This window comes from Panthera leo, chromosome B2 (genome assembly GCF_018350215.1).
Source record: "Panthera leo isolate Ple1 chromosome B2, P.leo_Ple1_pat1.1, whole genome shotgun sequence".
In the NCBI taxonomy this organism is placed as follows: domain Eukaryota; kingdom Metazoa; phylum Chordata; class Mammalia; order Carnivora; family Felidae; genus Panthera; species Panthera leo.
The window spans coordinates 53,026,848-53,980,923 of NC_056683.1; the positions used below are offsets into that span (position 1 = coordinate 53,026,848).

A 954,076-nucleotide genomic window follows, 5' to 3' on the forward strand; every position below is an offset into this window, starting at 1 on the left:
ACTAAACGCTGATCAACAGTCACTCCAGGAAGCAGGTGCTGCACCCATTTGTGTGCGTAGTATACCAAATGAATTTCTAAGTTCTTATTTCAGATGATCGAGCTTTTCAAGAATAGGGTAAATAATTCAATAAAGTATAACCACTGAAAACAATGACCATGTGATACGGATACTACACTCAACAATCAGGTAAAATTATGTATTTTAAAAAAATAAAACACTGCAATCAGGCCTGTACAACACTTTATTGAACTTTGAATAACAAGCATGTAACAAAATTTAGAGCATGATTAGGATAAAATATCTCAAATATGTTCCTTACAAAGGCAGTAAGTACAGTACACAAAGACTGTTTGTAATATTTTAAAGTCTGCTAAAAATATCAAGACATACTAGAATCTGTGGAGTTAACTTTCCTCTCAACTAGAGCATTTATTCCCATTAGCTTTGCTACAATGAAAGTTAACATATAGGACCATACACATGTAATAAATCAAATGGAAAATGAAGGCATCCAACAAACATTCCAATTGCTAAGCAAGTATGAAGAATAAAGTCTTTTATTTCTGAACTATCATTTCCTTTGACAACACCAGGTACAAAGAAACTTTTTTCCAAAATGTATTTAATATTATATAATTTGGACCATTCCCATTGGAACCAATAGTCTTTCTTAGCATACTCATTAATCAAATTTGAGAATTTGCAAATGTACTTAAGAAACACGTTACTCTCATACAGAGGTGACATTCAAAACACTGAACAACCAGCAGCCCATTGTCCCTACCCACCAAGCACAGATGCTGGAGTAAATGACTGGCATGGCAATACAGTCTGTCCTAGCTGAATATCAGCCCTGATGTTATTTCCAATGACCAGACACATGTTTTGGCTAATGTACAAGCATGTGCTATGAGATATGAAACATGAAATTCACACAGACATGAAACTGAACTCAAATACTCTGCTGCATGGAGGCTGAATGTGAAATATTTCACAGTGACTGAAATTGACTGGCTAACAGGCAATGGTGTTGGTTTTTTTATATATATAATTCAACTTTGATTAAAATAAATGGACTTATAAGACACCCTTGAGATTTAGTTAATGCTACCAATCCAAAGGCTCTGAATTACTGAGGAGCCTTTAAAATCAGTATATGTGACCTTTCATATATTTTTCCTTAAGAAAAAGTAATAATAAAAACACCGAGGTACTTTAGTTTCTTTTCAAGGGATTATGTTATTATCTTCCTGAGATGCAAAAGACCATAAAAGAAAAGCACCACGCCTAGGTTGCTGAATGAGGCATCAGACACTAATAGTTTGGTCCTTTTCTAAATGGATCTCTTCCAACAATTACACTAAAACATAGCGATGGATCGCAGATTCCAGGGGGGCCTGGTTGTCCTTGGATTCCAGGTTTTCCATGATCTCCATCTTTGCCTGGGAGACCTGGGTCTCCTGGAGGACCTTCTTTGCTTATTCCAGGAGGACCCTCTGGACCTAAGAAGGGACATGATCAATATATGAACAGAGGAGTTTTGGTTTTTGATGATGATATAGGTGATTCTGTAAGAAATGGAAATGGGAAAAAAAACAAACCCTAAAAGTTTTACATATTTGCACTAATGTGAAAAGAGAAGTACTCTCTTGCTAATTCTATATACCTTCCATTTAGAAGACTATGGAGAAATGATCAGTAATTTTTATAAAACCAGGCTAAGCTATATCAATATAGCAATCACCCTGCTGATTAAGACACTGAGCTAACATTCTAATATTTTAATTGGTGGGTTGTCCAAACTTATTTCTTCCTTCCAGCATATCTTCTGCCAATTATTATAAATTAGCAAGTGAGAGATGAGTAAGGTAAAACTCTACAACTCTACCGAGGTCACTTTTGTGCCATTTTTGCAGTAAAATGATCTTTCATTACACACGTTTTTAGGTGTCCATATTTAAATACAGTGCTATTACCATGGCGTAATTGTGATCATTATACACACAAAGGTGTTACAGCACTAACTTGAGAACCACAGCCTAATTAGCTCAATTAGCATGCTCAAAGGAAGGAGAGTTAACAGGATATTATGTGAAAGGTGATGACTCAAAGTAACAAAAAACATTCAGGGTGTGAAATGGAGCAGCATAGGTTGAGGCACTGTCTACTACTAATAATTGCTGCTGCTACCACTAAGAGACATTTAGTCAGCATTTAACTACAACTGTAGATACTGTTCCAAGCATTTTACATGAAGACTTTTGAATCCTTTCATCCCCGCAAAAGCCTCACGATGTTCTAACATCTAAAATAACAGTAATAGCACCCATTTACTGAAAACATGATTGTTACACACTGTTCCAAAAGCACATGTATTAATTCATATCATTTTACAATAATGTCATGATGCAGGCAACATCTCATCACCATTTCACCAATGAGGAAACGGAGGCCTGACGAAGTTAAAATAACACAGCTAGCCAAGGCTGCCCTACGAGTCCACCACTGCAGGTGTTCTGCTTCCCTGAGAATCATAAAGAGCGAACACTGATATACACTAGATAAGCTTGGGTGACTAAAACCATTCCAGAACTATTCTAAGGACCAGTCTTCTAAGGCATCCAAATGATAAACAAGAGAAAATCCAGAATGATTGATCAATAAGCTGGAGGAAGAAAATTCTAGTAGTTAGAGCTCAATATGTTCAATGTGAATCATTCAAAAAAGGAAACAAATGTCTTGATTTCAAATTTTTTGACATAGATTTATGCAGATTTTCTTAAAGCCAAATGTGCAGCAACACTTAGGAGCATGTACCAGTTCTTACCTGGGGGACCAGGAGGACCTTGTTCTCCAGGGTACCCAAACCCTTGGTTCCCCTTTGCCCCGTTTCTTCCTGGTAGGCCTGCAGAGTGTCAAAGATGGGAATAAGCTTACTTTTCCTATAAAATCACATCCTGCTAGATTGCTTCTTTCAAAGCTGTTAATATACACATTGGAAGAAAAATAAATTTTGCGGCGCCTGAGTAGCTCAGTTGAGCATCCGACTCCTGATTTCAGCACAGGTTAAGATCTCAATGTTTATGGGTTCAAGCCCCACATCTGGCTCTGCACTGATGCGTGGAGACTTCTTTGGATTCTCTCTCTCTCAAAATAAATACAAACTTAATTTTTTTTAACAAAAAAAATCTTTAAAAAAAGCTTGCCACTTATTTACTATTACTAATGGGAAACAGAATTTTTGAAGCAAAAATTTCTAAGATTATCAGTGATCTAGAAGGATCTAATATTGAAATATTGAAAAGGAAAATGGTTTGGGATTATTAACCCTTGTGTTATTCATAGTTGTTTATTACTTTGATTGAACATCTCAATTGTTCACATAATACTAAATAAAAAGGAAAGAATTATCAACTGACATTTCACATAAACATTCAAAGACAATGATAAGTAAGTTGTGGGCTATTAAGAAGTTTGGTGGCAAAATATAATTTTTCCTATAATAGAAAAATTCTTAAGGTAACAGAAGTTACTGGAGTCAAAATAAAGGAAAGTGTGATTTTCTATCAAAGACTCAGGCAAAATCTCTAAGTGCACTATCAATATTTTCTAATTTGTAACTTCACAAGCTTCAAACTTTAATTTTTGTCTACTTTAGAATATTGCTTTAAGAAAACAGAATTGCTTTTTAACTAGTTGAAAAATTATTATTTTTTTTTATTTTTTAGAGATAGAGAACAAGCAGGGGAGAGGGGCAGAGGGAGGGGAAGGGGGAGAAAAAGAGACGGAGAGAAAAAGAGACAGAGAGAGAGAGAAAAAGAGACAGAGAGAGAAAGAGGGGGGAGAGAATCTTAAGCAAGACCCATGCTCAGCATGGAGCCTGATGTGGGGCTCAATCCCACAACCCTGGGATCATGACCTGAGACAAAAATCAAGAGTCAGACACTCAACTGACTGAGCCACCCAGGCACCCTGACAAATTATTGAAAGACTCAGGGATACAAAAAGCTTTTTGGCATCATAAAACCAAAGATGAACCCTTGCCTATTAAATCAATTTAGAAAGTGAATACAAAATATGTAAACAAGTTCAGCACCTTTTAATCCTCTGGCACCTGGACGTCCAGGAGCACCCACTAATCCAGGAACACCATCTCTTCCTGGCAAACCAGGAAATCCTCGAGGACCTTCTGGGCCTATGGGACCCGGTGGCCCAGGAATACCAGGAGAACCATGTTGAGACTGGCAATGATCACAATTTTGAATTCTTCCACTCTGAAGTAAGACTGGTAGCTGAGCTTAAAAACAAAGAAGCCCCACCCCTTAAGTTTAAATAGGCATTGGTAAAATCACTAACCATTTTTTTCACAATTTATAGATACCCATCTCTTGACCAATAACTTCACTTCTAGGAATTTAACTGTGGAAATACTCTGTTCTATGCAATCATTTTATTATTACAATCACTTAAAATGGCGGGGGGGGGGGAGGGAAAGCACCCCAAAAAAATAAATTGTGTAAATTATAGACATCCATATTTATGAATTACATTATCAGAATTATGTCAGAAAATTTAATTCATGGTGAAATAATGATAAATTGTTTTATTAAAAAGATTAGAAAAGAGTACATATTATTTTCATTTTTAAAAAATTACTCATCTAGGGAAAAAAACAGGAGTTTATAAATTTCCTTTATTTTCTTCTAATCTTACTTATATATTTTATAATTTCTACCAATAATTAGTATTATTTTACCAATTTTAAAAAAGTTATTAAAATCTCTGTTTGAGACTTACCTCTTAATACATCAGTGCAAACTTGTCGAATAAACTGTTCTGAAAATTCTCTTCCCTGCATCAAATTATTAGTGGGTTATAACATGTAAATACCAAGTAAAAAGCAATGAAAACATGAGAAATTGGAAAGAAGCAGAATACATACAGGCTTTCCATCCAATCCTGGAGGTCCTTGAGGACCTGTTTCTCCCGGCTGCCCCTGGGGACCCATAGGCCCCATCAGGCCGTCCACCCCAGACTCTCCTTTTGGTCCAGTGGCACCTCTGATGCCAGGCTCTCCCTTTTCACCTCTCTAAAATCAGAAGAAATCTTCAGAAGTTCTGTTTCAATATTTCAGAAGGTATAACTGCATCATAAAAGTCCTTAAGGATATGAATATGAACATATACATACATATATATAAAGTACATTATGTAGAGAACAGCTGTGAAATGCTGTTATTGATCAGAGGGGAATTTTCATATCATATTAAACTGCCATTTATCCATCCATCCACCCATCCATCCAACCCCACAAATCTCAATTTATTCAACATATTGTGTAGGCGATACATATAGCACTAGAGAAAAAACAAACGTGCCACAGTCTTGTTTTCAAAGAGATTACATTCTAGAGAGACAAATACAGAAACACAATATTCTTTGTTAAATTTTTGCACAAAAAAACTTAGCTCCTAATACAGATGAAGAACCAATAATATTCACAAATATGCAACATTTCACACCTAATTCAACCAATCTACATATTCTGAAAATCACTATTAAAGAACTACTGAAGAATGTGAAAGGCATTTTCTGCCAAAGCTAGATTTATTCAGCACTGAAAACTGAAGCAGTATGGACTGAAGAGAGAGCATAATACATGAAGAAACATACCTCGCCTTTTGCACCATGATGACCTTGAATTCCCTTTGAAAATTAATAGGAGAAAAAAAACATAATAAATCTGCAAGGTACAGTACTATTAGCATGGTGTGCACCTGTTACCACACATTTAATCAAACTTTACTTTTCAATCTGAAAAGTACTGATACAATTAGTGAAAGAATTACACATGATACTCTCTCTGCCTTTTTAAAGGAGGCTAATGACTAGGTGATATGCTAACTGGATAATATAAAACTGTTAATTTATGTCACTGTTTCATTCTTAGATATGAATATTTTTATATGCTGCAGGTCAAATATGTAGGTTAGAATGGGATTCTATGTGAATTCTATTTCAGTTCTATTCTGGATTTTAAATATGTTGCTATTTTAATGTAAATTAAACTCAATCAGGTAATGTAAGGTATGTTTATTCTTTTATTTGGTGATTAAGATAAGTATTCCATTTTCCCAAGTTTATGTTCTTGAAATTAAATTTCAATTGAGTACTATTTATAAAAGATGGAATAAAGCAAAGATGCCATTAAAGGCGATTAACAGGGAAGACAATACCCATTTGTCCTATGCCTAAACCACTCACTGCTGGCAATTCAGAGATTAGAAAAGCAGTGTGATGTATAATATGGTACTCTTCCCAAGTGATATTATACACACTGGGGAGCTCACGCATGAAACTCATTCACCGTTAGAATCACTGAATACATCTGGATGGTTCTATTAAATGATTTCCCACTCATCTCTCACATATTCATTACAATGGCAAATTATAGATGATAAGAGCTTTCAGGAAAGGCATGAAAATTTCCCATTTCTGAAATTCATTGTACACTTGGGCTTCAAAATCACCTGATATCAGTTCTGGGAAAGGGTAGAGCTTGCACACACACAGGTAGGACTTCATTATTCAAGTTTCAAATTAAAAGTCAGAGTTCTGCAATTCACTATAAAATTTAGCGTATGACATTTCACACAATGAAACTTGAATTTGCATATTTATTTTGCTTTATTTCTAGGTCCCTTAAACATGGATACCCAGATTGGACAAAAGGGAAGACAAATGGGGTAAAATCAGAGTATGGCACAGAAAGAGGCATACTCTCAAATTAAAACAAGAGCATAAAAACACTAAGTTTCCATGTAAAAATATATTAGTGAGTAAAACACTTCAAGATTGTTCTTTAAATATTGAAGTTTCTGCAGAAATGCTGAGGTGTTCCCTCCCAGACATAACCCTACAACTGGAGCTTGTGTAAGAGGAAACACAGAATAGGAAGTTCTCAGGACTAGAACTGAGTTAGAGCTGCAACTGAAAACACTGGTTATCTGAGAATCCACTGGGATGGTTTCATGAGAGGAACCCAACATGAAGGCCAAGAAATTGCACACTTGCAGCCCTTTGTAGGATGACAGGTAACTAATAATGTTTACTTAAACAACTTGGGACAACTATTCAACTGCTGAGAAGCAACAGTTGCTTTGACCCCCAGGTACTCCATTAGGGCTCAGTTACCGGTGGTGAGAACACCAGCATCCAACAAATCTTGGGCAGAAGTTTTCTAGGAAGCCCAAACCCTGCCCTAGGGTGGCCGACCACTATTTCCCTTGAGAAGTGAGGGGAAAAAAACCAAACATGTTTAGGGAAGTGTGAAGAGAGTGTTATCTGTAAGCCAGTGAGCTAGCTAAGTTGAGAGCTCAGATTCCACAGGAAATAGCCTTCTTCTCAGAAAGTTCCTGTAAGAATTTTTGGTGAAGGGCCTGTGTTGTGGAGGTTGAATGGACGAGGAAGTTAAGGTTGTCCTATGAGAAGAGCGGTTTATAGATACTGTGTGATTGACTTAGAGAAACCTAGGCAGTCAGTCTGTGCTGCCAGGGAGGAGAATGGGGTCAATGCTGGTCATGTCATCAAGTGGATCTAAGTGGAGGAGCAAAAAAATTAAAAGACACACTTTACTGAGCATAGACGTAGACAAACTTCGTCTTTCTCCTCTTTTGCTCTTGCTGTTGGCTTCTAAATTCTCAACTCTTTTGAATATCTAGCACTCACCTTCCATCCTATCTTACAGACAACCCTGTGACCACATGCTTTTACACCTCTCTCCAATGGTCTCCGATATCTCCAGGCGAGGGACATAGAGACCCCTGTCCTTGAAGACATCACTCACAGTTTTATCCGCCCATCTCCAGAACCAGTGTAATTACTGAATCTGTCTTGAATGTCACATTCGAAAGAGGTCTATCCCATGAGGGGATCATATGTACAGTCGGTCCTTTCAGTGTGGACCAAGTTGGATCTGAGCTTAACTACTGGCAGTGCAGCAGCAAACAAGCTACCATTACATACAAATCACTTTTATGCCACTTTTGGTCCAATTTGGCTGTGACTGTACTTACATGCCACATGGCAATCTCACTGAAGATAACATTTGAAAAAGTCTCTAGTGTAGGAAATTGTATCTCTGAACACACAAGAGGGAAACAAGAATATTCTTCCACTACTTACAGGCTTCAACTACTCCCATTTCAAGAAAAAAATAAAGAGTGAATAGTAAATATGGAGATACTGTCATTGTATGGCTGCCTTTGGCCAATAACTATTGCAGGAAGTAAGTGAAATTGTCTACCTTTAGCCATTTACTTGAAGAGAAAAAAGCATGGAGAAGCAAGTTTCATAGTCACCAATCAGTACAGGAAAATGAAAACATAAAACATATGATTAAAGCAAACCATTATCACCACCACCATCTGGCATTTTCTTCCTCAGATGCTTAGAATGAGCACTACCATCTATCTACCCTTCTCCCCACTCGTTTCCATTTGCAAATAATCCTCTCCCAACACCATCCAGTTATGTGGTTCATTATTCCATTGTCCATCAAAGAAAACAAAAATACCTGTGACCCTGGAATCCCTTGTCTTCCATTTTCTCCCTTTTGACCCTTTAAAATTTAATAAACATCATTGATTAGCTTGCACACATACAATGCAATCTCATGTAAGACACAAACTATGTATAACACTGGTGTCAAGAAGAAAGGTCACAAAAAGCAGTGATGCAAATATGCAAAACGATGTAAGAGATAAAGAAGTTAGTCTCTTGGAGGAAGAAAAAAAGAGAGTCAACCCTAATATTAACAACGTGAAAGATAATTTAAAAACCCAATGGTTATGGATATGTTATTAATTTCAATGACATAATTATGTTTAGTGTTGATTATGTACATGCAAGGACAAGAAGACATCTTTAAAGGAGTTTTTAAAGATGAAAAATATATTACAAATGTGGAATACTACTCATACATCAAAAAATAAAAGGAATCTTGCCTTTTGTAACAACATGGATGGGACTTGAGGGCATTAAGCTAAGTGAAATGAGTCGGACAGAGAAAGATAAATACCGTATGATTTCACTTACATGCAGAGTGCGACAAAACAAAACAACCAAACAAGACAAAACAAAAAACTCGAGCTCACAGATACGCAGAATAGAATAATGTTTGCCAGGAGGGAGAGGAGGGTGAGATAGGTGAAAGGGGTCAAAAGATACAAACTTCCTGCTATAAAACAAAGAAGTCATGGGGATGCATATACAGCATGGTTACTGTAGTTGATAATACCATAATGTGTATGTGAAAGTTGCTAAGAGTAATTCTTAAAAATTCTCATCAAAAGAAGAAAAAATGTTGTCACTATGTATGGTGATAGATGGTAACTAGACACATGATGGTGATCATTTCACAGTGTATACAAATTTGAATTAATATGTTGTACACCTGCAATACAGCTGACCCTTGAATGATGGTAGGGTGACAGGCACCACCTCCCTCAAAGTCAAAAATCTGTGGATAACTTTTGACTCCCCCCAAATTTAACTACTAATAGCCCACTATCGACCAGAAACCTTACTAATCATATAAATTAACATATATTTTGTATATGTATTATATTCTATATTCTTACAAGTTAGAGAAAAGGGAATGTTAAAATCATAAGGAAGAGAAATAGATTTACAATACTGTATTTATTGAAAAAAATCTGCATGTAAGTGCAACTGAGGAGCTCAAACCTGCATTGTTCAAGGGTCAACTATATACTGTTATATGTCAATTATACTTCAATTTAAAAAATACTGCAAAAATATTTTGAATGAAGATCTTTAAATCAGGACAAATAAGAAGAGAGGAAAATTAACAAAGGTATAAACACATTTGTCCATTTAAAACATACTTGTGGATATCCATCATATATAATGCATGGTACTAACCCCTAAAGTACTACCTCATCCCCATGTGGGACGAGATAATTAGCAGTTTCTGGGAAAACATATACCCAGATAATAAAACAGTGACTTATCTAATTACCTAAATTTTAAATCACTCTAGCACTGTTGATTTATTCATTTATTTACTTAAGTGAATTCCCAATATTTATTGAATGATACCTATTTGCTGGTTCGTAAGGGCACTGAACCAAAAACTGGTATCATCAAGTTGCTTACTGTGTGGTGGTAAAGTTAAGTCATTAAATGAAGAATGATGAAAATGCATAATTAAGCCTCTGGGCTGGATACTATGGGGACAGAGGAGGGGGCATCTGAGAGAGGTGCATCCTACAGGGTGGGGAGAACTACTCAACCTTAAGTGTAGGCTGTAGGGATAAGTAAAAGAGAGCCAAAATAGTCAAGTCAGGAAGCACTTCATAGAACAGACTTTATCTTGAAATGTGTGGGGCACCACAGAAGGATTCCTAAGCAGATGTGTAGCTTAGTTATTGCACGCTGGTAGGAGCATGAGAGGAAGTGGGGAGGACACTGGTAATCTGAGACCCATGACAAGAAATGATTAGGACAGTGCGGACAGGGAGAAGGGGCCAAGTTCAAGAGAGATTTAGATGTGAAACTACCTGTGAAGAGAGAAGAGACTGAGTTTTAGGATGGCTTTCAAGCCTTTTTCCCTGAGATCATTTCATGGGTCTACCAATTACCATGACCAAGAATAGAGTAGGAGCTGGTTTATGGGGAAAGGTGATAAGCTCTGTTTTGGACCTTTGGGTGTGTGCACATGACACATTCAAACTCAGTACCAAGAGGGAAACCGGAATATGTGGGTCTAGAGTTCACAGACACTTGCTTAAAATCTACCTCACTCCTAATTTCAAAATTACAGAAATCATAATAATACTTGAGTATCTTTAGTAAAAGGTACTGAATCAACAGCTAAAAAACAATTGTTGACACCGAGACCTCAGCAGATGTTCACTCTAATATTACTTCAATTTGTAATCTCCTTTTATGCCTCCAGAAATCCTAGAACACTTTGCCCTTGTGGTAACACACCCAAATGAAATATCCTTTCTAAATCACCCTAGATTTCCTCAACCTGATTTAATTTTTTAGTATAATTCTGCTTCCAATTATTAGTTTGAACATGTTTTATATTTGGTGTTAAATATAAAATCTTATCACATTTATTTGTGCCATAAGCCATTCAAATCATTTCTGGAAACATACATAATATAGATATGTAATATTTCAAATAAACACACTAGAAGTATGTAATACAATCTACATATGTTTGGTTGAATCATTTGATTTCCAAGTTTCTACAACAGTGAAATAGAGAATAATCTTAAAAGGAGATCTGATGTTGTCCGAAAAGTTTAGAAGAAAAGAAGAAAGCTGAGACTTAACAATTAGATACTGATGGTGAAGCAGGAAGGAGCCAGAAAACCACGCTACAACTAAAAAGAACAAAGCCCTGATTTTATTGCCAAGCAAAACTTTTAAAAAAGCCAGCAACATACCTGAATGCCTTTTTCACCTTGACTTCCTTTGTCGCCCTGCAAAAAGGCAGTTTAATGTCTATCATAATCTAGGATATTCTGTATCCTTTCAAGTAAACATATTTTTCTGCAGGAAAAAAATATATATGGTCTCCTACAAATTCCACAAGTGCCTTATATGCAGAAGCAGACTCCAAAAGGAGAAAAATCATATTTTGTCAAAATGTTCTAAATGAATACTTCCTTGTGCTCTTACATTTCAAAGGAAAAATTATTATAATTTCTAGTTTACCAGAAATAAGAAAATTTGTCTATATTGATCACAATCTGAGGTTTAGCAAACAAACATGAGAAAACTCATTTCGGCAATTGTTTTACAAAATCAAACTGAAAAATCTTCCATTGAGCTAGTAGTAGCCACAAATTTATAGGAAACAATGAAGCAGAATATAATATTGAAATGGTATTTTTGAAAACATACACTTCAAAAATGAATTTTTGGGGTAAAATCCATATTCCATAATATAAATATTCCTGGGACTTTTCAGCTAGAGTAAACCTTCCAGACCAACTAAGTTCAATGTCCTTGTTCTTAGATAATGAATCTGCAAATTAGGAAAGATAAGCACTTGCCCTCAGATGAACTTGGACACTGTTTCCAAATTTCTTTCCTCCCTCACCAGGCTCTCTAAACATTAAGAGTTTTGTGTTACAGCCAACAAAATACAGGTGTTCTTTTAAAGGGCAAGTTTTGAACAAGAAATTTCTCAAAACCTCAACATATAGTCCTAGTAGGTTTATGTAATATTCACCAAGGTTCTGACACTTAATTGCTGCCCTGAGGGTCATCCCTGTCTCAGCAAGTGTTGCCTACTGCTCACTGGAACAAAACGGTCAATGATCATACTGGTTATAATAACCTAGGGGCCAAGTGCATGACACATGAGAAACAGAAAAATGAAATGGTAGCAAAACCAAAACAGCAAGGGATATAAAGATGAAGATGTAAGAGTTTGTATCTTTTCCAGAATCAAGGTCAACATATTTACTTTTAGACTGAAATGTATATATTTGCAGTGGCATGAACTTCTTTGGCAAACGGGCTGTCAGTTGTTGCTTAAAACCACCAAACAAATACTATTTATATAGATACAGCTTCACGGTTCCTTTTTGAGGAGAGAGAGAGAGTATGAATCTAAAATGTTGCTCTCTTACCTCACCAAAACATTTTATATCAGAATACATGATTTGTATTTTAAACTCCTTAATTTCAAATGAAATTCTATGCAATATAATCTTTCATAAATAGGAACTGCATGGTCAAGTGTTCTGGGTGTAGTTGTTACTATTTTAGACCTTTGTCCCAGTTTTGATAAGAGTAATATTCACATTTTAGTAAGAGTGCCAGACATTGAATACTTTTCCTAAAATAGTCTTGACTCACTTGGACCGACTGCAAAACAATCTGAATTTACAGGCTTTACTTAATAGAATGTTTATATTTTCTGAGCTGCATGCCTCATCCAAGGCCTTCATCTAGGAGACAATACCCATGCAGGAATGTGAAAGATGAGACACAGCTATGGGCATGCGATTGATCATATTACACATATACCAAATATAAAGGTCATTAAAAGTACAGTCAGTCCAAATTGTGCTACTTTCACAAAAGGAAGACTTACATGCTAATAGCTGATTAAAAGTTAATTTTATCCTGGGGCACCTAGGTGGCTCAGTCGGTTAAGCGACCCACTCTTTGTTTCCTCTCGGGTCATGATCTTGAAATTTCATGGGTTCAAGCCCCTTATCGGGCTCTATGCTGGCAACACGAAGCCTGCTTGGGATTCTCTCCCTCTCTCTCTCTTCCCCTACCCGACTCGTGCCGTCTCTGTCTTTCTATATAAATAAAAAAATAAATAAACTTTTAAAAAAAAGAAAAAAGTTAATTATATCACCTAAACAATGCATACCTTTTTTCCTTGAACTCCCGGCAAACCCAGGTATCCCGGTTCTCCTGGGGGACCTACTGCTCCTTGTTCTCCCTAAGTAACATAGAAATTACATAAAGATTGCATACCTATTGCTTATGAAAGACACCACTGTTTTTATCTCTACATAAATCCCAAATGTATAACTGATGGTTACAAAGTTTGTTGACCTTTAGTTATTACTGCAGAAATAGTAAAGAATGAAAAGTTTATGGGAGTCCCAACAAAACTTCTTGTACCTTTTCCTAACATTGTAAGTTAAAATAATTCTGATAGCATAGATTTTAAAATTTTATACATATTTTTCATCTTTATTTTATAGCTTCAACAATAAATAGTAAAGCAGTGATAATAAACATAGGTATCTCGTTTTGTTTGCTAACACTTTCTCTTCCTCCTTGAGACTGCTTATTCTCATACTGCTACTTTAAAGAACCTATTTTATTGTTAAAAAACTGGTGAGGAAACTACTAAAATTGCTGAAAATCTCATTATTCATTGTTTTTATTTTGTTATATATTTTCTCACAAACACACAATACACAATTTAGTTACTAAGGTTTTCTCACTACATTAGGCCTAATATATGTCTTTCAACAAGACATATGAATATTGTGATGTTCTTTATATGCCATTATGTTTTTAAAACATAATTTTAAATTACAGAATAGTACTTAACTGTAGTGATTTATCATCTTTAATAAAATGCCTATTGTTACAATTGGTTTTCACAATGTTTATTTTTATAAACAATATGGGGGTGAATGTCTTTGTAGTTAAATCATATGCACACTTATGTTGGTTCTTCATACACAGGGAAAAGTATTTTCTTAGAAGTAAATTCTTGAGTTGTTTTCAGTACAGGGAATATTCCATGACTTATCCCAATTTTTCTACTCTGCATCATCCCACAGGGATTATTTCCTTCATGGAATAAAGATTCCTTACAAGTCTTAAGTAAGAACATTTTCTGAAAGTATATAGTGACGAATTATCAATGACATTTAGGTAATGTCTGTAAGACAGGGGACGCAAACCTGAATTTGCCTCATGGTTTTTGGTTTGAGTTTTACCATTAGTCCCAAACTCTATCACATTAACTAAAGCCTACTGTCTTTTGTGGAAACGGTATTGCCTCTTTACTTACTAGGCCCACTCCTGAGCGAATGATTACTACTCTAGATTGCTAAAGGCTTGAAAAGAATTAAAAATCCTATTGAAATAAACATCAATTATTTGGTTTGGAGGAAACTGGTATAAGCAGCTCTGAGTCCCCACACTGAAGTCCCATCAAGCAGTAAACAAAGGAATAGCATCACTTGTGAGAGTCATACACACTTCCTTTCAGTTACAGAAGACAGGGATAGTCTCTGAACCAAAGAGTAGGTTCATATAAGCATAGGGCTTTTACCATTTCTAGGAAAATCAAGCCAAAATATATTTTGTCTTTTTTACCTAAACTGTGAGAAAGTGTCCCCAAAACAATTGAAACCCCCCATTGGCCATTTTCTTTCCTGAATGAGAACTCTGTGATAGAGGTAATCCTTAATTTCATGTAACTTTTCTTAACGGATACACATAGTAATCTCATCAAATAATAAAAGGGACTTATAATATTTTGAATGTATTTCCAAATGTATCAAATGATAATTACCTTTAGCCCAGAAGCCCCAGGCATCCCTTGAAGTCCAGGTTCACCTTTATTTCCCTGTCAATGCATCAAACCATTTGAGTTAAAAAAAAAAAAAAGTCATAATATATCTGATATACACACTTAAGGGAACATCTTTTAAATAATTTTTATATTTCCAACTTTCCACCTGTTTGAAACACAGACTCTGTAGGTTAAGCCTATTTATTAAGAAAAAACTCTTGTAAGCAAGGAATGGGTCTGCACATTTATAAAGCTTTCCAAAAGTGTGTTTTAAATCTAGAAGCTCCAAGTAAGGGAAGAAATTCAAATCCTCAGGCACCAGTGCTAATTAGCTGGGTCTCCATACCGCACAGGCCAGAGCCATGGATTTTGACAACATCCTATACATTGAGAATCTTCATATTTCCCTGTGTCACTTTCTCAGGATGACTCACCTTCGGTGTGCAGTTGAAGGAAAGAAAATTAGATTCAAATGTACAGTGGCTTAAAAATATATATATATGTATGTATGTATTACATATATATGTATAAATGTATAAATTGTGTGTGTGTATACACACACACACACATGCATATATGAAAAGAAAACTTTGTGTTCTTTTTCAGGATTTAAGTGAAGTCCTTTCCAACAAAAGTTTGAAGGACAAGACCAACTTGACAAAGAATACAAAATTATAAAAAGGGTGGGATATACAGAGAGAATATGTCTGCTGGCTAATAGGAGAGACTGTCAAAGGTAGTGTTGGTTTTCATACACATTCTGATACCTAAAATCCCAACCCGGTCCTGGCAAAAGCCAGAACCAAACTGGATACACTAATAATTAAGGTAACCAACTGCATTTTCAGCTTTTGAAAAGTTTTCTAGGTTGCTCATGTTGAGAAACATATGAACACAATATTTGGACTTCATTAAGCATTGAGCACATAACAACGTTATTAAGCCGTGGAGCATTGGTTCCTTAAAATATCTAATTTTACAAGTGATTCAGCAGAAATCCAGAGGTGACAACTTGCTTCAAGTCACATGACTTGATTATGTTAACCTATCCTAATGTCATTTAGATAATAATTTTAAAAACTGGAATATAGTATGTTTCAGTGGCTATTTTTTAAAAAGGTATTATAAACCAAATTAGAAGTTTTCTAAAGATCTACCACAAAGTTTCAGCCTCATCTTTGCCCTGTTTAATACAGCTTTGTTTTTTTGGTCCCACTCTAGAATTCATAGCAACTGATAAGGCATAGTTCACAAACATATTAGTTGACAAAATAGGCAGGGATAAAGTAACACACAGGTAAGTAACCTACAGCTGATGGGCTGACTCCAGCCTAATGCAGGCTTTTGTAAATAAAGTTTTGCCAGAAACAGGCACATCCCTGCTTGTCCACTGCTGCTTTTGTATTACAAGAGCAGAGCTGAGTAGTTGCAACAGCAACTATATGGCCCTCAAAGATTCAAATATTTACCATCTGGCCATTTGCAGAACACCTGAGCTAACATACTACATGAGGAGAATTTGAAGTGTTTCACTGAAGAGATTATATTTAAAAGGTAGGATTTTAACACTTCGAATCTATTTTTAACAAAATAATTGCACAAGTACAAGATGAGAGGAAACGAACTTCTTAGTAATTCATGTCAAAATAAAGTGATTCTGGAAACAGCCACTTGCCTTCCCAGCCATATCAGCAGAATCTACTCAAATGGCTGATAACACAAAGTATTGTTATAAAACCTTTTATGGAAGTTCCAGTAGATTTAATTGACCTCCTGCTCAGTGTGAGCCAACAATGTGAAGTGGCTGATGAAATCTTAGGTTGAATTCTTAAGAATTACAGCATCCAGAACACCCTGGGGGATCCATCGTATCCCAGTTACTTAAGAAATATACAACTACCCAGCATCTTCTTAGAAAATGACTTTGAGAAATTATGGAGAATCTCCACTTGGCAGGCCCAGTCACTCAAGGGTTTTACACCAACTCTGTGCACACTTACTACTACTAGGACTCCTCACTCCAAAGATTCACGAGGGTCTACCATTGGTGAAAGGGCAGATACTTTTCCCATGATGTTTTATCCAATTTCTTTCTCTAAGTAATTTAAAAATTAAAAGTAGAATAGATTAGGTTGTCTACTCATCTACTCATTCTGCATGCCAGGGTCTATTTCCGTGCAACATTGTCTAGTTAGAGGGTCAATGCTTCTAAAACAGCAATTCCATCATTTCCTTTGGAAGGTTGTCCTACATTCTCTAATCATTAAATAGTTGAGAATAGTCTGAGTCTAGCCAGAATGTACTTGATTTGACCCTTCTAGTAAACCAAGAAAAAAAAATAGTTCTCTTAGCACAGGATTCTATACATCTAGAAAATGGTCAAGGCATGGTATTTGGAGTTGCAATTCTATCTTGAAAATAACCTAACCTGACATCCTGAATACGTATGTCAGGTTTGGCTGACATTTTTTAAAAAATGAAAGTAAAGATAATACACTATTTTACCCACAGTCCTGAAGGAGAGAATGCCTAATAAAACCCACCAAAAGACATTTTACAATAAAAACTCCGTATACATCCTACTAAATAAAAATATCAAGAAGAGGACTCAGAAATTGGCAAAAGTCATCCTCAATCAAAACCACTAATCCTCTATATTGGTGAGGTTTGACATGAAACTCCATAGAACTCCACATAATCCTCAGTGCCTGTGAGATGACAATAAAGGAGAAGAGGGTCAAGTAGTGAGAGATTCTGGACTTTTTCCAGCTTAAACAAGACCTGCATTACATTAGCCTACTTTATACAATTCATTTTGTCTAAGGTTTCATTCTTACAAATGACTGTTCATAGAATTAAAACCACACTTAAAATCAGTATAATTGAAAGTTTTGCTGAGGCACACAAATGGTAATTTTGCACAAGTGTTCTGTCTTATTAATTTCATTTTATTTACCTTAGATCCTGGTGTTCCAGGCTGACCCGGTGAGCCATCACGTCCCATCATACCCTATATTTTTAAGTGGAAGTTTCAAGAGTTTTATTTCCTTCAATAAAGTATAATAAAAAATCTAACTATGCAAGATAGCCTGAAGGCCAGCAAAGACCTCTTAATGTGGTTAATCAAATAACCTACAAATAGCAAAAATTTCTGGAGAGCTAGTAAAAGACAAATGTAAAGGAAAGTTCATTTTTTTCTACATTCTTACTTTCTTCCTTATGTCATGATGACTAAGAATTAGGTTTCTTGGGGAGCCTGGGTGGCTCATTTGGTTAAGTATTCAACTTCGGCTCAGGTCATCATCTCAGGGTTCCTGGATTGGAGCCCCGCGTTGAGCTCTGTGCTGACAGCTCAGAACCTGGAGCCTGCTTCAGATTCTGTGTCCCTCTCTCTCTCTGCTCCTCCCCCACTCATGCTGTTTCTCTCTCAAAAATAAATAAATTTAAAAGTAATTAAGAATTAGGTTTCTTTATAGATGTTATCCTGGTCAACTTTACTTCCAATTTCTATTTTCTTAAATGATATTCTGAAAGAGTGACAATCTAATAAATTCTCTGAATATAACAATCTCTCTTCAAGTTACAAAATAGTCATATTTTTAACTAGCCATATGACTCAAAATAAAACAACAATAACTAGCAACAAGGAACTGATTTAATTTGGAGTCTACTTTATTTTTTAAGTGTTTATTTAGAGAGAGAGAAAACACAAGTAATGAAGGGGCAGAGGGAGAGAGAGAGAGAGAGAGAGAGAGAGAATATATGAGAATGAATCCCAAGCAGGCTCCATGCTTAGTGTGGAGCCTGACACAGGGCTCGATCTCACAACCATGAGACCATGACCTAAGCCAAAATCAAGAGTTGAGATGCTTAACCAGCTGAGCCACCCAGGCACCTCTGGATTCTACCTTAAATGCCAAAACAAACATTAAAAGACATTGCTTTCTCTTAAATATAGCCAAGGAAATGTGATGAGCAAAAAATATTCAATTAATATCATCAGGAAACATAATCTCAGTATGGTCATATTGAAAATACCATGTCATCACTATTATGCTTTGCTATCAATTTAGTATATTATTTCACCTATAAAATGTAAAATACACTAATTCATAGCATAGGGTGCAAAATATTAGAAATGGCACATAATAACTATATTTCATATATCCTGATAATAATGACATTAACCTACAGGAATCCCTGGAGCTCCTTTTTTTCCTAGTGGTCCTTGAGGCCCAATTTCTCCCTAAAAATCAAATACAGATCAAATTTAAAATTGAAAATTATCAGTTCATTTCAATGAATTTCCTACCAAAGCATTATAGAATAAAAATTCAATACCAATCAGCTCAACTGCTTCCCCTTTCTCTACTGTAAACAGAAGCAACAGAGTGTAAAAAACATGGTACATGGTATCTTAAAGATCTGAGCCAAGGGTCTATGGAATCACTAAGTCAAATATTTTTATTAGAAAATCAGGAGTGATACTGTCATTGTTTGAAAGGAAGATCTGGAAGTTCACACAGAGTTGGTGAGGAGAGACAAGAGGGACAAGAGGGAGAGACAAGAGATCAATCTATTTATCATAGATTAAGAAGTATAACAGTTAACATAAATTAATAAAAAAATAGGATAGAGAATAATAGCATTTTTACTTCAATTTCTCAGATTTCTATACCCTACAAGCTAACTAGGTACTCCAAGGGAGTCTGAATCTTGAACATAAAAAAACAACAAACAACAACAAAAAAACAACAACCAACTCTGGAAAGAACATCTTCTGTGAGGGAGTTCTGGTCTTTCAAGAAATGGGTGAAATCTTCAAAGATCCCTTATTTTAATTAAATACACTCTGAGTTGGGGCTATGATTAAAAGGATTCGGAACAATGCAGAAATCTTGCCAGAGGTCAAGATGCAGAAGCCAAGAAAAGGCCAGAGGCATCTAGAATGCATGTTCAGCTCTTGGGAAACTGAATGGTGGGCTAACAGTGGGAAGAGGGCAGGAATCTTTAATACCTATGATGACCCAGGACTCTAAAAGGGGGCTGACATGGTACCCATGGCAACCAACAGGAGGCAGCTCTCCATGCCCCAATTAGGCTGACAGAACCCATGCCAATTAACATGAAGCAATGAGCTCATATTTAACAAGAAAGAGGAAGCAGCAAGCCACAAGACTGAGAGTTAACAGAAATAACAAAGGGCATTTGGTGGAATTGTTAAAACAGAATTAAGAACAATACATGAGATCTTTACTAATTAAATAATGGAATCATGAAAGACTATTAGGACTGCAAATGAAACAAGAGGCTATCAAGAATAAAAAGATGTTATTAAAAATTTAAACTTTTAGAAAAGTATTTTTTTAATCAACTGCTTAAATAACAGATTAGACACAGTAAAGGAAGAATAATTGGGCAACATATCAAAAAAATTTAACCAGAATGTAAGAAGCAAAGATATAAAAATAAGATACTCTTTAGAAACATGGATGGCAATATGAGAAGGAATAAAATTTCTCTAACTGTAATTCCAGAAGGAAGGAATAAAATTGGAAGAATTGTAATTTGGAGATAATGGATGATGTTTTCCAGAGTTAATGGAAACAATACCACACAGCCAGGATCAAACTGAATTCTCCCCAGGACGACTAAAGAGGCTGTGTATCTAGATATACTGTAATGAGTTTTAGACCAAAAAAACAAAAAAAGCAAATAAAATACCTTAAAAGAATCCCAAATAAAGGGACAGATCACTTACAAAAGAACAATACTTAGAATGAGAGCAGATGTTTCATAGTTAATAATGGCAGTCAGGAGACAATGGAAGAAAATCCTCAACATGTTAAGTGAAAATAATCATCAACTCTGAGTTGTATACCCTACAAAATTATCTCTCAAAAGCAAGAGTAAAATAAACATATTTAGAATTAGATAAATCTGAAAGTTTGTTACCAAGATATCTGTACTCAAAGAAATGCTAAAAAATAGTTCAGAAAATAGGAAAATTATCCCAAAAGGCTGGTCTAAGAGCACAAGATAGAAAAGTAACCAAGTAAAACAGAAAGCATATGTATAAATCCAAATTAATATTATCCATATAGAACAAAACAAAAACTAATTATAAGGACAAATAATACTTTCTGAAATTATATCATATTTCAACAATTAACTATTGCCACTAATGTGGAAAAAGTGCATTCTATGTGAAGATATCAACACTTTGTACTTTTAATAAACAGATCTAGGCCTAAATCTTTCAACTTTCATTAATACTCACCTTTTGTCCCATTAATCCTTGATTTCCAGGAAATCCAGGTAGTCCCTAAAAAGTAATAAAGTAGAATCTTAATTAAAAAACAAAACTATATATATATATAGAGAGAGAGAGAGAAAGAGATTGATTGATTGAGAGAGAGACTGTATCATTAAAGAAGAATAAGTCCTAATCAGATTTTTAACTTGTAAATAATGCATAATTTCAAACCTGTATCATCCACTTACACTATAACACTGCTACTGATAATAATCCAATTTTGGAAAAGAGAGTATTTATGAAATTCATTATTATATGAACATCCACTGGTATTTAAAGTTTTAAATAAAGGCTTTCAGAAAGAAAAGCTTATGAGGGTATTAATTAACTTGATTTTTCTTTGAGACCAACATAAGTGATAAAATAAGAAGGATATTTCATTTGAACATATTCCTATATTATTTAAAATGAATAATGCAAGAAAAACTATCACATCATAGGAGTTCAGATTCAGTACAACAGTTCCAAAGGCGCCCACTGTCTCACAACCATAATTAAAAACTAACAAGACTAACCAATATCCTCCAAATTGAGCCTTGAAACACCCAGGAACCTAATTTCTTGTATGAAATACATCAATCTTTGTCCTAATGATTTCCTTACTGACACAATCATGAAGAATATGCAGATCACATTTGAGAAAGAAATACAAAGAGCTCTTTCACATGTACAATCCACATGTATAAGTTCTAGCAATTTTCAGAGAATATTAATGATCATTGTATACATTTGAAAATAACAGCACATTCGTTAACGGGAAAGCAATTCTACAGTCAATGAATTTACCAAAATAATCTTTCACCACCCAAAGCAAACAGTGATGGTACTAATCAATTTTCATTTTTATTCATTTCTCTTAGCTCCTTTCTTAATGACACTGCAGTTGAAATAAGTAACATTTGTATGTATATATCTATGTAGACAGACTCCGGCAGGAAAAGGAACTTGAAAGACCAGGAAATTGGGCCCCATCGGTATTTCTTTGAAAGCCCTCTGCATCATCAGGGCTTTTGAAGAACAGCAGTACTCCTCAGAAAAGCAAGGCAGGTGGTGGAGAGGCCACTGTCAATGAGATCAAGTTATCTTCTATTCCAGGGAGAATTGGCCATTTACTTGATTTTCACATCTTGATTTTATTAGCACAATACTGGTCAATGTGTTAGCCACAATTATAGTGCAAGACATATGCATACAGTTTTAGTTTTAAAATCTGAACTTGAATCATAAATTGGAATTCAATTTGATTCTATTTGGTTCCATTTATTTTGCCACAGCACCATACCCTTTGCAGAGAAAAGATGTATCTGAGCAATGACCATCAACCAAGGGCTTGTAGTCTAGTTGAAAACACAAACCTTTAAAAACATACTAACTAGAAAATAACATAAAACCACATACATTTTAAAGTGACGTTATAAAATATGAGCATGGTGTACCCTAAAACATAAAGTAAAATTAAAATATTTGACTTGTATGTATAAAGAACATAAAATGATATGAATTATATCCTTCCAAGGTGGGAAATACATATTCTTAATGTAATCAGTTAAGACTAATATTGTTTCAAATAAAGGCCTCCATTTCAATAGACCATAATTTGGCATGAAACCATCTGTAATCAGCTCCCATTCAAATACACATATACACAAACCCACTATAGGTTTAGACTAATTTCTGAATTTAAATAAAATCTGTAAACTCTTATCAGATACAAGATGGCCATACATTGTTCTATAATGAAAGAGGTGCAGCTGTGGCCATTCAGTGTCCTTTAGCCCCACGAATCCCTAAAGGGGTTGTGCAATTGCTCACGATACTGTCAGACCTGAGGAACTGAATATCTTGCTGCATGGTGCCCTTTATTGTTTAGTTTCATCACTATTCAAGTCTCTATGCCCTCACACAATCAATATCAGTATGAATCAGTTACAGATATCCTACCCCTACTCCTGTTTTCTGAAGCCAATTTCAGGGTCAGAAAGGCTACATCCTCACTGTGGAGGAAAATCGGAGTAACACCCAGGCACCCTGGCCTCCACCTCCCAGAAGCCTTGAGAGCCCCCACAATTCATTTTCTGGATCCGATTTGACATCTTATTATCTAAATAATTATAATACTAAACTTGGTCTATATTTGAATAGAGCCTCAAATGTTATTTCAGCATATCAGACATTGAGGGTATTCTGGGGGGATTCCAGATCTGAAAAAAATTCTTTTTCCTATTGTCTGCTTAACATGTTAGTAAAACATTAAAATATATTTCAGACATATGAAGTCATGTATTTTATGCCCAACTATGCCAAGAAGTCTTATTTTAAAAATATCAACCAAAAATATGTAAAACTACATAATATTAAAAAAGAAAATGTAAACCTGATTTATGAAAGCAATTCTTGGCAAAACTAACATAATACCATGAGCATGCCTAGAATACAAGACTGTTGACAGACTAACCAGAACTGAAACCAATCAGAGCTATATTAGTTAATAAAATTCTCCTATATTTTATTTTCCTGGGCTTCCACTTATTGAAATTCACTAAATTTTGCCAATTTTACACTAGCAGAAATATTATTCAAAACCACTTGAAATTTAGCAGTTTGCTGATCCAAAGTACTTAGTAACAATTACTTCATACAATAAATGTTTTCCAAGCAAACTATTTTATATTTCACTTTTGGCCTGGGTGGTTCTGGATTCAGGCAACTGTGATAATGTGTAAATAAAGACAGAAACAAGCATTTTATTTGGTAAGAGTAAAGGGGCATATTTCCCCCCTTCTGTGATTTCAGTTTGGGTTTGAGCAAGAGCAGAAAGTCAACTGGAAAATCCTGCATAATGTTGTGGTGAAAAAATGTAGACATTAAAAAAATGTTCTAAAAGCTTCTCTGTAACCGTTAAACCATTGATGTATAACAAAAAAGTCATTAAGAATTGAAATACATATTTTAGAATAAAAAGTCTGGCCCTTATTTCCTAAAGACTACTTTACAAAGAAGAAATGTGTCCATGATACATTACTTGGAAAAGATAAAACATCACTTGATACTTTCTCACGTCCCATGAATGCATTTACCTTACCCCTGAAATCAGCGCATCTTGGATCCAACCTGCCTGTAAGGAATGCAATATTTTCAGTGTAGTAAAAACAAATCTAACCTGTTAATGGTGTTTTTCAGAAGTTTTTATTTATTTAGAGAGTGTGCATGCATGCACACATGAGCAGGGGAGGGGCAGACAAAGAGGGAGACAGAGAATCCCAAGAAGGCTCGGAGCTGTCAGCACAGAGTCCAGTGCAGGGCTGGAACTCACAAACTGTGAGATCATGACCTGAGCTGAAATCAAGAGTCAGACGCCTGATCGACTGAGCCATCCAGGCACCCCCATTAATGGTAATTTTCAAAATTTGTAGAGTGGTAGAGATATTTAATATACAATTATCAATATATTAGAAGCATGTTATGTTTTCTATTATATCAAGAAGTGATGTGTTTGTTCCTAAAGATTCATGAAGAAAAAGCACCTATGTTTAAAGTATTGTTCTTATTAGCTACAAAAAATCACAATGATTATTATGATTATTAGTAAAAAGCATAGTGGAAGCAGTTACAAGTTTTGACAATGAAGTCAGCCAGCCCATTATCCGGTGGCTGATGGACTCCAGGCCTGTTATTTAAACTGTGGAATCTTAGTATCCCCATTTTTTATATGATGAAAGTAATGGGATCTGCATCACAGAGTTGGTACATTATATTAACTCTCACAAGTGCTCAGCTCAATGCTGCACATTAATGAATACATCTTCATGACTGTCTTTTCACAGCTCCTCCCTTGACCTTTGAAAGTTGTGAAATAGATGAAGTCAATTCTCTCCCATGTCTCAAACTTTGTCCTCCTTCTCCAATGCAGGATGTTGTTGAGTTTTTGTTTTGTTTTGTTTTGTTTTGTTTTGTTTTGTCTTTCCACCTTTCTCTACCTTTGTTTCCAAAATCTCCCAGTATACCCATGATTGATTCCAGCAATCTAAGGCTTCCCTTGGGGGTGCCAGATGGTATTGCCCCTCTTCCATTAACTGTGCCTTTTCCTGTTTGGCTAACTTTAGGACTTTTGCTTTTTAAACATTTATATGTAGTTCATCACAATTGTTTCAGAAAAAAATGTAACCAAAAGTTTCAAATATATTTTCAGCTGATCCTCATGGTTTTCAATCCTTTTATAAAATTCCACACTAACTGACAGACCACTATGAATGATGTACGAAAGATTATTCTGTGGTAAGAGAAGTCTAAAGACAAGTAACTCACAAACATAGCTGCCAAACCTAAAAGAAACCAATATATAAATACTTGCAATAAACCCATAATAAGGAAATCACCAGCTTTACTATGTCCCTGAATACTTTAACACAGTTTTACAACTGCCTTTAATCATCAAGGGGAAAAAAGTAATCTGAGTAACATTGGATGAATTTATTCTTCCCTAGCCTACAGATCAGGACCCACATGGGACTGAACCCAAAGTATCCAAAGATAAGTCATTTCAACAGAAAAATGCTTTGGTAAATATTTCTAGGATACTCATGTTTATATACAACATAAAGTGTCACCAGTTTGACATAAAAAGTTAACAGGGATATTATCAGAAGGAAAAAGTGATCTGGGAGCCCCGTACAAAGTTGCTTAATGTTACAGGCATTTTTCTTTGACATCTAAAAGCATTTCTATGTTTTTTTAAAACGTATATTTATTTTGAGACAGACAGAGAGAGAGAGAGAGAGAGAGAGCGAGCACACTCAAGCAAGCAGGGAATGAGAAGAGGAAGAGAGAAAGAATCCTAAGCAGATTCCATGCTGAGTACAGAGCCTAATTTAGGGCTCAATCCCATGACCGGGAGATCATGACCTGTGCTGATGGACGCTCAACTGACTGAGCCATCTGGGCACCCCTCTACATTTTTTAAAGGCCAAAAAGATATTCTAAACAACTTTGTTATTGTACAAGTATCATTTTGAGGGACAACACAAAAAAGAGACAAATGTTTAACAAATTAACATACCTAAAAACTCAGAAGAGAAGGGGGAAAGGTTTCAGAGACTCAGGGACGGTCTCTGCACTACCCACATCATGGGAAGGTTACATAACCACCCTGAACCCAGGAATCCAGAAAAATAACCTGTCCCTTTACATTATTAGCAAGTGATATCATGCACGTAAAATATATTAGTGAGTTAAAATGAATGTATGCATATAGACACATTCAATTCCATTTGAAAGTAGTTCCAAAACTTTTTTCTGCTTTAGAATTTATGATCCTCTGAGAACCTAAAAAATATAGACCATATTTTTTGGTACATGGAGCTTCACCGTATAACTCAAAGTGTGATGAATTTCTCAGTAAGGAAAAAAAAGAAAATGAATTTTTCAAAGACCTTTACAGTCAACTCAGTTGCTTAGAATTTATACACTTTTTAGAGAAACTGAATTACTCTTTAAAATTTTCCATATGATAGAAGTCACCAAAAAAAATTTTTAACATCAAAGGTGAAACTAGTTTGATGATGAAATCAAATGAATTTTTAACCTTAATAAAATAAAAACCAATTATATGAAAATTACGTCTAATTAGTTGTCATGTATCTTTTATTTATAACCTATTTTTTAAACATGCATATATTGTTACACCAAATCATATTTATTGTGCAACTCAGCCCACTGTGAATTTTGCTCTGCTTATAAAATGTATGTCCCTATTTTCCTATTGAAAAAGGAGATAGTACACTAAAAAGCATTCACTGAAAGGAAAAAACTTAAAGGAAATGATGTTTTCTATTGACTCATGACAAATTACACACATTTAGTGGCTTAAAAGAACATCAACATATTCTCTTAAGGTTCTGTAGGCCATAAGTAATGCATGGGTCTCACTGGGCTAAATTCAAGGATTTGTCAAGGCTGCACTCCTTTCTGGAATCTGTAGTAAAAAAAAAAAAAAATCATTTCCTGCTCATTCAGGTTACTGGCACAATTCAATTCCCTGTAGTTCAGGGGGATGGGGGAAACAAACAAAGTGTTCTGTTTTCTTGCTAACTATAAACTAAAGACCATTCCCAGCTTCTAGAAGTTACCACAATCCTTGGATCATGGTCCCCTTCCTCCATCTTCAACAGCAGCAACTGGCTGGTCAAGTCCTTCTGGAGTTGAATCTTTTTGACCCGTTTCTCAAGCATCTTCTTCCACTTCTAATTATTTGGGATTAGACTGAGCCCACTCAGATAATCCAGGATAATATCTCCATCTCAAGGTCAATGAACTTAAATCACAACTGCAAAGTCCCTTTACAATGTGAGGTAAATGTCCTGGATACTAGGACGCAGATATCTCTCAGGAGGAGGAAGAGAGTCATTATTTTGCCTACCACAGAAATATTACCTAAAATCCAAGGACCAGATAGTTTCTAATTTATTTAAATGTCTCCAGGGTCCTGAAGATGGAGATCATTGAAGTTCAAATTATGAGGCCACCATACCCTAATAACAAATCCAGTCAAGAATAATACCTAAAAAAGAAACCTCCAAGCTCATCTAATTTAATACAAACACAAATGGATTTACTATAATGTTAGTAAATCAAATATAGCAGTGCATTAGAAAAGCAGAGAATTAACAGGGCTTGTTTCAGGATGGAATGAATGTTCAACATTAAGAACTATACCCATATGATACATTCACATAAGTTATTAATAGTTTAAAGGAAGAACAATACAAAAATCATCTAAAAAGTACTGAAAGTGAATTTTATACAATTTATCACACATTACTAAAAATTCTTAAGAACCTAAGACTAGAACTTGGTAAACCTAAATCTGAATCCATTGGAAATCGATTGCAAACATCATACTTGGTGACACACTAGACATTTCTGCTTAAAATCAGTAATAAAGGCATAAGCTATATTTAGAAGTAGCGATTCCACTTACAGGAATGCATCCTTCCCCAAAATATTGCATAGTATATGGGAATATATATAACATCAATAGGAGAAGTTAGATGAAATACATCATCCATGCTATAAACGAGATAGACTTTATATTCTCTAATATCCAGATATGGCAAAACATTTATAATACTGTGAAGTAAAATAAAATTTCAAAAGACATGACTTTTTATCTTAAAAATGTGTATGTGTTCTGTTTATGTATTTGTATACACAAGTTTGGAAAGAATCTTAATAAATGAATAACGATTGTTATCTCTGGGCATGGGGATGGGATTTGGGTAAATGAAGGCAGATTTTGAAATTTACAACACAACTTCTATATTTTTTTGCCTATTTCAGAGAAGTTAAAGTATATAAAAATGAATAATACATAAATATAAATAAAATAAAATGTACAATAAATAGAGGCATCTAGGTGGCTCAGTCAGTTAAGCATCCAACTCTTGATTTCAGCTCAGGTCATGATCTCATGGTTAGTGAGATTGAGCCCCACAATGGGCTCTGCACAGACAGCTCAGAGCCTGCTTGGGATTCTCGCTCTCCTCTCTCTGCCCCTCCTCCTGCTGATACTCTCTAACATTTTTTGAAATGTACAATAAGTAATAAAAGTTTGCCCACAGTTTTACATTGCAAAACTTTCTCAGAAAAAAATATATTTCCCCTCACATTTAAGTCATTCAATAAACGACTGCTAAATATTTATTTTTCAAAATAAAAAAGTAAAGATTCTAATGGTTGTGGCTATTGGGCTAAAACACACACACACACACACACACACACACACACACACACACACACACACCCACAGGGGTGCCTGGGTGGTTGAGTCATTTGGGTATCTGACTCTTGATTTCAGCTTAGGACCCAGCCCCACATTGGGCTCTGTCTTGACAGCATGGAGCCTTCTTGAGGTTCTTTCTCCTCTCTCTCTCTACCCCTACCCCACGTACTCTCTCTCTCTACCTCTCAATATAAATAATTTAAAAAAAAACTAAAATAACAAGAAGTACAGTGCAACCTCAGAGATTGACTCACTGCTGTGACCTGAGAGGGTAACATGTTAGCTTAGTTTCACACCTTGGTAGGTTATTCTCACAGAATACTTTTCACACATTGCTAAAGACATACTGTTAGACAAAGGCCTCAGTCTTCCCATCTAGGGAAGAATAATAAATACTGTGTTTAAGAAGCAACTTCCTTGAAAAAAAATACAGGAATTTGGCATTTCTTCCTCACCATTTCTTCCATTTCTCTGTAACAGAAGTAACAGAACTTTTCTAAATAAAAATGGTAACACATCAGGTCTAAAAATTGTTTTTTTAAAGACTATAAACATCTTCAAAGCAAATATCTAGGATAACTAATAACCCAAAAGTTTCATTCAAGTTATAACAAAATAAATTTAAGTGACCAAATTCCTATCTTTGTGAGGATTTATCTATCTTCATATAAATAACTTTAGTCTTATTCAATTGCATGCAGATTTCTATTTTCCAAGACAAATTTGCTTCTGAAGTTTTGTCAAAAAGTTATAAATGATTTTAAATACACCAAGAATACTGAATCCATTTGGAAATATAATTTCATATTATTATTCATGGCAATATTGAAATTTATTTAGTCAGAGAAAGATATTAAAGCACATAGAACCTTAAAAAATAATGAGGTAAATAATAAGATAATAATTCCATTTTCATTTACTAATGTCACTAAAATTAATTTTTCTCCTGGAGTAGGTAACTTTGTCTTTCTACTACCTGCATATTTCTCTATTTTGATTAACCTGTATCATAGTCTTTAATATCACTAGTTTTCTTTTTTTTTTTTTTATCAGACACACATAAGATAGCCATTAAAAATGCAGTTTCCTTGGTTTCAGTTCCTAATTCTGATACATTAGGACTGGAATGGGCCAAGAAATGGAACTTTAATAACCATCTCTGGAGATTCTGATTAAGGTACTCTGGATCAGAGCTGGAGAAACACTGCTCTACGTGTACTGAAAAAAAAAAAAAAAAAGACTCTTGAACGTTATTTGCATTGGAGTGTTAAGCTAGAATAGTCATCAAAGAGTTTTTTTTATTTATGATTATCTACCAATTAAATTTTCTTATAATCCATGTTATGTCTCTCTGGTCAAAAACAACTATAGATCATTTCCCCACCAATTTTTAACCCTTTATCAAAATTCTTAATACTCAGCCTTTCATGATTAACTTCATTTGCCTTTAATGGCATTTAAGAGTCTTAACCTACCACAGGCTTTTCATATAAACTTTTGTACAATATGTTTATTGAGTAAATTTTCTATTTCTCCTAACTGGAGAACAATTGTTCCATCTAAAGCCACCGGATACAGTATTGTACATTCTGTGATTGCTAGCAAATATTAACACCTGACTCCACATCTCAATAAGAATCTGCAACAATTCAGGGCAACTAGGTGGCTCAGTTGGTTAAGTGTCTGACTCTGGCTCAGGTCATGATATCACGGTTCATGAGTTTGAGCCCCACCATCAGGTTCTGTGCTGACAGCTCAGAGCCTGAAGCCTGCTTAAGATTCTGTCTCTCTTATTCTCTTTCTCTGCCCCTCTCCCACTTGTGCTCTGTCTCTCTCTCTCTCAAAAATAAACACTAAAAATTAAAAAAAAAAAAAAAAAAAAGAATCTGCAACAATTCTAAAGTTCTCTAATGGTGGTTTCCCATTTTGTGTGATTAGTCATTTCATTCTTAAAATCCATTGTTCAGAAGTTCTCCATATTCCACCTAAATCCATCAGTTAAGTGCACTCTTTTTATGTAGCCAGCAGAAAGAAAATTCTATCACAACAAAGAAATTATTCATTGTTTTTAAAACTGATAGATCATAAAACTCTTTAGCCCTGATTTTAGTATTAGTTTATCAAATCAGTCTTTATACTTCACCCGCAAGAGATCTTCACTGAAAAATCCTAGTCCCTATGTTCTAATAAAACTATTAAAAGAAATTAATATTCCAATATTATTTGATAATTTCCATTGGATTGAACCATTAGGGTAGTACATGACTTCTAGAATATATTCATAAATACTAGTCTACTCATGATTCATACACTCTTTTGTTAAAACATACCTTGGGTTTTTCCCCTACAACCCCTGAATTATCTATCTATGCCAAAAGCATTTCAAAGCCACACATTTTTAAGGAACCAAAATTAAAACAGCAAAGCAGCTATGGCTTAACTAAGCATACATTTCAAACAATAGAACACCTCAGTATTCAAAATTATAGAAATCATTTTTATAAACCATCTAAGTACCTAGAACTATTGGCAATCAATTACTTATTAGGAGCTTACCTCATCATCAAAAATAAAAATGCACATTGGTATAAACAAGTATTTTTAAGTGCTCTTTCTCAGATATTCCCCATATGTATTTTACACACCCTAACATACTGAGAATATAAATGATTTTCTGATGTTCTCAGGGACATCAAACATTTGTCTAGTGCTCAATGTGGTAACCACACTCAAGCATTTTGAAAATATTTCTTAAAATATAAAAACAAGAGCTGTTTAGAATGAAATAATCTAGTTACCAAAGTGTGCACTCCACATCAACAATGTATTAGTTTCCACACTTGTGAAAATAGAACGAATGGAAAACATTCTCATTTCGTCTGCTAAAATAGCCACTAATATGGATCATGAATCCAGTATTAAAATATATATGCCTTGTCTTAAACAACATTGTTAATTCTGTAGTTTCATGCTTTGAAAATGGAGAATGTATTTGGACTAATTCAAAAGTATCGTATGATACCTTATAACAAGATTAAAAGTATACAAAACAACCCCAGCCCCTGTATGACTAAAGAACATAATTTTAAAGTCAAAGTCTTGAAAGCTTTGAAACCTAGACTAAATATCCTGTACATATGGTGATGTAAGCTTCCTGTCACCCATTCTCCAGAGGTGGATGTAATCAATCCCCATGTCAGTGAGAAGTGAGCCTATGTAAGCAACATGAAGATTCTATTTACCCATATTATATGTTAACCATTCTAAGAACTAATCACACGTCATTTCCTAGGTTCAATTACATTCAACGCTCTTGTCATTTCAGAAATCGATAAAGCCTTTTTGAATTATAAGGAAACAAATAAACAAGGGAAAGACTGAAATAAATCCATTTTAATGCTGATCAATAATTTTACAATGAACATATTTAAAAGATTTCTTCAGAACAGAAAAATGATCAGTACCATAAACACAGAGCCCCCAAATTTAAAATCCATAAAGTCACTTTATTAAAGTTGTTTGATGGTGGTCTGGTTTACTCTGCCAGTGGAATCATTTATAATGGAAAGAATTAAGTGAATCATTTGTTAAATCTAGTGGGATTTTATTAACTAATTTATACAGATAATGGGCCATTTGTTTTTTATGTTTAAAGAAACAGATACAATATTTTCATAGTCACTACAAAGCCAAAGGCCTTATTCTGGGAAACCAAAAAATTGCAGATATCACCGAACAAAGTTAATCACTCCTGCAGATAAATCAGACTTATACATTATTTAATTTAGATAAAACCAACTTCAAAATTCATTCTAAGGGTTTACTCTCAATCAGGTTTTAAAACATAACCCACCCTGGAATCAGCAGGGGATTATTACAATAATAAATACAATTCAATTTTTCGAATATTCTAAGTTGTTAAATGCGAGCTGCCTTGATACTAAGAAATGCCACGTGAAATTCTCAGGAAACATCGGGTTAAGCTTGTTTCACTCAACACATAACAAGGATGTGTCCTTCCTGGTGCCTGAAAGAAGAGTGGGAAAAAGATGTTACAAATCTCTACAGAATATTTTAAAAAGCTTGTTACTCAAATGCCAATCAAATAGGAACAAAAACAGAACTTGGGTTTTTCTCTTCCTAATAATTTCTTCCTTCTCAATATAAATTAAAAAATACAGTCAAGTAGGTAAATAAGGATACCTCCACATTGCTAATATAATAAAGTGAATTATTCCACATGGGAAACCACCATAGCCTTTTGACATTAACTTTCTCCCAAGAAGTTTATGGATGTCTTTGGCTTATAAGCAGAAAAATGACAAGTCAAATCACCACACCAGAGAAAAGGCAATTAAACAAAACACCTACTCGTCTCTTAAGTACATGATGACTTGGACCAGTTCAGCAGCTAACATTACACCATACACACAAACACAAATTGGGGGTTTAGAAATTTTCTAAAGACATGAGGAAAGGAAACAGAAACCTCTATGAGCCAATGTCCTTGAATATATAGTACAGGGAACACTACATCTTCATTCCTAGAAAAATGATACAGCGAACATTTCCAGAATAAAAAAGGCTTAACACATCCTTATTTTAGAAACGTGTGCTCACCTCCATAGCTCCAGAAAAAGTGCCATCCTTTCTCTCATCCTCATGGAGCTCCAGGAATCTTGGCTCAAAGAGTGGAGTCCAGGCCCTGCTTACACATCTTCGCCATGAGCCACAAGGGGCTGGCTGATCAGGAGAGAAGTAGCGAGCAAACGCCTCAGACCGTCTGAGGAAAAATGTTACCCTAAATACAGCATGTCATCAGGATGGAGCAGCAGGACAAGAACAGCTATGACAAAGAAGCAGTGGAAATGTTGACACCACAGATAATTTGGCCAGCAACAATGGGCCATGGGAAAGTAGCTGGTCAACATGATGATTTGCCCTAAAAGTTCATTTGGTCAAATATGGATGTTTCCAGTTTTTGTTTTTCAACTAATTGAATTTGGTGTGTCGGTGCCCTGTCATCCCATCCACTTAACTGCCCAAGATAAAATCGGAGTGATTTGTGAAAACACATGAGGATTCCTTGGAGCAATCTGATTGTTCTCTATTCCTCGGCACAAAAATGAAAATGTCATCTGACAAGCTTAACATATTTTAAAAACAGAACAGAAAGGAAACACTGTAAGCCACTCACAATCCAGACCTCAATTTTTTTTATAATGTATTACAAAAACAATGGCATGCTCAGGGGAGAAAATAAAATACAGATAAATAAATGGAACATAACAGACATCAAAAACCAACCTGGGGAAAAAATAAGCCAGGTAACCAAAACAGGATTAAACTGTATGTTTACCGTGCAGATTATTTTTTACACATACACATTCATATAGTATCAATTTTTCTAAACTATGTTTAAATCCATATACATTTTACACAGTTTATATATATAACACATTAAGTATCAGACATTTAAACTGTTCCAACCGTGCAAGACCTATAGGCCAAAAGTTACCAAATCGAATGACACAAAAATAGAAAAATGAGAAGTTGATGCATTAAGGTTTTAAAAACACTTGACAGTTTAGCAAAATTTCTAAATCAGAAGATATCTGTGGCTGGGGAGCCTTGCTTTTAACCAAACTGTCATTGAAACTTGTTTACCTATGTGCTTTAATCCCAAATGGTTTTAATCGATACATGTGCTACTACGAAGTGTGTGATAGGTATCAGTATGTGCTCACACGCCTTTTGACACGGGTCCACTCCACAAATGATTTGATAACAAGCCCCCGTGTACTACTGCCCTGTGGCTGCTGTAAAAAAAAGTCACCACAAACTTGGTCATTTGAAACAAAAGAATTTTATTCCCTCCCACTTCTGGAGGCCAGAAGTCTGAAGTCCAGAGCTTAACAGGGTTGTGTTCCCCCCAGAAGCTCTAGCGGAGAATCCATTCTTCATCTCTTCCAACTTCTGGTAACTGTCAGCATTCCTTGACTTGTAGCTGTATCACTCCCACTTCAGCCACCACGTTCTCACCTCTGCCTCTGACTTTAATTCTGCTCTCAGCACCTTTGAACTTGTATCAGCTACCCCTCAGACAATCCAGGATTGTTTCTCCATCACCATATCCTAGTTTAATCACATCTGCAAAGGCCCTTCATTCAAGTAAGATAACATTTACCGGTTTCAGGCATTAGAGGGTCTGATTATCTTGGGGGGGGGGGGCATTTTCAACCTAGTACACCCTAGTTATTCACAGAATCCGCCTATAATTTCCTTGAATCTGACCCACTATCTCTTATTGGAATTGTATTAGCCTCCATTTGTACATGTCTATTCTTTTCTCATTACCCAAAGCACAGGACACCATTTAAATGTCTTTGTTATTATCCAGCAAGTCCCATGTGAAAATATCGTACGATCATCTCCCTCAGTACAAACTTATTCTCCCTGCTCTCTTTTCTATTTATTGCTTGGTCTCCCTGTGCTATCATCCATGCAGAACTTTGAGAGTCATCCTTTTTCATCATTAAGTAACACATGCAATTGGTCCTTGAACCCTGCTGGTCCACCTTTCAGTTCATTTCAAACCAGTCCCACCCCACTCCCTCCTCCCACTCTCAATGTTCATGCCCTAGTTGTACTGGGGCACAGCCCAGCTAGACAGCTGCAAGGCTCTGTCCTCTACCTCAGCTCACCTTTATCTATTCTCTTTTCTGCTGTCAGAATCACCTCTCTAAAACTTTCTGAATTTGGGGCACCTGGCTGGCTCAGCTGGTTCAGCGTCTGACTTTGGCTCAGGTCGTGATCTCACAGTTCGCGAGTTCAAGCCCTGCAAAGAGCTTTGTGCTGACAGCTCAGAGCCTGGAGCCTGCCTCAGATTCTGTGTGTACCTCTGTCTCACTCACACTCTCTCTCTCTCAAAAATAAACATTAAAAAAATTTTAAACTTTCTAACTCTGATCAACTCACTTGCCTACTCAAAACCTTTGAAAAGGTCCCACTGCTGTCAGATTTAAGGGCAAACAGCACAGACATATGGGGCCCTTTGGGATTTGGCTGCTACCCACCCCCACAACCTCATCTTCTATTTCTATCCCATCCTTTTCATGTATCCTAAGCAGCCTGAACTAGTGTCAGCTTTTCGTAAAGTATCATGATTTCTTTTACTTTGACACTGTGGAATATGCTACAGGTTCCTGCCTTGCCAGGCCAAACAACTAGACAACTCCTATTTATCTTCCAGGATGTGGCCAAGAGACTACCTTGTTTAGGAAATGTATCTCTATGTGCTTTAAACGAGTGAATTGTACAGTACGTGAATTATATCTCAATAATGCTATTATTAAAAAGAAAAGAAGAATGAATTGGGCCAAGTGATGATCCCAAACTCATGTAGTGTTACACACATCTTCTTCAACTTTGCAAGACCCCATGTGCCTACCTCCTTAACATTTCTACTAAACTATCTACTGGCTCGTGTGACTGTTTGAGGGCAGGGCCCTCACAAATTAATCTTCACGTTCTCCTGGAATAGTATAATGTCTGGCACAATGAATGATCAGACTATAATCCTTAAACGGAGCATTCCGTGGTTGAAACCCATTATAATATGTCCAGCAAGTGTTAGAACTGAGTATCTGGTCACCTGGGTTGAAGTTAAGTATGTATGATTTGGCACTTAGAAAGTAAATCACCTTTGGGACTAAATCACCATTAGAATTGGCCTATACTAGACTTTAAAATTCAAAGTATGGGCATTTGAATGTAATTGTACTTTAGACAATATAATCTTTTCCCAGTGAAATATAGCCTTTGTCCTCAATTTGAATTCCAGGAATTAGGGTTCATATTTATCAATCTGCTTACAGGGATGAACCATGATCTGGCTGCTACAAGCTGTGTTTAATTAGCTTTAAAGCATTTTTCTAAGAGCTTCTGCCCTTCCAATTTAAGCTCCATTAATTTTTGGCTGCCACATTATAAAACAAAGTGAACATGTCCTTTTTAGCAGGGCTAAATCATTCATCATAAATACTTACAACCCACATCCACATGCAATGGAAGAATACTCATTTGTTTGCATTACCAAATATAAAAACTTTCATTTTCTCCTGTTTTCAAAGCTTTTCCACAAATGGTAAAGATCAATCTTCCCAGGATGTTACTTCTAACAACCAAGTTTTCATTAATGGCCAAAGGAAGGGAATAATTTGTAATTACATTCTTTATTGTAAAATAATACACATCACAAGAATTCTATCCAGATAACGTGGGCCAATTTTAGATGCTTAATCTATTAATTGCTTTCCTAAGAGAATATGTCTTCTGGCCTGGGAATCCTGGCTTCTTCTCCAGAGGTTTGCAGGAAAGAGAAAGAGAGGGAGAGGAGGGGTAGGGACTGTTCTTGCCTTCCCTGATCTGAAGGGACAGAACTGGAGAGAGTCCAAAGAGTTACACTTGGTAACTCCCAGTCTTCTATGTCGCTGGTTTAGAAGAGATTACATTCCAGATACTTCCACCGTCCCACTACCATGATTCCCTGCCCCAACACCTTGATTGCCTTGGAACTTTGTAATTAGCTTTTGTTTCTTTATCCCTTTACTGTCTACCTCCCCTGCGAGTCTGTATGGCTCCATGGGCAGTCCCGTTGTTTCTCTCACTAAAACCAATGCCGTATACATTCTGGGAACACAGTGAAAACAGGAAGGGAGCAAAGAAAGAAAAGATTTAAATCCGAAGGGCCATCCATGTTGCCTGGGATGGAATTTTATCCTAGTGCAAAAGTTCTAGATGAAGGTAAATCTTGAACAAAGTGGGAGCAGGCAGGGCACAAGAAAACACAGATGGGCATCTGCTTCTGGCTGCTGTAAGGAACAGGCATCCTTGGGAGAGGAAAAGAGCCCCTGAGGGCCCCTAATTTCCTATTTATCCTATCTGGCTTAATTAACAGGATCCCAACAGTATTATTTTTAAAGTGAATATATGCCGCTCACACTGCATAATTGCTCACATTTACACTTGGTCAGTCTACCCTTTCTAACATTGTTTCTGTGGGAAGAGTCACAATCCAAATAACTGACTCAAAGACTTAAAACACAATCAGCTCCAATTATAACCTGTTTTTCATTTCAGTTGTCTCTTATTTCCCTCTCCTATTCCATTTGAACTTTCTCTCTCTCACCTGTCTGTCTTCCCTTGTCCTGCCCGTGTTCATGTAAATGCATGCACATGTGCTCACACACGTGCATACATACACACACACACACTTTATATTGTTTGAAATAAGAACAAATAAACATACCCACTCTCATATCCAGTTACCAAGTCCTAGAATTCTTCCTTAATAATAAAAATTATGAGTTAGACATCCGGTGTTCACATTCCATTCCAATTCACACCCTGAGGCCTTATTTTGCCCATGCCCAGTCTGTCAAAATAGTTAGCAAATTGACGTCTTGATTCCAGTCTCTTCTCTTTTCAATCCATCCTGAATCTATCAGGAGCTCATAGTTGCCTCTAAAGCACTATTTTATATCACATTACTCTTGTTTTCTCATGTCACTTCCATGGCAAGTGAAAAAAGTTTACTTCCCGAATTACTTCTCTCCCAAATTGGAGTTGAGGATCTCCATATTATGATTCTATCCAACTTCCCAACTTCACTTCCTACCGCCCAGTAAGGACCTATCAGTGCAGCCTCAGGACCTCATTAAGATCAATTCATCATGGGGCACTGGGTGGCTCAGTCGGTTAAGCATCCACTCTTGGTTTCCACTATCAGGTCACTATCTCATGGTTCCTGAGATTGAGCCCTGCATCAGGCTCTGCGCTAACATTGTGGAGCCTGCTGGGGATTCTCTTTCTCTCTCTTCTTTTCTCTCAATAAACAGTAAAAAAAAAAAAAAAATCATTTCATCATTTCTTGGGCACACACTTAACCATCCCAGCCTGTGTGCCTTTACTAATATTCTTTCTCCCTCTTGTCTTCCTTTCTTTCCCAGTCACCCTTTCAAGATAAAATCTAGCCCCAAATCCTTCATAAATATTTCTCATGATACAAGATTCCCTTTCTCTACTGCTTCTGCACTTGAGATAACTCCATGCATTTGTGCAATGTTCTCACATTTTTTTTTTTCATGTTTCCTATGTAAGCCTCCCAACAACACAGCAAAGTAGGTATGGTTAAGTATGCACACTTCACAGATAAGGAGAAAAGTTTTCAAAGAGGCAAATTGATTTAGCCAAGCTTGCATAGCTGGAGTGTGGCAGAAACTATCTTTAAACCCTGGCCTTCAGATTCCATGTTAAATCCCTACTTGGCATTTACTAAAAATTGCCGCAGGTTGGCAAGGATTTGCATCCTTTTTTTTTTTTTTTTTTTTTTTTACTAGATTATAAGTTCCCTGAAGGCAGTAGCTGTGTAGAGAACTTGCGCTAATGCATTATAATACACAAGATGAGAAGTTAATCAATATCTGATTGCGGCATCCTAAGAGGAGTTCAGTCTGTCCATGTAAGAGGCTTTAATGATTCCTCTCTCCCTCTTCTGTCCAGTATTTAGACTCTGAGGGCTCGTGTGAACATGCTGTGATAAACTGCAATATATCTTGGCGATTTTTAAATTTCTTAAATCTAATTATCCCCAAAACAAACTGCAAATTCCCTAACAATAAGTAACTTTGACGAATAAAATGAGACCTGCTGATCTTTAAATGTTGGCCAATGTCGGCCAGGAGTTGTAGGAATAAAAGGCGGGGGAGACTGTAAGTGAAACTGAGTCCCCTGGCGCACTTGCTAACGACACATATATTGAGGATTCAGAATCGGTACTTTTTCCATCATATGTTTCTTACCCCAATTCTTATTGAACGCATGATCCCAGAAAGCAGACTACAAAACAGCGAACCAGTGACAAGGTGACACTGACTAAAGGGTCAGCAACAGACCCTGTTGTTCGTATTAGCCATTTGTCTGCACAGGCGCGAGTACTCATGATCATAATTCATACTGCACGGGAACTGTCTGCTGGCAACATTCTTCTTGTTTTGCAAAAAGGACTAAATAGTTCACTATTTTACAGTGTTCCATAAAGAGACGTTATGACATCTCAGACTGAAAGTTACTGAACAAGAACAGGGCATCTGACAGGAGCACTTAGAGGATTTCACGACAGGAAACGAACCTCATCTTTTGGAACACAATTAAGAAGATACTCACAGGCTCTCCCCGTGATCCATCCTGACCTGGAGCACCTGGAGGTCCCACTTCTCCCTTTTAAAGATAAAAAAAGAAAATAGAGAATTCTATTTTCAGGCATGCTTAGAAAACAAATATATATAAGTGAGTATTAAAGCACATTAGATACAAACATAAAAATTACTTCCAGATTATTAATAACGCTGTATGGTGACAGACAGCAACTGTACTTACAGTGAGTACAGCAGAATATACAGAATTGTTGAATCATTATGTTGTATACCTGAAACTGTCTATAACACTGTGTGTCAGCTGTACTTCAATTAAAAAATAAGTTAAATAAATCATAAAATAGCAAACAAAACTTTGACTAAGAAAAATTCTAACAAGAATACAAGATTTTTTATGTATAATTATAGATCTCTATTAACGAATTAGGTAAAAAGCCTAAATAAAAGGAGATACATATCCTCCTTATGGATAGAAAATCTTTTTCATAGTTTTGAAGCTATAAAGTCTTCATAGCATAAGGGTGTCAGATGTCTCCAAATTAATCAAAATTTAGTACAATTTCAATAGAAATTTCAAGGAGATTTTTGTTGTAATTTGGCGAAACAATGATAGGATTTCAATAGAAGAACAAATTACCAAAATATAGACAATCTAGAAAAAGACCAAGAGGGTGAAATGAATCCTTTCATATTTTTATCTTCCTTTTTACTTTAAAAATGATCATTCTGTTGTACTGGACCCAATGAATTGGAACATTCTTTTGGATCTATAAGAATTGATCATTCTAATTTGACCTTGCAAGCAACAGTTGCATTTTAAAAACAAATAAAACTTTCATTAAATGGATTTATAGGCTATTACTTGAAATTATTTGGCACTTTCATTTAGTATCTACCTATTTAAAAAAAAAACTTGTTTAATGTTTATTTATCTTTGAGAGACACAGAGCATGAGTGGCAGAGGGGCAGAGACAGAGGGAGACACAGAATCTGAAGCAGGCTCCAGGCTCTGAGCTGTCAGCACAGAGCCAGACGCGGGGCTCAAACTCACAAACTATGAGATCATGACCTGGGCTGAAGTCAGACACTTAACCAACTGAGCCACCCAGGCGCTCCATAGTATCTACCTATTTAAAATAAACATTTTATATGTTTAAAATGCTTATTTTTAGGTAGCTATAAAAACTATCCTAGTTTTCAGTTTTATGCCTTTAAATTACTATGTTCAAATTATTTAAGCATCTTATTTTACATCCACCTTTTAGCATTCTCAAACTTTTTCCCAAAATGCCAGTGTATACAAAAGTATGACACTCTGCTTATAAATATTAGCTGAATTTATTCATAAAATATGTAACATTTACAGATGAATACAGCTATTAAACTGCCGAGACACAAATAAGGGGTAGTGGGGGAGAAGCCTCCTAAAATACACACACAGACACAGACAGACACACCCCCAAACATTTAGGCTTTCTAACCTAACAGTCATTAGGAGCCATATTTTGTTTTCTGTTCAGCCAAATGTTGCATCATAACAAGCAAAGTTCTCTGCAATTATGCCACACTTTCCTTCATACCAGAAAAAACATTTCATTCTACATGAGAGCAAGAAAGCAAAACAAAAGCATTTTTCTTGTAAATGCTTCAAATGCCTGAGTGGAAACAGATCTAAGGGTAAAGAGTCTCAGAATACACGTACCGATGCATATGCCAACATTGTTTTCCAGAGTTTCAGATTCTAATGAATTTCCCAAAACTGTAAAAAACGAACCACAAAACGAAGAACCTGGCTAACATAATCAGCACTTAGGAAAAAAACTCAACCGTCTCACTTTATGGAACCAGTGTTCTCCCACTTTTATGAATTCTTGCATTTCATAGGCACAGTGAAATACCAGCGAAAGCCAAATATTTCATCTGTTCCAATTTTATTTACAAACACCAGCTGACAAGTGATGACAGAGGGAGCAAAGAATGATGTTTCCTGTAAATTAACCACATTGGGAGGGGGAGTGCTGCTGGCCTGATGGTTCTACAGAAAAGCTAATGAAAATCTCAGAGAAACAAGGATATATGTAGGATCCACTAAGTTTAAAAGCTATAGGTTACCAAGTCTGAAAAATTAAAGAAAAGGGATTTGTCAGGACTTAATAAAACAGAGAAATCCTACAACGACTACATCTAAACTCGACATTAAGATTAACAGGACCATTCATTCCCCCACATCAGCCAGCTCAGCCTCACTTCATGTGGGAACTTAAAAACACAACATTTCAGACCTAACAAATCAGCAGCTCTGGATGGTGGAGCCCAGCAGTCGGTTTTAACACACCCAGCTGACTCTGATGATGTGAGGGACATGGTGTATCTTTAAATCATTAGGCCACTTACCTTCCCATACCTCCAGGTACTGTCATATGTGACTTGCTAATCAAATCTGTAGTTTAGATCTTCTGTATATAAAGGGAGGAGGGCAGTTGTCAAATAGGAGAAACAAGTAATCTGGAATTACAGGACTACTTTAGCTGACAAAAAAACTGTCTCCTTCTACTACTCTGAAGACTTCATCTTATTTTTTTATTCTAATTAGCAGAGGGTTTTTTAAAAGCTTACTAATCATCATCAAGGATTATCAATAATTAAGTCCCCAAATTATTTGAGGATTTCTTTCTATTCCTACTTCTTAAACATAATGATACATCATCATATGAACAAAATATCACTATTTTATTATCTATCACTAGATAATAAATAGTAATAAAATATCACTATTTTAGTATCTACAGCGGTGATTTTCATACTAGCTGCAACAGAATCTCCTGGAGAATTTGTTAGACTGAAAACTGTGGACTTCACCCCAGAGTTTCTGATTCAATAGGTGTGGGGTAGATGTCAGGAATTGGCATTTCCAACAAGTTCCCAGAAAGTGCTGGACGGTGGCCACTGGGACCAATGCTCTAGCCCATATCTCAAGAGACTTATACATCCTTGGTTTCGCTTACCAACACCTCTCTGTGTGAACTATAATGACACTGTACAGTTTTACACTTGGCACTGAGTTTTATGATGGCTATGCTGTTCAACAGATATCTTGTTTATGGAAGTGTTGTTTTCCTGAGTTGTACATTCTTTGAAGGCAAGGAACATATCTACATGAGTGTTTTATCACCTACAATATTTAGAATTGTGCCAAATGAAATGCATGACTACATGTAAAGCTTTATGTCCCCTTCTTTACAAACAACTAAAGAGCATATGAAGGAAGGAGGACTTGGCTATTTATTCTTAAATACTTGATTCCAAGAGGATAAAGGAAATGGGGAGAAACATTTATGCACAGCACTATAGCACTCGCTGTTGTGAAATTACGGAGTTTGGTTATCATAAGACAATGACAAATAATCTTTACCTAGAAGTATGCTCTTGATTCTCTGAATAATGTTTCATTGGGAGATGAATGATGATTTCTTTGGAGCCATTCTCCATAAAATAATTAAATGCCGTACACAACTAACCTGTGAAGTGCAGTGTTGTGACGTAACCTGATCATCTGATTGCTTTCATGACCTGGAGAACCTGACACATGCTAATTTGTTTGGCTGGTGGAAAACAAATGCCCCTAGCTCTAATCTATCATTTTGCATTCTATTATTAACTTCTTATTTGATATAAAATAACTGAAAAGATGCTATGCTAAACATTATCCCTAAATCCAATTTCTACAGCTAATGTCAACGACGATTTATTCCACAAAAAGCAGCTATTTTTAAGAAGTAAATTTAACCAAAAACAGATACGTAAAACTCGCATTGTATATGTATTTCCTTTCATGTTGTGGTCACTGGTACTTACCCACAAAAAAAAATTAAAAGAATGGAGAATAATTTAGTTTGTGGTCATAGCAACCCTCAAAATCAGGTGTGTGACCACTAAAATATAATTTAATTTTGAGGAAGTTCCTTACTTTGTTATTAAATACTTTGACTTTGATCTTAATTCATGGTTTATTCTTAGTTTGTAAACAAATCTCTACCATACCAAAGGATATACTGAAGATATAAGACTAGGGAAGCTTCTCCCGGGTTACCAAATAAATAGACAAGAAGTTTGGGACCCATCATGCATAGAGGGGAATCACACAAACTAGGCTTAGAATTCTAGCCCTGCCATGTAAATGACCGCACTTCTGGATAAATTAATTAATCTGTATTAATCTGACCATAATGTCTAAGTGGCATTAATACTCCCAACTCCCAAGATTCTTTTATTAAGAAAACAAATTAAGAGGCTTTGTGAAAGTACCTTGCACATCTCAAGACACAGAAGGGAAGATTCATGAAAGTTTGCTATTTCATTGTCATCAAAAAGTTGGGGTTTCAACAATCCTTTACCTTATGATTTGTTTTAGGCTTCACTTTTTTCAAATAATATGGTATTTTCATATTTGTACTGCTATGGCTTAGCATTATCATTTAGAAAACATGAGTATTTTTAAAAAGATGGTCAATATTTTAATCTAGCTAAAATACCACAAAAATAGTAGAGGCCATAGTTCCATCATCATTTCCTATATTGAAGAAAGATTATTTGGCTATAACATGATTTTTCAACAATTTGGTGAAAGACACTTTCAGTGGTTATTAAATTATGGCTACATTATCTAGGACACATTATTAATCTCCTCATTCTTTAGTTGCCTCATCTCTAAGAGGATAATTTCTTTTTTCCACTTGTAGTTCAATGACTTTTGAGTTTAATGGGAGAATGCATATACAATGCTGGGAAAAGAGCCAGGCATGTAGGAAGTATCCATAAATTGTGTCTGTTATCATGTGTCCTGTCCTGTGTTCACTTCTCTCCAGATCCAGTTTCGACACCATTTTTCAGTATTTCAATTGCTAACTGAGATTCTTATCCCTTTGCCTCACTGTTCAAGCACAGCACTTGCTTATGCAAACCTCAATATTGAGTTAATCAAACGGAAAGCCTCCTCAGACCCACTCTTGGGTTTCTAAGTATAGCAGTGGGAGGGGAAATATAGTACCACTGTTGACCAGATGATAACTTCCAGCTTCAAATACACTTCAAAGCAGCTTCTATATTTTCTTAATCTCTTCTGTACCACATTCTCCACAGAGCTAAAAGTTCTTTAATCAACAGAAATTCCCTTTTCCCTGCCTCTCAACAGGTGATAATTTACACTTCCTTAGAGGAAAGAGAAGTTAGACATCTTGCCACCAAACCAACAAACTGTCCTGAATTTACATCCACCCATTCTTTTTTTCTTCTTCTTTTCTTCCTCCCCCTCCTTCTTCCATCCTTCATTTCTTCCTTCTTTCCTTCCTTTTTTTTTTTTTTTTTTACAGTGAAAGGGTCTCTTTCCCACAACCTAAGATAGTCCCTTCCAATTCCGTTCACTCTCCCATTCCTTCCCCTCTGCAAATGAGACAGTTATCAGTATTTAACTACTTGCTGGACATGTACTCTTAAATGTGCCACATTATAATCAAATGCACACATTATACTTCTACACATTTCTCCACCTCCCCAACCGAAGGCATACTTAACCTATCCCAATAATTGATTCCATTGATTAAATAAACATTGAGGGGTACCTAGGTGGCTCAGTCTCTTGAGCATCCAACTTCGGCTCAGGTCATGATGTCATGGTTTATGAGTTCGAGCCCCACATCAGGCTTGCTGCTGACAGTGCAAAGCCTGCTTCAGATCCTCTGTTCCCCTCTCTTTCTGCCCCTCACTCACGCTCTCTCTCAAAATAAACAACCATTAAAAAAGATTCTCTCTCTCCCTCTGCCCCTGTCCCCCACTCTGATAAATAATTAAGAATAATTAAATAAAAAGCTAACTTCACTATACATAAAAAGGAGATGCTCTAGAATTAAGAAGCCTAGTAAGCTGCTCAAACTTTTACACCCCTATTACTGTAGGTCCAAATACACATAAAACATTTCAAATTGAGAAAAATCTGCAGACAATATTCAAACAAAACTACTAAATGAAAAACATAAAATAAGAACCCAAACATTTCAATTTCTCTCATACAAAAATAAACATGAAGCAGAAAAAAAAAACTGCAACAAATGCTATAACCTGTAGAAAACATGTTAAGACATAAGAAATCAGAGAACACTGTATTCACAAGCATTTCCTAAGAAATACACTATAGAAGCAGCTTCTATAAACCACAATGATGACTATAACTGATAAATATACCTGGGGATGAACCCTGAATATATTTAATTGCAGATTTGAAACAAAGGTGGGCAAAGAGTGGAAAATAGCTTATAAATATTAGAGCAGGGGAGGGGCAGAGAGAGAGGAAGAGAATCCCAAGGAGGCTCCATGCTCAGCACAGAGCCTGACACGGGGTTTGATCTGATGACACTGAGATTATGACCTGAGTTGAAATCAAGACCTAAGTGACCGACCCACCCAGGTGCCCCTCTAAAAGTAGCATTAATGAGAAAACACTGCACATTAATATCAAGGGAATACAATTGAAGCAATAATCAAAAAGAATACATATAATTTAAATACTGGAAGCAAAAAATAGGAAAAGAATGAAAATAAATGAATTCAATTCCCAATTGTAAAACCTAGAAAAATATAAGAAAAAAGAAAGAAGTTAGGAAGTAGTATAAATGTAATAACAAAACAAAAAACGAAACAAAAAAACAAAAACAAAAAACACACCAAAAACCAGAAATGGAAAAATCAGTGAAGTTAATAATTAAATTACAATATTGGTTCTGTGAAAAAAAAAAAAAACACAAATAGAAAAACCACAATCTCATATAATCAAGCAAAAACAAAAAAAAAAACAAAAAAAAAATAGTAGAAAATGAAAGCACAAATATTCAAACAAGTAACAAAGAGAGACAAATTACTGAAACCAAGAACTTTTTAAAAACTATAGAGGAATGTGCACAATTTTATACAAGTCCTTTGAAAAATCTAGATGGAATGGCTCATTTCCTACAAGAATGAAGTTTACTATTATTGACCCTATGAGAGATATAGTGCTCAACTTAACCAGTTTCCATGTAAGAAATAAGAGAAAGTTATCACGAAACGATTCAACACAAAAAGCATCAGGCCAAGATGACAAAGGAGAAAATGAGGAAAAACCCTGTGGTGCATGAATTCAACTGTAACTGTGTTAAGTTATTACAAAATATCAGGAATGAGAGCACATTAAAAAATCCTACATTAAAAGGACAAGAATATGACACCAAAATAGGCACATAGATCAAGGGAACAGAAAACCCAAAAAGAAGCCCACATTTACACGGTCAATTGATTTTTGACAAAACAGCAAAGAATACACAATGGGAAAAAGTCTCTTCAGCAACTGATGTTGAGAGAATTGGACAGCAACATGTAAAAGAATGGAACTGGACTGCTGGCTTACACCAAAAACAAAGATGACATCAAAATGGTGGAGTGCCTGGATGACTCAGTTGGTTAAGGGTCTGACTTTGGCTCTGGTCATGATCTCACAGTTCATGGGTTCAAGCCCCACATATTGCTCTAAACTGATTGTGTGAAGACTGCTTCAGATTCTCTCTCTCTCCCTCTACCTCACTTCCCCTCCCTCACTTTCTCCCATACACATGCAGGCGCACTCACTCTCCCTCTCTCTCAAAAAAATAAACTTTAAAAAAATTCAAAATGGATTTAGTACTTAAAGTTAGATCTGAAATTATAAATATCCTTAAAGAGAACAGAGGCAGTAATTTCTCTGACATCAACCATAGCTACTTTTTTTCTAGATATGTCCTCTGAGGCAAGGGAAACAAAAGCAAAAATAAACTACTGGGAGTACATCAAAATAAAAAGCTTCTCAGGGCGCCTGGGTGGCTCAGTTGTTTAAGCATCCGACTTCAGCTCAGGCCATGATCTCACAGTTCACAGGTTCGATACCCACGTCAGACTGTGTGCTAACAGCTCGAAGCCTGTAGCCTGCTTCAGAATCTGTGACTCCCTCTCTCTCTGCCCCTCCCTCTCGAAAAATAAGTAAATGTTAAAAATAATTTTAAAAAAAAGGTTCTGTGCTGACCATCAACAAAACTAAAAGACAACCTACTGAATGGGAGAAGATATTTGCAAATGACAACTCTACAGAGATTTAGAATACAGAATATATAAAGAATTTATACAACTCAACAACCAAATAACAAATCATCTAATTTAAAAATAGACAGAAAACATGAATAGACATTTTCCCAAAGAAGACATACAGATACCAACAAACACATGAAAAGATGCTTATCATCACTTATCACCAGAGAACGCAAATCAAAACTACAATAAAATATTACCTCACACCTATCAGAAAGGCTAAAATAGAAAATAAAAGAAACGAGTGTTGGAGAGGATGTAGAGAAAAAGAAACGCTTGGGGTGCCAGGGTGGCTCAGTAGGTTGGGCATCTGACTTTGGATCAGGTCATGATCTCATGTATCGTGAGTTCAAGCCCCACACCAGGCTCTGTGCTGACAGCTCAGAGCCTGGAGCTTGCTTCAGATTCTATGTCTCCCCTCTTTCTGCCCCTCGCCGACTCATGCTCTTTCTTTCTCTAAAAAATAAACATTAAAAAAAATTTTTTTAAAGAAAAAGGAACCCTCGTGCAATTTTGGTAGGAGTGTCAACTGATACCACCACTATGGAAAACAGTGAGGAGGTTCCTCAAAAAGTTAAAAATGGACCTACCCTATGATACATAATTGCAATACGCAGGATATTTACCTAAAAAGTACAAAAACACTAATTCAAAGGTATACATGCACCCCTAGGTTTACTGCAGCATTATTTACAATAGCCAAATTATGAACATACCAAGTGTCCATCTATAGATGAATGGATAAAGAAGAGATGGCATATACATAAAACAGACTATTATTCAGCCACAAAAAAGAATGAAATCTGCCATTTGCAACAACACGGGTGAAGCCAGAGAGTATAACGCTAAACAAAATGTCAGAGAAAAACAAATACCATATCATTTCACTCATATGTGGAATTTAAGAAACAAATGAGCAAAGGAAAAAAAGAGAGAAACAAACCGAGAAACATCTTTTATTTTAAAGATTTGTGGGGTGCCTGGGGAGCATCCAACTCCTGATTTTGGCTCAGGTCATGATCCCACGGTTCCAGGGTTGTGGGATCAACCCCTCTGTTGGGCTCTGAGTTGAGCATGGAGCTTGGTTAAGATTCTCCCTACCAGCCCGCCCTGCCCCTCTCCCATTCTCTCTCTAAAAATAAAGTATTTATTTATTAAAAATTGCTTGCTTGTTTTTTATTTACTTATTTATTTATTTATTTACTTACTTACTTACTTATTTATTTATTTATTTATTTATTTTGGAGGGGGAGAGAGAAAGAAAGAGAGAGAGAGGAGAGCGAATCTTAAGCAAGCTCCATGCTCAGCACGGAGCCTGATAGAGGGGTTGATCCCACAACCCTGGGATCATGACCCAAGCCAAAATTAAGAGTCGGACATTCAAATGACATAGCCACTCAGGCACCCCAAGACTTGTAACTTTTGAGAACTGATGTATTACCCTAGGGGAGGTAGGTGTGGGACTGGGTGAAACAGGTAATGGGGATTAAAGAGTGTACTTTTCATGATGAGCACTGAGTAATGCATAGATGTGTTGAATCACTATCTTGTATACCTGAAACTAATGTAACACTGTATGTTAACTATACTGGAATTAAAATTTCAAACTTCATAAAATTAGTTAATTAAACAGACAAGAATAATGCAATATTATAAATAAAATATGCCAACAAATTGAAAATGAAATGAACAAATTCCTTCAAAGACACAAATTAGCAAAACTTACCCAAGAAGGAAGAAAAACACTAAGTATCCCAATATTTAGTAAAAGAATTTAATTAGTAATTAAAATCTTCCTCAAACTTAAAAAGCTCAAGTCCAGATCATTTCACTGGTAAATTCTACCAAATAAGGAAGAAATCATACCAATTCTACATAATCTCTTTTAGAAAAGAAAACCTAGTATTTATCTTGATACCAAAGCCATACAAAAAAAATCACAAGAAAACTAATGACCACTATCTTTCAATGAGCATAAACACAGAAGTCCTTAATAAAACATTTCCAAAATGAATCCAGCAATATATAAAAGGAATATAATATCACCACCAATATAATTATCCCAATAATGCAAGGTTAGTGTAACATACAAAAATCAATACCATACATCGTATTAAAGAAATAAGAGAGGAAAACAATATAAATCAACTCAATAAATGCAGAAAGTTTCTCACAAAATTCAATACCTAATCATAATTAAAGAGAAAAACTCTAAAGAGATTACAAATAAAAAGGAATTTCTTCAACCTGATGAAGGGTTTCTATATAAAACAACTAACATTTACTGGTGAAAGACTGCAGGCTTTCTAACTACGACCAGAAACAAGGCAAGAAATATACACTCTCACTACTTCTATTCAATGTTGCACCAGAGGGCCTGTATAATGCAATACTATTATTAAAATAAATTTAAGTCATATGAATTAGTATAGAAGAAAATTGTCTTTATTTCTAAACAATATGCTTATCTATGCAGAAAAAATCTAAGGAATTTACAAAGCAAGTTGCAGGAATCAATAAGTGAGTTTGGCAATACTGCAGGGTATATAATCAACATACCAACCATTGTATTTTTATATGTTAGCAAGAGAAAATAAATTTTTAAAAATCTATTCACAAGAGCATTTAACAAAATAAAATTTTTGCATATGAATTTAACAAAATCACATACAAGATCTGCATGCTGAAAACTACAAAACATTTCTGAGATATATTAAAGAAAGACCATCTAGGTGGAATGATATACCATGTTCATGGACTGGAAGAACTCAATATTGTTACAACCAGAACTCTCCTCTAATAAATGTAAAGATATGTACATACTCTCCGCTCTGTGAGTTGAAATTTTAATCTCAGCCCCTCTGTCCTATCATGAGTAGGAACTGGAAAAAAGCAGTAACTTCACAGTGAAGAAACCTGACAAACACTACCATAACCAAATGATCAAAGTTAATATAATCAATGATTAGTCAAGTGGATAGCATATATACTCTCTGATGAGTAGGTCACTTCACCTTTGTGTTATTCTTCCCTTCCCACCAAAACTATAAATAAAAAATAAAAAATACAGTTACAGCCTAATCATGAAGAAACTATCAGAAAAACCCACATTGAGTGATATTCTACAAAATACGTAATCAAAGCTCTTCAAAATTGCCCAAGTCATGAAAAACGAGAAAAGGCTGATAAATTATCATTGATTAGAAGAGACTAAGGAGACATAACAAAACAATGCAATGTGGAATATCCTCAATTAGATCATGGAATAGAAAAAAGACATATGAATAAAATCCAAATAAAGTATGGAGTTTAACTTATAGCAATGTGTCAATATTGATGTCTTACTTTTGACAAATGTACCATAGCAATATGTTAACATCAGGACAAAATGGACAGAGTGTGTAAGGGAACTCTGTATACTGTTACTTGCAACTTTTGTATAAATCTAGAATTATTCCAAACTAAAAAGTATACTGAAGCTTAGTAGTTTGGTAGTTTCTTAATAAGTTAAACCCAAATATTCATCAACCAATGAGTGAATAAATAGGAAATATCATCAATAAAAATGAATAAAGTACTGTATAGGCCAAAACACAGAAAGAACTTGAAAATGTTCTGTTAAGTGTAAGAAGTTAGCCACAAAAGGCCACATACTGCCAAATTCCCTATCAAATATTCATAACAGGAAAATCCATAGAGACAGAAAGTACATTAGAGGTTGCATAGGGCTGAAAGTAGAGGGGTAGTGGCTGGGAGGAAATTGAAAGAGACCACTAATGAGTATAGGGTTTCTTTTTGAGGTGATTAAAATGTTCTAAAATTAGGTTGAAGTGACAATTTAATAACTCTAAGTATACTGAAAACCATTGAATTGTGTGTACAATAAGTTAAATAGGTAAACTATATAATGTGTGGTTTATTTATAAATAAAGCTGTTAAAAACTGAACTATAGTTTACACTTGTGGGTATACGCATGCAATCATGCTACCCAGATTAATATCAAAAAGGGCAATAAACTCAAAAAAAAAAAAAAAAAAGAAGCTCAAAGTTAGCTGGAGGAAGGAAATGATTAACATTTGAACAAAAATAAATAAAATATAGAATACAAAAAATAGAAAAAATAGACAAAGCCAGAGTTGATTTTTTAAAAAGATATAAAATATGGACAAATCCTTAGTTATCTAGACAAAGAAAAAAGAGAGAAGACTCAAATAAAGTCAGAAACAAAAGAGGAGACATTACAATTGATGCCACAGAAATGAAAAAGATCATGAGGGACTATTATGAATAATTGTATGCAAAAAAAAAAATTGGACATACTAAAAGAAATGGATAAATTCCTAGAAACACAAAACCTGCCAAAAGTGATAGAAGAAGAAAGAGAAAGACTGAAAAGACCAAAAACAAATGAGGAGACTGAATGAGTAATCAAAAATCTTGCAATAAATAAAGTCCCAGGACCACAGACTTCACAGGTAAATTCTACTAAACATTTAAATATGAACCCTTCTTAAAATGTTCCAAGAAATAAAAGAGAGAACACTTCCAAATCATTTTATGAGGCCCGTATTAGCCTGCTACTAAAGCCAGACAAAACACCACAAGAAAGAAAACCACAATATCCTTGATGAAGGTGCATGCAAAAGTCCCCAACAAATAGTAGCAAACTGAATTCAACAGCACATTGAAAGGATCATACATCATCACTAAGTGAGATTTATCCCTGGGATACAAAGATGGCAGTATATGCAAATCAGTGTGATACACCACATTACCAGAATAAAGATAAAAATCACATGATCAAGAAATGCAGAAAAAACATTTGACAAAATTCAACATCATTTCATCATCAAAACTCTCAACAAACTAGGTACAGAAGGAACTTAAAAAAGATCGCATATATGAAAAACCCACAGTGAACATCGTATTTAATGATGAAAAACTGAAAGCTTCTCCTTTATGATGAGAAGCAAGACAAAGATGTACACTCTTACCACTTCTTTTCAACATAGTACTAGAAGTACTAGTTAGGGAAATTAGGCAAGAAAAAGAAAGAAAAAACATCAAAATTGGAAAAAGAAGTAAAACTGTCTCTGTTTATAGATGACATAATCTCATATATAGGAAATCCTAAAGACTCCACAAAAAAACTGTTCAAACTAATAAATTCAATAAGGTTGCAGGATACAAAATCAACATATAAAACTCAATTGCATTTTTATATGCTAATAACAAACTATACAAAAAGAAAATTAAGAAAACATCATATTTATAACAGCATAAAAATAATAAAATACTTTGATATAAACTAAACCAAAAAGGAGAAAGACTTATACACTAAAAACTATAAAACATTAATGAAAGAAATTAAGGAATAAACAAATAAATGAAAGTCATCTCTAGTTCATGGACTGGAATATTTTTTATTGTTAAAACATCCATTACCACAAATGGCCTACAGATTCAGTTCAATCCCTATCAAAATCCCAATGGAAATTTTTATATAAATAGAAAAAAGAATCCTAAAATGTGTATGTTCGATCCAGGAACCAAAAGCATAGGCAACAAAAGCAAAATTAGTCAAGTGGGATTACATCAAACCAAAAAGCTTCTGCACAAACAAGAAAATCATCAACAAAATGAAAAGGCAACCCAAAGAATGGGAGTAAACATTTGCAAACCATATATCTGATAAAGGATTAATGTCCAAAATACAGAAGGAACTCCTACAACTCAACAGCGGTAATAACACCCCTATTTAAACATGGGCAAAGGAACTGAAAGGTCATTTCTGTAAAACAACATACAAATGACCAAGTATATGTAAAAGTGCTCAACATCACTAATCAACAGGGAAATGCAAATCAAAACCACAATGAAATATCACTTCAAATCCGTTAGGGGCTATTACTAAAAACAAAAAAAAAAAAATTAAAGTAACAAGTCTTAGGAAGGATGTGGAGAAACTGGAAGCCTTGTATACTGTTGGTGGAAATGTAAATTGATGCAGCCACTATGTAAAAAAAGTATAGAAGTTCCTCAAAAAAATAAAACGATAACTATCATGTAATATGACAAGCTCACTTCTGGGTATATATCCAAAGGAATGGAAATAAGGGTATCGAAGACATATCTGTAATGCCATGTCCATTGCAGCATTATTCACAATAATCAAGACATTAAGTAACTTAAATGTGCACTAGTTGAATGAATAAACTGTGATATCTAGATAGATACAGATAAGATATACAGACAGACATAGAAATATGGTTCATCCTCAAAAAAAGAAGGAAATCTTGTCATTTGTTACAACATGGATGAACCCAGAAGACAATGCTAAGCAAAAGCCAGACACATAGTGACAAATACTATATGATCCCACTTATATGGAGAATCCCAAACAAACTCATAGAAGCAGAAAATAGAATGGTGGTTTCCCAGGGATGGAGAGAGGGAGAGAGAGAGAAGACTGGTCAAAGGGTACAAAGTTTCAATTATACAAAATGAGTAAGTCCTAGATATCTACTGTACAGCTTAATGCCCAGAGTTAACAATGCTGTATTGCAAACTTTGAAATTAGCTAACAAGGTAGACCTTATATTAAGTGTTGTCATCACAAAAATAATAATAATAAATAGGGAGGAAATTTTTGGAGGTGATATATGTTTATGGCATTGACTGTGGTGATGGTTTCATGAGTATATACTTATATACAAACTCACCAAGTGGTATATATGAAATATGTACAGTTTTTGCATCTCAATCATACCTCAATAAAGTTTTTTTTTTTTTAGGCTCCAAAAGGGATCTTCATGCAAAGCTCCAATCAAAAAATGTACGAAGAAACTAATTCCTTACTGAATACATTCTCTGACAGGTACTATGCTGGGTGCTCTATCTTTCTCAGTCCCTACACCATACCAATCTATGTAAGTAATATTTATCCCGTATTTTAAATGGAGAAAACTGAAGGTCAAAAAATTTGCCAAAAGACATAGATGATTAGAAAACCTCACTGAGGGGTAGAAATCCAATTCAGTTCTATTCTCCAGACTTAACTACCCCAAAAAACCATAATCTCATTTCTTGTGGCACATGGGCTTTTGATAACAGAAGACAAAGGAAAATTAAATTAGATGAATGCAAAATTTGAAGTTAAAGAGAAGAATCTGTGTTCTTTAACAGAGACTAGATTATACACTCCACAAAAATAAGGGCTAATATAGTTATGTTCCCTTCTGTACATATAGCACCTAATAAACATCAATAAGTATCTGTTGAATTAACAAATGGGAAATAAAATACAGAATCACTGAAATATAATTAACAACACATGACTGAGCTTTTAAAACTAAGCCCCAGGGGCATCTGGGTGGCTCAGATGATTAAGTGTCTGACTTCACCTCAGGTCATGATCTCATTATTTGTGAGTTTGAGACTCCTGTCGGGCTCTGTGCTGACAGTTCAGAGCTTGGAGCTGCTTCAGATTCTGTGTCTCCCTCTCTTTCTGTCCCTCCCATGCTCATGCTCGGTCTCTGTCTTTCAAAAATAAATAAATGTTAAAAAAAAAATTTAAAAAATGAGCCCCAATATTTTACATTCAGGAAGCACTATTTATAATCTTTAAGAATCATCGATATTTGGGTAACTTACATAATACTTAGGCAAATAAATGAACAGTTTGTCCAAAGGAAAAGAAAACAATGGTGTACAAAGAAAATATGGACTGGATTTCTGAGCAAGTTTGGCCTCATGATTAGGAAACCTGATGACATCTCTAAATCCAATGCTTGACCAAGCAGCCTCATTGGTTGATGGATTACACAAATCCTCTCCTTAAGTACTCAAGAAACTTATAGCAGAACAATGATGTGGGCTGTTAGCATATTCCAGATACATGGACTTAAATATATACACATGACTGATATCTTTTCATTTAACAAGCTATAGCACAGAAAGCCCATTCCTATTTGATAATTAACCAATCAACCATTTATGTAACAGTAAGACGGTGCTAACCCACCATCGTGTTTTTCAGAGCCATTGACTTTTTCAGGGTTGGTGAAGGACTGACTTCCCAGTACCTCTTGCTTTATTTCTCCCATACTGACACCATAGAATTGATAAAGAAGTTGTTAAGGTTAAGGATGAAGTCTTCCTACCTCCCACCCAAAACTTCAATCCTTTGGGAGCTAAGAGCTTTGTACCTCTGCCTCTAACCCACCAAACAAATTCAGTTTCAATGGCTTATCAAAGAAGTTCAACTCTCAAATATCCAAGGATTTTATTTCTAAGACATAAGAATTCACAACAGACTCCCAAGAAACTTACTTCATTTTTCAATTACAGTAAAACAACTTTTAGCTCATTACTTTATACCAATGTCATAATGTAAAAAGTTAAATGTCAGTACATTTTTCAAATGTTCACTCACAAGTTACAGAATTTTTTTTTAATGTAAATACCTTGTAACCAGGACTACCCATTAGTCCATCCTTTCCATGTCTTCCTGGTTCTCCCTAAAAAATAAATACATGTATTTTAATATATTTTTGCACTAATTTTTATTTCTAAAGAAAGAGAGTATAAGATAATTTTTAAGTAAAATACTCAAGAACTTTTTCTGTCAAACTCACAGCACGTCCAGGAAGGCCAGGAAAACCAGCATTTCCCTTTTCACCTTTTGCACCCTGTATTAAAAATAAATACTTAAAAAAAAAAAAAAACAATCCATGCAAAACTTTTATTTTTATTTTTTTTGTTCTTATTACTCAGAAAAGCTTCATTTTGTTTGTTTGTTTAGCTTTCTGACTCTGTGCTTGTGCCTTCAACACTTCCTCAAAGATATTCTGCTCCTCAATAAAGAAAGCAGGCTTGACTTTGGCATGGGCACATTTAGCACACATGGAACCACCATGGGCCCTTCTAACATGTTTTTTTTCATTTGAGGCAAATTCATAAGAACTTTAGGTCTCACAGCACAAACTCTGACGTTTGCCTGGGCACACACATGCAGATGTTGGTGCTTTCCCAACTTTGTTGGTAGTAAGGTAAACAATCCTATTACCAGGCATTCTGCACAGCCTAGTTTTGCTAGAGGCTGTATTGTAGAATAGCCTATGACGGCAGTTGGACCACTGTGAATGTCTCTAGACACCATCCTCAGAGGAGGTACAACAATGATTTTTAAATTGCAACTCAAACTTAAGTTAAAAAGTGAGTAAGTGAAACTCTTTATGTAATGACAGAATTCATGGAACTATAGCTTGTGTTGGCTCTATGACTTTTGGCAAAGCATTATTTTACCAGGCCAATGGACACAACATAAAGACATCAAAATTACTGATGAATGCAGGATTATTATAAGCATCTAAATACAGAAACCACATCTCGCAAAATTAAAAAGCAGTGTATTTTAAGCACAATATAAAGAGAATATAATCTTCCTTCAATGTGAAGAAGTCAGAAGGCCCTTAACATTGATTCTCCAGGGACATGCTGTTACTACTTCTCCCAAGGAATCGTTCTCCATAAATACTTTAAAAATTCAGAATAATCAATAACACAGGGTACACCTAAACCAGTTATTTTTAGGGTTTTTCATTATTCTAAATAAATCTCCTGAGAAAGATGAACAAAGCTAATTGCTGAAATGGTGGCTGGGAAAGAAATTCAAGTTTTGCATTTCCATGACATTCAAAGTTCCATATAGATACTTTGTTTTACAATCCATACTTCCCTTTTTGCCATAAAATCCAATTGATCCTTTATCTCCTTTGGGGCCCATTTCACCCTAAAAGGCAAAATATAAATATTGGGTTTTGTTTTTTATTAAATTTTTAATTTTAATTCCAGTATTTGTTATGTCCCTTTTTACGTGATTTAACCAAGTGATTCTTCTGTGGGTACTTGAAGAAAATGTATATTCTATTTTTCTTGGATGGAAAGTGGTTTTATATGTATCTTTCAAACCATGTAATTTGAAGTATGCTTCTAGTAAAAAATGTTCTTGTTGGAAGAAAAATAACTTTAACTGAGGGTACTCATTTAAAATAAAGCATATCAGAGGGGAAGTTGGCCAGAGGCGGGGGCGGATGAGCAAAACAAGTGAAGGGGATTAAGAGTACACTTATTATGATGAACACTGAGTAGTATATTGCATTGCTGAATCACTATATCATACACCTTAAACTAATATAACACGGTATGAAAACGTCCCTTATGAAAACGTATGAAAAAGTATGAAAACGTCCCTCACAGATTAAAGAAAAAAAAGCAACACCAATTATAAACAAGGTTTATTATGTCAACATAATATAAAATAATGTAAGGTTTACAAAAGCCCTATGTTTAAGGCTTTATGAAAAAAAAACAAGGAAAAATAAGGACAGATGGTACCAAAATAGGACCTACAGTTCAGGGCTTATAATTAAAAGAATTTCCATAGAGGGGTGCTGGGGTGGCTCAATCGGTTAAGCTTCCAGCTCTTGGTTTTGGCTCAAGTCATGATCTCACAGTTCGGTTCATGGGTTCGAGCCCCACATCCGGCTCTGCACAGACCCTGCTTGGGATTCTCTTGCTCTCTACCCCTCCACCCCTCCACCCGTCTCACACACACGCGCTCTCTCTCTCTCTCTCTCTCAAAAATAAACAAACTTAAAAAAAATTTCCATATGGTAAACTTTACTCATCGATGTTTAAATACCATAAAATTTGTATCTGGAAATTGTAAAGAAAATTTGTAAAAGCTTTCTGTACACTATGATAGTAACCCATTTATTTTAATATACTTTCATTTACACATGAGGATTTATTTATAACACATTTGTAGCATAAGTAACTTTAAATTCAAAATAAAATATGATGTGGTGAATATTAAGACTAGATTTTTTCAACCTTTAATCCTGGCATTCCATGAAGCCCAGGAAAACCAGGAAGTCCACGGTCACCCTGCAAATAAAAGTAAAATTAATGAAAGAAAATACATCAGCCTAAAAAATATCATCATACATTCTTTAACTTCACCCTGGTCAAAGAAAAATTTTACTGGAAGAAAAATCTTCCACACGCATACATACGTTAAAACCACATGTCTATGAAAGATCAACCCTCATTTATCAAAGTTTCCTTTATGATCAAATAAGGAAAGTATTTTGAGACTAGGTGAACTTTCTCCAGTTCTGTGGAAAATGCTGTTGGTATTTTGATAGGGATTGCACTGAATCTGTTGATTGTTTTGGGTAGTGTGGGAATCTGAACATTAATTCTTCTAATCCTTGAGTATAAAATATCTTTCCATTGGTGTCATTTTCAATTTCTTTCATCAAGTGTTTCACAGTTTTCAGAGTAAAGGTCTTTCACCTCCTTGGTTAAATCAAAAAGCATGGAGACAAATGAAAATGAAAACATGATGTTCCAAAATTTGGGGGAAAGAGCCAAAATCTATTAGAAGTAATACCTGAATTCACTAAAGTTGCAGGATACAAAATTAATACCCAGAAATCGGTAGCATTTCTACACACTAATAATGAAACAGCAGGAAGAGAAATTAAGAATCTCATTCTCAATTGCACCCAAAAAACTGAAATACCTAGGTATAAATGTAACCAAGGAAGTAAAAAACCTATACTCTGAAAACTGTAATTCAATTTAATCCCTATCAAAATACCATCAGAACTTTTTATAGAACTAGAAAAAAATAATGCTAAAATTTGCATGGAACCACAAAAGATCCCAAATAGTCAAAGAAATCTTGACAAAGAACAAAGCTGGAGGTATCATAATTTCAAATTTAAAGATCCCCTGCAAAGCTGCAGTAATCAAAACAGTATGGTACTGGCACAAAAACAAACACATAGATCAATACAACAGAATAGAGAGTCCAGAAATAAACCCACACTTACATGGTCAATTAATCTATAACAAAGGAAGTAAGACTATACAACAGGGAAAAGACAGTTTCTTCAATTGATGGTGAAAACTGGTCAGTTACATGCAAAAGGACGAAAGTGGAACACTTTCTAACACCATACACAAAAATCAACTCAAAGGGACTTAAGACCTAAATGTGAGACCCAAAACCATAAAAATCCTAGAAAACAACAGGGCAGTATTTTCTCTGGTATTGGCCATCACAACATTTTTCTGGATATGTCTGCTAAAGCAAAGGAAATGAAAGCAAAAATTAACTTTTGGGACTACATCAAAATAAAAAGCTTTTGCACAGCAAAGGAGATTATCAATAGACAACCTACTGAATGGGAGAATACATTTGTAAATGATATATCCAATAAGGGTTTAATATTTTTAAAATATAAAGAATTTGGGGCAGCTGGGTGGCTCAGTCAGTTAAGCATCCGACTTCGGCTCAGGTCATGATCTCACGGGTTCATGAGTTTGAGCCCTGAGTCAGGCTCTGAGCTGTCAGCACAGAGCCTGGAGCCTGTTTCGGATTCTGTGTCTCCCTCTCTCTCTGCTCCTCTCCTGCTTGCACTCCGTCTCTCTCTCTCTCTCTCTCTCTCAAAAATAAATAAACATTAAAAAAAAAAGATCACTCCATTGAATACACCCTCGACACGTTGTGTACGGTGTTAGAAAGTGTTCCAGTTTCATCCTTTTGCATGTAACTGACCAGTTTTCACCATCAACTGAACAAACTGTCTTTTCCCTGTTGTAGAGCCTTACTTCCTTTGTTATAGATTAATTGACCATGTAAGTGTGGGTTTATTTCTGGACTATTTTGTTGTATTGATCTATGTGTTTGTTTTTGTGCCAGTACCATACCTTCTTTGGATTCTGTCTCCCTTGCTCTCTGCCCCTCTCCCACTCATGCTTTGTCTGCCTCTCCCAAAAATAAATTAACATTTAAAAATATTTTAAAATAAAATAAAATATAAAGAACTTCTACAACCCAACACCAAAAAAAAAATCTGATTTTAAAATGGGCAGAGGACCTGAACAGACATTTTTCAAAAGAAGACATACAAAGGGCCAACAGACACATAAAAAGACACTCAATGTCAGTCATCATCCAAAAAATGCAAATCAAAACCACAATGAGGTATCCCCTCACACCTGTCAAAATGGCTAAAATCACAAAGAAGTAACAAGTATTGACAAAGATGTAGTGAAAAAGAAAACTGGTGCACCCACTGTGGAAAACGGTATGGAGTTTCCTCAAAAATTAAAAATAGAAATACTATATAATCCAAATGCCACTACTAGGTATTTTCACAAAAAATTCCAAAGCACTAATTCAAAGATATATGGCTTCCTACGTTTACTGCAGCATTATTTACGATAGCTAAGATATGGAAGCAGCCCAAGTGTCCACTGATAAATGAATAAAGAAATGTGATATGTATATATACTTGCATATATAATGGAATATTATGCAGATGTAAGAAAAATGCTATTTGGACCTTTCAATAATATGGATGGACCTAGAGGGTGTTATGCTAAGTGAAATAAGTCAAACTGAGAAAGACAAATACCATATGTGGAATCTAAATCCAAAACAAATGAATAAACAAACAAAAAGCAGAATGAGATCTATAAATACAGAGAACAAACTGATAGTTGCCAGAAGGAACAGCAGTGGAGGGAGGGTCAAAATGGGTGAAGGGGAGTAGGAGATACAGGTTTCCAGTTATATAATGAATAAGTCAAGCAAATAAAAAGCACTGTACGGGGGATAGAGTCGATGAGATTGTAATAACATTGTAGTATGGCAGATGGTACCACCTTTGTGGGGAGAGCAATATAACATAAAGAGACACTGAATCACTATACTGTACACCTGAAACTAATGCAATGTGGTGTGTCAGCTGCACTTAAATAAAAAAAAAACATTTTTGAAACTTAAATCTTAATTTTTAAGAAAATTATTTATTCACATATTTTAAAGAGTAACCTAGTTATTAGTGTTTTAAAACCCTCCCAAGGCCGCTCTTTTTTTATTCTAAGCTTCCGTATCTCTATGAGCTCAAATCACGTGGTCACACTGCTACCACAGTTTCAGTTTCCAGGCTTATCTACTGACCTTCCTCTGTGAAAAGAAGAGAATCAACCTCTCATACCATCCAACATCCTCTCCCCATCTCCACTTGTAAGAAGCAGAGATCCCCTTAACTTTCTATTAAAGCTTTGGTTAAATCAATAGTCAGTGTTTCTTATATTAAGATTCACAACTAAGCCATCAATATGTTGATTGCTTGCCTTTTCCTGACCAAATGTTTGTTTTACCTACAGTTAACAATAACCTGTTTTGGTAAGGGGGGAGGGGGTACACTAGTTTCCTATAAACTTTCTGTAATATTGAACTCCAATCTATCTCCAATTGTCAAGATCACTTCAAAACAGAATCACATACATTGCAAATTTGATATTCTTTGTCCTTCCTACAGCCTTCTCACTTATTTCAATATACATTTGCTGTTCTATCTGTATTTATTCCCTTGTTAGGGGGATACATCATCCAATAGCTTCCTCAAAAGGAATTTATGGGAGACAATCTTTTGAAACCTTAAATTTCTGAAAATAACTTTATCATATTCACTTAAGTAATTAATTAATTCACATATAAAAGTATGGTTTAGATTTTTCTTTCAGACATCTGTAGGCCCTGCTCCATTCTCTTTTTGACATCAGTGTCACCAGTGAGATGTTTGAAGCCTTTCTGATTCTGATCATTTGTATATGGCATATTTTTGGGGGGTGGTTGTAGTGTTTTCCCTCTTGGAATGCTTGTAGGATCTTCCTTTTGGTTAGGGTGTGTTACAGTGTAAAACTGTATAATATTAAGCATGGATGTGGCCTATAATCATCCATTATGCTAAGCACTATGGAAGACTTTTCATCCATAATGACCCCATGCTTACACATGTGGACTCAGACCACACACCCAACTCCATCCACATTTCACATAAACAACCTTCCCTCGGCTACCTCTAAGCATACTGTGTTAAAAGGCTCTCAGCAAGACAGAAACAAGAAAGAGGCCTGCAGACCGTGGGAATGGGCCTGGGGTGGTCTGTACAAGGAGTGCCAGGACCAAAGATCTGGAATGTGGTGTACAAGTGGATCACATGCTACAGAACTGTCTCTGCGTTGGCCCTGAAGACGCAGTGTGTCCTATCAAGGAGCTCAGCTGAAGCAGGATCTATCAGGAGTTCTGCATCTCTGAGGGCATTAATGACCATTTTTCCAAGTCTTCTTCACACATCTTTTGTCAGTTTCTTTAGACTTTTTGGTATCTTTAATTTTCCTAAGATATTTTCTGGTTCCTGGTGGTCAGTTCACCTGGAAGCTGATGATAAGCTCTCACTGAGTACTGTTCATTGAGATTCTCTATACATGGTGTGGTTGGGTCATTTCACTAAACAGCTCTGGATATCAGCGGATTCCCCATAGAAAGATCTTCTTTGCCTATAGTTTTGTACATCTCCACCTTTTCTTTCCAGTCTAGAAACCCTCAGTCTTATCCTCCCCAGATAATAAACTTTCAAGTCCTACCACGGTAGAAGGGAAATTCACTTAACTACACAGAGGTGAGGAAGGGATAGCAGGATCTCACTGTTCTTAAAGGAATATTCAACCATGTTTTCATTTTTAGCTCTACCTTCAATCCACCTCTATTTTCAAGAATACTTTGTATTACCATTTCCTAAGCTTTTGGGGTACCTGCGTGCATGTGTGCACATGTATGTGTGTGCACACACACAAACAGGATTCTCTCTTAAATGAATCGTATCTCTTTCTATTTTAAGATTGAGCTTCCTTGGGTCTTCGTGGGAGTTTAAGAAATAGAGAAAATGTGTATATTCTACCCTTCATCTTCATCAAGAAGCCCTAGTGACTTACTGATACTTCAATAGTAATATCCAGAGCACCTTGCCCTGTAGGAGATAGGTTCGCAACAGTCCACTGTTACAGGAGACAGCAGGACAGACACAAAAGAAGGAAGATACAAGTTGAAAAAGTACGTACATGGTATCATTTCCAATTATTCCCATGGACACTTTCCACCAGGAGGCTTTAAACCTCCTGGACAGGGTTGCTATGACCTCTTGTGTAGGGCCCCAATATTCATTCAGACTTATCCTGTTTTATTCTGAACCAATTTCATTCCTTATCCACTCTGGTTAATTGCAGGAAAATCTGGGAATGTACTTATCTGTCTAGACTAATACAATATTGGCCTTAATTAAAAAAAAGCAGCTTTAATTTTAACAACAGATCTATTTCCACAGAAATATTCCTTGATTTTCCATTAGTGAAAGAATGGGAGCCATTATAAAATAAATTTTTACAGAGAAGGAGCCAGGGCTGAAAGTCCAGGAATTCCCTTATCGTCTCCCATAATAATTGATGGAAAATAAAAAACAGAAGTTACATTATATTTCAGATCCATCTGTATTACATTTGGATCCTTTACTTTATAAGTGTATCTGATACAAAAAGTATACTAACTAATGGTTATATCCAAAAATCTATTCGCCTTATACTACCAAGAGAAGATTTTTATCTGGGCACATAGCTTCCTAACTAGTGACTATACTTCCCAGTCTTCTTTGCAGTGAATGGCCACATAACTAAGTTCTTGCTAGCAGAATGTGTGGGGGACTATGACATGCAACTTCACATAATTGATTAAAAATATTGTTATGACTTCTCTTTCTCCCTTCCCATCAGATTACAATGCAGGTAAGACAGTGACCAGTGATATAGCCTTGACTGTGTAGAAGAGAACGACATTCTCAAGGAGACTAGACCAATAAGAAGGAAAAACCTGAGTCCTTGAATAAGTACATAAACTGACTACATGAGAAAAATAAACTTCTTTCTCATTTACATCACTGCATTTCAGGGTCTGTTTCTGGTCTAAACAGGAATTTTTTTTTTTTTTTTTGGCTTGTAAAGAATGTTTTCTCATGGGTAATAGCTTTCCCTTGACTACTTAAATTTTCCAGTAAAGATTAAAAATGATCTGTGTGTGTGAGAGAGAGAGAGACAGAGTGAGAGAGAGAGAGAAGATCCACTAAAAGTCCACACATTCCAGAGCTTATTAGTCCTAAAATCCAACAATTTAACCAAGGAATAAAAGAAAAAAATAAATTTAGGGGGAAAACAAGAGAAACAACAAGAAAACTGGGTATTTGGGTATTTCTTTCCCCTACCATGTATATGTAGACTCCTAATTCAAGAACCAAAACTACCTTTTGGAAAAAAAAATTTTTTTCCTTTATGCTTGGGGCAGGTAGGAGTAGTAACCGTTTCTCTAGAGAGAAAAGATTAAAGACTACCTGAGCTAGCTCTTGACTGAGCTGAAACAACTCCTTGATGGTCAGGATAGACTAAGTTACACTCTTGATAAAATGGAATTTAGGGGGATAATAAATACTTGATAAAAATACAGAAGAAAGGGGGAAAATTAGGATTCCCTATTAAGACTGCACAAAGTCCCAACTAAGACTTCCATTCTCTGGCTACAGGTTATAGAAGACATAATCCTCAAACTTTAATTTACCAGAGATAACAAACCAATCTCAGATGAAATGAAAAGACCAGCAGCATTCACCGACATTCGGATGGAAAAATTGAAAATCTGGACAAAGCTACCCTCACATGTACAAGCAAGAGTTTTTAAGTAAAATAAAAAGGCAAAGCATACATATTAACACATAGCAGTTAAGAGGGGAGAGGAGAGAGAGGAGAGAAATTTAGTGAGGAAATGGTTGAGGAATATTGACACAATCTACAAAGTACTGAACACAAAGTGTTACCCAACCACACTGCAGTTAACCTCTGAACAATGCAGAGACTGGGGGACCAACTGCCATGTGGTTGAAAATCCACACATAAGTTCTGACTCTGAAAATTTAACTACTAATAGCCTACTGTTAACCAGGAGCCTTACAAATAACATAAACAATTAATGCATATTTTGTATGTGTATTATATACTGAATTCTTAAAATGAAGTAAACTAGAAAAAAGAAACCATGAAGAAAATAAGAGGAAATATGTTTATAATATTATACGATATTTACTGAAAAAGAAATCCATTTTTAAGTGCATATATGCAGTTCAAATCCATATTGTTCACCTAATTATGCCCATGGTTTAATATAAGTGGTTGCAAAGAAGTGGTAAAGTTAAGCCAAAATCTATCCACAATGGGCATGTAATGCAAAAGACAAATAAATGCAAATAAATGCAAATGACAAATAAATGCTCTTGTTTGGTCATCTGCTACTGTAATCTAAGCTAATTAATACAAAACTTGGTATAGTAGGAAAAGGACACTGCCAAAACAGTATTAAATAATATATATGGCATTGGCTTTGAGGAATGAAAAAAATTAGTTTATGTTTAGAAAATGGCAATTCATTTAATATAATGGTAAATATTTGATAAAAATTTTTACCTTGCAAAGGTAAATAATACATCAAATTAACTTAGAGCTAGAGGCAAAGAATTAAGAAAACAGAATGCTAGTATCATGAAGTGATTGGTATTGGCTATATTTGAAAGACCCTGTAAAAGAAAAGAAGCTCAGAAAAGAATCAGCCAATTTGCAAGTAGTAATGAAAAGCAATAGACCAAGTCCGAACACATGGAGATTGTAAGATACAACTTTGTTCTCATCACTAATAGGTAAAAATTGAAACTGGAGAGGACCTTTAAAAGAAGTTCAATTAAAATAGCCTCTGTGAAGAATCAAATCAAGGGGGTGGCCATAAACACTATTCTTAAATGCTCTGAATCAGTGAGTGTGGGTCCAATAAATTCCTTCAGGCTGGACAGAATGGCTCAAGAAAAAAAAAAAAAAAAAAGCCTAAGAGTGTAAGAGTGTAATGGATGTCTGATAAATTCAAGTCATCTATCATTAATTATCAATAGTTAATTAATTAATGCAGAGAGGGCCATGACTAAAGCAAGGACTGTGGATGCTGCCATCGGCTGGAATCAAAAGCCAAAGATAGAAAATTGGAAATATTCATCTGCTGTTGAGAGAGTTGTACACCAAAGAAGCCCTAAACCATAAAAGACTCCACAACTGTTTGAAACTTTAAGAAAAACAGTCACCCAACATCACCATTTTTAATGTTTTTCTATCCAGTTGTGACTAGCCACTGAATTTAGACGAAATACAGAACAAAGCGAGATTAAAAACTAGAAGGAAGAAAACAAATCATCGTTAGGTATGATTATACATCTAAGACACCAATATACCTAATACCCTAAATCACTAATTCAGTTAATTGCTGCTTTAAAAAGGTAATATATAAAAAGGTTTTTATATATAAATACTAACCAAAATGAAAATATATTAAAGAAAAGATTCCATTTATAATAGAAACAAAGGACATAACAATTCTAAGATATAAACCTGAATAATGTTTAGGACCACTATGGAAAAACTCTAATATTTTATTAAGTTTCAAGATTGAAAATAAAAAATTAAATAAGTCATAATCTTAAATAGGAAAACTCAATATTGAAATTATGTCAATGATTCTGTAATTAATCCATAAATTCAAAGGAATCCTAATTAAAACATGAATAGGAATTTCTAAAATACTGAAGGAAAGATATTGAGCTTTATCTGGAAAAAATAAGCATGCAAGTATAGCCAGGAAAATTTTGATGAAGAAGAATAATGAGGAAGTACTAGGACTGCCAATATTAAATCATATTATGAAGTGACAACAATTAAGAACAATTTGGTGTTGGAGAGGATGTAGACAGATAAATGGAACAGAATGGAAAGCCAAAAACACCAGACCCAAATGAAAATGGAAATTTAGTAATAATGATGAGTTTTCAAATAAATGGAGAAAAAAGTGATATTCCATAAATGTTGTGGCAATTGGATATCCATTTAGAAAAAGAGAGGGAAAAATATGACTGCTCATCTACCTTTACTCGAAACAACAAAATTTTAAAGATTAAAATATAAATTAACAAGGTCTAAATATATATTCAAAATGTTATAATGTGGAATCCTTCTATATAGACACAAACATAAGGAGAGGAAAAAAAATATCTCTACCTACATAAATATTTAAATTTTATGTGTGGCTGAGATTCCAAAAGCCAAGTCAAAATACATAATATAAACCAGGAAAAAATATTTTCATACAATTTATGAACTGTAAATAACAATCAGCTTTTAAAAAAATCAACAGCCCAGTAGAAAGCAAAAAAAAAAAAAAAAAAAAAAGATATGACTAAAAAGCATATTACAAAGAAGTAACAAAATGTCCATGACAAAGTACTCTACCTTAATTACTAATACAAAAATGCAAATCAGACCAATACTATTTATAACTTGTACTGATGACAATTAAAAACCTTAATGAAATTCAGTTTGAATTTGAAGAGTTTGAAGAAAGATGGGGCACCTGGGTGCTCAGTTCATTAAGTGTCTGACTCTTGATTTCATCTCAGGTCATGATCCCTCAGCCCCTATACATGTGAGATCCAGCCCCTATACATAAGGCTCTGCACTGACAGCACAGAGCCTGCATGGGATTCTCTCTCTCCCTCTCTCTTTCTGCCCCTCCCCCATGCATGTGTTTTCTCTAAATAAATTGTAAAAAAGACTGTGAGCAAACATTTTCACACACTTGCTGGGAGGTACAAACTTATTACAAGTTAAATAGGCAATTTGTATCAAAGTTTAATTATGCATTTAATCCTTTGATCCTATAATAAATTCCAGTTCCAGGATGTTTTCCTATGGATATTCTCAGAAAAAAAATACTGGGATATGAGAAATATATACAAAGATGTTCATTCCAGTAGTGTTAATACATACATACACACATACACACACGCACACAAACACACACAGCAACATATTAAGAACCAGAACATCCCTAATTCAGAGATTTCTTACAGTGGATAAGTACAGCCCGTAAAATATATAGCTGTGATTAACCTTCTGCCTATAGTTTCTTTCATGAATTGTTAACTCCCCTGTAACTTATAGAGATTTTGAGTATGAAACTTTTTTCTTCTTTTTGAGAGAGAAAGAACAAGCACCAGTGGGGGAAGGGCAGAGGAAAAGGGAGAGAGGGAATCCTAAGTAGGCTTCATGCTGCCAGATCAGAGCTCTACTACTGTATCCTAAGCTGATGCTGTGCTTCTAATTAATGATAATTTGCTGAATATGCAAAATATTTTCATTTTCTAAAATACGGTAAATACTTTTGATTCTTCCAAAAATATTCCAATAAAAGAATTATTTTGAGGAGTCACAGTCCTGATTGCACCCGAGCTTACAAGAGAGTAGATTCTAAGAGTATACCAAGATTTACAGTAAGATGGTTCCAATTCCACAGGTTGCTTCCAAAACTCTCATGACTCATGAACATGGCTTTGATGAGCTTGTCCATCCTATAATCTGATCTAGAATCATATCGTTTTCAAAGTCACGATTATTTATGTGCGTTGTTAAGAGAATATGAAAACTATTATTTTAAAAACCTCATTCTTCAAAAACTTCTCAGTGTATGCATGTGTTTTTAATGCATAAAATGCTTTGTTCAGTAGCATAGGCATATAGTTCATAGATGTACATGGAACTACATGCCCAAAAGTCTTTTACTGCAAAGAGCTCACAACTTAAAAGTCTGATAATCTATGATCTAGAGTGAACAATCTCCCTTCACTTGAGAGAGATGGAGAAACAGGAGTCGTCTCTCATGGCACAATCGGTACAATCTAATCTCTTTCATCCAGTTCCCCCGTCCACCTATCTGCATGGCTACTGACAGGCATTCAGGAATTCTCTTCACAGTGCAGGCAATAGGGTGAAAAATGAACAAGTCACATGGTTCAAAACTATTCTGGCCAATGCAGAAAACAAACAACAACAAAAAAAACCAGACTAAAATCAAGACATTTTATTTCAACCCCCTGATTCTTGAGTAACTTTAGACAAATGATTTAAGTTCTTCATTCTTCAGTCATCCCAGCTGTTAAGTAGGAATCACCTACTTCACAATTAATATAAAATCGGCATAGTACTGCTTACTCTAGTAACTTCATAGGGCTTTTTGGGAGGATTTCATGTGATAAGAAATGCATATGGATAATATCGATACAAAACATGTCTAAAAATAAAACAGAAAAAGTGTACACACAACAATGAACGCCTTCAAGCACTCAATACATCAGAAGCCTTACATATCTTGGATTGTTCCTTGTTCTCTCCCATAAAAACAAATGGGAAGCTCAGGCACTAATGATTTACTGGAAATTGTTTAAATCTGCTAAAATGTTTCCTCTCTTTAATACAGCAATGGGCAATCCCCTTGGGTTTGGAGATCATGACTGAACTGGTCAGGCCTAGAAAAAAGGTAGGTTCGTGAGCTCCTACTACAGAAGCACTGCCATAGCTTCTTAGTGACCACAGAGTACACCCAAAAGAGAAGATGAGAAATGGCATTTAGAACCAACAAAATATGAAGCACTCTGTAAAAATCAAATGTAAGTTTCAAGTTTCTCAAGGGATGCCAGTAAAGAAAAACAAAATGGGACAGAAAAAGGCATTGCAGCCAACAAGTGAGGCGGGACCTGGAATTAATGATTCTTTTAAATAAACTGAGATGCTGAATCCATTACAAAGGCTTAAAAGAAAAGAAGCTGCAAGACCAGAAAACAATCAAGACGTTGTAAAAGTATCCACAGAAGTAATAAACACCTGGGCACACACAGGTGAACACCCTATGTACACAAGAGGCACTTAACAAAACCTGACTTCAGAGAATATTTAAGGAAGGCACAATTAGTGCTGCTTTTTTGGAAGAAAAGCCTCTAAGAAAAGGATATAGAAGGAAAGTGTGGTACCACACCATCCATAAAAAATACAAGAAGTTTTTCCGAAAATCCCTGGTTTTAACAATTCCAGTTTCTTCATATTCAGATGAAGCAAAGTATTTTATTAGAAAACAGAATGTGTGGGGCACCTGGGTGGCTCAGTCAGTTGAGCATCCATCTTCAGTTCAGGTCATGATCTCACAGCTTGTGAGTTCAAGCCCTGTGTTGGGCTCTGTGCTGAAGCCTGGAGCCTATTTCGGATCCTGTGTCTCCCTCTCTCTCTTCCCCTCCCCAGCTCATGCTCTCTCTCAAAAATAAATAAACATTAAAAATTTTTTAAATAAAAAAAATAAAATGTCATGTGTATGTATGTATATCTAATATTTTTTGTTTATTAACTATAACACTGATCACATAAATATATTGCTATTGATATACTTATCACAAATACGTATATTTATATAGTTAACAAATAAATTTATATTCATTAAGGTTTATATTTAATAATATTACAATAAATGGACTCATTAAGGAAGGAGAGGAAGGGCATAGGACTGAACTCAGTTGGCAACACTCCAACATTTAGTGAATGAATATAGAAGACAAGTCAACAGTGAAAATGTAACCAACGAAGGCAAGAGAAAATCTAAGAAAATGTGCTATCTTAGAAGCCAAGAGAACAAATTGTTCCCAGAAGAAGGGAAAAGTCTGTTGTGTCAAATGCTGCTGGGACATACAGCAAGATAAGCAGAGATCATTGGAAAACACTGACCACTGGACTTCAAAGATGGTAGATACTAATCTAAATACACAGCAGAAGTGTGGGATGGAAATCCTACTAGAGTGAATTACAGGGAGAAAGGGAAGCAAGAAAGTGCAGAGAGAATAAAGGCAAATTTCTCTAGGGTATTTCTACTATAATGGAAAGGAGAAATAGGGTGGTAACTAAAGGAGACTATATGGTAGAGGAGGGGGTTCAGTTTGGTTGGTTGTAGATGGGTCAGCCTTTAGGCTATTGGTAAAAAAATTAACTAAGAAAGAAAAAACCATGACATAGCAGAGAAGGGCTAATTAATAACACAAAGTAATGGAGAAGGATAGGATCCAGAACATAAGAGGAGGACTGGACATTATGGACAGTTCATCCATATTAACAGGAAAGAGGGCAAAATTTAGACACATACACAAGTAAGAGGGTAGACAGTCATCAACATCATCTTTATCATCACTAATTTATAGGTGTTTAATTTTGGCCAAGTACATGCATAGCCTATTTAACCTTCACAACAAAACTATGAAGAAATACAATAGCACTCACTTTCCAGATTTTGAAATCCAGGTTTAAATAGATTAAGAAGCATGGCTAGGGAGTTAAGCAGTCTTAATTCAGAGCCCAGTCTATAAACCCATAACTGCTTTAAGCCTCCCACCCTCACCCCCCTCCAACCTAGCCATGAGCACACCACTATTTGGGCCTTGGGTGGTGGTGTTATCAGAAAGCTACACAGTTTGATTACCCTCCTTTTCTGAGAAAGAAGAAAAAAGTGGCAACTTCACTAAGCCAATTCTATTTCTCCCTCTCATGTCACTCTTGGCTTTGTTTTAATTTTTTAAACATTCTTTTTTTTTTTTTTTTTGTCTTCAGACATTGTAAGAAGTAAAACCACTAATATATACTAAGTTGGTCCTTTATTCTGTTCTCTCCACATGTATATAGGCACTCCCTAATTATAATTAACCATATAAATCACTGTAATACCACTTAATCTTTTGACTTTGGAAGTGCAGTCATGAAAGTAAGGGATTGATTTGAAGTAAGGAAATCTCATTCCTCACATTATACTCTTTTATGGACACTAAGGACAATGGGAAAGTAAAGTCTTGAAGGGACAATTTCAATGTTAAATGACCTAAAGAGGAAATTAAACAAAATGTGTAATTCACTCCATAATGAGACCTTAGATATAATTAACATATTTTATATCTTAAATCCAGAAAAACGAAGTGATGAGTTTGTACCAAGTTTAGATAGGTTAAAAAAATAAATTACTATCTCCCATGTGTTGAGAATTGAATTTTCCATAGAAAGTTTCATACTCAACTCAAAAACCCATAAATACCTATCATCCCATCAACACAACTTAATATAAGTTTTAACAAAATATATTTCTCCCTATGATTTAAATACATGGGTCTCCTTAAAGTTGAGGAAGTGTTTTGAAGTACGTTTTCTTAAATTCCAAAGAATAGCTTCAAAACATATTATAAAATGAGTTACCAATTGAAGACCATTTGGTGAATTGGTGCTCCTTTTTAACTTTATAAATCGGTGGGGGGGGGAGGGGGACCTGCAAAATCTATACACACTCTACTGTCTGATATGGGAGCAACAAATGCTAAAGCCAGCAAGAAAGTGCATGTAGTTTTAATTATCTTAAGTGGAAACTCCTACTATGGGAGTTCTCAGAAGAAATCCACAAAATGGAAATGATTCTGGGAAAATATCCTAATGGAGAACAGTGTTGTGTGGAACAATCTCTCAGAGGATGCTATGTGATGCCTGGAAAAAATGTCCTGTACCACCACAAGTCAAAGTCATCTCAGGGTCTATTTTTCAACCTTCCTATTTCTGAAAATTAAGGAAGTATATTCTAGAGGAAGAACCAAGGAAAAGTCTTTAACTTATTCATTTACTGCAACTCTAGATAAAGAACACTCTGAAGCCACAAGGAATGTGGAGGAAATTTAGATGGCACAGCGCACAGTGATCTCAGGCCCACAGGGACTGTGTCAGATCAGACTTTATACCCAAACAACAAATTTCAGAAAACAAGCAACTCTTGAGTGGAATTATTACTGGACTGAAAACAGAGACCTTCACATCATCTTCACTCATCTTATTTTATTCAAGAGAATGTATGACTTTGTAAAACTCATGCCCATCTATGTTGAAGACAGTACCATGACCCCATCCAACAGAGCAGTTAAAGATGTGACTAATCAAATTATTGCTATTCTTCTACCTTCAAACAGGCACTTTACTTCAATTCTTTTAAGATGAATAAAAAACACTCTCCTTTTTATATCTGGTTTCTAAAACCCAAGTAAAGGGAAAAATAGACAAATTTATGCATTCATCCATAGATATATTCATTCATATACTCACACTTTCATTACCTCCCTGCCATCCCCAAATCAGACTAATTGTGACAATGTTAAAAAACAGCAGTGATCCTGTAAACCAGAATATAAGTGAGGTGTCTGCCACACGGACTCCTCAGAACAGGTATCTTCATGATCTCAGTGGAATCCCCCATCACCTGGCAGAGGTCAGGCTATCCCTCTCAACATCGCCACAGCATGAAAGTATAAGACGTCTGCCATTCCTACAGCTCCAGCATGCTCCCTATCACCTCTTAATATATACCTCCATTGTTTAAGAAAGGCAGAGATTTCTCAGTGGCTAAAAAGATTCATAGAGGCCACATAGAAGACAGGAGGATTTTACGCTGCTTCTTCAGGAATTTTATTGACTGCTACTGTTGCACTCTGTCCTTTAACTCTCCCCAGCTTATAAAGCTGCCCTGACCTATTCCATCTTTTCTGGCCACTAAACCTCCTATTTGCCCTTGGGATTGTTTCAACCCATGTTATGCCCATGACATATGCCAACCTACCCCATGCTACATCCCAACTGCAACCATGCTACTTGGATGAACAAAACAGAACAGTACAAAAACAACTGTTTATTTAAGAAAGACCCTGTACCAGAGCACCTGGGTGGCTCAGTTGGGTAAGTGTCCGACTCTTGATTTCATCTCAGGTCATGAGGTCGGGTCGTGAGATCGAGCCCCACGTCAGGCTCCTTGGTGAGTGTGAAGCCTACTGAGGATTCTATCTCTCCCTCTCCCCCCCTTGTGTAGAGACAGAGAGAGAGAGAGAGAGAGAGAGAGAGAGAGAGAGAGAGAAAGGCAGGCAGGCCCTGCACCAGGAAACATAATAAATATTTTTCACACATTATATTGTCTCATTTGATCCTCAATAAACCTATGAAAGAAGCACCAGATAGGTATCTATTAAGGAGAGGGACATATTAGAATTGGGCTATCTGTGGCTAACAGGAACATATTCCATTCACATAGTTCTCTCCCTTCTAAGAAGGTAATCCCCCCCTCAGAGTTTAACCACAAGGAGAGAACATGGGAACACGGCATCAGGGCAATGCCAATACCTGTTTCATCTGACAGTGGTCATCTAGTTACAACGTATTTCATCTAGTGACAAAAACCTGCTGTGAGCTTTATTAGCCAATGACCACTGACAAATTTCTGAGCCCACATATCTTGCAATTCACCAAGGTGAACACTACTGAATGGGAGTCGTCATAGGTAACATCCTTTGTCTTCCTTGAATGACCAAAGTGACTGGACACATTTTTGTTTGTGTGCATTTACCTTTTCACCATCTCTCCCTGGTTCTCCTTTGTAACCTGGTAGTCCTTGAACTCCCTAAATCAAGCACAAAATAAAATCCGGTTAGTTATGTTTTGGGTTCACTAGAAACGATAATTCTACAATGTGTATCTATGAATCACATACTTGTATGCCAGGGGATCCTGGGACACCTGGTGATCCTGCAATTCCTTGATATCCCTAAAGAAAAGGAAACACAAAATAATTAATATTTCGTCATACTCACTAAGAGCAGGAATCCAGGATTCACTCTTGTCTGGAATGTCTTACACTTAAGACTTCACTTGGTGACTGTTTAAGAAACAAAAATAACAAAGTTTCAAATGCTGAATAAGGAATTAATATCCTCCAGTCTTTAGGGAAATGGTCTCAAATATCTCTGATTAATAAAAATAAACAAAAATGCTTCAATTAAAAGGAAGCTTTGGATTTGCAAAAACAGAGCCAATGTTCACAGCTCCCCCCCAAAAAAATGTTTTGCACACAGAAACATATTTAACATATTCGAGAGAAAAACACATAAGATTGGAGGATTATACAAATGGACTACATTTTTAAACCACCTGATTAATGGCCATTTGAGTTAATCCTTGGAATAAATTAAGACTTGATAAATGTTATTCCTCAGAGTAAGTTTTTAACAGCCTTTGGACTGCTCATTTTAGAAAGCTGCTGATGTTATCCATGAGCATGGCTGTGACATGTCTCCCCCACCTCCCAAGGCTGGGCTGTCTGTTGAGGCAAGGGTCACTTTGGTCTCCACTGCTTCTTACATATCCCTCCAGAAACCGGGCCTTTGGCAAAACAGCACAACTGTTTCAACAAGGCAAACTATTCATTCTTCACTCAGCACATGGCAATTAAACTCCAGAACAAACTTGCAGGCCCTCAACATTTGTCTAGGTTTCCCTAGGTCAATGTCACGTTGACTTAGACCACCTGGCACCTGCAAACACATTTCACGTTCTTATTCAGATCCCATCTCTCTCAGGTCTTACTGTTTGGATATAGCTTTCTGTTGTCAACAATATTAAAACAGATGTCATTAGTGTTTCCAATTACATCTTCATTGTTAAATCCAAAAGCTTCATTTCCATGTGGCTATTTACGGTTGCTTTTTGTATTCACCCACTCACTTGTCAGCACATTTTTAGCTATGATTTTAGAGATAGCAAAATTCCCTGCTTTACCACTCCCATTTTCAAATATTCCTTTTACTATTTGCTAGGTCTAACAATACTAATAACATTAATAGTTGTCTCAGCAACATCAGTCTTATTGGTTTTCTCCCTTTACATTCACTCACATTTTTTATTCTGTAAAACGCTCTCACTCTCCAAATGATAAACTATATAATTCCTACCACCAAGCATGATCCTTTCCTTCATACTCTTTCAGTTCTTCAGAGTTTATCAGAGTGTATCATCACGCTTCCTCCAGGATTTCTCAACAAATTCTTCTCTTGAATCCCTGTGCCCAATCCTTAAACATTTTGCTTCACCAGTGAATGAGTCTCATAACAAACCTTTCCACGCTCCATATTAAACAACCTGCAGCTTTCAAGCCCAACATATGCTCTCTGGGTGGCCACTGTCTCAAGTGTCATGGGATTATGTGCCCCCTTGATATGGGAAACCCAGTCCAATTCATTTCTTCATTTGCAGCATTGAACAGAGCATTTGGCATTTTGGTTTAATCAAACTTTAGAAGAATTTACCTTCATGTAATCCACACTGCATAAAATCCCTTTCCCGAAGGAACAAGGTTATGTTTGGGCCGCTACCGGTAGCAAATTCAAGTTTTAGTCATGCCTTCGTGTTCCCAAAAATGGTAGGAAGAAAGAACAAAGTCAATTCACACCGTTTGCTCAGCCTCTTATCTCTACCACTCTAGTTACCACTGAATCTCTTTCCTTCAACCACTTTGCAATCAGATAGGTCTGGAATTAAATTTCAACTATGTCACTGGTAGCATATGCCCAAGAGAGTTAGGTTACTTATAACTGCTGCCACTTAGGATGCCTCCATATCCTTCAAAAACCTGTATGCACTTCTCTGGACAGTCTGATAGGATTTACAACAGGCTGCCGTAATCAGGAGAAACAATAATAGCAATGATTTATACAGAATTCACCAAAGTCCAGATTAAGTACTTCACTTAATTCATGTAACCCTCACAATCACCCTTTAATTAATGTAGGTGCTGTATTATCCTTATTTTCAGATGAGGAATCTGAGGCACATAAGATTAAATAACTTGCCCAAAGTTATTCGTTAGTTGATAGAGTCAGTAGGAACACTCTCTTATCAGAAAATGCTTCATGGTAGATCTGATCTTATGATTCTAGGATAATTAATCAGATTCAAAAAAGCATATTTGCCAGGCTGCTTTTAAGTTGTTTAGAATTCTGAGTGCCCAAAGAATATGAATGTTCATAAAATTCCTCAAAAGAAAGTTACCATGGAGATTGGCTATTTATCAAAATGGCCGGTCATCTGCAAAGTTCACTGTAATGAATTATTTTTTTCACATTTTTTCAAAAGTTAAGCCAAATGTCGTATCTGCTTTATTACTTTTTTTACAAAATGAATCTTTTGTAGAAGATCAAAAGCTGTTCTCTTCTTCGAAGAAGTAAATTAATATGATCCATTTGTTAGAGAAGACACATCACATTTTAATGGATTAAAGCAATGTGGAGATGCCCCAGACTGTGTTCCCAGCTCACCTCTGACTCATAATGTGACCTCAGGCGGAGTGTTCATATCCCCAAATCCTGGGAGGCAACTCAATAAAGTGGAAAGACAATGAATCTTGAAATTGGAAGACCTTGGGCTGAATTTTTGCTCCTCCCTTTACTTTCTACAGGATTTTGACTAACTTTGCCTAGCTAAGTGTCAGTTTCTTAACCACAAACCAGGATAACAGTGCCCACTTCACTTCTGAAAAGAAACAAATGGAGTCACAGGTGAAAATGCCTGGCAGATGCTAAAAACTCAAATGTGAGTTTTTCTTTTTATGTTCTTCAGATTCAATGGCTATTGTACAAAACCATGAGAACACTTCTGCAAAATGTTATTCTGTAGCCTTAATGGGCACCACTACTAGCACATGAGGAATGGCAGATCCAGTCATCATCATGATTTAACCCTTTTGCAACATTCATATAGATCTAATGGTGAACATGTGAACAAGGCTTCAGTGTATTTTATAATGGCCCTGTTTGTTTTGTCTTTTGAAGAACTGCAATACAAAAAATAACAAATGCTTCCCACAATATGAGAACCAAGTTGATGTGGGATTTTTTTTAACTTACGGTGAGAGGCATTCTAGAAAACTTAGTTATATAAAGAAATTCAAAGATTATTTTAAAAGCTAGAGGAAGCATGATTAGTAACAAAATTAAGAAAAACCAAAACCACATCCACGCTGGGGGATCCCAGGATAAACCACCAGAAGAAATTGGATGAAATTCAGAAAAATGAAATTTGGACTAAAAATCAGGAAAATAAAGGTTAACAGGGAGGAATATTACAACACACAACAATTTCCAAGAGGAGCAAGAACTAAACACTGGTTGACTCATAGCAGGGTACACTTGAACAAGGAAAATGCCCTGAAACAGAAAAAAATGATAAGCTTTCCATATAGCTCACTGAGTTTTTATTGTTCTGAATACACAGGCTTCTGTGTTTTCAGGTGGGCCTGCAAATTTCACATGATCTTTGATCAATACTGTTCAACACTAATTTTGCCATTTTGCAATTATTAGCAGGTCCAAATATCCACCCTACAGCCATGTGCAAGATTTCTGACAGTAAAGTCTTTTCCACGTTCACAGAAAGTCTTTTTGTAAATGAGTCATTTTTTAGGAAAAAAATATTCTCACTGCCAAATTGTAGGGTTGAAGAATACAGAATCAATTTAATTTCCTTCCATGATTCATAGTTATAATGCTCCAGGAAAGATGTATAGCATTGAAATGGAAATTAAGGAAATAAAATCAGCAAATGTGCAAGGGTCACAATCTCTTCTGAGCCCAATTCTGATCAGGCCATAAAATATTCTGCCAATCTAAACATACAGATCTTCTCAAGTAGTGAGGAGGATAGAGTAATCAATTTTCTTTCAGTGCTCTAAACTCTAAAAATGAGAATAAAATACAGAGAAATAATTTTGGATGTCACTCTTCTTTCTGAAATGTAAGAATGTGATTCAAAGTTTATTCTATTACATTAATTTTCTTCAAAGTTTTCCAAAATTCCCACAGATACTCTTAAGTATACAGCCATGGTAACTAAGTAACCTAAATCAAGTGTATATTTTTAATATCCACTGTGGATTCTTCTTGCCACCAGCACACTTTATAGCTCAACATAACTAAATTCAAAAAATATTCATAAATCTGTCTTGTCATGTGTAACTAATGTAGAAACTCATTTGCCACCTAACTGAACTACCAGTCCAATAGTTTATATGCTTTAACTGACTGCTCAAATTACTTGACTAATACATCTCATTAATATATGTAAAATTAAACCCAAGCTAAGATCTAAGAAAGAACTGGAATGCTATGGGAGGTGAAGAGTAGATAGGGAAGCTTTCTGAAGAGACAAGCTCAAAGGAACACTAAAGGAAGCACAGTGGAGAAGAGGAAGCCCTTCAAAATGTGCCATGAAGCATGACAAGATGAGACATATCCATGGAGACAAAAGAGACAGCACATGGGGAAGCATGCTGCAAACAAGACTGGACAGTAGACTGCAGCTTTCATGCACAGCTTGTGGGTCTTATGAAGGATTTTTTTAAATATTTATTTTTGAGAGAGAGAGAGAGTGTGAGCAGGGGAGGGGCATAAAGAGAGGGAGACACAGAATCCAAAGCAGGCTCCAGCCTCTGAACTGTCAGCACACAGCCCAATGTGGGGCTTGAACCCATGAACCGTGAGATCATGACCTAATCCAAAGTTGGACACTTAACCAACTGAGCCACCCAGGTGCTCCATGAAGGTTTTTGGTCTTTAACCAATCCACTATACCAGAGGGTCACACAATCAGACTGCAGCTCTGAGAAGCTTGCTTGCTACACTATGGAGATAATTATAAGTGGCAGGGAGAAGCAGAAAGACCAAGTGGGAGGTTCCTGCAGGAGAGAGATAATGGTAGGTAGAACCTGAGTCCATTCAAGTTGTATTTAATTCAACCTGATGATGAGCTACAGGATGTCAGGAATCTGAAGTTATAGTATGATGCCCAGGTTTCTGATTTGTGCAGTGGATGGCAGATAATGTATCACTAACTGAGTGGGGGAATCTGGAGTAAAATACTATTATTTGGTTGCCAAATAATAGCACAATTTTTTTAATGTATTTTTGTGGACTAACATAAAAAATTTACATTTGACAATGGGAAGCTATAGACTTTTGTTGGGGGACAAAATTTCTGCTCAAAGCAGACTACATTTACTATAAATGAAATTTAATCTATATCTAATTCTCCCACCCTTAAGTAAGAGTGGATGAGTGATAAATATGGAACACATCACCTGCTTTCCTATGATATTTTGCCTTGAGCTTAAGCACATAAAAGAAAAACACTGCCTACCTTTGACAACCTCTATAGATGCAGCTTGGTTCTCAGATTCACAAAACTTAATTAAGCTTAGGTAAATTGCCTCATTCCCTGAGTATGACTGCACTTGAAGTTATTCTAAGCTTATTTCAAAAGGAAAATGTACAGTGTTGCTGGATGGCTCAGTTGGTTAAGGTCTGACTCTTAACTTTGGCTCAGGTCATGATTTCACAGTTCATGAGTTCAAGCCCTGAATTGAGCTTGGTGCTGACTGTGGAGTCTGCTTGGGATTCTGTCCCTCCCTCTCTCTCTGCCACTCCCCTGCTCACTCGCGCTCTTGCTCTCTCAAAATAAGTAAACATTTAAAAAAACAAAAGGAAAATATGCAACTTTTTAAGGTAACCAATAGCATCTTTAGTAGTTCTTACTTCCTAAATTTCTAATAGTAACATTTTCTATTCAAAGAGAAGTGACCAATAACTAGCCTCATTCTCTTTCTGTTCTGCTATATTTTTTCCATAGTAATTACCACAATCTGATATCACTTATTATTATTATTATTATTATTGTATAGTCATTATTGTTGTCCCTCCCTAGCGGAATGTGAGCTTCAAAATGGCGGGTTTTGTCTTTTTTGTTCATTGCATATCTCCTCAAACTATAACAGTGCCAAGAGCAAAGTAAATACCCAATCAATGTCAGGTATATGAATGGATGAATGAAAGAATGAATAAGAAAACAAACATATAAATGTTTATGGTACCCAACCAGTCACTACTACTGATGGCTCTAAAATAATGGCAGAAACAGCCCTGCATTCATACAGATTACAATCAAAACAATACAAAATATAAGCATAAATTTATCTTTAAAATCACACATGCTAGTTGTGTTATCAATCAATTCCTTCAAGAATTTAAACAGACAAGTAATGGGGCGCCTGGGTGGCTCAGTTGGTTAAGCGTCCGACTTCGGCTCAGGTCGTGATTTCGCTGTCCGTGAGTTCGAGCCCCACGTTGGGCTCTGTGCTGACAGCTCAGAGCCTGGAGCCTGTTTCAAATTCTGTGTCTCCCTCTCTCTGACCCTCCCCCGTTCATGCTCTGTCTCTCTCTGTCTCAAAAATAAATGAACATTAAAAAAAAAATTTAAAAAAACCAGACAAGTAACATTTCTATAAAATATCTACATACACATCATTATTGTATATACTATCCATAATATAAAAAAAAAATAAGTAATGTACTTAAGAGGCCCATGAGGAAAACATGGAGAGATCCATACAGGAGATTTACATAAGGGGTGTGTTCGAGAAAAATGAATTAGCTAGTGGACCAAGCTTTGTCTAGGAAAGCTTTACAGAAAAATTTTAAATCACATTTTATTTTACAAAAGGGAGATAAACTGCCCAAGTGGAAGATAGTTCATTTGAGGCAAGTGGTCCAAATTTTAGTTTACCAGTAAGACTCTCACGAGGGGTTTGATCATGCATGTGCATGTATTTTATAGTACAGGGAGACAGTGAGACAATAAACCTTTTTGCTAAAGGAATCCAAACTGAGGTGAAGTAAGAGCTCAGGTAGAAATAGTTTTCTCTAGATGTGTATTGTATACACATTTCAGTAAGCCTCTTCTTACAATTCTCTTTTCTAAGCTAAGTAACAGCCATTCCTTTGGCTTGTAACCTCACGTACCCCATTTTCCAGGCCTTAATCTTCATGGCACTCAGCCCCAAATTGCCCACAGCTCTTAAACTGTTGAGTCCACAACTGGCACCATGTTAAGAGTCTGAGGAAAACATAAAAACTTGTCTCATGGGTCTTATTGTTCTACTACTAATTATTCACCTCCTGTCACGCTTACTCCGCAAACCTAACTGCCAGATTTCTTCCCTTTCCTTCCATTCTCTACCAACACTCTTGACTAATTTTAAAACAGCACCTCTTGTTTGGATTACACCTGAGGTACAGTCAATTCTCCCTGACAGACATTCTTCTGAGTTTTCACTCTCTCCCCATCTCTCTCTTGTAAGTCAAATCCAAATTCTACAATTCCCCATAGTATCCAAACCAAATCTAACACTTCAAAAGCAGGACTGTCATCTTTCTTAATATAGACATTATATATTTACTAACAATGCCAAGTATTGCATCAGCCTTTCAGGCAACCCCATTACAAATCCCTTTTCACCAAGGTTAAATTTAAATAACACATCCCAGACAAGTAAGAGCCATACGTTTATTTGGGTTGAATTTCACTACATTAGAACAGCCATTCTCCAAGTTCGCTAAATCTTTTTGGATCTCCATGTCACCGCAAATGCCAAAATAAATTCCAAAAGTGAAGTCAAGAATTAAAATTCTCAAAAATCATAATACAGTAAATGAATACAGTAATGTTCAAAAAAAAAAAAAAACCACTGGAAGAAATAACAGAACATTTAATTGTGACAAAATTTTACATTACTAGAAATTAAAACAAAACTATAAACCAAATAAATAATTAAAAGAAACATTTACAACATAGATGTCAAAGAATTGATTCTCTTAGTGTATAGGAAGCTCTTACTAATCAACATGAAACATACTATCACTCCTATAGAAAAGGACAAGAGGAAAATCACTCTGTCAGACTTCTATATTCAACTACCACTTAAAATTTGTACTTGAATAGGGGCAGCTGGCTGGATCAATCAGTTAAGCATGCGACTCTTGACCTTAGGGTTGTGGATTCAAGCCCCATGCTGGATGTAGAGATTACTTTAAAAAAAATTTTTTTAATCTTTATTTTCCTTCAAGTAGGCTTCACAGCCAGCACAGAGCCCAACACAGTGCTTGAATTCATGACTCTGAGATCAAGACCTGAGATCAAGAGTTGGATGCTTAATGACTGAGCCAGCCAGGCACCCCAAAAATAATCTTTAAAAAATTCTACTTGACCATCTGATAAAATTTTAATATATCCTAAACCAAACTCTTAATTTCCCTTGCCCTAGTTTCCGTATCCATCCTTCCACATCTCACTGGAGTCTCCTTTGACTTCTCTCCCTCAAACTCAGGCAGGGTACATCATCAAATTCCATCAGCTCTAACTTCAAAATACCCCCAGAAAGTCGCAGTTCTCTTTGCCTCACTACTTACTATCCTGATGCTAGCTGCCATCATCTTACTCTTGGGTTATTTTAAGAGCCTAACTGATCCTGCTTGTGCCCTCATCTCCCTAAAATCTATTCTCAACTCAGAAGTTAGAGTACTTTTGTTTGTAAGTAAGTTACATCACATCAGTCCTTTACTTAAATCCTCCAGTGGTTCCTCAGTTCACTTCAACTGAAAGCCAAAGTCATCACAATGGCCTGAAGAACCCTATTTGATCTCCCCTCCTTTCTCCCTCCTATGTACACAAATTCATCTCCTACTAACTTGCCCCATCCCTCGTATTTGTAGTTTGATCAAGTCAGGTAACTTTGAAATTCCCCATGTGTGTTGACTACTTCTGTAAAGTTGAACCCTCCATAGACAGCTAGCCACTTTCTGGAATCTCTAGATGACACAGGGGTACAATGAAGGGGTGGGGGTGGGGACAAAGAGGGGTGCTGCATCATGGAGTGGGGCTCATTGACCAATCTATTCTTCTGTCTATTGGTAGCACTGTGCTATCAATATTCCTGAATCACTTAAGCCAATAATACAGAAAACCAACTCCAGATTTTGACAGTTTATTCTAGCTTACCTTTCTCTCTCCGTAAATGTGATGGCCTTCACGGAATCTTAGAAAATCAACATCGGACAGAACATGGGCCTCATCTGGCACCATCTTCTCATTTCCCAGATGAAGAAACTGAGGCCCATGAAACCGAAGCATTTTTTAAAAGCAAAACAGAGGGCAAAACAGGCTCAGATCTCTCCAACAGCCAGCAAGGGCTTTGGTTTCATAAAGTACTTTAGTTCATGAAGAGTACTTAATAATGACAGAAAACAGACAGAAACAAACACTACTACAAAATCATAAAACAGTCCTATATATTTTCATAGTAGGCCTTCTTTCAAAAAAAAATCAATGTCATAGCAGTATAATGTCTTTACTAATAGCACTACTCTGAACTACCTAGCAGGATATAGAAATATTTCCCCTGCTTCTCTCTATATAATGATAGAATAGCAAAATAGTAATATGCTCAGACACTGCTGATAGAAATCAAGAAAGGAGGGGAAGAATTTGAAAATCGCTCTTTCATTTTGTTTGAAGGCATTTTCCTTATGAAAATTAGTATTTCTCCAGAATGGAATAATTCCTATTTAAAGCTTTAGTTGACTTGGCCTGGTTATGTGAAAGAGATTCAAGCTGCTTATTGAAGGGGATTGCACAGAACCAAATCCAAACAAAGCAGAATTCCCTTCGAATTGTTCCATCCAACTTTCCTTGGTCCAGATGGCTTCAATCGCCAGCCAGAGACTCCACCCACACCTTCCCACTCCCGCTGTGCACTGGCCCTGGACACACACTAATGACCTTCAGCTGTTCTGGCTCCCAGACTCACTTTCTCTTCCTGCCCCGACTCCTATCTCCTACAGATTTCCTACAGGGAAAAGGAGAGATTTAGGAAAAGTTGCACCTTTGGGTAAACAGATTAACATTAGAGAAACCGTTTCTTATTGCTGCTGTAACGAATTACCCCAAACATAATGGCTTAAATGAACACACACTTGTAGTTCTGTAGGTCAGAAGTCCAACATGGCTTTAGGGAGCTAAACTCATCATGTCAGCAGGCCTGCATTCCCTCTAAAGGTTCTAGGGGGAAAAGTGCTCTTTCCCTTTACCAGCTTCTGGATGCTACCAACATTCCTTGGACATGGACACCTCACCCTGATCTGTGCTTCTGTCATGACATCTCCTCCCCTGACTCTGACACCCCTACCTCCCTCCAATACGGATCGTTGTGATTATACCGGCCACTCAGATAAATTTCCACAGGATAATCTTTGCATTTCAAGATCCTTGATTTAATCATGTGTGCAGAGTTCCTAATCAATACATTTACAGGTCTTAGAGATTAGGATGTGGACATTATTCTGTCTTTTCTCTAACATCAGATATTCTCTAATACCATCTAACCTCTAATATCAGGTACTATGTACCTATCCCTATAACTATACATAAAGTCATATACACATACAAACACATACACATGTACTCAATGAGATGACATAATAAATCCATTATAGCTTAGATAAAAGTCATAAAGCAATATCCATGATTATTAGATCAGGCTTATTGCAACTAGTTTCCAGTACTTCATTCATGACAAAATATTTAATAAGGAAAAAAAAAAAGCAAACTAGAGCTGATAGCCTGTGAAAAGCTTGCTCAGCACTCACCTCGATATATTGAATAACTTATACTAAATTATTATTATACAATTAATATTAATTCTATAACTAATTTAATACAATTATAATTTAATACAATTGTATATAGTTATAATTTATATATATTATCTATATTATTGAGTTTATATTGTTAACATATATTAATTATATAGTAATATATTAATTATTACAATAATATATTTACATTAATATGTATTCGTGTATATTAATATATTACATATAATATTACTAATATATTAATATAAGTACTTATATAACTAATATTTATAATTATATAACTAATTAATATTATTATAATTAATTGTTATACTAAATTATTATTACTAAATAATTTAGTAGTGCTCTCAGAGGAGGTCTGTGTCATTACGAGGTGCCAGCAGATGATATTTCAGCATGTCAAGTGTATCTGCTTCGAGGGGGAAAGCACCACAACTACCAGTACCCAGACAGAGTAGGGCCCAGGAAAGGGTCTCCAGGGCATCCCACCACCCAGTGTGATTAGGGAAGAGTTCACACAGGGCCTCAGGCAGCACCATCACCGGGCCGCGGGAGTCACAGTGAGGAATGCCACCAAGTGACATGACACTTTAAGTTATGAAGTGAGAACAGCTGGGATATAAGAAACTCCGAGGAAAATGTTGCCATGTTACAGGAGTTGAGGCTAAAGGCAAAGAGGAGATGTTAGATTAAGAACCTATTTGTTTCATTCAATTCAAATGTCTGATGATACATTTTTCACCTTCTTTCCCACAAATTGCTACCAAGCTACTTCTGTACTTACCAGCTTGGCCTACAACGGCACAGAAAGATTCAAATGCCCATGCTATATACCAATGTCCTCCCACCTACCTAAGGGTTTTCTTCCTGAAAACATCCATTATCGCCCAAATCACGGATATTTTCCTCCTCTGCCTCATTTTCATCATCATAAAAACATGTTACAACATGTCCCATCTCTTAGGTTTTTTTTATTTTGAGAGAGAGGCACAGAGACAGAGAACACTCAGGTGCATAAGTTGAGGGAGGGGCATAGAGAGAGGGAGGGAGGGAGAATCCCACAAACTGTGACATTATGACCTGAGGAGAAACCAAGAGTCGCAGGCCTAACTAAGCCACCCAGGCACCTCTCTCCCATCTTTTAAAAAAACCCTCCTTTTATCCCACATCCTAACCATGCAACTGCTCCATTCATCTGTTCCTCATTCTACCCCTCAGAAAAAGCATCTATATTCAGTCATCATTTTACTTCACACTTTCTCTTGAACCCATTTCAATCCAGCTTTTATACCCACCTTCCCTAAACCCCATTTATCAAGGGCCCCAATACCTCCATCTAGCAAATTCAATGGACTAGGCATAGAGCTCATTTTTCAAAACTTCTTAGCAACAATGACGCAACTGAGCACTCCCTTCTCAAAATGCTTTTTTCCCCTGGCTTCTGGGGATGCCACCCCCTGCTGGTTCTCCTCCTACTTCATTGGTCTTTCTTTCCCAATTTCCTTGGCTGCATCTTCCTCCCCTTTTTCCTCTAAAGACAGCCCAAGGCTCAGTCCACTGCCTTCTTCTCTTCTCTAATCTGTGATTACTCTCTAAAGGATCGCATCCACTCTGGTGGCTTGAGATAGATAAATCTACAAACGAAGGAGTCCCAACTGTGTATTTTCATTCCCTGAACTCACGTCCCTGAACTCAAGATTCCTCTAATATTCTAGCAAGCACCATAGGCATCCTAGGAGCAACAAGGCATTCTCTCCCAGGGCTGTCCAGCTCAGTAAGCTGTTCACACAAAGATCCTCGGAGTCTTCCTCGACTCTTTCTCTCATGCCTCACACCTAATTTGACAGCAATTCTGGTCAGCTTTACATTAAAAAAAAAATCCAGAATATGACCACTTATCTTCCCTTTCACCACGTCAACCTGTCCAAGCCAGTCTTACTTCTCCCTTAGAATCTTGAAATAACCTCCCACACATCTCCTGTTTCCACTCTTGCCCTATATAATCTACTCTCCACATAATATTCATATTTATCTTTCTAAAACATAAGCCAGGTCAAGTTACTTCCTATCTCAAAATACCCAAATGCATTGTCATCACACTTAGAATGCATCCCAGTGTGTCAGTTGAGCAGCACCACCCCAGCCACCCAGCAGCTCCTCAGCTCTCTACAGCTTTAGTGCATCACCATTTTGTGACCTGACTCCCTTCTCCAACAATCTCTCTCCAGAGAGGCTCACCTGTGTACCATTTTCCCACACAAAACTGGTGTATGAGACCCCAGCACATCACTACTTCTTCAAAAGTTGGCTATATTTTTGTATTGAATTTGTCAGCAAACCTCTCTCAGGAACTAACAAGCTCCTCTATCCTGATGGTTGGGATAGTGATAGTCTAACATTAGGCTGTGGTTCCTTCATTCCTTAAATATTACTGACTCACAATACACACCTTCCCATCCTTCACGCAAGAAGTTAATGTTTCATGATAAAGAGATATTTTGGATGACAATTATCTAACATTTAAAAGCAAATTCCTCATGTTTATTTGCTGTTATAAACATGCTGACAGCTGAGCTATCTGAAAATATTTGCCTAGAATGCTTTAAAGTAGATTTGCTTTATGTTTCCTTAATTCAAAAATCTCCCTACAGTTCTCTTGAAACTTACAAGATACTATTTTTTTAGTCAATATATTCCAGTGCACGTATGTTCTTAGGAAAATATCACTTTTAAAAAGATCTTCAACTTGAAAACTGCCATAGACATGAAGGAAAAAGACAAAAAGATTTCTGAACCTAGCTATGCATCGATACTCACTAGACAACTTTTTAAATGTAACAAAGATGCATGCAATTTGGGGATAATGCACCTAAAAAGTGACTGGAAAGCTGATCCTATTGACCCAACCAGGCTTAATGTTCCCCTCAGGTTAACTAAACTTCAGACAGCCTTCTTCCTGACCCTAGGCTCCTGATCTCCCTCTTCTTAGAGCATTTATACTCTAGAAAATTTGTCACTTTCTCTGACCCTCTGAGTGGCAAACCTTTTCAAAATTTCTTGTCAGTTTTGCAACTAGCAACGAATGTCTTTCTCAAGGACCTAGGAGCCATCCCTTTGAAATACACTCATCAAGAAAGGGAAGTACCCGGATCTTCCAGTCTCTGAGGGAGGGTAGGACCCTAACTTCGAGAAGTGCCAATTACCAAAGACAGTTGCCCTAATCACACAGGAAAACATCTGCCAAACTCAGGATAACTCAATTCCTGCCACCCCACTGATCACCCACCTAAAGTTCTCCAGTACTTTTTCACTAGCTCAGGCCAGCACGCAAGAACCCTTCCTTTGTTTCACTGAGTAGAGGTCAATCTCTCTCCCTATTACAACAGTCTTGAATAAAGTCTTCCCTGCCTGTTTAACTTTACCCAGTGCAGTTTTTACTTTGACATAATCCCAGTACTGGAGATGACTAAGCTTTCAGTACTCACAGGCTTACCATCTTGACCAGATTGTCCAGGGTAGCCGGGGTTCCCAGGCTGTCCAGGTTCACCCTAGAAAGGAAAAAAAATCTTCAGTACAAAATGACAAACCATAATGATGCAATCAGTCCCCTTCAAGGTTCAAACCAATTCCATTATTTGTACCTCTCTGTATGTTAAAAAACAAAACAAAAAAAAATAAGTCCCAAAATAGGGTTAGAAAAATGCCATATTTTAAACACCCACTTTACCAAATAAAGGCTTTTTATTATGCAAAATGTTCAAGGATTTACTTCTGTGAGTATATCAGGTATAACAAGTGAGATACTTTCGCTAATGTAAAATGTCAGTATTTATGGCAGGACATTTTTAGAATTCTAAACAAATTAAGTGTCCTAGCAAATATGGTTTCAATAATAGCCATCTTTCATTTGTAAGTCTACAGTCTTTATTCTAAATGTTACACTACAGATATCAATGACCTATAATGTCATAATTCAATTCACAATTTTTTTTTTAAGTCCACAGGCTCTATGATCTTACACATGGGACTCAAGTTTAAAGCTGTATGACACTCATTTCTTTTATTCCAGTCAATGTGTTTCTTTAATAATGTTAAAATTTTTAAATCTGAATATTTTCATGAGAGCATAGCCAAGCCAAATCAATCTGCCCAACCCCCACAGTCTTTAACACATTTAATACCTAGAAATGAAGACATGACCTTTGCCTTCACAATCCAAGGATGTCCAAAGAACCTATTCCCTACAATATGACAATTCACCCAGGCACATTTTATGGAACTCTAGTATGTTGCCCAATGGCATTCAGATGGTCACCACCCATAAAAAAGGGAACGTTTTTTGTGAGGTAAGGGAGTTGTATAATTTAATTCTAAGAAATACTTCAAAATTAATGTATTAATCTATTACTGAGTCCATGAGATCCACATGGGGCATCTTGCTTAAAAACATATACTATCAGTAAACTCCTGCCTAGAGGTAAGACAACTGATTTCAGTTCAATAATTAATTATTTAAGAAATCATTCACACAGGACCCCAATAATTGTAAGTTAACTAAACACCAATACTAAGGGTACTTTCACAGAACCAGATCTGCTAGTCTGAAATACTACTTCAGGCTACTGGTTAGGGAGATTTGTTCCTGAAAAATGGAACAGGAAAAATGGAAAGAACTATGTGAACTCTATTAAGTGGCCAACGAAGGAGGGATGGGCTTTTCACTTAGGAACTGCCCACGAGGCATAGCACAAGGAAAGGCTAAGAAAAATGGAAATGTCATTTTTAAAAGAGAGAAAGAATAGCTACAAATCCAGGGAGAAAAATAATGCTGAAACATGTAATGTCTTCCTGAAGAGACAGAATTTATAATTCTAACCCAAGGACTTCCATTAAGGAGTAACACTCTGGTTCTCTAGGTAGTTAGCGTTTTCTCTTTTTTATTTTATTTTTTTTAATTTTAGAGAGAGAGAAAGAGAGTGAGTAGGGGAGAGAGGGAGAGAGAGAAATAATCTTAAACAGTCTCCATGTTCAGCATGGAGCCCTACATGGGGATCAATCCCATGACCACGAGATCATGACCTGAGCAGAAAGCAAGAATGCGACTCTTAACTGACTGAGCCACTCAGGTGCCCTGAGTTTTACTGTTCTTATTATGAGAGGATCCACCTTCATCTCTGGCCTCCCTGCCATCCTTTATCCATGTTCAGATCGGACCTGAGGTCTTTCAACACATTCCATTTTTTTTTTCTCTTGGCAAGAAGTTTTCCTTCCTTATCCAGTTAAGAATCAATTATTCCTCCCCTGTTATCTCTCTCTCTCTCTCTCTCTCTCTCTCTCTCTCGAAAATAAACACTAAAAAAAAATTATTTTTAAGGGGCGCCTGGGTGGTTCAGTCGGTTAAGCGTCCAACTTTGGCTCAGGTCATGATCTCACAGTTCCCAAGTTCCAGTCCCGCATCAGGCTCTGTGCTGACAGCTCAGATCCTGGAGCCTGCTTCGGATTCTGTGTCTCCCTCTCTCTCCCTCTACCTGTCTCTTGCTCTCCTCTCTCTCTTGAAAACATTTTAAAAAAAAGAATCAATTATTCCTTTTTACTTGATGTCTTTTTCTTTTGAAATGCGATAGCAGCTTTTAACTGTTTCCTTATTCTTAAGTAGAATTCTTTCAGTTTTTCCTTGATTAGTCTGCATTTATCATTTGAACTGAGACTGTGCAAACTCTTCCTTTTTTGGCAGAAGAGGCAGGGGTTGAAAATGCTATCAAGTAGAGATTCAAGAACTATTTGCCAGTTGATTTATTTTAAACTTTTTTTAAGTTTATTTATTTTTGAGAGAGAGAGAGCACAAACAAGGGAGAGGCAGAAAGAGAAGGAGAGAGAGAGAATCCCAAGCAGGCTCCGCAATGTCAGCTCAGAGCAAGAGGAGGGGCTCAAAACCATGAACTATGAGATCATGACCTGAACCTAAATCAGACACTTAACCAACTGAGCCACCAACGTGACCCTACCAATTGACTTAAGTCAAATTTCCTGTTAATGACCCTCTTTATTTGCATATTAATCATCAGCAAAATCTAGGATACTAAAAGGATCTTAGAGAGTTTATTTTTTATGACAAAGCTGAAATACAGGTTTGGGATAAGAAGAAATGAGATTTGTGGTTTAATGCTGCATAAAAGTACAAAACATACTTAACATTTTAAATAAATAAAAACTAAGTTTCAAGACAAAAAAAAAAATCACTCACAAGATAAATCCAATGTGACTTTGTAAGGACCATAACACTGGTGAACGGGCCCCAAGAGGGAAAATAATCTCTTTTTCAGGTTCTATTATTTCTGGTAGGTTTTACTGGTTATTTTGACTATTGCCCTACTATTTATTTGCAAAAACTCAGGAAGGGTTGGTGTTGTTTCCATAAAATTGGGAGAATAAAGTAAAACACTAATTTTGGAGGGACGACCAATCAGAATAAAAATTCAATTGTATTACTGTAATAAAAGCTGATGCTCAACCTTTGTTAATTATATGCTACACACTGCTGTAAGAGATTTACATATGTTAAATTACTTAATCCTTTTAATAATCCCATGACACAAGTAATTTCATTATTCCCATTTTCTGTATAGGACAACTGAGGCCCGGAGGGTTAGGTCACTTGCTTAAGGTCACACAGCAGTAGTGAAGATGTCACTTGAACTCAGCTAATGTAGGCCCACAGTCCATGCTCCTAAACACCACTGTCCCTGCCCACATTAAAACGCATACACTGATTAGAACCAGACCTGCGGACTGCTAGGAAACTTAACATGGAAAACAATTTCCAAATACATTACACGAGACGTAGGGCCTATTGTACAACTGTGACTAAATTCCCAATCCAGTTTCTTCTAATTTAGTTGAAACATTTGCACATTTTGAATTTTAGAAACTATGTGTTCAGCTGAAAAGCAATACTTACTTATGTTGAACTGAACTCGTGCCACAGGATTTTTGAGTTGTTGACAGGAGTGGAAATGTCATGGACTAAGCTAAAACATCTCTGCATCTGGCCTCTCAAGTCGTGTAAGTATGAATAATTAAAGTAAGAAACAGTTGTGCTTGCAGAAGCAAGCTAATAGTTTAAGTTGCTCATCTGAAACAAAGGTCTTTGGAGCCCTTCACCTAGGCCCACATCCCAGGTATTCAAGCCCTTTTCTCAAAAATCCTTGTGCCTTCATGCTCCCCTGAAGACTTGCAGGAGTCCTGACCTACGACCTATTCCCTCCTCCCAAACCAACCTCTTCCCTCCCTCAAAACTCAAACACCCACTCACAGGCTAGAAGGAATCCACTTAGTCTGGGGAAATCTACATAAAAATGTGAATGCCCAGTGGCCCCTGAAATTTTCCAAAGGCTTTTGTATTTTAAACAGAGGATACTTTGATAGCTCAAAGAAATTCCTAATCAGTGGACTGATGAGGGTGAAACAAAGGAAGTCAATAGAGATAGATACAGCTGGAGAGGGGGAGGCAGTAATTTCAGAGGAAAGGATTAGTAAGAAATTGCTCCTTCCTAAAAAGAGGACAAAACGCCTTCTTTCCACTTCTGAACTAATAGCTCTAATATCAAGGTTAGATCAAATGTGGGAGTCTGCCCCCACAAACGTTCCTATGACTACTCAAGTGGAGAGAGAACCTGCCAATCACAAAGGTCTTTTGAAAGGGGGTGTTTGTAAATTGGGGATTGCCTGGATCTCCCATAGCACAACAAAGGCATTCCATCCCACACAAGTCAACTGGGAAGAGGGGTGAATCTTATTTGTTCAATGATTTCATAATTCATTAAATTAAAAAACTACCACCATTAAGCACTGTTAGACACTGGAATTTCAAAGGAGAATTTAGTTTTTATTAAATGTAAAGTGCTTGCGTAGAAAAATAATTCCAACAGGTTTATTGGATCCTCCCTATATTTGACATTAAGAATGCAAAATGAATTAGCTATTCTTTAAGGAACTCGCAATCCAATAACAGACATATATTTCTATGCTTTTTATAGAGTTATAATGCCATGGTAAGTCTAAGTACAGGCTACCACAGTTAATTTGACCTAGTTTTCCAATAGGGTTGTCCTATCTTTTGGAAACTCAGAGAATTCTAAACAGATGACTTTCTTTATCCTAGAATAAGCATTTACCCACCTACCCACACAAGAATTTCACCTCAGTTTCAGTCTCAGGCCTCAACTATCAGCTCCCAGAAATCTATTTCTGGTTAGCAGGAATACTAGATCTGTTTTTCACAGGTAACTCTATTTGATGGTTATCTACAAAACTTTCCAGAGAGCATCAAACAAAAATGCGCATTAAGTCTCAGTTCAATCTATAAGTAAAAACACTTGATCTGTTTTAGTTCCAGTTCTGCTGATCTAATTAAAACCCTATTAATTCCCCAAGCCAGAAATTCTCTAAAGGAAATACAACTCAGAGTGTTGCTAGGGATTCTGTTTTTCACATGCAGGTCCCTGATGTGGGCTAGGAACCACCTCCAGGGGAAAGAGCCCTAAAAGGATGGAAGAGTATGTGTGTGTTCCTGTTCTCCTGCCAGATTTTCTGAAGAAAATGGAAAGCAGATCGGGAAGGCACGCCAACTTGAAGATTGGTGGAAAACTGCAATTTCACTTAAAGTAGTAGGTGGCAATAGTGTGAGATTATGACTAAGAAAATGAACATGAGGAACACATGGAACTTGGAAACACTGGATATCAGAGGCTTTACCAGATAAGACAAAGGGTGCTCTGGAACTTTGCTGTAGAAACATATGTGAATAAAAACTGATATCACTTCAAGACACCTAACAGATCACTAATAAAGATTCAGAAAGCATCAGAGGCATCTGATGTCTCCCCAAAAGAAGACAAACCTTAAGATACCCTAGGGGTGGCCAGAACCTCCCTGGGAGTCAGGAAAGCACTCTGGGCTTTGAGAGGTCAGATATAATGGGACTCTCATTTCCATATTATATATCTTACAGATCACATAATTCTTATGTATAATATTTCAAGTTGAATTTATATATATATATATGTATATATATATATATGTATGTATGTATATACATACATACATACGTACATACATACACATAAGCCCTGCGTGGGGCTCTGCACCGACAGCACAAAGCCAGCTTGGGATTCTCTCTCTCTGCCCTTCCCCACTCACTCAACCCCCCCCAAAATAAATAAATAAACTTTAAAAGGAAGAACACTTAGATTAACTTACCTAAATGCCATTTAAAAATACTTTATAATAATAAATTGATTATAATATACTGAAGTCAAATTCCAAACCAAATAGATTTTCTTTAAATAAAATAATGAATGTGTACTTTTATTTCTTAAATTATATTTGTTTCTTGATTTTAATGCTAGGCCTGGAGTGTGTCATGAGCTATCACATAAAAATGGACAGGAGAAACATGCATAAAAGATAGGAAGAATTAAATCAGATGAGCAGTTTAAAATCTAAAATTTTCAGTGCACATCATGGCTCCAATCACATAAAAATGTATAATACGCAAATAAATATGTAAATGTTTATATACACATACACACAATTAACATATATACACACACAAATCAATATATGCAACTGGAAGATGTGCATATATGAGTATCACTAATAGACCTACTCCCCCAAAGTGATTATCACATAATTAAGTAAAATTAATAAATCTCTATATGCCTGTTTTTTAGAATTAGACATCAAACATAATGTTGAAGTCAATTTTAATATTTCTACTTCATTTTTCTATCTGAAAGTCATTTCTTTTTATTTTTTAAAAAAAAGGTAAAAAAAGTTTTCTAATGCTTATTTTTGAGAGAGACACAGAGAGAAACGTGTGAGTGGAGGAGGGGCAGAAAAGAGAGAGAGAGAGAGAGAGAGAGAGAGAGAGAGAGAGAGAGAGAGAGAGAGAGAGAATGAATCTGAAGCAAGCTCCAGGCTCTGAGCTGTCAGCACAGAGCCTGACGCGGGTCTTGAACTCACAAACTGTGAGATCTTGACCCGAGCTGAGGTTGGACATTTAACCAACTGAGCCACTCAGGCACCCCCTATCTGAAAATCATTTTGACAAGCTGAGAATTTGGAACACATCTCAACAAATGCCCTTTCTTCATTTTTTATTAGATTGTAAGGAGGTATGGTTCTTGGTATCTGGCAGCAGTCTTTAAGGGTGGTGGGAGGGAACCAGATAAACCAGCAAACAAACTAATAAAGTTCCCTCACTTTACTGTGGGCCAGGGGAATCAGTTCTAGGTTCAAAGGCACTTATAGATTAGAATATGCTTTTTTAAAAAAATCACTAAAAGTCAGGTTTTAAACTGTTCTAAGACACTAGGTAGAAATTTCAAAAAAGGGTCAGTGGTGCCTAGGAATTTTGCGCATTTGCTCAGCTCTTTTGTTTGTGGGTTTTAACAAGAAAAGCATGTTAGGCAGTACTCACTTTGGGGCCTTGCAGTCCTGGTTTTCCCGGAGGACAAACACAGGGAGCTGGAGTAGAGCCTACATCACTGGGACCGTTGAGGCACTACAAAGACAGAAATGGAAATAAACAACAAATGTGGGAAGACACATACATATGCATGTGTACACAGGTATGTGTATGCACCTGCATGTCTGTGCGAAATGGTAAAGGTATCTCACACTGACTTTCCAATTTTATTCAGACCAATCCAATACGAAATTCTGAATCACAAAAAGCTATGAAAACGAAATACACTCCAATGACATAAAAAATGAGTTCTATTTGTCTAATATACTCACAGTTGATGGAAGCAAGCTAAACAGTCCCACAGTACAAATACTACCTTAAGGAGAATAATAGTTTCCAGGCCTACCTCACCATTCTGAAAGAAAAGGAAGAACAAATGGGTTTTAAAAGATGCTTTTAATTTTTTCTAAATTTTCTTCCTAATTTACAGATATTTCATTGTCCAGGTTCCAGATACATGAAGTATTGGAACCGGCAAGAGTTAAAACATTTGCTTGCAACTATCCTTAAAAAAAAGTACCTATTTGTACATGTTATGGTAACATTTACAGTAGGATAAAGTAAGGAAATGAACAACAATGACGAGTGAAAGGAGTAAACGAAAATGCCAAAGCAGCTTGGTATAATGGCCACTCAGGAGCAAAAGTACCTCGGTGAGATTTATATGCCCCCTCGAACTTTCTGGAAGTCATTTAAGAACCAGAGGAAAAAGCCAAAACACATCTGAGAAAGTCACAAATTCCATGCATTAAATTTTATGCCTTTTACTTTAGAACTTCTCACTCAACAATCTGTTTCTCAGTGAATAACACATGATTTTAAATAGGTTAATAATCTTTCCAAACAATAATAAATTCAATCAGAAGATAAGAAAGTGGGAATAAGATGCAAAAGGCAAACAGGCCTCATGAACTCACACCTCAGAGGAAGGGAAGAGACATAAAAACACAAAACAGTGGCTGTGAAGACTGAGAATCCACCATTTAATCCTGGGTTTTCATGATGTGGAAGGGTAATGGTAATGGCCATCACATCGATGAAGAAATATCAACAAATAAGTATATAAGATGGACTCTCAAATGCAATCACTTATTAGTACTTTTAGGAGAGATTAGAGATTCATGTTCTAAGCTATAAATATCTAAAATAAAAGTTACGGTGTTTAAACAACTACCTATCTAAAAGACCAAGAATGAATTATTTCTAAAAGGTTCCATGTTGGATTTTATTATAGATCCTTCATAGGCACTGCTCCACATCCTCAAGTTTTCAGAACATGTGGATTTGCAGATTATTCAGTTTGATAGGAAAAAAGGAGATAATGACAGTATGACTTTACAAACTAAAAGAACTATATATAGCATGAGCTCAAATGTCACTGGAAACTTTTACAATATTCTGCCTTATTTGCATTACAAATATATATATGTGTGTATATATATATATATATGTATGTGTGTGTGTATATATGTGTGTGTGTGTGTGTGTGTGTATATATGTATATACACACACACACACACACACACACACACACACACACACACACACACACACACATATATATACACATAGGCCCAAGAAGAGAGGGATTGATTACACACACACACACTAGGAACAGACATATATAATCAGACTAATATTTTAGCTTATAATTATTTCCTCCTAACACATTAATGAATATAGCTACATAAATAGAAAGTGGCTTATAACCTAGAAACAAGAAAATCTTACTTAGGTAACAACAACAAAAAGAAACCTATATATTCCTTATGGTTTGAGAAAACGTGCTGATGAACAGGAAAATCAATCACTTCCTATTCTTCAGAATTATGCTGTGTGGGGTATTCTGTCCACACATTTAATGAAATATAGAAATGTATTTACACTCTAGATATTCAGACAAAGAATCCTATGTTTTTCTAGAGCAGGCCCAGCCCTGCTTCACTTGAGTACTGGAAATATCACATGCTGAAATGTGTAAAAAATACTTCCTTGTGCTCTTCCATTCCTATGTGTACAGAGATACATTATAATTTTATTTCAATTATGAAATATGTTTTAATCAATGTAACTTTATTTGCACTGACAATTAACAAACAAATTAACGCTGTATATTTAATTAAGGCTCACATATTATCTGTCATTTGTTTATTGCTCTGAAAGTACTGAAGCAACACTTGGGGGAAAATAATCCATCCTACTCACAAATCCAGGAATCTCGCATGCCGTCTCTCTGTTGTTCTGTTCTGGGTCACAGTAGATTCGCAACTTCTGGACATCAAACTAGGAACAAAACCACTCAAGTTAAAATTGAGGCACAAGCTAATGGCTTAATAAAAGCAACCCAAATACATTAGCTGTTATGTAAGGTTTAGCACTCAGCTAAAACATAAAAACACTAAATCTGAATACCTAAGATACAGTTTAAAGATGTGATGCAACATAATTCATAAAAAAAACTCTAGCACTAAAAACAAATCTCTGATGTCCTTCAGGAACCCAGTGGAGCTTTTATTATTATCTCTGTATTAAGAGCTAGTCTAGAGAGCATTTCCTAGGACACTTAAAAGCTTTCCCAGGCTTTCTGTGTTTATCCTAAATCTCTGCAACATTTCTGATTACAATAGAGTCGGCTTAAGAAGTCATCTTTCATTTCAGACACTTAGTTGATGGCATGGAGTGTTATGTGATGAGTAGGCCAAACACCTGTTTCTATTTAAACACTTACTACAATTTGACATGTAACATTAATACAGAGAGACCATGTGCGTAATTTGGATGTGACAGTCTTCCCTTAATAGAAACACAGTGGGAAAGACACACCTTTTCAAACAAAGCATTTTTCAAGAAATGGTTATCTTTTTATACACACACTTCTCAAACCACAGATAGATACTCCAGCTTCAAAAATATTCAAAAATATCAAAAATTAGTTTTAAGAAGAAAGAACACCAAGATGCATTCATCTTATTGTATCCTCACAGCTGCAAACAAATTTTATAGCCCCTACTCATAGCTCCAATCTTACATTTTCTTTTCCAAATCCGTTATCTCCTGGGAAATATGAAATTAATGTTTCCTAAGAATGTAGAATTCTACCCTTAACCCAGGGGAACATTTTTCTAAGAATTCCTATAAAATCTATTAAGTCTAACTTTGCATTTTAATACACACTCAAATACAAAATCCCACTAATAAACTGAATACATTTTAAGTGTCTTAAAGGAATTAATAATTAAATCAAATGCAGTTAAATGTCATAAATACTACCACAAAGGACAGCAAGAGCTCCACTTTATACAATGCAAAAAGCAAATCATCGTTCATCTACCTGAACGGTTTCTTCTTTCCCAGAATACTTTCCAATTTGAGTTTGCCCGCTGATGAAGATCCCTAAAACTGGATGTAAGGGCTTGTTTTCAATCTGTTGATCATCGATATACAGAGTTACATCTTGTTCTGTTACTAAGAGACGAATTTGATGCCAGCCTTCATCAAATAATGTCTATAGGAAGAAAGTATGGAACATTCATGAACAAAATGCTAACCATCTTTCATTTTCTTTGTTCCCATTCCTTCGCTGCCAACCATAAATCCATACCACATAGACGGTCTGTACTATATACTAATTCACCTTGACCCAAGCTGGACCTTAAAAGCTACTTATTAATTAATCCCCATTTTCCATTACATATTCATTACATATTAGTAGATGTATCAATTTCCTGAAGCAATTCCTTCAAGGTCACAAAAAAAGTTCCTTATGTCTGAATCCAAATGGCTTCTCCCATTCTTCATCCTATTTACTTCATTGCAACTTTGCACCCTTAACGAGTCCATCTTCCTTGATATCCTCATTCAACTTCCATGATTCAAACCATCTTGATCATCTTTGTTTCTTTTTCTCCATTTGCTTATTCTGTTTCTTCAAAGGCTCCTCTTCCTCACCTGCCCTTTGATGAGGTCATTCTCCACAGGTTTGTCATTGACCTTTTTCATTCTCCCCTTTGATTATCTTACCCACTTCTACAGGACAATTATTACTTCGATGGAATAACTCCCATATCTACATCAACAGCCTGGACCTCATTCCTACATATGGGACCTACAATTCTAATACTGGCTAGTATAATTTTACCAGGATATTTCACAATCAGCCTGAGAGAATGTGTAAGCAAAATGAACTTGAACTATCCCCAAAACTTTCTTCCTTTCAGTTTCCCTCAGATAATAACATCTTCAGTTTCTAAACTGCAACAAGTGTCTTTACCTCTTGCCCTCCCCTCAGTTCCAATAATAACCAGATGCAAAGTTCTACCAAATATGTCTTTTGACTCAAATTCACTTCTCCCCTTCCATTCTCATTACCATCGTTTAGGTTCATGGATATCTTGCTTTATCTAAATAATTTTCAAACACATCTCTAATCCTCCTTTCTCTAAGCCATTCTTCATACCTCTACTACTTCTCTCTCACTAGAATTTCATCAAGAGAAGATACCACATCTTATTAATTTCTGGATTCCCAGGACCTATGCCAATTCCAGGAAAAAAATGCAAGTATTCTTTGTGAAAGCAAAAGGAGGAGAGCGAGCTGCTTTGACTAGGGCACACCTATTAAAGACTTTTAGATGGAACCCTGTCATCCACTGAATGAAGTCTAAAACCCTGTGTATGGTTTCCAGGTCCCCATAAATTGAGTTCACACCTTGTTAGCTCTTTCTTTCGTGTATCTTATACTCCAAACACAGGGGTCACCACTTTCTACCCTTTAAATAAAAACCCTGCATTTTATTATACATGATTACTCAATACTGAACCACCGACTTACATATCCTTAGCTCTCTTCATCAAAATCCTATTCGTTCTTCAAAGTCCCATCCAAAAAGCAGCTCACTAATAAGTCTTGTCCACATTTTGTATTAGAATCTACCTTTCCCTCTACACTCCACTAATACTTAGTACTCCTATTAGATATCAGAGACCTTCAATCTTCCATTATATATAAGTTCCTTCGAGGTATGAAATATGCCTTATTCATTTGTGATTTCTTACAGAACCTAGCAATTTGCCTTTAATAAAAATAAAGTTTTTAAAAATTTAATCTGCTTACCATATGAAATTGCATAGATGCATAATTTCATATACAACCTTGTACACTTCCTAAATTATACAATATAGTGTTAGACTACCATAATTATAATAACGACCAAAGCATAACTGTTTTTATCGCGACATCTGTATTCCGAACATATTTGACTTGGAAAATAAACTTTTATTTTTAGTTTATCAATTTTATTAAATACAGCTTCCTTCTGGGGAAACAAAATGTCCTCCCAATAATTGTGAATTCTTTACCCATTATCTACCTGTATTTGATGTTCTAACAAATGTCTTTATCTCAGCATTTTGTAGGACATGGTAATGTAAGGACAACCAACCAGACTTTGAAACTGACAAGACTTAACTTCAATTCCTGATGTCACCACTTACTAGCTGTGTTATTTTGAGGTGGGATTTAATATCCCTGCATTTTTTTTTCTGTCTGTACAATGAGAGCAATACCTTCTTCCTTGGGTGGATATTATAATTACGCGCTCAGGGCATCTAGTAGTAGGCACTCAAAAAATGTGAATTAGCCCCACCCCTTAATCCCATTTAAGAAATAATTTTCCTTCAGGGCACCTGGGTGGCTCAGTAGGTTGAGAGTCCAACCTCGGCTCAAGTCATGATCTCATTCCTCATGAGTTCCAGTCCTGATGTCTCACAGCTCAGAGCCCTAGAGCCTGCTTCGGATTCTGTCTCCATCTCTCTGCCCCTTCCCTGCTCGCACTCTGTCTCTCTCTCTCTCTCTCAAATATAAATAAATATTGAAAAATTAAAAAAAAAGAAACAAATTTCCTTCATCTGTTGCTTTTATTCAGTAAAGCAACATTAAATTATGAAGTCAGTATCTTTTCAGCCGTGTTAAAATTATGGCTCCCGTCCTCCAAACACACACAAACCTGCTAATACCACCATACTCATACCCAGGCATATTTACCTTAACTTGGGAGTCAGCAAAGGTGACCACCTGTGAGCCATTAATTATGCTGGTTGTTGTAAACAGTAATGTTTTATCCACACCATTTAAGGTAACTGCTATTTGTGGCCTTCCGTCAATGGTTAAAATTCTCCATAAATCCCACATTTTCTTGACCTTAAATCTCTGAGTGGAGACAAATACATATGATGGAGGAAGACCTTCTGGGAAAACATTGCTAGAAAAAGAAGAATATGCATAAGCTTAAAGAATTCTCAACATATCTACAGACATACCAAAAAAAAAAAAAAAAAGTCAGATCAACACATAATGTCATAATGTTTACCTTGTGAATTCTGATAAGTCAACTGTAGCTGTTACTTCATATCCTTTTATCTTTGTTGGTGAAAGCGGGATTCTTTTCTTAACCTTTTTCTTTACTCCCAAGCCTAAAAGAATATCAAACCCTTTCTCATCGCGAGCTGCCACTGGAATTCGTGTTGGACAAACAGATTCTACAAATCCAAAGCAAAAGCAGTAAACGTTAATTAGTCACAGATTACTTCGACAAAGAAAAAATGCCAAAGGAGAAATATTAGAGAAAATAATAAAATCTGCATATGCACACAAAAGGATGTAAATGCATTGTCTGAAAAAATATGCAGGAGTGATTTTGGCATTCGAAGTCTCAAAAGTCTTTTTCCCCCTAAAAAGGGATAAAAGTAAAACAGAAATATAAAAGAAACACTTGCTAATGTACTGTTTTAAGAACAACACCATGTTGATGTTTTTACTTCACTATTTTGAACACGAAGCAACCTGATACCGGTGGGGTAGGAGAAGACTGGAATGGCATTCACGATTCTCATCCAGTATTTGGTGTTAATTTGTCACATGACCTTGCAGAATTCTAAATTTCTTGGATCTAGGAGATGAACTCTAAGATTCCATTCTTGCATTCACAGCATTTGAGGGGTAAAAAAAAGTAGGTGTCGTTCTTGATATTCTTTCCAGTTTAAGCAGTTAATAATTCCACAGTTCAAAGCACATTGTTTCTATTACTCTGGAAAAAACTGTGGGTCTTTTCTGTTCATGAAAGTACTCAAAATGAGGCTATTATCTCATCTATTATTAACTATATTATTACATTAATCATATTTATAAATAAAGACTATTTCCTTAAGAAAAATCATTAAGATTTCTATTATACAATCGTCTATATGTTATAAAAATATGGCATGCTTTTTGCTGAGAAACTAGCACCTAAAATTACGTGGAAAATTTTACATGGTTGAATGCAATTAAGCTGTTCTGTAGATATGTTGCAGTATTTTCAGATTCTTCCAAAGTCCTCATATAACATACATATTGAGCATGACTGCTTACATTTTATAGAGCAGCTAACAAAATAAAACAAGAACTCCACTAAACATACTTTAAAACAATCATTCTTACACAACATTAAGAAGAGGGAAAAGTATCATATTTACAATACAATAAAAAGTAATGAGATGGATTTTATGAGCCTAACACATACAGTCATAACTTACACCATAGAATATTGGAAATAAAATAAAGGTTTGATAGAAATAAAATAAAAAGTATTCCTGGAAAAGGAGGGACATTTTTCTCTTCGGGTCTTAAGTTTTGAAGTGACCCAATGAATTACAACCTTCTTTCTCTGGTAAGCTTGGAGCTAACTCATGGGGAGATACAGGAATGAGGCAAACACGTTGATCCAGTGAGCTTCATGAGACTGCACACCATGATTAACCCCCACACCATCCCAGCAACGCAGGGCTCACTTATTCCCTCTCCCACCTCAGAAGCAGGGTCTGCCCATTAAGCTCATACATGGTCTACAGAGGAAGCCAGAATACACTAGCTCCCCAGGCTCACTGACTCAAGGAGAAGAAAACCGAAGGCACGCTGCCAACCATGACCAGTGACGTTTAACAAACTCACTAATCTGAAAACTCATTTTCTCATTCACTGGTAAGGAGCTAGAAAGGGATGAGAGAGGTCAGTAGAGTCAGTCTAGTTGAAGTTACTCCCAATGAAAACATGAACAGCAGGGAATGTGTTCCTAATAACACTATATTCTAGAGTTTAAATCATAAATCAATCAAATTAAATAATTCCTGTCATGATGCAGGGGTTCATTTTGGCAGGCGGTGGGGGGAGGTATGCAGAACAATATATGAAGCCTCATTTCAGATGCATTTGATTTAAAACTACAAAAGAAAGAAGGTCAGCTGGAAAGAAAATGTGTGAAACATTACATCATAAGAATATTTAGATCTGAATTACTCCTTTGATTTGCTTTACAAATGAGAAATTCTAAGATGTTAGATAAAGATCTCAGACTTCAAACAAGAACCTTAGCTTTAGACTTAAGCCTCTCTCTTAACCTCTCCTGAACCTCTGGATTATCATCTGTGAAGTGGGAACAATGATCTCCTTCACAGGGATTGTCTGAGGATCGAATGTGATGTATGTGAAAGTGCTTTGTGACTCCAAAATGGCCCATAAGTGCAGGGGATAAAGCAATTACTGTGTTCATTCTTTTGCTATAACAAAGTCCTTTACACTGTATTGTAATCCCCACAATTTCATGGGGGAACAGTGTAGCATGGCTTGTGAAATCAAGAATGTACCATACAGCCATGTTTTCATTACTACCTAGCACATCTTATTAGGAAAAATGTATTTAACTAACTATATTTTCTTGAAGGTAATTTTTCTCCCCAATTTGTTCACCTGTAAGGAGAACAGTAAGATATCTTAATACATGGGAACTGAAAAAAAAAGGTAGTTGAGATGCTCCGATACCAGTATTATGTTTGTATATACCTAGTTATAGGAAACTGGTAAAAGAAGCTTCCATACATAAAATGTTATGTTTTACAGATGGAGCAATTATTTTATGTATGGAACAACCAACAGTTCTGCACAAACTTCAGCAGAAACCTAGGGAAATAATTTCCCCCATTGTGTAGAAAAAAGGAATATATGCATAAATATATAAACCACATCTAGAGAGAAGTATGGAAACTGGAAATAAGAACTGAAACGTGGAACTTATTCTAAATACGAGGCAAGTCAAATGCTAAGAGAGACTCGGTTGGGAGCCTGTTATAACACCCACAATAAGTAATTAGAACAATCTAGACATACCAAGTTATTTTAAAGGAATGCATTCAGGAACAAGGGTAAACAAAACAGAAGACCTAACTTCACAAATGATTTCCTATACCAACTACACAGTTTCAATTTCATTTTACACTTATATGTTCAGAGTATTCAGAATAGGAATGCTTTCTGGGATGAGCAAAGATTACTCTATTTCTTTTAAACACTAGGGTCCAGCAATGTCTGCTTTTCAGTTTGGATGGCTTATTTTTGCTTTTCTTTCTCTTGCCTTTGGGGATAATTATCTAGAAAAATGTTGCTAGAGCTGATATCAGAGATATCACTGACTATATTCTCTTCTGGCAATTTTGTGGCTTCAAGTTTCACATTTAGAACTTTAATCCACTTTAGAATGGAAGAAGATATTTGCAAATGATATATACAATAAAAGGGGTTAATATCCAAAATTTACACAGAACTTATAAAACTCAATACCAAAAAACAAACCAATTAAAAAATGGACAAAGGACATGAATGGACATTTTTTTCTAAAGAAGACATACAAAGACATGAAAAGATCACTGATCATCAGGGAAAGACAAATCAAAAGTACAATGAGATATCAACTTACACCTGTCAGAATAGCTAAAATCAAAAAGACAAGAAATAACAAGTGTTGGTAAGGAACAGTGTAGAGGACAAGGTAAATTGGTACAGCCACTATGTCAAACAGTACGGAGGTGACTCAAAAAATTAAAAATCAAAATGCCATATGATCCAATAATTCTGCTACTGGGTAGTTACCCCCCCAAAAAACAAAAATATGAATTCAAAAAGATTAGATGCATCCCTATGATTGTTGTAGCATTGTTTACAATAGCCAAGATATCAAAGCAACCTAAATGTCCGCTGATACATGAATGGATAAGGAAAATGTGACACACACACACACACACGAATATTACAGAGCCATAAGAAAGGATGAGATCATGCCATTTGCAACAACATAGATGGACCTAAAGAGTAGTATGCTAAGGGAATTAGGTCAAAGAAAGACAAATGCCATATGATTTCACTTACATGTGGAATCTAAAAAAATTAAGTAAAATAAAATGAAGAAATAGACAAAAGACAGAATCAGACCTGTAATTACAGAGGACAAATCGATGATTGCCAGAGTAGAGGGAGGTAGGGAGATGGTCAGTACAGGTAAAGGGGAGTGGGAGACATAGCTGATCATGTTTTAATAGTGTCATATAATGGCAGATGGTAGATACACTTGTGGTGAGCATAACATAATGTATAAACTTTTCCAACACTATGTTGTACACCTGGCCTTAAAATTATACTCAAATCAAAAAATTTTTAAATGATCCATAGAACACAGAAAAAAATACTTGCTTTTCTATTAAATCTCAGGGCTTAGTAATATAATACAGTCTTACCAAGGTCATAAAAACATGTTTTATTTAAAATTCTGCCACAGACAAGGACACAAAACCTATGTCTTGAGTCTAACTAGAACAAATTCCAGCTATACTTTTCCACCTATAAGTTAACATCATAGGAACACTAATGAATACACTATTCCAAAATATATCTGGCCTACTTTCTAAGTGCCTATTTAATCTAATTCCACATTGCCACATTATTTATATGTTGCCCCTCTCCAGAAGTCAAATATTTTATTCAGAACAAAGGAATTCTATCAAGATCTGTGGTCAGGAACCAAAAGTAATTTTACTGATCCACACCTGATAGTCCAATAAAATAGAGTTGCCTTTGGGGCCTCTGGTGCAGATCTGTGTGAGCCAACTTCTTAAGACTTCCCAGATTGAACTTGGTTTTAATGATAAGGCAAACATGAGTGTATGTCCAATTGATACACACCCCTCAATGGTATTCAGAGGCAATTTAATACATTTGCCTTTCTGAATGTCTATTATATCACGTACTTTAATATCATGCACAGGTTCATTAAAAGAAAGTACAGTCACCATTGTTTCAATTTAGTACCAAGGTACTAAATCACATCATATTAAAAATATAATAATATATTTAATATATTAATTATATTAATAATTAATAATTAATTAATGTAACATAGTAATATAATAGCAAATAATAATAAATACAACAAAATCACAAAATCAAAATAAATTATGGAAGCACAGAGCCTCTTACCAAAGATTAGTTAAATAAGAAAGAAGGTAGCCCCATCATCACACAATTTCTTTTCTCATTACAGATTGAATAATTTCATTCTCCTTCACCATCAAGTAACCCCACTGCCTTGAAATCTAGGTTAATTTAGAGTCAACAGTTCTCATCTAAGGAAGATGTCTGCCAGATGCATGGCTGACAGGCAATGGGACACAGTAAGTACAGATTTCAGCGGTAAATCAATGAGAACAAGAGACTCTTATTACTCTTTAGTATAATTTGTGCACCAACCAGACAAGTCAGAATCTTTTGCACCATTAAGCAGCCTCACTGATCATAGAATATATTATTTTTAACAATAAGAAAAATACAAAAAGTAAAAATCATTTTTGGCTTAATAAATAGTTAAGAAAGTACAATTTTAAAGTCTTACAAAATTATACAAATAACTCATCTGGTTTTGCCATTTTTCATTGTAAAAGCACTGATTATGTAATGTAATGAATTTTCTTGGTTATTCCTGCTTGAATACTATACATGGAGAAAGGGTAATGTGTTTTGCCTTTACACACCCAGACAATAGTATGTGTATAATTCCTTTACCTCATTCTTTACTCCTTGTTTCATTTTTAATTTGGCAGAGCTTTTGTAAGATATTGCAGTTATGTATCATTTTAACATACACACCATTGCTTTTTTTTCCTTAACCATCTTAACATGTCCCTAATGTTCCTCCTATACATGGATATTAATGTTCATAAAACATGACCTTTATCACCAAAGTTAGAGTCGTTACTTAACTCAAGATCACACTTCAAGAAAGTGATGTTGACAAAGTTAGGAATCAAACCTAGACCTGAGTTTGACTCCAGAGACTGGGCTGGAGCACCATATAATCATACAGCCTCAGGTCTATAGAAAAAAAATCAGCAGACAGTGCTTTACTTTAACAGACATTGTATGGAGTTTTTAAAAATGTTTTTATTAAGGTACAATCTACATTCAATAAATTCAACTGCACATCAACCGGCACATATTTACATGCTTATATAACTAGTACCCAGATAAGACAAAGAACACATCTAACACCATAGAAAGTTACCTCATGTTCCTTCACAGACAATAACCACCACGACCAGAGGCCACCACTGTTAGGATTTCTATCATTGATTAATTTTGTCCATTCTTGAACTTAATATAAATAAACCATAGAATATACTCTTTTACTTGGCTTTGCTTGATCAACAAACATCTGTGGGATTATCCATGTTGTTGCACCTAACGGTGACTTGTTCTTTTTTTGTATGCCACTGTATGAATTACAGTGTATTATGATGTATCGATCCACTTTTATGTGGGCAATCATTTGAGTTGTTTACAGTTTTTGACTATTTTTAATAAAGCTGTTATGGACATTCTTGCAGATGCTTTTTGGTAAATATATGAACTTATTTCTCGTCGTCATGTATCTGGGAGTAGAACTGTTGTTTCATAGGGGATCTATATGCTTTACTCTAGCAGACGATGCCACAAGCTTTTCCCAAGTTGTTGTACCAATTTTTTTATCTCTACCAGCATGTCTGCTTCTACTTTAAAAGGATGGAGGTGTTATGAAAATGAAATACATAATTAGGGGACAGAGATTATACATGATATTTCAAATAGAGAAAAGAGGGGGGGAATGGGCTATCCATACAAGCTTTAAACACTCCTAATGAAAATTATTCTGAATATTTTGCCTTTCATTCCTGTCCTAGTCATAATTAACTCATACAACTGCATCTAGATCTAATCATAAACACTAACAGCAAGATGTATGCCATAATTTGTCTATTTTCTAAATCATGCCATAATCATTCTACTTTTCCAATGAATAATCAAATATCACTTCTCACATAAACTATAAGCTTACTGTGTTTCTTTATTTGTAGCAAACATAGCTCTTGCCTCTCTAATTAAATGGAAAATTCTTATTTTGGGATATACCCTAAGTCCCTCACAATGTAAGTTCCCTTCAACTCAGATTAGATTCAAATCCTTTCAATCTACAGATAGAATACAAAGTGATTCCCCTGATGTTTGTTGAGATTTTATGGAATATTATATTCAATCCTTTCCTATCCATGAAACTTTATCCCACCTCCCATCCCCCATTTCTTCCTGCCCAACTTCAGTGGTCAGAAATTCATACTGTATGTATAACAATAGTAAAGAGGAAGAATGTAAGTCAGTCAGTTTTATAAGAGAGCAGAGAAGTTAATCACATACATGTTATAAAATCGTGAAAGCTAAAATACTGGCCACCTCCAAAAATATCTCAGTTGTCCTGGCCATGATTGTTGATATGTGTATCCTTACCCTTTGTGACTTCTAATGAAATACAGGTAGAATTATAGAAGTAGGATAAGGCAATGCACTAGGCCACTATTACAAAGCACTGTAAGGCTTGAATTAGATCCAACAATCTCTAAGCAAAGAGCAGTTATACAAAGTATGAGCAGCTTTTGATGGGAGGAAAAGAAATTCAGAAGTCCTAAACATCATTCCAAGTTAAACTGCATTATGGTAGAAAGCACTAGCAGGAGAAGAGCCTCTAAGTTTTATCACATGTAAGATACCAAAGTTCCACTCAAGCAGGCACTCGCCCTCTCTTTCTGTCTGTCTCTCTTTCTCACTGACTCACTCAAAGAAGATAAGGCTGAAGATGCATAGTTAATTATCTTCTGACATCTGGCCTTTGGCCCCATTTGAGCAAGTCAACATAATATACTCTCTTAAAAAATAAATTTCCTGCATCATCCAAAAGACAAGATGGCAGGAAACAGAACAGTAAGAATACACAAGTAGTTTTTGAGAGACTATTCTTTACCTGAACCTGTGCATAGTCAAGCTCAACATACCTAAATTAAAACATGGGTCCTAAAGCCAAGTAATTCAAGCCACAGGCTGCTGGGTGCTCTTAAAGACACCTAAGGAACCTGATTTACTCAAAAACAGAAGAGTGATGTCAGCAAGATGGAGGAATATGAAGTCCCAGCCCACATTCCCCCAATGACACACTGATTTAACAATAATATACAGACAAAAATACCTTTACAAAAACTCCGTATTTGGGTTGCGAAGTTGAAATATCCCAAGTGAACACAAAGCTAAGAACAGCCTCATTGAAACAAGTAATATGAGTAATTAACTGTACCCACAACATTCCCTCCCCCAAGCCTGTACAAGTAAGTGCCAGGAGAGAAAGCCCAGCTTATATTGTCCTTGGGTGGAAAAAAGAAGAGTGAAGCATGCTTCCAGAGGGCTTCCCAAGAGACAGGTTTTAGTCTCACCTCATTTAGAGCACTGACGGAACCAGAATCATTTAGATGCCTGGAAACTGCTGAAAACAAAGAAGCGTCAGTTGCAGGTTGGAGGAGGGAGCTTTTTGTGGCTAGCATGGCTCAGCATGATCAAGAGAAACATACAACTGGAATCTTCTCCCTCCGGAGAAAGAGAAAATAGTGGAGCATGTATCCAGCACTCTAGCTTTTCCAAGGGCTACCTGAGGAAATGATACTGCTCTTGCCTAAGCATGATGACAGGGAACCAAAATACTTTGGATGCCTAATGCCCACTGGGAACAAGGTGGGGAAGCTTATGGTTACAGAACTAGAGAACTTAAAGAGGTACAAACAAATACTAAAGGGAGTGAGAGATTATGAGCTCCTGGGGAAAAAAAATAACAAGCCTCTCAAATTAAGAAATTGCTCACTCAATCCCAAAGAAACGGCATCCCTCCATAAAAAGGCTTCAGAGATTCCCTCAAATCTCTAGACAAACTAACTGATGAGGGACTTCCCCTGTACAAAGAAAACTGGTAAAGATTGACAGGGATGACTATTTTTTTAAATGTGTGGATCCCAAAACAAAGCTGTAAGGTACACAAAGAAACAGGGAAACATGATCCTATCAAAGGAATAGAATAACTCTCCACAAGCAACCCTAAAGAAACGGAGGTGTATTATCTGACAAAGAACTCAAAACAATCATCATAAAGATGCCCTATGAGCTCAACAAAATGATGGCATAAACAAAATGGGAATACCAACATAGATATAAAATATAAAATATAAAGGAGAACCAAAATGAAATCTTAGAGCTGAAGAATGCAGTAATTGAACAGGGGGGAAAAAAAAAAAAAGAGAAAAAAAAGAACTGGAGAGACTCCAAATCAGACTTGACCAAGCAGACAAAAAGAATCAGAAAACTTAAGGATAGGTCATTTGAAACTATTGGGGCAGAGGAACAAAAATTTAAAAGATTGAGAAAGACTGAAGAAAGCCTAAATGACTTCTGGGACACCATTAAATATACCAAATACATGTTATGGGAGTTTCAGGAGAGAAAGAGATGGGATTTAGTTAAAGTAATAACCAAAAACTTCTCAAATATAGGAAATGAAATGTACATCCAAATTTAAGAACTCAAAGAAATCCACATCAAGACATAATCAAATTGTCAAAAGAGAGAGAGAGAATTTAGAAAGCAGCATGAGAAGCAACTTGTTATATACAAGGGTAGCCCCCCCACCCCATGACTATTGGCAGATTTGTCAGTAGAAAACTTTCCAGCCACAAAGGAATGGGATGATATACTCAAAGTGTTTGCTTAAAGAAAAATACTGCCAAATGAAAATACTATATCTGGCAAAAATGTTCTTCAAAAACACGAGAAAAATAAACAACTTCCCAGATTGAAAAAAGCCTGAGGGAGTTCATCACCACCAGATCGACGTTATAAGAAATATTAAGAAAGTCCTTTAAGTTGAAATTTAAAAACATTAAACAACACAAAAGCATTGCAAAATATAAAACTCACTGGTTAAAGTAAATATATAGACAAATTCAGAATACCATAATACTGTAACAGTGGTATGTAAGCCTCTTTTAACTCTGAAATAGAAGTTTAAGAAAAGTATAAACAATAACCATAACTGTAAAAATATGCTAATACAGTGTACACACACACACACACACACACACAAATATAAGATGTTGTAATTTATAACACCACTGACAAAGTGTGAGGGGGGCAGGGAGAAGCAAAAATATAGAGTATATGTGAATGAAATTAAGTTAATAAGTTATCAGCTTAAAATAGATTGCTATAACTACATGATATTTTACATAAGCCCCATGGTAACCACAAAGGAAATACCTATACAAGATACATTTAAAAAATAAGAAAAACATCAAAATATGTCACTACCAAAAAAAAAAAAAAGTCAACGAAAGACAAAGACAGAAAGAAAGAAAAGAAGGTACCAAAAAACATATGACTGAAAACAATTAACAAAATGGTGATATTAAATCCTTCCCTCTTGCTATTTCAGATGTAAATGGATTAAATTCCCAAATAAATTGCTGAATGGAAAAAAACAAGATCCAACTATGTACTGTCTATAAGACATATACTTTAGGACTGTGGAGACACACAAGCTAAAAGTATAGGGATGGAAAAAGATACTCTGTGCAAATAGTAATCAAAATACAGCAAAGGTGGCAATACTTAGACAAAACAGACTTTAAGTCAAAAATTCAAATGACACAAAGAAGGACATGATATAATGATAAAGGAGTCAATTCACCAACAAGACATAACAATTACAAATATATAGGCACCCAGTATCATGCCACCCAAGTATCTAAAGCAAACGCTGCCAGAACTGAAGAGAAAAATAATAGACACAGAAAACACAGTCATAGTAAGGATTTCAATAGGCCACTTCCAATAATAAACACAACATCCAGACAGAAGATCGAAAAGGGAACACAGGACTTGAACAATACTATAGACTAAAAGGAGCTAACAGACATATACAGAACATTCCACCACATATCAGCAGAATACACATTCTTCTCAACTGCAAATGAAACATTCTCCAAAACAGATCACATGTTAGGTCAAAAAATGTCTTAACAAATTTAAGAAGACCGAAATCATACCAAGTACATCCTCCAATCACAACAGAATAAAAACTAGAAATTAATGATAGGAGGAAAAATGGAAAATTCACAAATACGTGGAAATTAAACAACATGCTCGAGTCAAAAAACAAATCAAAAAAGAAGTTAGAAAATATCTTGAGACAAACAATAACTAAAATACAACATACCAAAACTTTTGAGATGTGGCAAAATCAGTACTAAGAAGGAAATTTATGGTGATAAAAATATACATTAGAAAGGAATAAAGATCTCAAATAAACAACTTAACTTTATTCATCAAAAAACTAGAAGAACTAAGCCCAAAATTAAGAGGAGGAAGGAAATAATCTACTTTAATAATCTTTAAGATAATTAAGATTAGAGCAGAAAAAGACTTGTAACTAGTCAGGATATTGAATCAGTAATCAAAAATCTCCCAACAAAGAAAAGCCCAGGACCAGGTGTCTTCACTGGTGAATTCTAACAAACACTTAAGGAATTAATGCCAATCCCTCTCAAACTCAAAAAAACTGAAGAGGAGGAAATACTTCTAAACTTTTTTTTTAATGAGGCCAGCATTGCCCTGATACAAAAGCCAGATAAAGACACTACAAGAAAACTAAAGGTCCATATTCCTCATGAATACAGATGCAAAAATCCTACACAAAATACTAATAAAATGAATTCAACAGCATCCTTGAAATGCAAAAATGATTTAACCTAAGAAATTAATGTGATACACCTCATTAATAAAGCATAAAAGTTACGTGATCATCTCAATATATGCAGAAAAAACATCTGACAAAATTCACCCTTCTTTCGTGACAAAAACGCTCATCAAATTAAGAAGGAATTTACCAGGGCGCCTGGGTGACTCAGTCAGTTATGCATCTGACTCTTAGTTTCTGGTCAGGTCATGATCTCACAGTTTGGTGAGATGGAGCCCTGCATCAGGTTCTGTGCTGACAGAGCAGAGTCTGCTTGGGATTCTCTCTCTCCCTCTCTCTCTGTCCCTCCCGTGCTCATGCTGTCTCTCTCTCTCTCAAAAATAAAATACAAAATAAAAAAGAAGGAATTTACCTCAACATAATAAAAGTCATATATGAAAAGCCCACCGTTAACATCATAATCAATGGTGAAAAACTAAAAGTTCTTCCTTTAAGATCAGGAACAAGACAAGGATGCCCACTCTTGCCACTTCTATTCAACTTAATATTCAAAGTACTAGCAGAGGAGCAAAAGTAATCAAATACTAATGAATAAACTTAACTAAGGAGGTGAAAGACTTGAATGCTGAAAATGACAAAACACTGCTACAAGAAATTGAAGAAATCACCAACAATAGAAACATCTCACGTACACAGATTGGAAAACTTAATATTGTAAAAATTTCCCTATCACCCAAAGTGATGCATCTCTATCAAAATCCCAAAAGCCAGACACAGAAGAACAAACACGGGATAATTCCACCTTTATGAAATACCTAAAGGAGTCAAACTCCTTACAACAGAAAGTATAATGGTGGGCTGCCAGAGTGGGAGGAAGAAGGAAATGGGGAGTGGCTGTTCAATGGGCACAAAGTTTCAGTCACGAAATATGAAAAAGTTCTAGACATCTACAGTATGACACTGTGCTTGTAGTTAACAATACTGTAGTATACACTTAAAATGTTTAAGAGATTAGATCTTATTGGTTTTTTACAACAATAAAAAAAGAATAGGAAAAAAAGAAAAAAATTAGACTCTCAGACAGATAAAGAAAGAAATCATTGCCCATTATAAAAAGATCATCCTGAAATAAGGAATGTATTGTAGAATGCACCTTCAGGGAAATGGTAGTCTATGAAGATGAAATAATCCATGTGAGAACAAAGAGGTGAATAATATTTTGCTCAATGTGGATCAAATCACAGCAAGAGTATAAAGGTGAACAATATTAGGAAATGGTAATCCTATATGATAAGCACCTCAAGGTAAAATTTAACCATTTGTCAAAAAAAAGGAAACTGTCAAATGATTCAAATACAAATTACATGATTAGAGCAATGCATTAATCATACTTTAATACAGTTATTAAAAAGTCAAGTTCAAAAAAGCTCATATACTGCTCTAAGTACAATTTCCAAAAACCACATTTTCAAAGATGGCTATTGTACAGCATGTTTGTGAACTGAATAGACACAGACATTACTTACATTCTTTCTTTGAGTGTGCATGAAGAGTTTTTTGGCAAGATTTCCAATTTAATTTTTTTTTTTACAGACTGGACATTTCTGCTAAAAGAATTTTTTACCCCTTTTAAGCACAGCTACTCTTTCATGTGTAATTAGAATTTTTTAAATAGAATACATTTACCAAAATACCTATCTACAAAAAATCTCTGAAGTAGTACAAAGACATATTTAATCAAATTTTATTTTAGGATACAAAATAGTAAATTATCACCATGAAAAATCTATTTTAATAATAATATATAGCTAGCTTCAAAACCATATAATTCTAATATGACAAAGCATTTAAACATTTATGTATGTCAAATTATTTCTCAATACAACTGGGAAACAAATCTACACCCCTCTGTTCTGTTCAAGATGACAAAAGTCAACACAGTCTAACTGTTAGAGACATTAAAAAAAAAAAAAACAAAAACTGTGATGACCTTTTCTACTTGATATAGTACCTTTTTATTTTTTTTTATTTTTATTTTTTTTTTTAACGTTTATTTATTTTTGAGACAGAGAGAGACAGAGCATGAACGGGGGAGGGGCAGAGAGAGAGGGAGACACAGAATCAGAAGCAGGCTCCAGGCTCTGAGCCATCAGCCCAGAGCCCGACGCGTGGCTCAAACCCATGGACCATGAGATCGTGACCTGAACTGAAGTCGGACGCTTAACTGACTGAGCCACCCAGGCACCCCGATATAGTACCTTTTTAAAAGTTTGATTAAATAAAATGCTTAATTTCTATACCTTCTTAAATAATATAAAAAAATGATTAAATGTTTTTTCTGTACTATACACCCAAAACAAATTTGAAGAAAAAAGAGAAATGAAACTTTTTCTAAGCCACAATCATTTAGAAATATTTCTATGAAATGTGAACCAACCTATTTTTGAAGATTTTGTAGGTAAACTGGGGGAAAAAAAAGCCTTTGCATGTTACACAAATATTATTTTTAGGTATATTGTATATTAAATGACTATAATATTAAAAATAAAAGATACAAATTACTTTCCCCCTAAGTAATATGAACATAAGCATGTGTATATCCTAATAGCATTAATGTTTACTAAAAATACAAACTTTTCCATTTCCATGGAGTTATCATAAACACAAAGTTAGATTTCATGGAATGATATAAAAATAACTGACTGATAAGTACTATATTTTCAAATGTTCTCTCACTAACCATAGAAAGTTAAGTCTCTCTCAAGTGCAATTTTTAACATTTTTCCAGAGCTTTAATAATATTAGTAATTTGGCCATTGTTTTTGGAAGAAATGGGAGATTCTCATTCAGAATTCTGTACAAGAATATTCACTGTTATTTATAGAAAAACTTAGAAATGAACTAAACACCATCAACTGATGACTGGATAAAGAAGATACATCTTCTTTATCCATACACACAGACATATACACATACATACATACAATGGAACCTTCCTCAGCCATCAGAAAAGAATGAAATCTTGCCATTTGCAACAACACGGATGGAGCTAGAGTGTATATGCTAAGTGAAATAAGTCAGAGAAAAACAAATACCATACGATTCCACTCATATGTGGAATTTAACGAAACAGATGAATACAGGAGAAACAGAGAGGCAAACCAAGAAATAGACTCTTAACTATAGAGAATAAACTGATGGTTACTGGAGGGAGGTGGGTGGGGAGATGAGCTAAATGGGTGATGGGTATTAAGGAGGGCACTTGTTGTGATAAGCACTAGGTATTGTACGTAAGTGGTGAATCACTAAATTTTACACCTGGAACTAATATTACACTGTACATTAGCTAACTAGAATTTAAATAAAAACTTAAAAAAAAAAACTAAACATGCAAAAATAGAAAAATTATTCAATAAATTATCTTAGGAGACTGAGATTGTCTGCTTTCACATTAATAGAGGATGAAAATTATACACACAGTAATAGAATATAAAATAATAAGAAAATAGAGTATGAAATAATATATACAATATTATTCTCATTTAGGCACATAAATAAATTCTCAGACACGCTGAAATAAAAGAGAAAGACTGCAATGAAAAAGACAAAAACTCATTAACAGGAGTAATAATGATCATGTGTGATTTATACATATTCTTGATCTTTTTTTTTTTTTTAGGTTCATTTATTTACTTTGAGAGAGAGAGCTGGGGACAAGCAGAGAGAGAAAGGGAGAGAATCCCAAGCAGGCTCTGCAGTGTCAGCACAGAGCCAGATGCAGGTTCCATCTCATGAACCATGAGATCATGACCTGAGCTAAAATCAAGAGTCGGACACTTAACCATCTGAGCCACCCAGGCACCCCACATGGATTCATATTTTTGTTAGTTTATTTATTTTGAGAGAGAGAGAGAGAGAGAGAGAGAGAGAGAGAGAGGACGTGAACTGGGGGAGGGGCAGAGAGAGAAGGAGAGAGCAGGAATCCCAGGAAGGCTCCACACTGTCAGTGCAGAGCCTCATGTGGGGCTTGCACCCACAAATCGTGCGATCATGACCTGAGCCAAAGTTGGATGTTTAACAACTGAGCTACCCAGGCACCCCTCTTCATATTGTTTATGTGTCTTTATTTCTACCATCTCTACAACACACATATTGTGATCAAAAAGAAAAAGCAACAAATATAACAAAGTATGACATTTTCCAACTGTAGATTTTTTTCAAGTAATTTTATCCAGAATAAATGAAACACAAAACTAAGTGTTCATTTCAGTTCTAACATCATAGATAATTTGACATTAAATATAACTACACTGGTATAATAAGCACAGGTTATACCAAAATGTTAGAAAATGCAATTATTAATTGTTTCCAAATTCTATTAAGGCTTACCTTCACAAAGTTTCTGCTTCATCACTTCCCTTATTTTGGATATTGCAATATAGTCTTCCACATAAAACACGTAAGTAGATGAAGGCTTATTGGCGATAGCTCTAAGTTCTGCATCCTCTGTTTCTGAGCCAACACCAATAGCAAATAAAGTGATTTTACTGTCTCTTGCTGCTTCTGCTGCGTCCTTAACTTCATCTTGAGATTTACCATCCGTAAGTACCACTGCTATCTTAGTCAGAAACCGTGAGGACTTGGCAAAAAGGTAATCAAGAGCAAACTGGATGGCCTTTCCGGTCCTTGTGTTTCCACCCAGGTAGTGTATGGATTCCATTGCGGCCATCAAGTTCTCTCCTGACTTGTGGCTTCCAAGGGGAATTTCCAATACAGGATAGTCACTATACTGGACCACTCCAACCTGAATAAACTTTGGTCCTATGTCAAAATTTTTTGTGATATTGACAAGCCATTTTTTCACTATTTCAAAGTTTTCTGGACCAACACTGTAAGAGCCATCTAAGATGAAAACTAAATCTGTTGGAGCCGTACGACAACCTAAGTGAAAAAGAAAACCATCAGAGCACATTTGCTGCATAAAAAGAAAAGCATAGGCAGTTTTTACTGCGTGATTTTTAAGTAACCAACTGGGGGAGGGAGATCCTTTCACAACATACATGTATATCAAATCACCATGAGGTACACTTCAAATATCTTACCATTTCCTATGTCCATTATCCCTAAATAAAGCTTAATTTTTTTTTTAAAGTAACCAGTTCACTGGAGCTATGTGAGATTAAATAAGATATACCGCCTAGCTCATGAAAATTCTTTCTGAGGGCTATTATTTTTGTTGACATTTTTAATTCTTTTATCTTAATTTAAGGATTAATGACTGAGCTTTAAAAGTAGGGAATAAAAAAGACATGCTGTATATGACATGATATCTAGATATCTCTTTGTAGGGGCAGGTATTACCATAAAGCACCATTTTATTCTATTTCCCCACCCAATAAATGAAAACACAAAAATATGCAAATAAATTATTTTCAGCTATACACTAGTAGCATTAAGTTATCAATGAAATATGGTTCGTTTACTGATAACCTAAAGTATTTACAATAATAAACCAACAAATAAGGGAAAGAAATTTAAAAAGAAACTTTCTGCCAACTTCAGGATTCAACTAGTCAATAAAGATCCATATTCTTTAATATAGTTAATAAAAGCTTAATGAACTGAGATCACCAATGCAGGTCCAATATCTCATTGTCAGCCAATAATATATTTCTGCTAAGCGAATCTATGTTCAAAAGTATAAAGCTATTTATTTCTCCAGAGCGATAAGGATTCTCGTTTCAAGATGCCAGGAAATACATGTGATCAGCACACCTTACATTTCTATTAAGGAAAATAAAAAACTACCGTTGGTATAAGTTACACTTAGACAAGTTCTAAGCAATTGTGGGGGGAAAAATCTTACTGGTCTTTTCCACACTGCACAACATGCCTCCAACCCTATTTCATTCTGTCAGTCTATATATATATTAAATACCTACTCCGTGCTTGATATCCTGCTAGGTACCAGCTTCAAAGATACATAAGATATCTCGAATAGATATCAAAGTCTAGTAAGACAGACAACTGGCTGCTTAGGGAAAGTGCAAAGTATCCTGAGAACATTTAGGAGGGGGTAGCAACCTAACTGTGGAAAACCAGGGTAGATTTTGTGGGAAAGCCAACTGGGAGTCTGAGGTCTGAAAGGAGAGCTGTAGCCAGGTGAAGAGGAGGACCTCCTAGTAAGAGGGGACAGCAAGTGCCAAGGTCCAGAGATAAGAGTCAAACACTGCCCAAAAGACAAACTGGTTCATTTGAGTAATTCCAATAGTTTGAAATGGAAACAGAGCATGCTGAACAGCCATACTTGCTTTCTCTTTCTCTCACTTCTGCAAAGCAACAAAAATACTACTGTTTATGGCCCACATGATAAAGGTCACATATCCTTGGAGATGTAAGTTGGAAAAGAATGAGATGAGTCAAGGTAATATGACAACAAATTTTGTTGCAAGTCTTGTGTTTTTACTCAAATTAATGGTCTCCCTTAAGTAGTGAACAGATGCCCAATTTAAAGTTATAATGGTTTATTTTCCATAGACACTGCAAATGAGATATCACAATTGCAAAGGACAGTCGTGAAGGAAAAAGCAATGTTTACTGACAATTAGTATTTGCATTTTCATATCTCCTTAGGAGTAAAGTCCATCAATCAATCAATCAATCAATCAATCAATCTCTCTCTGCTTTCCTTTCCATTCTTTTCCTCATCTTTGTCTACTTCCATATCTAGGATGATGACAGGGCTCACAGGAAGATGCCTCAATTTTAAAATTAACTCACCCAACACAGTAACCCCCAAAAAGAAACACTATTGTCAGGTGAACATGCAGTCAAGAAATTACTTCCCCCCTCCCAAAAACTTTTTTCAATGCCAAAACATAGATTTATCTCAAAAGTGTAACCATGATTATGATGCCACTCTTAAGGTGGTGGGGAAGTCCAAAAAAGCCTGAGGGACTCTATTCCAACATCCTCTGCCATGGTGACCACAGCCAGGGTTCAGGTTAGGGACAGCAGAAATGGAATTCTGCCCCAGAGGCGAATTTTCTAACTCAAGGGAATGCAATTCTTCTGGGGTTTTTTGGAAGCTGGACTGGGATTACAGACATCTGCTTTCATTCGAGACACAAAAGGACAGGCAAGTTATGTTTACAGAGTTCTTTAGAGTTGTCCTTCCTCAATGCTATGAGACTCATTGTCTAGACCTGCTAGTGTTTGTGTGCCACTTGATTCAGTGTTTATAAACTCTAACCAGGTTGTGCTTGGCCCTTCATACCCCTTTCCAGAGCCACAGAGCATATATTTCACAACTGCAAGGTGAGCCAAGAACATGGGTACGAAAGCAAGTATTGCCGTTTATAAAAGCTAGGCAAAATACCACTCCAAGAGACTTCTTCCTTAGAGAGATGAATTACCAGTGTCACCAGGGGGAAAAAAAATGGACTAAAGAGCAAAGGCATAGTTCTAATACTAGTTATGGCACTAATCAGCTGTGTGACATTAGGTAAGCCCCTTAAATTTTGCTGAATCTCTTTTCCCACCCAAAAAACCAAAGCATATCTACCTTCTATAGTGCTTGGGTTGATTAACCTATAAAAGTGTTATATAAACATTAAATTTATTATTGTTTTAATAAATTTTTAGCAAGTTGTCAAACCATATGATTTAAGTGTTAGAGAAACCATAATTAATTTACAGTAGGGTGTTTATGACTTTTCAAATATGATTATAAGCAAAGTTGTTTTTTTTTAAAAAAGCATGATATCTATAAATAATGGCCTGGGTAGCAGAACAGCGATTAATATAACCCTCCTTCTCTAATGCAAGCTCTCCTACAGGCAATCAGAATAATAATCACCATTTACTCAGATGTCACTGTGCTAAGCCATTAAAATGTATTATCCTGTTTACATGGATTATCTCATTATCTCTATAAGGTAACTTCATAGGATGGTCCTGATAATCATCCTATGAGGTAGATACTTCATCTTCACATCACTAACCTCATAAATGGCTGAGCATGAACTCAATATGAGACCATTTATTCCAAAGCCTGATGGGTAAAATAAACAATTACCACAGAATTTTCTCAAAATTACCTCTGATAGAAGTTTTTCCTCTCAGTTAATACATAACACAGCAATTCATTTTATTTTAGGGCATTACAACATTAAAGACAATAAGATAAGGTCCTTAAAAGAATTGCTTGAGCTCCACTAATTTGATTTCTACAATCGATTTGTTGATCACAAAAATGCTGATAGTTCTTACTTGATCTTATTTCCCCATCTTCAGCTAATACAGAATTCTGAAGAAGCAGGACCAAAACTATCCAAAGAAACATATTATGGTGAGCCATGTTTCTTCTTTCGTTCTAATATTTTGGTTTAGGATTCCTAAAAAGAGAGAGAGAGAAAAAAAAGGAAAGTTAACTATATTAGAAAAATAAAGACAAATAGCTAGTCATTATTGTAAGTCTAGATTTTTTCATTGTAATATCCAGCTGGAGTACAGTTTTTAGTAGCCTTAGAATAATTTACATGTCCAAAATAGCCATATTTTTTAATGTCTATTTATTTTTTAGAGAGAGAACGTGAGCAGGGAAGGGGCAGAGAGAGAGAGAGGGAGACACAGAATCCGAAGCAGGCTCCAGGTTCCAAGCTCTCAACACAGAATCTGACGTGGGGCTTGAACTCGTGAACTGCTAGATCATGACCTGAGCTGAAGTTTGACGCTTAACTCACTGAGCCACCCAGGCGCCCCGGAAATAACCATATTCTAAATATGTTATGCAAGAGGACAATGAATAGGAGCTGAGGAAAACTGTAAGTCTTTTAATTCATAACTATCTTGAAAAGGTATAAACTTTTCTAAAACTTTGGGCTTTGCTCAAAATATTTACTAGAATTCCTCCTTCCAGCATAGCCTGTAGAGCCTTATCACATTCTTTGTATTATCTCACTGGGAGCAAACATTTTTCTTTTAAAAATGGATTTGCATTTAAGAAACACTTAAAGGGCATCTGGAAAAATATTTACATAATAAAGCAAGCGGATTTTAATTTTTTTGAGCATTAAGAGCTATTTTATTTGATTCATAAACAGTTATATGACCTTAATACGTCTTCTAAGTTAGTCCAAGGACTTCACTTCTGGTTAGAATGTGGAAAGTTGCAAGACACTATCATTCCCACCAACTCCAGATAAACTACACAACTATAGTCTTTTATACCCACCGGTAAAGACAGGATTTAAAGAAACTTAAATGAGTAAAATTTCAAAAGTTAGCAATCCTTTATACGATAGAAGAGATTCTGGGCTGATTTCGTCCCTAGCAGAAAGAGAATCCTCTTCAGGAGGGTCCCAGACACAGAAATAGTATGCCCCTAGTCAGCAATACTTGCCCATGAGTCTTAACAGAGTACATGGAACAGACAAGTACTACAGAGAAAGTTGAGAACAACACAGAACAATAAGAGAGATCTACCTTCCTCTCCCTGTTCAGGTATCCAGGGAATTCCTCAAATGCAAATCTTTGGCATGCTGAAGGCTGGGGGAGAAGCAACAGAACTCAACAGAAATCCCTTGGAGGCATGCCGGTTCTTAACTACAGTGGAGAAAGAAAAGAACTCAAAAAGCAGAAAGCTGGGGCACCTGGGTGGCTCAGTCAGTTAAGTATCTGACTAAGGCTCAGGTCATGATCTCACAGTTCATGGGTTCCAGCCCCACATGGAGTTCTGTGCTGACAGTGCGGGGTCTGCTTGGGATTCTCTTGCTCTCCTGCTCTCTCTCTCTCTCTCTCTCTGTCTCAAAATAAATAAGCTTAAAAAAAAAAAAGCAGAAAGTCAAAGAAAGGACAAGAGAGAAAAACAGAACTTGTAAATACAAAAGGCTGGAAATCATACTGACAAGCTGAAAGAAATTTCCCAAGGGTCTCCCAAGATGTGAGAAGAAGCAAGAAAAATCTGATTTTTGATCAGGATTAAAATATTCAGTATAAGCACATCCAGAGATGATGTAAAATGGCTATCATAAATATGTTAAAGGATCTAATGAGTAAGACAAACAACAATGGGCAAAAATATGGGAAATTTCAGAAGAGAGATGGAATCATTAAAAAAAGATACAAACTGAAATGCTTGCCATGAAAAATATGTCAAAAAATAATTCAGGGGCGCCTGGGTGGCTCAGTCAGTTAAGCGGCCAACTTCGGCTCAGGTCATGATCTTGCAGTCCATGAATTCAAGCCCTGCGTCGGGCTCTGTGTTGACAGCTCAGAGACTGGAACCTGCTTCAGATTCTGTGTCTCCCTCTCTCTCTCTGCCCCTCCCCTGTTCACTCTCATTCTCTCTCTCAAAAAAAAATAAACATTAAAATTTTTTTTAATTCAAATAAAAATGTAACATTTTAATGCTCACATTTCAGTAATCATTGAATTAGACAAAAAAATTAATGATTGTACAGGTTTCAAAAATATCAACCAACTTCACCTCACTGACATTTACAGAACACCTAACAGCAGCATAATATACATTCTTCTCACTTCTATTCAAAATGTGAATACACTTCTATTCAAAACCGTACAGGAAGTCCTAGCCACTGTCATATTCAAAATGAAAATAAAAGATATAAAGCCTATAAAGAAATAAAACTGTATTTATAGATATGATTTTTCCATAGACAACTTTTTGAAATCTACCAAGACATTAGTTGAATATGTCAATTTGACAAGGCCACAAGAAACAAGGGTAGTAGGGTTTTTTTAAGTTTATATACTAGCAATAAAATTGGAGGGAAGGGGGAAATGTAATACTCTATTTAATAGTATCAGAAGCATCCTAAACCTAATGAAAAATGTGAAAGACCTCTACCCTAAAAAAATATAATACATTGTTGAGAGCAATTAAAAAAAACAAATAAAGAATCTATATTCATCAATTAAAAGACTCAGTCTTGGTTACATGTCCATCCTTCTTAAACTGACCTATAAATTCAACACAATCCCAATTAAAATTCCAGCATATTTTTAAAAGAAAGTGATGAACTTATTCTAAAATTATATAAAATTCAAATGATTTTGAATTAGAAAAACCATCTTAAATGAAGAACAATTTTCAACAAAGAACCATCTTGATTAAGAAGAACAAAATTAAGAGAATTTATACTACTTGATTCTGACTTACTATACAGCTCCAATAATCAAGAAAGTGTGCTCTTGGTGTAAGGATAACCATACAGAATGGAACCCAGTAGAGTTCAAAAACAGACCCACACGTCTCAGTTGGTTAAGTGTCTGACTTCAGCTCAGGTCATCTCTCAGTTCATGGGTTCAAGCCCCATGTCAGGCTTTGTGCTGACAGCTCAGAGCCTGGATCCTGCTTCTGATTCTGTGTATCCTTCTCTCTCTCTCTGCCCCTCTCCCGCTCATACTCTGTCTCTCTCAAAAATAAATAAACATTTAAAAAAATTACTTAAAAAAAAACAGATCCACACTTATGTGGTCAATTGATTTTCAATAAAAGTGTCAAGGTAAGTGAATACGAGTCTCTTCACTAAATGGTGCTGGATCAACTGGACAAACACAATAAAATGAACCATCTCATCCTGCATACAAAAATTAGATAAAGCATAGACCTAAATGTAAAAGCTAAAACTATAAAGCTTCTAAAAGAAAACTTAAGAGAATATTTTCATGACCTCAGGATTAGGCAAATTTTCTTAGGACACAAAAACCACTAGCAACTTTAAACATGGATACATTCGATTTCGCCAAAATAAACACTTCTGTTCCTTAAAAAACACCCTTAAGACAATATTCACAATACTCAAGAAAAGTGACACATATCCAGAATACATATATTTTTTAAACATCTACAGTATTACTCAGCCATAAAAAAAATAAAATAAAATCTTGCCATCTGTGATGACTTGGATGGACCTACAGGGTATTACGCTAGGTGAAATAAGTCAGTCAGAACAAGACAAACACCATATTATTTCCTTCATATGTGGAATATAAGAAACAAAACAAATAAACAAAGAAAACAGAAATAGACTGAGAGACATAGGAAGCAAACTGCTGACAGCCATACAGGGGTGGGGTTGAAGGGCTGGGGTAACAGGAGAAGAGGATTAAGAGGTACAAACTTCCAGTTACAAAATGAGTAAGTCATGAGGATATAACAATACAGGAAATATAGTCAGTAGTACAGTAATAACCATGTCTGGTGACAGATGGTAGCTACACTTATTGTGAGGATCATTTTGTAATGTATAATAATATTGAATCACTGTGATACACCTAAAACTAACAAGATATTTGTGTCAATCATAGTTCAACAAATAAAAATAAAAATATTTTTTAAAAATAAAATAATTTACTGGCAAAAAAAACCCCTAAAAATCAACAATAAAAGGGAAAATAATCTGGGGTGCCTGGGTGGCTCAGTCAGTTAAGCATCTGACTTCAGTTCAGGTCATGATCTCACAGTTCTGAGTTCAAGCCCCACATCGATCATCTGTCTCCCTCACTCCCTCACTTTCTGCCCCTCCCCTGCATATTCTCTGTCTCTCTCTCTCTCTTTCTCTCAAAAATAAACATTTTTTAAAAAAGGAAAACAATCCATTTTTTTTAATAATGGTAAAATTCTTGAACAGATACATTACATAGACAGATACAGAAATGGCCAATAAACCTATTAAATAGAACTCATCATTAGTCATCAGGGAAATAAGTGTTAAAACCACAATAAAGTAACATTTCACACCCACTAAAATAGCTAAAATTTAAAATTGACAGTATCAAATGTTTTTTTGAGACTATGTGGAAAAATTGGAACTCATACATTGTTGGTGAGAGTGGAAAATGAAATAACCACTTTAGAGAACTGTTAGGTTCAGTCTCTTAGAAAAGTTAAACTATGACCAACAATTCCTCTTCTAGGTATAAAACCTAAAGAAATGAAAACATGTGCCTACAAAAAGACTTTAAGGATGTTTGTAGTAGTTTTATTCATAACTGTCCCAAACTAAACTCAAGTGCTATCAACATGAGAACAAACAAACAAGTTGTGTGGTATATTCACATAAGGAAATAACACACAGCAATAACAATAAAGTCAACTATTGTTATAACCAACACATGAACAAATTTTAGATTTGTTCTGTGTAATGAAAAAAGTCAAACACAAAAGAATACATAAAGCATGATTCCAGTTATACGAAGTCCTAAATCACAAAACCTACCCATGGTTCTAGAAATCAGGAAACATTTGACTTAGATGAAAGAATTCAACTGGAGGGGCACCTGGTTGGCTCAGTAGGGTAAGTGTATGACTCTTGATTTTGGCTCAGGTCATGATCTCACGGTTCATGAGATCAAGACCCACACTGGGATCTGAGTGGTCTTGGAATTCTCTTTGTTCCTTCTCTCTTGAACTCTTTCTCTCTCACTCTCTCAAAAATAAATTCATAAAAACACTTAAAAAAAAGAATTCAATTGGAAAGTGGCATAAGTAAACTGACTGGGTCATAAAAACATCTACACTTGCAGTGACGTTATTCTGGTGTATAAATTTGTCTAAGCCCATTAAACTTATGGCTTGATAATTATATAATTTGTTGTATATAAATTATACCTCAGTGAGAAACAATCCAACATCATCGCTGTCATTTTTCAAATTAGGCTGGCCCCTCTGGACAAAGAGCTATAATGGTCGAAAAATGTCAATGAGAAGCATTTTTGGTGAGTCATCACCAGGATGTACTATTTTATGGTAATAAGTTATGCTAATAAATATTGACTGGCTTCCACCCCAAAAGCATCAAAGTTAAGTTATTCTGCTCCTCTACCAAAATCATCCTTACTATTTTTATGTAGTATCTAATTCCTTCAGAATTCCTGGGCCAAAGTTAATTGTCTAATTTTATTCAATTCTAGATAGACAGCTATTAAAGTAGATGACATAAAAAGGGCATTAAATACATGTTACAGTCATATTATTTAGCCTTTGAAACATAACAAACATAACTGGAATGTTTCATAAATATGTTTTATAACTATTTCATTGTACATATGCTTAAGTGCAATACATACAAACTGAGACATATCCCCTGTTAGCATTTAAGTCAATCACCTGGGGAGTTTGTTAAACATATGGATGCCCTAGCCCTACCTACTAGCTTCAGACTATAGAGCAAGGGAACAAACATTAAAAATAAAAAGTTTCCCATATCCATATGCCACTGTATACCAAAGTTCTAGAAATTCTGATGTAAGGTAATACAAAAAATGATAAATAAGGAAAAAAATTTTAAACTCCTACAGTTCCTATTCCCCTGGTAGAGAAATAAGCTAGCAACCCCAAATTGGAAAGCATTACTCAGAGAATCTCTTCAAGCAAAAATGTCTCAAAATTTGCTACTCAAAGAGTAGTCATATGCCACCCTTACACATGGAAAATCCTGGAAACAATGTCTTGGAATGTCTTGGAATGTCTTGGAAACATTTAACCTTTTAATGCTATAGGAATAATTCTTGATCCAGCAGAATGTAGGAATTAAACTGAGTTCACCTGTTAATGTGGATATGCATTAGGCTAAATGCACACCATGTAATCCAGGGTATAGATTTAACACTGCCACTAACTTTACCTTAATATCTTTCCCATAATGTTCAAAAAAAAAAAAAAAAGGAAATTGATGATCCATAATCTTCCTTTCAACTACAGAAATAATGATCCATATTCTCTGACCTCACATTCTTATGATAATGAAAATGTGTAGTTTACAATGGTTGAGGCTACAGCACTTCATTTAATCTTGGGAAGTGTTGAAGAAAATAAGGTTTGCTTAGGTACCATGGCTTGCCTGTCACATGAGCTCTAATCAACAACAGACCCAACACTTAAACTCAGGTTCTCTCACCTAGAATTCTTAACTATTTTCATTCAACAATAAACAGTTAATAAGTGCCTATTATGTGACAGATAGGTCTGGGAATTCAGCAGCAACCAAACTAGAGAAGGGATCTGTTTTCATGCAGTTCCTGTTCCAGAGGCTAAAGAAGTAACTTAGTGAGATAATTTCACATAATGGTAAATGCTATGAAGAAATACAAATAGTAACATGTAACTTGGGGCCAGGAGAGGAAGGGCTCTTGTAGATTTAGAAGTCCAAACAGGCCTCTAGAAAGATGCCATTTGAGCTGACAGCTGAGTAATGTTAAGGAGCCATCCTTGCCCGGAACTGAGGATAAACCTTCCCTTTTGCAGATGGAGAAGTTTGGTTTGTTCTATGAACAGAACAAAGGTCAGTGAAGCATGAGTGTAAGAGCAAGAGAAAAAATGGCAGGACTCAAATGACGTACAAAGGCCTACATGCAGTATGTTAAATTTAGGACTGTCTTCCCTAAATGCCAAGTGAATCCAATGGAGGGTTTTAAGGATAGGTGCATCATGATCAAGTTTTTGTCACATTTAGTATATCATCCCACTTCCCAAATCAAAGAGCTTTAAGGCTTATTTATTGAGAGAGCACATGCAGGTGTGTGCACACAAGTGGGAAGAGGGGCAGAGAGAGAGTCTCAAACACGATCCACACTGTCAGCACAGAGCCCAACACAGGGTTTGAACTCGCGAACCTTGAGAGCATGACCTGAGACAAAAATCAAGAGTTGGATGCTTAACCGACTGAGCCACCCAGGCACCCCAAGAGCTCTATAAATTTTAACACTTGATTCTCAGAGAAAGCAAGACAAAGATCAACTGATCAATTATTATCCTTTTTTACTTTTCACTTCTCTTCCATTTCTTTACCCTCTGTGTTGTATCACATTTCACTGTCACAGTCCCTAACATTTTATTAAAATCAAAGTAACTACTTGTGAGTAAATTTGTGAGAACAGTGGATACAAATGAAAGCAAATTCTGTGTCTCTTGTCTCCTTGCAGTTAATGTTTCTTGCAGTGGGTCAGTGGTAAAGGCATGGGAATCAGCAGGATGAGCCATCAGGAATGTACTACAAGCTTTCAAAATAAGGGACTGTCAGGAAAGATGCCATCTCAAAATCTGGTTGCTGTGCTCGGCTGTAAAACCTTCACATAAAACTGAAGACTAAAAATAGTCCCCTCCTGGGACACTAACACTCAGGCTTATTTATAGGCTCTGCCTTTAAACTACATTGTAAAACAGGAAAAGGTGGAGAAACAAATGGCAGTCCTCACACTTTCATGCACACATACACACACACATCTATTGTGTTCTAGATTTCTGACATTATTATAGAAAGAAGCATTAAGTGGGACAGATAGACTTCAAAAGGGCAAAATCCTGGCAAACCAGAAAACAAATTAAGAAATAATTCACCTATATACATATGGATGTATGTAGAGTTTGGTCTAGAGTCTGAGTTATCATTAAAACAACAGAACTATGGTTATAACATTTGCCATTTCACAGATCCAAGCAAGCCCCCCCAAAATAAATAACTAATCAATGCTACCTTGATTGTGTGTAACAATTTGCGGATATCTAAAAAATTACATTGGTTATATTTCTCTAAACAACAATCTAGTGTGGTAGGGCAGATGGGTAATTATAAACCCCCATTTCACAGATAGACTAACAAATTCAAAGATATTATGTTATACCTTGCAGAGTTTACCTTCCTGCTGCAGAGTGGGTGACTACTTTCTCAATTCATTTGTACATTACACAGCATCCATTAAACCCACACAAGACAAAGTGAAGTGCAGTAACTCGGTTGTCTGTAGTTTGGTGGAGTGGTTTAAAACTCCATCTGGCCATAGGAGCTTCTGAATACTCAAGCAACAAAATACACACATCTGTGCAGGCATTCAAATTGAGGCCAGTAAAAGACAGCCAAGGAACATGGAGCACAGTATATTTTATTTGCCTATGCCAGCAAATCCACTGAAATCAGGCCATAGGATTCTGTCGGTAATTTAAGCTATGCTTAAAATGTAGCCCTTTTTTCTATCCCTACATTCCTCTTATATTAACATATATTAGCCTAATTTTAATTCTTTTAATTCACCTCTAGTTTTTAAAACAAATTATTATAAAGGTAAAGACATCAATTTCCAAAGAGATAGCTAAGAAAATTTTTCAACACCTAACTCAGGTCAAATTATTCTCCAGCAACTTAATCTTCCAATTCATCCATGTTACACCAAAAAGAATGCTGGATAACAAGTCATGAGGTGTGAGTTCTAGTCATGCATGTCCCCTGTCTGCCTACTTAGAAAATAAAACATAACCATATGCAAAGTTAAATAGCAATATGGGATAATAAATACAAAATATATGGTATAAACAAAAGAGGAGCCAGGGTAAAGGAAATAGGTGGAAATGAACATTTTTATGTTCATCCCAATTATGGTTTCTAAATACCATTTTCCATTAAAAGGAACCAGGGCTCTTTGGGAAAACAGCAGATTCCAGAACTATAACGACAGAAATCTTGTCATTACAACAAGGAAGTCTCAAAAACTACTGGGATTAGATCAAAAGGACCAGAGAACTAAATTGAGGGGCTCCTACTGGGTAACAATGAAAGCATCTGATCGTTAAAAATAATAATACAATGGATTGAAGCCTAACAATTTGATAAACCTATGAGTTCACAATGATAAATACAAAAAACACCATGGGTCACCTTTGGAGGTTGCTAGTATACAAGTAAAGAAAGACAAGAATTTTCTTTTCCTACATCTGTGATACTTCAGGGTAATAAAAAAGTTGATGAAGCAACAGTTAATAAATGCCAGGAGAATAACAGAATTAGAAAATCACATTTTGCAAGGCACCTGGATGGCTCTGTCAGTTGAGCGACCGACTCTTAATTTTGGCTCAAGTTGTGATCCCAGGGGCATGGGATCAACCCCCACGTGAGGTTCTGCACTGAGCATGGAGCCTGCTTGAGATTCTCTTTCCCTTTCCCTCTCCCTCTCTGTCTCCCCCCCCCACCCCTCTCCCTAACTTGTGCATTCTCGTTCTCTCTCTCTCAAAATAAAAAATAAAAAAAAAGAAAATCACATTTTGCAACCTCTCATGAAATAATGGATCTAGGCAAGGATCACTAATGCTGCTAAAGGTCAGATGGGAAATTAGGACACATGTATTAGACCTGTCTAACAAGAGAAAACCTGGGTAAAAAGTAAAATTTAGAGTCATTGACAAAGAAACAAAATATCGCCAAGAAAAAGGTACCAAAAAACAGGCAAAGGATAGATACAAAGCATCATTATCATCTAATTTAATAATATACTTAAAGTTCTCAGTGATCTTTAAGAATATTTTGCACAAGGATGTGAAATGCATGGTTTCCACAGTAAGATGTTTCTGTAATAGCTTAGCGAAGCAGGAGAAAGTTGTATTCTCAAAAATTATTAGAACTATTTTTATCCATTAATAACGTGTATCTATCTGCTAAAAATCAAGGAGTGCAAGCATTATGTGGCTTAGAAAATATTAGACTGGGTTTCGCAAGATTGTATTAGGCCTGATTCTGCTATATCATATGAATTTAAGCAAGAGAGAAAGGAAGAAATCAGCTGGGACTGCTCCCTGGGACTTGGTTTTCTTTTCCATGAAAAGAAAAAGGTTGACCAGTCAGTCTGTGATAATCAGCAAAATCAATTTACATGAAGTCTTGATGTTTTGTTTTGTTTTTAACAAAAGTATAATTACACCATTGTGTAACCTGCTTTAAAAAAAAAAAATCATAGGGGCACCTGGTTGGCTTAGTTGGTCAAGCATCTGACTCTTGGTTTCAGCTCAGGTCATGATCTCACAGTTTCTGGGTTCAAGTCCCACGTGAGGCTCCATGCTGACAGCACTGGAACCTGTTTGGGATTCTCTCTCTCCCCTCTCCCATCACTCTCTCTGTCTCTCTCTCAAAATAAGTAAACTTAAGGGGCGCCTGGGTGGCTCAGTCGGTTGAGCGTCCGCCTTCAGCTCAGGTCATGATCTCGCGGTCCGTGAGTTCAAGCCCTGCATTGGGCTCTGTGCTGACAGCTCAGAGCCTGGAGCCTGTTTCAGATTCTGTGTCTCCCTCTCTCTCTCTGACCCTCTCCCGTTCATGCTCTGTCTCTCTCTGTCTCAAAAATAAATAAACGTTAAAAAAAATTATTAAAAAAATAATAATAAACTTAAGAAAAATGATTAAAAAAACCAAATCACAGACATTTAAGAAACAAGTTTAAGAGCCAAGACATTTTATTTCACTGGATAAGAAACAAATACATAGTGTTGGGGAGATTTACAGAAGTTCATCATGTAGTACAGAGCGCTTTCATTTATATTATTGATTGTTCTCATCCACATAACTCTTCCTTGTCTAAACTCCTCACAACCAATCACATCAACTACTTCACTAATGGATTTATGTGTAGAAGAATGGTCTCCCCAGCGAGTAAGTGTACTTGTCCATGCAAGACAAGGATTCAAACCATGGTCACTAATCACTGGGAAAGTTCTCAACTCTTGCTGAGCCATAGTTTTTTCATCTGAAAAATGAGTATGATACCACAGCCCTTCTAGGACTCTTATAAAGATTAAATGATATAGCAAAGGTCTGGCTTGTGTGAGGTTAAATAGCAGCAAGGACTTACATTTCATCCTTTACCCTCACTAGATGCCCAGTCACAAACAGGAAAGTATCTTATATATGTCTTTTGAATTCCACAGAGCCCTTAATAATTCTAAGCCCACAGAAGGCAATGAAATACGTGTGGCATCATGGACTCAATACATACTTATTGAGAACCAGTGTGTGTCAGGATTTGGGGTAGGCATGGAGAGAAAATAAAAATGAAGAAGAATGTCACAGCTCTTTCGCTGAAGATTTTTAAATCAGCTACACACTCAGTAACAAGAATATTAGAAGTATGAAGTAATTTTAACATAACTTGGAATAATTGTGACTGGAGGTTGGCCAGTATTTAAAAATTTATTTAAAAAGTATTTAAAAATACAAAACAAAAATAACAAAAACACATAGTCATTGTCATAACTAAATAGGAAAGATTGTAGTCTATGACCATTGTTTATCTCCCTAAATGAAAATGTCCCTTGGGGTTAAACTTTAATGGGCAAATGTGAATATTTGTCTAATTGGAAACCTGTTTTCTTTTTCTTGGAGCAGGAAATCACAGGAAAAACATTGTAGAGATTCAAGTTCCATGATAAAGAAGAAAAAACAAAATGGGTTTTCATAGATGGGATGAAATCATGTTTCCATGGAAACCCTGAATTGGTTTGTTGCAGCCCAACTTAAGTTGGCAATTTTGGCTAATTTCAACTATAAAAATAAATTTGGCAACTTGAAAAAATTATCCATACTATCATAAAGTAATTTTCAAATGATAGCTAAATACACGGAAAGGATCTCATTAGATTAAACACATATTTTTAATTTCTTTAATTGTTGCCAACTTCACCTGGCAAAGATATCATTTAAATTGGAAACAAATCCAATGAACTAAGTTGTGCCAGAATAAACAGAATCTAGAATATGGTTGTCTTTTGATTCTAATGTTGGAGCAAGAACAGGGACAAGAACTTCCTCTATTACAGACTAGCAGAGTCTGTGGGTTTAATAGCATTTACTGAATCATGATAACCAAAATAGACCCAACATCCGATTCCAAACAGGCAAGGCTACGTTTGTTTTTGGGGTTTTTTTTAGATTATTTTTTTCCAAACTAGAGATCCAGCTGATTATTGGCATATGGCTGTTAAGCCAAATAAGGCATCAAAGCATTTATGTTTTATAGTAATATCTTTAAAATATTTTTAAACATTTTACATTTAAACATTTAAATTATGTTTTACACTTACTAAAGGTTTTACCCTTCTTTAAGGACCTCACTGTTATACAAGGATTAGCTCTAGCCTCTGAATTTGTTTCATATGGATTTGTTTTGCGTGATCTCAAGCCCTTTAGACACAACAAGAGCCAAAAGGCAAGCAAACATACACCTGATCAACTCTGAATTCAAACTGTCCAGTCATACAACCTTGATCAAGTTTTCCCAACATCCAGTAACTATCCCACAATCACATTCAACTAAAGCTTAACCTCCTATGCTTCATTCATATGACAATTCCGCAACTGGGAAACTTACAACTAGTTCTTAACAGATTATGCTTCCCTTGATTATTTTACTTGCATGTTCCTTTCTCTCCTTCCCTTCATTGCCAAGCTTCATGAGAGAGAGAGGTCTTCATTTTTTTCCCTTCAATCCCTCACTTCCTGCTAAAGCGTGATCCCACTACAATCCAGTGTCTGACTCAAGCACTCCTGTTTAAGGCACCAGTGATTTCCTAAGGGCCAAATTAAGCCAACTCTTTCTAACCATCTCTCTTAACCTCTCCTGCATTTGGCTTATATAGATGGCTTTTTCTTTTTATTGAAATTTTTCCCCTAACTCTTCCTTGACACCACGTTCCCTAGGAGTGACTTATTCTCAGACTTCTCTTAGAGTCCCTCCTATATTAACCTTTATGTGATTAGGTTCCTGGGGTTTAGCCAGAGCCTCTGCTTTGCTAATTCTTCAAACTCTCACTGCAGAACTTCATCCTCCCCTACAGCTTTAGCTTCCACTTTGATATCACCACATCACAAATGTTTATCTCCAGGGCATACTTAACTCTTGCATTCAAGAGTCCATTTCTATTTTTTTAAATTTATTTATTTTTGAGAGCGTGGGGGCAGACAAAGAAGTAGACAGAGGATCCAAAGCAGGCTCTGTGCTGACAGCAGAGAGCCCGATGCGGGGCTAGAACCCACAAACCACGAGATCATAAGCTGAGCAGAAGTCAGATGCTTAATCGACTGAGCCACCCAGGTGCCCCAAAAGTCGACTTTTAAATAATTATATTCAAAACTCTGCAGAACATCAACTTTTAAACAACCAACATAAATCTCCATTTCAACAAATCTTAAAGTGAGCTCAAAATCTACTTGTAAAAAATGGCTATTCTCTATTCCCTATTCAAGAAATGACCCTACCATTTACCCAGCTATCCTAAATCAGCATCATGTGTGTCTTGCAAAAGCTGTTTTCTGTCCATCCCCTCTCACAACTAATAACAAAATCCCCAAGGTTCTATCTATTTGCTCTAAACCCACCACCATATTCAGAGGCTGGGACTTTATGATTCCATACCCATCCAAACTAGTGAAATAGATGCAGAAGAAATATTTGATAATTTCAACACACTCTTTACCTTGAAATACACAATACTATTTACTATATGAAAGTAAAAAGTTATTTAGTATGATAAAACCAAAAATCTTTGTAAACATAATAATTAATGGTGAAATGTTAGAAGAATTCTCCTTGAATAAAGCCAGAAATAATACAAGGATGCTGCAATCACCACTTTTATTTAGCTCTGTAATAAACACTATCTAAGAAGATGACAAAAATAAGGTATAAGATTGAGAAACGAATAAAATTACCAATATTCTTAGGGAAAATATCTAAATTTAAAAATCTACATTAAAATAATTAACAATAACATATTTTAAGAAAGATGCTGCATATAAAACTACACTTTTAAAAATCAAATACCATTCCATTTACTCTAGGAGCAAAAAATTTCAAAAATTACATTATGAGATCATTCACAATGGCAGTAAAAATAATGGCATGTCTAGGGAGACTAGAACAAAACTATAATTGAAGGACAAAAAGTTTTAAATATAGGGAAAATAAATGTGTTCATGACAGGACTTAATATCAAAAAGGTAACAGATTTTCCCTCAAATTAATCTAAACATTTAATGTAATTCTCATCAAAACCCTGGTGTTTTGTGTTTGATTGTGGGTGTACAAGTTGAAAAGTTGATAAAAAAAAAAATCAGATGAGGGGGAAACAGGCCAAAAGTAGCCAATTTGAGAAAGAAAAATACGGAGGAATAGATTTATACTACCAGATATCAAATTTTATTTTAAAACTACAATATTTATAAAGACTCAGTATTGACAAAAGTTTAGTCCAAAACAGTGGGTATCAATAAATTATGGCCCTAGAAACAAATCCACCTACATATAAGAAATTGTTACAAAAGAGAAGTAGCATTACAAATGAGTTCTGAAGAGATGGACTATTGAATAAATGTTCTATGATAACTAGCAATCATATGGGGGAGGGGAATTATAGATAAAATTGTACCCCTAGTGACACCATATACCAAAGCCAAGTACAGATGGATTAAAGACCTAAATGTATAAAGCAAAACTTCAAAACTCTTAGAAGAATACACAGGATACCCTCTTAACAACAGATGAGGAAATTTATATTTTCATAACAAATGACATCATAAAGTTAAAAGACAAACCTAACCTGCAATAAAATATATGCCAGGTGCACTTCCAACCAAATATTGATGCCTTGGATATTGATGCCTACATTCAGAAGAAAAAATAGAAATAATCCAATAAGACAATAGGTAAAGATTGTGAATGAGACACTCAAGAGGAATCCTAGATGTCTATAATGAAAATATGAGCAATCTTCATAATTGAAAAATACAAAATAGAACAAAATACTATTCACACCCATAAAAATATGTTAACAAAAGTTAAAGAGGATATAGGAAAATAGCAATTCATACTCCTAAAAATGAGAATACACTAGTACAGCTATTTTGAAGAGCAATTACAATGCTTAGTAAAGTTGAAAAAAGCACATGCTATAATCTCATGATTTTATTTCAAGGAGTACCCTGTGAAAAATATAACTATGTACAAAAGTAGACTTATCAAGGAGACATATATATCACTGCAGCATTATGTGTAACCAGAAAAAAATGGAAACGGCCTAATTGTCCATCAATAAGAGGGTGAACACTTATTTCAAGACAGTAAAAATGGATGTTCTAGGGCTATGTGTGCCAATATAAGTGAAAACAGTAAGTTCCCAGAGGAAATAAACAGTATGATGCCATCTACATAAATGTTAAACTTTACACAATAACAATATATGTTGTTTGGGGGTACATAAGTATAGAGTAAGTACAAATATATACCTGGGAATAACACAGCAACCTTCAAACAGCAATCATTTCTGGGCTTGAAGAAATGAAAGGCATGAAGATAGATCTCTAGATGTTTATCTGAAAATTTACTACTTAAAAAAATACAGGACTGGGGCACCTGGTCATGATCTCGCGGTTCATGGGTTCAAGCCATGTCAAGCTCTGTGCTGACAGCTTAGAACCTGGAGCCCGCTTCAGATTCTGTGTCTCCCTCTCTCTCTACCCCTTGCCCATTTGCACTCTGTCCTATCCCAAAAATAAACAAACAAACATGAGTGATGGGTTCATTGGTGTTTATATTATCTATGTTTAAAATATTCTCTAATTTTTTAATATTTAATTAAATGTTTAAATTTAACAATATTAAAATCCCTTAATGGCTTCCTATTGCCTTCAGGACTCAGCTCTAGCCCTCCTCAAATAAGCCCTTTCATGATTTAGTCCCCACCTAACATTCAAGAATTATCCACTCCTGCTAAACATCACAATCTGTGTGCTACCTTCCATAATGACATCTTTCCCACTCTCAGAGGGACGTAGGATTCTGCCTCACACCAGAACTTCAGAGAACCTTTGATGTAACAACTGCTTATATACATGTCCATCTTTCTCCACCAAAATGTGTTTCAGAGTGCGATCATATATTAGAAACTCATTAAATGGGGGATAGATACCTATACACAGACATCCATTGCTGAATGTCAGCCTTGTTTCCTACCAGCTTTCAGTTCACAGACATGTTCTTTGCCAGTAAAGAACTGGGCATAAACACTTGTATGACATTAAGTGATTCTAGGAGTTTGGGTGGCCACTATCCCTCCTCCTACATGTTCACTTAACCCAGATTTCTAGTTTTCAAAGAGTGGTGCTGCTACTTAAACTACACCTGTACTCTCTTGGGGCCCCCCATTCCTGTTCCACAACCTCAACGTGCAGAAGCGTCCACCATCCTGACCTGGCAGTGCAATTACCTATAGATCAAGATGGAAACATTTCTGAAGATCTGTCCATATCTAGGCATTTCTGTAATTTCCTGCACAGACTGCTAAAAGATCATAGGCTTTTACTTAAACAGATTTAAATCCTTCATCTACCACTTACTTACTTACTTACACTTACTGTGTGACTTAAAACAAGTTTCTTCATCTCTCAGAATCTTACTGTCCTCTTCTTTTAAAGTGAGAAGTCTACCCTATCTACCTTGAAGGGTTATTGTGAATGCTAAATGAAATGGCATAAAAGCACCTTATAAAGTCTCTCACGCATTACAAGAAGTCAAAACTCAGTAATTTTTTCACTCCTCCTTAAATTTATTTAAAAAAACTATATATAATACATATATATAAAATACATACATATATAATATGTATAATATATATATATATATATATATATATATAATATATATATAAAATACAATGCATACATGAGTGGAAAAACAACTGATTGCTCTAGTTGAAAAGAATTCCCCTTTCTGTCCTAAATACTATAGTAGATTACATGCAAATTTTAAGCAGGCATCCATCACTTTCCTGTAAGGTAATATACATTCATGTGCAAATGTGTATCTCTTAGTTGCCTGACTAGCGAGTTCCCAGACACAGAGTTTAAAACCACCAATTCCCCCAAGCCACACTATGCTTTACATATTATAGGCAATCAGTTAATTACATTGATGGCTCACCCACCACTGTAAGGTATTTTTTTTCACAACGATAGAGTGATGCTAATTCATCTGCATTTTCTGAGATGACTTCCTTTGGGGTCACACAACAGTGGAACGATTGGCTAGGACGAAGTGTACAGAATGCCATTGTGGAACACTAAAAGTCAACTGGCACACAGGACCTACTGCTACCCTAGTAGCTATGTTCCAACCAACCAACTAACCAAACCAGTCCAGAGACCATCCAACCCCACACAGAAGACCAACAATATTGTTTTTGGAGAAGAGCTTATTTTTAGAAAATTCATATTTTAGCTTTGAAATTGTGAACCGAGTAGAGCCAAAAGGTGATAGAACCAAAAGGAAAAACAACAAAAAGATATCCATCCCCTATTCGCACACACATAAATTTCCTTTTGGCCAAGGATGTCATTCAAAGCCCAATCCACACTAGGATGACTCAAAGAAATGCTGAGAATCCCGTCCTCTCCCCTGCTCTATTCTGTTATCCAAGTAATACCCATTGGAATCATCAACAGACCTCTTGATTACAGTCAGCCTCACACAGATGTGAGAGCCTCAATAGTTATATACAGCCAATACTATGTCAGCATTATTCAATGCCTCTGACCATGGCAAGATTCCAGTTTAATTCCTGTCCCTAACCACCTGTAGAGTCTTAGAGCTATACTTTCTTAACATGTGTCTTTTTACTCAGGGCAAAACTTAACACATGAGGACTAAGCTGCATTTTTCTACACATTTATATTTTTTAAAGAAACAATGAAAAAATTCGAGGACCTCTGACTCAACATTCTTCATATTTAAATAACAAGCTGAATTAGTCATTTCTTTCTGAAAATCAAGTACATGAGAAAATAAATTTGTATATTTATAAGGTAAGTCCTAATTACATTTTCCAAAGCAACTTTAGTGATACACATATTCTTCAAATGTGTGAATTCTTATAAAAAAATATGTTGCCAGTCCATATTTTTAAGAAACTTTTTAAGTGTAGAGTTTAGTGGTAATTATAAAATATATCAAGTTTCAAAATAAGAAGAAATATATCAAGTTTCAAGATACTCGCAAATGTGATAGAAGTATGATGTTAGCTTTTTAATTAAAATAAGATTTCTACGAAAGGACATGTTACGAGTTTTGCTGAATGGTATCCTCTGTCTGAATAATTTGGCCAGTAAACAGAAGACATAATTTGGTAGAGTCCCACTATTTGGTCATCTGAAGCCAAACTACCAATTAAGTCAAGCTTTTATCTCAGTTAACTCAATCACCAGATTAGAACAGAAATCCAGCCCAACTGTGGGCTCCATAGCAGTGACAACTAAGGATTGAATTTTCTCTGAGACTCAGTATAGCATGCATTAAATGCCATCAACAAATAAGATACTTCCTACTAAAAGAAAAATAAAGGGAATGGCCCTTAAGAAAAATGGACTTATTGACTGAAAGGTACCAGAAAGTCCTTCCAACCCTGTTTCATTGTCTGTTCTTACCAACAGATAAGAAGCTGGAGCTCAGTGGGGTACCTGGGTGGCTCAGTCGGTGTTAAGTGTCCAATTTCGGCTCGGGTCATGATCTCACGGCTCGTGATTTCAAGCCCTGCATTGGGCTCTGTGCTGACAGCTCAGAGCCTGGGGCTTGCTTCAGATTCTGTGTCTCCTTCTCTCTTTCTGCCCCTCCCACACTGATGCTCTGTCTCTCTCTCTCTCCCTCTTTCATAAATGAATGAACATTAAAAAATTTTTTTAAATTAAAAAAAAAGCTGGAGCTCAGTGAGCTTAAATATTCTAACCAATTTCAAATGCAATGACAGAGCCAATATCAGCACCAAGGTCCAGTGGTTCCCAAAACAATGTTCTCCCCAATCTAACATACTGCCTCCCTTACCTGGGAGAAGGTTTAATGTTATTGCTCTAGAAGCAACCTACAGTTGTCAGCCCATGGCTTAAGCACAAAGAAGGCTTCTATCCACAGATAGTATCCCAGGAACCTCAAAACAGCTCCGCCCACTCTTTAACACGTAGTAAGACACAATCCCACTCCAGCCCCAGCTCTGCAAAGCTGCAGATGCACAATTCTCCTCGTCACTGGGCCCCTCTGAGAGCTGCAGGCCACAACATGTGTACAGAGATCGGAAGCCCACTCTATTAAATATCAATGTCATGAGGACTACATGTGATCATGGAGGGTCAAGCATTTCACATACTGTGACACGTGAAACACGCTATTAAAAATTCTACATCCCCAACTGAGAAGATAACCCATTCCTTGATCTGTACGATAAAACTATCTGAACACAACTTACTACCTTTTTCTTCAAAGAGGAATGCATTAAAACACTTAACACTAGCTTGATATAAAATATCAGGAAGGTCCTCAAACTTTTCTAAAGTACTTTGCTTTCAAAGCAGAGAAAACATACTTGATGAATATGAACATTCAGGGGTCTTCTACTCCTAACTGGTCTCTAACATTACTCCAAGGCATAAAAGTAGTTCACTGTGTAAAAATAAAGTGTAAGAAAATCATCATGAGTAACTTCATGGAAGTTGTTAACCATATCATTATTTTGTTCTTAATACACTTCCCAACACTTCTTAAAGTCATGGGCTTTTCCTTAACTGCATAATGAGACCACTACGTGGGTTGTCACTGCAGTACATCTACAAGGAACAGCTCCCACTTAGATGGAAATAAAACACGTCCCTCATTCATTTCCATTGCAGAGAAAATACCCAATATACAGTAAGTACTCTTTAGTTCCCATCACATGAGCACCATTTTAAAATAGTACCTGTTTACCTTATGTGAAATGAGGGCCTATTGCATAAATTCTTGAAATGCCTTTTAATTCTTGGAGTAGGTTTTATGTCTCCTCTCTTTGTGTTGAATATATTATAATATATTGAACACATCTGTCTGGGATTTCTGAACTGGTATTTACTACTTCACACTTTTTAAATCTTGGATTCATTTTATATTCGGAAGTAAAACTAAAGGATGCTGTCTTTATCTCAGACACAATCTTAGTATTTCTCTCTGCCCACAGAAAGCAGGAAGGAAAAAAAGTTTCAACTGATTAGTATGTACATTAAGTACTCCGAATGACGAAATCGGTGATTAGGTTCACGGAGAAAAATTATTCTAGAGGAAGGAGGCTGTCCCCATTATAATTTTGCACTGAAAATTTGCAAAATTTTAACCAATTTATGTGGGGTGAGTAACGGTAAAACCAAAGTGGTGAAACCTCTTACAAATTCAGATGATTTAAAATTTAAAAACCTGATTTGGTTTACAGAAATGTAATTAGCAAAAATGACATCTACTGTATCTATTGCTTTAGTGAACCATATCTATCCTTTGTGGTATCATCAAGATAAATTCCATTTAGTTACACAGTTAAAATAGTATTTTGTCAAATAGCTGACTTCTGTTGCGATGAATATTTTGTTTCTCTATCCACTGAATGTGATCCACTGAAATAGTGATTTTTAAGCATTTACTGAGTACCTGATTTATTGAATGCCTGATAAGCACTGAGGTATTATGAAGATGTAGTCATCAAAGCACTTAACTATGTAGAAGGAGTTTATGATAAATGCATCTTGCTTCTTCAAAAAACTAAGAGCTTTTATGGGGTAGACACTTTTTTATTTTTAATAATAACAGTATTACTGCATAATACATAGTAGAAGCTCAAATAATATTGTTTTTATGGTTAATTATATGTTCATTCATTCACTGATTATTTATTACATGCCTTTCAAATGACATAATACATGCCTAGCACATTGCATGGCACCTGGCATACAGGAGGTGCTTAATAAATGTCATGTTAGAGGGGCGCCTGGGTGGCTCGGTCGGTTAAGTGTCCGACTTCGGCTCAGGTCATGATCTCACGGTCCGTGAGTTCGAGCCCCGCATCAGGCTCTGTGCTGACCGCTCAGAGCCTGGAGCCTGTTTCAGGTTCTGTGTCTCCCTCTCTCTCTGCCCCTCCCCTGTTCATGCTCTGTCTCTGTCTCAAAAATAAATAAATGTTAAAAAAAATTTAAAAAAAAAAAAAAATAAAATAAATGTCATGTTAGATGGAGAGATAAATAGCAAGCCAGCTACGGCTTCTATCAGGAAAAGGGCACACAATTATACGTACAAAGAATTTTGATGCTACAGAAATACAGAAAATAGCCTAAGTGAATCCAAGCAATTAACTAATACTGGTTAGCAGAGGGAACTAAGGGAACATTATGAAAGAAAAGTTAGAGTCAATGCCTCAGTATCAAAACACAAAGCAAATTTAATATCACTGAATGATATCAGTGCTACCTATGCCTACCTGATGTCAACCTTATCTATTTCTTACTTACTAAAGACTCAAGGAAGACCATCAGTCATTTTATGTTTTATTTAGGAATGGTTTTTATAACTAAGAAAGAGAATAACATTTGAACACTTATTATAGAGTCAGATGAAACCCAAAATGTTGTCCACACTCTGCTTGAATTCATCCAAAAACAGAAAATTTGCTATCTCTTAAATGCTACAAGGGTCTTCCTGATAGTATCCTGAATAACAGCTAACTTTTATTGAGATCCTATACGAACCAGGCAATAGATTCAACAATTACATAATTTCATTTAATCCTGTAAGCCCTTGAAGTAGCAACCATACCATTAGCTCTACTTGACAATAGGGCAGTGAGGCTTAGAGAGATTTAAAGGAAAGTAGTCACACAAAGGGAGAGCCGGAAGTCTTAAGGAAATCCCTCTGAGGTCATATGACCTCTGCTTTCTATTACAATTCAGTGCTAGTCTTGAGGCAAAAACCTCTCTTGTTAAGTGATATTCTGTAGGTCCAGTTCTTCTTTTTGCATTAAATGCACTACTGTGTACTTAGCCCAGGGCTTCTCAACTTAGGTTGACATTTGGGACCAGATGACTATCATGGAGTCTATCCTGTGCATTTTAGGATGTTTGCAGAATCCCAGAGCTCCACCCCACAAGATGACAGTAGTACCCTCTTCCAGTTGTAACAATCAAAAATGTTCCCAGACATGACCAGAGAATAAAATCAATGCCATTGAAAATCACAAATTTAGTCAAAAGAGGCTTGCCTCAATGATTGGCAGTTAGAAGACTTAAACTGCTTTTGAACTTGGTTAAGTCTTAGATTTCATAGTAGAAATCAACCACCTTATTTATAGCCCTTCACCCAAAGAATAAGGCATTAAGATAAAAAAAAAAAAAAAGCATCAGTTTACAATATTAAAAAGGTTTAAGCTTACTGGATAGCCCTTCAGTTTCAGATGTGACATAAAGTCTATTCTTTCACCATCAGTGTTTCCGGGATTTTGCTTCTAGTTCAGAATCAAATGTTCTTATAATAGAAGATATTTCTGCCCCCCCAAAAATGATCAGGCAAATAAAGAAATTCACCACACACAATTCATGGCTTGCTTATATTTGCTTTTAACTTTTTTAAGTAACCTCTGCCCTCAACATGGGGCTCAAACTTACAACCCCAAGATCGAGACTCTCATGCTCTATCAACTGAGCCAGGCACCCCTGCTTTTTACTCTTTGGTCATGAACAAAATTCTTCTAAAACTGGAAGCATTCTCCTACTATTTTATTCTGTGTTCACAGAAAACTAATTGTAAAAGACTATAATGTTCCACTCACTCACATGATAATGGTGGTTATATTTTTCATGTTTCTCAATCCATACCTCTACAAAGCTCTAAAATCTCATACCTATAATGAAATTGTTACATAATCTTGAGTCTTTAGTGCATCCAAAGATAAAGAAGTACCGCTTCTCTGGGGAGTAAAGTTTAAGGCATGTAATCCATCTCTATGATGAAATGCAGATTTCCTACTAGAAGACAAATCATTCATTTAAATCAGTTGAGTAGCACAGTACAAAAAGAAAATTCATCTGGTTACATTTAAGGCTCAGAAAAAATCATGTACAAAAAGATTCTTTGGCTTTCAGCCTAGAGGATTTTCATGTGATTGTCAATTGGATATATTTTCATTCAGTTTAAGCTCATATTCTTCAAAAACAGGGGCTCCCCAGGAGGTGTTAAGAGAATTTCAAAGTGGATCACACAGATCAGAACACCCAGATCCCAAAAAACTAAACCTCCTTGATGACTTTGGCAATGGTAGCCAAGTGGATTAATTCTGTGTCCTTTACATTTCTGCTCTCACACCAAAGAGATCACATGTGAATGGTTCATATACTTATGTTCTGTTAAATGCTGAGAAGGTACATATTGGGAAGAGGGAAGAGATATCCTTGGTCTATTCAGAATAAAAAAAATTTGCAATCCCTGGACAAACTACACGAGGCCACTCACTTCTGAGATATGCAGTAGTCCTACCAATATCACTTTCTGATTATCAGTCCATGCATTAGCTGTGTTCATCTGAAGAACGGCTGATAGTGACTGACAATAATATCAATAGAATGGAGGACAGTACCATATTTTTTCCTGTATTATTTGATTCTTTATTGTCTAGATCATATCTTTTCCTTTCCACTGAAGAGTAAAAGTGTCCTCCATGAAGACAATATGAAGGAAAAGGTCTGTACTCTTAGCTCACATTTCTATTCATGCTTTATTTGGATGCCTAAGCAATATTCTTCACTCTATACCATGCTTTGCAGAAATACTGATTTGTTTGCTTTTCCAGGTAAGTAAATCATTACATTTTAAAAATTAAAAATATACGAATTCTTCTAAAAATGTAGGTATTAGATTTACGTCATTTTCTATATATGGTGGCAAATAAAGTACCTTAAAATTTCTTGGAGGCCAGCAGTAAATGGTTTCTGGTGATAAGAAAAGTTATTACATTGGTCTTACACCAGTGAAGGAGTAATTCTAAGTTCAAAAATTATATAAAAATTTTAAACAGTGTAAAACTGTATTTGCACAATGCACTCATGGTAAACTACCCTTAAATCAAAGATGCTCAGGAATGTAATGCCGTTAGCTATTGCCAGAGTAACAAAATGCACCATACCTCCTCTTGATTAGCTGATATGTAAATAAATATAAAATTTTGCATTTTAATTAATTTTTCTATTGTAAAGTGTTACAAGACAATTCTACATGGTATTTCTGCACCCTCTTGAATCAGCTGTTGTTCTGGACTATTTCCAAAGATTGTGGGAGAAATCCCAAACAGCCTTGGGAGATGGATAGCGTCTCCCTCCTGAGATGAGGCCAGACTTGTTTCCTGACTCAGTAAAGATGATTTCTCCCTCCAGCACAAATGTTGGACAAGTCTACTAGCACCCTTTTAATAACGGGGATTTCTTAAGTTCAAAATTCCTCAGCTGTGACCTAAATCACTGCGTATTCCAGTATCCACCTGGGTCCCTCCACACTGCTCTCATGGGACTTTCATGGGCAAGAAGAACCCATGTAGACATGAAGCTCGTGCTGTCTGCAGTGTTGTGAGTAATAAAGTCCTTTATCTCTGACCCAAGAGTCTCCACTCTGCCTAAAACTGTGTCAGACTAACTTGTTAGATCTCCAGTAGGGTAAAATCTCAGAACCTTCACATTTCTTGATATAAACAAACACAGAAGAGGCACAGGAATTGTAAACGTTAAATGAAGAGGCCAAATCACCATGTATAACTGAACTCCATGATTTATCATGTAGATTTACAATTTTCCTTAGCAAAAGTATATGTTATAGTCTATACTTCATGTTAGACACAATTAAAACAAAAAATACTGATTATTTCAATATTTTCTATTCTGACACCTACCTTCTTCATTTCAATAGGTGACTACTGAATTCCCAATCTTGGGGTGTCTAGATGGCTCAGTTGGTTAAGTGTCCAAATTTTGATCTCAGCTCAGGTCATGATCTTAGTTTGTGAGGTGGAGCCCTGCATAGAGCTCTGCATTGACAACACAGAGCCTGCATGGGATATTCATTCTCTCTCTCAAAATAAGTAAATAAACTTAAAAAAAAGTAAAACAGTGACACTATGAGGCTTTCGTTTTCCTGACATTGATCTATTTGATGAAAATAATGGTATTAGATTTCACTTGGATAACCATGCTGAAATATTACAGTTGGATAGTATCCGATTCTGTGTAACTGCATTATTTAAATGCAGTTAACAAAAAGTACTGCTTTAACTATCACAACCAGTGAACCAAATCCCACCAACCACTTTTCCTAGCTTTTTCAATACTGATGATGATGGAGAACAGCGAGGCTCAAGTAAGATACCATGCAATATAAATTGTAACATTAAAAAAAAAAACACTTAAGACAATAAACAGGAAAAGAAAAACAAAATCCCCAAACCTCCAGGAAAAAAAAATCATGAAGAGATTTCCCTTTTCTCAAAATTCTAAAAATAAAGTCACTCTAACCACTAAATTAGTCTAAACACCACTGACTCCTTCGAAGCCACAATTTAAATTTTCTTCCCACAAAACCCTTAAAGTGTTCCATTTTCCTTTCATATTATGCAAGTTACAATAAGGCTTCCATTAAAGCAAACAATTTCCTCTGTATGAAATGGCCATTTCTTTAAGTCATTTTGAGACCCTGAGCTATCAAGAAACTAAGCACTAGACCAACTGATCATCCCTGATTCAGAACACCTGCTGCTGAGTGAGGCAATGACTCAACACTTCTGAGACTCTTTTGTTTCACTTTTAGTGGTTGCCACTGGTTCATAATAAGTTGAAAATTTTAAGCAGCTAAGTTCTCTGCTCAAGTACAGAGGGAACCTACATTAATTGGTGGAATGACAGCAACCAACACCTACTCTGACAGCAGTGACCTGGCATTTGACTGCATAAAGGTTGCCACTTGAGTAAATTTTCAGCTTCTTCCTGGACAAAGGAGGTGCTGTTTTTAGGGACTCAATGAAAATAACCTCCATCATAAAAGAATTTGGTCAGGATATTGGCACAAAAATATCATTTTAAAGAAAAGGACTTCAACTGGCAAGGATGTGTCACTGATATGACTCAGAGGCAAAATTTTGAAATTTTTAAATATATTATGGCCTTTACATTCTTTTTTTTTATTCTCAAGTTAGTTAATGTACAGTGTAGTCTTGGCTTTAGGAGTAGAATCCAGGGATTCATCTCTTACATATGACACCCAGTGCTCATCCCCCAAAAATGCCCTCCTTAATGCCCATCATCCATTTAACCCACCTCTCCATCCACCTACCCCTCCATCAACCCTCAGTTTGTTCTCCATATTTAAGAGTCTTGTATGGTTCTTCTTTCCCTTCCCCTATGTTCATCTGTTGAGTTTCTCAAATTCCACATATGAGTGAAATTATAGATCTGTCCTTCTCTTACTTATTTCACTTAGCATAATACCCTCCAGTTCCATCCATGTTGTTGGAAATGGCAAGATTTCATCTTTTTCATTAATGAGTAGTATTCCTTTGTATATATATAACCACATCTTCTTAATCCATTCATCACTTACTGGACTTTTGGACTCTTTCCATAATCTGGCTATTGTTAATAAACATTGGGATGCATGTGCCCCTTTGAATCATCAATTTTGTATCCTTTGGATAAATTCCTGGTAGTGCAATTGGTGGGTTGTAGGGAAGTTCTGTTTTTAATTTTTTGAGGAACCTCCACGCTGTTTTCCAAAGTGGCTGCACTCAGGTTGCATTCCCACCAACAGTGCAACAGGGTTCCCCTTTCTCCACAACCTCACCAACATCTGTTGTTTCCTGAGTTGTTCATTTTAGCCATTCTGACAGGTGTAAGGTGAGCTCTCATTGCGGTTTTGATTTGTATTTCCCTGATGATAATCGATGTTGAGCATCTTTCCATGTGTCTGTTTATGGCCTTTACTTTTTAAATGTATTAATCATTAAGAGAGCATCTTGCCTTTTTTAATCTTAAATCTCTAAAACGTATTTATAGAAGTTACAATGCGATTCTGTGATTTCTTCAGCTTATTTCAAATACTATTCCCAAGAATCAACCAAGTACAAATACTAAATAGAATTTGTTTATAGAGTACAAACACCAGACAAAATTGTTCAAAGAATCCATAGGGCTTGAATTTTACATTTTTAAACCCTACATTAGAAACGTTACCAGTGGTTAATGCATTCATGAAACTCGTAGCGATAGTGGATTCCCTAACCTGGTAGCTTTTACAATCAAGAATATATACCAAGGTAAGACACTTTAATTTCCTCACCTAGAATAACAGGAATGCAATTTATCTTTCTAGGAATTAGAGAAAGGTAATTTCTTACCAAATGCCCCCTACCATTTAATTTACACAGATCAATTAAATGATTCCACTTTTTGAGAGATAAGCATTTGCCCGTCTCGTTCATGATAGTGGAGGGAAATGAAACTACCATAGAATGTTTGTTAAATGCTTTCTGAATTAAAACTATACAAAATGAACTAGTTCTTCAATTATATTAATGTTACCTGGATTTTCAGGACAGAATTCACTGGGGATGTTGACCATATAAATGCACCAAAATGTCAGACTTCCAGTCTCACCAGCAAACCTGCTAACTAGCTGATCTGGTTTTAGTCACACTGTATTCAGGAAACCCCATTTTCCTAACTTAATTTAACTTGAATTGTTTTTGTGATGGTGTTCTTTGGTTTGCTTTGCTTTTATGGGACGATGTACTGCTTAGTAACTCCAGTATTGCAGTTTATATGAAAATCAGATGCTCCTCACTTCCACAAAGAACCAAACAAGGTGACAAAACTAAATTAGGCAAGATTTAGTTTGAGAATGAAACTTTTGATGAGACTTACCAGACATGAAAATGGGCCATTGAGAAAATACTGTGGAGATTTTTTTTTTTTTTTAAGTAGGGGGAGGCCACCAACAGTTGAATGGACTTGGAATCACCCAAGTGCTTTTTCAAGCCTATAATGGTGACATGGAGGCTCTTCAAAGAAATTAAGAGAACAACTCTTTCTCAATAACTAAATGCAGAATGCAGTTCCAGACCACCAAAACTCTGTGATGCTGGTTTGTGACCCTGACTCAGAGTCAGTGGGATGCGCTAGGAAACCACAATTCTTGGCAGATGCACGTCTTATGTGCAAAGGCTTACCAGATGTGAAGTTCATATGATCCATGCTGAGCAATAGAAACAAAAATGAATTTGCTGTGTAATCTGACATGCCAGTTCATTCTATGAGCCAGCAGGGAATAGGCCTGGTCTAAAGCAAAGCTATGAAGTTTGAACTTGAGCAGAGAAAACTTCTTCAACTCCGCTCCACCTCCAATTAAAATCAATCTCATATGCTTGTTAAACCCGAAATCGACCAAAATTTATTTCTTTAAATTAAGAATTCCTGGGGTGCCTCAGTGCCTCAGTTTGTTAAGCGTCCTACTCTTGATATCAGGTCAGGTCATGATCTCACAGTTGGTGAAATCGAGCCCAATGTTGGGCTTCTTACTGCCCATGTGGAAACTGCTTGGCATTCTCTCTTTCTCCCTCTCGCTCTGACCCTCCCCTGCTCATGTGCGCTTGCTCTCTCTCAATCTTTCTCTCTCTCTCTCTCAAAATAAATAAATAAACTTTAAAAAAAATTACAAATAAGAAAAAATAATTCCATCCCTGTTAAAATGGAAATTCTCTTGGGAGACATAAACTGTTATCAGTTATTTATACTTCAGTGTAAATGAATTTCGAATCCTGTCTTGACAGCTGGTTTTGATAAAAAGAATACATGAAGCTTGGTTGTTTAGATTGTAAGAGAGAGGAAAAAATCTTCAAGAGATACAAGTTAATAAATGAATAATTACCACCGTTATCTGTCTATTTACTCAACAATTTTTATGAGCACCTACTATTCTTCAGGCAATATGCTAAGCACTGAGGATACAAAGATGAAAAAGCATAGATAAAGGCCTCAAAAAGCATAGGGTTTGGTGGAAAGACATCAAACATGCAGTTACCACAGAGAAGCAAAGATGTTAATGAAGGTACGGGCAAGGTGCAAGAGGAGCTCAGAGAAATCAATACCTAAATCCACCTGGCAGAGAGGAGACAGGAAAGGTTTCCAAGATGAGGTAGAGTTTGACTTGTACCCTAAGCAGAATCAGGGATTTTATCTTCTTGGGAAGATAAGAAGACAGTACCTGGTTATGCCTGGAAACATCAAAGAGCGAGATGTGCTCAGCAAAACAATATTTCTTAAGTAAAGGTGCCCGGAGTGAAGTACCTGTGAGGTATGTATGGGAAGCAGTATCTTAGCTTGGGCTGCCATAACAAAATACCATAGCCCAGGTGGGTTACACAACAGGCATTCATTCTCTCACAGTTTTGGATATTGGAAATCTGGGATCAGAATGCCAGTATATTTGGATTCTGATGAGACCTCACTATAGGTGGGCGCCATCTTGCTGGCTATGTCTTCACTAGACCTTGTCTGTGGGGAGCAGGGGTGGAGGGGAGAGGGAGGAGGGTGAGTTCTCCGGTGTCTCTTCTTATAAGAACACTATTCCTATCATATCAGAGCCCCACCCTTAAGACACATTCAGTTCATAGCAGGTGGTGAGGGAAATGAATGACAAGGATGGGGTGGGTACTTAGGAAACAAATCATGAAGAGGCTTTCGTATCAAGTAAAGAAGGATCCATTTCGTCTGTAAAGCTCATTCTAGGATTCCAGAGGGATTTTGACGCAGGGAGTGACATATTCTGTCTCACATTTTAGAAAGCTCACTATGGCTTCAAAAGGGAGAATGATGCATGGGAAATCAGATGGGCCACAGAGAGGCAGTGAGGGCCTGATGCACAACAGAGGGAATAAGAATAGAGGTGAGAGATATTCAGGAGCAAAAACAGGCCAAGTTTGACTGAATAAATCAGCGTGGAGAGGAGAAATGAGAATGACCCCAGCTCTGGCTTATGCATCTAATAGATTGCAATGTTCTTTCCTGAAAGAAAGAACTCAGGAAGGAAAACCCAATTTGTTTGCTCGGGGATATAGGAGAGAAAATTAAAACCTTATCAGTTTTCAGAAAATTAAGTATAAGTTTCATATGTGGTATGTACATATGGAATTGTTTACTTGGCAGCGGAGTATACAAACTCACCATGTCCCAGGAGTAGAGTAATGGGAGATAAAACTGATGCTAAGCAGAGTGAATGGATATGGATCCTACTCTGGCTTACTATCTGCTTTTGAATGCCAAAGGCTGAGATTTTCATCCATTAAAATTCTTTGTATTGAACTAAACTTAAACATGTAACAGTACAAGGTTAACTAAATAAATGCTGGTTCATTTATATGATGGAGCATTACAGAGGCATGATATTCATGCATTCCAAGAATAGTTAAGGACATTAAAAAAAAGAGAGAAAAAGCAAAATACAAAACTATATAGTAAGCTAATTATAAAAATATTTTTCACATAGAACTGTCAAAAATTGTTACCTCCAGGTAGGGGCATTACAAATATGTAATTTTTGCATTGTTTTCTCATGTTTTCCAAATCTTTTATAAAGAACATATTGTTTTAAAACCAGAAATAAACTTGTTTTTAAACTGGCATATGTTTTTAGGCAAAGTTAGTATTTTTTAAAAAAGGCTCTCTCCCACCACTAGCAGAAACATAATTATTCCCTACCAATCAGGAGATGTTAGGCCATGCTAAATAGCAAAGATTTCCAAAACTTGTAGTGCCTTGTAACAACAAAAGTTTACTTTTTGCTCCTATGATATGTCCACCCTGGGCTGGCTAGGAGCTCTGTTCCACATTCCTCATTTTAAGACCCAATCTGAGGAATATGGTCACCTGCCATGGCAGAAGTAAAGAGCTCTAACATGTCTCAAACTGGCAATTATATGTGCCAGTCCAGAAACACTAGTCAATTTCCATCAAACTCACTGGCCAGAATGAACATAGGGCTAGGAGATGTAAACCTACCATGAACCTGAAATCTATTTATTAACAGAGCTAATAATGATCATATACAACTAGAAATTCATCAGCCCCCAAAAAAAACCTATGGATTTTTTTTTTGAGAAAGAAAGAGAGAGAGAGAGAGAGCATGAATGCATTGCCAGATATGTCACAATGTAAAATATATTCCTGTGGGTCACGTGAAAACATTTTCAAAGTCATCATTCTGTGGGTAGACAGAAACATAACGTAGATAGAAACATAGCCATGTAGACAGAAACATAACAATTTCCATACCAGGCTCTTCTAATCCTATATTCTTGGACTACCATGAATGATTGGGAAAACTTGTTCTTCCTCCATGGTATCCATCTCAAAGAACTCAGTCCAATTTTTACCTTTTCTTTGGTATAATGCTCTCTCAGTAATAAATTAAGAAACAGCATGAAGTAACTTACGTTGTTAGCACCTTCTGAGAGTATTAGTTTCATCACTTTTAATTTCTCCTAAAATAAAAAATTTCAAGTTTCAAAACATTTCCCTTAATTATACAGATCCTCACTTTATTGGTTTGTTAGGAATATACACAATCTTATATTAATTTAAATGGCATTCTTGATCAAGAGAATGGTAATAAAACCTTTTTACTTTGTATGGGTATTTACTTCTAAAACATCATGAATGATTATCAGGCTTACTTATGTTTTGATGTTTAAGGGAAGAATCCACTTTTCAAAATGGTAAAATACCTATTGTACGTAACTCTGGTCACAGACTTAATATTCCCAATTTTCAATATTCCACTTTTTATCTTCAACTAAGGAGATACAAATTTGAAATACGCATACTCCATATGTTTGTTTTTGGGGAAAGTACAATGTTTGTCAATTTAATTTCAAATTTCTCATTTCCAAAATGAATCCTTCTTATTACTCTTTCTTCCATCCATGGGAAATGTTTATAAATGCTTATGTAAATGCATGAGCTTCAACCAGTCATTATTTTCAACCCTTCCCCCCAAATACCCTGCCATACTTTTTCCTACCTCCCCTTCACAGCACTACCAGTTCCAAAGCCATCCTTTTGTTTCTACAGAGAAAATACTGGTTAAACCGCCAAGAATAACAAAATGCCTCATGTAGTACAAGCTTCTTTTACCTCCCAAATGGCTCCACTGCCACTTAATTAGATATGCCAGAGAGGCTTCCTGAGGGAAAAAAAGAGTCAACGGGAGCTAATACAATCTACCGTCCTGACATTCAAGAGAACCAAATAAAACATGACTCAGTGCATTTAAAAGAATGGAAAATGAAAAGACCATCCTCAAAAATAAACTAGTGTGCAATTTTTTACCATATAAAAGGAAGCTCTGGTATGGAAAAATGATGAACATCCTGCATTTGTTAATTGAGGAAGCATTATATTCAGTTTAGTAACAGTAACTTGTTTAAAAATGATGAATCATAATACTCTGTTCCTTCCTGGCCTTATGCAGCTAGGTGTGGGGAAAAGAGGATTGTACTGGCAGCTGGACCCTCCACATCCCAGCAAGGCCTCTAAGACACTACAAGAATCTGAGCAAGAAAGCAAGCTCAGCAGGATGTCAGTAGCTCCTCTTTAAGACCAGGAGGTGAGGACACAAGTGAGGATCTCTTCCACTTTAAATTTTCTGCAGTCCTACTCTCTTAAATAACTTACCTAATTATTTATTCCATTAAATACAAGGTTAATAATTAGCTTCTTTAAACCAAAAAAAAAAAAAAAAAAAAAAAAGGTCATCTCTTGCCATTATTCCAAACTGGATCTACTATTATGAATTTTCTATAAATTAACATCTTGTAATCAAAATTACCATACCCAGCGCCTGGGTGGCGCAGTCGGTTAAGCGTCCGACTTCAACCAGGTCACGATCTCGCGGTCCGTGAGTTCGAGCCCCGCGTCAGGCTCTGGGCTGATGGCTCGGAGCCTGGAGCCTGTTTCCGATTCTGTGTCTCCCTCTCTCTCTGCCCCTCCCCCGTTCATGCTCTGTCTCTCTCTGTCCCAAAAATAAAATAAAAAACGTTGAAAAAAAAAAAAAAAAAAATCAAAATTACCATACCCATAGCATTTCTTTTACATTCAGAGAGCTCCAAAGACAAGCACAGTATCATTCTGATCATTCTCTTTTTGTGATAGTTACTCTTTTTATGGTTATCAGACAAAAAGCAGCTCCTTGGAAATCCTCCTCCTTTTAAACAAATGAAAAGCACTATACAAATCCAACTAAATGCTCATAGTTTGGTTTTGAACCCTAAATGTATAATTTCTTAAACTATTTTACATTGTTCTCCCCCAACACACACACAACGACAGCAAATACATACTAGTCAAATTTGTATCAAATCTGGATTATCTGTCAACTGGGTGGCAAGAAACAAGTAGTACAGATCTTCTTAAATGGTCGAGAGTTTGGGAAAACATACAGTTGGGCATTAGAATGTGTTTTATTCTTCTATTTGAATAAAACAATTCCTGGCACTCTAGAAATTGGCAATAATGTATTTCAAACTGAGTAAATAATGAAACTATCCTAGGAAAAAACCAACCCAAGAGAACTAGAAAACAGTTTAGTTTGTAAATATTTTGGTTCACACCTTGGAAATGAGAAGAGTATGCTTTGTTTAAAACAGTATTTTTAAATCCCTGCTATATAAGACTAGTGTGTTAAAGAGAATGAATTATAGGAGGTGACACTGTCATTAAATATTTATAAAAATTCTTGCAGAAAGGAGCCCTAACAGGGATCACAACACACAAACTCAAGATCGTATTATTACTATATAATTTCCCCCTACAATGCAAGATACTCATGACTTGGGAAACTCTCATAACTTACTGCTCACTCTGAACTTGGTTGGTTCCATTCTCTTATAGAGATTTTCAAATTCAATGGTCTAAAGCAGAAACAGCTGCACTGGACTTTGTTCATGTTGGAAAAGTGACATTTCTCTAGCAAGTGCCAAGTGCAGTCTCAGAATTACAATATGTCAGACTTTATCCAAAAGGAGATGCTCTTATTTTCGTACATCATCCAAATGTTGTTCAGAAGAAATTGCAAACAAGATCCCTGAAGCCATATTAACCAGTGTCCCAAAGGAACAATTACGGCTGTCCACATATTGTTTGGTCCAAAATATTCATTTCATAGCAGAAGTAGTAAAGCAGGTACCAAAATGAGTTCTTCTCCTTTCAACAATTACAGGTGTTTTCGAATATTGTCGGATTAGCACTGAACATGATGTCTTCACAACTCCATGCCCTATACTGCTGCGAAGGTCAGAGGAAACATATTACTCAGAGCTAAAAGAAAAAGTATTCTCAGAGCAGGAGGAGGAAAAGTTCCCAGAAAGAGATAGAGTAGGAAGTGATTTGCACGAATGAGGAAGAACAAATGGCCTGTTGGACATTATTCAACTCTTTTCCATTTGTATCCACAGGAAGCCCTGAGTATGGTCTCTTAGACTGGATTGGCAAAGCAATTTCAGGTAAATTCCCCACTAGCAAAACCGGAGAGAAACAGGAAAAAGCCATGTCCAGAAGAGATTAGAATGCCCAACTCCACAATCATTAGGGGCAAGCTATGGGAAACGGGACAAAAAAATCCATATGGTAGTAAATACAAAATCACAAACACAAAGATATGAACAAATATTCAACAAAAACTATCATCATGGAGGAAGACACAAAAATAGAAAATATAGTAACTAACACCCATAGAAAGAGTTAATACAGTCAAAAGACAACTGGCTTAAATGTACTTAATATTCAAAAGTATATGTGAGAATATTTGACTATGGACATTAATATATTGAGAGCTACCTGAGATAACTGAAGAGGAAAGGAGTGAAACAGAAAATCAAGTGAAAGAATTCTACCAAGTTACAATGCAAAAAGGACACTAATTTTATAAAATATTAAAAAAGAATTTTCAGAAGGAAAAAAATTAAAAGACATATGAAGAAAAAATGGAAGAAAAGCTTTCAGAGCTAAATAAAGACCTGAATCTTCAGACTTAAAGTGTCTCACAAGTTACAAATTGCTTGAATGTGGGGGGAGAAAGACCTCTTTTAGACACATACTGGTGAAATATCATAATTCAAAGGATAAAGAAAAAAATCTTAAGTGTTTTTATGGGGTGGGGGAGAGAGGAAATAGAGAGGATACTTATTTGCTCTCTCCAAAAAAATTACTAGGGGATAAACAAAACTAAGAGCTAGTTGTAAGATGTAATTTTTTTTTCACTTAAAAGGATTTGCCCCCACACCTAACATTCCTCAAAGTTAAACTTCTGTCTAAAATTATTACTGAAAAAAAATTAATAATGTGCTAGAAATAAAGCTCTCAAACTCGTAGCTGGTGGGGAGTGGGAGATGGAGGGTGGTCAAGATGATAGAAATCATGTACATAAGATAAGTTATCTGAGGGAGGGGAACAGATACTAACTAGCTATTAGTAGGAAAATATGTTTTAATTTATATAAAGAAATAGAATGATAACTATTATTATACAAACAGGAATATAATTTCCATAGATAACTGGTAAGGGAAGAAAAGGAAACAAATTTAATTCCAAACAAAAACAGAAAAAATAACAGTAATAATTATAATCAAGAACAAGAAAGCATGATAAAAACAGAAAACAAAGGAAAATGCAAAGAAAGAGAGAGTCCAAACATTTTAGCAATCATAAAATGTTTAATGGGTTAAATTTAGTATTTAGAATTTAGAGATTTCAAATTGTAGGTGTTTTTTTTTTTAAGGTCCTCCTGCATGCTTACAAGAAACCCACCTACAACATGTGTTAAGTTCCAAGAATACTTCAAATCAAACTCACCTGTACTTCTTTGATGGGAGTACTAAGGTGACATCAGAAGAATACTGTGCTCAAGAGATTACAAAAATGAAAACAAATTAAATCTAAGCTTAATATAAAACAAAATGGCTCCCCAACGGAGAGTAACACCTAATGCCAACATGGTAGAAGGTTTCTAGTGATGGTGTTTAGAATTCTGCCACTTCCAGTTAATTGGTTACTGTAATTTGGGTAAGAGCATTGATGACCTGCAAATGAAAATTCCAAACAAAGCAGAGCTAAGACCTCTGGATGAATGAATAAAAGACTTTGGATTTAAAAAGATCACACCTGGATAAATAATGGAACTGCCACAAGACAAAATTCAAAAGAAACACAAAAAAATCCTGGGCTCCAAAATCTGGAGTGTAGAAGGCTCAGTAGGAATCTGTTGGCCTCACAGCTGGAGGTCCAAATAGACTAAAAGGTCTTAGCTCATGGTAAACTGAAGTCATCATTGTAAACTGGCTGCCAACAATTAGTTTGCTCTTGGGCTACACCCTTTCTATTCAGCAACCAATGGTCAGATAGAATCAAGCTTCAAATGTGTCTAGAGAAGGCTGAGGAGACTGGAGAAGTAACTGCAAACAACTACAAAAAAGAAGCAGTGTCAGAAATCTGATGTTTCACTTTGTTAGAAATAAGCCCATCAACCCAATCAAAGGAGGGACACAGAGACTTGGAGCACAGCCAAGCCAGCCTTTTATCACCATTGTTGCAAGAGTGGATGTCTGAGGGACAGGCACACTCTGGGCAGTTACAGCAGACAACTTATCTCCCAGCATGCAAGTCCCTCCCCTGATTCCTCATTGACTGAGTACTACAGAGGTTACAGCCTTACCCAGACATGGCCTGTGTCCATTTAAGGCAAAAAGTAGTCTGATTGGAACAAGTGTACATTCCCTGAGGTGACACAGACACTTCAGTTCTTTGGCACATGCTCATTGCAAAGCCCATGAAAATAAGCCCGCAAGAGGGAGAGGGGAAGAAGAACCAGAAGTGCAGTATCCAGGGGTTTGGGACGCCAAGGGGTGGGGGGCAATTCATACATATTTCCAATAGGTTGTAAATCTACTGTTAACTAGACGGCTCAGCTTTTATTTGTATTTCTGAAAATGAATCATCTCCCTTACTTCTCATAAGTTGTCTTCAAATACTGGCAAGGCTGCCACGTGGAAAAGAAATTAAGATTCTCCCTCTCACTCCCAGAGTACGGAATTAGGACCAGTGCCTGGAAACTCCAGGAAGGAAGTTTTCAGTTTAATTTTAAAAAGTTTTTAATAAATGGAGATGTCCCTCAAACTGAAAATTTCCCATCACTAGACGTGTCTGGAATTGGACAATACTCAGTAGGTACGCTACAGGGATAAGCATTACTGGTATCAACAGCATTTATACTGTAAACAATTATTTTTAAGATAATTTCCAAACCTATGATTTATGTTGACTGGAGTGTGTGTCTAAACTGAATCATTTATCCAAACTGCACCATGCTTCTAGAAGCAGGTTCTATGAAGCACATCATGACAAAAACAGACCATACCATCCACAGTGCCTACCACCAGTATTAGACCATTTAGAGCTCCATCACAGTTTTATTTTGCCCCCTAAAAATTATACTTGAAATAGTCCATCTCCAAATGGTATCATAAGCAACCTGGGGTCATGATCAATGTCAATCTATTAGGTGCCCTGGAAGCCACTGAAATTAAACTTGCTGACTCATCACTTCTCTTGTTTTGGGTTGTTGTTGGGTTTTTTTCCTCTTCATATAGCACATAGTCAATGTTTTTATAATCAGCAACATGTCCTTGTTGTGAAAATAATGAAATACACAGGAATGGTTTCCTTGGGAGTTTCTATATCTCCCCTCCCCCTTGATATATCAAAATTGCTGCATTTTTCCATTTAAAACTTCCCAACTCCCTAGTGAGAATCACAGATACAGAAACTGAAACCCATTCTTGTGGATTTTTCAGGTAATAAAATACACCTTGTTCCTTTCTCCTTTTACCTTAGAACATACCGATAGATGGCTCTGAGAAAACAAATCCCAGAAGATTTTTAAGAGAAAAAAATCAAAACATATAGTTCTTTAGAGTCTAGAGTAATAAAGATTAGCAAAGCCTTGCACTCAAGAGAAGCAAGGCTACATGTCCTCTTCACTAAGGTCTGGAAACAGTACAGTGTATAAGTGGATTCCTTAGGATACTGGCTAGACCAGCCTTTCTAAGAATTCGAAGTACAAAAACAATGAAATAAACAGTAAAAACTTTCTCCTACAGCTCACTTGATGATAAATGCTCATCTTTGAAGATAAACTGGAAGACAGGATGAAGTAGAAAGTGTACACACATTTATTTTTTAAGTCATTAGTACTTAAATTAAGTTTGAAAATGTAAAATTATCTTTCTCTAGTCTTACTTAGGCTGCTTTAGGCTCAAAGTTCAGAAACATGGCAGGTTACTAGAAGGGAAATTTCGGATTCAGCTTGGCAGCCATATCCAAAATGTTTAAATGCACAAACTCACTGCATTACTCAAACTTAGTATTTAATAATGTAATACGTCTGGCCAAAAATTGTCCAATGTGAAATTACACTACCCAGCTAAAAATTAAAAATATTTAGAGGTATAGTTAAGGAAACACAGATGCACAAAATGGCTTTATCTATTCTATATCGGTAACTGGCCATTCATTTAATTGATTTAAAATGAATTAAAGATCAAAAATATTCACATTTTCAAAAAAAAAGAGGTTAGAGTGGAAGAGAGCCAAAGCATAAGAGACTCTTAAAAACTGAGAACAAACTGAGGATTGATGGGGGGTGGGAGGGAGGGGAGGGTGGGTGATGGGTATTGAGGAGGGCACCTTTTGGGATGAGCACTGGGTGTTGTATGGAAACAAATTTGACAATAAACTTCATATATTGAAAAAAAAGATCAAAAATATTCACATTTTCTTCCAGGGTTCTTACATGTATAGCCTAAAAATAATTGATTCTGATCTCTCAGTGCCTCCCTAACTTTCCTCTGTCAGGCCTCAGTCGGTTGAATTCAATTAATCATGGGGTTTTTTTTGTTTTTGTTTTCTGGGCTTTTTTTTTTTTTTGGTTTGGTTTTTCATTTAATAGACTAGGTATTAAGTCCAAATACTTTGTAGAAACTTATGTATATCATATATGTAGAACTCACCACGGTTCTGAGAACATAGATCCAACTACAGATGCTAATAGTAAACATTCAGACTAACAGGTCTAGTGGGGGCAATTAATACACGAATGCAAATAAAACAACCTTCTTAAAGGACCCTACTGTAAGCAGCAATAAAACAGGGTGAGGGGCTTTGTGATGTGATGTCCAAAGCATCCATGGGGAAATTTGCTAAGAGAATATGAGTCTTTGAGGACAGTGATCGTGTCTCATTTATTGCTACATCAATAAGATCTAGTTTAAACTACAGAAAGAAGTAAAAAATATATTTTCCGTGTGGATGGATTAATGCATTCCTATACAAATGCACTGAAGTCCAGGCTGCAACAGTACAAAGGCACCTGGCTGACAAAGCAAATGGATACTCAAATCCAGGGCTACACCTGCCCATTGCAATGGCTGTCTTCTAATTTTCACAAAGCTGTGATAATGGGCTATCTATGGCCCTGACCAAAGAGATCTCTGCAATTGCTAAATCCAGGAGCTCGTCACAAACCACCTCTAGCTGAAAACAAGACTTGAGGATACCCTCAACCCCATGAAACCACCACAGTGACCTTCTGGGACTGTGCCATCTAGCAAAGAAGGACAGTCTTGCAGACTCTAGATCAATACTCACAGTCACAAGGTGTTACTCTCAAAGGCCTCTGTTACTGCTGCTAGTGCACTGCCAGCTTCAGGAGACTCCATCCCCTGCATCCACACTTTCCTCTCCCCCATCCCAACATGGACAATGGCAAAAATCTACATGTGCCTCTTCATGACCCAGGTTGTACAGAGGATATTTTCATCGAAATTAGTAACATGTTTTCCAAAAGATAGATATCCAAGTCCCAAGTGTGATAAAGCTGAGAAGCAGGGAGAATACTATACTTAGTATAACAAATTTGAGCTAACTTGAGTGCTTTTTATCTGCCAGGCACTATGCTGAGGTGTTTATTTGAATTATTCCATTTAACCCTCCTGACCACACTAGGAAGTAGGTCCTACGCTCCTGACTTGACAGAAGGGCAAATTAAGCTTTACAAAGTTAAATACCAAGCATAAGGTCACACAGGTGCTAGGTGTCAGGGACACGACTACACAACACCCATGATCTCAGCTATTATCTTACATGCCCTCAACATCTTAGAACACAGAATATTCTTTGGGCCTTCACAAGGAGTAATAAACTGATATTCTGCTGTTACAAAAACATTCTTTGTCATTTTAGCCATGCTTTACCATCTGTAATTCGTAGTAAAGCCATGCTTTACTGTCTGTGTCTTGTTTTTAAAAGCATATGTGGCACAATATGTACTTTATGAATTACAAGAACATAAATTAATCACACTGTAATATCATCTCTCATTTGTATGAGAATTCCAAATTACAATTTCAAGTGTTTCCATCTATAAGTCATTAGGCATTCATTTTTGCATTATAAAAGTAACACACGTATATTAAAAAATAGACAAAACACAGAAAAGCAGAAAGAAAATATCATTCTACCAACCAAACACAACTGTTAATGTTTTGAGAAACAGGCAATTCAGAGCTCAAAAATATAATTTCATTACTCATATAAACCTGATTTCCCCCACAAACCCATAATTCAGAATCAGAAAAAAAAAATGTTTTCAAGTGTTGACAAGACCAATTTCTTTAAATATAATCCCCACATGGAGGCCGAAGAAAATTTTGTTTAGCCATCATGAAAAGGCATTTACAATTTTCTTGAAATAAAAAGATCTGTCATCGCATTATTCCTCATCCACTGTTGTCCATCTTCAGTGAACACTGAAAAAGCATGTTCATAGAAATTTTAGAAATGCATTCTACATTTCCCAGTAGACTAATTTCCTAAAGGATTCTATCCCACGTTAACTTAAACTCTATATATAGATATCCTACGCTGAAATTCTTTACATGTCCCATGATGGCCTCAAATGGTGTTTTGGTATGTAAAAACATACAAAGAGCGAAATGAAAGACTTTACAATCACACCTGCCCAGCTGTCCCTTACTGTAGGCTCTTCCAAGATACTAGCTTTCAGGGAGTTGGTGGCAGGCTGGGATGAGAATCCAGGTTTCCCATTTCCTGGTCTAGGGCCTTCTTGGGAATAGTAAGAGCATTTATTGATTTAGTATTTGATGTGTAAGTATTACTATTACTGTTTAAATGGCAGTATAGAAATGACACAGAACTTAGACAGTAGGTACCTACTTGGTCCACTACATACTACTCACCTGCTTGCTTCCATTAAATAGATAGACTTTGAATTAGGTTCCAGGTGCCTCCAATTCCCTGCAAGAATATGAACCCTGCCTCTTTTCACCCCTTCTCCCTCCTCATTCCAAAGAAACCCAAGTAGGAACTCTACCTATACCATTCTAGTGAAGACAGTGACCGTGTCATCCCTGCTTCCCCCAGTTTTTATTTTACTCTTTCTCATTTCAAACCTTAGTCCAAGGGTGCTAGCTCACAAGTGTTTTGAACAGCAGAACTGTCAAAGGAGCTATAAAATGGAGAAAAGGCAGACTGCCCAAGGCAAAGGGAAATTTCTCCAGAAAGTGGTGAAGTGCATACATTCTCAGGACCCTAGGTGTTAATCTTCTCCATAGTGCCTCTCTCTAGAATCAACTCTCCCTTCTTGCCAAGATACCCTTCAAATCATATTCAACCCTTTCTAAAGATTGATACACGGTAGCATGTCAAGTGTCAGTCAAAAATGGCTGAAGAAACTAAGGGACACATCAGGCAGTGACTGATTATTCTAAATTTAAATCAGAACTATTTTTGTATTATGCATTTTTTCACTTACAGAAATTTACAAAATGTTATTTTTATATAATAAATTGAAAGGAGTTTCCCACTAAAGAAAGAAAGAAAGAAAGAAAGAAAGAAAGAAAGAAAGAAAGAAAGAAAACTGCCAATTGGCTATTTATAGACTTACTAAACTGAACTTAGCAACTTCTAAGAATCCCCCTAGGATAGCCAAGCACAGGGTGAGCGCTTGATCATTATTTGATGACTGGCTGAACACTTACAAAGAATGTTCCTGTCTTAATATTCTATTTAATTCTGGATACTACTGGAAAACACAGGCCTAGACATATCCCACAAAGTGGAATCAAATTCTCTCTTCCTAATAAAGTAGCAAAATACATATATAATAGGATTTTGTATTTTTGAAAGTATTTCAAAAGTTGTTTCAATCATTGAATCATCTATGGATTTGAAAGTTATAACAATATGACACCTATATTCTGGTGTTTATATTTGCCCCAACAGTGTAATAAAACATTTAAAAACTAAATTTCCAAAGAATATTTTTAGAACAACTTTCTAAAAGCTCAAACTTCACTAGAACTTCCTTTTACTTTGGACTTAAAAAAAAAATTGTTGGTCCTTTATCTTTTCTTCTTGCCACCGATAACTCTAAAAACAGTTAACAAATAGCATAACTTTGCAATCATGGCTGAATTGACCTAGATCAAAACAACACACACAAATCAAAACAAAAACTAAACACTGAATCAAACACAAGCAACTGGCAGGATTCCCAGAAGGTCACTAAACTTGGACTTGAGAAAATTGTCAACGTTTCCTGAAATTTTCAAAGGCATCTCTGAGTTTTTTCATTAGTAAAAACCAAAATGCCAAAGAAACAACAAAGAGAAAAAACTAAATTGAATCATTAGAAAAGACAAACCTAGAGAGAAAAAATCCTTTTCCCAACTGACAGCTATAAATTTATTAGCTTGGCATTGTGGACATATTGTTTTCTGTGGTTTTCATTAAGAAAATCTTTTGAATAAATAACTCTGAACGCAAACTGGTTAACTGGGATGGGTAGATCTGTAGCATTCCAAAAGCATTCTCAATCTTGGATTATGTGCCTTTGTCACATCATCTGACTTTTCAGAAGGCAAAGTAGTTGAATGAAAAATGTACTGAGTAGAACACAGGAAATCTGATTTGTTATCCAGCGCTATACATGAGCCTTTCACCAAGAATGATGCCTCCAAGCCTCCGTTTCCTCTTTATATTACAAAAATTATAATACCCTTTAGCATTCTAAAAATTCTATGAGTACCTGGGAATCCCACGGATATTAATGTGTGATGTTACAGAACATGTTAAGAACATGATTACTCCTTTTCACAGTACATTAACCCAACTGATTATTTTTTAAATCAGCTTGGGCACAAAAATTCTAAAAAACTCTCCTCAGGTGATACCAACGTGCAGTCAAGCCTGGGAACCAGTGGGTTAAAGCAGGGATTCTCAAAGTGTGGTCTTTGGCCAGCAGCAAAAGCATCTGGGAACTTTTAGAAATGGTATTCAAAATGTTGTATTATTTTCTGAGAAACTTGAAGTACTTCACTTATTATGAAACAAATTCTCCCACTATTTAATACAGAAAAGCCATCACATGAACATAACCTATACTATTTTTTTCTTAGGATCCAATTTTCAGAGGTAAAAACAGAAGAGAGAGCTGCCACTTAAACCATTCATTAATTCCAAGACAAAATAACAGTAAATTCTTATTAAGCATTTACTAAGAGTCAGGTTTATATATGCTAGCTCATTTACTCCATACAACCCTGCTGAGGGAGGTAGTGTTTCCCCAATTTTACTAATGAGGAAACAGATGCAAAAAATAAAGGTATATAACTTATCCAAGTTCAAACAACTAATAAGTGGCTAGGCAGCATGGCCGAACAGTGTCCTCAGCCATAAGATGGAGAAGAAAGTTAGGGAACTCGGCCTCCATGTCTGATTCTCTGAGTGAGACCGGATCACATGCCAGGAATAAACATTCCTCCTTTGTTTCTCACAAGAATGATAATGAATCTAGCTAAAGAATTACTACTGCATGCTAAGAAATATAATCCAAAGATAATAAATACAAAGTAAAACATGGATCCATTCCAGTGATGTGTTTTACTCACAAGACTTTCAAGATTGGCCTTCATAGTAAAACCAACCACTTTGGAACAAAATAGGCCCCTGAAACCAAGTAAATGAATGCCAGGTAACTCTCATCAAAACCCTTCTCTAAGTGAGCCAGGTTATGTAAATCAAATGCAATTAAGCTAGCCTCTCAAAAAGATCTCTGCTCCAGTCCTTATGCCTAAAAGTTGAGAATCCTAAAATCACCGTGGGGGCATTGCAGCATTGATCATTCCTAATTGGCCACTTACCACAAGCAGTGCTGCCACATCCTGTCACTGCAAATTGCGACATCACAGGCTCTCTTAGTTCTTCAGATAAATTATCCAGAACACATAATTTGATTACTGGAAGTTTGAATTTTCTTCCACATGCCCTTCATTTTCCCCATCAAGAGATGTGCTTCTGATCTCTCCTCCCACCCCCACAGCTACTTCTCATCTCATAATGAGTGAAACACTGTACTTCTATGAAATTGTAATGACATTTACCAACATTAAGTTCTAATTATATTCAATTTAATAACATTCAATTGTAATTTCAAAAGTATCTTAATAAAGACCTGATTTCGCAAATGAAGGAGTTACTAACATGCTTATGTGCTGGAACCTCCATTACAGTTTAGTCTTCCAGAAGAAACATAAGATTCGTAATAGGCAGGTATTGTTGGTTAGGTGTGAGAGTGGAGTAAAGCAGAGGCTGGCCACACCCTCAGAGCCACCCCAAGGGTTATCATCCACACCTTCAGAGCCACTTCTAAGGGCTAAAAGAACAGGAAAGGCCTAGCCACAGAGCTGACTCAAAAGTCACAAGGGGACTTCTAAGAGCTGAGAATGAGCACAAAAGGTGCAACTTGCCCATAAGTACCTTTAAGGTCACAAAGAAAGCTCATTAGACACAGTAATAGTATAACCTCTTGCATTCAAAGATGCAAGATAAAGGCACTTTAAGTTCAAAATCTAATATTCGCTTTATCCCTGAAATCAAAGGATAATCAAGATTAATTTCCAGGTACAGAATAATCTGGCATCCTTTTTGGAATTGATACCCTATTTTTTCATGAGAACTTTTTGGTCCAGATCAGTTCCAATCAAATACCAAGCAAAGAATTGCTTTTTGTGTATGTGGTTTGAAGCATTTTGAAGTTATTACAGTTCAGGAGGAAAAGGATTCTTAAATTACCTCACCTCCCCTTTTTGCCAGTTTAGGCCTGTCCTTGCTGTGTCCTCATTTTGCTTTCTCTGATATTGTCTTGAACAAACCTTGATGTAACTGGATAAGGTTTCATTCTATTCTCACTCACAAGTACTTAAACACCAGGGGCGCCTGGGTGGCTCAGTCAGTTGAGAGTCCAACTTCGGCTCAGGTCATGATCTCACAGTTCATTGAATTCAAGCCCCGTGTTGGGCTCTGTGTTGACAGCTCAGAGTCTGGAGTCTGCTTCAGATTCGGTCTTCCTTTCTTTCTGTCCCTCCCCCACTCACGCTCTATCTCAAAAATAAACATTAAAAAAAATTTTTTTAAATACTTAAACACCAGATGGTACTTCTCAACTGGTTCTCTTGAATGCCACAGCATGCCACTTTTAGATGCTCTTTTATTTTACCATCTGAATTTTCTTTTGTAAGGAATGATACTGTGGAGGGCCAGAGTTCAAGACTATTTAAATGTGAATGTTAATAGATTATAAAATCCACCAGATGTTGAAATACTTCACCACAGATAGTGAATAAAGACTAGTTGATTTGAAGCTAATCAAGTAAAAAAAAAAAAAAAAGAATTCTAGAAAGTTCCATTAAAAACATGCAATAATATTACAAAAATAATTTGAAAATATTCCTGTGTTCACATTCTGGTAAAAAGCAAATACTGTAAATTCTAAGGGTTAGGTTGACATGTGAATACAAAATCTAATTACGTTATCAACATATTTTTCATTTCAAAAAGTATTTGGGGATTAGGCTTTTTCTTAGTTTGAGTGTGGTGTGTGTATTTCAAGCTAACAAATATTTACTATTTTAAACACTTTAGTATTATTTCATTTAACTTTGACAACAATGTGAGAATTAAAAGTACGCATTATTGTACTACCACAGTCCCCATTTTACAGATGAGGAAAGTGAGGCTCAGAAAAGTTATGCAACCCTCCCAGAGCACAGGGAAGCAGAAGAGCCCATTTTGAACCTGAGACTTGAGCCTCAAAGCCTCCTGTTCGTAACCACTACCTGTATTTTCCCCAGTTCTCTAAACACAAGCTCGGTACCTGTCCCTTAACAAGCCTATATACTACAGTCACAAACTGGCACAGCAAATACCAGCTTGGAAAATAAACGTTCTCTGTACAGGATGTCTTGCTACAGTTAGCACTGTGTTCACCACACCACACATGTGCTGGGGCTGGAGTCATGCCTATTCTAGCTTTTTAATCCAATGTCAGATTTTCTAATCCATTTAAGCTTATTTGCAAAGTCATTCTATTTCTGTACTAATGACTTAAAAACAGCTGGAATCTTTTCAGCCAAAATTTTGAAATCTCAGATCTCTATTAAAAGAAAAAAGGAACCACTTCAGATAATCCAGAGACCTGCAATGCTGAATCCCCTTTCACTCTGGAGAACTGGCATAAATTCCTTAAACCTCCAACTGCTTTAAAAAAAAAAAAAAAAAAAAAAAAAAAAAAAAAAAAAAAAGTCCTGTAATGTACACTGATGACAGGGATGATCTGGAATCTTGTCGCTGGGAGCCAAAGATTCATGTTATTACAACTAGAAAACTCCTATGTACATTTCTTCTTTGGCTTCATTTCAACTCTAAGAACATAAAATTCCTATTCTCCCTTAAACTATGCAAATTCCACTATGTCAAAATTGCTCAAGATGATAGCTAAGTCTCTATACCCTTTATAGGATCCTCCAAAGTTCCCAGTATGATTTTTTTTTTTTCAATATGGGTAAAACCCTACCAATGCATACCTCGGATTTTCCGAAAAGTATGGCTTCCTTCTCCTTCTGTGGAGGGGAATCTGCAGGTGTTTGCCCTTAACTGAGATCCAACCCAACAGTTCTCAAAAGTAAGCAAATGCTAGCATCACCTGGAGGACTCAAATAACACCGAGAGCTAGGCCCTACTTTGAGAGTTTCAGTCTGTGCCCTAAAGTGTCCCTTCAAGTTCCCAGGTGAGGCTCCTGTTGCTGGCCAGAGATTTACACTTTGAGAACCACTGCTTTAACTCACTGGTTTCCAAACTATTCCACGTGGAAATCACCTGAAAAGAGTTGGGTTTTTTGTTTGTTTTGCTTTGGTTTTTTTTGTTTTTGTTTTTGTTTTTTTTTTTAATGTGGACGCCCCAAGCCCCACTCCTAGAGACTCTGATTTAATTGGCCTAGGGTCCTGCTCAAGCACCAAGTTTGTGAAGCTCCCCCACGCGCGCGTACAGCGCAGGAATCTTCAAGAACCTCTGGGCAGCGTCCTGCGCGTTCACCCACGCTCCCGACGCGCCACGTGTGGACGCCACCGCCTCTTCCAAGGGGGACGTTGGGCTTAGGGGGTACCTCACCGCACAGCATTCTTTCTCGGGGCCAAACACCTCGAGGCAGAAATCAGCACCCAGCGAACCTCAAGTGATCCGTTAGCACTCAGTAACTTTGCAAGACAAACCCTGACATCCCAGCCTCCAGCCTGGGTGCGGGACTTACCTCTCAGTTCACCAACCGTTTCAGCGCAGGGAGAAACTGTACCCTCAGGCCAACCAAAACGTCAGGCTGCAGCCCCCCTGGAGGGCCAGCAGGGAGAGAGGAGAAGGCAGTGTCACCTTACCTGGCGCAGCGTCCAGGGTCGGGGTGGCGTCGCAACCAGCTGCGTGTTGCACCAAGGGTTCGGGGGCGTCCCAGGGAGTGACCAGCCCCAACCCGGGCAGAATCTGGGCCGAAGCGGGCTTGCTGCCCTCCGCCCCGAGCCCCGTCTCCCCGCAGCGACCAGTGCCGAGCGCCGCGGCTGTGAAGCCTGCTCTCAGCCCCCTGGAGGCGGAGCCCGGGAGATAAGGTTCGCGCTCCCCACCCGCCCCCTTTCCGGTGGGCAAGGCCAGAGGGTGGGTTTTGGATCGCGATCTCCAAACTAGTGGAACCCTGGTAGAAACACGCTCAGTTAAAATCCTGCCAGGACCAGAAAGTAGACGACTGGAGGGGCGGACTGAGGGACTGCCCAGGAAGCGGGAAGGTTAAAGGCGACTTTCAGAGGGTGAGAGGGCAAAAGCACCAAGGGAGCGAGGACCTGGGGAGCGTCGGCGGCACTCATCAGAGGTGGCCTGCCTCTCTTGGCCCTTGAGAACGGCCCCCAGGGGTCGCCAGGGTTAGTCACCCTGCTCCGCCCTGCAGCTGACTGTTGTACCTGTCTTTGACCTAAGGTAACAGTTACCAGAACACTTGAGGGGAGTTCACTTTCACATAGGTAGGCGGTTGCCTTTGCGGACCTAAAAGTTACAGGAAGTCCTGGAACAAGGTGACTGCCTTTGTGACAATAAAGGAATACTCATTTGTTCTGTCCATTACTCACAGAGCGCAAGAAAGTTCTTTCACTGTCCTGTGTTTAGAATTCCATTGTGCCCTGGCTCCCTTTACCCCCCTCACCTGTCACTCTCCCCACTTCTCACACTGCTTCCCCACCCCCATGTGGCCTGCTTGCCACCAGTGTGTTTTTCAGTTCCTGCTTCTCTTCATTCAGGTATCACATGCCTCTTCCAGACAGTCCTTCCTGAACACTATAGCCAAATGAAATTCACACAACCATTCACATTCCCCAACCCCACTTTATTTTCAACAGATTACTCACCACTCTTTGAAATTGTATTATTTGTTCTTTGGTTTTGCATCCATCTCAAGGTAAGCTCTATGAGCGAGAATTGGTTTTGTGCCTCACTTTCTGCATCTACAACAATACTTGGAACATAGTAGGTGCTCAGTAAATATCAGCTGAATGAATGTGTGAACTAATTTATCTCCAGGGGAGAATGTTCACAAAGAAATGCCTTCCTTCAATAACTGAATCCTAAATTCAGGTCAGATACAAACATCTTGGGAGAATTGTCATTTTCTGCATTTCTTCACTCATTCATTTATACATTCATGTTATAGTCCATTGGTATGCAAATATGTTTCTTCCTAGGTCATATCAATGAAAACATAACAATTTCCCAATAAGGAGACATAGATAGCAGCTATATATATGTGTGTGTGTGTGTATACATATATATATATATATATATATATATATATATATATATATATATAGCTGTAATTATCTGGGGACATGTTCAATGACTTCTTAGATTCTCAAAGCATGACCCTCTGCTTTTCATGTATTAAATGGTTAAAAGCTTTCCATGTATTCCCATGTCTACATCTCCAACCCACGTCTCTTTCTCCAACTTTTAGCTAGACATCTTTATTTGTATGACAAGCACTTCAAATAAAATGTGGTCAAGCCTGAGTTTATTATCTTTGTTTTCCTCTTTAGAAACCTGCTCCTCCTCTCTGCCTTCTTGCCTTTCTCAAAGTCACCACCAGTCATCCAATTGCTCAAGCTAGGACTTTGCCTCAGTCTTCACTCTAAAGTAAATATGACCCTCTCCTGATTAAAACACTAACATGGTTTTCCTTTGCTCTTAAGCTCTGAATTCCTTAACGTGTCTCCACGACTTTTCTCCACACTTAGGACTTGCCGCTTCCTCTCCACCTTCTCACCCCCTTATCCTTGAAACACTAGCCATACTTAACTTCCACTGCCTCGAACCCTCCGTGCCCAGACTTCTGACTTTCAGAAACTCTGAAATAATGCATTTGTGTCATTTTAAGCTGCTAAGTTTTGGAGAATTTGTTATGTGACAATAGAAAACGAATATGGTGACCATAAGTCCAGATATTCTAGCAAAATCTGAATTCCCTGGGCTATTTTCTCGAATAATATTAATTTAATATTAAAAATAAATTATTGTATTCCTCAATAAATACCTTATTTATTGGGGCCCCTGGGTGGCTCAGTCAGTTAAGCATCCGACTTCAGCTCAGATCATGATCTTGCAGTTCGTGAGTTCGAGCCTGGCATGCTGACAGCACAGAGCCTGCTTCGGATCCTCAGACTCCCTCTCTTTCTGCCCCTCCCCAGCTCGTTCTCTCTCTCTCTCTCTCTCTCTCTCTCTCTCTCTCTCTGTCAATAAATAAGTAAACTTAAAAAAATATTTATTATTTAATTTTTATTTGTTTAATAAACTTATTTATTATCTATTAAACACTTTAAGACTTGTCCATAAACATGTAAATTTAAAATTTAGAAAACAGAACATGCTTGCCAAATAAAATTTCCCAATTTTTGTTTTAGGACATTATTGTATCAAATCTATAATATAGCCTCTTCCTCCTTGGTAACAGAGAGCTTAGTCATAGATCCCAAAACCAGAACAGAAGAGACCAAAAAAATCCTTCATTTCCTATACAGTCCCCTTTATTTCATCTTGGCCCCATCCAAACCCAGAATATGGATATAGAAGGAACTGTGTTACAAAAAGATTGCCTATAATTGATATATTGCTCTCTTAGAAATGCCTTCTGCCCTGACTATTCAGGGCTTAATCCTGCTCAAGCCAATAATTTTTCCTGTTCTCCAGAAGAATAAGCCTATATTATTGCATTTTAAAAAAAATCTCAAATTTGCAACAGCTAAAACATATTTAACCAATCTACCACAGCTGAGCCACACAGCGACAACTAAAAGTCAGTACCATTGAGAAGCAAGTGTCATATCTGTATTGCTCACCATTATATTCCCATGTGAACAATAAACAAATATTTATTGAATGAACAAATTGCCTAATGTGACAAGACCAAGGGAGAATAACATGAGTGTATATACACTGAATGCACTGATGTTGTTCCAAGCATCAGGCTAGTCTTTTGGGATAGAGCTGCGAACCAAACAAGCCCCTGTCTTCCTTCAGAAGTAGCTAAAATCACCCTCAGTTAATGCACCATTCACAAAGGCAGCAGTTTTCCAATACTCTCTCTCAGATTGCAGGCAGGATCATCCCAAGCCAGTCTTACCCTTTAAATCAAAGGCAGGCATGAAGGGAGTGAGAAGTACGATAGGCAGCTTGAAAAGGAAAAGGTGAATTACCTGACAGTCTTGGGGATGCACATCACAGAAAGCAACTCTGGATGAGTTCAACAGCAAAGGAATGTATTAGAAAGATAGTGGCCACAGAAATGATAGGAAACCTGGAGAATCAGGCTCAGACAAAGACAGACTGGTCGGGCCAAGATTTGTGCAGCGATTACTGCCCAACAGTCCGGTAAAGGCAACACAGCATGAGAAAACAAACTGTGTCTATTCTTCCTGCTCATGCAGCACTCTGCCTAAGACCCAAAGTCCAGAGAGAGAGTCCAGTTAGCCTGGCTTGGGTTCTAAGCTCACTCCCTCATCTGGGGATCTGACAGACCCGAAGCCAGTGGTGGAGAAACATCTGATCCTAATACCCCAGCTGACAACCAGAAACTAAGCATTGTCTGGTCAACCTGACCATAAAATCAGCTGTACCCAGTAGCACTCCTTCAAATGCAGTGTGGACTTAAGTAGTTTCCAAAGTCATGAGGAAATTGCTTGACCAGGTGGCCAACCTTGAGGCAGTTCCCATGTGAGGACTATCCAGGGTGCTAAATGAAGAGGCTTAGGAGCCAACCCAGGGCCCACAGACTGGAAGAGGGAGATGGTGTTTCTTCAGATAGAATCAGGGCTCTGTTAACTAAAAAAGAGGAAACAAACCTGAGAGAAGGGAATATTAAAAAGCAACAAATGTTCACCACATTTACACCTTTTGCTGTTCAGGCTCCAAATAAAGTTTTTTCCCAAGTGAAGAGAACCAAAACCTCATCAGACATGCAGCTTCAAATCCAAGATGTGCATTTTTCTTGGTCAGGTTTACATGGTCCAACAACCATGACTAAATGATAAAATTAACCAATATCAATATTAGAGAACAAGTAACTTCAATAAAGACCCCCGATTTGGTTAAAAAAAAAAGAGACAGAGAGAGAATAAAATATATACCACCACTACTGTCAATATATCCTGCTAAACAGGAACAGCCAAGACTGTTCCACAGAAGAGAAGTAGGTGTCCTGGTGAGCACACTAGTAGCTGCTAATTCTCTCCCAGGAGCATCTCCTTTGATCACTGATCAAAGGACATTGTTGCCAAGGTTGAGGTCTATCTGAGAAGACAACTTCCTTTAAACTCTAGGAGGCTTCTTTCAATTCCCGAGGCTAGAAACTAAAGGTCATTAACTTATCGAGTCATGTCCTCGAACCTAAACATCTACTGAGGATTCCAGTTTCCGGAAAGTAGTTTCAGTGTTCTGACCATCTCCCTAGCCTCCATTTAAGCAATTATCAACAGGAATGTGGGGTGGAGAGTCTTGTTCAGTCTGACCTTTGACTCCAAACAAGAGCCAACTACATTTTTGCAATAAATGTCATTATCCCCTCTGACAATCAGACACTTCATAACAAGAGGTACATGCAAGGGTCCTGGAGAGTAGGCTTCTTATTTCCTTCTGTGGTTCCTACTTTCCTACTGTTGATCCTACAAGCTTTATCATTGGCCAGAGAACTTGGCTTTTCCAACTATCCAAGTCCCCAGAGCACCAGGCTTTATGCCATTTCATTTTATAGGCTGCATTCAGTGACTATAAAAAGGCTTTCTTTCACCCAACTTTTCCTGTTTTTGAAATGAGTTTTAGCTCACGTGTCAATTTCTTCTAGTGTCCTACTAAAATATATCCCCAAAACATCAATACCTTCACATTTACCTTCTGTGTTTCTGGAAGACTCAGATGGTCTGAATCCCAGTTTACTACAGGCTACAGCTTAACAACCTTTCCTCCTATTGCATAATAATGGTGGCCAACTTCCTAGCCCTGGATAGCATCTTTTCCACCCTCCATCCTCCCTTGCCTAGATAATTTTACATTTTAAGCATTGTGACTTGTATCACCCTACTTCTGGCCCCAATTTCTGTATCAATTAGGGCTTTCTGGTTACAAGCACAGAAACTATTTCCAATCTACACAGAAAATGAATCCTTTTGAAATATATGAGTAGGCCACAGAAGGTCTGGAAAACTACATTAGGAAAAGAAGAACCAGATGAAATCACAGATAACAGAACTACTTAGCATGTTTAAAAGGATACCACTGGTGGTAGAAATGAGCTACTTTTCCCATTCATATATTAACCTACTCAATGTATAAAGATAGTGAATTTTATTGGCCTAGGTTGGGTCATCAGTCAACCCCTTAGATTAGGAAAGAACAAGGCATCTAATTGTACTGGCCTACTAAAACTGCCTACCATGGGGAAGAAGAAATCCACAAAGGAAATCAGGATGCCTGGTACCATAAAAAAAGGAATGAGTGCTGTGTGTGCAAGACAAAATAAAACAGCTACTATGGAGAAAGGAAAGCTATGCTATTTCCTTAGGACTTTTTCAGAACCAACTATAGAGACTACTTTCTATTCCTTTCAACACCTACATTCTTGTATCATACACACACTTTGATGATTAAATCCAAAGGGTTAATATACACTGATTGTATTCTAAGTAGGTATGGCATATAATAGCCCTACCGTGGAAATAACTGGAAAATACTTCACATCCCAAAGGTCCATGATTTTTCAGTAGTGATTCTAATGGTCCCTAGTTTTGGCCCCCATTATAACATTACTGGACCACTCAATCCATGGAAGAAATCATCCACACAGACTGGTTTGGGGATGGACAAATGACCCAAATTAGGCCAGGCAGAGATCTCTCTGGAATTGTGGAAGGGAGGGAAAGAGGAGTTTTTGTTGTTGTTTTTCTTGGATTTTGAACCTTAGGGACCATGTAAGTCTGAATCTTCCTAGAAGACTATAACTGAAAATGGAAACAACACAGACATCAACAGAAACACAGGAAGAAAGTACAATCAACAGATATCAGTTGAATATCTACATCCAGCCATTACTGAACCTAGTCCTACTTCTAGATTTTTTCCCTTAAGTCAATAAATCCCTCTTTTGTTTAAACCAATTTGAATTGGGTTTCTGTCACCCTCAGTGAGAAGAGTCCTAAACTGAACATTCAAAGCTGAAAGAGCCTTAAGAAAACAGAATGTCAATATAAAATCATTTAGTGTCTATTACTAGGTATTTATCCAAAGAATACAAAAATGCTGACTAGAAGAGGCACATGCACCCCACTGTTCATAGCAGTACTATCAACAATAGTGAAATTAAGCAAAGAACCCAAAAGTCCATTGACTGATGAATGGATAAAGTAGATGTGTGTGTGTGTGTGTGTGTGTATACACACATACACAATGGAATATTACTAGGCAATCTAAAAGAATGAAATCTTGCCATTGGCAACAATGTAGATGGAACTAGAGTGTATTATGCTAAGTGAAATAAGCTAGTCAGAGAAAGACAAACATATGATTTCGTTCACATGTGGAATTTAAGAAACAACAGATGAACATGCGGGAAGGGAAGGAAAAATAAGATAAAAATAGAGAGGGAAGCAAACCATAAGAGACCCTTAAATACAGAGAACAAAATGAGGGTTGCTGGAGGCAAGGTAGGTGAGGGGATAGACTAAATGGGTGATGAGCATAAAAGGGGTCGCTTGTTGGGATGAGCTCTGGATGTTGTATGTAAGTGGGGAATCACTATATTCTACTTCTGAAACCACTACTTACTATATGTTAGCTAAATTGAATTTAAATAAAAATATAAATTAGTTAATAAATACCATGTTTTGTTATACATGAAAAAAATCATTTTGTGTCTTAAATCCTTCTTAAATTTATAGCTTGAGATGCTAAATATCATTGCTTAATATTAGAGCTTGACATCAAAAATGAATATTTTTATTCCCTTTAAAATTCCAAGATCCCAGGGCACCTGGCTCAGCAGTTAAGTGTCCAACTCTTGATTTCTGTTCAGGTCAAGATCTAGGATTGGTGAGATTGCTACACTGGGCTCTGAGCTGACAGCATGGAGTCTACCTGGGATTGTCTGTCTCCCTCTCTCTCTGCCCCTCTCCCATTCTTTCTCTCTCTCAAAATAAATAAATAAACATGTTTTCAAAGTAACAAATGTACATAAAAGGCCAAAAGCTCAAGATAATTTGACTCATATTCTAATTTTGTTGGGTGACCTACAGTTATTATTTCCGAGGGGAGGTTCTCAGATCGAAATGTGAGACACCTAAATCAGCAGGAAAAGTTGCAAAAAAGTACAAATACACCAAAAGTGCAGTTAGAAAGAGTTAATTATTCCATTTCATAGCTTCTCTTTTTTTTCATTCAGAGTCCCAAGTTCTTCTAGCCCAGAGAACACTGAATGAATTCACATTCCCCAAGGTTTGGGTCACATTTCTTACATTTTTATTTTAGGGCCAACAGGCAAATCCAACTTCCCTAGATTTAAACCATAACAGAAATGAGTAACTACCCTATTTCCAGCCAGCTGTGGCAATGATTTCTTGTTAGACCCCTTTCCACAGAAACTCTTCAAAAGATGCTTCATTATGATTGTTACTGTCAAGATGGAAGAGGCGATTGGCTTTTGTGGTGAAGCCATTTATATACAGGCATCATCAAAAGTAAAAGGAAGCTAAATTCTTTGTTGGTTAATTTACTTATGATCGAAATTTTGTATCTAAAGTGAAAGTACATATCCAGTACTGGTGTTCCTTTGAGTTACAGTTAAAAGTTGGAAATAGAGGGGTGCCTGGGTGGCTCAGCCAATTAAGCATCTGACTTTGGCTCAGGTCATGATCTCATGGTTCATGAGTTGGAGCCCTGCACACGGAGTCTGCTTTGGATTCTCTGTCTCCCTCTCTCTCTGACCCTCTCCCACTGTGCTCTCTCTCTCTCTCTCTCTTTCTTTCTCTAAATAAATAATAAATAAATAAATAAATAAATAAACTTTTTTTTTATTTTATTTAAATAAATAAATAAACTTTTTTTTTTTAATTGGAAATAGAGGCCTGTCCACAAGGATTCCACAAGTCCCTGAATTCCTTATAGACATGGTTAGTAATGGGCTGGGATAGATTAAAAGAGAGAGAGAGAGAGAGAGCTCACTTCCCATTAACTTTGAAGTCGGCAGTGATATATATCAAATTAGTGTTTCAAGTTCCAATGGATGTGTGAGTGTGCATGTGTGTGTGTGGGGAGGGGGGGGTAGAATTAGAAATATTTGAAGATACTGAAGTTGTTTAATGTATTTTTCTAAAAATTTTGTATTTTCTAGAAATACTGGTTCTTTAACTTTTCTTAAAGGTCATATTTTATTCCCCTGAGGGTTTGCTTAGCATTACTCTGAGATTGCTTCAAGGGTTGCATAGGACCCTGAATAATAAATAGTTCATACAGGGAATTATCAGTGATAACCACTTGGAGAAGACATCCTACAGTGTGCTGCTTTCTCTAAAAAGAAAAGACAATCCAGGGCACCTGGGTGTCTCAGCCCAGTCAGTTAAGCATCTCTGACTCTTGATTGTAGCTCAGGTTATGATCTCACGATTCATGAGTTGAAGCCTCACGTCAGGCTCTGTGCTGACAGTGTGGGGCCCGCTTGGGATTCTCTCTCTCTCCCTCTCTTTCTGCCCACCCCCCCACTGGTGTTTTCTTCCTATTTTAAAATAAATAAATACATACATAAATAAAAAAGAGAGATAACCCTATACTGTTTAATTTCCCAATTCATGTTAATAATCCTAGATTTTTTTCTGTCATAATAAGTCATTTATTATCCAACTTACATTTTCCCTCAGGTAAATGGCTCACATTCATTCCCTTACATTTCAGTTCTGTTTAATTCCCAATACTTTGTTTTTATATAAGTCACTTTGACCAGATTTAAGAGAGATTTCATCATATGCCTTATGAAAATTTGGATGTTGATGAAATGATACCTATGGTCCCTTCCCAGATCTAAAGTGCTTGAACTTCTGTGGGACAGACAAACCATAGTCCTAATCAGACATTATAACCTGCATTTTGTTTTCCTACTTCTCATGTTCTCTAAATCAGAGCTAATTGAACAAACTGTATCCTAGATTCATTACTCTCTTTTTCAATTCTGGGTATAATATCTTTCTTTTCTAACCTTCTAGACTGATTGTTGTTCTTAAAAGGGAGAATGTATGTGTACTTAGTGTCTATATAGATTTTGCCCCAGTCTAACTGCACAGAGCCCTGTAAAACTAATCTTTTCTTAAAGAAATACATGACTCTTTTCGTTAGATGCAATCTCTAGAACTTGCCATCATAAATTAGGCCACCTGCCTGCCTGACATCTTGTTGTAAAGGAACAGGGAGAGAAATATCTCCCTCTTGCTCTGCCAAGGTTTTTCCCTGGCCAAAAGCATACTCAGGAAGCCTCAGTGAAGCAGCAAAGGGAGGGGATGAATGCCTTGGCTTGGCTGTCTGCCCACCTTGCATAAATGCCAAGTTATTCAAAAGAGCAGTCCCTCTTCTGTAGCAGATTCATCTGCTAGAATCTGTGTACAGGAGAGATGTGGCTTTCCCCTCAGGCATTTCAGGAACTCAACTTTGATAAAGCCTTTGAGCCTGAATTTGAAAAAGCCACAATGTACCTGATTTAAAAAAAAAAAAAAAAAAAAAGGAAAACAACAAAGGTTTAAAGAGAATCCCAGCCCATTTCTCACCATAGCTGGGCTCTGAGAGATGTGATACACAGGATAATCACAATCGCTATACACTTTCCGCAAACATGAACCGTGACAATTCTGAGAGGTCTGCTTGGCTCAGCTAAAAGATCCTCACCCAAGGTTCTCATCTAGTGATTGGTGAATTATAAGGGCATTAGGATTATAGAGTCTCCCTATAAGTTTTTCTGATTATTTTTCGTAAGGACAAGTTACAGGACTCTGGAGTATTTTTAGGAGGCACTTTAACCCATTAAATAGTTGCTGAATAAACATGAAGTTCTCTCAACGCCAAGCAGCCTAAGACCAGGCTAAAATTAAAGCTAATTCAATGGTCTCATATCACTTTTCCACCCTAGTTACACTCGCCCTGCTCTTCTTTAAGGATCTGGAAAGCTTAGTCTGAGGATGACTTCCAGGGCTTCTGATCTACCCCCTTTATCTCTGGTGGATATAGGAATGTGGACAGAGACGGAAAATATTCATTTCATAGGCATCCATTGTGTTTTCTCTTCAAATACTAGCAGAATGAATCTTACTTCCTGCACTTTCATGTATAGTGTCCCTAAAAGTTTCTTACTTAAAAGAAATATATTTTCCCTATGAATAGAAAAAAATGAAAATTTTTAGTGTCAAATTAGATCCTTGAAAACGTAACAAGTAAATAGTCAGAATCAGAATCAAGACATCACTTTTATGTAGTGCCAGAAGTAAAGCTTCAAAGAAAAAGAGATTCAAAACTATATCCTCCATGATATAAATTAGTTTCATACTAAGGATGAGTAAAATCTAGACTTAAGATTTTGAACCCTAAATATCTATTTTCTCACTCCACCAACCAAATAACATTAAAATGAGGGTTTTATGGCCCTTTTCAAGGGCAAAGCTATATGCTTTTTAGTCTCACATGAGAGTGAAACTAACAGTGCTTCCCCATCAGGAGGTAAATATATTGATCAATTGATGGAGAAATAAGTGTGGGCAGGTTCAGTTAGAATTTTAATGTTAAAAATGCTATAAATGAGGTTCATAATAAAATGGAGGTGGCCACAGCGTGGACTGAAGAGGCAGAGGAGAGAACAGGTGAATTAGAAGATAAAATTATGGAAAAAGAGGAAGCTGAGAAAAAGAGAGATAAAAAATCCAGGAGTATGAGGGGAGAATTAGAGAACTAAGTGATGCAATCAAACAGAACAATATCCGTATCATAGGAATTCCAGAAGAAGAAGAGAGAGAAAGGGCTGAAGGTATATTTGAACAAATCATAGCTGAGAACTTCCCTGATCTGGAGAAGGAAACAGGCATTGAAATCCAAGAGGCACAGAGAACTCCCTTCAGATGTAACTTGAATTGATATTCTGCATGACATATCATAGTGAAACTGGCAAAATACAAGGATACAGAGAAAATTCTGAAAGCAGCTAGGGATAAATGGGCCTTAAAATACAAAGGTAGACACAAAAGGTTAGTAGCAGACCTATCTACTGAAACTTGGCAGGCCAGAAATGAATGGCAGGAAATCTTCAATGTGATGAACAGAAAAATTATGCAGCCGAGAATCCTTTATCCAGCAAGTCTGTCATTCAGAATAAGAGAGATAAAGGTTTTACCAACCAAACAAAACCTGAACGAATTCATCACCACTAAACCAGCCCTATAAAAGATCCTAAGGAGGACTCTGTGAGTGAAATATTGCAAGGACCACAAAGTACCAGAGACACCACTACAAGCATGAAACCTACAGATATCACAATGCCTCTAAACCCATATCTTTCAATAATAACACTGAATGTAAATGGACTAAATGCTCCAACCAAAAGACACAGGGTATCAGAATGGATTAAAAAAACAAGACCCATCTATTTGTTGTCTACAAGAGACTCATTTTAGACTTGAGGACACCTTCAGATTGAAAGTGAGGGGATGGAGAACTATCTATCACGCTACTGGAAGTCAAAAGAAAGCTGGAGTAGCCATACTTATATCAGACAAACTAGACTTTAAATTAAAGGCCGTAACAAGAGATGAAGAAGGGCATTATATAATTACAGGGTCTATCCATCAGGAAGAGCTAACAATTATAAATGTCTATGCACCGAATTTGGAGGCCCCCAAACATATAAAACAATCACAAACATAAGCAACCTTATTGATAAGAATGTGGTAATTGCAGGAGACTTTAGTACTCCACTTATAGCAATGGATACAACATCTAGACAGAGAATCAATAAATAAACAAGGGCCCTGGATGATACATTGGATCAGATGGACTTGACAGATATATTTAGAACTCTGCAACGCAAAGCAACAGAATATACTTTCTTCTCGAGTGCACATGGAACATTCTCTAAGATAGATCACATACTGGGTCACAAAACAGCCCTTCATAAGTATAAAAGAATTGAGATCATACCATGCACACTTTCAGACCACAATGCTATGAAACTTGAAGTCAACCACAGGAAAAAGTCTGGAAAACCTCCAAAAACATGGAGGTTAAATAACATCTTACTAAAGAATGAATGGGTCAACCAGGCAATTAGAGAAGAAATTAAAAAATACATGGAAACGAATGAAAATGAAAACACAACAATCCAAACGCTTTGGGATGCAGTGAAGGCAGTCCTGAGAGGAAAATACATTGCAATCTAGGCCTATCTCAAGAAACAAGAAAAATCCCAAATACAAAATCCAACAACACACTCAAAGGAAATACAAGCAGAACAGCAAAGACACCCTAAACCCCACCGAAGAAGAGAAATAATAAAGATCAGAGAAGAAATAAACAATATACAATCAAAAAAAAAAAAAAAGTAGAGCAGATCAATGAAACCAAGAGTTGGTTTTTGAAAAAATACACAAATTTGATAAACCTTTAGCCAGGCTTCTCAAAAAGGAAAGGGAGAGGACCCAAATAGATAAAATAATGAATGAAAATGGAATTATTACAACCAATACCTCAGAAATACAAGCAATTGTCAGGGAATACTATGAAAAATTATATGCCAACAAAATGGACAACCTGGAAGAAAGGGACAAATTCCTAAGCACCCACACACTTCCAAAACTCAAATAGGAAGAAATAGAAAAGTTGAACACACCCATAACCAGAGAAGAAATTGAATCAGTTATCAAAAATCTCCCAACAAATAACAGTCCAGGACCAGATGGCTTCCCGGGGGAATTCTACCAGACATTTAAAGCAGAGATAATACCTATCCTTCTTAAGCTGTTCCAAAAAATAGAAAGGGAAGGAAAACTTCCAGACTCATTCTATGAAGCCAGCATTACTTTGACTCCCAAACCAGACAGAGACCCAGCAAAAAAAGAGAAATACAGGCCAATATCCCTGATGAATATGGATGCAAAAATTCTCAACAAGATATTAGCAAATCGAATTCCACAGCATATGAAAAGAATTATTCACCATGATCAAGTGGGATTCATTCCTGGGCTGCAGGGCTGGCTCAATATTCGCAAATCAATCAACGTGATACATCACATTAATAAAAGAAAAGATAAGAACCATACGATCCTGTCAATCAATGCAGAAAAAGCATTTGACAAAATTCAGCATTCTTTCTAAATAAAAACCCTCGAGAAAGTCGGGATAGAAGGAACATACTTAAACATCATAAAAGCCATTTATGAAAAGCCCACAGTTAATATCATCCTCAATGGGAGAAAACTGAGAGCTTTCCCCTTGAGATCAGGAACATGACAGGGATGTTCACTCTCACCACTGTTTAACATAGTGTTGGAAGTGCTCTCACCGCTGTTGTTTAACATAGTGTTGGAAGTGCTAGCATCAGCAATCAGACAACAAAAGGAAATCAAAGGCATCAAAATTGGCAAAGATGAGTCAAGCTTTCATTTTTTGTAGATGACATGATATTATACATGGAAAACCCGACAGACTCCACCAAAGTCTGCTAGAACTGATACATGAATTCAGCAAAGTCGCGACAGAAAATTAATGTACAGAAATCAGTTGCATTCTTATCCACTAATAATGAAGCAACAGAAAAACAAATAAAGAAACTGATCCCATTCACAATTGCACCAAGAATCATAAAATACCTAGGAATAAACCTAACCAAAGATAGAAAAGATCTCTATGCTGAAAACTATAGAAAGCTTATGAAGGAAATTGAAGAAGATACAGAGAAATGGAAAAACATTCCGTGCTCATGGACTGAAATAAATACTGTTAAAATGTGTCAATACTACCCAAAGCTATCTACACATTCAAGGCAATCCCAATCAAAATTGCACCAGCATTTTTCTCGAAGCTAGAACAAGCAATCCTAAAATTTGTATGGAACCACAAAAGACCCCGAATAGCCAAAGTAGTATTCAACAAGAAAACCAAAGCAGAAGGCATCACAATCCCAGACTTTAGCCTCTTACTGCAAAGCTGTAATCATCAAGACAGCATGGTATTGGCACAAAAACAGACACATAGACCAATGGAATAGAGTAGAGACCCCAGAATTGGACCCACAAAAGTATGGCCAACTAATCTTTGACAAAGCAGGAAAGAAGAGCCAATGGAAAAAAGACAGTCTCTTTAACAAATGGTGCTGGGAGAACTGGACACAACATGCAGAAGAATGAAACTAGACCACTTTCTTACACCATTCACAGAAATAAGCTCAAAATGGATGAAGGACCTGAATGAGAGACAGGAAATCGTCAAAACTCTAGAGGAGAAAGCAGGAAAAAAACCTCTCTGACCTCAGCCACAGCAATTTCTTACTTGACACATCCCCAAAGGCAAGGGAATTAAAAGCAAAAATGAACTATTGGGACCTCATAAAGATAAAAAGCTTCTGCACTGCAAAGGAAACCATCAACAAAACTAAAAGGCAACTGACAGAATGGGAAAAGATATTTGCAAATGACATACCGGACAGAGGGCTAGTATCCAAAATCTATAAAGAGCTCCCCAAACTCCACACCCAAAAAACAAATAATCCAGTGAAGAAATGGACAGAAAACATGAATAGACACTTCTCTAAAGAAGACATCCAGATGGCCAACAGGCACATGAAAAGATGCTCAACTTTGCTCCTCATCAGGGAAATACAAATCAAAAACCACACTCAGATACTACCTCACGCCAGTCAGAGTGGCTAAAATGAACAAATCAGGAAACTATAGATGCTGGGGAGGATGTGGAGAAACAGGAACCCTCTTGCACTGTTGGTGGGAATGCAAATTGGTGCAGCCGCTCTGGAAAACAGTGTGGAGGTTCCTCAAAAAATTAAAAATAGATCTACCCTATGACCCAGTAATAGCACTGCTAGGAATTTACCCAAGGGATACAGGAATGCTGATGCATAGGGGCACTTGTACCCCAATGTTTACAGCAGCACTTTCAAAAACAGCTAAATTATGGAAAGAGCCTAAATGTCCATCAACTGACGAATGGATACAGAAGATGTGGTTTATATACACAATGGAATACTACGTGGCAATGAGAAAGAATGAAATCTGGCCATTTGTAGCAACGTGGATGGAACTGGAGAGTGTTATGCCAAGTGAAATAAGTCAGGCAGAGAAAGACAGATACCATATGTTTTCACTCATATGTGGATCCTGAGAAACTCAACAGAAGACCTGGGGGGAGGAGAAGGGGGGGGAAAGTTATAGAGAGGGAAGGAGACAAACCATAAGAGACTCTTAAATACTGAGAATAAACTGAGGGTTCATGGGGAGGAGAGGAGGGAAAGTGGGTGATGGGCATTGAGGAGGGCACCTGTTGGGATGAGCACTGGGTGTTGTATGGAAACCAATCAGACAATAAATTTCATATAAAAAAAAAGGATTTGTAATGTTAAGTCTAAAATCAGTCATTCAAAATACAAGTAAATTCATGTAGATAGGCAAAGCAACCCTCATCTCCAATTTATACAGAATCAAGTACAAACTTGGATGAATCATATTTCTCATACTATAGGTAGGTATTTCTCCATTACATACTTCTATTTACAATGACTGAGGAGTAAGCAAGTGCAGTGAGGTCTCACAACAGGATGTATCAAGAGCAGAGGCTGCATGATTCAGGGCTGTATTGAAAGGAGAGACAAAAATATAGAGCATATGAAACTTATCCCCCCCCCCTCAGCAAATCCTCATAACTAGCAAGGTTGGACTTAACACTGTTTTGTTATTGAACTTAAAATAGCTTAAGGTGGGGTAGGATACAGATTGTATTGCCAAAAAGAAAATCTTTGTAGCTCTCTTATGCTTCTGGTGGGAAAAGAACTTAGTTTGAGCTTTCTGGAAAGAAATTTCGCATTATGCATCAGAGGCCTTAAAATATTCATACCCTTTGACACAGTAATTTTGTTTTTAGGAAAATACCCAAATAGAATAATCAGAAAAGTAGGCAAAGATTTGTGCCCAAAGATATCAGTTAAAACATTATTTATAATGGGGAAAAGATTAAAAAAAAACAAATATACCCCCAAATTGTGGATTGGTTAAATGAAAGGTCAGCAAACATTTTCTATAAAAGCCCACATAGGAAATATTTTAAGCTTTGCAGACCATGCTGTCTCTGTCACAATTACCACTCTGCATCGTTGATGTGAAAACAGCACAGACAATAGTAAGTAAGTGAGTGTGGCTGGGTTCTAATAAAACTTTACTAATGGACACTGAAATTTGAATTCATGTAATTTTCAAATAGCATTAAATATTATTGTTTTGATTATCTTAAATATTTAAAAATATAAAACCATCCTTAGCTCATGGGTTTTACAAAAACAGGTAACGGGCCAGATTTTCCAACTGATTGATTAAATTATAGTATCCTCATTAAAATTATATGTTCATGTTTACTATCAGCCAAAATTATACAATTTGGTAGGGAGGTGGAGAGGGTGGAAAAAGGAGACAAAGGAGAAACTGGAAGATAATATGCTAAAAGATTTATTGTAGCTATTTCTAGATTGAGAGATTATGGGTGATATGTATAATTTTTCTTTCATTCTTTATTTTGTATTTTTTTGGATTTCCCACAATAAGCATATGTAATTCCATGATTAAAATGATATTTTAAGAACAACTTTTTTGGCTAAAAGGATTCATTTCTTTCTCATTCTTTAAACATTACTCAGAAACTTTGGACTTTCTGAAATTCTTGACAAAGCTTGCACTCTTTTTCAGCAATAACATTTAAACAACACCGTTTGTGTAAATAGAAGCTCTCAATTCATTTATTTTTAAGGGCATATCATTTTTTCAATTATATTAAATTTTTAAATTATTTTAAATTATACTAGATCTTAGCCTCAAAGTCAGGGTGTCTCCCTTACTTTTTCATTCCCTTCCCAGCCCTGCACACCCTTCAGCTCTCCCCAGCTACTCAGCAAGTACATGCTGTCCCAGCTCCCCGTCCTGGCATTAAAAATCCTCCAACTACTTCCCTCTGTCTGCATCTCCAATATACTTTCTCTAACCTCCGAGGCTTGCCATTCAAAGTCCACCAGCACACACCCCATTCCCTCATCTCTTGCTCACCTGCTATTGGCTCCTGGTCAGTTAACAAGCAGCCTGTCACCTGCTGTGTCAGTGCTGTGGTGTACATACTAGATAAGGACTCATTCTGTAGGACCTCCAGAAATATCTTTATATTTATTTTAAAAGGGGGGTTGGAATCTTAATATCTTAACTCAATTAAATAATTAGCTGACGGACAAATTTCAGGCATCTGAGCCAGCATTTCCCAAATGTATTTCACAAACACTTGTCTTAGGAGATATTGCAGGGGGGGAAATAAGATCTGTGTTCAGATCATTTTGAGAGATGCTGCTTACAGTATTCCATGTTTGAGACTCATGATTCATAATATATATTCATAAATATAAAGGCTTTTAAAGGCTTTGCAAAGTCCAAAAGTAAAGGTAACCCATTTAACTTGTGCAATTCATTGTACCCCAAATTTATTTGTGACTTCCCTCTGTATTGCCCCCTCCCTGCCTCTGTACTTTGTTTTAATAGAAACACATAAATATCAAAAACATCCAGCAGAAGCAGTGTTCCCAAGGTACACTCTTGGAGATACCCTGACCTGGCTAATAGAAGAGCTGATTGGGAAAGAGGAGGTGGGGAAACTAATATGCTTAGCATCCCTCAAATCATTCTGCATTGGATGGTGATGGTCTCAGACTCTAAATCTGACCCATTCTGGCCCAGGTTCCACCATATTGTCCTGGCTGCTCTAGCACTGCTGCCATTTGCATTTCTACTTAGACTACTGAGTGCCTTCAACTCCCTCCTTCTCCACTTGCTGCTTCTCTTTCTATCAATCTCTCTGATTCCTCGCCACATGTGCTATCACTCTAGTGCATTCCCATCATTACTGAGTGCTCACTCACCAACTGTGTATTTAAATTTAAATTAAAAGCACCATAGCTTTCCTTGGCTTCTGCCAAAAATTAGCATATGTTTTCAGTATCCATGAGACATACACAGCTGACATTTTTAGAAAATTACATTCCATTTGCAAAAACATATGTATCCAACTGTGATGAGATTAGATGTTCCCACATTTATTTTTCTAAGAATTGAGCACATCCAATATACGGTCTTCTCTGAATGCATCTCATTGTTTCTCTTTTGGCAATATCTTTCAAATGTCCAATCACCAGGGAGTTCTGCATTAACCTTTAATTCAATTAATAGCTTCTTAGAAAAACATCTACTTTTTCCAAAAGCAAATTTCTACAGCCAGTCTACAAAGGATACAGAATAAAATATTGCTTCAGGTTACAACAGCCTTCATGAAACCTATTATTTTAGATTGTAAATACGTGCCCCATATAACTAGAGCTTAATATATGGCCAGTTCAGTATTTATTGCTTTCCAGGCTACATTATGGTATTCTGGATTTTTTCTGGAAATTTTCAGATAAGTCTCTTTATCAAGGGGGAAAAGCATGACATTCTTTCTCACGTTAACATTTGGATTCTAACCCAGCAGGAGTGACCCACTGCCACTCCACCATGCACATACACAGCATGTTTCAAATTCAACAACAGGGAAAAGGCAGAAAGTTTTAACCAAATAATGAGTCTGGTTTCACAGGAGAATATTATTCAGGAACCTAGGCTCAAGCTGAATTATTTTTTATCCTCCTTCAAAAAATGACTCAAAACCTGATGGAGTGATTCTTCTATAACCATGGATTTAACCCAAAAGAAAGTTGTGAGGTACTGTTAAACATTACAGGCAATGTTTAACTTGAGTGAAGATTCTTTAGAAAGTGGAAATGGAAGATAACTTTCTTCCCAAAGAAGACTGTTTTTGGAGTACAATTTTGCCTTAAATAATAAAAGCAAATTTTCACTGTCTAAATGAACTCCTTTGTCTTTTGGTTTTCTTGCCTTATTTTATAGCAAATAAGGAGTTAACCATAATTCCACTACAGGGAGCACCTCTCTTGAAAGATGGGATGCTGCCTGATTCATGAATCATTTCATAAAGCCAATTAGATCTTTAAAAAAAATATAATTCCACTAAAAATCCAAAGATCTTCCAATGGTCTTCAAAGTTATAACCTCTCAGACCTCTTCTCCCACACTTTCCCTCTCACTTAATTTGCTTTGGTCATAATGTCACCCACTTGCATAAACCTGAAAGGAAGTGCCTCCTTCAATTTTGTACCACAGGCATCTCTCTTGCTTCACCCTAGGCATGGCTCTAATCCAGAAGCTAACACTGCAGTCGGGAAGATTAATCATTGTATTAGTCAGGTTAAACTAAGTTATGCTGCAATAACAAACCAGTCCCAAATTCTGGTGGCATTATTCAACAAAGAATTATTTCTTATTCTCACCACAGGGAGGCCAGCAGGACCCTCTGCTTTACCTAGGGAATTACTCAAGAAACTAGTGATAGCAGCTTTATCATGTTGTATCCCATCTCTCTGGAACATGTGGTCTCTGGTCACTATCGTGGAGGAAGAATGTAGACTTTACCCTGCCTCAGCCCAGGAGTGACTCATGTCATTTCCTTCACATTTCATTATCCAGAACTGCAAAAGGATTGGGAAAGATAAGGATGAAAGTAGAATATTTGATAAACCTTACTGTCTCTGCTAGACACACATATATAAATAACTACAAATGAATACAACAGATATGAATTTTAGTTATTAATGTATCTGGTTACTCAAACCTAGGCTCTTTCTTAACCCCAGGCTTTGAAACATAAGGCTCCTTCTGCCTGGCATATTCACCACAAATGTACCCCACTGCCAAATCCTACATTTGGCTGCTCAACCTTCAGGTCTTGGCTTAAACAGCATTTCTTCCAAGAATCCTTAAATAACCTTCCTTCTTTCAACCTAGACCCTCTACTGTGTTCTCATTTGCTTTTGTCACAATAATAATAGCTAGCATTTATTTTCTACTCTCCACCAGGGACTGTTCTGAGCACTTTCCATTTAATCCTCCCAATAAGCCAATGAGGTGGTATTGCAGCCCAAGCTCCCTAGAAAACAGAGCCTAAGATGAAAATGTATATGCTAGTCTTCTATTCAGTGGGCAATTCCAGAAGCACTGGAGCCTAAGAAGAGGCCAAAGGGGCAGGAAGGACAGGGAAGACATATAAGGAACTGGCATACAGAGATGGCCATGGTTTTGTGACATGCTAGGTGCTCACAGGAAATCAAGAGATGCTGAGAGAGGCAGAAAAGTACTATTCTCTGAAAAGTTCATCCCAGTCTCCAATTAGACTGGAAGTAGTGTTTCCGTAGACACTAGACCTAGTAGCTGCAGCCTGGCTTCCTGCCCAAGAGAAGAAGACAAGCGGTTACAAGGACTGCTCCAGCTAGAAAACAAGGTGAAAATGTGGGTCTGGGGTAGTAGACAAACCCATGCCAAAAACATTTGGTTCAGGTAGTTGTGATTTATTTCAGCTTTCAGCTAAAGCAATTAATGCACAGAAACATAACAATTAAACAAGATTACACAGCTAGAAACTAACCAGGATACAAACCAGGAAATGTGGCCCCAGAACATGTGGTCTCAACCACTACACTGCTACAAGAATGCAAACTCCACGAAAGCAAGAAATGCTTTCTCCCCAGAACCCATCACAAATATAGTCTGACACATAGTAAACATAGTAAATATTTACTGAGTGAATGAATACGTTTAGGCTTAAATAAGTGGTATTTCAGGAAAAGTTAAAGAGATCAGTAGGAAAGAGAGACTATATTTTATTGGGGTGCTGTGGAAGGTTCCATGGCAGAAGTGACATCTGTGCTAGATTTTTTAAAGATCTAGAAAAAAGTTTGACCCAGTAGCACAAAAGCCATATTTGGCTTCCATACTGAAATGGAAGGTTGAAATAAGGGAGTGGTAGGAAATAAGGCTTAAAAAGTACATTGGTATTGAATTGTGGAAGCCTCACCATATTCAATCACAATATGCTTAAGTCAGAGAGAAATTCAAAACTGTACATTCCAAAAGTCATTTCCACTTGTAACAATGCCCACAGCCAAGGAAGTCAAAAGTGTGCCCCATAATATCTCCAAATCATGGTTCATTTAAGCCATGTCTTAGTCTGTACTCCAGGAACCCACCATTGTTCACTCTGTTCTAGGCAAAGTTTCCATTTTGTTGTTACCCACATCTCTATGGCTAAAGATGAAGCTGTGTTCTTGTTTTCTATCAGGAGAAATGGAAAACAGCTGTTTAACATTCTCTTTATAATACGCTTCATACAGTTTAGGCAGTTATTTAAACATTTTCCTGATATTTGAGCATTCACTCAGCATAGAGCATAAGAGATACTATAAGAAATATTAGAAGAAAGGGGTGCCTGGATGCAAAACCAAGAAAAGTGACCCCAGAACATGTGGTCTCAACTACTACACTGCTACAAGAAGGCAAACTCCATGAAAGCAAGAAATGCTTTATCCCCGACTCTCGATTTCAGTTAAGCATCCGACTCTTCGGCTCAGGTCATGATCTCACAGTTGGTGAGGTTGAGCGCCACATCAGGCTCTGAGCTGACAAGCACAGAGCCTGCTTGGGATTCTCTCTCCTTCTCTCTCTGCTCCTTCCCCACTTTTCTCTATCTCCCTCTCAAATAAATAAATAAATAAATATTTTTTAAAAAGGAAATCTTAGCAGAAAGAACAAATGATAACATTTGCTTTAGAAAGAGAAACGCGCACACACACACACACACACACACACACAAACTTCTTAAAAAATCTATAAAGAATGAAATTATATTCCCTTATGGGAAACTCTTTAGTTTATAATGTTTTCCTTGTGACACATAAAGCATTGTCTTTGTGATAAATGAAGTCTCTCTGGAACTGATTATAACACACATGGGAAGCAAATTGCTGAAATAAATTTTTATTTAGCAGCATGAACATTCCAAATAAATTCACAAGAGTTTCATAATGCTTCCATTTGCATTTGCATTTCCATTTGGTTAATGGCTTCATGCATCAGTAGGAGCAACATAAATAGAATAATCCACAAGTCACCCTTCTGCCACTGACTCCAAATCCCTCCACTTGCCTTCAACTTAAATATCTTGTGTACCTTGGAAGCCATCTCCTGATTTTCCTTCTACTTCTATGGCTGCTTTTTCTCAGTCTCCTTGGAATGCTTATTACTATCCCCCGACCATTAAGTGTCAGAATTCCTCAAGGACCAATCTTAGACACTTTCTTCTTTTTCATCCTATCCCGGTTCCCTAGAAGATTTTCTTCATAAGACTTGCAAAGTTATATCTGCCTCAAGACTTGGCTGCTAATGTACAGCTGAACCTTGAATGAGGTGGGGTTCAGGATGCCAACCCCCACACACTTAAAAATCTGTAACTTTTAGCTCCCCCAAAACTTCTTGTTGGCCAGAAGCTTACCAATAATACAAATAGCCAATTAGATTATAGTGTGTATATTATATGTATTATATACTATATTCTTATGGTAAAGTAAGCTAGAGGAAAGAAAATGTTAAGAACATCATAAGGAAGAGAAAATACATTTAGAGTACTTTACTGTATTTATTGAAAAATATAAGTAAAAAATATACTAGAAAAATATAAGTGGACTCACACAGTTCAAATCCATGTTGTTCAAAGGTCCCCTGTACATGTAACTAATTGCCCATGTGACATTGACATCTGAATGCCCACCTAGCACCTAGAACTCAACTTATCAAAAACTGAATTTGTAATACATGAACTCTCAACCTGATCCTACTCTAATGCTTTCCTTTCTCATCCCCTTCTCCTTTAATCCTATGTCTACTCAAATATAATCTAATCACCAAGTCCTACAAATATTATCTCTTCAATATTTCTAATCTATCCACTTTTATCCTTCACTGTCACCATTTGCCTAGCACAAGACACTGATGGAGGATGTTGAATGGGACTTTCTTGCTGCCCAGGAGCCATCAGTAGTTCTTGATGAGGTTTTTTTTCCCTTCTTTACACATAGAGAAGGAAAGGTACCTCTTGCAATCCAGTGAGGGACAAACTAGAAAAGAATCACTCAGAGAACTGAGATGCTTACACAAGGGGAGACTGGCATCTCAGTCCATGCCAGATATCTGCTTACACAGAGGTCTTGTGGATTTGCCCATTGTGCTTATTTGAGCAAGAGGAGAGGACAGTTGGAGTGAGATGCCAAGGCTGAGACAGGGCTGGCACTGAAGCAGTCCACAGGCAACTTGGAAAAATCAGCAATGTGTGGGTTTGCCATGGGTCAAGTGGATGTCCCACAACTCTTGATGGGGATCCCAGACAAAAGAGGCTCTGGAGGGGACTGCCAGGGCAGATGCTAAGTGGGGAGTTGGAAGAGGTAATAGAATGCATGCAAGTTCTTCATGAAGAGCCAGAATTTGAATGCTTTTTGCATATGCGTCACTAAAGGTTAGTCAGTGTTAGTCCAAAAGAGAAAAAGAAAAAAAAAAAAAACAAAACAGGAACTAACAGCTCAAGGACTGTAACAGAGCCAACCAAGAAAGAGACACTGTCCTTTTCCGTTCTCTCCTCCCTACTCCACCTACCAGAACAGCCTGATCCAAGAACAAACAATTGTACTCCCCACCCCCAGTGCAAAGTGGGTCTAAACTCTACTTCAAAAACACTTGTTACATAAACTAATGTGGGAGGTATCAGAATTCCAAATCCCTGTACTTAAAGAAGACTCTATATCTCATAGTTCCCATATGTGACAGATCGTGTCATCTTAATTCAGTGAACAGGGGGCCTGCTTCCATCTATGTCATTTAATTAGACCTCTTTATGTGCTTCTGCCGGGTGCACAGGGTTGCTTTTTATATTTTCACTCTACTTGCTGATGACATTTTAGGAAAAAACCCTCTCGTAGACAGTTTGAAAACATTAAATAAAATTCTGTATGCTAGTTGGAGTCTTATAAGTGTAAAGTTTTTGAGGTATAAAAATTAAATTCCATCTACCAATGAGAAGAAAAAGTAAGCAAATACACACCAACTAAACTTTCCTGAAAGACGAAAGCCTTATGAATTCTTTTTTAGCAGTTACTAAGGCCTGTCTCCAAGTGCTTTTAATAAAGCAATTTTACTCTGAATAACCAACCACTTTTATAGGCCTGTTATCTAACAAAAATTGCCAACACAATTATGATTTATAGCTTCATTAATGCCGATGACAAAGGACAGTGAATTTAGTCAATGCTATCTTAGGTCATGGTTATTCTTGCCATCAAAAATCAAACTGACAGTAATATTTCCAACTCTGTAGAGAGAAATTAGCTTCATAACTAACATAAACATAAACAACTAATATAAAATTAGAAAATGTACCCTTTTTAGAAAGTACTGAACATTCTAGACCAGGAGTCAGAAAAATGCAGTGCATGGACCAAATCCAGGCTACTGCCTGTGTTTGTGAATAAAATTTTATCAAGGACAACCCCAGTGATTTGTTTACATATTGTCAACAGGGGCTTTCACACAAAAACAGCACAGTTGAGTAGTTGTGACAGAGACTGTATGGCATACAAAGGCTAAAATATTTACTACCTGCCATCTTACAGAAAACTTGCTAACTCCTGTTCTCACTGCAATGCATTATCTCTAGTTATGCTAGAATGGCTGCTCTCCTTTGAAAGAAAAGTAACTGAGTACCTAAATCTTTTCTGGTAGGATTCATTTAGATATAGATAGATAGATAGATAGATAAAAGATAGAATGATAGAATGATAGATAGATAGATAGATAGATAATAGATATAATGATAGAATGATAGAATGATAGATAGATAGATAATAGATAGAATGATAGAATGATAGATAGATAGATAGATAGATAGATAATAAATGATAGATAGATGAATAAGGAAGTTTCTACTTATATATGATATTTTCATTAATAGCATCTAAAGGAAATGGGGGGGAAGGACATTTAAAGTGCTTTACTAATCTCATTTTAAGAATCATTTTTATTCTTTAGATAATGTGTTTGACAAAGATTATCTACCTCAAACTGTGTTCAAGAAAAGAAAACAATTTTACCATTCTTGTCCTTTGTTCAGTTAACTATTAACAGAATGTATCGACTCAGTTGCATCAATATATTTTCTACAGCATACGACTCAGGCTGAATGTACATAATTAACTTTAAAATCCGGTTAATTTAAGCTTGACTTTAATGTAAGGAACAGATAATAAACACCTTCTTCAATTTCCCTTCCAAATAAAGATCTAAATTACTAATCATGAGTCTCAATACAGCACACATTCACACACACACACACACACACACACACACACACACACAAATTATCTCTCATATCACCTAAAATAAAAAGGGGTTATAAGAGCTGTACATTGACATTCAATATAATAACATTAGTAGCTATGTCATTGAAAGCTAACAATGTGCCAGTGCCCCAGAGACTAACTCTTCAGCAAATCTGCTTCCTCCTCTTCTAGGGACACAGCTGGAGGTCCCACTAATGGATTGTTCCTGGTCCACAGAAGTCTCTGGTGCATGGTCCTCCATACTCTCTCTTCTCATTGATTCAAAGGAGATGATCCCAGGAACCTGAAAAACAACTGTTAAAGAGGGGAGAGCTCCAAGATGGAAGAAACCTCATTCTCCAACCACAGTTTGGAGGAGAGCCTGCTGTCAATCAAGATTCCCCGTTTTGTACATTCTGTGAGTGAGAAATTATCCTCTGTAATTCTTGCTCCATGATACCTTTGCTGACTTGTTTGTTACCACAGGTAGCATAGCTCCAATAGGTATTCTCATTTAATCAAAAGATATTTTTGTTATTACTTCTATGTATTTATAATGTCTACCATACACACTAGTAATTTTTATTAATATTACCACGCTAATGTGTAGCAGATTCTTAAAATGTCCTAAAACTCCTTGATCTTAGAAACCCACATACCATTTTCATCACATTTTGCATAAGTCATTTCAGATATTAAATATCTCTGTTAAAACCAGAAAATACTCAATAAACTACAGATAAGCATGTGAACTATAACAATGCCAATATTGGTTTGTGAATTCAGAAGAGATAGGAAGTGGCTAATAAGGCAAGACTTATATTTACACTCCTGACAAATAAATGATATTTGTGCTAATTATACAAAGGCAACAGAGATCTGACTCAAATTATCATTGGTTAATTTCCATAAGGTTTTTTTTTAATACTGGCCAAAATTAAAGAGCTCTGAGCATCTTTTATTTGTTGGAGCATGAAATAATATGTTCAAAGTGGCAAATTATGTCCTTTAAACCTGGATTTATTTCAAAACAATTCTGGACACTTTGTGCTATTTACATTGCAATTTTCTTTTTGTATATTTTCTATTTGGCAAGCACAGAATTAAACAAGCACCAGAACCTTTCATCTTCCTTTCCCCATAAGAATTCCTACCACCACTCTCCTCTCCCTTGAGCATTAGATCCGTCTTATTCAGCTTATGTGAGTAGGCTAAAATAACCGTGGGATGTTTGAAAAACTGTAAAATAACTGCCTGGGGGTTACACTTAATGATCTCAAAAAGCATTCCAGCTGACACAACCCTACGTAAAAGCCAAAAGGGAGCAGGAGGTATGACAGTAGGGGGTTGGAGATGGAAAGGAAAAGAAGCCTTTTTTTTTTATAAGAATGTCATTTTTGTCCTCTCGTGCTCTCATTATGTGTTGCCTACCCAGGAGTCTATAAACGCTGCACCGCCAACATTCCCTACAATGAGCCAAACTCCTAATAATAGCCTGAGAGGCTTCCCTCTCCCCATTCCCTTTTTCCCCTCCTCCAGATATGCAGGATATAAACTACACATTCGTGTATGTATACAGCATGGTGCATTTTACAAAGCCTGTTCAAATCTGTTTTCGCTAATCTCTAGGACAATAAGGTCCCATTCCTTGTGGCTGAAGAGGTGCATGGTCATAATCCAAATGAAAAAACTGAGGCTCAGGAATGGCAGCAGCTTCCCCACATCACACCAATGCCTCTTGAAGAATGGCCACTGTGCTAGGACCCTCCACAGACCTCCTTAAACACCTTCCTAAACACCTGAAGACTTCCACCTCCATGAACACCCTCTCTCCTGAAATAGTAATAAAAAACTCTAATCTCCTAGTCTTTACATAAACTATGCTCATGCACGAGAATGAAGTTGCGTAGCCCGAGCTAGGAATCAGTGGCCGCGGAAGGAGGCTGCCATGGACTGGGGACTTGTGTGTAGCAGAGCTGGCTGCCACGTCTTTGCTTGGGCCCCTGCAGTTCCTGGAATCTCTGATAGCAATAGCAGGGGCCGGGAGTGCCTGTCTCCTGGCAGCCAAGCAAGAGCCACTCCTCTCTGAGGCAGCCCTCCTGAGAACCATCCTGTTCCTATTGCCAGATTTGATAACTCCAGGGTCGTGCAGGAAAAATACTGGAAATACTTAAGGGTGATTCACAAACCTCAGGTGCAAAATAAAAGCTGTGTTCATTTAATTGCTTTACAATATCAAAGGAGGTTCTTTTATGAGTGTTAGGTTATGCCTGTGAACAATACTGTCCGTGAGCAAGAGATGAACCAGAAAAAGGTGTTAGTAAGAGCATGGAAGTGCCTTCTGTCCACCAAGGTCAGATAGTTTTATATTTTGGCTGTATGAATCAGATGAGAATTTCTCCTCTGCCTCTAAGACCACCAACCTCCTCCAGTAATTAAATTAGTGTTTAATAGCAATGAAAGGAAACTAAGCCTGATAAATCATTCAATCCCTCAGATGTTCATTTGAACACACCTTCTCCTCCCTCCACTTACCTCCTTTGTCCTACATGAATACAAACACACACAGATAATGTGGGTACCACCTTCCATTACATCCATTACCTTCCAAATAATCTATTTTACTTAACTACTATCCATGAGTTACCATCCATGCATGTCTTTCATTTGCTTAATTACTTTTTCATTGATTCAGTGAATACTTATCCAGTGTCTAGTATGGGCCAGGTCCTTGGCTAGGTCAGCTAATCTCAATTCCACATACCTTTCCTGTGGGGCTCATTTACAAATTTTCTTATTAATATCATTCACTCAACAGGTATTGACTAAGCCCCAAACCATCAAGAGGTAAGTTTGAATAGGTGGCACAGAACCAGGCTATTATTGCTTTATTCTACTTCCCTCCAAGTGTCTCAACTCTTCTCCAAATTCCTGCTATTATTGTGGATTCTTTTGCACAATTGGACACAGCTCGGTGTAGCTGTCCCTCATGGAGCCTCCAGTCTCCAAGGCACTGAACCAGTCACTGGAGTGAAAAAACGAACAAGACACTATCCCTGCTCTTCAAAGCCTCCCCAGTCCAGCAGGTGACTATACTATGCTGTGCGGAGGGCAGTCAGAGAAGCGCAATCAAAGGCTGCAGGCAGGAAAGAAAGCAGGCTAGAAACATGTGTAGCTTGTACATTCTGTGACCAGGCCAGGAACTTAATACACATGACCTTGCATATGAACGATTTTACGATCACCATTCTATGTGTGAGGAAACCGAGGCTCAGAAGGGTGAAATAACTTACCTAAGTCTGTCTGACCCACAGGGCAAGAATGTTCATTCCTTTACACCAGACTTTCCCACAGTCGTCATAGCTCAACAGCCCTGCCTTCCGTATTCCCTGCAGCTTCTATATCCCAGATGCTCCCAGATGGGGAGGCTTCAGACACAGGACCACAATCTGTCAGAAAGAAAGAAAATGGGAGCTTTTATATGTCTTTGAAGAGAGTGACCTTTTAAAGGATAGTCACAGTATCAAATAACAATGACAAAGTTACAGTTTACAAAGTCATTTATCATTTAATGCACACATGGTAAATGCTATGGGAGTATACTAAAAAAGATTTTTTTTAAAAAATAGTGTGATATGGAAAAAAGAAAGAAACTTCACCCCCAACCACCACTAACATTATCACCATCGACCTAAACAAGCACTTGCTATGTGAGCTCTAGACTTCAAGAATACTTTCAGAATTTTACAAAAGTAAAATGTCCAGCTCTGCTGATACTCTTCCTCATCATGGGCCAAGAGAATGCTTTACCAGTGCTCTGTTAACTTATCTGTCTCCTTCTTTATCCCTGTTAACTTCCTGCTGCTAATTTGGAGTGGCACTTCCAAGGCCTATGAGGTGAGTGTGCTTGCCTCCAGATCTCAAACAGAAAAATTAAGAAATAAAAGAAGTACCCACTCCTTGTATCAATTGATCATGAAATATGTGGGAGGCTGAGAACAGGTGTGAATCAGATGGCACCTAGACTTGGCAGATAAAGCCTATAATTAAATAACTCCAATACTCCAAGAAAAGGTCAAGTGTCATAAGTGGGTATGGGGAAAAAAATAATCTGGGAGTTCAAAAAGGAGAACTATTGAATTCTAGAAACTCTTAGAAAATCTTTAAAATGGAATAATTTCACTGTTGTTTTGGAAGATGACGTGAGTGGGTTTTTAGAATTGCTGTTTTCTAAGTGGTAAGTTTCCATTCTAAGTATTTTTGGAGGAATTCTAAAAGCCCTGGTGCCTTCAAATTATAGTTCCAGGAATGCCAAATAAGCAACTGTTGATTGGGGTCACACACAAAAAGTCTGTGTTCCCAGATTACAGAAGCGCTTCAGAAAGACTTAGTATTGGTTGCCATCAAAATTGTATTACAATTATAGGTAGCAATGAAGATTTTCATGGAACCCTGAAAGAAAGAAGAAAAAAAAATTGGAAAATTTTAAGCTGGAGAGAGAGACATTAGCTCCTATTGGGAGTTGGTGGTAAGTTTCATTTTAAAATAAGATTTTATTGTCTCTTAAACACATGGTCTTTCTATAATAAGAGAAAATAAGTTTAGAACAAATGTTCCCAGAGAAAAAAAAAGAAAATCACAAACAAAGGTACAAAGAATAGAGCCATTTTTCTATTGTTCTATTATTATGAAACATGAGAAGACCCCTGGATGCCAGATACCTGATATAAATGGTTCAAAGTGTGTCCAGCTTACGATGGGAAACGCTCCTCTGTAGACAGACCAGAATGCAGAGCCTTGAGCAGCATGTAGACTTCTTCCAGATGCATTGATTACATGCTCAATTATGTAAACCAGATCCAGACACTTGTTTAGCTCACACAAGTTTCAATATGGGAGGGTTTCCCCAGAAATGTGTACATTGATGTTTCCCCAGAAATGTGTACGTTGATGTTAACCATCTTGCAAAGAAGGCTATCATCTGTACACAAGTTACCCAGATGATGGATTATGTTCCTCCAACAAAAATGATCCTTCCTTATACAGTAAATAAGACTCCTTGCCATCCCAAACCATGTTGCAAACCTACTACAGGGCCACTGAGTTAATGAACTCCGGTTCTTAAAAATTATTTATGTCAATAATCCCCTTCATCACTATAAAAAAATAAGAATATGCTGTATCCACTTACCAGGCTACATAATAGCCTACTCATGTGAACTTTCTTCCCATGGCTTTCTCAGCAAAGATGTTGTTTTATGGATGAATCTCATTTAGAAAATTTTCCATGTAGGTCAGGAGAAACTTCTATTTCAATCCATTATAAACAATGTACTCTAACATTCACTGAATATGCTCAAATTTTTTGAAAAATAATTTAGCAATCTTTATAAAAGATCTTCAAAGATAAAAGCCTTAGCCTAATAAAATCCTCCTTTTAAGTATATGTCCCAGGGAAGTCAGAACGTGCCTAAAGATTTATGTGCAATGTTCTCAGTGTCATACTATTCACAAAACTGAAAAAAAAAAACAAAGTCCAATTTTTACCATAGTAAAGAATCATTATGAACCTATTGGTTGGAACAATATAAGTCATTAAAATGTTTTTTAACAAATATTTAATCATGTAGAGAAATTTTCATAATTCAAAGTTACAAGAAAAAAAATTAAAGAGGGAGAATAAAAACTCACTGGGAAGCCATCTCCAACTTCACAACTAAGTATAGGCATGAACCAAATGCATGCTTAGAATATACCAAGATGCTAAAAGTGTAAGAGCTCTATTATGAATAATTCTTATTTTCTTCTCTAACTTTCCTATATTTTAAAAGTATTTACAATGAACATGTACTAGTTTTTTACAGGAAGACATAGACCAACACCATTTCTGTCAGTGTTGCTCAGTGATAGAAAAACAGGTATGATTGTTGGTGTGTGAGGGGACCACAAATAAGGAAAGAAGGCCAGTCTCCAAAAGATGAATGAAAGCCGTAGAAAAACGTGAGCAGCCATTTGTAGCAGGAACCAATGTTTTAAATAAAGAAGCCTTGCTGAGGAGTATGCCTTAACTCAAAAATTCCAATAAAAGAGATGTAGTCTCAGGAAGGCAGAGCAGGGACACACACACACACGCACACACATGCACACATGCACACACGCACACAAAACCTCCTCAGCTAGAGAGAGAGAGAAACAGAGAGAAGGAGAGACAGAGACAAAGAGACCTCAAACAGTAAAAGCAACAAGAGTGGACATAATTCTTCAGCTCTCAGTGCCAAACCAGGTGTTTCAGGAATTGAACTCCATCAACCTGTTTATAGTCTGCCCAGAAGTTCCATCTTCTGGCTAAGATCTGTCTACCCTACAATTTACCTACTCCAAAACACTCATCCTTCTCCATAATATGCCTTGTTTTTCCAAGTTCCTGGGTCTCTGGTCACTTTTTTCCCTTCTCCCCTTCTCTTTGCCTTCAAACCAAGTCAGATTTAGAGAGGCATCTGGTCATTAGAAATTTTTAAAGTTCCCAGGTAATTTGAATGTGCAGCCAAATGTGGGGAATCACTTATCTGGTCTCTGGTCATTTCTATTTTTGTGTCTGTCCGCCTAGTACCACCCCTTACCATCTCCCACAAATTGAATCAATAAATAACAAGGACTTGTCCATTCATTAATTCCTTCATCCAATAGGTATTTACTATGTGCCTTTATGTGCGAGGCATTATTAATTTTCATATCTGACCTCCTTTGTCTCCTTCTTCCTGCCCATTCAACATCTAGCATATAGCTTGGCTTAGAATAAAAACTCAATAAAATTGTGTTTTAATTCACTGAAATCATCACTAGGGATTTTCAGCCCTTAATCACTGTCTTAAATCGCTCTTCTTTAAGAGTGTCAATTAGCTAAGGTGTCAGGCACTTAACTTCTTTTTAACATTATACTAGCTTTGTATATTTTAGATCTGGAAAGGATCTTAAAATCCAACTGTCTCTAGGATACAACTCTAAGGATAGTGTTTGTTCTGAACAGTCCATCTCACACAACACAAGGAGTTCATACATTTAAAATGTAAGTACAATGACTTCACAAAAGAATATATACATGGGAAGTAGAAACCTCATTTCTTTTTGGTTAGGATAAGGAGGAAACACATGACAAAAAGGTGACATCTATTAAATTAGTGTAAAGTCTTCTCGAGTACTCACATGATATGGTATTTAACTGAAAACTCCTGAGGCTCCCTGTTCTCTATTGAGTAAAATCCAAAGGCTGTTCCCACTCTTTAAACCCTTCCTTCAGGGCCGTGCTCCCTCCCCTTCCAACCCCTCTCTCCTCCTCAGCCCACCTTCTCCTAAAGGCACTATTTGTAATAAAGTTTGCTAATCTCCCAAACATGGTTTGCTTACTCTTTTCTTCCTGCCATACACATTCTTCCCTTCTGGGCTCTCACATGAAAAGGAAATGGCAATACTAATTTTTTTTTTTTTTGCCTTTCCCCTCAGGCTTTCATACCGGCAGTTAATTAAATGTGGATTTCCACTAGCTCAATCTGTTTCAGGAAACAGAAAAGTCAAAAAGAGCAAAGGACTTAAAGTCTCCCTTGATAAGTCCTAATTAACTGGCCAATCAGAAATCATCCTAGTGTTTAGGCTAATAACTATGCCCAGGTATGATTTCATGCAAAGTTTAAATAGGACATACTCAAAACAAGTTAGAGAAGAGGATATCCATAAAAGACGGGTTGAGGAGAGGTCAGTTTGATTCAAAAGTGCATGCATTTGAGCACTCTGCTGCCACTGAAGTTCAGTTACACATACACACGCACACGCACAAACATATGTACACACAAGTACAAGTGCACACATACATGCACATGTCCATACACACAGAGAGACACAAACACATACTTGCACGTGTCTGTATACACATACACGCAGATACATACTAACATACTTGAAAAAAACCACACATATACTACTCATACATAGCTGCACATATCCATATCCACACATATGCACATGTACACAAATGCACATGTATGCACACTCTTATTTTACCTCCCAAACAAAAGTCTAAGTTCCATGAGGCTGGTACCATGTCCTCTACTTGTAAATTTCTACAGCACTTGGCACTGAGCTGAGCCCACGTGAAGTACTCAACAAATACAAGTTAACTCAAAACGTTTACATAATTTTCTACATTGGTATGTCTAAATTTACTAATCATTTGACCTTCTTTATATAACTTCATATCTTGTTTTTCCCAACTGAAAACTGTGAAAAACCCCTGCTCTTCTCATAAAATTATAGGGATGCTCAAAGCTCATGATCCTGGAGCACATGCACTTTTGTAAAGGGGAATGCAAGTTTGATAAGGTTCATAATCTCATCAAGTTCTATATAAAATAAGACTGGAGATGAAAGGAATGTTCATAGAGAGAGATGGAATAATCTGAGGAGCAGGAAGTTTAGATTTTCTTTTCTGAAAAGAGCAGCCTTGTTTTGTTTGCTTTTTGGCTTTTATGTGTTTAAAGATAATGCTGATTTGACTTTAGTGTTCCATGTTACAGTATCATACTAATTGTTCTTAGGGAAATAATGAATAGAAAGCGGCAGAATTATTGAGGACATTTCAGGCCTGTGAATGGATTTGCATGTTAACAGAATCCAAACACGATCCTCGGATTGAGGCTCAAATACACATGAGACATGACATTAAACCTGATCCACAATTACATCTAAGCCCTTCAAGGCTACTTGATATACTTGAAGCAGAATGTTTTATCATAAAGCTGTATTTTTCAAACTCTTTTACATTGTGGCCAGGCAGTGGGAAGAATAATGCCCTCCTACAATGTCTACACTCTAATATTCAGACCTTGAATATATGAGGCTAAATTCAGGACCTAAAATAAGTGACAAAGCAAGCATCTTTACCCAGCAAGCACCTTATAGGACTATCTTTTCTCTCGTAAGGTTATCTGAAAATACGTGGCTCATAAATCTTTTAATAGTCTCTGACACCTAGATAAGCCCACAGTAGATGCTCAGTAAATATATCTGAATGAGCAAATAAATGAGCAAATAGATGAAGAGATGAATTTGGTTGACCTTGGCACATCTTTTAGATCAGGATTTTTCAACCTCGGTACTATTGATATCCTGAGCGAAACAATCCTTTGTTGTAGGGCACTGTTTGTGCATTATAGGATGCTTAGTAGCATCCCTGACCTCTCCCCACAAGATGCCATTAGCATCCCCCACCAATTGTGAGAATCAAAAATGTCCCAGTCGGGGGTGCAAAATTGCCCCTGGTTAAGAACCTCCACTTTAGAACAAAGGTCCTCAGCTATGGTTGCATGTTAGAATAACTTAGAAAGACTTTCAAGAACCCAAGGCTTAGACCACACTTCAAATTAATCAAGTCAGACTCATTCAGGGTGGCATCTAAGTAGTTTCCAAAAGCACTCAAGTGATTCCCATTTGCAGCCAAATGTTGAGAATCACTTCTCTAGCTGCTCACTATTAACACTGTGGTCTTTGGACCAGCAGCTGGGCATTACCTTGGGAGAAATGGAGAATCTCAGGCCCTACCTGAGACTCAGACTCAAGACAGAGTCCAGGCAGGAGACAGAAACCACACCAATTATTTAAACAGTGAGAATTTCATATAAAGAATTGTTAACTGGAAACAAGATGAGGATGGCAGAGTGGGAAGACGCCGAGCTCATCTCCTCCCGCAGACAAACCAGAACTACAACTACTTGCAGAACGAGTATCTCTGATAACTGGAGATTCACAGAAAAGACTTCACACACAACTAAGGACGTAAAGAAAACTCACACTGAGATGGGCAGGAGAGGCAGAGACACAGTCTAATCAGGATGCACATCGCCGAAGCAGCAACCTGCAAATGAGAGGGCTATCACAATCATAGAGACCCTCCCTGACAAATGAGGGGTCTGAGCCCAGCATTGGGTTCTCCAGCCCAGGGGTCCTTTACCAGGAAGAAGAGACCCCCTAAGGTCTGACTTAAATGAGCAGGTCTTTTGTCCAGGAGAGCTGGAGAGCAGCAGGAAACCAAGACTTTGCTCTCCAAGGGCACAAGTACAATCTTACTCACTCTAAGTCCCAGTGCAGAGGCAGCAGTTTGAAAAGTACTGTGGTTACACTTGAAGGTGAATCACTGACAAATTTTAGGGCATATGCCAGAGGGGCAGGAATCTGTTAGAATATTGTCTGATGGAAGGACTGGCAGCCATCTCTTTTTTTTACTCCCCTTCCACCTACCTGGCCTGGCACTGGTGGGAGCCGTTTCTGATACTGTCCATGCGCTGTGCCAGCACCACTGGCTCTGCCCTGGGGTTCCCCTGCACACTCACCCTGCCCAACCTGCCTACCCCAGCCAGGGCACTTCTCGAGCAGTTCCCTGCCCCATCACACCCAGAGGAAATAAAGTCTCAATAAATAAGTAAAAAGATCAAGGAAACTAAGAGGTAGTTCTTTGAAAAGATAAGCAAAATTGATAAATCTTCAGGAAGATTCATTAAGAAAAAAAGGGGGGCCTGGGTGACTCAGTCAGTTAAGTGTCTGACTCTTGATTATTTCAGCTCAGGTCATGATTTCACGCTTCTTGAGCTCGAGCCCTGCATCAGGTACTGTGCTGACAGTGCAGAGCCTACTTGGGATTCTCTCTCTCTCCGCCCCACCCCCGCCCCTCTCCCACTCATCCTTTTTTGTCTCTCTCTCAAAAATAAATAAATAAACTTAAAAAGAAAAAAGAAAAAGAGAGAGAGGGCCCAAATAAACAAAATCAGAAATCAAAGAGAGATTACAACCGATACCACAGAAATACAAAGGATCATAAAAGACTACTACAAATAATTATATACCAACAAATAAGACAACCCAAAAGAAATGTATAAATTCCCAGAAACATGCAATCTACTAAGACTGAATCAGGAATAGGAAATCTGAATGGATTTATCCCTATTAATAAAATTGAATCAGTATTCAAAAATTTCTGACAAACAAGTTCAGAACCAGATGGCTTCACAGGTGAATTCTACCAAACATTTAAAGAGTTAATACCTATCCTTCTCAAACTATTTCAAAAAATGGATAAAGAAAGGAAGGCTCCCAAACTCATTCTATGAGGCTAGCATTGCTCTGATACCAAAACCAGACAAAAATACCACAAAAAAAAAAAAAAAAAGAAAAGAAAATTGCAGGCCAATATCCCTGATGAACACAGATGCAAAAATCCTCAACAAAATATTAGCAAACTGAATTCAAAACCACATTAAGAAAGGATCATATACCACAGTCAAGTGAGGTTCATTCCAGGGATACAAGGATGGATGGTTCAGTATCTGCAAATCAATCAACGTGATCCACCACATTCACAAAAAGAATGGTGAATACCATAAATCATATGATCATCTCAATAGATGCAGAAAAAGCATTTGATAAAATTCAATATTTGTGATAAAAACTCAATAAATGTCAGATATGATAAACCCACAGTTAAATCATATTCAACAGTGAAAAGCTAAACGCTTTTCCTCTAAAATCATGAGTAAAACAAAGATTCCCACTCTCGCCATTTTTATTCAACATAGTGTTGGACGTCCAAGCCACCAGCAAGCAGGTAAGAAAAAGAAATATAGGCATCCAAATTGGAAAAGAAGTAAAACTGTCACTGTTTGCAGATGGCATGATACCATGTATAGAAAAACCCCCCACCAAAAAAACTACTTGAACTAATAAATGAATTCAGTAAAATCACACAACATAAAATTAATATATAGATTATATATAATAGATTTGTATTTCTATGTACTAATAATGAACTACCGGAAAGAGAAACTAAGAAAACAATCCCATTTACAACTTATCAAAGAATAAAATATCTAAGGATCAATTTAACCAAGGAAGTGAAAGACCTATGCTCTGAAAACTAGAAGATAATAATGAAAGAAATGGAAGATGACACAAATAACTGAAAAGATATGCCATGCTCATGGTTTGGAAGAATTAATATTGTTAAAATGTCCATATTACCCAAAGCAATCCACGGAATCAATACAATCCCTATCAAAAGATCAATGGCATTTTTCACAGAGGTAGAACAAGTAATCCAAAACTTTGTATGGAAACACAAAAAACCTGAATAGCAAAAGCGATCCTGAAAAGGGAGAATAAAAGCTGGAGGTATGATACTCCCTGATTTCAAGCTATACTACAAAACTACAGCGATCAAAACAGTATGGTACTGGCACAAAAACAGACACATGGATCAATAGAATGGAATAGAGAGAGCCCAGAGAGAAACCCATGCTTACATGGTCAACTAATTTTTGACAAAGGAGGCAAGAATATACAAGGGGGAAAAGGCAGTCTCTTTAGTGAATGATGCTGGGAAACCTGGACAACTACATGCAAAACAATGAAATTGAACCACTTTCTTACACCAAAATGATTTTTGAGTTTATTTTTTTATATGGTGTAAGAACAAAAAGAAAACACTAATTTGAAAAGATATTTGCACCCCTTTGTTCATCGCATTATTTACAATAGCCAACCTATCGAAGTACCTATCAATAGATGAGTGGATAGATAAAGGGTAGTATACACACACATACACACACACACACACACACACACACACACAATGGAATATCACTCAGCCATAAAAAAGAATAAAATCTTGCCATTTGCAACAGCATGGGTGGATCTAGGGGATATTATGCTAAGTGAAATAAATCAGACAGAAAAATACCATATGATTTCACTCAAATGCAGAATCTAAAAAACAAAACAAATGAACAAACAAAATAGAAACAGACCTATAGATACAGAGAACAATCTGGAGACTACCAGAGGGTAGGAGAGTGTGGGAACAGGCAAAATAAGGGAAGATGAAAAGGTAGAAACTTCCAGTTATAAAATAATTAAATCACAGGGATGTAATGTAAAGCATAGGAAATTTAGTTAATATTGTGGCAACTGTGTATGATTTAGCTAGATTTAGTGGTGATCACTTCATAATGTATATAAACATTGAAGCACTGTGTTGTATACCTGAAACTAATATAAAAGTGTATGGCGTCTACGCTTAAATCAAAAAAAAGTTTTTAATTGTTCATTAAATTATTAAAGTTGTTAAGTAGGTAATTGAAAGCGTAAAAATAAAGGTCAACTATATTAGGGAGATAACAACTGCAGAAAGCGGTGACCGCCTTTAAGCTTAGGAAAATACAGGAAAGTGGTTGAAACCTCTGACAGGGGAGTTGCATGGCCAGTGCTGGGGTCTCTGAAGGGCATAATGAAGTTCATCTTGAGAAGGCTGGAAAAACTGAAAATTGCCACAGGAAGGACGCGCTGCTCCCAGATGGGAGAAGCACTGCTGAGGTGATGTTCACAGGGGCAGCAAGTAGACAGATCCTTTCTCCCTCCTCCAGCTCTGCAGTCTCCCTCTAGTGCCCCAACTGAAAAAGTGTATCTAGCATGGAGCCAGCTGGCAAAGCATAAATGTGGTTTGCAGAGTCCAGCCCTTGCAACACCAAGGGGAGCTTGAAAGTGTGGGTTTGGAGTTGAGAGACAATAGTTTAACAAAGGCACATCCACTGATTCAGAATCTGCATTTTAGCAAGATCCCCAGGGGGTTCCCATGCACATCAAGGTGTAGGAAATCCTGCTGCAGAGTCTGTCACTTCTTTTATCAATCCTGACTTTTAAACAAGTTACCTTAAACAAGTTACAAGTTAGTCAGTAGCGTGGTGGCAACCCCCTACTTGCAAATAATCACAATGCCAATGGTGCAAACCACTGCTTTATTGTGGTTTTATACGTCTTATTGTCTCATATGTCAAGGGAGAAAGAAATGAATTCAGGCTCTGTGTTCTCTTAAAAACTCAGTATTTCCCTCTCTGTTCTTCCCTTTCTAGTTCAAAGTATTACAAGCAAAAGCAAGTCGGCATTCTTTTGTTTCTTAGTCCTTAAATGGCTAAGTAAAATCCAAAAACTTCAAGTGTTCAATTAATATCAACACAACAAGAGCCCTCAAGGAGATTCTGGGTCCTTTAACTCACCAGGGGACCAGTAAGTCTGAGAACTATTTCTTTACCACACAGCCGCCTCAGCTTCTCTCCGGGAAAGAGGCTGGAGCGTCTCACTCCACCAGGCATCTGGCAAATGTGCCTTGTTCACCACAAGAGATACCAGGTGGGAAAGCATGGCGGCTCAGTGCCCACACACGGACGCAGCTGAAGAACATAACTGGTCCGCAAACGTCCTCCTCCAGAGCATCAGCATGTTCTCCATAGCACCACCTTGACATAGCCAGCACGTTCCCAGGACAGGGGGTTTTATTTGTGAACGTTCCTGGTACGCTTCTGCCACCCAGTGGACATCCTTAACTCTTATGCTTGGACTTCAATTGTGAAGTCTAGCGTTTTGAATTTATTTAAAGCTGAAGTATAATCGTTCCTAAAAACTGCCAATCTTTTTAATAAATGCATTAGAAAGTTATTTTAAATGGAATATATTCACACATGTGGGCAAGTGTAAACAACATATGCACACATATTCAATTTTACATAAATGGAAATTTATAGTATGCTTTTATAGTGAGAACACAGTTCATATGAAAGTGCGAATGAAAACAAAATGACTTTTTTTTCAAATGTGGGAAGATTCTTCATAGTTCCAAAATACACTAAGAAGATCAGAGTTCCATATATAGGTACATGTTCAGTTTTTATGTTCAAACATTATAAATTCTCTTTCAACTTTCGCATGAAGTAAAAAAATCAAGTAACACAAAAAGTGTCAAGTATTTTGATTCAAAGGTTCACATTTGTTGCAGGCTTGCCAAAATATTTTATTTTGTGAGATTGTTTTGTTTGTGTATAGGGTTATTTTTCTCACATATTTTATCAACCATGGATTCTGAGATTTTTAAGTTCTTTAAGACAATCCATGCGAAATTTAGGGATTATTCTGAATGTGGATGAGTAAATTGATGAGTAAATATGCTGATAAAATATTATATGACATTCTTCAAAGAACAACAAAAAATTGTAATTCCTAATAATCATGTATTTACTATGTAGAAACTAGAAGGCCAGATGTCTTACATTAAAAGGGGGGGAAACCCCAGTTTTAAATCATCTTATGAATTTATTAATAATTTTTGATAATTAATGAAATAAAATATGAGATTATAGATAAAGACTCTTCTGAAAATTTCATATCCTTAGGCAACTCTGACTCAATTGCTAGCAAACATATTATAGAAATCCTGCTCTTGAGTAAAAAAAAAAAAAAAAATCACAGAAATTTAAGAAACATTAAGAAAAGTTTAAGGAGATAGAGAAAACACATGAAAGCTATTTGATTTTTAAATTTCATTAAAATAACTAAAAAGTTACATGACAATTTCCAAGCAGTTAGCTAATTATGCAAAAATGATTTCAGGCATTAGAAACTATCATGAAAAGGGAGAAAGGTTTTTATCGTGTTATGTTTCAACTGAACTTGAACTATAACAGCTGAGATGCACCAGCTCCTTTTGGAATTTATCCTGGTTCATTGCAAAGTGCATATGGCAAAAACTGCATGTGGTGAGTCAAACTCAATTAAAATAAGACCAGAAAATTGATTTGAAATGGCAATTTAGTTGAACCAGAACTGGACCCAAATTATTTTGTTACTCTACCAATCAAAATCATTCCAAACTCCTATCTTCACTTTACTAAACTAAATAAGGCTATCATTACAATTGCATTTTGATGTTGAATTGTACAAAAAGGCAAGATTAAATTAAGTAGCAATTTTCTGCTTCCTTTATGAGTTCACTGCAATGTGTGAGGGCTTAACATTTTTTGCCTTTTCAGTCAAAATGAAAAATCAATTAATAATCCACAGCACAAGAGTTTGTAAAGGGTTGAGAAACAATGCATATCAGATATATGATTTGTAAATATTTTTTCCCATTCCATAGGTTCCATTTGTTTTGTTTTGTTTTTGCTATAGAGTTGTAGGAGTTCCTTATATATTTTAGACATTAAAGAGGGGTTGTTAAATTATGTAAAGCTTCAGTTACACTAAATGAATATCCTTGTTCTGTCTCCACAGCTTTCCTTTTCCAGAATGTCATATGGTTGTAATTATGTAATAAACAACATTTTTATATTAGTTTCTTTTTCTTAGCAATATGCATTTCTATGTCTTTATTGCAGCTTGATAGCTCATTTCTTCCTATCACTAAATACTATTCTATTGTCTGGATATACCACAGCTTATATATACATTCATCTACTAAAGGACTTTTTAGTGCTTCTAAGTTTTGGTAACTATGACAAAAGCTGCTGTAAGTGTTCACGTGCAGGTTTATATGTAGACATAAATTTTCAACTTGTTTGTGTAAATACTGAGGAGCACAATCGCTGAATCATATAACAGCATGTTTAATTTTCTAAGGAAATGCCAAACTACCTATCAAGGAGGCTGTATCATTTTGCATTCACATCGCCTGTCACTTCCTATCCTCACCAGCATTTGGTGTTATGTGTTTTGGATTTTAGCCATTCCGATCGGTATATAGTGGTATCTCGTTGTTTTAATTGGCAATTTCCCAAATGACAAATGATATGGTCATCTCCCTGTTTATCTTCTTTGTTAAAGTGTCTGTTCAGATCTTCTTCTCATTTTTAAAATTGGATTATTTTTTTACTGAGTTTTAAGAGTTCTTTTTAAAGAAAACCAAAGTGGGAGGCATCATAATCCCAGACTTTACCTCTACTACAAAGCTGTAATCATCAAGACAGTATGGTATTGGCACAAAAACAGACACATAGACAAATGGAATAGAATAGAGAACACAGGATTGGACCTACAAATGTATGGCCATTATCTTTTGGACGTTTTATAGCTTTTCATTTTACCTCTAGGCCTATGATCCATTTTGAGTTAATTTTTATGAAACTCTGTGTCTAGAATCTTTTCTTTTTTCCATATGTGCACATACAATTGTTCCAGCACCATTTGTGAAAAATATCCTTTCTCCATGGAATTGTCTATGTCAAGGATCAATTGACTATATTTGTGTGAGTCGATTTCTGGGCTCTCTGTTTCACTTACGTGTTTTCTATTCTTCCATCAACACCACACTGTCTTGATTATTATAGCTTTATAGTACATCTTTTTTTAATTAATTAATTAATTAATTTGAGTACGGGCGCCTGGGTGGCTCAGTTGGTTAAGCGACCAACTTCGGCTCAGGTCATGATCTTATGGTTGGTGGGTTCAAGCTACACATCAGGCTCTGTGCTGACAGCTCGGAGCCTGGAGCCTGCTTCAGATTCTGTGTCTCCCTCTCTCTCTGCCCCTCCCCCACTCATGCTCTTCTCTCTCTCTCTCTCTGTCTCAAAAATAAATAAATGTTCAAAAAAATTATTTATTTATTTGAGTATACTTGACGCTTTATAGTAAATTTTGAAGTTCAGATGTGTTAATCCTCCAACTTTGTTTATTTCCTTCAATATTTGACTGGCTATCCTGGGCCTTTAGCCTTTTTATATAAACATTATCATCAGTTTATCAATATCTACAAAATAACTTGCTAGGATGTCCAGTGGCCTTGCACTGGATCTATAGATCAACTCAGGAAAAGCAGACAACAATATTGAGTTTCCCAATCCATGTGTATGGAATATCTATTTATTTAAATCTCTTTTTGTTTTTGTTCATCACAGTTTTACAGTTTTCTTCATATAGATGTTAGATATATCTTGTTATACCTATTTTTCTTTTCTTTTTTTTTTTTTGTACTAATGTAAATGGTACTGTGTTTTCAATTTCAAATTCCAATTGTTCATTGCTGTTATATAGGAAAGTAACTGCCTTTTGTGTATTAACTATGCATCTTATAAACTTGTTATAATTCCTTATTAGTTCTGGAAATTGTCTTGTTATTCTGTAGGATTTTCTACATAGACAATCCTATCACCTACGAATCAAAACATTTTTGTTTCTTCCTTCCTAAATGGTATTCTTTCTTTTTCTTTCTTTCTTTCTTTCTTTCTTTCTTTCTTTCTTTCTTTCTTTCTTTTTGTTCTTTCTTTCTTTCTTTCTTTCTTTCTTTCTTTCTTTCCTTTTTTTTTGGACCTACTGGATTAACAAGGACTTACAGCACAATGTTAAATAGGAGTGGTGAGACATCCTTGCCTTACTCCTGAGCTTAGTGAGAAAGTATCTAATTCCTCACCACTAAGTATGATTTTTAGCTGTAGATTTTTCATAGATTTTTTTAATCAAGTTAAAGATGTTCTATTCTCAGTTTGCTGAGATCTTGATTTACTTTAATTAATATTAGTATGTTTCGGTATTAAACTCAGAAATATCTGTCTTAAAGCATGGTGGGCAATATATCATCTTTCCTTTTCTAACCTAAAACTTCTAAAATAAGAGTATGTCCAACATACATCATATTTTTAAATGAAGAAAAAAAATGATAATCCAAATAACTTCCAGTGGGTGTAGATAAGTAGCAATGGCATTTTCCAGTCTTGAATGAAAACTATATTTAAGCAAAATAACCCTCCAATTTTCTTGGTCAAAATCACTTCTTTAAACCATTATGTATACTAATGATTTTAAATTTTTGCCTATGACACTTAGCTATGTCTCCAATTACCTCAACACATATAATAATATTTTTAAACTACTATTATGTTCCCTCTAATTTTCTCAATACAATCATAGGTGCCATGTGCAATAAACATCCAAAGCAATTTTATAATTTTTATCATTGGCTCTGGATTGTTTACAGATACACTGTACATTATGCCAAACTTCTCCTTGAGACAATATCTGGACTGTTTCTGTTATGGTAAACCAACACTTGGGAAAGAATATACCACCACATGGATGGCCAGATTGAAAACTTCATGTGAAATTCCCACAATACTAACCACCAAGAAGAGCTCTCTAGAACAATAAACTACTCTTACATTTTATCCTCACAAAAGTAATTCATAAGTGTCCATAGAACACTTAAGAAATGCTTTACCACAGGCATTAAATACAAGAAACAGATTACAGGAATGAAAGTATGACATGTTTTATCAAAGTGAGGATATATTTCCAAAATTACTGACGTATCTGTCAATCCAAAGAAGGCTCAACCTTAGCTATTACCATCCATGAAATATCTAAGACCCCTTTGAGCATGTACTCATTTCTTGAATTTTCACAGTCAACAGAACTCTTGTTGCAGCTTGATAATACAGCCTACTACTATATTAAATTGCTAATCTCCCATAGAGATCCAATATGGATCTCAGATATTTTCTAATTTTTAAAGAGGGAGGAATTAAAAACAAGTTGAAATGACAATATACATGGGTACAAAAATGACTGAGTACAGATCAAGTTTACAATGAACCTGAGTTATGCAGAATGAATATAATCTTGCACAAGTGAAAACTAGTTTCTATCATTTTCTACCCTTCAAAGTCATCTCAGTAAATTCCCCCCAAAACCTTCATATCTCAGAATTTCCTTCTAGTTATCCATTGTTTTGCTTATTCTCTTCAGCTTAAATAAGGTGAAACCTGAGATTACTTTTCACTGACCTTAAAACTTGGTTAGTAGCCATCTGGCCTTACAAAGATGGGCAGGTCCCTGTATGTGAGCCAACATACATATTTTTACTTTGCTTAATATCCTGTCATGTTGTCAAATAATTCTAATATTTGAAAAGAATGGTCAAGAATAGTTATTTACTATGTTCTTTCATTGACTGTAATTTCTTTTTATTTGACTTCATGGGCAACTGGTTGGTATAACTCCAAAGGATAACTTAGTTTTTTATTTATGGCAACCTGAAAACTAAAGTCCTCAAGAAACAAACATGATTTATAATGACGATAAAATGAGATATTGGGAAATAGGAACAAGTTATACACAATGAAGTTATGGTTCTCAAAAGGTCACAATGCTGTAGACTGATGGCCTCCAAATACCATTACTATGACTCAGAATGCGTCCTTTGAACAGCTGAACATTATGTTACAGTTAGGGTTTAAAAGTTGAGAGCCTTCTATTATTTTACCCTCGGTTAGGCCTCAATTCTGCAGTGTGCATTCTTCAGGGGTACACATATCTCCAGACCTACAAAAGGGGCAAATGGAAGTAAGTGAAATCCTAGTAAAGAGTAAGAATATCTGGCTCAAACACTCAAAAGTTGTGTTAGTGTGAGCCAATTTTTTGGTTTTCATGACATTCATTTTATATTATGGAAGCAATATGAATGCTAAAAGAAGAAAATAACTTGCACACAAGTTTGATAACTTGTTATCAAACACAGACAGATTAGAAGGGGCCAAGTCTAATGGCAAGGGAGGCTGTGGCCACAATTCATGAAAGAGATGATGGTGAGTAGAACAAATGCAAGTCCACAAGTTTGGAGAACAGCAACAGACTGGAGATGTATTTAACTGGTATTATCAACAGGAATTGACTTTTAATTGGGTGAGGTAGGGAAGGGCCAAGTATTGTTCCCAGGTGTCTGTCTTAGACAGTTATAAACTTAGGGTGTCTTTCTGTGGGAGAGTGAGCATAGGACATGGAATAGATTGGACAGTGGGATGGCAGAGGGATGAGAGTTAAAAGCAGTTGGTTTTATTATGCCTGTAGAAAACCCATATGTGCAATTGGAAGCTGGATATATGGTCTGAGGTAGAAGGAGAAATGGTGTGAAAATAGTAATGGGGAGCGAGGGATACCATTCCACCCTTAGCCCTGAGTCTAAGGGGTTGCTTGGTAGGTGATATAATTCAAGGTAGAACCAAGTTTTATTTTATTTTATTTTATTTATTTTTTATTTTTTTTCAATATATGAAGTTTATTGTTAAATTGGTTTCCATACAACACCCAGTCCTCATCCCAAAATGTGCCCTCCTCAATACCCATCACCCACCCTCCCCTCCCTCCCACCCCCCATCAACCCTCAGTTTGTTCTCAGTTTTTAAGAGTCTCTTATGCTTTGGCTCTCTTCCACTCTAACCTCTTTTTTTTTTTTTTCCTTCCCCTCCCCCATGGGTTTCTGTTAAGTTTCTCAGGATCCACATAAGAGTGAAACCATATCTGTCTTTCTGTGTATGGCTTATTTCACTTAGCATCACACTCTCCAGTTCCATCCATGTTGCTACAAAGGGCCATATTTCATTCTTTCTTATTGCTACGTAGTACTCCATTGTGTATATAAACCACAATTTCTTTATCCATTTTTCAGTTGATGGACATTTAGGCTCTTTCCATAATTTGGCTATTGTTGAGATTGCTGCTATAAACATTGGGGTACAAGTGCCCCTATGCATCAGTACTCCTGTATCCCTTGGGTAAATTCCTAGCAGTGCTATTGCTGGGTCATAGGGTAGGTCTATTTTTAATTTTTTGAGGAACCTCCACACTGTTTTTCAGAGTGGCTGCACCAATTTACATTCTCACCAACAGTGCAAGAGGGTTCCTGTTTCTCCACATCCTCGCCAGCATCTATAGTCTCCTGATTTGTTCATTTTGGCCACTCTGACTGGCATGAGGTGATATCTGAGCGTGAACCAAGTTTTAATTAAGGAAAGGAGGTAAAGGAAGTCTTTAGAGAAGAAGTTGGGGATGTGGGGAGGTTGCTGTTATTAGAACTCTTTTGCTACAGCACAGGTATCAACATACCATCACTTCACGGACATCAACCACAGAGACCAGAAGCAGACAACTAACCCTTTCGTCTTTGCATTTATATTTGCTCTTTCGGAAATATTTGGCACTATAGTTTTATAGCATTTATAGTTTTATAGCCTTAGTTTATGCAAAACCATAGTACTCAATTTTAAAAATGCAAACCAGAACCTCTTCTTAGAAATTCATCACCTTTGGGGCATTTGGGTGGCTCAGTTGGTTGAGTGCCCGACTCTTGATTTCGGTTCAGGTCATGATCCCAGGGAAGTGGGATCAAGCCCCATGTTATGCTCAATGCTCAGGGCTTACGATTCCCTCTCTCTACCTCTGCCCCTCTCCCCCACTTGTGTTCTCTCTCTCTCTCTCTCAAAAATAAAATAAATTTTAAATTTTTATTTATTTATTTATTTTTGAGAGAGAGAGAGAGAGAGAGATAGCACAAGCTGAGAAGGGGCAGAGAGAGAGAGGGAGACACAGAATCTGAAGCAGGCTCTAGTCTCCGAGCTGTCAGCACAAAGCCCAACACAGGGCTAGAACCCATGAACTGTGAGATCATGACCTGAGCTGAAGTCGGACACTTAACCGACTGAGTCACCCAGGTGCCCCCCAAAATAAAAATTTTTAAAAAGAAATTCATCATCGTAGAGCTTGAAGAAACCTTAAAATCACATAATTCCTTGAAACGACTTGCATTCAAGGCCATATTATTAAAGTACAGATTTCTATACCGTCATAAGTAAAAGAATAAAATAGTTTTATTCATGTGCCATTGGAGATAAAAATAACGTCATCTATGGGGCACCCGGGTGACTCGGTTAAGTGGCCAACTCTTGACTTTGGCTCAGGTCATGATCTCATAGACTGTGAGCCCCTCATCAGGTTCTGTGCTGACAGTGCAAAGCCGACTTGGGATTCTCTCTCTGTGCCCCTACCCAACTCACGTGTGCACACACTCTCTGTCTCTCTCTCAAAAATAAATAAACTTAAAAAAGAATTTTTAAATAAAACAAAAATAAAAAATTTAAAAACTTCATATTTTGTAATATCTGGGAGGGGGTCATCAATGTGGAAGGCAAGAAAGTTGCTTACATTTCTCTGACCTGACACTTTTTTTTTTTCTTGACGGAATGCTTCACAAATTTGTAGGTTATCCTCATGCAGGACCATGCTAATCTTCTCTTTGCAGTTCCAATTTTAGTATTTGTGCTGCTAAGTGAGCACTGAACTGGCACTTTTAGCTGTGTTACCTTTAGCAATTCATTTGATCCACAGACCTCCAGCTCCAAATATGGAGCTGAATTCGATCATTTCATAGATTCTGCTAAAAATCTTTGAGTCCACAAAAGGAACAGGCCCACAGAAACTTTCTTCTTTAGAACAGTGGCACAACAGGGAATTTCAGCTCGATAAATTTTAGAATGCTAAATTTGGATTTGAAAAATTAGAAATTGATTTTATTTATTCCTCCAAATATTTAACTTGTATATTCATAGATAAAATACTGTGACTCAGATACACTGAATGGTTCCTGGTAAAGACCAAAAAAAAAAGGGGGGGGGGGACAGAAAGAAATACAGAAAGATAGAAATGCATAAAGATATATCATACGTGTTAATGACATATAATTTTAAAATAATAAAATTATCATCCTCCTCCAGCCCAGCCAAATCTGATAATGCATACTTTTGTTAATATATTTAATACATTGAGGAATATCGCTTATAATCACTGTATATAGACAAATATGAGAAGATAGTATTTTAGTTCCCAAAGAAACATTTCATATTTTCATATTTTATGAAACCATATTTTATATGGCTTAATGTTTTCTGATTAGACTTTCATCTTCAACAACATCTTTTATCTCAGTTCTAGTGTAGGCTTCACTTAATTATGCCTATGAAAAATTTTCCCTCAGAATGTCCCCTAATCCTGAACTTTCTCTAAGCTCCTCTTAAACTGAGTAATATATGTCTTACCTTAACATTATTTAATACGTTCCTTAAATAAGAAGAGTAGAGTTTGGAGGCTTCCACTCATATTAACTCATATTTCCCCTGTGGTTAAGAGATCCCCTTTCTCTACTCCCAAAAAATCCAAATATTGTTTTAATTTTACTTGCATTCTCATATATATTTCCACATTGTAAGCTATTTTCTAAAATATGAATCAAAGTAATAGGAAAATTAAACAAATCTGGCCAGCTTAGCATTTTCCATGTTTAGTTGTTATATTTTGTCCTTCAGAACAAAACTCCACACAAGGTAAAGAAAAGATAGTAAATATCAGAAAGATTATGGAGCCGCCAAAGTGTGCAGGAAGCCAACATGAATATGAGGAAATTCATGAACAAATCTGCCCAAATGTGTTTATAAATGATTAAATTAATGAATAAAATGATATGGTTCTGGAATTTGCTTGAAAATGATCAGGGTTGGGGGTGAAGGTGGGGATAGGGAGTGGGGAATAGAGTACAGATTAAACAATACTATATGTCATGGGATGATAGTTGTTTAACATGGCTGATGGGTACATGGGGTCTGTTATATGATCCTTTCAACTTTTGTGTACGTTTAAATTTTTGTAGAAAAAATATTAGTCTGTTACACTAAATGCTTAATTTATAAATAATTAAACTAGGTATTTTTTATCCTGAAATATCTTTTTTAAAAAACCAAACTACAGTAAATTATTCACTCATTAAATATAAATGTTTAATAAAGTAATCATAGATTTTTATACACTAGCTTCCTTTACCAAATAATGTATTAATCTTAAAATGTGCTGGCGACGTTTTGGAGTATATTCATCAAACATAAGCTAATAATTATCATTCTACCTTTTTTTCTTTTTATTTCCTAGAGAATTACACAAACAGGTTTGGCTTCCCATTGCTTTCTTATTAGCTCAAAACACACTGAGCTAAAGTGAACAGACCAGGGTACAATTATTCAGTCTGTATTTGATTGGCAACTGATAAGCACTGCCCCCAAATCTGTTCCATGGGTTGATTGATTGGTGAATATTTAATCCACGCAGATGCTCAAAATTAATTTGCTGCAACAGGACTCCCCTTGATGCTTTATTCACTCAGTCAGCATCTATCAAATACTCTCTCTTCTTTTTTTAACCTTAACCAACTCATTCCAACAAATATATTTTGAGCACCTATAGTGTGCAGGCCATGGTTTTAACCTAGGAATTATATTAAGGCTCATTTGCTGCTCATAGAAAAGGACTCAGAAAAGCACATGGGAAACTATAAGACAAAGCAGAATAAGTACAATACTACAGTGGGCTGAATAATAGCTCCTTCAGAATGCTTACATCTTAATCCCCCAAACCTGTGAATATGTTACCTTACATAATAAAATATACTCTGAAGGTGACATTAAAGTAAGGATTTTGAGATGAGGAGATTATCTGGATTATCCAGATTAACACACTGTAATAAAAAAGGTCATTATAAGTGAGAGGAATACAGGAATGTCAGAGTCAGAGATTTGAAGATGCTATGCTGTTGGCTTTGAAGATGGAAGGACCCACAAGCCAAGGAATGCAGGTGACTTCTGGAAGCTGGCAAAGGTAAGGAAACAGATTGATTCATAGAGCACAATCCTTCTAATGCTTTGGTTTTAGCCTCATAATACCCATTTTAGAGTCCTGACCTCCAGAAACTTGAGACCTTCAGAACTTGATTTATGTTCCTTTAAGCCACTTTATGTTTTTAAGTCACTAAGTTTGGGGGTAATTTGTTACAGCAGAAATAGGAAACAGACAGATAGGAACAAAATTACTTCTGACTAGAGACATCAGGAATAGTTTTCTGGAGGAGATTAAATGGAAATATAACAGAGATCTCACTTCTGCATCCTTTAGATCTGTACTGTCTAGTACAGTAGTCACTAAATACATGTGGCTAAATTTAAACTAGAACTAAAAATAAAATTTTTAGAGGATTTAAGATGGCATAGAAATAGGGGGACCCTAAGCTTGCCTTGTCCCTCAAACACAAGAAATCAATCTGAGAACTGAGAGAACAAACAGCATGTCCACAGTAGAAAAATGACCACTTCATGGAAAGTAGGAGCTGCGGAGAGTGGATTTGGGGGAGAAAAGAGCTGCAGGTGCTGCAGAGGGGAGGGAGCCCTGGTCACAGAGAAAGGAGCAAGAGAGAGAATAAGAGTGAAAACATGCACAGGGAATTGTACAAGAAAAACTTCCCCAAAACCAGTGACTGGGAAAAGGAGAGGGGGTGACCATTGCAAGTTTTTATAAGCAACAGAACTCAAAGTCTGAAGTTGTAGAGTTCTGCACCATCACCAATGTCATACCTGGCAGGATTCATGATGCTCTGGTGGGGAAGAAAGGCAGAGACCCTGGAGCAGGCAGCATGGTCTGAGGATCCCCTGGGTCACAGGTGGACAAACAGTTCCTCTTCTTGGAATGCATTTGGGAGTGATGGCACAGCCTCTTCAGGGACAAAAGACCCAGTGGACACCATTGAGCTGCCTTGTTCGCTAGCATAGGAACAGGGATGCTGGCTCAAAGCAGTAAGCCTTGGTGCCAACTTTCTTTTGCACTTTGTCATAAAATCAAAGCTGCTGCTTGGTCTTATGACCATTTTCTGGGACAAACAAACACTGTTTGTGCAGCGAGACCCTCCTCCACAGGATCAGAGTGGGTCCATGCCACAGGGGTCTCCGAAGTTTGGAATTTTGAAACCCAGCTGCACCTGAGATAAAATACAGGGGTGCTGTGCCGTCTGGCAGGCAGACAGCTCAGAAGAAGGCAAGGTGAAGGCAGGGATCTGGCAGAAGCCAGCTACAAGGTGGGGGGGGGGGGGTGATTGTTGGCTCTTCTGTGAGGGCTTCCTGAGGAGTGGCAGGCACACAGTCCTCACTCCCAAGACAGATATGAGAGACAGCCAAGCCATCTCCCTCCACAACACTGACCAACTTCTGTAAGCAAAACAGCAATGCCAAGTGGAGGCTAGAGCTGCTTACACCTGCGCCCTGCAGGTGCATCTCTACTAGGTCAAATCCTTTGAGAATCAGCTCAGGAGGCCCCACTCCACCAAAGACAGCACAAACCTTTCATACGCCCCAAGTTGAAGTATCATAGGTGCTGAAAATCTTCAGCTCTATGGGTAATAGGATCTAGCTTCCTTTGTTTTTGTATTTTTTATGGGATACAGAAAAATCAACTTTTAAATTTTATTTTATTTTATTCTTTATTTTTTACAATTTTTTGGATCTATCCTCTTTTAACAAGCAGACCAAAACAGACCTAGGATTTAGCTTCCCTTTCCTTTTTTTTTTTTTTTTTTTTGGACCTCTTTTTTTTTTTTTTTTTTTTTTTTTTTTTAATTTTTTTATTTATTTTTGGGACAGAGAGAGACAGAGCATGAACGGGGGAGGGACAGAGAAAGAGGGAGACACAGAATCGGAAACAGGCTCCAGGCTCTGAGCCATCAGCCCAGAGCCCGACGCGGGGCTCGAACTCACGGACCGTGAGATCGTGACCTGGCTGAAGTCGGCCGCTCAACCGACTGCGCCACCCAGGCGCCCCTTTGGACCTCTTTTTAATATAGCTATCACTCTCAGGAGCAACCACAAACAAAACAAAATAAAACAAAAAGAGTGTCCTTGACAAAATGACAAGTGGAGGAATTCACCCCAAAAGAAAGAACAGGAAGAAGTAATGGCCAGGGATTTAATCAATACAGATATAAATAAGATGTCTGAACTAGAATTTAAAACAATTATAAAGACACTACCTGGGCTTGAAAAAAATAAAAGCATAGAAGACAATAGAGAATCCCTTACTGCAGAGATCAAAAAAAGAAAAAAAAAAAAACTAGTCAGGCCAAAATAAAAAACACTATAACCGAGATGCAAACCTAAATGAATGCCAGGACAACAAAGATGGATGAATCACAGGGATAAATCAATGATGTAGAAGATAAAATTATGAGAAAAAATGAAGCTGGAAGGAAGAGGGAAATAAAGATATTGGATCATGAATGTAGACTTAGAGAACTCAGCAACTCCTTAAAATGTAATAACATTCATATCATGAAAGTCCCAAAAGATGAAAAGCGAGAAAAAGGGGCAGAAGTTTTATTAGAGAAAATTTTGCTGAAGACTTCCCTAATCTGGGGGAGGAAACAGACATCAAAATCCAAGAAGCACAGAGAAGTTCCATTAAATTCAACAAAAGTCAGCCATCATGAAGACATAGTCAAATTCACAAAATACTTAGACAAGAAGAAACTCCTGAAAGCAGCAAGAAAAAAAAATCCTTAACCTACAAGGGAAGACAGATAAAGTTCACAGCAGACCTATTCACAGAAACTTGATAGGTCAGAAGGGAGTGGCATGATGAATTCAATGTGCTGAATGAGAAAAATATGCAGTCAAGAGTACTTTATCCAGCAAGACTGTCATTCAGAATAGAAGGAAAGATAAAGAGTTTCCCAGACAAACAAAAACTAAAGGAGTTCGTGACCACTACACCAGCCTTGCAAGAAATATTAAAGGGGACTCTTTAAGTGGGGGGAAAAAAGACCAAAAGCAATAGATTACAAAGAAACAGAGAACATCATCAGAAACAACTTACAGGCTGCACAAAGGCACTAAATTCATATCTTTCAATAATCACTCTGAATATAAATGGACAAAATTCTCCAATCATAAGACAAAGGTTATCAAAATGGATAAAATAAAAAATAAAAAGACCCATCTATCTGCTGCCTACAAGAGACTCATTTTAGACCCAAAGATGCTACCAAATTGAAATTGAAGGGATGAAAAGCCATCTATCATGCTAATGGACATCACAAGAAAGCTGGAGTAACCATACTTATATCAGACAAACTAGATTTAAACAAAAGACTGTAACAAGAGATGAAGAAGGGCATTACATCATAATTAAGGGGTCTATCCATCAAGATATTACATTATAAATATACATGTCCCCAACTTGGGCACCCAAATATATAAATCAATTAATAACAAGCATAAAGAAACTCATTGATAATAATACAGTAACAGTAGGGGACATATGATCTAAGCATAAAATCAATAAGGAAACAATGGCTTTGAATGACACACTGGACCAGATGGACTTAACAGATATAGTCAGAACATTTCATCCTAAAGAAGCAAAATACGAATTCTTTTCGAATGCACGTAGAACACATTTGAGGGTCACAAATCAGCCCTCAATAAGTACAAAAGGATTGAGATAATACCATGCATATTTTCAGACTACAGTGCTATGAAACATGAAGTCAGACACAAGAAAAAATTTGGAAAGACCACAAATACATGGAGATTAAAAAACATCCTACTAAAGAATGAATTAATTAACTAGGAAATTAAGGAATAAATTAAAAAGTATATGGAAGCAAATGAAAATGAAAACATGATAGTCCAAAACCTTTGGGATGTAGCAAAGACAGTCCTAAGAGGGAAGTATATTGCAATACAGGCTTAACTCAAAAAGCAAGAAAAGTCTCAAATACACAACCTAACCTTACATCTAAATGAACTAGAAGAGGAATAGCAAATGAAGCCTAAAGTCAACAGAAGAAGGGAAATAATAAAGGTGAGAGCAGAAATAAACGGTATAGAAACAATAACAACAACAACAAACCAGTAGAACAGATCAACAAAACTAAGAACTGGTTTGTTGAAAGAATTAACAAAATCGATAAATCCCTAGCCAGACTTATCAAAAAGAAAAAAGAAAGGACCCAAATAAATTAAGTCATAAATGAAAGATAAGCAATCACAACCAACACCACAGAAATACAATTATAAAAGAATATTATGAAAAGTTATATGCCAACAAACTGGGCAATCTGGAAGAAATGGACAAACTCCTAGAAACATACAAACTACCAAAACTGAAACAGGAAGAAATATAAAATTTGAACAGACCCATAATCAGCAAAGAAATTGAATCAGTAATCAAAAATCTCCCAACAAACAAAAGTCCAGGTCCAGATTCCTTCCCAGGGTAATTCTACCAGACATGTAAGGAAGAGTTAATACCTACTCTTCTCAAGTGTTTTTTTTAAAAAAGATATGGAAGGAAAACTTCCAAATTCATTCTATGAAGTCAGCATTACCTTGATTCCAAAACGACACAAAGAACCCACTAAAAAGGAGAAGCACAGGCCAATATCCCTGATGAACATGGATGCAAATATTCTCAACAAGACACTAGCAAATCGAATCCAACAATACATTAAAAGAATTATTCATCACGTTCAAGTGGGATTCATTCCTGGGCTACAGGGGTGGTTCAGTATTCACAAATCAATCAACATGATACACCACATTAATAAAGAAAGGATAAGAACCATACGATGCTGTCAATAGATGTAGAAAAAGCATTTGATAAAATACAGCATTCATTCTTGATAAAAATCCTCAACAAAGTAGAGATAGAGCGAATATACTTCAATATCATAACGGCCATATATGAAAGACCCACAGTTAATATTATCCTCAATGGGGGAAAACTGAGAGCTTTTCCTCTACAGTCAGGAACATGACAGGGATGTCCACTGTCACCATTACTATTGAACATAGTACTGGAAGTCTTAGTCTCAGCAATCAAACAACAATAAGAAATAAAAGGCATCCAAATTGGCAAGGAAGAAGTTAAAAATTCACTATCTGCAGATGACATGATATTCTATATAGGAATCCCAAAAGACTATACCAAAAAAGTGCTAGAACTATTACATGAATTCCGCAAAGTCACAAGATATAAAATCAACGTACAGAAATCTGTTGCATTTCTATACACCAATAATGAAGCAGCAGATTAAGAAATCAAGGAATCGATCCCATTTATAATTACACCAAAAAACACAAGATACGTAAGAATAAACCTAACCAAGAGGTAAAAGATCTGTACTCTGAAAACTATAGAACACGTATGATAGGAATTGAAGATGACACAAAGAAATGGAAAAACATTCCATGCTCATGGATTGGAAAAACAAACATTGTTAAAATGTCTATACTTCTCAAAGCAATCTGTATTTAATGCAATCCCTATCAAGATACTACCAGCATTTTTCACAGGGTTAGAACAAATAATCCTAAAATTTCTATGGAACCACAATAGACCCTGAATAGCCAAAGCAATCCTGAAAAACAAAAGCAAAGCTGGAGGCATCATGATTCTAGACTTCAAGCTCTATGACAAAGCTATATTCATCAAGACCATATGGTACTGGCACAAAAACACTCATAGATCAATAGAAGAAATAGAAAATCCAGAAATGGATCCACAACTATGTGGTCAACTAATCTTCAACAAAGCAGGAAAGAATATCCAATGGAAAAAAGACAGTCTCTTCAACAAATGGTGCTAGGAAAACTGGACAGCAACATGCAGAAGAATGAAACTGGACCACTTTCTTACACAATACACAAAAATAAATTCAAAATTGATGAAAGACTGAAATGTGAGACAGGAAATTATCAAAATCCTTGAGGAGAACACAGGCAGCAACATCTTTGACCTCAGCTGGAGCAACTTCTTACTAGACATGTTGCCAGAGGCAAGGGAAACGAGCAAAAATGAACTATTGGGACTTAAAGATAAAAGTCTTCTGCACAGTGAAGGAAACAATCAACAAAACTAAAAGGCAGCCTACAGAATAGGAGAAGATATTTGCAAATGACATATTATATACAGTGCTAGTATCCAAAGTCCATAAAATACTTATCAAACTCAACACCCACAAAGAGATAACCCAGTTAAGAAATAGGCAGAAGACATGAAGATATTTTTCCAAAGAAGACATCCCAATGGCCATTAGACATGAAAAAATGCTCAACATCACTCATCATCAAGGAAATACAAATCAATATCATGATGAGATACCACCTCACACCTATCAGAACAGCTAAAAGTAACATAAGAAACAACAGGATTTGGTAAGGATGCAGAGAAAGGAGAACCCTCTTGCACTCATGATGGGAATGCAAATAGTTGCAGCCACTCTGGAGAATAGTATGGAAGTCCTTCAAAAAGTTAAAAATAGAACTACCCTATGATTCAGCAATTGCTCTACTAGGTATTTACCAAAAGGATACAAAAATATATATTCAAAGGGGTACATGCACCCCAATGTTTATAGCAGCATTATCAACAATAGCCAAACTGTGGAAAGAGCCCAAATGTCCATTGACTGATGAACGGATTATGAAGATGTGGTGTATTATATATATAATATAAATGTTAATATATTAATATATTTATATATATATGTAAATACACACACACACACCACATCTTCATAATCCATTCATCAGTGGACATATATATATCATCATGTGATATATATATATATATATATATATATATATATATACACACACACTACTCAGTGATGAAAAAGAATGAAATCTTGCCATTTGTAACAACTGGAGGGTATCATGCTAAGCTAAATAAGTCAGTCAGAGAAAGACAAATATCACATGATTTCACTCATATGTAGAATTTGAGAAACTTAACAGATATGATCATAAGAGAAGGGAAGGAAAAATAAAATAAAAGCAGAGAGGCAAACCATAAGAGACTCGTAAGTACAGAGAACAAATTGAGGGTTGATGGGGTGGAAAAGGTGGAAATGAGTGATGGGCATTAAGGAGGGCACTTGTTGGGATGAGCCCTGGATGTTATATACGTAAGTGATGAATCACTGGATTCTACTCCCAAAGCCAAGACTACACTTTATGTTACCTAACTTGAGTATAAAAAAATTAAAATTTAACTAATTAATTAATTGATTAATAAAAAGATGTGGTATGTATACAGAACAGAATATTACTCAGATGTCAAAAAGAATGAAATCTTGCCATTTGTAATGACATGGATGGAGCTAGAGTGTATTATGCTAAATGAAATAAGTTAGTCAGAGAAAGGCAAAAACCATATGATTTCATTCATACGGAATTTAAGAAATAGATGAATTTGTGGGAAGGAAAAAAGAGGGGGGAACAAAAAATAAGAGACTTTTAACGATGGAGAACAAACTGAGGGTTGATGGAGGGAGGGAGGTGGGGGATGAGTTTTGGGGCACCTGGGTGGCTCAGTCAGTTAAGCGTCTGACTTGGGCTCAGGGCATGATCTCACAGTTTGTGTGTTCGAGCCCCACGTCGGGCTCTGTGCTGACAGCTCAGAGTCTGGAGCCTGCTTCGGATTCTGTGTCTCCTTCTGTGTTCCTCCCCTGCTCACGTTCTGTCTGTTTGTCTCTCTCTCAAAAATAAATAAAGGTTAAAAGAAAAAAAGTTTTTAAATAAATGGGTGATGAGTATTAAAGAGGGCATTTGTTGGGATGAGCACTGGGTGTTGTATCTAAGTTATGAATCCCTGAGCTCTACTGGAACCAATATTGCACTGTATGTTAACTAACTAGAATTTAAATAAAAACTTGGGGAAAAAAGAATTTAAAAAAATGTATATTCAGTTTCTCAGTTGCCTCAGCGACATGTCAAGTGCTCAATAGCTACACATGGCTGATGGGTACTCTGTTTGACAAGATAGATATAGAACATTTCCCTCATTATAGAGAATTCTTTTGGGCAGCCTGACTTAGGATTCTTAAAAATGACAACAATTTCTGTTATTCCCCTGGGATATGTTATGCTTTTGATATATTATCTTAGCCAGGGTGGTGGGCACAGGAACACGGCAAATGCAGAGGCTTCCATCTGACCTTCGATTGGTTATTAATTGTGCTCAGTCTTTTATTATCAATCCTGGCTGCACAATGGAATGCACTGGGGAGTTTTTAAAAATACTAATGCTCAAGCCCTTCCAAATAAACTGAACCAGAATCTCTAGGCGAGTTTGAGTATCAGTATTTTTAGTGTTCTCCAGATAACTCTTTAATAGGACTATCACTGAGCAATAATTTTATTTAAATATAAGTACTATTATTGGAAAGGGCTTTCTTTTTATTCTCATAAAAGTTACTTGGAGGCCATTTACAAATACATAATTGCTGCCGAAATAACGTGTCTAGCTAGTTAAGTCTTATAGCAAAAATAGGGGCACTTGTACCCCAATGTTTATAGCAGCACTCTCAACAATAGCCAAATTATGGAAACAACCTAAATGTCCATCAACTGATGAATGGATAAAGAAATTGTGGTTTATATACACAATGGAGTACTATGTGGCAATAAGAAAGAATGAAATATGGCCCTTTGTAGCAATGTGGATGGAACTGGAGAGTGCGATGTTAAGTGAAATAAGCCATACAGAGAAAGACAGATACCATGTTTTCACTCTTATGTGGATCCTGAGAAACTTAACAGAAACCCATGGGGGAGGGGAAGGAAAAAAAAAAGAGGTTAGAGTGGGAGAGAGCCAAAGCATAAGAGACTGTTAAAAACTGAGAACAAACTGAGGGTTGATCGGGGGTGGGAGGGAGAGGAGGGTGGGGGATGGGTATTGAGGAGGGCACCTGTTGGGATGAGCACTGGGTGTTGTATGGAAACCAATTTGACAATAAATTTCATATATTGAAAAAAATAAATAAATAAAAATAAATAAAATATGGTAGTAGTGACAAAAAAAAGTCTCATAGCAAAAGCCTTACCATCTAATGCCAAGGAGTATGTCCAGAACAAATGAAGAAATATATATTCATTAATACATTTATATATTTAATATAAATATATATTTGAATATATATGTTACATATAATTACATATTTACTAATATTTATAATGTTATAGAATATTTAAAACACAGTATATAAACATATTTCTATTAGTATATATGTTAATCTTTTTTCCTTTCACCAGAAATCTATTTGACTATTTGGTCCATGAGCACACTTTAGGAATAGACATTTAAAACATGGGTTTTAGGGGCACCTGGGTGGCTCAGTCAAACATCCAACTTCGGCTCAGGTCATGATCTCAAGGTTCGTGAGTTAGGCCCTGCTTCAGGATCTGTGCTGATAGCTCGGAGCCTGGAGCCTGCTTCAGAGTCTGTGTCTCCCTCTCTCTCTCTGCCCCTCGCCCACTCACACTCTGTGTGCGTGTCTCTCTCTTCCAAAAATAAGTAAACATTAAAATGTGAGTTATAATACCTGGCTCAGATGTTGCAACTGAACAAGGTAACAGGAATAATAAACAACTATCACTTATGGGTTTTTTTAAGGATAATGTCTTTTAATTAACGTTAGATTAATCAATCACACAATTGCTCCAGGCAAGAGGAGATGAAAAGAATAAAGTTCGAATTTAGTTGTGTGTACCTTTATAGGACTTGGTAGTTGGGAGAGATGGCTTAGCCAAGTGAGAGCTGACGTCCAGCTGCCAGTGTAAATGTCAAAATCTCACATTGTTAGACCATGTTGAGAACAAGCATGCTGGAGATGACGGGCAAAAGGACATTTTTCCAGGGACTGGCTGCATGGCTTGTGCCCCTGCTCAGCTGTCTTTTAAAAGATAGAGTATGGGTTTAGCAATGAAATGCCAATGCATTTTTTAAAATTTATTGAGGTATAAATGACATAGAATACTATATTAGGTTCAGGTGTACAACATAGTGATTCAACATTTGTATACATGGTGAAATTGTTACCACAGTAAGTCTTGTTACTATCTGTTATCTTACAAAATTAACACAACATAGGGATACCGGGGCGGCTTAGCTGGTTAAAGTTCCAACTTCAGCTCGGGTCATGATTTCACAGTTTGTGAGTTTTTGCCCCACCTTGTGCTCTCTGTTATCAGCACAGAGCCCAGTTCAGATCCTCTGTCTCCCTCTCTCTCTCTGCCCCTGCCCCACTCGCTCTCTCTCTCAAAAATAAATAAACATTTTTAAAAAAACAAAGTTAATACAATCATATTGATTCTATTTCCTACCAATGTATTTTAAAAGACACCATTTGGATAAGGAGAAAACTTTCAAAACTCTTTGTGCTAGCCCATCAAACACTAGCTCTAAAGAATACAACGACTCTTTTCCTGGCCAAGACAAATGTACAAAGATCGTGAGTAAAAAGAATAAACCAGAGAATACAATTCTTGGATTAGTGAGCAGAGACCAGTTCCAGGATATGAGTTGTTAGATTAGAGCATTTGTTAGAAAACATGTGTTCCTGGGATAATGATGGGAGCGGTCCAGATCATAGCCCCTTGGCAGTGAGTCACTTGGGCCCCTGCATTGCCACCCCATGCATTTTAATGCCTTCTCCAGTCCTTTCTCCGATAAACAATGAAAAGAAGAAAGAACATTGGGAAGGCTGCTAGAACCCTTCGTAGTTGGGGTAAAGAAAAATTACATTCTTTATTTTCATGAGAGGGTTAGATCTCAATAAGGTAAGTTTCCTTCAAGTGGATCCACAGTATGGCTCTACAAATTTATAAAAGAGTTTTACTCTACTTTGAAAGACAGCAGCTAACTAACATGGTTATAGCTGTGTAAATGTATACGTTATACATATATACAGACATATACATGTGCATATATGTATATAATTCATCATATTATATAACTAATCATTTTGATTTAAAATCACAAATGCATATCTGTATGTATAGATATAGATATAGATATAGATATAGATATAGATATAGATCTGTAAAAATAATTAGTGAACCACAAGATATTGAAACTGAAGGCTCTGACTGAAAAAAAAAAAAAAAACTTGCCCTTAGAAAACTTCAGCTTAACAAACACTTGTGAGGACTCATTAAATGCTCGGCTGATTCCTGACTCCACTTCCATTGAGGAGCAAATAAGACAGACATGTAACTACAGTGGCATCATCAACGGCAGAGGAATGTTCAGGACTCTGTGTGAGCATAGAGGAAAGACATGTAGCCTAATGTGATATCAGGAAGTCTTCTTGGTGGGGGTGACACCTTAACTATGTCCTGAAAAAAAAATGAGTCATGATATGCATCATTCTTGCTGAGTGAGGGTGAGCACTAAAGAGTTATGGACAGAATAAAGAACATAATGAACTGACAACAAAATTTTGTGAACAGGAAACTATAAAAAATTAAGCAAACCTGGAATATGCTGTAAAAGTGACTGCAGATGAGGCTGGAAGGAAAAGCAGAATCTAGATTACAAGGACCTTGTTTTAAAGACTGAACTTCTCTTTTGCAACCACTCATATTTGCGTTTTAGATTATTCAGTCTAGCTGTAGTATGAAAGATTTAAGTGGATAAATAATGGAAGCAGAAAGATGAGTTACAAGGTTAATGCGAACAAGCAATGAAACCTCGTCAACTAGAGTAATGGCAGTTGGGAAAGAGAGAAGGGATGGAGTCTGTGATTATTTTGATGATAAAACATAGATTTTGATGACTGATTGGAGAAGGAGTAGAAGAAAGAATTGAGACTGGCCCTCAGTTTTCTTGCTTGGGTGATTAAGAGGATGTTGGTATTTGTTAGGGAGTGATGAGTTTGAGTAAGAACATTCATTGAATGAAAACTTCTAAGTTCAGATTTATAATTTGCTTTGAAGTATCTGTCAGAGATTCAGATAGAAATACCCTTATTTTCTATCTGTACAAAAAGAAAGAAAGAGAAAACTACTGGGAAGGTCAAAGAATATGACTGGTAATAAAAAATACAATAATGCATAAGACATGAGGTTGCCAAAAATAACAATGACAAACACCATTTGGGACACATCAATGCCACTAAGGTACATAAAGGGACAAAAGCATGTCCTTGAGGGACAAGGAAGGGTTAGTTAGGAAGAAAGATAGCCAATACAAATTGGTATCAAAGAAAACAAGGGAAGAGAGGTTTATAAGGAAGGTATAGTCCAGACTGGCAAAAGCATCAGAGAAGTCAGTAAAGACGCTGGGTTCACAGCCTCCTACACTAGGAAGACTGGCCAAATGACACATGTCTTTAACGCAGCTGGTAGGAAACTAACGTGGCCAAAGTACAATGGGCTGGAATGATTTTGGGTTTCAGAATCACACAAAGCTTGATTTGATTTCTTGTTCCACCACTTACAAGGGTGGTGAGTTACTCTCTGATCCTTAGTTTCCAAAACTTTCAAAGTTAAAATGAAATAATGATAGCAAGGTGTCAGTATGGTCAGGTTCTAGTGAGAACACATCCAGGATTATAGATAGCGTCTTTTGGATATGTCCTTGCATAGTGGAGAGACAGATCTCTCTCTCTCTCTCTCTCTCTCTCTCTCTCTCTCTCTCTCTCTCTCCTCCTGTTCATATAAGAAGATAGTTCTATCAGATTAGGGACCCACCCTATGACCTCACTTAACCCTAATTACCTCCTTATAGGCTCTGTCTCCAAATATAGTCACATTGGGGGTTAGGGCTTCAACATGTGAATTTGGTGGGGAACACAATTCAGTCCATAGCATAGCCATTCAGATCACTGATAAGAAGGGAATGGATATTCCAGTCAAGTCACCCTCCCTCACAACATATTCTTTGAATAAGAATAAGCACCTGAGGACAGAAACATGGATAGAGGTATTCCTGTATACCCTCCCCCACTTGCCTCTGCCTTGCCCAGCCTATTTTCCCTTCTCTCCTGCTTTGCCCAGAAATAATGCTATGGAATTAATAAAGAGAATAAGGTTTTTAAAATTGTATTATTTTCCTAAAGGAGAAAGAGCATATATCCTTCCTTCCTTAAAATAACCCATGCATTAATTTTCCTTTTCAAGATATGACACATTTTTTTAAATAACATCAAGGACCTTAAGCCCTCCCCCCATTGAATAAATGTAACTGCAACATGTGAGTTGTGAAAGTGTGAAAGAAGATTCCCTGCCTGGGAGGCAGGAAACTTGGATTCTAGGCTCAGTTCTACTGTAAATCATCTGCAGCACCTTGGGTAATATATTTACATCTTGAAGCTGGTTTTCTCAAATGTAAAATGACTGGGTTGGATTTAATGGTCTTAAACTTTGTTCCATTCCTAATGTTATATAATTCTAACAATGTCAAAAAGTTTCTAAGTTTCAAAACTAAGGTTTCCATAGTCTCCAACTCAAATTGTCTATTAGAGTTTGATAAGCCTAGTTTGTGATTTTCCATGGTAAGAAATAGGCAGAGACTGTGATATTATGGCTCTTACGCAATGCATTCTCTAAGTAGAACAGAAGCGAAGAGTTTCCTTTATAACTTTTAATTAGTGCACAAGGTTGCTCTCCACATATGGCAGAACAGTGACCGTTAACCCAAGAGCATACCACTAGAGGGCAATACAGTAACATAGATTCTTTTGTACCTTGGCATTTTATCCTGTGGTGGATCACCTGTAAACATGATGTAATTGAATGCCTGAGCTCTGCCATTATTATGGGATGTCACTGCAAAGACAGAAACCAAACTAAAAGAATAAAAATTTTAAAATATCAATGCAACTGGGAATTATTTAATACCAGCATGATAAATTTAGACACTTCGACTGATTATAAACAAGGCAAATGCATGAATATCAATCCCAATAATGGATTCTTTCCTTTTTATCTAGGTGTCTGACCATACAGTACAGTACGGCTACATTCAGCTCCTTTTAAAGGATATTGCCTCATGAAGGCACCCTGACCTATTCCCTGAGCAGGGTGCCTGTGTCCTCCGCCTGTGACAGCCCTCCTGGGCCTGCAGGCCTAACTTCCTCCCCTTGATTGGATCCCACAAAAACAGATAACCCATAGCTTGACCAACCAGCTATGAGGTAGCTTCACACAAAAGTTCTTCACAAATGTGGCCAGGGATGACTGGTTGCAATCAACAAGTTTCTCTCACTGTGAAATTTAAATTTAGACCTATGGAGAGAATCAGTCAGTTGATTGCAGGAATATATACATGAGAAGAAAGTAAAGACTGGTGATCTTGGATGCCTGCTGCTGAGTGGCCACTAGAAACGCTTATCTTTAGATCCAGGTTGAATCTTGAATCTTTCTCATTTCCAAATTACATTTCCTGTTTTCTAGAAGCTGTTCCTCACTTCCTTTGAGATTTCTCTCCACTTCTTCCTCCCTTCCTCTCTCCCTCCCTCCTCTCTCTCTTCCTCTTTCCCTTCTCTTCCCTCTGTATTTGCCTTCCTCTATTTTTACACATAGATTTTTTCAATTACCTGAGTTAGGCTAATTGGGTCCTTTTTCCTTCCCCTGAAAAGGGAGCTTAAAAGCACACCTTACAGTAATTGTAATGTCATTGCTAATTGGTTTTCTTTTTGTACATGGTACTTAATTAAGTGTTACTATATTGCAATAACACAAACATGTCCTTGAACTACAAAGGAGTCATAAGTTTGTTACATGCTTGCTAAGAAAAACTACAATTAAAAATACACGTTTGGGGGGCACCTGGGTGGCTCAGTCAGTTGAGCAGTTGAGCGTCCAGCTCTTGATTTTAGCTCAGGTCATGATCTTAGGGCCCTGAGATCTAGCCCTGCTCTGGGCATAGAGCCTGTTTGAGGTTCTCTCTCTTTCTACCCCTCCCCTGCTCAAGTTCTCTCTCTCTCTCTCTCTCTCTCTCTCTGTCTCTCTCTCTCTCTCTCTTTCAAAAAAAACAAAAAAAAAACAAAAATATACATTTTCAAACAGATTATTCTTATTTTTATAAAAGAATTATAGTTTTATATGAATACTGAGATGTTTTTGAGCAGCAGAGTGTGTTGCAAATATCCAAATTGTAAGCCTGTTCTAGTCACTGAGGCACATTACTTCTCCAGAAGTGTCATGTAGGATTTGAGACCACAGACTCCTGGAGTTTCTCGCTATCATGCTGGTCCACATTCAACCTCTAGCAATTCATCAAAATTATCATTCAAATGTCCCTACCAGTTTATGGCTCTAGTGGCTTCTACTCCCGTTAAGCAAATCTCAGCTGTGACTGTCTGAATCCACCTGTCTCAATCCACCTGTGAATGTCTGAATTCACCTCTCTCCACATCTCAGGGTGGCAGTTTGCTCCACAAGCTCAGTTCTCTGATGGGTCATGAAAAGTCAATGATTTTTAGTTTGCTCAGCTTTTTCTTCTTGTAAGGATGAGAGTGATGACTTATGAGCTCTTTCCATGTCAGAACTAAAACTACAAGTTCAAAGATGACTTACTGACCTTTACCATGCACCTGGTGCCGTGCAACCCATTTGATAAGCGTCCATGTCTTTAATTCTCCCCATAACATTATGGCTTTGTGCTGCAACCTCCATACTACCACAATGCCTCCTTGTTGCAACCAGCTGCAGACCCCTGGGTGAGTCCTCCTCACTGTGTGAGGATTTTAATTCCTTGTACAGCAGTTTCTCCTGTTGTAACTTCTAGCAATTTCGAGATCCATGTAGGTGATTATTCCAATATTCCAGACCCTCAGTCCCTCGATCTCCCTTCTCTCCATAGTTGACTGTGTCCTTCATGCGATCTCAGTTACCTACCTGCATGGTCATATCACTGGCAGATTTGCCATGACAAATATGAATCTCTCCATGATCTCAATTTCAAATTTGAATTTTTCTACCACTACCTCTTATCTCCCCAGCTCAATCCCTCTAGTTCTTCTGCCCTCCAAAACACTTCAAAGACAGCAGATTCTCAATCTCTTAATAATACTTTTCACTGATCCCTGCTGTCTTCATCATCCGTGCTCTTCTACATCCATGGTCCATCATTATAATTAGACTCTTGTCTAGAGCCTCAAGTCACATGCCTTCTTCATTAGGTTCTCTTCGTTCAACTATCACTCTGGTTAAATCCAACTCTGCCTAATCCTAACCCTGTACCTATGAAGTCAAATCTAACCCTGTACCTGTGACTAAAAACGAATATTCAACCACCTTGATGGGTCGTAAGTCAAATATGTGTCCACTAGCACTTTGTAATACCTGGAAATCCAACAACTTGCTAGTACATTTTCTCTTCCATTCCCCTAGACTCTTCCTCATAAATGTTGGGTCTTCAAACCTTCAAATCTTCATCTGCCTCCTTACTCTCAACTGACAACCATACTTCCGATTACTATTTCAGGGGAAAAAAACTATCAAGAGAAAACTTCTATGCTCTCTTACAACCACCACCACCCACTTATCCTGCACCTGTGCCCATGTCCTCTGCCTTTATTCCTATTATAGTTAATCTTGTATCTAAATAAGACCAGTCTTCCCATGCACACACCAGATCCTTTCCCTCTTACCTTCTCCACCATACCTTTTCTGACATCATTGATTTTCCTTCTCTAATAGATTATTCTCATCAACATACAAACATGCTGTAAACACTCCTATCTTCAAAAAGTATATATTTAGTATTGATCCTACTAGCTACTATCCCACTTTTTGGGCCTATTTTTCTTTCTTTTTTGTTTAATTTATTAAAAAAAATTTTTAATGTTTATTTATTTTTGAAGGAGAGAAAGACAGAGTGTGAGCAGGGGAGGGGCAGAGAGAGAGGGAGACACAGAGTCCAAAGCAGGCTCCAGGCTCTGAGCTGTCAGCACAGAAGCCCAACATGGGGCTCAAACCCACAGGCTGTGAGATCATGGCCAGAGCCGAAGTCAGACACTCAACTGACTGAACCACCCAGGTGCCCCTCTTGGGCCTAGTTTTCAATAAAACCTCTTGGAGTTGTTTGTACTTGTCTGAAACTACACACACATACACACACACACACACACACACACACACACACACACATAACTCTCTAACACTATCTCCTGCTTCTTCCTCTCTCTTCCTCCACTCTAGCCACAGGCCTCTTTGCTATTTCTACAACTCACTAATCAGGACCTGTCTCAGGGTTTCACATTTTGTTTCCTTTACCTGGAAATCTCTTTCCTTTAATATCCACGTGGCTTATACCTTCACTTCTTTTAGACTTCTGCTCAATTGTCACCTTATCAGAAAAGCCTAACAAATTTTTCTAAAACAACGAGCTCTCTCCCATCACTCCACCCAGGATTCTCTTTCCCCCTTCTCTGCTTTGTTTTATTTTTTTTTTCCCAGAGCATTAGCATCTTCTGAATTTTTTTTTATTGTAGAGAGAGAGAGAGAGAGTAAGAGCATGAGCAGAGGACAGGGGCACAGGGAAGAGAGAGAGAAAGAGAGAGAGAGAGAGAGAGAGAGAGAGAGAGAGAGAGAGAGAATCTCAAGCGGGCTCCACACTCAGCACAGAACCCAACACAGTGTTCCATCCCATGACTCTGGCTGGAATCATGACTTGAGCTGAAACCAAGAGTCAGATGCTAAACTGACTGAGACACCAAGAACGCCCCTAGCATCTTCTAAATTTTTAAAATTATTGATACACACCAGTAAAATGTAAACTCCATAGGAGAGGGATTTTTGTCTGGTTTAATTATTGCTTTTATTCCACAGTGCCTAGACACAGGAGCATTTAATATGTATTAGCTGAACGAATACTAAATTTCTCAGACAAGGAAACCAAATTTACAGACACTACATGGAATGGCTCATCCACTGGGAGTACAGAACTGGTAAAAATTGTAAAACTTCAAATTAAGCGTGACTTCAGGGTACCTGGTGGGCTCAGTCAGTGGAGCATATGCAACTCTTTATCTCGGGGCTTTGGGTTCAAGCCCCACGTTTGGTATAGAGATTACTTTAAAAACAAAATCTTAAAAAAACAACACACATACACACACACAAACCCACGATCTTCATCAGAATATAGTTAGGAATCGATTCTTCATGGGTCTCTCACATTTCTGCACATTTTATGAGCAGAGGCAATAACTGGTTTTGCTCCAGGCTATATTTCCATGGGTATTTATATACTGATCAGTCCTAGAAATTAGAGATGGAATCTACCTCCAGAACAAAGGGAAGGCATGCTTTCTGGTCATTTTTTAAAAATTGGATTCCCTAAGTTCAGTGTTTCTCTCCTGTAATGAAACCTACCACATGTATAGGCACAAATCTAAACCCAACACATTGGCCCAGTGGAACGTTGGGCACACAGAACTCACACAAACATGTTGCTTGCTGTGCTGTGAGTAATAAACTCCTTTGTCTCTGAGTCAGAAGTTGTGCCTTCTGCCATCATCAAAACTGTGGCAGGCTAACTTGTGAGCTTGCAAGTAGGTAAGATCTCATACTTTTCACAGTTCTTCACAAACACTATACTACTGTCCCGAAGTGCCCCAAGTAAATTCTAGCAGTTTCTATCTCTGATTCTTAGAATCCCTAAATTTACCAAGAATATTGGTTATAGTTATCCCTTAATTCTCTTGTTGGCAATAGATGAAAGACTTGATTTTTGCCAATGTTTATATTTAACCCAAGGTGCCAGGTAAACCCTAAGCAATGTGTTGAGGCACAAATGAGGGCCATTCCTACTAGACAAGCCAGGGCAATATTCAGGCTGCTCACTGGACCTTAATGAAAAGAGTAATTGGGCACTGATTTGGTGTTTGTCTATGTTGTCCTCACTCTTCTCCATTCTAGGTGGTGTCCCCTGTATACTAGCCTGTTATCTCTTTTATCTAGTCTAGGGACAGGAAAAGCTTGCTTTGCTAGTTTGAAGCTGAGTCCCTCCAAGAAGTTACCATCTTTGTTTCCTGCTTTACACTTTCCTCAAAGCAGTAGGGACTGAACATTGACTGGGTTAAAGACAAACTCTCAGAGATCAAATAATCATGAACTTGTTTAGGGTGGTCTCTGTTAGCCCAAATAGCATCCAGTTCCTAGAGCTAACACATTGCTTAGTACTCCCCTAGGAGGACAATCTCTCCATTCACTGGCCCTGAACATGACATGGCCCTAGACACCTGGACAGGAAAATGGCAGCAGCATGGAAGACAGACCCACCCCTACACCTGATTAAGGGAAAATGAGACAGAACCAGATGTCCCACCACATCTGGACAGCCATGAAATTGCATCCACTTCTATCATAGTAATATAAAAATTGAGACCCTCTATGTGACTGTGTCATTATTCCAACAGATGTTTAATTAGCATTAGTTGTGATGACTGACTACGAATTTTAATACAAGGCAAGAGCAAACTGGGAGAAACACATGATTCTATTTTGATGTAATATTTGATTAGATATGTTATCTTCCATTATCAAAGCTCTTCATACATTTTAGTTAAGCATATATATACAAAATGAAAAGATAATTAAGCATTGAAATCTTTTGATCTCTCTGAAAGGAATCTAAGGCAGTTTTTTTAAATAATGGATTCTTCATTTAGATTAAATTTATTATATTAAAAATATACTTTATAATTCACATGTTAATTCAAACCTGAGAAATTAGAAAAACATACTGAGTTAGAAGCAACAAGATAATCATAATTCTCCCTCTCAAAAAGTAGCTGCAACATGGGTCCTAGCTTACCTGTTGTTTTCTCTTACATAAAACTACCCTCTCCCTCATTTCACTAGACTCTCAAACTTTGCCAGAGGAAAGATTCTAAAAACTAATCTAACTGCAATTCAGTGATATTGCGTCACAAATCAAAAAGACAGCCCTGTCTTTCTCCCTGGTTAACAATGTTACATGGTGATCAGTTGAAACGATTCTAACAATACTTCAAGACATTTATTGCTAGCAAAGTAACTATTTTAAGTTAGGAAATTCTGAAAGACCTTTAATAAAATATCTATTAATTCAACTCATCTGTTCAGTTAAAAACATAAATCTCTATCTTGACTCAATTGGGAACAACGGTAATCAATACAGGAGTGATTTAGTCTTAATTGAGACTAGACAGAAAAATCTAAAACTATCTCCAAAAGTTACTTGCGCCAGACACCTGGGCTTGATAGAGGGAAACCTTAACAGAAAATGGGAATTTCTCCCATTCTAGTTACATACCTGCGAAATGGTTTGTGGAAATGCATGCATCTTCAGCATGGATTTTTTTTTCCTTTTACATAAACCAATATGATCAAGTTAAACATTCTAATTTGCAGTAGATGATATAAAACTTAATTACTTTGATTTTATTTTTGTGAGGCTCCTAATATTACATATTTTCTTCAAATGTTCTGAAGCTCTGTAAATATTTTAAAACACAGACAGCTTGGTTTTAGGGGAACTCTGGATTTCAGAAATTTGGGAATACTTTGGGCAGAAATAAAAAATTATTATCTAATTTCATTAAAAGCAAGTAAAAATATGAGACTCATGCCACATGGTCTGCAGTGAATTTCAACAATAGAATAACACAGTTCCACTTAAGGAATGGAAGAAACTAAAGTAACAGGTTCAAAAATAAGGAAATGAGCATGTCTCCAGAAGCCTATCCATGGTAAAGAACAAATATCAGGTAATAGGTCAGTGGCTATAAGTCCCCCAGTAGAAGAGTCCAAGGGGAGACAGGGGTGGTCTGAAGTCAATGAGGCACTTGGATAATTTCAGAGAATTATGCCCACCTTGGAATATGGTTGAAGGTATGAACTCAACAAATCCAACAGGCCTGAACTCAAATCCTGACTTTACCAGTTAGTAACTAGATACTCTTGGGCCAGCTACTGTCCTCAGAGCTTCAGTTTCTTCAAAATGTAAATGGAGATGGGCGTCTGGGTGGCTCAGTGAGTTAAGCATCTGACTTTGGCTCAGGTCATGATCTTGTGGATCATGAATTCGAGCCCCTCGTCAGGCTCTCTGCTGTCAGTGCAGAGCCTGCTTCAGATCCTCTCTCTCTCTCTCTCTCTCTCTCTCTCTCTCTCTCTCTCTCTCTCTCTTTCTCTCTCTCTCTCTCTCTCTCTCTCTCTCTCTCTCTTTCTCTCTCTCTCTCTCTCTCTCTCTCTGCCCCTCCTTCCTCTCAGGAATAAACATTTAAAAACTGTAAATGGAGATGATCACAATGCTTCTCTCCTAGGATTGTTATGAGGAACAATGAACAATCATCCACATAATACACTTAGCACAAGGCCTGATCACAAAGCAGCACCTGCAGCTGAGGAGTCATGTTGAGAAGAGGGAAGCTGGTAATTAGGAACCAATTTGCAATCTTAAGGAATATAAAAAAGACACAGTAAAAACCCATAAACGGGGGGTCAGGCTGTCCACTGCACAATCGGGAGTTGGGTCATTTACTACCTGCTTTAAAATAAAAAAGCACATTTTCTCATTTTACACGCAAATATGACTTGGAAACAACCTAGTAGTTGTTACAATATATAAATTTGTCCAACCCACATTCTGGTTATATTCACATCATTAATTCAAAAATTCATTTTCTATGACTCATAATCACATGGTTTCTAGAATGCGAGTGAAGAATTAATATGAGTCATCTTTTCTAACAGCCCTAACTGTATAATGTCTTTAAATCTTGCTTTGTCTAAGTTAAGCAGACTTGCTTTCCAAAGGTCACAACCTCTTCCTCTGCCAAAGATCTGAACATTTTCTTATTAGATCTTTAATTCTCTGCAGACTGCCCAGTGTGACCATGAGGTTTAATAACTTCTCATCTAGAAAGACAGTGCATGTCTTTGTCCACACAGATTAAGCTCAGCTCAGTAACACAATTTGCAAAATGCCCCTCTTTATCTTCTACAAGTGAAAACTCACCTTTACTCCCTTATACTCCAACTTGCGACATCAAATATGGAAAATAATTAGTTGATTAATTAGCTGCAGACACTTGACATTCTGATGAAAACTGCAGCTCATATTTTGCCTTTAGGAACATTTTAAATGTTTCTGTTTTAAGAGGCTCACATTTTACTCCCTTTCTTCCAGATTCTTTAATTATGTCTCAGATCTTTAATTACATAAGTCAAAATAAATTGGTCATTATATAAACCAAGTACATAAACTTGTCTTTATAGTGACAGTTGCAAATAGTTTCAAGGTCAACTATTTTTAAAATACAAGTTCTTTTCATTAAAAAATTCTTACATATTTTAAAATCTATCCCAGTTCAAATTTGATATCATAGTATTCATACTGAATTCTAGGTATAAGACTCAATAGCTTTTGTACTCCTAAAGCCAGTGTATAATTGTCTCTTCATTTGCCATTAGTTTTAAGTCATGTTCCCAATCTCAAGAGCGGTAATTGAACTGGAAAAAAAAAATCAAGTAGAGACTCTGCTTGTTATGTTTTCCACCAAATCCCCAAAGCCAAGGAAATATTGTTGAATTAATAAGTCACTATTAAAGCATTAATGTGAGTCGCAGAAAGACCAAACCTCTTTCAGTTTGATGAAACCTATACATTTGGAACCATGTCAAAGGTAGAAACACTTTAGATCTTATCTACAAAAATCACCTGGAAGAACTGATAACTATCAATGTTTGGAATTATTTCCTTAAAGGATTCCCAAATTTTTTCGAGATATTCTCTGTAATTCTTTGTAAATATGGGACTCTACCGGTGTTCCCTGGTGGCTCAGTCGGTTGAGTGTCCAACTCTTGATCTCGACTCAGGTTATGATCTCACAGTTCGTGGCTTTGAGCCCCATGTCAGACTCTATGCTAGCATCAAAGTCTGCTTGGGATTCTGCCTCTACCTCTCTCTCTGCCCCTTCCCCTCTGCATGCTCTCTCTCTCTCTCTCTCTCTCTCAAAATAAATAAATAAACTTTAAATAATGGAACTCTACCAGTACTGTATGTTTTACATCTACTATTTTAAAATATATAACTGAAAAGCATACTATCAAGTGGTAAGTAGGGAGAAAAATTCTAATCAGCAAATTCTGCTAACTGAGCTCACAGTCTGCTGCTCCGTGATCACTTGGCCTGATGAATCCAAATCTTCCCCCAGCAGCAAGGCTCCTGCTTCATGGATACAGTTTTGAAAAGGAAAGGCCATATAGTTCAGAGCCTGGGTTTAGGACCAGAGGAAACTTGGATTCAAATCCCAGCTTGGCCACCTACTTACTATAGCTGAATGACCTAGAGCAAGTGATATAACCTCTCCAATCTCAGCTCTCTCATCTTTAAAATGGGAAAAGCAGTATCTATTCACAAATTGCTTACAATAGCATGAGGCAAATAGCACAGGCTCAAACATAATAGCTATTATCATTATGATTATTATATGACATGTATCTACTGCCATTTCAAGTTTAAGGATTCTTTAACTGTAAAAACTAACTTTTTAATATTTTGTGTGCATATAGTCATACACTCACACTCTCACACATCTGATAATTAGGAGCACCACCCTCCCCGGTTCCCTGGTTCTGTGAGCTCTACGAGAGTCACAGGGCTGTAGGGAAGGAGATGGGCATGGAGGAAGTCAGCGTGGAGGCAGTCAGGAAAAGTAGTTCACATTAGTAACTAGTCAAAAGCCAAATCTGTATAACCACATTGGACCATTTCCTCTCTTGATATTTAATATTACTGCCTGAATAATATAAACTGATTTTTTCCCCTCTACATTTACAACAGTTTAGTTCAGAGGTGAGAGGAAATGAAAAGGGTTGTTTGTCAGGAAATAAGTTCTCTGTATGCAGCTGAGAATATGCACTCAACAAAAGTTGTTTATGTAGCAATATACCTAAGTAATACCACAAACTTAAGTCACAGATGTAGTTAATGCAATGACAAACTCGGAACGCATAAAACTTTTGGATGAATCTCAACTAGTCTCCTTCTGTTTTATCATAGGTGTGGCATGTGGTCCCAGTTTCCTGAGCTAAGCTTAATAAAAGTTTCACATATAGGCCAGTGATTCATAGGATAATCTAGACGTCTGTAATTTCAGCATGGCAAAGATACCACAAAATTAATTTTCTTCAAGGAAAGAATCTTTAAAGAATCTTACCGATGAAGCTTCTCATTGATTGTCTCATTTGACAATCAAACACCACATGGCAAAATAATTTTATAAAAATAAAAATTATGATCTGCTTTTTCTTAAAGTATTCTGTTCAACATAACCTATTATATCTTAAAACCACTGAAAGTCTAGAACTATATTTGGTTTGCTATATTGTACAAAGAAACTCAATTCTCTGAATATAAGCATATATTGATCTCAAAATATACCATTCATGTTTAAGAAAATGTAATTCATGGATTTAAATTTAAAATGTAAACATTAGGGGCGCCTGGGTGGCTCAGTCGGTTGGGCGTCCGACTTCGGCTCAGGTCACGATCTCGCGGTCCGTGAGTTCGAGCCCCGCGTCGGGCTCTGGGCTGATGGCTGGGAGCCTGGAGCCTGCTTCCGATTCTGTGTCTCCCTCTCTCTCTGCCCCTCCCCCTTTCATGCTCTGTCTCTCTCTGTCTCAAAAATAAATAAAACGTTAAAAAAAATTAAAAAAAAATAAATAAATAAAATGTAAACATTAAAATTTAAAATTATTTGGAAATAATTTGGAGTTTATTTGAAATCATTCCAAGTAAATTTGGAAATTATTAAGCTGGACTTGTAGTAGAAACCAAATTAACTGCTGCATTGTAGAAATAAAACTACTTGCAAATGGACACAGAAGATACAGTGTTAATATTTCTGAAACACACAAAAAAAGAATAATAGTAAATATAGTCTTTATGTAACTATGTAAATCATAAAGAAAAGTAACATTTGGGTAGTAATTACCCCTTAAGTTTTAGAACACAAGCTCCAGGCTGGGAAGAGCTATCGTACATAATCAGTAAGATGGTGGGATATTCAAAACAGACTTTAGTTATCGAACTTAGCTGTGAATTGGGTAAAACATTTTTTCCTAAATTGGAGTTATTTTCTTAGGATGTATTACTAGTGTGGAATTTCTAACTCAAAATATGAGGGCTTGTAATACATGTCACCAACCTGTCCTCCAAATGGGCTGCATGCCTGTCCTTCCATTAGTGGGACAGTATGAGGTGGTGTTTTTTTTTTTCCTTTATCGCCATTGTCAACACTAAATTATATCAGTTTTTAAAAGTGAATTTACCATATGAGTTTACAAAGTAGAGAGTGACATCATCACCCTGCTCAATTTTAATTATGAGCACCACCCTCCCTGTTCTCTGGTTCTATGAGCACTACCCAAGTTACAGGGCTGTAGGTAAGGAGATGGGCATGGAGGAAGTCAGTTAAACAGCCTAAACATTTCTAGATGTTTCTTCACAATTTGTAGTCCTCCTTTTCCAAATTGCTTATTTATGTCCTTTGCTCATTAATCAATTGGCATGTTCTTAGTCATCTGATTTCTCTGTAAAAATTCTTTATACTTTAAAAATTGCAAGGACATGTTGGTCAATATTTTACCAATTTGTCATGTGCCCTTTAATTTTCATTCTATTGTGTTTTCCTTAATAAGTTTTAGATTTTCATGTAGTTTAATTCTTTAAACTTTTCTTCATTTTATGGTACTTTTTTTGCACTTATGTTTAAGGTCTTCCCACTCGGAGATAAGAAATTGCCATGTTTTCCTCCAACTTAAGGTTTCATTTTTTAATGTTTTGAAAGAGTGTTATGGAGGTATCACTGACATACAATCAACTGCACAAGTTTAAAGTGTGCAATTTGACAAATTTTGACAAACACATACACCTATGAAGCCATCACCCATTCAAGATAAGAAACATATCTATCACCCACCAGTGACATTGTGATCTGTATGGTCTTCATCCCTGTTTCCAGAGATTTGGTCTTCATCCCCAGCTGGCACAAAGCTCCTAAAATCTTTGTAATTTCCCAGGTGCATAGAAAGATATAGGTGTCTTTTGTTAAGTTAATGAGGTGGCTTTTGGCAATCACCTAAAGAGGGGGCTGGTTGCCAGGAAAACCAACCATGTGATTAGAGGGTTGGAACTTTCAATCCTACCCCTCTGAGTTTCAGGGAGTGCAAAGGGGCTGGAGATTGAATCAACCACCAATGGTCAATGATGTGATCAATCATGCCTCTGTAATGAGGCCTCCATAAAAACTCAAAAGGAGGGTGTTTGGAAAACTTTCCGGTTGATGAACACATGGAGGTTCTGGGAAGTAGTACGTTTAGAAACGGCAGGGAAGCTCTGCACCCTTTCCCCATACCTCACTCTATGCATCTCTTTTATCTGGTTGTTCCTGAGTTACATCCTCTTTTTTTTAATAAACAGTAATTGAGTAAGTAAAATGTTTCTCTGAGTTCCATGAGCTACTTCAGCAAATGAATAGAACCTCAGGAGGGAGTCATGGGAGCCTCTGATTTAGAGCCAGTCAAAAGTATGGGTAACAACCTGGGCTTGTGACTAGAATCTCAAGTGGGGCGGGGGAGGCAGATATGTAGGAGTGACCCCTTAACCTGTGGGATATGACATTATCTCGGAGTAGGTAGAGTCAGAATGAGTTAAATTGCAGAACACCCATCTAGGGCCCCTAGAATTGCCATTTGGTGTGGCGGAAGCCCACCTCACATACATGTTTGAAATGAGCAATTGAATCATTTACCACCTTACAGCATTGCTATGTAGATTAAGTGAAATGATGTATGTAAAGCACTTTTGTACACTTTAGCCTGACATACAAAACACAATAATTTTGAGTTATAAGTGTCATTACTTCTAGACCCTGGTGTGGTGGCTTAAAGCAGCTGTATGGAGCAAGACAGTCATAAGTTAAACATAAATGACAATGAAGTTGGGTTGTTGCCCATGAAAGAATGGCTGCATGGCCAACAAGAAGCTTGTCAAGTGGCATTAGCTTATGACTTAGTAAATTATAGAATCTATTCCTTTGTTTTGGTAAGTCTTGATTTGTTAGTGTGCCAAGAGTAAGTCATTTCCTTAGAGAGACTAACACTAGCTAGGATCACAAGTAACTGATGCAGAAGAGAGCCAATGTGTGAGCTGTAATAATAATTATAAGTGCCACATGGGTTGGATCCCTAGTCAATGTAGCCAGAACTTCTCCCTGTAGATTGTCCCTGCACTATGAGAGACTGAATATAAAAATAGACAATAGCCAGACCATATATAAACATTGAAATTTGACCCACAACCTGAAGTAATCTACAGGTTATCTGCATTAAACAGGAAATCAACTCCTTATCTGCATTAAACAACCCAGGAAGCCTGCCTGCTATTAGTCAAATGTGTGGGAAGTCAGATTGCCGTCTCTGGTGACAATCCAGGAAGCTGAACAATAACTCTCTAACAATCATCCCCAAATGATCAGGACTTGATTAATAACTGACAGCATCAAAATTAGGACCAACCAGAGAAAACAAAATATGCACCCTAACCAATCACACAGAATTCCCCAATTCTACATAGCCTGCCTTCCACTTTCCCCTGCAAACAGCCTCCAATCAGGGCATACCAGAAGTCTTACTTTTTTCCTACGATTTGGCTATTCTACTCTTCTGTTTGCCTTCGAGTCTGCCAAAACACAAGTGGTGGCTGACTACCTTGCTATAGTCAGGTAGTCATATAAACATATAAAGAGTCATATAAACAGCCTTTACTTTTCTCATCTGATTGTCTTGGTTTATTTCTACAGCTATACGGGTAAGCCAGGCTGAGCCGCCCACAGGGAGACCTGCCATGGATACCAGTTTAGTTTCTTCGTTGGTAATTGCTCAGGAATCTTGAAAAATGCCTCTACTTTGTGTAAATTTTATTATTTTAGCTGGGAGCACTTGGGGACTGCCTTGCTATTGACTCAATTCACTATCATTTATTTGATGACAATGGTAATGATGACAGCGATGGTGATGAGGACGAGGAGGACAAGACGAATAACAACAACTAATGTTTATTGAACTGTTGTAGTATTCTGAGTTCTCTGCACTTTGGTTACACAATTAACTCATAGAATACCCCCAAAATTCTCAAAGTACATCAAGTCTCATCTGAGGACTTGTTAGGACTGTAAATTCTCTGTCCCTTCCCCCCATCTACTGACTGGTCCTCCAGGTGATTCTGATGCCACTAAAGTTTGAGAGCCAATGGACTACCCCATGACATCATTTTAATTCATATCATTTTAAGATAAGAACAGTGAGGCACAAGGCAGCTGTCTAACTTGCCCATATTCACACATTTAGAAAGAGATAAAGGCTGGGTTCAAACCTGGACAGTCTGATTCTCTATACTGCCTCTCTAGCTACGAGAGAAAACATGAAAAGTTTCCAATTTTCTTTATCTACTTAGTCTATGTGGATACTATTCACTTTGTGAGTTGTAATTAAAGTGGCACAAGGACAAATGGATGAAAAGAAAATATTCTGATATTAAAGATATTTTCCCCTCAGAGCCCTGAAGAAGGACCAGCCTTAGAGATTATATAAATTTCCAAGATCAATTATTTTTCCCAGCAACCACTTTTGCCTTAAGGCTATGTAACAGGGAATTACCCAAAAACACAAACTGAGATCAGTCTCAAACAAATGAGATCACTTATGTGAAAATACTTTTTAAGGAATTATACAAATTCAAGTTACCGCCATTATTGTTAGCTAGACCCAGTATCTGCAAATGATCCCCCTTGGTCCCTCTCTCTGCCCTGTGATTTAAGTAGTGTCTACTCAATGCCAAAATGTTGGTCAATGTACTGGGAGAAAGAAATCTGTCAAAGCAGTTATTTGGTACTGTCTAGTCCAAAACAATGGGTAGATCATTTTCCATCCAGTTATTTTGGCAAAACCAGCTGCTTTGTTTTGACTAAGTAAATACTTTCTATGCCTTTTTCCACATTTCAGTCTCCATGAATCCTCCTTTGCCACCCTTGTTTCATGGAATTGTTCTTAGCTAGACCTCAGCTTACTCTTCCAAAATATTGTCACACTTCTTTCTCTCTTCCAAACATGCTCTACCAATGCATTTTTCCTAGATGTTTTTCTCTCTCAGCCAGCATAACAACCATGAGTGGACATGACAATATCGTATGACCTGAGTTTCAAAAATTTCCTGGGCAATGAACCTCTTTGTTATTATTTCCAACAGGTTTCACAAGGGCTCCACTACATAATAAAAATAACAATAGCAGTAACAACTACTACCTTCAGTAAAGCCCTGGGATGTTCCAAGATCTTCTAGTTCTCACTTCCACCCTCCCAGGCTGGACAGTGAAAGGATATATTCCCCTGAAAATAAATAATTTCTGTAAGGCGTCCTGCCCATAAACAGTCCTTGGCTGACATGAAAATGTTATAACATACTAAGAATCTTTACCTTTGTGACTCCTAATTCCTGCTCTCAACCACCAATCCGGGTTTCTGATTACTGTCTCAGCTCTGGAACCACACATTCCATTCCATGCCATGTAATCTTGGGCCTCTTAGGCCTCAGTTTTAATGTCTATGAAATGTAGTGAGGATAAATTGAGATAATGCACATGTAACCAGCTTACTGATATGTCTAAATACAGTGGAATACACACAGAAATGGTTTTCCTTCTCTCCATGTGCTGCCATCACAATGTGCTATAGCAAACCCTTTTAACTTCGTTTTGGAGATATTCCATTGATTTGGGGTCATTTGCAGGTATTAAAATTAAAAGTCCCATCTACAAAAATATTTGCAAATGACATATCCAATAAAGGGTTAGTATCCAAAATATATAAAGTACTTATACAACTCAAAACCATACAAATAAAAACCTAATAATTCAATTAAAATTGGGCAGAAGACATGAACAGACATTCTCCAAAGAAGACAAACAGATAGGCAACAGACCCATGGAATATGCTCAAAATCACTAATAATCAGGGGAATGCAAATCAAAACCACCATGAGATATCCCCTCACACCTGTCAGAATGACTAAAATCAAAAACACAAGACACAATGAGTGTTGATGAGGATGTGGAAGTAAAGGAACCCTCATACATTGTTGGGGGGGTGCAAACTGGTGCAGTCACTGTGGGAAAGAGTATGGAGTTTCCCCAAAAAAATTAGAAATAGAATTACCATATGATCCACTAATTCCACCACTGAATATTTACTCAAAGAATAAGAAAACACTAATTCAAAAAGATATATGCACCTATATGTTTTTTGCAGTATTATTTACAATAGCCAAATTATGAAAGCAATCTAAGTATCCATCAATAGATGAATGGATAAAAAAGATGTATTTATATACAATGCAATATTTTTCAACCATAAAAACAAATTAAATCTTGCCATTTGCAACAACATGGATGGATCTAGAGGGTATAATGATAAATGAAATAAGCCAGAGAAACACAAATACCATATGACTTCACTCATTTAAGAGACAAAACAAAGGGGGGTGCCTGGGTGGCTCAGTCAGTTAAGTGTCTGACTCTTGATCTCAGCTCAGGTCATGATCTCATTATTTGTGAGATCAAGACCTGCATCGAGCTCTATACTGACAGCACAGGGCCTGCTTGGGATTCTGTCTCTCTCCCCCTCTCTCTGCTTCTCCCCTGCTCATGCTCTTGCTTGCTCTCTCTCTCTCTCTCTCTCTCTCTCCCTCTCTCTCTCTCAAAATAAATAAATAAGCTTAAAAAAAAAAAGAAACAAAACAAGGAAAGAAAAAAGCAACAACATCAACAAAAAACAAAGTCTTAAGTATAGAGAACACACTGATGGTTACCAGAGGGAAGGTGAGGGAGAGAGGGGATGGGTGAAATAAGTGAAGGGGGTTGTGAGCACATTTGTGATGAGCACTGAGTAATGTAAAGAATTGGTGAATCACTATATTGTACACCTGAAACTAATATAACACTATATGTTAATTATACTGGATTTTTTTTTAATTCAATCTAGTCCAGACCAATGTAAAGTTAGTCTCACATCCACTTGAATGCTCATTTCTCCACCTGAAGTGTCATTAACAGTCACTGGCTTTTAAACTGGTCATTTTCCTTTCCCTATTCCAATTGCTACATGACTGAGTTCCAAACAGTGAGTGACTGGGTGTATTTAATGCTAAACAAAGTTATGCTGAACTCTGGTTTGGAAGTTCTGCATATACATTCTCATCTGTGGTTCTAGTTTTTGCATATGAAAATAAGAAAAGGAATAACATGTTTTTTTTCTTTACCTTGGGGAAGGAGACAAGTCAGGAGCAGGAAAACTTTAGGAAAAATTAATGTTTGATTCCAGACATGCATATACATGGTTTTTATTAGAAAAGAGCCGTAAATATCCTGGATTACTATTATGGCATAATTGAATTCCATCTAGACCACACAAGAGTTTGTTATTTTACTTCAATTCATTCTAATATATTATTTCATATTATTTCTTTCACAAATCCCATTGGCCTGAGGAGGAAACTCAGTCATCCACACTGCAGTTAACTCCGACTCCATGTAAGTGAGCAAAGGAATCCCCTAGGAAGAGGGCAGCTGACCTGCCTATGTGCTAAACACCTGGATTTTACACTGACAAGACAAAATCAATGTGTATACCTTGCTTTATGCTTTATAACATGCTTCCACATATATTAGAATTTTACCATCTGGCTTATATGTCATTTCTATTTCCATTTTAGAGATGGGAAAACACTCAAATGTGTTTTGCCTACAGGGGTTTGGCTAGAACATACTGGAACTGGAAAGCAGCAATTTAAAATTAAAATTATCTCCTTTTAATGGAAAGAGAAATGGAGACACAGAAAGAAACTGTAAAGCTAAAGTCACTGTGCAAATTAATAAGACTAGTGGAAGCAAAATCTGGACCTTCTTTCTTGCACACATATACTTTTGCCAACACACCAACTGAAAATTCTGGGCTAATGGGGTCTTCTGTTGTCAGTTCTCAGCATTTGGGGGCAGGAATCCTGCAGAACATGTCCAACCAGGAATTTCCTGGGACCCCAGTCAGTTCCTCAGCAGAAAGAGACTCCCCTAGAGCTAAGTGCTGTAGGACCCATTGCTAACAACTCATAGCTGATAAAATCAAATTAAATTTTAAGGTGGAAATTGCTAAGGGAGGGACTCCATTACCTGTATATGAACAGAACTTTGGGCTGTTTCTCAAGACAACCCCAGGAAAGTGATATTTCCACATTCCTACGGACCCACCTATAAAACATCTGTCTCCAAGGCTAACAGGAAGCATTTCCTTTCAAAGTAATCACCACTGGGGCCACCCAAAGAGACAAGGCAGGACTTTGATAAGCAACTGAGTGTCTGTATCTGATCTCTGAAAAGATCCACAATATATGTTGCTTTCTGTCCTAAGGAGCAGCTGTTCACCAGTACAAATTAGACTTGCCACTCTAGTCCCATTGCCCGAGAACCCCCTAACTTTCCAGTCTGTCATTGTAATAACCTCCAGAACGCCTAATAATAATTCATGACAAGCTTTTAAAAATTGCATTTTTCTTGCATATGGAAGCAAAAACTGTCAACTTCCATCACAACATAAATGCTGAAACTTAGCTCTATTTTTGACAACACATTATTCTTTCTGGTTAGGGGAGCATTGTTTATCTGCTTTTGCCCATGGCTCTTTATACATTTCCTGGAATGGACGTGAAGGTTACCTCAGCCTCTCTCAGATGCCTCCCTCCACTTTAGGAGCAAAGTCATTTTCACAATAACCGTTGATGATAAACCAGTGGGAAGTTGAGAGTGGTGGATAATGGTATTTGACTGTTGATTTCAGCCAGTTTTTATTATGAAGAGCAACCCCAATTTCAGAGTTCAAATTTACCTTCAGAGTTTTTCTACATTTTTTTTAAGTTTATTTATTTATTTTGAGAGAGTGTACACGCACATGTGCACATGACCAGGGAAGGGGTGGGTGGGGGGGATGCAGAAAGAGAGAATCCCCAACAGGCTCTACACTGTCAGCACAGACTCTGACGCAGGAACTCATGAACTGTGAGATCATGACTTGACTCAAAATCAAGAGCCAGTTGCTTAACCAACTTAGCCACCTAGGTGCCCCCTCCTACGTTCTATTTTTGTGGCTAATTATTCAAATAAAATACATTATTCAATATCATAGAGATAGAGCAACTAAATTCATTATCTTACATATTTCACCAAGGACATTTTCCTACAGTGTGCCTGCCATCATATAATAGTAACAGTCACTTACAACTTACTGTAATAATCAAAATACAAAAAACTCTATTTCCAGAATCAGTGTTTCCAAGAGCATTTCCAATTTCTTATTATTTCCCCATGACAATGATTTACAAATAAGAAAAAAGAAAAGAGATGTTTCACAAGAAAATGCCATATAAAATAATTTTATAAAACTAAGTTTCAGATATTTTAGGTAATATTTCAAGTAACACTCATCTAACTACAAAACAACCTTTTCTAAACATTAATGATTAACAATGTCTCATCATAAATCATATGTATATTTATATAACAGACTAAGGTTCCTACAGTTTTCTTATGACAAGTTGTACTAGACATCAGTTATTAAACAGGTTTCAAACTCATGCATTTATTTATCCACATATATTTTTTGAGCATTGATCATATGTCAGGTACTGTTCTGACTCTGGGGATAAAGCTGTGTACAAGTAGAAAAAATCCTCCCTCAGAAAGATTGCTCCATAGGAGGGTATTTTCTAACATTGTCCCTTGCTTTTTAAATTTCTAGTCCCCTTATTCCGGTCCAAAAGTCTCTCTAAAGCAGGCCTTCTAAGGGCCTTCCAGTGGGCTACTTTGTTATACAACTCAAGAGGGCACGCATACTCAAATGCCAAGAAAATCTCCACAGCTACACAACAAAACACTTCTTTCAGTGGAGACAAATGTAGTATAACTCACCATCCTGCAGGAAGCATATAGAATAGGTTCTACCTAGTCCCTAGTGCCAGAGTGTGGTACCTACTTCCAAAATGGTTCCAACAATATTCACCTCATGGTATTCATGCCCTTGCATCGTGCTTTCACATGCCCAGCACATGCCGTGCTTTCACACTGAGTCAGGGTAGGTTTGTGTGACCAATAGAATGTGGCAGAAGTCACATTGCATGACTTCCAATGCTACACAAAGGCACTGTAGCTCCTGCTTGGCTTCTTGAATTGCTAACTCTGGGATGTCAGTGGCCGTGCTGTGAGGACATTAAGCCACCCTGTAGAGAGGCCCACATGGAGAGGAACTGACGTCTCCCACAACATCTGGGACTAACATGATAACCATAAGCCCCCTGAGGTGGAACCTTGAGCTCCAGCCAAGCTTTCCAATGACTGTAGCACCATCTGACACCTACCTGTAATTCCACGAGGAACCTCAAGTCAGAACCACTCAGCCAAGCTGTTTGTAAACTCTCGAGTCTCATTGCCTGTGAGAGATAATAAATGATTTATTGTTGTGTTAAGCTGTTGAGTTTTGGAGAGATTTTTACGCAGCAATAGATAACTAGTACGACAGGCTTAGTATCAGCCAAACTCTTGAAAGTGCCCAGACACTACCATCTCACCCATAAGGTACTTGTTGTAATATCCTCTTCCTAACTTCAGGGAATGCTCTCTGGAAGTTCATAAGCAGTTGATACAATAAACTGATAGAGGTTACTGTGTAAACCATTGCAAATATGTTAATAGTATATATTTTCTCTACTAAAACCTTTGTATTTTTAACGAATCCTTCAGGTTAACAAACATTAGGTGTTTTCCCATATACCACTGAGCTCACCCTTCTGTGGGGCACACTGGTGAACAGAAAAGACTCTTCCTTTAAGAGCCTTATAAGGTAACAAAAGAGACAAAAGGCAGAATATGATTTGAGGCAGATAGCATTTGGGTTGAGATTGGAAAGAGGAAGAGAACTCTAAAAGGACAGAAGCATATGAACTGAGGTCCATGACTGATAAGGATGATATCTGGGTAGGTGACTGTTTGTAATTTTATACTAGCAATAATAATGAGTACTCATCTATAGGGAGCCTATCCTATGCCAAGCACCAATACATGATCTAATCTAATCTTCATACCCCAATCTGTGAAAGAGATATTATATCCTTTTTGCAGGTAAAGAAACAAAGGTACTGAAAGAACAAGCCACTTTCCGAAGATCACCCAGATAGGAAATAGTGAAGTTGGAAGCTGACCTCACATCTTTTTCATGTCAAAACCAACAGTCTTCCCACTACACCACAACAAAAACAAGCAACCTTCCTAAAGACTCAGAACATATGCATGCATGATTTCTGTGTCTTCCAGGGCCACTTACACCACCAATCTTCTCTCCAAAAAAATGCCATTAAGATGTGTTGACAGCTTAGTTTTGATTTTAAAGAAGCCAGTATGTCTTTAGACAAATCAATTCCAGAAGGAGAGTTTTGGAAAAATGCTGTGGTAACATAATGCATCTAAAAATTTCCAAGGGAGAGAAAGAAGCTGTCAGAGGAAGCCCAAGGGGCTTTTTGGTGAAAACACATTTTCCTCATTGTTCATGTCTAAATTTCTGTCTTCTCTCAACTATTCCAGGAGCCTGACTGAGTCAACCTCTGGCAAACTTAAGCACCACATATATTTTTATATGGCACCATTCACTTTTCAACACTTGGCTTTGTATTCTGACAATTTAACTTAATCTTTGGGTGAAAAATGAGTAGGACTGCTTTTCTTCATTTACCCCCTACCTTTTTTATAAAAGTACTTTTATTTGTAATTTATATACAATAAAATATGCAACTCTTATGTGGACAACTCAGTGGAATTTTACATATGTATACATCTATTTATCTACCACCCAGATCTAGATGTAGAACATACCCATCACCCCAAAAAGTTTCCTCATGCCCTTCCAGTCAATAACCACAATTATCACTATTCTGACTTCTATCATATCAATTACTTTTCCCATTCCCCAAGTTCATATTAACAAATTATATGCACTCTTTTGGGCCTGGCTTCTTTTGTTCATTGTTTTTGCATTTCATTCAGATTGTTGTATGTATTAGCATTTACTTTATCATTGATGAGTACTATCCCACTGTACTTTTATGAAATAGTAATGAGAAATTATTAGATCTACTTGGTCAATATTTGAGTTCATCTTTTGTATTATTTGTGTCACCTCAAAAATTTACATACAACAAACCAGACACACAAGACATATAACTTTATTATCTATAACCATCTCATCTTGCCCTGTTGTTCCTACTTTCACTGGCAGCAGAAACATACAAATAACAATTAAATATAACTTGAAACCTTCCAGCTTAAAACAATGTATGTTGGTCCAAATTGATTTGGAGAGAATATGAATTCAACTCAAAGGTCCAATCCCCAATGAGGGCTATTTCTGCCTTCCCAGTGTTGTGGCTGGATGGAGGGGAAGATGTTCCTGTCTTCAGGGCAGCAGGCAGTGGGGTTTCAGACAAGAACCACACCCAAGGTCTTTGCTGGCCTGTTGCCCACTGATAATCTAGTCCTTTGGGTATTAGGATGCCACGGCCACTCACTGTAGCACTCTCTGGTCCCTGCCAGAGCCTCTTGCAAGAGGTTTCCATCCCAACCTCAGCCCTATTTAGTCAACCAGTCCTGTCACCACATCTGGATCCCCCTTGGGTCCCAAAAATTCTCAGCTGCCTTTGCTGTACCAAACTGGAGAAATATGGGCTTTGAGGACTTATTTCTGGCCCATCAACTTAGATTCTTCAGATATTCTTAAAGTATCACCAGAGCAGCCCCATGCTCAGCATCATGTTGAACACAATACCTACATGGCTTGGGATTCTCCTATGAAGCATTTGAGAAGCTTTCAGTAAGTCCCACACCAGGCATTTCCCAACCTTTCTGGGTGTTCCCTGCTGCCCCCTACTCAGCCCCATGCCAAGGTTCATCCCTCAAGAGAAAGCCAAATCATTCCTGTCTGACTTCTTTGCCCTGTTCTCCTACTTCTCCCTCTCCTTTGTGATGGGGTTGTGCTATAGTCATTTCTCTGCCTTCAAACCCTATAGTTTACAAAAGTGTTCTCAAATAACATTTTCAAAATATCATCCCCATATTCCTTTCATTTTTCTCATTTATCCATTCATTCACCTACTGTGGCCCACATTATTCCATAAAAGAGTAGTCGGGACTAGTGTTATAGTGCTATATAGATGTCATGATTAGAGTAAAAGAGAGGATTCTCTTCATTTATTGAACAACTGTTTACTGAGTGCTTACTGGGGCTCATGTTCTTTAGCATATAAGAAGGGCAGTTGGAGAAACCTGCTCTCTTCTCATAAGAAGCTGAGCCCAGAAGAGAAGGCGGTCATATTGAAAAAGGAACTAAGGCATATAACTGTGAGGGGCAAGGTGAGGAGTTCTAAGGTGATATATGGGATGCAGCTCAGGGCACACCCCACCTTCCATCTCCCTCATTTCCATTTCACTTTCCCCAATACCCCCACTCCTGCCCCCACAAACACTTTTCACATAACCACTCTGGGAGCCCTTGCTTCGGTCATGGGAAATTCTTCCAGCCAAAGTAAGATAAGGAATAATGAAGATAAGGAGGGAGAGGTTGGTCTGTAATCCTAGCAGGTGAGTTGGTTGGAACTCAGGGCAGTAAAAGAGGCCAGCAGGGAGAGACAACTTGCTAGGAGACCAGAAAGAGTTGAGCACTGAAAATAGCCATGAATCTCAGTCAGAAACCTTAGGGAAGCAGAGAAGACAAATTTATTCTCCTTTATAATTCAGACTGGGCCAGCCTCCCTCCAGACACTTTAGGATTAGAGAAGAGGGAAATTTCCGTCCTTTGGGAAGACAGGGAGGTGGCCCTTTATAGCCCTATAAGTTTCTCCTTTTGTGAACTTTTCTTGTCAGAATTTACTATAAAAATTTTCACGTCATCTATGAAACTCAGAAAGACAAAAGGATTTGGTGTTTTCACTCAATTTCAAAAAATAGAACAAGGTGGGGGATAAAAATTCAATGTGGAAGTTTAGAATGGTTAAATCAGAAGATAAAAATGCTACACTTGTCCTTATCACTTACAGAGGAAAGGAAAATAGACTTTTCCTTTATAGAATGTTCCCTCAGGGGAAAAATGTCCCTAAAGCAGAGAAAAAAGCAGAGAATTGACTCTGATTAAGAGAAATTAAAAAGGCATTCTTTTAATCCTTGTCTAGGAATCAAACAAGCCTTGAAAATAACCCACTACACTGATAATTACCAGTTTAGTGAGACAAACGCTTTCTTCCCAGGCACCTTTAGACTAAATACCCCAGAGAGAGCAAAATGAATTGAGATAAGAAATGAAACTAGAGTTCCTTAAATTTCATGCTTTTTGTAGACAGAGTTTGGGAATCCATGAAGACCTTTTCCCACCCCCCAAAAGTTAACCACATAGACTGAGGGGTTGAGTCACCATAAATCAAAATAACCTTTAGAAAACAAACTCAGCATGCAAAGCCATAATTATCTCAAGTTGCATTCTTACCAGCAAGTGGTTTTTACCAAAGAAATTGGAGATGCTAAGGCTATCACCAAAGTGATCAACTTTTAAAAATCATCAATCAGACAGAAAATAATTCAAAATTTCAGAGCAGTGATTTTGAACTTTTCTGCTTAAAAATCTGGGGAGGAGGAGTATAGCAATAATTTAGAGAAATTATAAAATAACATTCCTGTCTTTTGAATTAACCAGCCAGAATTATTTGCCATTTCTTCTTTTCCATTATTATTATTTACCTTATATTTCATTCTTTTTTTATTTTAATCAAGATGCATTTTGTTGTTAAAAGAAAACAATCCAGAAGTCCACTCGAGTTGGTCCTAAAAGGGGTTTCATCCTAAGGAATTAGGGCATCTGCCGGAATCCAAGGGCAGAAACACCGATGGCCTGTACAGGGGCCTGGGACACCAATAGGAACCAAGCAGGATTCTGTCTCCGTCATTCTCAGGCACCGACATGGATCCTTTGTCAGATCCTTTCTACATTCCCCCTTTCTTTCCACAGTGTAGGTCAACACACTTCCTTACTAATTAGTCACATGTCCCCAGAGATCTGCTCGAAATGGCAGTTTCATATTAGAGTCCACATCAGCATGTAAGCCTAGCTAATTCAAATCTTGGTCCCAACTCAGAATTACAAGGAGAAGGAATCTAACTGGCCAGCAATGATCAAGTATGCACTTCGGGTCCACTCCAAACTTGGAGTGGGGAGTGTGTGCTGAGGGTCACGTGACCTGCCGCCAGCTCAGCAGGAATGAGACTGCCCCAGATGAAAGCCTGAAAAAGCCTAGGCAGGTGGAAAGAGCCACATGAAGGAGAGGTGAGTGAGGAAGTGTTGGCAACCTCTCAGAGCACTTGTGTTACAACCAGGGTTTAGATGTTTCATCCTCCAAGAGAATGTTACCTAATGGTAAAAGAAGAGCAGAGAAACGCCTTTTTAGCTTTTTTTTTTTTTTTTTTTTTTTTTTTTTGAGAGACAGAGGGAGAAGCAGAAACAGAGCAAGAGGAGAGGGAGAGAAAGAATCCCAAGCCTGTGCAGAGCCTGATGCAGGGCTCCAATTCACAAACCATGAGATCATGACATGAACTGAAACCAAGAGTGGGATGCTTAACCGACTGAGCCACCCAGGGCCCCTCTTTTTAGCTTTTTAAATAAGTGTTTCTTTTTATTCCTCAAAGGGTATTGCATGTTGTCTCTCACAACATTAAGGCATTAAGCGGTGAGTACTGAAAAAATAAAGAAAAGGCAAGCTAAAATACATTTCAGGGAAATATTCAAGAATATCAGTGATTTTTCAGTTTGCTTTTGTTTTCTGAACCTGTGTCAAAGGACTTAAAGTTCTAACATCTCTCCTCCAGATGACTTAATTTAATTAGTAATCTAGAAGAAGAGGATATAAATATTATTGGGTATGTACCAGAACTGTATTCAAAGACTCACAACCAGTTGGGACTGCTTTCTACCAGTTAGTAACCTGGGGCTTTGGACTAGAGAGGAGACACTGCAGAGCCAAGATGGCAGTGATGGCTAAACCCCCAAACCCAAGAAGACACCCCAGCCTCAGCTTAGCCCATTCCTTCAGCAACCCACAGAGGCTCCAGGTTTCTGTCTTTGACAGTAGAAACACTTGCCTGATGCAATGTTGGCTCATTATTTTAAAACTTTGGAAATACAATTTTCTGTAGTCAAACTTCAAATAGTTATGGTGAAATCTGTCAATGGAACATTTAATCAGTATTTATTTAACACCTACTCTGTGTCCAACCCTATGTTGTGTGTTAAAGCCCTGTGCCATGTGCCTGGCTCATGCCAGGCATGAGCTTATAACCTAGCAGGTACTACAGATTCTACATATTAGAATCTATAATTAGATGCCCAAACTGGTGCAAAGAGCTTATGTTCTATATGACTTTGGTAGCTCGGCCGAATTCTCTTTTGGGTTCTTTATTGTATTCCCCGGAGGCCACTGCAGAAGAAAGTGATAGGTATTTTTGCCGTAAAGTGACTAATGTTAAGAGAGATACAAGAAAAAAGGTCCTGACTATCAAAAGAGAAGGGGAGAAATTCACATTATTTTTCCCTTTTCTTACCTCTTACAGCTTCTCCAGAAGGCAGGCCCATTCACTGTAACTGCACAACACACAGGAGGCTGAAACTCAGAGGAAGCCTCATTTTTCTGGATAGAGGAATCAGTAACCAGGACCTAGAGCTGGGGAATATGGCTGAAATCTCAGAAAGGGGTTCCCTAATTCTGTATATGAATTGACACAAGTCCTGTGATCTCCCTCAGGAGAGGGCCTTGAGAACTGAGTTATGAGATAAACTATAACCCAGTTCCAGACTAACCCTGGGTGGCCAAGAGCAGAGACCCCACCCAAAGCATGGCAAAGCCTTTGAAGTCTGTGCTGACATTGGAACCACCACTGAAAGAAGGTGAGACAGAATTGGCAGTCTGAACTTCATGGGCTCACTGCCTCGTAAAACAAAATAAAGCAAAAAAAAAAAAAAAAAAAGACATTCTCCAGATGATTTTAACAGGACACAGAGTCTTGCCACATAATATTCTGAATGTCAGAGGTGGGACTAGGGTGAGGTAAATGAAATATTTGCTTTGGGTGCAAAATTTAAAGGAGAGCAGGACCAAAAGACTCAGTGATCAAGATAAATGATATTTTAACACAATATCTTAAAAAGTCAAAATGGATGCAAAAACTTCCATGATGGACAAAATATAAAAATTTTAACTAAAGACAGAATCAGTATTATTAATTTTTCCTTTTGTATGGATCTCTAATATGGCTCAGCAGAGCACCATTACTGATGCTGGAAGCAATTTGGAAAGGAGCCCCTTCATGTAGTCTATATGGTCAGTATCCCAAAGTCCGAGGCAGAACAGAGAGGGATGGAAAGTAAATTCAGACAGAAAAACAGAACATATCCAGGACACCAGTATTGCTGACTCAAGTACTGCAGCCACCATATATCACAAAAGTGGACAGGTGTGCCTCTGAAAATGAGGATATGTTGAAAGGGTTTACAAGGAGCAGTTGGACTCCCTTGCTCTACCCAGCAGGAAACCAGAGCTCCCAAGGAATTTAAATTAAGAAAATAGGACTAAGGAACAAAATGCAGTTGATGAAAGGGAGGATTAAATTAAAATCTGCATACTAAACCATGGACATTCCCACCAGAAAATTGCAATCTCCTTTCTCTCTGCACCCTGGTCTAAGAATACGAACAGAGAGGCTTATCAAACATTGACTTATCTCCCATCCTCAACAGTAGACTAGATATTTCATCTTAGGAAGAACCCAAGAGCCCTAAAGAAAAGACCTGAAGATATCAACTTCAGTGGTGGTAAAACATGTCTACAGATTATTTAGCATTTATCCCATCGAGAAGTGGAGTCCAATTTCCTTCTCTTTGACCATGGGCTTCCTTAGTGGCTCCCTCATAGTGACTACAATGTTATAGAAGTGACGCTGCAAGATTTCCCAGACTAGGTCAGAAGAGAACATTCCTACAGTTGGTAGGAATTGGAGTTGGTAATGAGATTTCTCTTTATAGATCACTCCAGTTAATCAATTATAAGGGATGATAGAACTAAAATGTCATCACTTTGAAATCCCCAATAAATTAATGGAACAATGGTTACTAAGATCACAAAAAGAAAGACAAGCAGTCATTACGTGCCTCATGATGGGAGTATTTGCCACCACCTACAGGAATGGTCTTGTTCAGGGGACTGAACCTGAATCTGATCAGCCCTCTAAATACAGCTGCCAATCTCCAGAACCACAGCAGACAGAGAAGCTCATTAAACAACAACACAGGGATTCAATCAGCAAAATCCAGACTATGGGCAACTCTACAGGACAAATAACCAGTTTTTCAATGAAAAAAATACAAGGAAAAAAAGAAAGATGAAAAGGGAAGCCTATAGATTAAATGAGACTTAAGAGTCCTGTCAACCAATTGTAATGCCTGGACCTTAGATGAGTCATAACTCCCCCCTCAAAAAATTTAAAAGATAAATAAATTAATAATACAAATAAATAAACAAATGCATGAATGAGACAATCAAAGAAATGTGAACCTTGTGGCCTATTTGATGTTATTTAAAAACTACTGCTCTTTTTTCAGGCATGATAATGGCATTGGGAGTTTCTTTTAAAGTGTCTTTATCTCTCAGAGACACACAGGAAATTTGGAAAAAAAATTGCTTTGGGATGATTGGTAAAGATGCGCAAAGAGGGTACCATTATGAATGATGCAGTATAAACCAAGAGTTGATGGTTGTTAAGCAAGGGGATGGGCCCCAAGGGGCCATTATACTAGAATGTTCTATTTAATATAAAGGCCTTTTCTCATCTCATGTATTACAATTATTTAAAAAAAAATAACACTGATGAAGTTCCTAAATGTACAAGCCCCCAACTTGAGGGCTTTGGCACCAAATTTGAACTTTCAAAGAGCGGAAGAGGAAAGGCACAGAAGCTGAGGAGGAGAAAGGAAACACAAGGTTCTGTGTAGTAATCTCCCTCCTCTCTTGGCTGATTAGCAGTAAGGCACCATTATCTCAAAAGAGTAGGTCAAAGCCAAAGCTCCTGGCAATTAATTGCAAGACTAAGTATTTACTAAATAAAATGTCTATAATTTTATTGTTATTATTCATATTTAGTAAGCAGTCTTTATATTTTATTTGAATAAGGACCTCAGATTTTTTAAGTTTCTTTCTCCAAAGTCATGTGAGTGAAAAGCAGTAGAGCAATACAGTGAACTGTGATAGCTGTATCTGTCTTTCTATCATGACTTCTAGCACCTTAAAGAAACTCTTCCTTGGGGTGCCTGGGTGGCTCAGTCGGTTAACTATCCACTTCAGCTCAGGTCATGATCTCACGGGCCATGAGTTTGAGCCCCACATCAGGCTCTGAGCTGATAGCTCAGAGCCTGGAGCCTGCTTCAGATTCTGTGTCTCCTTCTCTCTCTGCCCTTCCCCGATCATGCTCTGTCTCTCTCCCTCTCTCTCTCTCTCTCTCTCTCTCTCTGTCACTCAAAAATTAATAAACATTAAAAAAAATTTAAAGAAACTCCTCCTTGACTCCTTGATTCCATATGGCTACAAACTCAGTGTATATCACAAGAGTGGTCATGAGATGCAGATGCACCAGTTAGACATCCCTATGCACTTAACCACAGAAATTGATCAATATTGGACCCAAACCCCAAAAAGAGTCACTTGGAATCTTTTCAGATATTGGCATATGAGACCATTCTCTTTTTCATGGCTAAACTGGTAAGATGTGAGTCTAGGGCTTCCCATGTCCTTCTTTTCCAAAATATGGAGAAAGTCTGCGTACAGAATTAGGCTAAGCAAAGAGGGTGTAAGATTGTTTGAGATCCAGAATCTAATCATGACTGTAGCTTGATCTATCTCCAGACTTCAGAGTTACAGGAACCAAAAAGTTTCTGTTATGGGTAAGCTCATTTAAGTCAGGTTTTAGCCATCTGGGGCCAAAGAACACCAACTAATGGAAGCTTTCCCTCAATTTCAGGATTCCCAGACAACCATGCCACCTCTTAGAAATTTCATCTCCTATCAAAATTAGAGGTCCTTGGAGGTTATTCTAATATATTGGCACACATTATATTCCTCTGGGCTTTTCAATAGTCATTCACTGAATGGATAATCACTGAGTATCAACCAGGTGTCATAGACACCTATGTTTTGTCTGCCCAGTAGTCTTCTTTTTGTAGAAACTGCTCCTGCTCTTAGCTTGATCCACAATTGAATAGCTCAGGGTGGACAACTGATCCAAGGCAGCCAATGAGTGAAACCTACAAAATTCCTTAGACTTTTGAATTTGAGACCCAGAGAAAGATGGCCCTATTCCTCTTCAAGGGAGCCAGTCATAAGACTAAAAACTCAGTAACTATCCATGGCCACATTTTCCCATGTAGGAGACTAATGGTCACATAGAGAGAGGAACAGAGAAAGAGAAAGGGTGAGAGCTTTGTCAGCTTTTGCTATTCCTGAACTCTTCCTGAACTCCAGCTATATCCCTGGCCTTGCTAAATTTGGATATTTCAACTTTTCCTGGGATTCTTTATTTTGTGAAACCTAGCTCTAATTGATAGCTATCATTCATTTGTAATAATTTAATGTAATCAGGCGCAATGCCATGGTCACCCCACCCTCAAGATGCTTAAAGGATAATGTGAAGACAGGTACAAAAATGCAGTTGACTTCAGAACAGAGTGATATGCTCTGTGAAGGTAGTGAGCACAGGGCACTATGCAGCCCACGGAAGAGGCACCCAGAAAAGCTTTCCAGGGGAGAAGCCAAGATGGCAGAACAGCATGGAAGTTTTTTGTGTGTCTCGTGTCCATGAAATACAGCCAGCCCAACACTAAACCATCCTGCATACCTAGAAAACTGATTGGATGATTAACACACCAATCTGCACAACCTGAACCACAGAATTCAGCAGGTCCATGGCATGGAGAAGTGAACTTGGGGAGCTAGAAGCCACAGAGGGCAGGGAGCTGCTTTTTCGGGCAGAGGACAGAGATGGGGGTGGCGGGGTGGAATACGGGAAAAGCAGCCTCCCCAAAAGCAGCTGGAGAGAAAGAGGAAAATTGGAAACAGCCACAGGGTCTAAACTAAAAAGGGAGAAAGGAGAGGGTTTAAATTCCATTAAGACTGTAAACAAGGGGAGTGCATAGTCTGCAACTCAGCAGCTCAATACCTGGTGGTGCTCTGGTGGGAAGGGCGAATCCTCAGGAACAGACTGGGGTCCAGGAGGTTCTTGGGCCACACAGGGAAAAGCAGTTCCACTGCTGGAAGGACATTTGGTAGAGACTGTTGAAGCCACCTGGTCCAAGCAGACCCCAGAAAACAGCCACATTCGCTGGTGCTGGAACAAGGTCGTTAAGGGTGAAGCCTGGTGCCAGATGTGTGTTGTGATTTTCATAATCCCTGAAACGCTGCTGCTACACTATCTCACGAACTTTTTCTTGGGCAGATTGGCACCTGGCCACAGTCTCAGGGCACCGGCAGCAGCAGCAGGATCTAGCAGGCGTTCCTGGGTGCAGCCGACATTTGGCCATTGCTCAGTGAGACCCTCCTGCATAGGAGCTGAACGGGTCAAAGCCATAATCCTTCAGAAGTAAAGGGCCATGGAAAACAGTCGCATCTGAGACAAAACTCAGGAGAGAGGTACTGCCTGGGGCTTGGTCACGGACAGTGAAGAATTGAGGAGTGGACGAAAGCTGACGATAGAGGACAGGTACGCAATTGCTGATCGGGGAGAACAGAGTTCCAATACTAGAGACTGGGTAGCTGGGTAACGCCATTTTCACTGCTCCCGTGCATGCACATACACACCTAAAAGCACCACAACACTCCACCCTAGTAGGCTAGCAGCGCCATCTAGTGGAGAATGGAGCCATTACACTAATCCCTGCCCAACTGGGCCAACCTCACACTTCAAGAACACAAGTCTCACTGCCTGCTTAGTTTATGGACTATAAAGCACTTCATAGTCTAACTTCTAGGGGAAAACGAAGTAATTTCAGTCCTATTTCAATCTGATAGCAGGTCTATCTATTCAATTTTCTTTTTTTTTTCTCTTTTTCACTTCTTTTTCTTGAATACAGAAAGAAAAAAATCCTTTTTATTTTCAATTTTTATTAAAAATATTTTCTTTAATTTTTTTTACTATATTTTTACTTTTATGTAAATTTTTTCAAATTCTATTTTACTTCCATCATTTTATTTTACTCTACTATAGTGTATTCATTTTTCAAATTTTCAAACGATTTCCTTTTTTTCCTCTCTTTTTTCTCTTTTTTGTTTCTTTTCTTTTTTTGAATACAGAAAGAGAAAAAATTCATTTTTATTTTTAATTTTTATTAAAAATATTTTTCTTTAATTTTTTTCTACTATATTCCTTACTTTTGTGTAAATTTTTTCAAATTCTATTTTATTCCTATCGTCTCATTTTAGTCTACTTCAGTGTATTTGTTTTTTCAAGTTCTCAAGTGATTTCCTCCCCCACACTTTTTTCTCTCTAATCTGTCAAACCACTTTCAACACCCAGACCAAAACACACCTAGGATCTAGCATCATTTATTTGATTGTGTGTGTGTAAATTAATTTCTTAATTTGATATTTTTTAATTATAATTTTTTTAATTTTAATTTTTCTACCTCATTAATTACTTTTCTTTCTTCAAAATGACAAAACAAAAGAATTCACCCAAAAGAAAGAGCACGAAGAAACGACAGCCAGGGATAACCAACACAGATACAAGCAAGATGTCTGGACCAGAATTTAGAATCACAATAGTAAGAATACTAGCTGGAGTCTAAAATAGATTGGAATCCCTTTCTGCAGAGATAAAAGAAGGAAAAACTAGTCAGAATGAAATAAAAAATGCTATAACTGAGCTGCAGTCATGAATGGATGCAGTGGCGGCAAGGATGGATGAGGCAGAACAGAGAATCAGCGATATAGAGGACAAACTTATAGAGAATTAATGCAGCAGAAAAAAAGAGGGAGATTAAGGCAAAAGAGCACGCTTCAAGAATTAGAGAAATCAGTGACTCATTAAAAATGAACAACATCAGAATCATAGGGGTCCCAGAAGAGGAAGAGAGAGAAATAGGGGTAGAAGGGTTATGTGAGCAAATCATAGCAGAAAACTTTCCTAACCTGGGGAAAGACACAGACATCAAAATCCAGGAAGCACAGAGGACCCCCATTAGATTCAACAAAAACTGACCATCAACAAGGCATATCATAGTCAAATTCACAAAATACTCAGGCAGGGAGAGAATCATGAACACAGCAAGGGAAAAAAAGTCCCTAACCTACAAGGGAAGACAGATCAGGTTTGCAACAGGCCTATCCACAGAAACTTGGCAGGCTAGAAAGGAGTGGCAGGATATATTCAATGTGATGAATCAGAAAAATATGCAGCCAAGAATTCTTTATCCAGCAAGGCTGGCATTCAAAATAAAAGGAAAAATAAAAAGTTTCCCAAATAAACAAAAATTAAAGGAGTTTGTGACCACTAAACCAGCCCTGCAAGAAGTTTTAAGGGGGACCCTCTGAGGGGAGAAAAGATGAAAAAAAAAAAAAAAAAAAAAAAAAAAAAAAATATATATATATATATATATATATATATATATGAAAAAGAACAAAGATTAGAAAGGACCAGAGAACACCACCAGAAACTCCAACTCTACAAGAAACATAATGACAATAAATTCATATCTTTCAGTACTCACTCTAAATGTCAATGGACTCAATGCTCCAATCAATGCTCCAATCAATGCTCAAAAGACATAGGGTAACAGAATGGATAAGAAAACAAGATCCATCTATATGCTGTTTACAAGAGACCCACTTTAGACCTAAAGACACCTTCAGATTGAAAGTAAGGGGATGGAAAACCATCTATCATGCTAATGGTCAACAAAAGAAAGCTGGAGTAGCCATACTTATATCAGACAATCTAGACTTTAAAATAAAAACTGTATCAAGAGATGCAGGAGGGCATTATATCATAATCAAGGGGTCTATCCACCAAGAAAACCTAACAACTGTAAACATTTATGCACCAAATGTGAGAGCACCCAAATATATAAAGCAATTAATCACAAACATGAAGAAACTCATTGATACCAATACCATAATAGTAGGAGACTTCAACACCTCACTCACAGCAATGGACAGATTGTCTAATCAAAAAGTCAACAAGGAAACAATGGCTTTGAATGACACACTGGACCAGATAGATGTAACAGATATATTCAGAACATTTTACCCTAAAGCAGCAGAATATACATTCTTCTCCAGTGTACATGGAACGTTCTCCGGAACAGACCATATACTGGGACACAAATCAGCACTCAGCAAGTACAAAAAGATCAAGATCATACCATGCATATTTTCAGACCACAATGCTATGAAACTCGAAATCAGCCACAAGAAAAAATCGGAAAGGTAACAAATACCTGGAGACTGAAGAACATCCTACTAAAGAATGAATGGGATAACCAAGAAGTTAAAGAGGAAATTAAAAAGTATATGGAAGCCAATGAAAATGATAACACCACAACCCTCTGGATTGCAGCAAAGGCGGTCATAAGAGGAAAGTATATAGCAATCCAGGCCTTCCTAAAGAAGGAAAAAAGATCTCAGATACACAACCTAACCTTACACCTTAAGGAGCTGCAAAAAGAACAGCAAATAAAACCCCAAAACAGAAGAAGACAGGAAATAATAAAGATTAGAACAGAAATCAATGCTATCGAAACCAAAAAACCAAAAAACAAAAAAACAAAAAAAAACACTAGAACACAACAATGAAATCAGAAGCTGGTTCTTTGAAAGAATTAACAAAATTGATAAACCACTAGCCAGTTTGATCAAAAAGAAAAAGGAAAGGACCCAAATAAATAAATCAAGAATGAAAGAGGAGAGATCACAACCAACACAGCAGAAATAAAAACAATAATAAGAGAATATTATGAGCAATTATATGCCAATAAAATAGGCAATCTGGAAGAAATGGAAAAATTCCTAGAAACATATACACTACCAAAACTGAAACAGGAAGAAATAGAAAATTTGAACAGACCCATAACCAATAAGGAAATCGAGCTAGTAATCAAAAATCTCCCAAAAAACAAGAATCCAGGGCCAGATGGCTTTCCAGGAGATTTCCACCAAACACTGAAGGAAGAGTTAACACCTATTCTCTTGAAGGTGTTCCAAAAAAATAGAAATGGAAGAAGAACTTCCAAACAAATTCTAGGAAGCCAGAATTACCTTGATTCCAAAACCAGACAGAGACCCCACTAAAAAGGAGAACTATAGACCAATTTCCCTGATGAACATGGATGCAAAAATCCTCAACAAGATATTAGCCAACCGGATCCAACAATACATTAAAAAAATTATTCACCACGGCCAAGTGGGATTTATACCTGGGATGCAGGGCTGGTTCAATATCTGTAAAACAATTAACATGATTCATCACATCAATAAAAGAAAGGACAAGAACCACATGATCCTCTCAACAGATGCAGAGAAAGCATTTGACAAAATACAGCATCCTTTCTTGAAAAAAAACCCTCAAGAAAGTAGGGATAGAAGGAGCATACCTCGAGATCATAAAAGCCATATATGAATGACCCAACACTAATATCATCCTCAATGTTGAAAAACTGAGAGCTTTCCCCCTAAGGTCAGGAACAAAACAGGGATGTCCACTCTCACCACTGTTATTCAACATAGTATTAGAAGTCTTAGCCTCTGCAATCAGACAACACAAAGAAATAAAAGGCATCCAAATCGGCCAGGAGGAGGTCAAACTTTCACTCTTCACAGATGACATGATACTTTATATGGAAAACCCAAAAGATTCCACCAAAAAACTGCTAGAATTGATTCATGAATTCAGCAAAGTTGCAGGTTATAAAATCAATGCACAGAAATCGGTTGCATTCCTATACACCAACAATGAAGCGACAGAAAGAGAAATCAAGGAAATCGATCCCATTTACAGTTGCTCAAAAAAACCATAAAATACCTAGGAATAAATCTAACCAAAGAGGTGAAAAACTATACACTGAAAACTATAGAAAGCTTATGAAAGAAATTGAAGAAGACACAAAAAAATGGAAAAAGATTCCATGCTCCTGGATAGGAAGAACAAATATTGTTAAAATGTCAATACTACCCAAAGCAATCTACATATTCAATGTAATCCCTATCAAAGTAACACCAGCATTCTTCACAGAGCTAGAACAAATAATCCTAAAATTTGTATGGAACCAGAAAAGACCCTGAATAGCAAAAACAATCTCGAAAAAGAAAACCAAAGCAGGAGTCATCACAATCCCAGACTTCAAGCTATACTACAAAGCTGTAATCATCAAGACAGTATGGTACTAGCACAAAAACAGACACTCAGATCAATGGAACAGAATAGAGAACCCAGAAATGGACGCACACATGTATGGCCAACTAATCTTTGAAAAAGCAGGAAAGAATATCCAATGGAATAAAGACAGTCTCTTCAGCAAGTGGTGCTGGGAAAACTGGACAGCAACATGCAGAAGAATTAACCTGGACCACTTTCTTACACAATACACAAAAATAAACTCAAAATGGATGAAAGACCTCAATGTAAGACAGGAAGCCATCAAAATCCTCGAGGAAAAAGCAGGCAAAAACCTCTTTGATCTTGGCCACAGCAACTTCCTACTCAACACGTCTCCAGAGGCAAGGGAAACAAAAGCAAAAATGAACTATTCAGACCTCATCAAAATAAAAAACTTCTGCACAGCGAAGGAAACAATCAGCAAAACTAAAAGGCAGCCGACAGAATGGGAGAAGATATTTGCAAATGACATATCAGATAAAGGGTTAGTATCCAAAATCTATAAAGAACTTCTCAAACTCAACACCCAAACAACAAATAATTCAGTGAAGAAATGGGCAAAAGACATGAATAGACATTTCTCCAAAGAAGACATCCAGATGGCCAACCAACACATGAAAAAATGCTCAACATCACTCATCATCAGGGAAATACAAATCAAAACCACAATGAGATATCACCTCACACCTGTCAGAGTGGCTAACATTAACAACTCAGGCAACAACAGATGTTGGCAAGGATGCAGAGAAAGAGGATCTCTTTGCATTGTTGGTGGCAATGCAAGCTGGTGCAGCCACTCTGGAAAACAGTATGGAGGTTCCTCAAAAAATCAAAAATAGAACTACCCTATGACCCAGCAATTGCACTACTAGGCATTTATCCAAGGGATACAGGTGTGTTGTTTCGAAGGGACACATGCACCCCCATGTTTCTAGCAGCACTATCAACAATAGCCAAAGTATGGAAAGAGCCCAAATGTCCATCGATGGATGAATGGATAAAGAAGATGTGAGATATATATATATATATATATATATATATATATATATATATATACACACACAGACACACACACACACACACACACACACAGTGGAGTGTTACTCGGCAATTAAAAAGAATGAAATCTTGCCATTTGCAACTACGTGGATGGAACTGGAGGGTATTATGCTAAGTGAAATTAGTCAGTCAGAGAAAGACAAAAATCATATGACTTCACTTATATGAGGACTTTAAGAGACAAAACAGATGAACATAAGGGTAGGGAAACAAAAATAATATAAAAACAGGGAGGGGGACAAAACCTAAGAGACTCATAAATATGGAGAACAAACTGAGGGTTGCTGGAGGGGTTGTGGGAGGGAGGATGGGCTAAATGGGTAAGGGACACTAAGGAATCTACTCCTGAAATCATTGTTGCACTATATGCTAACTAATTTGGATATAAATTTTTTTTAAATAATAATAAAATTTAAAAAAAAAGCTTTCCAGAAGCCATGCTACTGTGGGGACTGAAGGACAATGGCGGGGCTAGACCAGGGAATCTCAACCTCACGCACTACTGACACTTGTGGGGCTGATAATTCTCAGTTGTAGGGGGACCTTCCTGTGACTCATAGGATATTTAGCAGCATTCTTGGCCTCTACCCACTAGATGCTGGTCGCACCACCACCAGCAGTGGCCATACAAATAAAAAATGTCCACAGACAGTGCCAAATGTCCCACAGGGGGCAAAAAATTATCGTTTCTACCCAATGTCTTCGTAATAACCATAGAGGGAGGGGTGTGCTGCATGAAATGCAGCCAACATAAAATAATGACTGCCTTATGGAATAACAATGTGATTTCCTCATAAAAGGTATCCTTTGTGGCCAAATGTTGACAGCCTGCTTGCAACTTAAATTCCTCAAGCAGTTCCTTGGAGCATGCCTTGGGAAATATGTTGACACATTCTTGTTTCTGTAGGATGAATCCCTTGGCCACCAAGTCCTGCTGTGAACCACTTCCCTCTGAAGAGGCTATTGTGCCTTTGCTGTAGATGATTAAAATTTCTCCATGGAGGAGTCCTGCTGCCCATTTACAAAAATAACGTCAACAGCCCATTTTCACAATCCTGAAACATCATCATGGCAGCATCAGTGATTCTGGTTTGGGGTATGGTGCAGAAATATTATGGAATGCCTCCATTTGTTTCTCAGAAATCGCAGCCAAAGGCCACTCGCACCAAATTCTGCAGTACCCTCTGAAATGCTTTCTGGGTTCTCTGAACATGCCATACATAATAAACTGGTTTCCTTATAAATAGGGTACCTGATGCCAGGTAACATGAACGGGTATGATTACTTTTCATTTCTTCCAGCTACTTATGAAAGGACTAGCCATAGTTCTTATGAAGTTGGCTTTCTGTAATCTTGCATCTTCCCTCCGTGCTGTAGTTTGCCTGAATGATCTGTCAATCAGAGAAGGCAATACCTACCTCAGGGGGTTATAATAAAGATTAAAGGGTCATACACAGTACTTCACTGATTTGGAAAAGTACAGTTCCTCTGCATCTGAGCATCTCAAGAATGGGAATGTATCTTAAAATCTCTAGCATCTAACTCCCCACCAGGAGGGAGCAGCCACAGTCTAGCTGTCATCGCCTGCCCCTGCACTAACGTATTGTTGACCCCGGTGACACGACTGGCAACTCTTCAGCTTTCAGCGAACAGACCATTCCAGAATCATCTGAGGAAGGAGTGTGGGTCCTGGTTGTTGTCTGAAAACCCTCTGCTGATACTTAAAGGAAGCACCACACCAAACCTTGCAGAAAATGTGTCAGTGGTGTGGAAAGAAATCCCAGAGGTCATAGGGAAGCATCTTCTAAGGAAAGCTGTGTCACCCACATTCTCACAGGTAACAAAGAAAATGTTGGGTAGAGAAACAAGAATCTCAACAACTCTGAAACAAAAAGGGATTCAATAGAGTCTGAATGCAAAAACAAAACAAAGCAAACAAACGAAACGACAACAACAATCTTTCAGGGATTCCTTAACCAAGTGAATTTGTACTTTGCTTCTTGTATATGCGCAAGGGTGATCAGTAATAAAAAAGAACAACATTTAGCTAAGTCCAAAATAGCTCTTGCAATATGTATACAACAAAAATTGTATGTTTAACTGCACACTTTTTCTTCCTTAGTGATGCATAAAATGATGGTGTACATCACATTTGTTTTAGATTTGAGGGAATACAACACAGAGAAGGCCAAAACCATGGTTCACACCTAGCTGGTTATCAACAAACTGTAGATGTTGTTGCTAGGATTTCATAGTTGTCAAATCTGGTCAAATCGAGAGGCAACATTTGAGAATACAAATTTATTCTGTAAAAAAAAAAAAATCTCCCAAATCAGGTGTGATACAGATGATGCTATATGATAGCTTAACCATCAAAGTCCTCTCTAAGCTATTGATTTCATGTTGAATTTGCATCCTCAAATAATAACTTAACTCCAAAGTGTAATTTTAATCCTATTCTCTCTTACACTCTTTCCCTAGTTATCTTGTCCATGTAGCAGACAGTCCAACAGCATCAGGAGGCAGGCAGAGCGAGAGAACTAGAAATTAAAGCCACACTCACCCACTGGCTTGCACACCCATAACAATCCTGTACATTGTTAAGCTTCTAGTACTTTTGGTTAAATCTCAATGGAATATAAAGGAATTCAGAAGAAAGGAACAGCTTCTGAGTATAGAATTCCCCCAAACATGGCCCCACGTCAGAAGAGATACTCAAAGAATATAAATTAAAGAAGAAAAGAAAAGATCTAAAATCTCCAAATGTTCTGGGAAAAGAAGTCACATTTGTTGTATTTTTAATTGTATGAAAATACCTGTTATGGCCAAATGGATAAAAAGACATAGAGGAATGTATGTGGAACTTTTGTTCTATACAAACAGTAAAATGTGAAGTGTTTTCCCTTCTCAAAGACATGACTTCCATTTAATAGGTGTTTACCTAAAGCAAAGCATATTTTGTATTCTTTCAGTGTTAAGCTTTCTACCTACAATACACTAAATAATGTTTCTTAAAACTTTCCCAAAATTTAACAAGAATTTTGATGATGAATTCAGTCCCCAAATGTAACTTTCTGTCAAAAGTTAGCATAGAATGGGGCCCCTGGGTGGCTCAGTTGGTTTAGTGTCCGACTTCGGCTCAGGTCATGATCTCGCGGTCCGTGATTTCGAGCCCCACGTCGGGCTCTGTGCTGACAGCTTAGAGCCTGGAGCCTGTTTCAGATTCTGTGTCTCCCTCTCTCTCTCTGATGCTCCCCCGTTCATGCTCTGTCTCTCTCTATCTCAAAAATAAATAAATGTTAAAAAAAAAAGCATAGAATATATCACTCCTTTGGCATCAAAATTATTCTGTAGTAGAATTTTTCTGATAATAAGTATTTTCTAAAAACTAGTTCAAATGTATAACACATCATATAATAATATACACTACAATATATGTATAAAAACATCCAGTAATCTTAATATGAATGCTTGCAGTTGAACCCCAACAGGATTTTGTTCCCTGTAGACTGGACCAGTCACAGGGCCCCACCTGCTCCGTTTCCTGTCCTATAAAGCTTGGAGATTGTCCTCTTCAAAATGAACCTCTGAGCCATGTCTGTGTTGTTGAGATGATTAACCATCAGAGGGCAGCAAAGCATCTCATAATACCTTTCCTTCAGTTTTTTTATTCACCAAGTTGGATCATGGAATGAGGCTGTTGGTTTTCTTGTGAGCCCTTTATTATATCAGTTAATGAATTACATTTTTTAAACTTGGAAATAAGAGGTATTCGGACATTTGCCATTGATTTTCCTAAAAGTTATGTCTGAGCACACCCCCAAAGTTCTCCATATGAGTAATATTCCCATTTTTTAGTAGTGCTTAAGATTGACACATTAGGGGCACCTGGGTGGTTCAGTGGGTTTAGCGTCTGACTCTTGGTTTTGGCTCAGGTCATGGTCTCCCAGTTCGTGAGTTCGAGCCCCGCAACAGGCTTTGCATTGACAGCACAGAGCTTGCTGGGGATTCTGTTTCTCCCTCGCTCTTTGCCCCTCCCCCACTCACTCTCTATTTCTCTCTCTCAAAAATAAATAAACTTAAAAGATTGACATATTAATGCAGGATGAAAGATAAAGACTTCCAGTCTTAACCAAGTAGCATATTAAATTAAACTGGGTGATTTTGGCAGAAGGATTCTTTGCAAGATTAATGTTCTATTATGTGAGTCTGAAAAGCAAGACAAAGGAGAATTGCTGGCGCCTCTGAAGTCTCATCCGAGTCTTACATCAAAGGAAATGAAATGTATTCCTTAATCTAATTTGAGATTCTCTTTAAGTATAAAGTCGTTGCAAACTGAGGGACAATAAACTAGCGAGATATGATGTGTCCGGAACACCGCTGCATAATCTTATTTGCGCTGCAAATAAATAACCACAAAACAAAGAATGCCTATTGATTATCCTAAAAAGAATGACAGACAGTGGTATTGTAGCACTGATTCTTTTTCATAGGATTTTAAATCATTCTCCTGGAATTAGAAGTCCTTCTAAACACAATGGTGATGAGAAAGCAGAGGGCAGAGACTAATAAAAGCGACCAGGGCAGGCCAGGAGGGTGTGTGCTCCATGCACAGAAAGGGAATAAAGCTGGATGCATTGTGCCACGGCATCTGTTTCGGCTTCACACTGGTGTGGCAACGTGGACCACTCTGCAGGTTACAATAGCGGAATTCAAAATTGCAACATCAGGGAGAACAGATGCTACAGACCAGGGATGAGCATGAGATTATTGCAAACCTGATGAAAGACATGAAAAGGCCCTTTTGTTAAAAAAGAAAAAAAAATCCCTGCCACCATAAGTGTTGTGAACCTGAGAACTAATGGAAGTGATGGGGCCACAAGAGTTCACAGAAATAGAAACTGTGAGAGGTAAGGGAGATGATTCATTTTCCGAAATACCAAATAAAAGCTGTGCTGTCTAGTTAACACTGGGTTTACAACCTATTGGAAATATATATGAACTTCCCATCCCACATAATGGAGTCCCAAACCCTTAGACACTTCACTTCCTGGTTCTTCTTCCCCTCTCCAATTAATGGGGGCTTATTTTCCTGGGCTTTCAATGAGCATGCGCCAAAGAACCAAGGAGGGACTGAAAGTCTCTGGGTCACCTCAGAAAATGGACATTTGTTCCAATCAGACTACTGTTTGCCTTACCTGGGCATAGGCAACCCCTGAAAAGCTGTAACCTCTGTACTACTCAGCCAATGAGGAATCAGGGGAGGGACTTTCCACTAGGAGATAAATTGTCTGCTGTAATTGCCCTGAGTGTGTCTGTTGTCAGACACCGGCTCTTGCAAGAATGTCGATTAAAGCCTCACTTCACAGTGCTCCAAGTCTTCCCATCCCTCCTTTGATTGGGTCTGTGAGCTTATTTGTCACAAAACTAAGACAGCAGGAGATGCAACATGCAAGAGCAACAGGTAAAAGAAAATGTCTTGGCAAAAAGTTGGCAGCACAATTTTAAAAGGCATTGACTGAAAAGCTTTAAAATAAAAATGGTATCAGTTGAAGAGAGCAAATACCCAGGGCACCATTCCTGGGAACTAAATGGGTACATTTGAATAACAAAACCTATTTCTATAAGCCTCAGGTAGAGAGAATGCTGGAATTATTAGCAGCAACCCCCACCTTTTTCTTTTCTTATTTAATTTTTAATTATAATAATATGAATTTAAATCTTAATCAGATAAAGGACACAAGACAGGAAGTCAGAAACCTGTAGTTTCTATTATTTGCTCATTATGTGATTGAGACAGGTAGTTTAGCTTTGCCGACTCATGATTCCCACAGTGTAAAATAAGAGGGATAGACTACACTACATCCTTCAAAACAGAGCCAGGGGAATGTCCATCTTCTGAGTTTCTCCCAGTTCATGCTCTGTCTCCTACATGAATAACCAGGGCATTGATTAGTCATGATTTTGATTGCAGGTTGCACAGTTATTTGCTTAACTTTATTTTTAATGTGATAAACATTTTTTAAAACAAGTCCAAAGTTAGAAATAGACTAAATGCTCAATGATAGGATATTATTTTTCATAATTGTGATATATCATTGGACTATCAGGTATCCATTTGAAATGACTTAGATCATACAGTGGCTTGGGGAAAATGCTCATACTAGTTTAATCACAGGGAGAAAAGGAAGCTGCAAAACAGAATGATCACACTTTTTTTTTTTTAGTGACACCGAAATGCTAACAGTGTTCATCTCTGGTTGCCAGGATTCATTTATATTAAGAACAGAAGGCTAAAGCATAAAAATTAAAAAGTTAACAGCAATTGCTGATTTGTAGGATTTTTTATGGGGTGTGTGTGTGTGTGTGTGTGTGTGTGTATGTGCTTTTCTACAATATAAACAACACAAAGACAACTGATATCTTTTTGAAAACTCCAAAAGTCCCACTTCTATAGCCCTTGCAAGAAAGCCAAGCTCAAAGTGCCCTTGGGTCATTTACAAGGATATTGGGCATTGTTTTCAAGCAGACAGAACCTTTTCCTTTGGCTCACTGGCCATTTGGCCTCCCAGCAAGAACAACCACCTTCCTGGTCACTGAGAGGATATGAATCAGGTCTCTAGGTTAATGGAACACAATGAGCGCTTGCCCCTGGAAACCCCGGTGAACCTGTTCCATGACCCATCCAATGCCTCACACACCAACCGAGGCCCCACCTGATTTTACCAGATGAGGGAACACTGACAAGTAGCGAATTCGGCCAAACTCAAAAGATAGTCTTGCAAGTGAAAAAAGAAAAAAGTATGTAAAGTGTGATCTCAGTGTTTTATTTTAAAAACTTATAACAGTAATAACATATGAAGGAAATTCACCAAAATGTTAGTCATGATTATCTCTGTGTGATGGAACTATGAGTGCCTTAAATTTTCTTATTTTGCTGATCTCTGTTTTCTAAATATTTTACAATAAATATGTATCATTTTATAATTTTAAATACAATGATTAAGAGTTATTTTGTCATTTTAATCAAGCCAATAATTTGGGATCCCCTGGTTATAAATACACCCATATCCATGCCCATATTTATAATTATTTATAAATAAGTATAAATTTATACCTATGAAATATAAGTAATAGCTCTCTAAAAGACTGAATGGTTACAGTATTGGGATTTTTACTAAATTTACTCAAATGGCCCTGTGTTTAATGGTGGCCAGGTTTGGCTTTCACTACTGGCATCCCATCTGGGGTCTGTCCTTGAAGGAATGTTCCTCCTCCCTCACCCACTACTGATGGGGTTTTGGAGTAGTGGGGGTCCAGAGCTGATGGCCAAGAAAGAATTCTTGAGATGTCTTTGGTGCAAAAAGGGGGTGTTATTAAAGCATGGCGACAGGGCTATGGGCAGAAAGATCTGCAATGGGGTTGTGAAGAGTGACTGGTTATATACTATGGAGTTGGGGGAAGTAAACGCAAAACAGATGCCTCCAGAAGGACTTTCATATGCTAAAGAGCACTCAGAAGATATCTGAGGCCTTGCTATTGTCAAGCTAAAGTTGTTTTTCCTCTAGCAAGCCATCAACATTAAAGACAGGAGGGGTTTCCTGAAGAAATGTTATACTCTGTATTTGCCTGAAGTATTTGTCAATGGGCTGCAGGTTCTAAAAAATGTTCATTTTACCTGCCATTTCCTTCTTTGCTCCCCACATCAGTATGGAGGGGAGGGTAAAGTTGGGACTCCAGAAAACTGAGTCTATATGTTTCTGGAAATTAGGCTATTGATAAGATTGCCTTTTTCTTGTAATTTACTAAGACATCTGTAAACTGTTGGAGACTCCTGCCCTGCATAACTGTGATCTCTATCAGTTAACCATTGGTTTTCCCTTTACCTTTGTTCCTGGGCAGCCAAGAGTGCCTGAGGAATGTCACACATCCTGGAGGGGGGTTGGGGGGGGACAGGTTGCAGGGTGTCAGCTTGCCTTCTGCTCCCTCATCACAATGAAGACACTTTTCTCTATATTAGGGCCTTGCATCTCCCATTCCTGCTGACTTTTATAAGCAAGGATCCACCCTCACCACTTCTACCTCCCAGCCCCCCCCCCCCCCCCAGCTTCCTAGCCCTTCCATGAAGGACCCATCAACCTTCCCTGGTTTCAGTGTAAGTCTTCCTATTGGGAAGCTTTGTGATTCTTCCACATGACAGAACAGGCTTGAACCTCACCCCGCCCTACATTGTCCCTTGAGTCCCAAGGGCTCACTACAGCTATACCTCTATCTCAACTTCTATGAAATGTTTCTACTCTGAATCTCTATCAGGGCCAGGTATGACCAAAGGCCACAGGAGACTAGCAGTGGCTCAGTAATTTCTCTGAGGCATTCTTTCATGAAGCAGGAATGGCTGACACCTACTATGTGTAGACCTGCATGGAGAAACAAATTAAACTAATAAATGAAAGCATGCTTTGGGAGAGTGAGGACTCACTTCCACGACCTTCTGGGGACAAGGCTTAAGCCTCTTTTTACTAAGTCACTGTCCCAGGTAGCAGAAGGACCAGGCCATATAGACACCATAGGTATCTTGGGATCACACACTTACCATCTATTTTAATGCTCATAGCTGTGTAAGATAGGCTTTTATAACTTCATTTTGCTGATATAGAAACTGAGGCTTGCAGAAGTTAAGAAGGTTAGCACAAGTCACACTGCTGGTAAATGTTAGAGAGAAACTTAAATACAAGTCATGTGGCTTTGTACCAGAGAGTCTCTGCTGTATCACAGTTCACTGTGGGAGTTATTTTAAATTTGGTCACCTGTGGCATTACCAGCTGGTTGTGTGTTTCAGAAGATTTGCTTCAGACGGAAATAAGTGAATCCTGGGAGAAACCTACCCGAGTGTGAGAGGTAGACATGAGGTAATATTTATCAATTTGTACTCACCTTACACATTTTGGGTGAGGCAGTCTTCCATGTTTCAGGGTGTTCAGCATTCCTGATACCTGCCCACTAAAATCTGATTGGGATAATCCAAAGTGCCTCCACACATTTTTAAGCACCCCTGGAGGGACTATGCTTTCTCCAGATGAGAACCTCTGATCTAAAAGCTGAGCCTGTATTGCTAATAGGTGACAACTGGAAACAATAATTGTACCAGTGGGAAAAAAATTACTAGACAGGGCAGATAATTTGAACTGAGCTGACCTGGACTAAGTCGGAGTTTGTATTGAACATCAGATTTGATGGCTGATGTAATCAACAAGCTCTCAATAGGTTGGCTGCCAGGATAAATGCATTATGAGCATAATGAGTGTTGTGTGATTTTATTAGAATGGAAAAAAAACAAATATCTACATCTTTGACAGAGTATGTGTCTCTCTCAGCTGTCCTTTGAATTGGCAAGGATGAGTTCTTTAGTGTCCCAGACCCTCATTAATGTTAAATTCTTTCTAATTGGCAAAGGGAGTCATCGAGACAGTACTAATGGGCCCTGGCAGAAGTAGTAGTGTCAGGTGCTGTAAATGAGAGAATCTAAGCAGCAACCTTTCAGAAAAGAGGCAGACAAGAATTAGAAGCCTCAATGATCCCCCACCTCCATGGAAACAAGTAGTTTCTTTTACTAGTACACAATGCTTTTACACAGATGCCATCTTCAAGGGCTATTTTCTCCTGGATGTTGTTAACAGATGAATGAGCTTTCCTGTTTGACTAGGAGAGGGGATTGTGTGCTAGACCCTTTGGGGAGACCCCTCCCATAAATCCAACTTATCTCCATCCATAGCTAACCATCTGAATCACACAAGCAGCTGGTGAAAAGAGCTTTGTGCTGTGCTGTTTTTCCCATCACAAGCCTTGCCTGGTTCTCAGACAGCCAAACTGGGTGCCTTTCATTTTCTCTTGGATGGCTTTAGGGCTACAATTTGCTTTGCCATGAGTAAAGATTACATGGCAAAAGCAGCTCTGATCTTATTCTACCCAGTTTGCTAGATGATATCTCACTCTTTAAAGAGCCCAGAAAAAAAGGATTCAGAAATTCAAGCAGCCTGCTCTCTCTCACAGAAGGCATAATCATTTACCATAGCTACGATTGGGGCACTTTTCAGGCTTATACAAGAGGGACTATACAGGTTTCAAGAAAGTATTTTGGTTCCATTTTTGTTTCTGAGTCGCTGGAGAATTGAATTCTCTAAAAGCCCTGGGGTGTTGTGTAAAATTCTTTCCCCAAGAGAGGATGCTGGGATGCTCATATTATCTAAAACATTGTTTCATAGGTAACAATTCCAGAAAACATAATTTTTGAGGTTCCTAAAATAGATTCAGATACATCCTTTAATCTCAGGAATATTAAACAGTCAGGAGTCAAATTTATCAGGAAAAAAACAATGACAGCTCACCACAAGCCTTCCCCCAACCTATTATTAGAGATTCTCAAATCTCTAATAATTTTAAATAGCTATCTGTACTTGACCAAAATGACTCATCAGTAATAATTTATCTTCTTTATTGTTCAGTGTTCCCCATATAAAAGCCTACATGATAGATTCCTTCCTGAGATGAAAGCTAGGATTCTTCTCTCTCTCCCTCTCTCTCTCTCTCCTACTGGATGGACAAGGAAGATAATGAGACCTGTGTACCCCTTAACTGTCTCTTGGTTCTAAGGTCAGTCCTAACCTGACCTTTATGCTCCAAAGAATAGTTTAATATTAAACTCATTTAAATAGCTTGATATTTAAAACCACTCTTACCCTTTAACTTCTTGGTTCTTGAGTCCTTTTTCCCCGCCCTCTTGTTTTAGTGGTTTTGCTAGTTTGCTGCTTGAGATGTGTTAATGTAAGCTGTCTCGCCCCTGCTTTGGCTATAGGTATGATACAAATATAGTGTTTAGGATTTTCTAAAATATTCCTAATCTCAGATTTATTCCCAATAGTTTATCTATTTCCTTAAGGCCAGAAGACCATCCAAGGTTATAAAACCATGAGTTCCAATGTGGCAGTAAAATGTTCTCACAATCCTCGTATGCTAAAGCCTCATAGATGGGGAGGGTGGTGAGCTGGTTTGCCATTGAATAGTTCATTCATTTCATGGATTTGACTCTGAACTTCTACATCCTCTGTAACAATTATTTCTTTCCAAGTCTCTTTTCATTTCACTACATTCTTCTCTTAAAGTAGGAACCCATCTCAGTGCATGGGATTTTAAAGTCCCCATGAAGAATTGTAATGCCTGAAGTTCCAAAACCTCCCACAAAAGACCACCAGAGTCGTAAGTCAAAGCCAAGCGGCAAGGGTCGTTTATTGCAGGTTCGAACCTGGTCCTCTGCGCACTCGTCGCCGGTAACACAAGAGGCCACGATTAGGGTTGGTATAGCGTTTTTATAGACAGAGACAAATAGCACAGGGGAGGTTTTTTTTTACTTGTGGCGGGAGGAAGAAAGGGGGAAGGGGGTAGGTGAGGAATGTGCTAAGCAAGCAGGTTTACAGAAGCGAGAAATGCCGGTTAGTTTGTATACAATCACTCATTCCATTACATATCAGACTACATTTAGGAAGTTTTACAGCCCATTCTACAGTGGGTTACAATCAGGAAAGGTCTCACAATGCTCGTAGCAAACAGCAAGCAAAACAAACTTCTCAGCAATTGTATTTTTTATCAAAGATCCATAATAAGCAGAAAAGAGAACCTAGCTTTAAACTAAGGCGGGGCTGTCATTTGGATTCAAAGCTGTTCCTTTCATTCCCCCCTTTTCCTTGTGCCTAAAGAGCCAATCTTGGATCTTTAGTTTTTTATTTGTAATGTCTCGAGCGGTTGGTACTGAGTTCGTAAGACCATTAATTGTACAGCATTGAACCTGTCTTGGATAAAATTAATAATTTTGTTTATGATGCAGAGGCCTAACGTGAGAGCGAGAAGTAGAATGGCCAGAGGCCCGAGTAAAGCGGAGAGCAGGATAGTATTATAGACTTTCTGGGTTTTTAAATTAGAAACCTCCCAAGTTAAAGTATAGGGTATGTGGGGGTTGCCTGCAATACTTATGAGTCCGTAGGAGGTTAACAGGAGCACGCTAATGAGTGTTCCTCCGATTATTGTGGGTCCAGAGCTGCTGCAACAGTCTTGGTATGGGACACCCAGGCCTTTGGTCTCAGCTGGTTTTCGGGGTCAGGTTTTCGACGCAGAGTCAATTTTAAAGGATGGGTCTTACTCTGGTCAACCGTCCAGGCGGTGTTGGCTTCCGGCACGAAGTCTTCTCGAACCACAAAGGGATCAGCTGGTCGGGCGTGGGTGTAATGGATCCAGGTAGCAATCCTATCGACTTTGAGAGCAGTGGGTGTGGTTAGGATCACAATATAGGGTCCCTTCCACCGTGGTTGGAGGGTCTCTTGCTTGTGTTCCCTGCACGTATACCCAATCTCCGGGTCGGTAGTGATGCGGCTCAGGAGGGGGCCCGTTTTCATAAATGGCTCTCAATCTGAGCCAAACTTCCTGGTGGGTGTGCTGGAGTTCCCTCAGGGAAATAAGAAGTTTATGATCATCAAATTCAGTTAACACATTAGACTGTAGGTTGGGAATTATGGGGGGGGGGGGCACTCCATACATGATTTTAAAGGGGGTTAATCCCAGTTTGTAAGGGGAGTTCCGCACCCTGAACAGAACATAGGGGAGTAAGACTACCCAATTAGCGCCAGTCTCTATGGTCAATTTAGTTAAGGTCTTTTTTAGAGTTTTATTTATTCTTTTTACCTGTCCTGAGCTTTGGGGTCTATATGCACAATGTAGTTTTCAATCAGCCCCAATAAACTGTGCTATCCCTTGTATTACCTTTGAAATGAATGCTGGTCCGTTGTCTGATCCTATTAGGGTAGGGAATCCGTACCTGGGCATGATGTCTTCTAACATTTTCTTTGCTACTACCTGCGCAGTCTCATGCTTGGTGGGGAAGGCCTCTGTCCATCCTGAAAAGGTATCTATAAACACTAACAAATATTTATATTTATATTTTTTAGGCTTTACCTCGGTGAAGTCTACTTCCCAATAGGCTTCCGGCCTGGTTTCGCAGGTTCTGGAGCCAGGGTTTTTCCCGTGGTTGGTGGCGTTAGTTAATTGACAAGCTTTACAGCTAGTAACTATCTGCTCAATTTTTGTCCTGGAATCTTTAATGGTGATCCTAGCATGTCTTATTAAGTCTTGCATTTTTCTTGTGCCCATATGAGTGGCTCGGTGCATCTTGGATAAGACTTTATTTCCCATTTCTTCTGGGTTTTCCAGTTATATAGGTCACTGGTAGAGAAGGGCCAGTATTGAAGTCGGGGGTTCCCCGTCTCATCGGGAGGCCCTTTTTCCCGTAAGGGTAAAGCTACGGTGGAGTCAGGAAGGCGGAGTCCTGGCTCATGTGGGGCCTGCCTACGGGTATGTCCGGCGGCCCTTGGACTTTGCCCCCACTAGGCTTGGGCGCGGGTTGAGCCTCCCTATTCTCTAGTTCTCCTATGGGCTGGGCTACGGGAGGCTCTGCCGGCGCAGCAGGGATAGGGGCAGCTTGCGGAATAAGAGGAGGAACCTGGTAAGGGGGAGGGTCAAGGGAAAGTAAATCTTGGTTGTCGGGGAGAACAGGGGGTGCAGATGGAGTTGGCGTCTTGGGAGCGTTGATAGGTTTAGCCGCTAGGATTTGGCATGACTCTGCTATTAAGGAAGTGGCCATCCAAGGAGGTGGGTTTTCTACTAAATCTTGCCACACCAGAATATAGGGAATCTGATCCGAGTGACCTTCTTTCCCTGGTAGGAAAATTTTTTATTTTACTTTAAGGACCACAGGGAGGCAAGAAGGTTCCCTCTGTAGGCCAATTGACCCCAAAGGTGGGCCATGCAGAGCGGCAATAGGTGATCAACTTCCTTTTGCGAATGTCTAGGCTTAAGTTGTGTCCTCTAGCTTTTACATCCCTGAAGTTGGCGAGAAGGAGGGAGAGAGGGGTGCTCTGCGTTTGGCCCATGTTATGATTCTGAGGAAGAGGAGAAGAGAAGGGGGCGGCACGGAGGGGGCCCTGAAGTGGCTGAAATCAGCGATGGAGTTCGCACAGGCGAGCTCCGAGGGTGAGACCCCTGGCGGCCTGGCTGGGCCCCGGGGGGAGGGGCGGGAGGGAAAGCCGCAGGCAGCTGAGGAAGGAGGAAAGAGGAACAAAGGATGGAATAATTAATTCTGATCAGCCGAAAAAACACTTAATTCCAATAAAACATCCGACGCACGAAAGAAAAACAAGAGCCAACAAGAATCTCTGACAGTGGTTTCAACTTTCTGGGGCCGTCTCGGCCAGCCCAACAGAAAGGGTTATGGCTAGGACGGCGGTTATTACAAGGGCCCAGGGGTGACAATACATTTAGACTGACATAGAAGCACTCGCATACTCGCCCGTCCGCGTCCCTCGCGGGAACTTAGGTGCCTCTTAGCATGGGCGGGCAGGTATAAACCCCCTGCTTGGATCAAAATAAATTTTGACCGCCTTAAGCCGTATGAGGATCACCGCGGAAATCGGGTTAGAGCCCACTCGAATCCCGTAGCTTATGCCGTGGGACTACACATAGGGTAAGTCAGGCGCGTGCCCCTGACTCCCAACAATCATTCCAGTCATTTTAACAGACAGACACACAGACACACATCACATCAAAATACGGGTAACAATTGGCATGCCTAGATGGTTTTTTTTTTTTTTTTCTTTTAGACGCCTAGAGATATTTCTTAGCACTCTGGAAGTTCATAGAGAAAATGAAAGTATTTAGTTCGCAGGCGCGTTGGGCATAAGCAGCCCACAGAAAAGAATCCTGATGGGCCAAAAAGGCCCCCCGATGGACCAGGAAGGTCCCCTGATGGACCAAGAAGGTCCCCAGATGGGCCAAGAAGGCCCCCAGATGGGCCAAGAAGGCCCCCAGATGGACCAAGAAGGTCCCCAGATGGACCAAGAAGGCCCCCAGATGGGCCAAGAAGGTCCCCAGATGGGCCAAGAAGGCCCCCAGATGGGCCAAGAAGGCCCCCAGATGGACCAAGGCCCCCAGATGGGCCAAGAAGGTCCCCAGATGGGCCAAGAAGGCCCCCAGATGGGCCAAGAAGGCCCCCAGATGTCAGTGGACGTCTCCAACTGACCCCGGCCAGGTGCCCTATAGCGCGTCCGCCAGGGTCACACCAGCTTCCAGACAGAACCGGTTCTCCAGAGAAGAAACACAGATCAGAGAGAAAAGGAAGAACGTTAGAGCCGGCTTACTTACCGATCGGAATCAAATACGACCCGTTGACCAGAAGTCTGGTGGGCTCGGGGGAGATCTCGGTGGAACCTCCAAATGTAATGCCTGAAGTTCCAAAACCTCCCACAAAAGACCACCAGAGTCGTAAGTCAAAGCCAAGCGGCAAGGGTCGTTTATTGCAGGTTCGAACCTGGTCCTCTGCGCACTCGTCGCCGGTAACACAAGAGGCCACGATTAGGGTTGGTATAGCGTTTTTATAGACAGAGACAAATAGCACAGGGGAGGTTTTTTTTTACTTGTGGCGGGAGGAAGAAAGGGGGAAGGGGGTAGGTGAGGAATGTGCTAAGCAAGCAGGTTTACAGAAGCGAGAAATGCCGGTTAGTTTGTATACAATCACTCATTCCATTACATATCAGACTACATTTAGGAAGTTTTACAGCCCATTCTACAGTGGGTTACAATCAGGAAAGGTCTCACAATGCTCGTAGCAAACAGCAAGCAAAACAAACTTCTCAGCAATTGTATTTTTTATCAAAGATCCATAATAAGCAGAAAAGAGAACCTAGCTTTAAACTAAGGCGGGGCTGTCATTTGGATTCAAAGCTGTTCCTTTCAGAATTTCAACAGTCCCTCCAAATGAAGGAAGGAAGGAAGGAAGGAAGGAAGGAAGGAAGACAGAAAGGAAGGAAGAAAAAGAAGAAAAGAAAAGAAAAGAAAAGAAAAGAAAAGAAAAGAAAGGAAAAGAAAAGAAAAAAGAAAAGAAAACTAGGAATCGAAGAGAACCTTTCTGGGGCGCCTGGTGGCTTGGTCGGTTAAGTGTCCGACTTCGGCTCAGGTCATGATCTCACGGTCCGTGAGTTCGAGCCCTGCGTCGGGCTCTGTGCTGACAGCTCAGAGCCTGGAGCCTGTTTCAGATTCTGTGTCTCCCTCTCTCTCTGCTCCTCCCCTGTTCATGCTCTGTCTCTCTCTGTCTTAAAAATAAAATAAACGTTAAAAAATTTTTTTAAAAAAAGAAGAGAACCTTTCTTACTAGCTTTTACTGAAGACTAAAATGTCACAATTAGAGGCGCCTAGGTAGCTCAGTTGGTTAAGCATCCTCTTCTCGATTTCAACTCAGATCATGATCTCATGGTTGTAAAATTGAGCCCTGCATCAGGCTCCATGCTGAGCATGGTGCCAGCTTAAGATTCTCTCTCTCTGCCCCTCCCCTGCTTGCATGCTTGCTTGCTGTCTCAAAAGAAAGAAAGAAAGAAAGAAAGAAAGAAAGAAAGAAGAAAGAAAGAAGAAAGAAAGAAGAAAAAAAGAAAATGTCAACATTAGAGATGGATCCTTTGATTTAGAGATTTGTCTCACTTGAAAATTCAAGGAAAGGATGAATGCAAATGTGTCTCTAACCTTATGGAATTTACCCTTGTATATTATTGAGTTTATTGGATTCCTTTTCTGAAATCACATTTTGATAGGAGGAAAGGGGTTTAAAAAAATTAGAAATGCTGCAGATACCAAAGCTGCAGCAGGAGGAGGTACCTGGGTGGCTCAGTCAGTTAAGCGTCCAACTTTGGCTCAGGTCATGATCTCACAGTTTGTGGGTTTGAGCCCTGTGTCAGGTTCTGTGCTGACAGCTCAGAGCCTGAAGCCTGCTTCAGATCCTGTGTTTCCCTCTCTACACCCCCCCCACCCCCATGCTGGTGCTCTGTCTCTCTCTCTCTCTCTCAAAAATAAATAAAACATTAATTTAAAAAATTAAAAAAAAAAGAAGCTGCAGCAGGAGGAAACATGGGAATGGAAACAAGACTAAAAGGTAAGAAGATCTGGCTCACCAGACAAAACCTTGATGATGGCACAGCCTTGACAAAGCTGAGCCTGTTCAGTGCTCACATTCATCCCATGATACCTTTCTGCAAACTGGGGAGACCAGTGGACCTGTACAGGAACAGGCTTTTAGCTTTGATGGCCAAGTCTTACAACAGGAAAATCTTACGAGTGTCTGGTTGAGATCATGTCAATTCTCAGAAGCTGAGTATCAGGAATGAGAATGGGCTGCTCCCATTTGAAAAGAAATATGTTGGTTTTGTTTTGTTTTGTTTTGTTTTGTTTTGTTTTGTTTTGTTTTGTTTTTGCATGCAGCAACATCCAAATGTATGCCCAGGCAGTGCCAAAAAAGCAACTAACCTGGAGGAGGATGTCATCTAAAGTCATATTTCTGTCTTTTTGTGCAAGCAATATATTTTGTGGAACTCTGCCCCTCTGTCAGGTTGTGAACAAAGGGAGAATTCTTCACTCCTGAGGCCATGTGGCAGGATCAATTAGGTTGATGGGATTTGGTTTGAACTCTAGGCCAACATCTCTCAAAAGGACAAATGCAGGTTTCTTCCAGATGAGTGTTCCCACAGTACCACGAGTGGAAAATTGTTTTATGGCAAGAAAAAGCAGAATGATTTTAGCAACTGATGAAGCAATAGCTTGTAAGAGATTTAATTCTCACTGGGCCAATTTGTGTTCAGAGAGAGAGATGGTCAACTATGGAAGACTAATGGCATTTCTAAGGTCTTGGGGTGTTCTTTTTACTATTAAGAACACACCTGTATACACCCCACCTTCATTTACTTAAAATATAATCTCCTCAAAGTTACATCTAGATCAGAAGTTTAAAATTTCAGGGCACCTGGATGGCTCAGTTGGTTAAGCGTCTGACTCTTGATTTCGGCTCAGGTCATGATCTCATGGTTCATGGGATTTGGTCCTGAGTAGCTGTCAGCACACAGCCTGCTTGGAATTCTCTCTCTCCCTCTCTCTCTGCCCCTCCCCCACCCACATTCTCTCCCTCCCTCCCTCCCTCTCTCTCTCTCAAAATAAATAGTTAAAAAATAAAAAAAAATTAAAAAGAAGTTTAAAATTTCAAGAATATATGAGGTCTCTAGGATCTTACAAAGTTTAATGGCACATCAGAAATACGTAAATTTAGTAGCTTTCCCTTTTAGTTGAATCGATATTAAAATATTTAGAACTGATTGAAAATGCCATTATTCATTGATTGTATGTATGATAGATGGGGAAATCAGTCTCTAATGTCTCCTTCTTCGTTGCTGCTGATAGAATCCTAATTTTGTTTGTTTGCTCATCCCTTCCCCATATGACTCAGAGTGTAAACCTGATTAGTCTAAACCCACAAAGGTCATTTTATTTCCCTTGCCAGTGATTAGTGTAGGAGTGGGCATGTGGCCCAGATCTGGCCAATGAAATGTGAGGGGAAGTCTTCTGGGGACTTCTGGAAAAAATTTCCTCCATCTAAAAAAACAAACATAAGTGAGAAAAAACAGTCACATTTTCTACAGGATAATTTTGTGTCTGAAATGATACTTTGAGACAAGGAGGGGAGATAATAGTCTCTTACGATACCCTGAAAATACATAGCAGAGAGAAAGTAACTAGATGAATGAATTAGCCTGCTCTAGAGCATCTACTTCTGGATGTCTTGTTACATGAAATAATAAATATACTCATTATTTAAGTCCATTTATCCAGTTTTCTATTCCTTGGAAGTGAAATAATTATTTTTTTTAACTTTTATTTATTTATTTTTATTTAGAGAGAGAAAGTGAGCAGAGGAGGAACAGAGAGAAGGAGAGAGAGAGAGAGAGAGAGAGAGAGAGAATCACAAGCAGGTTCCACACTGACAGTGTGGAGCTTGAACTCCCAAACCATGAGTTTTTGACCTGAGCCAAAACCAAGAGCCAGACCCTTAACCAACTGAGTCATCCAGGTGCCCCAGAAGTGAAATAATTCTTAAAGGTTCATCATACATACCCATAAGCATTTGAGTACAATTGCTTTAGTTAAAACACTACATAATGAAGTCAAGCATTTCAAATTTGTAGTCATCTCAACACTCCAGTCAGAAATTATTCAGCGGTCTGTCCTTTGACTCAGTAAGGTGGAACTGGGAATGGTATTTGCAGCATATTTATATTTCTGTATTGTATAAATGATTCTAAAAATTAAATTAAATAAATCATTCTAGAATAACCTCACCCTTTTAAATTATTCCCTCATTTATGGATCTATAATCTGTTATTCATGGACTAGACAAAAATAAAAATTTAAAGCTCTACAGCTACAGACTTTAAAGGTATGTTCTTTAGGTACATGGATTAATCAGGAAGAGATAAAATGGCATTTTCCATAACGATTTTAGATGAATAAAGAAATGCACAACCTGATTCATGGCAGTGGAGAAAACTAAATACTGAACAGCTTGGTTTTTCTGTAGCTGAAAGAAAAGCTTGGTTAAGAGTGCAGAAGTGACATGCCAGGCAGTAACTGCTTTGTAGCTTGATTAAAATTCCAGTTGGTCATAGTTGGAACCTGGTCCTCACTCCACACTCTCTTCTTCTCACTCCCATTAAAATTCATTTACACTTCCCTGGTTTCAGAATTATCTGCTTTCAGCTGCCAGGGAAAGTCCGTTTATATTTCTTGGGAGCAAAGCTTCAAGGTCACTTCCTACCATTAATTTCCTGTCAGCAAGTGTCACTCAGGGCATTTCCTGTTCCCACTCGCAATAGCACTGAGGAAGAGAAATTCTCAATGGTCTCTAATTTTCAGTCCTCCACAGCAGTTTGCAAATATGTGCTGGTGTGCCGTCCATTTCATTTAATCTTAACTATCTCGGTAGAAAAATGTCAATATAATTTCTCTACTATAAGAGAGAGTCTCAGTCCTTGCTAAGACTCTATCTGTAAAATGGGCAGCACAGTATTTTCTTCCATCTTTGGAAACAAACTAGGTTGAGTACAGACTGCTTAGAAGTCACTGCAAATAAATCCTAGGTATGAATCCAGAATATCTGCCTTTCACTGAATATCAAAATACAATTGCTTTAGTCATCTTTATTAGCCAACCCTCTTGTTCAATTGAAAACATCCCATTAAGTAAAAAAAAAAAAAAGTATTTGAATCATTGATGACATTGTAAAGAAGGAATTATCAGTTAATAGAATGACCGTTTTCACTTTCTGATTAGATATGCAAGACCACAAGGAGAAAGCTTATTGAAATTTTCCAGTAAATACATATGAAATTATAGAATGCTTTGAATATCTGATCTTATTGAACATATTTGATAAGGAGAAAAATATTTGGTATTACTGATTTTATATTATTCAGATATTAAAAATAAGTCTGTATTCTACAAGTGCTCAGAATATATCAGAACGGGAATTACCAGCTAGTGTGTTTTATTTTCATCCAAAGCTGATTTTTTTAAGCACTAAATTAAGCTATTCTTTTCACAGACTACCTGTGAGGAAAACTACAAAATATCAAGGAAGAATATAAAAGCCTATTTAAGTAAATGGAGAGAAACATTATGTTCCCGAATTGGAACATTTTCCAAAGACAATTTGACAAAATGATTCTAAAATTTATCACAAAAACTAAACTGGCACAAATAGCCAAGCAAATTCTGAAGCACTAGTGAAAAAGAAGGAAGTCTTACCCTCACATATGAAGTCATATAATGAAGTTACAATAGTTCAATCACTGTGGTAATGGTATGAGAAGAGACAAATGAATTCAAAATAGAAGACTCAGCAAATGCCTAGACCATCAAAAACCATCCTGCACATCACACAGCAAAAGAAATTCCAGATGTAAGAGGGAGTTAAATGTAAAATTGCATCCATGAAAGAAGTGGGAGGAAACACGGGTGAAAGTATTTGATCTTGGGGCCCAGAGGCTTTTCTGGGCATAAAAGCAGCAGAAGAAAACATAAAGGAAAGAAAAAAAAAACCTGGTGTATGTGACTGCACAAGAATATAAATCTTTCCATTAAAAAAAAAATCCTGAACAAAGTAAGAAGGTAAACAACTGTGAAATCTTTTTGCAAGGTTTGATCAAAGGAGTTATAGGTTTAACAGAGAGAGATCATTCAAATCATTTAGGATAAATTCCATGCCCCATGAACAAAGGTCACGAATTACATAAACGTCCATAAATCTGGAAAATAAAGCTCCACCTCAATGATACTCAAATAAACACAAATTAAAACAACCATAATGCAGATTTATGCAGGACCATCTAATATTCAGAGTGATTGTAGAGATGTTAGATGTAATCTTCGCCCGGCACAAACATGTGTGTCCTGTGAATTAAATGCAAGAAAAATGCTCATGAAAAAGTATATTACAAAACAGTTGTGCTGAAGGTTTGTAATTACAGCAGTCCCCCCACCATTACCAGAGGGGGATACCTTCCAAGACCCCCAGTGGATGCCTGAATCTGTGGGTAGTACTGACACGTTTGTATACTATACCTTTTCCTATATATACATAACTGTGACAACATTTAATTATAAATTAGTACGAGATTAACAACAACTAACAATAAAATAGAACAAGTATAACAATATAGTGTGACAAGAGTCATGTGAATGTGGTCTCTCTCTCACACTCAAAATACCCTATTGTACTGCGCTCACTCTTCCTGTGATGATGTGAGAGTATAACATGCCCACGTGATGAGATGACCGGACATCAATGACGTCAATGACGTGGGCGTTGTGACGTAGCAGGTAGCTGAAACTGCAGAATGTGAAACCACACATAATGGGGAGACTAATGTATTCAAAAATATATGCTTACGTGTAAATATATGCATAGAAAATGACTTGAAGTCTCACAGGATTTTATCTACAGGTTATGGGATTCTAGGCTATTTTAAATTTCTTTAAAAAAATAGATTTCTTTTTATCTTTTCTGTATTTGTCTTTTACTTTATTGATCCAAAGACAGAAACCACAAATGCCTCCTTTTCCCCCCTTGGAGTCTGATTTCACTCTCTCAGGAGCAGCCACTTGAGGATACTTCTGCTCAGAACTGCCTGATTCAGACCCAGATCTGAACAAAAAATCTCTGTTCCCAGCCTTCTTCCCAGGGTTCAACTTCCCCCAGCTTTAGGTCCCTCCTTGAGCACATACAGTGAGAACTAATCAGAATCTTTCTGTAAAATGTGAGGTTTGTCAACTATATGAAAATTAAGCAGTAAAATTTGACAGACACAGCAGCTAAATACAGGGAGTGCTAACATCCCATTTAAAATGACTTTGGTCCCTCGGATGAGGGCACCGCTACATGATTAACGCAGAACTTTACCCGATGGCTGATGTTATTCCTACATTTTTCAAATGCTTTTACTCAGACCTTTTCAAAATAAACCGTAGAATTGGGCTTTATGTGCTTATATGGCAAGGTTGCTCCTTGCGATACCGTCACAAGGCTAAAGCATAAAATCTAGTTAAGAGTTCTTGCCAAAACATGAATCAGTTGCAGCAGAATATTCTGAGCTCTGTTCTTCTTTTTTTCCATTCTCTAATATTTCTTCACATCGCAGCCCAAACAATCGCTCATAATTAAACTGAGTGAAGGAGCAGCCCTGGCAGGAAATATACTTGGCAAGGCTCCCACAGCTCTTCATTGTCTTCCACACAGAGCAATTACATCAGTTCCTTCCATTTCCAGAGGAAGAATGGATTTTGCAGAGCAACAGATGAAAATAAGAGGAAGGAGGTGGCTTATTTACATATTCCAAATCAGGTTAATGTAGATTTTTTTTATGGGAAAAGGAAATGCCTTAAAGAATTGAATAGTCATTGAACAAATCTGCTTTCACTTCCTTCGGGATCTACACCATATGCTGACCACAACCTCTGCTCACCAGTTACTCATGTCTGCTGAAAACCTCCAGGTTCAAAGGGAAATCTAGTCAACAAGTATGATATATTCCAGAGTCTAGAAACCTCAAGAGAAGTTAAATGCCAACCATGTTTGAAAATGTAAAAATGTATCATCGTGGAATTCTTCAGCCTCTGCTATTTACTCAGTAGATTCACTGCAAATCCCAGTGCAGAAGAGGATTTACAGTCTAATGGTATACACCAAGATAGTGTAAGATGAGCTATGTCTTAAGAGTTATTTGGCTTCAGCTCAGCTGGATGACAAAGCGTCATGTTCAACCTGCTGCATCCTGAGGATGAACATCTTATCAGCTCACAGGCATGTCCGGGGCCAGGTGCCCCATCCATTTAGGGTCTACTAGATAAAGAGAGATTAGCTCCAACCTCCACTTACCCAGCCACCCTGAACATCCTTTCCTCTTCTACTGGTTTGCCCCCACTTGGTAGCCTGGAATTTATCACGGTTCCCTAGGAGAGGACAATTAGGTTGAAGGGCCGGTTCTCACCAACCCAAAATGTGCTGGAGCCATGCAAAATCTACAGTCCAGCCTCCCACTGAGACCAGCTAAGAGAACCAAGGTCTCCATAGCAGTGTGTCAGCCATTCAGGAGCAATGAGTACCTCTTTGGATGCTAAGAAGACATTAGACTTCCCTTTTTTTCCATTTCAGAAATTCCTGACCTCTTACTCATTTCCCTTGGGCTAAGCCCCAAAGGCCTCAGCCCCCTGTGCCATCAAAGAAGGAAAGATATAAGACAAGCAGGAAGTAGTGTCCATCACCCATCGCCAAAACCCTGCTCTGTGAAACTGAGATAAGCCCCCTCATGTCCAGGGTGAGCCCATGAAAGACGGAGACCAGAGAGCCAAGGGGGTCAAGGCTATACATGTCCTGCCTGCCCTGAGGACTCAGAGGACAGCTCCAAGGTATTCATCCCTCCAAAAATAAATCCTTGGGATGTGTCTTACACCAGAAAACTAATTCCACAGGGTTCCAGGTATGCCAATTCCTGGAAAGGAAAGATTCACCCCTTGATCTTGTGCTTACAAATAGATCCCTGTACAAAACCAAAAAATTTTAGAAATAATCAAAATAGACACCTGGACCCTACAGTTGGACACTGGCTCTCAGAGTCTCTACAACTGGAAACAATATTTTTTCAAACACAGGAGAAAGAAGCAAAATTAGAGAAAATCTGGGGAATTTTATCTGAGGATAAGGCCCAATCTATAAGGTTGGCCAATGGGCGTGGTGGTTCTCTCCCTCCTCACCCTGGTTTGTCCATGTGCCAACACGCCAAGAGTATTCAGAAAGTATTGGCAGAGGAAACTCAGTAAAAATGCCCCAATAAAGAAACAAGAATATGATTTCAACAATAATGAAAGCAGCACCATAAAAGGCAGGAGTCTCTTGTTTACAAGTGACAGATGCTCAACTAAAAGGGAGTTTGTAACTTAAGCCAAAAGGGGAATTTATCAGCTTACACAAATAGGCCAGAGTTGTTTTTTTTTTTAAAGGCTCAGGCACATCTAGATTCAGAGGCTTCAATAATATCGTCTGGGTTTTGTCTGTTTCTTCACTTCTTGGCTTTTCTTCCTTCTCTATGTTGGCTTACTTCTGCAGACCTGTTCTCCAATGACTAGCAAAGGTAGTTATTGTAATGGTGTTGGTCATTCTTTTGTTCTGCAGCATCTGGAACTCCTCTCTCTGCTTAGGGAATTTCCAACCTCATAAGTCTTGGTGGGACACGTGCTCTCCCATTGCGGAAGCTGCAAATGTCGGATGCTTGTCTTCCCAAACTGCTTTGCAGCTGGGGTTCAGACATGTAACCCAGACAACACCAGTCAAACACAGCCATCCTAAATTTGGAACCAGACACAGATAAAGCAAAGAAAGAGCAAAGGGAAAAAAAAAGAGAAAAAACAATCTGAGGGCCTCCCTGACAAGCTCATGTTCCTGGGACACTGGTGGCCACACTGTGGTGGTTTCTAGGGTCCTATTCTCATAGTGTCAGCTCTAGAACCTGGAGGATTTTGTGCTCAGCTATGATGGCAATGCTGTCCTTGCTGGACCCATCCTGAGGCAATATGGGACCATATTTCTGGTTTTTGAACAAAGCATCTGATTCTCTGGCCATCCCAGGGATTCCTTCTGCTATCCACAAACATATTTCTACTTAAATCATCCAGAATGAGTTTCTATTGCTTGCACATAAGAACCTGACTGCAAACAGCTGCCCCAGATTCACACTGACTCAGTTTAACTCCACTTGAAAAGGAGGTTCTTTAAGGGTGTATATCAATCCAGGCAAGGATTCCTATCAATCTTTTGGGGATCACATACCCACCTCTACCCCAATCATGTTGCTAGAAGAATGGGACTCTAAGATTGGCTTAACCTGTGTGAAATGTCCATGTCTGTGGCCAAGGACAATGGACCTCATGAAAGACAACCTCACAAGGATCTTACAGAATGGAGGAGGTAAACTCTCCCCAAAGGAAATAGATGTCTGTGATAAATCCTTTCCTGTTATATAGAATTTTCCCTGTTCATTGACCAGTCTTTTAAAACTGACAAACACCAAACTACAAAGAATTGAAAGAACAAATCTTGTTTACCTCTTCAGAAGAATAAAATAGGATACCGTAAAGTAAAAAAGGCAAGGAATAGGAGAAGTAGGAGGGACCTTGTGTATGGATTTTCTCAAAATAAGATAAACTATGTTTTCTTCTCTCTAGGCCTTGGAAAGTTTGTAGAACATATTTTCAATAACATCTAGACATAATTAGGAAATCACTTCTAAACAAAATTCCCACCCTGCTCTCTTTTAATTATCTCCCCATTTCTGGTCACCTAGAATGTGGTGAGATTCTTTAGTCTATGGGAAGATGATTCTCCTGGTGGATGTTTGCCAGGAAACCAGTCTTCGCTGAGGGAAAAAAACCCAGCTCCAATCATTACATAGTGTCGCTGCACCCCAGAGAGCAGGAGCCCCACCACATGCTGAGTAGACTCTTACATGTTGCCAGAACTCTTGGGAAGTAGGACTCAGCCGAAGGCAGAAAGCCAGTTTAGAAGAAAAGTGAGAGAAAAGCAGGGCCAGAGGGAATAGGATAGAAAGAATGTTAGAGAATGAGAGGGGGGAACATGTACGAAATTGCATCAAGGTCAGCAAAACCCTAATATAAATAGTAACAGCTGTATGCCGAGTCCCTGCAGAAGGAGTCTGTGTGGGATATTTTCCATTTGGCTTTCCAGATCCACTCTCCATGCTTCCCCGCTTTGTTCACTGACCGAGAAGTCTGAGCCATGTGGACTGCATCTATCAGTTCTCTGCTGGCTTCCAGTTGGGTTCAGCCAGTGGGAGGCACCAGCAGAAGATAGAAAAGTAGGAAGAAAGTGAGTGAGGTCTGAAATTTTACTTTCCTGCTTCTCTCCCAGCAAGACCACAGCCCCCATCAGGAAGTCGTCTCTATGTGGCTACTTGTTCTGGGTTCTGCTCACTGCCCCTTCCCCAGGCCCTTTCATGACCAGGGTGGAAGGCACTGTCTTCTGTTCTAGCCCTAGTGCACTGCTCCATCCCTTATTGGTTTCCCTAAATCAACCCCCACAGAGTAAACAGGTCCCTTTACACAGTGGTGTTTATACCCCTTAGTTACATCAGTTGAGTATCGCCATCAGTTTCCTGCTGGGTCTGTGACTGACACAAAATGAAAACATTCTCTGAAAGACCCAATGACTGACCACAGGCAGCCTAGGGTAGGGGGTTGGGGGGTGGGGGAATGGATAGATTCAAAGGCAAGAGAACAAGCAGAATTGGGATGAGGGTAGTAGATGTGTTACATTCAGTCCAGACATGTTCTTACATTGCATCCAAGTAGAGATGTCAAATATGTGAACGAGGGTCAACGTTTCATTTTTGGAGATGGAAGTTTAGGAATTCCTCACAGGTAGGTAGACAATAAAACTAGGAAAGTAGATAAAGTGGTTCAGGAAATAACAGGTGAGAAGAGACTCTTGATTGTAATTTTTAAAAAACTAACAAAAGCCTCAAAGAGCTAAATTTCAAATGGGGAAGACAGACTGTGATCACCAACTTTTATAACCGAAGTCCTTGTAAATTTGAGATAATGTGTCTTTGAAGCAAGGAGGTGCCTTGTCAGAAAAGTTCTGCTCCACTTAAATGTCAGCATACATTTCTACAGAGATCTCATCATTGCTGTCATCCAGGTGACAAAATGGCCCAGAGATAAAAGTGACCTCTGGAGGAAAAGATTACATTCTTGATTAGAAGCAATTTCTTTTGAGAAAGAAATCATTAAGATTTCTTTAAAAAAACTTTAAAAAATCCTAAATAATTCCACTTAAATATACATGTCCTTTATAAACTTTCAATCATATATTGTTTTTCTTGTAGTGTATAGTGAAACTATATATCCACATAAATGACAAAAGATGAGTGAAATTTAGGTTGAAGGACATGAAACAAATTAGCAGGTGGCACTAAGAACAGGACTTGGTGAAACATATCAAACGGGGTTTTGAAAACATGAATGGATACATAAAATATGATATATCCATACAATGAAGTAGTTCTCTGCAACAAAAAGAAGCCAACCACTGATATACTCAAAAACACTATGAATCAAAACATTACGCTGCGTGAAAGTAGCCAGAAACAAAAGAGGCCACAGTGTATGATTCTATTTATATAAAGTTCTAGGAATGGCAAACTAATCTGTAGTGACAAAACAAAGATTTCATTGGTTGCTGGAGTCACGAATCAGACCAAGATAGAAAAGAAAACTTTGAGTATGATGGAATTATTCTGTGTCTGGATTGTAGTAGTGGACTCATGAGCGTATGCATTTGTCAAAAGTCATTGGATTGGATACTTTAAGAGGACATTACTTGTTGTACAAAACTTATACCTCCACAAAGGTGATTAAAGAAAAAAAATGTTGAGAAATTCTGTGGGCAGCTGATGCATTCCCCAGGACATGGGTGTTTAATGGATAAAAGGGAGCATGGCAACTGAAAAGGAGCAATCAAGAAGGAGGAATAAGCCAGTGGAGAGATGTCACTCAAGTGTCAGGAGTAGGGCTTTTAAGGGGAAAGAGCTGACTGGTTGTCAGTATGATTCTAAGAAAAGACCTGTAGGATAATGACTGAAGCTTATCTATTGGCTGCAACATTTGAGGAGACAGTTACCACCTTTGTCAGGGAAATTTCCAAACAGTGGGACTGTGGACACCAGCTGCCTGGGAATCCACAGTGAAAAGGAAGAAGAGGACATGGAGGCAGAATGTAGAGACTTGTGTTTAGGCACCCCGGATTAGAAAAGAAGGTAGACTAAGATTCGACAGTAACTAGAGAAGGAACAGGGGAAGGGGGGTATTTTTTTTTTTTTTTTTGTAATGGGAGAAACATGAGAATCACTCTATGCAGAGAGAAATATCCCAATAGAGAGGAAGAGTTTTACCCTACAACAGGCCAAGGAGAGGCAGGCTCCCGAAAGTTGAACTTGAATATGAGGGCCTTCATCCCTCATGTAGAAGAGGGGAAGAAAGTAAGGATGAGCGGTTGTGTAGATAAGTCTCAGAGATGGAGAACAAGTTCAGACATTTTACACCTTATGGCCTCAATTTTTTTTTCAATAAGTTAAGGGTCATGGAAATTTGATGTGGGGCACTGAAATAGGATAGGAGTCTTAGGAGATTGTGAATAGTCAGAGAAAAAATGGAGGGGTACATGGAAATACTCTGAAGATGGAGGGGGATGATGCATGGCCTAAATTTTTTTATAATTAAAGACCCATGGGGAGGAGTGTGTGGTGTCCACTAGCAGGAAGAAAATTAAATGTAGATAAGATATAGATGAAGTTAGATAATATATAGATAATTAGGCTAAGGCAAAATAATGTGTACTCATCAGTTTCCTCCCTTCTCCTCACCTACTCTCCTTCCCTGAAATTTATATTCATACAAAGAACCTGTTAAATTTAGAGGAGGAGGGGACGGCGAGGGTGGAGGGAATGCTCTAGTATCCTCCAGTACCAAGATGTGATCAAATAACAGTAGATATGACCTTGGCTAAAATAAAATAAAGTGGAAATTAGAAGAATGCTAAACTTTGAATGTCATTTGAGCAGTAAACACACACACACACACACACACACACACGCAAGCACACACACGCAAGCACACGCAGTGGTAACATACTACATACTTTTTCAATTCAGTATCTCAGTGAGCTGTCTCATTCTCTTATAAAGCTGCATGATATTTCATAGTCTTGATGTATCATTATTTCTTTAACCAGAGAGTTACTGATGGACGTGTAGCTTGTTATTAAGACTCATGCTTTTATAAATATTGCTGCAGTAAATAACATCATATGTACGTCATTTTGCAGAGAAATGAATACATCTATAGAATGAATTCCTGGGAGTGGGATTGCTAAGTGAAAGGGCATGTGACTTACTATTTAATATCATATCATTTTACACTCCCACAGGCAAAATATGAGTGCCGATTTCATCACAACCTCTCTGAAATGGCACTCTGACAAAACTTACTTTTCTTTAAATTTTATTTATTTTGAGAGAGAAACAGAGAATGCAAGTGGGGGAAGGGCAGAGAGGGAGGGAGAGGGAGAGAATCCCAAGAAGACTCCTCCTCACTGTCAGTACAGAGCCCAACCTGGGCTCAACTTCATGAACTGTGACATCATGACCTGAGCAGAAATCCGGATGCTTTTTGCTAACCAACTGAGCCACCCAGGCACCCCTAACAAAATTTTTATCTACACTAGTCTGATAGGTTTTAAAATGACATCTGGGGGCGCCTGGGTGGCTCAGTCGGTTAAGCGTCCGACTTTGGCTCAGGTCATGATCTCACGGTCCGTGAGTTAGAGCCCCATGTCGGGCTCTGTGCTGACAGCTCAGAGCCTGGAGCTTGTTTCAGATTCTGTGTCTCCCTCTCTCTGACCCTCCCCCGTTCATGCTCTGTCTCGCTCTGTCTCAAAAATAAATAAACATTAAAAAAAATTTTTTTAATAAATAAGTAAAATAAAATGACATCTGATAATTTTAAATTAATTGGCATTTCTCTTAATCTGAGGGAGATCAAGCATCTTTGTACATACTCAGGAGCCATTTGTGTTTCCTGTTCTGAGATCTGTCTATTCATTGCCTTTGCCCGTTCATTTTTCAACTAGGCAGTTGTTTTTTTTCTTACTGATTTTAATAAACTCTTTTTACCTATATACACTAGGTCCTCATTATTCATGAATTCCGTATTTGCAAATTCACCCACTTACGAAAATGCATTTGTAATCCCCAAGTCAATATTTGCAGTGCTTTTGTGGTCATTCTCAGATAAGCACAGAGAGGTGAAAAGTGTGAGTCACCCAACGTGCCTGCTCCCAGGCAAACAAGGTCAAACAAGGTCAAACAAGGCCATGCTCTGCCTTCTTGTTTCAGCTTCCATTCTGTAAACAAGTATCCTTTTCATGGTCTACTTCACACCGCATTTTTCACATTTTTGAGTTTTTGTTGGTAATTTGGCTGTTTTAAATGGCCCTCTAACCACAGTGCTGAAGCTCTGCCTAGTCTTTCTAGGAGCAAGAGGGTTACGATGGGTTTTATTGAGAAAATATGTATGTTTGATAAGCCCCGTGCAGGCACAAGTTATAGTGCTATTGGTTACATTACACAAGGTGTCTTTACACAGAAACATGCATAGAACGAGGTTATGTGTGGACTGGTTGACAAAAATGTTGTGACCAAAGCTAACAGGAAAGTACTCCTGAATTTCCCCTAAGAGAATGGTTCAGCATTTGCTAATTCAGTATTTACAGTGACTTTATAGAACAGAAGACTAATGTAAATAATGATAACCACTTGGGAAGTGAACCCTCTGTCTGTGATATAAGCTCAGCCTGTCATTTGTCATTTAGTTTGGTTTCTTTGGCAAGGATATATATTTTTTTTTCATGTAGTCATATTTATGAAGTTGTGTTTACTATACATCTCCAGCTATTGTGACTTGTTTGGAAGAAAAAGAAGAATGAGTGGAATAAACACCTGAATCCAGGTGTTACCTGCCATCTGGTCTGTGGAGCTCTGCCCAAGCAGAAACAAGATATCTCTCCATCCACTCAAATAAAACCTACCTGATACAGAGGAAAAGAAAGATTATATGTCTACTACTTCAAAGGGAAGCAATTAGATTCCCAGGAGTGCTGTTTCACTTTATCCTTGAAATATTTACTTGGGGATGGCATGAGCCCATGGCTTCAGTTACAAAGAAATGCATGAAAATGGTCACTTCCATTTCTACAAAATTTGCAGTAGGAATATTGTTATACTTTGGAGGTCACATTAACTTTCACCTAACATAAGCTACAAAAGTTACTTTGGGCAATTATAATAAAACTTTCCCTTTAATCAATTTTGACTGGGATCATTTCCAAAAGAATGAAGACCTACCTTCTAGCAAAATGAGGACTATTTGGTAAATTACCAGCTAAGAGAGTCCACAAGTCGTATTTAAATGAAGCTGAAAATGACAAACTGATTCCAAATTGTAAGTCACACTTCTAGCCCCTCCACTTGTCAAATCTCAGGCGATGGCTGATTTTCAGACTCTGATAGCAACACCCTTACACAATGACACCATGCGAAAGCTTCTCCTTGTCCATTGTCCTCTCTGCCAGTAATTTGGCTTCAGCAACAGATATGAATCTGTGACCTACATGCAAATAATTCTTGATGACATGCATACAGAACTGTAAAAGGAGACTAAACAAAATCACCTGATTTGATATGTGGTCAAGTTTATCACCACTAGGGCAGCAAGCAGACCATACCTGTCAGAGCTGGCGAGCTTTACTATGTATGACCTGTACAGTTGCACCACTGAATTTTTTTTATTTTGGTGATTAATCTGGCAAGTGTAATTTAAGTGCCCTGGAACTGCACTGGAAATGCCCAAGTCCTCCCTCCTAAGTAACCACTAGTCATTCCAGCATATACTTGTCTTTCATATGGAACAAAAGAATTGTATTGTCTCCATAGCCCCACAATTCTGTAGACAAATCAGGTGATCTTGTTGTTGTCTTTTTAAAGAAAACCACTTTATGAAGAAGCAGGCATCATCAGAGGTGAAGTTGGGAAATAGGTTCTCTGCTCCCCCCAGCCCCCTTCTCTCTCTTCCTGCACCAGAATGAACTGTGTCCCCATCTCCAGCCAACACAAAATTCATATATTGAAGCCCTAATCTCCAATGTGACTATATTTGGAGATGGGGCTTTTAGGAGGGAATTAAGGTTAAATGAGGTCATAAGGGTAAGGTCCTAATCCAAGAGGATTGGTGGCCTTATAAGAAGAGAAAGAGCTCTTTCACTGTGGCTCTCTCTCCACTCACATGCACTCAAAAAAGGCCATGTACCCCACATGGAGAAGGTGGCCATCTGCAAGCCATGAGGGGAGGTTTCACCAGAACCTGACCATAGTGGCACCCTGATTTTGGACTTCCATCCTCCAGAACTATAAGAATATAAATGTCTGTTGTTCAAGTCTGCGACATTTTGTTATGCCAGCCCAACTAAAACCCTGCCTGTCCTTGACTTGGGGCCTGGTGTTTTCATGCTGGTTCTGAACAGCATGTGTGCAGCCACACATTTCCCCACACTGTTCCCCATCCCTACCTCAATAGCACCCACGGTCCTAATCTTTCGAGCAACTTCCTCCTCCTCCCAGTTAATCAAAACCTTGCCTCTGACTTCTGTTCCCTTGGAGAAGATGACTGGATGATACAATCAACTACTTCCTGTTATAGTGTCAATGTCTGGCAATGATTTGATGTCACATTCATTTCTCCCTCAGATACATCAGAGGCAGAGCAAGTCTCCTGAAACACGTCCACATTCCCCTCACAGATTTTGATAAGGGCAGAACAAACCTGACAATCCTGAGCTTATTCTGGAGCTGAGCAGAGGAAGGGGGATGAAGAAGCACCACCCCCCAAAGGGTAACTTTGAAGGCAATCTACTTCCTTCATAATCTTGCCCAGTACTTTTGGGAAACTGCCCAGGTCTTTGGCTTCCTATTTAACAGTCCTTCCAGCCTACCCTGTTGCCTCCATCAGGAATTTTATTACAATAATAACTTTTAAAAAGTTGAAAAGTGATCATCTCAGACACTGAAGCCAGTTGCCAGAAGAGATTTTAGAGAGTAAGGGAATCTTTCAGACCACCTCCCCATAGTTCGACATTTTTACTTATCCATTTTTTAATGCTTATTTATTTTTGAGATAGAGAGCACCAGCAGAGGAGGGGCAGAGAGAGAGGGAGACAGAGGATTTGAAGCAGGCTCCACACTGACAGCAGCAAGCCGGATGTGGGGCTCAAACTCCCATAAGATCATGACTGAGCTGAAGTTGGACACTCAACTGACTGAGCCACCCAGGCGCCCCTATTCATCCATTTTTAAGTGAGTATGAATTTTAGTCTATAAAGTCAAAGATGTAAGAAATACCCATTTTAAAATATTTTTCCTTAGATTAAACTAAATGTAACTCCTAGCCCTTTTCCTGCTCATTTGTGTGGCATCCATCTCTCCCAAACTCCTTCTTGACCTACAGTCCCACCAGAATCCAAAAGGCTAGGTAGCATGGAAATTGGGGGAAAGACCGGTAATGGTCAGTGTCTCTCAGGTGCCCCTGATGTCCTCATCATCAAGCCCACACTGCTTCCCTGAACAGGCGTCTCTGCTCCTGCACCAGGAGTGTGGATGATGCCTCAGGTACAATGACCACTTGCACCCCACTTTGACCTTCTGAGTTGATCTAAGGGAAAAAAAACCTCTTCTCCTCTGATTGTCCTTCAAAGAGCTTAGCATAAACTTGTCAGAGCTGAGGCTTTAGGAAAACAAAAGCCAGGAAGAGAAGTGTGTCACAGACAACTTCTGCTTCCGGCCCAATAACAAAAACTTTCTCTAAGCCAAAGGAACATCAAAAGGATTGGTTACACTTGGGGAAATGGGAAAGGGAAAATACAGAGAGAAAAAGTAATATTTTCCTAAATGATCCTGGTTCCCAAACAACAGGTCCTGAGTAGAAATATCTGATACAATTGCAGACAAGTTCTTGCTGAATGTGATTAGGCAGCTCATAACAGCACCAGCCTGGGGAGAAGACTCACTCCCTACTTTGTTAATCATTTCCTATAAACCATTTCACCTCTCTGGAAATGATTTTTCCATTTATGCATTCAGCGAACTTTTATAGGCCTATTCACTGCAGGAATTTGGAGAGAGTGTGATATAGGTCTTGGGTCTTAAAGACATGCCTTGACCTCAAGTTGCACATAGTCAGCAAATGAGCCAAAGGGTGTCATTGCAAGGACAGAGATGTGCCTGAGATGCTAGGTGAGCACCAAGGAAGGGAACTTAACATGGCCTGGAGGGGAGCAGTTTGAGCTGAGTCTTGCAGGAGTAGGTGACATGCAGGTCAAGGGTGCTAAAAGGTTGGCACTAAGGAGGCAACACTAGCGATAGAAGTGATGTATGAGGACCCTGGAGAGGCTGGCAGGAATCAAGTCCCAGTGCAGCTTGTATTGGCTCCTAATACCCTAGAAAAGCTTTGGTGGAAGAAGTTGCATGCTTAGGTTTGCTTTTTTGTTTTTTAAATTAACTTAACACAAATTTATTATCTTATAGTTCTGCAGGTCAGAGACACAGGTCTCACTGGGCTAAATTCGAGGTGTGGGCAGACCTGAGTTCCCTTCTAGAAGCTCCAGAGGAGAATCCATTTCCTTGTCTTTTCCAGCTTCCAGCTTTTAGAAGCTGGCCACATTGTTTAGTTTATGACCTCCTTCCTCCATCTTTAAAGTTAGCAAAAGCAAGCCAGTCCTCACATTCTCGCAGACTTTTTTAGAGAGGTGAAATTCATGTGACATAAAATTAACCATTTTAAAGTATACAAATCAGTGGCATTTAGTACACTCACAATATGGTGCAACCACAATGTATACCAAGTTTAGAACATTTTAATCACCTCAAAAGGCAATTCCAAAAAAAAAAAAAAAAAAAGAGGTTAGAGTGGGAGAGAACCAAAGCATAAGAGACTGTTAAAAACTGAGAACAAACTGAGGGTTGATGGGGGGTGGGAGGGAGGGGAGGGTGGGTGATGGGTATTGAGGAGGGCACCTTTAGGGATGAGCACTGGGTGTTGTATGGAAACCAATTTGACAATAAAATTCATATATTAAAAAAAAAAAAAGGCAATTCCAGACCCACAAATCAATCACTTCCCCCAGCTCTAGCTTCTGGTAATGAGCAATCTGTTCTCTGCCTCTATAGATTTACTTGTTCTGGATATTTCATATACATGGAATCATATAATATGCGACCTTTTGTGTTTGTCTTCTTTCACTTAGCATGTTTTTGAGGTTCATGCATGCTGTAGCATCTATCAGTACTTCATTCCTTTTTTATGGCTGAATAATATTCCATTCTATGACTATGCCACATTGTCTATCCATTCACCCTTTGATGAACATTTAGGTTGTTTCCACTTTTAGCTAATATGAGTAGTGCTGCTGTAAACATTTGTGTACAAGTGTTTCTTTGAGTGCCTGTTTTCAGTTCTTTTGCATACATACTAGGGAGCAGAATTGCTGGGTCACATGGTAACTCTATGTTTAACATGTTAAGAAACTGCCAACCTGTTTTCCACAGTATCTTCACAATCTCACTTTCCCACCAACAACATATGAGGGTTCCAATCTCCCCACATCCTTGCCAACGCTTGTTAATTTCTATTTTTGTTGGTGTGTGTGTGTGTGTGTGTATGTGTGTGTGTACGTATTATAGCTAACCTAGCAGGTGTGAGGTGGTGTTATTGTGGTTTTGATTCGCATTTCCTTAAAGACTATTGATACTGAGTATCTTTTCTTTTTTTTTAAGTGTATTTATTTAGTTTTAAGACAGAGAAAGAGTGCAAGCATGAGCAGGAGAGGGGCAGAAAGAGAGAGAGAGAGAGAGAGAGAGGGAGACAGGAGACAGAGAAGCCCAAGCAGGATCTGCACTGTCAGCACAGAGCCCGACATGGGGCTCGATCCTACAACCCCAGGACCATGACCTGCACCAAAATCAAGAGTCAGACATTCAATCAACTGAGCCACCCAGGTCCTGTGGGTATCTTCTAAAAATTTGTTTTAAATAACTGAATTTGGAAGTTGTGTGAAAGATAGATTTAAAAGAACGTGAAAAGAAGTTTGGAAAATGAGTTTTCCAGATGAAATCTGGTGAGGCAAGGAATAAAAGATGAGAATAGGGAAAGAGAAGGAGAAATAAATTGGAGAAATATTTAGAAAGTAAAATTATCAGAATTTAGAGACCAGTTAAGCAGGGGTTGGAGGACAGGGAGAAGTCAAATTGCCCTTACTATCCTCCTCTGTAAAACAAAACGGTGGGCCATATGACACAGAGTGCTGCCCAGTGAACATTCTATCTCAGAATGACTTTACCTTGCAAATATCAAAGAGGTTTATGAGGTGAAATTTACTCAGGGCTTCTCAAAATTGATGTTGCACACATATATTAACTGCTTATAAAAATAGGCCCTTCTCCATTGCAGGAACAGATGAGACAGGATAAAATTTAAGTGGAAACAATTTAATTATTTAAAATTTAATTGTTAATTAATTTAAATAATTAATCTAAACCAAGGTATCCTCTAAATATCAGTCATTGTGTTATAGACAACATTCCACAATTCAAGAGCCAAGGATTTATCACTCTGATAAAGTCTATTACCCTATCAAAAGGGGAATATGAATTCTAATGGAGATTACCTTTTAAGATCTACCAAATGCAAATATGTCAATGCTCCAATTCCCAATTAAAGGCATAGAATTTTTATTCTAAAATAGCATAATTCCCTGATAATAAGGGCACAGTTACATAAGGACTAACAGATTTTATAATTTACAATTCTCTTAATTTGAGATCTGGCTTTCTCTATTCTTACAAAAACATACTCAAGTTGGCACATTTTAAAACTTAGACCTGATTTGATTAGATCCCAAACAGTTTTATTAAGAACAGTTCTTCAAAGCTATAAATGAATCAACAGAATGTTGTTTTTTATACAAGCCTTCTCTTAAAAATTTAGGAATGAATCAAATCCATAAATAAATTTAAGTGGCATAATCCCAACAAGCAAGAACTGTACCCATTTGTAAAAGGTAAAAGTGATAATATTATTATGTCTGCTAATGCCAAATCAAAACAATTTGTGCTGAATTGAACACATGAGATTATGTGCTAAAACCCACACAATCACTGTAACACTGTCTTTTTTCAAAGACTGATGAATCCTTTAGTTTTATTATCACTAGGTCATTAAGACAGCAAAAGAATGGAAGATTTTGCCCTTCAGAAGCTATATTAAAACATCTTTCATTTTCTCAAGTGCTTTTCTCCCATTTATTCACAATTATTCATCACTTCTTTCTCTGAGCTTAGTCACCTTGGAGGCACACATTCCATTCAACCATTAAATTGAATTACCATCTTACCGAGTAATTTATATTCTCTCAATCTTATTCCTAATAGGATATAAAATGTACATTTTTCTAGTATTCAACCTGATCATAAAACCGTTTCCACTGAGGGTTCATAGAGAGGCCATAAGAAAAGTTAAAGGTTAAACTGTGAGGTTTGTGAGGAAAGGAATTAGAGAAAACATCTTCCCCTGGTGTTGTTTCCCACAGCTCATATACCAGGAACATTTTCACCCCCATGGGCTCTGCTGGGTTTAAGGCCTGCCTCAGGTCCTGACCCAGTCCTATGGGGGCAAGCAAGCGTTATAACTTCTGATCCTCCTTTTCTTCCCATCCACCAATTCCTTTGTGCAGGATATTAGGGAACTAGAAAATGTTCCTCTTTGTCTCTAGTAATATTTTCCATCTTAAAGTCTATTTTTCTCATCTTAATATAGATACTTCAGTTCTCTTATGGTTGCTGCTTGCATGGAATATATTTTTCCATCTGTGGTGTAATAAAAAATACATATTTGGTCTTTATCCCAAGTCCCTGGCACAGAACTCCTAAAACCCTAGGAATTTACTGTCTTTTGTATGTTAATGAGATGATGATTCAGGTGGGGAGAGGGGCAGGGGCATAAATAGCTTAAGAATGCCAGAAAAACCAACCATTGATTAGAGTGTTGGAACTCCCAGCCCTAACCTCCAATCTCTGGGGAGAGAAGAAGAGTTGGAGATTGAAGCCAATTATCTGATGGCTGATGATTTAATCAGCCAGGACTACAGAATGAAATCCCCATTAAAAAAAAAAAATGCTAAGGGTTCCTGGGTGGCTCAATTGGTTAAGCATCCAACTTCAGCTCAAATCATGATCTCATAGTTTGTGGGTTCGAGCCCCGGGTCGGGATCTATGCTGACAGCTGAGAGCCTGGAGCCTGCTTCAGATTTTCTCTCTCTGCCCCTCCCTACTCACACCCTGTCTCTCAAAAATAAATAAATGATTTAAAAAAAACCAACTTAAATCATGGGGCTTGGAGAGCTTCTGAGTTGGTATGCACATCCATGTGCCAGGAGGGTGTGCACTCTGACTCCATGAAGGACAGAGGCTCCTGTGCTTGAAACCCTTCCGGACCCTACTGTATGTACCTCTTCATCTAGTGGTTCATTTGTATCCTTTATAATCAACTGTAACAGTAAATAGTACACTTTCTTGAACTCTGTAAGTTGTTCTAGTGAAGTACCAGACCTGAGGTAGTGGGGTGCTTGTCGTTGGAACCCCCAAATTTGTTGTCATCTGGGAAGAAGTGTGGGTTGCTTGGGAATCCCATTTAGAGTTGGTGTTTGAAGTGGAGACAGTCTTACGGGGCTAAGCCCTTTCAACTGTGGGGTCTGACACTAACACCAGGTAGATAGCATCAGAATAGGACTGAATTGTTAGACATCCAGTTGATGTGAGAGAATTGAATTGGAGTGGAAAATCAACACAGATCTGGTGTCCAAAAAAATTCACACCATCTTTTAATTTCCACCTAGTTGTATCTTTGAAACTAAAGCATGAATCTTGAAGATGACAGATAGTTGGATCTTGTTTTACATCAGTCTGACAGTCACCACCTTTTAATTGGATTGTTTTATTTCTTCACATTTAATATTATTATTGATATAGTTGGATTGATATCTTATTTTACTTTAAAGTTTCTATATGTCTTATGTCATTTGTGTTCTTCTGTTTTTTCCTATACTGTGTTTCTCTGTAGTAAATAGACATTTTCTTGTGTATGATTTTATCCTTTAATAATTTTTGGATTATTTTTGAGTGATTTTTTTTAGTGTTTGCTTTAGAATCAATAATAACTTGTTAGAATCTACTTCAGATTTACACTAACTCAATTCCTATAATATATAGAAACATTGCTCTAATATAACCCTATTCCCATCTCCTAATTTTTGTGTTATTATTGTTGGGAATATTAAAGCTATGTATGTTACAAACCCAAAGATTACAGTGTTATTGTTATTATTTTGTACAATCTTTTGTCTAAGAGATAAAAGAGGAAAAATCTACTTATAGAGGGTTATTTTTCTTTGTTTTAAATTTTTTTAATGTTTATTCATTTTTGACAGAGACAGAGAGAGACAGAGCATGAGTGGAGGAGGGACAGAGAGAGAGGGAGACACAGAATCCGAAGCAAGCTCCAGGCTCTAAGCTGTCGGCACAGAGCATAATGTGGGGCTCGAACTCACGAGCCATGAGATCATGACCTGAGCCGAAGTCGGACGCTGAACTGACTGAGCCACCCAGGTGCCCCTATAGAGGGTTTTTTTTTTTTTTAAGTTTATTTATTTATTTTGAGAGAGAGAGAGCACATGAATGGGGAAGGGGCAGAGAGTAAAGGAGAGAGAATCCCAAGCAGGTTCCCCACTGTCAGCCCAGAGCCTGACACAGGGCTTGAACTCGTAAACCTTGAGATCATGACCCAAGCCGAAAGCAAAAGTCAAGATGCTTAACTGACTAAGCCACCCGGGTGCCCCTATTTATAGAGTTTTTTAATATTAATTGTTTTATTTACCACTTCTGGTTCTCTTTATTTCTACATGGGGATTTGAGTAACCATCTGATTTCATTTTCTTAATCCAGTAGTTTACTTTCCTCTCCTGCTTCTTTGTGTTCTTGTCAAATATATTATACCTATATGTTATAGGTCCACCAAAGTAATTATACTTTCTTTTATAGCTACCTGCATAATTACCTTTACCAGCACACCTTGTTTTTTTATATGAATTCAAATTACTCTCTGTTTTAATTTATTTTCATCATTAAGAACTTCCTTCAGTATTTCTTATAAGCTAAGTCTGCTAGCAAGGAATTATCTCATTTTTTGTTTATCTGGAAATTCTTTGTTTTGCCTTCATTTTTGAAAGATAATTTTCCCAGGTATAGGACTCTTGGATGGAAAAGTTTTTCTTTCTGTCCATTAACATGTTATCCCACATTCTTCCAGATTCCACTGTTTCTGACAAAAAAAAAATAGCCATAACCTTATTGGGATTCACTTGTACACATAGAGTCATTTTTCTCTTGCTGATTTCAAGATTTTCTCTTTCTCTTTGACTATGATGTATCTGAGTGTTGATACCTTTGTGTTTAACTTTCCTGGAGTTCACTGAGCTTTTTGAAGAGTAAGCTAATATTTTTTTTGTTTTGTTTTGCTTTATCAAACTTGGAAAATTTCAGCCATTATTTCCTTCAGAGTTTTATCTGACTCTTCTCTCTTCTTTTCTTCTAGGATCCCTATTATATTAATCCCATAATTAAGCATTAATTATGCAACTAATGCTATCTCACATTTTCTGAGACTTCATTTTTCATCATTTTTTTCTGTTCCTCAGATTGTATAATCTCTATTAATCTAGATTCAGGTCTGTTGATTTTTTTTCTCCTACCAGCAAAGTAGTCTGTTGAATGCCTCTAGCAGATTTCTATAAGAATAGTTCATCTATAACTTCCTGTTAGCTTCTTTTCCTAAACCCAGCAATTTGGTTCTGCCTTTCTGAACTGACCCAAGCTTGACCCCCAATTACTCCTTCCTGAGAGATTTCAGGACCTTGTCTCTACCAAATTTCATGGAAGTTTGGTCAGCATCTTTGGAGTCATGCTGCAACTATCTACTATCTGTAAGGCAAATGCCATTATTCCTGTTTTAAATAAACAAGAAAATTTAAACTCAGAATTGAGCAGTAGTTTGTTTAGAAAATGAAGGACTAGAATGCAGATCTTCAGAATTTTAACCAAACCAGTTATTGGGTTTATATAAGAATCACCTAGAGATTTGTTAAAAATTCAGATTCCTGGCTCTAGTCATTCTGATTCAAAACAATTGAGGTAAAATTCAGGCATCTGAATTTCTGACAGCACTTCAGATGATTCTAGTATAGGGAATCTGAGAATAGTAATATAATGGACAACCAGTTACATGTTCAAAAGCAGTAGGAAGAGAACAATAGCCTAGCCAGGAAAATTAAAGGATGGGAAATAAAAAGAAGAGAAAGCATCCTCGTTTTCTAATTAGAGAGATTGTCACTAGTCTGAAGTCAACAGCAAGGACTTCAAGCTAGGACTTAGCAGCCCAATAGTTCTTACCCTTAATAGGAACTACATAAGAACATTATCTTAGTAAAAATATTATCCTGAATATGACTAACTTTCCCAACTCCAAATAATTTTAAAGAAAATTCTGACATTTAAAATATCTTAAGCCTTTAGCAGAACTGAGAGTTTCAGAGACGCCTGGGTGGCTCAGTTGGTTAAGCATCAGCTTCGGCTCAGGTCATGATCTCACAGTTTGTGATTTCAAGCCCCACATGGGGCTCTGTGCTGACAGCTCAGAGCCTTGAGCCTGCTTCAGATTCTGTGTCTTCCTTTCTCTCTGCTCCTCCCCCACTGACACTCTGTCTCTCTCAAAAATAAATAAACATTAAAAATTAAAATAAAAAGAAATGAGGGTTTCAAAGTAGTATCTACAGATCACATCTGGAGTTGGATGATTTCCCAGAATATTAGCTTTTTAAAGTTTTGTATTCCATCTTATTCCAATAAGGTTTGAGATTATTTCTGTAATATATTTTGGTACGTGTATTTACTAAGTGTCCATTACAACAGCCTTTTTTTAATGTAAGTAAATAGAACAAGACCCTCAATGACTCAAACAGAAAGATGAATACATTGATTCAAACATAGTCTGTGGAATCAGGCAGCCCTAGGTCTATGTTCCAGCAACTTTCCTTATTAAGGTGAAATCATGGGCTGATTATTTGACTTCTATCCTCAGGTTCTTTGTATAACAGAGAAAACAACATTGTCTACCTCACAGGATTTTGTGGGAGTTAAACAGTATATTTCTCAAAACATTAAAGACAGGACTATCTTGCAAACTTATAGTGAACATGAGACAAAGAGTTATTTAACTCATTAGTGAAGAAGCCAGCAGAATGACAAAGCTGATTCAAAGGGGTATGGGAGAGGCTCGTACACATAATAAAATGAAAGAAAGTGTTGGAATAAGATTGTTAAATGATTTAGAAAACTGGTTACTATCTTATAGAGTAACAAAACTGAAGTTATCTTTTCCATAGAAATTATTTGCATCTCTACCATTTAAAAATTATTTGAAATGTATCAGTCTGCTAGAAATTTTCATCTGATTCCATCTGGGCCTGCACCAAGAGTAAATAGAAAGTCAAACAAAGATGTATTCCTAGACAATTAGATAATCCTTGAATGGTCCTGTCAGACAATATTACAGCATGGTAAGACATGCAGTCATCATTTTGCCTTATTTCCAAGTTTTGGATAATTTTTCTTAATACACATTTAGCACAGAGCCTTTTACATAATTAGTGCTGAAAATATGATAGCATATTTATTATTTCTATCTTTACAATCCAGCTCTGCTGCATACTAGCCGGCTGATCTTGGGCGGTGTTCTCTCTTTGCTCTAGTTTTCTCAACTACAAAATGAGGATAATACCTCCCAGGGCCATTGTGAAAATTAATAAGGCTTTAATAAGTGCATAACACTTAGTGTCTGGCACACACTAATCACTAAATAAGTGAAAGTGAATTCTTTAATTCCCCAAGTCATTTGATGTCACACTACAGCCAACATTTTCACAATAGAAGGAAATAAAAGGGAGAAAAAATATTGCTGTGATGTCAAGAGGTTGGGCACAGCTGGTTGGAGGATGCCTGAAGACCTTTTGCAGCTTGAACTTGGACTAAAGAACAATCTATTTATAGCTGGGCTGGGAAACCAGCTTACCCTTACCTCAAACGTTATTAAAATGAACATATTCCAGGGTTCTGAAAGCAAGATAAATTTTATACGCTTGTTTGTCTAGTTTTTGCTCTCATCCTGACATTGTAATAATACACAACATACTTTCACAGGTTACCACATGAACTGCCTGATGTTTTCAGACCAAATCTAGGCCTATGTGTCCATGACGTCTTTCCCTGGAGATGAAAACGTTAATTATTTTTTACTAAGACCAGCTTCCCTAACATGTTTGACAGCCGTATTTACGTGGAAATAGAAAGCAAATGTCATCACCCACCAAACACTCTGTACAATCACAGCCCGTATAGCTATTTTCATATTTTCCCCTTTGTGCAAGGAGCATCTAAAATGTGTATAGGGAAGACTAATTATTATCTTCCCAGCAATCTTCTTCTGCCACTAGCACATTGACCAATGATCAATGATCAGCTTATGCTGGTGTAAATAAAACATGCATCTCAGCTTTTCCATGAGTCATTATATGAAGGATAAAGAGCATAATTATAAATACCCAGAACCCAGAGACTGTCCAGCCATTTATTTTTTTTAAATACATGAGTATTAATAGAAATAGAATTGATGGTAGCTCTGGTGGGTACAAATTACTGGGCGGCCACCAGGAGTTGTGTCTCTCTCCTCTCCGGTCACGTGTCCTAGGTTGTGAATGCAGCGTCTATGAAGCCTGAGAGTTCAGCGCACTGTGACTGTCACAGAAGATGCATTTTAATAAGCACATAACAAGAATGAGAGGGAATATGTGTCATCCTTTAGCCAATGATTAGTGTTAAAACAATTGTCACGGCCTTTCCAGAAGTCATTTGTTCTTCCCTACTTATTTGTCTGGCTATTCCTTTATTGATTTACCCTCTAATAACTATATTACTGATTTCAGATCATCTGTATGTTATAGAAAATAACAAAGGAGTAGCCAAAAGCTCTGCATAATTCCACCACCTAAATATTATCCTACCAACATATTTTTATTTGATGTACTTCTAGTGTCTTTTCATGATGGAGAGAGAGAGATAAACCATACCTTTGTATACTTTTGTACATACATTTGTAACCTGGCTGGCAGGTAAGGTTGGTTCCAGTTATCTAAGTCTGTACAGCAAACTTCCTCCAAACTTAGGGGCTTTAAAAACAGCAACCTTTATTTTTCTCACAAATCTAGAAGCTCACAGTTTGTGCAGGGCTTGATGGGGACAGCTTATCTTTCCTCTATCCTGTGTCAGCCAGGCAGCTTAGAGACTAGGACTGGCATCATCTGAAGACTCTCTCTTATGTAAACCTGGTGCCTAGCCTGGAAGAGCTGAGCTGGACAGCTGGTTGTCCTTGGGCATCTCTTGTTTTCTATGTGCTCTGTCCTCATGGTGTCCCCAGAATGGTAACTTTTTTTTTTTTAATGTTTATTTCTTTTTGAGAGAGGGAGAGAGAGCACGAGCAGGGGAGGGGCAGAGAGAGAAGGGGACAGAGGACCTCAAGTGGGCTCTGTGCTGACAGCAGAAAGCCCAACGTGGGGGCTCAAACTCATGACCAGTGAGATTATAACCTGAGCCAAAGTCGGATGCTTACCTGACTGAGCCACCCAGGTAGCCCTCCAGCATGGTAGCTTTGGGTAGGCAGGGTTTAGTACATGCCAACTTAGGGTTCCCAAGGCTTGTGTACAGCTGCGGGTGGATAATATCACCTTCTATGACTTAGCCTTAGAAAAATGTAGCATTGCCTCCACCACATTCTATTTCTTTAAAACAAGTCACTCAAGCCAAGCCATATTTATGGGGAGCACAAACTGCAATCCACCTTCTTGGAGGAAGTATCAAAGAGTGTCTGAACATGTTTTAACCCCACAGGGGAACTTAGCAACTAAATGGATGGTTGAATCAATAAATAGAGAAGGGTGAGCCACTTCTGAGAAAGGTTAAGAAAAATCTTTTGACACGAATCATCTATTTCTTCTGTGTGACATTATATAGCCCATCTCATTCTTGAAATATACCTGTTAAAGAAAATGCATACTTTCCATGACAATAAACATTTGTTGGCTAAATGAATTTAGCAAGTCATGAGTGTCTTCCTGTATCAATGAATATTTTCACAGTACAATTTTAAGGGTCGTACTGTGGGTATATCATAACTTATGTAATCAATTGCCAGTTAATCAATAGATACTAGACTATTGTTGTATCAATAACTCCATGATTAACACCTTAGAACAGAAGTCCATTTATTTTGAATAAATTCATGAACATAGAATTTCTGGGTGAAAGGAATACATATTTTTAAAGTTTTGAATAACTACTGAAAAAATGTCCTAGTTTTTTTTTAGTAGACTCTTTTTTAGAAGAGTTTTAGATTCAGAACAAAATTCAGCAGAAGACACAGATTTCCTATATACCCCCTGTCGCCACACATATATAGTTTTCCGACTATCAGCATCCCCTACAAAAGTGGCACCTTTGTTACAATCCATGTACCTATACTGACACATCATTTTCAGGGTCCATAGTTTACATTAGGGTTCACTCTTGGCGTTGCACAATCTATGGTTTTGGAAAATGTATAATAATGTATATCATTATAAAAACATACAGAGTATTTTCAAAGTACAATGACATATATCCATTATAGTATTAAACACATAGTTTTACTGCCCTAAAAATTATCTGTGCTCTGCCTATTCTCCTTCTCTCCCTGGTAGCCCCTGGCAAACACTGATCTTTTTACTGTCTCCATAGGTTCACCTCTTCCAGAATGTCATATAATTGGAATCAAACAGTATGTAGCCTTTTCAGATTGGCTTCTTTCACTTGGTAATAGGTATTAAAGATTCCTTCGTGTCTTTTTATGGCCTGATAGCTCATTTCTTTCTAGCACTAAAAACATTCCATTGCCCGGGTGGACCACAGTTTATTTATCTGTCACCTACTGAGGGACATATTGGTTGCTTCCAAGTTTTGGCAGATATGAATAAAGCTGCTGTAAATATCTGTGTACAGGTTTTTGTGCGAACATAAATTCTCATTTTACTTGGCTAGATACCAAGGAGTATGATTGCTGTATAATAGGCCTATGTTTAATTTTGTAAAACACCACCAAACTATTTTTTAAAGTGGTTAATTATTTTGCATTTCCACCAGTGATGAGTAAGAGTTCCTGTTGCTTCACACCCTCAGAAGCATTTGGTGTTGTCAGTGTCCTGGATTTAGGCCATTCTAATAGATCTGTTGTGGTATCTCTTTGTTATTTTAATTTGCATGTCCCTGGTGACATATGATGTGGGGCATCTTTTCATATGCTTATTTGTCATCTGTATATATCTTCTTTTGTCAAGGACATTGGCCCATTTTTCAGTTAGTTTCTTTGTTTTTTTACTGTTGAGTTTTAAGACTTCTTTGCATATTTTGGATAACAGTCCTTTTCAAATGTGTCTTTTGCAAATATTTTCTCCCAATCTGTGACTTCTCTTTTTATTCATTTGACAGTGTCTTTTCCGAATCAGAAATTTGTAATTTTGATGAAATCCAAATTATTGATTATTTTTTTCATAGATCATACCTTTGGTGTTGTATCTTAAAAGTCTTCTCTAAACCCGAGGTCATCCAGGTTTTCTGTTATCTTCTCAAAGTTTTGTAGTTTTGCATTTTACATTTAGGTCTGTGAGCCATTTTGAGTTAATGTTTATGAAGGGTGTATCTTCTGCGTCTAGATTAATGCAATGATAACCATTTAGTTGTTTCAGGTCCATTTTATGAGAAGCCTATTTTTTTCTCCATCATATTCCCATTGCTTCTTTGTCAAAGATCAGTTGGCTGTATTTTTGTGGGTCTATTTCTGAGCTTTCTATTTTATTCCATTGATCTGTCTATTCTTTCACCAATACTACACTGTCTACACTGTCTTGATCACTATAGCTTTCTACTAATTTTTGAAGTCAGTAATGTCAGTTCCCCAACTTTGTTCTTGTCTCTCAATATTGTGTTGGCTGTTCTGAGTCTTTTGTCTACTCATATGAACTTTAGAATAAGTTTATTGATCTCTACATAATAATGTGATGGAATTTTGATTGGGAATGCATTGAATCTATAGATCAAGTTGGAAAGAATGTACACCTTGACAATATTGAGATTTCCTATCCACAAACATGGGATATATCTGCATTTATTTAGTTCTTCTAATTTCTTTCATCAAAGTTTTGTAGTTTTCCTCATACAAATCTTACACATATTTTGTTAGATTTATACCTAAGTATGTTATATTTTGGAATGTTAATGTAAATGGTACTGTGTTTTTCATTCCAAATTTCACTTGTTCATTGCTGGTATAAAGGAAAGGAATTGACTTTACATAATGGTAAACATGCTATAATCAATTATTAATTCTGGATTTTTGTTGTCAATTCTTTCAGATTTTCTCTACAATCATATCATCTGCAAACAGTTTCATTTTTTCCTCCTAGTTTATATACCTTTTATTACTCTTCCTTGTCTTATTGTATTAGCTAGCATTTCCAGTGTACTATTGAAAAGCAGTGGTAAGAGCAGACACCCTTGTCTTATCCCTAATATTAGAGAGAAAGCTTTGAGTTTCTCACCTTTAAATGTAACAGTAGCTCTAGGATTTTTGTAGATATTCTTTATCAAGTTGACAAAATACCCCTTTATTCCAAGTTAACTGTTTTTATTATGAATGGGTATTGAATTTTGTCATATGCTTTTTCTAAATCTATTGATATGATCATATGATTTTTCTTATTCTGTTGATGCAATGGGTTACATTAATTGACTTTTCAGTGATGAACCAGCTTTGCATACATGGGATAAATCCCACCTGGATTTGGCAAATTATTTATATACATTGCTGGGTTTGATTCACTAATATTTTACTGAGGATGTTTGCATCTGTGTTCATGAGAGATATTTGTCTGTAGTCTTCTTTTTTTGTAACTCCTTTGTCTGGTTTTGATATTAGAGTAATGTTGGGCTCATAGAATGAGTTAAGAAATATGCCCTGTGCTTATATCTTTTGAAAGAAATTGTAGAGATTTGGCATAATTTCTTCCTTAAATGTTTGGTAGAATTCACCGGGTAACCCACCTGAGACTAGTGCTTTCTGCTTTAAAAAATTATTAATTATTGATTCAATTTCTTTAGTAGATATAGGACTGTAATTTGTGTTGTCTCTCTCCTTTTTTCTTAATTAGCTTGACTGGAGGTATATCAATTTTGCTTATCTTTTCAAAGAATCAGCTTGTGTTTCATTGTTATTATTTGAAAAAAACTGTTATCTGTTAGATCATTTAAGAATAAGAAAAATAAGTTTTTAGTTTACTTTTGCTTATTCCTTCTTTGAATCTCTTCCTTCAGAATTGCAAGTTCCTGATCTATGTCACTTTTCTTCTTTCTAAATAACTTTTAATATTTCTTGCAAGGCAAGTCTACTGGCAATAAATTCCCTCAGTTTTCTTTTGTCTAAGGAAGTCTTTATTTCTCTTACACTCTTAAAGGATAATTTCACAGAATTCTAGGTTGAGGGGTTTTTCTCTCAGCTATTTAAATATTTTAGTCCAGTTTCTTCTTATTTGTATCATTTCTGAGAAGTCAAATGTAATTTTTATCTTTCTTGTTATATAGATAAAGTATTTTTCCCTCTGGCTTCTTTCAGGATCTTTCCTTATTAATATTTGCTTTTCTGTAATTTGCAAATGATATGTCTAGTTATAGTTTTGGGGTGTTTTTAGTTTTTTGTTTATTTGTTTTGTATTTATCCTGCTTGATGTTCACTGAGTTTCCTGGATCTGTGGTTTTGTGTCTGACAATTTGGACAAATTCTCAGTCATAATTGTTTCAAATATTTCTTCTGTCTTTTTCTCTGTTCTCCTCTGACATTCCCATTATGCATATGCTACACCTTTCGTATTTGGCCCACAGTTCTTGGATATTCTGTTCTCTTTTTCTCAATATTTGTTCTCTTTGCTTTTTGGGTTTTAGGCATTCTATTGATACATCCTCAAGCTCTGAGATTCTTTCCTCAGCTATGCCCAATCTAGTAATAACCCTGTTAAAGGTATTCTCTGTTCCTGTTCTAGTGTTTGTTTGTTTGTTTTTTCTCACTACCATGCTTTTTGGTTCTTTCTTAGAATCTCCATGTCTCTGCTCACATTCTCCTGATCTTACATACTGTCTACTTTACCCATTAGCACTCTTTGCATATTAATCACAGGTTTGTTTGGTTTTTTAATTCCCACTGTGATCATTCCATCATCTTTGCCATATCTGAGTCTGGTTCTGATGCTTGTTCTGTCTCTTTAAACTGTATTTTGTCTTTTGGTAGGTCTTAAAATATTTTCTTGAGAGTCTAGCATGACTTACTGGATGAAAGGAACTGTTGTAAATAGGCATTTGGTAATGTATGGGTAATGTATGGGGGAAGATTTCTATAGTCCTATAATTAGGTCTCAGTGTAATGTTTGCTTGGATTATGATTCTAAGCTGATATGTAATGCAAAAACTGAAAAAAAATGTAATTTAAAAATAACTTAGGAACACAGATCCATGCCAAAGGGGCGTGTGGTATAATAGTATTTTATATCAATTGTGCTTCTCAGTCTAGCATTATTCCACTTCTTTTCCCATGAACTGCTTTGCTATGGACAATTTTTAAAATTCTGTATCATAATTTCTCTTACTTATATTTAAATAATTACCAAATATATAGGATTTTATCCTGTGTCTCTCATTATGCTTCCAACATTGGAATGGATTCCTTCCTATTGATCTATTTCTGATTTTGTTTAAAATTATGGCCCATTTTTCATATGTAGTGTAAATGGCTTTTGTTGGAACTGAAAAATTGTGCTTCCCAACCCCAGCTTTCCTCTAGCTCTGCTTTCAATTAAAGCTCAATTTCACTCCATTGTTGGCCATATTATGAGATGCATTATATAAAATCTAATTTGCATATACTGAAACATTAGAAGCACACCAGAGGCACTTTTTAGTTATTTAAATTCTAAAATTATTCCTTTATCCCACATCTGGTGGAATCATGTAATGTTCACTTTTTCTTAACCTCTGAAATTCCCCTGTGAGCTGTTAGCATTAGATGAAATCATCTTCAAAGACTTTGAGAAGAACTTTTTCAAAGAGTCATACCTCTAGCATCGTGCTTTTTTGTTTTATTCACACATAAAAAAGTCCATATTCACATGAACAACTTAGCTTTACTTATTTCTATGAACACCATGGCATTATATTTATATTTAAGAAAGTGAGAAGGATCCATGATTTCTTTGGACCTCTGTCTCTCTCTCTCTCTCTCTCTCTCTCTCTCTCTCTCTCTCTCACACACACACACACACACACACACCACATCCAAGATTGTAAATATTCTAATATGGTTATGACCTCTGTGGTTGTACAAAGCAGAAACCCAACACAAGCTACCTTAAACCTAGGGGCTCTAGCAATAAGTAACATCATTAGGCCTCAATCTCAATCTCTCTTCTCCTTTCCTTCATTCTTGCACAGGCATGTCTCTATGGGACAGGATGGCCAGTAGCACCTTTGGCTATAAAGTCTGCCAGCTCAATGACCACAGTGAGACTGTACCACACTGGACTGATTTGGATTAGGTGATCTCCCTGAACCAACCACTATAGCCAGAGAGTGTACTCATTGAACAAGCCAGGTTGTGTGTAGCTCCCAGATCCAGGCTCACAAAAATACTTGGACCAAGAGTTGGGGAGGGGTAGTTCCCAGTGGAAAAATCAAACTGACTGCCAGAAAATAGTGGTGTATTATGGGCAGATACACAAAATAAATATCCGTTACACTCCCTAGATAGTTTGGAGAATCAGGCATCCTCACAAACCGGATCTGACTCTTGAGTCTTCTTATTCATCTACTGTGTTCAAAATGATTCGGTCAGCAAATCAGGTCAGTGAGAAATATTTGAAAACTTGCACTGTGTTGAAATATGGACTCCAAACATTTCTCTTCCCAGACAGTATGCTGTCACTGTTATCATTGTATGCACCAATACAGTAGCTTGCTATAGTCATCACAATGATAAGAAGACCAGCACCAATGAAACAGAAGGGTTAATAATTTCAGTTAAAGTGGCATATTTATCTCATCTTCCAAAGTCTACCAAAATCACAGTAAAATTTTTCAAGCAAAAACTCACTAGTAGAAACAGAATCATAGAAGAGATGACAGCAAAAGGATTTTCGAAGCTGGAAAGCAGATGGACACGATTTTGGAAAGGTGAAAACTTGGTCAGCAGTGGACACAGGACCCAGAAGCAAGTCAAATCAAAGCAGAATGGATGAGAGGTTAGGAGCACCCAGTGGAGTTCAGGTGGGTCCAAAAGCAGAAGAATCTGATAAAAGTTAGGCAGTGGAGTAGAGAGATGTCCGGACCTGCCTTCCAAGCCAGAGTAGCATGGAGACTAACCTTACAGCACTCAGGTAGAAGACTGGAGGTGTAGTCACTGGAGAGGTGAGAGGAAGGAGAATGAATATTGGCACCCCAGGCATTGCTGAGTGTAGGAATAGAGTTCTGAAAACATGTGGGCCTTAGTAGAGATCTATACTAAGAAGTGAATTCCCAGCTCCCTTCTCCCAAAGATTTTTAAATCTGATTTTTTTAATACAGATATAGTTGACATATAACATTGTGTGACCTTAAGGTGTGAAAGATATTGATTTGATACATTTTTATATTAGGATTACCACCATAAATTTGGTCCTGGATTTCCAGGTTATTATGAATATACAGTTGTTGAGGTAGAAGAATTGAACATACTTTATTAACACTTTGTTAGCTTTACTTAAAGTTTTTATGTTTACACAGATATAGCATGTGGGTCTCCATTTATATTTCTGCTTCAGTTTCAAGAAACAAAATTCAAAACAAATAAACATGAATAAGGAATCTTGAGGAACACGGACAATATAGGGAACATATTAAAAACAACAAAAAGCTTCACTATAAATGATATTTGAGGATGTCCATCGACAGATGCATAGATGAAGATGTGGTGTATCTATACAATGGAGTATTACTTGGCAGTCAAAAAGAATGAAATCTTGCCATTTGCAACTACATGGATGGAACTAGAGGGTATTATGCTAACAGAAATTAGTCAGTCAGAGAAAGACAAATATCATATGACTTCACTCATATGTGGAATTTAAGATATAAAACAGATGAACATAAGGAAGGGAAGCAAAAATAATATAAAAACAAGGAGAGGACAAAATGTAAGAGACTCTTAAATACAGAGAACAAACTGAGGATTGTTGGAGGTGTTGTGGGTGGTGGGATGGGCTAAATGGAGAAGGAGCATTAAGAAAGACACTTGTTGGGATGAGCACTGGGTGTTATACATAGGGGATGAATCACTGGAATCTACTCCTGAAATCATTATTGCACTATATGTTAAATAACTTGGATGTAAATAAGTAAGTAATAACATTAAATAATAATAAAAATAAATAAAAGAGAAAAAATAAATGATATTTGAGGGAAAAGAGATAGGAGGAGACACTGCTAAGAGATAGAACAGAGCTCCATCCCTTCCCAGTGACTCTGCCTCTTTCCTGACCTACACAGCACCATTAACTTGAGTGAACAGGGCTCCCTCAGAGTTTCTCATGTTCCATCTAAGAACATCCCCTTTTCAAGAGGTTCTACATGTTCCCATTGACACCATCTTCCATACTGCTATAGGATGGTTCCACAAAGTTCTGTGTGCTCATGGCAGAAACTGTCCCCCTCCCACATTTCACTACCATTAGGCCTGAGTCTGGGGTCCTTCATAACTGAGAAAAGCAGCAATACTAGAATCTCAGCCCAATGGTTTTGTATTCCCTTAAACTGGCCCAATTGTACTCTTTCCAAGCCTTAAACATCTACTGTGACCTCTAGAACATAGGATCAAATACAAACTCAATCACAGCAATGACTCAATCCTCCATTCTCTACTTCTTTTCTGAAAATTCCCATCATTTTCTGGTTCTCAAAAAGAAAAGGCTTATCCTAAAGCCATAGCTTCCTATATGCCCAATGCAAGTGGTGGCTGCTTGTCTCCCACATCCCACACACCAAAGAGCCTGGAGGAAAGAAGGGTCACCCTTCTGCTTCTCATCACCATTTCCATTTCTATCTGTTCATCCTCCTAATCCTTCAGTTCCTCTGAAGCTCAGTTATACACACTCTATTATCTACCATTTTTATTAGATTTCTCTATATCTCTGGGTTGCTTCTCATTCCATGACAATTCTGGCATCCAACTTGTGGTCACTTTCTTCTACACTACTTCAGTTAGAACACCTGGCAATGTCAACATGTAGATGACCAATCCAATATCTTGTCTGCTCACTTCCTTGAATTGCCCTCTTCCAATGATCCTTTCTCCAGCCCACCTGCTCCCAGAGTCCTTCATTACTACTTTGTATAAGTGATCTTCTCTTCCATTTTGCCAAGCCCTCTTGGCCAAGTCCAGTTCCACCTACTCCACATAGGCACCTTTGCAGTTGAACATGGCTGGAAAAAAAATCAGGCAGCCATGCTAACTGACCTTACTTTAAATTTGTGATCAATAACCCCACATGGGCCTTCAGGACTGATCTGCAGCACCAAAATACTTTCTTCTTCCTTTTTCACTCCTACTTTCCTAGATTAGTATTTTATGCCTTCTCCTTTGTCCTCAATCCTCAACATCTCCATCACCATCCTTACCTTCAGTTGATGTCCTTGCTTCTTATTTCACCAAATAAATAGACATAGTTAGAGGTGCCTGGGTGACTCAGTCAGTTAAGCATCTGACTTCAGCTCAGGTCATGGTGTGTGAATTCGAGCCCCACCCCAGGCTCTCTGCTGTCAGCACAGAGCCCACTTCAGACCCTCTGTCTCCTTCTGTCTCTGCCCTTTCCCTGCCCTCACACACATTCTCTCTGTCTCTCTCTCTCAAAAATAAACATAAAAAAAAATAAAAATAGACATAGTCCGAAGAGAACTTCTACATGCTACTATCACCAAATCTCCTAGTCTATGCTGCATCTGTACTTTTACACTCTGCCTTTATTCCCATTAAAAATGAATGAGTGGTCCTAGCTCTAGTCCAAGACCAGCACCTTCACTGTTTACTGGGTTCCACCATTACCTCCACCTTCTCAAGAACAGATGGAATATAGTTGCCCTCTCCCTTATACTGCATCCATCAATTTTCCTTCTCAGGTAGATCATTCCTATTGGTACCGCAATTAAGAAGGAGGAGGAGAGGGACACTTGGGTGGCTCAGTTGCTGAAGTGGCTGACTTCAGCTCAGGTCATGATCTAGCAGTTCATGGGTTCAAACCCCACATCAGGTTCTGTGCTGGCAGCTCAGAGCCTAGATCCTGCTTCAGATTCTCTCTCTCTCTCTCTCTCAAAAATAAATAATTTTTAAAAAAGAAGGAAGAGGAGGAGGGCAAAAGATACTATACTTGAACTCATATCTATCTTTAGCTATCACTGCATTATTCTGCCACCCTTTCAGTGAAACCCACAAAAGAACATCTATAGTACCTGTACCCAGTTCCTCTGTTTTATTCCCCCTTGATTCCATTACAATCAGACCTTGGCCCTTATCACTCAGAATGAATTTTTCTGTGTCAATGCAAAGGTTAATCCTCAGTTTTCATTTTACTCAACTTTATAGCAGTATTTGATATAGTTAATTCCTTCTTCCCTCCAGAAACACTTTCTTCTCTTGGTTTCTAGGATAACACTCTCTCTTAGTTTTCCTCCTGCTAGGCCAACCAAGCATAACCAGCCTCCTGTGCTGGTTTTTCCTCACCTTCTCAAACTCTGAATGTTGGAGTAGACTGAAACTCAGTTCTTGGAGCTCTTTTCTTTCCTTTTCATTAAATATCATGAGACATCGCACTACTAATTTATATCTCTAGCCCAGACTTTTCTTTTGAAACCTCTTATATCCAACTGACTTCATAAATGAACTTGGCTTTCTAATTTTATCTCAAATTGAACATGATTAGAACTGAAATTTTAAATTTCCCTCCCAACCTGGCTCTCCTTATATCATCCTCATAATTGTAAATGGCAACAACACTCTTTCTGTACTTGGTCCTAACACCTTGGATTCATTCTTGAACCCTCAATAGTGAACTCTTGTTCAGAATCTGGCCACTTCTTACTCAATTAGTCAAGTCTGAGTCACCATTACCTCTCACCTGTATTATTGCAAAAGCCTCCCAACTATTCCTTCTTTCACTATGGCCCTCCTGTTGCCCATTCTCCATGGGGCAGCCAGAATGATATTTTAAAAGTACAAGTCAGATCATGACTTTCTTCTTCTCAGAATCCTCTGTAATCTCCACCCCTGTTCCCTTTCTGACTTCATCTCTGGTGTCTCTCTCCCTTAAGGGCTCTGGACACAGTAGTCTCCTTGGTTTTCCCTAAACTTTCCATATTCCTGCCTCCAGGCCTTTATACTTTTCATTTCCTCTGCCTGAAAAGCTCTTCCCCATACCACATCTTACTCTCTCACTTCTTTCTAGTCTGTTCGCAAATATCACCTCATCATTGAAGCCTTTCCTGACTCTCCTATGCAACCCTGCAGCCCCTCTTCCAGGGACTCTCATCTTCCCTTTCCTCTGCTTTGTTTTTTTCATGGACTTATAACTACCTAACTGACACGTTAAATATGTTTTTGGGTTTGAGCTCCCTGAGCACAGAGATTTTATCTGTTTATTCACTGCCTGTTATGCAGAGCCTAGAAAAATACCTGGGACATAATAATGGGTGCTCACTATTTGTTGAATACATGACAGAATGAAAATAAGTTGAAAAACAAGAACAGAACCCTATAAAAGAGAGGAGTTAGAAAACAAACTAAAGTGCTCTTGAATATTAAAATACAACAGCTGGAAATAGAATCTATTAGACAGGTTTGAAGATAAAGTAGAAAAATTTCTCCCAGAAAATACAAGGGAAACCCAAGAAGATGGAAAATAGAAGACAAAAGATAACAAAATTGAAGGATTGGAATAAAAGGGAAAATACCCCAATTCTGAGAATTCTAAAAAGTAAGATAAGAGCAAAGAAATAATCAAAGAAAGAATTCAATAAATTTCCCAGAACGAAAAGACATGTGTTTCAAGATTAATGTTTGCACCAAGGGAATCCTAAATTACACAACACTCATGTAAAGATATTGGGCTATATCATACAATATATATATGTATTTACCATTAGACCAAGCAATCCCACTCTAGGACTCTATCCAAAAGAGATACTTGCAAATATGCCAAATGACATATGCACAGGGATATTTGTTATAGAGTTATTTGTGTAATAACAAAATGCTGAAAACAATCCAGATGTCTATCAATAGGAGAATGATTGAATAAACTATGTTATCCAGTTGTAGGTAAAATGTTTGAGCAATAGAAGAAATGTGACCATAAATGGAAAACTACATAATATTAAGGCATTATTATTTATTTTTACAGAGGTAATAATGACACATCATAAGTATGTTTAAAAAATTTATCTCTTAGAGATGCATATTGAAGGATTTATGGGTGAAATAATAGATGCCTTGTATTATCTTTAAAATATTCCCAAAAAAATTTTAAAAAGGGATGGATGATGTAAGCCTGGAAAATGTTTATAATTATTTAATCTATATGAGTAAACAACATTGTATGCAAGTATTCATTACAGTATTCTCTTTACTTTTTATTATATTTGGAAATTACTATAATAAAATATTTATTTCAAACACAATGGGTTTTTTATTACTATCATTAATGTGTATTACCCAGAAATTAGTATGTACTGGAGACAAAATGAAAATCCTAAAAGCTGAGAGAAAGGGGGAGGGGAGAGAGAATAGGTGCTGTAAAAAAGACCAAAAATTATAAAGGCACTGGACTACTAAATACTAAACCTGATATCAGACAATGAAAAAGTGCCTTCAAAATTCTGTGGAAACAACTCAAAATATGGGAGAAAGTATCTGTAATCATATAACTAACAAGAGACTTGTATGTAAAATATTAAAAGAACTTTTACAATTCAACAATAAAAAGACAAATAACCAATTAAGTTATCAGCAAAAAATTTGAATAGGCATTTCTCCAAAAAAAAAAAATACACAAATTTCCAGTAGGCACATGAAAAGATACCCAACATCATTAATCACTGGGGGATGCAAATCAAAACACTGAGATACTACTTCACATCCACTAGGACAGCTATAAAAAAAAAAAAGACAAACAATAACAAGTATTCACAAGGCTGTGGAGAAGTTGGAACCCTCATACATCATTGGCAGGATTGTAAAATGGTGCAGCTCCTTTGGAAAACAGTTTGGTAGTTCCTCAAACTGTTAAACATAGAGTTACCATATGACCTGCAATTCTGCTCCTAGGTATATATGCAAAAGAATAGAAGACATTCATCCACATAAAAATGTATTATGCAAATGTCCATAGCAACATTATTTTTTTATTTAATGTTTATTTATTTATTTTGAGAGAGAATGAGAGTAGCACAAGCAGGGGAGGGGCAGAGAGAGAGGGAAAGAAAGAGAATCCCAAGCAGGCTCTGTGCTGTCAACGTAGAGTATGATACAGGTCTTGATCCCACAAACCATGAGATCATGACCTGAGCCAAAATCAAGAGTTGGACATTTAACCGACTGAGCCACCCAGACACCCCAACAGCATTATTCATAATAGCCAAAAAATGGAAACAATCCAAAGGTTCATTAACTGATAAATGAATAAGAAAAGCTGTTATATTCTTACAAAGGGATTTTATTTAGCCATAAAAAGGAAAGAAGTATTGATAATACTATATGAATGAGCCTTTAAAGCATTATGCTAAATGAAAGAAGACAGTCACAGAAAGAACTTATTATATAATACCATTTACGTGAAGTGCCCAGAATAGGCAAATGCACACAAACAGAAAGATGATTTGCGGTTGCTAGGGACTTGGGATGTGGGAGATGACTACAAATGATTCAAGGTTTCTCCTGAGGGTAGCAAAAATACTGAGGAATTAGATAGTGGTAGTGATTGCAAAACTCTGTGGATATAGTAAAAACCACTCGACTGTGTACTTTAAATAGATTAATTTTATGGTGTGTGAATTATACCTCAATAGAGTTGTTATTTAAAATATCGTGAAGATGTGACCATGAGTGATGATGCTGGGTGCAGTCTGCGGCTTAATCAGTTGGCATCTACTCTTTGTCTTATTTGTTGATTAGCCAAACATCATTAAAGGTGTTCAAGCAGCCTACTCAATTTACTAATCCAGAAATTCTTAACTATTTTGGATTTGCAATCTTCCCAACTGAATCTAGTGAAAATGCTTTCTGAATTCATAGTAATGATTAAAAATCCACATTCATAGACAGTCTATTCTTGACTCACCTATGTAAAATTATTTTGAGTTGGAGAACAAAGAAAGTTGAAAAACTTTCAAAGTGATGCTCAAGGGGTTAAGCTAAAGAGAGAGACAGAGTCAAACTGTGACTTAGAGCAGTGGTTACACCAAGACATGATGAGCAATCAACCACAGAGTCTGTTTTGGTATCTCTTACATTGATGAGCAGTTTGAATGATCTCTGCACGATAAAAATGGTTTGAATCAGTGGTCATATCACAGAGAACACAGTGCAATGTTGTTTTTACTCTACTTCACTTTTTGAGCACGAACTTGAATCCTCAGAAGCTAAGTTTATGAAGATAATACACACTCAGGTGAATTATTGTACCTGTCATTGCAAAAGCTAACAACCTTACTCAGATGAAACAGCAGTTGAAGACATAGATTATTGATGAAAGTTAAAAACATGACATCAATCTCGTCACTGTTTTTGAAAGTTTATCACTTACCTGAATAAGAATCAGATGAAGATGAAGAGTTTAAAGATCAGACTGTGTTCTCTCAAGTCTAGGATTCCAATTTTTGTGGTAGGATCCAGTTGATTATGGAAATGAATGATGAAGGGTTAGACTTCATCTCTCTCCATGGGGCTTTGTGGGCATGAAGACTCCAGAACATAATGACTGTGGCTGAGGATGACACTCATCATTCACTTGCAGATCTTGAGGGGTAATCCCAGCCTTCCCTATGGAAACATTCATTTGAAAAGGCTTAAGAGAATCAACAAAAAAGTGTAAAGTAAGGATGTAAATATAAGACTGCACCTTGCCGGAAATGCTTGTCTCATGCAAAAGATGAATGCACCTGAATCACATGCACGCAGGCCACACATGGCGATGGCAGTGCCTGGGAGCACCTGTGTAAGACAACACGCCAGAGCAGGAATTTGGTTGTATGTTTTTCTGAGATTCTTGGAAGAATACTCATCCTAAGTTCCTATGAAATTTTATTGTGGTTTTATCTTTGTTGTAACTTTTCCTAAAAAGTACTTTAACATTGTCATTGTTGTGGTTTTTATGCATGCTGTGAATGCCTATTTTCATTTTCCTTCCTTTTTAACCACGAATGTTGGAATCAGTTTTCAATGACTGTTTAGCAAGTACCATTAATAATAAATTTCTTTGAGATCAACAGGCCTAACTAGTCACTCATTGATTAAGACCATTGATGTGTATCAAGGAAAAATTCCTTTTTATCTAAGATACTTTTGAGTGGTAGGACTCCTATCTACTGATACAAAGATGAGCTGATGGGGCCAACATTGAGTACATTGCTCAGCATGCAGTCCAGCTTCAAGTCTCCCACTTTGTTCTTGCTGTATATGTGTGAGCATAACACCTAAAACCAGTTTGCTGCTACCATTTGAACCAGATAATTTAACTATACATTTATCTCCTTACCAAGCAAAACAGTGAAAAACAATATACTTAAAGAGCTTTTAGGGAAAAAAAAAAAGAGACTTCTGGAAGGTAATTTTTTAAAGTCTTCTAGATTCTGATGCCAAATAACTAACAGTAAAAGTAACTGCAGCAAACTCATTATAAGCCATTTTTATTTTTACTTGTAGTCTTCTCAAATATTTATCCCTAGAAAGTTAATCTTGGTTACATTGTGCTACAGAGTAAAATAGCCTGTAATTTCCAGCTGTTGGATTTTAAGTTAAGATTCTCACCTACAAAATAAGAGTCAGTAAGAGTTTTTTTTTCCTAACTAAATTCGAAAATAATGTTCTCTTTTTAAATATTTTTATTTTATTTTATTTTATTTTATTTTATTTTATTTTATTTTATTTATGTTTAATTTATTTATTTGGGGGGAGGAGAGGGGCTGAGAGAATCTTAAGCAGGTTCTGTGCTGTCAGCTCAGAGCCCAAGGCAGGACTCTATCCCAGGACCCTTGGGTCACAACCTGAGCTGAAACGAAGAGTTGGATGGTTTAACCAACTGAGTCACCCAGGTACCCCTAAAAATAATTTTAAAAGCCTTAATTAGACCTGTTCAAAAACCATTTTAAAGATCAGCCTCAGCAACAGACATCAAGTTTATCTGGGATGAGTCTTTGAGATTCCAGACCCAGAATTCTTTAGTGGCTTTGGCCAAATGGAGTCCTCATACCTTCCAGGCCTTCTGAACTTTAATTGTTTCCTTTGGGAATAGTTTTCTGATGGAATGTGATTAGTAATAATGGCTATGCTATATTTAGATCGTCTCATCCATTGTCACCCATTCCCATCCCTTTCATTTTGGGTAATACACATTTCTCCATATGATGTACAGGAATATATTTGAAATCAATGCTAACTCAAGCTGATGATAAATGGCTGCCAAGTGTCAAAGCTACTCATTTTTCACCGATTGTGTTCAAAGTGCGGCCTTAATGGTCATTTTTTCCTTTTTAATGTCTTACTATAGTACCTTAACATGGGAGTTATTCAAAGTGTTTGCTCTTTCTCAACATTTTTCCTGACTCAAATCAAAATGGATATATTAAAAAAAAAAAAAAAAAAAAAACTAATGGGAATAAAGACAGCAGGGGGCGTTGGTTTATTTGTATTTTCACTTTCATTAATTGGAGATACAGAGATTGAAAAGAAGTTTAAGGATTGAAAAGAAGTTTAATTTAAGTTTAATTAAGGATGAGGTAAGATTTTTGTTTTATATTTGGTCACAAGAAAAAAAATCAGTTAAAAATATGAGTATTGAAGAGATGTTACATCAAAAATAATCAAGTTTCTCCCTAACTCTGTATCTTTACCACTTATAACTATGAAAGGTCAAATGGAATATGGTTTGTTTTTAAGGAACAATTTTATCATTTACCTTTAGGAACACGATTAAAATGTTACATTTGTTTCACAAATGTTTCACACATTCTTACCAACAGAAAGTATCCTGTGATTTTGGTACACTGCATAGAAGATTGCTTATTTCATGGGTGCCTGGGTGACTCAGTCAGTTAAATGTCCAACTTTGGCTCAGGTTATGATCTCATGGTTCGTGAGTTTGAGCCCTGAGTCAGGCTCTGTGCTGATAGCTCAGAGCTTGGATCCTGATTCGGATTCTGTCTCCTTCTCCCACTCCCTCTGCCCTTCCCCTACTCATGCTCATGCTTTGTCTCTGTCTCTATCTCTGTCTCTCTCTCTCTCTCTCTCAAAAATAAATAAATATTTAAAAGAAAAGAAGAAGATCAGTTATCTCAGGACTCCTGGGTGGCTCAGTATGCTGAGCATCTGACTGTTGAATTGGGGTCAGGTCATGATATCAGGGTTGTAGGATAGAGCCCCATGTCGGGCTCTGTGCCGAGTGTGGAACCTGCTTGAGATTCTCTCTCTCTCTCTCTCTCTCTCTCTCTCTCTGTCCCTCTGTCCCTCCTCCTATTCATGTGTTCTCTCTCTCTCTCAAATAAAATTTTTTAAAAGATCAGTTATTTTAGTTATTTTGATATTTGTTAATTATACTAAAGAAAACTGTCTTAAAACAGTATTTATAAATTGCCACTTATAAACTAAACCCTGTGACATTTAATAAAATTGTTAATCAGCAGAAGTTAACATTTAATAATGTTTGTAGGGGTAGGGAAAATCTACACATTTTAAATCACTTTTTTTTTTTGCGGCCTAAAATTAGAAAAATGATTTCACTTATGATATCTTATATGTTATTTTACAAAGATATTACTAATTTCTACCCATAAAAATGTACTATATAAATACTTGTTTTACATAATAATTATATCCACCAAACTAATTATTTTCAATAAAATACTATGGCTTAGATATTTTCAAAAATTCTGAGAGAAAATAATTTCCAACCTAGAATTCTATAATAATCAATCAATTGTGAGGGTAGGATTAAGACATTTTGGAACATGCAAGCTCTCAAAACATTCATTATTCATGCAAACTTTCTTGGGAAGTTATCAAAGAATATGTTCTAAGAAAATGAGGGAGCAAACCAAGAAAAAGTGAAGTATAAATCCATTAAGCAGGTGATCCAACCAGAAGAGAGTTGAAAAGAGTCCAAGGCGATGCTGAAAGCAAACCCAAGGACAATAGGCCCAGAAGAGAGCCATAGGGACCCAAGGCTCCAGGAGCTATCCTCCAAGAACTGGTGACAGTGACGGACAACCTGATAGGTAACCACCTTTTAAGAGATCTATGTCTCTGGAGGACAGTCTGAGAATAAATAAGAAAAAAACACACCAAATGGGGGGCTTGGGGGGCTCAGTTGGTTGAGCTTTGAACTCTTGATTTTGGCTCAAGTCTTGATCTCATGATTCATGGGTTCGAGCCCTATGTCAGGCTTTGCTTGGGAGTCTCTCTCTCCCTCTCTCTCTGCCCCTCCCCCACTTGCATGCATGTGTGCACTCTCTCTCAAAATAAATAAATAAATAAATAAATAAATAAATAAATAATTTTTTTAAAGAAAAAACACAGCAAAAAAATACTTTGGGAGTATTTTTATTGAACACTACAAAAACGATTATGTGGACTCCGAAAACAAAACAAAAGAAACAACAAAAAATGACTCTTAAATACAGAGAACACACTGGTGGTTGCCAGAGGGAGGGGCAAAATAGATAAAATGATTGAGAGGTACAAACTTCCAGTTATAAAATAAATGAGTCACAGAGATGAAAAGGACAGCCTAGGGAATATAGTTGGTACTATTATAATAATGTATGGTGACAGATGGTGACTACACTTACCGTGGTGAGCACTGAGTAGTGTATAGGAATGTCAAATCACTATGCTTTATACCCGAACTAATATAATATAATGTTGTATTAATTAATCATACTTCAATTTAAAAAATTATTAGCTCCAAGAGAAAATAAAGTTATACAAAATAAGAAATGTAATAGTACATTAGGTGACTTAGCGGTTAGTAAGTTTTATATGAGAATAATCATATAAGCAATGTATACTGAACTATTATTATATAAATACATGGGGGGGCTGGGAGAGGGGAAGTTGTGTGAGTGTGTGAATACTTGCATTTGTAACATCTGCAATACCCTAGGCCTATTTGAGAGGGAGCTATGAGAACTCCATCCTCTTCTGCAAAGGAGACGTCACTAGAAAATAGCTAACACTGCATAAACTAAAACTCTCAATACAGTTATATTTTTCAAAAAAAAGTTTTAGGTTTATTTATTTATTCTGAGAGAGAGAGAGAGAGAGAGAGCAATCAGAGGAGGGGTAGAGAGGGGTGCCCCTAGTTACGTTGTTTAGAAAGATGGAGGCAAACTCCAAAAGAAATAGCTAAGAAAGTTGAAAATGTTTGCCTTTGTGAAGTAGAAATTAAGGTGAGGAGTGCTATATTTTTATAATAAACATTGTGGAACTGTTTGACTCTGAAAATATAACTTGGATTAAAATATAAAATTTGGGGGGCCAAAATTTTGGGTGGCCCAGATGGTTAAGCAACCAACTTTTGATTTCAGCTCAGGTCATGATTTTACGGTTCTTGGGATCGAGCCCTGCATGCAGCTCTGTGCTGACAGCATGGAGCCTGCTCGGGATTCTCTCTCTCTCTCTCTCTCTCTCTCTATCCCTCTCTCTTGCCCTCCCCCACTCACACACATGCTCTCCTCTTTCTCTCAAAATAAATAAACTTTAAAATATATATATATTTTTTTTTATGAGAAATATAAAAGTATACATACATAGTCAGAACTCACTTAATTCTAGCTACTATTCAGTATTCAAATCTACACAGGGAAAGAAAAATCTTAAAACACAGGCTCAAAATATCTTGAATATAAGTCTTTAAGAAGTGGTCATTAACTTTTGAGGACGATCAGTGACTCCTTTCAAAATCTGTTGTGAATCAAGATCTCTCTACCCAGAAAAGTGAACTCAAAATTCCAGAAAGTTCACAGACTTCCTGAAGCTCATTCATAAATCTTCTGGATATCCACATATCACAATTTAAGAACCCTTTTTTCAGAGAAAATAATAAATACGATCATATAATGTCAAAGCCTTGAAATGGGCCACATGAAAAGGGTTTTTTTACTCACCTGAGTGGCATTTACAAAAGTGGCTGTGATCACAAGCAAGAGGTGAGCCATTACATCTCCCATACAGGTCTACTGTTCCAAGTAGATCTCAAATAACACCAGACTTTAAGCCTCTGAAATTACTTCCTTCTCTCAGTGGTTTTAAGACTAGAGGGCGGTGTTTCTCTCGCATATTAAATAGATCTCTTTGTTTCAAAACAAAAGAAAGCATACTTTGGAGATTTGATTGCACAGGATCTCCACACATTTCCTGTCTATTTGCAATGCTTTGTTTAGTTGGAAAGTGTAGGTCCACAGTTTCATCTTCTGGACCCAATTTGGCCATAAAAGATTAAAGAAACCAAAAACAGATTCTTTTCACATTAAAAATGATGAAGGCCCCATGGAATTTGGTATATGAATGTTTGCACTTAGCATAGAAAGTTTTCAAAACAACTACTGAGGCAAACCAGAATTGGCTAAGAAAGCATATTTTCCAGATTTTGTGTCATTTGGGTCCATTTTAGGGTTTTTGAAACATGTTATAGAAGACATGCACAGAAAAAAAAGAAAAGAAAAACTAAGTGAAGAAGCCTGAGGTAAAGTACTAGTTTGCAGCGTCTTTGAACCAGTGAGTTTTCACAGTTGTACAATGACTATCTGTTGAGTAAGACTTAATGCCAATCACCCCCTTTAGTAATCTGTGATTCACATGCAGCCCGTTGCCAAATTAAAAGGATGCCAAATAACATTAGTTACAAAATGCAGAAGAAAATTTAAGTTGCTCTTTTTTTCATGTTGGCAGGCCTCCCTACCTGAAAGAAATTAGTAAGATTTTGCCAGATGCTCACACAAAAGAAAAGAAGCCTTGTTTATTTTTTAGCCTTTTTAGAACTGGTCAATTGCAAAGTTATCCTCTCCTCTCCATTTTTCTTTTTAAATCATAAAAAGCTACCTCAGAAAGTACTCATTTTCCATATTTGGGCCTTTGTTCAATTGAATCTCACCAAAGCCCTCTCTGTTTCTTTGCTCTTTCCAAAAAAGGGCCTCATGAACAGGAATATTTGATACAGTTATTTTTCACTATCAGTTATGAGGCTTGCCTTATATGTTTTCCATATTATATGAAAATAAACAAAGAATCTAAAAAAATTTTTTTAATGAGAATTAAGAGTAAAATTTGGAAAAAGGTATATGTTAATCACATGCAATGAATCATATGGACATGATAAAAGACATATCAAATAGTTCAGCACTTAACTAGTAGCAGTTTAGAGAAGAAGTCTTTTTTTTTTTTTTTTTTTTAAATTTTTTTTTTTCAACGTTTTTTATTTTAGTTTTGGGACAGAGAGAGACAGAGCATGAACGGGGGAGGGGCAGAGAGAGAGGGAGACACAGAATCGGAAACAGGCTCCAGGCTCCGAGCCATCAGCCCAGAGCCTGACGCGGGGCTCGAACTCACAGACCGCGAGATCGTGACCTGGCTGAAGTCGGACGCTTAACCGACTGCGCCACCCAGGCGCCCCTAGAGAAGAAGTCTTTAAGAGGCTCCACTACCTATAATCAGCATGACCATCAGAATCATGGGTCAGAACCCAAACATACCAGCTCACCAGTGTGCCTCACCAGCACACTCGGCCTTAATGAGAAGCAAACTAAAAGTGCATTTTTTATTCTATCAGATTTTTTTCACTGACCTATTTCACTACCCACAAGAGGACAGTTTGAAAGGGACTATTTAACAATGCTTTTTAAATAGTGAGGAACGGCAATTAGAAAAGTAGATGAAATGTTTCAATAAGTCAGTCAGAAGCTCTATTTACACTAAAGTCATTAACACTCACTAACCACCAAAGTTTTCCCCTACTTGTCTTATTTACTGGTTTGCTAACTAGAAGATGGATGGGTCTATCAAACTTTAGAGTTAGGGGGCGCCTGGGTGGCTCAGTCGGTTAAGTGTCCGACTTCAGCTCAGGTCACGATCTCGCTGTTGGTGAGTTCAAGCCTCGCGGCGTCGGGCTCTGGGCTGACAGCTTGGAGCCTGGAGCCTGCTTCCGATTCTGTGTCTCCCTCTCTCTCTGCCCCTCCCCCGTTCGTGCTCTGTCTCTCTCTGTCTCAAAAATAAATAAACGTTAAAAAATTTAAAAAAAAACAAAAAACTTTAGAGTTAGAACGTTCTCCTGGATGGCATGACCAAAGATATAAATCTACTTCAGCTCTGTAATCCCAATGCCTCAGAGTCTTGCCTAATTCTTCTTTACTTCAAATATTTAAGAAACTGCTTTGTGTTTCTTGGACCCATCCACATATACCTGGAACAAGTCAAGAACTCCATTTACATTTCTTGCCTTTCAAGACTCTTTCCTTGATTGCCCTACAAGGGTATAGCTGAAGCTCTTAGTTGCCTAGACTAAACCCTGTTTGCATCCGAGTTACTTGCTTCCTCCAAAAAGCCAAAGGCTTCACCAACTTTCCATGGCAATCTCATCCCCATTGCTGTTGATTGGCTTAGGACTAGTCCTGTGATGCAATTTTGGCCACTCACTCACCAAGAGAGGTCTTCTGTGGGCCACATGGGAAAGATATGGTCTTAAGAAGAAATGCAAAAAGAACAAAAAAGATCCGTGCTTTCTCTGGGAACATTGTCCTGTCTGGAAGGGATACTGAAGATTGTTGTCACCTCTCATTACCAGCTCAAAGATAAAGCTGATCCTCAGTGGCTGGTAGGGCCAAGGGGCTCACACAGAAGCAAAGACAGAGCCTAATAGGTTATGCCTGAAACCTGCCCTCCTTCAAGACATCCTGTAATTTGAATTAATGAATCCCTTATTTTTCCAGGGAACTGGGTGCGGTTTTTCTGATCCTTTCAGCAGACAGCAGGCTAACGTATTCAGAGGATAAAATCCTGAGGACCTTCACCCAGAAGATATTCCTTTTGGTCTCTGCTCTTTTCTTTGCTAATATTCTCATAATTCCCACTCTCCGGATACAATAAGTAGTTTAAAAAGATCAAAGGGAGAAACATCCAGACCAGAACACTCATAAAATTTCCCTCAATGCCACCTGAAATAGGCCGGGTTTCCTGAAAAGATCTTAAGGTATATCTTTGGGAAAAGTTTGGAAACTAAATTATAACGACAGAGTGATCTTGTGGGAAATAACCCATTCATGTTGGGGGTTTGAAGAAAAAAGGGACAATTCTTAAAACAAAGAACTATCTAGAAGTCATAGAAATAAGGATAAAATAGGGAAGGATAAAATGAAAAAACAATAGCAAATGTAACACAAGGATATAGTTCTCCTCAGCCAAGGGAACTTAATATAGTTTGTTGGAAATGTTTTCCTTCTAAATAAATCGTATTTTAAAATTACCAGTGGATAGGGGCAAAAAACAACTTCATCACCAGTTGTATATTATCAGCATTAAAATATACAACTCATACTTGTATGAATAGGCTCCTGAACACTGTAGAGGTGTCTACAGAGAGCGAGGTCTCCCCAACTTGCACAGACAACAAGGTTTTTTTTAAATGAACTGTAAACATGGAGTAGAGGCCCAAGAGTCAAAGGTAGTGTCACATTGCCGTGGGCTCCAGCCTGTTGCAAGGATAGCACTCAACACATCAAGTGAGGAATAGAGGACGCTGATCCCACAAGCTCCCTGCACCTCCCGGAACATCTGGGTGAGTGTCATTCTGGGTTTTTTTGGTTTTTTTTTTTTCAAACAGACAAAATTGACTCTTCAGATGGAATTGATAGAAAGTGAAAGACTGAGTCTAATGTGGTAAGAAGCTGTTAAAAGATTAGTATTGGCTTTTGGTGGAAAAACAATTATGCGGAATTACATACACATCTGCCACACACCCAGCAAACTATCAGAGAAGCCAGACTTTCTTCACATTTTACTTCTTGGACCCTTTTCAATTTTCAAATAGAATCCAGTGCTCTAGTTATTGCTTACATGCATTTTCTTTAAATAAACTCAGAACAAACTTAGAAAGCCCGATATTGTTTCCTATAGAAATTTTTTCCCCAACCACCTCCCCAGCAGGAAATCAAAGTATAGCATCTACTTCTGTAGTGCTTTATAGTTTTCAAAACTCTTTAAGGGGCATTCATTTGACATAGAGCATTCATTCATTCATTTGCATTATTTCATTTGGTAAAAAAATAACAAGCTTAAGCTTCTTATAGCTCTGCTTAGAGCAATTCTACAAAGATAAAAGGGCATGCATTCGTGTTTCCTGTCTCATTCATTCATTCATTCAATAAGTATTTATTGTCTACGAGGTGCCAGGAGCTATTCTAAACACTGGGAATACAGCAGTGGGAAAAAGAAATGGACAAAACCCCTGTCCTCGTGGTACTTACATCCTCAGAAACAGGATGTAACTGTTTTACATATATCCATTTAGTTATGGGCCCATCAATGGCAACTAGCTTAGTTTTTCTGTGTTTCATTATAGAAGGAGATTTAAATAATTAGTTGAAGGAGCAAGACCCCAAACCTAATACACTGAGATAGGGCACTGCTTAACATTATGAAGAAAGTTTATTAATTCATTAAAGAAAAAAAGCAGGCTCCTTTGATGTATTTCTCAAGTGAGAGAGTGGGTTTTCCATATGCCATAAATCCAGCAAAGAACAATGAACATCACAGTACTTCTCATATCCATTTATCACACACAGATTAACTATGTGTAGGACCTATTACATTTATTTTCACTTGAATATTTACATCAACTCTTGGATGTTGTTAAAATTATCAACATCTTACACACACACACACGCATGCACACACGCGCACTCACATGCATAATGAGCCTGAAGTTAAAATTGTTGTGAGGTCTCAGTAAGTCAACAGGTATATGATATGCTTAAAATAGTGTCTGAGAAATAGTGAGCATTAGATAAATACAATGTATAACTATTATTCACCAGATTTAAAGATGAGAGAACTAAGGTCCAGAGAAGTAACTGGTCTAAAGTGCAAGGCTGGTTGGTAATCACCTCCTTCCCCAGAGTGACTGACAAGGAACCTGGCTGGGCCTGATCTCCTCCATCCTGGGGTTTGTCATATCCAGTCCATCCTACATACCATAACATTAGACAGCCACCGATAGAGGACTGTTTCTACGTCATGTTTGAATACATTTGACTTGGGTAACAGAAATCAAGTAGGTAATATAACAGCCACTAGGCATAAGCCTAACCACCTGCTACTATAGAAATGGGAAAATGGGGTTCTGATAATACTGGACATAGGCTGCTCCTTTTATTGGGGGAAGGACAAGGTTGCAATGACAGTCCTAGGTAGAGGGGAAGTCCTTCCCCCCCCACCCCGGGGGAGCCAGGACAAGGCCAAGGGCACCTAGAGTTTCCCTCTCCCAGGCTCTCTTTAGTGACTAAGACATTTTCCCCGGTGCAATGGCATCATGGTTAGTTAGCATTATTACTTCTTTAGACTGACCCTGCTGGATAATATAAAGGAACTTTTGGGGGAAAGCATTTTAGTCTAAAGGCATCTCTTTCAAGGCTGGGCAATAGGCTTTTCCCAGGATGCTTCAAGAACAGATTATGTCTATGTTTACAGAAGCCTCTGTGCTGCAACCGTCCCTTCCATAAAGCCTCACAGGAGAACGCTCTTCCTTATCCGTAGCTGGCTCTGGCGGTTACAGGTGGACACGATGGGAAACTGAGCAGAGTCTTGCTGCCTCCTCAGGGACTGTCAGAACCTCTTCCCACCTGTGGGGAAGTTAGAGCTGTCATCTGGCCTCCTAGAGGTCACTACAGATTGTGGGTCAAAGTTCTATCTTTATAGGTGGTCAGACCCTTGTCCCTTTGCATGTTCAGTCTCTCATCTTCACACTGAAGATCCAGACCGTCTCCTACTTCAGCTGCCTGCAGGCTCTTTTCCATTGGCCCTGAAAGCTGCATGCTGCGTAAGCTCCAGCTTTAGTTACAAACCCCAAAGGGCCCTAGAAAGCCAAGTACGTGTGTCAAACAGCTCTGACCTGCGGTATTATTCATCAAGGACCTGGTTACAATGGCAATCCTTACAGTTTTAGAAAGGAATCTCACTAAGAAGCCAGAGACAATCATCTGGTGTCACGTGGGATAGACTTCTTGGTAAAAAGATGAACAACAAGAGAATTATGAAATCTTCTTAGTCTGTTATTTAAAAGATGCAGGGGTGCCTGGGTGGCTCCGTCGGTTAAGCGGCTCAGGTCATGATCTCACGGTTCGTGGGTTTGGGCCCCATATTGTGCTCTGTGCTGACAGCTCAGAGCCTGGACCCTGCTTCTGATTCTGTCTCCCTCTCTCTCTCTGTCTGGCCCCACCCCCTGCTCACACTCTGTCTCTCTCTTTCTCAAAAATAAATAAACACTAAAAAAAATTTTTTAAAGGGGCAAAAGTATCCAGCATCCTTCAATGCTAAAAGCATATAAAAAAGCTTAAAAGCCTTTGTTGCCCTCTGTCTCATAAGTGCACCCACGGGTCCAGGGAGGCTTTCGAACTCTGGAGAGGACCACGTGTGGCGAAATATCCTCCAGAGACCCGAGGTCACAGAGGCACTGAGACGTCCTCAAAACCATTTTCCTCCAGCAGCCAGGAATCCCAGAATAACAGAGCCTTGCGAGGTAACCTTGGCTGAGAGACGCAAGTCACACTGGTCGTAGAGTTCAAGAGGAGGTCAAGAGCCATTCAGTGCACACCACCCAATTACCGTCTATTTGTGGAAAACGTAATTGTGTATTTTTGTTAAAGGACGACCATATGCTGAAGAGAATTGAGTTGGCAGCCTTGGTGTTTAAAGGATCCATATCATAAACAAAGTACGTGCAGAAGGAAAATTTTACAAATAAGTATTCGACTCCAAGGGAGATGGGCTGAGATGACAGATGAAAATGAACTCTGTGTAGCATTTAGTCAGGTCAGAGTGCCCAAGGTGACAGAAAAGTCACACAGCTTTCTTCAATGGACAGGCCCTGAAAAACGAGTTCCTCCACAAGCAATTCATTTACTTTCCAGCCGACCACAAACTTACCCAGTAAGCCATGAAATTGTGTCTGGAGGCAAACTGTGGCGAGGCCCAGGAAGACAGTTTATCACGTTTTGGAAAGGCTTTTAAAAATTAAAAATAGGTAAGACGCTCCATGAAAAACTAGATACCTCGTTGTGGGGTGAATCTCATTAAACTAAGAAAATAGCACCACTGAACTCTCTATTTATAGGACAAAGGTTGAAATGAGGATTATTTAAAAGGATCTCCAGGGGCACCTGGGGTGGCTCCACCAGTTAAGCATCAGACTTCAGCTCAGGTCATGATCTCATGGTCCGCGAGTTCGAGCCCCAGGAGTTCGAGCCCCGTGTCAGGCTCTGTGCTGACAGCTCGGAGCTTGGAGCCTGCTTTGGATTCTGTGTCTCCTTCTCTCTCTGCCCCTCCCCCATTCATACTCTGTCTCACTTTCTCTTTCAAAAATAAATAAACATTAATTAAAAAAAAACAGGATCAAAAACTAATACTCAATGTATACTTGTAGGCTCTTTCCCTGTGTCTCTCTCTAAGGAGGATTCTAGGCATACTTCTGTTCTTATTTTACATTCCCAAGTAGCAAAGATGCTGACTGGCCTGATGAGCTCTGGGCTGCTGATTGCACAAAATGTAGAGAGTAGGAGAGCCAATAGCAATTGAAAGCTCATGGAAGGTGAAGTCAACCCACATGATAGTTGAGCCAGGGCAGATGGGGGAGGGAAAAGAGGGCTTCTACATCAATTAGGTTTAGAGTAGCCAATCTTGGAGATGAGTCTGAAGTGAGAGGAGACTTTGCAGTTGTTGTAGTAGGTAGAGAACTTGGATATGAATAATATAAGGGAAAAGAAGTTTCAAGTTTTCCTGTGCTTTATGAAAGCACACTCCTTTCTCTCCTGTTTGCTCTCTTAAAACAAAACAACTTAGTCTTTTGAGAGAGATGATAGGAAAGATTTCAGTTTCTTTTAATTATGTGCTGTTGTTGCTAGTCTGTGTTTTCAATGCCCACCCCCCCCCCCACACCCATAGTGACTGTGCCGTATGACAACAGGGCATTATACAATTTCATTTAACAGTTGGCCTAAGGGTGCCTAGTTTTTGCCCACATCCCAGCCCTTCTCCTAGCCCCACCCCCACTTCTTGTGTTTATATCCAGAAGGAGAGACAGGATGGCCTACAACATCAGACCGCCACCATTTCTTAATGGTCTGGTCTCCCCTACTGCAATGTGGTTTCCAGGAGGGCCGTGGTTGGACCCTACTTACTTTATCTCTGTATGCAGTGCTGCGTAGCATGGGGAAGTCCCTCATCAAGTAATTGTCATCCAGCCTCATGTTCTAGCCATTACCTCCTGGCTCTGTCATTGGCAAAGCCTGTAAGGGACCCAGTGTAAGTCAGCCAGCATTCTCTCTTCCAGCACACTTCTGGCACTTCCCTCTTTCTTTTCTTTTCCATTTCTCCCAGAATAATGAATGCTGATTACAGGCACTGTACTAAGCCCTTTATATTCATTGCTTGCACTAATTCCCACAACAATTACGTGAGGTAGGCATTATTTTTCCCATTTTGAGGTTACAGTCTGAGGCTCCGAGAAGTTTCACGACATGCCTAGGACATAGCTAATCAGTAATGAAAGTGGGACCTGAAACCCACTGGTTTCAGCCCTCTCACTGCTGTGCCATGAGGAGCAGACTGAATCTCATGTGCAGCCCTTCAGCCAGACCCTACCCTGGGTTACCAGAATCATTTTCCACCACCTCCCCACACGCCAATTCAAGAGCACCATCAGGATTCCCTTCACGTGTCTCCACAACTTTGCTCCCCTATTGCCTCCTACTGAAAGCCCCTCTTGCTTGACAGTCTATTCTACTCATCCATGTTTGAAGCCGCAGCTCAAATGTCTTCTCTGTCATGAGGCCATCTCTGTTTTCTCCACTCTCCACACAAAGATGGGTTTGAACTCTCTTATAATACAAAATACATTCTGCACCAAATTAGAGCAATTCTGAGGCACATATTTTACCTTTTTTACCTTTTTTTACCTTTCCAGTGAGGGCATAATGATAGCAAACACATATGGCACTTACTAAGTGTCTGGGAATAGTCTAAGCACTTAGCATGTATTAAGTTACTGAATCCTTATAATAACTCTATATGGTATGTGCTATAGCACAGAGATGTAAACTTGCCTGGGGTCACAAAACCAACAAGTAGCAGGGACAGGGCTTGACCCAGGCAATTCAGCACCAGTGCCCATGCCATGAACCATTGGACCAACCTGCCTACATATAGCGAGATCACAATAAGTGTTTGCTGAGTCAAAGAATGAATGAATATACAACTGCATGAATGCAAAGCAATCAATTTAGTGTAAAATTACACAGGCCATGGGGCACCTGGTTGGCTCAGTCAGTTAAATGTCCGACTTTGGGTGAGGTCATGATCTCACAGTTCGTGAGTTCGAGCCCTGCATCCGGCTCTGTGCTGACAGCTCAGAGCCTGGAGCCTGCTTCAGATTCTGTGTCTCCCTCTCTCTCTGCCCCTCCCCAGCTCACACTCTGTCTCTCTCCCTCTATCTCTCTCTCTCAAAAACAAACATTAAAAAAATTTTTTTTAATTACATAGGCCAGTCACAGCATTTGGTTTATTTGACATCCAGTTGCATCAAATTCATAGCATTAAAAGGAATTTTTATGGAGTCATCACTGACTTATTTTATTCATCCAACAAAAATCTTCTGCAGACTCTGTGTCAGGCCCAGAGCTAGAAGCTACATGAGTCTGTGCCCTTGAGAACTCACACAACCCAGTGGGAGATGCTTGTAAATGTCCACCATTTGCACTGGGGTTGGTTACATAGACACACAATGTCTGGAACTTTATAACTAACTGTACTTGGCTGCCTTGCAGTTGTGAACCAGTGACTAACGCGGTGTCCAATCTAGATTGACTCGCCTTTCCCCAGGTGACACTGTCTGGAGACATTTTTGGTGTCACGACTGGGGGTGTAGGTGATCCTGGCATCGGGTGAGTAGAACCCAGGGATGCCGCTAAACATCCTACCAAGCACAGGACAGGACGGCCCCAAAAACAAAGAGTTCTATTGCTCCAAATGTTGATAGTGCTGAGGTTAAGAAACCTTGAACCAAAAATGTAAAGAAAAAATCCTGTAACCAAAAATCAAAGAGTCAACTAGCAGATAAATAAGTCTTGGAAAACTAATACGCGGTACAGTGATTATAGACAATAGAACTGTATTATAAACATTTAACTTGCTAAGAGAATAATAGATCTTCATTTTTCCCAACACTAGAAAAAATGATAATTTTATGATGATAGGCATGTTAGGTCATGCTACAATGGTAATCATACTGCAACATAAATGTATCAAATCTATATGTCATACACCTCAAACTAACACAAGGTTGTATGGCAAATATAACTCAATTTTTAAGAATCAGAGATGAACAAAAAGCTCTCATTTGAGGTACCTCCCAGACTTCTCAAGGAAAAGAAAGGCCTGTGTAAAATTGAAAAAAATAAATTAAGCCACAGCACTGATAAGGAAGTAAACAAAGCATACGCAGTACGATAAAATCAAGTTTAAAATATCCTTTAATCGGCAGTGTTGGCAAATTAATCTAATTACCGGGAATTTTGCAAATGCTGTCAGTGGTGCTGGTGTGCCGGAAGGAGGAAGATTCAATTTCTAGCCTTCTCTTAGCCAATTCTGTAAGGAAAATCTGCTAGTTAGCCCTCCTTGCGTGCCACAGAGCTGAGGTTCTAGAATGAGAAACTGCTTCATGTAAGATAAAACATTCCTTCCAAACCTGAGGTGGACAGGATGCCTGGTTCAGGAATACCCATTCTATTTTAGAGATTAAATACAGATGCAGAGGCCACCTCCTGCAGACCAGGCCTCCACAGGAATGACATGACAACCCCTTTCCTGGCTGCCCAGCTCTGGGTGTAGGCTGCTCTTGGGCTTTTAAGGAATTCCAAAGAGGGGTCCTTTCCCCGAAATACACTCGCCCAACCCTAAGGGACAGGAAGCATTCGTTCTCCTATAGGACAAAGGGGGTAAAATACATGGAATAGCACCAGGATGTTTGCGTCCAAATCCAGCTCCACCATGTCTTAGCTGTGTGATCTAGATATACTTAACCTCTCAGTACCTTAGTTTTGTCATCTGTAAAATGAGGGATAACCCATTTCATGGGGTCCCTGGAGGAATGAAATAAATTCACTTGCAGGCAAAGCACTGAGAATAATTCCTTGCACACAAGAAGAACTATAGAAATCTCAGTTATTCTAAGTAGAGCGTGAATCCCTTGGAGAAAGAAGCTTCATCTCATTGTTACGGATTTCCCTGGGCCTAGCATAGTGACGGCATTACTCCCAGAATATGTGACAGTGATTAAACTCCCAAGTGGTTTTACTTTGGTTTGATGTCAATATTTGGTTTTTTTTTTGTTGTTTTTGTTTTTTTTTTTTTTAAGTAGGCTTCACATCCAGCATGGAGCCCAATGTGGGGCTTGAACTCACAACCCTGAGGTCAAGAGCTGAGCTAAGATCAAGGGTCTGATGTTTAACCTCCTGAGCCATCCAACTGCAACCCTGATGTTAATATTTGACTCACGGAGCTCCCGCATCAGTGTTAACACAAATTTGAGCTTTTGACAAGTCACTAGAGTATCTGAGAACTTTTTCCACGTTTATTTAGAGTTATAAGAGAAGTCTCAGAGAAACGTAGATTTAGTTCTTTAAATGCTTTTTGAAAGTGTTTTAGTCAATATGGAGAAAAGGAACTGACAAAGGTTCACCTGGGGCTGGGGCACAAGAGTGGGAGGTGGGAAGAGGAGAACAAATATCAAAATGTTTTCTCATTTCCATCGAGATTTCTTCTTTGATACATTTGTTAATTTTTATTTCTAATTTTTACTGAATAAAGTGCCCCAATCCAAGTGTATGGCACGACGCATTTTACAGATGCATAACTGTTCCAAACCACCAGATCCAGAGCTAGAAGGAACATTTCTAGCATCCCGGAGGGTCCACTTGCCCCTTCTTAATCCCAAAAGGGGATTAAGCCACTCTCCAACTTCCATCACTATCAAGCAGTTTTGTGAGTTCTTGAACTTCGTAAAAAGATACTTTTCTATGTTTTTCTTTCTGAGAGTTTTATTGTTTTCCTTTTCATGCTTAAGTCTATGATTCATTTCAAATACATTTTTGTGTGTATATAATGAACTATGGGGCAAGTTATTTTATAATCCAATTCATTCATTACTATTTATTGAAAACACTGTCATTTCCCCCCTGAGTTGTAGAGGTACCTTTATTATAAACCAGTTGACCTCTGCGTGAGGGTCTGTTTCTGGACTTTCTAATAGGCTTTCTGTGTTCCTTTGGTATATTTGATTATCCTTTGTTAGTACCATACTGAATTAATTATGGTAGTTTTATGGTTTTATAATTTCATAAGTTTTAAAATTTGGTGGTGTACAAGTCTTCCAATTCTGTTCTCCAAATTGTCTTAGGATTCTAAGCATTTCCATAAACATTTTATTTTATTTTTTTTAATGTTTATTTACTTTTGAGAGAGAGGGAGACAAAGAGAAAGAGAGAGAGCAGGGGAGGGGCAGAGAGAGAGGGAGACACAGAATCCAAAGCAGGCTCCAGGCTCTGAGCTGTCAGCACAAAGCCCAATATGGGGCTCAAACTATAAATGGTGAGATCATGACTTGAGCTGAAGTCAGACACTTAACAGACTGACACATCCAGGTGCCACAAATTTTAAATTCAACTTGTACATTTCTACCAAAAGAAAAATAAACAATACTTTGCTTGGATTTTTATTTTTATTTTTATTTTTATTTTAGAGACAGCACACACACATGCGAGGGGAGAGGGGCAGAGGGAGAGAGAGAATCTTACTTAACGCAGTGTGGAGCCTGATACTGGTCTCAATCCCATAACTCTGGGATCATGACCTAAGCTGAAATCAAGAGTTGGATGCTCAACCAACTGAGCCACAAAGGTGCCCCCAGAGAAACAACTTTTAATTTTGTTGATTTTCTCTGTTTATAATTGCTTTCTATTTTACTGATGCTACTTTTGTCTTTATGGTTTTGTTTCTTTTACTATCGTTGGGTTTAATTTGCTATTTTTAATCAAATACTTTTGATAAACAGAAGCTTAGATCGTTAATTTTCAACCTTTCTTTTTTTCTAATATTTTATTTAAAGCAATAGATCTAAGCACTGCTTTAGCTACATTTGGCATGTTTTGATATGCCATATTTTCAGTATCATTCACTTCAAAATATTTTTTTTAATTTTTTTAATGTTTATATTTGAGAGAGAGAGAGACAGAGCACAAGTGGGAGAGTGGCAGAGAGAGAGGAAGACACAGAATCTGAAGCAGGCTGCAGGCTCCGAGCTGAGCTGTTAACACACAGTCTAACGCGGGGCTCGAACTCATGAACCGGGAGATCATGACCTTAGTCAAAGTCAGATGGTTGACTGACTGAGCCACCCAGGAACCCCTTCAAAATATTTTCTTAATTTTTACTGTGATTTCTTCTTTGACTCATGAGCTAATTAGAAATATGTTGCCTAATTTCTAAACAATTGGAGATCTTTGTTCTGCTGAAACCTATCGTTCTGTTTTTGAAGACAGAATCTATATTTCTGTTTTTGCTTCTAGTTTAACTCCACTTTGATCAGAGAATATATTGTGTATTATTGTAATCCTTTCTAATTGGTTGAAATTTGGTTTTGGGGACACCTTGGTGGCTCAGTTGATTAAGCGTTGGACTTCGGCTCAGGTCATGATCTTACAGTTTGTGGGTTCGAGCCCTATATCGGGCTCTGTGCTGACAGCTCAGACCCTGGAGCCTGCTTCAAATTCTGTGTCTCCCTCTCTTTCTGCCCCTCCCCTGCTCATGCTATCTCTCTCTCAAAACAAACAAACAAACAAACATTAAAAATTTTTAAGAAGAAAAGAAACTTGGTTTTTGTTCCAGCATATGTTATGTTTTGGTTCTGACTTTAGTATCATGTATGCTACAGTTTGGGAATACTGATTTCTTTTGTCTTATTTTATCAGCTGCTGAGGGAGGTATTTTTAAATCTACACCTATGATTGTGTATTTATATAGTTCTTTTATTTTTGTTTCATATATTTTAAGTGTATATTGTTAGATACATACACATTTAGAATTATGATTTCCTACTGAACTGACCCTTGCATTATTATGAAATATCCCTCTTTCTATCCCTAGTTACCTTGCCTTAAATGTACTTGGAGAGTCATAGCTGTACCAGCTTTCCCTTGGTTAGTGTTAGTATATCTTTACCATCCTTTTACTTCCACCCTATCTAGGTCCTTATATTTAATGTGTAAATTACGAACACAAAATATTTGAGATAACTTTTTAAATCTGGTCTACCAATTTTGGTCTCTTAATCATAGTATTTAGTCCATTAATGTTTAATGTAATAACTAACAATTTTAATTACTAACTAATGTAATTACTATTATACCAATAGCATAAGTTTACTATACTGCTTTTTGTTTCTATTTAACCTTCTTGTTTTTAACTCCTTTTTTCCTGCTTTCTAAACTTCTGTTTAATCAAGTATTTTCAGTAATCTACCCTATCTCTTCTGTTGGCTTTTAATTAAGCATTATCATATTATTCTTTTAGTGGTTACTCTAAAGATTTTAATATGCATCTCACTCTTGACTACAATCTACCTTAAATCAGTACTTTCACCACTTTGTCAATAGTGCAAAACAGTTTAACCCCATGTACCTTTTTCCTGGTTTTGTGCTGTTGCTTTTGAATATTTTTCTCTCACAAATGTTATAAACCCCATAAGACATTACTAGTATTGCTGCTTTAAGTTGCAAATATTTTTTTTCCCACATTTACCCTCAGTTACCCTTCCCGGAGATCTTCTTTTCTTCCTAAAGATCCTTGGGATCATTTTCTTTTACTCTGAATAATTTCCTTTAAGATTTCTTGTATTCAAGTTCTGCTAGTTACAACTTTGCTCAACTTTTAATTGTCTGAAAATGTCTTTAATTTGTCATAATTTTTGAAGGATTTTTTTTTCAGAATATAGAACTTTAGGTTGGCAGGGTTTTTTTGCCCCCCTTCAGCACTTTAAAAATATGATCCCACTGACTCCTACTTCCATAAGTTTTGTTGAAATGTTAACTATTTGTCTTAGTATTGCTCTTTGAAGAAGATCTAGTCTGAAGCATATATGTTTCTTACTTATCCACATTTTCCATATCGCTTCCCAGGGAAGGAAGCAACCCAGGCTCAGTGAAAGAGCCTGAGAAGAGTGACAGAGCCAGGAGAGTAAGTGAGTGCTAACATTAGGAAAGGGCAGGATGCAAAGCTGGCGAGAATGAGATGCACAGGGGCTGGTGGATGATGATGGGGCAGAGATGGTGAGGAGAAGTGAAGAAGTCAGAGGATTCATAATGAGGCAAGAGACTCTCTAGAAACTAGGAACATGCAAATATCAGAACTTTCTCACTGTGAACACATTGCCCAGTGTAATGGATGCCAAGCGAGGCTGACAAGCACCCATAATGAGAACTATTCTTACAGAGGCTCTTAGGAAATTCCCATAGAACTACAGTTAGTGATAATGATTTCTTATTAGTGCCTGTTAAGACAATAATAGTTGCATGCTTGCTCTGTAACAGGCGTTAAACTGAGGGCTATGGAGGCTGCCTCACCTCATGCTCTACTAACCTAATGGAGTGGGCATATTTTACTCCATATCATAGAATGGCCACAAAGACTTGGAAAGGACAACTTGCTCAAGTTCACAGAACTAATAAATTGTGGAACCACAGTATTAACATGGGTCTGCTAGATGGCAGAATATTGTGTTTGGTAGGGGTCAGTGTATGTGGCTGAATATCCAGAATTATTTAACAAATGTTTATCCAGTACTCACTGTGGGCCAGAAAGTGCACAAAAATTAAAGAACAAAGGGGCCTTACATGCATCTAATCTTCTTATTTTGAGTGTGAAAAAACTGAGAGTTTCAGAAGTTGAGAGAATTTGTAATAAAGTGACATCCTATCTTTGTCAACTATGAATGTGAGACAAGAGCTGAAAAGAACAGAAAGAAATTATAGATCTATGGATTTTTAATGCTTATTTATTTTTGAAAGAGAGATAGAGGATGAACTGAGGACGGGCAGAGAGAGAGACATAGAATCCGAAGCAGGCTCCAGGCTCTGAGCTGTCGGCACAGAGCCCAATGCAGGGGTTGAACTCACCAACCGGGAGATCATGACCTGAGCTGAAGTCAGATGCTTAACCAACTGAACCACCCAAGTGTCCCTATGGATTTTTATTTTAAAACATTTAGGGGGTGCCTGGGTGGCTCAGTCGATTGAGCTTCCGACTTCAGCTCAGGTCATGATCTCATTGTGGGTTCGAGTACTACATTGGGCTGTGCACTGACAGTGCAGAGCCTGCTTGGGATTCTCTCTCTCTCTCTCTCTCTCTCTCTCTCTCTCTGTCCCTCTCCTGCTTGCTCTTTCTCTCAAAATAAATAAATAAATAAACTTGAGAAAAAGAAAACATTTAGATGGTGACACCATGACAGTGCAGTAGGAGACCTCAGCCTCTGCCTCCCACAAAGATCAACAATTACATAGCTATCCACAAACCAAAATAACTCTGGGGGAGCTCAGGAGTCCATTTTAGAAACCTCAGCAACACCGTAGAACAAAAAAATTGAGAATAACTGCATTTAAAGGGAAGGAAGAACAGCTCCATTCATCCTACATCATTTCACAACCTCCCACCCCACACCCCAAGGCCAGCACTGTTCTATTCTGGAGAGGAAATGCACTAGCTAGAGAAAGTTCTCTCGCTGGGAAAGGAAAAGCAGATGATCAACCAGCTTCTACAGTCTTTCCAGATACCAGCTTCTACCTCACTCCACCTAGACACCGGCAAAGCTAGATGTAGAGAGACAGTTGGGAATAAGGAAGAGCAAGGGCTACCAGTATCAGCCATGCAGCAGGAGGTTCCCAGTGACCTGCTTTGCCAAGGAGCCCAGCAGCTTTTGCCACTGAAAAACTCAATGACAAGCACAGTCGCTGTACATCACCTGCAGATTTTACAGGGTTTTCATCCCACAGGTATTTTCCAGCCACCTGATTCCTCTCCAATTCCTAGCCTGCCCACCCCCAGCAGAGCCTAGAATCCCCACTAGCAACCCCCAGCCTCTGGAGCTGTAGAAGTACAAAAGGCAAGGCTATAGTCCCTGTAGTGGGCCCTCACTCACAAGTGCATGCTTGAAGCTAGCCGCTCTGGCTGTGTACCTGCACACCCTTCCCCTGAATCCCATCACCAGTCTCCTCTGCTGTATACATGCCAGTGGGGAGATCCTGCACCTACAGGGGCACGACGGAGAGCCAAAGCCCTTGCAGCTGCTCCTGGGCCTGGATGTAGGCCTCTCATGTCACTGGCCTCCCCTCCTGGGCTTGCTTGCAACTAGCTGTGCACCTGCACCCTGCTGACCAAGTCTAATCACCGGCCTATAATGCAGTGTGTGCACCAGTGCCAAGACCCTGAGGCCATGGCTGCAGGCCTCCAGCTTTCAGTGTGCCCAAATCAGAATAAGAAAGGAAGACATAAAACCATCTTTGCTGATGACATAATCTGTGCAGAAAGAAAAACCCTACAAACCTCCACCAAAAAAACTGTTAGACTAAAGAAATTCAGTAAAGTTTCAGGATATAATATGAACATATAAAAGTCAGTTGCATTTCTATACACTAACAGTGAACTCTCTGAAAAAGAAATAATGAAAACAATCCCATTTACAATAGCACCAAAAGCAATACAGTACTTATGAATAAATTTAAGAGAGGAACTATAAGACAAAAAATATTAGACATTAATGAAAGAAATTGAAGAAGACACAAATAAATGGAAAGATATCACATGTTCATGGATCAGAAGAATTAACATTGTTAAAATGTCCATGCTACCAGGGCACCTGGGTGGCTCAGTCAGTTAAGCATCCGACTCTTGATCTCAGTTCAGGTCTTGATCTCAGGGTCATGGGTTCGGGCCCCATGTTGGGCTCTGCACTGGTGCAAAGACTACTTTTAAAAAATGCCCATACTGCATCTTTTGGGATGAGCACTGGGTGTTGTATGGAAACCAATTTGACAATAAATTTCATATATTAAAAAAAAATGCCCATACTAACAAAAGCGATCTACAAATTTAGTGTAATCCCTATGGAAATGCCAATGGTAGTTTTCACAGAAATAGAAATAGTGATCCTAAAATACATATGGGACCAAAGACCTCAAAAAGACAATGCAATCCTGAGAAAGAAGAACAAAGCTGGAGGCATCACATTTCCTGATTTCAAACTGTACTAAAAAGCTATAGTAATCAAAACAGTATGTATGGTACTGGCATAAACACAGATACATAGACTTAAAAACCATAATTGAGAGCCCAGAAATAAACACTTGCATAATACTTGACAAGGGAAGCAAGAATATCCAACAGAGAAAGGCTAGTTTCCTCAGTAAATGGTGCTGGAAAAACTGGGTGTTCACATGCAAAAGAATGAAATTGGACCCTTATCTTCAACAACCTTACAAAAATGAAAGCTAAGACCTTAAACTGTAATGCCTGGAAGAATATAGGAAAAAAGCTCCTGACATTGGTCTTAGCAATAATTGTTTTGATATGACACCAAATCATAAGCAACAAAAGCAAAAACGAGTGGAACTACATCAAGCTACGAAGTTTCTGGACAGCAAAAGAACTAATCAACAAAATGAAAAAGCAACCTACAGAGGGTCAGAGAAAGGGTGGAAAATATTTGTCAACCATATACCTAATAAGTGGTTCATTTCTAAAATATGTAAGGAACTCAAACAACTCCAAAGCAAAAACAAACTGACCAATTAAAAAATGGTCAAAGACCCAGTCACAGAGTCACTGCTCAACAAAGACTCAGAAGCCTCCTCCTTGAGCCTTTTGCTTCCCAAGGCTCCATCCCCACACCCACCTTCTCCCACCATTTTTCCACTGTTGCCACTGAGGAAAAGGAATCCTATAGAATATCCACTATCCAAAACCTTCACTCTTTTGATCCCTTTACTGATACAAGTAAGAGTGATGATCTGCTTCCTACTGGCACTGAGGATTATATCCTCAGAATTCAACAGAGAGGGGTGCCTGGGTAGCTCAGTCAGGTAAGACACCGCTTGATTTCAGCTCGGGTCATGATCTTAAGGTCCTGGGATAGAGCCACTTGTCAGCTCTGCACTGAGTGTGGAGCCTGCTTGGAATTCTCTCTCTGTGTGTCTCTTTCTCAATAAATAAATAAACATTTAAAAATCTATATTAAAAAGGAATTCAACAGAGCAACAACAGGAAGACCCCTAGTACTGTCTAAGGGATCACTAATGATTATGATAAAAAGAAACTAGTGGGGTGCCTGGGTGGCTCAGTCAGTTGAGCCACCAACTTTGGCTCAGGTCATGATCTTGCGGTCTGTGAGTTCAAGCCCTGCATCAGGCTCTGTGCTGACTGCTTGGAGCCTGGAGTCTGCTTCAGATTCTGTGTCTCCCTCTCCCTCCGTCCCTCCCCAACTCACGCTCTGTCTCTCTCTGTCTCTCAAAAATGAATAAACTTAAAAAAATAAAAAATAAATAAAAAGAAACTAATGAAAGCATTTAAGAAGAAACTTGCCTGCAATGGTACTATAAGTGAGCTTCCAGAATATGGAGAAGTAATTCAGCTACTGGGAGACCAATACAAGTATATATGCCAGTTCCTCCCTCACAGAGATTGGACTGGCTAAGGACGACCAGCTGAAGTTTCATGGGTTTTAAGTGCTTTTGGCTCACTGAAGCTTAAGTGAGGATTTCCTTGCAATGAGTAGAATTTCCCTTCTATCCCATGTCACAAGTTTGAAAACCTCACAGCTTGTATAATGTAACCATTTGGGGTCTGCTTTTAACTTGGACTAGTGTAACTCCTTCATCCGATAAACTGAAAAGAGCCATGCTGTCTAGTCTTGAAGTCCCTCATTTAAACAGAGGTCAAGCAGTAGGCGTCTGGCAGTATCTGGCCTGAAACCAAGCAGTAATGTGATGTTTCAGTCAAGCCCAAAGCCCCAAGATCACAGTAGGCTACATCTGGCCAGAAGCTCATCAGCTCTCCCTCTTCAGAGTTCCCTAACCTAAGAGAATGTCACCACCTGAACAGCCCGCGGCAGAGCTGGGAGGACAGGATGAGGTAAGACATCGGTGGCAGTCGTGCTGCTAGAGGGAGTCCTTGGTAGTCAAAGAAAGATCCCTGGTGTCTTCAACCTGCTGTGGACAGGGCTTAGAGTCACCATCTTCTTTCTAGTGAAGTGTGATAGGACATCTGGCTTGCCACCAAGGTTTTTTTGACCAGACATATCCGTAGCTAATTGACATCCAAATACCAGAATGTGAGGACAACCTCCTATCAGAGTTAAACTTCTGACCAGGGAACAAATTTCAAACTGATGTATCAGTCATGTAGCTGGCTGTAGACCTTGCAACTTACTAGCAAAAGCTACCCAATGTCATGTGAAGTAACACGCTGGTTTTTTATTTAACTTTTCTTCAGTTTTAATGTTATGTAATGTATTTAACCCCCTACTTAAACAAAACTTGCTTTCAGAAACAAAAAATTAAATTAAATTAAAAAATGGCCAGAGAAATGGAGTGTGGAGAAAAGGGAACACTGGTGCACTGTTGGTAGGAATGTAAATTGGTATAGACACTATGAAAAACAGTATCCAAAAATTAAAAATAGAACTACCATATGCTCCAGCAATCCCAGCTCTAGGTATATATATATACACAGGAAATGAAACCACTATCTCAAAGAGAAATCTGCACTCCCATGTTTATTGCAGCATTATTCACAATAGCCAAGATATGGAAATAATCGAAGTGTCTATCAACAGATGAATGGATAAAGATGTGAGATAGATACAGATGTATAGACATACACATAATTGCATATTATTCATCCATGAGAAAGAAGGAAATCCTGCCATTTGTGATAAGATGGATAAATCTTGAGGGTAATTATGCTAAGTGACATAAGTCAGACAGAGAAAGACAATACCGTATGATCTCACTCACATGTGGAATCTAAGAAACACTGAACTCATAAAAACAGAGAGTTGGATGGTAGTTGCCAAGGGCCAAGGGACTGGGGAAATGTAGAGATGTTGGTTAATGGGTATATACTTCTAGTTATAAGATGAATAAATTTCAGGGATCTAAGGTACAGCATGGTCACTGTAGCTAACAATACTGTATTGTATACTTGGAAGTTGCTCTGACAGTAGAATCTTAATGTTCTCGCCATAACAACCAAATATGAGGTGATAGATGTGTTAAAAAAACTTACCATGGAAAACATTTTGCGGTATTATACATGCTTCAAACCATCACACTGAATACCTTAAACTTCTACAATTTTATATGTCAATGAATAAATTCTGGAGATCTAATGTACAGCATGATGATTACAGTTAACAATACTGTATTTTTTACTGAAAGTTGCTAAGAGAGTGAATCTTAATTGTTCTCACCATACGCACATACATACAAAGACAATTGTGTGATGTGATGGAAATGTTAACTAATTCTACTGTGGTGATCATCTTGCAATATATAAGTGTATCAAATGAACACATTGTATACCTTAAACTCACACAATGCTATTATATAAATTATATCTCAATAAAGCTGGGGGGAAAAAACTCAAAAGATCAGACATGTAAATATTCCTTAGAAGTTACTCCCTCTTCTGTTCAGTTAGTCACTTAGGATGAATATGAATTAAAGGAAAATTTGAATCAAGGAAAAGTGAAGTGGGATTAACTTTTCCTCCCCACCAAAACCTGCTTCCAGGGTGAAGTCTGTGGCTTCTATGCCTTTTTGTCTTTGCATTTTCACGGTATGCTGTTAGGTACCTTTCCTGGAATTATCCTTCAATGTGTTTATAATGACTGTTCATAGACTGCTTGGAGACTGGTCTAATTAAATATGGCAACTGAAAGAAGCAGGACTTCCCCAACAAAGGACATGTGGCTTTTAACTGGAGTCTGGGAGACTGTAAGCATTCCGCACTTTGGCCCACCAAAAACTTGGAATGTGCCATTACAATGGCACCACATGAGATGTATTCACTGAATTAACATCTGGGTATGGTTATCAGTTTGTTTTCATCTGGAATATTCATTTTTAAAGTTTGGCCCAAGCTTCCCATTTATTTTTCAGAAGGTATATAAGGTTCCAAATACTTTAAGCAATCCGTGGCAGGCGTCAACCTGGCTCAATTTTTGGAAAGGACTCACAACAGAAAAACCCTGTGAGCAAAGTCACATTCACGTAATTCGGGCAGATTGCTGTGGGGAGGGGAATCAGGTTGATACTAATTACATAGCAAGGGTGTTCTTTCTAGAACCCACAAAAGTAAACTTGAATCCAGTTCCAGGAATCCTTGTCGATTTCTGTCATGTAGCCTGACTAACAAGCCATGAATCATGGGAGGGCTACAGCCATGATGATTCTTATTTTTAGCCAGTACGGAACCAATGCTGGTGATAATGAGCAGCCATTTTCAAAGTATATTCCGTAGAAAGTTGATAGGAAATTAATATGGAAAAATAACTTTAAAACATGTCTTGCAGGCAAGTAAGTTTGACAAATGCCAAGTGAAATTGAAGGTAAATGAGTTGTCTGTGACAATATTTTAGAATGTTCAATGGTCTATTGTGCCTCTCCAAACTTATTTGAATATACACTTTCCCCCACCTCCCCGACCCGCACGCCCAAGGATCCTGGCTTCATTTTTCCTTTGCAGTGTGTCTGTTCCCCTGAAGGGCCGATCACCATCCACTCTAACATTCAGCTTTCTCATTTCCAAAATAGAGTAACACTTATTTTTATGGGTTTAATATGGGGATTGAGTAAAAGTTTACATACATATGTATTGCCTTGTAAATGACAAAGTATACAAATGGCGGTTTTCAGGCCTGGGCATATCTGGTGATAAAGACTAATATGTACATATCTCTTCACACCTTTTGCTCTGTTTAAACATATCTGTAGCCCTTCCCAGCTTGAAAGCATGAGTATCATATCTTTCTTGGGCAACCTCATCTCTGATTATGCTACTTTGATCTCTGGTTCTTACAATTCTATCCATGGCCTCATTATTGCATCTGTTGCACCCAGTGCTAATATATACATATTCACAGCATTTTCCCAAATGTGAAACTTGGGGGAAACACAGGATTAAACAATGGTCAACAGATGTTACACATTTCATTTCAGCAGGATGTCTCAGAGCCTTCGTTATGTATGGCATTATGCCCCTCTAAGAAGGATCTATAACTTACAGCATATTTTCCAAATTTATTTTACAATGGAACTTCACTTTTCTTGCGGTGTATGTGGGTCCCAGTGGGCTACAGAACACACATTTGGAAATGCTACTGTATAGGCTTGATGGAAATGAAATGGCTCCACAGCTAAAGACAAGGAGAATCTCAGAGACCATATCCCCAGTAATCTCACACTGTCCTCTGACACTGATCAGAGGTTAGGAATGACATTTAAACTTAAGTGTGAAGTTATGGGAGCCAAATGTACCTACAGCACCCAGTTTACTTACATTAGCATAAAAATCATTTTGATAATATCACAGCTAAAAAATTTCACAGACAGCAAAATCTTGAGTAACTTAAATTTTCCTGAACATATTGAATTTTCTGGCTAAATTATTAGCCAGAACTAATTAGCTAGAACTAAATTCTAGTTAATTTAGGCTAAAAATATTTATAAAATCTATAGGTATACTTTTGGACTTTGTCAATTCAGTAAGTAAACACAATTGAAGCATGTTTTAATGTTTGAGGTTTTTTATTTGTGCAGAATGTGTATTATCCAGTGATTATAATACCATCCTACACAAGTAGAAGATTCTGGGGTTTTGTCTTCAATCTTTTCTTTTTTTTTTTTTTTTAATTTTTTTTTTCATTGTTTTTTATTTATTTTTGGGACAGAGAGAGACAGAGCATGAACGGGGGAGGGGCAGAGAGAGAGGGAGACACAGAATCGGAAACAGGCTCCAGGCTCCGAGCCATCAGCCCAGAGCCTGACGCGGGGCTCGAACTCACGGACCGTGAGATCGTGATCTGGCTGAAGTTGGACGCTTAACCGACTGCGCCACCCAGGCGCCCCTGTCTTCAATCTTTTCTGATCTACAACATATCCTAGAAGCTTTGTTGTTGTTGTTGTTGTTGTTTTACATTACCAAAAGTTTGTTTTCTGGACATATGCATTATATCTTAGGGTTTTAGGAAGGCCAATAATTATCTTAACACCCATATTCTATTACTAATAATTATAACTTAAAATTTTTTATATATTTATTTATTTTTGAGAGAGTATGAACATGGGAGGGGCAGAAAGAGGAGGGAAACAGAGGATCCGAAGCAGGCTCCATGCAGACAGCACAGAGCCCAATGTGGGGCTCGAACTCATAAACCGAGAGATCATGACCTGAGCCGAAGCCAGGCGCTCAACCGACTGAGCCACCAGGTGCTCCAATAATTATAACTTTTTAAGCTAACAACTTAACGGAAGCAATTACCATTCCAGAAACAATTCATATTCTATTATTAATAAAACTGCAACATTGATGGTCTTTGTATAGGGTAGCTCTCTACACCACAAGACCCTCCTCCTCTCTCACTACATCCCAAAACCATAGATGACAGGGGCAGGCTGAATATCAGTCCCAAGCTTGTTCAATCAGATTCCTTCTTGTTGGAATTTGGAAATGGAATATACAATTTTGAGTGCCTGCACTTCAAGGTAGTATTTATTTTGGGTCAAGGGAAGCCATAGTTCCATAAGCCAATGAGAGCAAATGATTTATCTATTATGACACAGGTTCAACCACCACAATAAAGACAAAAATAAAATGGCTTAAATAAGATAGAAGATCTTGTTTTTCTCTCCCAGGTAATAGTTGGAACGAAAATTGTCCACACTTGATATAGCAAAACCTCATTGCTGGGGACACAGGCTCCTTGGAGTTTGTGGCCTCCTCCTTAGGGTTGTGTGGTCCAAAATAGCTCTCTACTATATACATCCATCAGAAGAAGGATGGAGTAAGGAACATGCCCCCTTAGGGTCACAAAGTTGCATACAACACTTCCACATCAAACCAGAAGTTGGTCACATGGCCACACCCAGTTACAAGAGTGTCTAGAAAATATTATCTTTTGCTGGAAGGCCATGAGTTCGCCTCAATGCTAGGGTTCTGTTATTAAAAGGAAAAAAGAAAAATGGATGTTGGAGATTCTGTGATTTCCCAGTTCCTGGACACCCATCTGTCCTTACTGCAATAGAAACTAGGTTCTATGAAATTCTTCTGTAGCCTTTCAACAAGCCCTATTGTTTCTAGAGCTAGATTGACTTGGTTATTTTTCTTGCAACTGAAACAATGCAGATAACATTTATTGCATTTATTGAGAGCTCACAATGTGCCAAGGGCTTTATGTGGATTATCTTATTTAAACATCGTAGCAATCCTACTAGGTAATTACTGTTTTTTCTCAGTTTTACACCTGAGGAAAATAAAAGGCTTGGGAAGGTCTCACAGATAGCAGGTGGCAGAGAATCATTTGAACCTGAATCTTAAGCCTTGCCCCATGTTGCTGCTCTTCATCACCACCAAGGTCAGGAATGAACATGTGCACCTACAGGGTGAGGCCAGGGCAGGGCTGGGCCCTGGGCCTGAGCTGACTCACTAAAATGAGGCAGGTACCAAGGAATCACATGCAGCAATGTGACCTGGGAAGGAGCTCGGCAGGAGGCAGAAACTCAGTGTCTGGGATGAGCAGTTGAGTACGTTAATCTGAATTATTGGGGGTGTCCACTGGGCACAGGGATGATGGATCTTAGAGCAGGCAGGCAGACTGGCAGATGAACAGCAGTGGATAAACTCACCAATAGGATTCCTCAACACTAACATTAGAACCCTGAGAAGAGCTGTTACAGACCCCATGTTTGTGTCCTTCCCAAATTCATATTTTGAAACCCTAACCCCAGTGACGATATTCAGAGATGGGGCCTTTGGGAGGAAATTAAGTCATGAGAGTGTGGCTCTTATGATGGGATTAGTGCCCTCTCAGAAGAGGCACGAGAGAGCTTGCCTCTCTGCTCTCCACCAGGTGAAGATGCAAGGACGCTGCCGTCTGCAAACAAGGAACAGGCCATCACCAAGAACCCTTTGTGGCCTTCATAATTGTGAGAAACAAGAGTCTGCTGTTTAAGGCACCCAGTCTGTGGTAACTTGGTACAACAGCCCAAACAGCCTGAGACAAGGGCCTCTTAAAGGCCTGGCAGAGACTGCCAACTAGACAGTCCTTTACCCCTTCCAGGGAAAGGAAGGGCTCCACTTAGCATGTTAACTACATCCTGATTGATTGCAGTTTTGTGCTGAGCACACTCACCTCTGACTCCTAAGAGAGGTCTGACCTGATGACTCATTGCCTAGAGGCTTGTCTATCATGACACCTTCTGTCCTTGTGTGGCTCAAACAACATGGAACCAGTGCTGCTGTTGGAATTAAAGCAAGGACAGGATTACTGGAAAAGATGGCAGCATAGGAGGACGCTGAGCTCACCTCATCCTGCTGATCGCTTAGATTCCACCCACATCTTCCTAAATAACCCAGAAAACTGCCAGAAGACTAGTAGAACAGAGTCTCTGGAGCCAAGTGCAGATGAGAGGCCCATGGAAGAGGGTAGGAAGGGCGGAGGGTGGTGCGTGCCACACAAACTGGTGGGAGGGAGCCGGGGCAGTGGAGGAGCAGCCCCCCCGGCAAGGGAGAGCCACCCAGTCTGACTTGCAAAAGCAGAGGGGCTGGACGGAGTGTGTTCTGACAGCCAGCAGGACTTAACATCTGGAATGTTATAAGTCAACAGCTCTGCTCAGAGAGCGGGAGGGCAAGAGGACACCGTCAGGGAGAGGTGTTGAGCCCTGGAAGACAGAGCTCAGCTTGGCGGGAAACAAAGGCGCTGTGAAGCGCCATCTCCCTCTCCCATCCCCCAGCAAAAATTCCAAAGGGAACCAGTTCACCGAACTTGCTTGCACCACGCAAACACCCAACTCTGTGCTTCTGTGGATCCATCCCTCTGACGGGTCAGCCTCCCTCCCAATGCTGCAGGGCCCCTCCCACAGGGGACTACCGATGGCAAAGTGAGCTGAGCCTGCCCCTCCCACCCCTGTGCACCTTGCGGATCCACCCTGGCTAATACGCCAGATCCCATCGAAGTAGCACCACAAGCCTGGCAGTGTGCAAGTAGCCCAGACAGGGGCCACACCACTCCACAGTGAGTCCTGCCCCTGGGAGAGGGGAAGATAAGGTACACACCAGTCTGACTGTGGCCTCAGTGGTGGCCTGGGGACAGACATCAGGTCTGACTTCAGCCCCGCCCTCCAACACAAGTTACTCCAGACAGCACAGGGGAAGTTCCCTGCAGCTTGGAACCACTGCAGGAACTACCCAAAATGATGAAAGAGAATAATTTTCCTCAAAAGAAATTCCAGGAAGTAGAGACAGCTAACGAATTGATCAAAAATGATTTAAGCAATATAACGGAACAAGAATTTAGAATAATAGTCATAAAATTAATCGCTGGGCTTGAAAAAAGTATAGAGGACATGAGACAATCTATTGCTACAGAGATCAAGGGACTAAGAAATAGTCATGAGGAGCTAAAAAAATGCTATAAATGAGGTGCAAAATAAAATGGAGACAACCACAGCTCAGATTGAAGAGGCAGAGAAGAGAATAGGTGAATTAGAAGATAAAATTATGGAAAAAGAGGGAGCTGAGAAAAAGAGAGATAAAAAAATCCAGGAGTATGAGGGGAGAATTAGAGAACTAAGTGATGCAATCAAACGCAACAATATCCATATAATAGGAATTCCAGAAGAGGAAGAGAGAGAGAAAGGGGCTGAAGGTGTACTTGAACAAATCATAGCTGAGAACTTCCCTGATCTGAGGAGGGGAAAAGGCATTGAAACCCAAAAGGCACAAAGAACTCCCTTCAGATGTAACGTGAATCGATCTTCTGCATGGCATATCATAGTGAAACTGGCAAATACAAGGATAAAGAGAAAATTCTGAAAGCAGCTAGGGATAAACATGCTCTAACATATAAAGGGAGGCCAATAAGACTAGTGACAGACCTATCTACTGAAATTTGGCAGGCCAGAAATGAATGGCAGGAAATCCTCAATGTGATGAACAGAAAAAATATGCAGCCGAGAATCCTTTATCCAGCAAGTCTGCCATTCAGAATAGAAGCAGAGATAAAGGTTTTCCCAAACAAACAAAAACTGAAGGAATTCGTCACCACTAAACCAGCCCTACAAGAGACCCTAAGGGGGATTTTGTGAGTGAAATGTTACAAGGACCACAAAGTGCCAGAGACATCACCTGCATGAAACCTACAGACATCACAATGACTCTAAACCCATATCTTTCTATAATAACACTGAATGTAAATGGACTAAATGCTCCAACCCAAAGACATAGGGCATCAGAATGGATAAAAAAACAAGACTCATCTATTTGCTGTCTACAAGAGACTCAGTTTAGACCTGAGGACACCTTCAGAATGAAAGTGAGGGGATGGAGAACTATCTATCATGCTACTGGAAGTCAAAAGAAAGCTGGAATAGCCATACTCACATCAGACAAACTAGACTATAAATTAAAGGCCATAACAAGAGATGAAGAAGGGCATTATATAATAATTACAGGGTCTATCCATCAGGAGGAGCTAACAATTATAAATGTCTATGTGCCAAATACAGGAACCCCCAAATATATAAAGCAATTAATCACAAACGTAAGCAACCTTATTGATAAGAATGTGGTAATTGCAGAGGACTTTAATACGCCACTTACAGTAATGGATAGATCATCTAGACACAGGATCAATAAAGAAACAAGGGCCCTGAATGATACATTGGAACAGATGGACTTGACAGATATATTTAGAACTCTGCAATCCAAAGCAACAGAATATACTTTCTTCTCAAGTGCACATGGAACATTCTCTAAGATAGATCACATACTGGGTCACAAAACAGCCCTTCATAAGTATAAAAGAATTGAGATCATACCATGCACACTTTCAGACCACAATGCTATGAAAGTTGAAATCAACCACAGGAAAAAGTCTGGAAAGGCTCTAAAAGCATGGAGGTTAAAGAACACCCTACTAAAGAATGAATGGGTCAACCAGGCAATTAGAGAAGAAATTAAAAAATATATGGAAACGAATGAAAATGAAAATACACCAATCCAAACACTTTGGGATGCAGTGAAGGCAGTCCTGAGAGGAAAATACATTGCAGTCCAGGCCTATCTCAAGAAACAAGAAAAATCCCAAATACAAAATCTAACAGCACAGCTAAAGGAAATAGAAGCAGAGCAGCAAAGACACCCCAAACCCAGCAGAAGAAGAGAAATAATAAAGATCAGAGCAGAAATAAACAAAATAGAATCTAAAAAAACTGTAGAGCAGGTCAATGAAACCAAGAGTTGGTTTTTTGAAAAAATAAACCAAATTGATAAACCTCTAGCCAGGCTTCCAAAAAAGAAAAGGGAGATGACCCAAATAGATAAAATCATGAATGAAAATGGAATTACTACAACCAATCCCTCAGAAATACAAGCAATTATCAGGGAATACTATGAAAAATTATATGCCAACAAAATGGACAACCTGGAAGAAATGGACAAATTCCTAAGCACCCACACACTTCCAAAACTCAAACAGGAAGAAATAGAAAAGTTGAACAGACCCATAAGCAGTGAAGAAATTGAATCAGTTATCAAATATCTCCCAACAAATAAAAGTCCAGGACCAGATGGCTTCCCAGGGGAACTCTACCAGACATTTAAAGCAGAGATAATACCCATCCTTCTCAAGCTGTTCCAAAAAATAGAAAGGGAAGGAAAACTTCCAGACTCATTCTATGAAGCCAGCATTACTTTGATTCCTAAACCAAATAGAGACCCAGCAAAAAAAGAGAACTACGGGCCAATATCCCTGATGAATATGGATGCAAAAATTCTCAATAAGATACTAGCAAATTGAATTCAACAGCATATAAAAAGAATTATTTACCATGATCAAGTGGGATTCATTCCTGGGCTGCAGGGCTGGTTCAACATTCACAAATCAATCAATGTGATACATCACATTAATAAAAGAAAAGTAAAAACCATATGATCCTGTCAATCGATGCATAAAAAGCATTTGACAAAATTCAGCATCCTTTCTTAATAAAAACCCTCGAGAAAGTCGGGATAGAAGGAACATACTTAAACATCATAAAAGCCATTTATGAAAAGCCCACAGCTAATATCATCCTTAATGGGGGAAAACTGAGAGTTTCCCCCCGAGATCAGGAACACGACAGGGATGTCCACTCTCACTGCTGTTGTTTAACATAGTGTTGGAAGTGCTAGATCAGACAACAAAAGGAAATCAAAGGCATCAAAATTGGCAAAGATGAGTCAAGCTTTCATTTTTTTGCAGATGACATGATACTATACATGGAAAACCCGACAGACTTCACCAAAGTCTGCTAGAACTGATACATGAATTCAGCAAAGTCGCAGGATACAAAATGAATGTACAGAAATCAGTTGCATTCTTATATACTAATAATGAAGCAACAGAAAGACAAATAAAAACACTGATCCCATTCACAATTGCACCAAGAAGCATAAAATACCTAGGAATAAACCTAACCAAAGATATAAAAGATCTCTATGCTGAAAACTATAGAAAGCTTATGAAGGAAATTGAAGAAGATATAAAGAAATGGAAAAACATTCCGTGCCCATGGATTGGAAGAATAAGTATTGTTAAAATGTCAATACTACCCAAAGCAATCTACACATTCAATGCAATCCCAATCAAAATTGCACCAGCATTCTTCTTGATGCTAGAACAAGCAATCCTAAAATTTGTATGGAACCACAAAAGACCCTGAATAGCCAAAGTAATATTGAAGAAGAAAACCAAAGTGGGAGGCATCACAATCCCAGACTTTAGCCTCTACTACAAAGCTGTAATCATCAAGACAGCATGGTATTGGCACAAAAACAGACACATAGACCAATGGAATACAATAGAGACTCCAGAATTGGACCCACAAATGTATGGCCAATTAAACTTTGACAAAACAGGAAAGAATATCCAATGGAAAAAAGACAGTCTCTTTGACAAATGGTGCTGGGAGAACTGGACACAACATGCAGAAGAATGAAACTAGACCACTTTCTTACACCATTCACAGAAATAAACTCAAAATGTATGAAGGACCTGAATGAGAGACAGGAAACCATCAAAACCCTAGAGGAGAAAGCAGAAAAAAATCTCTCTGACCTCAGTCTCAGCAATTTCTTACTTGACACATCCCCAAAGGCAAGGGAATTAAAAGCAAAAATGAACTATTGGGACCTCATCAAGATAAAAAGCTTCTGCACTGCAAAGGAAACCATCAACAAAACTAAAAGGCAACCGACAGTATGGGAAAAGATATTTGCAAATGACATATCGGACAAGGGCTAGTGTCCAAAAGAACTCACCAAACTCCACACCCGAAAAACAAATAATCCAGTGAAGAAATGGGCAGAAGACATGAATAGACACTTCTCTAAAGAAGACATCCTGATGGCCAACAGGCACATGAAATGATGCTCAACATCACTCCTCATCAAGGAAATACAAATCAAAACCACACTCAGATACCACCTCACGCCAGAATGGCTAAAATGAACAAATCAGGAGACTACAGATGCTGGAAAGGATGTGGAGAAATGGGAACCCTCTTGCACTGTGGGTGGGAATGAAAATGGGTACAACCGCTCTGGAAAACAGTGTGGAGGTTCCTCAAAACATTAAAAATAGATCTACCCTATGACCCAGCAATAGCTCTGCTAGGAATTTACCTAAAGGATACAGGAGTGCTGATGCATATGGGCACTTGTACCCCAATGTTTATAGCAGCACTCTCAACAATAGCCAAATTATGGAAAGAGCCGAAATGTCCATCAACTGATGAATGGATAAAGAAATTGTGGTTTGTATACACAATGGAGTACTACGTGGCAATGAAAAAGAATGAAATATGGCCTTTTGTAGCAACATGGATGGAACTGGAGAGTGTTATGCTAAGTGAAATAAGTCATACAGAGAAAGACAGATACCATATGGTTTCACTCTTATGTGCATCCTGAGAAACTTAACAGAAGACATGGGGGAGGCAAAGGAAAAAAAAAGGTTAGAGAGGGAGGGAGCCAAAACATAGGAGACTCTTAAAAACTGAGAACAAACTGAGTGTTGATGGGGGGTGGGTTAGGACTATTGAGGAGGGCACCTGTTGGGATGAGCACTGGGTGTTGTATGGAAACCAATTTGACAATAAATTTCATATTTAAAAAAAAATAAAAAATAAAGCAAGGACAACTTCCACAAAGCAGCTCATATGACTCAACAGGAGAAGGTGCTTTGGATGAAAGGTCTTCCCCCTGGCTTTGACCAGTAAACAGACAACACACACCCTAATTAATATAGCGTCAAAATGAACGGTGCTTACCTTTTCATAGCAGAATAATTGGATGACTCTCGATGACATCTTGAGTTTAAGGAATGAAAGTTCCAGGAATCACAGATTCTAGAGGTGGTACACCTGAGAGGAATCACATGAATTGATCTAAAAGCAAAAATTCTGAAGTTTCCAAAGAGAGATGAGTCAACTTAGTTTCAAATCATTCAGATTGCCAATCTTCTTTCTGTATTATTTCTACCATTTTTCTGCTGGACTCAGAGGTTTCTTGCCTTCTCAGCTGCACATGTGTCTCTAACAGCAGATGCCAGCTCAATATATTCAGAAATAAGTAGCATTTTCTTCTTTTTAAATTTTTTAATGTTTATTCTTTTAGAGAGAGAAAGGGACAGAGCATGAACAGGGGAGGGGCAGAGAGAGAGGGACACACAGAATCTGAAGCAGGCTCCAGTCTCTGAGCAGCAGAGCCCAACATGGGGCTCAAACTCACGAACTGTGAGATCACGACCTGAGCCTAAGTCGGGTACTTAACCAGCTGAGCCAACCAGGTGCCCTATAAATAAGTGGCTTCTAGTAGCACTCTGGAATCATAGAAATCAGACTCCCAAGGGATTTCTAACAAGTCTTGGACCTAATATTTGCCACTGTGTCTTCCTGCCTGTAGAAGGGGTTCCAGGGTGGGGTAGAGAAGGTATTTTCTTCTACTGGCAGGCTAGAGAGATAGGAAAAGATGAAAGGGGCATACTCCTTTCACAAATGGAATTAAGATCCTTGAGTGATTAGATCATAGGAGAAGCCTGGGATGCAAGAAATAATTAACACAGGATAAAACCTCAGAGAGCTAACTATGATAACTTCCATAGGGACAGCCCAATCTAGGATACTACCAAGAGACAGAGAACTATTAAGATTTATTAATAACATTCATTAATAAGATTAATTAATTTTTTTTGTAAAATTTAGGTCAGTAGTTCTCAACCTTGACTCTGTACATTAGCATTCCAATGCCCAGGCTGCAATGGAGCCAATTAAGTAGAAGCCTCTGGGGGTGGAACCCAGCCCTCAGTTGTTTAAAAATCTCCCCAGCTGAGTCCAATGTGCAACCAAAACCGAGAACCACTGATTTGAGCAAGATTTGAGAAAGAAAGTTTGAGAAGATCAGCACATGTTATTTGGAGCATTAGGTGAGTTTCTTTTTTTTTTTTTTTAATTTTTTTTTTAACATTTATTTATTTTTGGGACAGAGAGAGACAGAGCATGAACGGGGGAAGGGCAGAGAGAGAGGGGGAGACACAGAATCGGAAGCAGGCTCCAGGCTCTGAGCCATCAGCCCAGAGCCTGACGCGGGGCTCGAACTCACGGACCGCGAGATCGTGACCTGAGCTGAAGTTGGACGCTTAACCGACTGAGCCACCCAGGTGCCCCATAGGTGAGTTTCATATTCAAGAGTTAGTTGCGGGGATAGGGTGTCTGGGTGGCTCCGTCAGTTAAGCGTCCGACTTCAGCTCAAGTCATGATCTCACAGTTGGTGAGTTGGAGCCCTGCATTGGGCTCTGTGCTGATAGCTCGGAGCCTGGAGCCTGTGGCTTCGGATTCTGTGTCTCCCTCTCTCTCTACCCTTCCCCTGCTCACACTCTGTCTCTCTCTCTCAAAATTAAATAAAACGTTAAAAAAAAATTAGTTGGGGAAGGTGGAAGTATTGATCGTCTCCAAGGAAACATACCAGGTACAAGTGAGACCTGGCAGATGGGAAGCAGCAGATAACAAGAGATCTAGGTCTCAGTAGTAAAAATCTAGGTCAGTGGGATTTGTTTAAACGATGGAGGTTCTCAGGGGACCCAGAACTGGCTGACTATCATCTCTTCCTCACTGTGGTGCCCGCTTACTGCAGAATCTCAAGGACTGTGTCAGACTGGATCACAGCTAGTGGAGACGGGCAAGAACCGGCCTCAGAAGCAGATGAAGATTTTACACAGGCAGCTGAAAGGAGTAGGGAAATGAAGCTTTATGGAATATCCCACTACTACAGAGAAAGATGTAGTTAGTAGAGGAGCCCAGTGATTCTGTTGCTATTAAATCTGGTAAGTTACTCAAGGTCTAGACTAGTTAAAAGATGAGACAAAATGGCCAACAAGCACATGAAAAGATGCTCGGGACCACTATCCATTGGGGAAGTGCAAATCAAAACTACAAGGAGATATCACCCTGCCCCCATTACGATGGCTACTATCAAAAACAAAACAAAAGTGTTGGCAAGCATGTGGAGAAATGGGAACTCTTGCGCACTGCAGGAGGGAATGCAAAAGGTGCAGCAGCTTCGGAGGACAGTATGGAGGTTTCTCAAAAAATTAAAACTAGTACTGCATGATCCAGCAATTTCACCTCTGGGTATATACTCAAAAAATAAAAATTGAAAGCAGGGTTTTGGAGAGATACATGTACATCCATAGCAGCGTTATTCACAATAACCCAAAGGTGGAAACAATCCAAATGCCCATTGATGGATGAACGGATAAACGAAATGTGGTCTGTACACACCGTAGAATATTGTTCCGCCATAAAAAGCGAAGGAAGTTCTGACACATGCTGCAATATGGATGAACGTTGAGGACATTATGCTAAGTGAAATAACCTAGTCTTAAAAAGACCAATTTGTATGATTACCTGGTTAAAATGGTAAATTTTGGATTACGTGTATTTTGCCACAGTGAATAATAAAAATTATATATAACCAGATATTTTTAGGTTAGAAAAAGCAAGGTGTAGTATTGTTTATATTATGATGCAAATACTTTTGGCCAAGGAAGAGGAATGAAAGTTCGTATAATCTCTTATTTCTTGCTGTATTTGTGTGTATACATATTTCTGTGTGTGTGTATATGTGTGTGTGCATGTGTATATGTGTATGTACTTGTATTCATACCAAGAACCAGTGGGAAAATAAACAAAATGAATAAAATGGAATGAAGGGAAGAGAGACTGAGACATCTTGTGACACCGTTGTAATAGTTTTGACTTTTGAGTCAAGTAAATGTATGGCCTATTAAAAATTAAATTGTTAAAATAATAAATCTAAGGACGGGCAAAGCCAAAGACAGAGAAGAGGCAGTGGAGCAAGGGTTGATCCTCTGTGGGCCTCTTGGGGCCTAATATTTAATAGACACATCAACAGTGGCTTTCTTCCAAGTGTCTGTGGTACCCATTTGTCTTTGGCTGAGACGAATGTGAGATTAAAGGGAAACTCTCCTAGGAGACAGCATGCAAAGGCGTGAGAATTGCAGAGCTGGAGGCAGGGGAGTGCCAGCCTGTCCCGGGCTGCATGAGGCCCAGCATCTTGCTGAGGATGGAGGAATCCATGGGATTAGGGCCTGGAAATGTTCCCACTGAGCTGCATATTACATCTGAAGGGAACCACAGTCCCAGGAGGGAGTGAAGGCCATGTCACCCTGGAGGAGCAGAGAACACAGGACTCAAAGGGGAAAGAGCAAAAAATAAGCTGTAAGCTAAATAAGCTAGATTCAAAGAGGAAGAATCCTGGAGTGTCTCAAATGCCACTCTTTGCGAAAGAAGTTAATGTACATCGAGTCCTCTCTCCCCATACTGAAATGTAGTGTCCCCAACTAACACCTTGATGCACCAGCTTTCTCTGTGGAGACTCAGTTTACAAACTGTACACTCACTCTGGACCCCAGCTCAGCTTGACCAGCATTCCGGCAGGCTTGAAACCATGGATATCTTCTCTATTTCCCTCTCCTTCTACACCCAGGCAATGCTAATTCATCACTTTGGTCTTTGGTTGGCAAAGCAAAGTGGGTCTGGTTAGGGGAATATTATTTTTCCTGGAAAACTGTCCCGCGTAGCACACATTCTTGTTGGATACATTTCCAGAACCAGTATTGTTAGGTCAAAGTATACGTGCATTTAAGATTCTGATGGATGTTGCCAAATTGTCTCCTAAAGAGGCCATTCAATTTTCACTCTCAGCAACAGTGCATTTTGAGGGTCTGTTCTATCATGTTCTTGCCAGCACTGTATACAATCAGACTCTTCTATATTTGCCAAACTACTAGGGGAGAATGTGATTTCATAACTCTTATATTTAAGTAGAGTTAGCCATTTATATTCGTATTTATGTATATATTTATTTATTTAGAGTGTGTTCATGTTAACAGGGACGGGGTAGAAAGAGAGGGAGAGAGAGAATCCCAAGGAGACTCTGTGCTGTCAGTGCAGAGCCTGAAGACCTGAGCCGAAGTCAAGAGTTGGACACTTAATGAACTGAGCCACCCAGATGCCCCAGCCATTTATATTCGAATGTGAATTGAATTTTCTGGTCCATTAAGAACATTTTAGCCTTTGCCATTATAATATTTTCCCCAATTTGTCTTTTGACTCTGTGGTAGTTTTTGTGATGAGCAGGTGTTTGTCTGTCTTTCCTTCATGATTCTTATATTTTGTATCTTGCTTAGAAAGGCTTTTCCCACTGTAAAATTATATTTTAAAAACTCATCTCTTGGATTGTCATGCTTTTTCAGTTTTGCTTTCGGTAAGGTGCCTTAACAGAATCGTATTTTTAGGTAAGGCAGGCTTCCACCAGTTGAAATAATGAGAACGTTTTATAAAACTGGGCATATTTCTTGTATAGCTGTTCCCCCCAAGAAGTTATGGCTCTGGTTTCACCTCTCTAGGGGAATTTTCAAGTATTTCTCATAATTATAACCTAAAAATACATCTATAGAAATATTGCTACCTCTGCGCATATGCACAACTGAGTTTTTATGCCTTGGGCAGCCTGCATTCTGTTCTGGCACCCAGACAGAGATTGTTTTTACAGTCTTAACAACTGTTTCCAGTAAACAGATTACATTGCGTGGGAGAACCAAATTTGAAAGGGGCCCCAGTTGAACTTCCATTATTTGTCAATTATTAGCATGAAGCTACTTAAAGGTTTCATGTGACAAGTCTTTAATACCATGGGCTAGAAGATGTCCATTAAGGAAGAATTGTCCTAAAGGGTTTCATTCAGAAACATTAAGAAATGTTTCCAAAGCAATGGTTTCATCAGCTTCAAAGTAAGGCCAACTTATAACTTATCTACTTATGTGATTTGGAGAGTCTGCCAGAACTATTCTAATCCCTACCTCTAAGAGGAATACTCCCAGTGTTTTATCCTTAGGGAACAAAACAGAAAATATACTTGATACTGCATCTTGGTGGTGAAAATTCCAGAATTCGTGGTAGGAACACAACCCTCCATATAAATATATTTCCAAGGATCTCCACCACCAATCAGTTCAAGAAATATCAATGAGGAGCAAAATGTTCTCTTTCATATCTCCACTGTCCCCTGTACCTACCAGGGGCTGGACAGCAGTGAGATGATCCTGCCAAAGGAACAAGAAACAGAGAAAATGGAAAGACCATAAAAAGCTATTGTTCCTCAAAGCCATAAACTGTAAAGTCATTCTGTTCCTCCCCAACCCCTAGCCCATGAAGATGATGAAATCTGGATTCCACTCTCCAAAACACCCCACCTCTGCTTCTTCTGCCCCTCAGAGCCTCAAAAACACGTCTGCATGTGATCATACATCTTTTTAATCACCAGCACCTGGAAACATAATGTTTCCCAAGCAGGGTAACCAGATTCAGCAAATAAGAATGGAAGGTGCTCAGTTAACTCTGAATTTCAGATAAACAATTAATAATATTTAATGTAAGAACATCCTATACCATGTTTGGGACTCAGACTAAAAATTTTCATCGTTATCTGCAATTCAAATTTAGCTGATGTCCTATATCTTATATAACAACTCTACTCCCAAGGCAGCCACCTTAGAACGGTTAAATGAATAAAAATTCTTTATCATAATGAAATAAAAATCTGTCTTCTACCCATTGGTGGTCCTTCAGATATTTAAAGAAACCTGAGGAAGCACTAAAGTCAGTCAGCTTAGGTTGAGTTTTGTTACTTTGTGACCTTGGGCAGTTTCTTTAACCTCTGTGTTTTCCATCTCCAAAATGAGATAATATTGCCTGCCTTACAGGGAAACCGTTATTATTGTAGCTCTTAAAAGCCCCAAATAATGTCGTTCAGCCTAGTCAAAGTGATGGTTGGAATCAGCCACAATTTTGAGTAATGTTAATGGAAATTTAGAGAAGACTGTTTTCACTAGGGTAAAACACGAAGATTACTGTTAACCTGTCCTGGAGGATGAAGGGGGATATCAGTTAGAGAATGTTTAGAACAGTTAGAGGATGCTTAACTGATGATTACTCTCTCTATATTCTGTATCTAGTCATCATGACACTGGCTCCTAGGTCTGTTGTCTCAAAAGTACAAAGAGCAGCTGCATAGTATTCACAGGTGTCAATAGTTATTTCTGAACTACAATAACTGTGATTTTGAGAGACTATATTCATCATAGAGAATAAATGTTAGTTGTTGGAAAACAATTGTTGTCAGTCCATGTAATAATTTAAGTGAATTTTTTCATCAAAGTTGTGCTAAGTAACCTATTAACTATGATTTCACTGATCTGTTATAATCAAAGTAATTAGCATACAAACTGTGCAGATTCTCCTGCAAAAAGAAATTTCTTTGGAATAATTAACTTGAAGGAATTTATATTAAGCACACAATATAAACTCTTATTCTTCCATATTATTACAGCCTTTTCCAGTAGGGTTCTATGCTGTATCCTGGTCCCTTACCTGAAGCTGCCCACGTTAAGATGTGCCACAGTGAAGCAGGACTTTCTCCTCTCTTGTGCTGGGCCTTATATTTCCAGTAATAAAGCTCAAGATCATTTGAAACATCACCAACTGACTTCCACAGAGCTTTCAGTTACTCAGTTACAACCACTTTTTGTTCTTCTATATGCTATGGATAAATTTCTTATATTTTGCATTTGGTTTCTTTGTTCCTAAATTTATAAAACTTGCTAAATTGTAGCTTTGATTTGTAGGTGGAAATCTAGCATATCCAGATTGTTTTTGTACTCTTCTAAATCTTTATCTACCATATATTTACTTTTTTGTTGTCATTGGTCACAAAGCGACATGCTTTTTTTTAATCTATGTATTTGTTTTTAAAAATATTTTGTGATTTAGAAACTCAAGCTTTGAGGCAGGATGACTGAGGAATTTTAGGTTTAAAGCTAAAAGAGATTCCTTCTGTGTTGCAGTATATCAGAGGGAAGGGGTTTTTCTTACCACCAGTTGCTTGGTAACTAACATTCAGGTCAATTAACAGACATGCGTGACCAGATGGCTAATCACTCTAGTGTATCTACCTAACAGGGAGGCCATACAAGGGAGGTAATAAAGATGATAACAGGTCTTTGCAATATTCTGAGCTTAGTAGAAAAGTAGATCAGCTTTATTTTGCATTTTCAAACATGTGTTCTAGAATCAGGTGATCATTTTTCCTTAATATTTGTCCGCAAATCTGTTAGTAGATACACGTCACATAGTTCAGTTCTGGCATTTAAAGTTCTATATATAGGCTTGGAACAGCTTTCTATCTGGCAGTGGGGAAGAAAAGGGACTTCTCTCCAAAGGCCATCCTTGATCTTAAGAGACCTAAGCCCGACATACCAAAGAGAAGAGGCAACTATAAGCCAAGATCACTGATCCTTGGCACAGAAGATGGACTCTTCCATCCAGTTGGAGCCATAATTCAGCTTAATCCTAAACAACGTTTATATATTATCCTCTAAAGCTAAGGATTTCCTTGCAAAGCTGAGCACAAATTGTGCATTTTGAATATACATCATAGTGTAAAAGGACCACATTCCTTGCTGCTTCCCAATTGTCGTTTTCTGCCTTTCTCTCTCTCTCTTTTTGCCTTTCTCTTTCTAATCTTTCCCCACATTTAGCTGTCAGGTAATTAATGTTTGTATGAACTAGGTGAATTCTGTTTTTTAAAATGTTTTACTTTTTTGTTGGCAGGAGAAGCAGGATGGGGAATAACATGTTTTTAGTTTAGTTTTTTTTTAAGTTGCTAAAGTACTCAAATTAAGAACAGATAAAGCAAGAAACTGATTAATAAGATGTGGGCCAGTACACGAACAATAACGCCAAGAAATAACCACTCACACAGTAGCTTGGTATAATAGATGGGCTTTGGGTTCAACCAGAACTGGCTAGTAAACATGGATTCTTCTACTTATTAACTAGGTGATTTTGAGCATGTAATTCTCAGAGCCTCAGCTCACTCCCCATTCCTTTCATACCACTGCTATCTGCCAACAGCCTTGTGAGGGTGGGAGGAGTCAAACTCCAACATGGCTCTAATATTCTTTTAGCTTTTCCCTAGAAGTAATAAAAACTAAAGAATAGCTCTGTCCCCTGAAAACCAATGTATGTGTTTGGTATGAAAAGTGCTATCTGGATTGTCTCTGGGTTAACAATAACTCAGAGGCAAGCTGGCGCATACCTACTGTGAAAAACTCTAGTGTTGCTTCATTCTACATGACATTTCTTGGATAAACATTGGTTTGAAGTTCACAAAACCGTGCCTGCTCTTGAGGTGTTTTGTGCACTTCGGTTTTCTAGACAATACTATGAAGCCATTCCTCTGAATATGAAAGTGATCCTACTGGCACCAAGCAAATGTCAAACCACACTGAGACATGTATACAAGGAGGGAGGGCCCATAAGAGCATGTTTTATCTTTTGCCAAACTTTCCCCTGCTTCACAAAAGAATATGTGTCTTTTAAAATGCATACGCTGCAAATGTAAGATCCCTTGGAAAAAAAATTTGAACAAGATACTAACTATGACCAACTAGTTAATTCCTTGGAGCTCTAGGCCAGCAGAGGAACATTTAGGTGCCAGTGACAAGCACATATTCCCAGCCATGAACATTGGGTGTTCTCCAGTAGAGCAAATCTAATGTATCCATAGAACAGCAACCTAGAGTCTCCAGAGTTACAAAGGAAGGGGAATTAAGAAGAAGGAAATTGAGGCAAGGCAACATTTAACCAAGGGGTGAGGTGGGTTCTAGTGAGTTGCCAGCCTAGAGTCTTCACTCCATCAATCCTCTCTCATTGTATTTGAAGAATGTTCATTAACTTCCCAGTGCCTCTCCATTGTCCCTACTAGGGAGCCACTCATGTCCATTTGTACTCTACCCTGTTTTTGTTGTTGAAAATGTCAGATACCACTCCTGTGGCCTGGGATAAACAATCTTTGCCTGGATGACTGTCTTACTTATTTCCCAATATGACACTTTTTAAGAAAGTGAAGCTTTGGAGAAACATTCCTCTTCCAAACTAGACTATGTTGAATTGGCAATTGAATTTTGATATGTCATACTCTTCACGTGTGATGAAAAGGACTTTGAGATTTTTTAGAGATTTTAAAACCTGTTTATTCATTACATAAGTGGGTCAAGAGATTAGAACACAGCTTTTATGATTTAGTATGATGGTAGGCAGCCTTCAAAGATGGCCTTCAGTGATCCCTGCCTCCTGGTAGTCATGCTCTTGAGTGTGGGCTGGACCTAGTGATTTGTTTCTAACAGCATATGGCAAAAGTAGATAGGATGTCATTTCTGTGCTTAGGTCATGGAGAGTGTGACTTCATCTTGTTGGACTTTATTGTCCCTTTAGCTTGCATACTTTGATGAAGCAAGCTGTTGTGTTGGAGGGGCACACATGGCAAGGAACTGAGGGTGGCCTCCAGCCTGGCAGCTAGCGAGGAACAGAGTCCCTTGGTCCAACAGTCTGTGAGTTAACTTGACAACAAACTAACCAACCAATGAGTGAACTTGAGAGTGGATCATGTCCCAAATCAACTGTGACACTGATGAATGAGGCCCCAGTGGGAACCTTGACTGTAGTCTCATAAGAGATCATGAAAGCAGAGGACCCAGTTAAGACTCATACAGATTCTTGGTCACAGAAACTCTGAGATATATTGTTTGAAATCACCCAGTTTTAGGGAAATCATTGTCCAGAAAAGGAAAGCAATATAGGTATCATTCTATTTCTACTTCTAAAGACTAAAATACAGATAACTCAAGCGTCTTTGACTTTTTTTAGTTTAAGTATGTAACTAAGGATACCAACCACAAAGTACAATATGACTTCAAAAATTTTAAACAAAATAACAACTACCTACAAAATTTATCAGTGACTTATTCTGAGTAGTGGGGTGATTAGCAATTTTATTTTCTTCTTTGTACCTTTATGCATTTACTAAACTTTCTATAGTTAACAAACATAGCTTTATAATAGAAGCTGATAATGAAACATATCACTGAATGTGTAAGAATCCCACTTCCAAAATGCAGTCAATATAAATCAAAGGATTTTACTAAACAAAATTATTCACTGAATTAACTACCTTTTATACACGGTTCGACAAAAGCAAAGGATTCTGACACTTTTATATAAACTGACATTTAAAAGATGCATTTTCAGAGTAGGGTGAGAGCCAGATGAGCAAAAGAACATATGTGTGAAAGTACCAACATAATCTGAAATATATTTAAGTGATAGATTCAGGATAAATGCCTAGGACCACCTTGTAAAGCCCTATTGTCAAACTAAGTAAAAAATGAAGCAGGAAAATCTGAATGTACATCATTCCTTACATATCTTAATTAGATATTTTTTGTTTAGGTCACATTATATATGTCTCCACACCTGAAGTTAATTTTTGAAAAACACTTGCCATGAAAATACTATACCATGACATGGTGAATGAAGAGTTACAATATTTATCCACATATATTTTCAATGAACTTAAACAAAAGGCAGAATATTCAAAAGTTTAATTCAGGTAAGGCATTTAGATTACTTATCTGGCAGCAAGAAGAATCAGGGCTCTGGTAACTAAGCGATGAATCAACTTTACAGGGAAACATTTTACGCATCTTGTAGTGGTTGGAGGGAAAAGGGATGTTAAATATTAGCTACCTCGAAAGAGACCGTCTTCCTCAGCAAGCCAATTTTAAAAGGTTGCTACTTTTTTTGGAACTAGATAATTTGATGAGACATGAAACAATGGAAAATTAGTCTAGTTATGGAACACAAGACATTTCCAACACTCCAATTATCTTAAGATGAAGTTTGCTGCTCTGGAAAACCCAGATGTGGTGTGGCTTCCTGAGAGAGGTCACGATCGTGTCTTCTTTATGAAGGTGCCATCTTTAGAAAAGAATGTGTAGGCCCTGACATAATGGTGACGTGTAGTGGAATGACTATTGGTCTCAGTATAAAAATATTTATCTACTCATGTTCTAGCTGTGTAAGCTCGGAAAAACAACCCCCCTTCTAGCTTCATTCAAATTATTTATTAAATGCAAATAATACTTATCTCCTATTTCAATGACTGGTTGAGAACCTCAGTAAGATATTTATTTATGTTAAGAGCTTTACAGACCAAAGTTGGCATACAAATGTTAAGACTAAAAGAATCAATATGGGCATAATCAAGTATCTGAAGAAGCAAAAGATTTCCCAGGAGAAACAACTCCAAATTAATCACTGATGAGATACTGTAAATTTTTTTAATGTTTATTTATATTTGAGAGAGAGAGAGAGAGAGAGAGCATGAGCAGGGGAGGAGCAGAGAGAGAGAGGGATGGAGACAGAATGTGAAGCAGGCTCCAGGCTGTGATCTGTCAGCACAGAGACCAATGTGGGGCTCGAACTCACGAGCCATGAGATTATGACCTGAGCCGAAGTCGGACGCTTAACAGACTGAGCCACTCAGGCACCCCCATGATGGGATACTATATAGTTTATATCTGAAGACATTGCTTCAAACCTATTCTAGTTCCCTGAATTGACTGGCCAATTCCCAAATAGGCGTATTGTGACTAAATTGTTGACCAGATCATATTTCCACAACTGCTTATTTTTGAAACAAATTTTCTACACTAGTAATTAAAAACACTACTATGTTATGTTCTGGTCAGTCCTCCTTCTGAAAGGCCATCTTGCTCCTTTCAGAAACCTAGTCTTTATGGCAGTTCATTTTTAATTCTTGCCTACAGCCAGATCTAACAAGTATGTATCAACATACTACACTCCTGAGGCCAGAGACTTTTGCCTTCTTAAAAAGCCACAGCTATGCACACACACACCAACACACACCAGCCTACTTGGGGCTTTGAAGCACGACCTAGCTCAGTTGAAAGGCAGTATCTTCCACCCATTCCTCAAATCTAGGAGGTGACTATTATTGTGTTCTACATGCAGACTCTGCTATAAGCACAATAAAAATCAAGATGTGGAAGAGCTGAGACTAATTTTTAACAAGATACTGAGGCCACCAAAATTCACATTCATGTAACCCTTAGACAATGCCCCAAATATAAATCACTCGTGGTCATACATGTGCTCCTGTGTGCTCATTCGTACTGCTCTAGCCTCCTACCGCCCTGATCCAAACTCCACTCATGGTGTGCCTTCCTCCCAAACTCTTTCCTGTGGGAATCCTACAACCTGATTCTGAGGTAAAAACCCAGCCTCTGCCCTCTGTTTCCTTCCATTGCTCAAAACCTTTGCTCTTCCTGTTGAACCTGACTGGAAGGAGCCCAGCTGTAGATTAACCTTCTGTCCCCTCTGTTCCTATACTACGTTGTACCCTGTAGATCAGGGTAACTATAAACCCATGGTCTCAGCTACTTTGAATCTTCTCTGCTCAACTCCAAAACCTTAACCTATAACCTTTTCCTTAACCCCAGGCAGGACACTGTATTTACTAATTTGCTGAGAGAAATAAGCCAGTGCAGGGTAACTCCCTTAACTTCTCTTATCCCATTTTAATCACTCTTTCTTCACCTCAAAAAGGCATGTCCTTCCCCATGAGGCCAATTTCTCCAACATGATGTCTGGAGAAGACATGGGAAGTAAGGCAATAAACAGGCACTGGTTGTAGTAAGACAGGTGAGAGGTAACAAGGGCCAGAAGGAAACTGTGGCTTTGGAAATATTGATGTGTTCCTCCCCCTCCCCAACCCTGAATTTTTGGAGACTAGCTAAGCAGGGCTACAACCACAGATAACCATTAGCAAAGGCATGTATCTTTGCTTAACTAGGAGCAGAGGAGAAAGGAACCGTACAACATACTTCTACCCTGTGGAAAAATGGGTGAGTAGTGGCAGAAGAAAATAGTGTAGAACAGTGATCTCTAAAGCAGGTTGTACACAAGGTGACCGCAGGGGATGTGGGAAAATAAGATATCTATTTCGAATTCCATTTTGTTTAAAAGAAAGAGGAGGAAACTAACCTTCACGAACATTTACGTTGTCTATTTCAAATATGTACATATACCTGTATTGATGTTGTTAAAGATAGATCATACTCTAAGATTATGTTGAGCCTTGCAAAATTAGCTAATGATAAAATACATGCAAAAAATACCTTGGAAGAAATTAACATGCATATATTGGAGGGTTTCCTCAAAAAACTTTTATTGATAGAAATATGCCATCAAAGAGGGCTGGAGACTATGGGCATGGAAGTTAGAGTATAAGGCCCTGGGAACTAAATAGCCTAGTCTTTGCCCTGGGGTAAAAGTAATTATATGTTAGTAATATTCCAAACGAATGGTTTGTTTTTAAGTGAGGATAACTTTTGAAAGCTTCTTAATCTCTATTTTATTCTCATATCCTATCCAGTCTTTTAATTTCAAATAATGGAGTATAATAGAAGTGTGGTAAAACAATACAAAATCCCTTTGAACACATTTTGCTTTGCATATAGTCTTAGCACGTTGGAAGCAGAAAGAATTCCGTTTTTGTCATCCTTCATCCTAACTAGATAGCCAACATTTCCATAGGCTCTGAAATTACATAAAATCAACCCAAGTTTTAGAATTCGGTAGGTTGTCAGATTTTTGTCATATGAACTATTTCTTGCACAAATGTGTTACCCATGACTCTATTCTCTTCCCAGTAGATTTTGATAAGCATGAAGTCAATCCCTAACATGACTGAAGGGAACTTATTAAAGTTCTTAAAGACAAAGTGTCCATCCTTGCCTTCTTTGTGGGACCCCCAAAGGTAAGTCACGGCCAAGTGGCAGTGTCATCAGACAGATACACACACAACAGCTTGGGCACTTGTACTGTTGGGTGGTTATCTGCTCACCCAATTGACAATAAAGCACATGCATTTCAAAGCATCTTGTCAAAAAAGGAGTAAATCATTGCACTACATTACAGTTTCCCTTGTAAATGCTGAAAGCGAGTTTTACAAGGATAAAAAAAAAGGGGGGGGGGAGCAACATCCTTTCCTAGTCTGTCCTCCTTTTCAGCTTTACAGGTCAATTCCTGACAGTCACAGGGCACCTCCCAAGCCCTTCCACCAGCATGTGCCATAAAAGGAACCAGATCTGATATTTGGCCAGGCCCATCTAGTTCTGCACTGAAATCAAAGAGGATGCTCCATTATTTCAAAACAAGGTAGCAGTACATCAGAACTAGTGGTTTTGATTTTTTAAGACAAAAAAAGCTACTCCATGGTTCCCTAGTGCTTAAGAACTGTTATTTAAACAAGGAGACCTTTAGGCCAGGGTAGTCTAATGTCTTAATGGCCTAACTTAGCAAACCAAAGTTTAAGCCTGTAAACGCCTCAACGTTAAAAATCAAAATAACTTGGGGTGCCCAGGTGGCTCAGTCAGTTAAGTCTGGCTTTGGCTCAGGTCATGATCTCACCGTTCATGGGTTCGGGCCCCACGTTGGGCTCTGTGGTGACAGCTCAGAGCCTGGACCCCACTTTGAGTTCTGTGTCTCCCTCTCTCTCTGCCCCTCCCCCCACTCATGCTGTTTCTCTCAAAAATAAATAAAACATTAAAAAAATTTAAAAAATCAAAATACCAAGGACAACCAATTACAAACAGCCAACTAGGGCTTAAGCTATAGTCAATCAATAATTTCCTTACTTTCCTTCCTTCCTTGCTTTTGTCTACTCTCTATCTCTCCCAAGCTCCTGTCAGTGGAGCACTCCCAACCACTTCCAGTTTGGTGCTGATTCCAATAGATTTTTGCTCAAATAAACCCCTACAATGTTTTTAAAATGTTTATTTCTGAGAGCGAGAGTGCCCAAGTGGGGGAGCAGAGAGAGAGAGAGGGAGAGAGAGAATCCCAAGCAGGCTCCACACTGTCAACGCAGAGGCCGACACAGGGCTTGAACTCACAGACCGTGAGATAGTAACCTGAGCAGAAATCAAGAGCCAGACACTTAACCAACTAAGCCACGCAGGCACCACAAAACTCCTAAAGGTTTTATAAAACTCCTAGAAGTTTTATAAAAATTCCTCAGTTTGTGGCACCTGAGTGGCCCAGTTAGCTAAGCGTCTGACTCTTGGTTTCAGCTCAGGTCAGGATCTCATGGCTCCTGAGATCAAACCCTATGTCGGGCTCTGCACTGACAGCTGGGAACCTACTGGGAATTCTTTCTCTCTCTCTGCCCCTCCCTCACTCATGCTCTCTCTCAAAATACATAAACATTAAAAAAAATTAATTTATCTTTTAACAGAACCAAACTTTTAAGATTTTTAGAGTTGATGGGGCACCTGGGTGGCTCAGTCCATTAAGTGTCCGACTTCGGCTCAGGTCATGATCTCGTGGTTCATGAGTTCAAGCCCCACAAAGACTCTGTGCTGACAGGTCAGAGCCTGGAGCCTGCTTCAGATTGTCTCCCTCTCTCTCTACCCCTCCCTCACTTGTGCTGTCTCTCTCAAAAATAAATACTAAAAAAAAAGATTTTTAGAGTTGAGATTCATTTCAATGTCATGTTTTTTTTTTTTTTTTTTTTTAAGTTTATTTGAGACAGAGAGAGACAGAGCATGAACGGGGGAGGGGCAGAGAGAGAGAGGGAGACACAGAATCCGAAGCAGGCTCCAGGCTCTGAGCCGTCAGCCCAAAGCCTGACGTGGGGCTCGAACTCACGGACCGCGAGATAGTGACCTGAGCTGAAGTCGGACGCTTAACCGACTGAGCCACCCAGGTGCCCCTCAATGTCATGTTTTTTAAAGAAAAAGAGAGAAAAATGAAAAAAGAGACAAGGAAAAGGAAGAAGGTGTGTGTGTAGGGAAAGAGGTGTGTCTGCTACATTCCCTGAAATTTATGGGAGGACTCTTCAGAAGTCAACCTGTGGGTAAAGAATTAGCTCAAGAGGAAACAAAGATCAGGCATCAAAGTTTGAAAAGCTCCCCATGAGGGCAACTGCTGATAACTAGGAGCAGTTCCTTAAGAATTCTCTGAAATATTTTAAACCACTTGTCTTTCTTCAAAAGCTTATTTAACTTATAAAAAAGAGAGAGAGAGAGAGCGCAAAATCCCCAGGTCTTTAACAGGGGTGGCATTCAAAGAGGCTGAGATAAAAAACATTCCCTTAAATTTGTCTTTGAAGTAGAAATGTGATCACACGCAAATCACCGAAGGAATAAGGACAATTCCCACTGCTTTCTCGGATGACACGTTTATAAATGCATGAATGACAACATGTGATCTGTTAGGTTAGGATTACCCTTTTCCATCAAGGACTCCCACCTGAGACCCATGCTTGGAGAGAAAAGGAATTACTATCACTTAAAAGCAGCACCTAATTTCTGTCAGTGGAGACTCCAGGCCCTTCTCTGTTGGCCTCTGTGAACAAGGCCAAGCAGGGAAAACATAATACTATCCCCTTGAGCTTCAACAACATTTGCTGAGATAAATTTACGGAGTTCTGGGGAGAGTCATAACCTGTCAAGCCCTAATCAGGATTGGCCATTCTTCTAACGGCCATTTTCTGTATTTAGGAAAATTTGATCACTCGATTTTTAAATGTACACAGGCCAGAAAAATATCACTATATTGCCTTAATAATAAAATCAGCACCCTGTCACACATCCCCTGGTTTTAATTCACGTTTTTTAGTGATTTGAGTGATTTGCTTGTTGATGAACTGTTTTCCCCTTGAATATAAGATAGCAAGGAACCTGCAGCCTCAGGGGAACACAGGAGCTTGCACATGGTTGGTACTAAAAATATTTGTAGAATACTGAATATACGTTAATGTCATTCTTAGTACATACCTTATTGTGTCCCTGTGTTTTGATGCCCCCCAAACTTACCCTGTCACACTATTAGTACAAATACATCAGACGTACAACCTTTATTCAAAACAAACAAACGATAGAAAGAGTTCTTTAAATAATCAGGTATTCCACATGTTCAAGTGAATAGGTTTTATTAAATGCATACTAATATCTTTCTATAGTATGTGAGTATACATAATAAATTAAAATGTATATATTTATTAAATATAGATATAATACCAGAACATGATTATTTCAGATGAGAAATCAAAATAAACCCATTTTTAAGTATCTTTTGGTCACTCCAAATTGATATTGCTCATAAAAAAATACACGGATTTTCCCTGGGGAAAAAAATTAATTCCATAGCAATGTAGTTAAGGGACATGTTTTATTTCATAGCTTTCTGCAAGCAAAATTGCTTTGATACAAAATGAGTTCAATGATACAGGTGCTACTGTCCACTCAAGCAAAAGAAAACCTCACATTTATATGAATGCACTTTATAATTATATTCTTACAGTATAATAGGTCTAATATCCGGGATGCCTCTGGCCTCATGTGAAGCGATGGCACAGAAATGCTGTAAGGTTCTCGAATGTCATAGCACTGGCAAGTGCCTAAAGTAACTTCCTGTGAGTTCTCTGTCAGACGCTGCTTAAAGAACTGTACGTGGTTGTGTTCGTCTGTCTGCCCTCCCCCGTTTAGTTTACATTTTAATGATCTCAAAATGTATCCCCGGTGTGTGTCTTTTGGCTTCTCAGAGTGTCTACAAAAGCAAGAAAATGTCATGAGGTATCCTTAACATTAGCTGTGGCTGTCGTGCTGTGGCTGTCGGAGAGGATGAGGACTTACCTGTAGGTACAGTCACCGATTCTAGTGTGTGCTCCACACCTTACGGTGCGGAAATGTTAGTGCATGTTAGACTCTTTCCTCCCCCTCACATATGACGTGACTTTAACCCCCAGAATATCTGACAAGAAATTATACAGATAAAATAAGAAGACAAATACACAAATAAGGCCGTCTGCAGAATTTTAAACTCAACTCCTTGCAATTATTTCACAATAATTTCTACAACATATTTTACATCTTTCAAACTTAAATAATAAACGCTCAAGGAAGGGCCGCGGTGGAACCAATTGCACTATCTCTTTGAGGACTTGTCCAATTTGCTGGCAGGTGATTTCCTCTGGGGAGTGGGGATTTTGGAAGGCTTGGCTGTGGATGGCCGAGAACCTGCTCGGGGCGTAGGCCTGTGTGTCTGGGGGACAGTCTCCACGTCTGAGCACACAGACTGGATTTCCGAAATGTCAAAGTCTGACGCATCACTGCCTCGGCGGCTGCTGGCCCTGCTGCCAGCTTTGCTTCCGGCTCGGCTTCCTGGTCGGCTGGGAGTCTTCTTGGGATCTGAGGAGAGAGGACGGAGTTGAACCACCCTCATTCCCGGGTCCATCGACAACACATTCTTGAAACCCAATGCCACCTTTAATCTCAACACATTTTCTTGTCACCTAGCAGGCACTCAGCAGACACTTGTGGATTTGTGGCCTTTCTACATTCCACTAGGGTCGGTAGCCTCATTCTAAGTCAATGTAATATACAAAAAGGTAGGCTTACAGACAAAAGGTAGGTTTGGGCTTAGACAGGATTCCATTTCCTACAAACAGATATAAGGAATATACCTAGAATTTAATATTATGCTTTCCAAAGTTTAACATGTGTACCTAGGGATGTGTGCAGGGCAGACATGGGGCAAATGCTTTACCTAAGGATAAGTAATTTGAAGCACAGAGGAATTTAAAAGAGAAGTCTTGAAATTTTAAAGAAACTTCATGCTTGCTGAGCCCACAACCCCAGGGACCAGGTTCACTATTCTGTGAAGAAGCAGGACTAGCACGGGTGTAAGGCCCAGTCCAGTTGGGTTTTTCCAACCACCCAAAATGGAGCCCAGGCAACTTGTAAGCAGACAGAAGAGCCAAGAGCTTCCAGCGTAAAGGGGTAGGATACTGCTCTAGTTTTTTTTATGCTCATCTTCCTTTGGTACTTTCCAAAAGGGATTTTCTTGTCATTTATCCCCTACCGTTGTTGGAGGACAAGGCTATGTGTCATTTTGAAAGAATACAGCACTGTCAATTTGTGATTTCATCCGCCATGAAGAACAGGGACTTTCACCTTCAGATCATACCGCAAAAAGCTATCACAGAAAGAGCCACATCACACTTACCAGCAAACTGTGTTCGGACTCTGGCGGCTGCGGTGGTTATCAAGCCACTGTCGTCCCCAGAGTGGAAGCCTTTCCCTGATAAATATCCTGGAAGTCGAAGCTTGCTTCCTTGTATTGGTGTTCCCTGTATTTAATCAGTGAAAGGACATTTCAAGAAATCGTTCCTGTTCCACGATATTCCACTGACACCACATTATAGATTGGTGGAAGCCCCTGCACTGGGCCTCCTCAGGAGGGGGAGTGGGAGAGGCTTTTCGATTAGACGTGGCATGGGGTTCTCTCCACTTGCTTCTTCCCACTCATTCCGTATTCCCTCCCTGAGTTAAAAAGGAATTCATATGGAAGAGAAAACACAGAAATAGAGCTCCCCAAAGGATAGCAAGGGAAAAAAAAGGCAAATTAAACCGTGAGCACATTAGTATCTTTCAGGTTGTCAGTGAACATTATGGAGTTAGAAGAGTCTTGCAAGAAAGGTTGGGAGTGCATGGTACAGAGAGAGAATGGGACTCTGAAAAAGCTGTGCTTGGATATTCTGGTGCCTCCAATGCTTTTAGAGAACCAGCCAGAAATAAACTGACAGAACAATAAGTAAATGATGCGTCAACAGTCTTCATTTAAACAAACTTAACTGCAAAAAAGAGGCAGTGACATTTTACAACTTGGTACCACATCACTTCATCTACTTTCATTTCCTTCTATGGTCTTTACGCAGGAGACACGTGGGCAACACTTAGGGAAAATTCTTTTAAAATTCTTATAGGAGTTCACAGAGAATGCCCAAAACAATCACAACCATGAGATTTTATTATAAGCCTAAAATCACTGCATTTTTTCCAGACCACTACAACATTCTGAAAATTTCCCCAAAGTCAAAAAAATAAGCAAATCTCCCATGAAGTAGAAGAGATTGTCATTTGCCTCAATGAACTCACAGGGAGCTGTTCAGAGGAAATGAACCTGTACAAATTATGTGGGCATTTTTTATTTTTATTTATTTTTATGTTTATTTTAATATGAAATTTATTGCCAAATTGGTTTCCATACAACACCCAGTGCTCATCCCAACAGGTGTATATGGGCATTTTTTAAATAAATTTTTTTTTCTAAAAACAGAGTGAGCAAACATGAGTGGGCAGGAGGGGCAAAGGGAGAGAGAATATTAAGCAGGCTCCATGCTTAGTGCAGAGTCCAATGCTGGGCTTGATCCCACGACCCTGGAATCATGACCTGAGCTGAAATCAAGAGTCGGACGCTCAACCAACTGAGCCACCCAGGCACCCCATGTGTCCATTTTTTTTTAAAAATTAGTTTTTCTCATATTAGTTGTAAATGTGTAATGAAGTGTATGTAAGACATTTTGATATATTAGAGTTGCGATTTAATATGAATGTAATATTCAAAATTCATTTACATATGTATTCTATACATACATTTAAGGACAGAATTAATATGTGATTTGTATACGTATATAACTTAACTCTTTGGGGTGCCTGTGTGGCTCAGTAGGTTGAGCATCAGACTCCTGATTTTGGCTCAGGTCATGATCTCACAGATTGTGAACTGAGCCCTGTGATGGGCTCCATGTTGACAGTGCAGAGCCTGCTTGGGATTCTCTATCTGCCCCTCCCCTACTCGCTCTCTCTCAAAATAAACATTAAAAAAAACCTTAACTTTTCAAAATACTTTCATCCACGTAAGGATAATTAATCCTTACATTCCCCTAATCACAACTTTTTTGGCAAATGTGGAAAATGAGGGCCTGAGGAGGGCAGTGATCTGCCCAAGATCTGACAACTTTCATCTAGTTAAATTCCTAAGTTTCAAAGAATCTTGACAACCCACAAAAGAGTGAGGACCCCCAAATTATGAAACATATCACCCAAGGTGGCAGAATTCATTGCCATGTAAAATCATTCTTCTCGGAAGGCCTTGACTGCTCTTATTTTAGGGTCACCAACCCTACCTAGGATTCTCACAGACCCCTCCATAGAGGTATATACCTTAGTTGTTTTCTCTCTTCGGTTGTTTTGTCTAATGAGGCTATTTGAAACGAAACATAGTTTTATAGTAGTTAAAATAACATAAACTCTAATCTGGGGGAATCTCTAGTTTTAAAAAAAATTGGAACATAGCAGCATAGCCCTAAATATTTAAAACATATATGTTGCTTGAGGCCTCTTGAACTGTTCTCAGTTTTTGTTACACTAGATTCACCATAAGTGACAGGGTGGAAATGAAGGGTCAGGGAATGAGGAAGAATTGAAGAATGGGTTGTTTCTGCCTCAATTCTACCATTACCAGTAATGACATTTTGAATCATGAGAGTAATGAAATTTTCTCTGCTTACCTCTTACTACTGATGTGAGGATTAAATAATAGATTAGAAAGTGTTTTGAAAAGCATACAGGACTTTTTACAGGTACTATACATCACTTTCATAAAAGGGTCCTGGACTTCATTTCAAGCAAAGTTATTTAGGGACATCACCCCAATTATTGTACCTCTAATCAAGTATGTGATCATTTGATACCTATGTGTGTGTCATTTTACAGAGAAGTTTCTTTCAAATATATTTGGTTGATTTTCACTTGAATGAAATGATCTGATATATGAGCTAATTGGGCACATTTTACATGACCTAAATATCTTATCTCCATAAATCCTGCCATATAAAAAGCTGAAGCACACTTAAATAATAATCCTTAAAGTCTAATAAAGACACATACCTATTGAAAATGCCAGGTAACTTTTTTCATACCTAAGCCACACACCCCCCCACTGATAACTAAAAGGTTTATGTCTTACCCACCCAGTGTTCTTGTGCAGAAATAAATGTAGCATACATTTGGAAGGACCTTGCTCACAGTGTACACTTAATAAATATTCTTTTAAGGAAATACTTGTAAATGACATTGCCTCTCACTCTCACCTGAAGGGGTATTGTTGCATTTCTTGCCCAAATAATGTCTAGAAGCACAAGCCTACCATGAGCTCTAAAAGAAACTTGACATAAGTCTAATATAATCTCCTGTATTTCACTCTCCCAAGAGAGAAAAGACACTCTCATGTCTTCTCAGAAATGCGGAGTTGTTTATTATTTTATAGAAGTCTGTAAAAAGACGTGGTATTATCAAAATTGCATGTGTTAAGGGAGAGGTAAAGCAATGTTAGTGGGTGACAGTTTCAGTTAAAGAAGACTGTTAGACTAGAATCTGGGCCTTACGATACCTCTGCAGACGGCACGGAAAAGTCTGAGCACTCTGCTGGTTTACAAGGAGTTGACATTTTGCTGTTTGTCAACCATGGTTTACCATAATTGCGTGTTAAAGGATGGAGAATCTGTATGGAACAATGGCAAATCAAATGTAAAGGACAGCAGATAAAAAACAAACCACAGAAAGAGATATTCATAGCAAAGAGTAATGTTTCACAGTAAGAATGATAATGATTAAAAATAAGTGGAAAGACTGGATGGCAAATTATATACAGCAAAAAAATAAAATAAAAAAATAAAGCTTTATTTAAAAAGAAAAACCAATCTGAAAGGTAACCAAAGCCCCTAAATAGACAGTCTCCATATGGGCCACAAGGCAAAAGCACATATGTAGATACATGTTTTTAAATCCTTCATGCGTCATATTGTGAGAAGGGATACAAATGGAGAAGGCAGGTCCTTCAAATGCTGGGGTCCCAAAACATTCAAAAGCATACTGGAAACAGTGACTGCATGGGAGAAAGACAACCTTTCCCAGCTGAGTCTTACCTTGGGTGTGCTGGTGGCAGGGACCTGTGGAGAGGCCGCCTGGCCAGCCTGACTGGACACAGACGTTGAGCGGTTGGGTGAAGCTCCTCGTGACGAAGGCCGCGATCTTCGGCCCCGGGGCCGGAAGGCTGCCATACCCTGACTGGCACCATCTGCTAAAATGAACTTCTCCCGAAGTTCCATGTTTGTCCTTCCTTTGGCTGGATTACGTGGCACACAACGAGGCACACAAGCAAAAGAGGAAGGGGGAAAAAAAAAGAGATGCTCAATCAATTTACGGGAAGAACAACCAGCTGGCACCACAGATTAAGTTGAGGATTTCAAGAACATCTTTTTGCCATGCCAACTCCATCTCAGCATAACAAAAAGTTAAATGCATTCCTTTACAATGCATTCCTTTTGGATACAAGTAAGTTTGGGAAAGAAAAAAAAAAATAGTGTGTTTATTCTAACACTAGACACCAGCAAGAATAACCACTATTAAAGAAAGAGTCAGCATGAAAATGGAAAGCTCATGCTAAAATATTGTTAATCCACCAGCTACTGATGCCCACATGGTTTCATCGCCCTTTCTGCACACTGAGAAGACAAGCCAGTAAGGCGGGGACTGTGTCTTTTGCATGTACTACTGAGGTAAGGAGAATGCCAGTTTTTTAACACTGGAATTAATTAAACAATAGAATTACACAGAATGAGAGATGGCTTGTTAATCATGATGACAACATATAAACTCTCAGGTTCTTCACTTAAATGAGGCAACTAGTATTTTTATTTTATGCCTCCAAAAAGTCTGTTTAACCAACATGCAAATAACAAACACCAGACCCAAGGATAGGAGATAATCAGTGATGCAACACTCATACAAACACATATGCACACGGAGAACACTCCACAAGAACCCAATGAGCAACGTGTTAGCATGTGTTTGATCACTTACAGAACACCTACATGTGCAACACACCGGAAGTGTGTCAACGGTTCAGAATTTAAATTTGGAAGCACCAGCTCAGTTGGATATGAGTTAAGCCATACGCGATGGATGAAGCGTGTTATCTTAAAACAAATGATTAAAGCGAGAATGTAAAAGTAGGAAAGAGAAAAGGTAAGAGGGGAGAGGCAAAGAGAGGGGTTGCCAACCTATAGTAGGCTGAGTAGTAGTAATTGAAGAGTTTGATTCCGAACGTAACATTTTACTCCCATGATGATGAACTAGAAAAAATGACACAGGATACCAATCACATTAAAGAATACTGTTAGCAAGAGAAGAAACAAAGTACAGTAGTTGAATATGCAAAGGGTGCTCAGATCCGGCTTTTAGCACACATTTTAGAAGAAAAGTTGCATCAGGAAAAGAAGCACTCTGAGATTTGACTCCATAAGAAAAACCTATTTGGAAGACTTGGCCGCAGCCACGACAGCCTCTCTAAGCAACTCAGCAGGATGCTACACATTCTCATTTCTTTGTTTCATAAATGAAGGTACATTACTTTAGGCTGCATTTACTAAGAAAGGGAGTTTTTGTTATTTTGCCCCTTTTTGGGGTGTATCTGTGACTTGCAGAGAGCAGAGCTACCTGTAGGGTTGTATGCTGATCGAAGGTGCCCTTGGCAGAGCAGGGCTCACTCTGATACACCTGTGCATCCAGGTGCCAGCACTAAATTAACAAACAGGCCCCACCGGAAGAACCCCGGCCTCCCACAGGGTAGCCTATCAGTATCAGCACAAACATTTGTGGTTGTTTGTTTAAGAGGAGTAAAATGAGCTCACAGGTTAAAGAATATCACAGAATTTTATTGTTTCCTTTTTTCAAAGAAAAATGGACCTACTAAGTAAAGGGGACCTAACTAGAGACTGCAATCAAATGACCATTTGTAAGGTAAATCAGTTAAGAATTCCAAAATCGACTATGGGATCTGAAAGATAAGGAAAATTAAAAGATAATCAAGGACTCTGTGGCTGGTAGATATGGAGTGAGCTATATAGTAGCATATGTTTATATTTTTAATGTGCTAACCTACAGCTTCCAAGTAAGCGTCAAGTTAGCAGTTGATAATTAATTTTTAAATGTTTAGGTATTACTTTCCTTACCTTCCCCCAATTTAAAGGAAAAAAAACCTTTCACTTTTAAACTTTTACCATCCAGCATGTTCAGTCTTCTTCACCTCAGTTTCCTTTCATTTTACTTTGCTATTTAATGACAGATGAACTCTTTTCCCTAGTTGATGTAATTACTGATTTTGAAAATTGCATATGGGAGCATTTCATTAAAAAAATGAATACATCTACTCTAGTATTTCCTGTCTATCACTCTCATAATTATCCAGAAGAAGTAAGAAAAAAAAATGAGAAGAACATGGTTTACATGATTGCCGAAAGTTCTTTGGGAACTTTAGGCTGACAGAGACCAATGTGAAATGTTCATTACCGTAATAAATAACCAAAATTAGACCCAGCATGTTTTTGATGCTAGTAAGTAATACAAAATTGGTATACTTTCATGGTATTATTATCATAACATAGCATCTCCTTACCCCTGCAAGGATCATTTTTCACCAAGAACTCATCAAGCGCCATCCATCCACCTCCAACACGAACCATTACGGTACTTCGTAGGATTCGAACGAGCCTCAGTTGCTGGGAGTCCCCAAACTGTGAAGATGAAAGATAGAACCTCTAATTGTCAACAGTAAGGCTAAACACCTAAGGATGATATGCAATCTGCAGTAGCTTAAGCAACCAACTTAAATTTCTTGCTTAGTTCACAGCGATTAGTAAAATCTCATAAAAAGGGGTTTGAAATGATCTGCGTTAGACTGCTGCATGCTGATTTAGCCCAAAGGAAACAGTTTGAAAAAAGCTACCAAGGTTATCAAGTGTAATATTGAAGCTTTGTTCCAGAAATGAATTTTCTTTATGATAGAAACATTAGTAAGGCAGTAATTGAAAGATGTTTCTAGAAATTAAACACAGACATCAAAATAAGCACTGGCCCACCTGCCAGGGCTTATACAAAATAAGATTCTAAAGAAAGTTTAGTAAACTCTGATTCTTCTTCATTAAAACTTTATCTTATACTAAAACTATTTTCCACTGAAATCTGCAGGAATAATCTCCATAAGCTCATTCGGTTTTCCCTAAGAGCAGTTTTGACTTTAGAAAGATAAAGCAGTAAATGAACATGACCAGCAAAAATTTCACAGTCAACTAAAATTTCTGGATCACTAATGATCTGGTAAACCAATCTGTCAAAGGCTGGATTAGTGTGCCATTTTGGATTCCTGTAATATTAGAACAGCCAGTGACACATTATTAGTGATACAGCTTTCGAATCTAAAAGGCTTTGTCTTAAAGCTGTTTGTACCATAATTACTGACACTAATACGCAATTGTGTTCTTACCCTTTCAATGGATTTCCAATCACTTGGATATGCTACAAATTCTGCAAGTCTGGAATAACCGTCTAGAGTACAGATAGTTTTTGATCCTAAGATTTGTTTTGAAAGCCCATGAGAAATAATTTTATACTTTGAAATCATTTCTAATAGGCTCATGTTCAGCTTGTAAAAATCACCATACTGATTTTCATGGTTGCCAACTCAACAGATACCATAGCAAAATGAACAGTCAAGTAAACATAGTTTCTTTTTAAAGGCAGGTAAGATGCAATTGTGACTTTGACTATTTGTCTGGACTCATGATGGGTAAACAGAAAACTTCACTTTAAGTAGAAACAATCTGCTGCTTTTCAATATGCTTTAACATTGAGTTTCAGGAATAGAACCTAAAACAAAGCCAACCCATGACCCTGAAACTCAAAAGGACCTGGAAAGCATGTAAAATGCACCAGCAGGAACTCATGCGTTTTACATCAACCCTTTTTATATTGCTATTTCTAAAGTAGTCCATTTTCAAGCCTTGAGATTTAAACTCTCTTATAATTGAACCGGTTCCTGAAATGTAAATTAAAATTTTGAAATTAAAATATGTATTTATTTTGTTAGAAAAAAATTTGGTGCTGCTAATAAGCAAAGGAAAAGGAAGGGATTTAAAGAAAATTACCCTTAAGAAACCAGATAATTATGTTCAAAACAAAAGGAGAATTACTATTTTATAGAGATATTTCAAGTCTAATAAATATAAATTTTTATTTTGAGAATGTATTTTCTAGACAATAACATTGCCTTCAGAATTTCTCTAATTTTCCTAACAGCCAAATCGTGATGTAAGAAAAAAATAGATTAATGTTGCTCTTTGTGTTTTCAGTAAATAAAACCATTTAAAGTGAGCATTTTTCTCATCCTTTCCACAAATAAAAAATACTACCCCAATTGTTAACTCAGAAAATAATAATAAGTGAATTGGACAGTAACTTTTTATATATTATACTTAATGCCAAGTTTTAAAGACATCAATTTGAAGGAACTGAAAATTTCTGTTTGAAAAAATTATGTGCTTGCAATAAATGGGAGTAAGAGGGAATTTGAAACTTAAGCTACAATATGGCTTAACAACTAAGAGGCAGAGGAATATCTAACATGATATGGTCAGGTATTACAAATAGTACGCTTCTTTCCAAAAGCATACAGGGAAGAACTCTTCTCCTTTGTTTAAATCAAAACACAATTTCTCTTATCTTTAGTTCTAAAACTTGTGATCATGACACAGTGCCACTGGACAGTTTATACTGACTTCAATGTGAAGTCAAAATGGGATAAAGCGTGGTTTAGGATTTCATATGGGAGATACATGTCCTCAAAATGAATGATACCAGTTAAAACCTCCAGAGTTAAAATTTCTACTTGGAAAATGCAAAGGCCTAAAATTGATGATTTAGGACAAATAGGACAATAGCTGCTTTGGAGAGAACACATTACTTGTGGCTGAGTGCCAGGGAGACTTCTCACTTCTCTGTCTTCCCACGTCATTGCCTGACGCTGGTCCTTCTCTAGCTACTGTAGACCATGTGACCTCAATGGTTAAATACAGTGTAGAGATGTGTGCAGAATCAAATTTGTGTTCCAATGAGTATTTGCATAAAATACATATAACATATTATTATAAACTGGAATTAAAAATTGCATTTGCAACACTGTGACCAGTCAAGCTACAATTTATTATCTGGTTTGCTTAAAAGTAATCTCCTCATTTAAGACACACTGCAAAAAGGAATCCTGGATCAAGGATCCTTACAGCATTTACAGAAACACCACGCCAACCAACAATGTAGTAGCTAGGGCAACAGCATGGGAAAGATTGGCCATGGCAAGCTTTAATGGCTATGAATTAAAGTTTAAAAAAAAAATCATTGGGAACTTGAGAATACATTCCACTGGTTTATACCTGATTTCCCAGGAAGAACTGATAAAAAAAAATGAAAAATGGAAGAAAGACACAATTAGTTCAATAGGAAACTTTCTATATGACTCTAGAACACACACACACATACACACACACACACAATCTTTCACACTCGGGGCTCCTGGATACAGTACCTAGTTTAGAAATGTGCAGGTACCCATGTGTTCAGACTTCAAACCAAATAGGCAGAAAATTTCCTATACAAGTTTTTTTGAAAAGCTTTGGGTTTCAAATTTAGGTTAGGAATTCAAATATGTAGATGAATATTTTCCAATGTGGAAATATACAAATTAAAATTAAAAAAAAAATTGTAAGTAACAAACTGTATTAGGGAAACTCAGCACATTTCCTGTCTAGCTACTACATATAAGAGATATCCCAAAACAGAGAAAAAAAAGAGAGAGGAGTGACAAAGTCACATTAGTCTTCAAATAATTGTTCTGAAGAAGGTGGACTGAGCTTTTGAGACTTCGAATGAAAGGAAAAATAACTGTACAAGTGGAAAACATTGCCTCTTTTTTCACTTTTCTAAAAATGAGTCAACATTTTTAACTTTATGGTTCTGGCTTGGAATAGCTTTGTTACTAGAAATATGAAAACTTACCTGTAGTCATAATAAAATATATTATAAGTCACACGAACCAACTTGAGTATGTGAGATGTGTTTTCCTCCTTAAAAGTAACATACATGTCAAAGATATGTCCTAATTTACAAAATGCAGGCTATGTTTATAGAATGTAAAATGACAAAAGTTGGAATTTTACAGACCACTATATTGTGATGTGAGGTAAAAGTAATTAGCATTCCTGGAAAGCAATGCAGATCAAATTGCATACAAATTTCAATTTTTCTCCTTCAAGAGAACTAAACCGTTATTTTGCAGACTTACCCTGTATTTGTTATCTCCGATTTGTTCAACTTGAAACCGTTTTGCACATTTACACTTAGCTACTTGTCTTGTCACCTGCCAAAAAAAACAACGAAATGTCCACTTTAATGTTATTACACACTGCGGAATCCTTAAAACCTTGACAGGACAACTCAAAATGAAATAAATAAAACGGCTGCATGGGTTGTGCAGGACATCCTGGCAGCACAAGATGTTGTTGCAGGTGGCGGAAAGATAATGATACCTCATCCTCGATTTTGTCGGCGTCAGTGACAGGTTTATATGCGTCTTTATTCGGATGAAGGGCCGCTACAAACTCATAGTAGTCAATGTATCCATCACCGTCTCGGTCAAAGATGTCTGCAACTGCGCTCATCTCCAGGCGGCTGGTTGGAAACTCTAAAATTTTCAGATAATAGTAAGTAGCATTACTGAGGTATAACTGACAAATAAAATTGTAAGAAAATGAAAAGTGTATATTGTGATGATTTGATACACGTACACACTGTGAAAGGATTCCTCCCATCAAGTTAGTTAACACATCCATCACCTCACATATTTATCTTTTTGTTTTGTTTTGTTTTCTGAAAACTTAAGTTCTACTCACTTAGAAAATTTCAATCACACAATACAATATTATCAACTATAGTCACCACATTATACTTTAGAACCTCAGACCTTACTCACCATATGGTGAAAGATTGTACTCTTGTACCAGACTCTCCCTATTTCCCCTCACCCCCACCCCCAGACCCTGGCAACCACTTTTCCACTCTGAGTTTAACTCTGTATTTAGATTCCACGTATGAATGATAATTAGGATACTCTCAGAATAAGCCATACTACATTCCCAATGAAAGTTTTTAAAAACCTAGCTATTTACAGTAACATTTGACAAAAAGATTTAAGCCTTAAAAAAAAAAAGGAAGAGGTATAACATGTTAATTCTGCCTCAAGACATTCTTGATTGTATTATTTTGATCTTAATGCTGCCAGTTAAATTATCAGGGTCATCAAATATATTAAAATCCTTTTAAGAAGCTGATTGACATTGAAACAAACGAAACCAGTGTATAAGACCTACATTTATCTTTAATGACTACACCAGGGTGAATCACTTGAAACTGTTATTTTTCTAGTTCAAAAACTGTTTCATATTAGTAAGTTTCATACGGTTCAACTACCACTTTACTTAAGGAATATATGGATTTTATACATATGAATATACACATTCATATGATTGTATTAAATTTCCTTTAAGAATTACTTCCAGTAACATCTTCCAGAGAAGGCATATCCATATGACTAAACTACCAATAAGGTGACAAATACTTTAAGAATTTTTAAAGAGTTCTAATTTCCTACTAATGACAATGATCAGAATGTCAATTAGAACAAAAAAAGGGAAGAGACTGACTTGCGTTTATTGATTTCCCATTATATGTCAGGCCAAACAATCTAAGAATCAAATATTATTAAGTTTATTATCCTAATGAGGACACAGCTGCAGTGGAACAAGGAATATACTAATTGTGGTTACACAATTACAAGTGTGCCTGAATCCAAACCCATGAATTTTACCAAGGGCACTTTTCACTGAGGGCTGTGACTTCACAGCCAAGTTTAAAGGCGATGCTTTATTGGTAACACAAGTTTAAACGGTGCTTATTTTCTTTAAAAATTACATCATTTACAGTCACCCCTGTTGGGACTTACTTGAGGAAAGAATTCCATCAATAAATTCTTGTCGGGTTATTTTCCCATCCTGATCTTTATCAATTCTCCTGAAGAAGTCCATCACTCGAGATTTCTTATGATTCATCCATCTCATGTATTTTTTGCGCCAGATATCAAAATCAAAGTTAGCAAATTCCCTCAGCTGGAAAGGACAAAATGTATTTTGGTTAATTCAGTGCTCAAATTATATCTTACACTTTATGAATAAAGTTATTTTTAATGATCTTCTAGATAAAGCACCTATCTTTCCCACTTCAAACAAAGGTATGATCTTGCACAGAGAACTCAGAAACATTTTTCCTGTAATTTCACTAGTGTCACTGGCTTTTCTTTACAAATAAAAGTTCGTCAAAAAGTCAAACTGAAAAAAAAATTTTTTTAAGTTTTTATTTATTTATTTTGAGAGAGAGAAAGAGACAGAGACAGAGAGAACACAAGCTGGGGAGGGGCAGAGAAAGGGGGAGAGAGAGAGAGAATCCCAAGCAGACTCTGTGCTGTCAGTGCAGAGCCCAATGTGGGGCTTGAACTCACGAATTGTGAGATCAAGACCTGGGCCAAGATCAAGAGCTGGATGCTCAACCAACTGAGCCCCCCAGGCACCCTCAAACTGAAAATTTCTGATCATGCCAATGTGATCATGCCCCAAAGTAATAACACCTCTAGAAAGTTCTCTGCCCACTGAGCACCAGGCCCAGCGTGGTAGCACTTACCTCTGTTCTCTCTCTGCTATTTGTCATTCTACCTCCTTTATGCTTCTAAAAATTTCCCAGTTTCAGAATCTGAAACTCTAAATCTCAGATCACAGAATATAAATAACGAAAATATCTGAACTATAAACGGTTACATTTTCCAGGTAATACCAAGCAAACATATGTCAAGCTGGATCTTTTCTTTTTAATTTTTTTAAAAATTTTATCTGAGAGAGAGAGAGAAAGAGAGAGTGTGCAAGCAGGGGAGGGGCAGAGGAAAGGGAGAGAGAGAATCCCAAGCAGGCTCCATGCCACCAGCACAGAGCCCAACATGGCGCTTGAACTCCTGAACCATGAGATTATGACCTGAGCCAAAATCAAGAGTCGAATGCTCAACTGACTGAGCCACCCAGGCGCCCCAAGCTGGATCTGATTCCTTTTCTTAAGGAGTCAGCTTCTGCTTATGTTTAAACATTATAGTTTGACCCTTGAACAACATGGGTTTGAATTGTGTGGATCCACTTACATGCAGGTTTTTTACAAAATAAAAAAAGACGTATTTTCTCTTCCTTGTGATTTTTTTCTTGTGATTTTCTCAATAACATTTCCCCTCTTCTAGCGTATTTGATTGTAAGAACACAGTATATAACAAATATACAAAATTTGTGTTAATTGATTGTTATCAGTAAGGATTCTGGTCAACTGTAGGCTATTAAGCAGTTAAGTTTTGGGGGAGTCAAACGTTATACATAGATTTTTGACTATGCGGTGTGTGGAAGGGTGTTGGTGCCTCTAACGTTCATGTTGTTCAAGGGTCAATTGTAATTTTTTATTGTACTGATTCCCTAAACCCATATCCCATATATCAGGGGTGCAGAATGTATGAGTTTTCTAACCTCTTCCAGTCTGTCCAAGGCATCATTAAGCTTCCTCCTTCTTTCCAGTGCGAGGAGCCAAACTTGCTGCCATTTGCTCACCAACAAGTTGACCCTGGGATTCTTGGTTTCGATTTGTGTCTGTGATCCAGAGGGATATAAGCTTGATGCTGGGAAGCGCTTTCCTGTTAAAATACAACTTTAGTTAGGAGGGCAGTTTCCAGGGTTCTGAAATATGTTAAGGCCGGGCCTTTATCGTTCCCAGCTAAGACTGAATCACCTTAATTATTTAGAAATATCCTATTTAGATGATGCATAATGTTCAAGTCCAAATCTGTTTTACTTACCAAGGATCTTATGTATAAATTAAAGAAACATATCTTGACAAGGGCATTTAAACACTGGAATGATCTCTTATAAAATTATGTTTAAAAGCATTTTCCAGCTTAAAATCCATGCCATTTCAATGACAATGAATTACCTTGTGATCTTCTCTCTTGTTAAGGGATGATAAAAGAGATCTCCCAGGACAGTGAGACTTATCTTAGAATAAGCTACACAAACTCAGCTGCCCTTCTTAGAAAAAAAGGCTGAAAGGAGGGCAGGTGAGGGCAGGAGACACTGGCCATTCATTAGAGTCAGAGCAAGATACTTTACAAATTCCAATCAAATATCTAAGTGTGTGTAAAATCCCAGCGTTCATCCAAATCCATTTCCGCTGAGACTGCATGTTTCCCGTGCATAGTCTCATACCCCAATTTCCTGCCTTACTAAAGTTTTCTCCCTCTTTTCTGGCTATTTTTCACAAGTTTTTATAATGTCACAGAACAATTGTCTCAATGCATTTTCCTCATCTACCTGATTAAATGTGGCCTAGAAAAACCACTGGCCTAAAGTCATACAGGAAGTGAATGTCCAAGCTGGGAAATGCCCAGAGTTCCTAACTCCTATTGGAGTTATCAATAGCTAATATTTATTGAGCATTTAACTACATGCCAAAAAGTATGCTAACCACCTCACACACATCAGCTCATTTAATTGTTACCAGAATCCAATGAAGTTATAATTATTCCCTTATACAGATGAGTAAATTGAGGCTCAGACAGAGTTTAAGTAACTTGTCTAAGGTTATATCTCCCTAGTTGGTAAGTAGTGAGAAGAGCCAAGGAGTCTGTCTCCAGAGTTCTTAATCGCCTTGTTACCTTGCCCCCTTGTGCAATACAGTAACTAAAAGATCTGAAACCATTTTTTTAATTAAAGCACTATTCAGAAATACATCAACTATACCACTATTCAGAGATAAATTTTGCTTATTTTAAATCTTCTCCAAACCAGCTATTATTGTTTTAAGTGTCACTTTTGACACTCTTTTGTGGAGTCAAGATAGTCTGAGAAGTAAATAGAACCTGAAGTCATATGAACATGGGCAAAATCTACTGGACTGCTGGTCACCAATGAATAGTTAGGTCATGAACTTTACCCAGGTCATGGCTATTTCTGTTATATTCCATCTTAGGGCTAGTTATATAATGAAAGCAAATGGAGATGATGATTTCTGTTCTTGTTGCAAAATTTTTCCAGTTTCTTCTAACTAATCTAAAAGATACCCTTCAAGCAAATAAATTTACACACAGGGACCTGGATATATCTTTTTCTTTATTTTTAAATAAGTTGCTACAATATTTGAGCCCATGTATTCTTTCAAGGAAACCTTTTATGATAGAGAGCTCACAGAATCACCAATTGTTCTAAAATTTCAAATGACAATTCAAAACTAACTTCCTTGCTTAACCATATTCATTTTAAAGAAATTAGGGGGCGCCTGTATGGCTCAGCAGGATGGGTGTCCAACTCTTGCTTTCAGCTCAGGTCATGATCCCAGGGTTGTGGGATCGAGCCTCATGTCAGGCTCTGTGTTGAGTGTGGATCCTGCTTAGGATACTTTCTCTCTCCCTCTGCCCCTCTCCCTTCTCACATTCTCTCTCTCTAAAAAGAAAAAATAATAAATAATAATAATTAAAGAAATTAGCCACTGCTTACTTCCTGCTCGTCCCTTATCCAGGACTGGAATATGGGACTGTAATGAGGCAGGATCAGCTGCCCTCCTCTTGTAGGTCTTGGTAACTTTATCCACATCAGGTTGTTTTCTGGTCATTTCCTCCATGAAGGTCTGAAATGTCAATGTCAATTAAATACAAGTATACCAGAGAAAACTATCTTTAGAAGTGAACTAAAAACAAAAGGATAAAAGGACCATGCTATTATTTCTGGAAAAAGGAATAAACATGTTGCATCTTTGGGGGAAAAAATGTAAGCCCACATAACAAAGCACTTACTCATATGTAAAGAATATAAAATGTGATACCTGTTAAGTAATTACAGCATTGTAACAGTAATTTGTTTTAGTTTGAAGACCACACATAATCTGCCTGGGTATCAGCCCAAGCTCTTTCTGAAGAATCTTAAAGTGAGCATTTATCTGCAAAGCAACTAGTTAACTGGGTTGGTGCTTAGAACTTCTTTGTAGCACATTTCACTTACATATTTGAAATATTTAAGATGGCTCTGATGTACAGTGATGTAAAGCATCCACATTAAATGTGGATATATTTTAAATAGTCCTGTTAACATATATGCTATGCCAAGGCAGATAAAAGTTATTCAGGTTAAAGTTTCCATTTAACAGGTTTGACTATCTTGCCATTTCTTATCTCATCTCCTTAGGCTTACTGACGTACATATCCCAATATCTGGAATATGTGGCAAAGGCACAGACTGCGGTGAAAAGGGGTGAAAAAAAGAGGAGGGGGATAAAAGTGAAAAGTGGAGTAACACATTTCTGGAGTGTCTGTCACACGGAAGAGCTCTCATCACAGAGAACATGGCGTGAGGCACTTCAGGGCCATTTTGGACATGGATGGCTCATACCTTCATTAAGATATAATAGCGATGTTAACTCTTAGCCAACTAAGCTGACCTTTAACAATGTATATTAAACAGACTAACAAGCAAACAAATAAGTCAGCGTTAATGTGACGCCCATCATTTCAAAGTTTAAAACAGATTAGGATAGAGCAGTAGCCTTTTTTTTTTTCTTAACAAGACGATGCATTCCCTTGTAGACAGGATATATTTGAAATACTGGCGTATTGGTGGACATCATGGGAGATGCTCAGCACCAGACAGTGGAATACACAAGCAGGGAGCAATAAAGAAGGGAGATCGCCGAAAGAGAGAACAGGATGGGACAGAGCTGAAAATAAAGGTAAGGAATTAGAAACCCAGGAGGAACGACTTGAGGACATGAAGGTAACAAGCACAAAGCAATCTTTTGAGCAGTATGGTGGTGAAATAAAGAACCAGGGGTTAGGATGATATTTATTTTACCTGGTGCTCTGCAATGAGGGCTTTCACCTCTTCGATTTCCTGGGGGATGACTTCCTTGTCCTTATCACTCAACGTGGTTTCAGCCCATTGCAGCCAAGCCAGCAAAGCTTCCAACAATTCCTGTTTAGCAATGAGCCCAGCCAGAGCACTTGCTAATCTCTGTTGATGCTGCTTCGCCCAGGCCAACACCTGTTGGGAAAAAAAAAATTTCCCTGAATTTCTTTCATATTAATTATTTAATTGATATAAAAACCACAAAATTTAAATGTAAATTGGGATCATCCTGGGCCGGACTCATAATACTTCCAGTCTTTCTATATCCCATCCGTGGTACCAAAAGCCAGCTTGCAGAGATGGATGTCATACACATCCCAGGTTTCCTCTTGTTTTCTAATTTAAGTTCAAATATGCACTTGCTGGGGGCACCTGGGTGGGTCAGTTGGTTAAGTGTCCAACTTGGGCTGAGGTCATGATCTTGTAGTTCATGAGTTCGAGTCCTGCATCAGGCTCACTGCTGTCAGCACAGAGACCACTATGGATCCTCAGGGCCCCCTCTCCATCTGCCCCTCCCCTGCTCATGCTCTCTCTCTCCCAAAAAGAAACATTGGGGCACCTGGGTGGCTCAGTCGGTTGAGTGTCTGACTTTAGCTCAGGTCATGGTCTTGCAGTTTGTGAGTTCGAGCCGCACATTGGGCTCTGTGCTAATAAACAACTGAGAGCCTGGAGCCTACTTCAGATTCTGTGTCTCCCCCTCTCTCTCTCTCTCCCCTTCCCCTGCTCATGCTCTGCCTCTCTCTGTCTCTCAAAAATAAATAAATGTTAAAATAAATAAATAAATAAACAAACGTTAAAAAATTCCAACATGCATTCTCTGAAGGATCAGGTATGCTTATTCCATGTAGCACTGAGAAGAAATAAAAATAGCTAAAATCTTAAGATACAGAATTCAGTTCATGCATGCACTTCATTCCACAAGCATACGCTTGTCTGAAATACAATTCAAGTGCTGGCTTATCCAACAGAGACAGAGTGTAAGTGGGACAGAAAGTAATACAGTGAACCAAATATTTGCCTTTCCATGTTGCAGGGGCATAGCTGCAAAACTATTTCAACTTTTAAAAATAAAAGTGGACTTCAGAGACAGGTAATACACACTGGAAGGTATTTTAAAGAGCATTTTTCTTTGCAGAGGCCTCATGTTCCCACGGTCATAAATGTATCGCAGTTGCCCAAGTTTCCACACCCTCATTCTCAAAGCTGTTGCTGCTCTAATGATGACCTCAGACACACTGACCTCCTCAAACCTGGCCCGGATGATGGTTATCCAGTGCTTAATGGTGGTGATGGAGTCAGGATGGCACATAGCCAAAACAGCATCTCCCATGCTGGTAGCTTTATTCAGTGCGGCTCTTTTTTCTTCCAGTTTCTTCATGAATTCCTACAGCAGAAAGAAAGACTTCGATTAGCTGTTGGCACTGGCTGAAAACAAAACTCCAGGGATGTGTATGTGACTGTCATAGTTAAATAAAGAAGAACTTCAATTGGTTTATTCACAGCTGGAAGAAATTCACTCATTGGGGCATTAAGAGAGAAGGGACAAAAATGGGAAATGAAGTACTTTCTAACAAGTATTTCAAAGTTCGAGGATAGGGTGACATCTCCTGCTTTACAAAGTATGTTACACAAAAAATACATTCTTCTAGATCTGGATATATTATATTAATGGAGAACAGGACCAAGAGAGACAGTAATAGCACAGACAGAAATAATACTGATTGCAAAAAAATATGTTCTAACAAAGAAGACAAGAAGGTTGTATATTTAAAATAGCATGAACTGTGCCAGGAATTATAGGGATATGTACCAAAAAAGTGCCATGGAAGAGAGAAGGCTCAACAAGAAATGATAACTATTTGGGGTGAGGGGGCCCAAATGTCTAGCAGGAAGGAGTCAGGGAGAGGCTAGAGGTGCTGGGGGCCTGATCACCAGACAGCCTGTGTGAGAAGAGTCCCTTTCAGAGGCTAGTAACAGCTATTCTCTGCCCTGGAGGGGTGAATAAACCTTAAAAGGCTTCGAGAAGCTTTCGAATTACCTTTTGGCAAATGTCTTACACATATACCTGTACTTTACACCATCTGAACTGTAATTCATAGATACATGGGTCACAGAACTCTGAAAGTGTGGTTACAAATGAGCACCTCTGCCTTAAAAAAGGTCACATGCTTCCAAAACCCCATAATGAATGTCAAGCATCTACTAGCACCCAATCCCTCAGTCAGGCTGACAAGGGGCTACAGACACAGTTGACGATCAATACTACTCATGCCATGTGATCAAGGTGATGATTTGAAAATGTGTTTCCTACAGTGTCTTGTTTTCCAGGTCTGTGAAGCTGTCACATAGCTCCTACTCTGGTATTTTGCTAAACCTGTTCATATAGATATCCACTGGATATTAAGGTCCACAAGATCAGAAGGCTGTGTCTTATTCAATTGTGAGTCTTTGTGACTGAATAAATGCTTTTTTTTTTCACTTTTATTTACACATTTTTCCTGCTGTGGCATCAAGGCTTGATTAACAATATACTCCATTAACATGACCTACTTTTTACATACCATGACCTACTTTTAAAAGTATTTTAATTTTCCCCAATATAGATCCACTTAACTGGAAGGAAAACAAAAACTTTACTGGGAAAAAGGTAACAGGTCAGTAACAGGTTGACCTACTGGAAGAGGTCAACAACAGCTGTGCTCTTCCAAGGACAGGTGACCTGACCACGTACTTTTACATCATTCCTAACCTAGCAGAGCCAGAGTCCTGCCCAGAATGCTGTCGACTGGACTAGCAACTCCCTGCTTGCATTCTGTGCTCTTCCAACCCTGAGTGCTAAGTGGTTAGTGCTCACCTGGGAAAGCTTGCCAGTTTTACAGAGTGGACTATACTGAGAAGCCTCTAGTCCTGGAGCTAAGAATTTAAATACTCTGTTTTACTTTTATTTGGTCGGAGTGTGAAGGAAGGAGATCAGAAAGAATGGATGATGCTACTGCAAATTATTATTACTAAGCACCACTTTTATAAAATTACATGTAATTTTACACTATTTAAAAATATTGGGGTGCCTGGGTGGCTCAACAGGTTAAGCATCCAACTCTGTTTCAGCTCAGGTCATGATCTCATGGTTCATGAGTTAGAGCTCCATGCTGGCAGTGGGGAGTCTGCTTAGGACCTGCCCCTGCCCTGCTTGCTCTCAGTCTCTCACTAAAACAAATAAATCAAATAAATAAATAAATAAATAAATAAATAAATAAATAAATAAATAAAATGTTTATAAAGATAATTTGTTGTAAAAAACAAACAAACAAACAAACAAAAAACCCCACAACACTACCTCTGCTCTCAATACCTGCCTCCTGGTGTTTCTGGGGGTTCCTTGCTGCCGTGAGGGTGGAGATACCACCACGAGGCTCCTTTCTGTAAGGTGTCAGACATGCAGCCTGGGCTCCAAGAGGCTATTCTAAGACCAAAGTATGTTAGTGGAACTCGATGCTGGCTGATGGTCAGCCAAGAGTAATATAAGAGATTTTCAAAACATTGAATTGAATCAAAAATTCACAATAAATTTGCTGTAATTTTCCTACTCTTATATTCTGCTTCAAATTTAAATGGTTTATGTAGCATTTCATTCTTCCAGATAATGTTAGACAAGCTCGCATCACTTTTGTTAATGACAAGGCAAGATTTCATTGCTATAGGTTAGGCAACCCATCAGTAATCACTGTAAGCAGTCTCCACAAATGATGGAATCCATGTGACACCAGAACTCATGACGTATTTCCAACTTGACCATGAAAGATAAGCTTATCCTGTGGTGTTAAACAGAACTTTTAAATGGAAATGTTGACATCAATACTGCATTGAGTGTTAGCGTTGCAAATTCCTAATTCTTTAAAGTCAAGGGTTAAGAAAACAAACAAACAAACAAAAAACATGTGTTCACATGTATCTGGACCACTCTCTTAAGGGTTTTGCTAGTTCTATGCACTGTTACAAAATACAGGATGACCTGAAAACTCCGTGGCCAGAATTTAAGTGGATCTCAATTAAAACCAGAATTGACAGAGATTTAAAAATAAAATTTGAACAAGTTATTAAGTTACTTGTCTTACTTACAAAGGTCAAAATTATTAACTTACAATTCTAATGCATTATAAATAAATTTATAAATGCCAAACGCTCATTACGGAAGTTTCGTCTTTGAAATGCACATACAAGTGCAATGAAATCGGCCAGTTTTGGTCAGAAGCCAAATAACTCCCTAGAAAATTCCCTGATTTTAGAATAACCACCCTCTTCATAAAGAAACCATGAAAAGATAGCTATACATATGTAGGGGCATGGGAACATACCTATGTAAGCCAGGAGGACACAGGTAAATTCTCAACTGTACCAATATCTTTAATTACTTCTCAGGGAGGGAAATATTCATGCATTTGATATTTATGATCCTGGGTCTACTTGATTTTCTCATTTAGTTTTACTTAGCATCTATATAACTCACTTTATGCTGATCAATGAGAGTCCGAAGAGCATCCTCATCATCTGGGAGAGCGCCATGGAAACGAAGGGTTTGCTCCGCCTCGGCCAGCCACTCCAGGAGGGCATGCACCACCGAGTGAAATTCCTCTGCCTAATAGTTCACACACACACACACACACACACACACACACACACACACCGCAAATAAGATCCCCAAATATGCTTGTTAGTATAGATTTCTCTTCTCAGTGAAAAAAAGTCTTAAACTGATTAATGATATGCATTATTCCCATTAAAAAGATAAAGATATATGGTGCTACTACATTTTACAAATGTAATACCTCTAATATATCACAGAGGCCTATATGAAGATTAATTCACCATTTGAACAATCTGATTTTAGATACAGGGTAGCCCATTGCACATTCAAGCTGAAAAATTAATAGAGCAGCACTTTTATGTAAAGATGAGGCAACTTCCTCTGTGAGTAATTTAAATTCTTGTCAGGAAGACCAAGGCAAGGATGTTCTAAGAATCTCCTTCTCATGACTGTCCCAGTTAAGAAAAGGGGGAACGGAACAGTTCCTCACAAGAGCAGTTCTCGTTGAGGCTTCGAAACCTTTCTCACTATGTCCAGATGCAATTTGCATGACATTTACCTGACGCAGAGCTGCTTCCAATCGGGTCTGCTTTGATATAGAAAGTGCACACACAGTCTCCCAGCGTGTGCTTAGTTCCTGCATCTGGACCTTGACCCAGGAGGAGTCGTCTCGGCTGCCCTCTATGAGCTCTCGTGCCGAGCGCTTCAGGGCCTGCACGCTGCTGGTCCTCTTCCCCAGTTCTTTCTGGAAAGCCTAAAAGACCATGTTTTTAGAAAAATTAATTTTTAATTATAAAATCAAGCCAGTAAAAGACACTGCTTGGAATATACATACACATGACATCATGTACCAATCTCTAAGACCTACAGCTTAATGACACACACTTTTCACAGAATCTTTAGAAGCTGAGTCGTGGCACACTGCTCCCACCAGAGCACTGTTAAGAACACGGTCTTGTATAAATCTGTTCAATCTTGTAACATTCTCCTGAGTGAACAAACCCGATTTTTTTTAATGACACATTGGATTTAAATAATGGCAGCTATTCTTTATTTCAGTTTACACAAAAGAATCAAATTCTTTTTTTTCTATGATTCTTTAGTATGGCATCCCAGCTCCTCTCAAATCATTACTCTAAATGCCTAGAATGTGCTGGCTACCTCATTACTCTTAGTTAATAAACATATCTAACAGACTAACAAATAACTAAGCAGTCCTGGGCTGTCACATGGGGGTTTTGGAGGTAATGGCAGGGAATCGTACAGGGACTTGCCATGCAGTCTTCTTCTCTGTAGCATGGCTTCAACTTTCACAGAATCCTGAGAGCTAACCTAGAATGTCAAACTTTAGAGGCTTAAATCTTTGTCATTTTGGAAGAAAAGCTTCCCCCCACCCCTTGCCTAATTTTGATGAACTCTGAGGTGCCAGGAGTTGAACTGGCTTCCTTTGACCACAGACGTAATCCAAGAAATGAGCCCAGGGTACTTCGTTTCTGGTCCAAAATTCTGTATATGCAGCTAGATCTTTCAAGTAACTAATGTTATGTATAGAATAAAATTAACTTATTTTTCTAAAAAATGGTCACAAATGAATATCACTAATCACATTTTATAATTTTGGCTATATCCATGAGTTTCTATTCTGACAATCAAATCATTCATAAAAAGGAGTCCATCTGAAACAAACCACACATAGTGTGATGAATTCTTTGCTTGATTTCACTCTGATAGTGTTCAATGAGATGTGCCTGCAGATAGATAGACAGACACACAGAGACACACATCCATACACAGGCATAGGAAATACAGTGTCTATACAATCTGTTTGTGATAGGACGAGTCCAATAGTTCTGAGAAGACTTTCCAATGTACTTTGTATACTTAAGCCTGAGCCTTCCAATTGCATTACTAATGCTGAATGATTAACTCATTCTTGATGACCTTTAATATATAAAAAAACCTGGCAAGTGCCGAAGGGAGTAAATGTTTAGACAGTGAGTTTATACAAATGGCATTTATGTAAAAAGTAACATTACACTATTCATTACTCATTGAAAGAATGCCAGGGCATAAAAAAGTTTATATTAATCATGCACAAAACATTTGTTTCAATACAGGCAAGTAACAAAACTTAAAATTTTTGATTTCTGTATGCCTGATCCCTGTCCTTCATTTACTCTTTGATTTTTTGATAATATTCAAATGTAACACTCTTTTATAGATATAATGAGATAACAGAACCAGAAGAGGGGAAATAAATATGCTGAAAGGACCAACCATTTAAAAAGGAATAGGTAAGATCAAAACACGATAGCCAGGGAAATATAAAGAAAACATTTTAAAAGGAAATGTATTTCCTGAACTCAAAAATAATGAAGAGAAAGAAACACAACACGGATTCACATACAGTGCTGTATGATACCTGTATATAAAGTCTACTCTGATACCACCACTCCACGTTAGTACTGTGCCCGCGAGGTTGTTTTCAAGGTTCTTTAGGTTGTAATACAACATTTTACCATAATTTAGGACCTTACACTCCGTATCAGCTGGATGTCTTGTACATTCCTTTTTACTGGCACAAAAATTTTGAATACCCTTCAGGAGGTTGCAAGAAACCGCTTTTCTGAAGTAATAATCAAGTCCCTCACAGCGTATACTGATATCTCATCAACTGCTGCAGTTAAAGGGGCAAGTTTAAAACAGTTTTTAAAAACAAAAAAGCAGCCTGTCTTGACCCCCAGAGATCATGTTACAAATCCATATGCTTATGCAATGACCAAGTTCCGGGTAAATGAATGAAGAATTTTAAATTATATTCCACAATTCTTTCCATGAATAATGAAAGACTGTAAAACATTCTTGGAACATGAAGCACCAGAGAATAAAATCATTTTCTAAGTTCTAAAAGGTTTTAGATTTGGAAGTTGAAAAAAGAAAAAAAAAAGTATCTCACTGATAAAGTACCTTTTCTGACTCACTTTTAAAGTTGGCTTCCTGATTCTGCTCATATGTACACATATATCATTATTAAAGACTGGTATGTAGTATGATATGCAGTCTCTAGTTTTTAAAAGGCTGAGTTAAGGGGTTACATTTTCTTCTATACTCATGACAATCAAATGAGATAAATAAAATGTCCCAGATAATGATACCTTGTGATTATCGATCAGATTCATCACTAAATCAATGTCTCCATGGACAGGCTGGTCTTCTGCCAGCTGGGGTTCAACTCTATACAGCCAATCAATGAGGGCCTGCAAGGCATCGGTGAATTGTCCAGAAAATAACAGGGCTTCCTCCAGTTTGTTTTGTCTGAGGAAGAAGGTGGAAAAATCAATGAGAGCAACAAAAAAGCCACCCTACATATCTGAAAATCTAAAATCCATTTATGAAGGTTGAGAGTACTCAAAGAAAAAATGATATATTGGTACTCACTGCTGTTTCTTTGCTTTCCTTAGAAAATAACAAAACTTTTCTCAAATTTTCTTTTTTATTCCTTAAATGCATAGCATGTGTTCTCAGAAAATTCCCTCATCATCACCTCTAGAAATCAATAGCCCTTTGGTTTCTTCGTAAAAAAATATGCCTTAAAATTTTTTAATATATTGTTTCAATGTTTATTTATTTATTTTGAGAGAGAACATGCATGAATGGAGAGGGCCAGAGAAAGAGGGAGAGAAAGAATCCCAAGCAGGCTCCATGCTGCCAGCACAGAGCCCAATGCAGGGCTTGAACACACAAACCATGAGATCATGACCTGAGCCAAAATCGAGAGTCAGATGTTGAACTGACTAAGCCTTCTAGGCACCCCTAAATTTTTTTTTTATATTTTAAATTATCATACAGTAAACTTAACTTTTCTGGGTATACAGTTCTATGAATTTTAACACATGTATAGACTCATGTAACTATCATCATGATCAAGAAACTGAACATTTTCATCATCCCTCAATCTGCCAAATGTTGTCTATAGTCCTAGCCTGCCCCATCTTCATCCCCTTGTATTCACGTATCTCTCTGCCATGAAGTCATTTATATGACTTAGTAAAAAAGCAGATAACCTTTTGATATTGAAGGTTTTAAATATTTTTTTTAATGTTTATTTATTTATTTTGAGAAAGAAGGAGAGCACGAGTAGGCAGGGGAGAAAGAGAATCCCAAACAGGCTCTACACTGTCAATGCAGAGCTGGACCAGAGGCTCGATCTAGTGAACCATGAGATCATGACCTGAGCTGAAATCAAGAGTCAGGCACTTAACCGACTGAGTCACCCAGGTGCCCCAGGTTTTAAAGCTTTTTAAAACCCAACCCCAAAATTTCTATATTCCTTCCATATATTCTTTAGAATATATTTTAATTTCCTTTTCTAATATAATTTTATTATTAGAATATAATATTCCATTCAATCTTGATACTGACAAAAGTAATTAGACTAAGGATCTATGAAATATTTGAAAACATTTCTAAGATATTTGAATTCTTCTACTACTACATATTTCAACTGGTTCAAGTGTAATGAGAAAGAAGACTGGGAAGGGGTAGATGGAAGTTGGAAGCAAACACTGGGGTCAGATTGGTAGGACCTTGCACGACACATTAAGGAGCCTGTGTTTTGGCTCACACTCAAGGTATAATAAGTTCCTAAAAGGTATGAGGAAGGGAAATGATAAGATCAAACTTATTTTTTAAAGAGACCACCCCAGTGGTTACATGGAAATTAGCTTATGGAAAACAACAGCAAGTCAGGTATCAGATAATATGCTTAGAGAATGATACCACTTTTGAGTGAACTGAGGAGTTAAAAAATAAGTAAAAATGAACAACAAAGCCTTCTCCGTGCAGATACTGTGTAAGTGGGGCATTAGAGAGAAGAAACAACTTCTTAAAGGAGGTATTTAGGTTCCTAGAAAGTTCCCACAAAGCATCACTACTGTATGTTTGAAAGAAGCCGACAAGGTAACCAAACTGCCTTAAAGAACATTTTACCTTTCCACAGATTTTCCACAGATGGTATCCCATTTGTCTCTGAGTTCACTCAGCATGTCATCCAGTTTCAGGTTGTCATCAGCCAGGGAGGTTTTCTCCTTCAGAGAACGTCCCGTTCTGTTGGTGGTGTCATAGACAGAATGCTTGGCTCCGAGTGATTTCTGAAACTCCTATATATTTAACAGGAAAACAATGTGCATTTCTACTTAGGACTATTAAATAGGTAACAGACATCACAAAAGGCATCCCTAATAAAAGGAATCTAAACAGAGGAAGACATCAGCCAACAGGTCAGATGGTGTAGTGCTGCTGGCTACACAGGAACACACCAGGGTGGAAAAGAATCCTTATATTTTCAAACTGAAGAACTTATTTTTCCCAGAAGTCTACTATTATGAAGAAAGTGATTTCAAAGCACAACAAATCTTGAATCTTTCATAGCTATAAACCACAAATAGTATACTAGTTATAATAAAATGGAATTGCTAATCTGCTATTGAGAAACCCAAGATTTTGGAGAGGAAAAAGTAGTTAACACTCAATGAGTAACTAAATAAAGGTCTATGTGGACACAGAGTGACTCATAATGTGTAAATTTACTACAGGTTTTGTTTTTTGTTTGTGGGTTTTTGGTTTTTTTGTTTTGTTTTGTTTTGGTCAACCAGATCTGCTGTCACACATTTTGGATGTTTACAATGATGATACGTATAATTTCATCTGTGAGCCAGGGTGAGGGGCAAATAAGAACCACATCTCAAGATTCCTATGTTCTGACCTACTGCCCCTTCAATTCACACCCCTTGGCAAGCTTATACCCCTCCTCCCCACCACTATGATGCCCTACGAACGTCTCTCAAGATCTACAGATTACTTTTCCAGTATTAAATAGCTATATTGCTAATGTGACATCTATACTTTCCTATCTTTTACATTATTAATCTGCATGTTTGTGTATGAAAATTTCTATGTGTGGGAAAGATGGATTATATAATCTGTCTACACAACTCAATTAAAAGCTTTTCTAAAGTAAGGACACTGTCTTTGCAGGCCTCTCTCATTATCATCTTACATTTTGTGTGTGTTTGTAAGTGTGTAATAGCAAGAATGAGACCACTGCTATTGCATATACAATCTCAGAGATGGGAAGGAAGGAAGGTCAACTTAATGGGCATCTTACAAGCTCATAATATATTATGGAAACACTAACACAGTGATTCTAACTCCTGGTAGCACATTAGAATCACCTTAGAGAGTAAAATGCTATGCAAATGTATAATTTTCTAAAATAATCTTGGTTATCATCACCTAATGCATTTTTATTGCCTTTAAAACCCAGACACTTTAGGTGTCTTAATATGACTAAGATATTTACTTGGTCTTATAATAGGAGGCCACTACATCTAGGATTTTTTTTAGCAATAAACACTATTACAATACCACACTATTTCTAAAGTTTGCTTTCTGTAATTATTATTTTTTCTTGTTATTCTAAATAGAATATTAGTTTTAGAATCATGGCATTGACAAATTTTCCTCAAAAGAAGATACATAAAAAAATGTTACAGCTGAATACAGGATAGATGAACACTCTTTAAAGACAGAAAAATAGCCAAAAGAGGAAAGAAAAGACTTATTTTAAAATTGGCTTCATGTGCCTTGTACCCTTATCTCAGACAGATGCTGACTTTGGTAACAAGTCACACCAGGAAAAAGAGAGGATCTAGAAGGGTTCCTCACGTATTCTTATTTCTAGGATTCTCCAACTTAAACACACAATATACTTTCCTAAGACTCCATGACATGATATCTATGTTCAAGTTCAAACAGGCAGTGTATTTTGAGAAGGAGGCTCTCGTTTCTCCATCAGGGGAAGGAAGGAAGGTGCTGCTCCCCCTCACTGTGCTCTCAGTACTGAACATGGTGGCAGCTCACAGGTAGAGGGTGCCAGCAGAATGAGCCACTCACACGCCCTCATCTAGTCAAAGAACAGCTTCTTTCTGTCATCCTAGGATCGTGACCTCCTGAGGTGACTTAACAACCAGCATGGAAGCTATCAATCGGTATATGATGGCTAGAATTTTCTGATGATGATAAACCTTACATCACCCCATTTTTTCCAGCTTTCAAAAAACTATCATGTGTCAAGATGATAGTTAGATAGATAGTTAGATGATAGTTAGAAAGATAGATAGATAGATAGATAGATAGATAGATGCTTAAAACTTTATAGTTTTTGCAGGAACCACTCTCCTTTTACCTACTGCACTCACCCTGAAGGCTGATGATCACTTTATAACCAGAATGACAGACCCAAATTCAAAAGAGTTGAGAAAGATGGGGTGGGGGGGGATGTTCTTTGAATGCAATGTAGTAGGAATATAAAAGGTAGAAAATATAAAATAATATGTTTCTGCATCTTCTAGTCTACATAAGGAGGCCACTGACTCTATGTCTTTGAGGGTAAGGATAGAATTTCATATACCACATACACATAACAAAACACCAGTTTGTGCAGAGGCAACCAATTTTCCCCACATAACTGTTTGAAAGAATCTATATGGCAAAATTTATATTACTTTTTGCTATAAAATTATCTTCTGCATAGCATTTGGTCTATGAACGAAATTACAAGACAAGACAGATAAGTGAAAAATTGAGATGCCAACACTTGACCCCCTCTCAATCTTTTAAGTTCTAGATTGTAGAACACCGCCAGCTTTAATTTTGTATATTTTTTGTTAACAGTAATCCTAGAATGATGGTGGGATGGTCAGCAGAGAGTAAAGATACTCTTGCTACTTGACCAATGTGATGGGCAGCTGGTTTTAAATTTAACAGAGGTCCACAGAGGACACCTTTTTTTTTTTTTTCTAGTGATGAATAAATACACAACCAAGTAAGGATTTAAAAGGTGATCTTGAGATACAGAATGACATATATGCTATTTCTAATTATAGACCCACCTTATGCTGTGCAAGCTGTGTTTTTATCTTGTCTGGATCATTGGCAATTTCCAGTTCAGAATCCAAAGACTTCTCTGACTCCTCTAGCCACTCCATAAGTTTACTCCAAGCTTCATGGAACTGTAAAAGAAATACACATCTCAATCCAGAGAATTTCCTGGTATGCTCCCTATATTTTTAAAATAGAAATTAATAGGGGCGCCTGCGTGGCTCAGTCAGTTGGGCGGCTACTACAGCTCAGGTCATGATCTCGTGGTCTGTCAGTTCGAGCCCCGCGTCAGGCTCTGTGCTGACAGCTCAGAGCCTGGAGTCTGCTTCAGATTCTGTGTCTCCCTCTCTCTGCTCCTTCCCTGCTTGCTCTCTCTCTGTGTCTCTCTCTCTCAAAAATAATAAACATTAAAGAAATAAAATAAATAAAATAGGAATTAGTATTAATGAAAATGTTTAAAATACTTAATTCAAATTTCCCCTAAAAAAGAAGAAAGTAGTAGCTTTATTGAATTCGCCATGTCTTACTAACTCTTGGCTTCTGTGGTCGGGCCCCCACGGTTACTTTGTTGTAACTCACTGAAACATATAAACTTTAACAAAAATAGAAATGAGCCTAGAAACAGGGAACACCAGGGAGAATTTCCCTCCCTTTCCTTCTGCTTAGCAATTAACGTAAACTCTCAAGAGAATTTGATTTGCCCACTGCTGTCGCCGACAGATCTAGGTTTACTTCTAAGGTATTTAATTCCCATGTTAAGGAACAGGAACAAAAAGGGAAAGACAAAGGATAAAGTTAATAAGCTCGCCTTAAAAAGTAAAAGAATAACAACAATAGAAGTCCATAACATTCCTATTTAATACAAAAGGCATTCAGTATCTTTACTGCTACTACCAAAATCCTCAACTTAACGCCTGGGCCTCACTTACTGGTTTTATATGTAAGAGCACCCACAGCACTTGAATTCTAACAAAATAGAATTCTCTTTGGCCTCCATGATTTTGCAATATTCTGGTGCTATGTATACTTGGCTTCAGCCACAGTCTCTTTTCTGTTTATCACAGAGAACTAGCGGGTACTATTTTTGGATCCCAAATTGTGAAATTGGTTATAAATTATTTCTCATAATAAACTTAAGTGAACGGATACATAACAAAAACAGAAGTAATCAAAATAAAATCTGCTTTATATCAAAGCACACTAATAAAGAAATAGCAAGAAGACATTTAACAATCAGCACAATAAGAGCACGGGATCACAAAGCTGGCAGCGCCCGCTGAGATCACCTCATCACAAACCTGCTCTCCTGACCCCTCCTTCCCACAACTCCAATCAATTTAAATACAAAAATAAAGAGGCCAGAAGAGGTATATAAACCGCCAAAGTCAGAGAACTATGATCAACATCTGAGCCCCAAACTAAGAAAGTAGGATAGTGAGAAATAAAGAAGTAGTCACAGTGTTTGGTGGTCTTACCACAATTAATATAGGCTATAACAGATGGTAAGTTTAATGATACAAACGCACAAGTTCTAAGACTGGTCCTGCTTTAAAAACTATTTTTAAGCCACATAAATACAAGAAATGCCATACTTTTGTACCTAAAAGCAGTAGAAAATTCTTACAGATTAAGCCAAATGAGAAAATAAAATTGGCAACATGGAGAAAGGAAAAAGACTTCTATAAATTAGATGTTCATAACTCAAGAAATGCCCATACTACCGAGGACACTGCTCGGTGCAGAGAAGAATGTCAGGCTTATCATTAATACTGTCTCATAAAAACAAGAAGAGACCGATTCTATTCCACAGTCTCACTGATAACATTGAACACATCATACATCCCACTCAAAAAAAGAAATAATATGGCATGTAATCCTACAACAATGCAATTTGTCATTTCTAAGCTTTTAACAAATTTATGCTGAGAGCATTAATCACAGAAACATTTGACTCCCAGACATCTTTTACATCACCCAACTGAGCCTGGATCCCCAGAAGAATGGAGTCCAATACCAATTACAGAAACATGGAACTGAATGGGGCAGAAAGACTCATTATAAAATTCAGCCTCAACGTTACACAGAGTTTCTAGTAAAATTCAAAGATAGTTGCCAAACAAGGTGGGCACATCTCTCTCCCAGAGTAGAGAGACACGTAATTCTACTTCTTTTTTGTGTTTAGCCTAAGAATGGCATATTAATAGTAGGTGAAGAGAGTTAGGGGAGTTCCTTGTGAGACCCGTGAGATTCTCTAGATGAAAAGAAAAAGGAAAAAAGAAGCCTTAAAAGGTTCAAACAATTCATTTAAAAGCAGGGTGGACAGCAATAGCACTGCTAGGAATTTGCCCCAGGGATACAGGAGTACTGATGCATAGGGGCACTTGTACCCCAATGTTTATAGCAGCACTCTCAACAATAGCCAAATTATGGAAAGAGCCTACATGTCCATCAACTGATGAATGGATAAAGAAATTGCAGTTTATATGCACAATGGAGTACTATGTGGCAATGAGAAAGAATGAAATATGGCCCTCTGTAGCAACGTGGATGGAACTGGAGAGTGTTATGCTAAGTGACATAAGCCATACAGAGAAAGACAGATACCATATGGTTTCACTCTTATGTGGATCCTGAGAAACGTAACAGAAACCCATGGGGGAGGGGAAGGAAAAAAAAAAGAGGTTAGAGTGGAAGAGAGCCAAAGCATAAGAGACTCTTAAAAACTGAGAACAAACTGAGGGTTGATGGGGGGTGGGAGGGAGGGGAGGGTGGGTGATGGGTATTGAGGAGGGCACCTTTTGGGATGAGCACTGGGTGTTGTATGGAAACCAATTTGACAATAAACTTCATATATTGAAAAAAATAAAAAATAAAAAAATAAAAAAATAAAAGCAGGGTGGAACTGTATCAAAATACCAGAGAAGAAATGAGAGCTTGTCAACAAGCGTAAAGATTCAGAAAGGTGAGGAGTACCGAGCAGCTTAGACACAGAATCAGCCCTTTCAGGAAGCTGTCCGGTGGGCCGGTGTCTGTCTCTCAGCCCTCAGAGTTTGTGGACAAAGTCTGGCTTAGGACTAAACACAAGGTAGCAATATACTAAAGTCTGATGACTTACTCCAGCTATGAGAGTGGAGATTGCAAGCACAAAGGAAAAAAACAAATAAACCCAGTAACAAAAAACTTGAGCCTCTTTTTGGATCTTAGTAACAGTGGGTCTATGAAGCCAAGCTATAATCAGTCTTTTCAAGATTAGTCCCCAGGACCAGAAGGTGCTAGGGCAAAACATGATGTTATCATTGAAACTTAGGCCCTTTTCGGATATAAACACCTTGGCCCTGTGCCATGATTGTTACAACCAATACAGCCTACGATAAAAGTACTTGAATGTCATCATATATATTTCAATACCTAGAACTGATTTATTGACTAGTTTAGAAAGGTTTACCTGCTTGGCTCTTTTCCTTGCATCATCCAAAGATCTCCCTCTTTCTACTAACCGCTGAACCACTTTTTCCCACCGACTTTGTACACTGATCAGTAGATTCTTAATTAGGACAACGTCTTGTTTCTGACTGAAATACTTCAGGTGGGTCCCAGTTTTGTCCAGCTCTATTATCTGCTCACGGTGAGAATTTACTTCATTGGCGAAGACCTTTCCCAAAAAGAAGGGTGGAATTAGAAACACATGAAAAACTGTTCTGTTTTATAAGTGCTTCTGGTGTCATAAGCTGAAACCATTTTAAAGGACAAAATAAAGTTTCTAAACTACCAAATTCATACTTCTGACATGAAAACAGTCTGTGGTCTAAAAAGGTCTAAAATAAGAATACTATCCATCTGAGTTACATCATACCTTGTGTTCATCGATTTGAAACAAGACTGTGTCCAAGATAAGACTTGGCCGAGAAGCTACATTTAGGGTCTGTTCAGCCTGGGTTAGCCAGTTGATGAAGTCTTGGAGGGAATTATGGAACTCCATTGCCAAGTTGAGGGCCTCTTCCAGTTTAGTCTGCAAAGGCAGATCATTTAGTATTTGATGATAGTTAAGTGTCTTCCCCCCAGTTTAACCACTCTCTGGCAGATTTCCTTCCCATCCATGCTTTCTTTATACCTAATCTGTATTTCTGTATTACCTAAACAGTTTATGAGTGTAATGGGCCTTCACTAAAATAATGGCAAACCAAACCCCTTTTAGTATAGTGAGAAGATCTCACTGCAGCTAAAAATAATCTGATATACACTAAAATTGTGATTTGAGGTCAATGAACCACAGAATGCAATTACTAAACAGATGTCTTTTATATCTTTATATAAAAAGAAAACTTGACATTCACATGATTAATCTGGAGGGTCAAAATGATGTGAAATATATATACATTATGGTCTGTCAGTGAGGGAATACAATCTAGTATTCCTCACCTATCATTATTCTTACAGCATTAAACAGTGATATTTTTAATCCCTTTTCATGGACTTTTGTCATGGAAGTGCTTATTATATACACAATCATCTCACTCTCTTGACCTCCCTCTTTCCCTTCCCACTATATACATAAGTAAGTGTGATTAGAATTATTTAACAATCCAGAATTCGAGTGGTTCACAAATTTAAAAATACACCTAGAAACACTTGATCTATGATCTGTGTTGGAACAGACTGCTTTAACTCTATCCTCCTGTGTGAAAGAGAATACTATTTTCAATTGACCCCATGAAACCTCCAAATGTATACAAAGAAAATTTAAACATGGGGTCATTAAAAGTTCCACTGCTAATTCTACTCAGAGATTAAGTAAATCTCATGAAATAAAACATTCATTCTATTACATTAATTAAAGCACATACTTTCCTTTCATTGAGTTTGGTTTCCACCGATTCCCATTTTTCTTTCAAGTTATTTATGTCTTGGTCAATTGTCTCTGCAGATTTGGGGCATCTTGCAAGCATCTGCTGGCCTTTCTGCATCAGACTTTTGTATGTTTCTTCTTTAACATCAAAGGCAGCACAGATTTCCTACATTGAGATATCCCCCCAAGTTAAATCATTTTTAAGAGAATAAAATCTAAGAGTTCCTTTCCCAGGTCATCAATCCCAAGCCCCTCATCATATAGTCACCTTTATCTAACATACAGAATAACTGTGACACATTCAAATATTTCACTATATTAAAACAACACCTAAGCCTGTAGACATATCCGTCTGCCAGAAATCTCAGAAATGGTGCTATCATTATCAATTCAGTCCAGCATGGTAAAGTTGGTAAGTAACTTTTATGTTATCAAGAAAGGTTTCACTGTGCAGTAACCAATCAGCTCGGTGACCCCGAGCAAGTGATTAACTTCTCTGAGCCTTGTTTTCCTTCTCTGTAACATGGGCTTTCTAAGTCTCACCTCAGACTATGACAGTGGCTATAATAATTTTTGGGATAGTTTATTTGTGTGGTCAGAAGGCACACAACGAATAGAAAGTGAAGGCTCAATACAGTAAGATATTTTAAGTTGATTGTTCGGACTTTGGAATCACAAAAGACAAATTCGGGATACTATGAATATTACTCTCATTTATAACATCTTTAAAGCTTTCAACTGGAATGCAATGTGTTTCTTCTACAGAGAATACAAAAAAATTATGAAAACAAATTCAGAATTTAATATCAAAACAAGAGTTACATTCATGTAAAAACTTAAGACCAGTTCTCCACAACACCTGTATGATGGTTACTTCCTATCCAAATCCCCAAATTCAAAATTATTTACAACCAAGTGTGGTTTCAATAAGCTCTCACAACAACATTGGACATCTGATAAAGAATACAGGTTTGGATGTATAATGGCCCATTTCTTTTGCCCAATCCCCAAGCATATCTACTCTTATTTCTCAAGATACTAATTGTCAGCATTTGAATATTAAAAAAAACTTTCTGATGCAAATTTGCAAGTTTAAAAGAGGATTAGTTTTCAAAATATGAAACAGACTGTTTTATCTTAAAACTTCTAAACCTGAATTATAATGTAAATGAATAGGAAATGCCAATAAATCAAAGTCTAAATTCAATTTGTCAGTCTCCATTTCTGTGAAAGAAAGCCAGAGTCTCAAGTTTCATTATATTTTCCTCTTTTAAGAGTGGACAGTGCCACAGAATCTGGGTGGGAACAGCCCATAGGCACAATGTTCCCACTGGACAATGAACTAAACAGAAGCCACCCCTTGTTCACAGCTCGTATAGGTGTGAAGTTGAAGATACAGCCCTATCACCATTAAAACAAACAAACAGGGGTGCCTGGGTGGTTCAGTCGGTTAAGCCTCTGACTCCTGTTTTCGGCTCAGGTCATGATCTCAAAGTCTCCAAGTTTGAGCCCCACCGTGAGGCTCTGCACTGAGGGTGCAAAGCCAGCTTGAGATTCTGTCTCCCTCTCTCTCTGCCCCTCCCCCATTCTATCTCTCTCTCTCTCTCTCTCTCTCTCCCTCTCTCTCTCTCTCACACACACACACACACACACTCTCTCTCTCTCTCTCTCTCAAAATAAATAAACTTAAGAAAGTAAAACAAATAAACAAGTCGCTCTTGAACAGAACAAGAATATATTTTCCAGCCTTCCATGAAACTAGACGGGAGTATCATGCTCATAGCAATAATTTTTAAGTCAATTCTGACGGCTTTCGGGATTTTTCTCTTCACTGAAGGTACAACAGTTTATAATTTACACAACGTTTTATTACTATCCATACAAGTTCATCATTTTATGGGGCAAATTAGCTTCTAAAAAATACCTAGACTTCTAGGTACTTCTGGCACACTCATCTCTGAAATAAAGAATAAGTTCTGACTTGAAAAATTTAATCAATAAATGGTGTTTCTAGCACTTACACATAAAGATTTCTGCTGTAAAACTGTATATCCTTTAAACTTTCTCCCACAATTTATTGGTCACCAGGACCCACACAAAATGGTCAGTGTCTTTCTTATTCTGAGGCTAGAGCTGTAGGAAATAATATACTTACCAGGTGGGCATTAAGCTGCTCCCTGGCTGTTTCCGGTAACCCCCCCAGAGGTTTGGAGGCTAACAGATGACGCTCCGTGTCCGTCAGCCACTGCTGCAAATCCTCAATCTCACCATGGAACCCTTTGGCCTGGAGTGATACAGAATTTTAAGTCTGGGCCATAAACACATTGTCACTTTTAAGGAGAAAACAATGTCTGAAGGAGCCCGGCCTGCTAAGCCTCTCTCTGCGTTCTTAACAACAGGCAGGTGCCAGTGGATTTGCCTTGCCTTTCTTCATGGTGAGAGCTCTGGCGGATAAGACTATTACACTAAGAGCCAGAGGGCTGCCTTCTCATCTGCTGTGTTCTTTATCCCACTTATTTTTACTCCTCTCCTACGGTACACAAATTAAACAGGGTCTGCAAACCAACGAAAGAATTCCATACTATTTTGGTCTGGAAGGCCATGAAAGGCTGAGAATCTACTCTCTTATTCACCTGGCGCAAGGCACCATCCAGCTGCTGCTTCCTTTGTTCTGTTTTTTCCAAAACATTTTGCCATCGTTGATTTAGAATCTCTAGCTTGTTCTGAAGGTTGCTTGCTTCTTCTCCTGCACTTGATGCAATTAGATCATTTCCTGCTTTGTTAACGGCTTCCACTGTGGACTGATGGGCTAGTACATCATTTTGAAGCACCTGAAAATATGAAGAGAACACTATGTTTGCTAGCTCATAACATGTTAACAGTGCTTTTAATGCAACTGTTTTATTTGCTGAAGATAGAACATTTGGAAACAAAACCATCGTCTACAGAAAGTTTTAATACTAAAAAAGTGTTCAAATGGTGGACTTCTTTTCCCTTAACTTTGCAGCTTTCCTGGATATACCTTTAGTCTACCTTGAAATGATTATCAAAGAACATTTTGCTAGTTCTTCCTATTAGAATAACCTTATATTGAGGACATTAAGTATCTAGAGATTATAATCAAAAGGTTATGAAAGTTTTCATTTGATTCAAAATCATTTTGACTGAACTTAATTTTCATGTCTTAAGTAAACAACTTGAAAAATATTTTGATTTCTATATATCCATTTTCAAATACAAAATTATTACATTCTTAGATAACGCCATGCTTTACAATTAACACTCTAAGAGGAAAAAAAAATTACCACAGACTATTCTTCAAGCTTCTCTCATTGGAAAGATGCTACAATTAACTGCTAAGTAGACAGGAATCTTAGGATGCCCTGACAGTAGAGGAAAAGAGATTTCACTGGACAGCAGGAATACTCAAGCCCAGCAATCAAAAGTGTAGCTGTTCCTTTATGAGAAAATGCACATTTGAAGTGTCCACTACAGATTCCAATAAATAACACCTTCCTTATGTACAGTGAAAATATCAGAATAGACCAATAATGCTTAAATGTGCTAACGTGGGACAAGAATGTTAAGTGCAAAAAGCAACCACAAGGCTAAAAAAACCCTGAAATTACACTGAAAAGAATTGCACTTTAAAGAACAAACAGAGCTGGGGCACCTATTTGGGGTGGCTCAGTCAGTTAAGCATCCGACTTCAGCTCAGGTCATGATGTCGCAGCTTACGGGTTCGAGCCCCTCTTCGGGTTTTGTGCTGGCAGCTCAGAGCCTAGAGCCTGCTTTGGATTCTGCGTCTCCCTCTCTCTGCCTTTTCCCCAGCTCACACTCTGTCTGTCTCTCTCTCTTTCTCAAAAATAAATAAACATTAGAAAAAACTTAAAAAAAAGAACAAATAGAGGTTAGGAATAGTTTCAAGAAAACCGCAGTTATGTTTTTGGAAACCAGAAGAAACCTTCCTCTCATGTTAGTAAGGGCCAATGGTAATCTTTCCCTAGATTCACTGGCTGAGGGTTAACAACAGGAGAGAAAAGAAACATCATGTATCATCCTACATAAGGCATCCCACATCTGGAGGGAAATCCAGAACAGGGGGATTTTTAGTGAAGAGCACTAATCATCTGTGATAACTGTTTTTCTGACGATATGCACTCATTCTCTGAGGCACCTGTTAAGGAAGTTAAAGGCTATAAAATCAACTGAGGAAACATTCCCTCCCTTCCTCCAGCAACTGTGCTAGTGATTTTAAGCCCTTTAACTTGTGACCTTTGAAAAATGGAAGAAGAAGGGAGGACATATCCCTAACTGCTCAAAGGTAGATAAACAGAAATAAAAGATCCCTACCTCATGCCCGGCCAAAATAACTGGATCGTGGTGTCTCACTGTCCCACCTCTACTGGACTCTACAAAAATTCCTGTCACTGATGTATGCTGCATTTAAGGACAACTGCTAAGTTGGAATAAACATATTTTTTTTTTATGCAGAGTCAGTCTGACCAGTCATTACTATTCTTAGAAAGGTATAAAATAGACATTAAATAATAAAAAATATTGATACAAAATAGGTCCTAACTGCTGGGCAGTTAGATATGGCTGGGCAATGATCATAAATAAGACAGAACCAGGTAAGAGAGGGAGAGAAATTTAAATTAGGGTACAGTTACTGTGGGGAAAAGTATGAAAGAAGGAAAACTACAGCAAGAATACTAAAAAACTCTTTGTCATGATAGTAAAGTGCCAAAAACTCACCTTTCATTTTAAAATGATAAAAATTATTAAACATTTTCTCTTTGATAATCAAGGAAAACTTATTTAAGGTCAGAATTTATGACATGACCTTAGGTAAGATGCCTTATTAATGTGAATGCTCAAGTACTATGAAAGACTGGACTGTCAGGATAAACTCAACCAAGCATCACCTTTTATTCATTAAGCCTACTGACTTAAGAGATAGGGAATTTTCTTTTCATCTGAAAAAAAAAAAATCATTTATCTCACTTCTCCTGGCCAAGTCAATGGCTTTGGTCATTTGCACAAAGATTCTAACAACTGGGTTTCAGGATTTATGTTTCTAGTCAAATGAACTTTATCGTAATAAACTAGAATTCTGCTCTCAACCCCCCACAAGTTCTGCTCTGATGACCTACCTAGGCTGGATATCATCTAAGCCTTGAAGATGCCTCCGGCTATCAGTTTGGGGCCCACTGTGTTAAGCTCCATGCTTTCCTCCTCCCTAAACCCTCCAGGTTGTACAGAGATAGGGTATTTTCTATTAAGAATTGTCAACCAAGGGCCACAAAGATGACAACAATGGGCACCTGGGTGGCTGAGTCGGTTGAGCATCTGACTCTTGATTTCAGCTCAGATCACGATCTCACTGTCTGTGGGTTGGAGCCCCGCATCGGCCTCTGCACTGACAGTGTGGAGCCTACTTAGGATTCTCTCTCTCCTTCTCTCTCTGCCCCTCCCCTGCTCTCTCTCTGGCTCTCTCTCAAAAATAGTCTAAAATAAAAAAAAAAAAAAAACTTAAAAAAAAAAAGAATTGTCAATCAAGTATCACAAAGATGACAACATAAAGTTGTTGGGTATGTACCTCAAGATATAATTAAAATTTTTAATTTAATTTAATTTTTAATTTAAAGCTCTCCATCATGTTCAGGACATATAAAAACCCTTTAAACATAATAAATATTGTTTAAAACTAATTCAGAAAGAAAAGGACTAAGACACGGAAAGCCAATGAGAAGTCAGGGAGACACGGAGACTGAAGAACAAACCTCCACAGAGTGAGAGATGCACAGGCAAGCAGAAAGATGTTAGACATGCCAAACACACAGCAGGTGACACTCACATGGCGCTAAGGGCGACCAGAGGAAAAACATACACACAGCCTGCAGCGGAACAACATTTTGAGCCTATGACTTTGTTAGGGTATCCCCAACCACTTTTAAAACTAGGCTATGTCAATCCAGTGACAGGGATAATCAGGGATTTAAACCAATATCTGCCACGCAGCCTGGAAATTTAGCCAGAAGTTTCCCATCCTTGCCGTTCTGGATAACTGCCCTGAACAATGAGGAAAAAAAATTGTTTATAATCTTTTAAAAAGTGTGTTTTAAGGAGTTTAGCCTTCAGTTACAAATGTCAAATATGAACCTGAGCTATCACCATCAACTTGAAAAATACATAAAGAGGAAACATACCAAAACAAAACTCTGATGACATTAGAAACACATAAAGAAACACGACATGCAATCACAGCTACATACATGGTGCTTGGCGAGTTCAATTTCAATGGCCTTAGGGTCTCCTCCCACAGGCTTCTGTTCACTCAGCAGGCCCTCAGTGTGTGTCAGCCAGGCAAGCAGCTCATCCAGGGCATGCTGGAACTGGCCCAGTGCTAACAGAGCACCTTCTAGCTTATGCTACAGAAACAGTGGAGAGGAAGAAAATCCATATGAATTCGATATCATGAATGACATACATTTATAAAAATAACAAGAGCAAAAAAGAAAAATCAATGGTTGCACACTGTGTAATTCTGTAAGCATATCCAATGAAGCCCAATTATATCCTACATTTTACGTTTGACATTCCTTGTGGTTAAAAATGGCATGTCGAGAAGCAGGAAGAGGTCTAATAAAATAAGAATTTACGTAGGGGCTTCAAAAGTTTATGTGCTTAATCACCTATTTTATTTTTTTAATAATGATTTTACCTGAACTTCTCTAACTTCCTAACAAAAGTCTTGATGTTTACCTGTCTGTTGATAATTCTTTCATCCAGACTATCCCATATCAATTTCAGCTCCATCAATGGGTCTTGAACAGTGTGTTTGTCGCTCTCTTCTGTTACTTTCTTCAGCAAAAGCTCTGCTTGATGATTTAGTCTCTCCATTTCTATCTGTTGTTGGTAGGCCTCTGATTTGAATTGCTATTTTTTAAAAAAAAGGAGATATACAAGGAAAATGTGTTCTAAATCAAAACTTTAAACAATAAAAATTCTATGGATTCAATATTTATTCTAATTCATATTTACTATGGCCAGGGAGATGAAGAGGAATAAAATCTAACACAAAAGAATTACAAATAAAAAAAAAGATGAGAGAAATATACTTTCTTTATTCAATGTTTTATAAATGCTGGAAAGATATTTCTATTTATAATTTTGACATCTCACTTTTGTTCTCTATAGTACAAATTTAAGATATTTCCAGGTTAACCTTATTCCAATGCCTATTATATTCAATAAATATACACTGACACTGACCTATATGAAACCCCCCCAAAAAAATCTCTAAGAAACCCAGATTAATATTTATTTCCTGCTCAAAAACAGTGCATCCACTGAACATTTTATGTTTTCTGTAGCTGTGCTGTGTTCGTTGATATTCAGTTATTCCTATGCCTAACTGTTGACTCAGAATAACATTATTTTTCTCCCAGTGCTCACTAACATGTATTTAATGATCTTGGCTTTGGCAACCAACACAGGTTAGCAAATGGTTGCTTGTAGTAGGAAACTGTCCTTCACAAAATATTTATTTTTTATTTGTAACAGTAAATCATTAAGTAGTACATTATTAATGACTAAATAGTCCCTTAATTTTTTTCAAACATGAAAATAATAATTAAAAAATAATAACTAAGGTATCATGAACACTTTCTTTGTTCTAACAAACTTATAAAGAAAATAATTTTATTCTCAATTCAAGCTAAGGACACAAAAGTGAGACCAGTTAGAGAACTGTCCCGAGGTCCTTTGGCTAAGTAAGTGAATGCACTGGGATGTAATCTCAAAACAACCTAATCTCAGAGACAGCACTCGTAAGCAGCCTGCTGCATGAAAACTACTGAGATACACGCAAATATAAAAAAAAAAAAAAATGTACACATGTAAATGTACAAAAAGTATATCATGTGCTTACTACATGACCACATAAAGGTAAAGAAAATAAAACAAAATCTAGTAATGGCAACGGTAATAATTTCTAAATGAAATATTCTATATCACACATAGAGATGAAAATGCTATAATTTTAAAGCCAGATAATAAATGTATATAAACATCTAGTAGAGTTCATTGAAAATGGCATGATGTCTCTTTGGATGGGGACTTGAAATTAGGAAGGAAACAGCTGATCCCACTTGGATAAATGATCATCAGCACAGAGGAATTCAAAGAGGAAACAGTCCAGCCACTTACACAGCTGGAGATCAAGAACCACGAAAGTAAAAATTACAGAGGAAAGCAGATAGAAAACAATAAACATTTTTACAAAACAAACATTTTGGGAAACACTATTATACCAAGGATGTTTCTTCAGCCTGTTAGACTGAATGGATTACTCTGACCCACTGAAAAAAACAAAAATGTTATATGTGTATCGAGGACAATGATACACCATTGAATAATGAAGTTATAAAAATCCTTACAGTATGAGCTACATGTGTATAAAGTATACACCCACACCCTCCCACCCCCTTCCCCTCTTCAGTGTGCTCCCAGCATAAGGATTTCTGAAAGGCTATAGATCAAATCTTAAAAGAAGTTGTATGTAACATTTTTGGGTAGCTTTTAAAAAGCCACCTTTCTGGTTATCATTTTCTGACTTTTCTATAATGAATAGGTATTGATTTAATAAGAAGAAAACTAGTATTTTGTATCATTTAATGAGAACTTATATGCTGCTTATTATGTAATTATGCTATATTAAACCAGTTTCACAATCAAAATGTTAATACTTTAGCTATGTAAAATAAATTTGTGTCAAGAGTCCCATGAATAAAGAACATAAAAATACAATCTCTGATAAATTAATGAACCACACGCATACCTTTAGCTCTTCAATCTGCTGCTTGACAGTTTCAAGATCTGTTCCAATTGGTGACATTGAAGCTAATTTACCACCTGCAATATCTACCCAGTCAAATATTGCCTGAAAAACACATTAGCCCATGAGTTATTAGCACATCTGAAATTGCTATAACATCCCAAGTGCTACAGAAAAGTACAATCATAAAGCTATACAGATATTATGGAATGAGCCTATTTTACAAATTAAGATGGTTCACCTAAATAAGTAAAAGAAACAATATGATGAAAAAGTTGTCCCAAATATGCAATAGATAGAACCTTCAATTCTGCATCCAACTTTGCAAAGGAAATTCTTTTCTGAATGGAATCTTAGAATATTAACAACTTTCAAAAAAGTGCATTTGAAAAAGTTTTATAAATTCAATCACATGAAATAGGCATAAGAAAGCATAGAGAATTCTAAGAGGAAGATTATGTAAATATATTGAAAGAAAAAGATTTCAAAGCCATCTGTTTTTTCTAATAAAGCAAGAAGTTTATTGTTTAGCACTTGAGTAAAATATTTGGCCCAGCTAAAGCCTTACACATTATTTAGATTAGCATAAAAATCCTGCACATACCACAATTAATATTATGACCATGATTCTGAATTACAACATAAGACTACAGAATCTATTTTCCTGTTCTTTTTATGTAATATAAACATTTTAGGAAGGCACAACTCACATTTCTTTCAGATACTGAATGCACAAAATTATTCTGGACTTTAATGAAGTTGCCAGACCATATAGTAGGAGGAAGAATCTTGGAAACTATCTGTTATTTTCATTTATCATTAATAAACCCAATAACTTAAGCAGTAACCTGTGAAATTATATTTAATGAGAACTTATAAGCTGCTTATTATGTAATTATGCTATATTAAACCAGTTTCACAATCAAAATGTTAATACTTCAGTTATGTAAAATAAATTTGTGTCAAGAGTCGCATGAATAAAGAACATAAAAATACAATCTCTGATAAATTAATGAACCCCACGCATACCTTTAGCTCTTCAATTAATAAAAACATATACATATATTTTTACTTTACAGTCAAACCCTGAAATGCCTAGAGCTTCTGGACCTTTCAACATCTCGTTCTAGCCAATCTTAGCTATTTCGTAAATCAAGTGGCCCTTCATTCTCGCAGATGATGCTCCTAATCTATAATGGGCCTTGTCTGTCCAGCAGGGGTAATGAGAGAGTAAAAGTTAAGGTGCCCCAGGGCACCTGGGTAGCTTGGCTGGTTAAGCCTCCCTCTTGATTTCATGCTCAGGTCATGATCTCATGGTTCGCGGATTTGTGCCCCACATCAGGCTCTGCAATGACAGCATGGAGCCTGCTTGGGATTCTCTGTGTCCCTTTCTCTCTCTGCCCTCCCCCCACTTGCATTCTCCCTCCCTCTCTCTCTGTCTCTCAAAAACAAATAAACAAACATTAAAATTTTAAAAAAAGGAAAGTCATAGCGCCTAGCCAGTGACCTCTGTGGCTAATGGCTCCTGAGGGCAAAAGGCTGCAAATGGTGGCAGTGCCATCTGCAGCCACAGAAGAGGGCACAACTCAGTCATTTATTAATAATACATACAAATCATGACCTGCTCCCACAAACTGAGGGCTGGAGCCTGATTAGTTAGTTCCTGGCCACTGAAACCTAACCAATCATTTAACTCTTCGGTTAAAAAGTGGGGGAAGGAGGAAAGTTATATAAGATATTATTTGTGGTGAATTTTTTCATATATTTCCAAAGTTCAAAACACTTTCAACTGGCATGAAGCCTGGCTTCTGATATTTACTTTTACAAATATAGAAATGGAATGGCATAATAAAAAGGAAAAGATGTTCTCATCTGAGCTTTAAAAATAATATTCACTTGGTGTTATGGAAATACTCAGAAGGGCTTTTTCCATACGGTAGGAGGGTTGACAGATTCAACACTGGCCAGCCTGTTAGGAAATGGAATAAAGCTGAAGAAGGTAAGGAGAGAAATGTCCCTGAGCTGGCCTCCACCAACAAGACAATTTTTCATATGAAAAGGGAAACTTTAAAACATGGTTAATAAACTGAATGAGAACCGTTAAGGGGTGTGAAAAACAACCGTGAAAAGGAATTACGTGGATGGAAAGGAAGAAAAACATTTTATACAACAGATTATGACCTAATGAAACAGAAATCTATTTTAGTTCAACGGGGAACACTGGCTTCAAATCAAATCTCTTTTACTCCTGACTTTAGTTAAACTCAGGGATATTTTTAGATAGTGTTTACTCCTTTCATCTTACTCCACTCAACTTTAGAAGAGAACTCCGATTCAGCTCTCATTTCAGCTTGGTGTGGAACCATTAACATTTTCCAAAAATCAAAATTTTTCTTTTCAAAGTAAATTGCACTGTGTGTATAAAAATGTAGTGAGATGTGTGCATAAATCTACACATCTATCCAGTGTCAGAAATACCTTCCAAAAGGCAAAACATACACTGAAGTAGGTGAGCCTACTGCACATGTATCTGCTGTGCTGGGGTGGTGTCAATGTGTAAATCTGCACGCGTCAGTGAGCCCGATTCTCCTCCCAGGAGACACGCCGGAACGCCCTTACCTGTAGTCCATCCTGGTACTGAACGGCAGCCTGCATTGCCTCCTCAAGTTTGTCCACCCGGTCTTTCCAAGCCTTATTCAGAGAATCCCAGGCTGAATTTAACTACAATATAAATATCAGAACTCTTTTAGTGTCATTTATTAAGTTTGCAACTATTTCTTCCAAATATGCTTTAAACAAAATCTTTTTTAAAAAAGCATTTTGATGAGAGTAGGAAATACACTAGCTGTACCTCATCTATACTCTTCTTGACAATGGGTTTATCAGGTTCCCCACATGCAGCAATGAGTTCAGAACCCAGGTTGACCACTATATCCAGCTCTTCCTGTAGTCCATCAATTTCTTCCTTAATGGCCTAGAATAAGAAATGACAGCCTCAGAGTTTTAAGCAAAAACACACGGGAACTAAAAAGATGGACACAGAGACATTAATTATAGTTATTTCTAGGAAGTGGGATTATGATCAATTTTATTTTCTTCTTCTTTTCTAACTTTCTGCGATCAATTTTTTTGAATAAGAAAGAAGAAATATTTTAAAGAAAAACAGCATCCTTTGTAATAAACATGTTTATTCTAAAAACAATATTTAAAGAATTAGTTCTACGTAACAAATACCAGAACAAGCTCCTTTAAATATCAATAACAATGAAAAGTGTAGAGATATATTTTGTTTTTGAAACAAAATAGTTTGGGCAATATACATTTATATTTTTCTTTATTTTTTTTGAAGTTTTTTAAAATCTATTTTGAGAGAAAAGAGAGAGCATCAGCAGGGGAGAGGCAGAGAGAGGGAGAGAGAGAGAGAATTCCAGGCAGGCTCTGTACTGTCAGTGCAGAGCCAGATGTGAGGCTCGAACTCACGAACCTGGGTTCATGAGTCGAACTGCATTCAGGAGTCAGACGCTCAAGTGAGCAAGCCACCCAGATGCCCTGGCAATATACATTTAAAATAGAGGTTGAGTAATCTACAACAACAACAACAACAACAACAAAAAATCTAAAGTACTCCTATCCCTATGCACACAACCAAACCAAGCTTGCAGATACAGAGAACAGATAGGTGGTTGCCAGAGGCAGGGGATGTGGGTGGGACAAATGGGTGAAGGGGGTCAAAAGGTATAAACTTCCATTGGTTAAAAAAGAAGTCATGGGAAGCAATGTATAGTTTGGTGACTGTAGTTAATAATACTGCATTGTATATTTTAAAGTTGTTAAGAATAGAACTTAAATAACCAAAAGTAAAGCACGAGTTCAAAAACTTCTAACAAATTAACAATGTTAGTAGATTTAAGATAATCTAGTTTATTATGTCATTTCCCTAAGACTTATAAACTACAAAAAAAAAAAAAATAGGAGAAAAATGCAGTGTACTACTTTTGCTTTAATCTTCTTGGTTAAATATATTTATTCACTCAAGAAACATTTAATAAGCATAAACCAAGCCCAAACTAGGCATTGGGGATATAAATAAAAATAGGGCTATTCCACTCAAGGGGATCGAAGTCCATTAGGAAAAAGAGAGATATAATCAATAAGTTATACTATGTGTAGAGTCTTTTGCATGAGGACAGCATTATGAGAACACAGACAAACTTTCCTAAGTATGCAAGAAAAGATTTTTCATGAAGGCTTACAACCCAAATGACCCTTGAAGTTTGAGTGGGATTTGCCAGAAGAGTGGTAGGAACATATGAGGGTGAGGTAACTAATCCGCAAAGATAACAGAGACTAGAAAGAGCACACCGCAGTGTCAGGGGAAGCCACTTTCTAATAAAGGAGCAGCACTCAACCAAATGGCTTTGAGAACACAGGCATGGGCTATGCTGGGATGTAAAAGGCCAGGACACTACTATCGGGTGTCTGGATTTCATTCTGTAGGCAGTGGATGCCTCCGAGTGGTTCTGAGTGGCGATACGGTAAGAGTAGATCTAGAGAGAGGACAAGGTTGGAAGTCGGGCAAGGAAAAAGACTCTGCAGGTAGGGATACCACTATGGATTACTTCAGAAGCCAAAAACGGAGGGAACAAGGGCCTGAAATAAGGCAGGAGGAGTTGAGATGAAGGGAAACTTTAAAAATACATACTCTCTCAGTGAAATATGTGGGTATAATCTAGTTCCTACTATATCACTATGCATTCTACTTTGGGAACCAAATATAAACTGTAATAGAGTAATTCCGAATATTTACCAAGGGAATCCAGGTTTCATTACAACTTACTTTTTTTTTTTTTTTTTTAACTTTAAAGGAGATTTTCTGCTTACCTCTGCTGCTTCTTGCTGCTGTTTTACTACTGAGGGATCAATTCCAGGATCCTCCAGATCCCGGATGAAATCTTGTGTATCTTTAGTGGTTACGACCAATGACATGTGATCACACCAGAACTTTTCTGCTAATTCCATTACATCCAGTAGTTTGGCTTCCCTTTCTTCCACAAGTGTGTGTATGTTCTCCCAAATGAAAACCATTTGGTCAAGCTTATCCTGAACAGCTACGGCACAAAATAGTATCAAAAAGGCAATATGTTAGCCTCATTTAAGCAATAAAGCAGAATGTTTTAGTTTACACAGAAACAGTGATTCAATTTGCTAAGTATCTAAAACTGGACCCAATTTTAGTTGACCACAGTCTAGTGAGTATCACTAGGCCCAATATAGCATATTCTAGACAAATGCAAGCTCTCAGGGTATCCTACTCCTCCTGAACCAAGGCTCTTTCTGACAAAAGTAGACACTCAAGGGTAAGTGAGCTCAGACTAGACCTAAGTTTACCAAGTTTGAAGTTCACCAAGGCTGACCTTCATTCCAAAGAAAATGAAATAACCACTTAAGCTCTCCAAATCAAAAATACTGATGTCTGTTCAGTCTCAGGAATATAACAATGTAGGATATGTATTTTGGGCTTGTTTCTAGAGTAACCGTATAAACTTCCACTAATCCATGTATGTACTCTTCCTTTTGACCCCCAGCTCTTATCTTTAAGATGGCTGGCTAAGGTCGTGGTTGCCATTTCTGTGGCTACAGGATACCCAGTCTGTTGTACGCATTATAAAAAGTAGTGTGTAATTAGTAATGAGAAAAAAAACAAAAACAAAACCTAGATTTGTCCCTTAGCATCATGCTTTAAACAACTGGTTTAGAAGTCCCAAAGAACACATGGCTTTTGCATAATGGCACACTTTGTAACACAGAAAAACATTAACAAGGGATTTATGTACATAGCTCTTCAACCCCAATGGTAGTACCTTTTCTAAAATCTGGCATTTTGTTATGCCATTGGACCGTCCGTAAACACCAGGACAATTCTAAATGTTTAGAATTATTTAGAATTATTTTAAAGGTAAAGTTCAGTTGTTTCCTTATTCTGAAATTATTACCTTTGGCAGATATGTCTTTGTCAGTGCCCTCAGATCTCGCAATCATTTCCTCTCCCCGCTTTTTAAGTGTTTCATACAATGGTTGTAGCTTCTCCATGTCTACTGACACATTCTTATTCTCACTGATCTGCTCCTTAATCTTCTCTACCTCAGCTGAGATCGAAGGCGGCTGCCTCAAACGCTCCACGATGCGTTCCAGGCTCTCAAGGATCTGGTCTATCTTGTCATGGAACTAGAAGTGAATCAAAGGGGTCATTTATGGGGAAAAGACCTGTGATATCAAATGTCATATTTAAATGAAAACAAAAAAAACCCCATATAGTTAATGTCACAATCAAGAATTAAATCTTAGCTACTTTGTTAACATATCTACCCAAATGAGTGTATTCGTTAAGAAACAGTATACGTTAAAAAAAGAAAGAAACAGCATACATTAATATATAATTGGACTAGCTGACATCAGCATTTTACCTGTTGCCTCATTTTATCATAATTCAAATTAATTTTAAAAATTAAGCCCAATAAGCTGTGTGTTTTTCTATCAAAACTGTTTTATTCATCTGTACTCATTATTTTGACATCCTAAAAACGTTATATTATTAAATGTAAGATTCAAGAACATTTTTTATTAGAATACATGAATTTCTTAAGTTCTAAATTTTCTGAACTGAAAAATGTTAAAAAATGAGACCAAACAAAAACCTCCCTGACAGAACAGAAGTTTGAGCTCCATTCATGGTCAAACACATAATCAGATTCATGAAAGAAGTTTAAAGTTTTGTTTGCAAAGGTACCATGGGCAATAAAGCAAAGTCATAAAACCTTGTTCAGTCATGGATTTTACACTCTCCTCAGTTTTAAAAGAATCATCATTCAGGATTACGAAAAATGGCCCACTCCACTGTCAGTGTATATAATAACAAAAGCCCAACTGTGCAGATGGAAAATCTGTAGGTAATTTCCAATTCAACTTCTTGAAAACAGGTATTTTCAAAAAAAGAAAAACATGAATTTCCAACTCTATATTGTTTCCTTCTAATTCAGTCTACACAGTCTTTCTTCTTATTGCCTTCATGGGAGTGTCTCATTAATAATGATAATAGCACTTTTCTTTTAGCTCTCCCAGTGGCAAATATTCCATTCTACTTTAGATGGACACTTAATTAAATATTTGAATAGTGATGTCAGTTGTATGTTTTTTAAGGCATTGAATATTATTTTGTATTGTATCTGCAAGCAGGCAGAGAGAAATATAAGGATTGGACCGAGCAAATACCCCTTTTGAGAGGCAAAAACTTCAATACTCAGATTTAATGTAGTGAAATATTTCTGGTTCAAATTTAATCAGGAGATCCAAGAAAATGTTTTTCCATGCTCTGCCATTTAAACGAACTCAGTCATATTTCTGGTATAAATGATTACCTGAGTAGATTGAGAAATAGCTTCATCCAATGCCACAGCTCGCTTTTTGACATCTTCTTTAATTTGACTGTAAAGGGTGTCAGCTGCCACGTACTTCTCTTGGATAGAAAAGCCTTCCCCTGGGCTCAATTCCAGTAACTGTGGCCCAGTTTTGTTCATCTTATCTATATGAGGCTTGTGTTCGGCTATCAACTCTCGCAGTTGCTATAACAAACCAAACAGCTTCTCAGTATCTCAGGGTCACACTTCCATATTACAGCTGTCTACATGCCCAATGCATCCAGCTGGCAAGAAACTCCAAACACCCTTCCCATCACAAGGCATTTAACACAGGACGGCTCATACTGCTCCTTGCCAGCAAGAGATGCCCCTGACACAAAGAATAAACAATAGTCTGGTCACGTCAAAGTCTCTTTAAGGGTACGTACAAAACTGCTCGTTGAGTGAAATAATGAATCCCAGTTCATTATGCATTTCCTATCAAGAGCAGTACACACTCTGACAAGGGTCATATTACATAAAGAATTATGAACTCACTATGTCCCCAACCTATAGAGATTAAGCCATAACTCTCGGTGTCCCTTTCTGTACACTCATGATATATGCAAAAATTCTTTAGAAGGGAGGAAGGAAGAAAGGGAAGGAAAGAAAAGGAAAGAAGTTCAGCAGAAGGCAGACATAATGCCAAGAGAAAAAGTTAAGAGGATATAAGGCCATAAGGCATTGTAGTTATGTATATATTTAAACCAATATAAAATGTGTATATATAGGTTACATTACATATACCCAAGTATGACTCCATTATATGTATATATGTGATACCTATAATATACACATATGAATAAATCCATCTGTATTTTAAAACGTTAAAGGCTACAGGGTAATCAATCTATCAGACATGTCTGTATACTGAGCATTATTGGTAAGGTGTGTTGAAAGAAAAATATATGACACATGAAATATTTTGCATAATGTCATCTAATCAAGAGATACAATGATATTTATGCCAATAAGTGGGTGTGTAATGGAGCCCCATTCCTTCTAGGAAGGCAAATAAATCTAGAATATCTATACTCCGTAGAACCCAGAGCCTCCACTGAGCAGTGGTTCATGGACCAGATCCAAAGCTACACCCATCTTTGCTTCAGGTCTCTCTTAGGGTAGCCTCCCTGCAGCATTGAGGAGCCTTCCATTTGTACCACAGTAGTGATTAGGATCCTTAATCAGAAGCTTCTTGTCCTCACCAGAAGGTTTATCTCCAAATTATTTGCTACCTAGCCCCTAACAAAAACTTCTCTGAGAGAAATTATATTCAGGAAAGACAGTCTAGAGAAAGCTACCAATCTTCTCCTGTAAACATTTTAATTTCTATCATTCATCAAGAAGAATCGCCAAGATAGCCACATATCTAGATACTTATTGAAAGTGCTCACTAAAATCAGTCATATAAATTATTTTGAAAATTTTTAAGGAAATTGGCATATCATTAACAATGGTGTATTTTTTTTCAAGGTTTAAATCCTTTATTTTATTTATTTATTTATTTTTAATTTTATTTTTTTATTTTTTAAAATTTACAATGATGTATTTTTGAATACAATGCTATTTTTGAAGTTTTTCTGAATATGGTCTCCAAACTCTTAAAAAACAGCTAAATAGACATAAATTCCGTTAAAAGAAAAAGAAGGGGTTGGTCCTAATCTAACATGCTGCTCATAAGGATGTCTGTGATCTAGCTCCTGAGTGGTCCAGGCTGAGATTTTCTTATTTTTGTTTCATATTATGAGATCATCTATTCATGCTGCCTTAAGGAATGGAGGTAATAATGGTAGTAACAGCTAATAAACAATCTCACAAAAAAGCAATGTGTTACACACGTTCTGGTTTCAGTACTCTACAAGGCATGTTGGTAAATCAAGTTTACACTCTGAGTTATCAAGAGACTCTCAGGTAAAATGAGAGATCTCTGCTGAGATGTCCCCAGTTGCCTAGCATGTAGGTAGATCTCATTTGTGTAGCACCACTGTGAAACTCCTTAGTTTGGGAAGTACTGAGATGACCCTTTTTCAGACCATTCCTTTTTTAAACATCTGGTACTACCAGATGCCTACTTGGGTGTGTGTGTGGAGAAAGGGCCCAATGGGTGATGTCTTCTGCCTCATATGTAACAAAATGATTCTTGGCAACATACTGCCATAAGGGTCGAGTCAAATGGAGATAATGAGTGTGACCTCAATGTATCTACCATATAATAACTGGTTCTTGGAGCCATTTTTCATTCCTGATCAGAACGAACTAGAAGATCTTCCCAAACAAATACAGCGGAGGATAAGGCCGTGGAGCTGCAAAAGAAAGGCTGTTCTACAAGGCTGTAAATATTATGAATAATTTAGTTGAATAATTTGAAGACTCAGCTACAAAGTTTTGTAGTTCCTTTATACGTAAAACTGTACATTTGAGAGCTGAAAGATTATGCTAAAAAGGGAAAATTAATTCCACTTTGAAATTCAGTAATAACTCAATAATAATCTCATTCCATTATTTGATGTTATGACAGAAACACAGCTGCTCAAATCTCACCTCAGAATTGAAGAAATCCACGTTAACATTTTATATTAAAACTTATTCAGTGGATAGGCATCAGGATTTCTGCCACGAAGAAACCTTTATACCAAAATTAAATTCAATTCTACATAATTTCTAGGTCTTTCTCCTGCTGCTTTAGATAGAACTTAAAATTTCCATTTTGCATTAAAGTGTTGACTAAAGCCCTTCTAAACAAATGCTTAGGGATATTCTTCAGTGCCAGTACATTAAAAAAGTAAACAAACAAAATAAGGGTGGCACATTCTTCAAACAATGATGTAATACACCACTGAGTTAAAGTCTTCCTGTGTGCGTGCACACACACATGCGCACACTTGCACACACGCATGATTAATCTCAGAGTACATCTTGTATAGATCTGGGAGACAGCAACTAGGTTCACACATCCATGACGGCAACAACTTCAGAGTTTTTCTGACAGTCTTGAACCCTCTCTCTCATTCAAACCCTTGCAAAATTTTAAGCCATGTTAATATTTAAGTAGCTGCTGAAATGAGGGCTTCATAATGCCATTTTATTTATGTTTAAAACATGATATATTTGTAGATGTAAATATACTCTCTAGCTTAATCGTATACGCTTATAGGAGCAAAAACAAACATCAAAAGAGTTCCATGCACATAAGGTTAAAAAAAAATGGGGAAACAACTTGTCTTTGCACCTTTAGCATTCTCCCTTCTCACTGACTTAGCTTTTACATTATTTGTGTTTTGACACGCTGTCATATTGTCAATTTCCTCCAAGCTCAATGGCCTTGTCTGTATGATGCCGCTTTGATGTATTTCTACTATTTGCTTATATTCTAGAGGTCTCCAACCAATACATATTAAGTATAAAACTTAGTCGACATATGTAAATTAAAAGCAATTCAACATGCATCAATTCAAAGTACTTCAAAAAGCTTATTTCGCTAACATTTAAAAATGAGCACTTTGCTTTTGTACCAGGAAGGCTTATACTTCATACTATTCTAGGAAAGCTGGGATGTAATTAATGACATACACAATGTGGCCTCCCCACATGAGTCTTTCTCATTGTAACCCTGGAAAACAGGTGAGCAATATGAGGTAAGCAACTGTGCAGACCAGAATACAATATTGCTAAAACCCCCCAAAATAATGTAAAACATCTAACTGCATTTAAAAAACACCATCCCAGTGCTCACTTTGGCAGCACATATACTAGAAAAACAGCATAACCATCGTGGTTCTCTTTCAATGGGGAATACAACATTCTCTTTAATACCCAGCTTACCCGGTGCTCTTCCTGCTGTTGTCTTAGAGTTTCATATTCGAGGGCTGGGGCAGGAAGCTGAGAGATGATTCTTTGTGTCTCTGTCAGCCATGGCCAAAGTTCTTCATATGTTTCCCAGAACTGGTTAACCAGGGACTGTGCTCGTTCTAGCTGTAGATACCTCTCTGAGTTTATCTGGCAGATGGCATCATAGTTCTTCAACACCTTGTCCAGTTTTTTCTAGAAAATAAGATAATGAAATGTGCTTAGCTGGCTAAACAGGCCAAACAGCACATATACTCCAGAATGTTTTTTCTAGCACTATATGCTTAGTGCAAAGCAGGCACTCACAGATGTATGTTAAACGAAAAAAATCATTAAAACCTATTTAGATTAGGGGCGCCTGGGTGGCTCAGTTGGTTAATCATCCAACTCTTGACTTCAGCTCAGGTCACAATCTCCCAGTTCGTGAGATGGAGCCCTGCATCAGGCTCTGTGCTAACAGTGTGGAGCCTGCTTGGGATTCTGTCTTTCCCTCTCTCTGCTCCTCCCCTGCTCACATGCTCATGCTCTTGCTCTCTCTCAATAATAAATTAATTAAAAATTTTAAAATGTATTTAGATTGTAACTATTTCTATGTATAAACATTCATTTTAAATTTAAAAAGACCCTTTGGGGGCTCCTCACTGGCTTGGTCAGTATAGCATCTGACTCCTCATCTCAGGGTTGTAAGTTGGAGCCTAACGTTGAGTGTAGAGATTACTTAAAAATAAAATCTTAAAAAGAAAAATAAAGATCCTTCAGGTTCATCCATATTTTTGCACAAGGCACGATTTCCTTCCTTTTTAAGGCTGAATAATAATCCCTTCTATGCTAATGTTGTATCTTACCACAACAAAAAAACCTTTCACATATATATGTAAAAAATAGCAAAAATGTGGAACCATAAAAGTACAACTGGAGATCAAGATATATCCACACAACAAATTTTTATATTGTCATCAAAAATCATGGGATTTAATGACAGAGAACAAGCACCCCCCTTCCCCCCCGTCAGAAATATTAGGTGACAAAACCCAAAATATAATAAATAAACAGATTCAGGTTTTTATGAAAAAGACAATGAGCTCTCCAAACATAATAAGCCAAATTCTTCAACTATCCTTCTAGGTCGTATAGGCCTTCTGGGCTAGAAAACAAGTCTCATATGAGTCTAGCGACATTAACATTACTTTCTGGCCAAAAGTAAAGACTCCCTCTCACAAGTGAAGTTATAGGAGGAATTGCTAGCAAAATTAATTGCATATATTACAATCAGAGTACAACATTATACTATACACTGTATTTTATGGGGTGATCATAGTGATCTAGATTACGGTATAAATTTACATCATAAACTAATAGCAGAAGATAAAGCACAACAGGAATCTAATAAACCACAGAATGACACAGAAAATATTTCATGATGATCTCTATTTTTCATGTCAGTCTTTATAAAAATAATAAAGGAAAGATTAAATTATAAATAAGTAAATTGCCAGAATAAATAAAAGTAGTATCAATATACAGTTACATTCTATTACTTTGTCCACGGTACACCTTGAAACCAATGCATACTATTTAAAGTGTAATCTTAGGCATAAACATTTGCATATTTTTTTTTTTGTTATGGGATAGTTTCCTATCAGAAGCATTAGTATACATTAATTTCTTTAGACTGCTGAGATGTCTGAATGTGAATTGAACTAAACATTTTTACTTGTGACTGGTTTTCCATCAATTTAAAGGATAATTAGAAGTCTAGAAACCAGATGCTTTCTTAATTATTCAGCTCATTTTTCTCCTGTACAGCTTACCAAAATTTTATACAGAATGGATTTCAGCATTAAACAAAACCATATATTCTGAAGCATACAGACAACAGGTGACATATAGAGTGATAATTTATACCGATAATAATGGCAATAATACAGCTAACATTAACTGAATGTTTAACGTGTGCCAGTTATTCAAGGATGCAAATTTTAATAGCTTTAGTGTCTATTAAAAAAAGTGTCCCCAGGGTGATTCCCTTAAGGAATATTCCTTTTACTTTTACTCTGTAAGCTTGAAAAAATGCCTTATTTAAATCTCATGATTCAGATGTCCAAATGGCAGCTGTGGATAAAGAAAATGTGCTGCTCTAGGACTGAGCACTCAATACATGCCATTTATTTGAGGGTCTCAGCAGCAGCCACACAGACAAGATTATACCTTCATTGATTGCTTTTCCTCTTCACTGCATGTGGTCATGATTTTATGTCCAGATTTGACAAGCTCATCAATAATATCCTTGTGTCTCAAAATCTCCATGGTGAATTTCTGTGATTTACCAGAATAAAGATAAAAAGAGAGAGAGAGAGAGAGGCTGTGTGACTAAAATGAAAACAATCAGGCAAAGTAGTTAAAAATACCAAGTTACACTAAAAGGGTCTTGTAAAGTAAATCATGCAATCCCACGTTCTAGATTGGAGCACGTTAACAAGCAATTTTGATATAACTGGAAATGTACTTCTTCACCTTTTGAAGCTGCAGCTGAGCAGAGGTCTGGTCTTGCTCAAGCCTGATGTCACCCAGAGACATCAATTTCTTTTCAGTTTCAGTAATCCAGGATAATTCAGCATCAGCTGCTTGGTCAAACTAAACAGAAGATGAATAATTAGGTCAGTAAGTTCCTGTAACTGGTGCCAGAAAAATACCTACCTAAGATTTTTTAAAATATCCTAATTACACAAGTGGAAAATTTGAGCTTATCTCTTCATGGCATCCTGAAATAATTCATGGTAATGACTCAAGTTATAAAGGAGAGGTTCCCACAGAATAATTAAACACACGCTCTTAAAACACATTGAATCTGTAACATGGCATTAATTATTCTGGGACAGCTAAGTCTGTTACCTTCTTTTTGGTTGTTATAAGAATTTCCTCCGTAAGAGTACTATCCAAATTAAACAGCTAAGAAAGTGGGTATCATCTTTCAATCACTGCATTCATCACTTTAATCCATATGGTATGCAGACAGCACTCCACTACTGACGTATAAGATTCCTAGCAAAACTCATGAAATATTCCCATTTATTTATCATACTATGTGTGTATAAATGTATGTGCAAAGTATGATTGTGTATGTAGAGTATACCTGCAAATGTCTCATGTAAAATTTTTTATATCTCATTTAATAATTCACTTCCAAGAGCGTTCTTAAATATTTTACGAGGTTTTATTTTCCTGATCTTAACAATAATTCATGGTAGAAATTCATAAAGTACAGAAAAATATACAGAAGAAAATTAAAACCTGGAGTTAATACTGTTGGTATTTTAGTGAATTTTATTCCAGAAGTTGAAAAAGATTTATAAAAGTCTGGGATAATACTGTATAAACAGTTTCATATCCTGCTCTTTCATTTATTATGAACATTTCCTATGTCATATTCTTTGAAATGGTGAATTTTAAATAACATCATTGTATTCTAGCATACGTGGATATTTTCATTTAGGCACACTGCATTTTTTGCTATTATATAAACAGACCTGTAATAAATATAAATCTCTGCTGGCATCTTCAATTAGTTCTTCAGGGTAGATTCCTAGAAGTTAACTACCAAGTCAAAGAGCATGAACTTCTTCATTACCTTGCATGAGACAGAACCCGATGCCTTCTAGAACCAAGCAGGTATCATAAATGAGCAAAGTGCTCCCACAAGCACCAATGGTAAATGGTAACTAACATTGGCCTTAGTTGGAAGATTTAATGGGAAACAGACATTGCAAGCACTCAGTTACAGTACTGCCAGAACTTTTAATTTTTCAAGAGAATCTGGAAATCTAGATGAGAGCAGGGGATATATAAGTGACGAGAGAGAAGAGTAGAGATAAGATAGTAGGTTAGAAAATAATTCATACTTCTAAAACACTCTGTGACACAATGCAGACTCACGGGAAGACGGAGATGTGCTTTCCCTGTTCCTCATAAGCACACCTACAAATACCCAGGCGTTACATACACGCCCACGTTACATACGAAACACGCATAAGATTGTGAAAGAAGACAGAAGACAGCACAACTGCTGTGGACCTTGGCGCCCGGGGAACAACACAGTGGTGAATTCTCTGGGTTTTCTTCTTGCCTCACACGTCCTAGACTGGACACTGGAGAAAATGGAACCCGGAAACACCAAGAGGCACAGACAAAACCCCAAGAGAAGTCTGCCCCCTCAGCCAGATGACCAGGAAAGGGGCATCCTAGCAAGACACAGAACTTTTAAACGATAACCACTCTGTCTAGACTCCACAGGAAAAAAGGCTGTGGTCTCACCCACACTCATGCCAAGGAAGGCCTACATTTTCGTGCTCATGAGCCTACATATCAAGGTGCTGGCACTGCTGCCAGGGTGATGTCAGAGAAGGCCAAATAGGGAGATGCAACTTTTGGTGCCACTGGCCAGTAAAAAAGCTCCTGCCCACAGTATCAGTGGAGATCATGTGGGGAGCCCCCACAAGCAGTCATGAATTGCCCCTCCCTATCTCCTCCGGGGTGGTTCAGAGAAGGCCTAGTGGAGAGTCAGGATTTTCACCACGGCTCTGTGGTTAATGTAGCCACCTTCACCGAGCTGCTGGAAAAGACTGCTCCAACAGCTGGAGGTCTAATCCCCACTCCCAGCCGGCAGAGATGAGGAGCACCCATGTCAGGTGTCACGAGAGGCTGAGTGGGGAACGTAGACTTCTGCTTGCACCCGGCAGTACCCCCAGCTTCTTCTGCCAGAGTGGTGCCTGAGGAGGCCAGTCCAAATGAAAGTTTAATTACGACCCAAAACTCCTAAGTTAGCAGCAAGAACCAAGGCCTCCGACTGAACTAAAGAAAGATCATCAATGGATGCCGATACCTAGATGACAGAAATGTTAGTACTGTCTGACAAAAATTTTCAAGGAACAATGATAAAAATGCTTTAATGAGCAATTTTAACCACCACGGAAATGAATGTGAAAAATCAGAAGGCCTTAGCAACAAAAATCCTCAGCAAAGAAAGAGGATATATAAAGAACCAAATGGAAATTTTAGAACTTAAATATATAATAACAAATAAGATCAGAGGATGAGATCAATGAAGGGCACAGAGGAAAGAATCAGTGAAGCAAAAGACACAACAACAGAAATTACCCAAGCTGAATAATAGAAAACAGACTGGAGGAAAAAAAAAAAAAATCAATAGAGCCTCAGGGACCTGTGGAACTATAATACAAGATCTAACATTCCTGTTGTTGGAGTCTCAGAAGGAGAAGAGAAAGAGATTGTAGAAAAAAAAAAACCCTCAAATATTTTAAACAATGATAAAATTACAGAAATGCAGAAATAACTTCTGGTTGCCAGGAGTTAAGGAGGGAGCAGAGGTGGGAGGCTATAAAAGGGAGACATGAGGTAGTCCTACGGTGATGAAATGTTCTGTATCTTCACTGCATCGACATCAACATCCTGCCTGTGATACTGTACTATACTTTTGCAAAACGTCACCACTGGGGAAAATGGGTAAAGGGTACAATGTGACTGTCTCTATCTAATTTCTTACAATCGCATGTGAATCTACAAGTATCTTAATAAAAGTTAATTAAAAACAACAACAACAAAAGGTCTGTGTGGATAACCTCTGTGTGAGCTCCAGTTCACATTTTCCTTTTAGATAATATACTGCCAAACTGTCCTTCAGGTAGGATATACTGATTTATACAGCCACAAGGCAAGTTTTTCTGTACCCTCATCACCATGGGGTACAATTTATTTTTAAATAATATTTTCCAAGTGTATCAGTGGACTTCCCTTAATTATAAGGAAATAATCTGCCAGCAGTAACCTGGCACAGACTTGAATAGCACTGATTAAGAGTAATGTTACACTTTCCATCTCACAAAGAAAGAATAACAAATTATAGAAGTGAAAAATACTTAATAATATTATAAATTATTACAGTTTTTTCCTATATATCATGAACCCACTTGTTTTCACCTTTGCCAAATAATGAATGAGTAAATAAATATTGATGCCATTTGCAGGTCAGTTTCTTTTAGTCAATGGTTCAGATAGAAGAAAAATTTAGTAATCATGTAACTAATGGGTCCCAGCCAGGAATACAATAGAGGTGTAAAAAAAAAAAAAAAACAACAAAAAAACAAAAAAACAACTCAATTGCATAAGGATATGAAGGAGGAGATAGGGCTTAACAGACCTTTCCTTAACAACCTCTAAACTGCTGCCTGAATAAAATCTGATAGAAACCAATACCTACCAAAACAAACAAACAAACACGATGCAAAATCAGGCTGCTTTAAGACTAACATAGTGTCTGGACAGCAGATTGGAACACATTTGCCACATTGGGCTGTCCTTCAAGTGTCACACATTTAAGAGGACCAATGATATGCTGAACTTGTTCCAGACAGAAATTCAGAGTTTTAGTCCACAGAGTGGGGTGAGCTCCTTTATAAGGGCAGTCCTTCTAAAATGACTGTGTGTACATTTATACATTCAAACAGAATTACTCATTTTTCCTGTATTTCCCATAACTTTATACATTATTTTTTTAGCGAAGCCACATTTTTCATAAAACTTATTGAAAAGGCTCCTGGTTTGCAGACAGTAATGTTAATAAATGTTTTTTTTTCATTGATTCGTTACTTTTTCTGCTACTGGGACAAACCAGAACAATGTGGCTTCCAGAAAAGAATCCATATGAAAGACCATATGAAAAATTGTATCTTAATCTGGTTCAGTAATTTTTATATTAGTTTCAAACGGAACTACTCATTAGCAATTATTCACCAATGTGAAAAAGAAAAGAAAAGAAAAGAAAAGAAAGAAAAGAAAAGAAAAGATAAGATTTCAAGGCACCTGGCTAGCTACCTCAGTCAGTGGACCATGTGCCTCTTGATCTCGGGGTTTCAAGTTTGAGCCCCATGTTGGGGGTAGAGATTACTTAAAAGTAAAATTTAAAAAAAAGAAAAGGAAAGGAAAAAATTTCAACTAATTCAGGAGCTTCAATGTAGAAAAAAGAAATCCTCATGAAAAACAAGTAGAAGAGCCTTCATGGTTAGATTATTCACTTTCAAGATATATACGATGAAACTTCAAGGTAAAACTTTATTATGTGATTCCCTTAACAAATGTGAAACTGGGCAGAACAGTCCAGGCCTTTGTACCTGAGTGCAAGTGCTGCAAGATATCTGAATAAAATTTAACAGTAATGACTTTTTTCCTCTACTGGTCCCTGAAAAAACAAAGTGACAAACCACCCCGCTTGTTTGTGATCAGGCAATTTTCAGCACTTATATGACAGTCCTAGTAAATAAAGTCAGCCTGTTAGTGTTAATATTAGTTTAAATCTATTTCTCTTTCTCTTAAAAAAAAAAAAAAAAGACTCCAGTGAAAAATAGTATGGGGATACCATCTAAGTTGCCAAAATGGAAAGCTGAAACTAAAACACTGTTTCTTCAACCAAAGCAAATATTTGCTCTGCTAAAAGAAAACAAGACTGCAAGCAGAAATTTCCCTCCTGTCTTTTGAGATTTTTTTAATTAAATTAGCAAATATTTATTGTTTAGCAACAAATGGAATAGCCCCAGGGTCTTCATTAAGCAATTTACAGGGAAGCAAGGCATTTTATTTACACCTATAAACTTTCGAATGACTATATGTGTACATTTCTAATAGACCATAAAGGCTGCTTATTTTACAATGTGAACAATATGGAGAACCAGTTTATTAGACCAAATTTTAATAAACTTGTTTACTGCTCACTCAAGTAGCAGAAATTGACTTCAAATAAATTGTAGATAATATTACCATCCGTAATTGCATTCTAGGAAATATTCTACTAGGTTTTATCAGTGGAATCTAACCACTGACCTACTATAACTCTTATTATAGTAGAACCAGTATTTCAGAAATTTCCAACAAGACTGTGAAAGACATTTAAGATTTTATTTATTTAAAAAAATTTTTTTAATGTTTATTTATTTTTGAGAAACAGAGAGAGACAGAGCACAAGCAGAGGAGGGGCAGAGAGAGAGGAGACACAGAATCCGAAGCAGGCTCCAGGCTCTGAGCTGTCAACACAGAGCTCCATGTGGGGCTTAAATCCACGAACCATGAGATCATGACCTAAGCCAAAGTCGGGTGCTTAACTGAGCCACCCAGGCACCCCTAAAGATTTTATTTTTTAAGTAATCTCTACACCCAACGTGGGGCTCAAACTCAGAACTCTGAGATTGAGTCGCACACTCCACCAACTGAGCCAGCCAGGCACCCTAATAGTGAAAGACATTTTAATTGGCTATCTCTATTCCTGAAAAACGCTCTAAAACAATAATGGCCAGCATTTTACTGAACACACTAAGTGCTTCACATGCAGTATCTTCTCTAATCTTGACAACAACTGCATCATCTGGGTATTACCATCTACTCCATTTACAGTTGAGAAAACTGAGGTAGAGAAAAGTTACCTGACTTACCAGGGCTTACCCAGCTAGTAACTGTTGGAGCTGAGACTCAAACCAAGGTGGTCTGACCCCAGAGACTGCATTGCTAGTTGCCCTATCACTGGTGCTCGTATACAGTTCAGGCTTCGTGAACTCAAAATATGCATGCAATTTCACCAAAAATGGCTCATATACCACAACCGTCAATAAATACTAGGTTTTAACTTCTTAAACATTTCTCCAGTCTCTGACAAACTACTTTTGTGTTTATCTAGAGGGTTTCTTTTAAGTGGAAATAGAGGCTTAAGAAAGGCAAAATGATAAGTGAACCTTAACTTCAAGGACATCCTTTTACTCCCTTCCCCTGGCTGAGGATCTTATCACTTTTCCTTGATTAGCATTTCCTTCCATTTTGCTTTGCATTATTCATAACACAGCCCATATTTTCCCACCCCCAACACCTGGAGGGTCTAAACTAATCTCACTTCCATGGGGGAAGTTTCCTACTAGTTCTTTAAAAGAAACAAACAGGTGTTATTTTTTTTCCAAGGCTGATTCCTAATGACCTGATGAGTTGCTTATTTTAATTGCACCCAAATCACCAACCTACGTGCCTTTAATATAAAAGGGTCATTATGGCCACTCAAGCCAAGCAATTAGAACTGTTGAAGAGTGTCTGGGATTCCCAGATCCCGTGAAATACACACATTTTAGCAACTTCTGACAATTGTGCATATTAATATGAGGCAAAGGACAATGAACTGCTCTGAGGTTAAAACAATCACAATGGTGTGAATTCAGGCTATAAGTCTGCACATCTTTTAAGCGAAAGTGCCTCCCCCTATTTCCACATTGCTCATTTGGTTCAATTTGCAATTAGAGAAAGAAAGCAACAAAAAGAAAGCAACAAAAAGATGCTACTTCGTGCAGGTTTAACAGGCAAAAATATGTACGCTTTCTAACTCAGATGATGGCATGTATTGTGAGAAGGAGAGACCTGTTTCGTTTTTGTTTATAAAGCTCACCATCACTGTTTACTAAAGCTGACTTGTTCTCCTCAGATATTTCCTAAAAGTAACGAATGGGCCTAATTCTTATAAAAAAGCATACTCTCTTCAGAATGTCAATGCTTGCCAATCTGTAGAGTCAGATGCATACAGTCCTCACTCATTTGTCCATAATAGAGGCAGTTTGATGATTTTCAAACAGCAATAAATACTACTCAAATTTATAAAGGGTTCTGTCATAGGCCTCCATGATTTCAAAATTCAGTGACACATATTCTCAAAACTGTTACTATCAATATAGGATAACCATAAAAAATCTAACCACATCAAATCAGAACTTTTCTAAAAACTATGTTTAAACAGGGTGGTTACAAAGTCATGCCAATTACTAGACATCTGCATGCTCCCTTCCCTGTCCTTTTCAAACTAATTCTTTTCTATGTTTTCTTGGATATCTTTTTTTTTTTTCTTTCTTTTTTTTTTTTTTTTAAGTGGGCTCCAACACGGGGCTTAAACTCACGACCCTGAGATCAAGACCCGAGCTGACATCAAAAGTCAGTTGCTTAATTGAATGAGCCACCCAGGCACTCCTAGACATCTTTCTCATCGATGTTTGGAAGCCAATATACTCTGCAACAGTGACCTGACTCACAAAGTCCCTATGCTTTTCTTGAATTCCAAAAAGCAGGTTATAACATTATATAGGAGGTAGATCTGTATACAAACAGCCTTAATGCCGGGCAAAAGGTGAAACATCTTAATAGAAATTTACTTGGAAACAAAACATTCAGTTATTTAAAATCTATTTAGCCAGGTTATTAAGAAACAAAGCATCAAATCTATAAATGTAAAAATTACCACTTCGTGTTCAAGACATACGTCCTACCCTGTCAACTTGTGGGTGTGGGTATGTTGAAGGTAGGGACCTGGAAAGGAGTAGCTGTTAATAAAACAAATTGTATGTGACTATAGGTATGTCTAAAAAGATGGGACGGAGGTCAGATCACGTCCATTGTTTTAGATGGAGAAGAGACACAGAATGGTGCTTGGTCTGTTTATGCACCTTAAAACAGCACAAAATGTGTGGCTAACATCCGAGTCTCCAGATATTTTTGCACCATCTCTTCTATACTGAAGAGACGAATTATTATTGTGAAAAGAGAAAACAAATATTTTAGTGCCAAACTGTACTCTGGTGCTAATTCCAAATATTTATAAGTGAGCAAAGTTATGAAATGACTTCAGTCATAAATTAGCTCCTTTATAAACTTGAAAATTATGAGTTTAGAAACATGTGAACAACCAGAAAATATCAATGGCATTAGCATTAGCTGTATGACTTATTGGTAGTAAGACACTAGGTCTTCCTCTCTCAGAAGGAAGACTGGAAGGATAGAGATCATATTATTTACACACTATTTCTTCCATGAGTTTTTCCTGTATTCTTTCAGAAAATCTTAAAATTTTCTATAATGACTGTGTCTCTCTCTTTCTGCCCCTCCTCCACTCACAGTCTCTCTCTCAAAAATAAATAAACATTAAAAAAAATACAAGCTCAACCTGTCATCTTGCCCTTTTTATGCTCTTATTTCACTGAACTAACCACCCACAGTCAACCTCTCAAGAAAAATCGTACTCCAAGAGTACAGAATAGTAGTCTTGCTATTTAGGGAAATCTTCAGTGCCAATTCTGAAATGTGGATATAAGTTTTGGGGAAAAGATCCAGTGTTTTCATACAGTTGAATAAACTTCACAGATAAATGCATTTATCCTCCTGTAATAATGAGGCATACAGATTGTGCCGAACTTTGAAAACTGAAGTCATGCAAATACATTCCTCAGGCATGAATGCTCTCCCTCACAAAAATTTCTAAGGCAGGCCTTCCGCTATCATTGTATTTCATCAGCTTTTGTGATTCTAGAGCATGGCCCTGAAATGAGGAGTGAGGCATTATGCCACATAAATTATAATATAGAACTATATAAATTACACTTTTACAGCAACCTTAGAAAATTAATTTTGGATGCTCCCACACAATCTGCTTGGTTTGTGGCTCTGGTGTTCAGCATGTATTAGTAAAGGCTTAGTTATGTGCCTTCCAGAGCTCTGCTCTGAAGTACCCTGCAATAGCACACTAATCCTGTCACAGAAGGTCTGCAGTAAGAGTCTGATGACTTAATGTAAATAGTCCGAGATAGTCAATAAAAGTTAATCAAAACACATATTATAAATTTCTATTTCCAGGACCCCACTCATAACCCAGAGTTTTCTGACGGAGCTGTGGTGAGGGCTGGGTGCCTACAAAACTCTCTGGAACTCTAAACTCTGCATGAGTCACAGACAGGTCAGAAACAACCCTTCCCACCGCCCCCCCCCCCCCTTCAGTCCAGAAAAAACACCACATCGCCAACACGACTGTTTCCTTTTTAGAAAGAACACAGCCTCTCTTTGCCATTGCTGTATGTAAATGAATAGTCAGTGTGGACTTATGTGATAACTCAAAATATTTACTCACATACAGATTAGACTTAGCCAAGGCATAAAATTAGCATTAGCAATTCACATATATGTAAGCGAAAAGCACTTTGTTTGGAAAGCAGGGCTGATCTTCCCAGTGACCGATTTGGTAAGGGTATAAATCTGGGCTACAATGAGGCAGATGGCTGTTAACAATGTACAGATTAGCCTTGCCCTGCCTCGCACTCAGATGTCGAAGTAACCCAAAATCTTTTCAAATCCCTCCTTTCATTTTTGAAGCATAACAAATGAATGGAAACACTATTAATAGAAATCTTTGTTCAGGTAAAGGCTCTGAGAACAACTGGGGGAAATTTATTGCCTAGACAACAAACCGCTTGTCCCTACCTGCTGTGATCTCAGAATGGCCGCATCGATCTCCTCCACCTTTTGAGTGATGGTGTCGCTCACTAATCGGTAGCGGTCATTGTCCTCGGCCACCATTTTTTCAAGTCCTTCCCTCGCCCTCCAGGGTACCAACTCCAGTAAAGCACTGCTCACTTCGTTAAGGGAGTCCAATAAGGCTTTGCTGTCCTTAGCTTCCTTTTTCAGTTCCTGAAAACAGAATTCAGAAAAGATACAAATCTGTGGGTAATACTAGCTTAAGAGTTAGAACAGGCTTTTCCTTTAACTGTCCTCGGGGCTAACATCCTTTGCAGGTCAATTATGCCAGGCATTGGTCCCTGAGTTTCAGTTAAGTTCTAGAAACCTTTGCTATTTAGAGCTATTTTGTAAAAAGGAAAAGTGTTTCCTGAGGAGTTCCAAAGAACAATTCATTTGTCAACACGGCAAAGATTTTATCTTTGAACTTTAATATAAATGTTTAAAATTCGGGAAACAAAACCAAGCAGGTTCACATGTATTATTCTTTGCTTTCTGGTAACCTCTAAGTAATCAGGTACTAGGAAAGTAAAATAAAGAGTAAAGTCCAAGCCAGAACTAAGTGACCCTCAAAATGAGTACGTAGTGGCTTTAAATCATCCCTGTTGAATCATTACAGGCTCAGTGAGCCTGACCTCCCCGGCTCCCTTCCACCCACATGTGATCATACTTCAGGGATGATAAAACAGAGGCTACCTCTGAAAAGAAAACCAGCATGACAGAATACCACTTCTGCAATATAAGTAGAAAAGCTACCTCATGCTACGCATCTATCTTACATAAATATTGTTGTTCTAAGCAAATTATGTGTATCTCTGAAACAATGACTTTTTTTTTTCTTTCTGTTTTCATCATTCTGTCTCTTGTGTAATAAACTATACTCCCAACCATAAGACTCTGGAAACAAATTATAAATGCAAGGCTTTCATCTCTGGGCTCTTCGAAGTGTTACACAATTGATCTCCTGCCAATTTCTATTGGGTCCCCATCAAGGCATCCTTCAGCATATTAGTAACGACACGAGACTATCACCCTAAACGGTAACAAATGGATCCAAAATGCGTAAATAAAAGCCTACTTTTTGTCTCGCTTGGGCTTGGCTTGCTGCTTCTCCCGTCAGAACCTGAGTTTCGTATGAAAGTAATTCCACCTCCACTTTGTCCAGCCAGGTGCAGAGCTCTTCATGTGTGGAGTGCAGGCGCCTGGCAAGCTGCAGTGCCTGCTCCAAGGTCTTGGCTACATCCGTGCTTAATTTAGTAATGTCTTTGTACCTTGCTTTAATGGCTTCCAATTTATCTTGAATGATTAAAACTTCATCACCTAAAATTTCAAAGGCACGTTATATCTCAAGAAAGCAAAGAAAAGCTAGAGGGAGGGTTTCTTCAGATATTATTGTACACTGATGAGATTTTCTCAGGGAGGGGAGGGAGGAGAGACATTTTTCCAAAGATGATCTGACCCAAGAGAAGCCTTTTTCTAGGTTTTAATCCTTCCCGAGATTTCTGGCAAATCTAAACAGCTCTGAAAATGCCAATATAAAACCGGAAAGGGCTACAGTGCCTGCAGTTATGGGAAAGCACCACCTTCACAACTAACTATATGGTGTTTTCAGACTTCAAGCACAGGAGCTAAAAACTGCTTGGGTTCCAACACTGACTTTGCCACTTGTTACCATGCACAAGATCCTTAACCTCTTTGTGTCCTTGGTTTACTCATTATTACACAGGGATGAAAGAATCTACCTCATAAAGTTGTGATAAAAATTCAACAAGTTTATAGTTGCAAAGCGTTTAGACCAGCGTCTGGCATGTGCATATGTATGTGTGCAAATGTGTGCGCACGTGTGTACGTGGTACATGTGTATGGGATGTGACTGTGTATATATTAAAAATAATAAACTTATCTGCACTATTCCAGTAGGTCCTCGCTCTCCTCTACCTCATTTTCAGACACCCACAGAAATTGCATCCTGGGCTTCAGACTCCTGGTTCAAGGTTCTAGATACTATAGGGAACCCCTCGCAACTCACAATGAATGTTACTGGCCCATACTTCAACACAGATGCTAATGGACACAGGTACAGTGAAACTTTCCTGTGGCCAAAGGAATTACTAAAGCGAATTAGTCTGTATCTGTTTTCTTAGTAAGTGTAAGCATGGAGAAATGAAGTGTGTGTATAGCCAGAGAATTTGTCACTGAACGCAAACTATCTTAAAATTTTAAAAACTGGTCTACAACCTGCGTACTCATGCAGAACAACTGCCTCCCGCAAGTGGAAAATGAATGTAACCCTGCTATGTGTTATGAGTAATACACACAACTTCCATTAGGAACTCAAGTGAGATCATGAGAAAAAAAGTGAGCTCATATCCCAAAACCCCCTTGGATCAGTCTTCAAAGAATTCTGCAGAATGAAGTCTTGGAGTGGCCTCAGAATTATAAAGGATTTTGTTTTTCTCTTATCCCTAAAATATTTAGAAAGCAATGCAACAATGCTAATTGCATGATGATCTGATTTGAAAGATTCTCACCTGTTGTTTGTTTCAGTAGTTCTAAACCATTTAGTAATGCCTGATCTACATTTTGTTTTCTGAGTAGGATGTCCTCTTGCAGAACCTAAGACACAGGTACGGTTTTTATGTTGGCGGGGGGGAAAAAAATCACAGTTAGCTTTGGTTAATCTTAGAGAACTCTGTGTTTCATAGAGATTTAAGTAGACACCTCCCATTTTCAACTATTAATCCCTGTTCCCTTATTTTCGCCTCCTCTTTAAACCACCATGGCCCATGTTCATCTACCCTAATTCACACGCTCTCTCCTTTTCAGAAAACAGACTATGTGAAGATATTGGACTACCAGTTAATTATGAGTCTTCATGTACAACAATAAAATAGCAAAGGAAAGGGGGGAATCTGGCTATTGGATAAATTCAATCTCTTTTTAAAGTGACTCCATTAGAAGTAATCTGTATATATAGGCAAAGTCTTTTTTTGAGTATAGCAATTCCCCTAAATCATAAGAACATAAAACAATCCAGAAATGAGAAAGACTTAGAAAATAATGACAAGTGAAATGAAAAAACAAAATAAAAAAAAAAAAAAATAAAATAAATAAAAATACCCGAAGTTCAGACTGCTGCTTCCATAACCCCTCAGGGCTGTAATCCTGGACTGAGAGCTTGCTCAGTTTGTCATGTACTTCATTCAGCCAATTCATCAGCTCAACTTCATCTTCCCCAAAAATCTTAGCATTACATAAGGCCTGCTGGAGGAGCTCAGACCTGCTGTGACTTTTCTCTTGAATCTCAATGTACCACACTTGAGAGGAGTCTAGTTTACTTTGCACCATATCTTTATCCTCCCTGGAGCTCAAAACCTTTAAGGATTGGCCAATGCTAACAGCCTGGTGTAAATGTTTATTGTGATTGATGATGTCATCTTCTAAGGCCTAAAATAAAGTTTAAGAAAAGAGAAACAAAAAGGATGGACAAATAAAAATGAAAACATAAATCAAATGAAAGAATGACATTTGAAATGGGCTTAGTTTACAATTATGCATAACACAACAGTACATAACTCAAATTTATGATATAAAACCACAAAGGAAATGGAAAACTGAATCTTACTAACGTGCAATGGTTATCTTACTTTGTGCTGTGCAATTTGTTCCTCAAGTTTAGACGCTTGGGTTCCTATGGGCTCACAGTTCGCCAGCTTCTTTTCTATGGTTGTAAGCCACTCATTCAATGGTTCTAGGGTTTCATGAAATTGCTGTGCTACCACTGAGATACCTTCCAACTGACGATTCCTATAAATGTGCCAAGATAAAGGTCATTTAGGGATGAAGAATGTGTGAAATAGTCAACAAACTTCTTTACTCAGGCTCCTGCATTCTAAACATTTTTTTGTGGAAAGCAACTAAGGTTAAAATTAAGATCTGTCACATTTAAAGGACATGCTAAAATAGCTATCCTATTAAATAAAATTAAAGGTGAAGCACAGGCCAATCCCAAGCAGCTAAATCTTATGAAACTCTTAAGAAATCTGGTTACAACACAATAATAGCTATGTAATAATAATAGTAATGTCATAATAACAATAGCAGCAATAATAATGACAATGATGACAATAAAAAAAAACTTATTGAACACATATGCTCTGCCAAGCCTCTGTTTTAAGTGTGTTATATATTAATTCACTTCAATCAGAGCACCAGTTACTGGGACTTACTTAATCAACTAGTCAAAATTGGATTCAAATTTTGAAGACCATCTGTAGCTCCCCCCATAGTGGAATGAATAGTGACTCCTACTAAAGTAGTGTGCCAGGTCTATTCCCTCCCAACCCCCGCCAAAAAAAAAAGTACAGTGTCAGGTATATTTCCCAAAAGCAACACTTAATATTTTATGGATTAAAATATCATGAAAAAGGATTTCTTTAGACTTTTACTTATTTGAATACACTTTTATATAGTTTGAAATGCTTTTAAAAAACACATTAGTTCTTCAGTTAAAATGGTACCACGTAACTGAAAACCTACCTTCCGCCACCCTCAGTTTTTACCTAGGGCAAGAGATTGTGCCCGTCTCTATACAGAGTACCTCAGTACCAGATCCTGGGACCAAGAGTGGTTGTCATAACTTTTTATCATGCATAATTCTTAGGGAATTGCATGATTTAATAAATTTGTTTCTATGGAGACCAAGGGAATTCTGGAAAATTGGCACATGCTACTGAATATAATTTCTGTGTATATCATAAACTACACATTTATATATCTCTTAAAACTTTCACATGAAACATATTTGATCTTTAAAAAAATGAATACAATTATTTTTGACTTCTAAATTATTACTAAAATTCTTTTTTTCCTTTTTTAAAAGTTTTATTTTAGAGACAGAGAACACACACATGTAAGCATGTAAGAGAGAGAGAGAGAGAGAGAGAGAGAGAGAGAGAGAGATCTCCAGCAGGCTCCATGCTCAGCACAGAGCCCAATGCAGGGCTCAATCCCATGACCCTGGGATCATGACCTGAGCCGAAATCAAGAATTGGACGCTCAACCAACTCAGCTACCCAGATCCTCCACATTCTTTTTTTCTAAATTCAAATATCCAATCATCTAGAATCAGTGAAAATAAACTATTTTGTGACCATATTTAGTTTACTGTGATTTAAATTGTGAGTGACTTTATTAATCAGCATATAAATCATAATATGACCACTATCCTTCTATTTAATACCACTGTGAGGAAGGTTTAGGAAAAGAAAGCCATTGTGGTAGTAAAGCAGGGATCTAGACATTAATTCATTTCATTAATTCATTTATTTTTAAAAAGTACTGAGAGTATCTCTCATGGCAGTCAGGGTACAATGTCCTGGTAATTCCGCAAATGGAATAATCTCCCAAAACGAGACGAAAGGACATGAAGCTTTTAGCCTCCTTAGGAGCATCTCATTCTACGGTCCTATAAACTATAATTAATTCTACTCCAGTATTCAAGATTAGACAAATCCTCTTCTCTTCACCATTGTAGTTCCAAAGAAGGTAGCAATTTATGGAGATAATCATTCTGTTCAGTGGTTCGTCTAGTTTTAACCCACCCAGTCTATGTGGCTGTGGTTACACTCCAGTGTAGCTACTACTCAACACAGGTCACTGTGATCCCAACATGGAGAATGAAAAAAAGATGTAATCAAGAAACATGTTGAGTGCAAAAGCCCATTACATGCTTCCATAGCACTCTATATTTTTGCTCTGAAATATCACATTTGTCATTACTTTTCAATGGCTATAAAACACTGACTGTACCCTGAGGACAGAAATGATCTGTCCAGCTCACCTCTAAAGCCCAAGGCCTAGCTCTATGCCTGATGCACAGTGGGCAGGCAGTAACTGCGTTATTAATAAATAAATGAATTACTCCTGTGGGAATTATTTTTCTAAAACCAAGTGTTGAGATGTATCTGGTGACTACAAGACCTTACCAAGGGAGGAGGGAGGAGAGCGGCACCACAGCCCTTGCTACCTGTTCACATACATGATAAACATAGGAAAATGACAGTTTGAAGAAAAGCAATATCAAAATGCAAAACATCAGTAATTAAAGACTTTGCTACTTCTTCAAAAGACCGCAAGTACGTAAGTTACCGTGTTTCAGCTTTATTAAGCAATGCCTCCCATCTACTGTCCAAGAGACTCAGCTGCTTCAGAATTTTTGCTTTGTCTGCAGGTTCTGCTGTTGCAGCAATTTTTTCTCCTTCACGTTTGATTACCTCCACAGTCGATTTGCGGTCATCCAGCAATCTTTGGAGAAGCTTGACATAGAACATTAAATACGAGAAGCAAAAGGAGAGGCGGGAGGGACAAAGAAATAATTGTGTTATCGAATGGAAAACACAGTCTAAGTACTTTTGATATGTGACAAAATACATATTCTGTATAGATTCACATAAAAAGAAGTAGGATTTTAAAAATAGCTCATTTTGTTTAGTGATTCATTACTATTGTGTCAGACGCTGTGACGGGGGATTTTCATAGCAGATAAAACTAATATTGATAAGGCTGCTAAGCCATTCACTATTAATTTTTAATATAAAATAATAGGGTAGAAGGTGCTGCTTCAGTATAAGTCCACTGCACAGAAAGCGCAAAATTCCCATTACTGTAAAGAAATGGGAATACCTTAAACATTCAACAATCATCTGTCCTTTCGAGACAAGCTTAAGATATTATAAATCATTACTGTTTTCAAAACCTCTCCCCATGTTAAATCATTATAGAGAGGGAAGTTGAGACTCAGACCAACTTCAACAAGCCAGTGATGCTAAATCTAGAGGCTCTGGCCTCCCTTTACTAGGTGGGACTAGCTCCTATAACCCTTCATTAGGATAGAAACTAAAAAAGAGACTTCAAGTATCATGTCCAAAATCAACGGGGAATGGAAAGTCAGAAATCCCCCAAAGCTGGCTAAATAAGACTAGTATTTCAAGATTTAGAGGCAGAAAAAAAAATGCAATTTAATTCTAAGAAGCATTTCAAAAAACTCAGAATGGAATGTTTGAAAGAAGTGGCCAGGACCCAGGATTACTTTGCTCTCACCTAATCAAAACAATTATTTCATGAGCAAGTGCTATGCATAGGCACTGGTCAAGAGCAGTGAGGAAGACACAGGTACGTAAAACGCTAAATACTTCACTGATTCCTTATTCTGACCCTGATGGATAATTAAGGATTAAAGAAATGTACAGTTACCTAGAGGTAACAAGCTAAGACAGCACCCTCTCCCTTTCACTTTGAGACCGCCAAATCAGGTGGTAAGAGGAACCAACATGTATAAAAAGAAGAGGAAGAAACGCAAACTCTCTTGACACAGGTTAGAGTCATTAGAAAATCAGCGAACCACAGGTGATTGAGGCAGTAGAGAGAACTCATTAAGTGGATTATTTCTGATAAACTTTAATAGCAAAGCCTCTAGCAATTAAGAAAGCAAAATCCACAAATAGGTCTTGTTGGTTAAACATAGTTCATTAACTTTGGGAGAATAACAAAGGTTTAAATTAAATAGCGAATGGTAGCAATTATATTGTCATATATAATATTATACATCCTTATTACTTTATTACATTCTTATTCTTTATTACTTTATTACATATTATGAATTATATTCTATTTAAAAATCATTTTTTATGTTTATGTTATGTTTCTTTAATCCTTATCTCCAAATTTATTTCTAATAGGTTAATTCCCAACATACTAGAGTCCTCAAAGAATTTTTAGAAATACTACTGAATGTCAAAATTAAATTAAGCCTCTTAATCCATTCCTTTCTTTTTAAGATTCCACACAGGAAAAACCTTACCAATGTGCTGTGTGCTAGGCCCCTCCCATGTGCCATTTCAAGTCATGGCTGACAAATTAGTACTGAAAATGTCACTAAATACGTCCTAACTGACCATCACCATCTGGAGCACAAAATGGTTTTTTTGGTATGTTATCATCCCTTCAGCAAGTGTGTCTTTCTTTCCAACTTGGTCCTGTATTAGTAGTGTCAAAAGACACAACACATTCTTTAGCATATATGAATCAAATGTTTGCTTCTTTTGTACAGGCTGAGCCACAAGAAACGGCCTGTATTTAATCTATAAAAAAAAAGGAGTGAGAAATACAGGGTGCTAGTTATGGAATGAGTAAGTCACAGGGATAAAAGGCCAGCATGGGGAATACAGTCAATAGAACTGTAAAAGCATTGTACGGTGATACACGGTACCTCCACTTTTGGGGAACATAGCATAACATATGAACTTGTTGAATCACACTGTATTCTACAGTTGAAACTAATGTTACATTGTGTGTCAACTATACTTTTTTAAAAAAAGGCAATTTCATACAGATCAATCTGCTATGTAAGGGAATGACGACATTTCCGCCCAAGTTACCTTTTCAGTGAGTGAAATCTTCCTTGACGACTCTACTGGAAACTGCATACATACCCACCCCCAGACTCCACTCCAGCACTTCCTGTCCATCCTTGCTCTGTCACTTCCTACTTCTTATCTCCCACCCCTGCTTTATTTATCACTTGCTAACTTACCACCATGTACTTACTTTGTTTACAGTCTCTCCCTCTTCCTCCCCGTCCACTAAACCTTAAACTCAGTGAGGAACTTGCATCTTTTCTGTTCAGGGATCACTGCCAGCAGCTGAAACAAAGCCTGAAACCTGGCAGATGTTCAGTATATATTTGTTGAATGACTAAAAAACAATACCTAGAGCATCAACAACCAGTCAACTAGAATATCCTATTACTACAGAGAGTCACAAGGTAAATCTTTACTCTCGTGGTTATGATGGGACATGAAACACAATACAGAAGTATCACGAACTTACTTTTTGCTCTTGTATCTGGGCCTTCACCACTTTGAACTCGGCTGATGGGGGCTTCTGGTTGGCCACAAGCTCCTCAGTGTCTGCCATCCAGCTGAGCAGGGACTCCAGGGCGTCCTGGAAGCGCCCACAGTGCAGCAGTGCCTCCTGCAGCTGGGCTGCCCGCTGAGCTACCTGCAGAGTTTCCGTTGCGACGGCTTATTTACTGGTTTCACAAAAAATGCAGTTTGCCCACCAGCCACCACTGTTCATGCTCTGCCCATCTGGTCACAAATTTTCTTTTCCAGGGCATCTGGATGCCTTGGTTGGTTAACCCTTTGACTCTTGGTCTCAACTCAGGTCATGATCTCACAGTTTGTGGGTTTGAGCCCCACAGTGGGCTCTGTGCTGAAAGCATGGAGCCTGCTTGGGGTTCTGTCTCCCTCTCCCACTGCCTCTCCCCGCTCCGTCTCTCAAAAGAGTACATAAACAAACATTAAAAAATGCTTTTTCTTTTCCTTTTCACTTAAAATCTGCCCAAAGCACTGACAGTGGCCAGGACTGTGGTGGAAAGGAGTCAAAGTTTAGCAAGTAAGCCAGGAAGAAAAGGTTACCATCCCAAACGGTAATGTAAAAGATGAAATCTTTGAGACTTTGGAAATACCCAGTACATTTATGATTAGCAATGAATAATTCAAATATTTTAAGATTACCAAAAGAAACAATGTCTTAGTCATTTTTATTATTATCCTTTGACTTCATATTTTATTTCCTACTGATGAATATTTTAAAAGACTACATTAAAAAAACTTACAGTAGAGAAACAGATTTTTATTTTGCTAGGAAAATTGCCTGTGAAGTATCCAATTAAATTCTGCTAGCCCCAAGTCCTACAGGCTTTTTGGACAAACCGGACCCTTTGTATTCTAGTAAATGGAGTCTCTGTGTCCTACACAGAGATATCCTATTGCCCTTCTCACAGATCTTTTCCTTCAGGACTGAAAAAGTAGTTGGCAAGATGTTTTAAGCACTATTGAATATATTTGCACCTGACACTACATTCCAATTGTGTTTGAAGAGCACTACAGTACAAATCAGACTTTAAAGAATGATAAACGTAGTTCTGAGATCTGGCCACAATTGCCTAAGATCTCAAAGCACAGAAACCTACAAGAACAAAAACCACCACCCCAGATAAGCACAGTCGTCCCCTAACAATGTCCTGATAATTTACGTCATGCAAAGGGCTGCCATTGTGTTTCAGCATGATCTCCTTAAGACACCAGAGCATTGTCTTCCAGTGTTTTCCTTCGTGGGCATTTAGAAAAAAGTGGGATCTACATCTCATAAATGAAATGCCATTTAGAGTTAATAGTCTATAGTGAGGGTGGTAAACCCTTAGTCCAGGACTGACAGAGAGAAACGGTGGCTTTCACTTGCACAGCGTGACCTATTATACAATGTAAAATTAGTTGCTGACATTTGAAAATTAGGCTTCACAGAAAAAGTGAGATTTTCAGGTTCCTTTGAAAATAAGCAGACTATTTGGCAACAGTGATCCTAGATCCCTACATGGAATGATTTGCTGGAGCTAAGTACCGGCTGTACCTTCGAAGGTGTATGTGCTCGCTCAACACAAGGTCATGAATCACGGGCCGCCTGCCATCACCCTGGCACTACTGGGCCTCTATGAAAGTCAAGTTAACGGCAGGGAGAGGTCCTATTTCATCCAGCTTGCTTGTTTCATTTATGCTGCCCACTGAAGCCCTGTGGGCATCCGAGTTTGGGCTGCCGAGTTGACAGCAATATAAAAAGGTAGCCATGTTTAGGGAAGTTTAGCTACTATAAATATGACGAGTCACAACAAATGCTAGAGAATAATAATCAACAGAAATGACAATGAAGGGAATGGAAAAATTACCTTCTTATTGAGAGTCTTCCACCGTGCGTTGACATCATCCAGGTCATGCTCCAAACCCTGGGTGCTGGTGCTTTTAGCAGCACTCTGAATAAGGCCCTGACCTAACCAGTTCACATCTTGCTGTTTAACCTGCAAAGGTTCAATCTCTTCTTTTTGGAATACCTGTAGTTGGGAGAGCAATCATTTATATAAATTACCTTATCTAACAACCACCAAATATAAACATTTGTTCAATGATCGAGTATCGGTTATCAGAGTTAAAAAGAATTTTTGTTGGCTATTCATATGTGACAGCTACCTTATGAATAACAGTAAGAAACTAAACTTAATATAAATTCATATTATCAAAACCACTCAGGAATTTTAAAGAATGATATTCTAAGTACCTTTAATCAGATTACCTATAAAACCAAGAAAAGAGTTTGTGTCCTCTCTCTACTGCTTCATTAGCATAAACCAGATATTTTCTATCATTCCAATATAACTCTAGTAAAAACAGTATGGAAAATGCAAAGGGGCAAAATGGTAAGATGGGCCCAAGATCAGTCTTCCTGGGCATGGACCCTTACAAGCTCCTCTAAGGATAACTGCTGCTAGCTGACAACTGAAGTTTGAGACTCAAACTGGGAAAGAAGATAACTGACAAGACGATGAGATGAGCCAAGAGGCCAATCTACAGCTTGCCAGAGGAGCCCAAATACAGAGTTAGGAAAAGAGAAAAGACTTAGGCAGGCATAGTAAATAGAATAGATCCTTACCCATCCAGCCCCCTCAATGCCTAGTGAGATGCCAAAGGACTTGCAAGAGCACAGAGACCTCACCCCACAGACGTGCTCACACACGTGGCCAGCACAGCAACTCCAGTGACTCTATGGTCACCCCCTGCACCGCCAACCATTTTCCCATGCCCTCCCTCTGACTCTCAGTCTCATCCAACTAACAGTCCTCCAGTGCCTGTAACTGGCAAACAAATCTCATGTATTAGAGTAAAATGCAAGTTCCATGAAAGCAGAAAGTTGTCTTCCTTATAGTCATTCTATGTCCTGGACTTACCACAGTACCTAGCATGTAATATGTACCTAATAATTATTTGCCGAATGCGTGTCAGTACAGAAAAATTGTATCTACATCTCGGAGTGGATGGCATTAACTCCACAAAAGAGAATACTGATAATACGTTAACTCTTTCATAGACATACAAATGTTTAAAATACAGGACTTAAAGGATTCCATAAAGAAAAAGAGATGAATTTAACCAAAGAAGGGAAGTTTCAGCTAGATACTAAGACACGACCGAGTTTGGGGTTTGAGTCATTACACCACAGGGCACCATATAATATACCAATAGTCCAAGTAAATGAACAGTTAACAGAATATATGGAAACATTAAAAAGGCAAGTAACAAAATAATACTTAAAAAATTACAGAGGTAGTATGGAAAATAATTTTACACAGTATGGAAAATAATGGAGAGGCTACAAGAAAAACTGTCTAGACTCTGGCCTAAGGCATGGCGCACAAGATAGTTCTGTGTTATTGCATGTATGAGTAAATTTAGGAATAGCAAACAAATAAATGATCATTTCCCTTAGAAGTCTCTCTGCTAAAAGCCCGAGTTTCTTCTTGTATATAAAATCCTTATAGACAATTTCCATACTGGCTAATTGTTTCTATACAGCAGTGCTGAATATAAAAAGTCAATTACACATAACCAAAGAAATAAGAACTCCTCAAATCACTGAGGAAAAAAAAAAAGTTTTCATAATTTTGTGGCAAGGTGGTAAAAATAGAATTTGAAACTGAGATGCTACTTCTTTTCTATACTACTTTCTAAGTTAACTACTTCTAGGAACTAAGAGCTCTGGAGAGGTTTTACTACTTACAAAAAAGAAGGAGGGACAGTAAGAAAACTGCTGCATTCTTAATTCCAGGAACTTGTCTGGTATAGAAGGATTCAGGGAAAAGTTCTACATTTCCTGTCAGATAATGCTCAGGACAAAAAAACCTAAGATAACATTCTAGTAAATTGCCTTAACCCCTGATCTTGGTTTTAAAGAAATCAATTTTAAGGCTGCATATCAGAGTAGGTCTGGGTGAGTCATAATTTTCTGAAGTGCTACAAAAAATATACTAAGGGTTAAAGAAGAAAACTACTAAGGAATCTGTATATTCCTAAGGGCTCAATTACTTCCTACAAATAGACTGCAAAATCCTTTACATTAAAAAAAAAGTACTTTTAAGCTTTTAAAATAGTATGTCATCTCACGCAAGCTGAAGGAAAGGGCAACGCTGCCTAGAGCAATGACTTCATAGGCTGGGAAGAGGAACGTTTCTGATACTGTCCAAATTCCTTATCTCTCAGTGGTAACAAATACCTATGAAGAGAGACTTTCCCCCTAATCTAACCCATAAGTACACAAACACAAAGCTTAAAATAAAATAAAATTACCTCTGAGGCAAAGTTTACCAGAAGAACTTTGTAAAAATACCAAAATAGCTGAACTTCAATCCGAGTGGGAAGAAAAAAATTACAGGCTTGACAAACAGCCTCTACTTATTACAAGGCTGCACCCTTTACTTTCTTACCTCCTTCACCACTCACAAAAAGTTAGCAGCTATAATGACTGCAAAATACAGCACAGCTTCTCTACTTCCATGTCCAGAGCTACTGACAGAATTCTGATTTTCAGCACATTTTAAATGTCCTTAATTTGAGTAGCCTACTTCGCAGACCACAACAATAGAATACTGTGTGTTTGTACCTTCATGACTAGGCCTGCTCAACCTTAATAAATACAACAGAACTACCCTTAAATGGCAGAGTCTTAAACCACAATTTGTGTAAAAGCCTCATGTTCACATAAACTCACAGTGGAAGCACTCTAAATGCAGGGGAACAGCCCAGCACCTGCACAAGCAACAGTAGGAATCTAAACAGCTGGGAATAATCATTCTTAAAAAAAGGTCCCTAATTAAGTTGTTACAATGATCACCTTATCAATACCTGGCATCTTGTGGGGTATTAGGCAAACTCCCAAAATAAAAGACTGGATTTGATCATTATTAGAAACACTAGTGACCACTTTAAAAAGGAACCACAAACGCCCGGCATTGCAGTCTCACATTCCCCATTAATTACCTGAGCTGACTGAAAGCCATTACAGACTGTGTCCAATATTCCTGCCTGGGCCCTTGCTTTTCTGGAAGCTGCTTGCTTTCTTACTGGTATGAATTTCGGGGAACACTTTATTTGGACCACCTCCATCTCCCGGGAATAAAGGGGCACCTCCACTGCCTCTTTAGATGCGACGTTGGATTCTTCCGAATCATCTGGTGTCAACACGGTCACATTTTTTACTAAACTCGTGCTACCACAATCTGCATCGTTTCCCTCCACATCTGTGAGAGAGAGATGTAAATCCTCAGAATTTTCCAGAAATTTCCCACTTTGTGCCGTGATTTGGGATTCTCCCGATCCATAGGTTTTCCATTCTTCTCCAGTGTTAGAAATACACTGGCTTTCCCCATCTCCTGACATAATCAATGGATCATACTTTACAGTGCTCTCTTCTAAATCATTCTGCAGAAAGCAATTTTCACCATGGATTTCCCTTTGACCATTTGCACCTTTTGTTTCATCTAGTGGAGGAACATCATGCAAAATCATTTTGAAATTTTCATCAGGGTGGGCACTTCTACATGAAAGCAATGGGATTTTCTGCTCACTAATGGAATAAACAGAAAAAAATGGCCTGTATTGCTCTGCCATATGAATATCTTCAGCTGAAGATAAGCTTCTAATTCGTGACTGGTCTCCAGTTAAAATGCCCTGTTTTTCTTCCCTCTCTGCTGGAGGGCTACATAAACCAGAGTCATCCTCCTCCGACGTTAGAGAATTAGTACCCCATCTGCACTTGCTGGCCTTGGGAACAGCATCTGACATATCAGTAGGTTCAACAAAAGAGCTTTCACTTTTGTTTGCATAATCCATAAAATTGGCTGGGACAAACATTCGCCATGACCGTCTATGTTCTTTCTTTTCTGCATGGGACTTGGCTTTGGGTAACCCGGTGGTTCGAATGATATCACTATTTAGTTTGAGCGCATCAAAGATCATCTTTTCATCTAGTTTGTTAGCTTCACGACCTCTCAGCTCAAATACACTGGAAGAAGCAAGGGCACCGTTAGAGCATAGAGAACTAACATCCAGTGTTCTGTGACTGTAGGGTAAAGTCCGATCTGTAAAATGCCTGGAAGAGAGGCTACCCTTTGAACCAGAGTCTATCTGTTCATTCAGCCTAACAGTATCATAGATTGACCGCTGTGGGACATAACAGTCTTCGATATTTAGGTCCTCCTCTTCTTCACCTTTACCTACACATGGGGGATTCTGACGTAAACAGTCTGGTCTGCTGAGTGGCTTCCCCATTTCGTAGACAATTAAAACAAATATTGCGGCTCTTGACACAGAAAATAAGAAGTAAGGTAAAGCATCTTTCAAAAAAGTATACTTCTGGACAGCACTATGAAGTGTCGTCAGCATAAAGACACGCTCAAACAATATAGGTTGTGATATAGGAGGTGTTTAAGGTCATCAGTGCATCAGTCTTAAATGCAACTATCCTTTTACCTGGTTGTTTTTAAAATGATTCTAAAAAAAATAAAGTGCATTGAGAACAAAGAACAGAAATCTCCTTCCTCCCCCCTTCCCTTATTCCCCCAGGTTCCCTTTCACATACTCCAAAACACAGAAAACAAACACACACACTTAACAGTGGCTCAAACACTCAAAACATTCCACTGTCAGTCCATTTCCCTTTTTAGTCTAATTTTGCATCTGAGATTTCCAGGTTAAAATTTCCAAAAGAGCAAGCATTTTAACAGGCTAGGCTGAATGTTAATATCGGCAGAACTCTGGTTAACTGTAATCCACTTAAAGAAGGCTTGCAAAACTCCATCTCCTTTATAAATAAACCACGCTTCAGAAACTTAAAAGACAAACACAGGGACCATGTATTGTTCAGGTCAAGGCACAAAAACAAATCCTCAGCGAAAAATAAGTTGTCGAATGCTGTTAAGAAAGTTAAATTTTTCTTTTACTTTTTTTGGGTGTAGCTATAAATAATCTTGATTCAAAAGGCAGTTTTTCTTCCCATATTAAGCTTCTTCGAGGCTACCCAAAGGAAAAAAATAGACTTTTGGACAGCCAAGCCAGGACAATCCAGCAACCGTTTAAAGTAAACAGTTAGAAAGCATGGTGTGCTATAAACTCCCCTTTAAAAAAAAAAAAAAAAAAAGAAAAAGAAAAAAGAAAGTCATTTCCAAAGAGTCTTATCTGATCTTCCTTAAGGCTTATTCCACCTGAGGAAACTGTAGCAAAGAAGAGCTCCGGGTTTCCTCTAAGGCACAAGCAGCGTAATTCACATTCAGCTCAAAACCAAGTCTACTCTAACCTTTGAAATTGACCAATTGTGGCCGCGGTTTGGCTTTCATTTTAGCTACAGCTGGAGAGAGGCAGAGGTGGCCGGTGGAGGAGGCAGAAAAGGAACTCCAGCAGGGACGTCCTGCGCGGTCCCCAGCTCCTTAGGGCAGTACGGTCCCCGGGAGGCATCCTCCCGAGCCAGGGCGCTTCCAGCAACGCCCTCTCTCTTCAAGCAACAGCTGCTACGTCCCTTCGCAGAGCAGCGCTCCGGGCATGCAGCTCCCTCTCTTCGCTGCTACGCCCTCCCGCGACTTAACTTCGCCGTCATCTTTTCTTTGACTCCTGGCCCCCTCTCGGGAGCCGGCGGGCTGTTTCAGGGGGAGGTACCTAGAGGCCGAGCGGCTGCAATGCAATAGCTCGGTGGTGACATCAGCGCACATCAGACCCAGTCATGGAGCTGGGGAGAGGGGCGGCTCGAGTTCAGAGATCCTCGAAATCCCACCAACTATGGAGTTCAACATGGGGAGAGATCCGAAGGGCTTGCAGAGGCAGAACCTGACACCAGGGGCTCCCCGAAGGTATCCTTTCGTCAACGCCGGTCACGGCGCTCATTTGAATATTAAATAGCGGGGGCGGGGGGGGGGGAGGTAGGAAGAAAGGGACTACACAGGTCCCCACCTTTCGGCTGAAACCACACCCTCATATGCTGCAGTTGCACACCGTTTAAGTAGCATTTGCGATGCGAAGTGCGGATCACTTTGGATCCAATGTTAAGTCATTCCTTTTAAAAGCCCAAGTTCAAGTCTAACTGTTCTCCAGAGCAAATTATTCCTGTGGGCACGGCCCTGAGCACCGCTGCCATGAATATCAGTAGTTACTAATAACCCCACACAGTCCCCTGGAGCTTAATGCAAGGCCCAGGCAAAGATCAAGGGCAGTCAGTAACTCTGGATATTTAATAAACAAAATCACTTCCACAGATTGTTATGTATTGAACGCTCTTTGAAAACACTGAAAATAAATTCAGCAAGAAAAACCTTAACCTCTGTAAGAAAAATTAATACTTTTAATTAAATATTATAAAATCTATCTATTCTTTAGTTTACAAAATAAGCAACATTACCAGAAGTAGCAGACAGAGTTACAAATAAAGGTAGATTGTTTTTTCTCACTCTCACAAAACAATCATCATTTGAACATAAATGATGTGGCAGGGAACTTTTGTACTTTTAATAATAACAAAATTATTATTCCAAATATGAAATATTGTTCCAAAATTATTTTTATAAACTTAAGTATTAAATCTTTTAAAAAATCTATCTGTAACCGGAACTCTATATGTAATAACACCCATTCAACAATTATTTGATGCAATTCAGTATGTGGCTATCATTAGGTTGGGGAAAAAACAAAATATATACATACACACACACACACACACATAGCCATCTATAAAGAAAAATATGTATAAAAACACCTATCAATATCACAGTATCAATGCCCATTTTTCATAGTCAAGAAGTGAAATATTTCAACAAGCACTAAATCCTATGGTACTTAAGCACAGAGGCTATTGTGAGATGCTAATAAGATTTTTAAAAAAGTGCACACAGTTTCCTTGTTTGAACAGTAGATTGGGAACTAGGCTGAGAATTAGAAGAAACCACGGGTTTTACTCCCAACTGTCACTGTACTGATATGTAAGACTGGAAAGCTGTGTATTCATGGTAATATTAATATTAAATTTTCCATGAAATGTGGATGAGTACCTTTCCCTAAACATTCTGAGATCCTCAAAGAACTTTTCCCAAAAATGGCCCTAAATCACCTTAAACTCTAACTCTGAATTATCAGCACAATATTATTTTGGCTTTACATAATGCTAAGAAAAGCAACATGTAACCTTCACAGTTGAGGTGGCTAGTGTATTTTTTTAAACTACATTTTTAAACTACATATATAATTTGTTCATAAATACAAGCATCATCAAAAAGTGCTCACTACCTATCAAACACCACAGTAAACACTGGCAAAACAATGGTGCACAGAGATGTAGCACCCCTGTCCTTATACAATTGACGGTACAGTGGAGAATACGGATGGGAAAATGGGTACAATATACAGTTTGGAAGTAAGGAGTGCTGTGGAAAAATGCTCTTTGGTGATTATGTTTAAGTACATGCCATTTATTTAATAACAGAATTCCTGTTTTATTAAACTAATTTCAACTAATCCTATAAATGATGAGCCTAATAATTCTGTTTCAAGTTAAAATTTGAACTATTAATGTTATACTGGTATTTATGACAATTATATACAAACCTACGTGTGTTTATAAAGATATGGATATATAGATATACCTTTGTTACTTAAAATCACATTCCAAAAATCTATCTGGATAACTAAAGAACTCTTACATTTAGAGCAAAACTAGACTGGTTTATCTCTTCCTCCCAAATCTGATTTATTTACAGCTACTTTATTTTTTTTTTACTTTTTAAAAAATGTTTTATTGTTTTTAAGCCAGAGAGAGACAGAGCATGAGTGGGTATGGGGCAGAGAGAGAGGGAGACACAGAATCTGAAGCAGGCTCCAGGCTCTGAGCTGTCAGCACAGAGCCTGATGCAGGGCTTCAACTAACAAGCTGTGGGATCATGACCTGAGCCAAAGTCAGACCCTCAACCGACTCAGCCACACGGGCGCCCCTGTTTACAGATACTTTAAATGTTAAAGTTTCTGATACTAACAAAATTAAGATATATTAAACTGTTAAATATTAATCATTATATCTAGATCTCTCACATTTTCATAAGACAGAAATACACAATGAATAAAATAAGCAAAGTTTTTCTGAAAAATAGTCAACATTGTTATTTCATATATACAAAAGTCATAATGTTAAATGTTCCCCAAATGTGACTTTACTTACTTTATGTTGCCTACTAAATGTGATCTAGCTAAAGTATCTTCTAAAGGCAGATGATTTTGGAAAAGCACACAAATTCCAACTGAAAAATGAGCAAAGTAGAACCACGTTCTCATTTTATTTTTCTAAAGTTAAATTAAGTCTTTGAAAAGAATAATTACTGAAAACTCTTAGAATTAAGTCCAACAATCCATTTCATAGAAAAGCTAAAGGCTAATTTTATCAACTGATACATGGAGTTTTTAGAGCTGAAAGACTGGCGGTATTAAGAAACTCAATGTGCAGTAAGTAGAAAATGTGTGAGTAAATGCAATATTATCCATGAAAACTGACAGAAGTATTTTCCCGGCCCAATGGCTTGCTACTGAAATCTGGATCAGAAGGCAAACAAGAAACATGTGATCTGTTGGGGTTTTTTTGTTTTTTGTTTTTTGCCGTGATACAAAAATAAGCCTTAGGAGCAACAAATTCTGTTCTTTCTCAAACAGATACACCATTAGATAATGAAAACTGAAAGAACCCATGTTTTTAGTTTTCAAACTAATAAACTTCTTCACATAAATGACTAAAGGATTTTTGAGGGTATTTATCAGATGGATATGCAATAGCTATTTATTTCAGTGGAAATAGTTTATATTTAAAATAAAGTAGGATATGCAGACCCCACCACAAAGGAAATAACTTTAGAAACACTTAACAGATTTACTGTTTGATCTTGACGGGAATTTATCTTGATGTGAATGTTAGCTAATAGCTTTAATAGGCACTTGCTATTTTTCCTGTGAGTTACAGAAATACTGTTTTTCTTCTATCTTCAATATGGTTTTCAGATGACAGTGGATAAAAAAATTCTACCTAATAAAATGATTCTATATGTAACATTATTAATTGAAATATATGCATATGTGCACTGTAACTTCTAAAAGGTAAAGTTCTTTTTTTTAAAGCCATCCAGTAAGCAAAACCAATGCACCTGTTAATGATCCCCTTCAACTTCCTTCAGAAAACCAAAAACCAGACAAAACCTGAAAACATTTCATACTAAAACACTACCAAAGAAATAAAGTAGTCTTAAAATTAAGGCGATTAAAGGCAAGTGAGGAACAGGATATGTGAGCACAGAGATTTTCTCAGGGTATTCTGGTTCCTGGACAGCTCCAAAAGCTCTTCCCTTAATTTACAATCACAGCATTTACCTCTGTGAGACATTGTTTTATGAACGACTGTAGACGGAGACAACCATTTATAAAACATTTACAGGTCAAACTTTTCTTAACAGGAAACCAATGTGTAATTTTATAGCCACAAAGCAAATTCTGTCTCACATGCACAAAGACACACACGCACCTTTAAGCAACTTTCCACATTAATAAATTATGTAGAACACCTTTTATCTAAAGGGACGCCTATGGTAATGACAGTAGAAGCTGCAGTTTTGTGCTCTTGGGGGATTGCTTAAAATCCCCCAAGGTTTACCCCGTTAACATCAAAACAACCAAAAAAAAGAAAAAAAAGAATCCCCATCCCCACCCCGCCTTATAAAATCTCTGGCTAAAACTGCCATCAGAACAACCTACTGTAATTCCCCAATCTTAAATGAAGCAAGAGAAGAGAGGACCACGCAGCATAAAGAGTGACAGCGTTAGTTAGCAAAAAGCAGGAAGAGAACACACAGTGCCAACTTCCCTTTAGTCACTCCTTTCAGTACAGTACATTCTTGTGTTTGATGTATGAAGGAGGGCACCCCTGTGTTATGCTATGTCATATTCTCACATGAGAATATGAGGGATTACTGATAGCACACAGATCAGCGCCAGCTCTTTGTGGCATGATTATGGTGGTCTCTGCTTGGGTAGGATTTCTCTCTTACCCAGCATGTATGATATTCCTTCTTCCTAAAATCTTAAATTCCATGTTGATGTATCTGATTAAATGATGTGATCTTCCCATAAGGTCTATGCATCAAGTTATGGTTTCTATAGTGAGAACATTTTCATTTTTAAAAATACTAGAGGAAAAGCATCGTGCAAGTGCCTTGCTAATATACTCTAATTAACAGAAGTCCAGTCAAGTAAGAATTTTTTTCCCTAAGAAAAACTTCTTATGCAACAGCCTTATTTAATATCCTCCTGTTCTCAACAAAAATGGGGAATGATTTGTCATGGACCTCTACATAACAACACGGGCACCCTCTTTAAAATCCACTGTGTTAAAGCATATCTTTGGATAATTTTATCTTTAAAAATATGGTGACATCACAGATGTTGTTTTAGGATCATTTCATAAATATCTTAGGAAGATATTTGGAAAGTGATTTATTTCAGCAATACTATTTACAAATAAGGCTCAAACTGCCTGGTTTCACCTTGTCTCATGATAACAGGCATTGTAACTCACCCACTATCCAAATGAAGACACCTGGGTTAAACAATGACTTTACCTGGACCAGAGAACATGTATCACAGCAAATTAGGCAGGTGTTCTATGGTTTCAGCTTGGCTTAAAAATTCTCTGCTCCCAGGACATCTGGATGGCTCAGGTTAAGTGTCAGACTCTTGATTTCAATTCAGGTCATTACTTCATGGTTTGTGAGTTCAAACCCCACATCGGGTTCTGTACTGACAGTGTGGAGCCTGCTGGGGATTCTCTCTCCCTCCCTCCTTCTCTCTCTCTCTCTCTGCCCCTCCCCATTTCTCTCTTTCTCTCAAAATAAATAAATTTTTTAAAAAATTTGGGGGGCACCTGGGTGGCTCGGTCGGTTAAGCATCCAACTTGGGCTCAGGTCATGATCTCACAGTTCATGGGTTTGAGCACCACATAGGGCCTGCTGCTGTCAGCATAGGATCCTCTTTGGAACCTCTGTCTCCCCCCGCCTTTCCCTCCCCGACTAGCGCATGTGCACAGTCTCTCTCTCTCTTTAAAATAAACATTAAAAAAATTCTTTGCTCTATGTAGTACTATTTCAATTTTGAAAATAAAAAGAAATTGGGTTAGAGAGCTTTGTACTGGTGATATGTTCATTTGTGGGGACAAACTGAATGACAATTTGGGGCAGCAACAGAGTGGCCAAAATAAACAGTAAATAGGTTCTGAGGTAAAACATTTTGCCATGGCCTAGATAGAGGTGTGAAGGGTGTATATGCTTATTGAAACATCAAGTTTCTTTGATCTTCACTGAAATTAAATCAATTCAATACAGTGATAGTGATTACTTCAGGATGATCAGAAGATCTGACTGGCTGTTGATGACATCACAGGAACTGCTGGGACATGTTCCTTGTATGCGAGTAGGTTACATGTGTCTTTGATAAATAAAAATGTGGAAATATTAATATTACTTAATAACGTCATTTAGACTTGAAGATAATCTTAGGCTAGTAATCTTTACCAGGAGGTAGGGATGGGGGAACACCAAAGGGAATTTTTCCCTTTCTGCCTAGGAATCGATGACAGTGTGCATAGAATTTAATGTAATATAGAGAAGTATAAGTAGAAAAATGATACTTTAGTTATCAACAGTAATAGAAAACCCCTCACACTGCATAATTTTAGTCCAATGACTAATATTTAGAAGTCAGAAAACATATGGTAAACAGAACTCACACAATCAAAATAGTTTAAAGACTTCAAGCTAACACAAAAGGTAATATTTTCAAGGACTTGGAATAGCTTTCACGGACAGTGAATTAGGACATTTGGTTGAGAATAGCATTTGTTTTTAATTATTATGTTTGGGTTGTTATCTTAAACATGAATTAATTTTGAACTTTCAAGGATATTAGCTGCTATTTCTTAGGATAATTTTTAGGAAAAAAAAAATGGAAGCAGAGAGGTCTGCCTTATCTAGTTTAAATAATCCATTACCCTCCCAGTGAATAGAAGACACCTCCTACTGAGTAACTGGGTGATAGCTACTAAGTTTCAGTCATATTCCAAACTTGCTATTATGGAAAATTGTTATAAGATTTTATCCATGATTGGGTTCAACTAAAGCTACCAGATAGAGTAATGTCAAACTAAATTACATTTCAAAGTCTATAATAAAAATAGACCCAGTACTTCAGTTCTCTTCTATTTTTAGAAATCATAAAAACTAATAGCTATTTTTAGCAAACTATTAGTTTTTCACTTGATACAGATTATTCTACTTGTTTTAATTTTCCTAAAATAGTATGTCAAAACTAATGTTCAACCAAAGCCTAACTGTCCAAGGAAAACTAAATTAGAATCTGAATTGTACACAGATTAATTGGCCAACTTAATCAAGAGAGACACCATCAGAAAGACAATGAACTGTTTGGTTCTGTTTCCACCGCAGTGGTGGTGGTCACCGTCATCACTGCATCACTGATGACGTCATTACAGCATCCACGCATCAGGTTCTAAGCCAGGTTCACACACATTTATTTCATGTTTCTCACCACAGCCGGTTTTATAAAACACTTTCATCAAGTAAGTATTCCTGGTGTTTTTGGTTCGAAATGGACAATGGTTACTTAGCTCACCCAAATTAGGCTACAGAAGAGATGACTCAAAATTTCCCAGAGAAAGTATCAGATGTGCATCATGATGAGTCAGACTGACACAGTGTTCTGCATTATTTCCACCAAAACATCCAAGCTGTGATACTTACTACCTGTGTGACCTTGGGCAGGTCACCTAACCCCTGGCTCTCAGCTTCCTTACACAAGATGGGGATCATAATTATAGCATCCATGTTTCAGGACTGTTAACAGAACTGAAGACAGGATTTAGAATAACGTTTAACACATACTAAGCCCTCCGTAAATGTTAACTGCTTGTAACTGCTTTTTAAAAAACATACATATACAAATAAACAGAATTAGTGACTGTATGCCACCATCTTTATTTACCACAACAACATTCTTGTTATTTTTTCCCCTCTGTTGCTGAAATATATTAAATGCAGGTGATTTGTCCACTTGGAAGCTTCTTTTTGAGTCCCTAGGTCTCAAGAGACTGAAGTTATGTCAAGATGTTCTTTATTACTAAATTTCATTAAAATCAATCAACTGCTTCCAAAGTAATCAGAAAAGAGACAACACAGCATGCTAAGTGGTCTATTTTAGAAGAAGTGACCACTTTATTTCTCTTCACAATCAAACAGAACAATCTCTGTAACATTAATGGTAATGATGCTTTAGTGCTTTTCAGTTTGCAAAACACTTTCCATGCAGTGGTGAGAGTGCTCATCCTACCTTGCTTTTTCTTACTTTCAAAAGAATTCTCTGCATGGAGAGCCCATTTTTTCACTGTATTCATGCTTGGGAACACAAAGAAGGAGGTATCGACAAGCAGCAGCACCAACATTATTACTTTTGCCCATTTTCTTACAAGTAGTTGAAGTTGTAAAGAGAAATGAAGGCCTTTTTTCTACACAAATTCACAGAAAAATCCAGAGAAATGGTAAGTTTCACAAAAGCACTGAACATGGTTCAATTTCATTAGGAAGAAGACTACTTGATTACTGTCATTTAAGCATTCAGATTTTGTCAGGGTTCTACAGAAAACTCCAGGGACTCACTTATCAAGCTCTCCCCCAGACCTTTGATGCAGCAATGGCCACAGAACATTTTATTTTTTATTATTTTTTTAAAGTTTATTTATTTATTTTGAGAGAGAGGGAGAGAGAGAGGGAGAGGGAGAGGGCGAGAAATGCAGCACAAGCAGGGGAAGGGCAGCAGGAGAAGGAGACAGAATCCCAAGCAGGCTCCACACTGTCAGTGCAGAGCCCAACATGGGGCTCAATCCCGTGAACGCTGAGATCATGACCTGAGCAGAAATCAAGAGTCAGGCGCTTAGCCGACTGAGCTGCCCAGATGCCCCAGAATGTTGTTTTTCCGAGAGTGAATTCTCTCATAGGAAATCTCTAGTTTGCAAAACAGAAATAGGAAAGTTTGACAGAGTAATTGGGGAAGTCAAATCAACTGTAAGGTAGCTTTTGTGAAAATTAATTAAGGGAAACCTCACTAAAATGGGAAGTTCAGCAGGGGGAGCTCTCATGCCCTACCACTCAGTCCTCAATTGCAAATCCCACAGGAAGAATCAGACCTCGCAGGTGGATACTACTCTACCGCAGGGCAGGCAGAAGGAAGGACTTACCCCTCCACCCCAATCCCCACAACGGTCCAGCCAAGGAGAGACAGAACAAGTCAGCCAGTGAGAAGCCGCTACACTTTCAAACCCCAGTTTACTCCAATAGACTTTTTGTTGACAACAGCCTTCTCTACTTCTAGCCTTCCGCCATAAAACAATGTTCCTCTCCTTTGTTCTCCAGACTTGCCTATGGTTTTGCCCCGGCATGCTTGTCCCCCATCGCAATTCTCTGCTATTCTCAAGTAAGTCTATCTTTTGATGGTAAAGTACCTGCCAGTTTTATTTTTTAAGGTTAACACTTCCTTCACCTTCAGAAATCAAGATCTATACAGAATCACAGATTTTTAAGCCCCGAAGGAACCAGGCCTTAAACACATTTTATAAATACCAAATGACCATAATAGTAATAAGTTATTTTTCAAAAGTCAGTCACCTAAATAGCGTTATTAAAGATGAGCAAAGGAAACACTATGCCAAGTATAACAACGTAGAATATGATAGTCCATCTGATTCATATTCATTTCTCATGGGAAATAATTTATAGTTTTGCAAGCTCTATTTTCATTTGGCCTTGTTTTATCCTTTATGTGCTAGTGGTGGGACTTACCATCATACTGGTCTTTACTGCAAAGCAAAACATACCTCATGAATAGAACAAGACCCACGCCAACCCCAAAGACTGATACAGGTCCCATGCAGTCCCAATACTTAGGACCTCCTCGGTGCAGCGTTGAACCTGTCTTTGTCCACTGTGGAGATGCAACTCTCACTCATACTGTCATAAATGAGGTCAAAACCAGTGACACTAAATGCTGCCCACCATTTTTATCTAATGTTCCATTTATTAAGCATCACTCAGTGCCATCAAGTGGCAGACGTTTCTTGGCACGGAGGAGCTTGCAGTCCAATCAAAAATAATTTTTTTCCTAATCCTCTGGAGTGTGAGCCCAAGATCTTTGTTTTATAAAACCAGGATTACAACATGGAACTCCACTCTGCTTTTACAAATATGAACTTCTGGAAGAAAAAGTTTACAAAAGAAATTAAATTAAGAAGGATAAGAAGACTATAAAAAGGGAAAGAGCAGGAACAGACTATAATTCACCATCTAAACAAAATGCTGGGAGACAAACATGAAGAGAACAAGCTTTTTGTGTTATACACTGGCCTCTGCAGCAGAGTTCAAAACATGGCTTTGCTCACTCCAGATGTCAGTTGTAAATGACATCAGACGCAGACTCTAAAATGTTAGTTTCAGGCTTGCCTAAAACTTTTCAAGTACCCTTTGACCCCTTGATATTATCTCAGGTTTTATTCCATGAGGGCCCAAATCCCTAGTAAGCTTGCAAGTCCCCACATGCCTGGATGTTACCCCCATAACATGCTCCTTCAGGCTCAAACGCTCGCTACGTGACAGCCATATTAGAAGGTTCTACAAAATAGGCAATCTCCTTCTGATACCAATTATAAATTTATTTTAATAACGAAAAATAAGAAAAATTTATTTTTCTAATAAAAATAAAAAATAAAGATATGAAATAAAAAATCTCTTTAAAAGTGAAAATTAAAGAATTTTTTAAACATAAAAATGAAGAATTCCCTACCTTGAACACATTAAGCTGTTGGTTAATGGTCTCTGTTTCCATACCAACAGGGCCTTGAGACTCTTCATGTTCTTCAGCCTTCTGAAGCAGAGTAGAGAATTCCTTCAGTTTGCTGTAGAATTCTTCAAGACGCTCAACCGTCCCTTCAACTTGCTCTTCTCGGGCTTGTGCTCGGTCCAGTAACTTGTTGCATTGTTTGCTTAAAGCTTCCAAGTCCCTTTTGATTCCAACAAGATCAGGAGAGGTTTCTTCCATGGCCAGCATCCTCTTGCAGGTTTTATTAGCATTGTCGTTGCTTGCTATGAGGGCTTCTAGTTTCTTCAGAAAGGCTTTGATATCCTCCTTTTGCTTTTGCAATGTTTCTACATCTCTCCCCACCGGGGCCATACTATCTAGTTCATCATCGAACTCTGCAAACTGAGAAAACATTTCTCGGATGGTATTCTGGAAATGCCCAATGCCCTGAAGCTTGGTTTCTAAGAATGAACACCTTTCATCAACCTGTTGACTCAATGCACTATGTTCTTGAGCTAAGGTTTCTGCTTGTAATAAAACATCAGAGGTTCCCTTTGAGTCTGAAGCTTCTACCACAAGGTCTTGTGCAAGCCCTTTGACCAAATCTACCTGATGTTTCAAGGTCTGAAGGGTCTTCTGCTGAGTCTGCAACACAGTCAGGTATTTGTTACTGTAGGCCTGGGGTCCTAAGGAATCATAGACATCTAGCTGCTCCTTTGCACACTGAAGCTGCCTCTTAGCTTCTTTGGAAACTTCTTGAAATTCTTTAAACTTCTGGGCCATGTTCTCCAGAGAGAACTTCTTACTGTGAAGTTGCTCGGTGACCATGTCTACTTTCTGGATCAGTGATTTATTCTCATCTGTAACAGCCTCTTTATCTACCTCACAGACACTGAGCAAGCTATTGGCTGCATTGTTTAGCAGTTCTACCATCCCGAAGTGTTGGTTCATTTCCTTCTGCAGAGACTGTAACTTGGCAACAGAATTCTCTGTTTCAGCAGGATCCAAGCAAAATTTTATTTCCTCCAGGTTATTTTGACATTTGTCTATCCATGGCCGGAGAGTCTCCACATGCTCTCTGTACTTGAGGGCTTTTTCCAGTGAATCTTTTACCCTGTCTTCCCGTTCTTTCACCTGCTTATTAAATCCATCCCAGTTGGTTTTAATTGAGTTAAGTTGTAACTGTAAGGCTGCCTTCTCAGACCCTTGTGTTTTTAACAAGAGATTTTCACCTTCTGCAATGGTTTTTTCATAAATACTAGACTGAGCAGACAAAGTTTTACTAAAGTCTTTCTGATCTTTAATTAAGGACTCCAAGACATCGAGTTTGGCTGATATGGGGGGACACTTGTTTTGCTCTTCTTTCTTTGTATCCAGCCAAGCCTGAAAATCTCGAGACATTTGCTGAAATTGGTGAGAGCTCGCACAGGCTGACTGAAGGTGCTGAACATGATTCTCTAAAAATGAAATCACAGACATGTTTATTTTTCATCAAAATGTAATTCTGTCTGCGAAAAGCCAAGAGAAAGACCACCAAATAAATGTACAGAACTGGCTAAAAGGAAAGCCTGTTAGCACTAACTGTAAGAACTACAAGTGAGCTCAAGTCCGACATGGAGGCTGAGGAGGAGCAGGAGGGGAGCACCACAGGAAGAACAGAGGCTGTCAAGGCTAGATCCTGGAGCCAACTCCATTCCAGTACGAGGAAGTGATAACTGTTCAGAGTTCACGTTATTCTGATAAATAATCCACCTCCTGTAAAATCTGACTTTTCCACTTCCGTGATTTGTACCTGTCATAGGGGCACTACGGAGCACCTGGGGACTACAGGGGTTAGGGTTCCAGCCTCTCAAAATGCTGGAAGACCCTGGACAGATGACTAAACCTCCGAGCCTCATTTCCCCAAACGTAAATTGGCAAAATCAATAGAAGCTATTGTGGTGATTAAATGACAGCACATGTAATTAGTTACTGCCTGTCACATAAAAGTGGTCGTAACAGGAATAATCACCAACACGCTAGCTAATATTCATTACCAATATCCTGTCAAAATAAAGGAGTAAATCTGAAACGGCTGCTATGATCAATAAATAAATCCAATCAATTAAAAAAGTATAAACTGAGTATTTACTAGGTGCAAGGCACTCAGTGTTACTTTCAAACAGAACAAATATAGCAGCCAAATGCAGGCCATTCTAACGTGCAGTAACTCACTACCACTGCCTCTGACACATCCTGGCTCATCTGTCACAGAATTATGGCCACAGTAGGTGAGAGAGAAACAGAGTGCCAAATGCTTCTCTTTCACACATTTCTTTAGAAAAGCTGTCTGCGGCAGAATGAAACAAAGTAACTGTAGATGAGAAAATGATACAAAGCCTTTTTAATAACTGTATCCATCTGTTTTTCTGATGCAGTGAAACTGTCACAAGACAAAAACATTTAGGTCTTTTACCTTATTTTATTTATTTTTTATTTTTTTTTAATGTTTATTCACTTTTTGAGAGACAGAGACAGAGTGTGAGCAGGGCAGGGGGCAGAGAGAGGGGGAAACGCAGAATCCGAAGCAGGCTCCAGGCTCTGAGCTATCAGCACAGAGCCCAACGCGGGGCTTGAACTCACGAACTGTGAGATCATGATCTGAGCTGAAGTCGGATGTTGAAGTGACTGAGCCACCCAGGTGCCCCAAACATTTATATCTTTTAAAAACCAGGTTGAAATATCTGAAATTTCAACGGGCCTTCGTTCAAGGGATTTTTGCCAATTATGCGTGCAGAATTTCCCTGATGCTGCATCTGCACGTGAACACAGAATGACTCTCTGTGCTCATGTGAGTGGCCCCTTCCCCATCTACAATTTCAGTGAGGGCAGACTCTCTTTAGGGTCCTAGCTTCCTGGCAACAGCTTGGAAACACAGAGCAGGCAATACTTGATCTCTATTTCCAGGAAATATATGTATTAAAAGAAGACAGACGAACCTGCTTTTTGTTCAATATCCTTAAATGACTTTATGATGCCTTCTAGTTGCCTACTCAGTTCTGCTTTCAAGTACTCTTCTTTAACCAGTGCTGACAAATCCTCACAGAGGGCCTGGGCCACGTTTATCTGTTTCATTTCCTGCTCCAGTTCCTGCTTCATTTTTTGGGCTGCTTCCAACTGCTGGTTCATGGCATCAGGGTGCGCGCTCACGGCCGCACTGGTGATGAGTTTATTATCCAAGTCACTCAGTTTATCAGAAAGACTTCTCAGCAGGCTTTGATACTGTGTGCTCTTAATAATGGCTTGGTCGATCCAGTCACATCTGTCACTCAATTGTCCTGTTAGGCTGTCCCACTTTTGGGTCACAGCTGCCAGTTGCTCTTTCACAATCCCATGGAAAGAGGGGTGTTCACCAGGTCTGCTCAAAATGCTCTGACCAGCTGCAGTTAGCTGCTCATATTGAGGCTTCCGAGTATCAAATTCTTGCAGCAGGATCTAAGGCAAAGAGGTAACAAGGGTAAATAAACATACAAGTTAGTGGATAATTATGGAAAACAGAGCTTTGAGTTTCTAAACAGATATAAATGGTCTAGTTTTTACTTATCTAGTTTTTACTTTTGTTTTTTAGTTCCTGTTTTCCTAGCTTTTATTTCAAGGGCAGTGTAATTATCTTAAATTAATCCAAAGAGCAGTGGTGCTTCACAGAGATAACATTTTGTCTAAAATAATATCCCTCAAAGGGGAAAAGAGAGTAAATATAGCAGTCTGGGCAAAATGAACAAAAACCCATGTACAAATTTTCATATACAAAGACAAGCACTGCTATTGGACAAGTTCATATCACACAAACACCAAATTTGTATTTTCCTACTTGTAGTTGTCTCTTGGTAGGATATTTTAAATGCTCTATAGCATTTTACACCAAAGGAAATGTTCAGTGATAACAATGTTAGAATACATTAAGTCATAGTGCATTGATTTATAAAACCTCTTTTAAATATAAGATTACTGACATTTATACTCTCTATATAAAAATTTTAGCCAATAAATCATGTTGCTCAGAATGTGCAGGCTCAACACTGACTCTCGTTCTAAAATGAATGATCTAAAAATTTCCTTTTTATATTAAGTTTTTAAATGTTTATTTATTTTGAGACAGTGTGCATGCATGTGTGTGAGCCAGTGGGGAGGGGTGGTTGGGCGGGGAGGGGTGGTTGGGCGGGGAGGGGCAGAGAGAGAGAGAGAGAGAAAATACCTAGCAGGCTCCGTGCTATCAGCACAGAGCCTGATGTGAGGTTTGATCCTACAAAATGTGATATCATGACCTGAGCCAAAAACAAGAGTCAGACACTTAAGCAACTGAGCCACCCAGGCACCCCCTAAATTGTAGTATAATATTTTATCTATCTTAGGGAGACTACCAAGTCTAGGGGCAATTATTTCTGCCAAGTATTTATTTACATCTTTTGTTTTCACTATCTTTAGGGTAAGAACATATATGAACTAGGACATGTTGACTCTAAACTACCAAGACTGATTTGTGTTTTCAAAAGTATAGGATTAGCCGCACTGCTCTAATACCACTACATATACAGGAGGAAATCTAACTGGAACCACAATGGAGCTTTTTCTCTCTGACTTAAATTTCATGTATTTTTTTTCTCCTTGTGGATTTATCCACTTTGTAATTAGACTGGTCTAACCCACTCTGTTTCAAGGTTCCTCTGTTTTGCTTACTCTTTTTCCTCTTCTTATTCTGTCTTTCCACCCCTCAGGGCTGTATTGCATGAGTTTTACAAGTTTCATTATCTTCTACCACAATCAAAATGAATAAAACCTCAAAGGAGCAATTTCTAAACAATAAAAAGCATATACCAGCTTCTCATAAAAATGTAATTACTTATACAATCACATTAATATTTCAAAGAAGGCCCTTTTTAACAGGGTCTGCACAAACCACAATATGACTCAAATGATCAAGGGACTTGACACACTCATGGGCTCAGGAGACTGATGCCTCCTGGCTTTGGTTCCCTGGGGGTTTCCCCACTAACCTCAGGATGTTATCTTATGGGCATCTGAAACATTACAAATACACTTCAAGGCAGTTTAAGCACATACTGTCCACAGCTAATGTATTTATAATGAAAACACTTGTCTTATTAAGTCAAGTCATGTAACACTCACCTGCACCTGCTGCCTTTGTGTGTTTAGCATATTTGGGTCAATTGACAAGGGCCCAAGAACACTGACCATCAGTTCTTTTTCCACAAGCCACTGTTTTAACTGAGCCTCTACAGTCTGGAATTGGGTTAGATTAGTAGAGGATTCTTCCAGTTTTTGTTGTCTATCAACTGTTAATTGATTGAGTTCTTGCCACTTAGAATCTAAAAGAAAAAGATAAAAAATAAAAGAGGTGTTTGGTTTTCATACATTAACATCACTACATGTATGAAGACTGCAGGACAGGACTCAGAATGATACATAGGTGGCTATCATTCCCTCTTTGAAACTCTTCTTACACAGTCGATTAAAGCCTACTCTGAGGGTCAATGGCATTTAATGATACAGATTTTATGATGCTGGTGCTGGGTATCAACCGAAGTACATGAAAAATAAATTTGAATCTGACCCTAGAAGATAATGTAGAATAATATGGAATATCCCTTAAAGCAAACAGGATCCGTAGATCCTCATTTCTTCTAGAGGTCCTATACAGTCTGTTTATTCAACAATAACTGCCCTACTAGAACAATCTAGAACAATGAACATTAATTCTTTCCTTTAATAGGAAATCTTCAATGATCAATTCTGGGCAAATGACTCCCACGTTTGTATATCCATGTCCATTCTATTTTATTTAAATCACCACTGACAACCAGCTGCCTGAAAGTTACACTAGGAAATCTCACCAACCCCTCACACTTAACATAAAAAAAAATCACTTTTTATTCCTATCGAAACTGGCAGATTTTTCCGATTTTAGATTACTTTGAAAGGTTATTCTCTCTTCCACGTCACTGAGAAACAATAATTCAGAATGTTCTTTCATGACTCTCCAAACTCCTATATCCTTGATCATAAAACCTGAAACCCATCCTTTACATTCCTAGTGTCCTAACTCCATTTTGGTCCTCATCATGGTGTGCCTAGACTCGTGTTTCTCAAACCCCAGCTGCATTAGAATGACCTGGAGGGATACAGGTTGCTCAGCCCCATCCCCAAAATTTACAATTCAGGAGGTCTGAAGTGGGGGCTGAAATTCTGCATTTCTGGAAAGTTCCCAGGTGACACTGATGCTGTTGCTCCCAGGGGCACACCTTTGAGAACTATAGTCCTAGACTACTAGTCTTACCACGGGTTTCCTTGTAATTAGGGTATCCCAGCTGCAACCAATTTGGTTCTAAAATAATTTCCCTTAAAAATCACTTAAATATGTCATTTCTGTGCTCATATCCTTCAATAACTAACTCCTCACCACCTATATGATAAAATCGGAGGACTTCTGCCTCACATTCGAGGCCTCCCACAAACTGACCCTAATCTACTAACAGTAGAGGGTATGCAGTCTGAGATGAAACCTCTAACCTAGCCCTGTTTATCCTACCATTATCATCCAAACAGGCTTCTGCTTACATAAGCCCCATACCTAACACAGCCCTATCTCCTCTCTGTATACCCCAGCTCTGTCCTTCATCACAATTCTACTAGATTTCTCTGCCAGGAAGGCTTTCAAGCTGTTCCCACCCTCATACAGTATGCTCTCTGAGGCCAAGAGTTATTGACCAGCATTTGAACACATTAGTCACTCAATAAACAGTTACTGATGGGCATGATTAGTTGACCTGACAGATTTTTTCATCTAACACAGTACAATAAATGGCTGTTTTTAATAGAACCCAGTCCCGAAAACCTCACCTAATAGCATCATTCTATATGGCATGTTCCAATCAAATATAATCTGACAACAAAATAATGCAATTCAAATAATGAATTGGGAGGGAGAAATATCAAAATCTTATCGGGAAGATTTTTTGAAATATGCATTTCTTACTCTCACCCCTATTCTCAAATATCTTGATAATACTGTCCTAAGTAACTCTGATACCCCAGGTGATAGCCACTGAATTAGGGACAAATTAATTATAATGCAATAGTCTATAGTTGGATTAAATATAGCTTTGAACGTTAAGATCCCTTAAAATAACTTTTGAAACTAAAACATATTTACAGGTTTCTAAATTTATCATAGCATATCTGACTCTAATGGAAGGACAATATTTAGCTAAACATAATGGAACAATTGAAAGTAAAAGAATTCTTATTATAATCATAGTAAACACACAGCAGTTATTATGTGCCAGGTACAGCTTGTCTAAGCCGTACACACATTAATTCATTGAATTCTCCAAACAATACTATGAAGTAGGGAAAATTAGTACCATTGTCTTACGCGCATTTTCCTTATCATTATAATAGTGAAATGGGGTGATAAGATAATAGAGCTTGTGAAGGAAGTTCCTTGTTTAGGAGAAACCGTTTCTATGGGGACAGGATAGAGATGGGAGGATAACTCTAGATAAAGAGTGAAAATCACTAGATTTCTGTAGGGAGCTACTTTTTAACCTTGATGGGGGAAGAGAAGAACACACAGTAGGGGCCAAATGAGTCCCAGAAGGAACTTCATGAAGGAGAAGGGAGTTTGTCTTTTCCAGACCAAAGGGAATATATATGTGTGTATGTATGTATGTGTGTGTGTATGTATATATATATATATATATATATATATATATATATATATGTGTGTGTGTGTGTGTACATAATACATACACACACACACGTGAGGAATATTTAAACTAAAATATAATAAAGTATAAAAAAATAGAAACACCAAAAATCAAGTAAAAACCAGTAATGAAAACATGTTACTCAGTGCACAGCATTTTATTTCCCAGTATCTACCCTCTTCATAAAAATAAACTTAGTTATGGCGTTTAGCAAGAAAAATACAAGATATGCCAAGTCTCAGTACAATGAAATTTGAAATGGTATATTTAAATATGCAACATTTTAAACACGAAACATTAAGGCAAATTCAAAAGTAAACCGAGGCTGTTGGATAATTTTTTTTCTGATAAAGACTGTGATTAAAAAATAATTGTGCTTCTTTCTATTGGTGGACTCTGGTTTAAGTAACATAACATACCAATTTCTGTCAACATCTGTTTCCATTTGGGGGCCTCAGGAGTATCTGGATTCTCCTCCAACAGCTCTGTCAATTTGTCTTTCAACTCCTGTACTTTGTTTACATTTTGCTTCAGTTCTGCCTCAAATGACTAACAAAAGGAAAAAAACTGTGTTAAAGTATGTCAATATCAAAAGACACAAACACAATTACAACAGACGAAAATATCTACTGTTAGGTGCTGAAATGAGTGAGGACCAGAATTCAGCAGGTAATTATTCTCCTTTCCTCTTCTTAACCAATCTTCAACTATCTGATAAAGGAATCCCAAAGAGGAACACTACTCCTGTGGAGAAAATTACTCCACTTTCTGTGGAGAAAATTACTCTACACCCTAGTACCTAGGAATAATTTCTTATTATCCTCAAACAAATCCCTTTGGAAAAAAGGAAGATGGCATCAATATTGTAACTGAGAAGAAAATCAGTCTGGATAAAAGCTGCCAGTTTTGAGAATCTACTAGTGAGTCAATGCTTTTCTGGATAACACATTATAGAATTCAGATATAGGTAATCACATTTGTAGACATTTTTGCCATAATTGCCACAAAAAGTCATTTCCCCCGCCTTGACAGTTGCAGAAAGAAATGCCATCTATTGAAGAAAGGGAAAGCATAAGCTACCCTATTTTATGCTGGACAGAACAAATCCCTGATACACCTACATAAATCTTTTCTAATAGTTGACTGGTTAAAATCCCAGACTTAACATGATTTAAAGGTGGCAAAGCTGGGGCATCTGGTGGGCTTAGTCAGTAGAGCATATGACTCATGATCATTGTAGGTTGTAGGTTTAAGCCCTATGTTAGGTGTAGAGATTACGTAACAATAAAATCTTTAACGTTTTATTTTTTGAAAGACAGAGAGACAGAGTGTGTGTGGGGGAGGGTCAGAGAAAGAAGGAGACACAGAATCTGAAGCAGGCTCCAGGCTCCATGAGCTGTCAGCACAGAGCCTAACATGGGGCTCGAACCCACTAACCATGAGATCATGACCTGGGCCAAAGTCAGACACTTAACTGACTGAGCCACCCAGGCACTCCTAAAAATAAAATCTTTAAAAAAAAAAACAAAGAAAGGTGGCAAAGTTACCCCAAACAGTTCACTCATCTTTGTAATGTCTGTGTGTAAAACAGATTCCTATTATCATCACTTTCTACAGAAAAACATATGAAACAAAACTGGCAAATTATTTGCTGAAGGTTATAGAGCTAGAAATCACAATAGGGGTCCCGAGGGTCCCATCGGAATGCTAGTCTGTTCTTTTTTAGGTCTTCAATAAATATATCCACAGAATATACCTTGTTCTGCTCAACTTGAGTCTTCACAGCTTCCGCATCTGTAGGTGTAGGTGCCTGATCCCATTTTGTTGCAGTTTTATTCATCTTCTGTAGCCACTGCATCATTGCACTTGATTCTTCCTGAGCCTTTTGCAATTTGGAGAGTTTGCTATTCAGTTCAGATATTTTGTCCTTAAGTAAGAGGCCAAGATCTTCATAACCATGGCTTATGTCAGTCATATCCTTTTTAATGGATGTTAACCCTAAAAGTAAAAAAATAAAATAAAATAAAATCAGATGGACACATTTTCAAGACAGTTTAGAGTTAGAACTCTAGAAATAAGTTTGCTTTACATGTTATTCCCTTGTATTTTCTCTATATTAAGCCTACCATGATAAAGTCATAGAATTTTTAGAACTAAAGGGTTAATATTTCTAAAAATTTTTTTAGAATTATAATGCTATTTAATAACAAACAATTTAGGTACATTACATAATACCAAAAACCATAAAATGCTATATATTAATTTCTTAGAAATCAAACTCAAGGAAATAGCTCAAAGAATGTTATTCCAAGTGACAAAATATCTTAAATTACTTAACCAGAAAAAAGGAACATAACCAAATACCAAACTGAACTACCAGGTTTCACTAACTTCAGATGAACAAAATTGCATGGAATGTTATATTAATATGATACTTATGGCAAATGACTATGATAATAAATAATTATTTTAAGTCAAGGTTGAAATTTCGATATAACTACTGTTCATCTCTAAAGATTTTTTCTCAAAAACAAAAACAAGGGGCGCCTGGGTGGCTCAGTTGGTTGAGCGTCCGACTTCAGCTCAGGTCATGATCTCGCGGTCTGTGAGTTCAAGCCCCGCGTCGGGCTCTGTGCTGACCGCCCAGAGCCTGGAGCCTGTTTCGGATTCTGTGTCTCCCTCTCTCTCTGACCCTCCCCCATTCATGCTCTGTCTCTCTCTGTCTCAAAAATAAATAAACATTAAAAAAAATAATAAAAAATAAAACAAAAACAAAAACAAAGTTACTGTAATCAATAAGCACTTAAAGTTATTGGGGCACCTGGGTGGCTCGGTCGGTTAAGCGTCTGACTTTGGCTCAGGTCATGATCTCACGGTCCGTGAGTTCGAGCCCCGCGTCGGGCTCTGTGCTGACAGCTCAGAGCCTGGAGCCTGTTTCGGATTCTGTGTCTCCCTCTCTCTGACCCTCCCCCGTCATGCTCTGTCTCTGTCTCAAAAATAAATAAACGTTAACAAAAAAAAATAAGCACTTAAAGTTACTATTCACCTTTATTTGCCAAAATTTCTTGAGTATCTGTGGCTGCTCCTTCACCATTTATTATTCCACCTGCAAAATTATTAACACTGAAGTAGTCATAGATTCCAATAGTATTTCTACACATTAACAGTAGACTGCATTAACTCAAACCCCATAAACAGTAGTCATTTACAAATGTTATTACTATTTGAAAATGTAAACCACTGATTCAATTTCTAAATCAAATAAAGGTCAAAAATTTTAAGAAACTTTCTTGTCTATAAAATTCATTCTTAAAGTGGTAAGGTAACATGATCACTTTAAATACTAGTGTCAATAACTTTAGATTAATACATTAATCAATTATTAACATTAACAATCAATTAAGTATTAATTATAAAACAATTTTGCGATAAAGTTGCTTTATTGCTAAATTTTAGTGATAATGTCCTTGAAGCTCAAAAGTTGCTCACTATGTAAGTGTGTTGCATGAAGCATAAGTGATTGACAGACAAATCCTTACTTAAAAATTTGAAAATTGTCTGGTACAGTTACATAGTGTTATTATGGGTTTAATGGAAACAGAATGAGGTACAAAGACATGAAAAGTTAAAAGCAAAACAAACACACAAACCCTATTACTAAAACCCACATTATGTCAACACAGAGAGAGAAGAGCACAGTGGTTAGAAATGCCTGGGCTTCAGCGTATGAGTCACCTGAATTTAAATCCCAGCCCCACTAATTACTAGCTGGGTGACTGGACAAATTAATCACCACCCCAACTGAACGGGTGGGGATAATAATACCTAATTTAAATGCAAGAACACTGTAGGTATTCAAGACAGTTGACTGACTGCCTAGCAAATAGGAACTACTCAGTAAGTAGTAATTATTACTCCTCTCTAATTATATAAACATCTAGCCTTGGTTCCTTTTTCATAAGCAGAGTGTTAAAATACTGAATTAGACTTTCTCATGTGAGTTTGCATAGGCTTCCTATCTAAAACAGTAGACACATGAGAACAAGATTAAAACAATAATATTTAAATATCTAAATCTTAATCTATGGTCTCTTTAAAAAAAATCACACATTGACATTTTGGTTGAAAGTGAACATATCCTGATGATGCTCAAAAATAATTCCTACCATGCTTGTTAGTTATCAAGAGTAGGAAAAAACTTTTTTTTTTTTTAACCTATTGCAAATACAAAGTGGACCTGAAGAACTAAAAACACAATAGAATTCCTTTTCTAAAAACAAAGCCAAACAAAACACTTGACATTTCAGGAAATGTGATTAGAAGAGAAAGGAGAGGTCATCACACCATATATAACATAAGTGGGCCCTTAAATGGGGTTAATAGAGCGGAATAAATGGTTGAGAGAGGCCCAGCGGGAACATCAGTCTCACAAGAGGGGCAGCTAGGGGGCTGGGAGGGACAGATAAACCACAAAGGATACTCAGAGATTCTCAGAATAAAGATACAAGATTTGCCTCCATCTGTTCTTGTATTTTTTAAAAAAAAACAAACACCAATTTTAACAACATAAATATGTTTTAAACTATTGGGGTGCCTGGGTGGCTCAGTCGGTTGAGCATCCGACTTCAGCTCAGGTCGTATCTCACAGTTGGTGAGTTTGAGCCCCGTGTCAGACTCTGTGCTGACAGCTCAGAGCCTGGAGCCTGCTTCAGATTCTGTGTCTCCCTCTCTCTGCCCCTTCCCCACTGATGCTCTGTCTCTGTCTCTCAAAAATGAATAAACATTACAAAAAAATTTAAACTTAAAAGCATATCCACAACTTAAATGGACTGTAGAATCATTACTTATACATGACTCTCCCCTTGTGTTAAGTGCCTCAGTCATGACTGCAATTTAGATATGCTATAGTTGTTTTCTGTACAAAATAAAGTAGATGTTAAAGGAGATGGGAATTTTTTATTTTTTTATTTTATTATTTATCTTGTTGAGAGAAGCCGAGACAGCACAAGCAGAGGAGGGGCAGAGAGAGAGAGGGAGAGCGAGAATCCCAAGCAGGCCCCGCCGTCAGTGCAGAGCAGACACGGGGCTTGAACCCACGAACCCTGAGATCATGACCTAAACCAAAACCAAGAGTTGGTCACTTAACCAAATGGGCCACCCAGAAGCCCCTAGATGGGACTTTAATTTTTTAAAAAAGGAGAGATTCACCCTACACAAAAGAACTGCTTCTTTCTTTCACCTCTCCTTTCCCAGGAGACCAGACTCATTTATCAAATATTTCAAAGAGGATTTGAGCATCTCCATTAATTACGGTAAAAAAAAAACAAATTAGAATCTGCTCTTTCCTCTTCCCCAATCTAAAGCTCCCTATTCTTACGTATCAGTCTGGCTACATTTCAACTGTAGCCTCTAACAAAATGAACAGAAGAGGGATCTGAAATTTGACTCATTACAGATACTGCTCCACATGGGGAGCATACTTTTAGTGCATGCATATACATGCCATCTTTCTTGTCACTTTTCTTTTGTGTTTACTTTATGCATCAATTTAAAAACTAAGGTAAGTGAAAGTAACAGGGTCAGACCCAATTCTTAGGGGTTTCTCCACGGATGTAAGTAAAGCACATACCTGATTTGACTGCTGCTATTGCCTTTGCAGGGGTAGTGACAGCACTGATTAGGTTACATAGTGAGATCCCACTGTTGTTTACTTTCTGAATCTCTGGTGTTTTTGAACTCCACTTCTCTTGTAATTTCTTGAGATATGAAAACACATTATTTTCCAGTCTTCATAATAGTTTCAAAGTTACACATTATAATTCAATTTCTTTAACATATCTTAAAGCAATGATGACTGTGGGTCCTGATTCATGGGGGCACGGATAGAAAAAAAGGCACCATCCCTACGTGACTGTTAACACTGTGCCCAGGTGAGTGTTAACACTGTTAGCAGTGAGAAGTGAGGTATGGTCCATCCTGCATTCTGCTCCTAGCCACAGTGGAAGTCAGGCTATTTCTAGCTGCCATGGATTCCAAAGTAACTGTCAACTGCCAGTCTGAAGACTATACTCAGTAGTGGCCAAATTACAAGAAGAAAGGTACTAGAAATGATTTTTTTTTAAAAATGGGAATTCAGAATTCTATTTAATAGTGAGTTTTAATCATCAAAATTTCAATGAATTTTTAAAAACATACATCTCCACAAAGTTGGGAGTTGGGATAACTGCTGTAACTGGTCGTAAGTTTTAGGATTTGAATCAGTTGGCAAGACTTGTACACTATTTGTACTAGGGATTCAAATACTGGTTACAGTGATGTATCTGAGCTAGAGTTAATTGCTGAGTTGAAGAGCAGGGTCTTTTACATAACGTTATGAGAAATGGTATAAAAATTCAAGCTAAGTAGAGATTTGATGGGGAAGTAAACTTGGGTACTAGAACAGGCAGCCACTAAAAAATATCTCTCAAAAATCAAATTAAGTCAAAGTTTGTGTTCTTCCTCAAAAGGATCAGAGCTATGTTATGACTTCCAAGTATCACCAAAATATACTGAACATAAATGAGGATCTAACTTAATATGATATTAGATAAAAGAAAACCACTAATAGTCTTTTAACCTCTCATGACTCACACAGGCAAGTAAGAATTAGTATTAGATAATGATTCACCTTAGTTTCTTCCAAAGATTTTCCTAAATCCTCCGCACCGAAAGAAGGCTGCACAATAGGAACTCTTTCTGTTGTTTCTTCTATCCATGACTTCAATGACTTAACAAGGACTTGGAAAGCATCCATCTGTTCTTGACAAGAAGATACAGCTTCTTTTCTAGATAACAAAAATTATTGAAGAATTTAAGTCTCCGACAGAAAATACTCCAAAGAAATAATTACTAATAAATAATTATTCTTGTATCAAACTTACTATTAAGAAAAAAATATTCCTCTATGCACTCTCTAACCCTTGATAAAAAGAGGAAAGGTGTCATAGATCCAAGTGAAATCAGCTAAATAACTACTTTATTCCTCAGGCACACTCCACAGAAAAAGATAGGAGCAGTTAAGAAATCTGTAACCCATATGGTAATGGCACTCTATAATGCTACATAAACTCTAAGGCTATATAAACAGTTTTAACATTATTTAGATTCAGCAAACTTTGATCTGTCCACTTTATATTGTGCTTAATGCCAGCAGGCACAGAATGGGCAGGGAAACATTTACACATCACTGACATGAGGAAAACATCCTGCCACCTAGTGGTTTCTATATGACACTAGAGTCCTTCTAGTGGATGGATAAACCAGGTGCCTCAGAGAGTACAGTTCTCTCCAAACTCTCCAAAGATGAGGTGAGACCTGGTTACAAGAATGTTAACGACCACCTCCCCCACAGATCCTCAGAACGCTCCCCAAAGAACTCTAGGATCTTTCTGTACACTAAGCACCTTGGAGGGAGGGCACATGCCCAGCAAGGAACAGCTGTGAGGACAGTCCCATTTGGTACATGGAGGATGACCTATGGATGGCATGTGCGCATGTGCATGTATGTGGAATAGCAACATAGAAGAGTCCACTGAAGCTGGACTAATTACTGATGACTACATGGTCTTAAAACTGGACCATTCTGAAGGAAGAAAAAACCTAGAGTTGACCTAGGAAAAAGAATATTACTTCCGTGCAATGTGAATTAAATATTATGTGACAAGATGGAAAATGTAGCTCTGGAAACAGTATAGATAATAGCACTCAAAAGTTTTAGGTAGAGGATCCTGAAGAAATTAAGTATAGGTAAAAGATAAGTGTTTTCCATCTTTGTGGGTTCTTTAGCAAAACCAAATGTATATTCCAAACTAACATGAGATCAGAAATATGTATAAGTCTAGCCACAAGGTTTTTTTCTAAAAAGCACAGCTTTTTAGCTCAACTTAGGTTCATTTTCTCGTTTCTTATTTATTCACGGAATCATTTCTTTCTACAACTCTTTAAAAGGTAAACTATTTTACGTTTTAAAAAAGGCCATCAAGAATTATTTTAAAATTGCGCATAGCTTCTGAATTGAGCCCAAAAAGCAATGAGCCATGAGCTATCTTTCAAGGTTATTTCTGCTTTTGCAAATAAAATGTGCTATTCGCCAAAAGCTTCAGAGACTATAGTGACTTTAGATTATTTTCAGTAAAACACCACCACCACTATTTTTCTTCGTAATACTCTCTACTTTTAGGAAAAAGTACCAAATTTCCTTCCTAAATCTTTTAACAAAAATGCACTTAATTTTAATCGCAAAAAAAAAATGTTATCAATATAAAAGCACTTACAAAGTAGTCCTATGCTTATTCTCAAGTTTTATTTCAGGTATTGACATAAGCAAAGAAAAATAATTCATTCTTTAAGTGTCAAGTAGACTAAAATCCAATTTCTTAAGGGGTGCTTACTTTTGTTTGATGGTATGCTCCATTTCCTTGAATTTCTTTGACAAATTATTTGTTTTTTCAAAAACCAGAGCCTTATCACCTGGCAAGCCATGGCTGGATATCTCCTTCAAAAGACTGTGTAAAACTTCAAGATCTTTCTTATGTTCTAAGAATTCAGAAGTTGATTCCTACAAAGGATTTAGATATTTAAACAATAGAAGATACTGCTAGATTTTCAGATGGCATTCTATCTACCAAGAGGTATGTATGGAGCCAGAATGGCTCTCCTCAGAATTTCACAGAATGATCCCGCCTGTAGTCAGTACTCTAAATATAAATAAACATGAAGTAGGCTGTTTGAAAGAGAACACAGTAAATTTATTTAATTTAAAAACGTATTCTTTATACTCTGTCTCTTTGTGGGTTCTGGCATATAAGGTACTTTTAAGATCTTTAATATGTGCAAACTGTGTATGTGAGACATGGTGTTCATTTCTAATCAATGAGCAAAACATGTCAAGGAGAAGATGGGGTTTGGGATTTTTAAAGGAGGGAAGCACAGATCCTTATCAATCTATCAGCAATTAATCTATCAGCAATCTATCAGCATTACGTTAATTATAATTCCGCTAATACATGTATGAGCTGGTCTTAAATGTTAATATACTTGATTAACCTCGTGATTATTAAGGAAGACACACCTGCATATATTGAGACAATTCACTAACGTCTTTTCCTGGCACATCTGTGTCAGTAAGAGCCTGAGTTTTTGTTTCTAAAAACGTTTGGAGCTTTTCTGAGAGGTTCTCAAAGAGTTCTACTTTGGTTTTGAGCTCCTCCATCTTGGCCAGTTTTTCTTTGTGTTTATGACTAGCTTCTGAAAACCGAGCAGACAAGTCTTTCATCTTGGCCTGCAGTGAGGATGCTGTGGATGGGTCTGAGGTCTCCATAAATTTCTTCACTTTTTCATTCATGGCATTTATACTGCTCTGACGACCTGCAATATCCTGTTCCAACATCTGAAATGAACCAAATAATGCGTATGTTTCACAATGATGTTTACAAATAGTATCACAGAGTGTTAAAAACATCACTATTCATAACAACATGAGCTTGAACCACCTGTGACTGAGGCAAGTTAACGTTGAAACTGACTGACAAGTCTGATCTGTCCCTGGAGGAACACAATCCCAAATCTCTTCAAGAGAGACTGGAGAACAGCTGGCAAGTTGCCTGAGCAAGGCAGGAGGCGGCTGCTACTCAGCAGCCCCTGGGATCTAATGGAGCCCCGGGATTATCCATGGTCCTCATTTTTAAAAGGCTAGACAACAACAAGATTGATCTGATTAACCTCATGTGCAGCTGGCTGAAGCTGTGATACACACGATAGGGCTCATGTATGTGTAAGCCCTCTGAAATGAATTACACTCATGAAAAAGTATACAAAGCTCTCTCTATACTTCTTCACAGAAAAACTGTTCTGACACATGTGTTTTGGTGCAAGCAATACTGTCCAGTTATATTCAGGAAACCCCTTTTTCTATATCCTTAAATTGATCTTAAATCTACCCCTTCTTGGGACTTTTTAAACATTTTTTTTTTCATCTAAAAGTGTTTTTTTTTTTTCTTTTTAAATGTCACTTACAATGTTTTTACTGATCACATCCTGAAGAGCAGCAGAGTTTAAGGGCACTTGACCTTGTTCTTTCAGAGAACTTTCCACACTTCCCATCCAGTCCAGCATTTCATCCAGGCCATCCTGCACACTCAGTGAGCGGGTCAAGGTTATCTGGAGTTTTTCATTTCGTTCATTAACAGACTTGGACAGATCATCATATCTCCCAACAATGTCATCTAGTCCAAAGAGATCAGGAAATGTTAACCATGAAGTTCTCTTTGACCTATTCCTTTTCAAAAATACACTAAGGTGAATCACAAAACTTCCATACCAAAATTGGAAAAAGGAAAAAGTTTAAATGATAAATTCAAAATACATAATCAGAGCACCATCTAAAAACTTAAAAAAAGAAGGAAAGCATCTCAGTGGAATATAAAAAAAAAGAATTATTTCTTAAAAAATAGTTCAAATATATGCCATCTGCATTTGAAAAGAGATTTTTGGATGCATAAATATTTGAATTGTTGCAGAGAATGTTAAGTGGTCTAAACTGCTGATGTTTGGAATAAATATTGGTTCTCAACCTGACATTTCAAATTAGCCATACTTGGTAACTATATGGGGGGAAAAGGGTGAGAGTCAGATACAGCTATTCTCAAGAAACAATACACAGCTATAAAAAGATTTATCAAGAATTAACCCTCACATATAAAAAGTTATCTCTCCCATGTACACATATGCATTCTCCGTCTCTCTCCCTCTCTCTCTCTCTCTCTCTCACACACACACATACACACACACACACACACACACACACATAACTAAGCTTTTGTCATCCTTCACATCCTAAGCAAAGTACTCAAATGCACAGAAATTGACAGATCCAAACATGAGAAAATAAATAAATATAATCAGAAAACAGATAATGAAAATTCACTTAAAATAAAGAGGGTTGAGGTTATGCTTCTAAAATATAAATAGAATGTATTTGAAAAGTTTGATAGCAGACAAAAGGGAAAAATAAATGTTAACAGCTTGACCTATCTCAGATGAGATTAACCTTCTTTTCAATTAAGATGCTAAAAAAGCAGCCCATTCTAGCCAATTTTTCACTCAAATATAAAGTTCTATATTTTAACATCCTACATTCTGTACTGCAGACCAAAAAAAGTTCAAAGAACAATGATTTTAAATGTATTAATCTCTCTCTGGAATAATCATCAATTTGTCACTCACTGTACAATAATTTGAAACATATTTTAATTACTTCTGAATGCTTTAGTTGGATACATTGTATGTGCAGTTAGCAGAAAACTTTGACCTGAAACCCCTCTCTAAAAGTGAAATATTTTACACGTTGTGTTTGGTCCATGGAACATGATCTATATAAGCAATATTTCCCTTTGATTGTTTTAAAATATAATGAGAAAACAGTTTGACAAATTTTCACTAAATTGAGAGGTTAAATTTAATTTAAAGAGACAATCATGCTTCTGCCACAGAACATAATGAAGCCCTGAGAATGTGGAGGCGGAGTGGGGTGGGGGGCATAGGGGAGTGCACTGAATATGCACCAAGATTCTATCAGCAGACAAAACAAGCAGCAAGTTCAAATACAAGCCCTGCTTTGAAAGTCACAAGAGAAGATACTCTGAATTGCAGGTAGTGATTGATTACCAGGTGAACTGCTTCTCAAATGGGCAATTCTGTGCATCAGCAGGGTAACGTAGGCAATCTGTTTAGCCTTGTTAAGGGACGTCCCACACAAAGTCAGCTATTTTAATAAAATTAACACATCTTGAATGTTACTATTTTCGTATTTCTTAGTGATCAAGTACTGTCACTGAAGTCAATTCTTGCTTTTACTAAGTGAATATTGTTTTATAAAAAGTGACAAAATGAAATCTACTGTAAGAATATTAATTTTTTAAGTGGTTGGTTTTCATAGAGTCACATAGAGTTTTCTTAGGTCACACAGATCTTAGAGAAATTCCTCTCTATCTTAAATATATTTTCACATATTCCTAGAAACTTATACCACATAGAAGTTTTAAGTCTCAAAATAATGTATAATATGTGGAGTTTTAAGCTAATAAAAATGAGACTATGTACAATTAACAGTGGGAAAAATGTCAAAATGCCTCTGCAAATAACAGCAACACATATAACAAAGTCTTTCTTTCTTCTCCAAATCTCTGTGCCCAAGTCTTTAAAGCAGTTGGTTGCAAATGTGGGATGTCAAAATGGTACACTGGCATATAGGAACAAAATGTTAGACCTTCCGTTCATATTTTTTACCTTATACTTTAAAATGTTATGTTTTTGTATTTTATAATTATAATACACATAATGTGATAAGACAGTAACGTGTACATAACTTATAAATACACATGCATATATGAGGGTGTATGCTGAAAATTATTTGATAGAGGTGCATGATCAAAGAAGTTTAGACATCTTTAAGAATGTAAAAAAAAGTTTTCCTTCTACAGAGCAGTTTTAGAAAAGCAAAGTTTCGTCCTTCTCTTCATCTAAAATTTCTGCTCAGATTTTAATTCACACTTTCTTTGATGTGAAAACACAGGTCCAATTATCTTACAAAACATTAAGTTTTCTATTTCACATGTAGAAATATATAATAACCTGAAACCACACATTAAATAATATGAAAAGCAGCAAAGTCAAAGCAAAACATACAGTAAGACAGCAAGCATTTACCGATACCCCCACTGTGCATTTACTATAAACTAAACATTATGAGTGGATACGAAGAATAACATGCAATAGCTCTTTTCTTAAGAAATGTGGACTCTTAGAGGGCACAAAAGCACCAACATAACTGGATACAAGTTTCTAGTATCACCAAAGAACTGGGGCAACTGGAACCCTGTGAGACCCCTCAAAGGCTTCTAGAAAATGGAGAGCTGGAAATGTTGGTTTAAAGCACATCTCTTAGCCCCACGCTCCTGCTTTCAACAAAGACCCCTCCAGGGAGTCTCTTTTGGCTACAGGATTAGAGGCTAGCTCTGCCCAATGCCATCAACCAGAAGAATCTGAAGTTCTACTTCCTGTGGTGAATACTACATAGAGTTTTTGTTACATTTTCTAAAAATAAAACTAAACTTTAAATATACTCCTCTCAAAGAATACAACCCCCACTCCCAATATACCTGCCGAGAAAAGCCATGCCTCTTCCCAGATTGAGAAGCACCATTTCACAGTGAAAGGCCATAAACAACACAATATACACTAGTGAACGTGTTCTCCATATCAGAATATCTTCATTTAGGATTTACCCGGGAGAAAGTGAACAAGGAAATCAATACTCACCCAGTGTTTTCTGGATATCATTCTTGGCTGGAAGTAAAGATCCTCTGGCATCTAAAAGGACTTCGGCCGTTTTTTTCAGTTTCTCTACAGCCACCTGCTGATTTGATATCTGCCCTTGCAGAGCCTGGAGGATTGAATGCCTCAGTTATACTCAGTAGGACTAAACGGTATATTTCCAGTATAAAAAAATTGCTTACAGTAAGATAAAGTTAAATTGGACAGAATAATCTCTTCATCATTACAAACTTACTCCAGAGTCCTTAGAGTAAGGCCAGTTATAAAGTGGTGTTAGCAAAGATATCAACCAGTCAGGATAATACAAATTCAGTCTTGAAATTAACCCTTGAGCATATGTTCATGATACTTGGCCTGATTCTCGATCTTACAACCCTCTACCTCTAGCCTGAGATCCCCTTGAGTCCCCACTTTGAGACTTCAGAGGATACCCTCACTAACCACCAGAAAACAACAACAAAAATCAACCTGACAAAAAACCTTTGGGACTCTGACTCCAAGTAAGGAAACAATTAGGGATTTCCATTTCAATACAAAGTCATGTTTATATCTGTTTATTCAACAAAAGTTACTTAACATCTAACAAATCCAAAATATCTTGCTATGTTTGTGAAGATCCAAAAAAAAAAAAAAAAAAAAAAAACCAACAAACCAGACACAAAGCTCACCCACAGGGATCTTACAGTCAGAAAGTGTTAAGTGCTACTGGAAACTGAGAAGAGGAATAACTGGGAAGGGAACTGACATCCACTCCCATGGTGGTGAGACTGAGGTAAGTCCTGAAAAAAACGTAGATTGAGGCATGCAGGAGTGGAGAGGGGTAACAGCTCCCTGCAGAGGGACAGATGGGGACAGAAACATCCTAGGAGAAGGGGAGGGTCCCAACCAGTTAGAGAATGTGTATGGGTGAATAAACAGTACCAGGACGGGGAAGGCTTCAAATGTCTGCTAAGGAGTTTACATTTTACCCTGCAGCAATGGAAAGTTATTCAGGGCTTTTGAATAGGGACTGACATGCTCAGAGCTGTCTTAAGAGAAGGCTAAATTTGTAGCACTGTGTGGGATAAACTAAATGGGTAAGAAATGAGGGAGAGACACCAGTTAGGGGCAACTTAAGCAGTTGAGAGGCCCCGTTCTGGACTGGGAAGGTAGAATTGGTGAGGGAGTAGGGGAGGGACCACAGCACTTGATAACTGGTTATCTAACACTGTGCCGTGTCATATGATAGCCACTAACTACATGGGGCTTTTTAAATTTAAAATTAATTGAAATCAAACAAAATTAAAAATTCAATTCCTCAGATGCACCAGCCACATTTCAAGCACTAAGTAGCCAAGGGTGAGGAGTGGTTACCACAATGGAGAGATTACAGAATATGTCCACCATCACAGAATGTTCTATCAGACATCACTGCTTGAGGGGACAGGAACAAGAGAAAAGACAAGAGAAATATCCAGAGTTTTTGAGCCTAGGTAATTAATGGAATTCGTAAGCGAAAGTGGGAGCAAAGGAGAGTCTGGGAATTTATGACTTCAAAGTACTCTTAGGACCCTCATATAGGAAAAAAACCCAAGGGTGTCGGGGTGGCTCAGTCGGTCAATCATCTGACTCTTGATTTCTCAGGTCATGATCTTGCAATTTGTGGGATCAAGCCCTCCATCAGGCTCTGCACTGATGATGCAGAGCCTGCTTGGGATTCTTCCTATCTCTCTGCCCCTTCCCCACTTGCACACTCTCTCAAAATAAATAAACATTAAAAAAAGAATTAAAAAAAAAAAAAAGAAAAAAAACAGTGAAGTTGGAAAGGGAGTTGACTCTGAACACAGGCTGGAACTAGACATAAAGCACTGGAAGCCAAGACCCATGGTGAGACTGCTAGAGAAGAAAGCAGGAAAACACCGGAGAAGAAGGCCATAAGGAATCACAGAGAGTTCTACGTAAGTGATTAGAAGGGAAAAAAACAAACACAAAAAAACCTATCATCAAGGAGATGGAAATCGGCCTGAAACAATTCTGTCCCCAAAGGTTACAGGAAGACAGAAAGTGGAAAATGTTATTAATGTCATCTGCTTTAGAAAGGATACTATAACCTTGAATCTGAAGAGAAGCCCCCATTTCTCTAAGCAGATGCAGCTCAACAGCTAGGACAAAGAGAGAAGTAGAGGCAAGAACCACAGATAAGTCTTCCAGAAGTTTGGCCCGGCATTCCTAACCCCTCTGACGTAGCTGTGTCCAAATGGGCCACTGTCCACATGGGCCCCATGCTTGGCTTTCATTTCACTGAAGCTACTCAAGGTCCTCTTCCAGTCTCACATTCGGATTTCAAATTCAAATTCCCCTATGTCCAACTGTAGATGAACTCATCCCTGGCCGTGGGCCCAGGTTTCCAACTGGCTCTTGATCGTTTCCATCTGGGTGTAAACAGTCACCACAGACTCAAAACACTAAATCTGAACTCATCATCTCATCCCCTACACCTGCACTTCTCCTGGTGTTGCATCAGGTGATCCAAGTAGTAACTCTGAGGCTCCTCCTAGACTCTCCCTCAACCCTCCTTTCCACATGCAAATCCACCACCAGGCCCTGACAATTTTACCTGCTTAGCGGTGTTTCTGTTTTTTCTTTAATCAGACCTCTGTTCTGTATTTCTGGATCACTGCAGGATAATCTCTCACTCAACTCAAAAAAGCATCCTAACTGTGCTCCCTGTCTCCAGTCTCTTCCCTGATATAGCCTCCCCAATGTGTTCTATCTAAAATATATACTGACTAGATCACTCCTCTCTTTAAAATCTTTCAGTAGCTTCCCAGTGCCTTCATAAAAAAGACAGACTTGAGTATACTCTAAAAGGTCCAATGAAATCTATTCCTTAATTCTATCTTCAATATCTTCCACCTCCTGTTCCAGAAATGTCCAACAACACAGCTATTTTGCTCAAGCTGGACCCAATGTTTAACATCTCTACATACTAACCTTCTCATGCAACCCTGTTATCCTGAGCCTGGCCTCTTATTCACCCTTTCATAGTCAGCTGGTAACCCTCCTAACTTTCTCTTCAGCCCTAGTTCTAAGTACTCCCTGCAGGTTCTCCCATAAATGCCCTGTGAATATTACTGGGTTTGTCTCTTCTTTTAAACTGTAACTTCCTTGAAAACTAGGAATTCATTCCATTCAGCTTCCTTTTATCACTGCCTACACAATGTCTGGCATATAACATTTCTAGAATAAGTAAATGAATGAAAATAAATAAAAATATCAAGTATAAGATCCAGAAAGATCCTCTTCTGTTTCAGCCTTCATTTCAGACTAAAGCAAATGCCTATAGCCAATCACAACTATTTCCTCCACTAATTTTTATATTCAAGAAAACTTAAATGACATATGGGCAGTACATATATGTCAAAAGGCCCACTAAGCTGTGGCCAACATGTGATTTGTGATCTGTATACCAGATCCTAACGTTGTCCCAAGAAGCCAAAGAACCTGTGTTAGAGTGGGTCTGTCTAAGGAAATTCTTCCAGATGTTTAGTTATAGAAGGTATAAAAAATTCCTCAAGACAGGAACTTTACCTAGAACCAGACTGAAATCTAAGACACAGCTTACTTGCATTGCATGCTTATTTAAGAGATGGAATAAGGTTATGGATACCTCCAAAAACAGATTTTTTTAGAATGTGCGTTCTCCAAGGGGAGAATCAGGGTTTCAACATCTGTGTCTTCACAAAATCTTACCGTGGGCCTAGCACATAAATGTCCACCAAAAAAATATATGCCAAAGTTCTACAAAAACATCCAATACCAAAGATGGCCCTACTAAACATTCTAAAACTTAGAAATGGATTACAAAAGAAGCATTTTTTTTCTTCCCCTCTCCTTTTCAAAACATCCCACGTCTTTTCTCTGCATAATTATGTTTAAGAGAGTCAACAGTTTTTAATTCCCAACATGTATTGGGTTATAATTTAGTGATAGCAGTGGTTTACAATACTACTTTAGGATAAAACTGCAAATTAAAATAGTCAAAAGGGTACCATATGTAGTTTATAAAGGATCTCAATGACATTAAAACATGAAAGAGCATCTATGACCGGAAATACTGAAAGATTATGACCTTGGGCCCCTTGCCTGGACCAGAGAAGCGTGAAATCTGTAAAGGGCACTTGTCCAACTCATAGAAGATTCCTGACTTGACACTATCCCTGAGATCAAGGCAAGGCTACAGGGTGGATACTGCCAGGCAGCATGACCTAGCTCCACACCTGCTCCCAAACCCAGGCCTCTCAGCTGGTCCCCAAATCCTGTCTTTCTGTGCCTCAGATGGGACAAAAATTTTGTTTGGTCCATGGATTTTCCTGGAAGCCGATCCTGAGGAGGTCATTATAGCTCAGTGGTATCAGAGTGCAGACAACTCAGCTAACAGTCATTTGAATAATAATGATAATGACAATGTGCTATTGGGAGAATTATTTCACATGAACCGACTTGGGTACCCCCAAATCACATTATCTGCTCAATAGAATATGTTAGCATTGCAAATGTAGACAAAACAAAATGTGGTAGTCTTATGTGTTTATATTACTGTTAAAGAAAAATAATTTTACATGTTAATAAAAATGAAAGAAATGGAGACTACCCAACCCTCATAAAAATTTATCCTTGCTACATGCTGAGATCATCTGTGAGGAAAACATGAACGTATGCCAAGAACAACTTCAATTGCACATTTAATTTTTTAAATTATGCTGTGGCTTAATTAGAATTTATCCTCCTTTGAGACATTGCTCTCCTCTTTACTATTTCTTTGGCTGCCTTGTGACTGAAAGAATCTTCTTCCACAGCACATACCAAGTAAGTTCTCCTGTTTTAGAATTAATCCATGTATCTGTTTAACTTAAAAGCCATAGCATTCTTTGGGGTTTTTCTTTCTCTTTTTGCTCCAGTTATAAAAAAATTACTTTCATATAGTATGTAATCAGTTTCCTGATAGAGACCTAACTTGAAATGTGTTGTATTTTATATACTTTCCTATACTAAAAGCACCTAACTTTTTTTTAATGTTTTATTTCATTTTGAGAGAGCATGAGCAGGGGAGGGGCAGAAAGAGGGAGACACAGAATCCGAAGCAGGCTCCAGGCTCTGAGCTATTAGCACAGAGCCCGATGTGGGACTTGACCTCATGAACTGTGAGATCATGACGTAAGTTGAAGTCAGATGCTCAACCCACTGAGCCATACTGTCCTTTGACACGTAATCAAGTGTGACCTGAAAACTTAAGGCAGATTTGTTCCAGTGCTTGTGGGAAAGAAAAAAAGAAAGGGTAAAAGCAAAGAGGTCCAGGACTGATAATGCACATCTAGAGGAAGGAAACAACCCCTGGGAGGCAGCACCACTGTAGGGATTCTGACCTGGAACTGGACCTCTCCCGGGTGCCTAATGTGACCCTGAGTAAAGACAGAAGCAGCGCCCTCCCCTCTCCTCTCCTCCGGGCACCTCACCTCCCTCCTTTCATCCCGTGCTTCCCATCCCCATCTCTCTGCCTTGGCCTTAACCTGCCACATTTCACTCTGGTATGACCTCCAGGCAGAAGCTGCCAGTCTCAGGCAGTAACTAACATTACAGTACCTGTTTTCCTTGTAATAGCACAATAATAATGATTTTTTGATTCTGTAACTAACAGAGGCAACTAAACTCTGAACTGTAGTTGTTTCACTGGCAATACTGTGTTTACTTTCTAGCTACAGCAGCAATAAGTGACTGCTACCCACCTGCTAAAAGAAAAGACAGAACAGATTTATGAAATGAAACTTTCAAATTCAAAATTATCAGTCACATGGAACAGGAGTAAAACACTTCAAAAGTTATCTCACTACATTAAGATTTTAAAATAGGCTTTCGGTTGCACAAGTGCTCAGTCGGTTGAGCCTCCAGCTCTTGATGTCAGCCCAGGTCGTGATCTCCCAGTTCGTGAGTTCAAGTTCCATTTTGGGCTCTGTGCTGACAGCAAGAAGCCTGTTTGGGATTCTCTCTCTCTCCCTCCCTTGTTTGTGCACTCTTTCTCTTTCTCAAAATAAATAAACTTAATTTTTTTTGAAAAATAAATAATATATGCATTAAATTGAAGATACTCTTCCATTGTGGGTATTCCGAGACTTCAATTATTCAGTCTGACACCAAGCCTGCATTTTTTGAAGAGCAGGTAGACTTTTTGAGAACTGTGCTAGGTAATAACTGAAGTTTATGTCTCTAAGAATTACAGGGATACTCAATAGGAACACCAATCCTGGCCCTCAGACCCCAGATGGGACAGTGACATCCATTCTTCCTTTTCACCTGTTCATTCTTGAACAAGTATTTACTGAGTACCCACTTTGGGCCATGTACTCTTCTAGGTGCTGGGGAGGTAGCAGTGAGCAAAATGGAGGAAAACACACCTACCTTCATAGAACTTACTTGCAATGAACAAAATAAAGAAGTGTAAAGATAAGTAAGTGGCCAGGGCAATAGTGGTTTTTCTTTAGGGAGGAGGGAGCAGTGGGATGTCAGCCATAACAGCAACATCCAACAGTTAAACAACAGTGGAAAAAACAATCTTATTAGAAAGAGAACTGAACTGGATGGTGAATTAGAGTTGCACCTCCCTTTAGAAAGACAAGTACTTTTCCCATACTTTATTCCCCTTTCCTACGTGAAACCATCACACAAGTGTGGGGAGACGGATGGCTTTCAGTAAGACGACAGAAGGGTTGATCTCTCACTTTTCTCTTTCTTTCTTGCTCTAGCTCTTACCTTGGTCTCTTCTAATTGCCTTTGCAGATTTTTAGGGTCCACAGCAATAGGTTCAGATAAGTGTTTGCTTGCTGTGACCTCACAGGCCTGGAGCCCAGAAAGAAGTCCACATGAGGCATCTTCATAGTGTTGATATTTATCCACCAAGTCTTTAAGATTATTCCCTAGGACATTGCACTAAAAAAAAAAAAAAAAAAAAAAAAAAAAATCAGAAGAAAAAAAGCGTGGGGGATTAAAATCCCACTATCTTCGCATGTATTAAAAACCTTAGGACCTATGAGTAATGCAACCTGGAAAACATCAGCCTTCAGCCAAAGTTAGTGAAACCTACAGGACTAAGATTTTCTCTTTTACATGCAGAAGCATCTTCAAAGAGTAACAATAAAAACAAAGAGGTAGTTCTAGATTTATACCAATTCAAAAACATATTTACAAGATCTGGGTCTTACCCCAGAACAAAGGATTTAGGAATCAATCACCAGAGGAGACTAATCTACCAGGGCACATTCCCAAGAAGTTTTATCCACCATGTGTACAGCCACGTATTTGATGGAAAGGTTTTCAAAGTGCTTATAATAAATCACTCATATGTTACACAAGACTGATGTTGCACAAGGAGGGCAAATAATCTAGATCAGAATGAAGCAAAGGCCAATAATCAATGATGCTCTTCAAACCATCTGTGCAACTTGGCCAGTGTGTTCAGCTTATACTGTAAACAGGGAAATGTTCTTCGTATTGTTTTGTTTTTAAACAGAACTCTTCTGCTTGTCCACAAGAAGAAGCTGAAACAGTCTGTTAGCCATTAAGTATTAAAATAGTGCACTGATCAAAGATATCTGCAAAACAAACAAGAGTCATATATGTGAAGGGAATTATCCGAGATGAAATGTCACCTCCCAAGCCTGAGAGGATGCAAATTAGCAAGCAAATTAGCAAGCCACGCTTTGGGCTCGGAACCAAAACATATACGCCACCTGGTGGTCAAATCGGATGCTGGCATTCTAGAGTTCAGGCTGCCTGGAAAATGCATCTCAAAACACTAACTAGGTATAACTTCAGGCTCCTAACCTTTAAACACGTTTGCAGAAGTAAAGCACATGCATAAGAAAGACGGAACGAGGATGAAACCACCTTATTTCCTCTGCTTCAGTTCTTAGATTTCTCGCCTCTAATTCCAAAACAAAAGTTAAGAGGGACAGGGTGAAAACTCTAGTCATAGTCTGATCTTCCCTTAAAAATGAAATTACCTTCGAGTAGAGAGACCTGAAGCGATCGGTAGCATGATCCAATTTGCTCTGGACTTCTCTGTGGGTTGCAGAAGTATCGATATTGTCCTGGTCAGCCTTGCTACTGCCGCTTCTCCTGCTGCAAGATTTGGCTGCTTCTAACACTCTGTTTCCAGAAATTGTGATGTACCTCAAGTCCCCTTTGTGAGAAATGACGTCTTCTGAGAAACTCTTCTGCCGTTTCAGTTTGGTCATTAAACCACTGAGGTCGTCAGCACCTGCTTCCAGGTTTTCCAATTCTTGTTCTGACTGCTGCAGCCAGTGTTCAAACTCGCTATAATCTGCATCGAACTTTTCTAATTCTTCCTGCAGAGAATGCGTTAATTTCATTTTCTTCTCCGACTCGGCCAGTGCGGTCTCATAATGTGTTTTCAGTTCTTTCATGTTCTTCTGCAGTTTCTCTTTTTCCTCAGGAGAGAGATAGTGACCCTGTTTCTCAAGCAAGGCTTGTGCAGACTGAGTGGCCATGAGGACTGCTTGGTGCTGAGAGACAATCTTCTCATGTTGGGCCTGCGTGAAAACAAATCAGCTGTAAGGTCAGAGCGGTGATGGGGTGACACTGAGGTGTCAGGAGCCCAGGACTGACAGACTTGCTTCTCATTAACCTTGTCAAGGTGCACAGTGTGTCCCATGTACTGGTGCATTTCAGAAGAGCATGCTCTGACCACCCTAACCTTACTTCTGAGGAGGTTTCCCAATCTTCTCTAGAAAGTACTTAGATGATCACATAGGACAAGTACTGTTTTTGAGAAGTTTGGAAAAAATGTTATGAATTTCTCTTCCACGTCTAAAACAAACATCTACAGTATGATCTCAATTTACTCACTGCTTCCTCACAATCACCTTAAAGGGACTGCTAATGTCTTCAGCTAATCACTGAGCAGATAAATACAATATTTTAATTAAGAAATGATCCTGAAAAGACACATACATAGGAAAAAGAGAATTTGTTCCTTTTAAAGCTATAAAAATCCCATGACAATAATTAAGCGAGAACAATACACATTCAGAGGAGCCCAATAGGATCAAAGAGAATTCTGGAGCTACTTTGCTTCTCTGGCCCTCAGCTTCCTGCATGGGGAGAATGGAGACAATTACCCCTGCACGTCATGGGTTTGCTGAAAGGAGTACATGAGGTCACACGTGTAGAATACCTGCTGACGAGCCTGGCACGTACCAGGGGTTAAAATACACTGGAGTCCCTTTCTCTCCAGCCATAGCAGCTTCTTCCATTCCCCGCAATATGCCATATAAATGTGGCAAATAGGAGAAGAATCCTTTTGGATCATTTTCCACACTTCTCATAATGGTTTACAGGGAGTCAAAGGGCCTGGTAACATTAACGCCGAGCTCCTTTACTGCTTGGCTGTCTCCCACCCTACTTGAGGCACGCCAGTCTCTCAAATACTACCTCTTCCCTCACCTTGTTAGGCACGTTAGGACCTTTTCCTCTGGCTGTTCTCACCAAATGGTTCTTCCCGCAGGTATCTGCCTCGCAACCCCCTTCCCCTCTGACATGTCCTCTCTATGTCTTCACACAGATCTCATCCTCTCATGCAGCCTACTCAGATGATCCTATTTAATGCTGAAGAGTGGCTCCCAACCCCATGCTCACCCACCTGTACCCAACTCAGCAAAACCTCACCACTTTCTAACATCCCATATCGCGTAACATTTAGGTATTTGTTGTCTGACCTATCATCCTCACTCTCCTAGTATGCAAACACCATGACAGGGAATTTCATTTGCTCACTGGGGAATCCCAAGCACCTAGAGCAGTGTTGGCAACAAGGGCTAACTAAGAATAACTATATGCTGTGAAGTAGACAGGACCAAGAAGCACCGCTGTAGGGCAACTGTTCACTTTCAAGTCTGATCCCCCACTAGTCAGCAGCGAACTATTTGTATTCTATCCGTAACAACGCCTGCCACACTGTGGGCACAAGATAAATATTTGTGTCTGAAGAACATTTCTCCCACAGACTGTGTCTTTGGCATTTGAAATGGAACCACATACTATTCTCCAGCGGGTCTTCTGAACACAGTAAGTTAGACATACAGAACACCTTAGATATTTCTGATCCATCCCCTTCCTCTTAAGGTGAGGCAACTCGGGTTGAAGGAAGAAATGCCATGGCTGAGGACATGTGGCACAACTAGAAAGAGCTAGAAACAGGCACTGGGGCTCTCTCTCCACTCTGCCAGGACATCAGGAATTCCTACAGCACTTTCAGAGTCCGTATTCTTAGAAGCAAAAAGATCAGAAGGCAAACCTCATGCAGTGAAACATCTTTATGTCTCAATCCACCCACCCATATTTTTCACTCCTTGTGTCAAGTTACTAACCTTTCCTGACTGTTATGTAATGGACTCATAAGGCATTCCTAAATGAATTCATTAAGTTTTTCATTTTAAGAAATAATTATAGGGGCGCCTGGGTGGCTCAGTCGGTTAAGCGGCCGACTTCAGCTCAGGTCATGATCTTGCGGTCTGTGAGTTCGAGCCCCGCGTCAGGCTCTGTGCTGACAGCTCAGAGCCTGGAGCCTGTTTCAGATTCTGTGTCTCCCTCTCTCTCTGACCCTCCCCCGTTCATGCTCTGTCTCTGTCTCAAAAATAAATAAATGTTAAAAAAAAAAAAAGAAATAATTATAGCAAGGTTCTGTAAGAGCCCCCAGAAACCATAAATATAATAAATACTTCCACTTTTCTTCTGGTTTAACTTAGATTTCCTGTAATATAAAAACCTCCCGGACAGCATTCTATTCCAAAGACTACAAAGACTAGGACATGGAGGAAAACACACAAAACTGCAAACGTGCCTCAAAGTTCAGTCATCTGACTACAAAACCCAAATGCAGAAATAAAATGATCAATTGTGTGACGCTGTGAAAAAGCTTTTTCCAAAGTTGCCTTTGGTTCTGTGGTAGCATTATTGTTCACTTCAATTTGCACTCACACCACAAATTTTTAAAAGGCTTTTCATTCCTCTTCTCAGCAATGCCCTTGACTATAGAGATGAGCCAAGGCTCAGGGAGAACGTGAGAGAGCTCAAGAGTGCACAGCGAGCTGGTCTGCAAATATGGAGTAGAACTTAGCACAGCAACTGAGCTCATGGCCTAGTTTTAAATCCAAACTCCAGCCCTCACTAGATATATAAACTTGGGCAAGTGACTTCTTCTGTAAAGTTACAGTCTCCCTACCTGTGAATCACGAGTAGGATGTAGCCTCAGAGGGAGCTGGGTGGACTAAATGTGTTGAGATGGAAAGAGCTAAGAAGAGTACTTGGCCCACCATAACTGCTGTATAAGTATCAGCTTATTATTACTTCTATCAATTCCTTAGAAGTCACTTCACTTAGAAGAATGCCATAGCTAATGATTTCTCATTGTTTTTGAGTTACTTAGAATTTTCACAGTAACTTACATTTGACATGATGAACCTAGAAAATGGGACTTTACTCTTAATGGTCATTAAGGTTTTTTTAATGTTTATTTATTTTGAGAGAGAGAATGAACATGAGAGCAGGGTAGTGGGAGGGGCAGAAAGAGAGGGAGAGAGAATCCTAAGCAGGCTCCACGCTGTCAGTGCAGAGCCCGATGTGGGGCTTGATCTCACTAACTGAGGTCATGCCCTGAGCTGAAATCAAGAGTCGGACGTTTGGGGCGCCTTGGCTCAGTGGGTTGAGCATCCAACTTCGGCTCAGGTCATGATGTCGTGCTTCGTGGATTCAAGCCCTGCGTCGGGCTCTGTGCTGACAGCTGGGAGCCTGGAGCCTGCTTCAGATTCTGTGTCTCCCTCTCTCTCAGCCCCTCCCCCACTCATGCTCTGTCTCTGTCAAAAATAAATAAACATTAAAACAAAACAAAACAAAAGTCAGACCCTTAACTGACTGAACCACCCAGATGCCCTGGTCATTAAGGCTTTGAAAGATAACTCAGGTGCTCCTCTCTTTAACCGACCTGAAAAACAGAATTTGACAATATCTCTATGTTTAAAATAACCAACCTTAACTTTCTGGTATTGCTGGTTCAGGTTCTCCTCAGTGGTTCCAACTTGTCCATCAACATCAGTTTCCAACAAGTTACCATTAACTTCATCCTCTTCTCCAATCGCTGACTTGCCATCACCTTCTTGAAAATGAGTCCCGTTCTGTTCAATTACCTGTCTCTGTCTCATCCCTGCCCTTTCTGAATCTTTGTCCACATTTGACAGCCAGTCTAAAAGGTTTTCTATTTTGGTTTTGCTCTCTTCCAGCTGCTTCACAGCTGCAACCTGGGCAGAGAAAGTTCACAGTAGGTATTCTGAATGCAGGCTGAGGCACTAGTTTTAAGATCATTTAACTTTAGAGTGGGGATACTAAAAGCTGACACACACTGAAAACTGAATGCAGTGAAATTAAACCTTAGAGCAACAGCAATTACTTGGAAGTTTCCACTGTCCTTAAAAATTTTAACTATAATTGATAAGTCCTCCTGTATTTCCCAAGTAGAAAGTCTTAGAAACCCACTTAAATTTTTTTTTAAAAGTTAAACAAAGCCAATTCTTTAAGCTTCTGTAGTATTTGGTCAATTACATAACTGGAAACCCAGAATTCTAGTCTCTGGTGCTCAGCATTGCTTACTGCTGCCTGGGAACACTTAAAAATTCAAGTGGCTGTTACACTAATCGTTTTCAACAAAGCAACAGTGTACCATATATTTGAATAAAGACCTTTTCAGTTTCTTCTTTGATTGCTGTTGTCACAACTTTATCCAGCTCCTTTTTTGACTGTTCTGCCTTTAGATTAAGCTGTTCACACTTTAACTTGGCTTCATTAAGTTTCTGCTCAATCAAAGCCTTATCTTCTTGTGACAGCTTTTCACCATTCTCTTTCAAGAAGTTCTCTGTATTTTTCACTATTTCTGCCAAAGCCTGTGCACTTCCTTGCATATCTTTCTGTAATTCCTTATAACACAAAACAAAAAAAAAATCTTATTAAATGATTACCTATTTAATTCTTCCAGAGTTGTAATTCCAAAAGAGGGTGTGAGCAAGGAGAATCTAGCATACAGAGTTTGACAAAATATAGTCGATTTGAACCGGTTACTTAAATCACAATATTTAACATAATTCGAAATCTCAAACAGCATTAAAGAAAGTTGTCAGATTTTCATATTTCACAAAGGGATATGGTTTATAAAACACTAAAAATAATGAATTTAATAATATAATCTATACAAATTTGCACACACCAGGTATTCTTACATCATGTGAGCACATTTATAAGAGCTTTTAAATACATGGTAATATTATTCAATTTCTAAACATTTTTTTTAAGTTTATTTATTTTTCAGTGAGTAAGAGAGGGAGTGCCCGCACACGTGCATGCCTGAGCCAGGGAGGAGCAGAGAGAGAGGCAGAGAGAGAATCCCAAGCAGGCTCCACACTGTCAGCACTGAGCCCAACGTGGGGCTCAAACTCACGAACCGTGAGAGCATGACCTGAGCCGAAATCAAGAGTCAGACGACTGAGCCACCCAGGCGCCCCTACATTTATTTTAATATATATCTCTACTCAGGATAAAAACAAAGTAGTTCTCCCAGTGAACTAACATTAAGTTCTAAACCCCAAAGCTCTCTAAAATGCAATGTTTGCTTCTTTGCCCCAGCTGTTACAGCTCCTCTCAGTCTAGATTTCTTTATGGAATTTTTATTCTTCTCTTCCTCCTTTACTTTGCATTTTCGTTCTTCATATTACACCGTTTGAACTTTCATAGTATTTTTTCATATTTTTAATTTCAGCCTCATCAAATTATTCTAAGAAGTATTTGATCACAATCTCATGGGTTGGGAGTTCAAGCCCTGTATCAGGCTCCACACTGACAGAATGGAGCCTGCTTGGGATTCTCTCTCCCTCTCTGTGCCCCTCCCCTGCTCATGCTCTCTCTCTCTTTCAAAATAAATAAATAAAACTTGCAAAAACAGAAGCATTTGAACTGAAAGAGATACTACTTATTAAGCCAATACTATGTGATATTAACTGTGCTAGTCACTTAATTAACACACAGTATTTACTTAACTCTTAAAATCAATGAAGTGTGACCGATGAAGAAACTGAGGCTCGAACAGATTTGGTTATAAAGCTAACAGTGTGGAAGAGTCTGGGATTTGAACCAAGAGCTAACTAGTTACAATGAGAGTGTTCTTTCTCCTGATACCAATATAAATTATATCTTTACCTGCCATCACTGTTTGTTCACTGAAAAGGAACAAATTGTAGAGAAAGAGAAAAGGAATAAGAAGGCATTAAGAAAGAGAACGAGCCCAAATAAATGGCTATTTCACCTGATGTGCAAGTGAATGAGCTGGGCTTAAATAGATCCAAGTTTTAACTCCTCACACAAGGTATTTCCATTAGCAACCTCCTTTTGTATCTCCTTCCCTGAGTATCTCACCAAAACCAGTCAAGAAAATTACCTGGCTTTCTTGAATGGAAATGTAACTCTTAGTATAAAGTTTAAAGCTCAAGCCTGCAGCCATCTAAGTATGTTTTGGCTCAGAAAAGCTAAAACGATTTGGTAATAATAGCAATCAAACTTAACAGCAACATAGACCTGCTGATGCAAAACCAAATTGTACCTCCTGCTTGGACTGGTACTCCTTCAACTCGACCGTTCCATCTCCAATCACAAAGGCTTCTTGGTGACCGATCAGGCGGTTTTCAGTTTGGGTGAGGAGATCACATATCCCTTGGAGTTTCTCTTTGTACTCCTGCTGACGCTCTGCCACGATCTAAAGCGGGGCAAAATCAAAGCATCTTAAATGTGTGCACATGAACTACTGTGATTACTCCTAATTAGAACACACTTTGCAAGTTCTAATAGAAAAATCAGAACATATCTTGCAAGATTTTCTGAGTATGCTGTAAACATGATAGCAGTGGGGTAACAAACTGAGCAAGGTGACACAGAAAGTGAAAGCATGTCCCATATACAAAGGAGGAGATGTGTGGATGAAACTGCTCAGCAGAATACTGGCCATGCATATGTATAAGAGATGGAACCTCTGACCGACAGGAAGAAACATTCCATTTTCTTAAGCTCTTGAAACCTGCGATACACACAATTAATTCTGCAAAAGGATATCAAAACAGAAGTTAGTTGTGATTTGTCTGTGAACATACTTAATATGTGTATATAGGTTATCATGCTAGAGACAAAACCTAGGCGCTTCAAGAAATAATAAAAGCATTTGCATGCAATATTTTTACTTAACCACTATGCCTAATTCCATTCCCACCCATTTGCTCATTATTGTTATTAGATGTAGTATTCTAATATAATTCACTAAACTAAGAGATGAATTTACTTGCATTTTTCACTTTCCTATTACTCATACACTAGTTATTCATCTGATAGCCACTGATCATGTTTCCTAGGAGCCTAACACATACCAGGCAAGCACTAAGTATTTTATATTCATTCTTTTATCGATGCTCACAATCCTACCCAGGTAAGCACAGTGATTATTTCCAGTTTATCACTGAGAAAATGGTGGTTGAGCGGGTTGCCCTAGATCACACCCGTCTGGGTGCAGCTGGGATGCACTAAGCAGTCTGGCTCCACAGCCCACACTTTGCACTGCTGTGCCACACTGCCTCCCAAAGGAAGAAGACACCGTAACCTTCTTTATCCATATGTTCATCAATTTATCGAAATTTCTGAGTACTTCCATATTTCCTACTACACGGAAAAAAAACATCAAGACTCCCACTTGAAAACAGTAGTTTCAAGGAGTCACAAAAAATCAAAATTAACTATAGCATTATTATGGAAAACAATATTGTTGTCTACTCCAGGATCTCTACATTAACCCTCTCCATTAACTGCCTTTCCAGAAAATCTTGCATGTTACACCATGATCCTTAGGTATCCTCATTACAGGTTTCGCATGGAAGAACTAAAAACAAAGAATGCCAACTCGACAAAGAAAGGCAAACCTTCTGATCATCAAGATCTTGTTCTAGCTGTAACTGAGTCTCTAAACGTTCCACCTGGGTAGTTACTGATTCCTGTACATCAAGAAAACACTTCTGAGTTGTATTTAACAGCCTCAGCAGTTGTTTGCTTTGGTTGGGAGACAGGTCTTGTGCATATTCCGAAATGAAGAACTGTACATCAAAAGCTGTGGTCTCCAGCTGCACTTTGGTAGGTCCAAGGTCTTTTAACACATTCTGTGAACAAAACAGTACAAGGTACAAAAGGGAGCTAAGCCATAATATAAAGTTTACATCAATAATATTTTTAAAATATGTTTCTTATATCATGGACTGAAGGTTTTATTGACATTTTTCATGATTTGTTTAGTCAAAAATCTATTCATCACCTAGTAACAGACAGCAATGATAAAATTATCTCAATACTATGGTAATTAATATTACATGGAAAGACAACACCTGTAAGAACATTTTAATCTTGCCTGCCACATTACATTTAAAATGTAACTCAACAAAAAACAAAGACCTAACTTACATATACATGGCACGTTAAAGGGGGAAATCAACATTAAAATATCACTTGCTAATATTTACAATATCCATGTATTTATCGTTGCTCATAAAAAAGCCAATGGGGAATTTGAAACATAAATTCAATGAGTTAGAATTTCAGTTTTCTGACTCACGGGCCAGGAGCCTAAGCATCATTCATGAGGGATGCCATTCAAATTAAGAACTTGGGGAGAAAAAAAAGCCATGACAAAAGTGACCAGTACATAAATACTACTTAACTATGATGTATTTATAAGAATAATTTAACTATTACGTATTTATGTGACTAATACATAAATACAAATTTCAAGATGTAAGTGGTGGGAAGAGAGTGATAAGGCAGTTGGAACAGCATCAGAAAGACATCCACAAAGTTGTGATTATTTTACAGTTGTGTCTATAACCATAAACGTGTGTGACACAAACATCTTCTAGAGACAAAGAAAGGAAATAATCATTTTAGATTTAGCAGTCATGTTTTGTTCTACACATTTGTTATTTTATTTATTTTTTTAAGTTTTTTAATGTTTATTTACTTATTTTGAGGGGTGGGGGGAGGAGGAGCAGAGAGAGGGAGAGAGAGAATCCCAAGCAGGCTCCACACTGTCAGTGCAGAGGCCAACACAGGGCTCGAACTCACAAACTGTAAGATCATGACCTGAGTCAAAATGCAGAGTTGGATGCTCAACTGACTGAGCCACCCAGGTGCCCCTACACATTTATTATCTTAAACCCAGAAGGTTTTAGAAAAAAAATTTTTTTTAAAAAGGGGGGTGTCTGGGTGGCTCAGTTGGTTGAACATCTGACCTCAGATCAGGTCATGATCTCACAGTTTGTGAGCTCATGTGGGGCTCTGTGCTGACAGCTCAGAGCCTGGAGCCTGCTTCAGATTCTGTGTCTCCCTCTCTCTCTGCCCCTCCCCCACTCACACTCTGTGTCTCTCTCTCTCTCTCAAAAATAAACATTAAAAGAAATTTTTTAATATGGAGGTTTTTCAATGCACTTCATCTCATTTATTTTGATACTTGCCTTGAGAAGTTGCAAACTTTTCTTCACATGTTCAGTATCTTGAACATTCACAATCTCAATATCCTTCACAGATTTGTTCTTCTCTGATATCCAATGTGAGAACAACTCAAGTTTTTGCAGAAACTCTTCATGGGAAACTGCTAGTTTAGACTAGAAAATAAAATAGCGTGTTCATTTCTGTCAATCCCCAAATTTTGAATTCCTACAAAAAATGGTTCTGTTTCAAGGGCTAATAGTATGAAAATAAAAGACTTCATCTTATGACTAAATTTTCAAACAATCAAAATTCTCTTCAAGACTCAAATTCTGACTCAGCGTGAACAGTTTCAATGCCTACCATTTCAGAGTCAATTGCGAGCATGACACGTTTCATCCTTTCTGAAGACACACTGCTGAGGGAAGAGAAAGCAGTCTGCAAACTTTGGTGGCCTAGACTCAATTCCTCAAGCTGTTCTCTGGGGAAGTGACTGGGAAGGGAGTTTAAAAACTCTTCTGCCAACTTCATGTCTTTTCTTAAAATAACAGCAATTGGAGCCAATCCCAATTCAAATGTCTGCAAAAAATATATATCCCAGAATTATTCAGTGAGAAACACAAATATAACTATTATTTTATATGTAATAGCATATGTAGCATATTACATTTTTAGAATATAATAAATAAAATAAACACAATCCTTATTTTTTCCAAATTAACACCAGCTGACTACCATTCATAATAGGCAGCAGACAGTTCTCACCTCTAACTGTTTAAGTTGGTTCCTCAACGTTTCCAGATTATTATCCAGAGACTCCTGGTTGTCTAACGGGGGCTTCATATCTTGAAGTAAAGCCAAATACTCATGCATTTTTGATGTGTGCTGTAAACACTGCTGTAACTCACTGGAAAACTAAACACAAATTTGGACATGTTAAATCAATAGCCTTTACATAGTTTTTCAAAGCAAATAAAATAAATGGGATTATTCCCAAATGCTTCATGCAGCTACTGCCATTTGAAATGTAGTATCAACTTACTTGTTCCATTGAGCTATCTCCTGAAGTCACTCGTTTTGACCCTGCAATACTTTCCAGATGTTCTGGGATATCACTGCATAGCTCCCCCAGCTTCTCATCGCTCGGCAATGCCGATGCACACGCAGTCGGGTTTTCAAGTCCGGTATCTTTTAGGTTTTGTAAATTATGGGAACAGTGGTTTCCTTCTTCACCTTTAAGATCATCAAGAATGTGTGACTTTTCATCCACAACCTCCGAAGCAGTGGATGATTTTTGATTCAGGTCTCTGACCTGCTCTACTTTCTCTGAATATGTGTCAGCGAGCAGCTTATAGAAAATATTTTCAAGTTGCAATGGAAGTACTTTGGATGTAATACCTCTTTTCTCGAGCTCATACTCCATCTGGGTTAATTCTTTCATCAATTCAAATGCTCCAGTAATTTTCTGGCTATACTGATTCTGCTTAAGTATATTAAGGAGAAACTCAGACTTAAGATTGGCAATACAGAATGGATCATCTCTACTCTCTGCTTTTAGTTCTGGTGAGTTATTCATGGGGGAAACTCTAGAACAGTCACCAATTTTAGAATCACTGGGCACACTAGATGCTTCTTTTGCCAACTGTAATGTGTTTACCCTTTCAATTAAGCTTTGAATTAAAATTTCAGTGTCTGAACAGACTGGAGATTCTCCAACCTCTTGAGGATTCATAGGACCTTCTTCCAATCTACTTTCTACATCCTCAACAAATACTTGAGACGACTCAGGAATGTGAACCTCCTTTTCTTGGAGTCCTAGAGACAAAGCTTGTTCTTTTCGCTGCTGTTGCTCAATTGTTTCCATCTTACCGTGAATTTCTGAAAATAAGTAGTCCGTGCTTAAAGGGTTACTGGAGTTATCATTTCTTATCACATTTGTGCAGATTTCTGGTGACACAAAATCAGTATTTTCCCCAAAGTCTTCCATGTTTTTAAGAGGAAAGATTGAAAGTGTGCTTTCATTCCTTTCTGGTGTGAAGTGACCAACTTCTGTTCCCCCTTCTGAGGCACTTTCGTTACTACAAAGATCATTCTGTTGGGCCGTCTCATTTAGAGGTGAGACTTCCTGGGTAAGAGCTGTCTTCTCTTTTGCATTATTTATTCCGAACTGTATGTCTTCTTTCACAGCAGGGGAAGCCATTAGAACACAGCTTGATATATCTCCATTTGGTTTCAATACATCTTTTGCTTTTACATCTTTGGCACAATGTTTTAAATACGTGAACAGGTCAGATTCTTTGTCAGGTCCATCAGTGAATGAATCTTTCTCAGTATCTGTATTCCCTTCAGACAATGGAATGTCTGAAAGAATGTCATCACTGATCACTTTGGAAATTGAGGATTCAAATATCTCTTCAAGATTCTCAAACTGAACAGGACTTTTGCTGACCACTGTTTGTAGATTCTGTGGTTCATCTGCAAGAGTTACAGTTGTTTTTTTCAGGCTTCCTTTCACATTATGTTCTTCACTATCGGTGACTGCCGGAAATGGAAATTGATCATTCACTAAATCAAGATTCTTCCTTGTACTTTCACCAGGCAGAGGTCTGAGAGACCTACTCTCTTCTTCTAGCCCTTCTCTAAGCACATCTCCTTTACCTGAGCACATTTTATGAACATATGTTTCATCTTCTGTTAGTATACCATTTTGGCCACTGTTCTTTTTAACTAGGCCTCTTTCAGGTACTTGATGATCTTTGGCACTTACACAGGCTACGGATGACAAATGGCTTTCCTCAGCAGGTTTTCCTGTTAAATCAGGCTCAGGGCAAATGATTTTATCAAAAGGAGAGGAGTCCTGAACTGTCACATTGTCAAAATACTGATCTCCACCTTTCACAGTGTCAGTAGACTCTGGCTCTTGAATCAACTGAAACTTTACATTCATGGGATCCTTATCTACTTCAGAAGTCGAACAGGTATTAGTATTATTTAAAACATCTACAGAGCCAGAGGTGTTTTCTGATTCAGTGTCTTTAGTGATAGTCAGCAATATATCCTTAAGAGCCATGTCATGATTCAACAGGTCTTCTTTGCTTTTTCCAACAGCCTCAGGTGTATATTCTGGAAGGTTGCTTCTTTCAGTAACTAAGCTATTTTTACTAGTTGATTCTAGTTGTAAAACATTTACACTTTGCTGTTTTTCTGAAAAACTGTAGTTGTGCGCTTTATCCGGGAGAATTACTTTAGTAACACTTTGATTTTCACGACCGTTTTCCTTTTCACTTACTATGGTGGCACGCAGCTGGCTATTCATACCCTCATCTTGGTATGGGGGCTTTCCATTTTCACCTTCTACTCCTTCTTCACTGTCACCATCATCATCATCGGAATCGTCATCATCATCCTGATCATTACTGTCACATACATAATACCCATAACTTTCTTCACTTTGCACAGAATCTAAATGCTCAGTATCAGATTTAAATTCTTGTTCAGCTATATGTTCTTCTTGTCTCCTTCTCCAACACCCAGTGTCATCAAATGTTAGAGAAGCACTGAAGCTCTCTTTTCCCTCTACAATTTCATAATCAGCCAATGAGTCACACTCATCACCTTCAAGGCTGTTTGCACTTTCACTTTCTGATACAGTTTCCAGCAACTGTCCATTGTCCTTGTCTGAGTCAGCTGAATTTGAGCGTACTCTTTCACCAGAATCGAATTCAGCTTTCTCAGTACCTGTGAGAAAACCCTGAGGAGACTGTGTGTCCTCCCTCACACTTAAGCTATCAACCAGTGCTCCCTGGGTCACCACAGAATTTTCAATCTCTTTTGAAACATCATAAAAAACATCACCAGGAGGAGCAGCCCCATCGTTTTCCTCTTGCAGTGTGGCATAGTCCTCAGGCTGTAGACAATCACAATCATCACCTTCAAGAAGCAGAGAATCATGGTCATCGTCTTCAAACAAGGGGGTATCATAAAAATCATCATCACTATCTGTGTCTGTTTCTGTCACACTGTGCTGATCATCCAGCAGTGACGTCTCATAGTCACTGGCGCAGACAGTTTCTTCAAGCAGTGATGTACCACAGATACGAGATGGGTTGGCATTATCAGTGTCACCCTGTGGAGTTGTGGCACAGGAGTACTCTTCCACTTGGGACTCATTTTTCCCGTCTTCAGGTTTCTGCTGAGAAGCAGCGTGCGGTTCTTCATCTTCACCATAAATATCTGAATTATATTTATCATTGTGAGACGGTACCTGAGGATCACTGTCACCTATATTTAAAGGATTTTGTTGACAGTGTTCTCCCTGTAAACTGATGTTGATAGCTGCAATTCCCAGAAACTGGTCTTGAAACTTTTCTCCCATTCTTTGACCCGATAACATGGTTTGGTCACTGAATGACAAAGTAGAGTCTTTACATTTGTTTCCATGGCTCTCTGTGGTATGTAAATCATTAAGACTTTCCTGATCATTCCTCAATTTATCATGACTTAGCAAGGCACTCAGCCTGGGAGAATAGTCAAAGGTTGTCAAATCCCTGCTTATATTATCTTCATTCTCTTTTTCGGTCAAATCACTGGTTCTACTAGTTTTTGATTTCATAATAGGATTTGTTATCGAGTCACTTGCAAAGTTTTGAGTATGTTTAGAATGACTACATTCATCTTCATCTTCATTTATTCCAACTTGACTTTGATTTTCACAGTTTTTAAGTATGTTTTCAGAGTCTTGTCTAAGCATGCTAACTGGTACAAGTCCAGGCTGTGTTAAACACGATACCGAATTGGGAACACGCACACTGGATGAATTCTTAACTTTATGATCAGTTGCTATTATATTTGCCAGGTTTTCTGACTGATGATATTCACCACTGGTAATGTTATTTCCCATTTCATTAAACTCTTCATCTACGGCATTCTTTCTCTCCTCAGGGATTTCTTTACACTTAGGTTCTCTGCAATAACATTTATCAAAACTAGTCAGTGAAGCTACACTGTCATCCCTTCCTCTACTTGGAGCATTATTCAGAAATACACCAGGGAGTCCTAAGACATCAAGACATTCTTTTACGGGTGTGTCCTCAAACTCGGCACTAGAGCCTTCCAGTAGCATACCAACAGCTTCATTCAAGTCTCCATCGTATAACAAAAGCCTCTGCCCTGTGTTTGCATCCATATAGCTATTTATCATCAAATAAGACAGGAATAATTTTTTAGTTTGTTCCGAGCTCTGAGTTGCCACTGGCTCTTCTCCATCAAAAACATCCTCTTCTTGCCTGTAATCATGGACTGTGGATGGTTGGAATTTACAAAAAGAGAGCCATCTTCTGGCATTTTTACAAGCTTCTAAATCTCCCAAATCTGGCATTTTATCAGGCAGTATTATACTTTTTAAAATCGATGCCGTGTTATTATCTATAATTCCCAGCTGCTTAGCAACATCCAAACCAATGACTTGAGAAGTTTCTGGAATATAAAGAGCAGCTATTTTCTGCCTGCCATTCAGGATTTTGTATGCCAATTCATTTGTAATCAATTCTTGCTGCAAGGAAGAAGATGTAGGAAATATTTCACCAGAGTGAGGCCAGATGAGTCCCACATAGCCTCGCTGAGCCTCTAGTACCAAAAGAGCACTGCTCGAAGTTATGAGATCACACTGGACTGCTTCATCCACGGTTAAACGTTTAGCAGGATTTGAGTGGATGATTCCACCTGTTTGAACCTGATATGTGAGAATACTGTTAGCCGTGTCTCTGTCAATCACCCCTTCCATCAAAGCTTCTTCAACAGTCATTCTCTGACCAGAATTGCAATTGATCAGACCTCCAGAAAGCAGCTGTGCGCCTAATAACCTAAACATGGTTTCCCGGTCTATGAGACCTTCATGAGCCGCCCTTAAAATGCTTATGTTTCTTCCACATTTTAATGTTATTCTACCTCCTTCTTGTGGTCTCACAGGTAGAAGCCGCATCCCAGTGTTTTCCTGTAAAATACTTCTCTGTATAATATCTACTAAAGACACCTTCTCAGCGGTGCAGGGGTCAATAAGATCCTTACACATATTTTGCCTCTCCAGGACTTTAGAAAATAACGCTGAAGAAACCAAGTTCTGTTGGAAAGCCTTCTGTAGGGTCAGCTGTTCTCCGGTGGCTGGAATAACTAGAAAGCCAGTGGAAAGTAGTATCTCAAGCACTCTGATGGCCACAGATTCTGATATCATGCCTTGAGCCAAAGCTTCCAGCACTGGAATTGTGGTAGATGACATGGTGGAAATGATCTCCTTTGCTTGATTTAGTTCTTTGAGTTGGCATAAAACTTGTTCATCAATAAGGCCATGACTTTCGGCATCTTGGAGGTCAAAACATTTTCTTAATTCTGGTGAAATCAGACCAGAAATCATTAGCTGTGTCTCAAGCAACCTGATTCCTGTGTCATAGTCAATAAGGCCTCTTAAAACTGCCTGAAAGACTGACAGGACTTCTCCAGTTGTCTCATCAATGGTGCCTGCAATCACTTTAGCCAGCTGAAAGGAAAATACAAAATTCTCAGGTCAGTGTGTGAGCCAAGGGTGGGCAGAATTTCATGAAACTTAGTTGGCATTTTTTTTAAATAAATAATACACTTCAACATGAAAATCCTCTACTTACCAAGGCGCAGCAATGCTGTGAATGTTAGGCAGCTCAAATGCACAAGTGATCTATGTCAGTGATCTATTCAACAGCACAGGATGTGATAAAAGCTTTGAAAACAACATGCATCTGTGAATTGAAAACTTAATATTGTGTACATTAACAAGGTTAGTGAGGACACAACAGAGTAAATGATGATAGTGAGAAAACAGAACACATACCTAAGAAGGCAAATCATGCTCTCTGCAACTGGGTGAGATTAGTCGACTGACATGAAAGAGAGTATCAAACCCCATGCTATTGATGTTTACAGCATACAGACCTTGTTCGCAGACAGTAAAAATGAACCAGAAAAATTGTTACATACCCCCAAAATGTGACAAGTAGTGTGTAAAGTATTCCAGGGAGTAAGGAAATTGAATATGAAGATAACTTTTTCAATACTGAATATTGTGTTGCAAATTGTGAATATGTATTGTCACGGTTCAAAAGTTTAAGAACAGGCCAAATTTTAAGCGATTTCTGTTACATTGTAAGAAGATGCTAGGGCATCCTCACTATGGCAAATGGCCCAGTTTCGCTCAAATAAATCTCATGGTTATCTCTAAAAATCAAAAAAGTTCCTAACACTCCAATGTCATCTTTAGAGATGACTCAAGGTTACTTTATACATAGTAAAATACCTAATATAGCAGACAAATGGCTTTTAAAGAGAAGAGTTAGAAAAATGAATGATTCTTTTCTTTTACCATGCAAGGCAGAGATTAAGATGTCACAGAAACTGATGACGGCAAGTGTAGGACTGAATTTAATACACAACACTGAGATCTCTAAATAGTTAGATAAATTCCATCCATGTTTTTTCCATGTACACAAATTCAAGGTCATTTCTTCCTCATTGACATATATTTCTACAACCATGCAGTAAAGCTAAGAATCTTGAAAGAGCATCGTGTTTTAAAAAAATTATATTACCTTCTCCTCTACCTTTGTATCTCCTAAGGTTTGTGATTCTTGTAGTTGTTTCAGAGATTCACTGAAGAATGAATTATAACTTTCTTGAAGAGATTTCACTTGTTTTTCCAATTCATTTCTTTCTTCATCTGTCATTCTAAAATAACCAGAAAGTATGAAAAAAGAAATGCAAGGCTTCAAGTGATGAAGACAACATATTAGGCTCAATGATTTTGCAAAATAGAATCCTTTTCTAAATAAGCACGTGGTCATAAAATAAACCCTCAGATACAGATTGCCTAAGTCTCAGAATGACTGTGTATGAAAATTAAGAATGGCCCTTACACATCCAGGAATCCTTCTCTTGCCTGAGAAACAGACTGGAGGAAAGGATATGAATTAATAGATCAGCACTTCTCCAGCATATACACATTTCTAAAATAACAATTGCTGTTATCCGACAAAGGGAAATATCTGTTAGTTCCAACACAGAAATGGGACAGAAAGATACCATTACTCAAGATGAAACTTGTTCAGACTGAAGCATGAATAAAGATAAAAAAATTTACAAGGAGATTAACCTGATTCTCTAAGGTACAAAACAAAGTCATTGTGGAATGATCCTGGGGACAGCCCCAAAAAGGATTTAAGAAAAGGGTAGATTTCTTCCCTGCCTGAGGCACTAGCTGAAATAAATGAAGTGCTCTTTTGGAAAAAGTGGGACCAAACTATGCAAAATCATGTTGCTGCAAGTCTCAGCAAAGAAAAGTGAACAATATATCCACACACATTTTCCAAAAAGTAAAGTCACAGAGAATACTACTTAGAATTACTCTTGCCTTAGAATCTTTACTACTCACTAGCTACTGATCTTTAATCTCCCTGAACTCATTTTCTTCTCACTAATATCTGGGAATAATAGGTACATTTCAGGGTTTTGGTAAACACTAGACGTGACTAAAAGTGACAATTAAATTGCTAAGTTTATAGTTGTATGTTATTATATTAAGTAAATTTCTAATTGGCTTCCATTTTTTAAACCTCAATTAAAATTTATCAGCTTTTGCTTTGTTGAACATTAACATCACTTCTCTAATTTGAATAAAAGAGCTAATAAAAACCAACATACTTGTCTCCATGTTTTGCCAAAAACAGCTGCATGGTTTGAAGTGCTTCAGATACTTGTTCCTTCTTGGTTGATATTTCTTCACTGGAAATCTGCAAGGTTAAGAAAACATGCTCAAACTCTCCCCCTCATCAAGACTAGAAAATAGGAATTTTTAAACATTAATCAAGTTTTAATTAAGATCCAAATGAAGGGACTACTTTCTGGGTGGCACAAGTGAAAAACCGATCAGTGATTACCACTGTACAGGCCTGAATAAGAAGACTACTTTATTTAGAATGCTAATTAGGGAAAGTCTCTCTAACCATAATGTCATCATTTTCATAGGCAATAATACTGCTACATCATATGGTTGTCGCATTTGTCACAGCCCAACAGTGAATAAAGGTTGCCTTCACATCCCAAGTGGCCAGAGATTTTCCACTGGCCCAACATCATCCTTACATCAAAAAGATACATGAACGTGGAACACTACTCCAAAAGAGTGTCCTCCTTCTCCCATGCTCTTGTATACCCTGCTCTTTTTGAAAAAATTATGGTGAAAGCATTAATCTGTAGATATGCAGACCAAGATTAAATATTTTCGATTTCTAAACTTTGCAAAATTCATCTATGACAGAGGAATAAAATTTATCTGTTTAGGGAAAAGCAAGAAGTTGTAACATTTTTTTCCCAATTACGCAGTGTATTACTTCTGAATACTTTCAGAAATGGACTGCCACTCTTTTAAATAAGCAGAAATGAGAGGAAATGATGGGCAAATGAAAAGTCTATTTTCTCCCAATGTACTCTATTCAGAACAAAGTCAACTTAAAGTCTGTTTTTTTCATGATTACAGGTAATCATGAGGCCATAATGATTTTTAATACACACATTTATTACTCACATCAAATTTCCTTAAATTTCACTTGACACAAAGGCAATCTTTATTAGAGATGTAGGATTTAGGGCATGATCTGCATTTAAAAAGTGTCTACTAGATCTAGTAAAACGAATTTAGTGAAGTTTTGGGCAATTTAAAAGTGCAGAATAAGAAAATACCAAGGTTTATCATCCACATTTCTCAAAAGAAACTTGTTCCCCCAAGAAATCCTTGCTAAGGTTTATGTTCATATTTTAGTTCTTTCTCTGATAGGGGGGAAAAGGAGAAAATAGTTTAAGCTAAATATTTGTATAAAGTTGCTTTGACGGTTTGGGGTTTCAGACACCAAATGTAATTGCTTGCCAACTTCTGATTTCTTCCACACTAATATGAAATACAGTATGTAAGACTATGAGCTAATATGGCTTTATTTCAGTTGAATACTAATCCAAGTATATACTTGGGTCTATATACTTCTCTAAGGGGAACCCCAGATAAGTTACATCTGCCCTCATATCACAGGCAAAATTAGACAAGACACTGAAGTTTTCTATTTAATTATGTCAATAATGTCTGTTTCAACTGATGACAACTGAACACTGATGCAAAGCTAGAAGAGGAAGCTAATGAGAGCCCCATCATTTCCTAGGGTCAGGCAGCAGCAGGAGGGCAAGTTGAGAAAAATGCTGCTTAACTTAGTGGAAACTTATTTTTTTTTTTTTTATTACAGCCTCAATTCCGGTGTCAAGGCCAGCATCGTCAACACTGGACCTTAGCTATCGATGCCCTGAGAGATTCAAGTAGCACCTTCCAATGGCCATCATGGAGCACTAACATCTCACAAGCTGCAGCTATCCAACTAGTGCTGAGCAGCTGGAGAATACAGACCACAGCACAAAAGAATTCATTTAGGTGCGGGAAATAATCTAGAATTTCCAGTGACTGACTAGAGAACACTTCTTTGTAAAATACAAAGCACAGCTAAATTAAATCCTCAATAATGTTGATATCCTAGTTTGTATTCGTTGTTCCTGAACCTTTTTGTTAACCTTTGTGAGAACGAGACCATATCTTTATGATAAGGAGTGCATGGATTTAATCTGGGCACAAAATAGGATGACTCTGCTCCTTAGCGACTCTCTTCACTATAATCAAGAAGCAGATCTAACCATTAGAAGAAGCACTAATAGTTAAGACTAATAGATGTAGTTCAGGCTTTGGAATCAGAGACACCTCTTCTGCTGCATACTGTAATTCCTTGGGCAGGTTTAACCTCTCTGGCCATCATTGTAATTGCCTATAAAATTGGGGAAAATTAAGGTAAAGAACTAAAGTGGTTTTTTTACTTTGACTGCTTCAACTCAGTAAATTCTACCATTATTATGATTAAACTAGAACCTCAGTGAATACCTTTTGCTTAGAGAAGGGAGATTTTCCAGCCTTCTCGTCATCTCTCAATGTCTTGGTGATATTTGATACCCATTTCTGTAATTCTTTGGCTTTTTCAACATGTTCTTTCTTTTCTTCTTCCAGTGACTTCTGACAAGTGTGAGTGGTAAAAAAAAAAATATATTCCAGTAAATGATTGAGCTATGAAACTGACCTCTCCACAGAAAACAAGAATGTAGAAATATTTTTTCATCACACCAGGTTACTGAGTATTTTATTCATTTCCTTAACCATGTTTATCACATCACATAGCAGATGTACTTCCAAAATGTTTATGGTGGCAAAGGAAGCTGTGACATTCTATAATCATCAGTCTAAACTCCCAGCTGGTCTACCAATATGACAAATAAACTCAATTTTATTCATGAAGCACTAGAAGATCTTTGAATTGCTGCTGCCTTTGCATTCGCATTACAATCACAATTGTCTTCACAGAAAAGTATCAAACAAGTGAAAGCTGAAAGAGGTGTGAATGTGTACATACGTATGAAAAATACACAGAATGAAGAAAAATCTTTCCCCCTTTTCCAACACACAATGTTACTTTTAATTACAGAGTCCACCTGGAAATGGGAGATTGTGGTAAACATTTAATATGTAAAGAAAGTTACAATGTACAAAAAATTAAAAACTTTTTCACTTTTCAAGGCCATCTGAAACACAATAGCTTCAGGGATGTGGGAACAAATTTACATCTTTCTCTTTGATTCTATGGTGCTTTTTGAGGTGCTCTTTCAATGAGTGTAATGGATCACTTAACAAATGGGAGCCCTAACCTCAGGCTGGATCTATTCAGTGACGAGGAATTCTGAAGAAAGGATGCTATGAACTTGCTGGAGTTCATCAAGTTTACCCCATATTCTAGATAAAATACCTTTTTTTTTGGGGGGGGGGGTAGACAAGACTAACCTAAAAGCCAAAGGAAACCATTTTGAAGAAGAGTAAATATTTTGTGACTCTCAATTTAAAAATTATTCTCTCTTCTGAACAGTCAGCCATTTCCAGCCCTCAAGAAATAAACAGCCCTTTTGAGTACATGACATAGTTGCTAGACTGTCTATTTAACTCATGTTGTCATGCTCTGGACAGATATGAAGTAGACAGCATCACCCCCATGCACAGTTACTTAAACACGTGCTATTACGAAGAATAGTAAAGGCTAGAAATTCCCGTCATTAAAGGTTCAGAAACTTCTAAGAGTTTAAGTCCTGTGTGGAAATCAAAATCAGCTTTTTCTAAAGCTTCTTTGTATGTCAACTTTCTTTTTGTTTGAGGGCATATTATATTTCTGACATGGGACTTTTGATCTTTGAGTTTCGTAGCAATGAAAACATCTATAATACCCACTTGCAGAGCCTCTTCTAGTGACAGCCGGGAATGAACCTGGGGCTCTATCAACCCCCCGGTCAAGTACTGGAATTCCAAACATCTCATTCCCATTTCCTTACTGATGATATTTGCATTCACAGCCTCCGCCACTGACATCACTTTGTTAGTGACGGGATGGCTGATCCCCGTGATTACTAAGTCACACTGTCGCAGCTGCTGGGCAAACCCCTCATCAACAAGGCCTCTGTGCAAAGCTTCTGCCACTCGGTACTTTTTGCCGGTGAGAGGATCTATTATGCCCCCTGTGCTGACTTGGGCTTCAAGGCATCTGAGGGCAGTAATCCGGTCGACCAAATTTCTGCGGGAGGCCTTTAGGACAGAGATCCTTTCCCCAGTAGTGGTCAGCCAGTACCCCGCAATAGGACTGTGCAAATCCTTCTTGGGAACCAGCCGGCTCAGCAGGGAGTCAGCAAGTTCTGTAAGTGTGATGAGCCCTTCCTGGTACTTTTTGACCAAGGCCTTGTCAATTGTTCCCTGCTCGATAGCCTCATTGATATTGAACTGTAATCCTGTTTTAGTATCGGTCAGCATATGAGAAGGATGCCCATAAGATTCAAAAAACGTGGCTTCCTTCCACTGATACTGTTGCCCTGAAAGCTCAAGATAGGTACTTTTGTCAATTAGGTTTCTCTGGAAAGCCTCATATGCAGTCAGTTCTGCTCCTGTTTTAATATCTACTACAGAAATCCTATGGGTCTTCCCTACATTGAGATTGGAAATGCTCCTCTCCCCGAAGGGAAACAGAAAGCACTGGCAATCTACATCAAACACACACATCCGCAGTAGTTCTGAGTAATAGAGAGCTTGCTTGTTATTGGGATTAGGAAAAACTCTCGTGTTGCTGGATGGCTCGTGTAAAAATTGAAGGATGGCATTATTTAACAAGCCTTGCTGCACAGCAACTTCGGGAGGAACGCGGATGCCTCTCACAGGGTCAATGACGCCCCCACTGGCAATCTGGGCCTCCAACATATGTTTACCTTTTTGTCTGTCAAGCATTCTATTTTCCATAGCTTGGAACACTGACAATGTCTTAGAAGAATATGAATACCCCAGGGCTGCCTTCTCTGCCTCAAGGAGTCTAATTTTGAATTCGGGGTCAATAACTCCTTCAAGGATGGCATCTTCAACAGAGTAGGTCTGACCTGAAATGGGATTGATGATAAAGCCTGTTGCGGCTTGAGCTTCTAAAAATGCTAAAGCCATCATTTTGTCTATTATGATGTTCTTGGCTGCCGAGGCAAATGAAATCTTTTCTTTTGTGGATTCTAGATAAAGCCCTGCAATTGAGGTGGCTCTCGTCAAAAACTTGCTAAGAGTTTTCTGAACTTCGCCAACGGTCTTGAGACCAAGTCGCAGCTGCTCTACTGTTTTCATGTCCAGAAGCTTAGCTTCAACCAACTGCCTGGCGGTCACAGTGTGCCGGAGACCTTGGAATTTAAATTCATCGTCCCTAACTGAACACACGTGATCGCCATCCAAATTCTGGAAGGTCTCTCGTTCTGAGCCTTTCTTAATAAACTCTCTCTGGAGTCCACCGGATGCTCTGCACCCTTCCAGCGTCCATTCTTCAGCACTGGGACCTGGGTTCTTTTCTTGTTTTAATGTGGTGACTTCTGTGTGCATATCATACTGCTTGCTCTTAGCTATCTGTAATAGGAATTCATGAGACGTTAAAGGCCATCTAAAGAACGTGACGTCACTTTACCCATCCTTAATCCAAATATACTTCCTACAATAACAAAAATAAGTAAAGAGAAGAAAATTTTCAAAACAAAGAGGGTTCAGGGACAAGTAATATTATTTTGAGAGTGTGAGGTTTACCTGGATGACAATAAAGGTGTTAAAATGGTATGTTTAGGGACACCTGGCTGGCTCAGTCAGTAGAGTGTGTGACTCTTGATCTTGGGGTTTTAAGTTCGAGCCCCACATTGGGTATAGAGATTACTTAAAAATAAAATCTTAAAAAAATGAAATGTTTAAAAAAGATGAAATGTGTCCCCAGAAACTGTTAGAAATTAAAGTGAACTTCTTGGTTTTCCTAGCTTTTAAAACAAACAAAAAAACATTCTTCAGGGGTGCCTGGGTGGCTCAGTCGTCCGACTCTTGGTTTCAGCTCAGGTCATGACCCCATGGTTCCAGAGGCTGAGCCCTGGGGCCGACTCTGTGCTGATAGCATGAAGCCTGATTGAAATTCTCTCTCTCCCCCTCTCTCTCTGCCCCTCCCCTGCTCATGCATGTGTGCACTTGCTCTCTTTCTCAAAATAAACATTCAAGAAAAAAATGTCCATCAGAATATAATACCATAGATGTCACAGTATAACTATTACATCTGTGTATTTGATCTCAAACATTTAAAAACTAAAGAATGATAATTTGTAGTAAAGATTCAAGTCAATCACTAGAAAATGATAGCATTAGTTTCTGCCAGAACTACAAAGGGCCAATCTTGCTCAATGTTATTAAAAAATTTAGTGTAGCAGAGAAAGAAAACACAAGAGGAAACTTGACATGAGGTAGTTGATAAGGTCTCAGAATCCAGAGTATACCTCTAAGGGGGCCAAAAGCTTCGCCAGGTCCATTGCACATTTGTCATCCTGATACCTAACCGGTGGCCTGGAATTGTACAGAGCTTCATCTCTTATCTTCTCGATTTCTGACAGTTTTGTAATAGGGTTTGCCTCATCGAAAGTTATCTGTAATTCAGTGCTTGTCTGCGAAAAATACTCAGAGTAACACTGCTGGCTTTTCTCTTTCTCAAGCGGTGCCCCTGATGGCCAGAATTGGACTTCCTTTGGTATCTGGTCAACAACCCGATGTTGCCATTTTTCCTCTGACTGCTGTGACTCTCGCGTCCTTCTCAGCAATGGAGATCTGGTCGCTGGGCGAAGCTGCCCCGTGTTCCTACAGGACAGTTCTCCGGTGTGCTGATGCTCCTTTACTGCCATCTCAAAATCCGGTTTGAAGGTACAGTCTTTGGCTGGGTTCTTTTTTTGGATTTCACACTGGAGCAAAACTAACTGATGCTCGTGTTCCTTTATCTGCTGATCCATCTTTTGCTTCAGGCGTTCAACTTCACGTTTCTGGGCTACCAGCTCATCTTCAAGTTTCCGGCACTTTTGGTAATGATTTGCTTCCACATTCTGCCCTCGTTGCATTTGCTCACGATACTGCTGAAGCTGTCTTTCAAGTTCTCTAATACTTGTCTCACACAGCTTGGCGTTCTCTTGAGCCCTGCAGTTTTCTTGCTGGAGAGACACAAAGTCAAGCTGGATGCCTGAGATATCCTTTTCAGTGATAACTTTGGAGTCCATTAACTTTTCCATCTTTTTCCGAAACTCCTCTGCTGAGCGTTTGAACTTGTCAGATTCCTCCTGAAACAGAAGCATCTTTCTGTGGGTCATCTGCTCCTCTATGGTCTTTAAGTGCAGCTCGTCTTGTACCTGTTTCAACCTGTTATTTAACTCCTGCACCTGAGCCTGCTGCAGCTGTACCTTCTGCTCCCCTCGTCGCTTCTCCTCTTTGGAAGCGGTCAGCTCTGCACTCAGGTTTCTAACCTCCTTCTCAGTATTCTGGATGATAATGTTCTGCTGGTCACACTTTTGCTTAAATTCACTGACTAAATTTTGACTTTTGGCCAGGTCTTCTTCAAGGCATTTAATTTTTCTATGGAAATCCTGTTCTGTTTTTGTCTGCTTATGCAAGTGTTCGTTTGTGTTGCGTAGCTGATCTCTAAAACCATCTGCCTGAATTTTCAGGGCCTCACATCTTTGCTGGATAGCCTGTTTCTCTAAAACCACGTTCGCCGATTCGGCCTGAATTCTCTGCATCATTAACTTGGTTTCATTATTCTGCCTCGTGAGCTCATCGACCTTTTGTTTTAGTGTTTCTGCACACTCATTACTTTTCTTCAATTCTTCATTAAGCTTCTGGATCTTATCATTATTTTCTTTTTCAGCTTTAATGTTTTGGAGCAACTGTGCATGGCTTTTCTCAAACTGTTCTTTTAGATGATCCGACTTTCTCTGGCAGAATCGTACTCTTTCATTAGAGGATTCCTTCTCAGCCTGAAGAGAATTCACTTGTGAATTTAAATGCTGAATATCTCTCTCCGCCACAGCACGGGTCCTAGTGATCCTGTCTACTTCTCTTTGCAGCTTCCCTTTTTCCTGTTGAAGACATTCTAATTCCAGTTCATAATTGTGCTTTATTTTCTTAAGATCATTAGCTTCCTGCAAAACTTCTTCAGCTTTGTCTGTGGTTTGGTTCAACTGCCTACTAAGTTCTCTGAGCTGTTGAGAATACCCTTCCTCCACCTGATCCTTCCTTTCCAACTCTAACTTCAGGCACTTCAGCGTATTATTTGTTTCATCCAGTTTTTCTTTTAGCAAACGAGCCTTTTCCTCAGATGAAGTTTTTTCAAGCTGAAGGGCACTGAGTTCGTACTTCAGCCCTCTCATGTCTTTTTCGGCCTTTCTATTGGCGACAGTTAGCTCATCTACCTGCTGTTTGAGTTCTTCTGTTTTCTGTTTGTCTGCTGTTCCCCTGTATGACGTAGCCTGGGCGACCACACAGGCAGGCGACGTGTTTTCTCTACACGAATACTGCATTTCAGTTATTCTTCTTCTTGCTTCCCGTTCAATTTTCTGCTTTTCTTTCAACTGTTCCTCTGCTATCCGTTTTTGAAATGTTAGGTCTTTTTCCATCTGCTTTATCAGCTTCAAGAGTTCCTCCTCGTTGTCTCTCTTTCTTCTCAATTCTTCCATCAATTTATTTTTTTGTTGTTCCAGGTCATTGAGACTCGAATCTTTTCTTTTAAGATGATCTTCCAGGGTCCTCCTGGTGAAGGTGTTCTCCTCTAACTGGTTCCGGAAGTTCAGGAGGTTTTCTTCCACTGCTGCCCTCTTGGCCTCGGCCTCCAGGGTGAGCCTTCGCACCCGCTCCAGCTCCCGTTCTGCAGCCTCCTTCTCCCTCACAATGGTCTCCAGCTCCCTGCGGTACTGCTTGGCCTCACTCTCGGCCCTGATTTTCTGCAGAGCAATGTCTTCCACGTTTCTCTGCTGCTTTCTCAATTCATTTTCTGCAGCCTCCTTGACCTTTGGAAGTTCTTCCTCTGCTCGAGACTTCTGCTTCTTTAGTTCAGCTACCATTCTCTCCAATTCACTTATCTTTCCCGTAAGTTTGCTATTCTCAATCATTGTTGCCTTTTGACGCTGAAGCAGATCTGAATATGCCCCATGTTCAGAAGTCTCCTTACACTTTTTAATCTACAAGAGATGTTTAAAAGTGTCAAAGTGTTCTATTCAAATTTATCCACAAAAACCTGAAGCGATGCTCATAAAAGTACTTATAAAAACAAGGGAAACAAATCGCAGAACAAGCACCACCACCACCACCACCACCTTCCAGAGAGGAAGCTTCAGAAAGCTGGCAATGGGAAAAGCGAAAAAAAAATCCTTCATGTCAGGTTTGCTAACCCAAAGAATCTTTTCTTGTCTCTCAAGAACAATTTCATTTTAAAAATTAGGTAGGCTCAAGATTTTACAGCAAGAAAGGAGGGACCTCACAAAACATACAGCATGACCCCAACCTTTTACAGATGAAGACACTGAGGTGCAGGGAGGTCAAATACTTTTGAAAACCCTCACAACAGGTGAGTGACAAAGTGGGAAGTAAGACTCACAACGGAGCCCTTTCAGCTTTCACTCACAACTTAGTCCTACAAGCTAAGAACATAAAGGAACGGAATGACAATTAAAAATTTAGTTTTCAATATGTCACCCAATGGAAATTTAAAATGATATTTACATCTCTCTGTTTTATGGTTAAAGAAACGAAATATGGAGTTTTGGTACTACTTTAAAGACTCAAAACAAGAAATAATACCTAACATGGGGAAGGAGGAAAATTATATAAAAACTTGTAATTTCTCAAGCCAAATTCCTTATTTGTTTATACTTGCCATATTATGACAATTATAATAATCAGAGTTGCTAATGCAAAGGCAGCTATAGTCCCTTTAGAAAAGATGTGCTTCATATACTCACAGATTTTGTTGCTGTTGTTAATGACATGTCTCATATGAATCCACCTTGACAAGTACCTTTAGATACTCCATAAATATAAAGATATTTATTAAATACAAATGCTTTTAAAAATATAATTAGGGAGTCAGCTCCAATGTATAGAATAAAAAAAAATTATTTTTCAAATGATAGAAGAATCAGTCTCAGCTAGGAGGAATACATTCTGCATTGACTACAGGACTACATGATCAGGGCTAGTATATAATTCCAATTTAATTTCTCTTTATTAATACCATAAGACTATTAGTTTCATATCACTAACTCAAAATTATCATAATTAGAAACAATTTAAACAGGAGTAGAAAAATTATTCTAGGTAGATTTTTTTTTCTTTGAGAGGCTTTGGTGAATTTTAAGAATTTAATTTACATCATAGACCACACATCCTAATCCACTTCTTCTAATTTTTGATCCCCAATAATTTTGACAAGAATATCAGTTGTTTCCTGCTAACCTAAATATGGTTTCTCCTAATAAGAATATGAATATAAAAACAAATCTCATCACAACATGCAAAAATTAGTGCTCTATTTTATTTTGTTATCAGGATCAACTGGTGACACTGAATCATGCTATCTGCTTAAATATCAAATTTTCAGTATTTTTTTTTTTGAGGTAATTTCTGTTTTTGTTTTTTTTTTTCATCTCAATTCCTTATCAAAATCTTTTAAAACTTAGCTGTTGCTAAGAGGTTTTGAGCTGTTTTTTTCTTCTGTCATGTTCTGAGGTTAGAAAAATGAAAAGTCAGAAAGGACATGCTGTCCTTTAATCCCATCAATTAATGCTTGATATGTTTTTCTCTCAACACAGATTAGAAAATCTCTTTATCCATCTAATACCCATTATACTCCACTAACATTTCTTTAGTTGGGTTTCATCTTTTGAAATTAACTTGTATCCCTCTTTGATTTTATGTTTATTATTTAAAAAATTCTGCTATCAGACCAAGACATCCAATGTAAGTCTTTGCAGACTGTTCCCTGGGTCTGAAAACCGAACTATGTATCTTTTATAAGATGCTCCATTAACATGATCCTTTACTGGTGAATTTTTAATCAGGAATGTGTTCTATCTATTTTGAGTTACAGTCCCTGCATGGTCCTCCATAAACTCTACTGTTTTGACTTTCAATCCAATATGAATCTTTTACATTTCAAAAGATGACAAGCCTAATTTGTATATTATCTCAGGCTTTCTGAAATATTTTTTGGTTCTATCAACTTCTAGTATTATACCTCATCAGATAAACTAAGCTAAGTGGCTCATGTATGTGCAAATCACATATACACTATTAAGAAAGGAAAAGGACTTACATTTAACTACTAAATATGCAATCTAAAAGATCTACATATCATTTTAAGTGGAATCATATCTCTCAAAAACTAAAAAGGTAAAAAAAAATTATAGATGTTCTTTCACTGATGAGAGATGTATACTGATTATTTGGTCACAAATATTCTGGTTCTCCTTTCTAAGTGCAAAGAAATCTAGTTATAAAGACTTGCAATTAGCTACGTTAGTGAATTAGTTGCAGAAAACTGTTAACTCTGAACAGACTAAAATAGTAGAAAATAGAGTAACATCTATTCGACATTCACTACCATTTACATTCTCTCATTATAAGAAGTGTTAACACTAAGTATAATCATCTTCAGAATTATAAACAGCCTAATTTAAAACAGCTAATGCCTCGCAATTTATTTACTTTAGCATTCTGTCTACTATTTTTGTCTGTTCTGAGGTTAGGCATAGAAAACATATTAAGATAATAAAGCATAGCATTATCCCTTCAAAATTAGATACAACAACCTTTTATGACAATGTATTTTCATCAACTGCTTGCTCTACTTCTGAATATATTTTGTGAATGTAGAATAAAAACACAGAAATCCTCCAAATTAGAATGGTACTTAAATAGTCTTTTTACCATTCACCATAGATCTTTAGGAAAAATAAAAATAAAAACCTCCACAATTCTTAAAAAGTAGTATCATTTTTTGCAAAAACCTGTTTCTTCTAAATTGATTGATTTTATGTTTTAAATCCTTAAGATGTAAATCACTTTAAAATGCTTAAGAGAAATGTGTTTAAGTAGTATTTCTGTAGACATTTTAACCATAGTAACTATACTTCAAAGAAGTATACTTCTCAAATGTGAGAAAAAATGAAAAAAATTCTGCCAAACTACCAACATTCCATAATTTAAATAGAGCCATGACTCTAATAATATTAGCATCTTAGAATGAAGATCAACAATGTCTTCCCTATTTGAGAGAATCTTAGAAACAAACCAAAAAATCCTAGGCCTCTACTCTTTCTCATTGTGATTTTCTAATTAAATAATTACTTCTCAACCATGTACAGTTTTTTTTTGTTTTCCCAAAAATATTATAGTTCCTTTTAGTTAGCTGTTCATAGTTAATGGTTACCTCCTCCTCTTCCAGCCTCTTTAATGAATCACCAGCAAATTTAATATATTGTGTCATGAGGGTGACCAGAGCAGTATATCGGGTCCTTAGGTCCATGAACTGCAAATAATGAAATAAATAATAAAAACACAATCTCCAGTGGCTCTAAGTGAGTTTACTGAATGTTGATTAATAATTATAACATTAACTAGGCTTTGTGACAGTAAAATACACAACTGCCCAATAGTGGTAAGTAGGCAGGAATGAGCTTCTTACTGCTGTGCAAACCATACTACATGACAATTCTCCTCTAAATGTAATGATGAAGTACATTTATAATTCTCTGTAATTAATACTTAATATTGGAATAAAGCTTTTCAAAGGATTTTCTAGAACCCTTAATAAAATGTATTGTTTTAGGTAGAGAGTTTCTTTTTTGGGACAAGGAAAAAAGTTCTGGAAACGGGCAGTGGTCATGTTTGCAAAACACTGTGAATATACTGAGTGCCACTGAACTGCACACTTAAAAATGGTTAAAATGGTACATTTCCTATTATATATATTCTACTACAATACAAATAGATAATTATAATTCTTTCAGTAGTGTTTCTCTCTTTTATGTCCCCTCCCTTCTTTCATGCTTTTACTACCTCTTGAATAATAAGATCTGCTGAGCTCTGCATTCTTCGGCGTTTCACTGGAGATTTTTGTTGTGAATCTACCATGGCCCGGTAGGTCATTGTTTGTAATTCATAGTCCTGTATAATGGAGTCAATAAGTCTAAATTATTTAAAGCAAAGCATTGACACTTCATTCTACAGTGACTCGGTGACTCGATACAGAGAAATGGAACCTAGTTTCACTGAGCAACATTATGAAATTACTGCAAAACTACACTTTTAGGAATCTATCTAATCCTGGAATGTTTCCAAGGTGGTAATAAAAATAAGAAATATTTAGGGTGATCAGAAAAGTTTCCTAGGTCTCTTTAGAAGTTCATGGGAACATTTAGTTACAATATGCTAGTTATATTCAGCCTCCCTTTCCTCTGGCTGGGCAATGGAAGAGTAGGTCTGATGGCTAAAGCCCAGGCATTGTCAACAGCTTCAAACACATGGGAACTGTCTCCTAAGAAAGTCAAGCTCTTTCAGGGAATATTCTAGCAATAGTAAAGAAGAGAGACAGACAGAGAGAGAGAAAGAGAGAGACAGAACATACACAAACATGCACAAAATGATAAAAAAAAAAAAAAAAAAAAAATTTCAGAGCTATGCATTTATTCTGGGGTGTCGTGTGTGATTGGGAGAAAATGAATGAACCCGAGGCTGACATGTGCCTCACGTGTCACAAAGAATTATTAGGTAAGTGTCACAGGGTTCAAATGAAGATTCTCTGTTTTTACTTTTTAACACAGTGAAATTATTTGCAGAGGCTTTTTTTTTTCTTCAGTATTTTGTTGAATCACATACCTGAACATTGAACTTGACACAAGTAACTGAATTTTCTTACCTTCACTGTAGTTGAGTACTGTTCTGCATATTTTTGACACTCATCCATTTTGCTCTGTTTCATTTCTATTTCGGACACCAGCATCTACAAACACATACAGTTTAGAAGAAAGAGAACAAGGAACTCGATGCTATTTAACTACTAAAATGCTCAGGAACTAAGAAATAACCACACCCTTTAATAATAAAGCTCCTTAGTCCTTTGTACTTAATATGTAGTGAGGCAAATTACAAACTTCTAGATTAAGCCACATAAATGACCCAGCCTCAGGGGGCTTCCAAAGCAAAAATTACTACACTCCCCAGGAATTATCCAAAAGTGGACTTGAAGGCCTTGCCCCCCCCATTCCTGATCAAAGTGGAACTGGACACTACTGTCCCCTCAAGATGGAACAGAAATCTCAAAGAATTCAATTCTCTGTCAAACGTGGCTGTTTAATTTTCTACAGACACTAGCCATTTTTATTTATTTAAGATACTGCAAAACTATTGTGGCCACCAAAGTGCCAAAGAGATTTCCATACTAATGATTAAATGACCATACTTATGAGTAAATGATTAAATTTGAACATTGTCCCAACATGCTATTTTCTAATGCCTTATATTTTCAAAAACGACTTCCAAGAAATCAAAGTACGTGATGGATGTAAGTTGGGACTATAGGATTTTAATGTTTATGATTTACTCCTTACCTTCCTCCAGATAGTTGCTGGCTTTTTCTTCTAACAAGGTAAAGGAAGATAAGGGTCATGACTCACCAAATGCAGGCACAACCTTAGTATAAGAAACTGTTTTTACATACCTTCTGTTGATTCAACTGTGTGGCTAGAGTTTTACTATTTTCAGGCTGATTTTCCTGAATTTTTCTCTGGGTAGTTTCAACTTGCTGGATCCAATCATCTAAAGGGTGATAAGTATCTCTATAGTACTTCAGTGATTTGCCAATGCCTTCTAAGTCCCGTAACCTAAGAGAATAAAAACAAGATACTCATAGTTTCCAACAGTATCCCTTAAGAGAGTGCAAGGTATAGTGAGACACACAACACACTAGGTACAATAGGGATAAGTGTAAAAAATTCAAGGCCTATCTCCAAGGGACTCACTCCATACTGGCTTAGGTTGAATATAAACATATTGTCCTGGGGTTGTACAACTTAGTAGTTCTGATTTTTCTAGGTGCAAGCCCAACAGACTAAAGCTAAAAATCAAGAAAATTGGAAACTTAACCATAATTATTATCAATTGGCATATCTTAAATACCCAAAGCTTGCATCCAATGGCAGTTCTCTTTTGAAATAATGACAAAGTATTTCAATGGATGGTTCAACACGGACTCAGAGAGTGCTTTCTAGGAAGTGTGAGAAAAAAACAAACAAACCTCAGTTTCTATGATTTTAAGACTACTACATTAAACATTTACTACATAACACATATTTTACAGAAATTAGATGACATATATTTGGACATAATTTTACTTCTCAAGATTGGCCCTGTACTATAAAAGCACTTTATTGGCATCAATATAAACATTACAATGAATGATAAAGGACAGGACTTGATTTCCTTTAAGATGAGCCCTAAAACCATCCCATTTGCTTTCACTTTTTTACTTCAGTCACTGGGTGAATGATTTCAACTTTCTTGTAACCTAAATTAAAATGAACATCAGGTCATTACAATCGCTTTACACTTCTTAGGTGTAGTACAGATTGATTCATACAGCCCTCTCAAACACATGATCCATGTTCTTACTAAGTCTTGGTTATTTGAATATTGTACGTTGGTAATAACTCATATAACTTATTTTTTGCCTTCAGAAAAGACAAGTAGATTTACTATACAAATGCCAGAATACATCAGCAGTTTTAACAAAATAGAGTTAAGGGGCTCCTGGGTGGCTCAGATGGTTAAGCATCCAATTCCTGATTTGGGCTCAGGTCATAATCTCAGGGTTCATGAGTTTGAGCCCCACATCGGTCTCTCTGCTGCCAGTATGGAGCTTGATTAGGATTCTCTCTCTCTCTTTCTCTCTCTCTCTCCCACTCTCTGCCACTCCCCCACTCTCCTTCTCTCACACTCTCTCTCTCAAAATAAACACTGAAAACATTTTTTAATTAAAAGAGTTGAAAAACATTTATTTTGAAGTTAACTGTCTTGCTAAAGTCCACCAAAACAAAAAGAAATATAATTAGATAGAGCCCTTGCAATTAATCAAATTAACTATATATGGAAAGTAACTCTGTGAAATTAACTATATATGAAGTTTTAAAAAACCTAGTAACTTTAGATTTTACTAGAACACAAGGATAAACATTACATCTGTGCTGAAACTGAACACAAGAGGATACTAACCTGTTGTCAATCTGAACGTGAATATTTTGCCACCTTTCAACTAATTGGTCTGCTTTTTCTTTGTGCCAGTCAAAATCAAGGTCCCGTTCTTTATAGGTTTTAAACATTTCATCACTGATGGCTTTAGCTTTCTGCAACTCATCCTCTAATGCATGGAATACCTCTCTCTTTTCATCTACTTCAGACCTCCATTGCTAAAATACATTAATGGGTGAAAGTTATAAAAATGTGTCAACCACTCACTAGGCAAACACTCTTTACCTAATTTTACAATTTATGTACAAATGACTGATATAAAATAAAATAAAGGAAAGACTATCTTTCATAAACAAAAATAATATATTAGTTTGAACCATATGAAATTATCAATATCTGACTGCACTTTGATCTTTAAAAAAGGCAATTTTATAAAGTTCAGCCTAAAATAATTTGCATATCAATAAAACAAAATTAAGCAAGACTATTTCTTAAGTATCTACTAATCTCATTGGTTAAAAGTGAATACTTGCATTAAAAATCAAAGAGACCATTTTTCACTCCTTCGCAATAATTTTATACTCATGCTTTATACATAGAAATATCAATACAGACGAGTACAATTACCTGTCTACTTCCCTTCTTGAATTAACTCCTCTACTTACATCCTTAATGTCTTAACTGCCTCTTTCAGCAAGAGAATCTACTAAAAATAACATAATTTTTAGCTTCAACTCCTTTTGCTCACATGAATTGATTATAAAAAGCTATTATCAAAAAGATGCAAATTTCAAATGAGAAAAACTATCCACAAACTAAAAATGACTCATTTATGCTAAGGTATGGCTATAGAGAGATATGAAATGAAATTCAAATTAAGTTATTTACTTAATGTTTGAAGATCCAGGTGCTGGAGAAATAAAGTATGACCTTATAAAAGAGCCAGAAGTGAGACACATACCTTTAAGGTACTTATTAGATTCTCAATGTTATTCTTGTCAGCTATAACTGCTTCCTCTTCACACAGTTTAGTTTCATAGAGTTTTACAAGGGCTTCTGCTGCTTGAGTGTTTTTCAACACCAAATTAACAGTTTTCAGTCTAAAAAAGAGAATGCAACAACAGCTTCCTATTAGTAAATGTTTATTTTCCAATAACACAGTCCTGATGCACCATAATGATGCACGATACAGCTGTTCTTCATCTTGCAGCACTGAGACATTTACTACGAGATCAACATTCAACTAACTCTCTTCTTAATGGAGGGCATGTGCTCTCATGCCCTGCCCTGCAAATGCTTTTTTGCAAGAGATTGCAACATAAGGTGGTCTTCTTTCAAACATTATTTAGACCAAGCTCTAGAGGAAAAAATACTATGGGCTCCAACAGATGTGGGATTAAAACTATGGGCAAAATGTGGGAACACCTGTCCACATATGCTCTAATCTGAGGCACATTTCCTTTCAATATGAAGCATAATAAATCCATGGAAATATTTAGTATATTTGTTATTAAAACAAAAAAGGGAGTATTTACTTTCATAAAGATGAATGTTTTAAATGAACAGCATGTGTATATAGGACAGTTGTATGAAGCAAATTTTTAAAAAAATTTTTTTAATGTTTATTTATTTCTGAGACAGAGAGAGACAGAGCATGAGTCGGGGAGAGGCAGAGAGAGAGGGAGACACAGAATCCGAAACAGGCTTCAGGCTCTGAGCTGTCAGCACAGAGCCCAACGTGTAGCTCGAACTCACAAACCATGAGATCATGACCTGAGCCGAAGTTGGTCACTCAAATGACTGAGCCACCCAGGCACCCCATGAAGCAAATTTATATTAAGACAGTGGTTACAGGGGTGCCTGGGTGGCTCAGTAGGTTGGGTATCCGACTCTTGGTTTCTTCTCAGGTCATGACCTCACGGTTTTGTGGATTTGAGCCCAACACTGGGCTCTGTGCTGGCAGCATGGAGCCTGCTTGGGATTCTCTCTCTCCCCCTCTCTCCCTGCCCCTCCCCCACTCACACTCTCTCTCTCTCTCAAAATAAACTATAAAAAAATAAAAATAAATAAAAAGACAGAGATTACATACTTATCTATGTAAGTGGAAGACATAGAATAGACTTGGTTCATGTTCTGAATGACCACACCGAGCTCAGACCGTAAGGTGGGCACTGATGCAGAGGTTGCTGCTTGACTGAAAAATTCTTCACATTTATTTGTGATTGTTCCCAAATCATCTTTAAGTCGCTCCAGCTCTTTCTTTAGTTTCTATAAAACAGAGAATAAACATAGGTATTGGGCTATCACTCCAGATGGGGCATCTTTCCTAAAACAGTTTAAAAACACACAATTTACATTATAATCACTGACTTAAAAAGCTACATATTCTTTACTTTTTCTTTATCATGGAAAGTGAGCCACAGCATTCAAGTCTCATAATCAGTAATTCCCTTACTGCCCATCTCCTTGGGCACAAATATCTAACTCCGTGCTTCTGCATTCAGCAGGTGGTCAATAAACATATGATGACTTTCACTATGACAAGTCCAGTAAGAGGGTACACATTTCTACATTTACTGGAGTCAAATATAGAACTGAATTACAGAATCCTGCTTCACAATAAGAAATAAACACATAATGAGATCTCACAACGTGACCAGTGGGCAAAGCTGAGCATATGAAGTCACCGGAGTTTGACAATGAAGGTCACCGAGACAGTAATTTACCTTAAGTTAATTCTGTCCCAACACATTTACGAATCTCACCTCCTGCTCAGTGATTCTGAACACACTTTCATGCAAATCATCTCTTTCCAGTGGAGTGCGGATCTGTCTAATCAACCGATCTTCGCAACTCTCTAACCGAAGTCTAATGTTTCGAACTTCAGAGATGTACAGGTTATACACAGATTCCTCTTGCTCCTCTGTGAACGTAAATGTAATGTTTAGAAAACACCTTGTTTTCCGTCTTCTGGATGCTGCTGTTCGTATCCTAATGTGGCAGTGTTACTACTACTGGCACAAGGCTGGTCGAACTACTGTTACCAGGCATTCACCAAAATCCCACCCTAAAGATATAAATCTTGAAATAGTGGACATCACAGTTTATGAACAGTTAATAATATTTCCCCCAAAAGTGCCAATTTCTGATTTATTTTTTAATGTTTTATTTACTTTTGAAAGAGAGAGTGAGAGTACACAAGTGGGGAAGGGACAGAGAGAGAGGGAGACACAGAATCTGAAGCAGGCTCCAGGCTCCGAGCTGTCAGCACGGAGCTGATGCAGGGCTCAAACCCAAGAACTGTGAGATCATGACCTGAGTCAAAGTCAGATGCTTAACTGAATGAGCCACCCAGGTGCCCCGCCAATTTCTGATATGATGTCCAAGGAAAGTAAATATATTATGCTGTTTTATGATCACAAAAATATGAATTATATTACCTGCAGATTAATGTTTTAAATTAAAAATCCTTAAAAATGAAAGGTAGGTAAAGAATTTGTTAATGTTTTAAAAAAATTTTTAATAGATTACTAATAAATTCTTTTGTCTCTAGGTAATATCAAAAGATTTCAGAATAAAATATATATTTAACAAAAGTTAACTAGCTCTAGAGGGTTAACTTCCTCTAAACCCTGTATAAAATCCAGTTTGGATTATGGGAACTCTCTGTACCTTCCTCTCAATTTTACTATGAATCTAAAACTGCTCCAAAAGATAAAGTTTAAAAAAAAAAAAAATCCAGACTCGGTACAGAGAAAAATGACTGAAACTAAAAGATCATTCGGAACATTGCATTACAAAATAGTGACAATACTGGAGGGTGCCTGGGTGGCTCAGTGTCTTAAGTGCCTGACGTTGGCTCAGGTCATGATCTCACGGCTTGTGGGTTCAACCGCCACGTTGGGCTCTGTGCTGACAGCTCGGAGTCTGGAGCCTGCTTTGGATTCTGTGTCTCCCTCTCTCTCTGCCCCTCCCCTGCTTGTGCTCTGTCTCTGTCTCTCTCAAAAATAAATAAAAATTTTAAAAATTAAAAAAAAAAAGAAAGGAAATGCCGAAAAGCAGATGTGTTAAGAATTCACCATTTGTCATATTATTTGGTGGGCATTTTTTAATTAGTTGATCATTTAGAAACAAATGAACGTCTCTTGTATCTTCCTACCACAAACATACTTTTAATTTCTATGTCTGATAGGTAGCACTGTGCCTAACTATCATAGGTTGGGTAATATAACACTCCTAAGATCAAGATTCCCACTGACAGCAGAAAATAGCCTGATCTAAACACCTATGGAGGGAAAAAAAGATAAAGATTCCCATGCTTTACCTCTTTCTGCTGATTTAAGAAGTTCTTGATAATACTGCTTACATACATTAACCTCCTTTTCCAGTTGCGTTATATCTGAGCCTGAAAATATTTGGGATTCCTGGCTATCTTCCAGAAAGTCTTCAAAACGAGACTGCAGGTTACTCAGAACTTGTTGATGTTCACCAGGTAACATTGTCTTTATCTAAGGAAGACCAATGATCCATGTAATCAAGTGATTATGGTACTAAGAGCTAAATTTAAACGGGACAGTTCTTAAGTTAGGGTCTCCTGGTATACATCAGTTCATATTGATAGCCATAAACAGAAGAACCATTTGAAATTAATGTTATTCTTAATTAACATTTTTGAGCTTTAAAAGATGAGGAAAAACAAGATTATAAAACATCAAAAAATGAAATCAACTTATCCCATAAGTTCAAACACTATACCCTGTCTCATCAAAATGTATTAAGCACTGAATGAAATGTGATCTCCAGATTTCCCCAATTCTTACAAAGTGCCTGTATACAGAAGGTATGTAACAAATAATCATTAAATGGATGAATATTAGCATGGATCTGCTGGGCTCCATCCTATCCTGTAACAAAAACAAAATTCCACCCCTCATGCTAATGTGCCCCACATTTTTGGACAGATCAGGCTGATGTGTAGATTTATACTTACTGAAGCCACATTGCTAGCTCGAATTCTATCAATTTCATTGATGAGATAATGCCAGGACACTACACTCTTCATGTTTATGTGAGACTCATGCCAAAGAGTCAGGACATTCTGATACTGTTGCTCAATTCTGAAAAATATGAAAAACAAACAAACACTTAATTCTCTTCACTCCCTCTGAAAACATGCTACAATTTTTCTGTTTGTGAACTATCCCGTGTTTACTAGTTCTAGATCCTTCTGATCCTATGGGCCTTGACAAAGTATTGATTGTTTCTTCAACCTTCAGAGAGCCTCCAAACCCAGTTCTATGTGTTTAGTGAACACATACACACCGGTTTGCAAAGTCAACTGCTTCTTTGTTTGGTGGAGGGACTGTGAAGCACACAGACGGGACCATAGCCTCATTCCCAGTGGGGCTGATGACCTTCCATTTCGCACGGTGAGAATTGTTGGCCAAAACACATTCATCATCTTTGTAAATGGTTATCTGGTTTTAAATGAAGAAAAGAACGCAATAAGGTCACTATCAACTAATCCTTTATCATACCCAATCTTGGGATTTTTTGTTTGTTTGTTTTTTGAGGTAGAAAACTCTACCACGAGAACAAGCAATCTGACCTCATTTTTAAAATATTAAGAATAGGGGAGCCTGGGTGGCTCAGATGGTTAAGCATCTGACTCCTGATTTAAGCTCAGGTCACAATCTCACGGTCCATGGGTTCAAGCCCCAAGTTGCACTCTGTACTGACAGCACGGAGCCTGCTTGGTATTCCCCTCTGCCCCTCCCCTGCTCACCCTCTCTCTCTCTCAAATAAATAAACTTTAAAATAAATTAAGAAATACAAGAATAATGCCAGAAATTGGTCTACTTCTACAATACCTCAATTTGTCTGTAGTCACAAATAGCTTTGATTGGAATAGAAGTTTTGAGTGGACAGTCAGGATTCCTCGGCTTCAGCTGAATTATTGTTTTTGCTCTCCCCATCAGGCTTGCTACTGTGCTTTTATACTGTAAAAGTTCTTCTTTCTCTTCCTAAATAATACATAAGACAGATATTGAAAAATAAAAGATTTGTACTCTCTCTTCTTTTAGGGCTTTACACAAACAAAATTTCATCACAAAAGTCCCTGACCACCTGGTTTAAACATTCAAGCCCTCCCCGCCCCCTCTGGCATCTCTCTTCCCTTGTCTTTATGAGATGTTTTTTTTTCCTCTTTAGCATTTACCACTATGCTTCCTATATTTTACTCATTTATCATGTTTACTGCCTGCTCCCCCTCTCGCACAGAAGCACCAGGAGCGTGGGGATTCTTGTCTCTTTTCTTCACTGCTCTATCTCCAGTACTTAAAATAGTGTCTACCATATACAAAGTGCTTACAGTTATTTGTGAAGTGCATGACTAAACACACACCCACACACCCACACACACCACTATCAAAACATGTATTTAAAATATGAAGGCAATCACATAAAAAACACTTTTGTTGTAATTGTTACCAAAACACAATAAAACTGAATGTTTAAATGCCTGATCAAATGAAATACCAACAGTACCAATAAAATATAAAGTTCTGCACACATAACAATATGATGAAATACTAATCTACTCCTGATTCACATGACTGATGAAATGCACAGGTTCTTGCACTGGTACCATTGACTCCTGAACCAGGTCTTCCAGTTTGTGAATGCTGCTTGATCTGTCACAGCTGTACTTCCGCTGAATGGCGTCCTTGAGATTCTTCAAGTAATCAGTAGCTTCTTTGGCATCATTGAAAAACTATAAAAAGATGAAAACCGGCAGCTCAAGTTTATTCAATGCCAGTCAAGCACAGAGTTGTCAAGTCCAAGTACCAGAGCCCCGTGGACCCCTCATGAGTGCGAAGAGAATAAAATCACAAGACAACTTAATAGTCACATTCCTCCTTTACCCAAACAACCACTGTTGAATTTGGATGATTGTCAGTAAATGCTAAGTGTCTAAAGCTTGTATCTGTATTGTGCTTTGGCCCTATATTTATTCTGGCTAAAGCTTTGTTTTACTTGAGGGTCCAAATAATTTATGAATAGGAGTGAAATTCCAATATTTTAAAACTCCTGAAGAATAAAAAAAAAAAAGAACTCTTTGTAATGACTCTTTATAATGAAATATTTCCTTGTAAAAGGCTTTTATAAAATAAAGATTTTCTGACATTTTAAAAGGCTTTTAAAGGATTTCCTCCTTAATACAATGCTTCAGTCTATCCTATAGGACATTTTTCCCGTATATCTTACAAAGAAAATGTTTCAGTTTCTTTCCCCTGCACATTACATACATGTCCTTAATAAATAGGGAGATGCTTTCTGTAAATCGGCCCAAATCACGCTGTGATCCCATTCACATACCTCGAAATACGCGGTGTTTTCCTTGACATGCTGCTCCACACACTGGCACAGCTGTAAGACCCAGCTCCACTGTGTCTGCATTGCCGCTCGATAGGCCTTGAAGATAAAAATCACAGCCATTGTAACTGGCTGAAGAGGAATGACATATACATACGACAAAGCTTTTAAAGGATTAGAAACTCTGCTATCGAAATAGGTGATGAGATCATTTTAACAGTGCAAGACCTGAAAATTAGGGTAGTGAAATGGCCCTCTAATACAAGAGCTCTCACTTGCACAAAGCCAGTCCTAAAAATCTAAATCTAAATTTAAATTAAATCTAAAATAAATATTTAAAAATGCACATAAAAATAGATGGTTCTGTAGTTTTCACTTGTTTTTGTTTCTAAAACTAGGCCAGCAGTTCTTGGGGTCAGGGGGGTGACTTACATATTTGTTTTTGCCAGAGAGGTTTGGGAAGGTGAAGAAGAGAGAGGGCAATCCTTTATTTCTGTAATTCTGGAACTATAATTATTATAGTACTAGTATTACAAATATTTTCACTTGAATTTTTAATATAAAGTGAATCTCTTGTGAGAGCAAAAAGGTAACAGAACACCTACTTCATAAAGAAAACATAAAACACCCTTTCATATTTAAGATGCCATTCACGGACTTCCAGAAGAGGGCGATCTAGATACTTTAATGACTCTTAAGTAAGCCTGTCACGCTTCCCCTTCTGGAAAAAGTTATTTCTGCTGAGCTATGCTCAGGCAGGCTTTCTGAATGGAATACACAGTGTAGGAATGGAAATCTGGCAACATATCACAGTCATATTACCTGCACCCTCAAATTAAGCTACTTTGAGCAAATTGGCTATAAAAGACATATCATTGTGAGTTGTTAGATTATTAGTTTATTTTTTCACATAACGTATGAAGAAGTGTTGATAATTAACTAAATATTACCCATGTGCCCACAAGACATTGGATAGGCCAAAAGAATCATAAAGATGACTCAAGCTTAATTTTATCCCTAAAGAAATTTTTAATTAGATTAGAATTTCTACATAAAAGTAATCAGGTTCACATTCACATTATCCAATCCCATTAAAATTCTTAGCCTGTAATCATATTTCCTAACAGTTTCATCTCTACCTTGAAGAATACTCTATTTTTAGTTTAGTATCATACAAAAGTATATCCAAATCCTTCGTTATTCTAAAGTGCTTTCCCTAGTGCCCCCCACTCCTCTTCTAGCTCTTTAACTGGCTCTTTAATTGGCATTTCATCTGCATGCAAGACTCTAATTTTTTTGTTTTTAATGTTTGTTTATTTATTTATTTTTGAGAGAAAGAGAGCACAAACGGGGAAAAAGGAGAGAGACAGAGGGAAGCACGGAATTTGAAGCAGGCTCTGAGCTGTCAGCATAGAGCCCAATGCGGAGCTCGAACCCACAAACTGTGAGATCATGACCTGAGCCAAAGTCAGACGCTTAACTGACTGAGCCACCCAGGTGCCCTAAGACTCCATTTTTCTATGAAGCAGGTCAAATGTAACATTCCCAAAACTTCCTATTGAGGCCTAAAATTTCACTAATCTTTTGTTTTGTGGCAATTTCAGTGAACAAAGACTATCAGATTCCTCTCCTCACCTGTGAGAGTTTGAAGCATGTCACATTTTAAGCACAGCTCCATCTTTTCCCTCTGGCAATATACCGCATTTGTCCATGTTTGATGCATGTCTCTCTTATATAACACCCCTTTACTTTTAGAAAGTCACTAACTCTAACTAGTACATATTAGGACTAAAAAGTAAACACACTACCACTATCGCACGGGAAACCTGATAAATCCCACACCACTTCTCCATTTCTGGATGTGAAATGTGTGCACTATGCCATGTGGCTTTGACAGACTGTTGTTCCAATATACCTCACAAAACTATACTGTGAATAAAATTATTAAGTTAAATAATAATTGTAAATACTTCCTGGGAACATATGTAACCAGAGCTGTACTAAGTAGTAAGAGTACGTTATTTGCCTCATCTTACTACAATGCTATGGGTTAGAGGCTCACCCCCATTTTGGATAGGAGGCTAAGTCTGGTTACATGGCTTGCACAATACCACAGTATCAGGGAGGAATAAAAAAAGAGCCTTCATATTTACTATAATACATCCCTTTAGCCATGGGAGTTGACAAAGGTACCTTTATTCTAAGAGACAGGTGAGTAACACAGAAAAAGCAAGAGAGCTAAAGGCAAGAAGCACTATGATTTGTCAGAAACATTATTTTTAAGTCACGTTGTATTAAAAGTTTGATAGTTTGTATTTCTGAATTTATCAGCAATAAAAGAATCTAAAGAGTGACTATCAAATGTCAATATTCGACCATGACCGTTACGCTTCCTGACTTACCTCAATTGTCAGTCTGGCTGGGTGATTTTCCGAAAGTAGCTGCTCTGCTATCTCCTGAACTGATTTAATATTTTCTTCCTTTTGATCAAGTTCTCTCATTAATTCCTAATTTAACAAAGAATGAAGAAGTGAGGTTAGAAAAAGATCTACACCTGATATACAACCTTGGCATTCAACGACAAAGGCCATACTCACAGCATGGTAATCTTTTTTCCGAGCTATGTTGTTATTTCTTTCACTCCAGTCATAGGCAACTTCCTCCTCTTCTTTTTCATTCAACCAAATAAGTTCATTAGTTGCACGAGTTACAAAATTATGGAGTGTATCAAGGTGCCGTTCCTGATTCCTGGATGTATTCTTCGCAAGAAAAATCATTGTTAAGAATCATGTCTTTGCCAAATAGAGATAAGGGAAACAGAAAGTAAAAACAAAACAAAACAAAACAAAACAACACAACTTACCAAGAGTTTTGCATACTGACTCTCTAATCGGTGTAACTTTTCTGCATAAGTTAGTTTAAGAGGTGCCGTCATTTGGATCTATAACATGGGATAAAAAGACATCAAGCTTAGGGATCCTAAGGAATTCTGACTCATACTCACTGTATCTATTATTTTGTTATAGGCTCTTTATAAAAAAAAAAAAAGAGCAAAACAATAGCTAACTAAAATGAAATATATACACATTTTAAATTCATATACCTCACTGATTTTAGCTTCTTTAAGGCTAGATTCAAATTCTTCAATAGCTCGGTGAACGTTTTTATGATTCTCTAAATGGCTTTCAACACTTGGCAAATCTGATCCCCATTCAGTGCGGTCCAGCTGCACCTTTAAACAGAAAGATACTAGATTTAAAAAAAGAAACTAATAGCAATAAAGACTAAAGACTAAAACTTTCAGGTAAACATTTTTTTACCTGCATCTCATCAACCCAATTCAAAAGATCTTGAACAAATTTCATGTTGATTTCCTCTTCTGTTAAATTCTGATCCAGCAAAGAAGACTTCAGAAGGGGCTTTCGGATCTGCATCAGTTTCAGAGTTTGTAATGAATTGGCCTCTACTCCTGAACTGAAACTTGGAACTAATCCTCCTGATGGGAAACCAGGTGTATAAGCTGGCGTGACAGATGGAGTCAGACGGGAAGTCAGACCTGATGACAGGCCTGATGTCACACTAGAAGGGGTCAGGGAAGGCGTTAAACCCTGGGTCAGCCCTGAGTTCAGACTGGGGTTTAAGGTCTGTGCAAATCCTGAGTTTAAACTTTGAGTAATTCCTGATATCATGAGTTTTGTCTGTTCCGTCGTCAGCATGCGCCCTTTGCTGTACACCGAGGAACATTCATTCCTTAAGGCCATAATTTCATCGCGGAGTTTTGCAACCCTGGAAAGAACATCAGAAGACATAAACTATAACGCAAAAGGCATTTTTCACAAAGTGTGAACTCTAATGCCAACTATGAACGTTAGTCAGTTAACATTATCAATTACTGGCTCATCAATTATAACAACAGAATCACACTAATTCAAGATATTACTAATTGGGAAAGGTGTGTATAAAGGGGCATAAGGAAACTCTGTATTTTCCAATCAATTTTTCTGTAAACCTGAACTGCTCCAAAAAATAGTCTATTTAAAAAAAAAATCATGGGGCACCTGGGTGGCTCAGTCGGTTAAAAGTCTGACTTGCTTTTGGCTCAGGTCATGATCTCACAGTCTTCAGATTGAACCCTGCGACAGGCTCCACGCTGGGTGTGGAACCTGCTTAAAAATCTCTCTCACTCTCTCCCTTTGCCCCTCTCCCCACTTGCACGTGCTCACTCTCTCTCTCAAAAAAAAAAAAAAAAGTCCTTATAATCATACTGACAAAATTTGGCATCACAATTTTTTTCACTGAATTTGTGCAATAAGCACTTTCCATATTATCACATAGTCTTTCTAGTGAACATAATTACTGCACTACAATGTCATCATTCTATTATTTGACATGTAGGATATTTCCAAATTTTGTTATTATAAAATATTTCTGACATGAACAAAAAACTTTTTTATTTATTTATATATTTTCTATATTTAAAATTATTACAAATTCCTAGAAGTGAAATTACTGGGTCAAAGCATCATTTATAATTTTTGCTTAATATGTATCTCATATATATATATATATATATATATATATATATATATATATTATATATTATATATTATATATAATATATACAGTCTACAACCTGAAAGGGTTCCATTCCCTACCCCTAAACCCACTTCTCAGAGACACAGAATTTTAGACATTTTTTTTCAACATTTTGCTATAAACATTTTCATGATAGCATAAATCGATAACTTAAAAAATCAGTTATAAAGGATGCTTTCTTATATTTTCCCTTTTTCAAATGTCACACAACTATTTTAACCGTAAGTATATTACTGCAGTATTCCATATTGTATGTGCTATAAAGTATTTTTCTATTACTTATCTTTGAAAAACAAATACCTATTTAACATCTCAAAATACATCTGAATTAAGGCAACACACATTTTCAACTGCAAAGAGCATAAGAAATGTATTTCATAAAACTGCCACATTCTGCATTCCCATCACAAGTGCCCATGAAGTGATTACACAAAAGGATAAGGTATGAGTACGTAGCAATCTTACCTCTGTACCAACTGATCTGCCTGGTAGTATTTTCCATCAATAAGAATCTGTACATCGATCACATGCTGGCGTAAAAGGTTCTCACATTCAAGTATATACCCGGCAATTTCTGCTTCATTCTGAAACTGCACTCCTGATTCTAATCTTTTAGAATCCTGTATTTTTAAAGAACTCAATATTAATTCTATGAAACAAGTTTCCAAACTAGCCTCAAATATGAAACTCAAAATACTGGAATGCAAAGCTACTTATTAGGTCTTCTCTGTTTTCCCTTTTGGTTCAAAAATATGCTTTCTCTTTGCTCACTCTTCCTCAAGAGAGCAAACAGTGATCACAATCTTTAACAAACTTTAAGTTTCAGTAGAAGACAATACCAAGAATCAACTAAATGTTACACAAAAATTTTGTTTCATCCAAAGGTACAGACCCCTCCACCATAATCCCAATGGCTCCTAAAATTAACTTACAGACTGGAGAGCGTTTCGGGCAAGTATCAGTTTGTCTTCACAGATGACACTGTCCCTTTGAACTCGGTTGGCAATCTGCTGCAACATTTCCAACCTACAAGAAGGGACAAAATAAATTAAAGCCTTTCCCTTTGAAGTACAGAGTTTACCGCCCCTGAAAAATAATTCCCCACCAAAAGCAAAACACAATCCTACAATGATGATTCCATACCTGTGTCCATCAAAGGATTCATTGCCGAAGCTAATGCAGGAGTTGATCAGAGTTGGACCACAATTAACCGAGAGAAAGTTTTCATTTGAATCAAGACTGGTTCGAGTGCTAGTAGTGTTACTAAACACAGAATCACTGCTACGGTAGCTGTAACTACTACTGTGCATTTTTGTTCCTGAAACGATGTTCTTTCTTTGACCATTAAAAGTAGACTAAAAAGTAGAAGGTCTGCTGAAAGCTCTACTTCTAACGGTGAAAACCACAGCTAAATGTTACAGCTTTAATAGCTCCTTAAATATGCTCCAACTTGCATATTCAACATACAGCAAATAATGTGCTGGTAACCATTCAAAAGAATCTCGCCTAAAGCCATGCGTTTGCTAGCTGAGGTTTGCCTTTTGTAGCCTGCATGAAAACTCTACAAGTATGGACAAGGCAGCCTCATCAGGGCGTCACTGAAAAATATTTGCCAAATATTTTCATCAAGAGTCATCCAGTTGCAGTCACCTAAAAAACAACTCAGGTGCCTCTCACTGAAGCCCAGGTACAATTGTAAAGGTTATTCAGGCAATACCAATCACCAGCTTAAAAATACAAATATTCAATCACAGCCTGACTTTTGTAAAGGGCCAGGTCTGTCTCTCCTGGCTAAAAGCTGGTACTTATAAGCACATGTAAACAAGTGAGTTTGACGAGAAACAAAGTACATTTCCATTTTAACCTCTATGTCATTTGTTTATTAGATTAAATTAACTGGAAAATTATCCATTTGCCTTTTTCCACATGATGTGCTCTCAAGAACATTACTTAATCTTACTACTGTTACTTTATATTTTTAAAAGCCAAAGCAGTATGGGAGCCTGGGTGGCTCAGTTATTAAACTTCAGACTTCGGCTCAGGTCACAATCTCACGGTTTGTGGGTTCGAGCCCCGTGTCATGCTGACAGTGTGGAGCCTGCTTGGGATTCTCTCCCTCTCTGTCTCTCTGTGCCTCCCTGCCTTATGCTTTCTCTCTCTCAAAATAAATGAATAAACTTTAAAAAAAAAGAAAAAGAAAAAGAAAGAAAGAAAGAATGCCAAAGCACTAAAGTAGAAGAATATCAATGCAATGCTTGCAAATTCAACTTGTCTGTGCTTGTTTTTCCTTTCTATAGGTTATCACATGGCAAAAGAACATTGGTTATTTCTCATTTACCTTTTACACACTCTCACTGTACATGGTTATTACTTGCAGTTAATAGTTAATGCCAAAAAACTTGCGTCAAGAAAAATGAAGGCGTTTATCCAACCAAGCTCCTAGAGTATTTTCATATACCCAACACTACAAAGCAAAACTGTTGCTTCTCCACTCTAAAGGTAGCTATTTTTCTTTTCAGATGGCAAGAAAGGGGAAATTTGAGAGTATCATATCAAATATAGTTAGTAAGCAGAAAAGCTTGAAATAATAACAGCAGCATTAGCATTTATTAAGCAATTATTATGTGCCAGAAAATTAACTGATCATTTCATATGCATGACCTCATCACATACTTATAAGCACCAAATGTGGTTGGTACTATTACATCCTGTTTACAAATAAGGAAACTGAGGCTTAGAGAGGTTAATGAACTTGTCTAAGATTACACAGCTTGCAAGTTAAGCTAAAAATCTAATCCAGGATTGACTAGCTCCTGGACCTTGAACTCAACCACTGCATTAAAATCCGGCTACTATTCTGACAACTAAAAATCTACTCCGTTATCCTTTCTGAGACATACTTTTCCATTACTTCTGATGATTAGTTTAGTGTATAATTTTAATCACCCACAATTATCTCCTCCATAAAAGGTTCATCCTGGGTATTTCAAGCTTATTTTGGATCTAGATCCAGTTATGCAGATAGAATATTACACTTTAACAGAAGTGTAATCAGTATTTTCATAAATGAATGACTCATTAGCCTTGCTCTCATATCTTCAAGGCATTATTCTTTCCTATTTCAACAACGCGGGAGTCATGTGTGGAACACAAAGAACTTGAGCACACTACGCGCTCCCTGTGTCCCAGGCAATGCATTAAGCACTGGCAACACAAAAGACAGCAAAACCAAGTCTGTCTCCACATTCCTGGGGCTCGTAACTGTGAACAGGCAGCACTGACTCAAACGACACAGAAATAAATATAAAATTACAACTGTGATATGAAAGAACAATACATGTAAATATGAGAGTTATAACCAAGACATCTGAACCAGCGTGGGAGACCACAGGAAGTTTCATGAGGAAGTAACACTGGAGCCGGGATCTGAGATTGATCAGGAGTGAAGAGAGACATGGAGGATGAAAGAGACTTCCCTGCCAAAGGAACAGATGGTGCAAAGATCCTGTGTATGGAGGAGGGCGGGACCTTGGCACATCAGGGCTCCTAAGAGGCAGCCAGTGTGGCTACAGGGTAGGGAGCAAGAAGGGTGTGGAGTGAGAAGGCCAGAGAGGTGCACCGGACCACACAGGGCTATACTGTGAGGGTCAGCCCCTACGGAGCTCCCTTCCCCAATGCCATACATAGGACAGGCTGTGAGGGAAGTACTATAATGGAGGCAAATCCACTCAACAAATATCTCCTAAGGACTAAGCAGTGCTTTCCCAGGCAACTGGGTGTAATGGGAGAGAGAGAATGATAAAGAGTCAGTGATGATTTCATGGAATAACTGCGTTTGTGGAAGTAGGAATTTGAACCAGCATATCCTGAGTGTTCTCTAGAGGCCACTTCGCTGCCCTTTAAATGGAGACAGACTCGAGTCTGGCTTCCATTGCCCCACGGAAGGATGGCCTTGGCAAAAATATAATAAAAAACGAAGTAAATTAACTGTTGACCTGCAAATGGATCCAGGCCCTGATGACTTAAATATATGGGAAATGCCCACAGGTAATTTAGATTATTAGAGAAGACTTCACACACCAACCCAGCCTAGCATGTCCTATCTGAACATTACTTCACTGATTTACTCTTCACATTTCTTGGATGAGTTTCTGGATAAGAAAATGGGAGAATCAGAAAGACTAAGTAAGTGACTTATCCAAGGTCATGCAGCAAAGGAAATGAAAAATATAAATGTTGGTCCTAGGCCTGCCTGGCTCCAAAACTTAAGTTCTTCCTATGAGAACAAAGAGACACCTCCCCATGCCCAACTTGATACCCATGGCAGAAAACATCCCCAGGCCTACCTTTCTACTTCTGGTCGAAGTGCCTTCTCTCTCTCGAGCATGGCAATAATGAGCTTCCCCCACTCTTTTTCTATGTCATTTGGATGATAACCTTGAAGTAGTTTGATGCGTCCAAATTCTATCCAAATCTTGAGAGAACAAAAAAATGTAGTATGAAGCAAGGATGAAAAAAAAAAAGATTTATGCTTGACATTACAAAGGAAATTCCTACTTACCTCTAATAATTTATATAGGCGTTTAATTTTTGATTTTTCTGTCTCCTTTGGTGGAATTTCTGTTTCTTTAAACTGTAAATACTGATTATAAAGTGCCTAGAATGAAAGGGAAAATAAATGAAGGCCCAAATTTCAAAGACCTATTTTCATTACCGCACAGTGTACCACTTCAAATGCCACTTACTATGCTCTATGCATTCAGTGGAATTGCTTTATAAAACTGACACTCAAGGACAATACGGATTCCCAGCTAGTTGGTGACTAGGTTGCAGAACGCAAGATTTGACAAGGGTGTAATTACTGATGTGCGTCGTGATTCAACATGTGCCATGCAGGGATCTGGATAATAATAAGCCATGGCAGAGTTTAATATGGTTCTAACTAAAAATCTCTCATCATACAAACAAGAAAACATATCTTTTAAAAGATTCACTTTCCAAATGCTGCCCTTTAGCTTTCAGTTTTTGGAAAAATAATCTGATGCAATTCCCAAAAGGAAAAAAATGTTCTCTTCTGTATTATGGATCTATCCTTGAAAACAGAATTCTTATCATATAGATAGGGCTAAATCTTGATTCCAGTGTCCCAGTAAAATGACCCCATGCTCCATTATAGTACTTTAACTTGTTGGCCAAGTTAAACAGATCTTTTAATAAACAAACATAGATGTTATGTTGCAGCTATTATTATAGAAGTTTCAACTACATAATTATCTACTTTGTAGATACTAATTTGAAAATATCTTAAATATTAAAAAGGACCTTCATAAAAATTATATAGATAAAACATATACACATTAATAAGTATATACAAATTATTTCATTTTCATTCATGTTGTTTTTCTAAAAAAATTCCGTATAAATCTTCAGGCAGGATTTCTGAAGGATTCCATTCAACGTTTTACTGGTTAATGAAATTACTGGCATTTCCCCATGATGTTTTCGTCTATGTATCATGTGCTGTCCTAGGCACCAGCAAATAATCTGTGTAGCCACTCAAATTTCTTCCAAGACCTTAAGAATTTGCATTAATCAGAAGCCAATACAAATTTACCCAAGTGTCTGGACAATAGGAACCCACTTGGAAATAAGCTGAACCTCAAATCTGAAAATGGCTTTGAACTCAAAATGCAATGTTTCAGGACACCCACTAGAAAATAAGCTCAGGATGCCATTATGTTATGTGCTAACCACCATTCCTGGTAGATGTGGTGAAAGAAGGGGGACATCTTTCTGGCCCTAGGAAGTTTTGCATCCACAAAGGAAGACATCACACAAACAACTTCAGGACACTTAAAAAGCATCATATCAACACATGCCAAGTAACTTCACGCCAAGGACAAACTCCCCATGGCAATGTGAATAAAAACTGTTCCACAGATGTTCTGTACGGATGCATGAACACGATGAATAATTTTAACAGGACCCACCCTGGGTTATTACAGTTTTTGCAATTCCAGTTTGATCAAAAAACAAAGCCTATAATTCAAGGAATTAAGACTTTATTGTTAATATTCACATTATCTGTTTCTTAAAATAAAGCAGATTACTTTGTTATTACAAATCCAAATATACAAAATGAGATGATAGTCATCAGTAGTTTTACATATCTATAATTCTTTTATATTTCTAGGATGTCTTTGCCTCAAAGAGTTGGACCTGTTTTTAGGTAGCAGCAAACGTCTTACGAAATGAAAGTCAGGTATGTGTTTCTCATTTCATGGTGAAATAGAGTATGTGCTTCTTGCTTTACAAAAAGAAACCTCTACAGGAGTTTTTAACAGGGTTTAACCACAGGCACAATCCCAACCATGGTTAAACTTGTACCAGCTTCCCAGAGCCCTTCCTGCCTGGGCCATATGGTGGGTTCCAAGCATTCCCCATGCACCAAAAGCAATTTGGCAATGTCAGTTCCAAGGTCTCTCAAATTACATCTTTTAACTCCCAACAATTCAAAGCTAAGAGACTATAAATTTCTTTAAGGTGTTATTGCTATTATGTTTTCATTATTAACGTTTACCTCCATTTTCTTTGAGCAATGGGAGATGAATAAATGTAAAAACTGCCTATTTATTAGTGGCTTGCCAAGGGAAATTTTTCTTGAACTTCTGAAATTATGGAACTATTATAACATTATTTAAAATTTAATAATCAAGCCCAATCCTTTGTAACTTCTACAGTGACACAGACCTTGAGTTCTACGGGATTATTAGGAAATGTTCTCTCAGACATTGTGGTCACATGGTGTCTAATCCACTGAATGAGGTAGTTCACCATATTCTGGTATTCAATCCATTTGACTTCAACATCCTGGAACAATAAAATGACAAGATCCATGTCTGCAAATAATAACATTCATATCTAACACAATTTAGTCAAAGGTCATTCTGTGAATTTATATGTCCTTAAGCTGGTCAGTCAGAAGCAGCTCATTGTCTTCTCACTTTTCACACAGCCCCACATAAAGAGATGTGAAAACATGCCACCAACATCTGACAACGAAGACTGACCTAATGAGTGTCACTTCTGATCCAGAGATGGTGGCTGCCTGGGGCACTATGTTAAGATGGCTTCTGAGGCTGCATCCAAATGCAGCAGGAAGAAACACTGTGATCATTTTGGGGTTTTCCAGGCACTCACAATGAGGGAGTAAGAGCGTGCACAAGCCAAGTTAGCTGCTATGTCCTCCAACCTTTCTAGATCTAAATCCACTGTATACCTGAATTCAATGGTCTATAGAGTATGCAGGAAAGCAGACAGGAATAAAAATTATAGAAAATGTATGTGGTAGGATTACTCATTAAGCAAACCTTTTATAAAAATGTAAAGAAACTGGAAGGCTGTCACCTGCTCTGTTGAATTAAAAGTATTTGATAAGTGCTTATTACATTCAAAGCATTATACTATGTGTTGTAATAAGAATTTAATACTTTAAAACATAATAGCTTTTATCAAAGAGTTACTGTCTAGATAGGGAGGCAGGAGAGTCATAATATAAACAGTTAAGCAAATTGAAAAGCAGTAGTTAGGGGCGCCTGGGTGGCTCAGTCGGTTAAGCGGCCGACTTCGGCTCAGGTCACGATCTTGCGGTCCGTGAGTTCGAGCCCCACGTCGGGCTCTGTGCTGACAGCTCAGAGCCTGGAGCCTGTTTCAGATTCTGTGTCTCCCTCTCTCTGACCCTCCCCCGTTCATGCTCTGTCTCTCTCTGTCTCAAAAATAAATAAACGTTAAAAAAATTAAAAAAAAAAAAAAAAAGAAAAGCAGTAGTTAATTAAGTGCTGAAATAACTGAAACAGGTAGTATATGATAAAGGCTGAGATAAGAATCAGGTCATTATATATGTGCCCCAAAACAATCACCAAGGTATTCTTGGGAGAGAAGTCCTTGAGCAGTTCTGCAACAACCAGTAAGTGTCGGGGGGCAAGGGGGAGGAAGAGATAAAAGATAGGGAGCCCCAAGTGAGTAGGACTCTGAACTAGAAATGCCCTGGCTACCAGCAAACAGCCTGTGTTGAAACACTGTAGCTAAAAAAGGAGGTATGCAGAATTTTCAATGTCAGAGTATCTAGGCTGGACTTCACCTAACAAGCTATATGTAATCATTGAATGTTTTCAAGCCAAAGACATCAGGTTTTAGGAAGATCAATCTGGTGACCATGTGCAGTGCTGATGGGAAGAGAAATAAAACAGAGGCAGAAAAGTGTAGAAAAGCTGTCATCCTAGTAAGGAGTACGAGGCAGGCATGGGGTGAAGGCAGGGAGAAGATAAGGCAAGGAACGGCCAAGAGAAACATTCTCAAGCAACGCTCAACACTCAACTGTTGGCAGACATCACAGTAAAGGATGAGGAGGAGAGCAAGTTACTCAGGGATCAGAAGACGATACACCTCTGAGAGAAAGAACAGGGAGAAGAGAATGGAAGTAAGTCCAGAAACAAAAGCACACAGAGGTGAAAAAGATGAGCTCCAAAATCTTCTAAGTAAATTAGGAATAAAGGTATCTGCAAGGGAAAGGGTTCGAGAAGTCCAGGGTGAAGGGGCTCATCCTCTAACGCACAACTGATGGTTTCCTGTTCTCTTCCAGAAATGCTTCCATATGTGTTCGTATGACCACTACAAAATGCACCATTGAACTGAATTACACAAATGTTTGGGAAACAGTGGACAAATGAGGAGCCCAAAGCTCTCTGTACCACACTTCACTCTGCTTATGAAGTAGCTTGTTAATTTGGCAAAATCAAATAACCTTACTCTAGATAATCACCTTTAAATCAGAAAAACAATTCCTAGCCAACTTATTTCATGAGATTATGAGAATTAGTAACATTGAAAGTGATCTCAGGGGTGAGATATTCTGCAGATACAGAAGGACATCAAACAGAGCAAATATAAAACAGCAGCAAGTTAGAAAGGTAAAACTCCAAAATTCGGTGCTTTAGAGCTTTTAATTATAAAATTATATGTAACTCTAAACAGCTTACTTTATGACACAGAACAAATTTTTTTGAGTTATACTTTAATCATAATGGTAGAATAGTGTCATGAAAATGCAAACAGTACTGGTTCATTAAATAGCATCTTAACTCAAATTCTTTAAAGAATATTTCACATTTAAATACTGCAAAAAGCTCTATCAAAGAATTCAGTTAACTGGTCATTAATTGGTCATTACTGAATCCGCAGCTTCTAGTAGGGAAAAATCAATACTCACATTTGCACCAATGCCTTCGCCACCTTCAGGGACTTTGGGAAATGCATCATAGAGAGATGACACATAAGTTATTACTGATTTTTCATCAGGTGAGGAGACATCAACATCTAAAAGCAGCCACATAAATTATTTCAAAATGTTGACAGATTACTTCTGACCAGACTTTCATGCCAGTCTACATCTAGTCAGAACAACTCACCTTCAGGATCCAGAAGTCTTATAACTCCAATTTTTTCTGCTACATAAAAAGCGTGCTCTAAATTTGCAAGGTTGCTTTGAACAGCAACAGTATTCATGTCTATCAGGTCCGGCCTAGGAAAAAATTCACTGCAATCAGTTAAGTTTTCTCACGTGCTAATTCAACATTACACAAACCTGTTTATCCATTTACATACCATCTCTGCAAATACTAATACTAAGCCTATGTTGAAATACAGAGATTTTCATCAAATATTTAACAATGCTTACTTTTCTCAGAAACTTTTGTGTGCTGGGGTGCCTGGATGGCTCAGTCAATTGAGGGTCCAACTCCTGGGCCATGATCTCACGGTTCTTGAGTTTAAGCCCCACATCAGGCTCTGAGTTGGCAGTACAGAGCCTGCTTGGGATTCTCTCTGTCTGCCCCTCCCCCGCTTGCTTGTGTACTCTCTCAAAATAAATAAATAAGCTTAAAAAAAAAAAAAGATTCTCTCTCTGCCCCTCCCCCCGCATGTGCTTTTTCTCTCTCTCTCTCCCAATTAAAAAAAAAAAAAAAAACTTTTGTGTGCCAAAAGCAAGTGTAGCAAGGAAATTATAAAAAGCTGATAACTTTCAACAAAATCTACAAATTCCTCATAATCATAAACTCTACTATTCCAACAGCATCCTTCCAATCCAACTAGCATCCTCTCAGTTACTCCCCAAACACAAAGGTTTATGATGAATTCAATGCTGCTTCCTTGGCACCCACCGCCCAGTGGACAGGATGCCATGTGCTGTGATTACTGTCGACTCATCTCTGTGAGCACTATCATCCTTTGTGAAGCCTTCACTCATCTTCCCAATCTTCATTTTTCTCTCTGTTGCCTGAACTCTTTACAGACTCCTGGGCCTGTGCTCGTCACTTTGGCCCTTAGAATAATCATACACTTCCCTGCCCTATTAATTCACTATTTAATGTGCTGCATGCACATCTTGCTTCTCACAACCGGCTAACTCTAAGTCAGCAAGAACCATGTATTAATAAACTTTTGTATTTTATCCTTCTGCTGAGGCAAAGAGTGACAAAGAATTAGCAGACAACAAATATCTAGCAGTAAGTTGGTAAGTAGGTTGGCTAATTAGTAATTTGAATCATAAATGAAAGACTAAAATAAGCACTAGTTTACATCTTCACAAGCATCTATGTGCATGCCCCTGTACATGCACACAGGTGCAAGCACACACACATACACACACACACACACACACACACACACACACACTCATACACCAGACTTCAACCCTTTCTATTTTGTGAGACTTGCATGTTACACTAAACCACAGGGATACTTCAAAGCTATCTCTGTCTGTATACAAGACAGGAAAAGGGAAAGACTTCCCAAATACTCCTTGCATAGACAGCGGCAAAATGTGGTAGTTGGAAACTTAACACAAGGCCAAAAGTCAGTCAGGAAATGTTCATCTCAAAAGCAAAGCATTAAAAGAATGCAAAAACAAATGTGGAAACAGTAAAGCTCAAAAAGAGTGGTACCCACCCTCAAAATCACTGAGTTAAGAACCCACTCTTATCAAGTTCTAAGGCTGGCTCTTAACAATGTCCCACAGACATTCGGGTTTGCTCAGAATAGTCATCTGGGAACTGCAGAATGAGTGGGAGAGGTCATGGAGAAGGACTGAAATGGAAATTATTTTGAATACTACTTGGAAAGCTGTTTACATGAAAAACTCTTAATCTTAGGAAGGTAAACAACAATTTGTAGTCTTCTTTTTATCTGATAAGAAAGCAGACCTCAAAGAAATCTACTTACAGTTTTAAAGAACTTTCAAAGTGTTCAGAACCTTGAAATGTAGCCGCCATGACCTACCTACCTATTTCCCGGGAAATTATTAGCAAATTCGTTAACGTTTTTCATATGCACCAACATGATTACTTAAAAGTGATCCTACATTTATTATAGGAACAATAAATCTACTGACAACAATAGAGGTAAGTGACATACTTCTAAAAATAATATTTTTCACTCCCAAAGAAGTATTTTGAAGAATCTGCCAACTTCAAGATTACTAAACAGGTGAATTTAGGTTTAGACAAAAACAAATATCTAAAGTTCAAAAAACTGTTTTGCTTCCATAAAGTTCACACATTTTGAAGAAATAAAAACCAGCCTTTCTGGGTTTGCCAAATCTCCCAACAAGAAAGGGCATGTTGTTCTACGAACCCTGCCATTAGCAAGAAAGTAAACAGTGAGTAATCCCAGAGGGAATGAATAAAGTCATTGAAGAACCAAGTTTTTGACTAAGAGAATAAAACATAAAACTTCCTTCAGAATGACATAGTCATTTCAGCACAAAGGCAGCTGTATAATACACTGAGTTGAGATAAGTCACCTCTTTTATCATGATATTTAACACTTTAATGGAACAAAAAACAAAGTGACATTCCTCTATTAAAAGACTGCAGTAGACAAAATTAATAAAAAAAAAGAAAAAAAGAAAAAAATTGTAAAACCACTATGAGAAACGAACAGCCTGAACGTTTTCAAAATCCTATCCCTCTCCAAACTCATCTCCTAACCATTCAGTCATTTTCAGTCTTCTACTCTGCCTTTCCTCTACGTGTCTGGAGCTTCCAGAAGAGGCTTGTGTTGTGACCTATCTTTCTTCTTTACAGGCTCACTGGGATCATATAACCTTTTAAAACGTTAGCTATTTTCCACCTACAGGTTTGTATTTTCATTCCAAAGGTTTCATTCCAGCTTAAGATCTCCTTTTTGTGGAACTTTAATAGGAAATTTCATTCCCATCTTAGGTTTGATTAACCCAAGTCTACACTACATTGTAAACAGGTACGAGGCAACAACCATGTTCCTATATTGCATTAATTTTTCTAGTTTCCCTATTTTCTTCAAACCTTTCAAAATCGTATAATGTAATACTCTGCCACTGAAAGTAATATATGTTAGTCTTTTATGGGAAAAGGGCCATCCTAACTCTTAACTTGTGTTATTATTCTGGAATAATATAATCTTTTCTGAATGACTCAATGTTCACAGATAGCACTTTTAAAAAACATATATTTTTATCCTACTTTTTTTTCCATAAATGATTAAAAACAGCTTACAAAGAAAAACACAAGAAGATACCACAAAGTAGGGGCACCTGGGTGGGTCAGTTGGTTAAACGTCCAACTCAGGTCACCATCTCATGGTTCATGAGTTCTGAGCCCAGCACTGGGCTCTCTGCTGTCAGCACTGAGCCTGCTTTGGATCCTCTGTCCCCCTCTCGTTGCCCCTCCCCCACTCGTGTGCTCTCTCAGAAATAAACAAACATAAAACAAATTTTAAAAAAAGAAGATACCACAAATTATATAGTGTGAGTATAAAATCAAGATAAGACCATAAGATGAAACTGAAAGCAAAGCCCAAGTGCAAAGCACTTGTATGCATGCTTAGTGCCCTTAATTTGTTTAAAAATATAGGACCAAAAGGTCTCAAAGTGGCTACTGCCATAATACAAAATAATTTTGGATAAAAGTAATGTTTATCTTTCATATAACACCCATGTTAAAAGAGCATTCTCTCTAAACAAAAAAATTATACAATAGGCTACACTCATACATACACACACACACACACACACACACACACATACATACATACAAAACTGCAGGCATATATACATGTATATGGGCATTTTTATTTGTTTATATTTATATACACATATACACACACATATACATACACACACACACACACACACAACACACATATATAGACAGACATATATTTTATATATGTTACCACCCACATTAATAGATAGCCAAACTAACAGAACATTAAAACTATGTAAGATATTTTTTGGTACAGACACCCCAAAGTAACTTTTCAGTCCTCAAATTCTTTATTATTATATTAGCTCACATGAGAATTAGGATTCTGAGAGAAAATTTGACTTATGCAGTATTACAAATGGCTAAAGATTAGCACAAGACACTACCTAAGACTTCCACATTACATCATGCCAAACACTGAAATGCTCAACTACAAGGAACATGAAACCAAGTCAGAATACTTAGACTTAGAAACGGCCATTGGAACATCCTTGAAGGGACACTGATAAAAGTTACCTAAGAGAAGAGAGCATTAGTGCAGACACAAGATTAACAAATTCCAAACCAAAAGTATGATAATGGCTGCAAGGATAGATCTAACATTAGTAGTCAGAATCCAAATCAGGATGTTTTTTCAAAGTATGCAAAATTTATTTAAATTCATAGGGTTTACTGGGTTGTGTTGGCTCTCAATTGGCATTCAATCATTATTTACTGTGTGGGTATAGACGTAAGTTTTGGCTATCCAGGATCTGAACCCTCTTGAGAAATTTTCCCTTTTAGGAATCATGACAGAAAGAGAAACGAGCAGAGTCCATTTCTCAAAGCAAAAACACATCGGGTTTTTGTCTCTTTCCTTTGCTCAACAAATGTCCACTGCATACCTCACCCCCATACATGACACAACCTGATCAACTCAGATTCTTCCTGTAAGTCTTGCTTTTCTACATTCCCAGATGCTGTCTACTATCCTCATGTGTGTATCTGCCACAATTCATTCTAACTCTGCACTTGCCTCTCACAATGGACAGCAGGCTGCCTGAAGGCAGACCTTGTTTTAGCCATGTTTGTATCTTCAATATCTAGCATGATGCTCAGCACACGAATATTTGAAAAATGAATAAATTATAAAGAAATGAATAGCTTTGAGGACTGGAAGGTACCATTTGGCACCTGGTTCAAATTCCTGATTCCTAGGTTTGTTCCTTTTCTTTTTGTTAATTTCTACAGATAAAGCTACCATCGATAGCTTCCAATCAGGATTTCACACCCTTATCAAAATCCACATGGGACAGAACACAATGCCATAACTTCTCCATGAACTAAACAAACACACATCTTAAGGTTTCCTAAAGGCTTTCTCTGCTAAAAACAATCTGGAAAACAGGCATGCAGTGAAAACAACAGGCAAGGGATAAATTACAAAGTTTCAAAAAGTATAATTATCACTCTGAATTTACAGATGAAACAATTTAAGCTTTAAGAGATTAAGTAATTTGAAGAATGCAAGCTGACAAGGGCAGTCAGGATTTGAACCCAGGTGTATCTCTCTACAAAGTCTGAGCAAGGTGCTGCGCTGTGCTGGCATTATAAACTGAAATCTAATTAAATCGTAACATCCGATATGAAGCTGAAAAATCAAGGTAAAGAAAACAGAGAAGAATTTATGCTTCTGCTGGTGGGGAAAGTGATAATGATGATGGTAATACAAGAAACACAAGAGAGTGTGTCTGTGCATGCTGGCATATTCAGAAAAATAAACTGTATGAAATAAATGTAATTCCAGACTGTCACCCAAACAGTACTCATCAATATATACTGTAACAATGTTTTCCACACTTGGAATGGTGCTAGGCCCTACTCCAGACTGACAGAATATAGAGAAAGGCCTGGTTATCTGTATTTTAACAAGGTTCTCCCCTTCCCCCAGGGTGATTCTTATCAGGCAAGTCTGGGAACTAAATCATTTTCAAATCCTTCTTGCCTCTAATACATTTCTCATTTTCTTTCAAAATCATCCATATTCTGCACTGGCAAAAAAAAAAAAAATCCATAACACTATCAGATAATTATGTAACAAGACAAACACAAAGCAGACACAAACATGCCTACTGCCTTAGACTCTCAGTAGGAGACAGCAAGCCTTTTCCCTCTTTTCCAGTGCTGATTTTTATTGCTTAAATCAAGAGGAAAAGAACACGTTTAGGATTAGAGGGGATGGGGCGGAGTCACATTTCATATTGGCCCAACTCTGGAATAGACTGTAAAACGAGGTAGCTGACGAAGACAGCATTTGGTGACAGATTGTTTCATTGAAATAAAAATCACTTAAATAAATTTCACGATAGGAGACACCTGATCATGTGAAAGGACACTGAGCAATAATTTTCTTTCTCACACAAAAAAACAGAAAGTAGAATGGTTATTACCAGCGTTTCGGGGGTGGGAGAACAGTTCTGGAGATGGATGGTGGTGATGGTTTAGCAACAGTGTATTAACATACCAAATGGTAAATGTTACGTATATTTTACCACAGTTTTTCAAACTTTAAAATAATTTAAAGGACCATTTTTACATATTTGAGCGAAAAGGCTCTACCGAGATAGAAACAAGTAACAGGGCTGTGACTCAGGTGTCCTGTGATTTAGTCCTAACTTGTTCTCGGACTGTGAACATGCATCCAGAAACCTGTGTCTCAGGTTTCTCATTTCTCCTACAAAAAAATGAAAATCAAGGATTACAGAAAATCAGGAACTATAAGAATCGTCTGGAATTCCAGGGAGTGTCTTGAGATTTGTGTGCAGTGGAAGAAAGCCATTTTAGATCTGAAGAAGCCAACTGATTTGTCCAAGGTCTCAAGAGAAGATTTATGTGAAAGTACCTGTGAAACTAAATATAAACCACTATACACACGGGTTATTAAAAAGCATCCACTGGCATGTAACCAATGTAATGAAAATGTCACAGAAGGCCTAACTTGGCACTTCGGTAACACTAATTCTAAATAATTCTTCCCAGTCAACAAACTAGCAAGTTCATTCATTCACTCAACATTTAATAAGCACCTACTATGTGCTGGGCAGAGAGGCACTAAGAATATAGGCACTGGGCATACGAAGAGCTCAGAGCTCTAAAGGGAGTTCAGGAGTAAACCAGGAGAAAACCTGGTTGGAAAGAACACCCTGAGCACCAAGGCAGAGGGGGAAAAGCCTGCACATGTTCAGGCCTGGAGGCCACGTGAGAACAAGGAGACCACTGCCTGGGATGGGAGCCAACATCAGGAGGACACATGGTAAGAGACGACTGGAAGGATGCAGGGGCAGAGATGATGCAGAATCTCATGAACTTTTTTTTTATGTTTATTTTTGAGACAGAACATGTGCACACATGTGTGCACAGGGAAGGGGCAGAGAGAGAGGGAAGAAGAGGATCCAAGGCAGGCTCTGAGGTGTCAGCACAGAGCCCAATGCCGGGCTTGAACTCATGAGCCATGAGACCATGACCTGAGCTGAAGTCAGACGCTTAACTGACTGAGCCACCCAGAGGCCCCAAATCTCATGAATTTCTTAAAGGATTTTGAATATTTTTCTAAGAACTAATGCACTGAAATGCATTAAGGAGGTTACAGGCCTAAATGATCAGATCTGAGGTTACATGCAGAAGAAATCTCAAGTATTGAAAGTATTCCCACAGAAGCCAGTAGGGAACCATAGTGACTGCAAAAGAATGTGGCAGCAGTGGAGAGAAGCAGACAGGGAAGGAGATATTTCGAAGGTCAAATCCACAGAACTTAGGGGTGTGGGCATGGATGGGAGTCAACACAGAGAGAAAAGAAAGTCAACAGGCAACCCCGCAAAAACTCCCAACATGTATTGGCCTAGATCTGAGCAGGAAGAGCCCAAGAAACAGGAGGAAAACCAGGGCAGTGTGGAGCCATAAAAACCAAAGAAAAAAGACTAGTATTTCAAGAAGAAAAGAATGGTCAGTAGGGTCAAATACAGAGGAGAAAAATGAGGCCTGAAAACGACCCATTGGATTTAGCCACATGGAAGTCAGTCTTGACCCTAGAAGAGTTTTGGTGGATTATGGGGCCAGAGGCCAGAAGAAGTGAGGTGAGGAATAAATATGGAGTAAAGAAATGTAAATGGAGGGTACAGACAATTCTTTTGACAAGTCTGGCCTTTAAGGAAAGGAATGATGTGAGGCAGTAGACGGGAAAAAAGCATGGAGTTAAGAGAGGAATTTTTTTTGTTGTTTTATTAGCCAAGAGGCTTCAGCGTGCTTAAAATTCAAGGAGAAAGATCTGTTGAGGGAGAAAGGTTTAGTGTAATGAGAAAGAAGGCTTCTGAGGCAATGGTAGAGATGGGATCCAGAGCACAGGAGGAGGGATACAGGCCTTGGAGAGGTGGAGGAGGAATTCATCTGTCAAACAGGAGCAAAGATGGGCTGGGATGGATGCAAACGAAGTCAGGTCTGTATCTTTGGTAGCAAAGAGAAAGACATTTCACTTGCTGGTGTCAGTATTCTCTGAGAGCAGGAGTGCAGATCATCAGCTGATAGTAAGGGGAGAAAAGGCAGTATGAGTGAGAGAAGGTGTGAATTAACACAGATAGGAAAAGACTGCTGATCAGAACCAGTTGAAGCTGGTAAGCATGAAGTCACAGTGAAACTGATCATCTGCATATGACTTTTCCTGGTGCGCTTCACTGCTTGAGTACATGCACAGACAAAGCAGGTAGCTGGGCGCGCACAGGCTCAGGCTTTGCTGGAAAACTAGTATGTACTCAGCAGCATGCAAGGAATTGAAAGGAAATTATGTGGGAAAAAAAAAAAAAAAAAAAAAAAAAAACCCTCCATTTACCTAGAAATCAGTCTTAAAACAACGTCTGTACTCCAGAACACGACGCACCTGCTCACACACAGATGCATGAAGCCACATACGTTACTCAACATTTGTTCTCTGATAGATCACACAATAACAATATGTATTCAGTATGCCTCACTTATCCTATGGCAGTTCAGCAGTTACCATAACAAATTCCCGTAGATGACTGTTTGGATTAAATCATGTTCAGGCTTAGCATGTTTTTACTGTTCTTATTGGTACAAAAAATATCTCCCCTCAGCGGAAAAAAAAAAAAAAAGGACAGCAAATAAAGATGAACATGCAAGAGACCCACCCATAATTTGTAAATGGGTGTATATATTCCTTTATGCTCCTATTTGGGCACGTATTGTAGAAGGAAACAAAGCCATGAAGGTAATTTTCCCTTTCTCAGAACTAGATGCCTCAATTTATTTCAAATTTTCTTCCTATTTTTTTCTATAAAGTAACTCTCTACCAACAAGACAGAAAGCAAAGTACGAAAAATGCTATGATTTACAGCGAGTTTAGTTAGTACTTCAAGATTGGAACCTACCAATGGAAATTAAAAGATACCTAAAGAGTTACAAGTCTCAATTCACAAAGAACAATTAACCCCATAACAGCTTCATACACTTTAACAAATACAGAGAATAGTATTGATTTTGATAGAGACATAATTCTTTCAATACCTATATTTTAGTGAACTTAAGTAAATCTTACTCTCTAGGGGATAAATATGCCTCCAAAAGAGGGATAAACTTACTTTTTAGTCTGATAGAAAATATTAAACCACTTCATATCACAAAATAACATATAACAGGAATCTGAAAATGAGTCGAAATAAAGACATATTGCAACAAAACAGATGGACCTATCAAAGAAAAATAGATGGATAGAAGATATGTCAGCTACTCTTGCAACATAAGAGAAATCTTAGTGTTAGAGAAAGGTAAGAAAATGCCGAAGGGAGCCAGGACGAAGGAAGCATATGTCAAGTTTCAAAGTAAGGGGAGTATTTCAGCAAAGCCCAGCTTCTCTTGTGCTTTACAGTCACGTGCCCTGTTATTAGTGGGTGGGCAGCAGGAAGGGAAGGAATCTGATGTTTATTACATACTTCCCAAACCTCTGGCATTGTGGCCCACATTCTCTTGTATGTTACCTCAAGACCACCCCCACTGCTGGCATTCTAACGTCTTAAATGATCACATCACTCTCAAATTTGCCAACTTACTTGGTCATTTTCCCCTAAACTCTCAACACATACATGTTTAGACTAATAGCTTGCACACCAGAGGGAAACATAAGCCTGCAATTTCAGCTCTGGCACATACCTTAAAAGCTGAAAAAAAATTATATGAATAAAAGGGTAAATTAAAAAAGAAGAGAGGGCACCTGGCTGGCTTAGTCAGTAGAGTGTCTGACTCTTGATTTCAGCTCAGGTCATGATCTCATTCATGGTTCATGAGTTCGAGTCTTGTGTCAGGCTCTGCACTGTTGGGATTCTCTCTCCCTCTCTCTCTGTCCCACACCCACCTGTGCACACTTGCATGCTCGCGTTCTCTCTCAAAATGAATAAACAAACTTAAAAGAAGAATAGAAAAAAATGAATGGGGTTTAATATCTGCTAGGATGTCATTAACAAATAATGGAATGTTTCTTTCTTAAAGGCACCATGGAGGGGAAACAGTACAGAAGGGTATTTCAGTGCAACTCTTCTAGCAGACAATCCAGATATAGGTCTTAAAACTTTAAATGTGTTACCCTTCGACCTAGAAATTCTACTTCTAGGAACTTGTCAAACCAACACACTCACACATCTGCACAAACACACATACAAAGTCCAATACAACACTTTTTAATAGCAAAAAAATGTAAAGTCCATCAATACAATACTATTAAATAATGTTACATCCATACATCAGAACACTCTGTAGCATTTTAAAAGAATAAGGTAAACCCATTTCTGCTGATATGGAAAGACATCCAAAATAAATTAAGGAGAAAGAAAAATGTGAAATAGCATATATGCCATTCTCTCAACTGTGTTTTAGAAAAGATTATTTATAATAATGTTCAAGATTCGGTGCTTATGTAAATTATACCTCAACAAGCTGACCCTCCCCCCACCCTGCCCCAAAACACGTGTTTGTATATGCACAGAACATTTCTGGAAGACTATGAAAGAAACTGAACAGTTGTCTCTAGGGAAGGGGACTGGGTATCTGGGGAAAGAGATCACATTTCAATGCATTCGCCTTTATTCTATTTGAGTATTTTACTATGTTAATGTATTACATTTTGTTAGTTGCTATTTTTTTTTATATAAAAGTCACAGATGCAAGTCAAAGTAGGGTTGTGGCAAGAAATACCACAGTATAGTAGGAGAACCTACTATAAAATTTACCAGGCTTTCACGGTGAGCTCTCAGAATTCAACTGTGTTGAGTTTATCTGGTAAGGCAAATAAGCAATTTGATTTTGCCTCAAAAACTGAAATACTTGTGACTTTTCCAAAAATTATAACCTTCGGGGCTCTGTGTCTTTGCCTAGCCCATGGCCACACACACACACCAGAGACCATACTTGTGTGTATGCGCACACACATACACACACCCTCAGACTTCTGGGTTCTGCAGCCTAAGGGCAGACCTGGTTCTGAAGGGAAAAAAATCCCCTCATCAACACTAATCCAACTTCCTATGGGAACATTTCAAACCCTAAAGGGCCTCCTCCCAGTATTAAACCAGTCCAATCCAGTTCAGCTTGTAAGGTGTGACTGAATCCAAGCATGCGGCTTAATCACAGGCCTCCAGGTCAGACTATTAAACATGATGATTCTGACCACAGCCTTACAGTCTAATCTTCCCAATTACAGCATCTTTAAACATTTAATGTAATGAAATATGATGGTCCCATTAAGTTCTAATTCAAAATGCAAACAATGAACAAAATAATTGCTATCCAACTACACACTCAGACAAGTGAAAAGCTTCTGGCTGCCTGATTAGAAAATATTTAAATGGCGTGCTCCTGAACACAATCCATCCTAAGAAAGTGGAGTCCTCCTTGGTTACATAATGTATGTAAAACATGCTTATGAAAAGAATGCCAAGGGCCTCAAAAGGAAATTCAAACCAGTGAATGGCATAAACTAAAAACAAGACTAGGACAAACAGAAACTATTAAGCAGAAATAATCTCTCTGCCAAACACACCACCCCTCTACCATGTGAGTCGTGACATATTCGTACCTTTCCATCCTACCACCTTAGGTTTTCACCTGGCTCTACCGCACATATTGCCCTGTTCTTTGTGGCCTGTGGGCGAACATTCATGTTCATGCCTGCTCAGGCAGACATGTTTTCACAGTGAGTGCTGCTGTTTGGGAACTTGGCTTTCATCAATGTTCTGGGGCAGTTATCTGCATGCAGTGACTGATAAAGTAGGACAAGTCAGGGGCGGAATATCAAGCTAGAAGCCAGAGCTTTATTTCTCTCAAAAAGAAAAACAAAATCAGTTTTACTGTGATAACTGAGCACACTCTTAAATGAGAGCACAGAAAAATCAGCTGAACGGTCTGACTGTAACACCTACTATGAAGAACATGTGCTACTAATGGGAATTTTAGTCCTCTGTATCCAAACTCTAGGAGAATGATTAATCTACTGCAGTTTAGAATCCCAGAGGCTGTTGATTCTCAGTTAACTCTACTTCTCTTGCTTTTAAGCTACTTACTCATCAGATGCTTTTGTGACATCCTTTTGATCTAAGTCCATCAAATCCAGTCTACCTTGTTATTCTTTTGAATGAAAACCAAGGTTAGGGGCAACAGTGAGGCTTATTCACCTAAGATCTCTTACCAGCTGTGGTTTTCAGTGAAAAGATTTTAATACTCTTTCAAGAAAATTTAAACTATACAAACAAAACAAGTACAAGCTAGTACAGATATATGGTAGTTTTATTATTTGAATTCTTTCCACTGAAAACTGAACACAACAAACAGACGTTCCTAGAAAGAATCAGGAACAAAATTTCCTAAAAATTTATTTATTTTATTTTTAATTGATGGATAGTTGACATACAATGTTGTATTAGTTTCAGGCATACAACATAGTGATCCCATAATTCTATATATTATACCATGCTCACAACAATAAGCAATAATCATGGTTACCATCTGAATCAATGACCTATTTAAGTAGAACCTATAAGAGCTATCCTTTGTAATCTCTTCCACTATATCATAGTACTTTATCATTCTTATTACCCATTGCATAATCCAGGCTCTTCACCTTCTTGGGGATAATATGACATACCCAAAACTACAGAACAGTTCATTTGTGGTTTTGCTCTCACTTATGCTGAGTGTTTTAATGTTCTCTTATTATCTACAATTTTCCTCACATTATGAGTTGCTGCTAATGCCATTTTCACTGACGGCTAATTCTAAGTTATGTGACTGATGTCCCTCACTAATTTCTTACGAGGGACAAAGATCTTAGTTGGCATTTATATATATACTATTCATGTAGACATTTCTTAAATTCATCGAGAATTCTCATGTATCTTTGCTGAATATCATTAGTTTTCAACACTGCCCTAGCACAGTTGCTCAGGTCAACAGTTCCATTTCTGGATATCTAGTTTACCTGCAGGGTATTATGGTAAGTAGTTACACAGAAGCATATGAGGACTTGAGACTCCTGAGCTGTCACCTCCATCATTTAAAAGGTATGTCGTCGAGTACATTAGTTTCCCTTTTGAGCCCCAGTTTCTTCAGTAATTTAATAATGTGATCATTTAATACGCAGATAAAAATGGAAATAGTGTCATCTATTTCACAGGACTGTGATCATTTTAAAAGCTACCATATATAAAAACAGCTAACACAGAAATTGATACATGGTCAACAGTCCACACATATTTCTTGGGTGCCTTCTATGCAACAGTTACTTTCTTTTTAACTTCAGGGATGGTTTTTATTGTGTAATGTCTATAAATTACTCTTACTATAAAAATTTCTTTTTTATTTCATGTTAGTCGAGTACTGCTTACTGGGGTTAACAAACATTCTCTCCACTTCATAAGTCATATTCTATGTGGGAACACTAATAAAATTATGCTAGGCAATCCAAATTAATGTACTTAAGTTTTGACAGTATTGACAGCAATACAAAATCTGAAGGGTGCTATTATTCTGTCCCCATTTCAGATCAGTATTTCTAAATCTTCAGGAGATGTGTGCACAAAAATCTGACCAGATCATTTACTACAATTAATACTCATTTATTTTTAAATGACAAATACGGGGCATAGGAAGCACCTGGGTGGCGCAGTAGGTTAAGCGTCCAACTCTTTGATTTCAGCTCAGGTCAAGATCTCATGGTTCAAGAGATTGAGGCCTGTATGTGTAGCCCGCTTGAGATTATCTCTCTCTCTGTGTCTCTCTGTCCTTCACCCACTCATGCTAGTGCTCGCTCTCTCTCTCAAAATAAATAAATAAAACCTTTAAAAAAAATAGTTGAAATGACAAAGAGTGTCCACTTTCCTTGCAATCCCCAGAGAAATCTTGCATATTCTCTCTGGGGCGTGCAAACTTGCTTCATGAGTGGCACCACAATCCTCCACCCATCCACTCCAGGAATCTCAAGGTTCTTTCCTGCTAAGCCCTCACTCCCTGTCAAGATCCTTCTCAACCGAGTACTCCATACAGTTAGGCTTGGTATTTAAGTAGAAACCAAACCCATGTACCACCTCAGATCATTTTTATTACATAAGTCAAATGAAACTCATATATAAAAAACAACTTTTTTTTTTTTATTTTTTTTTTTTATTTTTTTTTTAACATTTATTTATTTTTGAGACAGAGAGAGACAGAGCATGAACGGGGGAGGGTCAGAGAGAGGGGGAGACACAGAATCAGAAGCAGGCTCCAGGCTGTCAGCACAGAGCCCGACGCGGGGCTCGAACCCACAGACTGTGAGATCATGACCTGAGCCGAAGTCAGCCGCTTAACCGACTGAGCCACCCAGGTGCCCCAAAACAACTTTTAATCTAGAAATAGACCCCCAAACCCAATTAAATGGATATGTTTCCACAGCAAGTCCAAATACATCACAAAATTTAGGGGAATAATTACCAAGTAAAAACAACTATAAATTAGACACTACTCTCTAAATGTGATTATTGCTGTATATCCAAAAATCTTCTTACAGTGATTTTTCAATTGTTTATAACTTTCTATTTCCCCTTTAGAGTATTTTAAAACATTCAACAGTGAAAACTATGTGTAGTTCAACCCCATCCATTTCTTACACATGCTAGAAGAAAAGTACTTGATCATTTTTTAAGTAAAAAGAAAAGCTAAAAACAGTTCTACACATGAAAAGTTTCTTCCAGTGAAAAAGGCCACAGTAGTATTTTATGAGGCACATGATGATGAACGTAAGCAACAAAGAAATCTCGTGAGCACTTAAACCTGATACTCAGTATTTCTACCATGAATTCTAACAAGGGAAAACAAAGCCAACTAGGAAATCAAAGTTCAAAGTTAAAACTAAACAATTCTTTTTTTTTTTAAGTTTATTTATTTATTTTGAGAGAGAGAGACAGAGAGAGCACGCGCACGCACGTATACACATGTGAGAGCAGGGGAGGGGCAGAGAGAGAGAGGGAGAGAGAGAGAATCCCAAGCAGGCTCCAAACCGCCAGTGTGGAGCCCGACATGGGGCTCGATCCCAAGAACCATGAGATCATGACCTGAGCCAAAGTCAGAAGTCAGATGCTTCATCAAATGAGCCACCCAGATGCCCTCTTCTCTTTAAAAAAAAAAAAAAAGATTTTAAGTAATCTTTACACCCAACGTGGGGCTTGAACTCACAACCCCAAGATCAAGAGTCACATGCTCCAGTGAGTAAGCCAGCCAGGTGCTCCAGTAAAGCTAAACAATTTTCTAAAATGATCACTCTGTCAAATTAAAAGTTCAAAGCAAATAATATTCAAAAGATCCAAATTCTCTCCTAAAGCAATATGAGCTCTATAATATTAAACTTCCCCAGGAAATTTCAGCATTTCTGTCACATATGTAGGAGAAAAACACATAGCATGTATATACTAATTTGTACTTATACTCTTTCACGAGTATTGAAGAGACAATGTCCAGAGACCATTGTTTTTAAAAGTCAATTATTTTAGAATAATAGCCAGCTTCTAAATGCTTTGCTTCTACTTAAAACACTTCAAAGAGAAAAGAGCACACACTCAAAGGTACATCATGACATAAATCCTTCAGGTATAACAATCCAAATATTTTTATTTAAAGGCCAAGATCTTATCATCCCAGGTATAAAATATATCCAATTATGCAGCCTTCTGATGGCCTCATGTTTTAAGTCACATAGAAGTGCAGTATGATGACAGCAATGTCTGTACCGACTAAACCCTCTTGGCACTGTGTTACTTAAGGAGATCTGATACTTTATTTTCAGCAAGTGTAGGCGAGTTGATTCGGATTTTTCTTATTAATCAGGCAAACTATACCTACCTCTACTGAAATGTCGTTCCATAAAGAAGCAGACTATTACAGTGTTATAAAGGGGCTCTGGGTGCGGATGCGTGGGAGATTCATTATAGTTTGATGTTAAAATTTCCAAAATAAAAAAGAGGGAAAGAGAAAAAGATCTCTCCCCTTTGTAAAAAAAAGAGGGAAAGAGAGTAAGGTCCTCAGGGGAGTGAAAAGAAAAAAACAAAGAGAAAGGAGACAGATGGGGAGAATGCGATTTTAAATCAAGCAGACTGAGATTAAAATCTCAGCTCTATGATGTATTAGCAGCGAGACCTTGGCAAACCCAAGGTTCCTCCTCTGCAAAAGTGGGATAATAACAGTTCCTGTTTTGTGGGACTGTTAGATTTGAATGGGATAACATATGGAAAGCAATGAACAGAATGCCCCACATGTAGAAAGTTATCAAAATATTAACTATTCTATATAATTATTATTTTTATCAAATAAATTTGTTAGTCCAATGAGCTATAGCTTAAGCTTACTCTACTTAGGAAGACATTCTTCAACAACATGATATAATGTTTTCAAAACTAAGAAAAGTTACTGAGATCAACACACGTATTGTTTTCAATAAATATTTTCTGGGGCTCTAGCTCCTTAGAAGACATTAAAAGCATGGAGTCAAAAGCCAGAGGCCCCAGGTCTGAATCTCAAAGCTGCCACTTGCTCTGTGTGACTGCAAGCAAGTATTTACTCAGTGCCTCAGTTTTTGTATGGTAACTGGGAATGATGATATAGGGATGCTGTAAGAACTAAATAAATCAATAATGTAAAAACTGCTTAGGATGGTGTCTGGCACTTTATAGTAAGTGCTATGTCAGTGTTAACTGGGATTCAGTTGTTAATAATTCTCACCCAGAAAACTGTTTATGACCCCAAAGTTGTCCTCTTTTGAACCCAGCTACTCATCAGAGTAACCAGTGCAGGAGACTGTAATTTGGACATGTGTGAGCTCTAAGTCTGAACTAAACCCTTACCCTACAACTCATCAGTTCTCCATTTGTACAATCATGCTCATCCACTTGAAGACTCTATATATCAGAGCTTACTGTCTTCCAAGTTACTAGCAAAATTCAAAGATATGATATAGCTCTGTGGTCTGTGTGTATGCACCAAGCTTAGAGTGATGATCTCGCAGTGGTAAGAATCTGATGTTTCTACTTGTACTTGGTCTGTATTTTCTAACTTTCTGCCATGCACATGTATTGCTTCTATAATAATAAAAGGTTATTTTAAAATCTGGAAATGGAAGAAACACTTCTCATATTTGTCTAAGAAAATAGACCCCACAAATTCCATACCTGTATTTATGAATGATGGCATTAAATAGTTTTCCATCTCTCCAGCAGGTAGTGAAATTTTCACACCGTATTCCAGCATAACCCTCTGTTGCCTGCTGTGTCCACAGTAGCAATCTCTCCTTCGCAGACATATCCTCTGACTCTCCAGTAACATGGATATCAGATATCTAAACACAACAGAAAGTGTTAAAATATTAGGAAGAAAGCCAGCTCAGACTGAGAAACTACTATGTACCAAGCACTTCATTAGTGTTATTTTACTTAGTCCTCATAACTCTGACTGGAAAGCTAAATGTATTTTTCCCATTTTACATAGAGGGAAACTGAGTTTCAAAGACGTTCATAGATAGAAAAGGAGGATTTAACCTAAGCACCTAATTTTTTTTTTATTATGCCAAAATGTCACAGCACTGAGAATTCTACATTCCTCTTTACTAATCAGATCTGTAAAATAATCCAACCAAAGGTTTTGCCAAGTTCAAATGGATCCAAAGTAAAACCTACAAACTAATCTATATTACCACCTGCAGAGCAGGATTTGATCTGACTGACAGGTATTCTGTGTAAAGAACAAAGAAGGAAACTAGTACTTTCCCCAATTAACTACATTACATAACAATTTGACCTAAAGTCTCTTTAATTTTCTCATGAGTCCTTTCTCAGTTTACTCAACAGGATACCTTTATTAACTGATTTTTTTCCCTATACTTTGTTCATTTTCATTTAATTTTCTAAAAGTCTCTTTCACTAAATAAAACAGGTCACCAGTTCACATGATTGATTTTCTTAAGAACCTCTCTAACAAGGGTCCTACTTAATCTGCTGATAATGATATTAAGGCACAAAGTGACTTTACCAGGGGTCACACAGTGATTCCAAAGCTGGGATTAACACCAAGAAACAACTGTTCCCTCCATCAGTGCAGGATGAAAGCCAAGGGATCAAGAAAGACAGGCGGGAAGCCAGGATCAGGATGAGTAAATAAAGAATTGGAAGCAATATATAGGGAGGCACAAGTCATTTTGTAACAGGAAAAAAAATCACTCAAGTCATGAGGTTGGCTTCTAGTTCTGGCCACTACTCCCACAGCTTTGAATAATACATTTCATGTCTGTGAGTCAACTTCCTCATCTATAAAATGAGGAGGTAGGAGGGAGAAGCAGATCATGTTTAAGACTCTGGTCAATCTAAAGTCTTACCCAGAGACTGTAAATACAACACAGAAGTCAGAGGTCAGAAGAGCCAGAGTCAAAGAACTGAAAGTAGAAAATCTGACAATCCCAGACTGAAGAAAGCCTTTGACATGCAGCAGTGCTAGGCTCAGACAGGAAGCCCTTTATTCTTCCCAGCTGCCACAAGAGCCGGAGGCCAGGCCAACCAGGAACCTGGTGCAGGCTGCAGCAGCAAAAGCCCATGCCAGGCCTGGCAGCCTCTAACACCACCACCTGGACATCATGGCGGGAGCCACACACACCCTTTCTCCAATATCCTGCATAGATCTCCATGCCCTGCGGAGCTTGCTCTCAGCCACAGTATGAGACATGCTCCTTGACAAATGATTTGAAAGATGAGCTCAGGGTGTGCCTGGGTGGCTCAGCTGGTTAAGCGTTCAACTCAAGTTTGGCTCAGGTCATGATCTCACGATTCGTGAGCTTGAGCCCCTGTCCAGCTCTGTGCTGACAGTGTGGAGCCTTCTTGGGACTCTCTCTCTCTCCCCCCCTCTTCCTCTGCCCCTCCCTTGCTCGATCTAAATTAATTAATTATTTTTATAACAAAAAAAATAAATATGAGCTCACGGTCTCAATTTAATCATCTTTTCTAAGAACCTGTGCTAATCTCCACAGCATGAAAAGAACTATGTGCATGCATGAACACATTATATAGTATATACAGGACAAATTCCTTTTTTTTTTTTTAATGTGGGGGAAAAAAGAGCAGAAAAATCACCAATGTTATTCCACCCCCAACTTCCAACTGATACCCTGATCTGAAATTATGCTAGAGAGCCCTTCTAGTACATCCCAGGAGTTTAAATTCCATCTCCACCATTTATGTTCGAGTTACTCAACTGTTTCAAGACCATCCTCTGACTTGTAAAATAATGATGGTAATAGTTATTATGTTATGTCATGAGAATTCAACACGAACACAGTGTAATGTCAGCAACTTTACTGTTGTGGTTATTATTATTCTTTTTTACAAAGGGAGAAGCAAAAATTTGGCTTTATTATTCTCCCAATTCTCCTACTGTAAAGAGAAGTAAAAAGGTTTTTTTTTTAATGTTTATTCATTTTGAGAGAGAGAGAGAGCATGAGTGACAAGTGGGGAAGGGGCAGAGAGGGAGAGAGAGAATCCCAACCAGGCTACCCACTGTCAGCACAGAGCCCAATGCAGGCCTCAAACTCACAAACCATGAGATCATGACCTGAGCCGAAATCAGGAGTTGGACACTCAACCAATTGAGCCACCCAGGTGCCCTGAGAAGTAAAAAGTTTTTAAATTTGTTGCCTCAAGCAAATCAACATTTATAAAAACAAGGGTTCAGAGAAACAAATCTAGGAAACTATAAACAAGAAAGTTATGCCTCCCGGCAAAATCTCACAAGAGGCTTCTCTTAGTCTTTACAAATTATAAAATCAACTGCTTCTGGGAACCCTTACCACAAGGGAGCTCCGTGGGTGGTAATCACAACTAAATAAAGAAAAGGGAGAGAGTTGGAAAGGCGGGGGACTATTTTCTGCTGGTCAAGAACGTTCCATGCCAGTCCAGTCACTGAATTATCTATTCACAAGGGAAGTCAGTAAATTTCAACTACAAGGTAAGTTTAATAGGTTCAAGTGCTGCTCAGCATTTTATCCCAGGAAGGATATTAAAGGGGGAGTTCTGAGGTCGAAAAATGGTCTAAATATCAACCAAGAGAAAGCAGTACAGTCTAATTAAATAAATTTCCAATGGATGAATTTCAGATTGTTACTCCCACACACTACTTCAGGTTATTACACATGTATACACTATTTAAAAAGCTGTGATTTTCAAATGTATATTCAAATATTATGAACCAAACTTTAACATAATTAAAGACTACTAACACATTGACTCATTTTCAGCTTTTCCTGCCATTTCCAATTACCTCAGTATTATTCCTATAGAGAAACTCAAGGTATTTTTTCAAATGTCCTGTTACCATTAACTACTACCTCTCTTGAGTATCTCAAACTTTTCATGATACTGTGCAATCAAAACCAAAATGAAAAATAAATTAAACCCTAAAATTTATGTCTGCAGTTGTCATTGATGACCCCTGATTTAAAATCTATGCATTCAGCACAACAGTCTGAACCCTCCCTCAGTGAAAGATCAGGGGTGGTTCTAGGAAGTAATCAAGCTTCCTCCTTTCAGATCCTGAAGTCAGTACTGAGACCAGAGAAGGTTTCCATTCATGCTGCCTGGGTTCAAATTCCAGCTCCAAGAGTAAACGGGACCACAACCCAGAGCCATCCACATCATCTAAAATCTGTTTTCCTCATTTAAAAAACTTAAATTATGACAGAATCTCTACCTCTTTTGAGTGGTTCTAAAGATTCAGTAAAATAAATCCACATCAAATGCTTAGCACAGTGCCTGGCATACAAATGTTAGCTTCTCCCACCACAATTTTACTAGTAGTATTTGCCACTTAAAGTTTCTCACCAACAATCTGTCAGCTAACACCTAAAGCAAACAAAACCCTTTACACCAGAGCTCCTTTTGGAAACTTGAAGCCCTCATGCCTCACATCCAGGTCATTGCTGGCTACCACCCAAATTCGAGCTCTTCCTGTCACTGAGCCTCCTGAGCCTGTATTTCATCCCTGTCTCATCTCTCCTGACCCAGCTTGCCACCACTCTCAAGCTTTCCAGAAATATCTATTCCAGGGTAAACAAAGGCTCCTAAAACTTCAGTACCTTCACTGCTTCTACTATTTTACTGAACTTGGTCTGTCCCTCTCACCTCCGGTCAAGTCCCACATACCACCAGGCAGGGCAAGCATATTCTAATCCCCCAGTGATGCAAAAATGATAGTTTTCAAACCGTGACCCATAGGTACGAAGACCTCACTTTTACACTGTAGGCCACTCACTCTTATATCACCACCTTCTTCTCCTTAAAAATGATCCCTGTGGGTGGGAGATGGGCTAGATGGGTGATGGGCATTAAGGAGGGCACTTGTAAGGAGTACTGGGTGCTGTATGGAAGCGAATCACTGAATTCTGCTCCTGAAAACAGCACTGCACTGTACACTAAGTAAAATTTAAATTAAAAAAAAAAAAAAGATTCCTGCATCCCCCAAAGATCTGACACCTGGCTCAGTGTGTACCTGGCTCCATGCTGTGTCACATCCTCACGGTCCTTCTTCTCTCTACTTCATCCATTCACACATCTATTGCTACGTCCTGAATCTCATCATCTTACACCAGAACTAGTCCGCCTCTGATATTTAACTTCCGATAGTGACTTCCTGTTCTTCTACCACTTTCATTCCCCAACCCTAGGTAAAAACCACTTCTCTGGCTTCATTGACATCTCACATTGCTTGATATGCCTCATTATGATCCATTCTATGAGCCCTCTTCTATCTTCACCTCTTTCTCTAGCTGGCCTGCAACACGTGATCCATCACTTCAACCAACTTCCTCAACTCCCTCACACCCTTCTCCTTGCCCTGCAAGCCCCCAGCCAAACCCCAATCCTGGCCAAGTCAGCTGCACGTCTCCCCTACTCTTCCCTCTGCTATAAAGCTCTACTAGAAAACTGCAGTCCCATGTGGACTGCTGCCACCACAGGTTCCAGGTCTGCAATTCAGCTAAGCACGCTAAGAAACCTGGCACTTTTTCTTGGTGTCCTAATTGGCCCGTTTTTCTATCCCTCACAATCTCTCTTTCAATATTGTTTACCATTTGCATGAAATTCCCTACCGTACCACTTCCTTATTTACGTTTAGCATTCACTTTTTAATCTCCTTCTTTATCGAGAAAATAGCAACATGAGTAAGAACTCCCTCACTGCCCTGCCCTGCTACCAACAAACTTGGCTTTTGCATGACCTGCTTTTCTCATATGCTCAGAATCCTTCCACCTCCTGTCTCCTGGGGAATTCTCACTCTATCAATCATCCCCTCCACATCTGGGTCTTGGCTCTCAGTATTTAAAAATGCCCATCTCAGGGTGCCTGGGTGGCTCAGCCAGTTAAGCATCTGACTCTTGATGTCGGTTCAGGTCATTATCTCACAGTTCATGAGTTTGAGCCCCACATCAGGCTCCACACTGACAATGCCCATCTCTTCCATCCTAAAACAAAAATAAACAAGATTTATAAACTCAATTCCCTCTTTTCTTATCACTGTCTCTCTCTCTCTTCCAGTAAAGCAACTGAACAAAAAAAAACCCTCTGTAACTTTCATGTTTTTTAAATAGACTTTATTTTTGTATTTTTTAGCTCTATTATCTTTATTCTTTAACCTGCTGTGATGTGGCTTCCATCCCAATCACTCCACTAAAACTAAGTAGCGGTGACCAGACAAGAAAGTGAGGGAGCTTCCTGCTCATGACTTGATTTTCCCAGGAGAAAAAGGAAATCAGATGGTAAAATGTAACAGAGCAAGTTGTAAGCACGAAAGGAGGGAGGTCACGTGGTACCTGAAGAGCTGAAAGATATTGTGAGCAATCATCTACAACCTCCTCTTCCATAGTCTCACTTAATCAATAAGCACTCACAAATGTCTGCTAGTACCACTACGAGGAGTTGGTCATACAACCACCCTCATGGAGCCTGCAATTTTATGACAGAAAAACATCACAGAGAAGAGTTCAAGGGTTGCTTTCCAATCTGTCCATTCTCCACTCCTGATCTGTCTGAGGCATCTGTCACTGGCAGTCTTCTTCCCTGACTTTCCTGATGTCACTCCTTCCTGGTTTTCTTCCTGCATCCTTGGCCATTCGTTGTCAGTTTGCAGTAGAGGCTCCACTGCTACCCTTCCTTTAGTGCTATTCCCCAGGCTCAGTCCTCAGCACCCCCGCTTCTTCTCACGCCTCCTGTACAATCTCACCTTCTACAATGGTTTCAACTTCACCCCTCATACCAATGACTCTGGGATCCCCATGTTGCTCCCAAAACTTACCCCTGAACATAAGAGCCATAAATTCTAACTCCCTAATGAACACTTCTGTCAAAATAGTAAAACCAATCATATATTGAGCACTTCAGTGAGCCCGTGTGTTGAAGCACTTCCCAAGTATCATCTCATCATCATTAGATACAATCTCATTTTACAAATGATAATGAAGCACAAAGTGGTTATGTGACTTGCTCAAGTGCACACAAACTACTAACAGGTAGAAGTAACACCTGAACTTGCATCTACCTGGCTTCACTGTGCTTTATCTCACAACCTCTTCAAACCCACTATAGAGAAAGCTGAATTTCTCTTTCTCCATCTCACTCTTCCTTCTGTATCTGTAGCTCAGAGGATGGCCCCATCATTTACCCAGTTGCTCCGAAATCAAAAACACTGAAGTCATCCTCGATGCCTTTATCTCCATCTGTACCTATCTTCAATTGGTCACACAGTCCTATGCAGCCTCTTCTCTCCTCCCTCCCCTTCAACACACACCCCCCAAAATTCCTCATACTCCAGCCCCACTGAACCACTTCTTGTTCCTTCAAGAACAATACATTTCCACAGGACACTATGCATTTATATATGCTACTACCTACCTACAGAATGCCCTCACCAGCTGCCATCCCACTCAACCCCTTCACTCATCCATCTCTTTGAAGAAGCCCCAGCTGATTCAATCTCCAGGGTCTGTGAGAGATGTCCCACCATCCTCTCTGCTTCCACAGCGGCGCATACACGCACTACTGTAATAACACGTGTTGTGTATAATTATCATCTGTTGATATATCTTCTGTCCCTCTAATATGTGAGCAAACGTACACAAAATGACAATGTCTTATTCATTTTAGCATTACACTGTCTTAACTCTGTCACTGCTTGGCACATAATAGACAGTAAATGCCCATGAGCATATATCTTTGTGATTGAGTTAGGAACCTCTGGAATTTAAATTATTTCATTCAGGCAACCAGGATACCCTTGATCAGTTCTGCTTTAGCATATACTTCAAGGTCGCACACAGGAAGGAGAGGCTTTATTACCTACACTGTGCAAACTCCAAGCAAAAAAACTGATGCACCCATAAAAATGTCACTCAACCATTTTTTGTAGGTTTTTGCTTACTATCTACACAGTAAAAATGACATATTTGGCAACATTTTCCAAAAAACTTATTTTGGCACTGTGTAAAAATAACCTAAATCTAGTATTCTCCAAGTTCAAGGAAGAGTATGATGGGAGGAAGTTGACATGTTTGAATTAAAATGTCTTTATATCCCAAGTCCAAGTGAATGCCAATGTCAATCTTGCAGTATCTTTTAAGACAAAATTATGATAAGTCTAGAATGGTATGGGGTTCAGCAAAGCTTCCACCTTCTTCTAGAACTGAGTCTCACTACTGGAAATCTGAAGTTTGTATGAACTGTCAAGTTTTGGTCTGGCTTTCCACTTTAGCTATAATCAAAATAATTCTTTCTGCTTATTTTCCTTAATTTTTCAACTAAGCAACTTCACTGACTTTGTTTCTGGCTTATCTGCTTTAAATGTGAAATTTCAGTAAGTAGTTTTCACTTGAATTACAGAGGAAATGTTATTTCCTTCCCATAAAGTCAAGAATGTGGTTGTGCCGTGACACGGCCAGAGCAAGAAAGGGTAATTGGCCTTCTACAACCACTCTATTTATGTGTATTCCTCTTCCAAGAGGACAGTCCAAACTGAAATTTGGAAATCTACAAGATTTTTATGTGAAGAGCAAGTATTTTCCAGAGCCCTGACAAAAGCTGGTTTACAGAGAACAGTTCCAAGCTTTAAAAATACACAACATAAGGCATTCTCAAAAATGGCATGGTCATGTTATTAGACAGTGGGTTCTCCAAATGTGGATTCTAAAAGTATTGTTCCTACTGGTAAATCTCAGAAAAATCTAACCATTTGGATAGGAAGTCCCGAAACCCATTTGAATTAAAAATATGCCTGCTGGCTATATATTTTAGCAAAATTATTTTAAACCATTTAGGGCATTAAAAAAGAATCCAGATACCGAGTATATGAAGTCATTTTCATAGTTCAGGATCCTGAGCCTTGAGAATAAAGAAGTCACCATATCTGTTTTTTTTTCTTTTCACTCCATATAAGATCAAAAACTGCAATTAAAAAACCAAAAAGCTCAGCCTAAAAAAAATGCTACCAACAAAACAAAAACCCTCATACTTTTTCCCACATTCACATCCCTTATTCCCATATCACCTCTACCCTTACACTCAACACTAAGATTTTACTACATAATTTCCCTTCTTCCTCTTGGCAGAGCTGAGACAACATACAATGATTGAAACATTAATAAATGGAAGTAAAAGAAGGTCCAAGGGGCTTTAGGAGAAGTCTCTGGGCAGGGGAGGGGGAAAGGGTGCAGACATTATTCAAACACAAGAAAGAAAGCCTGACCCAAATTCACACAGTTCTAACTGCGGTAGAACCAGGCATGTGCCTGCTCAGGGATGAGCTTTGTTTCATAGTGCACATCTGACCAAATGCCTCATAGAGCACCATCAGGAAATGTGAACCACAGTCTCACCAAACAGCTCAGAGACACAATACACACCCAACAACAAATGGACTGTTTGCTTCTGCAAATGGAACCAAAGAATCCAGTGTTGGAATTCTCAAAACATAAAAGCATGAGTTGCTCCAATGCTCCCCATGGATGTTGACTCATTGTGCCATTCAAACTCATGCATCTGCTAGCTTCCCACATCCCTAAGGAAGACACGAGCATCAGTAACATGGATATATTAGCTGTCCCAAGACTGTTTCTAGGGGAGAGGAGGGTCTTATATTCCCTGTTTTCTCTCTTTTCCCACTACAAACTATCGAGTGGCAATAATTACTATCCTTGGTCTGGACCATCACCTCTAGTCTCCAATGTCAATACTAAGGACATCCTTTAAGACACAGTCATGAGACACCTGGAATAATATTGGGCTCAAGCAAGCTTCCACCTCCTTCTGGAACTAAGCCTCAGTGTCTGGATTAGTAATAGTCTCCTAACTAGTCTCATTGCACCAAGTCTTGGCTTACTTTCAAATGCCATTTCAGGTTGTTCCTGACTCCACAGTCACAGTATTCCAGTTCAGTTTTGGCTGCTCTAAAAAAATTTTTTTAACGTTTATTCACTTTTGAGAGATAGGGACGGAGTGCGAGTGGGGGAGGGGCAGAGAGAGAGGGAGACACAGAATCCGAAGCAGGCTCCAGGCTCTGAGCTGTCAGCACAGGGCCCGATGCGGGGCTCGAACCCACGAACTGTGAGATCACGACCTCAGCCAAAGTCGGACACCTAACGGACTGAGCCACCCAGGCGCCCCTGGCTGCTCTCTCTAGACTCAAGCCATCTCCTTCCTATTCTATGATCGAACCATCTGAACTTCGAACCATGTGAACCACATGCTCCCTCTCTCCTAGGGTCCTCTATTCAAGCTACTACTCCCCTTGGAACATTCTCCTCATACTCTGCCTAACATGACACAGATTAGGTGCTCAATATCTGCTGAATAAGTGGAGGGAGGGAATATATAATGCAAGATCAGAAACATGTTTCATTTGAGATGAGTGAGTTTTAACCTGTCATGTCATGTAAGACTTGTCATTTTAGAAAAGTAAAACGTTTCCAATTAAGCTCACTTTCCAATAATAATAGAATGCCCTGACTACTGCACAAAAGTACCCAGCAGCAAGCTCAAGCCCAGAGACTACTCAGTGAGAACCCAACATTAAGCAGTGAAACTGAGCTTCATCTAAATCATTTTTCTAAAACAATTCCATAAACTTGACACAACAGACTACCTCAAAATGCCTTTCCAATAAAAGAAAACAAGCCAACATAACCCATCTCATAGCACACTCTGATTTTATTCACAGCTTATTACTAGATGACCCACTTACTGCTAACTGAATTGCAACAGCCTCACTGTGCTGGTCAGCTGAGGCCATATATGTGAAAGTCCTCTGAGCAAAGTCAATGCCACCAGACAACTGGGAGATAGGAACACCCTATTTTTACAGATGTTGTCATGGTTCTGGCATGCACTAAGAACACAAGAACAGCCAAACTGCAAAGCTGAGTCGGATACTCCCTAAAAGATTCACTTTAAAAAAAAAATGCATGTATTTCATTCTTCTATACAAGGCAAATCATGCAACGTTTATTTTTTTATTTTTTTAATAACTACAATTTGTTGAAAAGATTAAAAAGCTTAATCAAATTTACTACTTAAATAAGTTATGTGTAACATGGGAAAGGCAACATCTCTGAAGTAAAAAGAACTAAGATATTTAGCTTAGAGAAAGCTATAACTATACTTAAGGATTAAGGAATCAGGGGAACTCAAGCTGAAAGTACCCAAAGGCACTTGGAGGATTCCCTTGTTTCACTTGTGAGCAAGCTGAGGCTACAAGAAGTGAAGTGACTTGACCAGCATCTCCCATGCTAGTAGAAGGCCTAGGGTGTGGACTTGGGTCTTCTAAATTCCAATTTAGAATCTGCAAGAAGTTTCTCATTCACATTTACAAAAGAAATCTATCCTTACAACTCTCTGGGTCAGTAGCCACAGTGGGTGCTTCCTTTCAGTGTGCCTTCTGCTGGGAAAATGGCTGTCCACACATAGGTCACGAAAGAGCACCCTCTACCTTTGCCTTAACCCCTGAAGTCAAGACCCTTTTCACTGGAGCTTCTCAGTCTCTATCCTGGCAAAGTAGCTGATACATAAAATTCTACACATTTTCAGAGGAAGCAATACCCTTGGATCTCTGACATAAACTGAAGGTCAGGGTTCACAGCAATTTTCCTCACTAAACACAACACCTTAAATGACAGCACTTCCCCCACAGAATGGTAGATTTCCCCCTGGCATCATGCTCTCTTCTACTCTCATACCAGAACTACTAACAATAATGTCTCTGAAATGTACATGTACTAAGGTGTCCATAACCAATATGAGCTCCAAGAATTGGCTCATCCCAGGGGTTATTTCTATTTCGACAGGTTGACAAAATTTTTAACTAATTATAGAGTTAGATGAATATACTGTCTGACAAATGATAGGTATTCAGTAAATATTTGCTTAAAATATAGTGAGAGGATGAGTAGAGTTGGGGAGACAGAAGGAGGCAGCCTACTCTGCTTATGCATAATGCCTCATGTCCATAGGAACGAAAGAAATGCCCTGTTACAAATTTGGAAAACATACAGCTTTTCTACTCAGCAGATGGTTACAAGATGTTTCCTCTTTTCCACAGCAGCAGAAGACACTAACAAGATAGAAGTTATCAAGTACTTAACCAGAAGTTAAGTAAATCCTTTTCACATATATTACCTCATTTAATGCTCAAAACACACCACCCTGTTTCACAGATGGGGAAAGTAAGACTGGGTTAAATTTTAGTCTTCTGATTCAAGATTTCATAAGTTCCCTTTCCTCTGCCACCCCAAATCTGTACTGACTCCTTAAAACATTCCAGAAAGAGCTGTGCCTACCAGTGAACCATCTCATTTTATAAAAGCAAAAACTGATTTAACAGACACAGTAAATATAGAAATGATAGCTAATCAAATGTTCTTCCTTGCACAACACAAAACAACTATTGGTTTCAGAGGGTTGGACACAAGAGTGGTATCAAAGGAAATTCAATTCCTTCATATATTTGTTAAAATAAAAGAGGTTATATTCTATTTGAGAGAGTTCTGGTATGAAGAAGAATGAAAGCTGCACGTTGGAAAAAATGGACCTCAAAATTCTTCTACCTCCAGAATTTCTTAACATAATTGTTTCACGAGTAAAATGTAACAATGAGAGGAAGACTGGCACAGAGCCGTGGAAGGTTGTGACCTGTGTTCAATTCCGGACCCCACCACATACTAGCCCTGTGGCCTTTCTGGGCCTCAGTTTCTTCCCATGTAAAGTATCTCCTCATGGAGATGTTGAGAGCCTAAAACAACACACACACAGGGTTCAGAACAGCACCTGCCCCCAGTGAGCAGAGGTAACTGTGCACCAGGTGAGGACTATTGCATAAACTCTTTGATTTACACTACTCGACAATGTAGTCAGACAAAAGCAAATCCCATATTGAGTTTGTCAACACAGGCAAATATTTGCAAGCCAAGATGTTTGCTTCCAAAGACAACCTCTTCAAAGATGTTTTAACTATTTTGGCAGAAACAAATGTAATCAACACATTTTTAGTCAGTGCTTCCAAGTTTCAAAAATGTGTGAAAATGCTCCACAAAATATTTTTAACAGCAAAGATGGCACAAATATTTTGAAAATTCTATCTGGCTATAACGGTCTCCCTAAAAGGAAGAGTTAAATAAAGGACAAAAGCAAAAAGTTGATAAAGTTCAAGTACTAATGCTTTAAATTTAGGAAATGCTCATTTATTTCTTAATCAAATAAGGGGGAAAATATAACTATTCTCCTTGTACAGCAAAGGCTTTAAATTTTTGCACGTCCTTCATTTAACTGAAAAGATCAAAGCATTGTAATACTGAAAAAGACCCAAATTCCATGCAACTATTTCATAACTAAATTTTCAGAAACTAGTTATGAAATCCAAAACAACTAACAATGGTAAACATTTTTAAAAATTAATAAATGCCTTCTCATTTTAAAAGATGAAATAGTTCAGAAAGGAATGAGTTAGTCAACTGTAAACCAAATTACCTTTGTTTTCAAAATTAGTAGACCAAAGCTATCATATAAAAGGAAAAGCATTTAGATTTTATCCTAGTGCTTGAATTCTAATAAAGAATTCTAGAGTCTAAGATTCATAAAAGACTTGGCCAAAGAAAATAATATCAAATAATTATATTTCAGCAAGTTTGAACATTAATATATTCTTCTAACATTTTGAGGTGGTTCTCAATTTTTTTAAGTTTTAAAATACGAAAGTTAATTAAAAATTAAACTCTTCATTATTTAGAGACTGATAATATAATTTGTACAATATCCACACTCCTTATTTCTCATCCTCTCTCCTCGGCTTCTTTCCTTGGTTACTGAACTATACGCTGGCAATTCACCAAAAGATGAAAAGGAACATAGGAAGAGTTTGGCTTTCATTAGTTAATATGTGGCTACGCAGTATGGTGGGAAGTTAAAGTTCTTCATGATTACCATCCCAGAGGCCTAACTTCCAGGTAACTAAGTTTACAGTCATGGTCCCTGTCATTTGTTCTACACAAACAATGGGATATACTCCACGCAGAAAAGAGCTATGTTTTATTACTCTCAAAGTGCCTCGTTTTGGTTCAACATATAATGGGGACATAATAAGTGCTTGACAGAGAAATAAAAGAAGAGAGAGATGGAGGAAAGGGTGAAAACAGTAAACAAACAAAAAGGTACGCAGTTACATACATGAATTCATAGATATTTAAAAGTGAAAGAGAGGTATACGGGAAAAGGTAGGTAACTTGTATCAGGTTAAGAGTTCAGCTTGGTAAAAATATGTAGGTCAAGCTCTTCCACTTACTGGTTGAGTGACCTAAGCAAGTTATTTACCTTCCCTAAGGCTCAGTTTCCTCCTCTGTAAAATGGAGCTAAAAATAGAACCATTCCATAGGCTTGCTCTGAAGATTAAATATCACAACAGTGGAGTGTCTGGCATATAGTAGGACTCAACAAATACCATTATTATTAATAACAGTTTCATGATTTAGTCCAATATTCTCCTCTTCTAGGAAATGAAACTGAGCTTAAAGAAATTTAAAAAGTCTAAGTTGTACAGCTCTCTGGGGCAAAGGCTGACTAGAACTCAGACCTCCTGCCTCCTGGGCCCAAAATCTGCACTGCTTATCAGAAAACCTACATTGAGGGGCACCTGGGTGGCTCAGTCAATTAATCATCCGACTTCAGCTCAAGTCATGATCTGGCAGTTCATGAGTTTGAGCCCCATATCGGACTCACTGCTGTCAGCCTGTCAGCACAGTGCCTGCTTCGGATCCTCTGTCCCCCTTTCTCTGGCCCTCCCCCACTAATACTCTCCCAAAAATAAGTAAATATTACAACAAAGGAAAAGAAAAGAAAAAAGCAAAACTACATTGAGAAGAGAACAAGATGCAAATGCTAAGCTAGGGTGATGCTGGTTCCCAAAATTTAGCATTTTTAAGAAACATGCTTTTTTTTAATATTTTTTAACATTTATTTACTTTTGAGAGATAGAAAAACAGAGCTTGAGCAGGAGAGGGGTAGAGCAAGAGAGGGAGACACAGAATCCGAAGCAGGATCCAGGCTCTGTGCCGTCAGCACAGGGTTCGACGCGGGGCTTGAACTCACAAGCCACGAGGTCATGACCTGAGCTGAAGTTGGACACTTAGCCGACTGAGCCACCCAGGCACCCGGAAACATGCTTTTAAGAAGCATGTGTCTAATGCTCCACTAAAAGATACTCTGATCAAGTTAACTCAGGGATAAGGTGCTTCCCATAAACATTCCAGATTATTCTACTGCAAGGACCCTGGAGTTACACTTGGAGAAGCACTGCTGTAGAAATAAGAAGCATAGGGACCTTCCTATCCATAGTCTTGGGCATTAGAATCATCTGTGGAGCTGTACCCTTATCTATTACATTAGAATCACAGGGGTGACATCCAGGCACCTGTTTGTTTTTTCAATTTTTTTTAACATTTTATTTATTTTTTTAAATTTTTTTTAACGTTTTTATTTATTTTTGAGACAGAGAGAGACAGAGCATGAATGGGGGAGGGGCAGAGAGAGAAGGAGACACAGAATCGGAAGCAGGCTCCAGGCTCTGAGCCATCAGCCCAGAGCCCGATGCGGGGCTCGAACTCACGGACTGTGAGATCGTGCCCTGAGCTGAAGTCGGATGCTTAACCGACTGAGCCACCCAGGTGCCCCAACATTTTATTTATTTTTGAGAGAGAGAGAGTGTGTGAGCAGGGGAGGGGCAGAGACAGAGGGAGACACAGAATCTGAAGCAGGCTCCAAACTGTCAGCACAGAGCCTGATGCAAGGCTTGAACCCACAAACCACAAGATCATGACCTGAGCTGAAGTTGGATGCTAAATGGACTAAGCCACCCAGGTGCCCCCAGGCCCTCAGGTGACACTTACATGTGGTCAGTTAGAGATTCAATGGCCTATAAACAGAGAAGACTGCCATCTTTGCTGAGATCAATGTAACAAGACTAGAAAGAGGTGGGATTTGTGAAACTAGAGAAATAAGAAAGCTTTGTGGGAAAAGCTCAAGGATAAAGGTAGGAGACCTTGTCACAAGGTACAGGAAGCATGTAAGTCTTAGACAAATAAATCCCTGAAGAAGGTGACTGCAATGAGCTCATTCCTCCCTGTTCCCAAACATGATCTGCCTTTTCCACCACTGTTTATAACACTCATCCTTCACAGATGAACATCAACTCCTATAAACATCAACCCCTGCTCTGACCTCACAGCAATATCCTTCAGCACTTTGACAATTAATCTAAGTAGGTTGCTGAGCAGCTCAACTCAGCTACTGCCATTTACTGTGCCGCCTTTAAGGACATTATTTAACCTTAATTTTGAATTCTTCATTCTATAAAAGAAGAACTGTCAATTTTGCCTATTCATACAGTTGTCAGGATAATCAAAAGCCACAATGTTTCTAAAATCCTTTTTCTAATTCCAAAGCAATACACAAATCTAAGATACTCCTTTTTTTTATTTTCAACTCCTGATCGGAGGCAAGATGTAACATGACTGAGATTTTATTTGGTAGGCACTCAAGCAGCGGCTGGCTGAGCCACCTCCACAGAACCCCTGCGCCTGGAGGAGCATTCTAGGTCAGCATAGGATGGCAAGGATTTAAAGGGGAGGTAGGCCGGTCACCTATACTAAGAATGAAAAATTTCATAGGACCAGGTAAGTTAAAGTCAGAGGCCTGCACTAAGTCAAAGTTTAATAAAAGTTCAGAGAACCGTACACTATTCTACTTGGAAGCTAACTTAAAAGTCATCAACCTCAATCCTGCAGACAAATGACCAAGAGAAAGAGTGGAATCAATAGGGAAGATATGAAAAAGATCCTGAAGGATTAAATAAAAGGAATGCTAGCTAACCAGTCATTTCTGAGCTGTAATGCTAATAAAGGGGTTGAGGGCTCTCATTTGCATTTGATTCTCCAACAAAAAAAGTAGAGTCTGGGCGCCTGGGTGGCTCAGTTGGTTGAGCGGCTGACTCCAGCTCAGGTCGTGATCTCACAGTTCGTGAGTTCAAGCCCCATGTCAGGCTCTGTGCTGACAGCTCAGAGCCTGGAGCATGCTTTGGATTCCGTGTCTCCCTCTCTCTCTGTTCCTTCCCTGCTCGCACTCTGTCTCTGTCTCTCTCAAAAATAAATAAAGATTAAAAAAGATTAAAAAAAAAAAAAAAAGTAGAGTCCAATGCAAGATAAATAGTTCTAACCAAGATAATTAAGCAAACAGAATCAAACACCTCAAAAGGTGACAGGAAGAATGTCCTAAGAGAAGTTACCTAAGCTGTCGGTTCTGACACTGTAAGCCTCAGAATGAAGAGTCTTTTTCTGGACTGCAGGAAAATAAGACAACAAACTCCTCAGACAATGACTATCCCATTCAGTTTTGACCCCAAAAGATGTAACGCTTTGGTAAGTACTTCCACATCACAATTATTTAACAAATCTAACTGGCAGGTTTGCACCTTCTTTTCACATATATTTACCATTGACGTTTCAAAAATCTTCAAAAATATTCCAATTAGAAAGGTAAAATCCTTGGCATGAGGATAATACAAGGGGGGAAAAAGAAGGTCTGTGTAGCACTTAGGAAACAGACTTTGATTTTAAGAATTTCCAATATTGAAAAAATGTTAAGGCTTACAAGAAGCCAAATTATACAAAAAAACACCTGGAAAACATGAAGCAAAGCAAGAGGTTGCATTAGTAAACACGGAACAGCTAAGTCGTTTCTTTTTGCGCTGACATGGACTATATGCTTTCTTTTCTAAATGTAACCACTGAAAACTGTAAATATTAAGGGATGACATAATATTGGCAAGGTGTGGTGATGTATATAAACAAAAACATCTTCAGCGAATTCAGCAGCTAAGGCCCAAAATGATCATGCACACTGACCCTCATAAAACTTGATTCTATCACTGTGCAAATGATCTCTGCTGACCTTGCCAAGACTGTTTATCATCACATACCCCATTTATGTCCGGAGTTTGTGTAAAAAGACAAAGTTAGAAGTAGCTTAAAGAAAAAGCCATCAAATTCCAACTAGTAACATGTAGAGGCTGTTTGGGTAACACATGTCTCAAGCAAGTAAATAAATTTTACTTACATTTAAATGTAAGTAAATATACATTTTGCGCTTATGTTTACGTTTTAAAGACAAGTGAAAACCCCAGAGAAATAACTCATCTGAAGCTAAGTATCAGTGTTAGGAATAAAGATCTCAACTTCCTGCCAGATGGTGTCATACTGAAATTCCTATGACATGCTGCCCAAATGATTTCTGATTTTAGATGGGGGCTGAGGAACAACTCATGTAACAAAGAGACAAAAGATTTGGGTGATTTCCTCCGTGCTACCCATCCCAACACACACACACACACACACACACACACACACACACACACACACAAACTTAAAGCAAGTATATGAGTGTTCCTATGCATGAAAACCAATAGAGAACTAGAACTGACTTTTCCAAACTTCTCAATTAGCAAGCCAGCACTGACCGGTAACTGTATTGTATTCTGTCTACATTTGTCATGAGGCTATTGTCTTCTCATGACTATTTTCTGATTCAATTGTGCCTACAAGTTTCCAAAAGCTATTCCACAGGAAAAGTCAAGAGATGTGAACTAGAGAACTTCAGAAGATGTGCATTCTCTTTCAATGAAGCTTTTTAAAGTCTTCCGACGACAACAAAAATGTATAGGGGTTTAAAGTGTGATCAAAGAATGTGGAAATCACAGAAAATAAAAATCACAATAACCAAACCTAAGATTACAGGCAATAAAATGCACCAAGAACTCTCCAACTTCCACACAAGCTAATACAAAAATAATTTAGAACAAATTACAGAACCTCCCTCGGATTATAAGCACCAGGAGTACTTATTTACACCTGCAACTCAGACTCTGCGTTTCACTTACCTCATTTCCATCTGTGCCCTTGGAAGCAGAGAACCCAATAGTACAGAGGGAATGACATCTCTTTTTTTCAAAGTGAAAATTGTTTATTTCACGAGGGCAGAATCTCTCAGTGTTATGCTTTTCTTGAACACTGCTATAATTTTTTGATGGGTCTTCAGAAAGCCCACTTTTTTCAGAAGATCTCTCTGTACCATAGTGAATGGAACTTAAGCTGGCTGCCTTTCGTAAAGAGAAAACATCAGTTTTCCTTTGGAATGTTATTTCTCTCCTGTTGACAGCATCTAAATGTTCCTTCCTCTTTGCACAATATGGAGTGCTGTTCTTTTCTGGAATCCTTTCGTCCAGATCACTAACTTTTACTTCTGTTTCACTGTCATCAGCAGGAGAGGTGTCCACATGGTAAGACCGAATGCTCACAGTACTCGGCACAAGTTTCTGTTTCTTAGCATCAACTACAACTTCTGTCCCCTCTTGCCGAATACCACTTTCCGGTGTGAGGTTTGGGGCGGCAGATCCCTCCCGCGCCAGTCCCCTGAGTGAAAAAGCAGGCTGTTCTCTTGAGAGCTGAACGCTGCTCTCCCTCTTGTCTTCATTGTCCTGGCTTGGCTCTACTGAGTCTGTGTCACCTACAGTTGTCTTGACCGGTTTTCTCCTGAAATATTTTCTTCTGGGAGAGTATTTTTCAGGGCTCAAAGGAGTTTTGGCAGGATCTAAATACTGTTCTTCTTTCTCAGCTCTTACACATCTGCAGACATTCCCCATTTGATTTGCAGGAAATCACAGTTCCACAGATTCACTCATTTCAAAATCCAGGGCTTACCTAGATCTTCCGCATTAAGTCTGAAAGTCCCACTCTGACCTCTAATTCCTCAGACTTTGTGACCATCCTCTTCAGCATGAAGCCATTTTGCTTATGAGAAAAACACACGCAAGAAATGCCATGGCATCTTGCCCAGCTGGGTCCCTGTGTCTCATTAGACACCGTGGCTTATTTCTGGCCACCAATCCTTTTAGACAAACATTAGTGTTCACGGTAAAATTACAACGCTGCTGAGCTTTCAAGGCAAACCTCAGCTTTATCACACGAGAAGACTCTGACCCTCACTCTAACTTTCGATTTTCAGAAATGCAGTTACGCTACCAAAGTTTGCATTAACCTTTGAAACTACTGGTGGTTCAACAAATCTGAGAGCAAGCAAAAAGCAAATACAGGAGTAATTTAACAAAATGTCTTTCAAATTTAGTTTCAGAGAGTCTCTACCATATAATTTTTTTCTTAAGAAAAAACAACTAATTTTGGTACTTGCCAAAAAAAAAAAAGGCTCAAAAATCTATGTAAATTATACTCAGACTTTTTAAAAACATCAGCCATTTAAAAAAACCCAACAGGATGATTCAATAGCTGAAGGAGAGATAATAAATGCTAAATTCCTAAAAATATCAATTAAAATCATTTCTAAAATCTTATAAAATAGTTTCTAATATTTTTCACATTTTCATATGACACCAATTTCCAAGCCATTTTCCTTATGTGATCATTAGTATTTTCACATAAGCAAATTGATAAATTTTATGATTTAAAGCATAAAATGCTTAGCCAAAAGAAACACATGAATGTGTTTCTTTTACATGAAGGAAGGCAGTTAAACTTCATATATAACTTTTGTAATTGTACCCTAGTTAAATATTATGCAATTTTACTAGGGTCTTGCTGTAAAAATAGTAAATCAGTATGGAGCCTGATTATCTAAGGTGTGCATATTTCTAAAACTGAGTCACAGATGTGGTAAAAAGAAAATTAGTATGGCATGACTGGACTTACACGTAAGCAGATTATCATTTGACTCATTAGAAAAAAAAAATAATTGCCATTCTCTAGGTAGACTGATCAGAAGATGGAACTCATTATACTTTTCTAAATAAGAATATCCAATTAAATAGTCAAGCTAGCAATGTTGCTGATACTTGTCAATAGGCCTGTGTGATGAGGCTTTCCTTAATGATTCAAAGAGATAATGAAACAATCTCCAATGGCAAAACTGAGTATCCTAGGAGAAAAACCGGCAAAAATAAAGGCTCAGATGTGGGTTTATTTTTAATTTGATTTTCAATGTCTTCATTGGCAATGGAACATTATTCACGAGAATTTAAAAGTATAATGGCTAGAGTCTGTACTGGCAAGATAAAGGCACAACTAACCAGTGATGTGCATCCCATCCGCCATTCCTTCTAGCCCTGCCAGTCTGAGCAACTGCCCCCTCTCCCAGAAATGGCCCAACTTTAGTCTCTGCCTGGAAGCTAGCATTCGTCCTGCAAAGTCTAGCTCTAATATCAGTAAAAATTTCCCTTACTCTCTAACACCTTGCTGATCCTACCACAACACTCCCTCCTCTGCATCCTCATTTTTATTTATATTGCATTGGACTCATCACCAATAGATTTATGAACATTGTCCCAACAGATAGAACAACATACTTCATTATCTTAGTATCTCTGAATCTAGCATATGGTAACTATTGATAGAGGATTACTGTGTTGATAATGCTTATCTTCAGACAGCCTGACTGGAAAAGAGATTCAACTTGTGATACTGGTAATAAATATATTTTTAATAACTAATTGATCTTTTAAAGTTACTTCCCTTATTTATGCAAAGTATAGAGACAAAACAAACAAACAAAAACAACCAAAACTCACTTGGAGTGAGGATGATCACCACTGCTGTAAATAGCCTTTTATCTTGGCATAATCAGAGAATCATTCTAATCTTAAATTATCAAAGTACTATGAAAAGTTCTTTCATTCAAATAAGAAGAAATATTTTTATTTTACCAAAACATTGTTGCATTCCACTTTAAACAGATCTGGGTCTAATTTTTAAATATTGGTGATAATTTAATTTAATATGCTGTAGTTCAGGTCCTAAAATACACTGGAACTCATAATACATGCCACAGGACCATTAGGATTATATTAGAAGTACTTCTGTGGCTGGTCTTCCTTTTTCTCCCAATGACAAAACGCAGAGTTTCTTAATACAGAATTCTTTTTTAAAAAGTTTATTTATTTTTGAGAGAGAGACAGAGAGTGAGCATGTGGGAGCACAAGCAAGGGAGGGGCAGAGAGACGGGGAGAGAGGGAATCCCAAGCAGGCTCTGTGCTGTCAGCGCAGAGTCCAATGCAGGGCTCGAACCCACAAACCATGAGATCATGACCTGAGCCGAAATCGAGTTGGACGCTTAACCAACTGAGCCACCCAGGCTCCCCAGTATATAATTCTTTTTTGAATGACATTTTGCTTTATATCTCTTCAAACTTAAGGTTCTATATAGACTGATTCTAATTCCCAAACATTTTCTCACATTTTGGTCTGACATTTTCTGGTTTCTGCTCCCAGTTGCTTGGGAATGTTTTCTCCAAGGTCTCCAAAGTCTTCCTTCTAGACAAAACTATGGCTTAGTCTTCATTTTCTTATTTCATACTGCTCATCATTCCTTTATAATTGAAACTCTCTTCCCCTGGCTTCAGCAATACTAGATTTTCTTGTTGCTTTCATCTATCTCTCCAAATGTTCCTTTTCTGTTTCCCCAGATGGAACTTCTTCCTCCTGCATCCCAAATCATGGGCCTTCCCTAAACTTCTGTCCTTAGCTCTTCACATATTCAAGAGGATTCTCTCAAATCCTCTGGAGATCCCTCTCTCCAACACTTTTATACTGATAACTCCAAGTGTGTCACCTGTAGCTGACTTCCCAAACTGCTCAGTGCACAGATGCACAGGACGCCCGCCACACCATCACACCCACCCTGGAGGTCATTCATTCTCCCCTGACCATCACTCTGTTTCTCTCAGTCATCTACTGGTTTCTTGTTTGTTTTATCTGTCAGGCGCAACGGTTCAGAGTCAGCCTTAATCCCTCTCCTTCGTTCTCTGTGCTCTGTTGCTAAGCCCATTCCTTTCTTCTTTCAAAATGCCATCCCTTGGATTCAATTTTCATCCCCATCTGAGTCCTGACCTTTATCACTCTACTCTGAGATCACCACCTCGGCTTCTTAGCTTTTGTCTCCCTAACTGCAGACTCTACTCATTTCAATTTATTTCATGTAGAATTGATAGATTTAGTTTCCTAAAACATTATTTTTCAGGTTCAGAAGGGTTAAGTGATGCACCCAATGTAATCAACTGCCATAAGTAAGAGTTAATGGTGACACTTAGCCTCCCACCACAGTCTGGGTGGCTTCCTACTGCCTCACAGCGCTCTTACTCTGACATTCAAACTCCAGCCACAGCCTGTTTCCCAACTGTGTCGGTAATGATGGGATTGGCTCCCTGCTCCAACAGGCATTTTGTCTTCCCATGTGGGGTTCCTGCAGTCTCTACCCTACTAAAAGTTGTGGGACCTGATCAACTGAGGACTAATTAAAGGATCCCCAGGGGCACCTGGGTGGCTCAGTCAGTTAAGTGTCCGACTTCAGCTCAGGTCAAGATCTCACGGTTTGTGAGTTCGAGCCCCGCGTTGGGCTCTGTGCTGACAGCTCAGAGCCTAGAGCCTGCTTCAGATTCTGTGTCTCCCTCTCTCTCTGCTCTTCCCTTGCTTGTACTCTCTCTCCCTCAAAAATAAACATTTAAAAGAATTTAAAAAATAATAATAATTAAAGGATCACTGAGAATGCTGAGGAACTACACATGAAATGTGCTTTTCAGCCAGTTCTACTTAGCCTTTACCCAATTCTAGAAACAAGGTCTTGGCTCTGTGCCCAAATCCTTGCTGTGGTTTAGTGCTCAGTCCCCTAATCCCCTAAGGCAGGAGTGCTCTAATAATTGGGACCCTCAGATCTTTAGGGTCTTGCCTCCAGTTCCTGCTACTGGATCACCCTGACAGCAATACCCCCACACTGTGGGAACATTCACCTGTATTAGCTACCCTGTAGTCGGGCTGGTGACACCCAGTCACCTGGGTCTTCTCCAATTTCCTACCGCTGTAATTTTGTTCACCTGCCTGTTCAGGTGCTGGGACTACCTAGACTCTAATTCCTATAGTTCTCCATACCTGTCACATTTATCCTGCTCCCAAATGAGCCCCAGGTACACTATTTCCCACCATTCCCTTACAAATATTAAATCCCAATAAAACTTGCACAAATTAAGAAATAAGTATTATTCCTCCTGTGATTTGGTTCCAAACCCCAGCTCCTTCCTGAAGCTGGCAAGCTACCTCTTCCTCCTTTAAGGTCCAACTGAACAGCAGTCATTCAGTATGACTTGCCACATGCCTACTATGGGTCAGGCTCTGGGCTGCACAGAGAATATGCATCAGCAGGAAAATGGTTCATAAACTAAAGCAAGTTCCAGAGTTAGGATTCACCTTAAATCAAATAAAGATGTTTTTTTTTTTTTTTAGGAAAAAAAAAACTAAAAAATCAAAATAAGCCCTCAACGAGCACAGATTTTTTATATAAATCATAGTTAACAAATCTGCATTGACTCTCCTCAAATCCAATTTGAGAAAGTACAGGTCTACACAAAATACAGATTCTTCTAATTCAGGAGATACCGTTATGAGAATTATACTGCCATCTAGTGTCTATCAACAGGAAAAAGGAGTTTGCATAGCTGAGAAACCATAATACCTAGTGTCTATCAACAGGAAAAAGGAGTTTGCATAGCTGAGAAACCATAATACCAATAAAAACCATTCTAAGGATTGAATCATAAAATTTTTATGTATCTAAATCAAGTAATACTATCCAATAAATAAATGAAATGAGTCTGCATTCCATAAAAAGAATGTGTGTCTTCCAACACTGAGACTGAAACCGCTTAAAAGCAGAAGTTAAAATCAAAATGGCTGCATTAATGCTTCAGGGAGGTTCAATTTTAAACTAAGTAACCTTTTTCCTCTCTTCCGTAAACCTCCCCTCCCTTCCTCCCTTCTTAGCCTTTTGCTTCAGGAACCCAGAGCCACCTAGAAATCACGATGAACTTGGCTAGTAGTAGGTACACAATTCCTGTGGAAACCAGCTGGATCCTGTATTTCCCTATAAAATCCTGGAGCCCCTTCCTGCAGGTGGGCTTGTATTTTGAGGGCCTGAGCCTGCTGCAGTCTTCTTTGCCCAGCAAAGTAACAAAGCTATTGTTCCTCTTAAAGCTATTGTTCCTCTTTATATCCAAACTCTTGTCTTCACCATACATATTTGGGCTCCAGAGCATAGAGGCCAGTTTTCCACAACAGGATTACAAGCATCTTAGAATATTTAAGCTCATCAATACCAGGAGACAGGGTGCAAGGTTCACAGGCAGTATGTTACTTGAAAGGAAAAATTCAAATGTACTTTTTAAGAAGCCTGAAATTTATTTTCTTCCATAGGATGTAAGTGCATAATTTATTCTTCATATGAACCATTTGAAAATCAGCAATGAGAGGCTAAAAGAAATGATAACTAAGAAAAATTAAGCTTACCTGAAAGTGCAAAATTATTGTCCATATTAATCCCAAAGTCAACTTGGGATTTCCATCTGTTATGTCATCATTTCTAATATTCACTAATTTCACCTGTGTTATATGGAAAGAAGAAATAAAGAAAACTTTTTCAAACCAGCACATAAGTTATATTTACCTACATAAAATCAATTCTAAATTACACAAAGAAAAAAATTGAGTGATCTAAATACCAGTAAATCCTCAAAATATTGTCTTACTCCCTTATCTCTACTCATTTTAGATTGCAAATTATAGAGTCACCACAAAGGAAAAAAAAGGGCATTACTCTGGTTTTTCTTCTAGAACAAGTATTATAAGTAATCACTTTCCAATTGAAAAATACTACTGAAGTTGGGAATTCTTAAATACTTGAGATTTTAAAATTAGACACAATTTTATCACTTGAAAATAAGCTTTATTTTGCTCTAACCATTAAGATACTGTTCTGAACCATAAAATAGTTTAACAACTTTCTCATACTTCTGTCACAAAGTGGGAAAAAAATTAAAAAAAAAACTAGCATCTTTTTTCCATTTATCTACCATAAATTGTTACCAAGATAAATAAATATATAAGTCACTGGATATTTGGAAGGCTGCTCAAATATGAAAAATAAAAATAAAAATAAAAACAAACAATAATAATACTTAGACTTAAAGCTTATTAACTATCAAATTATGCATTTTCAGGTAAACAAATATAGTAATGATACCTATCATTTATACCCTGGATAAAAATAATTAAATATCATGAATCAAACACAATAATAACTAACATCTCACTTCCTGGACAAAACACTGACAAAAACACTTCAGACAAGGAAACATAATCAACCATCAGTCCTTCTGAAAACTTCCACTAGAATCAAGAATAATAAGGTAAATAGGAGTGCCTGGGCAGCTCAGCTGGTTAAGCATCTGCCTCTTGATCTCAACTCAGGTCATGATCTCACAGTTTGAATTCAAGTCTCTCATCCTGCTCTGCGCTGATGGTGCGGAGCCCGCTTGGGATTCTGTCTCTCCTCTATGGCCCCCACCCCCACTTGTACTCTCTCGCTCTTTCCAAATAAATAAACTTCAAAAATATTTTTTAAAAAAGAATAATAAGGTAAATAAAAGTAACATTTAACATATTTAAGCACGCAGTGTTTACCTGAGTTTAAATAAATCACTATAATGTTAATAAACTAAATAAACGAATAAAAAAATGGTGTTTACCTCTCCCCATTTTCCTCCCTTTTTTCCTTATTCCATTAACAAGCTAAATTGCTGCCACCTCTGATTTCTCATTGTTCGCAGTAATTTTCCATTCCCCTGATTTTCTTTCTTTCCTTTTCTCTACTATTTGAAAAATTACCAATATTTTGGCTTATACCACTATAATACCACAATGCCACCAAATCAAGATCATATCCAATATGGTTTTCATTCTTCAACCATGACTTCTTCTAAATCCTCAAGTTAGTTGGAGGTTGTTGTTTTATTTTTAACTCCTTTTAATTACCCAATATTATCTATTTATAAAAACAAAATATTGTCTTACCACTAAGTATTAAAAATGCTTACACTAAGTTTTTTGAAAGTAGTCCAACTATTTTTTATAAAAATAATTTTATATACTAAGTATAAATAATAAAGTATTGCCCCACTACTAAGAACTTTTCATAGGCATTCTTAACATTCTCTTGCTACTAAAAGGTCATTAACTTCCTAGGCAAAGCATTCCAATTCTAACAGAAGGAAAATCAGTAGCTCTTATTCAGATGGAAATGCAGCCACTTATAATTCCTGTGGGCTTACACCTACTATTAACTTCCTTTTCTTTGGAGCAAATGTTTGAACATATTTTTAAATATTTGTCTCTCAAAAGCACAAATTTAAACATTATAATTGACAAATTTAACCGTTTCATCCCCTGACATGTTCCTATCTAGATGTACTCCATCACATATGTTTATATGATTATAGTCTTTGAAAAACATCATACCTGGCGTCTTTTCAAATAGTCAAGTGCAATTTGTACATTCTGTAGTCTGTGAAAACGCATCCGACCTTTTTCTCTTGGCTAAGAATAGAAAAATGCAGGGTATAAAAAATACTATAGTTTCTGATACCACTGACCATGCTAAATACACTTATGATGTATACTCTCTAAATATACTTTATGCTCATCTTAACATATCAAAACAGGATTTAATATTTGGGTAAACCCATTAGATTTTTTAAATTAAAATTAAATTAAATTACATTAAATACTTTTAATTGTTTTGTATTATTTGAAATTGAATTTAAACAAATAGGGATTTCTCCAAATGTTTTATTTAAACATATGCTTTATTCCATTTTGCCTTATTTAAACAAAAGGAAAAGAAAAAATACCACAGAACATACAGACTTTTTATAGTCATTATACTACAAATCTAGCCTACAGTTTATTAGCTGTGGATGCACAGAAAGAATTAAATACCATTCCCCACTTTGCCTTCTTAATAAAGTCTATTGTCAAGCGGGTTTTTATAATTATATATGTATGGCATGTTAATGAAAATGAGGTAAAGTAGCATGCAGTTAGTATAAAAATCACCAAGAAGGAGAAAGATGGAGTCTTACTTAGCCATGATAGAGGAAGAGAAAAAAGCAATTAAAGCCATATATTTCCTCTTTATTTTATTTTAGCTTTTTCACAAAATCAGTTGGACTCTAATAGTTTTACTGCTTAGGGATGGACATGACTGTTTATGATCTCAGGAAAACTGGCAATCCATAATTCTTTTCCTTGGTGCCGTTTTCCTTGAGAAATGTAACAAGTTAGCAGACGGAAAACATAAGGAGATAGAGCTGAGAAGATGCTTAACAAAAATACAAAGAATGGAGTTGAAATTTTTCACATAAAATCTTCCCAAAGGAAGAAAAGAAAAAAAAACACTGACAGCTTAGCTTCTCAAATATGAATATTGAGAGCCAAGGTACCATAATGAAAAGACAGCAGAGTACAGAACGGAAAAATAGGTTCTATATAAACAGGTAGAAATAATGTTGGTAAATTCACCCAATGGATCCAAAAAAAAAGCACAATTTCCAAATCAGGGGCACTTGGGATGTAGATGACAAAAGAAGCATTATCTGTCTTGCAAAGGTGGGCTGAAGTCAACTAAGTGTCATGAAGATGAAACAGTTCTATAGGTTCTACCAGGAATCCAGATTTTAAAACTTTCCCCCCTTCTAAATAAAAATAAGACATAGAAAATGCATAAATAATGTCCATCAAATACCTATTGCCAGTATGATTTAAAGCATAAACTTAAATAGGAAATAAATTTCCATAAGTCCCTTCAAATAAAGCAATAGTTGCCACATTTGAAATATAAATTCCAGAAGTGGAACAAATTTGCATAAAAATTAGCAGGCTAGTTGTCAAGATTTCCACATTTATATAAAATGCATGTGAAATTCTTTAGCTAAAATGGCATCATATAATTCAATCACATATGTTCAATTACCATGCACTGCACAGTAATGTCTAAATAAATTTAAAGAGAAAATATTTCCTTTGTCCAATTTTTTTGGTACACACACATCTACCTCACTATGGGTTTTGGTCCTTTCTATAATTTTCTAAAAAGGAGCCCGAACCCATGGGTTACTTCTCTTATCACGTTAGCGCTCACCGCACTGTAATGGCTAGGTTAGTCGAGTTATGGGGGCCGACACCTACCCCCTTATCCTCATCCTCCACATCCTCATGCTGTTCATATTCGCATGCTTCTGTTGCACTCACCAATCGTAAGGTCTTCAAAAAATCTCGCTCCCTTGGCTAATGAATATAACAGACAGAAGATAGGACAGCAAAGACACAAGACGGACCAGAAATGAAAAGAAGAGCATGAACAGAACATAATGAAGGAGAACAAGTAACCAAGAAGGGGAAGTAATGTTCACAAAAAAGGAAATGACACCTGTGGAATGGGTTAGACCATTTTCCAGAAAGCAATGTTTATTTCCTTGCTATTTGTGAGTCTTTTAATATGTGGTTATATTATGCATCCAACCTCTGCTAAGCAAAAAAACCCAAAGGTGAAAAAAGAAGCAAGAACAAAAATAGTAGTTTTATTATAGAACTGATTACATAAGCAAAGTAGTCAAAGGGCTTCAATCTCCCAAATTCACATCACTTGAAGTCTGAAAATGATTAGGAATCTAACCAGAACTCTTTTTTTCAGGCAGAATTCACAGCTCTAAAGGCGAATGTTGCAAAAATCTGAACAGTCTCTACCAACAACACACTGGTCCTTACGTAGACAGCATTACGTGTTCTTCAAACTAAATTAGGAAAGTTAAAACTTACCAAGGTATCTCCCGAAAGAACCTCTAAAAGAGAGATTAAATTGTGTCCATCCCTTAAGTCTTCATAGAGATCATTCACATGTTTTCGAACCTACACAAAGAAAAGCAATTTAACTTTTGGGTCTAGAATGTAGATCATCTTTAACACTAAAACAGGAACAAGGACAAGTAGGAAACATTCCTCATACAGTGTTCATTCTTGCAGCAATATTTTCACTTTGATTTTCTCATTACTTAAAAACTAAATTTGAATTTAAAAAAAACTAAAAAAAGTAAATTTCATATCAGTAATTCCTAAAGACAAACAAAATTGTTATCTTTTTAACAGTAACTAGAGTTACTATAAATAAGCTTGGACAACTACATAGGGTTACAATTTTTTAAATACAGGCAATGGCAATAACCTTATTCATGATTCCTGATATAACAGCCAGAGCCACCTTAGCAAGACAAGCAAGTTTTCACCCCTCCCCCTAACCTGAGCTGGTCTTTCTTCCTATTCTTTGTGCCACTAGATCCAGGAGGCCAGATATACACATTCCACACTTTAAAATTCCAGAAATATAACCTAGAAGGGCCCATGAGACTATATTCTTACTATTTTTGAAATTTCCTTAGTCTCTATATTTATTTCAAAAAAAAAATGTTAATTCACATATGTCAAGTTAGAAGACCTCTGCCCAAACCATCCTGTGCACAACATAAATCTTCTTGTGACAGGGGGTTTTTATAACCACATTAACACTAGCACAAAGTTAACACCTAATCTATAATAGCTTCTTCCTCCATTCCACAGGCCTGATTTAAGCTTGTGACTTTAGAGCACAAAACACCAAAGATTTCCAAAAGCTTTGTTCAGTCTGCCAAGTAGGGATATCTCCTGTAAATACTTGGCCTGCTCTAAGGTTTGTGCTAGAGAGACAAATGTCAAAGCAGGCTATTAAGATGGCTGTTCCACAGCGGGTTGGCATGTTTCCATTTTCTCACCTTTTAGTGATTCCAGGCTGCGTTACTTTGTGTTGATCTCATTAAAAGAGTCAAGGAAGGGGCCCAGAGGCAGAGACCAGAATCCCACCTACATCACACATAGGGCACAAGCCCTATATGCTTGCCAGTTGGTGTGGTAAACTCTCAAAGGTTTTGTACATATAAGTCAAACTTCTCTGCATTTCCAAAATGTCAAGTGAATATACAGCACAAAATAATAACAAGATCTAAACTATGATCAAAACTATCTGAATACATAACAAGCAAGGGCTAAAGTAAACTGGAAACAAACTTTTGATGGTTAAGTTTTTCATCCTAAAAAACTTCAAATACTATTACATTTTATTTTCTTAGTTGACTACATACATATTTTGTAGTTTATCTGTGTCAGAAAATACTTTTTATTAATGAAGAAAAATTCCCTTGTTTCATATTAAACTTACTAATTCCTATGGGTTTTTGCCTAAATCACAGAACTTTTCAATATTTGATTACCTATCTAGGTAGGGATCATTAGCCACAAATAATGTAAGTATTAAACTTAGGCTCAACAGCTCTAAATAACTGCTAATATCAATAGTACCTATGAAATGTCCAGTAACACTGAAAGTGAGTCAAATTACTTTAAAACAAGTGTCCCCATCTTCACAGACTGACATTTTATTTTGATTTCCTAATTCCTGAGAAATATCAGCTGAATCTTTGGTGTCACAAGATAACGATGCAACAGTAAAATATAGTTTAAAAAATGTTTTAGTTTCCTAAAAAAAAAGATCATAACATATTTTAGGCAGTTCTAATTTAGAAAATCTGTAAATATCCAAAAAAAGTTATAAAGTGATTATCCCTTCCATTTGGGATACCATTAAATGACAATCCCCTCAAGTTCTCAATTATATTTCAGAGATGAATCAATTTTCAAGAATATTTTCAGGAACACATCTACCACACGCATGACACATATGCATGCAAATAAGCAACCTAGAGAAATGAGTACTAATACTTTTCTTTTTTTTTTATTTTTTTAAGTTTATTTAATTCTTTTGAGAGAAAGAGAATCCCAAGCAGACTCCACACTGGCAGCAGTGCCTGACGCACGAAACATGACATCATGACCTGAGCCAAAACCAAGAGTCGAAAGCTCAACTGACAGTCACCCAGCACCCCTAATGCTTACTTTTCTACTCACTCATTGGAGCACTGTAAGAATTCCTTTAGTCCCATTCCAAACTATGAATTTAATTTACAAGACTAAGGACCTACTTAAAAACAAGGCAGAAGAGTTATGATTATCAATTTCTGCACATCAATGCATCTAGATCTAAGTACTTCCCTGTACATCTCCAGTGTAACGAGAAGGCAGCCTAACTCTAAAAGAGCCTGAACCTAAAAGAGATCACATTTATATAAATAATACTATGTAGTTCCTGATCCTGGCTTAATCTCTCAAAATAAATGACTTTATTGTACAGGTCTGACATTCTCAGCGCACGATCAGGATGTGGCCTGCCATGACAGGAACTAACACATAGTGCTGAGAATTCCATGCTCTCTGGTCCACTGGACCCTCCCACGCACTGCCAAAGCCACATTTCAATCCACATCCACTTCCTTTGTCATTCTCACTCTCAGACAGTTAAAGATGAAGTGTGATTCTGAACACTTATTTCATAGGAAGGCAATTTCACAACTTGCTTTTTGCCAAATCAAACTAAACCTTCCTTCTGACATCAGGGACAATTTCCAAAATCAGGTGCCATTTTTCATCATCATGTATATGCCAACAGTAAAGAAAAATTAAATTAGATATGTGTAGAGAAGGATAACAATAATATGATGCCATGCAAAACCAAGTTAGGAAAAAAGAAAACATGTAATAAGGGAAAAAAGAATGAGGAAACCTGCATTTTAGTCTTGCTTCTGCCACGGGTCTCATGAACTAGCACCAGCTGCCTATCCTCTCTAGGCCTCAATTTTCTCATCTTCAAAATAAAACTTTGCACACAGGCCTCTAGTCTAAACCAGAGAACAAAAATTCTATGATCTGAAAATGGTAAAATGGAAAGCTGACCTTAAGTCTTATGGCTTAATTTCTTAAGAATTTTAGGAGAGAATATAGAAATAGACTAATTTAATTTCTGTAATACTTGAAAAAATCCTGAGGCTATACTGCTTATTTTTCCTGCCTCAAGTGATTATTCTGAAGGTTCACATAAATACTACATATAAAAAATGCTACACAACTGCAGGAGATACCATTATCATCATCTTTATCATGCTATGTCAAGCAAATGTTACCATTATTAACAATAATAAATACAGGGACAGTTGGCTGGCTCATTCAGAAGAGCATAGGACTCGATCTCAGGGTTGTATGTTCAAGTCCTACCTTGGGTGTACGGATTACTTAAAAATAAAATCTTAAGAAAAAAAAGGGGTTATAATAATAATAGTAATAATAATAACAGTAATAATAATAAATACAAATACATACACAATGAACTATTCCTAGGCACCTGAGGTTGTCTGTGTTCAAGTGCTTGTATTTGCTCATTTTCCTGACCACCAAAGAATGGGATGAAAGAGAATGTTATTGTCATTTAATAGTTGAAAATGTCAACTATTAAAAGTCAGCAAATCTGCATTGTGGGGAATGAGTGGTTGTGGATGAAATGAGTGGAAATAATTGGGATTCTCTAGAAATAGCTGATCTAGTGACCAATTTATGAAGAAAAAAAGGAATTAAATAGTTAAACTGACACAGAAAAGCTTTTTATTTTGTCCTAAGCCTGAGTCATAGATATTTGGCCTGGTAACTTTCCTTCACAGATGACTATACTAACTGCCAGCAGTCTTAACCTTCTGCTTCAATTTTTAATAAAACGTTCTTTCTTCTCATTTTGGAAACTTTCCCCCGTGGGGCAAAAAAACTGTCTGAATAAATCGTGCTACGGGAAGTGATGAGCAAAGTGAAAGCAGTCTGAGATACTCTGGGATTAAATTATATAACTTGAATTACATAATAAGGATGAAGCATCATTTTCTGTATTTCATACAATTCTAGAATTTGCAGTGCTTTTTAAAAGGTGCGCACTGCATTGCATCTGCAGTTCACCCCTAGAGGGCACTAATCCTTTGCTTAAGAAGAGTATCCTAAGGAAGGAAAATAAAGTACAAAATGGTGGGGAGGGCACACAAGGAGAGAGATTAAAAACAAGGTGATAGTGATGATGACATAAGCAATACTGCAATTCATTTTTAAGATATATATGTATATATTCTGCCAGATTTACATCATCTAAATGGCTTAAATGACTAAAAACCCCACTCTGAAAATTTGCTAACTTTTGATTGTTTGGTTTGTTGTTGCCTAAGTCAAATACAACTTTGAAGATAAGATCATCTAGCTGTTCATTTAAATACGTTTCAGACTGCCTTTTTTAAAAGTCTGATTTTGTAGTGGTTGTTGTTAATCTAGGAAAATTCCACAATGTTACTTCCCACATTTAAACTTAAAGTTACCATGTAGCTGCAGTTCGGTTCAGGTCACTAAATCTTTACTGAGCGTCCATTACATGCCCAGGTGTCATTTAACTTGTAAGGGTACAAAGATGAATAATAAGAGAGTGCCATCTCTCGAAGCCTTCAGACTGAGGTGATAGAAATGGAGAAAACAGCTTAATGTTCCAAGAGGAGGGAAGAGCAAGAACAAAGACAACCAGGCAAACATCCAAGGAAGGAAAGCAGCCTGTGAAATGAGTGAAAGGAGAGGCAGAAGGTGAGGTGGGGAAAGGTGGGCTGGGAGACCCGGCGTGACAGCTTTGCATGCCACTTTGGGAAGAAGCTCAGACCTTTCCTGAGCAAAGAGAACCACAAAAGGCTCTTAAGCAGAACAAGGACTCAGTATCTCTGACCAATATAAAAGCTTCCTTGTAAAATATTATCTTGAGCAAAAAATAAAGTAAAATAAAGTATTATCTTAAACCCTAATCACAGATAAAGCTATTGAGGGTCAAATCTACACACAATAATGAGGAAAGGTCTCTCAGAAAAAAGCAGAGGGAGCATTCTATCAGTAAATCTTGGGTAAAATGCACACATCCCAGCACAGCAAGGGGCCCAACAGCAGCCACAAGAAGCATCCAAAGTCCTCTCTTAAATAAGTCCTACATCCAAAGGATACAGTATTCTGGAAAACAACTAGCTATCTTTAGGAAGGAACATAAATAATAAAAGAAGGCTTGTCCCAAATAAGATCGCCTCACAGCCTACTAATTGAGTGAAGAGAAGAGGGACAGTCAGCTTCAGTGAAAACTATGAATTAAAATGTTTTTCAATGCAATTTTTTTTTTACTTCAAACCAATACACTCATGAAAAATAAGCTACCACATTCTCTTGGGAGAGATCCTTAGAAATTCTAGTTCAAAAAATAAAAATAGGGAAGAGGAGCAAACATAAAATTAAATTAATCTATCAATATATTACCTTACTAACTAGTGATGAGTAACTAATGCTTTTAAAATACACAGATATGTTTAAAAACAATATATATTCTTGGGTAATTATGAGACAGGAAAACCAAAGGGACCCCATGAAAGAAAGAGATGGCTTTTTTTTTCCTTTGCTTCTTTTCATGCTTCTGTTCTTGCTAAGACCCTACACACCCCTCTTACACACGCTTTAATGTACATCCTCCTAATAAAGGACAAGGAGTTAATGATTTCTTTGGAGTCTTCCAACCAATAGATAACATCTAAGGAGTGACCAGGTAGGTTGCCATGAATGTTCTCCAAGACCACTGACTCCAAACACCTTGATGTCAAGACCCCTGGCTCCAGAGCATTAGTGACTTATGGAGGACACTTGAGCACTCATCCTAGTTGGACAAGTTCCTGGATGCCTGAGAGAACATGTACACCAGACCACTGACCTCAATTAAACACTCCAGACCCCCTCCCCCTGGGGTGTCTGGCCAGCTCAGGCATTGGAACATGCCACCCTTGATTTCTGGGTTGTAGGTTTGAGCCCTGCGTTGGGTATAGAGATTACTCAAAAATAAAATCTTTAAAAAACAAAAACTCCAGACCCTAGGCAAAGATGAGACTCATGCTCCTTTTCCTGAGTCTCCTACACACCATTGTCTGTAGCTGCTCTATGTCGTCAATAAACTCGGCTCTTCTTTCCTGTCAGCTCACGGCTCTTGTTTTTTTTTTTTTGTTTTTAACTTTTTTTAATGTTTATTTATTTAAAAAAAAAATGTTTTTAACGTTTATTTATTTTTGAGACAGAGAGAGACAGAGCACAAATGGGGGAGAGTCAGAGAGAGGGAGACACAGAATCTGAAACCAGCTCCAAGCTCTGAGCAGTCACCACAGAGCCCAACGCGGGGCTTGAACTCATGGACCGCAAAATCATGACCTGAGCCGAAGTCGGCCACTTAACCGACTGAGCCACCCAGGCGTCCCTAATGTTTATTTATTTGTATGAGAGAGAGAGAGACAGACAGACAGTGAGCGGGGGAGGGGCAGAGAGAGACGGAGACACAGAATCCGAAGCAGGCTCCAGGCTCTGAGCTGTCAGCACAGAGCCTGATGTGGGGCTCGTACTCACGAACCGTGAGATCATGACCTGAGTTGAAGTCAGACACTTAACCTACTGAGCCACCAGGTGCCCCAACATGGCTCTTGTTTGATTTCCATCCTGTGAGAAGCCAAAGATCCTCTTGGCTGGTCCCGCAGGGACCCCTCTGGGTCCTCAGACCGGCCTGCCTGCATCAGTTAGTTGCTTTATCTAAACAGTTTTCTTTACTCCAGTACTATTTCTTCAAGAATTGTGAAAGAATAAAAGCTACAGTTTACATTCTACTTAAATTACTATAAATTCTAAATTGGTGTGAGCAAGTATAATGGGGAAATATCCTTGTCTGCTATAATAAAAGGGGTGTCATGCTTTTTTTTTAGTAAATATGTTAGGTCAGCATTAAGGCCATACTTAATTCATATTCTTTACTGTTTTATAAAACTATAAAATAAAGATATTTATCATAAATCTTAAGGTATTAATGAATAAAATAAGGAAGCGTTTAAAACAAATCAATGTTGATCCTGGGCAGTACAAATGATCTGTCTTCTTTCTGTTGGAGCCAGTAAGTTCTTTGACAAAGAAGATTTCTCTTTTAAACTTTCAGGTTTATAATCTATAATCAATTTAAAAAACAAAAGCAAAAAGGTCTTCTCTAGTCTTTCACTAAAAGGTAGAACATTAGATGGTTAAATAAAATAAAAGCATTTATTTTACTAATAAACACTTTTAAGATTTGGGAACAGTTTAGTCTTCACCTACATATTTTTTATATTCTCTTTTGCACAGTTTCACTATTATCATAGGAATCTTTTCAAAAGGCTCCTTCAATTTTTAAAATTTTGCAAGCGTGCAACTATTTTTCATAAAAATCTGTTTTGGGTTTGGGATAGTTGGTTCTGGTTTGGTTTAGTTTGGGTTTGAATCCTCTACATTTCCTTGCAGTTCTTCCCTCTAAGGGAAGATGGGGGAAACTTTATTTTTGTGTGTATTTCCTCATCAGCCTGCAGATCTTTGATCACTTGCAGAGTTGTATAGTTCTTGTGCTGAGCAATTACAAATAATGTCACTGAAAGAGAAAAATGAATTCAAAAATCAATTACTCTACTAACTTTTTTGCATCTGTCCACTGTTTTTTTTGGAGTTAATTTTTATTAAAGATGTGGGCTAGACAACCTCTGTACTATAATGTCAGACCAATGAACACTGATTTATAAAGAAACCAGCATTATCCATTCCATGTAGTCTTTAAATGGAGTAGGAAAAGAAGGATGGGGTGCACTATTTTAGCTGAGATTTAAAGGATATTTCTGTCCAGTATTCTGTCACCAAGGGTAAAATCTAATGATGCTTGGCAGGAGGACATGGATATCACCTTTTAGAAGTTTCTCAAGTATCCTCCTAGCTCATTACTTACATATATCTTTCTTTAAACCATTTATGACTTGAAAAAAATCACGGTAAAAGCTATTCTATCAAGAGCAGCTCTCAATAATAACATAAGTTAAAGAGAAGGAACCAATCACTACCATTTTTGTTTTAAACTCTACACTCAACACAGGACTTGGACTCACAAATCCCAGATCAAGAGTTGCTTGCTCTACCAACTGAGCCAGCCAGACACCCCTCATCACTGGCATTTTTATACTCACCTCTTTCTGGTTCACATTCTCACAAATTTGGGCAAAAGAAAGAAAAGGCTGGCCAAAGTGGGGAGGGTCATAATCACAATACTTCTAGTGAATAATTAATAAGCCAGTCAATGAAACTAAAATTTTTTTCATTAGAAACTAAATTTTGATGTAAATATGTGACAACAATAATTTAATAAGACAAATCATGACAGCTGAGCAGAATACTATTATAATAGCTAGGTACTACATGAGTTCATATGTGCCAACTCCTAAAAAACATAACTAGACATAAATTAAGCCTATTTAACCTACATGGTCTGTAGCTACAGCATCAAAGTCCTACCCTTCACCACCAACATTTTGAAAGATTCCACTGTATTTTCAAATTCTAGTTTCAAATGAAAAAGTTTGAAACAGAATTGTGCATATTTTTCAGTAAAAATCATGTAAATTCTTTTAAATTGTTAATTCCTTTTATTTAAATTACAGTCATGACCAAAATTTACAACTAGTTCACAAAATGTACATTTCCTCAATAAATCCCCACTTAAGGACTCTGGGAAGGTTACACTGGTATCATAAGTCAGGATCAGATTAGTTACTAGAAAATGGTGATGCATTCAGGTAAATATATTCAGTTCCCATATGAAAATGAAGACAGCTCCTGGAATACAGAAACCTATCAGTCATTCGCCCCTTAAGGCCAAGTCACTTCATCTGACTGATTTTCTTCCTAACACCCATTATCAATTTCAGAGAAACCTTACATGGTTGATGATTACATGGCATAACTTTTTTGGGAGGAGGGGGGTGGGCGGAGACTCTGAAGGAAGCACTGCAGTGCAGGGCATGGTAGGATTCCAGAGTAAGAGCTTTTAACACTAAGAAGGCAGCAGGAGAACTCTGGGTAGCTGGTGAGTGGGGACAGAAGAGTCCAAGAAAGAGATATAGAAAAGTGACAAATAAAAATGTCAGCTACTTCACAATTCTGATTAAAGTGCTTGTTATGGCACCTGCTTACTGAATACTTTTGAGTTGAATTATCTCCTTTGGGGCATTTGTCAGATGCCCTATAGAGTGTCAATGGCTGACATGTTACACAGTAATTCAACAATTAAGTAGATACTTGTCCCCAAAAAAGAACTGTCCTCTCTCTTTGTGGCACCATTTAAAATACCTTTTACAACTGGACCACTTTCTTACACCATACACAAAAATAAACTCAAAATGGATTTAAGGACTTAAATGTGAGATACTGAAACCATAAAAATTCAAGAAGAAAGCACAGCCAGTAATTTTTCTGACACTGGCCATAGTAACATTTTTCTAGATCTGTCTCCTCAGGCAGGAGAAAGAAAAGTGAAAATAAACTATTGACACTACATCAAAATAAAAAGCTTCTGCACAGCAAATGAAAGCATCAACAAAACTCAAAGGCAAGCTATTAAATGGCTGAAGATATCTGCAAATGGTATATCTGATAAAGAGTTAGTATCCAAAATATATAAAGAAATTATATAACTCAATGCCCCCCAAAAGTAATCCAATTAATAATGGGCAGAAGACATGAACAGACATTTCCAAAGAAGACATATAGATGGCCAAGAGACACATGAAAAGATGCTGAAAAGACTCATCATCAGGGAATTGCAAATCAAAACCACAATGAGTTATCACTGCACACATGTCGGAATGGCTAAAATCAAAAACGCAAGAAACAACAAGTACTGAAGATGTAAAGAAAAAAGAACCCTCATGCACTCTTGGGGATGAAAACTGGTTCAGCCACTGTAGAAAACAATACAGAAGTTCCTCAAAAAATTAAAAATAGAATTACCATATAATCCAGTGAACTACTGGGTATTTACCCAAAGAATACAAAACACTGATTCAAAAAGACATATGCACCCCTATGTTTTCTGCAGCATTATTTATAATAGCCAAATAATGGATGAGCCCAAGTGTCCATTGATAGATAAATGGATAAAGAACGTGTGGTGTATGTATACACACACACACACACACAACACACACACACACACACACACAAAATGGAATATACTCATCCATAAAAAGAATGAAATCTTGCCATCTGCAACAACATGGATGGAAAAAGACAGTATAATGCTAAGTGAAATAAGTCAGCAGAGAAAGACAAATACCATATGATTTCACTCATATTTGGAATTTAAGAAACAAAGAAAATGGGACAAAGCAAAGAACAGACTCTCAACTATAGAGAACACAGAGATGGTTACCAGAGGGGAGAAGGGTGGGGCATGGGTGAAACAGGTGATGGGAATCAAAGAGTACATTCATCTTGATGAGCACTGGGTAATGTACAGAATTACTGAATCACTACACTGTATGCCTGAAATGAATATAACACTGTATGGTAACTATACTGGAATTTTAAAACTAATAAAAATTAAGAAAATACCTTTTACAGCACAGTTGCTTATAGAAAAAAATAGGTACTATCTCAGCATACACACAAAAAACGGAGAATCGGCTAAGCCTTCAAAAAGGAACTTCATCTTACTTCATGGATGATGTCCAGCATGCTTCTGCCAGTCCTCAAGCAAACAGTGAGCCACTTACTGGAAGGCTTGCAATAGGAGTCAGGCTCTAGGCTGGGGAGGAAGCAAGGCCCTCATAGAGAAGGGGGAGTGCTAGGCGAGTAATCAAATCCACCTGTGGAGAAGGGGCCAGGGAAGGTGGAGCCGGCAAGTGCAGATATCTCCTGGTCACAGCACCCCGGCTACTTCCCTTTCGGAGCACTGGGCAAGAGACTACCAAGGGAGGCCATCACACAAGTGGTAGCTTCATCTCTTTTTAAGTATCAAGGGCTGGAAAATCTATGGTTCTCTCAGTAGCTTCTTTCATAGTTTTTTTTTTTTTTTTAATGTCTATTTATTTGTTTTGAAAGAGAGAGCAAGCAAGCAGGGGAGAGACAGAGAGAGAGAGAAGGAGAGAGAATCCCAAGCAGGCTCCGTGCTGTTAGCACAGAGCCTGATGTGGGGCTTGAACCCACGAACCATGAGATCATGACCCCAACCACAACCAAAAGTCAGACACTTAACTGACTGAGCCACCCAGGCACCCCATATTTTATAGTTTTAAGGCCTTTACAATACTCTGACACTCTCTGATATTTTATACATAAATTAATTCACTCTTCTTTAAACATAAGCCCATTTCCTCGAGTCCTGACAAACCACTGAGAACAACTGGTTGTATCCTCTACATTAAACCTTTGAAATAACCCTGGATTATGACCAAGACAACTGTCACAGGGAGATGAACAATGAAACTATTTTTAAAGACACTTCTAGATGATGAGATTCCTCTATCTTTGCTACAATCCATGCTGATGCTTAACACCTCTTCCCTGTTAAAAAAAGCTTCCTTAAATCCAGATGAAATTCCAACTCCCCAGTACCATGATGTATATTTCCAAAATAAAAACACTGAAAAACATATTTAGGAAACTGGCAATTTTGAACAGAGTTACAAACACAGCTTTATTCTATTAGTCACCTAATAAAAATTTTTTGACAGAGGTTCTATTAACTGTTGTTAAAAGTAATCCCTGTAACAGAATTATACCTTCTGTAGGAAGATTAAAACTCTCAAAGATGTCTTTAATTTCTTCAAGTTGATTCACTTCTTAAATGACATTACAATTTTGCCAAATTTCCAGATTCCATTTACTCAACCAAGGCCTGTGCACCACAAATACTCAACGGCTAATCCTCCCAGCTGTTCATGACCAGAGGAGATGCTGTATTTATGCCTCATACTGGAGCCTCAAATCTAAGCGCGAGTGATTTTCTCTCCAGCCTCAGTTCTGAGCACTCTCTCTTTTGAACTGACAAGACTCACCAAGAGTAGGCTTGAGCTAAATAACACCTAGCAAATCAGAGACCACATGTGCAAAGGTGAACCACAGGACACAGCTGTGGGTATAGTACAAGACATATAGGCCAGTGCCTGAACAATAGAGAGCTCCTCCTAATCCCAAAGGCGAAGAGAATGTGAAAAGAAAACTGAATGCTTGGGGTACCTGAGTGACTCAGTCAGTTAGACGTCCAACTTCAGCTCAGGTTATGATCTCACAGTTCGTGAGTTTGAGCCCCATGGTGAGCTCTGTGCTGACAGCTCAGAGCCTGGAGCCTGCTTTGGATTCTGTGTCTCCTCTCTCTCTGCCCCTCCCCCACTTGTACTCGGTCTCTTTCAAAAATGAATAAATGTTAAAAAAATTTTTTTTTTTAAACTGAATGCTTGAGGTCACATTCTTGAAACTACCCCTGTCATCTCTCTCCACTTATACTCATGGTATTCCCTCCAACCTAAAATGCTGCTCTGCTCCCCCTCCTCTTCTGGCTATTGAAATCTTACTTTTCCCTTCCAGGTCAACCTGTAATGCCACCCAGACTAAGAAGGCTTCTCTTCTATGTTCATATATTCCATGGTTTATTCCAGGACACCAGTAATCATTTTCCTTATAGAATCGTTTTATGTACATGATGTACTCAAACATAAGCCCCTTAAAATGACAGGGCCCTGTCTTAGGTCCTCATTGTAAATGTGGCATGCTTTGCACGGTACTTTTCGTATAGTAAACATTCAAAGACGGTTTGTTCAATAAATAAAAGATTAGTCATTTGCACTTTGCTTGTGAATGTAGGCATGCCCTCAGCTGTGGGCCCTTGAATGCCTGCCCAGTTACAGGAAGAAAAGAGCAACTGAGAAAACAGATTCAAGAACTCCACTGGGCCATTCCCTAGCAAGGGATCTGTCTTTGCTCCCAGGGCCTATCATGGCATCTATGAGAGTTAGTACCTAGCTTCATGTCCTATCACACAGTTGGAGCTAAATAAATGCTGCTGAATGATTAACACACAGAGGAGAAATGTTCATTTTGGCATGCCAACCGTCTAAGTATTTTCCTGAACCCATCTAAATTAGTTTGGTGTTCTGATAAATCAGGTTATCAGAACTTAATAATTAATCTTATAACAAAATGTTTTCAATAAAAATAGACATAAAGGTCACTGAAACATAATAAAGTCCTGAAAGAGACCCACATATTTATGGCTTTTGACAAAAGAAAGAGCAGAAGAGCAATTCTGTGATGAATCTTTACAAAATGATACTGAGAAATTCAATATCCACATGCAAAAAGAACCTTTTCCTCAAAATGGATCAGAGACCAAAACGTGAGAGCTAAAAACTATACAATTGCTAGAAGAAAACAGAAGAGCAAATCTTTCTGACCCTGGGTTAGGCAAAAATTACCTATATATAGCACCAAGGGCATAAGTGGTAAAAGAAAACCCAATAATAAAAGGACACACAACCCAATTTAAAAATAGTCAAACATCTGAATAGACATTTTGCCAAAGAAGATACACAAATGAGCAATCAACGTGTGAAAAGAGGCTCAACATCATTAGAGAAATACAAATCACTATCACATGACAGAGCATTTTGTACCCACTGGGAGAGCTAAAATCAAAAAAAGTCAGTAAGTACTGGAAAAGATCTGGAGAAATTGGAAGCCCTACCCCTGCCCCCACATGGCTAGGGGAAATATAAAATGGTGCAACTCTAGACAACAGTTTGGCATTCCCTAAAATGTTAAACTAGATTTACCATATGATCCAGCAATTCCATTCCTAAATAAATATTCAAAAGAAGTGAAAAAACATAACCATACAAAGACTTGCATGTTTATGTTTACAGGAGCATTATTCATAATAGCCAAGTGGAAACAATCCAAATGCCACTCAACTTTTAGATGAATAAACAAAATGTAACACATCCTTAGAATGGAAATACTACTTGACAACAAAAAGGAATGAAGATACATGCTACAACATGGTGAACCTCAAACACATTGTGCTAAGTGCAAGAAGCCAGAGAAAGGACACATTCTATTTTTGTGAAATACCCAGGAAACGTGAATCTTATTGATAGAAAATAGATTAGAGGTTGCCTAGGGCCAGGGGGAGTGGGGTGCACGGGGCAGATAGTTACAGGTTTCTTTTTGGGGTGATGGAAATGTTGTAAAATTCTGCTTGTGGTGAGAGCTGCACAATTCTGTGTTTATTAAAAATTATTCAATTAAAAGGGCACCTGGGTGGCTCAGTCGGTTAAGCGTCCGACTTCAGCCTCAGGTCATGGTCTCAAGGTTGGTGAGTTTGAGCTCCAAGTCGGGTTCTGTAACTCAGAGCCTGGAGCCTGCTTCAGATTCTGTGTCTCCCTTTCTCTGCCCCTTCCCTACTCAACACTCTTTCTCTCTCAAAACTAAACATTAAAAAAAAAAGGTTTTTTAATCATTCAATTAAAAATAGTTCAATTATGCAATTAAAACCAATGAATACTGCGTGTAAATTATACCTCAAGGAAATATGTTCTTAAAAATATTTTAATCACACTTCCTTCAAGTTAATGAATAGCAGCAACGTTCACACATGAGAAATGTTTATACTCACAACAATTCAACAAGAATTAATAATAGTGCCCAGAACATAGGACAGGATGTTAGACTGTTCTAATGCATCAGTATACTCAGCTGAGATACATTTTAAAAAGAGCGTGACTTGTACTTACTGAAAAATTGTTATAAATATAATCAATTAATAATTAAATAAAAGGGCGGATCATAGTATTAATAAAGCTGGAAAAGCTGTCAAACCCAATCACTATAAAACCTTTATGCCAGAAAGGAGGTATATATTAAAAGAGCAAAAAGCAAATACAATAATCATAAAGGATTACCTACTAATCTAGTAGGAAACCTCTAATTTAAGTGATAGAAGAAACATTTCATCCACTCTATCAGCATTGCTCATTGAACTTGCTACTTGAAGTGGCATCTGCAATGCATATTATCCTCCGTGACTGTCTTGACTCAAAGAGGATAATCACAGAAATAAAATTTTGCTTTAATAAAGCATTAAACTGAGCTGGCCTTTTCAATGCCGTATTTTAAAATAAACCAAAGAGGGAAGCTCATTCAGAAAAGCAGCTATGGTATAAAATCACATTCATAGAACCATAGCTAGCCTTACATATAGGAAAGGAATGCTACCTTCATAAAGGGATTCAGGGGAAACACAAGGTGTCATATCTCATCACTAAAGTGAATATACACAAAACCTTTCCTAAAATATATGTAAAACCATTCCATCCATCAGAATCAAGAAACTTTTCCTACAAAAACCAAATAGTAAATATTTTTGGTTTTAAGGGTCATATGATGTGATAACACAAAAGTGAATGGTAGCAGCTGGAGTCAATACAACTTTATTTATAGGGGCACCTAGGTGGCTCAGTTGGACTGAGGTCATGAACTCAGTTTGTGAGCCCAAGTCCCATGTCGGGCTCTGTGCTGACAGCGTGGAGCCTGGAACCAGCTTGTTGTTCTGTATCTCCCTCTCTCTCTGCCCCTCCCCTGCTCACACTCTGTCTCTCTCTCTCTCTCTCTCTCAAAAAATAAACATTGAAAAATTTTTTTTAAAAATACAACTTTATTTATAAACACCAAATTTGAAATTTCATACAATATTCATGTGTCCCAAAATATTATTTTTCTTTTGTTTTCAATTCTTTAAAAATGTAAAAACAATTCTTAACCTCATTCACGGTACCAAAAAAATAGGCTGTGGCCAGATTTGGCCCTGAGGCAGTACAACTCTAAGCCTTCTCCCAGCAAGAGTTCCAGGTTGAAACACAAACACCTTTAGGACTAGCAAGCAGCCCCTTAATCATTATCAGTCCCTCACTCTAGGAAAGAAGATGAATCATTCAATTGCCTTCTCTTGCTGTAGCAAGTTCAGAGTTGAAGCAACGGTTTTTATAAAACTTGCTCTTTTCTAATAATAAAAGCAATACATGACTTTGCAGAAAAACTGGAAAACAGTTAAGACTAAAGGAGCTATTCCACAATGGAAAAGAAAGAAAGAAAGAAAGAAAGAAAGAAAGAAAGAAAGAAAGAAAGAAAGAAAGAAAGAAAAGAAAAGAAAAGTAAATAGGCAAACAGCTCAATATGTACTAAGGTGGAGAGGTGAAAGGGAGTTGGACAATAAAAACAGACTTGGGTTCTATGGATAACAGTAGCCCATGCTTTTCCTGTATAACTGATTACCTGGTAGACTTCCCTCAGCTCATTTTCTGCCTTCAATTCAAGAGTCTTAAGTATTTCAAATGGAGAAAACCAAAAAAGAATATGCTAGAAAAAGATATGTATGAAATAAAAACTGCATCACATAGAAATAAAATAAAGGAGGGGCGCCTGGATGGCTCAGTCGGTTAAGCGTCCGACTTCAGCTCAGGTCATGATCTCATGGTCCATGGGTTCGAGCCCCACGTCAGGCTCTGTGCTGACAGCTCAGAGCCTGGAGCCTGCTTCAGATTCTGTGTCTCCTTCTCTCTCTGCCCCTCCCCACCTCACACTCTGTCTTTCTCTGTCTCTCAAAAATGAATAAACGTTAAAAATATATTTTTTAATAAAGGAAATGATAGAATTTGACAAGAAAAGTTTTCTAAAAAGGGACAAAATAGTTTCTTCAGATATTTAAGAGCTGCCGTATATAGTTTCTATCATTCTGGAGGGCTGGCCCAAGATAAATGAGTGGAAGTCACAATAAGCAAATTTTAGACAATGAAAAAAACAGCTCAGTTACAACCCAAGTGAACCAAAAGTATAAGTTGTCCATTAATTAGAAAATCAGTGACCCATAAGAAAGGCTGTGAGAAAATATTCCTGCAATGACAACCAAATTAACTAGATCCTGTCCAAATCCGGGATTCTAATTAAATTAAAATTAATTACATTTGCTTAAAACAGTCACTTTAAAACTCCTTTAGGATCTCCCAAAGGGATGCTAGTAGATACTCTTTGATAAAAAGAATCCATGACCAAGTGAATTTGTGACACACTGAATTAAACAGGGTTCTTTACCACAGAAGTTCTCAGTCTTTAATATGCTAATCTATACCATAAATCTCTTCAACCAGGGAATGCTGCTTTCCAAATTCTTTTGGCAATGGAAACTTTTTTTTTTTTTTCCACCAGGACATCTCACACCATCACACTGGTGTTCCTGGGAACCTGATTTGAAAAACGCTGCTCCTCTGAAAAAAAAAAAAAATGTTTTTATCTGATCTTGTCAACTCTGGAAAATTAATTTTTAAATTCAGCAAGAAAAGTATCAACAAGAAATTAAGTTTTTACAAGAAAAAAGTGTGGAACTTAATGACCTGGATTAAACATTAAAATTACTCTACTATATACAATGCTCAGTGTTAAAAAGAAAGCCACAGACCAAAGATGGAGCCACTTAGGCCAGGCAAAGTCACAATACTGGGGCTTAATACCTGACCTAATTGCAATTTCACCCTCCCGCACAAATGAAATCTTAACTGGTCAGTCAGGAATTTTCTGGTCAGCACCAATGAGGTAATCTGTCACAAAAGCCCTTGGTATCCCCCAAAGGAAGATGAGGTAATCCACCTAATGAGAACCCACAGTCCTTCCCCCTAAGGGAAGGTGACCCTGCCTGGAATAATCTTTTCTTTTGCTAATAACTTCCTTGCCTCACTCTCCTTCCTATAAAAACTTTCTATTTAATATGACTCCTTAGAGGTCCCCTCTACTTGCTAGATGGGATGCTGCCAATCCATGAACTGCTTAATAAAGCCAATTAGATCTTCAAATTTAGTCAGCTGAATTTTTCTTCCTTAACTTAAGTAAAATCAAAGTGTCTGCAAACAGTTTCTTAAGTTGAAGTTGATATAAAATAAAAATTAAATGTTTAAAACATTTGGGACTGTGAAAATTAATAAAAGGAAACCTCACTAAAATGGAGTTGAGAGACCAAAAAGGAGACCTGTCACACCCTGATACTCGTGATCAACTGCAGACCCAACAGGAAGAGACAGACCTTGCAAGCCAATATTACTCTTACTACTGCTTTACTCTCCCAGCAGGAGAAAGAAAAGGTTTCCTCTTCCCCCAGCAACAAGCTACAAACAGCCCAGCCAATGAGAAACCATCACAACTCAACCAATGAAAAGCCACTGTACTTGCAACTCCCAGTTGACTCCAAGGGACTTTTTGTTTATAACAGCCCTCCCAACTCACCCCTTTCCACTATAAAATAGTGCTCCTCTCCTCTGTTCTCTGGACTTGCCTATGGTTTTGCCTATGTTTTTTTGTTGTTGTTGTTTTTAAGTAGCTTGCTTGTACCATATTACAATTCTCTATTCCTGAATAAACCCATTTTTGCTGATAAAATAACCTGCAGTTTTATTTTTTACGATTAAGAGGAACAGTAACAAATTGTGAAATAAAAGGATAGGACCAAAACTCATTAACTCAGACAACAGATCTACAGGAAACATTTCTACTTTTAGAACTTGTCAGAGGAACAATATTTATCTTTCTGGTATAACTGTACTTATATCTAAGAAATGGGATTTATACACTGTTCAAGAATTCAGCAGGTAGTACTCCTTTTTGGAGATTTTAACATACTGGGGGGGGGGGCTTTTTGTTTGTTTGTTTAAGAAATACTAGAAAGCTGCCAGTGCTCTTACAGAAAACATAAGCATCAGATTCTCTGCTCAAGCAAACACAAGCTGTGTTGTGTTTGTGGCTCTGTGAACTACTTTATCTAGGCAAACTCAATCAGTGATGTGATGGCTCATAAATAATACATTTAGCTGCCAAACACTCATAGCATCTCACCTCAAACTGTCATGCCCATGGGAGGGGGAAAAAGAAAAGGTGTTAAAGGGAGGCTTTGCCAGACCATGAAAAATACATTCTTTATTTAGAATTCGGCATTTAACTGGTATCCATTATTTTAATATTACTATAAAACCACCACAGCTGTACATTTTAGGCAGTGTCCTCTTTTCAATATATAGGCAACATTAGGACTTAATCCCATGAAAATGCAAACATCAGGACCATTTTAACCACTGCTATAGAAGACAGGACAAACCTGAAGTTTTATGATGATCTTAAAAATCTATAGATACAAAGGTACGCTATTCTCTCTGTTTTACAGATGAGCCAACAAAAGCATAGGAAAAGTCATGGTCACATCTCTAGTAAATAGTCAAGGGAAGATGTGAGTCTAAGCAGCTCAGCTGAAAGCCTGTGCTCTCAGCCACTACACTATATACCACCTTCCCTGGATTCTAAAGGACAGTGATGAAAGATGCTATAAAAAGTAGGTATAGGCTAGAAAAACTAAGCCAAGGCACACTCCAGTCATGACCAACTTACTTCCATCCTGGCTTCCTAACTACAACTAACTTTTTTTCTTGAATCTGTCTGAAACCCTACCAGGGATTTACCTTCCAGCAGGATGTCCAGAGGGCTCTACCATTCGTGGGCTGTGGTGAATTAGGCTCCCACCAGTCTTTCCCAGCAGGTTTCCCTCCTGACCCTAACTGAGACCAACTGCCCTGGGAGTCCAAGATGGAACATGAACACTGAAAAACAGTGCCTTAGGAGGATACATACATGCACTGGGGCCTGGGGTTAGGAAAAAAAAAAAAAAAAAAAAAAAAAAAAAGAGGGTGATTCTAAGGAATAAAGATTTAGAGTGAGGTTTAAGCTTAAACCTATTTGGGGGTGAGGGGAGGAGACCTCTCTCTCCTCTAGTGTATTAAGTCTCCTTGATGTCGGGACTTGAGCTCTTAACATCTGTAAAACAGGACATGAATCCAATAAGATCTAATGGGCTAGCCTGAGAACAAGCAGCATTACCACATATTTTAGCCATTTGGGAAATGCAGTTCTCTAAAAATGACTTATAAAAGTCCCCATTCATATGTTAAGTATTCTGTATGAATGTAGAGTCAAAAACTGACCTATTTTTTTTTTAATTTTTATTTATTTTTGAGAGTGTGAGTGGGGAAGGGGCAGAGAGAGAGGAAGACACAGAATCCATAGCAGGTTCCAGACTCTGAGCTGTCAGCACAGAGCCCGACACGGGGCTTGAACCAAGAACTGTGAGATCATGACCTGAACTGAAGTCAGATGCTTAACCAATTGAGGGGCACCCAGGCACCCCTCAAAAACTGACCTTTTAATGAATACCATGGTCCCCCTAAATTTTACTTGAAAATCAGTAGTGTATTTCCATGGAGTTTTACTGAATGACAAAGAAGAGTACCTGAACAATTCTGATAAATTCTTGACACAAACATCAGTGTAAGAACATATTAGCAGAGTAAATCAATAGTTCAGTGCCATCGGGCATATATGCAACAGAAGTATGCAATAGTTTTCCCGGCTCCAACAATTTCCCTCTGAAGTCATCCCTCTTTCCCTTTTTCAGAAAGCAGAAATTTCTTTTATATTACATTAAGATCAAATAGTTCTAGTGTATGGAACAGTCGAACTTGACCCACTGCTACCTTTGACACCCTGACCACTTTCATTATCAAATTATCTCAAATTCCGAACCCTCTCTGATTACTGACTTCTATCTCCTTTGCTACTTGTCTTGCTCTGTCAGCCCCTTTGATAACTAGTTTCTGAATTCTTCCTTGGATCTGCAGTTACAGCAAACACTGATTAGGGCCTGGAAACAGGGCTTTCTTGCATTCTATGCAAAGGAGTATCTCAGACCTACATAGAAATTTAACTACATCTGCATGATGAGGTCAGGGCACATGACCCCAAAATACAGCACTTTAGCATACTGAATGTTTTACAGTGAAGGGATTTGGAAAACACCAAGTCCTGGAAGGATTTTTCTGACTCCCCACATCTTCTTCCCTGAAGCAGGTCATAAGACCTTCATGTGAGAGGTTCCCTCCCTGTACCAGGAGGAAAAGAGCATCCTTATCTCTAAAGACAAAGGGACACTGAAATGTACTGAACAACTAAGCCTTGCTAAGTTTCCCATCAGTTTATTACCCTTAGCTCATACCCTTTTGTGCTATCACATTTTTCTATGACTTTCCACTCTTCATCAAATCTCATATAGAAACACTCAGGCTTAATCATTTTTTCTGGCCTTCATTTCCATATTAAAGCTTCTGTATCCCAAAACTTTTATTAAATACATTTGTATGCTTTTCTCTTGTTAAACTATTTTTTATTGTACAGTCTAACCAAAAATCTAGAAGGAGAGAAGGTAAAAAGGGTTTTTTTCTCCCTTACATGCGGTAAGTCTGCAGAGAATCTAATTTTATTAATATATTAAGAATTTCCAAGCCAACATTCTTCTAAATTCTGAATTAATGAAAATAGTGGATAAGTATAGCAAAACTAATTAGTACTTTTAGATAAATTAATCTCATCTATGAATATGGGTATTCATAGCCACAAATAGAAAAACTGAATTACACAGTGGAAATAACATGAAAAGCTGTCAGAACATGGAAAGTCTGGCCCTGCTAATCATGACCTGTTTGGAACCTCAGTTTTTACACCTACAATGAAACAGATCTTTTTAGCTTTAAAAGAAGAAAGTCATCATAAATTTATTTTTCCTCCAGCTAACTTTTATCTCATTCCTACCCAAAGCAATCTTTTCACTTTCCCCGTCATAGTAGTTACTATACTATACTATATTATACTATACTATACTATAAACTGGAAGAAAGTTTCATTTGGCTTTACATTCATTCATTAAGCAACCAAATTCCTCAGTATGGTCTGAGGAAAACAGCAGTGTGACAGACACTATACTAGATTCCAGGGACACACTATTTGCTAAGATAGACACAGCTCTGTCCTCATGCAGCTTACAGTCTAGTACCAAATAAAACAAATCTTCTGCTTTAATCTACCTACTACAGAATGCATACACTTCTTCTGATGTCAAGGCCCATACAATATGATTTAGAATGTTAGCATCACTGGGCACCAGGGTGGCTTAGTCAGTTAAGTGTCCAACTTTGGCTCAGGTCATAGTCTTGCAATGTGTGAGTTCGAGTCCCACATCAGGCTCTACACTCACAGTGTGGAGTCTGCTTGGGATTCTGTTTCTTCTCTCTCTCTCTTTCTCTCTGACCTTCCCCCACTCTCGCTCCCTCCTCTCAAAATAAACTCAAAAATTTAAAAAAAAAAAAAAAGAACGTTAGCTCCACTAATCAAAGTGTAATTTTTTTCTTCTTTAAAAATGCCTGAGTCAATACCCTTCCTCCAAGTAAAACAACTACTTTCAGGAATGCTGCTTGGCTTCTTTGTACAATTTTATCTATATCTCCAAATTCTTGTAAAGTATATTGATTAGGGAAGAACGCAAATAAAAATTTATGGTCATGTGAAGAGGCCAAGCCATAATAGCAAAGACTTAAAGTATATAGGGATATGGCTGAGAGAAATCAGAACCAAGTAAAGTGCAATGTATCCCAACATATTGCTTTTTTCCCTTACTTCTCTATCTTCAATTCTTCTTAATCATTCCTTAATTTTGTGTCATTCTGTTGTGGCATGATGTAGTGGTAGGACAAAGTTTTTCTGTAGAGACAGACTAAAAAGCTCAGTCCTGACACATCCTACCTACTTCATGCTGGGTGGATAACTTAGCCTCCCTGAGCCCCTGTTTCCTCACTGGTAAAAACAAGGATTAAATCAGATCATGTATGTTATGTATCCAGTCCAGGATCTGGCACATGGTGAGCATTCAATAAAAGGTAGCGATGGTGACAGAATAATGATAATAATGAATAAAGAAGTCAAAAAGAGGGAAAATTGCTATTGATCACAAGATAGAATTAAAATCATCTGATGAAATTACTGAGTAAAATTTGGTGTCCTTAATTTGAAAAGGTAGTCCACTATATTCTCGACAAACACTAAAATCACTTGTAAGTGTTTAAATGACTCTCACAGGAAAAAAGTTTGTCTTCTTGTCATAAAGCAACTTTAAGTTCAAAAGGCATTTTGCTATTAATTCATCTTCCATTCTATCCCAATAAACCACTGTTCTGTATTCTTCAAAAATGTTCATGTCATAGAAGTCTGTAAAATGGCTGTACAACTGTTCCCAGAACAGATTAAAGAGACATGCCAACTAAATGCAGTACCTAGGGTAGTTCAATTTTTAATTTTTTGAGGAACCTCCATACTGTTTTCCAGAGTGGCTGCACCAGTTTGCATTCCTACCAACAGTGCAAAAAGGTTACCCTTTCTCTGTATCCTTGCCAACATCTGATGATTTAACTACTACTAGGTATTTATCCAAAGGATACAAAAATGCTGATTCAAAGGGGCACATGCATCCCAGTGTTTACAGCAGCACTATTAACAATAGCCAAAATATGGAAAGATCCCAAATGTCCATCGACTGATGAATGGATAAAGAAGATGTGGTGTGTGTGTGTGTGTGTATGTGTGTATCTATATATCTATATACCTATATCTATATATATATATGGTATATGTGGTGTGTGTGTGTGTGTGTGTGTATATATATACACATATATGTATATATGTGTATATATATATATATACACATATATGTATATGTGTGTGTGTGTATGTATATATATACACATATATGTATATGTGTGTGTGTATGTATATATATACACATATATGTATATGTGTGTGTGTATGTATATATATATACACATATATGTATATGTGTGTGTGTATGTATATATATACACATATATGTATATGTGTGTGTGTGTATATATATATATATATATATATATATATATATATATATAATGGAATACTACTTGGCAATGAAAAAGAATGAAATCTTGCCATTTGCAACAATGTGGATGGAACTAGAGGATATCACACTGAGTGAAATTAGTCAGTCCAAGAAAGATACAGATCATACGATTTCACTCAGATGTGGAATTTAAGAAACAAGACAGATGAACATAAGGGAAGAGAAGGAAAAATAAGATAAAAACAGAGAGGGAAGCAAACCATAAGAGACTCTAAAATACAGAGAACAAACTAAGGGTTGCTGGAAGGGAGGTGGGTGGGGAAATGGGTGATGGGCATTAAGGAGGGCACTTGTTGGAATGAGCACTGGGTGTCATATGTAAGAGATGAATCACTGGATTCTACTCCTGAAGCCAAGACTACACTATATGTTAACTAACTTGAATTTAAATAAAAATAAATAAGTAATAAATATTTGCAGAGGGATGGATTAATTAATTAATTTGTTCATTCATTAATTCAATACCTAACCAAGTGGATCCTACCCAGGAAGGAAAATGGTGCAAAAAGATCAAGCAACAAAACTTGCATATAAACAATATATTAAAGTATCATACCAATGTAAATGTAAGAAGTTGATAACCATGAAAGAGAATACGCCTATTCTTGGGAAATGGATACTTAAGTATTTAGGGGCAAAGGGCCATGGTCTATATAAATTACCTTCAAACTGTTCAGATTTTAAAAGTATAGATATACACTTGCATACATACACACATATGCACAATGTCTGGGGAATGATACAGCAAAGAGGGTAAATGTTAGTAAGAGGTCAGTCTGGGTAAACAGCTTACAGTGATCATTGTCCTATTTTTATTTTTGTAACTTTTTAAAATGTAAAATTATTTCCAAATAGCTTAAAAATATAAAAATAAATCTCTGATATATCCCTATTAATTAGTACTTCACATAACCTGTCATCTAAGTCATTTGAATATATCTTCCTGGTCTTGAAAAGGATATTAGATACCACCTAGTTCAACCTCCAACCAAAATACTAATCACTTCTAATCCATCTCTGATAGACTCTAACTAAATCCCCATGAGATTCTGGTGGAAATTTATTACTGGCTAGGGAGTGAAACCATGGCTAATTGCACATCAGAGAGTTAGAGTTGTCCATACATGCATTAGGCTGAGTGGGGACCCCAAAGAAACCAGGTCCTAATCCCTGGAGACTGTGAATGTTGCCTTATCTGGAGATGAGTCTGTACAAATGTACTAAGAATTTTGTGATGGGGAGGTGATCCTGGATTATCCCAGTGGGTCCTAACTCTAAGTGTCCTTATGCAAAGAGAGGCAGAGAGGATAACACTGAACAGAAGGAGGCAATGTGACCACAGAGGCAGATGAGAATGTGACCACAAGACAGGGAATGCCAGCAACCAGTAGAAGCTGAAAGAAGCAAAGAACAGATTCTCCCCTAGAGCCTCTGAAGGGAGCACGGCTTTGTTAGCACCTCGATTTCAGCCCAGTTAAACTGATTTCAGGCTTCTAACCACCAGAACTGTGAGGGAATAGGTTATATTGTTATAAGTCACCAAGTTTGTGTAACTTGTTAGAGCAGCCATAGGAAACTATAAAAATATACCCTGAGATCAAAACACTTTCTTGACTATCTATTACTAGGCACTGAGGCCGTTTGCAGATACTTTTTTACACCCAGTTTAAAATCTTCAAACCTGAAATTATCCAGCTATCCTCTTTTTAGATTTAAAAAAACCGAAAACTGTACTCTTTCTTATAGGACTATTCTACCAATATCTGAAAACACCCATCACATTTCTCCTGATCCTGTCTTCTCAAAACTAACTTCCCCATTGTTTCTATCATTCCTCCTCCGAGAGATGGTTTCCATGCTGTCAACATCATGACTTCCTCCTTATAGACTTTCCCTTTTACTGTCTCTTAAAATGCACTGCCATGAACTAAACAAAAAATACCCTAGATATGGCCCAATCAGCAAACAGTACAAAAGAGCTATATACTCTCAGCTCTATTAAGACAGCTTAATTCTATTAAGACTGCATTCAGGTACACCACTGTTATAAATCTGAGGTCAACAACCCCCCTAGGTCTTGTCACATGAATTACTTCTATACCAGACCTTCTGTATCATACAGATGAACATGTCAATCTTTGAAACAGAACTTTACATCTTTCACTGTCAAATTTTGTCTTTTTGATAAGACTAGAGATCTAGCTTTCTTGATCTATTACACTGGGTATTCTTCTCCTCTACAGGTCTGAACAGCGGGCCTTCTTTGACTTCAACTATCCGCTACAAAGCAGATTTATTAAATTAAGAGTCCCCTGGGGTAAGCCAGTAGTCATCTCTCTGTATGCTCATTACAATATGGAGTTATTATGTGAACATACAGCCAATCATGTCATAAAATTCACAACAGCCACACTTACTTCCTTAAAGCCTGTGTATGAAATGCAAGATTCTCCCTAAAATGCCAATTACATTATGACACTCTTGTCCTCAAAAACTTCCAACATTGTTGGCTAACCATTCACATCTGTTTCTTACCTGGCTTCATTATTTTCTATCCAATCTGATCTCCTTCCAGCAAATCCTAGCAATCCACTTCCTCACAGGCACTGTGCTCCCCCGCCCCCGCCACCCTCTCCTCTGCACCCAGCTTAAGTCCATTTCCTCCTCCTGACACAGTCTCTGACTACTCAGAGGCACCCCAAGCCTCCCATATCTAATCTCTTAAAACCCTTACACTTTGCCACTCCTGGCACACTTTATCCTATGCTGCCCTGCCTAACTTTAATGGTTTAAATGTTTAATGGTTTTACACATATGGAGATACTTACTATCTCCAACAAAATAGCTCAATGGGGGCACCTGGTTGGCTCCACTGGAAGAGCATGTGACTCTTGATCTCCGGGTCCTGAGTTTAAGCCCCACAATGGGCATAGAGCTTACTTAAAAAAATAAAATAGTTGCATGAAAACAGAATAGTTCCTAAACTGTATTTCAAATGCAGCTCTTATTATGCTAAAGTTACAGCAAAGTTGAAAGTAAACATAGTGTTAATCTGGACTTTTTTCTTGATGAGGAATTTATCACCAAGGTATCATTCTTCTTCATGATGAGAAGACATTCAGAATTTCTCCATCCCAAGCTATATTCATCTACACGGAACCATTTCGTACTCTTCCATACATCTCTTACTATCTTGAAATCAACGATCTCTTCACATTTGTAAGTCCTGACTTACTTCTCAATTCTACACATTGGGCCTTTAACCAGACATTTCCCCAAAAAGCTTTCAAACCTTCCTCTCTACCTACACTGTTAATCTCTTATATCACAACAGAAATAATTTAAATGTCAAGTCATATTTGTAAAGAAATCAGACAAATGTCCAAATGTCAAGCTCAGCTTCTCTTTCAGCTTTAATCATGCAACTCTAAATTAATCCTTAAGAATTCAGTGTAGTCAAGACAGCAAAAGATCTGTAGTGAGGCAGATTGGAATGCATTTTTCACTTCCCCTTTAGACTGTTGTCCAACCTATGGAAAATTATATAAGCTCTCGTAGCCTTAGTTTCCACACAGTCCAAAAAATTACTAGGTGCATGACCTTGGAAAATTATGGAAATTCCCCGTGCATCAGTTTCACCATCTATAACATGGGGATAAAAATTATCAGGCCAGACTATAAGGATAGTTGTGAGAATTAAATACACTAAGACATGAGAGTGACAGATCCTGGCACATGGTTACCTCTCAAGTACTATTAGCAGCTATTATTAAATATTGGCCTTAAAATTGTAAAGTACCTAGCATACAAAAAAACACAGCTATTGGGGTACCTGGGTGGCTCAGTTGGTTAAGCATCCGACTCTTGATTTTAGCTCAGGTCATGATCTCACGGTTCATGAGATCAAGCTCCGCATCACGCTCTTCGCTGGGATTCTCCCTTTCTCTGACCCTCCCTGGCTCACACACTCCCTCTTTCCCTCTCTCAAAATAAATAAACTTAAAAACATTGCTATTATTTTCTAAGCCATATTAGAATATTTGCTGGTTATAACAAAACTGATGGTTAATTGAAATATTTATCCATTTGTCTATGACAGGGGTTCTCAAAATATGCCCCCAACTTACCAGCATCAGCATTTTATTGGAAACACAAATTCCTGGAACTTGTTAGAAATGGAAATTTTTAGGCCTTATCCCCAGTCTAGTGAATCAGAAACTCTCAGGTAAGGCCCAGTAATCTATTGTAACAAGCCCTCCAAGTGAGTCTGATGGAGCTAGAGTTTAAGAACCACTCATATAAGTCTAAGATCTTTAAAAAATATATCTTATTTACAGATTCTAAGAACAAAGCACTGTCTTATACTTTCAGAAGATGTATTTATCATTACCCTTTATGAAGTCAATGCTTCAAATAGTCTCCCATCTCATCTGTGCCCACAGATATAAAATCACTCAAGAAGAATGTGATGGTCAAGAACACGGAGCAAATTAGAGCTTTTTCTCTATTCTCTGAACGTTACCACTATGTTCTCAGCATGAGGATTTACATTTCCTTCCAGCCACCAAATCAGAAAATAAAGAATGGTGTAATTGATTCAGTGTAGCCATGAAGTCGTTGACCTTAAAATGTGGGCAAAGAATATCCATGCTATGAGTAAATGAAGAGTTCCAAAGATATGATGGAACAGAGACAAAAATCAGATAGTCAGTTGGGTGTCTCCCATGTGGCAACCAAGCAGGTTAATACCAAATAGGGTGTGGTACAATATTGGAACCCGGGGCCTCTTCTGCTCCAAATGCATTTATATATCAATAAATTAAAATTCAGACCAAATATTCTATTATACAACGTTAAGGAATAAACTTACAGTATAGCTAACCAGTACTGAGGAATCTATCTCTACTATAAACTGCCAGTTAGATGGATCCAAGGTAAGGAAAGCCCCTTGTAAAGACTTCTTCAGATTCCAACGTTCTAAAAATTGTTCAGCCCTTTCAATTATTCCTCTTTAATGCAGCCTCTCAGCCACGGCTCAAATGCTAATTCTGGGTCCAAGTCAACAATTAAAGAGAATCTTCTGATCTTTGATAACTGTTAAAGTATTTCAGAAAATTGGGCCCTCTTGGTGGATCAGTCAGTTAAGCATCCAACTATTTTGTCTCAGGTCATGATCTCATAAAGTATGAGATCAAGCTCCTGGTTGGGCTCTGAGCTGACAGCTCAGAGCCTGCTTGGTATTTTCTCTCTCCCTCTCTCTCTGCCCCTCCCTACCTCACAGGCACACATACACATGCATTCTCTCTCTCTAAAAATAAATAAATAAACAATAAACAAACAAAAAAATGGCTTCATTGTTTCTTGTTTTCACCAGAGTAAGGCAAAAGTTAAATCATGGGTATTTAAACCTTAGGTGCTATTTCTTATACTATGGTCTTGTTGATTTCTAGACAGCAAGACAGAATTGCATGTGATCACAAAAAAACTAAAAAGTGATAGAAGATCCTCTAATTTATAAACTTCCATAGGTAAAATGGACATAAAAATACTGTAAATAATAGAAGACTGTCATCAATTTTATGTTTTAGAACAATCCTCTGGGTAAAATTTAGCTAAGTGAAGTCACAAACATTTTTGATAACAACCAGCTCATGTTTTTTAATACTATAATTAAAATTATTCTAAGAACAATACATAAATGTTACCTAAACCAGTAGTTTACCTCAATATCCAATTTGCAAGGTAAACAATCCAGTCTACTCAGGGTGTGAAGAGACTTACAGAGGAAACAGACTTGAATTTGTCAACTGGATTTTAATAAAAGTATTCTTTTTTTTATTTTATTTATTTATTTATTTTTTTTTTTATTTGAGACAGAGAGAGAGACAGAGCATGAGCAGGGGCAGGGCAGAGAGAGGGGGAGATACAGAATCTGAAGCAGGCTCCAGGCTCTGAGCTGTCAGCACAGAGACCGATGTGGGGCTCGAACTCACAGAGTATGAGATCATGACCTGAGCTGAAGTCAGACACTCAACCGACTGAGCTACCCACGCGCCCCTTAATAAAAGTATTCTGAAAAATAATCACTCAAAAGGAAAACACTCTTGCCAGAACAATCAGTTTAAGGACAGGCTTAGTCTTACAACTGAAATACCAGAACACTAAAATTTAAATATATTTAGAAAAATGCCAGAGTCATCTTGTTCACAGCAAATGGAAGTTTTAATTAAGCAATCTATTTACTTTAAACAAATGTAATTTTAGCTCTGATGAATATAAATCAAGGCTATATTTTTAATATAGTTTTTTTCTCCAAAAAAAAAAATCCTAACCAAATATTTTAAGGAAAAAAAATGTTTATACACATGGATATAATAATAACTCAATCAATCATTTATAAACTTTACAGTGTTTACCTTTCTCAGTCATATAAACTTTTAAAAACTGACCATGCCAGAATCATCCCCTAAGCACTGGGCATATGCTATTTTGCAGCTGCATAAACCATAACTTCTTAAATCACAGGGAGTAATTACAAGTAGTTAAAACTATAGGTAGAAAAAAGTAAACACAACCTCATAGCCAAGGGGGACCTGCTGGCAGATCTGCAACATCTCACATTGCACACGGAAAACAAACACCGGACACAGCCCCTCATTCTAATTTGTATTCTCATCTCAGGACTTCTGGTGCAGCTCTCCCAGTAAAAGTTGGTGTGGCAAGCTTTCCCTTCTGTAAATGAAGGAAGCAAATTGGAGGATGTGGAAGATGCCCTCCAGTTGTGAATCTAAGTGAAATCACAACTGAGAAATAAAAATGGCCAACCTTTCAGAAGTATGGTGGGTCTTCACTGATTCCCTTTCTGTGAGGAGAGTGTGTGGGAGAAGAGGAAAAAGAAGAATAAAAAAGACCTGTGAGCCCCAAGATCAACCCATAAATGACTGGGGCGCAGGGTATAGGGAGGAGAGGAGGGAACAGCTAACAGGATTACCTCAAATAAGTAATTCTTCAGTGTCCCAGCAGGACTCTAAGGCAAGAAGGCAATAGGTCAATCTATCTCCTCAACAGATTCTGAACCTAAACCCCAGCTTTTTCTAAAATGAATAAACTAAAAGGGAAAGTACTTGAGGCAAGGAAAGGGACTTGGATGAGTGAGGCAGAAGGGTTCCAGAGGCAACTTATACAATGTGCCAGTTATCATGCTTTATGCTTAAATGGATTATCTCCTTTAACTCCTCACACTAATCTATCACCACCACCATTTTACAGATGAGAACCTAAGAAGGTTAAGGTCACACAAATAATAAACTGCAAAGCCTGGACACAACCCCCTGTCGGTCTAACCTCTCTTGCCTCCCATCTTTGGCTTACATGTCACAGACTAGCAACTTTGAAGGAGACATTCTTCTTTCAAAGACAATTTGATCTAAGTTACCAGAATATATAAGTTCACCTGAGAAGAAAAACTCAGTAAAGGAAAGTCTGTTCTGGGACTAAACCTCTCAATCACCTCACTGCCCAAACAAGCAGAACTCCCAAGGACAGTTCTCCCTGGAGGCAAAACTGTGGTGGAGAGAACAGGGTAAAATAAAATAAATAAAACAATAACTTAGAAAAGGCAAACTTTGTAAGAATTATTTCAGAAGATGGAGAATAATTCCCAGCTGGAATTAGCACTCTCAGGCAGCTGAGCCAAGGGCAGGGTCTCCAGACCCTGGGCCCCACAGAGCCATCCCGAGGCACAACTCTGGGGCTGTGAGAGAGCACTCCTAGTGCACAAAACAGCCATTCCTGCCCTCTCTTCCCCCTTTAACCACCTCCCTCACCTCTCTCTCTCTTTTTTTCCTATAATGCCCCCTTTCCTGTAATTTTCCTCCCTTCCCCATGGTTTAAGGACTACTTGTGACTACAGTTAAAAGTGACAAAACATAAAGAAGGCATGTAGAATTATTCAATTATCTAAATGATTTCATTCCCAGTTTTTTCTCTCCTTACCCATTTTTACTTTATTGACCCCTTTGTCGTGGTCCTCCTTTCCCATGATCCCATTTTATTGCAAACTCTATAAATAACATATTTCTCATTCACTGAAAAGGAATATGGTAAGGCAAAAAATATATGGGACCTGCTACTCTCCTTTCTCTGTTTCTCCCTTGAAGATGTTCAATATTTCAAGTGAAGAATATAAAAAAAATCAATACAGAAAAAATACTACTTTCAAATATGAAAATTTTTACTTAAAATTCATATACTTATTTTATATTTCCCACTAATTGGATTACAACCAAATGGCTACCTAGAACAAAAGCATCCAGCATCTTTTTTCTTTTTTCTTTTTTTTTAGTGAGACAAAAGAGGCTGACAACATAGTGCAACATTCCTCAACCACTGCTTGAATGAAACATGGAAAAGTTCTCATGAAGGCTGCCCTTTCTCTGGTTATCTAACAACAAAACAAACCTTAACAGCCTGGTGCCTCTAAAAGTTTTAGGATATTGGATAATTTTTCTTCACTTGAGGTTAAAGCTATAACTTCAGACATAAAAGAATTAAAGATTAAAAAACTACGTTCTCACATATTTGAGTTTTGCGCCAGAAATCTCAGTGCACAATTCTTAAGATTATAAGGGAAGACTACTTTGAGCTGATACTAGACCAAATCAGAACAAGAATGTAAGTAACTGACAGTGGTAGTTAGCCAAGACTATGTAGTCTGACTTTCCCCCACTCCCTAAAATGAATTCTCATTTAATAAGAGTTAATTTTAAATTCTGACCCTTTAACATACTCCAAAAAACAAAAACAAAAACAAATAAACTAATCTGACTGAAACCCTCATCAGCTGGATTGGCATCTATCTAATAGCTATTGCACATAAAAATAACATATTTTCCCCATTCTTACTGTGTTGCAGCAAAAGTAAACTTTAAATCTTGAGATCTGTCATTTTATTTAAAAAAACAAAACAAAACAAAACCAGGTCACATATTCCAGGTAAATCAGGCTTTGAACCTTTGCTGTCTGATTCTGAAGGCTATGTGTGTATAACCACTAAATTAAACCACCTTGGGCAGCAGCTAGAAGAATTAAATGATTTAATGTATACAACATATATTACACACAGTGAGAATACTCTTGCCAAACACTGCGATGGGTCCTAGGAGTAAATAATATAGCCTTTGTCCTCTAGCAGCTCGAATGGAATTTTGACATTTTTAGCAATGGAAGTCTCCTTTTACTCAACCATTCAATTTATGAACTACTTATAAAATGAATGGCCCGATCCAACACGCCTGGCACACAGTAGACCCTCAATAAATACCTATCCAGGGCCCGTGCTATGGTTCCTATAGGGCCTGTGTTTCTACTTCTACTTCTCTTTGGCATCCACTGCCAGCAGTTGTAACGTGATTACCAACCTGGAAGTATAGCAGCTATGCTCCAGAAGACGTAGGACAACCCTCTGTGCCCACTGACATGCCCACCCCTACACAGCCACAGCTACAAAGGTTGCTAGGGCATCAGCCACCAAAAGGGAACCTCTTCATCAAAAACTTTGCTTCCCTTGGATTCACCTCAGAAATGGGGAAATCTTGTCAGAGTCTTCAGCTCCAAAGTTCCATACCCTTAACCTCATAATCAGCCCACCTATGCCCCAGCCTGTGGAAGAGTCCCACTCACACTTTGTGTGTGATTAGACAAAAGCTTGAAAGAGGGTAGGTACACGGCTGGTATTTTTTGTTAGTATTCACAATATATTTCCTAACAAAACCATCATAAAGCAGAATGTCTCAACCTCTTATCTCTTGCCAACACATCAAAGGATTCAGCTCCCATCAACAACAGAACTTATTCTCTCTCTCTCTCTTTTTTTTTTTTATAGAAATTCTCAATTGGAGAGTGGGTGACATGGCCTTCCTGAAGGACATATCAGAATTTGGGGAAAGAATTTTGTCAATGGGTAGTGAGACAGAGGGGACTACAACATCCCTCAGGTAATTTTGATACGTCCCTTGAAATAAGAATCACTTTTATAGAAGGCTATTAGATGCTAGTACATTATTGGTACTACTTTGCTACATGATGCTTTAAATACGATCAGTAGAGTAGCTTTAAGAATGTAACCACATTCAAAATAATGTGTTTTGGTTTTTTTTTTCTGAGAGAACTCTTTCTAACTCTCACACTTAAAACATTACCTGTTTCCAACTTTAGGACTGTCTGTAAGAGGGGAAAAAAGTGACTAATAGTTCATTGCGAAGTTACACAGGTGCTTTAGCTGAGATTTATAGGGTGGGATCCAATAACTCCATGAAACTGTATGCAAATTTTGTGTGCATGTGTATTTTTCTGGACAGCCTATATCAGATCCTCAAAGTGTCCCATAGCACACAAATAAATATTAACTTGAGAACCACAACTATTTACTACACAGAGAAACACAGACATTAAGCCAATATCAATGTCATACTAAGTACAAGAAGAAAAGTAAGTCTAGACTTCAGTCTCTACAATCCATCTTTATTCTCATATAAGTAACAGTCTGCCATCCACATAAATCTGAGGCCAGAACCTGGTCTGAATCTTGAGAGAGAAAAAATCTTACTGGAGAATTACAGTTTTTCCACGCCCTAACACATAAATATTTACATACTTCTTAAACTGCTGAGATTTTTTTTTAAGTCCAATAATAATAGGTTTTCCTAACATCACAGAATGCACTATAATCACTGGGTACTTATTTTCTCACCTTCATCATTACCCACAGGCCACACACCAGATAATCACAGATGCCTAAAATGCATGTGAAATGCTCTGGAATTTAAACTTTCAAGTTGGTATTGAAATGCTATGCTTCAGGGGCATCTGTGTGGCTCAGGTGGTTAAGCCTCCAACTTTGGCTCAGGTCATGATCTTGTATTCGTGAGTTCGAACCTCTGTGCTTATAGCTCAGAGCCTGGAGTCTGCTTCGGATTCTGTGTCTCCCTCTATCTCTGCTCCTCCCCCGCCCACACTCTGTCTGTCTGTCTGTCTCTCTCTCTCAAAAATAAATAAACATTTTAAAAAATTTAAAAAAAGAAAAGCTAGGGGTGCCTGGGTGGCGCAGTCAGTTAAGCATCTAAGTTCGCCTCAGGTCATGATCTCACAGTTTGTGAGTTTGAGCCCTGCATCAGGCTCTGTGCTGACAGCTCAGAGCCTGGAGTCTGCTTCCGATTCTGTGTCTCCTTCTCTCTGTGCCCCTCCCCCACTTGCACTGTGTCACTCTCTCTCTCAAAGAAAAATAAACATTAAAAAAAATTTTTTTAAAAAAAAAAAGCATTGCTTCAGAGTTATACATTACTGCACAATAAATTAAAGTAAGCAAAACAATTCCAAGATGTGAAAATAATAAAACTGACCTTCATGAGATGCTGATTTATCCATTTTGTAAACGTTTTCTTTTGAACTTTGTCCCGTTCATCTGGAAGGGGGAAAAAAAGATATGAGGTTGGTAAAAACTATGACTTCAACTGTGATTATGAAAGGTATTCAAAAAATACCGGTTAGTACATTTGAATTTTCCCGTTGAATTTTGGCAACTTACAGCTATCTGTAAGAAGGTTAGAGATCCATCTGTCAGACTGGTCTCTGCCCAGTGTTGTATTTGCCAGTGCTACTCCATTAAACAAACCCCTCTGCGCATTCTGTTGCATATACTCCATCACAACTACCACAACCAGGAAGTTGTGTGACAAAAACCTTACTACCTTCAGGTGAGCCCTTGCATTGAACTTCACAAAGCACTTGACCACATATTACATCCCATCTGGTCTTCCAACTAAAAGAGGGAGGAGTAGGTAGTGTCATTCCCATCTCACAAAAGAGGAAAACAAGATTTAAGAGAGGTTAAACCATGAATATTCAACAAAATATTTAAAACTGTGATAATTACATTCAGGTCCGTTGGCTGAAATAAACTCTGGTTTAATGACTAACCACACTGCTTTTCTCCTAGACTCCCAGTTTTGAATTGTTTGGTAAAAAAGAATACCCCAACTAGATCCTCAGTATGATACACCCTGGTTAACACAGACATGGTACACAGAAGGGTGAGGGATGGCTTCTTGTGATTTAAAGAGAAAGAGCACTCGAATATTGTGGTTCTTCAATAATTATTTCAAAAGAGAACCACAATCTTCCAACACCCAGAACTGACATTCAAAACTACACTACCTTCTTCCTTCCTGGTTCTAGGCAGCAATTCCCTACATATTTGTTTCCATTCTTCCTCCTTTATGCATCTGGGATAGTACTTTCTTCTTCCTTGGTGGTCTTCTCTCCTTCTCTGCCACAGTTTGAAGCTCTCTATTCTTTCCCTAGGGGTAGGCTATGTCTCACTCTCTTCCTCCTCATTCTTCATCCCTGAGTGTCCTTAAACTATTTTAATGGAACAGAAGTGCCTTTGAAAAATTTGTTCTATTTATTAAAAGTATTTATGGACATTGTTAAGGGGATTGGATTCAGATAGCTGTGTAGCAACATCCTAAATTCACCTTCTCTTACTGACACACCAAATCTACAGCCACATGTGGATGAATTCCCTCTTAAAGGGACCTGAAAACTAGCTGAACATCTCCTCTACAACAAAAGACAAAAGAACCACACTGAGACAGGTAGGAGAGGCAGAGACATGGTTTCACTGGTGCAATGACCCACAACCAGCAGAGATCTCACAAATATGGAGCATCTCTCTGACTGGCAAAATATCTGTGTCCCACATCAGACATCACAACCTTTGGAACCTGCACCAGAGAAATGTGCCCCCAAAACATACGGCTTTAAAAAATAACAGGGCTTATATCCAAGAGACCCAAAAGGCTGTGGGAAACAGAGAAAGTCTACCCTTAAAGGACTCACTCACCCAGTCACTCAGCACAAAAGCAGCAATTTAAAAATGCACCTAGACCACATGAGAAGATTCATTAGCTCATCTTAAAGCTTCTGCTGGAGGTGCAGGGGCATACTGAAAATTTCTCTGGATATGGAGGTACTGTCATTTTTTTACTCTCACACCAGTTTGCTAGCACCAGTATTGGCAGGCACCATTTTTGGGCTCCCTCATCTTGCTCATCCTACTGGGCTTGCCCAACCCCCACACAACTTCTCTGTGCCCCCCTCACCATCCTCCCCCCACTACAGCCCCACTTCAGCTACTTAAGTTGTTTTTTTTTTTAGTAATCTCTACATCCAACATGAGGCTCAAAACCACAACTCTGAGATCAAGAGTCACTCTTCCAACTGAGGCAGCCAAGTGCCTTGTGGCCCAGCTCCACTTCAGCCGGCAGACAGACTTATACCACCCCAGGCTCCCCCAAAGCACTGCTGAAGGTTGTGGGCTAGCCCCAGCCCTAGGCTCCCCTTTGACTCGGCCAAAGCCAGTGGGCACACACAGTGCACACAGGAGTGACCCCTTAAGCACTTGTCTCTGGTGGCCAGTGTGGACTGCATTGCTGGGCTCCATGAAACTAAAACAACAGAAGAGATAGTTTCTGGCAAGCTACCACCCCCAGGGCAAAGCACAAATATTAGACAGAAACACGCCCCCAGTCTTCCTGTGAAAAATGCCTATTTACTGTTCTTGGAGCATTAGCCAGAGGGGCAGGCTTCAGGTTTACCATACGGCTGTAAACCACAGAGGAGTTCTCAGACAATATAGTCTGGAAGACGCATCTCTGCACTCTCCCTCTGCCTTGCTACAGCTCACAGGTACCTCCCAGACAGGAGCTTATACACTTATCTGGAGCCCTGAGTTTTGCAACTGTTGCCAAAAGGACATCTCTAAATCATGTGGTCTGCAAGCCCAGCAGAAGTTATGACTGTGGTCCCACAGGACTGTATATATTTGCATACTTTAAAAGGTATGCCAGACCTGCCTCAGGGTCTGGTTTCCAATGAGCTGGAAAATAAATGCTGGCTGAGATTACTCCCTTTGAAACACTGAGAGGAATTCGCACAATCTCAACAACTGAGACCTGTCAAGAATAAAGTAGGCTGCTTGAATAATCACAAAGGTTTGAGAGACAACCAAGAGGTAGGGCAAGGTTGAATGATAAAGTTCATTGCTTATACAAAACCACTCCTTCAAGACTGGGAGAGGTAGGTGATTTGTCTGATACACAGAAATGAACACAGAGAGACAAGCAAAATGAGGGAACTGAGAAATATCTCCCAAGCAAAAGAACAAGATAAGACCCCAGGAAAAAACCTTAATGAAATGGAGATAAGTAACTTACCTGATAAAAGTCTGAGTAATGGTCATTAAGATACAGAACTTGAGAGAAGAACAGATGAACTTCAACAAAGATAAAAACATATATATATAAGAATATACCAAATAGAAGTTATAGAGTTGATGAATAGAACAACTGAACTAAAAAACACATCAGAGGGGTTCAAAAGCAAATTAGATGAAGCAGAAGAAGAGATCAGTGACCTGGAAAACAGGGCAGTGGAACTCATCCAAACACAAAAGCAAAAAAGAAAAAAAAAATAATTTTTAAAGGGGAGACAGTTTAAGGGACCTACAAAACAACATCAAGCAGAAACATTTACATTATAGGAATCCCAGAAGGAGGAGAGAGAGAAAGAAAGAGAGAAAAGGGCAAAAGACTTTTTTGAAGAAATAATGGCTGAAAATTTCCCTAACCTAAGGAAGGAAGGAGACATCCAGGTCGAGGAAGTACAGAAAAATCCCAAACAAGATGAATCCAAAGAAACCCACACCAAGAGACATTATAATTAAAATGTCAAAAGTTAAAGAAAAAGATAGAATCTTCAAAGCAGCAAGATAAAGACAACTTGCTACATACAAGGAAATCCCGTAAGACTATAAGCTGATTTTTCAGCAGAAACATTGTGGGCCAGAAGGGAGTGGCATGATATATTCAAAAGAAAGGAAAAAAGAAAAAACTTCCAACCAAGAATACTCTACCCAGCAAGTTTATCATTCAGAATTCAAAGAGACAAAGAGTTTTCTAGAGAGTCAAAGGCTAAAGGTATTCATCACCACTGAACTGTCCTTCCAAGAAACTTCTTCAAGCTGAAAAGGCACTAAATAGCAAGAAGAAAACATATGAAAGTAAAAATTGCACTGAGAAAGCAAATATATAATAAAGGTAGTGGATTTACCACTCATATATCTAGTATGAAGGTTAAAAGATAAAAGTAGTAAAATTAACAATAACTACAATAGCAAGTTAAGGGACAAAATATGTAAAATATGGCATCAAGAACACAAAACATGAGGGTGGGGGGAAAGTAAAAAGGTACAATTTTGAGAATGTCCTCAAATTTTACTATCAACGTAAAATTGATAAGACTGTTATATATAAGAATGAAATAGCTGAACCTCATGGTAACCACAAAGCAAAAACCTAGAGTGGATACACAAAAGATAATGACAAAGGAAACTAAACATAACACTAAACAAAAGTCATCAAATTACAAGGTAAGAAAGCAAAAGATGAAAGGAATACAGCGGAACTATGAAAATAGCCAGAAAACAATGAACAAAATGACAGGAAGTATATACCTATCAATTATAGATTTAAATGTAAATGGGCTAAATTCTCCAATCAAAAGACACAGAGTGGCTGAATGGATTTAAAAAACAAGACTTATCTATACATTGCATACAAGAGACTCACTTCAGATCTAAGGACACACACAAACTGAAAGTGAAGGTATGGAAAACATACTCTATCCAAATAGAAACAAAAAAAGCTGCTATGGCTATACTTACATCAGATAAACTAGACTTTAAAACAAAGACTGTATAAGAGACAAAGAAGGACATTACATAATGATAAAAGGTCCATCCGACAAAAGGATGTAAAACTTAAAATATTTATGCACCCAACATAAAAGCATCTAAATATATAAAGCAAATATTAACAAGACCTAAAGGGAGAAATTGAAACCAAGACAGTAGTAGTATGGGACTTTAACACCCCCACTAATATCAATGGATGGATCATCCAGACAGAAAATTAATAAGAAAACACTGGCCTTAATTGATACAGCAGACCAGATAGATGTAATACATATATACAGAATATTCTATCCAAAAGCAGCAGAATACACATTCTTCTGAAGTACACATGGAACATTCTCCAGGATAGATCAAATATTAGACCAAAAAACAAGTCTCAATAAACTTAAGATTAAAATCATGTCAAGCATCTTCTTTGACCACAATGGTATGAAACTAGCAATTAATTACAAGAACAAAAGTGGAAAAACCATAAGTACATGGAGCTTAAACAACATGCTACCAACCAATAGGTCAATTAAAAAATAAATCAAAGGGGTAACAAAAAATACCTTGAGACAAAAGAAAATGGAAATACAAGATTCCAAAATGTGTGGGATACAGCAAAAGCAGTTTTTTTTTAATGTTTTTTTTTTTTTATTTATTTTTGAGACAGAGAAAGAGCATGAGCAGGGGAGGCGCAGAGAGAGAGGGAGACACAGAATCTGAAGCAGGCTCCAGGCCTGTGAGCACAGAGCTTGACATGGTGCTCGAACTCACAGACCGCGAGATCATGACCTGAGCCAAAGTCAGACACTCAACCGACAGAGCCACCCAGGCGCCCCATAGCAAAAGCAGTTCTAAGAGGGAAGTTCACAGAAATATAGGCCTGTCTCAAGAAACAATGAAAAGTTCAAATAATCTAACTTTACACCTAAAGGAACCAAAAACTAAAAGCAAACAAAGCCCAAAGTTAGAAGGCAGAAAATAATAAAGATCAGAGTGGAAAATACTTCCTCAACTTATAATGGGGTTATATCCTGATAACCCCATCAGAAATTGAAAATATCATAGGTTGATTATGTATATATTATGCCAAAACCTATGTAACACCAAGCTTAGCTTAGCTTAGCCTACCTTAAACATGCTCAGAACACTTCTTAGCCTACTGTTGGGCAAAATCAACTAACACAAAGCCTATTTTATAGTAAGTGCCAATTCATCATGTAATTTATTGAATACTGTACTGAAACAAGAAACATAATGGTTTTAAGTATATCAGTCGTTTACCTTTGCGATCACATGCCTGATTGAGAGCTGCAACTGACACTGCCCAGCATCATGAGAGAGTATTGCACCACCTATCACAACCTCAGAAAAAGACCAAACTGAGAGAGTGACTCAGTCAGTTGAGGGTCTGACTTCAGCTCTGGTCATGATCCTGCGGTTCATGCGTTCAAGCCCCGCGTTGGACTCTGTGCTGACAGCTCAGAGCCTGGAGCCTGCCTCAGATTCTGTGTCTCCCTCTCTCTCTGCTCCTCTCCCATTCATATTCTCTCTCTCTCTCTCTCTCTCTCTCTCAAAGATAAACATTAAAAAAAAAGATTTTTTTTTAAAGAAAAAGACCAAAATTCAAAGTATGGTTCCTACTGAATGCATATCACTTTCACACTATAGTAAAGTTGAAAAATTCTAAATTGAACCATAATATGTCAGGGATCATCTATACATAAAATAGAGACTAAAAAAAAAACAAAAACAAAAAAACAATAAAAATGATCAATGAAATTAAGAGCTGGCTCCTTAAAAAGATAAAGTTGACAAACTTTACCTAGACTTACCCAGAAAAAAAGAGAGTTCAAATAAATAAAATTAGAAATGAAAGAGAAGTTGTAACTGATACCAAAGAAAATACAAAGAATCATTAAGAGATTACTATGAACAAATTATATACCAACAAATTAAACCTAGAATGGATAAATTCCCAAAAAACATACAATTTTCCAAGAACGAATCATAAAGAAATAGAAAATCTGAATAGAAAAATTATCAATAAGATGACTGAATCAGTAACCAGAAACAGTCCCAACAAACAAAAGTCCAAGACCATACAGCTTTCACTGTTGAGTATGTTAGCTGTGGGTTTGGCATATGTGGCCTTTATCATATTGTGGTATGTTCCCTTTATACCCACTTTACTTTTTATCATAATGGATGCTGAAAACTGTCAAATGCTTTTTCTCAAATATTGAGATAATATAATTTTTATCCTTCATTTTATTAATGTGGTGTACCATTTTGATTTTTTTTGGAGACAGAGAGAGTTGGGGGATAGGTAGAGGGAAAGGGAGAGAGAGAATCTTAAGCAGTCTTTACGCTCAGCATGGAGCCCAACACAGGGCTCGATCTCGTGACCCTAGGATCATGACCTGAGCTGAAATCAAGAGTCATACACTCAACCGAGCCATCCTTACACCCCTCATTTTGACTGATTTGCAAATGTTGAACTATCTTTGCATCCTCAGAATAAATCCCACTTGATTATGATGTATGATCCTTTTAATGTATTGTTGAATTCGGTTTGTTAATATTTTGTTGAGCAATTTTGCATCTAAGTTCATCAGTGATATTGGCCTGTAATTTTCTTTTTTGTGGTATCCTAATTTCCATTTTGGTATCCATGTAATGCTGGCCTTATAAAATGAGTTTGGGAAATGTTCCCTCCCCTTCAATTTTTAGAAATAATTTGAGAATAGCTATTAAATCTTTGAATGTTTGGTAGAATTCACAGATAACCAAAAGCAAATGAAAAGACATTCAACATCACAAATTGTCTGAGAAATGCAAATCAAAACCACAATAAGATATCACTGCACACCTATTTAAAATGGCTGTTACCAAAAAGACAAGAAATAACAAGTGTGGGAGGGAATGTGAAGAAAAGGGAACTCTCATGCTCTGCTGGTGGGAATATAAATTGGTACAGCCATTATGGAAAACAGTATGGAGATACCTCAAAAAAAATTAAAAATAGAACTACCCCATGATCTAGCTATTCCACTTCTGGATATTTATTCAGAGAAAATGAAAACACTAATTCTCAATGTAAAATCTCTAGGTATGACTCTCCTTATGACCAATGCTATCAATAATTGTTAACCAACATAATCATTCACAAAATACGTATTAATTCTTCCGTTGGCCCTTTTGGGGTATCATCAATACCTCACTCACCTTTGCCTACCCCACAGTAGACGCCAAAATGTTTTTATGCACTTAACAAATAAATATGCCCATAATGGGAATTATGTTTCAAAAAGCACAATTGAGTTCAAGATAATATGAAATTATTTACATACATAAATCCTTGCATACAATAAGCAAATGAAGCATAATGGTGTTTTAAATGTCTTTCAACCTTGCCATTACTAAAGAGTTCAGAATGAACCTAAATTACTAGTACATAAGGCAAGACCAAAGAAAAAGAAGCAACCCATTAGTCCTACTTACGATTAAAATGTAGATTCTGTATATCTTTCATTTACTCATTCATTCCAACATCTATCGGGCCATATGATGAGCCCAGTGTCATAGTGGTACTTGGACCACCATGCTGACAGAGCACTGGCCCTTACTCTCTGGAGGACATCATCTAGATAAGGCACCTGGCATGAAGGCAATGTGATGAACATACTAAATGAGCAAATGATGTGGCACTCACCATGTAAGCAAGCACAGCTGAGAGAAAGACCAACCCTGCCCAGGGCAATCAAATGGAGCTTGAAGGAGGACAAGTAGATTAGCAAGACAGAAGCCAGCTATGTGTTAAAACCCACGTGTTATGATTCCCTTCAGAGTTGCTTCCACTATCCCAACATACTGTCAAGTTTCAAATGGAAGTGCTGAACACAACTCAGTCACAGACTGGGTGCTGAGGAATCTAGCCCTGCTATGCCGGTGAACTTTGGACAAGTGAATGAAAACAACAGAACCCCTGCACCAAAGTCTAGCACTCATATCACCTTTTCGGCAGTGCTTTTCCAAGCCTCCAGCAAAAAGAAAACAGAGTATGGGAAAAAGAAAAATCACTTCTTAGCAATATCCACATTATTCCTATCCAATTAATAATCTAGGACCCTAATGTTAAATCAAGAAAAACATTAACATGAATTATTAATTAAAAATCTTCATCATTGAAGAATAGACAGCTTCCATATCACGTTACAGAATATGGGATTAAGGCATTTCTGTAACTCTACTCCAAAATTTTATTAATTTATTGAATCGTCATGTTATAACACAAACTCTAACACATTTACTCTCTATCATTAAATTTAACACATTATGCACATTATATAACTCTTCTCCTCTTGGCACATAATGGTTAATAAAATATATTTCTTATTTTCTAAATTAATAAAAAATGGTCCTATATTTTAAGGAACGTGAAGAAGTAGAACATGTTCTAAAAACTAATCGCATGTTGATTAATTTCTTATCTACATGATCAAGAATGGTGATTTAATCAAACAATTTACCTCCCAGTACAGACAAGAGATTCACTTAAATAATACATAACTCTAAAAAGGCTATTTTGACTGCTCAGGTTTGGTTGTGGTGGTTTTTGCTAGGAACTCAAAAACACCGCTGAAAATGTAAGATGGGAGCTAAATATCTGGCAAGTAATGCTGAGGTAATACCTGGGGATTATGACTCACAACTAAAGTACATGCATAAGAGGAGAAGATTTAAGTTAAGTAACACACACAATTTGTAGGTTCTGATACTGTTTTCTACCAGTAACCTAAATCTTTTTTTTCAAACCCTAATAAACCTAGATGACTCCCATTCAAGTATATCAAGTTCTTTTAAATGCTAGAAGCCTCCCACAGTGCTACAATAATGAGGAAAGAGGTAATGTCAACTTTAAGGGCCTCAACTTTCCTCAGGAAAGCAACTTACAATCAGAGAATAATTTAAGTCTGGGGAGAATGTGATGTGCCCCTTTCCATAGGCATTATTTCAAAAGGGAGTTATTTCAAAAGGGTGTATTCCAGATTACAGCATCTAATTTTCCAATTACAAGTCTCATAATGCTTCTTTATTTCACTTCAGTAAGGGATGTCTAGCTTTGAGATTTATATTTAGGGCAATGTTACTATGACAACAAAAAAGGAAAACCATTCCTGAGATTTTAACTGATTTTACTGGTTTTACAGACTATCCAGTTATTTTTCTGAATGAATTTTTATAATATTCCTCTACTGGAAAACTATTTCATTTATAGAGTAAGTACTAAGTAAAAATATACATCTACAATCACATTAAAAAAGTACAACCTGGCTGAAAATATGTAATGACACAGAACACGAAGAATAAGAGAATTTGGAAAAACAAAGAAACGTGCAAAAAGAGCACTGATTATTATTACAAACTACGTTGCCTGGTTTTCAGTAAAATCCAATCAAAATTAAATCCACTTAGTATCACATGTAAAGTAAATACTAATATTATTTAAACACATATCCTATGACAACAATATGGTGAAAAATCTCTCCAGGGAGCCTCGGAAGTGGTTATGTGAGCCTGGCCAGATTTCTGAAGGGTGCCCCACAGTCTGCTAAACTCCCGCCACAGAAACTAACATAGGGAATGCAACTTTCCTTTCTCAGTTCTGCAAACATGAAAGTGGTATTACAGGTGAGACTACTAACCCATACAGCACATCAGCCCCACCAGCTTGGCGTTCCAGTCTTGATCATTTTTCATGAGCTGCCCCATCATTCTGCGAGAAATGTGTCCAACAGTTCCCTAAGCTTTTCGTACAAACTCCGATGTGTCAGAGTCCTGTTAACTTTCTATGTACAAAGAAAAACACTGACTAGACACTCCCACTTGCAAGCTGAAAACTAGTCAACTCCCCCTTTTAAACAAACATGAGCAAAGCCAGCCTCCTGCACTATTTTGTACAGAATATATACAACTATTATTTTTTAAAAAGCTTAATTATCTATTTTTCCTTTTAATTTTAAGCTGTTCACATGAAGTCCCTTAATTTAAAAACAGAGTTTTGATTTCCTAAGTTTTTTTCAATAAGGCAAACCAATAGGATGTTACATTTCACTGCTGAACTAGCTCATCACATTCTCTAACACCCCAGGCAGAATTCCCCTGGAATAACAGACAACACCCAGCCTAACTTGTTTATTAACTCATCCCTGATATCCATGCTATGAAGGTGATTTAGAAAGCTCAACTTTATATGCTAGATACATATCCTTCAGGGGAGATTCCAACAGCAAGAATTTGTGTACATTTCACAAATATTTTCACTTCAATCACAATTCTTTGAGCTGGATGGTACCTCTTCATTTTAAAGACAGAAAAACTGGGGCGCCTGGGTAGCTCAGTTGGTTGGGTGTCCAGCTTTGTCTCAGGTCATGATCTCACAGTGTGTGTTCAAGCCCCGTATTGGGCTCTTCACTGACAGTGCGGAGCCTGCTTAGGATTCTCTCTCTCCCTCTCTCTCTGCCCCTCCTCCACTTGTGCGCTCTCTCTCTCTCTCTCTCTCTCTCTCTCTCTCTCAAAACAAATAAATAAACCTAAGTTTATTAAACTTAACCTAACTTTATTATTAAACTTAAGTTTATTTATTTATTTTCAGAGACAGCAAAAGTGGGGGAGGGGCAGAGAGAGGGGTTGAGAGAGAATCCCAAGCAGGCTCCACACTGCCAATGCAGAGCCCAACACAGGGCTTGAACCCATGAAACCACAAAATCATGACCTGAGCCAAAACCAAGAGTCTGACGCTCAACCAATTGAGCCACTCAGACACCCTAATAAATAAACCTAAAAAATACACACACACACACACACACACACACACACACACACACACACACACACCCCAAGGTTTGGGAGATTAAGAAACCAGCCTAAGATTCCACAGCCTAAGTGGGATCTTAAATCTGATTCCAAAACCCACTTCTTTTCTATGTTATCAAACAACAGAACCCCTAGTCTAATAATGCAAGAAAAACAAGGGGTCTCCCCTCAGATTTATGAGATCTTCACTTCAGAGCATGAATGAAAAAATGTCAAGAGGTGAGAACCCCTGGGGTGCCTGGCTGGTCCTGAGTGCGAGCTCCACATCGGCTGCAGAAATTACTAAAATAAATAAAGAAATAAAATTTTAAAAAGAGAGAAAAGAATGAGAACCCCCGTTCAAAGAGGCAACAAACCAAGCATCTTCAAGACTCTGATGTTGTCTGAAACATTAAACAAACAGATCTACGTGAATAGAAACTGTACAAACCCTAACTCGAAAACAACAAACAATAACAAAAAGATCACTAGTTATTTTCAGCAATAAGACAGCTAGCAAATTTGCTCATGCCACAGGAAAAGAAACTGCAAATGTAACAGTTGCCAATATGCTTTGAAATTATCCATATATGATCTTTAACTTTATTCTCAATATATCATAAATGAAAAAATATCAATTTCTACAGAAAAGTTTAAAGTATCTACTTAGTATTCTTCACTTCCTTTCTCTCCCTTTTGAATTGTCTTTGTTTTCTTAGAGCCTCTGTCTCCCCTATAGAATAACCTGAGCCTACCCATTTCACTGAAAGAGGATTTTAATAGTAGCAATGTGGAAGCACTTACTATTTGCCAGGTATTATTCTCAGCAACATACATACAATACACATATATATACTGCATATTATCCTCACAACAATTCTTTGAGATTATGCCTACTTACAAAGGAAGAAATAGAAGCTTAGAGGTTCAACAACTTGCCCATGATCATACAGTTACTAAGGCAAGGGGTAGGAAGAGGATGCAATTTGCAAAAGCACATTCAATATTATAATTTCATACCTGCAAAACAAAATGCTAGCTTCTTAATAAGTTAACAACAAAAAGTAAAAAATGAGCCTTGGACAATTCCTCAGTGGTGAAGATACACAAAAGATGGAATTCGCCTTCTGCAGGTAAGTCATTCTCAAGAGTACAGGGAGGCTAATCACAATGCTTTAACAAGAAGTCACATCAGAATTTAGGGGAAGGATGAGGTTTCTGTTTATTAATAAGGTTCAGATGTGAATTTCAAAAGAAGATTGGACAATACTTTGCAAAACGTTCTATCTTTATTTAAAAAAAGAAAGAAAAGATGAAGTGTTGAGTCATGTGTAAAAAAGTTGGGGGAGGGAGGAATAAGGGGATGGGTCTAGTCAGTTTCCCCACCACTGCCCAGAAATAGCTCTGTAGTATAATACAGTGAAAATAGCAAGGCAAAAGCTCTAACATTTCCATCATGATAGAAGGAAAACTGGCTGGAATAAATAGTTGGAATCAGTGGAAAGACCAGCTCCTGAAACTGATGATAATGTACAGTTGATGACCAGGGAACTAGGTAAAAATGGATCAGACCTGATGCACATCACCACCCCTCCCTCTACCCAGTCCCACCTATGGCCCTGTGATCAGACAGCCTGCACCCAATCATCACCTAGGGGCTCTGCCCCTCATTCTCCTAACAACTCCCTTGCCCACTTGATGTGACCCTCACCTACAGTGGCCCTAGCCAATATCAGCTGTTGACTGGAGGTTGTAGGTGAAATGGTAAGAGGAAGGGAGTCCCTATTCCCATTTTAGTTGAAAAATCTTACCAAATATTCCCAGAGAAATATCATTATGGTTTATATGAGTATAGAGCTACTACTAATCCAACTTTCCCCCACTGTTCTGTGTGACCAGAGACTTAGGACTACAGACCTACAGGAAGATACTTAACATTTCTGACCTTAGCCACAACATCTACCCCCATCCCTGTTTTGTTAAAAAGCAAGATTCTTATTTGGAAAATTTCACCAAAATCATGCCATGAAATTATTCATCTTAAAAAAAACACACACACACACTTTACAAAACAGTGGAGGACTCCATGGGTGAAAGCATACCAATATTATTCCCTGTAAGTTCTTAGCTAAGTCACTACTGCAAAATCTCATAAACTTCAAGCCTATACCTGATTTCCCAATAATAAGCACTGTTCTGCCTCTGTTCTAATTACTTTCATATTACTTTAAATTTAAATTACCAATGCTGATGGATTTCTCAGCTTTCGTTTTTCACAACTATTATTTTTTAGATCTGAATCTAAATGAAATTGACATTATTTTCTGTTGCAGTCCCTCCTTGATGAGAGCATAATTAGTCTACTGCTTCTGAGCTGCTTAGTAAGTATGACTAAAAACATTTAAAAAAGGGTTATTGGAATATCTAAATTACAATCTTCATAAAGAAGTCCTTTACATTTTCAAAAATCCTTAATCCTTCTGCCAACAAAATGAAGATAGCTTAAAGAGGAGATATTTCAAGATAAGCACTGACAACGCATCTCAAAGAGTTATACTATCTGGAAGTATATGAAAAAATTATACAATATTAGAAATTAAAATGAGAAAAAATGTTTTATGATTTTATTTTTAAAAAGATTTTTTTAATATTTATATTTGAGAGAGAGAGAGAGAGTGTGTGTGTGTGTGCACATGAGCAGAGAAAGGGTGGGGAGGAGCAGAGAGAGCCAGAGGCAGAATATTAAGTAGGCTCCAGGCTCTGAGCTGTCAGCACAGAGCCCGATGTGGGGCTCAAACTCACAAGCCCCGAGATCAGGACCTGAGCGAAAGTCAGATGTTTAACTAACTGAGCCACCCAGGTGACTATAAAAAAGATCTTATTTTTAAGTAATGAGGGCTTGAACTTAGAATCCCAAAATCAAGAATCACATGCTCTACCAACTGAGGCAGCCAGGTGTCCTGAGAATGAGAAAATTATTTAAACAAATGAAACCATTAGAAGAAAATACAGAAAATTGTGTTTTAAAAATAGTTGAGTAGGAAAAGTGTTACAAAACAAGTTACAAAACCCCTGGGAAAAAATGAACACATAGAGGCAGACAAGGGGCAACTGAGAAGCTCAGTCAGTTAAGCGTCTGACTGCAGCTTAGATCATGATCTTGCAGTTTGTGAGTTTGAGCCCCAAGTCGCTCTGTGCTGACAGCTCAGAGCCTGGACCCTGCTTCAGATTCTGTCTCCCTAGCTCTCTGCTCCTCCCCCACTCGTGCTCGGTCTCTCTCTTTCAAAATTAAATAAACATTAAACATTTTTTTTTTAAAAGGCAGACAAATTTTTTTAAAGGCAGACAAATTTGACAAAGTACTGATATAACAGTGACACTATAAATGATGCTTAAAAGAAAGCATAACTGAGAGAAAATATATGCTACATATGTAGTATACACCAAGAATATCCAAAATATATGAATAATTTCTATTAATCATTAATAAAAAAGACAGCCCCTTTCCAATTACAAATGATTTGAACATACAATTTGAAAAAGAAGGAATGCAAATGGCAAATAAAAACACAGAGAGGGGCGCCTGGCCGGCGCAGTTAGTGGAGCGTGCAACTCTTGATCTTTGGGGTCATGAGGTCAAGCCCCATGATGGGTGTAGAGATTACTTAAAAAATTAAAAAACTTAAAAAAAAGACATGGAGAAATGCTCAACCACCCTTCTAATTAGGAAATGCATGTGAATCAAATGATTTCATAACAGCATAAATTTATAATAATAACTAATGCAGAGAAACTGGTAGTCCCAAACAACATTGGTTAAAGTATGTACTGGCAAAAACTTTTTTGATGAAAATTTGTCAGTATACATTATAAATTAAAATGCATATAACTTCCCGAACCAACAAGTCCACTTGTTGGAAATTTAAAGCAATATGTGCTTATAAATGATTAGCATACCAGGATGTTTACTATAGCAAAATATCTGAAACTATTTAAATGTCAAGCAATAGAAGGGTAGATGAATGCATTATATGTTACTCATCCTACAGAATATTAATAATGGAAACCTTGCACATAGTGACATGAAAAAGATTCCAAGAAAAAAAAAAACAAAATACTGAACAAATATATGTGTGTGTGTGTGTATAAGATGCCCATCAAGTTGGAAAGAGCAATGTCATCAGAAGAGGGTGGAAGCTGGAAGGAGTGGAAATCAGTGTGATATACTGCCTATTTCATTCTTCATATTTCTATACTGAGTGTTTGAATCTTCCACAAGGAAAACATGAATAATAACTATGAGGAAAAAAAAGTGTTTCAAGTTCTTTTATTCATTTATGTATCCAACTCTGGCAGACTCTATAGAAGATACAGAAAAAGACTAAGACACGGGCCAGACTACCCCTACTCAGATCTGAAGATGGAGCTAAACACTTCAGGTATGGCTGGGTTGCTCTTAGGCTGCTGGCTGCAGAAGGAAAGGGAGAGCAGGAGAGAGAGGGGAAGAGAAAAGGGAGGGGAATGGGAAGGAGAAAGGGGCGTAAGAGGTTGGGAGAAGAGGCAGAGGCTCAATTGGTAATGTCTTTTCAGAGGATGATTGCCCAGGCTGGGATACAAAGTGATGACACTGTAGAAAGTCTCTGCAAGGAGAATCAATAACTGAGAATATACTCAGAAATTACCATGCTCAGAGGGCGTCCTTGTTTGAAGTTTAATTGCCACAGAACAAAATATAGGAATCGTTCTGCTCTCCTTTGCCAGGAATCCAAAAACGGGACAAGGATAGAATGTGCTAAGTAAGCTGAGGCATAGATGTAGAACAATAGAGGCCATCAATCTCTCCACACAAATGCTTTTTGGTATATCCCCTCTCCTGCTACCACCACTCCCCACAATCAATGATCAAATCCCATACTTCCCTGCCAGCGCAGTGGCTATGGGCTGAGGACCCACAGTATCAGATCCACATTATAGTGGCTAGGAACGAAAAAGTATTGGGTTCTGCTCTGACGGATTTATTGGTATCTGTTCTCATAACTGGCCAAGAACTGGGATATAAAACACCGACAATCTGATTTTAACCTAATTTCTCCTACCTGAGCACACTAAATGCTCACACGTAAAGAACTAATTATAGTTATACCGCTAGGACATTTAAGAATTGTATATGGTCTAACTGCTGTCATTCTGAGTCACAGTTAAGGGTAGAAAGGATTTTTCTTTTTTTTTTTTTTTTTTTTTTTTTTGGTAGGCTCCATCTTTAATGTGGGGCTTTAACTCACGACCCTGAGACTTAGAGTCACATGTTCTACTGACTGAGCCAGCCAGGCTCCCCAAAGGTAGATAGTTTCTGCAATTCTTTATCTGTGTTACATGACTTAAGGAAATTAGAGTTCTTTTAGAGTTTTCAATCTTTGCCTTTCTTTCAGATTCAAAGGTCTGGTTAATAATATCCCAGGGGTGGCTGGTGGCTCAGTTAGTTAAGCATCTGACTATTGATTTCGGTTCAGGTCAAGATCTCATGGTCGTGAGCTCAAGCCCCACATAGGGCTTGGTACTGAGCATGGAGCCTGTTTAAGATTCTCTCCCCCTCCCTCTGCTCCTCCCTCCTCTTATGAGTGCATGTTCTCTCTCTATCTCTCTCTCTCTCTCTCTCAAGAAAAAAAAATACATAGCCCAAAGTGCATAGTTATTATATAAATTGACAAAACAAAGCAAAGAAACATCATTTCCACATTATTTATATATGAGAAAATTCACCAAGATTATGAATACCTGAGATCATGTGGGGTTTTATAAAAGTCCTTAGTTTTGAAAACTTTTACAATGGAAGTTTCCTACCATATGGAAGGAAAAACAGAACCACTCACTTAAAATTCAAATTAATACAAGATAGCCTCAAAAATTATCAAAGACCTACAATAGCCCAGAGAAAAATACAATCAACAAATTATAATGAATGCATACAGTGTCTCAAATTCCTTTCAGATTGTATTTGTTAGTTTCTGAAAGAATATTTCTTCTTTCCTTTATGTTTTTTTCTGTCCCAACCAATACCTTATTTAGACAATATATGCCTATGTAAGTTTATTTTTTTATGTTTATTTATTTATTTGGGGGGGGGGGGATGGTGGGGATGGACAGAGAGAGGAGGAGAGAAGGAATCCCAAGCAGGCTCCATGCAGCCAGCGAAGAACCCAACATGGTTCTTTGCTTGAACTCACAAACCGTGAGATCATGACCTGAGCTGAAATCAAGAGTCGGACGCTTAACCAACTGAGCCACCCCCGTTTTTTTTAATGTTTATTTATTATTTATTTTGAGAAAGAAAAAAAGAGTGCCTATGTAAGTTCATTAAGTAATTAGGTGCCTCTAGACTTTAAAACATAAAATAATAAAAGTAATTTCCCTCTATATACTTCACTATCTGCTCCATTTGGTAGGCTATGAAGACAAGGATAAAAGACCTACATAAACATGAGTCCAAATCCTGGCATCAACACTGACTAACAACTTCAGATTGGGAAAATGGTTTAACGTCTGTTAACTCAAGTTTCCTCATCTATAAAATTGAGTGACTGTCATCACGTACATTACTACATACCAAGTACATAGTATTAATAAAAGCACTAAGTAAGATGAGAATAGTATAAATATGATACAGTAGACCTCAACAAATACTACGGGATTCCTAATCATTTTAATTAGCAAATATGTATTAAGCACCTACAACAAATGTCAAGTGTCAAATTCAAGTCAAAGTTACCATGGCATGCGCCACAGAATTTCACATCATCTCACAACTACTACTGTATTTGTGTATCAGGACCTCCATTTTACTTGTTAAAAATAAGTACATATCAAAGAATTTAAACCGGTCCAAGGTTTCTCTAAACAAGGAAGCAGCAGAGCTGGGATTTGACCCAGAATTTCGAATGCTCTTTCTACTTTTTACTACTACAAATAAGACATAGAGTGACTCAAACCCATATACTCTCTAGAATCAAGGAACCTAGAAGGGACTTAAGACAAATAGGCGCTTTAATTTCTTATCATACCAATTCCAGAAAAAGAAAGAACAAAATAAAATGCCCTCAGTTATTGAAGAAACTATCCCTCCAGTAAATAAACTGCATAAAATTTCTCTATATAGCGAACTAGAAAATGAAAGAGAGAAATCCTTAATTCTTCTCAAGGTGACAGAGTAAATCAATGCAAGGGACAAAAAAAACTTGGGAGTTCCTATCTCTCTATGGTAATAGACAGTGGGTTATTGCACAATAGAACATTCTTATTCTGTTTACCTTGAATATAATCAGTCTTTCTTGATAAGTATTGGCTGATACCATGAACATGTCACAGTAGCCCAAGGAACAAAACCAAATATAACTTAATATATGGTCTAATATTCATCTAACAAATTTCATTCTCCATGAAAGAGAGTGACCTACAATTCTTTTTTCTTTAAACAGAGGTATAATTGACATCTAGAAGTCTTAGTAACTTCTTTTATACAGTTGTGATCTCTTTCACTTTGAACATGGATTTGAGTATTTTTTCAGGTTGTGAGGCTACATTTCTCAAGTCAAAGGAAACTAGAGGGTGATTCACAGGCACAATACTATTCACTCCTTTGATATAACAAGGCCAGTCATGGAGTGAGCCAACAGCAGGGATAAAGAGTAGGGAACACCCAAGACAACTACTCTGAACCACTGGAAAAAAGTTTCAGCCGGGGCTTGTTTTATAATAAAATTATCTCCCACCCAAAGTTTTGTGTTTAAATGTAGTTTTCAGCATGTAGGGCAACTGTTTCAGTTATAGCATCACCACACATGCCCCAGTGGGCTTCAGAAACCACGCAGCCAGTGACCTAAATTCATCCTAGAAGGGCTGTGGTGGCACCACCATGCACCTCCCCCACCCTCCCCTCCCTGTGCCCCCCCCCCCCCCCGCCCCTGCAGCCACACCCATGAGCGCAGATGAGCAAAAGGAAAGACGCACATACTAATAAGCTTCTGGAGTGCCAGGAGACTTCTCCCTGAGGCTTAATTCCTCTTGGGAGGAAAAAGATCTTCAAACTTGTTTTAGCCAGAGATGCACTCTGCCAACCAAAGCTTACCCAGAACACAACAGGTAAAAAGGATGGAGATGAAATAGCTCTGACTGAAGTGACAGGAGAAAAGAGCTTCTCCCTAAATTACCCCCTAGAGAACATCACCTTTCCACACCGCAACTTTCTATAGGACTCTTGTCCTGTCCACCTGCTTGTTTTCCTTGAACATAAAATTTTGAAGAAGTGGATACTCTTCTCAGATATCCTTCCAGCAACTTTTAAAATATTCTATGCTCCTTTATTTTCTACTATTAGAACAGTGATCTCAAACTTTCAAATTCCATGACTCTCCTATCTTCATAAGAAAGTAACATGTCACACTCTAGTCCCCTAAAAGGAAGAAAAAAAGAAAATACACGTAAGAAAAGAATAGATACTGCAGTTTTTTTCTGTTTCCACACGTATTAATGAGTTGATAAATGATATAACGAAAATCAGGGCTAGCAGAGCAAAGGAGAAACTGAATAATGATGTGCCAATAATAACAGATGCATATAAGGAAGTTTTGCTAATTCTTTGTGGTAAAAATAGGCACCCTGAGGTAGTGCTGGTGGGAAATTCTAGTGGCAATTTGGCAATACTAATAAAGAAGCTTTTAAAATGTTGGTAACATTCATGTGTTCTGACATAGTAAATACAATGCTTGACATTTCCAGAATACTTACTGTGTGCCAGGCCCTGTCCTAAACATTTTATATCTTCACAGTAGAGGTCTATTATTATTCTTAATTTACAGAGGCAATGAGAAGTAATCTGTTCAAGGTCAGACTCATAACTCTGATTCTATACTGCCTCTGGGATACAGTCTAGAAAATCCAAAATTCAGAATACCACTTATATAAGAAAATATTCATTTCAACATTAAGTACAATTCTTGTCTGATAATATTCAATATTTTTAAGGTATTATTATTATTACCTATTAATAGAAAAATGTAAAATAATCTAAATATCCAAGGATAGAAAAATGATCAAATCATTTATGGCATAGCCACACAATGATTATGCATTCACTAAATAAATTATACTTAAGAGTTTCAGTGACGTGAAAATGTCTATTTACAACATCAATATTTTCTTCCAATTTTTAAGAAATATATATATTTGTTTCTTCAAGAAATAAATATATATATACACATATGTATGTATATATATACACACATATGTATGTATATATATACACACATGTATGTATATATACATTTATACACTTATGTGTGTGTGTGTGTGTATATATATAGAGAGAGAGAGAGAGGGTTGCACAGCAGGTATTCTTGTGAGATTTTTGAGACCTCGTCAATTTCTACAACTTTTTTAAATGTCTCATGCCTTGCCTTCCTCACTGCTACTGGTATCATTCTGAAAATGTGTAGCTAATTCTGAACTACCAGACTCAGACAGCCATTTAAAATACAGAGGAATTTTTCCCAGGAGACCAGCTACCAGGTTCCCTCAGAGAAGAGGGCACCACCATGTGGTCCATTAGCTATAAACCAACTGAGCATTCAGCAACTTCTGCCTGGCTACTTAAATGGAACTTGTAACTAAAATTTATGTCAATAATCAAGTACTTTCAAGGCCCCTAAGCCCAGAGGTGTGACTCGGGGATATGCTTTAGACCAAACTTATTCCAAAAGAAAAAGTGGAGGGAGGGCATAGAGAAATTGTTAGTTTAAACCTCAGACATCAACTGACACCTAGTGCCTAAAAGACTCAAAGATTAAAATATACAAATTCAGTCTCCATTTTTAATATACAAATCTCTATAACTAAATTAGCAATGGCTTGAATTGTATCTCCTACAAAGCTTAGATTTACATGTCCCTAAGTATTAAACATCTCACTAAAGCTCCTACTATTTCCAAACCCAGTCCTTTTTTTTTTCTTTTAATGGGCCATGCTTTCTTCAGAAGATAGCATTCCATTAGCTCAACAAGCATCTCTTGAGAACCAACTAAGTGCCAGGCGAGTGCTACGTATGGGCAATACAAAATGGAATGAATGAGTCATACAAATTGCCTTGATCCAGCGGGAAAGATACTGGGAAGCCAAACTGCAAAACCACATGAGAAGCTATGATAGAACTGTGCAAATGAGCTTAGTCGACTTTTTTACTTTTTATTTTTTAAATGATTTTTTTAAGTTTATTTATTTATTGGGGGGATGGGAGAGGGAGAAAGAGAATCTCAAGCAGGTTCCATACTGCCGGCGCAGAGCCAGATGTGGGGCTCGAACTCATGAAACATGAGATCATGACCTGAGACACAATCAAGAGTCAGACACTTAACCGAATGAGCCACCCAGACACCCCTTAGCCAATTTTTTTTAAATTGAAGGTTAACTAATAAAACAAGTAAATATTAAGTGTTCATTCAGTTCAGAGTTTTGATAATTGTTTGCATCCTATGCCCAGCACCCAAAACAAGATATATAACATTTCCATCTCCCTTGTGGTGCTTTGCAGTCACTGTCACATCCCTGCACACAAGTCATCTGATTTCTATCACTTATAGATTAGGTTTGCTTTTTCTAAAATGTCATATAAATAGATTCTGAGTCTAGCTTCTTTCACTCAGCATATTTTTTTAGATTCCTCCATGTTGTGGTGATTTATTCCTTGTGATCACAAAGAGGTATTTCATTAAATGGATGTTTATTCATTCACCCCTGATGGATGTTGGGGACTTTCCAATATGATAGCAATTTATGCTACTACGCATGACGCTGAGTTTTATCTGTTTTGTTTCAACCCTTAGATTTATATTTGTGTGTTTTTAATGTAGGGGGCAGGGAAGGTGGAGAGTGTAAGGGAAGAATGAATAGGGTATGCAAAGAAAATAGATAAGGGAGAGAAGGCAAATTTATGAGAGAATTAAAGGTGAATAGGCATGGATAAAGTATGTGATGCATCTGGAAGAATCATGGATGGTTAGACCCAATTAAAAGGTCTGTAAAGATATGCCATGCTAAGGAATAGGGAACTCCATCAGCAAGGCAACGGAGAACAGTAAACAGAACTTTCAAAATGAAGTGTTTTCCTTTCAGCCTCAGTGAGGCAGTATAGAACACACCAACTTTGAAGGCAGAAAGACCTGGCCTCAAATCCCCACTCTGCTACTAACTCTGTGGGCAGGAACAAGTTAGTAAAACTCTCTAAGATTTATTTTATCTGTAACATGGAGAAAATACCACCCATTTCAAAGACTTGTAGAGATTCTGGAAAAAAAAGAATAATGAATGCTATGCAGCTAAGAGGATGCTCAGCATAAAATAGTAGCTCCTCTTAATGCTGTCTGATGGATTTTAGTACACTCATCTCAAACATTTACAGGAATCTAAGTGATGGCAATACATCAGAAGCATCCTTGATGGCTTCTGCTAATCTGACACTACTTCAGTGACTGCAGATTTATCAGTGAGATCTCTGGTAACCCATCTTTGAATTAAGTGAACTGATTTTCTCAGGAGAAGATTTTTAAGAAGATACGAAAAGAGTGAGCACAAGTTAACAAAATGAGGTTTGGAAGCAGCAATGGAAAATTTATCATGACTACAGATTCAACTAGATACTTGTTCATAGGTTATTGATACCCTAAAGAAACAAGCCTGATGGTCCAGTTACAGTAATGATGCAACAGCATAGCCAGTTAAAGGCTCCCTAGCTTTACCCTGGGGCAAAGACGATAGTAATGCTTCTTAAAACAGAACTTCCTGTTGGGGCACCTGGGTGGCTAAGTATCCAACTCTTGGTTTCAGCTCAGGTCATGATCTCATTGTTCATGAGGTCAGGCTCCATGCTGATGGGTGCAGAGCCTAATTGAGATTCTTTCTCTCTGCCCCTCACCTGCTCATGTGCACATGCTTACTCTCGCGCGCTCCCTCTCTCTCTCTCTCTCATAAATAAATTTTTAAAAAAACTTTAAAATAGACCTTTCTGTTTACATAAACCATTTCAGAAATCCACTTAATACTACTGATCTCACAAAAGAAATTAAGACTGTTTTAGCAAAAGGGATGAAAAAGAAATTAAAGTATTATATAGTGATACATGCTACTCCAACTGACCTCTGGTAGGAGCATAACAACTTTTATGAAGTGAAACCCTTTAAAGGAAATTAATTCAGCAGAGGAAATAACTAACTTTTTTGCAGATAATGACCTTTTAAAAAGTGTAAACAAAATACACTGACATTCATACTAAAGGTAAATTTTTATCTGACTTTGCACATTTTTTAATTTTGTTTCTGCAGATGGGGTGTGCACAACTCATTCTTTTTAGAGTCTATGCTCTTAACTAAGAAATCCAGACTTAATTTACTTTAGCATGTTGTCTACCACAGGGCCTTCAGAGTAAATGTGTTCAGTCAGACCATCTCCTTTATCACCAGTTCCACTCTCCTGGCAGCCTCATGAATATATATTAGCTAACTAAGATTTATTAACTAAATCTAAAATGGCTTAATTATAGCAACTGTAGGCATACCCCTTGAGAAGACCAAAGAGCTATGTAAATATGACCACCAAAATCAAAATGTTACATATATTAGCTCTGGATTCAAACAAACTGAGCCATGAATATTTTAGTGTAATAAAAGAAATGACATCATAGTTCCAAGATAAATTTCTAAGACATATATATATATATATATATACATATATATACACATACATACATATATATATATATATATATATGTATGTATGTGTATATATATGTATATATATATATATATATATGTATATATGTATGTGTATATATATATATTTTTTAGAGGGGGAGAGACAGAGAGAGTATGCACAAGTGTGGGAGAGGAGCAGAGGGAGAGAGAGAATTTTAAGCTCCATGCTGGGCAACACGGGGCTCCATCCCATGATCCTGGTATCATGACCTGAGCCCCAACACGGGGCTCGATCCCACAACCCTGGGATAATGACCTGAGCTGAGAGTTGGATGCTCAACCAACCAAGCCACCCAGGTGACCCTCTAAGACCTAAAAATATTTTCTAACAGTCAAACTACACATAAAGTATTGAAATTAAAACATATGTTCTTTATTTCATAAGTCCTGGATAATTTCAGCTAACTATAAGTTATTTAGAGGTTAGGTACTTTTCAGAATCAGAAATGGATCAGACAGGAAATTGGATTATAGAAGTAAATATAATTGGATTATCTTTTCTATTTCACTGGCTTGTGGTAATGCCACCCAATGCCTATTTTTTTTCCAGCTTCAAAATGTATCCCAGGACTAGAGAAAATAACCAGGAGGGCATGTCCTAGAAGAAGTGGAGTGGATTGCTGAAAGGAACATGCAATACAGGGATATTATGAGATATGATAGAAGTATATAAAATATAGCTTCTACCATCAAAGAAATCTAACTATTTGACACAAAATGGGAAGCTTCTTGACCCCACGTAGCATGGGAACTGAGAGCACAGGACCAGTGTAATCTTGAGCACTCATGACAGACTTGCGGAAGGTAGGAGAAGCCGTACGCACTCGGTACAAGGAACTAGAGCAGAAGTACACAAAAGGGGTGAGCATAATGTGAGATGAGGAAACTAGTATATGTAAAATCATGCTGTACTCCAGAGTCTGCAGAGTGCTTTCACATGATCATACCACTTTATATTCACATACATTTGATGAGGAAGATACTTATTCACATTTAAAGATGAAAAAACTGAGGTACTAATAGATGAGAGTGATTGATCCAGCATCACCTAAGTGGTAAGTAGGACTTGAACACAGGTCTTTGGATTACAAAGTCCCATAGTCCTGTAAACTATGTAAGTCCAGCAAAGACACGGATTTCAATGATGTCAAATTTAAAAAGACTAAAATTTCCACACACCTTAAAAGCAAGTGTAATAAGATAACATTTTGAAAATCACTTACACATCTTCGTTTGCCTTTTGGCATAAAGTGTTCATCAGCCTTAAAAAAAAAAAAAAAGGTTACAGAGGGGTGCCTGAGTGGTTCAGTCGGTTAAGTATCCAGTTCCTGGTTTCCACTCAGGTTATGATCTCAGGGTTCATGGGATCAAGATCTGCATGGGGCACTGCAGCACAGAGCCCACTTGGAATTCTCTCTCTCCTCTCTTGGGCCCACCCCCACCTCAAAATAAACTTTTTAAAAAGTTACAGAAATGCTACAGAAAGATGAATAATCACTTCTGACTTACAAAATAGGATCATTAAGCAACACTGTGTAACTTTGCTAGCCATGCTCTCTGTTTATCTAGACAGAGTTTGACAAATTGCTTTATTCTTTCCCCTATCCCTACCTCCTTTTAATCAGGGACCTCATGTGGCTCACAGAATTCTCCTCCAGCATAGAAAAGATACCCCCCCTTCCAGTTGTAACAGCAGAGCCACAGGACTAGTTGAAAGGAGTATTTGATACAGGGAAATGTGGGATATGAAACAGGTATATTGTGGGAGAGAAGATAAAGAGGCTAGGCCAATTTTCTAGGCCCAGCCTTTGGCCCTGAGAGAAAGAGGTTCATTCACAGTAACGAGTGATGTGGAAGGCAGAGGGGGCTCTTAGCCCTGCGCTGTATTGGGTACCCTGTGGAGGGGGCCATCTGTGGCTCTACTTAGAATAGACCAGACACAGGAGTACCTGTGAGTCTGGCTGGGGCACTGGCCACCGGGGTCATCCCTGGCAAGAAAAAGAGGCTCTATATCGCAAAGGCTGGAGAGCAGATCATGTGAGTCAGGAACAACTGAGGATCCCAGCCAGACTTTAGACACTTGGTAGCACCAACAAACCAAGGTGAAGTCAAGTAAATGACTGGCACGGACAGTCTTTGTGGCACGGACAAAGCCACAAGAATGGGCCCCAGTTCACTGTTTGCTGAGTTGAGAATTGGTGGTGCCAAGGCATCAGGCAAGAAGAGGCATCGCCCAGAAGGCAGAGGTAATAATAAGGAAGATAAAGACCCTGGTTAAGTGTGGGTACCTTGTTTCCCCATAAAGGCAAGTTTGCAGAAGCCACATCTCTACTTCTAGGTGCCCAAAGAGAAAAGGAGAGAGACTACTCCCTAGAACTAATAAGCATTTTTATCCAGGAGAGTCAGAACAACAGAGATTGTTCAAAAGACTACATCAGACTAAGCTTTACAACAGATTCAACTCTAGTAATTTTCTCGACTACTCAGAAATGGTAGAACTCATGAAGATGGACAGAGACGTTATAAAGTTAAAGAAAATTTTTTCTTGGCATTTCCAAGTTTAATCATGAATTAAATCTTTCAACCCTACCGCAACAGGGCAGAAAATTTGCTTTACACAGAGCACAACGAAGAGTCATGCTATTTTCTCAGAAGGGGTATTAAGACAAAAGTTCTGTAGGCAACTGTATGTGGTATGGGGATGAATCACTGACTCGAAGCTAGTTCGGTCTTGCATCAATAATGGCTAATACATCCTTTCAGACTATTTCAAGTGTAAAACAATGGGGGGGGAAAACCCCATGATGGAGTAGAACTACACCTTTAGAAAAGTGGAACCTGAAACAGTGCAACTTTGCATTACTGAGAAACAATGACAGACAGCCCCATTATGTCTATACTAGAGGTGGGATTGTTCTTTTTCAGGAAAGGCTTTAAGAATTTAAGCTAAAACAGTGACAGTCTGTACACAGATGTGTGCCATCTGCTAGTAAACATCAGATGTCCTTACAAATCCAAGTGTTTATAATAATAAGGAAGGAATGGCTAGAAGTCATATGTGAACACAGATGTAAATCAAAACATTCATAAGCTTACTGTGCATTTTCTAACCATTTTCTGTCTATGCTGCACCATATAAGGTGGCCCAAGTTCTGGCAAACTAAATGGTTCTTTTCAAATTAACAGTGCATAGCAAAGACTGTTGATGACTCTCGCCATAATCCCTAGTAAGAGAAATCCTGATCTTAATGGGGTCACATGGTTGCCTCAAATAAAAACTATACTTCCCCAGCTTTACTTTCAGCAAGAGTGGCCAAATGATAAAATTCTGACCAATGAAATAAAAGCACAAGTATCATATGGCAACTCATATGGCACCTGCCAGGGCCTGGTGAACTCCTTATGCCTTCTTCCCTCTTTCCTCCTCTCTACAGGCTGGGAAGCCAAACTGATGAAAGAAGTCCACGCAGTCATCTCAGACCACGAGGCTGTTTCAGGAACAAGGTAAAAGGACTCTAAGTCGCTGATGATGGTGGTATTCATGAGCATTTGTATTAATCAGCACTGATGAGACAGAGCTTAGCCAGCGTGGACTGGCTGATGTACTTCCTTCACATGATAGAGAAGTAAACTTCATTTTAAGTCAGTGTTGTTTTAATTTACAAAATAGGGTTATTATTAAACTGATTCTAATCCTAACCAAATATAGTGTTTTCCAGCAAACTGCTGAGTCCTTTAAAATGGAAAATTTCAGAGAAGAGAAATAGATAGCACTTATAAAGTACAAAGTAAAGAATTCGTATAATCATTCGTATAGCCATGTATCCTCTCTCAAACAGATCCCCTAATTTTCAGCTAGATGCATGGTCACTGGGAAGAAATATACATTTCCCAGTCTTCCTCGAGTTAGAGATGGCTATGTCCTGGCTAAGTTCTGGCCAGTGAATGTGAGAAATGACTGTGCTGTGTCTAGGGAGTACCCTTAAAGAGAAAGGCAGTGCCCTTTTCTGTATTTCCTCCGTCCAGATGGCTGGAATACAGATGCAGTGTCAAAGCATCTAAGAACCATGTGAGGGTAACAATGTAGGATGGCAAAGCAAAATGATAGAAGGAACCTTGTTCCAGTTGCTACTGCTGTGTAACAAACCACTCCAAAGCTTAACTATGTAAAATAATCATTTCATTATCCTGAGGAATTCTATAGGTCAGAAATTCAAACCCAGTACAAGGGGACATCTTGTCTCTGTTCCACAGTTTCTGAGCCTCAGCCCGTAAAACTCAACAGATAGAATGCCTGGCAGTTGGGGGGCTAGAATCATTCGGCAGCATCTTCACAACTGCAGGGGACCTTATTTGGGGCAGTCAGCCAGATCACTCATAGGCAGCCTCCATACTGGCCTCACAGAATAACGACCTCAGGGTAGTCAAACTGCTTTTGTAGTAACTCAGGGCTTCAAAAGCAAGTGTCCCAGACAAGGCAGAAGCTGTATCACCTTTCCTGACCTAACTTCAGGAAGTCACGTGGCATCACTAACCCCACATTCTATTGGTTCTGAGTCAAGTGTCCAACCAGATTCGAGAGGAGAAGACAACGACTCCACAACCTTTCAATGGGAAAAGCAGCTAAGAAACTAAACACATGTTTTACCACCACCACAATCTGTGACCCTGAGCATCATACTAGCCCTGGCCAAACTCATGGGCCTGCGCTGCTTACCAGCCTGGGCTCCCCCACTAAAGTGGAATTAAAAGTGATCATTTTTTGAGCCACTGTTAATTGTGGGCCTCTGCAGTAAAATTTTAAAGAAATATTATGTACCCCAATATTTAGAAATAGATCAAACACAATTAGCAGTAACGTCTATCTCAAAAAACTAATTTTACACCTACGAAAATGACCCTGTAGTTACAATTCATTTTCTATTGCCAGCTGTCGGCATATCTTCTTCAGTCAATATTATTAATGAAAATCAGAAACCCCTAATACACTACAATCCAGTCATTAGCATGCTTCCCATTTCCCTTCCTGGTTTGGTGCATCATGGGGTTTCTGAGCCCAGACAATAAAGATGCTGACATAGCCAAGAAACTGCAGCCTGAAAAACAATGAATTCCAGATGCATGCACTGTGCAAATGTGACTGAATGGGCCCCAAAGCCTTTCATATCACAGCTACTCCCCCAAAGACCCTACTCTAGGTCGAGTAAAGCACTCATTCCACCTGCCTTTCTTGTCATGCATTTATAACTAAACAAAGAGAATCTAACAGTTTTACAGGATCATTTCATATTCTAATCATTTAATATACACTGGACATATCATTATCCTTTTATTTTTTTTTTAATTAACACAAAACAGAATTTCCACATCCTCAAATCCTCTCAAAACAAAGCACGTAAAAGGATCACTGGTTCCTTCATTCCCCTCAAAACAAAAAAAAGGAAACAAACTTTGAGAGCATTCTAATTAATAAACTGTACAAGTCTGATGATTTCAAAATACACTTAAAACCACAGATTGCTTTGAAATATTGCTTAGATGCAAATATGTAAATATGCATCTAGAGGAGAATATTTAATACCAAAATCCATGAATGCAGAATTCAGAAAAATAAAGGTTTTTGAAACAGGTTAAGTTAAAATGAAGTCCTACAAGTCAGGTCCAGCTGCGTGATCTGAGAGAAGCTATTTGCTCTCCCTGAGCCTTAGTCATATAGGTCTGTGAAATGGAACCAACTGCCAAGAAATGTCACCAAGATTATATACAGTACCCGGCACAAGGCAGATATTCAGTGTATGTTAGATCCACTTCAGTTCAAGGACCACTAACTCACTAAATGACTATGCAGACCACCTAATGTCTCCACAGCCTCCTTTCCAGATCACAAAATATTCCATCTCACTTGCAAAAGGTATCAGACTGTGCCAGGGTTCCAGTAAACAGAGAATACAGGCAACATTCACTGAAATAGAAAAACCACAGGTTCCCTTTGATAGAATGGCACTGTGACTAGACCATTTCGTGTGCTGCTCTTGCTGGATGACACAGACTATATCCCCAAGAGAAGGCTGACAGATCTGTATTCTCTATACTGTCTTTGTCTGTCAATCACAGGCAGGACCAACAGAATGCTGTTTCATCTGCAGACTGGCATGGTCCCTAACGGGTCCATGTCAGTGCTGTCTCCTGGAGCACACTGGAGACAGCATGGCAGTCAGGCAATGCTAACAGTGTTTTTTCCAACAGGGCTTGGGGTTCATCTTTCTCACAGGTTTCCTCCTATATTTAGCAAGTGACATTAAGAACGGGGTTTGTGGTTTATGAAACATAAGTCTATTAGCTATTTAAAGGATACCTCACCTGCAAGATGGATCTCTATATATTTAGCTCCCTAGGAAAGGTATGGACATTACTTTTTTAAAGGAGCTTTTGTTACAGAAGAATTATTTTAAAATATTGAGAAGAGCACAATAAACTGCCATGGATCCATCACAGAACTTAATTATCGACTCACAGACAGCCTTGGTCCATCTATATCCATCTGTATATCTATACCCACTCCTTCCCTCCATGAATTATTTTAAAGTAACTCTCAGACAGCATATCATGTCATCCATGAATATTTCAGCGTGTGCCTCCAAACAGTAAAATCTTCCTTAATATCATGAAATAAAAGTTCAACATTTTTTTGTTTGGTGTAGGATCTCAGTGACTTAAATACATTGCAGCTGCCTGATATGTCTCCTTACTCTCTTTCAATCTATAGGTCCCCTCCTTCTCTATTTCCTTGCAATTTATTTGTTGAAGTGGGCAGATCATTTGTCCTATGGTTTCCCAGTTGGAATTGTGGTGATTGCACCCTCAATGTACCAGTTAACACATTCCTAATGTTTGCTATGAATCAGAAGTTAGATCTAGCTAATTGATAAGAGTCAAGCACATAAAATCTGGCTGTCTCTTTTTATGTAGCAGCCATTAATGATCATTGCCTTGAATGCAGTAGGCACAGAATAGTAGCATTCCAACTCTGTTATTCATTTCTCATTTTGAAGCGAAACTATTTCAAGACACTTGTTGGGATGAGCACTGGGTGTTAGACATAAGGGATGAATCACTGGAATCTACTCCTGAAATCATTATTGCACTATATGCTAACTTAGATGTAATTTTTTTAATTTTTTAAATAAAGTAAGTGAAATAAACTTGATACACAGGAAAAAGAATAAAAATAAAAGCTAAACTATTTCTGTAAAGAGAATCTTTCTTCTATTAAATATTTGTTTACTCTCAGGTATAGGTACAAGTTCATACACATAAACACTTAATACTTTCGCTTTATTTCAAGTTTCCAAATATTGAGTTGGTTCCTAAAACTTTCCAGGATGAGGTGGCTGCCAGACAAAAAAGGGGGTGGGGATTAAGAAGGAAAGCTTTGTATTTCTAAATTTCTAGATTTTGATAAGCCATGTTTTCATACAGAGAGAACACAGGAAAAGTTTGATAGGGAAAAAGATGCTCTATTCTGCACATAACAAGTAAAACAGTTGGCTTTTCTAGTCTAAATTCATCTTATTAGTTTAGTTTAACTTAGTTTTTCAGTTCTGGTATAAATTCTTTGCTTTATAGTCAGTAAATCTCTCTGGTAAACCAGATTCTAATTGCTAGAGGAAAACTTGACAAAACTTGAGGAAAAAAACTAAAAGATTTTTTGCCATTTAGCAAATAATATGTTGGCTTTACCTTTTCCCTATATGTGATAAGTAAAAAAAAAAATACTCTGCAGGAAGGGTATAATCTTGTTTCAAAAAATAATAATAAATAAGTACCTATAAATGGAAAACATAAAAATGTGAACACATAGTTTCACACATTTTATGACAAAAGAAGGGAAGAATGTACAACAAACTGTTAATACTAGTTACTGCAGGAGAGGCACATGGGTGGCTCAGTCAGTTCAGCCTCTGACTTTTGATTTCAGCTCAGGTCATGATCTCAGAGTTCATGAGCTCAAGCCCTGCATTGGGCTCTGCACTGACAGCACAGAACCTACTTGAGATTCTCCCTCTCTCTCTCTCTCTCTCTCTCTCTCTCTGCCCCTCCCATACTTGTGTTTGCTCTTTCTCTCTCTCAAAATAAACATTAAAAAAAAATACTAGTTACTGTGGGAAAGGCAGAATGGGGAGAGAGGAAAACAACTTTGTATTGATTGGTCTGATTGTTACAACAAATTTGTGTTGTTTTCCTAACTTGGAAGCTGATGATTGATAGCAACAATATATAGGTTAAACAATTTTCAGAGTCCAAGAACAATAGGAGCTTCTTTTACTTCTAGATGCTGAAAGAACATCCATAACATAAAAAGCCAGCAATAAAGAAACAAACTAGGATTATAGTGCCTTCTGAGAACTGCTGATGGACCGACTACTGAAAAGTGACAAAAGACTACAAAATCATTCCCTAAGCCTGTAGTAGCACAGGACAGGATAACTGATAAACATACCTTTTATTTTGCACAAGACAAGATCCTCAAAGGAACAACTGACTCTCTTTTTAAGAAGACAAGGGACCCTACATATCAAAAAGCTATGTACCATAGTTTTGATATTTTTGTGTTTGCCTTCTTAAATAATATTACAATGTTTTAAATTACTAAATTTTTGGTATTCAAGTAGGATTTTTTTTTTTTTAAGAAATCAAGTATTCAGGAGCACCTGGGTGGCTCAGCCAGTTGAGCATCCTCTGACTCTTGATTTTGGCTCAGGTCATGATCTCACAGTTCATGGGATCGAGCCCCATGTCAGGCTCTATGCTGACAGTGCAGATCCTGCTTGGGATTCTCTCCATCCCTCCCTCTCTGCCCCTCCCCTGTTTGCATACACACACACTCACACTCTCTCTCGTTTTCTCCCTCTCAAAATAAAAATAAAATTAACATGAAAGAAAGAAAGAAAGAAAGAAAGAAAGAAAGAAAGAAAGAAAGAAAGAAAGAAAGAAAACAAGCAAGAAAACAAGCACTTCATGGCTCTTGGCTCAACCAGAAAGCTACCATCACTGGCTTTGAATCTCTGAAGTAGGGAAGATTAAGAAAAGATGACAGAAGCCACATTACAAGAGAAGTCATACTAGCCTCTAGCCATCTTCCTGGCTGAGTACCTAGAAGGAGTTGGAAAATGGCTACAGATTATGGCCTTGAATATTCCTTTCAATTAGAATAGATTCAAAAGGAACCTTACTTTAACAGAAAAAAATCAAGTGAATGGTAATTCTCAAAATTTAAACAGAAAAATTTTCAATGAAATGTACCACATAAACACCACATAAAACTCTGCAAACAGAACCACAAAAATAGAATTCAAATATAAATTAATCCAAAATCTATCTACCAGGTAAATAAACAGTATAAGCTACAACTATCTTTTTTTTTTCAATATATGAAATTTATTGTCAAATTGGTTTCCATAAAACACCCAGTGCTCATCCCAAAAGGTGCCCTCCTCAATACCCATCACCCACCCTCCCCCTCTCCCACCCCCCATCAACCCTCAGTTTGTTCTCAGTTTTTAACAGTCTCTTATGCTTTGGCTCCCTTCCACTCTAACCTCTTTTTTTTTTTTCTTCCCCTCCCCCATGGGTTTCTGTTAAGTTTCTCAGGATCCACATAACAGTGAAAACATATGGTATCTGTCTTTCTCTGTATGGCTTGTTTCACTTAGCCTAACACTCTCCAGTTCCATCCACGTTGCTACAAAGGGCCATATTTCATTCTTTCTCATTGCCACATCTACAACTATCTTTTTAAGGAAAAAAAGAAATCAATTATAATGATTTCAAGAGGACTAATGAAATCACAAGATGGTTCTCCTACATACAGGGAGCATCACATCCCAATGCTGTCCATAAACCAGGCCTTCCTGGATCCCTGGTCGTCCCATCACATCAACAGTCTTTCACTGAAGGACCAACCCTTATAGCAGCCACAGTGATAATAGTTAGGCCATGAGAACCATTCTGTCCTTTTCCATAGAAAAAAAGGTAGAAGAAATAAAGAAAGAAGCCAGTTACACAAAATCCCGTATTACAGAATTCCATTTACTTGAAATGGCTAGAATAGGCAAAACCATAAGGACAGAAAGTATGCCTTATGCGCTGCCTTAGCATTGGGGCAGAGAGAGAAAATAGGGCATGACTGCTAAAGGGTATGGGGTTTCTTTTCAATGTGATAAAAAATATTCTAAATTTGACTATGGTAATGGTTGCACAATTCTGTGAATATTCTAAAAACCACTTTCACTGGGTGAATTACACGGTATGTGAATTATATCTCAATAAAGCAATTACAAAAACAAAAACAAAACTAGGGGGTAGTTAGTTCTCTGTAAACATGTTCCTTACAGAAGAAATTAAGACATAGAATAATCATGGTTAAAATGAGATTTTTGACTATAGAAGGATGACACTTCCAAATAATACTGCAGAAAAAGGATGTATTGATGAGTTCAGTACATATAGGACAGCCAACTCTGTCCTAACTTCTTATATAGAAAAAGGTGCACCTGGGTGGCTCAGTCTTAAGGTTAAGCGGCCGACTTCGACTCAGGTCATGATCTTGTGCTCCGTGAGTTTAAGCCCCGCGTCGGGCTCTGTGCTGACAGCTCAGAGCCTGGAGCCTGTTTCAGATTCTGTGTCTCCCTCTCTCTGAACCTCCCCCATTCATGCTCTCTGTCCCAAAAATAAATAAACGTTAAAAAGAATTTTTTTAAATAAAAAATAAAAAAAAGAAAAAGTGACAGACTCTTGTTTTTAAAACACAAAGAAACATTCCCTAAATTCAAGTAAAATCCATCATAATCCATGATGACAATCACTGTATATTACAAACCTACTTATAGATATTATATTTGCAATTTTTTCATTTTTTGTTTTGAAATAATGGGACTTACAAAAAAGTTACAAAAATAGTACAAAGAATTCCAATATCCTCTTTCATTCACATTCTCCAAATCGCAAGATCTTTCACCGTCATAACATTAGCAACACAATCTTCCTGCCTAAAATGTTGTTACAGAGAGGCAAAAAATTTTTAAAAGAAATACTCCATTTCCGTAAATTACAACCTTTCTTGGAGGCAGGGGGAGACGAAGAGGTTGACATGGTCCCTACTGGCAACACACTCTTTCAATGGCTTCTCCCTGGTCAATTACTAAATGAGAATTCCAACTGCACATGTAGATCTAATGTAGCCGTCAGATATTGATCAGAAGATGCCTTGCAGGTAGTATCGCAATCTGGCAAGAGTCTAGGGCAAACATGATACTTGCTTGTATGCACGATCACCCTAGCACCAAATGCCTTTATAACCATGTAGTATGTAAGTATATAAAATCAACACATTGCACTCCTTAAAGTTACACGATGTTATATGCCGATTTTATCTTAATAAAACTGGAAACAATTATTTGTACAGTTTTTTAAAAATACAGATGGCTAGGCTTCACCCTAAAAGATTCATACATGCCTGGATTAGGGTCCTGACATGTTAACCCCAGGTTAAAAACCTATGAAAAACCTAAGCTTGAATCCTACAACTGTGCTTACACTTCCTTCTGACAAACTCAGAAAAGGATTAATCAGGTTTTCACTCAATGACACATCAAATCAAGAAATAAGATCTTCCACCAAAATCATTTTTTACCCAATAATTACATACGGAATCTTGATTTATGAACATGAACAAAGCTTTTGCTTTCAGTATTCATGTGCTATTATTTAACGCACCTTACAGCTGAGCATTCAAAACCACAAAAGCAATTTATTTCTATTACTTAACAGTATTCTACCTACTCGTGGCACAGATGTCAACCTTGAGCAATAGTGTAGAAATTTTAAAACAGACTCACATAATTCAAAAGTAAAAAGGAGCCTTGGAAACCATGTTGTGTGGCCTGCCCGCCTTCTCCTAGCCCCAACAGAGATGGGCTTTAAAACCTGCTCCTCCAGACTCTAGCACAAGAGTGCTATCTGCAAACTTTTAATACACTTATCTCCACTCACAGTTCACACCACATCCCCTCATACTATGTATGTGTGCACGTCCATATCCCTCTCCTGATTACACTTCTTTAAAGACAGAAATCCCGCCTTAACTACTTTGTTCCTCTTCCTTCAATGTCATTCACAGTTTCATTCAAGAGACAAGCAATAACAGAGCACCTGGGTGCCCAGTCAGTTAAGCGTCCAACTCTTGATTTCGGCTCAGGTCATATCTCATGGTTTGTGAATTCGAGCCCTCCATCAGGCTCTGCACTGTTAGACTGGGATTCTCTCTGTCTCTCTCTCTCTCTCTCTTTCTCAAAATAAACAAATAAGCTTTTTTAAAAAAAAAAAATAACCTTTAAAAAAGACAAGTAATAATAGCAAGTCATGCGATAAATGTCTGCTTAACAAAACACTGTAAAATAGTTGCACAACTATTTTCTCCTTACCTCTTTTTTTTTTTTTTACCTCTTACATATTTTTAGGTCAAAACCAAAAAAAAAAAGTGATTTCTTTTTCTTGATTAGTTTATTGTAGTCATTCAACAAGCACTTATTTTAACACCCACTATGTACTCTGTACCATAGCTAAAACAAATTTATGAAAATAACACATTTACAGAAAGTAGTTCCTCCTTGTTTATCCTTAGGGATATGGCATCTATGGCCATATGTTCTAATTTTCTTCTTACATATACCAGGCATATTAGCATAAGCATTAATTTATGCCTCATTTATCTGATCATTTGCCTAGTATATGAAAATGCTTCTGCTCTCTGCTTGGATCAAGTCTCTAGCTTTCCTCTTTCATCAATTAATTGAGAAACAGAGAAAGAAAGGGGGGGGGGGGGAGAGAGAGAATAAAAGCAAAGGGGTCATCTACCATTTACCCCCAGAAATATAGGTTCAACCTAACAAGGAACTCCAGTGCTTTTTCTTGTCATCTGTATTTTTTACCTTCAAGAATGTACTCAGATTAAGTACACAGTTAACCTAACGTTTGCAAATATGTTTGCTATCTAGCATGGAAGTATCTGTCTAACGTAATTGAATACCACAAATTTACAGGTTAATAATCAACCTAACAGTAGTTACACTTCAATTCTAAGAAGTCTCCAGCCCAAATCTAAACACCCATCCCTGAGTTTCCTTCCTAATAACCTAAACCTCTTCCCAGTGTGCATACACGCAGGTACACATGCCACATACAATCCCAGATGCTTTGAGAAAGACACCTATCTGGTTGGACCACTTCCACCTGGACAGGACTCTCTGAACGTCACTGCCCAGTTTTCCTGCGCTCTCCAGTGGCTAAACTGAAAAATGCAAGTCACCAACAAGCAAAGCAACAATCACATTTTCCAAGACTATTTTTGGTCCAACCTCTTTAACAGCAAATAACATTTGCTGTTCAGGCTGGCAGCCTTTTCTTCTACTTCCTTTGGTCTCTGTCAATATTCGGTAACTTTTAGTGCCCCATTCACATGCTGGTTGGCCTTCGATGCCCCATCTGCACTAGCAGCCTGAGATCCCCTAGCTGCAGGTCAGGCCTCTTTTTTCAAGTCCAGCTACCTCACTATTTGTGGTACTATATGGAAGAATGACCTTGTTTCATTTATCTTTATAGTTCTAGCAATAAGCACAGAGATGATATTCAAATAGTTCTGTAAAGAAGGGAGAAAGTTAGGAAAAAGATGTTAGGAAGGGTGTTAAAAAGGAGGTAGGCAAAGGAAGAAGCATCAGTTTCAGACCCCAAATCTACACACGACTGCCTGCTACTAGCTGGCTATATGAGCAGGGACAGCTTATTCACTGGGCCCGGTTTCATCACCTATAAGATTACTGGACTACAGTCTATGACCTCTAAGATTCCATGACCTGTACGTTCTACTGTCTTATTCTCTTATACAAATGCTCATCATGCTAGTGAAGGTCACCACAGAAACACCCATTTTCAATGAGATTGTTAAAAGCAAAGCCTCTACAACCTCTTTCACTACTTTCATATCTCTGAAGATGTCTTTTCTCCCCTAATTTTATGCTGCAAAATATTTTTAGTTTCAATAGAAGTGGACATGGAAATCAGTAATTGAGGACTTAATTATTTTCAAATTATGAATTTGGTAAGAATTATGGTACATTATTTGTACAATTATGGTAAGAAGTCACTGCAGGAAGATGTTAGGTAAGAACTGGATCTACCAAGAAAAGGAATGAATTCTGATCAACTATTCGGTAGAAATAACATAGGAAACACAAGCGTGCCAAGACATCATAGAGGGCCACGTGACAGAATAAAGGTACATGCAAAAGTCAAGATATGCAAGACTGATTTTGGGTCTGAGTTTTGAGGCACAGGTAATGAGAGGCAGCAGAAACCAACCTGCCTAGAGAGTGGGGACGTGATGATGGTGGGGAAGTATAAATTACAGTTATCTGACAGACATCTTGAGGCCCACCAAGCAGACCCAAGTTAAAGAATTACTAGTGTCTGGAAAAACCTCCAAGGATTTGAATGAGAATAAAATCCTTGGTCCCTGACAAACTACCAGAAGCAAACTTTCCAGGAACAGAGTTACAACGGCCTCTTCTTCAACCTTCCTAAGCAAGAGAAAACCCATCAGTTCCTTTGAAAAATATCTACACTCTAAATTTTCTAAAAACACCTGAATAACATTTCCTCTCAAGACTTGGCAAATTTGATTTGGGGTTCACTGCATTTACATGAACTGTATGTGGGCAAAGAAAATCTAGGTGAAACTATTTGTCTCACTCAGCTGTGCACACGCACAACTTCTTACACCACAACTTCATGGGACGAAGAACCCCAATCCACCTAAGCTAACTGTGGAAGCTGAACCTCATTTCTCAAAGATATGCTAACCAAAACATGGCCGCACATTTTGTTAAAGCTTACTGGTCTGAATCTTTAAGTCAAAAACAATGCAATTTCTATGATAAGGTATGAAGAGCATTTTCTTATAAAACAAAAGCGCCTGGCAATCATTGACCCATGTTTCATGACCTTTTCATATCACAAATGTCACTCATTCACTGACAATGCCTCTTACAATCATTCCTTCAACAAACACTCATTGAGTACCTACTATGTGACAGGTACCAACCAGGCGGAGATCTAGCTTTGAAATCCTGGCTATCAAGCATTGCCAGCTTTCTACAACTTGCCATCTCCCATCTCAGACATAGAAGGCCTTTCTCTGCAATTGTTGTAGCACCTTTAATAGTCCAGATTATACAGGGGAATCCCAATTCTCTTAATCGAGAAGCACAAGTGGACTACTAGTGTTCTGGAAATCTACTGAGTCGGTGGTTTCTCTTCTATTTTAACGTGGCTGATGCCCTTAAGCCACTCATAAATAACACAGTAAGGAAAACCTATTATTACCACCACAAGCAGCTGCACCTTGTCAGTAATCAATAAATTTTCTCAAACACTATTTTAGTTTGGTTTAAATACTGACTTCATCTTATAAGTCCCCAGGTTTAAGGATCAGGTAAGATCAAATGACTGGGCATCAAGCATCCTTTCACACAATTAATGCCCTATCAGTCACCAAATCATTCTTTCATCATTCATTGTTGAAAATTAATATTTATTAAAAACCTGCTATGTTTTATGAGCTGGGGACACAAAGAGCCCTGCCATTTGGAACTAAATTCTAGCAGAAAAAGAGACAATGAGCAATAACAATAAACATAACAAATAAGTAAATATATCCGATGGTAAAAGTGATGATAGCTACGGAAACAAGCAGAGAAGGTCAAGAAAGAGTAAGAGTGTATAGGGTCAGAGCAGGGAAGGAGGTAAGTGTAAGTTCAAATAAAATGATCTGAGAGCTCTCATTGGGAAGATGGCAGACATTTAAATAAGACTTGAAAAGGAGGGGGAGTAGCTCAGTGGTAGAGCGCGCACTTAAATAAGAATTGAAAGAGATAGAGTCAGCCAGGCAAATATCTGGGAGAATGACATTCAAGGCAGAGGCAATGGACATTGCAAAGGCCCTAAGACAGAGTGTGCCTGGTGTATTCAAGCAAGATCAAGAAGGCCACTGTGTCCAGAAGGAAGAGATTGGAGGGAGAGAGCATTAAGAGATGAGGTCAGAGAGGTAACAGAAGAGCTGGCTACTGAAGGACCACATAAGTCATTTCAAGGACCTTTAATTTGACTCTTCCTAATATGAGATGCCACTGGAGGAATTTCGGGAGAAGAATAACAGATCCGACTTATGTTTTAAAAGATCCCTATAGCTTTTATATCGGGGGTGGGGGGAGATTTTCCAAGACAGAATACATATCAAGTGCTTATCCCTGGGGTAGAAAAAATTAATCCCATCTAGAATAGCCAACAAAATACTGAAGGATAATAAAGTAGGAGGACTGATACTACTCAATTTCAAGATTTACTATAAAGCTACAGTAATCAAGACAGTGTGGTATTGGCAAAAGAACAAAGAGATCGATGGAAAAGAAGAGAGAGCCCAGAAATAGACCAACACAAATATAGCCAAATGATCTTTGACAAAGAAGCAAAGGCAATTCAACAGAGAAAGGATAATCTTTTCAACAAATGGTGCTGGAACAACTGGACAGTCACATGTAAAGAAAAATGAATCGAGGCACAGACCTTTCACAGAAATTAACTCAAAATGGATCACAGGCTGAAATGTAAAATGTACAACTATAAAACTTCACAAGATAACACAAAAAAATCTAGGTGGTCTCGTATTTGGTGGTGACTTTTTAAATACAATAGCAATAACACACTCCATGAAAGAGAAATAATAAATGGGACTTTACTAAAATTAAGAACTTCTGTTCTGCAATAGACACTGCTCAGCAAATGAAAACATAAGCTACAGATCAAAAGAAAATACTTGCAAAACACCTATCTGAAAAAGGACTATTATCTAAACTATACAAAGAACACTTAAAGCTCAACAATAAGGGGGCACCTGGGTGGCTCAATCAGTTGGGTGTCCGGCTGTTGATTTCGGCTCAGGTCATGATCTCACGGTCATGGGATCAAGCCCCATGTCACACTCGGTGAGGAGTGCAGAACACAGAGCCTGCTGGCAATTCTCTCTCTCCTTCTGCCCCTCTCCCACTTGTGCACGTGCATGAGAGCACTCTCTCTCTCCTTCAAAATAAATAAATTTTTAAAAAGCTCACTCAACAAAAATAAGAAAACAAACAACCTAACTGAAAAGAGAGCAAAAGATCTGAAGACACCTCACCAAAGAATATATACAAATGGCAAATAAGCATATGAAAAGATGTTCTACATTTTACATCATTAGACAACTGCAAAAACAAACAACAATAAAATACCACTAAACACCCAAATGACCAAAATCTAAAACAACCGACAACATCAAATGCTGACAAGGACATCGATCAACAGAAACTCTCATTTATTGCTGACAAAAATGGAAAACAGTACAGCCACTTTGGAAGTCAGTTCAGTTTCTTACAAAGCTAAACACAGTCTTACCGTATAATCCATTAACACCCTCATAGATATTTACTCAAATGAACTGAAAACTTATGTCCATACAACAATCTGCAAATTGATGTTTACAGCAGCTTTATTCATAATTGACAAAAATTGGAAGCATGCAAGATGTCCTTCAATAGATGAATGGATAAACTATGGTACATCCATACAATAGAATATTCAGTGTTAATAAAAAATGGGTAAAGGGGGTATAAATTTATTTTTTTAATTTTTTACTGTTAACAAAAAAATAAAGAAAAAGAAAATATGAGCTATTAAGCCACAAAAAGGTATGGAGGAACCTTAATAGCATACTGCTAAGTGAAAGAAGCTAATATGAAAAGGCTACATACTGTAGGATTCCAACTATTAGAAAAAGCAAAAACTGCAGTGACAGTAAAAGATCAGTGGTTTCCAGAGGCTAAGGAAAGGGCGGAAAAGAGGGAATAAACAAGTGGATCATTTTATTTTTAGGGCAGTGAAATTCAACTGTATCATACTGTAAAGGTAGATAATACACATTACACATTTGTCAAAACCCAAAAAACAGTACAACAACCCAATGTAAACTATGGATTTTAGTTAATAATAATGTATCAATATTGGTTCATTAATTGTAATCAATGTACCACATTAATGCAAAATGTTAATTTAACAAGAAGGAAAACTATGGGAAAGAAGGGGTATATGGGAACTCTATAGTTTATGGCCAATTTTTTATAAACTTAAAACTGTTCTACAAGTCTGTTAATAAAATAATTATTCCTACCCTCAAAATCCTTATTCTCTCATTACATTATACGTATCCTGCCCACTTCCAAAAAGAAGTTAAGATGACGCACAGAAAAAGGATAATACAAGCAGAAATAAAACATCAAAAACCATGTCTAAGGAAAGCAATACAATTATACCAAAACGTCAGCTAAAGAGTTACTTTCAACATTCTTTTGCTTATTTCCTTCCATCGAACCCCATTATATTTTCTCATTGCTCCGTGAATCGGCCCTTCAGAGCACCTATTCCAATTATAATTTTGCCTATGTGATTTCATCAATGTCTGTGCTCACATTAAATTGCTCAAAAGCACATAAAGAAGTTAAGTAATGTAATAGTAACCAGGAAGTTATAAGTTTATAAAGTTATAAACTGAGGTTTAGACACATTAAATAATGAAAGGCCCCAGCTTAAAAATAGCATAGCTGGGCTTTCAAAACCCAACTGACTTCAAAGCCTCATGGTCTTGGCATTACACCATAAAGTATGATATAATTGCTACACTGTATGTTATCTTAAAACTGTCAAAGTTTCAAAGTGATTCAATAAACATAACTCAGTGGTTCAGATGAAAATCAACCTAACTCAATCAAAAAATACCACAACTGTTCCTAACTGCAAACTCTCTTAACAGATTAAAACCCAGAGTGTGAGATGCCCTATTTTATTCTACACATCTGCCCAGAGTTCAGGGCTCAGGTCTACTGCTTATAGAACACAACTCTGCCATGTTCTCTTTATTTGAGTCCTGGAAAGTAATTAGTGTTTCACAAGACGAACTAGAATTTTCCCCAGACTTGTTTTTGCTACACCCTTTAACATGTGACTCGCATGCCTGCTGCCTTTAAAAATGTAAACAAATAACCAGCCAGGAAACTAAATTATCAAGGGGTAAGGTAGGAGTTTGAGAAAGGGAAAGCGCTATTTATAAAAGTATCTCTTCTGGACAATTTACACACAGGTCTTAGAGCTACCACATCCCAAAATAGCTTATCATTTAAAATAACTCTGTGACCACACAATTATCAGGAGATATCTTAACTACATTCCTGTTAGATAATAGAATATCTTCAAAAGGGAATAGAATTGTAAACATTACCTAAGAAAACTGGGTATTACTTTAGAAGTTCATAAATTCTTTCACAAAGGGTCCCCAATTTAAGCTAATGCTAATCCTCGCACTGGTATGTGACTAAAATTGTCTGCAAAGAGCAGTTGTCCAACTGACATTCTGACTCTGTCTGTAATGTAATAGTTAAAGAATGTGGTGTCATTTAAGGAGACACTATAATTTTCTGTGTTGAATGTAGACTATTAAAATGTTTGTAAACCATTAAACAATAAAAATTATTACTTCCAGCCATTCTAAATGTACAAATAATCACCAAATGAGTACAAAAACCTGGCTCAAAACAGTCAGGTGTAGGTTCTGTTTTTGAGTACTTATGGGCAAAATGCTAAGATTCCATTTTCCTATCCAAAGAACGAGAAATATCTGTATACTGCCCGCCATGAACACAAACTGCACATACTAATCACACCTACAGAACCAAACTGCAACATGTAAATGGGAGCCACTAATAGTTTAGGGATCATAGGTCCCTTTAAGAACGTGATAAAACCTGTCAAATTTCTTCCAAATGTACACAGTACATGTACATGAAGGCAAACTTTTACCTCAAATGTATGGAGTACCTGACTTTTAACCTCAGTTTAAAAACTTCTAACCTAGAGAAAAACCCCATTGCAAGACTGCTAGACTTGCCCTATGGTTTCCAAGACACTAGGACAGTGACTTCTATGTAAAGTGTTAATACTGCAGGTGAGAAAACAGAAGATTAACAGTGTCACTAACAAAATTCACTCTGAAAAAGAAACCGCAATGGAAACAGTGAAGAGTTACACCCTACTATGTGGGGTCCAGGCTGTTTTAAATATTAAGTCTGTTCTTAAATACTGAGAACAAACTGAGGGTTGATGGGGGGGTGGGGGAGAGGGGAAAGTGGGTGGTGGGCATTGAGGAGGGCACCTGTTCAGATGAGCACTGGGTGGTGTTGTATGGAAACCAATTTGACAATAAATTATAATTTAAAAAAATTTAATTTAAAAAAATAAATAAATATTAAGTCTGTCAAAAAAGCTGACCTATCAAAATCTCAACATTTAAAGTAGATATAATTTTAGACTTTCTAAGCCAATTTCTGTTACGTATGCACTTTATCATTTGGTAAAATCAAATGTCAAATTTATGCATTAAAAAATATAGAGCAAATTTTCAATATAACATCTGAATTATTTCATGTGATAGAAAATAAGAATAAAAATACATGTTATTTATTAGCTAAGCCATGAGAATAAGTCTCTTAAACTGACATTTTTACTGCAATGACACTCTCTGTACTAGCGGAGCACAGGGGAGGAGCCTGCACGGTGGAAACAGCACTCCACTGTGAGTCAAATACCTTCAATCTGTTCCTTGAACTGCAACTGATTAGCCATGTGACTCTGATCAAGGCATTACCTTTCAGAATCTCAATTCTAAAAAAAAGTCATAAAACTGAGGGATATACTATATGATCTTTAACAATCTTAATTATATTTGAATTTATGAGTCTATCCAAAGTAAACAATGAGAGTCAATTAGTACAACAGAACAATCAGAATTACAAGTAACTTTATTATAGGCTGCCCTACAATAACTTTTCACATATGAACTAGTTCCCTCAGAAAGGCTGGCCTATAGTTAGGTCCACTCAAAGTCACTGGGGATGACTCCAGCCTCCAGGATGACTCCCAATAATCCATATCTTCTGTTATTCACACCCTTATGTAGTCTCGTCTCACACTGTACCAGGGCTACCTGTGTGACCAACTGCGTACGGTCCAAGATTAGGTCATAAACAAAAGAGTCTTACCCTCCGGTGCCCATTCTCTCGCCATTGCTCTTGGATCTCTGGCTCTGAGGAAAGCAAGCTGCCATGATGTGAGCATGTTGTGGCTTCTGGCCAACAGCAAGCAAAGAACTGAGGCCGGCCAAAAGCACATGAGAGAGCCCAGAAGCAGATTGTCTCTGGCCCCCACTGGGCCTTGAGATGACTGCAACAGCTGTCTGCCACCCAATGGGTTCCATCTTGTAATGTCAGAAAAGTAAGGAAGTGCTCAAAAAACAAAGCAATGGGGGCACGTCAAAGACACACAGGGGCCACCTGGGTGGCTCAGTCAGTTGAGCATCGGACTCTTGATTTCGGCTCAGGTCATGATCTCACAGCTTAAGGGATCAAGTCCCACATTGGGCTCTGCACTGACAGGGCGGAGCCTGCTTAGGATTCTCTCTCTCCCTCTCTCTCTGCCTATCCCCTGCCCACACACTCGCTCTCTCTCTCTTTCTCTCTCTCTCAAAATAAATAAATGAACACTTTTAAAAATTTTTAAAAACAAAAAAAGACACACAGGAACCAGCCTGCAAGAGCACCTAATGACCAATGCTGGAATACTTTGAAAAACAAGACAAGTAAAAGAGTATTGGATTACACCCAAAGTATAAAATAAACATCCACAAGTCCACATTGATATAAATGACTAAAGGAATAAAAAGATAAATGGGGGAGAAAAATTTTCCTCAAAGAAGAACCCCAAACAGTTTATGTAGATAGTCCTCTCTCAAGGATGTGAAGCTTAATTCTGCATCTCATGTGTACAGGCTGCACTTAGTAACTTGCTTTCAAGGAACAGGGTATGTAAAGATGAAGGAAGGAAGAAACCTAGCAAACATGACCTCAGAGAGGTAATCAAGATTAACACCACAGAAAGTCAAGTTGAAAGCATATGCCCTTGATATGATGAGTTAAGAAGGGCACTCCACCTCTGTGGTCCTTCTTGCAAAACCCTGTAATTCCAAACCACAAGAAAGACATCAGACAAATACAAATTGAAGGACATTCTACAAAATATCCAAACAGTACTCCTTGAACTGTCAAGGTCATCAAAATACAACTACCCTACAACCCAGCAACTGCGGTACTAAGTATTTACCCAAAGGATACAAAAATGCTGATTTGAAAGGGCACACGCACCCCAGTGTTTATAGCAAAGCTATCAACAAGAGCCAAATTATGGAAAGAGCACAAATGTCCATGATGGATAAAGAAGAGGTAGTGTGTGTGTGTATGTATGTATGTATGTATGTGTGTGTGTGTGTGTGTGTGTCTGTGTGTGTGTGTGTATATATATATAAAATAGAATACTCCTGGACAATGAAAAGAATGAAATCTTGCCATTTGCAACAACGTGGATGGAACTAGAGCATATTACACCAAGCGAAATAAGTCAGAGAAAGACAGGTATCGTGATTTCACTCATATGTGGAATCTGAGAAACACAACAGATGAACATAAGGGAAGGGAAGGGAAGGAAAAATAAGATAAAAACAGAAAGGGAGGCAAACCATAAAAGACTCTTAAATACAGAGAACAAATGAAGGGTTGCTGGAGAGGAGATGGGTAGCAGGATGGGCTAAAAGGGTGATGAGCATTAAGGAGGGCACCCGTTGGGATGAGCACTGGGTGTCATATGTAAGAGATGAATCACTGGGTTCTACTCCTGAAACCAAGATTACACTGTATGCTAACTAACTTGAATTTAAATTTATAAATAAATAAATAAATAAATCTTAAAAACAAAAACACTTGTAAAGTCTAAGAAAATGTCACAGCCCAGAGGAAACTAAAGAGATAACAACTAAATATAATGTGGTATCCTGGATAGGATCCTGGAATCGAAAAAGGATATTAAGGAAAAACCAATGAAATCCAACTCAAGTATGGAGTTTAATTAAAGGTAGTATGTACGAGTGTTAGTCAGTTAGCTGTGACAAATGTGCATACTACCATAAGATGCTAACAACAGGGAAAACTAGGCACAGGGTATTCAGGAACTATCTGCACTGTCCTACAAGTTTTCTACAATTTAAAAACTTCTAAAAAGTTCTTTTAAATTTTTTAAAAACTTCAAAGAGGTTGCATATTTTGAAAAATGTTCTGAGAAAAACAAGACTCTGGACCTAAGCTTCCTACTAAAAATATTTTTTAAATAGACCAATTCTACACCTAAATTATTCATTTTTATTTTTTAAATCTTTAAATGTCTTGCTCACCAAACCTCCTTTATCACACCTAGGGATTTTATTGTGTGTAGCATTACAACACAAATGGTCTACTTAAAAACCACAGTCAAATCAAGACTTGAAGGTCTTCTACATACCAAACAGAAAGAGAGTTTTGAGGAGACAGACACTACGACAGCTTGATTTGAAAATTTTAACAATTACACTAGTGGAGTACATATGCAAGTTTGGGCACCCTAACAGGGCTTATTATGTCTTACAAACTCCTTTACTAGAAATTAAGAATGAATGTTGCTCATCTCCATGCTGAGATGAAAATGCCTATCTGTACTACTTACTGTTCTTTCCTCGGTAGTGGTTCCTAACACTTTACTTGAATTAACCCTGCTTTCTCTATGCAAATACTAAACAGCATGTAATTAAACTCAGAAATGCAAGGAAGTATAAACAAAGAAATACAAGCCATTTATGTCTTGAGATGCAACAAATAGGAAGCCCTGCTTCCTGCGCAAACTCGGAACCAATTGAGAAATGAGATAAAATGGATAAAAGAGATAAATCTTAAGAGAAACAATTTAGTTATGTGGATAAGATAGGAGAAGAAAGCAAGCAGAAGACCAAAACTTCAGCTTTATTGCCAATAAAACCTAAATTGGAGAACATTACTTACTACAGACAAGTGTCCAAATACTGAGACTCATAACTGAACAGACTTGCCGTCCCAGTCACAGGCAGCATGGTACCCTGCAGATAGAACAGCATGTCCCTACAAAACTTACGGCATGGTGGAACAGGCTGAGCTATGGGCAGCTTGTTCATAAGAGACAGAGGAAGAAGTAGTGGTCCACATATGCCTGCTTCCTCACTTCAAACTCACCAATCAGATTAAATCCCCTCTGCTCTCCTGAAAAGGTGCTGGAAGGTATAAGTACTACACTAATGGACTCTCCATCACAGGAATGAGGAATAAGCATCCCCCTCCACAAGAAAAGAGGGAAACAGCCAACATGTATCATGTTGCATCATGTTAGGTACTATATAAAATACTAAAAAATGCAAAAGAAAGCCTAACAAAATTTAAATATGCATATCCCTTGGCTTCAGTATTCCATTGTTGCAAATTTATTCTATGTATGTACACACGCAAAGTTTGAATAGATCTAAGAAGTACTTGGATTCCATGGAACTGGATTCCAAGGAAATGGGAGATTTTCACTTATCTCTGTCTCCCCTAATCAACACCATGAATTTTGAACACAAAAATAAAACAAAATTGTCCAGGGCAGTATCACTGTGCAGAATTGAGGCAGGAATATAACAAACAGATTACAGATCTGAGAGCCTGCTGGAGCCCAAAGTCTTCCTTATTTTTTATTTTGTTCTTACTTAGTTTCCTTATACTTGAAGGAAGCTGAGCATCTATAGGCCCCTACATCGATCTATCTATATTCACATATCAAAATTATCACTCTATAACCCTATCACTGTGTTAGAGCTAACTCTCTGAGAAATCACCTTCTCATCCTTGAGACCCACCTCAGTACCTATCATACATGAGTTAAATAAGTGTGTGTGTGTGTGTGTGTGTGTGCACGCGCGCTCATCTCAAATTTTGTAAAAACAAAACTAGAGTCTGCTTCCAGGACATGATTCATTCCCCCACCTCCAAGCCTTAAGACTGTGACAAGAGGTAGCCCTTAAAATTTTCATGTTCACCCCATTTTTTAAAGATCCCTCACATTTGACAAATGTGTGCTTGTTCTACTAGCAGATAGGAAACCTGGTTTCTTCAGAATTGAACACTAATCTTGTCTGACCTTGTTCCAGTGTTTAAGTTCCTGATCAGTCCACAATGAAAGCGAAAGACCTACTTGTTCATCTCTGTGTTCATCTCCAAGCCCTAGAGTTCCTGATTATCCCTCCCCTTGAAATCATGCTAACATTCCAGTCTATTTTAACCCAAGATGTCCCTAAGAATAATGAAGTGTCCCATACATTGATAGCAAAGGTCCATCAATAATGACAAAGAACATCACTCATCACTTTGATGTGTGTCACGTGCCTTTTTAAAACTCATACCTTAGAAGATCAGACAGCAACTGCCATAACCACAGATGGCTGAGAAAATGGGTTCAGAAATATTTTATGGGAATCATTACATTCATGAGAAAATAGCCTAAATTCTCAACTCCAAGGTCAGACAGAAATCCTCACTATGAGGAATCTTGCACTTCTTATGATCTTAGTCTACTAAAATGGGGAATTAGTTGCCTAAAAAGCCAAATCTAAGTTCATCACTAGGCAGAGTGCAATTTCCCTGAAACCATGATTTACTGCATAGTAAAAATTATCTACCGATTTGTAGACTTTAACTTATTGAAGTGTTGAGTTTTGGATTAGAAAATGTCATCAGAGTCTGAACAAAGACAGTTAACAGTAACACTCAATGAATTTATTGAGTTACCATGTGCCAGGCAGTATTCCAAGCAATCTACATGTAATAACTCATTTCATCTCACAGTAACTATCATGCAGGTACAATTACTACTTCCATCTTATAAATGAGGGGCATGAGGCACCAGGGTGTTTAAGCTACCAAAGTCTGATAGCACAGGGGACTCTGCATCTGAGCATGTATAGTGAAACTTCCCTAAGGTAAATGCCCGTGGAATGAACAATATTCTATTAACAAAAATTAAGTATGTGCATCCTTTTTATCATCTTTGCTTTTACTTCAGATGAATAAATTGATGCTCAAGGAGATATAGTAATTTAACCAAGGCCACTTAAACCAAGACTTGACTTGGAAGTACAGGATCTCTAAAACAAACTAGACTAAATATTTTGCATTCCTAGACGCTGGAGAAATGATACAAAATAGCTTGAGGTATTTTATGAACTGAAGTACTTCATTATCTAAGACAGGCTACAATTCTCACCAGGGCTAGCATGGAAAAACGTGAAACACTGTAACATACACCACAAAAGATAACATTAGACTTCCAACATTTCAGAATTAAAATCAAAGAGAAGAATACTAATTACTCATGGGGGGTTTTTTTGATCATCATACTTAGGGATTATTAATGATTCAATAAATGCCAGACTTTGTTTTTAAAAAAGAAAAAAAGAAGCATGGCTATTAAGGAATTCTAACTTGGAATGGTTTAATAACTTCCTTTGTACAAGTGAGTACAATATTAACTTGATAAAATCAATATTAGGAAAGAAAAAAAACACAACTTTCATGAAATACACACTCTCTTAAAAATGAAACTCTGAACTTTTAAATTTAATTTTGACAGTTACAAAGAGAAATGCTCTATTAAACTCTTCATCATCAAATATTTTGAGAAGCAAAAGCATATGAAATAATTGTGGAAGATACACTATTAGTTGGTATCTAGCTCTTGAAAAAAGGACTGGAGATTATTTGCACAATCAAGAGAAACCTTCTGTGTATAGTGACTATGGAGAAGAATGCAGAGTTAAGAAACTTGAGTTCTGTCATTTAGACACAGAATCTACTTTTTTTCAAGTATTAACAGCATCCAGGTATTTTTCAACATGAATATACATTTCTGTAACACTCTGTTTCAGTTAAATGATGGATGCACCATAATCTATTTAACCAATTCCCCAATATTAAACAATTATACTTGTTCCCAACTTTTTATCATTATTATATACAGTGCTGTAAACGACACCCTTGTTAGCCCTTTGTGTACGCTTATTTTCCCTTATAATAAATTTTTACAAATGAAATTTCAGTCAACATGAAAAAATACATTATCCTGCAAAAAGACTGTATCATTTTTAGTATTAGCAAGGATATTATTTGAAATAGCACAACATGAAACACATTTAGATCTAATTTTTAAGTATTTGTATTTTATAACCATATATAGAAATGTATATATCTGTGTGTATATGTATACATATATACATACACACAGCACACAAATACATCTCTATTATATAACCAGTATCTGTTTAAATACTGTGCTTATTTATTTATTGCTATGGTTAAAAAAAAAACTGTGTAACATAAAAATTACCATCTTAACCATTTTTAACTATGAGTTCATTAGTATTAAGTATACTCCCATTGTTGCACAACCAATCTCCAGAACTTCTTCATCGTGCAAAACTGAAACTCTGTACCAATTAAACAACCATTCTGTTCCTGCCCCCACCTCCACCTGCCATCCCTGGAAACTGCCATTCTACTTTCTGTTTCTATGAATTTGACTAGTGTAGATACTACATATAAGTGTTATCATACAGTATTTGTCTTTTTGTGACTGGCTTATTTCACTTAGCATAATGTCCTCAAGACCCACCTATGCTGCACAACGTGTCAGAATTTCCTACTTGTTAAGGCTGAATAATAGTCTACTGTATGTACAAACAACATTTTGTTTATCCACTCGCCCATCAATGGACATCTGGGTTGCTTCCAACTCCTAGCTATTATGACTAGGGCTGCTATGTAAAATACTGTGCTTATTTACAAATATTTATAAACACAGTAAAATCCTTTATTAGGAGTCCTTGGCACAAAGAATTCCAATTATTTTATTAAGAAGAGCAGATAATTCCACTTTATATGGCTTACAACTTCACCCTACAGAGGCAGGGGGGTGAGGGATGGTAGAGAAAGAGACAGGAAAGTCTATCCCTTCCACCTCTCAGCCCCCAGAGTTCTCATATTGAGCATGGAATCACTGAGTCACTACCGGGAACAGGAACTCTTCCTTGCCTGACCTCAAAAGGTATCAGGCTTCAGCCTCTACCAGATGGAGTTCCAGCAGTCCACCTCCAGCTAGAGACACTCCCTCACTTCTCCGTATGCACAGGCTGCTCCGTGGGTGTTCAGATCACACTTCTTGGAGACTGTCCTGTTACTCTTCCTGGCCATGCTTTCACTTGCTAACATTGGGAATCCATTACTTCTCCAGAGCTGGTTATCTCTGACTTGCCAGAAGGTTAAAATAAAAAATTTTTTTTTTTTGTCCAATCCCTATGGTTTCTCACTTATACTTACTATCTACTATGACAGACAGTAGGTGCTATGATGCCCGTTTTACAAAAGAGAAAAAAATAAGGTTCAGAATGCATTAGTCATTTACCCAATGTCACAAAATTTTATTAATTTTTTTTATTACGTTTCTTTATTTTTGAGAGGCAGAGAGAGACAGAGCATGAGTGGGGGAGGGGCAAAGAGAGGGGGAGACACAGAATCCAAAGCAGGTGTCAGGCCCTGAGCTGTCAGCCCAGAACCCGATGCAGGGCTCATACCCACAAACCATGAGATCATGACCTGAGCCGAAGTTGGACACTCAACCGACTGAGCCACCCAGGCGCCCCCCAATGTCAAAAAATTTGAATAAGCCACACCAAACTTGGAAATTAAGTCTATAAAATTTAAAGCTTATAGTCTTTTCACTATTTTATGCTACATCTTACAAATTCTCTTGTTAATTCTGTCACTAACACCTACGGCAGATAAAAACCATTATTCTCAGAACATCAAGTTTACACACTTTGGACACTTTCTCATTTAGAAATCTACAGAGAACACACACCTTTCTCCTCTTTTTGGGCTACGTCTAAGAATATGTCATCAGTAACTAAATATATCTGCCCTGTTATTTACTTTAATTTGTTCAGAAAGAAACTACATTGTGCTAGTTGGCAAGTTAGAAACAAAACATGTTTCATTACCTTATTTTCTAAATTACTCATGAGCTTAAAACATAGCATTAACCATATCCCTGGGTGAAGGAGTCTGTAACTGCATTAAAAAATAAAATAATAAAAATAGGTTTGTACTAACCCAAGAAACCTAAATGTACCCAAAGATTACAAAGACCAAACAAAAGAAAGCATCCAGATGCTTTCAACAAAAGAAATGCCCATTTCCCTGCCCTTGGCCCATAATACCAAAGGTACTTTGTTCAGAAGCTGCCCAACAGGAATGCTACTTATTAGAGAGTAATAATCAACCTAATAAATTCTTCCACACTTGAGAAAGTTTAAGGTGAGAGATAAGAAGCAGAGACACCTAGAATGAACAAGAAAAACCATTCTAGGCCAAGAGAACAAGCCAAAGGCTGCCTTATATCCAAGGCCACAATGTATCCTCACACTAAATCCTTTATCCTTTAATCCTTTTCCAGTAGTCTGAGTGAAATCTCTGTTCCCTGAAACCAAGTAAAATTGGTAAGAATAAGGTGCAGTAACTGATGCACTATTTTATATATGCTATAGGAGACAGCAATTGGGGAAACATATGAATGTTTCTGGGAAGCATGAAGAAAGAATGGGAGAAGGTAAAGGGTCCCATGGTATTAGATTTGAATAGTGAGTATCAGTAATAAATTTATGATTTGTAAAATAGACATCTATATCCTATTTCTATTAAAAGGACCTAGAAACAATGATGACCAGGCAGCATTAAGCACATCTAGTGTCCAGATCTTGATTATGAAATACAAAGCCCCGTTGAAATAAACTAGAACTCCTTAGAGAAATAATTGATTCCAGATCTGGGGCAGGGAAAGCACAAAGTGAGCTTGAAACATCTTGTTATTCCAGAAAGCAAAGAAATGCTTAAAGATTAATAAGAACATAGTAAAAAGACCCAGAAGTCAGCTTCAAGGAACTCCCACTAGTTCAACTTTGGACAATTCAAGCATCAAAAGAATAGCAATGGCAATGGATTCTAACACACTGAATAAAAAAAAGTAAACATAAGTCAACAGTGAAGTTTAAAAACAAAAAAACAGTGAGTGGGGCAGGGGCAACAGGGGACAAAGGAAAGCTATTCTTTACAGAAGAATGCCAGCTAATAAATGAGAAAGAAATTTTTACTATTAGATAATTGAATCAGGCAAGGATCAAGGATCCTAATCATTGGGTAAAAAGCTACTGGGGAAGACGATATGTACAAACTACTCACAGATAATGCATTAATTATAAGAGAGAAAAAGTACCCAAAAAGGATATTATTACAATGGAGACCTGGCAGATAACACCTTAATTAAGTGATCAGATTTAATGGGATATACCGGCATGTATCTCCTGATATAATCCAGTAAGAAATACACCCTATCACCTCTACAACATTTTTGTGGAAAATGTTTAACCTGAATCCAAACATGAGGAAATGATTAAAAAAAAAAAAAAAAAAAAAAAACAGACTGTGGAACATTCTAAGACAATTGATAAGAAGGCACCTTTTCTAGAATAAATGAGACTAAAGATATACACTAACCAATACAACATATGATCCTTATTTAGATCTTGGGAGTCCTAAGGAATAGAAAAGAATTAGGTAGCTAAAGGTTGGAGAAATCTAGGAAATACGATTATAGACAAGTTTCTTAGGAATGAAAATGGTATCACAATTAGGTAAAAGAATGTCCTTATTCTGAATACATACACACATAATTATTTGGGGACAAAGTATCATGACATATAAATTTAATTTTTAATGATTCAATAAAAATTAAAAATAAGGAGACGGCACACCAAAATGTTACCAATCACTAAACCTAGGTGAAGGGTATACACAGTATACATTCTTTCAATTTTTCTATAGATTTTAAGTTTTTCAAAATAAAAAAATGGAGGGAAAGCAATCTACCCACAAAGAATTCTAACAACCAAAAGAGGTTCAGAGATAGAACACTATGCTTTGAAGAGGAGAAAAATATTTGCAGGGGTGCCTTGGTTGGTTAAGCATCTGACTCGATTTCGGCTCAGGTTATGATCTCATGGTTCATGAGCTCAAGCCCCGCATCAGGCTCTGCAATGACAGTGCAGAGCCTGCTTGGGATTCTCTCTCTCTCCCTCTCTCTCTCTCTCTCAAAATAAATAAATAAACTCAAAAAAAAAAAAAAAAAGAAAACCATTTGCAAAAAGAAAAAAGTTTTCTGGTTAGTGTAAACATTAAAAATCTAGTTTATTCTCATTTCAGCAAATACGTTGTGATTTAAGACCTGCTTTCTGGGGCACCTGGGTGGCTCAGTCGGTTAAGCGTCCGACTTCAGCTCAGGTCACGATCTCGCAGTCCGTGAGTTCGAGCCCCGCGTCAGGCTCTGGGCTGATGGCTCAGAGCCTGGAGCCTGCTTCCGATTCTGTGTCTCCCTCTCTCTCTGCCCCTCCCCCGTTCATGCTCTGTCTCTCTCTGTCTCAAAAAAAAAAATAAAACGTTAAAAAAAAAATTAAAAAAAAAAAAAAGACCTGCTTTCTAAGCTTCTGCACAGCAAAGGAAACAATCAACAAAACTAAAAGGCAACCAACTGAATGGGAAAAGATATTTGCAAATGACATATCGGACAAAGCGCTAGTCCCAAATCTATAAAGAGCTCACCAAACTCCACACCCGAAAAACAAATAACCCAGTGAAGAAATGGACAGAAAACATGAATAGACACTTCTCTAAAGAAGACATCCAGATGGCCAACAGGCACATGAAAAGATGCTCAACGTCGCTCCTCACCAGGGAAATACAAATCAAAACCACACTCAGATATCACCTCACGCCAGTCAGAGTGGCCAAAATGAACAAATCAGGATACTATAGATACTGGAGAGGATGTGGAGAAATGGGAACTCTCTTGCACTGTTGGTGGGAATGCAAACTGGTGCAGCCACTCTGGAAAACAGTGTGGAGGTTCCTCAAAAAATTAAAAATAGACCTACCCTATGACCCAGCAGTAGCACTGCTAGGAATTTACCCAAGGGATACAGGAGTACTGATGCATAAGGGCACTTGTACCCCAATGTTTATAGCAGCACTCTCAACAATAGCCAAATTATGGAAAAAGCCTAAATGTTCATCAACTGATGAATGGATAAAGAAATTGTGGTGTATATACACAATGGAGTACTACATGGCAATGAGAAAGAATGAAATATGGCCTTCTGTAGCAACGTGGATGGAACTGGAGAGTGTTATGCTAAGTGAAATAAGCCATACAGAGAAAGACAGATACCATATGGTTTCACTCTTAGGTGGATCCTGAGAAACTTAACAGGAACCCATGGGGGAGGGAAAGGAAAAAAAAAAAGAGAGAGGTTAAGAGTGGGAGAGAGCCAAAGCATAAGAGACTGTTAAAAACTGAGAACAAACTGAGGGTTGATGGGGGGTGGGAGGGAGGGGAGGGTAGGTGATGGGCATTGAAGAGGGCATCTTTTGGGATGAGCACTAGGTGTTGTATGGAAACCAATTTGACAATAAATTTCATATATTTAAAAAGAAAAAAAGGACCTGCTTTCTAAACTTGAACAAATATGCATTGAAGAATGTACACATTGCCCCTGACACAGAAGTAATAAGTAAAATGCCCCCCCCCAAAAAATTGTATTTATTAAAAGTTCCTTAAGATCCTGTACCAATTCCCTAAAGGTCTTAAAATGAACTATTACATTATAGAGTCTATACTTTAAATGTACAATGAAAAAATAGATAGGAGTTGTAATCTATGAGTATTCTTTGTGACATCTGGTTGAGGTACACATGAGATTGAGAAAAGAGAATGTTTAAAAATCCTAATATAGTCAATGAGTGATTTAAGGATAATAATTCAAGCTCTTTCGTTGAAACTGCACAGTGTTTTTGTTGTTGTTGTTTTGTTTTTTAAAATTTTTTTTAAGGTTTATTCATTTTTCAGAGACAGAGCATGAGTGGGGGAGGGGCAGAGAGAGAGAGGGAGACACAAACTCCAAAACATGCTCCAGGCTATGAGCTGTCAGCACAGAGCCCTACGCGGGCCTGAACTCACGGACAGCAAGATCATGACCTGAGCTGAAGTCAGACGCCTAACCGACTGAGCCACCCAGGCGCCCCCCCCCCTTTTTTTTTTAATTTTTTGAAACCGCACAGTGTTTTTAAGGTTTCTAAACTAAACATTTTATTTTAATACAGGCTGTCAACCTGCATTGCAGCAGAAGACTTTAAATAACTTTTCCAAATTTAACTTTCAGTCCTACTAATTACAGCATGATCCTCCACCAAAGAACAGCAAACACCAGCTATTGCCAGACCTCTGCAGACATTACATTTACCAAGTAATCTGAAATTCAGAGTTGACATGCAAAATGGAATCATTATGACAGTCTAAAGCCTTTCACTATCTCTTTATATTTCATTTACAATCACATTACTTGTTTCTGATTGAATAGGTCAAATTGAACTAACAGCTTACCTCCCCTCTCTGCTGAAAACACATTACACTGACAGTAATTGGATCTGTTTGTAGGATACACCCCAAAAACAAGGAGAAAGGAAAAGAAATTGTTAAAAAAAAAAAAAAAAAAAAATTTGGGAGCTAGAAAGCAAACGGACTGGTGGTACCTGAACTAACAGAGAACTGAATCCTAAGCCAGTCCTGAGGAAAGCTGAGAGAACAAACCTGATTCATACCTTGAAACTCCCAAATACCACACCAGAAATTCATGGTACCAGGTAACCTTGGAAATTACGGTGGAGGTGGGACTTGAAACAGATGGGCAAGGTGTAAGAAGCAGATTTACGTCCCTCAGATGATTTCCCAGCCCCCGAAAGGCGAGATTTATTGTCTGGAGAGAGTGAAACAGAGACAGGGTCTCTAATCTGCATGACGAGACACAGATAAGACAGGAGACTAAGTATGAGTTCATATACTAAAAATGAACAGCTTCCAACCATCTCCTGCCCACTCAGTTCCTTCAGCTGGAGTTGAAAGCATTATTCTCTGCGGAATCTGACCAGCCCATGACAGAGGACCTTGAGACACTGATAGCAAGGTTCCCCGCAGCACAATGGCCCAGGCAGATTATTCCACAGTAAAGGCTAAGACTGACAAGTCTATCACACAGCCAGAGCTTCCACAGTCAGCTTTTAAACATGAGTAAGCAGGCAGCCAAGGAAAACTTCTGAGGAAAGCCTTGAATGTTAAAGGAGGGGACTAAAACAAGTAATAGATTTTTAAAAATTAACTTAGAGCAGGGGTGCCTGGGTGGTTCGGTCAGTTGTGTATCCAACTCTTGATTTCGGCTCAGGATGTGATCCCAGGGTCATTGGGTTGAGCGCCATTTGCAACAACATGTATGAACCTTGAGAGCATTATGCCAAGTAAAATAAGGCAGGGAAACACAAATGTATGATCTTACTTATATGTGGAGTCTAAAATAACCTAACTCGGGGCACACCTGGGTGGCTCAGTCAGTTGAGCGTCTGACTTGGACTTCGGCTCAGGTCATGATCTCACGGTCCATGGGTTCGAGCCCCGCCTCGGCCTCTGTGCTGACAGCTCAGAGCCTGGAGTCTGTTTCAGATTCTGTGTCCCCCTCTTTCTCTGACCCTCCCCCGCTCATGCTCTGTCTCTCTCTGTCTCAAAAATAAATAAAAACGTTTAAAAAAGAAAAGAAAAGAACCTAACTCAACAGAAACAGAGAGTAGACTGAATGGTTGCCAGGGGGTTGAGGAAATGGGGAGATATTGGTCAAAAGGTTACAAACTTTCAATAGAAAAATGAGTAAGCAGCATGGTGGCTATAGCTAATGCTATATTTCATACTTGAAGGTTGCTAAAAGAGTAAATTTTAAATGTTGTCATCACAAAAAAGAACATGCTAACCAACTATGTGAACTGAAGGATGTATTAACTAACCTTATTGTGGTAATCACTTCACAATATGTACATATATCAAATATCACATTGTATAACTTAAACTTACACAAGGATATATGTCAATTTTATCTCAATAAAGATCGGAGTCGGGGGGAGAATGTTAGTCCATAAAAAATGAATTCTTGGAAAATAAAAACAGAAACAAAAAATTTCAGTGGAAGGATTGAAAGGTCAAACTGAGGAAATCACTTAGAAACCAAAACAACAGGAATAAACTACAGAAAATAAAAGAGACAAGCAGAGGACCTACAAACAATACAACAGGGTAACTTGAGAAAAGGAAATAAAAAACTTCCCAAAATTCCTTTTGCCTTGTAGCATCTGAGACTGCAAGATGGGTCATCAGAAGCTCTATTGGGGCCATCTGAGGATATCTGGCCAGGGATCTCGCTCTTACTGTGTCTGCTCAAACTAGCACAATCTGATTCAGAAATACAGCCTCAATATGTACCGCCAGTGTTTCCATCAGTATGTGAAGGATATGGGCTTCAGTAAGGTGGATTAAGTGAATTTCCTTGAATGGGTCTTCTAAGAGATCTACCTGAAGTGCAGATACCCAAGATACCTGCCTTAATGCTAACTCATTGTACTTCAAATAAAAATACTTGAATTGTTAAGTACTCTAATGTGAAAAAACAACTTCCCAAAATTAAAGGATGTAAGTCTCCATATTGATGGGACAATCAAGTGTGTAGCTCGATGGATGAAAAGAGACCCACATCACAACATATCATCGTGAAATTTTAGCATATTGGAGAAAAGATCTTGCAACAGTAGTTCTCAGCCTTGGCTGCATATTTGAATTACCTAGGGAGCTTTATAGAATTACCATGTTTTGGCTCCCGTCCAGAACAACTACCTCAAAATCTCTCATACTAAGATTTGGTTTAAGTTCCCAAATGATTCTAAAGTGCAGCCAGGACTGAGAACCACCATCCTAAATTTGCCCTGAAGCTAAGGAAAAACAGAGAGAGAGAAGGAGGGAGAACAATTTTGAGATTTTTTAACAGCAATAATGAAAAGTCTAAAAGATAACACGTCAGCACTTTCAAAATTCTGAAGGAAAATTTATTATGAATCTAGACAGTAGCAATTAAGTGTAAGCACATAGCAAAAACTTTTCCAGAACACTGAGGTCTCACAAGATTATGTTCCCTGCATCTTTCCTCAGGATACTACTTACAAAGGTAGTTCACCAAAAGAAGGCTGTAAACCAAGGAAGAGGAAGGAATGGAATGCAGCAAACAAGGAACTAACACAGGGGCAGGCAAATGGTATCCCCAGAATGATGGATAAGTGCCCCAGAGATACAGGGCAACCAATCCAGAATGGATTCCCACAATTCTGTGAGGACAGTAAACAAAAAGATAAAATACCTCATGTATCTGAACGTATTGAGAGAAAATTTTAACAACTGGGGACAATCTGGGGATGGATTTGTGATAAGTCCCTAGAAAACTAAGCAAAGAAGAAAGATAATTATTAACTCCAGAGAACACAAGAAGTTGTACAAGAAGAGAAAAGTCATCATATTTTACTCGGTGCCCTCAGTGTAAATAGCATTTACTAAACAATAATGTGAACACACAGCAATGATCTGGACAAAAGAACGACACAACTACACTGGAGGACAGGATTGGGGGTGTGATGTGTCTGATGGCAGAAGAGGGTAGAGTGGGTTAAATGCTCACCCTCCACAGAAAGAATCCAATATACAATGCATAAAACAAAAAAAAATAAGGCAATCTAAAAATCTATTATTTAATGATACAATTCAAATTCCAAAACAGACAGAAGTCTACAGTACTTGCCTCTAGGTGCAAACAATAGTTGGGGTGGTGGGCATAAATGGTTATGGAAGGGACTGCTGGTTCTTGTAATAAGTTTTATAGAACTATTTCACTTTTAAATTACAAGAATGATCCATTTAAAAACGGATCCAATGAAAAATAAGACTAAATTATAAAAAACAAAAGCAGTCTATAAGCAAGGTACATCTTCATCTGTCACAACAAAAATAGAACATGTCTATAGACAGCATATTTTTTAAAATAACAATATAAACATCTCATTTGGAGACATGTAAGTGGCCACCAGAAAAACTAAAACATGATTCCAAATGGCATTTAAGGACAAGGGAAGAAAAGGGAAGAAAAGGGAAGAACTCCAGAGCTGAAACTATTCATTTTCATTACAAATCCTTCTGTACTGTTTGATTTTGTAACCATGTGCATATATTATCATGTTTAAATAAAGAATGTATTTAAAAACATATTCCAAAAAAAGGGTTTTTTTAATAGTCTGCTATACTCACTGAATTAACTTTAAAAGTTAAGTCTGTTGATACAACTCTAGCTCATTTTTCTAATTGATATATAGTAGTACTCACTGCCCAATTATAAAATCACTTATTTATCCATTATAATATTGACAGGCATTCAGGTTATTTCCAAAGTTTCTCTATTAAAAGCAACAGGATTTGAAAAAGCCTCTTGTATCTACTTGTACACATGCAAGATTTTCATCTGCTCAGTTGTCTTCAGAAATTTTGTCCTGTGTGCCCCCAAAGAATTTTAACTCTTTACACATTTTCTAAAAACTGAACTCCAGACTTCATTCGGATTTCACTAGTTTTTTCATAAAGTCCTCTTTTTGCTCCAGGACCACATCCAGAGTGAAACAATGCATTTTTTTAATTGTCCCATCTCCCCATCTCAAGGGCTATTTTTCAGTTATACTTGGGAGAAGCTTGTTTAAGGAATGTCAATTGCTACACTTAAGCAAATCATTTTACTCACTGAGACTCCGTTTACTTTGCTGTAAAGTGAAAAAATACCATTACTGAGAAGATCTAATAAAATAATGATATAAAAAGGCCCTTAAAACTTTGTTTTCTATATCAGGAGTATGTATTTGCTTAATGTGTATTATTCACAAGCTAGACACGGATCAGAAATGTTCTCCTCTTACAAATGTTCAGATAAAAATTAAAACCCTCCGGGGGTGCCAGGATGGCTCAGTTGGTTAAACACCTAATGCAGGTTATGATGTCAGGTCATGATCTCACAGTTCGTGAGTTCAAGCTCAACATCGGGCTCTGCGCTGATGGTGCCCAGCCTACTTGGGATTCTCTCTCCCTCTCTCTCTCTGCCCCTCCCCTACTTGCATGCACGCTCTCACCATCTCTCTAAAAAAATAAATAAACTTAACAAAAAACTAATACCCTCCTTTTCCCCTAGAACATGCAACTTCATCTTTGTAACTACATGGAGAAACCAAAGACTCTTGACGTATTCATAAAGGGTTTCTACATACAAAATTGTTGAAAAACTCTTAGGAAAAAGAATCATAACGATGAGTGAAAAGAAATGACATGAAACTTACTAAGTGTTCTAATCTTAAGGACATGTCACATAATAAACCTTAAGGGAGAAACTAAAGCTGATTCCTAATTTCGTTTTTTTTTTTAATTTTTTAATGTCTTTATTTTTGTTTTTGAGAGAGAGCGAGAGAGCAAGCAAGCGAGCACGAGCAGGGGAGGGGCAGAGAGAGAAGGAGACACAGAATCCGAGGCAGGCTGTAGGCTCTGAGCGGTTACACAGAGCCTGACGGACCCAGGGCTCCAACTCACAAATGGCGAGATCATGACCTGAGCCTAAGTCAGATGCTTAACGGACTAAACCACCCAGGCACCCTGCTGATTTCTACTTTCTTAACACTACTCTCAGTTTTACTAATTGTGTTTTCATTAATCTGTTTATATTTTATATTTAAGGAATAATCAGAAGACAGGTTTGAAAACAGCATTCTAAGTACAATGAATCATGACATGAACTCAATGACATTATAATGAGAAATATAAGGATTACATTTCCTGATGTCCATAGACTATGAGCAAAAAGGTTCTTAAATTTATGGATTCAAGTACCATTTGTCTTAAAACTCTTGGGAAAAGATATTTAAATAAATCATTTAAATTTGGTAAGAGGAACAAATTCAGCAAATATCACTTAAACAAAGTAGAGGCATGTAAGATTTTGATAAATATTTTTGTTTGGACTTTAATACCACTAGATTTTTGACAAACTCAGAACATCCTAGTAACACTCAACCACTGAAAAATATACCAAATATTGACTCTTCACTGCTAGCCAGACCCTAAGGACCTCAAGACAAAGACATCTTTTAGGACACACATGAGCTCATGGGAACATACTAACTTATCTCAGATAGCACATTGCTCTACTTTTTAGGAGCAAGACCTTTCCCTTGCTCTACACACATAACACCCATTGATATCCATGGGAGCCTGATGCAGGCAAAGAGCACCATGTGGCCTCTTCTAAAGAAAAAAATTTATGTCTGCTTTTGAATGCTGTTTGCCACCTGGCCTCCGGCCAAGCCAATATAAACATCACCATTCATGGAGTATTGGATATTTCCTTGTCTTCAGTGAATTCCAGACTTTTGAAAAGGTCAAAATTCAATTTGAAAAGAGGAAAATCATTATACTTAGGAAGGTCCAAGGCATAGTAAGAATATCATACAGTACAATACTGGCAAATGATCCAAAATACTGTAGCTGACATGAAAATCTATGCAGTAATAGCTGCCATTTGGGGGTGTTTTTACTATGTGCTAAGCCCTAAGCTAATTGCTTTACATACATCATCTCATTTCATCCTCAAAAAATCCTGTAAGTGGATATTATCCATATTTTGCAGGTAAGAAAAGTAAAACTTAGGTACACTGGCAGAGCAAGGTCATAAAACCCTTGAGCTCTTAAAATACTATGGCATATTTACCACTGACTTTAAAACATGGACAATGACATTAACTATTTGGAAATAGCCTATTCCTTTGGAAATTACTTTTAAAATTCATCCTATAATCTTAGTTGATACCTTGCTTTGCTTTCTAAAGGAGGCTTTTTAAAAATTTCCTCAATCTCTATAATAGCAACACTACTGCTTAAATATACCTTCAGTCTCTTAAGTGTTCAGGAGACTGTAAAATATAATAAAGGATGTATAAGATAGTCTTGGACTGAATCTGAGTGCTACCATCTTTTATTTAAATTCATCACTGCCATTTTCTTTTGATATAATTATCGAATCTCTACCAACCATTTTCCTGACAACCAGAGGCAGAACTCCCTTTCCCATCAGAAAGCTATGAGAAGAGAATCCATCTCATACAGCCCCTAATATGGATCTTACAAGCAGACCAAGCTGGCCAGCAAGTCCACATTCCTTCTAACACAGCAAGTGTTGAGCAAGTGCTCAAACATTGTTTAACAGTATTCCAAGATGTCACCCTCCTCTTATTAAAGCTTTAAGACAACTCCCTAGCATGCAGTGCCACAGGAATTTCTGTGGTTCATGGGGAATCTGGACAACACAGATACAATTTCTTTGTAACCCACTCTCCTAAAGTGGGGATCATGGTGTAGGAAACAAGGCAAGGTTTTCCAATCACATGAACACAAAGGGCTGAAGCCAAGGGCCGTGATCCCATTTCACGGAATCTCCTAAAGTCTTGAGTATCTAACACATGACCAAATTCAATCTTTAAGTTATTACAATTAAGTTGTTTTCTTCAGTGCATGAATCTGAACATCTTTAAATTAGATTTCATTCATGAAATCAAGTTATCAAGACACAGGCTACACTAATATATGTATACTCAGTAATTAAGTAGCAAAACATGCCAAGGGCTCTAACTATAATTATTTTTTATCTTAAAGATTAAGTGGATGGTAACCAGATATAGATCATCTGTGACTCTGCAATCTGAAGGATTTAGAAAATTTCCAAATTCTTAACATCAGGTTATTGCAATTACTTTTAAATTCAGTTCTGCAAAAATGGGTCATTAAACAACATGAAAAGTAAATGTTAAAAAAAAATACTTTAAGGTAGTTTTGGCCCTAGTTACACAGAAAACCGAGATAAGTGTTTTGGCAGCACTGAAATTTCTCATTAATATACCAATTTAAAAACAAGATACATGAAATATTGTATTGCTTACTCAAAAAAAATTGCCAACATCCTGGGGCTTTAAAATATATTATCAGTGTCTCCTGACAATTAAAATTTGACGAAGTAAAATACTTATTTCCCTCAAACCCACTGCAACAGTACATTTCTCAAGAAACATTAACACGGAAGGCATAGTACCTAATGACCACACTGAAGTAGCTCCAGTAAATACATTTTCACAAAGGAGAGGATCATAACTGTATTAAACCAAATACAGACCCTCTACAGATCTTATGAGAGCAAGCCTTTTAATCTAATGATAATAATTATCAGTAGACCCTGACAAATAAAAATACTTTTTCCCCGTGCCTGATTCATAACTAGTAGAATCAACAACTTTTGCTACTATATTTTTGCAGGTAAAATTAAATTTTGGTTTCTACCTTAATGTTCTCTATATTCCCTTTTTACTTCTTATCTGTGCACTAATTTTCCAAGCAATATTTAATGTTAATTTTTTTCCAAGTTTTGTGATCCTAAAAATCTTTATGATCTTGGGTTAGGCAAAAACTTCTTAAATAGGACATCAAAAGCATGAACCACACAAGAAAAAAAAAAAAAAACAGAAAAAGTGGACTTCATCAAAATAAAAAAAATTTGCTCTTCAAAATGGTCTATGTCATCCCTACTTCCATATACACCATGGCTTTTCCTGTAGCTTTTCTCCGGGGAGAGGGGAATGCACTAGTCTTCGATCTAGCAAGAAAATCCAATCCACTTGGCAACTGCATTCTTTCCACTGGATGTTAATAAACTGACATCCTGGTTTATACATCAGTGTCCTGAGAGTGCATTTACCTGGAACGGGTCAGTCTTCCTGAGTGGAGACAAGGCTGTAGTCTCTACACCTAAAAAACTAAAACCCAAATCCTGGGCTACAGCAACTTCACCCAAGTAACACCCCAATGACTGCCAAACTAGCCATTCAAACCCCAGTAAGGTCTCCTATCTATTTTTTATCTATAATGAACAATACTTTTGCAAGCTGGTGCTCTAAGAAATCAACTGAAATTTCCTACACTGATTTTTTTCCCCCCAAAGATACATTTTGCTTCAGTCTACTGAAATGGTTAATTTTAAATACATTTTAAAATTATTATCTTTTTTAATTTTAGAGAGAGCAGAAGTGAGAGGGGCAGAGACAGAATCTCAAGCAGGCTCCACACTCAACGTGGAGCCCAATGCAGGGCTCAAGCCCATGACCCTGGGATCATGACCTGAGCTGAAATCAAGAGTTTGAGCCACCCAGGCATCCCAACTCTTTTTTAAATTACTTCACATTTACAGAAAAGTTGCAAAAATAATAAAAGAATTTCTGTATACTCACATTCCCCTAAGTGTTAACATTTTACCATATTTTCTTTGTCTCCTCCTATCTATATCTATACCTATCTACCTAATCTATATCTATATATACACATGTGTATGTGTGTGTATAAAATTTTTAAACCATTTGAGAGAAAGTTACAGGCATGATTTCCCCTTACTCTTAAATAAGTCAGTATCAATATCCTAAGAACAAAGATATGTAATAGTTGACTTTGATGTTAAATGCTCCAGCAAGTCTGAGAACAAAAAGAACAAAGAGAAGTGAACAGTTTGAAATAAAAACAAAGAAAACCAGAGTCATAAGTTACCAAAATCTGATATAGTTGAGGAAAAAAAAAAAAACACCCTTACAATGCAGGTTTGCCATTATCATATAGGATAATGGACAAGATAAGTTCATTAATAATGGACAAGTAGGAAAAAAAATGGCCCATTTACCTAATATCTTGTGATCATTTCCTAAATTAAATAATGAAATTATACACAACTGCATCTAACCAGCATTTGTTTAACATAGAAAACTATGGACTATGGACTAGTGGTTACGAGAATCAGCATGAAACATCATTCTATTTATTAATGCTACTCTAATTAAGCTCATTTCACATAACTAGTAAAAAAAAATATTCTACGGTACATTTTCCCTTAGTATGCTTCATTTGAGAGGTTTAAAAAAAAAGAACCACTGATATTTTTACAATTAGCAGATGGAGCACAATCTAATAATAGAAACTGGACATTTTCTACCACCTGCTGGTAGTCTGTGTTTATTAGTCAGTGATAAGGATTTCGGTAATTTCTGAATAATGGTTAGTAGGCAAATTTGTTGCATGAGGCCTAACATGAAGCAGATGCCAGACTGCAATGTGGATCCCATGGTGCTGTGTAGCCTTCTCTATTGCCCACCATCCTCTGTGGCTGCCTGTGATGTCAAATCACTCAGCATCTGATGGCAAAGGGAACAGCTGGGAGGCAGGAGTGTGTGAGGACTACCCACGCTATTGGCCCAAATCTCCGCACCCTCTCTTGAAAGGCACTAATCCCGCTTTTGCCCCCTAGATTTGCTCCTTTATGCTCTCCTTTAAGCTCCATGACACCATCCCACCCCAAATTCCCTCAATCTCTCCTCCTCCAAGTCAGTCCCATCAGTCACAAGTATTCCTGGAATGGGGCTGGCCTCAGGGAACAAACCTCAACTGCCCCTCCCTGAGTGAAGCATAACTTCTGGATGGCTCCATGCATCTTTTCCCATGGAGGTCTGAGGGTGCAGTCTGACAGGAGTCGAGGGATCTTTCAATTCTATATTAAACAAACCTGTTGCACAACCTAGCCATTTGGGTGGTAGCATAAATTAAATTTTAAAATATTGCCCCCCCTTAAATTAATTTATTATGTAATAAAACATCAGAAACCCAAAAAACTAGAGCTTCCAGTATACTATCTTCATAGCTCTACTTGAAAGAAAAATTGCAGGGGTGCCTGGGTGGCTCAGTCAGTTAAGCATCTGACTTCAGCTCAGGTGATGATCTCACGGTTTGTGAATTCAAGTCCCGTGTCGGGCTCTGTGCTGACAGCTCAGAGCCTGGAGCCTGCTTCAGATTCTGTGTCTCCCTCTCTCTCTGCCCCTCTCCCACTCGCACTCTGTCTCTCTCTCCCAAAAGTAAACATTAAAAATTTTTAAAAGAAAGAAAGAAAGAAAAAATGCAAATAATTAAAATATAAATTGACTGTTGGTTGGTGTCAGCACACAGTTAACACAACCTCCCATCTTCCACTTGGACAGCTGGTAAAATCACAGTAAATGTTCCCAGTGCTGACTCACTCGGTGGCAGATTCTGAAAGCCTCAGTTAGGTCTACCACCCTGAACTAAGACTAGAAAAGAGACAGATTTTAGATAGACTTTCAATTCCAAGAGTTTAACTTTTAAAAATCTTTTTTCCAGGGGCACCTGGATGGCTGAGTCGGGTAAGTGTCTGACTTCGGCTCAGGTCATGATCCCACAGTTCAAGAGTTCTAGCCCCACGTCAAGCTCTGTGCTGACAGCTCTGTGGAGCCTGCTTCAGATTCTGTGTCTCCCTCTCTCTCTGCCTCTCCCCTGCTCACACTCTTTCTCTCTCAAAAATAAATTTAAAAAATTTTTTTTAATTTTTAAAATCTTTTTTTTGCTTCCTTTCCACATAACAAATTTCATGAACCATTAAATTTGGCAATTTTTTAGGAATTTAAAATATACCATTTTTATTTATCAATATTAATTTACTTTTGTATGTGTGTCTCCCAGTTGTACTTAATGTTAGGTTGAAGAAAATAAAAGAATGACAACCTATATATTCAGTAAGCAGCTAAAATGTGTATGTCTGCTAAAAACATATGTAATATTAACATCATATTTCTATGCAACATGATTTTGCCCACCAGACACTGTGGCATCTTATTAGTAACAGATTACAATGCCAGTCATTCATAATTATGCAACTCTAAACATCCTAATTTGCATTCAGTGATGGGTAAATGTTTGTGTGGTCTATGTAAAAAATTATTTTCCTATCTTTTAAGAACCTAATCATTTGTAATCCCCGTTCAGAAATTTCTGATCATTGCATATAATGTTAAAGCAGGAAAGAACATTAAAAGTAACTTAGTACAGGGGTAGCACCTGAATGGCTCAGTCAGTTAAGCGCCAGACTTCAGCTCAGGTCATGATCTCAAGGTCAATGAGTTCGAGCCTCGTGCCAGGATCTGTGCTGACAGCTCAGAGCCTGCTTCAGATTCTGTGTCTCCCTCTCTCTCGGTCCCCCACCTCCACCCCATCCCCTCCCCATGCTCACACTCTCTCTCTCCTTCAAAAATAAGTAAACATTAAAAAAAAAATTAAATAAAAACAAAAGTAACAAGAAAATCCACTCACCAGATATGCTAAACTACTACCACAACAACAACAACAACAAAAAGTTAAGAGATTTACCCAAGGTCTTACAGTGAAGAAATAGCCATTTCAGGTCAACTCCAAGTACTTCCTGACCCCACGTTTCATTCCTACTGCTACATCATGTTGTCTTCATTAAAAAGTATAAGGACACAGGCCCCCCTCAGGCTGGAAAGCCTGAGCTTTACAAGGGACTGTGTCCAGACTTCCCCTGCAGCTGCTGGGGCAGCGCTGTCATCGTGGGGGAAAGCCCCAACCTGGGGGATAAGCAGGAAGTATTAGGCCCCTGGTGGGGTATAAAACAGGAAGCCAAATCTTAGCTGACCCAAGGGAGGGATCCAGAGAAAAGCCAGCTCTTCTCCCCATGCTATATCCAGGTGTTTGATTTTTCTGAAAGGAACTAGGGGATGTACTCTTCCCACAGAAACCACAGGATGTTGTAAAACCAAAAGACACCTTGGCTTCCTAGCGCAGCAATTAAGGAAACATGCTATGTGGTACTGAAACCCTATCTAAAAAGAAACTTTGAAACAAATCCATTTGTTAATTAGATACTGTTGTTCATTTTAAATGGGGGGGAGGGGTGTTCTACAAGCTGATAATGAAACTGTGTGTCGACTTCATTTTCCCTTTTGCCAGGTAAACATAGTAAGTGACCTGATCTTTCTCTTTTTGGACAAGTCAGAATCTGAGATGTCAATGTCAAGGCTGTGTTGAAAACAGAAGAAAACATTCACTTGTCTACTAATGGATGCGATGAGGAACATGAACTCCTGGGTAAGCAAACAACAAACATGCTGCACTGCTTAATGATTATGGCAAATGACTGAAGTCTAACAAAAATTCTCAGCAGATGTGGGAGGCATATCTTTTTAACAGTTTATTTAATTTTAAATTAGGCTTTTCAACTGCTTGTTTGAAACCACTTTTAGTCTTTTAAAAATTTACTTTTTTAATGTTTTACCTGCTTAAGAAAAAGTAGATCATAACTAATTCTAATTAAGATGAGAATTTACCAATAAGCCTAGTTAAATTTTTTTCAGAAAAAAAGTCTAAAAAGTAGAAGAAAATATAAACTTGAAACATAAACTTTATTCCACAAAAGGAGAAAATATAGTGAGGTAGGCCCTATAAAACGCAAAATTTTTCAAAGGGCAAATCTAAACTAATATCTACTTGCCAAAAAACAGCTTTTAATATTCTAAAACATTTATGCTAAATAAAGTGGATTAATGTTTTAAATATGACAAATTATCAACAACTCAAATTCCGCCATTAACAGTGAATTGAAAGAATCACATGTTTATCTTCAAACCTGAGAATAACAAATATTTACACAACCCTTGCTATAACTATACTCATTCAAGCCACTCATTTAAGAAACAAATATTTTTAAAATTCTGTTTTAATATATTTAATTCTTATGCTACTTAATATATTTGCCTAAATGAACTACAAATACTAAAAAAATTCCAGTTCTTTTATCCTCTATCAACCAATCTTTTACCAGACTACAAGTAGAATAAATGAAGTAAGTATCTTTCACTACTCATTTTTAAAAACTACTGAACCTAGAGGAACCTGGGTGGCTCAGTTGGTTAAGCATCCAACTCTGGATTTCAAGGCATGATCTCACGGTTTGTGAGTTCCAGCCCCGCATCAACTCTGTGCTGACAGCACGGAACCTGCTTGTGATTCTCTCTCTCCCTCTCTCTCTGCCCCCCCCCCCTCAAAATAAAAATAAACTTAAAAAAAAATCACTGAGCATAAACATGCTTTTTGTATCAATTCAAAATAAGTTGATTCCCAAAGAAAAAATGATTTAAGAATATGAATGCAATAACTGCGATGGTACCAACACACAAATGAAATTACTCATTATTATGTATTATACAAATGAATAGGTTTATATAGGGAGAGTATGCTTCTATAGGACTTCATTTTTAAAGTATAACGTTCAAGTATGTGAAAAATGAGCAAAGAAAATAAGCTATTTTATTTTTATTATTACACAAGGTTTTTCTATATGAAATATGATGTTGTGTCTCACTAAAAAAATAAAAAGCAAAAAGCACTCTTTGATCAAAATCCTTCCACAAATCGAAGGATTGAGAGAATGACAGAATGCTTCTATTTGGGGATGTCAGTGAATTAAAAATCAGCAGAGACCATCCTGGTGACAGAAATAGCACCTGCTGCTAACAGTCCTTCAGAGCAGGATTTGACCTCCTATTAAGTCTATGACAGACCAAAGAAAACACTTAATTGAAGCCTATCTCTTCAACCCTGTTTGCAACACAGCAGTTTCTCCAACAACATTTGTCACAACAATAGTTACAGCTGTGCTTTCAGAGAAAGAAAACCTAATTGCACTGTACAATAGAAATATCAAAAAATTCTCTTAAGACATTTGCCAGCTGAGGAGAGGACTGGACTCCAAAGCTGATTCTAGAAATATATTTTGGTCAAGGTATCTCATGATATTTTAGAAGTATAATTGCTCAGTCAAAATATTATTGAACAAAAATAGTCAGAGGCAAAGCACATGCTAAAGGGTTTTACTATTTGTTCACTGGTACATTCACCATGTATGTTGCAAAGATGATCTGAAGTTACTTGTAAGATTACAGCCAGATACCATAAATGAGAAATGGGACTGTGGTAAAGACAGCGTAGTGCAGGTGGGAGATGACGAGTACAGACTCCATAGGCAAAGAGCCTGCACTGGAATCACAGCCCTGCTGCTCACTACAATTCCTGTCATCTTGGGTAAGTCACTTACCCTCTCTGTGCACCCATCTCCTCATCTGTAAAATGAGCTCCCGGGGCCGTTACACGGATTAACTTAACATACATAAAGCATTTACAACAGTACCTGGCTAGTAAAGAATTGTGTAGAAATGCTGGCGTAAAAGGGAGAGGTGGGGAGGAGAATAAGGTAGAATAGAAAATGTATCCACAAATAAGGCCAATGCACACAGCCCCTTATAACATATATGACTTGTTTTCAACTTAGCCATAGCTTTACCCATTACACCAAGGTATAAAAATTCAAAGCTAAAATTGGTGTGTTTAATACTCATTACATTTTTACAGGACAAGACATCTTTAGTAGATGGTGTCTATGCTGGCCAAATTAATTAAGCACGGTATTTACCCGGCATGAGTTTGCCAAAGAAGTTTGATCAATTCAGGAAATTTTTATAGCACAGTGGAAGTGTTCCACTTTGAGAACTGGGTGAAAGGTCTGTGCATGTGCCTTTAAAAACGATCACCACAAAGGGGAGAAAATACCTCTGAAGCCTAAATCTCAGCACCTCTGCTCTCCCAAATTTGGAGCTTGAGGCCATTTCAGAGGACAACAGGAGTGCAAATGAGGTTAAACTAAACAGCTAATCCTGAAAGTAAATTATAAAATATTGTAAACATCTGATTTCCCACTTTTTCCAATTTATTTTTTTTTAACGTTTATTTATTTTTGAGACAGAGAGAGACAGAGCATAAACGGGGGAGGAGCAGAGAGAGAGGGAGACACAGAATCGGAAGCAGGCTCCAGGCTCCGGGCCATCAGCCCAGAGCCCGACGCGGGGCTCAAACTCACGGACCGTGAGATCGTGACCTGAGCCGAAGTCGGACACTCAACCGACTGAGCCACCCAGGCGCCCCACTTTTTCCAATTTAAACACTTCAACCAATGATGGCCCAAACAGTATTTTCAATTATATTTCAATTAAAAAAACTCTGCAAAATTATATAAAATGTAGTATAATCTACTCGTACAAATATCTGCTAAATCTAGATAGATACGGACATTTAGGCCACAGTGATTATTCCATACAATTTAGGTATTTGATAATAAAACAGTGGAAGTTTATGGCCACATTCCCCAGCTCTGAACAAAGTTAAGACTGAATAATTTATTTAACTTTCCTTTCTTCCTCTGCTTTACATAAGAACTTAGGGGTTTCTAACAATAAAATGTCTATACAAGGAATCCCTGCGTTTTGACCAAAGGACAACTTTAAGGTAGGAAAATAAATAACACAAAGGAATATGCCCCCAATCTCATTAACGTCACAGTCCCACCCCTCTCTCCCTGACTGCTTAGTTCCAGTTTTATACCCCTATTTAATGAATTCGGTTCCATAGCATGAGATGAACCCAAAGTCACAGGGTGTAAGGTGTTAATGAACTGACAAAAATTTACAAACCTTGGGAAACTGCTTACCTGGTATTTTTCAGCTTCCTATAAAAATCAACCTAATGCAAAGTCATTTGATACTCCCTCAGAAGAACAGGGAGACCTGTGTTTCTACAGCTCCTTTATTATACATGTCCCACTTTCAAGGAGAGGAGGCTGCACCATTTATAGACTCAGGCAAGTACACAGAGTTAGCCAGGCACCCAAGAGCTATGGCATGTGTAAAGAAACTTATCTTCATCCCTCAAGTATTATTATAGGCCTATGGTTCAACTGCATAGCAATAGCACTCTACTGTAATTGCTCTGCTTGCTCATTATAAGCATCCTGGCAGATTATTAACAGACCTTATCTATGAGAAAACAGTACGAAAGGAATCCCCTATTCTCTTGCAGGGCTGTGGTGGTGACAGTAAGCAGGAAACACTCAATGAGGCTCAAAGGTTCAAGCCTGATCAATCTATGCCTCCCTTAATTTCAAATTTCATATATTTTAAGTAGAAAGAGAAACTGGTTTTTTTTTAAGTTTATTTATTTATTTTTGAGGGGTGGGAGACAGGCAGATAGAGAACGGGAGAGAGAATCCCAAGCAGGCTCCACACTGTTAGCACAGAGCCCAAGGCAGGGCTGGATCCATGAACCATGAGATCATGACCTGAGCTGAAATCAAGAGCTGGACGCTTAACCGACTGAGCCACCCAGGCGCCCAAGAAACTTTTTAAGGTTTATTCATTTTGGGGAGACAGAAAGGGCGGGGGGGTGCAGAGAGAGGGAGACACAGAATCCGAAGCAGGCTCCAACCTGTCAGCACAGACTCTGACTCAGGGCTCGAACTCAAGAACCATTAGATCATGATCTGAGCTGAAGTCGGGACACTGGACGGACTGAGCCACCCAGGCGCTCTGGAAGCTGTTGTAACCAGACACTTCTTTTTTGCTTTTTTTATATACTCTCCAAGGTCTTTACACTATATATAAAGTGTAGCTTGTCAGAAATAATGTTCATATAAAAATTTTTTAATTCTGTCCAAGATCTTTGTGGTCTCTTCTTACTTCTAATTCCACACTGTTCTAAAAACCAAGTACAAATTCAGCCTTGTGAGATCCTGTGCAGAGAACTCATCACCAAGCAATGTCTGGACTTCTGACCCATGGAAATTGAGACAAAAAATGGGTGTTGTTTTAAGCCACTTGGAAAAAAAAAAGGAATTAAATAGATACTGAAAAACAATGAGAAAACAAAAGAAGAAGAAGAAGAAGAAGAAGAAGAAGAAGAAGAAGAAGAAGAAGAAGCAGCAGCAGCCTAAAAAGTACTTATAAGAAAATTTCAAAGAGGACTATTACTTTTCACTTTGGCATCTCCCTTTCTAAAGATACTTCTCTTCAGGTAACCTTACTGATCTAATCATTTCCTTGGATGAAGAATTTATTTTTAAAGGCAACTTCACAGTTTAAACCAACTGAGAAAACAGCATAGCCTTTCCAAGTGAATCTAAGGGACATTTGATTTGATTTGATTTTTCTTTTCAGAAGAAAACAAATTATATTGTTTATATTGCAGGTTGGATATCTGAAAAACAATTTGAGAAAATGAGACTTTTGATGAAGTACTGTGAGATAAACATTCGGTTTTATTTTTTTTTCAATAGCAATAGTATTTTATTACTAACCTCTATGGCAAGAAATGAAGTCATATTTCCTTTGACTATTTGCCCCCATTCTTACTCAAAACAGCATAATACAAATTAGCCAAACTTATCATATTTTATTTTTTATTAAATATTTTTGTGTTAAAGGTAATCATGATGATTTTTCTAAAGGTTAGTGGACATCACCTCTGGTCTCCATTATGATCAACTAATATAGGAAAAGTTATGCTATCTGGTATTTTACCAGAAACTTCTAAAACTTTCTGTGGCAGGCAGAATAAAAGTCCCCCAATAATACCCACATCTTAATCTTGCAGAACCTGTAAATACCTTACTTTACATGGCAAAAGGGACAGTGCCATTGTGATTAAGTTAAGGATCCTAAGGTAAAGAGACTATCCTGGATCATCCAGCTAGGTCCAATATAATCACAAGAGTCTTCGTAAGAAGAAAGCAGGAAGATCAGAGTAAGAGAAGATGTGACAAAGAAACAGAAGTGTAAGTGATGTGGCCATGAGCCACAGAATAAGGGCACTTTCTAGAAGCCAGAAAAGGCAAGGAAACAGATTCTCTCCCCTACAACATCTAGAAGAATAGTTTTGCTGACAGTCTGATTTTAACCTCTAAGACCTATTTTGGACTTCTGATCTCTAGAACTATAGGATACCAAATCTGTATTATTTAAGCTAGTACAATTGTGATGATATATTATAGAGCAGAAGGAAACTAATACAACTTCCTTCCAGGGCAAACTGTCAATTTTTTTTTTTTTTTAATAACAAGAATCATGCTATTATGAAAGGAAGGGCCAGAGGAAGGAAAGAGGAGAGCAAGGTTTCTGCTTCCTAAAGGTTCAGCAAAGGACACATTAACATGAATGTTTTTATCTTTTAACGTATCATTCTGTGGCACCACGAGAAGTCACAAGACAAACCAAATGGGGCAAGAGTCATTAACCTTTTCAATATTAAATACCCTTTTTACTTCAGCTTGTGCCCCACCCTTCATGAGTCCCATGAAGAAGAGTGTCATCTCCCAAATGAACTACATTTAACAAATAATTTTCCTTTTTAATTTGATATACTGTACTGTCAAGCAGATATGGTGATCAACCTAAAAACTCAGAGTAAATTAATATAACTCTGCCAAAAACAAAGCAACCTGATAATCTGGCCAACCTTATTTGGGATGTTTCTAGAATACAGAGAAGGGTCCTAATCCCAAGGGTTTCAAGTACTCTGATGTATAACCACCTACACAGAGCAATATCACCACCTTTTAGTGAATTGCACATTTTCTAAAGGAACCAGTTCTCCACCACCTCCCCCCATCTTTTTCCAGCTGCTGAATAAAAGAAAGCTTTTACTTTAATGATAATACATGTACACACTTAGCACTGGATCTGACCCTGGGTCATCATCCAATTAATATTTGTCTCTTTTCCTCTTTTACTCCCCCCCTTATTGCCTTTTCCATCTTCAGAATGATATACTACAGCAAATCCTAGATGACATGTATATCAACACAACAAAAACATTTTGTTCAAACCAATTCAGAAGTCTCACATTCCTAATCTCCAGAATTCATCTGTCAGCACCAAAAACGTTATTCTGATATGCTTCATCATTCCTGAAAATAATTCACAACATCCACCAGAAGTACAAGTGAGCTCTGAAATGGCCAAAACAACATTGACCAGAGAGAAGGAAGAGATGGACAACTGGGGAAAACCGCAGAGTGAAGCATTAGTCATTTAGCCGTCCAGGGGAGACTGTACATTCGTCAAAAAGGTCTTCAGAAAAACAGCTCAATGAAGTAACACATTACTACTTCTAACTTAAAGGTTCTAGGAATTATATAGCAATTTCTTATAATTCCACTATGTCTCATAAATTTAGGAGTATCAGTTTTACTTACTGAAATTATATAAGACAGCATATATTGATTCTTAATTATAATTAAGGAAAAAATAATTTATTGGGCCTCTTCATCCTTGTTTGAACTTAGGGTTTTGTAATAATGTCTCTAACAATATAATCAGAAATGCCTTTTTAAAAAATGTCAATTCTTTAAGGCAACATTAGGAGACAGCTTTATATACGCAAAGGTCAAGAAATCTTTATATATGCTTCATTAAGACAAGTCAAAAATTAACAGGTGCTAAAATAGTATTTATGGAGCCCCGCTGTGTGTCAGGCACTCTGCAAGGGTTGGGTTACTATTGTGATGAACAAAATAGATACTGTCCTTGCCTTCAATGTTTACAAGCCATTGTTAGTCTTTATGAACTGCCTATTGAAGTCTCTGGTCTGTTTTTCCACTGAAAAGAGTATCTCTTTTCTTGTTGATTTAAAAAACATATTTATTTATATAAACATACCATATAGTAAGGATAGTAGCACTTTGTCATAAATAAAAATGCAAATAAAATCTAAGCAATTATTTAAAAAAGTCAAAAGATAATTCTTAAGCATGAGTAATTTACTTAAAATTTATCATACCTACTACTGCCTCACATTCAAGAATATCTTTACACTTGGGGCACCTGAGTGGCTCAGTCAGGTAAGCATCCAACTCTTGGTTTCAGCTCAGGTCATGATCTCCCAGTTCCTGAGTCTGCGCCCCACATGGGCCTCCACACTGACAGTGCAGAGCCTGCTTGGGATTTCCTCTCACCCCCGCTGGTTCATGCACTCTGTCTCTCAAGATAAATAAAACTTAAAAAAAAAAAAAAAGAGTATCTTTATTCTCAAGAGATAGTTTGCAAGATGGTTGAGAGCACAGGCTTTTGAGACAGGTGGCCTAGTTTTAAATCCCAGCTCTGCCACTTTTGCCAACTTCTATTTGGGCATGTTATTTGACCTCTATCTGCCTCAACTTTACTGCAAAATGGAGATAATTCAAGCACCTAATTCATATGCTTACTTTGAGGCTGATGTAATGCACAAAAAACACTTAGACTATGCCCAGCAGATATGTGCTCACTAAGTATTACCTATTTTCAGTAGTATATTAGTGCCAACTCATAACAGCTTGAGTGAGAGCTGACTGTTGAATTTTCAGGATTTTGTTAGCCAATTTTTAAATATAGACTTCATTAAAAATTAAATTACATAAAGCTACACTTAAACTACATTTGAATAAACTACATTAACAAAAAATAAATTAAAAAATAATAAATATTCAAAACTCATCACTAATTGACTACGTTACTATTATCTATGATCTTGCACTCATTTGCATCTATTGCATCCACCATATGTAGCGTGTTACTGCGCAGCTCTTTTCAATCTGTGGTGTCACTGGGGGCAGTCAGTGGTGTCAACTAGGTAGCTTGAAATTGACCACGGTCAAAGTATTTATACTATAGAAAAGAGCAAATGCTATAAATCAAGTCTTTTTTTTTAACTGGTTGTCAAATATTTATCAGTACACCACTGCCTGTTATTCGAGCGATTATTATAGTAAGTCATCTTTAATTTCTTTTTCACAGGAAAAAAAGGGTGACAAATCAAAATGTTAGTTATCACTAGTCTATTTCTTATCCCTGTTGGTACTATGTATGCAAACTTGGTTGCCAAGCTCAGGTTCCTTTTCAAAACTGTGTCCCTAAAGGACCACATACCTTTGTCTATAACTGCACCAGACAGGGGCCTCGCTTTTTCTGTCTACCAAAGCAAGAGAGATTCAGTATTCTTTAAAAATAACAAGTCTAACCTGCCATGATTCACTATGAAGGCCACCTTAAGGAGATAAAAGTTAAGTGCCAAACTGTCATCAGATATAGTCCACACATCTCTTAAAATTGTTTTGACCTTCTGACATTACTTAGCAACTCAAGTCAATATCAACAAGCCCACAGTCAGTCTAACTGAAACACAAATATTAACTTTCAAACTAACAGTCAAGTACTCAACTGCCCATTGCATGTCATATGTTAGGCCCTAATGCGATAAATACACACATAATGTGTTCAAAGAGACCAACTAAATGTTCTGAGTTATGTTAAAAGTGTGGCAATGTTTACAGAATGGAGCTTGCCAAGGAAACAGGTTGGCTGGGCCCTTGAGACTTACCCTACTTGGTCAGGACCAGAGAGAAGGGGAAGTACAGCACATGCATCTATGTGGGTGCTTAAGTAGCACAATGACTCTCTCAGGGCAGCTTGATTAAGTAGAGAAAGCATTAATCTAGAAATCAGAATATCTGGGCTCCAGTTCCAACTCTGGTGCTAACTAGTTCTATAAGCTTAATATTTCTGAGCTTAATTCTCAGACATAAAATTCAAGAGCTAAATTACACAATCTCAGCTCTATGATTCTGATCTACTGTTCTGAATAAATGTGCTGTCACTATTAAAGAATCTTTCCTCTCTGCCTGGCCTACTATGGTAACATAGTTTTATTAAGCTGACTCAAATTTAAATACCACATAAACAGAAACATTTACATTTAATGTGAAAATATAGAAATGTTATGTATCCCATCTTAATTTTCCAGCTACCAACTTTCACATTTTTAGGGTTATACCAACACAAAGGCAAATGCATGAACAAAAACCATACTTTTTTCCTTTCTGTACCCTTCACAAAGCTGAGTTCCAGAACTTCCATCAAACAGAAAGAACTTAATAAACATGGATAAATTTTATATAAAAGACCTTGAAGATTTAAGTCTACATTTCTATAGTCTATCTAATTATAATTTTAAAAAATCAATACAAAATTTAGATGCACATGAGCCTTAAAGAGAAAGGGAGGACCTTCAACTTCTGAGCATCATAAAGTAACAGGGGCTGGATTTACTTTTCCACTTTACAAAACTATTTTTGCCTTTAAAAAGAGAGATAAGGGGCACCTGGGTGGCTCGGTCAGTTAAGCGCCCAGTTTCAGCTCAGGTCATGATCTCATGGTCCGTGAGTTTGAGCCCCGCATCAGGCTCTGTGCTGACAGCTCGGAGCCTAGAGCCTGCTTCAGATTGTGTGTGTCCCTCTCTCTCTGCCCCTCCCCTGCTCATGCTCTGTCTCTCTCTCAAAAATAAACAAACATTAAAAAAAACATTAAAAAGAGAGATAAAATTTATGAAACCACAACTTTTGAACATTAGGCAGTGGGCAGAACAGATGACAATGATCTTTGAGAAAAGGGAAACAAAACAAGGTGAGCCCTGCTATCACCCCAGCTTACTGCCTGGATGAGTTCCCAGGCTACAGTGTGTGTGTGTGTGTGTGTGTGTGTGTGTGTGTGTGTGTGTGTTTATCGGGGGGTACAGCTAGAGATGGGAAAGAAGAGAGCCAGTAGTCTTCCTCAGTTGAGGAGACAAGGGTTAATCTGAAGAGGTTAAGACAACCAGAATTTGAAAGGCAGAGAACCAGAAAAAAACTGCACAAGAGCAAACTCTAGAGATATGCAAGCAATTGTATCTTTACCTGACTATTGTGTACACTATACATAAGGAAACTAACAGAGATCAGGTAAAGAACCATCAGAAAGCAACAGGCGGAACACAAAATGGTATTGCCTCTGTAGTGGGGAAAATCAACCCTACACTAAAGCCTGCTCTGGTCCTGTCTAACAAAACCTTAAAAACAACCCTTGACAAGATTGCTTCATTCTAAATATTTAACTATATCCCAAAACAAAACTGAGAAACACTTAAAATAACACAGTAAAAAATTTCAGCACGTGGAGCGCCTGGGTGATTCAGTCGATTAAGCACCTGACTCCTGATTTTGGCTTAAGTCATTATCTCACAGTTTGTAAGATCAAGCCCTGTGTCAGGCTCTGCACTGACAGAAGGAAGCCTGCCTGGGATTCTTTCTCTCCCTCTCTCTCTGCCCCTCCCCCACTTGCACTCTCATTCTCTCAAAATAAACAAACACTTTGTAAAAAGAAAAAAAAATAAATTGGCATCTATATAAAAAATTACCAGGCATGTAAGAAAGCTGGGAAGTAAAACCTATAATGAGGAAAAGTAATCAAAGAAACAGATCCAGAACAAATAACAGAAGTAGTAGACAAAGATATTAAAATAGCTATTAATACACTTCATATGTTAAAAAAGATAGAGGAAAGCATATTAAGAGAAGACACAGAAGAAATTTAAAAAGACCCAAACTGAACTTAATAGAGATAAAAAAATACACTTGGTTGGATTAACAGTAAATGAGACACTGTAAAAGAAAAGAGTAATAAACCTGAAGCTAGTAACTCTAGTTAGTTAGGTTAAGAAACTAAATATGGAAAATTTTAAGGTCAAAACCCTCAGTGGAAATTCATTCATTCAACAATTTAAAAAACAAAATAATTAGTGAGTATCTAAAATACGCCAAATATCATGATAAGCACTGGAAAGATTTAAAAGACTTAAATTAAAAAAAATATTTTCCACAGTTTCCCCACTTAGTTTTGCAAACCTCAAGAGTTTTCAATATTTCCTTATTTGATGACCTTATAAACAAATATGCATTTTGTTTTCCTTAATCTCCCCATTGTATTTCCATATCATTGTTTACTATCAGGTACTAGAGTAAGTATATTATAACGATGGGGTTAGCTTATATTCCAATCCAAAGAAAAAGAAACTGTGCTATAATGGGGCTCTACCATAACTTCTTTATTCCTACTTGTTAGAGAAATAAAACTAGATGAAACAAGCTAAGGAATATAGGACATACTAGCTTCACCAAGTAAAGAGCATACAAAGTTCCTCATAAGATACTTTTTCCTACTGAATATATTGCATCTTAATTGTTCCAGAATTCATCTTGCTGGTTTTCCCTTATAGACTGAGATTTCCTAAGGAAAGCAACATCACCCTTTTCATCTTTGTGTATATCATGGGCACCCAATATTATTAAATAAATGAATGAAAAACTAAATGAGATTAAAAACAAACAGGAACTCTGGCTAAGGACCCCACTTCTTAGAGACCATTATTACATTTCTCTGCCCTACTCAAGTCAGGGCCTTCTCGCCCCAGTGGATTCTGCCTAAGAAGACAGCCTGCAAGTGTACAATCAAATCAAATGATGAAAATGATAGCTGAGGTCATAATGAACCACCTCAGCCATAAACAACCACACAAACCATAAGTCTGTAAATTGTTTATGAAAGTGCCAGATGGTCTATTAAGGCAATGTCACTTAATACCCACGATGTTGCTTATAAATTATACCTCTCAAGATCCCATGGATGAATCTTTTCTCAAAAACCAGCACTGTTTCATCATATACAAGCAAATATTTAATAATTTTCTTCTTTTAAACTTTCCACTTTATTTGTGGTGGTATTTATATTTATTACAGAAGTAACAGATACTTTTTTCAATTGTTAACTACAGAGACTGAAAAATAAAATCTCACCCCTTGGAGTTGACTATTTTTAACAGTTTGGTTCCTATCTTTTATAGTTCTATGTTTTAATACAGATTTTTTTTTATAAAAATGCCATACGTATCAGTCTTCTGTCTTTTAATTTTCTTTAAAAATATATCAGAGAAATGTTACAGGGAAATACTTAGAGACCTCACTCATATTCTTTATTAGTTTAACATAGAAATATCAAATTTTATTCAACTATCCCCTACTGAGAGTCATTCAGGTTGTTTTCAGTATTTCGCTATCATAAATAATGTCATATTCAATATCTTGAGTTTTACCTGCCACAAAGATCCTAAAATTGTGGTGGGTCAAAGAGTAAATGTGTCTTCAGCAGCAACCTCCCCTCCCCAAAGATGGCAGAAAATCACGTTATAAGCATGCATGAGAGTAGTGTTTTCCTACATTCTTGCTAGTACTGGACATTACACTATGCTAAATGCTTTTGGAAGATGATGACAGGAGTCCAAGTCATTACTAACTTTAAAAATATATAGTATTTCTTGTTTTCTAAAATCCTTAAACTTCTCCACAGACTTGCCCACTGTCAAAAATCTGCCAGTTATCTTCAGTTAACCAATGAGCAGGGCTATAGAAATTTACTTATAAGTTCCAAACAACCAACTTATAACACATTTTCTCTTAAAAATGCTGTTTAAATAAAGATGAGATATATTTTTAATTTAAAAAACAGTAAACAAAATTATTGATGTATAATATATACTGACACTTTGTAGTTAATCTAGAATAATTAAAATATATAACATTGGATCTATTTTCTAAAAGTTTCATAAATACATACAATAGGGGTGTTCCTATTGGAAATACACTTTCCAAATCACATCCTTCCCAACCATATACTTACCTGCTGTTATCATACAAGGAACTGAGGAGACTGGGACCCTCAGAAGAAATGCATACGAGCAGGGAAGGAGTTGGGGGTAAAAGATGAGGAATGGAGTCAGGCCACCATTCATCTAAAAACCCCTATCTCCCAACTTCCTAGAAATACCAAGAGCTAACCTCCCTCTCCTTTTTTCTCTACTCTTTCCCTCTCCACAGCCCTGCCTCACACACACACCACAGGCCTATTTGAGTTGTGAGCAAACTTTCCATCCCTTCCACTGCCACTCCTACCTACCTTCTAAATGTATTAGAATTCAGGCCACATACCATCATATTCTCCTCTTCAGTCCTGATCCACAGCAGAAGGGAAGGGTATGATTCCACCCAATCCTCAGAATGCAGGCCACAGGGAAGGGGTAAAGTATGGGTGTGCTCAGTGGCCCACATACCACCTTCCTGGAGCCTGCATCTGATAGTTAACTAGGAAACAGCCAAATCTACATGCTGATCAAAAAGCTGCAGCCAAATTGTCACTGGACCTTTCAACATGGAGGAATATTTTAATTGCATATTATAATTCCAATTTATATTAAGCCCAATCTATTTCTTAGAGCCCCAGAACACTGATGAGCCTGCTGCATTACTGACCTAACACGGGACCCTAAAATATACAAACATCAGGGACACCTGGTTGGCTCAGTTCATGGAGCAGGTGACTCTTGATCTCGGGGTTGTGAGTTCGAGCCCCACACTGGATGTAGAGATTACTTAAATAAAAACTTAAAAAAAAAAACACATCAAATCCATCACTGAAAACTCAGCATTCTTCTTGCTGCATGTCTAGAATAACACGGTCATTACGACTTCTGCTATTGCCTGACTTTCTCCACTCATTTCCTTACTAATTCCCTAGCCAGCCATGGCTTTTTCATTAAGTGACTTAGATATACCCAAGGAAAGCATCCCTTCTATCTGCCAGCAAGTAAAGAAGGAGACCAAGCAATGTGGAGAACCAGAAATCAGGAGACCCCAAATTAGATCTCGCTTTACCCTTTGCTGGTCCCACTTCCCTGGACTTCAGTTTTCTCGAGTGTAAAATGAAAGGACAGAAAGTGAGCACACTCAATGTTTCTATCTTTTCCATACATCAACCATAAGCCATGTACTTCTCAAAGGCAGGCAGGTAGGAAAGTACAGTCAGGGTTAGATACAGAAGTCTCCAATAGCTCTGTTCCTTTGGGAGGTAGGGGAGAACAATGGAAGGGAAAAACAAATCTAAAAAGCATGAGCATGAGCAATCCCCCAGAATGAAGGCGCTTCAAAACTAAACATGACAATCCATGGTCCTGGGGCTGTAGCTCCATCTCAGACTCAAAAAAAGGCCAGCCAGGAACTATTTGCTCACATTCATTACTAAAGAACACTAAGTACCATGAAAGAAATCTTCCGTTCAACCAGAGATGGAGAAGGAAGCTCGAAGGAAACAACACTTTAGGCCTTTCCTCAAAATCATGTATGGTTATCATTTAAGTAAACCCAAAAGAAACACAGACCTAGACATGTAAGAACAGTGCATAGTGACAGAATGGATGACAATCTTAAAACTTCTAAAAAGAGCTCATTTGCACACATCTGAAGTCACCAAGTTTACATATCATTAATGCATGTGATGAGAATGAAAAAACTTTTAAAAATATGAATTTCTTCCAAAATTCTACGCCAATCAGTGTTACAGATAAACCTAATCCTCCAAAGCACTGCTTAATTCAGTACCATTAATAAACAATACAGTCTTGAAGACTAAGCACAAGGAAATGAAATACACATGCAATCAATGATTTTCAAACTATATCAAAAACCCTGAAGGCATTTGAAAAAGGTTTTCAGGGGTGCCTGGCCGGCTCAGTCAGTAGAGTATGCAACTCTTAATCTTGGGGTTGTGAGTTCAAGCCCCACATTGGGCTTGGTGCCTACTTTAAAAAAAAAAGTTTCAAAAAGAATCAGTAATAGTTTCTGAAAAAAATAAAAATCATGAATATGGTAATCATTTCAAAAATTAAAAATGAGACAGATGCCATAAACAATAAATGGAAAATATGTCAGAAAGTGATGTCAAGGATAAATGGACAGATCATACCAGTATAAAGTGAAACATTCACAACTCAACAAAAACATAAAAGATCACTAACTTTCTTGTATCTATCACTTAAGGATCTAACATACTTGTTGGCACACAAAAACACAGAATAAGTATTTTCTAAATGAATAAATGATGTATCAATTCATTAAAGCAAGTATTATAGGATGATAAGAAACCTTGACAATCATTTATTTTAATTTATAAACCCATCCAAATCTAGTTAGTTATCATAAGATTCAGGAATGGAAACCTGATTATTAGTCATTGCTTTCTTTATTGTTGAATTTCTAAAACTCAGAGAAATTAGAATTTTTAAGTTAGATATAAAACTCAAGAATCCACTCAATCATGAATTAGGCACTTCCTTAGAAGTAGTTCATTGTTAAGTGGCTTATATAATCTATGATTTCTTTATTATCTTGAAAACTTTTATTTCTGAAGTTTGTAATTAGGTCAAAAGATATCACTGCAATAATATTAACCAAAATCCACCAGGATACAAAACTGCTTTCATGACACTGTTTATCCCACTACATAATGGAATACACAAATCAGTCATTAAAAATGTTTTGAAATAATATTTAATGGCATTAGAAAATGCCATGATATATTAAGTGAATAAGCAGGATACAGAGCTTTACACACAGTGGCCCAAATTCTTAAATATTCTATATTAAGGAGAAAAGAGAAATGAAAAAAAAAAATAAAGAAATATGTCAGAACATTACATATTTGGATAACAGAACTACATATTATTTTTATTCATATTTTGTATATTTCCTTATTTTCAAAAAATGTTAGCGAGTTTGTATCAGATTTTTCTTCTCACATTCCCCCAAGTACTTACACAGTTCTTCCTTTTCCATTGAGTAATACAGAAATTACACCCTTTAGTGAATAGGACAGTTTTTCCGCCTAAATGTTAAACCCTGTAATTTTAAGAGTTGCTTCTGTTAACGATGGAAATAAAGGATAACAGAATTTTTCCCTCAAGTAACTAAATCCTCAACAGTCAGGAATAGAATTTATCACTAAAATTGATGGATTATGGATAGACCAAAACCATGTTAAAAATAAAAGCTTATGGATTATGGAGAGCCCAAATCTACATTACATAAAAAGTAAACCAGGGTGCCTGGGTGGCTCAGTCTGTTAAACATACAACTTCAGCTCAAGTCATCATCCCATGGTTCAAACCCCACATCAGGCTCCATGATAACAGTGCAGAGTCCGCTTGGGATTCTCTGTCTGTCTGTCTCTCTCTCTCTCTCTGCCCATCCCCCACTCACACTTTCTTTCTCTTTCAAAATAAATAAACTTAAAAAAAAAAAAAAAAGAAGTAAACCATACTTCTCTCCTTCCTAAACATGGACATGTCCAATCCAAACACATATTCAATGGCTATTCACTCAAACAAAGAATATTCACCTCTTATCAGATACATTACTCATAATCTATATTATTAATAATTACTTTGTATATAAAGATGGGCCATAATTGTCTATAGTAGAGTGCTCTTCCTGACCAGCTATCAGAGAATCAAGATTCTAGTCTCCAGTCAGCCACTGAATCAATGCAATCATAGGAACCTGTTTTCCTTGGCTATAAAATAAGGGCACTGGCTTTTATGTTACTTGTCTGAGAGAATTGTTATATGAATATTATATCAAACACATAAAGATATGACAAACACATAAGGTACTATAGTTATTATGATCATCAGCCTAATTCATAGTTTCCTAAACCATGTTAAGAGTATCTCATTCAACCTTTACATTTGCTGAGCCACACCTTAGAATTATTTCTCACTACTAAGTCCTTAGATTTGATAATATGTGTGATATTAGTAGAGTCCTTAAAAATAGAAGATAAAATTTTTGACTTAACACTGATACCTAAAAATGAAATGTGTGGTTTAAAGTATTGATTAAACAGGGGCACCTGAGTGGCTCAGTCGGATGACCGTCTGACTTCAGCTCAGGTCATGATATCACGGTTCAGGGGTTCAAGCCCCGCATCAGGTTCTGTGCTGCTTGCTCAGAACCTAGAGGCTGCTTCCGATTCTGTGTCTCCTTCTCTCTCTGCCCTCCCCTGCTCATGCTCTGTCTCACTCTGTCTCTCAAAAATAAATAAATGTAAAAAAAAAAATTTTTAAGTATTGATTGAATCATTCTGATAATGTTTTCCTACAATTGCAGAGTGAATGAAATACCAGGTCACACTGCCCAGATGAAATGGTAAGGTGGAGAAAGCCCTGTGCTGATGCCATCCACCCCTCACAAACAACACCAAGTCTCCTCCCCTTACTGAAATTCTGCTTTCCTCAAATAGCCAACTCGGCTAGTAAAACCCTGGAATGTTCACATTACTCCTCTTTTGTGGCACTCACTTATAATGCATAGAGCTGGTCCACCTTCCTCACCAAAACTGTGTCTTTGGGAGGCTACAGTCCTGTAGTCCTATGTTCCTCTTCCTTCTGCAGACCCTAGTTCCTCTATACATTTTTAAAGCATATGATCAACAAATATTTAGAATTAAACCACATATTCCAGCCATGCCTGGGTGGCTCAGTCGGTTAAGCATCCAACTCTTGATTTCGGCTCAGGTCTTGATCTCACTGTTTGTGAGTTCGAGCCCCACATTGGTCTCTGCGCTGACTCCATGGAGTCTGCTTGGGATTCTCTCCCTCTTCCTCTCTCTCCGTGCCTCCCCTGCTCTGTCTCTCTGTCTGTCTCTCTCAAAATAAATAAATAAATAAACAAAGAAACAAACAAACTTTGGTCAGGGGGGTGGGGAAGATCATAAAATGAACCACCAAATATTTCTTTTATCATTCACCTCTTTCCCCTAGCAAAGGTAGTCGATGGTGTTCCAGCATTCATCAATGTTCACAGCCTGTGGCTCTTCTAAAATACGCTGAAAGAAAAATCAGGTAATCTTGTTCTACCTCTTAACTCACATGATTTTAAAACTCAAACATGATCACTGAGTTAAAGGCACTGTCTTCAGTTTAAGGGACAAGAGTAAAACTATGTGTTCTTAGATATTACATACATATAGCTTTACACCCAGGCTATAATCAAATCGCCACAACAAAAACTTGCTAAACAACTAAAGCTAACAATTATCTATGTAACCCTACTTCTGATCACATTTTAAATAAGTAATCCAATATCCTAAGAGCTGAACTTTCATATGTTTTGCAGGACATGGACTACTAACTGCAGTTTATCCTTAAAATAGAACAGTTCAACTAATTTTAGACTCAAGTGCTATAAAGCATCATAGCTGCCAACTGGATACCTGAATCATAGCAGCAGCATATGCAGATAACTGAGCAAACTGTCAGATAGCTGAACTCTGAGACACCACATGCAATCCTCTGAAGTAGCTACAATATTTAATGCATGTACCCAAAACAAAATGGTAGTTAAAAACAACATGACCTTATGAAAGGAAATAATCAGGGCCTTACTTATTTAAATAATATCTATAATATGCAATGGTTTATAAGTGTCAAAAGGAGGCAACTGTATAAAAAGTCATTAGCCATTTGCAAAACACGTATCTACTAAAAGACCATTATATAAAACATACAAAGAATTCTTAAAACTCAACAATAAGACAAACAATCCAATTAAAAAGTGGGCAAAAGGCCCGAATAGACACCACACCAAAACATTAAAGATGGCAAATAACCATATGAAAAGATGTTCCACATCATATGTCATTAGGGAACTGCAAATTAAAACAATTCAAAACCATTTCACACCTTTTAGAATGATTAAAATCCAAAACACTGACAACACCAAATGCTGGCGAGGATGCGGCGCAACAGGAACACTCATTCATTGCTGGTGGAAATGCAAAAGGCTACAGCCACTTTGGAAGACCGTTTAGCAGTTTATTACAAGATAACAAAGCCTTACCATACGATCCAATAGCTGTACTCCTAGGAATTTACCCAAATGAGTTGGAAACTTCTGTCCATATAAAACCCGGCTCACAAATGTTTATAGCAGTTTTATTCATAACTGACAAAAGCTGAAAGCAAGAAAGATGTCCTCAATAGATGAGTGGATAAACTGCGGTACATCCAAATAATGGAATATTAGTCAGCAATAAAAAGAAATGAGCTATTAAGCCATGAAGGGACATGGAGGAACCTTAACTGCCTATTACCAAGTGAAAGAATCCACTGTGAAAAGGCTACAAACTACATGATTCCAACTAGAGAACTTCTAGAAAAGGCAAACTATGAAGACTAAAAAGATCAGTAGCTGCCAGAGATTCAGGGATGAAGGAGGATGAATAGGTAGAATGCAGAGTATTTGGGGGCAGTGAAACAATTCTGTATGATACTGTAATGGTAGACACATGATACATGCATTAGTGAACCCTAATCTAAACTATGGATCTTAATAATAATACATCAATTATAACAAAAGTACCACACCAATGCAAGATATCAAAAGGGGAAACAGTAAGGGGCAAGGAAGGAGTATATGGGAACTCTCTGTACTTTCTGCCCAATTTTTCTATGAATTAAAAGTACTTTCAAAGTAGTCTATTCACTCAAAATAAAATAAAATAAAATAAAAGCTACTGGCCTAGGAGGAGCCAGAGGACTTGAGTCATCTATGTAATCTCTGCTGCTCAGAATACTTCATATGTACTACTTTATCCCACCTTCACTGAGCCAGTGAGGTAGACTTGATGCATCAGACCTCACCAGGTTAATAAAGGTAGGACAAAATAAGCCACCAAGTAGTAGTATTCCATGTCAAGAATCAAGAATGCATACAGTCACACTGGCATGGCCAGCATGGAGAACTGTAACACTGCAAATAAGGGCATGTTTTAATTCACTGAGACAATAGTATCTTTGTAAAATGTCTTTAATACCAGGATTCACTGGGAAATATTTTCACCCACTAGAGAAAAATCAAGACTTTGTCAATTCGCTTTGACGATTCTTTCCAGGAAACATTTCAGGCATGTATCAAAGCAGCCACATTCATTGGTGACATTTACAAAACTTAATTCTTCTCAAAATCTCAACCTAAATATACACTGAAAATGCTCATCTTAAAATTTTATTTTCCTTTCATGGATATCTAATAATTAGAATTTATAATCCAGCTAAGATATATAACAGTTCAATCTCCAAAGTCTATTTAACACTTGAATTGAAATAAATCTCTATCAATTTTTAAGCTATTAATTTTAATGTCATGCATCCATTTAACACATCCCAAGCAGTTGTAGTATTAATCAAAATCACAATCCTAATAAAAATTTTTTCATAAAAACAACTTCTGCAACATTTACCAATGGAATGAAACTCAAAATATATAGTATGTCAAATATACACTTTATGTTCAAATGCCATGGCCACCATTTACAGCAATGTGATCTTAGGAAAATTAACTTCTCTAAGCCTCAATTTCCATATGGGCAAAATGGCAGTAGTTGCAGCGAAGATGAAAGAGTTATGAGAATTAGAAATTATACATATATAATTCATTTGCAATACCCAGCACTGTCTGGCATATAAGTAGGTAAGCATATAAATGGTAGCTATTGTTTTTACTATTTTCAGTTAGAAATTAAAAGCTTCACCCATAAATTAAAGGATGGCTCAGAACTTACAAGATCACGTAACTACTGCACTTCTTATATACCAAACAAAACTGACTACAAATCTGAAGTTTACATAGGAGGGAAAAAAAAGACTTTTTGAAATAAAACCAAACACTACAAATTACTGAAATATATTGAAAGATTTGTTTTTAATAACTTACAGTTATTTCTACAAAGGATCTTAAAGCACTAATTTTATTTGCTTAAAGAAAACAAATTCACTGCTCTAAGATACTACAAATCCTGCTCAGAGTATTCCAACAAGATTGATAAGCCATTACTTCAGGAGCCCTATATTAAATGGAACATTCCAGTTTTCTAGGTCACACTACTTGCTGTATTCCCAAAGTCAAGCAAAACAGCATTCATACCATTTCATTACCAAAGAAGGTCTAATAATCATTTATATTAAAAATTTGTTTTGGGTCACCTGGGTGACTCAGTCGATTAAGCATCCAACTTCAGCTCAGGTCAGGATCTCACAGTTTCATGAGTTAGAGCCCCTGCATCGGGCTCTCTGCTCTCAGTGCAGAACTCGCTTTCAGGCCCTCTGTCTCCCTCTCTGACCCTCCCTTGCAGTCTCACTCTCTCTCAAAAACAAACGAACATTTTTTTTTAATTGTTTCAGGGGCACCCAGGTGGCTCAGTTGGTTAAGCAACCAATTCTTGATTTCAGCTCAGGTCATGATCCCAGGGTCATGGGATCGAGCCCTGCATGGTGCTTTATACTGTCCACACATGGACCCTGCTTGGGATATTCTCTCTCTCTCTCTCTCTCTCTCTTTCTCCCTCTGCCCCTCCGCCGCTCACTCACACTCTTCTCTCTCAAGATAAATAAACTTTAAAAAAAAAATTGTTTCAAAAAGATACTTTCTAATTAACACACTACACATTTTTTTTACAAAAATTAAAAAGAAAACGCTCCAGGCTTCTTCAAATGTAACTTCAACAATGAAAGTTGCTGCACCCCTTCCCAGTCCCATACACAGAACCAACCAGTCAGCCATCCTGTCAACTTCTATAATTTCTCTTGAATCAGCCTTCCATTCCAACCACCATAATTATACAGCGGCCTGTCTCCCTACTGTAACCAAAGTTATCTCTCTAAAAGCTATTCTCACTGGTAGCATTCTACTGAAGATCATTAGGGTTCCCTTCCCTACCTACAGAATAAAGCCCAAACCTGAGCCTCAGTGAGGCATTCAACACCCTTTCGATCTGCCCCAACATAACCCTCCATATTCACCCACTTCCATTTTCCTACAACCTCTACACACTTGCATCTCAAAAACTTATTGTGCACTTTAGCCAAATGCTCAAAATGGATTCTATGGTTATAGTAATGAAATGGAATGGTCACACTAGTCTTTCCTCTTGGAGCTTTCCTCCCTGGTACCTTCACCTCACAGAGTAAAATCCCTTTCGACCATAAGTACAACATCCAACGCAAGCAGAATTATTTGCTTCCTCTTCTGAAAGAGATAATAGTAGGTTGAAAAATAACAGCAAATAAAATCGCATTAAAGAAATAAACTAACAAATGGGGCACCTGGATGGCTCAGTCAGTTAAGCATCCGACTTCAGTTCAGATCGTGAGTTCGAGCCCCATGTCAGGCTCTGCGCTGACAGCTCAGAGCCTGGAGCCTGCTTCAGATTCTGTGTCTCTACCCCTCCCCCCACTCACACTCTGTCTCTCAAAAGTGAACGTTTAAAAAAATTTTTTTAATAAAAAAAGAAATAAACCAAAAAATAAATAAATCCTTATTTGATCTGTTATAGAAATAATGATGTATTTCAGCAGATAGCTGCCTGAAATTCCTTTTTGTAAGTAGCATGTGATTTCCTAGTTTACTAAGAGCTGAGAAATGGACACAAAAGCCTTTCTTTTCAAAAGAAAAGTCCCATGTAACAGAAGCACCCAAGTTTCTTTTTAATTAATAAGAAATACTAAATATTCTAAACTACAAATCCTCTCACTCAATTCGTTCATAAGACAAACGGTCAGATAATCTTACACATTTTTATACTCAGTTGTAGAGCTAAAACAGAAAGAAACACCCAACAGCCTCGATACTCTCCATCTTTCTGTCACCTCTATAGCTTCGGATGTTTTTACAATCTTCAATTTCGTGAAGACACTTTGGTCAAACAGTCCAGCTCTCCAGAGCCAGGCTCCTGGGCACACATGACCCAAACGCAGAAACACTGAAGTTTCTTTGCCTGGCTACAGATTAACTGTAAGACAATAAATTGTTCCCACTGCCTCTCCTTACATGTCATTTATTACCTAAAACATCACCACTGAGCCAGATAAAAGCATCTCCACATTGCTCAAATAAAAAAACTTTCAAAAGCATAAAGCTTTTTTAAAAGTCCCTGGGTAAATAAATGTTGAGAAATCTACAAAAGTCTAAGTCAAAACAAAAGAAACCAAAGGAGCATCAGTCTGATATTTTGGGATCAATGTTAAATTCACTAACAATATCTAATAACTGCTTACATTCCTAGACTGATAGTGTTCCTTATGGTAGGAGGCAATGAAGAAATTATTTGGCCAATTTGAAATTACTTTCAAATCCATTTTGTAACATTATAAAACATTCAACTATGTCATTTTGAAAATCCTCAAAGATTTCAGCAGAGCTCTCAGATATTCTCTTAAATTTTAGCAAAGTCAAATATATTGTGTTATGGTCGTTAACATGTGCCTAAACTTTAAGTTTTGAATTTCAGGGCAGATACTTTACCCTCTGTGTGCCAGACACTGCTGGTTGCAAACTCTATAATCCATTTTTACTTATCCTTTAAACCAACACAAGTTCAACTGTGTTCAAGCGGGTACTTTCCTAGTCTGCTATGCAGATAGCAGTGACCATTTTAATAGTTCCTGTGAAGGAGATACTAGTGAAAGTTGCTAAGTGGGCTTCTAAAAAAACTCTTTAAAAGGAGGCCAACTCAACTAGTTTGCGCCTTTTGTCCTTTGTCCTTGCACTTCTTCCTCCATGTGGAAGTAAGACACAAGGGATAGAAAAGGAGCAGCCATCTTGTGATGACAGAATGACCACATGATACACAAGTGGCTAAGCAGCAATACAGAAGTCCAGGTCCTGTTGGCAAATCCAGGTATCCTTCAACCCTGGTCTGCCTACCTGCCTACCATGACCTCTCAGTACCTGATACAAAGAAACACTATCATCTGTTTTCTGTTACAAACAATCAAATACAATCCTAACACTTACTACCAGATTAAGCCTATTTCATTCGTTAAAGGAAAAGAAAAAACCAAGACTAATACTGTTGTAACTAGCTACAATATAATACTATCATGATGCAGCACAGCTGAAGTTCACTATTACACAACTATTACATTAACCTGTGAGCAGAGCATGAGCAGGTGAAATGTGAAATCAAGTTTTTGCAGCATCCTGGAATCCAAGTGAAAACCACTGAGCAAGATCATCAAAGACTACACAATATGAAGGGCAGGAAAGTTCCTGGAAACCTTTACACTCCAACTTTCAAATCAGATGGCACCAGAGTAGTTTACACAGCAAAAGGACAGGATTTTTGCCAACCACACATCTATGCAGGCCATAAAACTGAACTTGAAATGAAAACTACAGGTGCAGTGATTCTCAGTCACCAAGCACATAAGCAGAATTACATAGCCCTGAGAGAAGGGACTGAAGCAATTACTCAAAGTTTTCACGAAAAACAAAATTTTTTTCCTTTTTTTCCTAAGTAATCAAAGACGATTTTTACAAGTAACAAATCTGGCATGCAGTTTTCAAAGAGAATGATAGTGAAACATTTTTTTACAGTTGTGTGGGGATAATTGATTAATTTCCAGATCAATGGGAAGACATTCATTTGGCTGCACCAAAATAAACTACCTTCTTTTTAAGTCTAAACTGTATAAAATAAGATTTGCTGGGTTCATATTAATGATGTCATTTTTCACATTTAACATCCTTTTCAAAAAGTAACAACACTGAGAAAGTTAAAGCTTCCAATGACAGAGCTACCTAGCAGAATTTCACGGATTAAAGTGACAGCTAATTAGTATTAATAATATAAAAACATATAATTAAGTATAATAGTATACAGGTTAGTTTCCTTACACTGACCAGAAAAAAAAACCAAGAGGGATTATTCTGTCCTTTTATGCTAAGCTACTCAACATGTTTTGTATTACATGGTAAATACAGTAGATAAGCTAATAAATATTAAAGAAAGCCACTGACATGGGCAATTTCTAGCATAAACAATAAGTAAATATTTTTTATTTGTAAATAAATGCCTTTACTCCCCCTGACTGCGCTGTTAGCTGAAGTAATGTGATGTTTTTTTAATTGGATACCCTGAATATTCTGACTGTATGTTTTATAAGAGGACTACAATATGAATCAGAGCACTGCACTCCTCTCTGCAGCAAATAGCTCTGTGTTATTCTAATTCAGCAAACAGTTGCCTATTTTTACTCAGAAGTAACGGACCAAAGCAAGACACTAGAATAGGCCACACCGTAAGTAATTAGGGCTCACTCACTTGCCACTACTGGGTTTTCTACAAAGGACTAGGTTGGAAGTCCTTGCAAGGCCATCTGAGGACTAAGCCTGACAAAACTCTCAGCTCCTAAACCCAGTACTCATAATTGCTGACAGTATAGATTATTACAACTCTACGTTTCTGACAACAGACAAATTTTGAATTTGTTCCAGCTGACTCCACCACTTACCCTATTCAACAGCTGGGGCATATGATAACTTGGCAACCTGATAATACACTAGCTGAATGCAAACTCATTCTGTAACCAAGGAACTTTGTCAGAAATAAAAGTCAAAATAACCTCTCTTAAGTTCAAATGGGAATGCGAGATGTTTGAACAATGCATGATTTCAGAAAATGAGCAACCGTACTTTGAAAGTTTAGTGAACTGACACTCCCTATTCAAAGCCTACAATTCTTTCCTGATTAGATCAGCCCCCACAGCAAGTCATTGGGATCATAAGCACTATAGTGAAGTCATCGTATTGGATACTGATGGGAAATCATAACTGGCTTCAAAACACATTGGGAAACAATGAGTTTTCCAGGTCTCCAGTCCTTCATATGATACACTAACCAATACTCTTACTTTCCTTTACAAAACTAAATGAAACATAGGACATCTATAAAGCCAAGTACAAATTGATGACCTAAGCATTTTAAAACCACAAAGAAAATGAAGGAAACAATCCTCACTTTTTTCTGTGAAATTTTGGATGTGTTTGAAAAAGTGTATGCCTAAGTGCAATACTGATCATTAGGTCATAATTAAAATGAAGTGTCATGAAAACTGCAATGGCCTTCAGATCTTTAATTTTCTTTTATTTCCAAAGGCAAATAGAAACAAGCTTTTCAATAATGTCTGCTTCTGCAAGACAAGTCTAATCAGCATTTCAGTTACTGTTTTCAAAGTCACCTGAAAACAGCCACGTATCACTGAGGCAAAACTCGATGAGACAAAAATTCATATGGCTATAATTTTTTTCGAAAGTATAAAATGTATATGCTTTAGAACTTTCCAACTTTTTTCTTTGGGATTTTAAAGAGCACAGGTGTGTGTCTTCAATAAGGTTTACTAGTCTATATTGCAATGTTTCTCATTTTTAACGTTCTGGAGACAACTGATTAAGAAAGACATAAACATGAGAATATTACACACGTACACAGACATAAATGCTACCAATGTGCTTTCGCCTAAAATACCACTGCATTTGCTCAGTGGCAGTATTATACACAATAGAGTCTTGGCACAAAGGAATTCTGATTGTGCTGTTTACAAAATTCTACGTGGATTAAAAGAATGTCAATAATAAAACACATTCTAGAAAGAGATAAAACATATTACTGGGTGGGTTTTGAGATTTTTGGAGATTTGGAATTTAATTATTTAATTCAGTATTTTATATTTCTACTTTCTACTAATAGAAAACTATTAATGCGGGCCATTTTTAACCATATAATGCCCATTCAAATTACCGAAATTGAGCCCAAAGCCAATATTCGAAAGATCTAAAGCCATTTGAATCCAAGATATGAATCAGACCACTATTCACTATTAATATATTAAGACTCTGTGAGCTAGCCTTGGGTGTGCAGTGTTTCAGTCTCCTTACTGTGTCTCTGTACGCACTGAAAAATGATTTCCAGAGACAAAAAGACCCTTTAAGAGGAGATGGTGCACTTTAAGATGGAAGTAAACAATACTAAAATATGAAAAATTTATCAGGTTGGCACAGAATTTCCCCAACATAAAGTATAGGCAAAAAAAAAATCTCAAAATATATTGCTTTATATTTAAATTTACAAGAGTCGCTGACTTAAGTCTTTCATCCATCACAATCAAATAATTTTTATGACACATAAGAACAGGTATATAGTCACAAACCATAAACTTTTTTCAAATAAAATCGTTCTAAGAAAAATGATTTGGTGATGCACTCAATGGTGAAACAGCCCATCTATTTAAGAACCCCAGAACCTTTTGTATAGGGTTAACCAATACCCCATGCAAAGCAAGAGCAGCAATGCCTTAGTAATTCTATGGAGAATTAATCAGTACCCACCCTCCCAGGAAGAATTATGATTATGCATAGTACTTAACAGCTTTTACAAGGGAAAGAAAAATGCAATGTGCTCAGAACCCAAACCCCTTCCCCCACGCCACAGCCTATCAAAGGGCGTCTCCAGACCATCGCCCACCCCACCACCCTTCTGTGAGTCAGGGTTACTGAATCCCTTCCAAAAAGACCTGGTCTGTTCCCAAGACTGGTCCAGACACCTGTTTACCTATGCCCAAGCCGTAGTGGCTCTGGTTAAGCAAAGATAACGGTTACCCGGCTGGTGCGTGCCAAGCCCCGCAGCCCAAGCACCGGGCACCACATACCTTTGTACCTCTCCAGGACATCCTCATAGGCCTGGAGGTACTCCTGCTCCTCCACGTACAGGTAAGCAGCTGGCGAGAGGTACCCCGCCATGCCGAAGTTTATCTAAGCGATGGCTGGCCAATTCCCCTTTCCCCCTCCTAACCCCGGGAGTCAGCAAGACGCTGCCTAGGGAACTGGAAAAGCGGAAGGAGCGGCACGCTGGTGGAGAGCACTGAAGCCGGAGACGCAGAGCCCGGGGCGCGAGGGGGTGGTGGGCGCCGGAGCCGGCAGAGGAAACGCCCAGGCCCCCTGGCGGGCTGCGGGTGCCAAGCCGCCGCTCCGGGGAGCCAGAGTCCCTCTCAGGTTTCAGCAGCAGCAAATCTCGGCAAGCCCGGGGGCGGCGACAAGCAGCGCCACACCACGCGGAGGAGCCTGGAGCACGGTGGGGACAGGCGAAGGGCGGCAGGCGCCGGGACCCTCTTCGGCCAACGCGGTCGCCACCCTGGCCCTGCGATGGGTGCCTGCTCCGGGCCGGGCCGAGGCCGCGGCGGCGGTGCGAGAGGACTGGCGCGCTGCCTCCGCCCGGGATGCTGCGCGGCGCATCTGCGGCATTTCCTGGCCGCCGCGCCGCAGACACTCGCCCGCGCCCCCGGAGAAAGGGAGGGGGGAGGGCGGAGGGCGGAAGGGAGGGGGCAAGCGCGGCGGTCAGCGCCCGGGCTGGCTAGGCTCCGACCCCGGCGCGGCTCGGCCCCTCCCTGCCAGGCAGCGCCGGGCGCCCCGTGGCCCCCTCCCCGGCCCGCCCACCTAGGTCGGTCTTGCTGCCAAGCACGCCCACCCCCGGACACTGGCCGGCCAGCCCGGATCCCCAAGGGTGAGGTTTCTATTTGGGACCCACAACAGGTGCCTGGGAAACAAAGCCGCAGATCGCGGTCACTGACGAGCGCAGGATACCCCCCCACCCACCCCCTCTGCCCCTCGCTGAGCAGTCTGCAGTTCTCCCCGGGGAAGGGGTGACGCGGAGGAGAGTGGAAAATACACTTCAACCCAGCTTATGGCATAGAGGGACTCAGGTCACTCAGTGGTAGCAGCACGGGACGGGGCCGGGCGGGGGGGGGGGGGGTCCCTGCTCTGGGCACATCTCGGGGGCGGGGCGGCGCGGCCTCTGCAGGTGGCCCTGCGCGTCAGGGCCTGACAGCCTGGAAGCTACTGCGCTTGCGCAGCCGGCGGACCAGCCCTCGGTCCCTCCCTTCCGCCCCCCAGAGCCTGTCGGCGCATCTGCCGCTGGGCTCCTAGGAAGCGGCCACAGCCAGGTCAGTTCACAACGCCCCCAGGCTACTGTGTCCCCTCCCTTCTTCTCGCTACCCTTTATTCATTCCACACAGTACTGGTATCCACTGAATTTGAGTAAAATGGATACAATTCTCTTAACTTTGGCATGTCATATACTAAAGTGGTGAGTTTTAAGGGTCCATTGGTGGAACCAGTGGGTACTCAGATCATGTAAATGGATGTGTTTAAGAGTACTGATTGAAGTCAGGCTGCCTTGGATGGCATCCTGCCTCCTTTCTGTGTGACGCGGCCAAGTTCCTTATCCTCTCAGAACTTCTCCATCAGTAAAATGGGGGGATAATAGTGCCTACCCTATAAAGTTGTGGCTTTATACGTGTTAGCTACTATTAATAGATAAATCAACTCATTGTTGACCATCTGACTTATGACAGCTTCACCTTTGCCCACATCTTCCTTCCCTATTTCTTCCCTTCATATGTACTGACCTTTTGTCCTTGATATTTTTTTCCTTTCCCTTTCAGTGTTGCGAATCTGCAACATTTTCCATTAACTCTTAGATGGGAATGAGTACTAATTGAAAAACTATATGCTCTCGAAAAAGACTTATTTGAGTTATAACTGGAAATCTTTACTTCTCCTGAGCAACTGGCCTACTTTTGTTATTCCAAACAAAGCAAAACCGTATCTCGCCTTTCTACCCTGACCACTGGCTTATAATCTGAGTTTGAGCCCATGTCCCACCAAGCACTTAGGATCACTAGTTTTCTTGCAACTTGGTATGCGTTTATGTACACATTAGTGCATGAAGCAATACACATGCGTTATTTGTGACACCTTCTTAAAATGAAAGAGTTAGCAATTAGATCCCTGAGACTCATTCCATTTATAGACCATACAGGTACACAGATCTCTCAAAACTGTTTTGTGTCCTTCGCAATGAGTAGGGTCATTGAGGGTACAGTCTGAGTCTTCATCAAAGACTGAAACCCAGTAGCACTCCGTTTTGTGAATATAATCAGTGCTCTCTTAATTGATTTTAACTCTCTGTTTAAGGAACCAGTCAAAATGAACAGCAGCAGCATTTGGGCTTTTCTGTAAAAACAGCCTTTGCCCCATGCATGCTTGGAATGGTAATATTGGGTCAACCTGCTAATAATAATAGTCTATTCCATATGGAAGCAGCAGTTAAGCACAGCAGTTAAGAGGCTGGCCTCTGGAGTCAAGAATGTTCAAATTCAGATCATAGATCCACCGCTTCCTAGTTGTATAATCTTAGGAAGAGTCTCTCCCTCTCTCAGCAGATTTCTGCACTGGAAAATGGAGAAAATAATTATACCTACTTCATAAGGTTGTTGGGAGACTAAATGAGATAATGTAGTAACTGCTTCTAAGAGCATCTGGCCATCAACAAACTCATTTATACAGCATTTGCCATGTGCCCAGGAATTCACAAAAGGTTTTACATTCACTACTTTATTTACTCACCACAGCTATAACCCCCTTTGATAAAGAAAATGGAGCTGAGAAAAATTCAGGAAATTGCTGAAGAAAATACAACTGACTAATGATAGAGGGAGAATTAAAATCCAAGTTTACCTGAGTCCAAAGTCTAACTCTGCTTAGATCCTTCAATTCCCACTTCAAAGAATTTACATGGGACAAAAATCCCTATTTTAAAACAGCACTGTCACCAACAAACCATGTACCTTTATGGGCACTTCAATACTAAAACACCCAACTTACAGGGAACCCTGTAACTAAGAACAGCAGATCTATATTGTTCTTATGTAAAAGCCATTTATACAATGGATATTACAAAGCCCCATTCCTCACACTTCGTCATCTTATTCTCACATTGACCCTGTGAGAGAAAGGAAAGGTATACAGTCTCAGATTTTAAAATAAGAGAACTACAACAAGTGCAAAAGCACTTTTAAAATCATAAAGTGTCAGACATGCGACACCAGCACCAATAAGATTCTCCAAAATGTGAACCTGATTATGTCACTGCACTGCTGAAAAATCTTCCAAGAATTCCCCCACCCCTTACAACACAAATAGTCCAATCTCCTCAACATTGCACACAAGCTCCTCTATAATTTCTGCTATTCCCTACCAAACTCCATGCTTTACTACGCATATTACTTGAAGTTTCCATTTATCATATTTTCCCACTTTTCTTAAGCACTTAACTCTGATTTCTAGATTGCCTTAAAGTTTCCATTTAAACACATCTCCCTACCTTTGTTCTTGTGGTACCATCCCTCTGAAGTGGTATTCCCGTTCCCCCTATTTCCATCAAGCTCTTCAAATCTCACCTCAAGTGGCACTTCCCACCAGAAGCCTCTCAGGAACCTTCCCTCTCTGTCCAAGCTAGTTAGACTCTCCTCTAGATTCGTTTCATGTTAGGTACTTATAGTCATTACAGCTAATCTCTCACACCGTGTTGTATCTGACAACACATCCAGTTATCATACTGAACAAAAACTTCCTTAGAGGCAACAGTATGTGCTTTTCTTCATTTTATTCCAGGACTCAAATTTTTATTAAATATGAATGAATTAAGGTATCCCACAGACCATATGGTCTTTTTGACTCTAGGCATTTTCATGTTCAATTCTATCTTTGTGACCTTAAAAACAAATAAAAATATTGGACTTTCAACTCCTTTATTACTAGGTAATGAACACTACTGACAGCCTCATACCATTTCTGAACCTCATCCCATGTCTTACTAGGGATGAATTTCAAAGACGGGGTGAGTTTTGGGCAGACTGTGAAAATGTCTAATAAAGTTAAGAGTCAAAATCTTTTAATGGTATGTTTTCAAACTCCACAGCATCAAATTCCCTCCACTTATCTTCACACGGGGTGATCAGCAGTATCTTATCTTCACATGGGGGTGATCAGCAGTGTATTTAACACATAATATATCTGAATTTCATATTTTAGCCACATTATTATTAAACAGATATTTGAAGACCGGCCTCCAAGTCTCTGCTCCCAAGGTATGATTATTATGATTTGTGTAGAAAACAGCAACTTACCAATATTTATTTTAAATACAGTAGCACATTTCCATAGTAGGGCTGCTTATTCTATTCATAATTTTGTTTTGTTTTTGATTAATATCTTAAAAGTATGTAACTTGAGGGGTACCTGGGTAGCTCAGTCTGTTGAGTGTCTGACTTCAGCTCAGGTCATGATCTCATGGTCTATGGGTTCGAGCCCTGCATCAGACTCTGTGCTAACAGCTCAGAGCCTGGAGCCTGCTTCGGATTCTGTCTCCTCTCTCTGCCCCTCCCCTGCTCACACTCTGTCTCTCTCTCTCAAAAATAAATAAACATTAAAAGAAATTTTTTTAAGTATGTAACTTGGAAGTCTCAAGTGCATTAATAACCACTAACTTCACAGCAATCCCCACAAATAACTCAACAAACATTTTACGAGTAAGACATGGCTCCTGCCCTCAAAGAGTCTGCAGTCTACCAACATCAGCAGCTACTTGCCCACTGCATCCCACCAGAACTGCCAATTCTTCCATTCCTTCCCCATCTGCAGGGTACAATGACAGTCTCCCCAACTTCTCCTGACTTCCTGCCTAGTTGTCTTCCTCAGCTTATATAATGTCATTCCCCCTGACAAACACCTGATCCATCCTGCTCCCATAACCCCTTCCTGCACTAATGAAAGCAAAATATCCACTTCTGCCACCACTATCAAAACCCTCGAGCCAAAAGCACCTCTTCCTTCCACAAAAATGCACAGAACACAGGTATCCTGTTCTGATGGGCCAGGCTTTCCACAAAGACCCAACAACTTCTCTCAGTACCCTCTTTTCACCTATCTTCCCTTTCTGCACAAAGATAGGGTGGAGTCACCATCTCCTCCTCTCCATGCCCCGGACCTGCATGTAGTGGGGGGAAAAGAGGGGAGGTACAAGGAGTCAGGCCTCAGTGACTAAACATTTTTTAGTACTTGAGGAAGGCGGTGAGAGCTAGGTCTGTCCCAGCTCCCCCAAGCCACCCCTGCTCACTCTCACTTGGCTCCAGAACAGTCTCCCTCCTAGATCCTCCCTCCTCCTACCCTTTCCCAGCTCCACCCCTCCTCTCAAAGGCCTGGAAGAGACCAGCCAGCATCTCACAACAGACAGAAGAAGCTCAAGGCTGTTGCCCCAGAAACCCAGACTACAGAATGGCTGGCTGGGCGCTGTTTGTTTTTCCCGTAATCAGAAAATCCCACTGGGGGGACCATAGGGGGAGTCTCAGCTGCTGTGGTGGCTGGGATCTGGACTATTCCCCACCAGCCCCCTCAGAGGAAGATAGAGTACCAACTTTGTATTATAGTGGGAGGCAAAAGAAACTGGGTGGGCACCCCCACCCAGGAGTGGAAAGGAAAGAAGGCCAGATCCACTGACTGCAGAAACTAGCTCTGGAAAAAACCTGACCTTTGGCCTTTGCAAGAGCCCCAAAAGACTTATACCATTTCTGAGAGAGAGAGAGAGAGAGAGAGAGAGAGAGAGAGAGAGGGAATTATTGAGGGAATTGAGGAACAATCACCCCAGGAAGCAAGTCTCATGCACAGAACACAGAAGAGAGAACCACACTAGCACTGCAAGGTTGGAGGACTGGTTTCCTCAGTGTTCTCAGCTTTCAGCTGGGTAAAACAAGCCACCCCTTCTGGTTCGACTTTTACGGCCAATGCAAGGGAACACCGGTAACAGAACAGAAATGTTGGCACCTCCCATAAATTAATTAATCAGGAATGCATGATGGCTAAGCCCTGAAAAGCACCAGGGACAGAAAGCTGCTATGGACACATGATGCTGACAGAGATGCTACATTTAAAAAAAAAAAAAAAAAAAAAAAATGGCATCCAAGTTGCTGAAGTACCCTCTACAATCCTGGGTACCAAAAGCCAGGAATCTACCCCAGTTAAATCTGCGTAGCTCAGTGTCCCTGGGCAAAAATGGAAAAGAAGGCAGCTTTCTCACAGCTTCTAGCAAATACACTAGGAATCACATAAGTTAATACTTTCAGAATGTCACAGTAGCTACATCGTGTAAATAGGAAAGTTTAATGCAGATGTCTGTAAATATCCCCTTGCATTTCAAAGGTATCAATTCATCCAACCCAAAGACAAGGCCAAACAGCTTAGTCACCAGCAGGCTGGGCAAACTGCTTTCTCGATATAAATCGGGCATAAAGTAAACATGGTCATCCTCCTCCCCCACCTAGAGCACCAATCTACGCCTGCCGGTGCATCAGCAGCTCCCAGCTACGGCCCCGGCCCCAGGGGGTAGATGGGTGAATTTCGAAACCCTCTCTAGGCTCCATCCCCTCCCCAGATGCGCTTACCTGCTATCCTAAGCACTGCCCTCTCAGCGGGGTCCAGCACCGAGCCCCCGTGAATCTTTCTTTTTGATCTCTCATGTTTAGGCAAATTCCAGGGTAAGGTGTCTCCCGGCGCTGGAGATGCCGAGCCAGATTTCTGGCTGAAATCATCTTCATCAGAAAAATCCGCAGAGGAAGACATAGAGCAGCGATAGGACGCGTTCCCGGAACTCTACAGAGGATGACACAGAAAAAAGCATTAATAGCAAAACACTCACATATGCTCATCGCTTTCAACAGTCCCCTCCCTGCCCCCAAACTGAGTCTGGCATCCTGCACCATCCTCAATGCTGAGGGGAAACACAAACAAGAAATGAAACCCAGGGCTCACCATCTTTTCTTGGCCGTGTCTCGGACGGCAGAAACAAAACCCAGGCGGTCCCAATACATGGGAGATTTGCACAGAAGTGTGTGGCCTGCGGTCCGGCCACCGGCTCACAAATGACTGGCCCAACAATGAAGCCAGAATCAACAGCCTTCCTGTTACAAATCTATAGTATCTGGCTCCCCCAGCAGGACAGGAGAAACATTTTCCATTACTAGACTGCTGGTGAATTCATTAATGCAACTAACTCGAAGTTTCAAAAACAAAGCACAAATGCAGGATGTTGAGTCCCAATTCCTTTCCGTTTCAAGTCGCCTCACAACTGGAGTCTCCTTTCTGACGAGTTGTAAGCCCCTTGTCCTCTTTACTTAATTTTCTTCATGAGATTGAAGCAGGTTCCCAGAAAGGAGCAAGGAGGAGGAAGAACAGATTCTGAGAAGAGCTTTTAAGACTGGGGAGAACACAAAAGACTGTTTTCAGAAGCCCAAGACAGATCCAATAAACAAACATCTGAACTCAGTTGAGAGTTCTTCAGATATTTTAAACTTCTAGCAAAGTAACAGCTGCCAATAATGTAAATGAGGATGATGCAGCTCAGTGACAGGAAACAGCTCTTCTCAGCTCCTGGTCATTACACAGTGAAATGAGAAACAGGATGCTTCTACCAAAGCACTTTGCCTGAAGGTTAGTCCTCCCTTCGTCCAGCAGGAACAAATCTGCAGGATCATATCTTGCATCAAAAGGTTCTATCTTCCACACAGGGAAAAGGCACGAAATATTATTCCTGCCTTCTTTACTGAGGTAGGTTTGTGATTATTTAGAGAGCTGCTGGCTTGCTGTGGAAATAAGGATGTTATCTGTGCTGCGAACAGTGATATAAATAAAGTACCGAGGAGGAATCTGTACTTTCCCATTTAGAATTCCACTTGCTAAAAAAGTAAGGCTCGTTGTAAAGATGGCAAACTGGTGCAACTCAAATTCCTGAAATGGATCTTGCAGTCACAGACTCCTAAGAAGCAAGTTGCAGACCGGAATCAGTGAGGCATACTCCAATTTGAGCAAAAACACTGAGCTGCTCACAAAAGCAGTGGCGACTGCAGCAAAACAGGCTGTGTGAGCAACATCCCAAAGCACTCACTCACGGCCTGTGAAGCAAACTACAAGTGAATCAGGACTATTAATCTTGCCTCCGTCTATTCAGGCATGTTGCTACACATGGTCAACACCACCATTTTAAAAGTACACATAATATTTCCCAGCAAGTCAAGTGTCTAAGATTTATCTTTCGCCCTATTCTTTCCCAAAGAAGTGGTCTCCATTTTATTTTACCTGAAATGTCATCACCTTGGCTAATTTATTTATTTGGATTTTTGTGTGTTTTCCTCATGGCAATAATGTATGAGGCAAACATGAGGTAAATAAATAAAATTGATTTTCTAAATTGTTGCTAGAGTCCACAGAGAGTTGTGAGTGGGTATTAAGTCAGTCACAGAATGCCATTATCAACCTAATTTATTTTCCATGCTTTTCTGAAAATTCATCTTGCACTCTCTGATGTCGTGTTATTGGCTACATCTGTGGAAAAGGGTGACATTCTTAAAGACTTTCAAAAGGGTATTGGGTTTCTTTGGTTGCCTTGTCTTCCTTAAAATGGCTTCCTACCTGTCCTTACTTAAGGTCATCCCTTATCTGCGAGATTATATTTCTTGCTGTTGCCCGCACAATTTCACTGACTATAGTAATTTGATTGTTTATCTTTACAGACAGACTTAGGGAGTAACTGTTAAAGAACTGCTCCTTTCCAAAAACCACTGGTTATTGATTTTTGTAGATAGAGTAATTTTTTTTAATGGCCAGAGTCTCAGCTGATTGAACAGCAAAATGTGATTTATGCCATGACATAAACACCATTAATCACACGTAGCCAGATGGGAACAGTTACTACCCCTGGACCCAAGGGTGTTGACTGGGGCAGCTTCTAATCTGGTAGTGTCACTGGTAAACAGATAAGAGAGAAAAGGAAGAAAAGACCATCAGCAACACTTCTTTCAGCAATATATCATATGAAAATATAGACACAGATACACAGACCAAGGGAAATCATGCATATTTCTCTTTGGTAAAGTCTCCCAAGCTACATAACAAAAGCATTTTAAGAACATATCAGGGTTTTTTACACAATAATTTCCATAAACACTTTTAAAAATGTAAGTAAACTATACAAAATTAGGCCCATTTGAACCTTGAAAATTGAAAATGGATTTAAATGAAGCTGCTTTGAAGGTAATCAATCCTATAAAACTGTTATATTCTTTATTGATTTGAAATGATTTGATTCATGTCAGTATCTTGGAGACTGGAGGGAAGAGTGTAAGAATACAGTTCCTGGGGTGCCTGGATGGCTCTGTCAGTTAAGCGTTCAGCTCTTGATTTTGGCTCTGGTCATGATCTCACAGTTCATGAGATTGAGCCCCGCATTGGGCTCTGCACTGATAGCATGGAGCCTGCTTGGGATTCTCTTTCTCCCTCTTCCTCTGCCCCTCCCCAACTCATGCGCACACTCTCTCTCTCTCTGTGTCTCTCTCAAAATAAAATGATTAAACTAAAAAAAAAAAGAATACAGTTTTCTTTTCGAAAAAGCTAACCTGTTTTCTGGCCCCAAATCCATAGCCTCACATTTGATGTGGAGTTTGCAGGGATTAGACAAAGGAAGAGGGCTCTTGTGACCAGCAAAAGCCCCAAGATCTTATCTCTTATTGCCTAAGGTTTGATTCCTATTAAATCTGTGTCCATGAATAAGACATTTGATAATTACAGTATATCCATACAATGAACTAATGAACTACACTGCAGCAATTAAACAAAAATGTTACCCATCTACACTAGGATTCCTTTTAAAAAGTGTGTGTGTGTGTGTGTGTGTGTGTGTGTGTGTGTATGTGTGTGTGTGTGTGTGTGTAGATGGATAGATAAATAGATAGATAGGTGATTGATAAATTGGTAAACAGAAGATAGGTAGATAGATAACTATTTACCAGTGTATAAACAATGGTTTCTCAGAATGTTGACCAATATTATAAATAAATGGACTTAATTTTATTCCTTATAATTTTTAAATTCAAAACAAGTACACAAAAATATTACTAAAGAGAAAGCTACTATGCCTAGAGTCAGAGAAAATAGCAAAGGCCCTGGGAAGAAGTAACTAGTTAGCCAGTGTTTTTAACCATTTGGGGCTCACAGGCACCCCTGAAAAGCTGAAGAAATCTATGGGAACATCTCTCCAGAACAGAACACATGGGCAAATATACACAAACTTTGCACATGATTTTATGGAGTTCACTGACACACTGACTCCAGGTTAAGGACCCCAATTTACACCATCGTCTGTCATCACCATTTGGCATTCATGTTGAGTACAAAAGAAATAGGAAAGCACTGTGGACTGTGCAGAAGAAGAAGAAAGGGTAAGTAGGAGGGTAAAGACAAAGTTGGCCTGGGTCATAATATTTTTAACATTTGGCCTTTTTTGTTTTAAATAAAGGACTGTGAACCACTTCAGGACTGATGTTGGGTCTCTAACCAAAAACACCAGGTTGTGAGAAATCTAAACACCCTGTATTATGTCTTATTACAACCTAGTTATTAAGGCAGTCTTAACAATTCAATTAGATCACCAAAACTCTAAAATGACTTTCCTAACAGCCAGTGCATTCACATGGTATAAAAACAACCCAAATGTCTTAAAGCCAAGATAATTAGAGAATGCAACATTTTTAGAAGGGGATCTAAACAATAACTTCTCTAATTGAAACCCCGGTGGGGGATCTGAGATAAGTACAATGGAACTGCCTAAATTGGAAGCCGCCCAGTCTTAGCACCCTGATCCGCAGGAAAATGCCAGGAAGTTGTCTCTGCACTAGGCATTCTCTAAATGCAGTGGAGAAACAAGTGCAGAGATAAGGGTTTGTAAAAGAGCCAGACTTTTAGGATCCCAGAGACTGGACAGGTGACTTCCACAAACCTGCATACTTATATTTTATGCACACTTCTGCAAATATATTTCCAAAAGTTTACCAAAAGGTTAAAAACCAAAACACATAAACAATTAGATTGTGGGGCATTCTATAAAATAACTCTTCTGTACTCTTCATAATGGTCAATGTTGAGAAATATACACACCAAACAAACAGAGCATGTTATAAATTTAAAAATAAATACAGCAGGGGCGCCTGGGTGGCTCAGTGAGCCAAGTGTCTGACTTCGGCTCAGGTCATGATCTCACGGTTCATGGGTTTGAGCCCCATGTTGGGCTCTGTGCTGACAGCTCAGAGCCTGGAGCCTGCTTCGGATTCTGTGTCTCCTCTCTCTGCCCCTCCCCTGCTCATGCTATGTCTCTCTATCTCTCAAAAATAAAAATAAACATTAAAAATTTTTAAAATAAAATTAAAATAAAAATAAATGAAGCATACTAACAAATTTGTGAACCTTGATGAGATTCTACACTTTTGTTTTAAGCTAAAAAGAACATGTTAGGGACAACTGGGAACATTTGAACATGGATTATGGATTGTTTATTAGATAATATTGGGAAATTATTGTTTATTTTCTAAGATGTGATAATGATATTGTGATTGTATAGGAAAGTGCCTTATCCTGGGACACTTTTATCCTTATCTTCCAGGGTGAAGAAACTCTTGATGTCTGCACTTATTTTCAATTGTTTAAAAAAAAAAAAAAAAACGAGAGAACTGGTAAATATAGCAATAGGTTATGGCCCAACAGGTTATCTGTCCCTCCCCTGCTCATGCACAGGCGTTTTCTCTCTCTCTCTCTCTCTCTCTCTCTCTCTCTCTCTCTCTCTCCCTCTCTCAAAATAAATACACTAAAAAAATGAACATAAAAAATAATAAGTATTCACAATACTACTCTTTCAACTTTTCTACACATTTGAATATTTTCAAAATGAAGAGTTGGGTGGGGGACAGGGGTGGACACATAAGTAAGACCTTTCTCGGTTTCTCTGAGTGTTGCTTAATCTAGGCCTATTCTCACAACATCGAGATCCCTGGACTGCAAGTACACAGTGATAGTGTCCATCTCAGTAATTTTTCATAGTATTTCTTGATATACACTTTGAGAAGCACCAAAGCAGTAGCCTAAATCAACAAGACACCAGAGAAAGGTGATGTGCTTGCCTTAGTCCTAAGTATAGTTTTAGATGAAAGGATATAAAAGAGACTTCACTGGTATTTGTTTAATATACAATCCAGTGAACACAGAGTTGGTTCAAAATCACATTTTAAAAAAAATTTTATATAAACAAAATAAAAGACATCAAAACTTGAAAAACGTGAAGATCTGGGGTACATGGGTGGCTCAGTTGGTTAAGCGTCCGACTCTTGATATCAGCTCAGGTCTTGATCTCAGGATCATGAGTTCAAGCCCCATATTAAAAATAATAATGATAAAATTAAATTTAATTAAATTAAATTAAAATCATGAAGATCTAATTTTGTTTAAAATCCCATTGATTAGGTAAATATATAGTAAGGCCCAAAACAACTTGTATGCTAGTTTTTTATTGGGAAACAAGTCAAAAAAGCAAGGGCCCATTATCTGATATTACAGATCCTAGAGAAAACAATCTCTACCACAAATAAACAGATGTTGATGAAAACAGTTAAGGAAAATGCAAGACAGTGTATTTAAACCCTTGAAAACCAAATGAATTATGATAAACTGTGGAGACTATGTGCTTGTTTTAAATTTTTTTAAAACCTATTTGAACAATTCAGTATATCTCATCAAATAAATAGTTTTTAATTAGTCTCCCAACTGGAAACCACTTTTAAACAGTAAGAGGGAGGGAGCTTCTGGTTTGATGAGACATCAGCTATCTCCCGCTCTCTCCTTTTAGGGGACATTTGCAGGAGCCCTTAACTGAGAGGGGAAGAAGAGCCTAGATGGAGTTAGGGGAAAAGAGAGGTCAGAAGGAAGGGAAGCTAGAAGGCTCTTGGATCTCACTCCATGGAGGAGGCTTTGGGCAAAGAGTTAAGGAAGTCAAAGGTTTCTTTTACGTGGACAGGGCAAGTTCATCAGCCTCTGAAAGAAGAACACTGGAATTCAGAACACAAATTCTTCCTAGAAAGATTGTGCATTAAAAGTGTTCCATGGGGGACACCTGGGTGGCTTAGTTGGTTAAGCATCTGAGTTCAGCTCAGGTCATGATTTCATGGTCCGTGAGTTCGAGCCCCACGTTGGGCTCTGTGCTGTAGTTCAGAGCCTGGAGCCTGCTTGGGATTCTGTGCCTCCCTCTCTCTCTGCCCCTCCCCAACTCATGCTCTGTCTCTCAAAAAAATGAATAAATGTTAAAAAAAATAAAAACAAAAAAAGAGTGTTCCTTGATATTATGTTTCTGGGGAAACTGAGCTCACACATCATTTTCCTCTAGTGTGTAGGAAGCTCTATAAGATAAGCATCAAAGACTCATTTCTGGGAGGAGTATGGCTGAGATTCTAGGCAGTCTTGGCTTCGTACTAAAACATTCTCCAAGACTTCCTTCCTTTCAGTATAACCGTCATGTTCTAACTACACACATCATTTATTGAATGACCATAGTCAGGAAAAATACTAAGCATTTTCTTTCATATCTTATTTAATACTCACTGCAACCCAAGAAAGAAATAGATGTTTGGAGATGTTAAGTAACTTATCCACAGTCATTCCATCATTACAAATTAGAGCCAGGATTTCCATCTGGGTCCTTTGACCCCAAAGCCTGTGCTCTCAACCATGTGTTGTTAAATGCCCTAAAATGTGTCTTAGGCACTGGGAGGAACATCTTAACATACAGCCCTCAGAGATCTTACCATTTATTTGGGGAGCTCAAAATAAGTAGACTTGTTCCATGCTCAGTACTAAGCCCAAAGGACAGAAATGATCAGAGACAGTTGTCAGTTCACAAAGAAAAACCATACAAAAATAAACAACCCTTAAAAGTGGAAAGGACTTGGAGCACCTGGGTGGCTCAGTCGGTTAAGCATCCGACTTTGACTCAGGTCATAATCTCACAGTTCATGGATTCAAGCCCCACATCAGGCTCCGCACTGACAGCTCAGAGCCTGAAGCCTGCTTCAGATTCTGTCTCCCTCTCTCTCTGACCCTCGCCTGTTTGTGTTTTCCCATTCTCTCTCTCTCTCTCTCTCTCTCTCTCTCTCCCCCCACCCCCGCCAAAAATAAATAAATAAATTTTTTTTATAAGTTCAAAAAAAAAAATTGGGAAAGACTGCTTTGTATGATACTGAGCACCTTCCTACTGCAAGGGACCAAGTCTGTGCTGAGGGAAACACTGAGTTTACTCTGGTCTCTCCCAACTCTAAGATTCTTTGGTCCTAGGTGTTCTGACACTGCCCCAATCATCCCCCCAAAAGGATTACAAATAAAAGAAAAATTATATTAGGTATCAAAATATGAAATTTTTCTAAAATTATAAAAATCTTTTAAAAATAGCACAGACTTTTTTTGCAAGTCCTGCTTAATTTGGTCATATTAAAATTATAGAAATAGAGACATCAAAACCAGTCTGCATTTGAGGACCTGTAGGTAGTCTTTCCAAACTGACAAAGGGCATTTCAAATAATTTGCCTAAAGAAAAAGCAAATGCAACACTGAAAATAGCCCCACATAACAGAAACACATTAGGAAGACAAACTCAAATGCCAAAAACATCTCTTTAACTAGAGAATACATAATGTTATATTTTAAATGGCTACCTATTTATATCAATCAATTAAAAATATGTCTTAAGTGGGGGCACCTGGCTGGCTTGCTCCAGTGGAGCATTGCTCTTGATTGCTCCTGGAGAACTCTTGATCTCAGGGTTGTGAGTTTGCGCCCCACGTTGGGTGTAAAGATTACTTAAAAATAAAAATCTTAAAAATAAATATGTCTGAAGCACACATCGGCTCCTGCCTTGGAGGAGCTTAAAATCTAACTGGCAGAGCAGAGGTGATAAAATAGCCAACTTATATTTAAATATTATCATCTTAATGTGTTAGGCTGAAAAATATCTCTTCCATAAGATAATGTACATAAAGATACATAAAGATATGTGTACATAAAGATATGATTAATAATATAAAGTCAATTGGGAGAGAGATGCTGAGTCAGGAAACAGTTTACTGCATCTATAGTCTCTTTAGAAGCCACGATGGAGATGCAAGCATTTTGTACCTGCCTCGTTCGTCCAACAGTATCATATCCAAAACTGTCAACTGCTGATACAGCCATCCTACAGATGCATTGTGACTGGCCTACTCATTTTTTAAAACTAATGACAGACATTTAAAAACTGGGAGTTTTATAAGAAAATTAAGATGTGGAGCTTTGAGCCTAATAGTATTTCCCCTTTTCAGAAAGGACATGTGCTTTCTAGTCTGACACAGTCCGTACCTGGCCCACTTCATTTACTTATGATGCCTGGCATAGGATCCAGCATAAATTAAGGCATAAATGAAAGTATGGGTGATACTGTTGCATTCAGAAAGTAAACCGCAGAGGTGAGGAAAGTAGGGGATGGTAATCAATAAAAAGAGGATGACCATTTAGGGGTGCCTGGATGGCTCTGTTGCTTAAGCCTCCAACTCTTGATTTCGGCTCAGGCCATGTTCTCATGGTTTGTGAGACTGAGCCCCACACTGGGTTCTGCGCTATCAACACAGATTCTCTTGGGATTGGGATTGGGATTCTTGGGATTCTCTCTCTCTCTCTCTCTGCCCCTCCCCTGCTAGTGCACACTCTTTCACTCTCTCAAAATAAATAAACATTTACAATTTTTTAGAAAGGGGATGGCAGTTTAAAAAACAATAAGAAGAAAACCAGAAAAGAGGGGACAAAACAAAGGAAAGGGTTATCAAAATATCTCAGTTAAATTAGAGACAAACAGAAACAGAGGACTCTATGTTCCTGCTGACATCCAAGTGCTGATCTCATTCTGCTCCATTCCCAAAAACTCTGGTTAACATTTCAAATGCCCAGGAAATGGCAGTGAACTGTATGCCTTGGTAAATGCTGACTCATGATCTCCAAGAACTTGGCAGGACCACCCACCCATTGCTACTGCTGCTGACTCCCACTATTGTTCGCTCCTGCCCCTCCCCATGGTCAAATCTGCTACCAAATGTTTCTCCTACCTTTGTCTAGGTCATGGAAGAGGTTTTGATTCCAAATACTCTCAACAGCCAGTACAGAACTCTGGCTTCTGTTAAAAAGAAGATGTGGGCTATGATCACACATATGGGGCCCTAAGATATAAGCACAGGACATTTGCAAAGATCAAACCCCAACTACTATCTATGCTGACTAGTCATGAAGTTCAAGATATGTGCATATCACACCAAAAACTGAATGTTGGGTAAAAGCTATATGACCTTGGGAAAACTGTTTGGCCTCTTTGGGCTTTGGTTCTCTCATCTGAGAAATGGGAAATGTAACAGTGCATAAGACATAAGGTTGTTGAAGCAGAATAAATAATACATGAAAAGTGCTTATAGCAATGCCCAACATGGAGAAAGCATTAAGTAAATTTTAGCATTAAGTGATGTTAGCTAATCACATTGGCATGATCCAGAGGTATATGACTAACTCCAGTTAAGCCAACATGATTTGTCATTTCAGGGAATTTGAAGCAACAAACAGAGACAGAGACTGGAAGTTATTGGAATTAGGTCACGTAAGTAACAGCTCTCAGCACACAAGGTCCATGTAGTTCCCATATCTATCCTTCCTATCCATCCCAACCTTGGTTGTTGAAACTTCAGTTCTTTGAGATGTCCTGGTATCTTTCCAATCCTCTTTTTTTCTTTTAAATTCATTGTCTCCATTGTTGGAAACAACAACAAAAACTTAGACAAACACATTAGTATTAAAAGAAAAAGCAATTATAGGTATCCAATTCTTCCCTGTAGAAACATAAGCAGGATTATGTCTTTATACCTTCATTTTCATTACCTGTCTTCATTAATAAGACTTCAGAAAATTGCTTTTGATAATAGCTTTTACAGAGTTATTCTCTCACTTCAAATAGTTACTGCTTAAATTAAGTGGAAAAATTACTTTTTCATTTAAAAAAGGAGCCTTACTATTGCACTGAAACCAAGTACATGACATTTTAAGTGCTTGGCACTTCCACTGTCCCTTTCTGAGAAAAACAGGGCTTGATCCCAGTGTGTTAAGTGAAAATGATCCTGCTACCATAAGCCACATCTGATTGGAACCATGGATCACTGACTGAACATAGGAGGCCCAATGCCTCTGAGCTGACTTGGTGGAAAACTCTGCCCAGCTGGGATGTTTCATGCTGGATGATGGCAGTCCAGTCCAACTGCAGCCTCTCCTCTGGGGAATAAATGCCAAGTACATTCCATTTGCCCTTAAGTAGTATTTGGGCTTTCCCAAAGATGCACTGTACATCCCACTCTGAGAACACTTGAGATCCGTCTGGAACAACTGTATGGTTCAAAGCCCCTACATCTGCACTAAGGGCTACCTCAGACTTCATCTTCTTTTTGTAATAGATGTCTCTTTCAGAAGGTAATCTGGGCCTGTCCCTTCTTTGCTTTATCCCTAGGGGAAGCTATGTGTCAGGGCAGGCAGCAGAAACAGCCTGCAAGAACATGTGGCTGTTGAGACTAGGGCATAGAAAAGGATAGAAAGTTCTGGAGAAAAGGACTTGCCCCAGCCTAAAAAGAGGCCCACTTGGGCTACAAGGAACATCTGTGGATCCTGGAGCAGGGGACTTCTTGAATCTGAGAAGATAAACCATACAGACATGGCTGCCTGGTATGTCTAGGGGTACCAACCCTATGGTGCACCTTTCAAAAGATCCCTGTGTCCGGAGAGTAACCCAGAAACAGCCTAAAGGGCCCAAAGGGGCAGCCACATCACAGGCAGTATGTCAGCATAACCTAGAGTCACAAATATTCTTTCCTATTCATTGACACTTTGGCATCTTCTAAGAACCCAGAACATTAACACAACTCCAAGATGGATGAAGCAAGGACCATCCAACCCAGCATAATGGGAGAATGGGAGTCAAAACCTAAGTTGAGATGAAAAAAAGAGAGAGAGAGAGAAAGTGATATATCTTACACCAGAGTTTATAGATTCACACTCCCTGCATGAGCATGACTGTTTCATATTTACTTTAGAATTCCAGTTCTTGGGAGTGGGCCCCTCATGACTATCTGTTGAATGGATCCACTGGCTTGTAGCTCAGCTTCAGTAGCTGGTTCTCATGTGAGTACAGAATCAAAGAGGAAGCTCTGTCAACTAGGGCTACAAATGTCCTGAGTATCTATCTGCCTCTCTCCCCCCCCTTCTCTCTCTCTCTCTCTCTCTCTCTCTCACGCATGCACACACACACACAGCCCACCAACAAGATCACCACAGCAGCTGCCTCCTCCTCCTTCTTCCTCCAGCATCATTTTTCTTTTTAAGGCTACCTTGAAGTGCTCTAGAACCATAGTAGAAGGGAATACACTTGCTTGCTCCACATCCAGAAAACACTATGATGAATTCTAGCAGAAACACATGCACACTATGGAATAAACAGAGAGCTGTTCCCTTGTGCCCTACTTCATTTCCTCCTGCACTGGTCCTGTGTATGTATCCACAGCACAGGAACCAGCTGGAAAGTTGGCAGTGAGGAATCCAGGTCTCTTCAAAAGTCTGTTCAGCGAAAATCATTGTTTATTGGTGTGATGGTTAATTTTATATATCAACTTGGCCAGATCATGGATGTGGGTCAGCCTCAGCAATGCAGTTGTAGGCCCTAAGAGCAAAGACTAAGGTTTCCTGTAAATGAAGGAATTTTCCTCAAGACTACAACACAGGAAACTTGCCTGAGTTTCCAGCCTGTAACATCAACTCTTATCTGAATTTCTATCCTGTCAAACTCTCCTACAGATTTTGGATTTGCCAGCCCCACAAACACATGAGTCAATTCCTTAGAATAAATCTGTATGTATATCTGTCCTATTGGCTCCATTTCTCTGGAGAACCCTAAGTAATACAACTGGCTTCAATATTACTTTCTCAGAGTTTTATAAATCACCTTTCCTGCATTTCAGGGAACTAGAAACACATGGTATAATTCACATTTTACACTTTAATGGAAAGAAAAACAATACAGAACTTTTATCAGGCCAGGTCAGAAGGCTACAATGGTTCTTCCAACTCTACTATTCACCACCCATACTACCATTAGAAAGTTATTTAACTTCTCCAACTTTCCCAGATTCTTAATGTGGATAATCATATCTTCCTCACTAATGTTAGGCAGTATAAAATGAGATAATGGGGGAGTCTGGATGGCTCACTTGGTTAAGTATACAACTCTTGGTTTCAGCTCAGGTCATGATCTCATGGTTCCTGAGTTCTAGCCCCATTATCAGGCTCCTCATCTGACAGGACAGAGCCAGCTTGGGATTCTCTCTGTCCCTCTCTTTCTGCCCTCACCCATGCACTGACACATGTGCTTTCTAGCTCTCTCTCAAAAATAAATAAACATTTCTTTAAAAATGAGATAATGTATGTAAAGCATCTAATATGATGCCTGCCTAGCACATAACACTCAATATATCTTACAGCATTTCACTCTAAGAGGAAAAGATAAAATGAAAACAAAGTAAAGAGTACTTAGAATAGCAATGATTATAGTTATATTACCAAAAAGTATACCATTTTGAGGACTTGAAAAAAATTTCCAGCATTATTGAGAAATAATTTACATTCATCACTGTATATGTTTAAGGCATACAGCATGATGCTTTGATTATCAGATAGTGTGAAATTACTACCACAATAGATTCAACATCCATCTTCTCATACAGATATAATAGGACCATTTGGGTGGCTCAGTCAGTTAAGCATCCAACTCAGGACTTCAGCAGTTCGAGCCCCGTGTCCAGCTTTGTACTTACAACTCAGAGCCTGGAGCCTGCTTCAGATTCTGTGTCTCCCTCTCTCTCTGGGCCCTCCCATACTTGCACTGTGTATTTCTCTCTCTCAAAAATAAATAAACATTTTTTAAAAACTCAAGCAGATACAATAAAAAGAAAAAAAGAATAAAGGGGAGGAAATTGTCTCCTTCTGATAAGAACTCATAGAATTTACTTTCTTAAACTTTTCTATATATCATATGGCAGTGTTAGCTATAGTCATCATGTTGTATATTATATCCCTAGTATTTATTTATCTTATAATTGAAATTTGCAACTTTTGACCATCTTCCTCCCAATTTCCCCTCCCTCCACCTACCACCTCTGGTAGCCATAAGCCTGATGTATTTTTCTGAGTTTGGGTTTTTTGTTTTCTTTTTAATTTTTTTTTTAATTTTTTTTTTAACGTTTATTTATCTTTGAGACAGAGAGAGACAGAGCATGAACAGGGGAGGGGCAGAGGGAGAGGGAGACACAGAATCCAAAACAGGCTCCAGGCTCTGAGCTGTCAGCCCAGAGCCCCACGTGGGGCTCGAATTCACAGACCGCGAGATCATGACCTGAGCCGAAGTCGGCCGCCCAACCGACCAAGCCACCCAGGCGCCCCTTAAATTTTGTTTTTTAACTTTTTTTTTTCATTTTTGAGAGACATAGGGAGACAGAGCATGAGCAGGGGAGGGGCAGAAAGAGAGGGAGATACAGAATCTGAAGCAGGCTCTAGGCTCTGTGCTGACAGGCTGACATTAGTGAGCCTGATGTGAGGCTCGAACCCACGAACCGTGAGATCATGACCTGAGCCAAGTTCAGACGCTTAACCAACTAAGCCACCCAGGCGCCCCTGAGTTAGCGTTTTTTGCGGTGTTTATGTATGTGTTTAGATTCCACATATAACTGAGTTCATACAGTATTTGTTTTTCTCTGACTTATTTCACTTAGCATAATGCCTTCAAGGCCCATCCATGTTGTCACAAATGGTAGGATTTCCTCATTTTTATGGATGAATAATATTCCATTATATATACATATCATAATTTCTTTATCCATTCATCCATCAGTGGACATTTAGTTCATTTTGATGCCTTAGCTATTATAAATAGCACTGCTAGGAACACAGAGGTGCAGATACCTTTTTTTTTTTTTTTTTGAGTTACTATTTTCATTACTTTTGGATATATTCCCAGAAGTAGAATTGTTGGATCATATGGTAGTTGTATTTTTAATTTTTTGAGGATCCCCCATACTGTTTTCCATAGCAGCTGTACCAATTTACAATCCCACTAACAGTACCCAAGTGTTCCCTTCCTCCACATCCACACCAGCATTTATCATCTCTTATCTTTTTGATGATGGCCATTCTAACAGGCCTGAGGTGACATCTCATTGTGGTTTTAATTAGCATTTCTCTGCTGACTAGTGATGTTGAGCATCTCTTCATGTACCTGTTAGCCTTCTGTATATCTTTTTTGGAGAAATGTCAATTCAGATCCTTTGCCTGTTTCTTAATTGGGCTATATGGGGGAGGGGTTTGGTTTTAATTTTTGTGTTGTTAGGGGTTTTTTTGGAGGGGCAAGTTTTAGGGGAGATTTTTTGTTATTGGAGGTTGTTTCATTTTGCAATTAAGTTGTAGTATTTACATGTTTTGGATATTTACTCCTTATGAGATATATGGTCTGCAAATAGTTTTTCCCAGTCCATAAGTTGTTTTTACTTTGTTGATGGTTTATTTTGCTGTGCAGAAGCTTACTAGTTTGATGCAGTCCCACTTGATTATTTTTATTTTGTTGTTTGTGCTTTAGGTGTCATATCCAAAAAATCATTACCAAGACCCATGTCAAGGAGTTTTTTTTCCTGTGTTTACTTCCAGGAGTTTCATTGTTTCACATCTTACATTTAAATCTTTAATCCATTTTGAGTTAATTTTTGTGAATGGTGTAAGATATGGGTCCAGTTTCATTCTTTAAATGTAAATATCCAATTTACATATAAATATCCAGCACAACTTATTAAAGAGACTATCCTTTCTCCACTGAGTTTGTTGTTGTTGTTGTTGTTGCTGTATTTTAAGTAGGCTCCACACCCAGCATGGAGTCCAATGCAGTTCAGGCTCGAACTCACAACTCTGAGATCAAGACCTGAGCTGAGATCAAGAGTCAGACACTTAACCATCTAAGTAAGACACCCAGGTGCCCCATCTTCACTTAGTATTCTTGGCTCCCTTGTAAAATATTAGTTGACTGTATATGCTTAGGTTTATTTATAAGCTCTCTATTCTGTTCCACTCGTCTAATTGTCTGTTTTAGGCCACTACCATACTGTTTTGATTACTGTAGCTTTATACTATAGCTTGAAATCAGGAGGTGTGATACATACTGCTTTGCTTTTCTTTCCCAGGTTTTCTTTAGATATTTAGGGTCTTTTGTGGCTCCATATAAATTTTAGAAGTTTTTTTTCTACTTCCATAAAAACAGTATTGATGTTTTAACAATATTAATTCTTCAACTCCATGAACACAGGATACCTTTCCATTTATTTGTCTACTCTGATTTCTTTCCTCAATGTCTTACGATTTTCAATGTAGAGATCTTTCACCTCCTTAAATTTATTCCTGTTTTATTATGTTTGATGCTATTGTAAATGGGATCAATTTCTTTTTCAGAAATTTTGTTGTTAATATATAGAAATGCTACTTATTTATGTATGTTAATTTTGTACCCTGAAATTTTACTGAAATCATTGATTACATTTAACAATTTTTTGTTGAGTCTTTAGGATTTTCTATACATAAAATTATGTTGTCTGCAAATAAAGACAATTTAATTCTTCCTTTCTGATTCTGATACCTTTTTTTTCCCTTGAGTAACTGCTCTAGCAAAGACTTCCAGTACTATGTTGAATGCAAGTGGTGAGAGTGGTCACCCTGTCTTATTCCTGACCTTAGAGGAAGAGCTTTCATCCTTTTACCACTGAGTATGTTACATATATAGCCTTTATTATGTTGAGATATGTTCTTTCTATGCCTAATTTGTTAAGACCTTTTTATCATGAACAGATACTGAATTTTGTCAAATGCTTTTTCTGCATCCATTGAGATGATCATATAATTCTTTTCTTTCATCCTATTACTGTGATTTATCACAATAATTAATTTGTGTCTGTTGAAGCATCCTTGCATCCCAGGGATAAATCCCACTTGGTCATAGTGAATGATCCTTTTAATGTGCTGTATTCAGTTTGCTATTATTTTATTAAGAATGTTTGCATCTAGATTCACCAGGAATACTGGCCCGTAGATCTCCTCTCTAGTAGTGTATTTTTCTGCTATTTATATCAGGATTATTCTGGCCTTGAAACATGAGTTTGGGATTGTTTTCCACCCCCACCCCCCTTCCATTTTTTGGAAGAGTTTAAGATAGATTTGTGTTAATCCTCCTTGAAATGTCTGCTTATGGGCCCCTGGGTGGCTCAGTCAGTTGAGTGTCCAACTTCAGCTCAGGTCATGATCTACAGTTAGTGGGTTCCAGTCCAATGTGGGGCTCTGTGCTGACAGCTCTGAGCCTGGAGCCTGCTTCTGATTCTGTGTCTCCCTCTCTCTCTCTCTGCCCCTCCCCCACTCACACTCTGTCTCTTTCTCTCAAAAACAAATAAACATTAAAAACTTTTTTAAAAATAAAAAATAAATATCTGCTGAAATTTAGCAGTGAAGGCATCCGGTACTGAGCTTTTCTTCATTGGGAGATTTTTTATTACTGATTTAATCTCCTTACTAGTATTTGGTCTATTGATACTTCTCTTTCTTCCTGACTCAGTCTTGGTAAGGTGTATGTTTCTAAGTATTTTTCCACTTCTTATATGTTGTCCAGTTCCTTGCATATAGTTGTTCATACTAGCATCTTATGATCCTTTGGATTTCTGAGGTGTAGTTGTAATGTGTACTTTTTAATATATAATTTTGTTGATTTAGGCCTTCCCTCTTTTCCTTGGTAAGTCTAGCTAAAGGTTTGTCAGTTTTGTTTACCTTTTCAAAGAACCAACCCTGAGTTTGGTTAATTTTTTCTATTGTTTTTCTCTCCCATATTTCATTTATTTTTGCTCCACTCTTTATTATTTTTTTTTTCTTCTGCTAACTTTGGGATCATTTTTTTCTTCTTCAAGCTCCCTGAGGCATCAAGTTAGATTGTTTATTTAGGAGCTTTCTTGCTTCTTAATGCAGGCTTTTATTGCTATGGACTTCCCCCTTAGAACTGCTTTTGCTGCATCCCCTAAGGTTTGGTGTGTTGTGTTTCCATTTCTGTTGGTCTCAAGAAACTTTTTTTTTTTTTTGGTAAACAGAAGTTTATTAACAATGTTTAGGTGAAGACACAAAACTGGGTACAAATGTGGTACAGCTGCCCCTGAAGAACCAGGGTACTAGCCATTGTACTCTCCCCAAAATCTGCTCCCCCTGCCTGCCCCACTTCCTCCAGGCATTACCATCTGGAAGTTCTACCTCTGTGCACTGCTGGGCTGTAACCCAGGTCGCAGGGAAGTCTGGAAAAGGCTTTCAGCTTCAGGAAAGCACTACAGACACTAGAACAAAAGCCAGATGAGCCACATCAGGTTAAGAAGTTTTCCTCTTCCTAATTTAGAGTTTGGGGCAGGGGGGTTCTTAATCATGAACAAATACTGATTTTTTTTACAATGTTTTTTCTGTTTTTCATTGAAAAGATCACAGGAGTTCTTCCTCCTCCCTTTTCTCTTAACACATCCAGACACATGACGAGGTATTCTGATCATAAACCACACTGTATCCCTGGTGTTTTTTAATGCCCTGGTATTGCTGTTTGCTGTTATTTATGCCTTCCACAGCTTTGCTATTTTTTTAGAGAAGATGCTAAGCTGCTGTGACAGAAATGCAGGGGCTTCAATAAGCCAGGTATCCACCTCTCCCCTAGATCACAGGGTCCTGCTGCCCATCCCCTAGCACGTGACTGAGTCCCTGTGACTCAGCCCTTGGGGCGGAGCTCACAGTCTTAGTCTCATCTCATTGGCTCAAACTTAGTGACCTTGCAGCACAGTGCGGGATGCAGGCTCAGGATGGTGAGACACGCCTCTCGGCAGGGAGTTTGCTACGAAAAGGAAAGCGGGGTTGCCTGGAAAAGGAAAGCGGGGTTGCCTGTCGTCCGCAGTGGTGTGCCAATTTTGCCCAGTTTTGTCTCACTGATCCTCCCTATTGATCCATAGAATTCTGTTTCCCCATTTCTGCTCTTTGTTATTTCCTTCCTTCTGCTTCCTTTAGATTTGCCTTTTTTCCCTCCTAGGGCTAAGTACTGAAGTCATTTTATTTTACATCCCTTTTGTTTTTAAACACGTTTGGGGAAAGGAAGTTCCCTCTAGTCAGGGGGATATTTCAAAGATTTAACTGGTGCAAGGGGAATACCAGCCAGAATGGATCAGAGAGAGGGGGTTCTATGTTTACCCGCTGGTTTGAAACGCAGCAGTCTCGCTGCGGCTGCATTGCCCCTGTGTGTCTGACATCTCTCCAGCTTGTCTCTCCTCTTGTCCTCCCGGAGATGCTCTGGCTGCCTCCCACAGGTGGGCACTGGGCTGTTCAGGTCTAAATATTTCACAACCTGCATTGGATTTTCTCACGCATGAGTCATTAAGGGTGCATTCTCCAGTCTCCATCATCTAGGGGGCATTCAGCTGTCTTTTAAGTGCTGATTTCTAGTGCACTGGCCCTGTGTTCAGAGAATAAGGGCTGTACCACACCGATTCTGTGACATTGGCGGCCATTTCCCTTATCACTGAACACGTGGTCACAGTCATGGGTGTTCCCGGATGGAAAGACTGAGTGGTGAGCACATGGGCTCAGTCTTCAAGAAACTTTTTAATTATCCTTTCATTTCTTCTTTGATCCCTTGATTGTTCAGAAGAGTGTTGTTTAACATGTGTTTGTGAGCTTTCCAATTTTCCTCTTGTTACCGACTTCCTGTTACTGAAATCTATATAGATTTCCTGCCATTTAGGTCAGACAAGATACCACTACCATTGCCTTCTTGTTAATTTTCTGGTTGTCTTATTTCATAGATCCATTGTTCCTGGTTTCTTATCCTGCTGTCCTTTTTTATGTGTGATCATGTCTTTTGGTATTGGTATACTTTGATTTCTTTACCGTATTCTTTTGTCTAATTATTATAAAATTTCCCCTCCTGGTTACCCTAAGGCTTACATAAAAACATCTTAAATTTGTAACACGCTATTTTAAACTGATACCAACTTACAATAGAATTCATATACTCAACACTTTTACTCCTTCTCTCCCTCACATTTTAAGTTATTGCTTTACAATTGACCTGCTTTTTATATCATGTAACTAATAACAAATTATTGTATTTATAGATACTTTTGCTATTTTTATTTTTCTTTTTAAGCTAAAATTGTGAGTTACGTACCATTACTACCATGTTGCAGAATCTAACTATGACTATATATTTACCGTTATAGTGAGATTTATATAACCTTCTTGTGTTTTTATGTTAATTACCATTCTTTTACTTCCCTTCAAAGAGCTCTCTTTACCATTTCTTGTAAGGCAGTTCTAGCAGCTATGAACATCCTCACCTTTTGTTTGTTTGGGAAAGTCTTTATCCTTCCTCATTTCTGAAGGACACCTTCAGAACAGAATTCTTGGTTGATAGTTATTTTCTTTCAATATTTTGCATATGTCATCCCATTCTCTCCTGTCCTAAAAAGTTTCTGTTGAGAAATCCACCAATTATCTTATGGGAGTTCCTTTGCATGTAACTTCTCTCTTTTCTCTTGCTGCTCATAAAATTCTTTCTTTGACTTTTGACCATTTAATTATAACGTGTCTCAGTGTAGCCCTATTCAGGTTCAATCTGTTTGGGTTGTTTGGGCCTTGTAGATCTGTTTGTCCATTTCTCTCCCCAGATTTGAGAAGTTTTCAGGTATTGTTGCTTTAAATATATTTTCTGCCCATTTCCCTTTCTCTTCTGGAATTCCCATAATACAAATATTGTTTCTTTTCACTGTGTCCCATAATTCCAGTCAGCTTTCTTCACTCTTTTCTTTTTCTCCTTTAACTGGGTAATTCTTTTTCTGCATAGTCTGCATCTACTTTTGAAACTCTATTGAATTGTTCTGTTCAGTTTTTTTTAACTTTTCAACTCTAAGATTTCTCTGGTTTTTGTTTTTTTATTTTGATGGTTGCTATTTCCATCAAACTTATTTTGCTTGTGCAGTTTTCCTTGTTTCATGTAGTTATCTATCTGTGTTTTCTTGTAGCTCACTAAACTTCCTTAAGAGGATTATTCTAAATTCTTTGTCTGACAGTTCATAAATCTCCATTTTTTTACATTTTTATTTATTTACTTTTTAAGTAAGCTCTATGCCAACATAGGACTTGAACTCACAACACTGAGATCAAGAGTTACATGCTCTACCTTCTGAGCCAGATACCCCATACCAACAGGTATCCCATAAATTTCCATTTCTTTAGGGTCAGTTATTAAAGTTTTATTAGTTTCCATTGGTGGTATCATATTTACTTAATTTTTCATGGTCCTTCATCCATTACATTGGAATATTTGAATAATGAGGCTCTTCTTTCAGACTTTGTAGATTTGCTTTGGGAGAGACAGTTCTTCACCAGTCAGCTCAGTTTGGGTTTCTGGGTGTGACTGCTGGTAATGTCTTTGGACAGAAGAGACCTACTATTATGGTCTATTTTGGGGCAAGGCAACTGTTCAAGCTATGATGATGGGGATGGGAGAATGTGCCACTGGCTGCGAATAGGTGGCTAGGACTGCTGGCTTGGTTCCCTCCCCAAGTGAGGCTGTAGGATGGGCTCCACAGTTGCCTGACTTCTCTGGTGAGGCTTGCTAGATGGTCAGGACTGGGGACTGTATTCAGTAATGGATGAGGCTATGAATTGACTTCTTTGCCCTTACAGAGTAGCAGGCAAGAACCCAGGGTCTGTGCCACTAATTGGGAGCCCAGATCAGGCCTGGGTGGGCACTGAATTCCATGGTCAAGTGAGGCCACTGGTTTCACTCTGTAGACAAGGAAAGCCATGGGCTGTGCCCTCTGTTCATGTGTCAGTGTATATGGGACTGCTATATGGGCTTCACAGCATCCCAAACAGTCTGGTTAGGTTCCATGGTCAGACAGTCATGAACGGGACTATGAATTCAATTCCCTGCCCAGGCACTGCAGGGGAAGCCACTTGAAAATCAGTAAAGCTCTTTGTTATCTTAACTCAAGCTGACCTGCACCCCAAGTTCCCTAGCTGAACAGGGCCACTAGCTTTGCTCTGCAAACCATCGGCTCTGTGTGCTTTTCTCTCAGTTCAAGTGCCACTGGCCTACAGAGTTTCCAAGAGCTGTCTCCAGCCCTTCTGATCCGATGAGACAGAAATTCACTCTCCAAGTGAGTGAAGCTGTGACTCAGCACCTTGCCTGGGTGTGAGCAAACTGGGCTCTAGAGCCAACAAAACTTCATTTGAGAATCTGAATCAGGCAGTCTCAGCTCCCTTGCCTGGGCAGGAGGGGACAGGGCCACTCTGGGCTCCTCTCAATTTCCCAAATAAGCTCTCCAGGTAGCAGGGGCTGAGAACTACCCTCAATCTTGGCTATGAATTAATCTCCCTACCTGTGCAGTAGCACAAGAACGCTCGATAACCAGTACTGGCTTTGCTCTGAGGACAATCTGCTCTGCTAGCCCACTTCTTGGCTTGAGTGCCACTGGGCTACACAGCTTCCAGGAGTTGTTGCTAGCCCTTCCAGTCAGATGCAGCTGGAAGGCACTCTCCACAGTGGGTAGGGTGGCTCAGCACCTTGCCTGGACATGTGCCAACTGAGCTCTAGGACTGGAAAAACACCTCATGTGAGGAACTCAATCAGGCAGATCTGCACTCCACCAAGTTCCCTGGTCAGAGTACATGTCCAACTTGGTTCTGCAGATTAACAAAACTGCTGGTTGGGATTACTACTCAGGCACTACTATAAGGTCAGTCTGCTAAGATTCGTGTGCTAATTGAGGCAAACCCTTCCCCGTTCTCCATCAGTCAGATTCCTAGTGGATGCAGATTCCCCTGAAGTCTCTGCAGTGCAAGATCAGAGTAGGCACTCCTACAAAATGACCCACAATGCTGGGAGAGGCTGGTTGTCCCCCTGGGTTCTCTTTTCCCCCTGGAGAGACCACAGGCTCAGGTCAGACCAATCTACACAGAGTAGCCGCTTCTCTTACTTTTCTAATGTGTCTGTCTTGGTCTCTGAGGTGTAGGGGGGCTTCAACGTCAACCCTGTATTCTAGGATCCTCTCAGGGATGTCTTGTTCTAGACTATATGTTAGTTGTTCTTCTTGTGAGGGGAAGCAAAGTCAGGAATGACCTATGTCATCATCTTGGTGATATCACCCTGAAGAAAACTTTACCCCCTTTCATATCACCTACACACTGATGCCTAAACTTCCAGTAATAATGATTCATCCTTTGGGTTTAAAGCTTTTTATTTCTAATCAAACATTTCATAGATAGAAAACAGTAAGTGGTATCAGTCATTTATACTTCAGTGTGAATAAGGTCATCGGACTACATCCTAAAGAAATACTGTTTTTTAATTTTTTAAGTTTATTTATTTTGAGAAAGAGAGCACACAAAATCAAGAGTCGGATGCTTAGTCGCCTGAGGCACCCAGGCACCCCCTGAAGAAATATTCTGATAAAAGGAAGAGGGGGAGCATGGGTGGCTCAATTGTTAAGCATCTGACTTCAACTCAGGTCATGATCTCGTGGTTCATGAGTTCGAGTCCCACATCAGGTGAGCTTGAACACCACTTTGGGTGAACACAAGCCCTGCTCCAGGTAAACACAAACCCCACTTCGGGTAAATCCTGCTCCTGTCTCTCTCTCTCTCTCTCTCTCTCTCTCTCTCTCTCTCTCTTTCTCTGCCCCTCCTGAGATTCTCTCTGTCTCTGCCCCTCACTCACATGCTCACGCTCTCTCTCTTTCTCTCTCTCTCTCTCTCAAAAAAGAAAAAGAAAGGAAGAAAGAAAGAAAACAAAAAAACAAAGAGGAAGAGGGAACACTGGCACTCTTAGAGGTAAAGCAAGGTAAGCTTTGCCTACCTCATAATTTTTCCTAGAGCCAGTCTATCACAGAACAGAGATGCAGTGAGCCAAACAAGTCTCTATACTAGCAGAAATACAGTCTGGCCCTAATTCAGAATACTACTCAAGGGAAATACTGTGTAGGGCACATGTTTTCATTTAAATGCAACAATCCGCTCCTCTGTTTCCCTAGTTCAGAGTAGAGCCTCATCATCACCTCTTTGCAGAGTCATAGAAGCAGATGATGGCCTTATCTTCTCACCTGCCTTCCTCATTCTCCAGTGAGAACATAATCTTTAATGTGATCTGATGGAGTCAGAAGATCTATCAAAACTGGTGCCATAATGTCTGAAATTCTCCCATTAGAGATTCACTCTTCAGTGTTCCTCTCCTTGTGACAGGCTAAAAAACACAGACTTATAGGAGGGAAAATAAAGAACTGAGGTCTCGAGTCTGACAGAACAATGTCTCCTGGTCCAGCTTCACCACTGATTGGCTATGTGACTGTTGGACTTAACCCTTTTAAGTTTGGGTTCTCTAATGTATAAAGAAAATCTACTTCCTAGAGTTGCTGTTAGGATTAAGTGAGCTACTGCCCATTGCCTAGCACGGTGCCTGGCTCACAGGAAGTGCTTAAGAAATGCCAGCCACTGTTACTGTCCTTAACGAGCAACAATAAAAATGCTGCCATCATAAAATGTCTGTGTCTTTATAACTTCTTTTCTTGCATAGTTTCACTTATTTATGGTTATCTCTAGAACCACAGAGCTGATAATGTCTCCAAACCGGAGACAATTTAAAACAGGAAACAATGGTAGTCATTTGTTTATAAAAAGCAGTGTTCTTGTTTCAGAAGAAGCTATAGCTTTCGCTTCCCTAGTATTCTGAAATGTCTACATCTCAGACTTCCTCATTCTTTTCTCTAATAAACAGACAAGTTTGCCTGGAGTCATGGAGATTACATGTATTCTAGAAATACACTTAAGAAATCTCTGTTGCCTGCTTAATACTTCCATAAATTCTGAAGATTATTAGTTTTTTTTTTAATGTGAAATGTCTAGGTTTTCTAAATTAATTGTAAACATGGGGAGGGAGTCAGTTCATTTTATAAAACATGTAAATATTCATGTTTTTAATTCATAGAAATAAAAAAACTTGACAAGCCTAGCTCACCATGGCATATAAACAGGGAAATAATATAGCATAAAAGTATTCAACCTAGAGGTCCTCTTTCCAGTTGTGACTCTGAAGGTTTCAGGACATATGATGTGTGGCATCTTGGGTCATTTTTCTGAGCCTTGATTCCTTAAAGTGACAACTCAGGCTGGATGACTTGAGATTTCTAAATTGTCCATGGATCCATCATCTCTAAAGTTTTTTTTAATGCCCAAATTCCAATATCTCTTAAGTTTTCCCTTCAAACTTATACACAGCCTGTTTACATAATAAATTTATCCTGAACTAAGTTTAAAATCTAGTGGATTAGAGACAGCATATACCAAGATTCACATATAAGAAAGAAAATAGGGGCGCCTGGGTGGCTCAGTCAGTTAAGCATCTGACTCTTGATTTCAGGTCAGGTCATGATCTCATGGTTCATGAGATCGAGCCTTGTGTTGGGCTCTGTGTTAACAGTGGGGAGCCTGCTTGGGATTCTCCCTCTCCCTCTCTCTCTGCCCTTCCCCTCCTCATACTCTGCCCTCTCTCTTTCGAAATAGTAAATAAACATTAAAAAAAGAAGAAAAAAAAAACAAAAAATATCCTCTCCTAATCCCATAACTCATCCATCCCTCAAAAAAGTGTATTTTGGACTACAGCATTTTTTTTAAAGTTGTTAGTTACCAAAAACAATACATAAAATTAATTGCTATTTCATTCATTTATCTGGATTTTTTTGTCAGAAATATTTTCTCTATTTGACGTTTTATGTTCAACTGTAACAAAACATTATACCGTTAAAAAGTTGATTTGGCTTGGGGTGCCTGGGTGGCTCAGTCAGTTGGGCAGCCGACTTCGGCTCAGGTCATGATCTCACAGTCTGTGAGTTCAAGCCCCGCATCAGGCTCTGTGCTGACGGCTCAGAGCCTGGAGCCTACTTCAGATTCTGTGTCTCCCTCTCTCTCTGACCCTCCCCCATTCATGCTCTGTCTCTCTCTGTCTCAAAAATAAATAAACGTTAAAAAAAATTAAAAAAAAAAGTTGATTTGGCTTAACTGAAATGACAAATATGTATTTGTCAATATGAAATTGGACACTTGAAAATCAGTGAGTCGCTAGAGTATTTCTCAATACCCTATATGATCATGAATTCTACTGTCTGCAGGAAATGAAGGTGCTGTGTCATCTGCTTGAAGGATAAGAGATGAGAAGCAGCTGGCTCAGTGTACTGCACAGCCCTACGTAGAAATGAAATTATACTAGAAATGCTAAAAGTCACGTCTTGACCCCCTGGAGTTCTTGACCTCCCTGGGGTACCCACAGCTCTGACTTAAGAGAACCCATTTACCTAAGAGAACCCATTTAGGGGAACCCATTTAGTCACAAAAATAAGACGAGGGTTTCCCAGACATATTGTAAACTTGGCATCCTAACATGCCTTCCTACTATACAATACATTAAAATGCTGGATAAAATAACAATATATATATATCTTAATGCATCAGTGAGGTGGCAGAAAGTTAAGGAAACCCTCAGAAGCCAGAGAGATGAAGAAGCAAAAACACAAAAACAGAGATGACACACTGATCTGGGAGACCTAAAGGTTCACTTTGATGACCAAGGGCAAGGACAGAAGACAAAGAAGAAAGTCAGTCTGATCAGAACACTCACAAATAAAGCCAGGGGAAGTATGAATTAGAAATACTAAACAAAATACCCTCAGAGAGCAAGGACACTTGTCTGTCTGAGGCCTGAGGCTGGACACAGTAGGAAAAACATTTTCACAACCGCAAGCTGGTTCTCATGTGTGTTTTGTGGCCAACTACAGCACCTAGGCAGTATGAAAAACTCTGACACTAAAAGTTTACTTTTAGATTTCCCACAGTTACTAAAGCCTGGCAAAAATAAAAGAAGATCCTCTCTGGAGAAACGTACCTTCAATCCAGGATTCTAAAACTCCCAGAAAATTCCAGCAGAGGAAAGCTCATGATAAAAAGTTGCAAAGCCGGGATAGGTGGGATGAGTGAAATGGGTGAGTGGAGTCAAAAGGTACAAACTTCCAGTTATAAAGTAAGTCATGTTGATGTAATATAAAGCGTGGCAACTATAGTTACTAATATAGTATTGCATATTTTGAAAAAGTTGCTAAGAAAAAAATCTTAAAAGCTTTAATCACACAAAAAAAATGTCACTCTGGAAGTAGGGGAGGGGGGTTTAAACTAGACTTACTGTGGCGATCATTTTGTAATATACACAAATAATGACTCATTATGTTGTACAACTGAAACCACTATAATGTTGTATGTCAATTGTACCTCAATTTTTTTTTAAGTTGCAAAACAGGGCTCCTGGGTGGCTCAATCGGTTGAGGGTCCAGCTTCAGCTCAGGTCATGATCTTCAGGTCAGGTTCATGAGTTTGAGCCCTGCTGAGAGCACAGAGCCTGCTTTGGATCCTCTGCTCCCTTTCTCTCTGCCCCTCCCTTGCTTGCACGTGTTTTCTCTCTCTCTCTCTCTCTCTCTCTCTCTCTCAAAAGTAAATATTTTAAAATAAATAAATGAATAAATAAATAAATGTAAATAAATAAATAAAAGCTGCAAAGCATAATGAGACAAGGCCCCACTGGTGGGACTACAAGAACAACATACAGACACAAACCCATAGACAAAAACTTCAGGTATATTATCAGACACTAAATATAAAACAAGTGCATTTTATCCACATAAAGAAAGTAGAAAAGACATTAAAAATAGGAGTTAGGTATAAGAAATTACCAAAAAGAACAAAGCAATGAAAAATATAATAATTTAAGTTAAAACCCAGTGGACAGAAATATATAGAGAACTCCCGCAAATCGGTAAGAGAAACATTAGCAACCAAATGGGAAAGGGGCAAATGAAATGGACATTTTGCAGGAGAGGAAACGTATATGGCTACTAAGCATATGAAAAGATATTTGGCATCATTACTGATCAGAGTAAAGCAAATCAAACCCACAGTGAGATAACACATTACATGAATTCAGTTGGCAAAAACGTTTCAAGTCTAATATCAAGACTACTCCTGCTCGCTTACCCATGGTAGATGGAAGTATAAGTGGTACAAATACTCTGAAAACCAGTCTGACATCATTTCACTGTTTAACTTTCATGTATGCCCTATGATGTAGCACTTCCGCTAAGCATATATCCAAGAAAAATCTACACATGCAGTGTAAATGGCACATGCCAGAAAACGCAGAGTAGCACTGAAATAAGTAAAGGCCTGGGAACAAATGCCCATCTACAAGAGTAAATGAACAAACTGGCACATTCACACAAAAGTCGAAATGAATACACTACAATGGCATGCAACAGCACGGCTGAACACTGGCAACGCAATATTAAGTGAAAGTGCATTCCAAATAATTACATAAGGTATGGTCATCTTTCTTATTAAGTTAAAAACACCTAAAAATTTTAAATGTGAATTATTTAAGAATACGTAGAGAGGCAATAAACTCTGAAAAGGCACACAAGAGAATGATATAAATATTTCTGAATGATGGCTACCTTGAGTACTGACAGTCAGGTGGCTGGAGAGACCATATGGTTAGACAGAGATGAGATCCTAGCCAAGATCCTAGCTTTTGTTTTGAACGATGGGTTGTGGGTACTAGATAGATAGATAGATAGATAGATAGATAGATAGATAGATAGACAGAAAGGCAAACCAGGCCAGGCATGCAGCCAGTGATAAGAGGGTGTCAGGTATTAGACATGTTACTTTCTTTTTACCCCTCTTTATTACCATCATGCCACCCAAAACCCTGTCAATCATAACTACATTTGTGAGGCATTTTATAGCTCATATTGTCAAAATACTATCTTGCTGACTCTCTGCAACAATCCTATGAGGTATATATATTGCTGTTGTTCTCATTCTACATCTAAGAAAACTACAGCTCAAAGAGATAAAGTGATTGTTCTAGCTTAAATCTAGGTCTTAAAACTCCTAGTTCTTTATCCTTTCCTACATGAGCCTGAAGAATACCTGCCCTTTCTAACCTTTCTCACCACCCACCCCCACTGCAAATCACATGACATTAAAAAGATCTCAAAGAAATAATAAATTAAGCCTCCAAATCACCAAAGGCAGATACCAAAATTAACGTATTTGAGAGAGACGATTCCTCAGATTAGTGGATCCCCTTCCTATCTTTACTAACACCTTCTGAACAACTCCTCACGGAGCTTATATTTAGAACCCAAGCCAGAGATGTTTTGAGATGTTTACAGGCCTATGACTGTTTTAGAAGTTCTTCCCATATCACATCAGACTTTACAATTAGATACATTTTACATATTTTTTCATCAAAGGTTTGAAAGAGCTTTATTTCCATAAATTTTGCTAAAATAACTTTTTGAATTGATTTTACATTTCATTTACGTACAATTATATAAACGCTGAATTATAGCTGCCTGTTGAAATAGTGATTTATTTTGCAGTCATTTAATTTAAGACTGTTTAAGTTCAAGCTCCAAACCTTTTTAGAACCAATAATGTATTTAAGTCTGTCAGACTACGAACAGACTAGAATCTAAGGGACAGACCACCTGGCCTTCTGGTCTGCACCAAGGCTGAAGACCTTTGGCGTAGATGACTTCACTGAGGTCCATTTCTCAAGCCGCTGACATCTCTGTACAGGTGGACTCACTCACTTCTGCCATCGTTGGCTACTGCCTCAAATTCAAGCCCCACGGGCAACTGTCCTCTAAAAGACTATCATCCTCCTATCTATACCTCCTCCACCACTGCCCTCCCTGTCAACTTTTCTAGATGCCCTTTGGAACCTCCATTTCACAGTCAACAAACTCCACCTTCTCACAGAAAAATACCAACTCCACTGCTTGCCTTACCTTAATCACTTATTAAGTGCCCACTCTCGGCATCCCTGCATTCCTCTACCAGAGGCTGCTCCTTTTCCCGTGTATCCCATCAAAAGCCTGCCCCTCTCTTACATCCCAGTATCTTCCAATGCCACTCCCTTCTCCTTTCTGAATTGTCCAACCTTTGGCCACACCTCCTCATTCACTAAGGACTTTGGCATCTGACTCAATGCTTCATCACCACATTGAGTGTCATCATCATCCAGGAAGATTTCCACATCATTTGGATGAGCCATCTAACACCTCGATCATAAAAGTTGCTAACCTTCTGAACTCAAATAATCTTCACCTTCTCTCCTCTTCTGACCCATGGCCCCATTCTGGATGACATCACTGGAACTGAACCAACTCTGAAACTTCTCATTCCAATCCAACAAGATGACCTCAAATTTCTGGCTAATTTTCTCAGCACTTTTCAGGTTAATCAGACCTCCAACCCTCTTTGTTCATCATCAGATCCATTACTGCCCTTATGATTTCCTGTTCTTCTTCATCTTCCTCATCTCCTGGTGTATCATTTCGAGCATTCTCTTGACATCAATATCCTAGCCACCTTTTCTAGAGCTATCAATTCCATCCTCCATGTTGTATCAACCAAAATGTTCACCTTAACTCCTGATCCTAAATTGCAAAAACCTGCTTTGAAAATATTATTCAACCAGTCAGTTTGATCCCCTGACAAGTGTACAAATTTCTAATGTCAAATTAGGCCGTCAGCACTGTTCCTATTTAACAACCTCCATCAATCCCAAAATGTCTCTATTTCTGCTCTTACCTCCACCTTCATTCTGTGTAGGCCCAAAGAAGGCCTCCCTTTCCTCTTACCAAAACATCTCAGATGTCTCCCATCTTAAGAAAGAACTTTCTGAATCCTACATCCTCCCTAGCTTACTGCCTAAATTCCTCATTCCCTCCTTAGGTAATCTACAAATGCTCTCTCCATGTCCTCATCTCCCATTCATTTTTCCCCATTCATTATTAAATCTACTTTTATCTTTATCAAAGTAAGACAGGCCCATAATCTAGGAAGCAAATAACATTAAAAAGTATTTGGCTTAAAAGTCTTTTATGCAGATATATGCTTCTGTCACTAATACAAATCTCTGATGAAATGTACCCTTATCAAAAAATGTTACTTGAGCATGCAATATAAAACTTTTCAGCCCACCATTCTACCCCCATCTTTCCCCCCACTTACCTCAAGCCTTTTTTTCATACCATTTATCATTTCCTAACATAGTGTATATTTAGCTATTTGTTTATTATCTCTTTCCCCTTTTTAGAATACATACTCTATTTTTATAAGATATGTGTCACAGAGCAGACATGTAGTAAAATATATTTAGTGGGATTAATGAAGATACATTATAATTGTAATAAGATATTAAACTAGAACTTTTTGTTCTGTGTTAGCTGATGCCCCAAAGGCCAGCAATGATACATAAGGACCCCGATCCTACAATCCTAAAAGGATCCTAAAGAAAAATGCTAGAACAGCACAACTAAAAATATTCCCATGGGATGATGCCAGTCTGAGAACTATTTTACTAGTTTGCTACAAGGTAAATACAGAAATTGAGAATATTTACAAACTTTTTCAATAATTTGACATTGCTCTGCAAATACAAATGGTCAGTAGACTTGCCTTGTTGAACAGATCATTTCAGGCGCTGCTGAATTCATGTGGTAAGCCACCCGTGACATAAGCTGACAATCAGTCATGCATTAAAGGACCATATGTCGATCTTCAATGTATTGAAAATTAAAAAACAAAAATCCTTCCCCACAAGTGTGTGAAAAGTATTTTGCTAGAGCATCTATGAAAGCCATGTTAAGTCACTGTAATATGAATCAGAGCAACAAGAGTCCATCATCCACTCCAAGAGAGCAGACAAAGCCAGAAACCAAGAGAAATTGATTTGGAGGAAGCTAGTGACGCCTTGAGCATTGCCTCCTGGAAAAGGAGTTGGTGTGCTTACCCTACGCCTTATAATAAGAAAGAGTACAAGGAGATCTCCTGAAGGACTAAACATGTCTCCCTGGGGTTACAGAATATAAGACTACAATATAACTCTCACCAAGAGAGTCTAAAGGTGAAGACTGTGGCTGGAGTGAAAAAGCTGCCCGGGATTGAGCTGCCCATCCTGACAGACAAAGGCACAAGCTTTTTGGGGACGTAACATGGGTCCCAAGGGAGAGGAACCTAATTTAGACTCCTATTCAAGGAGATCCTATCCAAAAGGACTTTGTGGATGGAAGAAGGGACCAAATAGAGGAGGTGAATTATCAGAAGCTCAGGGGGCCAAGGGAGAATACACAAGCGAAGTAAAGATATTTCCCACAATGAAGGGAACTGCAACACAGGCAGAGTGTACCGATGCCAGATCTTAACTACATAGGCTGTGCAAACCTAGTCTTGTCCCCTCTTCTCCTTGGGCCAATCCTAGAACAGTCAGGAGCAACAACTGGACAGTACGGGAGAAAATGAAGAAGAAAAAGAGAAGCCAACTATGTCCTTTGCCATTTCCCAATTCTGGCTCAGGCTGAGGGAAAAGAGGAAATATTAACTTCAAATAGGAGTTGTGATCATGCACAAGACCAGACTGGGGTTATGCTATTACTAGACTGTGCTAAAATCTTTAATGTTTGAAAGAAACCCAGGGGTTTTCCACTTTTGCAAAAAAGTTGTGAAACCTGTCTTACATTTTTCCATAGAAGCAGATGGTGATTTAAATGGATATTGGGAAGAAGGAGTAAGTTTGATTTCTCTTTCTATTCTAATCAATAAACAGGTTATACACAAAAATGGTGGTCTTGGGCTCTCCTCCGGGCTCTCCTCCCTCTCTTCCTAGATGTAACCACTTCCAAATCTTTGGTTCTTACCACATTTGTCTTTTAGTTCTACATGCTTGTAGAATAATATGCACATAGTGGTATCTCTAGATTCATTAATTTTATTTTTTTTAAGTTTTATTCATTTATTTTGAGAAAGAGAACAGGGAAGAGGCAGAGAGGGAGAGAGAGAGAATCCCAAGCAGGTTCCATGCTGACAGTGCAGAGCCTGACTCGGGGCTTGATCTCAGGAACTGTGAGATCATGACATGAGCCAAAATCAAGAGTCAGACACTTAACCAACTGAGCCACCCAGGCGCCCCTAGATTCATTAGTTTTAGGTATTATCTACTGAGTTCCTACCATGGTAGACAAATTATACCTTTCTTACATAAATTTTGCTTAAATCCACATTCAGTGATTTCATGATTGATTTCATGTTGATATTATTCACGGTTTAATCAAGTGCATATCATGATTAAATTTCCTTGCTTATTCAAACTTCCATTTTTCTTACAATTAATAATTGCCTCATTTATTTCTATTTTCTTTATTTTAATCTCTATGATTTCCAGTTTGTCTTTAAGATTTGCTCCAGGGCCCCAGCTCAGGCGCTGGCGTACCAAAGCAGGATGGGGAAGGGAAGGATCAGGCCCAACCAGACACTAGGGAGGCTCAGGGAAACTACAGGGGACCTGGTGAGGGCATCACAGCAGAACTGCCCCATCAGCAGTGGAGGATGATGCCCAGAGGAGACTCGCCTGAACCCAATGAACCCAATTCCTCTGCCATCCAGGAAGACAGTGGCCATGCTGAGGTAGGAGAGCAGGCAATGCCCTAATTTGGCATCTTTTTCACCTGCAGCCACACTGGTTTCAAAGATGTGCCAGGTCTCCCCCTGGACTGCCATCCTCAACACCCATCCCAGAAAAACGCTGTTCGCCTGCTGCTCTGACTATGCTTTCTGACACATACCAAGAGCTGTGTACAACTCGTCTCAGTGTAGATTTTCCATATGGCCAAATCTGACCCTTTGTTATTCCTGTAGAAATCTCTTCAGGAGACTTCCCATCCTCTCATCTCAACCAGTTGTTACCTACCTCTGCTGCACAGATAGGAGTTTGGGACCATCTTCTATATCATCCTACAGATTCTCTTCACCTCCTTCCTGTGTTAATCCCCAGTTTCTTAGATCCCACATCTTTTTCTTTCTTGTTTTATTACGTCATCTGAGAGAACAGATCTTCTACCAGTCTAGTAAGAAAAGATTCACCTGATATAAATTTTGCGAATCCCTGCAAATGTGACAATGTCTTGATCCTCACATTTTATTGACAGCTTGGGCCTAACTTTCTGGATTGGAAGTCATTTTCTCTCAGAATTTTAAGAGCAATTCTCCACTGTCTTAAAGCTCCTGATATTTTTCTAAAGTCCAGTAACACTCTGTTTCCTCATTCTCTTTTAAGTCAGCTCCAAGGAATAGTTTATATACAATAAATATACCCATTTTAAGTCATTCTGTGTGAGGTCTTCTTCCCTTCTACCTTCCTTCCCTTCTCCTTCCCCTCTCCCTTCTCTTGATCCCTCCCTCTTCCTCTCAGCTTCTATAGGATTATCTTATTATCCCTAGTGTCCTGCAATCATACACTGAAATGCCTTAGCATAATGTCTTTTATTCATTCATTGTGTTAGGTACTCAGTAGGTCTTTTTTTAAGTTTATTTATTTATTTAATTAATCTTTACACCCAATGTGGGGCTCAAACTCATGACTCTGAGATCAAGAGTCACATGTTCAACTAAGTCAGCCAGGCACCCCCATTTGTAGGTCTTTTTAATCTAAAGACTCACATCCTTCAGTTCTGAGACCTTTGTTGTTGTTTTATTTCTTTGATAATTTTCTCCTCACTATTTTCCTCTTCTTTCTTTTTTCAGATGTGGGACCATCTGGAACCATTCGATAAAGTTATCTTTTCTCTCCAATTGTCTGTCTACTTTCTGAAAGATTTCATTAACTATAAACTTCAAGAGAGTGGGTGTGCTATCATTTTTAGTTTCTTCCTTTCTTATATTAGGGAGAGAGAGCATGCAAGTGGTGGGGGAAGGGGGGAGGGAGAGAGAGAGAAAGAGAGAGAGAGAGAGAGAAAGAGAGAGAGAGAGAGAGAGAGAGAGAGAGAGAGAGAGAGAGAGAGAATCTTAAACAGGCTCCACATTCTGCAGAACCTGACATGGAGCTTGATCCCAAGACCCTGGGATCATGAACCAAGTCAAAATCAAGAGTCGGATGCTCAACCAACTGAGCACCCAGACACCCCTCATTTTTAACTTCCAAGAACTCTTTGCTATGCTTTGCTCCTTATTATTTTTTAATTACATATTGTTTTCATTTCGTGCATGTCTCATGAAAGACTTGGAAATGGGCAAAAGAGAATATTAGGTGTTCTTTCAATGGAGCGTTGAGTGCTGCCTAGCAAACCCTCAGGGAATGATCTAATTCTATAGGGGTGGGCACCTTTGATTGACTTTCTATTGACTAAACCAGTGGTTGTCCCACTTAATAATGCATCAATCAGTAGCACTTGGAGGGCTTGCTAAAATGTCTGCCAGACTCTGCTCTCAGAATTTCTGATTCAGTTGATCAGAACAAAGAACAAGCTCCCTGGTGATTCTGTGCTTCTGGACTACTTTGAGAACCACTAGACCAAGCTATTTATAACCCTGTAAGAGTAAAGGTAACTTGTAATAAAACAAATTATTATTTTTTAAATTTTTTTAATGTTTATTTAGTTTTAAGAGAGAGAGAGACAGAGACAGAGCGTGAGCAGGAAAGGGGCGGAGAGAGAGGGAGACATAGAGTCCAAAGCAGGCTCCAGGTTCTAAGCTGTCAGCACAGAGTCTGAGACAGGGCTGGAACTCACAAACCCTGAGATCATAACCTGAGCTGAAGTCAGATGTTCAACCGACTGAGTCACCCAAGCGCCCCTTAAACAAATGATTCTTGTCCATAGCAATGCAAATGAATTTTGTCCAATGATCCAATTGATTTAATTTCCACCCAGCAAAAATGACAAGCCCAATATTACATATTATTCACCAGTAAAATATTAATCTGTTTTATATCTATTAGCAAATTTACTTCTGCAGTCTTGACTAATTATATATCTCCTTCAGACTCTCCTCTGAATTTACCTTATTATCTGACAGGCTCCTGCATTAATTAATTAATAAGTTGAATAAAATCTTTAATACATGCTCAGTTTATATTTATGGAGGGTGGTGTTTTTAATTCTTTAATTATATTTAAATAGATATAACCTCTTACTCTTTCAAGGATGTTAAGAATTTTCTTCATCTCTCTATATTATCACTATCTCCTCTGAGTTCCTCTTTTTATTAGTTAGTCTGGGGTTTTTGTTTTCTCTCCTTTATGTTGGAGGCTTTCTTCAATATCTGGTGATGATTAGCCACCCATTCACATTCAGGACTGAGATACTAAAAAACTCACTGAAAACTCTGGAAACATGATTTAGGTTTGTCCAACTAGTGGGCTTGGCCAAAGCATGATTTGATGAAGTCTGTCAACTGGTAGGATTCATTACCAAGCAATAAGGTAGCAGTTGACTTTTTCATAGGATACCCACTAAAATCTGCCTTCCTCAGGGTGGTTTGATTTCTTCAGAGAAGGGTCTTCCAGTCTCCTGCCTAGGAACTATGAGCCTGGATGCTGGCATTTTGGAGGGGAGTGAAGTTCCTGAGGTGTAGAAGTCTTATCACATTTACACACCCCACACCTCATTCCTGCCTCTTCAATGCCTGTTATTCCCAAATCCATAGTCTCTCTGACCCAATTTCTTCAGAAATTATACTTTTCATCTCCTGTAGGAGTGAGGAAGAAGGTGTCTGAATGAATAAAAAACGTGCCTAGTCAAAATGCTCCTTATGGAGACTTTCAAACAGTTCCTATTTGTGGTCCTCACCTCATTTCCACCTGAAACAAAACAAGGTGATTCCTATTCCTAACCATGTCTCGGGTGCTCAGAAGGGGGCAATAGTTAGATTCTCTGTACCTAACAGAGGTTAGGTACCTAACCTTGGCTAAGTCATTTACATTTCTCCATTTGCTTTCATCTTCATGTACTGTGGTTCAAGGTTACAAATGTCTCTCACTTTCCTCAAAGATTGACTTTGTCTCTCAGTTTCTTGTTCTCCTTGTTATTTTGGAGCAATCTTGCAAGAAGAATCAGGAATTGAAATCCATCTACTTGCCACCTTGAAATCAAAAGTCCCAGGTACTCGTTAATACGCTGAAATCTAGTTTCTGCCCAACATTATACATCTAAAATGTTCTCCCCTCAAAAACACTTATGTCCTCTTTGTTGCTGCTTAAAATTCAGAACACAAATTCAGTCTTCACCCTTCTTAATTCCTTGGCAATATTTTACATCATTACCACTCCTTTCTTGGAATTCAGTCTTCTCTTGGCTTCTGTGACACCATTCTCCTCTGGTTTTCTTCTCTGGTTGTGTCTTCTGTTTGTTTCATCCTGATGGATTCCTCTTCCACCACTTAACCCTCATATACCACACATACAGAATCCAACATATCTTCCCCCTCCCCTACACCACACCCTGTTCCTCTCATCTTGCTTTCTTCCCACTTTAGTGAGACTCCAGAATCTACCCGTTTGCTAAAGCTAGACACCAACTAAAAGATTTTTCTTTTTTCCTCATCCCACATATTATTTGTTACCAAGTTATATTTAATCTAATCCTTTATGGCTCTCAAGTTAATTCCTCTTTTCACCTACATTATTACTCAATTCAAGCCCTAATCATTTCTTACTTGGACCAAAGTATTAGTCTTCCTGACTCTAACCCTGTAGCCTTCCAATCCAACTGGTACATTGGCACTAATCTTTCTAAACAGGAATTCTCGTCATAACCCTCCCTTACTCACTGTCCTTAGGGCCCTCAATGCCAAAAGATAAAGGTTCAAATTTTTTAGCAGGGCAAACAGGGCCCTTTGTGACCTTACCCATTTCCAGCCTCGAACTCTCTACCTGCTTCGTTAGGAACTATTTCTAGTTCCCCAAAAGGAGCAGAGCTCTCTCATACTGTTCCTTCAGGACATGCTGCTCCCTCTGCTTGGAAGGCTTTCCCCTATTTCTTCAACAGTGCTTCAATACTCAGCTCAGCACCACACTTCCTCCAGGAAGCCTTCTCTGAACTTCCTATTTTGAAATAAGTGACTCTCTAATATTCTCTTAGAACACCTTCTATCACACTACATGGTAACCATCTGTTTGTCCCCTTCCATAAGACGATAATATCCTTAAAGTCAGAGACCTTATGTTATTCACCTCCATATCTCCAACACATCTAGAACCTTATTCCATACCTAGGTTCTATGTAAGTAATAATAGTAAACAGATATAACATCCACTATCTGCCAAGTACTGTTTTGAGCACCTTAAAAAGATGAATTAGCACAATAACATTATGAAGTTATGACCCCAATTCTATAGTTGAGGAATCTGAGCCACAGTGAAGCTAAATAACTCACAGTACCCAAAGGCACTGAGGTAATATGTGCTAAAGCCAGAATTTACTCTCACATAGGCTGCGTGGTTCCAAAATACGCACTCTTAGCCACTCCATCATAATGTTTATATTTGCAGAAAGGTTAAGTCTTAGCCCAAGCAAAATAAATTGGGTCCAACCCATTAATAAACCAGGTGCTCTTATAGCATGTGACATAAAAAGATTTTAATTTCTGTTCCCATGAGAAATAACTTTCAAAAGAGTATCAAGAACAGTTGTTTTGGATGTATAAAATACAATCCAACTTGGTATTCCTTCCCTTCTTCTATTCCTCTTCAGTCTGATTTCTCACCGTACGACTTTCTCCTATTCCATGATGGCTAAACATAACTATTCAGGAAAAAAAGTAGACCAGAGATTCATTATTAAAAATTTATTGAAATTCCACAATGCCCTAGGGCTAAGGGTTAGAACACAGAGCACAGTCTCTTTCTCCTCGGGGAACATAATTCTTCTCATTATTAAAGTCAAAACACGAGACAGAGCTACTACAAAGAAATTACTTTGGAAAAATAATTTTAGTACGCTTCTAAGAAAGCAGTGCAATTCTATTTTTTGACTTACCTGGCTCTTCAATTAAGATATTTTAAAACATCAACTAATGAAATACTTCTACAGTGCCTTGTAATAAAAACGCCTCTTACTCAAAGTTATGTATACCTAGGGAAATAAAAAGAACCAGCAAAAATAACTGAGAATATAAAGCAAACACTAAGTAACTGCCAAAAGAATCAGACAATGTTGGGGCGCCTGGGTGGCTCAGTCAGTTAGGTGTCCAACTTCAGCTCAGGTCATGATCTCATGGCTTGTGGGTTCAAGCCCCACATCGGGCTCTATGCTGACAGCTCAGAGCCTGGAGCCTGCTTCACAATCTGTGTCTCCCGCTCTCTCTGACCCTCCCCTGCTCATGCTCTATCTCTCTCAAAAATAAATACACATTAAAAAAAAAATTTTTTTTTAAAAGAATCAGACAATGTCTGATATCCCATTTACTCATCTTCCCACCCCAGCTCCCACCTTCAAACCACCAGTTTATATGTCTATTACAAAATGAACCATCTAAGTTTTTAGGAGTAGGCCATGGGCCACAGAATTCTAAACTCTCCAACCATACTTTCTTTTACTCCTAAAAAATAGACTCCTAAAAATAGCACAACTCAAAAGGACATCACCAATCAGATATATTTAATCCAGATGGTTTTTCTTTATTGGTGAAAATCACAAATTTCTCTAATTTGTCATCAGTGGAAGAAATCAAGTCTGACTATAGTTCACACTTTATTAAATGGGAGACTAATATGCCGTTTCACAGAGACAAAGAAAGAAAGAAAGAGAAAGAAAAAGAAAAAGAGAGAAAGAAAGAGAAAGAAAGAGAGAAAGAGAAAGAAGGAAAGGAAAAGAAAAAGGAAAGGAAAGGAAAGCAGAAAGGAAAGGAAAGGAAAGGAAAGGAAAGGAAAGGAAAGGAAACGAAACGAAACGAAACGAAACGAAATGAAACGAAACAGGACCAAGCAAAAGGATGGAACGTGGTGCCAAGAATCTTGACTAATGACTCTTTAACATCTCTTTAAACTCCAAAGAGCTGAATGAACACATGACGCTCCACTTTAAAGTATATGGTCAGCTTGAATGCTGAATGTATGACTTTTGCCCTTCTGAACTCCTGGTACAAAGAATCATACTAAATAATGTTTAACCTTCTTGGAATGCAGGAAAGGCTAAAACTGATATGTCACAACTGATTATAATCACAGTCCAAGGGACATGGTTACTCTGATAGCTAAGAAAAAGGAGCTCATTTTCAACACTTATGCTGGGTATTTAAAAATAATTTTTCTGCAAGTGATAAAAATTCATAGCACGAAAGCACATGCCCTATAAGGACCCATTGCTTCTTTTTTTTTTAATTTTTTTTAACGTTTTTATTTATTTTTGAAGGAGAGAGAGAGACAGAGCATGAGCAGGGGAGGAACAGAGAGAGAGGGAGACACAGAATTCAAAGCAGGCTCCAGGCTCCAAGCTGTCAGCACAGAGCCCCACGCGGGGCTCAAACCCACAAACTGTGAGATCATGACCTGAGCCGAAGTCAGACGCTTAACTGACTGAGCCACCCAGGTGCCCCAAGGACCCATTGCTTCTTAAAGATCCATGCCTAGCTGTCCAGTTTCTGCAAAACTGAACAGAGTAATTATTTTTTTGCATTTAGCACAGCAGCTAAAAATTATAATCTTTTCTCAATTATCCATGCCTACTTCTAATAGGGCTAATATATATATGTAAAATTCACAGATAATTCTAAAGCATCCTAATTAAAATAGTTTCAAGCTTTCTTAAGTAAGCTTTAAACAGAACTAGAAATGTGTAAATCATCAGCTTGCCTCTCGATTTAAACAACAGAAAAATAGAAGTATGAGCAGCAAATGAAAGTAAAGAATCTACTTCAGGAAAACCATCTCCTGAACAGAAAGTCACATAATGGAATGCAATGTCAATATTAAAGATTAACTAAAATCGATTAGGCAGTTCAATAGCTTGCATTTCCACCATCATCAAAATTTCATGAGCTCTGTAAGAAGATAGAAGTATAATTTGCTGGAAGAAGGTAATACTGCAAAAGAAGAATTCTGTTTACCAAGAAAAAGTTTTAAGATGAGGTATCACTTTAAGTTTCAGCAAGACAAAATCAAGCAGTGTTGCCTTTTGAGTCAGTTTTGTTTTAATAATGATTCTATTTTCATATCAATAAATCTACCAAGAATGAAAACAGCAATCTCAGGCAAAATCAGTTTTTCGATATTAAAATGAAAGAATATGCCTATATAATTCTTCACCTGTTTTACATTATTTGTTCAAGTTTTAAATAATAGCACACTTTTACACCATTCACCAACATGCTATTATAAAATTTTCTGAGCAAAAAAGCTGACAAATAAGCAACAGTCCTTTGTTAAAAGAAAAAAGAAATAAAAAGCCTCAAAAGATGGCTATAAGAATATTTCCCCCTTCTGTCTTTCTAAAAACCTTCTAATAGTAAATTATCTAAAATTTGGAAATGTTATTAACAAAACTTTAGGCTCACTCTATGGGAAACAAAAGTCACAGGAGAGACATAATAAAGCCAAGTGGTGATGATATAAATTTCACACAAATAAGTGTTTCATTTTTTTTAATGTCTTAAATTTGGTAGTATAAGGTACTACCATTTACACATTGTCCACCTTCATCAATACAAGTTTTGGTCAGTGCTGTTGGGATTATATTCCTACATACCTTTCCTCCTCCACCCCATTGGATTCCCAGTGAATCCCAGAGATCTTAATATTTCATTACTATTTTAGTACATCTCTCTAAAAGATATGGACTACTTTTAACAAAACTGTAATACCATTACCAATCTCAAACATTAATAAAAATTTCCTAATACCATCAAATATCTCATTAGTCCCCAATTTTCTCAAGAATTCTTCTTTTACTTGTGGTTTGTTTATCCAAACAAGGCCTATACATTACATTTAGTTGATAGGTCTCTAAAATCTCTTTTAATCTATAGATTGCCCCTCCTGCTTTTTTTTTTTTTTCCTTACAATTTGTTTCTTGAAGGAATTGGAGTGTTTACCCTAAGGTTTCCCACCATCTGGATTTTACTAACTGTATCTTCAGCAAATTGTTCAACATATTCCTCTGTCCTCTTTATTTTGTGTAAGTCTTTAATTAGAAATAGTAGTTTGATCTGATGTAGGTTCAATGTTTTTCATAAGAATATTAATCTTAAGGGTTATATAAGGCACCTAATGTGTATTGTTGGGGTTAGCAGTCACTGCTGATCAATGTTTCAGTTCATTATTTAATTAGGGTCTGCAAAATGGTGACACTGGAATTTCATCATGCTTTCTTCCCTCAACAGCTATCTGATTTACTGTATAGAATAATTCTTATAGCCAAGACCAGATAATGCTTGATTCCTTTCCCTTTACCATTTTTCAGAAAAATGACTTGGTTCATTTAGCATTCTCCAAAGGTCATTAATCAGGTGGGGTTTTTTTTATATCATAAATTCATGGATTCTAAATATACCGATGTGTGTCAATCCACTGTGATCATTATTCTTATTGATCAGGCAGTAGGAACCTCTCCAAGTTTACTCCTGGTCCTTCTGAAAGACCTCAGTAATCTTGGATGCTTCCTTGCTTTCTGATTTGACAGGACGTGCCACTTTCACTCTATATTTCTTGCTCCAAATCTGCATCAGCCATTTCTCCAAGGCTGCTGAGAATGCCCCAACTGGATCCCCTCCACCCAGCCAGTACACTCCCAGCTGCAGCTGGTGCTGACTGCTAATGGCTCACAGCTGCTCCTTCTTCAAAGAACTCCCCTGGGCTAAACTCAGCTTCCTCCCACTTCCACCTTGGTGGCCAATGGCCAGTGGCTAACTGAAGTGGGGGACTAAAGGGTCACTTCCAGTTGAGACTAATTCTGGAGTGCAATTTGTGCGTCAAATTCTAATACAGGACCAGGTTGTAACTAGTTTCCCGCCAAGCCTTTGTCCTTGCTTATTAGCTTTTGCTCTCTGGCCTGTCCTGCTTTCTTTATTCTCCTCCCGAGACCTGTCCTTCAATAAATCACTTTCACAAGGATGTCCCCTCCTCAGGATCTGCTTGAAAAACCCTACCATTAGTTTGTTTACATAAGAAATGACTTTAGGAAACTATAATATGGCATTACTACTGGATTGGTCGTTGTCTCTAGACCTGTTCCGTGGACGGAGCTAGGAAATACTTTTTTTTAATGAAAAAATTCATTATGAATTCAAACTGATATTTCCAATTCAATTTTAGGATTATAAGGGTTTACTTCTCTGATGTTATTATACCTGCATCTCTTCCCTCTCCCACTGAACAACATCAACATAGCTATTTGCTAAATAACGCTTCTCAAGTTTTTTGATACAGAACATCAATCAATCATGAAAGAATACAATCTTTGAAATTAATATCAGGTTTACATTGTTTTAAATCAATATTGCTTATTCTAATATGTTTTAATTCATATGCAAATGATCATACAGTAGCCTTTAAAACCTCAACTAAGAATTTACATTCTAAGTAGTTTCTCTTTTTTTAAGAGTAATGATACCAACTGTCATTTCACTTATATGAAATATGTCTTGCCACCTGATACTCGATCCATAGTCATGCCCACACTGTGCCTACAAGGACATATCCTCCCATTAGCAATTAAGTCCTTTTCCAAGCATTTGCTACTTATGATTACCTCTTATTTACCTTTTGTCTCTCCTACTTCGTGATAATTTTATTTAAAATAAGCTAAATGTATATCTCCTCTGATGTTCCTACCATTCAAGTCCTTATTCCATTAACTTTTATTGTAATTCTTCTGCCTCTTTGCCTGCAGTTGCTGTTTAAACTCAATTTCTTTTTTTTTTAATGTTTGTTTATTTTTGAGAGAGAGGGAGACAGAGTATAAGGGGGAGAGGGGGCAGAGAGAGAGACAGGGAGACACAGAATCCAAAGCAGGCTCCAGGATCTGAGCTGTCAGCACATCGCCCGACATGGGGTTTGAACTGAGCCAACGTCGGATGCTTAATTGACTGAGCCACCCAGGCGCCCCTAAACTAAATTTCTTTTTTAATTGTAGTAAAACACACCACACAAGAAATTTTTCATCTTAACCTTTTTTAGTGTACAGTTCAGTAGTTTTAGGTACATTCACACTGTGGTGCAACCATCAACACCATCCACCTCCAGAAATCTTTTCATCTTGCAAAAGTAGAACTCTATACTGATTAAACAACTCCCCATTCTCTCTTCCCTTCAGCCCCTGGCAATCGCCATTCTACTTTCCATCACTATGATTTCACTACTCTAGGTACTTCATAGAAGTATAATCATACAGTATGGATTCTTTTTTCTGACTGGCTTTTTTCATATAGTATAATGCCTGCAAGTTTCATCTATATTGCAGCATATGTCAGAATTTCCTTCCTTTTGAAGGCTAATATTCCATTGTACAGTTGATCCTTGAACAACACAGGAGTTAGGGGCACCAACCTCCCACGCAATCAAAATTCATGTATAACTTTTGACTCCCCAAAAACTTAACTACTAATAACCAATTGTTGACCAGAAACCTTACCAATAAGAAACAGTTGGTTAACATATATTTTATATGTTGTACCTACCATATAAGGTATTCTTACAATAATACCTAACTTTTCTTATTTTTTTTCAGTATTTCTAGGCTATAGGTTTGTCTGCAAATTTTTTTCAAATTGTCAAAAACCACCAAAAAAATTCCCCGTGTATTTATTGAAAATAATCCACATATAAGAAGACCTGTGCAGTTCAAACCCGTGTTGTTCAAGGGTCAGCTGTACATATATATCACATTGTTAATTTATTCATCTGTCAATGGACACTTGGGTTGCTTCCACCTTTTCACTAGTATAAATAATGCGACCATGAACATGGGTATAAACGTATCTCTTTGAGACTCTACTTTCAATTCTTTTGGTTATATATCCAGAAGTGGGATTGCTGGATCCTATGGTAATTCTATTTTAAATTTTCTGAGGAACTGCCATACTGTTCTCCATAGTAGCTGCACCATTTTACATTTCCAGTAACAATGCACAAGAATATTTCAACCTAATTTTTAACACCAGATTAAATTATGTATCTAATCTTCATTCATCGTAGTGACACTGAGCTGCACACAGTGGAGGTCAATGCTGATAAGTCAGTGATATTCCCTAGCATCAGAGTCAATTACCTACATTACCATATGATAGTTGAGCAGGATGTGTGAAGGCTGAGGCACGAACTAGGTACTATTAGTCTAAGGCAGACCTGCCAATGCATTGGTGCCCTAGGACAGCCGGTACAGACAATGCAGACTGAGCAGGCTCTCAAAGATATATAACTAATACACCCTAGGAGTGAATCAGGTAGAGAAAATGATTAATTCCTACAATCTACTGGAATCTATAGTCTTGTCCCTGAAATTTCTCACCTAATTCCTCAGGTGTTATCTGAGTTAGAGCTCACCCAAACAGATTACCGGGATAAGAGACATCTGCTTCTATTTAGACCTATGACTTTGGGTCAGTCCATTACTCTTTGAGGCTCGGTTTTGTCAGATTCGGTTAACAACATATTCCCTACTCAATGCATAAACTGGTTGTTCAGATTAAATGAGCTAATGAATATGAACATGCTTTTAAAAAATATGAAGTACTACTTACCTACAAAGTGCTACTGCAAAACAATAATTTTCCAGAAACATTACTTTCATTTCCAGAACTGACCTCTCTTTTCCCAAGGCACAAACTAAGCTCTCTTTGCTTATGTTCAATTTCTATAGTTTGATTTTCCTGAACCACACTTATCACTTCACACCCAGGGGGGTGGTGAGGAGGGGGGCACACTACTGAGAGAAATCAAACAGATCCTTGTAACTCACCAGGAGATGGTCTGGAGGAGTGCAATGAAAGTGATATGTAGAAAAGTTGAGAAAAAGAGAAAAGGTCCAGAGAGATGTAACCATGAGCCTAGAAAACAAACAGCTTTTTGATTCCAAGTACATTAAGTTGTTACTTTAGAGGTATCTAACAATGGAAGATCTTACCATGCAAAGGACTAGAGCAAAGGAGAATCTTGCATTAGGAGAACCTTCGAATCAGCTAAGCTCTAAGATCTCCTCAAAACATTTTGATTTCACAAGGGCTGATAGTAACACAGTAGCAGGTGGGCCTAGCTTCACTCTCTTTACAAACAATACAAACAGGGAAGGATCTTCTATTGTAACCCATGGGATTGAGGACAAAGATCAAGGAGTCACCTCAGGCAAAGAGGGCTTTTAAATGCCAAAGGAAGCTACTGGAGTGTGTCCTTTAAAATAAAGGAATTTATCCCCACTCACATTCCCAGCACAATTTAAAGATTGTTCTGGTTAGAAGTAATAAACTAGACCATCTTTGAAGGGGCTTTCTTTTCAGTACTTTGATCCACAGCTCTTCATGAAAACTTGCAAAGTTTAAGTCGCTATCTAACAGAGACTATCTAACACTTGAGTTTTCTTCAAATGTCCTTTGCTTGAGCTTAAAGAATTAAACAGATGACCCAGAGTACAAGAAAGATTTAAATGGAATGGCAACAGGCCTTGATGTCGTCAAAATGCTGACCTAGGAAAGAATCATGAGTTAGAAAGATACACTTATTCTTCTCCAAGCAAAGCGCATGAATCCCTTCACCAAGTTAATCTTGGTTTCATGAATTGTTTGGTTTTTTTTTTGTTTTGTTTTGTTTTAATTTTTTTTTCAACGTTTTTTATTTATTTTTGGGACAGAGAGAGACAGAGCATGAACGGGGGAGGGGCAGAGAGAGAGGGAGACACAGAATCGGAAACAGGCTCCAGGCTCCGAGCCATCAGCCCAGAGCCTGACGCAGGGCTCGAACTCACGGACCGCGAGATCGTGACCTGGCTGAAGTCGGACGCTTAACCGACTGCGCCACCCAGGCGCCCCGGTTTCATGAATTGTTTGAGAAATTAAACTCTACCTGTATGAGCACTGTTCATTCAACATAGTCCACCTACCTGGCATGCTTCTGTGCGCTAATTATTCTTTCACCTATTGTTAGTAAATTTATAGTACATAAAATCTTTTGTAAGATACCATAAGGGAGGCATAGCAATATATAGCAGACTCAGTAAGTTGCATGGGCATAATTCAAAAAATCCTTTTGAGGCAGTTAGCAAAAGAAATTTGACTTTATTAATTCAATTCACTCTCTAGAACTCCAAAGAGAAAAAGAAAACAAACATTTCCTTTAGAAGCTTCATACTTGCCAATTAATTAAGGCAAAGTAAGGTATAAGCTGTATAGTCAAGCCTTCCACAGAAAGGGAAGTGTCCTGAGGTTATGCAAATAAAGCTGCCTGGTCCCACATATTTGAAAAGGAAAAGGAAGACCATTTAATAATTTAAGCAGGAAAGGAACAGGGAAACATCCTACTATATTTTCAGTGAGATCAAGGATGTGTGGTTCATCTTTTCCACACTGCAGCAAGCTCCCAACTACAAAGATGACCTGAAATCCTGTTAACACTATTTTTTTTTAAATGAAAACTATGCAATGTTCCAAAATATTTTGCAGCCTTACAATAACCTGAACTGCAATCAGAAAAGCAGAAAATTTCCCCAAGGCTGGAAACCAGAATCCAACAACAGAAGGCTGAAGTCAAGGAAGCAGTTTAGTAGGAGAAAGAACAGGAAAGAATAATCAGTAGGTTTGGGAAATCCTTTTCTGCTACCTTCTCTAGTTTCTACCTGAGTTGCCTTTTCTTGGCCAAAAATGAATATGCTTAAATGAAATTCAAGGGCCCTAAACCCATCTCTCCTTAGGTATCTGTATTTCTTATGTGTGTGTATATATTACAAAGATTCACTTTTCTGTGTCACTGAAAATAACACTTGTATTCAGATGTGTGTACTTTTTTTTATCTCCTACCTCCCATCTCTGGCAACTACCAATCTGTTCTCTGTATCTGTATTTATTCATTTTTTTAAGTACTTTTTTAAATGTTTTTTAATTTATTTTGAGACACAGAATGTAGCACATGCCTGCGCACAAGCAGGGGAGGAGCAGAGAGAGAGAGAGAGGGAGAGAGAGAATCCCAAGCAGGCTCCCTGCTACCAGTGAGGAGCCCAATATGGGGCTTGTGAGATCATGAGCTGAGCCCAAATCAAAAGTCAGATGCTTAGACACTTAACTGACTAAGCCACCCAGGTGCCCCCTTTTTAAATTTTTTTTTTTATTTAAGTAATCTCTACACCCCATCTGGGACTCGAGTTCACAACCCCAAGATCAAGAATCACATGCTCTCCCAACTGAGTCAGCCAGGCGCCCCTACATCTATTTCTGAGGAAGAGTTAGAAGTTATAAATGAACCTTAGTCCTCTTCCCAACCTCTCAATACTGGAGAACCCCAAGGCTCAGTCCTCAAGTCTCCTCTCCATCAACATTCACTTTTTGGGTCTTCCCATCCAGTCTCATGAATTTGGTAACGTTTCTGTACTCATGACCCCCAATCCAGGCTCAGGTTTTCCATGAAATTCAGACACTAGGATATCTAATAGATATTTTCTAACTTAACATATCCAAATCAGAAATTTGATTTCCACCCATCAGCCCAAACCTGCTTCTTCTTCAGTGATCACCATTTCAGAAACCCAGACCACCAATTGTCTGCGCTAAGCCCACCTGCCCTCTAACTCCTGAGCCAAAATTATTATCATAGGACAATACAGGAGTCAGTAGGCAGAAAGGGAAAGATTAGGGCCTGAGGTCCCCAGGTGGGGAAAAACACCTATTTTTGAAAAATGCTGGGAGTGTCTGACCACAGCAAGACCTCTCAGGCATAAGGTTCCTCTTAATAATGTAACAGACCTCTCCTACTCCCCCTCAGGTTTCACCTCTGGAATTTGACACAAGACGTAAGAATGGCCATAGAACACCCCTCATACACTGGAAACGAGCCAATCAGGAATGGACAACCCAGCACCTCAAGCTATCCAGCCAATAAGGGTAGAACCTGAGAAGGAACAGGGAGGAAGGCAAGAAGAGGGAGGGCTCACCAGCACCGTATAAAACAAGGACCCTTGCCTACAGTCCTCCGGCATTCACTTTTGAATGTCCCCTCTCTGAAAGAAAGCGTTCCTACTATTCTTCTTTCGTAATCTTATATTCTTAAAAACTTTTGCCCTGCTGCTCATTTTGTGTCCACCTCTTCATTCTTCAAAGTGGCGAGACAACGAATCCCGGGTATTGTGGTAAAAAAAATCCTGCAATATTATCAGGCTCAATAATTCAGTTACTTGCCGCGCAAGCCTCATGGGCCAAAGTTTTGCCAGCAGGGGGAGCAAACTACAGCTTGGGCTGGGACCTGGGAACACCAGCAATTTTTAATCAGATATTCTTGCACCTCCGGGAGAAAGTCTCAGAAATTTTAAGTCACAAGGAAATGGAGGCGATGTTGTTGTAGTGTACGAAAAATGAGAAGCAGTGAAATGTAACAAGAATGGACTCAGTGTGCCTGGTTATTTGCAAGTGCTCTAAAATTTTCATTTCCCCTCATCCCACCCCCAACACAAACACATAAATACCTCCTGGGGCTGAATGTTGTTATACATTAACGGGTTCCTATGAGAGGGCAAGAGGCAGAAAGACTCTTACTACTCCCTACCACAAAAAGGGAGATTCAATAAAATGCATGGCGAAAATGAGGTTTGGAGTTTATCTACGGTTTTTGATACCATTTCTACCACCTGTGCAGGTAGGAAAACTGAGACTCAAAGTGATTAAAATACATGAGGAGGGTTCCTTAGGATAAACATCTAGCACTAAAAATATGATCATGTGAATTTCTCCCTTGTCCAGTCAGGGTGTTTAGGCTTAAATCTTATTTCTGTTATCTACCAGTTGTGTGACCTTGATAAGTTTCCCCTTCTGGAAAGTGAGCACCTACTCCAGAGAACAGCTGGGAAGATTAAGGGAGAAAAAACAGGGAAACACAGGAGAACAATGCCCACTGTTGCCCACGTGGTAGTTAAGTGTGCACTCATGGTAAACGTGCCATAAATGTGAGAGCTCTTGCTATTGTGTGTTATCACGATGAAAAGGAGGTTTAAAACTCTAGGATTCCAACACAAAAGTTTTCTAATGTCAAAATACTAAAGGACAAATGGAGATCTGGTGCTAAGTATCTTTTCTGCTCCAAAGTGGTGGAAAATTCCTAAGTATTCCAGTGACATGTCTTTAACATAAGTCCCAAGACATATTTAACTAAGAGAAAAATCTGGATAAATTTTTACCTAACTCACTCTTAGAAACATTCCAAAGGTGTGAAATAAAATGCACATATATTATTGATTAAGTTTATATTAGTGATCTCTATTACAAATTCATATAGGCACATTTGAGTATAAATTATAGATTCAGAGGGGCACCTGGGAGGCTCAATCGGTTAGGTGTCCAACTTCGGCTCACGTCGTAGTCTCAGTTTATGAGTTCGAGCCCTGCGTCGGGCTCTGTGCTGACAGCTCAGAGCCTGGAGCCTGCTTCAGATTCTGTGTCTCCCTCTCTCTCTGTCCCTCCCCTGCTTTTACTGTGTCCATCTCTCTCAAAAATAAACATTTAAAAAAATTTTTTTTAATTATAGAATCAGAAAAATAGGTTAGAGAAGCCAAGGATACAAAAGTATAATGCATTCTATGTGGCCTGTGGCCTACTTCATCAAGGGGCTGGTCCCAGTGCAGGTTGGCTGAAACTGTACTGTCACATTTTCTGATCCATCTCCTTTGATGTGGGAATCAAAGGCAAAAGAAAAACTTTCCTTACAACTTTTAAATTTCCTTACAACTTACAGCCCATTGATGAGTCCTTGAGACAGGCAAAGTGACCTTCCTTTAAGAACTCAAGTGCCTCGATGTTAATACTTTGCTAAGGGCAAAAGGCAATCTTAGCTTAATATTATCCTAACCTCCAGGATCCTGTAAGTCTCCTTTAATATATAAAAATACCTTTGGAAACTTTCTTTATCTCAAACCTCCAAGATATATGTTAGCAATCATCCTCTAAGCATATGGCCCACTGATATACATCTGAAGGGTCTCTTGATTGAGGTTTTACTAGACAGTAATAAATGATCCACCTCTTCCTAACAATAGCTAGCCCCCTCAAGGTCCTGGAAACCTTGCTTCCAAAATTCCTAAGAGACTTATGCTATCCCTAACCCCCTCCCAACTTGAAAGTATATAATCAATTGCTCCTCACAACCCCAGTGCAGTTCTTTCTGCCCATCTGCCCACGGGTCCTGTCCCCATGCTTTAATAAAACCACCTCTTTGCACCAAAGACGTCTCAAGAATTCTTTCTTTACCATTTGCTCTGAACCCCAATATTTCCACATCATCCTTCACTGCCACATCCTATTTCAGGCTTTCTCACTGTTAGGGCTGTTTATTATTCAGATGGCTACTAGAAATGCCTAGAGTGCTTCATATAAAGTCATTGAAATGATCCTGAATCACCACAGCTGATTTATTTTTATTCCATCTCCAAGACACAATCAGAGTTGACTTGATGGCAACCCATGACTTTCTCCAAATGTGTAAGCTAGAAAAGGCACAGGCTTTGGGCACATGTTGAATAGGGTGGCTCTAGCAAGAACTACTGACTGCACCTATAACCAAATCCAGAAGAGGGCACAAGGCCTTAGCTCAAGTCCACATATGGTAGTAAAAATATGGACATGTCAGCAGAGGCCCTAAGTTTCCAGAAGGTTGAACAGGAATCATGTGACATAAGATACCAACAGCCTCCTCACCAACTCTGACAATTTCCAATCTCTAAAACGACCCTAGAGAGGTACCTGGGTGGCTCAGACAGTTAAGTGTCCAACTCTTGATTTTGGCTCAGGTCATGATCTCATAGTTCGTGGGTTTGAGCCCCATGTTGGGCTCTGCACTGACAGTGAGGAGTCTGCTTGGGATTCTCTCTCTCCCTCTCTGCCCCCCCTGGCTTGTGCATACTCTCTCTCAAAATAAATAAACATTAAAAAAATTTTAAAAATGAAGCTACCCTAGGAGCTGCAGATAGAAGGGGGAGGTGAGCTTTACCTGCCCCCAAAGAACCCTCTCCAGAATTTTTTTTTTTTTTGCCCTAAACAACCAAGTAGCTTCCACTGCTATTTCCTGCCTCTCATCTCTCTCCCTTCCAATTCCTTCTGAAGAAGTGAGAGTCAAGGTCATCATCTGATTCCCCAGAAGCAGTGATCACCAGATGCCAGCATAGCATCACCTGTTAGACCCAAGTTCAGGCCCTAATTATACCTACAGTACTACAGTACTTACCTGACCCCTGCCCTGCTCCCCACGGACTCACCCTGCTTATGTTTAATCTTCCTAAAATTGTGCTTTAATCATACCTCTTCTAGTTAGACCTCCACAAGCACAAAAAATGGAGTTTAAACACAGTGGCTATCTAGAATGTTCTGGCCCCAGCCTCTTTTCCAGCTCTACCTTATACTTCTCTCATATAAATCCCCAAATCCAGTCCAACGGTTCTCAGTACTTTTACTAATTCCACTTATCATACCTAACTTCTGCTGCTTAGTCAATTCCTGCCAATATTTTATTTTGTTTAATGTTTATTTTTGAGAGAGAGAGAGAAAGAGACAAAGCACAAGTAGGGGAGGGGTAGAGAAAGGGAGAGAGACACAGAATCTGAAGCAGGCTCTAGGCTCTGAGATGTCAGCGCAGAGCCTGACACAGAGCTCGAACTCACAAACCGTGAGATCATGACCTGAGCCGAAGTCAGATGCTTAACCGAATGAACCACCCAGGGGCCCTGCCAATATTTTAAAGCCCAATCTGTGAAACAGTTATCCCATGACCACCCTAGGTGGGGTGTGGACGCTCTCTGTTCTCTGAATTCCTCTATTGCATAAGCTATATGTCATATATAAATATCACTCATTCATGTATTCATTAAAATGCATTCAGATGCCATTCTCCAGGAGATATTGTAGACAGATGACATAGCCCCCAAATAAGTCAAGGTGTAGGAAAGGAAAGGAAGAGAAGACATTACCAATTTTTGTTTATTCTAAGCAGGTCATTGTGCCATGTATTTCCATGTGTCAGTTCGGTTCATCCTCACAACTCACTGAGGTAGCTACACTTTACAATAAGAAATCTGAGTCTCACAGAGTTAAACAACCTGGCAAAGATTACCTGATACGCTTTTTGGTTTTTGTTTTTATTTTCCACTGTCCCTGACCCCTCTCAGACTCTCTGCCCACGTCTCCCTTGCTCTCTCCTTGGGATGATGATCTCTGTACTTCGAATCATCCAAGCCCCTTTGCCCTCTGGCTTCTAGTTAGGGTAGGTCAATGGAAACCTATAACCTATATACACTCGCCCTGCTCCCTTCCTGACTCACTGAATTCTGGCTGTGGCTTCACTCCTCCATCCCAGTTCCTATGAAAGGTTCTTTCATGGCCCCAGCAATTCTTACCAGGATGCAGGAAGACCAGTGCCATCTGCCACCTCTTCAGGCTAGGAATACTAGGTAGGCAGGCTCCACCGGAAGGTTAGTGACGCACCTTAGCCCTGCCCACACCTCTGTAAACAGTCCTTTCATTAAATTCTCTTCAGTTAAATTATCTTACGTGCTACCTGTTTCCTGCCAGGTACACAGAAAAGAACTTGAACCCATGTCCCTCTTACTACAGAGGCTGACTTTTTCTTTTAAGATTTTTATTTTTAAGTAATTTCTACACCCAGTGTGAGGCTCAAACTCACAACCCCGAGATCAAGAGTCACATGCTCCACTGACTGAGCCAGCCAGGTGCCCCATGCCTGCCTTTTTCACTTAGATAATTGCTATGCAGGAGATCTGTACAAAATGCTGAGGATCAAAACAAAAGGTATCTCACTGTGATAGGAAGGACCGGAAAAGCCTTTTCTGAACAAGTTGCTTGATCATGGGTCAGTCTTAAGAGGTGAATTGTAATTCACCAGGCAAACAAAGAGGGAAGACAGGCATTCAAGGACAAAATGGATGCCAATTTCAAAGTCACAGAGCTGGGGCACCCAGGTGGCTCAGTCAGTTAAACATCCGACTTCAGCTCAGGTCAAGATCTCAGGGTTCGTGAGTTCAAGTCCCACATCAGGCTCCATGCTGAGAGCTCAGAGCCTAGAGTCTACTTTGGATTCTATGTCTCCCTCTCTCTCTGCCCCTCCCCTGTTTGCACTCTGTCTCTCTGTCTCTCTCTCTCTGTCTCAAAAATAAATAAATATTTTTAAAAAAAAAGTCACAGAGGAATATGTCTTATTACCCAAGGCAGTTATGTACAGTGCTCATGAGAGAATAATGGTGGTTGAGGGTTTCAAAACTGTGATGATACTCACTTACCCAACCTGAACCTGAAATCTGAGATTAGAAGCAACAAAGAATTCACTATATTCCGGTCAAGAGAATCAATGTGCCTATTTCCTACCTTCAACAGATCCCCATCACAAAGATAAACCCAACTGTTTAGCATAATATACAATCCCTTGATGATCTGGCCCTGCCTGACCCAACCAGTCTCATCCACCAGCACCACCTCCAGCTGTTCCCTGAGGACGCCACACCTTGTCACACCTCTGTGCTTTTGTACATGTGCTTCTCATCAGAGATACAAACTCCTCTGTCAGGATTCATCTCAGGTGTCTGCTTCTCTGTAAATATTGCCGGCCCTCCAAGATGCTCAACATGCTTCCATGGTACCTTGTCCTTAACTCTACAATAGCATTTTCCTAACACAGACATGCATCATATTTACTTGCTTGCATGCTGGCCATGGACTCAGCTGTGCGTTCCTAGAGGCCATGTACTATAGCAAGGTGGCAGACTGCAGAGGTAAGTGCTTGGGTTCTAGAAGTGGGCTGCCTAGATCCAAATCCTAGACTCTGCTGCAAACAGCTAGGTAAATGTAGACATGTTATTTATCCTCTTTGAGCCACAGTTTCATTACCCATAATATGCAAATAATAACAACATCTACTTGATAGGGCTGTCAAGTGAGTCCTATTATACAGTAAGCCCTCAATAACTGTTAGTTATTCAGGGCACCCAGGTGGCTCAGTTGGTCAAGCATCCTACTTAGGCTCAGGTCATGAACTTGTGGTTCATGAGTTTGAGCCCTGCAATGCACCGGGCTCTGTGCTGTCAGCGTGGGGCCCGTTTCAGATCCTGTCTCCCTCTCTTGCCCCTCCCCTGCTCACTCTCTCTCTCTCTCTCTCTCTCTCTCTCAGAAATAAATAAACATTAAAAAAAATAACTGTTATTCAAATAACTATTTATTTGAATAAATATATAACTGTGTATCCCTTATTTCCAAGCTTATGTTTGTTGAGAGTGAATAAATCTTCCTACCACTTCATATTAGATACCACATAGATACCTAATAGCTTGTTTCACTAAATCATGAAAAGAAGACTCTCATTTCTAAATATGTGCTTATTTTACAATTGTTTAAAGACAAACAGGACCTTTTCTGTGAAGGAACTTAGCTTCTTGCCATCATTGTTGGCCTGCTCACTGAGTCAGACATTCTCCCGGCCTTCTAGCAATCTCCGCATGTGCCGCGATGCAGTTACCTCCACAGAAGGGCAGTTCCACTTTAATAATGTACAAAAACTTATTAACAAGTCAAATCTTGATGGTTCCCCTAGGTTGGCATAAAGAACGACAAAAATAGGCTCCCCCCAACATAAAAGCGAACCACAGGGAAACTTCTTCTAAATGCTAAAGCAATGTAAAACTATTGCAGTTATGAAATATTTTTTACAAAGTTTTCATGTGGCATTTCTAAGCCCCAAATCCTTGACTGCCACAGCCTTGGTCAAAAGTGCACGTGTGAGAACCTGAACCAAGAAAAAATATCAGCGCACATAGAACAATGGGGTCAACAGGTGGAGACCGGCTCCCAGGTGAGGGCTTTTCCCAGATAAGGTAGCACTGCAGCCAACAGAGATGCAGAGAACTTAGTTAGAAGAGGACAACGCTGCCTGCTGTCGTGGACCCAAACGAAGGCCAAACCAGAGAAGGCTAGCACCCTTACCATCACCCTGGCTGACTGCAGAGAGCAGCACAGGCCTGAGTGGCCCAAGAGCCTCCTCCTGGAGAGGAGCCCCACCTTTCCCTGCAATGCTTCTCCTTTGCTGATAGTAGGTTGCCTGCTGCCCCTCTTCACCAACTCCGACCCTGTCATTATTGCACCTCAGCCTGTTGACTCTATGGTGCCTGCTCTAAATCTAGACCCTGGCTCTAATGGGGCTCAATATCCACCAGTTTTTAAATCACTCCATCTGCAGTGATTAACTCTGGCCTCTTTGACAACTCTCTGGCCCAGTGCTTTCTGTGAAATCACACTCCCTGGAATTCATATGGGTTCATAGCACTTGCTGAGGATGACAAGACAGTACCCTGATTAATCTGGCAATTTTCTCAAAGAACAACCACGCCATGTATTTAATAATCTTGTAAAAGTTCTCTACTTACAGGCCTTCGGGTTGAAGCACCTTGAACGGAGTGATAGAATTCTGGCTGGACTCGGCTATTTTTCTTGATTCTTCGTTTCCTCACTGAAATTTCTTGCTCACTCTGATGGTGAACTTCCACCACAGGTTTGGCCTCTTCCAGGCGAGCAGCTGCGGCCGCAGCAGCGCGTCTTCTAAGATGCCGAGGGCTTGCTCTGAATCCCTGTGGCAGAAAACAAACCCAAACAAATCCAGATTTGTATTGAGTTAGTTTGGTGATCCTCTGGGGCTAGTTACACAAAGGGCTCCAAAAGTCACCAAGCTCAAGGAGGTCATTTACATTCCCAAAGGGAGTATGTATGTAGAAGGAGGCTCAACCTGCAACGTTGTGTATTCTGTCAAGCACCTCAGGGTCTCAGGGCCCAGAGTTACTCTGTGTTAAGAAATGCTTTTAGGGGCAAGTGGGTGGCTCAGTCAGTTAAGCATCTGACTCTTGATTTCATTTCAGGTCATGATCTCACGGTTCATGGGATCAAGCCCTGCACTGGGCTCCACGCTGACGGTGAGGAGTGTGCTTGGGATTCTCTCCCTCCCTCTCTCTGCCCCTACCCCCTCTCTCAAGATAAACAAATAAACATTAAAAAAAAAAAAAGAAATACTTTTAATTCAGTTAAAAAAAAAAACTATCAAGTGAGCACATTGCTTTACTTTTGTGTATATAAGTCAGACTGCATGTGAAGAAGGATATTTCTTTCCACTCAGGCATGAAGCATGGCATACGAGCAGGACTGAATACTGTTACATGGCCAAGTGTTACTCTATATTCCTGAGAGCAGACTCTGGAGGTAAGAAAGCAGGAATATAAAACATCATTATAAAACACCATAAAGATTTAAAACTAAATGGAGGCAATGCAGTAAAGCAAAGAGTACAAGTTTAGCTAAACCATATTATGCATCTGGGAATATAGAACGTTGGAAAATACCAAAGAATTATATAAAATAGTCTCTGTCCTCATGTAGCTTACAATTTACTGAAGAACAGAAGTGCATGTATACATTGGCATGTATAATTAAGAGTTAAAGTGGGCAACTGAGGACACTCAGTGCTAGCAGATCTCAGAGGAGGAATCAATGAATGAAGCTGAAGATAGTCTATATTTGGCTTAGTTGTGTGGGTGGCATCTGAAGAATGAATAGAATTTACATTCCAGGCAAGGAAAACAACATAAGGAATGAATGAATAAGTAAAATGATGGATGGATGGATGGATAACATATTTATGCAGCAATAGGAAACACTATTTCATGATGTACCAGGAGGACCATATAAGTAAGCTATGCACAAAGTATGGTGGGAGACCAGAGTGTAGGGGGTGCTAAATGCTTCAAGGAGGGTTGCAGGTCTTCTGATTTTTAAAAGATTTATAAAAACTACTTAGAGATTGCAGTAAAAGCATAAAAGATGGAGGGTAAGAATTTCAGGAGAAGAAGCAGTATGAAAGATTAATATGTATGGGGGATTCCCGGTGAGGGACATGGGAGAAGATCTGAGGTCTGATTATGGAGACCCCAAATACCAAACTGAAGGACATGAACAAGGAGAAAAAAGACAAAAGTAGGGTGTGACCCACAGAGTCAAAAGAAGCACTGAGGTCATCAAAAATCAATAAGGAGAAGATGCAAATGGAGTTGGCAAAACACATTAGCCTGTTCCCATCCCTTCTCTGTGTGCAAGCTCAGCTGGGTCCTCTTGTGTCCAAAATAGTCCCAGAAGATCGCTACAGTTCCCACATAATCCAAGAGATACTACAGCAGTTAGGAGAGAGGAGGATTACAAAGAGGGAGCTGGGCCAATCACTAAAATGCCTTCTAAATCAGAATTAGGACCAAACAGAACCAACAATCACGCAGGCTGCCTTTTAAATATGCAGGTTCATGGACATCCTCCCCCCAACCCCCACCCCCCCACACACAGGAACACACGCACATGCTCTCTCTCCCCTCTCCTTTCTTCTTTCTGAATTAGACTCTGTAGGGGTGAGGCTGAGAGCATCAGTTTTTGGTTTGGGGTGTTTTTTTTTTGGTCATTATCCTGCTCTTTTATTTTTATTTTTATTGACGTATAGCTGACACACAACCTTACAGTAGTTTCAAGTGCACAAAGAATTTCTGTTTTTAACAAGCTCCTCTGGTAATTTTTCTGTACTTTGAAGATTGAGAACCTCTAGGAGTCAGAGCTCAGTCTCACCACAAGGTGGCACTAACCTCCAGATCCGCTGCATTCTTTCTGGTTCAGAAATGAGTGCACTGGTAGAATTAACAAAGTACTTGCTAATACACTAACTTCTGTCATAGAGGGTGAGCGAGTATATTTCTTTGGTAAGAATGTAGATCCTCCTTCTCTTATGTTTCTATGAGTAATAAGCAACCAAATTTTGTTTAACCTGTATTATTACCAATACTTCTTGCTGGCCTACAAATTCTAAAAACACTTGGGAAAAAAGCACCATAAAACTCCCTTAATGAGATGCCCTCAAAAAAAGTTTAAGAAAAAGCATGTAGGTGCAGGGGTGCCTGGGTGGCTCCATTGGTTAAACATCAGATTCTTGATTTGGGCTCAGGTCATGATCTCATGATTTCGTGAGTTCAAGTCCCACCTCAGGCTCTTCACTGACCATACAGAGCCTACTTGGGATTCTCTCTCTCTCCCCCTCTCTCTCTCTTTGCCCCTCCCCCACTCACACTTTCTCTGTCTCTCCCAAAATAAATAAGTAAACTTTAATAAAAAAAAAAAACTCAACATGTTGGACGTTGGTGCAGTCATTCCAGACAGCAATAATCCAATAAACCTGCATCCCTGTATCTACTCTAGAGAAATTCTAACAAGTATGAGGGTATTTAAGGTATCATATTATTTGTGATAATAAAAATTTTTTAAAAAGTTTAAAGCATCCTTCCTTAAACTTCATAATTTTCTTTACACCTTCATATTATTTCAAAGATCTGAGCACCACCATGTGATTTCTATTATAGCCAAATACACTTGCACTATTTTTAAATAACTCTTTATAAGCACTACAGTATACAGTACACAGACACCAGCGAGACTCTCTGTGTTCAAATACTGCCTCTGTCACTTCCTAGTTGTGCGATTTTCGAGAGTTACTTAGCCATTTCTTCATCTGTAAAATAGTGATTAAAACTAGAATTTATTTCATAGGGCTATTGAGAAGAACAAATGAATTAACATATGTGCTTAGAAAAGCATCTGGCAGTCAGAGTGGCCAAAATGAACAAATCAGGAGACTGTAGATGCTGGAGAGGATGTGGAGAAATGGGAACCCTCTTGCACTGTTGGTGGGAATGCAAACTGGTGCAGCCACTCTGGAAAACAGTGTGGAGGTTCCTCAAAAAATTAAAAATAGACCTACCTTATGACCCAGCAATAGCACTGCTAGGAATTTACCCAAGGGATACAGGAGTACTGATGCATAGGGGCACTTGTACCCCAATGTTTATAGCAGCACTCTCAACAATAGCCAAATTGTGGAAACAGCCTAAATGTCCATCAACTGATGAATGGATAAAGAAATTGTGGTTTATATACACAATGGAGTACTACGTGGCAATGAGAAAGAATGAAATATGGCCCTTTGTAGCAACGTGGATGGAACTGGAGAGTGTGATGCTAAGTGAAATAAGCCATACAGAGAAAGACAGATACCATATGTTTTCACTCTTATGTGGATCCTGAGAAACTTAACAGAAACCCATGGGGGAGGGGAAGGAAAAAAAAAAAGAGGTTAGAGTGGGAGAGAGCCAAAGCATAAGAGACTCTTAAAAACTGAGAACAAACTGAGGGCTGATGGGGGGTGGGAGGGAGGGGAGGGTGGGTGATGGGTATTGAGGAGGGCACCTTTTGGGATGAGCACTGGGTGTTGTATGGAAACCAATTTGACAATAAATTTCATATATTTAAAAAAAAAGAGCGTCTGGTATATAGTGATACGTAAGTGTTGCTATGATTATTATGTATTTCACTTGCGTGAATAAAAGATATTCTTGAAAACAAAAGTATGTTATTAATCAGATGTAAACAGGAAAATGAATCACACCACAGGTATGCACTACTGACTGCCACACATGAGGCACGGCTGAGAGACCAATCACCCTTAATCATTAGGGGAGAGTTCTTTTCTCCAGAGAATTCAGAGCACTTACTCCCTAGTGAGTCAAACTATCTGGGTTTGAATATAAACTGTGTCACTGAGTAGGTATGCAAATTACTTCTCTGTGTCTCCATTTCTTCATCTGTCAAATACATATAATAATAACTCTCTCATGGAGTTTGATGGTGCTTAAACGAGATAATCTATATTAGGTACTCACAACAGTACAAATAATACAGTAAGTCAAAAAATTATCACCATTATTATTACTATATCCTTTCCTAGACGTTGCAGCAGCAATTCACACATAATTAGGTCACAGTTATGACTACAAACATATAAACAACATGGAGTCATCACTGGGCAATCACCCTAACGGTTTTCCTGGAATTATAGGATTGTACGTTTATTAGATTTGCTTGTCCTAAATACTCTGAAAAATACTATTTTATTAATAAAATAAAAAATATTTTAAAACAGCAGGTTTTTACAGATGTTAACAGGACTTGATGGTGTCAGTATAAAGTCCATTTTTGTCTACTCACTTGATCTTGCCTGGATACACTTTAACCAGTAGGTGATAAACACTTGGAAGTCTCTCAGCAGTGAATGTCTGCCATTTTTAGACCACCCCAATTTATCAGCACCTTTTGGGTAACAACTTCTCAAGAGATGCAGTCTTGATACAGAATGCTCCACAGCCCACTCTAGATTTTGCCTCTTAATGACCTATACGGTTAATAGGTAGACACATGGCCAAGGCTCAACCAAGTAAAGTTTCTCTGCTTGGACAATGCATATTAAATTGAGGGATGTAAAGCCTGAAAAAAAAAAATCAGTAGGAATTCACCAGTCTAGTGACTATGCCAAAGACCTTCTGAAGCTGCCTGGTTTAATCTGTTCCAATCATTCAGTCTTGCCTGTGAGTTTAATCATGTATTTGTAATAAATTCTCTTTTGGTTTACATCAGATTCTGTTGCCTGCAAACAAAAAACCCCAGTGTATACTCTTCTGTTATGCTTTTAGATGGTTAGCTCTTTCCCTTGAAGGCTGAGTATTCTGACTAACCCAGTTTAGTTGTGTAGACTGGCATAAAAAAGGAGGACACATTAACAGTAATAATTTACTAACACCACTTAGGTGATAAGCCTATTATATGCCTTTCTTAAGCAAGCAAACTGAGGCTTATCAGGGCTAAGTAATCTACATAAGGCAAAAACTTGCAATTTCTTAGAAAAGCCCAGATCATAATTCAGGTCTATCCAATTCCAACTCAACACCAGTGCCCTTAGCATTCTGCTATGAAGCACAGATTATATATAGGATAGTAATGCATTCAGAGATAGTGTTCTACATATATTCTCAGGACTAAGCACCAAGGAAGTGCTCAGAAATATATGCAGGTTGATTAAAACAAAAAAAAGGTCTGTAAACAATTTAGATAAGTGAAGAAGAAATTGAAAAAGTTAACATTTTCAGGTGAGAATTATTGTTGGATAAGATCAAACTACCATCTAGTTTACTGATGAAGCAACTGAACAAATGGAAATTTAACACATTGAATCACTGAGCATTTAAATAGAATTGTTTTCGGGGCACCTGGGTGGCTCAGTCAGTTGGGCACCCGACTTTGGCTCAGGTCATGATCTCATGGTTTGTGAGTTCAAGCCCCACATCGGGCTCTCTCTGATGACAGCACAGACCCTGGAGCCTGCTTCGGATTCTATGTCTCCCTGTCTCTGCCCCTCCCGCACCTGTGCTCTCTCTCTCTCTCTCCCTCTCTCCCTCCTTCCCTCTCTCCCTCTCTTCTCTCTCTGTCTCTCTCTCTCAAAAATAAAATAAACATTAAAAAATTTTAAATAGAATTTCTTTTGGGGGGCGGGAGGTAAGAAGCTTGCCACCTCCCTCGAACACAGATAGATAAATATCAAATCATTCTTAACAGCCAAGAAATCTATTGGTGGTCTTAGAGAACAAAACTGCATATCTACAAACCAGAAGAAAGACCCATGGAAGACAGAAACTGCACAGAGTTTATGGGAGAAAAGAGCAGCCAGAGGAGGGAGCCCTGACCATGGTGGGGACAGTGACAGGGAACAAAGAGAGAAAAAGCATGGAGGTGGCGGGAAGAGCAAAACACACTCAGGGGAGGGACTGCACAAGAAAACTATTCCCCAAAACCTTTGACAAGGAAAAAGGAGAGGGTTACAATATCACCAGTTTTCTATAAACAGCGGAGTGCAGATTCCAACATTTGGGAGGTCTGTGACATTGCCAGTTTCACCCCCAGGGGAGCTGAGCAGTGCTCTGTATCCCCAGGGCCACACAGGGAGAAGCAGTCGCCCTGCTTTGAGTACATTTGGTAGAGGTGATACAGCCTCTCCACCGGCAAAGGACCCTGCAGCCGACATCCAACTGTCCCATTCACCAGTACAGGTACAAACACACCAGCTGAGGGCAGCAATCCCTAGTGCCAGCTGTGTGGTGCAATTTATCATAAAATCCAAACCACTGCATGGTCGCGCAGCCGTCTTCTGCAACAAGCCAACACCCAACACAATGCAGAGACCCTCCCCCAGAAGATCAGTGTGGGTCCATGCCATGGGGGTCTAAAGTGTGGGGTTTTGACACACAGCTGTGCCTGAGTTAAAACACAGGAGTCCTGCACCATCTGGAAGGTGGAAAGCTCGGACACAGACAGGATGAAGGCAGGGATCTGACTGAAACCAGAAACAGAGGTGAAGTCACTGTTTTCCCAGCTGTGAGGGCTTACCTAACAGGGGTGGCCACCCATTTCCCACTCCCAAGACCAGAGAACTGGGTGAAGCCGTTTTCTCTCCTACTCCCTAGCTTGATCCACCTCAGTGAGCTAAACAGTGTCACCTAGTGGAGAAGGGAGCTGCTACACCAAGCCCCGCCCCCTTGCACCCTCCAAAAGAGCAATTGCACATAATAATCAGAGCAGCAGACCCCTCTCCCTGAAGACCAGCACAAACCCCTCACGCATACCAAGTGTATTGATGATAGAGTGCTGCAAAGCTTCAGTTCTAAGGGAAATAGGATCTAGCATCCTTTGGGTTTTTTGTTTGTTTCTTTTTGGGTTTTTTTGTTTTTATCTTTATTTGTGTTTGTTTTGTTTGCTTGTTTGATACAGAAAGAGCAATTTTTTTAATTTTTTAATTTTCTTTTTATTTTCTTTTATTTTATTTCTTTATTTCTACCTCTTTTCTGTCAAGCTTCTCATAACAAGCACCCCAAAACATACCTAGGATCTAGCTTCTGATACATATTTCATTTTATTTTTAAAATTTTTTTCTTTGATTTTTAAATTTTTATTTGGTTTTATTCTATTTTTCTTATTCTTTCTCTCCAAAATAACAAGACAGAGGGATTCACCCCAAAAGAAAGAACAGGAAGAAATGACAGCCAGAAATTCAATCAGTGCAGATTTAAGTAAGCTGTCTGAACTAGAATTTAAAACAAAAATTGTAAGGATATTGACTGGGCTTGAAAAAAGCATAGAAGACACTAGAGAATCCTTTACTGCAGAGATAAATTAACTAATATCTAGTCAGGCCAAAATTAAAAATTATATAACTGAGGGGCAATCCCAAATGGAGGCCGTAAAAATGAGGGTGGATGATGCAGAGGAGCAAATCAGTGATATAGAAGATAAAATTATGGAAAATAATGAAGCTGAAATGAAGAGGCAACAAAGGTTACGAAGGAACCGAAGGCAGACTTAGAGAACTCAGTGATATACTAAAACATAGTAACATTCGTATTATAGGAGTCCCAGAGGATTAAAAGAGAAAAGGGGGCAGAAGGTTTATTCAAACAAATTATAGCTGAAAACTTCCCTAATCTGGGGAAGGACACACACATAAAAATCCAAGAAGCACAGAGAACCTTCATTAAATTCAACAAAAGCAGATCATCATCAAGGCATATCATAGTCAAATTCACAAAATACGCTGACAAGGAAAGAATCCTGAGAGCAGCAAGGGAAAAAAAGTCCTTAACCTACAAGGAAAAGACATATCAGATTCACAGCAGATCTGTCACAGAAACATGGCAAGCCAGAAAGGAGTGGTAGGAAATATTCTATGTGCTGAATGGAAAAATATGCAGCCAAGAATTATTTACCCAGGGAGGCTATCATTCAGAATAGAAGGAGAGATAAAGACTTTCCCAGACAAATAAAAACTAAAGGAGTTTGTGACCACTACAACAGCCCTGCAAGAAATTTTAAGGGGGACTCTTTATGAAGGGAAGAAAAAAAAAAGACCAAAGCAACAAAGACTAGAAAAGACCAGAGAACAACACCAGAAACACCAATTCTACAGGTAACACAATGGCACTAAATTCATATCCATCAATAATCACTCTGAATGTATATGGACTAAATGCTCCAATCAAAAGATACAGGGTATCAGAATGGATAAAAAACCAAGATCCATTTATATGCTGCCCACAAGAGACTCATTTTAGCCTTAAATACACCCGAAGATTGAAAATAAAGGAATGGAGAACCATCTATCAATGCTAATGGATGTCAAAAGAAATCTGGAGTAGCCATACTTATATCAGAAAAACTAGATTTTAAACCAAAGACTGTAACAAGAGATGAAAAAGGGTACCATATCATAATAAAGGGGTCTATCCAAGAAGGTCTAACAATTGTAAATATATATGCCCCCAACTTGCCCCTAAATATGTAAAACAATAAATAACAAACATAAAAAAACTCATTGATAACAATACAATAATAGTAGGGTACTTTAACACCCCACTTACAGCAATGGACAGATCATCTAATCAGAAAATCAACAAGGAAACAATGACTTTGAATGACACACTGGACCAGATGGACTTAACAGATGTATTCAGAACATTCCATCCTAAAGCAGCCGAATACACATTCTTTTCCAGTGCACATGGAACATTCTTCAGAAGAGGTCACATACTGGGTCACAAGTCAGCCCTCAACAAGTACAAAAAGACTGAGATCATACCATGCATATTTTCAGACCACAGTGCTATGAAACTTAAAGTCAACCACAAGAAAAAATTTGGAAAGACCACAAATACTTGAAGGTTAAAGAACATCCTACTAAAGAATGAATGGGTTAACCAGGAAGTTAAAGAACAAATTAAAAAAAATACATGGAAGCAAATGAAAATGAAAAAACAGTGAAAACCCTTCGGGATGCAGCAGAGGTAGCCCTAAGAGGGAAGTATATTGCAACTCAGGCCTACCTCAAGAAGTAAAAAAGGTTCTAATTACACAACCTAACCTTATACCTAAAGGAGCTAGAAAAGAAACAGCAAAGAAAGCCTAAATCCAGCCAAAAAATAGAAATAATAAAGGCTGGAGCAGAAATAAATGATACAGAAACAAAGAAACAAAAAATCAGTAGAACAGATCAATGAAAACGAAGGGCTGGTTCAAAATGAATTCGGTTTATTCTTCTCAAACTGTTCCAAAAAATAGTAATCAAAGGAAATGGTTATGAAGCCAGCATTACCTTGATTCCAAAATCAAGACCCCACTAAAAAGGAGAATTATAGGCCAATATCCCCAATGAACATAGATACAAAAAAACTCAATAAAATGTTAGCAAATCGAATTCAACAAGACATTAAAAGAATTATTCACCATGATCAAGTGGGACTTATTCCTGGGCTGCAGGGCTGGTTCAATATTCACTAATCAATCAACATGATACACTGCATTAATAAAGAAAGGAAAAGAGCCACGTGATCTTGTCAATCAATAGATGCTGAAAAAGCATTTGACAAATTACACCATCCATTCTTAATAAAAACCTGTAACAAAGTAGGGATAAATGGAACATACCTCGACATCATAAAGGTCATATACGAAAGACCCACAACAAATAGCATCCTCAATGAGGAAAACCTGATAGCCATTCCTCTCTGGTCAGAAACAAGACAAGGATGTACACTCTCACCATTACTATTTAACATACTACTGGAAGTCTTAGCCTCAGCAATCAGACAACAAAAGAAAATAAAAGGCATCCAAATCAGCAAGGAAGAAGTCAAACCCTCAGTGTTTGCAGATGACATGATACTCTATACAGAAAACCCAAAAGACTCCACCAAAAAATTGCTAGAACCGATACATGAATTCAACAAAGTCGCAGAATATAAAATCAATGTACAGAAATCTGTTGCATTTCTATACACCAACAATGAAGCAGCAGAAAAAGAAATCAAGGAATTGATCCTGTTTGCAATTGTACCAAAAACAGTAAGATACCTAGACACCTAAACCTAATGAAAGAGGTAAAAGATCTGTACTCTGAAAACTAGAGAACCCTTATGAAAGAAACTGAAGAGAACACAAGGAAATAGAAAAGCATTCCATGCTCATGGACTTGAAGAACAAACATTGTTAAAATGTCTATACTACCCAAAGCAATCTACACATTTAATGCAATCTCTATCAAAATACCACCAGCATTTTTCACAGAGCTAAACAGTCATAAAATGTGTATGGAACCACAAAAGACCCTGAATAACCAAAACAATCCTGAAAAAGAAAAACAAAACTGGAGGCATCATGATCCCAGATTTCAAGCTATATTACAAAGCTATAGTCATCAAGACAGTAGGGTACTGGCCCAAAAAAAAAAAAAAAAAAAAAAAAAAAAAAGACATAGATCAAAGGAGCAGAATAGAAAACCCAGAAACGATCCCACAACTATACAGTCAACTAATCTTCAACAAAGCAGGAAAGAATATCCAATGGAAAAAAGCCTCTTCAACAAATGGTGTTGGAAAACTGGACAGCAACATGCCGAAGAATGAACCTGGACCACTTTCTTACACCATACACAAAAATAAGTTCACAATGAATCAAAGGCCTAAATGTGAGTCAGGAAAACCATCAAAATCCTAGAGGAGAACAAAGGCAGCAACCTCTTTGACCTCAGCCTGATCAACTTCTTACTATACACATCTCCAAAGGCAAGGGAAACAAAATCAAACAACTATTAGGACTATTAGGACTTCATCAAGATAAAAAGCAAAGGAAACTTAAAAGGCAGACTACTGACTGGAGAAGATATTTGCAAAAGACAAATCTGATACGGAGTTAGTATCCAAAATACTATAAGGAACTTATGAAACTTAACACCCAAAAAACAAATAACCCAGTTATGAAATGGGCAAAAGACATGAACAGACACTTTTCCAAAGATGACATCCAGATGGCAAACAGACACATGAAAAGATGCTCCACCTCACTCATCATCAAGGAAATGTAAATCAAAACTCAATGAGATACTACCTTACACCTGTCAGAATAGCTAAAATTAACACCACAAGAAACAACAGGTGTTGGTAATGATGTGGAGAAAGGGGAACTCTATTGCACTGTTGGTGGAAATGCAAAGCGGTGCAGCCACTATGGAGAACAGTATGGAGGTTCCTCAAAAAACTAAAAATAGAACTACCCTAGAATCCAGCAATTGCACTATTAGGTATTTGCCCAAAGGATACAAAAATACAGATTCAAAGGATTAATGCACCCCAATGTCTATAGCAGCATTATCAACAATAGTCAAAGTGTGGAAAGAGCCCTAATATCCATCGACTGATGAATGGATAAAGAAGATGTGGTACACATGTGGAATATTACTCAGCCATCAAAAATAATGAAATCTTGCCAGTCACAACAACGTGGATAGAGCTAAAAGGTAATATGTTAAGCGAGGTAAGTTAGACGAGAAAGACAAATACCATATGATTTCACTCATGTGGAATTTAAGAAACAAAACAGATGAGGGGCACATGAGTGGTTCAGTTGGTTGAGCGACCAACTTTGACTCAGATCATGATCTCACAGTTCATGAGTTCAAGCCCCACTTCAGGTTCACTGCTGTCAGCACAGAGCCCACTTTGGATCCTCTGTCCCCCTCTCTCTGCCCCTCCCCTCCTTGCGCTCTCTCAAAAATAAACATTAAAAAAAAACAGAAGGAGAGGAAAGAGGAGAGAGGGAAGCAAACCACAAAAGATTCTTAATGATAGAGAACAAACTGAAGGTTGATGTTAGGGAGTGGGTGGGGTATGGGTTAAAAATGAGTGATAGGTATTAAGGAGGGCACTAGTTGTGATGAGCACTGGGTGTTGTATGTAAGTGATGAATCACTGAATTCTACTCCTAAAACCGATATGGCACTATATGTTAGCTAACTAAAATTTAAATTTAAAAAGTTTCTTAAATAAACAACAAAATAAATAAAATTGCTTTTGTGTTGTTACTATACCTGAGAACGCCAAGGTTGAGGTTAAGTATACATGATACAAATTGACCATATACAAATATTATGATACTCAATAAGCTGATATTTTCATAAAGTATATAGTAATTCCTCATAAAAACTCTTTGATTCTCTTCATCCAAGCTAGAAATAAAGTGTATAGCAGAAGTTCTTGGGTCCATGGATAAAATTCTAGGCAAATCAAGAGGACAACTTATTTACTTGGATGGGGAAAAATCATGTCTTTACTTTCACTGACGGCTACTTGAAATTTGCCATCACTCAATTATGAATGTAGGCTATAAACCTGATACTATTAGCAGTATTGGTGACTTTTGCCACCAAAAGGAATCAAATATATTTACATATTTAATTATAGTCACTGCAGGTATTTGAAATACCATTTATAATCATCATTACTTCAAAACCACAGTAGTCAACATATCTGCCACTAGAACTTATTATTTAATTCATTAATAAAGAAGTACATATACTGCTCTGTCCAAACTGCTAATAATTTATAATGATCTTTCAATATAATTGGATTCCTTTATAATTACACACACACACACACACACACACACACACACACACACACACACACATAATGTTATGCATTTAAAACATTCTGAAACTGAGTCCCTGGGCTTCACTAGACTGCCAAAGAGGTTTATGGCATAAAATGGGTCCAGAATAGAGAAAATTTCAGAAATGAGTTTATGACAAATACTGTTATATGTTAGCTGCTCACCAAAACCCATGCTTACCTCTTTTTCCTGGGCACAAGCTAAGCTGGACATTTCCCAGCCTCCCTCGCACTTAAGTAGAACCAACAGGTAGAACTAAGTTCTAGCCAATGAAATATCAACATAAGTAATGTATGCTTTTTTAAATTTTGTTTTAACATTTATTTATTTTTGAGAGACAGAGAGAGACAGAGCATGAGCAGGGGAGGGGTAGACAGAGAGGGAGATATAGAATCCAAACTAGGCTCCAGGCTCTGAGCTGTCAGCACAGAGCCTGACGTGGGGCTCAAACTCTCAAACTGCGAGATCATGACCTGAGCTGAAGTCGGACGCATAACCAAATGAGCCACCCAAGCACCCTGTATGCTTTTTTTTTTTTTAAGTAGACTTCACACCCAGAAAGGAGCTCAATGCAGGGCTTGAACTCACGACTCTGAGATAAAGACCTGAGATGAGATCAAGAGTTGAAAACTTAACTGACTAAGCCACCCAAGCACCCCAATTTATGCCATTTCTGGAACTAGTCCATGAATACTTCCCACAGCCATTTCTCCATGCTCTTCTCTTTGGGCTGAGATGACCTGCAGAGCAGATTTGAAAGTCACATACTGAAGACAGTAGTGACTTTATCATACCTGAATACCTGCATGGAGGAAGCCACTTTGCCAAACTTTTGCCCACTACACCCTTAAATGAATGACAAACATATTTCTACTCTGTTTGAGCTATTAAAGTGTATATTTGCTATGGAAGCTTGCATTACCCTAATTCAGTGGTTCTTAAACTTAATCAACAATCAGAACAACCAGGAACTGATTAAAACACCAAGTGCTGGTCCCCACCCCTGGATCTTCCCATTCAGTAAATCTGGGATGGGGGCTGAGAATTTGCATTTCTTTTTTTTTTTAATGTTTGTTTATTTTTTAGAGAGAATGAGAGAGAGAGAGAGAGTAGGGAAGGGGCAGAGAAAGAGGAAAACACAGAATTTGAAGCAGGCTCCAGGCTCTGAGCTGTCAGCACAGAGCCCGATGCAGGGCTCAAACCCACAAACCATGAGATCATGACCTGAGCCGAAGTCAGAAGTTTAACCAACTGAGCCACCCAGGTGCCCTGAGAATTTGCGTGTCTAACACATCCTCAGGTAATGCTGATGCTGCCATCCCATGACTATACTCTGAGAATCCCTGCTCTAATACCAGCTCCTGCCCCTTGCTGTATCATCAGTGAGCGATGTTGGTCATAACACTGTTCCTTATTGTACTATGTGCAGTAGGACCTTCAAGATTAAAGCAACTTTGTCATTTGTGGTTTTAATAATCCTACATTAAAAGAATGACCATGGCTAACATTAACAATTCAGGCAACACATGTTGGTGAGGATGCAGAGAAAGAGGATCTCTTTTGCATTGCTGGTGGGAATGCAAACTGGTGCAGCCACTCTGGAAAACGGTCTGGAGGTTCCTCAAAAAATTAAAAATAGAACTACCCTATGACCCAGCAAATGCACTACCAGGTATTTATCCAAGGGATACAGGTATGCTATTTCAAAGGCGCATATGCAACCCAATGTTTATAGCAGCACTATCAACAATAGCCAAAGTATGGAAAGAGCCCAAATGTCCAGTGATGGATGAATGGATAAAGAAGATGTGGTATATATATATACAATGGAGTATTACTCAGCAATCAAAAAGAATGAAATCTTGCCACTTGCAGCTATGTGGATGGAACTAGAGGGTACTATGTTAAGCAAAATTAATCAGAGAAAGACAAATATCATATGACTTCACTCATATGAGGACTTTAAGACACAGAACAGATGAACACAAGGGAAAGGAAGCAAAAATAATATAAAAACAGGGAGGGGGACAAAACACAAGAGACTCTTAAATATGGAGAACAGAGGGTTACTGGAGGGGTTGTGGGAGAGGGGATGGGCTAAATGGGTAAGGGGCACTAAGGAATCTACCTCTGACATCATTGTTGCACTATATGCTAACTAACTTGGATGTTAATTTAAAAATAATAAAAGAAAATAATAAAAGAAAAGAAAAGAAAAAGAAAAAATAGTGAACACTCAAAAAAAAAAAAAAAAAAAAGAATGGCCATGGAAGCCACTCTATCAGCTGGGTAAGAAATAATATATCTAGAGCTACATTTTTGTTTTCAGAGAATGTATTCTCTGACAAATAAGGGATAATGGGGCAAAATATTACCTTTTTAAAGTCTTATTTTCTAATAATCATTCTTTGGTATGGATAGTTTCTAGAGGTATGGTGATAGCAAGAAGTCAGTTTCTAATCTTTAAAAAGTCTAAGGAATTGAACACTTATTTTAGATAAGGTTTCCCAGATTAGCACTGTAGTGTTTCTTTTATACTGACTATATTCTATCAACTGGTTATTAGTTCCTGCTAATCAGAAGCTCTGATTGGGGACAGAGAACCTTGATAATTTTTCTAATTGCAAGTGAATTCTAACTTAAATGCAGTTTTGTAAACAGAAATCTTTTAAAATATCTTACAGATGTCAATCATTCCCTTCTTGGACCCATGCCCCACCCACATGCTGCCTAGGAAAGCATGTTTTGTACCATGGCATCCCACCCCTCTCGGTCATGGTTGCTGGGTCTTGATACTTGAGCTGTGTACCTCTCTTTAGAGTTTGAGAGGGAAATACCAAGAGCCTGGACCACTTAGCACAGAAGTTAAAACTGAAAAAAAAAAAATCATTTTTAGACAAGTGATGAAACTCTAATATGTACATGCATAGCCTAGGATTCTTACTTTTTTATTTATTTTTCATTTTTTTTAGTTTAGAGAGAGAGGGGGACAAGGGGCAGAGGAAGAGAGAAAGAGAATCTTAAGTAGGCTCCATGCTCAGTGTGAAGCCTGACTAAGGGCTCGATTCCACAACCCCAGGATCATGACCTGAGCCAAAACCAAGAATCAACAGACTGAGTCACCAAGGAGCCCCTATATTCTTATTAAAATGTAGATTGTGAGACCTGAGATTCTGAGTTTCTAACAAGCTTCCAAGCTTCTAATGCTGTTAATCTGCAGAGCTAACCTTGGGTCACAAGGTTGTAGAAGCCTGATAGAAACTCTGTGGCTCTTGTCTAGGCTGACAGGAATGGGGCATGGAAACCATGGTGAGGAGAGAACAATCAGTTGATAACAGAAGGAAAAGCTGAAGCCAATGGAGTAGTTCTGAGCCCCACCTTTGGCATTCACTACAGGGAGGAGTGAGGCCTTGAAACCACCACCAGCTCTCCACGCATCCCTGCGAAGCCAGCATCAACTATGAATCTTTTTCTTAAATTCCATTAAATGACACATACATCCTTACAACATACCCTAAAATACAGTTGGTCTCTGATTCTGCACCCAAATGAGCCTAAGACACAAAACATGGCCTCCATGGTTGGGGCAGGGAAGAGAATAAAAGGAGACTTTGAGGTTAAAACTATTGGAAATACGTCTCCTGTAAGGAGCTTAAAGTGCTTTTTAATTATAACTGTTAGATTAACCTAAGCAGGGATCATAGGGTACACTCAGAAAACAACTATATTCTTTCTCCCTGCTGTCTTTCAAATCCACGATGAAGAGTTAGTTTTCTCCCAATGCTACACAAAATTTTGAACGGACTCTATAATTTTTCTGGTCATTCTCAGATAATTAAAAAGTCTTCTAGCCACTTCTAGTCACAAAACCAGTGCCATTTCAATGAGGTCATATCACTCTTCTGGTTTCCTCTTACACAGAGTTTAAAGTGAGTCTAGGCTCTTTTTCCCAAGAGATCCATAAGAAATTCTCATGCATCCTTTGCCCCAACACATTCTGGGAAAGTAGGCTATTCCCAATGCAGCCAACTCTGCTAACTCCATCATTAGAGCATCCCGCCAGCCACAATCTTTGAAATCATCCCACGTGGTCTGGCACCAGCCTTGGCACATACACTCTGAGGACACAAGTCAAGCTCTCCCCATGGTCTCCCTAAATTCACTCTCACTAGGCTTAAGAGGGCTTAGGGCGAGACGTGGGTGCACTGCTAAGCAATTTTCCAGACTCTAATCCTGAGCCACCCAATACACTAGCCACTGGCCACATGTGGCTATTTGCATGTAAATTTTAATTAAAATTAAACTACAAATTCAGTTTCTCAGGCATACTAGCCACATTCTGATTGTTCAATATACATGTGGCTAGTGGTACCAGATGATGCAGATAGAACTTTTCCATTATCACAGAAGGTTCTATTAATAGCACTGCTCTAACCTCTCATAACTTGATCCTCAGCCTTTATCCATTTAGCTCAAAACTGGTGATGGGTGATCACAAATGGAAGTGTAGGCTAACTGTCAAGGCGAGCAACACCAAATCTCAGTACACCAACACAATAAAAGTTTGTTTCACTCACAGATCAGCAAGCAGGATAAGTGCTCTGCTCCAGAGAGTCATTTAGGGCACGAGGCACCTTCCATGTTGTGACTCTAGATCCACAACGTCCTCTCCACTCTGCTAGTTTGTGGAGAAAGAACCAGGATTGTGTGGGAGGGTTGCAAAGGTCCAGGCCTATAAATGGCACACATCATTTCTCCTTACATTTCATTAACTAGAACTCAGTTACATGGCCATCACTTAACTGCAAAGAAAAGTAAAAAATGTATTTAGGTCATGTGCCCAGAAAAAGAGAGCACAGATCTTGGTGAGGAACAGCAAACTGCCACAGAACTAGTGGCAAAACCCATTTTAGAGCCACCTCCTTTGCAAGTCCTGTAGAAGGGGTCTAGCTCTTCTCTCTGGCAACATGAGCCTTACCAACCACATCTCTCAGGGCAAACTCAGGCCAGAAGAGTTCCATTTACTCTTATTACATAGTTAAACATAATTTGAGCCCCATTTATTTAACTTTTTCCCAACATTGTTCAGCTGTAAACTACATCCAACTTCAATTCTTTTTTTTTCCAACTTTCTTTACAGTTGCATAAATAATAATAATTTATAGTCATAGAGCACTTCCTATTTGTCAGACACTGTGTATGCATGATCTCGTTATTCTTATAATACGCCTAGGAGGTAAATACTATTGTGATGCCCATTTTACAGATAAGAAAATGGACATTTAGTATCTACCCTAGGGTTGAAACCCAGGCAACCCGACCCATGTTCTCTATCAGGGGTGACAAATTATGGCCAAATCTGACCCACTTTTTCTGCACAGTTTGATTGGAATACTGCCATGCCCACTCATGTATGTATTGTTTATGGCTACTTCTGTGCTACAAAAGCAGAGGTGAATAGTTGCAAAAGAGTTCATATGGCCTCAAAGTCAAAAATCTTTATTATTTGGGGTTTTGCAGAAAAACTCTGCCAACCCCTGCTCTACCATATCCTATAGGGTCTTAAGCATTCTGCTTCTATCACAGAGAAAAAAGTAATTTTGACTCGGTGTTTTAGTCTGCTAATCTGTGCTCTCCATCAACAACCTGGTCTGTGAAATATAAGGTCCGTCTAATTTCCCTCTGGCAGCCATGTCTACCCCATCTGCTTGTGGTTTCACATGCAGATTAAACAACATCTGTTATGTTGTTTCATCAAACATATAAACAATACTACCCAAGGAGGCATTTGCATTATCTTTCTAATAAAGATTATAACTACTCCCTGATATTTTTTATATCAGTATTATAACTATCAAACAAAAGGTTTATACAAGTTTAGCAACCCAGCTGTTTTTGGTACAACAGGTTTCAATCCTTCAGCATTCCCACCTCCTGCTTTAGTTTTTAGAGATAAAGCCATCAACACAGAGTGACAGTGAATTTTGTGGGCAATGGCAATCCAGTAAGGCAAGGCTTATTCTGTTGAAACTGGCCTATACTCATTTTTCTCTTAGGATTCATCAACATCATGTTTTTTACCAAAATAAACTGTAAGAAGAAAATAAATATCTTAACTTTTAAGAGACTCTCAGAGTATGAAACCTGCCTTGCACTAGTTATTAAAATCAAGTTAGAAGTAGGATAGAAATTGCATCCATCATAGTGGAACTATAAGAAGAACATTTTAAAGGATGCTGTGGGACACCACCCAAATCCCACATTTGTGAGCCAGATGCCTATTTCCCCAGGTGCCAAGAGTGATGGTAGATCCTGGCTTTTAGCAGAATCCCATGGTGGAAACAGCTTGCCCTCAGCTTGAAAGCTAGCAGCTTAGCTAGAGTCAACGCCCCTCACCAAGGGCCAATGCTGGTCAGTGGAAAGGTGAGTGCTTGCCTCAGTTAGGGACATTTCTGAAGGGCCTCTCAGCTGCAGAACTTGTGGGATCAGCTGAGGTCTCTGTTGCACATGCATCACAATCCTACTTCTCTCTCTGACCATCCTGCTTCCCTCCATCCCTTTAAGTGTTGTTCCCAAGGGCACTCACCAGTCAATCCCCTGCATATAATCTCCATCTCCAAGTCTCTCCCTAGGAAGCTGACGTGCAACAAACATGAGACTGATTTCCTAAACAGTGCCATCGATAACTTATGAGCCATATTTAACACTCACTGAAAACAAAGAATCAGCAATAAAGAGCTTCCCAGAAGACAGAAAATCTATCAATACAAAAAATGAGAGTAACAGCAAAATATCAGGCAGTGTATATACATCAGTGTGGCAACACGATGCAGAAGCAGCAGTCATTGGGAAGTGAAGCAGGGAGCAGACAGAGTCCTAGAGAGAAGCTGAAGCTCCACTCAAAGCTAAGGAGGGCAAGTGGGGAAGGCTGCCTGGGAAACAGGAGCAGTCAGTGCAATCTGCTCTCGCTGCAGCCAGAGCTCAGCTCAGCGCCTCTTGGCAACGAGGCTCCAGCCCTGGGCACAGACGGTCATGCGCAATGACAGGCTCTATAAATAGCAGAGCAACCAGCAAATCACAACCTAGCCTTCATAATTGCAGATCAAGAGGTCCTACAGATGATTCTTTAAATGTGAGCACAATCTGTTTGCATGCAGCTCTTTTCTGAGCTACCTACTCAGAGACATCATCACTAACAGCATGTCTACAAAACAAAAAGAGTCACAGTTTAAAACATGATTATGTCAGAGACAATGTCCTTTTCAAGATAAGAAGCAAGGAAATATAAATCATGTTTTAAGAGGTGTTTACAACTTCCCAGTTGCAAATGCTAAGAAGCCAGATACCACCCAAACAGCAAGATTTCTTTTTTTAATATTTTTTAATGTTTATTTATTTTTGAGAGAGAGAGAGAGATAGAGTATGAGCAGAGGAGGGGTACAGAGAGGGGGTCAGAGGATCCAAAGCGGGCTCTGTGCTGACAGCAGAGAGCCCGATGTGGGGCTTGAATTCATCAACCAGAGATCATGATCTGAGCTGAAGCTGGAGGCTTAACTGACTAAGCCACCACTGAGGCACCCCCCCCCCCCGACCCAAACAGCAAGACTTCTGAAATGGTATCCACACTATGCAAAGACCATTACTCACACCAAGCAAAGGCCACAAGACCAATCATAAGAAAGAAAGCAGTGTAAAGGGGCATGGGGAGAGAAAAAGGGAGCCATGGGAAAAGCACTGGAGGAAAGGCAAGAGAGATGGGTGAGGCTGTGCAGCCCATAAGTGCAGGAGAAAATGGGGGAGAAGGGAAAGGGTGAAAATAGGGAAGGAAGGAAAGAAAAGAAGAGACAAAGAAGGGAGGAAAAGTGTGCTAATTTGCAACAGGTCACAGCAAAGTCCTAACAAAGTCTTGACATGGTCACTAAGTCTTCAAAGACATCCTGAATACCATTGTAAAATCAAAGCCTTTAAGAATATTGAGTCAATTTATCAGACTGTGAATCAGAAACAATTCAAGACCCAAGAAAGGACAAAATGAAGACCTAACCGTATATGCAAGCTGAAAAGCTAACACTCTATACCAAGGAAGAATGGGTGGTTAAACCAATGTTACAACTACAGCTACATCAATAGCATCATCCCCAACCAGCTATTCTCAAGTAATAGCTTAGTCTTAAAGTCCAACATATCCTAATAAAGTATTGTTTGAGAAATTTCTAAGTTGAGGCTGATTCTATCATGACTCAGGTCAATTCAGCCACAAGATGAATAGAGTCTCACTAGATTGAGGGGCAGACAGGTAATGGAGGCAAGCAGCAAGCCAGACCTGGTCAGAGTTATGAGTATGGAAAAGACAAGAGCCAGTGGGTTGGCACAACCGTGAGAGTTTCAGGCATCAAATACTCATAAGTTCAGCAGGCACTAGGTGACTGATTCAGGCAGAGGACCTGGGTAGCCATAATGGGTAAAGGCCCCAAGACCCATAAGCGTCCTCACTGTTGCCAGCCTCCCTTCCACACTGAACTCTTTTTTTTTTTAACTTTATTTATTTTGGGGAGGGGGGAGAGAGAGAGAGAGGGAGGGAGGGAGGGAGAGAATGAGTGGGGGATGGGCAGAGAAAAAGGGAGAGAAAGAATCCCAAGCAGGCTCCGCATGTCAGCGCAGAGCCCGACGGGGGATAGAACCGAGAACTGTGAGATCGTGACCTGAGCTCATATCAGGAGTCAATTGCTTAACCAACTGAGCCACCCAGGAGCCTCACACTGCACTCTTGACCCTGCCCAGGATCTAGCAAACAAAAGGCATTAGCCCTTCAGCTGTCAAATGTTCTGATTAGTCAATGCCTACTTTCTAAATATTTTGAATTTTGAACATCAACCCTGACAATGTATAAAGTTAACAAAAGCTATTCAGGCTTTTGGGTTCGAGTTCAGGGCAGGATTTCAAGTCCCAATGGTAAGCTACAGACTAAAACAGTAAAGTGGGATAGTCATTTACTGAGCCCCCAAGCAAGAAGTGGCAAGAGGGATGCTTGCCAAGCTCACCAGCAGCAAGCCTCAGGCACAACGCCTGTGAAGCAAGCCTAAAAACAGCATGGGCAGAGGCTTCCAGCAAACACCGCTCTGATCAGACAGGTCTCAGAAACTGTCCCCACTGAGGATGCACAGAACAGGAAGGACTGGCCATTTCTGCCCCCAGTCTGAAAGCTGGACCTTTGCCCTGATGATACTAATTGAATGTGTATTTGGTCTGTGTTCAAGTCTTAAATGCTTTTCTGGCAGCACATGCCCTCTCAAAATCTGCTTACTCTCAAGACATACTTATCAGCAAGAAAAAAAAAAAAAAAAAAAAAACGTTTTCATGACCTAAAATCTTCTGATAATTTATACTAAGTAAAGAGAAAGAGAAGAAGGAGCAGAGAGAGCTAACAGGACCAAGGTCCAAACAAAGACAGTTAATCAGAGGATTGTGAGAAATGTTGGTGGCTAGTCCATTTCAAGGGTAGCTATGACATCTTTTACTGCTTATTTCTGCTCTGTCTTTGACATCTATCACATGGACATCAGCAAAAATCTGTTAGAGGTCACCTTTTTCCCAAGGTGATATAGTAGCTAAAAGCTTTAAAGAGATTGTATTACTTTCTCTTGCAGTTATTCGGGCAAGAGCTATCAACTTTTTAACCTAGATCATATGATCCTGTTGACTTTTCCCAGTTGATTGATTTGAGTGGTGTTTATTTCAATGTGGCTTTTTCACAGTATTTATTACAGTTTGACTTATCTAAAATGCATTCCTGGATATAAAGGCAGTGACGTGCTTCATTTCCCTTTGTATCCTTCTTTGTTCCTACTTATAGATATGGTACAAGTATATTCTTAATATGTTTTGGGTTTGATCTTCCTTTTTCAAAGATGCATTTGTCTAAAAATTTCAGAAAAGAACAAATTGGAAACTTGAACCTACCAAAAAGAGTTCATACCACATTCTTTCTGAACTATATAAATAAATGAATGTGCCTGTTTTGTATCTCCAAACACATCCCTCCAGAGTAATAACTGCAAAGTTAGTAAATAGCATCCTGATTTTGTCCCTATGCTTGCAGAGATACCTACAGATGTACAAAAAAGTTTTAAAAGAAATAGGATCTTGCTATATATACATATATATTGTTTTATACTTTGCTCTTTTCATTTAAGAATAACACAGATATAGATTTTAAAATTATACAGGGGCACCTGGGTGGCTCAGTCTGTTAAGCGTCTGACTTCGGCTCAGGTCATGATCTCACAATTTGTGAGTTTGAGCCCCACTCCGGACTCTGCACTGACAGCTCGGAGCCTGGAGCCTGCTTCGGATTCTGTGTCCCGCTCTCTCTCTGCCCCTCGCTGCTCATACTCTTTCTCTCTCAAAAATAAATAAAAAAAAAAAAAACATGAAAACAAAATTATACAGATAGTACATTATTTTTAACAACTGATTTTCTAGTATATGGGTATGCCATACTTTAATTAACTATTCTGATTAAAATTTGGGGTATTTCTGTTTGTTTCTATTATAAACAGTGCAATCAACAAGACACTTATGTATCTTTAACTACATCTCTACTTAGAAATGGAATTGCCAGGGGGTGCCTGGGTGGCTCAGTCGGTTAAGCATCTTGTCCAACTCTTGATTTTGGCTCAGGTCATGATCTCACAGTCCATTGGATCAAGTCCCTCATTGGGATCTGCACCATCAACACTTGGGATTCTCTCTCTCCCTCTCTCTGTCTGTCTCTCTCTCTTTCTCTGCCACTCCCCCATGTGCACTTGCGCTCTCTCTCTTTCAAAATATATTTTTTTAAAGAAAGAAATGGAATGGCCAGGCCTCAGAAAAATCACATTGCAAAGATACTACCAGATTTGTCTCCAAAAATGTAGAACCATTTTGAGGCGCTTGAGTAGCTCAGTCAGTTAAGCATCCAACTCTGGCTTACATCATAATCTCACGGTTCGTGAGCTTGAGCCCTGTGTCAGGCTCTGTGCTCATAGCTGGGAGCCTGGAACCAGCTTCAGATACTGTGTCTCCCTCTCTCTCTGCCCCTCCTCTGCTCGCGCTCTGTCTCTCTCAAAAATAAACAAAACATTAAAAAAAAAACTTAAAAATGTACAACCATTTTTACCATTATTTTTTAAATGTGTTCATTTTTTATTATAAAAAATTTCAGAATATAAAAAAGAAGGTAAAAGAGAATAAAGAACTTTAAGTACCCACCACCCAGCTTCAAGAACTATCATATCATTCCATCCCTCTTGATTTAAAATGCCATTTTCGGGAGCACCTGGGTGGCTCAGTTGGTTAAGCATCTGACTCTTGATTTCGGCTCAAGTCATAATCTTACAGTTCATGGGATCAAGGCCCATGTTGGACTCTGCACTGACAGCACAGAACCTATTTGAGATTCTCTCTCTCCCCCTCTCTCCCCCTCTCCCACTCGCATGCTCTCTTTCTCTCTCAAAATAAATAAATAAACCTTTAAAAAAATGTTTCAGGGGTGCCTGGGTGGCTCAGTCAGCTGAGCAACCGACTTCGGCTCAGGTCACGATCTCATGGTTTGTGAGTTTGAGCCCTGTGTCGGGCTCTGTGCTGACAGCTCAGAGCCTGAAGTCTGCTTCTGATTCTGTTTCCTTCTCTCTCTGTCCCTCCCCCACTCATGCTCTGTCTGTCTCTCTCTGTCTCAGAAATAAATAAATATTTTTTAAAAATTTTTAATAAATAAATGTTTCAAATGCCATTTTTATCATTTACTAAATCTCTACATATATTTGGATATGTATCTGAACACTCTGTTGTACTTGAGTCAGTGTGTTTTTTTATAATGATACATACATAAATACAAATTGTTCATAAAAACAATACAAATATACTCTTTATACTGCATTCTAATGAAATAAAAAATATAGTAAAATACAGACCAACTACTATAACAAATAGATCCAAAACTACAGTGATTCAAACAAGATAGAAATTCATTTTTCTTGTGGCCAGTTCACAGTTGATAGGTGGCTCTGAGCCCTGAGGTCATATAAGGAGCCAGGATTCTATCCTATCACTGCTCTACCTTCCCCTCAGGTATTCCTTGTCCATACATTTGACATACCACACAATTCCTTTCTAAGCATGGAAAGAAAGAAAGGGACTGTGGAGACAAGCAGCTCTGTTTTAAGGACTTGACCTAGAATGTTCATACATCACTTTCACTTATATCCAATTGGACAGAACTTAACAGTACTGCCAGAGAGGCTGAGAAATGGAGGCTCTAGCTGTTTCACCATATGCCCACTCATAAGTATAGAGTATTTGTATCACAAAAATAGGGGAAGATTGAAATTGGAGGAAAAATTCACAGTCTTTACTATAAAAGTGAGTGTAAAAAATTTATGTACCACAGAGTTTGATTATCTTTAAAGGCACTTAAATGAGTTGTCAAATATAGAAATAAATTATGCTACTTTATATTATAGAAAGACAAGAAGTCCAAAATTCCCAAATTGCTAACTTTCAGTGATGACAAGAGACCATCAGTAGCAGATATTTTCAAATAAACCAAACAAATAAAAGTGATGGTTGAATAATTAGCAGGAAAGTAATTGGTTTTTTAAATTTGTGGATTAAAAAGGGTGTTTTGAAAATGGGTATTTGAATATATTTCTACTAACATATGATTTTGTTCCCCTAAAAAAAAGTAAATTCATTATCTAGAAAAGCTAATTTTATAGATTTTAAAATTTGAAAAGAGTTCTTTAGTCAGTTTAAAAACCACCCAAATAAAAATTTTCAGTGAGTTTTAGAATCCTGTTTAAAAATATAAAATTAGGCACGGCTGGGTGGCTCAGTCGGTTGAGCATCCAATTTCAGGTCACGGTCTCGCGGTCTGTGAGTTCCAGCCCCACGTCCGGCTCTGTGCCAACAGCTCAGAGCCTGGAGCCTGCTTCAGATTCTGTGTCTCCCTCTCTCTCTGCCCCTCCCCCGCTCATGCTCTGTCTCTCTCTCTCTCTGTCTCTGTCTCTCTCTCTCTCTGTCAAAAATAAATAAACGTTACGAAAAAATTTTTTAATAAAAAAATATATAAAATCAATTCCTTCAGATTAGTTCATAACAAAACCAACTGACAAGAAATATGAAAATTTACTACCAAATTTTATTTTTAAATAATTTTGCATAATCAACGAATGAAAATTGAAAACTGTCATAATTGTAAGAGCAGTCATCAATGCACTTTTTCCATTTGAATCTTTTTTTAAGTTATCTTTTACAGCTATGACAATGGCTAAAACCAAATATCAAAATAAATGGAGCTTAAAATAATATTTGAATTTCTAAATCATAGTGTTAAGCAAAGATTTTTTTTAAGGTTAAACATGTTTAACTACATTTTTCTCAGAGTGAAATTTGTTATAATAAATTAATATGGGGATATAGTATATAATTTAGAAATAAATACATATATATATAGAATGTTCATGCTGATATTTTACTGGTGGTATATACAATCAAAACTGAGGATTGCTCGTAGAAAAGGACTTCAATTATTTGTCTTTAACATATAAAAGAGGAAGAACTCTAAATGGACCAGTAATCATAGAAGGTATTAAAGAGGATAAAAGAAAGCTCTAACATGAAAAATGGTTCTAGGCACAAAGATATTACACACATAGCCCCCATTTAATGCCAACTACACAGCACCGAATTATTATACTACAGTTTTTTTCTGAATTAATTTCCTCAAAAATATAGTCACATACATCTATATGTACATTATATTATATATAATTATATCATATATCTTATATATCCCTTTCTATATATATATATATATATATATATGCATGTATTATGTAATATATAACATACAATATAACACACAATATCATATTGTATGTTATATAATACAATTATATAATGCTATATATTATATATTAATTATATATTACATATATAATATGCATATACATCTATATATATCCCTTTATACATATATATGTGTATGTATGTATTTAAGGAAATTACTATCATATATAATCCCTTTAAAAATACACATATAAGTTCCTATTGCCATTAACAATTAAAATTCCTGTGTTTCCCATATGCTGTATGCCAGCATAGCTCTCAGACGATAAATGGACTCCAAGCTAACAAATACGAGTGCCCTTTACCACAAATCCCCCAAAGAGCATGTTGTATATTGAGCATATGCCGCAACATGTAATGATTACTCCACTCTAGCCCGTTTTTAATTAGAGTTCTGGCTAAAATTTTTGACTCACAATTATTGATGAAAAAGTGTGCCAGTGATAGCTCTAGCCCTGTATGCCAAAGAGAAACAAAGGAAGTAGGATACACTGAGCAACAAAATGTGAGTTTCACAATGGCTCAAGGCAACCTCAAAGAAAGGACTGCAAAAATAGGAAACAAAGATTTGAAACTAACTGCAACTTTATGGAGATCCTTGACAGAAAAAGTGACCAACACTTTGATGAACTATAGCTAGAAGAATGGCTAAGAGAAATAGTTCATTCCACAGAATCTGAAAAGAAGAGGGGAATGATTGCCAACTCACACTGGCAGGAAACACATCCCAACAGCACTGACTCAGTTAGCACTGCCATTTCCAGGAGTTGGAAAGAGCTATGCATGCATCATCAAGTTCTATCTAAGCTTACAACAGATAATTATTACTCAAAGTATTCCAAGAAACAGAATAAGATGAAAAATGTCTTAATTCATTTTAAGATGCTACCACAGCCTAAAAATAAACCTTGATACATCCAAGAGAAGCAACTGTAGACCAATCTAACATCTGAAGATAAAGAAATTCCAAATAAAACCCTACCAAACGCTGGCAGTGAGTTAAAATACTAATAACCCAAGACTAAATAGAGTTTAGTCCAGTTATTAGAGGCTGACCCAACAACATGAAACCCATGTCCGCCGGACTAAGCCTGAACTATGAGCCATAGTGAAAGATTTCCCAAAGTAACTAAGGATCCCCACAGATTTGCTGAGGAATTTAATATAGTGTTTCAAACTTACATGCAGGTTTCTCAGATTTCTACCCAGATGGTTCACATGCTCGTTGGTGAAGGTCAAGCCCACCAACTGAATGAAAACAGCTAATTGGGCTGATGCTGAAAAATCTCTGGAATTGCAGATAGGAACCCAGTCCCCTGCCTTGTTATATAATGAGGCTCAGGCAATCACTAAATGACTTCACCTGGCAATCCCTTGGGCTTTCTCAAAACCTGTTCATTGGAATAAGAGTCAATGAGTGGCACCTGGGTGACTCAGTTGGTTGGGCATCCGATTTTTGGTTTCGGTTCAAGTCATGATCTCATGGTTTGTAGTTTCAAGCCCCACGTTGAACCCTGCACTATCAGTGCAGAACTTCTTGGGATTCTCTCTCTTCCTCTCTCTGCCCCCACGCCCCAGCTTGTACTCTCTCTCTCAAAATAAATAAAAACTAAAAAAAATAAATAAAATAAAATACTCTGGCCATTAAGAAAAAAGTCAGTGAGGAGTGCCTGGGTGGCTCAGTCGGTTAAGCGTCTGATTCTTGTATTCGGCTTGGGTCGTGATCTCACAGTTTGTGAATTCAAGTTCCACGTAGGGCTCTGTGCTGACAATGCGGTGCCTGCTTGGGATTCTCTCTCCATCTCTCTCTCTGACCCTCCCCTGCTGGCTCTCTGACTCTCTCTCTCAAAAAATAAATAAACGAAAAAAGTCAATAAGCCCTTGAATTATAATTACTATTATTACAGCTGTTGTTTTTAAGGAAAGAGTTTTCAAGAAAAAATCTGGCCTTCCTATAGATGTCAAATCCATTCAGGTAGCTTCAATTCTATGTTCATCAATATGCTGAACCAGAACCTTCCCCTTCTAGTTAAAAGGACTGGGATGGAATGGTAAACCATCTCCACTCCAGCTTTTTAATTTAGTAAATCAGCTTGCCCACACCCTAGGTGATTCAACTAAAAGGAAGACCACTAAAACCCTTAATTTTTAGCTCCAACAAATGGAGGCCCCTAAACAAAACCAAATCTCTCCTGGCCTTTTTCATTACTGCAAAAAGCCAGGACACTGGAAAAAAGGATTGTTACAAAACTCAAGCACACCAAGTCCCTTCAGCCCTCTACCCAGTCTTTCCAGTACCCTCCCAATGATGGGGCCCTGAGCAACCCCAGGAGCTTTTCTCAATCCCTCCTCTTACTCTGCTTACAGAAACAACTCTCCGGATGGGGAATGAATCTTATCAACACCAGAGCTACACTCTAGGTGTTCAGCCTCACTGCCATTAAAAAGCCCCTGCCTCCGAGTACTAAAACAGTTCTTAGCTCCTCTGCCCCTGTTCATTTATTGGGACAAGATTTCTTAGGGAAGTATCATGCCAGAATTTCTTCCTCCTGAAAGGGGTAATTCTAGAATTTGATAGCAAGAACCAAAATAGCAAGCAGGTGAATCAAATGACCTTTAAACATATTTTGTGTGTTCTACCCCTGACAACACTACACCTAACTTTAAAGATACTATTTGTCCCTATTGGATCAGCCATAAGGCATCAAGCCTACAACAGATTATAAGGCTCAGGGCCTTATTATCCTCTGTACTAGTATCCCTTGTCACCCTATTATTCCAAATACCCATACTTTGTCAGCATACATCCCCACTGAAAGCAAATTTTTCACTGTAATTAATTTATGTAGCACCTTTCTTACCATTCCTAAGGATAAGGCAGCCAATATCTCTTTGTCTTTATTCGGGAGGGAAAAAAGTCCTTCATATTTCTCCCAGCCTTTAAAGACTGACTTAGATGCTCAGACCCCTTCACAAGAAGACAGTATCCACTTGTTAAAACTTTTTCTTTTAAGTTTATTTATTTATTTTTGAGAAAGTAAGAGTGCAGGCAGAGGAGGGGCGGAGGGAGGGGGACAGGAAAAAGAGAGAGAATCCCAAGCAGTCTCCACACTGTTAGCACGGAACCCAATGCAGGGCTTGATCTCATGAACCAAGAGATCATGACCTTAGTTGAAATCAAGAGTCGGCTGTTTAATCAACCAAACCACCCAAGCACCCCAAAACTTTTTAAAAATGTTTTATTTATTTTTGAGAGAGTGTGTGTGAGCGGAGAAGGGGCAAAGAGAGAGGGGGACAGAGGATCCGAAGTGGGCTCTGCGCTGATAGCAGCAAGCCCGGTCTGGGGCTTAAACTCACAAACGGTGAGATCATGACCTGAGCTGAAGTCAGAATCTCAACCAACTGAGCCTGGTGCCCCAATGTTAAAACTTAAAGGTACACAAAGAATCCAAGGAAAAATTTCAGTTTCCTCAAACTCAGATTTGATATTTGTGGCACATGATCTCAAAGTCATTTCCAGGAATGGCACTTTCCCAAGATGCCATTTAGATCATGGCATCATGAACTTCCCAAAATGAAGTTTTGGGGAAAAAAAAACAAACCTGACACTATCATTTGGGAAGATCAGGATGACTTAGCCTTAAAGCCTTAAAGGAAAGAATGTTAAATACCCCTGCCCTTGAACATTAACTTTCTTTCTTCTTTTCCCTCCTGAAAACCCTGCCAACCTTCTTCCCTCTTTTGCCAGTAATGCTCCTCATGACTGCCTGACTCTGACAAATTGCCTCCTGATAATGCTAACTTTTCATGGCTTACCAAAAGTTCTTATTTAAAAGACGAAAATGATAAATATTATTCTGAGCATACTACTGCAATTCCTTCTGAAGCAGGCATGCTTTGGAGTAGCTCATCACTTTGGAATACTATGGGAAACACTGAGGCTTCCTCTCTTCCAGTGGGGACAAAATTCAAAATGGCCTTCATGTCCAGGAATTATTAGCTATTATCAAGGTCCCTGGGCATTCCAAATTTGATTCTTTAGAGGCTAAAGGAAACAACCTAATAGATATTTCCACAGAGAACTCTGCTCTCAAAGGAATCAATGACCATATCTCTGTCCTGATCCTAAGGGATGCTCCCCCAAATGATAATGTAGAAGAACCGACTACAGATATCCAATAATCAGCCCAAGGAAGGAAAAACAACATTGGAAAGCTAATAACCATTGGTTTGATGAAAGAAAGAAAGAAAGAAAGAAAGAAAGAAAGAAAGAAAGAAAGAAAGAAAAAACTTGGACCAAATAATAATCCAGGCCCACCAGAGACTAAAATTTCCATTACTGACTACTAAACAGACATTGAATCATTGGTCTACTGATGAAATGATAACCTTTATGAACCAATACTGGTTGGGGAAATATTAAGGCCACAAAGAGTGCCTACTTTGCTTGCCACCTCCTGCCTGAAATACAATTCAAGAAAACCTGTCCTCACTGCCCCCGGACACTTTAAATTTCCCAATAAACTATTTGAGGTTTGGCAGATGGATTTTATACACCTTCCCCTGTCTCGTGGATATAAATATGTCTTGGCAATGGCTTGTATGTTTTAAAATATCACTTCTACCTGGGGAATGCCCCTGAAACTTCATAACCAGGGAATTCACTTCACCAGCCAAACGCTTCAACAAGCCTGTGCCATTTGGCCAGTCTTACTTTCACTCTCAATCCTCAGGGTTAGTAGAACACATTACAGCATTATTAAGACTCAACCGGCAAAATCTGTAGACTTTCCAAATAAGCTAGCCAAAGGCAATGCCATTACTCCTTCTGAATCTCAGGTCTCCCATTTTTGGAACCCATAAACTCTCACCCTTTGAGATAATCACAGGATGCCCAATGCACTTGGGTCATGCTTCTTCTGACCCATAGCTGGTTAAGAGGGATATACTTCTATTTGTTTCTGTTGAGAATAACCATACTTTAGCAGAACAGTCTCTCAAAAGCATGTTCCCTGGAGACAAAGACCAACAACATCACAGACTGCAACCTGGGGATTTCACCTGTTGGAAAAGATATCTTCACAAAGACTCTTCTCAACCATGTTGCAAAGGAACCAACGCTTGTGCTGCCAAACCCCAAGGAAAAGACTCTTGGATCCATGTGTCACATCTAAAGAAAGCACCAAACCCTAACTGGACCTGCACACCAAGTGGTGACCTGAAAATAAAGATTTCCAGGAATTGAAGCAGGTTAATAGCTGAAAGAGACCATTTTCCCAAGATGACTGGAACAAGCATGTATACTTTTTTCTCACTATTGCATTTTACTGTATTTCTTCCCTCTCTTTCTTAGCCCAATCTATCACAAAAGGGAGAAACCGTTCTGTCTGCTGGATCTGTCACCAAGAATTCTGATCTGCTCATGATGTTGGAGATCCCTCAGTCTTCTATCTGTTCCCCTGCATCTAAGGGAAATGTAAACGAGCTAACTCCACTTTGCAAGGCTTTTAGAAAAGACTCCTTTAAGCTAGGATAGTTCCCTGCAAATGTCTGCTCTTTATCTTGCTCTGTATTATTGTTTTTAAGCTTTATACCTGTTGACTGTCAAACTTTTGTAAAAATGACATGCCCAATACGGTGATGTTAGCTTGGTGCTTCAAGATGATCTCAAACGCTTAAGATACAAACCTCAGATGGGAAATGCCTGAGAATTCTCCCTTCTACCTTTCCCTGTTACTGAAATGTGACCTCAGTGATTTCAATCTGTACACTTTCCCTGCAAATGGGACATAACAATCAAGAAAAGTCCTTCTTGGCACTAAGGGATGAAATCACTTTAGTGTTCGAAACCACTAAATACAAAAACCCCAACTCTTGATCAGCAAGCAATGCTTTCAAGTAAAGATCTTGATCAAAGGGAGAAATGTGAAAATAAATAAAGGAAATGTCATTAAAAATGGAGTTGAGAAACCCTGAAAGGAGAGTTCTCATGCACTACTACCCACCTTAAGAAGCATACCTCAACAGGAGAAAGCTTAACCTATCCCAGCAGTAAGAAGGAATAACTTGCCCGGCAACAGCCCAGCCAATGGGAAACTGCCACATTCAGCCAGTGAGAAGCCATAATAGCCCCTCCAGCTTCCTTCTTTCCCCTATAAAAGCAAGCCCCTCTCTCCTGTTCTCTAAACTTGCTATGGTTTGCTTGTCCTGAAATGCCATTCTCTGCTATTCCCCAAAAAAGTTTATTTTGCTGGTAAAAGAGCTGGTTTTTTTTTTTTTTTAAGGTAAACATGCTTTAAGAGGATGGCTGACATAATTTATATTATTTCATCTCAGCTTTGGCCATCTAAGGTTTTTGATAATATTCTTTTATGGTGGAGGATATTTGATGAAAGCAATAAATTAAACATATCTAGAGAGGAAGACATTTTTAGCACCAAATGTACAAAAGCATCTTTTCTCATTTTTAAACATGTCCCTTATTTTAATTTAGCCATCAGAAGTATAAGCTGTTTCCACAATGCAAGAAAGTTCTCTCATTTCACCTGTGTACCCTAAAATGTTCCTAAATAACTTCTCATTCATAGTATAAAAAAAAATTTTTTAATAAAAAAAAAAGGTAAGCTAAAATGAGAGGCAATGTTCTTGCAAGATAGAAAGGGACTTGACTCTGCTTACCCCTTTTGTGGTTAGAATACTTCCAACAAAGGAGTGAAAACTACATATCCATGAGCATTGTGGGAAACACACGCAAAGAAGCTACCAAGTACTGGATGTGGTCATTTGAGTTTAAAGTACAAATGCTTGCTTTTAAAAAAAAATGTTTATTTAATTTTAGAGAAGGTATGGATTACAATATTCTATTTCAGGCCAAACTTTGATTGAATTGGCTAACATAGTTGTGCCTACTTTTTTTTTTTTTTTTTTTTTTCATAGGGATTAAGGATCACTGATTTGGGCACCTTAATGGTTGGCTAATTTAAAAAGCTGTCTTGGCATAGTAATGCTGGGACAACAGGTCACAAAAAATACAGAGTCAAAATAGCATTAAATAGGAAGGATGTTACTTTCCCATCTAGATCCTGCAGAGATTGGCAAAGCCAGCAGTCACAAGTCAAAGTTCACCTACCCTTCTCAGAGATGGCAGAAAAGGAGAAAGGCATCGACCTTCACCCTAGTGGTGGGAGGTGGGAAGGAGCAGGATGCAAAGTCTAGCACAGAGAAACAAGAGAAAATTCCTCTGCTTAGGATGTAGAGAGACCAAGAAAAAAGAAAAACAGAAGGGTTAAAGAATAAGAGACAGAACAGCCTGGGCCAAGAGTTCTGCTGACCTTGACAGAGCCCTGGCCCTTCCCTTCGCCACCCCCACAGTTTTGGAGCATTCACCTAAACCCTACACTGCTAAAACTTTTACTGGGATCCAGTGTGTATTTATTTCAGGTAAAGGCAGCAGCAGTGGTCTCCACATTGTGTACCTTTTGGAGAGGAGGCACATTTCCCTGGAAAGGACACTCCAGCTGGAGAAACCATAAGATAGAATCCCCTTGGTTTCTCTCCTCTACTCACATTCCCCACTCCCTAAAGGAAGACAGAAACTAACTCTGTGGGCTAGGAATGAAGGCACTCATATTGATTTACAGGTAAGAATCAGCCTTCTTATATCACAGTTGATAAAACCAAACTGTCTCACCAAAAGGAATAAACACTTCTGAAGTAAGGTTATAAAATCAGCGAATTTATACCATCCCTGTCAAACAAGTTTTCCTTATTTGGGGGTAATGCTAAACTCTTTACAAAGATTAATTTTAACTCTTAATGTAATTCAATGGTAAGCACATATATGTAAATTTTCTCCAAAACTGTCCCACTCTCCCTACACAATTCAGCATAACTAAACATAATTTAGTACACTGATAAGAAAGAGAAAACTAAAACATAAAATATCTACCTAGAGATAAAGAATAAAGAATACCTAAGTACATTAAGGTCTACCTTGGGCAGGTAGCATCAGTGCAGCAGTAAGATAAGGGTAACAATATTTATATATTCATGAATAACTTCTGTAGCTAAAGTGGGTCCAAAGAATTCTAAATCCTCCCGTTGTCATCCAAACACAGATTGCCAATTAAAATTTTTCTAGCAGCTCAAGATGGAAAAACATTCAAGCTAAACATAATCCCATGCTCTATATTTATACTTTGCAGGTGGAGGCACCATGGAAAGAGCTTTAATTTCCCTCAAACCCCTCAACTTAATCCTCTGCTTTCAGGTCATCTCGATCTCCCAGTGGATCTATTTTTAGCATCTCTTATTATTCCCGTTCATTCTCTTATCTCTACTATCATTTCCTGAAGCAGGACCAAATTTCCCGATGCAGGGAAAATAAACACAAATTTTCTGATACAAAAGGTGGATTATTATAAAGCTACCAGAGGATTTTTAGACTTCCATAGCCTTGAAAACTGTCTTTCTGATTTATTCTGATATACACCTTCTGAGGAAGCAGATTTAGAAAGGTGTGTTGCCAGAAAAGCATCTGCACTGTAAGCGTAAATCAAATATAAGTTAAATCCACTCTGAATGAAAGCATTATGCTTACTTTTCATACAGTGCAAATAGATTACTCAGAACCCACCTTTTAGCGTCTAGCACATAGTACTGAAGTCATGTAGCCATTCGCCATTTATTTTTCTTTTTTCTCCACTTTTACTTGGGCTTTATTCATTCAATAATTCAACCAATATTTTTTGAACCCTCCTATGTGTGCAGCACTGTACTAAACACTGAAAACAAAAATGAATAGACACAATGCACCCTCAGGAACAACCAGTCCAAAGGAAAACACAGACTTAAAAACAAGTGATGCAATGAAGGGGACATAAAGAAGTATGCTCAGGAGACATTATGGGGCAATGGAGGAGGTGGTCTTCTCATGGCGGGAGGAGGGGAGAATCCACTGTGTAAGAAAAGCCAGGGTCACAGCAAAGCAGTCAACAAGGTCAAGGGCAAGAAAATGGCCACTGGTCAGAGAAAGGAGGATGCATAACAGCACTGAAAATAAATGATGAGCCATGAATCTAGAGATGGGATCAGAAATTTAAATAAGGCATTCTTCCATTTTTCCCTTATTCACTCCAAGGTGACCCTGATGTTTTGGAGGTTTTTTAAAGGAAGGCTAGAGACCCCCCTCAGGTTTCTGAGTGCTAAGTTTATTAAACCTATTTAACTGAGTCAGTGGGAAGATACACTCTCCTCAACCCAGTACAGTTATGTCTCACCTCAGATGTAAGTGCACTTGGAGAACTTAAAACAGAAGACACAAGAGACACAAAACATAAAGTACCAGCACCCAAGATTCTGTCATGAACATATTTATGATTCTGTTATTAAAATGCAAATATGTGATATATGCAGGGTCATATAACAAAAACTGTATCAGTTCAGAGTAGGTAACCTCAGCAGGCATTGGCATCAGAATAGGATGGAAAAGAGGAGCAGGTAAGAGGCAGAATTACTTAAAGACATAGTACAATAATTATGGGATTAAAGGGCACCAGAGACACACTGCCTATTTCAGTTTGGTTTGGACCAGCTTTTCTCAACCAGACCAGCTAATGCAGCATCAAACATCATTTTTTGAGTCATTCTGGATTAATTTAATAAAATAATCTCCTAGTATATGATACCAAACTAGCACCAGTATCAGAGAATCTCCTAAAGGGATGCCACCAAACTTTAAGAAGCAAAAACCAGACAAAACAACAGAAACTTGTAAAGGCTGATGTAAAATGCTGTAGGAACTGTTCCAGAGTTCAGAAAAAAAAAATGGGAAACCTAAAACTTTTATGAAGCAAATACAGCATTGAAATAGAACCCTGACATAGGCTACCCAAAAAGAGAAAACCTCAGACCAATCTCATGTATAAAGATTAATGCAAATACCATAATGAAAATATCATCAAGAAGGATCAGCAGCCCAGTGAAAGAACACATGATGAAGGGGGACTTACTAGAGAAATTCAAGAAGAGTCCAGTGTTAGTTAGAAAAATCCATTATTATATTTCATAGGTCTATAAAGAAAAACCACACAATCATCCCCATTGGCACAGAAAAAGCACTGGGGCAAAGGATTCGGAAAACAATCTGGATCAAAACATTCAGTAAGACAGGAATAGATGAGTCACAGACTGGGTCCTTTCAGGAAAGCAGAAAGCTCATCAGCTCATCAGCTCATCAGCAAGCTCAACAGAGGGGACTGAATAAAGGGAATTGGTGAAACAGGTGTTGGAGGACTGGAAGAGCAAAAGGAGGACACTGAGCTAACCCAGACATAATAAATGCAGCTGCCACCCATTAGTTGGGGTGAGGGTGGGAAGAGATTAGGTTACATGAATGTGGGCGCTCAAAGGAGAGGCTCCACAAAGCTGGAGCTCAGAGGGTGAAAGGGGCACACTGTTCAGGGGCCATTAGTTCCTCAGGGGCTCAGAGGAGGAAAGTGCCTCTCAGTTGGGGCTCATTCCTCTGAAGAGGGATCACTGCCTGGCTTCGGCTGATACCTATGAGGGGAGGTGATGAAGCTGGTTCTGGCATTCCTGAGAAAAAGCTGGAGGTCCTTGGTGAACTACCTTTACTAGGTAGGGCACCTCTGACAGGAACAACAAGAGACAGGAAATGCTTCTCCCTCCTCCCAACTTCCAGACTCCCTCTAGTGCCCCCTATTGACAGATCCCAATAGGAAGCAGCTGTCAAAGGCATCTGAGAAAAGTAGCCTGCAGAGTCCCGGACCCCAACTCCAGGGACTATAGTATGTAAGGTCAAGGTGGAGCTGAAAGAACAGAAAATAAATTACCAGCACAGATGGATGGTCCTGAAACATAATAAAATGTATTTATTTAAACCCAATACCCAGCTTATGCTTACCAGGGAAATACCAAAGATATCGTCAGTAAAGTCAGGCACTGGAAAAGGATACCTACTGTCATTACTACTATTTAACATTTTCCTGGATGTCCATACATACCAATGAAATAATAAATTCACAATAGGAAAAGAGGATGTACAATAATCTCTACTTGCAGGTGATATGTTTGGGGGTTTTGTGGGGGTTTTTGTTAAGATTTTATTTTTAGTGCTCGCTTCGGCAGCACATATACTATAAGATTTTATTTTTAAGTAATCTCTACACCCAAGGAGGCTCAGCCCTGAGATCAAAAGCCACACATTCTACTGACTGAGCCAGCCAGCACCCCCGATGATATGTCTGTATACCTGGAAAACACAAAAGATTCCACTGAATCTACAGTGATTCCACTGTATTACAAACAGTAAAATAGGTTAAGTAAGCAGATTATAAGGTTAAGATAATGAAACCAATAGTTTTCATATATAGAAACTACAAACAGAAGATATAATGAAAAAAAGACCCACTTTTAATCACAACCGAAAAGATAAAATACTGGAAATAATCTTAACAAGAAATGTGGGGAAAATACATGAAAAAGACTCTTCCACAAAAGAAGAGTTTAAAATAGAAAAGCATAGGGGCACCTGGGTGGCTCAGTCAGTTGTGCATCCCACTCTTGATCTCGGCTCAGGTCATGAACTCAGAGTTCATGAGTTCAAGCCCTGTGTCAGGCTCTGCATTGACATCATAGAACCTGCTTGGAATTCTCTCTTTCTCCCTCTCTCTCTGCCCCTCTCCCACTCGTGCTCTCTCTCTCGAAATAAATTAATTAATTAAAAAATAAAATAAAATAGAAAAGCATACCAATTATTAGATGGGAAAATTCAAGATCACAAAGACTCAGTTCTCCTTTAACAAAATTTACATTTAACATGATCTCTATAAAAATACTAATCTTTCTCTTAGAATTAGACAACCTTGTTCTAATATTCATATAAAACAGGAAAAAATAAAAACAGCAATGCAAAGGGTGCCTAGGAGGCTCATTTGGTTAAGTATCCAACTTTTAATCTCCACTCAGGTCATGATCTCATGGTTACTGAGATCGAGCCCAGCACTGCACTGACAGCACAGAGCCTGCTTGGAATTCTCTTTCTTCCTCTCTCTCTCTGCCTTTCCCCAGCTCTCTCTCTCTCTCTCTTTCTGTCTCTCTCTCTCTAAAAATAAATAAATAAACTTAAAAAAAAATAGCCAAGCAAAAGAACATCCCAATAAGAGAGGACATATTATGAAGCATCAGTAATTAAGACAAACCATTATGGAAGGCCATATGATAGTATTTATCAAAACTGAAATACATAAATCTTTGACACCATAATTCTCCTTCTGGGGGTTCATCTTATAGACAACATTTGCACACATGTGCAATGTGTTTTATATTTAAGCATGGTTTATAATAAAAGATTAAAAAATTCCCAAATGTCATAAATTGGGGATGATTAACTAAATTATATTTGTATCAAAGGGGATGCTATGCACCTATAAAAAAAAAATTAGAGCACTCTCTATAGAAAGTTCTCCAAGATACATTAAGTGGATAAAACAAGATGCACAACAGTGAATACAGCACATTACTATGCATATGAAAAAGGAGAAAAACAAAATATATATTTATTTCCTTGTAAAAAGAAAAATAATAAAGGATTCACAATAAACTTAGAACAGTGGTAATCTAAGATTTCCTAATATATGAGGAACAAGAATGGCATAAGAATTCTCACTGATATATTTTTATTTTATGTTTTAATTTTTGAATCATGTGAATGTTTCACATGCAAAAATAAAACAAAAATTAAAATAAATAGGCAATTAACCACAAATACTGCCTAACTACATCTTTAAGTTCTACAGAGAAGAGATACCAGCATACAAAAAGTTTTTCCGGTTACTTCTTTCCATTCTCCTAGTCCCATTACTAAAATCCCATGTGCAAAGCCAGAAAAAACAAACAAATAATAACAAACCCCATTTACCCTTTGATTCTATGCACAAGTATAGCAACTCTCAGGAAAATGCAGGTATAGCCAAAGAAGAGAAAAAAGAAAACATCAACACTAACTTCAGTGAATGACAAATTTCTCCGCAAATGATACATCACTACAAGATGAAGGGAGGAAAGAGAGTTCCACAAAGGCAAGGGTAGGTCTTATTCAATCTGATTTTATTCCACTTAAGCTTCTGACAGAAAGGCCTCTCTCAGTCAGTTGAGTTCACTCTTCTAGTAAGACCGAGCCCTTCAGAATTCGTGGCCCAGAGTAAACTGCCCTCCAGGCTCTGGTGGTTCCTGGATGGATGAGGTAAACAGGGAAGGGAAGTGGTGATGGTTTCAGAACCTCTGGCCTCATCTCATAAATCTCAGTACCCAATCCAGGAGCCTGTGTCATATCCTGGTTTTTCAGGGCTCTGATTTGGGGATCTACTAAAGTAGTTGCAGCAAAGGTATCGATTAGCTAGACTTCAGCTGCTAGAAGGATTTAAAGCAAGAGCTAACAACGTTGAAGGGGCAGCTTGAAGGAAACCCAAGCATATCTCCTTCCCTTTTACAGGTGGCCCCTCAATTGTACCGAACAGTTGTTTGAAAACACAGAAGAAATAAAATGTGCAAAGTCACACTGAGAGACTTAGGTTTCTGGCCTGGAAACCGAAATATAAAATTAAAAAATCCTTAGTTATAGCTCCCCTTTTGTATACAATCTTGAAGTAGAGTTCCAGAATTCCATACATTTTCCTTACTTTTGCTTTTTTTTTCCAAATAATAAAAGACTACACATAGGGTTAAAATTGGTGAGCATCCATTTGAGACTAAGAATCAACTCTTGCCTCACATGATTTTTTTATCTTTGCCTGAAGTTCATTAGCTGAATAAAACTTAATTTCCTTATCACCATCATTAGTATTTCCAATGTTCGTTCATGTATATAAAAAAATACCCAAAAAAGCAGTAAAATATCCAAATAATTGCACAAATGCTGAACAAAGACGTTAATATTGCTGAAACTGGTTACAGTCAGGCCTCTCTCAAAATATTCCTTTGTCAAGATTGAATGACATAATCCGAAACCCTGGCATGAAAACCTGTTTAGCGATGGCATTAATATACTATATGAAAGGGAAGGTTATACACAGTCAGAAATCTGAACAGACAAAGCAAGACTTTCTATTGTGGAATTCAAATATCAGACACTTCCTGCTGTCTCCCTGTCAGTCTTTTATAACCTGGAATGAATTAAGCTGAAGTGATTATCCTCTAATTATATCTAGCTGCATTCTTCAGTATGGAAATGACATTCTGATGGGAGGTGAAGATAGAAGTTTGGGGAGGAAAGGCAAAAGGGATTTTAGAAGCTGAGGGGAATTCAGGGGTAAGGCAAGCCCAGGTGAGACGCTGAAGAAAGTGTTCCGAGAAGCCAACAAACAGGCACCTGGAGGAGCAGAAGAATGAGAAAAAGGGAAGAGGGAAAACAGCAGAACCAAATTTCAACTACTCTGTGTTTTTTCAAATATGCCCTAGTGACTCCAATTACTTTACCCACTTAAGCCCACTCATCCATTCATCAAATATTTACCAAACATCAAATATTCAACAAATAGTAAGTACCCATTCTGTGCCACACACCACACAAGGCTGTGGAGACAAGATAAAAACTACAGTTGACCCTTGAATAACACAGGTTTGAACAGCGCAGGTCCACAGGCAGATTTTTCTTTTTTACATTTTTATTTAAATTCCAGTTAGTTAACACAGGGTAATGTTAGTTTCAGGTATACAATACAGAGATTTAAACACTTCCATACAACCCCCAGGGCTCATCACAAGTGCACTCCTGAATCCCCATCACCTATTTCACCCATTCCTCCCCTTTCTTCCCCTCTAGTAACCACCAGTTTGTTCTGTATAGCTAAGAGTCTGTTTCTTCTTCTTCTTTTTTTAATTTTTTTTTTATTTTTGAGAGAGACAGAGACAGAGCGCAAGTGGAGGAGGAGCACAGAAAAAGGGAGACACAGAATCTGAAGCAGGCTCCAGGCTCCTAGCTGTTAGCACAGAGTCCGACGCAAGGCTCAAACTCATGAACCACGAGAGCATGAGCTGAGCTGAAGTAGGACGCTCAACCGAAGAAGCCACCCAGGTGCCCCAAGAGTCTGTTTCTTGGTTTGCGTTCCTCTCTCCTTTTTCCCCCACTTTGTTCATTTGTTTTGTTTCTTAAATTGCACATATGAGTGAAATCATATGGTATTTGTCTTTCTCTGACTGACTTATGTTGCTTAACATAATACTCTCTAGCTCCATGCAAGTTGTTGCAAATGGCAAGATTCTATACTTTTTTATGGCTGAGTAATATTCCATTGTGTATATACCACATCTTCTGTATTCACCCATCAATCCATGGACACTTGGGCTGTTTCCATAATTTAGCTATTGTAATAATGCTGCTATAAACATCAGGGTGCATGTATCCCTTAGACTTAGTATTTTTGTATTCTTTGGGTAAATACCTGATAGTGCCTTTGCTGGACCATAGGGTAGTTCTACTTTTAACTTTTTGAGGAACATCCATATTGTTTTCCATAGTGACCACACCCACCAACAGTACAAGAGGTTTCCCCCCTCCTCCACATCCTCGCCAACACCTGTTGTTTCTTGAGTTGTTGATTTTAGCCATTCTGACAGGTCATACAATTTTGTTTTGTTTTTTATATACAGCACAGTACTATAAATGCATTTTCTCTTTCTTGAGTTTTCTTAATAACATTTTTTCTATGTTACTATAAGGATACAGTATATAATACATATAACATACAATATATATGTTAATCAACTATTTATTTTATTGGTAAGGCTTCCGGTCAACAGTAGGCTATTAGTAGTTAAGTTTTTGGGGGGAGCCAAAAGTTATACGTGGATTTTCAACTGCTGTGGGGGTTGATGTCCCAACCCCTGCATCAAGGGTCAACGGTACAGAGCACCTGCCTTAGGAAGACAGATGTGTAAATCCCTACACCTAGTCCCACAGAGGAGAATGTTTGAGAGAATTAAGTGGGGATTGTGAGATAAAGGAAAGGAAAAGGTGATGTTTAGTCCTCGTTTTTAAGTATGAGTAGGAGTTCGCTACACACACACAAAGAGTAGAGGAATTCCGGCACTGGGAAAAGTAGGAACACACAGAGAAGGACAGGGAACATTTAACAGCTGGGCCTTGTTTGTGTTTAGGTAATGTACGCATTAGAGGTAGGGTGGAGCTGAGTCTGAGAAAGGGTATACTAATTCCGTAAGCAATGGGAAGCCATTAAGCAAAAGGTGTGGAAGATCAGATCTGATTATACTGTTACTAGCTATACTATACTATACTATACTATACTATACTATACTATACTATACTATACTAGCTAACTCTGCTAACAGTACAATAAAAGGTAAACTGCAAGCCAGAACCAAGGAGACTGGACAACAGACTATTTTAAGAGCCAGTTCCTACACTGTCTCTGGCTTATGAACTTTACATTTGTCACCATTGCATTTTATTTCATTAGAGGCTCATCATCTCTGTTATTGCCCTTACCGAGTGATTTACAATTTATGCTCCAAGCACATACATTTTTAAGAGTGAATGGGAGCACTAATCAGGTGGGATATTAAAGCAATAGCCATAAACTCAAACTTTCCACGGCAAAGAAGGTGATAAAATCTCTCCATCACTGGGAGTTATGAGCATAACACATATTTTGATCCTAGAAAAACGGCAACTCTTGACTTCCCATTTACTTTTTGGGGTTTTTTAATTACTTTTTGGTATGCTCTGAGTTTACAAACTCTAGCATGTTGGCTATAAATGGTTCATCTCAGCTGAAGGCTAGTTTACTAATTTATTGATCAACAGCCCACGAGCTGTCTCACTGTGGCACACATATAGTCTCTGTTATCAAAATGGAAAGATCACCCTTTTTGACTATCCCGGGTTGGTTGCCCTTGCAAAGGAGGATGCCTCCAGGCTGGCCCTTCCAAGGTCAGTGAACCTGCACTCAGGAAACATAATTTGAATACTAACCTTAAAAAGCATAATTAGGAAACTATATTTGCTTACAGAAAATCAATACAGGATATTCCAAGGCCAAATATTGACATCCACTAAAACTTTCCTACTGTTTCTTTTTTTTCCTATTTCTTTGAACAATATAGATAACAAAGAATTATCAAATATATCTAAAAAGAATTTTTTTTTAGTTTCCTGGATTATTCCCATACACTCTTGCTATCAGTTTGGCAGTATCTGTTTTTCTAAGCTACACACACTAGTTCAGCTTTAATTAAAAGGCCTGTTGCCATAGTTTCTCAGAGAACAGCTCAAGGCATGCTTGAGTCCATTATTTTCTTGAGGTTTCTAGAGAAATTATAATGTAGCAGTAGCCAGCCAAAATTTCCTAATTTTACCTCCCACCCAGCACAGCATATGATTCAGACATATAGCTAGATATTCTAAATATTTTAAGAGAGTCTAAACAACTAAGAATGTTATTTAAAATTCACCCTTTGGTTTCTTCTGTTCTGCCACATCAGTATTGTAACCAGCAGACTACAGCTAAAAGAGCAGACCAAGGGGGAATTCAGCCCCCCAGTCTGCATCTGACTGCACCTGTGGAAAACACCAGCACATTTTTCTTTCTAATAATAATGGACAAAATGCACTATATTTACAAGTTATAATAATCATATGGCTTCATATATTCTAATAACTCAGAAATTTAAATTCCAATATGCTTGAAAACGACCTCTCAGAAAATAGATTAAATATTATAAATTCACTCATTTAAGAATTTCAAAAATTAATAAGTGGAGCTCAGAGATCCGTATTTCTTAAAGCTAAAACTTGATCCCATCTGAATCCCATCTTGTTTTCAGATGGCAGTTATCACCGTCTGTAAGTCCTAAAGAGCAAGCTCAAAGGTTGCTCTGAGCTTTCAAGGTTAAAAAATGTGAATTAACATTGATCCCTATGAATCTTAGAAAAGGCAAATGCCAGTTCAGCTTGCTCTAATTCAGCCCCATTCCCCTGATGGTTAGCTATGAGCATGGACTATGCAGGTAAAAGGACCAGAGTTGGAATTTCAACTTGGAACAACCTCTGTAAGACCTTAGGCAAGTGATGATTAAATGAGATACAATATATGTAAAGATAGGAAAGCTCTCAGGAAATGGCAGCTATTATCATTTCCCCATCTCTGACCCAGGATGTGGGGCAGGATAAGATCTCACTATTTCCAGGAAAGCCTAAAATCGCCCTGCTCTTTTTGACTATCAATTTAAGAGCTAATATAAACTACTTGATTACTGATTTTCTTCAACTCAAATATTACATAGATCGATTGACTTCCTCATTCTCTAACACTAAGCATCCTTTTATTCTCTTTTTTCTATACAAGATGGACAGATTCTAAAAAGTATCTGAGAGATAGTAGGGCCATATTTCCAGCCAAGAGTATAAGGAAGTAAAAAAATTCCCTATGCATGTTAGATTTGTAGGTACTTGCTAATGAAAAAATGCAGGGTGAATGAATGAAGTTTCCATTCATCACAGCTATGTCTCTTTATGTTTCAATCAATAGGTTTATATATTTTAAAAAATCACATGCATGTACTATTTTCATGGATCCTCAGAATATCCTTCAAAAAGAACAGTTATTACTATTTCTGGTTTACCAAAGAAGAAAGTAAGCGTTGGCAATATTAAGTGATTTATGCTAGGGAAGCTAAAGAATGGGACTTGTCCTTAGGTCTTTTTTATTTTTTTAAACATTTGTTCGTTTATGAGAGACAGAGAGCACAAGCAGGGTAGGGGCAGAGAGAGGGAGACACAGAATCCGCAGCAGGCTCCAGGCTCCAGGCTGTCAGCACAGAGCCCGACTCGGGGCTCAAACTCACAAGCTGTGAGATCATGACCTAAGCCAAAGTCAGACACTTAACCGACTGAGCCACCCAGGCGCCCCTGTCCTTAGGTCTTTTAACAACTAAGTTGGGATCATTTCCACTATACCACTTGACTTCTGCAGCCCTATTACTGCAGCATGGTAAAGACAAGCAGAGACACATTGCCCCAGGGAGTTTTTGTAGCCCCATATATTCCCTGAATATGTATGTCTTCACTGTTAAACAAACTTGGAGCACATCAGCGTCCATGCTGTAAGTAAAAGATGTGAGCTAGAATTTCCAGTTGTACACTATAGATTGAGAATAACTTTATGAATTACTATCTCTCCAAGCATTACTGATAATATACAGGAAGTTATCTACAACATCTCACACCTGAACCATAGTGGGAATTAAAGCTCAACTCACCTCACCCTGCCAAAGGCATTACCCAGGACACATTTTTACCTGGCAGAGATTTTTGAAAATTATCCCAACCCTAACTAGACAAAGATACTTGGTTATCTTAGTGCAGGACTTCTTTTTTTTCTTTTTTTAATTATTTTATTTTATTTTTTTTTAGAGAGCAAGCACAAGCAAGGGGAGGGGGCAGAGGGAAAGAGACAAAGAATCTTAAGTAGGCTCCACACTCAGCATGGAACCCACACAGGGCTGGATCCCACGACCCTGGGGTCATGACCTGAGCCAAAATCACGAGTCTAGACACTCAACTGACTAAGCCACCCAGGCGCCCCAATACTGCAGGATTTCTTAACTGGAATCTATCTCTGCCCTAGGAATTCACACATGAGCATTAAAAGGGCCTCCTTAGTCACTTCAAAGTATATGCAAACGTATATGTCTATGTATCCCGAACATTTCTGGAGATATAGACCATAGATTTCATCAGATTCTTACAATGTCCCTCAGAAGTTGAGATCCCACAAGAGGACTTCAGAACAGTAGAAATAGACCTCATGATTATAAATTAATTATTAAACTTTTAAGTTTCTTTTTTCATTGCAAATTTCTGTTATATTACATCACTTTTGAAAAGCCAGACAGTTTTGGGGCGCCTGAATGGCTCAGTTGGTTAAGCATCCATCTCTTGATTTCAGCTCAGGTCATGATCTCACGGTTCACGGGAGAATTGGGCTCTGTGCTGACAGTGTGAAGCCTGCTTGGGATTCTCTCTCCTGTCCCTCCCCTCCACTTGCTCTATCCTTCAAAATAAAGGAACTCAAACAAACAAACAAACAAAAACTAGGTAGTTTCACCAAATCTTCTCAAATATATTTGGGATTCCTTTGGAATGCCCTTTAGCAGCTTTTAAAACAAAAGGCAGTTAGCTACACTCTACATCCGTCTGAAATGCTTGAAAATGCTTCCTCCTCCATACAGTTCACTGCAGAAGGGGTAGTGGCAGGAATTTACTTATTTAACGTTTGTTAATGATTCTCCAGAGTTGGTCAGTTAGTTACTTAAAGCTTGTTAATGGTCTACTGCCTAATTCTTAATGTGAGAATTCTATTCTCTGTGTAAATAACTTCAATAACATGATAAAATGTATATTGTTTTCTCCAAAATCTGAGGGGTGTTCTTTAATCTCAGTCTATTTCGTTTCCGGAAATTAGAAGGAAATCTAGAGAACACATCAATCTGGAGAATGATGAGATTGATCAGAAAAGAAAAGAAACTTTTCCAAATGAAAACATATTAAAGTTACTAAAAATTCTGTATAATGATTAAATAAATGGAATCTGCAGTGTTACATGAGTTATACGTAGCAATACACACTTCATTTTAGATGGCAAAATTCTACAAGATTTTCCAAAAAACAAATAAATAAAAGGGAGAAAAGCAACAGGCTTAAGGTGGAAGGAGGATAGACAAATTAAAAACATATCAGGGTTTTGAGTACAGTAAAGTAGAATAAGCATATGTCTCCCCTTGAACACAACTATATAACTGAACAGAATGCACAGAGCAACTAGCTATCTGAGGATTCTGAAAAGCAACTAGTAACAAGGAACTTGAAGTAAAACTGCCAGAACTCGAAGTATCACCAAACTAATCATGAGTTTGCCATTTTTCGTCTCCAGTATCCCCCAGACTGAATGCAATGCAGCCGCACACCCTGAAACCCAGAGCTAGGTACTGAGGATCAGAGAGAGAGAACTCCAAGAGAAGACCCCTTATTCTGACTTGCAGAGTGAGGAAGGGAGTGCAAAAATCCCCCCCCCATTTTCTCTCCTAACTTCCAGCCCTCAAGCAATCCCACTGGCAGTGACATTAGAAGTCCCAAAAGAATAGGAACTAAAACTCTTAGGAAGGAAACCTTCCTCTCTGATCCCAAGAGAGTGGGGTCAACTCTCACCACTTTATATTCTGTGTTCCTGCCATTTAGCCCTGGATGCAGGCATAGTCACAGAAGTGTGCAACAGAACACACACTTTTTAATGAAAGCCCCAACTTTCTGACCAGATAGAAGAAAAAAGAAATCTGAAAGCACTGCCAACTATACAGAAAGACAAAGAACTAAAGGGGAATACTATTAAGCCAACAAATTAGACAATTTAGGTGAAATGAACAAATTCCTACAAAGATACAAATGATCAAACGGACTCAAGAAGAAATAGAAAATTTGAGTAGGCATATAAAAAGTAAAGAAATTGAATATTTAATTTTAAATTGATAACTTAAAATAGTCCCACAGAGAAAACACCAGCCTCACATGGCTTCACTGATGAACTCTACTAATATTTAAAAGAATATCAATAATTCATATAAAATAAAGAAAAATTCTAAATGGATCAGAGACTACATGTAAGAATCAAAACTCTAAAATTTCCAGAAAAAAAATAACAGAAAATTTTCATGACTCTAGGAGGCAAAGAATTCTTAGATATGATATCATAAAGGAAAATAATTGACAAATTAGACTTAACAAAAAAATTAAAATTTTACACTTAAAAAGGTAGCACTAAATAAATGAAAAGACAAACCACAGACCATAAGAAAACATTCACAAATTTTATGTCTGTTAAAGGACTTATATCCAGATTATACAAAGAACTCTTACAAGAAGACACAGAACCCAGCTTAAAAATGGGCAAAGATCAGCCCTGGTATGAGTCACCCTGTGTGGCTATTCTCTGGAGCAGCAGTCCTTTATCTCCATCTACCTTCTCTCCTACCTGCGTATGGACTGAAGCCCCAGAACTATCTTTCCAGGTATGAACTACAAGCTGACAAAAATTATCAGTTTAAGATGGATAATGATGAAAATGAACACCAGTTATCTTTAAGAATGGTCAGTTTAGAGACCGGTGCAAAAGATGAACTGTACAATCATGTATTTGATAAGGCATTAATATCCAAAATATATAAAGAACTGAAACAACTCAAGAGAAAGAAAACAACCCAATTAAAAAATAGGCAGATCTGAACAGAGAGCTCTCTTTTCTTGTACCTATAATCCCATTTATATGTGGAATCTATAACAAAACAAAACAAAAGATCAAACTCATAAACACAGAGAACAGATTGTGGTTGCCAGAGGAGGAGGAGTGGAGGATAAACAAAATATGGGAAGGGGTCAAAAGATGCAAACTTACAGTTATAAAATAAATAAGCCAAGGAGAGGTCATACACAACCTGGGGACTATGCCTGATAATACTGTATGGTATATTTGAAAGTTGCTCTGACAGTGAATCTTAAAAGTTTTCATCATAAGAAAAAAACTTTGTAACTATGTGTGGTGATGGATGTTAATTAGACTTATTATGGTGATCATTTCACAATATATATAAATATTGAATCATTATGTTGTACACCTGAAACTAATATGTTGTATGTCAATTGTCTTTCAATTTAAAAAAATCAAATTAAGAGGCACCTGGGTGACTCAGTTGATTAAGCATCTGACTCTTGATCTCAGCTCAGATCTTGATCTCAGGGCCTTGAGTTCAAGCCTGGCACTGGGCTCCGTGCTTGGCATTATGCCTACTTAAAAATAATAAATAAAGGACGCTTGGGTGGCTCAATCAGTTAAGCATCTGACTTTGGTTCAGGTTATGATCTCACAGTTTGTAGGTTCCAGCACTGTGTCGGGCTCTGAGCTGACAGCTCAGAGCCTAGAGCCTGCTTCAGATCTGTGTCTGCCTCTCTCTCTGTCCCTCCCCCACTCATGTGCTGTCTCTCTCTCTCTCTCTCTCTCAAAAAATAAACATTAAATAAATAAATAATAAAATCAAGTTAAGTCATTAATCTGTTCCTCTACACAATTGATTTATTTTGAGAACATTATATAAATGTTTGATTCTTATATGTAGGACATAACCCACTGTTCATTATTTTTGTTAAATCCTATATAGCCTTTTACCTTTTCATTGGTACGTTTCATTCATTTATATGTATGTGATAATAAATATATCTGATCTTCAGTCTAAAAAAAAAGATGAATTGTACAATGTTGAGGCAGAGACAAGGAATTATGAAGGCAGCCCAATTACAGTAACACTGACAACTTTGAAAATGTCTGTACAGTCAATGATTTCCTTTGGGTGCTTTGGCATAACACCACCTGTGGTCTGTGCTTCAAGGCTGTGCATTTCTGTGGATAGCATTTAGTACTATGTAGGAAGATGCACAGTCAGAAGATGAAGAGGAGGAAGATGTGAAACTCCTAAATATACCTGGAAAGCGATCTGCCCCTGGAAGTGGTAGTAAAGTTCCACAGAAAAAGGTAAAACTTGGGGCGCCTGGGTGGCTCAGTCGGTTAAGCGTCCGACTTCAGCTCAGGTCACGATCTCACAGTCCATGAGTTCGAGCCCCGCGTCAGGCTCTGGGCTGATGGCTCAGAGCCTGGAGCCTGCTTCCGATTCTGTGTCTCCCTCTCTCTCTGCCCCTCCCCAGTTCATGCTCTGTCTCTCTCTGTCCCAAAAATAAATAAACGTTAAAAAAAAAAAAAAGAAAAAGAAAAAGGTAAAACTTGTTGCTAATGAAGATGATGATATGATGGAGAGGAGGAGGAAGATGATGATAATGATGATGATTTTGATGAGACAGCTAAAGGGAAAACCCCAGTAAAGAAATCTATATGAAATATTCCAGCCAAAAATGCACAGAAATCAAACCAAGAATGGAAAAAACTCAAGACCATTAATACCAAGATCAAAAGGTTAAGAATCCTTCAAAAAAACAAGAAAAAAAAAACAAACCTTAAAACACAGAAAGGACCTACTTCCATAGAAGACATTAAATAATGCAAAATGCAAATAAGTTCAGAAAAAGGTAGTTATCTTCCCAAAGCGGAAGCCAAAGTCATCAATTATGAGAAGAATTGCTTTGGATGACTGGCCAGGTGGCATATTCAAGATCTCTGGCAGTGTAGGAAATCTATTTTTTTTAATGTTTATTTATTTTTGAGAGAGGGCAAGCACTAGCCAGTGAGGGGCTGAGAGAAGTGGTTACAGAGGATCTGAAGCAGGCTTTGCTCTGACAGCAGCCTGATGCTGGGCTCGAACTCAACTCAAGATTCGTGAGATCATAACCTGAGCCAAAGCCAGCCCCTTAACTGGCAGAGTCACCCAGGCGCCCCTGAGGAAGTCTCTTTTTAAACACTTTTTTAATGTTTATTTTTGACAGAGAGAGAGACAGAGCATGAGCGGGGGAGGGGCAGAGACAGAGAGGGAGACACAGAATCCGAAGCAGGCTCCAGGCTCTGAGCCGTCAGCACAGAGCCCAACGCGGGGCTTGAACCCACAGACCACAAGATCATGACCTGAGCCAAAGTGGCACACTTAACTGACTGAGCCACCCAGATGCCCCAGGAAGTCTCTTTTTAATAAACTAAACACTTTGTTAAAATTCTCCCATCTTATTTCACTGCTGTGAAAGTTTCTATCTGGCTGTCCTTTTTATGATGCAGAGTGAAAACTTTCCCTACTATGTTTGATAAATGTAGTCCAGGTTCCATTGCCAAGACTGTGTTGTCCAAAATGCCTGTTTAATATTTTTTTAAGTAGGTTTCGCACCCAGTGCAGAGGCCAGAGTGGGTCCTGAACCTACAACCCTGAGATCAAGACCCGAGCCAAGATCAAGAGTTGGATGCCTAACTGACTGAGCTATTCAGGCACCCCCAAAATGCCTGTTTAATTTTTAAAGATGGAAGTCCATGCTTTGCTTGGTTTTAAGTATGTATGGAATGTTACAACAGGATATTGTAGTAGTGGTGGTCAGACAAATGGAAATGGTGGGAGACAAAAAAATACAGGTGAAATATTCAGTATTTTAATAAAATAATAAAAATTAAAATGGCCAGGGTGCCTGGGTGGCTCAGACAGTTGAGCGTCCAATTCTTGATTTCGGTTCAGGTCATGATCCCACCACATGGGATTGGAATTCTCTCCTTGGGATTCTCTCTCCCTTTCTCTCTACCCCTCCTCTGCTCTCACTCTCTCTCTCTCTGTCTCTCAAAATAAATAAATACACTTTAAAAAATAATGTAAAATAAAATAAAAATGGCCAAAGATTTGAACCATATGAACATGAAAAGATGCTCAAAATCATTAGTCATCAGGGAAATGCAAATTAAATTTGTAGAATACCACTTCAGACCCACTAGAATGGCTATAATTAAAAAGGCAGACAATAATAAGTACTGCCAAGGATGTGAAGATACTAGAACCCTCATACATTGCTGGTGAGAATATTAAATTGTATAGCCACTTTGGAAAACAGTTTGACAATTTCTTTAAAAATTAAACATAATTTTATCATATAAATAAGCAATTCTACTCCTAGGTATCTACCTAAGATAAATGAAAACATATGTCCACACAAAGATTTTAAGCAAATATTCATAGCAGCATTATTTATAAACAGCTAAAAACTGAGCGGGGAGAATTCAATGTCCATTAACTGGTGAATGGATAAACAAAGTGTGGTATATTCATAGAATGGAAGCTAATCAGCAACAAAAATGAACAACAAAGTACTAAAATATGCTACAATATGGATGAACCTCAAAAACATTAAGCTACATGAAAGAAGCCAGAGGCAAAAAGACTACATGTTATATGATTCTACTTATATTCAATGTCCAGAAAAGGCAAATCTATAGATACTGAAAGTAGATCAGAGGTTTTATGGGGTGAGGGGTGGGTTGGGGAGCCTAGGTGGCTCTGTTGGTTGAGTGTCCAACTTCAGCTCAGGTTGTGATCTTGAGGTTCATGAGTTTGAGCCCCGCGTCAGTCTCACTGCTGTCAGTGCAGAATCTGCTTCAGATCCCCCATCCCCTTCTCTCTCTGCATCTCTCTCTCTCTCTGTCTCTCTCAAAAATAAACATTTAAAAAAAAAAAAAAAAAAGAACCACTATAGGGTGAGAGGTGAGAAAAGGAATTAAACGCAAACAGGCATGAGAAATCTTTCTGAGGTAATGGAAAATATTCTAAAACTGGAAATTAGATGTCAAAAAATGTTGAAAAATTAAGCCAGGGCTAGAAATTTCAGGTGGAAGTAATTTACATATATATGAAATCTGAGATATTGGAATGGGCTGTCCAGGGAAAACAATAGAAAAACCTTAAAATGAGTGCTTTGAGGAGTGTAGTACACAAGCAAACCAGAGAGAAATCAAAAGATTACCTATGGTAGATTGCAAATATGACCACAATTCTCTGCATCAGGACTCTTATCTCCCCCATTCCCTGTGACCTGCCGTGGCCAAAATAATGTGCAAACAGAGGCACTACATATCTTCAGAGCCTAGACCTCAAGAGGCTTCGCTTATTCCACATCTGGAACCCAAATCTAGCCACAAGTGAACCAACTTGGGTTGCCTTACTGGAAGAGGAGAGACCTGTCGAGGAAAACTGAATGTGCCTGAGGCAGACCAAAGACACAGGAGTTCTGGCTGCAATGAGCCAAGCCTGACTCAGATCAGAACCACTGCCCAGCCAGGCACAGCCCAAACTGTCAATCTCTACCTCCTAGGCACAGAAATAGAAAAGGGGTCAATGAGATTGACTCAGGTCTGGGAATTGTCAAAGTCACTGGTGGCAGAGCAAGTCACTGCAAGAGCAAAGTGAGAATAACAGTAAAAACTTCTTTATACAGTCAGCTAAGGGTCTGTACTGAGCAGAAGGGCAAGTGAAGTTAAGTCAGATAGGCTACAAGTTAGGAGAGACTGAGACCAGAGGTCTTGATGAAGGTAAGGCAGAAACTCATCAGGAATATGTGATGAAGTACAGAGAAAGGAGGTTGTGTAATCAGAGATATTTCAGAATTCAAGATCTGGGAGTTACAGCAGTTCTAAGACATGATGAAATATGCTCAGGATGGAAAACTAAAGGCTATATATAGACATTTGTCCATTTCATCTTCATTGTCAAGTTGTGTAGAATAAAATTGTATAGAATATTCTCTTAGTCTTTTAATGTCTGTGGGTTCTATAGTTATAAACTCTCTTCCATGTATCACAACAGTGATTTTTGTTTTTCTCTTGATCAGTCTAGCTAGACATTTAAATACTTTGTTTATATTTTCAAAGAACCAACTTTAACTTTATTTTCTCTGTTGTATGTTTTTTTCTCTATTTCATCCATGTCTGCTCTTTATTATTTCCTTCCTTCTACTTACCTTGTGTTTACTTTGTCCTTTTTATCCCTTAGCTACTTAAAATTGAAAATTTGTTAAGATTTTATATCTTTCCTCTTTTCTAATATAAGCAGTTAAAGCTATATGTTTTCCTCTAAGCACTGCTTTGGCTGCATCCCACTATTTTGAGACATTGTGTTTTCATTACATTTAGTTCCAAATATTTTATGGCCCAGAATATAGTCTGCCTTTGTGAATGAGTCATGTGAGTATGATGTTCTATAAGTATCAGTTAGTTAATGATAGTTGATGGGGTTACTAACATCACCTATATTTCTATTGATTTACTCTATGCATATTCCATCAATTGCTGAGAAAAGAATGTTAAAATCATCAAGCATGATTACAAAATTGTCTATTTCTCCCTCTATATTTTTTTAAGATTTTATTTTTTTTAAGTAATCTCTACACCCACCATGGGGCTTGAACTTATAACCCTGAGATCAAGAGTCACATGCTCTACTGACTGAGCTAGCCAGGTGCCCCTAAAATTACCTCTAAATTTGGTAATTTTTACTCCATGTATTTTGAGGCTCTATTATTAGATACATACATGATTATGTCTCCCAGAACATTTAGCCCTTTTATCATTATGGAACATCCCTCTTTACCTATCTCTATTTGCCTTGATACCTATTTCATCTGATATTAATATGGCCACTGTGACGTTCTTTTCATTATCATATGTATCATTTATTTTTTCCATCCATTCACTCTCAATCTAACTGGGTCTTTAAGTAAATCTCTTATAAACAGCATACAATCAGATCTTACTATGTATCCATTCTGATAATATGTCTCTTAGTTGGAGTATTTAGCCCACTAATATTTAATGCAACTATTAATATGGATTTAGGTCTAACATTTTACATTTTATTTTCAGCCTGTCCTCTCTGTTTTTTTTGTTTCTTTGTTTCTTCACTCCTTCCTTCTTTGGATCATTTGGATATCTTTTAGGATTCAATTTGGGTTTATCTATCAGATTTCCATTGTTTTTTATTGGCTATTCTGTGAATTATAGTGTGCATTCTTAACTTTTCACTCTACTTAGAGTTAACATGCCACTTAATATAAAATGTAGAAATGTTATAATCATATAGGGAGTCCATTTACTCCCCTGTACTGGTCTATACTATATTGTCAAATCTCTATATATACATCATACATCCCACAATACAATGTTACAATTTGTGCTCTAAACAATGTATTTCAAAGAAATTAAGAGGAATGAAATAGTATTATATATTTGGTATTTCTGATCTGATGCTCTTTATTCAAATTTAGCACCACATTTCTCAAAACTAGTTGAGCAGAGATTACCAAACCACATTTGGCCCTCATGTGGCATGAACACATAAATTACACATTAAAACTGCCCTAATCTTTTCCCTTAAGATCATGACAGTTAAAACAATACCACCTGAGGGGTACCTAGGTGGCTCAGTCGGTTGGGCAGCCGACTTCGGCTCAGGTCATGATCTCACAGTTCATGGGTTCGAGCCCCGTGTTGGGCTCTGTGCTGACAGCTCAGAGCCTGGAGCCTGCTTTGGATTCTGTGTCTCCCTCTCTCTCTGCCTCTTCCCCACTCACGCTCTGCGTCTCTTGAAAATAAATAAATGTTAAAAAAAAAAACAATACTACTTGACACCAATGTGATTATAAACAAAACATAAAATTCAGGCACTGGAACTGAGTGACAATACTGGTGATAAGGTATATTGATTACAAGACAATTCAGAATATACTTACATTGACTTTTCATTCTATAAATTGGAGTAAAAACATTAAATATTAAAATTTTTGTTCAAAACTCCCACATCAAAGTATGCAAATCCCTTCAATAACAAACAAAAATGTCAGGGAATATTTTCAATTCATTTTTAAAAGTGCCTGAATCTGTATTTTCAAAGTAAACACACGATGTTAACTAAGGCATAACTATCTGAAATAAAAAATGAAAATCATTTAAAAAAATGAAAACCATCTGGGGCGACTGGGTGGCTCAGTCGGTTAAGCGTCCGACTTCGGCTCAGGTCATGATCTCACGGTCTGTGAGTTCGAGCCCCGCGTCAGGCTCTGTGCTGACAGCTCAGAGCCTGGAGACTGTTTCAGATTCTGTGTCTCCCTCTCTCTCTGCCCCTCCCCTGTTCACGCTCTGTCTCCCTCTGTCTCAAAAATAAATAAACGTTAAAAAAAAATTTTTTTTTAAATGAAAATCATCTATTTCTCTTTAAGTAAAATGAATATTTGGAAATACAAGAATATTTGGAAATATTCCAAATATTCAAAATACAAGAATATTTGGAAAGTTACAGAATCCATGAAAATTGAGAGTTAAACTGACTTTAGAAAACATCAAATATTCAATCACTTAGCAAACATTTACTGAGCTTTATTCTGTGCCAGACAGTGAGCTAAGAACTAGGGACTTACACTACCCTCAAGATACTCAAAATCTTGCAGAAGAGACAAACAAAAAACCTCAATTACTATTATGAAGGGGGAGCTAGGAAACTTTCTCTAAGCAATGACTTATGAACTAAATTTTTAAGGAAAGTCAGAAGTTAGCCTTTCGTGCCTGAGTATTTTTGTTTTTATTGGCAGTGAGTGGGCAATGAGAGGAATGGAAGAGAAAGAGAGGCTTTCTCAGCTGGAAATAATATGGACAAAAACAATAATCCTAAAAGGTCATGGTCTGTTTCAAGAATTGTAACTGTAGACAAATGGTTAGAATAGAACTATCACAAGGACATAAGTATAGGGATCATTTTGATGTTATACTAAGAAAGTTGAACTTGGGAGGCACCTGGGTGGCTCAGTCAGTTAACCATCTGATTTCAGCTCAGGTCATGATCTCACAGTTCATGAGTTCGAGCCCCATGTTGGGCTCTGTGCTGACAGCATGGAGCCTGGAGACTGCTTCAGATTGTGTGTGTGTGTGTGTGTGTGTGTGTGTGTGTGTCAAAAATAAATAACAATTTAAAAAAAAGAAATAAAGAAAGTCAAACTTGGGGCTCCTAGCTGGCTCAGTCTGTGGAATATGCAACTCTTGATCTCAGGACTGTTAAGTTCAAGAGCCACACTGGGTGCAGAGATTACTTAAAAATAAAAAATAAACCTAAAAAAAAAGTTGAATTGAACTACCTTGAAGGAAGTGGAAAGCCACTGAAAGATTTTAAATAGAAGAGGAATATGGCTTATCCAACCTTCCTCCCTTGACTACCTCTACTACAGAAACTAGGAAAAATAAAAGCTCACATCCCAAGCTTTCCTTTCAGATTGACTCTGACGCAGTTCTGACCTGTGAAGTGTAAGAAAAAACTTAACGTGAAAGGCTTCTGGCAAAAATTTTGATCCTATTGAACATCCTTCCTGTCCCTTCCTCTCCCTTCCTTGAATTTGGCCATGATGTCTGGAGCCATGCTAGCTAGCCATCCTGCAACCATGAAGCTCAAGCAAAGGCTGCGGCATCTCCAGACTTCTTGCTATGAGAGAATACAAATCCCTGTTTATTAATAATCCATTTTTATGTTGAGATTACTTGAATAAGATTGTCTCCCTGACTAAAAAAAAAAATTAAGAATTTGTATTTGAGAATGATCCTTATTAAATTAGTGTGTATGGACTAGGGATGAGGAGGCAGGGAGGCTGCTCTGGAGGCTTATTATAGGGCCTGAACTAAGGTAACCATAGTGGATGTAGTAAAGGAGGCATAGACTCCAGAGAGATTTAAAAGAGGACAGGATACACAGGAAGGGATCTGTCATATCTTCCAGATTTCTAGTTTGAGCAGCTGCAGAGGGTAGAGGTGAGTGTAGTGCCACTCTTTAAAACAGTGGCAGTTAGGGTTTGGGACTGATGAGTTCACTGTTAAGTTTGAGATACCTATGGTACCTCCATGTGAAAATGAGGGAAAAGTCGTTGACTGTATCTGGAGGTCAAGAGTGAAGTCTGAATTTGAGGTACAGATTTCAGAGTAACCATTATATGTAAGTAAACTAGAACAGTAAGTATGGCTAGATCCTGCAAGGAGAGTTTGAATAGGGCAGGCAAAACTAAGGCCCCACACACCTATTAAGATAAAAAAGTAAGGGGGCGCCTGGGTGGCGCAGTCGGTTAAGCGTCCGACTTCAGCCAGGTCACGATCTTGCGGTCCGTGAGTCCGTGAGTTCGAGCCCCGCGTCAGGCTCTGGGCTGATGGCTCGGAGCCTGGAGCCTGTTTCCGATTCTGTGTCTCCCTCTCTCTCTGCCCCTCCCCCGCTCATGCTGTGTCTCTCTCTGTCCCAAAAATAAATAAAAAACGTTGAAAAAAAAAAAATTTAAGATAAAAAAGTAGGTTAGTTATGGCTTAGGGCTGGGGATGGAACTAGGAAGGGGGAGTGGGGAGTGACTGCTTACAGGTATGGAGTTTCTTCTGAGAGTAATAAAAGTGTTCTAAAAGTAAACTGTGTGATGGTCGCATAACCTTGCAGATACACTAAAACCCACTGGCTGAAATATTTAACAATTTGGAAATCATTGATGAGCTAACAATGAGTGACATTTTTTGTTTATTTATTTTTTTATTATTTATTTATTTTGAGGGAGAAAGAGAGCATGAGCAGGGGAGGGGCAGAGAGAGAATCCCAAGCAGGCTCCATGCTCAGCACACAGAGCCCAATGCAGGGGCTCTGTCTCATGACTGTGATATCATGACCGTGAGATTATGACCTGAGCCAAAATCAAGAGTCAGATGCTTAACCAACTGAACTATGCAGGTGCCCCAAGAGTAAGTGATTTTTAGTAGCAGTGGCAGAAGCCAGATTACACAAAGTTGAGGAATAAATGAGAGGTGAGGAACAGAAGGTGACAAAGCATCTTTTTCAGGAAATGTTTCTTGCCAAGAGAAGAACTGGTGGTATAGGGAGGTTTGTATTGTTTTCAAAAGGCAACACAGGGGCTCCTGGGTGGCTCAGTCACTTAAGCGACTGCCTCTTGATTTCAGCTCAGGTCATGATTTCATGGTTCATGAGATCAAGCCCAGTGCCAGACTCCCTCGTGCCGAGCATGAAGCCTGCTTGGGATTATCTCTCTCTCCCTCTCTCTCTCTGTCCTCCCCCCCACCCTCGCTCATGCTCTCTCTCTCCCTCAAAATAAATAAATAAACTTAAAAACAAAAAAGGCAGTACAAATGATCCTTATGTGTTAAGGAAAGGAGCCTACAAAGGGGAAGCAAAAGAAGTTAACAGAGGAGGGGATGATTCATGGACCAACATCCCCCAAGAGCTAGGAAGAAAAGGAACTCACCACATAAGCATGAAATACTAGAAAGGAGGACAGATGGGTTGTCTATCAGACTAGGAGGAAAGTTTAAGATATACTTTGTTTGTAGGAGCCAAAAAGCTTATTGCTTGATGGCACTGATATTCTCTGTGAGTTAGGAGGAGACAAAAGTCACAGGCCGAGGGTGAAGGAGTAGGCTTGAGGATTTAAGGAGGACATAAACACTTAGAATAATTCCTATGGGAGACATATTTGCAAGGAAGAAGTTTAAAAGCAGAGACATATTTCGAATACTTTAAAAAACTGTAATATATTTCAAAAGCTGTTCAAAATGGGCTTGTACATAACAAATTACCTGCAAATGTATTATACTTGGCATTAGGATTTGTAATGACCACACTGAACACATGAGCAGGATGTCACAAATTCCCGGACATATGGTATCTGCAGTTAAGATACAACCCAGTGATACTTGAGCACTGGACCTGAAAAACGTGTTATCCTGCAAAAGTGCAGCTTCTGGGTGACCAGAAAAGCCCATACCCACTCATTTTCCCAGGCCCTCTGCAGCAGCGGACATGACTCTCCATTCTCCCTGAGCATACAAAAACAAAAAAACAAAAAAACAGTGATAGGGCTGTTTTGCTATAGTTGCTGGGAAAGAAATCAAAAAGTGATTTTTTTGCTTCTCTTGAGAGGGCTGATAGCAGGTGCCTTCCTAAAGTGTTCAAACAAAATAATGTTATGTCAAAGCCCTTTGCTAACTGTCAATAGTATGCAAAAAATATTGTTATTGTAGCTGGCATCCACTTATATTTCTACCTCTACACTTCTTTTTGCAATCTCAGGAACCCTTTTTTCTAATCATATTAGCATATTCTGAGCTCTGAAAAGAGGCACATGCCTTCCTAAATCTTTGCCTATCCTTACGTGTTCTGCTGGGGGATTGCTCTCATTTCCTCTCTGTCTTGCCAGATACTACCCAACCTGAATGCTTCAGTGTAAATATCACCGCCTCCTGCAAGGCCTTTCTGATCACCCTAGCTAGAAGCAGTCATTTCACCAGGACGATTCCAACCATTCCTTTTCTATACATAATTTGTTCCTTGGTATTTTTGTTAGTTATATCTTTATCTTCATCTGCCTTAATCTCCTAGAAGGCAGGAATCATGTTTTACATGATGCCTTTTTAGCATGATGCTTTGCACATAGCAGAAACATGGCCTATTACTTCTGGAGGGGCTTCAGATATCATCTTCATGTTACCAGTGAACACCAAGTCTAAGTCTCAGAGATACTAAGAGACTTGACCAAGATCACCCAGTTAGTGGCACAGCTGGAACCCCAAATCAGGATTTTAAACTCTACGCTTACCTTCCTTTCTTTAAACCAATACTTGTTGTTAGCCTAGTTCTATTTTGTAATCCGAATCTCAAAAAAGAGTCACTCTTGAGCCTTAAGATTAGGCAAAGATTCAAACTTCTCTGGAAAAGCTTTTGTTACAACTTTTATCTAGATGCATTTAACTGGCTTGGATTGCACGGGGGAAAAAATGGGTTTCTATTCTTTCTCCTTTTTTTTTCTTTTAGCATTCTGTTTGGTTGCCATGTAGCTAATATAAGGGTAAATTATATGGTAGTGGTGACTCTGGCATAATAAAGCTCTGTGAACAGGGTGAATTTGTCTTTTTTTACAAATGTATTGGCTGTACTTGTACACCCTAGCCTTTGATGCTCTTGCCACATTTGTGATTCATAGTTGGAAACAGCACAGCAGTTCAGTTACCGTAACAGAAGAAACCAGCAACTATACAATTTCAGCACTGATATTGGAAATGACCTAGAAGCAATCGTCAAGGACAGGGCTATACCTCAGACCTTCGGTTAGCCCTACTATCTAACGTCACACTTTGTACAGAACAAAAATGTAAGTGTATTTATTTTGAAAATAACTGAGTGAAGCTAAATTACTACCATATCATGTGTAGACTTCAATTTATGACTGATTTAATTAGTATAAATTAATTTAGACCTAGAATTTAGTTCTAAGCAAAGAATTTATTTATAAAGATAATCCAATTTAAAAGAGAGCTAAATAATAAACTATCACTTTCTCTAATTCACTAAATTGGGTAATTCTCAATGAAATACAGAAGTTTAACGAGAAGCTATGAAATATGGTTATTTTGCTGACTATTCTTGCACAGTTTGTTAAAGGAACACTCTGAGAACATAATGAGGCCAAGAGAGTTTGTGTGGACTATCCTTTCATCTACGATAACTTGGATAATCATTGGAAGTCTAAAGGATTTACCTAATTCAGCTCTGTAAGAAATTCACTCAATTTAGCTTGTCTCTTTCATTGAGAATGTTGAGCATATTATTCTCTGAGCTATGAGTGACACAGTTAAACACCATAGGGCAGACAAAATGTAGCCAGAGAGTTCTTGTTTTACTCAGTCCTTATCTTGCTATGTGACTCTTTGAGAACTGCTTAGCTTGAGTTAACTCTTTTGGTTCCTTAACCTGAAACGGGAAGTGAAGATATTTACTCAAATCCTGATAGACACACAACACACTCGTCCCCTTCCTTATATGAAACAAGGCTCCCCTTATTCCACTGAGCTGATGAATAGGGATCATTTACCACTGTTCACTCCGGGTATTCTCAAAGGGCATTATAATTGTCTTCATCCTATTGAAGCACTCCCAAGGCTCTTTCTTGAAATCTCATGGTACCTCAATTACCCATATCACTTTCTGAAATTTCCTTAAAATCAGGATTGTCACTGCCTGATTTTTACCACAGGAATCCAGTGTAACAGTTAACCATTGTGTAAAGTCACAGCATAAAACATTATAAATCCTCAGGAAAAGTACACTTCTTAGATGTTCAGATTGAATACTTGGGTTTCTAAACTGTGTCCTACTTCAATGTGAAATCACTTCTCTTCATTTGCTATGAAAACAAAAACTACACAAGTTCTTTATATTCAGACATAAAACACACATTTCTATCTATCTAATTGGGTCTTTATATCTGTCGGTAAGTTGGAGTTATAGTGTTCAGACCTTGCTGGCTGGTTTAATAATTTCACATTTTCATATACTATTGTTAAAATTTAGAGGACTGTTGGGGCATCTGGATGCCTCAGTCAGTTGAGCATCTGACTTCAGCTGAGGTCATCATGATCTTCTAGTTCATCAGTTCAAGCCCCACATCAGGCTCACTGCTATCAGCACAGAGCCTGCTTCAGATCCTCTGTCCCCCTCTCTCCGTCCCTTCTCCACTTGAGCTCGCTCTCTCTCTCTCTCTCTCTCAAAAATAAATAAACATTTAACAAAAATTTAGAGGACTATTAAGCCAGTAAAGATGAATTTGCAAGTGTTGGTAGATGGTTACACTTCCAAAACATCTTATAAACATCTATGTTATTTAGTTGTAGCTTCATGAGGAAGAAATTAACTTCATGTTGAAGAAATTTGTTTATTATATACTTTGTGAGAAAAACAAAGCTGGAGCTCCTCAGGTGAGGGATGTGACTTTCTTCAGAAAGCAAAGTGGGTCTTGATGCCATGGTTTTCCCTCTGGACAAGTATGACTATCTGGGAAGGAACATCCTGAAATTTCCTGTCCAGTTGGACTCCTTCCTGAGCATGTAGGTAGCAGAAGCAATAACCTCTGCCAAGCAAAGCAGCACAGGGCTAACAAACTTCTTCACATGTTCAAGGGCTTTCCCAAAGCTCTTTCACATTTCCAAATGAGTCAGCATATCTTAAACTCATTTTCCTTATTTGACCACAATGGAAATGCTGAAAGTGAATTATCTACTTACTGAGATTGGAATGAAGAAGGCACTAAGTTCTTAGTTCAGTATGATTATGACTGGTCAAAAACTCAAAACATTTTCTTTGAGAAATATTTTGCAGCAGCTACTGCTAAAAAGCAACAAGAATATCCATTATGCTACTCAAATTCTGATTTTTTGAAAAGCTGGAATCCAAAAAATTCAGAGGTATTTCTCAAGGAGAAAATCCTGCAAGAAATGGCATTTTGATAAAAAGGGAGGAAAAAAAATAATTCCCAATGTTTTCCTTAAAGGAAAATGTTTTATTTGTGGTAAGCATAAAACAGTGAAAAAATGTGGCACTCTCATGCACTTGGGATGTTCACATAACTTTCTTTGAGTAGTTTACCAAAGAAACTTGGTACAGAAAGACACACAGATAGCCCATCAACAAATTAAGCTAATACTGTATTTAATTTCCTGAGGAAAAAACATTCTAACCAAATTCATTTTGTTATGATTAGTGACTTACATTTTTAATACAAACTCCAGGGCAATTTTAAAAGCTGGAAAGAGATTCAGCAAATGTTGAATTCCAAGCAATATCCTGAGAATGTGCATTTTTTTTTTCTGCCCAACTCTGGGTTCTATTTGCCAATTTATGAGAACTGGCACACACTGAGAAATTTTTTTATTCATTCAATAAATATTTATTAAGAACCCACTATATACCAGGCAGTAGGGATACAGCCCTAAAAGGAGAGACATGGTTCATATCCTCAAAGAGTTCATATGCTAGCAGATTAGGCAAATATGAAGTATAGACAAGATGTCAAATTGGATTAGGAATTGTGTGAAATGAGTTAAAGCATTAAACAACTGTCCCCAGCTTTCCTAACCAAATGCAAGCACGGGCTAAATGCTTAACTAAGAGATAACTAAACAAGACATAGTCCTATCACATTTTTTCATTTGTGTTTTAGCTAAAATGCCTAATGGTAAATAAATTAATTCATAACAGGATTATTTTGGTTCTATCACTTATTTGTATGGAGCTGGTAATCTCTTCTTAAAATAAAAATCCTAAATTTTGATGTTTGCACCCTGACCATTACTTATTTTTGTCACATCTAAATGAGTTATTCTATTTAATTAATCAGATATTCAAAAATGTTGCTTCATAACAGAGTTTATGTTGTTTCCTTTAAGTTTGAATTAATTAGTTGAATTAAGACTTCATTTAAATTGTGCAAAGATTTTTATTTTTACACATTTTTAAATTCAATTTTATAACCTGTAATGGTAGCTACCCATTACTGAATATTTACTATGAACTAAGTGGGTTGTTTTTGGTTTGTTTGTTTTTTTTTTTTTTTTTACATAATTACTTGTAAATTTCCCCTCCCACTGTAACCCTGCAAGGTACTATTTTACAGATGGGGAAACTGAGATGCTGAGAAGTTAAGAGAGTTTTCCAGAACCACACAGCTAGTTAGTGAAAAGACAGAAATGGAACCTCTTGATTATCTGACTGGTAAATTTATTCTCTTAAGTATCCTAAATTGAGAAGAGAGTTCTCACCCACCCTCCAGGGCTACATGCAGTGGGATTACTCACTGTGCAACATTATAGTGATGTTGTAATAATTCAATTAAAGCTTTCAAGCAACCAGAGTCCAAGAAAACATCTATGGTGCAATAAAACATCTGATTAACTAGTGAAACGAAATGTGAAATAACGTCTCAGGTAAATAGCAAGTAAATGGAGGGTGTCTAACTACCAAGTCTTTGCTAAAATGAGTAAACCACAGCAAGCATCCTTACTGTTAACCTCCAAGCCTGGCTGTGTGAAACTCTCCTAAAAAGAGGGAAAATTGTCTCACACTAATAGGGGGTTGGCCTGGAAATTCATAAAGGAATGCTGGGCCTGGGAGAGCTTGTGCTTTTTGTTTTGTCCTACCTTCAGTGGGGCTGGTCCTGTAACAGCCCCACCTAATCACTGCACCCACATCACCTGCTCACGTAGGGATGGTCCGCATTCGAGACCAAAGACCAGCGCACGGGATCAGATAAGGCCGGATCACAACCACCGTCCTTTGCAAAAAGCATCAGATGGCCCGAATAAAACATGGGCAGCTTTATGAGTGAGTAAGAATGTACACTGGAAAGACTAAAATGAAATGCATATGGATCAAATTGCTCTGCACCAACCTCCTAAGAGCTCCCCTCTGTCGTTGGCTCTCCAAGGGAACCACCACAGCCAGCTCACAGCACCCAGACAGCTTCCACCCGCAAATTACATATTGTAAACGAAACTGAGATCCACCCCGTGGCGAAGTTTCCTAAGGTCTGTAGCGCTTTTAGGGGCCGTCTTTCTCCCTCTGGTACAGTGGCTCCACCACACAAGAAATCTGCTAACACCGCCGGTTCGGCGGGCACCAACGGTGGGGAATCGCTTAAAAAGAAACGTCACTTTAGGCTTGGGGGCAGCATGCTCGCCATTCAATGCCCTGCTGGTTTCTTAACACGCATATGATTAATATTGGTACTCAGGAAAGAGAACTTCTTCTGACCTTGAGCGTGCGCGCTAAATAAATTACCTCAGAACGAAAGTGGTGGGATCTCATAACAGCATCTGGGGAGAAAAGAGAAAAACGAGACTTCATTTAACTCCTTGCTCTTCACCTGCCGAGTTACTAAGGACTTACCTGAGGGACAAGGGTCGGGAAGACACATCCCGGACGCCTTAAATTCAGTGAGGACATACTATAGGGCGGGGAGGTTACTAGGCCATCGATCTCTAGGTGAGTTCTCCGCGAGAAGTTTCAGGGAAAGTTCTGGGAGAGTTGGGGAGCCCCGAACTCTCCGTGCCTTACTTTCTTACCCCTAAGCTCCAGCGATGGATGGGTGGAGGGAGGCTGCCGCAGCCCCGGATTCCGCTCCAATTACCCTTAGGGCTCTAGCAAACTGCCGCTAAGAACTGGCGTCGGTGCCTCCTCCCCTCCCAGCTCTGGGCATCACCGTGGGTATCCCAACAGAGACCGGAGGAAGGCGGTGAGGGCAAAAAGGGCAAGCAAAGAACGTTATATACATAAACGTACTCAGCTTGCGAAGTGGGCAGCGGTGGGGGTAGGGACCGCAGCGCTGAAGGGGAGAGAACCCCGCTTCACTCTCCAAATCGGCTTAAATGTTCCTCCTAGCCCGAAAGAAAGCCGTCGCGGCGTGTCTTACCTCGGCTCCTTGAACGACCCGAAAAGACCGATTTCATCGGATGCCTCCCTTTCTGGAGCCTGCGGTGCCAGCAGCAAAAGAAGACGATGGTGGCGATGGTGCCCAGCAGAAGCAACAAGAGGAAGAGGGCACATTGGATGCTGTAGGGTCTCAGCAAGACGAGGAAAGCCGCGGCGATCATGGTGCGGGCGAGGCGGGGGCGGCTCGGCGGCGGGGCTGGAGGGCGGCGGCACAGGCACCCGCGCCGGGCGCACCACGGAGCGGCGGGCACGGGCGAGCGCGGCTCAGCGCGTCATGCCCGGCGCTCGCGGCCCCGCGCCCAGCCCAATGGCTGCGCACCCCGCGCCAGCCGCGCTATGCGAGTGATCCAGGGCTGCGGGGAGCGCTTGCCATGACTCAGCAGACGGCGACGAGGCAGGGACTTGGCGGCGGGGAGCCTCCCCCCTCTCTCCCCAGGCGCCCCCGCCCCCGTCCGTGCGCAGCCCCCGGGCGCAGCCCCGCCAGGGACGCGGCGGGCTGGGAGGAGCAGCACTGCCGCCGCGGCCACCCGGGTCCCGCGCATCGTCTTGCGGCCGCCGCCGGCCTCGGCATCCCACAAGCCGGGCGCACGTGGGTCGGGGCGGGGACTCGGCGCCCGGGCTGCGGCGGCGGCGGCGGCGGCGGCCCGCGGGGGGCGGGAATGGGGCGCCGCGGCGGGGGCTCGCCTGATGACATCACGGCCGGGCTGCGGCAACGCGGGCGCGCGGACATGGCTGCGGCGGCTTCGGCGGCGGCCGCGGGCTGCGCCCGGGCCTGAGCGCCCAGCGCCCTCCCGCGGGGCCGCCCTCCAGTCCGCGCGGTCCGCGGGTGCACAGATCGCGCGCCTCTCCGCTCCCCGACACCTGGGGCTTCCACCTATCCAGCCTCCCTGGGCCGAACTGCTGGGGAGCCCGGCGACAGGGGGCGCCAAGGAGCCAGGGGGAAAACCGTGAGGCGCTGGCGGGAGCCTGCAGGCGGTGCTACCCCCACCTCCCACCTCCCCGCGCCCCGCCCCGAGGTTGGGGCTTTGGAGGATGCAGCCGGGTGAGCTATTGCTTGCGGGGGGTTCCTCGCACGCTGAAGCGTGAATGCCGGGAAGGGCCTTCCCTGGGAATTGGGGTTTTCCAAGAACGGGAGGCCCACCCTCTCCAAGCCTCTCTAAAGTGGGAGCGCTCCCCGGTAGAACGCTCCGGTCTGCAGACGTGAACTGTGACACCCCCAATCTAGGTGCTATTTCGCAGCCGAGAAACGGGCACTTCCATGCATTTACCGTCAAACCCTGACTCATCTAGTGCGTTTGGAGAGAGAGGCAATTTAAGATTTAGGGACCTGGCAGATAAAGGAAGTTGGAGATTGGCTTGTAAATATTTTGAAGAGAAATATTTCAGGGAGTGTGAGGAAATAATGATCTGTCACACTCAAAATGAACACATTCCCTCCGGCCCCCTCCCCTTTCTTCATAACCAGCAAAAAGTATATTGTTGATGCCGGGAGATTTTACAGTGGTCGCTGGTGCAATGCCAACGCAGAAGGTGTGGCGGGAGCGCTGCAGTGTGCCTTTCTGCGGACAGCCACCGCCACCTGGCCCGGACGCCGCTGCGGCTGCAGTCTGCGGCATCGGTTGGCCTTGGCAGGCCCAGCGTTCCCTATACCGCGTTAAGCTGCACCCTAGGCAATGCAGGCGTTTCCTATGGGGGGCTGTTTTTAACTTGTTTTGTTTTATTTACCCGCATAAGGCAACTGCAATTATAGTGACATAAAGTAACATATTACTGCATTTGTGGAGTTTCTAATAACTACAAAGGTGGACTCTTACTTTGGAACATTTGAGACACTGAAGAAATTGTCATAGAAAAGTAATTTGTAAAATTCTGAAAAGCATTCAAAGAATAGATGACAATACTTAAGTTTTATTTGCGTGTAGGAATTTAAAATCAGTATTGTTTTCTAACTATACAAAATCAACAGTGCAACTCTGCATAAAAGCTTAACCATTGATGTTCTTAAGGCCTAGAACACGTTACCATGTGTAAGCATTAAAAGAAATTCCAAAAGGCATTGGCTAATGCATTTCCTAAATGCCAGATTCATAAACGTGGGAAACCACGGATTAAATGTTCTTATGTACAACATGTTTCCTAAAACAAAATAAACAGTCAAGTTGTTGACATGTTGTATCACATTCGGTCGTTTGGGTTTGAAGATGCAAGGACCTTGCTTGCAGATGCTGTATAAGATGCTGTATATGGGAATGTTGAATGTCAGAGAATAGGCTATATACTACTACAAGTCAAGATAGACTTCAGAGGCCCCTGGCACTCGCGGTCTGACAGGTAGGATAGCCTCATGTTCACATTGCTCAAAGGTCTCCTGATACCGCAGCCCACTGCAGTGAGAGATTGTACTCCTGTCCATTGTGCAGGAGTATTGAAGACTGTCCACAATGTGTGGCACATCAGGAAAGGAAGAATTCTTTACTGCATTGACTCCCAGTGGCCCGGTAGAGTAATTTAAAACAACAACAAAAATGAACTAACCTTTTGCAAACATTGGGAGAAATGACTAATAGAATTTAGAAAGGTCAGTTTTACTTTGATACTTCCCACTGACTAAAATTTGTGAGTGAGCTAAAATGGTCTAAATATCCTTGAAACATGTCTAAGACCACAAACACAGCATAGTAACCAATGTGCTCCAAACTCTGCATTTTTAACAACAAAAAGCAACTAAATAGCAATTATGGTTTTCTGAGCTATTACTTTAGCACAATTGTTATCATCCTGTGTCTTGCTGCAGCCATTTATAAGTTTCAAGTATACACAAGAACATCATTTGTCTATCTTGGCAGACAAATGCTTTACCTGCGTGCAGTAGGATTATAGATATTTCTTTTTAGATGCATTTGTGTCTGTTCTTTACATCAGTTACCTCAAGGATACTAATAATAAGGAAACCAGATCATTGATAGAATTTAGTATTTAGGTTCCATTGTTTTCTGATTTGTTGCTAATTTATCATTTCCATCTCCAAATAATGGCATGTTATTAATTGCTTCTTTCTGTGTGTTTATGTAATGCTAATGCATTGTGGAATTTAATAAATATTAAATTAGCCAATCAATCCTTTTTGGAAGTTAATTTAATAGAATTCATATATTTTCTTTCTGCTAGGTTTTCATTACAAAGAATAATTGACATTGTATCAAAGTCACAAAAAGATTAAGGTTTGGCGGTAGGAATGGAGGAGGAAGGTCCTTGGTCAATGTTTCATATGAAGAAATGAGCAATCAAGATGGAAAAGTATATATAATATTTTGACTTTTTATGATAGTGAGTTAGCATGGTCACCCAAGAGAAGACAAATGAGTTGATAAAAATAGGAGTGTTTGGTGTCAGGAATGTAGAAGATGACCTATCACGCAGCCCTTCTTCTCTTTGGATTCTCAGCCAAATTGGATTGAGAACACACATGAGGAACCAAAAGGAAACAAAAATATTAACTTTATTCAGAGTAAAGTCAGATTGAAGAACATGGCTTAGATTCAAGGCCAAAATGAGATATCTCATTTCTTTTCTCCTAACTCTGCACACCCATCCGGTCACAGCTGAAGAACTACAGGCCTTTCCAACACTAAGGCACTAGGATTCTACTTCTTACCAGGAGACCAGAGGCCAAAAAAGAGCGTGACACTCTCCCACTCATGAGGTTTGCAGCATTAGTGAACAAGAGACAGGACCATATGTGAGAAGGGGACCTTTCATATATCAACTGGAAGGCCCTCCCCAACTTCCCCCATCACTGAGTCATTTGCCTCCCAAAGTAAGAGTGAGTAACGAACTTTAATAAAGATAGAAGCTCTGTGGTACTTCTCTAAGAGATGGGAAGTTGTGGCACAAATTCCTAATTCATGGGTCAGGAGAAGCATCAGGAAAAAAAGGAGGCTCCACCCTAAGCTTTGTGGTGACCAACTTAGAGAAAGGGAGGAATGAAGATGACTCAACCTTTGAGCTAGGGTGGTAGGACAGTTCTGTAGGAAAAGAGGACAAACTGAATCTTAGACCCATCGAGATAGAGGCACCAGAATGTCCATGTAAAATTATCCAACAAGCCCACGGAAACATGGGTAGAAAAGTCAGAACCGGAGACAGACTGGGAGTCATGAACATGAATTATAGTTGAGGTCATGATGGACAAAATGACTAAGGAAGAGAAACTAGGAAACCAGAACTTTGGAACCAGAACTTTGGAGACAACTTTCATTTGTGGACAGCAGAGGACAGCAGAAGGCAAGTCCACGGAAGCCAGAGTAGGAAGTGTTCCAATTTAGTGGCACACTAGAACAGAGGCACAAATGGGAGGGGAAGGTGTGCAAGGACTGAGGACTGGTGATGAGGTGACCTTCCAGAGTACTGATTCATTGTGGTGGGAGAGGTTAAAACCAAACATCAACATGTTGAAGAGGGAGTAGGAGGTGAAAACAGTAGAGAACCTCTGTCCACAATCTTTGGAGAAATTTAACCCTAAAACTTAAATTCTAACTCTAAAAGTTAATTCATCTAAAAGGGACAAGTAGAGAGAGCTGGATTAAAGCCTGAGTAATGGTTTTTTTGGTTTTTGTTTGTTTTTTGTTTTGTTTTGTTTCTGTTTTGTTTTTTTGGTCAGGATAAGGGTACCTAAACAAGTTTCCAGGGAACCTGAGAAATGGAACCAACAGAGGGAGGGGAAATTGAGAGTTAAAGAGAGGAGGGAAGAAGGCATTCTTCTGGCCAGGTGTGGTTTAGCTGTTTATACCTGCAGTCTTCTCCCCACCCCCACCCCCACCCCCATGGGTTCTTTCTGCTCTCCAGCTGCTTTTGACTCTGCAGTTAACACTCACCCTGACTCGTTAGGATGGCTCCCTGCCCATGGTCTCCTCCCCACCATCCCTGACTACTAACACTCAAACTAGGAGAGTGATTTTTTTTTAGACAAAGAAAAGGAATGTCTTGGAATGTAGCCCAGGTTATCTGTAAGCTTTTATTACAACTTAAATGGAAGTGAGTGTATTACCCAACTGATAATCACACAATGACACTACATAAAAACATGACCCCTTTGGAAACAAAAAGTGTAGGTAAGAATGGCTCTAGCAACAAAGTTTTAGAAATGAATCATATTGAGTTTGGACTGGTGAAGCTTTTTACTCTCAGAATTTAAGTGGCAGAGGAGAGCCTTGGTGGCTCAGTCAGTGAGTGTCTGACTTAGGCTCAGTTTGTGGGTCTGAGCCCCATGTGGGGCTCTGTGCTGACAGCTCAGAGCCTGGAGCCTGCTTTGGGTTCTGTGTCTCCCTCTCTCTCTGCCCTTCCCCTTCCTGTGCGTGCTCTCTCTCTCTCTCTCTCTCTCAAAAATAAATAAACATTTTTTAAAATTAAAAAAATTTAAATGACATAAAAGGAAAATTGAGAGGTATCTGAGGAGGTATCTGAGGAAATGTGCTGTATCACCTATTTATTCACAAATGGCTTTTCATGACAGAGTGAGACCAACACCTGTGCCAACAAAGCACATGTTCTTGTGTTGAAAGGTAAAGGAGCTGCATTATCTAGAAGAACGTACATCATCTAATGTAACCTTGGAGGCAATTTCTAGCCACAGAATCAAGGGAGCCATCATGTGGGTGGATGTCTTTTTAAAATTTGTGTTTATGAAGGAAAAATAATTATTATTTGCAGTAATATCAAATATTATTTTCAGTACACGGGAAAGGACTCATCTTGCCATAATAAAAACTTTTGAAATAACTTACAGGCATCATTGTAAGAGAAAATATTTCAAGTGAATCATTCCAAATTGTTCTTGTGACATTTTAGGAATTTTAGTGCCTAATTAGGATTTATTGTCCTGTGGGTTACAGAATCTAGAATAATGCTGTTGGGGCATGGGGGGAAAGTTATTTTTTTGTGAACATTACAGATTTCTCAAAAAAAAAAGTCTACGGAGTCTGAGAGTTTTTTTAAAAATGTCAGTGTAATTGAATTCATCTACTCTAGAATGCTTTGCAGACAGTTTTTGGAAAGTAATCATTTATTATCCACAAGCAAATAGAATTCATTTATGTAGTTTCTAACATTGAGTGTGGGATTAGTCATGCAGCAAAATACTAAGTCATTTGGCCAGAAAATTTACTCATAGTTGTATGAACTGCCAATGGAAAATTTGAGAGCTGTTCATAAATCAAATTATAAAGCTCTTAGAGTTATAAATCACTGAGCAGCATTGTTCATTACTATTCAGAGAGTGTAAAATATTTCCACCATTTCTAAGTAAGGGCAATTTACAAAGCAAGTTTGAAAGCTGAAGTTAGTGACTTCCAGTTCCAAGGTAAGGCTTGTCATATAAGTTACAAGCATTTGTACTGCATTCTCAAGTGAAAGAAGAAAAAAAGTAAGATAGGAGGTTTATAGTTGCATAGTAAATATGCAATGATAAAATCTTTTCAAATGTTATTTATTTTTGAGACAGAGAGAGAGAGAGGGAGGGGGGGAGGGAGGGAGGGAGAGATAGTGAGGGAAGGACAGAGAGAGAGAGACACAGAATCTAAAGCAGGCTCCAGGCTCTGAGCTGTCAGCACAGAGCCTGACACAGGGCTCAAACTCAGGAACCATGAGATCATGACCTGAGCCGAAGTCGGTCACTTAACCAACTGAGCCACCCAGGTGCCTTGAGATGAATAAAATCTTGACTAATGTTTCTGAATAAAATCCCATATTATCTTAATGAAATGATAGCAACATTTCCAGCTAAATTTCCTCCATTTTTTACAATAATTTTTTGTAGCCTTTTTGCATTAAATATTTTGTGCTAATAGATTTATATGTTAATTCATCAGCATGCTGATAGCCTGAAAGAATAATGTCACTAAGCAGAGGTAACAAATATCCCAAGAAGAACAGAGAACTTTTTTTTTCATTTTTTCTTTTTTTTTTTTTTATTTTTAAATTTTATTTAAATCTAAGCTAGTTAACATATAATGTAGTGTTAGTTTCAGGAGTAGAATTTAATGATTCGTCACTTACATATAACACCCAGTGCTCATCCAAACAAGTGCCCTCCTTAATGCCCATCACCCATTTAGCCCATCCCCCACCCACCTCCCCTCCAGCAACCCTCAGTTTGTTCTCTTTATTTAAGAGTCTCTTATGGTTTGCCTCCTTCACTTTTTATCTTATTTTTCCTTCCCTTCCCCTATGTTCATCTGTTTCATTTCTTAAATTCCACATATGCGTGAATCATATGATACTTATCTTTCTCTGACTGACTTATTTCATGTAGCGTAATACACTCTAGAAGAACAGAGAACTTTAATGAGTAACTGATGATTAGAAAAACTGTTTTCAGTGCCACACAATTCCACAGGTTATTGAAATTATCCCAATATAATGACATCCCACAGATCTAGAACAGAAAGAAAAGTATATCTTAAAATGTCTTGATTGACCTCAACACACTTTCTGGAGTAAAATAGGGAAACAAAACAGCAAACACACCATATTAGAATATAGTAAAGTTTGCATTTCAATGAAGAAAGCCAAGAAACTAAAGCCTGTTCTTGCTGGTCCTATCTGCTGCAGGAGTTCTTAATCTGGAATTCATAAACAGACTTCTAGGGTCCTGAAATTATGCATAAAAATGTGGGTCCCTTTTAGGGACCATGATCCATAGTTTTCATCAGGTTCTTAAAGAGTTACTAAGGAGAGAGAGACGAGAGATAGAAAGAGAAAGGAAGGAAGGGAGGGAAGAAGGGGAGGGAGGGGAGAGAGGAAGGAAGAGAGAGGGAGGGAGAGAGAGAGAATCATCAGAAACATACAGATACCACGTTTCTGCAGTATCAAATGATTCTCTCGTTTCATCGACATTAGCATCACCTAAGTACCTCCCCTGAGATTGGGAGAAGTGTCATAAACACTGTCAGTCTAGGATGAGTTGAGGAAACTCTCAACTCTACCCTATAAAATTTCAGGGACATCTCCCAAATGCAGGCAAATGCTGTCCATCCTGAGACTAACTGGACACGATCTGCTGTGAGTTTCCTGTCCTCTTACAACTTCGAACAGGTTAGAAAAGAGGCAAGTGAGTTCCCTAAGGTAATTTTCATTGAGATGTCACTTCTAACACTGAAAGGGAAGACTGGGTTAACTATCTAGGACCACTTCCATAGACCTCTATCATGGAAAGAAGGGCTAACTTGATTCCTGAGCTGTCTTCAGGCCAGTTAAGTATCCCAATTTATAGGTAGATGTTTGGATAGATAAGTCTATTCTGAGCCAAAAACACTAGTCCTAAAATTTAGTTCTGAGCTCAGGGTCTGCAAGGATCTCCATAGTCTTAAGGCTTAAAAGAAAGGCAGAAGGACTTAGTATCCAGCTCCCCAAAACTACTCCTAGACATCCTGGTGAATGTAGCAATTACTCTTACTAAATCCTGCCTCAACCCACAATCTTTGAGGCTTTTCAACATTCATCCTTCTTTGGAAACTTGGTAACTGGGGCCCTCAATCCAACAAGGATAATCCTTCATTTGGTATAGAAGACTGCCTGTCCATACCAAGCACTCAGCTCCATCTACTCATACGTCTAGCTTCCCACATTTGCCATGCTTATGAACTTTGACTCCCCTGTCCCCCCAACATCACCATATTTTCAGAACACTTGGCCCCAATGTCTCATCACTGTGATTCCATTCTGCCACATCACGAGGCTGGTTATTTCATCATTTGACTTTCTCATTCCAGTGGACAGGCCCAGTTTCCAGGGGTGTTCTGATCTCTCAGTCTGGCTGGTTCTATTTCCTCCAAGTTCCCTTCTGACCCTCTAGACTGTGAAGGGTTTAGTGACACAACGTTTATGTGTTCCACACAGACTTTGAACTGATGCCATTACTTACTTAAGTGTCCCAGCCCGCTCTGAGTCTAGTAGGCACTATTCTTTGCAAGTAAGCACAATTGCTTTTTGTGTCCATTTGAAACAAGGCAGGAATCCACCTTGAGAAGACACGATAGGACTGCAGCTAGTGTACCAGACCCCCTGGTGGTCTGCCTTCTGTGAGCTGTTGAAGTCTGGGTTTCTGTGCCTGGATTAAGAGACACCACCAGCAGCAGCCTGGGAGTTGGTTGGTCCAATCTTATTCGTCTGCCCCTCTCACTCAAAGGGCATGAAACAACATGTCCTGGACTTTTGCATTACTGAATGGCTGTCCTGGGGTGGACAACCAAGTTGTTTTAGTAAGTAGCTAATACTTCTGCTAAATGTTTCTTTACATACATTTACTCATTTAATCTTCACAGCAACAATGGATAGGTACTACTCATCTCTATTTTATAGATAAGGACCTTGAGGCATAGAGAACAGAATTTCCACCAAGATCACACAGCCAGCAAGTGCCATGATTCTCCAGCACTTCAAAAACCATATGGTTTCTGTTGCATGCTTTTCATTTACACTGCCTCCCTGCCCACTGCAGCCCCTCCCCTGAAGGAACTCCTCCCAGTTAGGTTTGGGAAGCTACCCTTTCTCTCATCTGACTGTCCTTAGGCTAACCCAACTCAGATGAATGAGGGCCAGCCAGATACTCCTGCAGTATATCAGCTGTTTCCCAGCACACAAGAGATCTTCTCCTCCCCTTTGAGGGATTTGCCTAGAGTACTGCCTCTATCCTTCAGTCTAGCAAGACTTCTTTTATTGAAAATTACCATTTCATTGCCCCATCATTGGGTAAATTCAAATCAGCACCTCCAGGAAGCTAAACAGGCTTGGGGGGCAAGCAGAGTCCCACTTTGGAAAAGGGCCTCTATTAGAGACCATCTTTCTGTCTTTCATAAAAGGGGCACCTGTCTGGCTCAGTGGGTGGAGCATGTGACTCGGGTCTTGAGTTTAAGCCCCACATTGGCTGTGGAGCCTACTTAAAAAAAGGGGGGAGGATTGGTCTAATAATTTTTCTTTATACTTTTAAGTAAGATTGTGGTTTGTCTCATATAGTTCACAGGCATCCAAGTTAATTAACTATGTTTCTTAATGCCTCCCCCACTGCTGCCCCTTGTAAGCCACCACTCACCAAACACACACACACTATATGTGTAATCTAAGCTGTATGAAGAGGATCTGGGTCTTTTTCCTTCAATTAAGAATAATAATGCTACTATTAATAAACTAAATAAATAAATTAATAAATATGCTATTAATATACCTAACATATAGTCTCATAATGGTGTTATGAGACATAATACTGTTATTATCACCTTTTCACAGATAGGGAGACAGGCACAGAAATGTGACATGGTTAGTAAGTATTGGATCTATGGTTATGGATCCAGACAGTTTGATTGATTCTAGGTCCTGTGTTTGTGACCACTTATGTGACACTGCTTTATTATCTAATATATTTAGAAGAGATTCAGACTGGAAAACTCTCTCAAATGACATATGTAGCAAGACTTTACCTCTACCAAACAAACAAACAAACAAACAGCAAAAGGTATTTCAGTCAGCTTTCTATCCTTTGGTAGGAGGATGTTTAGTCTTCCCCCTCTTGCTGTGAATAGGATGAACATCTTCCTGAGGTTCTGTCCCCCCCTTGGCTGTTTGAGCAATTTCTCTACTGGAATTCACAATCCTGGATTCACAACATTGTCCCAAAATGCCACCACCATTGAGCCCCTGTTCCTCTCAATCTTTGACACTCTTGAACCTTGAAGTTGACTTCCACACTTTGAACTCACTGTACCCATCTACCTTTCCTTGCTTTTATATAGCTCTCTAGACTTTAGCTGGATTGAGTAGACCCATTCCATTTCCTTGGGCTTCCTTCTTTGATCAATACTTGCATTCTCCACCCTTAACTAACTTCCTAGTCCTGACTTGCCCTATGGCTGCCCACACCCAGGTTTGGCAATACAAGTAACAGAGATGACATGGCCCTTTATATTTCCTCCCCTTTTTATCATTCTATGAATTTATTAATAGAAAAAAACTATAAGTTGTAAAGACAGATGAATGCATTTTTCTAATGACCTATACATAGGAGGTAGGGAAATAACTTAATAAAAAGTGTGAAATGTAGGTGATCATTTTTTTTAATTTTAATGTTGCTTTAACGTGGTATGAAAAAAATTAGGATGAGAAAGTTATTGGTAGCAGATGAGGGGGCAAACCACTTAAGGTGATTTATTAAGTAAATTATCTCAAGTATGTGACTCAGCATATAAATTATGTTTAGACCTCAACTTTTGAGACCATAAAAGTAAAAAATTAATAGAGACATTGTAAATGCTAACCAGTTATTTCATTAATATATGATATTAATATAGGGTATAATGGGGCAGATATTTCAAAGAGAAATTACTTTGTCCTTTCATGTTATAATTGATATGATAAATTAATATTTGAAAGTTGAATCACTCCTGATTTTTATGCATAGACATTGATTCTTGCATCAGAATTATTACATTTGGTGAATTTTAGAAATTGGTCTAAAATTTAATGTTCTAGAATATGATTACTTGAAGTAAAAAGCATAATGATCTCATCTTGCCCTCAACTTTCAAGATGAATAGAATGTTCTGCATTAATCAAAAAAATGTGAAATGGAAGATGATTTACATGACTTACAGTTATTCTAAAATGTAACTTTTAATTGATTTATTTTCCTTTATGCTTAACTCTGCATCTGTTTCTGATAAATGGGGAAAAGTCACATAAATACCAAGGGTTGGTGGGGGTGCAGGGAAGATGGTAACAGAAAAATAGCCACAACTTCTCACAAAAATTGATGTTTCCTAGAGATTTTGGAGACCCTGGAACCACAGGAAGCCTTGTCCAGAGTCCTTTTAAGTTTTGCATATACTTTCTTGTGCAAGCTTTCAAATAACTCCATGCATGGCTACAAGCTTTTCAGAGACAATTGATAGGGATAAGTAACATTGTAGAGGAGGTAAAGATTGTCTTCCACCATTCCCAGCCTCTGATTTCTGTGCTAATACCTCTCTGCTATAAAAGCCTTCTTCCTAAACACATCAAGAAGAAAGTAAGCTATCTAACTTCAGGTAAGACAAAAGCTGGATCATTTAGCATCTGGCTCTCTTGCCAGATCAAGAGAAACAGAGAAACTCTAGTATAGATGATGAAGCTAATGTGGATGGCTAGTGTCAGTCCATTCAGGCTGCTATAACAGAATACCAGAGACTGGGTAACTTACAGAGACAATGGACATTTATTTCCCCAACTTCTGGAGGCTGGAAGTCCAAGATCAGAGGGCCAACATGGTCAGGTTCTAGTGAGACCCTCTTCCAAGCTGCAGACTGCTGACTTCTCACTTGGTAGAAGGGGTAAGGATCTCTCTGAAGCCTTTTATATGAGAGCACTAATTCCATTCAGGAGTGCTCCCCCATCATAACCTAATCACCTCCCAAAGGCCCCATCACCTGATACCGTGAACTAAGTGGGGTAGGATTTCAAAATACAAATTTGGGTGCGGGGAGAGTATATGTGGAGGGCACCCATTCAGACCATAACAGCTGGGTGTGGGGAAAACAAGAGGAACAATGCTGTACCTCAGGGTTAATCATAATGGAAATGTTTACAGACATAGGCTCAAAGGGAGAGGAAAAGAAATGGTATTCCAATATGAAAGGAGAAGATCATATAGACAAAGCTACTATAAAAGTCTGAGATGACCCCATGAGAAAGGAGGCAAGAGGTTAAATTCTCTTTGACTCTTTGTCCTCCTTCCCTTTGATCTCCTGCTTGGACACCCCACTGGCTAAATCCAACTGGGAAGAGGATAAGAAGCCCAAACAGGTCAGCTTCCTAATTTAGACAGCAGAATAGAGATGGCTAGAGAAGGGAGATGGAGGGATAAAGGGAGGGTCTCCAGAACTTGTGTCTGAGCAGGACTACAGTCCTAAGAAGCAGGTCAAGACTTGTCTCTCAGGGAATGGGACTACAAAGCAGAAACTTCAGCAAGGAGGACACTTTAAGGGACTTAGTCAAGCGAAGAAAGCAAAAAACCTAGTTACTGGAGTTAACGGAATCTTTTGCAAAGGTGATTTGATGATTGGTTTCTAAGTTCTGGCTCTAGAGACCTTCTTTAGCCTGCTTACGAGTTAGCAATTAGGAGTGGTTGTCAGGGTCCACTAGAAACCCAGTTTCCTCATCTGTCAAGTATGAATTATAATTGTACCTATCCTAGAGAACTACTATGAGAATTAAATGAGATAGTAGAGGTAAAATGTTAGCACAGTACTTTATGTATAGTAAGCACTCAGTAAATGTTAGCTGTATTTTTATTGTTATTAAATGAAGGAGACAGGATTGGAGAAATGTCATATTGGGCAGGATGTCATATAGGGCAGTAGGGTGAGCAAAATTAGTTCCTTTCCTAGATAGTGATTACATAGATGCCATTGCATGGTATCACTGCTTACTAGTTAAATTAGTTTTATTAAAAGTATTTCTGCCAACCCTGGGCCTGTAAGATTGTCTTTTTCTTTTCCCATCATGGAAAGTTAAAAATGTTTCAGGTATATAGTCCTTCAAACATATTTTACATTTCCTAGGCTCACACGTAGTCTTCAGTCTAGTCTAAGTAATGTCATTATAGTTTGGCTGTGTTGCTGAATCATCCTAAAGTATATTGATCATCTTTTTAATCAGGATATTGCTGGATAACTTGGAAATTGAAAATGGGTTAGATGTGCTTTGGAAATGGAAGGAGTAAAAAGAGTGAGTTGAAAAGCTCCCTATTGGACATTAGTAAAACCTAGTAATTTCTATGCAGAAATCAAGAGCACTTTGATGAGAAAGTCATACAAGCACCAGTTTTGCTCATAGAGTGTTGTGGGTATTGCAGGAGAAGCCATTCTGATCTTGATTTCTCTTCCTCTAGCATATATATAATTTTCTAAAAATACTATGGATCTTCCTCCCCTATGTCCCACTGTACTAGAGGCTGAGTTGAAACTGGGAGCCCATTTCACAGAGAACATTAAACTGACCTGTGAATATTTAGAATTATGTTGGCACCATTTTCTTGGCACTTTGGAACTCATTTAGAGGGAAGTCTTCAGCCTGTATTCTGACCTGGGTAGTGCAAAGGACCTTTTATGTCTGAACATTCCAAAACTGATATGTATAGAAAACAATCTGACACTTTTGAAAATTATGTAAGGGCAGCTAGGCTTTACTATAGCGCTGTACTTGCCTTTCACATTTTTTATTCAGTTCATAATAGAGAATTTATATTGCGATTCAAAGGCCAATGAGAATTACATTGAATTATATTTTGATATTCATCTATTTTTCTTAAATTTGGTGACTTTTGTTTATTACAATTTCAGAGGTGGGCTTTTGCCTTTTGAATTCCGATATTAACTATATCAACTCATTAAAAGTAAACCTAAATGCATTAAGAGTTTATATTTTTATTAACTTCATTTGCTTTCTTTAGTTATAAAGCTACCCTTTCTCTATGTCTCATTTTGTAGATAGTATGTTTTTCATAATTTGGATGTTGCTTAAAACATTGTTTTTCATACTATGAGCTATAACCTATTAGTGAGCTGTGAAATCAATTTAATACGCTATGATCAGCACTTTAAAAAATAAAACAATATAGTAAATAGACTAGAAATGGAGAGAGTGTATCACATATAGTAAGGGTGAGAATGTTTCATGAAATTTTCTTTTAATTTTGTGTGTTTGTTTCCCAGATCAAAATGTAAAACCTCCAAAAAAGGTTGAAAGCCACTGACTTATATTGTTCAACCAACCACATATCATAGGTGTACTCATGGCTGTGCTTATGTTTAATTTCACATTCTACATGTACTATCTAGGGAATTAATGAAATGATTTATTCTAGCAAAAAATAAAAAATAAAGAAGGGCAGATAACTACTAGGTGAATCTTCTACTATCAGGAACTAAGAGTGTTTAATACCAAATTCACAATATTCCTTCTGAACTTACTAATTGGCAGGTAATATAAACATTGAATCATCTGTTTGTAGATGGTGTAACAGAATATTGGCCTGAAGTCTCCTGAAAAGTAGTCATTCTAAAAGAGGTTTGATATGTCTCTTCTGGTTGGTCTTGAAAGAATTGTGTGTTTTTGAGGAAACTTGAGGATTTACTCTTTAACTAAATCATATTACTGATAGACTCCAGCAAAAGTCTGCTAGAACTGATACATGAATTCAGCAAAGTCGCAGGATACAAAATCAATGTACAGAAATCAGTTGCATTTTTATACACCAATAATGAAGCAACAGAAAGACAAATAAAGAAACTGATCCCATTCACAATTGCACCAAGAAGCATAAAATACCTAGGAATAAACCTAACCAAAGATGTAAAAGCTCTGTATGCTGAAAACTATACAAAGCTTATGAAGGAAATTGAAGAAGATACAAAGATATGGAAAAACATTCCATGCTCATGGATTGGAAGAATAAATATTGTTAAAATGCCAATACTACCCAAAGTGATCTACACATTCAAAGCAATCCCAATCAAAGTTGCACCAGCATTCTTCTCGAAGCCAGAAAAAGCAATCCTAAAATTTGTATGGAACCACAAAAGACCCTGAATAGCCAAAGTAATATTGAAGAAGAAAACCAAAGCACGAGGCATCACAATCCCAGACTTTAGCCTCTACTACAAAGCTGTAATTATCAAGAAAGTATGGTATTGGCACAAAAACAGACACATAGACCAATGGAATAGAACAGAGACTCCAGAATTGGTTCACAAATGTATGGCCAACTAATCTTTGACAAAGCAGGAAAGAATATCCAATGGAAAAAAGACAGTCTCTTTAACAAATGGTGCTGGGAGAACTGGACAGCAACATGCAGAAGAATGAAACTAGACCACTTTCTTACACCATTCACAAAAATAAACTCAAAATGGATGAAGGACCTGAATGTGAGACAGGAAACCATCAAAACCCTAAAGGAGAAAGCAGGAGAAAACCTCTCTGACCTCAGCAGCAACAATTTCTTACTTGACACATCTCCAAAGGCAAGGGAATTAAAAGCAAAAATGAACTATTGGGACGTCATCAAGATAAAAAGCTTCTGTGCTGCAAAGGAAACAATCAACAAAACTAAAAGGCAACTGATGGAATGGGAAAAGATATTTGCAAATGGCATATCGGAAAAAGGGCTAGTATCTAAAATCTATAAAGAACTCACCAAACTCCACACCTGAAAAACAGATAATGCAGTGAAGAAATGGGCAGAAAACATAAATAAACACTTTTCTAAAGAAGACATCTAGGTGGCCAACAGGCACATGAAAAGATGCTCAATGTCGCTCCTCATCAGGGAAATACAAATCAAAACCACACTGAGATATCACTTCACACCAGAGTGGCTAAAATGAACAAATCAGGAAACTATAGATGCTGGAGAGGATGTTGAGAAACGGGAAACCTCTTGCACTGTTGGTGGGAATGCAAACTGCTGCAGCCACCCTGGAAAACAGTGTGGAGGTTCCTCAAAAAATTAAAAATAGATCTACCCTATGACCAGCAATAGCACTGCTAGGAATTTACCCAAGGGATACGGGAGTGCTGAGGCATAGGGGTACTTGTACCCCAATGTTTATAGCAGCACTCTCAACAATAGCCAAATTATGGAAAGAGCCTAAATGTCAATCAACTGACAAACGGATAAAAAGATGTGGTTTATATATACAATGGAATACTACTTGGCAATGAGAACGAATGAAATCTGGCCATTTGTAGCAATGTGGATGGAACTGGAGAGTATTATGCTAAGTGAAATAAGTCATACAGAGAAAGACAAATACCATATGTTTTCACTCTTATGTGGATCCTGAGAAACTTAACAGAAGACCAGCGGGGAGGGGAAGGGGGGACAAAAGTTACAGAGAGGGAAGGAGGCAAACTATAAGAGACTCTTAAAAACTGAGAACAAACTGAGGGTTGATGGGGGGTGGGGGAGAGGGGAAAATGGGTGATGGGCATTGAGGAAGGCACCTGTTAGGATGAGTGCTGGGTGTTGCATGGAAACCAATTTGACAATAAATTATATATAAAAAATCATATTAGCAGGAGAAAATTTTATTTCAGGTAATTACAAAAGCAACGTTTTTGTAAACTAATTTTCTCCAATTTTCTTATTGTGTTTACAACACATAACATAAACTTTACCATCTTAACCATTTTAAGGTGTATAATTCAGAGGCATTAAGTACATTCACATTGTCGTGTGATCATCACCACCATCCATCTCCAGAACTCTTCATCTTGCAAAACTGAAAGTCCATACCCATTAAACAGTAACTCCCCATTCCCCCTCCCTCTACCCTGGAGTTATCCTCAACCCCAGTGACCTCGGAGTCTGACATCCGTTACCATCACTAAATGATACTTAACACGTCTGTATCAGTTATATCTGGCAAAATTCAGTTTTATCAAATAATAACGATTTGCCGTAGGATCTTCTATGTACGTATTATGTCTCTCAAGTACTGATCTTAATTTATTAGTAATAATGTACAGTGAAGTAAGGCACTGAGGAGAGAAAAGTTAAAGCAGCTGGCTTGTTCTACAGGAAAAGAAGTGAAGATGGAAGAAAAGAAAGCAGGTGACACGGTTTAAACTGCATTTAAATACTGTAACTGAGCCCCTATGGCGTTCAGCAAACTAATGCTCATCTGCTCGCCACCTATTTTTGTACAGCCTGTAAGCTAAGAATGCTTTTTACATTTTTACATCGTTGAAAAAAATCAAGATAAGCATAACATGTCATAATATGTGAAATCATGTAAAATTAAAGTTTCAGTGTTCATAAACAGTTTTATTGGAACATATCCACACTTACATGTTTACGTATTATTATGGCTGCTTTCATGCTATGAGGACAGAGTTGAGTTGTTGTGACAGAAACTATACGAGGCAATCTCATCACTTTGTACTGCTGCTCAGTAACCCACAAATCACAGTAATGCAGTTACAATAACTTCACAGTGTTTTAGTGTCATGCATATTGTCATACCAAGGCATTTTATTTTATTTATTTTTTATTACCAGTGCATGACAATCATGTAAAAAAAGAAAAAGAGAGAAAACTGCATTTCAGGTTTTTTTCTTTTTGAGAGACAGAGAGGGAGAGAGAGAGAGAGAGAGAGAACAAGTGGTGGAAGGACAGAGGGAGAAGAAGAGAGAGAAGCTTAAGCAAGCTCCACACTCAGTGCAGAGCCCTAAGCAGCGCTTAATCTAACCACTGTGAGATCATGACCTGAGCAGAAATCAAGAATCTGATGCTTAACTGAGCTACCCAGGCGCCCCAAGTATTACATGCTTTTTTTTAAATGCTTATTTATTTTTGAGGGGGTGGGGGGAGAATGAGTGGGGGAGGGGCAAAGAGAAAGGGAGACAGAGGATCTGACAGCAGTGAGCCAGAGGAGGGGCTTGAACTTAGGAACCATGAGAACATGACCTGAGCCCAAATCAGACACTTAACCGACTGAGGCACCCAGCACCCCCCCCCAGGTGTTTCATGCTTTTAAAGCAGAGTGGGGTGTGGATTATTTTGTCATCAAATTGGGCAAAGCATTGCATTTATGATACAGTGACACCATAGGTGTGCTAAAAGAACATGACATATGTCAACGTTACCAAACTAAGCACTCATCCCAATATTCACAATTCACAAGACAGCAACAGTCAGAAAAATTAGAAAATGTAAAATGAAATATCTCATCCCAGTAGAATTTCTTCACAAAAGTAAGAAATGGCGGGTTGCTGTCTGGTTCAGTCAATAGAACATGCAGCTCTTGGTCTTGGGGTCATGAGTTTAAGCCCCACATTTGGCATAGAGCTTACTAAACAATCAAATGAAACAAAATGAAGTGAAAATGCAACCAAAATAAGTTTCTGAGTGGTTCATTTGTTAGCCAAGCAAGGAAAACCATTTACAGATCATGCCAGTAGCTGAAGACATGTGCCCAGAAAATAAACTTACTTAAGACCATTAGACTTTCAGCAAAAAACAGTTGTTCAAAGAACTGAGGACATTGGGGACAACATAATAATCAATTTAAAAACAAGGCAAATAAGGGGCGCCTGGATGGCTCAGTTGGTTGGGTGTCCAACTTCAGCTCAGGTCATGATCTCACAGTCCGGGAGTTCAAGCCCAGCGTCAGGCTCTGTGTTGACAGCTTGGAGCCTGGTTCGGATTCTGTATCTCCCTCTCTCTCTGCCCCTCCCCCACTCATTCTCTCTCTCTCTCTCTCTCTCTCTCTCTCAAAAAAAAAGAATTGTTTTAATTTAAAAAAATAAAAATAAAAACAAGGCAAATGACTTTTTCTTGGCACTTGATGATTTCAACAGATGCTACTGATATTGCTCAGTTGTTCTTGTTTATTTGGGAGGAATTGCTGAATTTAGAGTGACTGACAAATTAGCCTCTATAGTCTTTGTGAAACAACCACAGGAGAGAATATTTTGAAAGAGGCTGGGAAAACAATGATTCAGTACAACCTGAAGTGGAATCTACTAAGATGTGTTACAATTGATGGTGGTAGAAATGTGTGTGCAGCAGAAAAAGGTTTCACTGGAAAAATTTACAAAACTTGTGAAAATATAAGGTGTTTAAAGCTACTGTCATTCATTTTATAATTTATCAGCAGGTACTTCACAGAAAATATTTTGAACGTATTCCATGCTTTTTAAGATAGCTTTATTAAAATATTATTTACATACCTTACAATTTACCCAATTGAAGTTTACAATTCAATATTATTTGTATATTCACAGAGCTGCACAACCATCACCACAATCCAATTTTTAAGAAACATTTTTGTTCTCTCTACATGAAAGGGTATTCTTATATGTATTAGCAATCATATCTCCTTCCTTGCCACGATCTCTTATCCCTAAGAACCCATTAATCTATTTTCTGTCCCTATAAATTTGACTATTCTTGAGATTTAATATAAATGGAATCACATAATGTGTGATCTTTTGTGACTGGTGTCTTCTACTTTGCATGTTTCCAAGGGTCATACATGTTGTAGCATCAGAACTTTATTTCTTATTGCCTAATAATATTTCACTATAGGGATATGCTACATTTTATCTATTTCTTCATAAGTTGATAGACATTCGTTTTTTGTTTTTAACTTTTTAGGTATTATGAATAATATAGCTATGCACATTTGGATACAAGTTTTTGTGTGGATATATGTTTTTTATTTCTCTTGGGTATATACTTAGTAGAATTGATGTGTTACAGGATGACTCAATGTTTAAATTTGGGGGGAATTGCCAGACTTTTCCAAAATGCCTGCACCATTTTGCAATCCCACGAGCAGTGTATAAGGGTTCCAATTTCCAACACTTATTATTTGCTGTCTTTATTATAGCCATCTTAGTGGGTATGAAGGGACATCTCATCATAGTTTTTATGAGCATTTCTGTAATGATTAATGACATTGGGCATCTTTTTTGTGTGATTATTGGCTATTTGTATATATTCCTTGAAGTGATGCCTGTTTAAATCCTTTGCCCATTTAAAAAACTGGGTTGTCTCTTTATAAATGCATTGTAAGAGTTATTTATGTATCCTGTATACAAGCCCCTTATGAGATCTATTTTCAAATATTTTCTTCCATTGCATGGGTTGCCTTTTTTACTTTCATGATGGTCTCATCAAGATGGTGAAGATAATGGCTTTGTTGTCATATTTATAAAATCATTGGTTAACCCAAGATCACAAAATTTACTCCTGGGTTTGCTACTAAGAGTTTATAGTTTTAGTTCTTACTTTTAGGTCTATGATCTAAATGTAAATTTTGAATTAATTTGTGTGTATTGTGTGAGGTAAGATGTGCTCTTTTGCATATGAATTTTTAGTTGTTCCAGTACCTTTTGTTGCAAAGACTCTTCTTTCCACATTTAATTGTATTTGCCTCCTTGTCAAAAATCAATTGACCATAGATGTAAAAGGTTTATTTCAGGATTCTCAATTCTACTCTAATGATGTATATGTCCATCCTTATGCCAGTACCACACTTTTTTTTTAAGTTTATTTATTTACTTTAAGAAAGAGACGGCATGAATAGGGGAGGGGCAGAGAGAGAGGGAGACAGAGAATCCCAAGCAGGCTCCACACTGTCTGCGTGGAGCCTGACCCAATGCTCAAACCCATGAAACTGTGAGATTATGACCTGAGCTGAAACCACGAGTCAGATGGATGCTCAACCGACTGAGCCACTCAGGTGCCCCAGTACCACACTGTCTTGATTACTGTAGCTTTGTAGTAAGATTTATAATTGGAAAGTGAGCATATTCCAAGTTTCTTCTTTTTCAAGATTGTTTTGCCATTCCCAATCTCTTGCATTTTCTTATAATTTTAAGATCATTTTGCAATTTCTGAAAATATCATTATCATTATTGAACCAATAGTGTCAATGGTGAATTTCATTCTTGTGGACTTGGCCATCATCAGTTCCATGAGTTTTTTCAGAAGTAGAAGTTGAATATTCTAACTTGCCCTGCTGTACAGCATTTCAGTAACCTTAGCAATGGTGAAGTTTCACTGCAAATGTTTGAATTCAGGGCCAAGACTGAAATTTTTTGTGAATGAGAACTGCCCTCAACCACTCCTATGGAAGGCTGAATGGCTTTTGGAATCCTGAATGGCTAATGGAAATTAGATTTTGCTGCAGACTTGATGTTTCTTAATGAATTTGTTAATAAACTACAAGACAAAATTGTAAGACAAAACATGTACTTATATGCAAAACTTACACTCAGGTAAATTCATTTCAATAACAACAAATATGTCACTCATAAGTAACGTCTCCAGCTACTTTATACACTTCCCCTGCTGCCATAAGTTAAAACAAGAATTGAGATGTTCATCCCCATTCAGATTTACACCAGATGTAATTTTCCAGTTCAAATTACAGTTCCGGTATTGTATCTCAGACTTCAATGAATGCAAAGAAAATGCAAAGAAATGCAAAAACCTATTTCAAAATACATTTAACTGTGCAGTGAGGAGCTTCCACCTAACCTTTAATTGGAAGTAATTAATTGTTGCAATGGAGTCGCACACTAAAGGCAAATATCAAAAGAATTTAGTAGAATTCTATAAAAGTCTACTAGGAGGGGCACCTGGGTGGCTCAGTCGGTTGAGTGACCAACTTTGGCTCAGGTCATGATCTCACAGTTCATGAGTTCAAGCCCTGCGTCGGGCGCTGTGCGGACAGCTGGGAGCCTGGAGCCTGCTTCAGATTCCGTGTCTCCCTCTCTCTCTGCCCCTCCCCCACTCACGCTCTGTCTCTCTCTGTCTCAGAAATAAATAAACATTAAAAAAAATTTTTTTTAAGTCTACTAGGAGATGAATATCCTCAATTAAAATTATTTGCTTATATTGGGAGGTATGAACTATCTTGGGGATGATTGTGTTACATGATTTTTTTTAACTCAATACCCAGGATTTGTTTTCTTGCTGCTTCGAAGAATGAAGAAGTAGACACAAAATAAAATGAACAGCAGGCAAAAGTTTATTAGAGTATAACATTAAGAACATCCTAAGAATATCTTACCTATATAAGTATAAATAAGAATATTATGAAAGCTCTCTTTGCAGAGAGAGGACATTTGAAAGTGAATACCCTCCCACTGTAGTCCCTTGCCTACTATAGGTCCCTTGTTTTATAAGGTTTTGGTCACCTCCCTTTTCCTTTCTCCCTTGTTCCTTTTCAGGTTCTACCCTTAATGGCATGATAACTAGGTGGTGGGTTATTCATTCCTGATTGGCTCGACATCATTGTGTGAGGAGTCAGATTATGGTTATACCATTCTTCATATAACATAAGTTTTATGGTTTATTTTAGTTAGGCATTTTGTATTAGGTATTTTGTTTATTTATTTTTGAGAGAGAGGAGTGCACAAGCGAGCAGGTGAGGGGCAGAAAGAGAAGAGAGAGAGCATCCCAAGCAGAGAGATGGAGAGAGAATGCCAAGGAGGCTCCATACTGTCAGAACAGAGCCTAATACAGGGCTCAAACCCATTGAACTGTGAGATCATGACTTGAGCCGAAATCAAGAGTTGGATGCTTAACTGACTGAGCCACCCAGGAGCCCTTTAGTTAGGTATTGTCATTGTCAAATTCCTTAGGGGAACCTGAAGGGGGAGTCGGTGGTATCTGTTACATTCTTAAGAGGAACCTTACAGCTGAGGGAATTTGCTTGAGGTCAGACATTCCCAGAAGAAATGTTTTAAAATGTGTTTTTCCCCACTCAGGGACCTCAGGTTGTAACCTTTCCCTCTCTGCCTACCGAATCCTATCTTTCCCTAGCATAATTGTGTAATATTGTGAATATACTAAAAAACCAGTGAACATACAATTGAAATGATTAAAATAGTGAATTTTATCTCAATTAAGAAAATTACAAACTCATGGATTAATATCAGTATATGACAGCAACTATTGGTGTAAAAGACATTTTCAGATCTAGAATTTATAAAATCTCATTGCAGGTCAGCATTAACAATGAACACCTGCAAATGATTTTGATGGTAAGGAAAACTTTGAACCCCAATTAAACAAGATCTTAGTTTTAAAAATTCTATTCTCATTAGAATTGTCATACAAAAAGTTGTATTCGATTATCATTAGTATATTTTCAATTTTGTGAATAAAAATTTTGTGAAAATTTATTTTTCTTTTGCTATATAAGAACTACATAATATCCTCGATTTTGCCTCTTGACCTGCAAAACCTAAACTATGTGCCCCCTTTAACAGAAAATATTTGTCAAACTTGCTCCTGGTAAATGGTTTAATGATATTTGCTAGCAGTGGAATTTTTATCTATGGAATGCTCTTAATTGTATATCCTTGATTTAGGATTGCCTATGGCAAACATACCTAGAATCTATGGCTTTATAACTTCCTGGAAAAGGTCACACAAGGTATAGAACTCTGAGGTTATAAAATGGTGATGTGTCACAACCTAAACACTCCTCACTGTGTGAGATGACCCTCAAACCTCATGTAGAGGCCTCACTTATTCTAGACCACAGAGTACCTATGTGATCTGAAAAGAGAGGACCTACAAAGCCAACAAAATGACCTAGAGTGCACCCTACTTGACCTGTGCCTCTTGATTGCTTGTATAATTGAAATTGTTAATAAAGCTTGATGCTAGATAAGATCTCTGCTATTTGTGGCTCAGATATGATAGCCCAGTCCCATGTGTGAGCTTAAGTATTCTTCATATATCTGAAAACACAAAGTAAGTTTTCAGAGTCACAATAAGCAATTTTGGCAAGACCATCCCACATATTATTTCACACTTGGAGTAGAGAATGATGAATTTCTCTTAAAGTAGGTACAAGTACCATATTTATTATAAAAGGATTATTTAGTGTGATTTGGTAAGGAGCATATATTACCTTCTGCTCAACAGTGTACATATTTCTTGAAGTCCCTTTGAGCTCACTTCCTTCTGTAGTTAAAGTTTTATTATTTATAATTTAATATCTTTTCATAGAAATAAACCAATATATGCAAGTAATAAGGATGCTAAGACCAAATGTACCATATCATCTGTGTATAGAAAAAATTAAATTTGAACATTTCAACCCTGTTCTACCTAAGAATTATCATCTGCTTTATCAGGTTTTAAAAAATGATTATCCCTCAAAATTTTTTTTGAAATGTATTTTTGCCTTTGAGATATATTTTTCTTCCATTCTTTATGGTACAATTCTTAAAGTTACACCAAGGAAAATCTTCCACCTCAAAACTCTAGGTTTTCAGGAAAAGAAAAAACCTTTAAGCAATTCTTATGGATTTCCTTTGGAATATTTTGATCTTGATGAAATCTGCTATTATTAATGCCTTTTACAACTTCGTCCTTGAAATACTGTTTGCATAAATTTATAATGTTTCTACGTTGGTTTTTAGACTCTTCATAACTGACTGACAAGAAAAAACTTGGAAAAATGGAAATTTTTCTTACACTATTTCATTTTATAAGTGACAACTCACTGCATATCAGTCACATCACGGAAACATGACAGCCTCGTGATGATGAAATTGGAAGACTTTTGAATCAAATGAAAATGTGTAATAAATTGGTCAGTGGGAGATGGGGCGCCTGGGTGGCTCAGTCGGTTAAGCATCCGACTTCAGCTCAGGTCACGATCTCGCGGTCCGTGAGTTCGAGCCCCGCGTCAGGCTCTGGGCTGATGGCTCAGAGCCTGGAGCCTGCTTCCAGTTCTGTGTCTCCCTCTCTCTCTGCCCCTCCCCCGTTCATGCTCTGTCTCTCTCTGTCCCAAAAATAAATAAACGTTAAAAAAATTTTTTTAAAAAAATTTGTCAGTGGGAGAAAGATAAGAAGCATTTAGTAAAAGTACTACTTGAGTGGCTAGTGCCATTATGAAACATATAGTTGCTAAATATATTATGTATCCCTTTTTGTTTTTGTTTTTAAGGAAAAACACTGATGTTGGGGCTACGTCCAGAATAGCGTCATCTACATGGGCACTCCCTCTTCCTACAATTTCAGAAAATATTTGATAACTACTTGAGAAAATGCAGAAGATCTTGCAAACAGATGACCTTACCAATACCCAAGCTCTTAGAAAAGGAAAAAGGAAAAGAACAGAGACAATGGACTCAGAGAATGCAAATAGTGACATGGATAAAGGACAGGTTGGTGTTCTGTTACCTCAATGCCATTTTTGTATCTAGCTCCAGCACAATTCCATAATTCTTTTCATAATGTATGAGTTAGTACTTTCCCGTCTTCTATTAACTTATGCTTCCCTTTAATTCTTTATTCAACTAAGGGAATAAAATGCCCTGTTCTCTTTGTGATGTTGAACAAGTTGAGTGAAAAACTCAAAAGTCATTTTACCTCCTTCCATATAAGTATGACCAGTTATGCCATTGTTCAAACTTTCCCTCATATTCTGGGAAATGAAAAAGCAGCAAACTGTCAGAAACTATTTTTCCTCTCAAAAAGTACTGAAGAAATTGAGATATCTCTTTAGGATTCAGTTTCTTTTCTTTTGTAACTCCAATTTGTGGCCCACGTTCATCACTGGTTTGGTCTAGGATCCTTTCTTATTTTTATTCGTTTATTCCTTTTTGATTGGAATTCCCCACTCCCATACTCCTCTTATGCTTTGGACAATCCATCAGTGTTTATTCTGGATCTTTTTATTTGTGTGTCCTTGCAATATATATATTTGTGTATGCCTTTATAATACATGTAGTGTTTATGTGCATGTATTCTTATACAATTTTTTAAATACATACCATACATTCTCATAGTTTAAAATATCTTTTGGTCCTCCGGGGATGGTGTCTAGGGGCATTCAGGATGGTCTGGCATTTGACACACTGTCATATGCCTCTAGCAAAACTAGGCTGTTCTAAAACCCTGGTAATGGAATTGTTTACCTTTATACTAAGAAAGTTAGTAAATCACCAAAATTTGCCTGTGGAGTGTGCTCGGTCCATCTTTAAGGAGCTTGTGCTGTGAGACAAGACCTAAAGTTCTTATGAGGTTCTCTAAAACGAAAAGACATGTCAGCAGGGCCCATGGTGGTTCCACGTTGCCAAATGTGTGCTTGACAGGATCAAGCGCGCTTTCTTTATTGAGGAGCTGAAAGTCGTTGTGAAAGTGTTGAGGGCACAGGAAGAGCCAGAAAACAAAATAAAATAAATTATAAAGCTTTTCTGAGTTAAAAAAATCAAAAGGCATATATATATATATATATATATATATATATATATATATGTAAACATACACACATTTATGTGTGTGTGTGTATGTGTGTGTGTGTGTATTTTTTTAAGGGGAACTGTGAAAAGTCTCCCTCACATCCCTGTCTCCCGTCTACCCTGTTCCCACTTCCCAACCACCCGCTATAGGTAAACCACATTTATTGCTTTCTTGTTTATTCTTCCAGTGTTTCTTATTCGAGTAAAGCAAATATAAACATAGATATTTTTATCCCCTCTTTTGTACAAAAAAGTAACTTACCAGACATGCTGCTTAGTACTTTGCTTTTTTACTTGATTTTTTTAGTTTATTTATTTTAATGTTTTTTAATGTTTATTTATTTTTGAGACAGAGCATGAGCGGGGGAGGGGCAGAGAGAGAGGGAGACACAGAATCTGAAGCAGGGTCCAGACTCTGAGCTGTCAGCACAGAGCCCAACGTGGTGCTCAAACCCATGAACCGTGTGAGATCATGACCTGAGCTGAAGTCAGATGCTTAACTGACTGAGCCACCCAGGCACCTCTATTTATTTTCAGAGAGAGAGAATGAGTAACTGACTGAGCCCTTTATTTAATGTTTTTTGAAGATCTTTCCACTAGTACATAAACAAGTTTCTCTCTGTTTTTAAAATGTTTATTTATTTTTGAGACAGAGAGAGTGGGGGGGGGGAGGGGCAGAGAGAGAGGGAGACAGAGGATCCAAAGCACAGAGCCTGATGTGCGACTGGAACTTATGAACCACAAGATCATGACGTGAGCCGAAGTCAGATGCCTAACCAACTGAGCGACCAGGTGCCCCAGAACTTTCTCTTTTTCACAACTCCATATTATTCCACTGTATCTATGTACCAATCTTTACTTACCAGTATTACATTGGTATAATATATACCTCAACCCGTGTCAGATTTTTCAGTCAGCACTGTTTTTAACATTTATCTATATTGCTATTATACATCTGATTCATCATATCTAACCACTGCATAGCACCAGATTTTACTTGCATTGTCCTTTTCTCCAATGATGAATACCTAAGTTTCCTGCACCATCTTGCTACTACAAACAACGAAAAAAAAAATACCCTCATACCTGTCCTTTTAAGAAACAATGTGAGGGTTTCTCTGGAATAAACACATAGGAAGGATGACTTATGGCTTATAAGTTATATGTTTGTTTCTAGTTCATTTGACCAAATATTATAAGATTACTTTCCAGAATGTCCACATCGGTCCACATGCTCAGAAGCAGCACACGAGGGATTCCTATATTTGTACTTCCCTACCATCACTTAACATTTATACTCATATTTTATATTTCTGGCAATGACGGGAGAAAATGACATCTTTCTTCAATTTATTGGTGCAGATTTCGGGGATTCAGTAGTTCACTGAGGAGTAAAAAAGTCACAAGATCTTACAGGCCAGTGTTGTGATTTTTTTAGCAATTTATTTTCTTCAGAAAGTTAATAGCTTTCCAGATTACTTATTTCTATTTGATTCCATGGTTAGTAACTACAGCCAGAGATCTTGGACCAGAGATTTGGTCATAAATAAGCTTGAAAACTCTCCTCTTTTATTATGGTATCTGTGTTCATCCTCTTTTCTCTCCAATTTATGGCAGTTATCTAATGGCCATGCGAAACAATAAGCTCAAAGGTAACACACTGAATTTGATACTTACCATTGGGACAGATCTCAACAGATATCAAGAGAAGCTCTTGAGAAAGCCTCGAGGTCAGTCTTACCTCCTGCTGTTTAGATATGGCAGTAATTGGCTTTTCAAACCTTGAAGATTTAACATTACTGATTATTGGTAAATTTAGATTGTAGGCTACATTCAGGTGAAAGGAGGTAGAAAGAGAAAACCTTCCTCTCTGCAAACTGGTTAACTGACAAGAAGTCCCTGGTACACACCAACATTTCTTTTTCCAGGCTCAGTAAACACCTGGTCTGCCTTCCAAAGTATTCCAGATGACAGGTTTACCAAATATGTCACAAGGTCTGACAAGAGTCAACAGCTTTCCAACACGTTATATCTCTGCTTTTTTTGGACGACAACCTGATCTCTAAATGATTCAAACATATGTCAGGTTTTGAATATCTTGCTTCTAGGTACCAAAATCTGTATTAGTTATGATGCATGTTTCAAAGGCTGTAACAAGGCCCAAATATAACAGTGGCTTTATACATGATGGAGGTTTACTTCCCTTTCACATAACAAGGGCAGTTCAGGCTTACTATGGCAGCTCCACAAAGTTGGGGCTTTCTCTTATCTTGCTGGTCTACCTTACTCAACACAGAGCCTCTATCTCTGGGTCCAAAGTGACTACTCCAGCTTCCACCATCATGCCTTCCTCTCTGACAACAGAAGAAGAATACAGGTGGTAGACATGCCCGTTCCTTTTAAGGTCATGATCCAGTAGTGGTACACATTGCTTCTACTTCTATCTTATTGATGGACACTTAGTCACATAGCCACACTGAGATGCACAGGAGCCTGGGAAATGTAATCTTTAGCTGACAGCTACCTGCCCAAGTAAAAACCTATCACTCTAAGAAAAATGGGAGAACACATACCTGGAGAGAAGTAGTAGTCTCTGTCACTGTCCACTTTTCTATTGGACTCTTATCTTTTCTGTTGTTTTTTTTAGTTTATTCTAGAGGGTTTCCTGTTCTATTCTTATCGATTTGCACAAATACCATTTCTACTGAAGAAATTTAGTCTCTTATGGTTTTTATTTTTGCAAATATCTTCTCCCAATCTGATATTTGTCTATTAATTTTATATTTTCCATTGATGTTTACAAATAGATTTGCTTTTGCTTCATTTCATTTATTTCTTTTAGGAATTTGCTAAAAATGGTAAGAACTAGGCCACAGATTCTAATTTTTTCAAATTTTCTCCATAGATTTATGGCATCCTTCAGTTTTCAAAAAAAAAATCTTTCATTTTTATTTAGCTAAATCCATCATTTTTTTCCCTGTAGGATTTATATAGCTAATGTGAGTACATTAGCTACTTGCCTACATATGATAATAGTAATTTTCATTAGCCTTATATATATTATATATGTCACATCGATGCATATATATAATAATGAAATACATGCACATATACATATACTTGTATATTTATAAAATAAGGAATGAGGTTGAATGTATACATTATAAATCATGCAAAAATGTAATTGTATTTTGTAACTGATCCTACTGGGCTTTCATTTCTCCATCCCTGCTTAACAAGAAAGAAAAAAGCTTCAACTTGCTTATTCACGGTGAATTACATTTAGAGTTTTCTAGTTTTTAAAAGTCCCTTTGAACTATTAGTATTTTAGTTTTAGTCACTTCCAGGTCCTTTGAGGGTTCTGTTGGCACAGCAGGTAAAGTTTGCCATCCCGGCACCCACTGCCATACTCTTGTTTATTCTTTTTTTCATCTTGATAAGTGTACTCTTTAATCTCCTTCACTGATTTCACTCATCCCCCCACTCACCTCCTCTCTGGTAACCAACAGTTTGTTCTCTACAGTTAAGAGTCTGTTTCTTGGTTTCTATCTCTCACTTTTTTTCCCCTTTGCTCATTTGTTTTGTTTCTTAAATCCCACAAATGAGTGAAATCATATTATATTTGTCATTCTCTGACTGACTTATATTATACTCTCTAACTGCATCCATGTCATTGAAAATGGCAAGATTTCATTCTTTTTTATGCCTGAATAGTATTCGTTGTGTATATATACCACATCTTATTTTTTATTCATCTATCAGTGGACACTTAAGCGGCTTCCATAATTTGCCTATTGTAAATAATCCTACAGTAAACAGGGATGCATGTATCCCTTTGATTAGTGTTTTTGTGTGCTTTGGGTAAAAACCCAGTAGTATGATTACTGGATTATAGGGTAGCTCTGTTTTTAATTTTTTCAGGAAACTCCATACTGATTCCACAGTGGCTGTACCAGTTTGCATTCCCACCAATGGTACACAAGTGTTCCTTTTTCTCCACATCCTCATCAATACTTGTTGCTTCTAGTGTTTTTGATTTTAGCCATTCTGGCAGGTGTGAGGTAATATCTCATTGTAGTTTTGATTTGCATTTCCCTGATGATGAGTGATGTTGATCATCTTTTCATGTGTTTATTGGCCATCTGTATGTCTTCTTTGGAGAAATATCTGTTTATGTCTTCTGCCCATTTTTAATTGGATTATTTCTTTTGGGGGTGTTGAGTTGTATAAATTATTTTTTCTTTTATTATTATTATTTTTTAGAGAGAAATCAAGTGGGGGAGAGGGCAGAAGGGGGAAGAGAGAGAGAGAGATATCAAATTTTAGGCAGGTTACGTGTTCAACGTGGAGCCCGACACAAGGTTCAATCCCATGACCCTGGAATCATGACCTGAGCCAAAATCAAGAGTCAGGTGCTCAATCAACTGAGCCAGGCACTCCTATACTATAAGTTCTTTATATATTTTGGATACTAACTCATTATTGAATATGTCATTTGCACATGCCTTCTACCATTTAGTAGGCTGCCTTTTCATTTTGTTGACTGTTTCTTTCGCTGTGCAGAAACTTTTTTATTTTGTAGCCCTGACAGTTTGTTTTTGCTTTTATTTCCCTTGTCACAGGAAAAAATGTTGCTATGGCCAATGTCAGAGAAATTACAGGCTGTACTGTCTTCCAGGATTTTTATGGCTTTAGGTCTCACGTTTAAGTCTTTAATCTAATTTTGAGTTTGTTTTTGTGTATGGTGAAAATGAGTGGCCTAGTCTCATTGTTTTGCATGTGGCTTCTTCAACACCATTTGTTGAAGAGATGGTCTTTTTTCCATCGTATATTCTTTCTTCCTTTGTCGAAGATTAATTGACCATATAACTGAGGGGTTATTTCTGGGTTTACTCTTCTATTCCATTGATACATGTGTCTAGTTTTAAATGTCAGTACCATACTGTTTTAATTACTAAAACATTGTAATAATAACTTGAAGTCTGGAATTGCGGTAATTCCAGTTTTATTTTTATTTTTCATGATTGCTTTTGGGGCATTTGGGTATCTCAGTTGGTTGAGCATCTGCCTTCAGCTCAGGTCATGATCCCGCAGTTCATGAGTTAGAGCCCCACATGGGGCACACTGTTGTCAGTGCAGAGCTCACTTAGGATCCTCTGTCCCCCTGTCTCTGCCCCTCCCCTGTTTGCACTCACTCAAAAGTACATAAACATTAAAAAAAAATTGCTTTGGCCATTCAAGGTCTTTTGTGGTTCCATACAGATTTTAGGATTGTTCTAGTTCTGTAAAAAATGCTTTTGGCATTTTGATAGGGATTGTATTAAATCTGTAGATTCTTTGGGTAGTATGGACATTTTAACAATATTTTGTTTCTCCAACCCATGAGCATGGAATGTCTTTCCATTTGTCTGCATCATCTTGAATGTCTTTCATCAGTGTTCTATAGTTTTTAGAGTACAGGTCTTTTACTTCTTTGGTTAAGTTTATACCTAGATATTTTATTGTTTTTGTCGCAATTATACATGGGATTGTTTTCTCTTTTTTTTAATGTTTATTTTTGAAAGAGAAAAAGACAAAGTATGAATGGAGGAAGGTCAGAGAGAGAGGGAGACTCAGAATCCAAAGCAGGCTCCAAGCTGTCAGCACAAAGCCCCGTGTGGGGCTTGAACCACGAACCGTGAGATCATGACCTGAGCTGAAGTCGGAAGCTCAACCGACTGAGTCACCCAGGTGCCTCTCTTTTTTTTTTAAGTTGATTTATTTTGAGGGGTGCGTGGGTGGCTCAGTGGGTTAAGGTCCAACTTCAGCTCAAGTCATGATCTTGTGGTTTGTGAGTTTGAGCCCCGCTTCAGGCTCTGTACTGACAGCTCAGAGCTTGGACCCTGCTTCAGATTCTGTGTGTCCCCCTCTCTCTGCCCATCCCATTTTCATGCCCTGTCTTTCTCTGTCTCTCAATAATAAATATTTATTTATTTATTTTGAAAGAGACAGAAAGAATGTAAGTGGGAGGAGGGGCAGAGAGAGGGGGAGAATCCCAAGAAAACTCCACTCTGTCAGCACACAGCCCGACACGGGGCTTGAACCCACAAAACCTTGAGATCATGACCTGCGCCGAAATTAAGAGTCAGATGCTTAACTGACTGAGCCACCCAGCCACCTCTAGGATTGTTTTCTTAATTTCACTTTTTGCTGCTTCACTATTAGTGTACAGGAATGCAACAGATTTCTCTCCATTGATATCGTATCCTGCAACTTCATGAATTCATTTATCAGTTGTAGTAGTTTTTTGGTAGTCTTGAAAGTATTCTATAAATAGTATCATGTCATCTGCAAATAGTGAGAGCTTTACTTCTTCCTTACCAATGTGGTTGCCTTTTAATTTTTTATGTTGTCCAATTGCTGTGTCTAGGACTTCCAGTACTATGTTGAATAAAAGTGGTGAGAGCAGATATCCTTGTCTTTTTCCTGACCTTAGGAGAAAAGCTCTCAGTTTTTCACCATTGAATATGATGTTGGATGTGTGTTTTTCATATAAGCCCTTTATTATGTTGGGGTTACCCTCTAGATCTATTTTGCAGAGGGTTTTTATCATGAATGGATGCTGTACTTTGTCAAATGCTTTTTCTGCATCTATTGAAATGATCCTATTATCCTTTCTCTTATTGATGTGATGTATCATGTTGATTGTTTCACAAGTATTGAACCACTCCTACATCCTGGGAATAAACCCACTTGATTGTGGTGAATGACTTTTTTAATGTATCACTGGATTCAGCTTGCTAATATTTTGTTGAAGATTCATGACAGATATTGGCCTGTAGTTCTCTTTTTCTGTGGTGTCTTTATGTGGTTTTGGAATCAGGATAATACTGGCCTTGTAGAATGAATTTCATGTTTCCTTTCCTCTTCATCTTTTGGAATAGTTTGAGAAAAATAGGTATAAACTCTTCTTTAAATGTTTGGTAGAATTTGCCTGTGAAGCCATCTGTTCCTGGACTCTTGTTTTTTGGGAGTTTTTAATTACTGATTCAATTTCATTCCTGGTAATTTGCCTGAACAGACCAATTCTTTCTTTAGCTTTGGTAGATTATATGTGTCTAGTAATTTATCCATTTCTTCTAGGTTGTCCAATTTGTTGGCATATAGGTTTTCATAATCTATTACACTTGTTTCTATTTCTGTGGTAATGGTTGATATTTATCCTCTTTAATTAGTGATTTTTTTTAATGTTTATTCATTTTTGAGACAGAAAGACAGAGCACAAGCAGGGGAGGGGCAGAGGGTGAGGAAGAGCACAGAATCTGCAGCAGGCTCCAGGCTCTGAGCTGTTAGCACAGAGCCTGAGGTGGGGCTCAAACTCACGAATCGCAGGATCATGAACTGAGCCAAAGATGAACACTTAACCAAACGAACCACCCAGGTGCCCCCTCATTAGTAATTTTGTTTATTTGGGTTCTCTCTCTTTTTTTTTTAATGAGTCCGTATAGGGGTTTATCAATTTGGTTGATCTTTTCAAAGAACAAGCTCCTGTCTTCATTGATCTGTTCTATTGGAGTTTTTTTACTTTCTATACCACTTATTTCTGCTCTAATCTTTTTTTTTTTTCATTGATGTCCTTTTTTTCTTTCTTTTTTCTTTTTTAAATTTTTTTAATATGAAATTTATTGTCAAATTGGTTTCCATACAACACTCAGTGCTCATCCCAACAGGTGCCCTCCTCAATGCCCATCACCCACCCCTCCCTCCCTCCCACCCCCCATCAACCCTTAGTTTATTCTCAGTTTTTAAGAATCTTTTATGGTTTGGCTCTCTGCCTCTCTAACTTTTTTTTTTCTTCCCCTCCCCCATGGTCTTCTGTTAAGTTTCTCAGGGTCCACATAAGAGTGAAAACATATGGTATCTGTCTTTCTCTGTATGACTTATTTCATTTAGCATAACACTCTCCAGTTCCATCCATGTTGCTACAAAGGCCATATTTCATTCTTTCTTATTGCCAAGTAGTATTCCATTGTGTATATAAACCACAATTTCCTTATCCATTCATCAGCTGATGGACATTTAGGCTTTTTCCATAATTTGGCTATTGTTGAAAGTGCTGCTATAAACATTGGGGTACAAGTCCCCCTATGCATCAGCATTCCTGTATCCCTTGGGTAAATTCCTAGCAGTGCTATTGCTGGGTCATAGGGTAGATCTATTTTTAATTTTTTGAGGAACCTCCACACTGTTTGCCAGGGTGGCTGCATCAGTTTGCATTCCCACCAACAGTGCAAGAGGGTTCCCGTTTCTCCACATCCTCTCCAGCATCTATAATCCCCTGATTTGTTCATTTTAGCCACTCTGACTGGAGTGAGGTCATATCTCAGTGTGGTTTTGATTTGTATTTCCCTGATGAGGAGTGACGTTGTCTGCTCTAATCTTTATTACATCCCTCCTTTTCCTGGATTTGGGGTTTTGTCTGTTCTTCTTTTCTAGCTCCTTTAGATGTAAGGTTAGGTTGTTTATTTGAGATTTTTCTTGCTTCTTGAGGTAGGCCTGTATTGCTATAAACTTCCCTCTTAACACCACTTTTGCTACATCCCAAAGATTTTGGACCATTGCATTTTCTTTTTTTTTTTTTTTTTTTTTAATTTTTTTTTTCAACGTTTTTTATTTATTTTTGGGACAGAGAGAGACAGAGCATGAACGGGGGAGGGGCAGAGAGAGAGAGGGAGACACAGAATCGGAAACAGGCTCCAGGCTCCGAGCCATCAGCCCAGAGCCTGACGCGGGGCTCGAACTCACGGACCGCGAGATCGTGACCTGGCTGAAGTCGGACGCTTAACCGACTGCGCCACCCAGGCGCCCCGGACCATTGCATTTTCATTTTCACTGGTTTTCATGTAATTTTTTATTTTTTCTTTTATTTATTAGCTGACCCATTCATTTTTTAGTAGCATGTTATTTAACCTCTATGTATGTGTGCTCTTTCCAGATTTTTTCTTTTGGTTGATTTCTAGTTTCATAGCATTGTGGTCAGAAAAGATGCATGGTATGACTTTGATTTTCTTTTTATTTTATTGAGACTTGTTTTGTGGCCTAATATGTGCTCTATTCTGGAGAATATTCTATGCGCACTTGGAAAGAATGTGAATACTGCCATTTTAGAATAGAATGTTCTGAATATGTCTGTTAAACACATCTAGTCCAGGGTGTCATTCAAAGCCACTGTTTCCTTATTGATTTTTTGTTTGGATGATCTGTCCATCATAATATAAGTGGGGTGTTACATTAGTTACCATAGTAGTCCCCTACTATTATTCTATTACTATTGATTATTTACTTTATGTTTTCTATTAAATGTTTTATGTATTTGGGTGTTCTGATCTTGAATGCATAATTATTTACAATTGTATCCTTTTGTTGAATTGTCCCCATTATTATTGTATAGTGTCCTCTTTGTCTCTTGTTCCAGTTTTTGTTTTAAAATCTATTTTGTCCTATATAAGTATTGCTACCCTGGCTTTCTTTTGACATCCATTTGCATGATAAATGTTTCTCCATCCCCTCACTTTCTTTGCTGTTGTTATTGTTGTTGTATAAGAGAGGCGCAGAGGGGCAGAGAGAGAGGGAGAGAGGGAGAGAGAAGTGGGTCTCACCTGAAGTGGGGCTCATGTTCACCTGAAGTGGAGCTTGAGCTTACCTGATGTGGGAATAAAACTCACGAACCATAAGATCGTGACCTGAGCCAGAGTCAGATGCTTAACTGACTGAGCCACCCAGGTGCCCTCCATCCCCTCACTTTCAATCTGCAGGTGTCTTTTTTTTTTAAAGAAGAGACTTTTTAATTTTTTGTATTTTTAAATGTTTATTTATTTATTTTGAGAGAGAGAGAAGATGAGCAAAGTAGGGGCAGAGAGGGAAGGAAAGAGAGAATCCCAAACGGGCTCCAAGCCTAGCATGGAGGAGCCAACACTGGGCCTCAGTCCCATGACCACGAGATCATGACCTCAGCCAATATCAAGAGTCAGATGCTTAACCAACTGAGGTACCCAGGCACCCCTGAAATGAGTCTTTTATAGGCAGAAAATAGATGGGTCTTGTTTTTTATCCATTCTGTCACCCTATGTCTTTTGATTGGAGTGTTTAGTCCCTTTACATTCAAAGTAATGATTAATTGATATGTATTTATTGTCACTTTTTTTTTCTACTTCTTTGTAGTTGTTCCTATAGATTTTCTCTGATCCTTTCTTCTCTTGCTCTCTTTCATGGTTTGTTGGGTTTCTTTAGTGATATACTTGGATACCTTTCTCTTTATTCCTTGCATATTTCCTGGTTTTTTATTTGTGGTTACCACTAGGTTTTTATATAACATCTTCTGCATAGAGTAGTCTATATTAGGTTGATGATTGCTTAAGTTTGAAACAATTTCTTACTCCTCCCCAATGTTTTAGGTATATAGTGTCATATTCTACATCCTTTAATTTTATGAATACCTTTGACTTGTTTTTACAGAAATACTTACTTTTACTGCTCTTGTATATTTTACTTTTCATACTCTCTTTTATGGTCTTTCCTTTATATTCAAAGGAATATTTCTTGAAGGCTTGTTTAGTAGTCATGAACTCTTTTATTTTTTGTCTGAGAAACTTTTTATTTCTCCTTCGATTTTGTATGATACTCTCTGATAGAGTTTTCTTAGCTACAGCTTTTTCTTTTCAGGAGTTTGAATGTATCATTCCACTTCCTGCTGTCCTGCAAAGTTTCTGCTGAAAAATCCACTGATAGCCTTATGGAGTTTCCCCTGTATGTAACTGTCTTCCTTTCTCCTGCTGCTTTAAAATGTTTTTCTTTATCATTACTTTTTGCCATTTTAATTACTATGTGTCTTGGTATGGACCTTCTTGGGTTGAATTTGGGACCTTCTTAGGGGGAATCTCTGTGCTTTCTGGATCTGGATATCAGTTTCCTTCCCCAGATTAGGGAAGTTTTCAGCTATTATTTCTTCAAGTAAATTTTCTGCCTTCTTTTCTCTCTCTTCTTCCTCTGAGATCTCTATAACGTGAATGGTATTATGCTTGAGGGGGTCATTGAGTTCCCTAAGACTATTCTCAATTTGAACAAAAGGAAGGAAAGAAAATGAGCTTTTCTTAGCAAAATTAGTTTTTGCTCAGCTTGGTTACTCTCCATTACTTTGTCTTCCGGGTCATTAATTCATTCCTCACTTCATCTAGACTGCTATTTATTCCATCAAATGTATTTTAAATTTCAATTATTTTGGTCTTGATCTGATTTTTTTTTATCTCTGTGTTAAAGGTCTCACTGATGTCCTGCCCTCTTTTCTCAACTCCAGTGAGTATCTTTATGATCATTACTTTATTATTTTATCTATCTATCTATCTATCTATCTATCTATCTATTTTTAGAGAGATTGAGAGAGCATGCATAGGGGAGAGGGACAGAAGGAGTAAGAGAGAGAATCCCAAGCAGGCTCCATGTTCAGCACAGACACAGGGCTTGATCCTACAATACTGGAATCATAACCTAAGCTGAAATCAAAAGTCAGATGTTCAACTGACTAAGCCACCCAGGCACCCCTTATCATTACTTTAAAATCTCTATCAGACATGCTACTCATATGCATTTTGCTTAGGTCCCTTGCTAGTATTTGTTCCTTTTCTTTCATTTGGGACATATTCTTGCATCTCCTCATTTTGTTTAACTCTCTGTGTCTGTTTCTCTGTGTTAGAAAACTCAGCTACTTCTCTTGCCATTTACAATAATAACGTTACAAAGAAGAGGTCCTCTATTGCTCTGTAGTGCAGTGTTCCCTATTCCCCAGGGCCTAACACTTCAAGGAGTGTCTCCTATGTGTGTTGCATGTGCTCTGCTGTTGAATCTTGGCCTTTTCTTCCTTCAGTCCAGTTGTCTGCAAAAGTTTTCTTTGCCTACTGTGGGCATTGTTTGGTCCCTAGCAGGAGTGGGGCCCACTGCCACCTTCTAAAAGGTTCTGGAATTGTGTGGTCTCTCTGTCTACACACTGAACTATTTCTGTTTCACCAGTTTCCTCAGCACTTACCTGTTTCCTGACAAGGACAAAGGGACCATTTGGATTCTCCAGCTGCTTTGTAAGAACTCTGGAGAGTCTGGCTGCTCTCTCTGGTCCAACTGTCTAGATACTAATATTGGCCATTTCAGATTTATGACCCTGAGAAATACCATGTTGACATGATGCTAATGCTGGACATCATGCCTCTTTGGGGAGTGTTTAATGCACTGAGAGGGAAGGAGCCAATCCTGTTGCTCTAAGATTGCCCCTCATTTATCTGGATGTTTCTAACATATACCCTTACCCCGTGATCTTTCTCCCTTCCCCTCAAATAGTGGGGTCAGGAAGAGCAAAGACACTTGAATCTGATTTCCTGCCATTCCAGCTACTTATTCCCTAGGCTCCTCCTAGCACCAGAATGTCTCTTCCTTTCCTGTACAACAGAAACTTTCTTTATGTCATACCTTTATCTCTTATATTCTAAAGTTTATTTTTAAAAACTTTATACTCCAGCCTTTTAGGTTTGGATCTTTACAAATTCATTACCAAGGCAAATTTGGTAATTTGAGGAAATCCTTTTCTGTCTCAACACAGCCTGTGTTTTGCAACTCAAATGTGTATGTTTCAGAGTATTGTCTTGCTATTGATCTTAAAAATTATTTTTAAAACTAAAAGGAAAGCATGAATGTTTTGTTCTAGGTGAATCTTCTCTCTCTTTTCTCTGATGCAATAAACTCCCAAATTTCTAACAGTCTCAACAGAGAGACTGTGAGTGAAGAGTTAGGGGAAAAATGGAGGGTGGAGATGAATTACAAATATTTGAGTGGCAGTCTGGTTGATCCTTCTCTGTTATACTATTTTCCTACTTTATATTCTTCACTGAAGTTAGACAGAATCCTGATTTTTGCTATGTGAGAGATGTGTGCATGAAACTTTGATGTCTTACCTTTTTCTGAGCTCTCCTGGAGAGAGGAAGACAAAGCTGAGGCTAGTTCACTAGGTAAGACATCTGTAGCAGGAAATGCCCAGGAGATGAGGGTTTTGTAGGTCCCTTCAGCACACAGAACATGGGATAAACCATTAAAGTCACTTTGAAGCTTTTTTTGTTGTGCCTGCCTTGTATTTTAGAGAGACCCATATTCAGGAAATGCCTTTCTGCCTGGTGAGAGCTCCAGTGAGGAAGAAGAGCCTTTAGCAGAATTGTCAAAGGAGGAATTGTGCACGAAAATAAAAAGCCTGAAACAAAAACTAACAAACACCCGGAAAGAAAACAGCCGACTTCGACAGTCTTTGGTCATGCTTCAAGGTAAACTTTGAGAAAACTGACATTTTTAGATGAAAGGGAAAATATATGATAAATGAAAATTATTGCAAATCACCTGTCAAGAATGAAAAAGAAAATCACTACCTTAGAGAAAAAAATCAAACATCACATTTAAAAAAAATCTATGATTTTCTAAGCACTCTATTGAAGCCTTTAGTTTATAGCTTAGAAAATTTTAGATTATTCCTACAAAATACCAAATGTTGTATTCACTTAATAACATTCAGTGGATACTTACTGAGCATTTAATAGAGGCTACTCACTGTGGTAGGCCCCAGAAAGAAAAGATTACTAAGACAGAACAAATACACTAAGGTGTTTATGATGTATTGATCTCATTCCCCTCTGCCAGGGAAAGCACTAGAAAATGAGGCCTGTTATGATCCATTACAGAATTACTGGAATTAAAGATCCCATATATTAAATCGTAGTTTTGGAATTGGGAAAAGTGGTTTGAGAAAATAATCACATTCCATTGAAGACTGATAAATGAGAAAGATCTATCTTTGCAAATTAAAAACCACTTGGTATAATGCCTTCCATATGGTCTTATATTGTATTTAAGTATTTATTTTTCAAAAATTATGTTTTCCATTTACAGTTCAGCACCAGGCACTATTTTGTGCTGCTGAATATTTGGCAATCATATGCTATGGTGGGCAGCATCTTGTTGTAAAACAGTAAATACACAGAACATTTTGAAAATAAATCCCTCTGGCTTCTGCACAAAATGAGTGCAAATAACACAAGGAAGAAAGTGAAGAAGGACCACTCTCTAACAGTACTGCAGTCATCCAGACTAACATGATGGCAGCCTAGCCCAGGGTGATAGCATGGATGCAAAGAGGATAGTTCCACATATTTTTGGAGGCAGAAATGATCAGAGACAGATAAAACATGGTGATGAGCTAGATTTACAAAGTAATGACTCACATGCTTTCCTAAGTATATTTATTAAATTGAAGACTTCATAATTTTATATAGAAACAGCTACATCTTAAATGTGTTTATTGCATCACCAAGCCATTATCTCTTTATTTTTTCGACTTTAAATATTGAATTTTTGTAACCAATGTTTTTTTCTGGTGAGGTTTTTGCAAATTTCAAAGAATAGATAATTTTCATTTTTATTTAATCTGTTCCAGAACTTAGAGTATGATTAAAAGCTAGCTTATAAACATAGCATAAATTGCTGGTTCAAAGTATTGATTTTTGAGTTACAGACTTTAGTTTGAATCCCATCTCTGCTTATTAGCTATACAACTTTGGCCATGTCACTTTCCTGGGCCCTCGGCCCCACCTTCAATCTTCTTATCTACAAAATGGGGATGAGGGTAATCTGTCATGTCCTTCCTGCTATGACGATTAAAAGAGATCATTGGAAGAAATGCTTTCCCCAGAGCACATGATAGGTGGTCAGTAATGGCATTTATTATTATTATTGTCTCTGTTTTTATCAACACCGGAACTTGACACATAAAGCCTAAAAAGAAAATTATTAGACCAATCTTTGTTACACATTTAGATGAGAAAATTCTAAATGAAAGAGTAGCAAATGAGTCTCAATAGTATATGAAAGGAATCACTATGACCAGTTTTTTCTCTCTCCCATACTCCCAAATGCCATTTCATTTTCTTCTCTCTCTGCCAATTTCTCACACCTCCTCCCATATCCTTGCTTTCAGGTGATGACTTTACTTCCAACTTCAGTGTGAAATTGGAGGATATGAAAGAGACTGTCATCTCCCTGCACACATGCTTTATTTATTTATTTTTTTTATATTTTGAGTAAGGATCTCTGCCCAACTTGGAGCTTGAATCCATGACCTCAAGATCAAGAGTTCCATGCTCTTCCAACTGAGTCAGCTGGATGCCCTATCCTTGCACCCATGCTTAATGCTTCACTCTCTCCTGTCGCTCATGATGACCCATCCTCTTGTAGGGCCAAAGGCAGTATCTGTGCATCAGATACCATCCTCTTTTACCTAAGAACAGAGCTCTGGAGGTTCTCCCTGCTCTCTGCTACAAGATAAAATTTTCTTCCTCTAATGAATCATTCCCATTAAAATCAGACATACCATTATTTCTCCCATTTAAAAAACAAAACAAAACAAAACCCCTTTCAGGCATTTTGCTTTTCCACCTTCCACCCTATTTGTCTCCTTCCCTTTAGAGGAAGAACTCCCTAAATGACTTGACACTACACACTGTGTTCAGTTTTTCCCCTTTTATTCTCTCTGGCTCCACTTTAATTAGCTCCTTTTCCTTCTATTGTAACTTCTTTTCTCTTGATCAGCAATAACCTCCATATATAAGCTTGCTAGTAACAAAGTACCACAAATTAGGTAGCTTAAACAACATAAATGTGTTGTCTCCAACTTCTAGAAGCTAGGATTCCAAAATCAAGGTGTCAACAGGGCCACACTCCCACTAAAGGTGCCAGGTAAGTTCTCTCTCAGTTTCTGGTTGTTCCTTGGGTTGAGGCCACATAATGCCAGTCTTCACATGGTGTTCTCTCTGTATGCTTCTCTCTCATCATGTTTAAAAGCCCCCCTTCTTATGAAGACACCAATCATACTGGATCAGAGCCCACCCTAATGATCTCATTTAACTTGATTACATCTGTAAAAACCCTACTTCCCAAGAAGGTCACATTCTGAGGTACTGGGGTTTAGGACTCCAAAGTTTCTTTTTTGAGGGGACACAATTCAACCCATAACATTACATATTGCTAGCCTCGAAATCCATTTCTCAATGATCATCTAACTACCCTGTAAGAGCAGACTGCAAAGTGGTTATCTTTTGCTCAGTAATTCTTTAAAACTCTCTGAACTAATAATCAGGGATCTTTTTCAACTTATAAAGCCTACTAACTAAGAAAAACAGCAGAATATATATGCCACTTTAGACATTCAGAATGGCAAATGTATTTGTGCTATATATGTATGTGTTAAGCATTTGAAACTTATCTTGTGGACCACAACTGACTAACACCATAAGATATAAGAGGAAGGGGCACCTAGGTGGCTTAGTTGGTTAAGCACCTGACTCTTGATTTTGGCTCAGGTAGTGATCTCACAGTTTGTGGAATGAGTGCCACATCGGGTGCTGCACTGATACCACTGAGACTATTTGGGATCCTCTCTGTACCTCTTTCTCTGCCTCTCCCTTTCTCAAAATAAATAAATAAACACTAAAAAAATAAGATATAAAAGAGAAAAAGGTGACATATCTATTGTATAGAAGGTATCCATTTATTTTGTCATTATTTTTAGAAAATGAATGTGTACCATAAAAAGGAAAGCATTGACTGAAAACTCAAGTCTCATAACTAATGAGATTACAGTGAAGAATAAAAAATTAGTTAAGTTTTGCCCAGATTTCTTTAAGCATGATATAAAGCTTAAGTGAAATATGTGTGACTCTCCCTTCTTTCTTGAAATCCTGCTAAAAATAAACTTAAAATGCATAAAAGGAAATGACAAGAAAACCTGAAAGAAGACCACAGGAGATAAAAGATACCAATAAAATTTTACAACCTGAAAAACAGATGGATGAGTAGTGACTAACTCTGTAGAAATCTGAAAACTCAGTGTCTGTGATGGGGGTGAGGAGGGGATAGAGGTAGAGAAATTAAAAAGAAATAAGTCATATCACACCACAGAACTATAAATGGGTTAGGAATTGTCCGTGTGAAAGGGATTAGGATAGTGCTGGTAGTGTGAAAAGACCTACATGAAGAGGTCACTGAAAGGAGGAGTCACTGAAAGACCTACACAAAGACACTTTGGGACCACAAAGTCACATATTCTTCCCATGCTGTCTGCAACTACCACTCTTCACCACAGCAAAAGATGGAGGTTTTCTCTCAGGAGGGGTTGAACCAGAGCTATGAACTCAGGGACACTGGGCACACCTGAGGGAAGGTGATTATTTGAGGAAATCTTCTATCATGGAAAACAGACCAAAACAAACTAAGAGAAAAATAAAGTCAAAGGAAACAGATAATTCAGGGAGCAGAAGAAATATACATGATATAAGAACAGGGTAATTTAAGAAATGAATATCCACCCAGGGGCGCCTGGGTGCCTCAGTCCCTTAAGCATCTGACTTTGGCTCAGGTTATGATCTTATGGTTCATGGGTTGAGCCCCTCATTGGGCTCTGTGCTGACAGCTCAGAGCTTGGAGCCTGCTTTGGATTCTGGGTCTCCCTCTCTCTCTGCCCCTAACCCACTCGCATTCTGTCTCTGTCTCTCTCAAAAATAAGTAAACATTTTTTAAAAATTAAAAAATAATTTAAAAAAAAAAGAGAGAAAAAGAAAAGAAATTAATATCCAAAGACCAAGCAGGGAGAAACCTAGAAATTCAATAAAATGTCTGGAAGTTAAAGTTAAGAAAATCTTATAGATATTAGAGTAAGAAGACCAAGAAAAGGAAAATAGAAAAGATTGGGAAAAATAAAGAATTAGTCCTGGAAGTCGAATGCTCAAAGAGAAGAAGTTCTTTTTTTTTTTAATTTTTAAAAAAATATTTTATTTCTTTTTGAGAGAGAGAGCAAGAGTGGGGAAGTGGTAGAGAGTGAGGGAGACACAGAATCCAAAGCAGACTCCAGGCTCCACGCTGTCAGTACAGAGCCTGACCCAGGGCTTGAACCCACAAACTGTGAGATCATGACCTGAGCCAAAGTTGGAGGCTTAACAGACTGAGCCATCCAGGCACCCCTTAATTTTTTTAATGTTTATTTATTTTTGAGAGGGAGAGAGAGAGAGACAGAGTGCAAGCAGGGGAGGGGCAGAGAGAGAGAGGGAGACAGAATCTGAAGTAGGCTCTAGGCTCTGTGCTGTCAGCACAGATCCAGATGCGAGGCTTTAACTCATGAACTGCAAGATCATGACCTGAGCCAAAGTCAGTTGCTTAACCGACTGAGCCACCCAGGTGCCCCCAAAGACAAAAAATTCTAAAAGATGAAAGAAGAAGGAGAAGCTAACTAACACAAACTTTTAAATTAAAAGATACCACCAAAAGGAAAAAGACTTGGCTAAGTCAACATTGTGAACTTTTAGAACACCAGAAGTAAAGGGAAGACCCAAAAGCTTTCAGAGAGAATAAGCATGTCCCAGGCTAAGGACTGGAAATCAGAATAGCATTGGCCTTTTCACCAACAACAAAGGAAGCTCCAAGATAATTATGCAATGCCTTCCAAATCTAGACTTCTATACCCAGTGATTTATCAGCCAAGTTTGAGGGTAGAATAATACTTTCACACTTATAAAATCTCACTAATGTGCTTCCTATGATTTCTTTTTCAAAGGTAACAGAGGATGCACTCCTCCCAAATGAGAGAGTAAATCTAGAAAAATAAAAACATAATATCCAGAAAATTGGTGGTCCAATTCAGGAGAAAGACAAAGAGGAGCCATAGAATGATAGTGAAGGGAAGCTCCAGGATGACAAGTATACAGTGGCCTAGAAGCAGCTAGCCCAGATTATGGAGGGGTATGGAGGGCTCCAGGGGAGAGAACTCCAAGAAAAATATGAAATTGATAAATGACATGATGTATCCAAATATAATGAAAGGAGACTTTACACCTCCGACAGGAAGTTTAGAGATGTTTAAGTGAGAGAAATAGTGTAAAATAATAATAGTAATAATAATAATAATGTAATTATTAACTCTATGAAAAAATGTTTTAAAGAAAAGGAATTGTGAATAACATTTGCATCACTATAATAATGTAAGCACAATATTTATTGAACTAACAATTGTGTTATCACTATTCTGGGGTGATGAGAAGAGTGTGTACATGTTTGCATGTGATTAGCAGGTGTGTGTGTTTCTGTGTGGCTGGGGGAGGATTTGAAAGAGAGCAATATTGTCATACTACATAGCTGAAAATCAGTAAGTTGGGTTGCCTGGCTGACTCAGTCATAGATCATGTGACTCTTGATCTTGGGGTCATGAGTTCAAGCCCCACATTGCATGTACAGCTTACGAAAGAAAGAAAGAAAGAAAGAAAGAAAGAAAGAAAGAAAGAAAGAATTATATGTATCTGAAAAAAAACAGTAAATAGTTGTATATGCATATTATTATTTAAGACTATGAAGGTAAGTACCAGAAGAAGCATGTAAATGGATTGGAATTGGTGGTCTCTAAGAGTGTTAGTCAAGAGAGGTGAGTGATAGGGCAGAGGACTACTGTTATTCATTATAAGCCTTATTTTACTTAAAAACTGATCAATAATGAGTACATGATAGGTGTTCAAATCTAGCAGCTATCATTTTTTTTTAATCAGTAACTTCCTTATAGGTCAGAAATTGCCAGTTATATTTCTAGAAGAAAAAAAAATCTAGTCACATTAATTAGAAACAACTATAAAATATCTACTAACAACCCTAATAAGAAATGTATGTGATCAATGAAGAAAAATTTAAAAAATCACTGGAGGGGCTCCTGGGTGGATCAGTCAGTTGAACGTCCAACTCTTGATTTCAGCTCAAGTCATGGTCCCAGGGTCGTGGGATTGGGCCCTGCGTCAGGACTCTGCATTGGATGTGGAGCCTGCTAAAGACTTTCTCTCTCTCCCTCTACCCCTATCCCCAGCTTGTGCTCTCTCTCTCTCTCTCTAAAATAAAAACAAAAACAAAAACAAAACAAAACAAAAAAACCCAAAACCTCACTGGAGAAATATACAAACCTAAATTAATGGAGAGGTTTGTCACATTCATTGATGAGAGGAGAAGATACCAATTCATCCCCAAATAACTAATACTTTGAGTGGAATTCCAATAAAAATACTAATGATTTTTTGCTTTGTTTTGTTTTTGGGAATTTGGCAATGATTATTATAAAGTTAACCTGAGAAAATAAATAGGCAAAATCAATAAAGAACATTCTGAAAAAGAATATGAGTGTATAACCTATCAACATTAAATCATATAAATTTCCAATTATTAAAAATGACTTGCTAGTGCAAGATCAGCAGATCAGTGGAACAGAATGCATATCCCCCAAACAGAACCTTATATGTGATACAGAAACTATCCTAGAGGCCTTACGGCGTAAAGGTAAAGAGTATAGATTTAGAGGGGCCAAACCACCTGGGTCCAAACCCCGGCTCTGCCACCTACTAGCTGTGTAACCATATGCAAGTTGTTTAACTGCTCTGTGCCTCAGTTTCCTCATCTCAAAAGTGGAAATAATAAAAGTACTTAGCTGGGTGACATGTGAAGCATTCAGAACAGAACCTGGCTGTGTAAGTATTTGCTATTCCAGGGTTCACTATCACAAATCATCAGGGCCAGCTTCATGGATGCCTGACCTGTACAGTCCTTGACAACCCTACTCTTAGAAAGGTCCCAAATACTGGTTAAAAGCTCTGCTGTCACCATATTAAAATTTTTAAAAAGGTTTGAACAAGGAGTGCTGCATTTTCATTTTTGCAATGGGCTTGGCAATTTATGTAGCAAGTCCTGCAAGTTAATCAGAAAAAGGATAAATTATTCAACAGATGGCCCTGGGGAACTTGATATTCCAGTGCGTGTTGGGGGGAAGGTTGGGCAGGTTCAAATTAGGTGGTCATTTCACACCATATGGCACACTAAAATCATAGCTATACAGTTTAAATAAAAATGCCATCTTCTGAATTTTGAGTGGGAAGTACTGGTTTAAACACATGATGAAATTTATCTTTAAAAATTAATAATACGTATTTTCTAATACTGTTTGTTCATTGAATAGGCCTAGAAACATGAACTCAAGAGCAAAGAGCCCTTCTAGCACCGAGATATGGTCTTATAATAACATTTCCTTCTAAAAGGAGCTAGGGTTCCTTGGAGAAATGGCTGATTCCAGAACTTGCACAGGAAATGTACAAAATGAGCCTTGTTGGGGCCTAGAACAGGAAATATAGATGAAAATCTTGTCATACCAGCAAGCAAGGCAGTTAGCAAAGACTATGTAGACATGCCAACCAGAAGAGGTTCCCACTGGCCAAAGATGGGACAATATGAGTTTCAATAATAATGATACCCGCAACAGGTTATCATGTATATTTAAATGCATGAGTTCATAATGGTATTCAAAAAAGAAAAAATTTAATGATCATCTGGAAACTGGCAAATATAGATAAAAAGTCAAGTATTTGCCCTGTCATTATTTATTATATGAAATGAACCTAAGCATAATCAAACAGTTGATGGGAGGAAGTTTCTCTTTGTACAAGAATTCTAGCCAATAATTGAAGAAGAATTAGAATATCACCATTTTTCAACCCCTTATGATGTAATGAAATATAAATGGTGATCATCAGTGACAGCTAATACCCCAAGAAACATTAACCATGCATTCTATCACTACCTGATAGAATTTAAAACACTACCTAAATCTTATCAAGATTTTATATGTAATTACCAATTTAGAGCAAATACAGGGAACAGAATAATAAGTTAAACATGACTTTGTAGATACAATCAGCAAAATCCCACTGCAGGAAACCCTGTAAAACTTACAACCCAATTTCTTCAATTAATAAATTCCAAAGAAAAAACTAGGACAGAGAGGAAAAAAATCTATAGTTTATAAAAGGACAGTAACTAATCATAACATGTGGACTTTATTTAGATCCTGATTCAAATAAAGAAAAAAACAACAGTGATGAGAAAATCAGAGAAATTTGGACACATTAGTTTTTTTTAACGTTATTAAAGAACTGTTGATTGTCACAATGGTGTTGTGTTTCTATTTTATATTTATGTAATATTTTTATATTTTAAACATATATGTTTATATGTTTTCTTGCCTTTAGAGATACATATGGAAATATTTACAGATAAATGAGATGCTGCCTATGATTTGTTGGAAGTATCCTTGGGGATGGAGAGAAAAGTGGATGGGGGTTTAAAGAGAACAAGACTGGCTATGAGATGAAACTGGGGGATGGATATATGGGAGTTTACAATTTTTGTTTATGTCCAGAACTATCCATTAGAAGTTTAAAAATTATATCCAGGTGGAAAAATCTCATTTGTAAAAAAATATTCAAACCATACAAAATATATGACTATTTTACTGATCTGAAAGGTGAATGACTTTCTAAGCATAAAATAAATAATACACTGAAGAAGACTGCTACTTTACAATAAAAACTAAAAATATGTGTATGCTTTCAAAATATTATGAAATTAGAAGATAAACACTCTAAGAAAAATGCTTGCAACTTATGACAAATAAAAGGTTAAAATGCTTAACATATAAGGGAGTAAATAACAATAGCTAACACACTGTGCTTATAACACATTAGGCACACTTATAAGCACGTCACAAAAACTGAATTATCAAAAATAGAAAAAGTACTGTCTGGCTCAGGTGGTAGAACATGAAACATTTGAGCTCAGGGTCATAAGTTTGAGCCCCACATTGGGCATAGAGATTACATTAAAAAAAAGTACTGGGCACCTGGGTGGCTCAGTCGGTTAAGCAGCTGACTTTGGCTCAGATCATGTCTTGTGGTTCATGAGTTCAATCCTCAAGGTGGGCTCTGTGCTGACAGCTCAGAGCCTAGAGCCTACTTCAGATTCTGTGTCTCCCTCTCTATCTGCCCCTCCTGCACTTATGCTTTGTCTCTGTCTCTCTCTCAAAAATTAAATAAACATTAGAAAAAAGTTTTTCAAGTACTAATATTCCATGGTCTAACAGATAATTCATAGAAGGTCAAATAATCAATAAATAAGTATATATTTAACTTCACAATAATAAAAGAATTGCAATTTAAATTTTATTAACATTTCAACCTATCTAAATAGCGAAGATTATTGTTAGTGGTTAACACCTGTTGTTGATGCTGGAGTGAAATGCTAACTTCTTACATTGTTAGTGGGTAAGTTGGAAGAATCTTTCTCGAGAGCAAGTATTAGTTGAGGTTGGACAACATTTATACCTTTGACCCTATTATTATGCTTTCAGGAATTTGTAGCATTGTTGTGATCAGAGATACATATGAAGATGTATGTGCTAGGCAAGTCATAAAAGTTTTGTTTGAAATAAAGAAAAATTGAAAGCAACCTAAATTTGAAAAAAGGGGGAGCATGTAAATACATTATAAAACAGCAATACCTCAGAATATTAGGGAACCATTAAAATCATGTTTTCAAGTGGAAAATAACCCATCAACAGGTGAATGAAAACTTTAATTATGGAGTATACACATATTAAAATATTAGCAATGAAAAGGAATGAATAACTGATACATACAACAACATGAATGAATCTCAAAACATTATGCAGAGCAAAAAAAAAAAAAAAAAAGCCAGACCAAAAAAACTGAGAATATACCATTTGAAACCATTTATGTGTAATTCTAGAACAGGTAAAACTTATCTCTGACCAAAAAGTCAAATCAGTGGTTGCCTCTAAGGCGAGTCTAGAGACTGACTCGGAAGGGACAAGAGACAACTTTCTGGATGGATGGAGATGTTCTATATCTTGTTGGGTGTCCATTAACTGGGTATATCACTTTGTCAAACTTATCCCCTTTTACCTACTTAATTTCAGCTCACACTTTGTGTAGGATCTTGCCTTTGAGTCTATGTAAATTAGACCTCAAAAGATCATATTTTCCAAGAAGATTTAGTGAAATAGGCAAATATTAAACTTACAGTTTTAATTGGAAAAAAGAACCATGACACAATGCTATGTATATAGTACAGTCCTAGTTATGTAAAAAAAATACATGAATATGGGTGAAGATACACAGAAATGACAAGAAGGATACATTCCAATGAACATGTCCAACTTTCATTATTAGGAAAAAATCAGTAAATATTCTTCAAACCTCACTTTATAGAAAATTCCCTTTTTCTCTTTACATTCTAGCTGCCTTCTTACAGTTCCTCAAGTATAGAACTTGCATTTCCTTTGCCTCTGATGACCTCCTCATTTCCTCCAGCTATTTAATCCCTGCTCAGCCTTTGGCTCTCAGGTCAATCTTGATGTCCCCAGAGAAGCCCTCCATATGCCTCCCCTCCCCAGGCTGAGTTAAACATATTATGCCCCTCTCTTGTGACACTTAACAATTGTAATTTTTCATTTCTTTGTATGTACTTCAAGTTAACCCAACTTCACAGTTAAGGGCACTGCCCTCTAGACTGCTACATTTGCCTAACACTTCGGATGCCAACTATAAGCTCAGACATTTTTCCAAAACTACCCTCAGGTCCATTAATTTTCTAGAGAAACTCACAACTCACTGAAAATTACAGGAAAAGAATACAAATTAGAACCAGCCAAAGTTGGAAGACACACATAGGGCAGAGTCAGGGTGGCTTCCAAATGTGAGCTTCTGTTGTCTTCAGGATGCATTGCCCTTCTAGCATTTATATATTACAATATGCATGGAGTATTGTCCATCTAGGAAGCTCACTGGAACTCCAATGTTCAGAGTTTTTATTGAAGGTTCATTATGTAGGCATGATTAATTGATTGATTGGTTGGTTGCGTATGTTGAACTCAGTCTCTAAGTCATTCTAGCTTTCTGGCTGTGGTCTGCTTCTACACTAAGACTATTGGGTGTGATTGTCCACATGCTGAGATATATCTTAGCATAAACTATCAGGTGTGGGCTGAGAGGCTCACCCTGAAAAACAAAGACATGCCTCCTGTCACTCAGGAAATTCCAAGGGTTTACAGGCTACCTTTCAGGAACTAGGTGGTTAGGTGGAGGCCAGATCTCTCTTTAAGCAGGCCAAATTCTTACTCCACACCATGGTTGGATAAATAGTGCTCCTCCCCCTCTTTCCTCCACCTCAGTTCCAAAAGGCCAGGATCACATTTGGTTTTCCTCCCAGTCTCAGTCTTAGCATTTAATATGGTGTTTAGCAAATGTTGACAATCTACATAACATAGTTGTTTATGGCATGGAATTGCCTAAGTCTGAATTTGAATCTTGGTCTTCTTTTCACTAACTGGGTTGACCCTGGATGGGTTTTTTAACCTGTCTCACTGCCTAATTGTCCTCATCTGTAAACTAGGGGTAATGATAATATCTATCTCAGAGAGCAATGAGGATTAAATGAATGAACATCAGTAAAGTTCTCAGAATAGTGCCTGGCACAGAGTAAAATCTAGATAAATGTTTATTATTAAATGCTCAATAAATAATGCTTATTGAATTAGTGTCTGGCACATGAGAGATGCTTAGTAAATATCAACTGAAAGAATATAAAAGAAGATTTTCTTTAGTAGATTTTACTATTTTTCTATTAATATGGTACCAGGTGTATTGATTTGTACATATTATCAATATGCTGGTTTTCAGCTTTCAAATCAAATATTGGTCTAAAGATTATGGCTTAATAATGTGCTTAAGAAAAGTCCAAAAATGCTTTAGAGTCTTTTTATTTCTCCAACATCCAGTACCCTCAACCATAAAGTGGGAGCTAAATTAGATAGGGTTCAATGTGTCTTCCAACTCCAACAAAATGTTATTTGTCCTTAGGAAACAAACTAGATATAACAACAGAGAAGACCATTTTACATGGAGACATGATCACCTTTGAATGTGTAAGTTTCCATTTAAAAAGGAACAAAGAGAACATTCAGCTGATTACCAAAATTCATCTTTAATATGTGAAAACATAGTTTTCAATTATGGCAATAGAGTTTTATTAATTTGATGAAATTTGACTCCTTGGAAAGCCACACGCAAGCATCATTGAAATGTTATTTTAATAAATTTAAATAGAAATGGTTTATTTTACTGGTCACTTAAATTGGCCTGATATATTGGGAAGGTGATTGATAATAGAATCAGTAATGTCTCCAAATGAGATTTAAAACTTCCAGATAATACTATTAATGATTAGAAAAAAAGAATCAACTCTTTAATTCATTTTCATTAGTTTATAATTCATTTAGTTATTTTAGTTATGAAGTAATGCATATATATATATATTTTTTAAGTTTATTTATTTATTTATTTATTTTTGAGAGAGAGAGGCAGAGAGAGAAGGGAGAGACAGAGAATCCTAAGCTGGCTCCACACTGTCAACACAGAGCCCAACACGGGGCTTGAACCCACAAACCATGAGATCATGACCTGGGCCAAAATCAAGAATCAGACGCTTAACTGACTTACTCACCCAGGCACCCCCAATAACCAAATGTTTTTAAATTGATTTACTATTATTAAGCCATTGTTACATTAAATAATAAAAAGTATGTCCCAATCACTTTTCTTGCCATGCTTAGTTTCCAAAAGTAGAAAATGTTAACAATTTGTCCCACCTATTTCTATACATGCAGTATAATATACGTATACCACAATAAAAAATAAGAATACATGCCCCTGTTATTAAAAGTATTTGTAAACTGTTATTTTTCTTGCCATTTTAGTGTTACCACAGGCAGTCACCCAGTTTGAAGAATTGGTTGGTATGGCAGAGGCCCTACTTAAGGGTGGAGGAACCATGTCTACATCTGCGTCCACCCTCTGGAGAGCAACAAACAACTCCTCACCAGATTCATTTGCCTCAACATGCAGTAATTCTAATTCTAATTCCAGTTCACCAATTTCCTTGAAGGCTGAAGAGGAGCATCATACTGATGAGAAACAGGTGAGTTGGAATACTTGCCCCTTCTTTTTCTGGGATATAGTAAATACAAAAATTAAAAGAAGACTACAAAATGATGGAGCTCCTAGCTGGCTCGGTCCGTGGTCCATGGACTCAGTTTGAGTACCATGTTGGGTATAGAGATTACTCAAAAATTAAATATAAAAAAAAAAAAGACTACAAAATAATCATTGTTTTATCAGATAACTTTAGGTAACTTTAGGTCATGACCATAACACTGCAATCACATAAAACAATTTTTTTACAATAAATCAAAACAATATTTGTTTCACAAATATCCAATTTAGAAAACTAAAGTCAAATTGTGGTCAATGATGAGGTTATTAAACTGGAAAACTCTTTTTTTTAAGTTTATGTATTTATTTTGAGAGAGAGAGAGAGAGAAATGCAAGTGGGGGAGGAGCAGAGAGAGAGAATCCCAAGCAGGCTCCAATGCTGTCAGCACAGAGCTGGATCCAGAGCTTGAACTCACAAACCACGAGATCATGGTTTGAGCCAAAGGCAGATGCTTAACCGACTGAGCCAACCAGAAAACTATTAAACCAGTGATAGGTAACTTTGCATTAAGGATTACAAAATTACATCATTGGGAGAAGGTAAATTTCAGCCTCTACATGCTGAATGAACATAATTCTTTTCCTACTTCCCTAATTTCTCTTCATCAAGTAACAGAAGCTGAAAAGACAGAGTTTCATTAGAATGAGGTATCAGCTTTAAAAATGTGCCTTCCAGAGCAATAATTAAATACCACCAATCTAACATTGAGAATATTTGAATCTTGGTATATCAGTTTCTTTTTGCTGTATAACAGAAGACCACAAACTTTGTGATTTGTAATAATACAAATGCATTATCTCAGAGTCCTATAGGTCAGAAGTGTGGTAAAATCAAGGAGTCAGCAGGTGCATTCCTTTCTGGAGGCTCTATGGAAGAATCTGTTTCCTGCCATTTAGGTTATCATAGAATTCAGTTTCTTGTGGTTGTTGAACTGGGTTCCCGTTTTCTTGCTGACTATACACTGGAGTCCATTCCCACTTCTATAGGCAACCATATTCCTTGGTTTGTGGTCCATTCCACCATGACAGGCAAAGCCTCTCTCACTCTTCCACTCTGTCCTCCTTCTTCTGCATTTTTTTCTTAATATTTATTTATTTATATTTGAGAGGTGGGGGGAGCATCAGAGAGAGAGAGAAAGAGAGAATCCCAAGCAGGGTCTGCACTGTCAGCACATGACCTGAACTGAAATCAAGAGTTGGACGTTTAACAGACTGAGCCACCCAGGTGCCCCCTGCATCTTTTTTCTGATCTACTCTTCTGCCTCCCTCTTCTGCATCTAAGTGCTCTGTGATAAAATTGGGTCCACCTGTATAATCCAGGATAATTTTCTCATCTCAAGGTAGTTAACTTTAATCACGCCTAGAAACTTGTTTTTCTCTTATAAGATAACATATTCACAGACTCCAGGGATGGGGATATCTTCAGTGGGCCATTATTCTGCCTACCACATTTAGTAGGAGGTGTTGGGGATGGGACTCATTCTTAAACCATCAAATCCAGATCACATACAAGAATTTGTATGTACTCTGGGACAAACACTACATAAATATTGGGAGCTATATCAAAGATAACATTGAACTTGAACCCCTGAAATGTAAAATACATATTAAAAGTAAATTCATCACCAGGGTGCCTGTGTGGCTCAATCGGTGGAGTGTCTGACTTCCGCTAGGGTCATGATCTCACAGTCCGTGAGTTCGAGCCCCTTGTCGGGCACTGTGCTGACAGCTCAGAGCCTGGAGCCTGCTTCAGATTCTGTGTCTCCCTCTCTCTCTGCCCCTCCCCTGCTCACGTTCTGTCTCTGAAAAATGAATAAACCTTAAAAAAAATTTTTTTTAAGTAAATTCATCACCTTAAAGAAAGTTAATTGTGTTTTCTAGTGTGTCTTAACTCAATCAGTAATATATTTCTGCAGATACTTTCCTTTTCTTTGTTCAGGTTCAATTATTATTTTGTATTTTTTAGTTCAAGATTGAAAAATGGCAGATTGCCCGTTGTAACAAGAGCAAGCCTCAGAAGTTTATTAATGATTTAATGCAAGTACTTTACACGAACGAATACATGGCCACACACAGCCTGACGGGCGCAAAGTCCTCTACTTCGAGGGACAAAGCTGTAAAACCAGCTATGAATCAGAATGAAGTTCAAGAAATCATAGGTGATAATATAATTGTAGTACATTGTCACATTAATTTGAAATTCTTTTATCATTCCAAGTTAAGTCATTGTTTCATGGTCTTTTTGTTGTTTATTTTTCTATGAAAGGAAAATCTCAAGATAGCCTAAACCTCTTATTAAATATGGTATATTTTGCAGAAAAAATTTATATTAAAGCAGTCATTAAAATAAAACTAAATTTTATTTCAGTGACATGTTTGAACTTTTTAAATTCATAGCTTTAGAAAAATGCTTTTCAAAGTCCTTTCAAACAAAATTTCAAGTAGCAGTTTATATCTTATTTTCTGTTTCTTATCTTGGTTGTAGATCCCTTATCTTTTATGCTAGAAAAATAGAGGCTAATTTCCTATTTATGGTTTTTAAGTTAATGAATCTCCTCAAATATAATAATCTAGATTACCAAATAATTTTTTTTTTGCAAATATCAAACAAATTTAGGAAATCAATGAATCTGAGCTCTCTGTATTTTAATATACCATTTCTTAGCTACAAAAGGATCAGTCAGAATCTAGTTGTCTCAACTGTTTGCTGGGAATGGATAAAAATAAATTCCTAACATTGTGGAGCAAGGGGATCTAGAGTTAAGAGCAAGTAGCAAGGTTAAAGTTGAGTGGTACCATAGGAAGACATAGACCTTCCATATCTCTTGCTTTGCTTTGAAAACCCTGCCTATATACTCATCTATTTAAATATCTCATGGGTGTTTGGGCTGCCTTTGCGAAGTGGAGACGAAAGTATAATGTGAATTGTTTGATGTTTTATCTCAGTTCATACCTTATGATGCAAAGGCCTCAAAAAGTGTTTTTGTGTATTTATTGTTGTTGTTGTTTACAGGAGTCACAAAACAGTTATTTCCCAACACAGATGATGTTTCAATTAGGAGAATGATAGGGCAAAAGCTAAACAACTGTACCAAGAAGCCAAATTTAAGCAAAAATCTGAACTCTCAGGATATTAAGTAGATCCTTTTGGTAAGTCTGCTCAATCTTCACTATCCTCTCAATGGGGCCAAAAGATGTAATACTTTTATCCCTGGAGTAGCATTCCGTGAACACTCTTCTAGAGAATACTAGTGGCCTGTGAAACACTAATAGGTATTCATGGGGGTGAAGGTGAGGATGGGGAAGGGGACTTCAATTTGGGAAATGCTAAGTTCAGATACAGATTTTCCTTTCCCAGGGCTTCTCAGCATATTTTATATTCTTTAAAATGCCCAAGTGCACCAGAAATCTCTAAAATGGAGATAGAGTATGAGTGGTTTTCAAATGTGTTTTACTGAGAAACTTTTCTTTCTTTTTTTTTCACAGAATGTATGTTAACTTATGAGTGGGGGTAGAAAGGAGCCAGAGGAGGGACACTTGATAATTTAAGAACTGTTTCTCTAGAACAGGGGAGACACAGACCCCAGGGAGATCTGAGGTACATCAATGGGACTGAACTTACAACTCCAAACAGTGGTTCATGCACCGACTACTGGCTGGAAGTCCTGAAGGGTCCCCTCTGCCATCCTTCCTTCTGCTTCTCGCTGTCTTTAAATCTTTAAATCAGTTGTTATAGTTTGTACTTGTTTGATAAGGATTTTTACCAAGATGTTTCTACTATACTAAGAGAAAGAATTATTGCTAGTGAGTTTTGAAGGAAATACACTTCATGATCAGGCCCTGCCCTTAGGCAAAACTGTTCAAGTGGAATTTTGTGTTTGCTTTAGCAACCCAGTGTCCCAGCTGGTTCGCTTGTGCTCAGCTTTCCTCTCCATTATTTTGATGGAAAATATGTGGGAAAAAAATGCACTATTATGTTTTTAATATTTTTTGATAAACAGAGGTATACGGGAAATACATGAGGGCAGGTTTTTCTTCCATTTTCTTGACTTCTATCTTTGACTTTGACTTTACTTGTTCTCTGCCTAACTCGAGCCACCTTTGACACCATTTTATTTTGACTTTATTTTCTGACCGTGTTTTAAATGGGATTTGGGCTATGTGTAATGCAGTAATTCTCCCCACCTATCCTCCACCCTGACTACTACCCCCACCGCTTTTGATGGCCCCTTACTATTTTGCTATATAACTGAAGCCTCACTCTGACGAGGGTCAACAATAGTTTCTCTTCCTTAAAAACAAAACAAAACAAACAAAAAACCACTTATAACGACTGCAGGGGGTTCCTTCCCTTGGCTCATCCATACTGGTAGACTGACTTACAGATTTATAAAAGATAGGATATTTGTATCCTTTTTCTGATGAAAAATTTCAGTAGGCTGTGAATCCCACAACTTCCCAGTTGGGAAATAATTGCTTAAATGAGCCCTTAGAACTGCTTGTTTTGACATGAGGCTACCCAGTTATCCAAGTAGCTAAGTTCCCTTGCTAAATGCCATGTAACCAGAACTCCAAGGGTCTGCTATATAATGGGCTACCTTTTGGAGCACACAATTATATTTCAGAGCTGTGCATAGTATTTCAATATCCCAACTTCTGCCTTTTTAATGCCTCAGCCTGCCAAGGGTAGGCACAAAACTCAACTCTATCAGTCAGCAAAGTGTTAAAGAAATTAAAGCTAAAAGGGTTTTATATCAGTTTTGCTTGTACTCGCAACCCAGTAGTACTGTTATTAATCACCTGACTATGGCAATGATTAAAATAGAAAAAAGGAACAAATCTTTTGCTAAGAACACAGCATGTTCTGGTGCCTTCTGGGCCTGAGCCTCACTTTGTTGACAACTTGCTTGGAATGGAAATGTGCGTATTTTGAATCAGAGGTGGAGATTAACCCTAGAATGGAAAAAATTTTTTTAATTGGCAGGTATCTTTCATTTGAAGTATAGCTAAATCCAAATTAATTGGCAGGTAATTAATTTAATTGGCAGGTATCTTTCATTTGAAGTATAGCTAAATCTAAATCATTTCAAAAGGACTGAGAAAACATGCTGGGAAAGACAGGGTCATATCAAACTTAATTTAGCCATGTTTCATGAATAAGTCTGATATAGCACCATCTAGTGGAATGCTGCTATGTTTTTCTCTTCTTGGTCATTTAACAGGAAGGAGCCTGAAGATAACTGCACTTACTCAGGCAAACCATACTCCCTCCTCATCCCACCCCCAAAAGTATTCTTTGGAAAAATAACTTTCTTTGCATTACTATTAGCAAGGCAATATGCACTGCAAAATCATGTAGACTTCTACAAATTCCTGTGCATCCACAAAGCCCAGCAACCCCCACCCACGGGCCCTGTGGTAGACCATGCCCTCCACCCAGTACTGAGTGCAAGGTTGCCACTGGTGGCTTGGATTTGAAACAACTGTTTCCCAGATAAGATTTATTTCTGAGAGGATAAGCCCTAAATTCCACCGTTCTTCACTTTTTATCTATTCTCTCTCACTCCTATGACTGCCCTCAAGCTGCCTGCAGCTTATGCTTTGCCAAGAGCTTTATGTTGCCAACCTTTCTGGCCTCCCTCCATTTTTTTTCTTTCTTACAGGAACTGAGGCAAATAAGAATAACAGAATATTAGCATATCGCCTCTATAACATCCCACTAAATGGTCAAACAGCCTTCTCCTGAAATTTCCAAAGCTGCCTCAGCCTATATAATCTCCACAATAACATTACATATGCACTTATTATTACTTAAAGATGATCCAATATAGCAGTGCTCAAATAGAATGGGACGGATTTTTGTCCCCTGCCTCCCAGCTAGGAGATACTTGAAAATGTCTGGAGATATACATCATTGTCACAACTGGATGATACTACTGGCACCTAGTGGACAGAGCCACAGATGCTGCTAACCTCCTACAAAGCATAGGACAGTCCCCCTCACCACAAAGTATTACCTAACCCAAAATGTGAATTGTGCCAAGATTAAGAAATCCTGGTCTAAAATGATTTCTTTACTTTGCAGATAAAGAAACTAAAGCCAAAATGAAGTTAAGTGAATTGCCAAGATTATCTGATTAGTAACTATTAGAAAGCCAACACGAACATATAGTTCTTTGTATTTGAAGAACCTTTTCTTAATCATTTTTTAAATTTGAATGTAGACACAAAATGTTACATTACAGGTGTACAACATAGCAATTCAACAAGTTTATATATTATGCTATGCTCACCCTAAGAGTAGCTACCCTCCGTAACCATATGACACTATCACAATACCATTGACTATACTCCTTATGCTGTGCCTTTTATTTCCATACTTATTCATTCCATAACTGGAAGCCTGTATCTCCCAATCCCCTTCACCCATTTTGCCCATTCCCCCCAGTCTCCCCTCTGGCAACCATCGGTTTGTTCTCTGTATTTGCAGGTATAATTCTGCTTTTGTTTATTCTTTTTTTCTTAAGATTCCACAATATGAGAGAAATCATATGGTATTTGTGTTTCTCAGCCTGACTCATTTCTCTTAGCATAATATTCTCTAGGTCCATCCATGTTGTCACAAATGGCATGATTTCATCCTTTTTATGGCTGCATAATACTCCTGTGTGTGTGTACGCACGTGCGTGCGTGCGTGCGCGCACGCGCACACACACACACACTACATCTTCCTTATCCATTAGTCTATTGGGCTTTTAGGTTGCTTCCATATCTTGGCTATTGCAAATAATGCTTCAGTAAACACAGAGGAGCATATATCTTTCCAAATTACTATTTTCATTTTCTTTAGGTAAGTACCCAGCAGTAAGATTATTGGATCATATGGTATCTGGTTTTTTTTATTTTTTGAGGAAACTCCATACTGTTCTTCACAGTGGCCGTACCAATTTACATTCCCACCAATGGCGTGTGAGGCTTACTTTTCCTCCACATCCTTGCCAATGCTTGTTTTTCTTGTGTTTTTGATTTTAGTCATTCTGACATGTGTAAGATAATGAATGTCTCACCGTGGCTTTGATTTGCATTTCTCTGATGATTAAATGATGTTGAGAATCTTTTCATGTGCTTATTGACCATCTGTATATCTTCTTTGGAAAATTGTCCATTCAGGTCCTCTGCCCATTTTTTTAAGTGGATTGTTTGGGTTTTGTTTTGTTTTGTTTTGATGTTGAGTTGTATCAGTTCTTTATATATTTTAGATATTAATCCTTTATCAGATATGTCATTTGCAAATATCTTCTCCCATTCAGTACGTTGCCTTTTTGTTTTTGTTGATGGTTTCCTTCCCTGTGCAAAAGCTTTTTATTTTGATGTAGTACTATAGTCCTTTGTATTTCTTATTGCACTAGTCATAGTTCTCCAGAGAAGCAGAACCAATAGGATGTATATAAAGAGACATTTGAAGGAATTGGCACACACAGTTGTGAGGTGTGGTGAGTCTGAAATCTGCAAGACAGGCTAGCAGGCTAGAGACCCAGGGAAGAGTTGATGTTGCAGTCTTGAGTTCAAAGGCAGTGTGAAGGCAGAATTCCTCCTTCCCCAAAAAACTTCAGCCTTTTCTCTTAAGGCTTACAACTTACTAGGTGAAACCCACCCATATCATGGAGGATAATCTGCTTTACTGAAAATCTACTGCTTTAAATGTTAATCCCATCTAAAAAATACCTTTATGGCAACATCTGGACTGGTGTTTGGCCAAACAACTGGGTATCATAGGCTAGCCAAGTTTACATATAGAATTATATGTTTTAGGGTCAGAAAGTCTGGTTTTGAAGACTGTTCCACTTCTTAATAAATGTGTGGCCTTTGGAAAGTCTCTTGAACTCTCTAAATATCAATTTATACAGGGATAATAATACTACCTACCTAGGAATGGATTCAGGATTTGTGGGACCTAAGGCTTAATGGTATTTGGAGAACTCACTTCAAGAAATACAAAATTATGAATACACAATCAGCTAAAATTCCACATAGGCTCCACATCCAAAGTGGGGCTCAAACTTATGACCTCGAGATCAAGAGTTGCATGCTCTGACTGACCCAGCCAGACGCCCCAAAATGACATACTGTTTAAAAGTTAACAAATTTCTCAAATATCACATAATGTAGAGGAAATTATATAATATTTTTACTAACAGCTCTATAATACTTTCATCCTACTTTTTTTGAGTTGCATACATGTTGATTGCCTCTTCATTTGACAAGTTTATAATAGCCTTTTCTACAGAAAGAATAAAAAAATAATTTAGACTATCCCCTACTATAGTAGATTAAAAAATGTATTTTTTTCTTTTTGACATTTTTAAGAGTTTTCTTTCAAATTCTTAACTCTTTTGTAGCAATATAAATTTTAGGATTGTTGTCAAATTTGGGGAAACCTCTGTTAAATTTCTATGATACATGAGCTATAAGATTTCAGGGCGTTTCAAGCTTTCTATGGAGTGAGTCCTCTTAGACATTCTTTGAATTGACCATAGTCATATTTTTGCTAAAGGATACTACAAACTGGAATGGCCACCATTAATATAACTATAAATCGGAGACATGACAAAGCACAAAAGGATATCCCAGTCAATCCGTGGTAAAATCCCAGAAATACCCACTGCCACCCCATGGTTACAATCAGAGAGAAAATATGGCTAAGGGGCAGTTGAAAGGGAAAGGCGGTGGTCTCAACTGATTATAGTCGAAATATCTAACTTTTGCAAATTTAACAAAAATAAATAAACATGTGAACATATTGGAAGGCACTCATGCAAGCAATCTTTATTAACTTTATAGTAATTCTGCCTCTAACCTACCTCATTTGGTTTTTGTGACTTTTGAAAGAGGTAAACCAGATTTGGGGAATTGCCTGCTATTTAAGCAGTCAATAAATGCTACTGAAGAATGACAAACAGAATTGGTGATAATTTTTTTAGGATGATTGATGGGTATGTGGGGATGGTTCATTTTACTTTGTGGATTTGAAATTTTACCCAATACAAAGATTTTTTTAAGTCATTTGAGATAAAAATATATGTAAAATATTTTAACTGTTGTCTATGCTGGAATTTCTCTGAATAGATGATAAAATAATTTCTAAGTCACCTCAGTAGTAATAGTTCCTATTAACAATTTGTATTTTTAGGCAAAAATTTATAGTAGGCACAATAACTCATACAACTGTTAAAAGCACTGTAAGAACTCTAACATAAATTTGTTGTTTTTTTGAAATTTGCTTTCTCTAGGTATTGTAGGTATCTGAAATAAAACATCTTCAGTTTTGAATCTAACATTGGATTTTGTTGGAGAATCTGCAACCTCCCTGGCAGTGAGCACAGAGAGACATGGTGACAGGCTGGGAGATGTCTGGAATATCGCTGGAGCAACAAACTTGCTGAAGAAGCTGCATGTAGATTCCACCATAAATATCAGTGATGCATCAAACCAGAGAATTTCTAGTAGTCAAATAAGCATGCAATATGGTTTCTTGGAAATATGCATTTTCCTGTCCCCAAACGCTTCTCTGCACAGCTAACTTAACACAATAGAGCTCTTACCACAGCAACAAAAACTTCAACCCCTACGATTTGTCATTGTCCTAAATAATCAGTCACTGTACATTTATTATAGCCAACGACTTCCCAGTTTAGTGTTTGGATCTTTAGCAAAAGCGCATGCTTGGAAAAGTAAATAGTAAATAATCAATGTACATGAATGTGAGGACAGCAAAGTTGGTCTAAAATTTGATGATCATATCTAACCAAGTAATGGTGTTTTCGCAATGAAGTTACAGGGTTATTCTTCCCTGTTACCTAAAAATGTATAAAACAGGAATCCGAAAAAAGTGAAAGCAACAAGACCTTTTTATTTTAATATGAAACTATTCCACTGCACTCCTAGGAAAGAAAGAAACCCAAGTTTTTGTGACTGTTGAAACAATATATTGATTTCAGAAAAAATTTTCCTGTTTGTTTACATGCTTCTAACTTTTTATTGCCCAAAGTATATTATATACAGATGTGTAATATAAAACATAAACATCATCTAAAATATCCTATATATTACATCATATGTATTTGGTTGGTTTTATTGCTACACTCCTTAGTTTTAACTGGTTTGATTCCATAGTATCAGTAGAAAAAAGAATTGAAAACAAAATCATATGGGATGGATAATCACACAAAAAGAAAAATACCATTTTTTAAATGAATGAAAGATAAAACATTCTTCATCAAGAGGCTTCTACTTTGATGTCAGGTTGTCACACACGACAACTTTGCAATGACAAGCCATGCTTCTTCAGTGTACAAGGTCATGTTTAAAGTTGGAAAAGAGGATGCATATAATAGTTGGAAAGTTCAGAGTTGTGGACCCAGGGAACATTCCATAATGCTGCTTGATAAAAATGTGGTCGTACAAAATAAATATGATAAAGGAAATAACTTATGTTAACATTTGCTACTTTTACTTAAATATAAATAAATCCCATTGAAAACATAAAAAGTATTTGCTTGTTTCTTATTAATGTATAAAATCCAGGGAAAAAATCTTTTTCTGGGCTGGTTTTCTGTTGTCTTCCTACATGGAGATGATAGTTTCCTTAAGATTTTTACCTAGTAGATGGAACACTAAAAAAGAAAAAAAAAAAAAAAAGATTTTTACCTTGTAATGGAACGTGTGGTCAGTGTCTTCATCTGTTCTATGACATCATTTTCCTGTAAATGTCTTTGATGCATTTGTAATCTTTATAGCTCTTTTCACATTTTCTCTTACAAAATCATTGTGCTGATGTCCTGCCATAGCCTTTCTTCAACATTAATTTACAATGACATGGTTTTTCCTGGTCCGGCTATTTGCAGGTGAGTTCATGGATGGTGGAGGGGCCAGGGTTCCCTGCCAGGCGTCAGACCGTTCAGAAGCCCTCTCTTCGCAGTCACAGAGACCACAGATACCAGCCAGCATGGCTCCTCTGACAAGATTTTGTGTAGCCCTCCTCCCTTTGGTCCTCTGACCCAAGCTGAGTCTGGAAGGATTTTTGTTCCCAGCCCTGCATTCCCAGGCCCTTCACCAGCAGCAGCAGCAAACAGGACAGAGCCCTTGCACTTACCGATGAGCCCTTGACCTTCATGGAGTAAGATTCTGCTGGATCTTTCTGAGATGTGCTGTTTAGGAGCCCTCTCAGATAGATACTCTGTGCATTTTCTCTGCATCCCAACTTGTGACTTCTGCTGAAGCTCAGCTTACGTTACCCCTCAGTTATTAGATTTATAGGCTATAGAGTTTGCATTTCTGGATGAGTTTCTCCTTTCAGGAAGTATGCTTTGCTGCTACTTTCTGAGGCCTGCTACTCATAAGGGGCCTTGACATTGTCCTTGCATTTTCTGCACAATTTAACTTTTAATAGCAACTTTTAAGTCCTTGGTTTCTGCAGGTATCATCCGTTGCCTGTTTTGCTAAAAATAGCAAGACAGGGCACCTGGGTGGCTCAGTTGGTTAAGCAACTTGGTTTCAGCTAGGGTCACGTTCTGGCAGCTTGGGAGTTCGAGGCCTGCGTTGGGCTCCGCACTGACAGCACAGAGCCTGCTTAGGATTCCCTCTCCCTCCTTCTCTGCCCATCCCCTGCATGCACATGCTCATATGCTCTCTTTCTCTCAAAATAAATAAACAAACTTAAAAAAAAATAGCAGGACAGCGTGTTTTGCAGTTGTTGGTTTTTTTCCCTCCTTGTTGCTTTATTTGATTTCTTACAGTAAGGAAAAGGTAAATAAGGCTTACTTGGATGTTCTTACCAGAGTTACATCCATTGTTGCCACTGTAGGATTGCTGGAAGAATTAAATTCATCAAGTTAAATCTGAATCAGATTAACAACAAATTTTTTAGTATATCCTTTGCAATATTTAAGATATACTTACACTAAATACTCATCTGTCTTAAATTCAAATTTAACTAGATGTCCTTTATTTTTATTTGTCAAATCTGGCAGCCTTAGCCTATCAAGAGCATAATGTGATCCTAATTCTCATTCTTCTATTCATGATATGCTTTCCCATCTTCCCTGAGGTTCTTTTGACCATGTCTTTCCCTGATACATTAAAATTTTATGAAAATATGTCTTGTTCTCCATCTCTTTTTATTCATTGTTCAGGAAACATGCTTGTCCTTTCCAATCTGGATACTTCTAGCTTTTAATTCTGGGAAATATATATAGGACATATATAATTAATACAATATTAATAATTAATATAAATACAATTATATTGTAAAATATAAATTTATAGATTTATAAATTATAAAGTATATATTTATACATAAAATATAAAGTATACTTAAGTATATATGATACAATATCTATGTTATTTATATTATATTAAACACTGTTACACAAACTCTCAGTGTCCCAGATGGTCCTGGCTATAATAATTCCATTAATGATGGTGGAGATAACACATGTTTCTCTCTTCTTCCACCCAAACTCTTCCTTACATTGCTGTACTTTGGGATTTATTAATATTTTAAATATCCTTTTTTAATTTAATTTTTTTAATGTTTATTTAGTTTTGAGAGAGAGAGAGAGAGAGAGACAGAACATTAGCAGGGGAGGTGCAGAGAGAGAGGGAGACACAGAATCCGAAGCAGGCATCAGGCTCTGAGCTGTCAGCACAGAGCCCCTGACTCAGGGCTCAAACCCACAAACTGTGAGATCATGACTTGAGCCGAAGTCGGATGCTTAACCAACTGAGCCATCCAGACACCCGTAAGTATTCTTTTTAGGAAAGAATCAGGAGAAAAGTGAAATATAATAACTATTCTTTTTCACAAATTTCGTGATTATTCTCATAATAATCATAAATTTCTTCCTCTAGATGATTTTTAAAATACTTCTGTCAACTTTCCACTCTCAAAAACAGAAAGGCTGAAATTTTTATTGGGATTATATTTATATACTTACATTTATTTTTTCCGTATAGTTCCTACACATATTTTTTAAAAATTTTTCTAAGACTTTACTTAATTTCACTTAAGTCAGTTAACATATAGTGTAGTATATGTTACTTAAGTTAGTTAACATATAGTGTAGTATTGGTTTCATGAGTAGAATTTAGTGATTCATCACTTACATATAACACCCAGTGCTCATCACAACAAATGCTCTGCTTAATGCCCATCACCCATTTAGCCCATCTCCCACTCCCCTCCCCTCCAGCAACCCTCAGTTTTTTCTCTGTATTTAAGAGTCTCTACAGTCTGCCTCCCTCTCTGTTTCTATCCTACTTTTCTTTCCCTTCTTCTATGTTCATCTGTTTTGTTTCTTTAAAATCCATGTATGATTAAAATCGTACGGTATTTGTCTTTCTCTGACGGACTTATTTCACTTAGCATAGCAAACCCTAGTTCTATCCACGTGGTTGCAAATGGCAAGATTTCATTCTTTTTGATTGCTGCGTATATTTCATTGTATATATATATGTACCACATCTTCTTTACCCATTCATCAGTTCAAGGACATTTGGGCTCTTTCCATAATTTAGCTATTGTTGATAGTGCTGCTATAAACAGAGGGGTGCATGTGTCCCTTCAAATCAATATTTTTGTATCCTTTGGATAAATACAAATCCTTTGCTAGGTTGTAGAATAGCTCTATTTTTAACTTTTTGAGAAAACTACATACTGTTTTTCAGAGTGGCTGGCCCAGTTTGCATTCCCACCAAAAGTGTAAGAAGTTTCCCCTTTCTCCCCATCCTCACCAACATCTGTTGTTTCCTAAGTTGTTAATTTTACCATACAGTTGTGGGTCCATTTCTGGGTTCTCTATTGATCTATGTTCCATTGATCTATGTGTCTGTTCTTGTGACAGTACCATACTGTCTTGATGATTACAGCTTTGTAATACAGTTTGAAGTCCGGAATTGTGACTTTGGTTTTCTTTTTCAACATTACTTTGGCTATTTGGTGTCTTTTCTGTTTCCATACAAATTTTAGCATTGTTTGTTTTAGCTCTGTGAAAAATGCTGGTGTTACTTTGATAGGGATTGCACTGAATGTGTAGATTGCTTTGTGTAGTGTAGACATTTTAACAATATTTGTTCTTCCAACCCATGAGCATGGAATGTTTTTTCCATTTCTTTGTGTCTTCAATTTCTTTCATAAGTTTTCTATAGTTTTACCTCTTTGGTTAGGTTTATTCCTAGGTATCTTATAGTTCTGAGCACAATTGTAAATGATATTGATTCCTCGTTTTCTCTTTCTGCTACTTCATTATCGGTGGATAGAAATGTCACAGATTTCTGTACATTGATTTTATATCCTGTGACTTTGCTGAATTCATGTACTGGTTCCAGCAATCTTTTGGTGGAGTCTTTCAGATTTTCCACATATCATGTCACCTGCAAAGAGTGAAAGCTGGACTTCTTCCTTGCTGATTTGAATGCCTTTTATTTCTTACTGTTTTCTGATTGCTGAGGCTAGGACTTCCTGGACTATGTTGAACAACAATGGTGAGAGTGGCCAACACTGTCGTGTTCCTGATCTTAGGGGAAAGGCTTTCAGTTTCCCCCACTGAGGAGGATATTAGGGTGATCTTACACATATTTCAAGGCCTAGATATTGTATTTTATACAATGTTAAGTAATATAAGTGATAATAGGCATTTTCATCTTATCCTTCAGTTAGTCTCTGACAACATGTTAGGGGATGGATGCTATCTATCTTCTTATAGTTTGCATCTCTCTATTCATATATGTATAAGGGGACATCTGTATTACTTCTCTTGTAAACAGTCTTTCATAGTTAACTTACTTAAAATCTCAAGTCATTAAAAGCTAGAAGGGATCATGGAGTCTCTTTTGTCATTTTACAGATGTGGAAGTTAATCCAGAAGTTAAGGGCCCAAGTATTGTGTTTCAGAAACGTAAGTTTACCAGATTCATTACCTCCAGATAAGTGTGGTCAGCCTATGCAGGAAAATCCAAAGTGAGGGAAAAGATAAATTAAGAGAATGAGAAATGAGTTTATAACCCCCTTGTAACATCTTAACTCATAAACCACTATAACTGACCCAAATCTCAAGTGAAACCTTAGGATATATTTCCCCACAGTTAAAAAAAAAAAAAAAAAAAAAAATCTGGCTTTGAACCCTGAACCAATCAGCAAATAACTTCTTTTTCCAATCTTCCTATTCTAACCAGCTCCCTACTTTACAAAACACCCACTACGAGCACTTGATCCAAGCATGAATATGTATGTATGTATGTATGTATGTATGTATTTTGCCCTAGAAGAAAAGACATTTACTCTGCTCTGTACGCACCTAATACTCATTTTATTTAAGTTTATTTATTTTGGGAGAGAGAGAGTATGTGTTCGTGCAAGCAGGGGTTGGGGGGAGAGAGGGAGAGAGAGAGGGAGAGAGGGGAGTGGGAGAGAGGGAGAGAGGGAATCCCAAGCAGGCTCCATGCTGTCAGCATGGAGCCCAACGCAGGGCTTGATGTTACAAACTGAGATCACAACTTGAGCCAAAATTAAGAGTCGGTTGCTTAACCAACTGACTGAGCCACCCAGGCACCCCGTAATACTCATTTTAAAAGTCCTCCCTGACCTTCCCAGATTAAGATGTTTCTAAACTGTGCCTATGGGGCATTCTGTCTTACTGCAGAAAGCTAAATGTACTTGGTTTATTAAGACACGGGCAGGTCACTGATGTTCTTCTGTTGTAGAGTTTTAACAATCTGAAGGTGCTGCCTAGATTCTGTTGAGATCCCCATTTCCACACTCCTTGATATGGTAAGAGGGGGCAAATTTGAGAATCTTTGGGTCTGCACCCATTCAAATTCACTTGACCCATAATAATGAGGTAAGTTTCACACTCAATCTGAAGCTCTGAACTTTGTTAAGCTCTTTGGCACTAAATTTATTTTTGATTCCCAGGACTAAGAATAAAACTTTGGGTTCTGTTTTGTTATCCTTTGTCCTTTTGTTAAAAGTGGCCTGTATTTTTTACTCCTGTTTAATTTTTGCTTTTGTTTTGGTTTGTTTATATGAAGTCTATAGAGAGAAAGCAGGCATATATTTGGTAAGCCCACCATTCAAATTAGTTGTGGAGAATAAAGAATAAAAAAACGTCATTATAATGGAATCCTTTGGACAAACGTGGTTTAGGTCATCTTTCAAAACTTTGTAAGAACACTCCTTAGTCTTATCTTTGTGCTTCTGAGAACTGCCTTGATTATTTTCAATGCCTGAACTGGGACCAGAGGTTTTCATGCATAGTGGTGATGACAGCAAGCCATTAGTTAGGATATGGAGACACAGAAACCATAAACAATGCTTCATCCAGGTCAGTTCTCATGGGGTTCTCTGCCTCTCCATTACATCACTACAGTTCTTACTTACCATGCCATCTTTTCAAATGGCACAATTTCACCAAGAATAATCAAGAACTACAGTGGCATCTTGGGGGAATCTTTAATTATGACTGATTGTCCTTTTCGGAGGGACTTAGAACAATAAGGTGACAAAATACCTAACCAAGAAGGTCAGCCTTCTTTGATTGCCATCAGAAAGAATCAGAGCTTAGTCTTGACAATAGAATTGTTTCCCAAAAGAGTCTATGGCTAAAGCTAATGAAAAAATGTGAAAAATTTAGTATTGTTTCACTCTTGGGAATTCCCTATTCATCTTGTGTCCTTTCTCTACTCCATTATACAATCTCCCTTCCTTTTTTTAAATTCAAGTATAATTGACTACAGTGTTATATTAGTTTCAGATGTACAATATAATGATTAAACAATTCCTTTTTTTTTAAGATTTTATTATTTTTTAAGTAATCTCTACATCCAGCGTGGGGCTCAAACTTGTAACCCCCAGATCAAGAAACACATGCTCTACTGACTGAGCCAGCCAGGCATCTGTAAACAATTCTATTCACATACACAATCTCTTTTCTTTTTATGTTCCACCTACCATTTAAACACACAAAGGTCATCTCCTTTCCCACCTGAACTTGTAATTGTAAAGTTGAAATTTTCACTTAAAATTATGAAGAGTAGATTTTGAACCAAGACGAAGGCAGATGTGAAAGCCATATTTAAAGAATTTCTAAAACCTCAGGAAAAATTAGATACATTTAAGAAGGAATTCTGAGTGCTCCTATCTACTCAAAATCTCAGTCTTCTTGATTTAAACTAATTAGTGCATTTATTAATATGCCCCTAAGGAAAAAACACTTGATTACAAAAAATGAATTGGAGAATGCCAGAAAATGACCTAAGTGTTCTGAAAAACCATAGAACTGAAGAATACTTAAAAATGCTGTAGTAATCAGGGGCACACCTGGCTGGCTCAGTCAGAAGAACATGCAACTCTTGATCTCAGGATTGTGAGTTCAAGCCCTTTGTTGGGTATAGAGATTACTTAAATAAAAAGGGGCGCCTGGGTGGCTCAGTCGGTTGAGCGGCCAACTTCAGCTCAGGTCATGATCTCGCGGTCCATGAGTTTGAGCCATGCGTTGGGCTCTGTGCTGACAGCTGATAGCCTGGAGCCTGTTTCAGATTCTGTGTGTCTCTCTCTCTGACCCTCCCCCCTTCATGCTCTGTCTCTGTCTCAAAAATCAATAAACATTAAAAAAATTTTTTTTTAATAAATAAACACTTTTTCAAAAATCTTTTTAAAAAATGCAGGAGTAATTACATTAATCTTCTTAACGCTATATCTCAAATCCGCCCAATTTCTAGAATTGAGTAGAAATGGATCCAGTCCCGTAAACAAAGGTAAGGAGAATCCAATGAGGATATAAAGTATCACCCAGTAAGAATTTTTAGGCAGTATTCTGGAACGGATATATAGATGTTTCCACACCATGTCCATCTTCTTTAGAAATGGATCAAAATGTGAATTTTTAAGTTAGCTGTGTAAACAAAAGATTGTGTGGTAAATCATCCCTTGATCCAAGCTACAACAAATGTCAGAATCTTTTGTAAATGTTCCAGTGACAATGAGTACACCTAACACCCAGATCTTGGTTAAATACCATTTCCCACCAAAGGAAAAGGGGCTTCTTATAGAAATGGCTGATTCCAGGGCAGGGGCAGAGAAGGTACCAAATGTACTTGGAACATGGTATGTTACGCCAGAAAGTAAGGGACTGCTCAAAGAATGATGGCCATGTGAGGCTGCAAAAGGGACTACAACTGGCCAAATTTGGGACAAACTGGCATCAAAATAAATTAGGACTGTAATGGATTATAACCCATTGAATAAAACAGAAATCCATGAATCCATAATGATAATAAATCAAAAAGTAAGGGAGAAGGGAAGACCCTTTATTATATAGCAGAATGTCAATTAAAAATATGGGAAGGGTGGTAGAGTTGGAAAATTACTATTTACAACTATAATAGTAAAGATTGATCAGGCAAGATTGAAGTGTTAAGTTTCATGAGAAAAGGGTATTTGCATATTCTCAGTGAATTATCCCACAGATTGATTGTACACTGCAAGGAGAAAAATCTAACTATGCAGTAGAAAAAAATGGAAGAAAGTGGACAATACTTTCACCAGATGATTATCACCAATAATCTTCATCATCAATAAGGGGCAGATGGATATCATGTGTCTCTGAATGTGATTCCCTAAAAGCAACACAAGATCATGTATGTAGTATTCTGGTCAGAGACATAACCTGCATGTGACCATGAGGAAACACTGACAAACTTAAACTGAGGAACATTCTATAAAATAATGGCCCATATTCTTCAAAAATATCAATGTCATGAAAAAAGGAAAGGTTGAGAAACTGTTCAAAATTAAAGAAGAATAAAGAGATATGAAAATTAAAATTAAAAAAGGAAATCCTGCCATTTACAACAGCATGGGTATACCAGGAGGACATTATGCTAAGCTAAATAAGCCAGACGCAGAAAGATACTGCATGATTTCATGTGTGAAATGTAAAAAAACTGAACTCAAGGAATCAGAGAGCAGAATGGTGATTACCAGGGACTGTGGGGATGAGGGAAACGGGGAGATGTTGGTCCAAGAGTACAAACTTTCAGTTATGAATAAGTTCTGGAGACCTAGTGTATAGCGTGTGACTATAATAATAATGTATTATATACTTGAAATTTGCTGAGAGTAGATCTTTTTTTTTTTTTAAATAAGCTCCATTGTCAATGTGGGGCTTGGATTTGTGACCCCAAGATGAAGAGTTACATGCTGTACCAACTGAGCCAGCCACGTGCCCCAGGATAGTAGATGTCAAGTGTTCTCACTACACAGACACAAAAATGGTAACTATTTTTGTGATGGATGTATTAATTAACTTAATTGTGGCAATCATTTCACATGTATAATAATATCAAAACATCATGTACATGTAAATATACACGGTTTTATTTGTTTACCGTACCTCAATAAAGCTAGGGAAAAAATTGCTTTATTTCTGTAATAGCAATGAACAATCAAAAATCATAACCCATTGAATAAAAATAGAAATCTATGAATCATGATAATGGATAGATAAATCAAAAAGTAGGGGAGTAGGGAAGACCTTCTTTATAGTAGAATGACTACTGAAAATGTGTGAAGGGTAAAATTTCTAGAAGGAAACAAAGATGAAAATATTTGTAACTTTGTTTAGGCAAAGATTTCTTAGATATACCACCAAAACCATGATCAAGAAAAGCAAAAAATTGGCAAATTAAACTCAATCAAAAGTAAAACTTCTCTTTGAAAGACAATTTTAAGAAATGGAAAGTCAAGCCACAGACTGGAAGAAAATATTTGGAAATCACATATGTGTTAAAGGACTTGATTCCAGAATAAATAAACAACTCTTAAAATTCAATAACAAGAAAATAATTTACAGAGTGGGCAGAAGATCTTAACAGACAAGACCGATGAAGATACATGGATGGCAAATGAATGCATAAAAAGATTTTCAACATTATTAGTAATTAGGTTAATACAAATTAAAATCACAATAGGATATCACTACATACCTATTAGAATATCTAAAATGGAAAAGACTATCCATGCAACAATTACTGAATTGAAAGGCATAACCATATTTGGGTTCCAGCCACATAATTACTGCCTGTTTTCCAAGAATGTAACTGAATGACTCCCACCTGCAACCTTTCAAAGTACTTGTTCCACTGAAATCCCACCAGCACATTAAAGAAATTGTTTAAATGCAAATCTCTCCTAGACTTTTAAGAGATTTAAAAATGGTTAATTTACATACAGCTTTTGAGTCTATCATCTTGGCAGATGTTTCTTTTTCTCAATTTTCATCTGCAAGTCCCAAATTAGCTGGTACAAATGCACCTGCAGTTTTAGTCCACTTTGTGGAAATGCAAACAGATTCATCAAATACTAGCTAGGATGTAAGTAATCAAACACCATGTTCTCCTTTAGACCAGCAAAAACAAGCCTTCAAATGAGAAAGTAAGTATCTGCTGGGCATAAATAACAGACATAGATAAAGTCAGCTGAAAAATTAACAGACCGTATTTCTCCCAAAGAAATACTGCACTTGTAGAATCAAGGTGACCTTGGTGACTACTCCTATCTTATTTACACAATGAGAAAATTTGTTCCCAAACTCATAGAGTAGCAACATTGTTGTTTGAAAATCTATCAGTAAGAATGAAATAGCCCTTCCTTGGCTGGTCACTGACACACAGAGAACAAGCCACATATCAAACCAAGTGCAAGGCTACAGATAAGAGGGTTCTGGGCCAACAATTAGTATGTATGTTAATTTTGTAGTTTTTAAGTTAACAGGACTCTGGGTCCAAATTGTAGTCCAGACGTGACGTTGAACTCTTA

At 38.0% G+C, this 954,076-nt stretch overlaps 4 protein-coding genes, 1 long non-coding RNA gene, 1 other non-coding gene and 3 pseudogenes across 16 annotated transcripts; 5 read left to right on the plus strand and 4 right to left on the minus strand.

The window, feature by feature from the left end:
- Positions 1–232: 232 nt before the first annotated feature.
- COL21A1 (collagen type XXI alpha 1 chain) lies at positions 233–171,898 on the minus strand. Of its 6 annotated transcripts, none has more exons than XM_042939080.1 (30): positions 171,818–171,898; positions 123,562–123,686; positions 119,680–120,231; positions 103,705–103,873; positions 103,380–103,596; positions 100,669–100,842; positions 99,543–99,620; positions 97,684–97,692; positions 97,290–97,373; positions 90,295–90,357; positions 75,988–76,041; positions 75,844–75,897; positions 59,457–59,510; positions 58,300–58,353; positions 57,197–57,250; positions 57,026–57,079; positions 40,425–40,478; positions 21,386–21,430; positions 19,298–19,351; positions 18,062–18,115; positions 15,106–15,159; positions 13,435–13,506; positions 11,486–11,521; positions 8,578–8,622; positions 5,676–5,708; positions 4,946–5,092; positions 4,801–4,855; positions 4,100–4,300; positions 2,831–2,908; positions 233–1,505 (listed from the first exon to the last, which is right to left on the minus strand). In XM_042939080.1, exons 2-30 carry the CDS (start codon positions 123,647–123,649, stop codon positions 1,318–1,320), a joined length of 2,874 nt encoding a protein of 957 aa, XP_042795014.1. In that variant the 5' UTR covers positions 123,650–123,686; positions 171,818–171,898; the 3' UTR covers positions 233–1,317. The 6 variants fall into 6 exon arrangements, with proteins under 6 accessions (XP_042795014.1, XP_042795015.1, XP_042795016.1 ...); XM_042939081.1 differs by lacking the exon at positions 171,818–171,898 and adding an exon at positions 171,697–171,778; XM_042939082.1 differs by lacking the exon at positions 97,684–97,692.
- Positions 171,899–220,395: 48,497 nt separating this feature from the next.
- Positions 220,396–220,500, minus strand: LOC122220834. The gene has a single exon (XR_006203010.1). It is a non-coding gene; the product is annotated as a U6 spliceosomal RNA (small nuclear RNA).
- A 67,364-nt stretch (positions 220,501–287,864) lies between these two features.
- Positions 287,865–288,879, minus strand: LOC122220695 (proline-rich protein 36-like). The gene is made up of 2 exons (XM_042940389.1): positions 288,795–288,879; positions 287,865–288,280 (listed from the first exon to the last, which is right to left on the minus strand). The coding sequence occupies exons 1-2, from the start codon at positions 288,877–288,879 to the stop codon at positions 287,865–287,867; spliced, it is 501 nt and encodes a 166-aa protein (XP_042796323.1).
- Positions 288,880–356,699: 67,820 nt separating this feature from the next.
- LOC122220696 lies at positions 356,700–359,320 on the plus strand (annotated as a pseudogene).
- Positions 359,321–389,285: 29,965 nt separating this feature from the next.
- On the minus strand, positions 389,286–879,522 carry DST (dystonin). Of its 4 annotated transcripts, XM_042939087.1 has the most exons (102): positions 879,342–879,522; positions 878,711–878,745; positions 812,623–812,823; positions 756,514–756,721; positions 651,630–651,691; positions 616,302–616,391; positions 613,944–614,021; positions 611,937–612,029; positions 587,152–587,318; positions 569,810–569,922; positions 569,611–569,717; positions 567,093–567,212; positions 564,904–564,999; positions 564,689–564,816; positions 561,275–561,368; positions 560,808–560,962; positions 559,067–559,532; positions 558,850–558,978; positions 558,610–558,687; positions 558,344–558,505; positions 558,149–558,253; positions 555,750–555,845; positions 555,019–555,144; positions 554,243–554,395; positions 553,695–553,849; positions 553,363–553,489; positions 552,697–552,880; positions 551,138–551,295; positions 550,462–550,640; positions 549,334–549,472; positions 548,397–548,590; positions 546,847–547,009; positions 546,046–546,129; positions 545,187–545,294; positions 544,558–544,656; positions 534,615–534,743; positions 532,346–532,434; positions 531,238–531,373; positions 524,667–530,156; positions 524,390–524,539; positions 523,988–524,203; positions 523,651–523,800; positions 522,073–522,306; positions 520,713–520,865; positions 518,806–519,039; positions 518,101–518,367; positions 514,057–514,605; positions 512,807–512,983; positions 506,006–506,129; positions 502,703–502,911; positions 501,759–502,076; positions 501,079–501,245; positions 499,317–499,473; positions 498,279–498,405; positions 495,696–495,755; positions 494,406–494,647; positions 493,069–493,198; positions 490,050–490,249; positions 487,862–488,357; positions 484,869–486,340; positions 468,800–468,961; positions 466,903–467,073; positions 464,164–464,330; positions 461,661–461,820; positions 461,134–461,460; positions 460,545–460,629; positions 459,092–459,333; positions 457,981–458,187; positions 448,159–448,278; positions 447,853–447,960; positions 445,621–445,839; positions 441,760–441,963; positions 440,338–440,569; positions 439,226–439,452; positions 437,196–437,318; positions 436,964–437,065; positions 434,348–434,449; positions 432,271–432,444; positions 431,781–431,936; positions 428,136–428,333; positions 427,658–427,786; positions 425,501–425,668; positions 424,510–424,665; positions 424,102–424,308; positions 420,668–420,787; positions 417,705–417,874; positions 415,871–416,030; positions 413,275–413,469; positions 412,638–412,766; positions 409,371–409,514; positions 408,077–408,265; positions 406,730–406,859; positions 404,711–404,874; positions 403,105–403,267; positions 401,633–401,787; positions 401,389–401,463; positions 400,481–400,498; positions 397,672–397,789; positions 395,141–395,340; positions 394,606–394,716; positions 391,378–391,501; positions 389,286–390,560 (listed from the first exon to the last, which is right to left on the minus strand). In XM_042939087.1, exons 1-102 carry the CDS (start codon positions 879,520–879,522, stop codon positions 390,298–390,300), a joined length of 23,283 nt encoding a protein of 7,760 aa, XP_042795021.1. In that variant the 3' UTR covers positions 389,286–390,297. The 4 variants fall into 4 exon arrangements, with proteins under 4 accessions (XP_042795021.1, XP_042795022.1, XP_042795023.1 ...); XM_042939088.1 differs by lacking the exons at positions 522,073–522,306; positions 523,651–523,800; positions 523,988–524,203; positions 524,390–524,539; positions 524,667–530,156; XM_042939089.1 differs by lacking the exons at positions 522,073–522,306; positions 523,651–523,800; positions 523,988–524,203; ... (4 more) ...; positions 878,711–878,745; positions 879,342–879,522 and adding an exon at positions 749,887–749,988.
- On the plus strand, positions 498,600–535,019 carry LOC122220044. Of its 2 annotated transcripts, XR_006202656.1 has the most exons (4): positions 498,600–498,747; positions 501,147–501,318; positions 533,935–534,116; positions 534,738–535,019. It is a non-coding gene; the product is annotated as an uncharacterized LOC122220044 (long non-coding RNA). The 2 variants fall into 2 exon arrangements; XR_006202655.1 differs by lacking the exon at positions 534,738–535,019 and having other exon boundaries at positions 498,602–498,747; positions 533,935–534,211.
- Positions 711,139–711,309, plus strand: LOC122220043 (annotated as a pseudogene).
- LOC122219252 lies at positions 861,531–874,211 on the plus strand (annotated as a pseudogene).
- Positions 879,523–880,151: 629 nt separating the features above from the next.
- Positions 880,152–943,679, plus strand: BEND6 (BEN domain containing 6). 2 transcript variants are annotated; one of them, XM_042939091.1, is made up of 8 exons: positions 880,152–880,403; positions 904,873–905,092; positions 917,465–917,500; positions 919,326–919,503; positions 932,910–933,130; positions 935,171–935,363; positions 936,218–936,354; positions 942,495–943,679. In XM_042939091.1, exons 2-7 carry the CDS (start codon positions 904,973–904,975, stop codon positions 936,343–936,345), a joined length of 876 nt encoding a protein of 291 aa, XP_042795025.1. In that variant the 5' UTR covers positions 880,152–880,403; positions 904,873–904,972; the 3' UTR covers positions 936,346–936,354; positions 942,495–943,679. The 2 variants fall into 2 exon arrangements, with proteins under 2 accessions (XP_042795025.1, XP_042795026.1); XM_042939092.1 differs by lacking the exon at positions 917,465–917,500.
- The last annotated feature ends 10,397 nt before the right edge of the window (positions 943,680–954,076 follow it).

Bases quoted from the DNA above. Each gene is read 5' to 3' on its own strand.
- COL21A1 (XM_042939080.1), bottom strand. From the start codon at position 123,649: ATGGCTCACCATAATATGTTTCTTTGGATAGTTTTGGTCCTGCTTCTT. The intron at 15,160-18,061 runs GTAAATAAAATG...ATGCATTGACAG, and splicing joins CTGGAACACCAGGATCTAAG to GGAAATAAAGGTGAACCTGG. The intron at 1,506-2,830 runs GTAAGAACTGGT...GTCCCTTCTTAG, and splicing joins AGGTCCTCCTGGTCCCCCAG to GTCCAGAGGGTCCTCCTGGA.
- LOC122220695 (XM_042940389.1), bottom strand. From the start codon at position 288,879: ATGTATTGTCACCCCTGGGCCCTTGTAATAACCGCCGTCCTAGCCATA. The intron at 288,281-288,794 runs GTTGAAACCACT...TTTTCCTACCAG, and splicing joins GGCCGAGACGGCCCCAGAAA to GGAAAGAAGGTCACTCGGAT.
- DST (XM_042939087.1), bottom strand. From the start codon at position 879,522: ATGATCGCCGCGGCTTTCCTCGTCTTGCTGAGACCCTACAGCATCCAA. The intron at 520,866-522,072 runs GTTTGCCTTTCT...GCCCCGCTTTAG, and splicing joins AAGATCTTGATGATCAGAAG to ATCGTGGCAGAGCGTCAGCA. The intron at 412,767-413,274 runs GTAAATGTCATG...GTGAACTATTAG, and splicing joins TGGAAGCAGCTCTGCGTCAG to GCAGAGGAATTTCACTCGGT.
- BEND6 (XM_042939091.1), top strand. From the start codon at position 904,973: ATGCAGAAGATCTTGCAAACAGATGACCTTACCAATACCCAAGCTCTT. The intron at 933,131-935,170 runs GTGAGTTGGAAT...TGTATTTTTTAG, and splicing joins ATCATACTGATGAGAAACAG to TTCAAGATTGAAAAATGGCA. The intron at 935,364-936,217 runs GTGATAATATAA...TGTTGTTTACAG, and splicing joins TGAAGTTCAAGAAATCATAG to GAGTCACAAAACAGTTATTT.